This window comes from Ambystoma mexicanum, chromosome 4p (assembly GCF_040938575.1).
Source record: "Ambystoma mexicanum isolate Mex_15411 chromosome 4p, UKY_AmexF1_1, whole genome shotgun sequence".
In the NCBI taxonomy this organism is placed as follows: Eukaryota; Metazoa; Chordata; class Amphibia; order Caudata; family Ambystomatidae; genus Ambystoma; species Ambystoma mexicanum.
This window is the reverse complement of record NC_090927.1, coordinates 289,369,243-290,522,675: the sequence shown is the minus strand read 5'-3', so window position 1 is coordinate 290,522,675 and position 1,153,433 is coordinate 289,369,243. Positions and strand designations below refer to the sequence as shown.

Below are 1,153,433 nucleotides of genomic sequence, written 5' to 3'. Positions count from 1 at the left end.
AACTAGAGAGGGGTCTGCATCAGGTTTGGGGACTAATACAAGGAGGGCTTTAACAAAGGAGCCTGGGCCTTTGCCAATTTTAGCAAAACAAGAATATATTTGTGATATTTTTGGAGAGATGGAATCAATAAATGTTTTACAAAAATCAATGGAAAATCCATCAGGGCCTGGGGTTTTATTAGGTTTAAGATCTAATATGGCTTGTTTAATTTCTGAAAGGAATATAGGTGTATTAAGAAGAGAAGCCTCTATGGGCTCAGTATAGGTTTTTTTGTTTTTCTCAAAAAGGGAGCGAATTTCCGATTGTTTTGTAGAGGTGTAAAAGGAATATAGGTTAGAATACAAGTCTAGAAAGGCTGCATTTATATATTTCTGACTAGTAAGTCTATTACCCTCAGAAGAGGTGATGTGAGTGAAGAAGGATTTTTCTTTTTTTTCTTTTTAAATAAGATGCCAACCTTTTTCCAGCTTTGTTGGATTCACTATATAGTTTAGATTTAGAGCGAAGTATGGAATTAGCAGCTTTGTCAGTGCATATTTTTTTTAATTCAATATGTTTATTCATAAGGTCTTTTGCAATAGTAGGAACTGAGTTAGCAAAGTATGATCTTTCAAGATCTTTAATTGAGGCTAATAGTGTATCATGAGTGAATTCAGATTGTCATTCAATGGCCTTTGTGATGTCATCTTTAATGTCCTGGGTGTTAGTCTTAGCAGTGCATGGTGTTGGGACAAGTTATGGTTTCTTAGCTTACCATAACTGTCAAATTTCTGAGGTTTTTTGCTTTTACTTGTAACTATAACGTCCCTTTAACAAAGTGTTTTCATTGAATTGCATAGGTTTTTGTTTTTATTAATGCATCTTAACCATAACGTCCATTTAACAAAGTTTTGTCAGTGAATTTCAGATGTTTTCATCAGTGCAACTTAACCATAATGTCCCTTTAGCCAATGGTCAGTGAATTTAACGGCTTTTTACCAGTGGATGCTAATTTCCTACAACCTACTAATATCATAGTTACCCCAATATAGCAAATTTGTTTTCTAATTTATGATTTTGATTTTGATTTTGAATTCTATTGCGCACCACACAGAATAAACTATATACAGGCACAGATGTCAACTATTAGATAGGATTTCAGAGTGTAGCTTCATTATGTATTCTGTAAAGGGGGCAGACTATTTAAATAGAAAAAGTTTCCAACCTCTTTCCGAACAGTATTAGGGATTTGCAAGACCTAGTCTCTAACGGTAGATGGTTCCAAAATTTCGGGCCAAAAAAATCCAAATCTTCTGTCTCTCTTGCAGACAAAATTGGACCTTGGCACAAAAATCTGGAGTTGGATTCCGGATTAGAGATATCTGTGTGGACAGTATCGGGTGATCTTATCCACCAGATATTCAGGGGAAAGTCAGTTCAAACACTTATAGATCAGACACACCACTTTACATTTCATTCTGTCCTCTACCTTGAGCCAATGTAGGAATCTTTGTAAGGCAGATACATGGTCCCTTTTCCCAAGGTGTCCAGTTAGTCTGATTGCAGCGCTTTGAGCTCTCTGCAATCTGGCAATCCGTTTGGCTGGGGCTTCTGCCAGAAAACTGTTACAGTAGTCCAGGTGGGGGTTAATCATGGCTCCCACCACTACTGCATGATCTTCCGCCGGGATAAAAGGAAGCACATTCCTCAACACCCGGAGTGCATAGAAGACTGCTTTGACTTTAGCCCCCACATGGGCTTCACTGCCAAGGTGTGTGTGTGTATATATAGAACAAATTCCTGACTTTGTTAGCATATCGAAGTTGTTCCCCCAGAATCAACAGAGGTAGCCTCTGTCTCTCCAGTAACATTTTCCCTTTTGGACTGAACAATATCATCTTGGTCTTAGCAGCATTAGTAGTTGATTATCTGCCAGCCAACCATTGAGTTAATTCATACACAGGTTAATTTTCTCAAACGCTTTCTCCATATTCTTTATCTCAATCAAGACATGTGTATCATCGGCATAAGAATGGAATCGTAGGCTTTGCTTCTGAAATATGTCAAACACTGGAGGAAAATATAGATTAAAAAAATCAGCGGGCACAGGGACGAGCCTTGAGGTACCCCACAGTCCAAGCATATCCACTGTGAATTAAAACTTTCCAGCACCACTCTTTGCATCCTATCCTTAAGGAAGGATCCAAACCATTTTATTACTAGTTCTGATGCCTTCCCTACATTCCTAACTCGTTGTATCATGATACAGTGATCCACCGTATCAAAGGCCGCAGACAGGTCCAACATCAGTAAAGCAGTGCCATTATCCGCAGCTTCCAGCAGAGTCTTGTGTACTGCCAAGAGTGCTGACCGGATTGAAGCTTATCTAACAGGTTCTCTTTATCCGTAAACGTCTAGAACTGTGCACATACAACCTTTTCTAATATCTTTGTTGGCCAGATCAAATTTTAAACCGGACGATCATTCTTGAAGGTTTTTGGATCCAAATTGGATTTTTTTAGCAACCTTCTCACTAGTGCCTTTTTTAGGACCTTAGGAACCTGGCCCTCCTTCAGTGACTTATTCACAAATAATGTGATAAATGATGTCAAATTCACTGGCAACCATTTAGCCGTGCATGCCGGCATTGCACATAACAAATCGGTTGTGGGTTTCAGTTTTGAGAGGAGGGAATAAATAATTTCCTCATCTACAGGTTGAAAATGGAAACTCTCTTTTTCTAAGTTTCACCTTAAAACTCTGCCATTTCATACCTTCTAGCATCATTTTTAACACATCTATACACTTTTTGCAACTTTTCCCACAGTTTTTGTGTCCATTGATGTTCGCGAAGGTCTGGTGTCATCTTGGACCTTCCGGACTGTCACGTGGCCACACGCTCACGCGGGGCATGATGACATGTTTGCAAACGTGTCTGCACTTTGCAATCGGGTCCGTGCTTCACAAACAGTTCGGAACTGCATTTTCGGCTGATTTAAGAATGTTCAAGCTCAAAATGTTCCCTTTGCAGAACTCCTACACCTATTATTACTCACTATCCATTAAAAATCTAGTACAGAGCACATACTTGGAAGAATATTAGCAAAACTGCTATTTATCTTAAAACTTGCATCAGCTATTGCCACCCCTCCTCCCCAAGAACCACCACCACAACAGAAAAAGCCCAGTACTTCCCAAGACAATGAAGAGAACCAAGAAGACAAGGTAGGGCAAGTGCCTACCTCTAGCACCCAGAGAGAATCATGAGTGTGCCAGTTCTTTACCACTGTTAGAAATGTACCTAAAGCTAAAGCTACCAAAGTGAAATGTACTAGTCGCGGGCTACCTGGACAGGTCTCCTACGGGACCACCTCCATGCACCGCCACACCCAATCCAACCACTGTAATGCTCTCAGAAAGGCTGTTCCTTTCTTAGCAAGTAGCAGTTTGTCTTTCTCCACCTCATCTTCCTCAATCAATTCTGTAAACACACAGCCTACTTTCGTAGAAGACAAAATCCCACCAGCTACCTTGCAAACAATAATAGAGGCTGTTTATCCATATCTTTTGAAGACAACAGAACAGCCCTCTGTATATACTGCAAATCACCACTCTGCAGAGGGGAGCAATTACGAAGTGCTTTTGAAGCTGTAATCAAGGAGCATGAGAAACACTGACCTCTACCTTAGATGTAACACATGCGCAACATCTTCCCCTGTCCACCTGCGCCTCCATATTGGTGTTTGGTGCATCTTCCCTCATTTCCCACGCTTACGTTCTAAACTCTCCTGAAAAAAAATTATCAAAAAACAACAAAAAAGTGTTCCTTTAGGAACCACCTTTCATAGTTGCAAAATAGAACTGAAATACAAATCTTATAGACTCCATCTGCTTCACATTTCTCAGTAAAGTACATAGACTTAATAACATTTTCCAACATTTCCATTAGCATTTGTGTTATTCTAATGGTAATAATGTGGTGTTCATCCCCTGTTCCAGGTGCTGGAACGGGGATAACAGCCCGCCAGCCAAAGTTATCAGCCCGATCGAAGCAAAGGCAGATAATGAAGGCTCTGGACTGTTATCCCCCGTTCCAGCACCTGAAATGAGGGATGAAGGCCGTTAGCACTCTGGGTTGCTAAAAAAAAGGAGTGATCTTCCTAGTCCGGGCCGTGCACAGTGTCCCACTGAAGGAAGGAAAATCCTTTCCCAAGATGGCCACCATGGAAAGGGAAGGCCGAGCTCCGTACAAAGCCCCTCTTCCATCTCCATTGAGTGTTTCCTGTCAACAGCCCTCTGCCAGCAAGGAGAGACATGTGATCACTGACCCACCCAGACTTCTGGAGACAGACCCAAACACTTGGGGAGTTGAATTGCAACAAATATATGTTTTATAGAAATTGTGATAACTTATTGTAACCAAATGACAGGAATATACAACTTTGGGAGTCTTAGTTTGAAAAATGCCCTCACGATTTGAGTCCAAACTCCAATGTGTACCATGTTCCGGGGCAAAACCCCGCTAATCATGAATATTGTAGACAATGTGTTTAAGCTAGAGACATGGAAAGTTACTGGGATATATGTGGAAGGGAAATGTACCTTTGTTTAATTTTTGATGAAAATCCCATATTGCACAACCCACTAAAATCGAAAATAAGTTGCCATTTTTGAATGCAAGTCCCCAGGATGATCAGAGGCGGACAAGCATGGACCATAAGGAATATATAATATGTACATGTAATGTCAACCACTTGTGTACCTGGGAAATATGTATTTGAATCAAATATAGATGTGTGGGCAAATTGACCAGGGGAGGACCCTCTGACCCATAAACAGACCTCATCATGATGACAATCCATTTCCTTCCCCCAATCATGGGAGAGGGGAGAATTGGGCCAATGACAAGTAGAGAGGGGAAGGCTTAGCTAGGCCCAGGCACACACCCATTTTCAAACACATAAAAAGAGACTGCTGGGACAGGTAGAGACATTCAATTCCATTTGCTGCGAAGCATGCTGACCGACGACTTCACATCCAGAGATCCAACACTTAGACTTCCAAGCTAAAAATAGACTACAGAACTTTGAACCTAGAAGGCCCACTGCAAACAAAACTATTCTCAGCAGGCCTTCAGAATCCAGCAAACCTAACCAAACTATTCAACAGCCGGGCGAGCTGTTTGAATTCTTTGCCAAGAACTATTGCCAGAGACCAGACCAGAGATCCAGAGAACCACAGGCTGCTGTATCCAGAGAGCTGACCCAGACCGCTGTGAGCAGAACCAGAGACCCAGACCGCTGTGAGCAGAACCGGTGCCTGATTGACCCGCTGTATCCAGAGAGGCTAGACCAGCAGAGCAGAGCTGAACCAGACGCTGTGAGCAGAACCGCCCAGTCCAGTCCAGTTGACCAGATCCGTGATGAGGCCCATTCATTTCAAAATTAGGAGTGAGTATCCGCCAGAACTGTGCAGAACCCAATCTCTTAGTTAAAATAATCTAATCCAAACTATTTTAACCTAAGTAGAACTGCCTCCTAGTAATCCTGTCATCTGTCATTCTAAAGCTGCGAGCTGTCATCTGTCATTCTAACGCTGCCAACTGTCACCTGTCATTTTGAGTTTTACTTTAAATCCGAAAATCTACCTTTATTAAATCGTCTGTATCTCTTGAACGGGTTGAAAGCTGTGATTCTAGGCTTTTTCAACGAACCTAGAACCGACTTCCTACTCCTTATACTTTTTCCGCAATTGCGATTCACGCACTCGCAAAATTTACAGCGATTTGCGATTTGGCTCAATTTCTCCACTTGTCAAAATAGCAGCTCCATTCTTTCCTTTGTTAAAATCCGTTTGCAACCTGGTAGTTACGCATAGAGCATTGCTAAAGTGAGCCTGAACTAATATAAAGTATCTCTCCCTCACCCTGAATCTCTAGAGGGAATTAAAATCAGTTAGAACATTTTCCCATCCATTGCCATCACATTTAAAAGCATTTTGGGCCTGTGTTTCAAACCTCTACCTGTTTTCCTCTAAGCTTGATGGGGGGGAACTGCATTTTGTATTGCATTTTGTTGGGATTCTTGAAGACTGTGTGCTCTCCTTCCATTTCTTACATTGCATAGGGGGGAGTGAATTGTCAAGGAAAAGTGATTACATTGTCTTTTGTTGAAGCCATATCAAGTTATCTTCTGTACTTCATTTCATTCATCATTGCGTTTCCTTGAACCATATAAAGCATTCTTTCCCACCTTATTCTTCTGTTCCTATTCATAAGTTACCTCTTGCTGATTACTGCTCATATCCACAAGTGATATTGTTTAAATTTTCAAATAAACCTTTTAATTTGCAAAACAAACCTACTTCTTGGCTCAGTGGGGTCAGGGGGATTCTAAGAAGGGGGCGTTATACAAGGGTTGTCATCCAGAGTACTGAACTGGACATAAAAATACATCAATAAGGGTTTTCCTCAGCATCCCAGACTAGGCATTGACTTAGCTGTAGTGTTGATTGAATATCGCTTACAGGCCACTTTATCAGTGTTGGTCATCCCTCGTGGCTATAGCCAGTAGCTAGATTGTCTGAGTCATGACCTTATGCCATGACCCAGACAATCTGGCCACTGCCCATGGCCACAGGCTATACCTTAGTCACCAAAGTTATATCACTATTTTCTGTACCTACATTATGACACTTGTCAAAAAATAAACCGCAGACACATTTGCACAACCATGCTTTCAGGTCCTTACACAAGTTTGCTGGAAATCCACCCATGTTTTATTTTTTATAAAGTGTCAAAATGTATGTACATACAATAGTCATATAAGCTAGCCCCCACTTGAAAAAATCCATTCAGACTTTGCAGGAACATTCAAGGTTAGGTCTTTAATCTTTCTGAAAAGCTTTGTCCATATTCGTCAAACAGCAACAAAGTTATACACCCTCTAAGAATGTGGAGTGCCCTCTTGACATAATCCATCCAAACTTTGCAAAAACATTTACTTCTAGATCTAAAACAAAACAGCACCACACCATTCAGAATCAGGTTTAGAATGACATTCCAAAATTCCATGCAGTTTCATTGAGTGCCCCAAATTTATAAGCCATCCAAAAACTGCTTTTCACCAACCTTGTAATGCACAAATAAGCATAAATGCCCCCGAACATCTAATATGTTCACGAACATCGCAGCACTGCCACGGACTGTTTGTGAACATCAGAAGAAAAGCACCAGTTTTTTGGCTTTTTAAGTCCATATCCCATCCCATCCTCATCACCCCTCACCTCTCCAGAGTTTGTTTAATTAGTTTGACAAGTGCAATGTTGTGTTTATTTAATATGTTTTTACTGCCATGTTCGCAGACACCAGACACTGTCCGCAAATCCAACATAGCGGGCATAACCCAGATATCACAATTTTTTATATACTTTTTGGTCATTTTAAAAGAAAATACTGGATGGATTTACACCAAATTTACAAAACCACGCTTTCGGGACCAAGCCGCCGCTCCTGCTGCAAATTTGGTGAAAATCAGTCCATCGGTTTGGACTGTAGTCGTGAGCAGAAATGTTTTCCATTATGTCTATGGGACAAACCACACATTGGGACCCCCTATACCTTTGCCCCCGTTGTCGAAACCTCACCAATCTACGCAGGATCGATCTGACGGGACCATATACTTCTTTTGAAAAGTTTTGTGAGGATTGGTCCGGGGGATGGGGGGTGAAGTTATAAGCCATCCAAAAAGTGCTCTTCCTATGGGTTGAGCAATATATATATATATATAAAACATCCTTCTAGAAAATGTGTTCCGATATTCAAATCTGCATTCCAATCCTCACTAAATAGTTTAGCTGTATTTGAACCAAATCTACTTCAGAATTCAACCAATGCAGTGTTGAAACAACATGAAAAAAACAGAATAAATCTAACAATTCTTCCTACACTTGTAGGCTGATTATAATCTGAAAGTTCAAACTGGTGAGCAAATCCTACCTTAATGGGATCCTTTAATATGTGTGGACACTCAGAACTAAATACTTCATTATCTGTTTACATAACACATAACTCAAGAAATAGTTCAGTAATATTGGTAAAATTATTGCACTCTGTGCTTTTGAAACTGTATGGCAACTTATTGTATCTATTCCGAAAGATATGGAATCCTAATACTTCAAAAAATTATTTCAAAGCCATTTCCAAGAAGAGTGGCAAGTTGGGTTTTACATATTTGATGATCTAGGCAAATGTTTTTTAGATCGGCACCATGGCCACGGTTCCTGAGAATGACTGTTGAAATATGTGAACATCATGGCTAAGCTTTTGTTATGGAGAGTAAAATGCACTTATTTATCTTTCGAATGGCACAAAAACATACCATTATACATTTCAAATGGGATAGAACACAGCAAAATATTTGGAAATGGAAGTGATGTGTATTTGAGATTGAGAGTCCGCGTAGGCTAGACTCCTTTTATTTATATGCAAGGTTGCTTGGAAAAGTGAGGCTGGACATTTAAATGTACATTATACTAGCCCAATTTTCTACTCCCATTGAAGAGAGCAAAACTCTCTTCAGATTTGTATTAATGTAAACTATGGTGTTGATATGTCAAGACAGTTCATCAAGCACTGTAAATGTGTGAGGTACGTTAAAGAGAGCTCTTTCAAACCCAGATATCATTTGCTCCTGTGAAAACCAAGTAAACTGATACATTATTTGTTACTGGTAGAGGCAAAGATGCCCTGCACAATTGTGGATTTTAGGGTAATATATAATCAAATATACTTTCAGAGTGTTTAGTTTCTGTATACATCCCCCATTCTCAGAATTCTATAGTTAATGTAATTACATTTAAATACAATGGAGCACGTTTCAAATTGTCGGGTCATTAAATACATCTCATGCCTCTCTCTTGGTATGGCATTGTCCATTGGTTGAAATTGGTAAGGCACTGGGCCCCCAGTTCATCCGATTCACCAGACCCCCTTAGGATCAAGTTGGAAGAGGTCCTCTGCTGTGGTCCCTATCTAGTTCAGCTAGAAACCCCTTTGGTCCCAGTCCTCCTTCCCTTCTGCACATTTAGGCGACAGTCAATGTGGCTGTATGTTGCAGGCACTGGGATAATTCTGTCTGCCACAATTGTGTCTAGAGTTAGTTTTTGTAAGCTAAGGTCCCCACCCATTATAGTATAATTTGAAACTACATTTTGGACGGGGCAGTTTCTGAGATTGGTTCCTTACTCTTTCTAACACTGAGCACAACTCAAACCCTTTACTTTTGTTAATTGCACATCATGTGTCATAAGGGGATATCTTGGCTGAAATTGCATTCCTTCGCCAGCAGTAAGAGACCAAAATTGAACTGGAATTGTCCCCTCCATGGATCTACAATGTTGCTGAAGATAACATATTCGTATTCATAAGAATCTTCTGAATACATAGATATTATTCACCTTTCTGCCACTTCGTGCATGATGGAGTTAATCATATATGCATAAGTCAGGTAACGGTAAAAATGTCGCCCTGACAATTGCAACGGCCTAAATGCCCGATTTTTCTTTTTTAAACACCACCTTTCCACCACATATATATTGATTGATATTTTATTTCTATTGCGCTCATACACAAGTGTTTCAGAGCATGAGAAGGCAAGGGAAAGGGAACAGGGGAGAACAAAAACAATGATCTTACTAGGCCCAGTGACATTGAGAACGTGCAAGTGCAGGGTAGAGGGAGAAGGGGGAGAAGTGCATGGAAGGGGGAACAAGAGGAGAGTGTGGAGCGAGAAGGAAAAAACAAAAATAATAATAAAATAATAAATATGGGAGTGCAGCCAGCAAGTGGCAAGTGCTGGGTTTCTGGCAGCAGGCCATGTAGGTCTGAAAGTGCAGGAAGAAAGGGGGAGGGCTGTATGGGTACAGATACAGACCCCAGTACAGGGGGTGGCCCGGAGGCAGTGTGTGAGGGTGGCAAGATGAGCAGGTACCTGGGCCCAGAGGACAGAGGGTGGCCAGGTGCATGGTGCCGAGGGAGAGTAGAATCAACACGGTAGAGGGGAGGAGAAGGCAGAAGCAAAGAGGAAGGTTTTGAGGTGCTTCCGGTACCGGAGATGGTTCTCCTCAAGTTTTAGAGTGGCAGGGAGGCTGTTCCAGAGGGAGGCCCCAGCCGAAGACAGAGATCTACCCCCAGCTTGTTTCTTTAAGAAACGACTGACCCAGAGGGAGTTAGAGGTAGAGGAGCGGAGTTCTCGAGAGGGGAGGTATTACCGGAGGGATAGCTGAAGGTATGTTGGACCCAGGCCCCAGAAAGCCTTGTGGACAATGAATGGGTTTTGAATTTAATCCTTGCATCCACTGGGAGCCAATGTAGAGATTTCACAGCTGGAGAGATACGATCCCAGGGCTTGAGGCCAAGGACAAGTCTTGCAGTCCTGTTCTGGATAAGCTGTAAAGGGCGGAGAGTAGAGGCAGGTAGATTAAGAAAGAGGTTGTTGCAATAATCCGACTTAGAGAGAACCAGAGCTTGGGAGACAGTGAGCTTCTGGGGGAATGAGAGGAAAGGAAGAATACCTCTGAGGAGGTGCAGTAGGAGGTTTGACTTTTTTGATACATCAGCAATGTGGGCAGAGAGGGGTGACACCAAGGTCCTTGGCCTCGCAGGTGGGGCTAGGAGGAGGGCCAAGGGAGGCCGGCCAGCGAGTGAGGGGAAAGGAAGGTGAGGGTGTGCCAATGATATGTGGGTTGGTATGGGATATTATAGTAATATGGGGGCCTGCGGGCGGTCTCCCCCCGCATATCTATGTGGTGTAAAGGGGGTTTAATAAAAAAATAAAAATTGGCATTTTCAGCTGTTGCAATTCTGTATGGTCGCCGTGATCACATAGATCCCATAAGTCAGACATGTTAATATATGTGTTGTTAAATATGTATTTGGTTTTCTAATCAAATGGTGCAGTAATTGTCATCTGTCCTGCACTATTGTACAACCAACTTTGTGCTGCACATTTCTAAGTTGCATTTCATTTGTGTGTGGTTTGACACTTTATCAACAGAAGCAATATGTTTGACAAAGGCATTCTGTTGAACAATGGATCATTTCAATAGGAAGCTCAATGGAACAGACATATCTTGCTATTTCAGTGTAAAGTGTAAAGTGTCATCCTGGCCTCATATTGTTTAATAGTGAGCATCACATTCATGTCAAAAATCCTAATTTCAATCACACCGTTTGATATAATAATTGTTAAATTTCAAACTCAAAACAAAAGTATCAATATGGTGTGTTTGTAGTAATGCTTCAAATGGGTGAGGCCTACTGTGTATTTGAAATGGGAAAGTGAAAAAATACAATTCTATTAAAGATTTGATGCATGTTTGTCTTTAAGTGACTGCTTGCCGTGCTGGTTGATCCTTCTTGCTTCACAGCGCTAAAACTCAGTTAGCATGGCTATGGAAACCCGGGACTTATACACAATTGTCTGTTGAGCTTCTCCTTTGGCTTGCAAGAGAGCTGTGTCCCTGTTCAATAAAGCTTTGTGAATGTTTTCCTGTTTCTTTGATTTTACATGGAATTTACAAAAATGTAATGGACACCTTTGCTTGTTGCTTAGGTTGAACTTTGGGCTCTATGTTGTTTCTTATGTGGTGTTTCCCATGCTGTCATCAACTACCACTTTGAAACAAGCAGCAACAATCACCAAGAGTCACTGTGTTTCAGCAGCTGTAGAAAACATGTACATATCAACCCTGAAAGTAACTTTTTCTTGTTGCCATCTGCACTTACCTGGTCTGCACTCATTTGTGAATATCACAGTATCCACATGTGTACTCCTTTTAATACAAAGATGAAACTGCTTAAAATGATCCAGAAATGTATTTATTGTGTATAGTGGGATTGTAATACCAAGAAAGGTTTTCGGGATGCGTTTTCAGCTAAGTGTGGGTCCAAGATACATAGCTACTTTGGTTCCTCTTCTCATGTCCCAGAATATCAGCGTTGTAAATTGATTTCAGGCCAAAAAAGGTAATTAGATACCAAAAGGCCTCCATATGCACAGATCTGGCACACTACCTTTGCGTTCACAGCTTTGCAACTGGAATGTGGTTGAATCTGGCGAGTGTGTATTATAGAGAAGGAAAATGTTGAAGACTTTCTCATTCTGTGCCCATACTATGACTACTACAGAAGACACTATTTGAAACCTATCTTGTCAAAATGTATCAGATGCATTAGCCCTGTCAAAATCGACCACAGACGATCTGATTGTAGACGCTTTCTCAAAGAATATCCATCGTGCTGGCCTCCATGGAAGGAGTCAACTGTCCCTCTGCAAGATCAAACATAAGGAGTACATTGTGATTGCAATATCCCTGGATCAGAGTACAAAATAGGAATAATGTTTTGTGATGTCGGGACTGGTCTAAACTATGTGCACATGAGCACTTTATCTTGCAACTATGTATTTCATGATGCGATCGCTTGTTATGACAACAATGATTTAAACACTGTAATGTGATATTCTTTGATACCCTGTTTATACCAAGTGTTTTATTATCTGTTGTTTTATGGATTAATCCGAAATAAACATCTGTGATGCTGATGATTGACATACTTGCCAAATTAAACATCATGGTTCTGGGATCCATCCTCTAGAATTTCTTATGCTCACATTGGAGGATCCTGTCCATCCTTCACTCCCTACTGGGGCCTATAAAAATAAGATTGTTCAAAAGGTTGTTGACTCTCACTCAGCTGCTTAAGTACACCTTCACATTCCTTCAACTAAGAGAGATTGGGCCTCATTACGAGGTTGGAGGTAGTCATGGCGCTGTTAGCGCCATGACTACCTCCAATACCGGTACCGTGTCTGGTCCCGTTCAATGGGGACTTACCGGTCTATTCCGACCTTTGCGGGACCGGTCAGTCCCCATTGAAAAAGCCATTCCCCATTCCCATTTCAGCCTTCATAGGGCTCAATGGGAAGGTTCTAATAATGGTACCGCAAATTGCGGTACCGTTATTAGCTCTGAAGTCCCTTAACGGGTCCCTTCCTTAACGCCTGCTAAAACCAGGCGTTAAGGAAGGGACCCGCTAAGGGACCCCGTAGTAGAGCGGTAAGGGATTACCAGCACCGATGCCCTTACCGGTCCTGGTAATCCCTTACCGCCCACCTCGTAATGAGGCCCATTGTCTAACTGGGAAACGGTTCATTGTAAGTGCCTCAGACTACTACTAGGGCGGCATGCTGGTGCACTCAGATTCCCTTCCTATATTCCGACTGCATGAGGATATGTGAGGTCCCACACAATCAGTAGAGCTCCATTCTTCTGGCTGGACTTGTGTTGTAAAAGTCTGGTTGGCCTAGTCATCTTTATTGCAATCAACTATTCTTCTGCTGCCGTTTCAGACTTCATTTTGGTGTGCAATCAAGTCTCCTCTTTGCTTTCCCCGCACCCTGCTAGTATCATGAAGCTCTTTCATGGGCAAAGGGTGCGATATTAAACAACATAATCAATCAAATCAAAGTTCCAGCACAGAACCGCTTAAAGTCGCGCCCACGCGCCTTTCATTAATTGAATCGCTCCCTTCATGAATATGTGTGAAACCCACGGCCATGGCTTTGATTCCTGACAGGTCCAACAAAGCAGTTGAATCCACTAGAGGTGATACATTGGGTACTGCTGAATTAGGTAATTAAATCCGCTCTTATTGTAAAATGCAGCGGTGGAAGGAGTCCAGCATGAAGCCATACATACAAATGAGATTGTATTAAACAACAGCATGATATGCCACTCACTTTATTATCTTAAACATGTGTATTATGTTTTCCAGAATGTGCAAAAGGGTTTTCTGGGTGACTTGGAATACGTAGGCCTAATGATGTACACAATAAGCAGAAGATAGCACTGACAGATGTCGTAGCATATGAGGAGTGTCTGGGGACATGCTGCTTTGGCAATGTGACTTCCCTTACGTTACTGCCAGTGGGAGGTTTTGAACTTACATTCACATTCTCCAGGGGTTCAGGCATAACAGAGTGCTGCTTTCTATGCTTTGAAGGCACTGGTCCTCTAATTCCTACCATATCTTCCACTTTTACCAGTTCCTCAATCACATGTGGCTCCAAGAAATGTTTTCTGCTACAGTTTGAGGAGTATTATCCGCAGCAAATGTCTAGAGTTATCAGCATGTTCTTGCTTGTCCCACCTTTATTTGTTCATAGCCCCACACATCACTTTCTCTTGGTTTGTCTATGTATGTTAATTGTCTGTATATTGTCTCTAATATGTTTCCCTAACTAGGAGCTGGCATAAATATGATATGAACAAACAGATGATTTGGGATACCTGCCATGGTGGAGGTCCACGGTGCAGGAGGCCCCTCTGCCCATGTCTGTGAGGGCCCACCTCAGCCATCATTCTGACTAAAGTCAGGGCTACGACTGGCGACCAGCAGCGGTGGGGGTCTGGAAGTGTGGTATTGGGTGCTCTGCCTCTGGCTCCCCTGTGCATGTCAGACAGGAACCAGGAAGCTTGCCTTGCTTCCTGGTCCCTTTCGGCGTGGGGTACAGAAGCCAGAGATCTGTATTAAAGAAGGACGCAGTCCAGCAATCGAAATCTGACAGAGAAACAGAAAAAATTAATTTTAAAAAAACATGTTCATGTCTGTATGTGTGTATTATTCATGTGTGCATGCCGCATGGGTACGTATGTAATGTAGGTATGGACATATTTGTATGCATGCGAAAGGTGTGTATGCATGCACGTTTAGGTGTGAGTTTACATGTGAATGTGAATGCAGTGTGTGGGAATGTTCTGGGTGTTCATGTGGAGAATGCAGTGTGAATGTTCTGGGTGTCAGTGAAATTGGGAGGAGTATGGGTGAGTGAATGGTGGTTGAATTGGTATGTATGTGATTATATGTGCGTGCAAGGCCCTGGGTGGTCCAGGGGCACTGAAGTGGACATCTTCCTAAAGTGAAATGGCATGTTTTACTTGCATTTGTGGGCAAAGACAACGTGATGAGTGTTATCACGGATAGGACGGGTGAATGGTGGAGTTCAATGAGGCAGACGGCAGGGCCTTGCCAACCTTTCAGTTGAAATGGAACCCGAGCGTCAGGTGAGCGTGAGCAGTTTGCCCCATGTTGCCCATCTAACTACACAGCAACCTATTTCTTTAGTTCATGACCTTAAATGTGCATTTTGCTATGCACAAGAACATTCAAGACTTCAAATGTGTGTTTTGCAGTACCCACATTACAGGCTGTCTTTGCAGGCGCCCAGCATAGAGAAGCATTTGCATCACATAGTTGCCTTCTCAGCACTTGTATTACAATGGATTTGCACCCGCACCTCATTCTAAACCAGTTCAAATGTCCACTGTGACTCTTAATGCATGCACGCAATGGACATTGGTTTACGTTTCTGTGAAACCATCAAACAATTATTTTCACCAGAGAATGATGGTGACTTTAAACCCACGCCCATGCCTACGGTGAATCATTGCTCTGAATAAAGCTTAAAACATAACAGTTGAGTCCAATTACGACCCAGATGTATTTGTGGTTCTCCAACTCTTGGGCAGATTTAAATCTAAGATGTTAGACACTATTGATGACAAATTATTGGTTGCTAGTTTGGGAATATACTCTACTTGACTGGCTATGATATGATGTCAGACTTGTAGTAAACAATTATAAAAGGTGTGCATTTATCAGAAGTTCTGATGCTTTTGGAATAGTAAGGCAATGCGGCCGAACGCATGCCCTATTTATGAGGCATAAAGTTCACCCCCTCAGCACCCCATTTCAATTGGTTCACTGAATATTATATTTCAATTACTTTATGGACTACAGCAGATACTAAGCACAGAAAATACTGTTCCGTGTTCAATTTGAGATGTCTAAATCTTCCAGAGAACCACAAATGCAGGAAAAAACTATTATGCTGCCATGGGTTAATACTTATGAATAAATTAAACAGCACATACACCTTGCACAAGTAGTCCCTTTTTTAAGTGATGTAACTTTTAATCAGGCCCATACAAATATGTTTGCATGCATGAGGTGTAGGATTCAATCCATTCTTGGTAAGTGCTTCCATAATCTTGTGTTGTTTAGTACAACACAAACAATCATGTTTCACCTTTGGCTCATTAGGCAAGTGAGCTCCATGGAGGTCTGGAACGGCTGCTGTATAAGGCCTAGGAACTGGCAGAGCGTTTTTTTCTTTTTTGCATTTTCAGAGAGTTTACCTGCAGTGCAGGAGGCTGGGCAAAGGAGACATTGAAGATTGAGGAGAGAAGGATGTGGTGAAGTTGGAGAGAAGGGGAAAAGGCTGCACAGAGGAGGGTCAAAACGAAGTATGTGAAAGTGAGAAGGGCAGGTGGAGGTTGGAGAGAGGAGGATGGGGAAAAGAAGGTGGTGTCACAAGAAGAGAATGCCAGCAAAAGTAGAGGAATAAGGAGGGAGATCAGGAGGAAAAAGATTTGGAGGTGGTGGACAACCAAGATGGTGAAGAGAAGGTGACCAAGTAGGTGTAGGATAGGATAGGATAGGATTGGATAGGATAGGATAGGATAGGATAGGATAGGATAGGATAGGATAGGATAGGATAGGTAAGAGGTAGAGAAAGAGCAGGAGTTGGAAACAGGCCATGTGGAGGAAAGAGGAAAGGAATAAGTTAAGCGTCTGGACTATGATCCTACAGGAGGGATGATAGAGAATGTTATCACAGGTGCTTTTGTCTGTAGAGAAGCAAAGCTGGCAGGTACCTAACTTGACAAAGCAGAATTGAGGAGGGGAACAGGAATAAGAACATTTTGGAGATTTGAGAAGATGGTAAAGGAGAGAAGCCAGGAGAACCGAGGATGGCAGGGACCATGCAAGGAACTAGTAAGCACTTTTGGAACAAGTTTATCATTGATATGGCAGCACAGGGTGGAGTGATGGTGAGCATGGACAGCCCCCCCTAAGCATGGGAGAGAGCTAAGATGCCACACCCACCAACCAACCAGCATAAGTGACCTAGAGCATGGTGCCTGGACTGAACACACTCTGCCCTCTCTTTTTTCTTCTGCTGTAGCCTAACCTTCAGGTGCACCCTAGCCATGGCACCCAAAGAAAAATAACTGCTGAAAATCAGAAACATGGGATGAGAAGAAAAATACAGCATCCAAGGAAATCTACAACCATGAAATAAGTGTATGGTGAATAAAATCTGCAGACAATGAAGGACTGAGGACAGGCTGGATGGTACCCCATACAGAAAAACCTGGTATAACATTAAGTTAACTGTATTTGCAGCTTCAGACTCTGGTTTTCTTTTTGGCTATCATAGACAGTGTCTACTTTGTATTGTTGTTTGTTAACCCAAGCATCTGTAGAACTTTACTTTCAATGGGGGACTTTTCATTCATTCAAACTCACTTTGAACTCATCCATTGTTAATGCTATTTGGATTTTAATGAGCGAGGAATCAGTCTTTACAAACTGGTTGAAAGCCCGAGTTCACATTTTCAGAATATTTCCCAAGTTGCAGGAGCAAGGCTTGTAGCTGAGAAAAGGGATGTGCTTATTAGTTGTACACCATATGAGTACAACTAATGATGCCCCCTAGTAAAACTTTACATAAAGCACTTGGAGTTTGCATCTGTGATTTGACGATCCTGCTTCACTTTGTCACATGTTACAGGGTGCAGCTTATTCTTTTTAATATGCACAATCACTTAATGCATTTTGGTCTTGTTTTTGATTATTTCAATCTCAGGGATCACAACCTTTTTAGTGAACCCTTGATCATTTGGCTCCTTCGTCTACCATCGGCATCCATTTTGCATGTCTGGTTGAAGCTTTACATGGTTATCTTTTTGAAATGTCTGACTTGGATCTGACCTGAATCCAGAGCTGTCTGGAGAGCTGGATGATAATGCTTAAAAGCTGTGGAGTGATGAGGGCATGGTCTGTCTAGATATGTGGTATTGTGAGGTAGGTTTCTGGATTAAGAGAGAACACCAGATCAATTGTGACCTGCATTTATAGTTCCAGTTACTAACTTGCAGAATCCCAATGTGTGAATGTTTTAGTGAAGATCAGATGCTGGTTTGCTGGTCATTGTGTCCACCCATAGAGTATTCTGTGATCTTGGTGATCCTGATCAGAATTTGTGGCTGCAGTTTGCAGGAATGTAACTATTTCCACTTGTAAAATGAGTCTGCAATTTTGTAGAGGGAATTGCCCTTATGGATGCCTGATTCTAAAATGGAACACTGAGGATAGATAGTAAAATATCACGTCACCCAACTTGGGGCAATGTTAACCATTCACTCTGGGATGATGGAAAGAGATTCAGGAAAAACGAAACCTACATTTTTAGGGATTGTTCATGAGCTTGGGGACAGCCGGTACTCTAGAAGTTTGAATTCCAGAAGGGCTGACTTAACCCCTTATTACTAAGGACAATACATTGAGTACTATTAACTTGGGTAATAATGTATTTATTTATTTATTTTTACATTTGTTAAGTGCACAAAACCCACGGGCATTAAGGTGCTGTTACAACCAAGTACTTTTGCTTAGTGGAGAAAAGGGTTGGAAAACAGAAGGGGGTATCAGGTACAGTGCCTTGGTGTCTCAAGCAGTAGATGGAGAGCCAGTTGTTCAGGGCTTTTCTGAAAGCCCAATATGAGTGTTCCTCTCTCAGGTGCGGTGGGAGTGATTTCCATTGACTGGCAGCTACGGCAGGGAAGCTGGCACATCCACTTTTGGCTTGCTTAGATTTTAGGCAGCACCAGTCTGTGGATGTGGGCCCTTCTGGTGGGTCTGGAGGATTGCATTTTGGTGAAGTTTTGTGAGAAGTAAGGGGGTGCAGATTTGGATAGGCATCTGTGAGTGATTGAAAGGGTTTTAAAATTGATCCTTTCCTTGACAGGTAGCCAGTGGGCATGTCTTCTTGCCTCTGAAATGTGATCTCTTTTGGGGATGTTGAGAGCGGCACTGATGGCATTGGCTTATTTCCTTGATTTTATAATGTGCCGCTTGTGAGCTCAGTACAGATCACCTAATAATAACAGCACTACAAAGCAAGAGGAATGTGGCATGGGAATTATATTAAAATGTGATGTTCTCATTGTATATTATTAATCTCTTCAGCTGGCTCCCCCCCTCCTCCCTGAAGGGCCAGGCCTCACCAATATTAGAAAACTGTTCGGTCCCCATGGAAACACCTTCACCAGGGATCCTCCTGTTGGATCAGCTGCACATCATACTGAACATTCTTGCACACAGTCTAGGCAGATGCAAAGTGAATTAGTTGAATTGTGTCCTTACAGATAGTAACACATATATGTTATATAATATTCAAAGTCAACAACTCAGAGATAGTTCATTATATCAAATCATGTCTCAATCGCTTAACAAACTCATAAAAAATGTTAAGTGGGAGACAATCGGGTACCTTCACTGTGTCTACTCCCTCCCCTACACAGCCACCCATGACCTGCTCGTAAATAAATGGGTTACAATCTTCCACTAAGACAGATTCCACTAGATCAATGCATAAGAGGCTAAAAGGTCATGACCTGAATGCTGGGCTTCACCTCTATATGTAGACATAAGAGAGATTAATTGCTGTGAACATAATAAGCCCTTAATGTAATCCCTGTTGAGATAAAGCACCATAGGCTTCAACATTCTAAATGGTAGTTATAATATGTACATACGTAATTGACGTAACAAACCAGTTTCAGTAGTTCATTGAAAAACATCTTCTCTGGAAGGGATGCTAACACATGCCAAAAACTGTAGCTAATGCCTTACTCAATTTACTTGATTTAGATTACCAAGATACTTTTTGTCTTCTTCATCTCTGTTATGTATGATACTTTCAACCACACCATCTTAAATTGAATAATTGGTAGATATCAGAGATTCCAGTCATGTGAATCTAAGACTTGCTCTATAACAATGATCAACATATCTGAATGGTTCCCCAACTAATCAGAATAGACACAAGTCAATGAATGAATGAGGAAGTTAACTATAAAAGAATTGTGGGAAGTGGGAGGGACAAGCCCATTATGAAAGTAAGGTGGGAACTTCCACTTCTCCTTGGGTACCAAACGGCTTGAGACACACAGGCTGTAGAATAACTGGATTGTTTAAGTGAATATGGACACATAACCATAGATCAGAACAAAAGACAATGCTAAACTCACCCCTAGACGAGGCCGAGTTCTGTCCCGACCAGATTCAGGTCAATCTTGGAAAACCATGAAAAACACCATGACCATGACCCATGAGCGGTTATGCCTTATTTTGTTTGGAGAATGAGGTTAAAGGGCCTGGTTGTCTCAACTGTGGTGACTTCAGGACTTGCACCCTGTTCCGGTCTATGGTCAGAACAGGGTGGTCCCTGACCAGTTTGTAGGTTATGACCCCAGCAGGCTCTACACACCTGGATTACAGATCTGGGCTATTTAGATCATCCACCTCCTGTAATTTCGTGCTGCTCTAGCTATCAACTCACCAACCTTCTGGTACTCTATCCTAACTCTCCCACCACTTGCCTTCGCCTGCCTCCTTGTATACTGGCTACCAATGATATTCACGTGCTTTCATAAAGGTAGTGATTGACGGGGTTGTGTACTACTTTATTTGGAGGCCGGATATTGGCTGTGCCAGGGTTTCCTGTCGTTCTCTAAATGATCTTATTTGTTGCACATTTCTAATAAGGACAAAAAGTTCATCAGGCAGATCTAAATGGCAGCCTGAAGGACATGCGCTCTGCCTGCCCACACCAAGTATGTCTTTATGCTCCCTGTCATAACGTCATCATGCTGGAGACAAATTAGGGTTGTGCTTGCAAATGTTCGCAAAAGTCGACTTCTCTTTGTACCTCACTGCTCACTTCATACTGGTGCATATATAGCATTGGTGTACATGGCATGACGCTTGCCTGCTCATGGATGTGACTGTGTTAGCAATCTAAAATAAACAGCTCTGCTCCAACTGCACCCCATCAATATTTCAGATAATCTCCCTGTGATGTTAAGGTGGATTTATTCTTGTTCCCTAAAAATGCTTTCTCCACAGCATCGCTATAAAACTTCACCACCTGATTATATTAGGAGAGTTTAATATCTGTTTTGAAGTAGAAAACATAATCGAAGAAAGAATTGGGACACTACAGAAACGGATCACATAAGTTCTAGATTACGTTGCATCAAAGGAACCCTTCAACCCCTCCCAAAAAGAAATGGCTGCCAGATGGTTTATGCCCCACATCCTAGCCCGGAAGAAAACAAACAGGAAACTGCAACAAAAATGGTGGAAAGATTGCACCAACAAGACAAAATTGCATACCAAAAACAGATATGGCGCTATAAATCTGAATAAAAGTGAATATAAAAACACTATGCCGAGCGCATCATCAGGGCTAGAAAAACACAACATCATCAATGAGATCAGAAAGCCAATGTTTGCAATAACATCTCCATTCCCTCACAGACTCTCTGTGATGACTGTGCAAAACATTGAAAAAAGACGTCATAAACATTCAAGTAGTCATCAACACTATGTACAAGCCCTGAAGCACTGAATGCCCAAGCTCCAGAGGTAACCAGAGTTAAACCAATCGGGAGGCAGATGCCTTTCATCTCGATATAGGACGATACTGGCGGCCATTGAAATCTCGAGGACTGGTGAAATGGTCATCCTAGTCCAAAACCAGTCCTGCAGCCTCATTTTAAATACAAAACTCCCAACTATAAATACATCTGCTTTTAGATATAACGCAAAAACAGAACTGCCTTTCTACAGGAAAAAAAATAAAGATTGACTAGGAGAAAGCAAGACCCATTTGATCATAGTGATTCTCGTAGATGTGGCTACCATCAATGTGGAGTTAATACCACTAAAGCCGTGCTGACAAGTGTCTTTCCCATGCCTACACAAACGCCCAAACTGTTGGCATTGGCAGTGATTGTTTTTGTTTGGTTACTTCATGTATGATTTCCTCGTTCTGTGGATTTTTGGGGATATTTTTATAAAACGTGTTTTTTAACCTGATTTGTTTATTTGTTGCTGTCAAACAGCAGTCACACGCTGGAGCTATATAACAATACATACTGAAAATTACGTGCGGAGATCCTGCTGTGTCAGGGAGTATTGCTGCCTCTGGCAGTGGAACGGTTACTCTGGAAGGCCTTCTGCCAATTGTGGCACAGCTCCCAGGCCTGTCAGAGAGCAGCGCTCAACAACAGACCCCTCACAGTGACATTCCTGCTGCATTAGGGCACCGGGCCACCGCTACTTTGCCAAGAGTTTGAGGTGACTCAGCCATGACAGAGACAATTGTGTGTCAGCTTCCATTATATCACACCAGTGGATTCTGAATGTAGTTTCCATTGGCATGGTCGCTCATATGGAATTTAGCAAATACAATCTTGTGCAGAAAAGCTTCCAGTTGTAGCTCTCCTCAGCAACATGTTATGTGGCATAATAGAACGTAAATAAATGTATATACATGTCCAATTTCTGGCAGCTTACCTCTGCTAATGCATAGGGCCTCATTACGACCCAGGCGCTAAGTGGTTAACAGCGCCGTAAAAGGCTGCGGCGCCGTTAACCACTTAGCGCCTTACTACGAGGTCTCTTTGCGGGACCCGACCTGAACGGCTGGTCTGGACTAGCCGTTAAAGTAGGGACCCGCAAAGGGACCTCGCAGGCAATTACGGTACTGCAATTTGCGGTATCGTAATTGCCGCCTTCTTTCCCCATTTCACAATGGCGGACTCGTTACAACACCGGTACCAACCATGGTGCTAATAGCGCCATGGTTTAGCGCCGGTGTTGTAATGAGGGCCATAGTTTTATGAAAGGCTGACTTGGGATAGATTTAAAATCTGGGTGCTACAACACCATGACAATGCTTCACACTGAATTGCAGAAGAAGGTGGGGATGGTTTAAAACAGATCATACTGAATATTGAAGAGAATGTATGTATTTGCAAATAGAACTAAATCAAGTATTGTAGTTATTTATGGCTTCTTTCAATCTGCAGTAGGAGAAGGTCGGTGTCAGCAGATGTTCAGGTCTAGATACTGTATAGAATCTCTACTACTACTAAACACACAATAATCTCAAGGATAAAAGTGACACAGGCACAGCCCGACATGGATACGTCTTTTGCCTCTTGTGGTAATGTAGTCTGAGGGCAGGCTACACCTTTCAGGAGGCATGTTATGCAAAATTGAAACACACTAATAAAAAAACAGTATAACACATCCCTGTAAGAATTTGCAGACTTTGGTTGAAAGAGGTGCTCTCAGTGTGTAGATAGAGGGAGAAAGGAAACATTTTCAACAGCAAATGTTCATGTTTAATGAAGATGTTTTCTTTTTTTAAGTAAGGCGTGAGGAATTGAATGGCACTATAGCACTTTAAGGCAATTCACGGGAATGGAAAACTACAAATACTTCTAGGCTCCTTGATGCTGTGATGAATCTCATGATGTCATCACTCCTTTCACTGAGATAGCCTCATCTCATGTGGCCAGGGGACGGCAGCCGCTACCTGATCCTGACCCTGGGGTCATCTATTTGAGGAAGGATCACATGGGGGAGGCGACCCACCATCCCTCATGCCCTAATAGCATACTGCCATCATCCCCTTCAACAACTTGACAATTTTACTTCAATATCAGAGAGAAAATAAAGGAACAAAAACTGAGATGAGGAAGATGCAAGGAGCAATGATGATAACTCCTAACACAAACCAACACCAGCAGTCTAGTAGCTGGAGGAATGAGATTTGCCTGACATGGTTTAAAACCATGCTTGGAAAAGAAGCATGGAGTTTGTCTTCTTAACCAGCTGGGGTGAAAACAGCAGAGGGGAGAGTCTGGGAATACGGCGGCTAGTGGCGCAGGAGATTATCTGCTTTCGACGTGGTTCGGAGCAGCCAGAAGAAGCAGATGGTCTTGCCAAGTCCCGGGAGGCCTGACAACGGCGTTCGGAGAAGCTCACGGGTTGAAGCGCTACCACTGAGATGCTGTGAAGAGAAGAAGCTGACAAGGGGAGCCACAGGCGTGGTGGAAGCCAACAAGGTAACAAAATGCTCTGCATACCTAATGTCAAGCCACAGACCATTAAGGGAATGCGAGAGACCCCAATCTGCTGCTGAGACCCGGTGAGCCTGTTGAGAGGGACAGGACCACCGGGACGCTGTGGAAGGTGTACCGCATACCGCAGAAAACAGTGTGAGAGATGGGGGAGGCCTGAGCAGGATAATAGAGCCTGTGGGCCATTTGAGTACACCATCAGATGTCATGGAAAAGGGTCTGGGACCCATAGCCGCATAAACAAATACACATGGGTAAAACAGTGTGGCAGAAAAAGACTGAAATGAAATAAATGTTAAAACCTGGCAAAGCCAAGTGTGTATAAAGTGAACTACATAAAGAAAGTACTGTCAGGAGAGTATATCAGGCAAAGGCAAGCGTGTATAAAGTGAACTACATAAAGAAAGTTCTTGCAGGAGAGTATACCAGTATACCAGGCAAAGCACAGTGGGTGAATCAAATTACGAAAAGAAAGTGCTGGCAGGAGAGTATACCAGGTATTTTCTGGAGTAAAGGACCCCAAGTAAGACCCATTCACTAAGGAATCTGAATTGCAGTAAATGTGTAAAGAGAACATGGCAGGAAAGCATAACAGGTGTTTTACGAGTCTGGGGCCCGCATTCAAAATGTGCCAAGGAACATTATGAAAGAACCTGGCAGGAGAGTATACCAGGAGCTGGGTGAGTCTGAGAATTACTTTGAATGTGAAAAAGACCTGGGTAAGGGAGACTTTTCCCCTGGAATAAGTTGCAACATCAAGAGGAGGGGGGTTATCCTCTTGAGTTACCAAAAACATGGTTATTTTTTTTAACTTTGTTTTTTTAGAGAGAAACTTGGGTGAGGGAGTGATTCCCTGGAACTGTGAACATTATTCATTTGGAAATGTGTTGGATATACACCTTTCTGTTGAACATGAACATTTGTGAACTTTGCAAGTAAGAGAAATTACCCTTAGCACCTTAGTGAGGGCTAGGATATGGTTGCGGACACAGGACATTTTTCATTTGGACATCTTGACAAATGACAGCCCCTCAGTTTTTAGTTGAGGTAGGGAAATAACTCCTTGGTTTGTGACAATGAGGCATTTTCCAACCCCTTTTTCATTTTAAAAAAAAGTGTCTGTGTCCACGTCCTACCTGGTTCATCACAGTGCTTTGCAGTAGTTCGAGATGGGTCGAGGTGGGCATCCTAATTGATCGAGGCAGTGTGTAAGATGGGCACGACAATGGCTTCCACGGGTTCAACCAACTGGAGTCGTAGAATATCTGGGGAGATAAAGCAGCCCTAAATAAAACCCACAAGCATGTATGTCATGCAGTGTTATCACTCATATTCTTTCCTCCCAAGCCACAAAAAGATGCCACATGTGTTGCATACTCACATACAGCCACTGAATGTAGTGCGCCTCCCAGTTGATCACTCGCACCAAATGTCATATGCATGTATGTCATGCTAGTTGGCAACTGAAATGTTGTCCTTCATAGTTACAAAGAACATGTTTTCACATGTGATACACACCACTGAATCTTATCTCCTGTCTAACCACAGCAACAATGTCATCAGGTGAATCTGTGCCAGTGTATGCCTTCAAAAACAACCTAAAGTAACTCACAATGAAACCTCTTCGCGCTCTACCACTACACTTACCAGGCTCAAGTGTTGTAGTCCTAGGAAAAATATTTCTTTACACATTTTTCTCAGAAAAGAGTTGAAATTTGTAGAAAATTTAAATATATATAATAGCTGTTTTCCAAGCCATCGCTACTACAGTACATCCACTTTACTACTTCAAACACAAAAAATGCATTATGTACAACTGGATTTGGTCATCATAGTATTATGTTTGGTATGTTTATTAAACGGACAAAGAACAACATTTTATGTAGAGCCAGCTTGTAAATACATATAGCAAGCTGGCAAGTTTTCCTGTAGAATCTCTCAGCAAGCTAAATGAAAACATGAGATTTCAACTAATTCTACTGTTTACAAAAGTTACAAATGAAACACTGTGACAGTATTTTTGTAAATAAATTAAATCTGGAACCATGGTCCCATAAAAGTCATACAACAACATAAAAACAGTGGGCATCAAAGAGCTAAAACATCTAATAAAATCATACAACTCATAGCCACATGACCGTAGAATAGCATAACAAGGTTAGATGGCAATAACACGCATGCTGCTACTGGCCATTATCTTAGCCCACTGTTTCTAAGTTACATCACACCACATACAAATGTGGAAAGAGCCCAAGCAACAAGTACATATTTTACCTTTAATAAATGAAAAGGCAGATGGTATTAGCAAAATTATTCATTCGGCAAAATATGCTAAATATATGCTCTTCTTACGGAATTATATGCAGGCCAGATTAGTATGAAATACAATAAACTTGCCAATACCGTTATGCAATATAGGCAGAGCATCTTGCTTCTAAATCCATGTTTTTCTAGAGGCCTAGGATATCATTAATCCCCAGCACATTAAATGAGGCAAGTCTTAATAGAAAAATGATGAGCAAGACATGGTGAGTAGATCAAGTAAATTGCCATTTCATCAGTGGTGGACATAAATTCCACAAACATATTGGAAGAGTTCATTAACTCCTGGTTGGATCATTCTGATGTATATACATTTACTATTTTCCCATAGTCTGGGAAGACATTTTACTCAGTTGATCTTCCAGCGACCTTTTGCCAGTACATTCACCAAACATTCTTTGACAATGTGACATCTCCGTTATTGCAAAATGACAAACACAATTTAAATAAATAGAGCTTGTATTCTCTTCATAAAAACATTTTCAATACAGTGAATGGCCTTTGTATTTGTAAAATCAAACACACACCCTGGTTAAGACTTATATTTACTGGCAAATTTAAAGATAACCCCAAAAGCTTGTTTCACTATTTACTCCTGCTTATCCATGGGGCAGGTAGGATTGAGAGTATAAAGTAAAATGAATACCTAAATAGGCCAATATTGCACATCTGGAATGGGAACATCGTTACAGAAAAATATAGTTTTCTTTCAAATTCCTTTTGGTGAAATTATCATCGTGGCATACTTATCGAAATTGACTGTGAGGGCCACATCATTCATAAAACCTCAATATGTCTTTGCAGTGAGTTAGGGGTCCTGGCTTAAAATACATAGCTTTCCGCATACAATAATACAGGTATTTCCACTACATGAATTGTTGATACATCTTCATTCAAGTTTTGAACTGTCTGGATTAAAGCTCTAATATATAAACTAAAGAGAGAGGGGGCAGACCACATCTCTCTCTAACTCCATGAGTTATAGTAAAAGAAGGAGTAGTGAGACGTTTCTGGTCCTTGCTTCGAGGATAGTTGGAACTGCATTTTCTACTAATCTAGGAGCATTCAAGCTGAAAATGTACCCTTGCACAGCTCCGGCACCTATTCTTACACATTATCCATTCACAATCTAGCACACAGCACATATTTGGAAGAATATTAGCAAAACTGCTATTTATCTTAAAAATGTCATCAGCTATTGCCATCCCTCCTCCCCAAGAGCCACCACCACCACCAAATGGAGGATCCACACAACAAAAAAAGCACAGTATTTCCAAAGACAATGAAGAGAACCACGACGATGAGGTATAGGAAGTGCCTACCTGTAGCACCCAGAGAGAATCATGGGTGTGGCAGTTCTTTACCACTTTTGGGAACGTACCAAAGGCTAAAGCTACTTAAGTGAAATGCACTAAGTACTGTGGGATGTATTTACCCATGCATCCGAGCCCTACCTCAAAACTGTGCAGTACTGACATGGAAAACATCATGATGGCCAGAGCTTCCCAGAAAATGCACAGGGAAATGCATGAAGAATAGGCTGCCACTCATTTTTGCCGATGTTATGGGCACAGAAGGACACTGCCTAAAACCACCATTGGACTACCCACACAGTAGCCTGAAACCATTGGGAATGGAAATGCTGATTGCCAAAAGCCACCTAGAATTGTGGGGAATTCATTTCTTAAATCCCAAAAATGGGTGCAGTACCAGTACTCACCACTATCCAAAAGCCGGCGTTTTAAAACACCAGATTTTACTTTTGTTTGTAAAACTGAATAAATGAACCCAAAACATGCCAAAGAAAGACTTACTGAGAGGTGGATCCAATGTAAAGTTATATTCTGAAGTGACTTGAAGGTGTATAACAAGACTGGCTGAGCTGTGGATTTCAGCAGTTTAAGTAAATTTGGACTGAAAGACACTAAAAATCTAAATGTTTAAAAGAAATGAGTGACCTATTTCTGAGTGTCACATAGGTTGCAATTGTTTAAATGTCATAGTTTTGAACTTAGAATCAGCATTCTAGCTGCATAAAAAAAAAAAATTGTCTTGACTTAAACTGGGGAACAAAAAGTGACATTTTATCTGAAACCTGGCTTAAGGAACTGAATTCGGCCCACCAGCCACCCCCATCAGGAGTGAAACTTGAGTCACAGCTGTGTTCCCAGGCCTATCTGCCTTTTGCTGGCCACACTAAGGATATCTAAGAAACAACAGGGAAAGCTTGTATAGCTAAGGTGCTTGGTGCACCATATTCATCCTTAAACCATTAACAAAATAACGTCTGGTAACACAACAAAAGCGGTTTTATAGGAAGGTAGGTTTTCAAAATGCATCAAAAGATTGCAAAACAAATGAGTTAATTAGAGTGCTCACACTCAACATACATGAAAAAAGGGGGGAAGGGGGAGGACCACCCGACTCGGCGTACCTAACCCTAAGGAAGAACACCCTAAAACTAGCGGGGGTGCCTATCCCTGGGTGGCGTGTGGTGTATCGCCTACTAAAAAGATATAGAGGAGAGTACTGTCCCTCAACCTTCTATACTGATGACAATGTCTGGAAACAGACACGGGTCGTCCAAGACAAAGTGGGGCATGTAAAACAGTGGTAGACTCCAGAGGGTTAGGCAGCGTGCAGCAAGACAGTGAATTGGGTCTTGAGGCTGCTTGATCTTGAGCGTGGATCCAACCTGTAAATCAGGTCAACTACTTATATTCCATCCAGAGTGTGCAACTTTAATGATACCCGTAGGTCACTGTGGTTGGGGTATGTAAGAGTACTGGTGGAGTGACCACTGGTGGAACAATAAAAAGGTCCAGCCGGAGGGCTGGGGGGCTAGAGAAGGCTCTTATAAAAATGTGTGGCTCACTCAGTGGTAAAGAGTGTGCTACAGTAGGTAGTAATTAGAGGATTGTGTCTCTTAAGTAAATGTATAAGAGATCAAGCGTGGGTCATGAGAGCCCTCATGACCGAAAGGGGTCGACCGGTTTCAATGGCGTAGGTGGTTCAGGCCATCTTCTTCAGGACCGTGATTTAGAATGCAAACAGGTTTGCCAAGTGTTCAGTAAGTTGCTGAACCGGAATGAAGATACTGATGTCTCCTGGAGGGAGACAAAAGAGGGAGGGGGGAGAGAAAAATGGAGAGCATTCAATGAAAGGGGTAGGAAAGGGGCACCAGGGAGTTGGTGCCAAATGCTACGGAGTGGTGCTTTTAACATGCCTAGAGTGAAGCGTGTGGGAGCAAGGCCATTGAATGGTCAAAAATTACAGGAGTGGTAGGGTGCCTATGCACCAGTGGTTGAACTAGTCGCCAGAAGGTGGGGGAAAGAGGTAGGGGGTGCCAGACAAGGTCTCTAAAGGTAACTGTAAGGCTGCTGCCAGGGAGTGAGAGGCGCTGGTGTGCACTTATTGGGATACAAATTGTGCACTACAGGGTGGAGATGGTGAGCCCCTAGCTTATAAGCAAATTGGGTGAAGGGGGGACAACCCGCGCCCAGCTAGGTGCAAGGGGGGTTCCTGGGGGGTGGGGAGGCAGGCTGGACATACCTCAAAACCAGCATGTAAGCTGGAATCTAAATGGTAAATCTGGGTTAGTCAAATCTCCGAGTTGCAGGTAAAATGCCTGTAGGGAATAAACAAACCATATCAGGTAAGGTCATCAATGCAGGATACATGGCAGGAATACCATGATCAAGGGTCCGTGGTGCCTAAGTGGTCTGTACCTGTGAAGGGGGCAGCTGCTCTCCTCCGTGCTGTCTGGGAGCTGTGTCGGGCTAATGCAGCTCGAGAAGACTGGTTTGTTTGGATAAGGCCAATTGCCTATGAAAACAACGAGCAACGCGCTCGCGCAGGCGTCTGCGTGCCGACGCTGGCTCCCTGTGAGCCTCGAGCGTCGGATGGAGATGAAAAAAGCTCGAGCGCCTCTAGAAACAAGGACTGAGCGCGCTCGAGCACGAAATGTCGGGTGGCAGTGGGATAAGCTCGAGTGCCTCTAGAAACAGAGGCTGAGCGCGCTCAAGCTCAGAAGGGGTTAGGCACCGCACAGGGTCTGATCCCTGGTGAAAGAGACTAGGTCTGGGGGAGAAAGAGTGCATGGAAGGGGGGAGGGGGGGGGGAAGGGGGGGGAAGGATAGTGAAATAAAAAAGTATATATAAATAAATAAAAATGGGTTTTGTAGTGAAAATGTAAAGATGATTAAATTAAATTCTGATAGTAAATAATAAATTGAATGTGAAAAGAAATGTGAAGATAGATGAAAAATGAGTGTGAACTGGAGTGAACAGACTGACAAGTGGCAATGCGGAGGCAGCATTGAGAAGGGGGTAGTTGGTGGAGTGCAAGGGAGATGGAAGGTCCCAATGAACCGTGGTGGAGAAGGGGCATCGGGAGGACCTCGTGCCCGTATTGTGAAGGAGACATGGGCCTCTCTTGGAAAAGTCCAGAGGGTAGCATAATGAACCTGAAACGCACGTGCTAAAAAGCCCGTCTGGTATGTTATCTTCAGGGCAGCACTGCTAGTTCATGCCACTGGATTTGTTCATTCAGACCATCCGAATAGCTGTTGAGTCTATAAATCCACATCTGTTCTTTTTTGAACAGCATGTTGTGGTAGTTGCCACCTCTGCGGGGCGGTGTGACTTTCTCTATGGTGGTCCACTTGAACTGGTCTGCTGTGTGTCCTTTGTCCAAGAAATGGGACACCAAAGGTGCAGTAAGTTTGTGCGTTCTTATGCATGATTTGTGTTCGGTCATGCGGGTCCGAACTGGCCTATTTGTCATGCCGATGTATCTCAGGCTGCAGGGGCAAGTTATCATATAGATGACGCCCTTGGTGTTACAATTAGTAAATGTATTCTGTATCCATGGTGTTTTCCAACCAATCTCTATCTGTGTGGTTCTGGAGGTCTGGGCGCACATGGAGCAGTGGCCACAGGGTTCAAGTGGACCATCATAGAGAAAGTCACACCGCCCCGCAGAGGTGGCAACTACCACAACATGCTGTTCAAAAAAGAACAGATGTGGATTTATAGACTCAACAGCTATTCGGATGGTCTGAATGAACAAATCCAGTGGCATGAACTAGCAGTGCTGCCCTGAAGATAACATACCAGACGGGCTTTTTAGCACGTGCGTTTCAGGTTCATTATGCTACCCTCTGGACTTTTCCAAGAGAGGCCCATGTCTCCTTCACAATACGGGCACGAGGTCCTCCCGATGCCCCTTCTCCACCACGGTTCATTGGGACCTTCCATCTCCCTTGCACTCCACCAACTACCCCCTTCTCAATGCTGCCTCCGCATTGCCACTTGTCAGTCTGTTCACTCCAGTTCACACTCATTTTTCATCTATCTTCACATTTCTTTTCACATTCAATTTATTATTTACTATCAGAATTTAATTTAATCATCTTTACATTTTCACTACAAAACCCATTTTTATTTATTTATATATACTTTTTTATTTCACTATCCTTCCCCCCCCCTTCCCCCCCCCCTCCCCCCTTCCATGCACTCTTTCTCCCCCAGACCTAGTCTCTTTCACCAGGGATCAGACCCTGTGCGGTGCCTAACCCCTTCTGAGCTTGAGCGCGCTCAGCCTCTGTTTCTAGAGGCACTCGAGCTTATCCCACTGCCACCCGACATTTCGTGCTCGAGCGCGCTCAGTCCTTGTTTCTAGAGGCGCTCGAGCTTTTTTCATCTCCATCCGACGCTCGAGGCTCACAGGGAGCCAGCGTCGGCACGCAGACGCCTGCGCGAGCGCGTTGCTCGTTGTTTTCATAGGCAATTGGCCTTATCCAAACAAACCAGTCTTCTCGAGCTGCATTAGCCCGACACAGCTCCCAGACAGCACGGAGGAGAGCAGCTGCCCCCTTCACAGGTACAGACCACTTAGGCACCACGGACCCTTGATCATGGTATTCCTGCCATGTATCCTGCATTGATGACCTTACCTGATATGGTTTGTTTATTCCCTACAGGCATTTTACCTGCAACTCGGAGATTTGACTAACCCAGATTTACCATTTAGATTCCAGCTTACATGCTGGTTTTGAGGTATGTCCAGCCTGCCTCCCCACCCCCCAGGAACCCCCCTTGCACCTAGCTGGGCGCGGGTTGTCCCCCCTTCACCCAATTTGCTTATAAGCTAGGGGCTCACCATCTCCACCCTGTAGTGCACAATTTGTATCCCAATAAGTGCACACCAGCGCCTCTCACTCCCTGGCAGCAGCCTTACAGTTACCTTTAGAGACCTTGTCTGGCACCCCCTACCTCTTTCCCCCACCTTCTGGCGACTAGTTCAACCACTGGTGCATAGGCACCCTACCACTCCTGTAATTTTTGACCATTCAATGGCCTTGCTCCCACACGCTTCACTCTAGGCATGTTAAAAGCACCACTCCGTAGCATTTGGCACCAACTCCCTGGTGCCCCTTTCCTACCCCTTTCATTGAATGCTCTCCATTTTTCTCTCCCCCCTCCCTCTTTTGTCTCCCTCCAGGAGACATCAGTATCTTCATTCCGGTTCAGCAACTTACTGAACACTTGGCAAACCTGTTTGCATTCTAAATCACGGTCCTGAAGAAGATGGCCTGAACCACCTACGCCATTGAAACCGGTCGACCCCTTTCGGTCATGAGGGCTCTCATGACCCACGCTTGATCTCTTATACATTTACTTAAGAGACACAATCCTCTAATTACTACCTACTGTAGCACACTCTTTACCACTGAGTGAGCCACACATTTTTATAAGAGCCTTCTCTAGCCCCCCAGCCCTCCGGCTGGACCTTTTTATTGTTCCACCAGTGGTCACTCCACCAGTACTCTTACATACCCCAACCACAGTGACCTACGGGTATCATTAAAGTTGCACACTCTGGATGGAATATAAGTAGTTGACCTGATTTACAGGTTGGATCCACGCTCAAGATCAAGCAGCCTCAAGACCCAATTCACTGTCTTGCTGCACGCTGCCTAACCCTCTGGAGTCTACCACTGTTTTACATGCCCCACTTTGTCTTGGACGACCCGTGTCTGTTTCCAGACATTGTCATCAGTATAGAAGGTTGAGGGACAGTACTCTCCTCTATATCTTTTTAGTAGGCGATACACCACACGCCACCCAGGGATAGGCACCCCCGCTAGTTTTAGGGTGTTCTTCCTTAGGGTTAGGTACGCCGAGTCGGGTGGTCCTCCCCCTTCCCCCCTTTTTTCATGTATGTTGAGTGTGAGCACTCTAATTAACTCATTTGTTTTGCAATCTTTTGATGCATTTTGAAAACCTACCACACTAAGGATATGCCATCTCTCTGATAATTGAATTAAGGGGAGCCCCCACAGAATACAGGAGCTCTGAACAAAGCCCTGTCCTGACTCAGGCAAATGTTTTATTGCAGATGTCGTAAAAGTAGCTTCCTCCTGAAGCAAAGGGGAGGGGCACTGCCTGTGAGAGCAAGCTGGCTTGGCAGAACTGGAAAAACCAGAAATTCAACCTTGTGCTGGTGGAAAACCACACCCCTTTGGGGCCAGAACATAACTCTAAAAAGATGAATAACTCATAGAGCGGACATGTGAAAATTTTATAAATGATGCCATAATTCTTGTGATTTTTCTGCCCACATTTTAAGAGGTTTTTAGAACCGGTGGTATGTTCAGGGGGGTTTTAGCGGAAAAGAGGATATTACTCAAAATGTGTGCATGTGAAAAATCTGACACTTCATCAACTAATGTCCATACTCCTTGCGCACATGTGTGTAAATTTGGGGTAATGTCCGGTATTGCAAACCAGTTAAAAAGTGCAAAATATTGCCATTTCTGAATGCAAGCTCTCAGGAAGAGCAGAGTTTGAACAGAGTATACCTCCTGTAATGCATGATGAGTGCATATGATTTTAAAACAATATGTACCTCTGCAAATATGTTTTTTTTAATCAAATATAGATTGTGTGCAATTTGACAGGGGAGTGTCCTCTCTGCAAGCCATAAAATGACATCGCTCTGACTCACAGTTCCTTCCCCAATCAAGTGAGAAATGGAAATTTGACCAATGGCAAGTGGAGAGGGGTAGGGTCTAGTGATGCTGCACACACACCCACTTGCAAAACACATAAAAGCAGTGCAAGCCAAATAGACATTCATTTTCCACTTGCAGCTGGAAGCTCTGCCAAAATTCCATACTTTACCTCCATCAACATCCAGAGATCCAGACTTCAAATCCCTCAATCTCCAGAATCCAGAAGCAGTGCTGTACCCAGAGAGAGAGAGCAGAGCTGACCCAGGCCAATGTTAGCAGAACCAGAGAGAGCTGACCCAGATCACTGTGAAGTGCAGAGACCAGAGTCCAGTCTAAAACCTGACCAGATCCGTGGCGAGGCCCATTTAACTCAAGAATATAGTGTGAGTACCTAGAAAACTGTGCAGAACCAATCTCTTAGTTAAAATAATATAATCCAAGCTATTTTAATCTAAGTAGAACTGCCTCCTAACTGTCACCTGTCATTTTCTAGTTGCAAGCTGCACTTGTCTTTTTGAACTTTAAAATTCCAAATCTGAAAAACGACCTTTACCATATCGCTCATATCTCTGCGACCGTTTGTCCTAGAGACTTGCAGTAACTTTCATCTGGAAGCTGAGATCCTAGGCTGTCTTAGGACCCCCAAGGAGCTTTATATCTGTCATATATGTATGTGAGAGTTGTATGACTGAATCACCAAATACCTAAAGCACCCTGGGCTTGGTACACGTTTCCTTGCTTATTTATTTTTTTAAACAAAAGTCACACTAACCATAAAGCTTTTGTAAATATCAAGCATATATACAAGTTTGGCCATTGCAAAGTTTACCTGTCGTAACCAGTAAACAGAAAATAAACTACCATGGGGCCTCATCATGAGTTTGGCGGTAACCCTTAAATCCGGCGGTCGTACTATTACCGCCGGATTTAAGGGTCTGCCAAATCAGGGCTTCGGCAGATTTCTGCCCAGCTCTGAGCTGGGGAGAAAACCACCAAAAATTTGCGCTATTACCGCTGGCGGGAAATCCGCCGGCAGTAAGAGCGCGAAAATTCCCCATTGAGCCCAATGGGGACTGGGGCATTCCCAAATGGGCTCAGTGGGGAATGGGGAATTCCATTACCACCAAACCCGTGATCCGGCGCTAATAGCGCCGGGGGTTTGGTGGTAGGGCTAATACCGCCGGCGTTACCGCCCAACTCGTGATGAAGCCCCATATCATAAAATGGTGCTTGTCGGGCCTAGTTGGTGCTGTTATAAAATGCATGTATGTAAAGAAGTGCTTTGACTGCCCAATCGTGAGTGACTGATAACATGATCTAGTCCCTGTAACATTTTATTTGCGTTAAAGGATGTTTGCTAGAGGTGTTTGCATACCAAGCTATCAACTTCCTTTCTTACACATATCCTATGAGGGATGATACGTTTGTATGCAGTTCTCTTAATTAGACAACCGAGCTTCCCGCAGAACAGAGATTCCGCCCTGAAGGTTCTTGAAGTGGTGAAGAATGGTACATCTTTTGACAGGCTGACCTACCCTCTTGACATTTCAAATCACAATTTTCTGTGACATTTCTTCCACTTTTTCACGTGAGTTAAAGCAGGAACTCCGGTGAATGCACGTTAGGCAGCAATATTCATTAAATATGGTCTACCATTGTGGCAAGCCTTGCTCTAATAGTATCCACAGTTAATAGCTTCTGGAATCTTTCCAACTTTACAGCAATCCCTTGGCAAGCAGGCTGATAATACTTATATTATTGATACTTATATTACAGATTGTCTTTGTTAACAGGATTTGCAAGCAAAAGTAGAACGACTGCAAGTGTGTCCTTCAAATCTGTTTTTTTCAACATACACATCAGTACAAATTTGCCGAGCTACATAGTAATGCTTTAATGGGCAGCGACAGTGACTTGTGATTTGCGACCGTGGCCAAGGTGACATTTTGAGACCCGTTGTCCTGGTAATGGAGCTCTATGCAGTCACCTTATTGTGGAATCAGACGTTGTTACTAGCTTTGTTCCAGCTTCTCATAAAAATACATTACATTTCTCCTAAGTCTTGCATTGTTTTTGAGACAGAATGTGGTTAGTTTTGGAATCACAGAAGAGGGTACAAAGCTCTAAGCAAATCTGTTCATCGAGACTTGTGCCAGCACTTTGTGGGCTGGACCACATGCATAATTTGCAGCAGTGCCTGCCAATTTTGCAAATAGTACCGACCAATCATGCCATTTGAACAAGCTAAGCAGTGAAAAATATAAGTCTGCACTATTTAGCTGGTACAAACATTGGTGCAACATTGCCCATCATCATTGCAAAGTTACCCAATTACAGTATAAAGGTTCTCCATTCAGTAGGCAAAAATTGGGCTGGCCCAAACATCAGCTATGATTGGAACAATTTCGAGAAAAAACTGAGGGGGTATAAAAAATGAGGTAGGGGGTTCTAGCAGAGGTAATGCTATGGGGGTTCGGGGGGCTATAGCCCTGGGTATTTTGGTTGTAGTCCCGGCTAGAAGCTCAGGGGATACAACCAAAAGGCTAGCTAGCCCCGAGCCCCGACAGTCCCGACACTAGCGTAGTCCTGGATCTTTTCCAGACCTACCAACACCCCAGGGTTCTAGTGAACCAGGGTTCCTCAGAGCATCTGTAACAGACGGCAAAGCAGCAGAGCCATGCACATAAGGGCAGGTCACCTGGCATAGCTACGTTGCAAATGATTCAGCGTATTCGAAGGAAACACAGCAGCACATTAAGTAATGCCAGACATAGGCCTTATTTTGTTTGGTTGGTAATAGAACAAGATGGGCCATGATGACTAACACCAGTGTCCTTCCCCAAGCTATTTTAATTGTTTCAGTAAAGGGTGTAATTTAGGCATGGACTTCACAGCCCTTCACAAAAAACGTTATTAATGCCACCCACCCATTACGTGCATGGCATGCAGCCAGTGTTTAATTTGTGGGGATGTTTGCCAGTGCTCAGCTCTGGCACTTATTTCTGAGCCCCGACACTTATTGTCTCAGACTCAGTTTGATTATGATGTGGTGTTCTGGCAACTTTATTATTGTAATTGGCAGTCACATAAGCACCTACAGAATCAGAACAAAATATAAATGAGGATTGTGTTTAATGACACACTTAAACATTTGTCTCATCTCATGCCTGTATACTCTTTTGTTTCCTCACTCTAAATGTATCTTTGCATTCTGGAGAACTGTGTTCATGTCACTGTACCATTTGTAACCTGTATGTAAGAAATGAGATGCCTATGGGCTAGGAGCACCATACAAATAAATAAACTAAACTAAATTAAGACACAATGAGTATGTTATTTTATGTGTATGTTGATTGGTACTTGTAAATCAGACATCTGCCGTAGTGTCTGAGTACATCCGTCACCCACAATAAGCCAGTGCGAGTTGCAGCTTTAATCCCATATATGTTGAAAGCATGGGGAGCAACCATGGGTGGTGGCAACAGTGGGCAGAGAGCAGCCCTTCCTGATGTGTCATGGGTATGTTGGAAAATATTTGACCCCCAGCACTTTTTATTTTACAAATTAAGCACGGCATGCAGCATTAAGATAAATCCCTATCCGTTCCACCTTGGCAAGAGAGTTGATGGGCACACAGTAATGCAGTACGCTGCGTGTGAACACATACAATTAACACGGTAGCAGTTTGTTAAGTTGCAGATAGTGTATTGAGATGTCAGAGTCAGTTACAATAGATTGAATAAGACCAGAGACAGATCGAGCCTGGGTAAAACGGTGAATCGCCTGGCAGCATGATGACCTCAGAAAACCCGAGGGATAGCCTTGTGCCTCCCAGCTAAGTATGAGGGGAAGCATTTTATGACTGTGTCTACGAAGCCCATTCTGTGAAGAAAGAGGGACAGTATGTAATGGTCAACTTTGTTGAAAGCACTGAGAGGCTGATGAGGACTGATAGGCATGTGTCAAAACTATCGATAATTTACAAGCCATCATCAACCACCTCAGTAGTTTGGCTGTCTCTCTGATTCATTCAGGGTAGAGTTCATCAGTTTTAATGAGTAGTTGATTGGCACCTTCTCAATGATCTTACTTATGAATGGGAGGCTAGTGATAGGCCAGTAGTTTGCCTGACCTTCAGGGTCCAGAGTGGAGTTTTTCGAGAGGCCTATTTTTAATCTGTCTAGGTATGTGCCTTCACCAAGAGAAGAGTTACCTGTCCTGAGTAGACCAGTAACGTGTGGGGCTGCTGAGTTGTTTGAGGATGTCCACTGGGACAATATCATCTGAGAAGGCAGTGGGCTTTACAGAAGCATGTATATTATGGCAGATCGTGAACAGGGGGTCTAATTGCCTACATCTCTCAATGCATGTTCTGATGGCATTGAAATTGCTAATGCAGAAGTCATTAATAGCCTCAACATGTTCTTGGGCTCCCATTACCTCCTAGTTTGGCTTGGGATTAGAGCATTGCTTGATAGCTGCAAAGAGGGCTATGCTCCTGTTAAGGGCCATTAAATGGTGTTAGTGTAGCAGGTAGATTTGGTCTCGGTGATGGGCCGTTAATGCCTTGAGCCCTAGGAGGTATTCTGGTTTCTGTGCCTGGCACCACTGTTTCTCTGATGTTCTAATCATATGTTTATTGATGTGGCACTAAACTAGAAAGATACTACTTCTTGGAGGTGGTCCTTAAATGAGGTGGCAGGTGGCTGAGTCTCTTAATGAGAGAGGTAATTTGCAAGTAAGGCTTTTGTGATAGGTCAGACATAGGAGACAGACATAAAGACATGATTCAAACAGACCTTAATTAGAAAACATAAAGAAAAACCTTCTCTAGTCCCTATAGTTAACATCAATCCCCAACACCACAAAACAATAAAAAGAGGGTGCTCGTCAGGATGTCACAACATAAGTAAAGTCCTCAGTCCAAACCCTAAACTGACATATCACTAACATACTCTGCAAAGAAAGTAGATAGGAAAGAATTTTAAGGTGATGCTTTTCTCAGGGTTCTTCAAATCACAGGACTTTAGTGGAGGATGGTGTCTGGCATCCACCCATTGGTGCATGAAGTCTCTGAAGACTCATAAGTAGGGTCTCTTAGGGTCTCAACAAACTTAGAGTGTCTTAAAGTTTAAAGGAAAGCATCTTCTCAAATAAACAACATTTCACAAACAGGTTTCTTTAATAATGTCTCTACCGGATACCTGCATGTGTCCCGTCTCTGGGGATATTGGAGTTTGTCCTTTAGGTCTTGGAAAGGCAACTTCCCAAAACGTTCTGGGTCTCCAGCCTCTGGTGGTTGGTGGCCTTCTCCAGCCCCAATCGTGTTTCTTCCCCTTAGGATATGGGTCACTCTGACCCCTGCTATTCTTTGGTTGATCGCTCACAGCTCTTGTGGTTTCTTGGTTCAGTTCTCATAGGTTATATGTTTCTCTCTCTTTGGCCCGGTTGGTGGTGAATTCTCAGTAACTACAATCATCTATCACGCCTTCAGCTCCTTAGTTGTCCCTTCATGGGCTATGGGTCTCATTGACCCTGGTTGTTCCGTGATTAGCTTTTCTAAGGCTATGGCCATTGGTGTCCCACCTGGTTTTGTGGTTCATCCGTCATGATGAACCCGCTTGGCCTGGGAGTTCAGTGAAAGGCAGAAACATACCCAGGTCAGAAACCCAGCCTCTCGTCTTAACGTGAACTTGTGCATAATGGTCCTGCGTAGGCCCCATATGTCCTACAAACGTGTTGCACTGTAAGGAAAGAGGAAGGGGTTGTGGATGCATTAGGACATGCCCTGTCCCCAGTGGTATCCCACTTGCCCTGCCCCCTATGCAAGGTGTTACATAGCAGGAAGACCTCCCTAGTTCCAAAGAGGGTGGCTTCCGCTTGGTGAGAAGAGACAAATACCCTGGATTTGTCACAGTGTCCAAAGTGTGAAGGGGTGGTCGGGTATGCATCGTACCCAGCCAGTCACATTTGTGGATGACTGTCATGGGTCCTCCGTTTCCCATGATCAAACTGCATGTTGAATGCTGTTACCAGGTGGTATGAGGACATGAAATGTATGGGTGGAGATTAGAGTGAGCCAGGTTTTGGTGATCAAGATCACATTGATTTTGTGTTAGGTGATGAGGTCTGAGATGTTAGGCACATCTGTGATGGCTGAGCATGCATTGATCATCATAAGGGCATGTGAGCGTAGTGATGATGCAGGCAGTGCAGTGTCAGGTGGTATTTTAGGAGGATATCCAGGCAGGGTAACCATTTGGTGTGCAAATGTTTAATTGGTTGGAAACTTCAAAGTGTAGGAATGGACTGGGTTGTTAGGAGACATAGGGTGATGTCTTCCTGGGGAGAGGAACAAGGTGTCTGGACCTTGTCCCTCACAGGCCTGAATAGGCACGACCAAGCTGTGTCCTTGTCTTCGTACATCCTTTGCTGAGGATGCCGATGGAAGACGGTTGATACATCCTGATGTGGGCATGGTGGGCATGGCAGAGGAAGCTGGAACACTGGTGGTGATCGGCAGTGAGTCGGGAAGCAAAGTCACACAACCTTAACCTTGCTCCTGCTGCTGCTGTCAGATGTGGTAAGTGTCCCTGAGCCACAAGGGCAGTATTGATAAAGCCCAAGGTAGGCATGCCAGAGGAAGCCGGACTGCGCGTGGAGGCCAGGAGAAGTAGGCTGGAAACAAAATTCTGTGACCTGCAACCCGCTCATGTTGCTGTTTGTGATAAGTAGACCTGAGCCACAAGTGGCTCATTGATAAAGCCTGAGGTGGGTGTGCTAGTGGAGGTCAACAAGGAGGGGGGAAAGAAAGGTTGCGTGACCTGCACCATGCCTCTGTTGCTGCTGCAACGTGTATTTGCAGGTGCAAAAAACAGGTGCAATCCATAGGGATTTCAGCATCTCCACTTAGATGGAAACTGCAAGTGAGTAGAGCTGTATGTAGATTTGCAGCAGTGAGATGCTAGAGGAGGCGGAAGAGGTCATTAGGCGCAACCTCTTGCTCCATGCTAAAAACATTTGAAATAGCACGGATCACAATTTACTGCCAGTTAATTACGATCCAGGGTCATCATTTGGGGGTCGCAACTGCAACCCATGTTCTCTCCCTTGCTACCCCTGTGGTCTCTCTTTTTATTTTTTGATACTTAAGCTCTTAGACTGTGGCCAGCACCATGTGACTCTTTGTTTCTGAAGTGGCTGGGTTTCTTATCCAGGCCTCTTAAAAACATAAGGGGGTTCCACAAGTGTAACACTTTGAGCAGTAACCCTAAATAAGAAAGAATAGGAATAACAAATAAGTTGTCTTTCTGGAATTCTGTACAACCATTGCTAGACTCATTAAAGGTTTATTTCAGGCACACTTCAGGGGATAAGTCGCTGATTTAGCCAGTTCTTAAACACCTCAAATTCAAAATGCAGATAAAAACTTCCAAAGCTTTTAGAGTAGAATATGCATCAATTTTGGACTATGAGCTTCATCACAGCCTTGGCAGCATTCCAGGCAGTAATTGTTCCAGGATACTGCCATCGCAAATAGCGTTACTGCACCTCAGTCCGGCACTATTAGCGGCATATCCCAAGTTGTAGTAAGGCTGTAATTCCACATTTTGTTAAAACTCGGGATTGGGCAGAGCACTAATGCGGCGATAATAGCATTACTGCCACATTTTTACCCCTCTGCCTAACCTCTGGTGATGCCCTATGTATTTTGCTTTTCACAAGTTGCAGTTATAGCATGTTTTTTTCTGCTGTTGTCTCTGTTACAATCATCACACAACATTCCATCTCAGTGTCCTTGGTCACTTGGTGAAAATCCTTCTGCCTAAACGATTGTGTAGATTGTAGAACTGTTTGTCCATAACACATAAAGAAGCCATTGATTTCATTGAGCCACAATGATAGCTTTGTTGTAATGTGTGTATCTTTCCTATCTCCCTGACGTGCTGTTCAGGATGTTTGTTTGCATGTATGAGGTAACAAGTGCCCAGAGTACGGGATGCCATGTGAGTGTGCTGCTTTCCCTGTTCTATTCTAAATTCTTTAATTCGCAGTTATGAACCCTCCCAATGGCATGTATTTGCCAATCTCTGAAGGCTGAAAAGTAGATCCACGCAGGCTCAGCATGTGGCCAACTTTGCACTAGACCCGCAGATTAACTGAAGTGCTGTTAAATGTCTGTTACCAGATTAGTGGTATCCACCACAAAGTGTAATTTGCTTTCTGACTTTGAGAACATTCAGACACGTAATTGCTCATTTTACTATACCCAGTAAGATAGTTAAAGCCGGAAAGAACGCTCAGTGAGTTCAGCACTCGCTCTTGCTCTCTGTGAGTGATCTGCAGGTTGCAGGTTGGAATCCCAACAAGACCAACTCAGCCTTTTATCTTTCTGAGGTCGATAACTGTGCACCAGGCCAGGTTGGGTGATATTGTATGCATATTTTTTTCTATATAAAGCATTGACGAGTTAGTGCTATATAATAACACATTACTGTCATTTGGCCTTGGACATCTGCTTGAATTCACAGTAAGTTGGTGATATGGGCCCACACACACTGATATTAATGATACATATGGTGATTCATTCATGTTTGAAACGTAAATCACATTACAGTGATATCTCAACCATATTTTTCGTAATGTACTTAGGAACAATGCTATGTGATGGCACTTCCTATTTTTTCTAGAGGTGAATGTTGTGTTCCATCGCTTCCTGTGACGTCACTTCAGACTGGGGTCAAATGACATCACTTCCTGTGATGTCATCAGAGGTCAAGGGTCGTGTGATTTCAGTTCCGATACCCCAGGCATTTTGGTGAAATGACATCCCTGTTACATCCACACTCCGCTCCACTTGCAACAGAATTACCCCTGATATATGTTTTTTCAAGAAGGAACAAAAAGGATACTTTTCATCAAGCACAAAAAATTGCAAATATATTACTTTTGTTGTTCTCTCCATTATGATAGATACAATACATGATTTCATTTCGATCACCATTGATTGCGAATCCCACTTTATTGCGCGTAACAGTTGATAAAGGTCCAAAAACCCTGAGGAAGGGATGTTGCCGTTTTGTAAACCCTGTGATTAAATCATTCTCTGCTGAGGTTCTCATACACGCAAGGAAGCCCCATGCAGCGAGTGCACAGAGAGCAAGCGCAATGCTAAACCAACAGTCATCTGTTTTTCCAAATGAATCAGCTGATTTTAAACAGCACTTCACTCCATGAATGTCTGCGAAATCTGCTGCAGGCCCGATATCGCAGCACGATTTTGATGCAGCTCTTGACAGCAAATAAACACAATTTATTTTCCAGGCCTGGCCGCCAAAGCCGTGCATTTCCAATTCCAAACGGGTCTGAACAAGACCAGATCCAGCGCCCATGCAGCTAATTGTATCTGCAGAAGGCCAAGCGACAGTACAGGCATTCGGCATGTAAAGCACATATGTGCGCCTTCTGGCTGAAAAAACACCACTGCGGTAGAGGCGCATTATCAGATAGGAAGCCGAAGGAGCATGACCAGTCGCCTGATTTTGAGCAGGAATAGCCCAAAACAAAAGTGTGTGTTTCTTTGTCAATGATGTGTTCAAAGCTTTGCGGCTCCCGTTATTTACATCCGTTTGATTGTCAGTTACATTTAAAAGCCACTTTTCGATTAAGCGCCGCCTGCTAAAAATCTACCGATCCATGTCACATTCTGACTGCATCAGTCAGCGTAACCTTTCCATTGAGCCTGAACCACACGCGTTCAGTCAGTTTTGAGTTTGATTTGGATGGAGAGGCCTCGTTTGTTTTGCCATTTGACAGTTATTTGAATGTATTGTTTCTCCAAGACTAATATAGAACTAATACACTGTGCTCGAGACAGCACAGGGATCGAGAACACGTGGATCCAGTAGAATATTGTTGGTCGGGTATATAATGACGCAATCTATACATATCACTGTGGATAATTTAGGCTTGAGAACACATAACCACCATCTGCACATGCAAGATGTGAGGTGCATCTGTGGGTGGCACTGGGCGTGCACAGATGGTTGGTTTCAAATCTCAGGTTCTTCAGGGACTTGCTTGGGATGATTAATCAGTCGCTATGGTGGCGCCCAATCGAGGGTGCTATGGAGGTAATGCGAATCCAGGAAGGAGCTTGTTGTGGGGTCGGCAGCAATCACGCGGCCTGCCTCACAGGCGCTGGAAGGACCAGCACCCTTTTGGTGTGCCCGGAGTTTCTTGGTTTGTTTGTTTGTTTGTTTATTATTTATAATTCGCGAGCGTACCCGAGGGTATCATGGCGCAGCCTTTACAAGGATTTGCGAAGCTTGGTTACAGAAGTCATAGGGTATACAAAGAGACAGTAAGGTACACCGATATTATATACATATCAACAATGAGGTACATGGATATTATATACATATAACCAAGTGGGCACACGTGGTTACATTGTGTGTGGGTAGCATGAAAAGGGGACAGCCTGGCACTGGAGTATCTTTGACGGCTTACGTTTTCAGCCATGAAACTACCTTGGATCGGAAGTTCTGGTAGGGCAAGTCCACTCTGAGATTAGGTGGTAAGGAGTTCCACAGTTTGGCTGCTTTCACTGGGAAGCGGTTGCCCCCTATGGTGGCACGTTTAAAGGGACAGAGAGGCAGTCTTTGTAGGCAGTTCTGGTGGGTCTCAGGGAGGACTGTCTATGGAATCTATTGATCAGGTAAGTAGGGGCAGCGTTATTGAGGGATTTGTGAGTGAGCCATGCAGTTTTTAAGAGAATTTTGTCGTTGATGGAGAGCCAGTTGTTCTGTTGACTAAGTCATGAGATGTGCTCTCTTCTGGAGATGCCCAAGGCCGCTCTGAGAGCATTATTCTGAAGAGTTTGTAGTTTGCTAGTGGTGGCCTTGGAGGATCCCAGATAGAGGGCGTTACAATCGTCCAGGTGGGACAGTATAAGGGCTCTAGCGAGGGTAAGGCAACTAGTGCCAGAAAGAAATGGTTTAGCTGTGCGGATTAATTTACACATATAAGCCGTGGAGGAAGCCAGGGAGCTCACCTGTCTTCTGAAGGAGAAATTAGAGTCCAGGTAAAAGCCCAAAGTTTTGACCTCTTATCCAACCTTGATGTTGTTACCATCAATCATGAACGAGTTGTAGGCAGGGCCAAGTTTCTTTAAACTGGACGTAGTGCCTAGGATGATAAGTTCCGTTTTATCATCATTCAGGCATAGTCCATGTATGGCCATCCATGCCTGGATGATGATGTACACCCTATTTAGCAAGGCCAAATCCTTTCCATAATCTCCAGAAAGCGGAAGGAGGATCTGGGTATCATCTGCATAGTTAGTCTAGGTGATACCGAGATGATCCAAATCATCGAAAAGGGGCTTGGTAAATATGTTGTACAATGTGGGGGAGACACAGGAGCCCTGTGGGACACCATAAGTGATGGGTATGGGGACTGCCGCCGCAGTAGGTGAGAAGACCCTCATGGTTCTACCGTTGAGAAAAGAGGTAATCCAGGTGATGGCCTCAGCAGAGAAATGAGCTGATGTGTGGAGATGTGTGCATAGGACAGAGTGATCGACCAGGTCGAAAGCTGCAGACAGATCGAGGAGGAGGAGTAGGGCAACTTGGCCGTTGTCTCTGAGTGTATCGATCTGAGCTTTCAAGTCAATGAGAGCAGTTTCGGTCCCATGTTGCGGGCGGAACCCTGATTGTCTGGAACCTAGTAGATGGTGTTCTTCCAGGTACTTCTGAATTTGTACATAGGCGACCTTGTCCAGGATTTTTAGGAGAAAGGGAACGGTCGTTATGGGTCTGTAATTTGTGGGTGTGGCTGGGTCAAGTGTGGGTTTTATTAATAGTGGAAGTACCCAGGATTGTTTCAGATTGGTGGGGATGGAGCCAGAGGTGAAGGAGGCATTAATCAGTTTTGTGATGAAGGGGGAGAGGTCACGGGCGGCATCCTTAATGAGCTGTGCTGGGCAGAGGTCTCCCTGACAGTTGGAGGATTTCAAGACAGGATGATTTTTTCTACTTCAAGAATCGTGACTTTAGAGAAGTTGAAGCGAGTGAGATCTGTAAGCATGGGCTTATCTGGTGTTTTTGAGGGGAGAGTGTCATTGAGGGATACATTTTTACAGGCGATTTTAGTTTGGAGGGTCGCAATTTTGTTTGCTAGGGCGCTTTGGATTTCTGAGCACCAGTTTTTGTCTTTGGTACAGGTGTCAGGAGGTACTATGGGGGTTTCTACTTCTTTAAGGATGGAGAATAATTCCTTCATGTTTGATTTCGCATGGGATATGCCAGAGTCATAGGAGGTTTGTTTAGCCAGGTAGATTTCTTTTTTGTAAAGTGTAGCTAGTTTGGAGAGTTTGAGTTTATTTGCGGCTGAGGGGGATTTTTTCCAAGTGGCCTCACAGTTCCTTTTTTGCTGCCATAAATTTTTGAGGAATGGTGTGTACCATTTGTTTAGGTGCGTATTCGGTTTGCTTGGTCTCAGTTTAAGGGGGGCAATTAGGTCCAGTGAGGTGGCCATGATCTTATTATAGTCTTCAACCAGGGTCTCTTGGTCCAGGTTGTCTGGGAGTGTGTTGAGTGTCGGGAGTAGGTTCGGGATGAGTCTTTCAGCTGTCATATTCTTCTTGTTTCTTGTGAGGGTGGGCGGGGCCCTATAATGGGTGGGGGTGGGGGTCTGTCAGTAGAGAGCAGGAATGAGACCAGGTGGTGGTCAGTCCAGGCTAGTGGTGAGATATTTGTTATGTTCGCTAGACAGTTGTAATCGGCCACCCAATCGAGTGTTCTACCTTTGGAGTGTGTAGGTGATATACTTCTTTGCGCAAAACCTAGTTCCGAGAGAATGTTGATTATAGTGCTGGCGGAATGGTCTTCAGGATCATTGTAACCCATATTAAAGTCACCCAGGGTGAGAACTTGGGTAGAGCTTGTAAGGTTGCTGGAGAGGATTGTGTTAATATCTTCATCAAAGGTGCCAATGGGGCCTGGCGGGCGGTAGATCAAATGGATGTTGAGAGTTTGGGTGTTGGTAAGTGGGACTTTAACAGAGAGTGTTTTGCATGATAGGACATTGGTAGGTGTTGCTAGTCTCATGGTGAGACTACATTTGTGAATGATGGCAACACCTCCTCCTCTGGAATTGGGACGGTCTTGTCTCAGGATAGAGTAATTATCTGGGACTGCCAACATAAGCATGGGACCTGCTGCTGGGTGTAGCCAGGTCTCAGTAATGGCAAGGAGGTCAAGATCTTCTTTGAGGATCAAGTCGGCGATTTCTGTAGCGTGAGCTACTAATGATCTGGCGTTGATCAAGGCTCCCTTTATTTTGGGGCTGGTTGTATTTTTAACGGTAGTAGTGTGGCACATGTCTTGTGTTGAAACAGGGGTAGCCTGGGTAGGGGAGCTGAGTGAAGGTCTAGGGTTGGAGTTTTGGGTCAGGTTGGATTTTTTTAGTAGAAGAACTAGGTAGAGTTTTGGAGTTATGTGAGGTAGGCAGTGAGCGGGCGAGGGGCTCATAGATTTTGGCTAATCTGGCTCTAAATCCTAGGTTCCTGTCGATAGTAGAATGTGGGAGACTGGTAAATTGTAGTGGTTGATGGTCAGTTATATCTGGGTATGAGGTCTTGGTATTAGGCATAGCTGAATATAGCATGTTAGGTAACTGAGGTAGCTGAGGAGCCATGCTAAGCCATAATACAGTGTTGAAAAGGATCAAGATGCAGGTAAGCAAATTGGTAATTAATGGACACATGCTCGGTGGTAGTGGCAAAAGTGTTGGGTGACCAGCGAGTTGGCTTGGTTAACACCGGTTAGATCGATGTACGTTGGTATGACACCTCGGTTGGAATAACACAATAGGCTAAGATACATTAAGGTAACACCTAAGTAGAGCTGAACGACTTACCTACGAGGCATTGAGAATCACCTATAATGTTGCTAACTGGTAACACCTAGATTTGAGATAGAACATCTAGATTTGAGATAGAACAGTATGGCTAGAGGCAAAGAGTAACACCTAGATTTGACATCAAATAGTGTAAAGCAATATGGCTGGAGGCAAAGAGTAACACCTAGATTTGACATCAAACAGTTTAAAGCAGGACCCTGCGAGACTGTGGGGACACAGCCTGGGTGCCGGAGCACCTCGGAATGCGGCAGCATCCTGGATGGTGGGTGCCTAGGCTGGACCCAGGGTACCAGGCTGTTCTGGGCTGCAGGCCCACGCTCACACAGTGTGGGTCTGCAGGCCCAAAGCGAGAGACAGAGACAATTGGACTATCATTGTTGGAGTCTGCAGCCCTTCTGTTACACGTGCCTGCAGTTGCTCCTTTTTATTAGCTTGGGCCATGACACAGTCATAGCCAATCTTAAAAGGGCAATACACTTTGGAGGGACACAACACATTAAAAGGGCAATACAGTGGGAAGGGTCACACATAACACTCCTCCTTTTTCATAACGAACAAACACACGTTGCTGAAACATAAATGATTCCCCCGTTACAGAACAATAATACTTCTACCACTTGGGAATTGTAGGGTAGACAAATAGTAGGATAATCCACTGATACATACATAGGGACTCAGATAGTTGTAGACATAAAACAAATATCAACACACTCTAAACATAATCAGCGGGAGTCAGTCGTGTTGGGCGTACTACAGGTGGTATAGTGGCAGTTCTACAACATTTTACAAAACCCTTTATTAACCTGGGGTAAGTGAAACTTCAACCATTGAATGGCGCCATTTCTAGCTGCTGGCACCATTTAGAGCATGTTATGTTAGGTTGTGTTAGGAAAACATTTAAAGCATGCTGTCACCCAAGGGTATCATGGCTCTAGAGCGACAAGCGGGACAGGCAAGAGCCACGATGCACAGAGCTAGAACAGATATGTTTTGACAGGCTTTCTAAACAAGAGATGGTTAGACAAGTCTTTTATGTATATCGGGATCTTGTTCCATAGTTGGGCCGCATAGATGGAAAAGGCACCGCCCCAATCCGCACACAGCGTAAGGGTGGGACGCACAACAGTTTAGAAGAGGCAGAACGCAGACAGCGTTTAGAATAGTAACGTGGGAACTTAGTGCGTATGTACTCCACGCCCAGGCCATGTAATGCCCGATGGACAATGCATAGAGCCTTGAATTTCACCCGCTGGGCTACCAGGAGCCAGTGCAAGGTGCATACGACGGGAGTGATGTGAGCTCGATACGGCGTGCCAGTGGCAACCCTAGCCCACAGATTTTGAAGAGGCTGGAGCCACAGGATCAGCCCCTCGGGTGGGGCTGAACAAAGATAGTCGCAATAGTCAAGCCGACTAAGCAGTATAGCAGCCACCACCGGAGTGTGAAGAGTGGCAGGAATCATTGGAGAGCTTTTTTCAGAGTTTTGAGCTGAAAATGCCCTGATTGCCAAACAGAGGTGACTTGAGTGTCCATGGACAGTGTCGCTGAGAGTACCACAACAAGGTTTTTAACCTTCACTGCCGGAGCAGGAAGAGGACCAAGGGAAGAGGGCCAAAAAGAGTACACCCAGAGTGAAGGGTTAGGGGGACAGCCTACCACCAGAACCTCGGTCTTGTCTCCGTTCAATTTAAGCCAGATGTGGTTCATCCACTCCCCCACGCCTACAAACTACGGGAGAACACCATCACATCCATTTAACTGGGACCACTTTAAGCATATAAACTACATGCAGGCTCACAGCATCTAAACACATGTTTACTGAGTCCTCTTTGAGCACTTTCAGGACTGCAGGAGACCAGTTCACCTTGCATCAGTGTCTGTTCAGGATAGTCGCTACCACAGGTCCAGTTCTGTTGTTGGTACAGTTCAAAGGCTGGCAAAGTTGCACCTGGGGGTAATAGGGGCCATATCGGCTTAGTCCCTTGATGTTGGGGCAGGCAGCGAGACACGGTAGCAGGGTGTCTGAGCTGTGCCACATTCATTCTCCGTCAGTCCCTTGATGTTGGGGCAGGCAGCGAGACACATGTAGCAGGGCGTCTAGGCTGCACCACATGATGTTGAACGGGCAGGAGTGGCAGCATGTTACTCACTCCCCTTTTCTTGGCCACACCCCCCAGGCAGGAGTGTCACTTAACTGCAGTGGCACAGGAGCGCGCACAAGCACTCGTGCAGAGCTGCAACACTCACTTGCCCATTGCACCGCTTCTTGGTGGCGGGGGTCAGGGCCGCATGATGTTGGTTACCAAAGACACAGGTGACAGGATGTCTGGGCCACAACTTCTCCTCCCCCAGGAGTGTGTGTGGGAAGCTGCCAGTAGCAGAGGGCGTGCACCAGTCGCAGGGTTCTGGGCCACTTGCTGCTTGATCCCCCTTGCAATCATAGGGCTGGTGTCACTGGTGTATTGTACTGCTTAGTGCACTCAGTAATGGGTTGGCCAGGATGCCTGTGGTGTTGTGCTTCTTTGTGCAACCTGTTGTCAACCTGTTGTGCACATTGTGCTTTATTTCACCCCCGAGAGGCCTGGAATCTCAGTGGGGGTCATACAATTCTTCGTCATTGCGCCCGCCATCCTGGCCTGGAATCTTGTTGGGAGGGCTTCTCCCTTTTCCTGATGCTCCGATGTCTGGAGCATTGTCGCTTTTTCATCTGGCTCCGACACTGAGCACGTTAGCAGTTACCATCGGCTGGCCAAGGATTTTCAGAGGGCCTTCTGCATTTATTTTGCATGCTCCGACATGGAGCTGATGCACACTTCACTGCCCAGCTGGCCCGCGATCTTTACTGGGGTTTCCACATTTACTCCAACACAGAGCTTTCTTTTGTGTTTTTTTTCTACGCCACTTTGGCCCGGCCATCTGTGGGGCGCCATCTCCTTCCAACTTCGACGTGGATCGCATCAAAGTTCACTGCTTTGTGTCATGGGATCTCCCTGTGCAGGGCCTCTTCAAGCTCCAGAATGGAGCACTCCACACTCTTCACCACCGAGCCGGGGATCTTCTTTGCAGGCCCCTTTAAATCTTTGCTCCAGCATGGAGCCCTGCACTCGCCGCTGGTGGGCCCGGGAATGCTCTTCGAAGGGCCCTGCAGCACTGCTGGACATGCATGCCGATGATGCCTTTTTGTGGGCACTCCCCTTCTCCTTTCCATCCAGTTACAGCGCAACTCTTTTCCCAGGCTGGAGCTCCATTTCTTCTTCGCCGCTGCGGCCGCTCCATTTATTTCTTTTTTTTGTGGTGGATGCCGCAGGGAGATGCGAGTGCACCCTCTACCTGGCTGCATGTGCACCGTCCTCTCAGAGGGCTGTGACCAGGGAGGAGCTGCCGGCAGGGTGCTGGGCACTGCAACCACCCCTCTCTTCCTTTCTCCCTCCTTCCTTTGTTCTTTTCTTTTTAAAGTGAGTGACAAGGTGAACATTGAAAATCACAGCGGTTCTTCCTCCTACTCATCCCCATTATTGTGGGGCTGGTAGCCGACACATGGCCGGCCTACCAGGTGCTGGGGAGGGCCAACACCATGTTGATGTGCCAAGGTCACCCAGACTTACTTGGTTGCAGGGCAGGACCCTTTGAGGCTGTCGGAGCACCTTAGCAGCATCCCCGATGGTGGGTGCCTGGGCTGGACCGAGGGCACCAGGTTGGTCTGGGGGGCTAAGACCAGCAAGGACCTGCAGGGCCATGATCACACAGTGTGGGCCTGCAGGCCAGGGCTGCAGGACCGTGATCACATGGTGTAGGCCTGCAGGCCCAATGTGAGAGACGGAGACAACAGACTTCCATTATTGGAGTCTTCAGCCATTTTGTTACACGTGCCTGCAGTTGCTCCTTTTTATTAGCTGAAATACATTTGGGAGGGTCACACACAACAGTGCTGATGTTTGTTATTGAAGATATTACATCTCATGAGGTGATTGCTTTGTTTTATGATTTACTCAGGATTTCCTTGTTGCATGTTGATGAATGTTGGTGTTCAGGTTTGTAGTAGAGGAGTACTTAAGAATGGTGGTACTAAACATAAAATAACACAATTTTACCACCCAGAAACCTACAGTGGGGCTTAATGACTTGATTTGACGATCCTTAAGGTGACCAATGAAGACCAAGGCAGAGGGGGGTGGTGGGTTAGTGGAAGAGTGAATGCACTAAGATTATCCAGACATAGTAAACTTTGTGAGGTAATGAGCGGTCGCACAGCACACACTAACTGGTGTCCCCAATGGTCGTAGAAGACTTTAAAAAACGATGTACGATATTACTGTCAGCTAAACCCTCCAAAGGTGATCTGCAAATATTTGCAGGCCAATGCTTTGCACAGTGAAATACTCAGGTCAGCTTTCGAGGGAAAACTCTATCCAAGCCTGGCCCTCACAGCCTCTCAATCCCCTTACCCCCTCCTCCCACAGCACTCCATGGCTTTGCAGCTCTCATAGCACTGCAATAAAGAACACCTTTTAACATGCTGTGATGTGCTCAAGGCACTTTCAAGGCACATGTTTGGCAGAGCCCACTCAACCACTGATGAGAGCTGGGTGATCAAAGGTAAAAAAAAATTAAAGCTGTTAAAAAAAAGCAAATCATTTGTAGTAAAACTGTAAGGTGTTTTTTTTTTATTGGGCTGTAGTCTTACTGAGGAGCCTTTGGAGACTCAATGCGAATGCCACCACAATCATAAATACAATGTGGTTGTATTTATAATTGCCGTGGTTTTCTTTTTAAGTTTCCCAGGCTCCCTGAGCCGGAGGAGCCCACGAAACTTAAAAAGAAAACCACAGAATTCCTAAATGCAACAATGTTGTATTTATAATTGCTGGTACTTTTGCTTTGAGTCTCCCGGGCTCCCCCGAGCAAGAGGAGCCCAGGAAACTTAAAAAGAAAACCACGGAAATCCTAAATAAAACAATGTTGTATTTATAATTGCCATTACTTTCGCTTTCAGTCTCACAGGCTCCCCAGGCCGGGGGAGCCCGGCAAACTTAAAAAGAAAACCACTGCAATCATACATACAACGCGGTTGTATTTATAATTGCTGTGGTTTTCTTTTTAAGTTTTCCAATCTCCCCGAGCCACCGGAGTCCGGGAAACTTATAAAGAAAACCACAGACATCATAGATACAACAACGTTGTATTTATAATTGCTGTGATTTTCTATCTAAATAAAAAAAATGAATGCACTTACCAGCAGCAGACAGGATCCTGACTGCATTCTCTGCTCTCCGGCAATAATGAAGCAACAGCCAGCAGTAATAAACAAAAGCTACCAGTAGGTGGCTTTTGCTTTTTTATTGCCACGCGGGCAGAGCTTAACACAAAAACAGGAGGCTCATCCATTACACAAAATGGATGCCTCCTAGTGCATGAAATGTTGAGTTTGAGCCTCATTTGCTCAACATTTTAAATAGGAATTCTGTTTAAAAAAAAGTTTACATATATTTTTGATGATGGCCCATCTTTTGAGCCAATAACATGTTTGAGTGAACTTCCCCCTTTAATACTGATTTGGACAGGGTGAGGATTTAGACGTGAGGATAACATGGTTACAACATCAATAATTCTATTCTGGTCAAAGGCCATTTCCTGTCTGATACAGAATTGTAGCAGAGTCACAGGGTAAAGATAGCTGTGCTCCTGCTCGTGCCCAGATTCCAATTCACAGACATACTAATTGAATATAAGATAATAGAATGAATTCCATAAATATTTTGTATTTATCCAGATGGTTGGCCTTGCATATTTGAAGCGCTATATGTTATGGTTACGGATTTTAGAGCATAAACCTTGCTCTGGAGCAATGAAAGTCTACAGAGAGGTGTGTGAAGGTCAATTGTGAGCAAACTAATGGCGAATGGTTCCTGTCAAATCCTCAATCATAAAGGACACAACTCTTTTATTTTATGCATTGCTATTCCAATTCTTTCTTTAGAATAATGACATTTGAAATTGATTTCGATATTAACTCAACTTTAATGTCTTTCACCCTAATATGACCGTTTTTAACTTTGTTGCCTTTTGATGTTGTTCCTTTTTTGTTTTGGCTATTAGGTGGCGCTGGTGCTGGGATGCACGCATAGCGTCCCAGCCAGGTAAAAAAGTTCAGGCAGAAAAAATGCTATTAGTACATATCATTGTGTGAGCACGGTGTGCTGGTGAGGTTGGTGTGGTGTTGTGGTGTGCATGTATTGTTTTTAGTTAGGTTTGATACATATTACATTCTAACATATAGCAACAAAGAAGAAGCAACACATGTATATGTGCTGTGGTTGCATAGAGTAAAGTTAGGGCAGTATTATAGGCCCTGTGTTCAGATGTTGTATCCAAAGCTATGTTCTTTAGTGAGGTGCGCGGAAGAGCTGAAACAGGTGGAAGATGGAGTCAGAAAGGTACTGTGGTAGGAGCGAGGTCAGCGTGTTAACATGTCCGAAGTGTCGTCATATTGTTAAGCCCTAGTGTACAGTGAACAGAATAGAACGCAGACCCTGATGTGGATCTGCAGTTCCATTTAGTTCAGTTCTAAAAACAAATCCCCTTCCCGTTCCCCAAGAGAGAAGCCAGGGCCAGAAGCACCCACGATGCTCCGATAATTGCTCATTATAGCCAGCTTCAGGGTCCAAATGTGGTGGGAATGGACTATTTACTGTGGGGAGAGCAGGATGGGATGCACCCTTTGAAGGGCACTTTCATGGGAATAGGTCATACGGTTTTGTGATGCCAATGGGCAAGGCAAAGATTTAGAGTGCTACTGCCCTCACCCAAGAGTGTTCATCCCTTTTGAATTACAAGCACACGCATAACCAAAACTAAATAAATCCCTGAAATTCAAGACTCAAGAGTGGTGCACCAGTCACTTCATTATGGGCACCTGGAGTCTGAAGCACATAAGGGGGGAGCTGTATCTTTAATGTTCTGTGATTTGTGATAGAAGGTGCAACTTGTGTGCAAATCTGCGTCTAGTATAATGTGAAGGCCTATTGTCTTATCAAAGCAGAGTTGGCCTCACCAGTTGAATGTGTCTGGATTAGAGGGGTGCACATCTTATGACAGTCATGATTTATTAATTTTTCAATTCATTTATGAGCCAATCCTGTACCTGGATTTACTAGTGATGATGTAGAGGGCTATCTGTCTAGGGGAATGGGTTTAGATACGGTGCGGCCAATAAGTCCAAGTACTATATGGGCGTATTAGCATGTTCTCTAGGTTGTAGCCAATTAGGGTGGTGGGATAACCTTGTAACTTTTGTATTCAGAGTTTTCATTTTTCAACTATATAACCTGTAACTTCTTGGGAAGTGATGAGCTCCGTGTTAGCTCGGTTCTACAGGACTGTCTGAGACCTTTTTGCATGTAACCTTGTTGTCCCTTGCAAAGAGGTGCAGTGATTATTTGGCTTTTGGATTATTTTTACCGTCTTGGTTTTGGGTTGCTATTCTCCTTGCACTAATGTCACCTATAAACCGAGACTGTTGCATTAGAGTACAGCTAGGGATAAATGGCCTATGAAGGACACACAGCTTGTAGGTGTTGTTTGGTTATCTGCCCACCCATTGACAGCCAAGGCCATGCTAATCCCTATGGCCATTCCCATCCAGTTTCTGCCCCTCCCCACCCAAACATCTCCTCATGGGAACTCTGAGCTCGCTTTTTGAAGCCTTACCATCAAACTACACGCTCAAAGTGCCTACCATGTGTTTTTCAAAGCAGTCTTCTGAGAGATAATGACTTATGTGGAGCTGTAAACCATCTACTGGTGTAATAAAAATGCCAGGTCTGCCATCAGCCTCTCCATGTATAAGCAATATGCTTGTTCTTCACTGAAGTCCTGTTAAAAACAAGCATTGGCAAGGCAAACAGTTTTGGTTTGAGTATAAATATTAGGCATTTGATAGGCATTTGATAGGCACTGCTATTAGATGTCCAGGTTCTCACAGCATTTTGCACCTGCTACCATCAATGGCTGGTTAATACACTATGGCGGTGCCTGGAAAGTGCCTTTCCCATGCCTACACAAAAGCCCAGATTGTTGGCATTGCCAATGCTTGTTTGGTGTTTTCGTTCAGCGACACCGAACCTCTCGACTGTCCATCCTGGCTGATCCATTGGCCTACATTGGAAACATGCTACAATGTCTGGAAAAAGGATTGATACACTGGACAACCCCTTCTCCAAAATATCTAAACAGCTCCCTGAAGACTTGGATGCTGGTGATGCCCCTAGCACCTTAGATATTTTTTCCCTCCTGAAGCACGTTTCTAGCGATGTGGGGGATGTCAAGGCTACCCTCTCTGAGCTGTCCAGCAGGGTCCAGACCTTGGAGGGGGATGCCTCTGGGAGTTATACAGCCTACAATGACCTGAAGGATGAGATGAGCAGGTTACACTTGAGGAATGCACAGTTGGAAATACAGGCTAGAAGTAACAACCTACGCCCTCTGGCGGTGCCTTAGAAGCCGGATGCCAACTTTGCTGATCTTACTTTCCAAGTATTGAGGGATTGCTAGCCTGATGGTGAATTGCCTAGCAGCAATATTGATGTGGTGTTTAGGCCTGGCAGGATGGACACAGACAGACCAAGACATATTATTGTTACTTTTGTCAATACTTCAGTAAAGGAAGCCGTCCTCCAGCAATCAAGGCACCTGGGATCCCTAGAAATAGTTTGCAAATTAAGTTCTACTATATCCCAACTTTCCAAAAGAAGTGGCGGCTAAAAGGAGAGTCTTTGGTGAGGCTAAGCGTCTGGCGAGAGAGCGTGTGATCAAGGTTTCCCCCTAAAGCCTGCATCTTTAAAACTGTATTTGACTGATGGTGTGAGAATCACCCAAGACCCTCAACAGGCATGTGACTGGCTTCAAGGATGCCCTGTTTCATCCCTGGACTGAGCCCTTCCCTCTGAAATGCTGGCTACCCATCTGAGCCAGCTGGCATCATAAACTGATTTCATCGGTTTAACGTTTTGTTTAGATTTAGTGTCGCTTTCTAAAGTATGTTAATGTTTTTTACACACACCCCTATATATAAAGTGGCAGGGATATGGCTGTTTCCAACTGTCTTTTTCCGATTCCCCTTTGCCCCAACCCCCTTGGGGTTCCAGAGCGCTCTGTGAGACATGTGTGGCGTGTTGCAAGGCCTGCGTCATTACGCTGTGGCGCATATTAATATGATTGGGCTTCTATGTATGCACGAGTGTTTTGTGGTTTTACCTGGTTGGGGCAATGAAGAGGGTGTATTTGCTGCTGTTTGGGGTTGCCTGGCAAGATTCAGTGTGCTGGGGCTTCCTGTTTGGGAGTGGCGATGTGATTTTAAGCGTGAGCTAACTCTGTGGAGGGGTCACGTGTTTTGGACAGCCGATTTCAGCAATGTGATTCCTGTTTCCGGTTATTGTCTACCTGCATACATGTGGGTGAGCTACGTTCAGATGTGGACTTGTATTATGAATTTATTTTAAAAGTTGCCGCTTCTGCTTATGGATATATATTGCAGCTTCAATGTTTTTTTTTTCTTTCTGGAAGGGCTGCTATGATGCCTGCATCTCGGGGTAAATTCGTCCAGTTTTTTTTTTTCTTTCTATAACTTAATGGCTTCTGTATCATTAATACACAGGTCGTTTCATTGAGGAAGTGTAGGTCACGGGAGCTCTACCTTGTCAAGCTGTCTGTCAACGTGTGGCATTACTGCTCCCCGCTGATTGGCGGCATGACTGCCATCTGGCATATTTTATTTCCTGACAATGTCGAGAAAAAGTAGTGATGCCGTCCCTACGTTTGTCATCTTACGATTTTCGGTTGGAGTTCGGTAAGATCTCACGATTTGTGTGCCAGGCTCGTTTCAACTCTGGATGAGATATGCCTGCATACGTTTTTTGTTTTCAAATAGATGTCATGTATGAACTAAAACCCATACCATAGATGCAGGAGTGTGAAAGGATAAAGGCCTACGTGTGGTTCCTTGTTCATAGCTGCAAGGTGCGTTGATAGGTCACTTTTAATGATCGGCCACGCTAGTTTGCAGCGCTCACTCTTTTAGTCTGATGGCAGCCAGGTGTGTCTTTCCATGCTTCCTCTTGCTGCGTAGTGGGTTTGTGGGCAGACTGGTTGACTTGCTCTGTCACTTGGGACCATTTATACATTCCTGTCATTTTATTCTGGCTGCCTAAGCAATGTCAGATTTCTTCTGGTGTGTATGGAGCGGTTAATATGGCATTTGCCTTGTTGCACATATCTTTTCGTGTACTGCCTAACTTACAGTTCCATCTCGGATTTGGAATGCACGTTCAACTGTTTAGGCGACGGGAATGGTTGCCGACTTTTTCGCGTTCACTCCTAAACAACAGCTGCAGACACTTATTGCACTTCCTTCATTGTGTGAAATGCGAACACCACGAGGGCCAACATTATAATCGCTGGTGTTTACTGCTTGGTTTGCTCCTTACATGTTGTTATCAGGTAAGGTACGGATTGTGGTTTTAGCTGCTTCACGTGTGTGGTAACTGCTGAACCCATATGCATGCATTAGTAATGGCCGAACCCCAAAACCTCACCCATAATGATAGGCCCACAACTTGTATCAAGTGTTGGCAATAAAAGGCCGTAGGATTTTATTGTACAGATATGGGTTATGGCAATAACAATATCACATATCATGATGGTATCATACTTTTGGGCACCAGGTCCTGAGGTTACCCCCTCGGACCCGTGCCGCCTTCTTGTGTCCCACAACTTGTTGTTGGGAACCATACAGTACCTTGTACTTCTTTTTGCTCTTCTCCCCCTTTTGTAGGGTGGGTGGGTTCTGTGGTAAAGAAGCAAGAAGATTTGGAAGACACTGAGTAAACAGTGAACCTCCTGTTTGCTTGGGTCCCCGTTCAGGGTCCACAAACAGATTGTGTTTACTCTGAGCATGCTGCTCTCATTTATAGGACCCAGGGAGGCCCTGGGTCTTTGTTGTGTATGTAGTGGGGGCTGCTGTTGTTGCAGCCCCCGGCCGGATAGCCGACTGTCTGATCCCATGGTGGGGGCAGATCTTTTGAACCTGGGCCCTGCCTGATGGTTATTTTCCTTATGGCGCTTAGCACCTTGGTGTTTGGAGGAAGGGTGCGATGTCTGTTCGCACCTTACCCTTCCGTGGCTTTTGTGCTGCCGAGACTGCGTGTCTCCGTAGCTGGGGGGGGGAGCAGGCACGGGGAGGTTGGGGCTGCCCCTCTCCCAGCTGCCGATGGTAACAGCAGTTATCCTGCCTCGCTTGTGGGATGCCCATGCAGCATTGCCCAAAGTTATTGGTCCTGATATATGCACTGGTGCCCTTTCTGAACTCCTATCGTTGCCCGCTCGTTGCCCGCTCTTGGTTCTAGCAGGTGGTACAGGGTTCCCTATGAGAAGTCAGTTATGTGCCATGGACATGCAGTTGTATGCAGTGTGCTGCTCCTAATGGATGTACAAAGCTGTGTTTGGGGTTGCCTTTGTGTTATTTTTAGATCCCTGCATTGGGTTGCAATATGGACGGCATGTGGCTTTGGCTGGTTGACTTGTGTGTGCTGTTTAGTAGTTGGATTGGTAGCTCCGGTTTAAATCCCGGAACAATCTATCGGTTTTGCAGATACACCTTTATTCAATTGCAGTGTTGGGGTGGAAGGCTGATTCTGTGTGGATTCATTTTCTCCCTTCATTTTGCGTTCTGCATGTATCTTGTGTTGGGAGATTATGACAAAGATTTGGCCTTAGTGAACAGAGTTTACCTCATCATCCAGGCATGGATGGCCTCTCACGGTCTATGCATGAATGATGACAAAACAGAACAACTCAGTCTAGGTACACCATCCAACATTAAAAAACTAGGTCCTAATTACGCCTCCCTCATAATTGACAACAACAATATTACTGTGGCCAAGGTAGTTAAAACCCTTGGCTTCTACATTGACTCCACGCTCACCTTTGGTAAACAAGTAAATGCTATGGCCTCAGCCACATCCTATACTTGCAAACTAATCAGAGCAGCCAAGCCCTTCCTTTCACCCAATAACTGTATCACTTTAGCAAGAGCCCTAATCTTATCCAAACTGGATTATTGTAATGCCTTATATATAGGCAGAAACAAATACATCACATACAAAATTCAGACTCTTCAAAACAATGCCCTGAGAGCTGCCTTAAGTCTCCCTAAAAAAGCCCATATATCTGACTTTAGGAGATCCGTCAATTGGCTTTCCACAAAAGATAAAATCCTCCATAAAACTGCATCCTTGACACATAAAGGCCTTAACCACGCAGCCCCACACTGCCTCACAGACAGATTCACTAGACAAACAGCTTCTCTCCCCCTAAGAAAAGCCAAATCTAACCTCCTATTAGTCCCTAGATTCAAGCTCACTAAGTCCCGTGGGAGCAGCTTCCCTGTCAAAGCAGCACAATATTGGAACTCCTTCCCCCCTGCCTTAAGGGAAGATCTACCCTACTACAATTCAGTTCTAGTCTCATTCACTGGCTAAAGGAACATGATGTCTGACCTTACCTAACCTGCAACCTTCCTAGTAACTATTGTATATATGAGACCGCACTGCTTTTGCTATATTTATGTGCTTCACACTTATTCATGCTACTTACTGTATATACCTATTTGCCTTGCCTGTTGTTTCATGCATACAGCATTGTAATCTTAGCTGTACTTATTTCTGTCCACTGTGTAACCTAAGCTTAACAAGCCTCTTTATGCTTTCTCGCCCAAATTCCTCTGGGTCTGGTGCGCAATATAAATAATAAAACAAACAAACAAACAAACTTGGGTTGTATAGCACTCTGTGTGCAGTGGAGATAGGGGGCACTGCATTATCCGATATACCTGGCCAAGTGAGAGTGGTTTCACTCCTGTCTGATTGGAATGCTTTGATCTGGTGTGCTTGCATGGATTACATGTTGCTCTTTCATCCTTTGCTCAAGGTGTTTTCTATTTATTTTGTAGCTAGCTTTAATTGTAGTATGTGGTACCTGAAGGGTGGTGGGTACACCTTTCAGATGTTCATTACATATTTTGTTTTTCTCCTGTTTCTTGTACAGCTATACTGCCTTTTGGAGGTTCATCCACACATGACTAATAACAGGTCTTTCCTGTCCACCCATGCCTTGTTTGGGGTGGGGTGTGTTCTTTATATTTTAGTTTTTTTTGTCATCTTCACACATCTAGTTAATATATCAGCTTTGAAAACTATGTCAGTGGCGCACCTGAATTTGATATCATGGAATGTTAATGGTATGAATAACCCTGAAAACCATGCCAAAGTGTTGTCTTGCCTGAAGCCCATGTCTTATGATGTTGCCATGCTTCATGAAACCCATCTCAATGACGCTGAGGCTTGTACACTTAGGCAGGGCTGGTTGGGACAGACATATTTTTCCACATTCATGGTAAGCAGGAGGGGTGTATCTATACTATTCAGGAAGAATTTACCATTGAAGGTCCTCTCCAGCAACTCATATGCAGATGGTAGAATTGTTTCTGTTAAGGTTAAGCTCCAAGACGCTGTGATTTTGCTATGCTGTGTGTATGCCCTGATAACTGATCCACTCTTTTTCCATGAACTGGCTCAACATATCCAAAATTGCAATGTGGACTCTGTGATCTTGGGAGAGGGGGGGGGTAATGTAGTTAGGGATCCAATGTTTGACTGCTCCAACTGTGCCAGGTCCAAAATTGCAATGAATAGTAAGAGGTGGCTTGACAACTTGATTGATGAACTTCACCTGTCAAGACATTTGGCGCCTGGAGCACCCAACGGAAAGGGATTATAGCTTTGGTTCTGCATGTTATGATGTCTACTCACAAATTGATTTCTTTGTGACTTCTGGGCCTGTTGCTATGTCTCAGATATTGGTCTTACTGAAATTACTGACCATGCACCAGTGTCAATGCACCTCTCGCTTCGATAAACAATGACTAAGACTTCCTTATGGAGAATGAACATTTCCGTCTTGCAGAAGAAGGAGCACATAAAGTATGCGATTGTGAGTGAACTTGAAAACTTTATTGCAGTAAATAGAACTGATGATGTCTTCATTTCTTCAGCTTGGGGGTCGTTCAAGTGCTATATGCGGGGAGTTCTGATGTCAAAGACTGGACATTAGAAGGAGAAGGAGTTGAAGAAGCTGCCCAACGAAGCCAAGGCTCTTGAGCAGTGCTATGTTGTAAGTCATGAAATGGAGTTACAACCTGAGCTCAGGAACAAGAAGTATGAACTGAGCAAGATCATCTCTAACAGGGCAGACTATGCATTGTTCAGGAGTCAAATTAATTATTTTGAACATGGAAAAAAGCAGGGAGACTACTTGCACACAGGTTGAAGGTGGCTGAGAGTGAACGGACCATCACAGCTTTGAGAGACACCACTGATAACCTATTGCTAAATCACAGGGACATTAATGAAGTATTTAAGGGGTTTGATGAACATTTGTATGACTCTGATACCACATGTGGGCATGATGCAATTGCATCTTTTCTAAAATGTACTGACGTACCTCTATTGTCAGATGACCTTGCTGCTCCACTAGAGTCCCCAATTTCATTGGAAGACATCTGTTCTGCAATTTCAAATCTGAGAAGTAACTAGACACCTGGTTCTGATGGGCTCCTGGCTGAGTTCTAGCGGATCTTACTTGACTGTGCACTTTGCTGCTACGTGATGTGTATGCTGCATCATTCGAGAATGGATACTGCAAGTCTCCATGAGACATGCTTTGGTGGCGGTCTTATGAAAGAAGGATAAGTTGCCAACACGGTGTGCGAGTTATAGGCTGATTAGCCTGATTAATACTGACTGTAAACTGTTTGCGAAAAAACTGGCAAAAAGGTTGGAGACAGTTGTACCCTCGCTAGTGCATGAGAATCAAGTTGGCTTTGTCACTGGAAGATCTTTGGCGGACAACATGGGGAAATTGCTTATGACCATTGGCGTAGGAAGTAAGCTTGGGGCTCCTGTGGCAGTAATCTCCCTCCATGAAGAGAAGGCTTTTGATAGGATTTAGTGGCCTTACCTATTTATAAGCCTGAAGGCAATATGATATGGACCGACTTTCCTGCATTGGGTGGGGCTATTGTAAGCGAACCCCACTGCCAGCGTGCTTACTAATGGCCTCGTTTCTGAGTCCTTTCAACTGAAGAGGGGGACGAGACTCTTATCCCTGTTTTCTGCTTTGTTGTTTGTTCTAGTGATGGAACCGTTGGCTATAATGTTGAGAGCTAATGGAAATATTCATGATCTTGGAAGAGGGGTGTGTTCTGGCAAGATCTGGCTCTATGCAGATTATCTACTGGTGGTTATGCGTGACCCTGATCAAGCACTGCTTACCTGATGAATGACGGATATAAGGTCAACTGGAGCACGTCTGAAGTAATTCCTACCACCTATTATGTATGCGATATATATTTGACCACCTGGAGTTTACATGGTGTCCAGAGAGGATGAAGTACTTAGGTGTTTGGATTGGCCCTGAGGTGAAGTTGTTGCCGAAAATCAACTTTGATTACCTTTTGACTAAACAGAGGCCTGACATAGACTGATGGTCGCTTCTGAAACTTTCACTGTTGGGTAAGGTCAATTTCATCAATATGAACATGGTGCCAAGAGTCAACTATGTCCTCTCCATGCTTCCTCTCAAGATGCCAAAATGTGTCTTCAAAAAACTTGATGCACTTATACAGATGTTCTTGTGGGCTGGCAAACTGCCTAGGATAGCCCTTTGGAAGATGGAGCTCCCATTAAAACAGGGTGGTATGAACTTGCAGAATTTCTTCGAACACCATCTTGCGTTCACTGTGAGGCATGTCTGTCACATGGTGAGGGCTGCTCCGGCTATGTGGGTTGAATTTGAATCCAACCTTGTTTCTCAGCAGGAACCCAGTGCCTTGTGCTCAACGACCTTGAACAGCTCTCGGTCGTTGAGTTCTCTAACTGTTTTCCTGCGTGAATGCTGGTGCTACAAATCGTGACGTTTGAGCAGCGACATGTTCCTATTCTCCGAGGCATCCATCTGACTGAAACCGGCCGTGAGTGTGCAATGGAATGTCTTATTTTGGCCATCCTGGTGCCTGGGTGGGATTTAGTACCTTTTTGAGGATGGAATCTGGATTCCCTTCACGCGTCGGTGAAGAGACTCTTCAGAACCTATTGGACCCCGGAACGAATGTTCAAGAGACATTTTTCAGTGAGTGACCAGTGCTGGAAATGTAAATAGGCAAGGGGCATGATGAGCCACCTACTTTGGTTCTGCAGCAAGACCAGAGTCTTTTGGAAAGGGGTCTGTGAGAGTATGCACTTAGTGTTGGAGTTAACCCTTCCTAGAAGGGCTTCCATTTTGATTCTTGGGGATACCACTCTATTAACAGATCTGTAATTCTCAAACAAAATATGGCTACTGTGGAACTGCATGCTTGCAAAAAGGATGATCCTTCGTGCGTGATAATCCTCCAGTACCTTCTGTATTGATGATTGGGTGGAGGGCTTGTTGAATTTGTCCATGTATGAGAGGGCCATAAAAGAGGGAATAATTGATACATGTAATAATATATGGGGATTTTTCCTGGATATGTATGGCTGATGTGCTCACAAAATGTGTTCTTTGTACGGTTTTCATGGATGTGAGTTTTGTTGCCCTACTGGTATTGTAATATAACCTGCTGTCAAAGATTTTATGCATGTTTTCATGGTGTGTTTTTCTTTTATGGGTTTTTTTCTTTTCTTTTTTTAAATGTACTTTTATATCTATTTCAATCATCTTGGTATCATGGACATTCCACTTGCTGTAACCCAATTGCTCTGTTGTTTGTTTTCGCTGTTTCCGCTGGTTATGTTATAATTGCATTACTTTTTCTACATTTTACTTTGTGTACTTAAAATAAACATGTATTAGCAAGTGGCGTGATTACCAATTGATGACAAGCGGGAAACTATGTTAGTTTGAGCAATTTATATTCAAAAAGCTGATTTAAGGGCATTACAGTGTGTCTTCACAATTCTCTGGCAATTAGTCGACAGAATGAGCCTGATTTACAAAAGGATTTTCAATGGGACTGTGCCATTGTAAAATGCTTTTGTAAATCAGGCCCTATGTATGTTAGCACTGAGCCAGCACCGAATCAAGCGTGCTGTGTGTCCTACTTGACGTTTACTGATCAGATGATGGCTTCGAGCTACTGGCTTCCTCTCATGTATTATTTCGGAGGTGTATGCTAAAACATGCGTGCGCGCCATGCAACTCCTGCTGCACACCTCATCATGCACCGGCACCTTGTTATGCATTTCTGGTTTGCCAGGTCTGCCTCCTCAGAGGGTTGTTTTTTGTGTAATGTGTTATTCCTTCTCTACCTGATCTGTCTTGGGCGCGTGCTATGCAACTTTTATAGTTCACATTTAGCCGCAGTATTTAACCCTTTCTCGCTGGGAAACACAACTCTTTGCTGAATGGAGCACTCTACTACTCCACGGACAGGGCCGGGACCAAAAAAAAACACCCTAAATTAAATATATTGGGCATCATTATAACTCTGCCAGTCCGGTAATAAAGTGCTGGTATTAATATATACCAGCACTTCATTGGACCGGCAGAGTAAGAGTATGCCAGCAGGGGCAACCAGTCTTATCTCCAGCCAAGAGCTGGAGGTAACGCAGGCCCCCACCGGCATAAAACAGCAGGTATTCTCTGCACCGGTATTGCCGGTGCTGAGAATATTGGCAAATCCCATGAAATGGGGATTTACAGTCCTTTCTGCCACCTGATATCAGGCATCGGAAATGGTAGGTACGTTTGCCGGTATCCTGGTGGATTTTGTGCCAGGATATCAACAAATCTATAATGAGGCCCATAGACTTGAAGGTGGACAGCTCTGATTAATGGATAGTGGGCCTCATTACAAATTGGGCGATATTCCGGCAGTAAATCCACTGGAATACAGCCCCACTGAATTACTGCTACCGATACTTGGTCCGGCAGAATTTCCGTCGCATTACAAGTTGCAGTGGCATTCTAAATTTTCATTTTTTATGAGTCGATAGGTGTTATGGGGCTTTTCTGGTAGAATTAGCACATCAGTAATTCCGGCACGGTAATTCCACCAATTTTGACGATTCTTTGGCAGACAGATGAAGGATTTATCATCAGCATTGTGCTGGAGGTAAAACCTCAACTCAAGAGCCATTCTCATAGCATGGCACAGCCGAAATACTGGCGATAATTCCATTACTGCAAATTCTTTCCCACTCTGCCATACTTGTAATGAGGCCCATATCTGGCCAAGTATTTCTAAGTGATATCATGTACAGCAAGAGCAAAGCTTGCTTGTTGTCTGTGGGTCTCATTTCCAAACCCTGGGATTTACTTCTTGCATCATGTTAAATGACTATTGGCATTCTCTGGAGGTATTACTTGGTTGTGGGAGGTAGCGCGAAGGATCAGAATCAATGTCCAGTTTCTGCCTTTCATTCCTGCTGCGCCTTCAGGGATAACTTGGTTTTATGCAAACATCATATTTCGATGTAGGTGTAAAACCAATGGACTCCCATGACACCCCCCTGATTTTAACTCGTGCTGAAAGCAGGCAGATCCCATGATTAAAGGGCAGATACCATTTTCACTGTTTGCAATTACACATGCATAAAGAAGTTGCAAAGCCGGCTTTGCCTGTGCGTACACCATTTCTTGCACAGTGTATGCAAATGACCAATAGCCAAGGGGGGTTGGGTTGTTTTGGTCAAATGTGTTTAATTGTGCAATTTAAAGAATACAGCAATTTTGCCCAAAAACGTGACCCGCTTTCATAGAAAGAATCTGGGCCAGACAAGTGTATTGGGCCTGCACTTCGGACATGGTCCTGTTGCCATTTAGGTCAGTTCGAGCTTGTGCCGCCGCCCTATTTCAGTTCCCTGATGAGTCTCGATACTTTCACAAAGCAGACAAATATGTGACATTCAGCCACCCCTCGCCTCCTCTCAGCTAACTTGCCCCATACCCGCCAACACAGTTTAACTCAATAACAGAAGAGAAGCTGCAAGTCTGTCAAAGTTGCAAGCCTGTGGCTCCGGTGTATTCAGATAGCAGCACCACCAAGGGCACTGTACCTGTCACATACTTGCCAACCCTACAGATTTAGGAAGTAGGCTACTGCTTTTTAAGCAGTCCTACCGCCTACAGATTTGGGTGACAGATCCTACTGCTTTTTACAGTGGCAGGTCATTTATGTGACTCTAAGGCAGGCTGCGGGACAAAGCATGCAACACATTAATGTGTCTGTGTAGTGGGCTAGTAGGTGATTACTTTGGTTTGACTCAGACCAATCCACTGACCTGACAGCTGTGTGATTCTGTCCTGCACTTTTGCCTGGACAACCTTTAGGTAAAGCACCAGTGAAGGCAAGTGGCTGAGTGTAACACCATCACACAGCATCTGCCTATCAGACTCCGGGGGGTATAAGTCTCCTTGTCATTCGGTGTTCAACTTGCACTGCAGGAATACCTATGTACTGCCCGGGCTGCTGCTACAGAGCAGTGGCAAACGTTGCGTACCAGCTCTGTGTGATTACCTTCTGTATAATTGAATTTGGTATTAACTTACCATTCAGAATTATACATTTTTAACATTTGAATATCTTTCCATGTTGTACTTTTTGATGGGTTGTGTATTTTAGAATGCTTCAATAGTGAGAAATATGTCCAACCTATGGCTTATCTATCGGTCTCCCTTTGTACTTTGCAGCTATTCCGTAAAAATAACATCCTTGATCCCAAACCAACATTGACCCCTCTTTGTTTTGCACACAAATTTGTTTTTCCAGCGTCTCCTGACTCTGTAACTTGATCGGCTTCTGAGGTAGTTAAATTGAATATTTACACAAGCCAGCATCCATTTTCCAACTATGGCCATCCTTGCCACAGTATATATTCCTATATAGCAAACATCTATGTATTGTTTCTACCTTGCATTCCTACCAATTTACACTTATTGTTCAGCACGTTACTTTGTCTTCTTTTGCATTCATGATTACTTTATAGTTTTGTACATGTTTCTCTTATCGCTTCAGTTACATTGTCACTCCAGTATTTTCATATCATTCCAGCATGGCTCTGCACATCTTCTGCATAACATCACTCTGCCATCGTCAGATTTCACTCAGTGATCCATGATGCCCAATGTTTGCGTACTGACATCCTTCCACACATCATCCTTTACCACTTTCAGTGCGAGGGTACATTCGATACAGTTGTCCAAGTGCACATCGTCTCTCATACACTCGAGGTATAGGCATAACACAGTCTCACACAGGGCCCTTCTCCTGCTGTTGCATTATGACAGTGGTGAGGGGGGGAGTTAGAGAAAATGCACCCAACTGCTCCTCTACATTACTGTATAGATAAAGCAAGTAGTTTAACCTGGGCATGGTTCAAATCCCAGATACCTCAGTTCTCCAAATTCTGTGATACCAGTTGGATCCCTTCATCCTATAATTTGGGAGAATGCTGCTGTGCTTACATGTGGGGATCATAAGGCAATGGAATCTGTGAATGGGGGAATTGTCTAGATGTTTTACGTGCATAGTCCATTGGTAGGTGCCCTGAGTTTACCCTAAAGTTAAAATACATATTGGGCCTCATTACACGGTATGCGGTAAGGGATTACCGGTGCCGGTAATCCCTTACCGCCCTAATATGAGGTCCCTTAGCGGGTCCCTTCCTTAACGCCTGGTTTTACCAGGCGTTAAGGACGGGACCCGTTGAGGGCCTTCAGAGCTAATAATGGGCCCACTAATAGCGAACCCGTTATTAGCTCCTTCCCCATTCCCATTGAGTCCTATGGGGGCTCAAATGGGAATGGGGAAATGTGTATAACATATCACTTGATTTTTATATTATGGTTCAGTTAAAATCATGTTGTGTTTGAAATGTTCACTTGTAATGGTATACATTAGTTTCCCAATTGCCAAAAAAAGATACATATTTTTTCGACTTATGGATGAGAAATGTACTGGTTGGAATTCCAAGTAGTAGCTCATAGAGAGAAAAAGCACAGGTTTGCAAGACTAAGAAATGAGGGGCATGACCTAATATGCCCTATATGATTATAATTTAATTAGGATGCACGTGCATTGTGAATTAAGCATGTGAACATCCATCGTTACCCTGAGACTAGGCCAGCAAGTTCTGTGGTGAAAGGAAACACTGGGGCGGATTCTCAAACATTTTGAGGGCAAATTTCAGATGAGCAACAAATGCTCAATAGATAGATGCATGTGACTATCAAATATGCCATTCTTAGAAATGCGTTAGAGCAAATATCATGTGCCAAGTAGGGCAAATGATGCTCAAAGTGGGCAGAAAACATGTAAATCAGCCTTACAAAATGCATGCAGACGGGGGTGGGTCACGGTCACCAGAAAATCTAAGCAAATATTCTGGAAAACCCTCTTCACAAATGAGGAGAATATTATTTTCTCCACTGTTTAATGTACTATAAAATAAGTGGACCAAGGCACACAGAGATAAGGTGATCAGCCTAGCATCAGATGAGTTTGGTGATTTGAGAATTTCCGCCAATAACACTGAACATCAAGTAATACATTGTCAGAGCAAATAAATTCAATATTAACCTTCCCAATCGAATATATTCACTGTGCATTTCGTAGAAATGATTGACATTGCTTTCCTTGTTCAGCCTGAGGGTAGGACGCAATATCCTACAGCTATTTTTATCTTTTGGAGTGCCAGACTTCAGGGACGGTCCCTCACCTCCCCTCCCCCACATATCCATGTATCACAAGTAACATTTCTCATCTACGGGACTATTCATCCCATCTATTAAACCTTATTTATCACATATATAGCTTTTCTGTAGTTATTTTAAAATGTGCACTTACGAGAATGATTTCTAGGTTAATCAATTTTGCAGCTAACTTGGTCAACATGAGAAGGTTGGATGTAAACTCATTTGCACGTTGCATCTTTAATTTTACACCAGGAAGGCATGCCATTTTACATGTTATTTTATCATCTTAACTAGTTCTTTGTTCAATTAAGTTGGACTAAAAGCAGCAAAAACCACTTTATAGAGGCCAACATTTTCCATGTCAGTCTGGAGATCGTCGTCAGCCTTGTTTTACACTTTTCATTTTCAAACGTGAGTCCTAGCACAAAAACAACACAAATGAGTGTCATATATGTCCATCGGTGAATCAACTGGACACCATATACACAACTTTACATAACATGTTAGGCAAAGCAATCATTCTTCAATCTTGAAGCAGAAATGAGCATAACAGAACGTATACATTTATAAGTGGGTTGATTACAAATGCATTTGTATTGCATATCTTGGATAATTCCTGTGAATAAAGACTCTGGGCCTCATTATAAGTATGGCAGTAAGGCAACAGCGGTGCCGTTAGCGCTGCCGGCACCGTTGCTATCGTACTGCCATACTATGACCTCTGCTTGTGGGTGCCTGTCAGTCTGCCAGGTCTGACCTGGCGGGCAGTGCATCCGACGTCCCAATCCCCATTGAGCTCTATCAATCTATAACCAGTCACAGATTTAACGCAACAAAACTTTTGAAATCCAGTGGATGTGGGAAGTCATGGCCAGCTTAACTCGCCACATTCCTGTTGCAAAGCCCATGAGCAGATACATATTATAAGAGAAGGGATTTAAAATGACATATAAAATGGAAATATGGGGCACATAGCATTCTAGGGGACATCAATGGGAGCGTGCCAAGTTAAGCTGGTTATGACTACCCACATATGCTGAATTTCAAGGCTTTTGTTGTGTTAAACCTGCAACCACCTAGAAAGACTGTAGGGTCGGTAACACACTGGGTTCACCCCTGCCACTAGACAACTAATACATAAACACCAACCCAGTATGGCAAAATATATGCGACTAAATATACATTTGTATTCATTTTTCTCATGGAAAGATAAAATTAGTATGCACAAAGAAGGGGGGTCCTGGGAGTGTCTCTCTACCAGCCTATATCCCGCATTAGAGTCTGAACCAGCGTCTTTAGCTCACCATCCTTTCACAGAAGAGAAATGTCCACAAAATATATGTCTTTGTCCTGCCCAAGGGCAGTCCAGCACGAAATGCCAGGCAATTCTCTTCTGAACAAGAGTACCAACAGCAACTCCAGACACGTATTTCGGTCTGGTTGGGCCTCTTCAGCGAGGTGGAGCTGCACCTCTCTTAAACCAGTGAGCAAGGGTACCACGTCTGGATTACCCTAGTAACTTAGGGTGAAAACCCAAAGCTACTTAATATGCACAAACAAGGGAGGTCCTCGGAGTGTCTCTCTACCGGCCTATTTCCCGGGTTAGAGTCTCAACCAGCGTCTTTACCTCACCATCCTTTCACAGAAGAGAAATTTCCACAACATATCAGTCTTTGTCCTGCCCAAGCGCAGTCCAGCACTGAGATGCCAGCCAATTCTCTTCTGAACAAGAGTTCCAACAACAACCCCAGAAATGTGTTTCGGCCTGGTTGGGCCTCGTCAGTGAGGTGGAGCTGTGCCTCTCTAAGAACAGTGAGCCCGGGTTCCACATCTGGATTACCCTAGTAATTTAGGTTGAAAACCCAAAGCTACTTAATATGCACAAACAAGGGTGGTCCTGGGAGTCCCTCTCTACCGCCTATATCCCGGGTCAGGACAAAGACTGATATGTTGTGGACATTTTTCTTCTGTGAAAGGATGGTTGAGACTCTGACCCGGGATATAGGCCAGTAGAGAGACACTCCCAGGACCCCAAGATACAATTATTGACATTTGCAAAATATATTCATAACAAACTGCGGTACACAGTAACATTCATGAATCAACCTGCATCAAATTCTAATTCATAAATACAATAACACAAACAATACAAGCATTTGTTAAAACCAGATATACACATGCAACATTCAATATCGACAGTATGCAAATATAGCAGCAACTCACAAATAAAATGCAGAAATGCCAACAACCTACTTTAAGATGTCTACTCCTCAGAGATACAAAGGTAGTCACTAAAGAAAGTGACAAGTGCATTGTGCAAATTCTAACACATAAACTCATATGTCCAACATTTTATGTTCCTTCTATGCTTCAACAATGCCAGAACTTGATCAGGGGCTAAATGTCTATGTATTGTAATATGCTGAACTATGTAAGTGTAAAGAATTGACCAAAGAGAACCATTAATATACCTAATTGTGGAGAGTGTCTAGTAGTCAATGAATTCTCATTGATTGTCATGTAGAATATCAATATAAAGATAGCATGCTAATCCTAAAATTGAAATACATGCAAACATACATCCCAGCAAATCATGGAATTAATCATGCAATTGTGTCGTGGGTCGCCTGGTAAAACTCACCAAACTATTTCAAAAGTAGTAAAAAAGGAGTGTACGCAGATGCAAGAAGTAACACAGTTTTATTCAGGGCCCCAGGCACAGCTGAGACAGCAAATTCAAACAGATTGCGGAACAGAACTTCATGAAAAGACACTGTCAAAGAAATGCCCCAAAAGTCAGAACATTATACAATGCAAAACAATTAGTATTCATGATCGTGCGACATGAAAAATTCTCCCCACACAAAGCTGATTGGACTTTGCACTTTGAATTCTCATACAAAAACATATATTGCAATCAATAAGTGGGTCCATGAACCTTCCAACCCCGTCCTCAAGTACAGCTTGTGATGTCACAATCCAGCCCCTAGTCCCACAGCACAAAGTTAAGTCATCTAAACATTTGAGATGACCAGTGGAACTTTGATAAACTGCCCTGTTTGCCTCATCGTGATTCTCAGCTTTCCACCATGACACCACCAGAGCCTTGACCCACGGACGTACTGCTACACCAATGTTGCATATCGTGGACACTCATCCTTTTCCCAGGGAAATGTTCTATGGGGTAGTTTGAAACTGCTTTGGCTCCATTAGAAAATCGCTGTTCATAAATGATTTTGAATTATAAAATGGTCATGTTTTACTTATTCGTTGGCGTAACCTGTGAGTGCTAATCTGCGACCTCGAAAAATAACAACCACAGTGTACTTCTCTCAGCGCTGGGCTGGGATCACAGACTCTGCACTAAATCACCAGCCACAGCGGCCTTTTCTGCACACAAAATGTGAACACACGTTTTCTGCAAAAGCGAGCATTTAAGGACTATTTACTGCATTTTGTTCTTCCACTAAGTTTGATTAGACATACCTGTGCCCCCGGATTTATGGATTAGTTTTATTGAGCTTTTAATTTATTTTACAGATATCAGAAAGAGTCCCGTCCCCTTTTACAGTGCTGCTCTCGCCGCTGATAAGTATGTTCCTTCATATCGTGCGGGACTTGCATTTTTATTACACAATCATGGGTCTAAGATCATAAGCAGGTTAATACATGAAGAGAACATCTCCAACTATCCAGTGAGTGCCAGGTGTGTCATTGCTGTGAGCTTACATATGCTCTCGGCCCACATTATACATAACACCTTTAGAATATTTAAATGTGGAATGTGCTAGGCACTGTAACCCCAAATGCAAAGGAAAGAAATTCAAAAGGTCAGCTGAAATGGTAGTGCACATTCTTCAAATAAGCAATGTTTAAATTCTGCAGTTTTGTAAATAAAAGGTTTAACTGATTGCTCAATGGCAACTAAACGTCAGCCTTTGATGTCAAGGGGTCCCTGACCTGTGCACCTTCATGCACGGAGTCATTACCATAAATAGTGAAGCCTGGCTGTGGCCCAACCCCTCTGACACCCAGCTGTGAGGATAGTCCCTGGCAAAATGTATCTATGCTTTAACCCTTTATATAATGGTGGCCATAATGATAACTGGTGAATTCTATGAATCGGGGGGGGGGCATAAACATTTCCCATGAATGTGCTCAAGCAACCCAGCATAGCGAGAAAGCCCCACCCAAAACGTGGTCATGTGGGTTCTCTCCATGATAATTGTTTTTAAATAATTGGTAAAAAAGCCGCATTTTACAGCACACTTTTCTGTGAACTGTTGCCAGTCCACCAATAGAGCACATTATCATTTTCCAATGCATTTACAAGATGGCATTTTCCATAATAGATGCCAGTATTCCGCCTGTGTAAAACACATTTTTAACGTGCCTGTGCCCGAAACATATCCATGCTGGATGTGCCGATATATATGCGAGAATTCCAACCTAAGAACATGTATGTTTGCGTTGCCCCTAAGGCTAGCAATGAAACTATAAGAACATAATCTTTGTTGTATTTATTAAGTGCCTCTGGTTACATTTAAAACCATTTTACACATTACATTAATAAAACATAAATAACAAATTGAGTTAAAATCATGATGTCTAAAATAAACAGACCACAAATTGATTATACATTCCATTCTATGAGTAGTTGAGAAAAAAAGAATACAATGAACATACGTTAAAATATCATGGGCGGCCTTGAGGCCTACAGTCGAAGCCGTTGGATATTATGTTGGACATGTCATGTTAGCAGGGCGTGATCAACCACCACAGCATATGGAGCCCAGATCAAGCTTCTTCATTGCCCTCTGCCAGACATAGAAGGCTGGTGCTACTGATGTCAAAACTTCAGCACCAAAGATGGTGACCCAAAATTGGTCGGAGGTGTGGGATCTGATTTCACTGTAAGCCTTACTGTAATCTCGGGTCAAAATGTGGCAGATGGTCTCTATTTGTTTGCCACACAATCTACAAACTCTTTCGCCTCTGGGAACACCAACCCACGCTCCTGTGTTTTCAAAAACGGGAAGGGTGTGCAGACACATGACCATGATGAAGCTCACAAATTTTGGGAGTTGTAACTTTGTCAGGTAAGATTTTGGGATGCCGACTTTAATGGCCGAATGGGAATAGGCCTCAAACTTGCAGAGGCTGGCTAAATAATCTAGGGATAAACCCATGTCCAGACGGGTGAGTTTCACTTCAGCCCTACACAGGTAGAGGTCCAACCACGTCTCAGGAACCCTGTCAAAGCCCATCTTGACCAAAAATGTTTTGGCCAACTGGTCCATATCTCTGAACCATGTACTCTTAGAGAACCTCTCTGCATGTATCGTCACCTGTCCGAACAGAGAAGGGGCCTCCAGGTTATTATAGTACATCTTAGCCCAAAGCTTGATATCTGCCAATTTCCAAAACATTAACAGGGAGGAGAGACCCATCTCCAATCAAATAGCCTCCCCGGGACACTCCATGACACTTCAAGTAATGAGCGAAGGATTTTTGCATCCAACCTTGGGAGCCAACCCACCACCCTTAACGAAAACACCTCAAGGGCATAGAGAATACTCAGAATTACTGAGACCCTGTAGGCCATAATCCTGACCACCAGAGAGGCCCCTCCTTGAGAGTCAATTAGTCTTTTGAGGGACAACCATTTAGCCCATGCCCTGTGTGTTACCCTTATGCTGAGTTCCTGTGGGGATAAGCATGGTCTGATGGACACTCCCAAGTATCGGTCTTCAGTTACCTGCTCCAGCTTTACTCCCCCCTGCCTCCAAATAAAATGCCATAAGCTCCCTTACCACAGTTCATTATTTTTGTTCTGGCCACATTGGGTGCAAGGTCATGCTCTGAAGAAAATGTGTGGGGCGTTAAGGGATTGTTGTCCTAGTCGAGTAAGTTCCAAAATTACTGTGTGATCTGCATGTAATAAGCAGGGCATGTTGATCTTCTCCGCGGGTGATACTTAATTCTGCTGAAGATTGCGGGGAGTTCTGATGTGTGTAGATCATGTAGTAGAGGGGCCAACAGGCACCCCTGTTTCAAACACTGTGTCGTGCTAATTGAGCTCGAGAGGACCCCCGCCTGGGATCAGGAGCATACATTCTTGTTTGCTGTCCCAGTATAAACCAGTAGCCACATGCAAGAACTCTGGGGCTACTTGGTTCCTCCAACAGTGTCTGCTGTGGTGCAATATCACTCCCTGGGCATCGCGGATACTCCTGATTGGTTCCTCTTCTGACGTTCCTCCAGGAGGCTGGTCTTTCTGCTGCTTTCCATGAGTACGATTGAATAAAGTTTGGGTCACATGCCGAGCCAGCCATTATTGAAGGGTTTATAGGGTTCACATACACCTTAGCTCCTACATACCCCATAAAGGTGTTAGTGTCTAGGTGGAATGGATGGTGACTTTAAGTCCCTCTCTGGGGTTTTCCTGTCCCCCACAGGGGAGTCCCCTGCATAAAATCCCACTTAACCTGTCACCTATGGGTTGTGAAGCGTAGTATGCTCACATACCTAGTCCAAAAGGGGGTGGCTCCTAGGATTTGTCACAACACTCACTTTGGTTTTTGCCCAAAATACCAATCAAAAGCCAAGCCACTGCAGGAATTCATATAAACATTGAATGTACTAATATAGTCCAGTATCCCCACGCAAGAACACTCATCATGTTGACATTGCCCATAAGGCTAGTAAATATAATATGCCACTGTAGGAAAACATTGTGACTGCACCAGTGTCACCAATATTCTGACGTAGGAACACACAAGAATTTGATTTTGCTGATAAAGCCAAACAAAGGATGAGCATACATTTTGCGACCTAGAGACCTGTTCCATAACCCACTAACAATCAGAGGATCTCATTCCCTGGCCTGCATGCACATGAAGTCATGCACATTCACATATGCGCCCATACACTGCAACAAGCGCACTCACTGCCCTCTAATTCACATGCAATCTCATGCACCGCAACATACACACTCACTGTGCTCTCATTCACATGTGCATCCATAAGCTACAACATACATAAAGTACTCCAACATGCACATATGCACACGCACACCTACACAGAGGTTTGTTTTCCTTACCTACGTGATGCCTCAGCTCCATCCCACCATCACCAGACATGCTGCCTGGATGTGTCCCACACACCCTGCAGACGGGAAACCGGAAGCAGGTGGTGAAACTGGAGCACCAGCAACTCGCTGCCCCAGACAATCGTAATGAGTGGGGCTGCACCTGAGATCAACTCCCCTATATACCTGCCTGCCCAATTCGCCATGCAAAGATGGCAAAGCAATAAACTCCTGTCCTTGCATCACCCATACATTAGGCATACACAGCAGGGGTATTGTAAAACTGGGGAAACCATGTTTTGTTATCAAAGCCATCCAGGCTTGCTGCAGCTAAGGGAGCACTCTGTCTTTTCACTGAGCAAGCTTAGATCCTCCATAATGGGTCGCAGAACAGCATCCTATCACCCATAATCAATTAACCGCCACTACCTGTATGTGTTTGTTCCATTTGTCAAGGGGTAACAGTAGCAAGAAAATAATTTAAAAAATAATTCCAACTAGAAAAAGGCATTGGAGGAGGTGAGATTCCAACATGGCTCTCATGACTGCACCTCATATGAAGCTGAGTACGCGTAGCACTTCACTGCAAAAACTCTGCTTCTGAAGCCCCTGCAAGATAGATATTCAAATATTGTTATCTCAGACCAGATATTTTAGTGCAATGTTCAGGCAATTACTAATTCGCATGGGGTTCTAAAATGAGAACATCTCCTTGGTATGTTCATTAGAGCCGAGTTTCTCAGATTACGTGCCATACAGTTTGTTAATGTGTTGAGTCTTGAGCATGTCACATGTGTTCTTCACTATTCATTTTATAATCTTAGTCTTAAACCGGTGGACAGCCCCACACACATTAGACTGCCTGCAAGTACTTTCCAAAGGTAAATGATTCCTGCCTGTATTGCCACTGACCTTGGTTTATACCAGCATGCAGTCAGATCATGGTTGCTTTCAGGATCATGGAGCTAGCTTGCTGACAGCTTGAGGGAAGTAGCTTTGTGGCTTTCATTTTACTCACCAGTCATTTACATGTTCAGACCAGAATGCCACTTTACACAAGTTAATGTCAGGTAGGGTGTTTGCATTTAAATTATAATCATGATTAAAACAATCTGGATGTCCTACTAAGTGACTAAGTGGTGTCTGAAGCAATCTCCTATAGATAGTTGGAATGATGCAGGTACAGTAGGTGTTTTTGTGTATAGGCTCTTTTAGCTCTGCTCTATAAGATTATATGGGCATGGTATAGAGTGCTGGGGATGCATCCAGCGTTAAACAAATGATCAGTGTGTTTCTGTGAACATCTCTTTGTCATGGTCTCATTTCCTTTATATCCAAAAATGGGGATTGACTAGAAACAGTTGAAACAAATCCATGTTGCCTCTGGGTGCCTAGAGGTGATTCAATTGGCAGCATTTCATCATACAGATATACAAATGTGGAGTCACACATAATCTGAAACAATCAAGATCCACCAGCAAAGTTGATTTGGCAAAATCAGGCAAAGATAATAATAGTATCATGCTCACACAGACCACTTTATACCAGATTCCTCCCTGTTCTAAGCACTGTAGTAAAATGTATTAATATTAGCCAATTTGATGACATTCTATTTATCAACTTCAGAAGGATGAATGGCTGAGTTGTCCTTTCCAGAATTCTTACCTACAAAGTGTAGACTTGCACCATGTTGTAGAGGAACTCTTAACTCATCCGCTATTCTTATTTACAAGTATTCTTTTTGATTTATTATTTACATTTTTGGTCTTAACACAATAACAGCACATTCTAGAATGACACAATAACATAATCAGAAGATAAAAGGCTGAGTGAGACAGAGTGTTCAGTGTGGTGAGAAGCTCAGGGCTACACTTTCCTGCTAGTCTGTCTCCCAGAGTCTGTCGTCTATTGCTACTACAAAAGAGGAGGAGCTGCCAGTATATAATATCAACTCACTAGCGGAGCGGCGCGCAGTGGGACTGAGTGTTGGGTGTTCTGTGGCTTTGTGGGGGATGAGAACTTTTTGCACAACGTGTTCACCGACGTATAGGAAGCTGGTGTGTGGAGACTTCAGGCTGCAGAGCAATTAACTGTAAATTCACCATGTCATTTGCTTTGCTGCGCTGGATTAATTTAACTGTGTGAACAGCTACACAGCATTTGTATCAGCCTTTGGACTAAGTGTTCTTTACGTCAGTATCCGGAGGTCACAGTAATTCGAAGCCTCCGATCTGGTATTTGGAAACTTTTGTATTTCTCATTTGCGGGGCTTTGCAAATGGAAGTCTTTTGAACCGGCTAGTGAAAAACTCTTTTATAGATTGTTTATTCATTGACTGCAGGTTAATATCAATCTGAGCCCTTAGAACCAACAAGGGGAAACCTTTGCTCCCTTGTGTAATGCTTGTTAGCAGCTGTGGGGCGCAATCAATCAAAGCCCTTAGAACCAACAAGGGGAAACCTTTGCTCCCTTGTGTATTGCTTGTTAGCAGCTGTGGGGCGCAATCAATCTGAGCCCTTAGAACCAACAAGGGGAAACCTTTGCTCCCTTGTGTATTGCTTGTTAATAGCTGTGGGGCGCAATCAATCAAAACCCTTAGAATTGGCAAGTGGTTATGATTTGATTTTTTTGCGCTTCTGGAAATGACCAAGAACCTATGCTTTTGCGTTTGTGCACCTTTGATCATCCTAACAAAGTACTCGGTCAGTTGAACAGAAATAACTTGAAATCTTAATATATCGAGAGTAAAGGAAAGTTACCTGAACTGAAGGCACACGTGTATAACCTAAAAAGTAGTGCATTGTGTAATGATCTGCGTGGGCCGGAGTGGGATGAACCGGCTTTACAGTGCTGAAAGAACCAACAATTGAATGGATCGTTGTTTAGTCATGCACAGCCAAGTTCATTACCTATAAGCCCAGAATGAATCTGACCAGTTCCTGAAACTGAGTCAGCAGCTTTTCGGACGTCTCCTATTAGATCCCATGGCTCACTCTTACTGTTTGAAAAGGGTCTGGAATATATTCTAACAACTATATCTATAAAGAGGAAAATTACAGACTTTTTTTGTGAAAGGCAAAAGCAACATTTTGGGACACCTCTAAAAAAAATAGGGGTTTGGTGTCAGTTGAGCATTCCCCGTTCCTCTTAACTCATTCTTTTGCATTAAGTCCGATTTTGTCACACAAAAGGTAATTACAAAAGGTAATTACGGTACCGCAAATTGCGGTACCGTAATTACCTCCAAGGTACCTTTGCGGGTCCAATCCTTAACGGCTGGTAAAACCAGCCATTAAGGTAGGGACCCGCAAAGGACCTCGTAATTAGTCGGTAAGGGGTTAATGGCGCCACCACCTTTTACGGTGCTGTTAACCCCTTACCGCCTGGATCGTAATAGGGCCCTTTGTGTGTTAAGGCTGGGGGGAACACAGAAGTGAGGTTCAAGAGTAGTGGTGCTGCCTTAAATCAAACTCTGCAGGAAAAAGGTTGATACTATCTCAGACCTTGACCTGGAAGATCTATGCAATCCCTCTAATTTTATGGATATTCTTTCAAACTTTTCTACTTAACCTATGATAAAAAATCAATGGCGCCCAATTGTCACTCCTTTGATCAAGCAACATGGCTACAAAAGAGAGCTAAGGAGGGCCACTAGGGCCTTAAAGGTAACATCTTTGATTAAAGCAGAGTATCTGTTCAATGTGAGGTGTTTGCATAAAAAATATAAAAACTGGTCTAAATCACATACATTTCTGCACCATCATAAAGATGGGGAAGTTATGTTAAGGGCTTTAGGGAATGTTAACTCTCGTAACTTCTGGTTCCTGATCAACCCAACAGAATCCATGCAAAGTAGTATGCAATCTACTGGAGTATCTGAAACCTAATGGTATGCATACTTGGAAAATCTTAATAGGATGTCATAAGACTCAAAATATACTCAAATGAATAATTCTCCCTGGATCTGTAATATAAGTAAAGTTATTATAGCAAACAGATTTATTAGATCATCATCTTCCAGAGCAGCAGGACCCAATGGTTTTTTATATCAGATTCTGAATTTAGAAGTGCAATTATGGATGCAGATCCTGCTTGCATTATTCAATCATGTGAGATGTCTGTCAGACTTGCGGCGCTCAGACTTAATTGTTCCGATCTATAAAAAGGGCAATCAAGCAGATCATTTGAACTACCACCGGATCACCCTTCCGGGTGCAGATAGCAAGATTTTGGCTGGTATAATTTTAAATGAATTAGAAAGCAGGGCGGAAAGTAAGAAGGTTCTATCAAAGCACCAGATAGATTTACACAAGCGTCTGTCCACCTCTTTAAACGGGCTATTGATGAATATTATTAGTAGTAAATCTCTATCGAAAGGGGGTGCTGAATTCTATTGAGCATGGATAGACCTCACAAAAGCCTTTGACACTGAAAACAGGGCACAACTTTGGTTGAAGTTGAAAGAATGGTGGATCCCCCAAGCTATATTGGCTATAATAGTAGATCTGTGTGAAAAGTCCAGTTTACAGGTTAAATTGAACTCGCAGGGAAATCTAACAGATTTGTATTATGACAGAAAGAGATTTGAGCTCCCTGCCTCTTTCATTTGTATCTTGCTGATTTAGCCTTAGTTCTGGAGTGGGTAGCTTTCACAAGTACAAAGGTTGACGCTTTTAGACAAAACTGGGTCGCATATGCAGACGATATTGTCTTGCTAGAATATGCAGCAATTGAATTACAATGTGTATTATCAGCACTAGGGAAGTATGCAATCATGAATAATGTTGCAATTAACCCCACTACATCAAATATCATAACATTTAAGAGGCCATTAATGAAATCACTGCATTTTAAATGGGAACTGAATGATCAAGATATACCAGTAGTAAAATAAGTCATTTACTTAGGTACCAAATTAAGATCTTCTCCTACTTTAAGACAATTGACATCATATTTGGAATACAAAGTAATTCAGTTGACACATCAGATGAGAAAGATGTTCTACACATACTGTCAGTTTTCGCTAGTCCCGTTGGTAAGATTCTATGTGGGTAAGGTTTTTCCCTCCCTATTGTATGGCTTAGACACAAATCCTCTTTGGGATTACTAAATTGGTCAAGATTAGAAGGTAAAGCCTGGAGGTAAGTGTTAAATTTACCTCAAAGTCTTACGATTTCCTCTTTAAGATATGAGTTAGGCTTACAATCAATGTGCTCTTACATGGACTGGAGGATTGTTTTTTATATACGTCCATTATACATCCCCAGTGGAACACGTTATATGAGGATGTAAATCAGGTGTTGAATAGTTCTAATGATGTTTTTTAATCATCTTTTGATGACAAGAGAGATAAAGTACAGAAGGCCCATTAAACTGGAAGGGAATGATACTTGTACTCTTGGCACTGAATTAGAGCATCAGACTTTAAGACATATCAATGTTGGACTGTGAAGGGACTCTGGAGTTGAGAATAAGACTCCTCTCTTGTTTTGTGGATAATACTTGGTGGTTGACTTCAGACTCTTTTTGGGAGAGATTGGCCTCCGGCAATGAGGTCTTTTTAAGCTATGGAAGTTTTAAAAGTTTTGAAAGAATATTTGATTATATATTTTGTAAGGTATAATCTTAGATGCAAATTTTGTTTATGTGTTTATTTGATTGTAATATTATCATTTGTATTTTTTCTTGTTCGTTTTCTTTTTGATAAATGTGAAAAGCTCTATATTGGCTGAAACACAATAAAATATATATTTTTTTAAGAAGATAAAAGGGAAATGTGGAAGGATGCAAACGAAAAAGAGAAGAAAGAAAAAAAGGAACACATAAGTAAACACTCCAGAACTTTCTGCTAAAACACCAGCCATCAATCTCTCCAAGTCCATCTCAAGAAATCTGTTCCATGTATCCTTGAACACTTTTCCCTTCCTCTGTCTCTAAAGGGCAACACTCTCAGTATTAAAAAGTGAGTACATCTCCTAACGCCGCTCATTTTTAGTTGGGAAGATAGTAGACTTCCAATTTCGTAGAATAATTATTTTAGCCACCATAAAAGACCTAAAGTGGCAGGTTATCTGCAAAAAGGACAGGTCCTCCAAAACAGTATCATCACCCAAAATCAGGGTCATAAAATCGTGTTCCTTGGTCACATCAAGAACTGCATTCATGGTACCTGTAATTTCACTCCAAAAGTTCTTCACTCTCTAACAGTTCCAGAGCATATACTCCAATGAACCAGTTGTAAGGTTGCAGCCCCAACGAGCATCAGAAGTACTTAGGCCTTGTTTGAAGATCCTGTGCGCTGCCCAATAGACTCTGTTAATTGTCCTGTTATGCTCTCTTCCCAATGTTGAAAGACATACAGGGAATGCTTCTGAAAAAGACTTCCCATCTTGCTTTAGTAAATTCAGGAGTGAGCCGACTCGATCACTTATCTAAGAGTATTCCAATCTGGTGCACCACTCAAAAGCTTAAATAGAGCTGAGGTTGTGTACTCCTGTGTGCAAGTTGCCTCAAAGGTATAGCAGAATTAGGTGACCTGTAATCTCCATAAGTACTGTCTCTTAGGTCATATTCGTCATATAGATTCTGGAAGAAGAGCCATGACCCATCCTAAAAAAAGAACACCAATCCGGCGAACCCCTCCAAGATACCAATTGAGCCAAAAAAGCAACTTGTTATTGATCTTGATTGACAGATTTAACCAGATAGATGTGCTACTCGTGAGTAGTACATCGTACCTTAGCAAATTAGACATCTCTCACCAACAGCTGCATGGAAATTTCGTAAGGGCTGGAACATTCCTCTTTTTGTCCTCTTCAAACATCAGTAAAGCGGATGGTTCTAATGGACCTGTGACACTAACCTCTGCCACTGTCTACTCATCATAATAAAGTTCCTGCATGAATGGAAAAATGTGCTGGGACATACATGCTAGATGATTGCATGTAAGGTTAGGTACGCTCAGACCCCCTCTGTCATTCAGGAGCTTTGATTTCTATAACTTTAGCATTGGGGTTTATGGTTCCATAAAAAGGCTTGAATAAAACAATTGAATTTCTTTACCAGCAATGTTGTGAGTGGGACGAGAGTCATACTCATGCTGAAATTGATCTGGGGTGCCACGCTCATCTTTTAGGTGCTCACTTTGCCCCCAATGAGTGATTGAGGGAGTCCAACTCATCAGACCAGTTGATAATTTGTCCACAGCTAGTTTCAGATTAGAATCAATCATGACTTTTATATCACTGGTCAGCCAGATTCCTAGATATAACATTTTAAGAGGGCATTTGAAACCATAACTAGTCAGGATAGCCTTATTACAAAAGTGAGAACAATGCATATCCTCTGATTTGAGACAGTTTATCTTGTAGTTGGAAACGTGGCAAAGCCTTTTAATGTGATCCATTAAGGAAGGTATTGATGATGGCAGGTCCCTAAGCACCAAAAGGAGGGCATCCAATTATAACCATAACTTCTGTAGGCCACCATGGAAATGTACTCCAATATTTCTCTTCTCTGATCTGATGGTGGCTGCCAATGGCTCCAGTGACAGAAAAACGAAGGTGAAAGGGGACAGCCTTGTCAAGTGCCCCGATGCAGTTCAAATCTGGTGGAGAGGATTCCGTTGGTCAAAATATCTGGGTCTTTGTATAAAAGTCTCACCCAGCCTAGGAACCCCTAGCCAAAGTTCATGTTTTTTAGAGTTAAGAACAGAACATCCCAGAGGACTCAATCAAAACCTTTTTCTGCATCTAATGAGAGTGCCACTACACTAGAATTCATTTTGTTAGCTTCTAATAGTGTCAGTAGTAGTTTCCGCATATTTGTCACTGAATGTCTCCCCTTGACGAAGCCAGACTGATTAGGGTTCACCAGATGTGCTGACACCCTCTCAAAACGCTGTGCCAGGGCTTTTGACAAAATCTTGCCATCCAAATGTATAAGGCTTCGTGGTCTACAGGTCCTGGGGATCAATGGTGCATCATCTATAAGGCAATCACCCTCAAGCCACCCAGCTACCTTGCAGTGAAACTCAGCATCTCTGGTGAACAGCGCACCACCAGAAGCCAGGAAATGTGCAGACTTGAAATCTGCTGCTGCAAAAAGGAAAGGACCAGAAAACAAGCCTTCTCTGCCTACGCCCCAAAACTATGGAACCTCCTCCCGTCAGCATTATACTCCCCCCACGCTCGTACAATTCAGAAAAGAACTCAAGACCCACCTCTTCAAAGAGTCTCTCCGCCTCAACACCTAGGCCATTGCATCGTCCCTCACTCCACCTGACTCACTATACACCACCCACCCCTCTCCTCCCCACCACCCAGTACAGCTGTATCTCTCGTATGTGCCCTTCTGCATCCCAGCCCCTGCTGTATATCTGTTCTGTTGTTAGCTCTGAAAAGTGCTCCGTTATGCATCTATACTGTTGTATACCTCTGTAAAGCACTCTGTTATGTATCTCTAATGGTATCTACATCTGTAAAGAGCTCAGTTGCTTCTCAAAGCCAGGTCTGCTCTCAATAAATACCATAATTATAATAATCCCATAATTATGGTGGTTCACCCTTTTTTAATAGGACACAAATCCTGGCATGTCTAAGAGTCGGTGGAAGTGTGCCATTGGCCTTTCACAACTTAAGCATGTCCCTCAACAGGCTAAAGACCCCGTCTGGCATCGCCCTGTAAAATTCTGCCACAAGACCATCTGGACATGGGCCTTTCCCCAAATTGAGACTAAAGGCTGCTTTCTTAATTTCATCAAGCAACAACTCATCTAGCGAATATCTCTCGTTCTCAGACATCCCTGGTAAGGCCTGTTCTTTTAAATAATGAGTAGATGCCTCAACATCAGTAGCATGTGACGTACAATAGAGACCCTCATAAAAGCCCCTAATTTCATCATTTATCTCATTAGGGTCATATGTTATACCATCTGAACTCTTCTCAACAGCATAAATTGCCGTACTTCACAAGAAAACCTTAAACCTGGACAAGCATTCTTAGAGGCCAACATTAGGAATGAATTTGTCCAAGTCATATTATCCCAGTAATGGCTTAAAGGTTTGCTAAGCAGTGTAACAGTACAATTAGAGTCCAGGGATGTTCAGAATTACAGAAGGATGAGTAATATTCAAAGATAAAGGACGGGTTTTACAGCATTACAAATAGTTTCTGAGGGGCCGACTGGAGTTCTGTGGCAGAACACTAAAAGGACAATGACAGATAAGAAACAAGTTCAGATATGGTGTGTCCCCATCAGCAGCATTATTGTGAAAGGTAGTTGATATGCCAGACACACAGTATATGATCGGGGATTTAAATATGCACACGTCGTATAGTATGAAGCATAACATGCATTTTCCATCATTGGTTTGTTTTGGAATGACCCAGACTTAATTAAACTTGTGAGAGACCCCCAAGGGCAGGAGTGTCATAGTAATGTTGTCTGCTGGAAGAGAGCCACGTTCCAGGGGTTATGCCTACCATAGGGGTAGATGTGTGTCATCAGGAACAGGATATTAAATGAACTAGCACAGATACAGTGAGGTAAACATTATGTGAGAAGAAGGCAAAGATGAAGACTAGTTGAAGAAATTCCTGTGGATCAGGTCAAACATTTAGACCCATGTCAATCAGATTTCTCTCCTCAGTACAGGGCAGAATCTGTGTTAGTTAAAATGTGGTACAATATGTTACAAGAAGCGGAGTCTGGGTACCAGTCTGTGCCTTCCCAACTGCATTCAATTGAGAGCATTGTTCGCTATTAGCACATGCAGTTCGTTATTGGCCTTCTCTCAGCCAATCAGAAAGTTTAGAGTGCAGTCAACAACAATACAACTACTGGTATTGACTGCATTCTGAACAATCTGTCTTCAGAAGCAGACAGGAAAACAACAATGGAACTTACAGGCATGATTTTCTTCAGCAAGACACTTCCTCTCTGGGAGGAGCTTTTTTTGCTGCAACATGCTATTGAACACACAAAAGAGAAGGCTAAAATATTGGATAATGATTTTATTTCTTATAAACAAACAATTTACTTTTATATGATACTTAAAACCGGCTCAAGTTAAACGTGTTCCTGTTCAACCAAGTTGCAATTAAAATGCTTAATTTATGAAGACAATCCTGCCATTTAAATACTACAACATAAACCGACATATAATTTACTGACTCAGTTGTCTATTAAATTTTTTCACGCTTAAAGTAAAATTATTTCAATTCACCACCAAAACTCCAAAACACGTATTCCTGCTACCACCAACATATCTCTTGGGCTAATGACCCCTCCCTCAGTCGTTGAGGCTATATTACTTACCAGACTCTGCTAGAGGCATTGGAGAAAACAATATGGTGAGTTTCTCATCTTTCTTTGGACGCTGAGCAGCAGGTACTGGGATGAGGGACTTTAGACAGCCCCCTTGTACCTTGTAATGCAGATTACAAGAATGGTCTTAGCTTGCCTCACCCCATGTAACCTCTACTTGAACTCACAATTTAGTTTATTACTTTGGAAAATGGCCCTCAAAATGTGACAGTCATTGGGCCTCATTACGACCCTGGAGGTACCGATCGAACGGTGCCGTAAAAGGTGCGGCGCCGTTCACTCCGTACCGCCGCATTACGAGGTCCCCTCGCGGTACCCAGAAAGCAACGCCTGGTCAAACCAGGCGTGCTTACTGGGTCCCGCGAGGGGAAGAGGTAGCAAACAACGGGCCATCTCGTAATGGCCCGTTGTTTGCTCCCTCTCCCATTTCCATTCAGCCCTATGGGGGCTGAAATGGGAATGGGGAAGGACCGTGTCCGGGTCCTTGGAGAGAGGAATTACTGGGCCTTCCGAACTCGGAATGGCCCGGTAAGTCCTCATTCCGAGGACCCGGACCCCGACGCGATTTTGGCAGCAGCCAGGCCGCCAATAGCGGCATGGTTACCGCCAAACTCGTAATGAGGGCCATTGTCTTTTGACCGCAATGGCAATTGTAGTCTTATGCCAATGAAACCCAAATTTAATTCACGATTTACCTGTGTGATAAGGAGAACTACTCATTGACTGCCTGAACAGTAACTAAAGATGGATGCCGTTTACATCTAAAAAAGAGAGATTGTCTGCCTGTGCGAGCACCCATTTTTGGGAAACCCTGACTCCCCTGATCATTATCAAATCTCTGACGATATTCCACAAGATTACGATTCTTTGTCTTCAAATCAGCTCAATAATTGAAGCTACTTATTTATATTTAATAAGAGTGAGGTAATGTATGAGAATCCTCTCAGATGTTTTCAATATGGTGCCCTAGATAAGACAGCTAATTCCTGTCTTATCTATTGATTCACTCTGTTTTGTGGGTTGCCTAAAGAAGGGTTGCTTACACTGCACTCATTTCAAAATGTTGCCATATGCTTAGCATCAGACCTTTTGACATGTGATCATGTTGCAGTCACTAAGATCAGGTTATTTTTGTTTCCTGTAGATAGTCGCATTGGTTAGCAAATGCATTCATATTGAGAGACAGGCTGAGCTACTATTCACCCCACAAACTGCTACATTCAAGGGATGAAAATGTCCTCTAAATGCCCTCTTTTGTATGTCACTGGGTAAATGGGAACTTAATCATGGCACATACTTTGTAAATTGCCTGACCTATCAATATACTGTTTCTGTGGTGTCGCCATTGTTTATTTGCTCAGAGGATGAGTCTTCTGTTTGTTGCCATTAATCGGTGGGCTGCGACCCACGTGTAGGAAGGGGCAGGGCTACAGCCAGAAAGACAGTTCGAGGCTGACGGCCATTAAGTAAAGAGGTGTTACACCCCAGCTCCTGTGTCGGTGTATCCTTGTATGAATGAGAGTGAGGAGGTCCACTCGCGAGATACTACAGTTTCTGTCTCAAATCCAGTTGCACACAAACGCTAAGGAATGCATTTATTCCATTTACAGCTTTTGAAGTTAGAATTAAATCAGTCCAGATAGGTGTGTTACAAAGGTCAACCACATCCACACTACCCTTAACTATGGTTGCACACACTATTAGGTGGGACAGCAGGGTATGTGTTAACTCTTCAGATTCAGTGAGGCCTTCAGCGGATGCTGCAGAGACTAATAGCAGATGAAGTGGATGTGGCAACTGTCACCAGAGTGACATGTTGCCCTGTGCTCTCTCTATGTCATGTCATGTTAAGACTATGTTCTACTATACACACCATCACCATAGTGTCTTTCAGTGTTGACCCTTATCTGAACAGTGATAAACTGTGTCCTCACCCTGGGGCAACCAGACCATTGTCTGTTAAGTGGAAAAAAGAGGGAAGGCAAACAGAAACAGGAAACAGAGGAAGCAAACAAATACATGTCTTGGTACAAGAGGGATGAAAAGAAGGGGTGTATGATAGTGGATGCAGCGACAGGGAGACCTGTGTAGTCAATGTTTATACAATCATGTGAAATTTTATCAATGCCTAATAGGAGGCAACGTTTCATGAAGGAAGTTTCAGTACAATGCAGGAATAGTCATAGCTTTAATCTAGGCTTGAATGTGTGTTGGCATGTGAATGTGCTCAGTTGTGCCTCTGTAGAGTGGTGCCTTCGACAGCAGATTAGCATGTTTAACCTCCCTCCAGATATAGCTCGGGGGTGGAGGGGTGTGGGTAGGTTGGACGTGCCAAACCAATTTGCAGAAGTACCAGTGCCATAGATTGGCAGGGTACAGCTGAATGCACAAATGGAAGAGCAGGAAGAGGGAGCTGGGGAAATACTAATCCACCCAGTGTCAATCCAGCTTGGCAATTAACATAAGGATGATACAGAGGGTCTCATTATAAGTTTGCCGTTCTGGGAACTAAGGTACCGGTAAGCATGCCAGTACCATAGTTCCCGGACCGGCAAACTACAAGTTGTGCTTGCAGGTGCCTTTCTGCCCGCCAGGACGGGCCTGGCGGGCAGAAAGGCACCCGCGAGCACAGCTTGTCGGATGCACCAGCACCGTTGCAAACGGTGCCGGTGCATCCGACCTCCCCATTCCCATTCAGCCCCATGGGGCCGAATGGGAATGGGGAGCATCTTTTTTCCAGCGCCCGCAAATGGGCAATTACCGGGTCCGGCAGGGCCGTAATGACCCGGTAATTGCCCATTTGCGGGCGCTGGAAATTTTCAGAAGTTTGGCGGTAGCCTGCCGGTTTTACCGGCAAGGCTAACAGTAAACTTCTAATGAGGCCCTGAGTGTCAAATCTATTTTTCTAATTGATGAATTGTGAGAATAAGGGATTGTTGTATGCATATGGGTTTCCTGCACACTGTAGTAGTAACATATTGATATATTTTACATCTAAAACCTTCCATGATATTGCAAGGACCCTGGGCCTGCAATACCATATATGTCAATGTGGCAGAGGGGAGAGTTTCTTTTATAATACTCACCCACCCTCATTACAGAATATTTGTGAGAGTTTCTAGAACCCAGTCAGACTGACAATGAACATAGTGGCCCTCATTACAATACTGGTGCTAAACCATGGCGCTATTAGCACCATGGTTGGTGCCGGTATCGTAACGAGTCTGCCAATGTTCAATGGGGAATTACCACCCCATTCCAAAGTTGTTGGGGCGGTAATTCCCCATTGAACATTGGCCCTTCCCCATTCCCATTTTTGCCCCGTAGGGCTCAATGGGACTGGGGAAGGTGCTAAGTACGGTACCGCAAATTGCGGTACCGTACTTAGCACCAAGGTCTCTTTGTGGGTCCCTACTTTAATGGCTGGTCTAGACCAGCCGTTCAGGTCGGTCCCGCAAAGGGACCTCATAGTAAGGCGCTAATGGGATAACGGCGCAGCAGCCTTTTACGGCACCGTTAACCCATTAGTGCCAGGGTCGTAATGAGGCCCAATGAGTGGGTAGTTATGCATGGGGCAAAGTGGGAAACAAAGGTGTAAAAGCAAGGCGGAATGCTTTGGCGCCTTCATTTACCACTGCCCTGTTTTCATGTACTTTATTTATTTATTTATTTATTGGGCATATGTAAGGCGCCTATACAACAAATGGTGTTTCAAGGTGGAGAATGGGCACAAACCAAAGTTAAAACCTCAGCCTTGCTTTCCTCCTCCAAATTCAAAGTACTGTTCATTTTAGGCCTATGCGAGATTGTTTTTTGCAGGTGTAAAATGAATCGATTCCTATGGAATCCACCACCATTTTGCACCCGAGTAATTACCAAAAGAGTAATTTTGCACGTGTTTTTTTTTAATTTTGTATTCTGTGTATAAAAGGAAAGAGTAACAGTGATTTTGACTTGCTTCACTCTTTCCTTTTGCACTGCGCCTTGCAACAGTTGAGAATATTGCATGCCATGGACCAAACAGCACGTAAGTGCTACTGTTGGCTGTACACTGCATGCAATTAACACTTACTGTACAATTACCCCAAACGGGATTTCAAGTGGGGGGGAGTACAGCAGCATAGTGGGCACATTGGGTAAGAAGTGTTTATTCAGAGATCAACAGGCACACACAGAAGCTGGCCTCTTGGCAAGAGGTAGTGTAAGTGCACAGGGGCTCATAATGTAACTAAGATCAATTGTTGGTAGTGCTAAACATCCATGGAACACAATATACAAGGAACAACACTTAAAAGAGAAATACAGGGAACACAATATGAAAGGAACAACACTTAAAATGGAAATCCAGAGAACACAATATAAAAGGAACACACTTAAAAGGGAACTACAGAGAAGATCACAAGTTAAATGCATCTTAATCACTATAACGATAGGATGCAAAAACTGTTGTATTGATATTCCCAATAAATGAAACACTGAAATCTGCTAGATGGGACAAGCCCACTTTTTGCAGAGGAACATATCATCCTAAATGTTATGTATGAAACGAGGCAGCCTAAGATAGGGGAAGGAAACATGCATCGAGCAGGCCAGAACCACAAGTGTCGGGTGTGACGATGATCTGAGATTTAGGTTAAGGTATGTGTCTTTTAAGTTTCATTTGCATTACTTTACAGGCATTTCCACATATTGCCTTGAAGGTGATGCAAAGAGGTTTAAAAGAAGTGTTGCTTCCCCGTAGTGAGGCAGTGTAGAGAACAAAGTGCTGAAAAAATGTTTTCCCTGTATCCAAGACCGAGAAAGGTGCGGGGAATCACATTTGGACTCTCTGGAGTCTAGCAATTAGGTATGAAGATGCACATAAGTAAATGATATTAATGTAATTCATTGGATCTGTCAAGCACAATGATAGTGATTGCTTAGTACCTTTGGAGGAACACCAGGAAGATTACAATTCTCTTGAGGAATTTCAAGTGTCCAAATGTTTGTTTCAGGACACCCATAATTTGAGGGCCAAGAGAAAGAGCTGCATTCATTGTGATGTTGAGTTTCTTTTTTACTAGTGGTGATAAATTAAGGAAACAAAAGGAGATGTTGGCACTTATTGCCAGAGATGAGAATTTCTATGATTTAGACGTTAAGTAGCATTTGATTGAGTGCCACTGGAGGTCAATTTGATAAATGAATTCTGTAATGTAATGCTGAAAGGCAAGGAAAAGTTCTGCAGCGGATCCCACTCTGTACGCCTGGCCCGACCAGACGTGCAGAGCAGCACCCGCCAGCAGAACAGGATGCTAACAACGGACCCGTCATTAACGGGTTCGTTGTTAGCATCCTCCCCATTCCCATTGAGCCCTGTGGGGGCTCAATGGGAATGGGGAGCCATTGGTCTTGACTGCCATTAATCTTCTATGGAAATAACATAGACTGATCAGCAAATCACCATACCTGACCATCCAGAGAACCAACTCTAGCTTCCTGGAAATCGCATATCTGGTATTCTTATATTCTTTGGGTAGACTGAAGTTTGAAATGAGAAATAGAGAAAACACAAAACAGCCTCTAGGTATGGTGGCTGGAATTTGGCCTGTGAGGGGTGCTTTACTATACTTAGCTATTGCGTGTACAACATTTTATGCAGGTCAGGAGGCTCTATTTGCTCGCAATATAGTCAGTAATGTCTTTGTAGTGGATGTTGTGGTGACTAGTAGCTGTTGTGGAGGATGTGAGAACGGTAACCCCCTCATCACACTCTGTCACATTCTCCACATTTAGTGAAGGGGCATTTTCTACAACAGCATTTTTTGGGGCGGATAAGGAGTCAGGGAGTAGTAAAATAGGGAGCATGTGGTTCTGGGAGTAACATGGTTGTAGAACGGGTGTATGGGGGGATTGGTCGAATAAAAATGCCACAATACAATGGGCCTCATTATGAGAATTGCGGAATGGGTTAGCGGGCTCCCCTAATGGTGGCGGGCCCGTTAACACCATTCCGCAAAATTACAAGGTCCCCTCGCGGGACCCGGTAAGGACGCCTGGCAAAACCAGGCGTCCTTACCGGGTCCCGCGAGGGGACCAGGGAGCTAACAATGGGCCGGTCGTAATCGGCCCGTTGTTAGCTCCCGCTCCCATTCCCATTGAGCCCTATAGGTGCTCAAATGGGAATGGGTAAGGGCCCTGAGGGAGGAATTCCCGGGCCCTCCGAACCGGGAATGGCCCGGTAATTCCCCATTCAGGGAACCCGGACCCAGTAATGAGGGCCAATGTGTTGAAATGTCCTCTGCAGTGAGTTGTCACAGATCCATAACAAATGCGTGTATGGCTCTTTGTCTGATACTATGATTGTAATGTCCCCAGAGTTCCAAAACCAAAGGCAAGCATTCTGAGGAGACTGCAAATCAATATACAGCACTCATGGAAATAGTTAAATAAATAAATGAATACTAGGCTTTGGTTTGCCCCAATAGACAATGGTGCTGAAAAAGAAAGTTGTCTGGCGTAGTACAACCTTTGAATGATCCCTAAATAGTGGTTGATATTGTGAAGCATGCTCTAGTACTATGGCAATGCCAGCGCCAAATGCTGTGGCAGCTGACACCGTCTTCTCAGCTTGTGAGCAGGATTATCACACAATGATAACTTTATTCTGGCCTGTCGAGTTGAGTTTCAGAATACTTGATTTGATGATTTGTACCACAGGAGTAGGCATCTGTCTTCACCAATCCTGAAAATAAATGTGCTAAGTGGTTTAATATAGCAGTGTGTCAACATGCCATTCAATTTGCCTTGGCCTTGGCAGGTGCACACCATACTGTGGCATCTACAAAACACTGTGAAGGAGCATGAACATTTCTCATTCAACTGTGACATCAACTGGACTGACTGAGCTTCTCCAATGCTCGTATTCAAAGGAATGTATTTCCATTAGTATGAAAAACAAAACCATCTATGATAGACTTTAACTCTATATTCAACCGTCACAATTAGTGATATAACTGTGCAGTGTGCCCTTAAAGAACCCTAGTTGACAGGTGTTTCGACCCCTCAGTCTTTCTCAAGACTATTGTACTCTTAATGGCACATTCTCTTAACATTTCCTTTGGCCTGATAGAGATATAGGTCAACAAATAACATGCCAAATAGCATCATTTGATTCGCATGAAATTATACATTATATTTACCCAAATTTCAGTACCACAAAAGAAAACAAATCACAAAGGGAAAAAAGAAAAACAGACATAATATTGTTCATCAAAATGGTTATCATTATCCAACCCACATTTCAAACATCACCCCTTGTGCAGGGCTTTATATTTATGAGACTGAATTACACCTTTGATTTTCACAAGCAGTGTGGTAAGGGCATTTTCCAACACACCAAAGTCAAAATGCACCCAATTAGAACCCATATGCAATTCACCAACTAGTGGCTGTACCATTTATTCTGTTAGTTAAACATTTGTAATTAGTGCCTAGTAATTTACAGATTGCCCAATCCCTGAAGAGACTCACCCTGTATTGCGTGCTGTGAACAACATATTGCTTGCATTTCATGTTGCAATTTGTAATAGTCTGAACTTCTATATATTTACAGCCTGAAACTAATGTAAAGATAATTAATTTGGATCCTTAAATCATAACTTTATACCCACCATTGGATTTCCTAATGCTCACCAATATGGTAAGGCTTTTATCCAAACTGCCCCTTAAATATCCATTTGATTATGTTCACTGAAATATTATAAAAGAAAACTATTGTATTTGTTGTACACTTTTATCAGTTGGAATCCTACCCTATAGCATAATAATCTAATTTAGTTGCTGCTTTGTATTTAGCATGATTATCTATTCAATTAGTCTCTCTTTTTCAATTCAATTCGGGGCAGTGTAGCATATCACCCTCAATATTTTATGGTTGCAATGCCTCTAAAGGTATCTGGTATATGTGTCATAACAGGCAAGGAGTTAGTCTCCCTTTATATTTCCCAGCTGAAGCTTACAATATCATCCAATTGGTTTGCCTGTGAGTTTAACAATAAATGTATAAATAAATATGGGGACACTTAGCTATACGTTTTTCAATGACCGCTCTTCTTATGGTGCAGTATGCTATATTTAACGGCCACCGTTTTATTTATTTGATATTTAAATTAGCGCTGTGGCATCACACGTACATGATGTGTGACATCACTCCTCGTTTGCATATGTAAACAAATGCGCATTATTGCCATGATCGCGATTGCAGTCACTGCAATAATCTAAACAATATTCATATTGTTAAATCAATGTAATACCTTTCCTGATTCTCATGAATATTAAATGTTGTGATATTGACACTCATTGGTTGTATTACCATTATAAGTTCCCAAAGAAGACTGGAAAACTCCTTATCCTGCAGGTTGATGTACCTGATATGTATGGATTAATGACGGCTAAAACTGGTGTAGTTGGTCAGGCTTTCCATATGCTGTCTGTCTTTACTATATTAGAATATCATTTTATTGGGAGTGCTGGTCCCTCCATCCCTCTCTTTTGCGTTTGACCTTGTGAGTCCATATATGATGATCCCTTACTTGATTATGTGATAGTCCCATTTGTTTTGATTCCTTATATGTAGTGGCTTGGTAATTGCCCTTACTCACCTGCTCATTTTACGATTCTTCTATCAGCATTTATTGTTCATAGAGTATTGAAAGACTGAGTATCCTTTAACACCACCTAATAGTGTTTTAATATCACTAACAGTAATGCAGCCCCTCTTCTAAGACTGGGGTATTCTCCATGATCAAATCTCCATTCGCCAGGGGACTCATAAGACAATAACAACTGCAATGTTGTTAAATGTGCACCAATTTGCAGAAGTTCCAGTGCCATAGATTGGCAGGGTACAGCTGAATGCAGGAGGACACAAAAGGAAGAGCAGGAAGAGGGAGCTTGGGAAATCCTAATCCACCTAAAACACTGAGCCTGCTATATCAAATACGTAAATGTGGCAGAGAGGAAAGTTTCTTTACTAATACTCACCCACACCAATTACAGAAGATTTGTGAGATTTCTAGAACCTAGTGAGACTGACAATGAACATAATGAGTGGGTAGTTATACATGGCGCAAAGTAGGAAACATAGGTGTAAAAGCAAGGCGGAATGCTTTGATGCCTTCATTTACTATGCTATCCCATTTCCATGTACTTTATTTATTTATTGGACATTTGTAAGGTGCCTATACAACAAATGGTGTTTCAAGGTGGAGCATGGGCACAACCCGGAGTTAAGATCTCAGCCTTGCGTTCCTCCTCCAAATTCAAAACACTGTTAATTTTAAGCCTATGTGAGATTGTTTTGCAGGTGTAAAACTAATGGATTCCTATAGAATCCACCACCATTTAGCACCCGAGTAAATTCCAAACAAGTACTTTTGCAGGTAGATTTTCTGTGAATAAATGGAAAGTTTAAATGCAGACAGTTGCCAAAGCAGGCAGTGGCGACGGGACCGCATTACAACATTCCTCCTCCTAGGTCAGGTCCCTCCCAGTTTCGGTGGGTACAGCTGATGGAATCTTTGCAATAAACATGAGGGCATGAACGTTGGCAACTGGTTCCGTGAACTTTCAGCTGGTGATCATTCTTTCCAATAGATCAGATACTGAACTCACAAATCCAACTTATTTCATATTCTTCATCCATAGGATCTACAATGGGGGGGGGGTGATTTGATCATTACGTTTACCCACAAATGGTTTAAGCAAAGAGGTATGGAATACAGGATGGATACGATGCCATGATGCAGGCAGATTGAGCTTAAAGGCCATGGGATTGGTCTTCTTCAGAATCAGAAAGGGACCAAAATATCTAGGCTAGAATTCTCCGGGGCTTTAATTTCATAGGAAAATACTTAGATGATAACCAAACCAGATCTCACTTCGTATACCCTGTAGGGATACTCCTTTTCTGATCTGCATACCTTTAATACGTAAGTTGGATCTCCAGCAAAGCTTGATAGGTGTGGCCTTGCATCTCATGCAGGAACCTCATTTGTTTTTCTGCAGAATGAACTTGGGTTTCAACAGGAGGCATATGAGGTAACCACCTTGAATGAAACCCATAAGAACAAAAAAAGGCTCTTCTTAATGGCTGAATCAATAGCGTTGTTAAACGAGAATTCGGCTACTGGTAGAAGAGAAACCGAGTCATCTTGAGCAAAATTGGTGAAGCATCTCAGATATTGTTCAAGAGTCTGATTTAAATGCTCACTCTCACCGTTCGTCTCAAGAGGGTATCCGGATGAATAGTTCCTGGCAATTCCTAGGTGTCTGCATACAGTGCCCCAAAACCTTGAGGTATATTGAACTCCACGATCAAAGGTTAGGGAATCATGGAGCCCATGCAAGTGAAAAATGTCCTTGACAAAAACTATACTAATTTCCTCTGCCATCGGGATCTTTTCCATAGATGAAAAATTTACCGTTTCAGTGAAATAGTCTACAGTTACCATGATGACATTACAACCTTGAGAGATAGGTAAGTCCACAATGAAATCGGTAGATATCTTCAGCTAAGGCTGAGAAGGTAATGCAGCGGGTAACAGTTGCCTGGCCAGTAACCGATGGGGTGACTTAGCTTGAGCACAAACTGAGCATTTGGAAAGGTAGGTTTTTACATCAGTTGCTAACGCTGGCCACCAGAAGTATCTCTGTGTTAAATCAATGGTGCCCTTCTGTCCACAATGACCGGCCACTAGTGAATCATGTACCAAATGCAAGACTTGGGACTGAAAGGAGGACACAGGTAGATAGATAGCAGGATCATGGTACTACAGCCCATCCTTGTGCATGAGAAAGGTTTGTAACTGTGCGTCAGGTGGATTCTTCCTGCTCTCTGCCCTAAGCTGTTGGAGTCGGGTATTAACTTCATGGACAAAGGTAGCCGTAGGTAAGATCTTGCTCTGACATGGGTTATAGCTTTGTCCTATGCCGTTGTATGAAAGTACATCAGCCATCAAATTTAGACCCAGGTAGATAGGTGATCATGAAATCGTAATAAGAAAAGAAATGTGCCAATCTGACTTGTCGAATGTTCTAGCAGGTTTCTGTGTGTGGTTCTAATTTTGACAGGGTTAGATGCTCTCAATAGTAGGTGTCTCCACTTCTTACAAGCCATCTTGATTGTGAGCAATTCCTTTTCCAGGACAGTATAATTGCGTTCCACAGGAGACAAGGTCTTGGAATAGTATGCCAGAGTGTGTTTGATGGAGTCATCTTGTCTTTGCTTTAATACCGCAGGCTGAATCCGAGGCATTGGTTTCCAAAATGAACTCCTTGTCGTACTGTGGTTGTTGTAAAAGGGGAGTGGATGTGAAGTATTCAAGAACACCTTTTCTGTGGCTTTGTTCCAAATAAAAGAACATTTTCTTTTTTGCAAGAGCTTTGGCAAAGGCAAAATAACAGAAGAGAAGTTGCAGATGAACGCCCAGTAAAAATGTAAAAATTGGTTATCCCTAAGAACCTCTGTAACTCCTTTACAGAACGAGGTGCAGGCATCTGGAGAATGGCCTTTACTTTCCTCAGATCCATGGTGACTCCATTGTCTGAGAGTGTATAACCCAAATAAGGCACCCACGAGATGTCAACCTCCAACTGATGTACCTTTAGTCACTGCAGTACTTGGCAGATATGTGAGTCATGTTAGTCCTGAGTGGTTGAGAAGACAAGGACGTTGTCCAAATAAACAACTGCAAAATGCATTAGCAGGTCAGCAAACAGGTGATTCATGATTCTTTGGAACACTGCGTTGGCTAACCAAAACGGCAAAACATGGTACTGGAAGTGTCCAAAGGTTGTACGAAAGCCTGTCTTCCATTTGTCGCCAGATCTTATACGGACCAGATGATAGGCTTCTCTTAATTCAAGTTTGGTGAAAACATTGGCTGATTGTACTGCTTCCAAAATGTCTGGGATGAGAGGTAATGGGTAATTGTCTTTCACTGTGTCTTGGTTTAATCCTTGATAATCTATGCGTGGCCGTAATTCAACTGTGTCCTTTTGGGGAATTAAGAACAATGAAGCCCCACCTGGTGTTTTGGACTCCATAATAAGACCATTATGAAGATGTTCATCTGAATGTTGCCTTAAGGCCTTTTTATCTACTGAGGAAAGGCGGTACATACAACTAAATGGAACTGTGGATCCAGGAATCAAGTCATTGGCACAATCATCATCTATGAGTGGTGGGAGAGTCTTCACTTTCTCCGGGCCAAACACTTCCCGATAACATAGATACTTGGAAGGTACCACTGTGGCTATGAAAGACACTTATGTGAATCTCTTATGAGTACGTCCTGCGGCTGTTCCAGTGAGAAGTCCATGAAAACCTGCATGCACCTCTCAGATCCCAAAAGCAGGGTCCCATCTGCCCAATTGATTAAAGGATTAAACTTAGTGAGCCAGGGGATACCAAATATAACAGGATAGTGTGCAGTGTTAATAAAATCAAACACAATTGTCCCCCGATGTCTTTGTGTGGACATGAGTAACTCCACTGTATTAGGGACTATGGGTCCCCCACTTAATGGCAGCCCATCTACTCCTTTCACAGGCATTGCCTGTTCCTTGGTTTCCACCGGAATTTCCATTTGTTGTGCCCATTCCTGGTCTATGAACAATCCTGCGGCTCCCGAATCCACCATTGCATGTGTTTCGATGGTGGTTTTTCCTGAAATGGTTAAGGTGATCTTTATGACTAGTAACTCCGCTGGTTGAACTACATGTTGTTTTTCTCCTCCAGGTGACTTGGGACTGTAAACAAACTCCCGGTGTTTCCTGCCTTACGAGCTGGACCTAAATGGCACATTCGCACCAAATGATCAGGGGATGCGCAGTACATGCAAAGTCCTCTGCTTCTTCGTTGTTGCCGCTCTTCGTCCGATAGACGTCCCCCGGTGGTTCCAATTTGCATAGGTTCATCTGGGTTGTTATCCTTAGATACATTTCCTTGACTTGGCGGGAACACACAGGCAGGGGGGTTTGGGTCCTTCAGCGATCCACCTTCTGTTCCTGGAGCCGATAGTCAATCTGTAAAACCAATTTGACCAACTCCTCAAAGGAAGGGGGACTGGGTACTCTGGCCAACTCGTATTTTAATTCATCCTAGGACCCTCTTCTGAATAAAGTGATGCAAGCTTCCTCTGGCCAGCCAAGCTGTGTAGAAGGCCAATTGTTTAAATCTGGTGACATATGTAAAAACATCATGGTTACCTTGAGTAAAGTCAGTAGAGTATCCTGTTTTGTGTATGTGAGTTAAGGCCTATCAACTATACCTGCAAATGCTCTTCTATAAATCTTCTGTAGTTGACCAGAAGAGGACTGGTGGCCACCACCATCAGTGTAGCCCCTGACAGTGTGCTTCCACTTAAATGGGAAATCACAAATCCCACCTTGGAATGATATGTCTGCAAGGCTGCTTGGCTGAAGGTGAATGCAACAGTGCAATCATCCAGGAATTATTTGTACCTCTTGAGTTCCCCATTATACAACTCTATAGGGGGTGCTCTGTATTGGACCACCTCAGATGTAGGGTCTCCTTGTGCCATTGCTTGCCATAACACCACATTTTCTGTCTTAATATTTTGCACTTCAACAGTCAGATCCTGAACTGCTGCCATCAATTCCTGAATCTGCTCCATGTGTGCAGATTTATTTTGGTGTCACAATCTGTCAGATAAAGGCCTTAGTTTGGGTGTTCTTGAATCCTTCTGGGAGAAGAGGTAAGGCCTGTCTCTCCAAGCAGCCGCTGTGCGACCCACCTGCTGAAACCAGGAGGACACAGAGGGCACCCAAAGGGTGCAGGTCTCAAGGAAAAAACCCCAACAGGGGAAAACCCTTCAGGAATTCCTCTACAAGATTCAGGTAGACTGACAGCACAGTGTCTCTCTCCCAAACAGGGGAATGTAGCAAGCCAGATATCTGAGGACCATAGAATTGGAGTGGCAGTTCCAGGAAAGAGTAACAGAGCACTCGAGGCAAGGAAAGTGGGAAAATGACGGATAACACCATCCAGGCAATCACACAGAAGATTGCAACATACTGCTTACCTGTCTTCTCCCAGTAATATACCCAACTGACTTCCTGATGGGGAATGCTCACGTAATGACATGAGTATGCTCCGTACTGCAAAGGAAGCCATCTTGGGGTGGGAAGATGCCTTTCAACGTCTCCACACGGACGGAAGTGCAGACAGTTGCTAAGGCAGGCAGTGGCGACAGGATTGTATTACAATATCTACTAGATGAATACATTGTATGTTTAATGAAGTTTGGATAGATATGTACTAATGTAAACAGAGTTACTGTCTGAAAAACTTAACATTTCACCTGGAAGTATTCGTCATTGTTCGGGTTTTGGTGAAAGTAGGATAATACTACGATAATATTACTTTGTGGTTATTGTATTCAGATAAATGTGGTCAAAGTGTGGCCCAACAGAAATTTATGTAGGATCACATTTCTCTTTGTCCTTCAAGAACAAAGCTGGAGCAACAAAACTGGATCACTGAATTCTAATCCTTCACTGGAAAACTAACATGCAATTTTATTACAGATCTTTTAGATTGCATTACCTAATTTGTACATTCCAGTAAAGGACAACCTGCACCATGTGGATCATCCCTTTGTGGAATGAACACATACCTGCTGTTGACTAACTGAGCTCTTAGACTCCCAAGCTTTAAATTTTTTTCATGCTGAATAGGTTTTCATAGAAATATATAAGCAGTGTGCTGGGATTAGTCTTCCTTCCTCTGCATTCACTCTCTGGATACTCTATGTATGTTGTGATGTCACTTGTGGAATGTATGAGGTAAGCTTGGAGTGTTTGTGTATGAATGGGTTCTAACCAAGGCAATTGAGCTATGTGAGCCTGGGTGGTGGGAGCCAGTGGGTTTCCCTTATGATTTCCTCCTAATCTCCTGTTGGACTTGATGACATCTTATCTGTAACTGAAGATACCAATAAAGCAACCGTGAAGAGTACCTGACAGTGTATCCTTTTATATCTTAATGACTGAGAGGCAGTCATAACACAGTGGTTATGGTGGGAAATGGCTTTTGGGTAAATGTTTTTCTCCCTTAGGTCATGGTGGGGTAGTACTATTATCACTTAGAAATTGTACTGTATTCCAGTCAACAACGTGTTGCGTCAAAAAAATACTTGTGTGAGAGAACTAATCATTAACATCATTCAAATTAAGCACAGAAGCTGGTTCTTCATGTACTGCACTGTACTTACATTCCTCAAGACTCCTATCTGCACACTGAAAACCAGATCCCTGACCAAAATGAGAACCCTACAAAAATATTGAAACAGAATGATCATCATAAACATTTAATAAACAATACTAAATGTCTATTAAAGTCCTAGTGATTACTCCTTTTACATCATCTAGGGTAGACTGAATACAAGTATTTTATGATGCAGATCTGTCATGTTGTTTTATATTGTCTTTCGAAGTGCACATGTGCCTAATAGGCTCCTTGACACTAAGGCTGTTTATCAAATCTAGTATTTCAACTGCCCCCAACCCATCCCAGCTTCTCTGCTACCACTGTGCCATATTTGTATCCTCCTATGTAGAGAACTCTGCTGCTGCACAGCCAGGTTTGTGCTTTGTAAATCTCATATTATTATTAGTAAGGGTGGTGGAGGTAGCAGGGGTGCTGTGATTTACAGCTGAAGCAGGGGAGGTACACATGAGGAGAATCAAGGTTGAGTAAAGCTAGCAGTGATTGCCAATATGTTCTTTTAAGAGTAGGTTCTTTGTGTCCTTTCTGAATCAACATTCATGAATGAACATTGGTTATCCTAGATAGACAGTATGACATACAATATCCTCTTGTTTTCCCTCACTTTCTTGAGCCCAGATTTCTCCTAAAATATTTAGAACCTTAATCAAATCATGAAACCCACATTTTTCAATCCTAATTCATGCCATATAATTTGCTGATGGAATTCTCAGCGCCAACCATAAAACATGCAACCAAAGAAAAATAGATGAAATATCATGACCCCTCTACTATACATTATATTACATTATGGAAAACAAAAATAGTAAATGAGTATCGCCATAACACACAGCAATGCATACGTGCAACAGAATTACTTTCTGGTATGCCGCCACCAAACACTTCTTCCGCCCCATCACGTGTAACGCTAACCTCCACCTATAATAGGTGGATATCAAAACAATCTATAACAATGTATCTATAAATAAAATGGAGATATGATGGTTATCCTTTGCTTAACCTTTAGCACTTCCTATATCCCTGTGCAGGTCTTTTTTTTTTTTTAATGGATGACAAATTAATTTGATTTGGATTCCTGGTCATGGTGTGCTTCTGAGTATTCTGCTAGCCAATTACCTGAAGACAAATTGATTTTGTCTCCACGCTTGATAAGAAATAACTCAGCAAATAATGAACAATAATAGTGTGGACTGACCACAAGCAGAATCAGGATGTGGCCCATTCAAAAAGCAGACACTGACTCCTCGCCCCTTCATGGCACCTCGCAGTGTGACTCAAATTCAGTGGCATATGTTTACCTTTTGCAAGGCATGAACCCTTCTATTTTACTTAATTAGCTCGACATATTTTTTATTTGTATTTATTTTGAGAACAGGGATGTCAATTTCGATGTGATGAATGATGACTCAAAGTAACACATTTACAGATGGTGGAGGCATTCCCAGGAAGGGTACCTGTGCAATAACGTTTGTATGGAATGCCATGGACCTGCTGGTCGGATCCAGTCATTTGCAATGGACACATCCCAATATGTCATGTTTGTTAAACACAGCCTGGGGTACCATCTCTCCTTCCACTTCCTGGTAGAGATGAAACCTGCATCTCTGTCTCCCCACTTGGTAAGACTTTCTAAGCTATTAGCTGCTAAGGAATGTGGCACCCTGGGTTATTTTTAGGTGCACAGAAGATAAGACATTTTGCTTATACATAAAATGTGCGCATTACAATAAATATCTGTTATCCAACTAGAAGGCCATGAGTGCCCCTTAAAGTAAATGTGTGCTCCGCAATAATACCTGTTATGTTGTGCAATTGTATCCACCTTTTTTAATGTGTTAGAATATTGATTTACACCGTTCATGAGATCCTTTTACCTTCTCACTCTATGAGGGCCATGAATAAATATTCATTTCACTTCGCTCATCTTACTATATTTGTAGAGTGTAAATTATCTTGATGCACAACTGGCATATGTTGCACATTGACTGATGAAGCACTGTATTACATTTTTGATTGAATAACTTAGTTAACACAGATACATTCCCACAGCAATTCAGCCAATAAAATAATAATGACTCTTGTACACTGAAAATAGTCACATCTCTTTCACATTAAAAGATTGAATAGGGTAAGATTTCAAGGCAAGCTATATATGCCTGAAACCAAAGTGTATTCATGTCTATTGTCTTTGATGCCAAAATCAGTGTGTGCTGATTGAACTGTTATTTTATCATTTCAAATGTTAAGTTCCTTAGAAAACATTTTGACAAATCTGATGTTATTCTATGGATCACATTGAGGTATAAATGATCAAGGACACTTGATAAGAGCTGGAAGTGGGATGGCACTGTTCATTGCAGGTGTGTCCAAGATGGACTACATTTGAAATGTAAACATTTTGGTAACTCCCAAGTTATTCAATAGGACACATATCCTACAGTGAAATACGCTCATTAAAACTAGTGATTAAATAAATGACACCCACTTGTGAAAATCGGCTAGCAAGAAAACAAGGAGGGTTGAGATGAGCTTGAAGGGGTGGGCCTATAACCTATGTAACTAGCTGTTCAGTGGAGAACTGACACACAGGCTGCAGAAGCAGCTGGAGTCTAGGCTCCTGTAAAAAGCTAGATGAAGGCAGAGTTTGGAGGACCATGATGAAGGGTAAATATTCAGGAGGGACAATATTGATAAGATCTAATTTATATCATACACAGAATGGTAATAGGAATGTGTTCTTATATACTCTAAAGATAGACCCATGACAATATTCCTGTCCAATAGTAAGCCTGTCAGATGCTCAAGATTACTGGTTCCTCTAACACTAAGCTCAGAGACTCACCTCTCTCCTGAGCTTCGAGTTGGGTGCAGCACTATTCTCTTTTGCAAAACCTGCCACTGTCCCAGTTGGAACATTTAGAATGCTTCTGGGGTGGTTGGTAGGCTCTGGCATGTATGGTATAACGGAAATCACGACCATGTCAGCACCCAAGCCAGCCAGATGGTCTTTCCAATTTGTTAGCAGCATTTTCCGAGTGCACTTTGGATGCTAGAATTGCACAAGGTCAATTGACTGTAATATCCAACTCACGCTTCACACTGACTTTGCACAAGTAATTACCAAGAATTTACACCAGAACCAATAAATGCACTGGCATTGCACCAAAACTATAAACATCCACCTAGACTGGCAGTGGAGGTTGCACACTAAGTTTGCTCCACTACTTCAGTGGCAGAAGGCATAGGGGAGGTACTACTGAAGATCATGGTCTAGTTGAACAGCAGGAGGTGATTGCAAATACCAGGTCTCTATCCTTGCCACCCAGTCCACTGATAGGTCAGGCAATAATTATGGAGATGAGATTGACAATGATAAAGACAAATATTGCAATCCATCACAGTGCATTGAGGAGCATATGTTATTCTGGAAAGCAGTGAAACTGAAGAGGAGGTAGAGACGTTTACTAAAGATACATAGGCTTTGGTAATAGAAGCTTGCCCCTTATCAGTAGCCTTCCTATCACAGATATAAGCAGCCTTCCTATCACAGATCAGAGTGTTCATCACATCATAAAGTGACATCACACCCAGATGAGCACAGCCTGTGTTGTTAGCTGAGAAACACATATCAAATGTGTGGTAGTACACAAAACAGACAGCATCTGGCCCCCTTCAACACCCTGCTGGAAAATGGTGTGCCTAAGGAAAGCAAGGATCAACGTGTGTACTGCATCAATGCAGTCGCATATGCTGTGACATCATACACAAACATGGGAGAAAACAAAAGATGTTAGGTGCACCTGGCTGCATAATTACCCCTAATTCTGAAGGTGAGCCAATGCTTGCGAGTGGTACACCATACTTTACTCCCAATCCCCAGCAGCACATAGCAGTGACCACTCAGTGCATCATGCCAGTGTCATGGAATCATCTGAGAGTATCCAAAACATCACAAGTCACATGACAGATAGTGCCTGCTCAATGCTTACCTCTCTGTAATGTTGCCAATAGACCTCTTGCCCTACTCTTTTCTGGAAAACCCTGAATTATGGTGGATTAGGGGAAAAGTCACTGCTTGGAATTTCCCAGCCATCATTATTTCTCTCGCAAAACAGTGCTGGAACTGCCAGTGTAAAACCACTTCATAAAGCTTTTGCCCATGATCTATGTTGGCATTGCCAGTCCAACATGATGTCATGATTCGTGTGCCCACAATAAATGTTGGAATTTCCTCTACAAAACCGTTTCATGATGCATTTGCACACTGTAACAGATGTCCATGTTGTGTCATAATGTATGCCACCATTGTCACTGTAACATGATTTTGATGATGTATGTGCCACGATGTATGCAAGCTTGTCCACTGTGACACATTTCCATGATGCATGTGCCCACAATATATTCCAGCATTGTCCCATAAAAAACATACATGATGCCTGTTCCCAGGATGTATGCTGGTTTAGACAATGTAAATCTCTAACATGATGTCTGTGCCCACAGGATATGCCAGAATGTCCCCTTTATTTTGATTTCAGAATGCTTTTGTCCACAATATGTGGCAGCATTTGTACAGTAAAACACACTCATGGAGACCTTGGGCACGACACATTTCAGTGGTTCTTTGAAAGACATATTTTCATAATGCATGTCCCACAACATATGTTTGCAGTTCACCTTCAAAACACACTTTTCTATCCCTATGGGGATGTTGAAGGCCAGTGTTGCCACTGTAATGTTTTTATGCAGAAAATGCCACAACAATGTCAACCTTTCCCTAGGCCCACACATGCAAGATCATATACTCAAATATGCACATTTACAAATGCACACATGTGAACATACCAACACACACGCATGCAAAGAAGTACATTGAAACACCCACATCTTTCACAAGTACACATCATTTCATTTTGATTACCAATCGGCTTCCTGCCTCAGCCTATTCCACCTCACGGCTGCCGATTGTTTTGTATCCTGTGCACATCGCTGCCAGAAGAAAACAGAACGTGTGGGGTCCTCAAGCTCCAGACCAACTGGGTTGAATATGTCTGGGGCTCTGAACATGTAATACCTAATGCTGCCATGTTGCAAAAAGGAGGAACAATACCCTCCCTGGATACATAGACACAGTGAACAGGCCCAATGGTCCATGCCTGGCCAGGGAAGCTGTACGCCTCTGTCAGCCATGAATCATTGGGCATTGATGAAAGGTCAGTATTCCTGCAGGGAGAGAGGGCGCTCCTGTGTATTTCTCTCTGCCTGTTTTTCTTTTGGGATGCCGACTCATCTACGGTGGGCATATAGGTTGGCACAGCACCACTCAGCCACTCATTATAGACGAGCCACCCCAGCCTGCTCATGTACTGAAATGATGAACAACTCTCAATGCATGGCATTGCGAAACCATTGGTGGGGGCATACATCCTTATACAGACAGGATTAGACACGATTTCCCTACTTACGAACGCATATTACTGCAGCCCCAGATCTGCAGTGACTTGAGTAGACAAGATAAGTCACTCACTGCTTAGGGATCCTCTTTGGACCTAAGCTAAATAGTAATGTTTTAGTGTGTGACAAGTAAGTAAGCACATGCGCATTTTGCAAAATCGATTGGGCATGGTGAGTGTGTCCCACTAACGCAAATCTCAGCCTCGCACTGACTCTTGCCAGCAGGAATCTATGTGTGACTCTTCCCGATGCAGAAGTGCATCTTGCCCAGTTTTCGCTATAGGGAATGTATTTCATAAGAATATCACATTTGCATATAATGCTTCGTGTTGTATTTGTCACATGCCTAAAATGCAGTAATAATTGGTGTCCCGATCACCCAATTTCATAGTAATTCATTTTTCAAACTCCAAAGAATAAAGGCTTTCGCCTGTTGCAGGAGGATTCAAACCTGTGCCCTCCAGGTTCTACATGTGTCTGAAGGGAGCACTTAACGCCCTCGCCTATCTTTGCAGCCTTTAGTTTTTCTAAAACACCATTAACTGTTAAATAAATAAATACATAATAGATAACAGTTTGAACCTTTCAACAGTAGACACATCCTCGCTAGTAGGTTATTCATTCAATTTTTGTCAATTGTGCGTCCATCAGATTATATATAATTTTAGTTTATACTCTTGCCATCCTTGTCTTTCTTCATCAAATTGTTATATTCGCACCCTGCAGTCAATGCACTGAGATCATCTGCACAGAATCATCACTAGACACACCCCAGGGCATCTTAGATCTGCTGCACGCTGCTTTATTTCTCCAAGAAGGTTGATAAGCAAATCTTACCTTCAACTCTTCCCATTCACCAGTATTGATGAGCAGCGAGGGGGGCCAGAGACTCCAGGGACACCTTAAACTCATTCCTGGCATCCCACGAACTGCAACAAAAAACAAGCTTTATAACACTCAGCTCCGTAACACAGGTGTATTCTTAGTTCTGAAATGAAATGCAGCCTTCCCTTCACTAGAGTGAACAAGATGTACCTCCATGAGAGCAAGTACTTTAAAAAAGAAATACAATTTAGACTTTGCTCCCAAATACACCTGCACCAGGAGCTGTTTTTCAGTATCTCTACCTAGATCTCGCCAGAGCAAATTGCTCCATAATATTTTGCTGCTATATCTTTCATTGCTAAATGGTTCTCCCTACCATTCTGTCTCCTGGATTCATTGCTCTGTCCATGCCTGCCACCTTCAAGTCACCTAGCCTCCCCCATTTGTTTTCTTCTGCCCCCTTTCACTTTGACCTGTACCTCTGCTGTATGTTAGTAGTTTGTATCCGTTAAATAAATACATGATTTCTCCCGCATTTAAGCAAAGTAATAATACAGCCTTATTGACCGAGGAAGGGATTATTATTGTGTGATAATATCCCCGCCACCAAGTTATGGTCTGAGGCGAAACCGAGTAGCATAATTTGTGGAAGGATCATTATCCCAAGTGATAATGACCCCTTTGGTAATAGCAATACATGTTTTGGAGGTTTGGCAGTGAAGTAAAAATGCTACTTTGATAGTGAGTAAAGTAAATAGACAAGCTCAGTTAGTAAATTAACTGAGCTTTTATTTTATAGTGTTTAAATAACAAGGATGTCTTCAGAGGTTAAGTATTGTAATTGCAAAATTAGTGAAACTAGAGTTGACTTCACATGAACCTGCATAAGGCATCATTTAAAAGTAAACCATTTATTTATTTATTTGTTTATTTAATGTTACAGATTATAAATATACTTTTCACATAATATAAATACAAAGTAAACACAATCATAATTCATCAAAGATAATACTTTAATGAAATTAAGAAGATATAGAATTACATAATTTACAATCTTTAATCAATTAATCAATGATACAATTAAACAGCGAGTCAGTTATAATAATACCTGCATATAAACAACCTCATCCTAACCACCCTGCCATGTGTTTATGAATCTTATAATTACATGTTATATATAAGAAAGTCAAAAGTCCGTCCCCATGTTTTAGCGTTAAGTAGGATGTTGCCACGAAAAAAACACATGCTCCAGAATTGAATTGTATTGTTGAAAGACACCTTGCTTGGAACCTGCATTGTGGCTTCCCTGACTACTTTTGAAGTCAGAATGGTCCGAATGCAATCAATAGCAGTAGGTATTGACTGTGCTCTGAACATTGTGATTGGTTAGCAGGAGGTCAATAAGCGATAACAGCTGCTATTATTACCCAATTTAACAGTAATAATAGGTGTGTGTTGTTGTAAAGCACTTCATGTCACATTTCTCCATCTTTTAAGTGCTGTAACAACAGGTGTTGCTATCACCCCGTGTGTACTCATATTCAATGAATCAATCTCGGAAGGAAACATCTAACAGAATGTGTAGGTGTCCTGTTGCCGCGTGAGAAGGCAATCTAGCTCAGTTTTTCCCTTTGAATGTTAATAGTTGTAATTTTTGTTTGGGGTAATTATTTTACCTGGTTCAGCTCTTTTAAGCACCTTGCAGTGGGGACAGGCACCCACAGGCTAGCACATCTTTTTCTTAAATATAGAAAGGAATGCAGAGGAAGCAGCCCCTCATATGGTAGGTTGGCATTACGTCTCAGCACCGGGTGGGCATGGTTGAGGGATTGCATTGTGTTTGCCTCTACCATAGACAGAAGAAAGCAATCTGTCATCTGTGCTACCTCCAGATACCCAGCACGGCCCTCTACTGGGTTCATATCATAGAAATCGTCCAAACTGATGGACTCTGCGCTTCGCCTTTTGTGCTATGAAGCTGGTGTCTGGTGAAAGGAGAGCCTGCATCAAATGGGCATACGGGGAAATGCCACTTTTGTCGTCTACATGCGTACGTTAATAATATTGCCTTGTGCTTGCCTCTGCTACTGCATCCTGCCCCCTAGCAGGGCTTTAATGTGAATAAAAAGTAACAATTATGGTAAAATAAATCATATTCGATTAGTTGTAGAGTTGGTAATATAAAATGAAATCATAATGTAGGGTACATGTGTTTACTATCAACATTTTTTTTACTAATGAAGCTTTTATGGTGGGATGCAGAAATTATAACCCCTTTAACTTGAATTGGGTGCATTAAATGGTGAAATAGTACTCTATGCACCAATGATCCGATAACTCACGAATCTGTTGGCTTTAAGCCCTAGTATATGCTATGTGGGTATTTTGTAGGATAGATGATATGATCAGAATTCTCCTTTCTCTTGTGATGTGTCTTGCTGGGATACTCGTCTGCTTTACAAATATGGGAGCACACATTTCTTCTCTCCTGAGGTTTTCAGCGAAAGGCTTTTGGTTCCGATCACCTAGGACTGATTTCTCATTTGTTCTCACCTCGGTTTTATTTTTGAGTATTACACATCACGGTATCATACAATATCATTGGAATGTAACACACACCAAGCTCAAAGGAATACCTGGGACCTGATTACAAGTTTGGCATTAGTGATAAAACCTCTAAAGATATAACCGCGCAAAAAGGCGTACACAGTGGGCCTCATTACACGGACGGCGGTGGACCAAGGTGCTATTAGGTAAATAGGTAAATACCGGCACCGCCTTGGTGGAAAGGGGAATTACTGCCCTATTCCAAGGTAGGTGGGGTGGTAATTCCCCCTCCCCCCATTGCCCTGCCCCATTCCAATTTTTTCCCCATAGGGCATAATGGGAATGGGGAAGGTGCTAATTACGGCACTGCAAATTGCGGTACCGTAATTAGCTCCCTGGTCCCTTTGCGGGTTGGTTTTTAACGCCTGCAAAAAGCAGGCGTTAAATTCTCCAACCCACAAAGGGACCTCGTAGTAAGGTGGTAAGGGTTTACCGGTGCCGGTAAAACACCGGCATATGTATTTAAAAGAGTAGACAATCCGGATTATTGAATAAGAATGAGCCATTAACACATTTGTTTTAGAATATAGCAGCCCAAAGTGTCAGAAATCAAAAAAGTGCATTCGAGGTCAATATAGATTTATTATTTAAAATTGAATTGTGTATTTCTTTAAAAAGAATGAAAGAGGGAAAGGCTTTGTAGAGTAAGGCCCAAACATCAACAATATAAAGGTAATTCAATGAGCCAATGAAAAGGTTTGCAGGAGCAAGAAAAACAGAGGTTTTATTACATGCAACCCCAGCTGGGAACAATCCACAAGATTTTCAAAGTACATATTAAAAATGGGTGCTTAAATAGTGAAAACTGGAGTGACATTTCAAACATTGTTTCAGAATACCTTCGAGTTCATATTCGCTGATTGCTCAGCTTTGGTTGCTTCATAGGGGATTCTATACAATGCCTAGTCCTATTGGCCTATCCTATCCCACGTGACCATTCAAATGACTGGCTCATGGTAATGACTTCATTTTGGGACATCTAGCTTCATATGATTTCATTGGACAGTAGACATGGTAAAATGTTTCATATACAGCTTCCCTTCTGATTGGTGTAGCTCCTCTGGTTATCCTGGGCTGGGCTGCTTAGGTCATTGGTGACCAATAGAATTTTGAGGTGCAAACAGTGTGGTAACAAAAAAGAATACGTTGCATCCTTCCCCATGAGTACTAAAAGTTGGCACCATCTTAACGTTCTCACCCTTGTGACTGCTCAACTGGCAGTTAATGTTGTGAATTCTTATTGGAAACGTGAACCCCTTCTATTTCCTTTTTCATGATTTGACTACATAACTTCATGGGGAGTTTTTCCTGGCCTCTTGCTCTGAGACCATGTGCACAACTAAATTTTGTATTTAAAGAATGAGTGGGTGTACATGGTCTTTACATATACATGCAGGGGTACTTTAATAAGGTACAGAACCTCTATGTGTTACTCGATATATTTCTTGGTTTCAACAATCTTAACTATTATCCTTTATATGTTCTGGATAAAAAGTGCTCACGTCACCTAATGTTTTTCATTGACTCCTGAGTGAATAGTTTCCTACAGGGGGCAGAGCAGCAGTGGCCACTTTCATAAGGCGGGGGTGGTGCCGTCCCCCCAACCCTGTGTCCTCTCCCTCCTTAGTGTGCTGCAGACACTAAACAAGTCTTTTTTGTTGTTGTGGATTTTGTATTGTTGCAGTACAGCACATTCCAAAAATATAATTAATTAATCTGACTGCCGCTGAGAGGCCCAGTCATCAACATTGCAGATCGTCCTGCAATGTTGATGACTGCACCTGGCTTCCACAGGGGCGCGTCCACTTTTACGCATCGTTTTTGTATTGTAGAGTGCGTGGAGCTCGTAGCTCCACACACTCTACGTTAGCATCACACAATGTAGGAGACTGATGGGGCGCTAGAGGGGTGGCCCCGCCAGTTTTTATCTGTGCGCAAACAGCTTACCAGCCTGAGGTGTAAATTGGGGCATAGCCTAACAACAGATTTATTCACTGAATGTCATTGGCTGTTTGCTAGCCAATGACATTCATGAGTGTGGGTGGGGTTGGCTGATTGGCGTACATGTGTGGGTGACATGTGTGACACCTTCTAGAACTTCTTTCACTACTGCTGACTTGACAAGTGGTTGCAAGAGCTTTCCAGCCAAGCCAGAGAACAGGACAGCAGAGATGGCCCACTTCACACAGCCTAGTTGCGGTAAGTGAAGTAAGTTCGAGGTCGGAAGAAAACTTTGTGCCCGGACCGGCCTTATTCCCCAGAGCCTCTGGAGCCCTGCCCTGGGAATACCACAGCGCAAGGGAGGACCTAGTATTGGTGTCGATGTCAACGCCGTAGGCCCTGCTGCATCAGAGAGGAGGACATGTAGGCAGGGTGGGCCGCCTCGTATCATGGATCGATCATGCTAGGAGGAGGCCCGCCCTGGCGGAATGTAAGGTGCAAACCCTTACACTTGTGGATATCAAGCACTACTGCGGACAGTGGCCACTCCCTTTAAATAAACCTGACTGGCACATGTGCCTCTTCAGCTTGCATTGCACTTGTTGTCCTGCTGCCAGGGGCCCCTTGTTCTCAAGCTGCTTGCCCCATGTCTTTCTTTCTCCCGTGCTGTTTTCCTCTGTGTACTGTTTAATCTAATCTAAAGTAGCAGTGCGGGAGACTGTTTGGAACTGCCCGGAGTTATGTCTTTTATTAGCTCGTTGGATGAAACCGTGTTTTGCCTGGAGCCTATGCAAGTGTCTCAGTGTGGTGTGCAGAGCCTCTGCTCAGTAGAATAGAGCTGGGCAGAATTCAGCAGCCGCTCCCAAATGAAATCTGCTCAGTGCCAACCACCTCTGGTATGGCAGCAGCTTTGCCATGATGAACGTCCAGCCTGTGTCATGAGGCTGGGTGTGGTGTTCATATACTTATGCCCTGGGGTTGGGGGAGATTGCCAGAGGTCTATGAGGAACCGGTACTTTAACTTAATAGTTATCCCTTTCCCGATTCCAGCACTTCGCATGTTCTGGAGCAGAACGCGTGAAGTGGGGGAATCGTGATTTAAGTTAAAATACCGGTTCCTTCATATTGCGAAATCGGGGTCATGCGTGCCGGCATGCTGGCAGGGATGCTCTGGTGGAAGTTGCAGATTTACAGTGTTACTTGTGGTAGGGATGTAGTGATGGCGATTTCCAAGGAGGGGTTGCAGTTGGCCGGGATGCTGTGATTTTGGGGATGAGAGTCACAGGATGGGATTCAGTTGAGGTTGGTGGTAGAGATGCTGCGATGGCAAGGATCACCACTGGTTGAAAAACAGTTTCTTCAGTGGGAATAAATAACCCTTATGTGGTGCTTCATGCTGAACTCATCACAGCACTCCCTGAAAGAGGATCACGTGTAGATGGCTGCTCAGAAATTAAGTTGTTTTTGTGGTATACTTTATAGATTGTTTGGTAAATTCACACTAACACTTCATCATCAGCATGTTCGCCAAAGCATGAAGTTGTGCAATAGGGCAAAAGAATAGTTTATAAATGTTCTTTGCGGCTTTGCAGTTGTCATTTGAACACGTGTTTAATATAAAGAGAGTATTGGTTGGCATCATTTTCACTATATGGCAGAACATTTTGTACGTCACATAGGTTTAATACCAAAGATCTGCTGTTGTTAGAAAACTGTCAGCAGTGATGGAGCCTCTGTACCGTCCAATCTCAGCCCAAAATGCTTTTATGAAAGGACGAGGCCACAGGATCACACAATGCTTATTGCAAATGCCCTGTGCAGTCATTTCGCATGTGTTTAATGGCTTATTAAAACAAGCATAGGCAATACCAACAGTTTGAGCTTTTGTGTAGGCATGGGAAAGGCACTTGTCAGGCACTGCCATAGTGGTATTAACTAGCCATTGATGGTAGTAGGTTCAAAATGGTGCGAGTACCTGGGCATCTAGTAGCAGTGCATGGCAAATGCCTAATACTTATACACAAGCCAGAACTGTTGGCTTTGCCAATGCCTGGTTTTAACAGGACTTTGGTAAAGGACACGCACAGCACTTACAAATCGAGCGGCTGAAGGCAGATCTGGTTAAGACATTTCTATTACACCAGAAGCTGGTTTCCAACTTGAATGAAGTCTTTACATTTCAGAAGACTGCTTTTGAAAAAAGTACTGCTGGCAGGCACTTTTTAGAGAAAAGTGTAATGGTAAGAGTTCCCATGAGGAGGTGTTTTGGGCAGGAGGGGCAGGAATTGTGTGGGAATGGCCATGGTGATTAGCAGGCCATGGGCAGGCAAGGGGTGGGCAAATAACCAAACAACACCTGTACCACCATTAGTATGTAAAACCTAATGCTTTTTATGTCATGTATCTGTGGGTTTGGACAGTAAGTTGCACATTTTGGAAGCCATTTATCCCAGGTTTTCGTGGGGGAAACCCCCGCACCAGCCTTGATGTGGGTTGGACTCACTCGCTACTCTCGCTGCCTCCCAAATTCGCCCGGAGAAATGTACGCCCCACCACTTTTCATAGTCACCAGCCGCCACTGGGGCAGAGTGCATGTTTTGTCTCAGTGACTTTGTCCTGTGCATGTCTCTGCACATCGCCTCGTTCCCCCCAAATTGTGGTTTTGAATTTGTTCATTTTTAACAACATGGGCAGTCTATTTTATTGCTTATATGTTTCATTTGTGAGATGTGTGGGACCTTACTGCATTGTTCTAATCATAACCAATCCCTGCACTGCATTTTACAGCTTGCACTCATGGGGTCTGCTCATGGTTGCAACATCTGATTAAGTCATACTTCCTTGTTCTGTGACTGGGAATGAACTTCACCTCCTACTTCTGACCAATCTCAGCGCTACGTTACACCATGTTCAAGATTGCTAACCTTGTCAGTGCATTTCTTGTGTGTTAGCTGAAACCGAATGCATTTTACGGTGTGGAATATTCCACGAGATATGAGGCCTACTAAAATCTAGATCACCTATGAACTACCTCAATTTCGAGACACATTTAAAGGATATTAGTTATGCTTATATTGTTTTCTGTATGTGCTACTGCTTGCTGCATCTAATAAATACTCATTCTATCACAAAAAATGCTCTCTATCTCTTGGGGCCTACTCTCCTGCACAGGTATGTATGTGTTTTTGCTGCATTCATTCATAATGTCTGCCTACTGGCTAGGTGCATCTGCCACAAAACGGAACTCTAAGTGTATATGTATGTGTCTTGTTATTTACTGTTTATCTGTCATCATAGGGATAGGGTGGAAATGTCAGTGGGGGTCATTACGAGGTAGGAGGTAACCATGCCGCTATTAGGGGCATGGCTACCCCCTTACTGGGTACCGTGTCCGGGTTCCTTGAATGAGGAATTACTGGGCCATTCCGACCTTGGAGGGCCCGGTAATTCCTCATTCAAGGAACCCATCCCCATTCACATTCGAGCCCCCAAAGGGCCCAATGGGAATGGGGAGGGTGCTAACAACGGGCCTGTTTATAACAGGCCCGTTGTTAGCACCCTCGTCTGCTCGTGGGACCCGCTAAGGACGCCTGGTTTTACCAGGCGGCCTTAGCGGGTCCCCCGAACAGAACTCGTAATGAGGCGGTAAGGGGTTGATGGCTTTAGCACCTTTAACAGTGCCGTTAACCCCTTACCGCCTACCTCGTAATGACCCCCAGTGTGCCAGACCTGGTGTCTGAGCCTCTGGATTTTGATGTGGCTTCAGACTTGTGTTTTGTGGGCTTTCTTAGTTTATATTTTCTCTCACATGTGGAACGTTGGACGTTCATCCTAACAGCTTATTAAATGTGAAACAGAGAAGTGCTAGTTAGTATGTCCCAACATGCTATATTTGTAAATAAAAGATGCACACATTGCCATGGTAATATAAAAGCAAAAAAGACATCATCATTCCCAGTTTGTCAATCGACCCGCATGCGGATGAATTCCCCACTATATAGTCCTTGAGCTTTTGTGTCACCAGGGCGGGTGAAAACACGTGGTTTTTTTGGCAGCTGAGAGCACTCGACAAAAGCACGTGAGATGTATACACACTACCCATGGTTTGCCCAGAATATAAAAAACGTACACAAGTACATCTTCGGGACAAAAAAAACGAGATCAAACTAATATTCACAGTCTCAGTAGATGTGTGGAAATAATCGATACTGGTGCATGTGTATCCTCAACGTGGGGAAAATGAAGAGTACAGTTATACTGCGTGTGTTCAACTCAGCTTTTCACAAGGAAGGTTAAACATATAATTTCTTCAGAATTAGGCTGCTGAGATAGATCTGTGATTTAAGTTCTTACTACTGACATCTCTGTGGGTACTGCAGATTTCAGTTTTTGACACCAGCAGAAATAACTACATGGTTAATGGACATACTGCTAAGAAAAACAAGAGGTGTGGTATGGAGAACCATACTGTATTGAAACAAGTAATGTTTCAGTAGTGGTTATTCCATTGGGTGACTTTTATTCCGTTTTGGGCATTATGTAACCTCAGCTAAAAAAATGTCAGCTACCAGTCATCAATCGCTTCCTGTTACTTTGCAACAATTGCTGCAGAGTAGCAAAGATTCCTTCTAAAATGGGTTCTCCCCTGCGCCAAACTGGATCAGATTGAGGGCTCGTTTTGGGGGCTAATTTCGATATTCACATTTAATCATTTACAATTCTCCAAGGTGCCACTGATGAATGGTTTCATGTTTTGAAAAGAAAATGATTCATGAGACCACTCTTGGTAATTCATGCATAGAAATCTAATTATGTTCTGCTCTGAGTCCAAACAGGTAGAGATAGCTAAATATGCTTCTTTATAACACTAGCAGTGTCTGGATATGATGGCCCCACCATGGTCTAAAGATATGGGCCCTCATTACAACACCAGCGCTAAACCATTGCGCTATTAGTACCATGGTTGGTGCCAGTGTTGTAACGAGTCCGCCATGGTGAAATGGGGAAATACCGCCCCATTCCAAGGTTGGCGGGGCGGTATTTCCCCATTTCCCCATGGTCCTTCCCCATTCCCATTTTTGCCCCATAGGGCTCAATGGGAATGGGGAAGGCGGCAATTACGGTACCGCAAATTGTGGTACCGTAATTGCCTGCGAGGTCCCTTTGCGGGTCCCTACTTTAACAGCTGGTCCAGACCAGCCGTTCAGGTCCGGTCCCGCAAAGGGACCTCGTAGTAAGGCGCTAAGTGGTTAACGGCGCCGCAGCCTTTTACGGCGCCGTTAACCACTTAGCGCCTGGGTCGTAATGAGGCCCATGGTGTTGAAGCAAGCTCTATGACTACTAGTTGCGTGCTGAGTGCAATGGAGTAATTCACTTCAGGGAACAATGTCACTAAAGTAATACTGCCCCCACTGCAACAATTGCGCCTTTGTTCAGCGTGTAAACGCCAGAATGAGATACAAGCCCATGTTGCACAGTATCGTCTAGTTGCCAAGGAGAGTGAGTTGCAGCTGAGCTTACCACCCAGTATATCAATGGGGTCTGGCCATACTGGCTTTACAAAAGAGTTTATTTAATGGTTTCTGCATAATCACATGGTTTCAGGTGACTGAAAGGTCACAGAATCTCAATGCAGCATAATATGTTTAGTCTGTTTTGTGAAACATAAATTGTGCAATTTACACTATTTTGTACCCACAACAACATTCTGACAATATGTGGGTCTATCAACAGATATGTCTTGAGCTGTAATGTGGTTTGTAATTAAGCAATATGACCCGAGCGGTGGGGCTTTACCGACTCAGGTAATGCCCCGGGGCCCATAGTTATAACGAAGGCCCCGGGGCATTACCAGAGTCGGTAATGCCCCCGCCGCGAGGGTCATATTGCTATTAGTATCCCGGCCCGCAATATTTGCGTGACCGGGGTACTAAAAGCAATTTTTTTCTGTCCCGAAACGCTGCCCGTTTCGGGACAGAAAAAAAGAAACGGCCAAGAAAATGGCCGCCGCCATAGAAAGGGAAAACAGAGTCCGTTTTCCCTTTCCATGGCGGTCATCGGGAGCGGACACACTGGGAACACATGTGTTCCCAGCGCGTCCGTTCCCAAAAAAGGATCAAGAAAAAGGTAAGTGGGGTTGGGAGGGGAAAGGGAAAAAAAACGTACCTGCGTCCCCAGCGGGGGACGAGGAAGGCACCCAGCCGTGTGGAGGCGCGGAGCGGGGATGGCCCCGCTCCGAGTATCCACACCGCTGGAGACTTTCCTCGTCCCCCGCCGGGGACGCAGAAACAAGAGGGTAAGTTGGGGGGGCGGGTGGGAGGGAGGAGAGGGAAGGGAGAAAAAAAAATACTTACCCGAGTCCCCGGCGGGGGGCGAAGGCAGCCCCTCAGCCGCGGGGAGGCCCCGCTTCGAGCCTCCCCATAGGCTGAGGGGTTGCCACGCCCCTCGCCAGGGAAAAAGGCTGTGGAATCCCGACAGAGGGATTCCCGGCCGGGTATGGACCTGGCGAGAGCCAATCAGAATGCTTGTTTCATTCTGATTCTCTCTCGCTGGGGTACTAATAAACATTAGCATCCTGGAAGGTGGCAATGGCCAATCATGATGCTTGGAACGTGGGCTGTATTGTCCTCTTAGCACCCATGTAGTTTTCTACACAGGTGCTAAGAGTGTGTATTCTTAGTTTTTTTTAAAAAGAAACGTACCTTAGCTGCACAGTGCTTTCCCAAGTTAGTTTTCAATGTTGATGACATCACAGTCAAACACAGAACACAGACTTAGGGACCACGGCGCAGCACTGGGCAGCGCAGCAAAGGTGAGTTTCTCTTTTTTCTTTAAAAAAAGACAACAATTAGCACCCGTGTAGTGATCTACATGGGTGCTAATTGCGTTATGCCCATCAGCGTTGGGCTGACCCTGTCGGTAACGGCACCACCACCCTTGTTAAGGGATGTAAGAGGATTCAATTCAACACTACAGCTAAGTCAACGCCTAGTCTATAATACTGAATGAAAACCCTTATTGATATATCTTTATGTCCAGTTCATGCGTTCTGGATGACTACCCCTATATAACACCCCTCTCTCAGAATCCCCCTGACCCCACTGAGCCAAGAAGTAGTTCTGTTTTGCAAGTTAAAAGGTTTATTTGAGAAGTAAAGCAATATATATCTATCACACTTTTTAATAGTTAATAATTGAATATCACACTTAATCTGATATGATAAAGATTAACAACGGAGAATCTGGCACTGGCACACTTCTTTATAATCAATGATGAGTGGTTATAGGATGGATAAGATAGCAACAATACTTTTATGGTTTCCAATGGATGCAATGTGGAATGAAATGCAGTACAGAAAATAACTTGATAGGATTTCAGCAAAAGACAATGTAATCACTTTCTTGGACAATTCACCCCCCCCTTTTATGCAATGCAATGCAAGGAAATGGAAGGAAGGCACACAGTTCTCAGAAATGCAATTAAATGTGATTCAGTTCACCCCAGCAAGCTTAGACTACAGAAGTTGGAAACACAGGCCCAAAATGCTTTTATATGTGCTGGCAATGAAGTGAAAAATATGCTAAAATGCTTTTAATTCCCTCTAGAGGTTCAGGGTGAGGATTAGTTGGATTAGTTGGTTTAAATTAGTTCAGGCTTACTTTAGCAATGTCCTAGGAATAATTAGTAGGTTAAACGAATTTCTGGCAAATGGAAGGCAAGCAGCAGCAGATTTTTACACGTGAAGAAACGTGAAGAAATTTGCAAATCGCGGTAAAATTACAAGGACTATCACTATCGTTTTGGGGTCCTAGGACAGCCTAGGATCTCAGCTGCCAGATGAAAGTTACTGCAAGTCTCTAGGACAAACGGTCGCGGAGATATGAGCGATTAAATAAAGGTCGTAAAGGTCGTTTTTCAGATTTGAAATTTTAAAGTTCAAAAAGACAAGTGCAGCTTGCAACTAGATAATGACAAGTGACAGCTTTACAAATGACAGGTGACAGTTAGGAGACAGTTCTAATGCCTCGCCACGGATCTGGTCAGGTTCTGGACTGGACTCCGGTCTCGGTCTCGGCACTTCACAGTGATCTGGGTCAGCTCTCTGGTTCTGCCAACAGTGGTCTGGATCAGCTCTGCTCTGCTGGTCTGGTCTGGGTCTCTAGTTCTGGATAGATTGAAGTCTCTAGTTTGGCTCTCTGGAGGTTTGATGGAGGTAAGGTATGGAATTTTGGCAGAGCTTCCAGCTGCAAGTGGAAAATGAATGTCCCTATCTGTCCTGACTGTCTGCTTTTATCTGTTTTTAAAATGGGTGTGTGTGCAGCATCACTAGACCCTACCCCTCTACACTTGCCATTGGCCCAATTCTCCCCTCTCCCATGATTGGGGAAGGAACTGTGAGTCAGAGCGATGTCATTTTATGGCTTGTAGAGAGGACACTCCCCTGTCAAATTGCACACAATCTATATTTGATAAAAAACAACATATTTGCACAGGTACACATTTGTTTAAAATTACATGCACCCATCACATATCACAGGAGGTATACCCTGTCCAAATCTGCTCTTCCTGGGGGCTTGCATTCAGAAATGGCAATATTTTGCACTTTTTAACTGGTTTGCAATACCGGACATTACCCCAAATTTACACACATGTGCGCAAGGAGTATGGACATTAGTTGATGAAGTGTCAGATTTTTCACATGCACACATTTTGAGTAATATCCTCTTTTCCGCTAAAACCCCCCTGAACATACCACCGGGTCCTAACACGTCTTAAAATGTGGGCAGAAAAATCACAAGAATTATGGTGTCATTTAAATAATTTTCACAAGTCCGTACTATGAGTTATTCATCTTTTTAGAGTTATGTTCTGGCCCCAAAGGGGTGTGGTTTCCCCCCAGCACAAGGTTGAATTTCTGGTTTTTCCAGTTCTGCCAAGCCAGCTTGCTCTCACAGGCAGTGCCCCTCCCCTGTCCTTCCAGGAGGAAGCTCCATTTACGACTCCCGCCAATAAAACATTTGCCTGAGTCAGGACAGGGCTTTGTTCAGAGCTCCTGTATTCTGTGGGGGCTCCCCTTAATTCAATTATCAGAGAGATGGCATATCCTTAGTGTGGCCAGCAAAAGGCAGATAGGCCTGGGAACACAGCTGTGACTCAAGTTTCACTCCTGATGGGGGGTAGTTGCCAGGCAAAATTGGAATCTCTTTAAGCCAGTTTTTAGCTACATGTCATTTCTGTTCCCCAGTTTTCTGCATTCAAATAAAACTAAACATTTTTACATATGCAGCTAGAATGCTGATTCTAAGTTTAAAACTATGACATTTAAACAATTTAAACCTATGTGACACTCAAAAGTAGGTCACTCAGTCAATTTAAACATTTAGATTTTTAGTGTCTTTCAGTCCAAATTTACTTAAACTGCTGAAATCCACAGCTCAGCCAGTCTTGTTATAAACCTTCAAGTCACTTCAGAATATAACTTTACATTGGATCCACCTCTCAGTAAGTCTTTCTTTGGCCTGCTTTGGGTTCATTTATTCAGTTTTATACAAAAAGTAAAATCTGGTGTTGTTTTAAAACGCCGGCTTTTGGATAGTGGTGAGTACTGGTACTGCACCCCTTTTTGGGATTTAAGAAAATGAATTCCCAACAGTTATGGGTTTGCTTTTGGCAATCAGCATTGCCACTCCCAATGGTTTCAGACTACTGTGTGGGTAGTCCAATGGTGGTTTTAGGCAGTGTCCTTCTGTGCCCATAACATCGGCAAAAATGAGTGGCAGCCTATTCTTCATGCATTTCCCTGTGCATTTTCTGGGAAGCTCTGGCCATCATGATGTTTTCCATGTCAGTACTGCACAGTTTTGAGGTAGGGCTTGGATGCGTGGATAAAAACATCCCACAAGCCCTCCTCTTGTGATGGCCATTCTGTTTCACTGATGGGACTCGCAAGACCTGGGATGTTTCCTCATCTTCTTCCAATAGATGGCACAGTTCAGCATCTTTTTCTCCATCCGGTCGGATCGATCGGTTCTCCTCGCCGGTCCTGATGGGAATATTGCGCGGTACACTAGGCCCCCTTGCGTCATCCTCCCAGTCTCCGGATCGTCCTCCTTGTCCCGTCTCTAGGTTTTCTTTCTCCTAGGACGACAAAGGAAGAGCGGCAATACCTATTCATAGACATTTTTCCACCACTGTTGAGATAGTGGGGCAGCATATGCATTTCATCATAACAAAACATTACATTCTTATTTTGAGAAAAAAACAGTATAACTAAGAGACAGTTTCATGCAAATCACAATATTTTAGAGACTAGATGTGGTATGTTTTATGGTTGGAACTGAATTAGTCTAAGACAGTACCCGCTAGGATTCCAGAGGATTCCTCCAGTTGTTGCAGAGTGTGCCTGGGATGGCAACATTTCAACTGGTTTATGTGGACCCACTTGTCTTCCCCCGCTGCCAAAGGACCTTTGGGGATGTGGATTTTGTAGGCCACAGGGGAGATCTTGTCGATGATCTCAAAGGGTCCCTTCCATGTAGGCAAGAATTTCCGCTGTTTTGCCTGGTTTCTTTGGAAGTTGTATAGATAGACCCGGTCCCCCACCTGATATTCCTTCCTGGAAGTCTTCAGGTCATAGTGGGTCTTCATGCTATCAGCCGATCTTTCTAGATTCCGCTGAGCGTAAGCAAAAGCATGTTGGAGGTGTTTCCTTAAATTCTCCACATACTCATGAGTAGTGGAGGCATTTATCAGTGTCTGCTCTTGGGTCCTCTAGAGCAAATGCTGCGGAAGCACCATCTTGCGTCCAGTCATCAACTCAAATGGTGACATTTTGGTTGCAGATGAAGGGGTAGATCTGATGGCCATTAGGACCAGAGGTAATCGGATATCCCAACTTGGCCCAGAATCTGCCACAAACTTTTTTAAGATGCTCACAATTGTCCGGTTATATCTCTCTACTGCTCCAGAAGAAGCTGGCCGGTAAGCAATATGCAACTTCCTTTTGACCCCCAGTATCTCCCACATCTTTGTCATTACTTCACTGGTGAAGTGGCTACCCCTGTCTGACTCAATCCTTTGAGGTAGACCAAAACGGGAAAAGATGTGGTTAATCATCAAGGCAGCTGCCGTTTCTGCCTTGCAGTTTGGGGCTGGGAGACATTCCACCCACTTGGTAAACAAGCATGTCACAGTCAACATGTACTTATTCCCCCTAGCAGAGCGAATCACAGGGCCTACAAAGTCGATTTGTAAATCTGACCATGGCAGTGTCATCCCCCTCTTTTGGAGAGGCGCACGGTGTGTGAGGGATGATGGCTGAAATTGTGCACACACAAGACACCCCTTCAAGTATTGGTCGAGGTCCTGCCCCATGTGTGGCCAGTATGCAACCTCTCTTAAGATTTCCAATGTTGTGTGAAACCCCCTATGACCGGCGGTGGCCGCATCATGGGCGTGACTTAACATCAGGCTTCGGAATGAGGTAGGAACCACCCACTGATCGTGGCCAGCTTTGGATTTCCTTACCAGCAAACCGTCTTGGATCCGGAACATTTTTGGACATTTCATCAACACTCTTAGGTCCTCTTTCCCAGTGTAATCGGTACCCGTCAGGGGAAAGTTGCAGGGTCCTCAAGGTGTTGGTAAAACTTACCAATAATTGGATCCCCCTTCTGAGCGTTAATCAAATCAGCATCAGGGGTCTCCTTACTCCATTGTGCAATTGAAAGGTCGTTGTGAGCATTTGTCTGGGACCTAGTGATAGCAGTGACCTGAATTTCCCCCAACAGGGACTCAATCTCAATTAGATCCCCTTGGATGGCCCCGGTTTTGGCCAGCTGATCAGCTAAGTCATTTCCAGTTTTGTCTGGTCCCTCTACTTTGGAATGACCCTTGATCTTTTTCCAATAGATGGTCATCTCATTCGAGGTGACCAGATCGTCAATGTTTTGGATCAACTTCCCATGTTTCAAGGGTTTGTTATTAGCACATAACATGCCTCTGGTTTTCCAATTAACCAGGTGCTCCACGAACCCGTTCCATACATAATCCAAATCTGTGATTATGACCAGTTCGTGGAGTTGATGCTGGACAGCAGTGAGGATGGCCTGATGCACAGCCATCAATTCTGCCACCTGACTACTTCGGGGACCAATTTTGTACCCAGCGGAGGGTTCTGGGGACTCATTCACCCATGCATTCCCTACGCCGGCCACCAGTTCTTTCTCCCCGTTGTTGTCAACATGGTACGAGCATCCATCCACATAGACAGTGGGCATTCCCTCACACTTGTCCTCTTCAAAGACTTTGTGTGGGGAATTAAGGTATGCCTCCATGTTGTCCTTGATTTTTAGACTTTCGTCCTCGAGACAGTTTTCTCTGGCACAATCATGCAAGTCAGCCAGACCTTGCGCGAGGGGACTCTTCTTGTTTTGGCCATATCTGACCTCCACAGGAAAGCCTTGCATTGACAGAATCCAGGAAGTAATTCGGGAATTACTCACATTTCCGGCCCGGATTCTGTCACTTTGGAGATATTGCAGAGGCTGGTGTGGAGTCTCCACTATAATGTGTTCCCCCTGGATAAACGGGTGGTCATTCTTCAATGCCCACACCGTTGCCAGAAGTGCCTTCTCACAATCGTTGAATTTTTCCTCCACAGAGGATAAAGTTTTGCTCGCATAGGAGATTACTTTATTGACCTTGTCATGCTTTTGGTATAATACTGCCGTCAAGCACGTATTAGAGAACCCCGTCTCCAGGAAGAACTCCTTGTTTCTGACAGGGTAAGCTAGGCAAGGCGCTTGTGAGAGGCTTCTCTTGAGTTGTCTTACTGCCTCGGCTTGTTCTGGACCCCATTCCCACTTGACCCCCCCCCCTTCAGGAGATGAATCAGGGGTCTGGTGATCTCTGCGTAGCCCTCAATGAACTTTCTGCTGTAATTAGTCAGTCCAAGGAGGCTCCTTAGTTCCCGCAGAGTTGTGGGGTCTTTCAGTTTCTGAAGTGCTTCCACTTTCTTTTCCTGGGGACAGAGACCCTGAGGAGTAATCTCATGCCCCAAGAAATTAACACGGGTTCTACACCACTGTGCTTTCTGAAAGGAAAGTTTTGCTCCGGCGGCCCTCAACTGTGTCAGAACATAACGGATCTCCGCTATGTGTTCCTCCACAGATGAACTTTTGATGAGGACATCATCTACATAAGCCAGGTTACCCCTCGCACCCAGGTCGGGCATGGCCTTATGTAGGAAAATATTGAACTCATTACCGGAATTAAGGTATCCGAAGGGAGTCCGGGTCCATGTGTACTGCTGGCCCCCAAAGGTAAAAGCCAGTTTGTATTGGTCCTCCCTACTGACAGGCACGGTCCAGTACCCATTGGTCAGGTCTATTGCAGTGAATACCTGTGACCCCTGGATCTGGGCCAGCCCTTGGTCAATGTAGGGCAGAGGCCATCGGGAAGTATGGACCCGTTTGTTGAGCTCCCTGAGGTCGGCGCAGAGTCTCCACTGGCCGTTTGGCTTTAATATTCCCAGCACCGGATTATTGAAGGTGCTGTGGATGGGACGGATTATTCCCCTGGACTGAAGGTTCTTAATTATTTCAGTAAGGGACTCCATTGATGCGAGAGGCAAGCGATATTGCTTCACAAACACAGGAGTCATGCCAGGGTCCGTGGGGATTGTTTTTGTGTGGATGTCGGTGCGACCACAGTCATATGAGTCTACCGCAAAGAGATTTTGGAAATCCAAGAAAACTTGTTTCAACTCTTGCTTTTGTTCCAGAGTCACACAGGCATCAGCTAGGTTGACTCTCTCTTCCACCATCTGCCTGAAGCCTGGAAAGACTTCTGGTTTGGCTATCTCCGCGGCCTCCTCCAGCTGGGTGGAGAAGTCCCTGGTCAGAGTGCTGATTTGGACTGGAGGCTTCAGGTGGGAAAGGCAGCCCTCATGGACCTGGAAAATCACCTCATCCCTCCTGAAGTCACAAGTCACATCTTCCTTACCATAAGGGCAAGAAGTGTACACCAGGAAGTTCCCCCCATGCCGGGTAAAAATCCTGTCTGGTGTTGTATTGTCATCACTGTCACTGTCAAAGCAGTCCTTGGGGATTGGCCCTAACAGTTCATTACCTAAATCTATGGAAAAATGTCGGTCATCAACCGCCATTCCAATAATGGTGCCTGCGGCTAGAGTAATACTCTTTAAGTCGCTGTTATCCACCTCTATTGGAATGGTGTCATGTTCTATGTTGACTAATGGTGTTGGGTTTACCCCCAACCCTTGCTGTTGGAGAGAAGCATTTAGATGTATGTAAGCATCAGGTTTTTTCAAATGTTGTCCTCTTTTAACTTTCACTTCCAGGTAGAATTGTCGGGTCCTTTCTGGGATGGTGACTTCCTCTTTGATCTGAATTTCAACTGCATAAGGTAGCAATTGAGCTGACCTAAATGCTTTGTCTGGATCATCAAAGCCCATGGGATTATCCGCTAATCGGGACCAAGCTTTGAAGTTTATTAGGTCCAAACTAATGGCAAAGCGATTGAGAATGTCACTGCCTAAGTAAAAGGCGGCAGTGATGTCTCGCACGACCCAACAATTATGGACTATGCTCTTGTTGCCAATGGAGATTTTGAGCATACACCTGCTTGGCAGGAGATGTTTGGAATTAGGTGCTTCCAGGTCCATTTCCCATTTGTCTATCAGTTTGAAGGTGGGAATGGCTGGATCTTTTGGGAGTTGGCGGAACATGGCTTCGCTGATGAAGCTCTTACCGTTGTTCACACACACTCGAGCGAGAACAGAGTCCTTCCCATCATTTAATTGGACAGGGATGAACAACTGCTCTCCAATTTGCTGAATATCAGCCAGGCTCTGAGCTGATTTCACATCTTTCTGGACTATAGGAGTGGGATTTTCTGATTGTGGATTAGTAAAGAATTTCAGGGTGTTTCCTTCCAGTGTGGAATACCACCTTAAACTGGAAGGAAGGTTGATTTTCAGAAATAGAGAGGACCCCCCATCACCAGTCTGTTGTCCTACTGCTATTACTGTCACGTCTGGAATTTGGCTATTCTGGAAGTGAAATTCTACTTGGTCAGGTTTTTGTTCAACCATGTGGCAGGTGCCGTTTAAACTAACATGGTTGACACTCTGTTTTAATTTTATTGGTCGGCTAGTCTGGGTCCAGAGGACCTTGTTTACGCAATCTATTAGGGGTGACAACCTTCTCAGGAGGTCATTCCCTAGTAAACAAGGGGTGCCCTCTGGGGTCACAACTATGACCGGGTGTTTCAACTTATGTCGCCCAATTTTTATGTCCAAATCTGCCGTCCCCTCAACGGGAATTTCCTTCCCGTCGAAGTTCTGGAGTTGTCCAGGAAGAGAGGTGAGAGGAATTTGGTAATTCTCTCCCCTTCCTGCATTCAGTTCATCAAAGGCCCTTCTGGACAGAAGGGTAGCTTGAGATCCCGTGTCCACCAGCGCTGAAATTGTACCCTGCCCCTGTACTTGTACCGGGGCATAGTATCTTCCCTCCTTCTCCTCAAGGGGGCACAGATAATGCACATTTTTGGACAACTGGTGGGCTAACTTTCTGGTTTTGGACATCGCTAGCGAAGAGATTTGGGCGGAATTCTGTGGAGAGCCTTGGGAATCTGAAAGAAAAAATTGGCAACTGGAGATCAGATCCATTGTGGGTTCCCCTGGCTCCGGTTCCGGGCCGCCCCCCCCCTTTTTGGAGGCAGTCATCAGGATGGGTTTGAACCAGGGGATTTTCTTGCTGTTGGTTCTGGGATGAGATGGTGGGCGGCGGTAGCTCAGTCTCCACATCTCCCCAGTCTGGATTTGCATCCCTGGGGACCCATTTTTCTTTGGGAGGAGTTCCCCCCTCTTTGAAGGAGAAGATCCTTTTCCCAGGATCCTCTGAGGATCCCTCTCCCTCAAATTGGAAGATCTGTACCTCCTCCTCAAACTGAGTCTGTTTGGGTCTTTTGTTTCTCCTACCCCCCCTCTGCTCCTTGGGAGGCAGGCTTTCAGGGGCAAGAGATTTTGTTTCCGGTTCCTGGTTTTCCAGGGCTGTTTACAAGTGAGGAAGGAAGCTTCCTCCAAGGCTTTACACCCCCCTTCCCTTTGTGCCTCCTCCCTGGGAACCGGTGAGTTATCGGGGTGCTGCCCCCGTCATTGTTCTGGAGCACCAGGTCCAGAGTTGGGTGCGTTCTGCGCCGGCACGCCCATCTGAGGGTTCTGCTGAGCCCTCAGTATGTGACCCAGATCCCGCGCCATGTTTTGAACCTGGCGCTCTAACTGGGAAACCCGCTCAGGCTGATACGGGGCCCTGTTTTCTCCCCTGGGCTGATCCCGGGAAGGGTAGCTGTCCCTCCTCTGGTAATAGCCCGGGTTGGGAAGATTTGGGTACCCCTCCACCCTTGGCCTCCCCTCTCCCGGATTCAGTGGTCTGGGCTCAGGGAATTGGGGAAAGAAGGATGGATGGTTTTGGGGCTGAAAGTTGGGTGGATACCTGGGGAAAAAGTTCTGCCCAGGATTTGGAGAATTTCTGCCCTCCTGTGGGAAGTTAGGAGGGAAGTTCCCTGGGTTAGGTGCTTGGCTGGACCCCCCCCCCTTGGGCTGGAGGAGTCCACACATAACCCAGGATGGGTCGATTACCCTTGTAACGGGGACTTACATAGTCAGGAGAGCGAGGGACCCCATTTGTGGGGCTGCCTCCTTGGCTCCCTGTCTGTGACTGGCCCGAGGACCTCCTGGGCCTAGCATTATTAGGTGCAGGTAGGTTTTTAGGCCCCCCCATCTCCAAATCCAAAACGGGGGTGACCTTTACCTCTGCCACCTTGGCAGCAGCAGGGGTGCTGTTGGCTTTGGGGTTTTTCTGGGCATTACTTTTGCTATCTACCGGTTTCTGCACCTCATAGATCTGGGTAGCCTGTTCAATGACCCAGTCTAAAGATCTTTTCTCGTGAAAATCCCTCACGAGCTGGGTCATTATGTATTTGGGCAAGGCATGAAAAAATGTATTAATGAATTCTCTACTGTCTGTGCGCACCCTTCTGGTGGTCTGCGCAAAAGCACGTTTCAATTCTTGCACAAATTCTTGTGGGGCCTGATCCTCCCCACATTGCAAATTGTAGGCTGCCTTGCGAGCCTCTTGAGGATTTCTATGAATGGAAAAATGTTTCAAGATGGCCGCCTTATAGGTGGACCATCTTAAATGATTTTGGTCCTCCAGCCCCGCAAAGAAACTGGAGTATTCCGGGGAGAAGGTCCACTTTACATATTGAATACAGCTTTGGCTGTCCTTCAAATGGAAAGTCTCCATCATTTGCTCAAACAACTCTAAGTGCTCCCAAACAGAATACTTAGCGTTCTTATGGTAAGGCGTGATGACGCTCCTGATCGCCTTAATCTGCTTTAAGGGGTCCTTAAGCAAGGCCCTTTTTGCCTTATTGGCCTTTTTGGTTCGGGTAACCCTTGTCCACTCATCCTCTGACTCAGAGGCACTGCTCCCAGAGGTTCCTGTCTATTCTTCCAGGTTTTCCCGGATTCTGCGAGCCTGGGAATGGCTGGCAGAATGTGGGGACCTGGTCTCCCGTTTCCTGTGGTGCTCAGAGGAGTCCTCAGATCCCTCCTTGCTGCCAGGATTTGCTGGGTACCCCCCCCCCCCACTGACCTAACTGGGCAGAGGTTTTCAGGATGCCCTTAAGTACTCTCCTGGGGTTCCCCACTGAACTGTACTGTACTTGGGTGCCCATACCCGGATGCCCACCCCTCCATTCCTGAGTGGTACTGGCCTATGAGCCCCATACTTTTAGCTGGATAGTAATCTGCCATCCCTGTGGCCCTGTGCGCCAGGGGACATGGGGGTGGTAGAGTCCAGGGACTGGGAGAGATGAAGGCCCCTGGTGTTAGGGCTCCTGAGGTTATGGTCAGGAGTCTCTCTTTCCCAGCGGACCTCATCTCTATCCGCCCCTGCTCCCTGTTGCAATGCAAGAGCCTGCATTTGTGCTTTCAGTTCCTCAGTCAAGGCCTTACTAGACTCTATCAGTCTCTCCTGCATCGCTACCTGTTGTTGGAGCCTATCATTGTGTTGACAGAGGGCCTCATTTTCCCTCTGTGCTTCCTGGTTGGTCCTGGAGAACTGGGCCAGTCTTTGCTGCAGGAGGTTTACCTCCTGAGTCCCATCCCTACTGGCCTGCTCCTTTCTTGCCAGAGCATCTTCCACCCTTCTGGTGTGCTCTACCAAGTTCTGGTTTTCTTTTTGGAGGTCACCCAGCCCCTGGAGGGCCAGGTGATTTTCTTCAATTTCCTTTTTTAAGTGGCAGACTTTCTGGCCTAAAGTGTCTCTTTCCTGACTGAGAGCCTGCATCTGTGCTGCCAGGTCGTCCCTCTGTCGTTGAAAGGCACCAGCTTTTTGGCGCTCCTCATTAAACTCTGCCTGGGTATCCAGGTCTTTCAGAATCAGTTTATTGCCCTCCTCTTTCTCTCTATCTAGCTGGCTTTGCAGGGTGACTACCTGCTCCGCGCATGCCCTGTTGAAATTGATCTGTTGCTCCAACTTTTTCTGGTTCTGCAGTAAGGAGTCCAAACTGTCTTGGTGCTCCTTCTGCAGGGCCAGAAATCTGGTATCCTGGTCTGTCTTTTCCTGTTGTAGGATGCCCATATCCTCTTTTATTTTAATGATATATTGCCTACTATCATTTTCTGACTCCTGGCTCCTCTGCAGCCTCTGCTCAGAAGAGGCCTGATCAGATCGGGCCTTCTCTACTGCCATCTGTTGCCTATTTGCCAGATCTTGGCTTTCAGTGCATTTATCCTGCATGTCTCCCATATATAGGTACAGGTATGCTGCTATCCTGGCAATCTTATTGTGTTCATCTTTGGCTTTAGGAGCCATATATAGTTCACTCAGGGCCACATGTAATGGACCCTGATCTCTCCATAGGTCTGACCCTGTTTCAGTGACCTGTCGCGTGATGGCCTGCAACCAGGCATCCTGGCCCTGTTCAGTCCATTCACCTCTAACAAATAGTTTATGTAAGAGGTGCTCTCTGGCTATTTTCATGTCTACTAAGGTCGTCATTCTAGAGATTGGTCTCTGTCCTGACTTACAGAAGTTTGTATTTTATTTTTGCAAAACAGACCTTTTCCTAAGAGCGTTCCTTTGAGGAGTGCTTTACAGCGTAACACAGCGTGGTGATCCGACCGGATATGTGTATCTGGTCAGCTGGCACGCTGTATTAATCTGCACAAATGGTAGATCTAACCCAAACGTCCGGCACGAGCCCCCAATTTGTAAGAGGATTCAATTCAACACTACAGCTAAGTCAACGCCTAGTCTATAATACTGAATGAAAACCCTTATTGATATATCTTTATGTCCAGTTCATGCGTTCTGGATGACTACCCCTATATAACACCCCTCTCTCAGAATCCCCCTGACCCCACTGAGCCAAGAAGTAGTTCTGTTTTGCAAGTTAAAAGGTTTATTTGAGAAGTAAAGCAATATATATCTATCACACTTTTTAATAATTAATAATTGAATATCACACTTAATCTGATATGATAAAGATTAACAACGGAGAATCTGGCACTGGCACACTTCTTTATAATCAATGATGAGTGGTTATAGGATGGATAAGATAGCAACAATACTTTTATGGTTTCCAATGGATGCAATGTGGAATGAAATGCAGTACAGAAAATAACTTGATAGGATTTCAGCAAAAGACAATGTAATCACTTTCTTGGACAATTCACCCCCCCCTTTTATGCAATGCAAGGAAATGGAAGGAAGGCACACAGTTCTCAGAAATGCAATTAAATGTGATTCAGTTCACCCCAGCAAGCTTAGACTACAGAAGTTGGAAACACAGGCCCAAAATGCTTTTATATGTGCTGGCAATGAAGTGAAAAATATGCTAAAATGCTTTTAATTCCCTCTAGAGGTTCAGGGTGAGGATTAGTTGGTTTAAATTAGTTCAGGCTTACTTTAGCAATGTCCTAGGAATGATTAGCAGGTTAAACGAATTTCTGGCAAATGGAAGGCAAGCAGCAGCAGATTTTTACACGTGAAGAAATTTGCAAATCGCGGTAAAATTCGCAGGTGCGCCGGGCGCGATTACAGAGGAACTACAAGGACTATCACTATCGTTTTGGGGTCCTAGGACAGCCCAGGATCTCAGCTTCCAGATGAAAGTTACTGCAAGTCTCTAGGACAAACGGTCGCGGAGATATGAGCGATTAAATAAAGGTCGTTTTTCAGATTTGAAATTTTAAAGTTCAAAAAGACAAGTGCAGCTTGCAACTAGATAATGACAAGTGACAGCTTTACAAATGACAGGTGACAGTTAGGAGACAGTTCTACGTAGATTAAAATAGGATTGAATTATATTATTTTAACTAAGAGATTGGTTCTGCAAAGTCTGCTAGGTACTCACAATATATTTTTTAAAATATGCCTCGCCACGGATCTGGTCAGGTTCTGGACTGGACTCCGGTCTCGGTCTCGGCACTTCACAGTGATCTGGGTCAACTCTCTGGTTCTGCCAACAGTGGTCTGGATCAGCTCTGCTCTGCTGGTCTGGTCTGGGTCTCTAGTTCTGGATAGATTGAAGTCTCTAGTTTGGCTCTCTGGAGGTTTGATGGAGGTAAGGTATGGAATTTTGGCAGAGCTTCCAGCTGCAAGTGGAAAATGAATGTCCCTATCTGTCCTGACTGTCTGCTTTTATCTGTTTTTAAAATGGGTGTGTGTGCAGCATCACTAGACCCTACCCCTCTACACTTGCCATTGGCCCAATTCTCCCCTCTCCCATGATTGGGGAAGGAACTGTGAGTCAGAGCGATGTCATTTTATGGCTTGTAGAGAGGACACTCCCCTGTCAAATTGCACACAATCTATATTTGATAAAAAACAACATATTTGCACAGGTACACATTTGTTTAAAATTACATGCACCCATCACTTATCACAGGAGGTATACCCTGTCCAAATCTGCTCTTCCTGGGGGCTTGCATTCAGAAATGGCAATATTTTGCACTTTTTAACTGGTTTGCAATACCGGACATTACCCCAAATTTACACACATGTGCGCAAGGAGTATGGACATTAGTTGATGAAGTGTCAGATTTTTCCCATGCACACATTTTGAGTAATATCCTCTTTTCCGCTAAAACCCCCCTGAACATACCACCGGGTCCTAACACGTCTTAAAATGTGGGCAGAAAAATCACAAGAATTATGGTGTCATTTAAATAATTTTCACAAGTCCGTACTAGAGTTATTCATCTTTTTAGAGTTATGTTCTGGCCCCAAAGGGGTGTGGTTTCCCCCCCAGCACAAGGTTGAATTTCTGGTTTTTCCAGTTCTGCCAAGCCAGCTTGCTCTCACAGGCAGTGCCCCTCCCCTGTCCTTCCAGGAGGAAGCTCCATTTACGACTCCCGCCAATAAAACATTTGCCTGAGTCAGGACAGGGCTTTGTTCAGAGCTCCTGTATTCTGTGGGGGCTCCCCTTAATTCAATTATCAGAGAGATGGCATATCCTTAGTGTGGCCAGCAAAAGGCAGATAGGCCTGGGAACACAGCTGTGACTCAAGTTTCACTCCTGATGGGGGGTAGTTGCCAGGCAAAATTGGAATCTCTTTAAGCCAGTTTTTAGCTACATGTCATTTCTGTTCCCCAGTTTTCTGCATTCAAATAAAACTAAACATTTTTACATATGCAGCTAGAATGCTGATTCTAAGTTTAAAACTATGACATTTAAACAATTGAAACCTATGTGACACTCAAAAGTAGGTCACTCAGTCAATTTAAACATTTAGATTTTTAGTGTCTTTCAGTCCAAATTTACTTAAACTGCTGAAATCCACAGCTCAGCCAGTCTTGTTATAAACCTTCAAGTCACTTCAGAATATAACTTTACATTGGATCCACCTCTCAGTAAGTCTTTCTTTGGCCTGCTTTGGGTTCATTTATTCAGTTTTATACAAAAAGTAAAATCTGGTGTTGTTTTAAAACGCCGGCTTTTGGATAGTGGTGAGTACTGGTACTGCACCCCTTTTTGGGATTTAAGAAAATGAATTCCCAACAGTTATGGGTTTGCTTTTGGCAATCAGCATTGCCACTCCCAATGGTTTCAGACTACTGTGTGGGTAGTCCAATGGTGGTTTTAGGCAGTGTCCTTCTGTGCCCATAACATCGGCAAAAATGAGTGGCAGCCTATTCTTCATGCATTTCCCTGTGCATTTTCTGGGAAGCTCTGGCCATCATGATGTTTTCCATGTCAGTACTGCACAGTTTTGAGGTAGGGCTTGGATGCGTGGATAAAAACATCCCACAGGGACCCTCAATTCACACAGGCCCTTAGCTTGGGTAGTGGGCCGTTACCGAGAGGGATCGGCCTGATGCCTCAGGGAATATTGCCCCATTCAATCAGTGCCTTGTAGAACACTAAAATTCAAGTTGTGCAGTTCTTCATAGTCTCTTTTAAATGGCAACAAACAAGCTAAAAGCACCTTGAAGTTAAAGTTGTTCTTTCCATAAGGTTTAGCATGTTCTTCTTAGAGCTATATGATTGTTGCTTTGTTTTGTCTGTTTAAAATCACATACTTGCTTTTTTCAGTGTTCGGTATCATTCTGACATTGTGGCATTTATTTGAGAGAATTCCATTCAATCACATATTGTGCTACATGAGGTCAACTCCTTTATGACTATTGCTTGGCGTCTGTTCCTAGAAAACATCTATAAGGGAACCTTGAGAAATGTCAGACGAAACGACGGAATTTACATGACTGAAGCACAGCAAAGCACAGGCTGCACAGCTGTTATTAGCATGCATGTGTGGACAACACATTTGATTTCCTCAAACCTAGAAGAGCATGTGCAGGATGCTGCATAGACAAAGCCGATCTCAGAGCAAAATAAAATGCTCTTTGTCATTGTGCATGCACAGCAAGCATCCCATGCACTCCAAGTTACACAATACGCCAGGGAAATACAATATATAGCTATGTCTATATATTTGTTACAATATATACAATGCATGTGCTAAATATGGCTTTGCAGCTGGTTCACTGCAAGGCAACAACCTCAAAGTTACCATGATATCTCCCCTCAAGGAAAATCCGACAGTGGTTGGGTCCCTTGTGGAGAGAACATGCAATGGGCCTCATTACGACCCAGGCGGTAAGGGGTTAACGGTGCTGTAAAAGGTGTCGGCGCCGTTAAACCGTTACCGCCTACTTACGAGGTCCCTTTGTGGGTCCCAACCTTAACGGCTGGTTCTACCGCCTTCCCCATTCAAATTGAGCCCTATGGCGGCAAAAATGGGAATGGGGAAGGGCCAATGGTGAATGGGGAATTACCCCCCCGCCAACCTTGGAATGCGGCAGTAATTCCGCCATTCACCATGGCGGAGTTGGTATTTTACCAGCGTCAACCATGGCGCTAACAGCGCCATGGTTAACGCCAGGGTCATAATGAGGCCCAATGATTGTTACCCTGTGAGGGTGCAATGTATTTCCGTGCTTCACATTGGAAAGCGTCTACAGTGCGAATGCCTTAGCGGCCTCATTGTTGTGTGATGATTGTAAAACAGGTAGTATTTTGGAAGACTGCCTGGTTTAGCATTCCACACAATTATGGAATTCAGTGGCCTATACAAAAAAAAGTCCTACCTCCTATTACAATAGCGGTAATGGCCCAGGCAGATTATTCTGACCAGGAAATGATGGGGAATACATGGTACAGAAACTGCGAACAAGAAAGACACATAACATAGAGGGCCTGATTCACAGAAGAAGTTTATAATGGCACATTCCCATAGGAAAATGCTCTGTGAATCAGGCCCAGAGTGTTCTAAGGGGATTGAGTATATAATACCTGTAACATTCTTTTGTAAATCCACCCCATAGAGTTTTAGAGCAGCTCTAAAGGAGTGGATAGTAGTGACATTTTTAATGATGTGAGGAAGGGAGTTCAGTGGCGCAGGACAAGCAATAAGGAACCAAAGATCCAGGGAAGCTCTGGGTTAGCGAGGGACAGAGCGCTCAGTGTAAGCACTACAGTGGAGGAAAGTAGGAGGAGATCGTTTGTGTTAGTTTTTTGTCATGTGGGGGCTAGGGTGTGCACATGGAGAATCATAAAGGAGGATCAGCATTTCCCGGAAAATGATCTGGCATGAAAACAGTGATAAGAGTGGTGAGACAAGTGGGGAGGATTGTTAGACATGGTGCCAAAGTTGAGTACATTCTCAAATGGGGGATAGAAGTAGATGGGGGGAAATGAGGATGGTGCTTCCAGAGTAGTTTAGGTGTCTGAGAACCCAGGTCGTTGTGAGGGTCTGTTAGAGTCAAGGGTGTGAAGGGACAGGTTTTCCAGATGTTTAGCAGGTTAATCCTGGTTGCCGTAGCAGTGGAGGGAATTAAGTGCCAGAGTCTAAAGTTGCTATGAAAGAGCACCCCACGGTTGTGCGCATTAGGTGTGGTGGAAAATAAGTCAGGGGGAGATTTGATAGGTGAGTGTAGTAGAGGGGGTATTGGAATCAGGAACCTAGCTTACTTTGGTTTTAGGGGAATTAAGTATAAGACATAGAAGACAAAGAAGTGCTACCAGCTGATGGATCACAGACAGACAGCAGAGCAGCAGAGGTGGGGAAGGAGATGGAGATGTGGTGGGGCATCCGCAAAGAGGTTGTAAGTGATTTCAACCCAGCACTCCACCTAAGTCAATGCTAGCGTGTGATGCACAGTTGGAACCCTTAATTATATATTATTGTCTATAAGTTATTTTGTTTCTGAATGATGTACCCTTATATCACGCCCCTCTCTTTGAATCCCCCCGGTCTCACTGAACCAGGAAGCAGGCAGTTTTGCAAGTTAAAAGATTTATTTTATGGATTTGCCAAGATATGTATCACGCTTTTATGAATTTGAACAATATATATATCACACTATTAATATTTACACAATGATCACCATTGGGGTGATGTCACAACAATCAACAATCTCTTTAATCAGGAGTATGGATGAGAAAAATAATTCAGGACAGAATAATAATTGATAGGGGTTCAATCTATGCAATGTCACCTTTCCCCCCGTACACTAGTCAATTCCCCCCAATATGCAGTATAAAGAGATAGAAGGAGAGAACACAGGTTTCAGGCATAAACACTCAACAAATCCAATTTCAATCCCAATTCCCCCCATCCAGCATAATGAGAAACAAGAATGATTTCAAAACAGGTCAAATGCTTTTAAATGTGGTTTGAAATGAATGGGAAAAATTACTGAAAAATGGATTTAATTCTCTAAATGGGATTCAAAACTAGTGTGAGCTGCTTTGGTTAGTTTCAAATAAACACTAGCAATGATGATTGAATAACTAGCAGATTGAAAACTGAATTCTGAGGTCAATTTCAAAGAATAGCTATTTTACACGTGAGGAAATTGAGCCAAATGAAAAATCCACGGCAAACGTTTCAGTGCACGAGAAACATGACTACAGAAGAACGACAAGGTTTGTTTGAAAGCTGAGGATGTTAGCTTCAGTTTGACACTTAAATTTCATTTCTGGCATGTACGGTACGGAAGTTATGAAGGTTTTAGGAGAGGTTGATTTTTCTCAGAAAGAGTCAAGATTTTCAAATGAAAGATGTGCTTTTGAAATTACAAACACAGATTTTCTTTACACCAAGGAGGCTATGAAGATGCAAGATACCCAACGGGACAGCCACCAGAACAGCGGTGCCTCTGCTCTGACTTTTGCCCACCAAGACACTTGTCTTTCTTCAGCAAATATATTAGCGCAAAGATGATATTGTCACTGCAATTATCAAAGGACTATATGGATGACGGAAAGATTCAGGAAAACAAAAGAGGTTCTACAATGCAGTTCTGGATATGATAGAATGGGTTGGATAGGATTACTTAAAGATAAGAGATTGGCTAAGGACAATTCTATGCTAGATACTCACAACTATGGTTTGGACTAGGCCCGTGAAAGATCTGGTCAAAGGTTTTGGACTAGAATCTGCTAGCCCACCGGACAGGATTCAGGCGCTTGGTTCTGCACTCAGCACGGCACTTTGGTCTCTGCACGGCCTCTGGACTGGATCTGATGGGTTGGTTCTTGGTTGCAGCTATCTGGTTACAGCTCTGCTCTACTGGTTTGGATCTCTGGTTTCTAGCAAGAGTTCTTGGCAAGAAAGCAGAAAGAGCACAGCCAGGCTGTTCAATTTTTGGTGTGCCCCCTGGAAGTCTGGGGTTAAAATCAGGTTTCAAGATTTTAAAGGCCAGCTGAGAAGGGTTCAGCGTTGGAATTGGGCCTCCTGCTTTCAGGGTTCTGGAGTCTTGGAGATGGGTTCTCCTGCAGAGCGCTTCGCCAGTAAATCAGTTGATGGGTGAATCTGTGTGTGTCCCTGTAGGGAAATATACTAGCATGGTGAGAGTGGTGGGTGGGAGGAACTGGGTTGCAGGGAATTGAAAGGAGAGAGGTACGATAACAGAGAGGATTATGTGGTCCAAGGGATGTTGCTTTCTGGGCATTAAGTTGACCCTCGCCAGAATTGGAGGATAGGGGGTGGGAGGTACAGAAAGGTAGCAGTGTGTAAAGCAGCAGAAGTAGCAGAGTGAAGAGGGGTGAACATGACCTTGGTGATACCCATGGCAGCACAAGGGAGGTTTAAGGAATTAAAGTGGTTCGTGAAGCACCCTAATACCTGCCTGACAACCAGTGCCCTCTTTAGTAATTTACAAATCTCCTTATTCCGTTTGTTTCCTAATATGTAGACAGCACATTTGTAATTGAGCCTTCCGGATTTCTTTCCTGATGTCTAACCATACCTGCAGATGAAAAGCAATGGGAAAATCTGCACTTAGCCGATATTTATTTATTTATTCATAAAGTTGGCCGTTTCGTTTTCAATAAATCTATCACACTATTTACATCGCAGTTAGAGAAAAGTTACACTAGAAAAAGATAAACATTAAATGAAACCGATTAAAACTCCTCCTCATCAAATTCACACTACATTAGATCAACCAATCGAAGTATTCTCTCGTTCTCGCCGAAAACATGAATACAATTATAATCAGGAAAAATCTGATTTCCCTTTCAAATACTCATCCAAAACCATTCTGTCACGTGTAAATAATGGAGCACACGGCAAGGTAGATTTACTGCCTGGCTAGCCATGTTGCCAGTCATGCCTTGCAGGCCAACACCTGTGCAGGTGGAATGTACACAAAATGAGGAGATTTGCTTTTCAACTCCGAAAGCGGTTGCATTTGTATTTGGATTTATTTTTTGAAGGAACAATGGTTTTCAGCCAGAAACAATTGCAATAGAAATAAAAGTATAGATGGTAATCCTGGAACAGGTGCCTTTAATAAGAAGCAAGGCAATGGGCCTCATTACGACCCAGGCGGTAAGTTACCGCCTGGGCCGTGACTTTACCACCATGGCGTAAACTACGTTTACGCCATGGTGGTTGGCGGACTTACCGCCCCATTCCGACCTTGGCGGGGCGGTAAGTCCCCAATCCCCATTTACCCTTCCCCATTCCCATTTTTGCCCCATAGGGCATAATGGGAGTGGGGAAGGCGTTAATTACGGCACCGTAAATTACGGTGGCGTAATTAACTCCATGGTCCCTTAGCGCCATGGATTTTAACACCTGCTAAAAGCAGGTGTTAAAAGCGCCATGGCGCTAAGGGACCTCGTACTCAGGCGGTAAGGGTCGGCGCTGTTAACGCTGCCGTTAACCCCTTACCGCCTGGGTCATAATGAGGCCCAATGAGTACAGACCAGCTGATGTTAGGGGACACATGGGGACTCATTATAAGCCTGCCGGTCCACAAATAAGGGTGCCGGTAGCAGCGTACCGGCACCCTTTCGGGACCGCCAGACTACAAGTATACCTACAGGGGCCGTTGCTCCTGGCTGGTCTGACCTGCCAGGGGAACCGGTCCCTGCAGGCATGGTTGACACCGAAGCACTGGCACCGTTAGCAACTATGCTGGTGCTTCCGTGTCCCCATTCCCATAGAGTCCTGTCGGACTCCATGGGATTGGGGACTTACACTTTCCGCCGCCTGATATCAAGTGAACGATATTACAAGTTTGTCGGCAAGGCAGGTTATTGCCAAACTCGTAATCAGGCTCCATGGGGCAGGACGAGGCACACAACAGGCAGAAGTCTGAAGGGATGGATATGAAAATGGACCTTAATATGGTGGAGCTAGGGACCGGGTCGTCATGGAGGGGGTGGGATTGTTGTGGCTGAAAGTTAAGAGTGCCGCTTCCAGACTCAAAAGATGGCGTTTCAGGGCAGGTTTAATGGGACGGATAGAATTGTTTTAATGTGGCGGTAGTGCAATCGAGTACTCAGATGCATGGAGGGAGAAAGTGCAAAAGCAAGACTCAGGGTGGGGGGTGAACAAAGACTTTGAGGAGGATGTTACATGGTGTGAGTGAGATGGTGAAATGTCAATATTCCTGTTGAACAATATCAAAAATACCAGTCGTGTTTTATTCATAAAGCAAAAAAGAAACAAGCATTGAGAAGCAATGACCAACCAATGAATATGATTGCATCTGATTGAAAAGTAAATGAAAGAAAGAAATACCTACACCTGGCAGCATTATTTGTAATGGAATCCTTGACCTCAATAACTAACACATTCTGCATGTTCTTCAGAGCGGTCCCTGTTGTCTTCTGAAATGTGACCAGATGCAGTGCCAAAATGTTTGGTTCGGTGGAATCTACACACATAAAGACCAAATCACAAAGTGTTCTTCCAGCCTCTAATGCAGTTGCAGCTTCCAAATTTCGCAAATTGCTGTTTTCACAAATTACACCTGATTCACAAAACGATGTTGAAGCCATAGTGGCAATAAAAGCAAGCATTTGCAATGCCAACAGCTTTGGCTTTTATGCAGGCACGGGAAAGGTACTTGCCAGGCACTGTCATAGTGGTAATAACTGCCCATTGATGGTAGCAGGTGCAAAACGGCGCCAGTACCTCTGCATTTAACAGTTGTGCCTGGCAAAGGCCCACTACTTATACACAAACCAAAACGCTGGCTTTGCCAATCCTTGTTTTCAACAGAGCTTCAGAGAAGGACATGCATAGTGCTTATAAATGGAATGGCTGGGGTCAGACTTGGTTAAGACATTTTATTACACCAGTAGTGCCCTTACAGCTCTAATTAAGTCATTCAATTTAAGAAGGCTGCTTTAAAAAGTAATGGCAGGCACTTGAGTGCAAAGTTTGATCGGAAGCAGATCCTCGCAGGATGTTTTGCATGGGGAGGGGCAGGAAGTGAGTGGGAATGGCCACAGGGATTAACATGGCCATGGGCAGTCAATGGGTAAAAAACAAAACAACACGTTCAAGCTGTGCCTCCCTTCTCATAAACCCTTTCTCCCCAGCTGTACTCTAATGCAATACTTTCGGCTTCTAAAAGGTGAACCTGCAAGAAATCCCTATTGCATATGGAAGATGGGAGTATCTGCAGGAAGGCAAATGGCCAGACAAATACTAATAAAGGACATAGCTACACAAAACGAATTGTATATCTATATAAAAAAACGTTCTGCTCCTGTAATCATTGAATGATGAATGCAGGGAAATCCACAGGAGCGATCCTTCACTGTTCAACTTCACAAACTGGCCCCTAGTTTCCATGTGAATCTGATGCACTTGTGGATCTAAAGTGCAGTAGTGTAAAGTGGCACGTGCCACATGTGTGTGTCAGGGTCGGACTGGGAAAAGAAATAAGCCCGGACACCCAAAAAAAGTGGCCCACTCCTCGCCTCAAAAAAGTGACCCACCCCTCGCCTCTCGACCCTTGACCGCTGATGACATCACCAGAGGGGATGTAATTTGACCCCACCCCAAAGTGACATCCCGGGAAGCGATGAAACATTACCTTTCACCCCTTGACAGAACAGGAAGTGGCATCAAATAGCATTGTTCCTAAGTACACAACGAAAAATATGGTTATGATTTCACTAATGTGATATACATTTCATACAAGAATGGATCACCATATGTATCATTAATATCTGTGTGTATAGATCCATATTGTCAAATGAATTGAATCAAAATGAATTGTGAATGCAAGCAGATGTCCAAGGCCAAATGATAATATGTTATTGTATAGAACTTACGTTTAAGCTCTTTTTTATAGAAAAAAATATGCATACAATATCACCCAGCCTGTGTTGGCACTCATTTATCGACCTAAGAAGGATGAAAGGCTGAGATTGCGTTGCTGGGATTCGAACCTGCAGATCACACACACATTGCAGCAGTGATTGCTCAACCCATTGAGCTATCATATCGGCTATAGTAAAATGAGCAATTATTCTGTAGTGGATACCATTAAACTGGTAACTGAGATTTAACAGCAGACCAGTTAAGTTAATCTGCAGTTATGGTGCAAAGTCTGCTGCATGTCAAGCCTGCATGCATCTACTTTCAGGCTTCGGAAGTTGGCAAAAAAAGGAAAGCAGCACACTCACAGGACATCCCTTACTCTGAGCACATTGTTACCTCATACATGCAAACAAACATCCTGAACATCATGCCAGGGAGATGGGAGCGATAGACACATTGGGCCTCATTACAGGTTCGGCTGTAGCTGGGCCCCAGAAAATATTCTTCCCCATTCCCATTTGAGTCCCATTTGAGTCCCATATGGCTCAAGAGTAATGGGGAGGCCGGCACAATGAAGTCAATGGCCACTTGATGTGCTATGGTCAAATATTTCTACACTACAGAAGCTTTTAGGCACAAGGATTTTGTCAAGTGACCGAGGAAACCCAGATGGAATGTCTATTGATGATCGTAGCAGAGACAACGGCAGGAAAAAAAACATGCTATTACTGCAACTTGTGAAAGGCAAAATACATAGGGCCTCATTACGACCCTGGCGATATGGGGTAAACAGCGCCGTAAAAGGTGCCGGCGCCGTTTACCCCGTACCGCCTCATTACGAGGTCCCCTCGCGGGACCCAGGAAGCAATGCCTGGTCAAACCAGGCGTGCTTGCCAGGTCCCGCGAGGGGAAGAGGGAGCAAACAACGGGCCAACTCGTAATGGCCCGTTGTTTGCTCCCTCTCCCATTCCCATTCAGCCCTATGGGGGCTGAAATGGGAATGGGGAAGGACCTGGTCTGGGTCCTTGGAGGGAGGAATTACTGGGCCTTCCGAACTCGGAATGGCCCGTTAATTCCTCATTCTGAGGACCCGGACCCAGACGAGATTTCGGCGACAGCCATGCCGCCAATAGCGGCATGGCTACCGTGGAGGTCGTAATGAGGCCCATAGTCCAAAATGGATGCTTGTTCTACTCTAAAATTGGTAGTTTATCACTAATATCACTAATACATATTTATCACTAATACAACAGCACAGCAACTCCAGGGGGAGTGGCGGCACAGTGACAGCTGCCACCCCGCTGGCGGACCCGGCCCCTCAACATGTGAATGATGCATTTATAATGCACACATCATGCATGCAAATAAATCATCAAAGCAAGATAACATCTGTTACCTTGCTTTGATGAATTATGCCGGTGCAGGTGTTATTTCTATTTCTTTTTATGAAAAGAAATTTTCCCCCCAAAAATCTTTTTTCTAGTTATTTTTTTATATTTCAAAACTGGCCCAGGTGTGGCCAGAAACCGGCCCCCACTCCCCAGGGACGATTTCGGCGTGCCGAAAGGCTGAGGGCCCAATCCGGCCTGCTATTGACATCTTTCAGAATGAGCTCCAATCTCCACTGAAATGAAGTGACAATCACCCCCTTCAAGTTGGTGGTGGAAAGCCAAAGTGATAATTCGACATTTGGTAACTTGAAAGTCCTTTGATTGGGACCTGTTGAGACACAAATGTATGAAGGGTGTGGCTGGCGTCCTTAGTGGAGATGAGTCATATTTTGTATTGCGAGTATGTGTTTAGGTAACTGGTCACACCGGGGCATAAAATCGGCATGGGCACCAATGAAAAAGAGGCCCACAGTTGCTAATAGCAAACTATTCCTTTTGTGAGAGTAGTACAACAGTGAAAGGGGGATTTGGTCAAACATGTTGTGCATTTAAAAAAACACGGGTCAAAACTTCGAGCTGCACAGTGAAATAACTAATTGAACTGGCCCACATTGGCCCAAAAATGGCCCACTTTTACCAAATGTCTGTCCCACACTCTCATGTTGGGCCTGCACTTCAGGCATTGCCCTATTGTGCTATGGGCCAGTCCGAGTCTAGCATAGTTTCCATGTAACACGTGGTATTCTAAGTTATATGAACAGTGTAATCAATGTAGGCTTGGTTTTAACAGGAATGTCGAAAAATACAACTCAACTCAACTGCATAAAATAACTTCAAACTTAAAGTGTCACTGAAGAAAACCCATTTGCACCATGGGAATTGTGAGTAGCCAATCAGGTGGCCGGAACAGCAGGCGAGAATATGCATTCTCTGCCTGCTGTTCCAGCCACCAAGGCCCTTCCCCGGGTGGAGCCATTTGATTTCTTTTATGTGGGGATGCAACAGGGAGGCTCCCATTGTGGTTTTGTTCCTCAGTGCTCCCCTGTGTGATTCTGTTGCTATGAGCTTTGCTCCTTTCTAGTCCCCAAATGTAATTGTGTTCTTGGTCTGTCACTCGCAGGTGCTCCCCACCGTGATGTTGCCCTAGACTCCCCCCACTGTGATACTTTACTGAGGTGTTCCACACTCTGGTTGTGCTCCCGGGAGTTTCACACTATGATTTTTCTCCACTAACAGTTCCTCATGACCACATACCTCCTTCCCATTCCCCAGCTAACCAACTCATCTCCATTAGTACACTTAAACGACACACACACACACACCCTATACATTGCAGATGTATATAGACTAGAACCACACCACCAAATAAACCCCAGCTGAGCAGCTGAGAGCCTCTTGCTTGGCCCACCACAAAATATGCTCTACTACACAACCGCTCCCCTCCCCACAAGCATCTATCTCAGTGTCCCAGTGTTGCCATCTAATATATGTTAGGTTATCCCCTCTGCATGTAACATCTTCCCAACTTACCCCACTACAAAGTACATGCAATGAATAATACTGCTACTAAGGACTCATGTATGGCCTTCACTCTATTCCACTAATGTCCCAAACACCCCTCTTTTCTTGCCATGTCATGCAAGCAGGCTGCAAAAACGGCAACAGTGTATATTTCTTCACTGAAGTTTTATAAGGTGCCAACTGTGAAAACAGTCACTTTGTAGCATCTCTAAGGCAAAGGGAAGTTGAAGAGACACCTCGCCTTTCACAGGCTTGGAATCATTCAGATCAGTTAAGTTCCAAGGAGAGGGAACATATTGGTCTGCAAAAATGCAATAAAAGGAGCAAGGGAGGAGGGGCAAAGGCAACTGAAAGAGCAATCAAGGGAACTCAATGCTATAAGTGCCAAATGGGTTTGTCAAGAGAGGGCCTAACATAATGTAGATGATTCTTCACATATCTAATGGCAGATGGGAACTTATTCCAGAGGAAGGGCCTGCCATGTGATAAGTACTTTCACACAATAGCTTTTTCTTGAAGTATGTTAACACCAAAGATCTGGATCGAGCAGAACTCAAGAGTATAAAAGGCAGACATTTATTCATCCTATATCTGTGAAATGCCTGACCATTGTTCCAGTAGGCTCTGTGAATGATGCAAAGCATGTTGTGGTAAATGTGTGCACTAGGCTACATGTAGTGTCATGCTTTCTATCCGAAGATCAAATTGAAGGCTTTGTACAATAAGGTTGTTTGTTAGGTCCAGGAAGAGACTATTGTAATAGTTGAGGCATGAGAGTACCATAGAAGTTGTGACGAGAATTATTTGTGTCATGTTAAAATGTGGTAGGGTGGCTCCTATGACATGAATCTGAAAGTGGGATTTCTTTCTGATTTCACGAATCTGCAGTAAAAGGAAAGACTTTTGAAGTTGTCATCCAAATGAAGTGCTCAAGTCTATAGGGTTGGAGGATCCCTAATCAACGGGAGGCCAAGAGAAAGGGAGACATTGTGAATGGAAGTGGCAATACAGATGATGTCACTTTTCATGGCATCGATGTACAGGCTATTGCCAATCACCCAATCCTTGATCTGGAGCAATCAATCATGATGTAATGCAGATGATTTGGTGGCCTGTGTACCTGAAGCCTCATTGGTGGTTATGGAGGAGTATGTGGGTCTCATTATATGCCAGTAGCTGCTGAATTAACACATTTTCAACAATGTTGCCAATAAAGTGGGCATTGGCAATGGGGCAAAATATGAGATTTGTTTAAGAGGAAAATCAGCTGCTTCTGTAGAGCTGTTGAAAAGCAGTTAGAGCAGTTGCGTGGGTGACAATAATATTGTTGATGGCTTTGCAGGACAGGGTTCAAACTGCTCTGAGGAGGCTCTCATTCCTTTGATCATCACCATGAGTTCAGTTTGGTAGATAAGTGCAAAAGTAGGAAAGGAGGCCTCAGTTCTGACATCAGGCTCAGGAGGGCATGTTATATGGCTAAGACAGAAATTACAGATTGATGGTTTCAATACTCTCAACAAAGAAGGATGGGGGGGTCTACCATTGTCCAAGAAGCTGTAGAGAAAGATGTGCACTCAAACCAGGATCTAAGAACGTTTTAGACCCAAAAAGGAAGAGAGGAAGTTAGAGGTCAGGGCAAATGCCATATCATATCATATCAAAGAGGAGAAATTGACACTACTGTAGATAGACAGCATGGTAGCCTTTTTTGTGTCATAGCCAAGCATTTATGTCATTAGGGTCTTTGATTTTTCACCAATGGCTCTCAAGAGTTTTATTGCTTTTGGCAAAGGAACAGTCAAACTGGAGATTGGCTGCAGAGGACAGCTTGAGTTTTTGTGGAAAAAGTACAATGCTCTTTTAACGTTTGATACAATTTAGGGAGAAGAGAGATTGTGTGCGGTGTAGAATTTTTGAACAGTTCAGTGAAGTGGACAGCAGACACTCGCTTCATCGGTCTCTTAGAGATGTATCCATAATCTGTTGATGGTTTGGAGGAGTGAGGTTTCCCAAATCTTACATTTGTTGTAGTAAGTGATGGTCAGACTATTTACAGGTCAGAAAGGCATCCAACGTGTTGCCTTCAGGATTTGTGGGATTAGATGGACAGATCTTCAAGGAGGTTAGTCATACAGATTGGGGAAAGTGATGGTTTGCTTGTTAGAATAGAAGTCCATGCCATGCAAATGGTAAAGAAGCTTGATACCAGAATCAAACCTGCCCTAATTTGGTTGGACATGAAATCATCCACAAAGTGTATGGAATCACCAGCTGGCATGAACCTGGTGATGGCTGTGAGATAGGCGTTCAGGTACACGAAGAATGTGCAAATTAGAGTTTTGAAGTATGCAGTGACAGTGGTGTGACTCACAGAGGTTTAGATGAATCCTAGAACCATAAGGACCTGGTACTTTGACAAGTGTGGTGCAACTATCAAAGAATATTGTCACTGGTAATCCCAGGAAGTCAAACCCAACACCTTCCATGGCAAAATGAAAGCATGCGTATTTGCTGAGGAGGCATTCAATGTGACAATATTCCAGTAAGGCTTAGGTGTACATGGCGTTGTGTGGCTTAAACAAGAAGCTCAGGGAGGGGATACAGCAAAGGAAAAAGGTGCTGAGCAAGGCAAGTTTTAAAGAAAAATGGTTATGCTTGTGCTATAGGAGCAGAGAGGAGGATGGTGCAAGGAGAGGTAAGTGGAGAGAGAATGTAGAAGTGCCCAATATGGGGCCATCAAGAAGCAGCCAGAGGCAAGGAAAAAGAAAGTCAAAGACTAGGAGGTTCTTGTGATTATCAAGTGCCATGATATGCTGTTATTAAGCGTTCAGAAGTGTCTGCAGTCAAGCAGGAAAGTCTGTTGGTGGACCCTCTCGTCACTCTGCTATTCTTACCTTGCTGGTGTGGTAGTCAATGCTTTTGCCTGGGGAACTTTAAAATCCTGAACACAGCGCATAGCCCGTATATTTGTAAGAGTTCAGAAGTGTCTGCAATCAAGCAGTCAGCTGCTCGGAGGCCAGAGCAGAGATGGCATATTTGGAAATCGGCCTCCTCACACTAATGTTAGGTAAGAGCTGCTTGGTGTGCGAGAAATGTTACAGTTACAGAACAGTCTAGCTTTATTATAAAATCTAAGCAATCATGTCTGGCAAAGTAACTTGAAAAACAAAAGTCTATAATCTGATGCAAAAGAAACCCTATCCGAATAATGGGAGCACTACTGAATCCAGTAGTAACGAGGAGGGAAATCAAATTCTCGCAGCTCGTACCTCAAAAGATAAAAATGCCCCTAACGATACTGAAACCACGGGGAGGATTATGGCGTTTTTTCAAGTGGACGCCATTACAAAGGAAGTAGTCTCTCTGACAAATGGGGTAGTTGAAAATAACAACAATACCAACTCAAGGACAGCTTTTAGGGGTGATATTAACAGCTCCAAGTCCTCGGAAATTGACAACAACTTGTTGCTTGAACTACGCTACTCACTGCAAAATAGTATTGCTCCAGTATCCACAGCAGGCAATAATACTGTCCTTACCATTACGCGGGAGACGGCAAAGAAGGAGTTGCTTTGTCCTGACTAGGAAGCCTGTAAGAGACTATTGACGACACCAAAGCTATATGCCGAAAGTGATGAGACAGAGAATTTAAGCAATCATAATGAGGAAACGGCCTGCATACTCCCTAGCATGTCAAGTTTGAAGTTAAAATCGTACTTAAACTCTGTCTAAGGATGGACAAATACCTTAAAATCTATGAAGTACTGTGCCTTGAGAGATCTCTTGTAAGAAGCAGAAGAGATGAAGAAAGGGGTGAAGATAATAGATTTGAAATGATTGTGTCTCTTGTTCAAAATTCACTGTCACCGATCGATCATGAGGAAACAACTAGTGTGTAATCCTCAGTGTGTAGAAAATGGCGCCTTGGAAATTTGTGAAACCAGAGTTGTCAAAATGCGCATAGTTGTACTTAGCGTCGAAGCAACTTCAGCAACAGAAAAGGTTGCAAGAACATGAGTTGAAAAATAATCTACACCAAGCCAGTGGGGTGTGTGAGGGTGCGTCAAATTCCAACTGTACAATGAATGTAAAAAAAGCCTTCCAAAAATCTAGGAAAAAGGCAAATTGTTTAAATAAAAGGCTGGTTAAAGCTACTCGGACCCTGAAAAGCTGGATGATAAAGGGTTATAGAGACGAGCCTAAGCAAGACAGAGGAAGGTTCGGATGTAGAGCAATCAGCCATGGAACTAGACAATAGTTGTGGGATATCTTATGACAAATGTGCCATGCCTGACCCACCTAAAGCTTGTGTGGATTAAGGTGAAGTTGCTGGTAACTAAGGGGTAAATCAGTGGCTAAAGGATGGTTGTGCAGGGTGGGTCAATTAAGCATATAAAGACCTTTACTATCAAAGGCCTATTTTCATAGCATTGTAACAAAAGGATCAACGGGTCATGCATCCTCCAATTGTTGTAAATTTCTTCTGTACGAGGTTTAGATCTTGAATTTGTAGAACCGGCTGAGAATAGCAACTATAATCTTTCTCATATTCATTGCTATTCGGCAGACACTGTGATTAGAATATGATCTCACATAGTCCATTTATTCAGATTGGGGTATGATTTTGATGTAAAGTGCGAGGTTCTTGAAGCCACTACAAAGAGTGGAAAAGCCAAGATTCCTGGTCATTTGAAAATAACCACAACCACTGGCGGAAAATTGGTAACTAGTGATTCACACCAGGATGATAGAAATCATGAGTGCGACTGGCTCTCTGGCATTTTACCTGTAATGTTTACTGTGCAACCATGAATTTGTAAAATATCATCATGGAACACTCATGGCCACAGAAATGTTTTGAGTAAAGGTGGCTCACTTGGAATCTTGTTAGGAAATTATATGTTTTGCTACAAGAGGCACAGCGTATTGCCCATTTCTATGTGAATGGTTTCCAGGTTTTTCAAGTACCTGCAAAAAAAGGCACGCCAGGCCGACATTTTGAAGGCTTCTGATTGGTGTAAAAAAGGATTTTGTGGCCAATAAGGCTGAAATGCCCAAAATTGAAGACAATGGGCCTCATTCCGAGTATGGCGGTAAGGGATAGCGGCCACCGCTAACGAGAGCGGTGGCGGTAATCCCTTACCGCCATACTCCGAGTTCCCTTAGCGCCATGGTGCTTTTAACACCTGCTTTTAGCAGGCGTTAAATACCATGGCGCTAAGGGACCTTGATGTTAATTACGCCACCGTAATTTACGGTGGCGTAATTGACGCCTTCCCCACTCCCATTATGCCCTATGGGGCAAGAATGGGAATGGGGAAGGGTAAATGGGGATTGGGGAATTACCGCCCCGCCAACCTTGGAATGGGGCGGTAATTCCGCCAACCACCAAGGCGCTGCCGGTCCGGGTACGGCGTCAACCAAGGCGTTAATAGCGCCATTGGTTAGCGCCGTACTCGGAATGAGGCCCCATGTATTGGCTGTTGAAATTACATTCACTTCAAGGGATATATAGAGGAGATTTTTTGTTATTAATGTGTATGAACCCATGGATGGATACTGGAGCTATATTTGAAAGAATCAATACTTTATTGGTGGAATGGATTACTGGGAACAAAGTTAACATTTTACTGTTGGGTGGCGATTTAAATGCCAGCTGTGTAGATAAAGTTGACTGAGTAGGGTAGGAAAATGTGCATGGTAAAAGTGTGTTTCCCCATATGATTACTACAGACCAGGTAGATTATGACTGGAGTTTTTGAATGACTGGGAGTTGGTTATTTTAAATAAACGGACTATGGGGGATTGCCGGGGGCACATACATGGAAAAACAGCAATAAAATGCCACTATTGACTATTGCTGTGGGAGTGGTGATCTTATACCTTGTGTTGGTAATTTGACTATAAATATGTACAAACAGAGTACTCATGCAATACTAATGACCAAAATTAACCTTGGAGCTCAGGAGCACGAGCTATCAAAAATTGGGGACATCAACATAAATCAGGGTGGAAACCGTGTCAGTTGCAAAAGAAAGAACTTGGATAAGGTAAAAGATCTTACCACTCATTTGGATAATGATAGTTTTAGCCGTCTTATGTAAATGTCAGCGAATTAAATAGAAGACTCGCTAAAATATTGACAGTGGAGATAACGGTGTGCAACGGCACTTATTCTGTAACTGAGACACAATCTAATGGCAAAATATTTGATAAGAAAATAAGGGATGGTAAACGCCTACGCACAAAGAAATAAGGGAAATTAAAAGAAAGATCTGACCATCTCTGAACCCAAACTAAAAATAAGGAAGATAAACAACAAAAACTGCAAATGGGTTAAATGGTGTTGGACCTTGTGCAAAAAAGCACATTGGCCTAAGATGGTTGGTGTATTAAAGAGTGGTGATTGGCAAATGTTAGGAACAGTTAAGGATCTATAGATTTGAAAGTAATTAAACTGATTAGTGAAGCATACTGGTGTGAACATATCAACAAGACCTTTAAGCTTGAACAACATCGAACTCATGAAGATAAAAAACTGGTTCCTGGTTAGAAAATTATCACTTATTATTTATAGAAAAAATATTGAGACTATGATAAGAAAGCTGAAGAGCTTCAAGGTGCCGGGTCCCAACGACCTTGCAAATGTTGTTCTTAAGAGTGATCATTTTGTTTGGGCGATAATATTGGAAATACTGTTTGGGAAAGTTTGCACTGAAGGTAATATCCCCGATTCTTGGAGACACTCAATACTGATCCCTATTTATAAGAAAGGTTTCTGATTATTGCCATCTAATTTTAGATTATCATCAATCTTAGACGTAACAGGCAAAAATGTTGTCATTTTATTACTGAACGAACTACAGAGATGGGTAGAGAGTGCACACATACTTGACACTTTTCATACTGGGTTTCGATCTGTTTCCGCAACCACTCATAATTTAAGATGAATTGATACATTAACAATCAAGTCCAGATGTAGGGGCAAGCCGGCATTATATGTAATTTATGTGGATTTTGGTGCAGCCTTCGATTCAATTAATCAAAGTTTTCTGTGGAGGAAATTGGAAAAGCTGGGCTGTCCTGAGGAGCTGCTTTATTTTTTGAGATTGTTAACTGAGGACACCCAGGTCCAGATGAGGTTGAGCAGTGGTGGGGCCACCACAGCCCTAATAGCCATTAGTAAAGGGGTTAAGCAGGCCTGTGTGTTGCCCCCCCCCTGCTGTTTATCCATTATCTGGGGGATTTGACTGCGGGGCTGTGAACAGTACACAATTGCCCCCTAGGATTGGTGGGAGCCATGTTGTGTGTTTATCTTACCCTGCTGATTTGGTTCTCTTTGATCAAACTTTTGCAGGAATGGGAAGGACTGTACAAGAACTTTGGTTGTATGCAGACAAGAACAATCTGGTAATAAACATGGCGAGAACTAAAATCATACAGTTTGCTAGCAGGCTTATCAATAAACCAAATTTTGTATTACCAGCTGGGCAAATTGAGTATGTGAACACTATCCTTATTTGGGTATTGCAATTAGCACAATTAGAGGCTATGCAGATATGATTTTTGCTAAAAGTAGGAAAGCTGCCCAGCTTAGTGTCTTGATGGACACATTCACAAGACAAACGGCTGGATACAGCTTGAAAGGCCTATTATGATATAGAAGCAGAGCTTTTGTCCTGCGATACTTTACAGTATTAAGGTGTTAACACTAAAGTATCTTAAATGGTTAAACATTCTGGTAGGTTGGTTCTGGCAAAAACATTTGGGCTGAGCTCCTTCTGTCCCTGTAGAATTCCTTAGGCTGGAACTTGAGCTGTTATTGTTATGTGGCCTTGCCCTAAAGAGACATGGATTATTTTATCTTAAAGCTACGCACTCTCCCAAATGCCTGTTGCTGTCTGTGATTGGTACTAATCTAGCAGCAGAAGTTGGGCATGGGCATCACAGTTTTAAAGGGCCGGATAGGGAACTATTTGAGACAATTGGATGGAATCCTATAGGACTGAGTGAGTGTGATTAATATCAGAAAATAGACAATTGGGAGTAACTATACGCTTTATCTGTGCCAAGTTCTGCTACATCAACCATGGCTTTGTAAACCTTGGCAAGAAAAATACCATTTGAAAAAACAGCAAGACTTTGAGAAGTATGAACACAGAATAACATGTACATTTAAATTCAAATCTCTAATCCAGGACCTAAAATGAACCTAACTATTTGAGCTAAGATAAGCTAAAACTCACTCCACTCGCCCCTCAATTAACTTGATAATTGACAGATAAAGCTGGCAATATACTCAGCTTGGCAGTGTTCCAGGGTCATCCACAGCTAAGGGCGCTGGAGATTTTGCAGCCCTTCTAACGATGCCAACCCAGGGGAGAGACAGCTTTAGCTTTAGCCCATCAGCACCAACACTCTGCCCTTTGTCAGTCAGTGCGAGAAGAGGAATGCCCCTCTACTCTGCCTCAATACCCTTTTTTATGAAATCCCCTGTCAATCTAGAAAAACCCCTCCCCTTGACCAAATCCACCCAAATAAAACAATTTTCTCTGTGTGTTTTCCTCATTGTGCTAACAGCATTGCAAAAGAGAAAAATTAAACATTTCTCTTGCACTTCCTGCTCCAAAACAATGCCATGTTTTTAATGGAACAGATCTTCACATTTTTCAGCTTACCACACAGCGCAGATTTAGCCTGCACGTTTAAAGTTCATTTTTCTTTCCCCTTTCCAGAGCATTATGCATCTTCATCAGTCTACATCCAGCTTATTTCATGAGCTAATTTGCACTAAATGTTATTATGGGAATCTGTTACATGTTAAATGAGGTTGGGTTAATTAGTATGTTAGATTTAGGTTAGTATTATATTTAGTGCTGTTCAGTTCATTGAAACAGCATCATGAAGCACAGTGATCAATTTCTGCCATGTGCTCTGTGCATTGGCAACTATTTAAATTCTGCAGGGAGTGAGCTGAGTGTTTTGTGTTGCTACGTGTTGCTGGGAAAACTTAGCTGTGTCCTTGGTCCAACGTGAAGATTTACTTCCTTTCTAATGAGGGGGGTGTGGCTCCCTGCTACTGCTGCCAGCGAATACACTCAAAAGGGCCCTTCTCTGCGGAATGAGTGGAGTGAGCTGAGTGTTTTGTATTGGTACGTGTTGCTGGGAAAACTATGCTGTGCCGTTGGTCCAACGTGAGGATTTCCTTCCTTTCTACTGAGGGAGGTGTAGCTCCCTGCTACTGCTACTGCTAAAGGGCTCATCACCGCAGAGCGAGCAGAGGGAGCTGAGTGTTTTGTGTTTCGTGTGGCGGGGGCCTGGCGAGTCCCTCTCGAGTGAAGTTTATCCTGGAATTTGAGGAACGCAATATGTTCCAGGACTATCGGTCCCTAAGTAACTGATCTCATGAATGCATGAAATTTGTGACACTGCGCCAAGGAAGTAGTGTTTTTTTATCCTCCTTCTCCTTTACATTTCTGACGTTTGCACAGTGTTACTTTCAGAATTGGCATGGTATCTTTTGCCACTTAAATTCGGCTGAGTTAGTTGGACTTTTGCTGTGCAGTTGATTAAAGCATCAAACCATGTGGTGACTGTGGGGGAGGATTTCCTCTTTGAGCATGCCACGAATTCCAGTCTTTGCAGGATTTGTGAAAGTGTACCTGCAACCCGGGCAAGTATATTTACCAACAACTAACTGTGAGGTGACTGTGGGGGCAGCTCCCCTTTGAGCCTATGGTTAAAAATGGTGACGTTTGCCCGTGTATCTGAGGGTCTACAGGGCTTGGTGCCTAGTGTTTTGGCTTTTTATTTTCACAGATGCACTGGTTAAGGGGTTCGTTTTTACTATACAATACGCCAGGGAAAATGGTAACAAAACCAAGGAATTATAATTTAAGGAAACAAAAACCATATGGAAAAAGCAATGGGTATCGTAGGGTGCCTGGAATAGGAACTATTGACAGAATATCAACAGTCGCCCCAGAAGAACTGAAAACACCAACAAGGGCAGGTCCAACTCGGGGTTCATGTAAATCTAAGGAAATGTCCTCCTTTAAAAAAAAAAAAAAACAGGAGGAGCTCCACCAAAGGGCCCCCGAAGCCCAAATTGCAACTGAGGCCTTAATCCACGAACCACCAGGGCTAAATAAATCTTTGGCTCATTCTTCTTTCGGAGGAATTGATAACAATTCATTGTTAGATTTATGCTACTTAGTGAGCAATTCTATGCGTCCGATCAGTGAAGATGCTACTGCAGTGTCTGCAAATGACCCCAGCGAGCCCATGTTAATGGCCACCCACCCAATAGAAAAGAGCATGTTGGGTTTGCTGGAGTCCTATTGACCCAATGGTTATCAGTATCTCCAAACCTGGTAATGGATGACACGCCTCCCTCTCTTGAGATGGTGTCCTCTGTCGCAAATGAACAAGGGACTAGTTTAAACCAATCTTCTGAAAATAATGTGGCCAACTTTGCGATAAAGGTGCTGTTAAAACTTTGCGGTCGCATTAACGAGGAAGTGGGTAAACACGGTACCATGTTCGGTGAATTATTGGGAAAAGTGAATTTGCTCACTCAACCAAACAACTCTGTAGTGCCGTCCTCTCCAAACGTGATCCCACTGCCTATCATCATTGAGTTACAGGAGGAAGAAGTGGTTGATGATGCTCAAGAAGAGTTATTGCGATCTCCAATGAACTATTCAACACATCGGGTCAGACGTAGGAGAAGGCGAGCACAAAAATTGGGGCCCGGCCAAAATAAACCTCAAAACCTGTTACCCAGTGTAGATGCCCTACCTTTAAATTCAACAATTGAAACTGAACCACCTGTACCCCAACATACCAAAAAACATTTTTAAAAAAGAAATGAGGAAGAAAAAACGAAGACAACAAAATGAGGACAAATTAACAAGCTGGCTGCTGTAAGAAAATGTTTCCATAGAAGAATCAGTGGAAGTGATGGAGGACGTAGATATAACGAGCCAAGGAGCTTTGTAAATAAGGCTGTTGGCTGCATGTGACTTGGGATGTGGGGCTCTGCTGAACAGCAATGACAACCCTGTTCCACTGCCAAATATTTCTGTAACACAATCTCCTGCGAAACCAGAATGGGACAAACAGACATGAACCATTTGCCAGGGTGATCAAATTGTAAAAAGATATGTTTTAAATCGTCCATCACTACATAAACTATTTACAAAGATCCTGTTGCTGCATATTCTAAATTCTAGTGATTTGGACTTTGTACAACCTTTGGGTACACAATATAATCATATGTCTAATATCCACTGTGCACTGACGGCAACAGCTGCCTTAATCCGAGCCCAACATGAATCACTGGAATTTTTGGGCTACAATCTTGACTGCGTGACAATGATAAAAGTGGATGAAAATGTTTGCGAAAATTGTAAAAAATGTGATAGGAATGGGAAGTATACTCCATCTGTACCCCTTACAAAAGTTGATAATCACAGTTTTGATAATGCGCACGGAAGGAAGTGGTTACGTAGTATCATTCCTGGTATGTTGGCCCCGCAAACGGATTAAATATTTTGTTATGGAATACGCGGCGGCACACACATATCACTGCAGTAGACGGTTCACTTCCATCTTTGATAAAATGAAATATAATAATGTTACAGGAAACCTGGATGTGGAAAGCTTTCTCTATGGATGGTTATGCAATTTATCAAGCCATGGCAACAAAGGATAAACTGGGCAGGCCGTCTACTGATTGGGGTCTCGGCCGAGCTACCCTCCTCTATCATAACTCCACCTGATGAGAGTAGCTGTGTTGGGTAGTTGAGACTAGCTTGACCCAGGTGGATAGAACTATACGTTTGCTGCTAATATGTGTATACGATCCTCCAGGGAATGAGAAAACAGTATCTTTGAATGCCTTGATAGGCTCTTGATGACCTGGGTGGTGGACCCCATAAATCACTGAAAAGGTTCCTAAAAGAAATAAGATGGTCTTGAAAACCAAGAATCCCAACGGTGTGGAAGGGTCCAAGTTCTGGGCAGGATGGGAGATGTTACCCCTAATGGCTGTCTGGGAAAAGATATCCCCTGGCAGCCTACTTAGAAGTTGGGGAAAAAAGAGAGAACCATCAACTATGTATGTGCGAATGGGCCACTACCTGAATGCACAGACAGATACTTTAGATATAAGAGCCACCCTCTATAGTGATCATCATAGTGTAGAACTGGGTATACGGGGTACAAAAAGGGAACATACGGAATCCGGACCTGGGGGTCTGGAGCTTGATCCTGGCAGAAATAGAATCCGATGGTCAATGGCCAATATTAGAAGGGCTGGTAAATTGTTAGCCACAGTCATGGATGATCAGAATAACATTTTATACAATCTAAATGCAGAAGGTATTGAAATGTGGATTAAGACAATAACCAAAAAAGCAGGTGTGATCAGAGGCAAACCATTAGCCCAATTAGATGAGATAAAAACTAAACAGTATGACATGGAAATACGATTAGCTAAACAAAAGCTTTGTAGTGAAGTGTGTACCATGCAATGATCCACACACCCTACTTTTGATAACATGTCAAGTGTTTGTAAAATTAAAAACAGGTAACGAAATTGGCTAAAGAGATATAAAATCCATGACCTGAATAAAAACTGCCAACACCTGCTTAAGGTTATGCCTACCCGCAATCCAAAAAACATCTGGCTCGGGACCCTGAAGACGATAATTGTATGTGAAATTCTTGAAACTAAAATGCTGCTTAAGTAAAAAATGACGGACAGTTTGGAGGACAACGATAGCCCTGGGCCTTTACACTTTAATTATGATTGTATGGCAGATATGATTAAAAAAAAAAAACTCAAAGGTCCCTTGCCCAAACGGGCTTGCATCAGTGGTATTGAAGGCTGATCCATCAAAATGGTCCGCTCTGCTTTGTAACCTATTTAGCAAAGCGTGTTCCCAGAGGAAGATTCCCCACTCCTGGACATGTGCTATACTGATACTAGTGCACAAAACCAGAGATAGGTTGAGTCCAGAAAATTTGGGATCTAACAATGTATATGTAGATTGTCGGGATTCATTATATGAATGTAGTATGAGAGAGGATATGGTGCAATCTGAGTTGTTAATATGATACATTCTTTCTTTTAGATTCAGTTGGGGTTGTATGAATTTTCTTGTTCAATTTTAGAAGTATCCTGGTATACTGATTTACTGGATACAGATTTAAAGGTGCTGTAGCTAGCTACAGTTTATAAAGATTTGAAATGCATAGACACGTATTGAAATGTTTGAATATATGAATATATGTATATGTTTTAAGTTGATGTACTGTGTATATATGTGCAAATATATACGAAAAGTTCTAATGAACTAAAAGGTATATATAAATAAATAAATAAATACATCAATAAAATACAATTCTGCCTGAGACTCACACACTTGAGTTGTCCAGCAATGAGGTTCACACCCTTGGCCCTAGTTAAAGTTCAAACCCTCGCTAAAATGTGAATGCTGAAATGCAGAGTCTTAATGTTGAAATGCAGAATCTAAATGTTGAAAATGCAGAGTCTAGATTCCTACTCCTAAAGACTGGAATCAGAATTATGAACATCTTACTAAGTGAAAAGTTTATCAAGAAGTCATTAATGTTGTACATACATGTAAGACTACACAACCTTATTTGCTGCTATGCCCATTGCCTGCTGTTTGTAGATTTGCTCTTGTATTTGCGGATTAACCAGCTCCCTGTATTATCAGTGTGTGGCTCTAAGATTTAATTACCTAGAGATAAAAGATTCTGTCATATCTGTAAAATCCCACAGATAATGGAAACAGCTCAACACGTCATGACTCAATGTAAGATATTGGAATCATTTTATATGTGTAACCTGGGAAAATGTGTACATAAATATGAAACGATAAAAGGTCATGATATTTGGGAATATTGTCTGAACTCATAAAGCATTTTGTTGCACATTGCCCTTTATCGATTTTGGTTGCAAGTCGTAAAGCTGTTTGAGAAATGATGGATGATATACTTTTATTAGTAAAATGATTCTGCTATAGATAAAAGAGCTATACAGATTAGGCATAAGGACTGTTATTTAAAAGTGCTCTTGTTTATATGAAGTGATTTGAATTATGTTAGGTGTAATACTATTTTATTGTATTAATTGTTATTAATAGTTGTATTAACTGTTATTAGGTGTGTTTTAATTAAATAATGTGTATGTGAAATGTTTGCTTTGAACTGAACACATTAAATAATACAAATATATAAATAAATACATATAAATAAATACATAAATAAATAAATACCTAAATAAATAAATAATAAGTTTCAACTAGAGGGTGAGTCATGCAGGTTTCATCCTATTCCTTCTTATTGCTATCTGCACAACAAAGGAAATGTTTATGTACATGTGAGATATGTATATGCAAGTATTGCATGTATTATAATGTAACGTATAGGGCTCCCTCCATATATAGCAACTTAATCCAATGTTTTTCATTGGTGACAGATAACCATGGATTTATTTTTGTTGCAGACATTGTGTTTTGAATTTCTACATTAAGCTTGTTGTCACTAATTATACGTGACTACCAGCTGACCAATTCAAATAATAATAGGACCTCCCAGAACAGTGGGTCCCCAATAATTAGTTCATATTCAGAGGTAATTGCATATAATTGGCTAATATAACTAATAGTTACAATTATCTTATGATCAAGTAGATAAGACAGTATGTCTCTTCATTATGATTATATTAGGTAACAAATTAATATTGTGGATCACCTAATTTAAAAGATGTTCATTGTGGTGACCTATTGTACAGTGTATTTCTTTCTTTAGTAGTATCCTATAATGTTATCTAAGATGAGTCTTCTCTAGGCCTGGATGAACTTTCAAGCATAAACCATGAATCGACTGAATTTCAAGTGCTTCGACAATGTCGAATTTTGAACTAGGTTTTTGAAGTGTTAATCTGAATTTCGACCACATGTTTTTAAGTGGGACATTCATAGAGGCGGGTTGATGTTGCTGGAGGAAGGCTTGGGAAATGTAGGGAATAGTTATTAAAGTGGAGTGTATTTAGAGTAGTTGACTAGGAAGATGAGTAGCACAACATATGGAATGATTGGGGACCCAGTCAAATAGTTATTTTAGTGTTGTGTTTGCATACACAGCACTGTATGACACATTTAGTGATTTGAAGAGGGAAAAGAACACAAGTCCTATCAGTAGAGTTCAGAGGAGGAAGGTCACCCACCAGTCAGTGCCTATCTCATGAAGAGAGTTGAAGAGAGTAAATGAGACACATGCCCTCAGTTGACTTGTGGGAGAGACACACTCACCCAATTTTGCTTGGAAGAAGCCACAGAGATTCAGGGAAGTCAGTGCTACAGCAGTCAGTGTCCATCAATTGAAGTGAGTAGACAGGACAGATGTGATTGTGTGACGCCTGGGAGGAGGAGCAAGAGGAACATAGAATCCCAGATGGGAGCCAGTGGGAGAGACAGGTTCGCTTGATTTTCCTGTGAATGAGCAGCTGAGAGCGAGTCATGCTGCTTGTGCTCCAATCTCCCCTTAAGGATTTTGGGTTCTCTCACATGGTGAGGCCATCCCTTAAGATTCTAGGGCTTTTTACAAGTCTCAGCCACCCACTAAGGTTTTCCGGTTCTCCATTAGGGTGAAGCTTCCCCTTTAAGGTTCTTGTTTTTGTCACAGGTCTCAGCTACTCATTAGAGGTCTATGGTTTTTTTCACAGGGCACAGTTACTGAGTAAGGTTCTCACTAGCACAGGGTGTTTGGTATAGCATGCCCAACATCCCAGCTGTACTGCATCAGAAGTGTTAGGACACTTTCCCTCCTTTTCCAAACTGCTAGAGGGGTGCTGGTATCGGCCAAGTCACTAGCAGCCTCCGCGGTGGCAATGGAGTGATTTGCCAGATAGACTTTCTTTCACCATTGGTGAACCTGGTTCCTTATGGCTGTCATCTCAAGGTTATGGACCTTGCCCCTTCCCTTGTGCCTCCAATGACTCTCTTTCCAGAGCCCTCCAATGTGCAGAAGATATCAGGGTCTTCACCCCTGATGGCGTTCACTGGTGGTAAAATTAGTCCCACACCCAGTATCATGTTGGCCTTTAGGGGATAGGGAACTCTCTCTGGCTCTCCCTTTTCCTGGATACCCCCAATTCCATGGCAGGCAGAGGAAACCCCCTCAATGTCCTCTTGCTCCTTCTCCCCCTCAAGTTGGTCCACTACCTGCTGCATTACCACCACAGGCTGGTATTTCCACTAAGCCTCCTCCTGGTGGACCACATTATCCTCATGATCACTCTCACCCAACTAAGTGGAGCCCACTTCTTCCTCAATGCCACTACCCAGAGAAGAGCCTGTGTATACTTCCCTCCTAGTTGCTTTCTGCAGTTGCCCCCTCCTCTCATATGAAGAACATGCCTGCCTGCTCCTCCACTGGACCTGGCTCTGTGTGGCATTGTACTAGAGTCCCTTCCATAGTAGTGTTCACAAGAGTCCCTGTCACTCTGCCTATGTGCCCCTAGTCGGGTCTCTCTCTGATGGCCAGGCTTCCTCCCCCACACATTCTCCTGAGGCCCCCTTCTCCTGAGACTCACGTACTGACTCCGTGGAATGCTGATGCTGACTGGCCTAGGCCTGTGAACAGGTGCTTACAAAGAGTACCGGCTAGTGTTAGCCTCTTCCTCCTGTGCCTTATCTGCAACCTTTTGCTCCAACCTTAGCATGCACACCTGGAGAACCACAAATGGCAATTGACAAAGCTGAGTAAGAATCCAAAGTGTGACATAGTGGGTGTGTTCTTTGGTACTTGGCTGATTTGATGTAACAAGTAAACATCTCCTAATTACTACTTAACTGTACTAATACAAACAACACTACATCGAACAACAACAGAACAGCAACTTGAAAGAAGGGAAGGCAAACAACAAATATGCAAGAAGAAACTGGGAAAGAGTAACATTTTTTGTGATTTTCTTGAGGGTGGGATAAAGGATCACTGTTGTTGCAAGAAAGTCTAAGTGGCAAATGAGTCCTCTGGTACTGGGCAGAATGCTAGTGAGCTGGCTGAGACTAGCACCCCTTAATTGGTGTTGAGGATGTTGAAAAGTGTACCAGCACTTCCCATGGCCACGGATAGGATTAGGGTCAAGAAACTATTTTTTTGTTTTTATTTATTTTAAAAGGGACACAGAAGTGAAAAGCCACACAATGAAAACACATGTCCTATGGGGGGAAACTAACAGCATATTGTCAATATACTGAACAAATGCTAAAACAAAGAGACACAATCCTTTCCAAGAAACTAGACAAATGGCTGAGACCAAATGACTACAGTCACTAAAAAAATGTAAAACCCTTCTCCAAAGCTTCTATGCACTCTAAAAAAACACCTTGAAGTGTGTGCATTGCCTGTTTGCTCCTTCTAATCCTGTCAGCTCCTTCCCGCAGAGCCTAGGAAAACTCACAAAGGAACAGGAAGTGATCTGAGCCTTAGGAAGAGGGTTTACAATCCTTTAGGTGATTCTAGGGCTCTGACGGGCAGAAGAAACTTGAATTAACTCAACAGCTCCAATTGGCTGGATGAACTCTATTAATGAACCTGAGCCAACCCAAGATCCAAGGCGTATAATGGGATGATGAATCATCATGTGAGACCTGGAGGTCCATTGCAGGTTTGTACTGGTGCTAAGAACCTGTCCCACCCCACAGTAAATACTAATCATTCCAAATTAAATTGTGGGGTAGGCCGGGTAAAATACAGGCTTAGTTTCCATAAGCAAAGCATGTCTGGCTTGAAACTTTAAACATCATTGGATATCATGCTGATGTTACTCTCAGTATTCTAACATTTTATATTGTATCTCATTGTTTTATTTAGATTTGCATTGCATTAATGGATTAGGCATGTATTTTCATGATTATATTAGGTTTTGCTCACTTTGATGAAGTCATATGGCTCCGAACAGTTGAGGCCAAGTAGACTGAGGCGAGGGGCAAGGTTACATCCACTAGCAGTACAAAGAGCTAGTTCTATGTGGTAGAGAAGGGATCTCCTATAGAGTATCCAGCCCGATGGCAATCTCTGTCAGATGAACCCAGAGGGCATGAAGGAAGGAGAGAAGACATGGGGATGAAACATGCTAGGTGAGCAGAAACCCTTTTCCCTCAAAGGATAGATCGAATTAGTACTTACACACTTCCTTAGAGCAGCCAGAGCTGAGAAAGGGTAATATGTCACTTTACCAGCGAGTAATGGACCACAGAACAAGCAGTGTGGAGGTTTATCTGTTCATTTCATAGAATCAGGTTTGCAGTCAGATTGTGAGTCAACCCTTCCTGGGTGCATTAGTACAGAGGAACTCAGCAGATTTCTGGAGAGCAGGAAGGCCAGTGGCTCTCAATCCCGAGATCCCCCAATACACTGACAGCTTTGCCTACTGCCAATGAGAGGAACTGGGCTGTAAAGCAACATAGTTGCCTTAACAGTTTTTCTAGGCCCCAAAATGGCAGACTGGGACTTTGAGACCTGGGCCCACATACTGACACTGAATCAAGTAATTACAAAGAACCAAATGTAACAAAAGTCACAACACTTGAGAATACTAATAGTGGAAAGTGAAACAAATAGAGGGAAGGTGAGGAAAGAAATATGGACCAATCACAAAGCCCACACGAAATGAGAAATGTGCCCAAACAATAAACACATTATTAGCTGATTTAGAAATTCATGAGTCCTTAAATGGAAGGAATAGAGCACAGGTTTCGGCAGAGTGGGCATGGCAAACTCACAGTTTGGTTGGCTTCCACTCACTGAGGGATCAGAATTACTCGCTCACCTCTCTTCTTCTTCTCAGTATTTTATCAGTTGTTTCTTCAAGTGGAATGTTGGGTCTAATATTACAATAACAAACAATGACTTGTTCTGATGGACTTCTCTGAAACCTGGATGTTATTGCCGGCCCCACAGAAAGGGTTTCAGGGAGTTCCTCGACGGAACAGAAGTCCTTGTCCCCAGGGGAGTCTCTCCTTGTAAAAGTCCTGCATACCGCCACCAGTAGGGGGAATGTTGCATAGCGGGCTCACCTCCCTAGCCTCACAAGGAAATCCCCCCTAACCTCCCGGGAGCAGTGGTCGAATCCTGCCATTCATCACATAAGGAAAAGGAGCACATTTGACAATAAATGGCATTATAAACCCCTAACTAGGTGGGGTTTCTGCTGGTAAGGTATCCACCAAAACAAGGGGAAATAATTAGTACTTGATGGTATTTGTGTGCTTTGTTTACACCAAGGAGTCTGGGAAGGTGACCTACATCCAGGAAGACCAAAGAAGCATGCTGCGTGCTAAATTATTGAGACGTTGATCGAACAAAGAAACATTATGTGCTTTATGTTCATTAGACTGTGAGTGATCGAAATATTAAGCTGAGTGCTATATCCATGGAACAGTGTTTCATAGAATGGGGAATTTGGACCTCAGCATAAGATCCTTTCTTTAGAGGAGGCTCATAATGTTAACGTACCCCCTTTCTGACCGTTGTAGCTGAAACTGTACTTCTTGAGTTTCGTTGAAATCCTCGAGGCGATTTAGGCTTTCACCCAACTCATCCTGTTGGTTAAGTGCCAGGCTATTATGCAAGTCTGTGCAAAAAGGATGAGCATACTCGTCCTTAGCACTTAAGGGGTTAAAGATGTCAAACTTCATTTCCAGTTTACTGCCGATTCCTCAATATCAAATCACGGTAACACTTTTGTGATTTAACACCCCACATCCTTTATGCACTGCGGCTTGTCACAACACTTTACCCTTCTCCCTCCCTTCATGGAAGCCTCCGCATATAAAAGCCACTGCTTGTTGATGGTGGCCAGGAAGTACATCTCCCACCCAGCGACCATCTGGTCCTATCCGCTTTATCTAATTTTGGCCATTCAGCAGACATTGCCATCCCCTTTTTGTATACAATCATGAAAACAAATGAGTACTTTCTTTTATGAAGTTCCGGAAGTAGTTGGTGCCCCTTAGCTTACTTTAAAACTTGCTGGGTTTTACAAAAACTCTGTGGTACTTCTGCTGAAATTTGTCAAAGAATGCAGACTCTGTGCTTGGGAATCTAGTATCTCCACTGAGATCCGGTTGTGAGAAGATAGAGTATTTATTATGTGCTATTAGTTAGAGTTGCCTGTAGGACTGATTCCCTAGCAAAACTATTAGCAATAAATGATAAGCTAGGTTTGGGTTCTTTGACTTTAGGATTACTACTTAATGGAATTCAGTGTGACTGTTGTTTCTTGTACTTGTGATCCTATATTTTGAGCTCAGGTAGGGCATTCTGTCGTGATTTAGTGATGGATGTCTCAGTACTCTTGTATTCTTTTCCTATGCTCTTTCTCTGATTCTGTATATTTTTAGAGTCAGGATCAGTCTTCCAAGTCATCAGGTTTCAATGCTTGTGTCAAATTGATTTTAGTCAAGACTCCACTTTATCTGTTTCGCATTTTATTTGATTTTCTGTTCAGAATCCTCAAACTGATGGCCCTGCATTTTGTCTGACATTTCCCTCTCTGTCTGCGAATCCTAGTAAGGTGTGCTTGTTACTGACTTTGAGACATCTTCAGGGCTCCATTCTGACTTCTCATTTGGAATTGGCCACCCAATAGGAGAGGGATTACGGAAGCAACAGTTGGTACATGGATAATCTCAAACCGGCTCATAATGATAGACTGAATTTAGACGTGGGGATTGCCTTGAATACAGCGTGCTAGTGAGAGGGAGTGATGTGCTTGGGTCTGACAGTACTGGAATGGGCATCATTAGGGTAAGATATACCCTCCCCCTTCCTTGCCCAGAGCTGGTTTAATATTGAAGATCCTTGAGTAGCAGTGTTGTTAAATGTTTTAGCAGACTTTTTGGCTGGTGGTCCTGGTTGTATTGGAGTATCCTGAGGCTATGTTCTGAGGCCCATCAGTTTAATAGATTGTCAAGATCTCGCCTTACCTTGTGGTCAGCAGGCAGATTGGAATTAGGCTTGCAGTAACCTATCACCTGGGCAGCCACTATGACCCAAAAGATTATACTAGGTGCCTGGCTCTGCCCAGAGAATGTGGAGACAATCTAGCAGGAAAAAGAAAAAAAAGGGGAAAAACCAGCACAGTCAGTATCTGGGTGGATCCAAATAGGTATGCAGCAGACACTGTCTTCCACCAGATGTGATATGAAGCTGAAAGCTTGGTGGCAAGGACTTCTCTCTGAACGGAATGTGAGGTGAGGATAGATAGCTCAGGGGCAACGTGTTTGTCTTGGAAGCAAAACAATGCAGTGCAACACAGGTTAGAATCCCGATCCCGCACTTAGAAACCACTTGTTGGTATTAAGCCTGTTATAAAAGAACAATTATAATAATAATTATAATTGCAAATAGGAAGAATGGAGGGAGGAATTATGCAAAGAACCTCCTTACACAGATGCAGCAGAAGGAAAGGCAATGAGGCAGTAGAAAACAATAAGTAGGTCTGCAGAAAAGAAGAAAGGCTCAGAGAGGAAAAAAGGAACGAAATTGGCAGGCCAGGAAGGAATAAGTTGAAATGCAGAGCAAAAGGAGATTAGCTTACTGACAAGACAGAAACACAACGATATGCAACAAAGTACTGTTGCAACGTGAGATTCCGCCGGAGAATGAAGTAAATAAATCTTCTAGGACCTGGTTCCAGGTCCATGACGTGGGCATGAGATGGAGCGTACACACGTATGCATTCGGCCATCTTGGAATGGGTGAACGTGATGCCAACGTTGCCATAGGAACCAGTTCCGGACCGCAGGGCCACGGCAGTGAGTCATGACATCATGCCCCTGTCCAAGTCATGTTCACCAGGTTTCCAGGGGTAAGTGTTGTGAAATCCTCTGAGCAAATGGGGGACATGCACGTTATGAATAGGTTCCCATGTTCTTTCACTAGTAGGATAACCCTTCCAGTGGGTAAGATATTGCAACTGTCCCCGATGGTAACAGGAGTCACATAACTCCTTGACCTCATATTCCAAAGCATCATCCATGACTACAGGTGTAGGTGGAAGTTATTTTTGCGCAGATCATGTGCTTCGATGTAAGGTTTGAGCAATGAGGAATGGACAACTAGATGTATTCTTTTCCAGGAGACAGGTAGGGATAATTTGAAAGTAAAAGGATTGATGGTTTTGATGGTTTTAAACAGTCCATAGTACCTGGGTGAAAAATTGGAAGTGTGAAAACATTTTGGTAAATGCTGTGATGACAACCTCACCTGGTCTCCTTTTTTGTAAGTCAGAGTTTCGGCACGTCTTTGGTCAGCAAACCATTTATTGGAAGCCAGGGCTGTTCTAAGATTCTCCAAAGCTATCTTCTGTATCTAAATAATAGCATGTGTGCTTTCTTCAGCAGATGGTACTTTGGTGCTACAAGTAGGGATGGACACAAGTATGCACCAGGGGTGGAATCCATAGGTGCAATAGAATGGACTCATGGGCAGAGAAGTATGATTGGTATTGTTGTAGGACAACTCAGCAATCATTAACAAAGAGACTGATGAATAACAGCACAAATACTGTTCTATGGTTTGATTGGTTCTTTCTGTCAAACCATTGGTTTCAGGATGATAACCAGAGGACAGTGAACAGCGGATCCCCAGGTTTTTGCAGAAGGCATTCCAGAACTTGGAAGTATATTGTGGACCTCGATCTGAGATGATAAGGAAGGGATCCCATGAATTTGGAAAATGTGAGTAATGAAAATATGGCTCATTTCTTTCACAGTGGGAGTTTCTTGAGAGGTACAAAATGAGCTAGCCCAGCGAACATGTCAACAGTGACCAGGATTGCGGTATTTCCTTTAGAAACTGGTAAATCTACAATAAAGTCTGTGGTATGCCATGGTTGTGAAGGAATTTCAGATTTGGTTAGTCTACCAATGATTTTCCCAGACAAATATTTTGATTGACCACATACTGGGCAGGAAGATATGTATCAGATGATGTCTGAATCCATAGAAGGCCACCAGAAAAAGTGTTGATAAGTTCACTCGTATGCCATCTGGAATCCTTCTCTTTGTATTTCTTTGGTGGGCAGATAAAGTTGGTAGCGAAAAAATAACAAGTCCATCTTTTTTCTGAGTCCTTTATTTTTTACTAATTCCTCTTGAAGAAGCTAAATTAGGACCTTCTTGACTCGCTGTAGAATGGTATTTACTGTAGCGATAAAGATGTCAGGATCAAACATTTTAGTACCATGATTTTTTTGGTCCAGTGCTAGATTGATTGTGGGACAAGGCGTCCGTCTCTACATTCTTGGAACCTGGAATATGGGTAAAAAAAGGTCAAAATGATGAAAGAAATGGGCTCAGCTGGCGTAATTAGTATGGCGTGACGGCTGTTTATGCTTTCGAATTCAAGCAGGTGCTGAAGGTAGTGATGGTCAGTACGAATTAACACAGGGAATGAGGCTCCCATAATCAAGTGGTGCCACTGCTGACAAGCCAATTTAATAGCAATTTGGTAGCAAGAAGTTCCTTTTCTAAGATCGCCAGACCTAGAAACCTCTGGATGTCTTTAACAGAACGAGGAGTAGGCCAGTCCATTACAGCTTTTATCTTTCCCAGATCCATAGATATACCTCTATCCGACAGTATATAACCCAAAATAGGTGACCTCTGTGAGTCCCAAGTGACATGTGTCTGATGAACTTCTTTTCATTGGGAGAACACAAATCACCAAGAGACATGATGACTGAATGTAGTAATAAATCTGAAAACAAATGGCCAACAAATCTCTGAAATATGGCTGGGGCATTAGCCAGCCCAATAGCCATGACCTGGTACTGGTACTGAGCAAAGGGAGTGTGAAAAGCGGTCTTCCATTAATCGCCTACTTTGATTCGCACTAGATTGTGAGCACCCCTAAGGTGAAGTTTGGTGAATATCCTGGCTGTCTTTACAGCCTCCAATATGTCTTGTATCATTGGTAATGGATATTTATCATTCTTGTTGATCTTGTTCAGACCACGGTAGTCGATACATTGTCCAACCTCAGTAGTATCCTTTTTTCGATATGAAAAACAATGAAGACTCTGCAGAAGATTTATATTCCCTGATTAATCCATTGGCAAGATTTTCCTGTAGATAAGCCCATAATGTTTCCTTTTCCTTAGGAGATATGATAAACATGTGATTGAAGGAAACCTCTGTATTTGGTAGTACATCAATGGAGCAATATTCAGGTCTGTGCGATGGTAGGGACGATTTTATCGTTTTCAAACACAGAGATCAGAATACATTACCCTTGAGATATTGGATAAGGGGTGAGGGAAGCCCTTCCTCTCATGCAATGAGTAGAGCAGGCTCCCATCAACCTTTCAAATGTGCTTGAAAGGTCCATGAATGCCTGATAAATTGGTGTTCAATGACTTATGCATAGCTTGCTTGTTAAAAGTACCACATTTGAAACCAGATTTTTCTTGACTACAACTTCATGGAATCAAAGTTGAATGTAAAATGTAGGAAAACATGCGTTCGCCCAGAACAAAAGTCTCACGAAACAGTGTGCCCAACAGTTTGGATACTCCTATGCTAGACTCCGGGGTGCCCCTATTACACATCCAGAAAGAGGGAACTAAACCATAATCAAAGCACTCTATGTGTTGGAGGAGATCAAATATCATAACATATCTATTTCCAACAGAGAAAAATATATGCTTAATAGACAACCTCTCCAAAAGTCTTTACAGAACTGTAATTAGTATGACAACGCACTGATATGTTGTGCACATTATTTAATATATCAATGAATTATTATGACAATGATTGTGCAAAGTCCAATAAATACATAAAATCACATCAGCCCAAAAAATACATGACACATAAATAAATGTAAACATACTCTTAATTCAATAATTTTTATTGCACCCTTCCCTTAACACTTAAACTGATGCCTAATCACTCAAATTGACGGCACTCAAATTGATGCCAACTAGTGTGTTGGCACACTCATTTTAGTCCTGCAATGAAGATTTATCATATATAGACCGCCATCAAAGCCGTCCAACACAACTTGTGACATCATCAGGGAGAACCAGGCAGAGGCCATGGTGGGGAGCGGTTATTATATACAGTAGGTGTTTGGACTGGGGGGGCAGTGGTGGGTTGAGTGGGAGGTTAAGCAGGGGCTGGATCGATCTTCAGGGAGCGCAGGATTTGTATGGATGCAGAAAGCTCTGGGGCGTGGGATGGTTGTGGAGGCTCTTATTTGTGGGGGTTCTGGAATTAAACCCCCATTGGATCATGTCGAGGAAAAGGGGTAGATGTCTTGAGCGGGGGAAACCCCCAATTTCGACCAAAAACTGCCTGTTGAAGGACACAGTTACTCAGACAATGTGAAGTAGCCTTTTTTTGGGTGTGGCCTTCAGCAGATGAGCTTCTGACACAGAACCAAATAAAGTCAGTGATTGCTTTTTTCTGAGCTGCCACAGAGATGGTTTTAGCCTTAGGGCAGTGGCTGCATCCTCTTCGTTCTCCCTTGTCCCAGCGATCTCCTCCTATCTTCCTTCTAGTCTGCCACGCCTCCCTTAAAAACCATCATCAGCTGGGATCTGGCCTTTTATAGCCTTTTCATGTGATTGTGTGCACCTAGGCCTTGATTGGGCTGGACTGCCAGTCAGTGGTTTCAGGTGTTGCTTTTTCTTTATCTATCTCTAACTTTCAGCTGCATGGCATAATGTTTTTCTCTGCCATATGTAAGGGTGATCCAGTGCTGTGAATGCCCATGTGTGTTATCTTGTGCTGATGGGTGCTTCAGTTTTGATAGGTGCATTTGTGTACATCATCTGTTTAGTCACCTTTGTTCCATTTTGTCTCAGGTAGATGCTGTTATCAGCATCCTTTTTTGGAGCTATTTTTGGTGGTGTTCATGTTGTTTCCCAACTCATAATTAGGCAGCATATACTGCATGTGGTGTGTCATGGAACTACTGCATGCTGATTCCTTGGATTCTGTATTGTGTTGTATAGTATTATTCGTTTATATAGTGCCCTTTCCCCATTTGAATGGCCTCAATGAGCGTTCTGCATAGCTACTAAGGTAACTTACATTAAACGATTGGCAAAACAGGTCTTATTTAAAATACTACCTGCTATATATGTCACCACCAAATTCCTATTGATTGCCAGAGAGTCCGAAGTGTAGCTGGAGAAGGATAAGACCTGAAACCTTTCCTGAACGTTAGACTTGAAGGATGTTCACCATATATAACTATTTCAAATGATTGAAGTCAACCAACCAGATGTGCTCTGGAAACACCTGCTAGAAAGAAATATATCAAAAATGAGTCAGGGGATAGATAGGGCCTCATTATCCATACCGGGTTCCAGGTCTGTGTCCCGTAAAAGGGGTTTTACCGGGCCATTCCGACCTTGGAAGGCCCGGTAAATCCCTTTCGCAGGACCCGGACCTGGTACATCCCATTCCCATTTGAGCCCCTACAGGGCTCAAATGGGAATGGGGAGGATGCTAACAACGGGCATGTTAATGACAGGCCCGTTGTTAGCATCATGGTCTGCTAGCGGGACACGCTAAGGACTCCTGTTCTGACCAGGTGTTCCTTAGCGGGTCCCGCACCAGTCCTCGTAATAGGGCAGCCCGAAATGAATGGTGCCGGTGAGTGAACCTGATGGAATATGTCACGGTCACAGGGCTGTAGGGCAATGAATCAGAGACAACCTACTTCAGTAGGGGCTATAGTCATCTCGCATGAGACGTGGCGAGTATGCTGAGAATGAAATGGAGGGCATTCAAGATTTAATTTTTTCTATATTTATAATGTGTGTGGTTCGAGAGGAAACCATTTTTCGGAGAGTATACATTAACAGACTAGATCCACTTGCGTTGGACTAGCTGTCCATGCCCTACCTTCTAGTTAAGGGTCTGATTTTAGATGCAGAGTTAAATAGCTGGGATAGTAAAAGACATAGGCAGAGGCACGCTCCACACCTAATGTTTTACCAGCCATGCCATTTTGTAACTGATTTTACAGGCGGATTGGAGTTGCAGAGTGGAAAATCCGTGGGTGTGGTCCGACTCCATGCTGTAAAACTGCTAGCGTCTCCACCTGCATCTAATGTTCATGAGAGCGCTGGGGAGGCTTGAATCCCTGACCAATTAAAAAAAAGCATCTGTAAAATGGGCCACAGTCCAGGACAAACAGCCTCATTATGAGTTTGGAGGTAAATCTGCAGAGCACCTGCCAATTTGCTGACAAAATCCCTGTTACTGGAATTTCCACTGGATTGTGAGTGGCAGCACGGCAATGTAAGCCGCCATTTATGTAGTCCTTTGGACTGCATGGGGATTTATAGCTAGCTTTTTCCTGGAGGTTAATTATCCCCCTTACCGTGGAAACGTGTAGTATGGAGCTGCAGTGATGTGGCAGAAAAGTGCTGGTAACAGAATTACTGTCATTTTCCGGCACTTTTTACCACAAATCATACATCTTACCATCAAAAGCCATACTGTGATGGTGCAGTATCGTGCCAGTAAAGTGGTGGGAACATTTTACCACACCACCATACTCGTAATGAGGCCAGAGTTTAAGAGGCAATGGGGAACCACATGCATATCTTGCCTGGGGTTTTCATTCCCTTTCTCGTGTACTTTGCTTCTGCAGAATAGAGGAATTCTTGCAGCCTGTCCTCAGGGAACTAACCTGCCCTCTATCTCTAGAAAGGCGTTCTTTCTTTGACCTGCTTTGCATGCCTGATATCAGCAGCTATTTTTAGCGCACTCAGATAAAAGGGAACATCATTTGCATTTCAGCATCTGACGTGGAGGCTACGTCCCTCCACATGGCGCTTTTTATCAGTTTTCAGGACCATCACATTGACTGCATTCTAATCCTTGGGTATTTTGTATTTTTCATATGTACCAAAACAATGCTCATGAGTGATGGTTCCTCGATGATAACGGCCAGCAGCCCAGCACGTTGTCTCTTCTCTGAGTTTAATAAATGCTCACATATAGAGTATACTTATTTTTTTTTCATGATCTCAACGGAAGATCGTTGCAGATTTATTTTTCTGTCCGCATGATATGTTTCTTTATTTTGTGCATGCATAAATAACTTGCTGAACATGAGTACAAGCTCCAGCATCTCTCGTCCTCTTTCTACCTCGTCATAGAGGATAACCATGTGTGTTCGTTCTATAACCTTTTACACCATTGAGATGTGTCCTAATAATTGAGGTGGGATTCAATAAAGGTCATTTAGAATAAGCTTGTTGGTGGCCTCTTTCTGAAATGGCCGATTTATGTTTTATTTTATTTTATTTTTCTTGGATATGGCATGGACCAATCTCAAGAGCAGCGGAGTGCTGTGCAGGGTGGGGGTAGACAGAATTTGGGCTGGCATCATTTAACATGAGTGCAGTATTGTGAGTGGTGGTGTGTGCATCGGTCTGTGTGTCCTTTGGGATTAGGCCATGGTCAGATGTTGTTGAAAGAGCCGAAATATTTTCTCATTATTATTGAGAATGTCAGTTGTGTTCTGTTGTGATTTCATTGTGTTTATCTAAACTACTTAATTCCTTCACTTTAACTTATTTTATTAAAGTTGTTTAGTGTTTTTGTGGGTTTACGGTCTCTGAATGAATAAAGCTTTTACTGCTACTACCACAAATCAAGATCCTTAAATGTCGACAGAACCCTTCAAAGCATTGTTGGACAATAAAACATGGCCTGTTTTTTATTATATAAACATGTACATGTATATTTCCTGTTACAAATATCTCTATAATAATCTTTGGATTGGATGGATTGCTTATTTCAGGTGAATGCTCTGCACAAAAGCTAGCCTAACAAATGACATAAATATATATTGTATCCATTGCCCCCTCTCCCTCGGATAATGACTTTGCTCACTACTTTTCCTCTAAAATCTCAAAAATGTGTGACACTTTCACAGCCCTCCTATCTCTCCCTCCACAACGCTCCTATTGTCCACCACCTGTCCCCCTTGAATTTTCCACTCTCAACTACTATCCAACATTTCCTATTGAATTAGCACTCATCCATCGCGGTGGCAACCTATATTGCACTCCTATTCACCCTTTTGCTCCCCGAATTTGATTAAATTAATCTCAATCACTTGTCTTTGTCGTTGTGACCTCTTTAACCTTCTTCTCTCCACTGGACTCTTCCCTTGCTCCTTCAGATCTGCAACTGTCTTAGCCCTATTAAAGAAACCCTCTGCTGACCGAAACATTCCAGCAAACTATACCCCAGTTTCTCTCCTTCCCCATTTTGGAAAAGCCATTGAGCGCTTGATCTGCAACCAGATCAGAAAGTATCTTGATGATAATGGCCTTGGAGATCCACTTCAATCTGGCTTCCGCAGTAAACACTTCACCAAGACTGCACTCATGCACGTCTCCAAATTTCTCTCTAATGCTCACCACTTTAAACTGCCTCCTATACCCATCCTTTTTTGACCTTTCTGCTTCTTTCAACACTGTTCACCACTCCTCTCTCCTCCTCACTCTGTGGGACTTTGATTTTTGCAAATCTTGTCTTGCCCGTATCTCCTCTTACCTGGAAATGTGATCCTTTAAAATCTCTCAGAATTTGCAAACCTCTCACCCCATGCCTCTCCCTGAAAGCATCCCCCATGTATCAGTCGTTTGAACTTCACCCTCTATACCTCTGCCCTGGAAAGACTTATCTTATCCTTTAGCTTTCACTTTTACCTTTTTTGCTAATGACACTAAAATATTGTTTTCCTTTCTGTCCTTCACCCCAGCCATCTCGGAATGGATTATGAACTGTCTCACTGCAATTTGTCACTGGATGGCTGTCCACTGCCTCATGCTCTTCAAAAACAGAAGTCATCTTTCTCCTGGTTTCCATTGCTATCCCTCCCCTCTCATATATCCATCTCACCTGACTTTCTTGCTCCCTCACCAAAGGCATGCAATCATGGTGTCCTCTTTGATTGCGAACTCCAACTGCAAACATGTATCGCCACCACTGCCTCTACTGCTTGTATTAACGTCCTCAAAATTGGGAAAGTGGGTCTTTTGCTTATTAACCACTCTGCAAAAACTCTAACCTTCACTCCCATGCTCAGAAAACCTGACTACTAGTTCTCTCTACTCCTTCCTCCCTCTAGACAGTCCTCATCTTTGCTATGCACGCTCTCTACAACCAACCCAGATCCTCCCCACTTCTACCTACTGACAACCTGCTGTTCGGCTCTCCATGCATGACTGCTCTGTTCCCAAGTTCCTTCTCATGCTCTATAAAACTATTAATGGTCCTGCTTCTCAGTACTTGTCCGGTTGTATCTCAGATGTCTCACCATCTCATTCCCTCCAATACTCTTCTCTCAACCTCACTACCCCATACAATCCCTGTGCCTCCTCTTGCTTCCCCTCTTTCTCCCTACTCACCCCCTACTACTGGAAACCACTGCCCATACCAATCAAAGTCAGCCCAACTGTGGATAACTTAAAAGCTTGGCTTAAGCTTAACTTACTCACTAAGGATAGGAGGACTTTTAAAGTGTTACTATACATGTGGTGTCAACCTCTTATGACATGCACTGAGGTATTTAAAGCCAACATATCCCAGGTTGATCTTTACAGAGCAAAGTATGGGGGTCGTTCAGGCCCTGTTTGTATAGAAATGATTCAAAACAGTTTTTTAAGATTAATTCTGGGAGTCCCAAACTGCACACCAATGTGTGCAATTAGGTGCATCTAGGAATCCCCTTTCTGGCATCTCTTTGTGTTGCTGCTCCACTGAGAAATGTAGCTAAGAAATCAGCTGCAGTGTTTACAAACCATGATGTTAGAAATGCAACTAGCAAACCCAACAAAGGGTATCAACACATTGTTCCACTTGGTGGGCCCATACTTCCACAATTTGTGCAAGATGGGATATTCACAACCCAATTATTAGAGGAGGAACCCCTGATTGAGTTTTTCAGGAAAATGAAAATTGCAGCAGGAGCAGATTAGGGTGCACATGATTGGTGTAATGCTACTAAGCTTAGCTAATTGACACTTTGGGTATCAATAAGAGCTCTGTTTGTGCCCAAAGACTACCTGAGCTTAATACTTTCTCCAAAACTAAGATCATTATAATTCATATGTGATTAAATGTTCTCACGACTGGTGATAAATCATGGTGTCGACGCCCTGTGGTTAATAAGGCATGAGACTGCAAAATCTGTGCATTGATGAATAGTCACATTTTTGTATTCCTTTGTTCTAATCATATGATTTTAAGGAACATTTTTATTAGGCCACACTTATATAGTCTCAAAACAGGAAGGGAAGCACTATTAACAATGTTGTGTACCTTTGATTTACAGTTTAATTATGATGTGGTTCAATTTATTGATTCAACAATTCCTCAAAGGATAATGAATTTATATATATAATAGGATGTAATGTAATATGTTTTTTAAATTTGTATTCATCTTTTTTGTACTGTATTTTAATGGCAGACCCCAATAAAAACGTTGTTGTTGTTGTATCTGCCCCCGCCCATCCTCCTTACCTGACCCCACCACTGCCTCCAGTGAAGTATAATAATGTAATTTTGCATATTTATATAGTACTCCTTTTTAGTTTGAAGCACTGGCCCCCTTAGGTTAGTGTTACCTTTGTAAGTCACATGTTTTCTAATACATATATTTCTGTTGTTTTACTTTGTCCCTGGTATGTGTCCCACTTGTGTCCAGCCTCATAAACTGGCTCACCACCTGTTCTTATGTTTGTGGTATTGTACAAGAACCCATCATGGGAATGCCTCCACCATCTGTAATGCGTTATTGTAAGTCATTTCTGATCGAAATTGATATACCTGTTCTACAAATAAATACAAATACATCCCTCTGCACGAGACCACAAGCAACCACAGACATTTTTGGGCCTTATTGGGCATCAACAGTGAGGTGTTGTTTATATCTCTAGGTTCTACAGGCTTCGAGTCTCACGCAGAGGTGTTGTGACCAAAGTAGTTTGGCTGGACTACTCCTATTGTGGGTTGGACAAAACCTGTCTATCCCCTTTCTGTAATGGCTTGGTAGGCTGAAGATGGATGGGAATGTGTGCAGGCACACTTTACATCCCTGACATCTTGATGACATGTTTGGTTTAATCTATGTACTAAGAACAGATTTGTGGCTGGACCCTTCTAATGTACCTGCTTAAACTATTCTTACTTCATCCCATGATGGGTGAGGAGTCTTCCGATTGGATCCATGGAGAAAGGAAAGAAGATGTGGGAGAGAATGGATTCTTGGGTCACTCAACAGGAAACTGAATGATGTTCCCATCAGTTAGAGCTAATCTAGAAGAGATGGTGTTGGTTGGTGAGGAGGAGGCTATGATCAACATCCTATCTTGTCATCAATGACATTTGTGATGTCATCTTTGATGTCCTGGGTGTTAGTCTTAGCAGTGCAAGGTGGTGGCACGAGTTATGGTTGCTTAGCTTACCATAACTGGCGAATTTCGTGGGGTTTTCGATTTTACTTGGAACCATAATGTCCCTTTAACAAAGTTTTTTTACTGAATTTCATAGGTTTTTATTAGTCCAACTTAACCATAACGTCCCCTTAACAAAGTTATTTCATTGAATTTCATAGGTTTTTATTAGTGCAACTTAACCATAATGTCTACGAACATCTGACTTCATTGCAGACCTTCCAGAGAGTGCCACATGACCATATGCTGGTGCGCAGCACGATGACGTGTCCGAGAACCCGTATGCACTTCACAATAAAATTTGGGCTTCACGGACAGTTTGGAACTGCATTTTCTACTTATCTATGAACTTTCAACTTCAAAATGTCCTTGCACAGCTCCAACACCTATTCCTACTCATCCATTAACAACCTAGTACACAGTACATACTTTTACCAAAACTGCTTTTTATCTTAAAATGGCATCAGCTAAGGCCATCCCCTCCTCCCCAAGAGACACCACTGCTGTAATCAAGGAGCATGAGAAACACTGCCCCCTACCTTAGAAATAACAACACACGCGCAACATTTTCCCCTGTCCACCTGCCCCTCCACATTAGTGTTTGGTGCCTCTTCCCTCATTTCCCTCCCCACCTTTCGTTCTAAGCTCTCCTGCCAAAAAAAATCCATCCAAAAACAAAATAAATGTTCCTTTAGGAACAACCTTTCACAGTTAAAAAATAGAACTAAAAAAAAAAACGCATAGACTCCATCTACTTTCTATTTCTCAGTAAAGTACATAGACTCAGTAAGATTTTCCAACATTTCCATTTGCATTATGTGTTATGCTAATGGGAATATTGGGGCATTCATCCTCCGTTCCAGGGACTGGAACCGTGGATACCGGCCCAGCAGCCCAAGTTATCAGCCCAAGCGAAGCGAGGGTGGATAAAGAGGTCTCTGGACCATTACCCCCATTCCATCCCCTGAAATGGGGGATGAAGGCCATTAGCAGCCTAGGTTCCCAAAGCGGTAACCCGTGGTACTAAGAAAGAGGATGTTTCGTCCTACACCAGGGACGCCTTTGGCGTTCCGGTTTAGGAAGGAAAATCCTTTTCCAAGATGGCCACCATGGAAAGGGAAGGCGGGGGTTACATACAGGGCTCCTCTTTGCTTTCCATGGCAGCCTGCAGAAGGCAAAAAGAAAACCCTATGACCATATTACCACGAGCACATTTTTCTTCCCTTTCAAATCTATCCTAATTTCGAATAACTTTACCACAAAGCCAGTCCCAGGTGGACATGGCCACTTTAATCCTATGTTTTGTCACTTCTGGTCATGGCCAGTAGCCACATTGTCCGGATCATGACCTTATTCCATGAGCCGGACATTCTGGCCGCTGCCCATGGCTACAGCCTACCCCTCAGTCACTAAAGCTATACCGCTATTTTTTTTAACTACATTATGACACTTGTCAAATAAGAAAACACTGCCACATTTGCAAAACCATGCTTTTTAGATCCTTGCCAATGCGCCTTACACAGGTTTGCTGGAAATCCACCCACGTTTTATTTTTCAAAACTGTCAAATGAATGCACATACAATCGTCATATAAGCTCTGCACAAAATCCGACCAAACTTTGTAAACTCATTCGAAATCATGTCAGAAATATCCCACCCATCATCATCACCCCTCACCTCCCCAAACATTATTTCATAAGTTTCACAAGTGCAATGCTCAGAAAATAATATTGTCCCGAGGGTTCGGCCATGTATTTTTATACATACGTTGATCTATCGCAAACATTTCCAATTCACCTTACCTCACTTATCCTCTTTTAAAAACATACGAAATCTGCCAGCAGGGTGCGTTCATCTTGCGCTATTCTTATCCATTGCTGCATCTGCCTAAGGTAAACTGACCTGACGTCACTAAATCACATGCCCCGCCCCTGAACCTCACATCACCAACCTTAGTGATATTCTACTCCTTTCTCGGTGACGTTCCTCTTCAGCGTAGCCAAACGCGCCCAGTCATCACCTACGTGACATGGCGCAGAACCCGAAAATCATCACACATCCACTAACAACAGAGCATGTCACAATTTTGAATATTAAACCGTACTTTAAAAGAAAACAATAACACTGTAGAATTTGTAAAGTACTTTTATTTCACAATAAATGCTCCAAGAACATCCGACAATTGCCATATTCAATCAAATTGTAAATTTGTTTCTTCGCTCGAGATCCAAAATGTTAATCGTGAGGCACACGTTGTTCTTTTTCTGTACACAAAGTGTTGGTTTTCGATAAAAGAACCGATTGGGTCGCACAGTGAATTCCAGGCTTCTGCATCAACTTGGGCCTAGACCACCATAAAGGATGTTATGTTACTCCTAATCGCTAGTACAGCGTACATGCACATTGGCCCTGGGCGATCGTCCCAAAAAACAGTCACTGTGATCCAGGCATTGACAACTATGTGCAGCTGCCGATTAAAGAAGCCGTCAGTTGGCATCTGGAATCTATGACAATCGTAGAAAGGCAGGATGTAGCTATTTCGAAAACATAACAGAAAATGTGTCTCAATCCCCAAACTTTATTAAAATGTATCTATTGACTTTTTAATTCGGCATAGAGTTTAAACTAACGATCAGCACACACATCAAACAATCTCAACAAAGACAAAACAAAGTGTAAACTGATACACAATTCGATATGGTCATACATGACATTTTAATGAAATATTAGTGTTGAACCTGGGTGAACCTAGTGATAGTCTACATGCACCTCGATCCTGCACGCCCCATAACCACGTAAAAAAGACAACTACACACAAAGAGGGTACTTGCATTACATTGGAATAAGCAACACAGAACAAACAAATAGAATATAACCCAAAATTAATCTTCAGATAATAATAAATTAATGCTCGTTCCGGTATACAATCATCAAAATCAAACTTACATTATATTGACCATTTCCATTCTCTTGGCGTAAGTCAGACCGTAACGCTCACTGCGCTCGCACCAAAGATTCTTCATGCACTGAATTTACATGTTCCTTACACACTTTTGGAATGCATAACCTTATCAAATGTTCATTATTACAAACCTCCTCTCATTGCATTCCTTACGGAATGGTCCCTTTCTCTCAAGGTCAAAAAACAATTGAACCTTACACTTTGTGTCCCATGCCTGGGCTTCCTTAGCTTGCAACCAAAAATTCAAAGCTGGTGACCTTCACTCAGAATCTAAATACATTCTCACTTTGCAACAACATGGCTCACTGCATCCATGAGAACTGTTATTCTCATACACATGCAGGGCCGCTCTTTGCATCAGACACTGCAGGTGGCTGCCTCAGATGCCAGACTCTAGGGGGCAGTAGTCTGACTCCATTATTATTTTAAATACATTTTAACACAGACACATTAGTCCTTCGCCTGTACTTTACGCACATTATATTGTGGAACACCTCCAAATGTAGCGTATGACTTTCGTGACAAAAAAACACCAGTTTTTTGCTTCTTGCTGCCATATCCCATTCCATCCTCATTAACCCTCACCTCCCCAGACAGTATTTGATAAGTTTAACAAGTGCAATGTTGTGTTTTTTAATATGTTTTTGCGGCGATGTCCGCGGACACCAAAACACGGATCCAAGATGGCGGGCACATCGGAACAATCTGACGCACTTCACACTCTTCACCATCCAATCAGCGAACAAGTCACATGTCCGTGGACATGACGCGACCGATTAGTCAATTGATATCTTGCCCACAGAGCGAACAGGGAAATGTGTCCACGGAGCGGACATAGATATCACACATTTTTTTAGACCTACTTTTTGATCATTTAAAAAAAACTACTGGACAGATTTTCACCAAATTTACAAAAGCACACTTTCGGGACCAAGATGCTGCTCCTGCCGCAAATTTGGTGAAAATCCGTTTAGTCTGTGGGAAAAGAAGACATTTTGGTAGCCCGCTATAACTTGTCCCCTCCTGGACCAAACCTCACCAAACTTTGCAAAAAAATTCAAAATGCACCATATATTGCAAAGTTTGGTGTGCATTCGTCCAGGGGGAGCAAAGTTATAAGCCGCCCAAAAGTGCTCTTCCTATGGGATTAGCAACTTAACCATAACTACGCAGCCACTACCGTGGCTGTGTGATATGGGTAATTGCATTTTGGGCATCTGAGGTTAAAATTGCTGGCTCAGAATTTATTTCAATTTTTCATATTGGTCTATTTAATTCTATTTTGATTGTGCATGGGATCCACGGATAACAGGAGCCCACCTGAGCTAGCAGAGATTCTCACTCGATCTCTCTTGAGCATGCACACAGAAGTAGGTCCTTTCTGGTTAAGAGGAAAGGACCCATTGGAATGATAGCACACTTGCTGCCAGCTCATCATTTTAGGTGAATGGCGTGCTAGGGCTAATTATTGGGTTAGGATATTAGCGTTCTGCTTGCTGGCTTTTGGTTGCTGCAGTTTATAGGCTGTTACCTATTATGGATGATTATAAAGAGCAGGGCCACAGTCCCAATGGGAATGCTGTTGAAGCAGTGGATCTAGATGCCTGGATGCAGGAAATTATGGGGCTCGTTGGTACCTGGGTATCTCTTGCCACTGACAAGCCCTTTAACAAAGGGGAGAACCCTTTTCCAGTGGAAATGTATGCCTATTTGAGGGTGAGCCCCCTCTTATAGAACTTGACCTCACTGAGGAGAAGTATCTGTACCATGGAGAGGATCATTCAGGGTTTCTGACTCTCCAGTTGGACAAATGTTTGATCCCGGTTACCAGTCTCCTCCTAGGTCTTGGGAGTGTGCACCCCCTCAGGTGGATGGCGAATATGTTAATTGGGCCCTCTGAAGTAATCTGGACTCCGGTTCCATGGAGCAAAAGGAAATCAGAATGTTCCTGTCCTAACCTTCCAAGCAGTGCCGTCCAAACCCATAGAAAAAAATCATGATTCTATTTTCTTTAGGTACGGTGGGGACATTTCCAAAGGGTTCAGCTCTATTTGTTTTGCCTCTCAGGACATACTTCTTAATGTTGCAGGTCCATTGATAACATTCCTTAACGGAGCAGAGGAGCGTAAGGTGTATGGTATTCCCTTAGATGCCACAGATGTCAGTGACTGAGGACAAAGGGAATTGGCCTTCTGTGGGAGGCAAACAAATATATTCCACATGAGCACTATAAGTGCATCCTAGACAAGGCTATTCACAAATAAGGGGGATTGGTAGAATCCCTCTGTGAGGATGGAGGTAGGAGGGGAGAGACCAAGGGAGCCGGACCGGGCCTGATGCAGGCGCTTTGGGTGTGACAGAGCAGGCAGCACCTACTCCGCGCGGTCAGCACAGTTACGGGACATGGGGGAGGTGCCGCCACCGATGGCACTGGTGTGGAACGCTGGGGAGGGGCCACGGACAACGGGGACACCTTGTCCGCCTTCCGCACCAAGGCCGCCTGCACTGCTGCGGCGCTGGCCCCTCTCACATTGGCCCGAGGCACTGGCGCTGTGGCAGGGCAGCACAGAGGAACCCCACACCAGCAGGATACGGGACGCCACCTTGCCCTCCGGCGTTGAGCGGCGGCAGAGCTTGGGGACACGAGAGTCGGGCTCGGGCCGGCCGCTCAGTGTCGGAAGGGCTCACTGTACCAGGGAGAACGAGGTCAGGGGAATAAGGCAAAACCCCCCCCCTCCTTACCTGAAAAGTCTGCCGACGCAGGACAGCCCGCGAGATGGGCTGACAATGGAACACCATGTTGAGGGGGCGTAGCCTATGGGGAACACACATGCTAGGCAGTGCTCAGGTGCAATGGCAGCAGGGTGGGAGCTGGAAACTTGGAGGGAGGTCTGGAACCAACCAACAGAAGGAAGGGAAGAGGAGGGGGGAAGGCAGCTCTATTTCTAGAGGGAGGGCTCCTTGAAGCTACACCAATCAGAAGGGGGAGAAGAGTCCCTGATTGGCCCTTTTACCAACCTAGGACCAGGTATAAAAGGGACTGGCCTAATGGCAGTGTTGTTGCTTTTTGCAGGGAGAAGGAGAGGAGTGTGGAAGCAACTGGTGGGCATATCCGGGTCCAAGTGAATAGGAGACACATCACAAGGAAAGCAATTCCTGGCTTAATCCCACCGTGAAGGAACTGTGGGAGTACCGGGACCCCAACCTTATTGGTTAACACTGAACATTTAATCCGTGTATAAAGTTCTCTCAGCATCAACCTCGACTCCTGTCCTGATTGTCACACCCTCTCAGAGGTGCAGGAACTGATTCGTTTGAGTATGTGTTTGTTAAAGGGCCCGGGAAGTAGGTTGCTGCCTGCTCTGCTACTGATGACACATCTCTCTATGCGGAACAAATAATTCCTATGTCTCTGTTGGGGTCAGGCATGGCAGAAGCAGTATGTCCACTGTCCATCTTGATCATCAGTCCTCCCCCGCAGGCAGTTAGGAAGTAGAGCTGACATCCAGCCTCCCAACCCTTCTTTCATACGCCAGCAATATTAGCAGTTCAGAACCAGAGCCAGAGCCAATATAGTACTTTACTCAAAGGATTAGTTCGCCAAGGTGAGTGTAAATTCTGTTCATCAGGGACTTTCTTTGTGATGTCACGGTGTGTGTAGTGTGTTTGGCAGTTCCTGGCAAGAGATCATGCTTTACTCATTCCAAGCTCAGGAGTCTTGGAGTCTTTCAACACTGTCTATTGGCCTGGAGGTGTGACTGAGAACCTTCAAATAATCACACCCAGCACGCAGCGCTCAGTGTGTGCAGTGTATTTGGCATTACCTGACAGGAGATTACGCTTTACTAATTCCAAGCACATGAGTCTTGGAGTCTTTCCAGACTGTCTATTGGCCTGGAGGTCGAGACTGAAACCCGTAAAATAATCACAACCAGCTTGGAGCTTGCAGTGTGTGTGCAGTGTGATTGATAGTTTTATGCATGGGGCACGGCTCGGGACTAGAGGGACTACTCAACTGTCACTCTCATTGATGCAAGCTCTATAATAGTTTTCTAATCTTATTACCGACTTGAGAGAGTGTGTGTGAACATTTTCCTGCCTTCCCCTCACTGGCATTGCTCCAATAAGTCTCTGGTGCAGTCTCCGACCTATGTACGATTTTAGGAGCGGGGATAAGATAATTCAACTGCAGAGCCATCTGAGTATGGCTCAGGATAGGGCAGAACGTACTATAACGGACATGGAATTAACGCAATTGGCCATTGATCTCCACTTTCCGCCAGGAGAAGGGCATTTGAGCATAAACGCTGGACCATTAACTGGTTCTGTAGTGAGTGAGAAGACAGAACCGCGAGTTGTAGCGGATGTGAGTGCAACAACAGTGCCACATGAAGTCCCTGTGACACCACAGAGTGCTGTCTATAGTGTGAGTGACTGTGTTGAGATAGAGAGCCTTGTTGGGGACAGGTATGCAGCTGATTGTTGGCAGAGTGAGGTATATGGCTCTCTGGATTTAACCTAAACCTCGGTCTATGATTCCGACCATAAACATACTCGCCTCCAGCTGTCTCCCTACAAGAGGAAAATTGATTGAGACGCACAACACGGATTGAGGTGTCACTAAGGAGGGGGATAAGACTCTGAACCCAGTGCTTGAAGAAATTAATCAGGTGCTAAGCATCCTAGTTAAATTGTATGAAGGTTTATAAGTGGAAGTAAAAACACAATCCATGTTACTGGAATCATTGTTATTCAAATTTAATAATGTGGGTAGCCATCAAAAAATAAAAGACGTTCTGGACCAAAACCAAAACTACTCAAAGGGCACCGGGGGAAACCGGAGAAGTGGACTCTAGAGGTGATTTGATGATTGCACCTGAGAGTCATCTGGTGCCCCAGACCTGTGGGAATCTGGACCTTGAAACATCTTGGGGCCCGAGTGGCACTCAAACTCAAGCAAGTAAAGGTGATCAAAGCACAGGATACATGGTGCAACGGAAACTGCATGAGGTCAACATACATGAAGAGGTCATGCAGCCCATAGTCGACTCTCTAAATGTCGAAAACACAATCTCATCAGGCGATGAAGACCATATTCAAAATGTTCATCCTAGGAAAGCAAGAAAGAAACGGAAACGTAGGAAAGCACTGGACATGGCAAAGGAAGACAAAATCAAACATGACCTAGTAGAAGCAAAGAGGAAAAATATCTAGAATCAATCCTCAAGAAAGTTTCTACAAACAATATCAAAACAGCCCTCAGTCATGGTAGTTCTTGGAAATCAGAAATTAAGGCCAACTATTCAATCTGGAAAAAGTTCTACCCGAGTGACTCGAACCACAGACATGCCAACCGTCCCTGTAACTAATGTTAAGAGGAACACTCAAGTAGTGGCTAATGTTAAGAGGATGTAACGCTCACCTGATTCCCGCAGAGGCGCCGGTCTTGACTGGGTGAATGCCGTATCTTCAAACGTGATGTGTAACACACGGTTGGCTCTTTGGGCTGGACCTCTGTGCACTGTATGTCTGACTTGAAGAGTAAGATGTCTGCAGATAGAAAATATGGGATTAATGAACTGGGGTTATTGGGTGCCTCTCTCCTCTTCCCTTTCTCTTCTCCTGTAGAACCCCAAAGGTTAACGCCCTCACCTTAGGTAAGTGAACGCCGAGCTCTCCATCTGCCTCGGGGCAGGGTGCCGTAACCAGTTTCTTCACTGGATAAGGGTGCAGGCCTCTTGACCTCAGAGGACTGCTGTCCGTCGTTAACTGCACGAACGGTAAGTTCTGGGCACTTCAAATGTCTTAAAAGTCTTTTGTAATGATATCTCTTGTTTTGCAGGGTTCCGGCGATGGCGGATGGCGGGCTGATGAGAGTTGAGGATCGAACCCGCGTGAGGAATAGAAGCGCCTGGAAGCACGTAAGTAAGCGCTTGTAGCCTGCTTCACGATGCGCACTAACTGTCCCTTTTATCTTGCAGGTACAAGTTCGGCGCTTTAGAGAAGCTGAAGGGTGCTGGAATACCCACTGGATTCGGCGTGGGAAGGAGTAATGGCACGTGAGTAATAAAGTTGCCCAATGTCTTTAAACGCACCTTCTTTTGTCTTTCAGATGCGGGATGCAGCGCCGAAGGCCTCCGGAGCGTGCGAAGAGCTGGTAAGCTTTTGTCTTTCAGATGCCGGAATGCAGTGCGAAGACCTCCGGAGCATGCGAAGAGTAGGTAAGCCTTTGTCTTTCAGATGCCGGAATGCAGCGCGAGGCGTTGGTGACAGCCGATGGACCAGGTAAGAGATGCGCTGCCACTGAAGACCGTAGTGCTAACCTGTTCTTTCTTTGTCTTTACAGGTGCTGCTGAAGACTGGATTCCAGGATGATAAGCCTTTGTTCCCTTAGGCCCAGGATCAGAAGCAGAAGACACGATGAGCGTTCTGCTGCAGAGAATGCAGAATAACACAAAGCAAGATTCATCCATCGGGTGTGGTTTAAATAGCCTCCTGTAGTGCTTAGGTGTCTCCTCCCACAGCCACGCCTAGGTAAGAAAAGAGTTCCTGCTTTCCAGAAGAGTTCCAGTGTTCTGAACCTAGGGAGTGGCTCCTGCCCCACCCAACAGGAAAAGTAGTCCCAAACAGAAGAGGATCAGGGGTTCAACTGGCAGGTAAGTAAGCAGCATGGTCTGCTGCAGGTAAGTCCACCCAAGCATTATGAGCCCGGCGCTTCCAGCGCTGGGACTGGGCATCTTTATGAGCCTGGTGCCACTGGCGCCAGGACAGGGTTCAAAAGGTCCCAATTGGGACTGGCTGGTACTCGGAACCGGGGTTATGGGTCTGCTTCCAAGGGAGTCGGGCAAGTCCTGATCTTTTGGAAGCAGAGATCATGACAGTTCCCCCCCTCAAGGCCCCTCCCAAACCGGGCTTCTCCGGGGGTTTGGGCTTGTTAGGAAATGTTCGATGAAATCTTTTGATTAGACGAGGCGCGTGGACATATTCTGCAGGTTCCCAGGATCTTTCTTGGGGACCGTAGCCTTTCCAGTGAATCAGGTAAAATAGTTTAGATTTGGAGATCTTGGAATCCAGGATGCTTTTGACTTCAAACTCGAGTTCTCCATCAACTAGAATAGGTTTTGGAGATGTAGTTAGTCGGGTTTGAGGTTGCACAGGTTTTAATAGAGAGACGTGGAAGACCGGATGTATCTTCATGTGAGGGGGCAAGTCCAACTTGACCGCTACTGGATTTACTATGGTAGTGATGGAATAGGGACCAAGGTATCTTGGGTTGAATGTGCGTGGTCCTTTTAGAGGTAGATATTTGGTGGATAACCAGACTTGATCTCCTACTTGATATTGGGGGGCTTCCTTCCGATGTTGGTCTGCTCCTTTCTTGTATTGTTCTTTAGCCCTTTGAAGGTGAGAAACGGCTTCCTTAAAGGCTTGGGTGATTGTAGAATGCAGGTGGTCTACTGCTGGTGTTCCAAGATCTTGGAGTGGATCCAACTCCGAGGTTCGAGGGTGACTACCGTATAAAAGAAAAAACGGGGTCTTCCCAGTTCCCGAGTGGACAGAGTTATTGTAGGCATATTCGGCTATCCAAAGGATATCTTTCCAAGTTTTTTCAGTTTGTTGTAGCATGCAGCGCAAATACTGTTCCAGAGTTTGATTGGTCCTCTCGGTTTGTCCGTCAGTTTGAGGGTGGTGGCTGGTCGAAAGTCTCACATCAATTTGAGCCGACTGACAGCAACTTCGCCAAAAATGAGAAATAAATTGACTACCTCGATCCGAAATTAGAACTGAAGGAAAACCGTGCAGTTGGACGATGTTTTCGAGAAATTCTCGGGCCAGAGTTGCTGCTGTTGGTAAGCCTTTGAGTGGAATGAAATGCGCCATCTTGGAGAATAGGTCCACCATTACTAGGATCGTACTGTATCCGGAGCATGGAGGTAGATCGGTGATGAAGTCCATAGAAAGCTTATGCCAAGGGTGAGGCGGGATGTCAATAGGGCGTAAGAGGCCGGCTGGTTTTTCCTTTTGACTCTTGTTTTGGGCGCATACTCCACAGGACATTATAAAGTCTCTGATATCTTTTTTCCAAGACGGCCACCAGAAGTAGCGCTTGATCTTTTCCGAGGTCTTGGTCATACCGGGATGTCCTTCCATTAAAGAATCGTGATAACAAGAGATTACCTTTTTCTGTAAATCTGTGCTGGGCAGGTATAACCGTTCTTGGAAATATAATAGGTTGTCCTTCACCGTAAAGTCCTTTCCCTGCAGATGCCAATTCTGTATGTCTGCTGGAGTTACCAGTAGCCTGGCTTTATCCTTAACTTCCTCTATGGATTGTGTGGCGATTACACCTAGAATTCTTTGTTCGGGAATGATAGGTACAGGTTTAGGATTGATCAAATGTTCTTCCACTCCCATCCGAGAAAGGGCATCAGCTTTACCGTTTTTTGTACCAGGTCGATAGGTAATTATGAAGTCAAACTCGGCAAAGAATAGTGCCCAACGGAGTTGCCTAGAGGATTGAGCTTTTGCGGTTTTAAAATATTGCAGGTTTCGGTGATCTGTAATCACAGTAACGGTGTGTCGGGCCCCCAGAAGATAATGCCGCCAAGCCTTAAAGGCGGACTTGATAGCTAGAAGTTCCTTATCAGTAATAGTGTAATTGATTTCAGGAGGCGAGAATTTGCGGGACCAAAATGCCACGGGATGCAACTGATTGGTTACTGGGTCCTTTTGTGATAGAACTGCCCCCATGGCAAGGCTCGAAGCATCAGTTTCAACGATGTAGGGGAGTTCTGGGCGAGGATGTTTTAAGATCGGTGCAGAGATAAATCTAGTCTTCAAATTCTGGAAAGCTTGTTCCGCCTCGGTAGACCATTCAAAACGTTTGTTTTTCTTTAACAAGGCGGTGATGGGCTGGACTATTCGAGAGAATTCGGGGATAAACCTGCGGTAAAAGTTAGCAAAGCCTAACATGCTTTGAACACCTTTTACGGAGGATGGCGATGGCCATTTGAGAATTGCATCGACCTTCTTTGAATCCATACGCACTCCGCTAGGTGATAATATGAATCCCAAGAATTCAACTTCAGTCACGTTGAAAACACATTTTTCCAACTTAGCGAAAAGTTTGTGTTGACGCAATCTCTCGAGGACCATTTTCACGTGTTTCCGATGTTCAGTTTCCGATGAAGAATAAACGAGGATGTCGTCAATGTAAACAACAACACACACATCTATGAGCTCTCTGAGGACATCGTTCATAAAATATTGAAAGGCGGCCGGGGCATTGCAAAGTCCGAAGGGCATGACCTGATATTCAAATAGCCCATACTTGGTGCGGAAGGCCGTCTTCCATTCATCGCCCTCTTTTACTCGTACCAAGTGGTAGGCTCCTCTAAGATCCAGCTTTGTATATATGCATGCTTTTCTGACTTGGTCCAGGAGTTCAGGGATCAAAGGTAACGGATATCTATTCTTAACGGTGATCTGGTTCAGGGCGCGATAATCTATACAAGTTCTAAGGTCCCCTTCTTTTTTTGGAACGAAGAACAAAGCTGAGGAAGCAGGGGACTTGGAAGGACGAATAAACCCATTCGCTATGTATTGATCCAGGTATTGTCGGAGGTGAAGATTCTCAGGCTCGGTGAGGGCATAAATTCTACTACAAGGAGGATTAGATCCAGGTATCAGGTCTATCTGGCAGTCATAAGACCTATGAGGAGGTAGAGAGTTAGCCTGATCCTTCCGGAAAACATCTTGGAATTCTAGGTATTCAGGAGGTAACTGGGGAGCCTCCGAGGAAATTGCTGCCAGTGCAACACCAGGTCGAGGGTGACAAGTAGAGACACATTCTGGAAACTGAACCGTTCTTGCTCGCCAATCGATCTGAGGATTGTGCTTCTCTAACCAAGGAATTCCTAGAATAATCTGGAACTGAGGGGCCTTGATCACATCGAACACGATCTTCTCATGGTGTCCATCTTGACTTACTAGCGTCACTTCTTGGGTGGTATGCGTTACTGGTCCGGAGGCTATCTCCGTACCATCCACCGTAGTAATGACGTCCTTTACAGCCTTTGGACAAAGAGTCAGATTCATCCTCAAAACCATTTCATGATCCACATAATTGCCGATGGCACCGCTGTCGACGTAAGCTTCAATCGCATGTAATCGATCCGGATGTTCAGGGCTAATGAGGACCATAGGTATAACGAAATGCGAGGTCACTGAACTGGTTTTAACGCTCGGCAAGAGGACCTCTATTCTTGTCGGGCGAGGTCGTTTCCCTGCTCAGAGTTTGTGACCCTGGTAACTGCAGCTCCTACTGCCTTCTTGGCTGGTTTTCACCGGACAGTCTCGAAGAAAGTGCCCCGAGTTTCTGCAATAGAGGCATAATTGCAGCTGTTTTCTCCTTTCCCGCTCCTTTTGTGTTAGTGGTCCTTTCAGGCCCCCTATTTGCATGGGTTCCCCGGAGTCTACTCCTTTGGTAGGAGTTGGTGGTTTGGAAAATACTCGAGCATCAAACTTGGAACGATCGGCCTTCCTGTTCTGCAGTCTGTGGTCAATTTGACTAAGTCAATATAGTCCGAACAGTCTTGCGGGGGATTCACTACTTGGGCTAACACATCTTTGAGCTCTCCACGTAGACCTCTATAAAACAGCGTAATCCTTTTGTCCTCAGGCCATCGAGTTTCCACTATCAGTCTGTTGAAAGACGCAATATAAGCCAAAAGGTCTTGATTACCCTGTCGCAATGAAAGGAGCTCATTGTCCAAGGCCTGCCCCTGTGAATGTCTTGCAAACAGTTTTTCCATACTGAGCTGAAAAGCTTGAAAATCATGGAGAACCGGATCATCTTGATTAACTAGAGGGATCGACCAGTCTGCCGCATTGCCACTAAGGTACGAAAGCACGAAAGCTACCTTAGCTTGATCAGTTGGAAAGGCTGCTGGCCGGCATAAGAAGTGCAACCGGCACTGATTAATAAATACTGCAAACCTCTTTGGGTCACCATAAAATCGTTCGGGCGGAGCCAGAGGTACATTCCCAGGTAGGTTGATCTGCACTGGGTTCGTAGAGGATGTTGAAGGAAGATTTGCCCCTGATGCGGGTAACGGAGTTTGTCCGGCTTGTGACTGTAGAAATTGTCTAGCGAGATCGTCTGTTCGCTCCTTGGAAATAATCAGTTTCCTTCTTAGAGCATTCGTTTCCTGACGGGCTGCATGCACTTCTGCTCTTAGTTCCCCAAGTAACTGGGCTAGCTGGTCGGTATCCGAGGTTTCCATAGCGCCTGGGTGGGAGTTTTGCGGTAGGCTTTGTGTTCTGTAACGCTCACCTGATTCCCGCAGAGGCGCCGGTCTTGACTGGGTGAATGCCGTATCTTCAAAGGTGATGTGTAACACACGGTTGGCTAGAAAATATGGGATTAATGAACTGGGGTTATTGGGTGCCTCTCTCCTCTTCCCTTTCTCTTCTCCTGTAGAACCCCAAAGGTTAACGCCCTCACCTTAGGTAAGTGAACGCCGAGCTCTCCATCTGCCTCGGGGCAGGGTGCCGTAACCAGTTTCTTCACTGGATAAGGGTGCAGGCCTCTTGACCTCAGAGGACTGCTGTCCGTCGTTAACTGCACGAACGGTAAGTTCTGGGCACTTCAAATGTCTTAAAAGTCTTTTGTAATTATATCTCTTGTTTTGCAGGGTTCCGGCGATAGCAGATGGCGGGCTGATGAGAGTTGAGGATCGAACCCGCGTGAGGAATAGAAGCGCCTGGAAGCACGTAAGTAAGCGCTTGTAGCCTGCTTCACGATGCGCACTAACTGTCCATTTTATCTTGCAGGTACAAGTTCGGAGCTTTAGAGAAGCTGAAGGGTGCTGGAATACCCACTGGATTCGGCGTGGGAAGGAGTAATGGCACGTGAGTAATAAAGTTGCCCAATGTCTTTAATCGCACCTTCTTTTGTCTTTCAGATGCGGGATGCAGCGCCGAAGGCCTCCGGAGCGTGCGAAGAGCTGGTAAGCTTTTGTCTTTCAGATGCCGGAATGCAGTGCGAAGACCTCCGGAGCATGTGAAGAGTAGGTAAGCCTTTGTCTTTCAGATGCCGGAATGCAGCGCGAGGCGTTGGTGACAGCTGATGGACCAGGTAAGAGATGCGTTGCCACTGAAGACCGTAGTGCTAACCTGTTCTTTCTTTGTCTTTACAGGTGCTGCTGAAGACTGGATTCCAGGATGATAAGCCTTTGTTCCCTTAGGCCCAGGATCAGAAGCAGAAGACACGATGAGCGTTCTGCTGCAGAGAATGCAGAATAACACAAAGCAAGATTCATCCATCGGGTGTGGTTTAAATAGCCTCCTGTAGTGCTTAGGTGTCTCCTTCCACAGCCACGCCTAGGTAAGAAAAGAGTTCCTGCTTTCCAGAAGAGTTCCAGTGTTCTGAACCTAGGGAGTGGCTCCTGCCCCACCCAACAGGAAAAGTAGTCCCAAACAGAAGAGGATCAGGGGTTCAACTGGCAGGTAAGTAAGCAGCATGGTCTGCTGCAGGTAAGTCCACCCAAGCATTATGCGCCCGGCGCTTCCAGCGCTGGGACTGGGCATCTTTATGAGCCTGGTGCCACTGGCGCCAGGACAGGGTCCAAAAGGTCCCAATTGGGACTGGCTGGCACTCGGAACCGGGGTTATGGGTCTGCTTCCAAGGGAGTCGGGCAAGTCCTGATCTTTTGGAAGCAGAGATCATGACAGTTCCCCCCCTCAAGGCCCCTCCCAAACCGGGCTCATGACAGAGGAACACTCAAGTAGTGGATTCTTCAGAGCCTAGTATGCTAGAAGAAATAAAGACACAGACTAGTAGAGGAACGCAAAGTATGCCTCCTGTGAATGTTTTGTTGAATGCTGATGGGCAGAGTGGGAAGCATTCAGATTGTATGAGTTCAAGCATGAATCCATCCATGCGGCATAAGTGTAGGGGGGATGCATGAAGGGCACAGTATGGGCAGGGGGCTGCAAGACAGGAGTATCCTCAAGGTAGCCCAGTGCATACGGGAAACTGCCCCCACTTTAATCTTAGACCTGCAGCAAATCCTTTTGTACCGAATCTAGCCGATGTACAAGATGTAAGGCTAAAGAAATGTGCAAGCAACTCATATAAAGGTGTTCTTTTTGAGAGGTTTGGAGCAGCCCCAGGTACCCTTCTAAGCCAACCCGATGGTTAATGGATCAATGGGAAGGAACCTCTTTTTTAGCTCCAAACTTAGCCCATCAAACTTTTAATGGGGGCAATGTGAAGGAACCCCCCTTTTTACTTCCAGACTTTGCCACTGGCAGAGCTAGTTCTGGGGGGGCAAAATTAAGTCTGCTCCAATCTGAAGGGAGCATGAGGGTCAGACCATCCCCTCTTGGAAATAAGGGCAGTAGTATCCCCTTTAGGCAATGGATCAAAGTCTCTAATTAACACGAAGACAACCCAGCAAGCATCTCCAGTAGGAAGTTCCAACTTGGTGTAGAGTGCTTACTACCTGAATATAGGGAGGTGAGCCTAAACAGATCTAACATTTTGAAACTTCTTAGCGCGGTGCTGGCTCTGCGTGGAATTGCATCCTGGGAAATTACACGGGTAGATTCTAAGGATCTCTACCGCACAGATCATGCCATGCTGTTCAATGGTTCCAAAGTGTTTTTTGATTTAATAATAGGAGAAACCCCAGCCTTACAGCAGATTGGCTTTGATGTAATCCCACAATCCTTATTGCAAGATGGAATGTCGCAATTTACTGGTGAGTTTTTCAACCAAATGAGCTTCTGGTCTCTACAAGTGCAGGACGCCTGGCTATCTAGGGAGGTACATGCAGATGGATTTGCATCTGTCTCACAAATAGCAAAGTCCACAGCAACAAGTCATCCTGCAGGTAGACTACTTATCTTGTTCAAAATCAATAAGTACATGAAGATAATTTCCTCAAATGCTTTGTTTAAAGGCCTATTAGGTATGAATGTTGAACTGAAAGAGGGGTGCTCTGTGGTATACCTCCTATTGTTTAATGTTTATTGGCATTTGGGTACTTGTCTCCTAGAAACAATTTTGGATGCCATTACTGCGTGTGTTGATGGTTGGCATGATCTAAACCCGGGGGGTATGGTTGTTCTCGGAGGAGACTTAAACTATCCCTGTTTGGTTTTCTGCACCCTCAGCTTTGTAAAATAATGTCCACCAACTAAAAATGAACATAGTTTATTTGGATGGCGATGGTGCACCAGTTTGGAGGGTCTTGGCTTCAGAATGCTTAATTGGAACTCCTCTCCAGCACACGGAATTTCCAATTACGACTGGTATAATGGCACCTTGGCATCCACACTGGACTAGATGTTTATAGATGAGGGCTTGTTTAGTCATTGCTCTACTGTGTTAATTACACAAACAACAATAAGTGATAATTCTATTCTTATTACAAAAATTAATTTGCGGTGGGGTGGAAATGATTTGGAGGTAGGTCCACTGGACCTCGAAATGAGGGGTCCTAATAATCATGTTTTTTGGAACCAGACCAATGTCAATCAGGTGAATCTATCCCTCGACGAATGGTGTAGCTTTGCTATTGGGGAATTGAAAGTTAACAGCATTTCAGTAGAAATGTCTAACCCGTTTGTTGAACACATCGTATCTAAAGTCTTTAGACCCAGAAGTCTCAAAACTAAGAAACCCAAATATTCACATGTGCATAGGTTTGATCACAAAGTAGAAGCTCACAAAAAAAGGATTCAGGGCTGAAATTCAACTGATAAAGGTCATATATGGGAACAATTCAATGGAAGCAGTTAAACAAATTAAGAAGGTCCGACTAAGGCATAGGATCTGGGCAAGAGGGAGAAGAGCCCACCTGTGTTAACCGGATAGGGAGTATGAGCTGAAAGCTCTGGGTAGTAAGAATGCTTCAATCTTCTGGTGTATTATGAATGGAGCAAAAATCTTGCAATCAGGCTAGCAGTTAAATGCAGTAGCGTAACCGTTTCGGGGAGCCCACTTCGAGAACATATATTCCTTGGATAATCTGAATATCACCTTTAAACTTGCACTGAATCCGGTGGATTGGCAATTAGAAGTGGATGAAGAATCTGTTCTGGAAATTATGGGCAGAATTAGCACATTGCAGGCATCGGGAACTTATCATTTGTCCAATCTGGTGTTCCATGGTAACCTGTTGTTATGGGCAGGCCATTGACCCAACTCTTTAAAGATGTGATAAATACAAACTCCTTCCCGTCCACCTGGCATATGGTACATGAGGTCCCGATCTATAAAAAAGGCCCCAAAGATGATCCAAGGAATTATCGACTGATCTCTATTCTTGACGCAGACAGCAAGGTGTTTATTGCCTTGCTGCTACATCATGTAGAGAATTGAGGGAAAGGGACAGAATTCAAAAGTGGCAAACCGGTTATAGGAAGATGATGGGGACGTCATTAAATGGCTTCTTATTGAAAAGTATTGAAACAACAGCTTGGTCAATAAATACTATTCAATATTTATTGCAATATTTGACTTAACTGTTGCTTTTTCTCGCTCCATGTTCATTTAATTTATACACCTCAGATATAGAGGAATATCTGATCAAATTATAATTTGCTTCACCAAAATTAGCTCATTTGAAAATAATGTGGCTTAGTTGTGCCGATGATTTCCTCCTCCTAGTTGTACAGAACGAAGCTTACAATACTTATCGGATGCATTTAACAGTGACGCTAGTGCAAACTCCCTGGCTATAAACCCACAGGAATCAAAATAATGCAGTGTTCGACCAAGACTAAGGAATCCTCATATGCATGGCGATCTGGAGCAGAGGTACTGGAAAAGGTGGACAATTTTATTTTCCAGTCTATTATAAACCCATTATCTCTAAAGTATAGGAATGGGTTAGAGCATGCACAACAGCAGTGGTAAATGAAATGAAGCATGTTGACTCTAAATTTGGTAGGTTTTCGGTTTCACCACTTATTAGATTTTATGAAAGAAACATTTTATGCAGAATTTTATATGAAATGTAAACTTTTTATTTGTGGATTTTAAATATTTTAAAAAATTTGGAAGGTCTTATCTGGAAAGCTGTGTTGAGTCTACAAAAAACTATTCCGATTTCTATTCGACGCAACAAACTTTGTTTGTGTTCACCAGAGGTAAGATCACATTGGAGACTTCTATCCTTTTACAGAAACTATTGGTACCCGCGAAAGACACTGTTTTTAGATTTCTGTCTGGCAAAGTCAGGTCAGAACATTTACTACTTCAAAGAGTTTGTGCCATTCTGTTTTGGGTTGCTTAGCAACATTGGTTTAACTGCTATGGACCTTATGAGTAACCCAGAGCGGGTAAAAAAGATGTTCTTCGTGAACGCCTGAGTGCAAACTATTGAGGAGTTCCTTTCTTACCAATCCCTTGAACACTTGAATTTGGATCATAAGAAACAAAGTGTGACTTCTCCATATCTGTATAGATATCCGAATAGACATTTCAGAAGATTTTTTTCAAAATTTGGACTTACCCTGTACATGACTCGAGAGATATGCGGAAAATATCAACAACTGCCGGAAAATAACTTGTGTCGATTCTGCGCTCAAATTAAGGTGAAGGAAACACTGTTTCACCTGTTGCTAGTTTGTCCTAATTTGGAGGCCAAAGGGCAAAAATATTTGAACATATTTATTAATGGTAGAAGGTTGACTGAATGTAATGGTGGAGACTTCTGGAAAGATTGTCTTGCTGGCCGCATAACTTCTATGGTAGTCTCAATTTTGGCTTCTTAGACAGTCTGCAGTTTATGTTTATGTTTATGTTTATTAAGTTTATATAACGCTTTAATCCAAAGCGCTTTACAATAAAACAATGAGATGCAATAATGGAGAAGCAAGTTAACAAACATGAGACAAACCAGCGTAACAATATGTAGAACAGTTTCCTTGGATATTGCAGATGAGGGAAAAGTGAGAAGGAATGAAGAGAAGGGAAGGGGAACAAAATTCAATTATGTGATATAATGTTGAGTGACTGTGAGAGGAAGGGGAGGTATGGGGACAGGGGAGAAGGGAGGAGAGAAGGTAGGAGGTCAAGGGGGGAGTGGCGAAGAAGGGCTTTCAAGGAGGTGCGCACTTTGTCTAAGTGTACACCAGACTGTTGCACTGGAAGTACTTTGAGCAAATGCACTTTACATTAAAGTACTGTAAGGTAATTCTTTCAAAATTGTAATGTAATGTATTTTTAATTGACTGTGGTTGCCTCGATTTAGTATGTGGTTGAGTGGTGTTGGTAAATTGATTACTTTTAAAGATGTGTATGTCAATTGCTTATGTAATTACATTTTTCATTGTGGTCAAAAGTTATGTAATTAGCTAAATGACCAATAAATAAATAAATAAATAAATAAATAAATAAATAAATAAATAACCAGAAACAATACAGGACCGCATTCAAAGGATTAGTTCCCCAAGGTGAGTGTGTTCTGTTCATCTGGGACTTTCTTTGGGAGGTCACATTCAATATTTTCACACACATTTGAATTCAATCTCTTAAGATATGTGCATCTTGCAAACCATACAAGAGTTTACATTGGAATTCATGGAGCCTTTACGATAGAGACAGATATCTCTTGGGAGGGGTATTGGCTGATCTTCCAATAGGCAAGTAAGCTTCTTCAGAAAGGCCCATAGAAAGATTCCCTCCCCACCCAGGGAAGAGTGGGGTGACTAGCAGCATATTCCATGTTCAGAAAAACGACAATGGCTTTTGCCCAGTCAGAAATGAACATAATCTTGATATCATTATTGTCTATCTACATTTCAAGCTAGAGGTGATAGGATAGGTGAAGGAAGTCCTAAACCCAAGAGAGTTGCTAGTCAGGCTAGATCTGAAGGCTGCGTATCTAACATTTCCCATTTGTGTGGAGCACAGGACGTTCCTGCAGCTCTCTTAAGAAAGGGACACTGTACAGGTTCACGGTTCTCCTGTTCAGTCTGTCCACGGCTCCATGGTGTTTCATAAACTTATTGAGGCCAGTAACAACAGTTCTTTAAACAAGAGGAGTGTGTTAGCTAGTATAGTTGGGCAGTTTTTATATATGTCAGATGAGATGATGAGACCAGAGTGCATAAAGACCACAGAGTAGATCTTTTGCTGAATCTAGTGTTTGCAAGCAATTTGGAGAATTAAGAACTGATTCTTCCTCAGGTGATTCAGTGTCTGGGATTTCTCAAAAGATTGCAGGAATTGCATTTTATGGCTCCTGCAATAAAAGGTCCATCTTACATTCATGATATTTTGGTGGATCTTGTCTTTTTTCCAGTGTTTGGCCAGTATTACTGGCCTTCTATCACTGGTAAAGCAGCAAGGTATTTACTGCACCTCTGCATTATAGAGCTTTTCAGCAATACAAATTTCAGGATTTCAAAAGAGGGTTGAGTTTTCCAGGTTGGGTTTGACTTTCAAGAGACGCAATGGAAGAAATTGCCTGGTGGCTAGAAAACCTGGACACTTGAATTGTTTGCACCCTGTTTCCCTCAGTCCCAGAGATTCAATTAGAATCAGACGCAAGCCTGAGAGAGTGGGGCAAAAGGTGCAGATCTCTCTCGACTGATGACAAATGCTCTCATTAAGAATCCTTTTTGAATATCAACTGTTTAGAAATGCTTGCAGGTTCCTTTGAAGTTCACAGCTACACAAAAGACCACTCAATATGTGTGGTAAGTCTTCTGCTCAACAATGTCACGGAAGTGCGATACATCAGCAATTTGGGAACACCAGCTCCCGGTTTATGTCAATTCTGCCAGTGGCCTTTTGTGATTTTTGCCTCTGATCATATATCAAGGAACAGGCAGAATATTCTCCAGAGGCAGCAAATCAGGTGGTGGATTTGTCTTCCTTGCACCTGACAGATCTGACCAGTTGGACACTAGCAGGTTAGTCTTCATGGAGGAGATGTAGCATCATCCATTAGTGTGTTGCTTGCTTAGAGGAATTAGGCCGTATTTATTTTGCATTTTTATTTATTATTTATTCAGGGAAGACCGTGCTCTTTTGATTGGAAATAAAATGTACAATAGATAAGATATCAGATTTCACAGAAGCAGTGAGCATCTTACAATGGAGAGAGTTCAATTGACATTCTGACCAAGTTGTGGTCGGGAGTAAATGGAGAAATCACTCGGGGCAATATATGGGTGGACATACATAGATTAAAGACAATAAACATTAGACATTTTTACTTGCAGTAGGCTGAATGGCCAGCTATGCTACTGATGTGACCATGATGGATGAAGTGTTCGAGTGGAGGTAGAGAAAGTGCGGGACATAGGCAGGTTACAAGCAAGAGGAAATGTTAGCTTGAAAGCAAATGAGAGGTACGTTTAGAGGATAACTCTGAGGCGAGGAGGTAGGCTTTCAACTGGCTTTGAAGAATTCGGTGTGGACTGTTTCTCAGATGTCCAGGGGAAGAGAATTCCATATAAGTGAAGAGAGAAAGAGTGGAACAAGAGGAAGCACATAGAGGTAAGGAGCCACAAGGGAAGTTGAGGAGGCCCAGAGGAGATTACGAGAAGGCTTGTAGAGTTGTATAGCGGAAGATAGATACAGTGATGCCTTACCATGGATAGATTATTGAACCATGACAATAAACTTAAATCTGAACCTGTTTTGCATCATCAGCCATACTGTCTGGTGACGGTAAGAGGAAGTAGGTGTGAAGTGAGGGAATTCAAAGAGAGCCTTGATAGCAAAAATGATGATCTTGTCGAGAGGTCAGAAATCATAGCTGGGGAGACCAATGAGGATGCTGGCACAGTAGCCCAGTACAGAGAAGACATGAGTGGTTAAGATATGCTTGCAGGTGTTGAAAGGAAGGAGGTGCCTGATTTTCTTAATATTTAGGAGGTCGAGTTGAGCCACCTTTGAAGTTGTGGAAATGAAAGTAGAGAAGATGTGAGAAAGGTTATAGACGACGCTGAGGTTTCTAGCTGAAAAGTGGCAGAGGAAAGTGGCAGGTGGGAACTGGTTAGAACTGAGAGGAGAGAGAGCATGTGGCAGAGAAGAAGAGCACCTCAGTTTTGGAAGAGTTTAAAATCAAAGATTGCAAAGCCATCCAATATTTAATGGCAGAGACACAGTTGTAAATCTTGATAGAGTGATCAGAGGAGAATTCAGGAAAAGAGAAGATGTGGGTGTCATCCGCGAAGAGTTGGTACAAAAACCCAAAGGGGGAAATTAGTGTCCCAATAGAAGAGGTGGAGTGTGTAAAGAGGAGAGGACCCAAGACACGGCCTGCGGAATACAAACAGAGGAGTAAGTTGAGAGTTGTTCCAGGAGAAAGATAATTGGTGAGGTTCCAGACTGGACTCAATCAAGGCATGTGCTTGACCGTGAATCCCAAGAAGAGAGCGAGTAATAAGGAGATTGGAATGATTGACAGTGTCAAAGGCAGCAGACAAGTCAAGGATAATTAGGATAAAGGATAGGTTGGCGAGCTTAGAATAGGCAATGAAGTTGGAGACATTGATGAGAGCAGTTTTGGTAGAGTTACAAGAGTGGAAACCTGCTTGTAGTGTTTCTCGAAGGTTGTGGATGTCTCGGATATTAGTAAGACTGGGAACACAACCCTTTCCAGCACTTTAGAGTAGTGTGAGAGGAGGGACACAGAGTGAATGTTCACTGGCAGATTTGGTTCTGCCCCTTGCTTTTCTAGGAGAGGGATGACCATGGGCATTTTGTAAATAGGGGGAAAGCAAGTGAAACCAAAGGAGAGGTTGAAGAGTTCAGCAAGGTGGAAGGCCAATAAAGGTGCAATTGGTTTGACTAGCTGAGGGACAAGCAGGTCAGATGGGGCACAATCGGAGTTAGCCTTCATCAGTAGAGATAGGACTTCTTTAGTATTACTGTGACTAAAGTGGGAGATAGAGGCAGAGGAATATGGTAGGGTAGGCAGAGTGTACAATGTAGGAGGGCGGAGTGTGAGGAAGCCATTGTATTCATGCCTTTGGTATCTGTATAAGGTGTCATTATTCAGAGTTTGGACAAACAACAACCTGCTCTCTTTGAGGCATCTCTCACTTAAATTGGTCATGATGATGTGCCTAGTTTCTTTTCGGAGGGTTAAGGATGTTCAATATTTTGACATTTAAGCTCAATATTTTACTGTCCCTAGCATTTGCTTTTGCATTTCATATCGATGGGTTTATAATGTGTGGGACATGTAGCGTTTCTCCTCTTTTCCAGGGATTGGTGGCATGGTCAGAGCAGTGGAGGATCATAAGGGAGGAATAACTTTTTGTGGAACTATCGATTATGGGATTGATGAAGGGAGCATCACAGAGCCTTAGTGACGTATGTATGCCCAAGAAAACATGAAGATACTTTGTTTTTTCTTTATAGTGCTGGTGTACTTTGTCTCATTACTACTATGCATGAATAAAAGAAAATGGCACTGCATAAAAGTCACCTCCATACCATTAGTAGAATCATGACTCTCCCTTGTAATCTAGGAACAATCAGCATTAATCCTAACAGTAATGATCTACGGGATTATAAATGATTTGGCGTTGCCACTTTTTTAATAACATAAAACATTGGGTGAATTATGGTGGAAGATGCTAAATCAAATGGTATATTTCATGATATATGATTTCATTAAATCAATTGTTAAAAAGTTCAGTTATTATCGGAAAATAGTTTCTCTATTCCCTACTATTGTCTACATAGAGTTGTGGGTTTGACATGTGTCTGTTGTGGTGGTCTTTTGTGCAACAATGTTCAAAATATTCATTGATTAATTAACAGTTTTTTGCCTATTTTGGGGATAATTGTGTTTATACATTCTCTCAGATATTGTTTTAATTAAGACAGATCAAATGAACCCATGGCAGACGCGCTATTGCTTACTGCTTCCTGTATATAATCCGTTCCTATATGGACAGCCTTTCAAACATAAGGAGATTGCAATGCATCATCCTTTGCCTTCATTTGTAATGCTTGCTGTGCTGCTTCCTTCATATACACAGAATGCATCTGCTAGGGCGCCGTTAGGAACAGCACAGTGGGGATATGCCAACATGGGAATCAAATGGGCTTTTGTGATGTTGGCTCGGCATGTCTATCGCAATGCACTTAGGGGTTGCCAAACCCCTGACTTTTCTTTTTTGACTGTGTCAAGTTCTCATTTCAGTGAGCAAGGTCTTGTGGCCATAGGTTTTCCGGGAGTTATTTCCCTGAAAGTTCAAATCACTTCAGAAAATGTTTAGAAAACCTACCAAATACATGCTCTATAATCCCTTATCAATTAAAATGTCCATAACACAGTTACTGTATTGAAGTTTCAGAATATTCCAATATTCCCTTTCCGAAAGTCAAGAGTTGTTTTCTTGCTAAACAATGTTTGGCCCTAGAACAACACGGGCCATTAAATACCAATGGAGTATGAAATGTCCCAAAAACTCCATAGATATGAAGGATCCTAATATTAGTCTTTGGGACTGTAAGGAAGGACCTCCACACTGGAACACCTTTTTGTGAGATATGTATTTGAGTTGCAGCTGAACAGAACCCCTGCACTCCCTCTCACCAATGCAAACAAACAACGACAACGAGTAGAATCTATTCAAAACTAAACACTCCATATGGATTGTTACCTGCATCATACACTGAGATCACTTTAACATTCTAATCCTTAGCTATTTACAAGAACTACATTATAAAACATCTCCCTCCTATATCTCATGCACAACTATTTACACAAACTACATTATAACACATCTCACTTCTTTATCAGTTGGATAACTATTTACAGAGCTACTTAGCTCAACTTCACTACAACACATTATCCATCACAACCTCTTTTCACAATGGCAATTCTGTTCGTATTCCAAACTTGACTACCACTCACTCTCACTGCACCTCTCATCACCGTTACCACTAGAAACTTATCAGAATACAACACACCCCATTTCCTTTATATAACACCGTTTTGTATCCTCACCCAATCACCACATTCCACTCTCAACTCCTTCTTACCTCTCCTCATATTTTCTTTCATTACATACTTCCCTTTCTTCTCTTTTAACTTGTTCCTCAGCTCATCAACAACACAATCCGAATCTCTCTCTCTACCCAACCAGGGTGGGCTCACTTCGGTATTAGTCAAATGGAGCTGATGAGAGGATGGCATGCAGCAACATCCTCAACACGTACACCCTCTCCTGGGCCGCCACCTTTCTAGCCATGCTACTTGCTCCTGCTATTCTGTGTTATGATGTAGTTTGTGTAAATAGCTGTGCATTAGATAAAGGAGGGAGTTGTGTTATAATGTAGTTCTTGTAAATAGCTAAGGATTAGAATGTTAAAGTGATCTCAGTGTATGATGCAGGTAACAATCCTTATGGAGTGTTTAGCTTTGAATAGATTCTACTGGTAGTCATTGTTTGTTTGCATTGGTGAGAGGAAATGCTGGGGGTCTGTTCAGCTGTAACTTAAATAAATACTTCACCAAAAAGTGTTCCCATGTGGAAGTCCTTCCTTACAGATCCACGTCGTCATCTTTAGGCGATTCTACAACCTTACAACAATGGTTGGTCTCAGTAACTGGAGAAAGTCCTACTTAGTTTTAAGTTGACTTGCAGAGGGTTTTTCAAAGTCCTGGGCACAGTGTAATGATTCCCTCCCTCCTCTGTCTGTGGTGCTCTTCTACTGTCCTCTGTTGTAGCCACTGTGCTTGATCTGGTTGCAAGTCATCTTCCAAGGCGCCAGAGTATGTTGACAAGTAGACCGTCCTCAAGCCTATTACAGCAATGCCATGGTGAAGGCCATCACCAGTATCTTTGAGGGAGTCATGGTGCTGTCATTTTTGGGTATTGGGGAAGAATGATGTGCATATTCAAATCCTCAGTTAGGGAAACTCATAACACATGCAAGCAACAATTTGAAGAAAAATCACACTGAGCAGTGAACCGAGACAGAAAAACCCAGTTTTAAATTTAAATGATAAAGAACTTGCAAAGGAGTTGCTTAGACCCTACTGTACCTGCTCGTTTATCTGGGACTACCATACAAACCGGAATGGACAGTCCCTCTCCCTAGCAGGTCATTTCACATTTATTCCACAAAAACTGAATAAAGTGTGCGGTGACCATGTTTCTGCACTGGTCACTGTCCATTTTCATTCAAAACACTCACAGTAGCTAATGTAAAGTATACAAGCACAGTTTATAATCCACATACTCTTAAATGCAGTTGGCAAGTTGAGCTTTAAAATTTAAAGCTGGGGTCCTGCTGCCAGCTTCTATTGGTCGACTACAGTAAAGTGTTTTCTCTTACTTAAACTGGCTATTCTCAGCCTATGAAGACTGCTGCTACTGATTTAGGGAATGCGTGCAGAGAACCCCGCACAGTGCACCACTGGCCGACGCATATTATTGAAAACTGCTACATCTGGGGTAGTGTGGAACGTATTCTTGTCCAAACGCAGAAATGAGTGGGAAGAAACTCACAATTGACAATGCCTGCAAGGCAAATGGGCTCCCACAGGAATTGGGCTTTACAAATGAATGAAAATAGTCTGAAGCTTGTGTACAAAACACGTTTAATTTCATGATAAAATGTAAGACTAAAAAAGCCTTCATGAGCCTTAATATATACTTTGATATCTACCTGGACCACTTGTGTTTATCACCTAAAAACTGGAAAGTCATCTCATATACCAGTCTTCTCATATTGATGTCATGTTGCATGACATCAATATGAGATTTTAAAACATCTTTAAGATTGTTACTCATTATTGTGAGACTGGCTGCTTTAATTTATTTCTCTGATGGTCTTTTTTGCATAATCATTAATTTGGCTAGTAACCAAGAATGGATAACTTGTACTGTGAATGTTTTCAGCAGTACCCCTTGAACCATGTCTCCTTCCTGACCCCTCCCCTCTGATTCCAGGTGATTTGAAGTGGTGTGTTGTAGAGCAAGATGGTGTCTAACAAAGCCAATAGTTAAATAAACATGCATACAAATTAATACAAATAAATACAAATAAATACATGAATAGAACAATAGCGCAAGGACCTTTTATCTATGCTGATACTATAATTAGGCAAACAAAGTGATTTATTTGCAAGGTTTCGTGATCTGGTGATCACTTCCTTGCACAGAGATGAAATGACTGTCTGAAGAAGTGACCTCTGCCTGAGGAAGGGCTCGCATATCAGAAAAGTTTGAAACGAAAGGACTTGTTAACCTAATTAAGGTATCAACATGTTTTCGTTCGGATCAGTGATTTTTATATTACCCTTTGCTAACACAGTACAAGCAGAATGAACTATCCACCAATCAGAAACACAAGCAGAATGAACTATCCACCAATCAGAAACACAGACAGAAACAGATAAGACATTCCAGAGGCGAGTTCTTAAACTGTCCTGCTATTGCAAGAATGCCATTTCTCCTGTGCCTGATGGAGCAGGATGAAGATTGTGAAAGCTTGCAAATGAATGACAGCATTAGCCTAAGGTATCATCCAGCTCTTTTTTTAGATCAACACTTTTTATATTAGCCTTGGCTAACATGGTACATACAAGTAAAGTGAACTATGAGAGAGGGAGAGAGAGGGGAAGAGAGAGAGAGAAAGAGTGAGAGACAAAGGAGAGAGAGTTCATTAAGGAATTTCAGCTACACGTACTGTAGAACACCCCACTTCATGCCTCTGCCACTCCCCAGGCAGCAATCCCTCGATATTCACCTGCATTTCAAAGTAACTGATAAGTGCATTGTGGATATGCAAAGGAGCTCAAAGCATTGTTTTTGCTCCACAAAGGTATCTCTGTCTAATAGGCTGTGCTATTGTAGACACAGCTATATCAATCCAAGACAGACAGGCCTCAAGGGTGCCAACTATCATAAACGTAGCTCAAAAGTGTTTCTATTAGCCAGATTAAAAGAATACATTCAAAATAAAGGTTATTTCCATTTGGGGTGATAGAAAAGTAATTAGCCCTTTTAAGACCTGCAGTTGCAAGGGCTCTCGGTGCAGCAGTGCCACAGTGCCACGTTTGCATCCCATACACCATTGTTTTATTTACCTAAGGACTTGCTAAGTTTAGTCATCCTGCTCAACACTTTTGGTAAAGAAGAAAAATGTTACTATCATTGTGCTCTTTATTTTGCATGTTTAAAGCGCTCACATAGCCCGCAGGCATCGAGGCACCTCTTCACCCACTTCCCACATTTCCCAACGATGCTGAACCCCTTATGAACAAAACTTTGCACCTTCAAATCAGAACAGGAAGCTGTCACATCGCAGAATCATTATACTCTAATGGCCACCATGACAAAAGGACAGATGGGATGGGGAGTGGCTAAACTGCCTACTCAGATCCCACGCTTTTACAAAACAACAGTCATCCCAATCATAAAGGAGAAAGAGGCACAGCCAACAGATAAACTTCCATCGCCGTTTGTGGTAACCTGGGCCGAAGGAAGGTTATACTCTCAGAAGGGATGGGTAGGTGATCCAGCAGCAACCAACCGTTCAAAATACTGGCAACGTACAATTAAGGTTCTATAGAAATATATATAATTTCATTGAACACACCAATGTACAAACAACAATAAAAACACTATAAAATCCACCCATTTAAAGGAAGGACAGAGAAATGCAGGGGATAATGGTGCAGCACTCTGGGATTTCTGCAGGGAGGAAGACCAGGCTAGAAATGCAATGAGGAATTTTAGAAAAAGAATATGTCTTTCAGTGGGAAAAGTTGTAAAAGGGAAATAGCTAGGATCTAATGCCCCAAAAGGTGGATCAGTGGGACACCTAAATCCAATGTTTGGTGGTTTGATGGCATTGAACCAAGCTTCAAGGTGTATGGCAGTGTGGGTTGAATCTAGTTCGGGTACAGCTAGTGTGCTGGGTCAAGCGGTGAGGCGGACTCTAGTCGATTCGAAGGGGAAGCTCGGTGGGTCAAGTGAGGCATCAGGGTCATGCAGTTTAGATAACTCATATGGGGTGTTTAAAGAGGCATGTCCTTTCAATTCATTGGTAACGACGATTCATTGGTAACTGCTGGTTTGCGGTAGCGAGTGACATGATGCTTCATCAGATTGAACAAATTGAACATGCAGCAGTTTGAATTCGTCTGCAGCAGTGTTTGTGCCCAACAGGTGACATTCTCTGCTTGGCAGAAAGAGTCAGTGAGCCAGTTTGGTTGATGCAAATCAGCAGTTGTTCAAAAGTTTGATGAAGTGCCAAAAACAGCACCGGTGACTCCCTCCTGTACGAGTACAGCAAACACGGTTCTAAATGAAGTTCGACCGTTCAATGTGGTAGACAAGGAAATCTGGCTGATCTGGCATTTCAGATGCTGCAAGACCAACTACAAGGGCTCTAGGAGAGATTGAATAATTCCAGGTTCTGCTCTCCTAGTTTAGGGTGGTTTGGACCAGAGTGGTAGGCCTTGGTCCTCAGCAAGAGTCACCCCAAATGTGCCCAAGTAGTGGGTAGGGAGCAGAGCATGCTCATGCCTTGAAATCCTCCTCCTTCACCGCAATGGATGGATGCCTTGGAAAGAAAAACTCTCACAGAAGAGGTCCATATTAATTCTTTCTCACATCCTGAGCGGTCCGAAAAAGAAGCAAAGAAGGAGTGAGAGACCTCTTCTATGTAGGCAAAAGTCCACAGTTGATTGGACAAAAGCAAGCCTGATTTAAGTGGTGCAATCCCTGTTCGTAGGACAAGTAGTCTTTACCTTTTTGTATCATACCCAAAGGGCCCTGTGCTAACGGAAGTGGAGGATACAGGAAGGAAGGAGAGCTAGAGAGAGAAACATGATGGTGGAATCGTTCTCCAACAGTGCTAATCTCCCTCTGACTACACTCAACCTACCCTCTTCTCAGACCCATATCGTCTAAGAACTTTTGGTATGGTTTTCCTGGATAGCACAACTGCTGAGGGGCTGTGTTTCGAGAGAGAGTTTACCAAACCTCACAAAGATTAAAGGAGAGTGTTTCAGTCTCTTGTCCTGGTGGATGGCAGGGACAAACTGTCTGATAACTCATTCGGTTCTGGCAAGAGCTTCTGGTCTGAAACATCCCTGTCCACCATCTCAGATTTGTTTCTATGCCACCAGGTAACCCCGATAGCACTGAAACTGGTGCTAACTCTATAGTCACTTTACTGGAGGATGAGCCTTCTCTCGCAAGAGAAGGTGACTCAGGGGACTTCACACTCTCCAGCTGAGGAAATCACAGGGCCATGGACCTCAAGCGCTTCCTCCTTTGCTGCACTCAGGGCTTTCACATTAGTAAATGCTTTGACTATGTCTGGATCAGAAAAGCCATTACTCAAAAGACACCCTACTGGAATTGAGTGTTTGATTGGTATACTGAGCAGAGAGGTTGTACTCCTCCAACTAAGCTCTACAATTGCCAAGGGACCATTTGACAGAGCATCAAAAACCTTTTTTTCATTTTGTAAAATGTGCGGTTTTACCCTAAGTTACTAAGGGTAATCCAGACGTGGACCCATTGCTCAGTGTGCCTTAGACACTCAGTTGTACCTCACTGATGAAGCCTAACCAAGATGAAACATGTGCCTGGGGCTGCTGATGGGACTCTTGTTCAGAGGAAATGTGCCTAGATGTTCGGTGCTGACCTGCCCTTGTGGGTAGGACCAGACTTATATGCAAATGGATATATATACTCTTTGAAGTGTGCAGTGAGCGAAATGGTGATGGTAGACCCCACACCCTTTATTAATCTTTTTATAAACTGGTTTAATCCTCGGATATACTGCCCTTCCTTCACCCATTGTCACCTGACAGATGTTATTCTCACATCATTATCACGCAAAGCGGGAGACTTTAGCACATTTATGGACACTGTTCCCACTTCTGCTATAGAACCAACCCATGGGGATAGTAGGGAAATATAGGAAGTCCCAGAGGGAGGTAATGAGACTGCACTTTGGGATACCATGGTTAGCACAATGACAAAACCTCAGACAGTATGTGTTATAATTAAGTAATACTAACACAGAGTTACGGACATCTGAGGTAGAGCGGGAATACCACGAAGATGAGGGTTAGAGGGATGGCCATAAGCACCACACAAAATATCATTAAAACCCTTGAACCGTCCTTATGACTCAGAGTAGTTTATGTAATATCTGTGACACGTGGGTTCTTTGGCATGTGTGCTATTTCTCAGAACATCTCTATTTTGGAGCCAGTCTTTAATCCACTATGTAAACCCATAGTGCCTTGTCACAATATGTTTTGTGAACTGTAAAAAGGAATGCATTGCAACACTGGGAACATTTGCATACAAAGATCTGTATGCAAAGTGCTTTATTGTAGTTTGCAGAGGTATCTGTGAGATTGCTTGATTCACTTGGAGTTTGACAAGTTCTTTGACAGATCACTGTTATTTTCATCAATTTATTGAGAGTAGAACATGTTTTCTAGGTGGTTGAGTGTTGGCATGTAAATGGGGCTTAAGAGGCCCCTTGAGGTAAGAGTGGTGGCAGGGCAAGGCGATAACGCTGGTGACACTGGAACATGTGAGACTGTACCTGTGTGACTTTATCAGCAACATGAAACATTAACCTGCACTTGCTGCTATTCCTGGGACATTTGAGGCAGCATATGATAATTATGGAATGCTCTCTGAGAATCTATTAGATTGACTGATAATCACTTAACATTCAGTAAGGCCCTAAACATGCTCATGTTCTCCAAGCTAGAGATCTTCTTGTCCTCTGAGTGTTCCATTTCAACTCTCCTTTTTCTGCTATTGTACCACCAGGATGCACATCGGTAATAGAGTGATCTATAAACTGATTTAAGGTTCATCACGTTACATAACAGCACCACCCAGGCATATGAGGCTGGACATTATATGTGGTGAGTGGTGACTATACCTGGAATGTGAGGCATTAGATGACATTGCATCACTTTACGGTGGCATGTAGGGCTGCACCTGGACCTATATAGCTATATCTTACATGTTATGACTCTAACTAGTATATGACGCCATTATATAGCAGTCCTGGGGCATGGAAGGCTGCACATAGCGTAATACAGCAGCATCACTCTCTATTCCTAATGGTCATTAAGTAGTGGTCCATGCTGCTTTGTGACAGACTCAGTAATACTGATGATTGTACACGGCCTCGTTTACTACTATTGATTGCTAAATCCTGCCCACTTTATGCGAGTACAGAATACGGCATCTTGGCCACCTGATACACATTTTGACTGCTGCATCTTTCCTACACTCGTGTTATCATAGAATATTGCATCCTGCCTATCTAATGCCAATTTTGCCATCTACACCCAGCCTGCAACTACTTTGATCTATATTGACTGCGAACTAGCCAGTTCAATCAACCATTCTAAACACCCACTACCAACCTACGCTGACTCACACGCCTCACCCTATACACACATATCTCCCTATCTATGTCCCTTACATTACCATCATCTGACAACATTCCACCATCACTATTGCTATTGCCTGTCACCGAGCTGCATCCAGCAGTCTCATCCCACCAAAATGTAGCTCTCATACCCTTTCAACTGCACAATGAATCAAGCTCTATGCCACTAGGCCCACACCCAATCAAACCTTGCCCAACTAAGACAAGTCATATAGCATTCCACCATAAACACAACTCCAGTAATAGTGCTAAATGTTCTTCCACTAGAATTAAAGTACTCAATGGGCCTCATTACGAGGTTGGAGGTAGCCTTGCCTGTTTTACTGGCAAGGCCACCTCCATACCGGCATGAAAATCCGGGACCCCGTGAATGGGAAATTATCAGGGTATTCCTGCCCCGCCGGACCCGGTAATTGCCCTTTCGCTGGTGCTGGTGCCAGTATATCCCCCTTCCCATTTCAGCCTCATAGGGCTCAATGGGATTGGGGATGCCTGTAGCACCGACACTGTTCATAACGGTGCCGGTGCTACAGGCTTGCTGTGCTCGCGGGTGCCTTCCATTCTGCCAGGGCAGACCTGGCGGAATGAAAGGCAGCTGCCAGCACAACTCAGAGTTTGCCAGTCCGGTAACAACGGTACCGGCAAGCATACCAGTACCGTTGTTACCAGACCGGCATCCTCATAGTGAGGCCCAATGTCTGTATCAGCTCGAAAAACACAGTACCTACGCCCAATGAACTCGAAGCACACATTGAAACCAAGTCACAGAACCTTAACTCCATGATTAAGGGTGCTCTCATAAACGCCAGATCTATCCCAGCCCATGCCTTAGATGTACCGGATATCATAACTTCTAATGATTTGGACGTTCTGGCCATAACAGAAACTTTGCTCCACGTTGCCTCAGGACCAGCCCTTGCCCTGGCCATTCCTGATGAATCGGCTTGACAGAGAAGAAGCGAAAGGTGGCGGTTTAGCACTCATTGCCAAAACCTCTATAAACATAAGGCCGATACCCTACCGAACACTCCCATCCACGGAACTACTGTCGATCAAACTGTCTATTTCAGCTTCCCTTACTCTTAACATTCACCTCATATACAGACCAACCGGGCCTACTTCCACCTTTGAAGAAGTCATCACTCTTCTTCTCTCTAAAACACCAAACCTAGCTCTCAGATCTTACTAGTAGGTGACTTTAACCTAGGCTTTCAGGACCCTAAAGATGACAAAGCACGCACCCTTGCCAGCTCCATCTCTGAATTAGGCTTCAACCTTCCCACACATAATAAAGGAAGAACCTTAGATTGACTAACAGACCTAAACTGCAACACCAATATCCTCTCCAGCAAACCATGCGCATGGACGGACCACCACCTGATCACATTCACTATCAAAAAAGACAACCTGCTTGTCCAGCCAATGCCCGTTGCTCCACCAACTTGCACAAGAAATAAGCAAAACATAACAGTGGAGAAATTACTCCCACTGCTACAACCAATCATTGACTTCACGCCTACCAACTCTGACCCTACGGAACTAGTAGACCTTTATAACCATACTCTGCTCAATACTATCGATACTATAGTACCACTCAAAATGCGTAAGACCAAACCCTGAGCGCATCTAAACTCATGGTTTACCCCTGAACTAAAAACCTTACGTAAGCGAAATGCAGAATCTTCCTGGAAAAACTTCCCTTCAGCCACTTACAAAAACAAATTCTCGATTGCTTCTAATAACTATAAAGAAGTCATTCTCCAAACAAAAGAAATATCTTTAATGAACAAATTAGCAAAGCTAAATCCAATACCAAAGAGCTCTTTAACATTCTAAGAGAGCTAGAATCACCCTCTCCCTTACCAGAGACCTGTACTAAAGACATTTCATGGTGCACTAGCATACAGAAGGCCTTACTCGACAAAATAGCGATGCTACAAACCAAAATAAACACTAAAAAACTCAGTACCCCCCCCCCCCCAACTCAGATTAGGCTCTGCCACCAAGTAAACTACCCAACACCCACAAATTATTCAACTTCTCGCCACTTTCCGTTAAAGAGGTTGAGGACATGATCTCTAAATTGAAACTATCAAAATGCCAAGGAGACATTTGCCCGGCACCTGGCACCCTTTATCACAATGTTTAGTAACACTTCATTCGAATCAAGTATAGTACCAACCAATTTGAAAGACGCTTGGGTTTTGCCCCTCCTAAAAAAAACGACATTAGACCCAAACATTCCCACTAACTACAGGCCTACTACAACAGTGCCATTTCTATTAAAAATCTTGGACCGTGCAGCCTACCTGCAGATTCAGAACCACCCAGAAAATCACAAACTACTGGGACTCAGGCAATCAGGTTTCCGACCAAAAACAGCCCTGATCGATCTTAAGACTCAAATGGACAACTTATAAGACAATGGCAAACTTGCCCTCTTATTACTACTAGACCTCTTTGCTGCATTTGACTTCTCTCGACTGCATTTGACTTGGTTAACCTGAAAGTGCTATGTAACCACCTCTCATCAGCAGCCCACCTCTCCGACAAAGCAAACAAATGGATTCAATCCTTTCTAAATAATAGATCCATGAGGGGCTTTTCACCCTCAGCCTCTGCCGATTCAGCTCCAATCACATGCAAAGTCCCTCGGGGTTCCTCTGTCTCACCAACACTATATAACATGTTTACTAAACCTCTGTTCAACGACCTTGACCAATTGGGTGTCATCTACACCAACTATGCAGATGACACCCAAATACTCATCCATATCACCGGGGACTACATCAAAGACGCCAAAGTCCTAAATTACATATACCACATAATACAAGCCTGGATGGCTAAACATGCACTATGCCTCAACAATGACAAGACAGAGTTACTCCTATTATGCTTCCAATCCAGACTTAACAAACTTGATGGATATTACTCAACTTACAACATTGACTGTAACAATATAATGGTTTCCAAGGATGTCAAAACATTAGGTATTTACCTAGACTCCTTACTTACCATGTCCAGACAAATCAACGCAATAGCCTCATCCACCGCCAATACCTGCAAGTTAATCAACGCATTTAGACCAGTTCTCTCACATCTAACTGCACTTCTATAGCCAGGGCCTCAGTTCTCTCCAAAATGGACTATTGCAATGCACTCTACTTAGGCACAAGCCAGCACAACCTTAACAAGTGGCAAGTTATCCAAAATAATGCCCTCAGAGCAGCATTAAACCTCCCTAGCTCCCAACATATCTCGGACATAAGACGGAACACCCAGTGGATGTCTATCAATCTAAGGATAGAGTACAAAACACTATCACTCACACATAAGTGCCTTGCTAACCAGGCGCCTTGCTAACTTGCAGACAACTTCAGCCAAATCTCTACAGCACGTCCAACAAGATCTGCCCAAGCACACTGTTTAAAGAACCCCAGGTTTAAGCTTCATAAAGCTGTAGGCAGTAGTTTCCCAGTGTTAGCCGCTAAACTGTGGAACACCCTACCACTTACCGTAAGAATAGAACCTTCCTTTAACCTATTCAGAAAAAACTGCAAAATATGGCTTCTCTCGCAAAAGGCCTAAGTATCACATGACTATACCATCTTTACATCTGCTTTGCCTGTTTGTAATAATCTAACTGTAACAAATGTAACCTATGTATCTGCAAATACTTGTCTTGTATTAACTATTTCTGCTCGTATTGTGCCCATGTAATTGTAATTAATATGATATGATATGATATGATAGGTTATTTATAACACGCTTAATACCCAAATGTTTCTTGTATCCTATGTAACTGTAAGAAATACGGCCAGGTGCCCCAGGGCTCCTGGCGTATATAGTAAATAAGCAAATAAATAAATACATAAAGTAATACCCAAGTGGGGGGTTTAAATTGAGCATCTGCAAGTGTAAAGTAAGAGGAAGGGAAGTCAGACATCTGTTTTCGAGGCACATGGAGTGGGTTAGGCACCGATAAATGCTTGTATTAGTCTCGATTAATGTGTTTCCATTTTATATGAACAACCTTTTCCGACAGAGGTGACACAGAAGAGTATGGGCCTCATTACACGGTAGGCGGTAACCATGCCGCTATTAGCGCCATGGTTCCCGCCGGTATTTTACGGTGTCCGCCTTGGTGGATGGCGGAATTACCGCCCTACTCCAAGGTGAGCGGGGGCGGTAATTCCCCATTCACCAAGGCACTTCCCCATTCCCATTTTTGCCCCCATAGGGCTCAATGGGAATGGGGAAGGCGCTAATTACGGTACCGCAAATTGCGGTACTGTAATTAGCACCAAGGTCTCTTTGCGGCACCCTACTTTAACGGCTGGTAAAACCAGCCGTTAAGGTCGGGTCCCGCAAAGGGAACTCGTAGTAAGGCGGTAAGGGTTTACCAGTACCGGTGCCCTTACCGGTACCGGTAAACCCTTACCACCTACCGTGTAATGAGGCCCTATGTGTTGAGCTAATAGATGCACTAGGATTGAAATATGGTTTTGGAATATTATAAGATAGAGATTGAGCAGTGTTGGTATAACAACTTAATGACAACACACTCAATTACAGACACTGAATATAATCTCATCCTTACTACCAAAATATATAAAACATTTGCACTGCCGCCCGTAATTGGAATGACAGCCAAAAGACAATTCCCGTCCACTGTACAATAAAATATAAGGCTAGAAGACTAGGAATCATGGATTCCTGGGAGCCAATCATGATCTGGGGTTTCTACGTAATATTGATAGAAGTAGCCAAGGATCCTACCGGCTCTCAGGATTGCATTTGCAATGTTGGGTATGCCACTGTCTCTGCTCTGATGCCGAGCCGTTTCCAATCCTTTCGCCCTCCCCCCTCTTTACTGTGCCCTTCACATACTCTGCACTACATTTCTCTGCAGTCCCACACATGGGCCTATACTGCTCTCCTACTCGCCCTGTGCACTTACTCTTAGACTCTACTTTTGCTTGTCCTGCATCATCAAAACAAACAACAAACTCCCTCTGCCAGGCTGCCAATTGCCCGTTGCTCAGTGACCATGTAACAATGGGCTCATTACGACCCTGGCGGTAGCCATGACCTTATTAAGGACATGGCTGCCACCGGTAATGATTTTTTACCGGAGCCCAGAAAAGGGCAATAACCGGGTCATGCCGACCTTGGCGGACCCGGTAATTGCCCTTTTCTGGGCTCCGGTAAAAATGAATCCCCATTCCCATTTGAGACCCATGGGGCTCAATGGGAATGGGGAGGATGCCAACAACGGGCCCGTCAATGACGGGCCTTTTGTTAGCATCCTGGTCTGCTAGCGGGTCCCACTGAGTACGCCTGATCTGATCAGGCGTTCCTTAGCGGGGTATACCTTAATTTCATTGACTGGCTTTTCATCGCAGGGTTTTTTGCTGCGATTTTTTTTTTTTAAAAAAAACAATTTTTTTGGGGGTTAAAAATTCAATTCATTTGGTGTGTGTCTAGGGGAATATTAAAATAAACGGATGGGAGGTGTGGGGGGTAACCCCCCAAAAAAACAAAAAAAATCGATATTTTGTTTTTGAAAGAAAATCTGCGGCAAAAAACCCTGCGATGAAAAGACTGTTGATGAAATCACATAGAACCCTTAACGGGACCCGCTGCAGACCTTGTAATAGGGCGGCCCGGGTCATAATGAGGCCCAATGTCTTTTCATTCCCTTTCCTTCGCTTTTATGTGCAAATCACAGGGAGGAAGTATCACTTGGTACTGTGTCCCAGCACTAATAGCGTATTTCTTAGGGTACCTGGGTAACATTGCTTGTTGAAAACCCTCCTTATGTGCCCCTGATTATCCTAGACATGTGAGTCTGGCTTCTAGGCTCTTAGCAAGCAGTAATGTAAAAGCCTAGCATCAATGTTATGCAAGTATCCCATCTGGCCACTAAATGATGGTGCAGTCCCTTACAACCTGTGAATATGTTCACCTACTGCCTACCAAGAATTATACCATTTTTTCTGTGCACCTATTCTTTAGTATTTGCTATGATTCGAAAATTGGTCATAGTCACGTTCAACCACTGAAGGTAATTTAATCTCCTGCTTGCTTCCAAAATGTTCTGTGGTGTTATTCTCCTCACACTGTCAAGAAAGGTCCTGTGTGTGTATGTCATGCAAGGTGCACTGGCCACTGGGATACCATAGAGTCAGTGCTAATGACTCAACTAAATCCTTTCTCATGATCTTCCTGTCCCCCAACTAAATTCTATTTTAGTTTTCTACCTCTATCTCAACTCAATCTTATTTCTGTACTACATTTGTCTCTTCTTCTTCTAGGGCCTACGCACTCAACTGCTCTGGCATCCATTTGCCTCCTCCTCCGTCTAAAATGAATGATCCTTAAATTTAACATGACTCGTTTTATATGACCCACTTATAATGTTCAGAATAACTAAATTTGCTAATAAATGTGCACTACATTTGCCCAAATACTGCCAAACTCGTAATGAGGGCCTTAGAGTGTGGGTCAGACATTTCCATATTTGGGGAGAAACACAAACACTATTTAATTAAACACAACCACAACTACTTAACTACTCCCAGAGGTCAAATGGTAGAAAATGATGACATTAATTTATTTAGAATTGGGCTAATCTACATTTTAAAAGGATGATATTTTGACATCTAAAGACCGGCACTCACTATACATGACAGAAAGTCCTAGGGAGGAACATGTTATTAAACCAGCTTTTTCAGAAGTACCTGGGGTACACTAAGTAAATGCTTATGGACAATCCCATTCTTCTTGAGGATCAGTTCTACTATTTAAGAAACATGTTGTTTATGACATTGACGGTCCACCACAGAAAATGTTGGTGTACTCAACACCTACTCCTCATAACAAATATCCTATTTAAACACAAGCTAACCCTTACATAAAATCAATAGTAGACACATTTTAAGACTCGGGGGTCTCAATTTAAAAGGCAAGTCCTTACAATACACCAGTGTTTCAAGTGGCTGAACCAGATGGTATTTATCATTTAGTTTTGGACTAATACTCAATGTGCACGCATATATTGAGACAGTTAAAAATCTTTCTTCACAGTAATGGACTTTTGAATAATATCCAGATGTGCAAATACAAAACAGTGTTAAATTTGAGTAATGGGTTCTTCCCATAACCTTTTGACCCTGAGAGTTTCAGATACACTGCATTTACATTCCAAGGAAACCATTACTGTTTCAAGTATAATAGATCTTCTCAGAAGGCATTCCATATTGTTGTCAGTGCGTATATAACATATATTGTTCTGATGAAGATTTAAACATTAATCTTGCATCTTCCATTTTGAAAAATCAAAAATGACACAAAGTTAAGTATCTTTTTTTTCTTTTTACTGAAAACTGATGGCATGGGGCTCTACTCACAATGCCTAGAAATGCATGCACACTTACAGAAACCTTGCACACTGTAAAGGACCGGAGGGGGGTGTCTGTACTTCTGCTCTCTATATGGTAAAGGAGAGGCACAGAGAACTCCAGCCAAGATTCTCTATTGTGGTAGCAATGGACGAGCAATCAAGGCCTAGCTTCTCAGGAGGTGATGCAGGCTGGTTCTTAAGTACAGTGTAGTCCCCAAGCGCCCACAAAGGAATGTCCGCACACTGGATTAGTTAAAACACAGTCTTTATATAATTAATATTCAAGGTTATGTACAATATCACGATAACTCACGTTGTACTCGGTTATGTATAATGGTAAATATACAGTTCTACGTGGTACCACAGTTACTATTAGATCTCTTTAAAGTGCATCAACTGCACAGTTAAATGGCACACAGATCAGTTCGTAAAGGAAACCAACAGTATATATAAGAGGAAAGTAGTTGGCCCTGATACCTAGAGGACACAGTTCTGTGTGGAGATCCTCACACCTGGGCAACCTGTAGAATAAAGATATATCACAAGCCCAGTCCATATATTGTTCACAAAAGACTTTCCAATAGTTCTGCAACCCCAAAGTACCTGGTGTTGTAGCGTTCCTCGTCGGGGAATCGACAGCCCTTCTTGAGTGCCCTCCCTTTAAGGCAGGAGTCTCGGGTCGTTGAACGTCCGACGGAGAATAGGCTGAGCTATGACGGTGAAGTGGCAGCTTCTTTCCTAGCGGTGCTCGTCAACAGGGAGGTGTAAATGTCCTGCCAGGAAGAGGCGTGCGGGGCGGTGTCGATAGTTCAGGACCGCAAAAAGTTTGAAGAACTGTGGCCCAGCAAGGGCGTCTAGTCGTCGGCATCTCTGTGATCTTTGCGTGGCGGGAAAACCACCGGCAGATGCTCCTCGGCGCGTCAATGGCCTGTCCTTCTCCGGCGGGATAGGCAGGCGGCAGTGCAGATGAGCGCGTCCGTGAATCGAAAGTTCTTAGGCAACGGGAGCACAGCGGCTCCGGTCAGCGACGGCGATCGTCGACAGTGGCGGAAAAGAGTCCAGGCACTTTTCTTTGGGATCCCGCGGCAGTCCCCATCTCCGGTCAGCAACCTGTCGTAGGTCTTTCTACCAGGGAGCTTTGGCAAAGATCAGCTGGTGCACGATGGTGCCTCGTAGCTCAGGAAGAGGGTGCCTTACCATGTCCTCTCTGGGTCAGTCCTTGGAGACACAACAGCTTTCAGATTGATGAAGAAGAGCAACCGCAATTGTTCTCTTCCAGCAGGGCCTCAAGGTTAAGCTTCAGGTTTACTCCAGTTACTCGTTGTAGTGGACTTCAGCTTCTAAACACAAATTCTAGCAGTGAGAGGCCCCCAGATATATTAGTTGATCTCCCATTCATTCTGCTGGGTCACACTCAGACAACCAATCTGTCAGAAGGGCATTCATGCATGCAGGCAGCCAATCAGGTGCACTCAGGCCATTCATTTCTCTCCAGACACTCACAACACGTTATGTGTATTGGGACAAGTACCCAGCCATTCAACACTCCACACTGCATTCATACCAGTTTTCGGGCAGGGCTGTCTCAGTCATTGTGTCAAACACCAGATACTAGACATCCACAACACAGAATGCGTATTCGTCACACACTCCATTCACCCAGGTCCCACCCACAGGGCGTACCCACAACATACAGTCGTTGGGAAGGCTCCAGCTAGTCTGGTCGGCACTTCCCCACACTACCATATATGGAACTTCCACCTAACAGCCAGACAGGGGGAAGGGACAGAGTCAGGGCTTCCCTGGACTTCAGTAAGATCAAGGTAACAGCGATGGAGGGCAAGAGGCCCCGGGGGCCATCTTGTCTCCATCAGGAATCTACTGATTCCACTGACAGGGCCTGGGCATCCCAAAATGGAGGACGCTCAGGGCACCAGTCAATTCAGCATGGAGCTGCCACCAGCCCGTACCCTGCTCTGTGGGCCACACATAGGTGCCCAAAAACATACACTAGGGTCACAGGGTTGTACCCCCACCCATGGGTGCCATAAGTGTATCCCATGGGTCTGTTCACCAAAACAGCAGTGAGAGGCCCCCAGATATATTAGTTGATCTCCCATTCATTCTGCCGGGTCACTCTCAGACAACCAATCTGTCAGAGGGCATTCATGCATGCAGGCAGCCAATTAGGTGCATAGTGCATTCAGGCCATTCACTTCTCTCCAGACAGTCACAACAAGTTATGTGTATTGGGACAAGTATCCAGCCATTCAACACTCCACACTGCATTCATACCAGTTTTCGGGCAGGGATATCTCAGTCATTGTGTCAAACACCAGATACTAGACATCCACAACACAGAATGCGTATTCGTCACACACTCCATTCACCCAGGTCCCGCCCACAGGGCATACCCACAACATACAATCGTTGGGAAGGCTCCAGCCAGTCTGGTCGGCACTTCCCCACACTACCATATATGGAACTTCCACCTAACAGCCAGTCAAGGGGAAGGGACAGAGTCAGGGCTTCCCTGGACTTCAGTAAGATCAAGGTAACAGCAATGGAGGGCAAGAGGCCCCAGGGGCCATCTTGTCTCCATCAGGAATCTACTGATTCCAATGACAGGGCCTGGGCATCCCAAAATGGAGGACGCTCAGGGCACCAGTCAATTCAGCATGGAGTTGCCACCAGCCCGTACCCTGCTCTGTGGGCCACACATAGGTGCCCAAAAAAATACACTAGGGGCACAGGGTTGTACCCCCACCCATGGGTGCCATAAGTGTATCCCATGGGTCTGTTCACCAAAACCAAAAGAGAGAGCTGCACCGCCGGAGTCCCACATGAACCCCTGCACAGAAAACACGACAGAACACATGATAAAAAGCAGTAAAGGACAAGGATACTGAGGCCCTGTCCCTCCGATGCATTTCCATCATCACACACACTCAGACAATTTCAAACATTACTGGGTGTACATCTTTAGAACAAACTTCTATTGCATTACTGAAACTGAATTTCTGTCCATCAGACTGGAGACTAGGACACACAAACATTCTACAATACACCTACAATCAAATGACTCGAAGCAGTCTTCTTCAAGAAATGAATTATGATCAGGATTGAGAAGTAAAATGACTTCCTGGTCAAAATGCTATTACATACACAGTTTGTAACTACGGTACATCCAAAACAATAGCATGCTGTTCACATCTTCACACAATACCAGAGTACACGTTCACTCCAGAAGAAGGAGGGAGGCCAGAGAGATGGGGAGTAGGAGGGAGCAGGGGTCCCAGTCGGAAGGATCTCAGTTTTGCTGGCATTGCAGCAGAGATCATTGGAAGTGCACCAGGCCTGGATAGCAGATAGACAGCCAGGGCTGAAGGAAGGTTTAACAACAGCACAGTTTATAGCAGTCAATAAATCTATACACCTGAATATTCCACTAATTCAGCAACAGCACACTCAAGTTTCTTGATTGCTAAAGCATTACACACTGGATGGATTCAATGGTATGCTACAAATGCCACACCTGAAGTGTAGTAACATTGCCAACTTTGGTTGAAGCAAATGTGTGGATTTGAGTGGTACTTGCAAACAGAAGCGGAAGTAGTTGTACCAAACATTCCATTCTGGATGTTACCTGAAGTATCTTACTGTGATGGTTCAGCAGTTACAGACATTGGCACAAGATCTACTTTCTCTGGCTAACCTTGTTGGAACTACAGTTACCAAGGGTAGAAAGGATCTTTTGATCCTTTTTACATTTTATTAGGTGAAACCAGCATACCCCACCATATGTGGAGTGCTGGGGAGATACAATGTATCTATCCCCTTCACACAAAAATTGTAACAATTACATTACAGGGACATGTTTACCCTCAATGGCTGGTGGCAGTTATACCTTTTATTAATTTGGTGCACCTTTAGCGCGGGCTATTTGCACAACTGTGGTAAAGGCACCCAAGGGTACTTATTTTACCAAAATGAACCGTGCCTTCTTTTTTCGCCATTTTAATATTTCTTGTCCTTCCTTCTTCCTTCTCCTGACATCCAGGGCAGAAAATTCCTCGTGTGATTTTTATCTTTTGCGGGAATCCCATCGACTCCCCGCCCAGGCTCCAGTCTATCCGTGAAGGCAGGAAGCGAGGGAGGAGTCCAAAACTCCACAGCCATTTGTGTTCCTACTTGCCTGAATGGGGACAAATCTCAGTGGGGGACTGGCTGTCCTGGTTGGACAACCCGATTGCCCCTTGTTGTAAAATGCAGGGAGAGAATGCAGAAGTTGTGCTGTAGTTCCTGTTAAATACGCTGAACCTGGAAGCTGAAGACAAGCCGACCACTGGAACCAAAACCAAGGATGATGAAGGAAAAGTGGCTAAGACGATTTCCAGCGACCGAACAGCCTACTGTATAACCTGAGCCTGCAGTAGCTCTGCCTTCGAATCGACTTGGGAATCCCAAAATGGATGACCCTGCCCCGAGCCTAGTGAAACCCACTAGAATCAAGAAGTCCTGCATTTTAAGCCATCCCACATTGTGCTGCGACCTTGTGGGGCAGTAATACCCCAATACCCTGGGACCTCGAGCCATCTGGTTGTGCACATTCTTCTGAATTCCGAATCTCGCTGAAACTTTGTGGACATCCTGCTGGAACTCTAGAGAAATGATACAAGTCTGAAAAGCCCCTCACCCGAGTCCTGGACATTTGTAACAACGAGAATCTGACCAGCGATATTCGTTTTTCATCAGTGCTGTTTGAAAGGCGCTGAAACCATGAAGAGTTGAATCTAAGAAAATCCATAGCTGATAATGTCCTCTCTCGAGTACTGCCACAGGGGCGGCACGCCAGAAGTCCTCCCTCTTGTCCCCATGACTGAGGTACAGGAACAAGGGTCTGCTTGGCTTTAGCTAGGAGGAATCCAGCTGGAACACATTCTTTAAACCAGAGGTTTGTGGGTTTGGAGTACTTACCTTATTGCCATAAATCATGCTTTCTCACTTGAAAAGGGCACTGACTTAACGTTTTGGGTTCATCTCAACTCACCTTGAACAGGCTTAACACCTTGTGTTCCTTCAGTGAGTTTCTTGAACTATCTGACTTTGTGATAGACTTTATCCAAGAAGCAATGCATCAGAACTATTGACGTAGTCCAAGTGACTATGGCTGTCCTGGTTCCTTAAAGGCACTCTTCTACATCTATTGACTTTGGAATTGCTTGTCGCCTCATAGGTTGTAATTTGTTGAACACTTTTACTGCTGGGAAAGGCTTTCCTAGATTCATGAGAGGATTCAAACTGTCTTCAGATTATAAGTAGATATGTTCTAACCTTTCTGGAAAGTATATGTAAGGTTGGTTTACTTACCTTAGAAATTGTTCTGCAATTCTGAAAGTAGATATAAGGTTATTTTACTCACCTGTGAATTGGTTGTGCCTCTTCCCCAAAAGTAATGCTGTTGGCTTCACTTAACTATTTATTTCAGAACATGAGTGTGTATGTTTCCCAACTGGGTCTTGCTTCCCCCGACTTGCTGTTAGCCTGTCCAGAATAAGTCTGCATTAGGTTTTACCTACCTAGAATAACCTTGAGTCATTCATAAAAAGTAACACTGGGTTTTGCTTTTCCTTTTCTGTTTCAGAGAGACACAAAACCAGTCTTAGGTTTTATACCAGCAGCCCCAAGTTGCTTATTGCTCCTTGAAAAAGTATATGGGTTTTGCTTACCTTGAGTTAGCTGTGTGCCATCCTAAAATACATTACAGGAGTTACTGCTTATCTCCATCTCTCAAAAGCACCTGTAATTCAATATTACATCCTTAGGTTTCACACACCTAGTATAACTGTGTGTTATCGCAAAAGTAGTTATAGGTTTTTGCTGTACCTAGAATTAGTGTTCCACTATTCACAAAATGTATATTGTCCAGTTGACTTATTATGAGATTTCTTGCTGAGCTTCACGGAACAACTGTTAGGGTCTACTACCCTAGTATTACTAAATGTAATCTGAAAGTAACCATTGGTTTTACTCCCCAAGAATAGGTGTGCCCTATACTGATTGGGCCTCATTACGGGTCTGGAGGTAGCTGTGCCTGTAACAAAGGCACGGCTGCATTCGGACGTGTGATTTTACTGGCACCCGCGAATGGGCAATCACCGGGTCATGCTGAGGTTGGCAGACCCAGTAATTGCCCATTCGCTGGTGCTGGCAATAAGGGACCCCCCCCCCCCATTCGGTCCCCTAGGGCTGAATGGGAATGGGGAGCTTGGATGCACCGACAACTTTCATAACGGTGCCGGTGCATCCACGAGTTGTGCTCGAGGGTGCCGCGCTGCCCACCAGGTCAGACCTGGCGGGCAGAGCGAGACCCGCAAGCACAACTCGTACGGCGGGACGGTAGCAACGGTGCCGGTAGCGATACCAGCACCATTATTGCCTTCGCCATACTTGTAATGAGGCCAATTGTGTTTAAAAAGGTTTGACTTCCCTAGAACTACTGTTAGGTGTTCCGAATAAGATTACATGCTTCGGTATGTATACCTTCAAGCATTCTTTTGTGTTTTATTTATAATGTGTTTATGACTTTGACCAGTATTTACCCCAAGAATTAACTTGGCCTAATTGTATTTATAATAAACCTTTATTTTTATAATACTTCTGGTTGTCAGTGTTTCTATTGATTCATTTGTGTGTTATAGATTCTTTGTACATGTCTACAGCCCTCTCTCCCTCCTAAAATATGCCTGGCTGCTCTGTCTATGCGACTACAAACTGAGGTGGTAGAGCCTTATACTAAGAGTGGAGTCTTGTACTGCCTCAGTTGAATGGCTTTGATGAAGTTGGGTAGAACTTTCGAAAAACTGTCCTAACACATACAAGTTCCCATGTGGTAGAGCTTAAAACTCCCATAAGACTGGTATGGACTTTTTCACATGGAAGGAAGGATTTGTGGTCGGTTTTCAATAGAATCCATTAGGCACACAGAGAACAAAGAGACATCTGGAATAGGTCCCTCCCACATGAACCTAGTTTAAAAATAGATATTTGAAAATAAATCAATTAACATTCTCCAAAATTGAATATTGTGGTCTGCTGACTGATAGGCATCAGGCCTGTTTTCCGGGCACTAGGTTCAAACTAACCTCACTGTCATTTATGTATTACTTAATTAAAGACAATTATCCTGACCAGATACAGCCTAATGGATATTCAAACAATGGAGGCCCTGTGTCAACGAATGCTGCATATATTATTTGCTGAGAACAACCAAGAACATAAGCCTTTCATTAACTTAAAAGCACATAGTACTTTTGCAAATGCATGTAAAAGCATTGAGAACTATTTCCCTTATAAATTACAACTATATTGGTTACAAACAAATGGAAACAGGTGTTTTGAAGCTATGGGTCTGCACTTCAGCATGACATTAAATTTGAATTTCCTACATTGAGCAGAAATGAATAACATTACAAATCTTCATAACTTTATGAATGCAAATGTGACAAAGTCGAGCCACATTTCAAGATGTGTGTTTAGGCCTGAGAATTACTGAAATCCATGATTCATTGAGGTGGTAGATTGCTACCATGAATGACAGAATAACAATAATTTTGAATTTCACAATATAGATTTAGCCCTACCATTTTCTTTTCACAAGTACTAACAATTATAATCAGCCAATGAATATTGGCGGGTATTCTTGGGAGTTTCTGACTTTGAATCAGGCCAGCAAAAAGATCTGACCATTCACATAGTGTGACATAATCTTGGGATCAGATAGGGTATAGGATTCTGATCCTGGAAAAAGCTGCAGGAAAGAGAACGGCCTGTTGCTATTTGCTGAGTGCTGACTATGGATATTATCTTAAGATGGATGGATGTCTGTTCCAATGGGCTGTGTCCTGTCCACATAGGGCCCTGCAGAGTCCTATTGGACTCAATGGGGATGGGGATCATGGAAACACCGGCAGCATCTCGTAATGCTGCTGGTGTTTCCTCGTCCGCCTGCAGGTGGTCGGAGTTAAACCCGCCAGGTCAAACCTGGAGGAAACATCACCTTCCGCCTGCAGGAGTCGGGATCAGGTGGTCCGGAAACAACGGTGGCAGCGGGTTTACCGCCACCGTTATTTTCGGACCGCCTGATTTGTAATGAGGCCCCATATCTATTTAATAAGGAGTGTGGCAAATGAGGGCAAGAATAATTGTGTCATTTCTACTCCCATGCGAAAAGATGCTGATGTAAATCCCATGGAATCCCTTCACTCTTGATTGCATAGTACCGAAAAAGAAGCTAATGCTTGTGGGACAAAATCTAAAAAATAAAAGGGGAGGGGCACTTATATCTGTTTATAATCAGGTGGGTTGGGTGAGCAGAAATGTTGTGTGTTCTGAATCGATAACACTGCTTTCCTAATTAAAACCTGCACAATTTTGATGCACTTCATTATGAGCTGGCATTAAGCTAAACACATGTACTAACAATCCCACAGACCCATATTTAAATGGAAAATGTGAGACATGCGACAGTTCTTTGATTGTAGCATAAGTTGTTGATGCTAGAGAGAGCAACGTTATTTGATTAATTTTGTAAATGTAACTTTGTATAATTTGAAATGTTTTGAAAACAAGAGAGTTTTGCTACAAGAGACCGATAAGTGACATAATTGTACCAAGAAAGCCTATTGTCATTCAGAACTAAGTATATAGAGATTAGATTATGTAAATCGATGCATGAACGTGAGGTTTAGTGATATTTATGCAGGCAGGTTAATTTGGTTTTTGTAGACAAACAGATCTGTTATTGTGTAATATTGAGTTGACTTCCCCTACATAAAGTTAGGGACCAGCTTTGCAATGATTTTACTTTAATAAAACAAAACATTGATTCTGAAAATAGCCTGTTTCTTGTCCGCAGAATTGTGGGTTGGGATTGTATGTCAGGGTTTTATATCAGGGACACCCAAAAATAACAATCCAGAACCCCTACCAGCACTAACAGACCTAAAGAAAGAAACATCACTTCCACATACCAGCAACAGCCAGTTCTGTGGCAGAGGATGGACGATTTTTTGGGGGAATATGTTTTATTCTTTGCTGAATTATCAAATGTTGCTTTCCATGTGATGCCTAATTTGAAAATAGGTATAGGACTACAGTTAGACAGTTGCTGATGTTAGGCTGCAATGTTAGTGGATAATCTGTTCTTGTTAATTTTAATCATACTGATCTTCAAAACTGTAACGAATGGTGTAATTATGTTTGTAAGTGAATAGAGTGCTTTCTGTGTATGCATGTTCTGAGAGCATTTGCATGTATTCACCACACGGAATGCAGCATCTTTGAGTGTTTTATTGTATTCACATATTTTTGATTAATTGACTACAAGGTCCCATACGTTGCATGATTGTTCTATGTAACGTGGGAGAATGGAAAGTAAAATCGCATGTAATAGAAAAGTATTACCCATCTTACTGAAATCTCAAGGAACTAGGATTCTGGCACTGCCTTGGCCTTAACAATGATCTCTGTGACCATCTCACATTTTTTCAAACCCAAGATCTTCACCATCAAGCTAAACATCTCAAGTAGCCAGCTCTACACTACCTTAATTCACCACAGTCTGACATGATACCTTCCCAGTAATTAGGCAGCAGCCTTTCATACCTTCTCCCCATCTAATCAATTTGATTCTCTAGGTACTTAATTCAATGCCTCCTGATCTCCTTGTGGCCCCTGCAAGTGAAAATCTTTAAATCGCTCTAGTCTTAAGGCATAGCATTTATTACTGGCCTACTATTGGGGCAGTAGGTAAGAATCAACAGTTGCATATAGTGGAATAAAGTGCTTAAGAATCAGTTTAATAGTTGTCCGATGAAACAGTGCAACATAGTTGCACGGCTTGTTGTAATGTCACAGGTTCATCTTAACTTGGGGCACTCACATGATTATTTGTCACTGGTGTATTCTCTCTTCCGAGATCATCATCGTAGTCACTGCCTAATCAGAAAAGGTTTGCAGTGCATATTATGACATGAAAATCTTTTGAGAGGTTTTCCGCGGAATTCTCCATTACAGCCGATCCCTAACACAGGTGATAGCAGTCTGGGATGAACCTAAAAAATAGCCAATACCTCTAAAAGAGGGAAACATAAGAGGCATCAAAATAAATATTAACAACAAACTTCCCCACAGCCTATGTATAAAGATTCAGAAAACATGTAAGTATTTGATCCGACAGTTTATTGAATTTGGTCATATAAACAAAAGTGAATACAGAGCCCTGCTCTAACGAATTACCTTTAAGAACACATATATCACATAAAAGAAAACAAAATACCAACATTCACATTTAAAATGACAATTCAACGTTTTAAATCCAATGGCCCTAATGTGATACACCCGTAATGGAAGCCACCACTTAAAGGGGCCATATAAAAATTGGTAATTTGTGTAAAAAATGAGCCCATTCTATGTAGGAGACAAAGTCTCTCACAAATGTGTTTTTGTTATTTCTTTGCAGTTTTTCACAGTTTGAATGCATATCTATATATGAAAAAGTCAAAATGTGTTTGTATCGGGATTTGTGGTGAAGCGTTGTTCCTTATACAATTCCACACCGTTTCACCATCCTGCACCACATTTTTCATAGTTACCTGTTAGGAACCTCTGGACATTACTGGCTACATGCCATTTGGACGCCCCACCCTGTTCCCAGGATGTCAGCACACGTTAACATTTGTTTGTGGGTTTGTGGCTTGGGAAAGGATTGTTCCTTATACAATTCCACACTGTTTCACCAATCTGCAGCAAATGTTGCCTGTTAGGACCCTCTGGACATTACTGGCTACCTGACATTTGGACACCCTACCCTTTTACCTGAATTTCAGCAAAAGTCCAAATGTGTTTGTAGGCTTGTGGCAAAGAGTTGTTCCTTATACAATTCCACACTGTTTCCCCAACCTGTACCAGCTTTTGCATAGTTACCTGTTAGGACCATTCGGACATTTCTGCTACATGACATTTGAACACCCCACCCCGTTCCACGTGTTTCAGCACGCACAAGTCAACATTTGTTTGTGGGTTTGTGGCTTGGCAAAGCGTTGTTTCTTATACAATTACACACGTTTCACCAATCTCTGCCACATTTTTCATAGTTACCTGTTAGGACCCTCTAGACATTATGGGCTACATGACAACAGGATGCTCCACCACGTTCCTGGGATTTCATTACAAAACAAAATTTGTTTGTGGGTTTGTGGCTTGCTGAAGCGTTCATCCTTATACAATTGATTCTCCTTGACCTCTCTGCGGCCTTTGATACAGTGGATCATGACACTCTCAGTGGTCGAAGTGAGCGGGAGCGGTCGAGAGCGGTCGGGAGCGGTGCTCCTATACTTTTTTAAATTACCTTTTACAGTTCCTATACTTTTATTTTTAAAAGAAACCATTCCGGAATGGTTTTGTTTTAAAATAAAAGTGTAGGAAGAAGTTGAAACCTTCACTTTCAGTGCGCTGCACTGAACGTTCCCTTAAACAGCAGGTGCAAGTGTTTGGGGGGGTGTATTGTGTGTGGGAGGGGTTGTGGCAATGGGGTTTGTGGGGAGCAGGGGCAGGCCAGCAGGGAACATAGTTCCACAACTTCCTTTCATACACTTCGACCACTGGAGACTCTCCTTAGCCCTCTTGAACAAAGAGGAATTGTGGGGATACCATTGGCATGGTTTGCCTGAACGTACTCAGGCTGTTGCATTTCAGTCTTGTGTTTCCCCTACTGTTTCTTTGCCTTGCAGTGTACCTCAAGGGTCGACTCTGTCACCAATTTAATTTAATTCATATGTACGCCCGCTGGCCGACCTTATCTCTAAGTACAGAGATTGTTTTTATACCTATGCGGACGACAGCCAGCTAGTGTTTCGCCTTGATTCTGCATCTAGTGAGCCTCCTTGTAAGTTCCGAATCTGCCTTTCAGCAACTGGAGGCTGGATGGCATTTAATTGGCTCAATGGGGAAAAAAATGAGCTTCTTGTGTTCGGGACCCTTATGGTTCAAACCATCTGGAGTAAAAGGTTTTGGCCCGATCCTCTGGGCTCTTGCCCCATTCAGGTCCTGTGAAGCCCAGATATCGGCAAACTGTAACTTCGGTTTTGTTAAACTAAAAGTGTTGCGTAAGATTCTTCAGTTTCTTCATACAGATTGTCATACTAAGGTGGTTACTACAGTAATCATGGGATCCCTGGATTATTGTAATGGGGTATATCTGGGACAACCCTGTTATTTGCTGCAGCAGCTACAAGTACTTCAGAACTCGGCGCAAGGCTGGCTCTAGATTTGCCCCATCTGTAAGTATGTTACAGCAGCTTCATTGGTTGCCTGTAAAGACTAGAGTACAGCTTAAGGTCTTGACCCATCAGGCCATTCATGACACTGGGGCAATTTATTTGAAAAATAAGTTGGAGCGTTACCAACCTGTTAGATGCCTCCGCTCTTCTTCTCAGGTACTATTGAAATTGCCACGCTACCAGAAGGCCTGTCTGGGTGGTCACTTTTTATTTCGGTTCTTGCTCCTACTCGGTGGAATAAGCTTCCGGCGGCCTTTTGTGACATTGGAGGCTTTTCTTCAATTCTGCAGAGCATTGAAATCACATCAATACTAATATATATGTTGTGAAGTGATCTCCAGTCTGTCTGTCCGTGGATAGCGTCTAGATTCTCTTGAGCCATAGTTTGTGCTTTATAAATTTAGCACAATACAATACAACAATTCAATTCCTCATCGTTTCACCAATCTGCACCAAATGTTGCATGGTTACCTGTTAGGGTCCTCCGGACATCACTATCTACATGACACTTGAGTATCCCACCTCTTTCCCCAGATTTCTGCACCTTGACACATGAGGTGGTTATCTGAAATCAGCGAAACATCAATGTGGTCGTAGAAGGATCGGTCCCGACACAAGGAACAAAACTCAAGGGTCAGGCCTGAGGATGCACGGTTTCCAAGATATTTGCACCACAATGAACTGCACCAGGCAAAGGTGAGGTGACAGGTGGGAAGAAAGCACAGAACGGCCCAGTGTGCAGCAGCACACCAACTCTCACCTCCCTCCAACATTTGCTCCCGGGCATGTAAGCCAGCCACACGTGCCCATTCTCAGTGCAGTTTACTTCAGGGTGCAAAGCACATCAAGCAATAAGCGATTCGGAACAGCGACCTACAGGATTAGTGTTATCATGTTTGTCTACAGAACCCATTCAGAGAATGGGTACTTTGGCTAGTTAGCTCATACAACACACTGTTTTGTCTCCTTTCAGATCAGGCTAGTCTTCCATCAAATGACATGTGTTTGAAGCCCATAATGTTATCCTACAGTATTGTGAATATTTAAATATGGCAGACTTATGTGAAATCACATAACATGTGAGGTGCAGGAACCATTTTGAGATATCTAAAATGTACTTTTTCATCATGGATCAGCTGTACCCTCCATCTAGATTTTGACACCGCCACTCAGATTATATGATTGCCATTTTCTTTTTCTTTTATATATTTTGTTGTATATTATATATGCCTCTGACATTAGAATGCTGTATATATTTCCATCAAATGATATGTTTTTGAAGACCATAATGTCATTCTCTGGTACCAGCACCATTTAAAACAGACTGATTCATGTGACATCACATAACATGTGCCGTGCAGATGACATTTTGAGCTTAGCAGTATAAATAGAGCTTATATATAGAAGGCTACATTTTTGGGAAATCGTTCCCCAGGAAAATTATACAGAGAAAGAAAAGTCTTGTGAGCGGTCTACATATAGCATCTGAAAAATGACATGTGCAAGGAAATTTGCAATGATAGCAGCACATTTACAAGAGTATATTATAGGTCAAACATTATTTCAGAAGGCACAATTAGAAATCCTTTCAGTTAGGTAAAAGTATCCAGCAACTTTAGTTAAAATGGAAAAATAGTCCAATCTGGGATTTTAAAAAAACACAGCATTTCTTTGCAAAGCCAAAATCAATAGGCCTGTTGGCATTTGTTTTAATTCCTTGCAGGGTTAAGATTGTGCATCACAAGACCTACAGATACCCAATGATAAAATGTTTACATGGGTTTGATTTCAAGGAAATGTATAATGTTATCCTGCTTGTGGAAATCTAAAAGCAAGGGGAAAATAAAGTGACCTTTTAAGGCTGCATTGGTGAATAAAGTCATCAACATGGCATGGATAGCCAAATGGCATTCCTCCCCCAACAACTACAAGAGAGGGAATGGCTTGCTCCAAGGAAATGCACTGAGGCTGGATACTCTTTGTTCTCAAGAATAGGCCTTGATGGGAAAGGCAATCAGCTTGAATTGATTCCAAGCAATGGTCTCCTCTCAAATAATCAAATCCCCCCGCATCATCCTGAATAAGAAATATCACACCTTTAAAGAGTGGATTTCTAAAACAAGAGGCAGCAAGATGTCGGAATTACTCAGCATTCTCAGCAGTAATAAATGGCACAGATCTCAGATGCGAAGGAATTAACTTCATACAATACCAAATGTTCTGTTTACAAGCAGAACAACTGGTGATGCAATTTGTAAATAAGAAAAACAAATCATATGTGAATGTAATACTTGGAATCACAATACTGCTTCTCACTTTCAAAGCCAATGTCCTAGAGACTTCATTTTTTAAAATGTTCATGGTGAAAAGCTCTATCAGATGAATTTAAAACAATGTTTTTTTCATGTTATGTTAATTATGTAAATTAGGCAAATGCACATATTGTCACTCAGAAATGGCACACTAAAGTGATTCATGGATCCTATTGTTCAAGCCGACAGTCTGTTATTCTGAGGTTGGAATGGAATGTTTGTATACAAGTGTCAAAAGGAAAAACAAGACAATCTACAACACATCCCACATATGTTGTGCTGAGATAAAAGGCACATTATTTGATTTGCCTAGTTGAGAGTAATCTGTTGAACTGATTAGTAACTTAATCACATGTGAGAAACATGCTGTTCCAGAAAACTACACGTATTCAATGTAAAAATATCTAAGATGACATTACACAAATGGGAGGGAAACCATTTTAGAAGTCACTCCCATTAGACTGCCCTCTACATTAATATGCCTAATGAGGACACATGGATGGTTTAGTGTGATGTCAGTTGTGGAACACTGCCCAACATCATATATTGACCAATTAGATGAAAGAAATGATACACACCTCTAAAGTGAGAGGTTTGTGATCTAAACAATTGCAGACTCTTAGAATCTGGGGACAGACTCACTGACTGGTTTGCTGATGGAGGGGAAGAAGGAGAAAAAGGAGAATTAATACAACAAAAAGGAGAAGGGCAGTTTGGATGACTAGCAACGCACTGTAATAGAGACCTAATTGGAGTTAAAGAGCCAGTATTTCTTCAGTGGAAGAAACAACAAACATGCCCAAAACTGAAAGAAGGGAACCATACTGTGGAGGGAAGCTTACTGTGGAGAGAAGCTGATCCCATCTTGCTGACTGATGCCCACCGGGTTCGTAGAGGGTGGGAGTTTAACCAGTTTACCCTTAAAAGGATGCTCACCTGCCTGAAACACCACTAAAGCAAATCTAGCACACATATATGTTCACTGTGTGACTGATTCACATGCAGAAATGTAAGGTTGCTTGTCTTTCATTTGAGTTTTCTAGAACCCTGTTTGAAATTCTGACATGTCCATTGAGTAGGGGGAAATGTTTATTTTTCGATGAATGAGAAGCAGTGACTTAAATAGTCTGGGATGCTCTGATTTAATTTGGTTTCCTATAAATTGACCATTTTATCCCGAGATCTCATATACTATTTAACCCATGTTGAATGTGTCCTCAGATAAATCAAATGTACATGTGACGATGTACGTGTTTACAAAAGTCTATTCAAGTAAATGTAGAAAAGTAATGTGATCAGTGTTGATCTTTCTTCATCAAAGTCAGTACTGTCAATGGAATTTCATAGATATTCACATTCATTCATTAATTTCTATTTGATTAATAGACCTTCTTTGCAACATTGTGTGTTTCTTGTCCCGAAAGGAGGGGAATGGGACTGCAGGAATCAATACTGTTAAATTGTGGGCCCTGGGTTCATAAAATAACTTTATTAATAAATGAAACGTGTGTGTGCCTGATTTGGGGTGGGTAGTTAATTCCACCAGACTAGTTGTGGCCCCAATTAAAACATACTTGAAGGCTTTAGCCAGATATTCTTTTGTCCCAGGTAAAATGACCAACCCATTATAGGCTCCTCTATGGTCAGCAAGTCAGTAGACCATGTGTGCATAGAGTCAATTTGTTTTCATTTTATGTGTAGCTGTGTCCCTGAAAACAGTACCCCTTCATTTTTCAGAATCACACCCAACCAAATATTCCCCAAACTAAATACCCAGGTATGACCTCGAGAAAAACTATTTAGAGTCAGATCTGCACCTATTGATAATAAGCACTCAGTAAATGGTGTTTTGTTCCTTTTCCCCTGTTACACTACTTCGAATTACACACAAGTGTGGCCCTAAACTTCTTCTAGCCCTGAAGAAGAATTGCCTAATGTGCATGGTGTTGAAATGTTGGATTCTACGGACAAATACCTGTTAAAACTATTACAAATATTTAAGAACTAAGGAAAACGGGGTTGTGAGCCTTTGTGTCTCCCATGGAATGAACTGATTGGTTGCACACATTCTCAATTGTTATATGACCCTCCTATAGGGTGGATTCGACAAGGGGCCCATCACAGGTAGATCGTTGGATTGGAAACCTTAATTTGTCATTTGAAATGTAAATGTTATTTGTGTGTTATATGTGTTCTATAAGTATTCACTTTTGTTTACATGCGCAAAGTCAATAAAACTTTTGACAAATCAAAGACATCATATTTTTTCTGAATAATTATGCACATGCTGTTGGGAAGATTTGTTGTTTATCGCAGTCAGGGATGAAGATGAGTGCTGCATTACAGTGCAGAAATCGAATAGGGGAGCAAGCAAATTGGCACAATCGTTAGTGCTCCAAATGGAATGAGCTACTTTCTATCCTTAAGGATGATCACATGTTTGCATCCAGCATAATGATGAATCGATTTAAGTTGCGAAAACATAACAGTTTTGCATTGGCTTATATCAACAGCAGAGGGGAAGGACCAAGTCCTTGGTTTCTGACAGCACTGGATTTCTAGATATGTTCTTGGGCTGAAGGTAGCATTGAGTTTCTGTGGACTCCACATATTCCAGGGGTAGAGAATGGTTTGAGCAATCAGATCCCCAAATGCTTTTCCTTGTCTTACGAAGTATGGCTTGGTCCCCTGGACTTCCGGAAGATTTGAAAGGTTTGTCAGGCCTTTTGGGTCATTACATATACCAACAAGATGTTAAGCTGACGGAATGGTGCTGCTGTAGCAACAGAGTCTATGCTCTACCATTCAAGCGGCCGTGGTATCCAACTTGGTATCTTCCCTGCCCATAGTGAAGATGGGGTAAGGGCGATGGTGTTATTGGGTGTTGACTCTATGCCCAATTGCATTGATTTCCTCCCCTGCAGCAGCTTGCAAAATCCTGCAATTGTGCGTCTTTCCTTGACACATGCCTGTTGTATGATTCATCTACGTCATTCAGTTTGAAAGTTGAGAGAATGGGATTGCAACAGCAGGATTGGGAAATGGCAACACAACAGATGAGCCGGCACTCCACACGCAAGGCCTACTTGACGCATTAGTACTCTTTGCAAAAGTGGTGAGAGGGAATGTATTAGTCTCCTTTACATTGTGATGTGATTACAATCTTGTGTCCCCAAGATGGTTCTATTTGGCATAATTGTGGGAACAATGTCTGGTGTTAATGACCATTATAGAGTGCAGGGCTGATTGGTCTTGAATTGGGCACTACGCTTCTAGTGAGGACTATTGTCTTACCTCAAGACATGTATTTTGTTCTGTGTGGCCAGCAGGTTGCCCCTTTCGAGGCCTTAAGTGACCTGTTGCTAAACTGTTATGCTGGCACACTAATGTCCTTGTAGCTGTAACGTTGGGGAGCGGGTTGGGGACAGCAGAGATCTCTTCCGGCGTCTTCTGCAGGATGACCAGTGCCAGTGATGTATGCCATGCAGCCATGCAGATTTTATGGAGAGGGCCTTCTTTTCTTTTGAGTGTGTTCATCTTTGTTCATGTTACTTATGAGATTAACTTGACTGTCCCATTTACTTTGTTTGTTTACTGGCAAAGACCTGGTTGAGATATGTTCGAGCAGGACCTCATCTTTCTATACTTTCAATTCACTGTTTGTGAAATCTGCTGCAGAAGTCAGCAATTAAGGCCGACTTCAGCTAATGGATGGAAGTGGTTTATGTGTATAATTGTTGGGATCCCTTCTCAGGGTTAGGCATTGATCCCGCCATTGGCAAGAGGCTGGCTTAAGGCAGACATATTGGGCAAAGGGGCTTTTCTACCTCATGGTGGTGACCTGCTTTTTCGCTCACATGTTAACGTATGATCATGGTCTGAAAGTGTGGATTCATCTGTAAATTGGGGAGTTCTGAGCTCCAGTGAGTGGCGTGATTGTTTTTTTTGTGTTTTGGAAGGATTACTATTTGCTTTAACTTTTAATGCAGCAATTTTGATTTTTGTGTCTGTTTTTGTGTCAGTTGATTTTCACACTGTTTCTGTTTTGCTGTAGCCTCAATGTATGTAAGCACTGAAATGAAGGAAAGAGACACGGGGGCAATTGCCTTATTCCTCAGGCTCTCATTCCTAAGGGGCGGAATGGCCGGATCTAATAGCCTGACCCATACTACAGTCAGTGGTTTGGCTTTTCCAGACACAGCGCGGTCACATTCTGCAAATATGAACTGAGGAATCTACACATGCATGTGAGGAGTCACGTTTTCTCAGGCCTGTTACTGCGCATGCTTGGTAACACCCCATTCATTGTATAGGTTCAGAGTGTGAGCACAATGCAGATGTCCAATGGCAGTCCATATTGTAATCATTCGCCCCCTTCCCAATGCAATGCCTTGGACAGTGCCTGGTTTTGGATGGTTCAGCAAAACACAATCCAAAGAATGGGACAAATGTCATGGTCACTGCACGTGCTTTTGATTTCTCCGGTGCGAGGTAGCCATCCATGTGGCGAAATGTGAAATTTGAGTTAGTTGAAGATTTACAGGCAAAGAAGTTTTTTTTCACATCGGCTCCAACTAGGCTTAGAATGGACCCCTTATTGATCATCTTGAAACCCTACTCTTCCACCTTTACTGTGCTTTCCAGCCTCCTCCTCCCCATAAGATAGTGAAAGCAACCCACACTTCGGAGTGCTTGGGGTATGATAGAGAACTAACGCTTACAGCGACATTTTGTAATGGAAAGGTTGTATTTCTCATTTAAAAATGACTTTATAGATACAACTGTAGGGGTCCTGTTGGAAGGATGCCACTGTCCTTGTTATATGTCCAGACTGTGTGAATGTATTTAAGGGCAGTGATGCTCTATTTAAGGATTGTGACGAGGCAGAAAAGGCTATGGAGCGATGAAGGTTGTTGTTAAGCAATTAGGCTATTTACCAGGATATGTGCTAAATACAGTGGTTCCAACTTCCATGTGACAAAGGGCTACTGCTCAGCAGGAGTACAGGGAAGGCTAGTTGATAGAATTCCTACTCAGCCTTTGCCTGCTTAAGGTTTCTTGGGCCGAGGGCATGATATACTTTTCAGAAGGGATGTCAGCTACTACAGAAGCGGACCAAACAATAATAGTACTGTGGTACCAAACTTAAAGAATGTCCAACCAAAGTTCTATAAAATAGGGTACTTTAATTGAACTAGAAAACACACACAACTAATCAAACACTAACCAACTCTGGTAAAAGAAAAAGACAGAGAATGCAGCCTTAGAAATACAAGGAGCACTCTGTGTTTGAAAATAGGGGTGCACAGACAATTATTTCAGCATCAATGTAATTTCCCTCAAGATGTCTTAAAAAAAGGTAAAGATTAGAGTGGTACTGGTCACTAGGGCCCTTTAGGCAAGCCATGTGGACAGAACAACTCCAAATACCTTTCAATTCTTGTGCTCGGGCTCAGCAGTGTCAGCGTAGTATTCTAGGCACTTTAATTAGGATGAGTCAGTGTTTAGATGTTTCTGGTCAGTGATTTCCACTGGATCGAGATTGTCCAATGATGCAGTGAAGTCCTGAAGCATTGATCGGCTTGAATCGGGTGAAAACACCAGGCAGTGATTGGTCAAATTGGCTTCTTGATTTGGTCAAGTCATCTCAAAAGTGTTCACAATGTTATGCCGATCAAGATGGTGATCATATCAATGGTTAGAGTCCGCATTATGACAGTTCAACAGGTGAAAATGCTAAAATTGAGCAGCTATTGTGAAAGGCAGCTCCAGGTGCTTGCAGTGGCTCGATAAGCACCTCAAATCATTTGAGCCAGCTTGAAAGCAGATTCAAGCTGGAAAACAGGGTCTAGAGTGGTTGCTTAACTTCTGATGGCGGCAGGAACCTTGTACATGGAATTCCAACCCAGGAAGATTTATAGAGAGCACTTGTAGGGTTCTGTAACCTCCAATTCCATTCCTGAGAATGTGAGTTCCCAACTCCCAGCATTAGTCACCTTGACTAATGAACGTAACTGCTTCTTCCAAGAGAAAGTTAACACTATTAGAAATAGAATGCCTGTTTGCCCAGCCTCTGCTAAAGCTGACACTAGTATCCCCTATTTTACATCTCCATCTAGCCTCTGTCCTAGTTTCTATTTTTCTGCTGTTGGGGACAATGACATTTTTAAATATTTGGAAGAGCTAAAACCTACGAATTTTACCTATGATACAATTCTAGCATACTTGGTAAAACAGCATGCCTTCGCTCTCAGTAAACCTTTGGCATCTTTTATAAATGCCTCATTATCACAAGGCTGTGTTCTTCTGGAGTTAAAAAAGTCTTTCATCACACCACTGTTAAAAAGGTCAACATTGGGCCATAAGCTAATTATCGTCCAAAGGCTGGCTTGTTATGGCTTGGCAACATTTTAGAAAAGGTGGTGACAAGGCACTCCAGACATACATAGATGAACACAAGATCCTCGACTGTTTTCAGTCAGGCTTTAGACCGGCTCATGGAACTGAGACTGCCCGGGTGATGGTCGGGGATGATCTTCTGGGGGCCGCCGACTAAGGTATTGTCAGCATGCTTATCATGCTGGGCATGCCGCCGGCCTTCGACACAGTGGATTTTGACATCTTCATCACTAGGCTGCCATCAGGGGCACATGTCTCTGAAGAGGCCATGAGATGGTTTGTGTCTCTCTTATCTGACTGCACCCAACAGGTGAAGATGGGTGATTGCCTTTATGATACAGTGCCGGTCGAGTGCGGATTACACCAGGGGTCTTCACTCTCGCCTCTACTGTTCAATATTTATATTCAAATCTTGTTGAACATTCTCTCAGAATTTGGGTTGTCATACCATTCATATGCGGATGACACCCAAATTTATGTGCGTCTAAATCAACTGTCCTGTGCAATAAGAGTCAAGGACTGGATGCTGGAAAACAAATGACAGCTGAACCCGGCAAAAACAGAGGTTATTGTACTGGGTGCAAGGAGGTTGGTACGGGATATGGTCCATACTACTCCATGTCCCTCTCTTTTTGATGCTGTATTGCTCTCCCCAAAGTGCACGGAAAAACATAAATCACCAATGCAATTACAGAGCAAATACTTTGAACTCAGACAGACGCAATAACTCACAGCCACACACTCTTAGAAGATAATCAGCTCTTATATGGCTGTTTATTCAAAGCTTAGAAATACATAGAAATAACTCAGAGAAGTAATATAGACATAAATCACAGAAGAAGCAAAGAATTCAAAAGGAAATACATCACCGTGAGCGTAACAGAATTCTTCATCTCGCCCAGAAGCGGCTGGAAGACCCCGGGAACAGCCAGGCCGAGAGCACCACAGCTCACAGGAGTGCCGGACGTAAGCGCCCTTCTCCAGCTGAAGTCTCACCTGACCACCTCCGGGTTTCCGCATATATACACACTCCACAAAGGGGAGTCAATTCTCGAACCTTCTGGAAATTGCACTTGCGCAGTTGATGAGCAGCCGTCGGTTGCCAGCTGGGTCAATCGAGTGCTACCCTCAAGGAGCAGAGAGCCTCCCTCCTCTAAAAACATGCTCCACGGAGAACAGTAACAAACCATAACAAAGTTAGCTTTCCCAGCAGAAATGTCCTTGACCGCATACCAGGTTTGGAAAGCATGTTTTTCTCAGCACCGTGAATCTAACACTCAGCAAAATGTGTGCAGCTTTTCACTGCGGCATGAAGTAAATATCCATCATGGCTCTGAGTGCTCCCAGAATACACTGCGCACAAGCGCCATTTTAGTTCAAGCATAACAATTCCACCCTTGGATATTTACCTTCCATAGCCAGGTGGCAAAGGAACCGGTCTCTGAAACCTACGAAACATTAAAACTAAATTGGGAATACATTGAATGCAACAACAACAAGCTATTATGATAGACAATATAATGAAAATGCAAGCAAAAGCGTAATGTAGTGTACCCCAAATATCAGGTAGCCATGAAAATAACCAATCCCACCAATTCCCAGTACCATCTTGAGACACTTGAGAAATGAGATCCCTCAAACCTCGAATATGACTTTCAATAGATTGTGAATGGTCACTTAAATTGAAACAACACATACCTGCAAATGCGTTGCACCCTAAATTATGCTTTAGCAATAGATAATCAACAGCAGCTCTGTTCTGCAAAGTTGCTTTTCTAATAACTTGACTATCAAGGAATAATTCTTCTACTGCCTGAGAAGTATGATGAAGGCTTTTGACTACTAAACATGCTAATTTCATCAAAGATTTGTAACCTCCAGCAGCTAAACCCCAAACTCCCACTAATGAAAGGGTTAATGCTAGAACCTCAGCTTCTGATAACAAGTGTACATGTGAATCACAATCAGGAGATAGACCTACAGATTCGAAAGTTGACCTTTTACCTCGAGTTATCGCGGGGTGTAAAGGAAACATCATTAGACCTAATCGAGTTAAAGCACATGGACCTCCGGAAATGTTAGCTGAAATATAAGTGATTGTGATATTACCACATGAAAAGAGCCATCCTGTTGGAAGTTTCACATGATTCAAATGACTGGCAGCTATCACTGTATGATTACAAGACATAGTATTATTTACACTGGTGCATTTGCGTGGCACTCGCGAACAGTCGTCTCTCAAACATTGTATGATTGTGCTGGTTGGTTAACTCGATCTGTCAGCATTTGCCAATTTCTTGTGCATTGCAGGTCATAAAATAACATACATCACCTTGGGTTATATTACAAGTAATAACACGTGTCAAATTTCTCCATTTACGGTCAGTCTCTTGGCAGAACCTACAATATTCATAAACGGAAAAAGATTGCCTAATATCCGAGTCTTGAACCAAAGAATCATTGTGTGTGACACCGAAGATATGCTTTAAAACCGGAACAGGCGTTGGCACTGCTACTAAACACATAGTCAATAAAGCTTCAGCATTGGGCACATCAGTAAGACAAAAGTGTGATATGTTCAGTACTTGCTGTGCCAGATATATCCACATATTCTCCGTTTGGGTTGGTCATAGGAGAATCTTTTTGCCTTCCTGAAAGTGCATCTTGCATGACTGGCATCAAGGTTGTTTTCACTTGCTCCTGATGTGTTTGGTGCATTTCACGAATCCATATCTTCGGTCTGGCTGGCTTTTCGGCACCTGCATGAGGCTGCTTTGGGACAACATTATTCATCACTATCAGTATCCCCTTGATCACTGGCACAGATGTGACATTTTTCGTTGGTAGCAGCAGGGTGTTTAACTCTCCCAAATGGAGTCCATTTAGTACCACAATTACATCAGCCAGACACAGGATCTACAAGGCAAACCCAGAAAAGAGATATCAGTGTTGCACATCACTCTCTCAGGTAACATTTGTCTGCGGGCACATATTGCCATTTCTTTCTACCAGGCTCCATAACTAAAACTACTTGATTTTTGCCTGATGCAATAACATCTGCGGGCACTGGTGGGCCACTTGGCTTTTCCACCCACACCTTTGCACCCAGTACCATACTGTCTGAAGAGCCAAAAAAGCGGTCCCCACGGGTAGTTAACACTGTGGGAGGCTCCCCCTTCTTAATCATGCACAACTTAACGGGAATAATTATCAATTAGGACAACTCGATCACTATTGTGGATTGATAACAATTGGTCCCCACTATTCATTAGGATGACTTTAATCTCGCTTGGTAATCAGCATCAATTACCCCTCCCAACACTTGAACTCCCTTCAATGCTAGGCCAGAACTAGGGGCAATCCATCCCATATGCTCTGGGGGAATTTGTACCCCAATCCCTGTTTCAATTAGAACTATTCCTCTTGGATCTGATCTGATTTCTTCATGGGAATGCAAGTCTACCCCTGCTGACTCTGGAATTGCTTGATAGGGAGCTAAAGAACCTGGAGTAATTTCCCAGTACAATAGTGTTTCTCTGACTGAATTGGGCTGAACCTGTAAAGTAGGAGTCATGAATCGCATCAAAGGAGTTTCATGTTCATACACAGGCCTATTGTTTAATACTTGCACCGCATCAAACACACGATCACGCCAGCCTGCCAAACTGCCGTCTCCAGATTTTCGCAACTGTTCTTTCAATAACCCATTCCTTCGTTCAATTAACCCTGAAGCAGCTGGGTAATAGGGAACGTGGTACAGCCACTCAATGCTCTTTTCCTGACAAAACTCCTGGATTAATTTGCCTTTGAAATGTGACCCATTGTCACTTTGAATCTGCAAAGGCACTCCATAATGTAGTATGATCTGATCTAACAACCTGATGGTGTTCAGTTGTGTTGCACGTTTGCACGGCAAAACCATCAAATATCCTGAGTATGTATCCACGATAGTGCATGCATACTGACAAACTTTGCTGATTGGCATGGGACTGATGTAATCAATCTGCCAAATTTGAGCTGGTAATTTTCCTCTTCTCAATGTGCCTCGAACAATCTGAGGGATCGGTCTATGCAATTGGTGTTGGCACACGGGACATTGCAAAATGATTGTTTTCACTACTTCTAAAGGAAGACTGATTCCTCGAGCTTGTGCCCACCTGATAGTATGTTTTTTTTGTTCATTCGTTTTGATCCAGTCGTTACGCATCAGTTTGATTTTCGCGTGATGAGGTCGGAGTGTGAATAGTTCCTCTGAAATGTCTTTGGGGGGCATTTCTTTCAGCAGTTTGTTTTTCCAAGCCTGTAGTATTGCGTTATTAAAGGTGTTTGGCTTGAGCCTCAAGATTTGTATGGCTGGAGTTTTGTGGTCGGATAGTAGCTTGCGGAATAATTCCAGTTGCTTCCAGAGTACAATGGAGCTTAATGATTGTGTTGCCATCTCGTGTCTAATTCTTGGCATGGGATAGGATGAGGGAGATGTAGTATTTTCTGCCAGAATATAGCCTCAAACTTTGTCCAGTTTATGGAGCTTGCGTTCAACATTGCTTCTGTGCCGTAGGTAATGATAGGTATGAATTTGTGCCTGTAGTAGTCGATCATGGGCTTGAATGAAAATTTTCCATATTTTCGGTGGATAACACAACCCTGCCTGGCCAGGGTGTGGGAGTTCTGATCAATTTTTTCAAGCCCTTGGGCCTCTGCCTTGGAATGGTTTATCGGGATTCCAAGGTATTTGAAGGTGTTAACAGCTTCTAGTGGTTTCCATGAAGCTTAATAGTAGGTTTTTATTCTTTTTGGAAGGGAATCTTTGCTAGTGTCATTACCTTCGTTTTTTTTTATGTTAATAGTCAACTCATTTTGATTCATATATCCAGTTAGTAAGGTTAAGCTGGTTTGTAGTCCTGCATTCATCTTGTCTAGGAGAATAATGTTGTCTGCGTAAAGCATCACCGGAACTGTAACAGAGTTGATCTTGGGGGGTTTGTTGCAGGGCTGAGTAGGTGTTCTTCAATGTCAGCCATAAATAGCTTGTATAAGGTTGCTGGGAGGGGACATCCTTGCTTTAGGCCGTTTGACGTGTGGATGGGAGGTGTCGTTATGCCTGCTTTCGAGAGTCTGAGTGTAATCGTTGAATGGAGTACAGGGGTTTGATTGGTTCTATGATATCAGATGGACATTTCCAAGATTCCAATTTGGCCCAGAGTTTTTCTCTTGATATGGCATCAAATGCCATGTGTAAGTCAATGAAGGCCGCATAAACTGTGGTATGGTTTTTGATGGCTTCATGTTTGATTAGGTTGATCATGAGAAGGTTGATGTTGGTTCCAACATTCTGTGTGAATCCCGTTTGCCTGGGGGAAAATCTGCCCGTCTCTGTTGCCCAGGTAGTTAGTTGTTTCAGAAGGATTGTGGCGAAAAGTTTTCCGAGAGGATCGAGGAGGGCAATAGGGCAGAGGTTTGCCGGATCATCTCGAGAACCTTGTTTATGTATCGGGACTATCGTGGCAGTCTGCCAGGAGTTCGGGATTAGGTTTAGTGCATTGATCAACTGCAAAAGGTTACACATGATTGATGCCCACATTGGGGGGGTCTTGTTTTATGGTCGCATTGGAGGTTCCGTCTGGACCGGAAGCTCACGAGGTGTTTAGTCTCTGGATCATTCGCAAGCTCTCTAAATAATCGGCGTTCACTTTCCACTTTTTGGGTTTGATCGAGTTTCTCTTGGCTAGATCCCCAAGCCGCGCCTTATAGATTTCAGAGAAATGATTAATCCATTTTCCCTGGGTTACATTTGCTGTGAGTTTTTGTTGGTTTTCAGAGTTGTTGTTTAGTAAGTTCCAGAGGTCTCTCGTGTTGTGTGCTTTATATGTTTTCATGATATCTTCCGCATCGAGTTGTTGAAGGATTCGTTGCTGAGACTTTCTCCAGTTCGTATAGTGTTGTTTTAGTGTTTTGGTTGCATTTTCTGCAGTTTTGGATTTTCTTAGTAAGCGTACATTTTTCTGCAAGAGTTTTTTGTGTGTTGCTGAGTCGTCATTGTATGTGTGTCTGTTGTTTCAAGACAAAGGGATGCTCTTTTTTTGTAAGGGGATCAGGATCCATTGATAGTTTAGCTTGTCTAAGTCTTTCATATTTGCTTGTTCAAAGGCAATTGGCAGGGTCGTCATCGCATTTTGTGGTATTCGTAACCTGGTTGTTGTACTAAACAGTTCAAGTGGGACCTGGAGTGATATCTGCCATTTTTTAGTAAAACCCCTACCATGAATTACCAAGCGGTTATGGTCGCTGCTATCTGATGTTTGCGTTTGTGTTTTCATTATTGATGAATATAGGGATTCTGATAAGAAGATGAAGTCGATTATCACAGTCGAGTTTCCTCTGGACCAGGTTTGGGATTGTTTTGTGATTCTCATCATTTCATGTTCAGTTAAGAGGAGGTTATGGATGGTTATTTCTTTCATCCACTTTTTAGCGTGTGTAGAAAGGTTGTTCTGGTTAATGAGTGTCCCATCTGGAGTTCAGAGGTGGATGTTTAAGTCTCCACAAATTATGAATTCAATTGTTCAGTGTTTACTTGTAAAGTTGTCAATTGTTAGGAATACTCCATCGATTAATTTTTCGGTTGATATGGCTGCTGGGTTCCAGTAGAGGCTCAGAATTCCAATTAGTCTGTCAGTTTCTTGTCGCGTGTTGGTCTCTCGAGTGGTCAATGATGGTGGGGTTGTTCTTAGTACAGTAATTTGAGTCCAGGGATTGATGTTTTCTGTTTTGATTATGGTCCATTCTGCATTGATTTTCATCAGGGTCAGCAGTCCAGAGGTGGGTCTTCCCTTAGGTTTTGCGATTGCTGGATTAAGAAAGGTTAGGAATCCATCGCAGCATGGAGTATCAGTGAGCCAGGTCTCTTGTAAGCATATGATTTGATAAGTGTTAAGGTCTTGTTCTGCTTAGGTGAATAAGTGGGAGTCGCCCCTTGTATTCCAGGAACAGAGCGACCAGGTATCATCTGTTTCAATTAATGGTTATGAATTAGTTATTGAAGTGGTGGTTGTATGTGACAGTTGAGTGGAATAATCTCTTTTGATTGGTCGCTGGTCATGGTAGGATCGATCTGAAAAATGTGTACGTCTCTGGTGAGGTGATGAGTCTGGTCCAGTGAACGACTTGGGGTAGTGGTGTGGTAATGGATTTCCGTTGTCATTTGTTATTGGAGAATGTTCTTGCTGTGGTGGTTCACATATGTGATATTGATGCCTTTGCAACGAGGTGGTCATGTTCTCTGTTGTGCGCCAGAAATTATATCTAAGTCTGGAAAATGAGGTTTGCTCTGACAGAATGAGTTCTAGAAGATTTGAGTCACGTAATTTGATGCAAATGTTGTCCAGCTCATGATCATCTTTAAACATCACGAGATTTAGGTCAATGGTAGAAATTGACGTTAGCTGTGGTATGGCATGAAAAAGTCGTAGGACATTGCTCCTGTTCAGGATTAGAGGGTTTGATCTGGTGGTGGTGTTTTCCATCCGCAGAGTGTGGACTTCTCTTTTATAGAGGGGATCAACAAAAGCAGGTATGCCGAGGGTTGCATCATGTTGGCTGCTAGTCGAAGTGTTCAGAGGGTTGGTTGAAATTTGGTCCTATGTTATCGAACAGGTTGACTTTGTGGTTAGACCCCTGATCGAGCCATACGAAATGTCTTAATAGGTGTAGGATATCGACGTGGGAGTGCTACCTATGTATTCATCGATGATTATAAGACTTGAATCGTGGTGTTGAGGTGACAGCAGTGATGTAGCTAGGGTATGTTGGTCTGTATGAGTAGTTAGGTTGAACAGTTCTTCGTTGGTAGGCGTGGTATGTTCAGACGGATCAGTGAGGGTTCAGTTTGCGGGCAGCTGACGTGGTGTCCGTGGGCTAGGTTCGATAGTAGGTATCTCTGTTACCATTTTTAGGTCTACTTGCAGCATTGCTGATGGGTCTTCAGGATTTATTATTTTGCGTATGAAAGCTCTTGATCCAGTTTGTTTCTTCACACATTTTTCTGTAGCTCCTTCTTTGGATTCAGGTACTTTTTTCCCTTGAGAAAGTATCTGATATGTTTCTGAGGGAATGTTCTTTGATGGAATTGCAGTAGGTTGTTGCACAATAGAAAAGTTGACAATTGATTCTTTAATAGCTTGTTGTAGTCTTGGAGTTTCTGATGTTTCTGTTTCTTGTCTTAAATGTGGAATGAGGGCACCTGGTTGAGATTGTGAGGTTGGTTGAGGCATATAGGTCGGTACCTTGTAGTGGTGTTGGGCTTTTAGCAGCGATGGTATCTCAGATGTAAGCTGTGATTTTTCTTGCTAGTCACCTCTGGCTATTTCAAACAGTCTTTGTTGCCAGAGGTTGGATTGCTCTTTTTCTACATACAGACGGTTTTCTATAGTGCTAATGAAGGTTTCTGTGTGAATTTGCTTTGTGTGGATCATGGCAAGAAGGGTCGCTTGGTCGCGGATGTTGTCTTTCATGTCTTCTTGGAGTTTTAAGAAGGGTATCATGGACTGCAAAATTACTGAGATTAGCATATTCTGGAGTTCCAGCATGGTAGTAGATGTCCTCGGATTATCGTCATCCTGTGGGCGTTGATGTTCAAAGTTTGTACTGGTTTTATCATCAGAGGAAGTTATCGGTGGTAGGTGTTGGTTATCAAAAGGGAGCTGTGGTCTGTGAAAGGATGGATCTGATTCATATGAGAAGTAGTTCTCTGGTGGTCGATGCAGGGGGCTAGGTTTCAATTTCTCTGTTTTAGTGGTATCCTGTTTTGCAGACTTATATGGCTGCGCTGAAGTTGTGGAAGGACTTGACGTTAGGTTTGGTTTGTCTATATGAAACGAGGGGCCAAATATTTCCTTTCTTCTCTCGATGTTGGTCATAATTGATTCTATTTCTGTGATGTCCATAGAAAGTCGAGCGACTTTAAGTGCCTCTCTTGAAGGTTTAACTGTGATACATTGGTGACCAGATGGTTGAGTTGTGTGGGTTTGTAGCCAAGCGAGTTTAGCAAGTCTAGCTTTTTCCTTTTTTGTTGTGATGGTTGGGGGATTGGGCGGTTAATGGGGACTTGGTGTTGGTATGGTTGAGTGCTGCAAATCTACTGTAGGAGTCATTTGAGGGAAGGTTGACTGTTTGTTCGAAGATTGAAGTGGTCGATTGTTTTGTTGTTCTGAAAGCACCTCATGGGAGGAGGGGGGACCTTCCAGGTATGGTGTGTTTTCTTTACCTGGATAGGTTGCCTGTTGTGGGTGTGGTTTAAGGGGTTCTTGCATTTTGAAGCAAGAAGAATCGGTGGGCAGTAGGTGTTGTTGGTCTGAATGTAGATCAGAGGGGCAGAGAGCAATGTCTTGGGTTGGTTCCACCGGAGTGACACCGAGGGTGTCTGACCGGCTATCTGCCATGTTGGTATGGAGTCGAATTTTGGCTGGAACGTGTTCCAATAATGGAAGAGTTTTTCGATTGCTTTGCCTCGAGGTGGCGGAGGAGAGTAAAGGCTGAGAAGTTATCTGTTGTTGAGAGTTGGTCAGTGAAAGGTTGAGGTTTTGGCTGGATGATTCCAGGGCAACCTTCTTTGACTTAGGTCTCAACAAGGTTTGCTCCAATGTTAGTTGGAGAGTATCCGCCGTTAGTTGGTTCACGGGCAGCACCCTGAGTTTTCCTCGTTGTCTTGTTTTTGGTCCCCCGAGGTTGAGTTGTTTGTTGTGTTGCTTTGCTGACATGCTGATAGTTGGGGCATAAAAGAGTATATAGATGTTGTCTCTGTTCTGTGGTCAGGTAGGGTGGTAAACTCTATTCCTATGGCACTCCTGTGCAGTCTTCGAGGGTTGATTTATAGGTAGCTGTTACTACTCAGGAAATGTAGGATCTGTGTGGTAATCTGCGTTGGACTATGGGTGGCTGCAGCCAAGCTATGGTGTGATGTGGGTATGCCGGCGGGATCCAAGGGTGAGACCCTTTCGGTCTCCCGCCCAGATTCTGGCAGCCTGCAGAGATCATCTTGTAGTAGGCTGGGTGTCCCTTTGTCTGTGCCGGGTGAGCTATGACAAGGCAAGCAGGATCCAAGAGTTGAAGACTCTTTCGGTCTCCCGTTCGTCGTCGGTAAGTATACACAGAATGAGGCGGGGCAGCTGAGGTACGCCTGTAATCTGACTGTTCAAAATGAAATGGAATGCACAGGATCCAAGGGACAAGCCCTTTCGGTCTCCAGTCTTCCTTCAGGTAGTCTTTGTGGGTAGTAGTTTGGCATGCTCGATCCAGGGGAAGAGCCCCTTCGGTCTCTTACACGCTTACGGCAGATGAGGGCTTGTGGTTCCAGGTGTTCTATAGGGTCCACGTTATGGACTTGTGTGTTTCAGGTATTGACTTTGTGTGTTCGCCTTCTCGCAGCGTCCAGTACTGTAGCATGGGGTTTCCTGCAAAGAGGTGAGACGCTGGCACAAAAGAGAGGCTAAAGGCAAAGCAGTCTGAATCGCGTAGAAAAAGCAGAACACCGAACACCGGGAACACTTTGCCTCACTTTCGCTTCGCTTTTGCTTGAAAGGAAGCTTTTAAAGACAATTGTAGCAGGCAGCAGGTCCTTCTAGATAATGGAATTAAAGGCACAGCAGTCTGAATCACGTAGAAAAAGCAGAGCACCGAACACCGGGAACAATTTGCCTCACTTTCGACTAATTTAAAAACAGGCCATTAGCCTCACTAAATAGGCACTGGATTCAAAGTGCCTTAGATTTGTGCTTATCAGGCATAGGTAAAGGCCCCTGAGTTACTCTCAGTATCTGATTCCCAGATTTGAAGGCCGTAGGAGTAAGGAGTGGAAGGCAGGGCCAAGCCCACCCTCCGTCTGACCATAGGAGTCAGTAATTGCCTGGCAAACCATTTTTTAGGCTGGTACCACAGGAGGTTTAATAGTGCTAATAGTCGTACCCACCAAGCTTGCAGGCAAAGGCTTAAGCTTTGGGTCGAGAATGTCACCACTAGGTAGAGGGATAGCTGCTGATTATAAGTCGTGCACAGGGGTGTCAGACTCAATCAGCATGACACCCTTATTGGCATCCCGAGTGAGCACACAACTGGAAGAAAATGCAATACCTCCGTAATGGACAGATTTGTGGCAGTTCAAAATCCTAATAAGCCACTCTGTCATGGCCAAAAACCTGGCAAAACACAACTCCTGCGCATCCAATTTAGATGCAATCTCATTACATTTGATGGATAAGTCAGATAATAGTGATTCCAAGACATTAAACATGACTGCAGATGAGCTGCTCACATTGGATAAATCAATAGAGGCGTTACAGCAGACTGATACAGGTGAGGAAAAACCATTTTGTCTACGAGCAGTGACAGAGAGTAGGTCACCCGGAGGAGAAAAAGGCGACTCACGCAATGCTGACGGTATCTCCAAAAAAGGGTCAGAACCTAGTAGAGCCAAACTAGGAGTAACTGCAGGGTCACAGGGTGCCAACGAAGACTCCAAGAGTGGATCAAGTCGAGTAGGAGCCAAAGATGAGCTAACTTCAATTAATAAGTCATTAGAGACATTTTGACTTTAAGGTTTCTTGTGGGCAAGCACGTTTAGTACGGTGAGTGTTTTTGGTAGGGTTGTTGCTGCCCTGGATCGGGCTGGAAATAAATACACACACGCACAGGGGATCTTGTCAAGGAACTTCCTTTTTTTTCCCATCTTCAACCTAAACTGGTGCCAAGCACGCCTTTTCCCAACCTCCTCCCTCAAACATGCGTCATGATGCCCGCCCCTTAGTGGGCTGGGCTTACATTAACCCTGCAGTGGCGGGCAACACCACCCCCGGACAAATGTCCAAATGTCCCCTTAACATTCTTCAACCAGTTGTGTTGGTCTCTTAATGACACACTGGGGTCTCTCGTGGCGGACTTCTGCTTCTCCTTCATTCCGGGCACCTTCGCCTTGATCTGTTCCGCTAGAGTCTTCCTTTGGTGGAATCCACAAGTCATCTCGGGGGGCCCTTGGCTCTGGGGTGCTAGGCCTCAGGGGAGACTCACACTCTTCTCTTTTGATGTAGTGTTTGAACTGTTGGCAGTTCCTCGTGATGGCCTTGTCATGGTCTTGTGCTGTCACCATTGTTCCTTTTACTGCAGTGACTCTCATGGGGCTCGGAGCATACCGAGGGTCTGTCTTCGTACCATGGGTTGCTGTACTAGCACCTCATCTCCGATCTGGAAGTCTTTTGGCGTCGCTTTACGCCTTGTGTTGGTGTCCTGCTTCGCTATCCGTTTCTCTTCAGCGTCTCGCTGTAGTATTTCTGCATCTGGGTCCTCTGTAGCTGACGGGTTTCGTGGGATGCGTGTGTGTACCTGGTACCAGACCATGAGTTTGGCGGGCCTTTTGTTCGTGGCTTTATGTGGCATATTTCGGTAGTCTCTGAGGAGCCGGCATAGTGCTTGATGGGGGTTGATTGCTTCGATTCGGGCTCTCTGGATTGTTTTCTTTATTGCTGCCATGAATCGTTCCGCCATCCCATTTGCTTGCGTGTGTCGAGGTGAAATCTTCATGTGTTTGAAACCTAGATGGTTTCCAGCGCTGCAAATTCGTATCCACAGCAAGGTGGCCCATTGTCCGACTTAATCACTCTGGGGATTCCCAATTCGCTGAGTGCTTCCTTTAGTACTGCGGCTACTTGGGGAAACGCTGTGGTGGCTAGTTTTTTCATTATGGGGAATCGCGAGTGTTCGTCTATCAGGAGTAAGAAGTATTCGTCTGCCTCTGTGGGTCCGTAAAAATCTATGGCCACTCTTTCCCAGGGGTGTTCTGGTATTTGTTTATGTTGCAGAGGACCCGGAAGTTCGGCTGGGGATGTGCACTGACAGGCATGACAGTTCTTTACCCATTCATCCACTGCAGCGTCTAGGAATGGGAACCAGACGTGACACCTCAGTTGTTTCTTTGTATTTTCGGCTCCTCTGTGTCCTTCATGTGCGGTGCGGACAACATCTTTTCTCAGAGCAGCTGGGATTATGATGTGGCAACCCCTTAGTAGGATATTGTGGTCTTTTACAGCTAATTCATTGTGTACCCTTGATAGTCTCTCAATTTCTTCTCTGCACACCCCCGGGTGGGCCAGCGTTGCTCGTCAGTGGTCTCTCCACTTATTGGTCTGACGTCAGGCTGATGGCAAGTGAGATAGTTGGGTCTGCAGCCGATGCTGCAGCAACCGTGTCTATTGAGAGCGTGGGTGGTAATGAGTTTGCCGCTACGTAGTTGACATATGCAATGTCTCCTCTCCGTGTTAGTGGGGCCCCCAGTGGATGTCGTGACAGGTAGTCGGCAGGGTTTAAATCGCCCCCGGGTCGATGAAGGATGTCGTAATCATTTTCTTGAAGGTGGATGTCCCAACATTCTATTCTCTGAGGCATCTTGGTGTGTGGATTGCCGAATAGTGATAGTAGTGCTTGATGATCGGTTATCAGATTAAATCTTTTTCCGATTAGAAAGTTCTGAAAATGTTCACATGCCCAGACTGCGGCTAGGCTTTCTTTTTCAGCCTGGTAGTAAGCTGTTTTCAGGGTAGATAATGCTCTGCTTGCGTATGCTACAACGTGCTGGGGTTGACGTCTGCTCCGCGTGTCTGTGCTAAAATTGCACCTAGGCCAATTGGACTCACGTCTACTATCACTTCCATGTGCCAAGTCAGGTTGAAATAGGCTAGACGATGGGCCTCGGTGAGAGCTTGCCTGATGTCGTTGAACACGCATTGGCATCCTGGAGTCCAATCAAATGTCGCTTCCTTCTGTAGGAGTTTCCTGAGCGGTTCTGTGAGGGATGCGTAGTGTAATATATACCTGGCGCAGTAACCGACCATACCCAGAAAAGAGCAGACATCGGCAGCCTGTTGTGGTTCTTTGAGATTCATGATGGTGTCCACTTTTTCAGGGTCGGGTATCATCCCTTCACTTGAAAAAATGTGTCCAAAAAATTTGAGCTTTGCCTTGCTGAACCAGCATTTTTCGATGTTGAGCGTGAGGCCAGTGGCTTGCACTGCTTCACTGGTGGCAAACAGGGAAGCGTCATGGGCTTCTTTTGGCGAGCCGAAAATTAGGAGGTCATCGCTATAGTTCAGGGCTCCTCGAATTGGTCTGATGATTTGCTGCACCGTTTCCTGAAAAATGTCTGCGGCTGAGGAGATGCCAGAATTTAGTCTACGATATCTGAATAAGCTGTCATGGGTCACAAAGGTTGTAATTGCTCTGGAGTTAGGGTCTAGTTCCAGTTGGTGGTAGCCCTGTCTTAGATCGAGTTTGGAGAACATGCGTTGTCTCTCGCGTTGGATGGCGGTGTTGGCTACCCTCATGTAGACACACAGGCGTAACCTGCCCCCTTCTTTGGGCACTATGACAAGGGGGGAAACCCATGGTGTTGGTCCTGTTGCTGGTTCGATAATTCCATCAGCGAGTAGTTGTTCAAGTTCTCGTGACACTGCCTCTTGGAGGTGAAAACCGACTCTCCTCGGGTGTTGTGGCACAGGTCTCACATTAGGGTCTAGTTTGATTGGGGGACCTTTGAGTTTGCCTAGGCCAGAGCATATGTTTGGGAATTTGTGTGCGATGTCCGCCTTTGAGATTAGGTTATGTGATTGCTTGTGGACTATTGCCCTGATCTGCTCCTTCGACTCCTGGCAGATCATGGTGGAAGTGATGGTGTCCCCAGATCCTATGTGGATCTCGATCAGACCTAGACGGGAGGCGGTGTAATAACTAAGAAGGTATCTCCCTTTGGTGAGAGATCTAATCACGTGGATGTTGGTGTCCATTTGACGTCCGTTTAGGAGAAAACGGTGCGTGAAATGTCCGAATGTCTGTAGTGGCGTGGCTGCACCCCACTGAAAGATTCTGGAGTGTGAGGGCTTGAGTACTGGTGGAGTTGGGATTCTCATGTAATCTTGTTCACCAATAACGTTCACGGTGGAGCCCGGGTCTACCATGAAGTGAAAAAGGCAGTTCTCCATTTTGATTGGTATTTTCAGGGCTTCTCTGGCCTCCTCATTGTCAAGCACGAGGTTGACATACTCGTCTTGGTTGTGAGGGTAATTTTGCATATTGTACGCGGTTGCTGGTGGATCGTAGTAGTACGTGTCCTCACCATACCCTTCTGGGGTGTTGTCATATTCGTCCATTAGATGTTGCGGCCGGTTTGTGTAGTCAGGCGCATGGGCTTATTCGTGGTCTTGATATTCGTCAACGGCTCTTACATATCGCCGTTGGTTCTGTTGATAGTATCTTTGCGATCCATATTGAGGAGGCATTCTGACCGGTGCTTGGGGTGGCATCATGGGCAAAGGCTTCCCTTCTCTACATACTGATTGAAAATGTCATTCTCTTCCACAATTTGTGCACTTTTGTAACAGTGCTGGGCAGGATCCTGAGTGTGGAAATGCCATGCCGTACCGGTAGCATTGTCTCTGTTGACGTGGTATTTGCTGGGTTTGTGGCCTGTATGGATGTAGGCCTCTGTCGTTTTGGCGATGTGGTTCGACAGCGGCTATGAGTTCCGTTGTATCCTGTTTTGGGTTGCTGGTGCCGGTCATGGACGTGGCTTGTGCATCGCCAGTGTTGCCCGGGATCGGACTGGATACACACACGCACGGAGGATCTTGTCAAGGAACTTCCTTTTTTCCCAGCTTCAACCTAAACTGGTGGCAAGCACGCCTTTTTCCAACCTCCTCCCTCAAACATGCGTCATGACGTCTGCCCCTTAGTGGGCGGGGCTTACATTAACCCTGCAGTGGCGGGCAACCCCTGTCAGATGAAACAGCAGTGTTACCCACCAATGAGCTTACTTCAACAACCTACTCCATGGAGGCAATCGGAAGCACCCAATCCACCATAGTATCCAGCAAAGGACAAACCACTGTGGAATATTTTTACCCATGCCAATGCACCCCACTACACCCCTTGCCAATGGGGAAAGAAAACTGCCAAAAATGGAGGCACTAACCCTACGTGTGCCAAATCTGCAAAACTGCGTATGGTTTACTATCACAAAAGCGCTGCACAGCCTGCCACACTATGTCAAAGTTGGTGTAAAAACAGGAATCACTGCTGTCACCTTTCAACTGTCACCTGTTACCTGTCACATGAATCAAGGCCCCAAAAGTGGGCTAAAATCCGAAAATGCCCTTCAATACAGCTTCCTAATCAATGGCAACCTTCAAAGTGCTGTTTTGGTGCTAAATTCAGTCATTTTACCAGTGAATTATTGAAAGGAAAAGTGTGCTGAAATCATAGATGCTCCAGTGCAGTCAGAGAAATCCAGGCCTCCCTGCCTGACAGCTGAACGGTGTTCTTTTTCTGGAGGAAATTGCAAAATACACCTATTTAAAGCATGTTTGTGAAGGGCTAATTCTTTTAAATGTCTAAATCCCTTATGAACTTTGCTTATATTTTATATGTTTCAAATGAAAAGACTCTAATTTAAATGAACCCAGTCTGGAGCTAATCAACTATTTAATTCTGATCTGACAGCCCAGCCTGGGAAAGTTAACATCTCAGCTTGACACTCCCTTGAAAACAGGAAGCCTAATGGTTCCCGCATAATGACAACAAGGAGCACAATGAGACCGCATCAGAAATTCATCTCCTGTCTAAGCCAAGAACAAAGGACAGGCTGAGCATGGACCTCTGCTAGAAGGGGCAGGAGCTTCCCTCACCAGGAAGGGGAGACACCTCCCTGATCAAAGGGATCAGACAGCTGTTGTTTGTTGAAAGGAGAAACAAAAAACACTCTGAACTTCTCTGTGTTTAAATCTGTATTTGTGGTTAGGTTTCAACTCTTTAACTGTGCAACCTAAAGAGGGATACATCTGAAATTTGGTAGACATTAACCTAATTTCAGGCTCTTGATTTTAAGACCTTGATGAAACCTGTACCATTTAAGGACCCAAAAGTATGAAAAAATGTTCATTGTAGCAGAAGGATTAATGTTGCAAACCTAAGATTGTATGTACTTGATCCACTGATAAGCGCCCAGAGATGTACCGAATTAGAAATGATTAACCCAAACTGTTATGGTTAAAATTGATAAAAATCTGTAAAGTGAACAAGACAGCTCTCACAAAGATGGGGAATGAATGTGAATATGGACAATCAAATATGAAATATATGTGTCCAATTTCATTAGGGTACATCATTTTAGAAATGTACATTTGTGCAAAAGTTATGTTTGGTAAAAAGCAATGTGGGAGTTCCTAAATCCCATCGTAAAGATGACAGCTCTGTTCTGACTGCCAACCAAAACAAAGCAAGTACCTACAGCCACTCACAGCAGTGTTTTTTTGATGCAGGCAGAGAGAGACAAGATGGAGGAAACTTTCACCAGCTGTAAAGAACTCCCTCTGTCAACACTAACCCCACCCACTTCCCTTCAACATTGGATCAAATGCCTTTTCAAATGCAGCACCCTGGTGTGAAGCCATGACTTTTGTAAATGGGTGTGATTCCTGTTCCCAGGCCAGCTTCTTGTGGAGTGGCTATTTTCTGGGAAGGGTATTACATTTCCTTATAAAGGAACAAAGAGAGGCAATCCCAAAGGCTACAGTCCTGCTAGGAGTGTCAAGGACCGCCTCGTCTGGGAAGAATGCACATAATCCCTTCACAGCAGAGCTGGGCTCATAGGGTTGATGTATTTGTGATATGAAATTGCTGGGGCTGTAATCATTATGAAAAATCCTATTTAGCATGCAATAACTCAGGTATTTTGAAATTATTCTGCCACCAAAACAGTAGACTCAGAATTACGGGTTTTGGTACAGAGGTGCATATTTTCAATGCAGCAACTGCACTGCAGGGGCTAAGCTGTCACTGCTGCTGTCAAATGGACATCTGTGAACTCTGAACCTGCTCTCTAGCACTGGTAGAGCAGGCACTGCAGATCACTATTCTGATGGGGCAAGTCACAGATACACACTATGCTTTTGGTGTGGAGTTTATGAAAGGGAAATCTGATTATCAATAAATAATTAAGAAATAAAAAATCCAGGGATTCTACACTCTTGACATATGATAACCCGTCACAGTACTCAGTGGCAACATGTCAAGCATTATATAAAACCCTAAATAAACATCCTTAAGGATTATATGTGATTGCATGACACATTTTTCCTCTTCTTTAGCACATTGCAAGAGGTAAGAGGACACTTCACCTCCTTATTCTTCTACCAATCATACATAGAGGCTAGCATAGTTGGGATGCTTCTTTTCTGTATCGTCGGGTGTACTGTGCCTTATTAAATAGCACAATATTTATTTAATTCAGAATATTAAATGTGTGCTTTGAAGCACACGTGTTATATGCTGCCTTTCCCTGTGCCTGTCCTGTCACCGCTCTAAGGCCTTGGAGAATCCATCAGCGCTCTTCTCACCTGGTTGACTTTTCACTCTGGCCTCAACTACATTAGCACATTGCTGACAAAGGGTCTGATTCGATTCTGAGCTCCATGTAATAAAAAAAGTGTAATTCTTCATGGAATGACACATGTCTTATCTTTTGCTTATATTTATATATACAGAATATGGAGCAAATAAGAAAAGTGGCCTGCCAACATGGAATAACACTTTCCTTATTTTAAACGAAGCTCCTAATCATGCTCAAAGAAAGCTTTCACTGGACATGTCAGCACTTAGAAGCCGTAACATATGTCAAGAGGCGCTATACAAATGAAAGATGACAAAACATGTATTTTTTCAGTTGCCTGATGGCTGTGATCTTTGTTCTGTGCAGATGCGGATAAAAGCTCTCTCCAATCTGCAGCTAAACAGTCTCGCCTCCATTCTTATCTCTCCCTTATAATCCGTGCACCCCACAGGCGACTTAGAGTGTTTCATATTGTTTTTCCCAGCTGTAGGTTAGGGGTCCCCAAACACAATTTTGAAATGGGCCCCCACGATCCCTGCCGGTCCTAACTCTTGGGTTGACATTCCGATACACTGCCACTTTACAGCGTGCCCCTTTATGTGCCATTTAACCTGACACTGCAGAAATAGTTTAAGCAATTGGGGTTATTTTAAAGAGACGATCAGTGTTTTAATTGTGTCTATTGCATGACACCCCCATCGACAGCCCGCGCACCGAGCGCTGTTTGAGCTTCCTGGTGCTGAAACGCCCCCGGTTACAGCCTGCAGCTCCACTACTCGGAAAGACAGCAGGCACTACGAAAACAAATGGCTACGGGAAAACGCTGCTGGCATGCCCATGCTTCTTACTCAAACGTGCAAAATTAAATTCTAAGCCTTTCAAAATTCAGCAGAGCAAGGCTGGCACAGCGTTAAATTCCAAGGCAGGACTGAAGCCGCCAGCCGTTGGACATGCATAGCGCCCAGAAAGTACAGACTCAAGGAGCTGCGTATTAAACAGCTGCTAATGAAAGCAGGAATGCATTATTCTGTTAAAGGACTGCAGTGCATCCCCTCCCCCGCCGAGCAGGCATTTTTGGGCAGAGGTACTCCCACCCGCCATTACATTAGAGTGAACAGCAGCGCTTGGAAAAAAGAAAAAAAAAGAGACTCGTTTTCCTTTTGCGAGATTACTCTCTTGCGCTTTGCATAATCAGAACAATTAGTTCGTTTTCAATCCCGACCACCCCGATTTATTGACTTGTAACCCCGTGCCACAGAGCCGCTCTAAAAATACCTCCTCAGCATTTCTGCTTCGTGTGCCTCTCTCTCTCATCCCTTCTGCCCCCCAGCCCGCCTCCCCCTTCTTTACAACACGGAGGCACATGGTTTTCGGGGAAGTCTATACATCAGGCGGGGCTGGTGGGGACATCACTGGGATGGTTGGTTCCGCCTGCTCAGAGCAAACGGGGAGCTCTGCGGCTGCAGGGATAACCCAGATCAATGGTGAGGGGGGCGAGGGGCCGGGAGCCGAGCTTTAAATCAGAAGCCCCAGTCGGTCGATACGTGGACGCCTTGCTGCACCTTGCTGCAGTGTGGCCACGGGGCAGTGGAGAGGAGTACCGGTCGCTGACAGGGGGGAGGGCGCCACGCATGTCCGATGCACTTTCTAAGGCGCTCTGGAGTGCACGCGCTGTGGGCTCGCAGGAGGATGCTGAAGCCGGTCGTCCACAGAGGGCTCAAGTCATTCTTCTACAAACTGGGCTTGTTCGTGAGCAGGCACCCCGTCTTTTTCCTCACCGTGCCCTGCGTGCTCAGCCTCACCTTTGGCTTCCTGCTCCTGAACCGCTTCAAATCGGAGAGGGACCTAGAGTTCTTGGTGGCCCCCAGCCACAGCCTGGCCAAGAGCGAGAGGAGCCTGGCCAGCAGCCTCTTCCCCCTGGACCAGTCCCGAGAGCGCCTCTATTCGGACCTGCACACCGCCGGGCGCTACGGCCGAGTGATATTCGTGGCGGAACCCGGTGGCAATGTGCTGCTCCAGGCCGCGCAGGTCCTGCAGTTGCACCGCTCTGTGCTGGGCATGAAGGTGAACTACAAGGGATACAATTACACTTTTTCGCACCTGTGTGTCTTGGGAAACCAGGGAAAGAATTGCGTGCTGGATGATATCCTGTCAGTGCTGGAGGATCTCAGCCAGGCCGCCCTCGCCAATAAGACCACCGCCAGGGTGCAAGTCAGCTATCCCAACACCAAACTGAAGGTATGCCCCCGCCGCATGCTAAAGCCACTCCAAGAGGCAAACACGCGTCCATCCCCTGGGACATAGAGAGCAGTTCCGCGCTTGGTCACAGTGAGGAATTGCTATCACTTCCAGGCATGCTGTGTAACCATGGGGGTTACCAAAATGTTCTTTTTACCAAGTTGCTTCCATTGCAAAGTTCCCTACGGAACCCTCAAGTTATGCTATCTTATTGGGTGCTGCGTTGCGGGCTAGTCGTAAAGCAGAACCTCTGCTGTTCGCTTGGCCTCCGCGCGTTGCTGGCTGACTGGACTGTGTGAGGTGATGGCCGGTGCACATATGTGGCTCAGGGAAGTATTTCCGGGAGTAGCTCCTGTTTTCCTTGCACCGGAACTCGTCATCGGTGCACACACGGTGCTTATAGCATCCCATGACAATGCGTACATACGCTACCATATCATACGACACGACACCAAACTACGACCCCCCATACTATTCCACACACCAAACAAAGCCATACCATGCATCGCCATACCATTCCTTATCATGCCACCCCATTACATGACATACCACAATTTACCCTACTGTAATACGCCCCACAATTCCAGTGCATCTCATACTATATCATAACAACACTATGTAACAAATACATATAACTCGTACAGCCCAGTGTCCACGTATGAACATGACCAACTACTTATGCTGAAATGTAACCATATGGTTTCTAACCATGCTGTAACTCACTATGTACTGCCTTCTTAGCGCCGTGATACCTCCGGGTCTGGGCGCTACCAACAAATACAATAAAGTAAATAAATAAAATATACAAAATCACGCCATACAATGCCATGCCATGCTTAGCCCTGACATACAGCAGCACATCATACCATGCCGTACAGAGAGTCTCCCAGGACCCCCCTTGTTATCTGCATATTTCATGTAACTTTGGGTCTCACCCTAAGTTACTAGGGTAATCCAGACGTGGACTCCTTGCTCACTTTTCTTAGAGTGGCACAGCTACACCCTACTGATGAGGTCCAACCAGACCGAAACACGTGTCTGGGGTTGCTGTTGGTACTCTTGTTCAGAAGAGAATTGCCTAGCATTTCGGTGCTGGACTGCCCCAGGGCAGGACAAACACTGATATGTTTGGGATATTTCTTCTCTGTGACAGATAGTGAGCTAAAGACTCTGGGTAAGGCTCTTGTAACCAGGACTCATGTCTGGCAGAGAGTCTCCCACGACCCCCGTTGTTATCTGCCTACTGGAATCCCATTCTAGACCTGACTCTGAATGGTTCTGCAAAGTTTGGTGCTGTTTTGTCAAGAGGGAACACAATTAGAGCTGGGGGTCCCAAAATATTTTAAAGGTTTATACATATGGTGCCATTTTCTCAAGAGGGGGCAAAATTAGAGGGGGTTCTCAGCATTTTTAGATGGCTAATAACTTTGTTGCCGTTTGACGAATGTGGATGCATCTTTTGAGAACGATTATAGACCTTGAATGTTTGTGCAAAGTCTGAATGGATTTTGTCAAGTGGAGGCTATATGACTATTTTATGTATGTAAATGTTGACACTTTAAAAAAAATAATACATGGGCAGATTTGCTGCAAACTCTTGCAAGCAGCATTGGCAAGGACCTTAAATCATGGTTTTGCCAATGTGTCCGTGTTTTATTTTTTGAAAAGTGCCATAATGTTGGTAAAAAAATGGTGATACACTTTTGGTGACTGAGGTATAGCCTGTGGCCATAGGAAGTGGACAGATTGTCCTGGTCATGGTCAAGTGGTGATCCATCTGAAATCCAAACTGGTGATGTATCCCTTGCTAAAAGAGCAAGAAAACAAAGATGTTTGGGTTACAACTTGATAGCTCCAAATATCAACCATCGTAGATCTAACATCCAGTGTGGCGTCTCTAGCAAGAATACTGGATGTTCAACTACATCTCAAGTGGGATTGAGAGAGTCAATGGAAGAACCGGTATTGACTTTAAAAAGAAAGATACTGATCTCAGAGGAAACCCGAGATTGTTCCTGGTTTTTGTCTACACCTGCAAAATAGACTGATGGGGCAAAAGACCATTAGGATGGAAGATCTGACTTCCAAAGACAGGGAATCATGGAACCGATCTTAGTTGTATCATTTAATGCTCATCTACTCAACAATGTTTCATTGACTCATAAACTTGCCTAGAAACCTGGCTTAAAACGCAGCCAGTGTTTGATGGTTATAGTATTGTACACCAGGCAGCAAGACAAGGTGACAATGGCCGACCATATGGTGGTCTATTGACCCTGGTGAAAAACTCCCGTATGGCCAAGGTAGGGGCTTGCATCAACGTGCAATTTGGAATACTGGTCACCCATATTAGCCTCACATTGATAGAGGTGGTGAACATTCTTATTATTAACATTTACTGGCATTGAGGTATGACCCCCCTGGCCGAGGTCCATCTCCTCCTGTGTTGCTGATTGGCATTACAAGGTGCCTTCTGGGCGCATCCTAGTATCAGGAGATTTGAACTCAGCATACCTAACCGCCACTGGATGGTCAGAAACATGTCTGAGGAAAGAATGCCTGAATATGAGGAAAGGCAGTGTTTGGGTGAACTGCCTCACAGGCTGGGGCTTCTGCCATTGAATGGGTCGACCCACAAAGACTCTCCACCCCTGGCGACCTGGACAAATGGTCATAGCTCTTCGGTTATTGACTACATCTTGGTGGGCCCATGGCTGATGGATCACTTTTCCCGCTTTGAAGTACAGAGGACAGAGATTAGCAACAATTTGCTTTTGGTGGCTCATTTTCAGCGATTGGTCATCCCTACTGGGGACATGCCCGTAAATCTTGGATGGTGGTCAGTTGTTCCCAATTTGCAAGGAAATCACCTACGATGGACACTGCAAATGTTAAGGAAAGTAAACTGTTCACTTACTGAGACAGTTTCCTCAATGACTAAACAAGAATTGACAAATAATTTTTCTGTGGAGAACGTTGAGTGTTTTATTGCAAATGTAATTGATTCTAACACTCAGGTAAAGAATACGCGGAGGCCACAATACCACTCCTGCTCACATACCTACAATTAGGAGATTGTCAGTAGAAGAAGAGTAATGAGGTGACAGATTAGACAAATAAAAAAGAATTCTTGTCTGAGTGCCCAAGAGAAGTTGGCACACCGAAAGAAGGTCCAACAGGGATACAAATACTGGCTTTGCAACCCTAGAACATGCTGTATGCAAGTGGATGACGAGAAAATGCTGGATGCATTGACACAGAGTCACACAAGAGCCTTTGGTCCTTGAGTAACACCTTTGGAAAGCTTTAAAACTGGAAGGCTGGTCAATACTGTCTCCGAGGACACATGGATCAAACATTTCAACACCTTATACACCCTCCCATTGACAGTAATACCACTTGAGAAGGAAGGACTTGGTCCTTTATAATGACACATCCTTTGATCTTGATCTGTCAACTATTAAAATACGAACTATAATTGGAAATAGTAGTAATTCACATGCCCAGGCCCAAATGGGCTTTCAAATTTGTTATTTAAGTCAAATCCTCAACTTTGGATAGAAATCTTATCCATGTTGTTCTCAGACATTATTCGACTCAATCAATACCCTGATACGTGGTATAGAGCGCATAGTATCCTAATTTATAAACGTGGGGAGGTAATGGCCTAAAATGTTGCCCTCATAATTGCGATAGCCGAAATGCTGAACTTGTTTTTTTTAACACCCCCTTTACACCACATATATATGTGGGGGGGTATGGGATATTATAGTAATATGGGGGGCTCCAGCGTCTCCCCCGCATATCTATGTGGTGCAAAGGGGGTTTAATTAAAAAAAAGTCTGCATTTTCAGCTATCGCAATTATGTGTGGTCTCAGTGATCACATAGAACCACGTGGGGACAGAGTCCAACCAGGATATTATCGACCAATAGCCATTTTAGCTGCAGATTCTAAATTTGTTTCCTGTATTATATTAGAACATTTTGAGTCCTGGGCCAGTAGCAAAAATGTGATCTCTAAGTGGCAAAGGGGATGGGCACTTGCATAAACAGAGTGCTCTTAAAATTCAACCAATCTCATGCTTCGACCAGGGGAAATAAAACTGTGTCTATGGCATCAATTGACATTGCAGCATCATTTGATAGTGTAGACAGGTCTCTGCTTTGAAAAAACTACAAAAATGGGGCCTTCCACAGGGTCTATTGAGATTAATAATTGTTCTTCATTCACAGTCCCACATCCAAGTTAGTTTAAATAATCAGTGAGCATTAGCGTGTCCAATAAAAACTTACAGAGGTGTGAGGTGTGTCCTTTCCCCTTGTCTTTATAACCTGTACATGGCTGATCTAGACAAATCACTGCAGGCCAGTACTTTTGGAGCCCCAAAGATCTCTAGTCTCAGGCTGATTTGGACAGAGTATGCAGATGATTTCCTGATTTTCGACAATACTCTGCTTGGTCTCCAATGCCTCCTAAATGCCTTTACAACCTTTGTGAGTGCCAACTCCTTGTCCATAAACCCTGCAAAGACAAAGGTATTGTAATTATCAAGTGCTAGAAAACAAACTTCATTCAGGTGGCATGTACAGTCTAAGGAAATGGATATGATTGACTCCTTCGTCTATCTGGGTTTTAGGAATAATTCTAAACCATCGATCACATCCATCTGTGCCTGGCTACACACAAAGGTTGTCAAAGTGGTAAACCAACTTTAGAGAGTGAACTCAAAGTCTGGCAAGTTCTGGCTCCTTTCATACCGTACATGCTTTGAGGGCAAAGTTGTATTATGTGCTGTTGAGATATATGTTCTGGCAGTGATTGACTACTTTGTCTATAAGAGGTATATTGGGGATATTATAATCGTATGGGACACTTCCAAAGGTGATAATTCTGAGTTTCATACATGGATAAACACATTTAATAACAACTTAAAATTTACCATTTCTGTCAGCAACTCATCTTTACCTTTTTTAGATCTTCTAGTTAAAGATGGAGGAGGACAAATCATTGTAGATCTTTATCGTAAAGATACTGACTGCAATACGATCCTCAGATTTGACAGTTTCCACCCTCAGTCCCTGCGTGAAAGCATTCCTTATGGCCAGTTTTTGAGAGTCAGGAGAAATTGCTCCAGGACAGAAGATTATACCACACAGGCAGATATTATTCAAGGTAGACTATGTGATCAAGGTTATCCTTCCCACCTATTGCGACAATCTCGTAAAAGGGCCAAATATCAACATCGGGAAACCCTTCTAACTAAACCCAATCGTGAGAACATCACTAAGGATCAAATAGTATGTGCCATGACTTTTAATACCCATCACCATAGAATTAAGAAAATCATTTCTAAACATTGGCACCCTCTCCAAATGAACACCCCGAGTTTACAATGCCCTCTCTATGCTTTAAAAAAAAGGAAAAAACATAAAGAATTGTCTTACTAAGGCTGATCGAGCTTCCATCGCTCCTAAACAGAATACCTTGACTAGTTTATGGGGGGCAACTCCTGTTAGAGGACATTTTCCTTGTGGCTCCTGTAGCCAATGCACATATACTTCAGTCTGTTCCACTGTCACCGTAAATGGAAACATTTGGCAATTGACTCAACACACAAGGTGTCATTCAAAAAATGTCATTTATATTATATTCTGCCCTTGTCAAAGAACATACATTGGGAAAACTTTGAGACCTATTAAGCTAAGGATTGGAGACCACAAATCTAAAATACAGACTAAGGGCCTCATTACACGGATGGCGCTAAGGGATTACCGGCACCGGTAAGGGCACCGATGCCGGTTATCCCTTAGCACCATACTACGAGGTCCCTCAGTGGGTCCGGTCCTTAATGTGTGGTCAGACCACACGTTAAGGAAGGGACCCGCTGAGGGACTTCAGAGCAAATAATGGTACCACTAATAGCGGTACCGTTATTTGCTCCTTCCCCATTGCCATTGAGCCGTATGGGGGCTTAAATGGGAATGGAGAAGGGCCATGGTGAATGGGGAATTACTGCCCCCTTACACCTTGTAATGGGGTGGTAATTCTGCCATCCACAATGGCGGACACGGTAAAATACCAGCGGCAACCATGGCGCTACTAGCGCCATGGTTACCGCCTACCGTGTAATGAGGCCCTAAGACTCTTACAGCTCCGTTAGTGACACACTTTTTGGACAATAATCACAGTTGCAACGACCTTACATGGTCAGTTTTGGAAAAGGTATTGGGCCTCATTACAACCTCGGCGGTAGCCATGCCGCTATTGGCGGCATGGCTGCCGCTGAAATCGCGTCCGGATCCGGGTCCTCAGAATGAGGAATTACCGGGCCATTCCGAGTTCAGAAGGCCCGGTAATTCCTCCCTCCAAGGACCCGTACCCAGTCCTTCCCCATTCCCATTTCAGCCCCCATAGGGCTGAATGGGAATGGGAGAGGGAGCAAACAACGGGCCATTAAGAGTTGGCCCGTTGTTTGCTCCCTCTTCCCCTCGCGGGACCCGGTAAGCACGCCTGGTTTGACCAGGCGTTTCTTCCTGGGCCCCACGAGGGGACATCGTAATGAGGCGGTACGGGGTAAACGGCACCAGGCACCTTTTATGGCGCCGTTTACCCCGTACCGCCAGGGTCGTAATGAGGCCCATTGGGTGTTGATGCGACTAACATAGCATCTAGACTGGCACAACAAGAGCAATGGTGGATGTATGGTGGATGTATGGTGGATGTATACTACCCATAGTTACGACAAGGGTCTCAATCACCAAAAAGCGTGCCTTCATTGTACTCCCGTGAGATCTCCCACCATACTCTCAGCCATAGCGTAGTGACTGTAACTATTCACTTATTTACTCTATTTCGAGTGCTTTGTAGTTTTAAATTTGCTTCATGTTTTGTTTTTTGAGATTAGCACTCCATTGATGCCTTTTTGCTTCCACTAAATTCTTAGTTAAAGCTTACTGATTCTGTTCATCTATTTACCTTTTTTGAGCTTTGAGACAATTACTTTACTGATGTTTCCTGGCTTAGCGTTTTAGATATATATATATATATATATATATATATATATATATATATATATGTTCCCTGGAGAAACACAGTTGCTTTGTTGATCATTTTATTTTATTTTATTTTATTACACTGTTTAGCTGTTGGGCACTGAGTTTTCTCTTTTTTCCTTTAAATTCTTGCTTTTGTTCGGTTATTCGGTCACTAATTTGGAAGGTAGGCTTTTTCTGCCGTAGTCCCTTGTTTACCTCCATTGTTCAGTTGAGGCTTTTCCAGTCCTAGTCCTCTTTCTATGACCATTTTCTCATGTGAATGGACCCGAAGCGCGTATAATTTGTGAGCCCGTTTATAATCGAAAGCTAAAGGCTGAGTGCACAGCCTTTTACCCTGTGCAGTACACCCTCTACCGTGGGTCTGTTCCACTGGAGAAATACACAGATCCTTTCCCAGTACGCTGAAAGTTCTCCTCCCCTTTTCAATGCATTGAGGGTGACGGCGGTTAAAATGGAAACGCTGCACGCTTTAACATTAGAATGTTTTGGCCTGACCTGCCATTTACACTGTTCCTATCACTTTTCTCCTTACTGTGAGCAGATGTAAGTATTTGCTTTGGGGTTTGACGCCTGCTTTTTGTTATACTTATTGGGATGGAGTTCCCAAACTATTGCAATATATACTTTGGGCTCATTGTAGAGCCACGGAGCTCACCAGATCCAAATAGCAGAGTCTGTTTTGTCCAGCTTGTCTGGCGTCTCGATATAAACTTTCTTTCCTATACGGCCTCACCTTTATTCTAAAAACTAATGTTCATTTTAGAGGAATTACTTGCTGTCACACATTCCCATGGTGAGATGTACAGCGACTCCTCTAAGACTGCTGCATACAATCTAACTTCCTGAATTTGACACCATTGATGGATGGTCATTTGGTTGAATTATCGATCCATGGATTTTATCAGTGCTTATAAGGTCAGTATGGAACTTATAGATCCTGCCTTTTGTACGTCCCTTGCCAGTTTACTCAGTACAACTAGGTGGGAAATAAGGTATTATGTTTTCAAGTCCTTTTCGTTCCCTGTTTTTGTCTCTACAGATGATAAAATATGGGTTATCATTAGTACGTTTTTGGGCAGCACGATTGAATTAACTACTTTCTGCGCCCCCTATGTACCCTTCATGGTGAATTTGGTTAACTTGTTGTTGTCAGTCCTATTAATTGAACTCTAATCGGTGATGGGTTTATGTGGAGTCATGGTCAGGCTCGATCAATTTCGAATTTTTTGGTTTTAAAATGAAGTTTGTTCATATTTTGTTTTTTTTCTGTACCAGTATTTCCACCAGAGGCACAGATCTTCAATCAAATTTGAAAAATAATGTACCAATTACCATGTGATCGTCTGGTGTAATACTGTTTTTATTAATGTTGTGGGCTGTTTAAAGATCAACGTTATGCTATTAGTGTGCCCTGATGAAGACGGCTATCAGCTTTCTCTACTTTTTCCTTCTTTTTACCTGTTCGATTAGTTTGGTTTTTTGACTGTCGAAACTGCGTTGAGGATGATATCCTATAAATGTGATAATCGTGGTAGGCACTTAGCACTTTTTGACAACCTTTTTGCACTGACGTTTTCTGTCCAATTGTTTTAGAAATACAGTGGTTATATGTATCATATCTAGCAGTGCTTGATCAGATAGTTTTTAGATTTTTTCTAGAGCTTTTTTTGATATATGTATTTATATGCATTTTAGAAAATGTTATTGTGTGGTCTAATAAAATGGTTTTTATTGTGACTTCTGTACAAATTAAATAAAATATGTGAATTTGATTTCTGACCTGTCTATGCCTCTTACCGCCCATCTACCCTCTTGAGCCATTTAATGTTTTGAATCTTTGTATTCATCCGTGTGACCCATCACCTTCCTTTTTCAGTGATTAACTACTTGCCTCAACTGAAAACAATGATCTGGAGAAGGGTTTTGTCCCTAATGTCCTCTACATCCCACTCCATTATTCGTTTTCTTATGAATTGGGTACAATTCCATTGAAAGCCAGAGCCCTTCGGCAACATCTGTCACTTTACATGAAGATGTGGGATTTATCAGCATACTCCCTGATGACTGATCTTTGGAAAGCCTGTCAAATTGGAGGTTCGAGAGCTCTGGCGGAAATTAGGGTGATTGCCCTACTATGCCTGTCAGAAATGGGGTGTACTGTTCAGGACATTGTAGGTAATCCAAACAGAGTCAAAAAAGTACTCTTTGAGGTAGGCTGAGCGAACACAGTGACAGAATTCCAAACATATCCTCACTAGCCCAGCTAAAAGATGACCACAAAAAACAAGGTTCTTTGGCCCCATACCTGTCAATCTACTTTAATAAAACAGCCAGATCTACTTTCTTGTGATTTCCTTTAAATTTGCTTCGCACAAAGGAAACACTGCTTAGATATGGGCAGGTTACCGAAGACACCGTCTCTTGCAGATATTGTAAGGTTGAGACAGAAAGAGAAACTGCAAAGCATATATTGCTAACCTGTGTAGCACTGAAGCCTTTAAGGTAAAGAGTGTTTCATAGGAAAAAAATCCTTAATGAACATGCTATCCTATCAATAGATCAAATGTGGAAATACTGTCTTACCGGGGGAACAACTTTAACTGTAAATGCAATCGTGTCACTCTTTTGCTCATTAATTCCGGCATTGGATGCTTAGTCGACTGTCATTATTTCTTTTATCTCATTGATTTTAGATGATTAATTGTTCCTTGTGATACATTTTTTCTCTTTTCCTTTATTTGCTGTTGCTTCTATCTGTTTTTTATGATTGATTTTCTTTGGTTTTTTTACTAGGAGAATGTATACTGTGTTTGAATTGTGGTATTGTTAAATGTTGAATTAATGTTTAACCAATACGTTCTTCCATATATATGAAAAGAGGAATTATTATTGACTTATAAACCGTGATGTAACACCATGAACCATTTTCACTTATAGAAACCTATTAAACTGAAAGAAAAAACATTGTTTAAGGGATGTTACAGTTAAGATGCATCCCACCTTTGGGACTCCTCTGCACCAGTAGTTAGCCAGTGGTGTCCCACCTTTGCATCCTTTGGCATTTCCCTCCTGTTTTCTCATGAGCACTTGCCCATCCGTACTTCCCCTTTTATTTATGTACTGCTCTCACTGCACAATGCACATGTGCATTTATAGGTGCACTGTGTTCAATTGTTTTGTATAAGTAAGGGAAATGCAGATACAAAAGATTGGTAGAAGATTGTTAACTAGCAGTTGGTATGTGGAAACTTAATATGATCATAGGGTTAAATGTACAGTTTTTGGAAGTGATTGGTGGATGGATGGGGGACTGTTTGAAAGCAGCCACTGATGGAGTGTTACAAATATATCATTAAAAAGGGAAGACGGGCTGCCTTGTGTGATGGTGTGCACGTGCCATTCAGGTCTTTTAATGATCCATTCCCTGGAAAGGGAACCGTGGAGACTGCAGATAGTTATGAAGGTCCATCGATTATGGTCCGTATTGTATGCTAGAGAAAAGTATTTGGGACAGAAAATTGTTTCTCTAGTATACAATTGTCCATTATTGCCATTAGCATAACAGAAAATGCTAATGGACATTTTGGAGAATTGTATTGACTCTAACTGATTTACTGAGAAATGTAAAGTAGAAGGAGTGTATAAGAATATTGTTTTTAGTTCTATTTTGTAACGGTGAAAAGTGGTTCCTAGAGCCACCTTTATTTGGTGTTCTTTTTATTTTTTTCATTTTTTTCACAGGATATGCCAGTAAGTTAGGTGTGGGGAAATGAGTGAAGGAGCACCAACCACAAATATGGAGGGGCAGGTGGACAGGGGAATATGTTGCACGTGTGTTACATATAAGGTATGGGGCATTGTTTCTCATGCTCCTTGATTACAGCTTCAAAAGCACTTCAAAATTGTTCCCCCCTGCAGAGTGGTGTGTTGCAGTATGTACAGAGTACTGTTGTCTTCGAAAGGCATGGATCAACAGCCTCTTTTATCGCTTGCAAGGTAGCTGGTGGGATTTTGTGTCCCACAGAAGTAGGCAGTATTGGTTGAGGAAGATGGAGTGGAGGAAGACAGCCTACTACTTGATAAGCAAGCAACAACATTTCTGAGAGCATTGCCGTGGTTGGATTTGGTATGGCGGCATAGGGAGGTGGTCCTGTATGAGTACTGTCCAGGTATCCACGACGGAGTACAACTCAGTGTATTGCACTTTCCTAGCTTTAGCCTTTGGTACATTCCCAACAGTGGTAAAGAACTGCCACATCCATGATTCTCTCTGGGTGCTAGAGGTAGGCACTTCCTCTACCTCATCCTCTTTGTCCTCTTCATTGTCTTTTTAAGTATTGTGGTTTTTGTGTTGTGTAGGTCCTCCAGCTGGTTGTGGTGGTGGCTCTTGGGGAGGAGGAATGGCAGTAGCTGATGCAATTTTTAAGATAAATAGCAGTTTTGTAATATTCTTCCAAATATGTGCTGTTTGCTAGATTGTTAATGGATAATGAGTAAGAATGGCATTTGTGATGTCATCTTTCATGTCCTGGGTATTAGTTTTAGCAGTGCACGGTGGTGGCGCGAGTTATGGTTGCTTAGCTTACCATAACTGGAGAATTTCTGGGGTTTTTCAGTTTTACTTGTAACCATAACGTGCCTTTAACAAAGTATTTTTCATTGAATTTCATAATGGCCCTCTAACAAAGTTTTTATATATATGTATATAATATATATATATATATATATATATATATTCAGTGAAAAAACTTTGTTAAAGGGACGTTATGGGTAAGTTGCGCTACTAAAAACCTATGAAATTCAGTGAAAAAACGTTGTTAAAGGGACGTTGTGGTTAAGTTGCGCTACTAAAAACCTATGAAATTCAGTGAAAAAACTTTGTTAAAGGGACGTTATGGTTCCAAGTAAAACTGAAAACCCCCGGAAATTCGCCAGTTATGGTAAACTAAGCAACCATAACTCGCGCCACCACCGTCCACTGCTAAGACTAACACCCACGACATCAAAGATTACTTACCATCTACCAATCACATAGAAGACCTCTACATCTAACTGCATCATCATAGATCAGCACTGCAAATGTACTGTGAATCTCTCTGAGTACAAGTGTCATTTCATTGGAAAGCACCTTCTACAAGAAATACTGTACAAGTCTCCAAGATTTCTACTTGCAGCTCCATACATATCCATATGCATGAACACAAACTACAGGTATGCATATTTTCTGTAAAGTACATGTACAATTCTTCTAGTTTCATATAAAGAGATTAACTGACTTTTAGCTTGTATAATCTGTAAAATGAACTTACTTTCTTTTTTCCATCTCCTAAAATCAACTGTCACTTACAAACCTTTATACTATTTAATTTCTTTTTACACACACATATTCAAATCATGTTGAAGTAACATTTTTTAAATAAAATATATAGACTGCATATAGTCAAACAGAATTGCATGCACACACTATGTTCAAATCTCAAACAACAATACTTGTACAATAACATAAACATTTATTTATTTACTTATATTTATATAGCGCAAGCAGCCCATGACATTGAGGCACTATTACTTGCAAGAGCTTAGTTACAGGAATAGTGGTATTCAGTGGTACATTATGAATTTCACAAGGCATAGTAAAGATATTTTGTTTGCTACAGTTAGTCATTGCAATACAGTTTATTCATTAAGAACATATGATATATATTCAACTGATGCAACATATCTTATGTGAATAAGATAGTTTTAATGGTTTTAAGGAAGGCGCTGAGGATGTCAATTAAAAAAAAATGTCTAAATTAAAAACAGTGCTATATACAAACGAAATTACTAATTTGTTTCTTTTACAATTGCAGTGAAGACCATTCTCCTGAAAAGAAGCAGCCGAATTTGAAGTACAAAGAACAACTAAGAAGAAGTATATTTGTATTATTACTCAAACAAACTGTAAGGTTCATTCATGCTATTCCAGGCTATTTATGTGCCTAAAAATAGAGATTGTGCACCATTCTGTCCAAAAATCCCCATTTCTTAAACAGCGATTTACAGCCAGAATGGCCCACAAATTCCTATTTTTCGACACACAAATTACCCAACTCAGCCGCTAGAATTTTGATGTTATAGAACAAACAACTGTTTTAATTGTATAGCATTAGGTTTACTATTTGTACTTCTCCACACCACTAGCTTACTTGTTCTGTCATCGGAAACCCCAGTTTAGTAACACATTAATTCAAGAATACCCATCCCAACTAGTTGTAGTTGCCCAATGCATAATCACACACCATTACATATATCTTTATCATCTTACTCAAACACTCATGCACATAGCACACATACATTGCAGAACACCCCAACCCATACCTTCTTTATTTTTTTCAACAGACCTTAAAGAATGCCTACCAAAAATCAAGTCTGTAGAAAGCAACGCAGAAGTAGAGTAAATGAAAATAAAAGTGTCCAACATAAGCATCCATCTCTAGCAGAATTTGTAAAAAAAAAATGAAACAAAACAGCTAATACAGTCATTTAGTGAAACAAAAGAAGTTTCAAGTACAGAAACTTTGCCTCCTCTATCAAAATGTAAAACAAACCAGAAAACAATTAACAAAAAAATCAGCTATCACTACAGATAAAACTGCTTCTATAAATCTTGATATAGTGCAAAGTAAGCATACCAAGAAAAGTATTTTACCCAAAATGTTCAATCACAGAGTCCTTCAAAATCTTATAAAAACAAGAGAGAAACCAGGTTCAACCCTTAAAACCTATCGTAGGAAATTAATCTTAGAAGCGTTGATAGACAGTGTAATTCTTCTCAAAAGAAAGTTATTTATTTTAGTGTTAAACAAAATGAAACCACTAACAAAATTAATGACTAAATTACAAAAAAGTCTTCTCAATACACGAAATGTCAACAGAAAGAACTTCTTAAATATCTGCGGAGGTGAATGGAGTCACACTACAAGCACAGAACCATACTTTACTGAAGAAGCATACAAACAAAAGCAAACCAATACAATTGCCATACATAGCAGTGGTCGAGGTTATGAAAAAGTTAATAATACCATAATGGAACAAGAAGTACTGCTTATAAAAATATGCCCTGAAAACTTAGAATTACCTCTCCATTCAACTGAATCAGAACGTCTAGTGTACAAATGGCCATGCACGTCAATGTGTAACATTCCCAAAAAAATGTCAAGTCTTTACGCCAATTCCTCAATCAATATGTGAAAGGCAAAGACAAAATCAAAATTAAACTACTGCAAAATATGGATACCTGTCCAGTGCGCAAGTACACAGGACTACAAGGACATTCATTGGCCTGCATTACACGACCTACTTGCAAAACCACCTTCCATGATATTAAAAGGATATCAACACATCATTCAACTACAAGAAATCTAGTCTATAAACTGTACTATGCTAAAAGTCCTGCTTTAGCACTAGCCAAATTAAATAACATTCTTCTACATGGTAAAGCAAAAGACCTACTTGAAGAAATCGACTATATCCAGAAAAAATATTTTGGAAGTGAAAGCCACTTACAGAATGAAATAGCTTTAAACCAAATTAGCAACAATTCTACGCATGCTTTTACTACACACTTACAAAAAAGAAATACTACAATTTAAAAGTACATCAGCTGAAGTACCAAACCATGTTTGTGTATGTTGCCGCAGAACTTTTTATAAAAGTAACAAAAAAACTGTAGACCTATCATACAAAATAGAAGACAATGAAGATTCTAAATGGTTTGAATTAGCTCTCTATCTTATAGCAGAAAACAAATATGAAATAACTGACCCCTTAATACTTTGCAGTTACTGCACTACAAAACTGACAACAACCAAACTCCTTCACATGCTATCATAAATAATTTGGAATCATATCCACTACCAAAACGCCTACAACAACTTAATTTATATGAGAGCATCATAATTCAAACAGTGCACCCATTTCAAGCAATAATACGCCTTCAACCAAAAACAGCAAAATTACCATTAGATCTAAAAGAAAATGTGCACACTCTAGGAGTGCAACGTCCAATGCAGCAATCTTTAATTATCTAAGTAAATGGAGTACCTACAAAAGACAAAAGAATATGGCAACAGCTGGTAGATTTAAGTTAGACAAGCCTTGCAATATCTTAAAGAGAATAATTAATACTACAAAGAAAACATGAAGGATACAACTGAAATAATTCAAGAGACACAAGAAGCTGGTCAATTTGAGCTCCTAGATCCTGCTACAATATCAAATACTTTAGAACATTATACAATTCATCCATTGCACTCTAATGACGCCATAGAAGATGCTCTAGAAACGTACCAAATGCGTCAAACAAAAGGATCAGGAATCAGCATATGGGAAAAAAGTATAGAAGCACGTGGTTTTCCTCTACTCTTTCCTACTGCCAAAGGAGGAAGGTACGATGATAGACCTACTCAAATATCAGTATCAGAATACCGCTCATTACGGATGTATTCTGAAGATCTCAGATTTAGACAAAATGTGGAATACATATTCCACATAGGGTCTTTGAAAGTGAAATAGCAACTTTATGTTACGGAGTTGTACACACATTAAAATCAGGATCCCACTTTCAAAATATGTCAGCTACACAATTATTATAAAAAGTGCAACAAAAAGATGAGGTTTTACAATCAAATATTACAAATCTATTAGCAAATATGCGTGGTACTAAAGAGTACTGGTTTCGACGTCATGGAGATGTACATTGTATGATCAGAAACCCTGGCCCACCCACTTGGTGTGTTACATTAAGTTGTGCAGAATATGCATGGGAAGATTTACATGATTTCCTATGCATATCAACAAAACAAAACAAAACAAACATAGATATACTAACACCTGGAGAACTTTGTTCTCTGGACCCTGTTAATATTTAAAAATATTTTCACCATCGCTTCATTGCTATGCTACACTTTATTTATAATAAAACTGTTCCTCCCCATGGAGAAGTGCAACAATTCTTTTGGAGAAATAAATACCAAGCCATAGGAGCACCACATATCCACATGCTTTTATGGATTAAAGATGCTCATAAATTTGGTCAAGACAGTGATGCCACTGTTTTACAGTTTATTGAAAAATATGTCACTTGTGAAATTCCATCAGAAGCCACAAATAGTGATCTTCATGCACAAATTTTACAATTTCAAATACACAAATGTGGCAAATATTGTCGTCACAAATACAAAAACAAAGGGAAATACTACACCAAATGCTGCTTTGGATTCCCTAGACTGGTTACAAATATAGGTCAAGTGAACAACCTCATGTCTTCAGTTAGACATAGTGTTAAAGGTAAGTCACCTAAAAATACATATTACATAAAAAGAACAGAAGAAGAAAAATATATCAATGATTACAATGCAATCATTGCCCAGTCATGGAATGCAAACATAGATGTGCAGTACATTGCAGACAATTCCACTGCAGTTGCCCCGATATGTTACAGCATACTTAACCAAAGCAGAAAAATAGAGCTCCAAGACCTCTGGAATGACCTATCATCAGATAATACACTGTCTCAGAAATTATACAGCGTGGGCATAAAAATGCTCTCCCGTAGAGAATGTGGATCCTATGAAGCAGCAGATAATTTAACTGGTACTGCATTGTATGGTAAATCTGAAAATATAGTATGGCTAAGTCTTGGTCCTGCTAAATCTAGAAAAAGAGTTCCCAAATCATACGAGGATATAGAAACAATAGCCAAACATGATCCCAACAGCTAAAACATTTTAAAAAACAATTTATTGGACACATACTACCCAAACAGAAGTAATACTTTGGAAACCATGTGTCTATACCACATATCCCAAAACTTCACATACAAAAATAATATAAAACCTGATGAAGACAAGTTAAATACAGAGTGACAAACTGTGAAGGCAGCTTAGTAAAACTCACCAAACCAAATTTAATTAATCATATCAAATTGTCATTAAAGACTCCTCAACATAAATAACTATATTACATGTCCCTGCTACAACTCTTTTAACCTTGGAGAAAAGAAGAAGAAATAGTTAATAACTATGACTCATATGAAGACGCTTTCAAAGCAAATGAAAGCACTATAACTGATGTAAACTTTAAACAGTACAAAACAATGTTGCACAATGAACAGCAACACCAAGAAAAACTGCAGGGCCAACTAGATAAGTACACCCCTGACAGTAGTCAACCTTCTATAACAGGAAGCCAAGAACCACTGGGAGAACCACTAATAACAAATGAGGCAGAATTAGCTATGACAGAAGTAGAAAACACCATGTGGCAGTATGAAGATAAAGAAGACTTAACTATATTACAATCAAAACTAAACAATGAGCAACGTAGCATGTTTCAAGAAGTAACAAAAGAAATTGCACATGGTGAACAACATGAAAATAAAAAATGCACCTGCCAAAATTACAAACCTTTACTACTGTACATTTCAAAGAAGGTAGCAGGCGCTCCACTCCAGAAAGAACATGGCATGATAACCTGTTCTGAGATGAGAGTTTGCAGCACACGCTTTATGCTCACTGTACCTTTCACAGATGGGAAATATCCATTTGCATATCAGTCTTTGTCCCAGTCCAGCACCGAAATGCTATGGCAATTCCTCTCTGAACAAGAGTACCAAAAGCAACCCCATACACGTGTTTCAGCCTTGTTGGGCATCATCAGTGAGGTGAAGCTTTGTCTCTCTGAGCACAGTGAACAGGGAGTCCATATCTGGTTGCCCCCAGGTAACTCAGGGTGACCAACCCTAAGCTCCTTGCAAACATTTCAAAGAAGGTAGCAGGCGCTCCTCACCAGAAAGAACATGGCATGAAAACTTGTTCTGAGATGAGAGTTTGCAACACACGCTTTTTGCTCACTGTACCTTTCACAGATGGGAAATATCTATTTGCATATCGGTCTTTGTCCCGCCCACATGGGTAGTCCAGCACCGAAATGCTATGGCAATTCCTCTCTGAACAAGAGTACCAAAAGCAACCCCATACACGTGTTTCAGCCTTGTTGGGCATCATCAGTGAGGTGAAGCTTTGTCTCTCTGAGCACAATGAGCAGGGAGTCCACGTCTGGTTGCCCCCAGGTAACTCAGGGTGACCAACCCTAAGTTCCTTGCAAACATTTCAAAGAAGGTAGCAGGCGCTCCTCTCCAGAAAGAACATGGCATGATAACCTGTTCTGAGATGAGAGTTTGCAGCACACGCTTTTTGCCCACTGTACGTCAGTGGTGAAGCTGGTTCTGGCAAAACATTCCTAATCAAAATCATCAGTAAGTTCCTTCAACAATTGACAAACAAAAAACTGTCAGCTGTTGTCACTGCCCCCACAGGTTTAGCTGCCTACAACATAGGCAGTGTCACTTTACACCGATTACTACTTCTGCCAGTAGAACACCAAAACAAATTAGACTTTCACAAACTTTCTACAGATGCTGCAATGGAACTACGCAGAGTATTAAAACAAATGAAAATGCTACTAATAGATGAAGCGAGCATGGTGTCCAACCTAATGTTGGCTTTGATTCACCTCAGATTACAAGAAGTACTCAAAACAAACTACGAAGAGCTCTTTGCAGGAAAACACATTATTGTTTTCGGAGATCTTCTTCAATTGACACCAGTAAAAGGTGAGCCTATTTTTAAAACATTAGGACACAAACTCTGCCGTAAAACTGTTGGCAGCATTGGAAATGTCAACCTTTGGCAACATTTCCAATACAGAGAATTAACAGAAAACATGCGGCAATCTGCAGATCTCACTTATGCCAACATCTTAAAAAGTATTAGAGTTGGTATACTATCTAAAGAAGCACAAGCAATATTGAAAACCCGGCACATTCATGCACTTGATGGCGATAATGCATGTGTTACAGATATTATGGAACAATTAGCCCATAAAAATGTCAATTGTGTGGCCTTAATGCCAACTCATGCAAGCTGTTTCAAATTCAATGAAATAATGTTAAATAAAGAAATGCAACCAATAAGGGAGATTAGCGCCACAGACAAACTAGATGTACATGGTATGACACTATCCATGTGTGAGCAAGCCACAACAAGACTAAATAGTTTAGAAAAGTCAATCTCCAACACAGCTGGGTTGGAAAAGATATTAAAATTATCCATAAATTGCAGAGTAATGCTTAAACGTAACCTTGACGTGGACCAAGGACTAGTTAATGGAGCACTGGGTACAGTTGTTGGCTTTCAAACATACCCACGTGACAACAAAATTCAGTTTGTCAATATTCTCTTTGACAAACTTTCAGAAGTAAAAAGGATAGGATGCTCAACAGCTTGATTCTTTCTCTTCAAAGACATGTATGTACGCAGAGAACAATTTTCTCTAACTCTTGCATACGCAGTCACCATTCATAAATCACAAGGTCTTACCCTAGACAAAGCAATGATAGACATTGGTAACACAGTCTTTAAAGAAGCATGAGCTACGTAGCACTATCACGCTTACGTACACTTGACGGTCTATTTCCAATCAACTTTGATGCAAGTAAAGTAAACGCTGATATTCCTTGCATTTTAGAATACTATAGACTTTGCTCACTATACACCCCCCATCTAAACACATATTCTGTTCCACAAAAAGTAAAACGTTGTAAAAGAAAACTAAATCAAACAGAAATGCAACAGGATGTCACTGCAAATCCTCCAAAGAGAGTAAAAGGATCTAAAACTTCATCAAGTACCATAAACATAAAAGAACCAATTAGGGAAAGTAAACCAGATACTTCGTCAAAGAAGGAAGACAAACTAAAAAAAAATCAATCAGATACAGAACTACCTGGTCCATTTAAACTCTCAAATATAGTTGGAGTAAGTTGCTACGCAAATGTAGCAATGAATATTCTTTTTCAATTGGTACCAATTGTTGACAACATTTACTTACACAGTACAGACCAGTTGTGTTTGCAAATGTTAGTACTTCACAGAAATGCAACAAACAATCCTGATAACACGTATAGTGTTTATGGAATAAGACAACAATTGGACTTCTGTGCTGGAATGGTTAAATTCACTATAAACTCACAGGAAGATCCACAAGAATTTCTAATGTACTTACTACAAGTACTGGAAAATAAAAACATACTTATAAATGAAATCTTCCAGATTTCATACATGTGGGCAACATACATGCACTCTCTGCAACAATGTGACACAAGAACAAATCCCCAATGAACGCTTTGTATATATATCAATACCTAATTGTGAATCGATTCCATTTCAGCAATTTGTACAAAATGCAAACCATGGTAGATTATGTACTACCTACAATTCAGATAATCGCTCCACCTTATTAATACAAACACATAGTAAATACGTAATACTAATGCTTCTACGTTACAATGCAGATGGTACCAAAAACAACTGCAAGCTGACTGGATTCACACATGGTCAAGTATCACTTGGTAAGAAAACCTTCACAACAATAGGTATAATCTATCACGCAGGAGCCAAAACCAATTCAGGTCACTACACTGCATATATAAAAAAGAAATGTGGGTGGTTTGAATATAATGATAGTACCATTACTCAAAAGCAGAGATTACCAGCAAATCTTTCAAACGCTTACTTAATGTTCTTAAAACCAAAATGTATTAACCAAACTGTACTTAAACCTTAACTAAACTTGTAGTAAAAAAATATAAACTGTTAGAATATTACAACAGGTATCTAACTGCCCAAAGATTCTACAACAACTAATCAGATAAATGAATACCACTGAATTATATTAAAAAATAGACAGTTAGAATACGCCAATTGGTATCTAACTGCCCCAAAATTTTACAATATCCGAACAGATAAATCAATACCACTAAAATATATAAAAAAATAGACAGTTAGAATACGCCAACTGGTATCTAACTGCTCCAAAATTTTACAATATCCAAACAAATAAATGATATGTAACTGCTCCAAAAATCTGCAACAAGCCAATATATAGAGCATTAGCCAGAAACAACAAGTGAACACTGAAAACAAACAAACAAATGGACTGTAGCATAACAAATATCCAACATGGATTTTTTTTCTCCCACAGACCCAATGATTTTAGTAACAAACACAGAAACTGAACAAATTGCACAGTACACTGGTTTGTAATATACTAAATATGAGGGTAAAAATAAAAATGTTGATTATTCAATGTTATAAGTCGTTACAAAATACCAATACTAACATGATCTTTTCTTTTATCACAGAAATGAACAAGAAATACATGTACTCCAATTACTAAACCAACCAGGAAGTATATTATAATAAGTACAACCATCGCAGCATATCACACCCATAGTGGCTTATAACTTTGTTCCTTATAAATTTGTTTTTGGATCCCAAAGTTATAAGCCACTAAGAGTGTGATGTGCTGCGGTGGTTGTGGCCAGGGCATAGAGTCTTGGGAGCATGGCTATATAGCCATGCTCCCAAGACTCTATGCCCTGGCCACAACCACCGCAGCATATCACACCCATAAAGTCAAACATTTTAACTATGCCTTATGGGAACTTTTAATGTCCGCGGCCAAAATGAGTGTTCTCAGAACACTTTCAACTTGCCAGCGAACAATACGGACAGCGTCCTCAGGACACCCCCTTTTTGTTTATTTACGAACATTTCAGAACACTGCAAGTGTTCTTAGAACAGTTTCAGCTTGCAAGCGAACAATACGGACAGTGTCCTCAGGACACCCCATTTTGTTTATTTACGAACATTTATCGGACACCACGAGTGTTCTTAGAACACTTTCAACTTACCAGTGAACAATACGGACAGCGTCCTCAGGACACACCCATTTTGTATATTTACGAAAATTTCAGAACACCGCGAGTACTCTTAAAACTCTTTCAACTTGCCAGCGAACAATACGGACAGCGTCCTCAGGACACCCCCATTTTTTTTATTTACAAACATTTCAGAAAACCGCAAGTGTTCTTAAAACAGTTTCAGCTTGCTTGCAAACAACACATACAGCGTCCTCAGGACACACCCTTTTCGTTTATTTATGGACATTTCAGGAGACCGCGAGTATTCTTAGAACTCTTTCAGCTTGCAAGCGAACAATACGGACAGCGTCCTCAGGACACCCCCATTTTGTTTATTTACGAACATTTAGCGGATACCACGAGTGTTCTTAGAACACTTTCAACTTGCCAGCAAACAATACAGACAGCGTCCTCAGGACACCCCCATTTTGTTTATTTACGAACATTTCAGGACACCGCGAGTGTTCATAAAACACTATCAACTTGACAGCAAACAATACGGACACCGTCCTCAGGACACCCCCATTTTGTTTATTTACGAACATTTCAGAACACTGCGAGTACTCTTAGAACACTGTCAACTTGCCAGCGAACAATACGGACAGCGTCCTCAGGACTCCCCCATTTTGTTTATTTACGAACATTTCAAGACACCGCGAGTGTTCTTAGAACACTTTCAACTTGCCAGCGAACAATATGGACAGCGTCCTCAGGACACCCCCATTTTGTTTATTTACAAACATTTCAGGACACCACGAGTGTTCTTAGAACACTTTCAAGCTGCAAGCGAACAATACGGACAGCGTCCTCAGGACACCCCCACTTTGTTTATTTACGAACATTTCAGGACACCGCGAGTGTTCTTAGAACACTTTCAATTTACCAGCGAACAATACGGACAGCGTCCTCAGGACACTCCCATTTTGTTTATTTACGAACATTTCAGGACACCGCGAGTGTTCTTAGAACACTTTCAACTTGCCAACGAACAATACGGACAGCGTCCTCAGGACACCCCCATTTTGTTTATTTACGAACATTTCAACATTTTAACTATGCCTTATGGGAACTTTTAATGTCCGCTGACATAATGAGTTTTCTTGGCACACTTTCAGCTTGCTTGCAAACAACACGGACAGCGTCCTCAGGTCACACCCTTTTCGTTTATTTACGGACATTTCAGGACACCGCGAGTATTCTTAGAATACTTTCAGCTTGCAAGCGAAAAATACGGACAACGTCCTCAGGACACCCCCGATTTCTTTATTTACGAACATTTAGCGGACACCACGAGTGTTCTTAGAACACTTTCAACTTGCCAGCAAACAATACGGACAGCGTCCTCAGGAAACCCCAATTTTGTTTATTTACGAACATTTCAGGACACCGCAAGTGTTCTTAGAACACTATCAACTTGCCAGCGAACAATACAGACAGCGTCCTCAGGACACACCCATTTTGTTTATTTACGAACATTTCAAAACACTGCAAGTACTCTTAGAACACTTTCAACTTGCCAGTGAACAATACGGACATCGTTTTCAGGACACCCCCATTTTGTTTATTTACGAACATTTCAACATTTTAACTATGCTTTATGGGAACTTTTAATGTCCGCGGACATAATGAGTGTTCTTGGAACACTTTCAACTTGCCAGCGAACACAATGGACAGCGTCTTCAGGACACCCCCATTTTGTTTATTTACGAACATTTCAGGACACCGCAAGTGTTCTTAGAATACTTTCAACTTACCAGCGAACAATACGGACAGCTTCCTCAGGACACCCCCATTTTGTTTATTTACGAACATTTCAGGACACCGCGAGTGTTCTTAGAACACTTTCAACTTGCCAGCGAACAATACGGACAGCGTTTTCAGGACACCCCCATTTTGTTTATTTACGAACATTTCAACATTTTAACTATGCTTTATGGGAACTTTTAATGTCCGCGGACATAATGAGTGTTCTTGGAACACTTTCAACTTGCCAGCGAACAAAATGGACAGCGTCTTCAGGACACCCCCATTTTGTTTATTTACGAACATTTCAGAACACTGCAAGTGTTCTTAGAACAGTTTCAGCTTGCTTGCGAACAACACGGACAGCATCTTCAGGACACACCCTTTTTGTTTATTTACGGACATTTCAGGACACTGCGAGTATTCTTAGAACACTTTCAGCTTGCAAGCGAACAATACGGACAGCGTCCTCAGGACACACCCTTTTTGTTTATTTACGGACATTTCAGGACACCGTGAGTGTTCTTAGAACACTTTCAAGTTGCCAATGAACAATACGGACAGTGTCCTCAGGACACCCCCATTTTGTTTATTTACGAACATTTATCGGACACCACGAGTGTTCTTAGAACACTTTCAACTTGCCAGCGAACAATACGGACAGCGTCCTCAGGACACCCCCATTTTGTTTATTTACGAACATTTCAACATTTTAACTATGCCTTATGGGAACTTTTAATGTCCGCGGACATAATGAGTGTTCTTGGAACGCTTTCAACTTGCCAGCGAACAAAATGGACACCGTCTTCAGGACACCCCCATTTTGTTTATTTACGGACATTTCAGGACACCGCGAGTGTTCTTAAAACACTATCAACTTGACAGCAAACAATACGGACACCGTCCTCAGGACACCCCCATTTTGTTTATTTACAAACATTTCAGAACACTGCGAGTACTCTTAGAACACTGTCAACTTGCCAGCGAACAATACAGACAGCGTCCTCAGGACTCCCCCATTTTGTTTATTTACGAAAATTTCAAGACACCGCGAGTGTTCTTAGAACACTTTCAACTTGCCAGCAAACAATACAGACAGCGTCCTCAGGACACCCCCATTTTGTTTATTTACGAACATTTCAGGACACCGCGAGTGTTCTTAAAACACTATCAACTTGACAGCAAACAATACGGACACCGTCCTCAGGACACCCCCATTTTGTTTATTTACGAACATTTCAGAACACTGCGAGTACTCTTAGAACACTGTCAACTTGCCAGCGAACAATACGGACAGCGTCCTCAGGACTCCCCCATTTTGTTTATTTACGAAAATTTCAAGACACCGCGAGTGTTCTTAGAACACTTTCAACTTGCCAGCGAACAATACGGACAGCGTCCTCAGGACACCCCCATTTTGTTTATTTACAAACATTTCAGGACACCACGAGTGTTCTTAGAACACTTTCAAGCTGCAAGCGAACAATACGGACAGCGTCCTCAGGACACCCCCACTTTGTTTATTTACGAACATTTCAGGACACCGCAAGTGTTCTTAGAACACTTTCAACTTACCAGCGAACAATACGGACAGCGTCCTCAGGACACTCCCATTTTGTTTATTTACGAACATTTCAGGACACCGCGAGTGTTCTTAGAACACTTTCAACTTGCCAACGAACAATACGGACAGCGTCCTCAGGACACCCCCATTTTGTTTATTTACGAACATTTCAACATTTTAAGTATGCCTTATCGGAACTTTTAATGTCCGCTGACATAATGAGTTTTCTTGGCACACTTTCAGCTTGCTTGCAAACAACACGGACAGCGTCCTCAGGTCACACCCTTTTCGTTTATTTACGGACATTTCAGGACACCGCGAGTATTCTTAGAACACTTTCAGCTTGCAAGCGAAAAATACGGACAACGCCCTCAGGACACCCCCGATTTCTTTATTTACGAACATTTAGCGGACACCACGAGTGTTCTTAGAACACTTTCAACTTGCCAGCAAACAATACGGACAGCGTCCTCAGGAAACCCCAATTTTGTTTATTTACGAACATTTCAGGACACCGCAAGTGTTCTTAGAATACTTTCAACTTACCAGCGAACAATACGGACAGCTTCCTCAGGACACCCCCATTTTGTTTATTTACGAACATTTCAGGACACCGCGAGTGTTCTTAGAACACTTTCAACTTGCCAGCGAACAATACAGACAGCGTCCTCAGGACACACCCATTTTGTTTATTTACGAACATTTCAAAACACTGCAAGTACTCTTAGAACACTTTCAACTTGCCAGTGAACAATACGGACATCGTTTTCAGGACACCCCCATTTTGTTTATTTACGAACATTTCAACATTTTAACTATGCTTTATGGGAACTTTTAATGTCCGCGGACATAATGAGTGTTCTTGGAACACTTTCAACTTGCCAGCGAACACAATGGACAGCGTCTTCAGGACACCCCCATTTTGTTTATTTACGAACATTTCAGGACACCGCAAGTGTTCTTAGAATACTTTCAACTTACCAGCGAACAATACGGACAGCTTCCTCAGGACACCCCCATTTTGTTTATTTACGAACATTTCAGGACACCGCGAGTGTTCTTAGAACACTTTCAACTTGCCAGCGAACAATACGGACAGCGTTTTCAGGACACCCCCATTTTGTTTATTTACGAACATTTCAACATTTTAACTATGCTTTATGGGAACTTTTAATGTCCGCGGACATAATGAGTGTTCTTGGAACACTTTCAACTTGCCAGCGAACAAAATGGACAGCGTCTTCAGGACACCCCCATTTTGTTTATTTACGAACATTTCAGAACACTGCGAGTGTTCTTAGAACAGTTTCAGCTTGCTTGCGAACAACACGGACAGCATCCTCAGGACACACCCTTTTTGTTTATTTACGGACATTTCAGGACACTGCGAGTATTCTTAGAACACTTTCAGCTTGCAAGCGAACAATACGGACAGCGTCCTCAGGACACACCCTTTTTGTTTATTTACGGACATTTCAGGACACCGTGAGTGTTCTTAGAACACTTTCAAGTTGCCAATGAACAATACGGACAGCGTCCTCAGGACACCCCCATTTTGTTTATTTACGAACATTTATCAGACACCACGAGTGTTCTTAGAACACTTTCAACTTGCCAGCGAACAATACGGACAGCGTCCTCAGGACACCCCCATTTTGTTTATTTACGAACATTTCAACATTTTAACTATGCCTTATGGGAACTTTTAATGTCCGCGGACATAATGAGTGTTCTTGGAACGCTTTCAACTTGCCAGCGAACAAAATGGACACCGTCTTCAGGACACCCCCATTTTGTTTATTTACGGACATTTCAGGACACCGCGAGTGTTCTTAGAACACTTTCAAGTTGCCAATGAATAATACGGACAGCGTCCTCAGGACACCCCCATTTTGTTTATTTACGAACATTTATCGGACACCACGAGTGTTCTTAGAACACTTTCAACTTGCCAGCAAACAATACAGACAGCGTCCTCAGGACACCCCCATATTGTTTATTTACGAACATTTCAGGACACCGCGAGTGTTCTTAAAACACTATCAACTTGACAGCAAACAATACGGACACCGTCCTCAGGACACCCCCATTTTGTTTATTTACGAACATTTCCGAACACTGCGAGTACTCTTAGAACAATGTCAACTTGCCAGCGAACAATACGGACAGCGTCCTCAGGACTCCCCCATTTTGTTTATTTACGAAAATTTCAAGACACCGCGAGTGTTCTTAGAACACTTTCAACTTGCCAGCGAACAATATGGACAGCGTCCTCAGGACACCCCCATTTTGTTTATTTACAAACATTTCAGGACACCACGAGTGTTCTTAGAACACTTTCAAGCTGCAAGCGAACAATACGGACAGCGTCCTCAGGACACCCCCACTTTGTTTATTTACGAACATTTCAGGACACCGCAAGTGTTCTTAGAACACTTTCAACTTACCAGCGAACAATACGGACAGCGTCCTCAGGACACTCCCATTTTGTTTATTTACGAACATTTCAGGACACCGCGAGTGTTCTTAGAACACTTTCAACTTGCCAACGAACAATACGGACAGCGTCCTCAGGACACCCCCATTTTGTTTATTTACGAACATTTCAACATTTTAACTATGCCTTATGGGAACTTTTAATGTCCGCTGACATAATGAGTTTTCTTGGCACACTTTCAGCTTGCTTGCAAACAACAAGGACAGCGTCCTCAGGTCACACCCTTTTCGTTTATTTACGGACATTTCAGGACACCGCGAGTATTCTTAGAACACTTTCAGCTTGCAAGCGAAAAATACGGACAACGTCCTCAGGACACCCCCGATTTCTTTATTTACGAACATTTAGCGGACACCACGAGTGTTCTTAGAACACTTTCAACTTGCCAGCAAACAATACGGACAGCGTCCTCAGGAAAGCCCAATTTTGTTTATTTACAAACATTTCAGGACACCGCAAGTGTTCTTAGAATACTTTCAACTTACCAGCGAACAATACGGACAGCTTCCTCAGGACACCCCCATTTTGTTTATTTACGAACATTTCAGGACACCGCGAGTGTTCTTAGAACACTTTCAACTTGCCAGCGAACAATACAGACAGCGTCCTCAGGACACACCCATTTTGTTTATTTCCTGAACATTTCAAAACACCGCAAGTACTCTTAGAACACTTTCAACTTGCCAGTGAACAATACGGACATCGTTTTCAGGACACCCCCATTTTGTTTATTTACGAACATTTCAACATTTTAACTATGCTTTATGGGAACTTTTAATGTCCGCGGACATAATGAGTGTTCTTGGAACACTTTCAACTTGCCAGCGAACACAATGGACAGCGTCTTCAGGACACCCCCATTTTGTTTATTTACGAACATTTCAGGACACCGCAAGTGTTCTTAGAATACTTTCAACTTACCAGCGAACAATACGGACAGCTTCCTCAGGACACCCCCATTTTGTTTATTTACGAACATTTCAGGACACCGCGCGTGTTCTTAGAACACTTTCAACTTGCCAGCGAACAATACGGACAGCGTTTTCAGGACACCCCCATTTTGTTTATTTACGAACATTTCAACATTTTAACTATGCTTTATGGGAACTTTTAATGTCCGCGGACATAATGAGTGTTCTTGGAACACTTTCAACTTGCCAGCGAACAAAATGGACAGCGTCTGCAGGACACCCCCATTTTGTTTATTTACGAACATTTCAGAACACTGCGAGTGTTCTTAGAACAGTTTCAGCTTGCTTGCGAACAACACGGACAGCATCCTCAGGACACACCCTTTTTGTTTATTTACGGACATTTCAGGACACTGCGAGTATTCTTAGAACACTTTCAGCTTGCAAGCGAACAATACGGACAGCGTCCTCAGGACACACCCTTTTTGTTTATTTACGGACATTTCAGGACACTGTGAGTGTTCTTAGAACACTTTCAAGTTGCCAATGAACAATACGGACAGCGTCCTCAGGACACCCCCATTTTGTTTATTTACGAACATTTATCGGACACCACGAGTGTTCTTAGAACACTTTCAACTTGCCAGCGAACAATACGGACAGCGTCCTCAGGACACCCCCATTTTGTTTATTTACGAACATTTCAACATTTTAACTATGCCTTATGGGAACTTTTAATGTCCGCGGACATAATGAGTGTTCTTGGAACGCTTTCAACTTGCCAGCGAACAAAATGGACACCGTCTTCAGGACACCCCCATTTTGTTTATTTACGGACATTTCAGGACACCGCGAGTGTTCTTAGAACACTTTCAAGTTGCCAATGAACAATACGGACAGCGTCCTCAGGACACCCCCATTTTGTTTATTTACGAACATTTATCGGACACCACGAGTGTTCTTAGAACACTTTCAACTTGCCAGCGAACAATACGGACAGCGTCCTCAGGACAGCCCCATTTTGTTTATTTACGAACATTTCAACATTTTAACTATGCCTTATGGGAACTTTTAATGTCCGCGGACATAATGAGTGTTCTTGGAACGCTTTCAACTTGCCAGCGAACAAAATGGACAGCGTCTTCAGGACACCCCCATTTTGTTTATTTACGGACATTTCAGGACACCGCAAGTGTTCTTAGAACACTTTCAAGTTGCCAACGAACAATACGGACAGCGTCCTCAGGACACCCCCATTTTGTGTATTTACGAACATTTATCGGACACCACGAGTGTTCTTAGAACACTTTCAACTTGCCAGCGAACAATACGGACAGCGTCCTCAGGACACCCCCATTTTGTTTATTTACGAACATTTCAACATTTTAACTATGCCTTATGGGAACTTTTAATGTCCGCGGACATAATGAGTGTTCTTGGAACGCTTTCAACTTGCCAGCGAACAAAATGGACACCGTCTTCAGGACACCCCCATTTTGTTTATTTACGGACATTTCAGGACACCGCGAGTGTTCTTAGAACACTTTCAAGTTGCCAATGAACAATACGGACAGCGTCCTCAGGACACCCCCATTTTGTTTATTTACGAACATTTATCGGACACCACGAGTGTTCTTAGAACACTTTCAACTTGCCAGCGAACAATACGGACAGCGTCCTCAGGACAGCCCCATTTTGTTTATTTATGAACATTTCAACATTTTAACTATGCCTTATGGGAACTTTTAATGTCCGCGGACATAATGAGTGTTCTTGGAACGCTTTCAACTTGCCAGCGAACAAAATGGACAGCGTCTTCAGGACACCCCCATTTTGTTTATTTACGGACATTTCAGGACACCGCGAGTGTTCTTAGAACACTTTCAAGTTGCCAACGAACAATACGGACAGCGTCCTCAGGACACCCCCATTTTGTTTATTTACGAACATTTATCGGACACCACGAGTGTTCTTAGAACACTTTCAACTTGCCAGCGAACAATACGGACAGCGTCCTCAGGAAACACCCATTTTGTATATTTACGAAAATTTCAGAACACCGCGAGTACTCTCTAAACACTTTCAACTTGCCAGCGAACAATACGGACAGCGTCCTCAGGACACCCCCATTTTGTTTATTTACGAACATTTCAGAAAACCGCGAGTGTTCTTAGAACACTTTTAACTTACCAGCGAACAATATGGACAGTGTCCTCAGGACACCCCCATTTTGTTTATTTACGAACATTTCAGGACACCGCGAGTGTTCTTAGAACACTTTCAACTTGCCAACGAACAATACGGACAGCGTCCTCAGGACACCCCCATTTTGTTTATTTACGAACATTTCAACATTTTAACTATGCCTTATGGGAACTTTTAATGTGCGCTGACATAATGAGTTTTCTTGGCACACTTTCATCTTGCTTGCAAACAACACGGACAGCGTCCTCAGGTCACACCCTTTTCGTTTATTTACGGACATTTCAGGACACCGCGAGTATTCTTAGAACACTTTCAGCTTGCAAGCGAAAAATACGGACAACGTCCTCATTACACCCCCGATTTCTTTATTTACGAACATTTAGCGGACACCACGAGTGTTCTTAGAACACTTTCAACTTGCCAGCAAACAATACGGACAGCATCCTCAGGAAATCCCAATTTTGTTTATTTACGAACATTTCAGGACACCGCAAGTGTTCTTAGAACACTATCAACTTGCCAGCGAACAATACAGACAGCGTCCTCAGGACACACCCATTTTGTTTATTTACGAACATTTCAAAACACCGCAAGTACTCTTAGAACACTTTCAACTTGCCAGTGAACAATACGGACAGCGTTTTCAGGACACCCCCATTTTGTTTATTTACGAACATTTCAACATTTTAACTATGCTTTATGGGAACTTTTAATGTCCGCGGACATAATGAGTGTTCTTGGAACACTTTCAACTTGCCAGCGAACAAAATGGACAGCGTCTTCAGGACACCCCCATTTTGTTTATTTACGAACATTTCAGGACACCGCAAGTGTTCTTAGAATACTTTCAACTTACCAGCGAACAATACGGACAGCTTCCTCAGGACACCCCCATTTTGTTTATTTACGAACATTTCAGAACACCGCGAGTGTTCTTAGAACACTTTCAACTTGCCAGCGAACAATACAGACAGCGTTTTCAGGACACCCCCTTTTTGTTTATTTACGAACATTTCAACATTTTAACTATGCTTTATGGGAACTTTTAATGACCGCGGACATAATGAGTGTTCTTGGAACACTTTCAACTTGCCAGCGAACAAAATGGACAGCGTCTTCAGGACACCCCCATTTTGTTTATTTATGAACATTTCAGAACACTGCGAGTGTTCTTAGAACAGTTTCAGCTTGCTTGCGAACAACACGGACAGCATCCTCAGGACACACCCTTTTTGTTTATTTATGGACATTTCAGGACACTGCGAGTATTCTTAGAACACTTTCAGCTTGCAAGCGAACAATACGGACAGCGTCCTCAGGACACACCCTTTTTGTTTATTTACGGACATTTCAGGACACCGCGAGTGTTCTTAGAACACTTTCAAGTTGCCAATGAACAATACGGACAGCGTCCTCAGGACACCCCCATTTTGTTTATTTCCGAACATTTATCGGACACCACGAGTGTTCTTAGAACACTTTGAACTTGCCAGCGAACAATACAGACAGCGTCCTCAGGACACCCCCATTTTGTTTATTTACGAACATTTCAACATTTTAACTATGCCTTATGGGAACTTTTAATGTCCGCGGACATAATGAGTGTTCTTGGAACGCTTTCAACTTGCCAGTGAACAAAATGGACAGCATCTTCAGGACACCCCCATTTTGTTTATTTATGGACATTTCAGGACACTGCGAGTGTTCTTAGACCACTTTCACGTTGCCAACGAACAATACCGACAGCGTCCTCAGGACACCCCCATTTTGTTTATTTACGAACATTTATCGGACACCACGAGTGTTCTTAGAACACTTTCAACTTGCCAGCGAACAATACGGACAGCGTCCTCAGGACACACCCATTTTGTATATTTACGAAAATTTCAGAACACCGCGAGTACTCTCAAAACACTTTCAACTTGCCAGCGAACAATACGGACAGCGTCCTCACGACACCCCCATTTTGTTTATTTACGAACATTTCAGAAAACCGCGAGTGTTCTTAAAACAGTTTCAGCTTGCTTGCAAACAACACATACAGCGTCCTCAGGACACACCCTTTTCGTTTATTTATGGACATTTCAGGACACCGCGAGTATTCTTAGAACACTTTCAGCTTGCAAGCAAACAATACGGACACCGTCCTCAGGACACACCCATTTTGTTTATTTACGAACATTTCAGGACACAGCGAGCGTTCTTAGAACACTTTCAACTTGCCAACGAACAATACGGACAGCGTCCTCAGGATACCCCCATTTTGTTTATTTACGAACATTTCAACATTTTAACTATGCCTTATGGGAACTTTTAATGTCCGCTGACATAATGAGTGTTCTTGGAACACTTTCAGCTTGCTTGCGAACAACACGGACAGGGTCCTCAGGACACACCCTTTTCATTTATTTACGGAAATTTCAGGACACCGCGAGTATTCTTAGAACACTTTCAGCTTGCAAGCGAACAATACGGACAGCGGCCTCAAGTCACCCCCAATTTCTTTATTTACGAACATTTAGCGGACACCACGAGTGTTCTTAGAACACTTTCAACTTGCCAGCAAACAATACGGACAGCGTCCTCAGGAAACCCCAATTTTGTTTATTTACGAACATTTCAGGACACCGCGAGTGTTCTTAGAACACTATCAACTTGCCAGCGAACAATACGGACAGCGTCCTCAGGACACACCCATTTTGTTTATTTACGAACATTTCAAAACACTGCACGTACTCTTAGAACACTTTCAACTTGCCAGCGAACAATACGGACAGCGTCCACAGGACACCCCCATTTTGTTTATTTACGAACATTTCAGGACACCGCGAGTGTTCTTAGAACACTTTCAAGTTGCCAGCGAACAATACGGACAGCGTTTTCAGGACATCCCCATTTTGTTTATTTACGAACATTTCAACATTTTAACTATGCCTTATGGGAACTTTTAATGTCTGCGGACATAATGAGTGTTCTTGGAACACTTTCAACTTACCAGCGAACAATACGGACAGCGTCTTCAGGACACCCCCATTTTGTTTATTTACGAACATTTCAGGACACAGCGAGTGTTCTTAGAACACTTTCCGCTTGCTTGCGAACAACACGGACAGCATCCTCAGGACACACCTTTTTTGTTTATTTACGGACATTTCAGGACACTGCGAGTATTCTTAGAACACTTTCAGCTTGCAAACGAACAATACAGACAGCGTCCTCAGGACACCACCAATTTGTTTATTTACGAACATTTCAGAACACCGCGAGTACTCTTAGAACACTTTCAACTTGCCAGCGAACAATACGGACAGTGTCCTCAGGACACCCCCATTTTGTTTATTTACGAACATTTCAGGACACCGCGAGTAATCTTAGAACACTTTAATCTTACCAGCGAACAATACGGACAGCTTCCTCAGGACAACCCCATTTTTTTTCTTTACCAACATTTCAGGGCACTGCGAGTGTTCTTAGAACACTTTCAACTTGCCAGCGAACAATACGGACAGCGTCCTCAGGACACCCCCATTTTGTTTATTTACGAACATTTCAACATTTTAACTATGCCTTATGGGAACTTTTAATGTCCGCTGACATAATGAGTGTTCTTGGAACACTTTCAACTTGCCAGCGAAGAATACGGATATCGTCCTCAGGACACCCCCATTTTGTTTATTTACAAACATTTCTGAACATCGCGAGTGTTCTTAGAACAGTTTTAGCTTGCTTGCGAACAACACGGACAGCGTCCTCAGGACACACCCTTTTCGTTTATTTACGGACATTTCAGGACGCCACAAGTATTCTTAGAACACTTTCAGCTTGCAAGCGAATAATACGGACAGCGTCCTCAGGACACCCCCATTTTGTTTATTTACGAACATTTCAGGAAACCGCGAGTGTTCTTAGAACACTTTCAAGTTGCCAGCGAACAATACGGACAGCGTCCTCAGGACACCCCCATTTTGTTTATTTATGAACATTTCAGGACACCGCGAGTGTTCTTAGAACACTTTCACGTTGCCAGCGAACAATACGGACAGCGTTCTCTGGACACCCCCATTTTGTTTATTTACGAACATTTCAGGACACCGCGAGTGTTCTTAGAACACTTTCAAGTTGCCAACGAACAATACGGACACCGTCCTCTGGACACCCCGATTTTGTTTATTTACAAACATTTCAGGACACCGCGAGTGATCTTAGAACACTTTCAACTTACCAGTGAACAATACGGACAGCGTCCTCAGGACACCCCCATTTTGTTTATTTACGAACATTTCAGGACACCGCAAGTGTTCTTAGAACACTTTCAAATTGCCAGCAAGCAATACGAACAGCGTTGCCAGCGAACAATAGGGACAGCGTTCTCAGGACGCCCCCATTTCATTTATTTACAAACATTTCAGGACACCACGTTCTCAGGGCACCCCCACTTTATTTATTTAACAACATTTTAGGACACCACAAGTGTTCTTAGAACAATTTCAACTTACCAGCGAACAATACGGACAGCGCCCTCAGGACACACCCAACTTGTTTACTTAAGGACATTTCAGGACACCACAAGTGTTCTTAGAACAGTTCCTGCTTGCTTGCGAACAATAAGGACACATATTGCGACCTCAGAACACCCCCATTTAGTTTATCTAGAACATTTCAGAACAGCCGTGTTGTCCGCAGACAAATCGAACACAACAAGAGGGTCTACCACATAAAAAAATACAACATTTAACCCTTCTCATACTCTCCCACCCTCCCCAAACACTCTTACACACCAACACACTCTACTAAATACAATTTTTCAACCAAGTTTCACCGCGCTGTCTGCGGGCGTCCGCGAATCCAAGATGGTGGGCGCTACCGAAAATCTGACGCACTCAACGCTCTACGCCATCCAATCAGCGAACACGTCGCATGTCCACGGACATGACATAAGCCGATTGGCCAATCAGGACACTGTCCGCGGAGCGAACAGGGAAGTGTGTCCGCGGACCGAACACAGATATCACTAATTTTTTTTACCTACTTTTTGGTCATTTTAAAAAGAAACTACTGGACAGATTTTCACCAAATTTGCAAAAGCACGCTTTCGGGACCAAGCCGCTACTCCTGGTCCAAAGTTGGTGAAAATCCGTCCAGCGGTTTGGGCTGTAGCCGCAAGCAAATTCTTTTGCCCATTCAGTCTATGGAAAAAAAAAAGTTTTGGGACCTCCCCTTATAACTTTGCCCCCCTGGACGAATCCTCACCAAACTTTGCAAAAAAATTCAGAGTGGGCCATATACTTATTAAGTTTGGTGAGGATTCTTCCAGGGGGAGCGAAGTTATAAGCCGCCCAAAAAGTGCTCTTCCTATGGAAACAGCAACTTAACCATCACTACTTGGCCACTACTGTGGCCATATATATATATATATATATATATATATATATATATATATATATATATATATATATATATATATATATATATATATATATATATAAAACATGTATCTGACTGTAATAAATCTGTGCCTTTTGGGTCTACTCGTTCACTTTTTCATGTAGCTGAAGCAGCCCTGCAATAAAACCTATTGCTTATGCAGGCTACAGAAGGTGCGGCGGGGATGTCAATATGTGGGGGTTTAAACACAGCCTCATTGTGTATTCAGTCTCATTCAACTACTCCCACACCCCCACCATGGCCATCGCGACGCGGACTAGGTATGTATATAAAGAGCTTTGATTGAGAATCCAAGTAAATGGATGAATGAACTAATTTGACAAGGCACATAACTTGGGCTGTGACCCCCCAGAGCGATCCCACAATGACGTCCACATGGATATGTGGTTCTTCGACCAACAATTCCCCCGTCTCAATGTGTGACCATCCATATACAGTCAGGATCGTACACATAATTTGGTAAACCCATCAATTTCCATGTCACACCACCTGCTTCAAACTTTACGCTAGGGGTAGCTCAAGCTAACATGTTCACCTTGTCAAGAGGACAGTGCTGTGCGACATGGGTTCCACACTCCGACTGTGCCCTGTATCGTCACAAGATTAATACATTGAGTACATTGAGTACCACGAGTGGGTAATAACGGTGTCAGCGATTACTACAGTACTTAGATACTGGAAGGATCCAGTAGACAGCACTGCATAATTAACCAAATTATTATTATTATTATTAAATACAAAAAGATAACTTTTAACATATGTTTATTTTTAAGTTCATGTAAAAAACGTCATTACTTCATGATCTTATTATGAGGGTCCACTTTTTCAGACACTAGTGGAAAGCTCTTTATTGTCTACTGAATCAAAAGGTACTTTCAGTTTTGTCAGACCATTCCCCCCAAAAACAATGAACTCATGGTGCAGTTTCACGGCTCATGCACATTGAGGTGTGGTGCACCATAAATTCCATGATACGGGTTGTGCAGCGGTCGGGGAAGCATTGCACTAAGTAAATGATTTGGACTCACATAGTGCAATGTTGAGCAGCACTCACTTTTCCCGCTACAATCACAACATTAAGGAAGTATGCAATAGTGAATCAAGTGGCAAGATAGACAAAATTGTTTCATGGAGCTGCCCAAGACAAACACTACAGAAAGCGTCCAGGGAGTCATTTGCAGGACACATTTGCCAATTCTGCAACGTGTCTGGTTTGAAAACCCTTATGGTAGCGATGGTAGGGCACCAACAACTTGGTTGGATGTATTTCCCAGATTTTTAGGGCCGGATGAGTACATCCATTGACTGCTTATTTTGACCGGTGCTCAAGAATGGGTAGGGTGACCAGATCACTCCATGTTAGCGGAACACTACGTTCACAGTCCTGGGGATGTATTGAAACACCTAATGCATTCTGAGAGTTGTGGAATAGGTTAACTTTTATTAGACAATTATGACTTTCGGACTGATACTAGTCGTTTGTGATCTTTAAAATGGATTTTAATGGCATGAAGTGATTGCGTCACACTTAACATGACTGCACACAGTGGCAGTGCCAAGTCACTTTTTCAGCAGTGCAAAGTCACTTTGAACCGTGCACAAATTCTACGAATCGGACCAAATGTCTCAAAGATGGTATGAACAAGAAAGAAACAATGTGAAAAGTAGAGGTTTTCAACTTTTTACTAATAGGATAATCAACTTGACTCTGGAGAAAAGCTGTGACACTTTTAACCTTTTTCGTGCAAACTGTGAGTGTTCTGATGACATGGACTAGGGGTACGCTGGATGTTTTAATACTGTAAAGTTATGCTGTACTATAAAACACACTATTTAACTGGGCACACACAGGCATGTGCTTAAAGTTATGCCTTTGGGTCGCTAGCTTACGGTCTGTATAATACTGATGTTTGTTGGCAGAAGCAGACACCTAAAGGGGGAGCCAGGTGCATATTTGATGGCATCTAAAACGGTCCCAGATTATATATGTATTGAGTCAACAATTTGTTGTCAGCCGTAAGTGACTTACACTAAAAGTGCCAGAAGGCCATGCAAATAGCACACGCTGTGCTAAAGCAAGATCTAGTAAGACCACGTGACATAACATACCGTAACATTATACAACTTGTATTTCATGTCCAGTGTTGCAAGTATGGTCCTAGACGTTCAGGCATGCAAAGAGTTAATGGTGAAAAAGCCAGGAGTGGTTGAACGGGCACTGCTTGACATGGGAACCACTTGGCATCTATGCCCACTGCATTTAGGCTGTTTGCTGCCTCTGTACCGCAATTGCAGTTGTTGCTAGACTGCACACATCTCACGCCTCCGTAGCACCCACTAATTCAGTTTCTCCAAAGGCACTTTCGAAATGCCGGGTTTGTCCAAATTTGAAACGTTCTCTTTCCGTCTTGTTCACATTTGTAGCACTTCAGACTTGACAACGTGTTTCCCGCGTATTGATTGTTTAACTCACTGCTGGCCAGAGGCACAATAAGATTCCGTTTGGCCGGACCACACAGGTCCATCAAAATCAGCTGAGGCTAGTACTATTTTGATGGCTGGGTCAATAACAGACAGACACATTACAGTTAGTCACAAGAGAAGCCGATTGAAAATGCCACTTCAAGAGCAAGGCAACGACTGCTTTACTGCCTGCCCTTTTCAATAGTCCATAATTGTATTTTATAAGGACTGTTTATCCTATAAACCCCCCATGCCCTCCCTTATTAACCGTCTATAGCTAATTCTAAATGTTTGGAAATGTTACCAAACAATCAAGAAAGCTGTAAACATGCATCTTAGACTATGAGGAATAGGAGGTTTTTTGAGCCAATCAGTCAATAGTCTACACGATCGACATGTGATCTCGTGGTTAGCGCTCTCAAGCTGTGCAATATTTGGAGTGAGTAGTTTACTCGGTCTATTTTCCTTGTTTTGTGGTTTTATTCGTAAGTTATTAATGCAAGGGCACATACAAGAGTGCAAATAGAAACATACGCCTGGACACTCTTGATCCAAAGCCCAAGTTTGAACTTTGTAGAATCAAACAGTAGGAGTTTTTGTTCCCTAAGTTGTTGTGTTGTGATTCGATCACTAGGATGTCACAACACCTGTTATTAGATATAGGTCAAAGAACAATCCCTTAGACTCGGTTCTTGATGCTCAGGACTAATGTGGCGAGAATGAAGTGTAAGGGGAACCACTGGCGTGCAATACTAAAGCACTGTCTGTAAGCCAATAGGTAGCCATATATCTTGGATAGGTGTCAAATAGTCCAATGTCAGGTGAGGATAGAGAAGGAGTCTGAAACCTGCAGTTCTCCAGATGTTTCGGACTAAGACTCCCATGAGCCCTCACCATTGACTATGCTGGCTCTGGCTGGTGGGAGTAGGAGCCCAAATTAATTACAGTCAGGCTAGAGAGAGCTTTCATTGCCTGGAAGAAGTCTTGAGGATACACATTATAGGGCCGAGGCCTCAATGCAGAACGTGTGCATCATACTGAACGCACTATAAACCGTTTTACGGTGGTAAACGAGTGGGTGAGTGTTCTTCCTAAGAGCTTGTTTTGTTTCGATCCTGCTTGGCACAATAATGTGTGGTTCACTGTTGTGCTGCATTATGTTTATTTGTGTTGTGATCATTAAATTATAATCACCAATGGCTACAGCTGTCACTCTTCATGTGGTTAAAGAATGCATCCATAATTGATTGGGGAACTGATGCATAAACCCAGATGATACTCCTTAAGCATCATGGCCACAACTAAAACAACCATTGGCTAAGCCAATAGTTCAGGTTTGCAAATATAAAGGGTAGGGCTTTTATATTTGTATAGCTCCCTCTGGACAAGATAGGTATCTCCCTCTTTATTTGATGAGCCAGTCCTATTGTCTTTACTGATGCTTGATATTTGCTGCATTTTGGTAGTAGTCTCACCTTTGCATTCTAAACGCAGGACGCCATGATGTCTTTTTATTAGGTTAGCCTTTTAATCTGTCCTGTGCTGGTGACACACTAAGTTTAGGGAGGTAGTGAGTTTTGGCACAGTTAATTAATCTTTCATAATGCACTTAGCACAAACACGTTTTGGTGTAGTGATACGGCTGTGTACAGAAGATATTGATAACATCTAAGGTTTATCATACAAAGGTTATAAGGTATGATACATAGATTCACCCAGAAGGTATTGCCCTCCAGAAGTTCGCCTATCATGTGCTCAGCGGTACCCAACGTTCTCTAGAGCTTTGCACTATTCCCTGCTGCTCAACCTGCCACAGCCCCAGGTGGGCATCTAGACCACCTTTGGGTTGGAGGTAAGGCCCCGGCATGCAGGTTATGATGAACATCATGACCCACTTCCTGTGGAACACACACAATCATGTTGAAAATATATTTCCTTGATCCATTACAATTTGCAGTGCTCCCATTTCATAGAAGAAAGAAATCTCTAATCAATGCCTGGAATGTCATTCTTTTAAATGCTGACAAAGGACATCTAACCCTGCTGATGCTGCTTGATTTGTTAGCAGGGTTTGTGACCATTACCATGGCACCCTTTTACAAGCCTTTCTGAAGTAACAAGAGCTTCCGAATCAGCCCATGCGACTATTCTTTTTTATCAAACAGGACCCAATATGTAACTTTCAGTTCCTTTAGCTCAGACTCCACCCTCTTGGGTTCCACAGGGGTCACCTCTTTTCCCTTTTCTTTTTAATATTTATACTAGGCTCTAATTTCTTGATTAAAAACTAGGGTTTATAATTCATTTGTATGCCAATGGCTCCCAGATGTATATTAAAGTTCAAACTCCTATGTTTCACGTTTGATCAAGTGGCTTCATCTAGTCCAGAGCTGGATGCCAAACATCTCCTTGCTGGCTCTTCCAGGCACCCTCATCTTGCCACTCTTTGGAGTAATTACATTGTTGTTGCCCATTTTCTGAAAAATCTTGGCTTTTTCTAGGAGGCTGATTCATATCTGAAATAGCAAATATCCACGGTTGTTAAGATCTCGGTTTTTAGAGTCGAACAGTTCCAGAAACCCTACACCTTACTCACTCATTCAGACTTGGCTATCAGCATGTTAGAGCTAATGAACTCTAAGTTAGACTAATGCATTGTACTCTGGTATTCCTAAATTATTAGAATGCCTCTGATATAGTCAAAATTAATCCGTTCTCCTTATTTACAATCTTCCTAAGACACCTTCTGTGTTTACATTTTTAAAAAACCGTCCACTGGTCAGCAGTTAGATGGCGGGTATGTTTCAGAATCCTCTGGCCAGTCTTCAAATGCCTACACCGCTTCACTCCCCTCTGCCCCCTACGCTGCCTGTAAGATTCTGCCATACCAACCAATACAGTGCCACTGTTCCCAGATGTAAAACTCGGGGCGACGGGAGCCTCTCTGCCGACAGACCCCACCAGTGGAACATTCTACCGCTCAGCATTCAGTCACTTCAAACATTATAAGCTTTTTGCAAGGCCTTGAAAACGTATTTTTTGCTGATATCTACCTCTCTATATGGTCTATATTTAATATGATACCATGGACCCAGGTTCCTTTCAATCTGTTAGGTTTTGTGCGATATGCATTATAATTCATTTTGCACTATTGCTGTACAGCTAGGTTTTGCGCTATATGAAATCGAGCACATACACACACAATGTTGGGGTTTTATTGTATATGATTTAAACACTGCATTGTAATGTTTTTAATTCAACGTGTTCTTTGGGTACTGCTCTGTGATGCTTAGTTTAGAGGGAACTGTCCTTATTTGATGTGCGTATATTTGACAGTGACAAGGTCACTTACCATGCGCAAGTTAGACCAGTCCTAAGTGATATAATAGTTACAAAAAAATATATTATTATATCAAAGACAGATTTAGAAGTCTTTTTTAATCAAACTGTCACGCACCTGCCACACACGAGTGCGCACAGGTGTTGACAGGCTGACCAGGACCCGGAAGTAGCGTTGGGAGAGAATGGGGAAGTGTATGTGTGCGTGTGTGTCTATGTGTATTTTGTTTTGGGGGAATCTTGGGTGTGGAGGGAGGGGCGGGGGCTGAGGCAGAGGGGTTCGGGGGTGAATCCCCCAATTTCGCTCAAATCTGGCAAGCAAGGGTGGGGTGATGGGGTGGTTGGGAGAGGGGAAGCAATGTAGTCTTTTAGTTTTTTTGTAGGCTGCCTAAAAAAACGTCCGAAACAAATCGGTCTTTTGGTTAGACGACCTACAAAAAGCAAAAATAAGACATAGAACCGTTACACCTGGAATACTAAGATTTGCCAACCACAGGACTAAGCGCTGTAAAGAAAATAAAGGTGTATGTTCTATAAAAGAATAATGAATGGCCAAGCAAATGCTACCACTCTTTTATTGCAATAATGTATGAATTAATGATGTGCTCACATGTTGTGATTATTTTGCTGCTTTTAACTTGTTGGCCATTCAGCACTGTTTCTGCAACATACAAAAGAAGGTGAGCAGCACTCCTGCAAGCATGCTACAGACACCGGGTTTTACTCATACTACAGAAATGATCCTTGGAACGCTGGAACTCAGACTCTTTTCAACACGGCCCACGCCTTAGAATTCGTTACTTTATGATCCCTTTGAAAATACGTCACATAAGCAACCGACTGTGCAAAAAAGGGAACCAGATTATGCAATGAACGGAACTGGATCTACTGAACTTAACTTACGCATTAGGCTATGCTCTCACCAGTGGTAGTATATATCTAGTAATAATTCGACTCTACAATATTCCTTTATGCTTATTGTGTGCTATTCCTTGTGTGAGTCAATACAATCTTAATCCCCTTTGGCCAGTTCAGGCCCACTCCATTGACCCTTCCTGGTGCTCCCTTTGAAATGGGATTGTAAACGCTCTGTCTAAAAAATGAAAGCATGTCAATTTTGTTTTTTCAATTGGTGCCACTGAGTCGGATCGTATGTGTCATCATATGATCCAACATCTCTGTCTCCCATGTCACATCTTATTGGCAGGTCAGAGACCACGCCCACAGACGTAATTTGCTGGAATAACTTTGGCTCCACTTTTCATCATTAACATTTTTCAGGTACCCATTTTTGCCAATAGAACAATTAATCCCATTCTTTTTTTTTATCTAACCTTAATATCAATTTAGACTGAACATGTCCATGTCTTTCTCTGTTTTCTCACGGTGGCTTTGCTGGTTCATTGCCTATTAAATTATTAAATGAAATAGCAAAGACTTTAAAGCAGTACTGTGGTATTTCACATAATGATGTACTGCCACAGGCTAAATTGTAATTGTTTATTTGTAAAGCGCTTATGTTATGTTATGTTATCGGTACTTGTATAGCGCACCGTCACCAACGGAATTGGTCCCCAGGCGCTCTGGCGGATCTGTAAACAGGAAGGGTGGGGCTAGGGTTAGTCTAGAGGAGGCGAGAAGGAGAGTGGGAGATGTGGTGTGCTGTTGCCAGCTTCAGCTCGGTATCAGATTGGATGAAGGCCTCGAGGGCTGTGGGTGAAGTTTATGTGTTGTTGACGCAGTGTGGTAAAGCGCGTGCGGATTGCTGGGAGAGAGATGGTTGTGTGGTTTTGTGTGGGTTTAAGTAAGCAGAAGATTGAGGGTTGGGTTAGTGGGGTCTGTATCAGGTTCAGGTACTTACGATTCTGTTAGAGTTGTATACCTGTGGGTTCGAATGTTGCTGTGGGTTCGGATGTTGCTGGTTCCTGGTGGCTGACTCGATTTGGTGGTGTTGCGCTGGTCCAATTGTATCATAGTATGGATTGGTGGGTGCGTCTGAACCTAATCTTCAGGTGTGGGACTGGGTGGGTGATATCTATTCTTAGGTGATCTAGTGTGACCCAGGCCAGTTAAGGTTTTGAGTCGTTCAGGGTTGCGGTCATGTTGAAGTGTTGTCCTAGTGGATCCGTCTCGGCGAGCGTGTGTATTCAGACGTTTGTATCCTTCTGTCGTGACTGATTCTTTGATTTCCGTGGGGTGAACATCCTTGAGACTGTTGTTTAGTTGTAGTTTGTGTGGTCGGGCATTGCGCTTCCTGCTTTGTATTGGTGGGCTGTGTGTAGTGATGAAACATTCTGTTTCTCACACATTGCCTTGGGCCCGTGGTGCAGTGCTTCCTTTCCCCCTCTATGATTTGTTCTAAGGGCTGATGGGGAAGGTCATAGTTAGGTCCATGTCCTCTTGATGATTAATTCTAGTTTTTCTGTCTTAGTTTGCTATGTTTACTGTCTTTGGTCGTATTACGACTGTCTCCCGTTTGGGTCTTTAGTATGCCATGGGATATTTACCTCAGCCTCACAAGTGAAGTGCTTCCAAGTGCTTCAAGGCGGGAAGGGAACAAGGGAATACAGTCCTCATTGTTAGGCCTTGAAAACTACGAATGATCTTAAAAAAAATAACTAGCATACTAGGCCTGAGGCATTTCAACTAGTGCAGTACTATGCCTAACGACTTGTCAGATAATGCAAGTGCATGACAAAGAGTGGGGAGAGAAGGGTGGGAGGGGAAAGGACATACAGCACAACAAACTACAATGGCCTGGCGACATTTCATATTCATTGGTGGTTGGTCGACACTAACATGCCTATGCTCGAGTATTTCAGGTATAACCAATCAAGAGAGGGGAGTCAGAGGGAGGACAGAACAGACAGACTTGCTAAGCCTAGTGCGTTCAAGGTCATGCAAGTGTGCTGACACGTAGTGCGGGGGGGGAGCAAGTATTTCCAGTCCAGCAAGGGCCTGGGTTAAGTGCAGAGTGTTTAACTCTCTCATGGAGAGAATTCAGAGTTCAGTAGTGCCAAGCAGAGTGTAAAGGCCCCGAGGCAAGTGCAGGACTGGAGGGGGAGCCTGTGAGGCTCTGGATGTGCACCAGGTGACCAGTCAGCAAACGGAGCAGGTTGGGAAAAGAAAGGAGGGAAGCAGAGGAGAAGAGAAAGGAGGTTATCAGGGGAAAGGGAGAGAAAGAGGAAGAGATGAGGAATGTCTTGAGGAGTTTCCGGGAGTTAAGGAGGTCCAGCTCAAGACAGAGAGAACAGGGAGGCTGTTCCAGAGGGAGGCACCTGCCGAGGATAAGGATCTACCCCCAAATCTCTGTTTGGAAAAGCGGCCCACCTGCAGAGAGTTGGAGGAGGCAAAGCAGAGGGCTCTAGAAGGAGAGTATTTAGGAAGACAGTGTTGTATGTAGTATCTGCCCTGGCCCAAGAAAGCCTTGTGGATTATGCAGAAGGACTTGAACTTTATTGTTGGCGCCACGGGGAGCCAGTGGAGAGATTTCAGCAACGGAGAGATGCAGTACCTGGCCTTGAGGTCAAGGATAAGTCTTGCAGTTAGGTTCTGGATAAGTTGATGAGGTCGGAGAGTAACAGTAGGAAGATTGAGAAAGAGACAGTTGCAAGTCCAGTCTGGAGAGCACCAGGGCTTTGGAGACATTGAGCCTCTGAGAGAAGGTGAGAAAAGGTATTATTCCTTTGTGGAGGTGCAGGTGATAGTGGGACTTCTTAGAGATGCCCGAGATGTGAGAAGAGATGGAGAGAGTAGAGTCGACGATGACCCCCAGATAATTTGCCTCACGGGTGGGTGAGGGCCCAGTACCAAGAGAGGCCGGCCAGAGTGAAAGTGGGAAAGCAGAAGCAGGGGTCCCAAGGAGGACGATCACTGTTTTACTGGTATTAAGGCAGAGATCATTAGCAGAGCACCAGGACTGAATTGCGGGCAGACAGTCAGGAATGAGCGAGAAGCAGGAGGAGAAGGCCGAGGCTAGCCTGAAAGAGAGCTGTGTGTCATCCACATAACACTAAAAGTTGGAGGTGAAGGCAGGATCTTGTGGGCCAAAGGGGCCATGTAAACATTGAAAAACCAGGGGGATAGATCATATCCCTGGGGATCACCACAATTAGAGAGAGTGATGGCAGAGAGAAAAGACCCAAGTTCCACCTCGGAAGGAGGGTCAGAGAGAAAGGACGCTAGCCACGGCAGGGCCTGATATGTGATGGCCAGAGTATCACTGAGATGGGAAATAAGGATGTTGTGGTTTACTGTATCGAAAGCAAAGGAGAGGTCAAGAAGAATGAGGTCTGAGGGAGAGTTAGAGTCCAGGTTTGAGAGCAGGTCTTTACAGGTGTTCAGAAATGGGGTTTCCGTGCCTATGGATGCTCTAAAGCCAAACTGATGGCCATGGCAACAACCAATAGATTCAGTGTGGAGGGTAAACTGAGAGATAGTCAACTTCTCCAGATAGAGATCGGGTGATAGTTTGCCAGAATAGACGGGTCCGCAGAGTGTTTTTTGAGCAGAGGGCCTACAAGAGAATGCTTGTGAGAAGTGGGGAAAACTCCAGTGGTGAAGGAGAGGTTGCAAAGGTCTGCCAAGGCTGGAGCTAGAGCCTTAATGTTGACCTTGATAGTTTTGGAGGGGCAAAGGTCCACCTGTTTGGAAGAGGCTTTCATAGACTGTACTTGTCTAGAAACCTCCTCAGGTGTGACAGGGAAAAGGGAGGAGAGAAGAGGGGGCATGGTGGGGGTAGCCAAGGGGGGCCTAAGAAATGATGGTGCATGAGTGGGTGCGGAGTAGAGAGAGGAAAGGATGTCCTGTGTTTTGGCAGAGAAGTGTGCAGCCAGGGCTTGGTAAAAGGCCTGGGTGGGCACAGTACAGGATGAGGCTGCAGTAGGGTTGTCCAGTTCCTTGCAGACTTTGAAAAGTTCATTCGTGTTGTTGGATGCCATGGAGATGCAGGCTTCAATATGGACTCTTTTCCTGGACCGTCTATATTGCCTTTGCAGAAGGTGGCAGGCCAGCCTATCAGAGGGTGTGCCTGAAGATCCCCATTTCCGTTCCGCTGCCCAGCACTTGTGTTTTATGTCAGCCAAGTCAGTCAGGGTAGTACCAAGAGTTGCACTTTTTGTCAGGCTTCAGTCGGCCCCTCTTGACAGGGGCAAGGATGTCCAGAGTATTGGACATACAAAGGTGAAAGTTAGAAAGGGCCATGAGAGTGAGGTAGTGAGAGGGATAGAGAGAGAGATGTCTGTGGAGATGAGAGCATCCAAGGTGTGTCCAACAGTGTGCATCGGACCAGAGGGTAGAATGGAGAGCAAGAGAGAGTTGCATAGGTTGCAGAAAGCTCCTGAGGAGTCTGGAGAGTCAAGATGGATGTTAAGATCCCCCAGCAAGAGGAGTTGGGAGGTGGAGGAAAGGAGAGAAGATGCCAAGCCAGCACATTCTGAGAGGGTGGACTGGCCCGGCAGCCAATAGAAGGTGGCAAGAGTAAGAGAGGAGAGAGGAGAGCGAGAGAGCCTGCAGGCCAGGCATTTGAAGGAGGAATAAGACTGAGTATATATGGTGGTAACTGGGATCCACTGTGGAAAGATCAGGGCAACTCCCACTCCTGGCCTCTTGAGCCTGGGCTTAGAGAGGATATTGTAGCCTTCAGGAAGATGTGTGTCAAAACGTGTGACAGAGCTGTCCTTAAACCAGGTCTCAGTGAGAGCAAGAACATTAAGGTCCACATGTTCAAGGAGGTGGCAGATGTCGGAGGAATGCATGACTACTGAGAGAGAGTTAAGTGTGGCAACGTGGAGCAGATTGCCATTTTTTAAAGACTTACGGGCGTGCAGGGGACAGAGGTCCCCGGGTAATCGGCGAGGGTGCCTGAGAGATAGAGGCAAGAGACAGCCAAGGGGCCGAAAGGAGTGCCAGCAAGGAGGCCGGGACAGTGGGTGATGGCAAGGGAGTCAGTGAAGGAGAGGCCATAGGGGGCAAGGGAGCGCCAGATCCATCGGCAGTGGGTGGCAATGGCACCAGCATGGGAGAGGCTGACAAGGTTGTCAGTGCAGAGAGTGTGGGCAAGCGAGACAGGTTAGTAGGTGATGACAAAGGAGTGATAATAAGAGAGGCTGTGTGGTCAGACGGTGGCAAGGACTCCAAGGTGTGCCTAGCAGGCAGGGAAGCCAGGGAGACCATAGGTGCAGTTGGCAAGGGAGCCAGGGAAGATGAAGGTGGCAAATTGATAAGACGAGGGGCAGTTGGAATCATTTGCACTTATGGGCAACATACTCTCCTGTTTTCTAAATGTAAGGTTTCTGATCATGGTGTCAATACAATTCATGCTACACATACACACCAAAGACAAACTAAATACTCAAAATAGAATGTACACATTGCCTTATCTGAATTGCTATGGGTTAAAACTATTGGGGAATTGTTTAATTCAAACTTCCACTGATCTTGCATAGTTTACTTTTGAATTGGCGGGAACCATAGATTTAAATACTAAACAAAGGGCCCCAGAGTGTAGACAACGTATATATTAGGACTACATATGAAAAACCATGACAAGCTATCCTTTCTCTGTCATTTCATGAAGACATGAAATAAAATATTTTGTATAAACATGTGCAGTTATTTAATACACTGGGCTCCATTACAAGTTTGTCGGTATTCCGGTGGTACATCTGCCAAAATGCCACCAAACTCAATAACTGTTACCGCCACTTGGCTTGTGGAGATACCATGAGATTACACATAATAGTAATTCCACTCATTAGGTTTTTTGGCAGATTTACTAGCAGCAGAATTACTGAGTGGCAAATCTGCCCTTTTCTGTAGGTAAAGTACAGGATTTAGCTCCAGCAACAAGTCCTCCACTTTGTCACCTGAAAATCGGCTGATTTTCTGCACAGTTATTCCGTCGGCGGTAAATATGCAATAAATTATAATTTGACGTTGTGGGAAAATTGGTGGTAATGCCACTGTTTTCTTGCACCACTAACCTTGTAATAAGGCTGAGTGTTCCTTGTATAACAAAAACTCCTTTGACAATTCCACTCTACACTTGGGTCTAGGCATACATAAATGATGCACCATTGATACAAGAATCCTCATGTGATAATATACATAAATGGCATGTTTTGAATAGGACCCATAAGATTGTCTAGGGAAGATAGCTCAGGGGCAACCAGCTTGCGTAGGAAACAAGAAGAGGCGAAGCAACACAGGTTCGATCCCTGGGTTCAAGCTTAAAAACCTTTGGGTATTAAGCACGTTATAAATAACCAATTATAATTACGTACAATGCTTTTTTTGCAGATTAGCACCCTCAGCAGGTGCATCCACCAATCAGATTGCTCCAAACGTGTATTGAATCTCACGATTCAATCTGGGGTTCAGAGCATCTCGAGCAGCAGATGCACCCGCCAGCCATTTTCTCTCCCTGTGCCATGTTTCATGCTTCCCCCACTGGCGAACTCCCACATAACAGATTTGCGGATGCTGAACCATGTTCTGACTTGCTTCACCTCATTGGGTGCCATCAGAATTCCTATGGTGACCATGTTCGGCTAGGGTAAAATTGTCAGGAACAACGGATCATGCGCTTGGCACCAACCATTGTTCTGACACAGATATAGCTCTTAGCACCCTGAGGGTTTGCACAAACAACCTCTAAAGAAGCTGGAATCATGTCCTCAATCCATACACCCTCTCCCCAGATAAAATGAAGTGCAAGTAAGTACAAAGCCACCTCTAAGATCACATGGTCAAGGAAGACTTGGTTAGAGAGGGTGCTAGAGGGCCAACCAAGATGGCCACCTTGGTCTGAGCTCCCGTACAGTCCTGTATCAATCCTGCAAGATCCTGTCGAGCACAGTGAATCGAGCCCTAATCACACTAAGCGCTTTGAAACACTTCTGTGTATAGGCGCTATATAAATAAACTATCATATCATATCATAACACTCGCATCTGGCAGCCTACCCCTTCTGCAACGATCCTGCGAAAACTGGAGGTGAATCGGAGCCTCGGTGCCCCTGGACAGCCCCATAAGCCTCAAAGCCGGGAGGACTAGGGAGGCCCGCGAGCCTCCAGATGGCACGAAGCAACCCCCATCACAGGCGAAGTGGGGACGGCCTGGGTCTCACAGCCGCCCCGGGTCCCAGAAGCTGCGGTTGAACAGCATACCAGAGACTCGCAGCAGCATCGAAAGGCAGAGCAGGCGACTCATCCCGCTCCCGGCAGCCTCGCATCTCGGCTCCGGTGGGGGTGTCAGCTGTACTCGCTCCAACGATAACGCCCGCCTTGGTCTGTGGGGGAGCGCGTTGTGCGGCGGAGGAGACGCCGAGCTGTGCCCCTCCCCTGCCGTGTCACCAGAGCCCTCACCCGCAGCCAGAAGACCCACGAAATACAGGCTCTGCAACTCAGCATCGGATTCCAGGGACGCCGGCCGCGGACACACTGCCCCGTATTACAGCAGAACTCTGGGGGCCCTGCGGAGTCCGACAACAGTCGAGGGAGTGAGTCAAGCAACCAGCCTCCAACATAAGGTATGGTGCGAGAGGGGGGAGCATGGTTGCGGGATATTACACACACGCTAGGCCCCCCCCCCCACACATACAGGCCATCTGCAGAAGGGAAGCGAACTCCCCCACGCCTGAACAATTCAACAAGATTGGCGTGGTGGGAGAGGGGTGAGAGACACCCATGCCCCACAAGGCCCAATCACGCCTTCTGCCCGCGGCAGTAGGCACCCCCTCAAAGATAGCGTGCAAAGCCCTAACAAAGGCGTGCCAGCCAGGCCCAGACTCCTGGGCGCTCCGCCCCCCCACCGCGCCGATAACCCCCGAGGTCTCGAGGTCACACATCGAGTAACAGAGGCAACCTCCTAAAGGGACGCTCTCCCGAGGTGGGTGGCATGGAGGACGACCATAACCCCTGCTGGACCTGGTAACAACACCTGCCCAAAAAGCAGACACACCGCAGGCGCTTGAGCTATCAGGCCTGGGAAGGGCACTGCACCACTCTGGGAAGCCATCCCGGCATACGACTCCCCTACCACCATCTGCAGAACGACACGAACCACCACCACTCCATAGGAAAGCAGCAAAACTCCTGCAACACAGGGGAAACATAATTTTTACTCCCGAATGTTAAGATGGATTTCTGAACTCTGTTCTGGAGGGGCAGAGGTTCAGAAGGCCAGCCTAGTTTCTTGGAACAGGGTAACCTCTGGACAAGCCAGACCAATCAAGGTAGCGATCGCGGCGGTCAAGACTAGGTCTCAAGAGGGGTGAGGGTGACTGAAAGCCCACAATGAGCACACAAAGCAAGGACGCTTACAAATTACTCCAAGCAGGTGTTATATTAAAAATATAGACACATTTATTACAAGGCCTCTGTAACTTTGACCATAGTAAAGAATCACGATAAAACTCAAGTAAACCAACACATCACAATCAAATACAATATATATATATATATACAATTACCGAAGGGTCTAAAGAGTTAGAAGCACGAAATATGCAGACCACCTAGATGGGGAGAAAAACAGGCAGTGCAAGTAATTGTTAGACCCAGTTCGCCTTCAGAGGCCACCTAACTAGAAGGAAGTCCGAGCCCTATGAAGAGTGGAGCCTTGTGCTCAAAAGTACCTGCACACGCTGGTGCCAATGGGCCAAGGGGAGTCTCTTCAAGGAATTGGGGAACAAAGGAGGGTGAACAGATCTCCGCTACTCAAGCGCAGCCTCCACTTGCGGGCAGAAGCAGAGCACGAGTGCGAAAAAGGTGTGCTGTTTAACACAGTGAGGAAAAGCTACGGGCTACTGCAGGAGGGGGACCAGTTCCTAGCGTTGCTACTCACCGGTCCCCGATGCAGGCAGACCCAGGCTTCTCCACGTCAGTTTCAGTGCTGGCAGGTTCAGATACGAGCAGGGGACGTCTCGGCGTTGTGTAGATTCCGCAGCAGTAGAAGTAAGAGTTGAGGATGTCCCAAATGCAGTGAACCCGGACAGTTTGTTACCACAGCAGGGCAACGAAGCGGCTGTGTGTATTTCAGCCCAATGTACACTTCTCACTTCAGACCAGGGAATGCCAAGTGTACGAATCGTGTGAGAGTGTCAAGGACTCGGAATACAGCAGCAACCTGACGGCGGTTACAGAGCAAGACTCCTGGGTAAGCTGGTCAGTCCACTGGATGGCCCAGAGACGCTTACGAAGGCTTACGTGCAGGAGATGATGAAGATGCCGAGAATAGTTGTTCCCACTATTCCAAAGGGTCGAAGTACCAGTACAGGCCTTCTCGTTCGATCAGAGGCAGAATGGTTTTACAGGGCGACAGCAGTGCAGAGGAGCAGTCCTTCAGCGGGTCACCAGCGATTCCTCGGTTCAGCCTCTTAGTTGCAGGATACTTGGCTCCTGTATCCGTTGTTCATGAGAACTCAGGAGATCGACATGGTAGTGGTGTTTCCAGCCTCCTCTTATCCAGAGTTCCCTTCGCGCCAAAACGGAGAGGACCCAATGGGAGATCTGCTCACAAAACACTCACACCATACGTGGACCTATCACGGACCACGGGGTCCCAGGAATTCACGACACACTAGACTCTCTGGCACCCAGGATGTGTATTGGGACCAGACATCCCAGCCCACATCCTGGAGGCACACACAAGGCATGCAGAAGCCCGGGAAAGCATCTGTGTTTCGCGGGAAAGTACATGCCCAAATAAGGATGGCCCCGGGTCGGCTCGACCTGGGGAAGGTGAAGGGGCAAGACGGTCAACTGACAGGACAAAGAACCTCGTGGCATGGCCATTTTGGAAGCCAGGCCACCCATTTTGGCCAAACGCGAGAAGCACGGTTAACAGGGCAAAAGGGAGTTCAAAAACACAAAGAAACGATCGCTGCCACCAGTCCCATCCGTGACATACTTACACAGTTTGTTATAAATCCATCGAGAGTTTCTAGGCCCTGTAGAATGACTAGAGACCCAAAAGCGCGGTAATGTAAGTTACGGTGCACTCTTGTGCCATGTTGCGCGAAAGCTGCAACATGAGAAAAGAACTACGGAAAACAACGTTTCCCGGTACTGACTGTCTTAAGGGCATGTCAGTTTCCCCGTAAGAATGGAGCGAAAGCCCAGAGGAGTGCGGCGGAAGGCTGCGCTTCTCTGGCAAAGTCTAGATCACGTGTGAACAACAGCAAAAAGTTTAGGGGTTCGCCACATGGAAGGAAATCTTTCCTATTTCTAAATTGTAGGTATCACCAAAACCACAGTCGCAATGGGAAAATCGGATAAGTCCCAAAGATAGCTAACCCTTGAAACAGGCGCTACCCCGAAAATCCCTAGGCTACAAGAAGAGACCGAGCCCCCAGCAGGCTGTTCACGCCAAATGGATACAGAGAATAGCCCCTCTGAAATCAAAGAACTCCTCCTAGATCTGAAGGTGGGCATAGGCAGCCTGAACACTAAAATGGATGGCCTCTCATCTAAGGTCGACCTCCTTCAACATTGTATGGACACTCACACGGAACGCCTAGATGAAGTCGAGCAACGAGTATCCAATCTTGATTATAGAACAGCATCTCTGTCGAGTAAAGTGTCCCAGCTTGAAGCCAAATGAAGGTCACCAATGCCAGGTGTGAGGATTTAGAAGGGCGCTTGAGAAGAAATAATATCAGAATTATCGGAGTGAGGGAACACCAGTCGCAGTTGAAGATGGAAGAATACGTTTAGTCTCTGTGCACATCCCTATTCGGCCGAGAACCCCTATCACACTTGTTTATCGTAGAGAGAGCATACAGAATCCCATCCTCCAGACCCGCCCCAGGCTCGCCACCCAGGCCAATAATCGCGAAAATACTCAATTACGGGGACCGCAACACTATCCTCCGACTGGCAGAGAAAGGTGAGCTGCTCCACGAAGGCGACAAAATCCACTTTTACCCAGACTTTTCCCCAGCACTCCAGATGCAGAGAAGATCCTTTGCCAACATCAGACAGAGGCCTAGAGACAACCAAATAGCCTACTCAATGCTTTTCCCAGCAAGGCTCAGAGTGCAACATGGCGGAAAAGTCCACTTCTTCCAATCGCCAGAAGAAACAAATGCATTCCTAGACCGTGCAGGCTGCCTTGGCCTTAACCCTAACCAGGCACGCCCACAGAGAGAAAGAAACCTCCGAAATCCCCCATAAATGAAGAACGCAGAGGTGAGATACACATCGGCTATTCACAACAAATTCACTGAAGCAAAGTCTAAAGTTTTATAACACGGGGCTGGGATACTTGGGAAGCCCCTAGAGCCCCTTGCACAACATCATTTTGCCCAGTAGTTCCTTGTTAATGGGCAGGACATCTGGCGGTGACCCGGCTATGCAGGAGCCCGCCATCTGTTCAAGTTTACAAATGGGCTAGTTGGGGGTTGCCCGTGAAACGAAGGAATCAGGAAACGAGAGAGGGAAATGCACCACTAGTCTTACCTCCCCCATCGACCCTCCAATCCGCCGACTACCACTTATTCTCCTCCACCGAATGTCAAAGAATCACCCAGATGGGGACCAAAGGCCTGAGCCACGGAATGCCACGACCCCGATGGACAGTGTAAATGATGTCGAAGTAAACATACAATTCGAACATACAATTCAAAGTCGCAACATGGAACATTAGAGGGGGCAACCTCCCCTCTAAAACCAGGAAGATCCTACAATACATGAAAAGGCATGAGATCGACGTGGCCATGATTCAAGAAACGCACTTACTTCCTGGAAAAGAACACCTCTGGGCCCGGAACTGGGGCTGCCACAGTTACTTCTCCTCTTATTTGTCTTACTCCAGAGCGGTGGCACTCTTAATCAGCAGAAGAACCAACTTTCGGCTGATACACACGGAAAAAGACGCTGAGGGCAGATCGCTCCTGGTGTGTGGAATAGTGGTGGGCTAAAAAATCATCTTTGTCAACTCCTACAGCCCCAATGTAGACGGATCTAACAACTTCGACTGGGTTCAAACCCACCTTTCTGCTCAGGACCCAGCATCTATAATTTGAGGAGGCGACCTGAACACAACTCGAGACCCAGCAAAAGAGAGATCGAGGACCACGCTGCAACCTACTTCCAAAGCCAGCTTCCAAATACAGGAAATCTGTAAAGCCTTTGACCTCATAGATGCTTGGAGAATCAAAAACTGGGATCAGCGAGACAATACCTTCCATTCAGCAGTGAATAACACCAGCTCCAGGATTGACTATATATTCATCTCAGCGAGAAGTCCGCTGATATGCGGACCCTGCCAAATCCTACCCAGAACCTTTTCCGACCACTCGCCGGTGACCTTTATCTGCACACCAACTAACCACAAGCCCCCCCTATCGCGCTGGCGCTTCAAGGCTGGCACAATGCAGGACCAGGCATTCGCATCTGAACTGAGAGAGGAGATCTCCACATTCCTAGATATTAACAAGGGCACAGTGTCCACAATAAGCTTGATATGGGAAACGTTAAAATGTTACACGAGAGGAATCTGCCTTGCTAAAGAAAATGGCATTCCTAAGCTAATCAGGTGGGAAATGCCACCTGTGAAGAGCAACTAAAACTCCTTGAGCACAGGTGCATAGACACAAACGATTCAGGTTCTCAAGCCGACTTAAAAGAAGAACTGCAGAAGTTCATATCCGCAGCAGAACGTGAAACAAAATTCCTAAATCAAAGTGCGCAAATCCGCCAGTACGGTGAAGCCCAAAAACCCGGAGCCCTCCTCGCAAATTTGATAAAGGCAGACAGAAAACCAACAACAGTCGAAGGAATACGATCCAAACAAGGCGTGATACTACACACCAACAAAGGAATCGCAGAAGAATTCAGAACCTTCTACCAGGAGTTATACACTTCCAAACACAACAAAAACTCAGGCACCTTGCGTGAGTACCTAGAAGACACAGAACTCTACTGGGTAGAGGGGCAACTACGCAAACCCCTCAATGAGCACATCACACCGGATGAGATCATCGAGGCCATCAAAACTCTTCCAAATTCCAAAGTCCCAGGACTGGACGGCCTAACGGGCGAATTTTACAAGTCATTCGCAACTACCCTAGCTCCCCTCCTTGCTGAAGTATACGAGGAGGCGCTGACAAAAGGAGCTCTCCCACAGTCCACCTGTGAAGCCAATATAATCCTTCTACACAAACCAGTTAAACCACCTACAGGCTGTGCATCGTACTGACCCATCTCGCTGCTCAATCTTGGTGAAGGTGCTCACAAACAGACTGTTGCCACTGATGCCTGCACTTGTGCTACCGGATCAAGCTGGTTTCATACCCGGACGGAACACTACCTTTGGAATCAGGAGACTATTTGGCATCATCAAGGCCCTGAATCCCTCCCACTAAGCAATCGCAGTTCTACTCGATGCTGAAAAAGCGTTCGACTCGGTGGAGTGGCCTTTCCTTTTCACAGTACTCACTCTGATGGGCCTAGGCGCCCGCTTTATCAAGCTGATTTCCCTATTATATACCAACCCAAAAGCCAGCAACATCGTGGGTTCTGCTAAATCGGCTCCCATAGAGCTGCAACAAGGAACTAGACAGGGGTGCCCGCTCTCAGCGTTAATCTTCATATTAATAATAGAACCCCTAGCTGCCAACCTCCGAGAACAACAAACCCTCAGAGGACTCAACATAGGCCCACACAAGCTGATTATATCCCTATACACAGACAACATGGCATTATTCATACGTGACCCTGTAGAAAACCTAATCCCAGTCATGAGAGAAGTTATCAAATTCGGGGCAGTATCCGGTTTGAAAATAAATCAGACTAAATCCATCATATTCCCACTGACCCCAGCTACCAAGGCATTCACTGACGACTTTCAATTCACATGGGAAACTTCCCAAGTTCGTTACCTGGGGATACAGATGTCATTAAGCTATCATGATATATTCCGAGACAACTATGAGGAAGTAATGAAAGCCCTGCAGGAAAAAGTTACACAATGGAAGTCACTACCGCTGACCCTGAGGGGAAGAACCGCATTAGTAAAAATGGTGATCCTGCCGAAGCTCCTGTATTTATTTAGCAACATACCCATTTTATTACCTCAACCTTTCTTAAAGAAACTGAGAGCATGGTCCTCGAGCTACTATGGGCAGGCAAACCAGCTAGAGTGGCATACTGAACACTGACTCTCCCGGTGTCCAGCGGAGGCCTAGCCCTCCCAGACCTAGAGAAATACTTCTGGGCAGCACAGGCACAATTCCGCAGCTTTTGGTACTCCACACATATGGTTAGACCACATGTGCAAATAGAACGGGCCCTGGCGACACCCAATTTGTTAAGAGCGGTCATCATCAGCCAGGTTCCAGTGCCCAATAACACCATGAACATAGTACTCGCAACATATAAAATCCGGAAAAGAATTGCCCAAAAATAAAAGGTCCAAACACGATACTCACCCCTCCTACCTGTCAAATTTATACCAGGAGTCCCACTGATGTCGGAGAAGGTCTTGATCCAATGGGTGGAGAAGCTGCACATAATCATGCTAGGCGATCTATTCACGGAAGGCATTTTCTTAACTCCCCAGCAGGCAAAACTGAGAGGAGGCAACACCTCCCTGGACACATTTATCTACTTCAGAACCAGATACACCCTGCAAGCGCTATTTCCCACCTTTCCACGACAACCGCCGACAATGCAGCTCCTCCACAATGTGATCCAGGCACAAGGGGAGGGCAGACTGGTATCGTGCATCTACAAATCCATAATTACCGACACAACTCCTATCAACACCCGCGTGAAAGCAAGATGGGAAAAGTCCCTCCAAACAACCATTCCAGACGAACAATGGACATTCATCCTGAGACAAACCCACAAAATAGCCCTCAACTCACGCTTTAAACGGATCCATTTTAATTATCTGCACCAGACCTACTTCACACCTGTGAAAAGGAACAAACAGCAACCTGCGCTTCCTGACTGCTTCTCCGCTACAGACCTCTGTACAAGTAAGTAATTTTTTTAAACAAAACCCCATGTTTTCCTGCACATCTCCATTTTCCATTTTTAACATTACGCACTCCCTTCTCTGTTTTACTCCATTAGGAGATAGAAATTGGCTTTCATTTCATGAGACCTGGTTGTCTCTATTGAACAGAACCCTCCAGGGACCTTACTAGCTCCCAGCCCTGGCACCGAGCTTACCTTTCAAGACTGTTGAAGAAGGGTGTGTTTCTCTCCTATCCTTCCACCTCTTTTTTTAAAAAGTCATCACAAGTTAGCCTTCCCATTCACAATCTCTAAGTGTGTTACTTCATTTGAAACCAAGCCCAAAACACCATGTTTTTTTTTGCATATTTTGCTAATTTTAACAAGATGGGTTATTGTACCCATATTACAATTACTTACATAAAAACGTATCTCTTACAAATGTTTGATCACTAGATGATTGAGATTTAGGCTTTTCCAGACAGCCAATGACATAAAGGGCATGGTATCCATCCTAGACCATTTCTTGGTTTGAATATAGAATCACTGTTGAAAATTAAGTTCTGCTTGAATAAGAAAAAGCTATTTAAAAAAAAAAACTCTTTGATTATTAAGGTGTGATTTTCTTGAAAAATAGTATTGAAATTGATTTATTTTGTATATATGTTTCTTATAGATGCTTGTGAAATCTAATTTTGAAACCTAAGCCCCTGATGAAGAGAGAAAAGAATCTCGAAAAGCGTTGGGCAACTACAAAAAATCAATAAAAAAAGAGAAGACCATCTTTCTCTAAAGAAAACGACCCTTGGAATTTCTCCTTTTTTTTAATTCTTACACATTTGAACTTTGAACTTTAAGAGACACTAAATTACATTGTTGAAAACCTTTGATTAACTCCCTTAGGCCTTAGGCCGTTTTGAAAGTGTACAGGGGTCGCAGTTATCCATAATTTGGATTTCTTCTTGTTCTCTATAGTGATATCGTAACCATATTTTTCGTTCTGTACTTAGGAACAATGCTATGTGATGCCCCTTCCTGTTTCGTAAGGGGGTGAAAGGTCATGTTCCTTCGCTCCCTGTGATGTCACTTCACGGTTGGGTCAAATGACATCACTTCCTGTCATGTCATCAGGGGGTCAAGGGTTGTGTAATGTCACTTCTGCTACCCCTGGTGTTTTGGTGAAATGACGTCCCTGGCTGGTGGATGACATGATATAATATGGCATTTATAATGCACCTATATGCAAGTGATTCAGAGTGGAGAAAGACAGAGAGTGTGCATGCTACTTAGGGGGTCTACGAATCAATTGAGTGATAGTACAGTAAGTATCCTAGAAGCAGCCTTGCGCAGTCAGCGGCACTATGGTAGTTTGTGTCTTCTAACCAACAGAATACACCATAATGAGTTACCAGTGAGCAGAGGCCATGTGCAGAGCTTTTGTAGCTGTGCTGCAATACATCTCCAAATGATTCAGGTCATTGGCCCTCATTCTGACTCAGGCGTTAAGGGTTTACGGCGCCGTAAACGGCGCCGACCCTTAACGCCTGATTACAAGGTTCCCTTTGCGGGATGGCTTTTAACGGCTGCTTTTTTGCAGCCGTTAAAATCCATGCTGCAAAGGGACCTTGGCGATAATTACGGCACCGTAATTTACGGTGCCGTAATTATCGCCTTTCCCCATTCCCATTATGCCCTATGGGGCGAAAATGGGAATGGGAAGGGTAAAATGGGAAATGGGGATTTACCGCCCCACTCACCTTGGAATGGGGCGGTAAATCCGCCAACCCCCATGGCGTAAACATAGTTTACGCCATGGTGGTAAGGGTACGACCCAGGCGGTAACTTACCGCCTGGGTCGTAATGAGGGCCATTGTGTGCGACTCTGCCTCCTAAATCGAAGCGCAGCGTATGGTACACCTAGTGTCCACACAACGAGGCATGGGGATCATGTGTTCAGGTAGCTAGAAGATGAAAGGATTTGTCTCGGGAGGATAGCTCAGGGGCAGCGTACTCGCCTTGGAAGCAAGACGACACAGAGCACCGCAGGTTCGATCCCCGGGTCCATGCTTAGAAACCTCTGGGTATTAAGCACGTTATAAATAACCTATCAAATCCATGAGATGAACGCCTAACTTTCGACAGCAGCAGATTGTTCACGTCTACCACATGAGCACGTAAAGCTAATGAGTAGTGCACCTCCCTATTCAAGCACTTAGCAATGTGTGCCTGTGCCTACTCTGCAGGCCCACAGGACGGACTGGCCCATCCCATGGGTGCCTACCTGTGTGTGTGTCTGAGCGCCCGTTGACTCAGGCACGTACATGTTCAATCGCAAATTCATTATGCAAAGGCTTTAAAATCAATTTGACTACTTTGTCAAATAGCTGAAATGAGTCACCGGAGCCCTATTTATAGCTGGCGTAGAAAGTAATGCGCTCGTGCTTGTTGCTCCTCCTCCCCATGCAGGACATTGGTGCAGTGTGAGGTCGCCAGTGCAATCCACGAAGCCTGATTAAAATGTGCAACTATCGCGTCCTTGCTGGCTGCATTTATTAGCGTCTTAGGCAATTAGGCTGAACAGCGCGCATCTCATTCCGTCCTAGGTTTAGCAAATGCCCGCGTATCGCTAGAAATCCCCACTGGACCAGCCAGCGGCAGTATTTGCCAAACTGCATCCTACGTCAGGGTTGTATAGGGCCAATAAACCAAGGCATGCCATCTGGGCAACTAAAACCTCCCTGCATGTATCAATCCCACCAATACACGTGCTATTTCCTAGCATGTTCTTGGGTCTTACAATAATTACAATAGTGCACGTGTTTTCATCGTTCCCGGGTACATAGGGTGGGAGTGGGGGCGGGGGGGAATTATTTTCTCTCCAAATATATTTTTCCATTTTCCATATTATGCCTGGAAGATAGAATGTATATTTTTAAACACGAACACGCTCACGCACGCACGCACGCGGGCGCATGCGCGTTGCCTTTGGGAGTCTCTTCATTTTCCAATGTAGAAAGCAAGGCCCTTCAGAAGAGTCAATGCATACTACTCATGTACATGGATGGTGTCATAATGCGGCTTGGTGATTAGGGCTTTTGTTGTCTTATTTGCATAGCACGTCTTTGCCAGGCCTCGGACAAGAGAGGCAGCCCCAGGCTGGATCCGATTCTTTGACGGAAACATCAGCATCAACAGTGCGACTCATCACGGTAGAAACAAAAGAGTAGACAGCGGCCATCACACGAGCAGCAGGGAACAGAACGACGCCTCCAAATAGAATCTGACATAGATATAACTACACTTTAATCCATGATATATTCAGTCAATTATATCTGGACTATATAATACAGATCCTTCACTTTACTACCTATATGTCGCCAGCAGCGTCACTAGAAATCAGTGTTAGGGGGGACAGATTGATACAACAAGGCGGGGGCAAAGGAGGGTGGGGTGGTGACAGGCCACACAAGTAGGAGTATGTCGCACCCAAAATGTTAATGCATCTAAACACAAAGGAACAGCTTTTTATACGAGAACACGTGTTTCCCTGGTGCTAATTGGCCTTGCACTAGTGAACAGTTTCTGTAGTACCACCCCCTATTGTCTAAAGATGTATAATCTCATGGCCACTCTACCATTAAAATATGTATCCTTCATAAAAGGGAAAAAAAAGAACACAAGAGAAAACGACCAAAAAGAGAGAGAGGCCTGCAACGTTGGAATGCGGGAAGGAGTTACATGAAAGGGGAGAAGAGCAATAGGATCACTTATTTATTTATTTGTTTATTTATTTATTTATTTATTCAGATTTGTAGAGCACGCAACAGCCCAAGGGCATCGTGGCACTTGTTACAGACAGTTCTTAGTTACAGATAAATGAACATTTGCAATATACAGTGTGGTTGCTATTGTTACAGATAATGTATAGTTACAGTTAAATAACAACAGTTGCAATTTACAGTACAGAAGTGAGGTTTTAAGCTTTCTTCGGAAGGCAAGGAGCAAATGTTCTGCTCTAATATCTGTGGGTAGTGCGTTCCAGGATTTGGCGGCAATGTAGAGGAAGCCTAGGCCGCCAGCTTTGGCCCTATTGTTTAGTGGGATGTGAAGTTGGTTGGTTGAGACCTAGCCTGCATTACAGAAACTTTGCACTTGTGCAAGTGTAGTTTTTCACAGTTTGTACAGTTTCATTACAGAGAAATTGCCCCCGGTGCAAACAGCCTTCCCTTTCATTGCACTTTTGCATCAGTTCAAATGTTGTCCTACTGCTAACACCGTTCAATATTAATGTAAAGCAAGCATAACCCTAGTGCAAAAAAGCATTTAAAGAATATTTGTGCAGCATTAGCCCTGGTGCCGATACCATACAAATAGCACTTTCATCCGTACAGTGTGTGACAATTGACTTCTGCTCTGCAGCAGTGTGAGGATGAGTAGAGAGGCTAAAGCGCCTACTCAGCCCTCACACTTTAACAAAGCCAAAAGTGAATTCAATCATAAAGGTGAAACAGGCACCGTTAAGAGATATACATCATTCGCCTTTTGTGGTTACATTGCAGAGGGAAGGGTATACTCACAAGAGGGGTGTGAATGTTAAACAGCAGCACCCCAAACAGTAAAGTACAACGTTACAAAATAAAGGAATATCCACTCAAGCTTCTATACAAATATATATACTTTAATTAAGCACACCAAATGCAACAATAGCAAAATAGAAAACTCTACAAAAACCCACCACTGAAGAAAGAACACAGAATATGTAAATATAGCCAGATGCAACCCTCTGCGTAATAAGATAGGGGAAGAAATGCAATAAAAACTACAATGTTCTTCAAAAAGCTAGCTTCTTGTAGCAAAAGGGATTAACTGGATCAGGGGGTCCGTTATTAGACAATAATAACTTTGCTGTTTCTTAGCGGTTCGACAACAGCGAACCAGGCTTCTTAGTGCTGTGCAGGAGGTTCGATGCAGCGCTTGACTGCAGAAGTCACGGTAGTCCAGAAAGCAAGCAGATGTTGAGTCAGGGTTGAACTGAAGGTTTAAAGCAATCCTCGAGCAAAGCAGATTGTCGAGATCACTTCCACTGTCGGGGTTCGACGGCAAGTGGGCTGATGTCAGGTTGCGCACAGCGAGTCGGTTTGATGCTGTGCATAAAGGTTGTGGTTCGGGAAGAATACCAGGGCTGGTATGACCGTCATCTGGATCAGAGATGGGCATGATGGTGGTTCAAATAATTGTTTGAGCTTTGCAGGTGCAGCAATGCTTCTTTGAGCCCAGGAAACAACACACCTCAAATAGTGCAGTACAGCAGCAAACTGTTTAGCAGATACGGGACAGCGATCATAAGGTTGGTGAGTGCCAAAGGCAACTCATGCAGGGTCCGATGGTTCAAACAGGTCTCGAATCATGGTTCACAGCACTTTAACATTGAAGTTGCAGGGATCCTAGCTGTTGTGGCTCTCAGGTACTGTGAGCCCTCTCAGGGGTCTCAGGGGCAAGAGAAGTCCTTATTCACAGGCTCCAAAACACAGGTGCGGCTGGAACACACCTTCCGGGGTCCTTCAGCATGGTGAGGTCCTGTGCAGCAGTGTAGCCGGCAGAAATACAGGTCTTGCTCCAGCAGCAGGTTACCCCCAATGTACCCTGAGGGTGGTTAGAGAGCAGAGATTGTCTCTGCCTTGGACTACCTGGCTGCACCTTGCAACTGGATGACTTTGGAAAGGACTGTATTCCCAACAGTGTCCAACCTAATTCTTCTTCAAGGCTGAAGTCCAGAGATGAATCAGAGAAGAAGTGGGAAACCCCTTTTGAAAGGCAAACATCAACAGGTAATTGGACTAAGGCAAACCTGTTTTAAGCCGTCCAATCCCTGTTCATCAGAAAAGTGGTCTTTGCCTTCTGACAACACACCCAAAGTGCTTTGTGCTAAAGGAATCAGAGGAAAGAGAATAGACGCGTGAATATAGAGAGATCAAGATAATGGGATCTTTCTTCAACTTTGTGGAGCTCCCTCCATCTACACTAACCCTGCCATTTCCCTTTTTAATATCATCAACGGCCCTTTTGGTATGCAGCTCCAAGATGTGAGGCTAGTCCTATTGTGAAGAATGTGCCCTTTGATTACTTCTTCCCAGCCCAGCTCCTGTGGGAGGGCTAGCTCACTGGGGAGAGGGATGACCATTCCTCACAATGTATCAAAGAAAGGCACCCCCTAAGGCTACAGTCTTCCTGAGAACCTCCAGGGCTCTGTGGCGGTTGGTCAAAGTAGCCAGCGGGAGTCATGGCAGATGGGTCCTGGGCCCCTTTGATGCAGTTTATCTACCTTTGTGGTTAGTTGCAAGGGGGCCCTGTGCGCCAATAAGGCATCTGATGTGGACGGAGGGCCTGGGGGATGCTTTGGCATGTCAGTACATGAGTCCTGGCCTGATACCTGTGCAAGCTTCAGAAGACCACCGCAGTGCTGGGGGCTAATCCCATATTCTCAGCATGCTCAGTGGCCTGGCAGTTGAACCGTGAGTGTCCCAGAAAGCAGATCTTCCTGGAGGTAGTTGGCAGTGGGGGCATTCGGTAACTGTGAGTTTCTGGGGTACTGAACCCACCCTTACATATCAACCAAGCTGGACGTGGCCGGCACAAGGGTTCCAGTGATGGGTGTTGAGCTCTTGCAGAGGTTCAGAAGAAGCTGAACAGTTGACAGTATGGAGTTACAGAGTGTGTCTGAGGATGGGGAGGAAATCGCACCCTGCCACGAAAGAAGACATCTCAATATAATCGAGGAAATGAAGTCTTTGCCAGGAGACATTCAAACGTGCATAACAATTCTACACCCCACGGTGGATACTTTGGAGAATAAAATGGTGGGTCTCGAGAATAACCAGATTGGAGCAGATTTCCTGAAGATGCAATATGATGCTTGAATCTGGACCTTCAGGAGCATGAGTCATAAACGCCTAAGGAGTTGAGGTAAAGGTCCAAGTGATAGGGAACTTCTGGTTTCCAAAGGAGGTCAAGATCGACTGAGTGCACAGAGGTGGAGTGGGGGCTCGAAGGGGCCCCAGGTCAGTGGTGTTTGTTTGTTTGTTTGTTTGTTTATTCATTTATAATGCGTGCCAAACCCGGAGGCAAAAGGGCGCAACAGTACAGAATATGCAAAGCTTAAGTTACAAGGTTGCATAGGTATCATACATGAACAGCAGAGATGTATATACAGGTAGTTACATAGGTATCATAAGTGGGCAGAAAAAGATGTGTGTACAGGGCAGTGGAAGGTCAAATAAATAGATATATATGAGAATGGTGGTACGTCTCTACCATTTCAGAGAGATATCCAACATACTGGCCAGAGCGAAACATGTCAAGGAGGTGCCCGATGATAATGATATAGCAGGACTTATCCAGTCTCACTCTATCCAGGAGGAGGGACTGCTGGCAGCTTGAATCAGATGGGGATTTGGTATAGGTGGGCCTACCACTTTGCGCTGATCCCTGAGCACAAGGAGGGAGACTTCAGGATAATGACGGGGATGAGGCATCATTGGCCTTCCATAGCCTTTCAACGGTGAGGCAAGAGGAGGGTAGTCAACCCCAGGGATCTGGATTTATTAAAACATGAGACTGCTGAGAGGCCCAATCCCATGGAAAAGAGTGCCTGGCGGCAGGATGTTCAGGCGACTGGGGACTCCATCCCTGTTGAAGCCATGTGGTGGACATGGTCTGTTCTTGGAGTTGGCGTGTGGACATTAAATTAACAGTAGTGAACATGGGGTGGATTTAATGTTTATTGGCATCCAGTGGGTTGGCAATGATGAGAGGTTGGCAATGATGAGAGGGTGACAAGTATGAGTTGTACATTATGGGCCATTCTCATGTGGACATCTCAGGTTGTGGGTTGGTTTCTTTTTGAGGGTGTGCTGCAGGGGTGTTGGGAGAGGGTAGGGGACCTGATTAGGTGGTGATGGGAAGGATGCATATTGGGGTGGGGAAAGGCAGAGGTTGTCACTTGCTCTTTGGGCACACAGGCTTCAGATGGGTTCAATAGGAGGGTAGCAAATTGCTTAGGTCAATGTCTTTGAGGATGTCACAAGGGAGCAGGCTGAGCTATTTGAAAGTGAGGACACTGAATGTTAAGTGGCTGAATTCTCCCACCTAATCTAGCCCTCATTACCACATAATTGAAGAGGTTAGGCCTCGACATTGCAGAAAACAAGGCTCCAAGCGGGGGAAAAAAGGCATATTCCTGCTGCACAGGTTAAGTTACCTTTTTGAGGCACTGAGAAGTACAAAACAGGGGTATAGTGGTTATTCTGTTTCACAAGAAGTTGCATGTAATGGCTCCCCAAGTATATAAGGCCATCGAGGGCTGTGTCCTAGTGGTACAAGGTGGGATGGGGGGATCGAGGTGACAGTGGCAGCAGTATTTAGCCTGAATTCCCAACAGGAGGCTTTTTGCAGGATCATCATTGACTTCATTCTGAGGGAGAGACACGCTCTATTTCTTATAGACAGTGATTTTAACATGTGGGCAGACTTTAAGTTTGATAGGCTAGCCCTATGCAATGGAGTTCAGTGGTCGACGCCACAGGAACATGATAGCCTGGGAAGAATCTCCAACTTGAGAGGCTTGTTGGACATATGGTGGCACAGACACCCGAAAGCAAGAGGATATACCCTTCTCTCACATCATACATACACTAGAGTAGATTATTGTTGCTGGAGAAGGATATGGTGATTAGGGCGGAATGTTGTGAAATTGTGCTGATTGGGTGGTCAGATCATGACCTGGTTGTTATGGACCTGGTACTGATAGGGTTAGATAAATGGGATTCCATGTGGCGCTGTAATTACTTACTCTGGAGAGACACCATATTCTGCAATGTGAAAGGCAATAGTAGGCTATTTTGAGGTGAACAACACATGGAAGGTGGATGCCTGTACTTTGTGGGAAGCTGCAAAGGTGACTTGGAGGGGACTCTTGATAAAGGAGGGGGTCAGCAAGAAGAGAGAGAGAGGCTTAGCGTGGTACAAGCTCTGTGAGGAAATCATGGATTTGGAGTACAGGGTTAACCGGGGGTTGGTTGAATTAGATGACCTTCTTGAGGAAGAGACAGGAGTTGAAATCATTGGGTATAAGAGACATCATTAGGAAATTGCAATTTTTGTGGCAGATGTTTTATAAGAAGGGCCTAAAGTGGATGCAATGCTAGCAATTCAGCTGAGGGCGTGGGGGGTGGAGAGCTGGGTGGACGAGGTTAGCGGCTTGAATGTTGGGACCTGCACTTCTTCCGGTGAGACAGGCAACTGTTTTGTGGGCTTCATTGCAGATCTTTATCGCAGTGATGAGATGTGTTTTGCTGTTGAATGTGAGGGAGTACTTGGGAAAGGTCTCCCTCCTGACCCTGGATCTCAAAATGTCATGCCAGGTGTACTCCCCGGTCACACCGGCAGAGATATCATTAGCCATGCCAATGATGCTACCTGGGAATGCCCCAGGTGAGGACGGGTTCACAATTTGGTTCTATAAGCTTTACGTGGATGTGTTGGCACCCCATTTAGCCAAATTGTTCAATGTAATCTTGGACACTGAGATGGCACCCAGTTGTTTGATCAGGTTATAGTGGCAGTAATCTCTAAAGAGAGTAAGAGTAACGATCATGTGAAATGCATGTCTTACAGGCCAATCTCGTTCTTCAATGTGGGTGCAAAGAATTCCACTAGGACATTGGCTTCCAGAATTGAGCAGTTCATGCTGTGATTGTTTCACAGGGATCAGGCAGTTTTACCCCAGGAAGGCGGGGGATGGACATGCTTTAAAAACCTCTGAATTTAATGGAGTGGGCAACAGGGAGGTGGGGGAGAACAGGGACAAAGCTTACAACAGGGTGGATTGTGTGTTCCTCTGTGAAGTTCAAGGGGAATTTGGATTTGGCCAATGGTTTTTCAACTGTGTCCGAGTGTTGTGTACTCCAAAGGCACGGGCTGCCATTAATGGTAGGCTTTCAGCTCATTTTGAGTTACAGCGAGGCACAATACAAGGTTGCCCGTTGACAACACTTCTTTTTGCCCTCTCTTTGGAACCACTGGTGAAAATGATATGGTCTTCTCCCTTGATAGAGGGTATACGGGTGGGAGATAAACTGGTTAAACTGGGATTGTATGCAGATGATGTCCTGCTGCACTAAATGAACCCTCTTGTGTCAGTTCCCGCAGTATTTACATCTATTGCTCAATGTAATGATCTTTCTGGTTTTAAAAATAAAGTTCAAAAGTTGATTCTTTTCCCATTTGACAGGGATGCAGGTAGCAATTTGACGGACCTTGATCCACTTTCAATAGAGATCCAGAAGCATAGCATTAAATACCTGGGGGCCTTGGTGACCAGAGCTCTGCTGGAACTGTGTGATGCAAAATACCCCTCACTTTTTGATAGATAGTTTTAGGATATGGATTCTTGGGGTCAGCATAGCCCTGGATGGGGAGGGTCAATGCTTTGAAAATGAATCTACTACCAAGAGTCCTTTACTTATTTCAGGTGCTCCTGATTAAGGTCCCTGAGGGGATGTTGAAGGAAGCAAGGAGTTGGATGTTGCCCTTTCCCCGGCAGAGTAGGAAACTGAGGATTGCATATGATACCCCTTTTCTGCTGAAGTTGATGGGAAGGGTTGGGTTGCCTGATTTGGATAGCTACTATAAGGAGGCACAATTGAAGGCTTTGGTTCCACATTTGATGTTGGATAAGGAAAAACAATGCGTCTATTTGGGAAACTATTGGTTGAGGCCTGTCACAGTGGCATAATGGCTGTGGGTGCCAACAGGTTGAATACCGAGACGTGTTGGAGAACACAGTATCTTGCATCTGATATGTGAGATTTGGGGGTAGCGACACACAATGCATAGGGTTAATGCATGGCCATTCCCATTGAGTCATATTTGGCCACCGCCAGTGAGAGATGATCTTCCAGTCAGCTTTGAGTCAATGGTGCTTATATTACCATACATGAGCTGCAATCTCGCCTTAATGTCACTGCGCATTCAGTGTTTAGTTTTCTGCAGCAATTAAAAGGAGTATTGACTGCCAATGAGTGGAAGGAGGAAATACAGAGGGACTTCACTGTGACAAAAACGATATTGAATATGCATGTGAATTCTAAGGGGTTAATCTCGAGGTTGCATGCAGTGCTGGTGGTGGCAAAGGTGAAGCGCACTGGGGGAGCGCTAAGGGAGATGGGAAAGAGATATGGAAAGAGAGTCGGATGATAAGTTGTGGACAAGACTGTGTAGGGGGGCACATTAGAAATCTATAGCATGTAAGTATAAATTGCACAGATCTATCTATTGCACCACTGGCAATATGATCCAGTGAGGCTATCCAGGATGTTCCTGAGAGTGAGTATGCTCTGTTGGAGGAATTGTGTACACAGACACACTTATTGACATATGTGGTGGTCATGCATCAAGTTACTGGGTTATTGGTACGAGGTCCTGGGCTGGATTAGGGGCTTGGATGGGATACAGCACAAGCTAGATCCTATGTTGGTGTTATTCAGACTCAAGGAGCAGGAGGAGGGGTGGAGGGTTTTGCCACATATGGCTCACTTTACTTTGTTGGCCGCCAGGGCCTGCTTGACTATACCATGGAAACGAGATGTCTTGCCACTGGAAAAGAGAGTGGGTTACTAAAGTCAAGGAGATATACGAAATGGAAAACGGCGATGGTGGATGATGTAAGGGATTCATGGGAATTGGAGTGGTCAGCCTTTCTACAGAAGTACAGAGCTACCCAAATGATGGTGCTGCTTGTGGGGTGGGGTCAATGTGGGAAACAATCAGCAGGAGGCTTCTACTGTGTCAGACATGGGCCAAAAAGGAAATTAGACATTAGGATTTTCATGTGCACCATTCCCTTTTGTTTTACACGGATACTACCTGCCTTTTCTAGGGGTTTGCTATTTTCTGTTTGTATTCAGTTGTTTGTCTGCATCGGAGGGGAGGGGTGTTGTGGGGGGTGGTAATGGGACAAAAGGAGTTTTATTGAGACAAGTTTCATATGTCTTTGTAGTGTGATGCAAAATCCTAATAAAAATAGAATTCAAAAATAAATAATAGGGAGACAACTGAGTGGGGCACTGCAACTTCAAGGGGAAACTTGAACACAATATTCTCCCACTGTTCCACTGCTAGTGCGACTGCTTCAACTGATCGTAAGGATGGTGACATGCCAGCTAGAGCTGGATCTAATGTTTTGCTGCAGTACTCTAAGGGTTTGTCTTGTAGTCCATGTTTTGAGTCAGGACTGTAAGTGAAAGACCATTTCGGACATGACAGTACAATGTAAACCCTTTCTTGTAATTGGGAAGCCTGAATGCTAGAGCACTAACCAGACTGCTTACAATTACAATGTGGAATGTGAAGGAGATTAATAGCCACTCTAAGAAGTAGAAAGTACTTGCTGAACTATGCCTTTAGGACATTGTTATCCAGAAACAAACCCGTTTATTAGTTAGAGATTGTCATGTATATCAGACAATACGTATGACAGAGCTCTCCAGTTTCTATGAAATTTCAAGAGGTGTGTGTGAATGTGTGTGTGTGTGGGGGGGGGTCATTGCTTCACAAGGAGTTACAGAACTCTCTAGGAAGGGCAATAAATGATGATTTAGCAAAGTGACCATTATGAATATAGGAGTGGTTCTTTACTCGGTCTATGCCCTGTGTGCTGTAGTTGTTATTTCTCTAGAAAATTGTTAGATAAGCAATGCCTACTCAATGGTGATGGAGTTGTGATAGGGGTTGACGTTAACCTGGTTTTGGATGATCAAATGGAAACTTCAGCTGGCTGCAGATTTTCGTTGGCTTCGCAGGAGTCCCAAAAAATAATGGACTCTCATTAACTGACTGACATTTGGAGGATCTGTCTCATTAACTCACTGACATTTGGAGGATCAGTTCTTCCAGGGGAAAATAAAGATTACTTTGACTCCTCAGCTAATACTTCCTATTCAAGAAATGACCTTCTACTTGCTACTGAATGCAAGTAATTGACACCCTGCTTGTAGAAATAGAGGATATTGGCAACTCAACCAGACACTCTACTGCTGATATTGAGCCTGAAGGAATGTGGGAGGAGGTATTGAAGGTGGACTTTAGAGGTGGGTATATTGCATTATGAGGCTTATGTTGATTTATTTATCTATTTAATTTATTTGTACATTTATATAGTGCTCCGAACCCAGAGGCATCTGGGCACAAGCTTGGGGGAAGAAGGGAATACTTACATACATACTTAGGGTTACTGGATTGATACACTTTAAGAGTTCATTGGTTGCTTGTTTATGATTTTAACGATGAAGCCAACCTGCGTGGGATAGCTTTTAAGCAACATTAAGGGGGTAAGTGATAAGTCGATAAAGATATATCAGGAAACAGGGTTTGGAAAAGATAAGGGTGCTGGATGAAACATTGCAGAAGGACCAAAAGAGATATGCCCTTACAGGTGCAATGCATATCTAAAGTGCAGACAATTTAGCAGACAGTGAGTTGAGTTCCCTGAATGGGGTTTATTGGGGAATTTTCTACAGTGAGCAGAAATATTTGGAGTAGGGTGACATGGGAGATACTCGCTTGTTGTTTAGGCTGAAGCAGATGCAGGAACTTTGGTTAATTAGCATGTGTGTTGTTATTACATGTTAATTCCAGAATGTGTATAATACTTTATATTAAAAGAGTAAAGGTGCAAACCAGTAAAGATGAAAACCTACCCTTGTTTTTTCGTAAGTTTGAATTACTGTGAATAGAGTTTGAACTGTGCAAAACTGGATCATTTGAAGGAGCTGAAAGTGGTTCTGGCACAGCTTAAATTGACTAAGGTGCCACGTTTAGGTGGGTTGCTGCAGAATTTAATAAGACCTTTTTTTATGAATTGAAGCTAAGCATTTTGTCAGTTGATTAACTACATATTTATGAAGAGGTACGCATTGACGAAGGGGTATCCCTATTATTTGAGAAAAGAGGCACAAATTACTCTCACACCCAAACACCAGGAGGTTAGAACACGATCACCCTATTTCACTGTTAAATGTAGATGTAAAATGCTGGTGAAATTATATGGCAGTGGTCTTCACACTGTTTATCCCAACCCCAACTCTGATCAAATAATGTCCAAAGTTGAGCGCTGCCACCCCTACATCCAACAGTGTAAACGTTTCTCAATTGCCATCATTTGTTGTGTGCTCTGTTTAATGAGATAGTCCAAACAGGCCGGGAGGAGCTCTTGGGAAGGCATACGTCTTTACAGAAACTTTAAATATTATTTTGCTTTCATTAACCCACATTAGAAGATGGAACATCTTTGTTAAACTGTTAACTCTGAGCAAGCAGCATTTGCTTTTGGGAGAAACTTGAAAATCAAACAATAAATAGTGTTAGATATTTTATTTTTTACAATAATAAAATAACTGAGCCATGGCTTCTCTCGTGGAAATCAGTTTGGCATGCAAGTGGAGTTATGATTGTCTTCCTAAAAAGTACACATGAAAACTATAAGCGACTAATGACGTTGTACAACTGTCACTGGAAAGAATTGACACGGTGAACTATTTTAAGGACTAATATAAAGGGTGGGCACTGTATTTCTGCAACCAGATTTGGTTCAGTTCTGTGACAGCCATCCTGAGGGTTTCTTCCACTTCCGCTCTTGACTGATACATGTTTTTTAGGGTTTTTTAGGGCAGCAAATGCTGAGAATCTAATCCCACAGGTAGGAGCTGCTGCAACTTAACAGCACATTGACTGCAGACTTCTTCAAAGCTGGAATATCTGCTGACAAATATAGGCAAAATACTTCAACAACAATGTTTTATTGGTTTTCCAGTATGCAGTGCTCTAAAACACCATTAGCTCAGCCGGGGGTCTATGGGGAGATGACCCCCTACCTCGGAGAGAAAATGATGAATCACCCGGTCATTGAGGATAGAGAGGAATCAAATGATTTGTGATGAAATCTGCAACACCTGAAATGTCATGTTCTGCCTTCTCGAGAGCATCGGATAGTAAAGGGAATGCATCAGTAATGCCAACATCAACCCTCCTCTCCCAAAGCTCCCGTTTCTTCTTGAAAGCTAAAATATTGGCATTCATAGCAAATGAAGTGCTTTCTATGACATGAAAAGAGATTTTCAGAAATATTACCTTTTGTAAGATGTCAGCAAGATGCACTAAAATCACAGCCCAGCCCTACATTTCTTCATGACAAATCCTCTGCAGAGATTGCAGTCGAGATGATCTGCTGACCTGGGGAAATAGCAGATGATGAATGGAGGGTGGACCTACAGTTCCAAAGACTGGTGGCTAATAGTTCCAAGCTACAACTTATTCAATTCAGTATTCACACTGCATTTACTATTCTAAACATAGTTTTGGGAAAATGGATAGAAATGTAGGTGAACAATGCTTGAGACGCTGTTCAGAGAAAGGATCCAATGTACACACAATGTGGGGGGAAGGGGTGAGGCGTAATCCAGGGATTCTGTAATACGATTCTTTCATGTGCTGTCACAAGCATCATGTAAACCAGTGGAGCGCACATTAGAATTTGTCCTGTTAGGGATACGGACAGACACTGACCACAGTAGACATGCTGTGAGCTTCCTGAACACAGCCTACATTCTGGCCAAAACTAAATTGCAATGCACTGCACCAATCCTCATCCACCCAGATTATCGGCATGGGAAAGAGAGATGACCAGAGTTGGGGCAAGGAAGAGATATGGTGTAAAATCAGTGGATGCACACGCAAATTCAAGAAGATATGGGAACATGTTCATGGCTGTGGGAGTGGTGAGTGTGCACAGCAATTTTTCAATTTGTTTCTTAATTGTTTGCTGAGTTTGTATCTCTGCGTGGGGTGCAAACCCAGTGAAAAGGGGCCTCTGTATGGAGCACTCCAATATTGTGACAAAAGGACCTTGGCTAATGAGCCAGTGGTGCGGGCTGCACACCGAAATGCCAAATAAATCATATTTTTGGCATCTTTTCTCTTGACAAATTGCACTAATCTATATGTATTCACACCAGTTGTGATTTATTATTTAATGAAATGATATACTCAGTGGTCGTTATCTTTAGTTATGCAGATGTAAAAACAAGGGTGATTGCATTTCAGACATCACCGTCCTTCATCAGGTCCCTTTCAAACTTAATTAAGACGCTCTGAATCATTATGTTGATATAACCACAGCAAAAATCAAAAAGTGATAGTAAGTATTTACAATTCATCAGAATAGTCACAATGTGTTCATAATTTGCCATTCCAATAGGTTCACATTATTCACAATGACATCATAATGTTATGGCAAGATATGCGTTCGTGAAATTATAAAGCATTAATATGTTCATACGTACGTATTGTGGAGTACCCATGTAGAATTGCACTAAAAAGGAAAATAAAAAAAGGGTCTTGTTAGGTACTGTGCATATACTAACTCATAATGGTATGTTCTGTAAAGCAAATACCTACATATCTATGTAATCTATCAACTAACCTGCTTGCTCCATAAATATAGATTGCGTTCTGTGATGACGTCTCCACCATCCACAGAGATGAAAGGAATGTTCAAATACGCTGTTTTATGTGTCCGCTCGTCTCTGGTATAATGAAAGCTAAATGTAATATTAATCTTTTACTGTCCACGTGTATTAAATCAAAATATATAATGCGCATCTTACCCAAATACACTGCGTTATGTAAACTCAGAGCGGGGCACTGAATGAATGCTTCCCGTTGGTAGCGCGGCTTGAAAACACAATCACGTACACTTCCTATGTATAGATATACATTTGTTTAATGCGTGCCTTGTGACGAGAATATTATAAATCCAACCTGGGTTGGAGATGCTTCTAACACATATCTGTGGTGAAACGCCAGCGCCACAGCGACAGGATCTGTAGCTGCTCATTGTACACTACTGTAAATGTAAACTCCTGGTTACCATGGAGCTGAACCACATGTTCAGGACGGCCATATTGTGGTGGGAAAAATCGAGTGAACATTCAACAAGATAGTGTATGTCTATTAACACCCAAGGTACTGTCTAGATCCGTTAAACCGTGAAAACAGTACTTATGATCACTGCTGGATTATATTCTGTGAGTTATAACATGATATTTAGCCATACTACAAGTTCGAAGGCGGAGAGAGGTAAAAAACATTCTATCAATGAGCATGGTGCATTATGGGAAAAGAAGTACAATTTACACAGAATAGTAATAAGAATATTAGAAACATTTTCTTATATGATGTCAATCATCTACTACACAACACCCTACATGAATATATTCATAGTTCATAATCAAACATTACTTCTTCACCATATCAGGCGTTTATAATGTTAGATGAATTACAAAGTGCTGAGCATGTTAATTCTAAACAGTATTCAATCTGAGTTTCCCAAGGGGCTCATGGCTTTAATCAAAGTCAATGTGGATCAAAGAAAGCACTTATGGTCCCATTCTTCATTGATGCCCCTCCCCGGAGAGAGAGCATCCAGTCTCTCTATCCAGAAGGCCTCTTGTTGGGCTCTTTTTTTCTTGGCATTTACGCGATGTCCTTTAGTGTCGACGATTTCTAAGATTTTAAATCTTAACTGGGAGACTGTAAATCTTTTTTCGACAAGGTGTCTGGCTATGGCCGAGGCTTGATTATTATTCTTAATGGATGATTTGTGTTCATTTAGTCTTAGCCTCATTTTCTTTGCTGTCTCTTCATCATAATATTTCCCACAGGGACACTTAATACCATATATGAAATTCTCAGTAGCACATGTTACATGATATTTCTATTTAATCCATTTGCCTGTTCTTGGGTGTGACAGTATAGGTCCTTTAATAACATTGTTACAGTTGCCACACTTTAGAGATGGATACGTTCCTGGGTGTTTGTCAGGCTGTTTCTTGGCTTTGCCTTGGGTGTCCACTAGCATATTCCTAAGATTATTGCTTTTTTGGTAAGCAAAACCGGAAGTTGGGAGAAAAGTTGCTTGGTCCTGTCATCGCTGCTCAGAATTCTCCAATATTTTATTATGCTTTGCTTTACCTGTCTGCTTTGCGTAGAGTATTTAGACAGAGACACTAAATCCAGAGTACCTCGTTCAGTTTTTCTCTCCAACAGATCTGTACGGTCTGTAGCCTGCTTTTTCGACAATGCTCTTTGAAGGTGTTCATCCGCATAACCGTGATCCCACAGTTTGTCTTGTAAAATAGTCAACTGTTCATTACATTCATCATGGTCACTAGCAATTCTTTTAACTCTGAGAATTTGCCAAATTGGTATGTTCTTTAGGATGTTCGGAGGGTGAAAACTCATCCTGTGTAGTAAATTGTTTCAGTCAGTTGGTTTGGGGTGCAGTGTCTTGGTGATATTGGGACCAATTATATTGGATTTTACATCCAGGTAGTGTATGTTGGGATTCCCAATCGCCATTGTAAATTGAATTCTATTGTCTATGTTGTTCAAGTATGCCAAGAATTCAAGAAGTTATTCTTTGCTACCACTCCATACACCGAAGATATTGTCTATGTATCTGTGCCAATTATTTATGTATTTCTTCCATTCAGGCTGATCCAGAATATGCATAGTTTCAAACCAATACATAAAGCTGGTAGCGTATGCCGGAGACATAGTAGCACCCACAGCTGTCCCTGAAGTTTGTAAATAGTAGGACTTGTTAAATTCAAAACAGGAATTTAATGCAATGGAATTAAGAAATACCATGAGAAATTGACGCTCCTATTGAGTCTTTGTGTAGAAGCATCTTCCATTCAGGCTGATCCAGAACATGCATAGTTTCAAACCGATACATACAGCTGGTAGCGTATGCCGGAGCCATAGTAGCACCCACTGCTGTCCCTGAAGTTTGTAAATAGTAGGACTTGTTAAATTCAAAACAGGAATTTAATGCGATGGAATTAAGCAATACCATCAGAAATTGACACTCCTATTGAGTCTTCGTGTAGAAACAGCCATTCTACAGCCTCTTGTCCCTGATCATGGAGGATGCTCTTATATAAGCTATTCACATCTATGGTAAAAGGATCACAGATGGTGTCAGTTGAATTTGGCTAAGAATCTGTAAAAAGTGAGTAGTATTTTTTACTCTGAAATCTCTCCATTGGCTCCCAGTGAATGCAAGGATTACATTCAAAACCCTCTGCTTTGTCCACGAGGCTTTTTGGGGCCTGGGTCCAATATACCTTCAGCTATCCCTCTGCAAATACCTCCCATCTCAAGCTCTCCGCTCCTCTACCTCTAACTCCCTCAGGGTCAGTTGTTTCTCAAAGAAACAAGCTGGGGGTAGATCTCTGTCTTCGGCTGGTACCTCCCTCTGTAACAGCCTCCCTGCCACTCTAAAACGTGAGCAGAACCATCTCCGGAAGCACCTCAAGACCTTCCTCTTTGCTTCTGCCTTCCAATCCTCTCTCCCCTGCTGATTCTGTTCTCCCTCGGCACCATGCACCTGGCCACCCTCTGTCCTCTGGGCCCAGGTACCTGCTCACCCTGCCACCCTCATGCACTGCATCTAGGCCACCTCTTGCACCGGGGTCTATATCTGTACCCATGCAGCCCCCCCCTTTTTTCTTCCTGCACTTATCAGACCTAGCCAGCCTGCTGCCTTAAACCCAGGACTTGCCACTTGCTGGCTGTACTACCATTGTTTGTTGCCTTTATTATTTATTAATTTATTATTATTTATCTGTTTTTCTCCTTGCTCCGCACTCTACTTTTCTCCCCCCTTCCTTGCACTTCTCCCCCTCTCCCTTGCACTTGCGCATTCTCAATGTCACTGGGCCTAGTAAAATCGTTGTTTTTGTTTTGCCTGTTTCCCTTGCCTTGCCCTATCACGTCTGAAACACTTGTGTATGAGCGGGTTAGAAATAAAATATCAATATAAATACATATGTTGTAGTTTTATGTATACGGGCTGTAAGAAGAAATCCAGATTAATGCGTAAAGGTTGTAATGTGCTCCCAGTTGCAGCTAGCTCGCTCTTCCGGCAGGTTTATTCAAACTTTTATGAATTTTGGGGAGAATATACAGATGTGGCATTTTCGGATGGGTAGTTAGCAAGAAAGATTTAGTTTTGTAGTTTATCCATTCCTTTTCTTCTGCCAAAGTAAGAATGACTTCTAAATCTTGTTTCATTTCCAGGGTTGGATCACTTTCGAGTTTTGCATATGTGTTTGGATCCGATAATTGTTTTGTACATTCCTCAATATAATCTTCTGAATTCATAATAACTATTGCTCCACCCTTATCTGCATGTCTGATTGTTATACTTGTATCTGCGAACAAAGATTTGATTTGAGAAAGTTCACCTCTGTTCAGGTTCATATATTTTGGGCTCTTAAATTTCATCGTGTTCACATCCACTAATACCATGTTATGAAATATTTCTGTTGATGGTACTGTAACTGAAGCTGAAAATGTGCTTCTCGGCTTAAACCTGTAGGGGGTGGAAGTTCAGCAAAGAATACTTCCAGTTTAAGCTTGCGTATTTGTGTAGTTCAACTTGAGTATTAAACCTACTGGTACTATACGTAGGCACATACTTCAGACCTTTTTCAAGTGTTCGAATTTCATGATTAGACAGTTTCCTTTTGGATAAGTTAACCACTAATTCTGCTGTGTCTGGAATCGAGTTAGCAATCCTTGATTTTTGCCTTGACCCCCTCCTTGTCCTTTTCCTTTTTGGTGTAAAAAAGAAGAAGAGGAGGAAGAAGAACCAGTTGTCAATAGAGTAGCAGTTTTTCTTGTTGTTGCACCTGCGATGCTTGCTTTTGAATGCCCATAGCTGTGTTGTCCCATGATTCCGTAGTATCAGATTCGGAACTGCTATTATCAGTAGATGTCTTCATAGGTCTAGGGCCTTGAAAGTGATACTTATCAGCCCATGTATAGACTTCATTATTTAAATAGTCATATGTATCCCGCTTAAATTTCCTAAACTTACGGGCTTATAAATCTGTTGTGAATTCCTCTAGTTTGGTTTTGATATCTAACAAAATTTCGGTGAAGGAAACCGTATCCGTCAAATCGGTTATTTCTTTGCTCAATGTTTCATTTTCTTTATCAAGTTGAGCTATGTTGTTAGATAATTCTTGGATAGCCAATACATTTAAGTCCAAGGAGCATTTGTTCAGTATCTGCTCCCATCTGGCACAAATGTTTTACTTTTTTTGCAAAGGGTTGGTCGTAATGGAACCTTTAGTCCTCTTGGAATCCTCTGAGCTTTATAACGGTTCCATGTCATTCCATCGCCTGTTTTTATTTTGCAGCATTTTTAGTCACAGTCTTTTTGCTGCAAAAACTCATCTAATTTTTTGTTGTTGTTGGGTGGGTTACCCCCCCAAACCTCCCTTCCCACTGTTTTAGAATCTAGTCCCAAAACATACAGAATCCTTATATCCCTCTACCCAACCCCCATATTTGTAGATGTTTTTTTTAGCGGTAAAAAGTTTGCAGAAAAAAATGCTGCAAAAAAAAAAATGGTGGTGAATGGACGTCATACGCTTTATAATATCTCCCTTATGTGACTGCGTGAAGTTTCTTATTAATTGATTTGCGAATTGCATATTCTAATTGCTTGATTTTGCTTTGTGGCTCTGCAGATGTTCTTGATTTAGTCGTCTCCTTGATCAGTCCTAAAATCGCATCTGCTTCCTCAGTTGTGAAGCCAAGTGTGGTTGCTCTGTTCTCTGTGAGATTATCAATTTCCTCATAAGACATGTTCATGGCTACCACTGTGATCATAATAACGGGAAGTGAGGATGTAACACATGCAACATAACAATTAAGTTATTGTCAAGGTTATACAACTGTTTAGTTTTGTTGTTCTTATCTTACTTCTGAAACTACAATAAAAACTATAATTAAAAAAAAGAACACACCACCGGGAATCACACAGAGGCTCTGCTTTTGTGTTGTATAAACTCAGGAGAAAATATTGTGCTTTGTTTATCAGTTTATAAATGGGATTTAGAAACATTCTCCTGAAAATGCATATGCCCTCTTTATAAAACAACAATGCATTGTGTCCGCTCCATTTGGGGACATAACGTGGCAAAGAGACGGGCTCTTGTGTGGTGCAGTTTTATAAAGTTAACAATCTTTATCACATAAATCAGCACCTCTGTCAGTTCACGACCCATCCTACTGGCCAAGAAGGCTTCCCGGTATATCATGCAGTGAATCCACACAATATCATGAGCCACTGCCAACCAATGTTCCCTCTAATTATTATTCTCTATGGGCGGAACCTGTTGGCTGTTGTGAACTTTATTTTCCATGTGTGCAACTGACTAATGAGGTAAGCCACTTTGTCAGTTACCGTTGCAGAAGAGAGTTTGGAAAGGAATTTCCTCTTCCCATCCACTGCAATTCTTTAAAAATCTTACACTTTTTCCAAACACATAGGCTAAAACAAAATATGTCATATGTAATTATACAGAAAACTCATCAACCTGTCCAAGATTTCAATATCTGCCACAGTACCTTGTAAATGTACTTCTGCGCAGAGAAAAATGTCGGCCTCATTATGAGTTTGGCAGTAAGTGGTCAAATTGGCAATAACTCCATTAGCGCCAGCTTTACCCTTACGCCAAATTAGGATTTTGGGCCGGGAGTGGAGTTAAATCCTCCAACTCAACACCGAAATCATCAGAATTTCTGCTGCGGTAATTTCACCAAAAAAAGACACATTATAAATGGATTTAATATGAATGGGGAATTAGATCACCACCACCAGTTGTAATCTGGCTGAAATTCCTCCAGACCAATTAGCGGTAACAGTAATTCATTTGGGCAGTATTCTGGCGGATGTATGTCGGGATACCACCCCAAGTCGCAATGAGGCCCTGTATGTTTTATGCAACCGGACTCATTTGTATTACAAAACACAAATATCTCTTGTCATACCTGATCGGCTGTCAAGAAACTCAGATAGAATACATTTGCCGATGGATTAATGGCAATTAAAAGCAATGTGTGAGAAACATGCTGATAGGAGTTCAAGTGCCACTTTAATTAAGTAATTCAAGGACCAGGTGCACATGCTTCTAATAATTTGTGTAAGGGTGATAATTGCATCAGAATAACTGCACTTTATAATATGATGATCAAAAATTCCTTTGCCTCTGCTTACTATCTACATCACATTCTCCTGAGGGTAGTGATAGCACCAGCCTTAGAGCTGAGACATATATGAGCCATGCTCCCTAAAAAGGAAAATGTGCCAAATAATTTGAGACACAATGAACATATCATTGCTTCAACCCACAAAGCTCCACTGATATTTTTTTTCGAATTAGTGACCAGTAGCGCATTGCCATAGGAAGGTTATTTAATAATATTAATGCCAATTTCAAAAGGAATTTATTGAAGCAAGAATATCTTTTAATATGCAGAAATTATCCCTATTGGCAAAGCTAATTACTTTTTTACTCCCTGAAAAATCATTTGACTCCAAGTAGGGAGCAAAATCTGATTAGAGCCCTGCTTGTACCGCTGACATAGGGAGTGAAATGACATGGACCATAATAAAGTGTATAGTTTTGCCCTTCCGCACCACAGCCTAGATAAAATTTAACAAGAGCCTTACTGAGGTTTATTATGGACCCCTGTTAAAGAAAATCACACATGTATGCCTTTTAAGTTAATTGCATCAATTCATCAGAGATACAACTGATTGAGTGCCTTCTTCTGTAACTATGGATCTCTCTTCTGAAATTCTTTGTGATCAGTCCAATAAGATGCAGGGAGGTGCTAGAGACTGCACACACATAACACATGGTTATATTGAAAAGTCCTCAGCAGTTGAGCATAGAAAAAAAGAAGGTGCTGTTATCTAGGGTTGTATACTAATTGACCTTTTCACAATTGACCTCGGGAGAATTGACCTCGGGAGAATTGGCCTAATTTAGAAGGTCAATTAGGACATATATGCGGGGGAAACCCCCTGCAATCCCTCACCCAATCCAAAATCCCCTGCAACCCCCCACCCAATCCCCTTATATTATTGTTAATTCAAAACCAACTCAATACAAATATAAAATAACTAAAATAATATAAAGGTCAACTGTGAAGAAGGTCAATTAGGACCACTATAATTAAGTCAATTGTGCAAAAGGTCAATTGTAAAAGGTCAATTTGGATAATACCGTTGTCTAGATTAGATGGGTACTAGAATTTACTATCCTTTAGCAAACACGCAACACATTTCCTTCAGTTTACTGCCGGAACGTTTGACTTGGTCTTTGAAATTTGCTGCTTTGTTCATCACCACAAGTGGTTATGCTTCCACCCACACCCTTCCCCGTCCCCTGTGCTTGCCTCCAAAACTAGTTGATAGAGCACTGTAAAAAGTGAGGGATTGTAGCAGTAAACACTCATTGGGATATTTGTAGACCCACAATACTTTGCAAGTAAGGCATGTTTAAATGCCTCAACATATGATGTGCATTTTAAGAATGTCATGAGTCTGCATGTACACAATTCTTTTGCAGTGCCTGTAAGATTGTTTGCAACATACCCCACCATTATATCATTGTGTAGGATTACACAACTGCTCAGGGAAACCGCTTTTTGTATAGAAGTGAGTTACCATGTAATGTGTGATGGTCTATGCCCAAAGGAACTCTGAACACTAGTGTCGGGGGGAAATTCTGCCGGGGTCGGCCGGACCGTCCGCAGACCTCCAGGCAGGGAGGCCCCAACTCCTCCCGTGTGTATCCCAGATAAGATGAGATAGAGTATGAGATGCACACAAGGAGCAAGGTGACTCTGCTGTTTATTAGACAAAACGGCAGGGATGGGTCAAGGAGCGCACGCGTTCGTCCTGACACACACTCAATTGTGGGGCTCGCAGGCCCTTTTTACTGTATTATGACGCGCTACTTGCGTCACTTCAGAAAGTTAACAAAAAACCTATCGCCACTCTTAATTGGGTGTTCGAGTGGTAGGGTTAGTATAGCACACATATAGAGAAAGATATTAGTGGACAAGGTGTAGTCAGGTGGTATATCTGGGTTGTCCCTACAATTAGATACATGAAAATTGTTACATGAAGGCTCCTGAGGATTGGCTAAATGTGCTGGCGTCAGTGATAAGAGCCCCATGTTCTGATTGGTGCACCCGTGAGCTTCCCAGCCTGGGACCACCGTCGTTCCCAGCTCTCGGTGTACCTGTAAGTTGCAACAATGTTTCACTATGGGTACATGCAGACAATGTGAGGACTTATTCATAGCTAGACGGGGTACCGTTCCCACTGTTGCAGATGTCCATTGAGCCTTTCAAGTGTATCTGCCAGTGTCTCGTAGCGAGGGATCCAGACGCCTCTGTTCTCCCGGGTTTGGCATCTCGTCAGGTTCGGCTTGATCACGTGGGGAGGGACCGTGAAAGAGGCATAATTCTGCACAATTAATATTGTTTTTCTACTGTGCGTCTGGTTTAATTTGTCGGTGTGACTTTAACGTTGGTGCGCGGAGTGCGAGGTTGCAACATCGTGCCTTTGATGATTTGCTCTTGGAACGTGGGTTTGCAACATTGCGACCTTGGCTGGTTGCTTCGCCAAGCTCATTCTGTAGGATCAGCAACTGACTCTTGTCTTGTTGATGTCCACGGGAGCTCTTGTTTGAGGCCTACTTTGGCCCGGTGCATAAGTTGTTCGTTTGGTGCACAGGTGCTTTAGGTTATAGGAGCATATAATTCCATAATCGGTATTGTCTTTATTATATTTCTCATCGTTGTACCTGATTTCAAAGAGAAGCGTGAGCAAGCTAGTAAAAGTTCATGACGCGTCTTGCGTTTCTGCATTCTGAAAGCCTATATAAAAATAATAAAGATGCACGTCCGTGAATATGCCTGTCGCCTACGTCATAGCACTGAGTATATTCTTCGTGTAGGTTGGTGTGGGAATGTCCAGTGTGTATATTTGTACAGATGTGCTTCCCGTTGTCTAGGTCGTCATGGCATCTCTAACGACGTGTAGATTTTAGTCTAGTTGATCCGTGCCGCAGGTGTCGGCATGGCCAGTGCGGGCTGCTGGGCAAGCAGATGGACACATCCGTATGTTCCTGTACCAGGGTATCTGGTCGTCTGGTAAATGGGCAAACTCTTCTCGTGGCGGGTGTTTGGGTCGTGACCCTCTAGGCCAAGCGCGAGAGGTGAAGGACGGGAGCCTGGTTTTCCATTCTCCCACTTCAGTCCCCCCTCTGGTCGACTTGTCGACCACAAACATATCCTTCTCGTTATCTCCTCTTACTCGCCATATCTTGGTTATTCCTCCGAGATGTCCATACTGGTTTACATGATCTTCAAATGACCAATACATATATTCACAGGTACCCCCAGGAGTACAATATACCCATCTTCCTATGTAGCTCCTGGGGTTTCTTGGGTTCTCGGTCTTTACTGACGGTGGGTCTAGATGGTTGGTAATTATTTGGGTGCGCAGCTTCTCCCTTTCCTGTATAATTACACCTGTATGCTGGCCGTCATCTGCTGGCATCAAGGGGTGCATTCCCACCATTTCCAGCAATTCGTCAGTAGTGCGTGCCTTTCGTGCCTTCCAAAATCTAATTATGATCAGGGTAGCTCCAGCCAATATGGTACAGCCCATTATTATTTTCAGTCCATCTGACAGCCAGGATGGCATCCATGACCATAATAGTGAAAACCAGCTCTCATCCTTGTTCACACCATTGCTTTCATCCGTCATTTTGGAGTGCATCTGGGCTAATTGTGAAACTGCTTCTGTCAGTGTACCATTGTCAGCATCATTGGCAGGTATGAACGTGCAGCATGATTGTCCTATCTTTGCACAAACTCCTCCTTCCATTGCTGTGAGAAGGTCCAATACATATCTGTTCTGTAGTGCTACCATCCTTACAGCTCGCAGCTCCTCTTTTATTGCGTTGAACCCATTTACAGTAGAATTGATGGTCATCATTAGTTCCCATCTAGTTATTTGGAGCCATTTTGCGTTTGCGTAAGCCTGTAATCCCGGGTGTATTATTGAGGAGAAGAACATTGCTGCTCTGCTGAATAGTCTGTGTTCTGGCGGTATTGATGTTAGTGCCGTTTCCGACCTTCCCCATAGGTAATTTCCTGTCAGCGGCTCTCCTTGTCTTTTTCTTCTATTTAGGACAGTGTCATTACTGTTGGTCCTGTTCCCTTGCTCCTCCTGGAGTGGTGCAGATCTCTTTCTTCTCTTATCCCCTTCATTCATTCTAGGAAATTTCGCCACATCGACGTGCTTCTTAGGTACCACTAGTGATGGTACATTGACGTGTACCATTGTGCACACACCATTCCACAGGGGAGGCAGTGTATGGTATGCCTTTTCTCCACAGGCCCAATAATGATCCATTATTACTGCTGTTCCTGCTCCCCCCTCAGGTAACTCTGTCACACTTGCGCAATTGGTGTTATATCCTACGTCCACCTCTCCTTTATGCTGGTAACATACCTTGGGCGCAGTCAACGGTAGTATCGTTATTGGGTCTTCATCTTCTTCTACCCATGTGAGCATTGGTACATACTTGATCCACGTCGTCCAACATCGGTGATTGTGTGTCTCGATGGTTGAGATAGTTTCTTTTGTTACCATGTTGCTGCCAATCACTCCTATCTCCCAGCTGTTATCCAGATACACCTTTCCTGTTATCGTCAGTAGCGGCCTCTCCCAGCATCCTTGTTTACCCGGAATTTCAGTGGCGTACCAATCACATGGTAGATACTTCAGTGTTACTTTCTGTGTTTCTCCTTTTGCAGGGCCACTTGTTATATATTTGAATGCTTCAGCATGTAAACTGGTCTTGTGATAACTCAAGTAGGTCTTGAGGAAGTTGTTTTCATATGGGTATGAGTCTCGTGTTTTCCATGTCATGTGCACTACAGTTCCTTGAAATCTTCCTTTCGTCTGGAACAGTGCCAAGTATATTATGCACTGTGCTATCTTCTCATTTATTTCTGTGGCAACAAATGTTCGTGAAGCACTCATGGCGTATGGTATTAATGAGCAGACGTAGCAGCTATCCTCAGTTGTCTGCTTACCAATGCGGGTCATGTGTTGGTACCATATATTGTTTGTGACATGTGCTGAATCTTGTACATAACTATCAATACCTTTATTGTCTGAGTATGTGCTGCGTTTAATTCTATTTTTCTTTGGTGCAATATTACTACTACCACCTGACGTAACACCTGTTGCAGCAAGGAACGGGGGTATATTAGGTTTGGGTGCAGCAACAAAATTGATAGCACAGCTATACTGCCATACAGAAGCAGCCAAAAATCCGGTGATTATCAAAATCCCTATTATTTTTATTACAATTGCTAATCTCACCGGCATTTTGCTCTTACCTTGCTGCAGTCCTGGCAGCTTATTCTTGCGACGTTAAAGTTGCCCGCCTAAACATTCTCAGAAATGCTCGTTTTTAAATGTTAGTTTTGTTTTGTTTAAGCTCTCCCTATCAAATAGTCATTCAGTGCCCAGGCGAAGAGCTGCTCCCACGCTACTCTAAGTGATTGGTCTCTTAAGACCGGCAAGTATGGGCGGAGGTGGGGCATGTAATATTCTATGGCCAGGAGGAAGGCTGTGTAGTAAACACGTACCCTTCTTCTTTTTAGGTATGTTGGCCTTTTTATTTCGTATACAAATTGGTGTGACAATTCTTCTGGGTAGTTATCGTCTGGGAGTACCATCTACGCCTGGACAGTGGACTTTGTTAGTTAGCTTTATACTTAATAATACAATAATACGCAGTTCCTGTATGTGCGAGAGAAAAAAGAGAACATTCACGTGTTTACATGTGTATTTGTGCGGCCAATGTCTTTCAGTTTATGTTACAACTGTCCTGGGGGGGGGATGGCGTAATTATTTTTACTCTTTGAACGTGTGACCATGGGGTGGGCAGTGTAGTGATCACCCCTTTCTTCGTCAGTTGTTGTCTCTGGGGTGTCTGGGTAGTGAGAAGGTAAGGGAACAATTGGGTCGTTGTCTGTGGTAGAACTTCCTTCCGCTGTCAGGGATGTTGTTGCTGTTGTTCCAATGGACCTGTCGTTGGCGCTGGGGCGGGTCTGCAGTTTGTATATCTTTACATCATGTAGGTGGTTCCAAGCACGCTTATCCTTTAGTTTTACTGCTCTTGTTGATACGTCTTCTACCAGATGTGGACCGGTGAACCTTTTGTCGTTCCACCTTCTATTGAAATTGCGAAGTAGCACGTGGTCACCTTTGGCAAGTTTGCACAAGTTCTCTTTTTCTAATTCTGTACTGGCGCCTTCTTCTTTATCTCTGGTGGACCCGCCCCGCGTGCGCTCGAGCTGTTGAGACACAAACACAACACTAGTAATCAAAGATGACACATATTGATACATTTCATCACCTAGTATACTCGCTGAACTTTCGTGGTCAGTGAATGCCCTTGACGTTGGCGTTAGAGGAAGGCGCATTTGACGTCCAGTAACCACCTCGTGTGGGGTGAGGTGGTGGTCGGACCCTGGCCTGTTCCTCAGCTCGAACAATGCTAACGGAAGGCAATACAACCAACTTTTCTTTGTTGTTTGTTGTATCTTTGCAATTGCCTCCTTCAATAAGCCATTTAGGCGTTCACATACGCCATTAGCCTGTGGGTGATATGCACATGCAAATTTGTGCTTTATGCTCAGCAGGGCTGTGATATGTTGGAACATTTCGTTTGCGAAATGTGGGCCATTATCTGATCTTAATACTTCGCACACTCCCCACCTGGGGGAGACCTCCCTTACTATGAATTTGGCTGCTCTAAATGCATCTGGGTGTGAACAGGGCCCTGCTTCAATCCACCTAGAAAATGGGCATACTACTACAATCATGTATCTATTACCTTGACATATGTTGATCATATCAACATAGTCAATGTGGAGGTGCCGAAAGGGTCCTTCTGGCCGGGGTATGGTACCTCTTATCACTTTTAGGGTATGACCGGCCGTAAACTGTTGGCATGTGAGACAATTGCTGATAAAATTTGAAACATGAGAATTTAACTCGGGACAGAACCAATCATCTCTAATTCGTGCTGCAATTATTTCCTTGCCTGTATGGGCTGGGTGATGTAATTGGCTCAGGGCGGTATTTAAAAGTGCCAATGGTATTACAACTTTCCCAGTACCACTCTGGCGCCATAGTGCGTCGGTTGGTGACATTGTACATCCTCTTTTTACCCATATTTCCTTTTCGGCCATTGGTGCTGCTGCTTGTAATTCCATAATCTGTGTGGCTGGGAGATGGGTATACCCTTCTCTTATTAACATCTCCCTAGCCATTCCCCTCCCTCTCCCTCTCTGTGAGTCTGTGGGGTCCCATATCTCACCAAAGTATGCAGCATATTTCGCATGTGCGTCTGCTGCTGCATTCCCTTTTGAGACATGGTCTTCACCATTGGTGTGTGCGGTGCATTTTACTAGGGCTAGCTCTTGGGGTCGTTTATTACTTCAATTAATTCAGCCAACAAGAGGGCATGTTGCACTGGAGTGCCGTCAGCTCTCCTAAACCCTCTTCTCCTCCATTTTGTTAGCCCTGAGTGGACAGTGGATGTAACATATGCACTGTCGGAATATATTGTTACACGTTTGTTAAAACTTTCTTTCAATGCCAATATTAGTGCAACTAGTTCAGCGGCTTGAGCAGAGTAATGCTGTGGTAACTGTACACATTTCATAGCCACACACACCGGAGCCTCCATCATTTTTACCACTGCTGCCCCAGTTCTCCGTATCCCATCTCCTTGATCAATAGTTGATGACCCATCAATAAACAAAAGCTCACCTCCCTCTAGTGCATTCTCTTCAACTTTTCTAGTACATGAATATATTTCATTTAGTTGGGTGCAGTCGTGGGCGTAATCTCCCTCCTCAATTATTTCTGCTAGAAATCTTGCAGGGTTAACAGTGCTACATCTAACAATCGCTAGTTCAGCCCTAGACAAAATGATCTCATAGCCTGATGCCCTTTGTGTCGTTAGTGTGGACTTGGGTTTATTCAATATTGCAAATAATGCATGTTCCACAAACAGTGTAGTTGGACACCCCATGGTTATTGCTGATGCCTTTTCTACTGCAAAAGCAGCTGCAGCGAGGCCTTGTTCGCAAGGGAAATGCCCTAACATCACGGGGTCTAAGTGGCCGCTATAAAATGCTACTGGTTTATAGCCCATGCTTGTTTTTTGGGCCAATACTGCTTTCATTACTGCTGAGTCGCAATGTGAAAATATAAAAAATCGTCGCTCATAGTCTGGGGATGCCAGTACTGGAGCTGTTGATATCGCGTCCTTCAATTCGTCAAATGCCTCCCTCATTTCGATAGTCCACCCCAACCTTTTCTCCCCTTTATTTGCTTCCTTCAACCCCTCAAGCAGGGGTCCTATGTATGAGCTGTAATCAAATACCCATGCTCTACAGTAGTTGCATAGCCCCAGAAATTGCTGCAGTTCTCTCACAGTCTGTGGCATGGGAGTGCTTGAGATGGCCTGTGCTCTTTGTGGTGCAATCTTTCTTCCATATTGGGATATCAGTTGGCCAATGTAGAGTACCTGTTCCTGACAGTATTGAATTTTTTCCATGTCTACCTTATACCCCTTTTCAGCCAATATAGTCAACATTTTTAACGAGTCCTCTCTGCATTTACTTTCGTTTATACTGCAAATTATTATGTCATCCACATATTGTAACACTGTGCTTTCCACCTCAACGTTACCCAAATCCATCTGTATCACTCTATTGAAAATTGAGGGTGATTCACAATACCCTTGTGGTAACCTGGTATGTTTCCATTTAGTATTTCGGTAAGTGAAACTTGTTAGATCTTGTGAGTCGGGGTGTAATGGTATTGAGAAAAATGCATTTTTAAGATCTATTACTGTAAATCGTGATGCCTCTGCTGGAATGCCACACAATATTGTGGCCGGGTTTGCTGTTACTGGATATTCTGCTTCCACTATGTTGTTCAAGGGCCTTAGGTCCTGTATGAAGCGCCAAGACCCCCCTTTAGCCTTGCGCACTGGGTACACAGCCGTGTTACATGGTGATTCTGAGGGGACCAATATGCCATTGTTTATAAGGGCCGTTATAGTTTCATATATGCCCTCATCTGCCTCTTTTGACAATGGGTACTGTTTTACTCTTGGTAGTATTGCACCTTTTTTCAATTTTATCCGTACACCCCCTATGCTTTTAATGCATCCTACGTCATAAGGGCTAATGGTCCATAATGATTTGGGCACCTTTGACATATCCTCCTTAAAGAAGGGGACTGGGGTGCATGCAGGTGCCTCAAGTGCCATAGCAATTTTCTGTGCTATATGTTTGTGAGCCACTCGTAACCATATTTCTACACTCATCATGAACACCATTTCCCCCTCCTCTTTTTCTTCTGAAAACAGTTCCTCATCTGACACCTGGGTCAACCTACATCCTTCTGCTAGTGCTATCACTGCCCTCCATGCTCTTCCTTCTTTGTCTTGGGCGTGCACAGCAATATACTCAGCTGTTGTAATAATGCTTTCAATGTCTATTGCAAACACCTTTCCTTCTTGTTCATTAACAGGTGTTTCTGGTCGGAACAGGTAAGCTGCTGGCCTCCTCCATATTTTCCCTTCTATCCCTGGCATCCATGCAATTGCCGTGTCTGTTCCATACTGGAATATCTCGCCATCTACTGGTTCCGCCCTAATCGCTGTCTGCCCACAGTATGCTTGCATAATCTGTCGTGCTGCTAGCATGTTAATCCCTGGAGTAGAGCAAATTATACCATCCTCTGTAAAGGAGATTGTCATATTTAACCTATTCATTATGTCCCTCCCCAGTATATTTACTGGTGAGGCACTATAATACAAGAGTGGAACTGACAGATCGTAATCTCCGATAGATAAGGGAACGTTATCAGTAAAAGGAACCAATCCTTTAGCCCCAGAAAATCCTTGGGTGTTCATGGCTTCGCCTGACATCTTAAATTTACCTTCCCTTATGCAAGACCGGGTTGCCCCGGTGTCAACAAGGAATGATAACTTTTTGTCACCTATCGTTACCTCTATGCGTGGCTCCTCCGCACTATTAGGTGTTACTGACAGGATGGGACACACCAAGGCCGTCTGTGGGCTGTCCTATTGGGGGTACAATGATTGGCCATTTCCTGTGTAAGGGTTGTGTCCCAATACCGTCACCCTACCCAATTGCGTTTGTTCAGTTTGGGGTTGTTGTGTTATCACTACTTGTTGTTGTGGCAGTGGCTGTTGTTGTGTTAATTGCTGTTGCTGCAGTGGCTGTTGTTGTGTTAATTGCTGTTGCTGCAGTGGCTGTTGTTGTGTTAATTGCTGTTGCTGCATGCCCTGCTGTTCTTGTGGTGGCCTAGGTTGTGCCTGCTCATTCCATGCTGGTGTTCCTGGCCTGACCCTACACGTGCGTGACATGTGTCCTAGTAGTCCACAACTCCAACACACGGGTGGTTCTCTGTTTTGCCATGGAAAGCTCCCTGTGTTGTCCTGGTATACCGGTTGCCCTGTGGGGTATGAACTTCCAACTCCCCCCACCTGCTGTTGGGTGTTATATCCGTATCCTCTCCCTCTCATAAATCCTCCTCTCCCTCTGTTATAACCATAATACCCAGCTCCTTGCATCTGGTACCCTCCTCCCACGTTTTGTGCGTGTAATTGTAGTGGCGGCATTTGCTGTATCATACTTTGTTGAGGTGCTATTAGAGCTGGGTCTTGTGCAGCCACTATTTGCGTGGGGCTTTGGGCCATTGTTGTGGGCGCAGTTATTAGTGCCCCCTCCATTGTATATTTAGTTAGTTTTTTCTGTACTAGTTTGGCCTCTTCCGTTTTCCTGTCCTCTTCCTTTTGTTTCATTTTTCCTTGCCATATCCTGCAGTGATGTACTATTGTCAGCTGTATTTCAGGCCATGGTTTTACTTCCATTCCCACTACTTTCTTTAGTTGTTTCTGGACTCCTTCTGGGAGCCCTTGTACTAGTATATGATAAAATATGGCTTGTGTTTTATCCCATTGTTCTCTAGTTTCCATGCGCCACTTCTCTTGAATATCCTGTATATAATCAACGGGATCTTCATTCTCACGCATCTTACGGGAAGTAATTGCTCCTATGTCTGATGTGTCTGGGTACTGTACTCTCAGTGCCTGCCATAGCGCATGTCTGCAGTTTGCAAATGGCGCCCCATCATGCGATGTGTTCGTTATTGTTATCCCATGGAATCCCGCTCTCTTCCAGATGTCGTCCGCTCTATCCCCTAATATTGATATTAACAGGCCTTTCACATCTCCTACTGCTAGTTTCTGCCCTGCGGTGTGTTTTTCCATTTCATATATCCACTTACCCGCACCTCCACTTAGTGATGGGAGCCTACATTTTATATTTTCTTTATCCGTATGCTTCCATGGTACATACTGCGGTCTAACCCCTCCTCTCTCCAACAGTGGCATTAAGTTGTGTCTTGTGTCACCCTTTATGTTCCATAATATTGAGTCCTCACACCCCTCCTCCTCCCCTGTTTCCCTTACCACTTCAAATTCTTCCTTGCTACCCCTCCTCCTACCTACCTCTCCGTCCCTTCCCCTTGTTTCGTCATCCCCTGTGTTTAATATGGGTATGTTTATCTGTCTGTCTTGCCTGCGGCTAGGGAGGTCTCTAAGCCGGCACGCATAAGGAGTCACTTCGTCCATGAATGGCGCAAGCTTTATTTTGCGCAGCGTGCGTGTGGTGGTTGAGCATGTAGGGTGCGATGGGGGAGGGCGTGATGGAGATGGCGATGGTGTGGCTTCATGGGTTTGTTTTTCCACTAGTTGTTGCACCCTCTCCTCACTTTGTTCCAGCTCCTCCCTTCTCTTACGGATCCATGGCGAGTCTATGTTGGTTCTAGTGAGGTACAGCTTATCTAAGCTTTCCCTTTCACTCTTTCTTCCTACCCTTTCTACTCCTTCTTCCTCCTCACTGCAAAAATCAGTCATAGATGGTATCCCCCACTCTGTTCTTTTCCCCTTTACTGTTACTGTTTCTAAGTCTATTAGCTCCATTTCTCCTCTTCCTTTGTTACCAACTGTTCCCCCTGGTGTTGATGTTGTTGCTACTTCTCTACTTCTATATACATCCCCCCATTTTTCACTCTCCTTATTTCTCCCTCCTCTTTCCTCTTCACTCCTCTCCTCCACTTCCCTACTATTTTCCTCCCTTTTCCTTTTTAATTCCTCCATCACTTCGTTGCTCATCTGTTCCAATATTCTTTCATCTTCTTTCTTCCTTTCCCATTTCACCCTTTCTCTTTCTATTTCTTTCTCTTCTTCATATTTCTTAGCTGCCTCTGATACTACCCTCCTCCTCCATATTTCCAATTCCCTTTCCTTGTCCTCTTCTTCCTTCTTTTTTTCTCTCAATACTACTCTTGACACCCTTTCTGCTGCTGCTCTTACCCTTCCATCTTCTATCCTTTGCTCCTCATTTCGTTCCCTTAATTTGTCCAATTCGTTTTTACCCTCTTTCCTTTTCCTCACTCTCTCTTTTTCCCCCTTCTCAAGCTGTGTTAGTAATTCATTCTGCTCATCCCTTAGTTTTGCCAATTTTTCCTCCAAAATCTCTTCTCTTTGTATTAGTAGCTCCTCCCCCTTCATCTCACTCTCCCTTCTACTATCCTCGCCTGTTCTCTTTACAGCCTCCCTTTCTTCTCCCGTTAGTGAACCCCGTAATTTTAATAATATCTGTGCAGCTACCCACTCATCATGTCCTATCTCTACAATCTGCTCTTCTCCAATCCTCCCCTCCCCCACTATCTTCCTGTGAGCCACATATGGTGGAGGGCTGTATGCCGGGTTCGAGTATCCTTCAGCCGCCCTTAACTGTCCTTCCATTTCTCCTAGTTCTCTTAAAGGGTACAACCCTTCTCCCTCTGTTTTCACTCCCGGTGTTATGGGTATCTCGTTGCTCGGTTCCTTTTTTATGTCTTCTAATTTGTCAATCTTTTCTCTTCCCTCTCCTTCATTCTCCGCATTCTTTTTCCTTTCACACCCCTTTTCCCCATCCGTTCCCTCTTTCATAATCTCCTTTACTTCCGGTGTTTCTCCCATAGAAAACATTCCATTTGGTCCTGGTCGGGATCCCTGGAACATCCTCCATAAGTTAAACACCTCCATATGGCTCGCCAACTTCTTCCCCTTGTATGTATTGTGCAGATGGTTTAGCAATGAATGTTGGGCATATGGATCGAAACTACCATTAGGCGGCCATGGTGTTAACATTTTGTTATCCGTCCCCTGGGTCCACTCTATGCTGTACTTAATTAATTTCTCCCTATGGGGTGGCAGTGTTGTGCATATGTGTTGTAGTGGGGTAGTGAGGGTGTTCCCCCACCCTCCCGACCCTGTCCCATATGACATAGTTGTGCCCTACTTGTTACTCCTCCCTTCGCTATCAGTTTGCAATTTACAACCTTATATTGTTTACCTGGCCCCGTAAGTGTGGGGACTTACGACAATCCTTTACAAAGTATGCAATAATAATAAAAAAAATAAAAAAAACAAGAAATAATAAAACACAAATATATATATGTATAATTTTGTATTGTATATTCCTTCCCCTACGGCCCCCTGCGGCCGAAGCGCACGCAGCCCCCTGTGACTGCGTACCCCTTACGACGATCTTATACAGTCGTCCTTATTCCTCGTTCTCCTCCCCCTTTTACATTTGCCGTGGCTGGCGTTCTCCGTGCTCAGCCACGCCCCTCTCCCCTTCTCCTCTTCCAATCCACTCGTTTATTGTTTATCTTCTTATCCGCTCCCTCATCATTTTTCTCTTCCCCACCACTTTCAAAACTCAATGTTCCTTGTGCTCGTGATATCCTATAAAATCCCTACTGGTGACGTCACCGATGTCTCTACGCTACTAGTACAGTCTCATTATTAGTTTCAAAATACACTTGCAATTTATCCCCGCTAACCCTACAGCTGTCTTCCTGTCTCTCCTGGAACAAGGTAATCTCATCAATAATATAATTGGACTGCACACGCTGCGTCGCCTCGCGTGTGATACGCCCCTCAACAGGAGGGCTTAACCAGCCAATTATCTTCCGTATTTGGCAACTATGCAACTAGCTACCCCCTACAGGGAAACGTCATCTACCTATCGAGTTTCTTGCTCGAACAATAGGAAACCTCATCTACCTATCGAGTTTCTTGCTCGACCAATAGGAAACCTCATCTACCTATCGAGTTTCTTGCTCGACCAATAGGAAACCTCATCTACCTATCGAGTTTCTTGCTCGAACAATAGGGAACCTCATCTACTCATTGATCAATAAATGCCAAATCGTAGGAAACCACACACGCCCACCCCTACACGTTAGTCGCGATTTAGGCCAATCAGTGTCTACGAGCGGCCACACGTGATGTTTCGTGCTCCGCCCCCCTCTTTCACGTCACTGCTCTCGCACTCTTTTCACTCCCTTTCATTCCATTGCCAACACTATATTGTCAAACCTTCGCCGCGCACCTGTGCAACACCTCCCTCCTCCCTTGTTTAATTCCTCCCCCCTCCCTCACAATTTCGCATTGCTCGTTGTGTGTGTCATGCTCACCAAGTTCTCTCGATGCAGGGCCGCTCGACTGCGTGCACCCCTCCAAGCGGCTCGCCACCTCCCCTCGTCTGGACCACGTCTGGACACTCGCCAACCGCGGGCGGGATACTTCTCAACCGGCTCCCGAGGGCCAATATCCGGATTGCGCTGTCCGGTCTTCTCGCAGCTCCGCGATGGTCCTGTAGTCCTCAGAAGGGGGCAACGGCAGAGGGGGCCGCGCCGCCGGGCCTCCTCGCAACGGGAGTGCCTGGAAAAAGTAAAAATAAAAGTCGATCTTAAACAGATCTCAGCAGTGCCTCCAACTTGTCGGGGGGAAATTCTGCCGGGGTCGGCCGGACCGTCCGCAGACCTCCAGGCAGGGAGGCCCCAACTCCTCCCGTGTGTATCCCAGATAAGATGAGATAGAGTATGAGACGCACACAAGGAGCAAGGTGACTCTGCTGTTTATTAGACAAAACGGCAGGGATGGGTCAAGGAGCGCACGCGTTCGTCCTGACACACACTCAATTGTGGGGCTCGCAGGCCCTTTTTACTGTATTATGACGCGCTACTTGCGTCACTTCAGAAAGTTAACAAAAAACCTATCGCCACTCTTAATTGGGTGTTCGAGTGGTAGGGTTAGTATAGCACACATATAGAGAAAGATATTAGTGGACAAGGTGTAGTCAGGTGGTATATCTGGGTTGTCCCTACAATTAGATACATGAAAATTGTTACATGAAGGCTCCTGAGGATTGGCTAAATGTGCTGGCGTCAGTGATAAGAGCCCCATGTTCTGATTGGTGCACCCGTGAGCTTCCCAGCCTGGGACCACCGTCGTTCCCAGCTCTCGGTGTACCTGTAAGTTGCAACAATGTTTCACTATGGGTACATGCAGACAATGTGAGGACTTATTCATAGCTAGACGGGGTACCGTTCCCACTGTTGCAGATGTCCATTGAGCCTTTCAAGTGTATCTGCCAGTGTCTCGTAGCGAGGGATCCAGACGCCTCTGTTCTCCCGGGTTTGGCATCTCGTCAGGTTCGGCTTGATCACGTGGGGAGGGACCGTGAAAGAGGCATAATTCTGCACAATTAATATTGTTTTTCTACTGTGCGTCTGGTTTAATTTGTCGGTGTGACTTTAACGTTGGTGCGCGGAGTGCGAGGTTGCAACATCGTGCCTTTGATGATTTGCTCTTGGAACGTGGGTTTGCAACATTGCGACCTTGGCTGGTTGCTTCGCCAAGCTCATTCTGTAGGATCAGCAACTGACTCTTGTCTTGTTGATGTCCACGGGAGCTCTTGTTTGAGGCCTACTTTGGCCCGGTGCATAAGTTGTTCGTTTGGTGCACAGGTGCTTTAGGTTATAGGAGCATATAATTCCATAATCGGTATTGTCTTTATTATATTTCTCATCGTTGTACCTGATTTCAAAGAGAAGCGTGAGCAAGCTAGTAAAAGTTCATGACGCGTCTTGCGTTTCTTCATTCTGAAAGCCTATATAAAAATAATAAAGATGCACGTCCGTGAATATGCCTGTCGCCTACGTCATAGCACTGAGTATATTCTTCGTGTAGGTTGGTGTGGGAATGTCCAGTGTGTATATTTGTACAGATGTGCTTCCCGTTGTCTAGGTCGTCATGGCATCTCTAACGACGTGTAGATTTTAGTCTAGTTGATCCGTGCCGCAGGTGTCGGCATGGCCAGTGCGGGCTGCTGGGCAAGCAGATGGACACATCCGTATGTTCCTGTACCAGGGTATCTGGTCGTCTGGTAAATGGGCAAACTCTTCTCGTGGCGGGTGTTTGGGTCGTGACCCTCTAGGCCAAGCGCGAGAGGTGAAGGACGGGAGCCTGGTTTTCCATTCTCCCACTTCAGTAGGAAATGATGCAGATTGTGTGAAAAGCATTCTTTTGTCTGAATATTCAGTGCCCTGATACTATGAAGGAGTAATCCCAGGTATAGTCCATACCCATTATCTCTTGTAGGCTAAGTAAATGATATTGCAATGTTGCTCTCTACCTATAGGGTAATGTTAGAAATGCTAAAGTAGGAGACGCTGAGCATCACATTTGTCTTCTCAAAATCTTTAGAGGGCAAATTAATATTTGAGTTTTATAATGCATTAACTTACAAGGGGGCTGCTTCAAAGCAATTGCGTGACATATGTACAAAGAAGAGGAAGTATGGGATTTGGTTACACATCCAAGTCACCTGCTTACTTACAGTCAGTATCCAATATTGTTGCTTTTAGTTCGATTATGTAGTGTCAGTGACGCTTTTGGTAAGGCATGAGTAACAGAAATTGTAGCACGTGAATGTTATTCATGTTACAACAAACATAAACAATTGGATGTAGGTAAACGTCTGCTAACCTTTCGCAGAGCCAAGAGAGGAAGAGTCAAGGCTGTCTGGTAATATCTTAATGTACTCTGGGGCAGTAGTTAGGGTCATAAGGTAAAAGGTGGTAGAGTCAGGTTAAGGAGTCATGGATGGGGAGGGAACATTTTTGGTTAATGTGTATTTTGGTTAGATTCTTCTGTTCGTGGAGCCAGTTTTTCATATTAGTTTTTAATCTCTTGTATTGTATTTTGCTGTTAGTGATTTTAGGTGCATAGTAGTGTAATGCAAATTTGCAGAATATCAAGACTAGTTTCTTATTTTAAGGAAAAGAAAATTTCAGGTAATTGTTGTGGCTTGTGCCTTATTAAATCTTTGTGAGTAGGTGAGAATTGTCTGTGTGCGCTGCTGAAGATCTTCTGCGCGGCACCCAGAAGGAAGGTGGGCAAGCACAGCTTAGATGGAACATTGCTGCCAACACTCTGGCTTATAAACCTTCTCTGGGACCACACATAAAAGCAGCACCATCTGTGCAGATTCCAACACAGGCATCTCAGGCCTCATTCAACTGTAGGGAACATTGACAGTATTTCTAATGCAATATCAATTGTGCACAGACGTCTCATGACAGGTCAGTGATGTTAATCGATGCACTTATCGTGGAAGTGTTTCCCATTTCTCTGTTTCACCGTCACAAGGCATTACCCTTTTCACAGCAGGTAATGTTGAATCACTTCTTCATCGTCTTTGAAAGGCGTTTCTTTTTTTTTTTTTGCCAGAGTCATATGCAATGTGATATGAAGCTTTCAAAGCATGTGTAGGCGTGTGGGCTGCATATTAAATTGTATCTTTCTACTATTTATGCCTTGTTACCTCCTTGCAAAGAAACCCCTTTTATTTTTTGCCAGATTACAATATTTTGGCTATCATATGTTCATGTTACACCACACACTGCTGTCCACAAGCAGTATTGAAACCCAAGCCCAAATATGAGTCATCGCACCTTTTTTTTTTCCTTTTCCAACACTCTTGCTATGTGTTTGAGAACTCACCAGTCTTTATACACTAGGAAACCATACAGCTCAAACCACCTGTGGGAAATTCCAAAGCCCCATATCAGTGAACAGCACGATTTGTATAAAACAAGTTTTAAACTGTAAAGAGATTTTAAAAGCTGAAGCAGGCCATAAGAAAAAGTTACTTGAAAATGATTTTAAAATGTAAGGTCAAAAGCTGACACACGTTAGAGTTCAAAAGCAGGACTCCGAAGTTACAGGCAACTCCATACATTCCAAGGAAACATCTCTGGGCCTAAGTTCTGTTTTTAAACTGCATTGTGGTGTGGGAAGGTGTCAAATGCAGGCACGTATGGCCCTTTGTCAGTGTACAAACCCTAAGCACTTTTACTCTACAGTCATACACTTCAAATTGAATATTTGCCTGCCTGTGGCATGTGTGCAAACTCTCCGATGGGCTCAGTGAATATCTGCTGCTGGGGGATCCAAAGTTACGTTGCTGTGCTGAAGATAGGTTGACGATGGAAATCAACAGTGTGTCAAAGAAACAGGGGTCCCACTAAAGCTCCAGTGAGCATTCACCACTGCTCCAAACCATTCACTGGCAAGCTCAGTACTCGTAACCTAGTAACCATTTTGGCTGAGTGCTTATGGCTCACTTGTTTAATGGCAGGGGGCAGCATACTTTCGTGAAACCCCAAAAAGATAGCAGATGGGCTACCAAAAGGAAGCAGCTCATATGCTTCTTACACTCTTTTATGCTCAAGAAAATCTATACAAGGCTTCAGAATTGCCATGCCTTCATTGCCCATAATTAAAAAGAAATTTTACCCTGGGCAAGTCCTACAACTTGTCTCACATCTCTTGCTAGTGACACTGCCACTGTTATATTTTTCTACTGTGTTCACAGCAATGGTGCCGCTGATTGGCATTACTGCAATTTACAAAAAAACTGCGAGATTGTGCCGGCAAGGAGAAAATACAAAGACAGATAAGTGGGGCATCAGAAACTACTACTATATTGTGAGAGTCACTAACAATGAATATTCATTGCCTAGGTATTCTACTGTTCAGAAAATAATCAAATTTCCACTAGCACCTCGCAGTTTGACATGTCACGGCTTAGCCTGACACGGCTGAGCTTCACACATTGGATAGTACTTTGTTGCATTTAATATCTTGTATCCAGTTCCTCCCATGTGGATTGTAAAAGTCCTTTGTCTGTGTTGATAACTTAAAACTCATGCCTTCTCTGGGCCGCCCCGCACCAGTACTATCAGTTAATGGACGTCATGTCTCTTGTGCTATTCCTCGTCTTAGTACTTTTGGCTTTGGCTTCATCTCCTGTGTTACAGCAATACATTTGTTTCCTTTCAATAAAATTGTTCTGAACAGTGGGGGAGGCTAGGGAATGTTGGGGAGTGACAACATTCAATGTGCTGTACCCCAGGTGATCATCCATGTCCCCAGAGGGAGAGTCCCTCCCGATGAGATCATCCTGCATTAAACGACCCCTAAAGGGACAATTGAGTAGCTGCCTTACCTCCCTGGCCTCGTGGAAAAGGGCTCCCACTTGTGGAAAATTGCAGACACGTTGTGAATCGTGACACACTCCACAGCAAACCCAACACACAGCTTCACAAAGTGGCATTCCTCTGAAGACTTGCAAGATGCCTTTACCAGATGCCTGCCCAAGTAGCCTCTATGTGCTCCATCTTCACAACATTGTAAGCCTAATTGGGCTGCCTTTCCCTTTAGTCCTTACCATCCTGAAATTCTCAAAATTGAACACTGCCTGCCCATGTAGCCCCACCCTCGATAGTGTCATCAAACTCTAGGCCTCATTTGGCAGCTATCTGCCACTTTAGCTCCCAACCGCACAAAATTCACAATATTGTAGACCTCATTTTGGGGCTGCCTCTCCCTCTACCCCCCATCCTCCCTAGCTTCACAAAATGTTGTGCCTCATTTGGGTGTGGCCTGCCCTGTAGCTCAGCTCTCCATGACCTTTCAATTTGGGGGCTGTCAGAACCTGCAGCCCGCTCCCCAGCTTCAAAGAATGCCAGTTTGATGGTTACCTTCCCTTACACCCTAGTGCTCAGCTTCAAAAAAGTGCAAATGCACCCATACAAAGACATTAAAACATCCAAAACTGCCCATGCAACATAGGCACATGCAGACAGCAGGCACCACACATATACAAGCACAAAATCATTTAATCTCTCTTTTTCTTTCTCATTTGCTCCCACTGGATACCCAAACACATCTTTTCTCACACACAGCTGAAACAGTGACCAATGAACTCTTAAATCCTATCAACATATGCCCCATAATGCAATATATCCACCTCCAAAGACCACCCTCATTGTCTCCTCCCAAGATCCTGCAGGCTCAGTATAAGCAGTGCTTTGTCTTTTTGAGTTGCCAACATCCTCTATTTCTACAAGCAGGGTGTCACTTACTTGGACCTCAGTAACAAGTAGAAGGGCAAGTCGTGAATTGGAGTTATGAACTGAGCAGTAAAAGTGATCTTTCTTTTCCCCTGGAGAAGCAATCCTACAAATGCCAGTCAGTTAATGAGAGTCAATTATTGTTTTGGGTTCCCTGTGTGTTGGATTCTACCCAACCCCCCAGAAATCTACAGCCATCTGAAGTTTCCATTTGACCATCCAAAGCCAGGTTAACACCCTCCCCCCCTCAATCACAACCCTGTCATGATTGAGTAGGCCTAGCTTATCTAACAATTCTTCAAAGAAATATCCACTAGCGGCACACAGACCATTGGCCAAGCACAACAACATTGCTATATTCTTAAAGGTCACTTTGCTCCTCATCCTTTATTGCCCTCTCTATAGAGTGTTGTTACCCCTTAAGAAGCAATGTACACGCTCCTGACATTTCATAGTATTTTGAGAGCTTTCTGTCATGCCTATTGTCTGATATAAATGACAATCTCCAGATGGGTGTCTTGCTGGAAAACAATGCCCTTATCATGAAACAGTTATAGCAAGTACGTTCTACGTCACAGAGGCGGTATTGCACTCATTCACATTCCACGTTGTAATTCTATGCAAGCTAGACATTGAATCACATTCATGGATTGTTTGATGTCCACAATTGCTCCCACATGCCTCACAAACGCAAAGCCACATAGATTCATCATTCCAGGAGGAGTCCACATGGTTATAGCTTCCAAGGTAGTCCAATCATGAGATCTACATCACACTAACACATCTTTGTTGGGTCATCACATAAATGCAGACATACAGGACACACATATAAGCACACATACATTCACACTTTCCCTGCAGCTAACAATCCCAAATGCCAGGATGCATCTCACAAGAAATCTACCACCAAAGGTGTCTTCTCACCTCTGTTACAACTTTCTCCATAAACATATGATATTCCCCCACCCAATGAACATAGAATGTGAAAGCAAATAAACAAAGGGCACTGCTCAGCCCCTTGTCTGCACAGATGCCATCATCCATTCCTTGCAAAGAGACTCCATTTCGCTGGCTGAAGTGTGCTGAATCCATAGTGCCCGTAGCACATGGGCATGGGGGACACAAAGAGTGGAGCAATGCCACTTACCTGCAATGAGCTGTGGGGTTGTGCAGCGTTCCCTGGAGGTAGGTCTGGACAAATCAATAAGCACAGCGTTGAAGCATGATGCACCTGGAGGAAAACAGGCTTCCAGCAGTGCTAATTTTCTTGGCTAGTGCCCCCCCCCACTCCACTACATGGCCCCCAGTTGCACTGAGTATATGTGTCATGGTTCACATTTGAATAGTCAAAGCTCCATTGATAGACTCACGCTGGCAAAATACACTAGCAAATAATGACAGATGAAATGTGGTGGCCTCACGCCCTCTTATGCTCCTGAACCCCTGATTAACAGGGGATTCAACCACCACTTCTGTGCTGGTCTTTTTGGATACTGAAAAAGAATTTGACTGTGCAATTATAATTTCTTTGATGTCACACTCTGACTATCCAGGTGTTTATATAACGATGCAGCACCAGGGCCTGGTTCAAAGAAGTGATATTGAAGAAGTTTGTGATCTAAAGAGGCACATGGCAAGATTGCAAGCTTTCACTGCTATTTTTTGATCTTGCCTTAGTTTCCCTTACAGCTTCCATTAGATACTGCAATACTACAATGTGGATTGGCTGTTGGGGGATGGAACTTAAAACTTGAATGCATGCTGACAATATGATGCTCATAGTATCTAAATCAGTGCAAGGCATTTACAGTTTTTGGATTAGAATCTGTCTCGAGTCTATTGTGGACTATTTGTGAAAAAAATCTCAACTTGATTGCGAAAAGAACTCAGTGATCCAAGAAATAGTTTGAATGTACTGAACTCCCAATAAGTAATGTGGAACATATGATAATCTTACATAAAATAATAAGTGTAACGCCAATTGTTTTGCTGGCAGTTTTCAACAGAATGTAACCCTGGACACTTGATGGAACCCTGGAAGATAATCTTATATTTTCCAGTTGCAGAATCAAGAATGTGTTGGCACCACTTTGTAACTGGTTAATTCATTGATGTTTTAAAACGTTTTGGAGCGCCTATGGCTATTATTTATTTTTATATTAAAGAAGCTGACTTTGAAAGTGTGGGAATCTAGGATGAAGCCTAGGGTGGATGGCTCTATTTTAGACCTACAAGTATTGGGGATATATAAGAAGATTTGGTATGAGAGGTCCATCGAGGGTGGCGCTTTTATGGATTTGCTGTGCTTATTCAATAAATTGAATTCAATATGAATCAAGATGCATTGACATGATATGTGTTATATTCCGGTTTGTGCAGTATGTGCTGATCAATACCTGTAGCAATTTGGGGCACTGTGTAAGTATGTGTCTTGTGTGACTTGGTCTGTGTGGCCCTTGTGTATGCCATCCTGTTGAACATTCTGTGTTACTTGAAGTACCATGCTTATGTCTTCAGGTTTGAGCACATCCTTAGAATATGTATAATTAAGGCAAAAGATGGTCCAAGTCGTTCAAGTATATTGTCCAGTGAGAGAGGACAATGTGACAGATCGGGGGTGAGGGGATTATAGTAAACAGGGGACATCTGAGAGGTTAGCCAAAACCCAATCAAGGTAAACGTGGAGAGTAGTCATGCCTATTCTCAGGAGACTGTGAGTGTGGTCAGGGGTCCACAATGAGTCTGCACAGTGAAGCACACAATAATTCAATTTAGACAGCTATGAAGGAAAATAAAATATGTATTTGATGCCTTAAACACACAGTATAAAATGAAACAAGCAGGTGATATTATCACACAATACTCAATAATAAACATATATATACATTCACCATAGATTCTTAAACTGCATTCAATGAATGACTTAAATCAGCAAAGGAGGAAAGTAAAGTGATGTAGTAAAGATGGTACCAAGTCACAAGTGATGTTTCCTAACTTCAGCAATCCAATCCCTAACGAGAATGGGGCCTTGTGATGAAAAAGTCAGAGGAGCCACAATGCTTCTCTGCAGAGTGTATCTGTAGCAGGTACGTTACTTGGGTTGGTGATTGTTCAAAAGAAGAATAGCAAAGAAAGTTACTAAGTAAGTAAAATGTGTTCTTATCTTTCAGATGGTACTACTCAGGTTCAACAACCAAAAGGCTGTGGAATGGAAATGCAGGATACCAAGAGACGTGTTCTCAATGTTATCATGTGGAGAACATAGGAGAAAAATGCTTTGTGCTTCTTATCCCCATGACTCTAATTTTCTCAGATGACTTGATGGGCCAACCTGGAGTCACTGGAGCCTGGATTTCACGCTGTTGGTACTGATGAGAGGTGTCCAGGAGCTGCAGATGCCAGGATTCTTCAGGCCAGGTCCAGGAGCAGAGTACAAGCCTTGTCAATGGAGAATTGCAAGATTCACTGATGCAGCCCTCGTCAGGACACTTACCATGATGGCCGAAGGTGAGTTCCAGAGGCGGCCACCACACACAGAAGTCCTTACAGTCGCAGTTACAGAAGTCCTTCCAGGACAGGATCCCTTGAAGCTGGGATCTTGAAATTTGGCACACATTCAACTTATACCACAAGCAAGTGACCACCAAAGGTCTGGGTGTAAATGCAGAATGGCAATGGTTCTAGCAATGTAGCCCGCTGGAGAGCTGGTCAGTCTACTGGGTGGTCTAGGGCTAGTTGGTCCCACCAGTTCAGGGGTTGAAGCACTGCACAGGGTCGTCACATGTCAGGTAGTCTAACAGAGCTTCACAGGGCCATACTCAGGAAGGGATGTCAGGCCTCTTCAGGAGACTTATTCAGCTCTTCAGTCAGCTGTTCTTCTATGAGGGCTTCTTGGCTCCAATGCTGATCTGAAGAAATGGCTGCAGGAGTCCTCTTCTTATCCAAAATCCATCCTGGAAATAGGTCCAAGCCCACCAATGGTAAAGACCTGCACTATTCAAACATCCAGTAGTTGTCCAATCAGGCACAACTATTGGTTTCACTCAGGCCCCACACCAAGGCTTTCTGGCACCATAGACGTGGAGTGGGATCAGACTTTTCCACTCACTTTCTGGGCCAAACATAGTCAAAGGCAGAACTAGCCCACAAAATCAGCAGCTTTCCCGGCCAAGTGCATTACATTTTATGGGATTTCCTGACCTGGCAAGCAGGAAGAAGGCCAAACAACAATATGGCCAACAAACTAACACAAATCTCATGCTGTGGCTATTTTAGGCCACTAACCACATTTCGCAGCCATATGAGATGAATGCACATGTTCACACTAGAAATAATAAAAAAAAAAATTGTAAACATGTAATTGCAGCCACTAGCTTGTCTTTAGGCATGTATAAAAGTAATCAAAAATACCAAGTTTAAAAGGATAGGATGATACAAATATATGAGGAACTAATCAGTTTCCCTGTCACAAATTAGCAAAAGGCAGGGGAAGTGAAGCTGAAGGCTTTACTTACACTTACATGTCAGAACAGGTTAAATAACAAAGAAAAAAGATTTGGGGTCCATCGAAAATATAGAGGGAAAGTTACCAAAAGAATAATCTTATCTAACAACAGACACACATAACACACACTCTTACAACACATGCTCTTATGACACACACACTAAACACACACTTAAAACACACACATACTTATGAGAAACACTTACAACACAAATGTTTCATATGTATATGAAACATATTGGAAAACTGTGTAGTGTACAAACTGTAGAGAGTTTATGCTCCATACATCGCACACTCATACACTCATACACCATACACTGCCCCTTAAGTGCTAAGGGCTTCTATTTTCATCCTGAATTCTGGTAAGGAATCTTTGTAAGCTCTGCCCACCCTCAACATATTAGAGACACACACTTAAGACACATACTTATGCCAGCCAGTGACCTATGCATAGAAGGGCTAGAAGACATGTGCTAAATTAAAGGACAGGCTATGCACAAACCCGACTGGCACGTGTAGGAAATATACATTACATACATGCAAACTACTATACGTATAAAAACTGACATCAAAGTCAGCACTAACTTTGATGTTAATTTTCATATGTATAGCGCAAGTATATAAGATGTATATTGGGTACATTTGTGAAATGTAAACCGTATGGCTTAGATACCATACGCTATTACTGCAATCACTAATAATAAACAATACATGTATACAACATATACTAATACGCAATACTGCCCGCAAAAAGCACTATTAAATACAGCCAAAGAAAATGTAAAGCAAGATTTAAAGTTAATCTTACAACAAGTCTACAACTATGTTATGTACTCTCTATATAGTACTAACAAATTCAACTATAAATGACACATCAAAAGTCTTAGGCAGGTTACATCAACAGTTTTATGGTTGTGTTTGTAGTGGTATAGAGTGAGAATGATTTATTTACGGGCTTTTATATGAATTTTTCAGGTTGCTATGTATCAAATATAAAGCAATATACTTCTCACTGCTACTTTGTTGTGATTATTGTGAAAGTCTTCGAAGAAAAGAGGAGTTTGTGGAAAAGTAAGGTTAGTAGAAAAGATACAACCTTCAAGCAACATATGACCGATCTTCAATGAAAACTCAGGTGCATACCTAAAAAGTATTGCATGCACCTTCTGGATCCAGTGACAATTCATATTGGTATGCATCTCATACAAGGTAATGCAAAAATACGAGCACGGTACTGCCGGCCTCTGTGTAATGCAATCTGTAAAAGCTGAAAGCAATATATCTCTTGATTAAATATTGATGGAATTCATTGTGTTTGCGAGTTTGAGGAGGACAAATGCTGGGGGACGTGTTGCACACCTCACACCGTGGGATTGTTCTTATCTGCAGCACATGTCATATCTGCGTCGTTTCAATGCCTGCATCTCAAAAGCTCGGTGTCCGGTGGCATATTATTTCTTTTTTTTTTATTTGTCACTTCAAATATTGTAGGATAGTGTTTATAGAGTCTCAGAACTCTCAATTCAATTCCTATTGAAAAAAAACTAAATTCAACACAAATATGCTGCATTCCAAGGCGCTCTAACAATAAAAGAGAGTTTCAATTCAAAAACATCCATAGCTGCAGGAATTTGTGGACACTTTGTGCTTCACACGTTTGCACCGACTAATGGGGCTTCACATCTACCGACACCAGGAAGGTGACTTGCGTGATGAAGGAGCGGTTGGTAGCAGGCAGAAGGGGGGCCTGCAGCCAGCCACTCCATGCAGATTTCAGTTTTCGGCGCATTTCTGATATTGGAAATTGCACCTGATCAATGACCCCCACATAGGTTCAGCCCTCTACCCTTGTGAACTTGGTGACTGCATTTGCAGTTAATGGCATTAATAGTCTTTAATAGTCTTTACGTTTTTTGTTTCCATGTCAAGCTCACGGATTTAAAACGCAAAAAAACAAAATGCAAAGGAAAACAGGAAATATGATTTGTTATCTTTTCTGATTTATGCAGATCAATGGTACTAGGGCACTGAGAAGACAGCTCTCAGCTTTGCACTTGTCCCTGTGTCTGGAATGTGACTAGTCTTGCCAGGTACGTGGAGGTGGGGGTGGGGTGAGAGCTGACAATCTGCTAAGGATTAAAGAGCATCCCATTGTTAACCAGGGTGTCGTGCACCGTCAGGGCCCGCCATGCCTCCCTTCTGCTGATGGCCTTGTTCACAAAAGTGAATCTGCCAGTGCAAAATCATTGTGCTCAGGAGGTTTCACTTTTGTGACTGAGGCTGCCCAGAGAATGCAGGTAAATTGCCTGCATGCAGATGTGCAGGAAGCGCATCTAATTTCTTAATTGGGCATATAGTTATCTATCCGTGGCTGCAGGTCTCATGCATCCCTGCTCTAATCAGCCACTCTTATAACGCTTGGCCCATTGACATACACATTCATTATCGTTCACATCTGGTGCCAGTTTGGAGGTTCAGTATCCTTTCATCCTCTTGTACTATTAACTCTTGTCATCAGGCTGCACATGAGTAACTGGTGCACTTCTCCTTACGCTACTCCGACTGAAATATGGGATATTTAACGCCTACTTGGAAATACTTCTCCAGTCACCTTCCACATAGTGCCACACTGGGGTTTGCCTTAAAGCATTATGTAGCTTTCGGTGTAGCCTCACGAAGAGCAACCATCTATTTGTTTTCAAGTCAAAATAAACAGTATTTTGTAAAGGCCCACAAGAGAAACTGTCATATAAACCTATTTTCTTAAAAAAAAATTATATTCTGGTTTGGTTTAAATATGTAAACCTTTTACATTATTTCACGATACAATTAATCAGTTAAAAAACATTTCGCTTGCAACACATTAGAATCACATTAGTTATAAATACCATGCATTTTTCATCTTAATGTCCTCACCATTCCCACATTAATCCAAGTGACATTTACAGAAGGATCTAACCCACTGAATACATATGTTTTGCATCCGTCTTCTGATTACATTTGACCCGCCATGCAAAGCAATAAAACAATCTTTCCTGTACATTTAAAGAATCTCAGAATGTTAATTGTAAGTGACATGCAGTAATCAGTGATAGAAGTGAGCTGTGTTCCACTACTTTATATTTTTTTCTGTTTGCCATTCCTCTACTTTTTGCGACCATATTCACCATTCTATACAGAGGATTTGTCCATTCATGTCCCTGTGCAAGTGTAAAGTTGCAATAGGTGCCTTAGTTACTAGTCACTTACACTCTTGCATTGCCCGAGCCAACAACTTGTTAGATGTTGCACTACGCTTCCACCTACTGTCTCCCTTGCCGAACCATAGTTCCACTACTTCTTTCGGTATACTTCTACCACTGGCAGTAATCTGAAAGGCTATGTCCCCAAAATATTTCAACGTTGTTGCAAACATTCTCCCGAATGAGTTTTAGGGTTTAATTTGTTCCTTTGTTATTACAAAAACGACGAGTGGGATCACAGACTTTAGCTATTTTCCTGCCGTATAAAATATCAAACCTTATCTTCATAAATGGGTTTCTAAGTTTGTAATAAAACAATGTTTACAAATACTTTGGCAGTGTTCTCCATCTATTACTTTCACCTGCTAAATCCATAAGCGGCTCATATTTAGTTGAGGTGTCACAAATTGTTACCCAGTCTGCATTCCACATCTACCTATTAGCCATGCCCACATTCTCCACAAGGAGCCTGGACGTACAATTCAAATCAGTTAAGAGGTTATAGCTAGTACAGGCCCAAACAAATAAATATTCACACTCATTCCTTACCAACAATGTTTGTAAGTCACAAAAGAATGTCCCTTGATGGGGTGTTATCATTTTTTGCTATAGTAATGACGCATTCCGCATTACTCGATTTTTCAGTGACGACAGCCCCAGCTCATAATGGGTTGCCGAGATCGACAAACCGTTAGGCAAACCCAGCACTCTATACCAGATCACAGCTCCCAGGTCAGCAAAAAAACTCCCAGTTAAATCCCAGTATTGTTTCTATACCATAGATGAATTTTGGTATTGCTTTCATTTTATAGTATTTGATGACAGGGAGTAATGTATTTGTAACATATTTACAACGAATCTTGAGTTCCCAAGTCTCATGATCTGGGTTTTGCTTTGTTTACAATGTGGGGTAGTTTTAGCCCCAATGACAAATGGGAACTGCATTTGACTGACAGGGGCATACAAGTACAGAAATACTTTTGTGTTATTTTAAAGCAGACAGTGGACTGGCAGAGAAAAGGCTGGCAGTTCATTTTCAAACTGCAAACCATGGGAACGCTGTTGCCTTTGATAAAACAGAGCTGCCAAGTGCATTGTGTGCATTCTTCAGAGTGGAAATGAACGTGTACAAAGGAAATCCCTCACTAGAGCCATTTCAATAAAGGTTCTAATATATAGATGAACATTGATGGCATTTTGCAGGCGAAATCTCCATATGATTTGAGGTCAAATATTAAAGCAGGCCTCATGTGTAAAAGGAATTGCAACATTCAAAAACACCTGTTTTATGTGCATAAAGTAACAATGGGATCAGCCCAAAAATACCTTTTCACATGAGATTCAAAGGTCAAGAACTGGTCCCTTTCACCCTCACCTTACCCACCACTCTCTTACCCCTTAGCTGGAAATTCCTTTTGAAGGTTCTGCAGAGATAGGAAATGGACCAAGCTTGATTTATGAGGTGAACAGATGGCTCTGTCAAACATAAGACCAGGTTAATGAATATTTCCCCAAAATTCAAGAACATTTGTGGTCGCTCTCCCATAGCTGATGTCATTTGACAGACAACAGAGGTGTCACAATAGTCAAGAGGTGGAGTTCCTCATCAGGAGATAAGCAGACTCATGGCCTGGCCTTTGACGGGGCAAGAATATTAATGGGTTTATATGAGCCTAGGTCAATAAAGGAACAAATGGCCAGGCTACATGTGCATTGTTTTAACAAAATAAATGAAAGTTAAATAAAGTGGAAACCATGCATATGACTTGAGATTACCATAGCTGCTATGCAGTATAATACTTTGGCCATTTTATCGGGAAGCATAATTCATACAAAAATGGGACAAATATCAATGTAATGCTTAGAAAAAGGCCTATCTGTTGATTCACAAATGTACGAACTTAGGAACAAGAGTTACAACCTAAAATATGATTATGACGAGAACTTTTTACAAAGCAGAGATTTTGGGAGATAGTAGCTTAGTGAATTATTTAACTGTATGAACATTTTTGTGACACTGACTGTTATCATTTTTGAGTAATTCACAAAAAACTGTCACTCAAACCTGCTACTTCGTACCAACACAGGGCTCATTTCATTAAGTCTGACATGATAAGAACGATAACAAAATATATTTATTGTTAGGTTTATTTAGAAATTAGAGAAATTTGCCACATTGTAGTTTTTAAGTGCAAAACTGAAATGTGTGGAAATGTAAATTGAAGTGGGTGGACTGATCCCTCTCAGAATTTTGTCATATTGGTAGTTGAAGGGACCAATCAAAGGAAAGGGGATAGGCCTGGGTTAAGGGGATGGCAAATACTTGTCCAATCCCAATATATTTTATTTATTTATTTATTTATTTATTTATGCATTTATAAAGCACCCAGAGGCAACTAGGAACTGTTACAATCTTAAGGAGGTTACAAGTTATTAAGCACATGGCTTCATGGTTGCGGCGTTACAATTTTTGCACAGACTACAGTACGCATTTATATACAATTATGTACAATTTCTGTGCATGCATCCTGCAGGTGTTGATCTAATGTCTAAGCAGCTACTGCAGGAGGTCGGGCTTGAAGAGTAGGATTTTTAAGTTTTTCTGAAGGACCAAATTGAGGTGTCATTTCCGAGATAAGTAGGGAGGGCTTTCCACAATTTGGGAGTTATAATCGGGAAACTTGCTCCTCCTGCTTTCTGTCTTTTGTATTTGGGGGTGATGCGAAGGTTGGTGTACTGGGAACGGGTTGGTCTGTTAGAATGGGCTTTGCGGATGAGATTGCTAAGGTATAGGGGTGCCTTGTTGTAATACATTTGTGGGTGAGCGTCAGTATTTTGAAGCCAGAAGCCAGTGGATTGTCCTCCTGATGGTAGAGATGTGATCCTGTTTAGGAATGTTTAAGGCAGCACTAATGGCGTTGTTTTGGACTACCTGCATTTTTTTATGTTTCTTGAGCTGATTCCTGCAAATAGTGAGTTGCAATAGTCTTTCCTGGATAATATCAAGGCTCTGGCCAAGGTGATGAGATTATCAGTGCAGAGGAACGGTCTGCTAGCTCTTATCATTTTAGTGGTGTAGGCTGCTGAAGAGACAACAGCGTTAACCTGTCTGTTTAAGGTAAGAGTGGAGTCGATATACACTCCCAGTGTTTTTATTTCATTGGCGACTTTGATAGTATTACCATTAATATTAAAGGATTTGTATGTCTGAGGGAGGTTGCTCAGATGAGGCGTATTGCCTATGAGGATTAGTTTGCTGTTATCGTCATTAAGACACAATTGATTGAGTGCCATCCACGCCTGGATGGCTAGATGTATCTTGTTTAGGTTTTTAGAGTCGGTGTCATGGCATCCAGTGATGTATATTAGTATTTGCGTTTCATCTGCATGGTATGTATACATGATACCCATGTTATCTAATTTATCAAACAGGAGCTTGGTGAAGGCATTATTAAGTGTGGGTGACACGCAAGAGCCCTGCAGTATGCCACAGGTCACAGGGACTGGCGGGGCTGCCAAGTTGTCGGAAAAAAACGTTGTGGTGCGATTAGTAAGGAATGACTTGATCCATTTGATGGAATCTGCTGAGAATTGGGAGGCGTACTCTAGGTGCTGGTAGAGAATATCATGATTAATAGATCAAATGCTGCGGAGAGATCTAAGAGAAGGAGGATGCACAGTTACCCCTTGTCTTTGTATTGATCCATTTGTGTTTTCAAATCTAGTAAAGGGGTCTCTCTGCCGTGGCCTGGCCTGAAGCCTGATTGACTTAATCCCAAGAGGTTATTCTCTTCTTCTAGGTATTTTTGTATCTCCAAGTAGGCTGCACGATTAAGTATTTTTAATAAAAACGGTACAGTAGTGATAGGGCAGAAGTTTGTTGGGGATGTTGGGGTCTAGTGTTGGTTTCTTGAGTAGGGGTAGAACTCAGACTAATTTCAGGTCGCTCGGAACCGTACTAGTAGCAAATGAGCTGTTAATAAGGCAGGGGATGAAAGGTGCAAATTCTGAAGCGTATTCTGTTATCAGAGTTGCCGGGCAGATGTCACCTTTGCATCTAGAAGTTTTTAAGCTGTTAATGATGTTCATGGTGTCTAGGATGGAAAGTGGAGAAAAAGAGAATGTATTAGCCTCCACTGGAGGAGGTAGCATTTGCAAAATTTGGGCAAGACAGTGTTTAGCTTTTTTTTCTTCTATTTTACGTTGAAGATTGGAGATTTTATCTGCTAGAGCATTTTGAATGTTGGTACACCATTGTTCATCTTTCACTGTATAGTCAGGTGTAGGTGCTGGGGATTCTAATTTGCAGAGGATGGTAAATGGTTCTCTAGTATTGGATTGATCATTGGTTATTCTCTGATTATATACTTCACCTTTGGCTAGGAGAATTTATTTTTTGAAGTTATTAGCTACTGCCTAGAAAAGGCTTTTGTTTTCTGTATTTGTCAATTTGCTCCAATTATTTTCTGCAGATCCAGATGTTGATGTGTGCTGAGTGTTTAATTTGTTTACTTTTTAAAGGAGCCACTTTTTCAATAACCTGTAACATGATTCCATTGTATTGACGTACCAAGGTTGATGGGTCATTGAATAGATGATGCCTAGAGTCTAGGAAGGGCATAAGGAGAGGTAACATATTGGGCCTCATCATGAGTTGGGGTGTACTCCCGGCTTTAATACCACCAACTGTAATAGCCCTAGCACCGACAGGTCCGGTGGAATTAACACCGGATCACGGGTTGGGCCTTAACGGTAAATCCCCATTCCTGATTGGGTCCATTGGATCCAATAGGGTATTTTCGGTGCTAATACTGCGGGCTAATACAGCCGGCTATAATACTGCCAAAAACAGCGATTTTCACCTCCAGAAAAAAGCTGGAGGTAAAACAGCAAATTAGCGCCAAACTCATGATAGGGCCAGCCCTTAAATGCGGTGGTAATACCGTTACTGCCGCATTTAAGGGCTACAGCCCAACTCATGATGAGGCCCATTAGGCCTCACTACGAGGTGGGCGCAAAGGGATACCGGGCACCGTTAAGGACATCGGTGCCAGTAATCCCTTTGAGCCCTATTCTCAGGTCCCTTAGCGGGTCCCTTCCTTAACACCTGGTTTTACCAGGCGTTACGGACGGGGCCTGTTAAGAGACTTCAGAGCTAATAATGGTACCGCAATTAGCAGTACCGTTATTAGTGCCTTCCCCCTTCCCATTGAGCCCTATGGGGGCTCAAATGGCAATGGAGAAGGCCTTTTTCAATGGGGACTTACCAGTCCCGCAAAGGTCGGAATAGACCGGTAAGTCCCCATTGAAGGAGGGCGGATTCAGTAGCGGTATTGGAGGTAGTCATGGCGCTAAAGGACTTAAGAGATTCCCTTTTTTTATAAAGCGGGGCCTACATACAACAGGTTCCAAGTATCAGGTGTTCTTCTATTGAAGATAATTTTAGTATGCAATAATATTAAAATACTAACCCATAGTTCAGGAGCTGCTTTTAGGATTTGAACTGAAAAAACCATAAGTGCCTTTGGCTCTAGAATTATTTCTTCTTTAAATGGCCATAAGGATGTCTTCATAATTAAAACATAATAGCCACTTAGGATCCTTTTCAGTCCATCCATCAGCCCTAGTATTCTCATCTGCATACACCTTGTCGAAATACTCCACCTTGACAGATTCTGCAATGGGATTGTTTTGTATTTCTATTTGATTCTGTTCTATTTTACTAATGAGGCTTGAGAAAATATTATTTCTATAGCCACCCACATGGCTTCCAAATCCTTCTGGAGCATCATATACTTACGCTGCTTAAACCAGTACTTGTATCTGTGCCGACATGTTTTAGAGGCTGCCATATTATATTGAATGGTTTCTTTACTGGGTTTTATATATCTTTTTATGTATGTATTTATTTATTTATTTATTTATTTATTTATTTATTGATTGTTGCATTATTAGTGTACATGAAACCTTATACAACATAATACACATAGAAAAAATAAACAATTCCTTTTTAAACACAGACCATTACACATGTGAAAGATGCAAGATAAAAGATCTCCAATGTTAATTCATCCTCCATAAAACGTCTATCGCGACTCTTAATTTTCCAATATAAAAACATTGCGTTTTAGATTCCTTTTTTCCAATTCCTCCGTGATATCTTGGGTTAATAGGTTCAATGCTAAGATTAAAGAAATGTTTACACCCCATATACAACGGCTCCAAAACAAGTGCATAGACATTTCGAGATCCTTGTTAAATCTGTCTTTCAGATAGACCGCGCGTTTAGGTTCAAAATAGTTACAAGTTAATACAAGGTGCTTAAGAGTCTTTTGCGTCCTGGTTTCTCTGCAAAATTGACATACGAAATTGATTTGTTCCGGATTAGGTACCATATCCTTATACCCCCAGTACCGTATCCTTTCTATGGTCGGAATCTGATTAAGTCTAAAGCACATGTACATGGATCGCGCCCTGTCATAGGGGAATCTTTGTTAATAGAGGGGAATACATTCCGTAGCATGTACAAAACGTGCATACTCCTTGTATGTGGAGTAAGAATCCACCCCGTTTACTGTGTCCACCCAATCAGCCTTGAATAGAAGTCTCTTAATCAGCCCTGGTCGCTGGACTAGATCCTCTAGACAAAGACCTAGTGTACCTAACAACAAAATCATATTGTCGCTAAACTTTCTAATAGATACTACAGACCCAGATTTAACAACCTCATTTAACAATTCATATAAGTATTTATAGGTGGATCGTTCATTTTTCTAAACAAGGATAATTGCCTCCAAAGATATCTTGCTTTAAGTGAAATGAGACGTAACTCGTGGCGGATAATGGCATTGGGGATTGCCATCGGTAGACCAAGTAGTTCTTTCCACATTTTCCCTGGACCACATTAAGGGTTGAACTCATATCATGGGTACAAAAGTCCAGTCCATACAGAAGGACCGGCTCACATTTTTTAAGGTAAAATCGCCTTATAGGTAAGATCGAAAATGTACATACCCTGACCTTCAAAAATTTCATTTGCACCTTGAGTTTGGTCGCTTTCTCCTCCAGGCTCAATTTCCACATCTTCAGGCTAGATCTATTAGTAAAATTATAGCCTAAATATGTTATAGCCTGGACTGTTCCACCCGATCCTCACCCATCCTCCAACTATAGGATTTGATGGATCTTTTTTTGGTGACCACAATCGTTCGGGATTTAGATGCTATATGGCTTTTATATATCTCAATTCACTCCTCGGTTCCTTCCGCTTTTTTGTTTGTATAGCCTCATCATAAAAACAAACCTATTGTGAGAGACTCCCAAATAGTCATGTCACATACTCTCTTTTTCTCTATTTTGGTGTCCACCATTACAATAGTTTAATTAATTTCACCTTTCATTAGGAGATCTTTTCTGTTCATGCAGTAATTTGCACTACACTCATGAACAACTCTCCTATTTGGAAATATATGGTAATGCATCTTTATTCTCTTTTCTTGCTTCACTGTCTCCTGGACTGCATTCTGGTACTGCACTTGCTATTTCTCCTTCCTGCCCTATCTTTACACATATTGCTTACTCCAATTGCTTTTCTGCTTTTCTTTGCATCTTGCACTCAACTGATCAGAATGCTTCCAAAACATGTGGAAGAGTGAAAGTCTGCATTACTTACCCCTACAAAACACCAATGAAAACAGAGTGTAGGATTGGGAGTTGCAGCTGCCAACTTGTTACACCCAGCGACCAATTTCCATGTAAATCCAAATGGACAGTGTTGCAAATGTGAGGTAAATGGAGGTCAATGTTCCCCCACCTCCGATTGGTAAAGTAGAATTGAATCCTCATCAATAATTTGCTCTATAGTGTATGTAAAGTTACAAAGCTGTTTATTGAAAACAATTAAATGCTCCCTTGGGAGCTGCCCTGTGATAGCACGTGTTTTGGCAAGCTTTTGCCCTTTTCAAATCATGGGCTGGTTAATTCATAGTACTTAATTAGTTAAACCACATTGTTAGTTATGATATGCAGACATCAATTCAACCATAGATAATGAGCCAGAGAAAATGGAGGGGTTTAGGAGAGGAGTGTTAATAGAGTTAGTGAGAAACAAATGATAAAAACACAAACATTTTCGTTTTTTGCTGTATCATGTAAACGTTCACATTTAGGATCAGCCCGTCCATTTTAGCACAAAGGTCCATATTGTCATATTAGCTATGTCTTGCAAACACTGAGCTGTTGGAATCAGCCTGTACATCCTTACCCAATGGTCTACCACATTGTGTTAGTTATGTCCATATTAAAAAAATGCTTTTAGCATACATTATGTATTTATGACCTTCTAACGGATAACATTGTATCTGCCGAATATTAAAACATCATTCAAAATGTCTATATTCATCTATGACCATCCTTTACCCATCCGGCAGCACGGGCATAGTTGAAGTTGCAAACGTTCTATCATTTGAAATTAACCATTCAAAACAAGCCTTGCTTAAAATATATTATTTCTAATCATAACAATTGGAATTTTAATGTTGTCTTACCAAATAGATTTGGTATTCAATCTCGTTATGGCGCTGTAAGTATAAATGAGTAATCCCATCTGTAAACAAAATGCACCTTGGCATTACTATAAGAGCATAAAGGCTTGTAGCAAAACTGATGAATGCCTGTTCCTTTATTACATGTACGTTATTGAACATATTATTTGGATATCATCGGTTATCTGTGGTGCAGTGTATTGTTCGGTTAATTTTCAGTTTTATGTGGGCTGCCAGATCGTACAAATGCTAAGTCCTGCAAGCGTGTCTCGAAGGGTTCATACGCACTTCTAGTTAGGTTGCGCTGTCCCTCATTGAAGTATTCAACGCTCATTAATCCATATGGTGAGTGTAATACAGTGTACTTCTTAGGGTGAGAGGGGGATTTATCAGGTCGCCGTACTAATGTGCTGTGAATTAGCTATGAAGTTGTTAGAACGTAGTGTATGTTTACCGATCACAGCTCTAATCCGTCATATCACGTCAGCTTCTCTCGTCTATAGGAGAAAGCCTCATTGCGGCTCAATAGTTTTCTCTGGTTACCATGGAGACCAAACTTGCCCGTCATTGCTTTCCGTGCTATTTTACGGCCAGCCACCATATTTAGGGAACTGGGCATACGTTTACAATGTCTCTATTGTGTCTATCCCAACTTGCCTAGCTCATGCCTCCAGAATTAGAAATATCTGAGTACCTTAATATTAGATTAGCAACAGAAATATGTGTTTAACACAGAGTATTTGTTAATTTACAATCCATTAGTTGGAAATATGCTAATAGCAAAATAAGAATACATGTTCAAAGTGAAAGAAAATTTAAAGCCTTCAAGTCTATAACAGCACTAATTTCATTCTAACTTATTTCCGAACTCCCTAAATTAATCAGTACTGTATCTAGTTATGTATTCAACTGGTGATCCAAAAGCCACATGCAAATACATTGTCACTCGAGACGGTTGCGGCGCTGCCCCATCCATGGCGCTGGCAATTAGCTTAACAAGCAACAACAAGTGGAAGGACTACCGGCATGCAGTTTTGAACCACCCTGGGGTGTGCAAAGAAGAGCTGGAGAGGTTGACAAGAATACACACTGAGCTGGCAGTCAAAGACCATGTCATACTGCTGGGAGGGTGTTGGTTAATCACCCCTGCGACGCTCAGAGCAGAGGTAATTAAAACAGTGCATGAAGGACACCGAGAGGCATACAACACAAATAGGCAGCTTCAGTCCCATGTATGGTTCCTCTTCATGGACTCACTGGTTGACAAGTGGGTGAAGAACTGCCTGGCATGACTGCCTGGCATGCAAGGGTACAGCAAGAGTGGAAGCTGCTATCATCTTCAACCATTTCAAAGGGCCACAAGAGGATGCACCTGGGCAGTCCCTGAGCATATTATGTAGACCTTGTGCTTAATAATCGGGTCATGGTCAGATAGGTAGTCTACAGACTTTATAAGGCGCAGCTCTTGTACATGAGTAAGGGTGGGAAAATTCTGCCCATTCATTTTTTCTGAAATTGTTTGGAAATTAAAGCACAATTTCCCTTTTTGCGCCAATTTCGCTCCATATATTTATTTATTTATTTATTTATACATTTGAATCATTGCATATTTTCGTTATTTCACAATTTTGTTGCAATTTCACGGCCTGAATTACATTGAAAATGCAACATTTTAGATTTGCAGACAAATTTGCTGCACAAAAGCCTTTTTGTACGCCAAACAGCAAACGTGAAATATGGGGTAAAATGCTCCGATTTGTTTTGCTGATGGAAATTTCACCCACCCTTCCAAATGAGGATGCACCTGTACATTTTAAGTTTGATCCTTGGCATATTAGGCTGTACCCGGGCATTGAAGGTTGTGCATCCATAGCAGGTTGCAGTACTGCATGGTCATTTTCATTTTTCAGAATGTTCATATATTACTCAATGAAAGGGAGAAGCTAATAATTGCAGTCCAAATAATACATTTTTTAAGAAAATGATAACCTGATGTTTGGGACTGTGCGATCTGAACCACTTTTCATTATCGCATCATGTTCCGATAAGATTCCAACAAGATTCTCACTCACGTTATCTGATAGACATTGTTTTTCTTGGCGAGAACTGCGCCATAAAATGCAAAATGTAAACAAAATGATTTTGGGAAAGAGGACAGAAATCCCTGCAGCCCCCAACCCTGCAAGGTGCAGGCTCACTCTGCAACACCTTCACCAGTGGACTATTTCATGAATAGATCTAAAAGCTGCATGGAAGCGGTACAGCTGAGAACACCAACTTAGTTTTACTGCACAGAGAGAAGAATGCTTGGAGGGAACATTGCCTCTGGTGTCTCCCCCTCCCTCTATTTTCATTCCTCCCAACTCTCTTCTTTACGCTTCATCTTCCCGGAATCTTGGTGTCATCTTTGACCTTTTACTTTCTTTCTCTAATCCTATTTTTCTCTCTCACTAATTCTATGTGTTATTAGGTTTATAATGGTCACACAATCTGCCACTTTTCGTGCTAAGTTCTTATTCTGACACTGGTTCTTTCACAACTTGGTTATTGTTCTTTACTTGGTTTGGGCCTCCCTTTGTATGCCCTCACTTCTCCTCATTCTATTTTTAAATCTGCTATTCAATTTCCCTGTCTTCTTCCACCCCAATTGTGTAGCTCTCCTTCACTCACTGCTCTCTGCTTGCGCCTTTCTTTGCCCCTCTTCAGTTTAGCTACTTAGGCATTGTTTCAGATGTGTCCATGTTCTTGCACCCCCAACCCTGTCCCTATCAGGCATCTCTTTATATTCTCCTACTGGTTCTCTGGATTCTTCTCCTATTTTTCTATTGGCCAGTCCACTCCTTCTTCATGTTCAGTGCCACTTTCACTCATTTTTACTTGTTTACCACTAATCTTTGGAAAAGTCCTCCTTTTGCCGTTACTTTCTGCGCCTACTCTTGCCTCTTTTAGCTCTTCTTTAAAACCCTTCTTCTAGCTGTTCCTTGACACTGAAATGTAGCTTCATATCATTTGTCTTTTTTTTATTTTCAAAAGTGGTTATTCATTTCTTTGCACCGTGCTTTGGTAAAAGGACAGCATTACCACATACGAACAAGATATACTTTTAGTTTTCCAGAAAAACTATGATTGGTCAATGAAGATGCCTTCTAAACTTTCTCACACATATTTGAAATCAAACTTGTTTTATGGCAGGCTTTCACAACAATTAGGGGAACTGACGGGGATGGATGGTGTAAGAATTAGGCATAGGTTTAGATCTCAAGGTATCTATTTAGGTAGGTCTGTGTTGCTGGACTTGGACCAAACCCAGTCTGTCTTCTGCCAGTTAAAGCAACATTTTAAAACCTTTTGGGTCACTTATAAAAGAGGAGCAATTGTCTCCCGTCCTATGCCTCTGCATAGAAAAGGTGTATACTATAAATGCAATCTCTCAAATATATGTCTCTCTCCTTGGATTGCATTAACAAATACCACATTAGAACGTGAGACACTTTTGGGTACCCAGAAGGACTGGGATAACTCATTGAGGACGTCTGCTAAAAGCCTCACACTTAATTCAAATGATATCTCTGCACAATTGTGTGATTATATTACATCGTTGACAGGCATGCATATTTTGGAAAGACAACGAGTAGTTTCCCCAGATGTGGGATTGGATGTGATGAGGTTCTGCAAATGAGTGTTACTTGACCAGCATTGGAGATCTTCTGAAATTAAAGGCACTTAAATACCTTCAATATATTTGAATGGGGGTGTAAGCAGACCTGCTTCTTATAATACCTTTTGTAAAAAGGTACAAGGTAGGCTGAATGAATCAGAGCACACCCTTCTACTTGCCGGGCTTTGTACAGCTACATTAATTATCAGCATGAACTGGCTTACTCACCAGTGGACTGCAAGGAGTGGTGACACGCATTCGGGATAATCCCAATCTGTGAAACTTTATGGCCTTCACTTGTGGATGGGATGACAGACAGTCCTCCTTGACAGGGATTGTGGCATTTGGCATGGTGAGTGAACTGCCTGATCAATTCACAATACTGGACAGTATAAGACATCCTTTTCATATAGTTGGTTAGTGGTTGCTTGTGGCAGGGAACCCTAATTGGACATGCTTATGGAAATATTACCTGATGGTGTTATGTATTACATTAGATAAATGGGAGGGATGCAGGCTTGCAAATAAGTATGCCGGTATATATCTACAATCTTATATAAGAACAAGCCAAATAACTCTAATCCTGCACATCACTATAACACACATCAGATGTACTGTGTTCAAGGCGTTTGCAGGTTATTGGGGCACATGGGTGTGTTTTTCTTTCCACCTATTTCTAGCGTCCATGGGTTAGTATGAGCATCTTTTTTGAGGAGCAACCATGGATTAGGCAAGCCCTCCTCTCATATGAGGAAAACATATTTAACAAAAGAAGAAAATAAAAAATGTATTTTGCATGTTTGTCATATGTTTATGAATGAATTTATAAGGAATGCAACTAACCAACACCGGCAAATCTCCGGCTTTCTGCCATCCTGGTCACACCCACTGCCTCTGTTCTGTCTCTTCATTCACTGGTCTCTGCCACATGCCTGCTCCGATGCTGCCTCCTTTCTCCTGTTGTCCTGGCCTCTCTGCTCATCAGGCCTGCCTCCTATTGCCTCTAGTCCAAGGGTCTCCAGAGTTTTTGGACCATGCTTCCAGTGATGCATCACTGTTGGCTTTGTTTGCTGTTGCTTTTGGGATTGGTAGTCCATCTCATTCAGAGAGCTAAACGATGAAGACATGTGTACTAGTCCATCCTTTCTTTCAATGGCTGCCTCTAGCACCCATCTCGTGCCCCTTCCTCTAAAAGCCTACTTTTGTTGTTAGTACACCAGTACTGCTGCACCCCATGCTGCCTGCCCCTGGGTAATTGTAGTTATATAAACCTCCCAGCAAGAGGCTGTACCGCCATGTATTGACATCACAAAGCTCATTACGGCCAAGTAAACCTGGGCTCCAGGCCGTTTGCTGGGTGGTAAAGCCCACCACAGAAGCATATTGTTAAGTGAACTACCTTAATGCTCTCTACATGACCCGTTGATTTAGGCATGTTGGAATTTACAAAAAGATGGTTCCAAAATGTGTAAATCCATGCCATTACATCACACAGTGTTGTGCAGCATTGAGTTGTCTTTTCAAAGTTTGTTCTATGCCAAAAAAGACTACTTTCAATATATATTTGCATATTTGTTCATTTCAAGTTCATTCACAGACTACCTTGCTTAGATCCATGTGAATTACCGAAGGACAGAGCAATTCAGATATTCTAGGTACCCTTAGGATTTTGACCAAACTTCTTGAGTTATTTGACTTTTGAAGCATAAACATCCCAATTTCAATCTATTGAGATTCTTAAAAAAAGCAAAACCCAAACCTAGGTCCAAAACCAAAGGAAAATTGCACCAGAGTAGCGAAAAAAAACAAATTTCCCAAAGGTTAAGCTGGTTTGTTTTAGGTTATCAATAATTGATGACGTTATAAAGAAACAGTTAAGTAACATATCTATGTCAGTACCCTAAATAATGGTTACTTTAAAAAAAAAGTTTATTTTCCTGGATACAATGGGCCCAATCCATGGAATATTTTGTGCTGGAAATGGGGAACTTGTGCGCCAAACTACTTGTGAAAATCCTGTTCATGTAATCAAATGCGTGGGACTTGCATGGAGTTTTCGCAGGCTCGAAACGTCTCTGTGAGTCATCGAGCGCCTTACACGAGACACCCTGCAGAGCATGGTGTTGGCTTGCTCAGAGGGCTGGGAAGAGGGTGGAACACAGAAAAGGGGGAAGAACATGCGAAAAAGTGGGTGTTCCGAGGGAAGGGCTGAAGGCAGTCCTTCGCACGCCCACAATTGCACCAAACAACACATTTTCATGGAACCACCCGTGCAGCCTCTCGACAAAGAAATGGCCACGCAAATCCCTCAATCTCTACACCACCCGAAGGCAGGCGTAAAGACACTTGCTTAGACACAGGGCAGAGGTGGGTTTGCATGTCTGATTTAGGGAGGTGTGTACGCAACAAGGGTTTATTTATTTATTTATTTATTTATTTATTTATTTATTCGCATTTGTTTAGCGCACAGGCAGCCCAATAGGCATCGTGGCGCTTGTTACAGAAATGAAAATGACTTGTTTTCCATACATTGAAGTCATTACTTAGTTGCAAGAGAAGAAACAGAAGATATGAAGAAGACTAGTTGTACATACATTGAAAAACTTTCTTAGTTGCAATCAAGAGAAGAGAAGTAGCTACAGGAGAGGAGGAGGAGGGAGGAGAGGAGGAGGAGAGAGTAAACGACAAGAGGAGAGGGAGTTAGTTAAACAAAGTGGTTTTCAGCTTTTTTCGGAAGGCAGAGAGAGAGGTTTCTGCTCTAAGTGTGCTAGGTAGTGCGTTCCATAGCTTAGGAGCAATGTAGAGGAAGCTTATTCCACCTGCTCTAGCTCGATTGATGCGTGGGACCTTAAGTTGGTTGGAGTGGCATTGCCTAGTTGGTCTGGTGGAGAGAGACTTGGTTAGCGTATCAGACAGGTATGATGGTGCGGACAGGTTGATACATTTGTGTGCGGTGGTAAGTATTTTGAATGTAATGCGCTCTTTGACAGGAAGCCAGTGTGCTGCCTTTCTGGCTTGCGCGATGTGGTCCCTTTTAGGTATATTGAGGGCTGCTCTAAGAGCATTATTCTGTGTGGTTTGGAGTTTATTGAGATTGGAGTTGGAGGTGCCAGCCAGTAGCGCATTACAGTAATCTAGTTTGGCTCCAATGGTGGCTCTGGCAATAGAAAGGCAATTATCTTTGGTTAGGAAAGGTTTGATGGCATTAATGAACTTAGTGCTCAAGGCAGAGGCTGAAACAATGGAGTTGACTTGTTTGTCCATAGAAAGAGAAGCGTCGATGTGGACTCCTAGTGTTTTTACAGAAGGTAGAACTGGGATGACACAATTGTCTATGCAGAAATTGGTGTAAAGTGGGTCGAGGTTAGTGAGAGTGGATTTTTGCCCCAGGATGAGAATTTCAGTCTTGTCCCCGTTGAGACATAGGCCATTAGTGGCCATCCATGCTTGGATGGTGGCGTATATGTTCTGGAGGGTGGCTGCATCCTGATGGTAAAGTCCTGTGAGCGGGAGGAGTACTTGGGTATCGTCAGCGTAGTTGGTGTATGCGATCCCAAGAGCGTCCAGTTTGTCAAAGAGTGGCTTGGTAAACAGATTATAAAGGGTAGGAGCCGTACATGAGCCCTGTGGGACTCCATGCCTAATGGTGGTAGGCTCTGCATTAGCTGTATTAGAGAACACTTTCATTACTCTTCCTTCGAGGAAGGAGGTGATCCAGTTTGTGGCTTGTTTGGAGAAGTGTGCGGCCTGAGTGAGATGGTTCGTAAGGGTGGCATGATCGACTAAATCAAATGCCGCAGAAAGGTCTAGGAGGAGCAGAAGGGCCGGCTTGCCTTTGTCTAGAATTAGGGTAATTTGGTTCTTCAGATCTAGTAGAGCGGTTTCAGTACCATGACCTTTGCGGAATCCAGACTGCCTTTTACCTAGGATAGAGTTGTTTTCCAGGTAGGACTGTATCTGCATGTGTGCTGCTTTATCTAGGATTTTCAAAAGAAATGGGACCGTGGTGATGGGCCGGTAGTTGTTAGGTTGGGTAGGATCCAGGGTTGGTTTCTTTAAGAGCGGACGCACCCATGCCTCTTTAAGGCTGTCAGGGACTAAGCCCGTCTTGAATGAGGCGTTGATGAAAGCTGTGATGATCGGTGTGAGGGGTGTCGCACACTCTTTAATGATGTTGGGGGGGCATATATCGCCTTTGCATTGAGATGGTTTGAGCTGTTTGAGGATGTGGAGAGCATCTGCTTCGGTGATTGGAGAAAAATTGAATTGGGGGGTGTTCTTACCTTTAACGGTATTGGCGGAGTGGGTCTGTTGGGGGTGCAGAGCCTTAAAATGTTCTGCTATTTTGTTTTGAAGAAGGTCTATTTTATTTAAGATCGCTGTTTGGATGCTATTACACCAGGCTTCATCCTTAACAATCTCATCTGTGCAGATTGGGGGGACGCTGAGCTCTTTAAAGATGGTGAAAAGCTCTTTTGAGTGGGAGTTAGCTTCCAGGATACGTTTATTGTAGGTTTCTGACTTGGCCTTAAATATGGCACTTTTGTATTTTTTAGAAATGCAAAGAAAGTTTACTTTGGTGGCATCACAGGGATTGGCCTGCCATGTTTTGAGGGCTTGCCGCTTACATTGGCGTAGCTTTAATAGGTCCTCAGTGAACCATGAGTTGGAATGAAACGGTTTTTTTTCTTTTTTGTTTTCAAGAGGAGCTACGGAGTTGATGGCATGGGTGAGAGTGTCTTAAAAGATATCTGCTAGAATGTTGGGGTCAGAGGAGAAAGGAGGTGCTAGACATGGGTTGTTGAGAAGGGGACGTATATTGTCTGCTGTAAGTTTTTTGGCACTTCTAGCTAACTTGGCCGGTGCGGAAATAAGAGGTTTGGAGTATACGGATATGGGGATGCAGAATTGAAGGCAGTTGTGATCAGACCATGGGAGGGATGTGTTAGAGTTGAGGGTGGAGCCACAGTTGTGATCTGCCACCCAATCTAAGATACAGCCTTTATTATGGGTAGGGGCAGTAACTATCTGTGTGAATCCTAGATCTGTGAGGTTTCTGGCGAGAGTGGTAGCTGTTTTGTCAAGTTTATCATTGTATCCAAGGTTTAGGTCTCCTAGAAGCAGAGTTCTGGAAGTTTGTTTGATGTTTTTACCAAGGAGATGGTTGACTATGCCTGTGAAGTTATTGACAGGGCCTGGGGGTCTATATATGACATGAATGTTAACTGTATCTTTAGGGGAGAGGGTGAGTTTGGCTGAGAGGATGTCAGTAGTGTCTTCCCCGGTAGTGGGAGTCTGTCTTAGTGCTAGGGAGTCTTTGAAAATTAGTGCAACCCCGCCTCCCCTTTTAGCTATTCTATCCTGTCTTAAGATAGAGTAACCTGGCGGTACAGCTAGGCTGATAGTAGGGCCAGAAGCGGAATGCAACCAAGTTTCTGTTATGGCTAACAAATCTAGGTCTTGGCTGGTAATAGTACCATTGACTTCTAGAGCGTGGGCGTTGAGTGAGCGAACATTTAGTAGAGCACATTTAAGGTGTTGGAGCGTTTTAGATTGTAGTTGCTTGGGGTCGGTGGTTGGAGTGAGTTTATTGGTAGTATGAGTAGGCTTGTTGGACATGTGAAGTATGGGAGAAGCGGGCGAAGGAGCCTTGTTAAGGTGCTTGAGGGTGGTGGTGTATGGCGGGCGGCAGGTTTTTGCGTGCGTGCGTGAACCTAGGCGTGAGTTTCTGAGTGTTACTTGCATGGGTGTGGAGGGGAGTGCTAATGACAGTGTGCGTGTTCTGAGTCTGTGCTGCCTAAGTATGGTCTCGGGCATTTTGGGGGAGTAGTGTGTGTGGTGGAGTGCCTGAGTTCCATCATGTGGCTGTTGGGTTGCCCTTTGGGCACGAAGTAGGCAATACTACTAGTGAGTAGGATGTAGACTAAACCTGAGAGGATGTATAGTGTGTGTGCGGTGTACATATTGAGATAGGGCGGTGAGAGCTGGGATGCTATATGGGTTGGACAACACAATAGCACAGTGGTCTCTAAGCGACCATAGGGCACAGCACAATAGCACAGTGGTCTCTAAGCGACCATAGGGCACAAAACAATAGCACAGTGGTCTCTAAGCGACCATAGGGCACAGCACAATAGCACAGTGGTCTCTAAGTGATCATAGGGCACAACACAATAGCACAGTGGTCTCTAAGCGACCATAGGGCACAATACAATAGCACAGTGGTCTCTAAGCGACCATAGGGCACAACACAATAGCACAGTGGTCTCTAAGCGACCATAGGGCACAACACAATAGCACAGTGGTCTCTAAGCGACCATAGGGCACAACACAATAGCACAGTGGTCTCAAGCGACCATAGGGCACAACACCGTTGCATAGAAGTTTCAGGCGACCTAGATTTAAGTATTGCAGTGGTGCCAGAGAATAGCAGTTCAGAAATGCATACCCTGGGGGACACCTAGATTTGAATATTTGCAATGAGGCCAGAGGGACCAGCTATACAAACTGAATGCAGCAATTAGAGGCCCACATGGAAGCTAGACAGGAGGTGTGTGTCTATCAATATTGTGGCTTGTGGGAGGCATTGAGCAGGGAATGTGCATAATAGTAGGAGGTGCAACGAACCTGCGTGGTATTGGCTGAGTCTAACAAACGGACTATGCATATGTTGATAAAGAGTCTTACTGTAGCGAGGCAAGGAGACCACCTCTGCGAAGTAGGTTGGCCTGTTCAGACTGAATCATCCAGTGAGTTCCACCATGATCTCTGTGGTGTATGCAACGGGCATAGATTCTAGGCGAACGGCGAGGAAGGCTGCGGACAGGCTGAAGACAGGACTCAGCCTTTGATTTCGGTGCCTTCGAGTTCAGGGCCGGCTAAACGCCTGCCGGTGCTAGATAGGCTGCCTTGAGGAGGACTCCAGCCAATAATGGGGCAGCTGAGGGAGGGAGTGTAGGAGGAGTAGCTGCAGAAAAACGGTCGGCCATCTTGGAACTAGCAAACACCTCGTGGTTTGCAATGGTGATGGCAGGGTGCATCCATCCACAACAGGGATGATGCTTCAGATAAGGGCTTCGAGATGTAAGCGGTAGTGAATTGCGTTGTAGGGCGCATATTCAGCGCGATTGCTCCGTAGCGCGCAAAGATCATCAGAAGGTGTGTAATAAGCCCGCAGGCCTACCTTACAAGGCGGCGAGTATCTCCGCTCAACGAGACACGGAGGGCACTGCTCCTGCAGTGCTGATGGAGCTCCTGCTCCTCGGAAGGGTCCGTGGCGGCTGCGCAGGCTGAAGACAGGACTCAGCCTTTGATTTCGGTGCCTTCGAGTTCGGGCCGGCTAAACGCCTGCCGGTGCTGGATAGGCTGCCTTGAGGAGGATTTCAGCCAATAATGGGGCAGCTGAGTGAGGGAGTGTAGGAGGAGTAGCTGCAGAAAAACGGTCGGCCATCTTGGAACTAGCAAACGCCTCGTGGGTGTGTGCAGCAATGGGGTGTGCGTATGCAGTGTAGTGGGGTGCAGCAATGGTTGACAGGGGTTCTCACGCAGACTTTCCGTGTTTAACCCGAGTTACACATTTTCATATGCATGTTGATGGGGTGCCAGCAACAGTTATGGGGGACCCTGCACAGGGACCCGAGATGCAGGCCTGCTTGTGGGGGACCCCATGAAATGTTTGAAGGTGTGCACCAGGGGAGCACGCAACAGTAGCTGTTCTGGCTGTTTATGCCTTGTGTGGAGGCGTGTTGGGGCGTTCTGGGCGTGATTTGCGAATATGGTTACTTTGCGCAGTGCATTCCATGAATACGTGGGGCGTGCATTCTTTATTCTGTGCACAGGCTTGCACAGTGTCGTCTCGGCATGCAGCAATTGCGGGAGAAATGTGCACTTTTCCATGAATCAGGCCCTATGTTTTTAATAACATGTATATCTTTGAATGCATGCTGGATGTGTTTGCTGAAAGTAACTTCGCAGAATTTTAATCAACTTTAAAAATTAAATTGACTCAAAAGAATACATTACAATTCTTTAATAATATACAAAGTTTAACTGTTATAAAATGTGTAAAAAAAACTACCAGAATGTGTTTCCATTCACACATATAAGCAAAGAAAACTTACATGCCAGTTTGCACTTTCTAACCTCGATGTCCACCTTTTGACAAAACAAAATTATCAAGGAGTTTTTAAATATTGTTATAGTTAATTGAAATAGATTTAATGTTAATTTATAGATTGCTAAGGTTAGTGTGTCAGGACAACTAATACCCATTGTTTTGAGGAATCATGAAACAAGTGTATACATTTTTGGGAAAAAATCTAATGTCCACATTTTTGGAGAGTCCATTGGACATATGGGGCATTTTTGACAGAATTGCCGCTGGCAGAATTAACGCCACAGACATTTTCGGTGGAAAGAGGGAGCATTTATCCCCTACTCCAGGGCCATACTTGTAGTATAGCGGTGCGGGAAACAAAGTGGTAGTTCCAGTACCACCAACCTTTTGCAACACTGCCATACTTGTAATGAGGCTCATTGTGTTTTGTTATGATTGGATGAGGTTTTTATGTGATCTTAAGGAATGCTTCTCGATTCAGTGTTCTATTTGCCGTGGGTCTCAAAGCAAGGCGTTGTACAGACGTTGTAAAAGATGATGATGCATATGTGATATCCTCAGTGATGTCATATGTGATGTCATCAGGGGGCCTATGGGTTGCACAATACGAGCCTCATAGTTATGGTGTCGTACATTTTTCCAGCATAATATTACAGAAGATCTTGCAGGAGGAATGAACCATTGCCAACAATTGATCATTCAAGGGGGTCCTCACGTGGTCTCTGCTTATGTACTGAAATGAGAAAAGATTTTCTCCATCTTTCCGGGTTTCAACCCTCCTGAGATACTTGGGTATCAAGTTTATGTAAAAGATAAGCCCATAAATGGGGTGTTTTTTCATCACTACATTAGCTATACCGCCCAGCCAGGGGACAAGGAGGGTTTAATCCTGTCTATGTTATCGAAAAAGTCTACCACCTTATTGGTCTCATTACAAGTTTGGTGGTCTGAAAATAAAGGAGCCGGTAGCAACATACTGGCACCCTTTCCAGACTCATAAATTACAACAATGCCGGTAGGGACACTGAACTAACTGCAGACCTGACCTGCCAGGAGTTCAGGCTCATGCCAGCATGTTTTTCACTGAAGCACCGGCACTGTTGACAACAGTCATGGTGCTTTAGTGTCCTCATTTCCATGGAGTCCTAAGGGACTCCATTAGAATAAGCATTTACCGTACCGCTGCCCTTTCTGATATCCTGGTTGCAACGGAATGTCAGGCAGTGGTAACCGTGGTCTGGGGTTGGCAGTAACCCACCTGTGGTACAGACGGGTTACCGCCAACCTCGTAATTAGTGCCCCTGTGTATATGTATAAGGAGTAATGTATTCTTACGCGTGTTTAGTATTATAATGGATAGAAGATGTAACATAGCATAGGGTAGCATAAGGTTCTTATATGTTTCATCCACTTTGATTCTGGTATTGGGTTGATTTCTTGTTTTCCTAATCCACACATGTGCTTTTTATTAGCAAGGGAGCAGAGAGAACTAGATATTAATTGCCATTAAGCATTTCAAATAGAATATTTATGTGTAGTAAGCCAATTTCTGTATCGAGTACGGATGTTAGCTGTCATGGATGCCATTTTCAGGTTATCATGGAAAGGATCAATAGATACTTTGGAGCCTAATATTAAGAAGGTTTGAGAGAAAAGGAGAAGGTAATCAACGATGATAGGTGCACAGTTATTCTCACTATACAATAAAAGGTACACAGTTATTCACACTATACAATTTCACATTTCAAGATCATGCGAGCTAACGGAAAGGAGTTGTGGAATACAGTGAAGAAGTTGCAAAGCTGTATCTCTATTCAGGAATGGGTTCCTTTCTGTTGTAAATAATTCAGTTATTGTAATTGTCCTTACTCCATTGTTATGTTGTATTTGCCATTTATTATTTATAAGAACGAGCAAGGTTGGGTAAATCTATATCAGCTTCAGGCATGTCTGCACGAAAGATGCTAAGAGCACTGCCTAACCCTCTTATTGATTTACAAGTGATATAAGTCAGAATTCCCGTAGAATTCAATGAGACTATGGTGGCTTTTTTGTCATTTAGATCTTTAGATTGTTGTAACCATATGTCCAAGGTGCCAGTGTGCAGTTATTTTGCAATTGCGAGTAGTTAAATGAGTCATAACGCTCATCAGCAATTTTTTCAAATTCAGAAGATTTGGAGAGGTCAAATCAGATTATATTAGAAGGCACCACTGTGTTTGTAATGGGCGTACGGGTGAGTGTGAATTGGCGCACACAAGCTGTAACACATATTCACAATTCACACGGAAAAGCATGTGCGTTACGCATGCCGCTTTAATTTGTAAAGTCACAGTAATAGCAGGAGGAGCTACCAATCCCAACAGGTAACTTCCAGTAATCCCAGCAAAGTTGTAAGGAACTTCTCACTTCGAATGCACTTGCAATGAACCTGAGAACGTGCACGCACGAAGCACGCCGCTTCCTGTTTTTTTTTTTTTTTAACTTTGTTTATTTTAAATCAAAGCAGGATGATAAGTACAGACATTATAAGCAGTGGTTATTTAGGCATGTTGAACCCCAGTCCTTTATCCCCCCCCTGCGTCTTCTCCCTCCTTATAAGCCCTGTAGGCGGGCTCCTCCCTCCCGGGCAGTCCGAATTGGGCCTCAGCGACTATGTGTCTTCCTCCGTGATCTCCTGATTTTTTAAGATCCAGCGGGCCCTGGTGGGTTTGTACGTCAGGGCGGGGAAGCGCTGGTCAAATTCCAGCACTGGGGCCCAGATATTCTGGAAACGATGAAGAGTTCCCGCTTGTGCTGCCGTCACCTTCTCCGCTGTCAGAATGTCCCAAAGTTTGGTCCACCATTGGGCTATGTGAGGGCCTTCCGGGGTTTTCCAGGTTCGGGCCACCACCGTTTTCCCTGCTAGTAGGCAGTGAGTTAATAGTTTCGCTCTGGGTCCGGAGCGCGGATAGGTCCCGGGAATTGGAGCACCGAGCAAAACCGGTTCTGGTTCCAAGGGAATCGTTGTTCCGGTAATTTGTGAGATGGACCCTAGGCAAGCTTTCCAGAATGGTTGGATCTTCGGGCAGTCCCACCACATGTGGAAGAAGGAGCCTGGGTGGCCGCATCCTCTCCAGCAAGAGTGGTCCACCTGGGGGTTCATATGGTGAAGTCGGAGGGGCGGATAGTACCACCGCAGCGTGATCTTATACGCACATTCCCTATTGGTGATGCAGGTGGACGAGGTATGTGTTCTGGTCCATATGTCAACCCAGGTTTGATCCTCTATCGGGTGACCCAGGTCTGCTTCCCATTGGGCCATGCAGCGGGTTCTTGTGGTCAGGAAGTCACTTAGAAAGCGTCTGTACAGGGTGGATACTATGCCACGGGTTGGAAGGTCTCCCAGGGTGAGTACTAAGGCAGTAGGAGGGCGTGTTGCTGCTTGCAAGGTTTGGGGATGCGAGCACCAGTGGCGTAGTTGAATATATGTGAATCTATCCCGTTCCTGGAGTTGGAACTTCTCCTTGCATTGGGCGAATGTGAGAGGTCTCTCCCCCGTATACAGCTGGTCTATGGTCTTCAGCCCACCTTTGATCCAGTTACGAAAGTTGCAAGGATTCGTACCCGGTGTGAACGTTGGATTATGAAAGACCGGGGAACGTGGGCTCAGTCCTCTTGGCACTCCCTTTCGTTTTAGCGCCCAGTCCCAGGTGCTAAGGGTATGTTTAGTTGATAGTAGGAGCTCTCCCCAATGGGTCCTGAGGGGGGGGCGGGATGTGTGGTAGAAATCGCAGGGGTACGGGTGCCCGTGATTGTTCCAGCTCCACCCATCTGGGGCGGTTTGTCGTATTTTGCCAGGCCTGGACCTGGGCCAGTTTGGCTGCCACTCTGTAGGCCTGTAGGTCTGGGACCCCTAGCCCACCCAATTTGGAGCTCCCCAGCATAGTTCTGAGAGGGATTCTCGCTTTCTTACCTCTCCAGTTAAAGTTCAGCATTTTCCTCTGGATCACTCGCAGAGTTGGGGTGGGGATTGCCACTGGTAGTGAGGCGCATGTGTATAGGAATCTCGGAAGGAGGTTCATCTTGCATGCAGTGATGCGCCCGAGCAGGGAGATCTCTTGGGTCTCCCAGCACTTCAAGTCGCCTTCCAGTTCTTTAAAGAGTCGGGGAAAATTGGCTTTATACGTATCCCTTGGGTCAGCCGGGATGTAGACCCCTAGATAGGGGATGGCACTCTTTTCCCATGTTATTGGGCACATCCTAGTCAATAGTTCTCGTTCTGCTGGGGTGAGGCCAATACCCAAGGCGGATGATTTATCGAAGTTTATGGTGAGGCCTGAGACTTCGCCGTAGCTGGCGATTTCGTGTATCGCGTGTTTGAGGGATGAGTGGGCCTCCGAGATCGTGAGCAAAATGTCATCCGCGTATAGGGCGAGTTTATGGTGCGTGGGGCCACTTTGTATGCCCTTGATTTGGTCATTCCGCCTAATTTTTTGTGCGACGGGCTCCATGGTGAGTGCAAAGAGCAAGGGCAACAGTGGACAGCCTTGCCGGGTTCCGCATGATAAGGGGATTGGGGCCGAGTTGTGGCCGTTGATCCTCAGGCTTGTTTTAGGGCTATCATAGTTGGCTAGAACCATCGTTTGGAAAGCTGGTCCGAAGCCGAAGGCCCCTAGGGTGTGTCTCATAAACATCCAATCCACCCTATCAAACGCCGTAGCTGCGTCGAGAGCCACTAAGACTAGTTTTTGGGAGTTCCGGGAGGCGAGGTCCACCAGGTTCAGGGTTCTCCGGATGTTGTCACCTGCTGTCCGGTGTAGGATAAAACCTGCCTGGTCGGGGTGGATGATCTTCGGCAAGATGCGATTCAAGCGGGTTGCTAGAATTTTGGAGTATATGTTCGCATCGATATTTAAGAGTGCGATTGGTCTGTAGGATGTTATGCTTCTTGGGTCTTTTCCAGGTTTGGGCAGGAGGATGGTGGTTGATTCCTGCATCGATGGGGTCACCGCACCCGTTTCCCTGAAGGAGTTGAATAGGGTAGCCAGGTGGGGGGTCAGTTGTGCTCTGAATAGTTTATAGAACCTGGTTGAGAAGCCATCTGGGCCGGGGGCCCGTGTTTTAAGTGATTTGATGGCCTCCTCAATTTCCTCCCCTGTGATGGGCTCCTCCAGTTCATCTCTCGTTGCATCGGAGATCCGGGGCACTGCTGCCTGCTGCAGGTATTCCTGCTGTTGCGATAAGTTTCGTGGGGTTGCTTTCATGATTTGGGCCAAGTAATCTATTGCGAGGCGTTGCTTCTCGGGCTCTGAGTATAGTGTGACCCCATTGGAGTCACGCAGGCCCATGATTGCATTGATGCGTCTCTGCGTGGCTAGTTTGGCCACCAGAAACTTGTTCGCCTTGTTGCCCTTCGCTTAGTATGACTGTTTGGCCTTCGCCATTAGCTGGGCGGTTTGTTCCGCATAGTGGGCTTCCAGTTTTTTCCGTGCCGTACTGATGATCCGTTGTGTTTTGGGGGACCAGCCTGTCTCCTTGTGGAGTGCCTCGGCCTTTCTTAGTTTGTTCTCTAGGGCCGTCCGGGTCTGACGTCTGTCTCGATGGTAGGCCGCACCTTGGGCTATTAGGGAGCCCCTGATTACTGCCTTCATGGCGTCCCAGTTGTTCGCTAATGAGGTGTCTGAGGCTGGGTTTTCGTTAAAGAAGTTTCTTATTCCTGTTGCGATCTTGTCTCTGGTGGCCATGTCGTTGAGGATCAGGTCGTACAGCATCCATTTACGCGGGATGTTGGGGTTAGGGTTATGAACCCGGAGTTCCAGGAGCACTGAGGCATGATCGGATATCGCTCTAGTGCCGATGGTGACCTCTTTGACTGAGGGGAACGTATGCGGGGAGATCAGGAACAGGTCGATCCTTGAGAAGGTGCGATGGACAAAAGAGTAAAAGGAGAAATCTTTTTTGTCAGGGTGGAACACCCGCCATGAGTCTATTATCTCCAGCGTCCTGAAGAATCGAAGGAGGCTGAGTGCTTGGGCGAAGTCGCCTGGAGTTGGGGTGTGATCGGTCTTTGGTGGGGTCGTGAACCCCGTTGAAATCCCCGCCGACAATTGTTTGGCCCTCCACAAAGCTAGCGAGAGATGTGCCCAAGGAGTCATAGAAGTGTGACTGTCCAGTGTTGGGAGCGTATACTGAAATGAGGGTATATAGGTCTCCCATTAGGAGGCATTTAATCGCTGTAAATTGGCCTTCTGGGCATATTTTCGTTTCCAGAATCTGTGGGTTCAGATCTTTCCTGAAGAGAATCGCTGTACCTCCTTTTTTATTTGTGCCAGAGGCGAAGAATTGGAGCGGGAATAACTGGGATCGAAGGCGGGATACATCTGCCGGCAGCAGGTGGGTCTCTTGAAGCATAGATATCGCTGCGTCTTCTTCACGAAGTTTCAGTAGAATTGCCTTTCGCTTGTTGGGGGAGTTCAGGCCATTAACATTCAGGGAAAGGATCCGAAGCGACTGAAGGTCCTCTGAAGACTCACTCCCCGTTCCTTGGGTTAGGGGGGGTCATGGGGTGGTGGTTCAACTGCCATGTCTGTTAGGGAAACTCCTGATATCATCCTGCACTTGAGGATTTAACGCGGAGCCCCAACGGGGGGCCGCAACTTTAACAGGGAGGTAGACCGACATTGTCAGTACGGTCGTACCTAAGGCCAACAGGGCCAACTGTCCCATCACGTATCGTGTACTGTGGGTTTCCAAGGAACAAGGGATGGAAAGTATCCTTGGAGTGGGTATGAACCATGGGTGTGGCCCGCCGCCACCGTGTTCAAGGTTGGTGAGCTCGAAATCTAGGTGACGGGTCCTACTTCAAGCAGGGGCATCTGTGTCCAGGCTTACTTGCTGACGGAGCCTGGGATCGTGGAAGCGTCCCCGTTCATCTCTTTCTGTTGTTCCGCTGGGTCGACAACCATGGCGTGCGTTTGGGCTTTGGAGAGGGAAGCGGTCCAGAGTCTTCGGTCCCCTCTGGGATTGGCGTGGAAGGATCTCGGGGCGAGGTTGGGGGTAAGATTTTCTCAGCGTCTTCCAGGTGGCTGATTCAGCGTAGGGTGCCATTATATATAAACTGGAGAGCTGTCGGAAACAGCCATCTGTAACGGATCTGTTGCTCCTGGAGGAACAATGTTAGTGGCCGACTGCTCTTCTTTTCTGGAGAGTGAGTGGTGAGAAGTCCTGGTATATTTGAAGAGGAGTGCTCTGAAAAGTGATCTCATCTCCTTGGCGACGGATCGCTGATATTGCCTCTTTCGTCGTAAATAAATGGACCCTGGTGATAACATCTGGGGGGGGTCTGAATCTGTCCCACGGCACGGGCGGAGTCTGTGGGTCCGGTCCAGCAGGAGCTGGGATTTTTCCAGATCCGGGAGTAAGGCCTCGAAGAAGCTTGTTGTCGGGATAGAGGACGGGACGCCCCGAATGCAGAGGTTATTGCGACGTGCCCTATTTTCAAGGTCTTCATGTTTGAACTCCAGGATCTCATGTTTGTGATGCAGGGAATCGATAGATTTTTGCACTTCCCCCAGTGTGGTAGCGTGATCCTGGGAATGGTCTTCGATCTCTCCGAGCCTCTGTTCGAGTTCTGTGACCCTCTGATCCGTTTGGTCAACTTTAGCGGTGAGTTCCGAGAGGCAGGCGCGGAACTCCGATTTGATGTCAGGTATCCTTTGGTGGCGAGAGCACCCCTATCCTCTTGTGGCTTCTGTGGGGTCAGTTTAGGAGGATCCTGTTTCTTGGGTTTCTCCGGAGCCATAAACATGGCGGAGATATCTGTGCCCTTGCTCACCTTCGTCTGCCTCGACATGCTGCTCGTGTCAGGCGGTCTTGATTAAGAGAGTAGCAGCGAGGCCTAGGACGGCGGGAGACTGCACTCGGGGAGTTCCTCACCCTCGACCCCCGCTCTGGACTAGATCTAGGCGAGTGGGCAGGGGCACCCCAGGAAACGTTGGTGTGGGGAGAGGGTCTCCGTCGGGGATGATGCAGGATGGCCGCCGGGGTCTCGACTCGTTCTGCGTAGCGGGGGGAGGGGTGGAAGCCTGCTCTCTCGGTCCCTCAGAGTGTATGTAAGCCGTGGTCGCCGAGGCAGAAACCCGGTGTGTTCTGGGTCGCCTTGGTAAGAATCGGGTGATTCTGTTTTAGATTCCGCTCCCCCTCTCCAGCTCCTCGGTGTTCTAGGGCCCCGCTACCGCCGGGTGCGGAGTGTGCTGCTGGGTTCCGGATTGGCGGCCATCTTGGTTTCTTCGGTCGAAGACGGGGGGAAAGTTCAGCCGCTGAATTCTGGTAGAACGCTTCCTCGGTCGAGGTTGTGCCATGTTGGTTCCGGTCGCTTTAGCTTTAGCTATGCTCTCATTGTTTATGACTGTAAGATATTTTTGTGTTAATATAAGACTCTGAACATCAGATGGACCACTTGATATAATGACCGCTATTCATGTATTAATAATAATAATTTCTTTATTGTGATTTACTTCAATCAAGAACTTTACACAAATCAATCAATATATAAACAGTCAATAATAATAATAATCAATCAGCCATCACAATTATCACAATTACCAACATAAAGCATAAAATGTATATGTATATGCATATATAAAAAAATTAACGGATGAACGTATGCACTGTTAATCAAATGTTCTGATTTAGATCCATTCTGATGTTTCAGTATGTTATCAATATATGAAATGTGTCAAACATACCGACAAAGTGCTTAAGTTAGTGCAGGACAGTACATTAAAATTTACAACATTCACATTATGAGACTTAAGAGTATACACACAAAATGTCACCAACATAAAATACTTATAAAATTATGCTCTGTGGGTAGTTAATTACAACAGACTGTTACAGGAGGGGCTTGTTGGTTCTCTCCATAAATAGAATAACATAACATCAATCGAGCCGAATAGTTACCAGCATAAAATTCATAGGCATCTACTTATAGCATACTAACCAAACTACAGTCCACCGAGCTTCTCTCGGGTCGCCAAACTCTCCTAGCTAACATACCAATGTCCATTCACTGCTACAGTCAGGCCATACATCTCAACTGTCAGGATTCCAACTGTGCCTAATGCAGGTTTGGGGCATTTGGTACACACCACGCACAAAGAGCAACACCCTGGGCCAGGGAAGAACAGGCAGTGGTCCAAGCATCTGTATTTTAGGACTTTATTGTGCCCTATTTGTAGAGTGCAGGCCTGGAGACAGCAGAATGCATCATTCGGCATCAAGACCAAGAAAGACTTCAATACCCAGCATGCTCGCGCCTTCGCGAGCAAAAGAACTACTTTGGGACAACGCCCGAGGACCAGCGCATGCGCGCGACGCGCGCAAGGATCCCTGCTTGTGCTAAAGGAGTCTGACCGGAGAAGACGTGCAGATCGAGGGCTCCTGCAGGCAGCGACCCGCGGGGCCAAACCCCGCCTGTGAATACTGCAGGCCCCGCGCACCATGACAGATAAGTGCATTCCTTCTTGGGCTAGACTAATGTGAACAAGCGACCGCTAACGGAACGCTTACAAAGAATAACAGATATTTCCAGCGTGTGTTTGGAACACGCTGGTTGCTATTCAGTGTTGTGTGCATACGTCGGGAGTGGGGTGAAGTCTAACACTGGAAGGGATTCCAAAGTCCGTCTTGGCGGAACATTCGCCCGGTGCCAATTAGTTCGTGTGAAGTAACACGGCCTGACAATACTCGGAACGAATGAATGTGTGATTGTGCCGTGTGAGGAAACACGGTCGTTGACATTATACTCACACCTGTTTTTGATTCTCTTGTAGCGGCGCTCCGCTGTAGTGTACAGCAAGAACTTGTATCGCGCCGTAGTGTAACGGCAAGAACTGGGGCAAGCCGCATACTTCTCAGCTGCATCACACGAAGCTAAGTGTCTCTCGAGTTATTCTATTACAGTGTATAGTGATACTTGTTCCAGGGGTGTTATGTGGACAGCTTAAGAAGCGTGATAGGAACGCTTCTATCAGAGTAACGTACTATGTGCATGTGAGACCAAACAGGTCTCTGGGTTCTTGCTGAGTGTAAGAGTGAGTGTAAGGGCGGAGTACCATCGATCTCAGGAACCCCACAAGGGAACAGCAAGACGGACCTTTCCTAATAACCCCCTTACCTACCATTCCCCTACCCCTTCTTTCCGGTTACCCTAACTCCCCCTACCTATCCAATCCAGCGGACCCTAACCCTCTTTCCCCGGCGGGTTACGGAAGCCTGAGTTTTCTTACCAAGCCAGGCACCAAGACCCAACGGGGAGGCAGGTGTACGTGCTACCTCCGCGCAAGGTTGAGTGTCTGACAGTAGCACAAGCCCAAGTATTTTTAAGCGCCTGGGTAGCACGACACCATGGAGGAGGTTTTGGCAGCATTACGGGAATTGAAAGACGAATTGCAGGCCACCCGTCAAGATTATGTAAACTTAACTGGTCAAGTGCATACCCTTACTGTGCAGAGTAATGCCCAAGCTACCCCCTTGCCCAGGGATCAGGTTCCACCCACCCCAGTTCAGGTGCATGTATCTACCGAACCGCCCTTGCCCTTGTCAGCCCCGGAAAGGTATCATGGTGATCCACAGCGTTACAATCAGTTCATCATGCAATGTCAGCTGCATTTTATCACCAAGCCTACCATATTTCGCAGCGCTCAGTCCCGTACAGCATTTGTAATCTCTTACCTGGGTGGGGATGCAGCATCATGGGCTACGCCCCTGGTATCAAAGGATGACGCTATCCTGTATCAATGGGATACTTTTCTAGAGGAGTTCGGTAAGATCTTTAACCGTAAGGCAGCAACTCTAATGAAAGACAGAGAATTACTTACCCTGCGTCAAGGAGGTAAAGACTTGGTTACTTATGTAACCACTTTTAATCGCTTAGCGGTGGAAACTGATTGGCCAGAGGAGAAGCGCCTGGCTTTGTTTTACGTCGGGCTAAGGGATGAGATGAAGGACCTCATAGCGCAAGTAGACCCGCAGCCCGAAAACTGTTCCTCCATGATAGACCTTGCATTGCGTCTGGATCAAAGAAAAAGCGAGAGAAGGCAAGATAGAAGGAAATGGGATTCGAGACCACTAGCCAGATTAGATCACCAACCTAAATCTAGTAAGAGTGAGAAGCCAGGGGACGAACCCATGCAGACAGGAACGGTGCGTGGACCGTTAACCAAAGAAGAGAAAGACAAAAGACGTAGGGAAAAGCTTTGTTTGTATTGCGGTAAAGGCGGACATTTTGTAAGAGAATGCCCTGCTAAACCCAAGGGGGAGCTGCCGGGAAACGAGAAAGCTCGCCAGTAAGGGTGGTCCGGGCGAGCCGATTAGAAAACACCCCGAAGCACTTGGCTAATACTCATCACGTACAGGTGGTTCATGTGACAGTCTTAGGTCAAATTAGTTGGGCGGACAAGCGGGTTCCAGTATCATTGATGATAGACTCAGGAGCCACGGGCAATTTCATCGACCAGGACCTAGCATGTAAATTGGGAATACCTCTACACGACAAGGAATGTAAGGAAGAAGTGCAGTCAGTGGATGGGTCACCACTCACTTCTGGCCTCATAACTAAGCAGACTAGGTGGGTACATTTGGAATGTAATTCCCAGCATCATGAAGACATTAGGTTTGATGTAATTGCAGCACCCCAGTTCGGAATGATCCTCGGGTTGCCTTGGCTGGGAAATCACAATCCGGAAGTGGACTGGACTCGGGGTACCTTACGTTTTTCGTCTTACCACTGTTCGGAACATTGTCTCAGCAACCCCGCCAAAGTTCCGGAAAACCCTAAATTCCAGGGTGCGCCTAGGCAAGGGCACGTGATTGGGAGTACAGAGACCCTACCAGCAGTCTACCAAGCCTATAGGGATGTTTTCAGCAAAGCCGCAGCAGAAACCCTACCACCACATCGTACATTTGATTGCCGAATAGATTTGGAACCAGGTGCAGCACTTCCGTGTAGTCGAATCTACGCATTGACCGAATCAGAAAATAAACACCTGCGAGAATACATAGACACGAATTTGGCTAATGGGTTTATACGTCACTCCATGTCACCGGTGTCGTCACCCTTGTTCTTCGTCCCTAAAAAGACCGGAGACCTGAGAACTTGTATTGATTATAGGGCAATCAACCGAATAACCGTAAAGAATCGATACCCGCTTCCATTGATACCCACCTTATTAGATCAGGTGCGAAATGCTAAAATATACACCAAACTAGACCTACGAGGGGCTTACCATCTTGTGCGGGTGCGTGAGGGGGACGAGTGGAAGACTGCTTTTAGGACCAAGTATGGGCTCTATGAGTATCAAGTCATGCCGTTCGGCCTCTGCAATGCACCCGCCGCCTTTCAACATTTCCTAGACGAAGTTTTACGGGGTTATTTGGATCTTTTTGCCATCGTTTACATAGATGACATACTTATCTATTCCCAGGATCTAGATGAGCACCAAGAACATGTTAAGGCTGTCTTGCAGCGATTAAGAGAACACCAATTATATGCTAAATTGGAAAAATGTGTATTCCACCAAACCACGGTAGAATTCTTGGGATTTGTTCTCTCGCCAGAAGGAGTCACCATGGACCAAGGCAAGGTGAGAACTATAGTAGAATGGCCTTCTCCCACGTCTGTTAAGGATGTGCAGATTGTCCTAGGTTTCGCCAATTTTTACCGACGGTTTATTGATGGGTTTGCCCAAAAGGTACTGCCGATTACCCGTTTATTGAAAAAAGGGGTAGTGTTTCACTGGGATGAGGCAGCGGAGGCAAGTTTTCAGACTTTAAAGAAGGCGTTCACAACTGCCCCAATTTTGTTACATGCAGATCCCACTCGTCCCTACGTCATAGAAACGGATGCTTCGAGTTACGCTCTCGGTGCTATTCTATCCCAGCGAGATGGCACTGGTCAACTACACCCAGTAGCGTATTTCTCTCGCACCTTGTTACCTGCAGAACGTAACTACGTGATAGCGGATAGGGAATTACTGGCTATCAAAGCGGCGTTTAGTGAGTGGCGTCATTATCTAATGGGAGCCCAACATACAATAACAATATTGACCGACCATAGGAATCTGCAATTCCTGAAGTCAGCCAAGGCTCTAAGTCCCCGTCAGCTGCGATGGGCCATGTATTTCGCTGACTTTGATTTTGTGGTCACATATCGTCCAGGCATAGAAAACAAGAAAGCGGACATCCTGTCCCGGTATCCAGAACCAGAGGTCAAATACAATACGGAAGAGGAACCAAAACCCATTGTGCCACCAGCACGAATCATAGGTAGTGTTGTAGTGGATGATATGTTTACCAACATCAGAAAGGCACTAACGGCACAAGAGCTGGCCCAATGGAGTGATCCTAGCAAGAAAAAGACTGTTAAGGATGGACTCCCCTTTTTGGGAACCAAATTGTACCTGCCCACGACGACTATCCGACAACAAGCAGTCAGGTGGTGCCATGACTCGCCCTTCGTGGGACACCCCGGAATAGCCAAGACATACGAATTACTAACGCGTCATTTCTGGTGGCCCAGAATGAAACATGATGTTCAACAAACTCTACGGACATGTGAATGCTGCTTACGGAACAAGGCAGGTCATCAAAGACCCGCTGGGCTGTTACGCCCTTTACCCACACCACCAGTACCGTGGCATACTATTTCATTAGACTTTATCGTGGACCTACCAATGAGTCAAGGTTTCACCACTGTGTTAGTGGTAGTAGACTCCTTGACCAAGCTAGCACACTTCATCCCTTGTAAAGGGGTTCCCACGGCCAAAGCTTTAGTTGATCTTTTTCTCCAGAACATAGTGCGCCTTCATGGTATCCCCCTTCATGTTGTATCCGATCGAGGGGCGCAATTTACGTCACGCTTTTGGCAAGCCTTTTGCGCCAACGTGGGTATGCAGTTAAAGTTGTCCACTAGTTATCATCCAGAAACGGATGGGCAGACTGAGAGGGTGAACCAAACCCTGGAGCAGTACATTCGTTGTATGACATATGATAACGAATCCTCTTGGGCAGATGTCATCTGGCTGGCAGAGTTAGCATACAACAACTCAATGCATGCGTCCACCAAAGCAACTCCTTTCTATGGTACTTACGGCTTTCATCCACGTTTTCAACCGGTGCCTCAAGTGAGCTTTACTGAAGTTCCGGCTGTTACCCAACATAAAAAACACCTTGAAGGCGTGTGGCGCAATATCATCACTAATCTAAACACTGCCAAATCAAACTACAAGAGATATGCTGATGCTAACAGGGGACAAGCTCCAGCATACAAGGTCGGGGATATGGTGTGGCTGAACACGCAGAATCTTCACTTGCTAGGCCCACGTAAGTTTCAGCCCAGGTTTGTGGGCCCATTCCCTGTGGAAAAGGTTTTAAATCCTGTAGCAGTTCGCCTCACTTTAGCAACACAAATGAAAATTCACCCTGTGTTCCATGTTGCATTGTTAAAGCCCGCCCCAGCGTCCATTTGCCCTAAGAAACCCCCACCTGTCACTGTTAACGGTGTTCCTGAGTTCGAAGTAAAAGCGATTCTGGAGGATTCACGTTTTCGTTTGGGGGAATTGTATTACCTGATAGATTGGCTGGGCTACGGGCCCGATGAGCGCTCTTGGGAGCCAGCATCGAATGTTCATGCACCCCGTGCTTATAAGAAAAACCCCTCTAAAGCGGGCCCTGTTGGGAGGGGGAGTACTGTCAGGATTCCAACTGTGCCTAATGCAGGTTTGGGGCATTTGGTACACACCACGCACAAAGAGCAACACCCTGGGCTAGGGAAGAACAGGCAGTGGTCCAAGCATCTGTATTTTAGGACTTTATTGTGCCCTATTTGTAGAGTGCAGGCCTGGAGACAGCAGAATGCATCATTCGGCATCAAGACCAAGAAAGACTTCAATACCCAGCATGCTCGCGCCTTCGCGAGCAAAAGAACTACTTTGGGACAACGCCCGAGGACCAGCGCATGCGAGCGACGCGCGCAAGGATCCCTGCTTGTGCTAAAGGAGTCTGACCGGAGAAGACGTGCAGATCGAGGGCTCCTGCAGGCAGCGACCCGCGGGGCCAAACCCCGCCTGTGAATACTGCAGGCCCCGCGCACCATGACAGATAAGTGCATTCCTTCTTGGGCTAGACTAATGTGAACAAGCGACCGCTAACGGAACGCTTACAAAGAATAACAGATATTTCCAGCGTGTGTTTGGAACACGCTGGTTGCTATTCAGTGTTGTGTGCATACGTCGGGAGTGGGGTGAAGCCTAACACTGGAAGGGATTCCAAAGTCCGTCTTGGCGGAACATTCGCCCGGTGCCAATTAGTTCGTGTGAAGTAACACGGCCTGACAATACTCGGAACGAATGAATGTGTGATTGTGCCGTGTGAGGAAACACGGTCGTTGACATTATACTCACACCTGTTTTTGATTCTCTTGTAGCGGCGCTCCGCTGTAGTGTACAGCAAGAACTTGTATCGCGCCGTAGTGTAACGGCAAGAACTGGGGCAAGCCGCATACTTCTCAGCTGCATCACACGAAGCTAAGTGTCTCTCGAGTTATTCTATTACAGTGTATAGTGATACTTGTTCCAGGGGTGTTATGTGGACAGCTTAAGAAGCGTGATAGGAACGCTTCTATCAGAGTAACGTACTATGTGCATGTGAGACCAAACAGGTCTCTGGGTTCTTGCTGAGTGTAAGAGTGAGTGTAAGGGCGGAGTACCATCGATCTCAGGAACCCCACAAGGGAACAGCAAGACGGACCTTTCCTAATAACCCCCTTACCTACCATTCCCCTACCCCTTCTTTCCGGTTACCCTAACTCCCCCTACCTATCCAATCCAGCGGACCCTAACCCTCTTTCCCCGGCGGGTTACGGAAGCCTGAGTTTTCTTACCAAGCCAGGCACCAAGACCCAACGGGGAGGCAGGTGTACGTGCTACCTCCGCGCAAGGTTGAGTGTCTGACATCAACCATACAGATCTTCATAATGTCACGCTTCACTCATGTAGTCTAACTCCACAAATCTCTTGCGATGCTTAATTTTACAAACACATTTCAACATAAGGTAGAAAATCAAATGTTCAACTGCATCACAACACAGTTTCTATTTTTCCACATGACACCCACCATTTACAGAATCAGAACACTGGTTTGAAATTCACAATTTCTCAAATACATATCGTTCAGGGGCTTCTCAACATGTGTATGGAATTTTCAATGTGCACATGATAGCTTACATTAATAAAACTGAAGGTTTTGGATTCAGGAATCTATGTTCTCTTTTCGAAATATCTGCACCATCTCAGCTCCCCCACCTAACTTAGAGATTGTTCCAGTTGCTTTAAAAGGAATACAGTCCTTCGGCCTATCAAGTCACACATGATTGCATAGTTCAGAATAAGGGGCTGCATGGGTTTTACATTTTCATGATTTTCAGGGAAAAGAAATAAGTCCTCTTAGCTCCCTCTCACTCACAACACCTTTTATGACTAAGTCTCCCATGGGCGATAATTTATAAATAATATTTTGTCAGTAGGTGGAGCTTCATGCCTGTACCTGTGCCATGGCCCGAATCAACACCTATGTCAGTAGAACATATGATATTAATTTGGTATATTGATACAAAAAGAAATTGCATTTAAATTTCATAACAATGCTGTCAGCTTTAATCTGCACTTCTCAATAAAAAAGGCATTGGGCTTTACGGAAATGAAATCTCACTATACGATTATCCACCATGGAAAATTATCACACATTTGATTTTATACTATCCCTTCAAATCTATCATCCCGGGACAACACTATAAGACAATCTGGATTTACATGTAGTGCTTAAATCTTCTTAAATGTTGCTTTCAATTTGGGGGATTCACCCTGGACTCTTTTCCTCCATCTGGATCGTCCCTTAAGCTGCTGTGTATAGGTTCCAAGTTGGGCCTGTCATTGCATTTAACATGTGGATCCTTTTTTATTAGCCTCTGTGGAAATCCTGCTCTACTGTTGGTATCCTTGCACCAGCCAGCCATCTCTTTTGGTGAATATTCATAATAATCTCCTATCTATGCACAGTCACTTTTCTAATCCAAATCCACTTGTTTTCTTTTATGAAAGAATATGAAAGCCAATGAGGTTACCATTTTCTGATTTTTTTCTTTGTTTCTATAATTGTATGTTTATTAGATCCATTATATTATATTCATCCTTAGATTAAGATTTCTTATTCTGATTCCCTGTGGAACCACCGCTGTTTGCCTCTGGCAGAACTATTTTTGAGAAGATTTTGTACATAATAAAAGATAAATGACCAAAATGGTTTTTCGAGACTAGAGGTATTTGTTCTTGTACATCATGAAACTGATGGTTTTTCCATCTGTATTAATTTTGCAGTCATATTGTGATTTGCACCTGAAGAAGGGCCTGATGTCACCAAAATGTGTTGAGCTGTTTTTTTTAATAAAATATTTCTGTGGAAGAAGATTTTACGAACTGAAATCATTTATCGAAGAACATTTGAAAATAATCTGTGAAATATCTATGCTATGAGTATTTATATGAATGTTTGACTATCTTTGCCTTCATTGAGTGCAGGGGGCGGGGGTATACCTATCATTGGGATCCTATTTTTTGTAACGTTGGACAGTCTATGTGCGAGGATTGTTTTGTCTCACCTGCACCTTAATTATATTACTGTATTCAACTATCTGTACATGGAGTTTGTTTCTAAATTTGCAGTGTGATATCTACATGTTTCCTGTTTTATATACTCATCAGAGAGTAGTTTAATAAATACACAATTTACATTTCTGTCTAAAATTAGGCCTTTTGCACTATTGATGCAAGGGGAATCCTAAATCTTCTGTTGCTGCAGTTAAAGTTGATGAATCCTTCGATTATTAATTTAAGTTTATAGCTGCAAGATAAATGCTGTGGGACTAATGCTGAGTTCATGTGCTTGTAAACACATTCTCAAATGTCTGGTATTATCCTTTTTACATTTGGCAATGTTCCAATTATAACAAGGATAGTTCTGCATGCCCTGTTTTTCCTTGGCATCGACACCCATTCTCTGGACACAATGTATTTAAAAGGCCTAGAAATGGTGGTAGTTTATGGTGCGTTCTTTCTTTTACTTTTTGAAGGATATCTCTTGCAGGCATACATTATTACCCCCACTTCACAGGTGCACCCTTTTTGTCATGGCAGAAATTAAGAGGCAGAATTCTTGCCTGCAGGCCTGTGAGAGCTGGTCCTGGTCTTCAGCTCCCAGACGTGGCAAGAACACTGGGTGAGTGGTGCCCATCGACCTAGATGGCCATGTTTTATTTTCACCCCCTGTGCCATCTGCACTCTCTGTGCCTCCCGTTCCCTATGCTCCATCCCCTGTCCTTCTCCCTGACCCACTCCCACCCACCCCTTCCTTGATTGATGCGTTCATCAAAGAAGTAGCACTATAACGAGCATTGCATCAGAGATGCTCCCTTTTGTGCCTGCAGGCCGTTAGAACGGGTCCTTGTCTCCAGATCCCAGGTATGGAATCAATGTTGGATGAGTGGGCTCCATCCACCTTGTTGGCCATATTTTATTTTCACCCATCCTTCCAGGTAGGAGACAACTATTTGGTTACGTACCCAGTGCTATATTGGTGACTCTTGTTTTTAATTTAGATGCATTCTGTGTATAACCTCTGTGTTTGACACTTAGCTGCATCTTAAAAATAGCCACTGTATTGAATCTGGGTGATTTTTTTTTAGCATAGCTGCTGTATTGAATCTAGGTGCATTTTTAAGCATCGCCACTGTATTGAATCAAGGGGGGTCATTACGAGTTTGGAGGCAGCCATGGTGCAATTATCCATGGTGCTATTAGCTATTAGCACCATGGCTGCCTCCAAACCTGTGTCCGGGTCCAGGTAGTCAGAATGGGGACTTACCGGGTCATTCCAACCTTGGAGGAACCGGTAAATCCCCATTCTGAAAACCATTCCCCATTCCAATTCGAGCCCCCATAGGGCTCAATGGTAATGGGGAAGGAGCTAATAACGGGCCCGCAAATAGCGGGCACGTTATTAGCTCCATGGTCCCTTAGCGGCTCCCGCTAAGGACGGCTGGTAAAACCAGCTGGCCTTAGTCGGACCCGCTAAGGGATCTCGGAATGCGGCGGTAGAGGGTTAACGGCACCGGCATCCTTACCAGTGCTGTTAACCGCCTACTGCTATACTCTTAATGACCCCCAAGGTGCTTTTTTGAGGATAACCACTGTATTCAATTTAGGTGCATTTTTTAGCATAGCCACTGCATTAAATCTAGGTGCATTTCTGAGCAGAGAATTTAAGTGCATTTTTTAACATAACCACTGTATTGAACCCAGAGCCAATGCAGGAAATGTTGCTGCTTTTTGACTGCAGACACTTATTGAATTCAGGTCAATTATTTAGCATAGCCTTTGTATTGAGCAATGCAGGACATTTTGCTGCTTTTGAGTACAGCCACTGTACTGAATGTAGATGCTTTAGCTTAGTACGGCCACTGGATTGAATAGGGTACTGCTGCCCTTTGAATCTTGACATTGGGTCTCATTACAGGTTGGGCGGTCCGGAATTAACAGTGGCGGTAAACCCGCCGCCACTGTTAATTTCGGACCGTCCGATCCCGACTCCTGCAGGCGGGAGGTGATCTTCCCGCCAGGTCTGACCTGGCGGGTTGAACACCTCCCGAGTCCTGCAGGCGGACGTGTAAACACCAGCACCATCACGAGATGGTCCCAGTGTTTCCACTTCCCCATTCCCATTGAGTCCAATGGGACTCAATGGGAATGGGGATTTACCGAATTCCGCCTCCGGAATTCCCGGGACACCAGGGCTGTAATGCCCTGGTAATTCCGGGACTCATGGAGGTGAAATGGTAATACGAGTCCGGCGGTAACCAGGAGGTTTTACCGCTGCGGTTACCGCCGGACTCGTAATGAGGCCCATTGTGTTGAAAGCTATCTGCACTGTGGAGTTTGTCACTGTACTAACAACCCCTGCTCCTTGCTCCTCTGCTACATACCGCCCTAGTACTACACACGTCCAAAGGGCCTGCCACACTACAAACAAAACACACATCCACCACAACAAAGAACTGCAAACAACCCAGACACTGGGCCTTCCCCTCCAGACAAAACAAACCAGTGCACACAATCAAAACCCATGCATAAAGCCAACACACACATATGCTTCTGGTTCTGCAAGCATCGATAGAAGAGCCCAACCTCTATCCTACTCCCCTTCCCTCAATAACCTACCCCACCCTTTTTCTTACCAAGCCACGTGAATACCTGGAGACCATGCAAATGGTATTGGTGTGCAGTTTAAAACAACATAACATAATATAACATAACACATAATCATTTGGGCAACTTATCTCCCGCTTTACAATGAAGCAGTTTCACTGCTTTCAGTTTTCTTAGGGGAAATAAACGTTGGCTCCATTTGTATCCACATGATGTTACATGTAAACTTCTTGGCAGGGATGATCAAACTCCCCAAAAGTGACCCATGGAATTCTATGGGTCATTAATCCAAAAGTAAAGTGACCCGCTATATTCTGTAGGTCACGTTTGGGGGTGCACACCACTATCCCTCACTCCACACTGCCTGCTGTGGTTCCTTATCCCAACCTGCAAAACCTCTCAATATCCCAAGAATGATTTTTACTTTGTATTATTTCTAGGGTAGGAGCACTGCAAGTAGACAAGTAGAAAAAAGTTGAACCTGCACCAGTGCAATGCGGGAGCATGCATGGCTCCAGTATTGCTATAGGGCCTGGTGGGGAATGACAGTAGCTGCCTTCCCTCAAAGGGCCCTTATATTTTACTACCTCTAAGTCACTTTGAACAGTTCTGAACAAGCATACTGGTTTGTTTTGGACGACACGAACAGACACGAACAGACACGAACAGACAAACAGACGGTAGTTTATTTGGGGTCATGCCATTTAAGGGCTAGCTTTTCATCATTTAAATCGATCGGTGTAGACAAACTGCTCCGGGACAGACCGGTATAAGTATATGTGCAGGACGCCCGAGTCTTCATTGATGATTCCTTTCCAAATCGCTCAGGATCAGATACAAATCGGAGGGACTTTATACTTGAGCTTTGCCTTGAAAAAGACTTGTGGAGGTTGAAACACGTGTTGGCAAATCACTCTGACAATTGAACACAGCAAATGTACAGAATAAAACAACCCAATATCCACTTGAGTCTCCTTTGAGAAGCACTTGTGTATTTTGACTTGGATAACATTGTGACATTCACAATCGCTAGCCAATCATACGTTTATTCTGTGTGGACTAGCAGCGCAAAATATTAATAAAAACGTATTTGATGGAACATTTTAAGCGCCATACAAAATGGAAGCAGTGCACTTTAATGTTTTACCACAACTAATATTGGTGTTACCACAATCATCAAATCCAAACAACTGCTTACATGGGCTCGTCAGATAAGTATGGATGTACTTACCTGAAACAGGCTTGACTCAAGTTCAAAGCAAAGAGGCTGATCTAACAACGTTTGATTACCAAAACCAAACATGATCCTACATGAATGCAAATCCAATAATGTATAGATGAATGCGATTTAGAAAGTGCAAACCCAGCTGAGAAGCAGAAGAGATGGTACAGAGGGGATGCTTTCTGTAGTGTCTTCACCAGTAACAATTATCTGTTTAAAGAAAACTTTTTCTGCCATAGTGAATCAGAGGGTCAAGAGTGTTGGTGAAAATATCACGGAAACAAGTATGCTTGAGATTGGGCGACATACATCATTTGCACATGCGTGCTGCTCATATCCACACCAAACATTACATGGCCATGAACAGATTTTTAACTCTGCCAATGGGCCGATGGATGAACATGAAGGCAGGACACTTCCAAACAATACTGGTATTGTAGACATTTGAGACAGAGAAGGTAATGGCACTACCAGAACACCAACAGAATACAAAGGTCCTAAAACCTCCAAATGATGCAGAGCACATCACCAAAAGTCCACCACCTCAAGCCTCAAGTGTTAGAGAACCAAAAAAAATATATAGAAGGCATATAGTGATATCTTTTAAGGTCAATATGGTGTCTCAAAGTGTATAATCCTGGTTACCATTAATGGAAAAGCTTTATACCACTTGATATGATATGATAGGTTATTTATAACGGCATTAATACCCAGGGGTTTCTAAGCGTGGACCCGCGGAACGAACCTGTGTTGCTCCATTTCGTCTTGCTTCCAAGGTGAACACGTTGCCTCTGAGCTGTCCTCCTGGAATTCATATAGGGTCATCGCTGCAATTCAACTTTTTTTGGGTTCCATGTAGTGCATAATCCTTATGGACATAACATAACATGAGGTAATACGATTAAAGCAACATTTATCCGCACAGACCTCTTCCACTATGATAAACATAGAGGCTACAAACTACACTCGGCGATGGCCGTGTCCAGCAGGTTGAGCAATATTTAAGTGGTGTTTGTTCTGAAACGCCAATTCACAACGTCTCAATGTGATTGGTCCCGTAATCTAGAGGCAGGTTAGCCAATGCAACTTCAGGGTCAAAGTACTTCTCACCAAATCCATGCCAGTGCTGATGCCTGATGCCTTATGCCTGTCAAATAGTCATTGATATCTGGCTGGCATGTTAGGGCAGAACACTGATGTTGGGCAGGGTTAGGGTGTACATTCAGAGGACCTTGCTTGTCCACTGTCTGCTTCAGCAGGGTCAGATTGTGGTCTTCTTGTGCACTTGCAGAAGAGCACTATGCTCCAGATCACCATTCTGGACATAGAATGAAACGTTACTGGTCACATGAAGACACTTACAAGGGTTGTTGTTAGTTTTCAGGTTATTTATTACTTTGGCATTACAGAAAAACTTGCTAATTCAAATACCACCCATTATTACAAACTGCCCTCTGTCAGAGTGTAATGAAGTGCCGAGGGAATGTATATTTATAGTTGCTCATATTTCTTGGACACATTGCATTGGTCTACTACCCGTAGTATGACAATCCCACCCCACGATCTGGGACAAGTAAAAGGCTGTTTTAATCAGAATATGTTTCTTTCATTTAAAATAATAAATCAGCAATGCAGGTGGTCCCCTTACTGACAAAGTCACCTCAAACACTACACATGAAATCAAACTACAATGGTAGTGAATACACTGCAGCCTGTCTACTTTTGTCTCACTAGCAAGATGAATTGCTTGCAAATATCCACATTACTTTCTATCTTCGCACAAACATCCCTACATAGGAAGACAAGATCAAATGGGCAATCTAGACGTAAGTTCTGCGAATGGTGATGAGGTCACAATGTTGATCCTTTTCAGTGCTCCATTCCTATGGTTTTGTCTTTCTTACTTTCATTGGCCGATAGGGGCCTTCAAGTGGGTACCATTAAGGGTTACCTGGCGGCGCTGTCCATCTTTAAGCGCTCGTCTGAAGAATGTTCTTACCTTAAGATTCCTTTGATTTCTCAATTTCTGGAAGGACTGACTAATGTGTTCCAGCCGTCACCTTTCCAGGTGCCGGTTTGGGATTTTAATTTGATTTTGAAATTTCTCATGGGTGCTCCGTTTGAACATTTGCACTCTTGTCTTTCCGAATATTGTCCTTCAAGACTGTGTTTTTGGTTGTGGTTACTTCCGCTCGCAGAGTGAGTGAATTGCAGGTCCTATCCTCCAAGCCACCTTTTACTGTGTTTCACAAGGACAGGGTTGTACTGCGGGTACATCCCTCCTTTCTACCTCAGGTAGGATCTGAATTTCATTTGAGTCAGAAGGTGGTTCTTCCATCTTTCTACCCTCCTCCTCATCCTAGTAAGGAAGAGGAGCGACTCCATCGGTTGGATCCTAGGAGAGCTCTGAGCTTTTACATTTCTTGGATGTCCAGGGTCAGAGTGGATGATCAACTCTTTGTAGGATATGCAGGACACCAATGGGGCCAGGCTGTTACCAAACAGACCTTGTCCAGGTGGATTATCCTCACCATTACAAAGTGTTACCAATTGGTGGGTAAGGACCCTTCTGAAGGGTTGCAAGCTCATTCCAGTAGTGGCGTGGCTACTTCCACCGCCCTCCAGTGGGGGGTTCCTATTAGGAATATTTGTGATGCAGCCACATGGGCTTCAATCCACACCTTTGTTAAACATTACTCCCTGGATACTATCCATGGTCAGGATATGGCCTTTGGAAAGGAGGTTCTTTATTCCGTAATCTGATTGGGTACTCTAAATTATTTACCCTCCTGCATTTACTGGTACTGCTTTGGGAGTCTGTCAAAGATGTGGAATACGTTGGAGGACACAATTCATTCAAAGAACAAGTTGCTTACCAACTGGTAACGTTCTTTCGACTGGATGCTCCTCCAACGTATTCCACATCGCCCTCCCAGCCTTCCCCTCTGGAGAATTTCTTATGCGATTGCATCTTACATTTCTGCAAGGCTGTGTGCAGTCAAGCAGGCATGAGACTGGTGCGACAAGCTCTGAGGGAAAAAACTTAAACTGAGGCTACGGGCGCCGTGCGTGCTATTTATAACATCCAGTGACGTCACCCGCAACAGAGACCTTCTAGGGACATCGACCTGACGTCATCTACGCAGGACGCACTCTGCTGAAAAAGTTTCTGAAGTGCACAGCTGTGGACATTACATGTCAAAAATGTGGAATACGTTGGAGGAACATCCAGTAGAAAGAACATTACCAGTTGGTAAGTAACTCTTTCAATTGGAGGACCACACTAGCAGGCTGTTTCTTAAGGCTTTAATATAAGCAAGTATATGCCAGAGCATTGTGGGATCAATTGTGCTTTGTTTCCACTGTTCTCACAATTAATAGTTGTGCTTTACACAACACCATAGTCTGCATTATTGCTACACTCACTTGTCTAATTTAAAATAACAAATATCCTATTGATATGTATTCTGTACAGTAAATCTACTGGGAAAATCCAAAAAGTATTTATACCTTGTGTTTACAGTAAACTGTCTGTTTTCTTTGTGCTGTAGTTGTTGGGGCTGTTTTGCTCCAGGATCTTAATTGTACATGGTTAGATACTTGTCTTGCATTTGCAATATACAACATTTGCGTCACATATGATGATAAAGCTTGCCACTTCTGCAAAAGAGCAAATTATACTGGTTTAACTGTGTCTCATTAAGAGTTGTATTTCAGTTTGAATACTTTTTATGCAGAAATCCAGTGTGAACATGTTACGATTCCCCATTGGACCAGTTTAACAATCTTGCCCTTTGCAGGTGCACTATTTTTAAAAAACCTGTTTCCATGGCCATGTCACCTTTCCAATCGGCAGACCTTTCTTTACCCTTCAACCGCCACATACTTTGCATAATAACACTTTGTTCTTAGGTGAAACTGAATGATGAAAGATAAGGAAACATTGGTATGATGTTAAATATGGTGCTATCTAAAAGACAGGAATATGAAGTGGTAACATGGAACATGGGCCATCTAGTAATCTGCCAAAGATGCACATATAGATGAAACCTATAAAGTCTGATAAACACTGCAGATTTCAAGAAAGTGATCTCTCTAACTTCATCATCCTCCCTCTCTTGGGGAAATCTTATGCCATGTTATTGTGATTTATTCCACGCACCACTGTCATTTTCATGGTCGCCAGGTGCTCTGGTGGATCTGAAAAGGGAGGATTCAGGAGGGTTGGTTAGTGGGATCGAGAGGGAAAGTGCAAGAGAGCTTTGTTGTGCTGTTGGTAGCTTCAGTTCAGAAAAAACAGTCACTGTGTGCTGGGTTGGCTTTTGGTTTGTAAGGTTTGGGGAGTATTTTGATGTACGAGTAGGCTGGATTGTAATGTTTGTGGTTTAGTTTTCTGTAGTATGTTGGGTTCACTTGGGTTTTGCAGATTGTGTGCAGTTTGCAGTGGTTTCAGGTTTCTGCTGCAGTAAATGTTTGTGTTTGTGTTTAGTTTGATGGTTAAGGGTGAGCATGTAGGATATTCGAAGGTTTTTAGTATGGTTAGTGACGAGAGTGGTCTCTGCCCTTCTCTGTAAGGGTTATGTTGGTTTGGCTGGGTTCATATCCTTCTATGATGGTTTGCATTAAAATGCTTCATGGGTGTACAGGTTTTGTTCGATTATGTTTTAGTTGTTTTAGGTTTCGTTGTTTCTCCTTGTGCTGTCATTGGTTGTTTATCTTCTAAAGTGTTTATCTGTTTAGCTCGATGAGTTGAAACCATATTATTAGTCAATTTCTAAATTGTATTTGTTATTCTGTTCGTATTTCCTTCAGGAGTGAGTTCAAAGTTTTGCTGAGATGCAGGAGAATCCTGATCCATCTAGTTTCCACTTTGAGTATTGTTTTGGTCTGAGGTGAATGTCATTGCTGGAACTCAGTGTTCTGCTTGGTTTGTAGATAGAGATTTATTTCCTGTATGAATTGCGCTCCTTGGCCATAGATTGCCCCATAGGTTATGCTAGAGTGTTTGGAAAAAAAATCAATTTGTAACTGAGATGTGGCATTCTGAGTGCTGCTGTGATGTGTTCTTGCTTAGTACATCTGAGGAGTAGTCTTGTTTCTGTGTTCTGCATTCGCTGTAGATTTTTGGTGAGGTTGTCCGGCATTTCAAGGTTGATGCTGTTGGCATAGTCTATTCTTGACATGATGAGGGAGATGATGGTGAGTGTTTCTATGTGGGAAGGTGGTGAAAGGTGATATCCGCTTGATTTTGCTTTTGTGGAAGAAGCACTTTATTACTGCATTGACTTGTGGTTTGTGTGTTAAATTGGTCTCCATTACTATTCAGAGGTTTTGGAAGGTTCCGGTCAGTTTCCCATTACGGTAGGCCATGCAATGTGTTGTTGGTTCGACAGCTTTTGGGCATGATCATGATGTCTGTTTTGTCCAGGTTGAGTTTAAGGCAGTTGCTGCTCATCCAATCGTTGATATGTGTGAGGCAGGTGATAAGGGTTAGATCTGGTTCTTCACTTGTGTGGATTTTGTAGATGATGTGTGTGTCATCTGCATAGTTCTAGCAGGTGAGCCCATGTCTTTCGATGAAGTTTATGAGTCGGACCATGTAGTTGTTGAAGAGCAGTAGTAAGAGTGATGAGCCTTATGGAATTCCACAGGTTGTTGTGTGTGGTGTTGAGTTGAAGGGGGTTACCACATTGTTTCAGTTCCTTGACTACAGGAGGTATTTTAACCACCATAAAGACGTGCTGTTGATTCCCATTTCTCTAAATCTTTTGATGAGGGTTTAGTGCTGGACAGTGTCAAAGACTGCTGAGAGGTCTAGTAGTATTAGCACAGAGGTGCTGTTACATATAGTTTGCTCAGCAACAATAACTATCATCAAGCCTGACTTTTGTAAACTTGTGGTGAGTCTGACATTCATGAGTCAAGCCCTCCACTACCTTCAAGTAAACTTAAGAACACAAGCTGCATAATCACCTCCTTCCACTGAGTGAGACCATAAAGGGCTGCTTAAAAGAATGCTTCCTTGTTTGTCATTTTCTCAGGCAAGGTTCTTGTTGTGGATAATGCCACCTGAGTCTTTCATTCAGACAGGTGCTGGGCACAGATAGCTTTTAGCAGATGCTTTGTCCTCCTGATGGATGAGGAGTACCTGGGGTGCATGCTGGGACACTGATGGGTATGGGCCTTTGGATTTAGAAGGGAGAGGAGATTGGCCTATCATTGCATGAATGCACATGATTCCACACTGTAGATGTTTTCGACTGCGTAGCTGAATTCCTCTCTGCAATTTGTCTCCTCACCCCTTGAAAAACATTTTGAAGGGTTCACGACAGGCAAGAGATCTCCTTATTCAAATATTGACCTGCACATTTTGGGAAGGCAGGTTTGCCTTTCCATCAGGTCCCCATCAGCATTGGTTTTGCATGCCAAAACCTCAAGTTCCCTTAGACACCCAGCACCCACATTACACCAAAAGGCCACATCCCTCCCACGCTAGGAGCACAAATAAAGAATTGTAAACAAATAGACTTCCAGCAAAATAGCTCATGCTGCTTCTGTCCAGTACTGGTAGCATGCTCACAATGGCCTACATTCAATCGTCTGTATAGTGTGCATTCCCCTGTGCTTGTTTGGAAAGGTACAGGAAAATGATGGGGAAAATGATGGGGCATGAATGCACATTGGGAACTTCTGTTGTCATCTCAGTGTGAGAATGTACTAAGCCATATTCACAAATAAATACATTGTAAATCCTGGTGTGCATTTCACAGTGACAGGCCTTTAAGATGCTTTTAATGGAATTTACAACCCGGTATAGACATGCCTGAGAGACAGCAGCAGCGTATGCTTCACAAAGAACAAAGCAGCATATTTGTCCATCTAAATATGATCAGGGAGATCCTGAATGAGGGTACTAAACCCCACCCATCTTCTCCTCGAACCAACCTGCAGAGCTCAGAGCTGGTAACTTTGCTAATATCTTCAACAGTAGAAAAAGAACATGTCATGCATCTTTCCAATTTGTGGAGCTCTTGAACCAGAAAGAGGGGAATGGAACTAAGGACCTGAATTCCCCTTAATCAAGAGACCAAACCCCGAGGGGTGTTACCCTTTCCGGTCAGCATGGTGGTCTGCTGGATTGGCGTCTGCCTGGTGGCAGTTTGTAGTAGGTTTGTGGGTGCTGGGTTCCAGAGGCATCACTTCTCACTGTTCGCATGGTTCGCATGGTCATATTAGTCATGGGGTTGGGATTTGCATGCATGAGATTTTTGGAAATGTGTATTTGTAGTAGAAGTTTGCATCCTCCCCATCACCTTGCAGATGAGTGTGTTTTTCTGGCGCTGGCATGTTGGTAATAAGACTTTTTTTAGGTTTCCTAGGCCATCATGGTGCACACAGACTCTCTCACTGTCAGTTTATTTCCTAGCTTTATGAAAAAATCCTGCCATAGGTTGCGTCATGTCGCCGCTTCCACACTTCCCTAGTGGTGCAGCCAAGTCATTTGCTGTAAGTCTTCCGGTGCAGTCTCATGACTGTAGACTGAAGTCTGCTGTGAACACGAGTTTGCTACTGCCTGCTGTTCTGTTTTCTCTTGGCGCACAGCCACCTTGCTTACCTCCGTATACCAGTTAGTGATTGGAGGAAGCTGCCTCATATAGAAAAGGAAGTGATGGACGAACGGCTACATATATAGCCTTGGTAACGGTATGGCAAAAAGAGAGAGAGTGCCATCTGGCCTTGGATGAACTCTGTCTCCAACTCCCTGATTGGTTGGCCACACATCCCCTCTAGATCCTTTTCCTCCAAGGATCCTAAATTGCATACTAACAAACATAAAAATAATGATAACAATGTGTTGTTTTATAATGCTTCATGGCAGAATTCTCCAGTTTTCAAGTGCCGCAGTAACAGTTGTTATAAATGCCCCATTTCGAAAGGAGCTTGATTTAACCAACCTCAACCTCAGATGGATGAAAGGTTAAGTCGGCCCTGCCATTTGAGTGTAGGCTGCTCTCATGTCAGCTAAAAAGTATAGCTATCCACCCGTGGGTATATTAGTACGAATAGGTAATTATAGATTTAGTCATCCTGTGGGGGTGGAGAAAAGCTTTCCTAACTCCTGCACAGAAAAACGCCAAATTGCGTTCACTGAAATGAGATGAGATGAAACATTTGTGGGTTCAGGGGGAAAAGGTACTGGCAGAGGAGACCACAGACCATATCATCACCTTAGGAAGCCTGAGTAAATTACCCTTGGTGCTGATAAAAGCACTGGCATAATGGGGTGCAAATCACAAATCATTTCTGGCATGCACTGCAGTGCATGCACACTGACCTCAGAAAGACATATTTTCTTTCTGAAGTCAGATCTTTTCTTTCCGAAGTTGGAGTGCATGCACTCCGACTCCCAAAAGAAGCAGACACTCTGGCTTCACTGCACACAGTAGGGGCAGGACGCTCTCCCTGCTTTTTGGCTCCTGTCAGCATGGTGAAGCCTGGAGCGAGGGAGCCATAGGCGTTTTCCTGGAGAGCAGTCTATCAGGGAAGATGGATTCGGGGAACAGCAGGTAAGAAAGTAATATTTTTTGTAAGCGTATGTGCGTTCATGCAAGCACATTGCATGCTTATGATGTATATTTGTATATATGGGTATGTGCATGCAAGGGTGGATTATGTATTATGTAATGTGTGTGTGAATGAGTGAGTGTAACATGCATGGGTGGATGGGTGCGCCTGTAAATGAGCGAGTGAATGGTGTGAGTAAATGAGCCTGTGAATGGATGTGAATGGAATACTGATCTTGGACGTTGAGGGGTGGGGTGCGGGGTGTGTGCTTAATGGGCATCTTTCCATGATAAAGCAAGCATGATATGCTTTATTGCATATTTAGAATGGCATTTTGTTGCAGCCAGTACAGCCATGAATTCATGTGGCATGAGAGATTTTACTCAGCATCTATGATAAAGCCATCAGGATAACTATTATCACCGGGCTGGATTGCAATTAGGTTGCAGCCAGTCCAGCTATTTCTGACTGTGGCATGGCATGTTTTTTTTTTATAGCCATCTATGTTAAAGTAAGCACAGTGAGTGTTGCTACATGGCTAGACTGGCATTTTGGTGCATTCAATTTGGACATGTTTTCAAATTTTGATTTGACATTTTTAATGGCAAAGTCAACAGGAGCATGTCTTTCCTGTAGTACAATTACTGGTATTATGTGCAAAGCAAACATGAGTATGTTCTTATGTGGGAATACTGACATATATAATTGGCAGCCATCATAAAATATATGGGCACAGCTACAATAACAATGTTTTTATACTGGCATATATTCGGGGGAATGGCATCATGATGAATGAGTTGGGAAATGCTTCTGTTCAATGTTGTTGAATAGCTTCTATTACATTTTTGGATTGGAGTTACCCTTCAAAACCAATTGAAAAATCTCTGGTTCTTTACCCAATTTTCACAGAAAGTAAACTGTGAAATACACCATTCCAACCCATTATTCAAAAAATGTTCTCGGTAGTGGGGGAATCCCCCAAGGCCACTTTTGGTTGGCTTGGGCTCCCTCGCTACTCTCGATCCTTCTGGCATATTTGTGAGAACTGCCTATGCACCTTCAATTGAAAAATAAGTAGCAGCCACTGGGTGAGTAACTGGTGGGTGAATGGGTAAGCATCTTTGCATAAAAGGCTGGGATCCAGGCAAGGGGCATGTGACCATTGATATTTTTGTACATGTTGTACTGGTATTTTTGTGCAAAGCCAACTTGATAATGTTATTACATGGAGGAGGGTTTGGGGTAGGAGGGTTTGTTACACAATGGGGCAGGCATGTGGGACATTTACATTATATGGCATGGCATATTTTACTCACATAAGGGGCAAATGTTCTTACATGGGGACAGTGGGGGCACTTGTGCACTCAACGAGTACATGTTTTCTTACTGTGCATTGAATCTATTACTGGTCTTAGGGCAACACCAACATGATGAGTTTTCTACCATGGTGGGTGGACACATTTGTGCAGCCAAACAAAGAAATGGTTTCGTACTGTAGCATTTCATGTTTTACTGGTGTTGAGAGCAGAGTCAACATGATGAGTTTTCTACCATGGTGGGTGGACACATTTGTGCAGCCAAACAAAGACATGGTTTCGTACTGTAGCATTTCATGTTTTACTGGTGTTGAGAGCAGAGTCAACATGATGAGTTTTCTACCATGGTGGGTGGACACATTTGTGCAGCCAAACAAAGACATGGTTTCGTACTGTAGCATTTCATGTTTTACTGGTGTTGAGAGCAGAGTCAACATGAAGAGTTTTCTTAAATGGTGGTGCAGGGGCAAGCATGTGTACAGCCAGCAACAACATGTGTTCTTCCTGTGGCTGGAGATTTTTACTGGCATTAAGAGCAAAACCAACAAAAGAATGTCTGTACATGGGGATACTGGCTTATACTGACAGAGCCAGCAAGAACGTTTTCTTATGGTATCATTACTGTGGGGAATATTACTGGCCATGCACAGAGTTGGCTGGTATATTTGGGTGTGAGGACTCACAAGCCAGCACATCCACCTCGTTTCTACACTAAGTTAAACATTTAAGGTTTGAGTAAAACACATCTTTCTCTTAGTGAAGTGCACTGCATGCTCCTGCAGCAGCATGGCAATCATGTGCATTGGCAGCACAGAGTGTGGCGTGGCCTGGCCGGTGCTTTGTTGCTGAGCTTGAGAGGGGCCCTCATTTTGTGTTACGCCACTGGATAGAAGGGTATTTATTTATATATCTATTGTTTGCTTGTTAGGTCATTTATACTATAAGAAAATACTGTTTCAAAGCGCCCCCAGTGCAGGGAGGGAGAGGGTGAGAAATACATTACAACACAATATTTCAGAGCAGAGGGGGAAGCGGGAGAGGGACAAACCTACTATGCCTTGTGAGTATTCAGAACGTGCAAGGGCAGAAAGGAGTGGGAAGAGGGGGTAAGTACTGGGGAATCTGAGCTTGTGGGTGAGCCATTGACAAAGTGCTAGAAATGCTAGGGTTGCCCTCTGAGCTTAAAATGGTCTTATCCCCAAAAACATGTCATAAATTTTTGAGGGCAATTAAAAGAAGGAAGGTTCACCTTTCCATCCTCCAAACCCAGTGATGTCAAGAAGTCCCCACCTGTAACAAAGGAAGTTTTGACTGGAGTATCTGTATCCTGCTGTGGAGTTTACCGACTAACTGCTTTACTCTCCTGGGGTGGATGACCATCCTTTATGCCCTGATGTACTTGGTAAAGAGAACGCTCTGGACCAATCCCTATGCCCTGTTCATTTGGAATACCGGAGTAACAGGAGATTTCAGTGATAAAACATGATTGTTGACTTGAAACCAGACTGTGTAGGTCTGGGAGGATAGCTCAGGGGCAACATGTTCACCTTGGAAGCAAGACAACATGGATCAACACCGGTTCGATCCCCAGGTACGCGCTTAGAAACCTATGGGTATTAAGCGCATTATAAATAACCTATCATATCATATCATGTCACCTCATGATATGGTCACTGGGCCAATGGGTCTCAACGAGAAGACAGAGCAATACTATTGGGAAACCACAAGAAATGTTTTACAGGACCTAATGATCAGCAATTCTTTCAAGACTCCAGATAAAAAAAAAAAAATTAGATTCTTGGCCTAACAAGCAGATGGATGTTTTCAGTATGTTCAGTATTGCTCAGATGCTGCCGTGGCCACACTGGCGTTGACACACTAGTCTGGTGGAAGATGACAAGCCCCTACATTTCTACATTTCTATTTCCTAAAGGTCAGGAAATCCATACTAGAGAAAGGGCCTCATTCCGAGTATGGGGGTAGGGGGTTAACGGCACCGGTAAGGATGCTGGTGCAGTTAACCCCCTACCGCCATATTCCGAAGTCCCTTAGCGGGTCCCACCAGGAACGGCTTGTCCCCATTTGAGTCCCCATTGAGCCCTTATCTGCTTCATTACCGAAGACATGCTTTGTCCTTGTCAGTATAACAAAAATTGAAATCTATTGCACTACTCTCTCAATCTGTCCCGCGGCGGAAAGTTTAAAATCTTCTCAGATAGTTCTGCTGTGTAAGTGATTTCAATCCGGCACACATCCGAGTCAACACCTAGCATGTAATGCACAACTGAAATCCTTATTTATTTTTGTCTAAATATTATTTATTCTGAACGATATACCACTCATATCACGCCCCTCTCCTGGAAAACCCCGGTCACACAGAACCAGGAATTAGGCTGGTTTGCAAAGTTAAAATATTTATTTATGTATTTACAATTTAATCACACTATGTTTTAATGGGTACACAATAATCACCAATGGGGTGATGTAACACTGAATACCAAGGAACAATTTGAAATCTTAAAATTCAAGTCGGAATCAATCAAAAGCTGTTTTATACATGTAAGAATTTCCCAACAAAATTTGTGGCAAACTTTTCAACGTATAGATTTGGAATGCGGTTCTAGATGTGATTTAAAGCTATGGATGTTAGCTACAAGCAGAAGTTGAAATTTTGTTTCTAGCACAGAAACTGAGGAAGTTATGGGCGTTTAAGTGGAGATAATTGTTTTCGAGATAGGCGCAAGAATGGAAAACAGGAATGCACTTTTAAAATGACAAATGGGTTTCTTACACTAGAGGATGACTATGAACAAAATGAATACCCCACAGCAACACAGCCACTTGATCAGAATGACTATCTGCTAAGGACTCGCCTTCTTCAGATGAGAAAAGATCAGCGCAAAGATAGTTTTAGCAATATTAGTACAGAGGAAGATAGGGCGGTTGGGATAGAGAGTTCAGACCATTCAAGAATACTCCTAACAAAACAGGTTCTTAATACAAGAGAGAGTGGGTTTAAGATAGGGATTAGCTATAGACAGTACATATGCTAGTGACACAGTTCTTCCTATAGATACTCACTAGATATGTTTTTAAACTGAACCATCGGGATTCTGGTCCATCAAGATTCTGGTCAGGGAATTGGATCTGGTTCTAGGACAGACGGCTGGGCACATCGGATTGGATCTGCAATCAGCCAGGAGCTCTGGTCACAGCACGGCACAGGACTGGACTGGATCTGCAAGGCACTCTGGTCACAGCACGGCACATGACTGGATTGGATCTGCCCTTCTTGGTTCTGATATTAATTCTTTTAGCAGGCAAGCAGTACAGAACAGCCCGGCTGTATTTTGATGCTTCCCCTTAGGTTTGTGGGGTTCTGGTTCTGTAATTTGAGGCCTAGCTGAAAATAGTTCAGCTATGCAATGGGTTTCTGCTTTGCCAAGTTTCTGGAGTCTGGAACAAGGAAGATGTAGAGTTCAGCAGCAGGGTGCTCCAACAGTATCAGGGTAGTGAGTGAATCTGTCTGTGTTTTTGAGTGGTGAGCTGTCTCCATTTATGCTATGATAAAGGGGTGTGTGGGCTGGTTTAGCCTAAGCTCGCCCCTTTGACAGGTGATTGGGTCAGAGTCTCCTCTCTGCCTTGATAGGAGGAGAGAAACAGTGTGTCACCTTTATGGTGTGATTTTATGAGGCTGAGAATCCACCCCTTGCCCATCTACATTTGGCACAATACATATTTACACATGTGCAACCTCTATAAGAATCACATATACAGATTACATATTTTATATAGCAGCTATCCCTCAAAACCCCATAGCTGTGGGATCTTGTCTCGGCTTTTCACAGAATTCTGCCCTTTTCATCAGGAACACAATGTCCAATTTATAAGAACATTTCTACAAGTGTGCACGTTTAACACGGGCCTAAGTGTATAAAGTTTCATACTTCTAGTGGAAATACATTTTGTGTAAAATCACATTTCTTGCCTTTCTCTCCAGAACATGTCACACAATTTTTCCGCCTCTTGAAACGTGCAGCCAAAATTTACATTCACAAATCTGTTATTTTCATATTTTTCATAATTTTAAACAATAAGTTATCCATCTTTTTAAAATGTGTTCTTTGTCCTTGTTAAGCAACAAATGGTTGTATTAGCTCCACCCCTTGGTCTCTCCCTGGAAGTCCAGGAGCCATTCCCCATATTTGCTCCTTGCCAAGGCCGTTTACGACTGTCCTCACACCTTGCATTTCCTTAGCAGCAGCTGTTCATTTGTTCCCTTTTGCCTCTGTAGACCAGGTTCTTTCCAAACCTTATAATGATCACTTTGGTGTGATTTCCTGCTGGAAGGCAAGGCCTTCCTTCTATGAGGAAACCTTTTATTCCAGTTTGGTGGCTGTTAATTCTGTTGCATTTTTCCTTAGCTTAAAACAAACTTGTGATTTCAAATAGCAGCTAGAATTCTGATTCAAGATTTTAAACCATGGGATCAGAACAATTACAACATAGCTTACCATCAGTACAGACCTTTTAGATTGCAAACATTTGATTTTAGTTTATACATGTTTAAAGTTTAAACTCTTGACAGCTGTCATCACAGCAGTCCTCTGCTGCACAGAGATGTTTTGACATCCACAGACAGGCCACTTTTGCTGTGGAAATCCCTTTATGCTTTCAGTTTTTCAGGACCTTGCAAGTTCACAATGATTTCTTAAACTAAGTGAATTGTAGCACCCAGCAAGAATTTTGGATGTTTTAGGGTGTTTGGTACCAGCATTCTGCAGTTTCAGCACCAAAGAAAAAGGGATTTAAAGCAAGATTTTGGGTTTTCATTTACCAACACTGATTTTTCCTTCCGTACTCCATTTTTACTTGTTGTGGAGCCCAGTGACATATTTCAGTAGTGAGATCCATGTTCCACCACTGACAACATGCATGGCAGATTGGGCAACCATCTTTTTGTGCGTTGCAAAGTGCAATTTACAGAGGTTTTGGCATGCACAAGGGTTTTGCGGCCATTTTGATGTTTCTGGCACCCTCATAACACAGTGCTGCAGCATAGCAGAGCAGAAGTGGGTTAAAACATCCTACAGCTGATGGTTAGAAAGTTCAACTTGCATCACAATACCATGCAAGAGCATGCTCATCTGTGTAGAATTAGCTGGTCTCTTATGAATGTGAGGACGTCAACACCGACAGGTCTCCCCACAAGTTCTGGAAAATCCTTGATTAGGCGAAAGAAACTGTTGCTCACCAACCTGCTGTCTTCTGGTTACAGGGCATTTGTCCTGTCCTGCTGAGGTTTGGGACTGTTTGGCCCTAACTCACTGTGAACAGTTTCTGCAATTTCGGTGTGCGTGAAGAGCAACTTGAATAATAATTCCATTCAGGATTATACTTAGACGTTCTGTATTTGCACGATCTCGAAGAAATGTCAATATGTTTGTAGTTCTTCTGACAAGATCTGGACAGTCTTCAATTAGGCAAAGAATAGTACATTAATAAGCCTATTTGCTTCTTCCTCTGCTTGGGACATTTGGGTTTTCCTCTGTGTATTCCGGAAGCAGGAGGAACTGCTTGGCAATTACAGTGAGCAGCCCGTTTTTATGTCCTTATCCTCTTTTTTGCTCAGAGGAATGTCTCAAGGAAGCCACAACTTTGCACAAAAGTTATTTGTCTTTGCTTTGCTGCTGGTCATGCGTCCTTCTTTCTCATCATGGATTGTGTCTGCAAGTGCTGTGGTTCTTCCCCGTTGTCCATAGTCTCTTCATGGTGGGGTGCAGGCAGGTGGCCTTCTCCGATGTATGGCTTGATGTCACTCAAACAGATCCAAGCTCTTCTTCCTTGGAGCTTCACTGCAGAGGCAGTGCAGTCTTCCCCTGTAAAGGGACCATTAAACTTTGGCTCATCCCACTTTTTCCTCGTGTTGGTTCTTCACCAGGACGGTGTCTCCAGGGAAGATTGATGGAATACTTAGTCCTTGAGCTGTGTCTGCAGTAGTATCTCCTGTATTCCGTGCTGCCCTGCACCCTTTTCCTCATTGCTGCAGCTGGCCTGAAATTACAGTAAGACAAGATGTCATGCAATTCAAGTAATTTTGCATTTCAGACCCTAGAATTTCTCTTGTTGGCTGGGCATCACATCTAGCTCTGTCTCGGGGGGTCAGGGGAGCGTGCATTCTTCTTCCTGTGGCTATTTTGTGCGGCATAAGATGATGGTCAGAACCGGGTTGGTTTCTGAGTGCATACAGTGCCAAAGGAAGGCAGTTTAACCATCCCTTTCTTAGAGTAAGCTTCAACTTGGCTTTCCTTTCCTTTAACAAGCCATTGAGCTTCTCAGATATTCCATTACCTTGCGGGTGATACGTTGATGAGAACTTGTGCTTTATACCAAGCAACAAGCTAATCTGTTCAAAAACTTCATTTACAAAGTGAGTCCCATTATCTGATCTCATTACTTCACATAATCCCCACCTGGGAAATACCTCTCTCACTAGAAATTTGGCTGCACAGGTAGAGTCTGGGTGTGTACATGGACCTGCTTCTATCCATCTAGAGAATGGACACACTGCAACAATTAGATACCTGTACCCGTTACATACTTGAATCATATTGACATAATCAACATGCAAGTGCTGAAAAGGTCCATTGGGCCTTTGGATGACTCCTCTAATTACTTTTAATCTGTGGCCAGCCATGAACTGTTGGCAAATTATACAGTTCACCAAAACAAATGCAACATGTTCTGCTAAATTCGGTATGAACCAGTCTTCAGTGAGTGTTGCCGCTAGATTCTCTTTTGTCATATGTGCTGGATAGTGTAACTGCTCCAATGCTATTTTTAACAGGGCTATTGGCATTAATGGCCTACAAGTGCTGTCTTGTCACCACAAGCTTTCGGAGGGGTTTAAAGAACACCCTTGCCGCTTCCAAAATTTGTTCTCCTCCTGTGGTGCCTGCCCTTGGAGTTCCTTTAACTGTGTTTGTCCCATATTATTGTAGCTTTCAGGTTCATTCTGTGCGACAATCATTTTTTCATTTACATTTGTGACTTCCACATCCATGATCATCTCGCTCTTGGATGCCATACGCTTGGCTTCTGTGTCTGCTGCTTGATTTCCATGTGAGATAAAATCTGTCCCCTTTGTGTGGGCGGTGCATTTCATGTCCACTATGCCCACTGGGAGCTGTAGTGACGTAATCAGCCTATCCAATAGGGCTGCGTGCTGTACTGGCGCGCCTCCCACTCGGAGGGAGCCCCTCCTTTTCCAGCGCGCCAGGCCTGTGTGCATTGTCGACGTCACATAGACACGGTCGCTGTACACCATTACTTCCTGGTCTGTGTGATTCTCAATCCCGAGTATCAACGCTAATAATTCTGCAGCCTGTGCTGAATAATGAGATGGTAATCGTGCACTAAGAAGCACTCGGAATTCTCAATTTGCTGTGTGTTTCATTACAGCAGTGCCTGTATATCTTTGTCCATCGCTTTGATCTAGTCTCGAGGAACCGTCAACAAAAACAATTTCTCCTTCTACCAATGCATTTTCTTTTACTCTGGGAATTTTAGCATAGAATTCTTCATAATTTGTACAGTCATGTATTGGCTCTCATTCAGTGACTGGCTCTGCTTTGAACATAGCTGGGTTCACTATCTTGCATCATACCCCTATCTTACCCCAATCTTAATCGATGGATTCGATATGATCACTTCATAAGCAGAAGCTCTCTGAGATGTCAGTGTGCCCTTTGATTTCTCTAGAATAGCAAATCGCGAGTGCTCGACGTACAATGTCATTGAGCATCCCATTACAATGGCTGTAGCCTTCTCTATGGCAAACGCTGCAGCAGCTAAACTTTGTTCGCAAGGGAAATGACCTCTCATCACTGGGTCCAAATTTCCACTATACTATGCCAGGGGCGTCTACCCCAATGTGGTTCTCTGTGTGAGCACTGCCGTCATAACGCTGCCATTCGTGTGTGAAAACAGGTAAAATTCCTCTGCATAATTGGAATCCCTAAAACTGGTGCCGTACAAATGGCTCTCTGGAGGTCAGCAAACCCTTCCTCCATGGTCTCAGATCATACAGTCTTTTCTTTCGTCACCTGTGCCTTCTTTAGGGCCTGTAGCAAAGGTTTGGTATAGGAGCTGTAGTCGAAGACCCATGCCCTGACATAATTGCAAAGGCCTAAAAAGCTCTGCATCTGTTTTATCAGGTGTTGCTTAGCCGTGTTCAGTATGGCTTCAGCCCTTTCTGGGGTAACTCTTTTCCCCTCATGTGAGATCAGCTGACCTATGTATAGCACTTCTTGTTGGCAATATTGTAACTTCTCTTTGTCAACCTTATATCCTTTCTCAGCCAATAGACACACTGATTCATGGAATTATTTGCACGTAAAACACACATGTGCGCCCCATTCTTCCCGAAAATCCCCATACCTCCAATGAGGATTTTCGGGCAGAAAGGCACGCAAATGTGCATTTTACACACAAATAATTCCATGAATCAGGCTGATAGTCAATAGCTGAACAGAATCGCGTTTGCATCTTTCCTATGTAGTGCTGCAAATTAAGACGTCATCCACATATTGTAAGACAACATTTTCTAATGCATTATTGCTTAGGTCCATCTGCAGGACTCTGTTAAAGATAGAAGGAGACTCGCAGTACCCCTGGGGCAGCCTCATACTTTTCAGACACATTTGTCTGAACATAAATGACGTCAGATCTTGCGAGTCTCGGTGCAATGGGATTGAAAAACAGCATTCTTCAAGTCAATCACCATGAAATATTTTGCCTCGACAGGTATATTACAGAGAATTGTAGCCGGGTTAGGGACTAAAGGCAACTCAACCTCAACAACATCATTTATTGGGTGTAAATCCTGAATTAAACAACAAGACCCTTCCTTTGATTTTTTGATAGGGTAAACTGCAGTATTGCCTGACGACTCTGACGTCACTAAGATGCCCTGCTCCATCATAGCTGAAATTGAATTGAAGAATTGCTCCTGGCTTCAGTTTAACTTTCACTTCTCCGACTCCTTTCAATAAGCCTAGGTGATAGGGGCATGTGGTCCATACTGAGACAGGCACCTGGGCCATGTCATCCTTGAAATACTCATGACGGTTCTGTGCCAACATCATTCTCTGAGGCCCTTCTCTTTTGATCATTTTCACCCAAAAAGTGAGGTTTACCTCAGCTGCTGTTTCTCCCCTATCTGCTTGCTCGTCAAACAGATCGTCATCAGTGACGTCAGTCAATCTGTACCCTTCTTCAATGGTGATTACTGTGAACCATTGTCAGCCTTCATCATCACAACCATTGAACAAAACCATTTTCCCTTGTATCGCGGCTGTGTGTATCATCAAGGGAAATACTAGTCCCTTTTCCTCATGCATAGGTATTCTTGGCCTAAAAAGAAATTCATCTGGGGTCCTCATGGTTTTCTCAGCAAGGCCTGGCAGCCCTACCATTAGCACGTGTACTCTGTACGCACATATTTCGGGCTCTAATGGTACAGCCCTCATAGCTGTGTGTCCTGCATATGCTCTAATCATTTCGCATACATTCAAATAGTGCATTCCTGGAGTTGAACATACTATGCCCTCCTCCATGAACAAGATTGTCATATTTAACTACGTCATTAGATCTCGACCCAAGATGTTTACTGGGGTTTGACGCAAATATAATAGCGGTGCATTCATATCACATTCTCCTATAGTGACTGGAAGTGTATCTGTAAAAGGAACACGACTTGTAGCTCCTGTGAAACTCTGAGTATTTATAGCATCGCCAGACAAGGAAAACTTGCCTTCTCATATACACAAACGTGTTGCACCCATGTCAACTAAGGAGGAATATTCTTTATCCCCTATAACGACATCCATCCTTGGTTCCTGGTGATGGTCTGGTGTCACTGATAGGATAGAACACATCAGGGTTGCCAGTGAGCTGTCCTAGTCCATATATAATTTTGGCCCATTTTGTGTGAATGGACTTGCCCCAGCACCAGTGTTACTTCTTATTCCAGGGTTCACAGCCTGTCCTGCACTTACTGTCTGCGACAGTTGCATCGGCGATTGTTGAGACTGTCCTTGTGGAAAACTCATCGAATTCTGGGGTTGTAAGCTTTGCTACGCTCCTGGCGTTTGTTGTTGCACCGTGTGATTATGTGCAACTCCATTTCCTCCCTGCTGTAAAAACACAGGTGAATTCACCATACCTGCTTTTGTTCCTTGGTATTTTGCATCATGCCTTGACTTCTGCATGTGCCTGCTAGATGCCCTGTCATCCCACACAACCAACATACTGGCGGTGGTCTGATTATTTGCCCATTTGACATATCATGATTGCCATTTTGCATGTTTTGAAAGCCTCCTTGATTACTCTGAAAACCTCCCTGACTACTCTGCCATCCTCTTCCCCTAAATCCTATTCCCCTGGGGTAAAACCCAGTATTGCCCCGATTATTCTATTGTGGGTTATTCACCTGTTGCATGCTCGACCTGTCTGTGCTAGTTATAATTGCCCCTTCAAGGGCATATTTTGACAATTTCTTCTGCACTCATTTTGCCTCTTCACCCTTTCGTGCAGCTTCTTTTTTGCAATTCTTTTCTTGCAGCAGCCTGCAATAGTGTGCGATGGTCAACTGTATTTCAGACCACGGTTTGGCCTCTATTCCTACCAATTTCGTGAGCTGTTTCTGTACCAGATCTGGCAGCCCTTGGCATAATATATGGCAAAACACGGTTATAGATTTCCCCCAAGATTCCTGAGTCTCGAGTACCCACGCATCTTGGAAATTCTGGATGTAAAGCAAAGGGTCTTCTGACTCCTTCATTTTACATGTCATTATAGTTCCCATGTCAGAAGAATCCGGATTTAGCAATCGTAATGCTTTCAGTCCCGCGGCTCTGCAATTATTAAATGTAGATCTGTCATGCGTGGTATTAACTGTGGTCACACCAGGGTAACCTGCCCTTGTCCACACATCGTCTGCTCTATCACCAAGCGTGGCGATTAAGAGACCTTTGCAATCCCCTATAGTTAACGTGTTCCCTCCCATCATTTTTTCTAGCTCGTGTATCCATTTTCTGGATCCCGATGTCAACATTGGAAGCTTATTTTTCAGGTTTTCCCGATCCACGTGTGGCCATGGAATATACTGTGGTTTCGTTCCACTTTTCTTGAGCAACGGAAATTGGGACGCATAGCCCTCTCTGTCTTCTCTCATTGTTCTTCTGTCTATTGCAGGAGTAATATTCATGCATTGTTGCCTATCTGGCAATGTCCTTAGCCAGCTCACATAGGGTGGTGGAGACACCCACCTCTGGCCGTGAGATACTTCTTTGTGTCGGTCTGACTGTGGGGCTGATTCTGATACCCTTGGTGTAGACCCAGTAGAATCTAACCATCTTATCCCTTTCCCTCCTGAGAATCATTTTTTGCATCTCCTCTCTTCCTCCTTTTCCTCATTCTCCTCTCTTTCGGTGTCAGACATTGTCTGTGCCCAACTCGTGCAACTTTTTGCATACTCTTTGTTCCTACTGATTTCTACCTATCTAGGGACAGTTCATATATTCTATTGATCGTCTCTCCGATGCTTCTGGTGTTGAAGCATCCTCAATATTTGCCTTAGACATGCCTGGTGCTGAATCGTACTCAGGAAATAATTCTTCTATATCTTCCCAATCTACTACTGGCTCAGGTTTTTTAACCTCCCTTTCCAGATATTCAAGATCGTGTGCTCTCTGTCTTCGCTTACGTTCTACATCGTCATCAAATTCTCTACGTTTCCTTGCTTCTTCTCTGACCCTATCTTCTTCCTCTTTCTTTGCGTCTCTACATTCATTTGCCCTTCGGATTTCCTCATCCCATTGTTCTTCCTCTATCCTTCGCTGCTCCTGTCTGTCCTGATCATTGGCTGCTCTCTGTTTACGATCGCCTTGCCTTTCTTGGTCTTCGCGATATAACTGTTCTTATCTCTGCCTATGTTTTTTCCTTATTCTTTTGTCTCTCAATCCTTTTTCTTTGTCCTTCTCTTTTCTCTGTAAGTCATCTAGCTTTTCTTTTTGTTTCACGTTATCTATGCCTTTACCATCGAGTTTCAATAAAACCTGCCCTCCCATCCATTCGTTTTGTGTGAATGCTATCTTATCAGTTCTTTCCTCATTTCCTTTCCATCTTTTGCCTTCTCTCTCTGTGTCAAGAGATGTACTTTTCGCGTCTCTCTTTGTCCCTCGGGACTTTGAAGGTGATATCTCTATCTTTATCCTTGTCTAGATTTTCATCACTACTTTGCGTAGGTGACTCATATGACGGGTTGCTATACCCTGTGGCTGCTTTAAGTTCTCTTAGCGGGTATAACCCTTCGTCCTTACTGTCTTCAATTTTCATTTCAAATGGGGCGGGTGATGTTGAGGGCGTCTCACCCCCCTCTGTACATACGTTAAGAATCCAATCTAATGGTAGCTCCTGCTCCTTATCCTGTTGGTACATTTCCCACAACTCTAGAGTAGATAGGCATTTGTCTAACTTTTTGTCTGTGTATGTGGCATGCAAATATGTCGTCATGTGCTGTAGGACTGTTTTAGATAACGATCCACCTTGGGGCCATGGCATAAACATCTTGTTTGCGGTTCCTTTAACCCATTCTGCACTGTACTTTTTCAGCTTAGGTGCATGTTTTGGCAACTGTTTGCACAGATGTACTAATGATATCATGTCTTCCATATTTAAATCTGTTCACTTTCTCTTTATATAACACTTGTTATGTCTTTTGTTATTTAAACACTTTCAACATTATGAGCGAGCACCAGTCGTTGAAAGCTCCAATCCCGTTTTTCCACAAACCTTTATATCTTCTATTTTACTCAATAAACATCAGGTTGTATTCTACAATAGTTCAAGAATCAAATCGCGCAATTTTTTTTATGCTAGTTCCTCAAAGGAAAAAATGTGTCCTATGACTTCACAACAAATAGCACGTAAAACAGACGTTCATAGACTAGACAAACTCCAGCTGGTTACACAGACCTTTGCCTGTAATATTACCCTGACATGGAGTGTAAAGTAATCCCTTTCACAAGCATCTTTAACCGCTGTGGTGACCTATTTGTTCCTCTTTTATTCAGGACTATGGATGCAAGTTTCTTCTAGCTGCTAAATTAACGCGCAGGAATTAGGTGAATCCTTTCTCTTCTTCGGTGTCCCCCCCCCCCGGTATACTCTCTCTTCTCGGGTGTCCTCTCCGGTATCCTTTTTTGCTACTTAGTCACCATTTGAGTCACTTCCTTCCCCATATATATATATATATATACTTTCTACGCTACTTCAGACTATATTTTGTTTTCCCGCTACCCTCCGTTATCTTTCCCTTACTTGTTCTAAGGCATGCACTTTTTGCCAAAGCATTTACAGGCCGATTCATGGAATTCCTCACAAAAGTGTCGCACGCGGCTGGCGAACAGCGTGCCCGTGCGAATGTCTGCGCCAGCCGCGTGTGATAAAATCAATTTCCGCGCACAGCGTATTCATGGATTCTCGCCTCCAAAAGCAGATGTGGCGCAGAGTGGCGCAGCGACCCTGCAGCAGCGCCAGTTACGCCCCCAAGAACGCCCTCGCGCAAGGAAAAGCCATCAAGATCGCAAAACCATCGCAAAGGGCTGCGCCAACCCTGTACCAGTTTACCGGACTGGCAAACAGCAAACGCAAAGCGGGGAACGCGTATTACAGGTTTCGGGAACACGCGTGCGCGAGAAGTTTCACACGCGATCTGGCCTGGGGGAGCGTGTGTGTGTATTTCAGGGGTGCACGAGAAGTTCAATACGCGAATGGCCTGGGTGCGTGTATTTCAGGGGTGTGCGAGAAGTTCCACACACGAATGGCCTGAGCGTGTGTATTTCAGGGGTGCGCGAGAAGTTCCACACGCGATTGGCCTGGGCGCGTGTAGTTCAGAGGTGCGCGAGAAGTTCCACACGCGATCGGGCCTGGGGGAGCGTGTGTGTGTATTTCAGGGGTGCGCGAGAAGTTCCACACGCGATACGGTCTGGGGGAGTGTGCGCGTGTAATTCAGGGGTGCGTGAGAAGTTCCACACGCGAATGGCCTGGGCGCGTGTATTTCAGGGGTGCGGGAGAAGTTCCACACGCGATAGGGCCTGGGGGAGCGTGTGCGTGTAATTCAGAGGTGCGCGAGAAGTTCCACACGCGATTGTCCTGGGCGCGTGTAGTTCAGGGGTGCGCGAGAAATTCCACATGTGAATGGCCTGGGCGCGTGTAATTCAGGGGTGCGCGAGAAGTTCCACACGCGAATGGCCTGGGCGTGTGTATTTCAGGGGTGCGCGAGAAGTTCCACATGCGAATGGCCTGGGCGCGTGTATTTCAGGGGTGCGCGAGAAGTTCCACACGCGATCGGGCCTGGGGGAACGTGTGCGTGTATTTCAGAGGTGCGTGAGAAGTTCCACACGCGATTGGCCTGGGCGCGTGTATTTCAGAGGTGCGCAAGAAGTTCCACACGCGATCGGGCCTGGGGGAGCGTGTGCGTGTATTTCAGGGGTGCGCGAGAAGTTCCACACGCGATTGGCCCGGGCGCGTGTAGTTCAGAGGTGCGCGAGAAGTTCCACACGCGATCGGGCCTGGGGGAGCGTGTGCGTGTATTTCAGAGGTGCGCGAGAAGTTCCACACGCGATTGGCCTGGGCGCGTGTATTTCAGAGGTGCGCGAGAAGTTCCACACGCGATCGGGCCTGGGGGAGTGTGTGCGTGTATTTCAGGGGTGCGTGAGAAGTTCCACACGCGATTTGCCTGGGCGCGTGTAGTTCAGAGGTGCTCGAGAAGTTTCACACGCGATCGGGCCTGGGGGAGCGGGGTACGTGTATTTCAGGGGCTCGCGGGTGGTTTTACATGCGATCGGGCCTGGGGGAGCAGGGTACGTGTATTTCAGGGGTGCGTGAGAAGTTCCACACACGATTGGGCTGGGTGCGGGTATTCCAGGGCTGCGCGGGAAGTTTTACACGCTCGCCTACAACACGTATTCATGGAATCGAACGTGGCCAATCCGGAAACACGTACGCCAGCAGGAAGTAGGCATACGTCCACCCGCACAGCATAAAAGGGCACGCAAACAACAAAGAAGCTCAGACGCCAGGATCAACATACCGTTCCTAGCAGCAGTGGCCGTGGGATACCGCAGGAGGAGGACGAGGATAGTCCGGGCCAGAATTTTTACACCCAGAACCAGCCTTTTTGGGATGCCTGATGACCATGTGTATGGGAGGTACAGGTTTCCACCTCACATAATACTGGACCTGGTCAGTGAGTGGGAGGATGACCTCACATCAACCACCCTGTGCTCCCAAGCACTCAGCCCCCTGGAGAAGGTCCTCAATGTACTGCACTTCTTGGCCACATGATCATTTCAGCGGACAAGTGCCATAGTGGGGGGGTGTCACAGGCCACGCAGTCACGCTGCCTACAGAAGGTCTTGGCCATCATCACTGCACACCCATCAGTCCGCAGGCACATATACCTGCCCAGAACACCTGCAGAAAGGCAGGCTGTCGCCCAGGATTTCTACAGGGTGGCACAATTCCCCAAAGTGCTAGGTGCCATTGATTGCACCCATGTGGCTCTACGTCCCCCCAGGGCAACTGAGCACATCTATAGAAACCACAAGCACTGGCATTCCATCAACGCCCAGGTAGTATGTGATGCCAAGGGAATCATCACCTCAGTATACGCCAACTATCCAGGCTCCACCCACGACAGTTTCATCTACAGAATATCTACCCTAAACCGGGACATAGAAGCTGGGTGGCATGGCGATACATGGCTGCTCGGTGAGTATAAATGCCACTGCGCACGCATGCATGTCAGATACTGAGTAATGTCACAACCCCACTAATGATACCCATCACCACCTCCCCAGGGGACAGTGCCTACCGTCTCAGCACCCACATGATGACGCCAATTCGGAACCCCACCACGCAAGCCCAGGTAAGATACAACACAGCCCACATTGCAACCCGGGGCATCGTGGAGCGCACATTCGGAGTGCTCAAGTCACGCTTCCACTCCCTTGACCGTTCTGGCGGGCAGCTGTTATACGCTCCCCCAGTAGTGTGCAGGATCATAGTGGCAGCATGTTTCCTGCACAACGTTGCAACACGCTGGGGCCTGGCCGTGGACATGGTGGTGCCCCCACATCCCCAACCACATGCATGCCCACTGCGCATGGGAGGGGAAAGGGCACAGGGTAAGGCAGCCCGTACGCAGCTCGTGGCTAATTACTTCACATAAAATCACACCCCTGTGGAGTGCACACAGCCCTGGCACATACCAGCTGACAATCAATTATGATTGTAACTGACAATTATGATGTGTCAATGGACAGTCAACTGTCACAACCATACCAGCCTGAGATTGTACATCTGGAAGTGTTCCTTTGTGTGCTTCCCTACCTACACAAACACCACCAATGCTGTGTTCAAAAGACACACTTCTATGCTGCTGAAATCATTACTCCCTTGCAAGACACAACATGACAACAGTGCCATGTCACCCAACCCCTCCCCAGCACCGCCACCCAACACACCATGGCATGACATGCCATGTGAGAGCACAAAGTACAGTGTCCCTAATGGAAACTGGCCACACACAATATTCCCACATAAATGTAGAAACAACAACACACATGACCAAATACTTACCACAATACAATCGACATAGCATAAACATGACAGTACTAAGGCAAAGGATACGTAGTCTTACAACATGAGAATGCCAGCACATCCACCACCTCCAACTGTACAGTGTTGTTGCCACGCACATCTGGAAGTCCACTGCTCACAACATGAGCTCCATCTCCAAAGTGGACGGCCTTGTGAAGACATGAGGAATGAACCTGCAAATTAGGAGGGAGACATGGATGCACAAGCACACATCAATACACCATGCAGTGCACAATACAACAACAATATGCACTAGGAATGTATACACAGCATTGACTACAGACTGCCCACACATGTTGTGGGAGTCCAACGTTACTGTGTAAGTCACTGTCACTTGGGCACACCCTTTGCAAGCCCATGGAAACGGGAAGCAGGAGGGGTGTGTGTCTCACGAACCCAAGCATCTAACCCAAACTCAGGACAAGCCTGCATGTGCCCAGCCGGAATAAAGTGGATGCCCACGGGAGCCACACAAGGCAACACACTGCAACAAAAAATCAAAAATCAAAAATGGCCATGTGTGGGCCAGGGGGTGTGGGGGAGGCCACCCAGGAGGTCCGAGGACAGGGGGCCCACCAACAGCCACCTGCGTGAATGTTGGGGAAAAAAAACACCTCCATGGGCTCATGGCCTGCACGGCTACTAAATTGTGGGAGATTCACTGCTGGATTCGCTCTCCTCAACCTCTGCTGCTGCTGCCACAGGAGGTGGTGGTGCTATGGGAGGCAGCCCACGCAAGCCCTAGTTTGGTCCTCCATGGCAGCAAGCATGCGGGTGTGGAAGGCCTCGTTCTGGAGGGATATGGTGCGGAGATCCCCATGCAACACCCGACGTGTTGCCCGGACCTCCGCCCGAGTTGCCCGGGCCTCTGCCCGAGTTGCCTGCATCTCTGCTGAGAGCGTATGGGTGACGCGCTCCAGCAGCTGTTCCGTCCTGGTGACAGTGGAAGCCTCAAGGTCCACAAGAGTCTGCCTGAGGTGCCGGACCTCTCCCCTCAGGGCTTCCCTCTGTCCCTGGGCATCTAGAGAAATTGATTCCCTCAGATTGTCCAGGGCCGCCTGTCTGTACCTGTTGGACGCCAACATGTCCTCCCTGACTGATTGGCAAATGGAGTCTGTTGCCTGCTGTAGTAGCTCCATCTGCCTTTCTGGGGGGACAATGGAAGTGGCCACCCTCTCCATGGCTTGAGCAATCATTTCTGATGATGCTGCCTGTTGGTTGGCCATACCGTATATGGATTGCTCCCATGCGGTATTGCCCGGTGGCGGACGGCCACCGCGTTGGCGGGCACCACACCTGTCTGGGGCAAGGCGAACTGCGCCTTGCTGTGTCGGCACTGCCTGAGGCTGCAGGACTGCATTTCCCCTCTGAACTGCTGGCCCAGGAACAGGATCAGATGTTGCGGAGTGTGGCCCTGCATCCGTAACCACCACAGGCGCACCTACCAACACTGACATCCCCATAGTGGGCTCTACCCCTGGTGCAGGTGGGTCGGACAGAACAGTATCCCTTCCATGAACACATACCTGCGAATCCACATAGGTCTCATCCGAATCAACACCTGAAAAGAGTTCTGGGGAGGTGCAGCCAGGGACACCCCTGGACAGTATGGCCTGCAGCAAGAGAGGGTTCTCCCCCACCACCAAACCACGTCCCCCACTGGTGCCTGGTCATGCTTCAGATCCCTCCTGGGCCTGCACCATCTCCTCTCCCTCAACAGCATCAGGTGCGTCATCCTCTGCAAAAACATGAAAGACAAAAAATGGAAACAGGCATTAGCACCATGGCACGCTATTAGGCCAAACAAGCTACAGTACCAGTACTTGATTTACACATGTCCCACATGACTATAACCCTCCCATGCATGCACTGTCCATGAGTTGGAAGGGGAGGAAAATGTCAGACACTGATGACACCAAGATGGGAGAGCAACACATTAGCTGCATGCTGGCTAGCAGTGCCATCACACATTGGCCTGTGAGTGGCATGTCCAATACACATACATGACACATGCCATCACACAGATGGCATGTACCATAGGCATGTCATATATGTGACAATAGGGCAGAGTGATGCGCAGTAGAACCAGGTCAATTTCTACAATCAGCCTGGGTGAACACAGCTAAATATGGAACAATGTTGTAGCAAGATGCCACTTCAAGGGCAACTGGCATGATGTAGTTCAAAATGCCTACTGTGGGCAGAAGGGATACTTTAATACCCAAATCCCGGGGCGCCGAATGCATTGGATGAAACACATGGGTGGCCCAAAACACTCAGGCACACACACCCTGACCTGGCACTCAACCAGAACCCCTCCCACAAACAACATACACATGGATCACACACACATGCATGTGCACTCACCAGACAATGCCTCGTAATCTGGCCGTTCTCCCACACCTTGGATCTGCTCCTTTGTGACGTATGTCCCAGCAACATGCTCATGTAGAGTGAGTTCAATGTCCTCTTGTGGGGACCCACCTCTGGTCACCAGAGTTGCGGCATGACTTGAGGCCAGCTTTTTCTTTGCCCTACGCTTAAGGTCGTTCCAGCGCTTGTAGCACTCAACAGCTGTGCGCCTCATAAACCCAAGGGCACTTATGCTGTCCGCGATGGACTGCCAGTGTGCCTGACGTCGAGCAGGTGTAATCCTACACCCTGAAGTGACCAACATTTCGGCATCATGTTCGGACACATACTGCACAAGTGCATCCAGTTCAGCATCATTGAAGCTAGGCTTCCTTGGCGTGCCGGACCGTGTAGCAGTGTCGGGGTCATCAGCCTGTACTGGACGAGCATTCTTCCTCTTTCTTTTTGTGGGTGGTGGGGATCCGGAGTGCCCTATGCCGCTCTAGACACTAGAGGCAGGAGCACCGGTGGACTGTGTAGTAGTAGTGTGCAATGGCACACTGACCACATGACTTTCTGCAGGCATTAGCTGAAGTGTGATGATGGCAGGGGGAACCTCAGTCTGATGTACCGGGACCAACACTGTCCTGGCTGGGAGAGTCAGAGCTGGGGTGGACGGAGCTGCAGCTGCCCCTGCAGCCTCCCCACCCCACCTACTCGGGGCAGCAGATGACATGGCTGCCCCTGTACCACGTGGCCTGGTGACACTGGCTTGCGCCGCCACCCGTGGCCTAGACTTGGCAACCTGGAAGTCAGCCTGGGAGTCACCCTGTGCTAGGTCAGGTGCCACAACGGGCCGGTCCAACAAGGGCTGAGCAGGGATGGTGTCAGCCACGTTTCCCTCAACCATGGGGGGGGGATGTGTGTCCCTGACTGGTCCTCCACACGTGGGGGGCTAGGGGTAGTCTGCAAATCCTGGCCACGTCCCCTACCGTGCCCACCACGCCCACCTCTTGAGGCATGGCCACCTTTGCCACCCTTACCATTTGCCCGCCTCCCAGCCATGGCACTGATGGAGTTGTGCGTATGGGAGTTGCAGTGGACAATTGTCCTGGGCAATTGGGAGTCAAAGGGGTAGGGTACTAGATGAAATTCATACCCAAGTGCTCTAGCAAGGCTGTATGGAACCCCTGGGGAAAGATGACGGGTCACGCAATGCACAGGCACCCCCAAAACAGAAAATGACGTGCACGCGACCCCTCGTAGACCACGTGCGTGGGAAAAGGAACCTGCACTACGCTGTGGCACCCAGAAACACAAAAATGAACGCATGCGTGTCACACGCAGCCTACAATGACCTCTGAAGGGGTACGCTACACACGGGGCTAGCACAGTTGGTAAATACGTGCGCGACTCACCGTCTGCCTGGGAAAAGAGCGTGAAAAATATGCGCGTGTGCGCGTTGGCAACAACCCCGCCAAAAAAAGATTTGTACACTGTCTGAGGAGACAGGACCAAAGGAGAAGTCAACGCTGTTTGAGGAAACAGGTCGAAGAGAAAATCAGAAAAATACTGACAGAGGTAACAGGGAGTACGGACTAGAAACGCTGTGAAGTAAATCGCGTGTGAACCGACAAGAAGTACAGATTTCACCCACTCGCTCTCCACGAGAAGCACGTACAAGGAAATGACGTACTACACATACCTTTTAAACCGCACCACACGTCCTACGTCACTTCTGCGTATACGCACTGAGGCACTATCCTCCAATTACGCAGGCTGACACTCGGATGTGCAGTTTTTGGTCTTGTAACATTCCCCCGGGTACAGGGACACGCCCGCGCATGTCACGTCACAGACGCGCCTGCGCTGTCAGGGCCTTTGGTCCAATGGAATCGCGTACACAGGCCAATCGCGTGTGGAACTTCTCGCGCACCCCTGAAATACACGCAACCAGGCCAATTGCGTGTGGAACTTCTCACGCACCTCTGAAATACACACGTCCAGGCCAATCACGTGTGGAACTTCTCGCGCACCCCTGAAATACACGCGCCCAGGCCAATCGCGTGTGGAACTTCTCGCACACCTCTGAAATACACGCGCCCAGGCCAATCGCGTGTGGAACTTCTCGCGCACCCCTGAAATACACGCGCCCAGGCCAATCGCGTGTGGAACTTCTCGCGCACCCCTGAAATACACGCGCCCAGGCCAATCGCGTGTGAAACTTCTCGCGCACCTCTGAAATACATGCGCCCAGGCCAATCGCGTGTGGAACTTCTCACGCACCCCTGAAATACACGCGCCCAGGCCAATCGCGTGTGAAACTTCTCGCGCACCTCTGAAATACACTCGCCCAGGCCAATCGCGTGTGGAACTTCTCGCGCACCCCTGGAAATACACGCGCCCGTGCCAATCGCGTGTGAAACTTCTCACGCACCTCTGAAATACACGCACACGCTCCCCCAGGCGCGATCGCGTGTGGAACTTCTCACGCACCTCTGAAATACACGCGCCCAGGCCAATCGCGTGTGGAACTTCTCGCGCACCCCTGAAATACGTGCGCCCAGGCCAATCGCGTGTGAAACTTCTCGCGCACCTCTGAAATACACGCACACGCGCCCCCAGGCCCGATCGCGTGTGGAACTTCTCGCGCACCTCTGCAATACACGCGCCCAGGCCAATCGCGTGTGAAACTTCTCGCGCACCTCTGAAATACACGCACACGCTCCCCCAGGCCCGATCGCGTGTGAAACTTCTCGCGCACCTCTGAAATACACGCACACGCTCCCCCAGGCCCGATCGCGTGTGGAACTTCTCGCACACCTCTGAAATACGCGCACACGCTCCCCCAGGCCCGATCGCGTGTGAAACTTCTCGCGCACCTCTGGAATACACGCACACGCTCCCGCAGGCCCGATCGCGTGTGGAACTACTCGCGCACCTCTGAAATACACGCGCCCAGGCCAATCGCGTGTGGAACTTCTCGCGCACCCCTGAAATACACGCGCCCAGGCCAATCGCGTGTGGAACTTCTCGCGCACCCCTGAAATACATGCGCCCAGGCCAATCGCGTGTGGAACTTCTCGCGCACCCCTGAAATACATGCGCCCAGGCCAATCGCGTGTGAAACTTCTCGCGCACCTCTGAAATACACGCACACGCTCCCCCAGGCCCGATCGCGTGTGAAACTTCTCGCGCACCTCTGAAATACACGCACACGCTCCCCCAGGCCCGATCGCATGTGAAACTTCTTGCGCACCTCTGGAATACACGCACACGCTCCCCCAGGCCCGATTGCGTGTGAAACTTCTCGCGCACCTCTGAAATACACGCACACGCTCCCCCAGGCCCGATCGCGTGTGGAACTTCTCGCGCACCTCTGAAATACACGCGCCCAGGCCAATCGCGTGTGGAAGTTCTCGCGCACCCCTGAAATACACGCGCCCAGGCCAATCGCGTGTGGAACTTCTCGCGCACCCCTGAAATACATGCGCCCAGGCCAATCGCGTGTGAAACTTCTCGCGCACCTCTGAAATACACGCACACGCTCCCACAGGCCCGATCACATGTGAAACTTCTCGCGCACCTCTGAAATACACGCACACGCTCCCCCAGGCCCAATCGCGTGTGAAACTTCTCATGCACCTCTGAAATACACGCACACGCTCCCCCAGGCCCGATCGCATGTGAAACTTCTTGCGCACCTCTGGAATACACGCACGCGCTCCCCCAGGCCCGATTGCGTGTGGGACTTCTCGCGCACCTCTGAGATACATGCACACGCTCCCCCAGGCCTGATCGCGTGTGGGACTTCTCGTGCACCTCTGAGATACACGCACACGCTCCCCCAGGCCCGATCGCATGTGGGACTTCTCGCGCACCTCTGAGATACACGCACACGCTCCCCCAGGCCCGATCGCGTGTGGAACTTCTCGCGCGTGTAGAACTTTGGCGCACATTTTTTTCCTGCCAGGGACGCTACCGCCTGCTTTCGTGTGGTGGACATGTATGGGCCTGTGCGCGTCTTTGGCCGTGCGCTGTTTTTCACTATTCGATTCCATGAATACTTGTTGTAGGCGAGCGTGTGGGCGTTCTGCACACTTGCCTCCTGTACTTCCCCCGTGACGCCCACATTTTCACGAGTTGTTCCCCATTCTGCGTGTAACGCCCCGTGTTACGCCTACTTTTGTTATGTGCGCCGCGCTATGTGCGAATTCGCTGTGGCCTTATCGCACGGCGTTCGATGACCTGTGCGCCAGCGTGTGCCAGCGTGCGCCGCGCACTTTTTCAGCACACATCCCACATTTTGCGCGTGCACGGACTTCCATGAATAGATGTGCGATGTTTTCTGTGCGATAATCGCACTTGCACTGCGATTTTCGCTATTTCACTGCGAATCGCACGTTTTCGCACGCGTGCACCGTTTTTTCGGCGCACATTAATTCCATGAATCGGCCTGTTAGTCTTTTTCACTCACCGTTCGCATGTTTCCTCTCTGGATGCTCGAGATCACCGCCTTCGTCACCGCCTCTCCTGCCGTTCACCCGCTCAGCTGCCCATAGGAGTGGGAAGTGGTTACTTGGAGAAACACAGGTCGCTTCAGACCTCTGTCTGCAGATTCTATTTTTTACTCTACCCTCTGTCTACGGGGATCTTCACGGTCTACTCAGCCGGATGGCAAAGGACTTGTGATATTGCTGAGGACCTAGAGTTACTTTATGTCGACGGTCCATGGGTGTCTTATCTAATCGATAATCAATAACCATCCGATCTCTACTACCAAGTGTACTCCAGGACCCCCAACCGGCCCATAGAGTTGGGGTTTGCCCAGAAGCACTTTAAGATAAGATAGCAGCAGATTCACGGTCTACTCAGCCGGATGGCAAAGGACTTGTGATATTGCTGAGGACCTAGAGTTACTTTATGTCGACGGTCCATGGGTGTCTTATCTAATCGATAATCAATAACCATCCGATCTCTACTACCAAGTGTACTCCAGGACCCCCAACCGGCCTATAGAGTTGGGGTTTGCCCAGAAGCACTTTAAGATAAGATAGCAGCACCCTTGAGATGGATGGGGGTGCAGATTAATACTCCAACACCAAATCAATAATGACAACTCAATGGTTTGGCAAAAGGAGTCCGTTTAAAGACAAGTACAAAAAACGGGGAGTCTCATGAATATCAGCGGATGCGTGATCTTCTCTCTCGCTTCACAACTCCAACGAACTTCATAAAAACACATAATTTATACTGAAAACTCATCATCACTGACGTTTTAACGCTTAAATGTTGGCATGCAATTCTATTGGTTCAGGAAAGGTAACTTTAATATAGGTACTATATCTGTATATGGTAACGGAGTAAGGGGATTGGGTAAACACTGTCAGGTGGGGCATCTAAGCCCTTCCCTTAAAATGGCTGTTGTAGACGTCACTAAAAGTACAACGACCCATTGGTTCTACTATCTATAGGACCCTAGATTACTTGGTCCACTATGATTGGATTGGCGCCAACTCCACTCATACTTTTCCATTTTGCCTAGCAGCACGCAGAATGGTCATCCAGGTGCAGGGTGCCCCTTAGCTCCCCGAACTTTCTCCAATAATTGTTACAATCAGTCATCACTTTAGTGGCCATGTGTCAATTATTTCCCTGTGGTTGGCCTTGAGACTGCATCTCCTGCCTGGAAAAGTTCTGCTCACTTTGCCAGGCCCACTGCCATGCGTAGGTGTGAAAGTCTCGCTTCTTCTCGCTTGGCTGGTCACGTGAGTCAGACACCGTGAATTAGCCTCTTTTTCATTTAATTTGTGTACTTGATTTTCGTTTCACCCATCACCTGCCTCCAGTTTCTTATCTTGACCTTTCTGAAGCAGGATATTCTGTTCTTAGCTTCAATTAATTGTAGCTACTGTTCGTCTATTCTACTGATACAAAATTGGCTTTCTTGGCATGATTTTCCTCTGCTGAGTTTCGTTTCTGACACTTATTCTCTCGATTTTGCTAAATATTAAGCACTCCTCGTGTGGCCTTTAGTAACCTTTGGTTAATTCTGCTTCTTGTGTAAAGTGGAACTATATTTATATATCGTGCTTCGGTTGAGGTAGATATGTATAGTTGGTGCTTGCCGCACTATCTTTCTACTAAGCATAGCAAGCCGCATGATTTTCTTAGCTTTCTTGCGGTTCCAAGCATATGTACAAGCGTAAACTGGTTGAATACCTTCATCATGCTTGCAGCTTAAGATTCTTACATTTGACATCGTCTTTTCACTTTTGGTCAACGATGTTCCTTGCTCATGACCTTTCGTCTTTTTAAGTCATTCTCTGGTCGTCATTTCTTCTATATGTGAGTCAGTACGGGTTCTCGTGTCGTCACCATTCGTCTTCCATTAAGACCTTTTTGGCTTCTTCAGGGACTGTACTTAGACGATCTTCATTTCGTTTCATTTGTTGATATGATTTTCTCAATGGGTACCTTACTGTCCATGGTTTCCTTGGCATTAGCACTTCAATAGGCATTGTTATTCTGATGGGTACTGGGCAGAGCCCCACTGCGGCTCTCTGCTGGTTTATTTGCTCATCATACGTCACATATTTCGGCACAAATGTTCCTGGTATTTCAAAATTGACTGTTGGAGTGCGGGCTGTACTTGGGACCTACTCTGCAGGACTGTCTCCCTTGTGGCCCCACCTGAGCTGCACAGCATCCGGCAGCTTAGTTGGGATGAAAGTGCAAGGTCCACTACAACCTGGCAACCCTGGATTTGGAGGTACACACAAATTAGGCCAGTCGAGCATGGCAGAGGGACTTTTCCTTATAAGTTAAGATGGCACTATCTCAGTGGGCACCAGCCATCCAAGCCCTAAATTCCTGAGCACCAGCTTGCGAGCCTGACAGAAAAAGAATGGTGTCGTGAGATAGTGGGGATCGTAAGGGCATGACAGTCATCGTGGGCATTTTGTTTTCTTCTAACAGAAGCAAGAATGTTGCCTGTTTCATGGTTGAGGGCGCGCCTTAAAGTAGGGACAGGGAAAAGACACAGGATGGTAACACTGACTTCTTCCGGTCACAACTTAACCTAATACGGTAGTGCTTTGGCATTTATGCTGATGTAAAGAATGTTTATATCAGTACATTGTACATCTGATAAAAAAAATGTTTCATCCTTTTTTTATACATGTATATCTATTGCGATGTCAGTATTTTTGAGAAAACTAAGCAACATAAACCATAACGAACGTGTATCTCTACTCAACTTCTATAAGAACATTAGACACATATTTTTCCACAAGAAACGCAGAGCACTAAGTTATAGCAGTACCCGCCACCTTCTTGGAGTAGCCACCACCCACTTTATTTCTGGATTCTTTCTGGGTCAGTTACAGAAGCACCCCTGTTTTTATAAATCTTATGATATGATACGGCATTTATAACGCGCCTATACACAAGTGTTTCCAGGCAGGAGAGAATTATGGACAGGTCTCTATCTTACATCCACTGATCGATAATACCAGTAGCAACGCGTCCTACACCATCAGTGACAAATTATTTTACATATATTTCAATGTTTTCTTCTGTTTTGTAATGATTTTGCATAATTGTATGTAGCTCCATTTCAAACCATTTCAAACCATTGTAATATGGCGACATTTTGTGTAACAGCCATGACATGTACATGTTTCGATCAGTGATTGATCATCGTCAGGTGGACAAAATAGGAACAACAAAACAAAGGACGCATATCTCACTAAAATGTCATGATTGTCGCAATGTATTGAAAGCATATCAAGTATAGATTCTTATGAAAAAAATATAATATATATATAATTCTTCAAAATAAAAAAATATATCTCGTAGCCACAATGTAACTTCAAAACAATTCCTGCATGTGCCCAAATTTTTTCAGAGCCCCAAAGTGCTACATGCATCAAACATAAATTAAGTGAACTAATGTGACTCATGATCCTTCTTAACAAGAGCCGTTGGTTTCAATCAACTGCTTGACCCCAAAGCATGCCCCTCTCTGGATCAGAAGTGGTGGGGTTACCATCTTTGTACACCATGCCATATCATAAAAAATGTGTATTAGACTGCAAGGTGATATGACAAAGCAATATCCACAGCATGTTTATTCTTGCCGAGGAATTGATGCTATTTAAATTTGTTTTTAAAATTTGAAAATATGTTTTGGGAACGGGATTGAGAGAAATAAACAAATGCAAGATAACGATCTGAAATGTTGATAATGCATTTCTTATTTTATTTAAGAATAACATATCGTCCATTTTCTTTCCTTTGAAGGATGGTCGAACCAGTTTTATTGGGCACCAACTGGGTGGAGTCTTGGAAGTGCCAAACAGCAAGGACCAGCGCGTGAAATCAGCCCGGGCCGTACAAATCACCTACTACCTCCAAACCTATGGCTCGGCCACTCAGGACACTATTAGCGAGATCTGGGAGAACGATTTCTGCAACCTCATGCACAAGCTACAGAAGAACCACACGGACATCCAGCTCTACTCGCTGACCTCATTCAGTCTCTTGAGAGACTTTCAGAAGACCATTGGTCTGGCTCGGAGCAAGATCCTGGTGAGTCTGATGCTCATGTTAATGAGCGCCACGCTGTCCAGCTCCATGAAAGACTGCCTCCGCAGCAAGCCCTTCCTGGGACTTCTGGGAGTCCTCACAATCTGCATCTCCACCGTCACCGCCGCAGGGATATTCTTCGTCACAGACGGAAAATACAACTCAACGCTACTGGGAATCCCCTTCTTCGCCATGGGTAATTATTCATCGCAATAATAATAGCACTGTGCATGATGACAGGGTCGTACATTCTGGCAGAGGTTGGGAAGTGCAAAGGACTTTATACCGCTAATGAACATTCAAGCATTTTCATCGTGCTAAATTGATTGGCTCTCTGCCAGGGATCTGAAACCGAAATATGAATGGTTGTAGAATTTTAGGCAGCATTCAGTTCATACAAATATGAAAAGCGTGTTGCACAATGTGGAAAGAGTATTCACAACAATGAAATCACTGCAGCATACCAATGTCAGGAAAGAAGGAAGGAAGGAAGGAAGGAAGGAAGGAAGGAAGGAAGGAAGGAAGGAAGGAAGGAAGGAAGGAAGGAAGGAAGGAAGGAAGGAAGGAAGGAAGGAAGGAAGGAAGGAAGGAAGGAAGGAAGGAAGGAAGGAAGGAAGGAAGGAAGGAAGGAAGGAAGGAAGGAAGGAAGGAAGGGAGGGAGGGAGGGAGGGAGGGAGGGAGGGAGGGAGGGAGGGAGGGAGGGAGGGAGGGAGGGAGGGAGGGAGGGAGGGAGGGAGGGAGGTGAACGAAGGGGAGGGGAAGGGAGGAAGGAAGGAAGGAAGGAAGGAAGGAAGGAAGGAAGGAAGGAAGGAAGGAAGGAAGGAAGGAAGGAAGGAAGGAAGGAAGGAAGGAAGGAAGGAAGGAAGGAAGGAAGGAAGGAAGGAGGGAGGGAGGGAGGGAGGGAGGTGAACGAAGGGGAGGGGAAGGAAGGAAGGAAGGAAGGAAGGAAGGAAGGAAGGAAGGAAGGAAGGAAGGAAGGAAGGAAGGAAGGAAGGAAGGAAGGAAGGAAGGAAGGAAGGAAGGAAGGAAGGAAGGAGGGAGGGAGGGAGGGAGGGAGGTGAACAAAGGGGAGGGGAAGGAAGGAAGGAAGGCAGGAAGGAAGGAAGGAAGGAAAGAAGGAAGGAAGGAAGGAAGGAAGGAAGGAAGGAAGGAAGGAAGGAAGGAAGGAAGGAAGGAAGGAAGGAAGGAAGGAAGGAAGGAAGGAAGGAAGGAAGGAAGGAAGGAAGGAAGGAAGGGAGGGAGGGAGGGAGGGAGGGAGGGAGGGAGGGAGGGAGGGAGGGAAGCTTGGGGAAAGAAGGCTGGAGAGACTGAGAGCCTTTGTGGAATATCACTGTAAACTATATCACCGTGCATATTTATTGACAATGGTGTAGAGCAGGATATAGATTTAGAAACCAGTACGTTTTCACTGAACAGTTTATTTCTGTAGCATAACATCTCCAGCAAAAGAAAAATAAGGTCTTAATTATTTTATTGAAGCTCTTTTTATTCAGGAACTGTACACTTTCCGAGAAGTCATGCAGTGAACGCATCCAGCTAGCAGAGCGCTTCAGGCTCTTGCCAGCCCCCAGGGTCCCGGTTTAAGAGTCGACGAAGGGGCTCCATGTCGATTGGACACATGTGGTAACGATGCCTTTACCCTCTTTCTTTAATTGCACTGGGCAGTGCTGTTCCCAGAGCGGAAAGAAAATGCACTGTCATCTTAATATAGCATTACAAAAATAAGCTTTCCCACCAATTAACTGCATTTTAAGTAAAAACAGAAATATGAGATTTGAAGCATCATCTTTGGGGAGATCTATTCAGAGCGCAACATTTCAGACTGTGATCTATTAATTAAGCTGGCAGAATGCCAGTGTTTGTTGCCCAGATCTCTTTAGTATGAGGCCAAGTCATCCAACGCTTATTCGATGTTTTCAGCAGCTCAGCTGTCCAATGCATGCCCGATCAACTGCTTATGTTAAAATGGCAAGTCAGGCACTCTAGCCAAGCACTCTAGCTAGGCACTCTAGACAAGCACTCTATGCTAATAAATGTTCATCCTTTGAAAAATACACAGGGGCAAACTGAATGCAGCTCTAGTATTTGGGGTACTGTTCTAGCATAATCTTAGGGCCATTAAACAGGCCCTTTTGTCTCCAGCCCTTGGTGATCATTGATAAACCACAACCATTCATAGTTTCTCCTTAGTTGAGAACGGCTGCCTATGGATTGCTCATGATATTGACCATTAGTACCCGGCGAGGGTCAACCAGAATGTAACAAATCATTCTGATTGGCCCTCGACAGGGAATTACCAGACTGGGTAACCCTTGCATGCACGTAAATGCCTTCCTTTGTTCCCGGCAGGGGGCGTGGTGGCCCCTTAGCCAATGAGGAGGCTTGAAACGGGGCAATCCCTGGGGACGGGGACTCAGGTATGTTGTTTTTTTTCCTCCACCCTCCTACCCTGCAAACTATCCCCTCCCTGCCCTCCCAATCCCACTTACCTTCTTTTTACTTCTTTTCTCAGGAGCTAACACGCTGGGAACACTTCTGTTCCCATCGCATCCGCTCCCAATGGCCGCCATGGAAAGGGAAAATGGACTACGTTTTCCCTTTCCCGTGGCCATTTTATTTTACTTTTTTTTTCTGTTCCAAAACGTGGTAGTGTTTCGGAATAGACACAAATCCAATTAGTACCCCGGTCTAACGGGCCGGGGTGCTAATGGCAATAAGCCCCTCAACGGCGGCCAATACAGCCTGTGGTAATGCCCCTGGGGCCACGTTAAGGCCGGGGGCATTACCTGGGGCGGTATTGGCCTGCCGTCTTGAGGCTTATTGCCACATAATCTTCTTCAAGGTATGGCCAGAGGTGTAGGTTCCAATCTGGAGCTGGCTGCACAAGGTCCAACATAGGGCCTCATTACACGGTAGGCGGAGGACCAAGGTGCTATTAGCACCTTGGTCCATGCCGGTAAAATACTGGCACCACCTTGGTGGAAAGGGGAATTATCGCCCTATTCCAAGGTTTGCGGGGCGGTAATTCCCCCTTCCCCCATTGCCCTTCCCCATTCCTATTTTTGCCCCATAGGGCTCTATGGGAATGAGGAAGGCGCTAATTACGGTGCCACAAATTGCGGTACCGTAATTAGCACCCTGGTCCCTTTGCGGGTTGGTTTTTAACGCCTGCTAAACAGCAGGCGTTAAAGTACCTACCCGCAAAGGGACCTCGTAGTAAGGCAGTAAGGGTTAACGGTCACCGGTACCATTAACGGTGACCGTTAACCCTTACCACCTTCCGTGCAATGAGGCCCATAGTCTCCTGCCAAAAGGCCTCTGTGTTGGCTAGTGACATACGTTTTACAATGCATGTGTATTAGCACCCGGGACAGGAGGGGCAACCAATCGCCGGCTGAATCACAGGATCTCGGCCCATGTTCCAAGCAGAATAATGTCTGCTTCCCCCATCCGACCCTCCCTTCCATTCACCTCTGAACTTTCGTTCCTTCCCACCCCCGATCCCCACTTACCTGAATTCATTGGCACGCACCCACTGCCGCTGATGCCACTCGGTGTTCCTGCTACCGCCATGAAAATGGAAGAGGGGCTCTCTATGGAGCCCACCTTCAGGATCCATGGTAGTATTTTCTTTCAATGAACTGCATGCTGCGAGGTGCCCCATTCAATGAAACAAAATACATTGCTCTTAGCACCTCGGTTTTCCCATTTTAAAACCTGGGGTGCTGATAGAAATAACACCAGATTCAGCTGGACAGATTGGGTGGTAACTGTGCTGGGGCCCATCGTTAAGGTACCCAGGCCTATAGCTTGAGCCCTGAGGTATTACCTTCTGATCCGGCCCGCCGGATCAGGTGTTATTGTTACAGTATAAATCTAATATAGATAGGGGCAATTATTCTGGAATAATTTGATGCAGTCATGTTTTCAGAAGGGTCATTATCCTAAGTGATAATGACCCTTCCCAAGGTCTATAAAGTTATTAGCACATTGTGGTGATATTAATGTTTGTTTTGGAGTTTTCATGGTGAGGTAAAGCATTGCTTTATTAATAGTGAGTAATCTCAGTAGACAAATTGAGTTAGTAGATTAAATGTGTTTTTATTTTGTTGAATTTAACTAAGGTTGACTTCATAATTGAAGCATTTAAATTGCAAACTTGGTTATACTGCCAATGATTTAACATTGTGATCAATGGCTCCAGAAGCTGAACCATCTGGTTGAGCGTAAGACAGAAGTATGTAGAGAAGGTCTTGTAAACGTGGAATGATTACCAACAAGTGGCACGTCAATGCAGTCACTGTGAGAACAGACTTGGTTTTTCACCACAAGTTAGGATTTTGAAAGTACACGCATGAGGAACCGACTGGCCATAGCTGCTGGGTGCCGGACATTGACATTATTGGTCCCAAAGGGAGGTTATGGATCAAGTGTTGATTTGTGAAAGGCTTCTTGGGCTGGATGCACACACACATTTGGTTCTGATTAACAATTGGCTTGTGCTTTTCCACCACCTTTTTTTGTTGGCAACATGATGCCTTGAGGAAGGATATGGGGCAGGAATTATTTTCACCCCCACAGCCGAAACACGAGTAGGCCAACACAACTGAGTGCGCAGACCTAGGGATATGATTCTACATTAATATGTCTGTAAGTAGAACATTGTAGGTAGGTGTCAATTTACTTTGCACACGATGTGGCACAGAATATTAGTACATGGGTATTTTCAAGGACTTGATACCGGCTGGGAATCAATACTGGCTTTGTTCAGAGTTGTTGATATTTCTTTTTGCACTTTGCTTAGTATTGCACATTGCAAATGTACTGCAGGTATGAGTGTGTCTGGATGTATTTGTGTGAATTCTATTGGTGGTTAGGCTTATGATGTTATGTAATCAATTGAATTATTCAGACATGTGTTAATTTGCTTGATGCTATCAGGTTATAAATGCACTATGCACTTTGTCATTTGCTTTCCACTTTGTATTACTTATAAATAAAACTTTGTTTAGGATATTGTTTTTGGAATTTTCTTAGGTTTGAGTATTTTAAAATTTTGCAGTATGGGGTTTCTTTTTGTTGTTTATAGTGATCCCATACTATACATTTTAGTGGGCTGACCTCATACATGTGCTTTCGCGGGTTGAACATAAGCATGCATTAGGTGGCATGTAAAAGTAAAGTATTTCTCTATAAGAAAGTGAAAGCAATTTCCCATGTTTAAGCTTTCTCTTTGTTGTGTTAAATAGAATGTTTCAGCCAAAAGGTTTCCTCCCAGAGAGGAAGTGTCTTGTTGAAAAAACTCTTGTATTGTGATTCCCTGTTTACATTCGGAGACAGAATATTAAGAATGCAGTCAATACCAATAGTTATTGACTGGACTCTGAACATTCTGATTGAATGAGGGGAGATATCCATGTGTTAATACCAATTGTCAACAACATTGCATGACATTACAATATCATTCATATAACTTGTATAACTTTAAAATTAATATTTCTGTTGCACAAGATATGTTTTCTTGCTTGTTTAATCACGTTGCTGGCTCACTTGGGCCAGTGCACATTTTGACATATGGTTCCATAATTTATAAAGAATGATGTGATTATTAATGAAACGCAATATTGCTTTTATATTTTTCAGATGCATCCATTCATTAGTATAATTCCATACAATAAAATGTTGCAAAAGGGTAGAGTGTCATGAATTCAGAGAGTTCCTTTTTAAACCGGGGCTTTCTGCAGCTCCTGTTTCCACTTTATATTTGTTAAATCCCAGTCTTTAGGTTAAATGTACTCAAGGTCCAATATCGTTACAGGGACAGTTTAGTTTGTAGAAAGATCCAGTGCAAGTATCTACCTACATTTTACAAGTGCACTCTATTTGTATTGTTGGAATACATGTATAACCTAGTGAAGCTGAAAAAGGCACTATTCCCACACCCAAGACTTTGAATTCAGATAGTCTCATTTTTCTTGATTTTCTTCTACACAATCATCCCCTGTAAAGAGATTCACAGAGAATGCAGATTTTGTGAGAAAGGGGTACTCTGGAAGTTGAAGAACAGGTGTCTGTGAGTAAATAGGCTTGTTTAAAAGTCTTATAAGTTAAAGAAAATGGGTTTTCTTTCAGTGTCTCAACAGCATCAAGCTGGGAATCTCTGCAATTTCTGGTGCTTTGAGCCAGGTGCAATTGGTGAGCTGTCTCAACAGACTGCAAAAATGCAGGGCAATTCAACAAGCGGGAATGGCTTATGGCTCGAGGAAGCTTGGGATAGGCTGACAATCTTAGAGTCACCAAAGATTGAAGGGTCGATGGGGTTTCAATGCAAGGAAAGTGGAGATTCGGCTTCAGTCATGAGCTGACATGACTGGATATGGCAATGTGGTGTGGTTTGAAATGTGGCCACAGCTCAAGTCTCAAAGATGTTTGGAGCAGGCAATGATTTCAGGTCAGCATAGAATGAAGGCGTTCAAAGCAGTCTAGTTTGAGAGAGTGTCAAAGGCAGCTCTGTTGGGTTATTGCAGTGGCTGAAACGCATTCGTAGTGCTCACAGTGGCTTGAAGTGCCTCAAAATTGCAGAGTGAGCTAAATGCAGCTTCCTTTGGTCCTTGGTGTGCTGTTAAAGATTGCCAGGTACACTAGGAGGCTTACCACTTCAGCAGGCTTAGTACTGGGTACCAGTGCTCCAGTAGCAGTCACGATTCCCTCCAGCAGGTAACTTCAAAGATTCCCCTGAAGTGGTTAGGGAGAGATTTTGCAGCCTTTTCGGAAATCCTTATCTTCAGCCCAATGGATAGGGACTTTGGACATTCTTTACACCAACACAGCTGCAGTGGGCTCTTCTACAAGATGGTTCCAATATGATTCTTAAAGATGGCTGTGCCTGATGCTTTTACAAAAGATGTTTCAATTAAAAGGTGGGTTTCCTCCCATGTATAGTTATTTTCCTACAGTGAATTGGTCCATTCCAGTACTTCTGTAGGGGCCAATCTTTAGTATTGTAACAAGAGTTATTCCTTGGGATATCAGCTCCCAGAGTGCCTGATCTGCAGGAATTTAGGAGGTCTCAAGAAGGAAGTTGGGCCTGGCAAATTCAAGTGGAAGGGGAGAAAATGTCCTCTCCAGCCCTAATGTCCGTCCCCAAATCTGGTGTTTGCCTGAAATCAATGGGAATCCAGTCATTATCTCCTGGTGTGCCTTTCCCATTCTACTGCAAAGACCCCTTCAAAGCACCCAGCCCTCACTCCACCCCTGTAGCTGTATGTCCTGTTCTCCTAGAAAAGATGTCAAAGCTTCCCAGTAGAGAACAAACAACATCTGGGCAAGGCCCGCCATGTGTTGTGGGTAAAACGTCCAGACCAGACGCAATACACAAATGGCTCTGGCCTGCAGTACATTGAAAATCAAGTGAAAATAATGAATGGCAACAGATTGTGGTTATCCATTTTAATTGGGATTCCTCATCTTCCACTACATTAAACCAGATAAAGCTTTCTTTTTATATTTAGCCAAAGCTCTGCCACCAGAGAAGTGAGGCTATGCAGTTGAAGGTATTTTTGGCATGGGTCAGTATGTTTAACAGACAATGGAACACAATGACTGTTGGAATTAATGTTGGTTCCAGCTAGCGGTTTTACATGTCACTTTGGAGCAAATTGAGTTGCACCTGCTGGTGTGTCAGTAGAGAGTGTGCAGCAAAGTACATGTGTGAACTGTATTTTTCAGTAGGAAGCATTTTGAAAGTGAGGCCTGCTTATCCAAGCCCACTTTCTGAGAGAGAAAAACCACCATGCATAGCAACATTTGAAAAGCTCTGGATTGCACACACTCACAGATTGCCTTCTCTCACAGGGTCTAGTGCAATACCAGTAGGATGCATCGAGCAGGTTTGTACCAGTCAAATCTCATGCGTTATTGTGCAACGGGTTGGGAATCCCATTTTTGTGTCAATGAGTGGAAATCCCATGCTACTTTTAGTAAGGATGTGCAAATATGCCCTAATTGCATGTTGGCACTAATGGCCATTACCATTGTGCTTCTCAGTAAAGGTATCTCATTGTATAGCTTTGCATACTTATCATATACTATATGTTGGTAGGTGAATATATACCATTTCCTCCTTTGAATATTGGTGTCACATGATTAGCCTTAATAGAGTGCAGCATACTGCACAGCGAGTCTTGTTTGGTGCCTAGTTGTACAGTAACGTAGACGATGTCTTAGGTCTACCTTCTGGGCATGGCACATTGGTGGTGTATGTTCTGATTATACTTTGCAATTGTATTAATGGCCAATGTACAGTGGATATAGGATGTTCAGTACGTGGTGTGCATTAAGATGTTGGCTGTACACTGGAGAGCTACTGCACGTTATCCTTTGTTATGTTTTCACTTCATATGTAGATATTGGCATACCCTGCCCAAGTGTATGTGCTTTATGGTGGCACCTCATCCTTGCAGTTCACATTTCTGTTGATTGTTTTCTCTTGCACTGTTAGTCACTTTACTATTCCTTTCCCACTTTGTTATACACAGGAGGGAGTGGTGATCTTCTGCGTGATAGTGTGATGTTTGGTTTTGTTGTTGGTGCCTTTGATTCCTGTGTAACTAACCTTCAGAGGATTGCTTGTGTGTAAGAATCCGTAGCTGATGTGGTAATGTGCTAGATGATGGTGTGATGTGTTTAGGTTGTTAATGTCTGAGTGTTTAAATATCTGTTCATACTGCTGTAACACAGACAGTATAGTGTTGTCTTCAGTATTACAATTTGGTAGGTGTGTAATATCCTGCACAAGAGTGGAATGTAGAATCTTTGTGATGTGTGTGGTGAGTGAATGAGAATTTAACGAATACAAGTTGGAACTAGTTTACCAGGAGGACAAATACGTTGGTGGGTATCTGATTGCAGGTTACCACTAATAATGGAGAAAAAAGAAGCTATATTTTACAAAGACAACTCCTGTTTATTTCTTTTAACTATCTCTCTTCAAATGTTTATCTTCTTCAGTGCGTTAGGCAGAACATGCGTGATGGCAGAATATTTGTAAGCATGTTTGTGCCACAAATGCATTGTTTTCCCTGTAATTTTCATTAAAAAAAATAAATGTTCACTTCATGAGAAACAAAATATATATAAAGGAGCATTAGAATCATGTTCATGCAGTGAGAATGTACCAGTTACATCCAAGCTGGGGAACATAAGTCCCATCGAGGAAGGTCTACTCCTTACTTTTCGCAAATAGTTTGGCATAATTTGTCTTATACTTTGTGCTGTTGGAACTTGTAAGGTTATAACTTAGGTACAGGATATATTTTTTAGTTGTTCTGTTGTAAGGAGCATGACGTTGAGGAACTCAGACCTTTAATAGTCCATTGTACAACCAGATTATTTCCGATAATTATCCAAGGTGTTCATTAACACGGGGAGCGTAAACTTGATTACTGATAGGTTGTCACCCATGCACATTGCTCACTTAGATACACTTCTACCAAAGTGAATGCAGATGAGACTCATTTCTCACAGGCCAGTGGATCAACACTTTGCACAAAGCGGAGAAAGAGGGTACGCCTGCGTTGGGTCTCTTTTTACAATAATTGGATTGAGAGGTAGCCCTTGACTAGTACTCTCGATGTTGCTTAAGGTAGCAAGAAAATACAATTTTCAAAAAGGTGGAGGAGAAGCCAAAGGCATCCAGTAGCAGCCTTCCATTTAGTTATATGGTATGTAATGTTTGACAATATTTGAAATCATTGTTTTAGATTTATTTTTTGGGACTACTTTAATTTGTTTTTATGTATGTCGGTCTCATTATCTAAGCCCTAGAGTGCAAAAGTAATGTGTTAATGCAGGGTGTTAGACATTCACACATACATTTCTACCATGCATTTCTCCTCCGACTTCAAAGGGCACATGCTTCTATAACTGTGTGAGATTTTTCATGTACACATAAAATAAATGGATTCCCATGGGATCAGGCTATTTTTAGCACATGCTAAAATCAGATAGATTCCATAGGAATCCATTGCAAATGACATCTGCAAACTGTAATATTAATATTTTTCACAAAAACTGAGCATAAAAGCAAAGAATAAACACGATTTTGTTTGTTTTTACTCTTAACCTCCATTTTGTAAAAATGATTCATTTGCTTCATGTGACCCAGTGACACACGATTGCTAATGTTGAACATGTAGTTAACACGTTTTTACAAAATAACCCCCATCCGACTGCTTTAGACAGAGTTCAAGGATATAAAAATGTGCTCTGAACTATTTAGTGGCACATTTGCCAAGTTGACCTTCTTGCTTGATTCTTATCATTTGGTGGCAGTGACCATACTTTAATTGACTATGTGCAAGCGTACGGATTGTTTATTTTGGTTGAAACCGCATGGCTTAGACCAGCTTGTTTCAATCTTTTGGTTTCACAGATGAGTCCATTTTTAATGACGTTATATAATCAGAAAACGATCAACTAATTTCACGTTCCAGATAAGGTATCCTAGATCCCATGGTTGCACCATGGATCTGTAAGTGTTAACTGTTTTTTAAAGAACAAAACAAGTTGGAGAACAATATTGAGTTTAGGAATTGCACACATTTAACTTGTTATTGGCTTCTGAAAGAGCCTGTTAAAAAACACCCACTCCATGGCCTCCATTCTTTTTCTGCAAGATTACTCTGGTAGATAGTGCTATGCGTGGATTGCCACCTTTCTTATGCATTCCTTTGGGTAACTCTGGACATTTTACTGTAAAGATGTTACAGGTCTATGAACTATATTGGATGACATGCATAACACATTAAAGACGGGATGGACGAAATGGCTAAATCTTTAGAGAAAGTAAGCACTGGGTAGCCAATCAATACAGTGCTATGATGCACCTTGCCTTGGCGGCCCTGTTAGAGTTATACACAGCTGCACGCATTGGCAGCACAGAGTGTTGTGACTTCCTAGAGCAGGCTGTTCACCCTAGCCGAGCAGCTGCCAAGTCTTCATGTTCATCAAGATGTTAACCAAGTTACAATTAAAATACCTGTATCATGTGGTCATGTGTGATGGATTTATGCAGCAGTTAAACAGATATTCCTACATACAGGAGAGAATGGGTGTGTTAGACCTTTGATTCTTGTGGAGTATGCAGATGCGCATGTATTTTCTTGCATCTCCGACAGATTGCATGGTTATGCTTTCTGTCCTCGAGCGAGAAAGCACACATGGAGACAATGATGGGGACATGCAGCAGTACATGTGAATGCTGCCAGACTTGCCAGCTGAGGCATCCTCAACTGGCAGGGTTGTTGTTTTCAGCAACCCCGCTGAATGCACATGGCCTTCACAAGTCACCCCAGCTGTCTTTCTTCCTCTCAGCTGGGCTTCTTTTCTTGTTGTTTTAGCCATAAGGACAGCAGGCAAGTAGCTATTCTTTCTCTTTTATGCCTTTGAGCTCCTTTTTTTTTTGTTAAAACCTCTCTGTTTAGTAATAGCATAGGAATAATAATTCAAGAACATGCGTATAGTGATCATGCTACATGTTATTGAATCACAAGAGAGCAGAGCTTGTGAACAAATGGGCAATAGGTGGAAACATTGAAGTGAACCATGCAGGTAATTAAGGAACATGGACGGAGAAACATGTTGAGCGGGCTAGGGAGGCTATTGTCAGTAGTGGTTTAGAAACAGCTCACCAATTTGCTACCATGACTATGGATGATATTGCGAACTGGATCATGGTGTAAATGATTTCAGTCCGGCACAAACCCAAGTCAAAGCCCAGCATGTAGTGCACAACTGAAGGCCCTTTTTATTTTTGTCTATAAGTTTAATATTCTGAACGATATACCACCCATATCACACCCTTCTCCTGAGAACCCCCTCGCTCCGTCACACTGAACCAGGAATCAGGCTAGTTTGCAAAGGTAAATATTTATTTATGTATTGAAAATGAATCACAGTATATTTTAATAGGTACACAACAATCACCAATGGGGTGACAGCACACAGAATAATATATTTAATACACTAGGAATAAGTAATGAGCAAAACAAATGCAGCACAGAAAATAATACTTTTGTGTTGGTTCAGATCAAATAGCACTATGGTTAGAGGTTCGCCCTGCCACACCCCTGAACCCCCAATAGGCAATGCAAAGAGATGGGAAGAGAGAGCAGGTATTCAGTAATAGCACCAATCAAACAGAGTATCAGTCCCACTTCCCCCTTCAAAACACAAGAGAAAAACGGAATTGACTTTTCAGCTGTCAGGATGGCTGTTACAATTGTCTTTAGAATTGACTGGGCAAAATACCAAATATGGTCAAAAATACTTAAATTGTTGTAAATTCCTATGTGAGCCGCTTTGAAGAGGTGCAAACAATCACAAGCAATGATTTAGTCAGCAGAAGACATTTGGAATCTTAAGGTCCAAGTTGGAAGCAGTTTAGAGCTATTTCACATGTGTAAACCTTTCAGATTCTTAAAATCACAGCAAACTTTTCATTGCGCGATATTCGCGATAACGGGAGAATCGCACAGCTTTGAAATGCGATTTTGGGTTCTATGGATAGCTATGGGTGTTAGGTACAAGTAGGTGTTTCTATCACAAAAACTGAGGGAGTTATAGAGGTTTTAGTAAAGGTTGTTTTTTGCGAGATAGGCGCGAAAATGTGAAACAGGAATGCACGTTTGAAAATGACAAATGGGTTTGCTTACACTAGAGGATGACTATGAAAAAGCAAATACCACACAGGGATCTTACAGTCATGTGATCAGTGTGACCCGACTACTAAGGAAACTCGACTTCTTCAGATGAGAAAAGGGTCAGTGCCAAGATAGTTCTAACAATACTGGTTCTGAAGGAAAGCTAGGATCGGTTTGAGATAGGGATAAGACAATGCAAAGACACTCCTAACAATACTGGTTCTAATTGAAAGATAGGATGGGTTTGAAATAGGGATAAAACAATGCAACAATACTATGGGCCACATTTCTTCCTATTAATACTCACAGGAAAGGTTTTTAAATTGGACCGTCATTTCTGGTCATGGATTGGGTCTGGTCTAGGAAAGACAGCACATCAGGCACGGTACTGGATCATCTAGGCCGGTCGCTGGGTTTACACGGGATCTGCCCTCCTAGTCTGTAGGTATTTGAATCAGCTGGATGGTAAATTTCCTCCGGCAAGCCTAGTCGTGGCAAGCCAGAGAATTTCAGGATACTGGTTCAAAAGACCTTCTCACACCACACAGCACTTTACTGAGTGGAGAGAATACATTTGAGGATTTGGGCCTTGCTGGAAATCAATGGTTCTCTATTGCTGGCAAGAGATTTGGCATCTGGATCTGGAAGAATATTAAAGCTGGATGTAGAATGCTGGATCAGAGTGCTTCACCAGAATCAGGAAAGTGAGTGGATCTGTGAGTCCCTATGTGTTGTCAGCTGTCTCTACTTATCCTTTAAAATGACATGACAAAGGGGGTGTATGGGCCGGCTTAGCTAAGCCTGCCCCTGTGAGCTGGTATAGGACCACACTTCATCTCCGCCTTGCAATTTGAGTGATTGGATCAAGGCCGGATGATGTCACTTTTTATGGTTTGCTTTACAATCTTTAGAAACCTCCCTTTAGCCGCTGGTATCAAAATCGGATTTGGTACTAAATGTACATTTCTACATTGGTCACCTTTATACAAATCACACATAAAGATGCCATATTTCATGTGTCAGCTATTCCTCAAAACCTCGCAGCGGTGGGATCTTGTCTCAACTTTCTACAGAATTCTGCCCTTTTCACTATGAACACAATTTCCAAATGTTATGCAAATTTCCACAAATGTGCATGTTTAACATAGGGATATGTGTGTAAATTTTCACAATTCTAACATTAATACATTTTGCATAAAACCACATATATTGCCATTCCTGTCCAGAACATGTCAAACAGTTCTACCACATCTTCACATGTGCAGCCAAAATTAAATTAACAATTCTGTCATTTTTATATTTTTCACCCTTTTGGATGACAAGTTATGAGTCTTTTAGGACTGGTACTTTGTTCATGTTTAGCAACAGATGGTCCGCCCCTTTTTGTCTCCCTGCAGTGCAGGGCATCCCCCTCCGTGTTTGTTCCTTCCTTCCAGAAGCCATTTACGACCCGTTTCACACTTACAGTTTCCTGGGATGAAGCTCTGTCATTGTTCCTTCGGTTTCCATAGACAAAAGTCTGTTTTAACCCGCAATGAACACCTCCGAGTGAGTTTCTGCTGAGAAGAAGGCCCTCCTTCTGGGAGAAATCTGCTTTTCCAGTTCTTGTGTCTCGGCCAAGCTAATTAACTTCTTAAATCCAGCAAAAACCAAATTCACATATAAATACATTTCTTTCTTGCCCTTAAAATCTGTGGGTTCAAAAGCAGAACTAAAATCTGTATTCCTTTTTGGCAACAATCCTTTTTATGTTTGCTAATCCAGCAGACTTTTTAGTTTTCGGTTACTTCAAAGTTTCCTCAGTACTCATCTGACAGCTGTCATTCAGGTAGCCCTGGGTACTGCACCCTGATTTTGGCCTAGGCTGTCAGTTTTCAGAGTGTGTATGCTTCACAATGCTTCATTTGATACATGAATTTTAGCACCAGGCAAGATTTTGAATGTTGAGAAGTGTTGTGTTATAGGCATTTTGGAGTTTTTAGCAACAAAGCAAATGTCATTTGTAGGCACATTTTTGGGTTTCACTTGCAAAGTGCTGTTTCTCTCTCTGCACTCTGTTTGCTGGTCATGGAGCCCACTGGCACATTTTCTGCAGGGTGTGCTCTATTCCCCCGCACATGCACCATAGGTGGCAGGTTGTGCTTCACTCTTTTTGCGAGCTGAAGCACACGGTTTTTGTAGGTTTTTATAGGTTTTTGGCGCGCACAAGGGTTTTGCCGCCATTGTTGCCGTTCCTTCCACCATAACTGGCAGGGTGATGCCGCATAGCATAGAGGAGTGGGTCAATACATCCCACAATGGCATTCACTTTGAAGTTTGTGTATAGAAAATCTATGCAAATTGCAGGTGTGTGGCTGGCCAACTTCAAATATGATAGAGTGATCCGAGATAAGAAACGGGAAATGAGACAGGAATTCAGGAAAATAAGTAAGTTGGAGGGGTGCTTGGTAGCTAAAGTAGCCCTGATTAAGAGAATAAAAAACAAGTACAGACATTATATATACTGGTGGAAACACACCTCCATAATGAAGGATTGGCAACACCTAGGGTACTCAAAGAAAGAAATGGGTGAAATAAATGAAAATCCCTTGGAGAGGCTAAAGACCAGAAGAACTAAAGAGTAATAAACCCGATAGGGCAAAGGCAATGGTGTAACAACTTGTTGACTCCCTGGATGCCTAGGGGAGTATACAGCTGTATGTCAGAAACCCTAATTTCATGATCGAAAGGGAAGACATTGAATATAAAATCAAAAGGCTAAATGCATCTAAAATTCCAGGGCCAAATGGCTTGGCAAATGTAGTAATAAAGAAGGAGCCAGAGGCCTGGGCCCATATGCTTGGTGCACTCGATCAAAATGTCCTAGACGAGTGATTCCACAAGCATGGCAATTGGCTCTAGCGATCCCCGTCCATAAGAAGGGAGATGTTACGTACCCGGGAAACTATAGAATACTCTTGATGCTAAATGTAATAGGTAAGATATGTGCAATGGGTAGCGGAATATGGGATACTTCATCGCTTTCAGAAAGGCTTAGGCCTGGCTGCTCCACAGGGGAAAATGTATTGCTCATGGACATGTTTCCAGAGAGAGCAAGAGCTAAAGATAATCTGGGGGTACATGCACTATATGTGGACTTCAAAACAGCCTTTGACTCAGTGGACAGAGAACAATTATGGCAGAAACTTGAGATCTATGGCTGCCCTGAATAATTTTTATTTTATAACAAAGCTCCATGGAAATAACACAGTCCGGGTGAGGTTGGATGGTGAGGGTACACTTACAGCCCCGATATTTATAGGCAGGAGAGTCAAGCACGGGTGTGGTCTGGCACCCCTGCTTTTCAACCTATACTTGTCTGTCTGGCCTTTAGCATTAAATAGGGTCAGTATTTGTCCCCCAAGAGTTGATGGACATGCATGTGCCAGTTTGGCGCATGCAGATGACTTGGTCATTCTGGACCCCACCATCCGGGAATTAAAAGAATGGCTGAGGAGCTATGGAGCTTTGCTAAAAATAACAAGCTATCTATCAACAGAAAGAACACACAGGCAATCTTTTTTTGGTAAGAAGGGGATCAAGAGAGTCACCTTAAATATAGAGGGGTGGCTGATTCAATATGTGGAACAATATAGAAACTTAGGTATCCTTATTGAGTCATGGCAAGGATATCAGGAATGTACCAGAGATCGCACAAGAATGGCAAATCAGCTGACAACCCTAATTTCCCAATAAGCTATTAAAATGGGAGGATTTACAAGGTTAGGGGCCAGGATGCTGTACTGCCAGTGCTTTACTCCGTCTGTGTTGTATGGGCTTGAGGCAGTATCTATAACAAACTGTAAATGGCTCCAGGTGATTGAGAGTCCGTTTTGGATGAAGATCCTGGGGCTGTCCAGATGCGTAACAATCAAAATCATTTGCCTGGAGCAAGGCCTCTTATTTATGAGGGCAAAAAAGGCGGCAGAAGATCTCCTCATCTACTCCACTGGAACAGAAATGGAAACAATTTAGGCGGACACATTCATGGCTCAAATAGGGAGTCAACTTGAAAGTATTGATTGGCAACCAGATTTGGGGAAGAACTATTAGGTGTCAAAAAAAGGCCTGGTACAGAAAATGGAAAATGGGTATTGGGTAGATAATTTCACCCATCTTGCTAAACTAAAACATTATACATTTGTGTCACATATAATCTAAAAGTTTAAAGAGCCCCAAGCCTACCTATCCCAATTCCCTTCCAAGGAGCTGCAGATCTGCAGAGATTTATGCTATTGCTGCAGTTAGATCATATGCCGGTTTTGGCCAACACAGGTGCAATCCTGAACATTCCTGCAGAAGATAGATTCTACAGACTATGCAAGAATAAAGAAAGTAGGGAGCCTGGGATACATGTTCTGACTTTGTGCCCCAGTATGGGACACTCATACATGAGACATTTGAGCTATCTGGTACACAACATGGATACCATTAAGGAATGTGATTTTTGGTTAAGATGCCTTAATTCTAATTCAAAGGCAACTCAAATTGCACTGTATGGAGTATGGTTGGAAGTAAAAGTAAAACTGGAGAAGGATAGTGATCAGGTGAATATTTAGATCAGAGTCTAAACGATTTTAGAATATTGATTTTAGTGTAGTAAATGTTATTTAAATTGTTTATTGTAATGCTTAATAATGAATATTTTGATGTGTGATGTTAAATTTTTTAAATATGAAATATCTGTAAAGAAATTAGACCATAAATAATTGATACCAATATTTAGTTGGAGTGAAAAACAGGCCACATTTATTTCAAAGTCAACATACAGGCACTTCCAGTAATTGGCTGGCTGCAAGTGAACCAGGCTCTTAAGCCTTCTTTCCATGTGGCCTCCTGCCATTCCCTGGCATTCAATCCAGAGACAAATGTCCTCCCACTGTAAATTGAGTGCTTTGAAACACCTGCCTGTGTATAGGCCCTATATAAATAAACAATGCAACACAATATAATACAATTATTTCCGGGTGAGTTCACCTCATTCCAGGTCATAAATCATTCCTGGTTTAAAACCCACCTCTTGGAGTCTTTCCTATCAGGAACCATCTGTTCACTGGGAACAAGATATTAGTAACCTGCAACCCCTACTCTAACCTCTGTCCTTCTTTTATCCATACCGCCCTTCCCCTATCACTGGTGTGGGTGGGTGAGTGAACTGCCCCTGCCACTGCACTGGAAAGAGAGCCTTCCTTCTTGGGGCAGGGAATTTAACTGATACCTGACTGGAAGCCCACTGTGAGGATTCTCTGCCCCGCCTTCTCGCCTATTAAATTAACCCATTTAATTCTGCGACTCCACAAGGAGTGGAGCTAAACAGTTGCCAGTGGTGCAGCCCTCTATGTGGGTTGAACCTCTTCTTCCCCTTCATGGACTGGTGCAGCCTCTGAGCCCATACTTAGTCCACCTTGAGTGGAGATAAATTAGACTATAAATAATTGATGCTACTATTTAGTTGAAGTAAAAAACAAGTCACATTTATTTCTCTGTATCCTTACATGCAATCTCAGCAATTGCCTGGTTCCAAGTGAAGTTGGCCCCTAAACCGCTCTTCCTGGCTGACCTCTACCATTTTTGGGCATTCAATCCCGGGCCAAATGTCCTCCCAGTGTCAATTCCTTTTGTGTGACGTCCCCTGAGTCTGAAGCATAAATCCTCTGGGTTTAAACCTGACTCTGTAGTCTCTCCTACCAGGAACCATCTGTTCCCTCTCATAACATGTATGGTGGGTAGCGCAACCCACTTGAATGTCTAGCTGCCCTAACGGGTGACAACACCTGTCACACCCGCTCAGCCCAAGAAGTAATCCTTTGTGCTTTCCACCCCAGCATAATTCGCCTCAACTAAGAAATGTGTAACATAGACCCCCTACTATATCACCCATCCATCTTTTATCCATACCTCCCTTCAACTATCACTGGTGTGACTGGGCGATCTGTCCCTGATGTTGCACTGGAAAGAGTGCCTTCCTTCCGAGGGCAGGAAATGAAACCGGTGCCCACAATGTGGGTGCTCTGGCCCTGCCCCCTCACCATTTGAATTACCCATTTCAATACATGACCCTCTCCTGTGTCAATCTCGATGCGCATAAAAGAGTATTTCTCTTGGGTCGTGTGTCTTCTCTGGAGCTAGTGGGATGTTCAGAAACTGCATTAGTAAACAAAGGTGAAGTCGTCCAAATAATAACCAACCCCCTGTGTGCTGGCCATTCCAGAGAGGAACTACATGTTTCAATGAGGGCGCATAATACTGCACATCCCATGGGCATACAGTGATCTAAATATATCTGTTCTAACCATTGAAAAACCCAGTAAGTGGACACGTTCAGAGTGTACAGGCAGGAGGTGAGCAAGGAAGACTCTATTCCCACCGTAGCCATCAGTGACTCTTTGCCTATGCTTGCAGCTAAATCTACTGGCTTGTTTGTAAGACATCAAGCAGAATTCTGGGTCAAGCCAATCATTATCAGAGCCACCAGCTGGCTAAGGAAGGTGGTGACTGAATTCATACTTTCCAGGCTCCTTCTTTGGTACCACACCCAGAGTGGAAACACTACAACATTTTCCAGGAAAGGCGATGTGAAGGGACCTGCCATCCTCCCAAGTGCTTTCCCTTTCGATATTTTAGCAGAAACAGCCTCATGCAGTTTTTGCAGTGATAAGGATAAGGTCCCGTTAGCAGTCCCATGTATGGAACAGTGGAACCAACTCTGAAAACTCTAAATAGTATATCTGTCTCTCTCCTCCTGGGGTAGTCACTGGGCAATACATTTAGTAATTGCTGATGTACCAGTCAGGTCCCTCCCCTTCCTTAATTTGGCGTTCCCCTACCACTTCCACATCCTTGACTTCTTTGGAAACCTGCTGCTGGGTGAGCTGTTACACACTTTGCTCATCTGGGAGCAATCTTGCATTTTTTGGCCCAGTGGCATGACCCACGGTTAAACATGTAGCATGTATTGTCTTAGAATTGTTCTTAAAAGTATCCAACAGTGTGCCCACTCATTCCTTTACCAGCGGTAGGGGGCAATCCGCTTCATTTTTACTCCTAAGCGTCCCTGCCGAAGGAGCTGCCACCTTACTCCTTTGACGGTATGAGACCTGATAGGCACTGCTGTTCTATACCCAGTCATCTTAAGTGCCCCATCCCTACTGGCTCTGTTCTTACCACCCATGGAAGACAACACAACTTCCATAACATTCTGATCCCATGTCATTTCAGACACTAATTCCATGTTTCCAACCAACCAGATTTTCCATATTGTCAGGACACACCTAAAATGGCATCCCTATACTTCCATAAAGCAGATGTTATATTGTACAATGAAATCATTTGAGAGCTCAAGGCTGCATGACTTTACAGGGGAGGGATTGAACCTTGGAATCCAAGAAGAGATTTCTGAAATACAAGATACTGAAGAGCACTAGAGTGTAAATCAGTGGGAGGAAGGAGCCGAGAGACAAGGGTGACTGCAGGTCCTGTTTACCTATGCACTGTACTTCAGAGAATATGAATGAAGAAGACGTGTATAATCTACCTGTGGCTCTACCCACTTTATAATAGTGGCAAGGAGCTCCTACTGGGGCCCCCAAAGGATCATCCCACCTAAATCACACCCTCACGTTGGAGGATCGCAGAAGAGACACATCCTGTGCCGTGTACAGGACTGCAAAGATTTGCTATGGTGTGGAGGAGACTCGCTGCAACATGGGGGAGATGGCGTCAGCTGTTATGCTCTCATCTGTGACTGGGATCTCAGCAGGGTATTGCAGCCCTGAAGGAGTGGAGTGCCCACCCTCAATGGGCAGGAGGCAGAAGCTACTCCATGGGGAAAGCGGCACTGAAGGAGTGGAGTGCACGCGTCAATGGACAAGGGGCAGAGTCAGAAGCTACTCCTAATCACAGTAGGGAAACAGTGCTGTGAAGACAGTTAAAAAGGTGCATAGCCATCCAATCACATGTTCGCACACAATGAACGGTGGCCATATTGGGGTCTGGCACACTAGGTAGATATGCAGTCCAAGCAATTTTAGGACCAGGCGTGGCGGCAGGCATCTTTGTGTCAGGCACAACTGACAGGCTCGTTTGTGAGCGTGATCCAGATACAAATTGAGTTGCCATTGCTGGGTCAGGCACTCTGTGGAATAGAGTGATTAACTCAAAGGAAAGTAAAACACTGGAGGTTGTGGGTGTTAATATGAACACTTATACCCTACCTCATGATTACAGGATGCATTTGGACCTCATTATTATTGTAATATTGTAACTTCACCAAATAGTACCCAGTGGGAACTATACAAGGAAAGTGTTCGTTATCCTTGAAGTTATACCATAAGAGAAGAAAGACGGTTGCATTAGGTAAGGCCCCCACCACATAAAGTGATCCTTAGGCAAGCTTGAATGCCACTGCTTCTTCTGGAACATTGCTTATCTACACTCATTCATCATTCATTCAGCATGCTTATTCCTGAGATATCCCTGGCAACATCCAGACAACAATCCTGATACAACATACAAACAGAATATCACAATATGCTTTTCGATGTGCTGGCGTTCAGATATGGATTTCTTTGTGCTAGTATATTGGAGTCTCATATTACATAAGAACCCCCTCCCCATATTGCAGCAAAAATAATGTATCAGTAGTTAAGTGGGCATGCATATAGAAATACATAAAATGATGTATCCACAAACCTCAGCAAATGTAACGAATAATGAAGTATATTAGCTATCATCAAAACGAATTGCATTTTCAAACTGTACCTAGGTTTATTGGCCACATTTGATTAGTATTGTTCTCAAAAATAGGCATACACTTGCAACGATAAAGCTTATTTGACAAATAATCTGCCATTCCTTTAATTTGTTCCAAAGTATACATTTGTTGTTATTCAAATTTGTTCCCAAAATATATATTGAGTCTTGAAGAAGGCATAGTTCAACCCTTTTCAGGCACTAATAATGCTCCTTTGTAGGGTGAACTGTTATATATCTTTTTCAATGCCTTCCTCCAAATATGTACCATAGCTTATGCTTATCCTATGCATGTATTACCTTTTAGGGCAGAAGAGAGCTGATAGCAATGCAGCAGTTACAGTGTGGGCTTAAGAAGTTGCGGCCAGACTGCAGATCTAACTGGGCCAGGGTAGTTTCACTCCAGGCCTCAAGGGCTGGAAACATGTCAGATTTTCAGGCTAGCCCTCATTAATAGTCATGAGATGAATTTAGATACAATGATTCCAAATGTATGCAACTTTTTGAGCATGAATTTTAAGAAGGCATATCCTTTGATGTGAGCTGCACAACAGAGGGCACAAAGTTAATTTGGCTTTAGCTGCATTTCAGGGGTTTTGTTGCATTGAGTTCTCACCTTACTGTCCCTGCAACTAATGCTGTCTCCTTGAATTTCAAAGGTTTTATTATTCCATATATAGTAGACATTAATAATACAGACAATTGGGCTAATGAAAACAATGTATCATGTGTAGAAAGTAAACTAAAAAGAAAATGTACAACCACATTCCCCCCAAATAAACCTGCTGTTAAAAAACTTTATTTGCATATGTACTTAACTTTTTGAAGTGTTTACATTTACATGTAACGTTGATGAATCGAATGTTATTAAAGTGTTACAGTACAAAGACTACACTCAATGGATCTTAAAATACATCTTTACGAGACTACTGTCCATATATATATATATGTAGATTTGTTGTTTTTTTTCAAATCGGTTTTATAGTCACGGATATCAAAATGCATTCACAGCTAAATGCAGCAATGACTGCAAGGTCTTCTCATCGCTCCCACATCGGATAATGGTGGCTATAATAAAATGCATAAGGATATGCTGTTTTTTTAAGACACACTGAATTGAAAGGGTCAACTAAATTATTTTGGTCCATATTTAAAGTATGTGTTTTTATTGTCTATTTTTATAACTGAAAAGGACTGTTTTGGGGCATAAGGAAAAAAGAGGTAGGAACTAGGAAGGGAAAACACTAGGATTGATCGATATAACAAAAGGTTAAAAAAAATTACTTTTTTTTCCGCATTTCATATTTTATACATTTTTGTGTGTTTTATTTTCTAAATAATATGGTAAAAGAAATTGACACTTAATTAATCAAGCTGTGACAGGCCATGCACATCACAATAAAATTAGAACGATCGGGTGCAGACAGGATGGGCTGAGGTTGGGTGTTAGTTGGTGGAAAATAGCCATTAATCGAATTGGAAGTCTGTGGCACAGATGACAAATACTGCTGGACTGATCTTGCTCCATGTGCTTTGACCTTATGACCTATCACATGAGCCTTCCTATAGGATTCATCCATTTCATCTCAATGATCATGGAAAAGATTTTGAATTAATGTGGATGTCCCCAAAAGCTTTGCGATGGCTTGTGTGAAAATCCCCTCCACAAAACCTTACAGCAGAAAATACACGACCGCCTCGAAAATCCTTTATGCTGTGTTGATCCTTTTACATGGAAATATTGCCAACTGTCAAATATGTTTTTTTGTGCACATTGCTTCTTCTGTGGCGGTAAAGCTGAAGCCACCAACACCACCTCATCATCACTGCTGGCCCTAGTCATTTTGGAAAGCAGGACCATGGAGGAAAAATAAAAAATGACTGCCAATTAATATAAAGAAATGTTTTAAAAAAATATAACAAGCTAAAATAACAAAAACTGACAAACGACAAAGCACAAGACAAAGGACAAAGGTATAGGTAGAAGAAAGGTAAAAAAGGACTGAATAAATCAAGCCACTGGTTTTAAAAGTTCCTGAAGTCTCACAATGAAGTTCACCCAACAAGAGACAAAAAGCAATGACAGAAAACATGAAAAAGGTGTTTGGGAGAGTGGAATTGCCACATTTAAATGGCATAGCCAACCGGAATGTGTGTGTTCCGTATGCGCGGGTATGCCCAATGAGGAGTCGATGGAAGGCCCAATCACTTTGAAAGCTGAGTTGACGCAGGTACATGGCTTTGTGCCTGTTTTTAACAGCCAATCAGATCATGGGCTGTGGTACCCTTCTAGCTGCATCAACGAACGAGCCAGTGACATACTGTCACGACCCGTGACCTAGAGCCCCACTGGCATGGTCACATGCCAGGTACGGTTAGGACTCAGGGTTCATTCGGGGCCCCAAGGGCCTTACATTATCATCAGGGACTCTCCTGGAGTCAGTCCTGGCACCTCTGGCGCCAGGCTCATATTTGGAATGGGACTTGAGGGGCTACTTTTGTGTGTAAGCCTGCAGCCAACATGGAGCCACCCACACAGTCTAGTCCCGAAGAACCAGACTGTGCGGTGCAGTGTTTTAGGGTGTGGTAGCCCGGACTACCTTACCTGGAGACTACTTTACAGGGGTAGGCTATATAAACCACACCCAAGCTACAGAACGTGCTTCGCGTTATTCTGCAGCCAGCAGCGTGACGCTCATTGTGTTCAGTGACCAGCACCCGGCGTTCCTGGTATAGCGGACCTGCAGAGGAAACAAAAGAACATGGTTAGCAGTCCCTGCTTACCTGCAGCTTTCCATCCTTCGACCCCCGATGCTCGCGTTCTCCCATCCGGTTGGCAGAATCTTCAGGACATCACGCACGCACCGGAACAAAGCACCTGGAGGGAGAGAGAAAAAAGGACAACGTTAAACAGGTTACTCACGGCAATCACAGCAGTACCATAACCTCCTCACCTGGCTGGGCATTTCTTGGCCGGTTCTGCTCCGGAAATCTCTGCATGCCCAGAAAGACCATTGCGACCTGAAAAAGTATAAAGAATACAGGTTAGATCAAAAAGACATAAGCGCGCCGCACTTCGCGCTGAACCTACCATTCTTCATACGCTCCGCGTCCATGATTCCGGCAGGAGCCTGATCCAAGCAGGGCACCCAGCGAATCTCCGCACACCTAAGGGGGAAACAATCAGGGAAAGACATTAACAGCACGAAGGAAAAGCAAAGGCCTTCAGAGACTGCTATAATTGGACTTAAAGAAACTTGAATGGGTTGGCACCAGTGAAGTTAACTCGGTCGCTTCAACCCTCAGAAAACTACGCGCCCTTGTGCAGAAAGCAGGACGGAGAGCACGCCAGGCATCATAACAAGGTGAGGAGGGGGCCATCAGGTCGAGTCCAAGGGGCTGGTGGGGAGGAAACGAAATCTGTTTCTAAGTCCAGTCCTCCTGTGTTTTAGGCTCACCTGCCATAGAAGACATCATCCCGAAGTGGGCACATCCGGGGGAAACCGGCAACCAGGGCATACGGGCGTCCCCGTGGATACCAGGTGAGCGTAACACATACTGCAGTGGATTGACATGACTATATCCATGCCGTTTGATGAAATCTGGAGGTGCAAAATGACCCAATAGGATGCCCAGCTCCTTCAACATGGCTACGCATATTTGCGCCGGATGCGCCAGCCAATCATATCATGTGTTGCGGCGTTGTGGCTACATGTGACTCCTATCCATGTCAATGAATGGCCGAAACACACGTTGAGATGTATTAACACGGCTACGCCCATGTGCCATGAGCATATCCGCGCGTGTGGAAGTGTCCATCAGGGCGCTCGGCAGTGTGTAGCCACGAATAATCACCCCACCACAAAAAAATAGGTTTATATTGATCATTGCTATCAGTGCTTGTTAGTGAAAAGTTATCCAAGTAACTGCAAGAACATTTGGCTCCTTAACCCTTTAATTCTTCTTCCTTTTTGCCCACTTTGCACCTAATCCTCTTTTCTTTTGTCTTGTGATTTGTTCCGTCTGTCTTTTGTTTTACTTTTTGAACATTTTTTGTAACTTTGTCTTTTTTTGTGGCAATGGGTCTCATCACAAGTTGAGCGGCGTCCCGGTGGGAATACTGCTGGGATACCGGGCAATGCTAATAGAGCGACTGCAACTTAGTCCAGTTGTGGGGGGTGGTAAATCCCCAATGGGGTTGGGGAGTGCTATTACCGCCGGCGGTTACTGCGCCATCAGTAATAATGCCGAAAATGGCATTTTTACCACCAGCAACTCCTGATTTGGCTGTCCCTTAAATTCTGCGGTAATACCATTACTGCCACATTTAAGGGCTTAGGCAAAGCTTGTGATGAGGCCCATTGTCTTTTTAGTGTTTTATAATTTTTGTTTTATATTTTCCTCCCTAGTTGGACATTTCAACATGTCCATCCATGATAGCAACAGCAACGATGATGATGTCATCTTGGTCTGCAATCCATCGCCACCCAGGAAGAAAGCAACTGGAATGAAGACCACCGCAGACAATCGGGGATATGTTAAAGTGAAAGAAGACTGTTCCAAAAAGAGGCGGGGGATGATCAATCATGATAAAACATCTGGTGCGAGTCCACCGGGATGATGTGGATGATGCGTATCGGAAATCGCACAAGCTCCAACAAAAGAAAAATGCTTGGTGCTCAAGAATTACGTGCACGGAAAACAGCATCACCTCTAGCACTTGCATCCACCAGTGGGACATCCCTGACACATAATGAAGCCTCAGCTTCTACAGCAGTATCAACTGCACTTGTTTCAATTTTACCAGCTCCCAATCTATCAGTTATGAGGGTCATGTGTGCTCTATGCCACCAATGGGTAACCGTGGGAGGTGCCACAATTAAGGAATGGGAGAACTTAATATCCCAACATCAAATTAACTGTCATCCTTAGTTTTTTGTTTTAAGTGCCAATATATGTTCCTTTTTATTTTAGTTTAGTTCCCTTTGTTATATGTTTCCTCCTTATGTGTTTTCCTTCCCTGTTCCACCCCACTGTTTCCTTCCCCCAAAACAGCCCTTTTAATGGCCAACGTTTAAGTCATAAAAGTAGAGGGAATTGAACATAGACTGCAAAAATATATTGCAATATCTATTGTAATTTATTTTATGCAGTTTGAGTGTCTACAATCCTCCAAAATGTTTACTTGTGACTGCAGTTACAATGTTAACAAGAGGGGCGGCATGTAGTCACGAATAGATTCACTCCAGTTGCTGCTCACTTTAGCTGCGCCTGCATATGCCCACATCACATTTGCTTATGCTGTAGATGGGGCTATAAATAATTATATAAAAAATATATGCAAATCTATGTGTATACATATGTGTATTGTGTATTGTACATATATATATATGTACAATATATATATATTTGTATTTTATTTATTTGTAAAGCACGCTGGCATTGGCCAGCGTATATCAAGGCTCAGAGTCATTGATATATATATATATATATACATATATATATATATATATATATATATATATATATATATATATATATGTATATATTTATCTCAAACGTGTTACTTAATACCTTTATATCCGCTGGACGGATTTTCACCAAATTTGCGGCAGGAGCAGCGGCTTGGTGCCGAAAGCATGCTTTTGTAAATTTGGTGAACATCCGTCCAGTAGTTCTTTTTAAAAGTAGGTCTAAAAAATGTAGTGATATCTATGTCCGCTCAGACACACTTCCCTGTTCGCTCCGCAGACAGGACACTGATTGGCTAATCGGCTTGCGTCATGTCCGCGGACATGTGACACATTCGCTGATTGGATGGTGAAGAGCGTGAAGTGCATCAGATTGTTCCGATGCGCCCGCCATCTTGGATCCGCCGACAGCGCGGCGGCGAATAAAGGCAAAATGCAGTTTTGGTGTGCAAGAGTGCTTGGGGAGGTTTGGGGAGTAAGACATGGGTCATATACTGTATTTGTTTAGGTGGCAGGTGCTACTGATGTATTCGCCATGCCCGGGCCCGTCTGAGAAGTCCGTAATTAGTGAAAATTAGGGGTGTCCTAAGGACAGTATTCCCATCCGTGCTGTCCGCAGCCAAGTTGAAACTGTTCTAAGTGCACGCGCGGTGTCCACGGACATAAAAAATCGCCCACATGCCACAGTTAAAATGTTTGATTCTATGGGTGTGATATGCTTCGGTGGTTGTGGCCAGGGCCATATGCACTGAAGTTATAAGCCACCATGGGTGTGGCATGCTGCGGTGGTTGTGGCCAGGGCCTAGAGTCTTGGGTGCAAGACCGAAGTTATATGCACCACAGTTCTAAGACACCATGGGTGGCTTATAACTTTGCTCTCCCTGGACAAAGCCTCACTAAACTTTGTAAAAAGTGTGATATGGGTGGGCCCATATAGACAGTTAAAATGTTTGATTCTGTGGGTGTGATCTATGGGTGTGATGTGCGGTGGTGGTTGTAGCCAGGGCCTAGAAGCTTGGGTGCATGGCCAAAGGCCATGCACCCAAGAACGAAGTTATAAGCACCGAAGTTATACGCCACCATGGGTGTGACATGCTGCGTTGGTTGCGGCCAGGGCCTAGAGTCTTGGGTGCATGGCCAAAGGCCATGCACCCAAGACCGAAGTTATATGCACTGAAGTTATAAGCCACCATGGGTGGCTTATAACTTCGCTCTCCCTGGATGAATTCTCACCAAACTTTGCAAAAAGTGTGATATGCGTGGGCCCATATATACAGTTAAAATGTTTGATTCTATGGGTGTGATCTATGGGTGTGATAAACTGCGGTGGTTGTGGCCAGGGCCTAGAGTCTTGGGTGCATGGCCGCAGGCCATAGGCCGTAGGCCATACACCCAAGACTCTAGGCCCTGGCCACAACCACTGCAGCATATCACACCCATAGAATCGAATATCTATCAAATATTTGCAAATCTACAGTTTGTATACTGTTTGATTTGTATAGTTTCTATGTGAGGTTTTGGCTACATCATGTCATTAAGATTGTAGAGTTTGGTAACAAGCACTGCAGTATAACATATCCATGGAAGTAAACATTTTGTATTGTGGTGTATGGTTAGATGTTTGCTTCAGTGGTTCTGTTATGCAGCAGTATTTATGTGTTCTATTAGAATATACTTACTGTTTGATTTTTTGAGATTGGATATATTTTTTTCATGAGTTAGGTAACTGGAGCACATATTCTTTTTCAATTTCTGTGATAAAAGAAAAGAGCATGTTAGTGTATGTAGACTTATTACATTGCATAATAGACATTACAGCTTTTTTTCGACCCTCATATTTAGTAGTTTACAAACCAGTGAAATGGGCAATTTGCTCAGTTTCTGTGTTTGTTTTTCAAATCATTGGGTCTGTGGGAAAAAAAGATAATCCATGTCGGATTAAAAAAAAACCTTTTTTTGTTATGCTACAGTCTATTTGTTTGTTTGTTTTCAGTGTTCACTTGTTGGTTCTGGCTAATGATCTGTTGGCTTGTTGGAGTTTTTTGGAGCAGTTAGATACCTGTTGGTGTATTCTAACTGACTATTTTTTGTTATCATTTAGTGGTATTGATTTATCTGTTTGATTGTTGCAAAATCTTGGGGCAGTTGTATACCTGTTGGCATATTCTAACTGTTTATTTCTTGTTATAATTTAGTGGTATTTATTTATCTGTTTGGTTGTTATAGAATCTTGGGGCAGTTAGATACCTGTTGGTGTATTCTAACAGTTTATAGTTTTTTAATTGAAGTTTTGTTAATGTTTAAGTACAGATTAGTTATTAAATGTTGGTTTTAAGACGATTAAATAAGCATTTGTAAGATTTGCTGGTAATCTCTGCTTTAGAGTAATGGTACTATCATTACATTCGAACCATCCAAATTTCTTTTTTATATATACAGTGTAGTGAGCTGCATTGGTTGTGGCTCCTGCGTGGTAGGTTATACCTATTGTTGTGAAGGTTTTCTTACCAAGTGATACTTGACCATGTGTGAATCCAGTCAGCTTGCAGTTGTTTTTGGTACCATCTGCATTGCAATGTAGAAGCATTAGTATTATGTATTTACTATGTGTTTGTATTAGTAAGATGAAGTGATTATCTGAATTGCAGGTAGTACATAATCGACCATGGTTTGCATTTTGTACAAGTTGCTGAAATGGAAGGGATTCACAATTAGGTATGGACACATACACAAAGCGCTCATTAGGGATTTGTTCCTGTGCCACATTGTTGCAGAGAGTTCATGTATGTTTCCACATGTATGAAATCTGGAAGATGTCATTTATAGGTATGTTTTTGTTTTCCAGTACTTGTAGTAAGTACATTAGAAATTCTTGTGGATCTTCTTGTGAGTTTATAGTGAATTTCACCATTCCAGCACAGTAGTCCAATTCTTGTCTTATTCCATGAACACTATAGTGTTGTCAGGATTGTTTGTTGCGTTTCTATGAAGGACTAACATTTGCAAACACAATTGGTCTGTAATGTGTAAGTAAATGTTGTCAACAATTGGTGGCAATTGAAATAGAATATTCATTGCTACATTGGCGTAGCAACTTACACCAGTTATATTTGAAAATTTGAATGGAACAGATAGTTCTGTGTCCAAGTCATTTTTTCAGAGTGCGTGTTGCTTCTTTGAAGAAGTACCTGAGTTACTTTGAGTAATAGGTTCTTCTTTGGTTGTGGTAATTGATGAAGTATTAGCTTCGTTTACTCTCTTTGGAGGTTTTGTAGTGAGATCCTGTTGCATTTCTGTTTGAATTATGTTTCTTTTACAATGTTTTCCTTTTTGTGGAACAGGATATGTTTTTAGATGGGAATGTATAGTGAACGTAGTCTATTGTATTCTAAAATGCAAGGAATATCAGCGTTTACTTTACTTGCAAAGTTGATTAGAAATAGACTGTCAAGTGTACGTAAGTGTGATAGTGCTACGTAGCTCATGCCTTCTTTAAAGACTGTGTTCCCAATATCTATCAATGCATTGTCTAGCGTAAGACCTTGTGATTTGTGAATGGTGACTGTGTATGCTAGAGTTAGAGAAAATTGTTCTCTGATTACATACATTTCTTTGAAGAGAAGGAATCGAGCTGTTGAGCGCCCTATCCTTTTTACTTCTGAAAGTTTGTCAAAGAGAATATTGACAAACTGAATGTTGTTGTCACATGGGTATGTTTGAAAGCCAACAACTGTACCCAGTTCTCCATTAACTAGTCCTTGCTCCATGTCAAGGTTAAGTTTAAGGATTACTCTACAGTTTAAGGATCATTTTAATATTTTCTCCAAACCAGCTGTGTTGGACATAGAATTGTCTAATATATTTAGTATTGTTGTGGCTTGTTGACACATGGGTAGTGTCATACCATGTACGTCCAGTTTGTCTGTGGAGCAAATTTCAATTATTGGTTGCATTTATTATTTAAACATTGTTTCATTGAATTTGGAACAGCTTGCAAGAGTTGGCATTAAGGACTTACAATTGACATTTGTGTGTGCTAATTGTTCCATAACATCAGTAGCACATGAGTTATGGTCATAAAGTGCATGGATGTGCCGGGGTCTTAATATTTCTTGTGCTTCTTGAGATAGTACACCAACTTTAATACTTTTTAAAATGTTGGCGTAAGTGAGGTCTGCAGATTGGCGCATGTTTTCTGTTAATTCTCTGTATTGGAAATGTTGCCAAAGGTTGACATTTCCTATGCTGCCAACAGTTTTACGGCAGAGTTTGTGTCCTAAGGTTTTAAAAATAGGTTCACCTTTCACTGGTGTCAATTAAAGAAGATCTCCGAAAACAATAATGTGTTTTCCTCCAAAGAGCTCTTCGCAGTTTGTTTTAAATACTTCTTGCAATCTGAAGTGAATCAAAGTAAATATTAGGTTGGAGACCATCCTTACTTCATCTATTAGTAGCATTTCCATTTGTTTTACCACTCTGTGTAGTTCCATTGCAGCTTCTGTAGAAAGTTTGTAATATTCTAATTTGTTTTGGTGTTCTTCTGGAAGGAGTAGTGATCGGTGTAAAGTGACAACGCCTATGTTGTAGGCAGCCAAACCTGTGGGGGCAGTTACAACAGCTGACAGTTTGTTGTTTGTCAATTGTTGAAGGAACTTGCTGATGATTTTGATTAAGAATGTTTTGCCTGAACGAGCTTCACCACTGACGTATAGTAGTTTAGGTTTGTAATTTTGGCAGGTACATTCTTTATTTTCATGTTGTACACCATGTGCAATTTGTTTTGTTACTTCTTGAAAAATGGTACGCTGTTCTTTGTTCAATTTTGATTGTAGTACAGTTAAGTCTTCTGTATCTTCTTCATAGTGACACATGGTGTTCTCTAATTCTGTCATAGCTAATTCTGCCTCATTTGCTATTAGTAGCTGTCCCAGTGGTTCTTGACTTCCTGTTAAAGAAGGTTGACTACTGTCGGGAGTGTCCTTATCTAGTTGGGCCTGGAGTTCTTCTTCGTGGTGCTGTTCATTGTGCAACATTGTTTTCTACTGTGTAAAGTTTATATCGGTGAGAGTGCTTTCATTTGCTTTGAAAGCGTCTTCATAGGAGTTATAGTTTTCTAGTATCTCTTTTTCTTTTCTCCATGGTTTAAAAAGTTGTAGCAGGGACATGTAATATAGTTCTTTATGTTGAGGAGTTTTTAAGGACAATTTGATATGATTAATTAAGCTTCGTTTGGTAAGTTTCACTAAGCTGCCTTCACAATCTGTCACTCTATATCTACCTTTTTTTCATCTGATTTTATATTATTTTTGTATGTGAAGTTTTGGGCTATGTGGAATAGACACATGGTTTCCAAAGTGGTACTCCTGTTCGGGTAGTATGTGTCTAGTAAATTGTTTTTCAAAATGTCTTGGCTGTTGGGATCATTTTTGGCTATTGTTTCTATGTCATCATATGATTTGAGAACTCTTTTTCTAGATTTAGCAGGACCACGACTTAGCCATACTATATTTTGCGATTTTCCATACAAAGCAGTACCGGTTAAATGATATGCTGCTTCACAGGAGCCACATTCTCTATGAGAGAGCATTTTTATGCCTAAACTGTACAATTTCTGAGATAGTGTTTTGTCCGATGATAGGTCATTCCAGAGGTCTTGAAGCTCTGTTTTTTCTGCTTTCGTTAAATATGTAGGCTGTAACATATCGTGCAACTGCAGTGGAATGGACTGCACATCTTTGTTTGCATTCCATAAGAGGGCAATGATTGCATTGTAATCATTGATATATTTTGATTCTTCTGTTCTTTTTAGGTAATAGTGTTCTTAGGTGATTTACCTTCAACACAATGTCTAACAGAAGACATGAAGTTGTTCACTTCGCCTGTTTCTGTAAATGGTCTAGGGAAACCAAAGCGGTATTTGGTGTAGTATTTCCCTTTGTTTTTGTATTTTTGACGACAATATTTGCCACATTTGTGTCTTTGAAATTGTACAATTTGTGCATGAAGATCACCATTTGTTGCTTCCGATGGAATTTCACAAGTGAAATATTTTTCAATAAACTGTAAAACAGTGACATCACTGTCTTGACCAAATTTAGGAGCATCTTTAATCCATAAAAGCATGTGGATATGTGGTGCGCCTCAGGCTTGGTATTCTTTTCTCCAAAAGAAGTGTTGCACTTCTCCAAGGGGAGGAACAGTTTTATTACAAATAAAGTGTAGCATAGCAATGAAATGATGATGGAAATATCTTGAAACATTAACAGGATGTTGAGAGCAAAGTTCTCCAGGTGATAGTATATCTATGTGTGTTTTGTTTTTGTTTGATATGCGTAGGAAATCATGTAAAACTTCCCATGCATATTCTGCACAACTTAATGTAACAAACCAAGTGGGTGGGCCAAGATCTCTTATCATACAACGTACATCTCCGTGATGTCGGAACCAGTACTCTTTCGTACCACGCATGTTTGCTAACAGATTTGTAATGCTTGATTTTAAAACGTCATCTTTTTCTTGCACTTTTTGTATTAATTGCGTAGCTGACATATTTTGCAAGTGGGTTCCTGATTTCAATATGTGTGCAACTCCATAACATAGAGTTGCTAGTTCACTTTCAAAGAATAGGTGGAATATGTATTCCACATTTTGTCTAAATCTGGGATCTTCAGAATACATTCGTAACGAGCGGTATTCTGATGGGTTTATCTGAGTGGGTCTATCATTGTACCTTCCTCCTTTGCCAGTAGGAAAGAGTAGAGGAAAAGCACATGCTTCTATACTTTTTTTCCCATATGCTGATTGGTAATCCTTTGGTTTGTCGCATTAGGTACGTTTCTAGTGCATCATCTAGGGTGTCATTAGAGTGTAATGGATGAAGTGTATAATGGTCTAAAATATTGGATACTGTAGCAGGATCTAGAAGTTCAAATTGACCAGTTTCTGGTGACTCTTGAATTATTTCAGTTGTTTCCCTTAAGTTTTCTTCAATATTTATTTCTTTGTAGTATTCATTATTGTCTTTTAGATATTGCAGGCTAACTTTATGTAAGTCTACGAGTTGTTGCCAAATCTTTTTGTCCTTTGTCGGTACACCATTTTCTAAGACAATTAAAGATTGCTCTATTGGATTTTGCACTCCCAGAGTGTGCACATTTTCTTTCAGATCTAATGGTAAATAAACTACTTTGCCACAAATGCCTTTCACCAATTCAGAGGGATATAATTTTGCTGTTTTTGGTTGAAGGCGTATTATTGCTTGAAATGGGTGCACTGTTTGAATTATGATGCTCTCATATAAATTGAGTTGTTGCAGGGGTTTTGGTAGTGGGAATAATTCCAAGTTATTTGTGATAGCACGTGAAGGAGTTTGGTTGTTGTCAAGTTTTGTAGTGCAGTAACTGCAAATTATTAAGGGGTCAGATATTTCGTATTTGATTTCTGCTATAAGATAGAGAGCTAATTCAAACCATTTGGAATCTTTATTGTCTTCTATTTTTATTTATGTTACATCTACAGTTTTTGTGGTACTTTTATAAAAAGTTCTGCGGCAACACACACACACGGTTTGGTACCTCAGCGGATGTACTTTTAAATTTTAGTATTTCTTTTTTGTGTGTGTGTAGTAGAAGGTTGCCATGTGCAGAATTGTTGCTATCCTGTTGTAAAGCTAATGCATTTTGGAAGTGGCTTTCAATTCCAAAATATTTTCTCTGGATATGGTTGATTTCTTTGAGTAGGTCTTTGTGTGTACCATGTAGAAGAGTGTTATTTAAATTGGCTAGTGCTAAAGCAGGACTTTTAGCATATTACAGTTTATAGACTAGATTTCTTATAGTTGAATTATGTGTTGGTATCATTTTGATATGATGGAAGGTGCGTTTGCAAATAGGTCCTGAAATGCAGGCTAATGAATGTCCTTGTAGTCGTGTGTATTTGCGCACTGGACAGGTGTCCATATTTTGCAGCACTTTCATTTTAATTTTGTCTTTGCCTTTCGCATACTGATTGAGGAACTGGCGTGAAGATTTGAAATTTTTTTTGGGAATGTTACACATTGACGTGCATGGCCATTTATATACTGGACGTTCTGGTTGAGTCGAATGGAGAGGTAATTCTGAGTTTTCTGGGGATATTTTTGTAAGCAGTATTTCTTGTTCCATTATGGTATTATTAATTTTTTCATAACCTCGTCCACTGCTATGTATGGCAATTGTGTTTGTTTGGTTTTGTTTGTATGCTTCTTCATTATAATATGGTTCTGTGCTCGTGGTGTGACTCCATTCACCTCCACAGATATTTAAGAAGTTATTTTTGTTGACATTCGGTTTATTGAGAAGTTTTTTTTGTAATTTAGTAGTTAGTTTTGTTAGTGCTTTCATTCTGTTTAACACAAAAATGAATAATTTCTTTTGAGAAGGATTGCACTGTCTATCAAAGCTTCTAAGATTATTTTTTTACAGTAGGTTTGAAGAGTTGTGCATGATTTGTCTCCTGTTTTTATAAGATTCTGAAGGACTCTGTGGCAGAACACTTTTGCTAAAATACTTTTTTTGGTATGGTTACTTGCAAGTATATCAAGATTTATAGGAGCAGTTTTAGCAGTAGTGGTAGCCGAATTCTTGTTAATCATTTTCTGTTTCATTTTACATTTTGATAGAGGAGGCAAAGTTTCTGTACTGGAAGCTTGTTTTGTTTCACTAAATGACTGTATTAGCTGTTTTGTTTGAACATTTTGTACACACTCTGGTAGAGATGGATGCCTATTTTGGACACTTTTGTTTTCATTTGCTTTATTTCTGCGCTGCTTTCTACGGACTTGCTTTTTGGTAGGCATTCTTTGGGGTCTGTTGAAAAAAAAAGAAGGTATGGGTTGGACCGTTCTGCAATGTATGTGTGATGTGTGCATGAGTGTCTGAGTACGATGGGAAAGATGTATGTGGTGTGTGATTGTGCATTGGGCAGCTCCAATTAGTTGGGAAGGTTATTCCTCTATTTGTGTGTTGCTAATCTGCGGTTCAGATGAGAGTAGAAAGTGAGCTAGTGGTGAGGAGAAGCATTATTCGTAAACCTTATGGTATAAAATTAAAACAGTTCTTTGTTTTGTAATACTAAAATTCTAGGGGTTGAGTATGGTATTTGTGTTTCAAAAAAACGGGGATTTGTGTGCCATTCTGCCTGCTAATCCCTGTTTAATAAATGGGGATTTGTGGGCAAAATGGTTCAGAAATCTCCGTTTTTTTTTGGTGCGCAAATTACATGAATGAACCACACAGTGTGTTTGATGAACAGTAAGAATATTAAGGTAGTATTGTACTTACTCTTTTTTTGTGGAATGTGCAGGTTTCTTTGGATATGTTGTTTGTAGTTCAGATGCTGCTGATTTTCAGGAGAGTGGTCTTCACTGCAATCGTAAAAGAAATAAGTTAGTAATGTGTGTTTATAGCACTGATGTTGATGTAGACGTTGATTTTTATGTTTTTGTAGTAATATTCTTGTTTGATATCTGAACATAGTGTATGCATGCATTTCATTTGACTATGTGCAGCCTTTATATTTTATTTACAATGTGTTAGTTCAACATGCTTTGCAAATGAGTAGAATTTTAAGTGTATGAAATTCACTTGGTTTTTTAAAGCTGTGTTGTAGATAGCAGACAGGTTTGAAAGTGACAGTTGATTATAGTAGATGGGAAAAATTTCAATAAGTTCATTTTATAGGCAGACATGTCAACAATTGGGAGCCGCTGAGAGGGAGATTTCACCACAGCAATCGGGAACATTTATTTTTCCCATAGGATTGCATTGGGATTAGCATTAATTTAGGCGGGAGACAGTAAAAAATAGTGTGATTTTTCAATGCAAAATCGGGAGTCTCGTGCCTAAATCAGGAGGGTTGGCATGTATGTATAGGTTATGCGGGAGACAGTAAAAAATAGTGCAATTTTTCAAGGAAAAATCGGGAGTCTCGTGGTTAAATCGGGAGGGTTGGCATGTATGTATAGGTCATGTGGGTTTAGTGGCATTACTCTGTTTATATGGATTCATAAGAGTTGTACATGTACTGTGAATACAATATGGATACCTGTAGTTTGTATTCATGCATGTGGATATGAATGCAGCTGTAAGTAGAAATCTTAGAGGCTTGTAGAGTAGTTTTTGTAGTAGGTGCTTTCCAATGATATGAGACTTGTACTCAGAGTGATCAACAGTACATTTGAAGTGCAGAACTCTAATAATGGAGTTAGATGTCGAGGTCTTGGAAGTGATTGGTGGATGGTTGTGTAACTGCTTAGCTGTACCCAATGAGGGAATGGCACCGAAAGTGATGTGGAAAGGGTAGAAGGGCTGGCTAAGAGTTACGCGCCGTGCGGACACCGAGGCTGTCCGTGGATAGGGCGTGCCACATCCGGAGTTTTCCAGCAAATCCAGTATGGAAAGGGGACTGTAGGGATCAGCCAATCAGATGTTGACGTTGTGGATTTGTGTAGAAAGAGACTGTGTGTAGTGAAGATGGCAGAGGTGGAGAAAGTCAGGGTGTTGGTACTCAGAGATATGTTTGTGTATGGTTTACAGCAGTATGCTCAATGCAGGCATGTGGCAAACAATTTCGATGTTAAAGGAGTGGAGGTGGTTCTGGAGCGCTGTGCCTGATTTCAATGTAGAGCGAATTCTACACATATGTGAAGATATGGGCAGGATGAACAGTCCCCATCTGGTAGCTTTGCACTATGGTGCTTTCCATTTGGGCAACGTCAGTGCCCCTACTTTGTTGGCTGATTTGGAACGCTTGGTTCAAGCCGTAATGAAGATCCTTCCAAATGCGAAAGTAATTTTTTCTGGATTACTACCTAGGGCAATATGGGACAATAGTTCAGTTGCTAGGTGTGTCATCAACCGAGGCATGTGTGCCTTTATGCTTAGAGCTGGTATGTTCTTCTGTAACAATGAGAATATTGATGCCAGTAATGCTGTTAATTTTAAAGAAGATGGTATTTCTTTATCTTTTACGGGAAATGCCTTTCTATTTTGGAATGTGAGGGTTGCTTTGGAGAAGGTTATGTGAAGATTTTAGGAGTAAAGTAAGAAAAAAAACAAGAAAAAAATACAAAACAACAGGTGTCTGTCAAGCATCTGTAAAAAAAAAAATGGCTCTTTTCAGAGCCAACTTCAAAGGGGAAATGGGGCACACTATTTAAATTTACATTCACCACGCTCAGATTTTCGATATGTCCACGGACATGGTGGTAGTCCGTGGACATGAAAATCACTACGAGGGGGTTAGTATGTTCTTGTTACATGTATATGAAGTCAGGGATATTATGGTTAAGTTGTGCTACTAAAAACCTATGAAATTCAGTGAAACAACTGTGTTAAAGGGACATTATGGTTAAGTTGCGCTACTAAAAACCTATGAAATTCAGTAAAAAAACTTTGTTAAAGGGACATTATGGTTAAGTTGCGCTACTAAAAACCTATGAATTCAGTGAAAAAACTTTGTTAAAGGGACGGTATGGTTCAAAGTAAAACTGAAAAACCCCTGAAATTTGGCAGTTATGGTAAGATAAGCAACCATAACTCGCACTGCCACCGTGCACTGCTAACACTAACACCCAGGACATCAAAGATGACATCACAAATGTCATTGATGACATCACTGATGACATCACGTGGCTGGCTCTCCCTTTTTTTCCTTTCCTGACATATCTAGGCCACATGATTTTCTTCAGTAACAGTCAGGAACTAAAAATTGTAAATTACTATATTCGTAGACTTATCTTTCAAATATGTTCTTAGAATAATTCCCTTATGGTCCAGTCATATCATATGAAACATATACATAGGAAAAGTCACAACCTTGAAAGACAGCAATCCTTTTTGTGCATTAAAATTATCAGTAGATTTATCAGCACTTTCTGATACTTTTGATGTTTTTTTATTACTGTACTTTCCCTGTATATGCTCATATTTTTATATGTTGTACCCACACTATTTTCCTTAGGGTCCAGACACATCATGTGATATATATAGATAGGGTAAGTAACAGCTTTGAAACAGAGCAATCATTTCTCTACATAAAGGTAATCAGTTAGGTTATGAACACTTTCTGCTACTATTGCTGTTTCTTTTTCCTACTTCAATTCCCTTGTATATATTCATATTTGTATGTGGTGTTGTCTCTTTGTGATTTGTGTATAATAAAGCAATTATGTAGTAAGTGGGTTTTATTACCTACTTATCACAAGTTTCACTGTACGCAAAACTCTAATATGAAAACAGTTATCATTTCAATATTGAACATGGCAAGCTTATGAATATTGCACCTCCATCATGTATGCTGCACACAATGCCTATGTTTCTACATGAGTACCTTAGTCTACTGGATTGAAGTTAATCATAGAATGCTATTTATATCAATGCATAGCTTAATGCACTGATTAGCACTTGATATTTATTCCAATACTCTTTGACACTTTTTTTATTAACATTACACTAAGAATCCGTTAGTCAGGGTGTTGGTGCTCAGAGATATGTTTGTGCATGGTTTACAGCAGTATGCTCAATGCAGGCATGTGGCAAACAATTTCGATGTTAAAGGAGTGGAGGTGGTTCTGGAGAGCTGTGCCTGGTTTCAATGTAGAGCGAATTCTACACATATGTGAAGATATGGGCAGGATGAACAGTCCCCATCTGGTAGCTTTGCACTATGGTGCTTTCCATTTGGGCAACGTCAGTGCCCCTACTTTGTTGGCTGATTTGGAACGCTTGGTTCAAGCCGTAATGAAGATCCTTCCAAATGCAAAAGTAATTTTTTCTGGATTACTACCTAGGGCAATATGGGACAATAGTTCAGTTGCTAGGTGTGTCATCAACCGAGGCATGTGTGCCTTCATGCTTAGAGCTGGTATGTTCTTCTGTAACAATGAGAATGTTGATGCCAGTAATGCTGTTAATTTTAAAGAAGATGGTATTTCTTTATCTTTTACGGGAAATACCTTTCTATTTTGGAATGTGAGGGTTGCTTTGGAGAAGGTTATGTGAAGATTTTAGGAGTAAAGTAAGAAAAAAAACAAGAAAAAAATACAAAACAACAGGTGTCTGTGAAGCATCTGTAAAAAAAAAAAACGGCTCCTTTCAGAGCCAACTTCAAAGAGGAAATGGGGCACACTATTTAAATTTACATTCACCACGCTCAGATTTTCGATATGTCCACGGACATGGTGGTAGTCCGCGGACATGAAAATCACTACGAGGGGGTTAGTATGTTCTTGTTACATGTATATGAAGTCAGGGATATTATGGTTAAGTTGTTCTACTAAAAACCAATGAAATTCAGTGAAAAAACTGTGTTAAAGGGACATTATGGTTAAGTTGCGCTACTAAAAACGTATGAAATTCAGTAAAAAAACTTTGTTAAAGGGACGTTATGGTTAAGTTGCACTACTAAAAACCTATGAATTCAGTGAAAAAACTTTGTTAAAGGGACGGTATGGTTCAAAGTAAAACTGAAAAACCCCTGAAATTTGGCAGTTATGGTAAGATAAGCAACCATAACTCGCGCCGCCACCGTGCACTGCTAACACTAACACCCAGGACATCAAAGATGACATCACAAATGTCATTGATGACATCACTGATGACATCACGTGGCTGGCTCTCCCTTTTTTTCCTTCCCTGACATATCTAGGCCACATGATTTTCTTCAGTAACAGTCAGGAACTAAAAATTGTAAATTACTATATTCGTAGACTTATCTTTCAAATATGTTCTTAGAATAATTCCCTTATGGTCCAGTTATATCATATGAAACATATACATAGGAAAAGTCACAACCTTGAAAGACAGCAATCCTTTTTGTGCATTAAAATTATCAGTAGATTTATCAGCACTTTCTGATTCTTTTGATGTTTTTTTATTACTGTACTTTCCCTGTATATGCTCATATTTTTATATGTTGTACTCACACTATTTTCCTTAGGGTCCAGACACATCATGTAATATATATAGATAGGGAAAGTAACAGCTTTGAAACAGAGCAATCATTTCTCTCCATAAAGGTAATCAGTTAGGTTATGAACACTTTCTGCTACTATTGCTGTTTCTTTTTCCTACTTCAATTCCCTTGTATATATTCATATTTGTATGTGGTGTTGTCTCTTTGTGATTTCTGTATAATAAAGCAATTATGTAGTAAGTGGGTTTTATTACCTACTTATCACAAGTTTCACTGTACGCAAAACTCTAATATGAAAACAGTTATCATTTCAATATTGAACATGGCAAGCTTATGAATATTGCACCTCCATCATGTATGCTGCACACAATGCCTATGTTTCTACATGAGTACCTTAGTCTACTGGATTGAAGTTAATAATAGAATGCTATTTATATCAATGCATAGCTTAATGCACTGATTAGCACTTGATATTTATTCCAATAATCTTTGACACTTTTTTTATTAACATTACACTAAGAATCCCTTGTACAGACTTTTCATGAAAGGTAAATGCACATGTGATATTATCAGTGATGTCATCAATGACATTTGTGATGTCATCTTTGATGTCCTGGGTGTTAGTGTTAGCAGTGCACGGTGGCGGCGCGAGTTATGGTTGCTTATCTTACCATGACTGCCGAATTTCAGGGGTTTTTCGGTTTTACTTTGAACCAAAACGTCCCTTTAACAACGTTTTTTCACTGAATTTCATAGGTTTTTAGTAGCGCAACTTAACCATAACGTCCCTTTAACAACGTTTTTTTTACTGAATTTCATAGGTTTTTAGTAGCGCAACTTAACCATAACGTCCCTTTAACAAAGTTTTTTCACTGAATATATATATATATATATATATATATATATATATATATATATATATATATATATATATATATATATATATACACATTACACATTATATATTATATATTATCTCAATTTCTATAGACATATCTATATGACAGGTTAAATAAAAATGTTAACAATTGTATAAAATAAACATTGTGTCAAAAAAACCTTAACACTTTCAAAGAGAAGGGGTATCTACAGTGTAGTATGGAAAAAATAAATGCTGTATGATTATCTCAACTACATTATCCATTTAGGTAACTACGAAGTTGGTTTTGCATCAGCACATTCTAAATAGAATTGCCCACAGTGTCAATAGTTTCTGCACCTATAAAGGCAATTTCACTACAATGAAGAATGTTTCAATACTGTACAAACATGATTTAATATTAAATGATAACCTAACTATGTCTTCAGTTTTACAAATAAATGTATGAAACATGCCAACATTGTAACATTATTTTGAATATAAATCTTTTTAAAGTATAGTCATACCAATATTTCGAATAATAGGTAGACATTAAAAACCTTTGTGTGTGTATAACACATACCAAAAGCTACACTGAGAACCTAACATATGTCATTTCCATACTTCTTGTGAAATCTATGTGCACCATTTGTTTGGCCATTTCAAAATGAAGACATCATATTTGACATTTTTTTGAACTGGGAATTTTTATTTGAACTTCTGTTTGTGCAGATAGTTGCGTGCAGTGTGGAATATATCTTTTTTTTCTGAAATCAGACTTCATTTTAAAATATAATAATTTTCTCTACATTGCCATTACAATACTTCTTTTTTTAATTTGGTGGGCGTCCTTTTTTTGGCCACCTACACACTTAAGAAGCTAATGACAATTTTGTATAAACTACTATATAAAAACAAACAATGTCCATGGTGTAATGACACAATACATTGTACAACTTTTCTGAAAACTTCCCCACTGCAAATAGAACATCTTTGAACATTGAACAAACTAACACTTAAAGTATATGATAAATAAGAATTTCTTGGTCACAGTTGTTGAATAACGAGCCCTCTTGCTCTGGTGTACTGCCATTGGGTCTTTATTGTTACTATGGGTGCCAACACGTGTTTCGACCACACAAGGGTCTTTATCAAGGCAAGTTAGGTTATTCTGAGGGGTTGGAATCGTAAGGCGTGATGCATAGAGTTGTTCTTGGTATGATGCACTGAGTAGACCCCTTGTGTGGTCGAAACACGGGTCGGAACCCAAAGTAACAATAAATACCCAATGGCACAACACCAGAGCAAGAGTGCTTGTTATTCAACAACTGTGACAAAGAAACTCTTATGAACAGACTGTATATGCAGTACCAATATCACGGGATTCCTACAAGAAGTTTTTGATCCCTTACTTGGGGCACTGGAGCACTGCCCCGATCGGATTCCTGCAATTGGCTGCTTAATGTAACTTTTCGGTTTGGATGAGTTCAGAGCAGTACCCAGATGTGCCTGGTGCTCTCACCTTTTCTCTGAGTGTGTTCGGTTGTGATATTTCTGTGGTTGGCATAGTACATTTTTGGGATGATAAGCCTAAATGAAAAGTGAGCTAATATTATATGCCACAGTAACTATTTCTTTCATAACCTAACAATTCATGAAAAAGCATGCACATATTAAGCGAAAGATAGGCATAATCCATGTGATTTGCAAGTTCATACATATCTCAAAAGAGGCAAACACATTTGATGGATTACTGCAGAAAAGTTGAAATGCAAACTATGAGGCCTTAGCCACTTAGCCACTATGAATTCACCTTCTTCACTTTGCTTCATAATTTCTCCAAAACCATTTACCTGGTGTATTGTGCCTGAAAAGCCAAAAGACTTTAATAATACCTGCCATACTCTAGCCATAACTTCAGAGTACAATTCCCAAACCACTTCTCAAGAGAAGAAATGTTCACTGCAAACTTAACAGTTGAAATTAACTTTCCTATTAAGCTGGCAGAATCCACAAATCTCCACAAATTAGTAAAAGAACATTGATGAACATCATAACAAAGTTCGCATTCATCAGGTGCACTGCCTATAAGACTTCGCAAATGTAAAGCCACATTCAAACACATCCCCAACTCTAACAGAGTAGGAAGTCACTAATATAGGGTCACAGGAAACTTCTTGATATCCAACTACGAAGCACATACACAGCTGCAATATTTGTCAAGTGTAGAGTTATGTTCCTTGGTTGACACTAGGGTTTCTTATGCACCCCCATTTGTTTCACATGTTCCAATGTCAGTGAGAAACAACCTTTAGTTGGAAATATATTTTTTCTCACACATAACCATAGCATAACATGTGCTACTGCTTGATCGCTCTCCTGAAAACAATGAAGTAAAATATAGAAAACCCTACTTTCCCAAAAATACTTATGAACTTAAATAAATCAGAAACCTAAACATATAAACATATATAAACAACGATTCATATTATACATGAAATATAGAAAAATACACAGTCACTCACCTTCAGCTGCTCCAAATAATAAATAGATCTTCACAACAGCCAAGCACAGAATATGTGCACACTGCATTCTGGAATCAGAATGTCAGAACTTTACAAAGAGGTCACTTTCATAACTTTCAGAAATCAATAGCACAAAAAGAGGACTGTACAAAGCAAACAAGTAAAATGCTCAACAGATTTTTATTATAACCTATAACAGTCAATAAACCTCAAAACAATCCTTCTAAAGAATACTTTCTACATGAAGAAACACAATTAAATAAAACCATTTTATTTTTTTATTTGACAAATTACATAACCACGGCTATAGCCCTGGTTACATTAAGAGGACCTACCCATAGCCGTGGGTACACATACATATTTCAAATGCACTGAAAAAACACATATTGTAAAGGTTTAAAATTTAAATCAAACATGCCTTGAGGTGAGAATATCCAAACAGAAAGACATGTAAAAATCTATGCTAAAACATCCATAAAATAATATGATCACTGCACCAAAATACAAACAGCTGTAACCATGGCTACAATGAGCGGGTTCACACCCACTGCTATCAAAGCTCGCCGTAAAGTACGACATCCAATTGGAGCATGGGTAGCCATGGGTCCGGTCAACCACCACTAGCCGCGGCTACCCCTAACATTTTTCAAGATTAAAAAAGTCATATTAACAAAGTGTGAAAATTCAAACAACACAAAGGTACACATGAGAGCATAGAATCAAAAACACATGTAGAATTGTGTACTGTAAAATACATGAAACACCATGATCAATGTACAAGAATTGGTACCTTTGTAGTACCTGCAGCTAAGGCGATAGTTATAGCCATGACTGCAACCGCCAAAAATACACAACGTCCAATTGGCTGAGTGGTACCTGCGGCTATAAACCCTCTGATATGATATGCTATGATGTGATAGGTTATTTAAAACATGCTTAATACCCAGAGGTTTCTAAGGGCGGATCCAGGGATCGAACATGTGTTGCTCCATGTCATCTTGCTTCCAAGGCGAGCACGTTGCCACTGAGCTATCCTCCCGAGAACTGACAGGGCGCAATGTTTTATTGGCTGTTGTCGTAACCGTGGCTGTTTAAAAAAAAGGCAACTAATGTATTTTCCTTTTCCAATATACTTAAAAAATTCCCCAGAGTGGCTCTTAAAAGGGCCTTTTGGTTCTTTCGCTATTACATAACCAAAAATATATTTTCAATCAGAGAAATACTCTTCATATCTATTACAATTGAAAGAATCTTGGAACATTTCTCTGTGCTCTTTCTTTAGATGATTAATTAATGTTATTTTCCCGAAGAGAAAATCCAGTGCTCCCTGTCAAAAATATTTCACTGTCTAAAATAATATTATAGATCCCAAAAAACATTGTAAGCCAATACTTTGACAACACATCACCTATATCCTCAACATCACTCTGAAATTGGCTCTGTGTCTCAAATATCCAATGAAAAAATAAACATATCCCAAAAATAGCACAATCCCCTAACATTGCACTTCACTCTCAAGCAATAAAAATGCACTATGTAGAAAAACTCTCAATATAATGATACAATATAATCTACAGTTTTATTGGCATATATAAACATCACTTAAAATAAATACATTCTCTGATAGGTTCAACAGTTGAACAGCATCTGAGGTTACTTGACATCCTATTGGGAGCCTCCTATCACACAAACAATAAACAAGCAATCAGAAAGTAAGTACAAGAAATTCCACCTTCTCTCCTCATGTAGTCTTCCTCCTTGCTTATTCTAATATCTGAAGTGACAAGCAGTATTTCTTTCTACAATGAAAAACTGCATGGAATGGCTGGAGAATAATGATCCTAGAGAGAAAGCCATTAAAAAGAAGATGCTCAAGAAAAGGAACTAGAAGAAAATGTGCCACATTCAGGGATTTGTGAGTCTATTATTTATATTTATGTAAAATGAGACTAACAATAATATTTTAAGGAACAAATATCAGTCACCAAACAGATATAGTTTATCTAACTGACTAAATGCATATACATACAACACAAATATTTTTAAAGTGTATTATATCTTCAATTGATTACACATATTTCAAATATTTTCAAACAGATGAAGAGGTCATTCAAGTACCAAGACAAATTAAACAAGAAGCACCAGAATAACAACCCATGAAACTAAACATGGATACATTAAAAGAAATAAAACTACTATTAATTAATGTTCAAAAAGAAGTACAATCAATGAAAAAGGACATTGAAAATAAAGCCAAATAATGCAGATAATTGGGCTAAGGAAGAAGGTATATCATGTGTTCACAGTAAAAGATAAAGAAAACCCACAACCACATTTTGCCCCAAATAAACCTGTTTTTAACAAACTTTGCATATTTATTTACCTTTTCTAAAGTAGTTACATGTATGTGTGTGATGATTAAAAAGTATTGAAAATGATACAATAACTGTTTACAAAAAGTGCACTCAATATATCTTTAAAAAACTTTACAAGACGACTACCCTAACATATATGTATATTTTTTATTATAAATGTGTATAGCCGCGACTCCAAATGCACAACGTGAGGTTGACTGCTTATTATCCGTGGCCGCACAGAGCACCACTCATGCCCATGGATAACCACCCAGCACATGTGGGTGGATGCGTGATAGCCGTGGGTAAACATCCCCAGTCATTGCTGTTCCTAAGCGCGATCCTCAGTACACCAATGACACCCCTCTTTATGTAGCCATGGCTATAGGATTGTTTTTTGTATTTATTATACTCAGTATGGAACATGAATGATGAAAGATACCGTAGTGATACAATGGTAATTAAAAGGAGTTATGTAAGGTACATGATGATAAACAGAGCATGCCAAATGTGCTCAAATACAACAGTGTACCCCAAAACAGTCCTTTTAAGGACTTCTTATCACATATAAAAACACAAACACAATTAAATAACATCCAAATATGTTTTCTAAAATAAATCATCGCTCATAGCCGTAACTTTTCTCCTAGCCGCGGATACAAATTGAAACATTGGGGGGTAAGTCACATAGATTTGAATACATAAATACATAGAGGAACTAAGATGGCCTACAAAAGTTCAAATGAAATAAGAGAAGACCTAAGCAGATAAAGTAACACACACAAATAAAATTCTTGCGGTATGATCCACTTAACAATATGATTATTGCACAGAAAGTGTATGGTTTATAGACAGAGCTGTATATATAGCCGTGCCAATGGGTACAACTAATAAAATGAAGAAATGTTATGACGCTCCTATGCACATGCTTTTTTTATATATATGCATTTATATCTCTTTAGCAAAGTTTTTTCAGTGAATTTTATAGGTTTTTTTAGTGCAACTTAACCATAACGTCCCCTTAACAAAGTTTTTTCATTGAATTTCATAGGTTTTTATTAGTACAACTTAACCATAACGTCCCTTTAACAAAGTTCTTTCAGTGAATTTCAAAGGTTTTTATTGGTACAACTTAACCATAATGTCCCCTTACAAAGTTTTTTCAATGAATTTCATAGGTTTTTATTAGTGCAACTTAACCATAACTTCCATTTAACAAAGTTTATACATTGAATTTCATAGGTTTTTATTAGTGAAACTAAACCATAACATCCCTTTAAAAAAGTTTTTGTCAGTTAATTTCATGGGTTTTTACCAGTGCATGCTATTTTCCTACAACTTACTAATATCATACTTACCCAATATAGCAATATTTGTGTCCAATTTACAAAGGGTCACTTTAAAACTCTGCCATTTCCCACCTTCTAAAATAATTTTTAACACTTCTATACACTTTTTGCAACTATTTCAACTAGTTTTGCATCCGTAGACATCTACGAACATCTAACATCATTGCGGACCTTCTGTACAGCGGCACATGACTACACGCTGGCGAACAGCTGGATGACATGTCGGAGAAACCGTCCGCACTTCACAATAAGATCCGTGCTTCGCGGGCAGTTACGGAACTGCTTTTTCTACTGATCTAGGAACTTTCAACTTCAAAATGTCAATTGCACAGCTCCAACACCTATTCCTACTCATTATCCATTAAGAATCTAGTACAAAGTACATATGTTTAGAAAAACTGCTATTTATCTTAAAATGGCATCAGCTAATGCCATCCCTCCTCCCCAAGAGCCACCACCACTGCTGTAATCAAGGAGCATGAGAAACACTGTCCCCTACTTTAGTAATAACACACACACAACATTTTCCCCTGTCCACCTACCCCTCTATATTAGTGTTTGGTGCCTCTTCCCTCATTTCCCTCATTTCCCTCATTTCCCTCCCCATCTTTCGTTCTTAGCTCTCCTGCCAAAAAAAATAAATAAATCCAAAAAAAACAAAAGAAATGTTTCGTTAGGAACCACCTTTCACAGTTAAAAAATAGAACCAAAAAAAAACGTATAGACTCCATCTACTTTGTATTTCTCAGTAAAGTACATAGACTCAATAAGATTTTCCAAAATTTCGTATTGCATTTTGTGTTATGCTAATAGGAATATTGTGGCGTTCATCCTCCGTTCCTGGGACTGGAACGGTGGATACCGGCCCAGCAGCCCAAGTTATCAGCCCAAGCGAAGGGAGGTTGGATAACAAGGTCTCTGGACCATTATCCCCCCATTCCAGCCCCTGTAATTGGGGATGAAGGCCATTAGCACCCTAGGTTCCGAAAGAAAGCGGGAATCCGGGGGGCTAAAAAAAGGATTTTTCCAAGATGGCCACCATGGAAAGGGAAGGCGGGGTTCCATACAGGACCCCCTCTTTGCTTTCCATGGCAGCCTGCAGAAGGAAAAAAGAGAACTCTATGACCATATTAGCACAAGCACATTTTTCTTCCTTTTCAAATATATCCCAATTTCAAATAACTTTACTACAAAGCCAGTCCCAGGTGGACATGGCCACTTTAACCCCATGTTTTGTCCCTCGTGGTCATGGCCAGTAGCCAGATTGTCTGGATCATGACCTTATTCCATGACCCACACAATCTGGCCCATGGCCACAGGCTACACCTCAGTCACCAAAGGTATATCACTATTTTTTGCACCTACATTATGACACATGTCAAAAAATAAAACACGGGCACATTTGCAAAACCATGCTTTCAGGTCCTTCTCACTGCTCCTTACACAAGTTTTCTGGAAATCCACCCATGTTTTATTTTTTCAAAAGTGTCAAATGTATGCACATACAATCGTCATATAACCTAGCCCCCACTCGACAAAATCCATTCAGACTTTACGAAAACATTTATATCTAGAGCTATAATCTTTTTGTAAACCTTTGTGTATATTTGTCAAATGACACCAAATTTTAAAACCTTTGCAATATTTTGGGACCCCCTCTGATTCTGCCCCCTCTTGACAAAATCCCACCAAACTTTGCAAAAACATTTATATCTAGATCTATTATCAGTTTGCCAAATTAAGTGTAGATTTGTCAAATGGCACCTCATTTATAAGCCTTTACATTATTTTGGGACTCCCGTCTAATTTTGCCCCTCTTGACAAAAGCCCACCAAACTTGGCGAAAACATTTATATCTATATGTATTATCAGCTTGCCAAATTAAGTACTGATTTGTGAAATGGCACCTCTTTTATAAGCCTTTAGATTATTTTGAGACCCCCCTCTAATTTTGCCCCCTCTTGACAGAATCCCACCAAACTTTGCACATACATTTGGTCGGGAATAAATTGCAAAATGTCATGCAGTTTCATTAGGTGGTGCCAAAGTTATAAGGCATCCAAGAACTGCTTTTCACCAACCCTGCAATGCAGAGGTGACCGCAAACTTCACAGGACTGTTCGCGAACATCCAAGCTGTTTGTGGACTTTCGCAGCAAAAACACCAGTTGTTTTGCTTCTTGCAGCCATATTCCATCCCATCCACATCACCCCTCACCTCCCCAGAGATTATTTGATAAGTTGACAAGTGCAATGTTGAGTTTTTTTATATGTTTTTACCGCGATGTTTACACCGGCTGCTGTCTGCGAATCCAAGATGACGGGCATTTCCCAAAATCTGACACACCTCATGCTTCACTCCAAACAATCAGCAAACACGTCACGTGTCCACAGACATGACACAAGCCGATTAGCCAATTGGTGTCCTGTCCGCGGAATGAACAAGGAAGTGTGTCCGCAGAGTGGACATAGATATCACACATTTTATTAGACCTACTTTTTGGTCATTTAAAAAAAACGCTTTCACGACCAAGCCGCTGCTCCTGCCACAAATTTGGTGAAAATCCGTCCAGCGGTTTGGGCTGTAGGCGCTACAGAAATTTTTTCTCCATTCAGTCTACGGGAAAAAAAGAAATTTTGGGACCCCCCTATAACTTTGTTCCCCCCTGGATCAAATATCACCAAACTTTGCAACAAAAAATCAGAGTGGCCCATATACTTTTTTTGCAAAGTTTGGTGAAGATTCATCCGGGGGGAGCGAAGTTATAAGCCGCCCAAAAAGTGCTCTTCCTATGGAAACAGCAACTTAACCATAAATGGTTAAGTTGCTGTTTCCATAGGAAGAGCACTGGGGGAAAAACTTTGCGCATGCCTACAGCCGAAACGCTGGACGGATTTTCACCAAATTTGCGGCAGGAGCAGAGGCTTGGTCCCAAAAGAGTGCTTTTGTAAATTTGTTGAAAATCTGTTCAGTAGTTTTCTTTAAAATGATCAAAAAGTAGGTCTGCAAAAATTAGTGATATCTATGTCCACTCCGCGGTTACACTTCCCTGTTCGCTCCGCGGACAAGAAATTGATTGGCTAATCCATAGCGTCATGTCTGCGGACATGTGGCGCTTTCACTGATTGGTTGTGGAGCAGCATGAAGTGCGTCAGATTTCTTTGCGGTTTCTGCCATCTTTTGTTCATGTTTTGGTGTACACGGACATCGCCGGTAACACATACAAAACAAGACACCAATGCACTTGTTATACTTATGAAACACTGTTTCCGAAGGTGAGCTTTAATTAGGTTGGGATGCAATGTGGCAGCGTATACTCAAAAAGTGGTGTTTTCTTGCCACCAAATTCATACGGTAAAGTGGAAGTTTGTGCTTAATGTACGGCGACCAATGCCTGCGTCTGTGTTGTAATGTTTGCAGATTAATATTGAAGTCGGATTGCCGTCCTATGTTTTCAAATCTGAGGCGGCCACCTGGAGTGTTTGGTGGAAACAGTGGATTTGGAGGCGTATGGGAGTAGCGGTTCTCATGATTGGATGCTCATATGTTGTTGCAAAGTGAGAATGTATTTGCCTTCTGAGTGAAGGTCAGTTGATTTGCTTTTTTGGTTGCGAGCTGAGTAGGCTCACACATACAAGTCAATCCATAAGGGGCTATTGTATTTTGACCTTGAGCAAAAGGGAAACTTCAAAAGCTATGCAAGGAATGAAAGCTTGGAAAAAAATACCATTTGATAAGGTTATGTTTTAAAAACGTTTGTAAGGAACATGAAATATCAGTTCACAAAGATTCTTTGATGCGAACACTTTGCTGTCTAACTTTGCCAAAAACAACTGTCGAGATGATGTAAGTTTAATTTTGACGACTCGACACCGATCCGCATTTTAATTTTATAGTTCCAAACACTAATTGTGATGATGTAACTGAAGTATTATCTTTTTGCGCAGTTGTAATTTTTCTCCAATAACAGAGAGTACACATTGTTCGCATTTGTAGGCTATGACTACAGTCACCCTTGTTCACCATTATTTATTTTTCTTTCAAATGTTATGCTTGCCCAACAAAGCTTTGTGTATCACTTTGCACATTCTTTTGGTCTTGTGTAACATCAAGACATGTAATTTTTTCTTGCTTATCCATTGATGCTGCCTTCATAACTGAATTAACATCTCCCTGTGTAGTTGGCCTTTTTTTAACCCTTACGGCGACTGCTGTTTCTCTGCGTTTGTAGGGTGTCACTATATGTACCCATGGTCAACGCTAATATTTCTTTAAAATGTCTTGTTTGTCCACTTCCATTTGTGTACTACTTTCCACAATCTTTGTGTCTGTTTTGGAATTTTTTCCTAAAGGTTGGGTATTGACACAGATTTTCTCTTATGTTTTCCACCTACCTACATCTTGCCGTACTGTGCGTGCCATGGTTTCATGACCGGCTGTCTGTCCATTATAATGTTATGGGATGACCGGCCAGGCCCCCTCTGTCCCTACGCTGAACGAGCGATTAGGAGTGACATAACATCATTTATGGTATTGTAGGGCAACGGTCACGGCGACGTCTTGGAAATACCTGTGCAAACAAAGCGGGTGCTTTAACAGCAACACATACTTTGTGTATGCGAAAATAACTGAGTGTGTCTCGCCATGAACATTTTCAATGTTGCCATTAGAACCATTGCAACAATTTAATTGGAAATGTGATTAGTCCGTTGATCTCTGACAGTTGTTTGTTAAATAAAATTACTTTACAAATTCTAAAATGTTAATGTTTTCTTTAAAAATCCTGTGTATCATTTCAAAATGTAAGGTACCACGTTGTACGTCACTGTATGTTTATTTGCAGGTTCTGCATCACGGCACGTACTGTTGCTTTTTGGAGGCTGTCATGGAAAGCGTAGAGGGGCAATGTATGTAACAATCGCTTTCCCTTTCTATGGTGGCCATCTTGAAAAAGGATTTTGTTTTGTAATCACTGTATGTTTATGTACAGATTCTCCGTCTCGGCACGTACTTTTGCTTTTTGCGTGCTGCCATGGAAAGCGAATAGGGGCCATGTATGGAACAACCGCCTTTCGTTTCGATGGTGGCCATCTTGAAAAAGGATTTTGTTTTGTAATCCGGCCTGCCGTAGGCGGGCTGGATTATAACCAGAAATCCTATTTTTCCGTAGCACACATTAATGCTTTGCACATCTATACTATTACTGACAAATCTTATTGCGTCTATGTCCTTTACTGAGAAATATAAAGTACATGGAGTGTATGCAATTTTTTTTTTATATATATTTACACTGTGAAAGGTGGTTCTTAACGCAACCTTTACTTTGTTAACGGATGGCTTTCTTTTTTGGTAGGACAGCTAATAAGGCCATTTGCGAACGGAAATGAGGAAAGACGCATTAAACAGTGATATACCTGTGCAAAAATATTGTGTGTTTGTTATTTCTAAGGTTGGGGCAGTTTTTGTCATGCTCCTTCATTACAGTAGAGCTGCTGTTTCTTGGAGAGGAGGGATGGTCTCAGCTGATGTCATTTTCAGTTAACTAAAACTTTTGCTAAAATTATGTAATGTGTACTACATTGTTAATGGCTGACTACCAATATGTGTTGGCGCTGTACAAGGCAAATGTTGCAGGTGGACGTTCCTACATCAATATAAAATCTGTTTCCACATTGTGCACGAGGCAAACATCTTACTGTTAAGTGTTTACGGATTCATATTGTCAAGTGGTATTCTACGCAAAGTGTTTAAATAAGTCAGTAGTTGCTTTACATTATGGTTACGCGGTTATGCAGCACTACTATAAACCAATCATCTTTAGCAAAAAAACTTTGCAAAAGGGACGGTATGGTTAAGTTGCTCTACTGAAAACCTGTAAAATTGAGTAAAAAATATTTGTTAAAGGGAATGTTATGGTTAAGTTTGCCTACTAAAAACCTGTAAAATTCACTAAAAAAAAACGTTGTTAGAGGGACGTTATGGTCAAGTTGCACTACTAAAAACCTGTGACATTTACTAAAAAAAGTTTATAAACCCTGTGATGTGATGTCATCAATGATATTTGTGATGTCATGTTTGATGTCCTGGGTGTTAGTCTTAGCAATGCATGTAGATGGTAGGAGTTATCGTTGCTAAGCTTAACATAATGGAGGAATGTGCAGTGTTGTTTGGTGTCACTGTGAAGTATAACATTCCTTTAACAAAGTTTTTTACCGAATGTACATAATTATATATGGCAGGGAACAAAAACAAAGGGGCTAAAGATGTAATGCCGTCAGTGATGTCATGAGTGGTATTTGAGATGACATCTTTCATGTTCTGGGTGTTAGAGTTAGCAGTGCACAGTGGTGTAGGCAAGTAAGGGGGTGCAGTCTGCCATAACTGGCGAATTTCAGGGGTTTTTCATTTTTAATGTGAAGCATGAAGGAGAGGGCGAACATTTTTTTGTAGTGAAGTGCACAGGTATTTGGTATGGCAACTTAACCATAAAGTCTCCTCAACAAACTTTTCTTTGTAGTGAATTTAACAGGTTTTTGGGAGGGCAACGTAATCATAACATCCCATTAGTGCAACAAGTGCATTGGTGTCTTCTTCGGTTAAGTTTGTTAGAGACGATGTTTGCGTTGAACAGAAAACGAAGTAAACATGGCGGCCGTATGGAAAGATTACGATGCACTTCACGCTGTGCCACAACCAATCGGTGAAAGGACAACATGGTTGCAGCCAGCACACCACGGAATAACCAATTGCAATCTTGTCCACGGAACGAACAGGGAAGTGTGTCCGCGGAGCGGACATAGATATCACTAATTTTTACGGACTTACTTTTTGTTGGTTTTTCAGGGAAACACTGAGTGGATTGTCACAATATTTACAAAAGCATGTTTTCGCGGCCAAGCCCCTGCCACTGGCGCAACTTTGGTGCAAATCTGTCCAGCTGTTTGCCCTATAGTCGTGCGCCAAATTTTCCCCCATTCAGTCTATGGGAAAAAAAATACATTTTGGAACCCCCCCTATAACTTTCCCCCCCCTGGACCAAACATCACCAAACTTTGTGAAAAAATTCAGAGTGGCCCATATACTCTTTTTGCAAAGTTTAGAGAAGATTAGTCCAGAGGGAGCAGAGTTATAGGCCGCCCAAAAAGTGCTCTTCCTATGGAAACAGCAACTTAACCATAACTACACGGCCACTACTGTCGAAGTGTAATATATATAAAATCACTGAAGAAACTTTGTTAAAGGGTCGTTATGATTAAATTGCACTAATACAAAGCTATGAAATTTAATGAAAAAACATTGTTAACCGGATGTTATTGTTCCAAGTAAAACCGAAAAACGCGTGTTCTCTTTATACACTCCGCCTTCCCTTTCCATGGTGGCCATCTTGGTAAAAGATTTTCCTTCCTGCACTGGGATTCTGCAGGCGTCCCGGTTTGGGAAGAAAAATACTTTTTTTACTGCCTGGGGTTCCCACTTTGAGGACCTAGGATGCTAGTGGTCTTCATCTATTGAAAAGGATGTTATGGTTACGTTGCACTAACAAAAACCTATGAAATTCAATTAAAAAAAAATGTGTTAAAGGGACGTTGTGGTTAAGTTGCACTAATAAAAACCTATGAAATTCAATGAAAAAACTTTGTTAAAGGGACGTTATGGTTAAGTTGCGCTACTAAAAACCTATGAAATTCGGTGAAAAAACTTTGTTAAAGGGACGTTATGGTTAGGTTGCGCTACTAAAAACCTATGAAATCCAGTGAAAAAACTTTGTTAAAGGGACATTATGGTTCCAAGTAAAACCGAAAAACCCTTGAAATTCGCCAGTTATGGTAAGCTAAGCAACCATAACTCGCGCCACCAACGTGCACTGCTAAGACTTACTCCCAGGACATCAAAGATGACATCACAAATGTCAAACATGTTTTCTGTGAATTGTGGTTTTTATGAGTGAAAATGTTTCATGATGTTACACCACTGTATATAATTTATTAATAATTCCTCTTTTTACATATATGGACGAACTGTAAACCTCCTTTAACAAACATGGTTTTTCAATGCATACTGATGTGTTGTTCTCAGCAGTGCATGCTGGGATGCAAGTCATGGTCGAATTGCCTATGGCATGAGGCTACACCATGACTCCAGCCCCACCAAACCACCCCTGTTATCCACTGCACCCACCCTGCATCCTAGTTCAGTGTACCCTATACCCTCATAATGTGACTAATGGCCAGTGCTCATGGCTTGCATGGGCGGTCTCCACAATCCATGGGGCATGGGATTCACCAATAGGCAAATCAGAGTAGACATTTGTCATTGCCGAGGGCCAGGCCCACTGTACATGCACCAAAATTATATCACTATTTTTTGTACTTACATTTGGACACTTTGGAAAAATAAAACACGAGACAGATTTGCAAAAACATGCTTTCAGGTCCTTGCTTATGCTTCTCGTACAGGTTTGTTGTAATCCAATCCAGCAGTTCAGGCTGTAGCCACAATCAGAATATTTTTTCTTATTCAAACCTAGGACTTCAGCCATGCCACATGCCCCAATAAGCAAATCAGAGCACACGATTATGTAGTAATTGCAGGACGGTAGTTTAATTGGATTACCCTGCTGCTGGTGTTGGGGATCTTGTGTGAGGTTGCCCTTCCTTCTTCAAGTGTTAGGTTTCGAAAAAAGGAGAGTGATCCGGTTCACCTGAGCGCTGCATAATTCAATAAGTAACTGCTGTTGTAATAGAGCAGTCTTGAAAATCATTGTTGGTGCTTTTTTTATTGTTAGACGTTGACACCGGTTTTGACCCTCTATGGTCTTTCTCCAGCTGTCTTGATTGTGGGCCAGTTGTTGCTGCAAGGTTGTGGAAATCAGTGCCAGTATGGTTGCAAATAAGGGTGGTTGATGATTTGGAGGGGTCTGGGCAGTTTGTTCGGAATGCTTGGTAATTATCTGCTGATAAGCATTGTCTTGGAGTCTGTTGGGGCATGCAGCAGTAGTCACAGCGATCTGTTGATGCAATCCTGTCGAGCAATTTTCCCATTCAAACCTATCCCGATTTTTGAAAACTTTACCACATAGCCGGTCTCTGGTGGCCATGCCCACTTTAACCCCATTGCCAGTCCTTCGTGGTTATGGCCAGTAGCAAGATTGTCCGAATCATGGCCTTTGGGCATGACTTGGACAATCTGGCCAGTGCCCATGGCCACAGGCTATACCTCATTCACCAACAATATATCACTATTTTGTTTACCTACATTATGACACTTTTCAAAACATAAAACATAGACACATTTGCAAAACCATGCTTTCAGGTCCTTGTCAATGCTCCTTGCATGATGCATCCATGTTTTATTTTTGAAAAGTGTCAAAATGTATGTACATAAAATAGTCATATAACTTAGCATCCACTTGATTAAATCCATTCAGACTTTGCACAAACATTCAAGGTTGGTGTTATAATCTTTCTGAAATCATTTGTGCACATTTGTCAAAAGGCAATAAAGTTATTAGCCATCTAAAAATGTTGAGACTCCCCTCTAATTTTGCCCCCTCTTGACAAACAGCACCAAATATATAAGCCTTGCAAATATTTTGGGACCCTACCTCTAGGTTGAACAGCACCACACTTTGTAAGATCTGGTCCAACATGATAATGCAAAATATCATGCAGTTTCATTGAGTGACGCCAAAGTGCTCTTTCTATGAGTTGAGCAACTTAACCATAACTACATGGTTGCTACCACAGGCCGTGTAATATATAAAAAAAAACTACTGTGGCAAATGATATGCTGTCTGTGTGTAGTTATGAAGAGAGAATTTTCATAAGGCATCCTCAGTTCAGTTTCCAAGATGGCTCAAATGTCAGTGCACATGCTGCTTCATTGAAAATGTGATTTATATCCCTGGGATAAGACAAATTATTGTCCAAACGCCACAGGAGAGTTCAATAGGTGAGAATGAGTATGCATTTGTGTCATTGTTTCTGTGGATTTCATATAACAAGCTCTTGCAAGTACACCAAGAATATTTCTCATAATCCAAGTAATTAATGACATTATCAACCACCTCATAAAGTCTGAAGGTGTAGAAATCTTTTGTTTAGACCTTAATAAGCTCTGTAAAAATAACAAACTAGAAAAGTCTGGCTGCAATGTGTTCAGAACACACATTAGTGGTATTTTAGCCACTAATTCATATTATCCGTTTGTTGAGTCGACAAGCCAGGTTATTAAAATGTGCCTCTGTATGAGTGCAGTGATAATGGTGATAATGGATAATAACGTGTTATTTTAAAAATAGTGTACACATAAAACAAAAGGCATCACTACGAGTTGGATGGTAATTATAAAAAGATTATGGCCACCAGGGTTCTGTGTTCAACCTCTGTACTCTCTGGAGCTGGCAGAGAATTGGCATCCTGTTTTCTGTCACTCTATTTAAATATAATAATGAAGTCATACAGCCTGATTTACATGAGTGTTTTATAATTGCACAATCACATGAAAATTGCCTTGAAAATCAGGCCCGTAGTCTGAAAAGAAAATGGGCCATCTCAATAGGTTCGGACTTAAGGTCTTCACGCAGTGGAATAATGCTGTAAACACACTGATCACAAAGTGCGCACCAAACAGCTATTCACCCTATTCTTGAAGCCCACCTAATGACTGTCGAGCTGGCATGGGATATTTAGGGAGTGCGGTACGAAAAAAGTACTTCATGGGGTGACTAATCCATATTTACCAGAAACTGTAGTTTCTTTGTACCTGTTGGCATAGACATTCCATGCTAACTCAACTCATGATTTGGAGTTATATATAATTTCACATTTGTTTGTCATTGACCCCCCACTCACAGTGAGGAGGTTACTGTTATTCGTACTCTACAAAAAAATGCAGCCCTTCAGAAGGTATAGGAGTTTAATTGGTCTAGGGTTCAGTGCATGACCAATCAGATAATCAAAATTCAAAACTGTTCACCCACTTCCTAAATAATCAGGGTTTCAAACTCTGGATTAACAAGTCTATACACAAACATGGGCATGCTCTTTACATCATCTAGTCATTGGAGCTATAACGCAAACAGACATACACGTGGATCTGTCATGGTCCATCTACTACCTGCAACTAAATGAACGGGATATCCACAACCAATCTTTAATGATCTTTCTAAAAACTTTATTCATTCACATAGTCTGGTGGTCCAGAAAGGGTGCTTGTACTTTGCTACCAGCACCCTTATTTTTGGACTCCCAGACTTGTAATGATGTCCATATGTCCTAATCAGAAAATGAACAAAGTCAACAAACAAAATTTGGAAGGAAATTTCAAACCAACCAAGAATGGCAATTATGCCAGAAACAACCCTTTCCTCTTAATAAAAAAAAATGAATATAAAAATCACTAAAACACGAGACATTATTACACCAAATAAAAGGTTCTGTGGTACTACAGAACAGACATGCCGAAAGGACTCAGGGGAGGCATGTGCTGTCATCCCACACCCTATGCCTTCTACACCGGCACATAATGTATATCATCTTAAGTCTCTGCTCAAGTGGCGTGGAGCAGGATGTTCCCACTGAGGTACTGCAGAACAGATATGGCAAACTGACCCATGGACAGACCCTATCATCCCACACTCTGAGGGCCGATTCATGGAACAAATGTGCGCTGAAAATCTTGGCGCAAGCTGGCGCAAGCATGAAAAAGCAAGCGCACGTGCACACGTGCGATTCATGGAAGTGCCTGCGCGTGTTTACAGCGGGATGTGCGCCAAATCCTTGCGTGGCGCACACGGGCACACATGTCATTCCAACATCCTGAATGCCGTGCGCGACGCGCACAGCGATAGCGCACAACGTCGGCGGACACAGCAAAAAGGGGGCGGTACACGGGGTATAACACACGGAATGGGGAACAACATGTGAAAAATAAGGCGTATATCGGGAAGTACTGCAGGGAAATACACAGCCCGCCCACACACACGCGAACAACACGTATTCATGGAATCGAATACGGGAAACCCGCGCACGCTAAAAGACGCGCACAGGTGTCAACACGTCCGCCATACGAAGGCAGGCGGAAGCGTCCCTGCGCACAGTATAAAAGTGCACACAACAACAAACACGTATACACAGCTACGATGAATGCCCCATTTGCCGCAGCGCTGATAGTGGGACACCGCAGGAGGAGGAGAATAGCCAGGCCCTGCATTTCTTTGCCCCGGACCAGCCTTTTTGGGATGCCTGACGACCAGGTCTATGGCAGGTATAGGTTTCCACCTCATATCATCCTAGACCTTGTCAGGGAGTGGGAAGATGAACTTACATCACCCACCCTGTGCTCCCAAGCATTGAGCCCCTTGGAGAAGGTGCTCAATGTCCTGCATTTTTTGGCCACTGGGTCATTTCAGCAGACAACTGCCATAGTGGGGGGGGGGTCTCACAGGCCATGTAGTCACGCTGCCTACACCAGGTGTTGGCAATCATGACTGCGCGACCCTCCGTGCGCAGGCACATATACATGCCCAGAACACCTGCAGAAAGGCAGGCCCTGGTCCAGGACTTCTACAGGGTGGCACACTTCCCCAAAGTGCTTGGTGCCATAGATTGCACCCATGTGGCCCTACGTCCACCTAGGGCCACTGAGCACATCTATCGAAACCGCAAGCACTGGCATTCCATCAACGTGCTGGTTGTATGCGATACAAAGGGAATCATCACCTCTGTCTATACAAACTACCCTGGCTCAACCCATGACAGTTTCATATACAGAATGTCTGCCCTGAGCCGGGCCCTGGAAGCTGGGAAGCATGGCGACACATGGCTCCTAGGTGAGTACAAATGCCTGTGCACATGCATGCATGTCACACACAGACAAATACACAAACCCAACTAATCACAACCATTACCACCTCCCCAGGGGACAGTGCCTACCCTCTGAGCAACCACATGATGACGCCAATCCGGAACTCCACCACACCACCCAAGGTAAGATACACCTCTGCCCATATTGCAACCAGGGCCATAGTGGAGCACACATTCGGAGTGCTCAAGTAACGCTTCCGCTCCCTTGACTGCTCTGGCGGCCAGCTACTATATGCATCACCAGTAGTGTGCAGGATCATTGTGGCAGCATGTGTCCTGCACAATGTTGCAACACGGCAGGGCGAACCGGTGTACATGGTGGTTCTCCCACATCCCCAACCACACGCACATGTGCTGCCCATGGGAGGGGAAAGAGCAAGGGGCGAGGCAGCCCAGACCCAGCTTGTGGCCACATTTTTCACCTAAACTCCCACCCCTGCGGAGTGCACACAGGCCTGGCACATACCAGGTGACAACCGATGATGACAAAGAGACAGTCAACTGTCAGAACCTTACCACCCTGAGGATATTGCCATGGGAGTGCTACATTGTGTGCATCCCTAGCTACTTAAACATAACTAATCCTGTGTGACCAAAAGGAACACAGGCAAGGTGTGTATCACCCCCCCCCCCCCGCAAAACAGGCCATGACAATCCCTGTTATATCACCCAAACCCTCCCAAACCACATCACCCTTGTCTGCAACACCCTGACATGGCATGCAACAGCAAAAGGCCAACATATGAGCAATAATATATGAAATGACATGTGATGAATGGAAAGTGGCCCGAGAGAATTATGCCTGACATGGATTCAGATGAAATGACTGACAACAACCTCCCACACATACCAAGTCATACACAAATGCTGTACACCAGTGGTAGCTTCAACACAGCACTGAATGCCTGTTCAGATGCACATTGGCAATGCAAAATCGCCACTCCCAAACCCGTGTGCTGTGTGCGTCTCCTGCTACACACTGCTCAGCACAGAGCACAGTGAGCTGCCATTGTGTTGAGGATACACCTTGAGCATCACATCAAAAGGACAAATCAACAAATGTTCCCATTGACGCATGTCCTTGGTCCCCAAATGGTAATTGATCATGCGCTGCAGGGACACAGCGTGCCCGAGAAGGCAATATGTGTGCACCTGTGGGCATGGAAGGGTGGTTGTACGTGTGGTGGAGCATTGTGCAACTGTGTGTGTCAGTAGGGACATGCACTCAATATATGCATGTCAAATCAAGTAACCCTCAGTGTCCTATACACATCACATGTGAACATTGCCTATGTGTACACCCTAGAATGTCAAACCACAAAAATCCTGTGACACCTGAAAAGTAAATACAACACAGGAACAGCCATTGACCATCAGAACACATCATGTACATAGTACCGCACAATGTCATTGCCAGAGAGTGCCCAAACAGTGTAGCTCAGGCTTACTGTCCAACAACAAAAGGCCCTCTCTCATTTACATATCACAATGACCTTCTGAACACGTGTGTCTGGGGTATGTAGCCTTCTCCCTTTTAGTCTACCTGGCTACAGGATCTCCCTGCCCCTTGGTATTCATGACCCACCTTACATGTCAATAACTTTCAGCCCCCTCGCAGGCCTCCTTGACTGTTAGAAATACTAAATCGCAGACACCTCCAAGGAGCCAAACCCCCAAACCAGGTAAAAAGACTCTTGGCACAAAATACCCTGGAAGAGTCTCCAGTAGATTACTCGAAGTGGAAACAAAACTCCTGGCACATGTACAAGCAGAATGAGCGAACTACCAAGGTAGCACAGTTCACCAATGGATCAACATGACCTTTTACCGGAAACACCATACAATGAGGATGCAACAACTGATGGGTAGTGTCACAGCTCCGGTGTCCAGGCGCAGGAGTGGCACGAACCAATCACCCCCTCCTTGGTCTGGGCACCTGCAAGATAAAGCTTACACAGGCCTGTGAGACCACGGCGTGGAAAGAGGGTCAGGGATCCATTGGTTGGACAGGCATTGGTATTCAGGATAACCGGAAAGTGGGGCAGGAGAGGAGAGTTGGATTTGCAAGGGAAAGTAGGCAAAATACAAAAAACAACTATTGACAATAACACATACTCAATCAGAGAAAACATGTTCTACATGCACATAGTATGAAACGAGTGAAATGCAAGACAAAGAGAGACTTATCTCTGGGGTGAGTGCTGGCCTCCTGCCTGCGCACTCTCAGGTCTGGTAACAGGATCAGTTCAATGCTGCAAAGAGAGCGTGAGTTACTACTCTGTGTGTGTTTACAACACACACACAACAACATTCCTGCCCCAAAGTAAGTGACTTCTGCACAAACAAATACCCTTGATATGCTGCTATGTACGTATACGTTAGCTTGCCCCTGTGATGGTTCATACACTGTCAATGCAGTAAGGCAGGCGCACGTGGTGCGTGGCAAATGGAAGACCAATGCGTCAAGAATCACACATGACAGAATGGTCCCTGGGTGACCTGCTAGACGTGTATAGTGAGGTGCGACTTCAGTACAAGTCGTGTTCTGGCAGCCGTGGATTACAATAGGTAGTGCAAGTGGCAATTTGCACATGCAAATGACATGCACTGCACATGAGTCAGTGCCTTGCTGGGTGTCCCTGTGCGCTGTATAAGTGTCTGGCTCTGAACGCTACTGTGTGAATAACTCAGCTTCTATGGAGCAGGGGGGACTGGAGGATATGTGCAACGGCCCCTGCATGTGCCCCTGACAACTTGTAAGGCTACTTGGCATTTGTCCCTCAACGCATCTTAGCTGTACTGTGTGCTTCTAGAACAATACCTGGCCAAGATCCCCATCAGTGGCGCTACTTAGCATGCATGTGCAAGTGGCCTGGTGGAAGGTTGTCTGCGGTGTGTCCCCCTTGTGCTGCTCACCTTGCTTGGAGCTCCTGGAAACACATCTGCTTCTGTTGGACGTCTGCGCACAAGCCCTGTGCTATTGCTTGCGCACACATGCGCATGTCTGCACCACCGAACGTAGCCAGGTTTCTGTAGTACTTCGCCCTGTGTCTGTTGGCAAAGGTGGTCTGGAGGCTCTTTGTCCTGCAGAAAGGGCAAAAAACATATAAACATTGCTTGAAAGTTCCCTGTGTGTGTGTCTTCATGCTGGTTGTCACTGGGACATGTTAGAGACCTACATCAGAACTCCTCCCACCCTCACTGTGACTTTGACAGGCAAAGGCTGCAGACTACTGTCTATAGCATGAAGTGCATCAAGGACATATACAGGAAATAAAATAACATACATCACAATCTAGATCAATTAATTGACACATCAATCATGAACCCACCCAAATTGATCACAGACATGACTTGTATAAAACCCCCACAATCCCCTCTAGGGGTGTTAACACAAGTAGTACAGCAGCATACAGGCCACAGATATGACAGTCTAAAGCCCTTGTGTAAATGACTGTTACACTGAACCATCCTTGCGAGCCCATGGATAAGGGAAGCAGGAGTGGCCTATGTGAGTCAGGACCCCAAGCTGCAAACTCATACACGAGACAAGCTTGAAGGGCCCAGTTGAAACAGACAGTGGATACTTTCAAAAGACACAAAGCACCACACCGTCACATGAATGCCCAATAGACAAGCAATTTTAAACTATATTAACTAAATAAACTATTAAAAACCTACATTACCTAATTAAACTAACTATCAAACACCATAATAACTAACTAAACTAAGAAGAAAAATCAAAAATGGCCACATACGACCAGGGGGTGCACCCAGGGGGGGAGGTACAGGGTGCACCTCAACACCCACATGTGATGATGTTGAGACAACAAAAAAAAACCTCCATGGGCTCAACGCCTGCACAGCCTGACCTGTGTGGGAGATATCTCATCGTCCTCATCATCCTCTTCCTGAAAAGGTTGATGTGGCACAGTACCCTGACCACGCCTAGGTGCAGCTTGCCCCTCGTCGGCAGCAAGTCTGTAGGACGGGTAAGCCTGGTTCTGTGTGACGATGACACGTAGGTCAGCATGTAGAACCTCACGTGATATGCATGCCTCCTCTTGCAAGGTAGCACGTGTAACACAGAGTTCTTCCTGTGTGGCCTGGCTGGACAACTGGTATACCTCCCGGCAAGCACGTAGCTCAGCCGAGATGGTACTCTCTAGCTGCTCCAACCACTCCTCTGACCGCTTCCTCTGGGACATCAAGAGCACACCCAGAGTAGATCTGAGGGATTCATACTCAACCCTCATGGCCTCCATGTGTGCCTCTGCGTGAGTAGCAAATTCTTGAGGCAAAGACACCATTTCAGCCCGGCGTGCACTGTCTGAGGCCGCCATGCCCAGCCTGAGTGAGCGTGACCTGGACTGTGCCACCCGCTGCTGGAGTTCCACCTGCCTAGCAGGGGGTAGCACGGATTGGGCCACACGTTCCATGCTCTCAGCGATGTTATCAATTGCTACCCCCTGGTGTTCTAAATTGGCAACCATGGCTTGCTCCCACTCACTATACCCCAGTGGCGCACGGCCGCTGCGTTGCTGGGCTTGATACCTGTGGGGCCCAATGCGCTGACGTCCTTGTTGGGTTGGCACTGCCCGCGGCTGCAGGACTACATTCCTCCGTCAACCTGATGCCCCAGGCACATCAGCAACTTGAGTGGAGGGTGACCCTGCATCCCAATCCACCACAGGCGGAGGTCCCACCACCATCTGGCCCCTCAGTGCAGGTGTCACGGACAGAGGAGCGTCCACATCAGAATCACTCACCTCTGACGAATGGACCCAATGCACATCCGACTCAACATTGTCGTCAGAGTGATCATCCGAGCTAGACTCATTGCCAGCCCTAGACAAGATGGTCTGCAACATAAGTGGGTTCTCGTGGCCTACCACCCCACAACCTCCACTTGTTCTGGATTGCTGGTGTGATAGCAACCCTGTTTCTGGCATGACAACACCATCCTCTGGCTCCATTGCGTCATCATCTGGAAAGGGGAGAAAAGATGAACATTACTACACATGTCAGAAGCACATAAAACACACACACATAGACATCACATACACAGCCAACACATGAAGCAGAAATGTCACACACAAAGGAGAGCCTGGCATGCATCCAGTGGCCATGATATGCATACACATCCAAAAAGCAGAAATGGGTGTGTGTAAATAGCAAAGCCTACAGTATTACAAAATGTAGTATATGAACTCCATCAGACACCACCTCTGTCCGGCACATGTCACAGGCAGAAAAGACAGATGGCAACTAACAGATGCAACACACCATAAGCATGCCTGAACTGCAAACTGACCACTGCTGTAAGTGAATCCAAACACACAATGACACAGTTAACTTGCATATAGCCATGCATCACTGAAGCATCATCATCAATATAGCCACATCCATCTGCAGGTCACCCCGTACCGGGTGGCATGGGCCATGTAGAAGTAGTGAATGTCACAAGCAAAACAAGGGCCTGCAACCAGGCATGAGGGACCATAACACCCTGTACCGTACGAGCTGCAGGACATGAGGCCTCCACAACACCCCTCAGGGCCTGATTGTGCACATTGGGCTATGAATGTGCTATTACATCATCTCTTGTGGGAATCTTCATGCCCAGGAGGCACCATAGTAGCTAAGTGGGCCTGGCCATACACATACTCCACACCAGTGAACCGTTGGGATACTCCCAGTTCCACATAACGTGTGCAATGCATAAATGTCTACAGCATAAACGTCAATCAACTACATATTAGTCAGTCAACTAGAAAGCTGCAGAAGACACGTGTAAATGGACACTTTCACAAACACATAAGTGAGTACTTGCAATGTTGCACCACACAACGTTGCAGCTGCCTGCATATGTACATTTGAAAGTGTTCAAATACACGCATTTCCCCTTACACCTGCATTGTGAACATGACCAGCATCCAATACACCAAACCAAGCAGCCATAACGCTGCTTGCTTTGATGTATGTGGAACTGCACACATACACACGTGAAGGATGCTGCACAGTCATCACAACCCGATTGGCAGGCTACAGCCAATCACTGCCCTACCCCAGTTGGTATAGTCTGCACATTGACCAATACACCCATCTAAACAACCACTAGGGAGTTCCAATACTGAGTACATGTGCCACAGGATGCACCTGTGCCTGTCGCATACATGACAGAGAAGGAATGAAAAAGAGTCCATACATGCCATATGACTTTGACATTGCATCAGTGAGTACTGATGTAGAAGGGTGAAACCCGGCTCAGACGTGAGTTGATGCAGTGCAGGACATGCGTACGTGAGCCACTATCTACATGAACAAGTACATCCTGAGGTACTCCAATAGACGTGAAGGCAGTGCAAGGGCAAGTTCAGGCATCACGTGCAATGTGCATGCAATGTGTTGCAAGGCTACACGCAAACCCTCCACCCCTCCTAACTGAAAATGCAGGGAGGCATTGCATGGCAGCAAAAGGCTGATCAGAGACCTGTGTATTGCCAGACAGTGTTGACTGGCATCAATTGCATCATCTGAGTCAACTGACGACACAGCAGATGATGATGCGACAGTAAGCAGGACACTTGATGAACCCTCAGTAGCACACCCATGTGTGCAGAAGCCACTACACCAGTTGAACAGAGCCAGTGGGCCAGAAACAGGGTGAGGCCGGTGCCCCACACAGACTGCGACACCCTAAACCTGTGTGTGATGCTGGCCTGAGCCAGAGTGGGCATGGAATTGATGATCAAATGCCAGAAAACGTAGGTCAGGCTGGACACGTACAACTGTGATCATCCTGTCAAGGACACATAGGGGCATGCATGCAATGCACATGGAGCATGAATGGGCACTCATGTCCCTGCGGAGCATCTGCCATCTGCACAGTCCAAGTGAGACACCCTGCATCAAGGACAGAGGATGTACCCCACTGCATGTGTCTGGAAGGTTGGCTGGTGGAAGTTTGCATGGCGACAGGATCCTTCAACAGGCCATTGCAGTACACCAACATGAAGCACACCAGTGCCATGGTGAAATTGTGGTGCAGGGGGAAGGGGAAAGGGAGCATGCCTTTGTGTAGTACCCACATGCAGGCCAAAGACACATGCACGTCGGTCATGCAATGACATAGTCCCAGTGCTGAAAGGAATGAAAGACACCCCAGGCTACATGCAGAATGGCCAATGAGCTGGAACATGGACCGGAGGGGCAGCCGGGTGACTAGCATGTGAGTAAGGTGCAAGTGTGGCCATGAGGACAGTCCCCATCTGCTCTACATGTCCAGCATCCTGCACAGCAGGCACGCATCATTGAAGCATTGCATGACTTGCACATGGGAACCATGTACACATGACATGTAGTGGCAGTCAAGCACAACACATCACACAAGCAAACCACACATGCCCTCTGCAAAGACGATATAACACTCAATGGACGGGGCATCAAAGTCCAGAATTTCTCCCACTTGTTCGACCATTCCTGCTGGTATGAACTCCGCAGCGACAGACTCGTGCGGAGTGAGGTCTTCCTCCTCAGGTGGTGGTCCACTGCCCGTCACCAGAGTCATGTTGTAATTAGAGGCACGCTTCGCCTTAGTACTACGTTTGAGGTCATCCCAACGCTTTTTGCACTCTTGAGCTTTGCGCAGCTCATGGCGGAATGCACTCACATGATCTGCAACTTGCTTCCAGTGGGACATACGATGGGCAACGTAGTTTGACAATTGGGCCCCAATAGCATATCACGGTTGTGGTCCCGCACGTAGTCCACAATGAAAGTCCAGTTCCTGCTTGCAGAAAGACTTCTTCCTTGACGTGCCGGAGACCGGAGCTGAGTCTGGGGTCCCGGCCTCTACTGCAGGTGCAACCTTCCTCCTCTTGGACAGTGATGCGGACCCTGGCTGGCAAATGCCGCCCTGATCAGTATGGGCAGTGTTGCTGGTGGATTGAACCGAGGGAGTTGCAGGTGGAACAAGGACGGAAGCCCTGACTTGCATCAGTGGCTGCTGGGTGCCCTGGAATGGACCCTGCACAGCAACATCTGCTGTGCCAGGGTCATTGACCGTGACTGTCCTGGATGGTAGACTCGCAACCAGGCTCGTGTCGGCTGCATCTGCCCATGCACTTGCCAACACCCGGCTGGTCAGGGCAGCAGATGACATTACTGCCCCAGGGACACGTGCCTCGGTCAGGGCAGCCCTGCGTGCACCTACGGTGTGCCTCCTGACCTCCTGGAAATCTTCCATGGACTCTTCAGGTGCCAACGCAGCCTGCGCTGCCAGACCCTGAGCCTGGGTGGTGGTGTCCACAGCTGCACCTGCAGCTACCACTACCCTTGGGCCCGTGGCAGTTGATGAAACGGACTGCCGGGTCACATGGGTGCCAGTGCCAGATGCAAGAACTGCACCTCCCGGAGCCGCAGGGGATGGTGGAATGACTGCATCAACACGTGGCACAACATTGTGCCGAAGTGGCGCACCCCTGCCTCTTCTCCCTCTGCAGCCACCCTGGACACCCTGGAGTCCCCCTACTCCCTGGTCACCCCACCCACGTCCCTGACCATGCCCGCCACGGGAAGTACATCCAGCTGAGGTGCCCCTCACTGTACGTGGCCTCCCAGCCATTGCACAGATGGAGTAGTGCCAGCACAGATGTAGTAGTGCCAATGGGAGGTGTACACGCCAATTGTCCTGGGCATTTGGGGTGAAGGGGGTGGGATGCAAGATGTTAACAGCACCCCTGCACCTGCAAGGCTGTATGTGACCCCAGTGATGAAGTGACGGGTCACGCAACGCTCAAGCACCCCAAAACTGCTTTAAAACCGTGCACGCAATCCACGGTAGCCCACGTGCGTGGAATTAACCTCCTGCAGTACGCAGTGGCACCCAGGAACACAAAAAACGCATATGCATGGGACACGCAGGCTGCTATGACCTCAAAAATGATACGCAATATACAGGGGGGCCGCAGTGGGAAAAATAGCGTGCGCGACTCACCGTCTGACTAGTGTGATAATGAAAAACATGCGTAGCTGATACCCCTGCCAAAAGAAGAGATACGTCCTTGATCCGCTGTGAAGTTGTGATGGCACGCGAAACAACATGAAGTAGCAACACACATGTCAGTCTCCACGAAAGGCACGTACAGCAAACTGCTGGCCCCGCTCACCTTTAACCCGTGCTGAGGGAAATACCTGCTCGCGTCACCTCACTTACGCACTTAGGCCCTTTCCTCGGATTACATGCATTGACACGCGGACGTGCTGTTTTTTCATGTGCTGAATCACTATGCACCCGTCACGAGGGAAACGCCTGTGCACGTTACTTCACAGACGTGCTTACGCGCTAAGGGCCTTTCCTCGAATTACACGCTGACGTGCAGTTTTTTCACGTGCCAAATGACTCTGTATCAAGCTGGCCACGTGACAACACACGAAAGACCACGCTCCTGCCCAGAAGGCCATTTTCCTGCCTCCCGTAGCCCCGAGCAGCCTCCCACGAGCCATCTGTTGCTGCCTGCCTGCCTGCTGCCTCTGTGCCCTGCCATTTGGTGCCTGCACATCTGCCATTTCCAGGGGTCCAGTTGCTGTGACCACCCCTGCTGGAACAGAGGACTCCCGACTGGTATTCCTTCGCTCCACAGCCCAGCCCCAGGAACCAGTTGCCCACCCACACCTGCCTCAGGGGTTGCCATGTCTGACACAACACATTCCGGCACCAGTGGCAACCCCCAGTGGCAACCCCCAATGAAGTTGTCATCCTGGTGGAGCAAGTCCTGGGGCAGTATGATGCCCTCTTCACACCATCGCGCGACAAGGAAGGACGGAGGAAGACCTGGACGGACATAGTGGGTGCCATCAACGCAGAGGGTGTGGCACCCTGCCACTTCAAACAAGCGCTGGGAGGACTACAAGTCCAGGACCCTCAAGAAGGCCTGGCGCCTCTTAGATTCAGAGGATGCAGTGGGGCGCCGGGGCCAGTTTACCAACCAGCAGATGTGTGTCCTGGAGTGCATTCGCCCAGTGCTTCACCACCAGATCCTCAGGATACAGGCCCGTCTGGAGTCGAGCGGTAAGTGGCCATGCATTGCTGTGTGAAACAGGGCATGTTGCAGTGTGCTGGTAGTCAGCTACTTGCCTGTATGTGTGACATAGGCCATGTGTGGATGTGTGTGTGCAGGGACATCATGGTGCTGCATGTAAGACCAGTCAATGCAACATGCGGAGCAGCATGCGGAATGCACACATGAATGCATGCCTGTCTCTGTTCTTGGACATGGATGGGGTGTGAGAGATGGGTGCTGCTGTCATGGACATGTATGGTGTACATGTATGTATGTCCGAGTAGGGTGTGTGTGACTGGTAAATGCCATGGATGCATGACACATGTCCGTGACAATGTTCAGATTCACTGATGCAGCCTAGTCATCCTTGTATCCACTGTGTCTGGGGTGTACGAGGCCAGATGCATCAAACTACGGTGATGTGTGTGCATGTGATCAGTATGACCCGTGATGCATGTGAGTTTTAAACCAACCACCATTGTATGTTTCAACAGTTCCTTGGACATGTATGCAAATGTTCTTTGCATGAGCCATGCCTGTTTCTGCATGTGTGTTGCCTGCACTGACCCATGTGTTGTGGAGGGACATGATGGAAGTGAAGTTTGACAGTGCCACTCATGTGCTATTGCTTCCTGTCTAGGGGACTATGGTACAGTACCCTGATGCTTGTGTTCTATGTCTCCCTCTACACAGCGGTGAGTGAAGAAGAGAGCGGAGACGGCGCTGTGGAGCAAAACTGCGGGGATGCCTCCCAGGAATTACCATCATCCTGGAGCAAGAGGACTGGTGCCGCGTCTGCCACTACGGCTGCAGCAGAAGGGGTGGGTGAGCCCCCACAGGGGCTTGCAATGGTGGAATACGGTGTGGAGCCATCCAGGTTGGTGGTTTGCACAGAGGAGGAGGAGGCCGCTACTGAGCCGCACATGGGGCCTGGTGGGTGTGGTACCACTGGTGCAAGTGGTGCAGTCCAGGGGCAGGAGACAGCACAGGTCACCGTGGAGGGGCCTGTGCATGTCACTGTCCCTGACACTGTGACTGCACCACCATGCACCAGCGGACGAGGGGACCCGTGACCATATGGAGACTGTCCTGATTGGTGTCGCGTTGCACACGCATGACATTCGTGATGATGTGCGTGCTTCCTGGGGGAGCATGCACGTCATCAGGAAGAGCTGCGTGCCAATGTGGCCCAGATGGGAAGGGCCATGGTCGGGGGTTTCCTACATGTGTCGGGCACTCTTGCGGCCCTCTCCTCCTCTGTGTAGTCTATGCGCCAGTCGTTCTCCATGCCGTCTTCCAGCCCAGATGCCACCAGGGACCCCTATGAACCTGCCCCGACCAACGCAGCCAGCTCAGTGGAGATCCTATCCCTGCCTCAGTCGGGAATCGGAGGTCCAGCAGGGGTGCCAAATCACGTGTAAAACTCCCTGCGCACCCCTCAGAATACACATACCCCGCTCGCGCTAGCGAAATCGCGTGTACAACTCCCAGCGCACCCCTCAGAATACACGTACTGCTCTCGCGCTAACGAAATCGTGTGTAAAACTCCCCGCGCACCCCTCAGAATAAACGTACAAATACTTATAAACTTGACTAAAATCAGAAACCTAAACATATAAACAAAGATTCATATCATAGATGAAATATAGAAAAATACACAATCACTCACCTTCAGCTGCTCCAAATAATGAATAGATTTTCACAATACCCAAGCACAGAACATGTGCACACTGCGTTCTGGAATTAGAGTGTCAAAATTTCACAAAAAGGTCCCTTTCATAGCTTTCAGAAAACAATAGGACAAAAAGAACTGTACAAAGCAAACATGTAAAATGCCCAACACATTTTTATTATAACCTATAACAGTCAATAAACCCCAAAACTATATTTCTAAAGAATACTTTGTACCACATGTAGAAACACAATTAAATAAAACCATTTTATTGTTTTATTTGACAAACTACATAACCATAGCTATAGCCCTGGTTACACTAAGAGGACCTTCCCATAGCCATGGGTACACGTCCATATTTCAATGGACGGAAAAAACACATATTGCAAATCTGTGCTAAAACATCCATAAAATAATATGATCACTGCACCAAAATACAAACAGCTATAACCACGGCTACAATGAGCGGGTTGACACCGAATGCTACCAAAGCCCACCGTAACGTACGACATCCAATTGGAGCATGGGTAGCTGTGGGTCCGGTCAACCGTCAGTAGCCGTGGCCACCCCTAACATTTTTCAAGATTCAAAAAGACATATTAACAAGGTGTGAAAATTCAAACAACACAAAGGTACACATGAGAGCATAGAATCAAAAACAAATGTGGAATTGTGCATTGTAAAATACATGAAATACCATGATCAATGTACAATAATTGACTGCAAGCGCCAAAATTACACATCGTCCCATTGGCTCAGTGGTACCCACAGCTATAAACCCTCTGATATCATATGCTATGATATGATAGATTATTTATAACGCGCTTAATATGCAGAGGTTTCTAAGCGCGGACCCGGGGATCAAACCTTTGTTGCTCTGTGTCATCTTGCTTCCAAGGCAAGCACGATGCCGCTGAACTATGCTCCCGAGAACTGACAGGGCGCAATGTTTCATTGGCTGCTGTCGTAACCATGGCTGTTAAAAAAAAGGCAACAAAGGCAGTTTCCTTTTCCAATATACTTAAAAGTTCCCCAGGGTGGCTCTTAAAAGAGCCTTTTGGTTCTTTTACCAATATATAACCAAAGAATATTTTTTCAATCAGAGAAATACTCTTCATCTCTATTACAATTGAAAGAATCTTGGAACATTTCTCTGTGCTCTTTCTTTAGAGGATTAATTAATGTTCTTTTCCCGAAGAGAAAAAAACCTGTGCTCCCTGTCAAAAATATTTCTTTGTCTCAAATAATATTAGAGATCCCAAAAAACTTTGTACCAATACTTTGACAACACATCACCTATGTCCTCAACATCACATTCGAAATTGGCTCTGTGTTTCAAATATCCAATGAAACAATAAATACATGCCAAAAATAGTACAACCCCCTAAAACTACACTTCACTCTCAAGCAAAAAAAATGTACTATGTAGAAAAACTCTTAATATAATTATACAATATAATCTACAGTTGTATTGGTATATATGAACATCACTCAAAAAAGTATATTCTCTGATAGGTTCAACAGTTGAACAGCATCCTAGGTACTTGACATCCTATTGGCAGATGCCTATCACACAAACAATAAACAAGAAATCAGAAAGTAAATACAAGAAATTCCACCTTCTCTCCTCATGTAGTCTTCCTCCATTGCTTATTCTAATATCTGAAGTGACAAGCAGTATTTCTTTCTACCACAGTACAATGAAATTATCCTACAGAGAAAGAAATTAAAAAGAAGATGCTCCAGAAAAGGAACTAGAAGAAAATATGCCACATTCAGGATTTTGTGAGTCTATTCTTTATATTTATGTCAAATGAGACTAACAATAATATTTTAAGGAACACATATCAGTCACCAAACAGATATTGTTTATCTAACTACTTAAATGCCTATACAGCCAACACAAATGTTTTTGAAGTGTTTTTTATCTTCAATTGTTTACAAATATTTCAAATATTTTCGAACAGATGAAGAAGTCATTCAAGTACCACGACAAATTAAACAAGAAGCACCAGAAGAACTAGCCACAAAACTACATATGGATACATTAAAAGAAATAAAACAACTATTCATTAATGTTCAAAAAGAAGTACAATCATTGAAAAAGAACATTGAAAATGAAGCCAAATCATTGACAGTAATAATCCAGATAATTGGGATAAGAAGATGTAGTATCATGTGTTCACAGTAAAACAAAAATAAAACCCAGAACCACATTATGCCCCAAATAAACCTGTTTTTAACAAACTTCGCATATTTATTTACCTTTTTAAAGGAGTTACATTTATGTGTGTGATGATTAAAAAGTATTGAAAAGGATACAATAACTTTTTACAAAAAGTGCACTCAATATATCTTTAAAAAACTTTACAAGACGACTACCACATATATGGATATTTTGTTATTATAAATGTGTGTAGCTGTGGCTTCACAATGCACAACGTGAGGGTGGCTGCTTATTATCCATGGCCGCACAGAGCACCACTTATGTCCACGGATAACAAACCAGCACACGTGGGTGGATATGGGATAGCTGTGGGTAAACATCCCCAGTCATTGCTGTTCCTAAGCTCCTCGGTACACCAATGACACCCCTCTTTATATAGCCGTGGCTATAGGATTGTTTTTTGTATTTATTAAACTTAGTATGGAACATGAATGATAAAATAGACAGTAAAAGAGACAGTAGTGATACAATGGTAATTAAAAAGAGTTATGTAAGGTACATGATGATAAAGAGAGCACGTCTAATGTGCTCAAATAAAACTCTCAGCATACCCCAAAACAGTCCCTTTAAGGACTGTTTATCACATATAAATACACAAACACAATTAAATAACATCCAAAAACGTTTTCTAAAATAAGTCATCTCTCATAGCCGTAACTTTTTTCCTGGCCGCGGTTACAATATGAAACATTGGGGGGTAAGTCACATAGATTTGTGTATATATATATATATATATATATATATATACGAACTAAGACAGCCTTTAAAACTTCAAATGAAATAAGAGAAGACCTAAGCAAATAAAATAACACACACAAATACAATTCTTGCGGTATGATCCACTTAACAATATGATTATTGCACAGAAAATGTATGATTTATAGACACAGATGTAAATATAGCAGTGCCTACGGGTACCACTAATAAAATGAAGAAATGTATTGATGCGCTTTTGCACATGTTTTTTTTATATACACATTTATAGAAAACCCCTTCAAGGCTGTTTTCTTTTAGCTGCGGCTATACTAAAAAAAACAACAAACACAAAAATGTGTTTCTACTCCCCCAAACTCCAAAGAAGTGTCCCTAACAGGCCTACCAGCCCCCCTCCACTCCCCATGGTTCTCTCCCACTCACTCCCCTAGTTTCTCCCAATACCCCAAAACACTACAAACTCTACAATCAGAAGGACAGAATTGCATATAATGATAGCTTTTATACTTTCCAAAATCAAAATCACAAAAAGAGGACTATATTTACTAACCAAAATACAAAAATGGGCAACAAATGTTGTGTGCAACCTATCATAGATAAACACATAATTACAACAGCAACGTCAACCAATTGCAAACACCAAAACACACACACACACATCATACATACCATATTCATAGAAATTACTAGAAAGAGAAAATAGGAATCATTTTACTAGTATCAGAGAAAGACTGCAGATATCATGGCTGGTTTGAAAACTGTGTGGCTGATCGGAGACAGTTGGCTGTTTTGGTTACTGGCTTTATGGCTTCATGACTTTATGTGAGAAACTAAATATTTACATGTACCTTGGATTGAGAGATTTTATAATTAAATTTGGAATGTGGAGAATGGTTACACATTTCTCCAAAATTGTTCAGTCTGAAATTTTCCTCAGAGGCAAAAATTGAGATGGACCACCAAATTGAATGGTAAAATTAAAAAAATCACAGAGAAATGTTAATAAAGTAGTTTCAGCATTCATGAGAGACCACAACACAACCAATTATGTATTTCAAACATCAAGATACTTTTCTACATGGCCAATTTCTATAGACATCATGGAGTACACCTAACCGATGAAGGAAATACAGTGTTCCTTCATAACATCAAAACAGTACTCCAAATGTGCTAAAATACTACACTCAGTGTACCCCAAAACAGTCCATTTAAAGACTATGTATACACATGTAAATACACAAATAAAATAAAATTACCCAAGAACTTTTTTTAAATATAACCGTGGTTAGAATTCAAGGACAACAGCAGTTCCACATTTTGAGTTAAAGGGGGCTCACTTTGGGTTTTACAATACAATAGAAGTTATAAGATCAATACAGTAAAAGACTGCTCATGTAGTTATGTAAAGTAGATGCAGATAAAGAAAGCAGAGTATAATACATGACAATAAACTAGATGTGGATACATTTAATAGGTACAATTACACAAGATATAATAGCATGGGTGAGAATGCAAAGGCTAAAATACAGCATATGCATCTATCTGGCTCCTTTTTGTATTGTTTCTTTTTTAACAGTTTTCTTCTTTTTTCTCTCCACAGTCTAACATGTAAGAAAGTCTGAAAACACACAGCCAAAATAGATAAAACTCCAAAATACTTACCCTGTCCCTGACTTACCCGCGGCTATATGGAGTCCTTTACAGACTCGAATATAGCCAAGAGTATTGAAAAAAAATCCAGAAAGAAAAATGCTTTACTGCCCCCCAACCCCTCACCAAGTGCCCGCTCTTCTGTGCCAGCTCCCCCCACTCCCCAGATGGCCTCCTTACCTCCCCTGCCCTCCATCTTTCCCCCCACAACACACGCTGTTTCTGTGACGCAGTGTGCTATGAGATGTCGGCTATTCGAGGCTATAGCCGTGGCTGCAGAAAGGTTTGTGCTGCAAACTCAGTCACTGGAATTCCCATAACTCCCAAAGTTTACTTGGCATTCTCCAGGAACCTCCCCACCTCTAGACTAAAGTAGTTTGTAATTAGTTTAACCAGCAAATAGCTCTTTAACTACATTTCTTTTCCCATTATCCTCGGCTACAGCCGTCGTTATCTCTCGCATTGAGAGAAAAACAAGATGGGGGCTGTTTCATTTCTAAAAACCACCCAGCTTTGAGTAAATACCTCGGCTGTGGCTTCTATTTTTGAGAAGGGGCACCCCTTTCTCTGTCAAATATTTAAATAACTACTGCACAGAATAATCCCAAACCATGCATCGATTGCGAGTCAATGCTTCATGCCCAAGTTGTTTCGGACCGGGCCCAAATCCGTTCAGCGGTTTGGGCTGTGCATGCTGACAGAAATTGACCTTTTTTGTAGATGGGAAAAATAATGGTTCTCCTTCTTGAGTCGGAGCACCTTCAATTCTGGAAACTCCTCAAGATCTTCCTCTTCTCCTCCTCCTTCTCTATCCCTCTCATTTGCTAACCTGCTTCTTTTCTCTTCACGGTCCTTCTCTCCCCCAACTCTGTTCAGGTTTGCTTACTGGTCGCCTGGTTCACCTCCAGAGCCCACAGGTCCCTGCCAGTCTTGTGCGATTGCCTACGAGCCGCTGTACTTTGTTTCAGCATTACTTCACTTAGCTTACGCTTTACGAGCGGGGCAACCCAGGCACTTATCCAGACTCGTTTGTCCCCCCGCACTCCCCATCCCTGCACCGCTGTATGTACGTATGCATTACCTAAATGTACTAGCACCAGTTTGTCTGTACTGTCCCCCCCAACCATTTCTCTTCTCCTCTCCTGAACTTGGTTGCAACTGTACCACTTCATGCACTTACACTAGATGAATTGTCGTCAGGCCTAATACTCTTGTCTTTTCTGTTTAGATCATTCGGAATCTTCAAGGCCTACGAATGATTACTGTATTCCTTTGATCCCTTCCCGTCTTGAAGTGCTTTGAAGCACTTCACTTGTGTATAAGCGCTGTATTAATAAACAATAAAGAAATAAATAAAGTAGGCTGCGCTTTTCGAAAAAAAGAATGTTGTCTTCATAAAAACTTTATTTTTTAACAAATCCTTACAAAACCTTGCAGTCTGGGGGGGCATCGAGTCCTTAATCACTTTCGAAATGTCAGCCTAATCTGTTACTCGAATCAAAGGTTCTAAAGGATAGAATTTCAAGGGGTTCCTATAGGAGTCTGACTCACCTTAACTAATGGGGGGCAACTGCCGCCCTATAATACATGTGTGTATATATATATATATATATATATATATATATATATATATATATATATATATATATATATATTCAGTAAAAAAACTTTGTTAAAGGGACGTTATGGTTAAGTTGCACTACTAAAAACCTATGAAATTCAGTGAAAAAACTTTGTTAAAGGGACGTTATGGTTCAAAGTAAAACCGAAAAACCCCTGAAATTCGTCAGTTCTGGCAACATAAGCAACCATAACTCGCGCCACCGTGCACTGCTAACACTAACACCCAGGACATCAAAGATGACATCACAAATGTCATTGATGACATCACTGATGACATCACATGTGCATTTACTTTTCATAAAAACTCTGTACAAGGAATTCTTATAATGCTGACCAAAAACTGTCAAGGATCATTGGGATGAATATCATGAGCTAATTAGTGCATTAAGCAATGCATTGATATAAATAGCATTCTATTATGAAGTTCTATCCAGTATACTAAGCTACTCATGCAGAAACATAGGCAGTGTGTGCAGCATACATGATGAAGGTGCCATATTCATAATCTTGCCATGTTGAATACTGAAATGATAACTGCTTTCTTATTAGAGTTTTGCGTACTATGAAACATGTAATAAGTAGATAATAAAACCCACTTAATACATAATTATTACAGACAAAACACAAAGAGACAACAACACATACAAATATGAGTATATACAGGGACAGTGAAGTAAACAAAAAAGCAGAAGTAGTAGCAGAAAGAGTTCATAACCTAACTGATTGTCTTTATGCAGAGAAACTATTGCTCTGTTTCAAAGCTGCTACTTACCATATGTATGTGTATCACATGATGTGACTGCACCCAAAGGAAAGGCGAGTGAGTATAATGTATACAAATATGAGCATATACAGGGAAGGTAGAGTAATAAAAATAAAAGTATGAGAAAGTGCTGATAACCCTAGTGATTATCTTCATGCACAGAAAGGATTGCTCTCTTTCATGCCTGTATCTTCCGCTATGTATATGTTTCATATGATGTGACTTGACCCTAAGTGTACAAATATAGTACCTTTTCAATTTTTACTTCCTGACTGTTACTGAAGAAAACTATGTGGCTTTGATAAGTCAGTAAAAGATAAAAAGGGAGAGCCAGCCATGTGATGTCATCAGTGATGTCATCAATGACATTTGTGATGTCATCTTTGATGTCCTGGGTGTTAGTGTTAGCAGTGCACGGTGGCGCGAGTTATGGTTGCTTATGTTACCATAACTGCTGAATTTCAGGGGTTTTTCGGTTTTACTTTGAACCATAACGTCCCTCTAACAAAGTTTTTTCACTGAATTGCATAGGTTTTTAGTAGCGCAACTTAACCATAACGTCGCTTTAACAAAGTTTTTTCAATGAATTTAATAGGTTTTTAGTAGCACAACTGAACCACAATATCCCTGACTTCACATACATGTAACATAGAACATACTAACCCCCTCGTAGTGATTTTCATGTCCGCGTGGTGAATGTAAATTTAAATAGTGTGCCCCATTTCCCCTTTGAAGTTGGCTCTGAAAAGAGCGTTTTTTTCTTTTTTTTTACAGATGCTTGACAGACACCTGTTATTTTGTATTTTTTTTCTTGTTTTTTTTTTCTTACTTTACTCCTAAAATCTTCACATAACCTTCTCCAAAGCAACCCTTACGTTTCAAAATAGAAAGGCATTTCCCGTAAAAGATAAAGAAATGCCATCTTCTTTAAAATTAACAGCATTACTGGCATCAATATTGTCATTGTTACAGAAGAACATACCAGCTCTAAGGATGAAGGCACACATGCCTCGGTTGATGATACACCTAGCAATGTTTTGCAGAGGACAAAAAACTGAACTATTGTCCCATATTGCCCTAGGTAGTAATCCAGAAAAAATTACTTTCGCATTTGGAAGGATCTTCATTATGGCTTGAACCAAGCGTTCCAAATCAGCCAACAAAGTAGGGGCACTGACGTTGCCCAAATGGAAAGCACCATAGTGCAAAACTACCACATGCGGACTGTTCATCGTGGCCATATCCTCACAAACTTGTACAATTCCCTGTACATTGCAATCAGGCACAGTGCTCCACACCACCTCCACTCCTTTCACATCAAAGTTCTTTGCAACATGCCTGCATTCAGCGTACTGCTGTAAACCATGCACAAACATATCTCCGAGCACCAACACCCTGACTTTCTCCACTTCTGCCATCTTCACCACACACAGTCTCTTTCAACACAAATCCACAACCTCGACATCTGATTGGCTGATCCGTACAGTCTTCTTTCCATGTTGGATTTCCTGGAAAAACCCGGATGTAGCACACCCTGTCCACGAACAGCCGCGGTGTCCGCAGACGGCGTCCACTTTACTCTCTGTGCCATTCCCTCATTGCATACAGCTAAGCAATCACACAATACGTATAACGTCCTCAGAACACCCCCATTTTGTGAATTTTCGAACATTTCAGGACAATTATCATTTCATTATTCAACATATTAACATTACAAATATTATACTTTCATCTTGTACTCTGCACACAATGCTATCTTTCTCCATTAGTAGCTCAGTATACTACATAGAATCCCATAATACAATGCTATTTATATCAATGCATCCTTCAAAGCACTAATAACGGTATGATATTTATTGCAATATCCTTGACACTTTTTTCGGAACATTATAATAAAAATCCCTAGTACACAAATTCCATGAAAAGTACATACACATGTGATGTCATCAGTGATTTCATCAATGACATTTGCGATGTCATCTTTGATGTCCTGGGTGTTAGTCTTAGAAGTGCACAGTGGTGGCGCGAGTTATTTTTCATAGCTTACCATAACTTGCTATTTTCAGGGGTCTTTCGGCTGTACTTAGAACCATAACGTCCTTTAAACAAACTTTTTTTAATATCACGCAAACAATATACAAATATGGCGTGCAAAAACCAACTTGTACAGATGGCTTTACACAGAATGTTGCAAAGTAAGAATGTATGCTCGTTCACAGTGAAGGTCAGCTGCTTCCATTTTTTTCTCGGGCCTCGGAGAGGCTCACGAAGCGGACTATAAGGTTGTATTGTGTTTTGACCTTGACAGACAGAGATTGTCGTGAAAGACTTCTCTTGAAGTAGTGTTGCTAAAACGTAAGAGAAGATAAGTATGACATTTCTGAAACGAAACCACTTTTATATATTATATCACTATGCAAAAGATCGTTGGCACACGCGGAGTCATACTTTGGGACTGCACCACTCGTAGACAATGGAAATTGCAATTGTACTGTAAGTAACCCTTTAGATTATTTTATACCAAATATAATTACAATAGCGTAGCATTAAAGACCGCTCAAGTTGAACTTGTTTGTTGAAAGTGGCATAATGTTTTCTACCGCGCACTATCACCACCGAATTGATCCCCTGTCGTTTAGAGGGCTCTGAAAAAGGCAGACGACACAGGGTGGGTTAATATAAATAATTTAACCGGTCTATAGGCGGTCAAGCCCTCTACTCGCTGTGCCACTTCACTGTAGCATGTCAAGTGGCACAGCGAGTACAACGCTCACTTTGACAGCCGTGCACAGCTTGCTAACGCAAGTTCGAATCCCGGCAAGGCCAAATTCAGCCTTTCATCCTTCCGTGGTCGATAAATGCGCCCCACACACCGTGGTTAATAAAAAGCACTGCTTAGATACCTCACGGTTCTTAGCGCTATATGAATGGGAAAATATTATTATTTTATTACTAACATACTCCATTGCACTATCTTTGATAGCAAATAGTTATACGCCCTAATAAATAAAATGATGATCTTTAATGAAGATCGGCTGGTGAGACTAATTTATGTTTTTTAAAACAGGTATGTGGCCCCATTTTGCCTATGTCACGATTTACAGACTCCAGTGGATGGGGTCTTCAACTGCCAGGTGCAGGTCCAAATATGCAACTTCATGACCCTCACCATTTTATGGGACAATCGCCAAGGACCAATATGCCCTTACGCAGTACTAGCGGCTACAAACAACATACCAACCAATAGGGTAATCTAATGGCTCGTTGTTGGAGCAACCTTCCGATTATCAGAGCGACCATTTACTGCTTTTATCATAAACCAACAGCCTATCTACCGCAAAGGAACAACGCGTGGCTCCAAATAAACTTTTGCTGATCGACAGCAGAGACAATAGCAAATCGCTGACTATTCACTAAACATTTCATGTGAAATAAATGTACTTTACAAAATTTACAATCTTGCTGTTTGCTTTTAAATCACTGTTACATATTCCGAATTGTGGCGCGCTGTGTTGTGACATAATATGTGTTGTCTTCCGGGTTCTGTGTAAAGTCACTTAGGACTGGAGAGGACTAGGCGCGTTTGATGACGCACCCTGTAACGTCACGGAGAGAGACGGGGAATATGAATGCTTTGATAATATCAAGCTTAGGGGCGGGAGATATGATTTAGTGTCGCAAAAGCAAGTCAGCAAGGTCAATAGCGCCAGTCATAGGATTATCACATAATGTCTGCGCACACCAGCCGAATTTATCGTTTCTTTAGTGGACAAAAAGTCGGTTGACGCCCATAGGAAATTGTACTGTTAGCGGACAAAAGGAGTGGTCTTAAAACACTTTCACCCTGACAACGAACAATACAAACAATGTTCTCAGAACACCCCCATTTTGTGTAATTGCAACCATTTCAGGACACCGCGAGTGTTCTTAGAACACATTCAACTAGACAGATTACAATATGGACAGCGTCCTGAGGACACCCTCAGTTTGTGTATTTATGAACATTTAAGTACACCGCGAGTGTTCATATCTCATTTTTACCTTCCTTGCGAACAAAAATGACGCATACTCCGTCCTCTAAACACCCCACCATTTAGTTTATTTACAAAATGTCAGAACAGCCGTGTTCTCCGCGGACAAATCGAACGCAACAAAAACGTCTAGCACATAAAAAAACAAAACATTGTACCTATCTCATACTCCCCCACCCTCCCCAAACACTCTTACACACCAACACAGGGCACTTAATACAATTTTTTATCCACATTTCACCGCGCTGTACGCGGTCGACGGCGAATACAAGATGGCGGGCGCCACAGAAAATCTGATGCGCTCCACGCCCCTCACCGTCCAATCAGCGAACATGTCACATGTCCACGGACATGACACAAGGCCATGGGCCAATCGGGGTGCTGTCCGCGGAGCGAACAGGGAAGTCCGTCCGCGAAGCAAACACAGATATCACTAATTTTTTTGCCTTACATTTTGGTCATTTTTAAGAAAAACGACTGGACGGATTTACACCAAATTTGCAAAAGCACGCTTTCGGGACCAGGCCGCCGCTACTGCCGCAAATTTGGTGTAAATCCGTCCAGCGGTTCGGGCTGTAGCTGTGCGCAAAGTTTTTTCCCATTCAGTCTATGGGAAAAAAAAAAGTTTTGGGACCCCCCCTATAACTTTCCCCCCCCTGGACGAATCCTCACCAAACTTTGCAGAAAAAATCAGAGTGGGCCATATACTTTTTTTGCAAAGTTTGGTGAGGATTCGTCCAGGGGGAGCGAAGTTATAAGCCGCCCAAAAAGTGCTCTTCCTATGGAAACACCAATTTAACCATAACTACATGGCCACTACCGTGGCCATTTGTATTTGTTTATTTATAACGCGCAGACCATCAGGCCCGGGGGCATCAGGGTGCAATGTACGGATGTAATATATATATATATATATATATATATATATAAAATCACGGAAGAAACTTTGTTAAAGGGCCATTATGGTTAACTGCACTAATACAAACCTATGAAATTCAATGGAAAAACATTGTTAACCGGACGTTATGGTTCCAAGTAAAACTGAAAAAATTCTGAAATTCGCCAGTTATGGTAAGCTAAGCAACCATAACTCGCGCCACTACCGTGCACTGCTAAGACTAACTCCCAGGACATCAAAGATGACATCACAAATGTCAAACATTTTGTCTGTGAATTTCATAGGTTTTTATGAGTGAAAATATTTCATAATGTTACATCACTGTATATGATTTATTAATAAATCCTCTTTTAACATATATGGAAGAACTGTAAACCTCCTTTTTTTGCAATGCATACTGAAGTGTGTCGTTATCAGCAGTGAATGCTGGGATGCAAGTCATGGTTGAATTGCCTATGGCATGAGGCTACACCATGACTCCAGCCTCGCCAAACTACCCCCATTATCTACTACACACACCCTGCATCCTAGTTCAGTGTGCACTATATCCTCATAATGGGACCAATGGCCAGTGCTCATGGCTTGCATGGCCGGTCTCCACAATCCAGGGGGCATGGGCTTCACCCAAGACACATTCTTCAATAGGCAAATCAGAGTAGATGTTTGTCATTGCCGAGGACCAGGCCCACTGCCCAGGCAGCAAAGTTATATCACTATTTGTTGTACTTACTTTTTGACAGGACAGATTTGCAAAAGTATGCTTTCAGGTCCTACTGATTCTCCTCGTTCCAGTTTGCTGCAATCCTGTCCAGCACTCTGGGCTACAGTAAATCAGAGTAGGCATTTGTCCTTGCCAAGGGCAAGGCCCACTGTAGATGCACCAAAGTTACATCACTATTTTCTTGTACTTACATTTGGACACTTTGGAAAAATAAAACACAAGACAGATTTGAAAAAGCATGCTTTCAGGTCCTTGCTTATGCTCCCCCAACAGGTTTGTTGTAATCCAGTACAGCAGTTCAGGCTGTAGCCACAAGTAGAATATTTTTTCCCATTCAAACCTAGGGCTTCGGCCATGCCGGATCCCCCAATAAGCAAATCAGAGCACACAATTATGAAGTAATTGCAGGGCGCTAGAATGGGTAGATCACTGCTCTTGATCTAGTACTTTAATTGGATTACCCTACTGCTGGTGTTGGGGCTCTTGTGTGAGGGTGCCCTTCCTTCTTCAAGTTTTAGGTTTCGAAAAAGGAGAGTCAGCCTGGTTCTCCTGAGCGCTGGGTTATTCAATAAGTAACTGCTGTTGTAATAAAGCAGTCTTGAAAATCATTGTTGGTGATATTTCTATTGTTAGAAGTCGACACGTGTTTTGACCCTCTATGGTCTTTCTCAAGCTGTCTGGATTGTGGGCCAGTTGTTGGCGGGAGTTGTGGAAATGAGTCCCGGTATGGTCGCAAATAAGGGTGGCTGATAAATTCGAGGGGTCTGGGCGCTTTGTTCGGCATGCTTGGTAATTATCTGCTGATTAGCATTGTCAAAGAGCCTGTTGGGGATTGCAGTGCATGCAGCAGTAGTCACAGCGATCTGTTGATGCAATCCTGCCCAGCACTTTGGGCTGTAGCCACGGGCAGAATGTCTTTCCCCATCCAAACTTATTCTGATTTTGGAAAACTTTACCACATAGCCTGTCCCTGGTGGCCATGCCCACTTTAACCCCATTGCCGGTTCCTCGTGGTTATGAGCAGTAGCCAGATTGTCTGAATCAAGACCTTTGGGCATGACTTGGACAATCTGGCCACTGCCCATGGCCACAGGCTATACCTCAGTCACCAAAGGTATATCACTATTTTGTTTACCTACATTATGACAAGCATAAAACACAGACACATTTGCAAAACCATGCTTTCAGGTCCTTGCCAATGCTCCTTGCATGATGCGTCCATGTTTTATTTTTTGAAAAGTGTCAAAATGTATGTGCATAAAATAGTAATATAACTTAGCACCCACTTGACTAAATTCATTCAGACTTTGCAAAATACTTTTAATGTTGGGGCTATAATCTTCCGGAAATCATTTGTGCACATTTGTCAAAAAACAACAAAGTTATAAGCCATCTGAAAATGTTGAAACCCCCTCTAATTTTGCCCCCTCTTAACAAAATCCAACCAAACTTTGCAAAATCACTGAAATGTGAGTCTGAAATCATGTTGCAAAGTTTTGTACAGAATTGTGAAACGGCACCAAAGCCTTTCAAATATTTTGGGACCCCACCTCTAATTGTGCTCCCTCTTGGTGAGACAGCACCACACTTTGCAGGATCTGGTCCAACATGATATTGCAAAATAGCATGCAGTTTCATTGAGTGGCGCCAAAGTTATAAGCCATTTGTTTTTCACCAACCCTGTAATGCAGAAAAATGTATGGATGTCCCTGAACTTCCATACTTTAAAAAAACACCAATTTTTTTGTTTTTTATGGCCTTATCGCATGGCATCCTCATCACCTCCACCTCCTCAGAGATAGTTTCATTAGTTTGACAAATGCAATTTTATTTTTTTTAATATGTTTTTACTGTGATGTCTGGGGACAATGGTGGCTGTCCGCGGATCGTATATGGCAGCCATTTAAAAAAATATGACGCACCTCTCATGTTTAATTGACCAAACAGCGGGCGCATACGATGTGAAGTGAGTCTGTGGACCGGACCCAGATATCAAAAAAAAAAAATGTTACATACTTTTTGGACTTTTTTTTAAAAAAAGCTACTAGACGGATTTACACCAAATTTACAAAAAGGTGCTTTTGGGACAAAGCTGCTGCTCCTGGCGCAGGTTTGGTGAAAACCCATCCAGCAGTTTGGGCTGTAGATGTGAGCAACATTTTCTTTGCCCCTCCCCCCCTTAACAAAACCACACCAAACTTTGCAGAATCATTCTCAGGGGGTCATATACTCTTTGTGCAAGTTTTTGTGAGGAACCATCCAGGAGAGGCAAAGATATAAGCCACAAAAAAGCGCTCGTTCTATGAGTTGAGCAACTTAACCATTACTACATGGTTGCTACCACAGGCCGTGTAATATATAAAAAACGACTGTGACAAATGATATGCTGTCTGTGTGCAGTTATGAAGAGAGAATTCTCATAAGGCATCCGCAGTCAGTTTCCAAGATGGCTCAGATGTCAGTGCACATGCTGCTTCATTGAAAATGTGATTTATTTCCCTGGGATAAGACAAATTATTGTCAAAACGCCACAGGAGAGTTCAATAGGTGAGAATGAGAATGCATTTGTGTCATTGTTTCTGTGGATTTCATACAACAAGCTCTTGCAAGTACACCAAGAATATTTCTCATAATCCAAGTAATTAATGACATTATCTGCCACCTTATAAACTCTGACGGTGTAGAAACCTTTTGTTTAGACCTTAATATGCTCTGTAAAAATAACAAACTAGAAATACCTGGCTGCAATGTGTTCAGAACAAACAGCAGTGGTATTTTAGCCACTAATGCATATTATCCGTTTGCTGAGTCGGCAACCCAGGCAATTAAAATTCTGTGTTCAACCTCTGTACTCTCTGGAACTGACAGAGAATTGGCATCCTGTTTTCTGTCACCCTGGTTTAAATATAATGATGAAGTCATACAGCCTGATTTACATGAGTGTTTTATAATTGCACAATCCCATTACAATTGCCTTGTAAATCAGGCCCATAGTCTGAAAAGAAAAGAGGTCATCTCAATGGACTCAGTCTTCCTGCAGTGGAATAACGCTGAATTCCAGTGATCAGTAAACACACTGATCACTAAGTGCGCACCAAACAGCTATTCACCCTATTCTTGAAGCCCACCTAATGATGATCGAGGTGACATGGGATATTTAGGGAGTGCGGTATGAAAAAAGTACTTCATGGGGCGACTAATGCATATTTACCAGAAACTGTAGTTTCTTTGTACCCCATGGCATAGACATTCCATGCTAACTCAACTCATGATTTGGAGTTATATATAATTTCACATTTGTTTGTCATTGACCCCCCACTCATAGTGAGGACGCTACGGTTATTTGTACTCTACAAAAAAATGCAGCCCTTCAGAAGGTATAGGAGTTTAATCGGTCTAGGGGCCTGGTAGCTGCTCCAGACGCAATAGGTATTTCTGCTTTTGGAAACATGTGGTAAAAGTGCGATTTATCCCCCACAGTCTCTGTAGATCGACTGAAATGACCAGGTCAGGAACTTTAGTGGGAGGCCCGGCGATGATTGGTGGCATGCCAGGTGTGCCAGCATTCACAGATGAGACACACACTGGGACTTTAGTATTAGTGCTTTTGGACTACATGAGCACTTTTGTGCTAACATAATTTGCAACAAAGAAGCACTTTAATGTACCCAGGCCTTACTTTCTTTGCAGTCTGTACCCTTGCGCTTTGCATTGGCACTTTAAGAACTTTAATTGCACTGGTTAGCAAGATACGTGGACCAAAGTGTTGTGGTTTTAACAAATAAAAGAGGTTTTATTCCTAACACTGTGAACTCCAACCTGGCTTCATTCAGGAGTTGGCAGTTCCATTGGAACTAGACCAGATTACCCACATAGGCGGGGTGCCTGCAGGCATACAGCCTTAAAGCCCCTCAGCTCTCTCTGCAAGTACGTCTCTCTGCCTGGAGAATCATGGGATAATATATCTAAGCCCTTCAACCGTAACATGAAGGACGACTATTAGTTGTTTGCCTTTTAGTCCTGCCCTGTTGCAAGTACAACAGAATTGGTCAAATCCAGCTGGAACATTTGACCAGCTGGGGAGGGGTGACTGCGGGTTTAGCAACTTCGAACCCACTCATTAACTCATTAACTGACATGCGTATTTGAAGTGGTGATCTACATGTGAAATGTTCCTTATATTTAATGTAGCATTGCTTCTCATATTTTATCCTATATTTGATATGGTGTTGTATTGTACTTTGTTGTTTATAAACATTTTGTAATTAAACTGTGAGTAAACGAAAGGAAGCTAGCCAGATGGACCCTTCAATCGGGTGAAAACCCCAGAAAGAGCACTTTTGAGTGATATTGCTAACTTGGATAGTCTATTCGGTAGTCACTCAGAGGCCACTTAGGTCTAGGGATAATTCATCTATCAATCCATTTTGTGGATGATGTAATAGTGACCAGGATAGAGGAAATGGGAAAGACATAAGAAACACATGAAACACCCCAAATTCCACGGCAGCCTTCTGCATGAAAACCCTCTAGTTTAGTGCATGACAATAAAAATATTGGCACTCCATCACATTTATTTATTTTGATACTTATATAGCGCACCAAGCCGAAGGCATCTAGGCGCTTGTACTTCAGAAAATGGTTACAGAAAGTGCTTATCAACAATGGTTACAAGTGTGGTTAGAGTCTGCAGTGCTACAAAATTGCATCGCGGGTAGGCCAGCTGGCAGAGACACACCTTATGTTACAGGGGCTGCAACAAGCACACAAGCAATGAGTCACACCAGGTAAGTTACAGGAGTAATTAGGCAAGTGGGCAGCGCAGGGCTACTTGGTCAAATCAGGTGGATGCATTACAGGTAGGCAGACTGGCAGAGATGCACCTTATGTTACAGGGGCTGCAGCAAACACACAGGCAATGGGTCAAATCAAGGTAAGTTACAAGAATAATCAGGTAAGTGGGCAGCACGGGGCTGCATAGACGAATCAGGTGGATGAAAAACAGGTAGGCAAGCTGGCAGAGATGCGTCTCATGTTACAGGGGCTGCAGCAGGCACACCTGCAATGGGTCACATCAGGTCATTTTCAGATAAAATCAGGCAAGTGGGCTACGTGGCATGATGGGTACAACTATACATACAGAGAGAGCTACCCCTCATGTTGCGTGGAGTCACCCAAATACACTAACCGTTAAGGAAACTCATAAAGGACGAGTTACACTCATTAGTACAATTAACAAAGGGCAGGCCACCTCACTGACTAGTTCAATGATATTTGCAAATCAGCCAAGGCAGCACTGCCTGATATTCTGCAATCACCAGTTAGACAAAGTGTAAAATACACCGCAAGGTATGAAAAGGTAATTTATGATCCAAAATTAGAGCTTGAAGAGGAAGCTTGGGAAGAGTTATTGGAAGCTGCTTCTAAAACTAAAGTTTCTGGGAGGAACTCAATAAGGGTTCTAAATATAAGTCAGATCAGTACCTAATAAGCACACATCTCTCATACAGACTGGGTAAAACATCTTTCAGCCTTATATGATCATTATAGTACAAATATCCATGACATTGACGCAAATGTCTCTGACACATAAGTTTGCAATACAACCGACATATTCTGAAGTTTTAGGAAACAGGGAAGACTCTGAACCCATATGTGATACTAGAAGATCTTCATAGATCTTTAGAAGAATGTTGGCACCTTTGCTGCTATTTGTTTTTAACCATATGATGCACAAAGAAATACTTTCCCTAGATCTTGGCAACAAGCTGCCATCTACCTAAATATTACGAAGGGTAGAAGAGAGTCACCGGCAGCCTACAGACCCATATCTTTACTTAATTCCCAGTTCAAATATTTTGGAGAGTGTTGCTGGCGTAACTCCAAGAATGGACTGACAAGAAAATATTTTAAATGATGCTCAACTGGGTTTAATAGATGGCTTGGGCATGAATGAGCACATTTGAAATTGGTATCTTATCATCTTATTTTCTATATAAAAAGGAATAAAATGACCTTGCATTCATGGATCCCAGCTCACTGCCTTTGACCACGTAAATAGACCAGTCTATCCTAGTACAGAGCTGGGTTGTCCTCTTTTTTCGGGGGCTGTGTGGAGGAGGACCAATTATATGTAATACACAAAGGGTTCCACGGGACAGCTACCCACCTTAACTCACACAAGGTGTGAAAGTCCACACTTAACACCGATAGAGAACTGTCTTGTTTTATTTAGACAGAGGTACAAAAATAATACATATTTTGATCATTATATACAAAACATTAGTAGTTTCAAAATTATAAAACACATAAAAAACAATACATGATCTAACATTCACAAATGCTCTTAATCGCTAGAGCAACAACACAAAAAAATGTCTGGATTAGGTCTTATCTTCACAAAAGTAAGTGAGATTAGAATGTGGTGAGGGATGTGATTTTAATAATATGTTAACCCTCTTGATTATCCTCCTTGGTATTCATCAATGTAAATAGAAGCAAATTATACCATTTGCTGGAAGATATGAAATATCCAAAACATTTGATAGCAATATGACCCTGTTTACACAATGAAAATCAAGTATGTATTCACACCGGAAGGTATGGTCATTCACGTCTTGGTTTCTTATCAAGAGAGATGTTAGGAAGGTTTGTGTATTATCCCCCATGTTCTTCTCATTTTATAGCAATGGTCTACTAGGCCACCTGCGAAGCTGATGGCCCTGAAATTGGCCAAACATGTATTCTGGTCTTGGCAAACACTGATGGCATTAGCCTTCTTGCCCAGCCAACCTGATCATTACAATGACTAATTGCTGCTTACACAGATTTTATGCAAAGGCTTGATCTGACTAGTAATGTAACAAAGTGAGCAACAATAAGGTGTTTCCCAGGACTCATATTCATATCAAAATTACTACTTTCTTGGTTAAAGATAAAAGGTTGCCTTTGGTAGACTTTTATGATTATTGGGTTGTTGGCTTATCCTAACATTTTAATGGAGATAAGCATATAGAAAAACAAGGTGCAAGTTTGCCACATGCTATTGCAAAATGAATAAAGCTCAGCCATTTCAGATATTATTAAGAGTTTACAGGATTAAACCAAATGCATTGTCAAGATATAGAGACAGAATATGGGGATTCTGAAATAATTCTTTGCTGGATATCCAGAAAAATAGTTATTTTAAGAAAGTCCCGGGACTTCCACCATAGGCCCCACATTTAGTGGTCCACATGTGGTCCACATGTAACTTAACATGTCCTTTTTAGAAGATGTGAATTTGGGCCAGTGAGAAAACTGTTCTCACAAACATTATTATTTTCAATGTCATCTTTAATATGGAAACCAATTCCCTGAATATACTCTGGTTATTCAACAATACATGCTCTCTATTCAATATTAATACTGATTCTTATTTTCTGGATTCAGGTACTATAACCATCAAATCTCTCAAGAGAATTAAAAATATTTTAGTTACGTGGAGGATCTTCAACCAAGAAGATAATTAATTATGAAAACCTTCGAACAGAAAGCATGTCATTTTCACTTCTGTCCAAATTAGATACAGATGTGATTCAGTGCTGAGAGCTCAATTTAATATACTATGGCTTAGAGGAGTCACAGAAAAATGGTCAAATGCAAATTCTCATAATAGTAACTCTTAGTTTTGCTTAATTTTTGTTATTTCTGTCCAGTTTATATTGAACCTCAGAAATGGTGTTTTAATTCCTATCCTTAGAGTTTTGAATTGTAATCAATGTAAACCAGGACTATTTTGAATAGTTGATGGCTGACACCCCATCCTTGCATGGTCACCATTGTCTTTTTTTTTAAGAAGAGCCATACAAAATTTGTTGAAATTATCTTTCTCACTGTGAAACAAAGTGGGAATAACATTGCCCATTACTTGATCTGGGATTAATATTGCCAATTAATTTTAATGGGATTATTTACTTCTTGAGAATGATTTAACAGATTTGGGTTGTTTGTTTGTGAATGATTTGATTGTGAAGAAACTAAATATAATAGGCTGAATGTACAATTTGCTTGTGGTTGCAAATATTGTAAATAAACACTTCGAACTACAGCGTGACAAACTCTCAAAAGAATTATAAATGTTACATTCGTTGGAATGCCACCTACTGGTACTCTGAATTTCCTAGATAAGCTTCCCTTCATTTCTCAAGAGTATTTGCTTGAAAATGTATGCTGCGCAGTGAACGTTAACAATGAGTTAACAATTCTACATTTGCACGCCACCTGCTGGTACCCAGTATAATTATATTTCAGTAAAAACAAGCTCGAACACTCCCTCTGCCCTGTTGGAAGTCTATTGCTTTCAGCAAGTCAGTTTCACTTGATCACAGAACATGCAATGCGTTGAAAAGGAAAGACAACCCAATTGGAGTTTGTGTGGGAAACTTCAATTAACCAGTTTGGTACATAGAATATTCTTGAACTCAAACTATTTGAATTGGGAGGGAAGTATAAGGGCATATGGACATAACATGACATGGGTAGATATTGATTAAAAGAGGATTTTGAAAACCGAGCAAAACGGGCAGAAGGTAAAGAAATTACAGGGGAAATACGATCAAATGTATGCAATGATCAAAAACATTTGAACAATATGGGTATTTCTGATTTAACTTGTGTTTTACTTCAATTTGCTTTATGTTTGTATGTTGTTACGGAACCTTTTTTCTTTAAAATGCTTTAATCACAGACAAACAAAAATAAAAACTATAACTGAAACCAACAACAGATGGTTTGATGAACAGGGCTCCCTTAATAGGACATGCTTCAATCTAGAACAAACACAGAGGAAATCAAAGTCACCTATCAACAATGTTGCATTCAATACTCATATAAGGGACTACTGTAGGACCATTGTAAGAAAGACACAACTATACTATCAAAACTACATCTCTTCTGGACAATGTAAAAATAAATATGTTTTTATATGTTAATATGTTTTATGTTTACAATGAACTAACCCACCCACAACAAATTTCAATCCAGATACTACAATGGAAGATCTGGTTAATATCACTAAGAAACAAAATCCCTATGCTGAACAATCAGTCCCATGCCGATCCACCCTGGTGAAGAAAAAGTACAGCAAACTTGGTGAAACAAGTGACTGAATTTTGAATTACATCACATACATCAGGAAAGTAACCGAACATCACTAAAGGCAGTCACCCTCACACTCCTCCAAAAAACCTTGAGTGTCTACCCACTGATACCTGAAATCTACAGACCCATTTTTAACATTCCTTTCATTACTTAAATCCTGGAAAGGGTAACAGCATCCTAACTGGTCCGCCACAGTGAAGGAAACCTCCTATTTCATGGACACCAATCAATTTTTGGCTCAACAGGAGTGCAGAACCAAGTCTCCTTTTATAAACAGGACATTCTGGAAACACTTGACAACAATGCACCAACAACTGTGGTATTCCCTGATCTATTGGCTGGCAATGATACAGTCAACCATCAGACACTAACACAAAGATTACAAGCTCATATGGGAATAGATGGAACTGCCTTGAATTACATCACCAACTACCTAGACGATTGCACCCTCAGGGTTGAAATCAGACTTCATCTCAACAATGTCTCCCTTAAGTGTGCAGTCCTCCAAATCTCTGTGGTATCAAATGTCTACTGAACATTTACAGTCAACCCCTAGCAGACATTATCAAACGCTTCTGACAATCGTTCTAATTAGACAACAATAACCAGTGTATAACTGAACTCCTACTGAGAATCCAGGATTGTTCTAAATGCCTCTATGCAAAAACGATCTTCTTTTGGATCCTAACCCTGGGAGCCCTACCTTTCAAATAGCCACTGCTCATTGGTACAGCACCCACCCTGTCAGTTTAGGTAAAATATGTAGATATCATTTCTGGCAACAAACTCTCACTACAACCACAAATAGACTTGCCAGCTCAATTATCGCATTTCCAGCTCCACATCCTTAGGAGAATTGCCCACAACTTGTGAATTACACAGAAAAACGAGATGACCAGAGCCCTTGTCCTCTCTCACTGCCGAAACTATTGTAATAGTCTCTGTCTAGGACTTAACAAAAAACAACTAAACTGACTGAATGATAACCAAAATACAGCAGTAAGACTTATTTCGAGACACAAGATCTGGCACCATATCTCACCAGTTCTGGGAAACTGACTCCCCATCGCAAAGAGGAGAGCACACACAAACAACTGTATTCCTTTCCCATTCCTCCATAGCACTGTTCCTAAATTCCCAAACCTTTAGATAAACACATTTGTATCTAAAAGACTGCTAGAATCATCACAGGCTACCAACCTAGCTAAACCAAATATGTGTTAATCACGAGGACCCAGTGGAAATGGCATACAATAAGTGGAACTTGACTAACTCTAACTATGCCTTGCTGGGTTTTTGTTTTATCCTCTACTTCTTTGCACACATACTATTGTTTCTGTCATTTTAGAATGCTAAAATGCCCTGAGTAAGCTTGCAATATATAGGGTGCTATGAAAGTGTATCTTACCTTGTGAAACACGTGTTGGCTGCAAGGTGTTTCAATTATCAAGTTGATTCATGAATTAGATTATGAAATAGATTGAATCCATAATAGGTGAACACCAGAGAAATTGTTTTAATTAAATAACTGATCTGTGAATCATTAACTATGTGAATCATGTATGGACATTTCATTGTGTTTTCTCGAAGGCTGTATGTTGCTTTAAATCAGGTTGATTAATGGATTACATTGAAGCCATTATAAGTGCATACCAGAGAAATCTCTTGGTCCTTTTGTGGGATAATTGATTTGTAGATCATTAATCATGCAAATCATATTTGATTGTGTTTCTGGAAATAGAATCAACAATTATTGGGGGGAGGACACTAATAATTGGATGTATGAGACTGTGAATGGATTCATAAATTAGCACAGAGTAAATAACTAAGTGTACCACGTTAATTTGTATTTAGGACTACAATTCAAGAACAACCTCCACACAGCCCTGAAAGCATCATATACCCTCCAGGGGTTCAATAGGAATGTGAACCTCTGGCTTCATGGTGATACTCAGATATGCTTGCCTACATTAACGAAATAAACGTTCTTCCCCACAATGACTGCTAGACATGACTCTACCACACTTATAGCTTATAACTACCACTACCGCTCCATGACCACTTTTATCCATTAACTTATAACCTTGACTTTGCCTGTCTTGGGTCCCGTCCTGGCTCTGCAAAGGTTATCTGACTTTTTCCTTCACCCACTTGTTTTATGTTTGTTGCAACATGAGAAACCTGCAAGCTCCAGACTTTCTGTAACCAATAGTGGCTTAGCAAAAGATTCAACCACATTGTATAACCAACTATCAGTTCTGATCTCTAATACGACTGTAACTATGCAGACTAGCTGGACATGAAACCTCATCCTATGATTCTTATTCCTTGTATGTCACACTTTTATATGGTATTCAACGTCCTGATTCGTTTTTTCCCAGGCACTTTGCAGCACCACCCTTGCGAGGTGGCGTGTTGTAAAATAAAATAAGGTTGCAGATCAAGGCGAACATGATTTAAGACAAATAAGTGCTTTATAATTATTAATTGCTCCCTTTTTTATGATTGTAATGTATACTTCTATTTTTTAATGTTTCTTCTTTCTTACTGTTTATGTTGGTTCTTATTAAATTGTGTAATTGTGCCTTGTGTACTGAAAACACAAATAAATAATAAAATAGTAAATAATGCATCTACTAAAGGGACCTTTCATCTCGTGGTCCCAAGTGTGAATCAAAGCAAATCTACTCAGCCATTTTCATTGTGAGGTCATTAAAATGGGTATCCGTTATCAGGGTAGTCATAAATAACTGCTAGGCGTGGCGGGGTGCACCTACTGTGCTTAAAAAATACAAGTAACAAGGATCAGTGAATTTATTTAACCTGCTAGTTTTCTGTCATGTGTCCTGATGCTTAACACATTGCATTAAGATGTAATCATACCTTATTTAAGCAATTCAGCTGCCGACAGCGTCTGTAGCAATGGCACAGTGATTTTGGATACCTCAAGGACTGTTTGGACTAAAGCTCCCTTGGATCAGATGTGCTGCTTGAAAACCATTCTGTACATCCTCAAGCTCCCAAATCCATCCCCTGCTGATGACACCCTAGTCAACTGCTTTGGAATACTGGCTTGCTTTTGAACTGGTTCTTTGATGTAATTACAATGGGCCTCATTATAGGTTTGGCAGTATCCTGGCAGTAATTCCGCCAGGGCACTGGCCTATGGCAATACCGTTACCACCACTTGGTCTGGTGGAATGTCCACCGAATAACGAGTGGTGGTAGACGGTCATGATCCCATTGGACTCCATGGGGGGATTTGCCTGTATTACATGTAACATCTGCATTTTATGCTTGTAAGGTGGTGGAATGACCTCCAGCTTCTAGCTCACTGACAAACTTGTACTTTGCCAGGCCAGTAACGTGCCTGTTAATGGAAATTAGAAATGGACGTTATTACCGCACCAGCAAGGTTCTTGAACAGCAAAGGATGTGTCTTGTAACTGTGTCCAGCATATCATGTGCCGATCTCGCTCTATCTCTCTCCCCAACATTCACTCTCTCTCTCTGGCTGTGTGTGTTTTTCTCTCTCTCCCTTTCTTTTCTCTCTCACTTCCTCTCTCTTTTTCTCTTTCTCTCTGTGCTTTCTTTCTTTCTCTCTCTCTCTCTCAGTGTCTCACTCTCTCTATGTCTCTTTCTGGGTGACAGTTGCAGTTGCATTTTCACATGCACATTTACTAGACCCACCCAAGCTGTGCGACCAGAGAGAAAGCACAGATATCTTTAATTAATAACAATGTAAGATGGCAATTTAAAGTATTTCAATACTCATTACTTCCATTATATATTTTAGTCATCATAAGAACACTGCAATTGTTTTACTGAGCAAAGTAATTTTTAAAACCTAGAATAATCATATATATTTTCTGATGGAAAGTTGTAATTTCAAGATGGACAGTCTGGTACACTCCTATTGTACTCTTTGAATATGCCACTGTGCGAAAGGGGAATGGGGAAAAATAGCACCAGTGAGTGGTCCAACCCACTTTGCATAACATCAAACAGCATTTTGGGGACTTAAGAATGGCCAATGTACACTGGGGTTGCTGCTCATTAATGTTTTAGCAACACTCATCCTGCCATTAAAATATTTATTGATTCATTTATTTATTTGAATTTTTATATACCGCCCCACATGCCCGCAGGCCTCAGGGCACACAATTTGTAACATGGCAACATATTTATTGATTCAGTCAGTTTCTAGATTAGGTTGTGAAGATCACATGGCTGCAAAATCAGTCCACCACTTCAGTCCAAGTTTATTTGAGAGATAATACATCATTTCTCTGTGCTGAATTTTAGCCAGGTGCCAGGCTAAGAACGACTGTAGATATATTCAGTTCGCAAATGCACAGACCTCCTAGGAGGTTTGTGCTCTTATGGCTGCAAATGTGCTAGTGTGGGTAGAAAAGCTGGATCTGTTACTGCCATGTTGAATGTATCAGATATGAAAGTGAACAAAGCAAAACAAAAGAGGGGATGGCTGGATTGTTTTGAATTAATCGGAATCTGGCATTGCTCGGGGAGATCCTCCAGACCATCGTTCTTCACCTGCCAAACTATTACAGAAAGGGGAAAGGCCATATGCAAATCAGACTTGTCCCCTCCAGATCTCCAGCTTCGACACATCCACCAACACCTTTTCAACCAGAAGGGCATAGAAAGGCATGTCTTCTTGCTCCAGCAAGAAAGTCCAAAGTGCGGAAATTCTTCCTACTACAGGTCAAGAAACAACAGCCACTTGACATCTGTGCAATAAAACTACGTGCTTCGGATAACGCTGTGTGCCCAGGAAGGTGTGCGAACAAGTTGTGAAAAAGCAATTATTGCAGTGCCATATGATTGTGACCCATATGATTGTGACACCATGCACAAGTCTGCGATGAACACAGAAGATGTTTACTGCGACCCTCCCACCATCATACATTAGACATTATGCCACCTCAAGTCCATAGTGGCATCAAAACAGCATTTTACTGGTTTTATAACATTGTGTTATATGGGCTTTGTTTTAAAGTTATTTATTTACTTTCACTTGATGCTGTGATTTGTAGTTGTTTACTTACTGTTGTCTTGTTCTGGGTCTGCTCGAGACAGATCAGTTTATTCATTACGATGCCATTTTAGAATGTCTGTTATGTATACATTGGAGAACCCCTGTGTAGCTGCTAGACATTTGAAGGATGTGAGCAGTGTGAAGGCTGGCCTTATCAATAGAAACTCAAAGAAGATAAAGGAAACTCATGGCATCTGGTGTCTCTTCCACTTCCCAAGTTGAAATGAGCCGGTTGAGCCCCCCCACCCTGTTGTATTCAGCAGCAGTGGAAAGCTGTGAGGAGTGGCCTGCCCTTTCGCATTGGCAGCAGTAGCCGGTAGCCATGAGAGATACACTTGCGGCATGTCCGTGCCCCTGCAGTGTCGTGAGATGTGGAAAAGGACCTGTTGCAGCAGCTTTGTCTGTGTGCCTTCAGCCACTGACTAGTGCTCGCCATATGACACCGCTGCAGCTCCCCCATTGGAGGAAAGGACCTTGCAACGTGGTAGATGTCCTAACAACGCGCAAGGTTTTCAGAGTTGGATGATTCAAATGTTCTCACCCTTACTGTTTTGGGACAAGGTCAGTAGATCACCAGCGTGTCTGGTCAACAATTTTGATGGTGAGCAGCATTAGAGGACTACAGTGAAAACAGTGGGGGAGCATGCCCATAAATTATTAGCAGTCTTAAGGACACTGGGGTGGGCCTTACCCTACAAAAAATAAGTGTAATTTCAGAGAAGAGAACTTTGACTATCTAGGAGTTCAGTGGGAAAGGTGTCCGCCATAGCAGATATCAAAACTCATAAGGAAGGGAAAATAAGGGGTGATGTCTTTCTTAGTGTGGTGAAATATTACGCCAATATTACGCCAAATTTGTGAGGAATTCTGAGCAGGAACCTAAAGCAGTTGTTGAAAATGTGATAAGGAATTCAGTGAAATTAAGGGTGCAATTGCTAGTGCTCCGGTGTTAGGAAGCTTTGATACGGAAAGTGAGACATATATCATGACAGATGCTAGTAACACAGGTCTGGGAGCAATATTACTACAAAAACAAGGAGTGGAGAGGGTGGTGGTGTTTGGGACCAGGGTACTCCAGGGAGCAGAATCTTGATACTCTGTAATCGAGAAAGAGGCTTGGTGCATGATTTGGGCTAAAAAGAAGTTCAAAGCATTTCTGTGGGGCAAAGATTTCAGAATTTTCAATGATTATAAACCACTGGTCAGTATTTTTACATCTAAGGGTTTAGATGGTGTGTCTCGCAGCATAATCAGATGGATTACCTCTCTTCAGGGGCATCGGTTTGTGGTGGAGTATACACTTGGGAAAAAAAAACAAATTAGCTGATTTTTCATCTAGGCCAAAAAACAATTGCCTGGAAGAGTGGAAGCAAGGACGAAGTAGAGGAAGAAATCATGGGTAGTGTAGTATTTCTAGCTTGTGGTGGATCTATCGAGGAGCAAGTTTGGATAGATGCTGAGAAGGAGCATGCAGATCTTACTAAGGTAAAGAGGATGGTGTAGGACAATTGGGCAAATTGCTCCAGTAAGGATGGTTTGGGGGGTGTACCACAGGGTGAGGGATTAAATGAGGAAGGAAATTACTTAAAAAATGAACACATTCCAAGAGGCTTATATATCCTAATCTTCCTGGATTTTTCAAATGAGGAGGATTACGATCTGGCTGTAAAATGGGAAACAAATATGAATACCAGCTTGAGAACAATGTTAGAATTACCGGTGGAACATGCCACAAGAAGCACGGACGGGCAACAGAATCAATTGAGAAAATGAAGAAGAAATATCTGAGATGAAGGCACTAGAAAAAACTAAAGAAAATAACTATCTTAAGATGTACGAAATACTGAAGGATGAAATAAAACAGAGAACAATGGTATACAGTAATTAATAAAATCACGGCAATAATGTTGCTGTTACAAAAAATCGTGGTTTGACCTGGTAAAGGTGTACCCAATTATACCATTTAAGGGGAGTGGGAGTTGCAGGGGTGTCCCCAGCTTCCCTTAAATGGTAGAATGGATCTGGGGGTTGCAGGGGTGTCAGCCGCATCCTTTACATGGATGGCTGTGGCAAAACCACAGCCTTTTTGCCGCAATATTTTGTGAAAACTGCCATTTTTGCCACGATTTTAACACATGGAACCAGAACAATGAGGACGTTCTCTAGGAATGCACAAGACTACCGGGAAGACTGGGTTTATAGGATAAATACAACCAAATAAAAAAATCGATATCAAGGGGGAGCACCCCAAACACTTCATAAGAGAGCTCAGACATTGAATCTGACCAAGATGGCGGGGCACCAGAGGAAAACATGAATGCCCCAAACAAGCGAGGTTTTATGAACCAGATTAGAAGGTATAAGCAAGGAAATAGAAATGTAACTAAAAAGCAGGCCCGTTTTTAACTACATACGAGATTAAATACACCAGTGATGGCATCAGGAGGAGCGGAAGGAGAGGGTTGAGGACATAGGAAACCGAGACGCATTAGCGGATCACAACAGAAGAATTACCAGGGCGGCCACGAAGGAAGTGGCGAAGAGGAACATATGAACAATCTAGTAACTAACCTGTCAAACATATCCTTAACCCAAGACAAGCTTGCTATACTAAATAGAGGTTTTTCTTTCGCACCCACAGCCAAATACGATCATGTTGAAGTCCAAATAGATTTGTTTAAATTCACACGTAAACTAAAACTTAAATGTGTTTTGCTACACAAATCTCTAAGCCTTTTGAAAATGTGCAAAGGATTGAAAGGGGTCTACTGACGATGGAGGACATAGAAAACACATTCCTGGCAAGATCATTAGGAGAAAAAGAGGATTTTGGAACTGAATATAAAGCCTGACAACCTTGATAGGAAGGAATTGAAACCTAAATCTAAATGTATACCCAAACTACCACTAGACAACATAATTGAGACCTTTCACAAGGCCATAACCAAAAATCTAAAATTAACAGCCAAAAGTCAAAAGAACAGATGCAGAAGGTGGGATACCAAAAGGAACATAACAGAAGATGGAAAGAGGGCCCTGAAAAGATTGGAAGAGGACAAATCAATTGTAATAAAGGAAGTGTATTAAGGATGTAATATTGTTGTAATGAACAGAGTCAATTACATCAAGATGGCAATTAACCATTTCGAGACTCCAGGTTGTTACAGAGTGCTATGTACTAACCCACAAAAGGAATTGATAGAGGAATTGGGGGAACTCACTAAGAAATGGCACAGACAGGGACTAATACCAACTGAGTAAAAAATGTACCTCACAATGAAGGAACCAATTCTACCAATAATCTATTTTCTGCCAAAGATTCACAAAGATTTTGACCTAATTCACAAAGCAAGACCTATTATGAGTGGCATCGAGTAGGTGACCGAGACAATATCAGAATACTTGGAGAACATCATTTGCCCACTAGTGACCGAACGTCCAGCACATGTGAAAGACACTACTCACGTACTACATGTTAGAGCATTATATACCTTAATCAGACATGATTTGGCTATTCAAACTTTGGACTATGCATTTAGAGGGTGCCTAGCTCTGCACTATCAATATGTTGACATGTTAAAAGAGATGTTACATGCTACACTAGCGCACAATAAGTTCACCTTTAATGATGTTTATTACCAACAAACTAAAGGGATTGCGATGGGCACGACGTATGCACCAGCCCTTGCATATATCTTTATGAGGCAATTTGAGGACAAAGTTATTTACACAGACAAAGCATTCCCAAAAAATATATTAAAATGGTCGCACTACATTGATGATGTATTACTAATATGAAAGAGGACAAGTGCAGGATTAGAAAACTTTATGAACAGAATAAATCGAAATGAATTTGGAATCACATTTAGTGGAAAAAATAGTCATTTGGAAATAAACTTTTTGGATCTAATGATCTTTGTGGCAGGGGACAGGCTAAAAACTTGCACATACAGGAAAGAAACTGAGGTGAACTCAACCCTCTTTGCAAACAGCTGCCACCATGAACCTACAATCAGAAATATTCCAACTGGAGAATATATCAGAGCTCGACGCAACTGTCAAGAGCAAAGTGACTTTGCTAAGGAATGTGAGTTACTAACCTAGAGATTGAAGCAAAGAGGTTACCCATTAAAGAACATAACGACAGCAGAGAACAAGGCAAAGGAACTGCCTAGAAGTGAAATCTTGCAACACAAAAGTAAAACTCAGGATATGAATGACTAAAAAATAAGATGTGTGACAAAGTACTGCAGTAATCACTTTCTAATTTGAAGGATATTGAACAGACATTGGAATCTGTTGAAGTTGGAGACACACCTACAGGAATCTCTGGATGAGAGACCAAGATTGATCTTTAAAAAGGCTAAAACCTTGAGGAACAGTCTGAGTCCATCACTACTACCGGAGATGTGTAGATATTCACATCCTAACTCTGAAATATTCACAGACGGGAAAGGGACCATGATCAGGATTAAAGCTAACATAAAGTGCAGATCTGAGTTTGTTGTATATGCAGTAATATTTGTTTGCAACAAAGTATACATAGGTAGTAGCAAAAGGGAACTAAGAACTAGGATAAGGGTGCACCTGGCTACGATTGTGAACCAAGACCCTACATTTCCCCTGTCTTACCATTGGCAGGATGTCCATCAGATGGACAATAAGAAAAACATCAGATTCATAGGTCTGAAAAAGATCACCATGAAGAAAAGAGGGGGCGACCGAATTAAAAAATGCAGGCCGTCAGAGGCAAACGCAATAGGCAAATTCTGCACAACTGAGATTGGTTTGAATAAAGATAATGAGATGGTCTCATTTTTGTAAGGTAAGAAGCCGAACTGATGTAGGTACATGCACATTTTACAGAATTTAAATGGGGCTTTCACTACAAGTTTTAAATATCACTCATTTCAATACTCATTAGCAATGCGTTCCACAACCTTATATGATGGAGACTGTTGGAAAACTATTGAGAGATAATCTGGCTCTCAGCCATTTAAAATATATAACATTTGAAATGGAATTAGTAATAACACTAAAAAAAGAAAAAGATTGCTGAAACATATGGGGCCGTATTGATATGTTTGGTTAAGACTGACAAGTACCCCATAGATTTGACTATGATTGCCCAAAAGATGGCACAATATATGCAGGCACGGAAGTAACCACGTTGCTGAACATGGTTTCTATGGCAATGGATACAAACAATAAGGCAACATGCTGGTGTCTCACCGTACTGACAAGATCGCTGATGCTTAGGGACCGGGAGGAAAGAAAGTTTAAACACAAGCAGGTAAGAAGGGTGTGAAGGTACGCTCAAACCCTATGTAGTGGTTTGGAATGTAATGTAGTTGTTAAGAATACAATCATTACGCCCAAACTAAGGGGAAGGGGGTGATTTTTGAGAACGGACATGGCCTCACGCATAGGAACTGCTATAATACTAAGGTTGTACGATTGAGGCGCTTAGATTAACAAAATAGGCACTAGAACTGAGACATCCCAATAATAAGGAGTGACACTATCTAAAATGACAAAACATAGTATTGGCAGATTGGGATTAACCCGTGATGCTCAAGATGGTGAAACAAGAATGAGAGCAAAAACATCCATAAACTACAGGCGAGGTGAGCGGAATTCTAAGGATAAGGACAATTAATAAATAATGGGAGAGTAACGTCATACATAGTGTTAAAATAGCAGTGCTCTATTAAGCAAACCCATTGAATACGAGATGCTGATGCAGAAATATGGTGAATGCATTAAGCAATGGAATATCAACCCAAAACATTATGACACAATGAAAAGCATTTAGCAATGTAAAATGATATTTGAAACGGTGTAATGACATAACTAAATACCGTTTTTCTTTTCTCTCGTTCTCTCTTTTTTTCTCCCTGTTTAAACTCACTAATGGGGTTATTTATATCATGTTTAATAATGTTGCTTTATTATAGTGTATTATTGTACCTTGAAATCCACAAACGCAATGTATAGTGATTGTTTTTGAAACGCTATTTTGATTTAATCGCATTAAGGAGTGCGATGTTCGGAATTGTGCCTATCCCTGCCACAAAACCGGCCTGAAAGCGGTCTGACAACTGATTACTCCGTGTCCAGCAATTGAATTCCTTCAGGATGATTTGTGCAAAGATTTTGCCGGGTGCATCCAGTAATGCAATTTTTCTATAGCTTTTCAGCATTTGCCGGTCACCACTTTTATATATCGGGACTGTAAGTGAGTGTCTCCAAGTTTCTGGAATGGCTTGCGTATAGTTGACTAGAGTGAAAATGTTGGACAAAATCTTGGCCCAGATGGTTGGATATTGTTTAAACACATGATTTGAAAGGCCGTCTGGGCCATATGCTCTAGACTTGCTTATCGATTTTATGCATAATGATATATCCAGCAAGTCAAAGTCAAGTCGATTTTTTGTCGGAAGTGATAGCGAGTCAAGGCTCACACAATTTGGAGGGGGAGCATAAAGAGCAGAGAAATGTTTTTTTTTATTTTATTTTTATTTGGTCAGTTGATATATCAACTTTTCAAATTATCATTACAAATACAAAAGATGTTTCATTACAAAAAATTAGCTTTTTAGAAATAAAAAAAGGGTCAAGAGAAGAGGCCACGTAAGAAATATCAGAAGTATAAATAGTGACTACACATAAAACAATAAAATAAGTAATAATAATAAAAAGGGGAACAAATATCATATAATCCACATCATATATCATCTATGAGAGTATATAGAGAGAAAAGTGATAAGGAAAAAGCGCAAAGGTTAGATTAAATAATTTCGATCACTAAGGTCTTCAAGTTCATAGAATTCCACATTAAAATGAAAAATCATAAAAATTCAGGATTAAGTGAGGTGTCACATTTCATTTTTCATCCCTTAAATACTCAAATCAATAGTGTTTATGTAATCCAAATGTTCAGCTAAGACAAGAATAGTCATTTGTCTATTATACTAACAAAATATAAGTACTCTTGTTCAGAGAGGAATTACCATAGCATTTCGGTGCTGGACTGCCCATGTGAACGGTACAAAGACTGATTTGCCAATGGATATTTCCCATCTGTGAAAGGTACAGTGAGCAAAAAGCGTGTCCTGCAAACTCTCATCTCAGAACAGGTTATCATGCCATGTTCTTTCTGGAGAGGAGCGCCTGCCATCTTTTTTATAACAAAATATAAAGTAAGACCACCAGATCATTCTAAATCAAGATCGCTAAGGAGTTCATCACAGACAGGGGGTGGCAAAATAGTATCCAAAAATTGAACAATTGCTATCGGTATTGTGACTCTCGGATTAGAGAGTAACATTTGTCATTTTTGAAACTGGGTTAGATGATTCTGAAACACCACTATATCCTTAAAGCATTTGCTTCTCACGCTACTTATTGCCTCACAGTCAACTAGTAGATGTTGTAGAGTTTCTGCTTGCTTCATATTAAAGCAGTAGCGGCTGTAATTTTGCTCAATGGAAATGACTCTTCTCCTATATAATATATTGCGAGTTGTCCACAAATTTAACCTGAATCTCATGTACTTTCTGCAAAACATCGGGCATGGATATTTAACCAAAGAATCAGCTGTTATCCCATGCCTTTTGGTGCCAAACAAAAAGATATCAAAATCTTTGTACAACGAGCATTCCGTCGAATTTTCAGCCCAATCATGCTGAAAGATTTTTGTTTTTGCTCTGTTGGGATTTGCAATGAGTAGTTGTATAGTAATAGCTGCATTACTTAGGGCACCAACAATGTGCTCATGCCATTTCAACGGAAATGTATTTTTCGATGTAAGTAAATTATGGGTTGTGACTTGTAATATAGATGGTTTATCTAGGCTTTCCAGAGACTTCCGAAGCTAGGCGCACTGCTTCCATGTTACGTGTGAGTAAAGTGGTGAGTAAAGTGAAGAAAACCCTAGTTCATATCAAATTAGTGCAAGGGGTGTACCATTTGGTAATTGTAAAACTCGTTTCCAATATATATCCTCTATGTAGTCCCAAAACATGCATTCTTTTGGCAGAGAAGCTTCAATGCCATACAACAGAATTGGTGTGACTTTCATCTTCTAAAACATGACGGTGTGTTTCATAGAAAACATTCTGAATTTTTTGATGAGTATTTAAGTTTGGGACACCAAAGATTGCAGTTTAATTTTCAATTCACATATATATTGCATTAACGATTTTTTGTGTTGAATTGGCACACCACGATACCTATATTGGTGTGTATTTACAAGTTTGTGCTGCTGTAAATGCCATTTATAATTGTGCGTTTTGGATTCTCGACTAGAATTGCAATTCAATATCTGAGTTTTCAGATTGTTAATGCTAAAATTGTTGGCTTGGGCATACACGTCAAGCTGATCCAACATATTTTGCAGGCCCATCGGTGTCTGTGACAGGAGGACCAGATCGTCTGCGTATAACAAGTATGGAACTTGCTGTGTTCTGATTTTTGGGGGATCACCCACACAATCTGTGAGGATATAGCCTATGTCCAGAATGTAAAAATTGAACAAAAATGAGGCTAAGGCACAGCCTTGCTTCAGCCATCTGTGCGTTGCTATTGGTGGTGTGAGCATACCGTCTAGAGAGACGAGCTGGCGCATTGAAGTGTTTGTGTTAAAACGAGTTATTAATGATAGCAGAGAAGAGGGGTAATTATGTTTTTTTACTTTAGTCAGAAGCACGGATCGATGAATATAGTCAAACGCGGCTCTGAAATCAACAAATCCTAAGTATAAAGGCCGTCTTTGTGATATTTGATGGGCTTGTATCAGGGAGAGAGCAAATATATTAAATATAGTGCCAAACCCCTTCACAAAGCCCGCTTGGAAGGGATCTAGCAGCGATTTTTCTTCAATCCAAACATTCAAGTACTATTCTGCAAAAAAAATATTCCGTGTGCATCCAGCAATGAGATTGGACGGTAGCTTTCTGGTGATTGACGATCACCCTTTTTATAAATCGGAACAGTTATCGCTTCAGTCCATGTTTGTGGCAATTTTTGGCTGCTGTTAACAGCAGTGAAAATATTGAATAATATAGAGGTCCACAGCTCCGGGTGCATTTGCATGACAGAATTAGACAGGCCATCAGGCCCAACTGCTTTTGATTTACTGGCAGTTTTTATCAGATGTAAAATCTCAGTTTTGTCAAAGGGTAATTTAAAGATGTTTGGTGTCTTTACTGTCTCTAAATTAGGACTATTTCCTGGGGCTGCATAGAGCTGACTAAAATGAGCCACCCAGTGGTGCTTATTAACGGCAGTGGTCTGAATAGCAATTTGGTGCAGACCTTTGGCTTGATTCATTATTGACCACATTTTGGAGATGTTCTTACTGGCTAAAATGCTCAACATTATAGCTCCATCTCTTTGATAGAGCACTGCTCTGTGCCCCTTTACCCAGTTCCTATAATGATTACGTAGTTTTTTGTAGAGAACCGTTCTGATAGCAGGAGGATGCCTGGCGAGTTTTATTAACTCAGCATGATATGCAGTTTTTTTTTTATCGAATCATGTTATCAAAAATATGCAAATGATTTTGTCTTTTAATGACGGGCGTTTTAGTTTTCTGAAATGCCTGAATCGCATCACTATATATGATGCCAACATTTTCTATTGTATTATTGTCACCCGGTTTTGGTGTTTCTAAAAGTTCATTGAAGTGTATTAAAGCATCCTCCGACCATCAAAGACGGTTTCCTCCTACATTTGCCGCTAGACATCCCTTTGTGGAATCCTTTGCAATACAATTGCTATGAAACTGTGAGCCCCATTCCATTTATAACAAATTAAGATCACTGGCATTGGTATTGATGACATAACATTTTCGAACATCCGGCCACAATATCGTGTTCACATAAATATAGTTAATGACTGATGCCAATGAGCCTTTGTGCCAGGTTGGCACTGGTGGAATGTCTGATGCAAATGTACCATTGAGGACATGTAAGCATATATCAAGAACCAAGCTTTTCCATCGCAACAGTCTCTGATCAACATGTCCGCTCTTATTGTCCAAACACTTTAGATTCAAATCGCCGGCAAGTATATGGTACCTTGTGTGGCGATCTTCCACCACCATGTCTAATAAGTTGTTCAAATCTTTGAAAAAACAATCATCGCTTATTGTCTCAGGCTTCCAATACACATTCAATACAGCGTATTTATCAGTACCGGACTCAACTCTAACCAACATCATGTATTCATTAGGAACCGCTCACAGTTCAGATGTAGACCATGGTTAATTTTCACAGCAGTTATAAGCCCTGACATTGGCCTTCCCACTGGTGACTTAATGGCTGGATTCAAGAATACCTCATATCCCTCCAAATTGGGGCAGAGATTAACCATGTCTCTTGCAGAAGTACTACATCATGATAATTTAATTGATGTTTATTGTTATTCACCAGATGTTTGTAACCCCTTGAGTTCCAACTGACAAGGGAGACGGGATGGATGTTTACAAATGAGTCTAGTTACTTCTGTGGCATATTATGTTGGCAAGCACGCTGCTTATTTGGAATGCCATTACTCCCTTTTTTAATTATTCGGGCATTCAGTTGGGATTGATTTTGAACAGATAAAGGTACTTGTGTGGTAAATTGATCAATGCTCAAGTCAAAACCCAATTTCAGTAGAGGTTATTTTGCTTTCCAGATTAAATTCTGTACTATTCTGGAATGCATCCAGAGTTTCACTGCATTTAGATTTCTTTTGTCTGGGAATTCAACTAATGCTAGATCAGCCGATCTAATGTCTTCTAATTGTTGGATTTCTGAAAATATCGCCATCACGGCCCTACGATTTAAATCATATTGGGTGGAGGGGGGGGGGTTGCATGCTAGTACCAGGGAATGTAACGCTGGGTTTCTCTTTATAATGGTGGATTTCTCATTTATCAGGTTTTTACTCTTAGGCATTTCGATTTGCTCTAACATGATGAGATTCACTTTGGGTGGGGGTTCCAGACCCATTTTTGGAGATGTTATGGCCTTCGTGGGTCTTCGAGAGTGTGTTTATGACACCTGACTCCAGAGATGAAGTCTGACTCTCAGGAGTGACGTTACATGATGGGCAGGGTGCAGACGATTTCAATTGTGTATGCTCACGTGCTTTATTATGCATCTCAATGTGCAGTTGAGTGTGTCCGGACATATAGGCATCGACCGCTTTTCTGATTTCATTTTTATCTTGGCTATCATTAGACACCGTCTTTATATTATTATTTTTTTTAGTCACACCTTGTACTTGACTGCCGGGGACCGTGTTGCTGCTGATGGCTGGGGCAACAACTGTACTCGGTTGCTTCATCATTTTTAGGAGTTCATCTACGGGAGGATAATTTAACGCATGAGCAGGTTGAAAGGTCCCTCGGCTCATTTTCTTCTTAATAAGCGTTTGCAGGGAATATTTCTTTTTGATGGCCTGGGACACAGCCACATTGTTTTTTTTGGGTAAAGATATCGACTTGATGAACCGTTTTGTTGACCCATCCCCCATATGTTTTGTGGCGACTATCTTTTTTGATAGTTTTGAGTGAGGTGTTTTATTATTATTTTTTTCAGTTTTTTTTCTTTTTCTTTCTCCCCATTGAGTCCTATATTCGATGACTGATATTCATCCACTCTGCTTGGCGCAGGCACTTTTTTTGTGGGGTTTAGAAATAGCCGGGTTAAAGATGGAATTAAGTTTCCCCTGCGGAGTTGCAGCAAGCCTGTTATGTGCATTTGCATTCGATTTCTGAGGCGGTCGATCATCATTCAATGATGGATCATATATGATGGTGTAGATGCAAGGAAGGATGCTCATGAGCTCACTGCTCACTCCACTCTTTGCCTGCATGAGCGTGTGCGGTCTTCGTTTGTGCTCATTGTGAGTTTGACATGCGATGGAGAATACAGGGACGTTGAGTGGGAGAACAGATAGATTCAAAGTCAAATATGGTTGTACTTCGAGTTTTATCATCTCTTGTATCGACAATATTTTTAGCATGGACTCCTCTTGTGCTGTTAATCGTTTATCAACTGAATGGTATATTTTGCCAAGAGTCTGGATGGCTACGTTCATTTCCTGCAGAGTGACATCTGATGTCATTTCTGGTTTGCATATACCCAATGACGTGTTTGTCCCATGAGTATTAGTTTGTGTTCTACTGATCTCAGTGCATGAGGTGGAAGTGACAGTTTCTCTTGTCGCATGCGATACCTCATTCAACATTAATGGGGATTTTGAGAGATTTTCTGATAACATTTTGTCGGAAAATACAGAGTCATTGAGGTATAAATCAATGACGGCATCGTCCTTTGCGGACGGAGTCAAATACATGGATTCAATTGGTTGAGCTGTGACTGGGATACTATCGAGCATTGCCGTATCAGAGATGCAATGATGAACACTTGTTGTTTTCACAGAACGTTCAGGTTCAGTTTTTTTTTTTTAGTCTTGGAGGGGCATGTTAGGCGGTTCATTATCCTGCACCCCATGTTGGAATGGCGGCTGGCCCCTTTCCAACCTGCATTTCGCTCCATGAGCCGATAGGGAACCACTGCAGAAGATTTGTATATCCATATTGAGTGAACCCCATCTAGTTACCTTGTTTCTGACTGGCGTTGAGTTCAGGAGCGTTGAGGTTTGACAAGGTTGTATCGGTTTCATTGTGCTAGATGAAATAATGAGGCTAGGTGGCATACCTGTTTTTAGAGAAGGCACCTTCATATTATTAAAGCACAAACTGGCCGCTTGCTCAGCACCGTCTACAGCTGATCAGATCACACGCTGAGGTAAGCAGAAGTCTCTCGGAAGTCCCTCCCGCCCCTCCGCCGTGACGAGGCGAAGAGGCTAAGAGGTACTTGCTAGTACTTCGCTCGGTGCGCGCAAGCTGGTGCGCGAACGGCTGATTTTGTAGATGGCGAGAAAGTGGGCTTGGCTTCAGTGTTGACACGCTGCGGGTATACAAATTAACAGTTATTAACATGCGTTCCCAGTAGTTTAAACGTTTAAGTTCTTAACCATGGTCAATTACCGTTAGTCTACTTGATAGTCCACGCAAAAGCAGCAAAGGAGACGTAGTATGCACAAAGGTAGTTGTGAAGATCCTGTATCTGAAAACAGCATGCTGAGGCAAAGAGGTACTTGCTGGTACTTCGCTCAGTGTGCGTGCGCTGGTGCGCGCAAGCGGCTGATTTTGTAGACGGCGAGAAAGTGGGCATGGCTTCAGTGTTGACACACGTTAGTCTACTTGATAGTCCACACAAAAGCGGCGAAGGAGAAGTAGTATGCAGGAAGGTAGTTGTGAAGATCCCATGTCTGAAAAACAGCGTGCTGAGGCAAAGAGGTACTTGCTGGTACTTCACTTGGTGCGCACAGAGAAATGCTTGACTCACTTGTCCTCCATAACACCATTGGCCTGGATAATCCCTTGGTTACCTTGCGTTGTTTGATTCGGCATGGCCCAAGTTGTTTCTGTACTCTTAAATTGCAATGTGCTCAACATGATCGTGCCATCTCTTTGGTAAAGAGAGGCGCATTTTGCTCGTAGCCAATTTTTATAATGTGTCTTTATGCGGGCCACAACAGCATACCTTAATTCAAGTGGCAATTTTAGAGCCTCACGTTTGTCCGCTCGAATTTTGATTTCCTATCCTTCAGATCTTTATCATAAATACGGAGGGGGTGTTTTTGACTAGGTGGCTTTCCCAGTTTGCCTTTTAGCATTTGTGGCATTTTGTTGTAAAATGTGTTGTCTGATTGAAATCCTAGGTTTATTTGCGTGATATTTCTAAGTACAAAGTTGTTATAAACCCACAGATTTGACTCTGAGCATCAGAGTCTGTTTTCACCTGCATTAATATTAACGCCAGTTAGATGAGCTGCCTTGAGGACTCTTTCCTGAGTGTTGTTTGTGAACCATTTTGCTATTAATTGATCATCGTCACTTGCATTTGTTTCCAATACTCGAAAATCTTCTACAGTGGGGAAGAGAGCCGCGCTCACAAAGATGTAATCAAGAATGGCAGTATTGCTGCCACGGCGCCATGTGGAGTGAGCAGGCATATCAGCTTCACAGGATTCATTAAGCATGATCAGGTTAAATGTTTTGACAAAATGTTTCCACAATTTTATTCTGCTAGAGGCTTTGATATTAGATTCCCTTATGCAGTTCAAATTTAAATCACCAGCTATTATTGTGTGGTGAACTGAGGCATCTTGTGATATCAATATCATTAATTCGAAGAGATCTTCCATGAATCGTATGTCTGATATGCCTGCTGGATTCCAGTACAAATGTATTATTGCATAGACACAGTTATATGCCGTGATTTTTACGATTTGCATAAATTGATTAGGCATCACCCATGTCTCTGCATACGCTCCAACTTTCACTTTTCTTGCAATTAGTAAGCCTGAAGTGGGACGCCGTGAAATGCTTTCCTCTACAGGATTTAAGAATATATTATAACCATCCCACATGGGGGGATCTAATAACCATGTCTCTTGTAGCAATATGATATCATATTCCTCCTTGAATTGCCTATCAAATGTTTAGAGCCTCTAGTATTCCAACTCATGAGTGAGAGACTTACATTTTGGGGCCAATGTTGCTAGCTATTTTTGTGTACCCCATTCTTTGCATGAACATATAATTTGAGATGCCAGATTGTTGTGTGTTTGGACTGTTTTTACATTAGCCACTTGTCTTCTTGCGGATGGAATTTCTGCACTCTGAACATCTTCTGCTAGTATCGTGAAGCCCAGATTAAATAGGGGTTCTTTAGCTAGCCATATTGTATTTTGTATGACTCTGAAATGTATCCATAGTCTTACAGAAGACAGGCTATGTTCCTTTACAAACTCAACTAAGGCTATGTCCGTTGACATGATGTCTTCCAGTTGCGGAATGTCAGCGAAAATAGCCAGTACAGAGCATCTATTCTGGTCATATTGAGTGACAAGATACTGGCGACAAGTCAAGGTTAGAGAATAGGGGGCTGGACGATTGACTGCTCTGTTATGGGTTTTTGAACTTAAGCCACCCTTACCTTGCTTGTTCGTCTTCTTTTCTCTCACTTGCACCCATTATGTTGGCAAGGGCTGATTGTATGAGCTGTAAGGCTTGGGCCGGAATTGAGACTGTGTCTGGGATATGATTGGGTGCTTGGGGGGCAGACACTTCATTGACTTTCGCCATCGTCATGCTCTGCGAAACCACCACTTTAGAGACTGGAGCGGGGGATTTCCCCTGATTTACTCCCTGTGGATTGCTGTGGCTTGAATCAGGAGCAGCTTCCTCCTGAGGCGCCCACAAGGCCTCTTTGTGGGATACAGGGTGGGGCTGCAGATGTGCTTTCACCATTCCCTTCCCGTTGGTAATACTATCTTGAGCAGGGATTACTCTATGCTCAGCCATATAGGCGTCCACCGCTTTTCAAATCTCCTTGCACTGGTTTGTATCTGCCACCATACCATACAGAGTTTCTTGCCTCGGCAAGATTGTCATTCAATTGTTGCAAGGTTAATGCCTTGACCAGATTATCCAGTGGAGTGTATGGCAAGGTCAGTAAGTCATTAGTTCTTGTGCCACAACCTGCTTTCTCTAATTCTTGGCGAATATATTTTTTCGTTATCGCATTAGATGTTATGATAGAAATGTTCTTTGGCTTTGGAGTTGTAAGTGCTTTAAAAAACTGTTTTATTTTGGATGTGGTACTTTTGGTCAGGGATTTCTGATTTTTCTGATTTTTCGACAACTTGGAATTAACCGCTGTTTCATGTGCAATTCTTTTGGCATTATCAATAATGGTATAAGCAACTTTCTTATTCTTAGATGGTTTTGGAAGAGGTTGCTGAGAGTCCTCTACCACAATTGGTGCCGCCAAGTGTGGACTAAGCGAGACGTGTGGATTGTCTTCTACTAAAACCCTCCCCACCTTAGGTGTGTGTGGTGTATAACTCACATCTTGTATAATACCGTTGATCATAAGGGACGGCATCTTGAGGTGGCTTTTTTAAATGACCATCCATCATTTGTGTACCCAGAGAGATGGTCCTCCAGATAAGGTCCTCTTTTGTTGTCGGACCCATCACTTGGTTTTGGATGAGAATGGTGGTTTCTGTCTGCCATTTTGGAATTTTTTCAATTTGAGTGTGTTGTATATTAAGTTTACCCTCCAATGTATCGAAGCGCTTAGCAATAGTTTGAAGGGCTAAATTCATGGTGGTGAATGTAACTTCTAAGACTTTGGTCATCGGATCAGATTGAGCTGTCCTGTGGGGCGACTTGGGATTTGCTCTTACTTTCCTTGGGGTGGGTGCGATGTACGAGGCTATCGAACTTATATTTGAATGACTTGCATCAATGAACAACACCGGAGATCTTGACAAATTATCATGCATAGATTCCCCAGAGAGACTCGAATCAGGCAAATCAATCTCAATCACAACCTCTTCATCGATCCTTGACTCTGATGTGTGTGGTTGAGCTGTATTTTCCGCAGTGAGGGCCACCGTACTTAGCAGCATCCTGTCTGTAGGTGAAGCATGTACGGAGGCCAACTCAGGCAATACACTCAGCACAGGCTCCGGGACTGTAATGTTCACTGGGAGAGAATCAGGGACCATTTGTATTGAAATCGACTCCCTCAGAGTGCTTGTTGCTGGTTTTTTTGTGAGTTCACTGCCATCGCCCCAATTCGAGTTTCCTTACAATATTTGCAAATGTCAGACATTACGTCTTCCTTACAAGCCATCCTTTTCAAATGGGAAAGTGTTCTGCCCGATGGTATGGATGTTGTTATGTTTAGACCTCATTTGAGCCCGCTCATCGATTGCGAGCGGCCTCTCGCAGCATTTCCAGGAGGCATGGGGGCTAGAGGCATGCCTGTTTTTAATGACGGTACATTAAATTGCATCATGCCTCAGAAGAGGGGCCCCAGTTGGTGCCTGCAACTAAATCGAGTAGCAGAGACCTATACAGCACACCACATGTACGACAGCAAAGAAATCCTCCTCTTCAAAAGCCGCGGTGGACCAGCTGGTGTCTTTTCCCGCCTCGCCGCACTCGGCGAATAGGCAAAGAGACACTCAGCTGGTTCTCCGCTCGGTGCACGCACGCAGGTGTGCGCGGGTGCCTGTATTTGGGTCCTCACGCTGGAAAAGGGGGCGTGGCCTAATTGGGCAAAACAAATTGCGATTTCTTTCTTTCAGGAAAGGAATAACAGTAGATGTAATAGCTGTATTACTAATACTGAAAGTACTTTGATAGTATAGTATCCAGTTCAGGAAATACCATGTTAAGAAGTCTTTCGGGCACAAAGTCCAAACACGTAGCAGAAGCACAGCAGCAGTCAGTCCAGCAAAGAGGCACTCAGCTGGTACTCTGCTCGAGCTATTGATGAGGAGGAAGGCGAATACATCGGGGTGTGTCTGGCATGGTTGGGTAGAACACATTTTGTGGAGTGGGATGAATGTGCTTTGAGGGAGAGGGTCAGAAGAAAGCGTGAAGAGGTGAAGGAAAGAATTTACAGAATTAAGGGAGCAAGGCACACAAGGGTGTTGGATGGAGGAAAGGTATGTGTTTGCGCAAGCTGGGATTTGTGCCCAAATGGCAGAGCAAATTTGATGGGCCTCTCCAAGTGAGGAAGTCATTGAGTGATGCTGTTGTACAGGAGGATGGGAGGTTATGGAACAAGGGGAGAATATAGGTAAAGGGTTAAATGGGGTAGTGTGGGAGTCTGCGAGGTCTTAGCTTGCAAAAGGGGGAAGTATGTTATATGTGCATTGTATTGAAGTTGTTTATCTACTTTCACCTGATGCTGTGATTAGAAGTTGCTTATTTACTGTTGTCTTCTACTGGGCATGCTGGAGCCTGATCAGTTGGTTCATTATGATGCCATTTTAGAACGTATATTATTGTCTCGGGAGGATAGCTCAGGGGCAACGTGCTCACGTTGGAAGCAAGACAACACAGAGCAGCAAAGGTTTGATACCCGGGTTCGCAGTTAGAAACCTCTGGGCATTAAGCATGTTATAAATAACATATGATTTGATTTTTTGATTTTGAAATTTACGGGGTGCAGTTAATAAACAACTGACAAATAAATGATAGTTGCACTAATCGTAGGGAATTTAAACAGATAGTTGTACTCAAAAGGGTATGTTTTCAATGTTTTCCTGAACAGAGACAAATATTCAATTCTTCGCAAGTCTAATGGGAGTGAGTTCCAGGACCGACGGTCGAGGGAAGATAAGCGTCTGTCACCCCAGGTTGCAGTTCTGGATAGAGGACTGTCAAAAGACCTTGCCCATAGATCGAAGAGATAGATTAAGGCAGTGAATTACACTTTTTGAAGAAAGGTATGCCAGGGCGATGCCATGAATACATTTAAAGACCAGACAAAGGGTCTTAAACAGGATACTCTGCTGCACTGGAAGCCAAATAAGGCTTTTGCATACTGCGAAACAAATGATTTCCTTTGCAGCGAGAACACCAGCCTGACATCGGAACTCTGGGTGTCCTGTAGCCCCTGAATTTGGAACCTTGGAATGCACATAAGTACGGCATTGCAGTAGTCCAATTTAGAGTTTGTAAGTGTTCAAACTACTATTGGGTGGTCCTTCTCAGAAATAAATGGTAGTAGGGACTTTAGCAGTTTAAGTTAGTAATACATAGTTTTAAAAATGTGATTGACGTGTAAATTGCAATTCAAACTTGACTGCCAAAGACAGCCAAGGTTCTTCAACATCTGAGTGAACTTTGTTGGAGCCCCAAATAGAGTTGGGCATGGGGCAGAGTATGCAACATTTGTCATCTTCTTTTCGGAACCAAATACAATGATCTCAGTCTTAGACAGGTTCAGCTGGAGTTTGTTTTCCAGCATCCAATTTTGTATTCTTTCGGCGTAGGCTATAACTCGGTCCATTGCCTCCAGTGGCTATTTTAGCCGGATCTGTGTGTCATCGGTGTATGAATGTTATCGTATGTCAAACTGGCAATAAATGCTCAGCAATGGACGGATATAAACATTAAACTGCAGAGGAGATACCTGGGGCACACCGCGACTAACTGATAGTGAATCAGAAGTATATGGGCCAACCTTAACCTGTTGAGAATGGTCTGTTAAGAAAGAGGACCATTGTGTAGCTGCTGGACATTTGAAGGATGTGAGCAGTGTGAGGGGGCCTTGTAAATAGAACCTCAAATACTGAAGATAAATGAAACTCACAGCATCTAGTGTGTCTTCCACTTCACACTATTAGAGGTTTATAGTGATTGCATCGACAGCCAAACCATTGACAACCATACCATTGACAAAAAAGCATCGACAAAAAAACCATTAAATGCATTTAAAAACAAAATAATAATTTAATAGGTGGTTCCCCCGGAACCCCATTTTTTACCATTTAAAACCCATTTTTACTAAACTAATTTTTTTTTTAATGGTATGGTTTTCGATGGTTTGGCTGTCGAAGCAATGACTGGATACCCTAGTTAGTGGATGACTGCGGTGAGTCTGACTGGCTGGTTATAGATGACCTTAGAATATATGCTACTACTGTTATGTTCTTTAGTTCTGATCCCACTAGTGCTCAGAGAGACACCTCACTCTCACACACTATCATCTTCGTTTCTTTTAATGTTATGCTTTTTTTGCCTTTGTTTTCTTTCCCGCAAATAAAAAGATATAAACGAAATATAATATATGCTTATGTACCATTTTCGGCAGCAATAAGCCACTCAGCGGGGTGTCCAAGTTGATCAGTCTGTGTGCTAAGGAATTGCACTGTTGGTCAATTCATGGTACTGTGATTATAGCAGAGGTGCTGAGCTGCTTGATATTCAATGCTTTTTTAAATTGTAAATAATTGTGATAATTAACTGAATTCAGACCGGTGGCCAGGCTAATGTGTACCTGCAAACTGTTTGGATCACCATTTTAATGTCATAACTTTGCACTTTGCATTGAGTTTTCGGTAATGGCAACTTCCTTATTACATTAAATAAGATTTCCGTCTGAAAAGGGTGTATCGCGCTCAGGGTATTAGATCTCAAAATTGTATTGTAATTTAGATAATCCAAATTAGGTAAAATAGTCAAATTATGTTTTGAACTCTAGTGCAGGGATTGAGTTTATGACAGGGGGATGCCATTTGTGGTGACATTGAAACCCTAAGAAAAACCTTGTTCATAATTGAAGAAGCATTTTATTGTAGTTCAGCGGAAAGCTCATTTAGACGTGTGGCCATAATCTCAGATGTGACAAGCATTGGCCTCATAGTGCCTATCATTACACAATATTTAATATTTTCACTGCTTTCTTAGCAAGAGTACAACACGGTTTGAACATTGTTACACGGAAAAACAACCACGGGGTCGAAACACGTGTCGGCTGTGCATTTCCTGTAATACATTTATTTTTTGTAATACTTTATTGCCATAATTTGACTATGTTACCTAATTTGGATTATCTAAAATACAATACAATAGAATTTTGATATCTAATACTCTGAGCGCGAGTCACCCTTCTCAGACTCAAATTTTAGCTTCACATTTTCCAAACCCTAGGTGGGTGGGTTTGGTGAAAGGGTGTTCCCTGCGGCTTTAAATAGTTCATTTCAACCTAGAGTGGTCACTAGCGCACGGACTTTATATCAAACCCATCAGTAGCATTTATCTCCTTATTACATTACCTTGTTCTAATGTGTCAGAGTTGGAGATAGACCCTCTATGTATTTGGTTGAGCTGATGGCATGGTTATAAATGGCTGTGTGTTAACACGTATCTGTGCTTCTAGGGGCATCACATGTATAGTGTTGGATTGAACATGGTTATGACACAGGCCTCAGAATGAGGAGCAGTTGTGAGAGAGGAGTTTGAATACCACCTCCGACAAAGCCTTTTGAATGGTCTTTGTGCTTTTAATATTGTGTTGATTTCATTGTGCTATTGACAAATGGAACAAGTGGAACTAAAACATAAATACTGTAGTCAATGTGTACTAGAAGCTTGAAGCGTATGTCCGCTTGTGCCGGAAGTTCCCTCATGGCTTCGGGATAGATTTACTTGCTGTGCCAAGACTCGGTTGTGTGAAGATCTATGCTTGTTATTTTAATTGAAATGTATTTTATTTAATTTTGATTTGGGTAAAGTTGAACTGAAACCCAGGGGCCTGACCAATCCCTCTCTACAAACAGTTCTCAGCTCTCTCTGCTTGTTGTCATTCACCATGCTGTGCATGATGGGACATTGTGTGTGTTGTTTGGTACAACTAGACTTGCGGGACCTCGCTGATAGTGTATGGCGTCTTACATTAGCCCCTGTAAAGGTGTGACCTTTTTTCTCTTTGTGTTACGAAGGAATCCATTCACACCTTTTCAGTAGGTCATTTCTCTATACCTGGTATGCAAGGCACATATGTGAGGCCTAGATTACTAAACCTGCAGTACACATAGCAGTTTATAGCAGGCTATTATGTATGTACAAGCCCTTTAATGCAAATGGCACAACTATACCACTGAGTGTAATCTTCACTCCTTATACCCTAATTAATGTCAATTCAAGTGACCTTTTTTCGTTTGTCCGCAGGCCTCTCCTTACTGGTGCTTATCACCAGGCACAGGCAGTGTTAATTATTAACACATACAGATTCATTGCAGATATAAATAAATATATACAGTAAATACAATAATACATATATAAAGTAAATATAGGCGTACAGTACGTTCTTGTGCATACAGTACATGCTCCAACAAGTCTGCATTCAGCTAGGGGGAGTACTTTCTGGGAGGGAATTTGTAGAGTGTCTGGGAGAGGAGCTATGATCCGGCCTAAGGTCAATGCGACTGACATTTTCCTGACTACAGATAGGAGTGTGAGGGAAGAAGGTGATTGCAGGAGTAGGGACTGCCAGGAATTCTGGTGGAGCATCCACAATAATGCATTGATCCTGTCCTTTATCAGCTGGGTTTGATCCTTGTGAAGCGTTGATGTATAAAGTTCACTACAGTCACGTATTGTCTGAGACATTTAAGTTATGATATGATATGTTAAGTCATTTATAATGCACCTGTACACAAGGGTTTCTGGGCGTGACAAGACAAGGGGGGAAGACAAATGGAGGACAAAACAAAGATCTGACAAGGCCTTGTGTCATTCAGATCGTGCAACTGCAACAATGCAAAGTACAGGGCGAGGGAGAAGGGTGAAGTGGTAGGGAGAGGGAAGTGCCATCAGGGTAGCATTGCGCTGAGGACGAGCAGCCAGGGAAACGTGGCTCTGGGTAAGTGCAAGAAGGCAGGGTCCTGTAGGGTTACATTTACAGCCCCTAAATGGTGGGTAGGCCAAGATGCAGTGCAAGGGAGACTGGTCATGGGAGAGCCTGGTACCCAGTGAGACTCTGGGAATAACCAGGCAACCAAATTAGTGCAACGGACAGGAGGGTCAGCAGGGAAGAGAGAGAGAGAAAGCAGAGGTGAAAAGGAAGGTCTTGAGGTGCTTGCAGAATTTCAGGTGGTCTGATTCGACTTTGAGAGGGGCAGGTAGGCCATTCCAGAAGGAGGTACCTGCGGAGGGAAGAGATCTACACCCCACACTTTGGCTGGAGAAGCGTCGGACCCTCAGAGAGTTCGAAGTGTCTCAGCAAAAGGCTCGAGAAGGAAGGTGTTTTGGACGAGAGAGTGTTGGATATAGTGTGGATAGAGTGTTGGATAAGTTGACTTACTTATACCATTCCATGTATGGGTCAGGCAACACCAGGTGTTTTAACAGTATATGTGTGTGCCATTTCCTCTGGGGCATACCAGTAAATACTAGAGATGACATGAAAAGACTAAAGGTGGCCAGCAATTCATCATCAGTTAAGGAGGAAACTGTGATCTTTGTAGTGATTTAGGTTTCCATGTTGTCTTTGCAGAATGAGTAGAATGCTGGGTGAGTGACATGGAATCTTGCTGGTGAGAATGTTGTTGTATGGTTGAGAGTTCTGAGTGAGAGAGTTGGTGAGATGTAGCCTACCTGGGAGGATGCCGGTACATGTTTGCCTGGAGCACTGATGAACTTGACATATGAAACATAAAAGATGTACTGAAACTCGTTAAAGGAACAACTGGAAAATCAAGAGATGTCAGGGTCATCATTGGGAACCCAGAGCTTTACATTGGCGACAAGGAGGGTGGCTGTGCTGGGGAGACAGCACTGAGGATGGGACATGCACCGCCCCCCACCCCAAGAAGAAGACCCTCCCAGGTAGGGTGAGCCCTTATTGGCTTTAGGCGCAGTAGGGCCCAGCGCTGGGTCCGCTGGTGCAGGATGTAGTGATCTGCGCCATGCAAGAGCCATCTGGGTTGGCCTGTCTAACCGGAAGTTGGAAAGGTTAAACTCAGAGGGCCAAGAGACTGGCAGAGCAACAGTGGCAGGGCTGAGGGCCCATTGAGTGTCTTGAAGGGGTTTGGGAACCCAAAGATGCGACATGGAGGGCTGGAAGCCCATGGCAGTAGCAAGTAAAGAGGCTTGGAGTCTGAGCTACGCCTGGAAAACTGGGAAGCCATGTTGCGCAGTTGAGGGGCTTGGAGACCATGGCAGCAGCTATAGGAGAGGCTTGGAGCCTAAGCAGCACCTGGGGATTGAAGAATCCGGAGGTCATGTTGTGCAGCTGAGGGGCTTGGAGCCCAGGGCAGCAGCAATAGGAGAGGCTTGGAGCCTAAACTGTGCCTGGGGATTGAAGAATCCGGAGGTCATGCTGTGCAACTGAGGGGTTTGGAGCCCAAGACAGCAGCATTGGGAGAGGCGGCTTTGAGCCTGAGCTGCACCTAGGAGTGACTAGGGGACCACTGCTCTCTTGCAGAGCGGCTAGGTGCCCACAATGAGAACTGTGTTTCTATGAGAGTCAAAAGTGAATTTGGTAGAGTTTAGAGCCCATTGCAAATCGGAGCCGTGTCCCCTAAGGTACTTTTTCCTATGGATGGAGATGGCAGGAGAAGGAACATGGCTACAGAATTACTTTGCAGGAGAAGGAACATGGCTCCTGAATTACTTTTGGTTATATGGGTGCATTAGATAGCATGCAGCAGAGTATAATTGCAACATGAGCATTTAAAAGAGAATGTACACTGGGTAGGAGAGTGTGGTGTCGTGGCCTTTGTTGAGAGACATATATTTGATGTGAGCATTGTTAGTTTTTTGAAGCAGTCGTGTTTAACGCATGTTCTTTCCACATATGGAGTTTTCAATGCAGTAGGCAAAGTGGACTGATATAATTATAGTACATGGCACGGAAAATGTGATAATTGGAACATGCTCACACATTTTATTCTTTGCAGGTGGGACTATAAGTTTGATGAGAGCTAAGAAGCTTAGTTAGAACTTTAAGATTTGTTAGCGTTTTGCAGAAAAGTTATTAATTTTGAACAGTAAGATTTGTTAGAGTTTATGCAGAAATGTTATTAATTTTAAGCAGTGTTAGCTTGTTGCAGTGTGGTGATCTGCATGTTGGAGTCTTTGTGGTGTGCTAGAGTTTTAGCATTCTGGTGATTTTTGTAGTTGTGTGCTTGGTGGCATAGTGCATGGTGTGTTCTGAGTGGTTCTTCGCAGCACTGGTGTTGGTTTATTTGTTTTAAGGAACACAGGTGACAGATAAGGGGTGGCAATATTGCACTGTTTGTCCAACATCCAACCTGGTTCTTTGAGTGTGAGGTGCACATGATAGTGGTGTGTATTTATTTAGCTGTGAAGTTATGGGTGGCTGATTGTAACAAGAGTACTGTTGTTCTGTGAAAGTGATGCATTTATTTATATGTTGTGTGTGACAATGCTTTCTCATAGTTGTGTTTGGTATTTAGGTGGATCTTTAGGACACAGGCGACGAAGTGGGGGTGGCGGCATAGGTACTTTAGGGTGCACAGCTCGGAGTTGTGTGTGTGGTGTGGCTATGAGGTTAGTATTGGTTATAGTTTTTGTGTGGTAGAGGAGCAGAGAGGTTAGAGAGATACCTGAGCTGTTGAAGATTGATTTGCTAGTGGTACAATTTTCATTGTTAGGTGTCCTTCCTTTACTGTGTAGAAAAGTGGAGGGCATTGTTAGTATTGTGTTATGGTACCATTTGAACTGGTGACACATTCAGGTTGTACGGGTGTGGTGATAGTTCATGTGGTTGAGATGCACGCGCATTTGTTGGAGTGTGTGTGTGTACTGTGTGTTGTGAGTGTGACCGGTTTTGGTAGGCCTTGTTGTTGTTGTGTAAGGAAGGGAGATATGTAGTGATTTAGGTTTCCATGTTGTCTTTGCAGAATGAATAGAATGCTGAGTGAGTGACATGGAATCTTACTGGTGAGAATGTTGTGTTATGGTTGAGCGTTCTGAGTGAGAGAGTTGGTGAGATGTAGCCTGCCTGGGAGGATGCCGGTGGATGTTGCCTGGAGCTCTGATGAACTTGACATATGAAACATAAAAGATGTACTGAAACTCATTAAAGGAACACCTGGAACATCAAGAGATGTCAGAGTCATCATTGGGAACCTAGAGCTTTACAATCTTCTTCTTTGGAACAATGGGGTAAAGAATTCTTGCTACCATGGGTGCAATCCTTGAAAGGGTTTAGAAGCAGAAACGGGGGTCACTGGTGTGCCGATATCCAATAGACAGGTGTTCATTGCTGTGAGTGAAGCTTAACAAGGAATGCCGCCAGTTTGAAGTGTGTGGCTGGTGTGAGTAGTTTAATGATGGTTCCAAAAGTCAGGTTGGGTGGGCACATTGTCAAAATGTGTTAATGAGACAATGGGGGTACTTTGGTGACTGGTAAAAGATTAGCGCTGTGGTACCCCCAATATATCTGCCCATGCATTAGAAGGTGCTGAGATGGTGGGTTGCCGGGGTCACAGTCTATTGTGGCCACATGCTTGTTTTTCCCCCTCTCTACCAAACAGACATTCTTAATTAGGAAAAACCACCAGAAACATCACCATGATGTCTCTTTGCACCTAGTTGCAGAGACCCCCTGCTCCATTTCCCACTCTATGGTCACATCGTGAATAGGTTGGGCAGGACCCTTGTAGAATATTTTCTTATGTGTTTGGCTGGTTGTTCACTCATATGTGACACGCCGATCTAAAACACCCATTTATACAGCCCTGCCCCAGAATTCATAGAAAAGAGCAGCCAGTGAGGCATATCAAAATAGAAATCTATTTAAAAGAACTACATAGTTTCAACAAACTATTGTTTCCAGCTTTACACTGGAGGACACTACAATCTATATGTGTACAATAGAATACAAATTACATGTTACCCGCCTATATGAATCTCACTATTATAATTCCACAAAGGCATCACTTTCAATCACAACAATCTCCATATAACTATGCTGTATTCTAATAAGCACTAGGCACATTGACATTTCTGCTTAGCATTGATCTCTACATAAAAATCACAAATCGTTCTCCATAGAACCTTTTAATGAATGCAAGCATGGGTGTACATTTGATTTTCAGCATCAAGACACGTATGGTGCTGGAGAAAATTATATCAATTAACATTCAAAATAGATATATGGACCAACTCACCTGTGCGAGATAGTGTATATATTAGCTATCTAGAAGCCACTTGACATATATTCAATGATCGGCTAGCATAGGACTCTCTGTTAAGCCATTTACATGCAAAAGGTGACTTGTTTGCATTGGCTCACGTAAGTGTGAATTAACAGGCAATGTTTGCAGGAATTTGTATGTTCCGAGTCCACATGTATCCTATGTTTTCTGAATGTGTGGGTGCAGTTCTCTAAGGACATGCACATGTGAATTACATTATTCCTGGATATGTTCTTTCATCTTTCAGGGTGAGGGTGTGTGTGCGTGGGGGTTGGGGATGGATTGCCTTAAATGTGAAGGTAGTCCTTTTAATACAGATGCATGAACACTTTTAAAAGGGCCTGCTTATAAGTCTTTCAGTTTCTTTAGACTTCTGGGCTGGAGGTGTCCTATTCTCCAGTAACAGATGTTTAGTTGGAGACCCTCTTCCCTCCCACTTTATAACTGATTCTGCCTATGGAATGAAAGCAATGGAAAGCAGAGAAGTTGCGCTTTGCGCAGTTATCAATGGATAGAATTGTTTCTTTCAGTTGCATTTTGTGCACCAACATCCATCTAAAACCATGGCTCTCCCCAACTGCATTAAATGCATGATATCACCCCACGTGATAGTATCTGGCATGGCCCTGTGAGCCACCATGATTCTGCTCCATGTTAAACCACTAACTATATTTGCAAATGATAGTCAACTTTACAAAGACAATCATGCTTTAAAGTGGCAGCCATAATGCTTTCAGATTTGGATTTCATTTTTCACTGCAAAGTGGACTGGTCCTTAAAGATACCACATCTCACTTTGTTTTGGATATATGTATAAGGAACACAGAATATGGGGATATTAGCATCTGTGACCCAGGTTTTGAATCACACTTCTCTGCATTCCCAGTCCTGTTATTCCCCACAGATGTTACCCTGATGAGCAATTGAACAATGTGGGGATTGTAAATTCCGGTTTTGGGAGAACCAGTCAGCCAGATATCATCCTGTCAACAAACCCTCAATTTTTGTTGCCTTTTTGTAATCAATCACCAAGCATCGGCAGGTCACCTGCATATGGGCTGTACTCCTCTCTGCCTGGATCAATGGACAAGTCTTCTGTCTTGGGCAAGTGAGTCCTTTTTCATGCCAACTTCCAGTGTGTTCCCCTTTTCAATCTTCATCTTCCAATAATCCATCTCTCCCTCTCTGTTTTATGGGTATGCCATTATATCCCTCTCTAATACCAGCCTTCCTTTTCACAGGGGAGTAGTTTTCAGTTACCTGATTACACAGGCAGGAGGGATGGCTATTCATTCTGAATATAAGTAGATTTTGTTTGTTTTTATATTGTAATTTAGCACACATCTGTGGTAACTTAATGAAATTTATATTTTTAGATTTTTACATTTGGGGCGAACATGTTAAGATGTTAAATGATTGAATTCTGATAATGTATGGCAATTTTCGGGCAATTTCCAAAATAATGATCCCCTAATGTAATTCATATAATCTGTTAGTACTTTTACCTACTTTTACCTACAACATAACCAAAGTTCACAGATGTTGGATGGCAATAAAGGTGGGATTTTGTTAATGTAAATGCATTTGTTTCTTCTATCGTGCATTGTTGCAGTTCTTAACTAGAGAGTAGAGCTGTAGGCCTGACCAAAGCCAGCTGAAATGTCTTCCCTGTTAAGGCACTTATTGGCAAATGATTGGGCTCAAAGCATGCAGAAGATGTCTGTCGTCTATGTGGATCCTACAAAACCTTGGTCCATTTTGTATTATTTTGCCTACTGTAGGATGATTTAAGGAAATGCATTTACCTGACTTTTTAAGGGGATGTGGTATGATATAGTGCACATCAACCTTCTTATTGCTTCTGTATCTTCAGGATGTAAAGACGACTTTTAAATATGCATGCTATTTGCAAACTGCTTGGAAGTTTCGACTATCATTTCTTGCAACGATTTTATAATCTTTATCATCGATTAATATTTCTCTTGTGTCTGCTTTGTCTTACATGCTATATGTCTGGGTTTAAATGGTATTGGTATCTTCCCAAATGACCCCCTTGCTAAGAGAACAATCATTTTATGTTCCTTGATTTATGCTTTCTTTATATATTATATTGCTTTTATGAACTTTGTGGTTTTATGAACTAAGTCAATCGAAATAAACTGTTTTAATGATGAGTTTATGTGGATGTGCAAAGTCTTATTGAGTGGAATATTTGGATCGGAAACCAGATTCGAAGGAGTCAGCAAAGAAGGGAACCTCTAGGTAGTTGACCATGCAATGGAAGACAATTCTTGCAATGATTTTAGAGTTATAGCAAAGATGAGGACTTGAGATGAAAAGATGAGCACTGCAATGAATGGATTGATTGTTGCTTGGTTGAGCAATGTTTCTTGCCCTGGGCAATTGGAGTTTGAGGGAAGGTTTTAGCGTCATTGGCAATTCTAGGACAGAGAGAGTAAGCATTTCATAATTTCATGGGCCTCTGTAGTAGGCTGTGTAAGCTGCTGGCTTAACTCCCCAGCTGCTAATATAAAATGTTAGCAGTATTGAATCAGCCAGCAGAGGCTTACATCTCTCATGGTGATAGTCACCTGATGACTGGCTCTTCAGCTTACATGCTCTTTGAGTTGACTCATTCAGAATTCATGCCTATAAACGTAAAATGCAATAACTGACTGCAGAATTCACAGCTATTGGCTTTGCCCATGATTGTTTGAGTAAATACTTTGTTTCATGGCCCAGATATACCAACAACCTGAGTCAAAAGGAGTACAGTGTATTTATGTAGTCATTTCATGGTAATCACATTGGATCAGGCTTCTAAATTGACATTAGTTAATTGCTCACTTCTATAAAACAGGATGGACAGGTGCATGTGATCTGGAATGCGACTTTTCGTGTTTTTATCAGTCTCTTTTTAACCATTAAAACTACATTTCATGTACACCCCTACTGTAATTAAATGTGTGCCAAGGCAACCCATGCAAATAAATGTAGTTATTGCAGCAATTGGGAAATACAAAAATGATGCTGGCTAGCCCTGACTCCTAAGATGATCTATAATGTGCAATACCGTCAACTAATAACCTACCAATTTACACACTTCTTATTTCAGTGCAGAATATGAGAGCGGGAATGCTCTGCAATGCTGCTGCAGATGATATTTGCTTTAGGCCACTTAGATGATGGAGTACTTTTTTTTTTATAAAGGTTAGCTAGAACCATGCATCTTTAGTTGAAACTCCTTTTCAGTGGAATTTAAGGAGAACTTATTTCCCTTTTTCAAGAGAAAGGTCTGCAGTAGTGACCCTGGCCACATCACAGAGTTGGTAATATCGACTCCTTTATTATGGTTAAATTGGACTCTGCACAGGAAGAGCAATTTTTCAACTTTTTGGGGGATTGCCCATCAAGGGGAGGCAAAGTTAAAGGGAGGTTCCTGAAGCAAACACCTTCCTAATCAGTTACATTCTCTAACATTTCCTATCACCTGCAGGCAAATCAATGGATGGAATTGCACAAAGCATTGGCAAAGACCTTTTGTCTCTCTGACTCCCAATCTTTTTGAGGTTCAGCACAAATCCATCCAGCATTCCTTCTAGTGATATTCGAGTCAAGGTAAACAATAGAGAGACAACCCCCTGTTTTCTGGGAGTAGATTGAACAGCAGCTGTCTGCAGACATGGCTCGGGTCCACAGATACAATAAAAGGATGCCAGATTGGCTATTCCAAAACTAGCCAATCCGGTCGATGTCAATATTATTTTGAAAGGATGTACAATGTGGACAACTGTGGACATTTAGTGGACTCCCTGGACACACAAAACGCTCAAAACATTTAAAAAGGGGGATATCGTAGCCCACTGTACAACTTGTCTCCTCTGGTCAAGTTTGACGGAACTCAAAAGGTTGCAATATTCCTCTAAAAAATGAAATAAAAACCCTTTTGACCATGCATTTGCAGACCATGTGCCGGGTCTGCAGGCCTGTAGGTGATTTGTGGGCCCCCAGATGAGGAAAATTGAATTTATCCTGATATTATGATATGATATGACATTTATATCGTGCAAGTGTTTCAAGGCGCGACCAGGCTAGGGAGGGGGAACAAAGACAACAATCTACTCTAGGCCAAGCAACATTGAGATTGCGCAAGTGCAGGGGTTGCGGGAGGGATAAAGTGCCAGGGGAAAAGGGAAAGGGGCAGTGCAGTACATGGGATCAGCCAGCAGGTGGCAAGGGTAAGTGCATACAGCGGGTGTCCAGAGTGCAGGTAGAGGGACTGTAGGATACAGATACAGACCCCAAGTTCAAGGGTTGCTAGGAGGCAGTGTGGGTGTGCATCTAGGTGGGCAGGGACCTGGGCCTGAAATCAGAGGACAGCCAGGAGACCAGTGCAGTATCAGATGGAAATCAGCAGGAGAGAGGAAGAGAGAAGGCAGAAGCAAAGGAGGAAGGTCTTGAGGTTGCTCCGTTACCGGAGATGGTTCACCTCAAGTTTCAGAGAGGCAGGGAGGCTGTTCCAGAGGGAGACCCTAGCTGAAGACAGAGATCAACCACCAACTAGTTGCTTGGAGAAGTGACTGACAGTGAGAGAGTTGGAGGTGGAGGAGCGAATAGCTCATGTAGGAAGGTATTTACAAAGAGAGAATTGGCGGGATTGAGGACCCAGAAGGCTTTGTGGACAATGCAGAGGGTCTTGAACTTAATGCTTGCAGCCACTGGGTGTCAATGCAGAGATTTCAGTGCTGGAGAGATACGATCCCTGGGCTTGAGGCCAAGGACAAGTCTCGCAGTCCTGTTCTGGATGAGTTGCAGAGGGCAGAGAGTAGAAGCAGGCAGATTTAGAAAGAGGCTGTTGCAGTAGTCCAGCCTAGAGAGAACCAGAGCTCTGGAGACAGTGAGTTTCTGGAGGAAGGAGAGGAAAAGAAGAATACCTCTATGGAGGTGCAGTTGGTAGTTTGACTTCTTATAGACATCAGAGATGTGAGGAGAAAAGGAGAGTGTGGAGTCGAAGATGACCCTGAGGTTCTTAGCCTCAGAGTTGGGAACACGAAGAGGGCCAAGGGAGGCCAGCCAGAGAGTGACGGGAAAGATGGGTGCAGGTGTGCCGATGAGGAGAATCTCCGTCTTAATGGCATTAAGGCAGAGATCGAGAAGGAGAAGAAGTGGCAGAGGGGAACGTGAAAATGAGCTGAGTGTCATCTGCATAGCACTGAAAGTTTGAGCAGAGATCGGCAATACGGTGGGCGAGAGGTGCCAGGTATTGGTTGAAAAGCCAGGGAAAGAAGTTAGACCCCTGGTGAACACCACAGGTAGAAAGTGAGACAGAGGAAAGGAATGACCCAAGTTGGACCTGGGAGGCTCGATCAGAGAGGAACAAGGTCAGCCAGGGCAGGGCCTGATCGGTGATAACCAGGTTATCACAGAGACGATTGAGCAGGATGGCATCATTGACTGTGTCAAAGGCAGAAGAGAGACTGAGTAAAATGAAGACAGAATGGAGATTAGAATAAAGGTTAGAGAGCAGGTCTTCACCGATGTTCACAAGAGCAGTTTCCGTGCTTTTGGCTGCTCTGAAGCCAAACTGATGATCATGGAGACAACCAACAGATGCAGTGTGAAGATAAAGCTGAGAGATGGGCAGTTTTTGTAGGAGTTTGCCCAGGAATGGAGTGATGGCGATCGGCCAATAGTTGGCCGGCAGGAGGGGTCGGCTGCAGGTTTCTTGAGAAGAGGATGCACAAGAGAGTGCTTCAGGGGGAAGGGAAGGCTCCAGTGGCGATGGAGTGGTTGCAGAAGTCAGCCAGGGCAAAAGCAAGGGTGTTAATGTGGTCCTTGATGGTTTTGGATGAAAAGGAAAGGACCTGTTTTGACAAGACTTTCATAGATCAGACTTGTCTAGAAACCTCATCAGGGGAGGCACCGTCCATACCGTACCACCTTATTCCGAGTTTCCCTCGCGGGTTCCTGACAGCCCGCCAGGATTTACCAGGTGGCCTGTGTGGCACTCGCCAGCAGAACTCGTGATTGCACTGGCACCGTTATAAACGGTGCCGGTGCAACCATGCTCCCGACCCCCATTGTGCCCTATGGGGCAGAATGGGGATTGAGAGCCCGGCATTACCACCTCCCGCGAATGGGCAATTACCGGCACCATCATCTCATAATGGGCTGGTTATTGCCCAATCGCGGGAGGTGGTGCCGGTAGCGAGGATGGCGGTAGCCGTGCCTGCCATCCAGGCACGGCTACCGCCATGCTCGTAATGAGGCCCAATATGTTTTATCCTCACCACAAAATAATATTTAGTTCATATGTTACTATACATATTTGTAATCAAAACATTTCAGATTATTATTATTGGGCCTCATTACAGGTCCGGCGGCAACCTGCCGGTTTTTCCGGCTCGGTTACCGCCGGACTCGTATTACGATCTGTGACTCCGGGAATTACCAGGGCATTACGAGCCTGGTGTCCCGGGAATTCCGGAGGCGGAATTCGGTAAATCCCCATGGGGAAGTGGAAACGCCTGCACCATCTCATGATGGTGCTGGTGTTTCCACGTCCGCCTGCAGGTGGGCGGTGTTAAACCCGCCAGGTCAGACCTGGTGGGAATGCCACCTCTCGCCTGCAGGACTCGAGATCGGCGGTCCGGAAATAACAGTGGCGGCGGGTTTACACCACTGTTATTTCCGGATCGCCCAACTCGTAATGAGGCCCATTGTCTCTTAGCTGATAATCTTATGCCGTACTTTCAGCTTTACCAAAAGCTCTCACTGACAAGCATGGTATATCACTAAAAGCCTGGAGAGTGCAGTGCTGTGATATAATGAAGCAAACAAATATAGATCCAGCTTTCCTAATGGAAATCCCTTAGCTTGCAAAATGAAACTCAGAGAGCACGATTGGATAGTGTTCTGGGACACTTGCATGAAGTATAACACTTTTAAGGGTGGGAATTTCAAAATGAAACTAATGCATCAAATCCCAACATACATTCAACATTTTCCTGATCAGAAATATAGAGCGCACATTATGCCATTATGTTTCAACTTGTGACCAACCAGACAGGCAATGGCGCCAAGATTTAAACAGGGGGAAACTGTTACCTGTTGTAGATTTTGTATGATGGGATCTGATAATGAAACTTTGGAACATCTTCTAACTAAATGTAGCAAGGTTATAAGTTGGCGGAAAGAGCATTTCCACATATGCCTAGGGAAATTTAGAACATTAACCCCAAAAGATATGTGGTGTAACATATTTAATGCTAACCAGATTTCGCTTAACATTGTGACAAGTTCCTATTGAAGCTTAACCTAGATGTTGACCACCACGTAACAACCTCAAAAAAGGTGGATTCAGACTAACGGCAATAGTGGATTGCAGGTGATATTTCACCTCAATTGTGAGCGTGTATGAATTGATGTTATGTTTTCTAATAGTGTGGAAAAGTTAACATTTAATAGGTTGTTTAATTGGTAAGAATTCTTAAGTACTGATTATGAGGAAAGACTATACATTAATTAAAGGAATAGGCAAAACCAATTTTGCAGTCCTCTAAAGCAAGTGAACAATATTTATCTTATAGTAACATGAGAAGTTGTTCTAAGTGTACTAAATATGTATTGTAAATATATTATTATAACTGTAAATGTAAAAATGTTTAGATGCCAGATATATATTTATGTGATTCCAATTTGTGTAAGGTTGCATCACAACTAATATCACAATAAAAAAAGTTGTTTAATACAAATGTATAAAATAAACATACATGCACGACTACATGCACAGGCGGAAGCGTCTTCTTGTGTTATTTCCGGTCTGCCACTTTTATATAGCAATGAGATTACTACTGGTTTTCACAGTCAAACTGTGCGGATCATATGAATAACAAGTATCTTATGTTTAAACCAATAAAAACAGTTTACTGTAATAACAACGATAATTGAATATTTAGTGGTATTTGAATAAAATAGTAACATTTCACAAAATAGTCATCTTGCTCTACAATTGCAAAAACCAAGTACTCGCTTAGATTGTGACTGAGACAATGAGGGGATGAGTGGAGTCATATGAGGGGCTGTGGGGGAGGCGGAAGGATTGGAAAGTTACTAACTGGGCAACAGTGTTTCTTTATAAGCTGGACTGGATTGATACAAAGCACAAAGGCTATAGTCATATATGAACCGTTGTGCTATGAAGTCTGTGCAACTGCCTTTATGAGAGTTAAGGCGGGGTACAGAGTTACAAACATAGATCGATACAATCAGAAACAACACTTCCAACAGAGAGACAGGCAGACATCCCGACAGGGGGTGGGGTGATAGGTCTATCGAGTAACACTGAGTTTTTTTTAAAGCTGCATTGATCCCAATAGAGATGGATGGAGATATAGACAGATGCATAGAGAGAGATGGATAGATAAAGAGGTAGACAGAGAGGTGTATACAGAGTAATGGATAGAGGGATATAGAGAGATGCATATAGGGAAATGTATAACGGTAGATAGATAGGATATAGATATATAAAGAGATACATAGAGTAATATGTATATAGAGATCTGGATAGAGAGAGATACATAAACACATAGATAGGGATGTATTCAGATGTATATGGAGAGATGGATAGGTAGATATCAGAGATGAATAGAGGGGCTGTACATAGGCGGATAGACACACACATAAATAGAGAGAAATGAATAAATACATTTAGAAGCAAAAAGGTAGATGTATATCAATATGCTTGTTGACATACAGAAATGAATGATGATAGAGAGTTTGATTGAGGGAGAAGTATGGATCCATAGGGGGTCATTATAGGTTTGCCAGTTTGGGAAAAGTGCTGGGAAAAGTGGCAACAATTCCATGACCAACACTTTTCCCGAATCCAGCAAACTACTAGTTTGCCCGTGGGGTTTACCTGATTTATGTCCACCCAAGAGCTGGAGGTAATCAGGCCCCCACCGATTTCTGGCACCTGATAGACCAGCAATTCCCTCCATGGAGTCCAGGACTCCATGGAAGGAGGATTTATCACCACTGCCATCTCCCGGAATATCCCAGAAATACTGGGATATGAAGCACCGGAAATAATAAGTCAGTTTCCTGGTATCCTGCCGGAATTACTGGCGCGATACCAGGAAATTCGTAACGACCCCCATAGAGATACCAAGACGGATAGAGGTAGATAGAAAGATTCATATACATATGGAAAGACTGATAAAGAAGGGTGGAGCTAGATGGAACTATTCATAATGAGAAATGCAAAGACAGGTTGGCATAGAGAGAGATACAGAGATGTATAGATAGAGATGGATAACAAGAGATAGATGGATAGATATATAGAGTGATCATTATATATAGACAAGAGGAAGTGGTTGGTGTCATATATATACTGAAGAAGAGGGGAAGAAGAGTGACTCTACAGTGCTTCTATCCATTGCTAAGATACTGAGAAGATGAAGTGATAGACTTGTCTCAATTTCAGCAATTTAGCCGGTGTACCTGGTCGGCCCCTTCACATGGTGCATACACATTTACTGATTAGGATGGAGAAGAGGCTATGACCGAGTTGCATGGTTATTGCACCCAGTGTCAACTCTTGCTAGTAATATTGGCATCAAGGTGTCGCATATGCTATTGGTCGCTTTCAATTCTCATCGTCTTACCACAACTCCTATTTGCTAAGTAATTCACATTCCATGCATGCATTAGTTGATTCTATGTTGTATCCTTTAGGATAGCTTCCTACATGCTTCATTTATTTTAAATGTTATGCCTATTGTTGACTTCATTACACAAATAATCGACTTTAATCATCAATACCACCCATCAATGTTACTTTGTGGTGCTTTTAGAAAACTGATTTTTAATATATTGATGTTAAGTTCCAGCAAAAACTAATTCCAGGTGATTTGGAATTTGTATTCTTACATTTAGTGAAAAATCCAAGCAGACGGTAAGCCTATAATACATCTCCAAATATTTCCATGTAATAATGTCATTGCTATTTGATCAAACCCAGACTTATTTAAATGGTAAAATCTCAGGCATTTTCCAAATTCCAATCTTTTTAACTTAACCATCCATGTCGGAATGGCTACACAAGCATTACATTGTCTCGTCCAGAACAGTTTTATGTGACCAAGAAAACACACATATGGAAATCATCATCATACTCAAATATTAAAACACAGAATCACATAAACAGACACTAAATTGCCCATTCACAAGTACTCTCAACCACATCACCATAGTCAGACAAAAAAATATATACATAAATAAACACACACACACACACACACACACACATATGCACAGACTTTCCATGTTCTTTGAAAACAATAATAAATGTGATTGGTCGCTCTTAATCCCTCTCCATTAAGCTTGTCATTTGTGTACTCCCCTCGCAGTTAGCTCTGCATCAATGAACTGCAATCTGCAGCCTATTTTCTAATCAAGTGCATCTGTGTTCAATAATAAAAGGCAAGTTCCCTTTGCCTCTTGGGTCTGCATTGCCCAAGTGCCGATCCACAACCACATTTACCAGCAACACCACAACTAATGCTTCCAGCCCTGTCAGCCCGAGGCTCACTATCAAATTAAGGTGGTCTACCTTTTGTTTTTGAGCCAGGCAACATGTTTATAACTTATAGTGTAAATCACCAAATAGATATTAAACATGTATGTAATGTGTGCTAGTGGTGAGGCAGGATGTGTTGACAGAATGCCAGGTATGCGTTTTGGATTGTAGTGTGTGAAGGCAGGAAGAAATAGAACGTTTTTGGATGTTCCTGCACATGTTTGACTCTTTGAGACAGACACCCTGTTTACTCTCAATCAATTCCTAGCTTATCTGCCTCTTTCCATTTCACATTTTTACCAATGTCCTGGTGAAATATTTGTATTTCTTTTGCTATATATGGGAGGTTCCCTGGGACCCTGGACTGTAAAAGAAAATGTATACATTACTGAAAGATATTTTGTTGAAAATGAAGCTAATGTCAATGATATCGAGTATATATACTTTGTAAGGTGAGCGTGTTCTAGAGTTTGTAATTGAGTGTATTAGTTATGGAGGTTGGGGAGGCTGAATTGCCCGCCTTGTGCCATTGCACCATCTTGTGGAGTATTGTTCTAGCCCCACAGGCCAAGGGTTTCAAGTTCTCCTTTGTGTATATATTTTAAGATGTACTGATTTATGTATATATATATATATTGTGACCTGGGAAACACATCTTCTGGAATTCTTTACACATGCATTGTGAAAATAAAAAGAGACATTTACAGTGACTTCTGTCACCTGTGTGGGTCTAATGCTGCAAATGCGTCAGTACTGTCCTTGACACCTATTTGCCTTTTCTCGATTTTGACTGTTTAAGAGAAACTATTAAACATTTTAAATTAAACAATACATGAATGTTTGTTTCATTTTAACAATATATATACCCTTTAATGAGTGTCACCAAGAAGTACAGAAAAAACTGTATTTCCTTCACATTTATTCCTAAAAATGTAAAGATTATTTTAGAGGAAACATATGTAAACATTCTTAAAAAATGCATCGACTAAGAAAAATAGACTCACATGTATTTGAGATAAATAATAAATCAAATTAAAAACTAAAAATACTTTAGAAAAATACTTTAACATATGTCCAGTAAACATTTTTTAAAAACCTTAATATTTTGAAGAAGATTAATAACATTTGTTTTCTTAAATAATGTTTTTACCTAAAATAGGAAGACATTTTATAGACCACACCACTTCACTTGAATCTTGATGTCAAATGTTCCACTATTTCAGATTTTAGAGGATGAACAACATTTGCAATGTTCTTCTACACAGACTGTCCCCTGATAACATAATCTGTTGTTATTCGGTGCATTTGCATGTCCAGCATTGAAAGTCAAAGTGAGATCTTTAACAAAGTCAAATTGCATCTGCTCTAATAGTTGTTTCTTTTGATAAACACCATAGTGTAACGAAGCATACCAAAAAACACCAGATATTATTGCCTGTTCCCTACCAACGTTCTCATTCTGAGCAAGTACAGCCATCCTTGTTCTGGCCTCTATGCCATCTGTGCCAAAATGCACCTTTTGGCCTGTATTTTAAGCACACATTATGGAACACCTACAAATCCCCTGTTTGGCAACATTCAGTTGGGGATTTCAAATCCTTACTGACATCGTTTTGACAAACGACAGATTTGTTTAGTGTTGTGGTGTGAGTCTTCCTCTTCTTCTTCTTCCTATGACTCTAATAGATTTTTAAAAAAAATCATTATTTCTTTCACACTTACAAAACATTTGAATATCAATCTTACTATTTAACAATGAAAAATACATTTCAAAATTACCACTTTGAACATATTTTTAAAGCCTGAATCGTATTTGCCCTAATTTTCCTAGTGAGTTTGGATGCAATCATGCTTGATGTGCCAAGTGCATCTGCCATCTGTAACAGGACATTCACAATGAGTAATAATTGTAAATGACAGTAAATTGAACTTTTGGTACTCTTACTCCTTGTGCTCGTTGACAGTCAACTACAAGAGGGGTTTGATTCATATACATTACAATGCATGAAAAAAATGGAATGAAAACTATTTGTCATTTTATTTGTGAAATTCTCAAATTTGAGTTCAATATCCTACTAGTGATCTTTTCTTATATTATGATGAAGATTGGGAGTATTCTTGATCTATATATCATAGCTACGTAAACGGTCATCTCCATATTTCATGGTTTATACTTTTAATCAAGTTCATTATGTGTCGATCCGTAATATGCTAATAAGATTTTAACTCACTTTAAAGATTTTTTTATTATTATTAGGGTATTTATTGAGCACGGACCAAGCTTTGGGAAGCAATGGAGCACTTTACAATCATAAGGGCAAGAGCACAGTGAGGGAGCAGAGAAAAAAGGATTACGGAGCTAACAGGGGAGGGTAGGCAATTGCAGCATGGGGGAAGAGAGTGGGGAGCAGATTACAGAGTCTCAGGTAGGGTGGGGAGTGCAGGGTGTGTGTACCTAGGAACTGTAGAACTGATGGGGCAAGTCGATGTTGATGGGGAGGAGGTTCCATAGTCTTGGAGCGTAGGCAGAGAAGGCATGCCTTCTGGTCTTTACTTCCGGCATTATCATAATTCAAGTCTGCACATTTCCTTACTTCTGGTGGATTGCAGGCTTCCGTAGATGCTGAGTGAGTTAGCTGGTGATTTCAGAATGACAGTCTTGTAGATGATGCAACTGGATTGGAAGATGATACAGGCTTTCAATGGGAGCCATTGCAGTTCAGTGAGTGTTGGGGTGATTTGATCAAATTTGCACAGTCGTTTAATGAGTCTTACAGCATCATGCAGGAAACATTTTAGGGGTGCCAGGGTAGTTCTAGAAGACCTTCCAAAAGGGCATTGACACTATCCAGGTTGGAGAGGACAAAGGCTTGGACATAAGGCTTAGTAAAATACATTAAAAAATAGATTTACTATGAAGCTATTATATTACAAATACTTACTCAAAGTAAGGATCAGACAATGGCTTTCAGTATGAAAGATACATTCTGCTTTAACTTATACTTTTACAATTTACCACAAAATATTTAGTTACATACCTGTTGTATTTACATATACTATACACTCCTACCTTTATAATTTATCGCAAAACATTTAGTTATATACATGTTGGCCAACAGTATTGTCATGGGTAATGGATGACACAGATTCTACTAAGTAAAGAGAGAAGAACCACAAAGACTCCACTTGTTGCGCTCCAAATCAGAATTGTATTCAAAAAGAAGATTATACAGAATTACTTCATTCCATTTTTTAATGCTTTTTTTTCCTTCCCAATTTTTCAATTTAATTAATTCCATTTGTTTTCATTATTTACCGATGTTTGAAAAATGCAGATTCATTTTCATTCACATTTCTTACTTTATGAAGCAAAAAGATTTTCCTTTGTTTACGTTCAATAATGTGATTAGTTGTTTGGGCTAACACCCTCTGTAGTCGGTTATTTGAGCTGACACCCTCTACACGTGTTTCACCATGCTATGTTTTGCATGGTTCTTTAGGAGGGATTTAGGTTGCTGTTATTTATGAGAACACTGGGCCTCATTACGACCCTGGCGGTAAGGGGTTTACGCCAGCGTTAGCTGCGCCGACCCCTTACCGCCAATTACGAGGTCCCTTAGCGCCATGGAGCTTTTAACACCCGCTTTTAGCGGGTGTTAAAATCCATGGCGCTAAGGGACCATGGAGTTAATTACGCCACCGTAATTTACGGTGGCGTAATTAACGCCTTCCCCACTCCCATTATGCCCTATGGGGCAAAAATGGGAATGGGGAAGGGTAAATGGGGATTGGGGACTTACCGCCCTGCCAAGGTCGGAATGGGGCGGTAAGTCCGCCAACCACCATGGCGTAAACGTAGTTTACGCCATGGTGGTAAAGTGACGGCCCAGGCGGTAACTTACCGCCTGGGTCGTAATGAGGCCCACTGTCTGTGTTGCCATTAATGCAGTTGTTCTACGGTAAAACGGAACAAGAGAAAAAAAAATTGTATATGACCCTGGTTTGTGTAAGCCCTGCTTTCATTAAATGTCCAATGTCATTGATTAATTACATAGACAATGCTACTTACTTGTGATATGCTTGAAAATGTGATGCGTTTCCTAGGTGCATTCTTTTGTTGCCTGCATAGTCAAGTATGCTGGTTTAGCAATTCACCACTCGTGCTCTATAAAGTAGCAAAAACGAAAATCTTTTGTGTAAAAAGTGTAAGTAGCGTTTCTCTAGCTGAGATATATAATTTTCCTGTATGGCATTGGCATTGTTGGGCTCACCTGGGTTCCTTACGGCTGTTATCCTGCTCAATTCTGGCACGACTTTGGGGAGATGCATCGGATTCGATTGTCCGATGCATCCCCCAAAATGGCCGCTCTAAATGTTGCGTCTGGAGCGTTGCGACGCTGCGTGATGACGTCACCATGCTCCAGACGCTGCGTACGCCTCCCGGTTGCCATTTTGGATCGGGTGGACGTTGTTGGTTGTACTTTTGCAAACCCTAATAGAAGAATTCTCTGTATTTTCATTTATATGGATTTCTGAATGAGAAGGGCTTGATTTGGCCCGGATCTAGGTGCGGACTAATTTGTATTAGCTCAATGGAAAAATATTTAAGAATCCTAATGTTAGGTTCTATGTCATATTTGTGCTGGTCAGTCTTGCACGCTAATATATAGTGAAAAAAATAAATAAAAATACAAATGAAAATAGACAGTTCATTACATATTCCATCATCTAAATGATTCTTGGTTGCACACTTGGTCTAGAAAAAGTGGCCCATTTCTGTGTCAGAATTTAATCCGTGATTGCAACAGTCTAGAATGCATATCCATTTCGCTTCATGCTGACAGAGTTTTTTCTCCCTGTTTCCTCCTCTCTGGCTTATCTTGACATGTTCAATCCCGAAAAATCTAATCCCATCTATTTTATTATCTGGATTTTCAAATGCAAAGTGTTTCCAAAGCGGGTATCTTATGTCTCTGTTTCTAATGGTGCGTAGATGTTCTGAGATTCTGATTTTCAAAGGCCTTACAGTGCTGCCTATGTAGATCTTGGAACATATGCATATGACAGCATATATTGTGTAGCTCGTATTGCAGTTCATGAAATCCATGATTGTATATACTTTACCATTGGGTAATCTGATTTATTTTCTGTGAATTTGCAATAGTTACATTGTCCACACTTGAAAAAACCTTTTAGCTTGTCTTGTGACCACAGTTGGGTTTTGCCTTTTGACGATACACCTGATGTAAAGTGTGATGGGCATAAGATTTGTTTTAGATTTTGGGCTTTCCGGTAAGTAATGAGGGGATAGTCTTCAACAAAATTCTTAAGATCACTGTCCAGTTTCAGTATATTCCAATGTTTATTGAGTTTCTTCCTCAATATCTTGTTGTCCGTACTGTAAGTGGTAACAAATCTAATTTTGTTTTCTTGTTTGTCTGTTTGCCCATCTTTTGTTTGTTCTGTAAAAGGTCTTTGCAATTGCGTTGTTTCGCTTTGGTTGATGCTGCTTTCAATTGATTCTTGTTGTATCCTCTTTTTTTAAATTTCCGGGTTGCGGTCTCCATGTGTTTATTCATTTCATTATCTCGGGTACATTATTCTACTAATGTATCCTGCTGAGAATGATAAAGAAAATGATACTAATTTAACACAAATAAGACATCTAAACATATTAACATATTATTTTTTAATCAAGCTTCAAGTACTCAATACTTTAAAAAGTAACATCTTCAAAGCCAAGGAACAAAAAGTACAATTACAACAAGTACACTATTTCACTTTGATGAACACTTTAAACAATGAAATGAACATTACATTCCAATGGATGATAAATGATGACTCAATATCATATTTACACCTATGATCCTTGTGTCTCTTCCCTCTTGACTGCTTCAGTAGTAGTCTCAGTGTACATCAAAACACATGCAATAAACAGTGGCTAAAAAATAGCTATGCAAATGTTCATATGTTTGATAACACAAAATTACATCTTGATAAGTGACTTTTATGTATGAACAATTTGAACAAGTGAAGCAAAGATTGAAGACAAGGTAATGATATTGAAAAAGATCCACATTTTTTATAATTTAAAACACATATAATTTTCATGAATACAAAGTCAAACATTATAATTATATTACATTTTGAACATTAATTGGTTATGTAATATACCTTTTGAACACCACTGGTGTCAAAGGGAATTGGGCTTAGAGTTCGCACAATACTCTCTCCTTTTAAATAAAATGAGAATTAATTATTTACACAAAAAATAAGTAGTATTATATATTTAATTTTTATTATTTCTCACATACATACATGGAGCATTTAGAAAATAACAGAATTCATGAACTTGATCTGCAATCATACTCTTATGCAGGGATTACTGTCCAAGTTGCATGGTGGAAGGCGCATGATGCTTGTATTCTTTCTTTAAAAACATTTTTTTATTGTTTAAAGCATGGACCTAGCTCGAGAGCATCGGAGAGCTGTACAGATTGCATGAATTCATATTTTTCAAAACTGTTATTGAATGTAAACAACATGTTTAACATTCAATTCATTCCACAAACCAAGAGAACGTGGATGCATTTCTTATTTAATTTATTATTTTGAATAGAACAGTCCCAGTCCATAAGCAGATCATTCAATAAGTTTGATATACAACTTGTCATACCTTCTCCAATTGACAGGATCCAAAAGAGCAAGCTGCCCAAGTACCAGCATACGCCCTGTATGTAATATTTGGTTAAGTACAGTAATAATGGTTGAAGAGAAGTATAGCAATATAAATAAAAATTGAAAAGCCATTCAATACTGTTGAAAGATACTAAATTCAAGATAAATGATCAGTAATATTGGTTAATGAGTTACAAGTTAAACTTGACCTTAGTCATCTGTAGTATACTTGCAGACTATTGGAATTTAAAAATGATTACTTGAAAGGGTAGAAAGCTTTCTTTTGATTTAAATTGTTGTCAAAGATGAAGCCTGATCAATTGAAATATTCATGACGATAGTCATTAGAAAAAATATATTATTTCAAAAACATAGACAATTTAATACACTATAAAGCAGTTTCTGTGCATGTCACTAGGGCTCACCATTTGGTTAGTAGAAGTGGCTGTCATTTTTCCAGAGGTAACAGTCTGAACGTCCATCATTGTGGTCTACGTCATTAAAGACATTGGGCCTCATTACAACTCAGGCGGTAAGGGGTTTACGGCGCCGTAAACAGTGCCGACCCTTACCGCCTGAGTACGGGGTCCCTTAGCGCCATGGCGGATTTAACACCTGCTTTTAGCAGGTGTTAAAATCCATGGCGCTAAGGGACCATGGAGTTAATTACGCCACCGTAATTTACGGTGGCGTAATTAACGCCTTCCCCACTCCCATTATGCTCTATGGGGCAAAAATGGGAATGGGGAAGGGTAAATGGGGATTGGGGACTTACCGCCCCGCCAAACTCGGAATGGGGCGGTAAGTCCGCCAACCACCATGGCGTAAACGTAGTTTACGCCATGGTGGTAAAGTCACGGTTCAGGCGGTAACTTACCGCCTGGGTCGTAATGAGGCCCATTATAATCAATACATTCGAACAATTTGTCAAAGTAAAGATACCGCTATTCACAGTTGACAAACAAGGTCACATTGAAGTAAACGTTTTCTGTATACAAAAATGTTGAATATATTCAAGCCCTAAGTATGCAATTTAAAGACATGTGTACATTCAGAAATATTTAACAATATATATATATATTCAGTAAAAAACTTTGTTAAAGAGATGTTATGGTTAAGTTTCGCTACTAATAACCTATGAAATTCAATGAAAAAACTTTGTTAAAGGGACGTTATGATTAAGTTGCGCTACTAAAAATCTATGAAATTCAGTGAAAAAAAATTTGTTAAAGTGACGTTATGGTTCCAAGTAAAACCAAAAAACCCTTGAAATTCGCCAGTTATGGTAAGCTAAGTAACCATAACTCGCGCCACCACAGTGCACTGCTAAGACTAACACCCAGGACATCAAAGATGACATCACAAATGTCATTGATGACATCACTGATGACATCACATGTGCATTTACCTTTCATAAAAAGTCTGTACAAGGGTTTCTTATTGTAATGTTAATTAAAAAAAGTGTCAAGGATCATTGGAATAAATATCAAGGGCTAATTAGTCCATCCAGTATACTAAGGTGCTCATGTAGAAACATAGGCATTAGGTGCAGCATACATGATGGAGGTGCAATATTCATAAACTTGCCATGTTGAATAGTGAAATGATAACTGTTTTCTTATTAGCCTTTTGCATACTGTGAAACATGTGATAAGTAGATAATAAAACCCACTTACTACATAATTGCATTATTATAGGCAAAACACAAAGAGACAACACCACATGCAAATATGAGTATATACAAGGAAATTGAAGTAAGGAAAAAAACAGCAGTAGTAGCAAAAAGTCTTCATAACCTAACTGATTACCTTTATGCAGAGAAATGATTGCTCTGTTTCAAAGCTGCTACTTACCCTATGTATATATATCGCATGATGTGACTGGACCCTAAGGAAAGTAGTGTGAATACAAGATATACAAATAGGAGCATATACAGGGAAAGTACAGTAATAAAAAAAAACAGAACTATCAGAAAGTGGTGACAACTCCACTGATTATTTTAATGCACAGAAAGGATTGCTGTCTTTCAAGCTTGTGTCTTCCCCTATGTATATGTTTCATATGATATGACTGGACCATAAGGGAATTATTGTAAGAACATACTTGAAGGATAAGTCTACAAATATACTACCTTTTCCACTTTTAATTCCTGACTGTTACTGAAGAAAACCATGTGGCCTAGATATCTCAGTAAAGGAAAAAAGGGGGAGCCAGACATGTGATGTCATCAGTGATGTCATCAATGACATTTGTGATGTCATCTTTGATGTCCTGGGTGTTAGTCTTAGCAGTGCACGGTGGTGGCGCGAGTTATGGTTACTTAGCTTACCATAACTGGCGAATTTCAAGGGTTTTTCGGTTTTACTTGGAACCATAACGTCTCTTTAACAAAGTTTTTTTCACTGAATTTCATAGGTTTTTAGTAGCGCAACTTAACCATAACGTCCCTTTAACAAAGTACGTTTTTTCACTGAATTTCATAGGTTTTTAGTAGCAAAACTTAACCATAACGTCCCTTTAACAAAGTTTTTTACTGAATTTCATAGGTTTTTAGTAGCGCAACTTAACCATAACTTCCCTTTAACAACGTTTTTTTACTGAATTTCATAGGTTTTTAGTAGCGACACTTAACCATAACTTCCCTTTAACAAAGTTTTTTTACTGAATTTCATAGGTTTTTATTAGTGCAACTTAACCATAAAGTCACTTTAACACTTTTTGTTTTGCTGAATTTCATAGTTTTTTATTAGTGCAACGTAACCATAACGTCCTTTTCAATGGAAGAAGACCACTAGCATCCTAGGTTCTCAAAGTGGGAACCCGGGGTGGTAAAAAAAAGATTTTTCTTCGCGTCCCGGTGTAGGAAGGAAAATCTTTTACCAAGATAGACACCAGGGAAAGGGAAGGCAGGGTGTATAAAGAGAACACAACAGGGCATCGGTGGGGGGTCGGCAAGACCAGGAGAGAGACACAGGGCATGAGCGGGGGGTGGGTGGTAACACGAGGGAGAAACGGGGCATGAGCGGGGCGTGGGGGGTACACGAGGGAGACACGGGGCATGAGCGGGGGGGTGGGTGGTAAGAAGGGAGACACGGGGCATGAGCGGGGGGTGGGGGGGAAGAAGGGAGACACGGGGCATGAGCAGGGGGTGGGGGGAGAAGGGAGACACAGGGCATGAGCGGGGGTTGGGGGTTACAAGAGGGAGACTTGGGCATGAGCGGGGGGTGGGGGGGTACAGGAGGGAGACTCGGGCATGAGGGGGGGTGGGGGGAACAGGGCAGACACGGGGCATGAGCGGGGGGTGGGGGAGGAAGAAGGGAGACACGGGGCATGAGCGGGTGGCGAGGGGGGAATAAGGGAGACACGGGGCATGAGCGAGGGGTGGGGGGGAACAAGGGAGGCACGGGGCATGAGTGTGGGGTGGGGGAAAGAAGGGAGACACAGGGCTAGAGCGCGGGGTGGTAGGGGAAAGAAGGGAGACACGGGGCATGAGCAGGGGGTGGGGCTACAGGAGGGAGACACGGGGCATGAGCGGGGGGTACAGGAGGGAGACACTGGGCATGAGCGGGGGTGGGGGGAATAGGGCAGACACGGGGCATGAGCAAGGGGTGGGGGGAAAGAAGGGAGGCACGGGGCATGAGCGGGGGGTGGGGGAAAGAAGGGAGACACGGGGCATGAGCGGGGGGTGGGGGTGAAGAAGGGAGACACGGGGCATGAGCAGGGGGTGGGGGGAAGAAGGGAGACACGGGGCATGAGCGGGTGGTGGGGGAAGAAGGGAGACACGGGGCATGAGCGGGGGGTGGGGGGAAGAAGGAAGACATGGGGCATGAGTGGGCAGTGGGGGTGGGGAAAAGGAAGGCACAGGGCATGAGCGGAGGGGGTGGGGGGAAAGAAGGGAGACACGGGGCATGAGCAGGGGGTGGGGTGAGTAAAGAAGGGAGACACTGAGCATGAGCAGGGGGTGGGGGGTGGAAAGAAGGGGGACACGGGGCATGAGCGTGGGGTGCGGGGGAAGAAGGGAGACACGGGGCTTGAGCGGGGGGTGGGAATGAAGAAGGGAGACACGGGGCATGAGCGGGGTATGGGGGGGTAGAAGGGAGACACGGGGCATGAGCGGGGGGTGGGGGGTACAGGAGGGAGACACGGGCATGAGCGTGGGGTGGGGGGAACAGGGCAGACATGGGGCATGAGCGGGGGGTGGAGGAGGAAGAAGGGAGACACGGGGCATGAGCGGGGGGTGAGGGGGGAATAAGGGAGACACGGGGCATGAGCGGGGGTAGGGGGAACAAGGGAGACACGGGGCATGAGCGAGGGGTGGAGGGATGAAGGGAGACACAGGGCATGAGCGGGGGGTGGGAGGGGAAAGAAGGGAGACACGGGGCATGAGCGGGGGTGGGGGGGAAGAAGGGAGACACAGGCATGAGCGGGGGTGGGGGGGAGGAAGAAGGGAGACACGGGGTATGAGCGGGGGGTGGGGGGAAGAAGGGAGACACGGGGCATGAGCGGGAGTGGGGGGAAGAAGGGAGACACGGGGCATGAGCGGGGGTGGGGGGAAGAAGGGAGACACGGGGCAAGTGCGGGGGGTAGAGGAGAAGAAGGAAGACACGGGGCATGAGCAGGGGGTGGGGGGGAAGAAGGGAGACACGGGGCATGAGCAGGGGGTGGGGAGTGGAAGAAGGGAGACACGGGGCCTGAGCGGGGGGGTGGGGGGGAAGAAGGTAGACACAGGCATGAGCAGGGGGTGGGGGGAGAAGGGAGACACGGGGCATGAGCGGGGGTGGGGGGAAAGAAGGGAGACACGGGGCATGAGCAGGTTGTGGGGGGAAGAAGGGAGACACGGGGCATGAGCGGGGGGAAGAAGGGAGACACGGGGCATGAGCGGGGGGTGGGGGGAACAGGGCAGACACGGGGCGTGAGCGGGGGGTGGGAGGAAGAAGAGAGACACAGGGCATGAGCGGGGGGTGGGGGGAAGAAGGGAGACACAGGGCATGAGCAGGTGGTGGGGGGTGGAAAGAAGGGAGGCACGGGCATGGGAAGGGGGTGGGGGAAGAAGGGAGACAGGGGGCATCAGCAGGGGGTGGGGGAGAAGAAGGGAGACACGGGGCATCAACAGGGGGTGGGGGAAAGAAGGGGGACACGGGGCATGAGCCGGGGCTGGTGGGGAAGAAGGGAGACACAGGGCATGAGCATGAGGTGGGGGGAACAGGGTAGACACGGGGCATGAGCGGGGGGTGGGGGGTGAAGAAGGGAGACACAGGGCATGAGCGGGGGTTGGGGGGGAAGAAGGGAGACACGGGGCATGAGCGGGGGGTGTGGGGGTAAGAAGGGAGACACGGGGTATGAGCGGGGGTTGGGGGGGAGAAGGGAGACACGGGGCATGAGCGGGGGGTGGGGGGGAACGAAGGGAGACATGGGGCATGAGCGGGGGGTGGGGGTGAACAGGGGAGACACGGACCACGAGCAGGGGTGGGGCAAGGTGGGGCCCCCACCCCCGCTCATGCACCATGTCTGCCAACAGGGTAGACACAGGGCATTAGCGGGGGGTGGGGGGGAAAGAAGGGAGACACGGGGCATGAGCGGGGGGTGGGGGGGAAAATGAAGACACGGGGCATGAGCAGGGGTGGGGGGAAAGAAGGGAGACACGGGGCATGAGCGGGGGTGGGGGGAAAGAAGGGAGACACGGGGCATGAGCAGGGGGTGATGGGGAAAGAAGGGAGACAGAGGGCATGAGCGGGGGAGGAAGAAGGGAGACATGGGGCATGAGCGGGGGGTGGGGGGGAGAGAAGGGAGACACGGGGCATGAGCGGGTGGTGGGGGGTGAAGAAGGGAGACACGGGGCATGAGCAGGGGGTGGGGGGAAGAAGGGAGACACGGAGCATGAGCGGGGGTGGGGGGGAAAGGAAGACACGGGGCATGAGCGGGGGATGGGGGGAGAAGGGAGACACGGGGCATGAGCGGGGGGTGGGGGGGAGAAGGGAGACACAGAGCATGAGCGGGGGTGGCGGGAAACAAGGAAGACACGGGGCATGAGCAGGGGGTGGGGGGAAAGAAGGGAGACACGGGGCAGGAGTGGGGGACGGGGGTTGGGGGGAAGAAGGGAGACACAGGGCATGAGCGGAGAGTGGGGGGGAAGAAGGGAGACACGGGGCATGAGCAGGGGGTGGGGGGGAAAGAAGGGAGACACGGGCATGAACGGGGCTGGGGGGAAGAAGGGAGACACGGGGCATGAGCGGGGGGTGGGGGGTAACAGGAGAGAGACACGGGCATGAGCGGGGAGAGGGGGGGAGAAGGGAGACACGGGGCATGAGCGGGGGGAAGAAGGGAGGCACGGGGCATGAGCAGGGGGTGGGGGGAAGAAGAGAGACATGGGGCATGAGCGGGTGGGGGAAAGAAGGGAGACACTGGGCATGAGCGGGGGGTGGGGGGGAAGAAGGAAGACACGGGGCATGAGCGGGGGTGTGGGGGGGAAGAAGGGAGACACGCGGCATGAGCAGGTTGTGGGGGGAAAGAAGGGAGACACGGGGCATGAGCGGGGGGTGGGGGAGGAAGAAGGGAGACACGGGGCATGAGCGGGGTGGGGGGTGGAAGAAGGGAGACACGGCAAAAACAAAGAGGTGATGGCTGGAAGGTTTAGAATGAAGCTTAACCACTGGCGTTGCTCTGGGCAACCCTCCAGACCACCGTTCTTTGCCTGCTAAGCCATTACAGAAGGGGAAAGACCATATGCAAATCAGGCTTGGCCCCACCCCAAAAGGGGCAGTCTAGTCCGAACTGCTAGGTCACATCCCTTCTGCACGAGACCACAAGCATCCCCAAACATGTTTCGCCCTTGTTGGGGCTCATCAGTGAGGAGTAGCTTGGGTCTCTAGGCCCAGCAGGCACGGGACCCACGTCTGGGCATACCCGTCCCACTCTGGGTGACAAAGCAAAAACAAAGAGGTGATGGCTGGAAGTTTTAGAATGAATCTTGACCACTGGCGTTGCTCTGGGCAACCCTCCAGACCACCGTTCTTCGCCTGCTAAGCCATTACAGAAGGGGAAAGACCATATGCAAATCAGGCTTGGCCCCACCCCAAAAGGGGCAGTCTAGCCCGAACTGCTAGGTCACATCCCTTCTGCACGAGACCACAAGCATCCCCAAACATGTTTCGCCCTTGTTGGGGCTCATCAGTGAGGAGTAGCTTGGGTCTCTAGGCCCAGAAGGGATGGGACCCACGTCTGGGCATACCCGTCCCACTCGGAGTGACAAAGCAAAAACAAAGATGCGATGGCTGGATGGTTTAGAATGAATCTTAACCACTGGCGTTGCTCTGGGCAACCCTCCAGACCACCATTCTTCGCCTGCTAAGCCATTACAGAAGGGGAAAGACCATATGCAAATCAGGCTTGGCCCCACCCCAAAAGGGGCAGTCTAGCCCGAACTGCTAGGTCACATCCCTTCTGCACGAGACCACAAGCATCCCCAAACATGTTTCGCCCTTGTTGGGGCTCATCAGTGAGGAGTAGCTTGGGTCTCTAGGCCCAGCAGCACGGGGCCCACATCTGGGCATACCCGTCCCACTCGGGGTGACAAAGCAAAAACAAAGAGGTGATGGCTGGAAGGTTTAGAATGAATCTTGACCACTGGCGTTGCTCTGGGCAACCCTCCAGACCACTGTTCTTCGCCTGCTAAGCCATTACAGAAGGGGAAAGACCATATGCAAATCAGGCTTGGCCCCACCCCAAAAGGGGCAGTCTAGCCCGAACTGCTAGGTCACATCCCTTCTGCACGAGACCACAAGCATCCCCAAACATGCTTCGCCCTTGTTGGGGCTCATCAGTGAGGAGTAGCTTGGGTCTCTAGGCCCAGCAGGCACGGGACCCACGTCTGGGCATACCCGTCTCACTCGGGGTGACAAAGCTAAAACAAAGAGGTGATGGCTGGAAGGTTTAGAATGAATCTTAACCACTGGCGTTGCTCTGGGCAACCCTCCAGACCACCGTTCTTCGCCTGCTAAGCCATTACAGAAGGGGAAAGACCATATGCAAATCAGGCTTGGCCCCACCCCAAAAGGGGCTGTCTAGCCCGAACTGCTAGGTCACATCCCTTCTGCACGAGACCACAAGCATCCCCAAACATGTTTCGCCCTTGTTGGGGCTCATCAGTGAGGAGTAACTTGGGTCTCTAGGCCCAGCAGGCACGGGACCCACGTCTGGGCATACCTGTCCCACTCGGGGTGACAAAGCAAAAACAAAGAGGTGATGGCTGGAAGGTTTAGAATGAATCTTAACCACTGGCGTTGCTCTGGGCAACCCCTTAGACCACCATTCTTCGCCTGCTAAGCCATTACAGAAGGGGAAAGACCATATGCAAATCAGGCTTGGCCCCACCCCAAAAGGGGCAGTCTAGCCCGAACTGCTAGGTCACATCCCTTCTGCACGAGACCACAAGCATCCCCAAACATGTTTCTCCCTTATTGGGGCTCATCAGTGAGGAGTAGCTTGGGTCTCTAGGCCTAGCAGGCACGGGACCCACGTCTGGGCATACCCGTCCCACTTGGGGTGTCAAAGCAAAAACAAAGAGGTGATGGCTGGAAGGTTTAGAATGAATCTTAACCACTGGCGTTGCTCTGGGCAACCCTCCAGACCACCGTTCTTCGCCTGCTAAGCCATTACAGAAGGGGAAAGACCATATGCAAATCAGGCTTGGCCCCACACCAAAAGGGGCAGTCTAGCCCGAACTGCTAGGTCACATCCCTTCTGCACGAGACCACAAGCATCCCCAAACATGTTTCGCCCTTGTTGGGGCTCATCAGTGAGGAGTAGCTTGGGTCTCTAGGCCCAGCAGGCACGGGACCCACATCTGGGCATACCTGTCCCACTCGGGGTGACAAAGCAAAAACTAAGAGGTGATGGCTGGAAGGTTTAGAATGAATATTATCCACTGGCGTTGCTCTGGGCAACCCTCCAGACCACCGTTCTTCGCCTGCTAAGCCATTACAGAAGGGGAAAGACCATATGCAAATCAGGCTTGGCCCCACCCCAAAAGGGGCAGTCTAGCCCGAACTGCTAGGTCACATCCCTTCTGCACAAGACAACAAGCATCCCCAAACATGTTTCGCCCTTGTTGGGGCTCATCAGTGAGGAGTAGCTTGGGTCTCTAGGCCCAGCAGGCACGGGACCCACGTCTGGGCATACCCGTCCCATTCGGAGTGACAAAGCAAAAACAAAGAGGTGATGGCTGGAAGGTTTAGAATGAATCTTAACCACTGGCGTTGCTCTGGGCAACCCTCCAGACCACCGTTCTTTGCCTGCTAAGCCATTACAGAAGGGGAAAGACCATATACAAATCAGGCTTGGCCCCACCCCAAAAGGGGCAGTCTAGCCCGAACTGCTAGGTCACATCCCTTCTGCACGAGACCACAAGCATCCCCAAACATGTTTCTCCCTTGTTGGGGCTCATCAGTGAGGAGTAGCTTGGGTCTCTAGGCCCAGCAGGCACGGGACCCACGTCTGGGCATACCCGTCCCATTCGGGGTGACAAAGCAAAAACAAAGAGGTGATGGCTGGAAGGTTTAGAATGAATCTTAACCACTGGCGTTGCTCTGGGCAACCCTCCAGACCACCGTTCTTCGCCTGCTAAGCCATTACAGAAGGGGAAAGACCATATGCAAATCAGGCTTGGCCCCAACCCAAAAGGGGCAGTCTAGCCCGAACTGCTAGGTCACATCCCTTCTGCACGAGACCACAAGCATCCCCAAACATGTTTCGCCCTTGTTGGGGCTCATCAGTGAGGAGTAGCTTGGGTCTCTAAGCCCAGCAGGCACTGGACCCACGTCTGGGCATACCCGTCCCACTCGGGGTGACAAAGCAAAAACAAAGAGGTGATGGCTGGAAGGTTTAGAATGAATCTTAACCACTGGCATTGCTCTGGGCAACCCTCCAGACCACCGTTCTTCGCCTGCTAAGCCATTACAGAAGGGGAAAGACCATATGCAAATCAGGCTTGGCCCCACTCCAAAAGGGGCAGTCTAGCCCGAACTGCTAGGTCACATCCCTTCTGCACGAGACCACAAGCATGCCCAAACATGTTTCGCCCTTGTTGGGGCTCATCAGTGAGGAGTAGCTTGGGTCTCTAGGCCCAGCAGGCACGGGACCCACGTCTGGGCATACCCGTCCCACTCGGGGTGACAAAGCAAAAACAAAGAGGTGATGGCTGGAAGGTTTAGAATGAATCTTAGCCACTGGCGTTGCTCTGGGCAACCCTCCAGACCACTGTTCTTCGCCTGCTAAGCCATTACAGAAGGGGAAAGACCATATGCAAATCAGGCTTGGCCCCACCCCAAAAGGGGCAGTCTAGCCCGAACTGCTAGGTCACATCCCTTCTGCACGAGACCACAAGCATCCCCAAACATGTTTCGCCCTTGTTGGGGCTCATCAGTGAGGAGTAGCTTGGGTCTCTAGGCCCAGCAGGCACGGGACCCACATCTGGGCATACCCGTCCCACTCGGGGTGACAAAGCAAAAACAAAGAGGTGATGGCTGGAAGGTTTAGAATGAATCTTAACCACTGGCGTTGCTCTGGGCAACCCTCCAGACCACTGTTCTTCGCCTGCTAAGCCATTACAGAAGGGGAAAGACCATATGCAAATCAGGCTTGGCCCCACCCCAAAAGGGGCAGTCTAGCCCAAACTGTTAGGTCACATCCCTTCTGCACGAGACCACAAGCATCCCCAAACATGTTTCGCCCTTGTTGGGGCTCATCAGTGAGGAGTAGCTTGGGTCTCTAGGCCCAGCAGGCACGGGACCCACATCTGGGCATACCTGTCCCACTCGGGGTGACAAAGCAAAAACTAAGAGGTGATGGCTGGAAGGTTTAGAATGAATATTATCCACTGGCGTTGCTCTGGGCAACCCTCCAGACCACCGTTCTTCGCCTGCTAAGCCATTACAGAAGGGGAAAGACCATATGCAAATCAGGCTTGGCCCCACCCCAAAAGGGGCAGTCTAGCCCGAACTGCTAGGTCACATCCCTTCTGCACAAGACAACAAGCATCCCCAAACATGTTTCGCCCTTGTTGGGGCTCATCAGTGAGGAGTAGCTTGGGTCTCTAGGCCCAGCAGGCACGGGACCCACGTCTGGGCATACCCGTCCCATTCGGAGTGACAAAGCAAAAACAAAGAGGTGATGGCTGGAAGGTTTAGAATGAATCTTAACCACTGGCGTTGCTCTGGGCAACCCTCCAGACCACCGTTCTTTGCCTGCTAAGCCATTACAGAAGGGGAAAGACCATATACAAATCAGGCTTGGCCCCACCCCAAAAGGGGCAGTCTAGCCCGAACTGCTAGGTCACATCCCTTCTGCACGAGACCACAAGCATCCCCAAACATGTTTCTCCCTTGTTGGGGCTCATCAGTGAGGAGTAGCTTGGGTCTCTAGGCCCAGCAGGCACGGGACCCACGTCTGGGCATACCCGTCCCATTCGGGGTGACAAAGCAAAAACAAAGAGGTGATGGCTGGAAGGTTTAGAATGAATCTTAACCACTGGCGTTGCTCTGGGCAACCCTCCAGACCACCGTTCTTCGCCTGCTAAGCCATTACAGAAGGGGAAAGACCATATGCAAATCAGGCTTGGCCCCAACCCAAAAGGGGCAGTCTAGCCCGAACTGCTAGGTCACATCCCTTCTGCACGAGACCACAAGCATCCCCAAACATGTTTCGCCCTTGTTGGGGCTCATCAGTGAGGAGTAGCTTGGGTCTCTAAGCCCAGCAGGCACTGGACCCACGTCTGGGCATACCCGTCCCACTCGGGGTGACAAAGCAAAAACAAAGAGGTGATGGCTGGAAGGTTTAGAATGAATCTTAACCACTGGCATTGCTCTGGGCAACCCTCCAGACCACCGTTCTTCGCCTGCTAAGCCATTACAGAAGGGGAAAGACCATATGCAAATCAGGCTTGGCCCCACCCCAAAAGGGGCAGTCTAGCCCGAACTGCTAGGTCACATCCCTTCTGCACGAGACCACAAGCATGCCCAAACATGTTTCGCCCTTGTTGGGGCTCATCAGTGAGGAGTAGCTTGGGTCTCTAGGCCCAGCAGGCACGGGACCCACGTCTGGGCATACCCGTCCCACTCGGGGTGACAAAGCAAAAACAAAGAGGTGATGGCTGGAAGGTTTAGAATGAATCTTAGCCACTGGCGTTGCTCTGGGCAACCCTCCAGACCACTGTTCTTCGCCTGCTAAGCCATTACAGAAGGGGAAAGACCATATGCAAATCAGGCTTGGCCCCACCCCAAAAGGGGCAGTCTAGCCCGAACTGCTAGGTCACATCCCTTCTGCACGAGACCACAAGCATCCCCAAACATGTTTCGCCCTTGTTGGGGCTCATCAGTGAGGAGTAGCTTGGGTCTCTAGGCCCAGCAGGCACGGGACCCACATCTGGGCATACCCGTCCCACTCGGGGTGACAAAGCAAAAACAAAGAGGTGATGGCTGGAAGGTTTAGAATGAATCTTAACCACTGGCGTTGCTCTGGGCAACCCTCCAGACCACTGTTCTTCGCCTGCTAAGCCATTACAGAAGGGGAAAGACCATATGCAAATCAGGCTTGGCCCCACCCCAAAAGGGGCAGTCTAGCCCAAACTGTTAGGTCACATCCCTTCTGCAAGAGACCACAAGCATCCCCAAACATGTTTCGCCCTTGTTGGGGCTCATCAGTGAGGAGTAGCTTGGGTCTCTAGGCCCAGCAGGCACGGGACCCACATCTGGGCATACCTGTCCCACTCGGGGTGACAAAGCAAAAACAAAGAGGTGATGGCTGGAAGGTTTAGAATGAATCTTATCCACTGGCGTTGCTCTTGGCAACCCTCCAGACCACCGTTCTTCGCCTGCTAGGCCATTACAGAAGGGGAAAGACCATATGCAAATCAGGCTTGGCCCCACCCCAAAAGGGGCAGTCTAGCCCGAACTGTTAGGTCACATCCCTTCTGCACGAGACCACAAGCATCCCCAAACATGTTTCGCCCTTGTTGGGGCTCATCAGTGAGGAGTAGCTTGGGTCTCTAGGCCCAGCAGGCACGGGACCCACATCTGGGCATACCCGTCCCACTCGGGGTGACAAAGCAAAAACAAAGAGGTGATGGCTGGAAGGCATGAGTGGGGGGTGGGGCGGGAAAGAAGGGAGACACGGGGCATGAGGGGGGTGGTGGGTGGAAAGAAAGGAGACACGGGCATGAGCTGGGGAGGGGGGTGGAAAGAAGGGAGACACGGGGCATGAGCGGGGGGTGGGGGGGAGAAGGGAGACATGGGGCATGAGCGGAGGGTGGGGAAAGAAGGGAGCACGGGGCATGAGCGGGGGGTGGGGAGTGGAAAGAAGGGAGACACGGTGCATGAGCGGGGGGTGGGGGGTAACACGAGGGAGACACAGGGCATGAGCGGGGGTGGGGGGGGAAGAAGGGAGACACGGGGCTTGAGCGGGCGGTGGGGGGAAAGAAGGAAGACACGGGGCATGAGCTGGGGGTGGGGGGGAGAAGGGAGACACGGGGCATGAGCGGGGGTTGGGGGGGAAAGAAGTGAGACATGGGGCATGAGCGGGGGGTGTGGGGAGAAGAAGGGAGACACGGGGCAGGAGCGGGGGTGCGGGGAAAGAAGGGAGACACGGGGCATGAGTGGGGGGTGTGGGGAAGAAGGGAGACATGGGCATGAGCGGGGGTGGGGGCGGAAAGAAGGGAGACACGGGGCATGAGTGGGGGGTAGGGGGGAAGAAGGGAGACACGGGGCATGAGCGGGGGTGGGGGGGAAAGAAGGGAGAAACGGGGCATGAGCGGGGGATGGGGGAGAACGGGAGGAAAACACGGACATAAGCTTAGTGTGCAGGCGGCAGATCCCGCTCCTCGGCCCTCAGCAGGCCACCGTGTGCCGATGTTGTGAGCGGGGGCTGGAGGAACAGGGGAGACACGGGGCATGAGCAGGGGTGGGGGGACAGGAAGGAGACAAGGAGCATGAGTGGGAGGGGGTGGGGGTAACGGGAGGAAGACACAGGCATTACCGTAGTAGCAGGCGGCAGATCCCTCGGGATAAACAAAGATGGCGGGCGTCTTTCAAAATAGACGCACTGCACGTTTGCACCGCAGCCAATGGGAAAGCACGGAACATGTTCGCGGACACCATGCAAGCCGCTTGCCCAATCCCTGTCCTGTCCGCGGAGCGAACAGGGAAGTGTGTCCGCGAAGCAGACACAGATATCACTAATTTTTTCTGACCTACTTTTTGGTCATTTTCTACTGGACGGATTTTCACCAAATTTGCAAAAGCACGCTTTTGGGACCAAGCCGCTGCTCCTGGTCCGAATTTGGTGAAAATCCGTCCAGCGGTTTGGGCTGTAGGCGCGAGCAAAATTATTTTCCCATTCAGTCTGATGGGAAAAAAAAATGTTGGAACCCCCCCCCCTGGACGAATCCTCACCAGACTTTGCAAATCAATTCAGAGTGGGCCATATACTTTTTTTGCAAAGTTTGGTGAGGATTCGTCCAGGGGGAGCGAAGTTATAAGCCGCCCACAAAGTGCTCTTTCTATGGAAACAGCAACTTAACCATAACTACATGGCCACTACCGCTTTGTATTAAATATAAAGCAATATATATATATATATGTATATATACATTTTCTTTTTTTTAATATGCATTTTGGTGTATTACAAACCTTTTAGCATATTTCTGCAAACCTTTAACATTTAATTATTCTTAAACATTTGCACATACAATCCAATATAAAACAGAACCTTAAATGCCCATATACTCATTCCAAATAATAAAAGTATTTCTAAAAATTGTACAGTTGCTAAATCCAATGATGTTGATTCTCCAATTAATAAAAGAAGCCACCAATCGTTTGACATTAAAGTGCTTAGACTGTCCGGAAAAAGGTCTTAAAGTGCTCTGTTCTTACAGGTTGTTAGTGATGTGCAAACAAGCAATATGTGGTGCACATTTTCAACCAATCCCATTCTTTTAGAATAGCTACATTGCACATCTCTCAGTCTGGTACAGAGTCTAGCAGATAATATTGCTTTAGTTGGCAATAGATTTAACCGAATCCTCATGAACTGAGATCTGTTAAATGTGTTGGAAAATGTGCTCAGCTATTTTGGAACGGAACCATACGCTATTGATTCATTTGATGTGTCAGATGATAGAAAAGTGTATATTTATTGGCCTCCTCGCTCATTAAAATCCAATCCAGTTGCCAGAGTTTCACCTTTACCCTTTCTGGATTTCCCCTTAGGCCATCTTCTGGGGCACATACTTGATCAAGCAAATTTCTACATTGCCGTTTCCATTTCCAAGTAAACCTGGTAATTTACAATCTCTCTTTTCAATATGTCCAGAATCAGAGATGGTACATCTAAGACACATGTTCTGTGCAGAGTTAACTATTTCCATTCCACCATTGCTTTTAATGAAATCAGCCCTAACTCACACCGAATCACATGAATCAGCGTTGACCTTGGCAACCACATCTGCAATACCCCCTACCAGAATATGCCTTCAACTACAGACTTTGTGGTTTGGGGTATAAAGAACAAGGATTCTACACCATATGTCAGAGCTGCCTTGACCTTTAACTTGTAGAAATCTAACACTCGGAATATGGAAAAACTGCAATAATGTGTGTCTAATATCTTCACCTGGTTCGTCAAAATGTTTCCCTTATTTTTTTCAAATTCTCACACTGGTAGACTCTACCTTACTCATGTTAATACACACGCCCAGATAGTTAAAAAAAAAACTCCACCTGCTCTATCCGTGTTGCACCCAGAAACCAATATTTTGGAAAACATTTAAGCCTATTGTTAAGATGGATTTCTAAACTCTGACCTGGTGGGCAGAAGTTTAGGAGGCCACCCTCAGTTTAGTGAAACAGGGGAACCTTCTGGACACGCCAGACCAATTTAGGTAGCTTGGCAGGCAGTCAAGACTAAATCTCAGGAGGGATGAGAGAGATTGGAAGCCCACAATGAGCACACACAGCAATGAACCACAAACGACTCTTAGACAAATGTACATAAATAATTTCTATACATTTTTTGTCATCCGGACCAATAGACACAAGTAAACTTTAGTTATGCACAAACAGTTACCACACAACATCCTTATACTAAATAATATATATACATTATATTTCCTAATGCGACACATCAGTAAAACACATCCACAACCTGTGAAGAGAGGGTTGGGTTAACATACTTGAGCATTTGGTAATTCTTCTGAGTTGTTCCATAACTTTCAAGCCCAGCCCTAAGAAGTGGGGAGCCTTGTACTTAATGGTACAATTCGCGCAGATGAAGCAAAAAGCGGGTCTTCTTGGGAGAGCTGTAGCAAATCAGAAAGGGGCTTGAGGTGATGAAGAATTGGTTCCAACTATTCGAGTGGGGTCTGCCCTTGGCGGCAGAAGTTTTCCAAAGGTGAGAATAGCTAGACAGCGCAGGCTAACCCAGCCAAGATTGAATACCTTTAAGGGATACTCATCCATAAAAGTGATCCGTTGTGCCAGGGGGCCACCGGTACGTGATGCAAGTGCTCACTGAGCCTCGGCACAGTCTGGACCAAACTTTGCCAGTTTTGTCGAGGTCGCTAGTAGGTTTGAGTTCTGCAGTTTCGCTGCGCTCTGACTCTCAGTGGCTGGGGGATAGAATGAATGTCCGTGATGGGACAGTTGCCTTTTCTCAGCTTCTGAAGCAGGTATGAAGAAAATTCCAGTGCAGCAGGCTTCAGGGCACACGAGAGCAGAACAGCAAGGCACCTACAGTGATTGTCACCAACAGGTAGTGACGTGCAAATCACAGATGCAGGCAGCGGTACACACTCTCTTAATTCGGGACCTAGAGGCCTGTGAAATCTGGCAGGAAAATGCACAGGACCACAACCAAGCAATGTCCCAAATCTCGGGTTTGCACTTGAGATGGCAGCGGTTCTGAGGGATACCCTGAGGTAGAGCTGGACAGTTCAATGGATGCCTCAGGAACACTTCAGAAGGGGCTCATTCAGTGGGTAAGCTGGGGGCACTGGGAGTAATTCCCAATATTCCAAAGGGGCAAAGCACCTTGGCAGGCCTTCTTGATTGAAGAAGAAAACAGTGGTCCAGCAGAGGGCGGAGGGTGTCAAAACCTTCCAAAGCCTCTCCGGCAGATTCACAGGTCTGTATCTTTATGCAGGTGGCTTGGCTCCTCCTATAGTTCAGTGATCAACCTGGAATGGATGCAGAGCCCATTATCTTATCCAAGATTAGCTTTGTGCCAAAATCGAGGACTTACAATCAAAGATCTGCTCTCATGCCAGCATCCTCGTCATGGTCCAATCATGGTCCACGGTGGTCTCAGTCATTCCGGCACTCCTTGACATCCTGGCACCAGTAGTGTGGATTGGGACCAGACAGTCCAGACCCGCTGCCTGTGCACACACACGTGACAGGTAGAAGACTGTGAAAAAGAGATAGGTTTTCATGGGAGGCTGCATGCCAAAATAAGGAAAACCCGGGTTCCTCGACCTGGGTGAAGGCAAGGGACACAATGGCAATGGGACAGAACAAAAGACTTTGTGGCTCTGCCATTTTCTGACCTGGCCACAGTCTTGAACTAAACACGTTAAACGCAATATGAGTCAGTAAAAAGAAGTAAAATGCTTACAAAAAGTAACAGCTGCCACCAGTTTGTCCAAGGCACACTCGTACAATCACAAAACAATCCTTCAAGGGTGTCTAGAGCCGTAAAACAAAAAGGACCCCAGCACATGGTAATGGAAGGTAAATTGTGCACTGTTAAAAAGTTACCAATAAATAGCAACATAGTCAAAGACTAAGGCAAACATAGTTTCCCAGTACTGACAGTCTGAAAGACGTGTCAGTTTCCCATAACAACTGAGCAAAAGCCCAGGGGAGTACAGCTGAAGGCTGGGCTCCACTGGTAAATTTTCAGGATAAGATAGCAAAACAAAAGCAAAAGGTTTGGGCAGGGACGCCATTTCACCAAAATGCCTTGGGTAGTGGAAGTGACATCACAAAACCCTTAACCTCTGATGACATCACTGGAAGTGATGTTGTTTGACACCACCCTGAAGTGATATCACAGGAAGCGATGGCTGGCTCAATCCTCCCTCCACCTACTTCATGCCAAAGGTAGACCACAGATCCTTGACCAATCTGTTACTCGTTGGCCTCTATGGTTAAGTGGGCCTTCTGAAGAACCTGTAACACAATCCTGAGGTGCTCCACATGTTCCTCCCAGATGGCTCTGAAGACTGCTATATCATCTAGATATGCTAAGCAGAATTCATACATCCCATTTAGAACATCGTTCACAAGTCTCTGAACAGTGGCAGGTGCATTTTTAAACCCAAAGGGCATTACTCTGAACTGGTAAAGGCCTTCTGGAGTTTATAATGATGACTTCTCCTTGGAATGCTCTGCTAGTGCTATTTGCCAAAAGCCTGCAGTGAGGTCAAATGTGCGGAGGTACATGAAGGCACCCAAGGTATCCACCAGCTCATCAATTCTAGGTAGGGGGTGGGCTTCTGTCCTGGGGACAGCATTCAGAGCCCTATAATCCACAAAGAACCATTGTTCAGAGGTGCCAGCTTTTGGCATTAAAACCACTGGGCTGAACCATGGACTACTGGAAGGCTCAAACAGCCCAAGATCCAACATCTTGTTGACCTCAGCCTTCATGTAGGAATTCACCTTATCCGACATTCTGTAACCCCTACTTTTGGTAGGTACACTATCCCCTGTGTCTATCTTATGTTTGCACCAAGGTGTCGAACCTGGAGCAAGTGAGAACACAGAGGCAAACTGCCTCAGTAAAGAACTTACTTCCCCTTGTTGCTCAAAAGTCAGGTGAGGGGCCACTTGGACACCCTCAATGGAGCCATGCGTAAGACCATTCTGGAATGAGTATGTGAGAGGTTCTGATTCCTCCTCTTCCATATCTGATGCCAGTAGCAGTGCAGCTATTTCAACCCTAATGATGAAAGCCCTCAGCCTATTTATGTGAAACACTTTTGGGGACTGTCCAAGCCTTCTAAGGTCCACCAAATAGTTGGCCTCACCCAGCTGCTCCAAAACTGTGTAAGGGCCTGACCATTTATCCCGTAGGGCTCGAGGCCTTATAGCGTTCATGATCAGGAATTCTTGACCTGGGGTAAAGTGAACAAGTGAAGCTTTCTGGTCGTACCAATGTTTGACCAATGCCTGACCAGCCTTTAACTTGTCACTGGCCTGAGCCATAAGGAGGACCATTCTCTTACTTCAAACCAGCGCATAGTCTACTACATTGGTAGTTACAGGAGGAGTGGGGATCTCCCACCCTTCCTTGACTATGGCCAGTGGTCCCTTTAAAGGGTGAGAAAAAAGAAGCTCAAAGGGGCTGAAGCCAACCCCCTCTTGTGGTACCGCTCTGTAAGCAAAGAGTAAATATGGTAACAGGACATCCCATTTACTCCTTTGGGGTTTTTCCAGAGCCCCAATAATGATCTTGAGAGTTCTATTAAACCTCTCAACTAAGCCATTTATTTTTGGATGATAAACTGATGAAAATGTATACGTGACCCCACACTCCTTACGCATGGCTTGCATATACTTAGACATAAAGTTGCTGCCTCTGTCAGACACAACTTCTTTAGGGAAGTAACCCTAGTAAAGATGCCAATTAAAGCTTTAGCAAATGATGTGGCAGTCACAGTCTTCCATGGAATGGCTTCAGGATATCTGGTGGCATGGTTGACCATCACCAAGATAAACCTATTGCCAGAGTATGTCTGGGGTCAAGGGGACCAAACAATGTTGATCCCTACCCTCTCAAAGGGCACTCCCACAACAGGGAGTGCTACCAATGGAGCCTGGATTGTAGCGCCAATCTTGACAGAGATCTTGCAAGTGGCCCAACTCCTGCAATGGCCTTCTACTTGCACCCCAATCTTGGGCCATTAGACCAGCAAGCCTTTGACGTCATCCACTGCCAACCTGTATCTGGCCGTTAGTTTCTCCATTTTATGAATCCATTTCCCAAACTCTCCACTCAATGAGGGTAACCTGCAGTTAATATTCTCTTTATCTGTGTGCTTTCAAGGCACATACGTTCCTCCCCGTTCCAATAACAGCATCTGCGAGTGCGCAGCCCGTTCTTCTGGTGTCCGTCTCTATGGCCTTATCTGGATGGGCCCCCTCTCGTCCTCTATTTCCACACCTATGTCTATTGGCACTACTGCGTGTGTCTGTTATGGTGTGTTTTGTGCCCCCGTCAGCCTTCCCCATGAGCAGGAATCTCCTCCATGTTGTATGATCGTTACCCCATCCCTTCTTCACCCTGGGCGTTCCCTAAGTCGATTGATGTATCGTATCTGTGGGGCTACCCCTCATGTTACGTCCGCAATTGGGTCATCTGCGTCCTGCCCTCCACCCCTCTGGCACCTGCATTCCCACAAAGACCCTTCCCCCTTTCGTGTCAGGTAGAGTTTACGGGGCCCCTCCTTCTCTTCATCCCTGTTGTCTCCATCCTGGTCAGACTCCTCATCCATGTGGCTACAGAACCCATTTGAAAAGTTTAAATTTCGTGTTATTGGTTTTCGTAACATTACTGTGTTAAGATCAATATCTGTATTTTGACACGTATTCTCCTCTTCCCGTACTCCTATGTGTGCTGCTGCACTTCTTGTTGTACTTACCTTAAGTGTATTGGTACTACCTACAGCACCCTCCTTAGATGTGTTTGTGTTGTCTTGCTCCCCTTGTTGCTCTTCATCTCGCCTTTTTCTTTCTAGTTCTACTTTTATTGCGTCACTAACTCTTCTGATCACCCGCTCATCCTCATCCTCCCGATCACGTTCTCAGACCATCCCTGCCAACATTAACTCATTCAAACTTTTCTCCTCATACTTACGCGTGGCTTGCAGCAATGTTTTCGTTTTCCATAATGCCATTTCCCTTTCCCTTTCTTCTTCTCCTAATTTCTCTATTTCCTCCCTCTTCTCTATCTCTGCCTTTTGTCTTTCCTCCCTCCTGTCCCTCGCCATTAAGTCTCTCCGTTCCCTCTCCAACATTTACACACCCTCTCTTCGCCCCTGTTCCTGCAGTTCCATTTCCCTTGCTAACTCTCTCTTTTGTTTCCTGTCCTCGTCTTCTAGTCTTGCTTCCTCATCTCTCGGGAATTGCTCCATCTCCTCTACCTGTGTTCCCTTTTCTAGACGTCTGTTTCCCAGCTCAAAGCCTTCTATTGCCCTTATTGCACCTTCCGCTTCCCCTGTAGTGACCCCCTTTAACTTCAAGAGTGTATGTGCTGCTACCCACTCTACTGGGACTAGTCCTGCACATTCTGTCTTTGCGCGCCTTAGCCCTTCCACAACGAGGTCGGGGCTGTCGGTCGCCTTGCTTGTACCTCATTGTTGCTCGCTTTTGGCATGTGGGGGCTGCTTATATGTAGAATTTGAGTATCCTTCTGCTTCTTTTAATTCCTTTAATGGGTATATGCCCTGCTCCTCATCTACATCATCGGATGTTACGCCAGACGGTGCGGGAGGTGGAGCGGAGGTGTCCGCTCCCTTCTCCTTCACCGCCTGCAAGCTCAGCATCCATGGCCTGTCCCCCTGGAACATACACCACAGTTCAAATATCTCCATACGGTTAGCTAATTTCTTTCCTTTGTATGTGCTCTGTAAGTGGGTCAGTAGTGATTGCAGCACGTCCTTGGAGAAACTGGTGTTAGGCGTCCATGGTCTTGCTATCTTTCCTTCCATGCTTTCGGACCATTGTATACTATATTTAACTATCTTGTCTTTATAAGGAGGCAGTGTCTTGCAAAGGTGCTGGATGAGAGTTACCGCCCCGCTGTACATGACCCCCATGCCTCCATGGGAATACATAACAATGTTGTCTTTTACTTGACCGCTAGTTGAGGCTTTCGATGCTCCGCTGTCATGGGAGAGAAAATGTGTTGTATGATACAAGGCTTTATAACTTTTGCTGTTTACGAGCCTCTGCAGCTCTGTATGTTACACAGCGTATTCTGTGTACTGCCCCACCTTCACCAGTGCTACCATTGTCCTGCACACACCTCAATCATGCGCATGCGCCTTCTGCGCACCACCACTTGTTCACCTGTCTACCAATTCCAATGATGTACTGCTATTCCCTCGCCATCATAACACGCCATCCTATGCACTGACCGATGGGTGACGTCTCCAAGCTAAAGTTGAACAAATTGACAGATACTTTGTGCGCGCACAGAACATTGAGCCGTTGCTTCAATCCCCCATCAAAACCCCACAAACCCCCTAAAAAACACAGTTGTCTTCTCACCTCTCCGGAGTGGAGTATACTCATGTTCTCTATGTGATTACATTGCACCTGCCATGTTGCCTGACGTGTGAAACACCTCTCTCTGGGAGACTTAACCAGCTAATACACCTTCCGCAATCTAGGATAGCTCCAACTAACCCTTATGGGGATACCTCATCTATGCATCGCACTAAGACGTCCAACATTTTATTCTTTGAGTTAACAGAAAATTAGAAAGTTAGAATAATACCGAGCACATATCTATATTGTGCATTTGATGTTGGTGAATGGGCATGAAACACAAGCAGGTATCATATGATGTATCCTTTTACATTTTTTAAGATTAGATGTAGGATATTAGAGTCACTATAACTGAGAATGGAGGGGATTTGAGGAATGTGTTGCGAGCTCAATTGCTTAGTATTAAATTGTATTTGCAGGGAATACCCTGTACTGCAGCTGGTGTCACCTTGGTTCAGTATGTGGAATGTCGCTTGTAACATTGTGGCTTCAGCAGAACCCTCATTCCTGCTGCACTAGATCTGCTAGCACGGCGTCTTGAGATTTCTCTGAGGGGATCATGGCCTGCTAGATTTCCTAAATTATAGTCTGGATTCTAATACGTGCCTTCCATAGTGTCCATAGGTTAGTGGCAAAATAATAAACGTGCAGAAAGTATTTATATGACACTGTCCTCTAACTCATAGAGCTGTACGTGTGTGTTCCTCGTGTAGGTTGGGTGTGTTAGTGTTCCAGATGTGATGATTGCACGTGTGCTTCCTGTCTAATACAGCTATGTTGTTGTGATGTCTCTAACGACTTGAGGCATGCCTTCTTGGTGCTTTAGTCGATTCTGTCCATGTAGCGGTTTCCAGCTCTGTCTTGTGTATCCTCATCCACTCGGGGTAAAGGTTGTATTACTGCAGGGTTGTCGGGCCTGCTGACAGGGTACCTTTCATGGTAGTTATCCATCGTGGGGGCAGTGGGAATTGATGTGAGCTCATATGATCGGCGGCCATATTGTCATTGGTTCTTCTTCCGATTGGGGGGTCTTTCGGGACGGAAGGTATAATCAGATTTTCCCTCTTCAACTTATTTTCCAGAGTTCACTTTTTTAAATTTTTGCTCAACGATGTTAGCTCAGCGCTCCCCAGCAGCCTCAGATCGTATTCCCTTGCGTCCCTTGAAAAATCTCATGCAGATCTCTCACTTCATTAACTTCATGTTCTCAGTGTAATAGATTGATTTGTGGATGCCTTCATTGGAGTCTTCAAATAATCCCACACTTGTACTCTGGGACCCATAGAAATGTGATGATTTTTGGGAAATCTAATAACGTGCCTGTACTTGCTAGCTGCTTCCCATCGCCTATGATTGGAAGTGAAAATATTTGTATTTACCGGTCCCAAAACGTTCAAGTATAGTTACTCTTTGTTAAAATAAACACCAGAAAGGTAGCTCGGTGATTTGAGCACTCCCTACTGTGATGTGTCATTAACATGGAGATCACTTGGTCATACGTCAATTATACACATAGCCATAGGCGAAGTTCCTGCTAGATAATTAAAAATACTGATGTTATTTCTTTATTTCTTTTTTTACTTACGTACAGGGAGGAACAATGCTATTTTCCTCACAAAAGAGCGTACAATAGATAAGAAATCAGATTTGTTGGGAAGCTGTGAGCTTCTTACAATGGGGTGAGTTTGAGTGACATTCTGACCAGATTGTGGAGGGGAGTAACTGGAACAGTCACCGGGGACAATACATGGGTGGACTTACATTAAGGACAATCAGCTCATCATTAGAGATTTTTACATGCAGGTAGGCTGTACTTCCAGCTGTGTTATCTACACAACAATAACCTAAAGTTGTACCCAATTTTATGCCAGATTAATCAGTGGCAGAAATTGAAATCAAATCAACAGTATTTTGTCAAATAAAAAAAAATGATTCTTAATTGATTTGAATTATTTCAAATACAATGTTTAATTAGTTATTCAATTTGTTATGATACAATTGACATTTAACATGCATAAATAAACACAAATGTATATATGTACAAAATATAATTGACATAAGAAGGTGCACAGAGCAAATATACGTCACAATATCAAATGTTATATGTATATCAAGGAATTCAGCAAACCCAACAAATAGTAAACGGCACCAAGACAAAAACAATTAAATATATTAAAAGACGAAATATAAAGCATATGAGTGAACAACGATTCTTCTCATAAGTTAAAGCAAAATTGCACATCAGATCATGGTTAAAAAAACTAACACTAAATGCCAAAGGTCAATCAGCTGCCAAGGTATACCAAGTAGAACATGTGGGCCGATCATGTGGTCAATGGCTCAAACCTCACCAGGGCTAACTCAGACGTTCACTTTTGAAGGTCAGTGGATTCTATATGAATAGCTTGATAGAGTTACAACTGTTATTTGCAGTACCGATAAACGCCATCTGTGAGGAAGCAAGAACCACATAAAATGTAATTATTATCATAATACACTTTCTATTTTTTCTTTACATACATTTGAAAAGCACAGTGTCGCCATTACTGGCTTCATAACACCAATGTGTCAATTATCCGATTCAGACATTCTATAATGTTTTATAGTGAAAGAAAACGCCTCAAACAGTTTTCTTAAAGTGTGCAAATCTGAAAATCTGTGCAGTCCGAAAGAGAGATTCACAGCATGGTGGACGGCAGCAAAAGGATCCTCCACCTTTATCGTGTCAGACAGAATTTAAGCACAGCAAGCCAGGAGGCATGTTGCAAATGTGGCCCCCAGTGACGATCCTTAGCGTAAATTGAAATTGGACTGCTTCATAGATGAGGTAAACATCCTTGAATGTAATGCACTTCTCAACAGAAAGCCAGGGAAAGGCATAAATCTTTGAGGAGTTATGATCAGCTGTTTTTATTCATGAGCAAACTTGAGGCAGCATTCTGGATTTGATGAAGCCTTGAGATTATAGTTTTAGGCAAATCTTACAAAAACGTGCATTACAAAAATCTTATCTGAAGCTGTCTGAAATAAAATATTTACTATCATACTATGAGCAGAAGGGGGAAAAAGATGACTTGCCATAACATTTGCAAACAGTAGAAATGTGTCTGAACAACGGTAGCTATATGAGGGACACGAGTTAGTAATTTGACCAAGAAGGAACACAAGCCCAAGTGAGAGGTCCGGGGGGCTCAGAAAGCCGGGGCCCACTGATCCATATGTGAGGTTGGCAGTAGTATCTGGGTCTTGGATCCATTCATTGTTAAACTATTGTGGCCTATTTATTCGGTACTGTTTATGGTTAAACAAATGTAACTTTTTACAAAAATATACATACAACATTATTATTAAAACAGATATAACACAATATGCACACTCACTAAAAATTTTATATCAATAAAATCTGATCACCTACATTACTAAGAATAAATACTTCTCAAAAACAAATGCATACATTATTGTACAATTACTCAATCTAATGTAAAATTCATCATTATTGCTGTTTAGTCTACAGTGTTATTTCCTAAGATGTTGTATCTATTGAGGAATCCCAACACTGCCAGTGCCGCCGATGTAGGATTACCATTCAAGAATTCACAGCGAGGAGACAGAATTTGAACCCTTTGACATTGATAGCCTTGTCTCCTTCAGACCCGAGATGTATGTGGGTATTTTCAACACAGATTGCAGAACAGCAGAAACAAGACCAACCCCAAGTGACTCTGGGAAGTCAGTGAGAGCTAATTATGCTCATAGTGAGGTAGAGTCACAACATTATAATACATTGTAAGATGCAAAGAAATCCACTCAATTGCCTAATTCGAGATACACATTAAAGAAAGGTGTGACAATAGCATATGAGAGTCCAACAACGCGACATCACCACCATCCGCTGCCTCACAAAGGTTGTCCATGACCACAAGGACACAGTGGCCATGCCAGGGAGGAAACTGACCAAGATGTCATGAAGGAGATTCAATGATTAAACACACCCCTGATGTTGATGCCTTCATTGGTATTTTTAAATAACCCCAATATTTCTGTGCTCCCAAACATTAACATTCTTCTTCCATTGGGCCTTTAAAAACCATATGCTTTTTCAATGTTTTTATAAATTGCCCGTACATTCCAGCTGCTTCCCATTTGTAATGACATGACAGAAAGTGATATTGTAAGTTTTGTTCACTGAGCCTGGCCTAAAATGTCACATCACTTTTATGGCTTCAGCTCTTTATTCAGACACAACTAAATTAAACAGAATAGTGACTTTTTGGGCACAAAAGTCTACAGATATGATGGTAGACACTAACTTCAAAAGCTCACTGGGACAAGGTTCAACTGGTGACCAGGAGACTTTCCTTTTTTGATGATGGAACTGATTACTTTATCACTAGCAGGATGGAAATGGGATAGCCCTTTTGCAAGATGAGGCTTTAAGACTATGTTCGTCCATTTATATTCTTTTAATCGTCAAAACGTCTTATATCTTCTTTGATTTTTTCATGGCTTAACAATTGCTCTGCTTTTCTGATTGTGCTTCTATTGACTTTCTCCGTTATATTCGATGTTAGAAAAAACAATTTGTACTCTTTTTTGGCTTTCCTACCACACCTTTTCTTCAATCTATTTCCTGGCTTCCATTTATATCTCATCTGTTCTTACATTTTCTGGTCTGGCTCCACTCTACCTTTCTTCTCTTTTCTAATCAATATTCTAATCAATATTCCTGATTGCCCCTTACACTTATGGGTGTACCAAATATTGGTTTGAGTAAGTATTCATCTGAATTTGAGTGGAACAAATTATTGAGCTCTGGCTGAATATTCTTGTTATTCAGCTCAATCAGAATACTTTGTCTCTCATTTGAATGCAATTTAACAACTCAGAGAGGCATATATGAAGTGCAGATAAAAGGAGTGACATTCAAGGTTGTCTCAAAGTATACCAGATAAAATATATCAGACTATGTTTGTGTATTGGAGAGAGACGGATTGGTAAGAATGAGTGAGAGGTAAGAATGGTTTGTTCATTGTTCATATTGAAAATGCCTATGGAGAAAATGTAAGAATTCATAACAAGTAGTGAAGATTAGCAGAACTGAGGTCAGTGTTAAAATTGGCAAGCTGCAAGTAACAGTCAAAGATGGCATCAAGAATACACCAACTCTCTATGGAGTTTGAAGTGTTAATATCAATTCTAAGAGGGTCCACCTAAAGGCTGTCCCCCTCTATCTCTCCAATGTGATTCCTCCACCCTAACCCACCTAGCCCACTGTTTCCTATTCCCCCAAATGTTCACTGGAGATTGGTTACCCCTTACAATCTTACTATCTAAAATCGTTCTGGCTATCAATGAGGGCCTCAAGGCAACAGCCTATCTGACTATGCATGGTTACTCTGTAGAAGGTACAGTGGTGGGAGCTTGTCTGGCTAAGTACAAGGTTGAATGCAGGCTAACTATTTATGGGTAAGTAGGAAAAAACAAAGATGGTCTTGTTTGGCCTGCTGGCTGAGTCCCACTTGCCATTTGTGTACCGGTCCTGCCTGGGTAACCAAACCTACTCCTGTGGAGTCAGCCAGAAACTTGGGCATCTTATTCGATAGCCAGTGACCTTTTCCAGACAAGTTGATAAAGGAGTCACAACTGCTCAGTTCCTGCTCAGTTCCATCTCTACTCCCTTGGTAAATGCAGTTGTCTGCTAGCTCGGCAACATCTAAAAGCTTTAGTTCAAGGAGTAGGGTTGTTTTTAGTGAAATATTGCTATGTGCCTTGGAATATCAAATAAACAACTCTTTCAACATGAGGCTGTGCAAAACCGTGTGGTACGTGTGACCTGATGCAGGAGATGTTTGACAGACTCCTCCACTAGATGCCCTTGGACAGCACTTGTGCTTAGAAATGTTGGTAGTTTTTGTTGTTTTTCTCTTTGAACATATTCCTCACACACACAGGTTACTGAATTGAATGCCCAGGGAGAAACAAATTAAATGTGTGCACTTACCCTAATTTGGAAAATCCTACCATTGCCCAGTTATCTTTCCACTGTGGTTCAGCAAGACATCCCTACCCAGACCCTTAGGTCCAATATGAAGGCCATACTGGTAGTGGGGAAATATAACACTGTCCGTTATGGAGGACGGATGCTGGGTTCCTGAGGTTGCAGATTATGGAACAACGTTCAAGCTTTTATTATAAACAGTTCTTCATTCTTGGCTTTTAAATATAGAATTAAACAACATTTCCTGGTCTCTGATGTTTGTTAAAGTTTAACATGAATGTGCTAAAGTTATAGTGGCACAGCATTGTTTTAGCTTTGAGTCCCCGTTATACTGTAATATGTATATTGTCATGTAATTGTTTTGTGTTACTGCGTTGATACTGGCTTGCTGGTGATACATGACATGTGCGTGCTCAGTAAATATTGTACTTATTACATAGCTTGTTTTGTTCTACAATATTATAATTATTTTATTTGTGTCTGTTGCTCATTCTAACTGTGGATGGTTTAGTTTCAAGTGGTAATTTATCTGTTAAAAATATCACATTTTTGATTGACATACATTATGTATGTAATCTAAGATACGTATATTTCTTGCCACCTTCATTCAAAGCCAAATGCATCTCTCTGCAGTGCTACAGTTTCACTGTGAGTCTCTGCAATTAGCCTGACTCTGACATGTGTAGTCATGTGGTCTTATTTATACATCAGTCTCCTTGCATTGTATGTAATTTTCAAAGTGAATCCGCCATCAGGTGACGGTGCGCTATATAAATACCTTTAACATTAACATTTATTGAAATTTCGGTACTGTGAATTTCCTAACCTTCTTTTTAGAAATACATGTGACGTGATTACATCACACTCTAAAACAGATTATTAAACAAGCCTAACAGCCATTTCTATTGTGTTTTTAATGTATACAAACTCATATATAGCAATGCCTTACTGTTACATTTTCTCCATGCAATGCTATATAAACATATTGGAAAAAATGTATATGGATATTAGCTGACATACCCGGCGTTGAGTTGGTTTTCATTCGCTCATGGGTACTGGTAACTGTGCAAAAATGAGTGTGTATTTCTGAAACGGTGTGGAATTGTATAAGGAAAATACGCGAAGCCACAAACACATCCACACATTTTAACTTTTGCTTAAATCCAAGGAAATGGGTGAGGTGTCCAAATGTCATGTAGCCAGTAATGTTCAGATGGTAATAACAGGTGACTGTGCAAAATTTATTGAAGATTGGTAAAACCGTGTGGAATTGTATAGGGAACATACGCAAAGCCACAAACCAACAGCCAAATTTGCACGTCTGCTGAAATCCGGGAAAAGGTGTGGGTGTCCAGATGTCTTGTAGCCAGTAATGTCTGGGAAGTCCTAACAGGTGACTGCGCATAATTTGGTGCACATTGGTGAAACAGGGTGGAATTGTATCGGGAACATACGTGAAGCAACAAACCCACACCCAAAGGTTCACTTTTGCGGACATCCAGGGAATGGGGTGGGGTGTCCAGATATCATGTAGCCAGTAATGTCCGGAGGGTCCTAACAGGTGACTGTGCAAAGTGTGGTGCAGATTGGTGAAACAGTGTGGAATTGTATAGGGAACATGCACAAAGCCACAAACCCACATATTTTCACTTTTATATATAAAGAATTCATTTTAAGTAGATCTTGTGTGCTGTGCTTGAGATCCATATTGTTTATTGTTTTTGAAAACATTTACATAAACATCATTTTTAAATTGAGCCTATATACTTTTTCAAATGACTACCCAGCAGAAAAAAAAGATATCCTTATGGATTGCTTGATGACATTGAAATTGAATATAATATAATAAAACAGGTTTTGTCATAAAAAACAGAATGCTCATTACCCTGATTCAACCCTGAATTGAATGTGTCTATTTTATAAATCAATTTTGCTTACTGTGGACATAATATTTCTGTATTTCCATCTCCGAAAGTTATCTTCACATGCTCAATTCCTGTTGAATTCCTATACGTAACTTCATTTTCTTGATGATTCTCTTGCCACTGAACATACCTGGGATATTTGGGGCCTGATTTTCAAAGACTTTTTCAATGGGATTTTCTCATTGAAAAACACTTGTGTGAATCGGATCCTTAGTGTGTTGTTTCTTAATTAGTCTAATTTGTTCTTGAATACATATTTTTAATTTCCTGATCTTACTTCCAATATATTTTCGTTGGTATACGCACTTGATCATATAAATTACATATCTCATTGCAATTTATGCATTGTTGGATTGTACAATTTCTTTGGTTTGATACTGGAATTATTTTAGTTTTATCGATCATTAGATCACAATTAATGCAACTTTCACATTTGAACTTTCCACACGGTTTGGATTGTAACCAATTTTCTTTCGACAAAGCCGCTTTAACTATCTGGTCATCAGTGTTCACAAAGCTAGGACTTACCATATGTTTTATTGGAGTTGCCTAGCAATATATAATGGTAAGTGTATCCTTTATCTGTATGATCCTTGTCTGATAAAAATACATTTCAATATTTAGAATTTTGAATACTATAATATTCTGTGGGATTCATCTAGTTATAAATCGTCTGAGCTTCTCATGGCCTTTATCAAATTTCTTGGAGTTGTCTAGTAAAGGCAACCTTCCATTTACATTGGATTTGATAGATGCTTATTTTACTGTTCTTAAATGATATCCACTGTCATAAAATTAGGCTTTCAACTCCTCAGTGAAAAGAGAAAGTCCATTTTTTATGCGCTAACTTATCTCATATATGATGTTCTCCTACAACCCTGCAACTATAGGCCCTGTAGGACAATTGGGGACTCATTAGAAAAAGGTCAACTTTGTGCAAATGCACACAGTGCTGCATGCACTCGGGTGCCCTTTGGTACTACACAAGGGGCTGCAAGGTTCCATTTTGTAATAGGGAAGGAGCATCCAATGCCTTTGTAGGTATGCATTCATGAGGGAGCATTTCTTTATTTGCCTGGAGGCACACCCCATGATGTAACCTGATTGCCTGTGCTGCTGGTTTGTTTTCTCGAATCATGTGCACTGGCACACGACACTGTTTTTTTTGTGCCATCCAGGAGGGGTTTTGAAGGGGGTATACATGAAGGACTCAAGTGTTCTCTGCATGGCAGAGGCAGTTACAGACTTCTGCCCACCATTTGGTCTCTGACCCTCTTTGGCTTTGTCCCTCATGAAAGCTGTCTGCATGGTGGATCTGCTGTATAGAATATAATCATGCTCCGATGCTCACAAATATTCGATGTGTGCTTAGTAGAGGTTTTCATTTTGGATAATGTATTCATGATAAATTGTCTTGCTCTGTTGGCTATGCCTAAAGATCACCTGTGAATGAAACTTTATTGGTATGCTATACTAAACAGTGTTCCCAAACCAAAACACCTGGAACCTGTTCCTCTTACAGTGATCGCATTTTGAAGCTTCTGGCTTGCAATGTGGTGCATTATAAAACACCAATACAATTAAATGAATGGTGTCCAAAGGACTAGGGTTTCCATGTTGCAGATTGCTTGCATAGCTCATGGTGAGCAACTTCAATTTTGCACCCTATCACCGAAGCAGCCAAGATTGCATAAACCACTATGCACTTTACACTCATGTGAATGGCTTAATGCACTGAAAACATAGAGCGTTGGAAATTCCTAGGCGCAGAGAGCTATTGTAACCTGCTAACACCTCCCACCATCTATACTTAGCAACCAGCCAGTATGATGATACCCAACCCGCCTACCTGGCCACTTGCCTACCAACTACCTTGCTCACAGAGGATCCCACCCACACCCTTCCTCCTTGCACTCATCAAAGGTATGCCTAACCCTGCCACCATGAAAGTCATATCAGCACCTATCGCAGGCTCCCCATCACCTAAGCCAACACTATGTGCTCAGATTTACACGCTCCCCATAGCCCTACACTTAAGGAACCAAAGACAAGGATCCCGCTCCTTCCTTGAAAACTCCATGACTAAAAAACACCTAGCAAAAGCTCCTCACCCGCCCCCTATCCCAACTACCACTACGCCTCTTACCCAAGACTTAAGCACGAAGTTCCCCATTGTTACAACCAAACCTAAACCTAACAACAACTCCACCACTCAAATCCAACTTGCACTCAGCAATGCAAGGTCCATGCACGCCCATGCCTCAGAAATCCTTGACATTATCACAGACCTGGAGCTCGACGCATTAGCCATCACAGAAACTTGGCTACATGAAGCCTGCCATCCAGCCATATGCCAATCCCTTCCACCAGGCTACACTATCCTCCGCCAGGATAGAACTACGCACAAGGGTGGCGGGGTCGCCCTTATTGTCAAAGAAACTCTAAAAGCCAAACAAATCAAGTCTGCCACCTCAGATAACTTTGATGCTGTCTCTGTGAAAATCTCCTTCTCTCCTAACAACACCATGATGCTACACCTAGTCTACTGTCCTTCAGACCCCCTTCTGGACTTCCAAGCTAATCTAATACACCTCCTAAGTAATAACCTCAAAACTAACACCAGAGCCATTCTCCTAAGAGATTTCAATCTGGGTTTTAATGACACAAAAGACAAAAATGGCAAAGCCTTTGCTAACTATCTCCTTGATTTGGGTGTTATCCAAAAAGTGGACCGGCCAACCCACATCAAAGAACGTATACTCAATTGGTTAGTTGATCACAATTGTGGTATCGACATTAGCTCCAACACCCCTATCCCCTGGACGGACCATCATCTTCTGCATTTCCACATACCTTCCAGAAAAGCTACCAAACACAGCCCCTCAATGCCTGCCGCCATGGCGAGATCACAAAAACTGATCACCAAAGACAGAATTCTCCCCCTCCTGGATGCATCAGCATTAGCATTACAACTATCCAGCAATCCCACAGAATTGGTCGAGCTCTACAACACCATTCTTAAAGAATCGGTAGACATTGCCCCATTAGAGAAAAAAAGGGCAAAAAACTTTAAACATGCAAACTCTTGGTACAGCCAGGATTTACTTGACCTAAAAGCACTCAAAAGGTAAGCCCTTAACAAATGGCAATCTAGCCCCTCTGCCTTCTCACAGGAGACATACCTCACAATTGCCAAGAAATATAAAAATGCTGTAGCAAAAGCAGCTGCCTAAAAATGCAGAATAGACAAAGCCAAATACCAGTCCAAAGAATTGTTTGCCATCTTCAATGAATTAGTCCCCCCCACATCTACACATCAGACTATTGTAAGTGATTTCAATCCAGCACACACCCAAGTCAACACCTAGCATGTAGTGCACAACTGAAATCCTTATTTATTTTTATCTAAAAGTTCATTGTTCTGAACAATATACCACTCATAGCATGCTCTTCTCCTGGAACCCCCCCCCCCCCCGGTCACATTGAACCAGGAATGAGGCTGGTTTGCCAAGGTAAATATGTATTTATATATGTATATAAATATGTATTTATGTATTTAAGATTGAATCACCACAATCACAAATGGGGTGATGTAACACTGAATAACCTCTTTAATACACAAGGAGTAAGTAGTGAGCCAAACAATTCAGCACAGAAAATAATACTTTTGTGTGGGTTCAGATCTGATAGCACTGTGGTTAGAGGATCCCCCTGCACACCCCTCAACCCCCAATAGGTAATGTAAAGAGATAGGAGAAGAGAACAGGTTTCAGGAATGGCAGAATTCAAACAGAATATCAATACCACTTTCCCCCAGCAAACACAAGAGAAAAACGGAGTTGACTATCCAGCTGTCACAATGGCTTTTAAAGTTATCTTTAGAATGAACGAGGCAAAAACACCAAATATGGTCAAAATTGATGAAATTGTTATAAATTCTTATGGGAGCCGCTTTGGATAGTTGCACACATACACAAGCAATGATTTAATCACAAGAAAACATTTGAAAACTTAAAATTCAAGTCGGAAGCAATTAAAAGCTGTTTTACACGTGTACAAATTTCCCAATTGAAAATTTGCAGCAAACTTTTCACTGCGTGATATTCGTTATAACGGGAGAATCGCATTGATTCGGAGTGCGATTTTAGGTGCGATGGATAGATATGAATGTTAGCTGCAAGCAGAAGTTGTTTCTGTTTGTTTCTATCACAAAAACTGAGGCAGATACAGATGTTTTAGTAGAGGTCGTATTTTCGAGGCGCAAGAAAGGAAAACAGGAATGCACTTTTAAAAATGACAAATGGGTTGCTTACACAAAACGATGACTATGAACAAAACGAATACCACACAGGAACACAGTCACTTGATGAGGGTGACTGCCTGCTAAGGAAACTTGCCTTCTTCAGATGAGAAAAGGATCAGCGCAGAGATAGTTTTAACAATACTGGTTATGGAGTAAAGATAGGATGGGTTGGAGAGAGGTTTCCGACAATGCAAAGATACTCCTAACAATACAGGTTCTGAATACAAGATAGGATGGGTCTCAGATAGGGATAAGGCTGTGCAAAGTATATTTTCCAGTGACACAATTCTTCCTCTTTATACTCGCTGGATACATTTTTAAATGGAACCGTCAGTTCAGGTCAGGGGATTGGATCTGGTTTAGGAAAGACGGCCTGGCACATCAGACTGGGCAGTGTCAGCAAGGCGCTCTGGTCACAGCATGGCACAGGACTGGATTGGATGTGCCCTTCTTGGTTCTGCAGTGATTTCTTTTCAGCAGGCAAGCGGTAACAGCATAGCCCGGCTGTATTATATTGCTTAGGCTTGTGGGGTTCTGTTCTGGAATTTGAGGCTTAGCTGAGAATGGTTCAGCTATGCAGTTGGCCTTTTTTTTCTTTGCCAAGTTTCTGGAGTCTGGAGCAAGGAAGTTGTAGAGTTCAGAAGCAGGGTGCTCCGCCAGCATCAGGATGGTGAGTGAATCTGTCTGTCCTTATTTTTGGTGAGCTGTCCCTATTTATGCTATAAAATGACCTCATAAAGGGGGTGTGTGGGCTGGTTTAGCCTAAGCTTGCCTCTTTGAAAGGTGATTGGATCAAAGTCTCCCCTCTGCCTTGATAGGAGGAGAGAAACAGAGTGTCATCTTTATGGTGTGATTTTATGAGGCTGAGAATCCACCCTTAGCCCCTGGAACACAAAATCTACTTTTGGCAAAATACATATTTACACATGTGCAACCTCTATAAGAATGACATATACAGATTGCATATTTTTACATAGCAGCTATTCCTCAAAACCCTGTAGCTGTGGGATCTTGACTCTGCTTTCCACAGAATTTTGCCCTTTTCACTATGAACACAATGTGCAATTTTTAAGCAAATGTCTCCAAGTGTGCGTGTTTAACATGGGACTAAGTGTATAAAGTTTCACAATTCTGGCGGAAATACATTTTGTGTAAAATAACATTTCTTGCCATTTCTGTCCAGAACATGTCACACAGTTCTGGCGCCTCTTCACCCGTGCATCCAGAAATTACATTAACAACTCTGTTATTTTTATATTTTTCACAATTTTAAACAGTAAGTTATCAGTCTTTTTAAAATATGTTCTTTGTCCATGTTTAGCAATAAATGGTTGTTTGGCTCCACCCCTTGGTCTCTCCCTGGAAGCCCAGGAGCCATCCCTCATGTTTGCTCCTTGCAGAGGCCATTTATGACTGTCTTCACACTTCAAATTTCCTGCTCTGCAGCTTGTCATTGTTCCTTTTGCCTCTGTAGACCAGGTTCTTTCCTACCCTGTAATTAACACTTCTCTGTGATTTCCTGCTGGGGGGAAAGACCTTCCTTCTGTGAGAAAAACCTATTATTCAAGTTCTGCAGCTTCAGCCAGGTTTAAATTAATTGTTAAATTCTGTGGCCTTTTCCTTAGCACAAAACAAACTTGTTATATCCAATAACAGCTAGAATTCTCAATCAAGATTTTAACCATGGGATCAAACAATTCCCATATGTTTTACTATCAGTAACAGGCCTCTTAGATTGCAAACATTTGATTTTGAGTTTATACATGTTAAAGTTTAATCAGGCAGGCCCCTGACAGCTGTCATCACAGCAGCCCTCTGCTGCACAGAGATTTTTGACAGATCCACAGACAGGCCATTTTTGCTGTGGAAATCTCTATGCTCACAGCTTTTCAGCACCTTGTAAATTCACAATGATTTCTTAAACTAACTGAATTGTAGCACCTAGCAAGAATTTTGAATATTTAAAAAGTGTTCTGTACCGGCATTCTGAAGTTTCAACAGCAAAGAAAAGGTGATTTTAAAGCAAGATTTGGAATTCATTTAGCAAAGCACTGATTGTCCCTTCTGCACTCCACTTTCAATTGTTGTGGAGCCCAGTGACACATTTCAGAAGTGAGAGCTCTGTTTCACCACTGACAACATGCGTGGCAGATTGGGCAGCAATCTTTTTGTGGTTTGTACAATGCGATTTTCAGGCGTTTTGGCAAGCACAAAGGTTTGGTGGCCATCTTGCTGTTTCTGGCACCATCATAACAGAGTGAGGCAGCATAGCAGATCAAAAGTGGGTCAATACATCCCACCCTGTGAAGGACGAGAAATGTTGTAATGACATCCAACACGCTATGTTGGACAAAATCAATCTACTTCAACAGAAAATTAGGGCTAACTTCAACAACTTGCCCAAGGTAGTGCCCCCAGCACACACTGGCCCTAAGCCAGATCTGAGTGCTCTGCCTACCTCAAAACCTCAGATACCCTTTGCTTTCAGGGTAATAACCATACCCAAAGTCATACTTATTATGATGACATGATATGATATGGCATTTGTAACGCGCCTATACACAAGTGTTTCAAGGCGCGACGAGGCAGGGAGGGGGGAACAAAGGGAAGACAGACAACGATCCTACTAGGCCAGGTGTCATTCAGATTGCGCAAGTGCATGGGTGGAGGGAAGGGAAAGTGCAAGGGGAAAGGGAGGGGGAAAGTGCAGTACAGGGTAGTGGAACAAAAAATAAATAATAGGGCCAAACTGGTGGCAAGTGCAAGGTAAGTGCAGACAAGTGCTGGGAAAGGGGGGCTGTCGGGTGACAGAGACAGTCCCGTAGTGCAGAGGTTGCCAGGGAGGCAGTGAAAGTGGAGAGTGGCCCAGTTGCAGGTAGAGTGCAGTTTCAGTCAAGAATTTAGCAGGGGAGAGGGGGGGAGAAGGCAGAAGCAAAGAGGAAGGTTTTGAGGTGCTTCCGGAAACGGAGATGGTTCTCCTCAAGTTTCAGGGAGGCAGGAAGTCTGTTCCATTGGGAGGCCCCTGCCACGGAGAGAGATCTACCCCCAACTCATTGCTTGGAGAAGCGGCAGACCCGGAGGGAGTTGGAGACGGATAAGCGAAGAGCTTGAGAAGGAAGATATTTAGGAAGAGAGAGTTGAAGGTATTTAGGCCCCAGGCCCCAGAAGGCCTTGTGGACAATGCAGAGGGTTTTGAACTTAATCCTCGCAGCCACTGAGAGCCAGTGTAGAGATTTCAGTCCTGGAGAGATACGATCCCTGGGCTTGAGGCCAAAGACAAGTCTTGCAGTCCTGTTCTGGATAAGTTGCAGAGGGCGGAGAGTAGAGGCAGGCAGATTTAGATAGAGGCTGTTACAGTAGTCCAGCTTCAAGAGAACCAGGGCGCGGAAGACAGTGAGCTTCTGGGGGAAGGAGAGGAAAGGAAGAATACCTCTGAGCATGTGAAGCATATGAAGCATATAAAACCATTGCTATGCAAGGATAACATCTGCCCAGCAAGCATAATCAAAGACTGTGCTGAATATCTAGCTCCCTTCATTACAGTCTTTATTAATGCCTTTTTCACCACCAGCATTGTACCCTCCGCCCTCAAGGACGCATGGGTCTAACCTCTGTTAAAAAAGCCCACACTGGACCCAGACTCACCAGACAACTACAGACCCATCACCACGGTGCCTTTCCTGCTGAAAATCTTAGATAAGGCCGCATATCTACAGATCCAGTCCTACCTGGAAATGCACAACATCTTGGGGAAAAGGCAATCCGGCTTTCGCCCTCGGCATGGCACAGAGTCAGCTCTGCTAGACTTAAAAAATCAGCTACTAGGAAACATGGACAAGGGCAGGTCTGCACTCCTTCTGCTGAACTTGTCAGCAGCATTCGACTTGGTGGACCACAAGATCCCGGGAACACACCTTACAGACGCAGCCCATTTCTCCCATGATGCCACCACATGGATAACCTCCTTCTGGAGGGCTGAGCCATGAGGGTCTTCTGAGACCAGGCATCAGCCAATCCATCACCCATTGGTTGTGGAGTGCCACAAGGCTCATGCACATCTCCCACCCTCTATAACCTATTCACCCTATCTCTTTTCAATAACCTAGAAGAACTCGGCATAACGTTCACCAATTATGCCGATGATACACAGATTCTTCTCCCACTATCTGGTGACTATGAACAAGACCTCAAAACACTACAGAAAACATATGCAATCATCCAGGCATGGATGGCGGCTAACGGCCTTTGTCTCAATGGGGACAAAATGGAAATCCTACTGGTAGGCACCAAAGAGACCCTGAACAAACTAGACAGCAAATACTGTAACTTCACCATAGAGAACACTGTAATCACAGTCTCTGCTGTAGTAAAACACTGGGGGTATACCAGGACTCTACACTCTCCATGGATAGACAGGTTAGTTATATCTCATCATCAGCAGCACTCACAACATAAATCATTAATGCTGTTAAACTCCACCTCTCCTCCAAAAACTGCCTCAACATTACCAGAGCTACCATAGGTGCATAATTGGACTATTGCAATGTCCTCCTTCTAGGTACTTCCGCCAAAAATCTGAACAAATTGCAAATCACGCAAAATAATGCTCTCAGAGCCGCCCTTAGTATCCCTAGGAGAGAGCATATATCTCAAGCCAGGAAAGACGCCCACTGGCTCCCGATCAGAGAAAGTATACTGTTTAAAGCACTCACCATCCCTCATAGATGTCTGTCTCAGTCTGCACCCCACTACCTAGCAGAACGAATACATCAAGCTCAATCCCACAGACCTAAACGTCACCTATACTCACACCAACTCACAATCCCTGCATTCAAAAGAACCAAAGTAGGGGTATCCAGCTTTAAAGTCCTAGCACCGACAGCCTGGAACTCTCATGGCTTTTAGAAAAGCACTGAAAACCAATGTTTTCAAGTAGACTGCACCTTCTCTATTATTACCCGATATCCATGTAACAGGAAAAATGTTTCTGAGCTGTAATTATGTAAGACTGTACTTAAGACTGTTACCTATGCTAACCTGCACCTAAGTCTATATTTTGTAACCACGCCACGATGCCTCAGGGCAGTTGTGCGTGTTATAAATGGAAATAAGTAAATTGTTGTTGCCTAGGAGAACCTGGTTAAATTGACACAAAATGCTACCAGGAGCAACTTTTGATTCCTAGGTCATCTAGTGACAGACACAAATACATATCTGAGACTAATCCTATGTGTTTGGGAATGTATATAATGGATTATTGGGATACATTTAAAAAAACATTTATGGCAATATGTAATTGACATAAAGGTATGATTTTCACCTCATGTTAAAGTTAGGTTTTCAGCAGACTACATACTAGCTCCTCGTTCCCCAGAGCCGAGATGGCTCCTGCTCACTCTGCGATGCTTTTAGCCCGTGTTCATCAAATCCTTACTTTGATCACTGGGAATATCACCTCTTTCTCCCGAACATGCACAGGATCGGTACGCTTTGTGGTTGGTTGTACCTGCTTCAATTGGCAAACACGACACTGCTAAGGCAACTCTGCTCAATTGAAACAATCAAAACGTATGCTCCAAAAGTTAGCTAGGGCCGCCCCTGATATATTTGCTGTATGTTTACACTGAGTTGTTTGCAATATTAAAGAATGCTAGAATAATACAAATGAATGGAAAGCGGGACATCCTCGGCATCTGAAAATCTGAAGGGGGATTTCCACCCAGGGAATACAAAAAATTAACTCTGATGGCCAGCAATGAAAAATAAAATCAATCCGTGCCATCCCCCAGGCATTTTTTAATGGAACTGATAAAGGAGCGCGGCAAAGAAGGTGGCGCGCACGGCTCAGGGGTAGGATTATTTTCTTTAACTGTTCTGTCAGGTCCCAGGCACACCAGTAACCTTCATTTAATTCCAACCTGAAAGCGTGCATTCCCGCGTGTATTCCCTTCATTCAGAGCGCACTCCGCTGGCACACACGAGCATGCTTCCTCGATCAGGGGAAAGCGCTGACGTGAGGTAAACTGTGCAGCAGAAGGCCCGCGCGCGCCGCGCAACGTGCCGTGCGTGCCTGACGCCTCGATTAAAATCTAAACGGAAGCGTGCAGATTGCTTTCAGTGCGACCGTGCACCTCATTTGTATCATGTGCTGTCATAGGCTCTGATAAAATCACTAAGGGATATGGTATATTGGTTTATAACAATCAATAGTGTGCTTTAAATAAAGAATGCATTTTGATAGCTATGTCTTCAAATTGGGGACCAATTATATGAAACGAAAAATGTGAAACACAGTAAAATACAATTATTTGCCTGTGAATTATTAAAGTCATTATAAGTGAACAACATGAAACACAATGCTTGTACTCTTCAGAACACTAATGCAATCTTTCTCCCAGTTCTTCCCTACTCGATTTCGCTGTAATGGTTTTAAAATCTTATTTTCAATTCCTCATAATCCGTCACACAGTGCACTACCGGTTCAAACAGCCATCTACACCTGGCTTTTATAAGCACTGCTTCCTCGAAGTTTCTTAGAGTTATGTTTAAAACAATTATATGGCATTTTACCCTGCATGGACATTGAAATGCATGAAGCATAGTAAATGTGGCACATTATTCAGGTTTGGAGTTCATTCCACACAGCAGCTAATCCTATGCAATTTAAAAAGACATTAGCAGCTCACCAAAGCTAAGGTAACATTTTATGGTCATATTACGAAAAATGGAGCAACCGCGTATGTTTTTTGTGCATGTGCAAATAACATTAGCACTTTTCGCAAGCACAGTGGAATGTACTTTTGCTGGTGCTAATGACGTTTGAGTATGGCGAAATATTTTAGCGATAGCCTGTTTTTGTATGATCCCCCTTTATGTCCAAAATACAATTCAAGAGTTTTTACAAGCACTCACCCATTTGGATGTTTTCAGATACCATAATACAGCAAAACAATGCACTCAAAAGGTTAGCATGGTTAAAATGGGAAAATATAAAATGAATACAAATTCCTTTCCTGATCGTTGCTCACCATACCCCAAACAACATACTACGCATTACACAAGTCTTGCAAATTAATTATGCAATGTACACCGACAAAACAGCCAACCTTCAGTTTTCACGTTCTTGGTTGCGGAGACATTCGCTAAATGTACATTAAAATTGACTTTTGTCCAGTTCCCCTTCCTGTAAATTAATCACAACGACCTCCAAGGTAAAAGCTTGTACCGATCCCCTTCTTTAAAATTATTCAGAACATCTTCCATAGTAAACGTTTTCCAGATCCCTTTCTTTTAAACTATTTACAACATCCTCCAGGTTAAAAGCTCTTCCAGATCCCATTGGTGTAAATTAATCACAACATCCTCCAGGTTAAAAGCCCTTCCAGATCCCCTTCCTTTAAATTAATTAGAACAAACTCCAAGGTAAAATCTTTTCCAGAGCCCCTTCCCTTAAATTATTCAAACATCCTCCAGGGTAAAAGCTTGTCCCTGAGCACATTGAACATCTCCAAGGAATGTTTGCGGAGTGTGCTGTCCAGGTAATCGCCCTCGCTATCTACATATGCAGATAGCAAAAGCTGTATCACAAGGTGTCCTCCGTGATACCTAGAAGTTGCCTGGTCACCTTTCAGACTTGGATATCCATATTGCACTGCAAACACAATAAACAATTGTACATATGAGTCCAAGGTCATAAATGTGGGCGCAAGTATATGTTTAGCAGGGTGCTTTTTGTGATGTGACATTGGGACTCATTACGAGGTTGGTGGTAAACCGCCAGTGCTACCAGCAGGTTGCCGTCGACCTCGTAACACCATTTCCGATGCCTGATATCCTGGTTCCACCAGGATATTACAAATCCCCGTGGCCCGAAAAGGGTATGCGTACGTTGCTACCAGCAACCTTATTTCCGGACCGCCAGGCTTTTAATGAGAATCATTGTATTTAGGGTCGACATAAGTTTGATACACTCTAAGGAGGTTTCAGGCTGCTGCATAGTAAAACACCCATGTAGCAAAGTATTTCTTTTAATTCTATTCAATACACCTATATTATTAGAAAAGTTTATGTAGCTTGGATTTATTTTGAATATGTAGATTGAGCTTTATTAAGTATGTTGTCAGTTGTTGTAATGAGCAAAAGGTTTGCCATGGTAGAATAGGCCGATAAAACTAAAACAAAGTATTTATTTTCATTCTTTTCACCACAACTATATTATTATAAAAGGTTATGTAGCTTGGATTTATTTTGAATATGTAGATTGAGCTTTATTAAGTATGTTGTTAGTTGTTGTAATGAGCACAAGGTTTGCCATGGTAGAATAGGCCGATAAAACTAAAACAAAGTATTTCTTTTCATTCTTTTCACCACATCTATATTATTAGATAAGGTTATGTAGCTTGGATTTATTTTGAATATGTAGATTGAGCTTTATTAAAGGGAAAGTGTGCTAAAAATCTTACTGTCTTAAAAGATGGGCAAAAAAAACATATATTAAACATCTTTTTAAAGAAAGTTCCTATGTACAATTTTGCACAAATAATAGATCTGGTATGCTGGTACATACTGGGACCTACTGTGCTTTCTCGCCACCTGTTGCCTCACCATGGCATGGTGCAGTCGGTTGCAGTGCACTGTGGTGCAAATGTCCCAGAAACCATGCATTTTAGGGTTGAGGACAAGTCATTCAACGACCACATTGATGTTTCACTGATTTCAGGCAACCTTCTCATGTGTGAAGGTGCTGAAATCTGAGAAAGGGATAGGGTGCCCAAATGTTATGTAGCCAGTCATGCCAGGAGTGTCTTAACAGATAACTATGCACAATTTGGTACAAATTGGTGTAACAGTTTGGAATTGTGTAAGGAACAACACTTCGCCAAGCCACAAACCCACAAACAAAATGAGTTTTGCTGGGATAAAACAAAAGGGCTGTGGTTACCAATGTCATGTAACCAGTAATGTATAGAGGGTCCTAACAGGTAACTAGGCAAAATGTGGTGCAGATTGGTGAAACAGTGTGGAATTGTATAAGGAACAACACTTTGCCAAGCCACAAACCCACAAACAAATGTTGACTTGTGCTGATATCTGGGAAAATGGGTGTGGTGTCCACATGCCATGTAGCCAGTAATGTCCAGAGGGCACTAACGGGTAACTATGCAACATTTTCTGCAGATTGGTAAAACAGTGTGCAATTGTATAAGAAACAACACTTCGCCAATCCAAAAACCAAAAAAAAAATCAGAGTTTTGCTGAAATCCGGGAAAAGTGGTGGGGTGTCGAAATGTCATGTAGCCATTAATGTTCAGAGGGTCCTAATAGGTATCTATGCAAAATCTGGTGCAGATTGGTTTAAACGGTGTGGAATTGCCCACCAACACATTTTGACATGTGCTGAAATCTGGGGAATGGGGTGTGGTGTCCAAATAACATGTAGCTAGTATGCTCTACAAATACTTCCACGTCCCAAGGTTATGATCAAAGTAGTTGATCGGCACTTGACTTTACTTGAGGGGATTCTGGAGACGATACACAAAGCATCAAAGTCAATAGCCCTGGGCCCAAAAGGACTCAGTAATATCGAACTTAAAAGCGCCTCTGACCTGTGGGGTTTCATTCTTTTCCTGTTATTTGATAATATTATAAATACGAAATCTACTCAGTTGACATGGAAAACCTCAAATATTATTGTCATCTATAAAAACGTTGACAAGAAAAGATCCAACTAACTATAGACCCATTGCATAGTTGGACACAAAAAGTAAAATCTTTGGATCCCTGCTCTTAAAAGAGATGGAAATTTGGCAGACTATTAAAGTTTCAAACTGCCTTCCGCCGGGTGATTGGCACAAATCAATTTGGAGTAATAATGGAATACTTTAGACAAAAATCAGTATTTAAGGTGCCATCCCCTTGTTGGTGTCCTAAATCAACCTCTCCCAAGCCTTTGGTGTAGTAGATCATGGCAGGCGTTGGAAAAAATGTAGGACCCGGTACTTCCCTGAGTGATTATTAAATATCTTAATCCACATTCACCATAATACGATGATAAGAGAGCGTATGAACATGCAGGGTGATTGTTCGAAGAAATCACCACAACGACAGGCCTATGTCAAGGCTGTGTATAAACACCATGACATTTTAACTTATATCTCTCAGATCTGGGAGTATGCCTTGAAAAAGCAGCTTTTATTTCACCTAAATTAGCAGACACCAGAAGGTTGGATCACATATGTTGACGATGTGATCCTGATGAACCACACTGAAAATGGTCTCCAGCCGTTGATTAATCAATTCTTTCTATACACCATAGAAAAAAAGCAGAAAATAAATGTGAGCAAAACTAAAATGATGAAATACACTAGATCTAAAATAAATCACGGTTTTGAGTGGAAATTGGGCACGGAAACAGCAGAGTTGGTAGACTAAATCGAATGCTTGGGTTTTCAGGTAGTCTCGAGACACCAAAAGATTAAGTATGAAGATAGATTAACAAAGTAAATTGATCAACTAGGAGCACAAATGAAATGCATTAACCTGAAATATGGATGGGTTACAATAAGCCATCTAATCAACTTTTATCGTGCAAAGGTATTTCCGACGATTATCTATGGCTTGGAGATCAGCTCCCAGGTAGGGCCTAGTTGTATACTGATAGTCATATTAATATATTAATTGGGTCTTATTTCTTTAACAACACACTATATTTGGAGGGGTCTTTCTTTATATAGGCATATCATTATGGCCATGGGTGAAAAATATTTACTGTGACCTGTGAAAACAAATGAGTAAAGAGCATTCAGGAATCCTGGAGTCCATACAACAGAAGAGTGTTGAATCAATAGATGTTCTACATTTAAAACAAGATGACTTGATTACTAATGGAAATAAATGAACTTGACTGGTGCACGACCTGTGACGGGAGGCAAAACTGTACGCTACATAAGACCAGAAATCAAGAGAACAAAAAACAGGGCACCCTGCAGAAACATCTAAATGTCTTTCCAGACTGTAGATATAGAAGCATTTTCCTAAAGTTCAAGTTAAACCTGATCCCTACAAGACAGATGGTTGGGATTAGATGTGCCTTATCAAGTGAATTTTGTACCTGTTGTTTTTGCCTCCAACCTCAAAATGCTGAAACTTTAGAACATCTGGTACTCTACTGCCCATAACTGGTTAATCCTAGATTGAAATTCTTTAAGGAGCAAGCAGCTTTTGGGGTGGGTATGAATTGTGATGATTTGTGGAGATGTCTGTATAGTGGTACTAATACTGCACTAACAATTGCTACAGTGACATTTCTTAAGACAATACAATTCAGTCTATTAACTGTCCTGACTGAGTTTTAATTTGTGTGTATTTTATTCGAGAACGTTTGTATTCTGAGCTATGTAATGAAATGCTATGCCTCTTTTCTATATATCTTTTACTCTTGCTACATGAATGTTTTCCTATGATTGTATTGTATTGTGCACATTTTCGTGTAAGTTTTGATTTAACCAGCACAATACTGGGAACTTTGGGTAATGATCCAATATTTCTAAACAGTGTTCCTAAGGAGATTCTAGATTTATGTTGGAATACAATTAATCAAAACAAATATTTAAAAACGATTGGAGGATATATTTAAGCTTTTTCAATAAATAGTCTCAATTTACAGTTTCATGCACAACAATTCAACATATCAGATCAAAACTGCAATATATAGCCATGGTCTATCGAAAATATTTATTTTGTATTTATATAACGCTGAAGACATCCAGGCCCAGTGATAACAGGACATACAAGAGACAAAAATAAAGCAAGAAACCTGGTATTCTCAAGACAATCAGGAAAAGCTATGTAAATGAACTCAGGCAAATAGATGAGTCTTTAAAGCACACTTGAAATGGTCCAATGAAACACAACCTGTCAGATCAGGAGGTAGCGCATGCCAAGGTTTTGGTGCTGAGCAGTAGAAAGCGTTCTGGCTGACCCTGGTCAATTTCAATCTTGGAACTAACCAAACATGAGTGCTGTTTGATCTAAAAATGGCTTTTCATCCTTTAAAAACATTTTTCCTAGGGTACTCCTCTTCCTCTATCATATTCTGAGCACAGATTTTGAATTGCATTTCCTTAATTTTTCATTGCTCAGAGCTTGCATGTTACTTCACAGCCACAGCCAAATTAGTGTTCTTTGCCCTTTCGTTTTTCAAAAAATGTCTTTTAACCTTTGAAAACTGGTTGTTTCTAGTTTATATCTCTTCCCCTACTGAACCCTGATCACTGATTTTTTTTTATTTCTCATTTTCCTATGCGTGCTAGCTAGTCTGTTTTGAAGCCCTATTTGCCCTCTACTGCCATCTAGTGTAAGCAGCCCGAAGTACCCTTGTGTGCTGTCTCATAGCAATAGTATTGAATCATTGAAAACCCTTGTTTCCATTATTGCAACTGTTAGTGCTATCAGTGTATGGTATTTTTTTCTTTTTCTGTTCCGCCATTAAAAAACAGAATTAACTGTAATAGTATATCATGACCTGATGGTTTTGTAGATGTTGTTGCATTTTATGTTGCCACAATATTGGTGGCTCTGAAATAGTTTGATTTTCCTTTTTCATTAAATAATACATTAATAAATATCTTACTGATACACACAGGTCTGGTTCCTAGTCCACTGTGACACAGGGTGTTTGTAGAGGTTGGGTGCAAGACAGGTTGGAGGCCTACTCAAAAAGAATCAGTAGTATATTAAAAATAAAAAGTGTTTAATTGTGCGCCACATCTATTGTGGGGGAAGCAGTTCCCTAGCTGGCGTGTGCCGTGTAATAAACTATGACAAAGTGGGGGCTCATGCCGTGGGTGAGAAAAGTGTTTTCACCCGTGGCAGTGCAGCACAGCAGATTACCCATTGAAGGTATTGTTACATTTAGTGGATAGAAAGCTGGGTTGCATTGTAAATGTGCCATCCAAAAACTTGTACCATAGCTATCAGGGCTGTGTCTCAAGATAAAACAACATTGAAAGCATAAACTAGGCAGGAGCAGGGTGGAGATTTTGCCTTTACATAGACAACCCACCAGGTGCAGAAAACCTTTCACAATGATCACCGTGGAAATTAACATGGGTAGGAAGCACCTTTTTTCCAAATTGTTTATTAAATGGGAATGGGCAGAGTAGGAACATAAATCCTGGCAATCTAGAATTATGCAACAGGTAACCTCTACAAATATGGATGTGTGGCAGGGCAGTGGCCTGTTACATGAAGCTCTGACCGACTTTTACATGACACAGACAACTAAAGATGAGCAAACTAAAATGGTCCAACCCACCGCATGCATGAACTTCTACATGATAATCATGGAAGAAAGGTACAAGGAGAGTGTACCCTCTGGGCAGAATCAATCTGAGTTATTGGAGCAAGTAAAAGGGGAGTTAAGGCAGGTAGAGGAGAACATGCAAGAGAGCCAAAATGCTGAGTTAGAGTTAGGAAACATCATTCAGCAGCTAAAGGAGGATTTGGAAGTACAGCAACTAAATAATTCAGACCAGTCCCAATTATCTGTACTAAAAGAGGAGTGCCAAGAAAGGTTGATTCCCTGAAAGAGAGTGAATTAAAATTGAACCAACAAGTCACATACAATATAATCTGCTTAGAGATATGAGCATTTTGAAAAATCAGATTAAGAAATTGGAAGAGGAAAATAACCTGTTCATTATTAAAGAGGTCCATTCCCAAGAGGAATTTGACCAGGAGTGCCGGAAGTTATGCGCTATGAAACAGCAGAGAGATAACCTGACTGAACAGAATGGTACACTGTATCAGGAAATAGATGCCCTGTGCCAGGAAGTGTGCCAGACCTGTAGAAAGGAGAGTCATGCCTTCAGGAAATGAATGAAATAAAATTTGAGAACTAAAAATTAATGGGACCTATAAGACAGATAGAATGTGACCTAGAGCAGACAATACAGACCAAGCATGCACAGATTGAGGAGATTGGTCTCCTGCAACAGAAATGGTCTGAGTATTCTCAGACAATAGAAGAGCACAGAAAGAAAATGCAGCCCTTTGTGATGAGAACAGGGTACTCCAGGGCCAAGTAGTTGCCCAAGGTAAGGTCATAGAAGCCAGTCAAGCCCTGATAGCAGAGCACAACACTCAGGCCTCTGTATACTATCATGAAATAGGGGCTGAGAAACAGAAATCAGAGAGATTAGAGAAGGGGTGTGCTAGATTTAATAAAGCATTGGGGGAACCCCCGGTAGGGAAAGGGAGGGCAACCCCTTATCCTGGGGTAGGGCCCTCTGTACCAGGGGCTTCAAGCCAACTTACCACCTTGTATGAACAAGGTGCTGCTAAATTCACACCTATGAGTTCACAAGAACCAGGAACCATGAGGCAGCTGGACTAGTTGGTCTAGCTAGACTAAGCCGGAAGGCCGCCCCCATCAGAGATTGATGGATGTGCATTACTGCTTAGGTTCAAAAATATTTTGGCAAATGTATCAGGAGGACTCCTATGAAGAGAAAATCTGGAAGTTAAACCGGCACAGAAATCAGCTACAAAGGGACCATCTGGTCCACTTTGCAGATAAAGAAGAGTCAGATTCTATGCCCCAAAAGAGCATCCTGAAAACCTCTAACCGTTCAGGGAGGTAGGGGGAGCTCTCCACCAACCCCGGCAGGAGGGAGGAGTTGGATGAGTACTACACTGTGCGAAAGAGGGAATCCAAGGGAAGTGACCCAGAGAGCCTACAATACAAAAGGGGAGAAGAGACTAGGTCCAGTCATTCTGGGAGAGAATCCCAGTCTCACAGAATCAGGGAGTGCCTAGACAATGGGGACAGGACTTCAAATAGCAGTATCTCTGAGTCTGAGTGTGAATGGACACAGGTGCAGTGGAAAAAGAAGGCTGCCAAACAAAAGAGAACTTTGGTAAAAGAACCCATTAGACAAATAAAAGCCATTAAAAATGTAATTCTAATGCCAAGTACTCAGTCTGGGAGCATCTGGAGTTGTATGACTTACTGATGATATCATTTGGCATAATAAATTACCAGAATTCTATTGAGTTTGTTAAGTGGACATTCTCCCCAGAATACTCCAGCTTCTTTGCTGGGCTGGAGGATAGGAATCATTCAAGGTGGTCTTCCTACAAGGTGGCCATCTTGAAGCACTTCTCCGTGCACCAGAAGCCCCAGGAGGCTCGCAAAGTGGCCTACAACCTAAAGTGCAGAGTAGATCAGGCACAGAGAGAGTTTGTCCAAGAGTTGAAGCAGGCATTTGCACAAACCGCTAGACGGGTGCGCACAAACAGTAGGGAGTTCATTAACATCTATTTTCATGCCATTTCTAAGTACATAATGACACAACTGGTTAGGGACTTCCACAAGGAAAGGACCCTGGACTGGGTAATAGAGCAAGCTATCCGGATATATGAGGTCCAAAAGCCTGTGGAAAATAAGAATTCACACATAAATCCCAAACCGACCAACACCCCCACTGCTGCCAAGGTGGCAGAGGTGAAGAATACCTTAATTTTGGACCTAAAAATGGGGGGGAGGGGCTAAAAATACACCTCCCTCTAACAAACCAAACCATAGGCAGAGAAGACCCTCTAACCAGTCCCAAGCAGGTGGTAGCCAGACAGGGTACCCCACAAATGTGTCACCTGACTCTGCTGACTACATTAGCACAAGGTATAAGGGGAACAGACTCATTTTAGGGTACGTATGGACTCCCCCGGCTCAGGGGGGGATCCAGTCAGGTAACTACCACCCCAGGAAATTTTCCCCCAAACTTCCCCCCTAACATCCCACCAAACTTCCCTCAGGAGGGCAGTAATCTTCCCCCCTCTAGTTTAAGTTTCTTCTCCAGGTACCCTCCAAACCCCAACATTCAGAACAATCCTTCTCTCTCTCCCCGCTTTCAGGAGTCTAGACCCCCCCCAAATCAGGGAGAAGGGAGGTCAAGGATGGAGGGCTACCAGGGAAACCCTCCATACCCAAGCTACTCTGAAAGAAGGGACAGTTACCCTTCCAGAGAGCATCAAAGATTTGACCCAAGACCCCCATATCATCCAGAGAGGGTGTCACAACTGGAGCGCCAGGTCCAGCGCTTGACCCAAGACCTGAGTGGCATGTTGAGGGCACAGCAGGGCCCTCAAATGCGTATGGCTGCCCAGAAGAGCTCAAACCCAGGGACTGACACCCTAGAACAATGATGGGCGAGAACCCCGACAACCAAAGGTTCCAGAGGAGGAGGCTCAGGAGGAAGGGGGATCTAAAGCCCTAGAGGAAGCTTCCTTTCCTACCCGTGACATGCAACTACAAAACCTCTGTACCTGAACCAAAATCTCCTTACCCCAAAAAGCTGCAGCCTAGGGAACAGAGGGTAAGTAGGAGAAACCAAGAGACAAAGAAGACCCATTTTGTGGAGGAAGTCAGCGTCCTCCAGTTTGAAGGGGAGGAATCCCTAGAGGATTCTGGGAAGAAAGTCTTCTCTTTCAAGGATGGAGGGATTCCTCCCAAAGAAAAATGGGTCCCAAAAGACCCTAACTCAGACTGGGTAAGTATGGGGACTGACCTAGAACCGCCTATCCCTGAATCCCAGAAATGACATCCCGAGAGCTCAGAAATAAATGAGGGATCCTCCCCCCAAACTGGTTAAAGTGACTGTCTTCAGGAAAAGGGGAACAGCACAGAATCAAGGGAAAAAGGGGATTCACAAACTCCCCAAATCTGTTCCTCCCCATTCAGGTAAATGAAGGGGGGAGGCGGTTCTCGCCAGAGTATGCCTGAATAATGGAAAAAGCTTCATTAGCAAAGCGTTATTCAGGAAACTCCCAAAAGATCAGATCATTCCCACATTTAAGTTGATTGATAAGTGAGAAATTGTCCTGCAAACTCCCAATTTCAAACATCTCCCGCCTAGCAGGTGCATGCTAAAATTTCCATTGGTGATGAAAGCATAGAGCAAAATTGTTGGGTTGTGCGAGATGTCCCCTATGTCTTCTACTTAGGCAGTGACATTCTCAATGATTCACAATTCATTTGGGCCTCATTAATTACAAAGTCTGGTCTCGACTGTGGGGTAACCCCATGGGCTTTGACAACCCTGCAAAGGTATTTCGGTCAGCGCAATGGCTAACGTATGCAGTGGAAGTTCAAACTGGATAAGAGGTCACTATCCCAGGACTGGCCCGACAATTCATTATCTTGCTAAAAATTAAGAGAGGACAGAAACTCCAAAATCTAGACGCTTATGTACATTTAAATCATCATCTCCAACAGCAGGGGTTGTATTTGGACCCAACACCATTCCAATATTGGTGTATAACAGCGACCGTAGGATTATCACTCTGGGCGCTGACAGCTTTATTGTTATGGCAGTTGGTGCCCAACATTTCTCAATTGACTTAGGGAATGAAATCATGCGATAGATCCCCAATAACTGCTACGACTATGATGATGACTTACCTCCAGAAAAGATTTTCACCCGGCAAGGGGGAAATTTCTTGGTGTACTCTTTCTTCCCTTATGGGGGGGAAGAGATGACCTGCAACATCAGGGAGGATGAGGTGGTATTTGTGGTCAACAGTGACTGCCTCTCCTACCTGAAACCTCCTGTCCAGGCCAACACCATAACCAGAGATCTCTCCACGCAGCTGGAGGATACGCAGAGATTGCAAAATCTGAGGTCTTTCCAAGCTTCAGGCAGATGTTTGAGGAACGGATCAACCTCGCTGATGCCTGTGAGACCGAGGAGCAAAAGCAGAAGCTGAAGCAGGTGTTTCTGGATTTTCAAGAAATCTTTGCTGTGGACTCGTACAACTGTGGTCACACACAGATACATTCGACATCAATACCCACGGACCTTGGGATGACTCCCATATTTGTGAATCAATATCAGGAGCCTCCTGCGTCCATGGAGTCTCATACGGAGATCATAAAGAACTTAGAGTTCCGTGCGATAATTTGTACAGTCCACAATATCTTTAATAATACGGTACTGGGGATACTAAAACCCAATGGCCAATGGTGACTGTGCGCAGACCTTAGGGAATTGAACAAACGGGTCCCCGTGTCCCGCTGGTCTATGCCCTACATTGACCAGGAACTGGCCCAGATCCAAGGGTCAAAGGTGTATACCACCATTCACCTGACCAATGGATACTGGACAGTACCCGTGAGTAGGGAAGACTGGTACCGTATGGCCTGTACCTTCGGGGAGCAGCAGTACATGTGGATCCAAACCCCCTTTTGATATATAAACTCTGGCAATGAATTACATTTTTCTGCCTAAGGCCATACCCAACTTGGGTAAACGGGGTAACCTGGCCTACGTGGATGATGTTCTAATTAAAAGCTCAACTGAGGAGGACTATATCGCGGAAATCCACTATGTTCTGACCCAGTTGAAGGAAGCCAGAGCTAAACTGTCCTTCCAGAAGGCGCAGTGGTGTAAGACCCGCGTGAACTTCTTAGGGCATGACATAACCCCTGAGGGTCTCTGTCCCCAGGCCAAAAAGGTGGAAGAATTACTAAAATGAAAAAGACCCCACAACTCTGTGTGAACTAAGAAGCCTTCTTTGACTGACTAATTACTGTAGAAAGTTCATAGATGACTGTGCAGAGGTCATGATACACTTGGACCATTTATTAAAGGCTGGGATCAAGTGGGAGTGGGGTCTAGAGCAAGCCAGGGCAGTGAAATAACTGAAGAGAAGCCTCTCACAAGCACCTTGTTTAGCTTACCCCGTCAAAAACAAGGAGTTCTTCTTGGAGACAGGGTTCTCAAATACTTGCTTGACCACAGTATTACACCAAAAGCATGACAAGGTCAACAAAGTCATCTCCTATGCAAGCAAGACTTTGACCTCAGTGGAAGAAAGATTCAACCGTGTGGGCATTGAAAAATTACCCATTCATCCAGGGGGAGCATATAATTATAGAGACTCCTCACCAGCCTTTGCGATAATCCCAAAGGGACATAATCCAGGCAGGGAATGTGATGAATTCCACAATTACTTCCTGGATTCTGTCCATGCAAGGCTTTCGTGGGGAGGTCAGATATGGTCAATACAAGAAGGCTGACTTGCATGATTGTGCTTGAGAAAACTGTCTCGAGGACGAAAGTCTCAAAACACAAGACAACATGGAGGCGTACCTGACTTCCTCGCACAAAGTCTATGAGGAAGACACGTGCCAGGGGATGGCCACAGTTTATGTGGACGGGTGCTCCTACCATGTTGATAACATCGGGGAAAAGGAACTGGTTTCAGGCGTTGGGAATGCCTGGGTGAATGATGCCCCGGAGCCCTCTGCTGGGTACAAGCTCGGTCCCTGAAGTAGTCAGGTGGCAGAGTTGATGGCAGTCCATCAACCCATCCTCACTGCCGTGCAACATGAACTCCACAAGCTAGTCTTAATCACTGATTCAGATTATGTCAGAAATGGGTTTGTGGAGCACCTGATTAATTGGCAAATCAGAGGCATGCTGTGTGCAAACAATAAACCCCTCCAGCATGGAACACTAATACAATCTATTGATGAACTGGTCACCTCTAATGAGATGACCCTCTACTGGAAGAAGATCAAGGGTAATTCCAGAATAGAGGCACCAGACAAAATCTGAAATGACCTGGCTGACCAGTTGGCCAAAACCAGAGCCTTCCATGGGGAGCTCCTTGAGATCGAGCCCCTGTTGGGGGAAATCCAGGTTGCTGCTGTCACTAGGTCCCAAACACTTGCCCAAAATGAACTCTCAACTGCCCAGTGGAGAAAGCAGACCCCAGATGCTTATTTGATCATGGCACAAAAGGGGATCGGATTGTTCGGAAATGTTATCAACACATTGAAGACACTCTGAATTTTTCTGTGACCAAAAGCGATTACATCGGGAAAGAGGCTCTCCGGGTGTTGATGAATTTTCCCCAAATGTCCCTAATCCAAGACGGTTTGTTGGTGTGGAGATCCACCTCTGGATGTGACCAGTGGATAGTACCTATCTCATTCCGAAGCCTGATGTTGAGTCACGCCTATGACGCGGCCACAGCCGGTCATCGGGGGTTTCATACTACTTTGGAAATCTTGCCAGAGATCGGATACTGGCCACACATGGGGCAGGACATTGACCAATACTTGAAGGGGTGTCATGTGTGTGCAATTTCAGCCAAGTTCACTCACATGCCCAGCTCCCCTCCAGATGTACATTAGAGTACATTACAGTAGATTTCATCGGGCCCGTGATTCGCTCCTCTAGAGGAAACAAGTACATGTTAACGGTAACATGCTTGTTTACCAAATGGGTGGAATCTCTCCTGGCCCAAAATTGAAAGGCAGAAACAGCAGCTGCCTGGCAATCAACCACATCTTCTTGTGTTTTGGCCTTCCCTAAAGGATTGAGTCAGACCGAGGTAGTCACTTCACCAGCGAGGTGATGACAAAGATGTGGGAGATACTATGGGGTAAAGAAAAAACTCCCCATTGCTTATCACCCAGCCTCTAGTGGGGTAGTTGAGAGGTACAATAACACCATTGTGAGCATCCTAGAAGTTTGTGGAGGACTATGGGCCTAGTTGGGACATCCGACTACTGCTTGCCCTGATAGCCATTAGGTCTACACCATCTTCTGCAACCAAAATGTCTCCATTCGAGCTAATGACTGGACGTAAAATGGTGCTACGCCAGCATCTGCTCTACAGAATACAAGAGCAGACCCTGATTAACGCGTCCATGACACATGAATATATTGAGAATCTAAGAAAACACCTTCAGCATGCTTTTGCGTACGCTCAACGAAATCTGGAAAAATCAGCAGAGGGGATGAAAACCCACTATGATTTAAAGACCACTAAAAAAGAATATCAAGTAGGAGACAGGGACTACTTGTATGATATTCAAAGGAACCAGACCAAGGAGCGCAAATTCCTTCCCTCCTGGAGTGGCCCCTTTGAAGTTGTAGATAAAATCTCACGTGTCACCTAAAGGATCTGAAAAATTGTTTATGCAACTGGAATATTATGCATATCTAGAGGTTGTTGTCGTAAATTCTTGTAAATCTTCTGGGAAAAATGTGTGTAAAAAGTACTGAAACTTAATCTTCTATTAGAGAACTAACATCCTTAAATTCAAGCCTGGAGTTGCGAGCAGAGTCTGATGAGAACCCAGGGGACCAGGAAGAGAAAGAAGAAAGGGGGTGTTGTGCCACACCCTCTAACCCAAAGATGGAAGGGGAGGCTGGAATGCCTACTCCCAAAAGAAGGAAGAAAATGAGGTGCCATGCCATAACCCAAACGCAGAGACGGAAGGGGATACCGCGGTACACACTGTCTGATGAAGGAAAATTACACCTCAGAAACCACACTCTGCCCTGTTTTTTCCCCAACCAACAGTCATGGAAAAGCAGGGGGCATGTGTGGTACATTTAAAAGCACCAAACAGAATTCCCTTTCACCTGAGCAGCAGCATTTAAACACCGCAACAAAAGTCGCTCTGCTTTGCTTTCCCTGTCACATGAATGGCAAGAAGTTAAACACTGCAACCAAAAGCGGCCTGGCTTTTGCTTTTATTTAACAGGAGAGGCATGAATTTAAACACTGCAATAAAGACAGACTGGCTTTTTCTTTTTGTTCATGTAAAATTAAAGAACCATGGGGAAAAGGGCCTGCCTGTCATTATCAATGGACCAGCAGCAAAGTAATTCAGCCAAGAAGGAGGAATCAAATAATTCTGTGACATGGAACACAGGATTTTTAAACATTAAGAGCAAAAACTGCATGCACAGGAGTTTGCAAATAAACACGTCTTTAAAAAGCCACAATGGAAAAAGATATCACTGCTGACAGGAAAATGTCAGAAAAGCAAAACCTGATGTGGGTGGTGACCAAAGCCAATGTAAAGTATGTTTCACCCACAAAACACTTGTAAAAATGTGAAGAGACACTTACTTCAGAAAAAAAAAACCTGTTCTGGATGAGTTCTAAACTTCACAATGAAATGCCCCACTTCCAGCTGGATGTTACAGCTCACATCTAATGACACCCTGCAATATAATCTGATGTTGCAGGTGTTGAAAGCCCACGGTTCCTCAGACTGGCTGGCACTGAGGGCAGGTAAAGCAAGGGACTTCAAGGAAAAATCATCCCTAGCTGAAGCATGACAAAAAAAGTGTGAGCCCTTGTTGCACCCACTTCAAAAGAGTGCACACCACTTCAAAGATACTTATAAAAAAACTCTGGTCACAGGCTGAGTTTAGGAAGACAGATGGCTGTGGGGATGAAGCGGTCCTCCCATTTGATGAACTGAAACACTCACAATTGATTTAAAAGTCTATATTCACTTTACGCATTTTGTGCAGCAGCAGACTGAGGATTGATTTCAATTTTATACCATTGTTCATGTAATTTCCAGGTGGTTTTGGTGATATAAACTGTATTTACCTGGGACTCGGAGAACTGCAATGGTCAGTTAGACTAGGAGACTATGTTTCTGCCTGATCTGGACATGTGACACATGTAAAAGGGGGTGAAAAGATGGAAAATAAAATTGGGAATATGCTTGATGACTTACATATTCATGACTGTTGTACATTTTATCAAAACGACAACAATGCGACACATGGCCATGCTACACCGTACAGATTTGGCAGTTGTTTTATTTAATTCCCCATAGTCAGCTCAAACAGAATATGTTTTATATGGCAGTGGCTAGTGCAATTCTGAAGTTATGATACATAACTAGCTTTTGCCAAAAAGCTGAAATTAGAACAAAGGATGGTAATAAAGGGAAAAGGACTGATGGTACTCCAAAATCCCTAAACCAATCCTGACTGGGAAAGAGAGAAACTGTCCAATCCTGGCGCCAGGGATTATAGAAGGGTACTTCCCCTAGATTGTAAAATTAGTGATGTCATTTCTGCTATTTAAAGGGAACTGTACTATGTTTGTTTGTTTGTTTGTTTGTTTTATTCACTTATAATGCGCACCAAACCCGAAGGTAGCCGGGCGCAGCAGTACAGAAAATGCAAAGCTTAGGTTGCAGGGTGGGGTCATGGGATACATACACTGTACAAATACAAAACGCAAATATAGAATGCAAAATATCACGGTAAGGCAGCAGTTGCGGTTTACATGCAGAATAAATACAAAATATGATCAAGACAGTCTATGTACAGGTACTGTGTGGGCGAAAGCTCATCGGTCAGGTGGGCAAAGTGAGTGGGACCATGAGATCATGATGAAATGTATGTTCTAGGGTGGGGTGAAGGATAAGTGGGCGCCAATAGGCTATTCATTGGCAGTCCTTAGCAGATTGATGTAGTTATTTCTGAATTTAGGGAAGGGCTGTGCCTCGCATAGAGGATTAGGCAATGAGTTCCATAATTGAGCTGCTAGCACCGGGAAGCTACTACCCCCCGCCTTAGATAACCTGAATCTCGGAATGATGAGGCTGTTGGCATTTGCAGTTCTGGCAGGGCGCGAGTGATGTCTTTTTGTGAGTTTATTGCGGAGATAGCTTGGTGCTGCATTGTTCAGGGCTTTATGAACCAGGGATGCTACTTTAAGGTGGATTTTGTTTTGGGAGGACAACCAGTTGTTTTGACGCCTGATGTTTGAAATATGTGATCTTTTAGGTACACCAAGGGCGGCTCGTAGGGCATTGTTTTGAAGAATTTGAAGTCGGTGGGTAATGGATTTATTTGCTCCGATGTAGAGGGCATTACAATAATCAAGCCTCGAAAGGATTAATGCTCTCGCTAGGATAAGGCAGTTGTTATCGGAGAGGAAATGCTTGCCTGCTCTAATGAGCTTGCATGTGTAGGCGGTGGCAGATGCCAATGACTTCACCTGCTTGTCAAAAGAGAGGGTGGCATCCAGATAGAAGCCAAGTGTCTTCACATCTTTGGAAACCTTGATAATGTTCCCGTCAATTTCAAATGAGGTATAGTCCTGACTGAGTTTCTGTATGTTAGAATGTGTCCCTAGGATGAGCAACTCTATTTTGTCATCGTTCAGGCATAGACCGTGGGTTGCCATCCATGTCTGGACGATGATATACACCCTATTCACCAAGGCCAAATCCTTGTTGTAGTCCCCGGAAAGTGGGAGGAGAATCTGGGTATCATCTACATAGTTGGTGTAGGTGATACCAAGATGGTCCAGATCATCAAAAAGGGGCTTAGTGAATATGTTGTAGAGAGTCGGGGAGACGCATGAGCCCTGAGGGACTCCACATCGGATGGGGATTGGGTCCGCCGCTGCCGAAGGGGAGAACACCCTCATGGTCCTATCACTGATGAAGGATTCAATCCAAGATATGGCCTCCTTGGAAAAATGTGCGGCTGAGTCTAAATGGCTACAAAGTACTCCATGGTCTACAAGGTCGAATGCCGCCGAGAGGTCCAGCAGCAAGAGGAGAGCCATTTTACCTTTATCTCTTATTTCATCTATTTGTGCTTTTAGGTCGATAAGGGCATTCTCTGTACCATGATGTGGACGGAATCCTGATTGGCGCTCTCCTAAAAGTTTATGTTGTTCCAGGAAACTTTGGATTTGATTGTAGGCGATCTTATCCAGGATTTTGAGCAGGAAGGGTACTGTTGTAATGGGGCGGTAGTTTGTGGGTATAAGAGGGTCTAGCGTTTGCTTTTTAAGCAATGGTAGTACCCAGGATTGTTTTAAATTGGTGGGTACCGTGCCGGACGTGAATGAGGAGTTGACGAGTTTGGCAATAAACGGGGAGAGATCTCTAGCTGCGTCTTTTATAAGCTGGGCAGGGCAAGAATCGCCCTGGCAGTTAGACGGCTTAAGAGAGAGGATGATTTTCTCCACCTCGAGAATCGATGTTTTGGAAAACATGAACCGTGTGGCTGTGTCCTGGGTCTTTGGGGTAGGGTCTGTAATGAGGTTGTTAGTCTTGGGATGATGAGTAAGGGAGGCTTTCTTTTTGGTTATTTTCGTTTGGAGTAGGGAGATTTTATTGGATAAGGCTAGCTGAATGTTGGAGCACCAGGTTTTGTCTTTGGTGCAAGTATCCGGAATGGGGATGGGTGACTCTAGTTCTTTGAGGATGTTGAATAGTTCCCTCATGCTTGAATTGGCGTTGGAGATCCGCTTATTAAAGGAGTTCTGTTTGGCCAGATGGATTTCTTTTTTATATTGGGAGGAGGTTTCTGTTAGTTTAATTTTATGGTCTACTGAAGGGGTGAGCCTCCATGCTGTTTCGCAGCTCCTCTTAAGTAGTCGCAAATCCTTTAGTTCGGGGGTAAACCATTTATTTAGGTGAGATTTGGGTTTACTTTTTCTGAGTTTCAAGGGTGCGATGTTGTCGAGGGTAGTTAGCATAATTTTGTTGTACTCGTTGACTAGTGTTTCTAGGTCTAGATGATCTGCTAATCCGTTAAGTGTAGGTAGAATGGCCGGGATCACTTTGTCTCTGGTGATGCTCTTTTTGTTTCTTGTTGGGCAAGGCGGGGCCATGATGGAGGCTGGTGAAGGTGGTCTGGAGGTAGATAGTTTAAATGACAGGAAGAAGTGGTCTGTCCAAGGTTGAGGGATAATAGCTTTGATATTGGCAGTGCAATTGTAGTCTACTAGCCAATCAAGGATTCTTCCCTTATTATGTGTAGGTTCAAGAGTTTTTTGCGTCATGCCCAGATTTGAGAGGGAATTGGCAATGATGGTGGCATTTTTATCTGAAGGGTCATTGAAGCCCAGATTGAAGTCCCCTAGGACAAGTAGTTGTGAAGAGGTTTTAAGGTTGTTGGAGAGTGAATTATGTAGATCCTCCTCGAAGGTCCCTAAGGGACCAGGTGGTCTGTAGATGAGGTGGATCGTCAAAGTTTGGGAGCTAGCTAGTGGAAGTTTGATAGTAAGTGATTCACATGAGTCAGCTGCTATTGTAGGTGAGATTCTCATATCTAAGCTGGTCTTTGCGATGATGGCAATGCCACCGCCGCGCATGTTGGTTCTATCTTGCCTGAATATAGTAAAGTCTTCTGGGATGGCTAAGGAGAGTAGGGGTCCTGCTGCGTTGTGCAGCCAGGACTCGGTGATGGCGATGAAGTCCAGATTGTCGAGCACTATCAGATCACAGATATCTGTGGCATGTGCTATCAGGGGTCTTGCATTTATTAGTCCTCCTTTGAGTAGGTGGTATGACGGATGAGGTGGTACAGTTTTGGTCTGGGTAGTGGGAGGAAGTCTCCTGTTTTTTGGGGGGACATTGGTGTTGGGCTTCTGGGTATTGGATCTTTTGTTGTTAGGAGGTAGGGTTCTGGTCAGAGGCTCATAAAGTTTCGAGAGTCTAGCTCTGAGCCTAGAGTTTCGACAGAGTAGACTACATGGGTTGCTGGGAAACTCGGATAGGGGATTCAGATCCGGGTGTTCCATACTGGTGTCAGTAGAGAGGGTGGTGATGGTGGAATTTAGGGGTCTTGTGAGCATAGTAGGGAGGCTACTGTCCTCTCTATGGTGGAAGATAATTGCAGATAGGTACAATAGCAGGCTGCAAGGTGTGATACTCATGAAGTGGAGCTGGATACACCGGGCACGGTGGGCATAGATTAGCATAGGCAATGACTAAGTTGCACAGGGCACAGTGGGCATAGATAAGCATAGGCAATGACTAAGTTGCACAGGGCACAGTGGGCATAGATAAGCATAGGCAATGACTAAGTTGCACAGGGCACAGTGGGCATAGATAAGCATAGGCAATGACTAAGTTGCACAGGGCACAGTGGGCATAGATAAGCATAGGCAATGACTAAGTTGCACAGGGCACAGTGGGCATAGATAAGCATAGGCAATGACTAGGTTGCACAGGGCACAGTGGGCATAGATAAGCATAGGCAATGACTATGTTGCACAGGGCACAGTGGGCATAGATAAGCATAGGCAATGACTAAGTTGCACAGGGCACAGTGGGCAAAGATTAGCATAAGCTTGCAGGTTGCCAATGTCAAAATGTCAAATTGATGGTTCCCCTATTATGAGATGTAAGGAAAAAAGCCCCTGGGCTTACCATAGTAGTATGGGTCCGTCAGGCAGTGAGCAAAGGTCCTTGCAGCATTTAGGGAGCAGGCGCAATAGGAGTAGGCTACACCTCCCATGCGCCGAACAGGGCGCAAAACAGGGCCTTTATATGGCCTTCGTGTGGGCCGGCGTATCCGCCTGCCGGCAGAAGCAGAGGGCTTAGTAGTGCCCAGATCGAGGCTCAGCCTCGCTTTGAAGCCGCGTCGCGCCCGGCATGGGGAAGTCAGGCGAGCGGGAGAGACATAGACAGGCAGGCCGCCGTGTGCAGTGCAGCGGATCTGCACTTGCTGCTGCCGGGTGGTCTGCTGGATGGGAGGGGGGGCTCCTGCCCTCCACCCTCGTCGAAGGTCGTCAGGAAGGGGGGTCCTGGGGGCAAAATAACGCCTTTATAAGGCCTTCGTGTGGGCCGGCGTATCTGCCTGCCGGCAGAAGCAGAGGGCTTAGTAGTGCCCAGATCGAGGCTCAGCCTCGCTTTGAAGCCGCGTCGCGCCCGGCATGGGGAAGTCAGGCGAGCGGGAGAGACATAGACAGGTAGGCCGCCGTGTGCAGTGCAGCGGATCTGCACTTGCTGCTGCCGGGTGGTCTGCTGGATGGGAGGGGTGCTCCTGCCCTCCACCCTCGTCGAAGGTCGTCAGGAAGGGGGGTCCTGGGGGCAGAATAACGCCTTTATAAGGCCTTCGTGTGGGCCGGCGTATCCGCCTGCCGGCGGAAGCAGAGGGCTTAGTAGTGCCCAGATCGAGGCTCAGCCTGGCTTTGAAGCCTCGTCGCGCCCGGCATGGGGAAGTCAGGCGAGCGGGAGAGACATAGACAGGCAGGCCGCCGTGTGCAGTGCAGCGGATCTGCACTTGCTGCTGCTGGGTGGTCTGCTGGATGGGAGGGGGGCTCCTGCCCTCCACCCTCGTCGAAGGTCGTCAGGAAGGGGACTCAACAGACAACAACCGGGGTAGACAGAAAAAGGAGGATGGAGAGAAGGCTGCTGAAACTTACTATCTTTGAGAGTGCAGTGACCAGACCCTTGCCCTTTCTTTCCAGAGTGTCCTGAGATCCAGCTGGCTTTCCTGAATCTTAAACAAAGGTGTGCTATGTAAGTAGCAATAACCCAGCCCTACATTGGATAAGCCCTTAATATGTGTAGCAGTGCATTCAATATTTCCCCTTGCAAACTCCAAATTGCCAGTGTAGTCCACTTGTTCACCCGTGTATGTTAGTTTATCTCCTTTAAAAAAAACTCAGTTGACTGTGAAATGCCTTTGTATTTTTGTAAGTAAATCAATTAATTCTCCCATTGAATTTCACGGGCCGGGATTGTTGAAATTCGAAACCAACCATGCTTGTCCAGTGTTTTTATTTAATTGCTATAGTATTTAAAGGGTTGTCTCAAAGGAATTATTCCTATTGTGATCTGAAAACCGAATGTGTCCCTGTGTCTTAATTATGCCCTGCTAAGCGAATTTTCAATAGCCAGTGTCATTCCTATTCACATCTGTCCTTTTAAACACGAACCGTTGTTCCCATTGTGAGTAATCCCTTTGCCCAAAGCCTACCTGCTAGCTGCCCCTGTCATTTTCACAAAAACCTGATTTTCCAATGTGCCTTTCCCATTGTTGAAAGAGTGTGTGTCATTTCCAGCCCCTGTAAAATTAAAGTGATTCCCTTTTTCGTGTTTCTAAACATTTCTTTTAACCTTTGAAAACTGGTTGTTCCTAGTTTATATCTCTTCCCCTACTGTACCGTGATCACTAATTTTGAATTGCATTCCTTTTATTTTTTTATTTTTTTATTTTCTTTCTCTTGTCTTGCCTGTGTTAAAAATCGAATTTCCTGTGTGTGCTAGCTAGTCTGTTTGCCCTCTAGTGCAAGCAGCCCAAAGTACCCTTGTGTGTTGTCCCATAGCAGTAGTATTGAATCAGTGAAAACCCAATGTTTCTATTGTTGCCAGGGGTCGGGGGAGTGCATAACTGTTGGTGCTATCACTTTGTGGTAAATTGTTCTTTTTCTGTTCCGCCATTAAAAAAACAGAATTAACTGTAAGTGCATATCTTAACCTGATGGTATTGTATAGATTATTGCATTTTGTGTTGCCACAAAATTGCAGTCTGTGAAATTGTGACACAGGGTGTTTGTGGCGGTTGGGTGTGAGACAGGTTAGAGGCCTACTCAAAAAGAATCTGTGGTTTATTAAAAATAAAAAGCGTTTTATTGTGCGCCACATCCATTGTAGGGGAAGGAGTTCCCTAGCTGGCACGTGCCGTGTAATAAACAGTGACAACCCTATAAGTGGAGTGAAACATTGCAATATCATTTACTTGGCCTGCCAAGGATAATTGGTATGTACTATGCCTGGCATTATTCACATATAGGGTCCCATGTAATAATGTCCCCTCAAAAATAACGGCATGCAAAAGAATTGCTGAAAAATGCCTGTTTTTTGCAGGGATATTATTAGATGGAACATGCGGGGGACACCCCTGCCACCACCAAACCCTTTTTATTTTCAAGTGGAGCGGGGGACACCCCTGCAAACCCTGCTTCCCCTGTCCCTATATATATGGTCACCTATATAATGTTGCCACAACCTTTTCCAAGCGATATTATATACGGCGACCATATATATAGGGATATTATTACCTGATACCACATATTGTATTAGGGCAACAAATATTCTGATAAATGGAATGCTTTGCACACAATCTGCAACCTTTCCAAGTTTCATGGTGCAGATACTTATATAGTAACTCACTGCTATACAAAAAGTTTCACTGAGCCTACCCAACTGATTGGAGGTGTATATTGCAAACAATCTTCTATGCATTTTGAAGTAATTGTGAATTTTCAGATTCATGACATTTTCTTAAACTGCACATATCATGCTGAGGCTTTAAATATGTTTTGCGTACAATGTACTGTGAGTAAGTAAATATCCCAGCTAGTGATTTACTACTACAATCTATCAACTTTTTACAGCAAGAGGCTAGCACAGTATCCTGAGAGGGGCACAGGGAACATTGATTGGCATTGTAAGGGATTTCAATCAGGCGCGCACCCAAGTCTCGCCTGGCATGTAGTGCTCAAATGAAACCCTTTTTCTATTTTTGTCTATAAATTCAATATTCTGAATGATATACCACTCATATCGCACCCTTCTCAAAATACTCCCCAGGTCACTCTGAACCAGGAATCAGGTTTGTAAAGGTAAACATTTATTTATTTATTTTAATATTCAAATCACACATAGGTTTACTATAGATATATATATGGGTCAGCAATCACCCAAAGGGTGACAATACAATTCGGATAATACGCAAAGCAATTGAATTTGCTTATACTAATGCAGAATATAACACAAGAAAAAGGACGGTTTTGTTTTGTGCACAGATAGCGTTCAGGTTAATGTTCCCCCTGCAAAGTTTTGTTTAAATACAAATGAGTAGTCCTACACCAATGTGAGTAACCAGCAGGTATTCAGGAATGAAATACAATGTCTAGAGTTATAGGCAATCTTCCCTCCCTAAACAAGAGAGGAAAACCATTATGGCAAATGATACATTTAAACTGGCAGATGAAAAATGGCTTTGTGAACGACTGCAAAAGGGTGCAAAAATGCTTAATGGATAGAAATTCTAAAGAAAGCAACACTAATCAGGTCCTAACATATATGAGCTATAATATAAACAACAATATACACTTGAGATAAGGATGGGATGGAAAAAGCACTTTTAAATGGGGAAATGACACGTGTAAACTTGGGAATTTTGCAAATTCACAGCAAACCTTTACTATGACATAAATATGTTGTGGATGTAGCTAAGGATGTTAGGTATCAGTGGGAGTTGAAATTTCGTTTCTATCTTTAAAACTGAAGGAGTTATAGAGTTTTTAGTGAAAGACGTTTTTACAAAATAGGCGCGAAAATGAAAACAGAAAATGACAGGTGGGTTTGATTGCACTATATTATGACTATGAAAAAGCGAATGTCACATATGGATCTTACAGTCACGTGATCAGCATAACCCGTCCCGTTGTGGATACCTTAAGTTATTCAAAATCACTAGGGTGTTATGGTTTTGGAACACAGGTGAACCAATCAGTGCAAGAAGGATTCTAACAATACTGGAGTTCTGAATTAAAGATGGGATGGTTTGAGATAGGGATAATACAATGCAGATATACTATTGGTCACTGCTCACTGTTCTTCCTGTTAATACTTACAAAATAAGTTATTAAATTGGACTGTCAGCTCTGGTCAATGAATTGGATCTGGTCTAACGGCAGCAGGGCACCTCTAGCGGGATTGGATCAGCAAGGCGGTTTTGGTCAATTTGGAATGCACCTCAGACTGGATTTAGAAGGGCTCCTTCTGGTTACTGGAAACGGTAGATAGAAGGATGCAATTTTTCAGTGGGCAAGCCTTAATGGTAGCAAGCCAAGCTGAATCGGAATTAAATTCCTTCAAGTTTGTGATGTTTGCCATTGGGTCAGGCTAGTAATAATTTTACAATTCTAGAGTCTGGATTCTGCAAAGAAATCTGGATCTTTCAAAGTATTCTGGAGTCAGCTACAAGAGGAAAAAAGTTCTGCAATAAGGTGCTGCGCGGACATCTGGATGGGTTCTGGAAGCAGTGTGTTATGGAAGCAGTGTGTTATGGAAGCAGTGTGTCCTGGAAGCAGTCTCTTCTGGAAGCAGTGAGTTCTGGAAGCAGTCTGTTTATGTGTAGTGAAACTCCTATATTTATCCATTACAAAGTTTATGGCATGGACAGAACTTCAAAACATACCCCCTGTGGTTGTCAGTGGCTACAGGCATGTGCTTTGTTTTGGTTGGCAGACTGAACAGAGATCTCATCTTATGACAGGATTTAGGAATTCCCAACTGGATTTTTATCCAAAAAATACTTTTGCACAAATGTACATTTCTACCATTATGTACCCTCATAAAATTGGACATATATACTTTATATTCGATTGTCTACATTCAAATTCACTCCCTATCTTTGTGAGAGCTGTATTGGTCATTCTATGGATTTTTACAAATTTTACCCATAACACTTTCGATTAATCATTTCTAATTTGATACATCTCTGGGCGCTTATCAATGGATCATGTACATACAATTGTACGTTTGCAACATTAATAGTTTTGCCACAATCAGACATTTTTCATAACTTTGGTTCCTTAAATGGTATGAGTTTCCACAATGTTTTCAAATCACAAGGCTGAAATTAGTTTAATGTCTACCAAGTTTCAGATGTATCCCTCTTTAGGTTGTTCAGTTAAAGAGTTTAAAATGTTTTATCAAAATAAGGATTTCACAGCAAAGTCCTCCTGTGTAATCTCCCCTTTTCTGGCAGCAGCTTTCCAGTCCTTTGAAGTTCACTGAGAAACCTCCTCCACATGCTGCCCCTCCTTGCAGAGGTCAATGCTCATCCTGTCCTTTGTTCTTTGGTCAGCCAGCAGACGAATGTCTAATGCTGCCCCATTGAGTGGCTTGTTGGCATTGTGCAGGAACCATTAGCAGCCATTAGCCTTCCTGTTCTCAAGGAAGTGTCAAGCGGAGATGACAGTTTTCCCAGGTCAGGCTGTCAGATCAGAATTACATAGTGGATTGGCCCCAGACTGGGCTCCTTGACATGAAAGTCTTTTCATTTCAAATATAAAATATAAGCAACGTTTATAAAGGATTTAAACATTTTAAAAGAATTAGCCCTTCACAAACATGCTTCAAATAGTGTATTTTGCAATTTTTCAGGAAAAAGAAAATACATTTAAACTGGGTTTGACAGCCAATTTACTTAGGCAGCTGTCAGGCAGTGATCTCTGGATTCCTCTGACTGCCTGGAGAATCCATGGTTTCAGCACACTTTCCTTTCCATAATTCTCTGGGAAAGTGACAGAATTTTAAGGGCATTTTCGATTAGGCCCTTCTGTGGCCTTGTTTCAGGTGACAGATGACAGATGACAGCAGTGATTCCTGTTTTTACACCAACTTTGCCTGTGTATGTGGCAGGGCGTGCAGCTCTTTTGGTGGTTTATGAACTCTGCACAATCTTGCAGATTTGGCGCACACAGGGGTAATTGTCTCAATTTTCGGCAGTTTTCTTTCCCCATTGGCAAAGGGGTGCAGTGTGGCGAATTGGCGTGGATAACATACTCCACAGCATGAACCTCTATTTATTCCTAAAGACAGACATAACATAGCACTTCTTCTGATTGACTTTTGAAGCACTAGATGCCACATACTTGGAGTGTTCGCCAGCAAGTTACTGCACTGATATTGGGTTCTAGGCAGGAGTACTGGGCCATCAGCATAATTGAGGACTAGCTTCCTTCTATTCCCACAATTCTGCACATCTGCCTCCGAGACCTACATGCAGGTTGAAAGTGAATTTACATACAGGTTCAAAAGAAGGTGGGCATACATACAACTTTGTCTGACCCCTTTCGTAACCCATATTTGGCCACTCAGTTTACATTCAGTACCAAAGCAGACACATATTTGGGTCTTCATGTAAAGCCTTCAGCATATGTAACAGGGGTTTTGCAGCACCCATTTTGCTAAGAGTTTGCCAAAGGATTCTCCTGTAAAAAGTGGAACCTAAATCCATAAATGCCCCATAGACAGGAGATCTCAAAGCTATTACATGTTAACCCAAAATGAGATATACATGTAGGCCCCGATGGACTGTACCTGTCCCTGCCTTGGAGGCCAGATGTATTTCTGACAGAATGCCATTCTCTAGGCCCCATTACTCTAACCTTTTCAGTATTATTAAAGAAAGCAGCTTAACCCGTTAAGTGCCAAGGGCGAGGTAGCTCGTCCTTGGGATTACCTCCCTGTTGCCAAGGACGAGATACCTCGTCCTTGGCACTTACGGGGTTAATGGAACAGAAAGCGTTAGAAGACATTGACTGGCGAAATACCAAAATCACCAAAAAAGGCCTTGGCACTGGGGGGAAAACCCATGGCAGTTAAAAGGTTAAAAGTTCCATCCAATACAGCAGCCAGGTGGTATAAGGATGGTTAATACTGGTGTTTTAAGAGGTCTTTGCCTGCCTATAATGTCTTCCATTTTGAACATAGTAATTGGGCTTAATTGCCACTCCCTACTGCCACAGTTCAGGGACCGAAAATGAGTAACCCAGTTACTCTCCAAAATGCATATTTCAGCGGCTTCAGAAAACCCCATGTCCATCCCATTAGTATTCCTAGCCACACTACTTCAAAAAGATGTAACATCGGACTTCATTGCTGCTTCACATACTCCACACAATTGTATTGTCAATCTCTGCCCTCCTTTTAGCCATTAAGACAATTCAGCTTTATAATCCCTATGTTTCAACCTGATGTCTGCAATATCTGGGCAGGAAAATATCAAAGATTCAAGAAGAACCCTCTTTTAGACCTTACAATTGTCAGACAGCCATGATATAAAAAATAGGCCGAGAGACCTCTTGCCAGTTTTGTTGTTATAGAATTTGATTAGGCTGAGGTTCCTATTTCCCCTAGATTTCACAATGAGGAATATAATGTTATCATTCAACTTACCGTATTGTCCATCTTCCCATCCTAAATTGACTAAAGTATCAATTGCTAGGCTGCCAAACAGTGGCCTGTGGAACCAGTTTTTAATGTTGGAGCGGAAATAATAAAGCATTGGAGATTAATTGGATCAATCCACCATGTCTCCTGAGAAATGAGGACCTGATAGTCTATTATAAATTCCCAGCAATCATAATCAGGCAACTTGTATTTTAGACCCACAATATTCCACGCCAAGAGTTTAAGAACTGTGAAACCTGCTGATTTTATTGTGGATGTCTTGCTGCCACTCCATCTACTAACTCTCGTACAGCTAATTTCTGTTGACCCAACCATATACTGCAAGGCTCGATTCTCTAAAGGGTTACTGGCCTCGTTCATTAACCATGGCTTTCCACCAGAATTTGGCATTCATGTACCAATTTAGTCAGTTCCTTCTCACTATGGCCTTCTTGTCAATCTCCTCTAAATTATCCAGGGAAGCAAATATACTATGAAGTGTGACATTTGCCACAAGACCCTCAGGTGATCATAGTCAGCTAGCCGGAGCAGTGATAAAAGGATATGTACCCGGAAAAAGGTGGGCTCTGGATTGAACTGTAGTTGGATGACTGCCTATACTTCTCTGTTTGTCCTCTGTGACAAATCCTGTGATGTCATCCCCTCTCCCTAGGGGGGAGACCCTTTCCATGAGGTGAGGGTGGTGAGACCACTACCCGATAGTCCCCCTGGGGGGTGGTACTCAGGGAACGGATCTCATGGGAAGGGATTCCCCCTCTGGGATACAGGGAGGACATCATGGGCCAATTAAGTATTATCAACCCTAACCCACTTCTCTCCCCTCACCTTCCTTACCTTCCTCATACCCCTCTTACATGTACTTATGCCACACCAATAGTACTAGAAGTACTGGGACAAGGAAGAATTGGGTTGACCCCACTGAAGTGTCATCTTGAGATACTGAGACAAGGAAGAAACTGAGAGCCATGAAGAACCCTCAAGATAATATCACTGAACAGTCTAGTTCTCGTATGAAATGGAGCTTAAAGAAGGAAGAGGGACTTACCAGAGCATCAATCCCTCTCTGGAGGCACTGTGAGTGGAGCACCTATACCGCAAACATCAAAGCTGAAAAAGAAGCTGCTGAATAAGACGTAGACAGTGGAACTACAGCATCCCTCTCTGCTCTGCCGAGCTCCGGCAGACCAAAACCTGAATAAGCAGGCAGTGCAGGTGCTGAAGAGCACCTTACAATGTGGTCAAGCAGAGGTACGCAGCCAGGCCCCAATGATGTGCTGGGGAGCTGGATATGGCAGCACGCAAACAGGAAACAACTTAGAAAAACCATTGGAAGATGCGTGGAACCCCGAGACTGAGGGAAGAACCCAGCAGCCCATACAGAAGGTACAGGGGGCCCGGGAACATCAAGGGGCAAGAGAAACCAATGTGAAGGGGTCTGAGACCAGAGATGGCAATGTTAAGGCATCTGGGACCCGAGAACGGGAAGCCAATGTAAAGGGGTCTGGGACCCGAGGACAAAGAGCACAGTGAAGGGGTCTGGAAAAAGAGAACAGAAAGCCAATCTGAAGGATTTTGAGACCCGAGAACGAGAAGCCATTGTAACGGGTGTAAAAGTAAAGAAAATATCAAGGCTGAGTACCCCAAAAGGAAATACACCAAACACAGGCTTATAAAGATTCACAGATCTTTATTCTATAACTGTACAATTTACAAAGAAACAAAGTATCAGATAGCTATCTGGCCCTCAGTACATCACAGCGAATACCAGCCCTTTCGGTGTGAGAAGTGAGAGGCACTGGACGTCTTAACATTTACATCTTTATACATTTTCCAATCGTAATGTCCAGCCCCTCTGCAGGTTAATACTTCTCGGTCTAGGGTTTGTGCCGAGTTGATCTCGAGTTTAACCAACTATATGCACGTGGATTATTTCACAATGGCAACAGTGTATCTTTGGATTTAACATTAAGCCTTAGTACACGTCCTATACAATGTAGTTCAATAAGTGTTCACGTTTAGTATTTAAACAACATTGTATTTGATGTATGTCCGCGGATAGGACTTGTTAGCACGGGTAATCCTCAATCTACAGGTCAAACGTAGGACAAGGTCTCATTACACGGCCCTAACATTTGGCCTACGGGCAGTTTAGACATTGGGCCTCATTACGACCCTGGCGGTAAGGGGTTAACGCCAGCGTTAGCTGCGCCGACCCCTTACCGCCAATTACGAGGTCCCCTAGCGCCATGGTGCTTTTAACACCTGCTTTTAGCAGGTGTTAAAATCCATGGCGCTAAGGGACCATGGAGTTAATTACGCCACCGTAATTTACGGTGGCGTAATTAACGCCTTCCCCACTCCCATTATGCCCTATGGGGCAAAAATGGGAATGGGGAAGGGTAAATGGGGATTGGGGACTTACCGCCCCGCCTAGGTCGGAATGGGGCGGTAAGTCCGCCAACCACCATGGCGTAAACGTAGTTTACGCCATGGTGGTAAAGTCACGGCCCAGGCGGTAACTTACCGCCTGGGTCGTAATGAGGCCCATTAACTTTTGTGCAAAGGTCAGGACGGCTAGGTTACAAGCAGGAAACACTGTCCACCATGTTAGAACACAGAGTGACTTTGAAATGGAAATCAAAATAGCGGATGGACCTAAAATGGGGGCTATGTCAATCTAAGATCGGAACTTTGTAACGCGGATTTCTTCATAGAGCGACTGGGCTTAGGCCAATATATACAGTGAAGGAGGCACAATATGATATCTCGTTTAACACGGGGTCAAGGACCCTCACGTAGAGAACTGGTATACCTGGCAGGGAAGTGTACCTGGGATACTGAAGGAAAACCAGTTTAACAAATACAAGCTCAAGGACCAGGCGGTGACTAAGGAGGAGTTCCTCAGTCATACATCTTCCTCCTGACAGTACCTGGGAAGGGAGTTTGACAGGTCTGCCCAACCGACCCACTGGAGAGACTCATCAAGGACCTGAGAAAGGTCAGGGGAAGGGAGCCATTCCCCTGACATTGTGAGAAGCCTAAGAAAGGCCAGGGGATTGGAGACATACCCCTTACTTTGTGGAACAATGAAAACCAGTCTGAAAAAGACCTAGGGAAGGGAGACATTCCCCCTACTTTGTGGAACTATAAATATCAGCCTGAGAACGGCAAGTGGCAGTGAAATATACCCCCTACTTTGTGAACTACACCCATCCAGAAGAAGGGAGACACTTTTCTGGGCCCAGAAGGGATGAGTCGAGTTTAGTTTGGTTGTAACTGTAAGGGATAAAGTAGGGTTTTGACACAGGATGGTGGACTTTTTAGTTACCGACATTCTGACAGTTCCATGGTATTTAGTTGAGGCAGGGAAACCCCTCTTAGAGTTAGGGATAGGTAGGTTTGCTTCATCTTCTTTTTGTTGATCAATAAAAGTCCTTGCCAAAAGCATGCCACCTGTGTGTCAATCTCCTCCGTCCACACCCTTCCACATCCCAGTATGCTCTATAGAAGAAGCCTAATGGGAGAAAACTAATATCTGACTTAGCCTGACACCTAAGGATACTCTCACAATAAAGGAGGTAGCATAGAAGGATAGTTTCATGTAATTGTTGTCACTGGGGATTTTCCAGGTCCGACCCATCTAGAATTTTTTTTCATGAATAGGTCCTTCCCCCAAGCACATTTACATCCCATATGTTATTGATGAAGTGAGGACCCCATTCACAATGCAATGGGGTCCTCATCGCAGGGAGCCCCAAGCATCGGGACATTTGTCAAAACCAACACTGATGGTGCTGCCTGAGGTGGCAATGCTTACCTAAAGCTAGAGCAATCTTCTTGTCTAACTGCAGGCTTGTCCCATCAACTCCCAGTAAGGTTGTGATCCTCCCAGCCTTGACAGTGAAGGTCAACCTTTTTAACTATTTCAGCTGGTGCCAAAATGTGCCTACACATCAATGAGCCATCTACTTGGGTACTCATTCACTTATTTTCATCCAACATTTCAATCTAGGTGGTTCGTATAAGTTCCCCTGTAGCGCTGGGGTTCCATTCCACCACCCAACTGCTTTAAGATTACCTAAAACCATACTTGCACTACCCTCATTACCTGAGATCTTACTCCCTTGCAATTTAACATTATGTATGTGATTCCATCCATACCAGTTCCTCTAAACATTCCCAGGATCATATCTAGTTTACTATCCAATCTCAACAATATTTCATGGATATTCAATATCTGATTTTATATAATTACCAACCTTTTCCCATTAGTTTATTTGGGATAGGCCTCTTTCACATGCAGCGATTTGATGAGATTTTCATTTGTACCACTTTCTACTTGTGATGTATACCCTAGCAAGCCCCTACAAAGGGCCTCCCTATGTATACTGCTCTCACTCACAAGCAGCCCTCCCCTTTACAATTAATATTCAAATTTACATTACTTAAGGTTGGTTCTAAATTGCTTTTCATCTAACACAGGATCTCTTCCATATCACAAGAATTGCCTCACAGCTATTCCTATTACAAATTGTCTTATCAGCCATCATCATTTTCTCAACCAATGTTCTAACAGTCTTTTTCAACAAATGTTCCAAAATACCAGTTCTTTTTCCAGACTACTCCTTATTTTTGCTCCATTCCCTCCACCTGCGTGATTCAGAGTTGTGGTTCCTTCCCCAACATCATCCCTCATCTGATCTGTTGCCTTGTGTTTCCCCATCTAGAGGACCATTTGAGTCCAAAATAGGATGAATGCCTGTGGGCTACCTGCAAGAAAACTCAGTTGAGCTGACTTGCACAAAATGTCCATTAAGGAAAACCAGACAAAACCAGAAAGGACAACCTTAAAAAAACTCACAGAATGCAAAATAGGTATGGAAAATGAAGGCAAATCCCTAAAGGCTCACACCAGCCAGAATAGAACACGCTAGGGAAGAAACGCCCAAGTCATTCTTCTAAGGATAATATGTTTTAATCTCACACGCAGATGAGAGCAACAGCAAAGAACTCTGCTGCTAAGAACATTCTGCCGAAAAAGTAGTACAAGCCGAATCTTATAAAGAAAAACATTGTCATACACAATGCAATACAAAGGGTAAAATCCTGCACGGCTGGTTCGTCTGCGCCTATACAGGATATGCCTGCCCCATAAGGGACGACAGGCCATTGGTTCCAGACCAATCCATTCGTCTTCCATCACCTGGGTGCTGTGGTGATCATCTTCTTCCCACGTCGAAGATCAGAAAACAAATTAATTATACTCCTACCATATGACTACTTTCTCACTCCTGCTGTGCACTTGGCAGGTTTTACGATGGGCACAAAGGAAGTTCTTTGGCATTCTAACCTTCACATACACATTTCACTCACTCTCTTCTGTGCCATCCGGCTCCAAGGTCTCCACCCTCGTTTTAAACTATAATGTATCCCTTCCAGCACCTCACAATAGGAATCACATGATTGTCACTTCAATAATGTGCCCTGTGCATCCTCTTTGAACATCTCAGGTTTTGTTACTTTGGGGTTGGTGGTCAAAGGGCACCTGGTGCAATGGAATTAAGGGGTCTTAAGTCAGTTATATGGGCTGTAACTCGTGGTCACCTGGGGCCGGGCCAGGTCATGGTTTGGCCAGTGTGAGATAACATGCACACCAGGCGCCGGTCTGTGATGCTTTGGGGATGTGGTCCTCCTCCCCTAATATGTTGCACAGTCGTGTGACATTACGTCCTCTGTAGTAGGCATGTCCATTAAAAAGATGACAGGGGTCACTGTTTTACATCTAACTAAATGAATGTGGGGTTTAGAAATTATGAGCTCATATGCCGAAGACCTTTGAGTGGTCAGGGTAGATTTCGACCCTTCTAGAATTGCAAACAAAGAGTGTTCCACATACATCATAACTGAGCACCCCATTACAATCATCGAACTTTACTCTATTGTGAAAGCAGTAGCTGCTAAAGCTTGTTCCCACGTAAACTGCAGTGCTGCTATTATAGGCCAATGGATTATGGCCCATAGTGCTCTTCTGAATCAATATCGCTGTCCTGAGCTAGCCATCTGAATGTGAGAATAAGTAAAATTCCTGCATATGATCTGGGGTGGCCAGTACGGGTGCCGAACTAATGACTTCTTTTAAGTCGTCAAACTGTTTTATCATGTCTGCCGTCCAGTGTAACCTGTAGTTCTTTATTTTTTGTGCTTCCCTAAGGGTCTGCAAAAGTGGCCTTGTGTATGTCGTGTAATCTAGGATCCAGGGCCTACGGTAGTTGCACAGGCCCAGAAATGTCTGCATTTCTTTAAATGAGGCAGGTCTGGGGGTGGCCATAATGACGTTGTCTTATCTGGCAGTATTGTTTTACCATTCGATTATATGAATTGCCCAAGATAGAGTACCTCCTGTTGACAATATTGCACTTTGGCCTTGTTGACCTTGTACCCCTTACAGGCCAGCTTGTAGGAGTGCAATGGAGTCCCTTTGGCAGTGCTGTACACTGTCACTACATACTACCAGGTCATCCACATACTGGATAATCATGCTAGTCACCTGAATATTCCCTAAATCAGCGTGTAGTATTCTATTGAATATGCTCAGGCTCTCGCAGTACCCAAACATAACCTAGTATGTTCAAACCACATCTGGCCCTGTGTAAGTGCTATGAGGTACCTTGACTCTGGATGGAGTGGAATAGAGACGATTTTAAGTCCACTATAGTAAAATATGTGGCTTTTTTGGGGATGCTACATAAATTTGTCACAGGATTTGGAACAACTGGACATATTTTCTACACCACATCATTGAGGGGGTTCAACTCTTGGATAATTATCCAATTGCCCCTTGGTGATTTGTTGACAGGGTATATCGCCATATTACAGAGAGAGGTTGATGACACAATGATCCTCTAAACCAATAGAGTCTGTATTGATTTCCTGGCACTCTCCTCTGCCTCCCTTGATAATGGATATTGTCTTACCCTAGGCAGCACCGCACCTGGCTTCAGTGTTATATGCACACGGGTAACATCTTTTAGTAATTCTACATCATGTGGATTTGTAGTCCACAGCTGTAAAGTCATGTGTTGCATGTCTTCGGCAAAAAATAAGGGTGAAGTTAATGCTGCCATCAGGGAACACTGCACTCTTCAGTACTGTATCATTATGTAACAAGGGATACACATTTCTAGTATTAAATCCCCATCTTTGTTATTATTCTTAAACAATGTGTCATCCACCATTTCTTTTAGCTGTACTGTCGGATCTACACAGAGCACTGAATGCCACTCTCACCCGTCCCTGTCAATTCCTAACATGACAACACTTTTATCGGAAACCAATGATCCCTACAGATCCAGCAACAATATTGTTCCCGCCACCACCTTAGGTGACACTGCTGGACAAAAGATAAAGTCAGTGGGCCCTCACCAACACTGTTTGGCAATAAGGGGCACTGCCTCCACGGCACAGTAATACCATAAATGAACATATCAGAGTCCATGGATCCCATGGACCATGACCTCTCTTGTCATTATGTGTATTATCAACATTTCTCTTATAGGACACACACCCCAGGCGTGGAGCAAACTATACCATGATCTGTAAATGATATTGTCATGTTTCATTTGCTGAGCAGGTCCCTACCTAGTAAATTGAAGGGGGACCTTTCGAACTACAGTAATAGCCCCAGACAATCCCTGTGCATCAAGATATTCTCCTGATAAGGGAAAATGTCCGTCCATGATACATGATTTCATTGCACCTGAGTTTACCATGAATATGAACTGTTCATTACTAATCTGGGCCCCCACCAAAGATTCCTCTCCAGAGTGGATGGTCAATGACAGGACCGGACATGCGAGTGCTCTCTGTGTACTGTCCTAATCAGGATAAGTGTTTGTTCTATGGAACAAGAAGGGGTTGACCCCATCACTGCTGCTCCTCCAATTGGAGCCGTAGCCCTATTGGTACTCTGCTCTCGGGGGCAGCACTGGCCTGCTGTTGCTTTGGCGGATGCCACACTTGAATGTCAACTGCTTGAGGCTGCTGATTATATGTTTGGTGTTGCCCCTGTGAATACCCTTGGTTCTGATATCCTTGAGCCAGTTTCGGATACCCTAATCCCTGGGGCCATTGGGGCCCTTTGCCCTGTTGCTGCAGCCAGTAATTATACCCCACTGCAGACCTGCTCCTGCATTCCCTTGCAAAATGCCCCCATTTTCAACAATTCCAATATTGAGATGATCCAAACCCACCCTCTCTGAGTCCAAAACCTCCTCCTCTTGCTCCTTGAAATCCCCCTCTTCCTTGCTGTGGTCCTCCTTGTTGACACTGTGGGCTGGAGTACTGTTGTCCGCCGTTCCGCTGTCCTTGTCCTCCTTCAGCCCAGAGTGCAGCAATAGTGGTGCTCACAACTTGTTGGGTACTTCCTGTCCCCTCTACCTGTACAGGCATCGACACAGGCCCCAGAAATTACAACTTTTGCCAATTTCTTTTCTACCAATTTTGCTTATTTTGCGTGACGCCTTTGAGCTGTTTCCCCTCTCCCGTTCCTTAATCCTTTTACAATGATGAACTACTATGCACTGTATTTCTGGCCACCCCTTTGCCTCAATATCTGCAATTCGTTCTAAGGCCTTCTGCACTTCCTCTGGCAATCCAGTCCTAACAATAAAATAGAAGAACGATATTGAATGATCCCACTGTACCCCCGTCTCAGCTCTCCACATCTCTTGTAATTTAAGAATTAATTTAGCTGGGTCCTCATCATCCTCCATTGTACACTGCATCAGGGACTGTAAATTGGGGTTATCCGGGAAAGCCCTCTGTAAAGCATCCCACACTCATGCCGTAATTCCATTTGACGGTGCTCCATCATGTTCATCGTCCCCCAGGGTTATTCCTGGATACCCAGCTTTAGCCCACACATCCCCATCCTGGTCCCCAATTATAACAACCATCAAGCTCTTAAGATCATCTATTGCCAAGGACACCCCTGCTGTTTGCTTTTCAAATTTGTATATCCATTTGCTCGCTTCTGCAGTTAGTTGTGGGAGGGCCTAGGTTAAATTGTTCTTATTCATCTGGGGCCAGAACCCATACTGTGTTCTCCCCACCCCTTATGCATCTTTACCCCACTTCTCATGCCCTTCCTCACACTTCCCCTTTTTCTTATTGACGCTATCCGGCCAGTCCTATTCCTCAACCTGCCCCTCCCTCATGTACCTACTGCACAGGGGGTACTATCAGCCGCCACTTCACCCATTTCTTCTTCTTCACCCTGGTCCTCATTGAACGAGTCACTATCGCCCTCCCTCTTGACATCTCCCACCACTGTATCAAATCCAAAATAGGTCCACTTACCCCCACCTCCTTCCTTTTCAACACATACCTGTTTTATTCCTCCCTGATTCATTCTAAACAACAGATCCACTGATTTCCATCCTCCTGATCCATCTTCTGGTGCCCCTACATTCCTTCCCTCTCTTGAAGATTCTTGTATTCTGTTAAAATCTGTTAGCAACTCCACCAACCTGTTTTACGTACTCTCTTGACCTGACACCTACAGATGCCGATACTTCAGGCAGGTTTGCATATGGGGGTGTGGGAGCAGTGGCCTATGGTGTTACCGGTGCTGAAGGGGTCCTTACCACAGCAGAAGGGGTCACTGTCACAACAGGTACATAGATTGGATTGGTGTACCCTTCTGTGGGATATGCTGTCAAGGAATGTAATCCCCCGCACTCCACTGGTGCCCCATCCTCTCTTTCTCCCTTCCTGCACTTTCCATCTTTCTGTCTCTGCACCTCTACTACATTCCCTTGATCTTCTGTGTCTTCAAATATACACCAGAGATCTAAAATGTATTTTCTTTTCTGTAGATGCTTCCCCTTATACTTAGCTGAAACAAATTTGGACATGTATTCCAATACACTGTTATTGTGTGAGCCCTGCCCTGGCCATGGGCAGGGCATCCCCACTCCCCCTGCCTCTGCAATCCACTGCTTATGATATTTATCCAACCTGTCATGATACAGTGGCAGGGCCTTATACATATGTTCTATTGATGTCCCTCCCCCCATGCTAGTGATATTTATCTATTACTGACCAGGCACAATCCCGCTATCACCTGCTTGCTTGTAACAGGAAAAGAAAATCAACCCCCACCCTTTTCTGTCACCCTTCTTTGTACACAAACACACCATTCTATGAACCATCCAGAACCAAACCACACCACGGCACACACAATTACTGCCACTTCTAGGGCCTGCCCTTTATCCAATAATGCAATAAAATAAACAAGCTAAAACAACAAACACTATTTATTCCAGGCCCCTTATGAGACCACTAGTTTTATTTTTATACTCCTCCTTTAAATAATATATCGCCTTGTGGTACCACCTTCCCTCCCCTTCCAAGGAGGGGCTCCCTGCCTTACCTTTACCTTACTTGTATACTCTCTTCCTAGAAAACAAAATACAAAATGGAACCCTTAGATGGAGGATGACAACATATTAATTTGTTTTTTTATAAATAAGAACAAAATGATTCAATACTTTCACTTCGACTTAAAGTTTTAATATTTTTATACAAAATAACACCCAGAATGGTGTAAAATTATTTAAAACATAAAACACAATTGACTCTTATTTAAAGATCCGCAAAAAATACATTTAACCCTACATTTCTTTCATTTCACTTTCTAACATCCGCATTCGTGCAACTATTATATAACCTCACACATTCAGTCACACTCTAATACTCTAGTACATCAATATTCAGTTTGGATCCTCTTAGTACTGGTTCAGTGAGGGTGCACTTCTGATATTATCATGGTGTATTCCATACTGCAAACTAATTAGGTTAGTAGACTTTTGCCCCTGAAGTCGCAAATCTTTTCATGGCGGACTATGAAGAGAATTTCGTTACAGGACCAAATAGCCTCCTTAAACAACAAAGAGATCTGTGCCATAGCCTGGTGGCATGGTACAGGTATATCGATGATATTTTCATCATATGAGACCAAAGTCAGTTTTTTGGACTTAATGATTAAAAAAATCGGTAACACCCTGGTCACCACCCTTTATCGGAAGCCCACCAATAGAAACACTTTACTTCACTTTTCCAGTTTCCATCCGGTGGGACTTTGGCAACATTTTCCATGCAGCAAATTTTTACGAGTGCGTCAGAATCGTTCCGAAAAGAGAGAATTTGACAAACACGCAACATTTCTGAAAGACAGATTGACCGCAAGGGGATACCCTAAAATACTTGTGAGAGACAATCTCAAGAGAGTATCCAATACTAATCGTGAAATCTGTCTGACTCCTCATAATAAATAAAAACAAGACTGGTTAGTTTGTGTGACCACCTACAATCCGGTGAGCAATGATATAAAAAGAATCATTAACCAGAATTGGGACCTAGTGAAACGACCAGGAGTCCTGAGTAAAAAACCCATGTTTGCTTTCAAAAAAAGTAAAAATTTAAAACAGCAACTGGTGCATACTTACCAAGAAAAACAGAAAGATCAAACACTGTTGAACCAGTGGGGCTTAGCCCCATTATAGGGCACCACTAACCGAAACTAGAACAGAGTTTATACACGGAAAAATCAAATGGCAACTAAAACATCTTACGAATTGTAGAACTAAAAATGCCATTTATATTATCATCTGCCCCTGCAAACTCTTATATGTAGGAAGAACTACACGCGAAGTAAGAAAGCGCATTGGAAAGCATAGGAGCTGTATCCGCAATAAAGTAGCGGACAAGCCACTAGTGGAACATTTCACAAGTCTTAAACATCAAGACACGGACCTCAAATGGTTTGTTCTTCAAACTGTTAGTCCTTCAAGAAGGGGAGGGGACATGGCCAACAGATTGCACAAAATGGAACAACGATGGATTTATTCCCTAGACAATGTGAAGCAAGGTTTGAACTTACCTATAAAATGGAATACTCTGATCACCCATTAGTTTTTCAACCAATGGGACTTAGGGTTCCGTATCCATAGTGGGGAGTACATTTAGAGCCCTGAACTGGATTTCAGGATATAGGGTTTTTGTGAACATTTGGAACACTCTTAGAGTGGATAATACTTGGCGCAGTAACTGTTGATTCTCCAACCCGTGTTCAATCAGGTAGTGAGTACTGTTAATTGTATGTGCTCCATTAGACCTAATTAGTTTGCAGTATGGAATACACCATGATAATATCAAAAGTGCACCCTCACTGAACCAGTGGATTCCTTTTTTCTTTTGTCTTTTGCGAGGTTTAATGTTAATCGCATTTTGATTTAACCAGAATTTTTTGCAATGTGAGACACAAATCGCCTTAAATATTCCCCTATATAAACCTGTGGAGAAGTAACACAAACTGTGCATAATTGTACATAAAGCACATGAACATGTGAGAAGGAGGAGTAGCGATGCAACATAAACATACGTATCAGTAGTCCTCTTTCTATATCCTTGGTCTGAGAGAAGCCGGTCAGGTGATATATAAGCTTAGTACACTGCAGTCAAGCGAATCGTTTTTCAATCAGAGGAAGCGAACGCGAGAACCGCTGCACTACGAGCAGGTAAGCCTATGCGGAGAAGTTGTGAATACTGATAGGGTCTGTAAATAATTGTCTAAAGGTGTACCGAGTCTAGTATAACATCTGAGACCGGAAAAGAATATTAAGCATTGGTGATGCAACCCCATATAGGACCATGGCTTGAGTAGACGGCGAGTTGTGTATTTTCAAATAGGGACAAGATCTTCCCAAAAAAGAAGGGTCCCATAGCCCGAGCGGGAGTAAAGATTTTGCTGGGAGTACCTAGTGGAGTTTCCCAGGTGTAATAGCGGCGGTGATAGACACTTGATAGATGTCACTGAATAAAGGGTACGTGGCACAATGATAAGAGATGTGTGTGCAGGGAGACGGCACTACCGTGACAAGGATGTTTGATGTGGGGAAAAAAAAGGTTAAGAAATACCTTCATACGTGCTGATGTTGCATTTTTTTCAGAAAATATTCTAAAAGATCATCTACTGGGACTAGTGTCTACCAAGTAGATGGAAGTGTGAACTAGCCACTATGCAGCCTTACATAGATTGTTAAAATAATAAGGTGAGGCAAAGAGAAGATAGAAGAGGCTAATTTTGACATCTTGCTTGTAACAACAATTAATGATAGTGTTGCCTTTTTTTAGGTATGGTCCATTAATTGGGGACAACAGACACCTATGGTCTTTTTGTACAAAGAAACTGTGCAAAAAAAAGGAAGGCTTGGCAGAGGACCGGTTATTGAGACATCCCTAGCCAGTCTTCACCCGTTGCTTTTTCTAAGTGAGTGCTAGCGAGTGCATGCATTGGTCAACGAAAATAGACTCAAATCTCCATATAAAGTGCAAAGTTCTTATACTTTATTGAATGGCATTGTTGTATGGCATCCTTGTAGGTTTGTTCTCATTGTTTAGGGATGCCTACAGGGGTTCTGACAGGATTTAGTCATTCTCCACATCGCTGTTAAATAGTGAAGGTGGACACAACGCTATGGTCTATATGTGGACATTGTTTCACAAAAACAGCGTTTGATTAAACAAGGAGGATGACATATACGATATATGTAACCAAGGTGTTTTTATTGTTTTTAGGTAACCTGATCCACCCTACTAGATCCAAAGGGATGTTATTTGCGTTCCTGTTGTCTGTCCTGAAGAGGCTTGGTGTACATAGTGGACTGATTAAAGTCTAGAAAATACAACCCGAAACGTGACAACCTACTGTCTGATCAAAGCCAGGCAGTTATTTACATGTTAAGACTGTACTAAGAGGATCTAAACTGAATATTGATGTACTAGAGTATTAGAGTGTGACTGAATGTGTGAGATTATATAATAGTTGCACGAATGCGGATGTTAGAAAGTGAAATGAAAGGAATGTAGCGTTAAATGTTTTTTTTGTGGATCTTTAAATAATTGTCAATTGTGTTTTATGTTTTAAATAATTTTACACCATTTTAGGTGTTATTTTGTATAAGAATATTAACAATTTAAGTTGAAGTGAAAGTATTGTATCATTTTGTTCTTATTTATAAAAAATCACATGAATATGTTGTCATCCTCCATCTAAGGGTTCAATTTTGTATTTTGTTGAATAGGACCCTAGATTTTTGGGCAATCCCCTTTATTTTTGAAATACTCTCTTCCTATTACACATTTTCACAACAAATAATCCTAACCTCACCCACGTCATACCAACCACCTTGCTCTCCATGTGCTCACACCCCTCATACTTCCCCATGCATCTGTCCCCTACTTGTTATCACTTACAAGAGTCTACTCACATGTGCGTGCTCACCCGAACTCCTTCTTCACTGGGTTCCAACACCGGCCTACACTCTCTTCTGAGCTGCGCTCCTCTTCAAAGAGCAGAGTGGAATTCTCTTAAAATGGCTCCTGTTAAACCACGCAGAAAACGTGTTTTTTGGGGACCGGTCGATTTTGGTGGGCGCAGCTTCTTCTGGAGAAGCGACCTGGAAGCCTCCGCAAACATGGGGTTGGGGCTGGGATCAGGTCCACACCAGAGAGAATACAACCCGCTAGGGAAGAAAGGCTCAAGTCGATCTCCTAAGGATAACAAGTTTAAATCTCACACGCAGATGAGAGCAACATCATAGAACTCTGCTGCTAAGAACGTTCTGCCAAAAAGTAGTACAAGCAGAATCTTTTAAAGAAAAACATTGTCATACATGACGCAATACATAGGTTAAAATCCTTCATGGCTGGTTAGTGTGCACCTCTACAGGTTCCACCTTCCCCATAAGGGATGCCAGGCTATTGGTTCCAGCCTAATCTGTCCGTCTTCTGTCACGTGTTGCTGGGGTGATCATCTTCTCTTCACAGCAAAGGTCAGAAAACAAATTAATTATACTCTTACCATCTGACTACTTTATCACTCATGCTGTGCACTTGGCAGGCCTTAAGACGGGCACAAAGGAGGTTCTGTGGCACTCTAACTTCACACACGCATTTTACTGGCTCCCTTTTCATGCCATCAGTCTCCAAGGTCCCCACCCTCGTTTTGAACTATAATGCATCCCTCCCAGCACCTTGCATACAAATCACACAATTCTTGCTTCAACAATGTGCCCTGTCCATCGTCTTTGTACATCTCATGACTTGTTACTTTGGGGTTAGTGGTCAAAGGGCACCTGGTGCCATGGAACTCAGGGGTCTAAAGTTTTAGTCGGTTATATGGGCTATAACTCATGGTCGCCTGGGAATGGGCCGCGTCATGGTTTGGCCAGTGTGAGATAACATGCACACCAGGCGCCGGTCTGTGATCCCGCCCTTGTAGGGCACATTCCTCTCAAACATTTTTGCAACACTGTTAGAACAGTCAATAGGCGTTGTGGCGGTTGGGAGTGTGGACTGTACTCATGGGAGCTTGGAGATGGCTGGGATTTTCCCTTGTCTCGCGATTGGGGCCTAGTGCATGCAATGCCGCATTTACTGTGCAGGCCTTCCCTTTGACCTATGGTTTACTAATATCTATGCAAAATAGTGATGCTGCTTGCGCCCTATGCTATACTAGGTGTGTTGATTATGTTTGTTTTTATTGGATTGGAGTCCTTTTGTATTGGGAGGTGGTTGAGAGGGCAGTGTGAGCTAGCCAGGATCCTATAATCCCATTTGTCAAAACGCAAGACTTTCAACCTTGGTGATTGTAGGCCATCCATAGAGATGGCAGGAGCTGCCGAAAAGTGGCGTGAAACGGCCCGCTCTAACAACCCTAGAAGGCTGATGACTGATTCTAAGCATAATGGTTTCTAGTGTCTTACTTGAAAGTCAAAGTTAATGTGCATATCGTTTTTCTCCTCAAAATTATAGTAGAAGCTGCCATCAACAATTGCTAATGGTTATGATCCGCCTTCTCAGCTTTGGCCCCAACTATTCATCACACCCAAGACTATATGACATTCTGCAAAGTTCTAAAAACGTAGCTCTTTCCATAACACCAACCTCAACCCTGAGAAGTGATTGAATTTCTAACAACCAAATGACTAAATACACAATGGGTCTCCCAACCATGTTATCAATGAATACGCCCATTCATCTGACCATAAACAACTGTATCCCTGAAATACAGAATAATGATATCCATGGGTCATAACTCTTCGCCTTTCCAATGGAGCCACTCTGTCCCCCTGGCCCTTTTGTTCCATGCTGTTTCTATGTGCCCCCGTCCCCGGATTCCCACAATATTGCAATGTACCCTCTAGCCCCGTTGTCACTGCATACCCCAACCCACTGGCTCCGGTGATATTGCTGCATACCCCCCTGCTCCCCGTGTTATCACTGTTGGCCCAACCCCTCTTGTCTCTGTAATGTCTCTATGTGCCCCCAGCTCCTCCGTCCCCTGTGTTGTCACTGTGTACCCTTGCCCACTGGATACCTGTATATTCATTGTTGCCCCTCTGGCCCCCGTGCTATCGATGTATGCCAACCCCTCTGTGCCCCTCCAGTGCCCCGTGCTTTATACCCTGTGTGCCGCTGGGTACCCCTGCCCTCACGTTCCCGTGATGCCGCTATGTATCCCTCTGCATTGCCCTGCCCTCTAGTCCCCTTGATGTCACTGTATGCCCCTCCGGTCCCCTGTGATGTTGCCATGTATCCCTCTGGCCCCCGTCCTGTCACTTAAGTCCAACCCTCCAGCCTCTATGATGTCCCTGGGTGCCCCTACAACCCCAGCTCTCATGCTGTTGCTTGTTATGCCTGCCCTATGGTCCCCCGCCGTACTCCTATGGCCCCTGTCGTTTTATGCCCAGCCGGCTAGTCCCTGTGATGTCCCTATGTGCCCCCCCACTCCAGCCCTGTGCTGTCGATGCATACCCCCGCCCCTCAGGTCCCCGTGATGTTGCTGTTTACCCCAGCCCCTCATTTCCCCTCGATGTCACTGTGCACCCACAACTCCTTAGGTCCCTATGTTTCACTGTTGTCCTGGCCATCCCATCACTGTGCCCCAAACCACTGGTCTACCATGATGCCACAGTGTGCACATCCCATTACCTCCCTGCGGTGACACTATGCACCCCAGCTTCCCACCTGGCCCCCTAAAATATCGCAGTATACCCCATACCCCTCTCGTGTTCCACGTAGTCACTGCACGCCCCAGTCCCCTTGATGTCGCTGTATACCCCAGCCCCTCCTGTCCTGTAATGTCTGTCTCTACCACCGGCCCCTGCATGCTTGTTGTTTACCCCTACCCCAGTCACTCGATGTTGTTGCATAACTAGCCCCACCGGTCATCATGTACCGTTCCCAGACAAGCCCTCCTGTCTGTGCCTTACCACCTGCAGAGTCTGGGTGTCTCTAGACAGAGTGCAGTAGCTAGTCTTCACATTCACGCTGCTCATGGCCTATGGCAGTATATCTGCATCCTCCCTCTTTCCCTCCCTTGCATTGAACGCTTTCGAAGCGCATTATGCTTAGGCGCTTTATGGATGCACCATATCATACCATATCACTACGCTTATTCTCTCCTCTACACCATCACACAATTAGAGTGCAGCTATTCCCCTCAATAAATTCCTCCTAACTGCTCACAAACGAGCACTACCCATGAACACCTCATCACTCTAATAAAACGCAGCTATATCCCATGACAAACCGGCCTAGCTGCACACATAAGCGTCCTACAGGCCTAACACAGCCAGAGCTGAGTCTGGTAGTCCACCCACCAGACTGCACACATTCAACTGATATCATCATCACCACACCTAATGCTAGGATGCAGCTACCATCAGGCAACTTCATCAGCTGCACACATAACTGGTGCACCCACGCACCCTATGACACTTACTCTCTCAACTGACCTCGACTGCGGTCCTCGAGGGCGTTCAACCTACCAGCGCTTTGAGGTCATACCAATGATATATAGAGCGCTACATAAATGCCAAATGACATAACATAGCATAACATTAATTCAAAGACTGCCATACATCAGTTTGTAGTGTTTATAGTGAGCCTCAAGAAGTGAGAATATTAATTTGAATCCTGGTAAGGCAATTTAGAGGGTTAATAACCTGCTTCTGAACACCGAACAGGATTGGATCAGCAGGGGTTGATGAAATGAGTGCCATTAACTTGGATGCTGATTTCCCCCAATGTATTAATGCCTAAGAGAAGAAGTTCTTTGTGTTAAGTGCTATATGTGAAAATCAACAGTATGTACACTTTGAAGCATACAGTACATGCCTTTCACGTTTGGAAGACGAAACTTATATTTCCTTGTCTAGGTTGAAGACGAAACGAAGCATGCCTCATGCTTAATCCTGCTGCCTCTCTCCATATTTTCAGTATCATAAACCCTTTTTTTGTATTCCTCACCTCGAGATCTTTTCTGAGAGATTGTGCTTAATTCTGTGCAACTCTGAACAGGGTTTTGTTCAGTCGCACTGCTTTCTTGTTTGCTTTTATTACAACTGCATGACCTGCATGTTCTGGAAGAAAAGGGGGGCATGTAAAAGTGTCTATACACCTATATATTTATCATGAAAAGTCTTCCGGCAGAGGCAATTTAACAACTCACAAACAACTCAGACAAAAGGCATTCTGATTATCTTAGATTTACTCCAGGGATTCCAACGACCCGTAAAACTCTCAGGTGGGGGAGGAGGCAGAAGGAGGCGGGTGGAGTCTGCCACCTCTTCTCTATAGTACTGAGGTGCTTATACTGTGAGGGAGATCCTGCAAACACAGAAGTAAGTCCGACTGATGAGCCCCTGCCAGGAGTGCTACTTGCTGTGTCCCCCTTCCACTGAAACCACTGCACTGCAGTGATCATCTCCTAAACAGAGTGGCATACACTGCAGACCACGTACATACAAGAGGATCAATAAACAAGAGCTCCCTGGTATTGATGCTCAGTAGGTTGGGTGCCTCGCAATAGACTTGAGAACTGCCTGCATGTTACAGGTTTTACTCATGGCAAAGGTTTGCGGATTTAGCTATAGAAATGGTCAACATTCTTAAAGATGAAGGGCTATATTGCAGAACTGGTGGTACAAAACCCACCAACGGTATATACCAATTACTGCCAATTTCAATGTAATTCTAAATATAGAAAGGTAAAATACTTTTCACCAGTAAAGCACTCTGTGCCTTTTTACCACTAGCAGTAGATGGCTAAATGCCATTGCAAAACAAGACCAGGTCTCAACATGTCTTAAAAAAGATAGCAACCACACCTGTCTGCTGCCGTATGAAGAATGTGTGAACAGTGCATACACATGTGAAGATGGTGCAGTGGCTTGTGTTTAAGAGCTTCCCATGCCAGACTCCCTAAAATTTAAATAAATTAAAGTCTTTGTTTTTACAGCTGGAAGTAACTACCACTGGTGGTATTTACACACAGCTCTTTGTATAGATAAATATGTGTTCCATAGCTATATGTTTGGATGCTGGAGGTAATTATCCCGAGCAGCATATTAATCTTCAACGGTAAATCCATACCACTTGTGGTAATGTGTAATTGCAATACTTCCGTCAAAACTGGATAATTAGTACTAATGGTATTTACACCGGTGGTATTTGTGCAGGTGCTTGAAATGCTGCATGCTGGTGGTATTTTCCGCCAGTGGTATGTTTCTCCACCAGCACTGAGGTACTGCTGCCAGAAACATGTAATTGCAATACTGCTGACAGTTTGTCTTCGCAGAGCGGAAATCCTACCAGAGCAGAAATGTACAACTTCAGTTTAGTGTCTGGAAGAAAAGAACCCCAAAAGTTGGAAAATCACGCTGCAAAAAAAAAAAGGCAACACATAACATGGTTTTTATATGTACACATAACTTAGGAACGCATCCCGCAATTATATGTTTACAAGTAAGTGTCTCGTCTCCCTATGCGGATGTATTGAAAACAGAAATGTTGATGAATGTTCAGAGTGATCGTTTAATCAAGATTAATTAATTATACGTGCTTTAAGCCAGTATTGGTTTAACCTACATTAGTAAACCATTCATTTAGGGCTGGACGTGTTTCACTCATAGAGCTTCCTCAGGTCCTTGGCAACGTTTTATATCTTATTGTAGGTATTTATTTCTCTGTTTAACCACAAGCATACTTATGTCTGCCAGCACTCAAAGAGTTGTGTAATACTATCCTGTGTTTACTTAATCTTTCATTGATAGAATGGTTGAATGTGCTCTGTCGTGTTCTAATCTTGGAAACCTGTTATTTGCACTGATAAGTCTGTATCAGAGAATGGAGGTATCCCTAAGCGGAACCAATGTGTGTGGTTATATACTTAAGTGCACTTGTGCGTGCACTGTATCTTGCATATTACAGGTATCACATTGAAACAACCACTGCACAGATTTGTGCGCGTATGAACCTTTGAGTACAATGTGGAAGCACCGGGCTCTCGTTTTCATACTATTCTCAGGGAGGGTCTGGAGGGGGAGCAGTTTGCAAGTCCCTTTGATCATTAAAAAAGGGCATTTGTGTGTTTCACCTTTCGTAACATCTTTTGTAGTGATACATGGCATGTTTTACTTGTTTTGAGGTACTGGGAGGTCACTGAATGGACACACCTTGTATGTCATGCTACCTACTCCACCTCATGCTTCTGTGCTTAATCTCATGGTTTAATGCGAGAATTTATTTTCATGCTGGAGCTAAACCAATGGATTTCTTTGGAATTATCCTGACTTCCATTGCAATTCATTTCAAATCCTACCTGCATTTGTTAATAATACTCTTAGTGGAAAAGTAAAGTGTGAAGGAGATTTCTTGTGTGTTTTACACTTCACCTTTCCAATACATGGTGGAAAGTGTTCAGTTGCAAGGATGGGACCTTTTGCACACGTGGAAGTGCAAACGGACATGTGTCCATGATTGCGATTGTCAAGGGTGTAGAAGCTCTGCATTTTTTGATTTGCATTATTAATTAAATGATGTGGGCAATCCATCTCTGAAATGGTGGTCTGCCTATGATACCAGCCTTTCAGAATCTCAATGCCAAAAGCATATTGAAATACTCAGACCTATTGCATCAGACTGCTGATCTTCAGCTCCTGCTCTTCAATGGCTTACAGAAGGTTCACTTGTCACATGTGGCTATGCTCGTCCTTTTTGCATAGACTTGCATAATAGCCTGGCAGTTAAGTGGTTAACAGCAGCTGTGCCACCAAAATCACTGTAGGCCGAGGTTGCTTTTGAATCTGCACCTCTGATCCACTTTCATAATAATTCTGAAGAACTATCTGTCTTGAGACAGGATAGTCTCTAATAATAAACCATCCTGTGGTTTTGCTATAGAGACAGATAGCCCACACAATTATTAAAGCTGCAAACCAAATCACATTTGTATCATACTGATGTCAACCCAGTCCAGCTATGGAAGGACAAAGTGGATTCTAACAAGACATCATGTCTCTGCTCAATCAGCAGGGCAATTGGCAGGAATGTGTCTCTTTGATCTCTTGGAAGATTGGTTAACACCTCTCCCTGCCAGGAAACTCTCAGCAGGTGGACTCCTGGAAACAGCGCTTCAAAGAGGCACACCTAAAAGAAAAGGGCCAGCCCCAGACCTGGGTATTGCATTCCAAAGGGCCTTTGAAGATGCCAGCTTGGGCAGGGGTCTAGGTTAGACCACTTAGAGCAGAAGGGGATGGAGGAAGGGTTCGTCCCTCTTTGTTTTCTGCCTGATTCCATGCGCTCCTGTCTCCCCCACTTCCTGCAGAGTGGAGAACTATGGGTATGATGCAATAAGCCTAAAGTGACTTTGGGCACCTTAAAAGATTCTTTATTATACCCCATCCTCTTTGCATTTATAAGGAAAGAGTCTCCCACTCATTCTTTGATTCCTTTGTACCTTTTAAGAAGAACAGAAGCATTTGTTTGGAAAGTGATTGAAGAGTAGTCCTTTCCAAAGCCCTTTGCCAGAGCTGAAGACAGGTGTTCCAAAAAAGAGGCAAGTTCTGTTCCCTATTCCTCTCTAGGGAAGATTGGATGTGACTGCTGTTGAACCAAGACCTGCATTCCCTGCCAACTGAACCAGTACTCAGGATCCTCACTGGAGGTGAAGGACTCCAGCACATGCCATCTAGCCTCCCCGGGCTGGTAGTGAAGAAGAAAAGCACTAATGTCCATGCACCCTTGGATTGGGACTCAATGGACTAGATGAAGCAGAAGCAGCCGGGTTCCTGTATTCTGCCATCTCGAACCTAAGTGGACTGCGTTCAAATGCCTTCAAACTATTAGGTCCCAGAGTGCTGCTTTTGGCACCCTCTTCACACTCTCTGGTCTGCAGTCATTGAACCTGCTCGATGTGACATGTCACATCATCGCGGCAGAGCATATTCCCTGTTTGGTGCAAAACACCAGCTTGTCACTACAGGCAATCGCGATCTGGTCAATCGCGATCTGGTGCCTCTTCGAATAATGTATCAAAACACCTGGATCACTGCGTCAAACCACTCCAGACCCTGACTCAAACAGTTGGAAGCACCATGTGGTCTCTACTTAATGGTAACCATTGTCTCAAACTGTCTCTATGTTCAAACCGACCCTGTTGGGCTCACTGAACTGCAACACTTGTGTATAGGCACGTTATAAATGCCATATCATATCATACTGTTGAATGCTGCCTTGCAACCACACAGAGCGCTGCATCAAGCCCGACTGCCTAGACCAGCACAACCGCACACCTCCAAACCTGGTTTAACACACAGAGACAGCATTCTAAAGCCTGGTTCGACATTCTTGAAACCCACGAAGTACAGAGTAAGGTACTTTTGTGACGTTCCGCCCCTCCATCCACTTTTGGGGCCCTACTGACTGCTAAGCCATACATTTGCACCTTTATCTACCAAGACATATGCTTTAAAGTGACATTGTTGCAATGTCCTGCCTTTCATCCCTGCTACAGTACCTTGAGTGCTTGCTACACCTAAATTTGCATTTTCGGTGTCCTTTCCACAGGGGTGGGTTTTTGCTAGTGCTTTTTTTATAGTCAGTTATTATTGCATGTTGGTGTGTTTAATTAAAGTACATATATTTGTATAGAACCTTTATTTTGGAGTCTTGTTCTATTGCTGTTTGGTTATCACATACACACCCCTCTTAATAGTGCAGTCCTCGTCCCACATTACCTCAAAGGTGACGGTGGTATGTATTTCGACTATTGCCAGTTTGACCTTTATGATTGGGATCACTGTTGGTTTGTAGTGTTGTGAGGGCTATGTAGGCGGTTTAGCCACTATCCATCATTGCACTCCTGCAGATCAGCAATCATTTCTTAATGTGCAATTTGGGTTTAACATGTACATGACCCGTTTGGCACAGGCACCAACATGGGAAGAATAGAGCAAAATACTCTCATATTATGTTGCATTTATTGAATTCTAAATATTTTGCGCATTTTAGCGGTTGATTTTGAGTTGTCTAATTTTTTATTTAAAGGCAGCACCGATCCTAGCAGTGGTCTGTTAACAGATCAAATGCTCGTCTGCCATGTACCCCGGTGTGCTTGAGGATCTCGTATTCCCCATAGGCTGTGGGGACCGACCTTCACTATCACCTGCAGCTCCAGATGATTTGGCGATGGTGAACTCTATTACACTGAAGCCCAGAGTAAATATTGATTTGTGTAATGCAGAAGACAGCCATTCACACAACCTTTCGGCACTAGCGCAAGTCTGATGGCTGAAGCTTAGACAACTTCAAAAATGCCTTGCATTGCGGAGACATGGAAATTCACCACTCTATTGAAAGTACAATACCTGTATTGGGAAGTAATTTTAATATGAAGTACGATTTATTGTAGCATACCGAACCTTATGGTGTGTAAACTCTGCTCAGCACTCCAGCTCTGACAAAATCGCAAAGCCTCTTTGTATTGGTGCAATGACAAATCGCATAATGGTGTAGCACAAGTTATTCAATCCCTTTAACGCAGGACTCGGAAGTAAGCAAACGATCCACAGCCAAGCAATAGTGCCTTGGAAACAAGCAGATTGTGTGATTGCTCGTCGTCGTGTGTAGCATTTTTGCCCAGCACCGAATATGTGCAATATTTAATCTACTTGAAGAGCAACATTGCAGTCCTCCAAGGATCAATTCTGTGTGGTCAATGGCCGTTTATGCAGGCACCACCGCAAATGTATGTATGTATTTCTTTCTTTATTTATTTGTAACGCGCCGATGACCCGTGAGCATCAGGGCGCACACAAACACACAGGACAACAGAAAAAAACAGGACAAATACTGTGCAGATGTATCTGCGCTGCTGCTAATGTCATTTGCACACAAGCAAACTGCTTTCGTGCCTGGGCCATTTATTGTGACACCCAGACTGCGACGGCTGAAGGACCAAAGGAGCAATCGTCTAATTAATATCATATATGCTGGCTTCTTTAGCAGGCCTCGGAAGTACTTTGTATTGTGTAAGTACTTTATTGTCTGTTTTCATTATATGGCGAATATTAAACACATAATTTGTCATTAACTCTAGTTCAAAGGAATACAGGAAAGGGCCGCCATTTCTATTCAGTCGCATGGAACTATTGGAAAGTGATTTTGAGGCAGTATTCGTAAATCCTGTGGCCAGTAACTCAGCTAGATCTTGCGTAGATCCATTTTATATTTAACATTTCTTGTGGTTGTGGTAATTGACATTTGTGGAAGGATTATATCAAAGATGCAAGGGTTGACTCAGGAAGAAAAAGATGAACTAGCACACGTCATGGATTGCCCATGCTGCCCAGAAAGCTATCAGCGCATTGCTAAAGATTTTCTTTAACTAAATGTAGCAGGGGGGTGGATCTGTTTGCAATTGGCAGGTCTAGGCATGCACGATAATACACCTTTCTTGATTTACAAATGCTCAACCCTCCTCTTTTCTGTCTCCGGCGTCCTCCACTCACCCTAGGTGTGCCGCTGCAGGAAAAGGACTTGGTCAGGAAAGGCACTGCACATAAGAATCCCACAGACCACTATTAAACACTCGGTCAGAATAAATATACAACACAAGGAAAGACGGACAAAGGAAAGCTGGTGTACATTTTGTATTTATTTGTTGGAATATAAATGTAGATCTTTTCTCCAACCGCTGTACTACAGTAGTTTTCTATTTTGTTTATATAAAAAGGGGTAGCACACTTCATACTGTAATATAGTATTTTTATTCCTAAGCAGCTGCATTAAAAAACTGACGATCCCTTTAAAAATATATACACGTCTTTATAAAATGCACCTTATATTACCAAAAATATATACAAAACTTTACTTGGGAGACTGCGTGGGCAAGGCTGTCTCAAGGTCCCCTCTGCTGCAGAAGGTTGTGTACATTTCCACTCTGTTGCAGAAGGTTTTGCACACTTCCACCCTGCTGCAGAAGGTTGTGTACACTTCCACTGTGCAGCAGAAGGTTGTGTACACTTCCACTGTGCTGCAGAAGGTTGTGTACACTTCCACCCTGCTGCAGAAGGTTGTGTACACTTCCGCTGTGCTGCACAAGGTTGTGTACACTTCCACTGGGCGGCAGAAGGTTGTGTACACTTCCAATGGCTACTTGGATGGTGCATGCAAGCAGTAGCAATATGAAGGTAGCTGCGAAAAGTTCTTTTAAGCTGGGCTGCATATGCAGCTGTGTGTGGGGCCCGTGCAGGGAGTGCTGGCTGAGCGTCATATGTCAGAAGCGGCCCAGCATTAATGTGCAGCAGCAGGTAGTGTGGGGGAGAGGGGAAACTGAATTCCTTCGCATGGGACGGATTTTGATTGGGCCTGCCATAGAAGAGGGTGGGCTCAGCAATAGTCACATGGGGCTCCCCTTCCTTGCTGGAGAGCACCACATAATGAGGAGCAACCTGGGTAGTGGTTAGATGGGTGCTTGCCATGGCCATGGATTGTAAGTGACTTCAATCCAGCAATGAAACTAAGTCAATGCTTAGGATGGGATGCCCAATGGAAGCCCTTATTTATATATTTTTATGTCAAAGTTCTTTAAATCTGGATGATGAACCCTTATATAACGCCCCTCTCTTTGAATCCCCCTGACCTCACTGAGCCAAGAAATAGGTTTGTATTGCAAATTAAAAGGTTTATTTGAAGAATTAAACTATATATATATCACACTTTTATGAACAAAAGAATATCTCAATAGCACACTTATGAATATGGACGGTAATCAACAAGGGGTAATATTACACAATTGACAATCTCTTTAATCACTTAGGAGTATGAATATGAAAGAGACTGTAGCAGAGAATACCTTATATGATTCAAGGAAATGCAATAATGGGAAAGAATGCAACCCAGAAATAACTAGATATGATTTCAACAAAAGACAATATGATCACTTTTTCCCCTGTGACTACTCACTCCCCCCAGTATGCAATATGAAGAGGTGGAAATGAGAGCACACAGGTTACAGGAATAATAATCAACAATGCAATTCAATCCCAGTTCCCCCAGCAAGCTTAGAGAAAACACAGGAAGGATTTTAAAACAGGCAAAAATACTTCTGAATGTGATTGCAATGAAAGGGGAAATATGTTAAAATGATTTTAACTCACTAAAAGAGATTCATGATGAGTGATAGTTACTTTAGATTGGTTCAGGTCAACGCTAGCAATGATTCATGAATGATTATCAAATTGAAAACGAATTTCAGCAATTGAGAACAAGGAGCAGCTATTTTGACAGAAAATGAAATTGAGCCAAATTGCAATTTGCTGCAATTTTTCTCTGTGCGAAAATCGCGATTACGGAAAAACTATAGTGAATTGGAATGTCAAACTGGGCAGAGGTTTTCAGGATGCCCTTAGTGGACCCTCTCTCCTGGGGTTCTCCACTAAACATGGGTGCCTATACCCAGATGTCTGCCCATCCATTCCTAGGAGGTACTGGCCTATGAGCCCCATACTTCTGGCTGGATAGTCATCTGCCATCCCCGTGGCCCTGGGCTCATGTGCGCCAGGGTACATGGGGGTGGCAGGGTCCAGGGACTGGGAGAGATGAAGGCCTCTGGTACTAGGGCTCCTGAGGTTATGCTCAGGTGTTTCCCTTTCCCAGCGAACCTCATCTCTATCAGCCCCTGCTCCCTGTTGCCATGTAAGAGCCTGTGATTTTAGTTCCTTAATCAAGGCCTTACTAGACTCTATCAGTCTCTCCTGCATGGCTACCTGTTGCTGGAGCCTCAGAGCTGACAGAGAGCCTCCTTCTCTCTCTGTGCTTCCTGTTTGGTCCTGGAGTACTGGGCCAGTCTTTGCTGCAGGAGGGTTACCTCCTGAGTCCCATCCCTACTGGGCTGCTCCTTTCTTGCCAGAGCATCTTCCACCCTCTTGGTGTGCTCTAACAAGTTTTGATGCTCTTTTTGGAGATTACCCAGACCCTGGAAGGCCAGGTGATTTTCCTCCAGCTTCCCTTTTAAGTGACAGACTTCCTGGCCTAAGGTATCCCTTTCCTGAGTAAGAGCCTGCCTCTGTGCCACCAGGTCCTCCCTCTGCCTTTGAAGGGCACCAGCTTTCTGGCGCTCTTCATCAAACTCTGCCTGGGCGTCCAGGTCTTTCAAAATCAGTTTATTGCTCTCTGACTTCACAATATCTAGATGGCTTTGCAGGGTGGCTACCTGCTCTGTGCATGCCCTATTGAAATCCAGTTGTTGCTCCAGCTTTTTCTGGCTCTGCAGTAGGGAGTCCAAACCTTCTTGGTACTCCTTCTGCAAGGCCAGAATTCTGGTATCCTGGTCTACCCTTTCCTGTTTCAGGATACCCATGTCCTCTTTGATTTTACTGATGTACTGCCTACTTTTGTTTTCTGACTCCTGGCTCCTCTGCAGCCTCTGCTCAGAAGAGTCCAGATCAGATTGGGCCTTTTCTAATGCCATCAGTTGCCTACTTGCCAGATCTTGGCCTTCAGCACATTTGTCCTGTATGGCTCCCATATATAAATATAAATATGCCGCTACCCTGGCAATCTTGTTGTGCTCATCCTTGGCCTTAGGAGCCATATATAGTTCATTCAGGGCCACATGTAAGGGACCCTGATCTCTCCAGATATCTAACCCGGTTGCAGTGACCTGTTGTGTGATCGCCTGCAACCACACATTCTGATCCTGCTCAGTCCATTCACCTCTCACAAACAACTTATGCAAAAGGTGCTCTCTAGCTATCTTGATGTCTACCAATGTCGCCATTCTGGAAATTGATTTCGTTCCTGACTTACAGAAGTGTATTATTTTATTTTGCAAAACAGACCGTTTCCTGAGAGCGTTCCTTTTTGAGGGATGCTTTTACAGTGTAACAGAGCGTAGTAGCCCAACGGGATTTATGTATCCTATTAGTTAGCACATTGTATTAAGCAGCACAAGTGGTAGATCTAATGGAGAAATCCCGGACGAGCCCCGAATCTGTAAATGACTTCAATCCAGCAATCCAACTAAAACAGTGTTTAGGATGGGATGCCCAATGGAAGCCCTTATTTATATATTTTTATGTCAAAGTTCTTTAAATCTGGATGATGAAACCTTATATAAGGCCCTTCTCTTTGAATCCCCCTGACCTCACTGAGCCAAGAAGTAGGTTTGTTTTGCAAATTAAAAGGTTTATTTGAAGAATTAAACAATATATATATCACACTTTTATGAACAAAAGAATATCTGAATAGCACACTTATGAATATGGACGGTAATCAACAAGGGGTAATATTACAAAATTGACAATCTCTTTAATCACTTAGGAGTATGAATATGAAGGAGACAGTAGCAGAGAAGACCTTATATGATTCAAGGAAGTGCAATAATGGGAAAGAATGCAACCCAGAAATAACTTGATATGTTTTCAACAAAAGACAATATGATCACTTTTTCCCCTGTGACTACTCACTCCCCCCAGTATGCAATATGAAGAGGTGGAAATGAGAGCACACAGTTTTCAGGAATATTAATCAACAATGCAATTCAATCCCAGTTCCCCCAGCAAGCTTAGAGAAAACACAGGAAGGATTTTAAAAACAGGCAACAATACTTTTGAATGTGATTGCAATGAAAGGGGAAATATGCTAAAATGATTTTAATTCACTAAAAGAGATTCAGGATGAGTGATAGTTACTTTAGATTGGTTCAGGTCAACACTAGCAATGATTCATGAATGATTATCAAATTGAAAACAATTTCAGCAATTGAGAACAAGGAGCAGCTATTTTGACAGAAAATGAAATTGAGCCAAATTGCAATTCGCGTCAATTTTTCTACGTGCGTAAATCGCGATTACGGAAAAACTATAATGAATTGGAATGTTGTTTTGGGTTTGTTGGAAAGCTGAGGATCTTAGCTTTAAAATTACAGTTACATTTCTTCTAGGGCGTGCGGTTCAAAAGTTACAGGGGTTTTTGTGAAGGTAGATTTTCAGAAATAAAGTCAAGATTTCAAATGACAGATTGCGCGTCACAGATTTGGAATCAACAGGATGGACACAAGATTCTATAATGCAGTTCTGGACAGGTTGAAATGGATGGAAGAGGATAACTTTAAACTAAGAGATTGGTTATGGACAGTTCTAGACAAGATACTCACTCCTCGCTTTGGAATGGAATGGGCCTCGTCAAAGTTCTGGTCAAGGGGTTTGGCTTCACTCTCGCCACCGGACACGTCTCAGGCACTCTGGGTTCTGCGTTCAGCACTGCACGGCGGTCCGTGGCCTCTTGAACTGGATCTGATGGGTCTCTGATTACAGCACTGCTTTCTGGGTCTGGACCTCGGTTCTAGCACAGGGTTCTTAGCTAGAAGCAGGCAGCCCAGCCCGGCTTTTGAATGTGAGAATCAGGTTTGCAAAAGATTCGGAAGCCTGCTGAAAAGGATTCAGCTTTTGGTTTAGGCCTCTCTGCTTCAAGGTTCTAGAGTTTGGGTTCTAGAGTTCTGGTCTCTGGATCTAGATCTGGAGTCTGGAGTCTCTGGCTGGATATTGTCTGGATCTGGTCTGGCAGAGTGCTTCCCAGGAATCAGTGAGTAGTGAAAAAAGAGTGTTCCTTATCTGTCCTAAACAGTCTCTTTTTATGTGTTTCCAAAGGGGGTGTGGAGGCTGCCTCCCTATGCCCAACCCTCTAAGGATCCTGATAGGTCAGAGAATGTCCTGTCCCCTGACTGGAGAAAAGATCAGCGTGTCAGAATGAGTCATGTTTATGGCTAAACTGAAATCCCTCCCCTTTGCTTTTACAGAGAAAATCAATGTTACCCAAAAACATATTTCCCAGATACACAAGTTGTTCATAATACATATACACATCACAAATTAATTAAGGTATATCTCTGTTCAAGTCCCATGTTCCTACGAGCTTTAGTTCCGAAATGACAACTTATTTACGCTTTTGGTGAGTTTCCCAATATTGGGTCGGCACCAAATTTGATACATGCATGCAGATCCTCTCTGGGCATATTACTGTAAGTTCTTATGTCATAGCAACAACACTGCAGCTCTCAGAACATCACACGGCATCCAGCTTGTTCTTAAATTGTGAGTGAATTGTTCATTTTAAAATCCCAAAGTTTCATATTTTTGTCAGCTTGGTAAAATGTGTTATACGCAATTTTATAAAACATGTATTTGCTGGGCTACCTGAATCCACAATGGTTTGTCTCCACCCCTAGATCTGGCTGCCTCAGAGGTCACATGTCCTGTCTCTCCGAGAGCAGTTGTTGACCAGTCACACCCAAATCAGCATATTCTATTCATCCCAAAGCCCCCATTGTCTTGACTGAGAGCAACCTGTTCACTCCAGTCTGTCAATCTCTTGGCCAAGGGCAGAAGGAAGCTTCTTTGTCTAGGGATAAGGTGTCAAGGGTTCCCATGAACAGAAGGCCTCTTGAAGTTTTAACTAAATCAGATTACCTTCTAGTCAATTGCAACATAGTTCCTTGTAAAAAAAATACATTTATAAACTCACAATAAGCAAATTATCTTTAAACTAAGTCTTTTTCAACAATGAAATCACTGGGTGGCACTCTATATGGCATTTTGAAGGAATTCTCTTCTTTGGCATATTTATCTTCTGAAACACAGCTCTCCTGTCAAAATTATAAATGGCCAGCACCTGACAGAGGCGAGTAACGGTACTGCACCCATTTTGACAGCTGTCTTTCCATCAAATATCTTTGAAAGTGGATTTTGTTCTAATAACACATGATTCTTTCTGACATTGGATTTATGTGGATTCTTGCAGTATAATGATGTGGAACACCCAACAAGGAGGTTGGATCTTTTTAGGTGGTTTGTGAGCCATGATTTTAGCAAATTTGACACCAAATAAAAACAGATTTTTGAGACAGCTCTGTATTCCTTTTGGCAATCAGCATTGCTATTTCCAAGTGGTTTCAAGCTGCTTTGTGGGTAGCCCAATGGTGGTTTTTGGCATTGATTTCCTGTGCTACTAAGATAGGCAAAAGTGGATGGCAGTCTATTTGTCAGGTTTTCACGGCGCATTTTCTGGTGATTTCTAGCGAGCAGCATGCTTTCCAGTGGCCATTATGATGTTTCTGCTGCCAGCAATTCCTATTGATGTTGCAGGGCTTGGATGAGTGGGTTAAGACATCCCACAGGATAGTGCCAAACTGCAAGTCAGGTTGCGATGGTGAGGGAGGTGCAGTGCCCCCTCTGGTAATGGGGTGCCATGTTGTTGAGGAGCCCAGGCCACAGTGGGGCTTTCAGTGAGTGGCGCCCCTTTGACAATGGGGTGCCGCATGAATAAGGCAGGATCAACAAGGCATGAGTTCTTGTATACTTGTTGCTGAGTGGAAAGTTGTGTTCGACCCTCCAGTGTGAGCGCCTCTCCAGCTGATTTAAAGGTGCTCCACTCGTGCCGTTCAACATTCGCTTCAATGTGTATGTTTGAAAGGGCTCCAACGTGGTACATAAACAAGGGGAGCCTTCACAAAAAAACACGTGTGCCTGATGAGGGGGGCTACATTTAGGAGATTAACATTGCAACTGGACCACCAAAAAAAGGAAAAAGCTCAGAAATGTTAGGAAACATATGTTTCTGGGATATATTATGTGGGGATAATGAAACCTTTTTAGGTATGGAAATTTAAAGGATGCTAACGGTAGTAGGATTACTGAAATGATTTTAGTAGCATTGTTGTGTATATTGTATTAATTAATCAAGTGTAAGGTGTAATTTGCATGTTGATGAATCTTAAAGTGTAGGTAGTTATGTAAAATGATGCTGTATACATTTTGTAATTTATATGTGACAGGTCAAACTTATTTGACTATAATACAAAAAAGCTAGCAGGTGCCCCTCTCTAGAAAGAACATGGTATGATAACCTGTTCTGTGGTGGTTTCCCACTTTCAGAGTCGGCGGCCATCGCTTTTTTGCTCACTGTACTTTTCACAAAGGAGGAATAACCATTTGCATATCAGTCTTTGTCCTGCCCACAAGGGCAGTTCAGCACCGAAATGCTATGCGTATTTGACTATAACACAGTACATTTTTCTTTTTAAAAAGTAAATATGTTGACTAAAAATTTAGAGAAATTAGCAAGGAGAATATGGCAAAACATTTGTGAAAAAGGAAAACAAATATGCTTCAAAGTAAGGAAATAATTTGCACAACATACAAATGAAACTAAATTGGTTTTAAAAGTAATAACTTGATACTGGAGAAAGCTATTGTATTTTTGAAAATGAAAAATAGGGCATAGTTTGAGAGAAGATACTTAAAACACAACAAAAACATGTGAGACAAAGAAGAATACATTTTCATAATTAAAGCTATAGAAAAGGAAAACGGAAATTAAGTGCTTTGCTGCAATCATAAAAACGAAATTCTGAATTAATAGTAATGAAGTGAAAAATAGAAAAAAATGAAACAATCAATTTTCCCCCCTAACAGTTATTATAATTAGTTGTTTTTTAATACGCCTAATACCAATAGTTTTCTAAGCAAAGACCAGCCTAATACCAATAGTTTTCTAAGCAAAGACCCGAGGATCAAACCTGGGTTGCTCCCCATCATCTTGTTTCCTAGGTAAGCACGTTAGCCCCTGAGCTATCCTCCCAGCCTAATGCAAACCTGTCAAATAACAGGTCACTATTATTCTGCCTTCCCAAAAGCCGATTGGCTGAGAGTGGATAGAATGTACATCAACTATCTGATTATATGTGTGATCATTATTATTCTTTAAACACATCTATTTAATGTTTTGCCTTTAGGTAAACAATATTGACTTTCAGAAAAAGCCAAATAAAAAGAGTGTGAATACTAATTTCATGTTACTCCATGGGTTGGCATTGAAAGGAGCAAAGGCTGACACAGGTAAGCTGGCACTTGAAAACAAGACTGCGAGTTGCATTCAAATGTTCGTGAGTTATTTAGTGGCCTCATAAGTGGTCAAAAGACCTGCCTCACAAAGCTTTTTAAGTGTGTGATGTACACATGGACACATCTGTATCATCTCTAGCACAATTAAGCATTGCAGGATTATGTTACACCATTTACGACAGGTCCGTTTTCTATTAACATAGACATGAGTAAATCGGCAAATGCAGCTCAATGTGGGGAACACAGATTTTGGGTGTGCAAAGTTGCTATTTATTTATTTATTTTATTTATTTTGAAGCTTATATAGCGCGCCAAGCCCGAAGGCATCTGGGTGCTTTCTTACAGATTGTAGAGGTTACAGTTGTTACAAAGCAAGTACAGGACAGATATAGTTGTCACAAAGCAGATACAAGACATATACAGTGAAGATAATGACATTACAAATAGAAGGAGTGAACATAATAACATACAGTGTTTACTATTACCGTTAGGAGCAGGAGGGGGTGGTGACGAGCTAAGTGATAAGGGGTGCTTGGTTGCTAGAGCTTTGGGTGAAAAGTAGTGTTTTGAGTTGTTTCCTGGAGATCCAGAAGGAGTCTTGGGCTCTGAGAGGGAGGGGCAGTGATTTCCAGAGTTTGTTGGCGAACGTGGGGAAGCTGCTGCCGCCTGCTTTTTGGAGCTTGAATCCGGGAATGGCTAGGCGGTGTTGATAGATTGTTTGGGTGGGTCTAGAGCATTGTGTCAGTGTGAAGCTGTTGGACAGATATGTAGGGGCCTTGTGGTGGAGACATTTGTGTGTGAGTGTGAGAGATTTGAACATGATGCGTTTCTGTACTGGGAACCAGTGTTGCTTGTGTCTGGTGACTGAGATGTGTGCAGATCTGGGGATGTTGAGCGCAGCCCTGAGGGCATTAATTTGCAGGGTCTGTAGTTTACGAATATTGTATATCTCCGTCTCAGCGCACAGTGCTTTATAATAGTCGAGGCGCGTAATGACTAAGGCTCTGTCTAGAGTGAGAGAGCTGTCTGGAGAGAGGAATTTTCTGCCAGCGCTAATGAGTCTGCATGTGTATGTGGTGTCTGAGGTGTTGCTATTTACTTGTTTGTTGAGGTTGAATGAGGAGTCTAGGTGGAAGCCAAGCGTTTTTACCTCATTAGTAACTTTAATGGTGTATCCATCTTGAAGAGGTGATTAAGTTTATCAATTTTGTGTTGTGATCCGAAAATATGCAGCCCGGTATTATCGTCATTTAAGAAAAGCCCATGCTGAGCCATCCAGTCTTGGATAGAACGGTATATGGCATTGAGGGTGGCTGTTTCGGCATCATGGTCTCCTTAGATGGGTATGAGGAACTGAGTGTCATCTGCATAGTTGGTGTAGATAACACCCAGGTTGTTGAGGCGGTCAAAAAGAGGCTTAGTGAATATATTATACTGGGTGGGGACCACGCAGGATCCTTTTGGCACCCTACATGAGACTGGGGTGGGAGGGTGCTTTGGCTTTGGGGGAGAAGACTTTCATAGTTCTGTCACTGAGGAAGGAATTAATGCAGAGTGTGGCGTTTGGGGAGAAGTTAGCTGCTTATATTAGGTGTTGACATAGAATGTTACGGTCCACCAGATCGAATGCAGCGTAGAGATCTAGGAGAAGAAGCACAGCTAGTTTCCCATTGTCCCTCAGACTGTCCATTTGGATTTTTAAGTCTTGTAGTGCTATTTCCGTCCCATGTCTTGGACAGAAGCCATACAACAGGAAACATATCCTTGATGTTTGGTGTACGGTTGGTGCTTGTCCATTATGCAAGAGTACGTACCGTACGTACATACAAAAGTACACAACTCTAACAAGCATTAATAGAAAGTAGACTTGAAACGTCTTCCTTGCTCGCACAATGTCTGATGACCCCTGGATCCTGAGCACCTCCACTCTACCACCGTCCCATACCTCCTTGACTTCTTGCACCACGAAGACCAGTGCGAGTCAGGAGGTAAGTAAAACGGGGTTGTTTTGATTTGAATGGAAGCCCTCTCCTTTGTAATATGGCCACCACATTTCACTGCATCATCCAGCATCTGTGCTGCTCATCAAGATCCCACCTCCCTCTGCGATGATTGGCCGCCTTTTGTTCCTTATTCTCCAATACAGAGAGCTGGCAAACCACAACAATTTTTTGGCAACATTCTTTGGCAACATTTTTGCAGGGACATTATCACATGGAACCGTTCAAACACAATCCCATGTGCTTGAGAGGAGAAGGACAGGAGGATGCTGGGTGCAGTCCTGCTTATACTAATATCTGTGAATGACCTGAACATGTGCACCATGTGTGTCAACAAAGATATGTGATATGAAATGTACATGGCAACCTTCACAGTGCACAGACCCCACTACAGTGTGTGCATAACACTAGCCATCTCTGCCTGACACATCTTCCTGCCAGATAACATAAACATGCAGAAAACACATAATTAGGAAAAAAGTTGTAAATCTAGACACTCTGTCACAAAGCACCCATCCATAAAACGTATGTGTGATCGCTTGCCAACACTTTAAGCCCCACACGAAATATGGTGATACATACTACTCCAAAACTGGGGAATACTTGCAAATCCTTGCAGTGGGGTGTTGGTGGGCACAGTGTCTTGAAATCACTTCTACAGAATACAGTGAAACACACACATATACACTGAATAATTATGTGTTGTCATGGAGAAGTACACATATGATATGCAGTGTAAAACTTATTGCACAAGGTCTTGCACAAACATCACCCGTTCTCAGTCTCTGAATAGAATACACATTACACACCACTGTGAATAGTGCAAAAGTAACAGAATTGTTTCATGGAAGACTCAGAGAAAACCCACCAAGGCTATGTGGGATTGTTGGTGGTGACTCTGATGTTCACCCAAACTACTTTCACTGAATGTGGCACACCACCAACACCCGGTCTGGGGTTGCTGACCTTACACATGCTTGCAGAATTTTTGGGGGGGCACTGGGATGAATCAGAATGTGTCTATTGCCAGCATCAAATTATGTTTGCACCCACAATCATCAACAGGCCACTGAGCATGCGTCTTACCTGTGATGAGGGCCAAACATTGCACCATAGTTAAGGATAACCTGCCCACTGCCTTCAACTCATCTTGTCTGTCCCTAACCACATTGCAACCACATGTAGACTGATGCGAGTGTCAAGTTTACATGGCTGTGCTGAAATCCCATCTGTAAACATGCATGTATTTATGCGTTAGGTAGGGACAGGTGGACAATATGGGTTCTCATGTTGCATACGCAGTCCCAAACCTTTCAGAAATAAAACATCATCTCCTCTGTATACACTCGCATGTATATCAAAATAATGTTTTTCTTATTTACACACGACTAATTACAAATGCACAACATAAATTAAAGCATGAGCATAATTGCAACATACTTGCCTAATAATTATACCTACCATGAATTTATTTCAAGTGTCCTCTGCCATGGGGTTGTAATGCCAGCTATGCGCTTTTCTTCCCATTCTATGCTTTAAGCAATTTCCTTTTCTAGCAAAGGGCTAGCAAAAACACACACAAGCAATATAAAACACTGAAACATGTGACCAGTATTTTTGCATTGGCAGTCATTCTCAGTCAATATTGTTCAAAACAAATAACGGTACAAGACTTTACCAGTCCAGTCCATCTGGAAAAATACATTGGGCCTCATTACGGGTCTGGATTTTACCGGCACCCGCGAATGGGCAATTACCGGGTCATGCCGAGGTCGGCCCAATAGGGCTGAGTGGGAATGGGAAGCTTGGATGCACTGGCACCATTCATAACAGTGCCGGTACATCTACGAGTTGTGCTCACGGGTGGTGAGGACCACGAGCAAAAATCGTAGTATGGGGGTACAGTAGCAACGGTGCCGGTAGCAATAGCGCTGCCGTTGTTGCCTTACCGCCATACTCATAATGCGGCCCATTGTGTAGCCAATCTATGACGTGCAGGGAATGATACCCTTTCCCAGCTCCAATTTTCATACTTTGAACCAAAGACTAACTGATAAACAAAAACAAGTCTAAGTAAACATCAATCTAAGATTAAGATGGAACAGTAAATAATGCATCTGCTGCATATATGTGTGTTCAACTCAGGGGCGTTATTTCACCAAAATGCCAGTGGTGGTGGAAGTGACACCACACAACTCTTGACCCCACCCCCAAGTAACATCACAGAAAGCGATGGAACACGAATTTTCACCCCATGGCAAAACAGGACGTGCCATCGCGTAGTATTGTTCCTAAGTACACTACGAAAAATATGGTTACAATATCACTGTAATGTGATATGGATTTCATACAAGAATGGATCACCATATGTATAGGTAATATCAGTGTGTACAGGCCCATATTACCAGATTACTGTGAATGCAAGCAGATGTCAAAGGCCAAATGATAATGATGTGTTATTGCATAGCACTTAGGGTTAAGTGCTTTATATAGCACAAATATATATGCAATATCGCCTAACCTGTGTTGGTACTCTTTTATCAACCTCAGAAGGATGAAAGGCTGAGTTGGCTTTGCAGGAATTCGAACCTGCAGATCATACATACATCGCTGCAGTGAGCACTCAACCCACTGAGCTATCTTACCAGCTATAGCTATCTTGTTCTCAAAGTCATAAAGCAAATTACACACTGTATTGGATACCATTAAACTGGTAACTGAGATTTAAAAGCAGTCCAGTTCATCTGTGGGTCTGGTGCAAAGGTGGCCACAAGTCAAGCCTGTGTGGATCTACTTTTCAGGCTTCAGAGGTTGGCAAATTACATACCATCGGGAGTGTTCATAACTGTGTATTAAAGAATTTAGAGTAGTACAGGGAAAGCAGCGCACTCACACAGCATCCCGTACTCTGGGCACTCATTACCTCATGCGTGCAAACAAACATTCTGAACAGTCTGCCATGGAGAAAGGAAAGATAGACACATTACAACAAAGCATTAGTTTTGGCAAAATGAAATCAAGGGCCACTTTATGTGCTATGATCGAACATTTCTACACTGTACAAACTTGCCACCATTGGTAATGAATAAGGTTGACAAAAGCGGTGGAGCCCAGTGCTCTGGCAGGAACCGTAGAAAATCTCTACTGCGCAGTGCACCACAAAATCTGCACGGTCCCTTCTCGACATCTGAAAGTGGAGTGTCATTAGGCACCTTGAAGTACTGCCAGCACAGGGAGGGTGTGAAACTCCTGCAGCGGTACTTCTTGGGTGGAGGTGGCTGCTCTACCCACTGAACATCTTTCAGGTCTTCAGGACAGGGACGAGGTTGATCTCTTCATCGCTGGAGTGTGGCTCGGGATGTTGTGTCACCAATTCAAGAACATAATCAAAAAGAACAAGACTAAAAACAACAATTAAAACAAACATGATCAAAAACTCCTTAAAAAGGGAATAGAAAAAAACGAAAACAAATAACAACACACAAACAAACAGAAAACAAAGTACAACAAAGGGAGAGCACGCAGGGAAAAGGTTTTGGGAGGGAAAAGTATTCTTTGGACAAATCGGACATTCAAATTTCGCACTGTGACTATCTGAATTTTTCTCCAAATAAATGAGGAAGTGCAAGGTTTTTTGGAGTATATATATATATTCAATGAAAAAACTTTGTTAAAGGGACGTTATGGTTAAGTTTCACTGATAAAAACCTATGAAATTCAGTAAAAAAATGTTGTTAAAAGGACGTTATGGTTACAAGTAAAATCAAAAAAACCCTGAAATTCGCCAGTTATGGTAAGTTAAGCAACCATGACTCGAGCCACCACCGTGCACTGCTAAGACTAACACGCAGGACATCAAAGATGACATCACAAATATCATTGATAAATTGTGCAATAATCTTATGCCATGACCCAGATAATCTGGCTGCTGCCCATGGCCATGGGCTATACCTCAGTCACCAAAGGTATAGACTATTTTTTGTACCTACATCATTACATTGTCAAAAAATAAAACACGGGCACATTTGCAAAAACATGCTTTAATGTCCTTGCCAATGCTCCTCACGAGTTTGCTCGAAATCCGCTCATGTTTTATTTTTTAAAAAGTGTCAAAATGTATGTACATACAATAGTCAAATAACTTAGCCCACACTCGACAAAATCCATTCAGTCTCTACACAAACATTGAAGGTTTGGTCTATAATCTTTCTCAAAACCTTTGTCCACATTCGTCAAATAGCAACAAAGTTATAAGCCATCAAAAAATGTTGAGACCCCACTCTAATTTCGTCCCCTCTTGAGAAAATCCCACCAAACCTTAGAAAACCATTTATATCTAGATCTAAATTCGTTTTGCCAAATGTTGTGCAGATTCGTCAAATGACACCACATTTATATGCCTTTACAATATTTTTGGACCCCCACTCTAATTTTGCCCCCTCTTGACAGAATCCCAAACATTTTTTCAAAACCATTTAGGATTAGTTCTAGGATAAAATTGCAAAATTACATGCAGTTTCATTGAGTGGCGCAAAAGTTATAAGCCATCCAAAATCTGCTTTTCCCCAACCCTGTAATTCAGAAATAGGTACAGATGTCCTAGGTCATCTGAAGTGTCAGCGAACACCACAGGACTGTCCCAGGACATCCAGAGTGTTCGCGGACCTTCGGGGGGTGCAACAACCAGTTTTTTGGCTTCTTATGGCCATATCCAATCGAATCCTCACCCCCCCACCTCCCCAGAGATTGTTTGTCGAGTTTGACAAGTGAAATGCTGCTTTTTAAAAAAAAGTTTTCACCGCGCTGTTTGCGGACCCGCAAAAAGTCTGCGAATCCAAGATGGCGGGCGTTTCAGGAAAACAGACGCATTTCACGTTTTCTCACCATCCAGTCCGCGGACAGAAGAGGGAAGTGAGTCCGCGGAGCGGACATAGGACCTCATCACGACTTTGGCGGTAACCCTTAAATCCGGTGGTCGCGCTATTACCGCCAGATTTAAGGGTCCGCCAAATCCGGACTTCAGCGGATTTCGCCCCAGCTCTTGGCTGGGGGGAAATCCGCCGTAAATTCGCGCTATTAGCGGTAAGAGCGCGTATTTTCCCCATTGAGCCCAATGGGGAATGGGGCATTCCCGAAAGGGCTCAATGGGGAATTGGGAATTACATTAGTTTGGCGGTAGGGCTAATACCGCCGGCGGTACCGCCGGCGTTACCGCCAAAGTCGTGATCAGGCCCATAGATATCACTAATTTTCTTGCTTTACATTTTGGTCATTTAAAAAGAAACTACTGGATGGATTTACACCAAATAAAAAAAGCACACTTTCGGGACCAAGCCGCTGCTCCTGCCGCAAATTTGGTGTAAATCTGTCCAGCAGTTTGGGCTGGAGGCATGAGCAAAGTTTTTTCCCATTATGTCTATGGGAAAAAAATAAATTTTGCGACCCCCCGTATAACTTTGCCCCCCCTGGACCAAACCTCACCAAACTTTGCATATACTTTTTTGCACAGTTTGGTGAGGATTCGTCCATGGGGAGCGAAGTTATAAGATGCCCAAAAAGTGCTCTTCCTATGGAAACAGCAACTTAACCATAACTACACAGTCACTACCGTGGATGTGTAATATATGTGATTTGTGATTTGTGATTTGTGTATCTATGAACCAATCAGCTCTTGAATTTCAAACCATGCCTGTGCTCTTTCGCTAATCCGTTTTCAGATTTATTTGTACCCATAACTCATGATACGAAAAGAAATGAGTGTGTTTTTATTCTTTATATATTAAGGATTTATGAATATTTTAAGTGGCAATGTGGTTGTTGTTGATTAGATATGTTGTGGCAAATATTTCTAGGAATTTTATATGTATGTTTTTACTTATATGAATATTCTGATGAATCTCAATTGAGAATCAAATGTCCAGTTTTAGTACTGCTCATATGGCGGTTTCAAATTGCGAAATTAAGCAAAATAGTGATTTTTTTTACCCCATTTTTATTGACATTTTTTGAAAGAGAGTGCAATTATCCGTTTTTTTTTCATAGCGTCAACATCCTCCCTTCATACACAATAAATCTATTGGAAGATTAAAATTCCGTTTTTATTTAATTGGGTGTATGTGTGGTACTCAAAATGCATTGTTCTTCAATGTACTCTTCCTCGTCTAAGTATTGTCTGAATCATTTGTAACATTATTAGTTCTTGATTTGTTTTGAGTGGGGTATCACAACAAGGTACACACCAAAAACTTTATTTTATCTGGTTCTCGATTGACAAGGTGTCTTTATATCGTGTTTGTTAATTCTCGATCTCAATGCTCAACGACATAAAATCTAAGCAATACATGAACATATGAGTGGATATTAGTGAGTAATGAAAATAGGCAATATTTTGAAATGTGTATTTAATTTGGATGCGCTGAAAAATGTTTTTTTATTGAATTTGCGATCCAAAAACTATTGCGACGAGTAAGAGGGCTGCATTACTATGAGATCTAGATTTGTGGTGAGTGCTTAAAGTGAACATAACAAACCAAAAGCATGGATTTCACATGTTATGAGTAGTGTTTTAGATGTGAACAATGTTCTATTAATACAGTGTATACTCATTTTTACTGAAATTTTTCTTGAATCTAAATCTCATATTAGCACATCCCTCTTCCTCCTACCAGTACAATCATAGATCTCGATCTCAGTAAACATTTACATATTCATAGATAGTCCATAAAAGGAGTTCTGTGTTTATAAACATGGAAGGTATATTTGTGTACCAACTCACTCTTCCTTGTCACAGTCCCCAACTACACAACTTTAGTCTTCCTCATCACAGTTTCTCAATAAACCCATTTTGCTCTTTCGTGCCCCAGTACCCATTGCTACTCTCTTCTTATCTAGTGGACACAAGAAAAGAAGAAATACTTGATAATACCGATGTTAGGTAGCTCAAGAACAGATATTGATAACAAATGATATGGCATCAGGGATGTTATCAGAAAAAAAGACAGAATTATAGGTGGCTGCAGGTATTTCATAACAAAACCATTAAATTCAGTGAGAAAACAACTTTAGTTAAGGGACAGTTAAGGTGAATATGCTCAGTACATCAAAACCCTTGAAATTCAGTGAAACAAACTTTAGTTGAAATGACGATAAGGCGAAATAATCTGATGCAATGAAACCCTGGAAATTCAGTGTACACACATTAGTGGGAGTGACATTAAGGTGATGATTTAACACCACAAAACCCCTACAATGCACAGGTGAAGGAAGCTTTGGAACCGTAACAATGATGCCCCCATTGTACTGCCCCTAAGCACACTGATCACATCACAAATGACATCATTGATGAAATTGCTTGATGACATCGACCATAGCAGAAAACCGAATGGCACAGCCACATCAAAGATGAACTCCATCTGAGCTGAAGGTATGTATAAACGCATCCACGCTCTTTAGAATGCAGCTATGACAAATTCGATCTCGCTGGTCACATAACTGTTTTGCACTGAAACACCAGAATTGCCACAACACCTCTGCCATTAGAATACAGTGACAACCTACAACAAATGCTGGTCCAGCTGAGTACATATTGAGTCTCCTGCACTAGCGCTCTGTAATGACCTCCCTCAGCACCCGTCTACATGCCTGACTTTTGGGTTGCTTGCCGTAGCCCAGCCAGCCCTCCTATGTCCTAAAACTGGCCAAATGCACACACACACACACATCTTAACCCTCCTCTTAGAACTTTCCCATACCTGGACTTTGGTTACACGAGGGTGTTGCTCCCACAAAGCACATTGAGGTCAATAAAATAAATAAGAAATATGTAACATTTGAAAAGCGTGTTTATTCATTTAAGGGTGGATTCAGCTTTCATGAGCCAGCATATTGAAGTACGAGGCCTAAACTTAAACGTTTACATTTTACATAGAGAAACTAATTATGCTCATAATTCTATATTTATATCCCTCAGAGAAAAACTGAAGAATATGTTTCTAAGCTCTAATCTTCGATTTCACATCAAATTTACATTGTACAATCCTTAATTTTCATATAGGTATAAATGAATATATCCTATACATTTTGTTGCTTACCCAGACGTGTGTCTATGATGGTAAATTACAGTAATCCAGGTTTCATTAAATTTCATGTTGGTATTTATAAAAGAAAAACAGTTAATCATGTAGAGTATTAAGAGCAGTGTGAATTCTCTGGGAGTATCAATGGGAGGGTTTCACCAAATAGAATATCCAGCTCCATGATGACAGAGTGTGAGAATATCTATGATGATAAATGGAAGCACAGAGAAAAGTCAGGGATTATGATGATGGATGAATGAGAGAGAGAGAGAGGGCTGCAGACAGGAAGATTCCTCTTCGAGGGCATGAATTATGTTCACAAGGGAATCTGCAGAGAAGGGCCCAGTAGGGACCTACTGACTGAGAGTTCCCTGGGAACACTTCAGGATTCTGGTGGATCCATGCCTTTGAAGACTGATCTAAAATAATTATGATACTACCCCAAATTCAGTGATATCTGTTCTCTAGCCACGATATTGATTTTTCCTGCCAAGCCCCAAGAAGGGGGCGGGGGTGTGGCATGGGAAGGTGATATCAAAAGACATTGATTAAACAGTAAATATTCAAATACATTTTGAACTTTGTGTGCCAAGGTACAGATAGCATATAGATGTGTAACTCTAACAATTACAACCTGATTAAATTGAACCCAACACGTTTCCACAGGTGTACTTGCCAGTTCATTAATGGTATGTGTTCTAAATCAGAGAAATTGCTTCCTAACCTGAAACCTGCCGAGGTCCGATGCGATTCGCTCTAAGCTTACTTATTTTAAATGGTGCACACACATACTAGCAAACCCCAGCAACATATTTACATGCGAAAAGGGGGAATGCAATAGTTCCCTGATATCACTGGTTGGTAATAATGAGGAAAACAAAAATCCTCTGTCTGATGTGCAAGTGTACCTTTATGTGCAGTTGGTTTAAAGATGCAAGCATATCAGAGACATTAAAATGATGTTGTCAAATAAGGTTATTGTTACAGCGCATCTGCCATCTTGATTGCTATGTGGCACATTTAAAACCAATTGCCGGTCAGCGGAAAAGTTACAATTAGAATGTTTTTGTTATTCAGACCTCAATATGTTATGTTATGTTAACTGAATTTGTTAAGTGCAGGTGTTTAGACAGAATAGTTTGAAATATACATTTGTCAATCAAGGATGAGCCATGCAGTTAGGGTCTGTGGTGACAATGGTGCATAGCACACTTAACTCTGTATGTGAATAAAGTAAGCAACACTGACACTACCTGAGGAGCCATAAGCTTCTGTATATAGTTCATGGCGGTCACTCAAAAACGCATATTTTGCCTGAGTGTTTAGCCATGTCTGAAACAACCATTTATCTAAATCTTAAGAAGCCACACTAAAGAATTTAGTTATAGGGGCTTCCAGTGACATTTTAAATGCAGAAAACAATATGCTTACTTGTGGCTGGTGTTGCGGCTTTTGAACTGTTTAAAGGGTACTTTATCCACAGAATATTTGCCACTAAAACCTTTCACTGACTAGGGTGCCGGGCTATCCACTTTATCCTACTGGGGAACCAGGCTTTCAGTGCAAACAGAAGGATGGGCACCCATCCTTTCCCTCACTTATTCCATCTATGTTTCCACTTACATTCACCAACTACACAGCCCATTCTTGACTTTGCCGCTCATGTCCCCCCAGGCTTGGCAGTTTGGAGTTTGTTTGGGCAGAGAACTGAAACACACTCTTGTACAACAAAAAAACCTCCACACTTAACTTGTGCAAATCTTGAGTCCATCACACAGCCACACGCTACACATTTCTGTAACTATGTATCTTTATTAAAACTGATTTAAAGTAAATATTCCCTGGTCCGACATGCACGGCGAATTTACCCTATAACACTGACGTCATCCCTGTCCCTTTACTTGCCTCCATTTGAATCCCTGTTTGTTTAACTTTTACCCTTATTAGCCCTTCACCTGCACCTCCATCTGTTTTCCTCTGCTTTCCTCTTGAGCCTAGGGTTTGAGTACCCGGCAGGGGGTAACATATGATAACTTTCAGACAAGCCTTAGAACTCTGACACCACCATGGTGGTGGCTTGATACAGTAAAGGAAGGCAAACTAATTGTCTCATTGCACCTGAGAAGGAAGTGGAAATCACAACTAGACAATTCTTCACATTTAAATGCAGTCATCATGAATGTAAATGTCCTCAAAATTATAAGACAAGTACTTAGAAATGCAGAGAGAGCAGCAGAATTATATTTTCACATGTGCTGCCTTCTTACTCGGACACTCCAGTGTTTGAATGATAGACAGTAAACTAGTGGCAGCATTCTGAGAATCAACCTAAAAGACATAGAGAATGAGTAGAGTGATCCTTGTACCTTATGTTGCAACACAAGCGCATTTTTCTGTCTCTCTTTGCAAGGCCGCTACATGCAGAGCCGTTGTCATGAAACATATATAGCTACGCTTGTGATTTCTGAGTAATGTTTGCTAATTAAATTAATTCATGAGTGGCTTGATGTAGCAGAACACCCGCTGCAGTGTACCAAACCATACTGCAATGCACCAGGAATGTAGCACTTCCTCGTTGTGAAGGAGTGTCCTTCACATTGGAAATATTGACTTAGTTCTCCATGGATCACTGTGATTTTAATGAACAATGAAATAACAAAACCATTTTTAACGATCCCTAAATACTGAAAAAATACAGATTTATTTTTTTCTTTTTTTTAAATTTGGGGAAGTCCCTCTAACCCCCCTTTGCCTCAGTTTATAACCCCCCCAGACTCTTCCCCACCCTTTTTAATCCTTTACCCAACCCCCATACATATTTTTTACACCGAATTCTGCATTTATCGTTACTTAGAGTTCATTTAAAATGTCTTTCGTAATTTTCAATTCATTAATATCCAGGGACGTCATTTAGGGGTCACTGACCTCTGAGGTCTCCCTTACGACCTCTCCCTTGCGACCTCTGTGGTCTCCCTTGCGACCTCTGTCTTAAAAAAAAAAACTTTTTTATTTCTTTTGGTAATGCAAGCTCCTGGGCTGTGGCCATCACCATGTGGCTCTTTACTTCTGGAGTGGTGGTCTTTCTTGTTCAGGCCCCTTTAAAAAAAATAAGAAAAATAAGAACAGAAGTGCCACAAGTCTAACACTTTCAGCACTGACCCTAAATAAGAAAGAATAGGAATACCAAATAATGTGTCTTTCTTGAATTCTATACAATAATTGCTAGACTCATCAAATTTATTTCAGGCACACTTCGGGGGGGGGGGGCGAGTCACTGATTTAGTCTGTTCTTCTTAAATGCCTCAACTCAGTCTTTCATCCTTCTGAGGCCGATAAATGAGTACCAACACAGGTTGGGTGATATTGTGTGTAACTTTCTTCTATATAAAGCGTATAAGCGTAAGTGCTATATAATAACACATCATTATCATTTGGTCATGGCCGTCTGCTTGCAATCACAGTCATTTAGTACACTGATCTTAACAATACATATGGCGATTCATTCTTGTATGAAATGTACATCACATTATAGTGATATCGTAACCATATTTTTCGTAGTGTACAATGCTATGTGATGCCACTTCCTGTTTTGTCAACGGGTGAAAGGTCATGTTCCATCGCTTCCGCGATATCACTTTGGGTTAGGGTCAAATGACATCACTTCCTGTGATGTCATCAGGGGTCAAGGGTTGTGTGATGTCACTTCCGCTATCCCTGACATTTTGGTGGAATGACGCCCCTGTTAATATCACTGGATATCATTCTTCATGCCTTGAACGGTAATCGGTAGATTGTTTGTATAAATAGTAGCCTTTATGCGAACATTCCTAAATTTCCTTGGGCCATGTCAATAATTAATATTATTTATTGACTAAAATCTCCCTTTCTGAAAATGGTACTTTATGATCATGAAGACACAGCACAGACCATTTCGAACCACTGGCTTGTGGTACCTCTTTAATGAATCACTAATTGATTACCTTTTGTCCTTTCCTTCATTTCTCTCTACTTCTTGCCATTACCCAACTAATGTACGTCCATCTCTTTCACTCCTTCAGTTTCTACTCTCAGGAGTATAGCTCAGCAGCAAAGTGCTCGCCTGGGAAGCAAAACGACATGGAGCACCACAGGTTCCATCCCCGGGTCGCGCTTAGAAGCCTCTGGGCATTAAGCACATTATAATTAACATATCATATCATAATCTCCCTAAACCACATTCTACCAGCTTCTGCTGTGAGAACTGGAATGCTTGTAGAATGTTTCTGATTGATTCTGAAGATTATTGATGCATCTGAAGGGATTGCTAGTAAATGGCTATCAAGGGTTTGTCATTGGCTAGCAGAGGTGGTGTCAGCACCACATTCTTAATATCTAGAATGTGTGTGTGTTTAGAGATGCGTGTGCATGAATGTGTGGTTGCCTGCATATATGTGTGTTGTGTGGAAGATTTGTTTTTAGGTGCCTTCTGTATGTAGAGCTAATCACCTATGCATCTTCTCCTCTGTCTCCTACAGGCACCATAGTCATTACTGTGAGTAGCTTAAGAACAGAGTTTTATGGCACTTAAGTGATAGAGGATTGTTGCTGGAACTGTCTGTGCAAATCTGTCTCCTCATTTGCTCTTTGCTTGCAGTCAGGATGTTGGAGCATAAAGAAACCAAGTGGATATTTCATAGATGCTTTTCATCAATTTCCTTCATGCCCAGTCCTTGACAAATGGATACAATGAATGTGTAATTGATGTGTGGGTTTAACGAGTGTCCCAGGTCCTTGTAGGAGATACAGGTTTATGAGGACACGCCTAGCATAGTGAATGATGTCTTTGAGACATTCCCATCTGGTGGAATCTTAGAGAAAGAAGTGATAGTTCATCTGGGACCACCCTTAGGGATAACCTAGGGTGCACCTGGTGATTCTCCAGACTCCCTGCCTGGCATAGCATTTCACTTTAGCAGTGCTGTGGCCAGAACCTCCTGATTGGCTAACTGTGTGCCGGGAGCGGTGGTAGAGGATTGCCTGCCTTGAAAAAATCATCAGCTGCAGAGAATGAAGCTTTCATGATGTTCTTATCTCCAGGCTGTGTGGTGTCAGCTAGCTCCAACAACGCAGGAAACTTTTGGGAATGTCAGCTTTCAATCTTGGCCGAATTTTCCTGAATTCCCTGAGGCATACTTAAAACATTGTCCTTGGTGGTCCCCCTAATCTCTGGGTCTGCAACCCACGCCCTCATCCAAAGCCGGTTAATGTTGGTAAAGATCTGGGGTTCTGGCTTAGAAGGTGCTCTGTTTTGTCTTTTGCTCTCGTTTCCAGTTGGATGATTGTTTGGCTGTTACTTTGCTGCTAAACTCTCTCGCTCCTCCACTACCCACTGTGTCTGTTCTGCTGACACAGGTTCTAGAGGTCACGCTAGCTTCTGCTGCACCCACACATTCAGACGTTTCTTTTTTTTCTGCATCGATCACTGTCTAAAATCTTGTCTCTTCTGTCTTTTTATTTAGTTTGCTATCTGTCCTTTGCCTGTTTACACTTAGCACCAAGGAACGAACTGGTGGTGTACATTTTTAGTCAATATTTACAAATGAATTAGAATAGAATAGGGTGCCCTTTCTTTTCACTTCCACATTCTCGGGAGGATAGCTCAGGGGCAACGTACTCACCTTGGAAGCAAGACAACACGGAGCAACACAGGTTTGATCCCCGGGTCCGCGCTTACAAACCTCAGGGTATTAGGTGCGTTATAAATAACCTATCATATCATATCAGCGTTATTGCCTCATTCCCGTCAACACTTAGAAGCTCATTTTGCGCCGACATGTACATTTAATTGGGGGAGGGGTTGTAGACTGCGTACGTTTCAGTGCAAACAGATTCCCTTGCAATTTTTGCTGAGTGCAAATGAGAAGTTTAAAGAGATGATGGAAGCCTCTTTAAATCTCTGTTTTGCACTCTGTAGTGCAATTAGAGTAAACTTCACTTGCTATGTATGCATGGCGGGTGGCCTTTGCAATGATTCCTATGGAAACCGCCTAATAGTTTCTGCTGTAAAAAGCAGGTGGTTTCCATAGGAAATCATTGGTTTTACGCCAGCATGAAAATCTCATATGCTGGTGTAAAACCAATTTGTTTTTGAATGTGGAGGGCAAACGAAAGGCAGAAATATAACTGCCATTCCACCCCACCCTCTGCTTTAAAAACAATCAAAAGCCCCCAGAGCGTGAATGTTGGTGTTAAGACAGTTGTAACGGAAACTGTCTTTAGTCCCTCCATTTGCGGTACAGCAACTCCAAAATAAGCCCCCCAGTGGTTTATCTTGAAAACATTTGAGGGAGAATTAGTGCCTCCGTTTTTTGTGTCTGGCTAATTGAAGATCTAGAAATTCATATTGACGTCGCATAAGCTAACAAAATATTAAAATTTGATGAAGATGAAATGAAATTGTCAAAGCTTTATGATTGCTAGACCCAATAACATAATATTAAGAAGCTGTTGTTTTTTGATTATGGCAATCTCCCCCATGTCGGGGGCGTACAAGACCAGTAATGGCCCACCAGCCTGAGCATAGACAGGCGCAAGTGAAGCCCGGTCCTCGGTCAGGGCTGTGGGCCATTACCGGCCATATACACCCACCAACAAGGGTGTGATTATATTCACATCCTGGAGTACAAGTAGTTATTTTTGTTTTCACGGGAAAACCAGGCTCTATGCGTATTGAGCAAGCCCAATTTCCCATGAAAAGAAAAAAATAACAAGACCCCACCATAGTGAATAAAAATGGGACCTAGTCCATTTTCTAGTTCCATGGTGGGTGCCAAGGAAGGGGTGGAGAACCAGGACCAGAGCACATAATCCGGTTCAGCAAGTAAGTGGAAATAGAGGGTGGGTCGTGGGAGAAGGGTGCATGATGTCTCGGATAGGTGAGGGACAGTGGGGGAATGGATAGGAAAAAGGGAGGGTCTCCCGGTTGCCTCCCCACAATCAAGATGGCGCCACCTTGGACGGGCCTTGGGTGGCTGGAAAATGCAGGTGGTACACAGAGTGTGTTCTCGCCTGCTTTTCCAGACATCCTATTAACTGAGGGCCCTTCCCTGGAAGCGAATGTTAATTCCTTCTACTGGAAGGAGTAGTGGCTAAGGGCACATGCTTCCCAGCCTTTATTCATTCTGGATACAGATTGAAAGAAAACATCATTTATGCTAGCTACTGTAAAAGTAGCTCCTAAAGATGATGAGATGCCAGAGAAGTCAATGCATTATAGTTGGTAGAGGAAAAGGATCACTACTTAAATTACATCACATGACCCAATCTTCATTGACACAGTTCTGAGAAACTGCTTCAGCAGTCCTATGTCTTGCTTTTTTCCTCTCATTAACTTGAACAATTCTGCCTCACAAATGCTCATCAAATAACATAAAAATATAATGTTCCCCTTTCTCAGACCAAAGGAGTTTGCCGTGGATCTCCTCCCTAGTGTGCCCACGCCAGCCCTTTCCCCATTCTCCTTCCAAGATGGAGGGTAGAAGCTAGAGGTTTTGATTGCTATTCTGTGCTGTGGCGGGAAAGGGGTCCACAGACTAGATGGGCCTGATGGTTCTTATCTGCTGCATATCTCTGTGTATCAGAGTGTACACTGGCTCTTTCACTGCCCTTATGATGTACATGTAAATCCTCATTTCCATAGAAAAGCATTAAAGTCTTATGAGTGATGGAGTTCTTTATGCATGAGGGTTATCACAGCGTGCTTGAAAAGAACTGTTCACTTTCTTTTTTTTAATAAAGAAAGTTTATTGTCACTTTAGTTTGGAAGTACATTACAATCACATAACATGATGTGCAACTCCACCTCCCAGCCAAGTTCCCCCCTCAATCTTGGTAATATCCTATAGTAGCACCATTACGATATAGAGATAAAAAACCTCTTCATTATTTCACTATTAAAGTTATTCAACACTCATTTGAAAAATATATTATTAGCCACGCCATTCATCATTGATGTAAATTGGATGCATTATCAGAAGTTATAGCTATGTTTATAAACAATTAGAGCTCTTTATTCAGAAAGTCTGCCATTTTTTAATTACCTAGAACAATTTGTGGAAACAGAAAATTTGATATGAGGCCGGGAAGCCCAAAGGAAACACACCAACACAGGTTACAAAGGACATACAAAGCGCTTTATTCAAAGTTACAAAAATTACCAAAAGTCAATTGACATACTGATAGCTATTCGGCCCTCAGAGTAACAGAACGAACCATAAACGGTAGTTCGCCGTGTTAGTGTGAGAGACCGTACATTGGGATACTCAGGTTTTTATACTTTTTATCCAGCCTTGGCCAACCCCCTTGCGGGTTAACCATTCTTTGGACCAGGCCTAGGGTTCGTTGCCAGGTCAATCCCATAATGTATGCAATTTGATCAGTTCCGCTGATACAGTTGTTCATTTACACATAGGTCAGGGATAGGACAAGGTCTCAGTTCGCGACCCCAACAAGTGGCCTGCGGGCATATTACTTATTCATGTGTGCGGAGGTCACAACGGCCAGAATCCCACTCGAGATGTCATTCGGCCTCCATTTTGTTGTTCAGGGTGACTTCCATACTGCAAGAGTACCTAAAATGGCGGCTTAATCCAAGATGGCGATTTGCACAATACATTGAGGTCAAGACCTTGCCGCGAAATCTATGTACACGATGTTTTTAGACAACTTGGCGTAGACCAACATACATTCAAACAATGCGATAGGAGGTACAATATTATTTCGATTTCCACAGACCCTCCTTTTGGAATATGCCAAGTGCTAAACATCATCCCTAATGCTTTCGGAAATGACTCCATGTATTATCATCCATAGGTTCTGCATCATTGTCTGTAATATCTATAGCCATAAGGTCGTTTCATAAGAACCTCTTGTAACATGAATTCTTAAGATGCTGTATCTGGGGTATATATTTTATGCCCTATTGCGCTCACTGCTTGAGCACAACACCCCCCTATCATTCCTCATATACTTGGGAGGCATTGAAAACAACAACAAAGGAATAACAGAATCCCTAAAATAACCAGAATGACGGAAAGCACCTTCCAACCCCAAGATCGCAGAGAATCCCAAAACCAAGTACTAAGGTTCCAGTCTCCTACAGGGATATGGACTTCAGAACTGAGAGTATGCAAGTTCTGAATTGCTTTAAAAATTGTTGGTGAGGAGTCTGGTACGAAAACACAACAAGCAGACCCCACTAATTTGCATACTCCACCTCGTTCTGCCAAGATGACATCTAATGCCATCCGATTTTGAAGTGCTACCAATCTTATCGCCTTTTGCTCTAAGGTCATATTGTAGAGTATGTCCGTGGTCCGGTTGATCGTTCTCTCCAATACCCTTGCTAATCCCCTAATGTGCTCTGAGTTTGCTATTTGTCCCCAAAAGGGCACAACCGATTTAGCTATGTCCCCCAATACTTGCCCAGGGGTATCTCCATTGTTGTCTCGCCGTGGGCGAGCCTTAGAAACCTCCAAGGTACTAGCTACAAATACCCCGGGTAACAATATTCCTAAATAACAGGTCCCCTGCCAATCCTTGGGCAACCAGGGAAATGCTAAACTACCACAAACAAAATAAACGGGCCCTCCTACATACAGAGGCCTGTTTTCCCCAGTCAAATTTACAATATTTTTACAAGTTTCAAAATCTCCCATTGGCCTAGTGCCATTTCTCTGTACACAGAAGGGAACCGAATCGGGACTATGATTTACAGAATAAGAAGGAGGTACAGCGTCCTTATTGCCTATCGGAGCCATTTTAAAGGAAATCAGAGTTTGAAAAGGAAGAGATAGTTTGTCAGACGGCCTAATAGAAGCAACGTTAGGTTTACTTCTATTCGCGAAAAGCGAGCATCCCAGGGGAGTCAATTCACGTTTCTCGAAATCATTTAAATTAGTTCCATCAAAGTTCCCTGAGATGCTATCATTCCATCGGCCAAAGAATAGTGCTCTAAGAGAGGCATAGCAAGAAGTCGTTAAAGGTAGAGGATGTATATACCATCCCAGTCCCTTGTTCCCATGTTGCGGTAAGTGAGTACAAATCCAACAATTACTCTTATTAAAAATGGCATGAGTAGCATTCATTACTATCATCAGAGTGTTATTATGATACTTCTGTCTATGTTGGGAGTCTCTAGGGGACAGAGTGTGAAGGTGTACAGAGGGAGTCAAAACAGTTGGTACGATCTTGGTCGGTAATAAAGGTTTCAAAGGATAGACTTCTTCGAAATACCAAAATCCTACAGCAGCAGTTGCAAAAATAACAATAATCAAAATCAAAACACAACAGTACGTTTTCGGGGCCCAGGCACAATGTTCATTGTTCGATTTGGTCACCCCCTTATCTAAAAGTCCAGTGCGGGGAGCAGCGGTGAAGGTGGCAGGCATCGTAGTTCCTTGATTGACGGCCCCAATGTTCATTGCTGGCAACACTACGGTCGCGTGATTTCTTAGTCCTTCCCAACCCTAGCCAGCAGAATCCCTTTTTGTTCAACAAAACAAAACAATCTTCCGATCACTTCCTTTTCCAGATGCACGACACTCGTGCCGTAGTTCTATTTCCGTGGTCGAAGGTTGTACCTGATGGTACCCAAATTTGTCTGGTCCAGAAGCAAAGTATCGTCACTTCCTGAGGGAAGCGACGTGTCGGTGGCGACGGAAGTCGCAGAGCTCAAAACAGTGTTTTCCGGAAGTGATTTCTCAAGAGAGTGTGGAGACGAGATGGACTGTTCCCCAAGCTCCTCAGGCTCAGAGACCTTCTCCGACGCACTCACAGCGCTGTTTGCTACTCCAAGATCAGAGACTGTAGCATCAGCGAGGGGTTCTGCTTCTTCTGTAGCGTGTGGCGTCGGGTGAGGAAGTTTCTTGACGTGCGTCGCGTGAATCCAGTTCTTCTTTCCAGCCACCCGCACTGCTGTCCTGGTGACCAATAATACCTGGTGGGGTCCCCGCCAGCGAGGCGCGAGACAGGAAGATCTCTCGTAGGCCTTCACGAGGACCCAACTTCCAGGCTGTATATCGTGTCCTGGGCCCGTGAACCGTACAGGTAAAGCTGAGTGCACCTGGTGGTAAATGAAATACAGATTTTTAGTTAACTGGTTACAGTAGTCTACAAGCAATACATTCTCCACCTCCCTCAGGGCTTTAGGTTTCGGGAGACCCCAAATGTTAGCAGGCCTCCCCATCACTACCTCAAATGGAGAAAGCCCAGTTCTAGTCTGAGGTGTGGTACGCATAGCTAATAACACAATAGGCAAAGCATCTGGCCATTTCAGTCTGGTATCAGCACATTTTTTCGCAAGTTTATTCTTTAGAATACCGTTGTGTCTTTCTACCAACCCAGCACTTTGAGGATGCCTAGCTGAATGAAATCGTTTCTCAATACCTAGGGCTGTACATATTTGCAAAATTACTGCTGCGATAAAGTGAGGACCATTGTCCGACCAGATTATCCTCGGGAGCCCAAATCGAGGAAAGAATTCTTTTACCATAATCTTTGCAGTGGTCATGGCGGTAGCATCTCTGACGGGGAAAGCCTCGACCCATTTACTAAAGGCACAAATAATTACAAGAACATATTTCAGATTATTACATCGCTCCATTTCAATAAAATCAAAATGCATAACCTCAAAAGGGACAGAGGGGGGCCCGAAACTTCCCCTTGGAGTCACTGTCCCCTTTCCCACATTGTGCTGTAGGCAGATCATGCAGTTCTGGACGTGCCTCTTTGCAGTTTCCAGAATTTTGTCATTTACCCAAACCTGTTCTAACATTTTCGTGATCTGCTGGGCACACACATGCGTAGGACCGTGTGCCACCGTAACCATCGCCAATACATAAGAATCAGGAAGCAACCATTTCCCTTCGGATGTATCCACCCAACACCCTTCGTCATCCAGTTTCCCCATTCCTTCAGCCCACTTTCTAGATTCTTCCATCGTGGCATCAGTCTGAATATCTCGCACAGACCCAATACCTTCATCCATTATGCAAATGTCTCTCATTTCCCTCGAGGTATACATGTCCGTGCTAAGGTCTGTGGCCGTTTGTCTGGCTATCAAATCCGCAAAAGTGTTCCCTCTGCCCACATCATCTATGACCTTGCGATCTGCTGCACATTTCATGATCGCTAACCGTTTAGGGAGTGAGAGAGCCGAAAGTAATTGCACTATCAAAGGGCCATGCTGAATCTTGGTCCCATGTGAGGTCAGGAACCCTCTTTCCGACCAAAGTTTTCCGAAGTTGTGAGCCACCCCAAATGTGTACTGGCTATCGGTATATATATTTACTCTTCGCCCTTGGGAAAGTTCACAAGCTCGGGTCAACGCTATAATCTCTGCGGCCTGCGCGGAGTTATGCGAAATTCTCTTAGTTTCAACAATTTTGCTCAATGTAGTAACTGCATAAGCAGCTGTAGATGTACCATTCGAAAGTTTGAAGCAGGAGCCATCACAAAACAGCTCCCCTTCTGCATTATCCAAAGGAGTATCTATGAGATCTATCCTGCCCTTCGTTTCTTGCTCGGTGGTATACAGGCAGTCATGTGATTCTTCGTCACCGCAAACAGTGTTTTGCGGGAAAGGTAAGAGTTCAGCCGGATTGAGAACACAACACCTCTTAATTTGAATATGAGGGGCAAACAGAATTAGTTCATACCTTGTTAACCGTGCAGAGGTGAGGTGTTGCGTTTGGGTTTTGTTCAAACGGATATCAACAGAGTGAGGTACCATCAAAATCAAATCATGGCCTAGGACCATTCCCTCACTCTGTTTTACAGACGCGGCAGCAGCAGCAACAGCGCGCAAACATCTTGGCAAAGCGCATGCGACAGGATCAAGGGCGGAGGAGTAGTAGCCGCACGGCCTATTCTTCCCTCCGTGTTCCTGTGTTAACACAGCCAAAGCACATCCATCACATTCATGCACAAACAACACAAAGGCCTTGTCATAATTTGGAGTACCCAGAACCGGTGCCGAACATAGCGCGGTTTTGAGAAGCTCAAATGATCGTTGATGTTCCGATTCCCATGGCAGTGGCAGAGAAATGCCCTTCTTCGTCAAAGCCAACATCGGTTTTACCACTAGTGCGAAATTCGGGATCCACATCCTACAGTAGGACGCCATCCCTATCAGGGCTCTGACTTCCTTCTGTGTTTTTGGAACAGACATGCCAGAAATGTGTTTTATTCTTTCAGGTGTCAATCTTCTCTCCTCCTTTGACAGGAGGTAGCCTAGATAGGCAACCTCCTGACAACAATATTGAAATTTTTTAAGCAAAGCTTTGTGACCATTTTTAGCTAGATGAACAAGCAACAGTATAGTGCCTTCTTTACAGGCCTTCTCAGAATCTGCAGCCAAAAGTAAATCGTCAACATATTGAAGCAGCGTGCAAGTAGGTGGCAATTCAAGGGTGTCGAGCTGCTCTTTTAAAGCTCTACTATAAATGCTGGGACTTTCAGTATACCCTTGAGGTGCCCTTGTAAATGTAAATGAGCGTCCCCCCAAGGTGAACGCAAACAAATATCTGCTTTCTTTATGTATAGGGATACTAAAAAAAGCGTTTTTTAGATCCACAACGCTGAAGTGCGTAGCCGAAGCAGGGATCATTGTTAATATCGTCGTCACATCAGGCACAATTGGAAATTGTGGGGCGACCACTCGGTTAATAGCACGAAGATCAATTATAAACCGATATGGAATTGCATTGTCGCCTTTCTTATATACAGGTAAGATCAGACTGTTACACAAACTACCTGTAATCTCCTCGATCACCCCACGATGTACAAAATCGGAGACAATGCATTTCAAAGCACGTTCACCTTCTACTGATATTTTATACTGCGGGATGCGTGGCAGTTTCACCCCATGTTTCAGGACTATTTTAATGGGCTCAATCTGTAACACTCTGACATCATTGTCGTCCACCGCCCACAAGCATTCCAGGACAATGCTGAACTCGGGAGCTAAAGGTCGAATCAAGAACCGAGAATTAGGAAGTTGCTGTGGTGAAACCGTTAGCCGTACTCCATCCGAAGAACAATGAATTACTGCGTTCAATTTCTTTAACAAATTCAACCCCAGCAAATTCTCTCCACAGTTTGAAGTGAGAAGAAAAGGACAATGGTCTATAAAGGGACCCAAAGAAACGGATACCGGCATAGAAACCGGACAGACAGTTGGTACACCAGAAAACCCTACGCAAACATTCGTTTGCCCTGACAGTGGGATGTTTGGAACCCGAGAATGATCAATGGAGCACTTCTGTGCTCCAGTGTCAATCAAAAACTGGTGTTTCCTATTCCCCACTAATAATTCAACGTAGGGGCCTTTTTGATTAACGGGAATAGGCAAAGGTTCCAAACCCTGCTTCGGGCAATCTTAATAAAACGGAGCCTCGTCAGAAGGAAGCTCTTCAGAAAGGTAGGCAGCAGAAGGGTGATCAAATATGTTTCTCGAGTCCATACTCGAGGTCTGATTTTCCCGTGAAAAAGGTTGCTGAGAATCCTGTAAAAGCTGACCTCTGTCAGGGCCCCCTGCTCCAGGGCAGCCCCTAGGTCGTCTACCCATACCCCCAAACGCACTGTTTGACCTCTGGCGAAGGACAGGGCACTGTGCTCGCCAATGACCTTCCTGGCGGCAATAAGCGCATTGATTAATATTCACAGTACTCAGAGGAGGATTTCCTTTTGGAACGTACTGACCTCTAGTCTGTGTCGTGCCTCCTCTGGGGTTTCCAATAATTTGCTGTAATAATACTTTGGTTTTCAAATCTCCCTTTCTCTTTTCAATTTTTTCCTTCTCATTATTAACACAGTTCTCATAATACTGAGCCATGTGCAAAACCTCAGATTGAGATTTTGCCTGTCAAGCGCTCTCTGAGGACATAATTTGTGACTGGATGTCAGGTAACAATCCACGTACAAATTTGTCCACGAACAACCTCTTCCCCGACTCTGTACCTAAATCCTGTCCACTGAAGTCAGAAAATACCTGCTCGAATCTATTGGAAAATTCGGTGGCGCCTTCAGTTTTCCCTTGAACACAGGCCGTAAGCTTGTCCCAAATAATCCTTTTTTCTGGAATTATAGTTTTTAGTTTAGCGACAATCCTATCAGGTAAAGTAAGTTTTACCTGTGGCGGTTTCTCACCAGCTGGTCTTTCTCCATCAATTCTAATCATATTTGCCACGTATCTCCCAGCCCTGGCACATTGTCTATTGTCCGAACCTGTTTCCATACATCTACGGGTAGGAGCACAGGAAATAACAAGTCAATGTCACTCAAGGTGAACACGGAGGACTGTAAAACGGACTCTATTTCTTTATAAAACCCTGTCGGGTTTTTTTTAATATCAAGAACTGATTGTCTAATTGTGTTCACTTCCTGTCGTGAAAACGGGACGTGAACAAATTGCGATACATAATGTGCAGGGATATCCACCGCGGGGGCACCAGTCGCCGCGTTGGCGGGGATCTCAACTTTTGGGACAAAGGTCGGAGGAACCTCTCTCATAGGCAACTGAGATATAGGTACCTCCGGCCGCTTACTAAGCAATAGAGCCAGGTCGAGCGCTAAGGCAGCTGTAGAAGTGTCGGGCGAAAAAGCCCTTTTACAAATCCCCAATAATTCTATGGGGCAACTAACCCTCTTCCTTACACATTCCTCTTGCAGGTGCTGTACCATCACCTGAATTACTTTTCTTTTCATCTCTACTGTATACTGACTATACGTGTCATACACTTCGTCTGGCGGTATCGATGAATCTGAGATCCATCGAACCGCATCTTTGGTACAAATTCGTACTTCCTCAGGTGCTGTTCTTCGGCACGGAAGGAACCGTTTCTGTACATATATTCTATCGTCCTCATCATCCTCATCTCGTGATTTTTCAAAGTCTTTCCTAAACTCAAACAATCTTTCAACATGTCCATATACTTTCTGCTCTGTGTCCCTCAAAAGTGCCAAAGCATTCAGATCTCTCACCCCTTGTGGAAGATCCGAATTTTGTAATCTACCCCACATCACACACAAATGAGTCCCCAAACCTTCGATAAAAATATTTTTCTCGGGAAAACTATTCAAATTAGATAATGTAGAAAAAATATTAGCTTGATCACCTTTCTCCATGCAATGCTTAGCCCATGCAAACAATTCCTGTTTCCTATCTGCAGAAACAGTACTACGAGTCACAATCTTTGACCCTGCACCTGGATCGACTCCAATCAATACGGGGCCACTCGGGAGCGGAGGTATAGGTAAATTTAACAAAGGTGCAGGTGCAGGGGGAAGGGGCGGTGCGATAGGGGGAGGAACGACAACCAAAGGACTAGGAACAATAGGCTGTACAGGGGGAACAGGAATAGCAACAGGAACAACAGCAGGAATGGGCAGAGTGCCCAAAACAGGAGCATACGGAGGTGGCGCTGAGGCATCGGGCCTGCGTTCATTTAATAATTTCTCAATAAATTCCTCAGACACATGGAAATCTTTAGAGGGATACATTTTCTGGACCCCGAGTGAAAAGGCTCTATCCATATTTTTATCTGATTCTGACCGCTTTTCTTTGTCATACAATAATGCTTTTTCAGCGTTTGTTTTATGACGACGTGCATGTTTATCCCTACTTTTAAGCTGCTGCAATACTTCTTTCTTCCAATTTTGTAACACATCAAAGGCTGCTGGTCTAGCTTTTTTCTTTAACAAGATCAATTCTAAGTATTCAATACGGGGGATCTCAAAACTACCGTTGATTGGCCACTGAAATTCGGAGGCATGTCTGGTCTGTCTGTGCCAAATATCATTAAATACTATACTTCCAATGCCATACTTACAGTACATAGTACACGCCGGCGACCCCTCCTGTGGTGCCGGGCGGCTAAATTCCAAGGATTGCCGATCGCTGCGGAACAGAGCCCTAAAACAGCTAGACAATTTCCCAGGCATTTCTCAAAAAATTGGTGTTACCTGGTCCAATAATTGTGTCTGCAGATACAATACGCCAAATTCAAAGTGTCAGGGTTAAATTAAGAGCCGGGTCACGACTGCACCTGACCAAACCTAAGGAGGACCGTACGGTTTACAACGAACTTACCTAACGAATTTTACCTTGCGTTTGGTGGTTTCGGCAAATCTGCCCGCCTCAAAATTGGACCCTCGTCAAGATGCCGTGTCAGACCACACGACTATCGTCCAAGGATCGGATCGTGCAGCACTGTCGAAGTATCACGTCTTGATCGGGCGGGCCCGCAGAATCACACCGTCCGATCCCGGTTCGATAGTCTGCGTCAACCTTCAATGATCCGGCATCAATCTTGAGGGTCCCTATTCGGGCGCCAACTGTGGAAACAGAAAATTTGATATAAGGCCGGGAAGCCCAAAGGAAACACACCAACACAGGTTACAAAGGACATACAAAGCGCTTTATTCAAAGTTACAAAAATTACCAACAGTCAATTGACATACGGATAGCTATTCGGCCCTCAGAGTAACAGAACGAACCATCAACAGTAGTTTGCCGTGTTAGTGTGAGAAACCGTACATTGGGATACTCGGGTTTTTATACTTTTTATCCAGCCTTGGCCAACCCCCTCGCGGGTTAACCATTTTTTGGACCAGGCCTAGGGTTCGTTGCGTTGTATGCAATTTGATCAGTTCCGCTGATACAGTTGTTCATTTACACATAGGTCAGGGATAGGACAAGGGCCCTCATTAGGACCCAGGCGTTAAGGGGTTTACGGCGCCGTAAACGGCGCCGACCCTTATCGCCTGATTCCAAGGTCCCTTTGCGGGATGGTGATTTTAACGCCTGCTTTTTGCAGGCGTTAAAACCCATGCCGCAAAGGGACCTTGGTGCTAATTACGCCACCGTAATTTACGGTGGCGTAATTAGCGCCTTTCCCCATTCCCATTATGCCCTATGGCGCAAAAATGGGAATGGGGAAGGGTAAAATGGGAAATGGGGATTTACCGCCCCACTCACCTTGGAATGGGGCGGTAAATCCGCCATCCACCATGGTGTAAACATAGTTTACACCATGGTGGTAAGGGTACGACCCAGGCGGTAACTTACCGCCTGGGTCGTAATGAGGACCAAGGTCTCAGTTCGCGACCCCAACAAGTGGCCTGCGGGCATATTACTCATTCATGTGTGCGGAGGTCACAACGGCCAGAATCCCACTCGAGATGTCATTCGGCCTCCATTTTGTTGTTCAGGGTGACTTCCATACTGCAAGAGTACCTAAAATGGCGGCTTAATCCAAGATGGCGATTTGCACAATACATTGAGGTCAAGACCTTGCCGCGGAATCTATGTACACGATGTTTTTAGACAACTTGGCGTAGACCAACATACATTCAAACAATGCGATAGGAGGTACAATATTATTTCGATTTCCACAAATTGAGAACCTGTAAACAATTCATAACAAAAAGAAATCATGCTTATAAAAATAAGAACTTTAGGGAAAAAGGTAGGTTCTTCAATCTTGAGATCCACGACTTTGGTGCCAATTCCCCCAGACGTCTTCAGTGACAAACGTTTCCAAATTAAATTGACCCCAAAGCTTGATCGGCCAAGAGTGGTTGGGGTTTGAGCTGTCATTTATCTTACGGAGTGTTCTATAGTCATAATTACAAACGGATCCTAGTCTTTTTGCTCAGACTTGGGGCGCCTGCTGGCTGTGCTTGGGGAATCAAGCTCCACCTCAGTCAGGCACAAAATGGCCAAACCATGGCTGGGGTTGCCTGTGTTCCTCTGAAGAGTGCAGGAGGCAATCAGGATTTCGTGCCAGAGGAATTCCAAGTGACATGTTAGCGCCATCAGTTCCAAACATCACTTTTTGCAGTCACTGTATTAATGAATCATATGGACAACATGGCAGAGTGTATTTCAAAACCTTGGATGAACAATAATATCACGTTTTATATAGCGCTGCATGCCGGTTTCCATCAACTTCTAAGAATTGTTATTAAACAAAGGATACATTCTGATGTACACTTGCAATTATTTAGGCCCAAACCTGCGATGCTGTATTTAGTATACAACAAAAGTCTGTATGTATATATGTGTGTATCTTTGTGTGCAGGTGTATGTGTTTGCATGCCCTATAGGGAACTTTCGAGATTTCCTGGTAGGCCTCTGCACCCTGGGCCTCTTTTGTGTGGTAACCTAGTTTATTCCCAGATTCATAGGACCAGAGTTGGCCTGACTGAAAATGTATAATATGGGGCCGACTTGTAACATCATTTCCATGGCCTCCTGTGTAAACTGAGCACTATACATAGGTCATGCAACTAGGTGGTTACAGGTGGGGGGCGGCAGTGCAAACAGAGGAGCTGGAACGTGCTGAGGGAGCAGGGGAGGGCTGGGCACTGAAGCAGAAGAAATGGTTGAATGTGTGATGGCCCTTTTGTATGTATGTGTGTGTTTATAAGGATTGCTGATATATGGTTGCTGACAAAGTTCTGTCGCGAATGAAGATTTAAACGATAACAGCATTGATATTCTGAAGAATGCCTAAGATCCAGTTCCTGCCATGGCAAATCTTTTACAAGTTAAACTTGTGATGCTGCCACTCCTAGCATGTGATGCAACTGCCCTGATGGTGTCAGCAATCACTACTAGCACGTGATGCAACTGCCCTGTTGGTGTCAGCAACCACTCCTAGCACGAGATGGTGATGCAACTGCCTGGATGGTGTCAGCAATTACTCATAGCACGTGATGCAGCTGCCAGATGGTGTCAGCAATCACTCCTAACACGTCATGCAGCTGCCCCGATGGTGTCAGCAATCACTCTTAGCACGTGATGCAACTGCCCTGATGGTGTCAGCAATCACTCTTAGCACGTGATGCAACTGCCCTGATGGTGTCAGCAATCACTCCTAGCACGTGATCCAGGTGCCCTCGTGATGTCAGCAATCACTCGTAACACGTGATGCAGCTGCCCTGATGGTGTCAGCAATCACTCCTAGCAATCCTCACTAACTGACTCTGAAAATTATTTCCTAACAATTGCCATATGCAAATAAAGGTAAATGTAGCAAAGTAATTTTACAGCCATGGTCACAGTAGTACAGTTCCAATTACATGACAATTCCATTGATCAAATATTTTCTCTGTAACTTTTGTACGGTTGTAATCACATATGAACACTTACATCAAGTCTGGGCAGGAGGTTGAAAAACAGATGTTTTTCTCAAAGTTATCCACCTTCCTTTTTGAGATTTCTGGCACACACCTACAACTTACCTTGAACTGGTGCATGCCAAATACATTAGACAGATTGGATCAGCTCAAAATGAGATATCAATATAATAGTACATGCAGAAGGTCAAAAGTCACCACTTTGCATGTTTCAGTTGAGGCATACCGATACACAAATATTCCAACACTAACAATAATAACGCACATGGGACAAACATAGGCACTCAACATTTACACAGAGTACCATCGACACCAAAAGAAAGGGAAACCAAGAGCAAAATAAACATATGGACATTGAATCCAATGCGGAAAAATAGGGAACACAATAGCCACAGACAATCGGCATTAACAACAATTACAATTAAGCCCAATAGGTCCAGACAGCATACAGGACCAGTAAGTCTATCCAGAAACAGGACAGATCACGCATGCAATACTGGCAATATGTCCGTTCTTCTCTTACTTTGCATGCTACTAAACTCTTAATCTCTTCCCTCATCTTTTCTCGCCTTTTCTACAGTTCTCCTATCTTTTTCGGTCTCCCCTCTTCCCATCTTGCCCCCCTTAAATCCCTTTACCACTCTGCCATCTGCACCCTCTGTCTTCTCTCTTCCTATGATTCCATCTCCAATTCACTTTCCAACCTAGGCTGGCTTCCCTTCCACTCCCAACTTAAATACCACTTCCTTTGTCTCGTTTTTAAATCTCTTCATGACCTTGCCCCTCCTTACCTCTCCTCCCTTCTCTCTTTCTATGCCCCCTCTCGCTCTCTACGCTCCGCTGATCACTTTTTACTCTCTGTTCCCCCCTCCCTGTGCCTCTTCTCGTTTCCGCTGCTTCCAACTCCTTGCCCCCTTACATTGGAACTCACTCCCTTTCTCTATCCGCTCCATCTCCACCTATTCCTCCTTCCGTTCCTCCTTAAAAACACTCCTTCACCCTCCTCCCTGACTTCTCTCCCCTTCCTCCTCTTCTTTCTCCACCCCACTCCTCGTTCCTGTTCTTTTATCTCTTCCTGTCTCCCCTCCTATGACTTCCACCCTCCCTTCTACAACCTCTACTCCCTCTCCCCTTTCCCTTTCCTCCTTCCCATACCTCTTCTCTTCTCTTCCTTCCCAAATGCAAATTGTTCTACATGCTGTTTTTCTGGTTTGAATCATGTTTATTTTATTGCTTCTATGTTCCATGTTTAATGTATTTTGGCTGTTATGCTGTAAAGCGGTATATAAATAATAAAATACAAATACAAATACAATATGTACATACCGAACATTCACAATCAATGTAAACATGGATCTCAAACATGCAGTAGCCAATACACCAATACGAATTAAACATGCAGACGTACAAATTATCTGAACATGCTGAATGTTCAGATTGACCGTAAGTGCAGATCAAACATGACATCAAAATTGTTAAGACCACCTTATGGTCAGAATCAGTTCTTAATTTGTGCAGATGTTTGCCAGGGATGAGTCCTGAGACTTTATTTGCAGCACTAGCGCTTATTAACTTTCAGTCTCATTTTTATGAGCAGAAGCTTCATTTTGGATTTGTTATTTATTTATTTATCACATTTATAAAGCGCACAAAGCAGCCCAAGAGCATTGTGGCGCCGTTACAAGAAAGGCTTACTTGGTTACACATCATGACAGCTGGTCTGTGGTTCATGGTTACAGGGAACATGATACCAGACAGGTAGCAGTTAACCATCAGATTTACATAGGGTAGTGGGCACTAAGGTCTCTGGGTTAGAGGTGAACCAGCTGCAAGTACATTTTTCTCGACTGCTTTACTATTTTAATTGTCAGTGAGAGTCAGAGAGAGAGAAAGTGTGTGTGTGTGTGTGCATGCACAGTCAGTGATGTGAAGGCTGACAGACTCCAAATCCCAGGTTCATTATCATTCTGTTGAGGAATCTGATGATCAGGGCTGCTACCATGGCATGAGTGGTGTTGGTCCGACTGATCCAAATTCATGAATTCATTGTAGTTGATGGAATTTGCTCTGGCGACACCAGCGTGCTGCACTAGTCACCCCGCACCATTCATGCGGCTGCAGCATAGCAGAAACTAACGGACAACCAGAATCAGGGTGTGTGCTACGTGGTCCAGGGTGCCAGGTACCTGCAGTTCTGGAAGTCACACTCCTCCTCTGCCTTACGTTCAGCAGGAGGGCACGGTTTGTGTCACTGGCAGGTAATGCATAGACCGCATTTCTCTAGGTAGTGCAACTGGGCAATATCGTACCTGTGATGACCAAGGAGATGGCAACATCACCTGAACACCAGGTAATCACAAAGAAATGCACGTGCTGCCGATTGTAGGAAGTGCCCAGGTTGCCAAATTGCCAACATGTACTAATACACTGTAGAGGTTTAAGACGTAGAGCATTTGATTTTATGTGACTAGATCAGCATCTTTGTAATATTTTGGTAACAATGAAATCAACACATGCTCCAAAAGAGAGCATTCTGTCCAATCCTATTGACAGCGTGTGCATGTTTGCTCCACATATAAAGGAAGAGTATGGCGCAATGGTTATTGGCCTTCAATGTAAAAGGACATGTTAAATAAAGCTCGGGGATCTGCAACGTTACTACATCTCCGAAGGATCCTGGACAATAAGACTCTAGCAGTCCAGAGAAAAGGGAGCTAGATGTGTAATGTCGTTAAAAGCTGACATGGGTGACACTGTGCAGCATGGGTGCTGTTAATTACCAAGCAACGTCCATATTGTGACTTATCGCCAACCTCTTTCATTAGAAAGTTCTTCACATGTTAGTGCTGTTTCATTAAAACATATTGCAGCCACATTGAGAGATCATATTCCCTTTAAAGCTGAGCATTAGGGGGGAGGGAGGGCTCCTACAGTCTCATTTCCACCTCTGCTGACAAATGCCAGTTCTTCCGTCTAGTAAAGTCAATTTCACTTGAACAAAAAAGAAATATTACAGGAAAAAATGTGTACAAAAATGATCAGTGCACGTTTGCACTTCATACTACTGCTACGAATTGCGCAGACATTGGGCCTCATTACGAGTGTGCACTTCCGGTAACAACGGTGCCGATAAGCCTACCATTACTGGAACAGCACATTCCAAGTTCTGCGGGCGGCTGATGTCCCTCCCGCCAGTTCAGACCTGGCAGGCGGGATGCACCCACCTGCAAACCTTGACGGAAGCACTGGCACTGTTGTGCACAGTGCTGGTGCTTCGGTCCTCCCCATTCCCATTGAGTCCCATAGGACTCAAGTGGGAATGGGGATTTACGAATGCCGCCGCCTGACTTACCGGACTGCCGGGGCTGTAATGCCCCAGTTATTCCGGCAAGTCAGGCGGCGGTTAATCATCACGAGTCCAGCTGCAGCCTGCTGGTTTTTATCTGGCATGGCTACCGCCGGACTCGTAATGAGGCCCCTTGTCTTGGTGCAAACATGCAATGATAAAATATGTTTTTGTATTTGGTCAATTTTTGCCCTGCAGTTAATTGCACTTGCACCGGTGCAACATATCTACAATACTGACCTAAGTGTCTGATAACAATACATGCATTTGCCTTTGTTAAAAGCACTTACAATAGCATTGCCTTCTTGCTATTTGAGCTGGCAGTGGAAGGGTCTGTGATGGGTGCGACAGATTAACCAAAGGGCAGGATAAACAAACCCCAAGAGCTGAGTATCCAATTGCACAATAAATGCCTATGCAGGAACATCACACGATACGATCGGATTTTACATTCAGAATTAAAATAAACCGGGATCACACATGAAAGTAACAATAACAACATGCCATATGGCAATATCTGAAGTTTGGAAAGAAAATAAGCAAGGATATCAAGCCTAGAGTAACTTGGAAGCCATGTGCTTAGTGTTTCGCTTCCTCAAATATAATTGTTTTACAGGATCTCATTATGACATCACTCTTATTTCATTGTTCTGCCTGCCTGGACTGCAGTGAAGAACCCATCACCATGTGTGGTGTTCATTTATTATGTAACAGGTATCACAGATGGCCACATTAACACACCATCTCCCAGAGACAGTGCAAGGGTTTTTATTGGTTTTCTTGAAAGGGTCTCTCTCTCTCTCTCTCTCTCTCTCTCTCTCTCTCTCTCTCTCTCTCTCTCTCTCTCTCTCTCTCTCTCTCCCCCCCTCCCCCTCCCTCCCAACCTCCCAGGACTTTCTCCCTCTCTCTAGTCCTAAAAGGTAATGGGGTTGTGCCTTCCAGACACTGAAGCTCCACTCTACCTTTTCCTTTCACTCCCTGGTATTCCTCCTCCTGTACCTCTCTATAATTTCTACTCCATCCAGTTACACTCCTCTCTTCAACTCTGCCCACCTCATCTCCTTTCTCGCCCTGCATCTTCCTCATCTGCCCCTCTGAGGTCTCTCTCTCTCTACAACCTACCTCCAATGTTACTCCTTCCTACTCTCTCCCCTATCACTCTCCCCTCTTCACTCCATTGCCACTCTCTCCCCTCTCCATTCTGCTACTACACTCCCTTTCCACTCCACTTCCACAATCCAACCATGCTGCAATCTCTACCCCTCCTGTCGCTTCCCAGGCCTCTCACTTCATCTCAAAAACCCAGGACATCCTGTCCACCCTCTCGTCCCCTCCCCCTCTTCTCCCTTCTCCTTCTGTGAACTCTGCCCCCCTGCAGCCGCCACCACCCTATTTTTCTTCCTTTCCTCTTTTCTCCACTGACGAGGTTTCTTGACAAGTCCGATCTATGAAAGTCTCATCAAAACAGGTTCTTCCCTGTTCCTCCAAAACCATCAAGGACCACATTGACACCCATGTTCCTTTCATGGCCGATTTCTGCAACCTCTCCTTTGCCTCGGGAGCCTTCCCGTCCCCTCTGAAGCACTCTCTTGTGCACCCTCTTCTCAAGAAACCCACAGCTGACCCTTCTTACCCGGCAAACTGTCGCCCGATCTCCATCATTCCTTTCCTGGGCAAACTCCTGGAAAAGCTGGCCATCTCGAAATTTAACCTTCACTCCAATTCTGTTGGTTATCTCCACAACCATCAGTCTGGCTTTAGAGTGGCCAGAAGTGCTGAAACTGCTCTCCAGAACATCCGTGAAGACCTGCTCTGCAACCTTGACTCTAACATCCCTTCTGTATCCTCATCCTACTCGATCTCTCTTCTGCCTTCGACGCGGTCAACCATACAATCCTGCTCAACCGTCTCCATGACAACCTGGGTATTACTGATCAGGCTCTGGCCTGGCTGACTTCTTTCCTCTCTCCTTTGACCCTACTAGGTAAACTTGGGCCCTTCCTTTCCTCTATTCCCCTCTCTACCTGCACGGTCCCCAAGGGTTCTAACTTCTCACCCTGGCTCTTCAACCAATACCTGGCAACTCTCGCCCATCGCATTGCCGCTCTCTTCTCCAATTTTCAACTCATTTTTAGGCTTTGCTCGGCCACCTCTTCTCCTTCTCTCATCTCTGATTGCCTGTCTGCAATTCAGGAGTGATGTGCCACCAACGATCTCTGCCTTAATGCCAGCAATACAGAGATCCTCCTCATCGGCAGACCTTCCCCTCCTTTCCTGTCAATCTCTGGCCAGCCTCCCTTGGCCCTCCTCCTACCCCCACCTGCGAGGGTCATATTCGACTCCCCACTTTCCTTTTCTGCCCACAACCCTCATGTCTCTAAAAAGTCAAACTTCAAACTGCACCTCCTCAGAGGTATTCTGCCTTTCCTCTCCTTCCCACAGAAGCTCACTGTCTCTCGAGCGCTGGTTCTCTCTACATTGGATTATTGCAACAGCCATCTACCTGCTTCTACTTTCCGTCCCTTTGCAACTTATCCAGAACAGGACTGGGAGTCTTGTCCTTGGCCTCAAGCCCTGAAATCTCTTCATTGGCTACCAGTGGTTGCAAAGATTAAATTCAAGACCCTTTGCATTGTACAGAAAGCTTTCTGGGGTAGGCGCCAAAATACCTTCAACTCTCCCTCCGTAAATACCTCCCTCTCGAGTTCTTTGCTCCTCCACCTCCAAATCCCTCAGGGTCTGTCATTTCTCAAAGAAAGGAGCTGGGGGTAGATCTCTGTCTTCGGCTGGGGCCTCCCTCTGGAACAGCCTCCCTGCCACTCTGAAACTTGAGGAGAACCATATTGGTTACTGAAGCATCTCAAGACCTTCTTCTTTGCTTCTGCCTTCTCTCCTCCTCTACCCTGCTGATAAGTTCTGCTTTGGCATCGTGCACCTGTTTACCCTCTGATTTCGGGCCAAGGTCCTTGCCCATCCTGCCATGCACCCGCACTGCCTCCTGGCAACCCTTGCACTTGGGTCTGTATCTGTAAACCTACAGTCTCCTACTTTTTTCTGCACTTATCAGACACCCCCTGTCTGTGCCTTAAACCTAGCAATTGCCACTTGCTGGCTGCACAACCAATTGTTGTTGTTTTGTATTCCTTTGCTCAGCACTTTCCACCTCTCCCCTCGCCCCTGCACTTTCCCCCTTCTCTCTCCCCGGCACTTGTGCATTCTCAATGTCACTGGGTTTAGTAAGATTGTTGTTTTTGTTCTCCCTTGTTCCCCTCTCTTGCCTCATCGCTCTCTGAAACACTTGTGTATGAGCGCGATACAAATAAAATACCAATATCAATATCAATTTCAATATCAATATCACTGCTATGCTTCCTTCTCCACTCCACTATTACGTTTCCCTCGAAACTACACTGCTACGTGACCCTCTCCACTCTACTATAACTCCATCCCCCCTTCTGCTCATTTATACTCCTTTCTGTCCCTCAGTCACCTTGCACTCAATCTCTACTTTCCACTTCTACTGTCACTCAACACACCTTACACACAAATGCACAACAGTACCACTTTCTCTCACCAACCAATACCTCAAGGTTTCTGGAATTCACCTCTTGTCCGCCATCCTTCCTCCTTCTGTTCTCCTGGTCTGCCAACTCCTCCTCCTCGGACCTCACCCAAACAACCCACAACTTCCTGTTTCCTGTACTCAGCTTAATCATCCTCCTCCTTTTCCAATTGGTTCTCTGCCACTGGTTCTGCACCCAGAAGGTGTTACTGACATATGGTATGCTCACCCTTTTTGCCTCGCACATCCGCTGCTCGATCTGCATTGAATAATGTTCAATTTATGTCAGCAAGCTATGGAGATACTGAACTATAGGTAAGTGTTTAAGATTTTCTTAAGTTCATGTCAGGGAGCCACTCTGCAGCTGCTCTGTTCATGCCCCCATAGGTGTCAGCTGGAAGTGCTTTTGTGTTTGTTGCTGCTACAAATGGTCATCGCTTCTCTTCATAGCAGCCCACTCTGTCCCCTATTGATTTGAATGGATCTGTCTGTCTGGAGGCTCTTGTGGGCTACTTGGTTGTGGGGTTCCGCTGTGAATGCTGATAGATGTAATGGCCTAACATGAGAAAAAAGAAACTGGCCAGAATATTGATACAGAGGTATGGGGAGATTAACAGTGCTACTAACCAGGCACCTATGTACACTTAGATTTGGGATAAAAACTGGGTACCTCCAACTGCCACTTTCTCTGCTCTCGGGTAGGAAGGGCTCTAGCTTCTCCCCAGGTAGGCCTCCCACCCCACACAAAGAGGAGTCCCCATCCCCTCTTGACAAGGTCAGCTTACTGAACTTGTCACGCAGGGGAGGACACATTGCTAGTAGACAGTAAATGACAGGTGATAGCAAAACTGATACGAGCTGAGAATTAGAATGTCAGGATTTGACAGCTGGAACAGTCATTTAGGTTCCTGAGAGGATGGTGGAGACTGAAAAGAGCAATTTGGTTTCAGACAACAGAGGATCCTGAACATTGTAGAATGTCCTTTGGCTACCACCACCCAGGTGGTCAGGGAACCTCCAAACATCCAATGACAGACTAGCTACAATGTATGACTCACAGTTTTCTAAGGTAAACCAACCAAGAGGGAGACAACCTGTGAATTAGCCAAGGTAGGGACTTAAGTAGGATTCTGGTGCGAGAAAGCAGTGGGTTATGATATGGCAGAGTGTAATGCCCCGCTTCTGAGGTGGGAGACGGTGCAGGCAATAGACCCTACCTGGTGCTGGAGGCTTTATGGCTGATGGCACTTCCCACAGCCTGCTGTGTGGTGCTTCGTGAAAGACTGCATTTAAGACCCCACTAGTGCATTTTGAGTACTTAGTCATGCCACTCAGGTTCTTTAATGCCCCCTCAGTTTTTCACCATTTTATGGACTCTATATTCTCTGACACACTGCCTGGGTTTAATTGGATGCCATCGTGACATGTTCCTCATCCCTAGAAGGTCACTGTCTTCATGTTTTACAGGTACTGGAACGATTGCACACTTATCTCTATGCCAAGAGCGAGAAGTGTGATTCCACAAGACCCGTATCAAATATTTGGGCTATTTCATCAGTGAGCAAGGAATACAAATGGATCCTAGGAAGATTAAGGCAGCAGCAGAATGACTAAGCCCTTGTGATGTTAAGGCCGTAAAGAGGTTCCTGGGATTCACCAATTTCTACTGCTGTTTTATACATGCCTTCTCTGCTTTGAGGTCCAATCTCACCTGCCTTCTTCTTATTGGTTGTCGTTTTGAGTCAGATTCCAAAGCAGAATCGGCTTTTGGTCCTTCAAGAACAAATACCTGAAAGCCCCCATCCTTCAACACCAGATGATATGCGTCTGTTCATTCTTAAGACCGATGCCTCTTCCTCAGCTATTGGGGCTGTATTATTAGAATGGAATCCTGCCACTTCCATGGAGCATCCTATTGTGAACTACTCCTGTCAGCTAACCATCAGCGAGCAGAATTATATGATCATTGAAAGGGAACCCCTGGCTATTAAGGAAGGTATGCAGGAATAGAGACATCACCTCCTTGGGGAGCGCTATTTGGTTGAAATTAGAAATGACCATCGAAACCTGCAGCTCCTGCATACCTTAACCCTCATCAACAGTCATGTAGCGCATTGGGCTCCTAGTTAGACTTCGATATCACGTATATTCCAAGCACTCAGAACAAAAGGGAAGATGTCCTTTCTCATACCACAGGAGCAAAGGCCACCCAAGTACTCTAAAGGTCCTTACAACTACCTGCAAAACAACTCCTCACAGCAGTGTTTCCCTTTTTGGACTTAGTCTGGCCAGATTTACAGACAGATCCCATGGTCCCTGACTTGCTCTTTTACCTCAAACAAGTACCAAGTATGGATTGCTGTTCCATCAAGGCCATATATATGTTACGACTATGTCCCTGCATAAGGCCATACTACATGGATCCCATGATTCCAAAACAGCAGGACACCAAGGAGAAAAGGCTGCAACCAAACTCATGTCCAGACATTTTTTGTGGCCCGGGCTAAGAAACCAAGTAACAGAATATATTAATTTGTATCCCACTTGCACCCTGCAAAAGACACCCCACGGTAAACCCTTGGGTCTGCAATATCCCTTAGAGGTACCACCCTATCCTTAGCGCACCATAGCAGTGGTCTATATTGTGGAACTTCCATATCATAAGGCTACACTTCTGTATTGGTCATTGCGGATTGCTAAAGTAAGATGGCTCATTTCATCCTGTTACCCAGGAGCCCCAACGCTGCTCAAATGGCTTCAGTCTTTTTATGTGATCTTTATCAGCTTCATGGATTGCCCGAGAAGATTGTTTTTCGATTGTGGTCAGCAGTTTGTTTACAGTTTTTGGACCACACTCTGTCAAGGTCTAGGCATACAAAGGACTCTCAGTTCTGGTTACCATCCCCAAATGTTCTCTCGGGAGGTTCTCCCCTTCCCTGTCTGCTGTTTTTGTTTTCGTTTTCATTTTCTTTTTCTTTTTTTTTTTCTCCTCTCTGTTACTCTCTCTTTCCCTCTGACTGTGACCACTACTTTATGTGGACCTAGGATCTATGTTCGGATTTCCGTCACTTGAAAAACTCTCTTGGGGTACTGTGAATCACTTTTTCACCTGTTTGATTTTCCATTTACCCCAAGGCTGTTAGATCTAGCCAATTCTTTGGCTTAATGAAGCTCAGGGGATTGGGAATCTGAGCTATAGATGTCTTTTTTGAAACTGCTGCAAACGGAGCTAATAACAAGCTTTGATATTCGGGCATATTAATTGTGATTTGCCATGTGTTATAATTTGGTTTAATACATAATCTAGAATAGTAACTGATAGACTGTTATCCTGTACCGCTTTCTTGTAGGATAAGAGTCTGTTTGAAGTCCTCGCCTAGGATTTTCTACAGAACAATACAAATTTGAAAATCCACAATACGAAGTATTTAAACTTTGATGGGAACACCCTTAATTGTGGCAACACAAGACTCTAGTCACTGCTATGATGCAATGATTCCACTTTTTTTGCCCCTGATGAATTTCTATGGAATTACCCGCTAATAGGAAAGAAACATGTTGGGCTTGTTTTTATGATTGTTGAAATGTATTGTTTGTGTATGAATGAATAATGATTCATGAATGAGTATGTATGGTACGAATGATGATGAGTGGGAGAGTAAGCAAATTAATTTTATCATGCATTATCACTGCGTATAAGCCACTTAATCATATAGGTCCCCACTTTTGGGACTTAATTGTGGAAATGTGTTGCAACGGTAGTGCACTTTAATGTCATGTGTTTGATCGACAATTACTGATTTATATTATGATATTGAATGATTGTAGCTTATGAGAAATTATTTACATCAATGTTTGTATTTATCACATCTATTATATCTGTATGAATACTAATTAAAATATGCAATATTTATATGTCTTGATCGTCTTTGTCTTCCATCAGTGATGACAATGGTGTCCATTAATTACATGTACTATTATTCTCTGTTTCTACAAGAAAGTGGTTAGTTTTGAGTCACAAGCTCTTTTCTTGTTCTCAAGGCTTCTACCCTTAATATGAGGGTGTGCTTGTGATTCTAAGTTTTTCCCTTAACCTCCTGGTGTTTTGTTGTGTACCATCCCCAAACCAACAGGCAAACCGAACCAATCAATCAAACCTTTGAACAGTACTTTAGATGCTACACAAATGCCCTACAATCAGATTGTTTGAAACACCTAGATAAAGCAGAATTAGCATTACAAAAACACTAAACATTTTTCCTCCTACCAGACCCCCTACTTCTGTAATTATGGCCAGCACCCGAAAATCTTGCCCATGACTCCTGTCATTACCTCTGATATGCCAGCAGCTCATGACAGAATCCTTGCTCTACAAGAAACACACAGAACTGTTACCAACATCCTGGAAAAGACCAAGAAGGACCAAAAACAGTACACCACACGGAAAATGACTCCTGAGCCTTTCTATCAAGTTGGAGACAAATGGGGTCATATCAAGTTTGCTGGTATCCTGGTGGAAAATCCGCCAAGATACCAGCAAACAGATTTACTGTTACTGCCACTTGGTATGTCAAATTACTGCTGGATTACAAGTGGCGGTAAGGGAGGTAAATCCCCATTCCATGGCCATTGGACCCCCATGGGGGATTTGCCTGTATCACTGGAACCAGTAATCCTGGTGGAGGTAAACTTGGGCCCTTCCTTTCCTCTATAATACAGGCTGATTTTGCCTGTAAGGCACCTGATTTACCTCCAGCCTTTGCCTGGAGGTAAATTGGGTGCCTCACAGGCAATCCTGTAGTTTTCCAGTCCAGAAAAGTGCTGGTAAAGGTTATTACTGGCACTTATTTTCCAGACCTTCAAACATGGAAAGAGGCCGAAAGTCTGCGTCTGACCTGCCTTTGCGGAACTATCCCCAGAATCCTCACCTTCATTTTGTGGTACCATTTCACATCTGTAAATGGCTTTCCTCAGTTGCATTCCATCTTCAGCTGCATCGTCATTGGTGCATCCATTCTGTGTTTCATGTCCCACTCTTTAAGCCCTATGTACCTGACAAGTATGGTCGTATTCATCTGCGCCCTCTGCCAGTGATGATTGATGGACAATCTGCATTTGGAGTGGAAGCTGTATGCATTTCCAGAATTCATTGGGGTCATTTGCAATACTTTATCAATTTTAAGGGTTAATGGCCTAGGGGCCGTACTTGGGACCCATCTGGTCAGGTTCATACACCTTATCTGTTTCTATAGTTTTATCACTATCCTTGGAAGCCCGGGGATCTGGTCTTTCCTTGAGGAGGGCAGAGTGTAATGCCCCACACAAGGAGTATCCGTGGCGGGAGAAAGCACAGGCAACAGACCCTACCTGGTGCCTGGAGGCTTTATGGCTGATGGCGCTTCCCACAGCCTGGTATGCGGCGCTGCACCATCCGTCTTGCGAATTGTGGCGACCGTGCACTGGTTCCCTGGGAACTGCCATCTTCACCTCAGCACGTATGTGCCGGGGATCACTGACACAGCACAGAGCATGCGCACTATGGTGCATGCCAGCATTCCCATGGCAACCCTCCTCAAGACGTGATATTATGCCGCTTACCAATAAAAGAAGGTTGTGGTTGCAGCTGGACACTTTTCAACACTCTTTTTGTGAATCTGTCCTGTTTATTTCCTCTTTTCTCCATCTCCTGTTGTGCAGAGCTCGATGCTGCCAATTCCTTCTGGGCTTTCCCGCCTTGGCCTGCTGCCCTTCCTGCTCCATTTCTTCTGCTTGTCCTTCCTTCAACCTAGAGCCTCACCTTATCTCCATTATCTCCTGTTGGCCTTCTCCCTGTTTCTTGCCTTCTATGCTCCTCTCAAATTCCTTCTTAAGAACCTTCTGGTACCCCTACTTAGTGTTTGCACTGCTCTTGTGACACTGTAATCAGGGGTACCTTGTAGCAGTGCTGGAAGGCAGGTCCCGTTGCTCCTCCTGTGTGAGGTCTGATTACGTAGGGAGTACTGGCCTGCCTAACTGTCTACACTAGCGCCAGGATGTTTTAGAGTTGTAGCTCAGTCTCATCCATCCTCAACAAGGATATCAGGTCTGAGGCACCAGCGTAGTGCATTACTTGACACAGAGTGACTGGAAGGACTGGAGAAGAGATGTGTACAATTAAGCAGGAGGATGACTTTCCATCAACCCACAGTACCATGAGCCATGTGCTTAAGCATTTACTTATAGCAAGTATATGAGGGACCAGAAATCTCCCCCAGATTAGTTTCTTAGTTGGTGTATGTGCTCCATCACTCAATGTTCATATTTTCAGGTGGAGTTGAACTATGAGTGTGGTATTCTGACAAACTCTATGGTGCTTAAATCCTCAACTGGTGCCCTTTCAGGGCCCATAACCTAAGGAAGGTCCTTTAAAAAAATAGGCACTACATATTTGACTACAGTATTCTGAGGGGCCCCACGCAACTCTCAACTAGGCCTATCTTTAACACATAAAATATACTTTTATTTCATGGCCCCATTCAGTGCACCCACCATGCTTCTAAGTGTTCTAGGTGAGAGAGGCATATGTTTTGGGTTGGAAAAGAGTGTGGAGCCTACGGCAGTCCCACTGCATATTCCGGCTACGAGGTGAGGGAACCACATGTTATAGATCCCAACACATTATTATTTCTGATATCATTTCAGGAGTGTACTCCTGATTCAGCTGGCTGGGTGGTAGAAACTGTGAGTTTGAAAGATTTAAATTGAACCAATGATTGTTCCATGCCCTTATCGGTCCGGTGGCAACCCGGCGGTAGCACTGGCAAGGTTACCACTGGACCCATAATGAGGCCCATTGTTTTCCTAGATTTGTAAATTTTTGTGAAAGAAAACAAATTTGCCAAATTCATCATAAAACTCTACTAGATATCCTAAGGTATCGCAAATTTAAACCAACTATCCTTGAGAAACCGTCCTTAAAACATGACTGTTTATAAAACCACAAGCTGCACACAAGCCTTTTGCTCTGGGATTCTGGTCATTTCTACCTACTGTCCTTAGGCATGGAGATTTGGTTCCTCATATGAAGAGAACAACTAATTAACTTGTTCCAAGGTTAAGGTTTACCGGAGGGTCAGGTAATATGGTGACTGCAACTTTCCAAGAATGGCCCACGATCTGAATTGGAACCTTGGTAGTGGCATACCTTCTCCAGTTTACATGCATGCATTGGGTGTAGTTTTCTTGTGAGCCCGGAGTCTTCCAGGTGATAGGAGATCCACACGAATGGAATGATCTTTAGTCCTGGCATTTAGTTAAACCTGGCATGGCTTGGTGGTAAACTTGTACCGGTAGCTGGAATTTTCTCAGTGGCGAAATAGGAGACATAGAGACCCGGTGGAAGCATTTCCTAACTAGACTCTTGGCCTTCCTTTATGAGTTTGTCCTTTGTTACAGGGTCATTGCTTTCTTAAGAGGGGCACTTTTACCTGGTCGGGGCTCTGAGATTGAACAAACTTCATTTGCTTCCCTCAGCAATTTAGGGGACAATGAGCCTCATTACAAGTACACCAATGCAGTTAAAAATGGCGGTAACGTGGTGGTTAATCCATTACTGCTGCATTACCGCACCACTGTACTGCAGGGTTGTCGGTGAGGTGGAGGATTTTCCTCCAGCATTTTGCTGGAGGAAAATCTGCTGCCTTACAGCCAAAATGTCAGCAAAATTGGTGGAAATATGGTTGCTGAATTACCAGCCATGGTAATTCGGCTGAAATCAGTAGTATGGACTCAAATTGTTATCAGAAATTAATATCAAGACTAGTAACAATAAATTATTGGGGAACCAACAGTCGGGTTTCCGGGAAGGCCTGAGTACTCTTACTAATCTCTGGTCGCTTTTTTGGCTAATTTGAACTATGTTGATTAATAAGGATGCTGCTTTGTTAATCCATTTTGTAGAATACAGTGCAGGTTTTGATACAGTGGGCCAGAGACTGCTTTGGGGAAAATTTGAAAAATGTAATCTTAGTCCGATGATTCTTCATTTCATCAAAGCACTCTATACTGAAGATTATCACAAGATGGGTGTCTATCTAAAAAGATAGAAACAATTTTTGTCTCAAACAAGGGTGTTTGCGCACCCCCATTCTATAGAAGCTATATGTGGCGGATGTTGGAATGGCCTTGGAGGGATGCCATAATTTTCCTCCTCGGATAGGTCACCAAGATATTGCTTGGTTGGCCTATGCAGATGACACCCTCTTGCTTGACAGTACGGAGATTGGCCTTCAACAACGTTTTCAGGCTTTGAGTGAATATTTGAAAGAACATTTCCTTATTATAAATGACCAGAAAATGAAAGTGTTAAAAGTAGGAACTCAGTAGAGAAAACACTTAAATATGTATAGAATATGGATAATGAGATCATTCAGATTGTCAAATCTTATACTTATTTAGGGGTTTTAGTCTCTGATTTATTAAGTATTAATGACCAGAGAAATGTGTTGCTGTAAAAGCTGAAAAGAAGTTTATTGCAATCAAGAATTTCATCAGATTTAAAGGTGGATATTCAATCGAAGATTTCCTGAAATTATATAATAGAAGTATGGTCCCTACTATGTTGTACGGTTTAGAAATGTTCACAAATCAGGAAACAAATTGGTTAAGAAAATTGTAACTATGACGTTGAATGTTGGTTCCTAAGAAATCTGCACCCATCAAGGTGATAAAATGTGAGCTAGGTCTCACATCCTTGGGTACTCCAAAAAAGATTTTAACTGAACATTTGATAACCGTTGTTGGCCAATTTTACTGATATGGTATCCCAAATTTCAAGCCCTAAAGGGTTGGAAGAATGGATCAGAGATAACTATCTATTTTTTGATGAAATTGGATTTGACTGCAATATAGATTTGAATCTGTCCTTAGTAGAGGAGAACATAAGGACATTGGCGAAGTTTTGGGACAGAAATAATTATGTTATCCTTTCTAAAAATAAAAATATCACTTCTATGTGCTGTAGAGTTTTCCTGTGGAGAAACTGTGCTCCTATCTTAAAAGTGTATATAATACCAATGAAAAGATTTTTTATTCAATTGAGATTTTAATTGCTCCCCACATGGGCAAAAATAGGGGAGTGGAGGGCATTCCCTACTACGCAAGATGTTGCTGTATATGTAAGAAGGAAATTATGACTCAGAGACATTTATTTACCAACTGTGTAGGTTTACAGGAACTTTATCATAAAGGATATCTTAATCTGAAAAATCAACTGGGAAATTTTAAATTGGATCAAATGTGGGGCCTTTTATGTTATGGTAATAGTACTATGTTACATTTTACGTAGTATCACATGTGGCTGAAGATAAAAGAAAAATTGAGTGAGCTGATGATTAGTTCCACTGAAGAAATGAAATGAATGTAATTGGTTTCATAGTGGGAATGTATTTTCTAACTGGTTTTATTTGAATTATTTTAGATGTTTTTGCTGTATTTCTTATAGTGAATATTACATTGAGAATGATGTGTTATTGAATATTAACATGTTTAATTAACCATGAGATGCTTTAATAAAAAATGGGCACTTATACTGTCTACAACCTGTAATCCGGTGGTAAACCCGTCAGACCAAGTGGCAATAATGGTAGTTACATTTGGTGGCATTACGGTGGATTAACATCTGGAATACCAACAACCTTGTAATGAGGCCCATCTGGTGACATGCCGAAGGAAACCATAAAAGTAACATGGTGTAACTGAAGTACTAACTTCTGTGACGGTATGCTCCTTTTAGATGTGATATTTTACAGGTTGCTTGGGAGGGGTGGGACCTAGATCTAGGAACAGGTCTTCTAAATACCCGGTTCTGAAATACTCTGAATGTCCTTTTGAAACCTATAGAAGTTGCCAGCACAAATAGTGAGGCATTCCCTTTTAGTTTTGTGGAGCTCAAGGATCCTGTGTTTGCCTCATAGCCCTCAGATTCTTGAAGGAATTCTGCTAATTCCTCTGGATTGGGGTATTCTGAATAATCTAAAGTGCCCATCAAGGTCTCATCCAGTTACAAACTTTTGGATTCTTCATCCATAACTAGGTACATTACAACTTCCTCTTCCAGCTCCATTTAGGGGGTTCTGTGCCTCTTATTTTAGAAGTCATGGACGTTTTTCTCAGGTGCCAAGGTCATAATAACTTCTCTGCATGCCATAGATGCAGGGACCCGCCCTCTAAATCATGGTTCAAGTTTTCGGTGGCAAGTCCCTCTGTTCTTGGTCCTGGTAAGATTCTCCCATTTCTTCCCTCTGCTTGTATCAGCAGTGTATCCTCTGATTTCATAGGGGCCTCCGTGTAAGGATGTTCTGGAAGGGGTAGACTTTTGAAGGCAGCAGAATGATTTGCATGCTGACACTCAGCAATGATTGTACTAAGAATATAGTGATCTGTCTGTGGCCTCCATTTCAGTGTTTCACCCACTATCCCCATGCACAGACATTTCAAATGATTATTCAGCGTCCCCTGTCTCCATTATTAGATGGATCACATGCTCGATGCTCCTGCGATCTTGTGTTGAGAATTCTTATGTGGTGGATTGGAAAAAAGAGATGTTATAAAGTTGCAGGAACTGGAAACTGACCCACTTGTTGCAGGCATAAGGTAGACCCAGTACCTGAAGAGTACCTCCAGCAGCAGATCTGTTTCTATCAGGCCTTTCTCCCTAGAATATAATTGTCATTGGCACTGTAGATCCTGTAACAATTCCTCCAAGGAGACTTTTAGTGGGGGATGTATGCATCTAAAGGGAGGAGTAAAAAATCAGGCCTGTTTCTTGGAATGATTCCTGCTACTCCCTCTTTTTCATGTCTTCCTTTAGGTAGAATTTGGACATGGCTACTGAATCTTGGGTGAAACATAGTGGTCTGGATCTGTGCATGTTGAGCAGATTATTGGGTCCACAAATCCCCCTTCTGACTCCACTTGTGGGAAACACGAGAAAATGATAACCATGAAACATAGAGTGGTGTTCAACAGATCTTTATTTCAATAAATAAATGGTCATGTTTAGATAAACACCTTCAGGGTACTAGTGGAAACTCTACAACTAAAGAGCGACTTCTGAATAACAATGTGTCAGGATGGGTTAAACTAAACTGTGATTCTGTAGTGCTCCTGGGATTCCCCCTTGTGAAACAATCTAAATGTGCAACAGCTATTCCATAGATTCCTGCTCCTCGCTCCCTACTTGTAATAGAGAGAGCTCCAAAACTAACCTTAAAGGACTCAAAGTAGGCCTCTCTCCTGGGGCTGAAATTCAGCATTGACAGCATGTCTCTAATACGACTGGGCCCCTCCTACAACAACTTCTTTCTCTGGGGTCACGAGCAGAAAGCTTGCGGCTCTCTAGGGAGGCCCTCCAAATCACCACATGACACGTAGGAGTACATATAGCTTGTTATGAGCTTAGTGGAGTTACCAACATGATAAAGCATTTCAGGGGTTTTCTGTGTCACCAATTTAATGAAAAGTGAAAAAAATACTGTTTTTTGTACATCTCTCTGATGTCTAGAATGTCTATCATGTTTGTTTCAGAAGAATATGGGCCTCATTCCGAGTATGGCGGTAAGGGATACCGGTCACCGTTAACGAGACCGGTGCCGATAATCCCTTACTGCCACATTCCGAGTTCCCTTTGCGCCCTCGTCCTTAACGCCTGCATTTAGCAGGTGTTAGGAACGAGGGCGCAAAGGGGCTTTTAAGCCAATAACGGTGACCGTAAAGTACGGTCACCGTTATTTGCGATTTCCCCATTCCCATTGAGCCCTATGGGGGCTCATTTGGGAATGGGGAAGAGGGACGGGTCCGGCGCCGACCAAGGCGCTAATAGCGCCATTGGTTAGCGCCAGACTCGGAATGAGCCCCAATGATTTGATGTGCTATGTGTTTCAAGATGCACACTGTCAAGACACAGCAGAGATTTAAAAACTCTTTTTCCAAGACAAAAAAGATTTTTTGATTTTTTGTTCTGATTTTTAACTACTGTTATTTAAGAAGTTCAACTGTTCTGTGTTCTGATAGCTCTAGGTCTCGTTCATAACATATAATAATAAACCCATGAGAATCTTTGCAGAGCTCTGTTCCGGAGAATTCCTAGAAATGTGATAATTCCTCTCTACTTTAGAGACCCCCAGAACTTTTGCTGGACTCTAGGACTTTTTAATTTTCAACCTGGACAGAGTGAGACCTTTTCCCCACTCTCTCATGTATTTTACTGTGATTTTGAACACTGTGTTTCTTTTGGTTATGGAGTCTGGCAAACTCCATAGGCATCATCTTTTTACATTGTGACACAAAGCACCTTCAGTGCAGAGGCCAAGGGAAGTCTTACAGATTTCCCTAAGGTTTAAATACCTTCTTTTGGATAAACTACTGTTTCCAAGAGCAGTAAAGTGAAATTTACTTTAATTACAATTTGTAACTTTCTAGACCCAGCACACACTATCTTACCATAGGGTGCAGGAGGGGTTACTTAGTATCCCCTTTGTCTAGTTTCTCATGTAACATTTTTATGTTACACTTTCTACAATTAATGGCTGGTGGCAGTGGTTTACTTTTTACTACGTGTTTTTATCGCCAGCTGCGTTCACAGCTACAGTAATGCACCCATGTTTGCCCATTTTATCAAAATGGCACAGGTCTTCTTTTTTCAACATTTCTTGTTGGAAAGGTCCTTTTTTAGATTTACTCTGCGTGCCAAACAATGTGTGGTCCCTTTGTTCATTTTGTCTTTGGCAGGATTCACGAGTGAAGCCTGCCTCTGGCTCCAGTATGTCTGGCAGGGGCAGGAAGTGAGGGAGGTGCCCGACGCTCTCTGTGCTTAATCCCCTTGGTTACAGGAATGTACCCAAAGGTGATTGGCCAGCTGGCTGTCCGACAAGGACAACCACCCTGCTGTGTGATTGACAGCTAGGCTGGAATGAATGGGAGAAACCTGCATAACAGGCAGGGCTTTTTGGCTTGCAAGGCAGAGTCAACCACTGGACGAAGGAATCCAAAGAAGAACTTGGAAGAGACATTTGCTGCAACTCCTGACCCGTTGGTTTGCCCGGTGAAGCACTGCTGCTGTGCTGAAGCTCCGAATTTGCCTCGACTAGAGAAGCCCTTCAAGGAAGACTTCTCCCCTTGAGTTGGTGGGACCAATCAACACCAAAGTGAACTCGTTTGTAAATCCTCTCGAAGCTGGCAGTACTTCCACTGCTGCTGCTGCTGGAACCGAAGTGCCAGGGAGAGGAACACTAATCGGAGTGCATTAGATTTAAGTCAGACCTGAGTTTGTGGAAGATCCTCCGGACTCCCAGGTAGCAGGACTGATCAAGCCTGAGCCACCTCAATGGAGTGCTGGACCCAAGACGCGAGGAATGTTCGAAGTGGTACCAGAGAACCACTGTGTTGCTATTTGCTGTCAGACGTGAGGAGCTGAAACACTGAACTGCCATTGAATTGAAGTTTGCCCATTGCTGCCGCTGACCTTCCCATTGCAGTGCAGGAGTCCCCAGACATCCTCCCTTCTGTCCCCACGACTGAAGCCCAGGAGCACCCGGATCTGCAGAGCTGTACTGGAACAGAAGCCAGCTAGAACCATTTCTTCTAACCGAAGGTACTGTAAAGTCTAAGAGAACTTACCTCTTGTGATGTAGCCTTGCCTGTTCTCAGTTGAGACTTGTCTTGGTTAACCTTGCAGAGTTGCTTACAGCGTTGCCTCTCACAAGCCTCCCAGCTTGTGGCCTTACATTGATTCTACTTTTACTACAAAGACTTCTAAAACATTGTGCCAGGCTTTTACATACCTGCAAGAAATGTTGTAGCTCACCTAGACTTTTTCTGGCTCCCTGAAAGACTCTTCTTCCCTCTGACTTTGTGGTTTACCTTTCCTCCAGGAAAGGTTTAATTTGCTTTGCATTGGGGGGTTCATTGGGGGGTTCAAAAGTACTTAACTGCTTCAGAATATTTGCGTGATCTCTTGTTTTATTCTTAAACCCCTTTCTTTGACACCAACATCAGTATTACTTGAAATGTACCAGTGATATATTAATGTCCACAGGGTCCTAACTATTTAAGTCACCTGAGGGTGTAGGAAGTGTTTGTGTGCCATCCCAAATGTGTATTTTGGAGTGTTTTTGGGTGTTACTATTATATTGCCCCTTCTAGAGAAGACATATTCAAACTGACTGTTGAATAAATTAATAATTGTTTAATCTAGAAACTTTGTGTAGTACAGACTTATACCAAATGTTGGGATCCTATTGCCAGCAGGTCAAGGTTGTTGTAGTGCACCCAACGGGTATTGCTCTAAATCTTGCCTAACAAGCTCTTTTTCTTTAAGGTTGTACAGAACGTTGAGCCACCTTTTGTCCACATTCCCCTTCTGGTGCCAGCATTCCAACAGACAGCTTTTCATAGGCAAAGCATTAATAACAAGCATTCTATGGGCTTCATTCCAGGTTTGGTGGTGCAGTAAAAAAAGCGGCATTCATTCTGTAAACGTCACTTTTTTGACAGTAACAGAATTACCTATTTTGAACATACTGCCAATTTCCAGGTTTTACCCTGAAGTTGAGGATTTACCTTCAGCATCATGCTGGAGGTAAATCCTCCACTTAAAGGTAAACAAATGTGTGTCATTACCACAGGAGAATTACCGGTCAGGGTAATTCTGCCCAAATCATCATGGAGTCATAGGGGATTAATACCATCCCTCCACCACTCACAATCCTGTGGTAAACCCACAGGGCCACGTAGCAGTAACGGTCAACGAGTTTTGTGGTAATGAGGCTGTATGTTTAATGCTAAGTTACCACAAAACCTGTAATGACTTGTAATAAGAATCTCTGTTTTTTCAAAGCACAATGAAATTCGGTAGGTTATTAACTGTGCTAATACCATGCATGCATATTTCCAGTACCCTCATTAAATCTAAGCCACATTATCACAGTTAACGCCAGAATTAATCATCCAAATAGAAATGTTGATTGATTATATTGATGAGGGTTATCTGCGTAACCTGACCAATGATCAGACGCCCAGTTCCTTCACTTGTGTAGAGATGTGTCTGCCAGGAAATAGGCTCTGCAGGTGGTGTGGATCAAGGGACATTTTCTTGTCGTTTCTTTGTGACTTCCATCACTCAGGTTTACAGCACTAATTACAATCACTCCACCCTCCCTGCTGGCATGCCTGCGCCGATAAGAGCTATGCCATCAGTGTAAAAAAGCGCTAAATCAATGAGCTTTTCTCGGCCACTCGGCAGCTGTCATTGCCAGTGAAACATACAGAAACGTTCTGACCTCAATGTTAGAATTTCAAGATCTCACGCTCTTGGTGGTCTTTTAACACATTCATTTTCAGGAACATTTCAGGCAGTTAAATGACATGTGAATGTTACTCTCATTTGTGAAGTCCACTAATAGCATGTGTTCCTTGGTGTTGATTGATGGACACAGTACTTCCTGCCATCATATCCTGAATTATCATTTCATATCAAATCAAAAATTCAGTGCGTTTCCAACTGAACCAGGGGAATAGAACGACTACTTCACTGTGGTTTCATGAATATGGGAAGAGCGGGAAAGGGTCAAAAACGTACATTTTCCCCCTTCTGGGAAAGTCAAATCTGGGTGTTCTCACACCCTATGCGGAAAAGCCCTCTTAGGATAAGGCTGTGGTTTTGAGCAATGCAGGTGTTTGGTAGCGATGGGGTAGTGGTGCAGACTGTGAGCACGGATAACCTCACCCTCCTGTCTGTGGCCACAAGTAAGAAGGTTCACGGAGTGTTAGCTTCGCTTCACTCTATGCAGGCCCCCTGACTTTAAGCCCCTTCCCCCTCTTACAAGCATGTTGCTCCCCTGCAACCGATCCTCCCAGCCCCACATGCTTGAGTCTCCCCTCTTTGTGCACTCCCTTCAACTCAGGGCGGGTGCATTCCTCTGCAACTTCAGGCCATGTGCGCTCTCTTCTTTCCCTAGTCTTGTGCCCTCCCCGCACCATAGGGACCCTCAAGCTGTTTGCATGCATTCGCTGTGGTGCATCTTGGCTGTCTGTGCTCCCTTGCTTCCATAGCCAAGAGCGCTCCCTCGCATTTGAGGTCCCTTCATCCTGTTTGCGTGCGTACGCTCTTTCACAACTTGGCCATGTGCGCTCCCTTGCGTCTCTAGCCATGTGCGCTCCCTTGCATCGTAGGTTCCTCCATCCTGTTCCGTTCCCCCCATCTGCGTTCCCCTTCCTTCCTCTCACATCTCAGCCCTTCACTCTTCGATCTATTGTGTACTATTCTGACACAGTCTCGCACTCCACTGTTTTTCTGGCATTACTTTGCATTGCCTGTATTCTTCTTCTAGGTTCCTGTTGAGATCTGTGCCTTGTTGACTGTATTGACTTTGTATTTGCTCTCTACGGTTCTTGATATTGTGTAGCTATCCACGGTTTGCAGCATCACATTGCAATTGCCTGCATTCTTCTCTTCTAGGTTCCCGGCTGACCTCTGTGTTTTGCTTTTGGTCCTCTATTGCATCTGCATTCTTTACTTCCAGGTTCCCTGTTGTGATTTGTACTTTGTCTTGGTTCTGTACCACATCTGTATTCTCTACTTCTAGGTTCCCTGTTGTGCTCTTTTCTTTTTGATGGTTCTGTACTGCATATGATTTGTAGGTCTGTTGTTCTTGTTCTTTGTTGTGCCCCCCTCCCTTTCATGTCCCCCTTGTCCATCCCTCCTGTCTGCACCCCCAATACACAACTTCCCTTCCCACCTCCCCTGCCTGGGCTCCCTACACCCCTCTTTCGTCCCTGCACCCCCTTTGCTGCTCTCTGTCTCAACTATCTTTTCTAACTGCTTTTCTTTCGACTATCCTATTCCTCTCACTTAGTCTGGCAGTAAGAAGATCAAAATGGACATCCTAGTCTCCAACCCAGGCCTCCCTATCACTGATAGCTATACCAGTGCTTCCTCCAGACATACCCTTACCGACATACACTTAGTCATTTCCTCTCCAGGCCTATGCACCACCCATATGGTCTCTGTTTGCTCTCCTTTTTCCTCTTCTCCCATAAATGGAGGCACCTGGTGGGAAGCCGTCCTGTCCCTCTTCCACTCATCTAGGACCATCATTAATGTCTACTTAAATGGCACAGTTTTGGTCCAGGGCCCTCAGGCCAATCTCCTCCTCTTTGATAGACGCATCCCGCGCCTTATCAACTTCCTTTCATCTCCTGCTATCCCTTCTTACCCCTCTTTTGCTCCTCTACCACCTCCTTCCTCTGCCACCTCTTTGGCACCCCTGCTGCTTCTCTGGCCAACCTGTTTCCACCCTCCTCCACCACCCCTCTGGCACTCTCTTCTCCCTCTCTGTCCACTGTGCCTTCTCTTCCTTCCTCCTCTGCCCATCGTCGGGCACCTCCAACACTGCTGCAGGATGTACCTCTGGCCTGTACCCCTCCCGGAGGTCCTTCTAATGTGGCAACCTGCTCCACATTGCTACTCTCAATTCTTGTTCAGCTGTCAAACACTCCTCTGACATCTGCTGTCTCCTGGAAGATCTTGATTTGGTTGTACGCAGTGTTACCGAGACTTAGTTCACGGCCAGCTCTGTCACGAGTTTCGACACTCTCCTTCCCGGTGGCTGCAAGATCATCTCCGAACCCAAAACAAACTTTTCAAAGGGGGTGGAGCTTTGATTTGCCCAGAGTGGATCCCTGCTTCTATCATTCTAATGCAGCAACACTACCATTGAATGTGCCTGGTCTGCAGGCTCTCTATCTCTCCTGGACTCTTTCTCACTGTGGCCACTATCTACAGGCTACCTGGCTAGGTCGCCCTCTTCCTCTCTGAGTGGGCTGACCTCTCCTCCTCGCTCCTTGCCTCTAGCTCTCAAATTCTCCTCCTCTGAGTTTTGAACATCCAACTGGATGCTACAGTCCTTCCCTTCTTCAGGACTCTTTCACAACCTCTGAGATTCTCTCTCTCGCTCTATTCTTCCCTCTGGTCCAACTCCCTATGCAAGGCACACCCGGGATGCTCTGGTCTCCTCAGACCTCCCCTTCTCTCACTCCCTGACCACTCCTCTCTCTTGGAGTGTTCACTTTTTCCTTTCTTCCCACCTCTCTTTGTCTTCCCCGCAGGTCAGGCCGACTCGAGCGCTGCCACTTGCCTTCTCGGTCAGCTGCCCATGAAGCGTTTGTCAGTTGAGGCTTTCACCGCTACTTTCTCCCCTCTTCCTGCACCTTTGGCTGGTTCACACCCTGACACAGCCCTCTCTAATCTTCATCTCTCTATCTCTAACAATCTGGATGTTCTTGCCCCTGTAATGAGGATCTGCTTTAAGACCAAATCCAAGTACAACTCTTGGTATGATTCAGACCTCGCCACTCTTAAACGCAAATGTGGTGTGGCAGAGAGGAAATGGAGGGCACCGGGCACACCTCCTGACAAAATGGCCTGCGGCCTGCTCCAAAGGCAGTACAGACTCTCTGTCCTCTCTAAGAAGAGAGCCTACACCCAAGCCTGCATCTCTCTGGCATCTAACAACTCAGCCGAACATTTCAAAATCTGCAAGGATCTGGCCAACCCTGTTGCAGTCTCTATCTATCCAGTTCCCTCCCAGGCCCTCTGCATGGCCTTGGTCTCTCATTTCACTACTAAAACTCAGGACATCTCGTGCACCCTCTCTTCCTCTACCTCCTCTTCCTCCTTCTCTACCACTCCTGGCCTCTCTGAGAACATTTCTCTTCCTCCTTTCTCATCCTTTCCCCTGTTCACCTCTGACAATGTTTCTATAGAAGTCCAATCTATGAAAGTGTTGTCAAAGTAGGTTCTCCCCAGCTCATCCAGAACCATCAAGGACCACATCGACACCCTTGCTCCAGCGCTGGCCGATTTCTGCAAACACTCCTTTGCCACTGGAACTTTCCCCTCCCCCCTATGCACTCCCTTGTGCACTCCCTTCTAAAGAAGCCCTTGGCCGATTTTTCTCTCCGGCTAACTATCGACTGATCTCCATCACTCCTTTCCTGGGAAATCTCTTGGAAGAGCTGGCCATCTCTCAGCTTAATCTACATAATGAATCTGTTGGTTGACTCCATGACCACCAGTCTGGCTTTAGGGCTGCCAGAACCAGAGAAACTGCTCTCCTGAACACCCGTGAAGATTTTCTCTCCAATCTTGACTCTACTCTCCCTTCTGTCCTCATTCTCCTCGATCTATCCTCTGCTTTTGACACGCTCAACCATGCAATCCTGCTCAATCCCCTATGCGACAACCTTGGCATTACTGATCAGGCCCTGGCCTGGTTGACCTCCTTTATCACCGACCGACCCTCTCAGTTCCAACTGAGGTCTTTCCTCTCTTCTCTCTCTCTCTCTACTTGTGATATTGCCCAGGGGTCTAAACTCTTGCCCACCGCATCGCTACTTTCTGCTCCAATTTTCAATGTTATGTGGATGACACTCAGCTCCCTTTCAGGCTCCCCTCAGCCACCTCTGCTTCTTTTCTCACACCAGACTGTCTGGCCGCAATTCAGGAATGGTGTGCTGCCAATGATCTCTGCCTTAATGCCAGTAAAACTGAGATCCTCCTCATTGAGACACCCGCTCCCTCCTTTCCTCTCTCTCTTGCCACCCAGTCTGTCCGCCCAGTCTGGACCCTCTTCCTGCTCCTTCCTGTGAGGCTAAGAACCTTGGTGCCATCTTCGACTCCACCCTCGCCTTCTCTCCTCACATCTCTGACATCTCTAAGAAGTCAAACTATCAGCTGCATCTCCTCAGAGGTATTCTTCCCTTTCTCACTTTCCCCCAGAGGCTCACTGTCTCCAGAGCTCTGGTCCTCTCTAGGCTGGTCCTCTCTAGCCTCTCTTGCTAAATCTTCCTGCCTCTACTCTTCGACCGTTACAACTTATCCAGAACAGGAATGCGAGACTTGTCCTTGGCCTCAAGCCCAGGGATCTTATCTCTCCAGCTCTGAAATCTCTTCATTGGCTCCCGGTGGCTTCAAAGATCAATTTCAAGACCCTCTGCATCATCCACAGGGCTTTCTGGGTCCTGAGACCACTCTACCTCCAACTTTCTCTTCCAAAACACCTTCCTTTTCAAGCTCTCCGCTCATCCACCTAGAACTTTGTGAGGGTCAGACGCTTCTCCAAGAAGAGAGTTGAGGGCAGATCTATCTCCTCGGCTGGGGCCTCCCTCTGGAACAGCCTCCCTGCCTCTCTCAAACTTGAGCAGAACCACCTCTGGTTCCGGAAGCAACTCAAAACCTTCCTTTTCGCTTCCGCTTTCTCTCATCCTCTCCCCTGATGATGCACCTGATTGCTCTGCGCACTGGTCAACTGGTCACCCTCTGGACTCGGGCCCAGGCTCTTGCATGTTCAGTTGCCCTTGCACTGCCTCTGAAGCTCCCAGCACTTAAGGGTCTGTATCTGCAACCCTACTGTCCTGTCTCTCTGCAATTAAGAGCCACTGACTGGCTGAACTTGTGAGTTAACTGCACTTCCCCCTTCCACTCCCCCCTGGCACTGCTCCCCTTTCCTCTTCCCCACACTTGCAGGAACTGAATGACACAAGGCCTAGTAAGTTCATTATTTTGTCCTCCCTTTGTTTCATCCTCCTTGTCTTGTCGCGCCTAAAAATACTTGTGTACAGGCGCGTTATAAATGCTACATCATATCATATAACACCTGAAAAAGGGGCAAAGGTGCCAGTATGGTCGAGGGCAGGGAGAGGCAAATTAGAACAAGGCACCAGTTTGCCATCACTCTTCTTATTGCCCCAATGCCACACACTTCTTTTATCCCTGCTTTGCAAACAATATCCAACCTCTACCAAGCACCCTTAAGGGTAGAAAAAATAAAACAAAACAAGAAGGCTAGGTCAGAGACACTAGATCTCATCTGTAACAAAGACGAGGCTTGAAATGTGGCACATAGTGACCTGAACAAGTAGGAAAAAGAACTTACTCTGTTGAGTTTGCAGCTCAACACTTTAGTCCTTCTTCTTCACTAGTCTTCTGTCTAGCAGTCCCTTGGTTTCAGTGTCAAGAATGCAGCAGCGTGTGGGTGGGGCTGGTGCCATTTATTTAGGTGACTAGTATGGCTTAGCCATGACCCTCATCGCCTGTCAACTGGTTTCATCTCTCCTCCATGCACACTGATGCTCTAAGCCCCTCCTGGACATTCAGACCTACGACAAAAGACGAGAAGTTTGGGAAGGGGAAAGATACAAGATGCACTGCTCATCGAGTGGTGTAGATGCCCCCTTCCCCTCTCACCTAATAAATGGAGGTATTGTGTATGCCTGTGTAGGGGAGAGGGTTATCATATGCGAGTCAAATGTAGCACCTGGGTGTTGTCTGCATGCACTGACTTGTGTCTTATTTCACAGCCAATTTAGTGTCAATCATTTGATATCATTGGTATTGGCATATGTTTTTTAGGGTCAGGTATACCGCCTGTGCGGGTCCATCTCCAACCATAGTCGACCATCATCAACCACAGTCAACCACCATCAACCAATTGCCGACCATTGCCAACCATGCCTGGAGAATGCCAACTATGACCAGGTGGACCACCAAAACAATGTTTCTACCAGAAACCAGGGAGGAGGCATGGTGAACAGTATAATCTCACTGTAGCAATATCTGAATTGTTACCTTTGTCAATGTTTTTAAAGTGAGTGACAAATGGCCTTGGGCAATGCTTTTCCAGATCTGGCACAGACTCCTCCTTGCTCTGTTCCACCTACCGTATTTTTATGATTCCTTCTGATTTCCTTTAAGGGGTGGGATTTGCTCAAAATGTTTTAGTTTCAGTCACTGGTGCTCAATTCTACCATTCCGTCTCTGGCAACGGGGACAGCTCTGTGACCATGTCAGTTTTTAATTCCCTCCCACTGGGGAAACATCTGCGATCACCAGATGTCTACTTTACACTCCCGTTGTTTTGCAAGCCCGCCCACTTCCCGCTACTTAGAGCAGTCTGGCTCCCTTGGCACACCTGTAGAGCTAGGGAGAGGTGTATGCAGGAAGATGTCTGCAGTGCCATTTGTATCTTCTCATCAAAACGTTGTGAGTTCTGTAAACTGAAAGCTCTTCCGTTTCTTGGTTCTTGTGCGCATGCCTCCTAATAAGATTTGAGGCATAGCTCCCCATTCCCTGTGTCATCTCCTTCATCTTTAGGACTTTAATAATCTGAATGTCTGAACAAAAGGATTTTCATTTTCATTCAACTGAAATGCTTTTTTTTCAATGTTTATAAAGTTGGGCATCTTGCTGCCCTTTCAGGCAATGACATCCATCTTTGCATGCACACCCCCCAGAGCTGATACTTGGTATACTTGCATGAATCTACAATATTTCGACTGGATCAGGATTGTAACTAGTGCAGATCTAGGAGAATAACTGAGATACTCAAGATACTGCTCAGTAACTGATTCCACCATAAGCGTCCCGAAAGGTCCAATCGTTATGTCTTTTAGTAAGCGGATAAGATAGCACAATGAGTTGAATGCTTGCCTCTGGTATGTGATTGCATTATGTATTCACAGGTTAGAGTCCTGGCAGGGTCAATGCTCTCCTTCATCTTTAAAAGTTAATCATTTGAGTGACATTATACTGGGCAAAATTAGTACCTGGTGTTGTGCATTTCAGTGTGTGGTGTGTGCTATATGAATTGTCATTATTATTAGGAATTTTTTTCTAATACTGACTTAGTAATTACGATCTCAAACCCTCTGAATAACTAGCTGATAAAGTGTTACCTGACATTTGTTGTTATAATAATAATAGTCATAATTTGGAGTACAAACCATGCAGGATTCTACCTGCTTCTAAGCATGGTCTTAACGGTGTTATTATTACCCCAGTCTCAATGTATCTATGGCTACAGATGCAAAGACTAGAGCCTCATTACAAGTTGGCGGTGCAGGAAAAAACATGGCTGTTATTCCATTACCACCACTTTTTTGCAATAAAAGTACTGCACTTTTATTGTACCACCAAATTCCAGTTTTGGAGGTAAAGTGGAGGATTCGCCACAGCAAAATCAGTGGATTTACCACGCAGTATTACCGCCGCTGGTAAATATAGCCAAAATCCCATGCACTCCAAGAATGGGGATTTACAATTCCCAACCACCACTCGTAATCATGTGGTAATGCCATGGGGCTGACTGGAAGTAACAGTAAACAGGTTTTGGTGGTAGCTTGGTAAGTTTTATCTCCAAACTCGTATTAAGGCCCTGAGTTGGCTCTGCCCTGGGATTTGGACTTAGGCAGTACATGCTGCCCTCGTCTTTGAGACCAGTGCTTTTTTTAAGCTATCCACCCTCTGCTGTTCTTGAAGCAGTACCAACTGGAAGTGAAACAGAACCTTCCCAGGCAACCCTAACAAAATCTCTTGCTCTGCCTGAGAAATTGCTACATGATGGTGGCAATGTCCCTCTTTTCGGGGATCAGACCTAGCTTTCTTGCATTGTTCCAGACTTTTTGTCTTTCTTTATACCATTTTGTGGCTTGATAGGTTGAAGACTGTAATTCTCCTTGCTGTAAGATAAACAATATTACTCCTGACACTAGGCACATCAACTGGACCCAGAAACGTTCACAATGTATTTTCCCAGATGTGCCTTTGTCTATGTGGGAGAACCCTGGGGAGAATGTGCACACAGAAGTCAGCCTCTGCATGCATTGGAAAAAGGAACTGTTTTAACATTAACCTTCTGTCCTTTCTCCAGGTTTGATCCGCAGTAACTCAATAGCTTTTAAATGCCTCCTTGGAGACCTTTACAAACACTTTGGGCCTAATTCATAGAAGCGTTTCATAATGGCAAGCCCCCATTGGAAAAATCTCTGTGAATAGGGGCCCCAATGTCCTTTTGGCGGTGCAAGAACATACTGGGGCTTTCCCTAGACTAGGAGCCATCATGGCCAGGTAGCCCAAGATTAAGGAACATAGTCCAAGGGCATTTGGAGGCTTTTCTTGCTTCTCTGCCCTGCTTCCAGCACTTTCCCTCATGTCGCACCATCCAGAGAAAGTTGGTGCACTGCATGGAATTCTTCCATGCAGGTACTTTGCACTCCATGGCCTTTAGCTCCTCATTGCAGAAATGGCTCCCTAGCTGTGAATGAAGCAAAGGAACTGATGGCCACGTTGCAGCATTAATGACTAAAGACTGAGGATAAGTCATCCTGACACTCTCTGCACTAGGTGACCTGATGCTCCTGAGCACTGTAATAGTCACTACCTCTGAGGAGCCTCTCTGAAGTCATGATAAGGATCTCCCTATGGGAAGTCTGGAGTGTCTGGTACCCTATCTTTCTATGAAAGACTCCCTCGATCTGAAACTTGCAATGAGTAAACTACATTAGTAGATGTTAGCAAAACAGAAAGTTGGCGTTTGGAAGGTTTTGAATGAATCATGACCTCTGGCATTGCTCTGCGCAATCTTGCAGACCATCTTGTTTCAGCCTGCCATACCAATACAGAAGGGGAGAGAACGTATGCAAATTAGACTTGGCCCCACCCCAAAAGGAACTACCCAGCCCAACCTGCAACATCCCTTCCCCCTGAGACCATAAGCAGCCCCATATATTTTTTGGACTAGTTGGCTTTTGTCAGTGGAATGTAGCTTGGGCCTCTAGGCACGACAAGCTCAGGACTCACTTGTGGCCATGCCATCCCACTCGGGGTGGCTTTACCGAAGCAGAACGTTAATGCCTGTTGGGGTTTGAATGATGATATCCTCTGCATTGGTGTAGGCAATCCTCCAGACCATCATGTTTCAGCCTGTTGTACCACTACAGAAGGGGAAAGGCTGTATGCAAATCAGAACGGTGTCATCCCAAAAAGGGTCACTGAAAGAAAGGGCCAACTCAATGAAAGATACAGGGCCAACAATGGAATGAATACACTCATGCAAAGTATCTTTCATCAGATCGCATTGAGTGCATACCTACAGGGGGTTGTTTTTCTGAAATAAAGCACTGCCCCAGACAGATTGGTCCCTATCGTGGATTGGATGGACATTGCAATGAATGAAACTCGTTCCTGCTGCAACGTTCTTTCTTTGTGAACAGCTTGTTTGCTCATATCCTTAGTGCATGCTATGGCAGGCTGTTCTTATCATTGAAAGTGCCTGAAATCTTGTTAATGCATCTTGTATTGCTTGGCCATTTCACTTGGTCTCCTCTGGGCCTTTAATAGCCGGAGTAGACTGCTGGGGTGGGGTTTACAGCTACATGAAAGAGCATGGAGCTCGATATGATGAATCTCCTATGAGAGGACCCTGCATCCTGTCCTAATCTATTTTTTCAATGGTGGCCATTGTTCTGCAGTGATTTTTGAGCTTGAGAAACTGCCACTGCAACATTTCTCAACTTTAACAAAAGCTAGAAAAGAGCACAGACCTCACGTCGAGCTGCTAATAGCTAGACTGCAGTCAGTCGGGTAATTACTGCAAGTAAGGGCACCAGGGCCCTAGTCAAAGCCAGAGCACATTTTTGGCTCCCTGAGCCATTACCTACCGGCAATGCCCCCACCTCGGCGTTTATTGATTTAATAGCAGTTGGGAGGTGCACCTCACCCAGTTAGATGGCTTGAAATGTGGGCACTAGTGGCTGGCATTATGCTACGATCTATGGCATCTAAGGTGCTTCACTGTTTTCCTGGTGGGCATTGTTTTTCTCACAATCACGCTCATTTGTATTCTGATATTTTATGCTTCCAGAATATGAACATCTTTCATTTAAATCCCGGGAAGGGCTTGCAGCCAATCAGATGGCTTACACACAGATTCCAGATTTTCTGTCCACTTATGAAATCTTGGGTCATAAACAATCTGGGTTTAGGCGTGCTCATAACACTGAGTCCACACTGCTAGATCTTAAAACTTACATTTTACATATTTTCGAGAAGGGTAACACAGCCCTACTTATGATGCTGGATCTGTCCGTGGCATTTGATTTGGTGGACCACGCTATTCTTACTGCCAGGTTGCTGAATTCGGCCTATTTCTCCCCAGCAGCAGCTACATTGATCAAATCCTTCCTTGCAGACTGCAAAGCCAAGGTGCCTCATTACAAACTTGGCGGAGGACCATGGTGCTATTAGCATCATGGTCCATGCCACTAAGGTTGCAATTCCGCCATTGGTGGATGGCGGAATTACCGCCCCATTCCAAGGTGAGTGGGGCGGTAATTCCCCATTCACCAATGGCCCCTTCCCCATTTTTGCCCCATAGGGCATAATGGGAATGGGGAAAGGCGATAATTACGGCACCGTAAATTACGGTGCCGTAATTATCGCCAAGGTCCCTTTGCGGCATGGCTTTTAACGCCTGCAAAAAGGAAAAGGGAACCTTGTAATCAGGCGTTAAGGGTCGGCGCCGTTTACGGCGCCGTAAACCCCTTAAGGCCTGAGTCGGAATGAGGCCCAAAGTCTTCTTCGAGGATGCTATAGCAGAGGAGTTTCTGGTGACTTTTAGTGTCCCACAGGGCTCATGCGTGTCCCCAACACATTACGTTGCCCCTCTCTGAAATATTGGATGAAAAAGGCGTAGTTTATGCTAACTATGTTTGGGACACACAGGGCCTCATTACACGGACGGCGGTGGACCAAGGTGCTATTAGCACCTTGGTCCATGCCGGTAAAATACCGGCACCGCCTTGGAGGAAAGGGGAATTACCACCCTATTGCAAGGTTGGTGGGGCGGTAATTCCCCCTTCCCCCATTGCCCTTCCCCATTCCCATTTTTGCCCCATAGGGCATAATGGGAATGGGGAAGGTGCTAATTACGGCACCGCAAATTGCGGTACTGTAATTAGCTCCCTGGTCCCTTTGCGGGTTGGGTTTTAACGGCTGCAAAAAGCAGGCGTTATAGTATCCAACCCGCAAAGGGACCTCGTAGTAAGGCGGTAAGGGTTAACGGTCACCGGTACCATTAACGCTGACCGTTAACCCTTACCGCCGTCCGTGTAATGAGGCCCACAGTGTCTTAACTCACTAACTGGTAATTACAGCAAAGACTCCCACACCATCAACTCCATCTTTAGGGCCTCATTACCCGGTAGGCGGAGAGCCATGGCGCTAGCGCCATGGCTCATGCCGGTAAGATACCGGCACCGCCTTCACGGAAAGGGGATTTACCGCCCCATTCCATGGTTGGAGGGGCGGTAAATCCCCCTTCTGCCATTGCCCTTCCCCATTCCCATTTCTGCCCCATAGGGCTCTATGGGAATGGGGAAGGCGCTAATTACGGCACCGCAATTTTGCGGTGCCGTAATTAGCTCCGAGGTCCCTTAGCGGGTTGGATTTTAACGCCTGCAAAAAGCAGGCGTTAAATCCCCCAACCCGCAAAGGGACCTCGTAGTAAGGCGGTAGGGATTTACCGGTACCGGTATTTTACCGGTACCGGTAAATCCCTACCGCCATCCGTGTAATGAGGCCCATAGTCTTATTCAAATCTGGATGGTGGATAATGGCCTAGCACTCAACGATGCAAAGACAGAGCTTATGGTCACTGGCATGGCACCGTAACTGCACAAGCTGAGTATCAGCAATTAGTGATTGCAGGATGTACCATTGCAATATTGCCCAAAGTCAAGATCCTTCGAATAATTCTCGACCAGGAACTCAGGGACACAGCCCCAGGGTGCAAATACTGATACCCCCTTGTCAGGGAGCAGACAGGACCGGTAACGTTTTCTGGGTTTCTTTGTTTGTCAAAGTATTGAACAGTGGCATCCTGTGCTATGGGCAGAGGTGCACCACCCCCTAGCCTGAGTTGTTATCTCTGCTCGAGTGGCAGGCTGCACAGTCCACCCAAGTGCTTTATTTGCAGAGTAAACTTTGCGGCCTGCCTCTCAGCAGGTACACGTTATCAGCTATGCATTTTCTTTGTTTGTTTGCTTGCAAATGTATCTTTTATTTATTTATTATTTGTACAGCTCTGATACATGACTTGTTGTTATAGGAGTGCTAACAAGACAAACTACAAAAGACATAAACCAAAGGACTGAGCACGGACAGAGGAACTGGGTAGCAGAAATCAAAAGGAATTACTGCAACAGCACTGTCTTTAGGCCACGTTTAAACCTAGTAAGTAAGCGACAGGACCTCATATCAAGTGGAAGAGTGTTCCAACATTTTGGTGCAACATAGGGAAAAGACACTTGGGCAAAAGACCCTTGAGCAGCCAGGGTCAATTTGGCCGTAGGAGTATGCAAAGGAAAGGAGTTGTTGGATCTAAGCACTCTGCATGCTGGTTGCCAGACAAGCCTGTTGGGCAGGACTACTGGGCCTGTTTCCGTAGAGACACTTGTTTCTGATGGTCAACAAGTGGAAAGTAATTCTGGTAGCCACAGGAAGACAATGTAGGGGTTTCCAAGCCTCTGAAATGTGCTCTTTCTTACGTGGGTCCTCCAAGGCCCGGACAGCGTTATTTTGCACAGTCTGTAAGCAGGCCAACTCCCCTTTACCAATGTCTTGGAACAAGCTGAAACAATAATCCAGTTAAGCGCCAATAATGGCTGTGACATTGACAGGACTATTTGTAGGGGTAAGACATGCTCTAAGTTGGGCTAGACGTTTAAAATGAAAAGAAGTGGAAGGAATCAGACTTTTGATGTGCGCCTTCATTTTTAGTACTTGGTCTAAAATGATGCAAAGAGTCTTGACACTGGGAAGGGTGGTGATGGACCAACCAGACATTTTTAATTTACAGTATTCGGGCACAGCTTTTTCAGCTGAGGTGCCGTGCCCATTGTCATAAGCTTAGTTTTCGAGTTGTTCCGAGCAAGGCCATTATCCATCATCCAGATCTGGATTAGAGGATAAGCTGAGTTATTGGTCTCAGTATCATGTAATATAAGATATGGCATTAATAACGTGCCTATACACAAGTGTTTTAAGGCGTGATGAGGTAAGGGAGGAGAAACAGAGGGAAGACATACAACGAGCCTACTAGGACATTGAGGTTGCGCAAGTGCAGGGAAGAGGGGAAGGGGAAAAGTGCTGGGAGAAGGGGTCAGTGCAGTACATAGGATAACAGTAAGATAAATAAGGAAAATAAATAAAGTGCAGCCAGCTGGTGGCAAGTGCAAGGGTAAGTGCAGACATTGGGTGTCAAGTGCTAATAGTGGCTGTAGGGATACACAAAAGTCCCTGAGTGCAAGGATTGCCAGGGGGGCAGTGCAGGTGTGCAACTGGTGGGGACAAGACCTGGGCCTGAGATCAGAGGGTAGCCAGGTAACCAGTGCAGTTTCAGATTCAGCCAGTTGATCAGCAGGGGAGAGGAGGAGAGAAAGCAGAAGCAACGATGAAGGTTTTGAGTTGCTTCCGGAACCAGAGATGGTTCTCCTCTAGTTTCAGAGAGGCAGGGAGGCTGTTCCAGACGGAGGTCCCAGCAGAAGAAAGAGATCTACCACCAACATGCTCTTTGTAGAAGCGACTGACCCTGAGGGAATTGGAGGTGGATGAGCGAAAAGCTTGAGAGGGAAGATATTTAGGAAAAGAGAGTTGAAGATATTCAGGCCACAGGCCTCAGAAGGCCTTGTGGACAATGCAGAGGGTTTTTATCTTAATACTCACAACCACTGGGAGCGCCAGTGCAGAGATTTCAGTCGTGGAGAGATACGATCCCTGGGCTTGAGGCCAAGGACAAGTTTTGCAGTCCTTTTTTGGATGAGTTGCAGAGAGCGGAGAGTAGAGGCAGTTAGATTTAGAAAGAGGCTGTTGCAGTAGTCAAGCCTAGAGAGAACCAGAGCTCTGGAGACAGTGAGCTTCTGGGGGAAGGAGATGAAAGGATGAATACATCTAAGGAGGTGCAGCTGGTTGTGTGACTTCTTAGAGACGTCAGAGATGTGATGAGAGAAGGAAAGTGTGGAGTCAATGATGACCCCAAGGTTTTTAGCCTCACAGGTGGGAGCAGGATGAGGGACAAGCGATGCAGGACAGAGAGTAGCAGGAAAAGAGGGAGCAGGTGTGCCGATGAGGAAAATCTCAGTCTTGCTGACATTAAGGCACAGATCATTGGCGGCACACTCCTCCTGGATGGAAGAAAGACAGTCAGAGATGAGAGAAGGAGAAGAGGTGGCAGAAGGGAGCCTGAAGATGAGTTGAGTGTCATCCACATAGCACTGACTGAAAGTTGGGGCACAGAGTGGCAATGCGGGGGGCAACAAGTGCCAGGTATTGGTTGAACAGCCAGGGAGTGTAGTCCATGGAGAGAGGTATGAGGTACTGGATGTCATCAACATAATCCATGCAGAATACCCCATTATCATCAAACAGTTTGTATAAAGGCTTGGTAAAGATGTTAAATAAGGTCGAGAAAAGCATGCTCCCTGAGGGACTCTGCATGTCCACAAAACATCCTCAGCCATGACATTACCACTGCACACCCTAGTCAAATGTCCAACTTGGAACAATTTGACCCAGGTGGTTGCAGCTGGTGAAAAAGAGGTGGAGTGTAATAGCCTAGAGCCAAGCAGCACATGGTTGAAGAGGTAGAATGTGCTGACAAATCCAGAAGCATTAAGAGAGCTGTTCTACCTTTTTCAACGACCTGAAGAATACTAGGCTTCAGATCTAGCAGTGCTGATTCTGTTCCATGGGCACTGCAAAAACCTGATTGCCTTTGCCCCAAAATGTTATACTTGAACAGGAAATCATGCACTTGAATATATGCCTTTCTAGCCAAGATTTGTAACAGGAATGGGGAGTTGTTGATAGGCTTATAATTTGCAGGTACATTACAATCCTTAATCAGAGGCAAAATTCATGCCTGCGTAACACGTGGTAGGACAATGCTTTCACTAACAGAAGTATTAAGGAACTTGGCTGCATAGCACACACCTTTAATTTCACAGCGGACGTGCATCTCCTTTACAATGAATCCATTTGGGGTTATGAAGTATGTTTAACTCTTCCAGTTCGGTAACCTGGCTAAACTCAAACGTGGGGATGCTACAACCTGGCCCACTCACTTCTGGGCTTGGCAGTAATGCCATAAGCACAGCTCATTTATTGGCAATAACCTCCTAGATTTTAGTGATCTTATTGGCCATAAAGTCCCCCGAATGGACGCACACCATCCGTTGTCCTTGCTGACCTCTGATGCCAGAGGGCATGGATGTTCAAGTTCTTTAAGAACTTTAAAAAGTTCTTTGGTATTGGAGCTGGCATTTTCAATCATATGATTATGCATCATTTCTTTTGCTAATGTGGTGTCATCCTTATATTTCTTGGCTGCAAGATTGTATTTGTTTTCATGTTTATTCGTATTGTCTTTTTTCCATGAGTCAAAGGCTGTACGTTTGAAGATCTTAAGCTCATGGATATCAAGGGAATAACAGGCTTTAGAATTCTTCTCCCTCCCTAATCATCCTGGTTGTATCTGGAGCCACTGTATCGACAGTGTGAAGTATCATGTTCTATATATAGCTCAGCCAACTCCACTGCTGGCTCAATCTGGGCCACATTGTCCAGTGTAGTTTTAAAAAAGAGGCTCCTGAGATTCAGTAGTGAACCTGCACATATTTCTTGACTGGATTCAAATCCTGTCTGCTTGGGTTTTATTTGTTTTGTTTTGCTATACATTGCAGACAACTCCAAAGTGGATGAGAGGATGATCTGACCACCGACCGGAATGTAATCAGTTCTAGATTCTTGATTACAACCTGGTGGCTGATGATCCAGTCCTGCGTCCTGCCTTTCACATGTGGGGAATCCTGGACATGCTGAGAGAAACTCAAGTCTGTCTATGTATCCTCAGGAGATGGTGGGGCGTCAGAGGACTGGCTCTGCCACCTCTCATTATTGCACTAACAGTGTAGACATGCTACTTCAACACGCTAACTGACAGGCGATGACTCCTCTCCTGTCAGTCAGCCTGTCTACAGGGGAGGGACATCTGGTCCTCCAAGATGGTGTGGTGTGTGTACAAGGTGCATGCAGGTAAGGTGAGTTTTCTTAATTGTAATGTATATGCATATATGTGCAAGTGTATGTTGGTGTGTTTGTTTTTCTGAATGCATATTGTTTGAATTATGCGTGAATGTGTATGTGGAAGTATTGTTTGTGTGCTTGTGTGTGTATGTTAGCCCCCGCCCCACTCAACAAGGCCCCTAACCTCAGGGGTGGGGGTATGAAATTCTATTTTTGCATTATCTTGGATGCACAGTACTGTGCATCAAGGAAAAGCAAACAAAAGGGATATTTGATGTGTTATTATGTGGCCCGACTGGCCTACTTTCAATGAACTAGATAGTTTAGACACAAAATAAGACATAACACATTTACTTTACCCTTGATGCACAATAACTGGTGCAAGTCTCCATTTGCTTTCTTATTGTGGCATGGAATTTGTTATTTGGCATCAAGGGTAATGAAAACATGATAGCCTGGCCACAGAATAACAATTATTATCTTTGCTTTACCCTTAATGCCAAGCAAAAAATGGTATGAAACATTAAGAAAGTATATGCAGACCATCACTAGTGTCAGTCTGCATATGCTTTCATTTATTTGGCACCAAGGATTTAGAAAACATGATTAGTTCTATTATGTGCTATTTTGTGGCTAGACTGACCTACATTAGTAGTCACATCAGCATTTACTTTCTTAAGGAGGCATTACATTTTTTTACGTGGCATAAATGGTAAAGCAAACAAAAGTGTTATTACATGGTTATCCGGGACTCTGGTGTCAGTATTCATTTACTTTCTTACTGTGGCATGACATTTACTACTTTTTACTTGACATCAAGGGTAAAGCAAAAATGAGTGTTATGTGCCTAGACTGGCTTACATTGGTGGCTTCAGTGTGGCCGTATATTCTTTCTGTATCATTGCATTTGTATTCTTTGCATCAAGGATAAATGCAAACATAAGTGTGTGATTAAGTGGTACGCTGATCCGAAGAGGGTATAGCCAGTCTGGATGTGCTTTCTTTTTGTGGGGTGCCATTTTTCTGTTACTGGCTGAGAGTCCATATATGGTAATACTGAAATATATTGATGTTATCTGCATTGACATGTATGGGCACGGATTGTGTGCTATGTTTTTATATACTGGCATATTTTAGAGGCGAAGGCATCATGACAATACGTTGGAAAATGGTCTTGTACACTGTCAGTGACTTGCTTCTATTCATGGCTTTTATCCTGTGCCAACATACAAAACCAAACTGTGTAGATTTTTACACAATTGTGAGTGCTGTAAAACGCGCCATTTTATCCCATTATTATTTGTTTGTATTGGGAAGCGGACCTAACAGTCCCTTGTTCGCTCTGGCAGTGCTGCATCATACGCAGAGACATGTACGCCGCTTCAGTTCAAACATTCACTGGTCGCCACTGGTAGTGCAGAATCTACTTTAGTTTGTGAAAGAAAAGTAGCTTCCTCTCTTACACAAGTGTGTAGGGACTTGCTGGTGGATGCAAGCAGCTCTCCGCAAGGGGAGTTTTGCTAGTAAAGGTGTTTGTCCTGGACTTCACCATGGAGGGCACGGACTGAAGAAATAACGTGCTGCAGCAAAGCACAACCCCCAGGGTTGGCCTCCAGAACAGTTTACTAAATCAAGCTTTATCTATTTATTTGGACGTATTATATCATCCTAAAAAAGTGGTCTCAATTTGCCACAAGTTGGATATATGTAATGATATTGGTTTGTTACTTATATAGTGCTTTTGTCAAAGCACTATATATAGAATATATTTAGATACAGTATCAACCAACTGACGTTGGTACCCATTTATTGATCTTGGAAGGATGAAAGGCTGAGTTGGCCTTGCTGGGATTTGAACCTGCAACCTGCAGATCACACACAGGTGACAGCAATGAACGTGGAACCCGATGAGCTATCTTAATGGCTAGGTATCCCACAAGATGGGGTGGGAAGCCACAGTAAGTCTTATTTACCCGAAAGTCTATGCATTGTTCAATGGCGTACAACTGCAGGGTTTCTAACACCTTTTGGCGACACAAACATGCTCCCTTTTCATCCCAAACTAAAGTTATGTACCTCCTTGCCTCCAATGAGCTTTTCGCATCTCCCATACACTTTCTCTGCAAACTCAACCTCAAACATCAGCACTTCATAACTTCCATCATCACCACGGCACCGCCACGCATAGACTGATCAATGACTATTTGCAAGATCTGCCCCCACATCACCTAGCACTCTGCCAAATCCTCATTGCTACCCATGGGCTTTGCAGACCTGCTTACTCCTATAGCCTCCTCCTTGAACTTCCTTTATTATTATAATTGTTTATTTATAATGCGCCTAATACCCAGAGATTTCGAAGTGCAGACCCGGGGACCGAACCTGTGGTGCTCCGCGCCATCTTGCTTCCAAGACGAGCGCATTGCCCCTGAGCTATCCTTCCAGCCTAAACCTTTGCCCAAAATCAAAGTGCTGATATGTGTACCTCGTGATCTATATAACCTTACACCGCATTTTCCCCCTGCCTCTGTCCACAACTATGTTGGAATGTTTGAAGACAATGGAATGCCCACGGTAATAAGACAGGAATACACTGTAATCACCAATAGCCTTTACCACTTTCACCGACGGTAATCATAGCAGCGTAGTCTTTTTTCATGTCTATCAGACAACAGGACCTATATTAGCAAATGTACTCTGAAGTATACACTTCATCGAATTTTCAAAAGTTAATATGCAGCATAAAAGTATTTAATCATCGTTCTTAAAAACATTATGCAAACATATTACATTGTAAGAATGCATAATTGGGCAAAGGTGAACAATACTCTCTACTAAAATCAAAATTTAGCGAGTAACGTGACACCCAAACATTTATAAATTCTTCTGACTAATAAAGCATTGTATATATTGCTTATTGAGTAATCTTTAAATGTTGACCATTTGCATAATATAATATAAATACAGCAACATCGAGATAACAGAAAGTAAAGGTGATGCTTTGTCCTTCATTACACTTTCTTCTAAACAACATAGGTACTACCTACAACATGGATGACCATGACCTATGCAGCGGTTGCCCTTCTTCTTTGTTTACTAGCTTGGCTACAGCATTCACATGTGGGCAATCACATTTGGGCTAGTCAACAGATGCTTGCAATGTGGTAGCAGCTACAATACCATAACGCTTACGGAAGATACACGAGATTGCATATACTCAGTGACCCAAAATGTTTAAATAAAGCGGGTGAACTAATAAGATATTATTTTCGAACTATTTCAGGGTTAGCAGCAATAATTCATTGAATACTATTATTTGGTAGAAACATTACAGGGGACGATATAAGACCTTCCATTGAGAGGAGAGGTTCCTTGTTTCAAATTGAGAGATTATCAAGATAAAGGCTCCTCGCCATATTGTCAAGCTCATCAGAGCAGTCTAACATTAAAAAAATAATTTCCCAACACACGTTTTTTGATAAGTGGCTATCCCATTTGAGACAACTATTGGATCAGGAACAGTAGAAAACAACAAAGTCTACTACTTGAAAAATTACAAATGGCCTCATTACACATTTGGCAGTATTCCAGTGGTAAATCTGCCGAAATACCCCCAAACAGAATTACTGTTACCACCATGTGGTCTGGTAGATTTGCCGCTGGATTACAAGTGGTGGTAGGTTGGTGTTAGTCGGCATTGTGTGAAGTTCATAGGACTCTTTGTTGATTTCAGCAGGTTTACCACTTGCGGTAAATCCACCGATTTTGCTGATTTTCAGCGGTAAAGTAGCAGATTTACATCCAGCTTTTTCTAGAGGTAAATCCTCCTCTTCGCCGCTAAACTTGTATTATGGCATTGCGGTAAGGTAGCAGCAACAAAATTACCATTATGTTACAGCCATCTTTAACACACTGCCATACTTGTATTGAGGCCCAAAGAATTTTGCTATGAATTAAACTATGAACAAAAATACAGAATAGTGTAAAGAGTTAGGGGAGCAATCAGAATACATCTTAACATCATTGAGAATTTAAAATTAATTTACAGATTCTGGTACACAATGAAACACCGGCAAAAATTCCTCACAGACATATTTGCTTTTTGGTGCACTAATAAGTATGAAAGAGATGCATGCTTGAGTTGAACTAACGAGTGAAACACTTGTTGGATAACACAAACTGAACTCAATCCCTTTCAGAAGAATTTCTCAAGACATTTTCAACATGCTAGTGATTGACAGAAATACAGTCAGAATGACCATTGCTCACCAGATGTGTTCACTTAACCAGCAAAGGAATGCCACCCCTCTTCTTATGATAACTGATGAATAGAGCACTGGAAACAAGAATCATACCAAAGACTTTCAAAGATGACTGCATTAATCCACTCTAAAAGAATGATACGGGAAGAGTGGATGGCGCTTCGAACTACAGGCCCACATCCAACTTGCTCTTCCCTGCCAAAAATTGGAGAGCTACATATACGAAGAAATCCTCGATCATGTGGAATCTAATTGAGAAATCCCATGTAGGTTTAAGACCAATGAGATTAACTGAATTAGCATGCCTCTCAATCTGGGACGACCTAAAAATGAACCCTTACAACACCATTCAAACAGTCACTATCCTACGAGAATTATCTACAGGTTTGAACACCATCTGCCACACAAACATAACAAAGAGACTGCAAGAATCCAGAATTCATGACTACACACTGCAATGCATTAAATCCTTCGTGAGAGACTGAACCGAAGGAACACACTGACCAACTTTCTCCCTCAAGAATCAGGAATACAAACTATGGTTTCCCACAAGGATCAGGCCCCTGACCACTTCTTTTCAATATATACATGGCACCCCTCATGAAACTATACAGATGACTCCCAACAGTAACAGTTTACTGAGGGGCCACCCTCAACACAGGGAGTTCATTCTCTCCCAAATCAAGGTGTCACACAACAAAATGTTTAATGTCAATTCTTTGTTCAGCCCTATTTTAAAATCGTATTATGTTCCTTGGATCCCTCCACCTGTGCCACCAATGAGCCAAGACCCAGGCCGATGTATAGGAAATATATTTATATTTATCTGAATTATAGGTATTAGAAATCGCACTAAAACTACAAATGTCCCCTTCTTTGTGGCTCACAATTAAACTTCTTTTTACATAAATAAATCACACAAGTTGGTTAGGAAAACACAAATCACAATACTTTATACCGATTTCAATTCTAGAAATAATCAACACAGATCGATGAACAAAATCAATTTACACATGCAGTGCTGTGCAATTTCGATTTACCTGCGTGCTTAAAAAGGCCAGCAGTTGGGTTTAAAGATTTGTACAGATGCATATTGGAATTATTATTTCACCCACACGTTTGCTTTGAAATAAATATAGGGTGATTTAGCAGTTTGTTTTTCAGACCCCCCTCATTTAAAGGCCTGCGTTGGGGAATTTGGACAGACAAATTGGGCTTTTAGGAATTTTGGATTTTCAGACGCCCTCCACTTAAAAGCCTGTGTTGGGGAAGGTGGACAGAAAAACTGGGATGATTTAGGAATTTTGGATTTTAACACCCCTACACTTAAAGGATGTAAACAAGGGGGGCATCCTCTCTGTGATAGTTTGGTAGTTGCAACATGGTTCAATGCATATTTAGTCAATTGTAGTCAAAGACATTAGTAGGTAATTATTACTATTTACCGTGTAATGTGTTACTGTGCAAAATACAAACATACACTCAAATTTAATTACTTTGTAGAGCAAAAAAGTGTGTACAACATAGGCAAGGAGAGAAATTCACAAAAAGCATTACTTTTTTACTCTCCACTTTCTTTCATAGTACATCCATTGTATATACCAGTGATGACACCCTCAAGACTTCAGTATTGGGCATTGCCCTTCAAGAATTCCAGTCCCAGTCCAGCCTCTCTCTAAGAATTGGTTCAGGGGTCTAGAATCGAAATATGGCAACTCCCATTTGAAATTCTCTCTTTTTTCTTATGTCAACTTTAGCTAAAGTAGCTATATGGCTAAGCTTTGTAATTTACTAGTAACTGCCATAATATATGAATATATTCTGCTTCAGCTGAAAATGGGCAATTAAATAAAACTACAGTCGGGTTTGCACGATGTTGCACAAGCATGCATCAATTTTCCGCCGTTTATGCAAAAAGCATAATAGTTCTAAACATGCAATTTACTCTTGAGATACCAAATTTTACCATCCACCAATTTGCCAACTCTTAAATTCTTGACATTTTCAGAGCAGCCACAACGACATTTTAGTTTGCCATTACAATTCCCTAAGTCACAGGTGGATACATTTTATTTCAACAAAATCGGCTGGAAATTATTTTGAAGATGAAACATAAATGAATGTAGTGTGACTTATGGTAGTCCTTTTAAACTAATGGAAAATCTTCATGTGTGTGCAAAACTGAGCTCCCCTTCCTCCAAGCCATTTGCCATTCCTGGCAAGCATGTGATCTGTTTTCTGAAATTGATCACTGTTTCAATCTGAAAACCTTCTATTTTCTTGTGCTTTTTTCATAGTTCAGCCTTGATTGTAACCCCTGTTTTCACAGCTCTTCCCTACATTCCAGTCACACACTGGCTTGGCCATTTGCCATGCACAGAAATTAGCATTCAGAGACAACTGGTCTGGCCACAAAGGGAGTATGCTTTGAACACCATTAAGAGCAGGCCACAACATATTACAGTTGCAAATAGCTGGGATGCAAGTGCCAGGCTTGCAGTGGGGGAATCCATTTGCAAATTCTGACCAGAGACCCACAGATTTTCTTTGGCTGAATGAACTCTCGTATTGAATTTTCTAACATCAACCTTTATTCTTTAAATACTGTGTATTTCACTAATCAGGGTTAACTTTGCTTTTGCATCGGTGGATTTCTTCTTTCCTTTCACACAGTATTGGTTTTTAAATAGGACAGCTGAAAGTACACAATGGTTTATTTTCGTCATTAATATATTTTGAATTACTTGTGGTTTGTTTTTATGCTGAAAAGAGGGCCTCAGTTGTCATAGTGTACCCCCTTTTGATGGGTGGCAGTTTCAGCCAATCATACTGCATTTACCTCTCAGCCGGCTTTCTCTGGATTTCAACTGCAGAAAGACACCCACATAGTCTGCCTTAACAGGCCTATTTTCAGTGTGAATGTTCATGGAGGCTGGCAGGTCATTTTTCCAGGGAGGCCTTTCGGTTCCATTTGTTTGGGGCCTTTGATAAACCCTGCACAATTAAAACCAACAATAACCACTCCCTCTGTAAGTGCATCAACGAAATAAACCTCGGGATGACCAACAGCAACCTATACATAATCCAAACAAAACAGAAATCACGATCACTCCTCACATCAACAATGAACTACATTCACCCATTCACAGACAATTGGAAATAGGAAGAAAACTACTCGAAACAGTACTGGCAATAAACAATCTAGGAATCCTCATGGAATAGGGACTGACTTTGGAACCACAAATCAACACAACAGAATATAAATACTTCTACTACCAAAGTTTCATTCAGATGCATCCTCCCACACCTCGCCTTCCCTTGCAGGCCCCTCACAATAGTTTCCATGATATGGTCAAGAATAGACCATACAAAAAAAACTATAATTATGATGGTCAGAATGTATCACCAAGAAACTACAATGCATCCAAAACACAGCTGCAAGACTTCTACTAAGAATAAATATGAGAGAATACATAACCCAAGCATTAAGGAGCCTCCACTGGTTACAGGAATCAAAAAGAATAAACTTCCAAGCACTCTACATCACTCACAGTGTACTACAAGGCCAATAAGTGGAATTCTTCAATCAAAAGTCACAATCGACCAACCACGAAGAACACTTAGATCTAGCAGTGACTTTCTCATCAAATCCTGGGACTATGAAAAGCACAGAGGCACACCATTCTCCATCTTCATTGTAGAATTATGAAACATCAACCCAAAAGAGACCCAAACAACTTTAGACCATCTGCGTTTCAGGAAAGGGTTAAAAACGTAGCTTTTCCAGATAATATTTTTCCAAACCTACATAAAGAAGCCAACTTAAAAAAAGCCACCACAGCAAAATCAGCACTCAACAAAGTTATGTCACTGTAAACACAATTGACCTGATACCCACTTACGAACAACATGACAGATTACACCAAATCACATCAATATGTGCAAAACTGATAAAATATGGCAAACTGGCACAACCCCCATAGCCGCTACCACCAGCAACCAGGAAAACCAGGAGTGACAAATAAAATTAGAAAAAAACAAGAAACAAATCAACTACACAACGTAATGCATGCCGACCGAAATAGTCCTTACTTATTAAATCAGCGCAAGGATGTAATGAACGAACGAACAAGCCCATCTTTCACTCACCTCAATCAAAACATGCACACCTGCTCACTGAAACAGAAAGGCTAAATCAAGACCCCAGCGCAGCCATCACAAATCTAGACCTCCCCAATCAACTCCCAAACCCATTCACTGGCTAAAAACACACAGACCCTCTGAAGCCGCAAGGTCTCCCATCTGGAAACATATACCACTGGAAATTCACTATCCAATTTAAGAACACACCGGGACAGCCACCAGTTGCTCCTGCTCCTAGAAACCCAATGGTGGAGCACAAAGCCTCGTCTTTTCCTGCTGCTCCCACTAAACACCCCTGCCACTATTTCAAATCCATGCTGGACTCGAGACCATGAAAATTACAGGTGTGCACTGTTCAAATACCAATAACATAATATAACCATGGCTTTACTACTCAATTTCTACAATATCTTTGGTTTGTAGATGCTTAGTCCTGATTTTCAAAATAATGCAATGCAAATCATACTGCTCCTACCATGCTATTCATAACAGTTAGAAGTGGGAAAAACCTGGCATTTAGCGTTTATTAGAAACCTGATACTTTACTTTGATTCTTGCAAGCATTGAGGCAGAAACTCATCTACTCAAAGCGGTTCTGGATTGGTTAATTATTTTGAAGATTTCTGGGACCAGATTATAGAATCTTTGCACTGGTGTAAGTGCAAAGTTTGCACGGTATTAACACTAGGGCAAAGTTTGCCATATTTCTGAAAATACTTGAACATATCAAAAAAAAAACATTGCACCATGACAAGTGCAGTTTGGCAGGTTATAAGCACCAAGGCAAACATTGCCCTAGTACAAACAAGATATATTTTTGATGCATATTTACACCAGGGCAAAGTTTGCCCTAGTGCTAATCCCATTCTGTATTAGCACTAGGGCAAACCTTGCCCTGGTGCAAAAATACAGTAAAAATGTATCTTTTTGGCTTTAGGGCAATGTTTGCCCTAATGCTTATAACATGCCAAAATGCACTTGTCATGGTACAATGGTTTTCTAATACTTCCAAGTTTAAAAAAAATAAAAATAGGTAAATCTTTGCCCTAGTGCTAATACCGTGCAATCTTTGCACTTGCACCAGTGCAAAGCTTCTGTAATCTGACCCCAGAAAGGAATGTGCCGCACAAATACTTTACATGTACCAGATGTATGCTATGTCAATCTGAGATGACATAATGTAAATGGGGAAAGAAGGAGGTCTGTTCCACTGCGTTATCACATGATGTTTTGACATAACACCTACAAATCTGGGCATTCTTGAGAAATATTCCAAAATTAAATATTCAAATCAATGTAATGGTACTGTAGGATTTTGTATTTAAAGCAGCTATACTTTACTGCCATGGTGTGAGATCATCAAACTAGCAGGCTTATTGTGTGGGGATTTAATTTAAATCTACTAATTATGAAATATGACATCATATAAGTACACATTTGAACAAGTAGTACACACATTTTTGAAGATTTAAAAGAATTGTCAGACTTTAGGAAAATGTGAGTTTTCCGCTGACAAGCATAGCGCCGTAATAATTAGAAGTGTTTCAGAAGACGTGTGAGACAGCAGTGCTCAGATGTTCACTGGTCCAATAACTTCAATTATGCCAAAAACGACTAAAACTGTGTGCTGATGTTCTGTTAAGAATATTTGTGAACCATTGATTTTTCATGGAAACAAGTATATTACTGTTAGTATTGAAAGTAGGCCAACATTTCAAGGTCTGCATTTATACAGAAGTTAATTTGAGATAAAAGAACATCACTTGGTGCATGTGACAATTGCAAACAGAAAGATTGATGGTGTCGCATTTGTCGAAGGGGAAGTGAGGGGAAGGTGTACTGGAGATGCATGAGAGCCCTGGAACTAAGGAATAAGTAGTGGTGGCAAATATTGTGGCTGTTTGCTACACTGTAAAAATGCAACAGTAATGGACGTCTGATATCTATGGATACATTCCTAAATGTCGAAACAAAGTTTACAACATTAGATGGAAATTGGTAATGTATGTAAATGTGGACAATTCGGTCTGTAACAATATATTGGGAGACCGTGCTCAACATAGGGATCCCCCCCCCAATTACGAGAGCCCACAACGTACCATTAATTTCTTTGGATCCCTCCCCCTATGCCAACAATGAGCCAAGAACCTGGATCCCTCCCCCTATGCCAACAATGAGCCAAGAACCAGGCCGGGGTATATAGATAATATAGATTTTTTGAAAGCATACGTTCAATTGATTACCTTTAATAGTCACACACACCACCTTCTTATGATATGATATGGCATTTATAACGTGCCTATACACAAGTGCATTCTTTGTGGCACAAACCAAAACAACAGTTAAATAGTACTTGATAAGGTTTAGATTTAACACAAAGCATAGTTTTGATGGCATATGTGGTTTATTGTTTAACTTCATGGACACTTGAAAATGCTAGCAGTTTTTTAATCACACACATTTGTAAGAATACATGTGACAAATAGAACCATGTTTCAATTTCACCCAAATAAAATGCAAAATCGTTCTGCTATCAGGGTCACTTAATCTCAAGAGAGAGTGAATATTGTGCAATGGAATTACAATGGTTTCACTTTGCAAAGCACTTCTCCCCTAGCACCCAAAACCCAGGCACCAATTACAAGCAGCAGCCCTCTGTTTAAAGGGTCTAGGGAGTGAGGACAGGTTAGACATTTTGTTTTGGCACTGGAACATCCCTTTGTTGAAACACAATGTTTAAGGAATGATGACCATGGGGAATTTTGTTTTAGGATAAGTATACCTTTTGTTTAAAAGCAAGTGTTGGGAAGGGTTATTAGATGGGAATTTCGTTTTGGATAGGTACACCTTTTGTGTAAAGGCACGTTTTGTAAAGTGGTAACAGTTATGAATTTCATTTTGGTGAAAGGACCTTTTTTTTAAAGGCAAGGTTTGGGGATCGTGACAATTATCAATTTCGTTTTGTGGCAAGGTCACCCCAAATACTTCACATGACTGTAACTTTTATTCTGCTAGGAAAGAGGTTGGGGGTTTCGAACTCCTCCAAACTCTCATGCATCAATCTTTTTGAGAGTTAATTAAATTAATATTTAGTCAAATATGTTAAGGGTCTACAATATTTGCCCCCCCACCCACTATGAATGGAATATATTAAGGCAGGCAGATCCCCAACACACTTGCTTTCAAATGGATCAACTCTACTTACATTGAACCTCTGTTTTGAGGCGCTCAGGGAAGACATTCTGGCTTTTCTGCGGGAACAGGTCAGGACTGGTCACAGGCTGTTGTCAAAGATAGTCCCAGCATCCATCCCTCAGTTGACTTTCTAATGCAAAGTTAAGGCTCCATTAATTGTAGGCATCTCCACCCCAGTCAGGGCAGGCAACTATCTCAGGATACCCCTGGTGGATTAAGAGCAATTCTCCTTCCGAAATGGTGTTGGGTAGGTTTTTCTGTGTCTCCTTGCTTGTCTTTTGTTTTGCATAGAGCAAGTGCTTTTTAATGTATAAGCCACACCTCCAATTATTACAATTAAAAGGTGCCAGTATATTATCTCACACACATGATTGGTCATTTACTTCTCTCTCTACGCCTAAAGTCTGACCCCTGTCTACAGATAGGCACTGGGAGTTTTATGTTATAAGTACAGTAGAGAAGTACACACCTTCTACCATTCACCATTTTTTTTACATGACAGCTCTTTACCCAAAAAGTCCCTACATGGCAAAATTGTGTAACTTACCAATAAATACCAGGATATATATATATTACATGGCCACGGTAGTGGCCATGTAGTTATGGTTAAGTTGCTGTTCCATAGGAAGAGCACTTTTTGGGCGGCTTATAACTTCGCTCTCCCTGGACAGATCCTCACCAAACTTTGCAAAATAAGTATATGGGTCACTCTGAATTTTATTGCAGAGTTTGGTGTGGATTCGTCCAGGGGGGGCAAAGTTATAGGGGGAGTCCCAAAACTTTTTTTTTCCCATAGACTGAATGGGAAAAAACTTTGCGCATAGCCACAGGCCAAACCGCTGGACGGATTTACACCAAATTTGCGGCAGGAGTGGGGCTTGGTCCCAAAAGCATGCTTTTGCAAATTTGGTGTAAATCCGTCCAGTAGTTTTTTATAAAATGACCAAAACGTAAGGCAAAAAAATTAGTGATATCTGTGTTCGCTTCGCGGACGGACTTCCCTGTTCGCTCCGCGGACAGAACCCCGATTGGCCCATGGCCTTGCGTCATGTCCGCGGACATGCGACGTGTTCGCTGATTGGACGGCGAGGGGCGTGGAGTGCATCAGATTTTCTGTGGCGCCCGCCATCTTGTATTCGTCGTCGACCGCGTACAGCGCGGTGAAATGTGGATAAAAAATTGTATTTAGTGCTGTGTGTTGCTGTGTAAGAGTGTTTGGGGAGGGTGGGGGAGTATGAGATAGGTTCAATGTTTTGTTTTTTTATGTGCTAGACATTTTTGTTGCGTTCGATTTGTCCGCGGAGAACACAGCTGTTCTGACATTTTGTAAATAAACTAAATGGTGGGGTGCTTAGAGGACAGAGTATGTGTCATTTTTGTTCGCAAGGAAGGTAAAAATGAGCTATGAACACTCACGGTGTACTTAATTGTTCGTAAATACACAAACTGGGGTTTTCCTCAGGACGCTGTCCGTATTGTACTCTGTCAAGTTGAATGTGTTCTAAGAACACTCGCGGTGTCCCGAAATGGTTGCAATTACACAAAATGGGGGTGTTCTGAGAACGTTGTTTGTATTGTTCATTGTCAGGGTGAAAGTGTTTTAAGACCACTCCTTTTGTCCGCTAATAGTACAATTTCCTATGGGCGTCAACCGACTTTTTGTCCACTAAAGAAACGATAAATCCGGCTGGTGTGCGCCGACATTATGTGATAATCCTATGACTGGCGCTATTGACCTGGCTGACTTGCGTTTGCAACACTAAATCATATCTCCCGCCCTTAAGCCTGATATTATCAAAGCAGTCATATTCCCTGCCTCTCTCTGTGACGTTACAGGGTGCGTCATCAAACGCGCCCAGTTCTCTCCAGTCCTAAGTGACTTTACACAGAACCCGGAAGACAACACATATTATGTCACAACACAGCGCGCCACAATTCGGAATATGAAACAGTGATTTAAAAGCAAACAGCAAGATTGTAAATTTTGTAAAGTACATTTATTTGACATCAAATGTTTAGAGAATATTCAGCAATTTGCATTTGTCTTTGTTGTCGATCCGCAAAAGTTCATGTTGATGCACGCGATGTTCCTTTGCGGTACAGAGGGTGTTAGATCAGCTTACAACTCAGTGCGCCACAATTCGGAATATGAAACTGTGGTTTAAAAGTAAACAGCAGGATTGTACATTTGGTAAAGTACATTTATTTCACATGAAATGTTTAGTGAATATTCAGCAATTTGCTATTGTCTCTGATGTCGATCAGCAAAAGTTTGTTTGGAGCCACGCGTTGTTCCTTTGCGGTAGATAGGCTGTTGGTTTATGATAAAAGCAGTAAATGGTCGCTCTGATAATCGGAAGGTTGCTCCAACAATGAGCCATTAGACCACCTACTGGTCGGTATGTTGTTTGTAGCCGCTAGTACTGCGTTAGGGTATATTGGTCCTTGGCGATTGTCCCATAAAATGGTGAGGGTCATGAAGTTGCATATTTGGACCTGCACCTGGCAGTTGAAGACCACATCCGCTGGAGTCTGTAAATCGTGACATAGGCAAAATGGGGCCACGTACTTGTTTTAAAAAACATAAATTAGTCTCACCAGTCGATCTTCATTAAAAATCATCATTTTATTTATTAGGGCGTGAAACTATTTGCTATCGAAGATAGTGCAACGGAGTATGTTAATACTAAAATAATAATATTTTCCCATTCATATAGCGCTAAAAGTGGTTTTGTTTCAGAAATTTCATCCTTATCTTCTCTTGCGTTTTAGCAACACTCCTTCAAGAGAGGTCTTTCATCACAATGTCTGTCTGTCAAGGTCAAAACACAATACAACCTTATAGTCCGCTTCGTGAGCCTCTCCGGGGCCCGAGAAAAAAATGGAAGCAGCTGAACTTCACTGTGAACGAGCATAAATTCTTACTTTGCAACATTCTGTGTAAAGCCATCTGTGAGAAGTTGGTTTTTTCACGCCATGTTTGTATTTTATTTGCGTGATATTAAAAAAATTTTGATTAAGGGACGTCATGGTTCTAAGTACAGCCGAAAGACCCCTGAAAATCGCAAGTTATGGTAAGCTATGAAAAATAACTCGCGCCACCACCGTGCACTGCTAAGACTAACACCCAGGACATCAAAGATGACATCGCAAATGTCATTGATGAAATCACTGATGACAGACATCACATGTGTATGTACTTTTCATGGAATTTGTGTACTAGGGATTTTTATTATAATGTTGCGAAAAAAGTGTCAAGGATATTGCAATAAATATCATACTGTTATTAGTGCTTTGAACGATGCATTGATATAAATAGCACTGTATTATGAGATTCTATCTAGTATACTGAGCTACTAATGGAGAAACATAGCATTGTGTGCAGAGTACAAGATGAAACTATAATATTTGTAATGTTAATATGTTGAATATTGAAATGATAATTGTCCTGAAATGTTCGAAAATTCACAAAATGGGGGTGTTCTGAGGACGTTCTGAGGACGTTATTCGTATTGTGTGATTGCTTAGCTGTATGCAATGAGGGAATGGCACAGAGAGTAAAGTGGACGCTGTCCGCGGACACCACGGCTGTTCGTGGACAGGGCGTGCTACATCCGGGTTTTTCCAGGCAATCCAACATGGAAAGAAGACTGTACAGATCAGCCAAACATTGCTAGGTGTGTCATCAACCGAGGCATGTGTGCCTTCATGCTTAGAGCTGGTATGTTCTTCTGTAACAATGAGAATATTGATGCCAGTAATGCTGTTAATTTTAAAGAAGATGGCATTTCTTTATCTTTTACGGGAAATGCCTTTCTATTTTGGAATGTAAGGGTTGCCTTGGAGAAGGTTATGTGAAGATTCTAGGAGTAAAGTAAGATAAAAAAATACAAAATAACAGTTGTCTCTCAAGCATCTGTAAAAAAAAAAAGAAAAACGGCTCTTTTCAGAGCCAACTTCAAAGGGGAAATGGGGCACACTATTTAAATTTACATTCACCACGCTCAGATTTTCGATATGTCTGCGGACATGGCGGTAGTCCGCGGACATATGGAAATCACTACGAGGGGGTTAGTATGTTCTATGTTACATGTATATGAAGGCAGGGATATTATGGTTAAGTTGTGCTACTAAAAACCTATGAAATTCAGTGAAAAAACTTTGTTAAAGGGACGTTATGGTTAAGTTGCGCTACTAAAAACCTATGAAATTCAGTAAAAAACGTTGTTAAAGGGACGTTATGGTTAAGTTGCGCTACTAAAAACCTATGAAATTCAGTGAAAAAACTTTGTTAAAGGGACGTTATGGTTCAAAGTAAAACCGGAAAACCCCTGAAATTCGACAGTTATGGTAATATAAGCAACCATAACTCGCGCCACCGTGCACTGCTAACACTAACACCCAGGACATCAAAGATGACATCACAAATGTCATTGATGACATCACTGATGACATCACATGGCTGACTCTCCCTTTTTATCCTTTACTGACATATCAAAGCCACATAGTTTTCTTCAGTAACAGTCAGGAAGTAAAAATTTAAAAGGTACTATATTTGTAGACTTAGGGTCAAGTCACATCATATGAAACATATACATAGCGGAAGACACAGGCTTGAAAGAGAGCAATCCTTTCTGTGCATGAAGATAATCATTAGGGTTATCAGCACTTTCTCATAGTTTTATTTTTATTACTCTACCTTCCCTGTATATGCTCATATTTGTATACATTATACTCACTCTCCTTTCCTTTGGGTGCAGTCACATCATGTGATACACATACATATGGTAAGTAGCAGCTTTGAAACAGAGCAATAGTTTCTCTGTATAAAGACAATCAGTGAGGTTATGAACTCTTTCTGCTACTACTTCTGCTTTTTTGTTTACTTCACTGTCCCTGTATATACTCATATTTATATGTGTTGTTGTCTCTTTGTGTTTTGTCTGTAATAATTATTTATTAAGTGGGTTTTATTATCTACTTATTACATGTTTCGCAGTACGCAAAACTCTAATAAGAAAGCAGTTATCATTTCAGTATTCAACATGGCAAGATTATGAATATGGCACCTTCATCATGTATGCTGCACACACTGCCTATGTTTCTGCATGAGTAGCTTAGTATACTGGATAGAACTTCATAATAGAATGCTATTTATATCAATGCATTGCTTAATGCACTAATTAGCTCATGATATGTATCCCAATGATCCTTGACAGTTTTTGGTCAACATTATAACAATTCCTCCTACAGAGTTTTCATGAAAAGTATATGCACATGTGATGTCATCAGAGATGTCATCAATGACATTTGTGATGTCATCTTTGATGTCCTGGGTGTTAGTGTTAGCAGTGCACGGTGGCGCGAGTTATGGTTGCTTATGTTACCATAACTTCTGAATTTCAGGGGTTTTTCGGTTTTACTTTGAACCATAACGTCCCTTTAACGAAGTTTTTTCACTAATATATTACATGGCCACGGTAGTGGCCATGTAGTTATGGTCAAGTTGCAGTTTCCATAGGAAGAGCACTTTTTGGGCGGCTTATTACTTCGCTCTCCCTGGACGGATCCTCACCAAAAAGTAGTTGGGTCACTCTGAATATTTTTGCAAAGTTTGGTGAGGATTCGTCCAGGGGGGGAAAAGTTATAGGGGGGGTCCCAAAACTTTTTTTTTTCCCCATAGACTGAATGGGAAAAAACTCGTGCACGGCTACAGCCCGAACCGCTGGACGGATTTACACCAAATTTGCGGCAGGAGCGGCGGTCTGGTCCAAAAAAGTGTGCTTTTGTAAATTTGGTGTAAATCCGTCCAGTAGTTTTTTTAAAAATGACCAAAATGTAAGGCAAAAAAATTAGTGATATCTGCGTTCGCTTTGCGGACGGACTTCCCTGTTCGCTCCGCGGACAGCACCCCGATTGGCCCATGGCCTTGCGTCATGTCCGCGGACATGCAACGTGTTCACTGATTGGTCGGCGAGGGGCGTGGAGCGCGTCAGATTTTCTGTGGCGCCCGCCATCTTGTATTCGCAGTCGACCGCGTACAGCGCAGTGAAACGTGGATAACATTTTTTATTTAGTGCCGTGTGTTGGTGTGTAAGAGTGTTTGGGGAGGGTGGGGGAGTACGAGATAGGTTCAATGTTTTGTTTTTTTATGTGCTAGACCTTTTTGTTGCGTTCGATTTGTCCACGGAGAACATGGCTGTTCTGACATTTTGTAAATAAACTAAATGGTGGGGTGTTTAGAGGACGGAGTATGTGTCATTTTTGTTCGCAAGGAAGATAAAAATGAGCTATGAACACTTGTGGTGTACTTAATTGTTCGTAAATACACAAACTGGGGGTGTCCTCAGAATGCTGTCCGTATTGTAATCTGTCTAGTTGAATGTGTTCTAAGAACACTCGCAGTGTCCCGAAATGGTTGCAATTACACAAAATGGGGGTGTTCTGAGAACGTTGTTTGTATTGTTCATTGTCAGGGTGAAAGTGTTTTAAGAGCACTCCTTTTGTCCGCTAATAGTACAATTTCCTAGGGGCGTTAACCGACTTTTTGTCCACTAAAGAAACGATAAATCCGGCTGGTGTGCGCCGACATTATGTGATAATCCTATGACTGGCGCTATTGACCTGGCTGACTTGCTTTTGCGACACTAAATCATATCTCCCGCCCCTAAGCCTGATATTATCAAAGCATTCATATTCCCCGCCTCTCTCCGTGACGTTACAGGGTGCATAATGAAATGCGCCCAGTCGTCTCCAGTACTACGCGACTTTACACAGAACCCGGAAGACAACACACATTATGTCACAACACAGCGCGCCACAATTCGGAATATGAAACTGTGATTTAAAAGCAAAGAGCAAGATTGTAAATGTTGTAAAGTACATTTATTTGACATCAAATGTTTAGAGAATATTCAGCAATTTGCATTTGTCTTTGTTGTCGATCCGCAAAAGTTCATGTTGAGACATGCAATGTTCCTTTGCGGGACAGAGAGTGTTAGATCAGCTTACAACTCAGTGCGCCACAATTCGGAATATGAAACTGTGGTTTAAAAGTAAACAGCAGGATTGTACATTTGGTAAAGTACATTTATTTCACATGAAATGTTTAGTGAATATTCAGCGATTTGCTATTGTCTCTGCTGTCGATCAGCAAAAGTTTATTTGGAGCCACGCGTTGTTCCTTTGCGGTAGATAGGGTGTTGGTTTATGATAAAAGCAGTAAATGGTCGCTCTGATAATCGGAAGGTTGCTCCAACAACGAGCCATTAGACCACCCTATTGGTTGGTATGTTGTTTGTAGCCGCTAGTACTGCGTAAGGGCATATTGGTCCTTGGCGATTGTCCCATAAAATGGTGAGGGTCATGAAGTTGCATATTTGGACCTGCACCTGGCAGTTGAAGAACCCATCCGCTGGAGTCTGTAAATCGTGACATATGCAAAATGGGGCCACCAACCTGTTTTAAAAAACATAAATTAGTCTCACCAGCTGATCTTCATTAAAAATCATCATTTTATTTATTAGGGCGTGAAAATATTTGCTATCGAAGATAGTGCAACAGAGTATGTTAATAATAAAATAATAATATTTTCCCATTCATATAGCGCTAAGAACCATGAGGTATGTAAGCGGTGCTTATTATTAACCACGGTGTGTGGTGCTCATTTATCGACCACGGAAGGATGAAAGGCTGAGTTTGGCCTTGCCGGGATTCAAACTTGCGTTAGCAAGCTGTGCACGGATGTCAAAGCGAGCGCTGTACTCGCTGTGCCACTTGACAGGCTACAGTGAAGTGGCACAGCGAGTAGAGCGCTTGACCGCCTATAGACCGGTTAAATTATTTCTATTAACCCACCCTGTGTTGTCTGCCTTTTTCAGAGCCCTCTAAACGCCAGGGCATCAATTCGGCGGTGATAGTTCGCAGTAGAAAACATTATGCCGCTTTCAACGAACAAGTTCAACTTGAGCGGTCTTTAATGCTACGCTATTGTAATTATATTTGGTATAAAGTAATCTAAAGGGTTACTTACAGTACAATTGCAATTTCCATTGTCTACGAGTGGTGCAGTCCCAAAGTACGACTCCGCGCGTGCCAACGATCTTTCGCATAGTGATATAATATATAAAAGTTGTTTCGTTTCAGAAATTTCATCTTTATCTTCTCTTACGTTTTAGTAACACTCCTTCAAGAGAAGTCTTTCATCACAATCTCTGTTTGTCAAGGTCAAAACACAATACAACCTTATAGTCTGCTTCGTGAGCCTCTCTGGGGCCCGAGAAAAAAATGGAAGCAGCTGACCCTCACTGTGAACGAGCATAAATTCTTACTTTGCAACATTCTGTTTAAAGCCATCTGTAGAAGTTGGTTTTTGCACGCCATGTTTGTATATCGTTCGCGTGATATTAAAAAAAGTTTCTTTAAAGGACATTATGGTTCTAAGTACATCCGAAAAACCCCTGAAAATAGCAAGTTATGGTAAGCTATGAAAAATAACTCGCGCCACCACCGTGCACTGCTAAGACTAACACCCAGGACATCAAAGATGACATCGCAAATGGTATTGATGAAATCACTGATGACATCACATGTGTATGTACTTTTCATGGAATGTGTGTACTAGGGATTTTTATTATAATGTTCCGAAAAAAGTGTCAAGGATATTACTATAAATATCATACCGTTATTAGTGCTTTGAACGATGCATTGATATAAATAGCATTGTATTATGGGATTCTATCTAGTATACTGAGCTACTAATGGAGAAAGATAGCATTGTATTCAGAGTACAAGATGAAAGTATAATATTTGTAATGTTAATATGTTGAATAATGAAACGATAATTGTCCTGAAATGTTCGAAAATTCACAAAATGGGAGTGTTCTGAGGCCGTTATTCGTATTGTGTGACTGCTTAGCTGTATGCAATGAGGAAATGGCACAGAGAGTAAAGTGGACACCGTCCGCGGACACCGCAGATGTTCGTGGACAGGGCGTGCTACATCCAGTTTTTCCAGGAAATCCAACATGGAAAGAAGACTGTACGGATCAGCCAATCAGATGTCGAGGTTGTGGATTTGTGTTGAAAGAGACTGTGTGTGGTGAAGATGGCAGAAGTGGAGAAAGTCAGGGTGTTGGTGCTCAGAGATATGTTTGTGCATGGTTTACAGCAGTATCTGAATGCAGGCACGTTGCAAAGAACTTTGATGTCAAAGGAGTGGAGGTGGTGTGGAGCACTGTGCCTGATTGCAATGTACAGGGAATTGTACAAGTTTGTGAGGATATGGCCCTGATGAACAGTCTGCATGTGGTAGTTTTGCACTATGGTGCTTTCCATTTGGGCAACGTCAGTGCCCCTACTTTGTTGGTTGATTTGGAACGCTTGGTTCAAGCCGTAATGAAGATCCTTCCAAATGCGAAAATATTTTTTTCTGGATTACTACCTAGGGCAATATGGGACAATAGTTAATTTTTTTGTCGTCAGCAAAACATTGCTAGGTGTGTCATCAACCGAGGCATGTGTGCCTTCATGCTTAGAGCTGGTATGTTCTTCTGTAACAATGAGAATATTGATGCCAGTAATGCTGTTAATTTTAAAGAAGATGGTATTTCTTTATCTTTTACCGGAAATGCCTTTCTATTTTGGAATGTGAGGGTTGCTTTGGTGAAGGTTATGTGAAGATTTTAGGACTAAAGTAAGAAAAAAAACAAGAAAAAAATACAAAATAACAGGTGTCTGTCAAGCATCTGTAAAAAAAAAAAACGCCTCTTTTCAGAGCCAACTGCAAAGGGGAAATGGGGCACACTATTTAAAGTTACATTCACCACGCTCAGATTTTCCATATGTCCGCGGACATGGTGGTAGTCCGCGGACATGAAAATCACTACGAGGGGGTTAGTATGTTCTATGTTACATGTATATGAAGTCAGGGATATTATGGTTAAGTTGTGCTACTAAAAACCTATGAAATTCAGTGAAAAAACAAAGTTTTTTCACTGAATATATATATATATCATGGCAGTGTAGTTATGGTTAAGTTGCTGTTTCCATAGGAAGAGCACTTTTTGGGTGGCTTATAACTTCACTCCCCCTGGACGAATCCTCCCCAAACTTTGCAAAAAAAAGTATGTGGCCCACTCTGAAAGTTTGGTGAGGATTCGTGCAGGGGGGGAAAGTTATAGGGGGGGTCCCAAAATTTCTGTTTTTCCCATAGACTGAATGGGAAAATAATTTTTCTCGTGCCTACAGCCCAAACCGCTGGACGGATTTTCACCAAATTTGGACCAGGAGCAGCGGCTTGGTCCCGAAAGCGTGCTTTTGCAAATTTGGTGAAAATCCGTCCAGTATTTTTTTTAAAAATACCAAAAAGTAGGGCAACAAAAATTTGTGATATCTGTGTTCGGTCCGCGGACGGACTTCCCTGTTCGCTCCACGCACAGGAGGGTGATTGGGCCAGCAGCTTGCGTGATGTCTGCGGACATCTGACGTGCTCTCTCATTGGATGCGGTGAAAGCGTGCAGTGCGTCTGGCTTCAGAGACGCCCGCGATCTTTCTTTCCCGCATGAGAGGCTTTGTCAGGTCAGCAGGAGCGTGTCTGTCTCCTGTTCCTCCCATCCCAGCTCATGCCCCGTGTCTGCCCCACCCCCCGCTCATGCCCGCGTGTCCTTTCTGTCCCCCCCACCCCCGCTCATGCCCCGTGTGTCCATCCTGTCCCCCCCACCCCCACTCATGCTCCGTGTGTCCCCTGTTCCTCCAGCCCCCGCTCATGCCATCGCACACAGTGGCCAGCGGAGGGCCGAGGAGCGGGATCTGCCGCACGAACTCATGTCCGTGCGGCATGTCCGTGTTTTTGTTTGTCCCCCCACCCCCTGCTCATGCCCCGTGTGTCTCTCTCCCTCCCCCGACCCCCCGCTCATGCCTCGTGTGTCTCTCTCCCTTTCCCCCACCCCCCTCTCATGCCCCGTGTGTCTCTCTCCCGAACTCCCCGCCACCCCCGCTCATTCCCCGTGTGTCTCTCTCTCTCCCCCCACCCCCGCTCATGCCCCGTGTGTTTCTCACCCTCCCCCCCCACCTCCGCTCATGCCCATATGTCTCTCCCCCCACCCCCCGCTCATGCCCCATGTGTCTCTAGCCCTCCCACCCAACCCCCGCTTATGCCTCGTGTGTCTCTAGCCCTCCCACCCATCCCCCGCTCATGCCCCTTGTGTCTCTAGCCCTCCCTCCCACCCCACGCTCATGCCCCGTGTGTCTCTAGCCCTCCCACCAACCCCCAGCTCATGCCCCATGTGTCTCTAGCCCTCCCACCCACCTCCGGCTCATGCCCCGTGTGTCTCTAGCCCTCCCACCCACCCCCAGCTCATGCCCCGTGTGTCTCTAGCCCTCCCCCCACCCCCTGCTCATGCCCCGTGTGTCTCTCCCCCCACCCCCTGCTCATGTCCCGTGTGTGTCTCTCCCCCCCACCCCTGCTCATGCCCCGTGTGTGTCTCTCACTCCCCCCCACCCCCACTCATGCCCCGTGTGTCTCTCTCCATCCCGCCCACCCCCCGCTCATGCCCCGTGTGTCTCTAGTGCTCCCCCCACCCCATGCTCATGCCCCGTGTGTGTCTCTCCCTCCCCCCAACCCCGCTCATGCCCCGTGTGTGTCTCTCCCTCCCCCCACCCCGCTCATGCCCCGTGTGTGTCTCTCCCTCCCCGCACCCCCACACATGCCCCGTTTGTGTCTCTCCCTCCCCCACCCCCACTCATGCCCCGTGTGTCTCTCTCTCTCCCGCCCACCCCACGCTCAGGCCTTGTGTGTCTCTCTCCCTCCCCCACCCACCGCTCATGCCTCGTGTGTCTATCTCCCTCCCCCCACCCCCGCTCATGCCCCGTGTGTCTCTAGCCCTCCCACCCACCCCCGCTCATGCCCCGTGTGTCTCTAGACCTCCCACCCACCCCCCGCTCATGCCCGTGTGTCTCTAGCCCTCCCACCCACCGCTCATGCCCCATGTGTCTATAGACCTCCCACCCACCCCCCGCTCATGCCCCGTGTGTTTCTCACCCTCCCTCCAACCCCGCTCATGCCCCGTGTGTGTCTCTCCCTCCCCCACCCCCTGCTCATGCCCCGTATGTCTCTCCCCCCACCCCCTGTTCATGCCCCGTGTGTCTCTAGCCCTCCCACCCACCCCCCGCTCATGCCTCGTGTGTCTCTAGATCTCCAACCCATCGCCCGCTCATGCCCCGTGTGTCTCTAGCCCTCGCACCTACCCCTGCTCATGCCCCGTGTGTCTCTAGAACTCCCACCCACCCCCGCTCATGCCCCGTGTGTCTCTCGAACTCCCACCCACCCCCCGCTCATGCCCCGTGTGTCTCTAGAACCCGCTCATGCCCCGTGTGTCTCTAGCCCTCCCCGCCACCCCCTGCTCATGCCCCGTTTGTCTCTAGCCCTCCCACCCACCCCCAGCTCAGCCCCGTGTGTCTCTAGAACTCCTGCCCACCCCCCACTCATGCCCCGTGCTGTCTCCAGCACTCCCGCCCACCCCCCGCTCATGCCTCGTGTGTCTCGCTCCCTCCCCCCACCCTCCGCTATTGCCCTGTGTGTCTCTAGCCCAACCACCTACCCCCCGCTCATGCCCCGTGTGTCTCTAGCCCTCCCACCCACCCCCCGCTCATGACCCGTGTGTCTCTATCCATCCCCCTGCCCCCCGCTCACGCCCCGTGTATCTCTTCCCTCCCCCCAACCCCCTGCTCATGCCCCGTGTGTCTCTCCCCTCCCTCCCACCCCCTGCTCATGCCTCATGTGTCTCTCACCTACCACCCACCCCCTGCTCATTCCCTGTGTCTCTCCCCCCTCCCACCCACCCCCTGCTTACGCCCCATGTGTCGCTCCCCTACCACCCACCCCCCTGCTCATGCCCTGTGTGTCTCTATAACTCCCACCCACACCCCGCTCATGCCCCGTGTGTCTCTATCCATCCCACCCACCCCCCGCTCATGCCCCGTGTGTCTCTCCCCTCCCACCCACCCCCTGCTCATGCCCCGAGTGTCTCTCCTCTCCCACCCACCCCCCTGCTCATGACCCGTGTGTCTCTATCCCTCCCCCCACCCCCCGCTCTTGCCCCGTGTATCTCTTCCCCCCCACCCCCTGCTCATGCCCCGTGTGTCTCTCCCCTCCCTCCCACCCCCTGCTCATGCCTCATGTGTCTCTCGCCTCCCGCCCACCCCCTGCTCATTCCCTGTGTATCTCTTCCTTCCCCCCCACCCCCTGCTCATGCCCCGTGTGTCTCTCCCCTCCCTCCCACCCCCTGCTCATGCCTCATGTGTCTCTCACCTCCAACCCACCCCCTGCTCATGCCCCTTGTGTCTCGACCCTCCCACCCACCCCCTTCTCATGCCACGTGTGTCTCTCCCCTCCCACCCACCCCCTGCTCATGCCCCATGTGTCTCTCACCTCCCACCCACCCCCTGCTCATTCCCTGTGTGTCTCTCCCCTCCCACCCACCCCCTGCTTACGCCCCATGTGTCGCTCCCCTACCACCCACCCCCCTGCTCATGCCCCGTGTGTCTCTATAACTCCCACCCACACCCCGCTCATGCCCCGTGTGTCTCTATTCATCCCACCCACCCCCCGCTCATGCTGCGTGTGTCTCTCCCCTCCCACCCACCCCCTGCTCATGCCCCGAGTGTCTGTCCCCTCCCACCAATCCTCCTGCATATGCCCCCTGTGTCTCTATCCCTCCCACCCACGCCCCGCTCATGCCCTGTGTGTCTCTATCCATCCCACCCACCCCCCGCTCATGCCCTGTGTGTCTCTCCCCTCCCCCCCACCCCCTGCTCATGCCCCGTGTGTCTCTATCCCTCACACCCACCCCCCGCTCATGCCCCGTGTGTCTCTATCCCTCCCACCCACCCCCCGCTCATGCCCTGTGTGTATCTCCCCGCCCCCCCACCCCCCGCTCCTTCCCCGTGTGTCTCTATCCCTCCCGCCCACCCCCCGCTCATGCCCCGTGTGTTTCTATCCCTCCCACCCACCCCCCGCTCATGCCCCTATCCCTCCCACCCACCCCCCACTCATGCCCCGTGTGTCTCTATCCCTCCCATCCACCCCCCTCTCATGCCCCGTGTGTCTCTCCCCTCCCCCCCACCCCCGCTCTTGCCCCGTGTGTCTCTCCCCTCCCACCCACCCCCTGCTCATGCCCCGTGTGTCTCGCCCCTCCCACCCACCCCCTGCTCATGCCCTGTGTGTCTCTCCCCTCCCACCCTCCCCCTGCTCATGCCCCATGTGTCTCTCCCCTCCCACCCGACCCCTGCTCACGCCCCGTGTGTCTCTCCCCTCCCACCCACCCCCTGCTCATGCCCCGTGTGTCGCTCCCCTCCCACCCACCCCCTGCTCATGCCCTGTGTGTCTCTCCCCTCCCACCCACACCCCTGCTCATGCCCCGTGTGCCTCTATCCCTCCCACCCACCCCCGCTCATGCCCCGTGTGTCTCTCCCCTCCCCCCCACCCCCAGCTCATGCCCCGTGTGTCTCTATCCCTCCCACCCACCCCCCCCGCTCATGCCCGTGTGTCTCTCCCCTCCCGCACACCCCCCGCTCATGCCCCAGGTGTCTCTATCCCTCCCGCCCACCTCGCTCATGCCCCGTGTGTTTCTATTAATAGCACTTCGAACACTTTCTCTAGTGGTGCTCAACCTCTATTCAGTGAGTGCTCATGTAGGTTTAGAGAAAACCAATATTCTGCAAAGACTGCTGTAATGTTGTGAAAAAATGTCTTGTGTTAGACACTTTGTTACAGAACAGTGGCTATGGAGCCCTGCTACTAGTTTGTAAGTCCATGCTGACTTGTATGCATTTTAATGTTGTTTGATACTAAATAAAACTTACATTTTATAAACAATCTAATTCAGATACAACTGACATCAAAGCCATTGCCTTGACAAAAGCTTTCAAATGAGGTCTGTCACAGGTCTGTAAGTATTGCAATCTTAAACTTTTTGAAAAAAATGACAATGACCATAGTAACAGTTTCAATGTTGGATCTTGGTCTCATTTTTCTGAAAACACGTGGTTCAGAGCATCTGAAATCTCTGGGCAGCATGTTGGTCTAGCCTGCCATACAAATGATCAATCACTCTGGAGGAGCCGAAAGCTGAGCTAATGCACCCTCCAGAAATTGTATCTCCATCACCAGATGGTCTCTGACATCATGAGGCCGTGCTGGCATTTGCCCTTTATCCTTGAGTTGATCACAATTATGATGTAATAGTTTGTATTTAATTGGTATTTTTTTACCCACCCATGCCAGCCCTGTTTGGATCTGGCCCAGCCTAAGTAACAAGCATGCAGGAGCTTCAACTATATCTCCCTTCCAGATATAGAGCCCAACAGACATCCCATGGGGTAAGTGTAAAGACCAGAGGGGGGTCTGTACTTCCGCTCTCTATATGGTAGAGGAGAGGCACAGAGGACCCCTTCCAAGATTCTCTATTATTGGTATTGTGGTCGAGCAATCAAGGCCTAGCTTCTCAGGAGGTGATGCGAGCTGGTTCTTAAGTACATGTAGTCCCCAAGCACCCACGAAGGAATGTCCACACTCTGTCTCGGTTAAAACACAGTCTTTATATAATTAATATTCAAAGTCATATACACGATCATGATAACTCACTTTGTACTCCGAAATGACAAACATGTACAATTCTAAAGTGGTCCACCAACGTTATTAGATTTCCTTAAAGTGCATACGGCCAGAATAACACACAGAACAAAATAAAGAGGAAACCAGCAGTAGAGAGAGGAAGTAAAGCAAGATGGTTGAGCAATAGGCAGAACACTGGTAACTACTGTTAAACACAGCTCTGTGTGGAGATCCCCCTACCTGGGCAACCTGTAGAAGGAAGATACAAGCCCAGTCCATATATTGTTCACACTAGACTTTCCAATAGTTCTGCAACCCCAAAGTACCTGGCGTTGTAGCGTTCCTTGTCGGGGAAATGGACAACCCTTCTTGAGTGTCCTCCCTTTCAGGCAGGAGTCCCGGGTCGCCGAAAGTCCGATGGAGAACAGGTCGAGCTACGACTTTGAAGTGACCGCGTAGTTCCTAGCGGTGCTCGTTGACGGGGGAAGCGTGAACATCCTGCAAGGTAGAGGCGTGCGGAGCACCTCGGTGTGTATAGTTCTGGACCGCAAAGAGTTGAAGAACTGTGGCCCAGCAAGGGCGTCGAGTCGTTGGTGTCTCTGTGGTCTTTGGGAGGCGGGAAACCCACCGGTGGATGCTCCCTGGTGCGTTGAGGGTCAGGCCTTCTCCAGCAGGATACGGCGGCGACGATGCGGACGAGAGCATCCTTGGATCAATGAAGTTCTTAAACAACAGGAGCACGGTGGCTCCAGTCGGCGACGGCGGTCGGCGACAGTGGCGGACAACAGTCTGGGTGCTTCTCCTTGGAGTTCCGCAGCAGTCCCCGTATCGGGTCGGCAGCCTGTCGAAGGTCTGTCTACCAGGGAGCTTAGGCAAAGATCAGCAGGTCCTCTCTGGGTCAGTTCTTGAAGCACAGCAGCTTTCAGATTGTGAAGGAGAGCAACAGCAATTCTTCTCGTCCAGCAGGGCTTCAGGATCAAGCTTCAGTTACTCCAGTTACTCGTCGTAGTGGACTTCAGCTTCTTAACATGATTCCTAGCAGTGAGAAATCCCCAGATATACTGTTGATCTCCCATTCATTCCGCTGGGTCACACTCAAGCATCCAATCACGACTACGGGCATTCATGCAGGCAGGCAGCCAGTCAGGCAGACGAGGTATTCAGGCCATTCACTTCTCTCCAGACACTCACAACTAGTTATGTGTATTGGGACAAGTACCAAGCCATTCAACACTCCAAGCTGCATCCATACCGGTTTTGGGCAGGGCTGTCTCAACCATTGAGTCAAAGACCACATACTAGACAGCCACAACATAGAATGTATATTCGTCACACACTCCATTCACCCAGGTCCCACTCGTAGGCGTACCCACAGCATACGGTCGTTTAGAAGGCTCCAGCCAGTCTGGTTGGCACTTCCCCACACTACCACACACAGAACGTCCACCCAACAGCCAGTCAGGGGGAAGGGACAGAGGCAGGGCTTCCTGGGACTTCAGAAAGATCAATGTAACAGGTGATGGAAGGCAAGAGGCCATGGGTGCCATTTTGTCTCCATCAGGAATCTACCGTTTCCAATGACAGGGCCTGGGCATCCCAAAATGGAGGACGCTCAGGGAACCAGTCATTTCAGCACAGAGCTGCCACCAGCCTGTACCCTGCTCTGTGGGTCACACACAGGTGCCTAAAAACATACACTAGGGGCAGAGCGTTGTACCCCTACTCAGGGTTGCCATAAGGGTATCCCATGGGTCTGTGCACCAAACCAAAAGAGAGAGAGCTGCACCACCAGGATTCCCATATGAACTCCCACGCGGAAAACATGACAGAACACACGATAAAAAGCAGTAAAGGACAAGGATACGGAGTCCCTGTCCCCGCAAAATGCATTTCCAGCATCACAGTAAATCTCTGAGTTGAAATCTCTGAGTTGAAGTCAGCCACACTGACCAGAATGCTATTCTTTGCCTGTCACAATATATTTGTGACAAGCGAAGTACTATTATTTTCAACATGTTTGCACATTACTGTTCATCTGATCATTATAATAGATTAAAGGAATGGTTTGGTCGAAAAAATATTATTGTCCCTATGGGTCGGCCATGTGCTTTTAACCATAATTCGATCGATCGTACAAACATTTCCTATGCACCTTACCCAAGTTTCCGTCTCTTGAACACAAGCAAAATCAGGCAGCAGGGTGCGGCCATCTTGTGATAATCTTATCACTTTCCGCACCACCCTGGGTGACCTGCGTTTGTGGCACTAAATCATATCCCCCGCCCCTGAGCCTGACATCACTAGACGCGTACCGCCCATTTCACAACGCCAAAACACATCTCGTGTAAACATTCTCTACGCCTCAGCTAATGATGTGTCACCATGGAAACAGCATGAAGCCTCTTTCCTCGATAAGTATAAACAGAGCGTTTCACAACACACAACAGCAGATTTTCTTTTCCATTCCTCTCGTTGTATTTCTTTGAGTATTCTGTGACTCGTTGCTGTGCTCTGGTCAGCTACCTTCGTTGCTTGTAGCCCGTGTGAACAGATACCAGTACGACCGCTATAAATTATTTTTGTTTCTTTACCACACAATGGCAACAATAATGCCCTACCTGTACGAGCCTGAGTAGTGTGAGGAGGAATTACTGGAAAGAGCAAGCTCTGTAAACGATCGGGATTTGGACAACAGTTGGGCGGACATTTCAACAGATGAAGAGCCTGGGCCTAGTCGCATGGATGGTATTTCCACCTGGTGTACCTGCAATCGGTGCGTGCTAATGCCAACCGAGGTGGAGAACTGCTGCTGCAGAGAAAACTCTGGATGCTTGTCCTAAATATCGTAAGGCGATCCACAGCCCAATGCGTTACCAAGCTGCCAGACTTCATGTCAGTCTGTCTCACACGGTCCATGTTGAGGATTTTGATGGTGCTTATGCACGAACTTCGCGCAAAAGTTCGCCCTCGTAATCCAAATAACGAGTAAGTATAGTTTGGTTGTGATGTCAGTTAGGCCACTACTATTTCACGGTTGTCCCCTATATTCTCGTAACTTCAAGATTTCATTGTCATATCCGTTAAGTCTTGCAATTCTCTAGTAATAGTCGCATACAAGTCATTCAATATTGTGCAGTGTCTAGTTAGCATTTGTCCTGGCAAAAATGCCATTGCATACAAGAATTGTCATTGACAACTAAGGTTTAATACACTTATATTGGTCATTTAAAAACAGATTGTAACTTTCTCTTTCATAGGTGGTACCGGCTGGTGGCCTATCGTTCGTACACATGGTGGCTTCATGGGAGGCTTGGACACCGCGTTCGACGAGTAATACCCGCCTGTGTCGTTGGCGCCATTAGACAAACTTTCCCCAGTGACAGCGGTCAGTACAGGGGATTTTCCCTAGCTGAGCTGCAACCAGACCATTACAATGTCTAGTATTTTTGTGCCATCAAAATAAGAAACCAAATAAAACACAACATATATTTTATCAATGGTTGTTTCAGTTTTTAAGTGAATCAAGTGTGTCTCCATTCAACAGTTTTCCGGTGCCTTGTCTGCACGCCTCCCGGCCCATCCATCCCACCCCCCACTATCAAAGGCAGTTCGCACCAGTGGATGTGCCCTGCCTTGGGGTGCTGTCAGGGGCGCGAACAGCCAAGGTGTCAAACAACATGTACACTTCAAAAGGTATCCTACGCCCAGGGGCCATTGTTCACATGGCCTCCCCAGACCCAGTGTCTCCAGGCAGGCTCCCTTGAATCAGGCCACTCCCCTGCAATGTACATAATACCACGACATATACACGTCATTCATTCACAAGCACACCCCTTTTTGTTATTCTTTATAAACCACTGGATATTTACCATGAGAACATCTTTGAGCACTGCAAGTCAACTCGTGAACGTGCTACTCTGTGACCGCTTCGAGTGAACTCGTCAGTGTGCTACCTGTGAACATCTCCCTGTTCTCTTACTCTGGTTGCTGAATCCAACTGTTTGTTGGTCAAGGTAAGGGCATGTATCCTAATAATATCTCCTTCATTTGTAAATTTATATCTATTCAGAAGTATCGAACTCTGTAGTGCATTGCTATTGACTTGAGTTTCTTTTGTTTTGTTATCGATATATCCATTTTTATCAGTGTCCATCGGCATCGTATTGCATCCTTCGCGGACTGTGTCTATAATATAAGCATGTTTCCTTTTCATGCACGATAGTACATTCAAGGGACAAGTAACATGTTCTGATTTTCAACACATCAATGAATCGCTTCTGCAATTCATCCCATAATACAGCCGCACACGCTGCATTGGTTTTGCTGTGGTGCCCAAAAGAAAGCGCGCAATGAACAATGTATGGTCCAATTCATTCTTTGTCACATGTTTATGCAAAATAATTTTCCAATAATGTTGACATTTATTTTGCAGAATTTACAACAATTCCTGCATGTTCTATTTTCGGTTGCCCTTCGAAGACCCATGACAAATCCGAAGGCATTACAATGCATGTATTCCCTAAAACTGTTGATCGAATAAGAGAATGGGTCAGGCATTGCGGATATCCACCGGAAGAGCTTGAAAGTAGAGTCAAACCAGTCTTGGAGGACAAGAAGGGTCATCGATACAGCATCTGCAGCCTCACTTCGACCCGGATTTGTACGACACATCCTTGTACACAAAGAGGAATCAACTGAGAACAACTCGGAAATTGCTCCCAAACGCTATTCCGACTTTATTCGTGAAAATGCCGCCACAGGTGAGTCACGCTTCCGGATTTAGCTTTACACCTGTATTTTTGGTGTAAATGTCACTTGTAGTACTTTCCATATTTATGTGATTGAATAGCTGTTGAAATAATGACTATTTTGCTAAACATCAGTCCTTGTTTTTTAGAACCCACATAGAAAAATGTTTTATGGGGACAGATAACTATGCTATATTATGCATTTCAATAAGTGTAATTTTCTCGTATTCAGTCTCCTTACATGCCATTTTGTAATGTTGGAATTTCTAAATCGAATAATACTATCCCTTTACCACTCCATGACTATCCACCGAATATGAAGGAACAAGATTCAACATCCATGTCTTGCCGGGAGTCATATACCACTTTGAGCGCGTATCAGGTAATCTTACCTAGCTATTCTGTTCCAGCCTGTTTTTATGCATGGAATTCTAGATAATGTGATCATATTTTCGCAACATATCATTGCTTTATACAATGTCTCATTCCTACTTTACTGTTAATATGTACCTTTGTCGTCTTTCCAAATTGTGTGGCCAGTTTCCAATCTTTTCGACCTTATTAATGCAAGTACTGTGTTTCAGGGAGATGCTGAAGCATCCACTACAATTACAACATCCCTCTTAGTAGATCCGGTGTCAGAGGTATGGGTCTTCACATTTCAATAGGACGAGATAATCTGATCATGTTTTCATATCGTGTAATTGTTTTACACAATGTTTCATTCCTACTTTACTATTGATATGTACCTTTGTCGTCTTTCCAAATTGTGTGTCCCGTTTCCAATCTTTTCGTCCTTACTAATGCAAGTACTGTGTTTCAGGGAGATGCTGAAGCGTCCACTACAATTACAACATCTCTCTTAGTCGATCCGGTGCCAGTGGTATGGGTCTTCATAGCTCAATAGGACAAGATATTCTGACCATATTTTCATATTGTGTAATTGTTTTACACAATGTTTCATTCGTACTTTATTATTGATATGTACCTTTGTCGTCTTTCCAAATTGTGTGTCCCGTTTCCAATCTTTTCAACCTTACTAATGCAAGCACTGTGTTTCAGGGAGATGCTGCAGCGTCCTCTACAATTACATTATCCCTTGTAGTTGTTCCGGACCCAGACCCTACAGTTGATCTGGAGCCAGAGGTATGCGCACTGACAGCACCATCTAATGAAAGAAAGTCGGTCTAATTATATGTCTAATGCCAATGACTTATTTTAAACGGATACAATTTTTTGTAGGGATGTATACTAGATCCGTATATTGAACCGGAGGAACGTGAATCTGAGTCGGTGCGCCAGTTTGCTGATGTTAGAGTAAAGAAGGTTTCAAAGAAAAGAAATAAAAATAAGGTTAGTTATAAACACTTTATATTGTTGGCAATAGTTTTGTGCTAAGGCCTTCATTATATGCTTTTTTTAATGTAAATTGTACAACACTGTATGTTGGAATTACACTGAACATCCCTTTTCCTATCTGTCCTGTAGTTGCCCGATGGAGTACGGACTATGCAGACGCAGACAGCGATACAAATGACAGATGCCGCTTGCCAAACTGATTTCACCATGGAGGAGCTATTCATTGAGGCGCGTCGTGTTCACACTCGAGATGCCTATGCCCAATAGCCAGAAAATTAATCTAATATGACCGGCGATTCCAGCAAAGTGTTCTTGGACCATTGCTACAATGTGCCTGCTCCGCCAGAGGAAGGTGAAATTGGATTTATAGATGATACTTTAACATTACTAGATGAGCACTTGACACAATCGACACCCGCCAAAAAAATGCCCCCCAAAAAACACTCCACATCATCGTGAAGTAACAGATGTTGAAATGACAGAAACTGAAGCATCACCACTATTGACCGATGAAACAGACAAATATATCGACTATAGTATGTCCGGTTTGGCTAATATGTCTACAACGGTCCAGTCGGAAACATCAGTGTTGCCAGATGACAGTATAATAAAAGAGGTGAAATACATAGTATTCGGCAGCAGCTTGATGGAGATTATAAAGATGCTGAAATGTGTGCATTCAGTGGGAGGGGAAGTATGTGGAAAGCCATTGGTGACTCGTCTAAGACAAGGCAGTAACCTCAAAATACATGCCACCTGTGAAAAATCACATAAAGCATTTTCATGGTCCGCTCAACCGATGCTGGGGAAACTGCCAGCTGGCAATCTATTGTGTGCAGCAGCTTTACTTTTCAGTGGCTCTAGTTTCACAAAGTTATCCAGTTTCTTTCAGTTTGTGGGACTCCATTTTATTTCTAAAACGCAATACTACAAATACCAACGTGATTATCTATTCCCTGCCATTAGTGATGCTTGGAAAATTGAACAATTGGCTATTCAAAGTACATTCCCCGACAAACAGTTCAGGCTAGCCAGCAATGGACAGTGTGACAGGCCGGTTTTTCTGCTAAGTACTGTACCTACCATCTTCAGGACATGGAAAGTAAGAAAATTGTGAGTTCGGTAGTCGTGCAGGTGTCGGAATGTAAATCATCGGTGGCCATGGAGAAACTTGGTTTTATAAAATCACTGGAAGTTCTACATTCGAGGGGAAGGCAAATCAACCTCATAGCCACGGACAGACATGTTTAAATAGCCAAGACAATGAGAGAGCAGTATCCAAATATTACACATCAATTTAATGTATCGCATGTTGCCAAATCAATAGAAAAATCTCGGCTGCAGGGAAAAAAAGGTTTGGAAGGTATTTCACAATGGTCCCAGTCTTTCAGCAACCATCTTTGGTGGAGCTCAAAAACATGTAATGGGTCTGTGGAATTTCTACTGGAAAAATGGCGGTCACTAATGCACCACTGTTCCAACGTTCACCACTGGACAGAAAACCAACATTTCCACCAATGTGAACATGGCCCTTTGTCCCCAGAGCAGGCACGGAAGAAGAAGTGGTGTATCCCATCTTCACCTCCACACAAAGCGCTTGAGAAGATTGTGTTTGATAAAACTCTATCAAGAGATCTTGAGGGAGCCACAGAATTCTGTCACACAGGAGATTTGGAGGTGTTCCACAATATGTGCCTAAAGTACAGACCAAACAGATTACATTTTGGCATCCAAGGGATGAAATGTAGAACTTTACTTGCGGTATTTGCGCATAACGAGAATGTAGGCCGGGAACAATCTAGGTCTGCAGGAAACTTAGGAATGCTTCGTTACACTATGGCCTTTAAGAAAAGAAGCAAAAAATGGGTTGTCAAACCAGTATATGAGAAAATGGAATTCGATTTTGTGAAATATCTTATTGTAAATGTTGTTGAGATGCATACTCATGGAATCGCGCACAAATCTGTTCAGAGCACACATACATTGCCACAAAACATTTCCAGCGTGCCATGTCCACCCAGAGCTTGTTAAATCATTCAAATCCCGGTTGAAATGATTACAGTCTGTTTTTATTTTTTCAAAAAATGTTTCTATAAACTGTACAAATAAAGTATGCAATTTCTCTTTTAAAATCTACCCTCTCAGTGCTTTTCTTAAAAATATATTACAATTATTACGATTGCTTTCACATTTCACAGTTTAGTTGAGATACTGTGGGACCTTCATTTTTCATGTTAATGACCAATGGGTAACAGTGTTTAAGAATAATTGGGTTTTGGCAGTTGACTTGCAAGAAATTTCTGCAAAAAGCTGAATATCTGCTTGTCCTACAAAAGGGATTAGACCTAGGCCACAAAACATTCTAGGTACGCAAGAAGTACTGATTGTGAAAATATGCCATAGGGTAGGAGGCCATGAGATAAGCAGAGATGGGCCTATCACTAGACACATTTTGACTCATTTTATGTGTTACATCGACTATCATTTCGGAATAGGGGGCATTCTGTCATTGTCAATTTTTCACCTACAGTTCAGCAGCGCCACGAAAAACGAGCAGTGACAGCCACAAAATTCCCTGTGCCCGTGCTTCAAAATCCATGTTCTCGTGGATGAGTTGGCACGGGATGTTGCGAAGTAAGAATGTAAGTTCATTTTTTTCATTCTACCGGGCACATGGGCAGGCCAGCATCGAGACGCATGTAGACCACCACTCGTTTCTCCCTGGCTCTACGCTAATAAATCATTACATTGTTTTTGCACCTCAAATACTTACCCCAATTTATGCATTACGTTTAGAGCTCTAAAGCCTTGGAAGCAAATAGCAGAGTACTTTGATATTCCACGTTGTATTCTCTCGGTTCACATTGTGTCTGTCACCTCTGCACTAATAAAGAAAATAATTAATTGTAATAAAGATCGGCTACTGAGACACATTTCGATTTTTATCTTTTGCAAACAGGTACATCGTGCCGTTCTGCGATTGTCATCTATTCCAGACCCCGACTGATGGCTTCTTCAACCGCCAGCTGCAGCTACATGTCAATCACTGGATCTACTTAACCATCTTTTGGGACGATAGACAAGTTCCAATCTGTCCGTACGCTGTACCGGCGATTAGGAGCAACATAACAACGTTTACGGTGGTCTAGTGCCAAGTTGATGCACCAGCCTTGCAATTCACCGAGCGACCGAAGTGCTTCATTTAGACAAAATAAAACACCCTGTGTACTCAAAACGAACAGTGTGTGACTCACGATAAACATTTGCGGATTTATGGAACGAGAGCAAAGAAAAAAAATTCCATTTTCTTTGATTATGTCAGTCGCCGAATGTTATTGAAACATTTAATGTGAAATAAATGTACTTTACCAATTGTACAGTCTTGCTTTTTCCTTTTAAAGTACGGTTTCATATTCCTAATTGTGACGCGCTGTGCTGTGAGACCATGTGTGTTGTTTTCCGGGTTCCGTGTCTAGTTGCGTAGGTGGCGACTGGGCGTGTTTGGCTACGCTGCCCAGCAACGTCACGGAGAGAGGCAGAGAATATAAATGATTTGGTGATGTCAGGCTTAGGGGCGGGGGATATGATTTAGTGCCGCAAACGCAGGCAAGTGATAAGATTATCACAAGATGGTCACGCCCTGCTGCCTGATTTTGCTTGTGTTCAAGAGACGAAAACTCGGGTAAGGTGCATAGGAAATGTTTGTACGATCGATCGAATTATGGTTAAAAGCACATGGCCGAACCATAGGGACAATAATATTTCTGACCGAAACATTCCTTTAATTCTTGGCAAAATGTTTTCTTTATGTGAAATACACATGCCTCTGGACATTGCAGTTGCACTGTTACAGAACCTTGTTTTGTATGTAACATCAATTTCTTGGCCTTCCAAGTACATGCAAGGCCTTTTGAATCAATGGGCCTCATTACAACATTGCCGGTCCGGAAACAACGGTGCCGGTAAGTGTACCAGCACTGTTGTTTCTGGTCCGGCAAAGTATTAATCTGCCTGCCGGAGCCGCTGAGCCCAACAAGTCTGACCCTGTCGGGCACAGCAGCCATGGTAGGCAGACTTTCACAGAAGCACCGGCACCGTTATTAACGGTGCCGGTGCTTCCATGGTCCCCACTCCCATTTTACTGGCGCCTGACTTCCCGGACCGACAGAGTTGGAATCCCCCGGTGTTACCAGCAAGCCAGGTGCCAGTAAAATGTACAAGTCCAGCGGTAACCTGCCTGTTTTACCGGCAAGGTTCCCGCCGGAGATGCCCAATGTCTTTCTTTTTGCGCAGTAGTAGATTTTTAATGGGGCACCAAGAATTAAACCCTGCTGTTCATTTTGTCATTTACCATATGCATTTTCACCCTTAGAAACATGTGTAACTCCATGTAGTTGTGACTGCAGCTGCAAAATGCACCTGGCTTCCCATTCAACATTTCAGTTCTTGAGTTACTTCATTTTCAGGGTGAACAGCATTTTGATGTGTGGCAGTTTCAATGCCAGATGCCACTTTGTGTCTCTCAACCAACAAAGTGCCTTTTCCATCTTCACATAATCCTTGTGTCACCTTTCAGCAGGACACCTATTTTCCATGATACACTTTTCATTGTGTCATTTTCAGCAAGAAACACATGTTGCATTCAATTGGCCCATGCTCTGTGTTAAGGTTTGGGCTGGCATGTATATTCCTGTGTCACTTTTCCCATTAGACCATTGTAACCTGGACTTTCCTTTTGCCTTGCTAGGTCTGTCATTAAACTCCACAGGTCCAAAACCAGGGGTTGAAAGAATTGCATTAGAAGAGACAACTAAACAATTTTAACATTTGCACATTCGCCCAGTCTTTACCAGCCAGACAAAGCCCACCTGCTTTGCTCTGGCCTGTTACTATGGGCCCCAGGGCATTACCTGAAGCTGTAATGCCCACCAGCGTGGTGCTTATTGCTTAAGTAATACAGAGCATAGGTTATACTTGCAAGTGCTTACAGCAAGACATAACAAGATACCATTGCCTAAAACAACATGACTACAGAGCAAAACATAGCATTTTAGCATTAGGACAACATCAAATCTCAAACGTATAATTTTATTTTTAACAGTACCTTTAATTACCGTGCATTCACAGCAGTGCTTCTTTGCTGCCTATTATGCAGCACGGCCTCGTGGGTCACCTGATCTGACCTCCAGCCATGTATGTCCCGCGCAGCAGTCGGGTGCAGCGGGCGTGTCTGATGCGCGCCAAAGGTGTGCATAAGACAAGCCCGTCTGTCCCCATCCGTGTGCGTTGGGGGCGCTGTGGGGCCTCTTGAGGGCACTTGCAAATGATAAAATGGGACAGAAATGAACTAGTGTGTAAGGCCCCTACGGAAACAGTATTTACAGTAGGTTTTTCATCATCCCTTCTGAGGACAGGTATTACTAATGCTTATAACTGTGGCCTTATCAATGTGTGTTCATTGGTGGCTCATGCATCTGCCTGCTTTGACCTGTTAAACGACCATGACTTTGATACCCTATGGGTCACGGAGAACTGGCTCAGAGATTCCATTGGCCCGGAACTGGTACAGGCTCTTCCGGTCAACTATAATATTTTTCATTTTGACTGTAGCAGGCCCATCTTGTGGGTGGGGTTGCTCTTAGTTGTAAAGCCCTTATTCAAACATTACCAATCCCTTTATCTCATAATAACAAAATGGAGGCTTTCTTTGTTCAGTGCAACTGACACCTATGTATACTGCACTCATACTCATTATTTACCGGCCATCTGGCCATGACTTAAAATTTCGTGCGCAGTTCGTTGAGCTTACTGACAGTTTGTCTATTCCATACACCAATCTTATTGTCTTGGGCATTTTAATATAAGGATTAATTCACCTACTCTACCTGCTTCAGTGCATCTTTTTGATAATATGATGGACCTGGGCCTAAAGCAGTATGTTACTCAGTCCACCCACCAGCGTGGTAACACTTTGGATCTAATTTTTGTAAAGGAGTCAAATTGCCTGGACCGACCATTGTCTGTTGCCTTTTCACATACAGCTACAAGAAAAGTGTTTGGAGGCACAGGCTCCTCTGGGCCTTAAACACAACTTGCACCATGCAAACTGTGAATCTGATATCACTTTTCTGCACAATATGTGCTCCAAGGCCTCTCAAATAGACTTATCTGTTTGTCCCAGGCCTTTAGCTCTGCGACTGATACATGTGCTCCTCTGAAAATGAGTAGACCCAGTAGGAAACCATCCGAGGCCTGGTTTACTACGGACCTCAGAGGCTTCCACCTGAAAAGCAGACGAGCAGCATGCAAGTGGCGTTCCACCTACAAGCAGCCCAATAAGCTGATGATAGCCACCATTATGAAAAAATACCATCAGGTTAGGTCACTCTTCTCTAAGAACACTCGGGCATCGGGGGCTATCCCTTCTCAAATGTTTTGTCATTCTCTTTCAGACTTTTTTACTATCAAAATTGAGCATATACGTACTATGGTTGGGTCTGCATGCTCCAGCAATGGATGCATTCTCCCGGATATCGAGGAGGCTAAGTCTTGTCACTCTTGGTCACCCTTCCCAATGTTTACTGTAGCAGCAGTGTTATCTGCTACTAATGGGCGGAAATTAGCATCTCCTTCAGACCCCATCCCACTATGGTTACTGAAAGATGTTATGCCACAGATCGTAACACTCTTGCTGTGAACTTCTCCTGCGCCCGTTTCAATATTCCCACATAAAACAGGCACTTCTCATTCCCTTTTTGAAAAAGCATACATTGGATCCCACTTTGCCAACTAACTTTCACCCTATTCTGCTCCTCCCATTCCTCATAAAGCTCCTTGAGTCTCTGATCTCGCTTATTCTTGGCTCCATCTTGGAAATTATAGACTGTTTTGATCCCTACCAGTCAGGCTTCCACCTTGCCAGGGTATTCAGAGTGTCTTGGTGTCAGCCATGGATGATTTATCTCAACTGATGGATTTAGGAAGGGTGGGTGCCCTGATTTTGTCAGATTTTCCAGCAGCCTTCATTAAAGTCAATCAGCCCCTCCTACTGCACTGTCTGTTTTTGGCAGGAATATCTGGCCTGGTCCTGGCCTGGTTCACCTTTTTTCTTACTGATAGGTCACAATCTCTCTCTCTCCCCTTTTCATTTGGCATTCCGTTCCCTCTCTTGTGAAGTTCCTCAAGGGTCTGCCTTGTCTCCCATAATTGTCAATGTGTATTATATACAGCCTTTTGTACATCTGATCCAGTCCTACGACCTTCACTGTTACTTGTATGCCGACAACTCACAGATTATTGTTCAACTTGATCTGAGTGTGACTGAAGTGTCTGGCCACGTCTGGGAGTATTTGGGGCTGTGAGGCAGTGGATTAATAAAAAGTGGCTAAAATTCAATGGAGATAAAACGAGGGTACTGATAGTTGGGCCTGCCTCTGTCTCTACTGCCTCCTCTCTGTGGACAGCTTCCTTCTAGCTTGCGCATTGGGCACTCCTCCTGTCGCGGTTTCAGAAGTCAAGAACCTGGGAGTTAAGGTCTCTGTATCGCTCTCTATTGAGGTGCAGATTAGGCACATATGTCAGACTGGAGACTACCATCTAAGAATCCTCTGAAAAATTCTAGGCTATCTTCTGACTCCACTACGGCCCCAGATTGTGGCTGCCTTTGTGCTGAGTCGGATTGATTATTGCAATGCTCTTTCCTGGCCCAACCTCTTTTTCTCATACATTGGCTGCAATTGCTCCAAAATCTGCCAGCCCGTGTGGTGACTGGGTCCCCTTACCGGGCAACACATCTCCCCAGGGCTCTACACTGGCTTCATGTCAGTAAGAGGATTATATTTAAGTCTGCATATTTTGTACATCAGGCTTTCTATTTATAAGGCCCATTGTATCTACAAGAAAAGTTTACTCCCTATTTTCCTCGCCATGTCCTTCATTCTATGGACGCCCGTCTTGTCGAAGTCCCCAGGTTCCGCCTGCCTTGGGTTGGTGGACGTGCTTTCTCAGTCGCAGCTACAAAATTGTGGAACAAAGTGCTGCTCTTTCTCTGGAGCAGTGAAGATCATTATCAGTTCTGTTGCTTACTGCGAACTACCCTGTTTTAGATTGCTCTTCTCTTAACCCTTGCTCTAGTTTAGCGCCAAGATGCCCTCAGGTGATCGTGTACTCTATAAATAACGATAACATAGCAACAGTAAGGAACTGCATACTATATCAATCAATTTTATATAAGCATAGCATCTACAGATAGCTCGCTAATCAAACCAACAGAAAAGAGTTGAATCTTTGTTTCACAAGTAAAATCTAAAGTAAATCCAATAAAAATTTACAGCTTGAATTTACTATGTTTTCCAGCGTTAATATCGAAAAGAAAATCCTACAAAAATGTTGGAGATAGTTCCATTTTTTTCTCCAACATTTCAATCCTAAATAAACCAAGTACAAATGTGTGGCTAGCTTTTAACATAACAGGATTAATTTCAATTAAAAATATACTATTAAAAATCCTGAATCAATCCTCAAATTTAAAAAAATCCTGTCCTGCAAGAATTCCTAAATAAATCACCACCAAATATCCAACAACTTGAAAGTAAGCCGGAAGATATCCAAATAAAATCCCAAAAGTGTATTTCTTCTTTGCTAGGGGTATCCCTCATTTCACTTGCTCAGATATTTCCACTTCTCCAGAAGCAACCAATTTGCATGTGCAAAATGGGTGCACCTAGAGATACACCCTCGTGACAACCATTAAGTAACAGGTAAGCAATCACCATTGCTTTTTTCACAGTTCTCTAAATCTTTGTGGCGGCTGCAAGTTACACATTTGCAGAGCCAACAATGCACTCGCAGATACAAAAATGTTTTGTGAATTAGCCCAGCTGTTTTTAAAGAGCCTTCTACAAGAGCTTGCACATACATATTACATGTCCTTTCTCATTGTTGTTCGTTTGGTTCCAGAATATGGGAATATTGATAGCACCCATGCTACATGTGCCCATGGGAAGTGGCACTCATGTGTTTGCGTCAGTTGCCAGTCAGGTTATGGTATGAGGAACCATTACAGTGTTTTTCCTTGCGAGCCATAGGTTTTTAACATTTCACAGGTGCCTGCTAGAGCATGTGACCTGCACAACATGGATCAACTGAATCTTTGCACATGTCAATTGCCTGCAGGGTTCACAACAATTATGGCATTGCTGTAAACAGCACAAGGCAGCAATATTATTGGTTACTAGTAATTGATCAGATGACAACTTGATACAAAAAGCAGTAAGAAAGTGGTTCTGAAGCATGTCATTGCTGTAGCTTATATTTTTAAGAGAATATGAAATATCGAATTGTTACTCTGCATTTGGGTTAATTTTACTGCTACTTAAAACAGGTTTTGATACACTAATGTACACCAAATGATTATAAGCACTGTTAACACTACAACCATTAATATTGGAAGTAGTGCTGTTTTATGGAAAATATAGCAGAAAAAATGAATACAACCAACAGTGTGCAGGCTTTTGTTTATTACTCCTGCAGCTGTACAGGCTGCTTCTCTTCTTGGTGATAGTACATTTACTTGAAGAAACACTGTAGTTAAGTAATTGGGCTGCATTAAGAGTTTCCGAGTATCCCACTGGTCATTCTGGTGGCATACTGGTAAATTGCCCTTACCACCTCTGCTGCCCGATATTCCTGTATTAGCGGGATATTATGGCCAGCGCAGTGCTGGTAAGTTCCCATTCTAATGGAATCCCATAGGACTCCATGGGGTGGGATTGCTGCTATTATCAGCACCGGTATTACCTGTGCTGGTCATTTTGGCATTTCTTTGCCGGTATGGGCCTGATATACTGGCAGGTCAGGTCTGCTGGGAAACACATGTCCCCAACTGGAAAACTTGAATCCGGTCCGGAAAAAAGGCCAGAACTGGAATGACCAGCATTTTCTCCAGACCAGCACACTTGTAATGGGCCCCATTGTAGTTGGAAGGATAGAGAGAAGTGTGGAGAGCATCGGTGAACACGCACTGTGCAGTCATACTGACAGGAGCGACACTGATACCTCTGTTGCAATGAATTGCGTTCCTGCGAGAAACACCCCTTCTTAAGGGTGGTTTAAAAATCCACCATTGTACACACATGAATTCCATGGGCAATGTTGTCATGGCCTGGGGCAGCCCAGGAGAAAAGATACAATGATTCAGATTTCACTTACATGGAATAAAGCATTCACTTTGTAACTTTTTTATGTGACTGACAGTTGTTGGTGACTGCGGGGGTTTGCAGTATCTGTAGTGATCTCTCAAATTGATAAAGTCACAACATATCGAGGTATCAATACTGTTGATTATGCTGAGAGGCTTCGATGAATTTGCTTTCAAAGACCCTTTCCTCAGATAGCAGGCACAGAGCAAAATGAGTAGCTATCAAAAAACTGGATTGGACATTTCTTTCCCATAGAAAAAGGAAGAGTGTGTGTGAACGGCCACCGCATCTTGAGAGCAACACATCTGAAGCCAGGATTCTAGGCGTTTGGACAATGAATGACATGTTAGTAAGTTGCACATCACACACACAGCACAATAACCGCAATGAGTGTTAGCGTAGGACGCAGTAAGTTTGAAAAATAATTCATGGTGTGGTAGAGCAATTTGGAAATGTACAATTTAAAAACACATGCTGTGAAATCAGGATGTGCTATTTTGCATGTACTCCACACATGGAGTGTTACAGAGGTGTATAGGTATGCTTAAAATTCCATTTCTGCAACACATTCAGTGTTTATACATGAAATGTGTTCTGCATCTCCTTAGCAGCCCTGCCCAATGATCAAATGCAGTGCTGCCGAAAGCCACTTTAACCCAAATTATTATAGAAACGTTGCACCAGTGCCAGTGCAAGTTTGCATGATTTCTGGCAGTGCATAATACATTTTTGTACCATGGAAAAGTTTGCCTGGGATCCCGTGATGTTACCGAAAATAAAATACTGAATGAACTTTTACAGAGAAAACACTGAAAATAAATATATATGGGGTGGGGGCGAGGGGTGAGGGGTGGGGTTAGAAATTTTGGGAAACGTGTGGTTTGGGGGCGGGACCATTACAGTTTAAAAAAACAAACATTCAATATTTCTTTTTTAAAAATAAAAGTTGATTCGGTAAAAATACCTTTGGTGACATCACATAGATCTGTTTGACTCAATGCCTAACCTGTTCCATATTAGCACTACGGCAAACTTTGCCTTGGTGCAAAAATGCATTGAAGAAATATATTTTGATACTATGTCAATGTGCGCCCAAGTGCTAATACCACGCACAATGTTTGGATCCTGGCTCCTGAATGGCACTTTGCATCTCTCTGAAAACGTAAGCAATTCTCTATGCACGCGTCAGCGGCATGTGGTAGTGACTGTGTGTAGGTGGCACAAGGCATTATTGGGTAGAGCTGGTCACATGGGACAAAAAGGGGGCTGTTGCCAGAAGGGCAAAGGAACCATCAGCCCCCCCTGGGAAGCAGCCATTAGCCTCCTTCGCGCAGGAGCCATCAGTTTCCCCAGTATAGCAACATTGCCCGGTTGGACCCGACAGCGGAACACACCCACTAAACATTGCACATCTTTGAAGTCCGTGAGGCAGGTGTGCACTGGACATAAATGGAAACCTCGGCCATGTCACTCTGCCCATTATTGCAGAATCACAGCCAGTAGCAGCGGGGGCGGTGGAGTGCAGAGAACAATCCACCGAAGTAAATGGGAGCAATGGGATGTCCGAAGACAAGTAACTTCGACCAAGTGGCCCAGGAGCACCATGGGCACAAAAACATGTAGTGAACACAAGAGTAGTCAGACAAGTTCGGACCGAAGAATCAGCCAGTATTAGCATCTGTGATACCACATAGCGACCCCCAAGAGAATATGCGAAAGACCAGACAGTGTTATGTCTTTGACTGATGGGCGCATGCGCGAGCCTCGTTCTGGCCACGCATGCGCGTTGGTAATAAAGACGGTCCGTGTGGCAGTTGCCGCCGGGACCCTGGAACGTACAGACGTGTGTGTATGAGTCTCATTGCATGCATGCGCGCAAACCCTAGTACAGGGCGGCCTGAGGCACGGGAAGCCCCATCACATTGGTGACGAGGCGGGACACGGGAAGAGAAACGCTCGGCACGTATAAACGTGTCATTACGGGTATTTTTCTTCACGTGCGTTACGAATCTCACACGAGCGATGGGGGCCATTTTGTTCTGGAAGTCAAAGGCGGTTACGGCCCGCGAGGGTGCTCATGCGCTGCCTTGGCACTGAGGTAATTTTTGGACACCCTGCAATTTTCCTCTAGAGGGAGGATTGCACTTTCACCTGAGCTAACAGGTTGTGGGAGAGGAGCAAACATCTCACATCGTCATAGCAACTTTGCCCAAGAGGTCAAGTGCATCGAATCTGAGTGCAGCCAGGTTTGCGGCCTCTAACACGGACTGAGGTGCTGTGCGACCTGGGAACATGACAGACAGCGATGGAGAAGCTCCGGAGGCTGCTAGAGTGGTGAGAAGGCAGCATGGATCCCTACAACCAATGCGAGAATTTGACACCTCGGGCCCACCGTCAAAACTGGGTCCGAGATGGCTTCTAAGGATCAAGAAACTTGACATGTTTTTCGCTGCCACTGGGGAGACAGACGATGATGCCAAAGTGGCCACGCTGCTATACTCGGCAGGCACAGAGGTACTGCGCATTTTCAAATCTCTTTCCTTACCCGTAGTGAACTATGATGCTGTCAAAACTGCGCTGAAGGATCATTTCATCCCCCTATCCAACACTGACTTTGACAGGTTTGTCATGTGCGGGTAGAAGCAGCACGAAGAGGAGTCGTTAGATCAGTTATGTGCACGTTTGAGACAGCTAGCCACCACTTGCAGATGGACGGATGCGGACTTAATGATCCACCATCAGCTGATTCAGGGTTGCAGTTTAGGCAAGCTTAGGAGGCAGGTCCTGAGGGAGCCAGGCATGTCGCTGGTGCAGATTTTGGACAGTTGAAGGGTGTACGAACTTGCCGAAAGTAGAGGAGCTAAGATGGATGCGGCCACACGCCCAGGCAAGCATGAGGACGCTTTTGCTGTTGGGAAACAACCCCAGACTAAGACCAGGTGGAGTCAGAAGAGGCAGGAACCAACAACACCGCAAGGTAGTCCCGCCATTTGCCAGTATTGTGGGTATGACTTGCCGCATTCGGAAGACTGTCCAACTAAGACGAGAGTCTGTGGAAGATGCAATATGCCAGGGCACTATGCCAGGATGTAGAGAGCTGCTGTCCCGGTGGCCACGCAGAGAGGGCCCGCTAGGCTGGGTGGCGGGTTCAGGAAACAACGCAGTGTCGCGGCCGTCGAGCAGGATGTCCAAAGACTTAACATCGCGGAAGAGGAGGAGAAAGATGAAGAAGTATTTTTCATCTCAAACTTGGCTACCAGACAACCAACGTGCGTTGTAGACATTCAAGGGGTCCCTACACAGGTGCTAATAGTTACAGGAGCCTCGGTGTGCGTACTGGCCACTGAACATTATGAGGACATACCAGGTCCCCCTCTGTTGGACAAATCAAGAGCAAAAATGTTCACGTTCGGTGGTGATGATCCCTTACCCATCAAAGGGGTGTTTGTAGCCCCTGTAGCCCGAGGGGACAAAGTGATAAAAGCAAGGTTTTTCGTCACTGATGTCAGCCCACGGTCGCTGTTAAGTTGTGCGGCCTCGGAAGCATTAGACCTAGTTCACTTTGCGCTTGCGATCTACCAAAGGGACGTCGAGTCACTTCTGGAGAGATTTGAGAGTACCTTTCAGGGGATTGGCTGACTGAAAGCAGAGTCAGTGTGACTACACATAGATGATACGATCCGCCCCACGGCGCTGAAGCACCGACGAATTCCGTTTCACCTCAGGTCACAGGTTGAAGACGAGCTCAAAGCGCTAATCAGCATGGACATTATTGAAAGGGTGGAGGGGCCGACTCCTTGGGTCTCCCCAATCGTGATGGTGCCCAAACCCAAACAACTGGGCAAGGTGCGCATCTGTGTGGACATGTGGCTTCCCAATGCAGCCATTAAGCGTGAACGCCACCTGACCCCCACGATAGACGATATCATCAGCGAACTGCAGGGGGCCAAGGTATTCTCCAAACTGGATCTAAGGGCAGGGTATCACCAACTAGAACTGCATGCAGACTCGGGGTACATTACCACCTTCACCACGCATGAGGGTCTGTACCAATTCAAACGACACAGCTTTGGGATATCCTCTGCCGCAGAGGTCTTTCAGAATTCCATCAGGGGCGCTCTGGCGGGCCTAAGGGGAGTAATCAATATGAGTGACGATATTCTGGTTTTCGCCACATCACATGCCGAGCACATGAAGCGCCTAGAGGTGACCTTACAGAGACACAAAGACCTTGGACTCACCTTGCATCGTGAAAAATGCGAGTTCTTCAAGGACCACATTGGGTTCTTTGGGTTTGTGTTTCACGAGAATGGTGTATCCCCGAATCCGGAGAAGGCCAGAGACATCCACGAGGCCGCAAGCCCCCAGTCGCCGACAGAATTCCGCAGCTTTCTGGGGATGGTTAACTATTGTGGCCGATTCATCCAGGGGCTGGCATCCCTCTCCGAACCCCTTCGGGCCCTCACGAAAAATGATGCTGTTTGGGTCTGGGGCACGAGAGAGCAAGAAGCGTTCAATTCCATCAAGAAGGCGCTGTCCGATCAGGACACAGTGGCGTATTTTGACCCCTCAGCCGAATCTGAGGTTGTCGTGGATGCGAGTCCCGTAGGCCTAGGGGCTGTCCTGATGCAGGAAGACACGAGGCGAAATGGTACCCATCGCATATGCAGGCAAAGCCCTCACAGAAACTGAAAGACGCTACTCACAGATTGAGAGGGAGGCCCTGGCCATCCTGTGGGGCTGCAAGCATTTTAGGCTGTATATTCTTGGGAAACCCGTAACTGTCATAACGGATCACAAGCCACTTCTCCCGATCCTTTGCGGGTATGTCGTCTAAACCACCTCCCAGAATTGAGCGGTGGATGCTCGCCCTCATTGAATATGGGGTCAAGTTATTGTACCGGCCCGGAACAAACAATCCTGCGGACTATTTGACCCGCCACCCCAACGAGGAAAGAGGACAGGACCAGGGAGAAGTAGTAGAATGCCAAGATTTTTTCTACAATGTATTGGAATGTGCCATGCCGGTGGCGTTGGACAGAATGGTAGTGGCAAATTAGTCGGCGAACGACAAGGTGTTCAAGATATCCAAACTGCAATTCGGAGCGGGGAATGGAGAGGCGGCCTGCAAAACAATACAAGGAGGGAACACAGAGAACAGAGGGACCTTCAGGCGTTATGGAAGGTTCGTGAGGAACTCTCGATTCCGGAGGATGGTTTGCTGTTAAAAGGGCGGCAAATTGTAGTTCCACAATCACTGAGGTCTTGAGTCCTGGAGCTGGCACACACTGGACATCAGGGCGTGGGCAAAACAAAGGTGAGGCTGCGACCAAAAGTATGGTTCCCTGATCTGGAGGGCCTCGTTGAGTTACATGTGAAAAGATGTTTGTCGTGCCAAGCAGCGAGCCCCCTAGAAAGGGCACTGCCGATTAAGTCAATGGAGCGGAGTGAGAAGCCGTGGAGTACAGTCCACGCAGATTTCTGATCCACAGGAAGGGGTATGTACTTTTTAGTGGTAGTGGACCAGTGGTCGAGGTACACAGAGGTGGAACTCATGGACTCAACAGCCAGCGACCATGCCATCCTGGACTTAGAAAAAATGTTCGCCACGCATGGCTTCCCTGAAATCTTCTGCTCCGACAATGGGCCGCCTTTCACTGGGAACCTATTTGCTCAATATCTGAGAGAAAAAGTAATACGGCACCGGAAGGTGTCGCCACTCTGGCCCTGGGCCAATGGAGAGACCAAAAGGCTTATGAGGACACTTAATAAGGTCTTCCGCATAGCAGCAAACAGTGGAGGGGAACTAAAGAGGACCCTTTTCGAGTTTCTCAGAGAGTACCGAACGACACCCCACCAGTCCACCGGAGTGGCTCCAGCAGAGGCTCTGTTTGGGCGCTGCCTGATAGGGCTCCTCCCCGAGGTGGAAGGGCGTGAGCCGGGTATTATAGACAATGACAGAGTGAGGGAAGATCAAGAAGTGTACAACGCTAAGGAGACCGAAAGGAGAAGAATGCAAGATAAGGAGATAGTGGTAGGAGACTCGGTGCTGGTACGAAACCACAGGCCAACAGGAAAGCTGTCATTGCCCTACGAACCACAACCGTGGGCAGTCACCCATGTTAAGGGATCCATGGTTACCGTGGCAAATGCAAGAGGAACTATCAAAAAATGTGACAATCGGCCCTGCAATATCGACCCCACGGTGACTGCACGACCAGAGGAGGAGGATGGAGTCCCTGAAGAAGACCCACCCATGGATCACACGCCGGCAGTCGGGACCCCACCACCTATCCCGCAGGGGGAACGGAGGAACCCTGCGTGACAAGGCCGTGCGATACCGGTTCGACTCAAGGACTACGTCCTAGACTCTGGAGACTGAACGGGTGACTGTTCTAGGCTAATGATCCACAGTTGCAAGTGTTAATACTGTTTCTAAGTATGGTTTAGTTGTAAGTTATTGCACTATTTTGTTTAAAGAAAAAAAGGGATGTTATGTCTTTGACTGATGGGCGCATGCGCGAGCCTCGTTCTGGCCGCGCATGCGCGTTGGTAATAAAGACGGTCCGTGTGGCAGTTGCCGCCGGGACCCTGGAACGTACAGACATGTGTGTATGAGTCTCATTGCATGCATGCACGCGAACGCTAGTACAGGGCGGCCCGAGGCACGGGAAGCCCCATCACAGACAGCAGGGTGCCTTAGAAAAGTAAAGGCTCACTCCATGAAGGAGAGGAGTGTCAGCAACAAAACTATATGAAGGACAGAGAGGTTGCAGACAGGGAAATGGACAGGTGAATTAACCAATTAGAGGGTCAAGGAGGCCAAGTCCCATGTGGAAATTAGTATATGCAACATGTTTGATGGATGACACGTTTGTGCAAGTCTAATGTTTATTAGGAGTGATTGTGAGAAGCAGGTATACCCAGTGCCTGTTGCCATTATGAAGAGAATTGTGTATGCAGTCCAGAGACATAGGTATGAGCGATATGTTCTAATTTGCTTTACCATACGGTGGATTTTATGGCTGATAAATCGACAATATCCTTGAATACCCATGGCACCAATGGTGCACCCATTTTAGTCCTCTTGGAGCATTGGTTGGTAAGGACACCTTTCATCCTATCCCCAGCATTTCCAATGTTACAGTTCATAATGTTGCTGCTTCCGTTGGGTCCCCACCTAATGGTTCTTACAACAGACTAACATCGCAATGTTTCACACATGTATACCGTGTGGTGGTTTCGGAACATTCTGCCACTAGTTTGCCCACTCTTTTGGATCAAACGGGAGCACCGACAACTTTGAAACACCCACCCTACCCATGCTCCCTTTACCCCCACCCACCCTACCACCACTCTCTCTGCACACTCACCCTACCCCTGCTCTCTCTACTGCTACCCGCCCACCCTCCCCCCACTCAGTCTGCCTCCACTCACCCTGACCCTGCTCTATATCCCCAACCACCCACCCTAACTCTGTTCTCTGTACCACCATCCACTCTACCCCTACCCACCCTTCCCCCACCCTCTCTACACCCATCCAACTACCCTACCCCACTCTCTCTACTCCACCCACCTACCCTACTCCCACTCTCTCTACCCACACCCTCAATACCGCCACACACCCACCCACCCTACTCCCACTCTCTCTACCCCCACCCACCCAACCCTCACTCTCTCTCTACCCCCACCCACCTTATCCCCACTCTCTCTACCACCACCCTACCAACCCCAACTATCTCTAAAGCTGCCCACCCTACCTCTGCTCTCTCTATCCCCTCCCACTTACCCTACCCCTGCTCGCTCTTCACTAACCCACCTACCCTACCCTGCTCTCTCTACCCCGTCTACCCTACCCCCAATCTCTCTACATACCCCCCACTCTTCTACAGGCACCCACAGTACCCCTGCTCTTTCCAACCCCACACACCACCACCCTACTCCCACTCTGTTTACCCCACCCACTCTGTCACCAATCTCTCTACCACACCCACCCTACCCCTGCTCTCTCTAGCCCCCAACTGACCCCACCCCCACTCTATTTACCCCCACCTACCCTACACCTGCTCTCTCTATGCCACCCATGCTACCCATGCTCTCTCTACTGCTACACACCCCACCTACCCCCTTCAGTCTGCCTCCACTCACCCTTGCCATGCTCTCTAAACCCCCACCAATTCACCATAACTCTGCTCTCTTTACCACCAGCCACCCTACCCCTACTCACCCTAGCCCACCCCCTATCCCCATCCACTGACCCTACCCAACTCTCTCTACCCACACACCTACCATACCCACACTCTCTCTGCCGATACCCTCACTAGCTCCACACAAACTCCCACTCTCTCTACCCCACTCACCCGACCCTCACACTCTCTACCCCACTCACCTAACCCTCACTCTCTCTACCCCACCAACCCACCCTATCCCCACTCTCTCTACTACCACACTCCCAACACCAACTATCTCTAAAGCAGCCCACCCTATCCCCAGACTCTCTACCTCCACCCTCTCTACAAACCACCACCATACCCACACTCTCTATGCCAACTACCCAACCTACCCACCCGTTCTCTACTTCCACCAACCCACCCTATCTCCACTCTCTCTAGCCCGCTACCCTACTGCCCACACTCTCTACTCCCACCAACCCACCCTATCCCAATCTCTCTCTACCCGTACCAACCCTACCTCAACTCACTCTACCCCACCCAAACACCCTACTAACTCTCTCTCCCCCAACAACCTACCCTACCAACTCCCTCTACCCCATCCACCCAGCCTACCTCTAATCACTCCCGCTGTATCAACTCTCTCTAACCCCGCTGACCCTACCCTCATCCACCAGTTTTGCCCCCTCTCCCTTTTTCCCTACCCCTTACCCCCTCTCTCTACTGTCATCCATACTACCCCTGTCTCTCTACTCAACCCTACCACCTCTCTTTATCCAAACCACCCACCCTACACCCCTTTTTCCCCCAGCCATCCTACCCCATCCTGCTTCCTCTATTCCCCCATGCACCCATCATACCTCCTCTCCCTATACCCTCTCATCCTTCCTCTCACACTCTCACTTTATTTCTTACCCTCTCACTCTCACCCTTTCTTGCTCATATTTCCTCTTGCCCATCATTGATGGAACACACTGTCAATGGCTTCCTCCCGTTCTCTATTCCCATTCTCATTCTCATTCTACTGCACACCTGCACCCCTTATTGCACCCCCATTTGAAACTTTGCACTCTCCTCCTTGCACCCTGGTGCCTATAAACGCAAAATGCACAGTACAGCAATAAACGCCAACACTATTGGCATTGTCAATGCTTGTTTCCTGTTGCTGCTATTTATAAAGAGAAAGTAACTGCACCTATCCAGTCTGTTCAGAGTGTGGCACTAAACGTGAGCCATACTGACCATGTGTAATTATTTTGCTTGAGCCGAGTGTGTTGTGATGCAGAACAAGCAGACTGGCAATAGAGGACATTTAAAATGTAGCCAATCTCATGGTTTGGATGTCCAAGGGGAAAAGTCTAGTGAGGGGAAACAATTCGTTTTTTATTTTCTTTTCTTTTCTAGAGTCAACGCTTAATCTACAAACAGTAGAAATTAACTGGAAGATACGTATGCTACACTTCTTGATATTAAACTTGCTCCATTGGCAAAACAGTACACTGGCGGTGTGTCAGAGGTGAACAAGTTCACCACATCACAACCAATGGCATGAGGATAAAATGTGCAGCATACATCTTCCAGTAAGTGCTGTGGCATTTGTATCTGAATTGCAGTGGGGTATGTGATCCCCTCTAATATTGAGATGTTGACCGTGCCCACTGCCATCTTTTGGTCTTTTGCAAGATATGCTTGGGGGGCTTCCCCAGACTTCTTTGACCCCTCAAATATGACCATGCTGGCTGTGAACTGTAATCAAAGACATCTGGTGAGCCCAAGGTTGTAGATCCATCATACGTGCAGTGGCAAGAAACCCCACCCACCCCCCAAATGCTATGTTATGTTTTTGATGATTTCAGGCATGCTATTCCAGGCTATGAATGCTACAGTCTAATGACCCCACTAAGCAGCGACCATAACGCGACCAATGAGAATGACTAGGCTAATCTTGACATTTAGCAAAACACTTGCCATGTATCCAAGCGCTCAGGTCAACATAATAACAGATTTTGTGATTGTCAACTTGTAGTTTTACATTGTTCATGGTAATAAATATTAATTCAGAAAACAAATGCTATAATATATAATTGCTCAATCTGAAGGAGGGAAGGGCCATGCACTCTAGGGGTTGGGGACAGCATCCTTAAGCAAACAGGGCCTAGGAGTGTGAGCAAACCTGCATCGAACCTGACCTGCCTGTAGACGCTGCATTTGTCAAGGCCGCTGTTCAAGTATCCACTCCAGCCAGGTAGTAGAGCTACCAACAGCCAACCAGAGAAGCCCAGCACTGTGGGGATATTGCATCAAAAACCTTCTCATTCACTATGGCAACGCCACTCAGATGGATGATAAGCACATGCATAAACTACAGGGTTTGTAGCCCAGGAAGGAGAATTGCTCACTTTGTCGTGCACTGCAAGAGCAGCGCATTTCCGACATAGCGAAGAGGAAGGCTACTGGCTTTCATCACCTCCTTTGCTGCCCCTTCCATCCATACTGCACAGCATTAGAGAAGTGCAAGAAACACACTTTGAAATTGCTTCCTGTATTTTCATTTCATCACAGCGCCCATAGTCTATTGAAAAACAAAGCCCCTTTATTTCTACACGATTGGGTCCCCACGAAGCCTCGCCTGTTACAGTAATACTAAGATGGCTGCTGCATAATTTTGCCCTGCAATCTACACCTGAACCTTAGCCAGTGCAAGCTGATTGGTATCTAAACCCTTATCAGCCTATCCTGAACACGGGCAGGCGGAAGCCGGCCCACCGAACTAAGGCCCGTCAACAAAGGCTCCTGTCTGAGCCCGGCCCACACCATTTTGCAGTTTGCAGCCTAGGAAGGAGAATTCCCCACTTTGTTGTGCGCTGCAGGATCAGCGAACATCCGACTTAAATAAGAGGAAAGCCCACTGGCTTTTACCACCTCCTTTGCTGCCCTTTCCATTCCTACTGCACATCATCGAAGAAGCAAAAGGAATTATTATTATTATTATTATTATTATTATTATTATTATTATTAACATGCTTTGAAATTGCTTCCTGTATTTTCATTGCATCACGGCACCCTCATTCTATTGAAAAACAAAGCCCCTTTATTTCTGTACGATTGGGTCCCCACGAAGCCTCGCCTGTTACAGTAATACTAAGATGGCGCCGCATAATTTTTCCCTGCAATCTACACCTGAACCTGAGCCACTGCAAGCTGATTGGGTATCTAAACTCTAATCAGCATATACAGAACACCGGCAGGTAGAAGCAGGCACACCAAACGAAGGCCCGACAACAAAGGCTCCTGTTTCAAACTGTTGGAGCGTGGAGGAGCCAGAACACTGCCCTCAAAGCACACCATTTCATCTGAACAAGCATTTACAGCCTCATTGACTTGACTGCACGTAAGGTTTACCATGCCTTTACATTATCAGCACTTATGCCTCCCCTTGTACCAATCACTTTAACCCCATCTACCACGGCCAAACAAACGCACTCTGGTCTAACATTACCCCATCGGCCCACCTGCTCTCGCTTGAATCTCAAACCGCTCAGCCACCATCCAAATCTGTATGCCAGCAGTTGCACGGTGCTTTCCAATACGTACATGTTATTGCCTTCTTGTTCATATTAGTACTCATATAGGAAACATACTAGTTTAGCATTTCATCATGTACACTGTACTGTATTCTACCATTCCAAGAAAACCAACTATATAAATACTAAATATGTACCTGGTGGCACCTGCGGTATGCTTAAAGGGACGTAAACCAAACACCCTGGGTAATTTACACCTATATCCTCTTCTCTGCTCATCATAGCACTGCACCATTTTACACGTGTGACTAGTTACCTACGCCTCTGATACTTGTGAACCATATCTCCAGCACATTTGGCCCAGTGCTCAAACACAACCCTTCCTGCGCACCCCAGCGGCACAACATTAGTAACCCAGCACTTTACCACCATACCTGTAATAGGATCAGCCAGACATGCCAGACCCTCGTTTCAAACACGACAGAACCACCAACACACCTAACCCACTCCCAACGTGCTTGCACATACCACTAATATCTCATGGTTACACACACTAGCTAGCATACTATATGGTGAACCCATCCCATCACAGAAGGAACAAGTGATGATAACGCCCAAGATTCCCATCCCATTAACCCCTTCCACCACTGATCTGGATTCCCCTCCCTTCAGAACAGCCTCCAACACCAGAATAAAATGTGCACTCTTAAACGCACGCTCCATCGGAGCACATGTAATTGATATCCACGACTTACTTCTGGATCATCAACTAGATTTCCTAGCCATCACAGAATCACGGCTTCACCCGGCTTCAGGCCCATCTCTCACACTAGCCATCCCCCCAACTTTACTATCCTAGGGAAGATTGCCAGGAAAACATAGGGGGTGGAGTAGCAATAATCTACAAAATCGATATGTAGTTCACACCATGCCCCATTGATTCAATCCCAGGATATAAATTCCTGCTCTTTAAGCTTGCCACAGACCCGAACACCACTTTTAACTTCCTACTCATGTATAGACAACCTAACAATGCTAACAACCCCAATCTTGACATCCCTTTGTTCATCACTCCCATCTTGAAACCTCTCACCAAATGTATTATGTTTGGAGATATTAACCTTGGATTTGACGACATACTTGACCATAAAGTGACCGCCCTCTCATCGGCCCTCCATGACATGCATTTCACACAAATTGTCAACGCTTCAACTCACACTAAAGGCAGAATCCTCAATTGGATTCTTACATCTAATACAACCAGTGAGTAAATATCCAAAGATTGGATCAGTAGGATGGAATGACACTCCTTAATACAAATTCATTTTTTATTAGATAAATTTATCGTATGAAAAAACATTTTCTTGATGAAAAATTCATAAAAAACATGTCATATCAACATTCATAGCCACATACAAAACTCATTCATACATTTGCACAGAACACAAACACCCATGATGTTTCATTTATCATTGGGTTTTAAGAACACAGCTTCATTACATATATTGAACAATAGACCCAGCATTAACAGAAGCAAGCTAACTTCTGCTTTGATGAAGGGCTCATACTCTTATGCTGAAACAATAGGGCCTTGGAGCTCCTACACAAAAAGAACCCTTCCACCAATACAGCTTTTGCACTTGCTACAGCCACCAAAACTTATAAGTCGACAGTGATAGCTCATAAAGCAAATTCTTTTAACACCCGCATTACTAACACTGCGTCAATGCTAAGAATTATTCATCATGCTCAGGGAGTTAGAATCACCCATACTCACTGTAGCACCTGTCCACTCTGACAAAGTCTATTGTACCACCATTCAAAATGCACTGGCACAAAAAATACTTACTTTGCAAGAGAAAATAAAGACCAAAAGAAATGTTCTAGCCAGAAAAAGTACGCCCCCTCACTTACTTAGCACAAACACTGTTACCTCAGTACTCCAATTCAAATTCAGTAAAGTTTCCCAGGATCAAGTTGTGGCCACCATCTCCAAGCCTCAAACCCTCCAATTGCAAAGGTGACAGTTTTTCCTCCAAGTTGGTCAAACTTTGTGCACCAGCTTTAGTGCCCATTATCACAGATTTTATCAACGCCTCATTCACATCTAACTCAGTACCGTCCGATATTAAGTTGTCCTGGGTAACTCCCCTTCTCAAGAAACCTTCCCTCGACCCTACTTTATCTACCAACTATTGCACTATCACTCGCGTTCCCTTCCTTCTGAAGTTAATCGACTGAGTAGCCTATACTCAAATCCAACACTTCTTGGAAAGCAACCAACTGGTTTCCGCCCTAAACACAGCACGGAAACAGCGTTACTAGACTTAAAAATCCCAATGGACAGCATTCAAGACTCAGGTAATTTAGCCATCTTACTCTTACTTGACTTGTCAGCAGCGTTTGACTTAGTTGACCATGACATTCTGTGCCACACTCACACACTGGCTGAAAACTTCAATTATTCTCCTGAAGCTACACTCTGGTTCAAATTATTTTTATCGGATCGCACCTCCAGAGTCTGTATTGGCGATGAGGCTGCTGACCCTATCACAATACCTCTAGGTGTCCCCCAAGGCTCTTGCCTCTCGCCTACTTTGTACAACACTTACACCAAATTACTTTTTGCAGCACTTGATGCCATGGGAGTCGTCTATACTAACTTTGCTGATGACACCCAGATACTGAATCCCATCACCAGAGACTACAAATATGACACAATAACCATCAACAACATCTATGCAATCATCCAAAATGGGATGGCCACGCATAGCCTTTGCTTAAATGAGTAGAAAACAGAGATCCTCATCGTAGGCTCCCCCACTTGCCTAAAAGCGCTGGAGCATAGCTACTCAGTCATAATATTGATGCTACCTCCATCCCAACCCTGAAACAAGTTTAAACACTTGGCGTATACCTAGATGCTAACCTGACCATTACCAAGCACGTCAACACCCTATCATCGCCCACTGCCTATACCACAAAACTCATTTCACTTAGCAGACAATTCCTCACTCCTAAGAACTGTCTTACCTAGCTCGAGCCCTCATCCACTCTATTGTAACATACTACTACTGGGTACCACAACCACTAACATGGATAAACTGCAGTTGCTTCAAAATAAAGCCTTATGTGCAGCCCTTGGATTAAAGCGGACTCTCCCACATCAGAAAAGAAGCTCACTGGCTCCCCATTAAAGCAAGAATCCTCTTCAAGGCCCTGATTACCGCTCATAAATATATCCTCAATCATGCTCCCATCTACCGGAATAACAGTGTAACCCAGAAGGTATCCACTCGTTCCCTCAGAGCATGCTCCATCATTGCCCTGAATGTCCCCCGTTGCCAGAGCAAAAGAGCGGGAGGCTCGAGCTTCACAGTAGTTGCATAATCCCTTTGGAACACGTTACTGGCCCACATTAGAAATTAGCAGTCCGACCAGCGTTTTAAGAAAACGCTCAAAACCTGGCACTTTGATAAATTTGACTAATCCTAATCAAGCCTGTTGAGCTTTCTAATGTAAGGAATTTGAATGCACTGTAAATAGCCCAACCCTTAGACTGCTCAATTGTAGTATTATGTTGATACCCAAGGTATGTTTGCAACTAGTGCCAATGATTGTAACTATCTAAATATTCTCTTTACCTCTATTGCCTTTATTAAGTTTGAAACCTAATCTATGTTTGTATGTAACCTTCTCCCTGTGATTGTAGCCAGTGAAGATTTCTAAGTAACCAGCGCTGTGGTACCCTTGGGCTTGGCTGTGTAACAAATGCAATAAATAAATAAATAAATACAACTTTAATGTTGCATATCACTGTGCAATTGTTAATGTTGAATTGAATGTACATGTCAATGTATTTCCTAACCCACATTCCCAACTCCATCTGTGACCCCAGGCTCTTGCTGGGACCTTCCACCAAATGAGCATCACGGAATTGAATTGTCAATTGAAGCAGTTTCATTGTCTTTATTGGAAGAGACAGAAGTGACTTAGCAATGTCAGAATGTTGGCACTTTCTTTCATGGGACACAAAAGTGAAGTCACTCCTGGGCACAAGCAGATTCTAAGGTGCCCGTCACACAATCACCAGTACAAAGGGCCCTGTTAAATGGCCATTACAAAGTTGATGGCAGGGCAGCAACTTAAAGTCAGGAGTGAAAGAAACTTTATTCTCCTAGAGCCATCACAGGTGTAGAGTAAAGAGAATTAAAGTCTGGGGCCCTGGGCGTGGCAGGATAGCAGAGAAATAACCTTTTCAGTCAGGCTGTAATTAAGTATAACCTCCACAAATGGTGTTAAATGTGTTACCGGTGAGGTGGGGAATGGTGGACGCTTACAATAGAATGTACCATAACATGGATGCTGGAGTGTGATTGTCACCTTGCAGGTAGCTGAGTGCAGTGTGGAATACAGGGATCTGTTGAAGCTCATCTGCACATCTCCATCTCTAATCATCAAGTTCTAGCTGTGAATTGTTGAGAGCATTTGGGTTAGATTGAGTCATTTATCCAATTTAAGAGGTTCAACCCAGGTTCCAACAGTGTTTCCCAGTCAATCATGTATACTCCAGGTAGGCATTCAAAACTGCCAATGTCACACTGTCCTCCCACTTGCAGTGCCCTGGGGCAAGGCCAGTGCATGAAGGAGTAGGTGCTCGCACCCCAGATGAATGGCAAGGAGCCACCAAGCAGTGACAGGATAAACAGTGTCTCGAAAGGCTGTGCACAATCAATATCAAAGATAGATTGCGGCCAAATCCATACAGAGATCTATCGCAGATGCAGCCAATTTGTCTATTAAAAAAAGTAATATTTTCATAACGCGCTCAAAGGTACTCTGCATGCATTCCTTGCACCATATTGTTTGCATACATAGAATATTGTTTGCTTTGCTCGCCTTTTATCATTTTTGTTTTGCTTTGTACTCTATGGAAAGCAAGGTACTTGCAGTGGCGGGAAAACCATAAGTGGAAATTTCACAAAAGGAATAGTTAAAACAATTACAAAAGTAGAAAAGCTTTAATCAATAATAGCTCTCAGTGGCTAAACATAACAACAAATGAAAGAAAATTGAAAGAAATTGACAAATACACAAAACGAATTGACCAGAGTTCAAAAATCCAATAGATTTTATGCAAAACAGATATAGTGCTAAAAGAGCTGCAAATGAATAAGGTGCTAGCGTGACTCCAGTCCAAAATATAGTAGAACTGGCTCTGTTCGAAACCCGGATTAATCGTCCTTGGCCATACGAAATAATAGATCACACATACTAAAAACACTTGTAATGATTACAAAGATCCTTATTAAATACAGAGTCCAGCGCTATGTACTCTGTCTGTTCTGGACATTTCTTCAATATAGAAAACAACAGAGAATCTTCTTCTTTTGAGTCTCCTAGTTATAAAACAAGGGACATGAATCAAAATGAAAGGAAAAAGACATGGTATAAGGCCAAACTAAATGTTTGGCTGGGGATGCCAAACATATAGTGCAATAGTCCCTCAAAAAACAATATTAGTTATCACTTTTGTTCCTCAAATGTCTTCAAAGGGCCGCATGATGTTGTAAAGAGCACAGGCTGACCCTAAAGTCTGTAAATATTGTTTTCAAAGTAGTTACAGTTTCATAACTTTGAGCACCTTCTACGAGACTGGGGGAAGGTTGTGCTCCAAATTTTTGGGACTGTTAATCAGGCAATAGAGCCCTGAGTACATAATAGAAGGGTGACTAAAGCTCTGACATGCATGTCCCACCCAGGTAATGCAATAGCTAAGGCAACCATCCTTCTCCACAGATGAATTGCACTAGACCCAACAGAAACACTCCGCAATTGGTCGAAGCGCACGGTAGAAGCCTTTTGTGTAATGTTCAGTACAGGGCACGCACAATATAAGAGCAATCACAGAAAATTGCAACTAATGACTAATTTCTTTCTAGAGGCACAACATTACAATTTTTATTAGCACTGAAATGAAATATAGCCATCACTTACAAAATCAACATTTTCTCATTAACACATGTCAAGCAAAAAGAGTGTAATTGAAGCTTTATTTTCTGCATCCTAAATTGAAGACTACAATACAGAAAGTAACTTTTGCAATCTGCTCTTGGTTTTGCAGCTATACTTTCAAGTCTTAAAGATGCAAAACAAAATACAAGTTCATCTGCTTGTGGTCATTCTTTGTAACAGACAGGCAACTTATAATTATCGATAATGTAAAGACATTTTGAAACCTTTTTTGTGCATGAGAAACACCTAAAAGCTGTGGGGGTAATTTTGGGACTCAGTTTAATTGTCTTGAGATCTGACTGTTATTTTAGTAGTTAACTGGAGTAAATGAGATGACACATACAAAGACATGTCTCATAACACAAACATTAACAAATATCATGAGGTGTGTCCCATCCAGTGGTCATTCCAATGAACAGCCGCTGCTGTGTCTGTTGCAATTCACCACTGATCAAGAGATCCCCCTTATAATATGCAGAGACATGTTAAAATGGCATTTGCAAGGCCCCCCTTGTAAGTGTTGGGGGGAAAAGGGTCAAAGACGCAGCATCAACTTCATCACAGTTCGGGCACCATGTGTGTGTGTGAACACCAGAACCGTTTCGCAATATTAATGCAAAATCTATTGCCAATCTTTTATAAAGATTGGTGTCTGCACATCCATCAAATTACTCTGGTGCATTTTGCATTTTTCTAGATGAGCAGTATTTTAAATAGTACTTGTCCCTTCATCCCCTGGTTTTGGAGCAAATGGTCAATATTTACATAAATTACCAATTTCACACGTAGTTTCCCTTTGACAAATGTTGTTCCTCAGCGTTCATGTGCAATGCATCGTGCACGCCAGGGGGCTTTTTGCTTGCCCAGCTTTGCATGGGCCATTGGAGTTGCGGGCTAGGTAACTGACCTCTGAATGTGCATTGGAGCACTCCCATGCCTCCACACACATTTAAATAGTTTAGGGCGGGGACACAGTAGCACTCCAGCTCCTGCACACAGGTGGAGGAATCAGAAAACCCTTTTTGCTTCCTCGTTCCTGTTCATGTGACAGGGGAGCCAAAGGGCTTCTATGTTTGTTTGGAAGCAGCGTGTGGCGAGGAGCAGAGTCCGGACAAGGGTAGAAGGTAAGAAATATATGTATTAGGTATTGTGGTGAACCAGAAGAAGGAGTCGAACTAACTGTTGCGTCACACCAAGACCATTGGAGCTTGTATCACCAACCAGTTTGGTCTTCAGAGAGGGATCGAAATATGAAATAGTGGCCTAGCTCCTTTGGTCTCCTCAAATGCTCTCTGATGAGTCTTGGACCACTACCAGAGCTCAGATGTCTTGGGCAGTTGCCTCAGAGGCTTGGATATGGTAGCCAGTTGTGGAATGAACCCGCCGCAGTAGTTTGATGAGGCCGACAAAACTGCGCACTTCCATTTGATCTTTGGGAGCAGCAGCCGATTTAATGTCCTTGATATTCAACAAACCGTTAGAACTCCAGGGAATCTTTCAGGAATTCATATTTCTTCTGATTCAGGGTCGGGGTATTGTAACAGATCCTCTCCAGACATGCCATCAACCTTGACATGTGCTTACTGTAGATGGTGGCAAAAAACAAAGTGGCTGATTCATGGAATTATTTGTGCTGAAAAACAGGGATTTGTGCGCCATTCTGCCCGCAAATCCCTGTTTAACAAATGGGGATTTGCGGGCAGAATGGCACACAAATCCCTGTTTTTCGGCACACAAATTCCATGAATCAGCCCCGAAATGTCATAGCTGAAATTGACAACTCCAGGAATTCCTGCGACAACAACTCTGATTGTCCTTTGAGACACATTGGTGGTGGAGGAAACGCCAAAGCTCAGCCTCTTGTAATGTAAATGTTGTAATGTAACGAATGGCTTCATGGAGGGGCAGCTGATGATGACCTGCCTGCAAGTTCCGTTTGGAGACATCAGCTAACAGATCATTGATGGTGGGCATGGCATGCCTGTCCCTTTTAATCCCCTTACTCGGCATGGCCATGTCAACACAGATGTGGATTTCCTGCAGGGTTTTAGAATTATGAACCACAACAATAGGTGACATCCATGGTGTCGTGCCATTGGCCTTCTCAATAATTCCTGCTTCCGTAAGGTTTCAAAGTTTCTCCACTTTGGCTCTCAGGTGGAAGGGTATGCATAGTTGCTTGAGTGGGATCCATGTGGAGGCGGATCTCATGAGAGCGCAAACAGCCAAATGGCGACTACCTGCAGAGGGAGCGTCGTGTCACTTCCATATGCAAAAATGCATACCCTTGTGGGACTAATGGATGGGCGAAGTCTCATGTTGTCATACTGCTCTGTACTCATCATGTTGATTGATGCCCCCATGTCAATTAAGCCCAGCATTGGCTGCCCTTCAATGAGGAACCAGCACTGAGGTTGCTTCCTTGTCGTGGGCTTAAGGCCAAGAACCAAAATGATGAACACATCCCGTAATGTTCTGAATCCTCCTGCTCCTGACCCTCTTCGACCTGTATCTGCCACACGGGAGCCTGATTTTGCATCTCCAGCTTTACAAGCTTTTGCTAGAGGGCTAAAGTGGTCAGCAAGTGCTCTCTTGGCACCTCCATCGGAAGTTTCTGCCAGGGCAAGAGTTTTAAAAAGTTTGTGCACACCTGTGGAGCAAGAAATATCAGGGCAGATTTTCTTCTATCTGTATCAACATCTTTATTTGGCGTAAAAATACAAATAAAGTCTCTGTCCACATGACACATGTTGGCCCTGATGCTGACGGTGTGACCTGGAAATCAAATTCTTCAATGGGGAAGGATGAGCACCCCTGTTTGTTTGATACTCATATTATGGAAGGGGCCCTATGTGGAGGCACCTCATACTCAGATTCTGCCATTCTTATTGCCAATTGTTGGGTCTTGGCCCAACTGTGTACCCATACACACTGGGTGTAGCTTCACACTCTCACTGAGCCCCATGGGGCACTCTCAGGGGTACAGCGGCTGTGCTGCTAATGAGGGACCAGGCACTGCTATCTGGGTCAGATAGCAATTCAGCCTTCTTTTATTTCGCTCATGGTGCGTATGGTAAGCAACTAGAGCTCGCACAGTTCAGTAAAGCAGCGTTTTTGTGCCCCTCACTGCCAGATGAAGAACAACTATGGGAGATCTTTGTGTTTCAGCTCTGCAGTGTCTGTAGTGACAGACCTGCAGCCACTGGTTGTGCACACACACAGAGAGGGTCTCAAATAGAGAAGCATAATGAGACCAATAGAGACAGACAGCACCAGAGAGGGGTGACATAAGCATGGACAAATAAGGAGGGGATCTGGTGGTGTGACAAATACGGACATACCCAAAGAGGGGCACCAATAGTGCAAAGAGGGGTACAACTGCAGATGGCTACAAATAGAGTGGGGCCCACATACAGAGAGACGAGTAGTGAGGAATACAGATAGAAAGAAGGAGGGGACAAGACAGTACAGGCAAGCAGAGAGGACCACCAAAGGAAGACACAGATTGAATGATTGTAACTGTGTGATAAGAACAGGCACACAAACAGAAAAGGAAACAAGTCTAAAGGGGGGCCAAATAGTGAACATTGAGATAAATAGAACGGGGCATAAATATAAAAAGACAGAGATAAATGAAGAGGGACACACATCAAGCGGGAAACTAAGAGCACAAACACATAGAAAAATTGAGATCGAAAATCATGGAGAGGGACAATGATACAGCAAGTGAAAGTATGAGGGCATGATCAAAACAGCAAGGGACACAGAGGAACATAAAATGAACCAAGTAGAGAAGAGGGGTCACTCAGAGAAGACCACCCGTGGAGACATAGTGAGACAAAGACACATACATAAAGAAAATACAGAGTCAAACAGAGAGGTGTGGATAAAGGGAGTGAGAAATAGAAATCCACACATAAAGTGATGATAAAATAGGGAGGGACACACAAGAGTGTGAATAAACGTTTGAGAGCATGACACAACCAGATAAAGAGATCCAAAGAAAGAGAAAAGAGAAACTCATAGTTCTTATTTTTGACCATGTAATGTGATGTCTACATTACGTGGTGTACACTCTGTTTTCTTATTTGTTTTCCCTCTGTGTGATGGATAGTCTGTATTCTCTCATACTTTTGCATTTGTGTGAAGGTCTACAGTTTTCTTCTACATTATAAGTTAAAAATGCAGTGGTAATAACGGTACTGCCGCATTACCACATCGACCAACTATGAGTTTGGTGTAGAGGTGTAGAGGTGGAGGATTAACCTTCAGCTAAGAGCTGGAGGTAAACCTGCCACCTTTCCACCAAAGAATTGAAATTTTGACAGAATTGCAGCTGGTGGTAATTCCACAGAAATCCCCCATGAAGTCCTAAGGATTCCAATTAATGAGGACTAACACCACCTACCACCACGTGTAATCCAGCAGTAATACCATCAGACCAAGTGACGGTAACAGTAATTCCATTTTGCAGTATCTCGGCGGTACACCAGCCGAGTTACCACCAAACTTGTAATGAGGGCCTATGTCTTTGCTCCTATAAGATGTACATTATATTTTCCAACTTGTTTTGGCCATGTGCCATACAGCCCATAGGGTGGTGCATTAACTCCTGGGAACTTGTGACGAGGGGGTTGGTGCCCCAATCTTTGCACTAACCCATCAAAGCCCAAAACTTTAACAAGGTCCATAGGAGCAAGCTACAGAAAACATACCAATACAATGTACCCCTTGCAGTTAGGAGCAAGCTACAGAAAACATACCAATACAATGTACCCCTTGCAGTTATCAATCCCTTTTAAAGAATCCCTCAGATGACACAAATTTCCCAGCAACCTATAGCCCAGTTTTACGCTCACTTCATTATTCAAAGGTCCTTGTGTGGGTGGTCCTCAACTGGATCCCTAAATACCTTGAGGATAATATCCGTGGAAATTCAGATCAATCTGGCTTCCGCAATAAACATTGAGATTGCTGTCATGCATGTCTCCAACCTTCGCTCTGATGATCATCTCTCCAAACTCTCTTCTGTACTCATCCTTCTGGACCTCTCTGTGGCTTTTGACACAGTCATCCACTGCTCCTTACTCTCCAGGACTGTGGATTTCGCAAATCTGCTCTAGTCTGGATTGCCTCCTATTTGGAAGGTTGTTCCTATTAAAATCTCCTAAAACTCGCAAAAATCGGTTTCCACTCCTTGCTCTGTCAGTGTATCCTAAGGAAAAGCCTTTGGACCTCTGCTCTCCACCCTCTTAACCTCTGCCCTAAGAATACTTATCTTTCCCCTGGCGTTCACTATCTATTTGCTGAAGTCGCATCCACCTTTTTCTCCTCCTTCACCCCAGCCATCAAGCATCAGATTACTATCTCACTGTAATCTGTCACTGTATGGCTCTCTACTGCCTCATGCAAAACTTGCTCCCTTGCCCAAGACTTACAACCTTGGAGTCCTGTTTGATAGCAAACTCAAAACACAATGGGGACGGCCCAAGGAGCAGTAACCCCCACCTAATGCTCAATGTGATATCACACAACAAGGAGGGAGGTTTTTTGAGCTTCTATTTCTAATTCTATTTGATAATCGGCCGGCAACTTGCTAGATCTCCCTATCGTTAAGTCTATCTATCCCTATCCCAAAATATCTTCTAATCCTAGCTGGTGCTGATGTGCCGCCTCTCTAGGATAGAGGATAGATAAGGTTCTTGCCCTAATCAGTCTCACTGCTTTCAACCTACTACTGGTTTACTAAATAACCTGACACTGGGGAACTGTGTTTTATTTATTTCTCTCTCTTTGAAGTGTCTCATAAAAAAACAGAACCCTGCGTAGATTTCATCAAAATATTTTCTATCCCTGTCATTTACTAATCTGTAGGTCCTGGGGGTTTGGTGAATCGGCCCAAAATCTTATGGTCTACCGGTTTCAGCGTATTATACAATAGTCTAGCGGCTTTCTTCAGGACCAAAACAACCTAGAGTTGTTTTAATATCTAAAAGACAGAAGGTTAATTAGTATTTTTCTGTTTTTGGGCCAGAAGTAATTTCTTTTCTTCTGTGTTGAAACATTATATTTTCGGTTATTTTCCAGGGGGCCCGTACTATTCTTCCAGCCTGCCTGTCCCACTATAATGTTCTTGAGCCGCTCAGAAAAGCTGGTCAGTCAGAAATCATTCATATTTTTTGTTTGTGTTTGCTTCCCTTTTTTCTTCACTTCTGGTGATAATTTCTTCTTTCATGCGTAGAACGCTGGGGTCTGGAAATGCTGATCGCGGAGTGAAAGCCAAAGTGTCTCAAGTACCCTTTTACATGCAAATGGAAATAGTTAAGAATTTTGCCAGTAACACTTAACAATGATCTACCTTGCCACATTTACCACTGTTCTGGGCACCAGAAGAAATGTTGTGAACCAGGTTTTCAGACCAGATATGTTTAAAAAATAATACAATTAATGTATATATCACTATTGACGATTGTGAGGGTTTGGAGCATCTTAAATAAAGTATTATCCAATTTATTGATCCTTAAAGTGTTTACAAATTGAAAATATTATTGTGTTTTTCCAGGCTGGACTCAAATATCTGTATTATTCTCAGCTTCAGGCACATCCCCTGAATATATAAAAAAATAAGTTAGTATACGTTTCATAAATCTGAGGGAGAAAAAAGTGCAAACGTGTTCTCGTGCTACACTTAGAATGCCTTACTGCTGGGGTGTTTGGACAGCAAACATTAATTTTCAACCCTCTTGCCCATTGCCAACACACCCTAACATGTTCACTTGGCAGTTGTGTTATTTAGCAGTGGTTCATTTGAGACATAAACATAGTAACGGAAGGTGGACTGCCAGCACTGCCACTCTCTACGGTTGTCCGATGTGGGAGAGGATGAGAATTCAGTTTGATTCTTCCTTCCTCAATATTAATAATGGTAAACAAATGATAACTCGTAGAAGGATGAAGAGTTGAGCCGACCCTGCTGGAAATAAAACTTGCAATTTATAGATTTGCCCTATGCCGGAGAGATGTGTTCAATGCATAAACTATTCTTCTGATACCTTTGGCCTGAAGTCACATTAATCACAGGGTTTGCAGCCTTTGGTTCTTCATATGTTTTGAACTAAAACCCCCTCAAGCCCAGCCAGCATACTCAGTGGTGAGGGATGAGGGGAGTCACAGTCAAAAACATCTGGCGAGCCACATGTTGCAAACCCCTGCTGTGGCAAAATTAATTCTGCTCTGCTGGAGTACAACAATGAGTAGTGGCTAACCCAGCTTCTCAGCCCTCACACTGCTACAAACCAACAGTGATCCCATCCATAAAGATAAAACAGACACAGTTAAGAGATACACCTCTTTCTCCCTTTCTGGTAACATGGGCAGAGGAAAGACTATACGCTTAGAAGGGGTATGAATGTGAGACAGTAGCACCCCTAGCAGCAACAGAACACACATTCCACAATAAAGAAATGTCAAATCAATGCGCTATTAAAATGTATACTTTAATTTAGCAAAGTAACTATACAGCTAACAATTACAAACACTATAAAAACTCACTCTTCTAAAAGAAAACAACTTTTGATTCTACCTCATTTTTACAAGTATAATCAACAGGGGCAATCCATTCAAGATTCAAGTCCCTCCACCCATTTTAAATGTATATATGGGTACAGATGCTGGTGTATTTTCTGATCAGAACTGGTATGTTTAAGCACTTGGGGTACTTTGGCGAGAGGAAAAAGGAAAAAATTGCAATAATGCTACTCAAAGGATATGTTCTTGTAGAAAAAAGTGCAACACTGGCCATAATCACTTATTAAGGCCCCCACAAGAGGAACTTGATGACGGGGGCTTTCAATTGTACCTGGTTCCAGTTCTTAGGCAGACCAATTGTGTTGAAACAGGTTTCCATTTGCTGTAGATGTGGGTTGAACTGGTTTGGGTGCAGTGAGTCACTTTGATCCCAGGCAGCGAGTCAGCATTGTGGCTAAAATCGGGCTCCATGCTGTTCGAAGGCAGTGATGCGATGATCGAGAAGTTCAAGTCCATCTGTGTGCAAAGTCTTGTTTTTTTTCAATGCTTGGTGCGATGACACAGAGGTTCAAAGTTGTCTGCATGGGTCGCTGCATGGATCGCAGGTGCTTGAGCCAGATGAGTGACAAGGCTCTGCTGGGGTGATGCTGGGGTGATACAGTGTCAAGGCGGCTTGATGAGGCAACAACAGTAGTGCGAAGGTGGGTGCCAAGGGCAGCACTGTGGGTCATGGTGGTTTGTAAGTGAACACCGTGGTAATGCCATTCCAAGTGATGAAAGCAGGAGACCTGGTGGTGTTGCCCCCTCTGGAAGCTATGAGTCCCACTGCAGAGGGCTCCAGGGCAAGGTGAGTCCTTTTCAGCTTTTGTTCTCCTGGCCCAGGAAGGTTTTCTAGCAGAGTGGTAGGCTTTTATCCTCACTCCGAATATGCCCTGGGCATAGGTAGGTAGCAAAACATTGCTCTACCTTGGAACACCTTTCTTCACCTCTTTAATAATTAAGCAAATTATCAATCACTTTACTAAAACTGACGTATGGCTTATACTAAACTGACGTATGGCTTATACTTCAATATTTCCCCATCACCAGCTAATAGTTTAGCATCATTATTATGGTTTTGGAACTAAGTTGCAGACTTACATGCAACCTCTGCACTGCAGTGACTTTGCTGTCACAGCTGCAGTCAAACAGGGCACCTGTGACCTCCGAATGCAGAGCAGGGACTATGAGCAAAGAACATGAACACTTCACTTTATCAACCCAGTGCATGTACTAATTACACATTTACTTAGCACTGCGGATGTGGAACAGATATTACAGGGGCTTCAGTACACAGATTACATAGACTGGGCCTCATTACGACCCAGGCGGTAAGTTACCGCCTGGGTCGTACCCTTACCACCATGGTGTAAACTACGTTTACACTATGGTGGATGGCAGATTTACCGCCCCATTCCAAGGTGAGTGGGGCGGTAAATCCCCATTTCCCATTTTACCCTTCCCCATTCCCATTTTTGCCCCATAGGGCATAATGGAAGTGGGGAAGGCGCTAATTACACCACCGTAAATTACGGTGGCGTAATTAGCACCATGGTCCCTTAGCACCATGGATTTTAACGCCTGCAAAAAGCAGGCGTTAAAATCACCATGGCGCTAAGGGACCTTGTAATCAGGCGTTAAGGGTTGGCGCCGTTTACGGCGCCGCCAACCCCTTAATGCCTGACTCGTAATGAGGCTCACTGTCAGGCTCATTTTAATGTCTGTGTTAGAGGTCCCTGAATGCAATGCAGTCTATTCTAAAGGCATTTTCTGAAGAGAGCTGACAGATGGCGTGTAAAGTGTGCTCCTCCCCTCACCCTAGTTCTGTTCAGAAAATACAGAAGCATCTGCACCCATATCTAACTGTGATACGGGCATAGAGGCTTCAATCTCTATGGATTCCACCTGTTTATTATACCTCTAAAAACTAGGTGGATTCAATATGGATTCATTGCAATGTCGGCCACCATGCACATACATAGTGGACATCGTTTACCACTTGCTCTTCGTTAGTGGTTTACAAAGGTCCAGTGCCTGGACTGCCACTTTCCTATTCCTTTTAACAAGAATCAAGCAAAACGACAGGGAGATGGAGGGGGAGGGGTGGGGGGGCTATAAAAGGGCAAGTGTTAGAGGCCTGATACTTTCCATGCAATTCACACCTCATATAAAATGGGGCTGCGTGCGCTGCCATGAATAGATTTGTTGAATATTCATTGGATCAACAAAGAATCTCTTGCATCGAAATGATACACTTCAGAGCACTTCACTAGCCACTAGTTCTATAATTGACACCCAATGAACGATGCACTTCTAAGATAGGATGAGCGTAGAACGTTAATTAATATTTGGCATTCCATCTCGAATCTGTATGCATAATAAAAGGCATGCAATTTAACTACATTTGCACAAGATTAGTTTGAACAATTACCGTGTAAAAGAACCTCTAGGAAGTGTGTTAATAGCTGTTAGTTGTACATTTGTGCGCTTGCTATATTTTCAAAGAAAAGCAAATAAAAAAATGACTGCAAATACATTATTCAATTACATCCACTGTAATCTTCGGCATTGGATGATGTTTATCCGCTGCAGTTCTCCAGTCACAGACACACCTATATATTTCCTCTCGCTCTCTCTCTCCCCCTTTCTGTGTCAAAGACGTTTTTAAACACTGCATAAAATAAGTTAAGGCTCCTCAACAAGTCAAATGGATCTGATACCAATAACATCAATGGGAGTCATAGCAGCATATTTAAGAAGGACAAAGAAACAAAAATCATCGAACTGAAGAAGGCAATCATTGATGTAATGAAAATAGAAGTGATGTTTTGAATAAAAAAGCACTTTGGAAAAAATGCTGACAGAAATGTAAAACTGGTTCCGAAGTCGTGAAACATGAATGCAAGGCCTCACTTACTTGCCCCTTTGCACGCTGATTAGAGTTTTCCCTGGATGTAGGCAGGCACCACGTACAAGGCTCTGGGGGAAACCTTGCAAGATGTTGGGTCTCATGACGGAACAACCAGCGGTTTGCCGCCGGACCCGTAAAAATGTTCTGGGTCTGACTTCCCGGTGCCGCCGGCTCATTACGAGTCCAGCAGCCGGGTAGTCAGGTGCCTGTAAATTTGTTAATCCCCTTTCCCATAATTCCCATAGGACTCTATGGGACTGGGGCACACAGAAGAACCGGCACTGTTGCTAACGTTGCCGGCGCTTCAATGATGGGTTTGCTTAGCAGGACCACTGCACCCGGCAGTGGCTGGACCTGTTGGGCACAGCGGCTCTGGCAGGCAAACATGTAGTTTGCCAGTCCGGAAACAAGGGTGCCAGTGAGCTTACCGGCACCCTTATATTTCCGGCCTGGCAAACTTGTCATGAGACCCATTGTCTCTGGACCAAAATAATGTGTTTGCCCACATCTACTGACTTACGCTCACTGATACAGAAATGCGTAGACTCCCGTTGTGCATCTGTCTAACACAGAAACATACACCTGGTGCAGAATGCTACTGTCCATGTGCAGTGACCTGCCTCGTACTTTGAGCATATTTGCTACACTGAGGCAGCTATTGGTGTCGGTGTCGAAGGGGGTGAATAGCTGCAATCCTCATGGCTGCTGAGTGTTTTCAGTGGAAGGGTTCAAATATGTCTCCAAATTGCTGCAAGCAAACGATCATATCAATAGATCCCAAATAAATAAGGGGGGGCTTCATGAGGGCTCACCCCTGAGAAACATTTCTAAAACAATGCGTTGAACTGAGCCATTTTTGCAGCACAAGTTTTAGAAAAATGTGATAAAAAGGAACACAATTTACAACTGGATCCTTAGGTAAACACGTGAAAGGGAAACTCGTGGTTCACGCCCGGTCACATCTGGTGATTATTTTCAGTGGAAGGGCCTTAACATATTCCAAAATTAGCAAACGTGATTGACCATAACGAGGGACACCCAAAACTGCTAGTGGCTTCAGGGGGCCATTCCCCCAAGAAAGGTTTTAAAATAATATGTGGAAATGGAACAATTTTCGAGATTAATGGGGCAAAAATCATTAAAGGTGACATGATAAATGCCATGTCACCAGCAGTGCACTTCATAGGAGCACTGCATGACATTGAACCATTATAGCATGAAGCTGCAGCCACAATCTATCCATGCCATTAATGGTCACCCTAAATCCCTTGCCTGTTGTTGCGACCACAACCTATCTTTGCAAGTGATAGTTACAGCAAATCCTGTGCAAGGCAGGAGGCTGCAACCTTAATTTGTCCATGACAGTAATGGTCAGTGCAATTACTTTGCATAAGGCTCAAACAACAAATAATCGATGTCAGTAATGATATTTGTAAATCCCTTTTAAGAAGCTGAGAGCACAACATATCCATGCCAGTCATTATCACTGTAAATAACTCGCATGAGTCTGCGACCACAATCTACCCTTGCCAGTAATGGACACTGTAAGTCCCTTGCACGAGGTTGTAACTACAACTAATCAATGTCAGAAATGGTATTTGTAAACAATGAAGTTGAGGGCACACCATATCCATGTCAGTCATGGTCACCGTAAATCCCTCACATGAGGTTGTAAATACAACCTGTGCATGCCAGTAATGGCCACTGGATGTCCCTTGCACGAGGCTGCATACACAATGTATCTAGACCAGCACTGGTCACTGTAAATCCATTGCATGAGGTTGTTACCGCAACCTGCCCATGACAGAAATGCACGCTATAAATCCCTTGCACGAGGCTATGACCAAAGCTTATCTATCCCAGTAAGGGGTCACTGTAAATCCTTTGCACGAGCCGGAGGCCAAAACATATCCATGCTAGTAATTGGCATTATAAATCACTTGTGTGATGTTAAGGCCACACTATCTCTTTGTTAGCAATGGCTGTTGGTGCAAACCCAACTTTGGTGGGATTGGTGCATATGGAAGGAAAGCAATCCTCCATTGAATGTAAAATGTAAACTACTGAAGAGGATTAGGTCCAAAAACAAAGTTGTACAATTTAAGATCATATGTGGTCACACCTCAAACTACTACCAAAACCTATCAATCCTAACTTCTATCATGTAAACTTGGGGCAACATCCCAACAAGTGGCGCTAACAAGTTGCTTGAATAGGAAACACGTGCACAGATTGACAAATTAGACAAAGGAGCAGAAAGTAGGCACATAAAACATGTCCCCTGGCTCAATAATGTGGCTTGTGTGCAGAAGGAGAGTCTACCTACAAGGCATAATAGAATCCCAGACAACCTCTCCATGCATTTCTATGTGTCGGACATGGACCTGTTCTCTTGAGGGAGCAGTGCTTTTCCAGCTTCCACCTATGTAAGTCTAACATGCACATAGCAGTGAGAAGCCTTAAAGAGCATGTCATTGGTAAGGCATTTATTTCCATTCCCATCACAGTTTGAAGGCTGCATATGATAAAGACCATTTTAGAAAGCATCAGGCTTTGCACGACAATGTCTGTTTGGGTCTCAGAGATGCAGTGAGGCGACTGTGAAGACAACTGTCTACAATGTGCTTTCCCCTAGTAAGGGAAGGTGGGCAGGTGAGGAGACGAGAAACATCTTCAAGGACCAGCATCAGGCCGATTCCCTCTACACATGAGGGAAGTACCCAGTGAAGCATCTGTGACAATATCTGTGGCTGGCATTTGTGCAGGCAGAGGCAGGCTTGCGAATTCTACAAACACCAGAAACTGATGTTCTCTCCACATGAATGAATACATTTATATTTATGTATACAATTATATAGTTAACATGGTCAACTTTGAATACTTTTCCATTATAAAAGAACATCAACATGATGCGACTTCACAGAAAATCAAGACAATTAAAACAATGAAGTTTAGACAAATAAAACACATTTGCCTACTAGAATACCTAGTAGGATAGACATGTCAACAGCGGTATCCATCAATGTTGTTCAATGATTTCAATAACAGTGGCAACCCTTTTTCAAAGGTTGGAGAGATAGATGGTACAAGATTTTTGGTTACCACTCATAAAGATGTTCCAGAGAGTATCAGCCATAAAACATTCCCCACCATACCAGCGGATCTGAAAGCTGGAGACCGTAAATTCAGCAGGGAGGTGCACTCAGTCACTAAGTTCTTAACACACTCTAGAAGTGGCTCCCTGTGGAGCCCAACATCCTTCCGTTTCCTGGAACGTTTGACCATGCCCCAGTCATTTCGAGGCATTTTACTAAATTGAATTTGAGTTTTAAATAATCCCAAACCATCAAGTTTCCCAGGAAGTCATGGATGTTCTTGGAAATTGTTGTCCGATCTTGAATGCATTTGATGTAGTGAGTCGCTTTAGATTTTGTGGATAAGTCAACAATCTGCTGCTCATTGCCAAGCGAAGATAAAAGCACCTTCGTAGTTTTCTTATAGTTTAGAAAAGGCAGCAAAGGTAATTCTCCAGAGCAAGTGCCAGCCACCTGTCAGCAATAAGCTTAATCTGTATGAGAATGCTGGAAGGGATGAGATGTGACATACTCAATAGGATTCCCTGCAGCAACATATTTAGTGAGTTTTCCGGGGCATTAACAATCTTCAAATAAGTGGTGTAGAAGCTCAGGTAGAGTTTCACCATGATCGGCTGTATATTAAATTTGAGATAAAAAATGTCTGTGGTTGAATGAGGGGAGTAATCTCAGTAGTCTCCTCAGGGTAACTAGCTGCCATTTTATTATCTCTGGCGTGTTCCCAAAGGCCCACATCTCAGCCCCATACAGAATAACTGGCAGTATCTTTGCCTGATAATGCTTGATAAAGCTATCCAGCAAGTACCCCCTTCCCTTGCGGGCAAAAGAGTTGAGGGTGCCTGCAATCTTGGAGGTCCTGATTTTTAATTAGTCTAGATGTATCACACCCCTCAATTTGGAGTCTAGGAAATAACCAAGTATCTGTAATCAGAGACTACCTGAATGTCCTCCCCCTCTAGGTTCCACCTTAACCTTTGTTGCACAGTGGTAATTAGGGCAAGGCTGTTGATAGTGGTGTTGTAGCCTTTGAACACCCCTGTTTGGTTCAAATGTATGATGTTCTTTACCTCTGCCCAGAGACTCAACTCCTCCAATATTACTCTGTCAAACATCTTGGTTTTTGCAGCCTTTCTTAAAGATAGAAGCAATAATACTGTATTGCCATAAGGACGGAATGGTCTGAGTAGCGCTGATCCAATGAAATAACCACTGAAGTGCTTCAGCCCAGACCTCAGTATCAGTATTGATAAGCAGATTACAAAGGCCATCTGGGCCTGGAGCCCTCAAGGATTTTCTGGCCTTAATCAACTTGATGATGTCCATTGTAACTTTCATATAGGTCCAAGTAAGAGCCCCTCTATCAATCATGGTGTCCTCAGATGCACTCCCACCCAATGAAGACTTGATGCACAAAGCCCAAACCTGCTCTGAAACTCCATTAAAATCTCTTACTATGGATTTTTTTCCATTTACAATTTCACAAAACCCTGTTTGTTTTTAGCTTGGACTGTGTGTGCCAAATCACACCAGTGAGAACATTCTAGTTGGTACTTATGCCACTTTAACCACTTACGGTATTTGGTATTGATATCTTTGACATACATAGCATGCTCAGCTGGATTTAACTCGGTTTTAGCCAAACTACGACGTTCTCTACAAACTGCCCTTTTTTTGCTTAATGTGTTTGTCATATGAATGATGATGTAGAGTCCAGAGGCTGGTGCATACCCTAGAGCTGCTGAATTTCTGGACGTAATACTTAGTTTTATGCCCTCCACACATTTCTCAAATTTAGCTGCAGCTTGACTGGCTACCTCAAGGGTCAAGTTTTTCTCGATCTTTACACTATCCAAGGAGGAATCTCCGCGGGAGACCTGAGCCACCAAGGTGGCAAACCCAATCTTGCTCTCACTCCAAGAAATCTGATTTGAAGTGGCATTAACTCTAAGAGTCCTGGACGAGACATGCTCCATAGTATAACACTCAAGATTAAGACTGGCAATAATGGAATGATGTTCACTCTGCAGGCGTTGCAACACACATAACGAAATCCTGCAGACTATTCCAACTGGTACCCCTTCGGCATGCCTTATCCAACCTTGCCTCCAAGGATTGTAAGGTTGGGGACTCCAGCTCCCACTCCCTCCTGGCAACATCCCTCAGGAACCTAGAATTAAGATCCCCACATACCACGGTGCACACTTCACCCTTCAGGGAGTAAATGGAGTCGTCCACCTCCTTAAGTACTGTAATGCATGAACACAAAAGTCAACAAAACCTTTAATAATTGTGTGCACAATTTTTAGCACATTTCTGATAACTGTGAGACCAAAAGAAATCTTTCAATAAATCTATAATTATTTTCGATAAAGCAGTGCATATAATTTGTGAGTTAAAAGTCGTTAAGGGGCTTGTTAAGAGTTGGCCGGTGCAGTGTTAACTTTCTGGTATTAACATTTACCGGCACGTTATTGCGCTGACCAACTGCGAGTTTGCCGGTGAGGTGGTTGGAATGACATCCAGCTAAAAGCCAGAAGGCATTACCCGCAAAAAACGTGAGTATTACAGGCGCCGGTAATACCGGCAAGCTCTCCTATGGAATTCTATGGGACTTCCTGGAATGTGGAGTTACACCATCACTCTGCATTCAGACTCCAGTGGATATTCCACCGGACCGAGTGTCGGTTACGGTAATGCAGTTTGCCAGTATCCTGGCGGATTTACCACCAGGATGCCGGCAAACGTGTAATGAGCCCCTTTGTCATCGTTTTAGACATGCTTTTCGTGCATTGCATTATCTTTGAGTATTTGTATGACGAAGCTTTGGATGACTGGATGCCGGAGCAAAGACCAGCATCTCCGATTCCGCCTACACATTTCACTTCACCAGACAAATCTGATTGCATTTTCGCCAGCATCTGATTTTGATGATCCAGAGAGAAATAAATATCCCAAGAGCTCCATTTGCTTTGCTAAACAGTGATATAATGTATAGAGGTCTCCACATGTTCGATGTACCGAAAAATTGAAAAACCCATGCTTAAATGGTCATCAATCTGACAAAACAGTATGTTGGTCTCATGCATTAAAGTTTGACATTTCCTAGGCAGATGTTTGTTTGTACCTTTGTGTACATCAGGATATGAAGCCACAGACCTATATTTTCCCAATGATGGGAGGGCAGTTGCACACCCAAATACTGTTTTTCGTGGATTTGGTTTAGAGGCTGGATCATGACCTATCCAGATGTTATAAGATTTAACTATGATTCTGTGTTCAAATGTAGTAACTGTTGGGTAGGAGTCAGTGAATGTCAGGTATCAGAAGTTTGGAAAACTCAACGCCTAGGAAATCTTGGGAGAAGGAGTGTGCCTGGGAGCGCTTCATTACAAATATTTGTAATTGAAGAAGTGATAGCTCATTAACTTGCAGAGGGTGGGAAACATAGCTGAGATGCAGTGCCTAATTCACAGAAGCATTTTATAATGGTGCACCCCCATAGGAAAACTCTCAATGAATCAGGCCCTCAGTGTGAGTCGTTTTGGCGTTAACTACTTATCCGGGGTAACGTACAGGCGTGTACATATTCATGGGAAGTCATGAGTTTTTGCAGAACCATTGCATCGATGTTTACGAAGTTGATGGAGCAGCTAGTAAAGTAATCATCTGTAGACACATTTTAATATATAAAATTTGGTGGAAGAAGGCAGTGGCATTACCGAAGGATGTATCGGTTTGAGTATGGGAGAAGTGCACAGTAGCAAGAACAACTGAACATATGTTTATTTATTTATTTAGGATATTTACTGATTGTGGACATAGCTCTGGGAAGCAATGGGTGCTGTACACAAATGGGTAAATAGTAATGCGGTTAAGCTGGCACAAGTTACAAAAGGGCTGTGTTACATACAAATAAGACACAGGAGCAGTACATTAGGATGGGCTCGTCCAGCAGGTGGGATTGGGAGTCTCAATGGTGTTAGAATAAGGTGCTTTTTGATGAGTAGGGTCTTGAGATCCTTTATGAACTGCATGCGAGTGGGTGTGAGACAAATGTTGGCCTGGATGATGAATGTAGATCCCGAATGCCTGTTTCCTTTTCTGCTTTTTTACATTTTGTTCAGCTCTAATCTGCCCAGGGCATGGCTTTTTGTGGAGTGTTGGGTACAAAAGATGGTGACCTTGTCAGCTAGGTAGGCATGAGCATTCACAGTGATATGTGTTTATGTATTACAGCTGGTCTTGAAAGCGATACATGCTTGTAGTGCCAACCAATGTAGTTCGACAAGTGTGGGTACAACGTGATCACATTTTTTGGAGGCCTTTGATGAGGCGCGCAATGGCATACAGAACATTGATCATTGGTTCAAGAGTAGTTGTAGGCAGGCCAGAGGGTACGAGATTTGCACCATCCACGAGAAAGCAATGGAGCCTATAATGTGTGCTAGAAGTTATTGTCTGAAAGGAAGGGCTTGTTTTTCCACAATAAAAGAGGATTGATACCAAGCTGTGTGTGTTTCTTTAGTATGGGTTTCTAGAAGGAGAAATAGCTGTTACTGTGGAGTGTGAGGGAGTTGCCACATGGTGCTAACAATGGTGTGAAGCTCCATTGACCTGTGACAGACAGCCAGTTTTGGATGTGGGTATGGTCTGTGTTATTGGAGAAGAGGTGGAATTCTTTTTTTGTGGGGTAAAATTTGAGGTATGAGCTGGAAATCCAGGTTTTTATGAGAGTGAGGCAGGCCATCAGCTTGTGGATTTTTAGGATGGACGAGATTTTGAGGCAGAGTTGAGAAGCCTCTCCATGTTGCTGGATATGAATGTTATAGCTGACAGAGAGAGCTCCTGTGTGCTCCATGTGGAGGTTAAAGATCAAAGGTGAGAGTATGGGTGCTTTTGGAACTCCACAGGTAACATGTGGTGGGGGGTGATCTGGAGGTACCCCTCAGGATGAGAGGACTGTTATCTGCTAGGTGTGAGGTGATCCACTGGAGGGCATTCTCACTGATTCCCATGTTATCATGTAGTAAATTGAAGAGGGCTTGAGGATCTAATGTATCAAAAGCTACAGAAAGATTCAGCAATACCTGGAGGCAGAAGTGGGCATTTTAGAGGATGCAGAGAGTATCACTACTGCTTAGATTGTGTCTGTCTCTGTGCTGCATCTGTGCATATAGCCAGATTGGTAGGTCTGCAATAGGTTGGTTGGAGACTGACTACAATATATTTGCTGTTATTGCTGCGAAGGAGCTGGATGACATATGTGTGTGGGAGCTGCACTTTGCATGCAGATTACAATTGAATGGCAGTCCAAAAACCGGCAATGAAAAACAATCCAACCGACAAAATAATCACTGCACCTCTTTGCAAGGGAAAACAAGTTTTATTACATGCAAAACGGGTCTCAAACAGTCTTGTAGAACAAATCTGACACATACCTCTCTGATTTTCCAAAGGGTTACATTCTATATAGCGGCCAAACCGCAAATTAACAATACTATGCATAATAATGAGTACAGCATAAGCCCAACGCCCTCTTTGGCTATCACCTATAGAACATGCTAATCCTCCCCATAGTCCCTTGACCAATTGGCCACATCTACACTACCCCCTTTCCCCTACACCTGTGGTCACCCACATTGTTATTGTCAAAACCAGGTATTTGATTGGTGGGTTCTTATCAATAGGAGGTTTGTAAATTTGGGACCATCACATGATGTACAGCCTCCTGTTCCAGATGCGAGCAAAGTAGCTTGGTGAGACCAACGCTGCTTTGATTAGACAATGGGCTTCTTCATTTACCCAAATGCCATGGTGCACACTAGCTGCACTCCCGACCTTGTACTAAATATACTGGCATCACCTGTGGTCCTTCTGTCCGAAATCACAAGACGTTCCAGACACGGTTTCCCTCCGTATCTTCTCCCAACCCCAGGTGCCCAGGGATCACATGACCAGGGCACTGCTCTTGAGCCTGAATTCCAAGGATTTGTTTGCTTATGTTATGTGTCTACGCATAATTCATATGGGGAGTCCGCCCCAGGGTGAGGGCTGTAGTGTTGTAAATCTTTGCCTGGCTCTTTGGCATCATAGAGCCATGTGCCCTATTCTCATGCATTTGTCCCTTCAAAGGATGCATCCCTTCCAGCTTTTTACCAACTAACATTCCAGTGCCACTACGTCGAAGCCCACAGCTGGATACAATTAGTGCTTATCTGGTGACTTCTTTCCTGGAGAATGGCAAAGGGGATTTGTTTTTGGATCTGAACTACCAGGGCCACAGCTCCAAATCAAGGCTTGCATTCTCTTCTGTTGATCATGTGCTAGACCTCAACATCCAAAATGGCAAAACTTCTGCCAAGTTAATACACCAACCTCGCTTCTACCACACTGCCTTTCTGGCTCCATCTTCCACTTATTTCAATCCTTCCTGCACATCATGCTATCCTACGTCACTACAACACAGCAACTAAACACTGGCCTATAATGTTGCCCCATCTACGACCTCAGCAACCACAACAGTAATACATGTGTTTCTCTTTCTGTGTTGCTATATGTGAGTATGGAATATGTATCTGACATAACTAAAACAATGTATGTGCTGTATGCGGCAAAACCTTCACTCTGCTTCCATAATGTTGCTCTCTAATAGGTTTTCCTCAACCTGAACCTGAGTCCAGATGAAATAAATTCATCAAATGCTGGGCACTTTTGAATGAGTGCTGGGAAATTTGGGATTTCTATATTCACAGAACATTTGGTGAACTGGTCATTCCCAGCAAATGTCATTTTTTAAGTGTTGGTGGGTGCACATGTCATTTCAAAAGGTTCCTGTAACAGTGCATAACTTCCCGGCATTGGTGCTATCTTTGTATTCTGGAACAGGATATCAACAGGCTGTTATCCCCAAACCAAAAATGTGTTAAAACAAGATGTCAATATGATAGAAAGTATCTAGATATTATTTACCATTGACCTGGCATGTTCTAATAAGCAACCTACTACTTTGGACAATGGTTGACAGTGCAGTTATTCCTCTAAAGATGCCACAATCAATTAGCTCTTTGTTAGTAGAATTGTTTATGGTTCCAAGAAGAGGACAGAAACTAGAGTCATTCATATGGTGGGTAAATAATGTAATATGTGTAATGTAACTAGGGCATACTCTTGCCACTTGAAAGGTTGTGTGCCACTCCAAAATTCAGACAAATGCAGATTTTCGTTCCTTGGAATTTGATGAAAATAATATGTTCTAGATTACAATATTGAGTGTTTCCATAGTGTTTTATGCTTGTTTGCTCCCACTCTCAAGCAAAGGGATACGAGGCATTAATATTACCCTAAACTGGTAATCTATGGACTCAAGAATGATGAATGGCTTAGTCAGCCCTGCAAGGTTTCAAAACAGTGCAGGGACTGCAGATTGCACGCAGATTCTGATCCGTGTTTAGGATTATTACCAGTACACCTGGAAATAAAACCGGCTCAGCCAGAAGTTCCTAGAAATTGTATGTCAATGTTTTTTTTTATGCTGGGAAAGGTTAGCTTAGGATTTACAGTCCCTCTCTCTCTAAGAGTACCACATCAACTCATGCCAAATACACCGTATTGCAGCATCAAAACAGAACACAATTAACATAGAATTCCTTTTCAGAAACCTATCATCCCGCCCCTTACGATTATAGGAACACTCTGCCAGTTACAAATGTACTGTGCTGTATTGGCTCTCCACAATTGAGCCGACTTGACAATTGCAACCATTTGCTGTGCGATGGTCTGATCTTGACAGTGGATGCTACTTACAAGAGGCACAAATCACACCTACCTTGTAGTTTGAGCATTTCTTTTTACCAACTACCCATGACCCGTCATATCTACATCATTTCACGACGGATTATGGGACTTGGTGTCTTCTTCGTTGTGTGTTATGTCGAACATTGTTTGTCAATGTATCTGTGTGGTTTTTAGACCTGAGTACACCATGGCCAGGAAGACAATCTAGTGAATAATAAACTGACAGATACCCCTCTAGATGCCTCTCCAATTGACCATAAGTGCACCTTTTTAAGTGATCATTGAGCACTTCTCTTCCTATTTCCACTTACACCTAGTGGAAGAGGGTGGCATAGGTCCAACAAGGCTGAAAGTATTACCTACCTAGAAGTGGTTAGTTTATTTATTTTTCTATCCACTGTTTGTAAGCGGCACTGCACCGTTACCTAGAGGAGGCTTTGCACTTAGGCAGGGATAGTAAGATATTCATTCTATCCTTTTCTGTCCTTCCATCACAGCCTTGTTTGTACATGTACCCTCTCTTTGGGTGCTAGTACATTGGTCCTGGTCCACATAGGCCTCTGGATTTCCTGATGAGCTATAACTGATTTTTGCATACAGTGGTTTTTGCCCTATTTTGTGTTAAAACTGATCTTCTTGGGACCTAAGATTTCCAAAACAGGGGGCATTTGAAAAAATAACAAGTCTTCAGTTTCGCAGGTCTGCACATTTTAGTGTCCGGTTGACATCTCAATAACATTTTTTTTTTAAATAATGTGCTCTACTTGGCTCGCATTTAAATGAAGAAAAACATCTTGCAAATAAAACCGAATCTGACACAATGGAATATTAACAATGATTGCCATCTTGCACCATGAGGGGCATTGCGTGTTGCGTTATGCACAGACTGAGAACACAGGGAGAAAAATAGCTAGTTTTGCCCCTACTGCAAATGTTTACTTTTTAATATAGACTTAAAACAGAAAGGAGTCAACGCTCAAAATTCGTAATAACCTCTTTCAGGTACAATTTTGTGAAACCATAGAGTGGCGTGAAGTGGGTGATCTACTTCAATGTCAGCACATCCCTGATTCACTTTGCACTTTCATTGGGCAACCCCTGGGTCTACTTTTACTTACCTCAACTGGAATTTGGGACATTGAACGTTCTGAAGAAACACATAAGAGGGACTACCAAGAAATCAACTTGATTCCCTCCGACCAAAAAAGGGTTTAAATGCAGGAAAGAGGTTCTTCAGGTCATAAAAACAAGCTCTGTTCATGAACTCACCAAGTAGGATGCATTAATTGAGTTACCTTCAAGATTAATCCAACCACTTGTTGCCTTTGTGGTCTGATCCACATTGGCCTGACCTGCCCAAAATATCCTCTGTCATATTTACCTTAATTTCTCAGTCAGTCAACAACATTTATTCAGTCTACGCCATTACAATCAAACACAATAAAAATATTACAAACATAGGATAAAATAACCTACCTATCGGGACAAAAACTTCAGACTAATACACTGATGCACTAATACTAAAATGATATATTTAAGTTTAAACCAGATACCATAGTGGGGCTGCTTTTATGAGAAGTTACACATATCCTCACCCCAAGATTCATTCACAAATGATAAAATATCAAACATTAAATTCTCCTCTTTCAAGTTCATTATTAAAACCATAGCCTCCGAACAGCTTCTTGTGTTATTCTTTATAAAGTGTGGCCTCAACCATCTTCTTCTTGGCCCTATATTACATTTACATACAAATAGGAAATGTGGAAGGTTTTCGGTCTTTCCCATCCCACATGGACATATTTTGTCTGCACCTGTCCATGGGGTTCTGGATCGCAAACTTTGGAATTCTTATGGACAGTGGACTCCCACTAAAACCACAAATCAATGCCTTACTAAGGAAATGTTTCTTCTATGTATTCTTAATCAGGTATATGATTACACATCACAGCTTTCTGAACAGGAGCCATGTCATAACTTCACTCATATTGTCAAGCAGCCTGTATCTACTCAGGCCAGACAACCTAGCAAAGAAATGTCAAAGCCTCCAAAACAGCATAGCAACACTTCTACTCGGACTAAATAGTAGGCTTAGAAACGTATAATTTGTGCGCTGAGAGGCATAACCGGTTGTAGGTAAAGCAAATAATCAATTTTAAAGCACATAGCACATAGAGTACTGCTTGGTCAGGGAGAGGAATTCCTTCAATTGAAAATAACCCTCTACCTGCCAAGAAGGGGGCTTAGATCAAGTAATGATATGCCTATCGAATCCAGGTGACATGAGCAAAAAAAGGTACATAAAAACAGCTTTCTCCTCCGTCAAGCAAAACTATGGAACTCAGTCCATAAGGAAGATGACTTGATATTTAGGACATTGTTTAAATCCACCCTTACAATACAACTGGTCAGTGGCAGCTGGTGATTTATTTTGAATTGGAGGGGCATAAACGTTGCTCATGAATATGCAGGAGCGACAGAGCGTAGCAAGGGGCCCCAATCCAAGCAAGTGAGATTTGGAGGGGGCTGCGAATGTCTCCCACGAGAACATTTAAAAAATAGTGGTTTAAAATGCTGCACTTTACATGACACTGAACAATTGGAGAAGAAAGCTACATTTTGTTGGGGGACATTACAACTTCTGATACAAGTCACCAACAGTGCAGAGGAGCATTTCCCAATGCATCTTCTTGATGCCTTTATCCACAAGACATGCCAGCATGAAACACATGTTCATGCTTTCTGTGCCCATACATGTTCATGCAGGCTGCACCAATGTATGCCAGTATTACCATCTAAGAAAATGCACCGGTTGGCTTTGCCAGTAAAAGATGTCACACTACAAGAAGAAAACAAGTTTTGACTGGTGCTGCACGAATGCACCCCAACACACAGAACCCCACTCCCACAAAGGGCACAAGTCCTAAGACAAACGTGGGGCGTGGGGGGACTCATAACATATGCAATGGCAAGGTCAGTCACAGGCAGTGAGAAGATTTTAAGATTAAATATGCACATTTAATTTAATTTCCAATGGAAGAAAGTGCACAGGAAAAACAAGTATTTGCCTATCACAATATTAATTACGCATACCCCGAAAAAGAACATATATATATAGGGGTTTTAGACAAGGAGACAGATTGTTGTGAACAAGCGGCGAGTGAATGTGTGAATGTCTCCACTTTGGGAGGACCTTTGTATTTTGGTCGTTTGAATATCAATGGATTTTCATTTTTGGTGATTTTACGATTTTCCCTGTATGAATTAATAAATGAAGACATTATTTGACTATAGCAGTGTGGACCCGGCTTAATTTCTCAATTTTTGAGGGTCTGGCAAACTGCTGTGGAGAGTGCTGCTTGAATCCTTTGCCTGCATGATAAAAATCACAAACATATATATATATATATATATATATATATATTTACATATATATATTACACGGCCCACGGTAGCGGCCGTGTAGTTATGCTTGAGTTGCTAAACTCATAGGAAGAGCACTTTTTTTGGCAGCTTATAACTTCGCTCCCCCTGGACAAATCCTCACCAAGCTTTGCCAAAAAAGTATGTAGTCGGCTCTGAATTTTTTTTCCAAGTTGGGGGAGGTTTCGTACGAGGGGGCAAAGTTAAAGGTGGGGATCCCACATTTTTTTCTGAATGGGGATAAACTTTGCGCATGGCTACAGGCCGAACGGCTGGATGGATTTTCACCAAATTTGCGGCAAGAGCGGGGCCTTGGGTCAGAAAGCGTGCTTTTGTGTGTTTGGTGAAAATGTGACTGGTACTTTTGTTGCAAAGAACTGAAATGCACATCCCAAAAAATTAGTGATATCTGGGTCCGCTGTGCGGACCCATTTCCCTGTTCACTCCGTGGACAGAAGTGTCATTGGCTGGCAGTACGGCGTGCTGTCAGAGAAGTTTGGATTCGGCCGGTGGTTGGGTGGCTATCGGAGGACAGTGCAGCAGCGGAAGGGTCTGGAAAATGTACCGTACGGAATGCGTTGGCGGCAATAATGAAGGGAACGGGTGGAGGAGGGAGAAGTGGTTAATGTGATATAGGTAGGTAGGTGGAAGAAGACGGAGGAGTGCCGCAGTGTTCGCACGTAGAGCATCAAGTCGCGGGTAGCTAGGCCGGCTAGTACTTTGTGTGATGATTGGAGGCAGGTGTCGTAATGGCCTGATAGCTTGTGCTGCAACCTGTTTGCGATGACCTTTTACCGTGGTGAGTGGTGGTATAGCAATTTTAGAAGGGGAATGAAGTGCACATGACATAGGTTGGATGGGAGCGCTGGTGGCTGTGCTATGGGAATGGAATGCGGTAGTTGGGCACATGGTGGCATACATGGGTGCAGGAAGTTGAGTTGGGTCTGTGGAAGGATTAGACTATTGGGTGAATGGGCAACGGTCGTATAGAGTAGGGCATGCACTGAAGAGCATATGGCTTTAGCATACCCACCGCAGTAACGCAAGTGTGGGTGTGCATCCAGTACAGGGTGCTGCTTGCATAGTGCGGTGTATGCCCATCGGTTGCAATAGGGCAGTGCTGCAAACCCATTGTAGGTAGTGTGGCAGTGACACAATAGTTTGGGACTGGAAGTGGGGATGGCCATGGTATGTGAATGAAAGTGCAGAGCGGTGCAGGGGAGAGTGTTTTCTTTGTACATTATGGTAACTGATGCAATTTGTTGCTACATACTTCCATGGTGGTGTGCAGGTTGGGCAGGAGTGCCGGTGGTATTGCTGTGTATGTGGATAGTCGGAGTTGGTGACATGGTGCAATGGATGGTGCCATTATGTAGCAGTGAGAGTGTTGAAGGACTAAACTGTTGGGTGCATGGCCGAAGGCCGTAGGCCAAAGACCATTCACGCAAGAGCCTAGGAGTTTCCGAGACCCGGCAGTAATGCATTTTGCATTGTGCAGCAGTTAGCGGGTGGTGACCTGTAAATAGTGGATGCAGAGTACAAGGCAGGTTTCGTAACAGCCCGATAGGTTGTTCCACGACCTGTTTGCGCCAACCTCTTTCTGTGGTGATTGGTGGTATAGCAATTTTAGAAGGGAAATGAAGTGCACATGACATAGGTTGGATGGGAGTGCGGGTGGCTGTGCTATGCAGATGGAATGTGGTAGTGGTGCACATGGTGGCATGCATGTGGTAACTGGTGCAATGTATTGCTACATAGTTACATGGCAGTGCGCAATTTGGGTAGGAGTGCTGGTGGTAGTGCTGTGTATGTGGATAGTCGAAGTTGGTGACATGGTGCAATGGATGGTGCCATTAGGTAGTAGTAAGAGTGTTGAAGGCCTAGCCTGTTGGGTGTATGGCCAAAGGCCGTAGGCCGAAGGCCATGCACTCAAGAAGCCAGGAGTTTCCGACACCCGGCAGTAATGCATTTTGGATTGTGCAGCAGTTAGCGGGTGGTGACCTGGAAATAGTGGTTGCAGAGCACAAGGCAGGTGTCGTAACGGCTCGTGCCACGACCTGTTTGCGCCGACCTCTTTCTCTGGTGATTGGTGGTATAGCAATTTTAGAAGGGGAATGAAGTGCACATGAAATAGGTTGGATGGGAGCATGGGTGGCTGTGCTATGTAGATAGAATGAGGTAGTGGGGCACATGGCGGCGTGCATGGGTGCAGGAAGTTGCATTGGGTCTGTGGAAGGATTAGAGTATTGGGTGCATGGGCGAAGGCCGTAGAGCGTAATGAATGCACTGAAGAGTGTACGGCTTTAACATACCCACTGCAGTAACGCAAGTGTGGGTGTGCATCCGGCACAGGGTGCTTGCATAGTGCAGTGTGTGTCAATTGGTTGCAGTAGGGTAGTGTTTGCGAACCGATTGTGGGTAGTTTGGCAGTGACACAATAGTTTGGGAATGCAAGTGGGGACTGGCATGGTATGTGAATGAAAGTGCTGAGGGGTGCAGGAGAGAGTGTTTTCTTTATACATTATGGTAACTGGTGCAATTTGTTGCTACATATTTCCATAACCGTAACACTGATCAATCCAAAGGAGGTGGCGTAGACATTATACACAAAACCTCTATCAATCTCCGCCTCACCACTCCCTGCCAAATCACCTCAGCCAAACTACTCACTGCCAAGCTAGCTATCAACCCCAACCAGTCGATCACACTCCACATCATATACAGACCTCCCGGTCCTTTATCTACATTTGCTGAGGACCTATCCCACATCCTCGCTAACAACACTACGACCAAGTCTCAAATCCTTGTATTAGGTGATTTCAACCTTGGCTACCAAGAACCCAATGATGCCTCTGCCGATGATATCAACAACCTGCTACTTAACTCAGGCTTCACACAACAGGTCACTTCGCCAACCCACTGTAAGGGTAGGATTCTCGACTGGATAGCTGACCTAAACTGTGACACTATCATCGAATCCAATCAATCATGTGCCTGGACAGACCACCAACTAATCACATTCAGCATCCCAACTATAATCATCCACATTACTCCAGATATTGCACCCGCCACCACCACAAGAAATAAGCGCAACATAACCTGTGCTAAATTACTCCCACTCATCCTCCCTGCTCTCAATGATCTTTCATCCTCTTGGTCTGATCCTACAGTCTTGGCAGACATGTAGAACCAGACGATGCTGAAATCCCTTGATATTATTGCTCCTGTCCAACTCAGAAAACCCAAACCACGGGCCCACCTCAACTCTTGGTTCACGCCACAGTTGAGAACCCTACGCAAGGAAAAAAGGACCCTCTAAGCTTGCTGGAAAAGTAATCTAACGGAAGCTAACAAAGCATGTACTGCCTTAGCTACTCTAAATTGCAAAGAAGCCATACTTCAGGCTAAAAAAGAGACGTAAAACAAACGCATTGAAACAGCTCAATCTAACACCAAGGAGCTATTCAGAATTTTAAAGGAACTGGAATCCCTGCCACTCCACCAGACACCTGTCCTAAAGACAGTACCTGGTGTGTGAACATTCAAAAGGCCCTCCTTGGAAAAATCATCACTCTCCAAACAAAAATCAATGAAAAAAAAATCAGTTTGCAGGACAGCCTGCACCACAAAACTCACCAGGTTAATATTAGCGCCAACCCTGAATCAATGAAACCATTCAGCTTCGCACCTCTCTCCATCATCGAAGTTGAACACATTATAAATAACCTTAAACCTTCTAATTGTCAGGGGGACCTATTTTTCAGATGGTACCTATGACATTGGCCATGTGGAGGTTAATCCATTGGGCAATGTGGTGGCTGGTTGTGGTGTGTACATAAACACTGTGACAGAAGGTTTGTTTGTACCCATAAATGAAGGAGGTTATGGTGAAAGTGTGCAAGGTAAGGGGCATGCATCCTGTTTGTATGCATGCACTGCACGCACTTGCTTAACATTGCTAATAAAGATTCCCTGCTGCTTTTGTGGGTTCACTTTTCCGACATTTGTAGTACATGCATTAGAGTGGGAAGACCATATTCTGAAGTTTACAAGGTATGTGGCAGGCATCATGTTGTCATGAATGCAGTGTGTGCATTATATGATATGATGTGTTATGGTATTTTGTGCCATTTGTATCGTGCCTACATACAAGTGTGTGAATGTGCGCCGAGGAGAGGGAGGTGGAATGGAGCCCACACAGAGACATTGATTCCTCTAGGCCAGCTGACATTGAGATTGCACAAGTGAATGGGAAGGGGGAGGGCAAGGTACAGTACATGGGAGCAATACAAAATATAAATATATGCAACTACGGCCGGTGCTGGCAAGTTCAAGGATAAGTGTAGGCATGAAGACGTGGCTGCACTGTTAGGGTTATAGAAAACAGCCCTCAAGTGCGGGGGTTGGTAGAAAGCCAGTGCAGAGGTGGAACTGTATGGAGGTGGACTGGCGCAAAGATTATAGGTTGGGTAGGAAAGCAGAGCACAATACTTTTTCGCTAGGAATGAGTAGGGGAGAGGCAGGGAAAAAGAAGAAGCACATGGACAGAATTTCAGGTGCTTTTAGACCCTACGATGCTTCTCCTCAAGGTCCAGGGAGAGAGAGAGAGCGTGTTCCAAAGGAAGGCCGCAGCAGAAGAACCACATCTACCAACATGTGGTTGCGTGTAGAGGCAACTGACCCTGAGGGAGTACGAGGCGGATGAAGGAAGAGCTGGAGCAAGCAGATATTTAGGAAGTGACAGTGCAAGGTATTAAGGTTCCAGGGACCAGAAGGCCTTTTGCATAATGCACAGGGCTTTTAGTTTATTGTTTGCAGCCACTGTGAGGTATTGCAGACATTTTAGTCCAGCAGAGATATGATCTCTGCCATTCATGGCCAAGGACAAGTTGTGCACTCCTATTACGGATGAGTTGCTGAGTGCGCAGAGTGGAAGCTGGGAGATTTTAAAAGAGCCTGTGGCAACAGTGCAGCGTACAAACCACCACAGCCGTGCAGACACTGACCTTTTGGAAAGTGACTGTAGGTTGCTAAGATACATTTATTGGTGTCGTTAGTGCCTTTTTTTTACGTGTTATGTAGTAGGTGGGGTAGTGGCGAACACTTTTGGTAGCGTTGGCGGAAGGAAAGAATAGAGTTCCTGTTTCGCTAATATAGTGTATAATATGGGTAAATGAAAACGTTGCAAGCACATACAAACAAATTGCCACTTTATGGAAGGAGATGGGAGGAACATCAGTATGCTTTCTAAACACGTAGTGAATGCTTAGAGTCAGATATCGTGCGCAGAGGCACTTATAACACAGTTGTGACCATACTGCAAAACAACTGTTAATACCTTTCTTTTGTGGTGATGGGTGCTTATCTGGATGAATGTGCATGTATAACTCATGCAATGTTTCACTGAACAGCCATTACGATACTTTGCGCGACACACATGCTACATTCTGTGCTTTTGAACATGCTGGCCAATGGAAATGCGATTGTTGCAATTGTCCTATCAGGTGCTTAGATTGTGCGTCACAGGAAAGGGCAGACATTTTTTGTTCCATTACTGTGTGCAGTGAGGCTGGCAGAGATGGCCAGATGTACACTTTTCATAGTGGGTGATCGCTGTGTGCTAGATCTGCTCCGGTATCAAATGGAAAGAGGCTTTAATGGCAATTTGAATTTGAAGTGGAGACTTTGTGGTGCGGTGTCGCTGTCCATACTTTTCGACCATTTGCTTGCAGAATGTCGACGAGTGGCCAGTTTAGGTACTGTACACATTGGGGTAGTGCACTTTGGAGCATTGCTTTTGTGTTCCATAGCTTGTGCAAGTGTGTACCGTCAACTCAAAAAGACGATGAAAAAATGCAGCGCTTTTTTGCCACTTCGAATGTGTTTTTCTCATGTATACCACCAAGTCCACTATATAACTATCCCAATTAATGTTGTCGGCAGCCAGAAGTGGAAAGGCGTCTTATCAACAGAAGCATGTGTAACTTTTTGCGTGCTGCTGGGATGTACTCCTGTGACAATAACAACATTAATGATCGAAATGTGCACCTTCTCAATGGAAATGGTATTTCATTGTCGTCCAGTGGCAATGACATTTGGTTTTTCAATCTACAGGCTGCACTGAAGACGGTATTGTAAGAATGGGCGGCACAGTGCAACAAATAAAAACAATTATAAAAGCCTAAAAAAAGAGTTATTACTGTGGAAGTTGTTTTAAAAAATAGAAAAAAAAAACAGCTTTTTTAGGAGCCACTACTACAAAGGACATCCCCTACCCTGGTTGATATTTATTCACCTTTTCCTGCACGCACACACCTGTCTGCACAAATCGGAGTGTTTCAGGGTTGTACGTGTAATATGCGCCCCTTTTGCACATGGCCACCTTACATTTGGGACTGTGGAGGACACAATATTGCACAATAAGCTTTCTGGGTGTGGAGTGCACACATGCTGTGGTATATGGTATATTTGTCAACCTAAATGCAGAGGATGAGCTTATGCCTGTGTGTTTTACGAGCCACAGAGTATGCTTTGTGGGTGAATTGCGCATACATTACTTGACAGTGGCCCTCATTACGACCCTGGCGGAGTGGGTTTACGCCAGCGTTATTCGCGGCGGACCCGTCCGCCCCACTACGAGTTCCCGTAGCGCCATGGAGCGTTTTCCGCCTGGTTTTTCCGGGCGGAGAAATCCATGGCGCTACGGGACCTTGTTGTTAATTACGCCACCGTATTTTACGGTGGCGTAATTAACGCCTTCCCCACTCCCATTATACCCTATGGGGCAAAAATGGGAATGGGGAAGGGTAAAATGGGGGATGGGGATTTACCGCCCCGCCAAGGTCGGAATGGGGCGGAAAATCCGCCAACCCCCATGGCGCTATCGGCAGCTTTCCGCCGTGCTCCATGGTGCATTTTGCACCGCGATTTCCGCCAGGGTCGTAATGAGGGCCAGTGAATGGAAACAGTCTGGTGGGAGTTATGTGTGGAGTGTATCATGTGGGTTTGTACGGCTATGGAGCAGCTACACTGAAGTGATTTCTTTTGGTTTGTCTGTGTGAGACTTTGGTGATGCTCAATCATGATGTTATTATTGTTGTTGACTGTGGAGGGACAACTGAACACCATGTAACACGATGTTCTGTGCCGTTTGTACTGAGGGAGGTAGTAGGCCAGGTAATGCTTCTGTTTCTGATCTCCTGCATAATTGTGTATCACATTATGCAGACACCCATGTAGGCGTGTTATTTTTTATTTGGTCCGGAAATGAAAAAAGCGCAGGACATTGTGAAGAGGTGCATTATTCAGTTTTGCATAATAGATGCTTTTACAAAATGTGGGTAAATCTCTTCCATGCATTCATCTGGCACTGCTATTTATATGCTGGTCCCCTAAGATGACCACACACGTGACCTACTGGGTGCTCCTCTGTGTGCGAGAAGCCACCTACTCTATCCTCTTAAGCACCTCTCAAGACATATATTGTGTGCCCTAAACTGTTTCAGAAGATACCTGCTGTGGTATTCTGACTGTCACAGGGGAACAGAAGCAGATTTAAGCAGTGGCAACAGTGGCACAATTGGATGGGGGCCCACATGCAAGGCCCTCCTGCCAGGCTGGTTCGACCACGTTCTTCTTTATCCCAGGGCCTGATGATCAAAGTTAGGAAGCTACACGTGCACAGTACTGGTGATTTTATGGTTTTAAATTAAAACATTGTTTTTAATAAATCGATTAAAAAACACCAATTTAGAAAGACCGCTCTGTGACTGCACAGAGCGGTCTTTCTAAATCAAACTGTCACGCCCCTGCCACATATGAGTGCGCGCAGGGGCTCACAGGCACGCCAGGAACCGGAAGCACCACTGGTGGAAAAGGGGTAAGGTTATGTGTTTGTGTGTTGTGTGTCTGTGTGTATTTTGGTTCGGAGGAGTCTTGGGTGGGGAGGGAGGCAGCAGGGACTGAGGGAGGGTGGTCTGGGGGAGCGTGAAACCCCCATTTTCTGAACATTCCCACCATAGACGGTGGGGGTTGGAGGTGAAGCAACGCTGTCTTTTTTTGCTTTTTGTAGGCCGCATAAAATCAGCTGAAAAAAATCAGTCTTTTTGTTAGGCAACCTGCAAAAAGCGAAAATAAGACATACAGCCTCGTTCCAAGTATGGAGGTAGCCATGCCGCTATTAGCGGCATGGCTACCCCCATACTGGGTACCGGGTCCGGGTTCCCGGAATGGGGAAGTACCGGGCTATACCGACATTGGAGGGCCCGATAATTCCCCTTCCCGGGAACCCGGACCTGGTACATGCCCATTCCCATTCGAGCCCCGGTAGGGCTCAATGGGAATGGGGAGAATGGGGAGGATGCAAACAACAGGCCCGTTAATGACGGGTCTGTTGTTTGCATCCTGGTCTGCTCGCGGGACACGCTAAGGATGCCTGGTAAATCAGGCGTTCTTAGCGGGTGCTGCGAGGAGACCTCTTAATGGGGCGGTAGAGGGATAACGGGGCCGGCATCTCTACCAGCCCTGTTATCCCTCTACCGCATACCTCGTAATGAGGCCCATAGAACCGATTTTATACATCAACGTGACAACGAGTCAGAGTTGCGGGCCAGCTGAACCCCAGAGCAGGCTCTGTTGATAAGAAGTTTCATTGTTTTGGTCATTTACATAGCATTAGTTTAGTTCAGGGTGTGATATATAAAAGGTCTCACTCATGAATGCTTTAATAGCCGTAGGTCTGCTCCATATAGGACACCAAGTGTGACATATGTTGCAGTTAAAACACGAGCCACACTGACCATGATGATTATCATTTGCGTGGTGCAGACGGCAAACTGAGTTTTCTGCTAGCTTATTGCACTAGCAATTGTGAGCCATGGTTCTCTATACAGAAATCATTTATATGTTGTGGTCACATTGTTAAATGTACTGTCAAGGCATTTTAAATCTATGTACACTCACAAATGTACTACCCTTTTGTGTCGGGTTTGTTTGTGCCCCTTCCACCACCTCAACAAGGGGATCGTGGACTTTCCAGCTCCCTCAAAACGTCAACTGTGAAAATGAGAATCATAGGGGCAGAAAATTGACATTTTATTTCTGCAAAGGATGATATTTCTTATTACTCTGTGATCAAATGTGATTGATATAGGAGTAAAAGGGGATTGGAAGATGTCTTTCCTCCACAACTAACCCAATAAGTCTAATTTCTCATCACAAGTGTATGCTTAACTAATTCATGTTTTTCAGTGTTTAACTTTTTTACTAGCTGATCTATGCTGTTGCCAGCATATAGATCATAAACCCTCAGCCACATCACCTGCCCTGCTCTATACCACCCCCATGTGGTCGCTTTTGCCATTCTTGCCTACATGCTCTTTACTAGAGGGTAGACGTCTTACAGTGACCCATTGCTGCTTTGCAAGAAATCTATGTTTTTTTTTTTTACATTTCTAATAACTCATTCTTGTTTGGCCATGTACAGTCATTGCAATGTCTTACATTGTTGCACAGTAAACTGAAGCTGTGCCAACGTAGGAGAAAGGGGACTATGAAACAGGATGGGATATTGCTTCAGCCTCTTTAAAGTACTCACACCCAGCCCTACAGATAAGGGGTATTCCACCACTTTTACTCCCTCAAAATCTGAAAATACACCCAAAAAATGAAAACAGGAAGTAAAAATACTCCAACAAAAAATAGGAAACACGCATAGAACCTTGCACCCCTGTCTTCACCCCCACCGCTCCATGGGTATGTTTGGACTAGTAGCGCACGTAGTAACACAGGAAGAAACTCCCATTATTACTGCATGTTCCAAAGTGGTAAAGATGCATCTTTTAATGTGCATGAATAACTAGGATCAAAGACATTTTTGTAACAAAAATATTTCTGTTTTACAGTTAGAACATTTTGACTCCCTTATAAAATAACCGCATTGCAAATGGAACTTTTCTTTTTCTCCCCAAAAATAATTATACTCCCAACTTTAAAAAAATAGGGTGTACAATACTCCCACTTCAAAATCTTATCTGGAGCACCAATCACACCTTACTCTGTCTCTCCTCTTAAGGAATCTCTGAAAGTCCTTATTGTTCACTATGAAATAACTCAGCACATTGACTCCAGGCAGGTTGGCTTTAAGTGAATAACTTGTCCCTTTTCTAATTCCTTGTCTGCAAATCAGTCCATGGTCTTCCCGCCAACTAGCCAACTCTTTTGTTCATGGTGCTCCACTTCTTGCATTCCCAAGCCCTACTCAACCTTGCTGTCCCTCACACACTTTGTGGTGCATCTCCCCTCCTGCCCTTTACCCTCTTTTCCCCTTAATTCAAATACCACCACCACCTCCCCACCCCTACATCAAGAATTCTAAAAGAGAGCAAGCCTTCAAGATTACACTGAAATTGCATCATCTATTCTTTAAAGGAGCACTGGAGCTATACAGTGGAATTATCACCTCAACACCCTTGATAATGTGACCTGCTGTCATCATTCTGTATTGCTCGCAGGCCCTGATCCATCCTTTGATTATTGCTTATCCACGTTCTATTGTCTTACTAGTATTAAGCACAGAACCCTGGAATGCTAGCTCACTGTTATTACTCTTGTGTAGTTCTGCTGATCCAGGCACTATGTTATCTCAATTAAATACAAATGGGTAAAGCAGAAAACAGGTGTTCCAGTGGTGTAAATATTGTTTAGGCTTCATGGAGCACAGTATGTGCAAAAATAAAAAATAAATCATTTCACTGTAAACTATTATTTGTTAGACAGATTTTGTCTCTTTTTGATGTGGTATTAAATCACAGAATGAGAAAGTCAGATGCTATCCTTCACTAAATGGATGCCGGATTTTAACACAGAGACCCGTGCGGCACGTCATCTCAGTAAAACAACGGCATGACCTGAAAATACCCATTCAGGTAAGAGCAAGATGGCCATTTAAAGGTATTATTTGACAACTTATTGCCACGGATACACCTTGTAATGGTGGAATCGCGAAGTTCTCAAAGACATTTTGTACCACTATAAATACATTTCCGAGCACAAAATCTAATTAAGACAGGAACAAAATGAACCCCGGCTGCTAGAACATCGATGTTAAGCTGTGCGCTTCAGTCCAGCACTGGGAACCCCGCGAGAGCCCTGCGGCTGAGTCTTCGTGCCTTAATTTTGCAAGTTTATGTCGTCGGAGTTCAATTAGTTTTCTCCGACCAAATTACCACTGAGGGCCTTTTTTAATACCAACTTTTAATCATTGCCCTAAGTAGACATTCTTTATTATTAGAAACCTGCCATGAATAATACATGCTTCATTAAAGAGCATTGTATTAAGTTATGCATCTTGTGAAAATGCCTTTAATCACTAATGCATATTCCAGCCAGCCCTTACTCTCGCATTGCCAGTAACGCCTTGAAATGTGCCTGGGAAGGTTGAGGTTCAAGAGAATATAATTTAGATCCTCTTTGTCCCACTGAGTATCCCACCCTCATGATATACTGCACACATTTATCATGGAATAATGATGAGTGTTTACATTCAGGCAAACGCCCCAGGTCTAACAAAAGGCCTCATTATGGGTCTGGCGGTAACCCTGCCGGTGATACCGGAGGGTTGCTGCCGGAACAGAAAAGTATTACCAACGCCTGACTTGCCGGTAACAACGCGAAGTCAGCCGCCGGTAATTCTGTTAATCCCCATTCCCATGGAGGACTAATGGAGCATTTATAATGGTGCCGGTGCTTCCATGATGGCTTGCCTGCCATGGCCGCTGTGCCCGGCAGGGTCTGCCCTATCGGGCACAGTGGCTCCGGCAGGCAAACCCGTAGTGTGCCAGTCTGGAAACAATGGTGCTGGTAGGGTTACCAGCACCGTTGTTTCCGGACCGGCACACTTGTAATGAGGCCTTATGTATACTTTGCTGGACACATACTATACTTTTATGGAGACGTCGACTTTGAGCATATTACACAGAGAGCCTAATTTAGAACGCAATTTTCAATGGGATTGCACCATTGTAAAATGCTTTTGTAAATCAGGCCCAGAGGATCACAAAAGGTAAAGAGAGGGACAACTTTGGTAAAAACAAGAAACTCTGGGACTGATTTACAAAGCGTTTTTCAGCAGGCTCGCTCTCTAGCTCTCAGAAGACATCAAGACACCTAAATCAAACAGAACAAGTCTTGAATTTGAAATAATGTCACTGTCCCCTCCTCTAAATGAGGACATATCTATATGTGCATGCCTTGTTTTAAAATAATTTATAATGGCATATTTAAGTGCACTGTACACTAGATCAAATGTTTGGGTCTGATGAGAATGTCACAATATCGATGACTGTGTCCCATGCATGGAGTTTATTGCATGTGAGTGCTAAAGTAAAAATAGATCAGGTTTTATTCTCAGTTGTCAAATAATTAATGCCATGTTCATGATCTACAACACCTTCCGAACAATTTTCCTGAAATGCCGGATATAAATGGCGTTCATACTGGCTATGTCCCTGCAACGCTATACAAGCAGTGAAAGAAGGCATTTGGAAAATTGAAATAACTTGGGAGATTCAAGCAGGACTGAATGTATTGTCCCACCCAAAATAAAATCCACCCTGATATTCAGAAAATCCCGAATGAAATGTATTAGAAAAATCTCAAAATTGTGAATTTAAGTGCCTATGTTTTACTTACTCATATTAAGGGGAAGAAATGGCCGGAGTTTCTTTTAGTGGACGAGCAAGTGGTTCTAACCTTCCTGCTCATTAACAAGCGACCCAATCATCATGTCTGTTACACTTCATCTCTGTGGGTTTGGGATGACAGCTTGTCTTGGAAGCAAGGCTACACCGAGCTACATGGGTTCGATAGCTGGTCCTGCACTTAGTGGCTGGAGTCCGGCATGAACTCCGTTATGAGAGACCAATTTTATGTTGTGTCATTTCTCAAACCTTGAGAAAGTGCTACGTTTTTTGGGATGCACTTGTCAGCTTTATTTGGCCGTGCTGATCTGATATTTAAAGGGTTGGTACACGTAGTTTGGGCTGATATCAAGAGCATAATTATATGCTTAAAGAATGGGCCTCATTAGGACCCAGGCGGTAAGGGGTTTACGGCGGCGTAAACAGCGCCGACCCTTACCGCCTGATTCCGAGGTCCCTTAGCGCCATGGAGGATTTAACACCTGCTTTTAGCAGGTGTTAAAATCCATGGCGCTAAGGGACCTTGTTGTTAATTACGCCACCGTAATTTACGGTGGCGTAATTAACGCCTTCCCCACTCCCATTATGCCCTATGGGGCAAAAATGGGAATGGGGAAGGGTAAATGGGGATTGGGGACTTACCGCCCCGCCAACCTCGGAATGGGGCGGTAAGTCCGCCAACCACCATGGCGTAAACGTAGTTTACGCCATGGTGGTAAAGGTACGACCCAGGCGGTAACTTACCGCCTGGGTCGTAATGAGGCCCAATATATGTTAATGTACTGACTTTTGCCCTCATTACAACCCCGGCGCTAAACCATGGCGCTATTAGCACCATGGTTGGTGCCGGTGTTGTAACGAGTCTTCCATGGTGAAATGGGGAAATACCGCCCCATTCCAAGGTTGGCGGGCGGGATTTCCCCATTTCACCATGGCCCTTCCCCATTCCCATTTTCCCCCCATAGGGCTCAATGGGACTGGGGAAGGCGCTAAGTATGGTACCGCAAATTGCGGTACCGTAGTTAGCACCGAGGTCCCTTTGCGGCACCCTACTTTAACGGCTGGTAAAACCAGCCGTTAAGGTCGGGTCCGGCAAAAAGACCTCGTAATCAGGCGTTAAGGGTTTAACGGCGCCGACACCTTTTACGGCGCCGTTAAACCCTTAAAGCCAGGGTCGTTATTATGTCATTTTTTAAATCTGATATTAGGCTATGAAAATAGAAAATACATCTGAAAAATCTCATGTATCCAGCATGAGTACCAGCTAACTATTCTTCATGTTGGATGTATGTCAAATGGTTATCATTCTGAAGCCTGGCTTTATCTTTCGATTTATTTGACTATCAAGCCCAGTGCTAGCATGGTGTGGCGACCGCCCCTGACTGAGACGTTTTTTTCACGAATCCCAGAGCACTACAATGATCAGGATGCTCATAGTGTGTAGAGATAGAAGCGTGTTGGTGTCTGTCCATCAGTAAGAAGCCACGTCTCCCCTTCCCTACCACACCTTAGTCTGTTTGAACTGCTCATAAGGTATTTTAAGAAGAAAATTGGAAGAATATCAAACATGGAATTCTGACTCTGGTAATAAAGTCTTTGATCACACATTTTTCCTGGTGAGGTTAAATAATATATCTTTAAATTACATTACTATTGAGACTTTATTGTATTGCCTATCGTTGTCATTTAGTCCCACTATAAAATGTCAGTGTGTATTTCTAGTGTTTTGTCAAATCTATTATATTGACATGTTTGATTATCTCACTGTTTCTCTATATAATGTTGAGTATAAGCTTTACCACATCCTTCACTCATAGAAATGCCTATCAGCCAAACATTACCGCAGACACATTTCTTTTATGTCCTTGCCATTAGACTCATACAGTAATCACACTATGGGCTGCGAAAAAAATGATACCATTATCTGTTAATTACTTTACCATTATAATCTTATGATAGTAGCAACTCTTTTGAATAAAGTCTTTTGCAAGTAAGGAATGATAGTAAGTAAGTTAGGTTAAATGTCATTTGTAATAGCTCATTGCAAGTAAGTTCTCATGTCAAATTGCCCCTTCACTTACCGATTTACTGTGAGTGGTGCTGCTTGGGTGATGAACACTCTGGGGCTGATTTACAAGTCGCCCCGTAATTCGGCGATGGCGACCTGTTATGTTTACACTTTCACATACACAGGTCCCTGCCTCCAAACGTTCACAATTTGTATGCTGGAGTATACGTTTGTGCGCAACCCTTTTGCACTACGCTGTGCAAATGAAGTAAACACTGCCCGCCATGTATGCATGACAGGAGACATGTAGAATCGATTCCTATGGTGCCTGCTATCAATTGCCTCTGTACGAATCCACAGCGTTAGTATTTGTATGGCACAGAGGAAGGGAGCGGCGGAAATGTACATTACGTTCCGCCAGGGGCGTTGCTAGGGGGGGGCTAAAGGGGCTATAGCCCCTGATCTTTTGGTTGTAGCGCCGGATAGAATCTCAGGAGCTACAGCCAAAAGACTAGCTAGCCCCCACTCCTGACAGTTCCGACATCAGTTTAGCCCCGGGTCTTTTCCAGACGTAGCAACTCCCCTGCGTTCCGCTCCTCCTCTCCGCCTCACAAACACATGAAAATGGGGCGTCACGTAAACGAAGCAAGCTTTTGCACATTTCGTTGACGTTAGGCTGAGCCCAAAAATGTGCTGCACTGTGTTTTCTTAAAAGGTGGTATTGTTTAGACTAATCGAAGAGCAAGGTATAGTAACCAATCAAATCAACGAGAATATAAGTGAAAGAAGAAAGCGGTAAAAAAGGCTAGATACAATGTCAAATTTAGAACTGAGATATACAAGAAGCAGAGAAAATGGAATGAATGACAATAAAAAGAAAACTACTGAAAAAGTAAAAATAAGGAAAATGTGAACAGAGAGACGTGTACAAAAAGGCGTCAGCAGGAAGAGATTTTTTACATTGGCGGTATAAATAATATTGGAAGGCACAAGAAAAAATGAAATAAAAGCAGGGTTATAAAAAGAGAATAGTGATAGGGGGTAAAATCCACAACGGGGCACAGTATTTAAAAACAAAATTGGCAATGCCAACAGTTTTTGCTTTTGTGTAGAAATGGAAAAGTTATTTGCCGGGCATTGCCATAATGGTACTAACTGGCCATTAATGGTAGCAGCTGGAAATTGGTACACATACTGCAGAAACTGTTGGATTTGCCAATGTGTGCTTTTAATGGGACCCCAGTGAAGGACACGCATACTGCTTAGAAATGAAGTGGCTAAAAACAGGCCTGGTTAGGACATTTCTATTATGCCAGCAGTGCCTTAACAGCATTAATTGAACTATACGCTTTCAGAAGCCTGCTTTGAAAAAAAACCTTGCATGCGCTTTGAATGCAAAGTTTGATTTTAAAGCTTGATAACGGCTCCGAGAGGTCAGAGGAAGTTGTGTTTGTGGGGTGCAGGGAGGAGGGGTCAGAAATTGGGTGGGAATGGCATAGGAACAGCATGGCCATGGGCAGTAAAGGGTAGGTAAATGTCCAAACAACACGTACAACAACACGTACAATCATTGTGTCCATCATCATATGCCATCTCTCCCTAACTGTACTCTAATGCATTTGTTTCGGCTTGTAGGCGGTGCTAAAGCACCACCTTATAGCTAATACTGAAAAGAGAAAAAGGAAAGGAAAGCATAAAAAAGAATGCATAGACAAAAAAAGAAATGAAATAATAGCAAAGGGCTTAGGATGCAATAAAATGACAACTCCTGGATGTGACAGTGATACTGAAAGTCTCCTCAGATCACCATGGTGTTTTAGATGCATTCAGTCTATATACTTGTTTTTCTGCTGGGATCACAGAGCTCACCTAAAACATATTTGAATATCCTTAAGTACACAGGGGTGATATTATATCTCATATGACAACTGTCAATGCATTTATCCATGTTAAGTTAATTGACATCCACAATTAATAAGTGCCCACATTACTGAGTCATCAATTGACTCACATTGCTAGCATAATAGCACATCCAGAGAGCACAGTGTGTGTCTCTGTGGGCGTGTTGTTGGATGGCTACTGTCATATGTAATGTCAGACCGCCATTTTGTTTTCTTGTTGTGCAAGATGAAGCTCCCACACTGTGACGCCATCAATCATCCTCCATCCTGCACATCACCTCCCAGCCAGCTGCCCAGGAAGAGAGAATAGCAGAACAGTTACAAATCGCTTGGCTGGATCCTCAACGATTATCTAGGTTTTGTGCACTGAACTTTACCTTGCCAGAAAAAAACAAAGAGAATTCTTCCTTATAAAGAAAAATACCAACTCCAACAAATAGACCACATTAGAAAAACATTGAACGCAAGAGAAGTTTAGCGGATGTTCCGAAACACATATCATGAAACTGGAGCAGAAAAAAGTATTTGGAACTGGTTGGCGGGAAATTCCACCCGGAGTTACCTGCTAAAGGCAGGCCGACTGTCTCGACTGGCATAGAGATATGGTCTGGAGATTTGATGGGCTTTGATGAGTGGCGCTCACATCGGTTGCTGACATATCTCAGGACCAGTGGTGGCACCAGCACGTCAGAGCAGATCCAAGGAAATTGTGTGATATTATTATCAAATACACCTTTTAGTTCAGTGTTTTTTTCCAGTTAAGGACAGATAGAGGTGCTCCCTCGAATGTTAGTGGTTTATGCCATAAACATATACAGTAGAAATATAATCATTAATTAGGCTGTTATAAAGCACACAATTTTCACCACACTTTTTTTTTACTGCTAATCTTTTCCCACGTTTATCTGGCAAATTGCAAGGGTTAAGTTTGGGGCGGCAGTATGGGATCGGGAGAGGGTTAGGGATGAGAGTGTAAGGTGGCTTGCGAAAAGACTACAAAATATGCAGTAAAAAACACAGGGATAAATGCTCCCTGAAAACACATGGAACCCGATACGCAATTCTTTACATGTTTTTAGAGATTTCACAATGAACAGTGATTTTATAGACACATTTTTTCTTTAAAAAATGATGATCCGAAAATCTTCACATCCAGATCTTTTTGAGTTGGATACAAATCTTTGCTCTTTTCCAAGTTTATCTATTGTTGCAATCTATGTTTCCTAATCTTTGCAGTTAGTAAGTTTGTTTATCATATTCATATTTCCTGCCCGATATCCTGATCTGTTTGTCATTTCTATCTTTTAGCTTATTTTCTAATTCGTTCTTGATGAATGTGAAATAATTACTCCAAACCTTCTATTTTTGGCCTATGTTAAATAAAGTTGTTTTTCCTCACTACATGCATCACTGCCAGTGCTATTAATGTTTTATGTTTATGTCTGCCTGCACTGCTATACTCTTCAACTCACTTCTTGTTTTGTTGTTGTTGTTGTAGGTCATGGAACGAAAGGGGTGTTCGAGCTTCTTTCTGGGTGGCGCAGAACTAGAGAAACGTTACCATTCAAAGACAGAGTCGCTGGAGCATATTCTGACGTCATGGTTTCCTACACAATGACAAGCTCTCTGTACATCATCACATTTGGAATGGGGGCTAGCCCGTTCACGAACATTGAGGCAGTCAAAGTATTTTGCCAGAACATGTGCATCACCATTGTACTGAACTACTTCTACGTCTTCTCTTTCTACGGCTCCTGCCTAGTCTTTGCCGGACAGTTGGAGCAGAACCGCTACCACAGCGTCTTTTGTTGCAAGATTCCATCCGAGGATTATTTGGACCGGCAGCCCATTTGGTTCCAAACCATGATGAGCGACGGACACCAGCATTCTTCTCACCATGAGCCAGACCCTTACGAGAATCATTTCATTCACCACTTTCTACGAGAGCACTACAACGAGTGGATTACCAACACCTACGTGAAGCCTTTTGTGGTGATATTGTACCTCATTTACGCATCGTTTTCCTTCATGGGCTGCTTGCAGATCAGCGGCAGCTCAAACATCATTAATCTGGTAGCCAGTTACTCGCCGAGCGTATCTTATGCCGCCAACCAACAAAAGTACTTTAGCAATTACAGCCCTGTTATAGGCTTCTATATCTATGAACCTTTGGAATACTGGAATGCCACTGTCCAGGAGGACCTCAAAACCATTAGCCATGGTTTCAACACAGAGTCCTGGATTGAACAGTATTACCAGTACCTGAAAGCGGGAAACATCTCTGCCTCTAACAAAACCGATTTTATAAGCATCTTGCAAAATTCCTTTTTGAAAAAAAACGAATTTCAGCACTTCAAAAATGATATAATCATCTCTAAGTCAGGGGACGACATTAACATTGTTGCTTCTCGCATGTATCTGGTGGCCAAAACAAGTGAGAATACTCAGAGGGAAGTGGTTGAGTTGCTTGAGAAGTTAAGACCACTTTCTCTGATACAGAGCATTAAATTCATTGTTTTTAATCCCACCTTTGTTTTTATGGATCATTATGGCTTGACAGTAACCATGCCTGTCCTCATTTCAGGCTTCAGTGTCCTGCTGATGTTGATATTGACCTTTTTCCTGGTGATTAATGCATTGGGGAACGTCTGGGTGATTGTCACAGTCACCTCCATTGAGTTGGGAGTCCTTGGGTTGATGACGTTATGGAATGTTGACATGGATTGTGTGTCAACCATGTGCCTTATATACTCCTTGAACTTTGCCATAGATCACTGTGCCCCCCTACTTTACACTTTTGTGCTAGCCACCGAGCACACCCGAACGTTGTGCATTCAAGACTCCCTCATGGAGCACGGGACGGCCATTTTCCAGAATGTCACCTCTTTCCTCATTACGTTGGTCCCGCTTCTTTTTGTGCCTTCAAACCTGACCTACACACTGTTCAAATGCTTGATGCTGACTGGCGGCTGCACGCTGCTTCACTGTTTTGTCATCTTGCCCGTTTTCCTGACCTTCTTTCCACCATCTAAGAAGCGCCACAAGAAAAAGAGACGGGCCAAACGGAAAGAGCGGGAGGAGATTGAGTGCATAGAAATTCACGAGAACCCAGAACCTGTGACAGGAGTTTGAAAGGCCTTTAAAATCAATGCACAGGAGTGTTGCAGAGTTGCAGGGACGATAGGGAGGATCTGAGCTGCTTGTGCTGGCCAGGTATATCAAGGCAAGGAAGACAAGAAAGGCATCACGAGACACAAAGGAGCAGACAGACTCATGGCAAGAGGACAAATCAAAGTTTTTCTTGAAATCCTTATTTTACCTGAAAGGCACACTTGGTTGGCCACTAAACGCTGGCAGAGTATACACTTAAGTTAAGGATGTGATACAAACATTTGAAGATGCAGATGAAAGGTCATTTTCAGAAGGACTCCTAAAACAACACAATAGAGCAAAAAAGATCAAGATAAAAGTAGGGAGCTTATGTTCTAGAGCAGACTTTAGAAAATAGAGAAATCTATGCAAAATGCTCGTTTTATTAAAACAATGTCTGTGTTCTTTTTTTATACAATCCATATTTATAAAATTATTGATAATCAATAGTGCACTGATGGTGGTATATTCATCAATCTTTATTTTTGGTAAAATTGATGGCTACCCCAAAGATCTTAAATGTCTTTTGAATTAGAATAAGACCTAGAAAAAATAAATGTGTGCTTTAAGGCTGTCTGGCTGCAGTCTCATCAACAGGAAAAGGACAGAGCAAGGACAAGGTAACATGGCTGACTCCCCATTCAAAATTCTTGGGCTAAGTAACTCACCCATCACTCCTGCTTTAAAAGATATTATTTATGTTTAAATAAATGTGTCCTGTCTGTTTGGCACATCACGAAGTTTAAACTCTTTTCCTACACTGGAGGGTTTTCAGATACATTTTAATTTAAGAAAAAGAAGCCTACAAAATACACTACACTTTTTTTAATTGTTTCAACTTTGAAGTAAATGAGAGCAACTGCTCATGCCAGAAGAGAACCCCTTGTGGTCTTCAAGATACCTCTTGATGATTCAGATCTAGTTACCTCTAAGAGAAAATTGCTGTACAAGCCACCATGCTTAAATGTGGAACTATTTTGTCATTTTTCTTAATTATATAGATAATTAGATATTGGAAAGGCCAAGCCATCTAGCAGTGTTCTAGTGAACCACTTAATAGACACATCTAGCTCAATGAACACTGAACCACAGCATGAATGCTTAGGGTTTGAGGAGAAGAATATAGCTAAGGATGGAATATTTCAGTGTGTGAGTGGTGTGTGGGTGTGATTTATGCCATTGCACACACAATACATGTCTATATATACACACGCACACACGCAAGCAGGGCCCGAGTCAAAGAGTTCACCAATTGGATTGGACACAGTACAGGTGTAAGTTACTCCTAAGTATGGTCATCATGTGAAAGGAACTTACACTGGACATGCCATTCACAATTTAGCATGTCAAAAAATGTGCTAACTTACACTTGTCAGAACTTGCATTTAAATGGTAGTGTTCGCAAATAAACACCATTATCTCTGGAAATGTAGGACTACGTGCACGTGATGCACACACAGAGCACATTACTATTGTTTGTTTTTGTTTATTGTGGTTTGGTTCACAACTATCAAAAGACATCAATTAAACAATACATATTTCCATCAAGATGCACATATACAATACAATATTTACAGAATTTTGAATACCATGTAAAACAATCATTGCTTTCACAAACGCTATCACTACTCTTGACAGCGCTGTCTCTTGGGTCGCAAACATTTTAAGCCAAAATTGGTCAGTTTGCAAACTTGTCCCATGATGTGCGAATGTACTCAGCCAGTACTTGCGTGTTGGAAATTGAATATCACACTCTACAGGCCAATGGCTAAGAGTCTCGATATACGCTTTGCAAACTGACATAATCTGTCCTCTCTTGCAACCCGTCTTCTAGCGCACATCACTTCATAAGTTAAACATAAGTTCAGTTTGAAGCTAATATACCATTTCTAAAATCACAAGAAGGAAAGCGAAGCAAATAATTAGACACCAAGGAGCAAATGATGGAACTGTGCATAACTTAAGCCTGAGCAAAGAGCGAAAAAGGTATTTACAATTTCACACTTTTGAATTCCTTTTTTTCTCCTGCTTGCAAACTCTTCTCTTATGCCTGTTCTCTCCTAATACACACATTCTGCCAATTAGAAAATAATGAATACTCTTTTCTGCACTGACAGTAGCTCTTACATTCAGTTCTGTTGAGTGTGCTTTAAGTGTGCAGATTAGTGTGGAAAACTTATTCAAAATGTTTGTGAGCACCTGCAAAATATGATTTGATAGGTGTTAACCTAATTGAACACTCACTATTTCGGATTTAGAAGTTGCACAGACTTACATTACACAGCGGGACGTACCTTATGCCGAAACATACATACATTCTCAGTCACCTAAATGCTTTTGTGAATTAATCGTTAGTTATTTTGGAAATTAATCCTAACTTAAAGATTTTTTTTTCATAAGTCAAACTTACTTTTGGAAAAAGCTATGCAAATGAAGCTATAATGTCATTCTCTGTTGTGATGAACAAGTTGAGTACACCATGGAAAAGGCTCTTGCATGAAGATTGAGTGGGCAAAGAAGCTTGGTGATTGTGACAACATAAGGCGCTAAATAGAGAACAGGCTTCACATTGTGAAAATCTATGGGCAAATTACAACAGCCATATCAAAAGCATAGGCTTGTTGATGCAGTTGTGATTAGGCTTTATGCATTGAGAAATATTCCCTAACTTGGAAGTCACTGCTGTGAAAATTAGGAATGGACTAGCACCAACCCTTCATGAGGAAGTTCCAATGTGGTAGAGCTTCATGTGAGCTTTGTGACAAAGATTCCATATTTTATTTACACGGAAAAGTTGGCAGAAGACCCATACTAAATTGATCGCACAATCTAGGTGCGCTTATATTTAAGGGTTGGATTTGTAATGGCAAGGGTGTTCTGTTGCTATGCCGGCATGCTATGTATATCTCTACTGTTGTCTCCTTCCTGTGCCTTCAACCTTTGCAGTTGACTTGCTAGGCAGTGAACTATACATTGACACCACTATGTGTTCCATGGCACACCAGGTATTGTCAAAGGTTATGTTTAACTCACCCCCATCACAAATAGCTTTTCTTGCTACCCAGTGCTGCATTTTCGCTACATTGATCAATCGGTCCATATGTCCTTGAAAATGGCTGACACTTTTGGATGGTCTGTACATAGCACTGCCTGCTCCCTCAGGAGCAACATGTTGTTAATCAAACAAACATGGTTTCATGCAGAATTTGGACCATACATACATGTTTGTTACAAATGACATTTTTCATAGCTAAAAATCAGAAACATGTAGGCAACCATGGTTATCAAATAATTCACGTTGGCAACCCAGTTACATCCATTGACATATGTGCTACTGATTTCCTTATGTGAGCGAAATCTACATTTTTAAAACCTGTAATAATAATAACACTGTTGCCCAAACTGTTCATGTGTCCATAGATGTATGCCTGCCTAGCAACATTCTACCAATGTGCCCTGCTTATTTCAGGCGTGTATGCAGAGGTAGAACATTAACTAAAAGGTAGTGGGAAATTGACCCTGGCTGGGCTGCAGTCGGCTATTTAGATCTCTCTTTCATTGCCAAGCCTGATATGGCATTGTATATTGTTTTACAACAGTTTTACAACAGGGGGAAATCGTTTCAACCACATGGATACAAAAAAAACAATAAAAAGCTATTGGTTTTGTCCACCAGTTGTGGATTGTGCAATGTTGTAAAGAAGAATTCAATGGGTATGATGAGCATCTAATAATAAATAATAATTAGGCTTTTATATAGCGCTACAAACCCTCAGGTATCTGAGCGCTGCTTATTATTACCCACGGTGTGTGGTGCTCATTTATCGACCTCGGAAGGATGAAAGGCTGAGTTTGGCCCCGCCGGGATTCGAACCTGCGTTAACAGGCTCTGCACGGGTGTCAAAGCGGGCGCTCTACTCGCTGTGCCACTTGACCGGCTGCTTCTTTGATCTGCTTCTCAAGTTGTACAGCGTACTTTACCAAATGTGCCACTTAAACAGAGCCTACCCACTTATTACTGCTTACTAACACAGCAGGTGCTGCAGTGATTAGCTTCAAATAACAAATCAAGTAAAATTAAAAGGCATGCATAGACTGCAAAACAATCTGTTCTACATCTATGAACATATTTGTGAAAAGTGGTGGAGCTACAACCAGTACAAAACAAAAGTAATGGGACTTAGTTCCTGTTAGTTCCCACTCACTTTGACCTCTGCGTATTTTGACAAAACCTAATTACAATGTGTAGGGCGTCCAATCCAATATAAACATTTCATTCCCTCACCCGCAGAAGTGTCGTGTTGTTTGAGAGCAGAGACACCTGTGGGGAAAGAAAAGGAGTAGTACTCTAAAGAGAGAAGTAGACAGTACAAGGCTCTTAAACTGAACGCGCTGTCTGACTAGAGAGCAAGTAACTTTTTTCAGGGTGACAAGAAATGTGAGTAGAGCGATGAACATCTTAGATCATGCCGACTGTGGAGTTGTGCAGAATTTTAGGATGGCCAAAGGAGGTGGAAGGGAGGCAAAGAACGGCAGTTAGAATAGGGGTCAGCATGGCATCATTACGAGTTTGGTGGTAATGCAGATGTAAATCTCCTGAAACACTCATTTACCGTTTCTGTTAACTGAGGTTAACATGGGATTCGGAGTGATGGAACAGCAGTGTAAATCCCCATTTTTTTAATTCTATGTGATTCCATGAGGATTTGGGTGGTAATTTTGCTTCGGTAATTCAACAAATTTTTAACATAAAGTGGAGGTAAATCCCGAGCTTTAAATCAAACTAGGAATACAGTGGCGTAGTCAAAAGGGTGGTAACTCTGTTACCACCAAAAAAGTGGTAGTAACTGAATTACAGCCACTTTGTTATCGTACTGTCCAAAACATAATGAGGCCCATTGCGTTTAGAGGAACACATTGATTTTGTGTAGCATTAAAGCTGGGTGATGAATGCCTTCTTGGCATCAACCGTATGGGATTGGCCCGAAAGGCCCACAGCTCACTGTGTGGTTCTTTTTACTTCAACTAGCTCCTTGGTAAATCATTTAGGCTGCAGAGAGTTGCAGGCCCGAGAAAACCATTTGGAAGGAATGAGGGAATTAAGAGGGGAGCACATCCATTTTTAAAAGCCTCAGCGCCTACGTCAGGGTTGTCAGGGGGAGAAGGGAGGGTATCAGGCACAAACACAGTCACAAGTAATTCTGCCTAATATGTAATTGAGCCACGTTGGTCAAATAACTACACTAGATGCCTGCCACTGCATCGTCAAAGTGGCAAGTTTAGCTGCATCGACCAGTCTTTAAATGTAGAACTCGTCATTGCTCTGCAGCCACAAGAGCATTGCTGTTTCCACATGACGGGTGAGTAACTCTCCTGCCCACCATGGACTGTGGAATGATACCCATCGTTGTGTTCCTCTACCCTCATGTTTACTACTTTATACAAGGAATGTCAGGACCCAACTGACCAATGTGTCTCTGGAGCAACCACTCTCATTACATCTAACAGCTATTGGAACCTCTTCTGACTTTTTGCAGGCTGTTGTAGACTCTTCTGGAGGTACATTTGTAACCACGTATGAGCCATGTTTATGGCTAATATGAAGTGGATAGTTTCAACGCCCTGATCCCTGAGGACTTGTGCGCGCTATATATTTACAAAAATAAATAAATAAAAGAATGAGAAGTGGATTGCAAATGCGTAGTCAATCAATCAATCAATCAATCCACCGGACCCAGTCTATCAATTTCTTTAAATACAATGTATTGGGGCCTTTGCAAATTATTCATCAATGGGTTGTAGATGTTTATTCGGATGAGTGGCTAGTGAAAAAAAGTGGTGAGCTGAACATAGATGGGGAGTTTCAGAGCAGAGATATACGACTTCCTTTGGAGCTATTGCACATTAATTAGCCCATCACAGGTATTGTAAAGGGCATAACTCTTTCAAAGACTGTGTGGTGATCATCCTCTGCAGAGTGATTACATCCATTACATCCATCAGCATTATTTTACATTGATTAGTGCTGTTAACAGTTATTGTACAATATGTAATCCCCATAGATCTATCATACAGTAATTAGCCCCTTGAGAGCTGTGTTTTACAGCAGTAGGATCCATTGCAGTTATCAATTAGTATTTCCTTCATCTTTAATGTGAAATGTTTCAGTGATTGATTTCTTACCTTAATCACGTTCTCTTTCCTTGAGAAACTCGAATCTTCACTCTGTTTATCTGCCATCCTACCCCCCCAATGTCTCTGTTTCACGCTCCTCTTTGGTTTCTGTTGCCCTCTGTCAACTCTCAAAATCCCTTTTAGTCTGCACCTCCACATTTCCTTTCATTTTCTCTTTCCTCTAACTCTATCTCCTTCTCTCGCATCCGTTTCTCTCTATGTACACACAAATATATGTATGTATTTTCTCCCTTTCTTTCCCACCGTTTTTATCATGACGCTCCACAGTTTTCTCTGTCTCTCCCTCTCTCCCCCTTCACCCATTTCTACCCTTCATTCCCCCCTGTCTTTGCTCTTACTTATTGCCTTGCCTCTGAGTCTATTACCCCCATATTTCCCCTACTTTCCCTCTCTATCTTTCGTTCTCTTATTCTCTCTGTTTGTCTCAGTGTACCTTCTCATTTTTTGTACTTGGCCATTCCTGACCGGTTACTAGCATTAAACGCTTCCCTAGACCGAGGGTCCAAAAACTTTCTCTAACCATAAACTTGCCCACTGTTCCTTTGCTTCCCTCAAAGGTGTTTTGTATGGGCTTCTGTGCAGAGCATGCTTGACTTCTTTAGTAAAGTCTCTGGAAACATGGGTCAATATTACTCTGTTGTTTCTCATATCTAATAAATATTTCAAGGAGGGTCTTCTCTACCTTGCTGCACATTCCTGGTCTCATGATGAAATGTGGCAGATCTCAGTATATAGGTGTATGCACATAGGTGTCTACTAGGGCTCTTATTCAGTGGTTCTATCCTGTAACATTTGCAATGTCAGCAGGAACCATTTATATTATTGGTTGTGGCACACATGGTGGCACATTAGCACATCTTTGTGGCCACAACAATACTACCGGAGGAGAGAAAAGGGAAAGGGTATTAGGAATCAGGGTTAGTTGGTTTTATTTTGTCATTTTTACAATCAGGAAATCACTTTAAAGATATGGACATATTATGTACCGTATTAATATATCTCCTTATAACTGTTAATTCAATATTATTCCAGTTTTTTCAAGGGAAATGTGTACAAAGACTGCCACAGAGGAAAGTAGTGGCTCTTGCTGCCACTATAAACACAAGAAATGTGAAAGGGCAATATGTATGTCGTTTTAATGCCAGGCGCAGCTTTGTATGCTCAGAAGAGGTTATGCGTGCTTAGGAAAAGCATCTTATGCCCAGAAGAGGAATTGTAGTATAAAATGTAGCAGCACATTTCAAGTTACCAACTCAAATGTACAGGCAATGTTAGTATATGCCCATAATTGCTTTTCTATGCTGAGGCACTGCCATCAGTTTCCCAGATACCATGTATTATATGCCCAGGACATTATATTGTATGCCAGGAGTCATCTCATAGATCCAGTTATATTCATTGTGGGCTGTGGCACTGTGTGACCAATCGACCTTTGGAGCACTAGTTGTCCAGGGATGAATATCGGTTTCTAAACCATCCATCAGCCCCACACCTCTAGTACACCAGAAGGGATCCGAAAAGATTGGAACACAAGTCAATTATAAACCTTCATGTCCAATTTTGGTAACGTGGATGAAACGGCAGGCTTAGCTCTGCAAGGTCGTGGATCATTCGTTAGTTGCAACAAAGCGAAAATACAATTATTACCCAATGATACAAGGGACTGTCCAGTCAAGGTAGTATAAAAATATCTACTTTATTATTACTGCAACAGGCAGTTCTAGCACACCAAAAAATACAACCCATCATGTAAAGGAACACAGAGGACAGAAGAAGGAAAGGGATGCACTCTGGATACTGACAGGGGGGTAGTTGGTAAAATAATCAGTCTTACTGCTCAAGGTTATTTGGTTTCAACACCAAGGGGCAAAGGTTCATAACTGTCTATAGGGGCCTTCGGAGAAGGAGCAAGTGGGCAGAACCACAATGTACCTGGTGCTTAAGAAGTTTGTGCTCCTCGACAGTGTCGAGGCAGTTCCAGGGCACTTGGCAACTCCTAAAAAATAGTTAACTATGAGAGACAGCTGTGGGTATCAGGCGGCAGGCAGTTCAGCAAGTGAGGCTGGACACACAGCTGCAGGCTGGCCTACACAGCCTGCAGGGTCAGGGTCAGGGTCAAAAATTGTTGTCTCGGTGCTGGTTGGCAGATGTGGAATGCTGTTCGAGGCGTCTCATGTGGCTCTGGCGACTTCAGTGTGACAAATGTCCTTAAAGGATGGATGCTGGTTGATGCTTGTGGCAATGTTCCTAGATCTTTCGCATGGCTTGTATCGTCCTTTCAAGGCGGACATCCCAAAGCTTAGGAGAGTGTTTACAGGCAATGGCCTTGTCCATAGTACAGATACTCTCCAGCATTTCCCACCTAGGAAGCTTGGTGGCAGAACCCAGCAGGCAAACAGTGTGCTGGCTGGGTACCGATTCTGGAGCTGCTGGACAGGTCCTCTGAGTCCGGTATCTCCATCTGTTCCCTGGGAGATGTTTAGGGGAGGAAGCTTCACTCTTGGAAATTCTGGCCTTCCTTCACTGGCGGAAGATGTAAGGTAGACTGTATCTTCAGCCCGGTTCCAAATGAGTGCTTCTTCTTACTCCTTTCAAAGTAATTGGATGATCTGCAAAGTGAGGCGTTCAGCCTTCTTTTAAAGCCAAATGGGCCCAGTGGTTGGTGCAGGCTAAGCCTACCTTAATGGACCAATCCTGGGTCCCCACCAACAATCTTCTGTTATGCGTGAGGTATGGACCAGAGTGCTCTGCAACAGGAATGGTAAGGGGTGACAACTATACCTAAGTCCCACCCATCTTCCTGTCTGTTGTAGATCAAAGTGTATCTCTGGTTAACAGAGTCCTCTGTGACTCTTGATTAAACCGCAGGTCTCCATTGAAGTTTGTGACGAGAGCAGACTTCCAGTCTCCCTCAAATCACATACTTCTCCTTCTGAAAGGTGTTCACTCTGCAGGGGTTTGCCTACGGTAAATAGTGGATGCAGGCATGCATTTCCCTGCCTTGTATGCAGTGGGGTTGGAACTAGCTTCAAGTTTACACATTGTATACCAAAGGAGGGTTATCAATGCCTTCCTGTTGTCTGTTCGGCAGCCAAGCCCCTTAAAGAGGCTTGTCTCAATTATCTCTCATTAGTATGCACTGCCACCAGCCGAACTTTACAATAGGAAAGCAGATCCATGGAGTCTTTGATATTTTATTTAAGTTGCCCATGGCCGGAGGAAGATGTGCCTTCCCCCTTTTTGAGATGCTTTGATGTACCATGGCTGTCACATTCCATCTGGACATGACAGGAAAGGATGGTGCCTGTAGGCTGTGTCCTCCCGTAGTACACGTGACTATGTGTTTCATGCGGTGAGCAGAGAAAATGTGTGCAGAATGGCCTCACACATTTTCAGAGGTTGATCGCCCATCATTCATTTTCATTATCAAAAAAGCCCAGGTGAGCACACGCTCCCAGTGTGGATGGTCGAATTCCTCACACACTTCCATCATATGTTCAGGAAAACCCTCATACTACAATTGCATCCTGTATTCAGAGCTGCCATCACCATGCCTGAGATACACCCAGAAAGGACAAAATGATTTCATAACCCAGGTGTACCTTCTTATTCAAAATAAAGTATCATATACCCAGCTAAGCAAAACATCAAAAATTATTTACCATCATGTCAAATTTACCAAGGAGCTTCCATGATATGCCATATGCATCCGAAAATGCCCATGTAGCTGTTACCATGCCAATGTTCATCCCTATATGCCAGATACAATCTAATGCACACAGGTTTCAACCTAAAATGCTAAGATGCATCCCTGTAGCTCCATGCACATGTCAGCCACACACTCATATGTCTTGATAGAGGCCAAAGCTAAAAAGTACAATTGTATGCTAAGATGCAGCCTCAACAGGCCTGTTATAGCTACAAGCAGACCAGCTACTGTTGTGTTATGTCAATGTCAGACTCATAATCCAAGATAAAGCCTTACATGGGAAGGTACACCATCTTTGTCCCAGGTACAGTGGCATTTGTCCATGTATTAGGACATGTGCAATGTGAAAAGTGCAGCATCAGTATGATCAGACACTGTTTTAATATTCCAGCCAGGGAAAGCAATGTGCATGTCTGCTTCATTCAGCAGGCTCAGTCAGGCTCATAAATAGGGTGTCTATGTACAGCGCTCTGTAGATTCCCAACTTTCTTTACATTCAAATATCCCATACATACATACAGACAGAAACATATATATGGCGACACATTTTAAGCTGCTTGGTCATATATGAGATAGTGTCATCTTTTGTCAAAAGTGACCTCATAAAATACCCAGAACCATCCAATTATGGATACAGCTTCTAATATGCTAAGTGACAAGGTTCTCAGCCTAATGTGCCATGGTACTGTGCGATAACGCATCATAATAAGCCTGACTATGTTTGTTGAAGGGTAATGACATTCAGTGCTTTGTAAATTTATATGTATTCCTATGTATATTTACAAGGAGGAACAATGCTCTTTTGATCACAAAAGAACGTACAATAGAACATAAATCAGATTTGACGGGAAGCAGTGCGCTTCTTACAATGGGGTGTGTTTGAGTAACATTCTGACCAGGTTGTGATAAGGAATACATTGAAAAGTCACTGGGTACCATACATAAATGGGCAAATATAGATTAAGCACAAGCAACATTAGACTTTTTTAAGTGCAGGTAGGCGGTACGGCTCGGGTTGTGACCATGATGGATAAAGTGCCAGAGTGAAGGCCATTGTTTAACCATTTCTCGGTTTTGATAAGTTTTCCTTTGTGGCTATTGTAGTTTTAAGGGGTACTCCCACGGTGGTTTAGGTGTCTGTCATCTATCTATGCCCTCTGCAGATGAGGCATCTCTACAGCGGGGCAAGATTGTGTATGAACTATTTCAAGGTAGAGGCTGTCCATGATTGCATTAGTGGTTTAGACGAAAAGTGGAATGCAGAGAAAGAGATCAACTTCTAAAGAAGGAGTACTGTATTGCCTTGGCCTCTTAGCGTGGCGCTGTGAATGTACTGATTGCGGTCATGTACATCCATGCTGCATTTACGTTCTCGTCCAGGTGTTCCAAAGTGTCTGGACTTGCCGTGTAATATAGTGACAGTTCAATCACAGGGAGCAGGGAGCCTACTCTCCCCACTTACTAGCCCCTAGGTCTATATTTGGAGACAGAGACCTTATTTCCTAATAGTATAAAGGAACACGTTGAATAGGACTCCAATGTAGAGTGATTCAACATCTGGTGTCATTAGAGAGAATTATCATGTGGAACGGTAATGGCCCTAAATATCGCTCTCAGAATTCTGACATTTTACCCCCTTACACCAGCTATATATGTGGGGGGGTATGGGATATAATGGTAATATGTGTTTGGTGCAAAGTGGAATTAAAAAAATAAAAACAATAATTTTCGGCCGTCGGAATTCTGGGGTTGTAGTAATGACACAGATCATGTGGCACCACATCTGATCTTGCCATTTGCTGGGTGGTGGCGTTTTGCACAGTAGTTTCCGACACCGCAGTCGACCAATTGCGGACATCCACTCACAAACTCTAGTTTCTCCAGTCTCCTTGGCAAGAGTTGGTCATTCAGACATCTCCACTCCCTCTCTGCCCACATTATTTGTGCACCTCCACACAAGGAAGCTAGATGTTTCTCTCCCCAAGGAACTCGGGCTCAGGCAGATAATCACTGCATGTGGTTAAAATCTGGTGCGCTCACCTATCCCCATGATCACTGCAGAAGCAACATGAGAGATCTCTTTATAATCATCAAGTCATGTCATAGTGTCATGCATGAAAATTGAGCCATTTCTCTGTGTCCTTTGTAGACATTTGCCAGCTCATCCCAAAAGTGTTCCATTCTGATTTCCCAAGCAATCCCCTTATGTTTTGAAACATGTAAAGGCCAGACTTAAGTGCAGAAATTTAGTAGTATGCGGGATGACAAGTTACACCTACAGATGATCACCTCCAGGAAATAACAGGAGTCGTGTCGCCAGACACATCAGTAAGCCCCACATCACTGCGTGTGTGATGGTGAAGAGGCATTGTCAGAAGTGCAGGTAAGAGGTGTAACTGTTTGCCACATAGACGAGGTTATGGTCTAGTGTTGCAATGGATTCCATTGACATATTGTGCATAGAGCATGCTTCTCCCTAGGACCTCCAGTTGTGGCCCTTGGCCCACACATGCCCATTGCACTCTGTGGCATCACCCACTAAACTGTGATCTCACAACAAATTCTGCAAAATGATCGAACGGAACATTGTTATCAGTCAATCCCCTCTTGCCACAACAGCTTTGCTCTACACAAAATGGAGCCTCACATGAGTGGGAGTAGGTGGACGTGCTTTAGAGAGCCAAGTGAAGGAAGCAGAGGCAGGCTGCTAGTCTCACCCTCTTGTAGGCCCAAACACCCACTTACTTTCTACAAATTCACTGTTGCAATGCTTATGAAATACGACAAGTTAATCATTGCTATAAAGTTAAACCTATTATGTGTGACTTCGCAAACAGTACATTATAATATAACATATCACCATTTTTATTTAAAAAAGGCCTCACTATTTGATAGTATTTGGGCCTACTACGCATTCTGCTTTCGTTTAATCAAATCATTATGAACTCTTATGGTCTCTCAGGTCAGTTACATAACTTTGGACCAGAAGCATTGTATTTTTCAAGACTGCAGGAAAGATATATTTTGTTTTAATTTCAAGAGCCATCTTGCTCACTTCATTAAGGAATGTTCTTTTACTGACCACCTTGTTGGGTGATGCTGGCAAGCCTTCATCTGGGAGCATGGCCAGTTAAACACCTTGTGCCTTTTAATCACAGTGATCACCCAGTCCTTGGCGTAGTATCTGAGAGAATGTGCAATGATCTGTTTGGAGTAGTTTGACACTGCTCTGAGTCTTCCTCTTCTAGGCTTATTGTACCAAGGATTCTAGATCTGCATGGTGCTGTTAAAGAATTTCATTACCAGGTAATAGGGACCATCACAGAATCATTGTTTCACATTGTCATGGATTCTGCAAAGCCTGATAATACTGTCCCTTAACCTACACTCCAGAATTAAATGTTTCCCCTTGAGGCATTGATGTGCTTCTCTTACATTGCTATATCCTTGATAGGATTTGCTAGGACTTTTTCCAGTTAGTTGATCTCTGCTCCACGCCCTGTACTTTGTTTCTACTAGGATGTTCTACTCGCGGAAAAAGAAGACAGAGAAGTTGTTACCTCACCACTGTCATTTAGGATGTGCTGCTTGTTCCAGATAAAGTCAGCAACAGTAGATCCAGGGAGATGGGGCTGAGTGTCCATGGAGGATGGCCTGCTGTCATTGCTTTGTTCGCACTTTCTTATTTTTTTTCTGGGGTCTTGTGAGGAGTGGCATGTTTATTTTTTTTCTCCTAATCCCTAGATTAGAGGACCAGGTGAATGGCTAATCAATGGTTTCTTCTGAGTTTCCAGGAAGGAGCTGTGGTCTTAGACAGATGTCACATTTGGTGGCAGTTATTTCTGTTTGGATCCAGGATTCACTAGCTAGGTGGGAAAATGCTTAAGTGTTCTGTGCTAGAGAGTCATACACTGGTTTAGAGAGTGCCAGGGGGTCTGAGAGGATGTTAATGATCAAGTTATTAGTACCAGGTCTGTGCTTGATAGTGAGTCCTAGATTTTGGAAGGAACCCATTAGATGGTTTACATCTCATATGATGGACTCATTTGACTCTTGTAAGTAGAGTGAGGGCCTGGTTATTGATCTAGGTAGGAGCTGAAGGAATTGTGAGGATCTGGTGTCACTTGGAAAACAATGTGTGGTGAAATCTGCACTGACATGAGCAGTTGAGCATCCAGACAATATCTTACTAGAATGTGGCATCTTCTGAGCCCTAGGTGGGATGGGTATTGATGCTACCAAGGTCTGGGGTATGAGATGTGTGATCAATCTGTTCCTAGACCCCTCATGGGGGATAATGATTAGCTGCAGAGGCTTTGGCATTGCAGTTTGTGGTTGTTTTGCTTGCTGGGGTACACACCCAGTGACCTACAGCTATCAGGGTATAAGCATTGCCAGGTCAGTAGGAGGTGCACTGGCGGTAGTTGAATATTTTTATCACAGGTCTGCTGTGGTTGCTTTTGGGCTGAGATAAAACCTGACTGAGTGGCCTTTCTGCAGAGTTTGTCTCATACATGGTCCTACACTTCAAAGAACATCTTGCCAATTGCTGATCTCTCCACTAAGTCCCAATTACCCCTATCTGGAGCTCACCTTTCTCACTATCTATCCCAAGTTCTCTGCTGTGCAGACATGCTTACATGTAACCCCCTGGGAGCATCCCCTCCATAGCTTCCCAGGTAGGTTTATGCTTTTTAAATCCCATGCATACCTCCATACACACCTACATACTTAGTCTCTTTTCTACACATCACAATATATGACATCATAAATGATTGCCTGTCTGGCTAATGGTGACCATGTTTCACTGATTAATACTAGCTTGTTGCAGGCAGGTATTTGTTCTTGCCCTTTTTTTTCTTATATGGTCATCACCAAGTACTTTCTCTGTGTAAAAAATACTGTCACAGCTACCAATTATCATACAACTGTAATGTAACAATGATATCAGTTTATACATCAAACCACTTATTCAATTAGTCCAATAAAAAGGTTTCTGCAATGGCAAAGAAGGGTCAGCTCCTAGTAACAGAGAGTTAAATCTCCTGGATGCGTTTCGATAGAAGATGATGTCACTGCCACATCCTTTCCATCACAGCTGAACATGATATGATATGGCATTTATAATGCGCCTATACACAAGTGTTTCAACATCTGCCAACGACATAAAGAATACCTGGATGTAGTGATGCGGGCTCATCAAGATCTGACACTAGAAAGGATTAAGGATGAAACTGCTTATCTCGCTAGGCCACGGACGAAAAATATTAATGAATATAACAATAAAAAGTCAGACTGTAATACAATTATTGATAGGCAAACGGCTTGCACCTAGATGTGTCACTGCGCAAGCACTCTGTTAGTGCATAAGCAAGGAGAGCGGAAGACGCAGCAATCAAGGGCCAAACGGCGCACAATCAGTGCTAATCATTAAGTTATGGTCTTTCCAATTTGTCGTCTAAGAACCTCACTGAGCCGCATAACAAGCTGCTAACAAGGGACTTGATTTGGTTCCAACCTGCGAGATTGTTTCTCGAGTCGTCCTTACTGATGTTTTACTGTCTTGGTGCCTATAGATAGTTCAGTGAGGGGCACATATTGATGGATTATTCATTTGTAGCCGTTCATTGCAAAACACCTCCTTTTACTCCCTGCACAATCGCTAGGCACTATATATTTATATATATATCCCGCTCCTTGCCGCACAAGAGAGACCAGTCACACAGTACCTGGCCTCCATGTTGAGGCAATGGGCTTTAACCACTCAATGCAAAACATGTACAAGTTTACCTACAGCTGTAGACCAACTTGAGTCAATGCACTTGATGTGCATACAAAGGTCAATAATAAGCAATACTGGAAAGCATACTCCACACATACTTGCCAACCCTACAGATTTAGGCAGCATGGTACTGCTTTTTAAGCAGCCCTACCGCCTACAGATTTACAGTGGCAAGTAATGTATGTGACTCTAAGGCAGGCTCCAGGACAGAGCATGCAACACATTAATTAGTCTGTCTATACAGTGGACTGGTAGGTGATTACTTGGATTGCACTCAGACCAATCCACTGACCTGACAGCTGCGTGACTCTGTCCTGCACTCTTGCCAGTACAACCCTTGGGTGAACCAGCAGTGAAAGCAAGTGGCAGACTGTAACGCCATCACACAGCATCTGCCGACAATTTGGTGTTAGCATTCAGAATTATACATTTTTAACATTTCAACATCTTTCCATGTTGTGCCGTTTGTATGTTTTGTATTTTCCTGTGATGTCATTGTTAGGGGAATTATTATTTTTAAAACTTGAAAAATCCTACATCTTTTTGGCCACAGAATGTTGGCAAGTATGTGCACAGTTGCACTAATTATTAGCGCCTAGGTGTGCATTTTTGCCAATCAGACTATTTCAAATGTGGGCAATACCTACCAGTATTGTGCTAAGGCTCCAGTCAAGATAAGGGGCTCGGTGCACCTCCCGTTGATTTAATGTATTGACTTCGCTGTGCAGCTGATCTTTTGTTCAGTGTCTTTTACCCTCTGCAGTTGCATTTCTCTAACATTATAGAAATAGAAAGAGGGCTATTTCATGAGCATTCATTTTCAGCGGTGGCCATCTTGGTACATTATTTTCAGTCTGTGAAATTTGTGTTGGCTCCAAATATTTTGCGATTGGAATACAAGCATTATTTGCTTATTCAGGAAGAAAAAGCTCCCAGGGAAACAGGTGCGGTCTAATAGTCTTAAAGCCACCACAGAGAGCTACATCTGGGGTGGTTAAAATCCCCAAGACCACGTTAAAGGACCAAGATTTGCTCCGAGTTTTAATTTGGTGCCCAGGCCAGTATATCCGGATATTGACCATTTTAGAGGTGCATACATTGCACAGGCTTTGAATCTGAGCACTGTTGTACAATAACGATTCTCTGTGGAATTGTGCTATGCAGGCATTGTAAGAACGCTGAACACGTGTTGTTTATGCATTATAACATTGTGCATTTGCATCGTGGCCGGTGATGGCCAAGATTGTATTCAAGGTACTGAATTGATAATGCTTGGATGCCCGCTAAGGGGATACTGAACAGTGGTAAACATAAGTGTTATTTGGAGGTTTGTGAAAAGCACGCATAAAAAGCATGTGCAAACGTTGTATGCCTTTTCTATCTAAGAACCACCAGTTTTTCAATGATTTCTACAGTGGAAGGGGCGCACGGATCATAATTAATGAATCCGCCATGGCCACATGATCCACCATAGAAATCCGAAAGCGTCTCTGCTAGCATCTGATTCCAATGCTGCTGGTAATGCTTAAGATTCCCACAGAACCCCCCCCCCCCCCTGTCTCCCGACGTGCTCTTCTGCACGTGCTGTACCCTGCTAAACTCCATAGACATTTGCAAATGTTTGCACCATGAATTGCAAACAATTCACCTAAACCCAGTGCATTGCTTTCTCTTTGTAGTGCTTAAATGGTCAATGACGTGGAGGGGGGGTAGAAAAGATACATTCACGTTTCTCAGGAAAGAGAACCTTGTAAAAGAGACACACGTTGTTGAGAGCAAGCGTGTTCTTAAAGCTTGAGGTCAGGGGAGAAGGGAAGGCACAGAAGCGCCATCAAAGCACACTTGCAGTGAATCCATGGAAAAGCATGGTGGATTCAAGATTAGTCAACAATTAAGAAATACCTATGGAAAGAGCAGTTACACAATAAAAGAGACTAACAATGAATAAAGCTGCAGACTATGGCGAGTCTCTGTGTCAAAAGAAAGCCAACTACTGGAATACAATGTGCTCTTAGAAGCCCTTGCTCTTAGGTTTTTGATGTCCAGGTAGATAAGATGGTTGTTAACTTTGTCTACAATACGAAATGGTATTCACGTAGGTGGTATTCCCTTAGGAGCACTAAACACTTCTCTTATTTTCCTCTACATGCAAAGTCAGGTTTGGGTCACCACATTTTATTATTGCAGACTAGATTATGAACATTTGTGGCGTTTTCACAAAGAAATTACTCAAAGGAACTCTGGCTTGCCCTTGACCTAAACCAAAAGAGTGATATTCAATTTGCAAAACATGTTAACATGTGTAACTCTAACTTAATCCTTACTTACTTTGACTTTCACGGTTGCTCGTAGTAACTTTGTCTGTGACTCAAACTGCTCTTTCCAGAAGTAAGTGAAGGGGAAACTAGAGTTACTCATAGCAATGTGTATGCGAACCGGCCTCCAAGGTTGTTTCCAGGTCATCACAGCATACAATTGCTAGTGTGCAGATGCATTAGGGGAGGGGATGAGGACAAGTCCTCACCAACTTTCTCACTTGTCAAGGAGAAACACGTGCAGTGATTGCAATTAGGCTAATAAGTTGTCAGGTGCAGCAGCTTCTGAAAAATAGAAATATAAAAACCAACTCTTGAGCTAGTCTGTTTGTGTATGCTTGCATGTTGCAAGCTTCTTGGAAATATCCCTAGTACTCACTGGCGTACAATGAGAAAAAGAGGGGTATAAATGGGACACCCTGCTGTCAGAAATAGCATGCCTTCAAATACTTCATATGGGGTGCAGCTGCGACAGATGAGATGCAGTTTGAGGATGAACTAGAAGGCTTACAGTATACTATTATTTCTGTTTCTCACTGTCTTTCAGAACATACTGTCTGTATTGTGTCATGGTAGCATGTGGTATGGTGATAAATGCCAAGTCAGGCTTTATTTTTTACTCTTCAAAAGCATGTCCACCTGGTTTTTCTTGGGTGTGTGATGTGGCTTAAAATGGTTGTTTTGAAGGGGTTAGATAAAGGTGCAGCACACATTCTTGACTTTGTTTCTCTGATTTCCATAGCATCCTCAAAAGCATGACATGGATTGATTAGGCTTTGAAGCTTGCAAAGAAACTCATGTAGTCATTACCTGTATCAAACAGGAAAACATATTCATTTGCTGTTTTGTCCCAAATTAAATATGTGTCTATCACGTTTGTCATTAACTTCAATTTGCAAGCCATGGCACCTACTGTTTTGCCCATCGCCCTTAGTTTGACAATTCTGGCATGATAACTATATGCAAAAAGTTGAATGGGGTGAAATTAAGCTGTATTTGTGAACAATGAAACCTGGCGTTCATATCTTTTAATAAAATTTGTAAAAAGAACTATCACTATGTATCTTTACAGCAGTATTTGCATGTTGCATCCCCAGGGCTGAATGTACTAAACTCCAATGCTAGACAATTTGCTCTTCCAAAAGTCCCATTTCACTGCGGATTAAAAGCGAGAAATGTCCTTTCAAGTACACATGAATGCATTCAATGTATGAAGTCGACCTGCGTTAAGTAGCACATGTATACATGTAATAAATGCATGGCATTCTGCATGTATATTTTCATAAGAGTAACACTGAGTCCGAAAATGTAAATTCCGGGCAATGTTATCAAAATTATTGCAGCAATTTTTTCTGAGGGCTGGCGGTTGACTTAACAAAGTAGAGTCTTGTTCTACACAAAATGTTTTTACTTTAATAAGAAACCTTGTGTCTTGGACCGTTTGCTGCAATATAAAATTGCGATGATTTGGGATAATGTACCCCCTTTTGTACATCATAAGGACAGGGTAGAGTAGGTCACCAAGATGTTCTGTGAACAAACAGAGGAGTGAAGCCACTTGTTAAGGTCATAGAACTCATGGGTGGCCTGCAATATTCATATAACATAGCGCAGGGGGTACCTTATTCCATATAATATATGGTCACACCAACATCTCCTTTAATGCTGGGCCGCTCGATCGGTCTGCTGTTAGAAATATGTCAGTTTTTAATATGTGAAATTCATGTAGAATCGGATGAGTTGGAAAAATACACTAATACATGATTTTTAAAGTGTTACATACAAATATATTAAGCAGTTTAATGCAAAATATGTTTTAAAAGCAGGATTTGTGGTTTAGATTAAGTAGCTCCATTCAAAGAGATTCCTGCTCTCCGGTAAAACCTAGCACACTACACTCAATTATAAAAGAAAATAAAAGAAAACACAACCATAAATATCTCCATATCTATCGACTAATGGCTGTGACTTGATCATTTAAAAGAATGTACTCAGAACACGTGTGCTGTCTTTAATTGGGTGTTTTAGTAGCAGTTGGAATTCTGCTTGGAGCTGCCTTTCACACGCTGTGCTAGCCTTGGCAGCAGCCACTGTGATTTCACAACTCAACTATAATAAAAGTAGTGATGTCATTATTATTACAACTACATGCCTTTAAAAAGAATATTGCATACAGAGTCTTATGCAGGTACTATAGGCGTCCATGTACTATAAACAGACTGCGACACATAAGCATGGGACTTTGCACCAACGCTGAAGAACTCTAGTTGTCCCATGTCAACTGTCAGTAGATCTCTTCCAGTCTCGTATTTTCTTTGTACTCTATGGGCCTGGTTCACAAAGCGTTTTTCAATGCGATTTTCCCAGTGAAAAAAGCTTTGTGAGTGCAGAAAAACAAGCCTTGTTTGACTACACACCTGACATGCGAGAGCTGGAGCAATCCGAACATAAAACAGTGTGCAAAACTCAAATCATCTCAGCTGGAGTATTCTGGAGAGGGTTTAATGAGTGTTCGGAATGTAAAGATGACCACAGTGTAGCTTCCAGCTGGAGTAACGCAAGGCTTCCACAGTAGCATATATGCCAGTCTACTGGACATCCCCAAGGATGACACAATAGCAAAGGTCAATTATGCAACAATAGTTGGGAACCAGAGGTAAAACTGGAGACCCATTAAGCCCATCAGTATCCCAGACAATTGGGCTGTTATACATGCTTGGAATTCTGAATTGCTTCATTTCTATGGCAAACCATTTCATGATAGACACTTAACTGTGATGTGTGCATGCCAAATGGCTGTCTGAATAGCTCACCTGGTTTTCTATACTTGAGGGGTGACACACTTTCTATTCAATGGTGTCACTTTGTCTACTAGAATAAAAGGCATTCGCCTTTCTATATTCCTAGTCCTCAGAACTTCCTGTATCTTGGTACACGCTGATTCAGGGTTATGATGTGCTGACGGAGGGTTATATTGTACCAATATGAAGATAGGCTGCTCTATTATTGCATCACATGATGCAGACGATTCTGAGATACTAGTTGTACATCATTCAGAAATGTAGAGCAATGGTTTTAAAGAAAGTGTTTTTACTGTAAAATACGAGAAATTGGTGTTAATGCTATGACATCCATCCACTGGATATGATACAAAACTGATTTGGAAAAATAAAGTGTTTTTTAACATACCTCAATGTGTCTGCTTCTCGTCTCTTGAATGGGGTAATGCAACATTGATCCCTCTGAATTGTGTAAAGAATGCATTCTGGTTCATACGTTTCCTTCATTCAAGTTCTTTTTGTTTGATTAGCTGTTGCAAAATGGCAGTCAAAAGCCATTTGCAAGATCACCATTTGCAAAACTGTCCTTGTATAAAGATGTTCTACTCTGGTATACCATTGAGTCAAACCACGTTGCTGATGCATACGTACAGCTCCAAAACGTTTGGGTAAAATGATCTTGTCTACGCTTTATTAGTCGTAGTTTCAGAACTGCCTTACCCCATCCTCTTGCAAAAGAAGGCCTAGCCGTTTTTGATTCCTCAATCTGCTGAAGCCGTTTTTGTCACCTTTTTTACATAACGCAAGTCCTACGTGAGTGAAGGAGTTATCCATGTCTTGACCCACTGCGCGGTCAACCATTACAAACATTTGGAAAACTCCCACAGGGGAAATCATTAAAAGAAACCATACCTGTTCTTTCACAAATCCCATCTCAATGGCTTTGCATTTGCTTCTTCATAGATAGGTTGGCCCAACTTTCACAGAAGTGGTCTGAGGATAAGAAAGCTCATGAATGCTATAAAATCATCTCTTAACAAATGACATTCTCTGTGAGTGGTCACTGAAGTGAGAGCCTGAGAATCATACAGGGTATGCCTCTCAGATGCCTAACCCATGACTGCAATTATCATTTCAAGTTACCCAAGATCTGGTGACAGATTTCAAAGTGTAATGCATTTTGTTATATTTATTCGCACTATTTAGCAAATAATTGGTTGCTGTATTAACTTGTCCTCAAAGTCTACTTAACCAATAATCCTTGTCGGGCAGGTGTTTTATCGGGTGTGGTAATGCCTGGTGCCGAGCTACAGGCCCAAGCAAAGCTAGGGTCTTAACGTGAGCACTGAGCATTTCCCGACCAGATAACAACCCCCACACTGAAATATTTCCTGCTATTGGCATACCGCCATGGTTTCCCGGGGTGCTAATCATTTTTCTTTTAGTTGAGGATTTGCACGGTTGCCGTTTCTCAACTTAAAAAAAACAACAAATGAAAATGTCTGCCATGGTCAAGGGTGAAGAACAACACGTAGTCCCTCCTCACTTTCCATGGTGGCCGCTGCTGCAGCGACACATGCCAGAACACAGTTTTCTGGGGTCAGCAATAGGACACTACCCATGTGGACATTCATGTGGAAAAATCAAAACACGAATCATTAAGCATCGTAGCTGTATTAATAATAACGTTCTATCAGCACCCACCATGGATAAGCACTTTGTGGCTAATCAACATACTGCAGAAGATATCAAATGGACGGTCCTTTTTTCCATGAGTGGCACTGATATCATGAAAAAAAAAACACTAATCGAAAAGGAACAAAGACTAATATTCCTGACCTAAAGTAACAAGGTAGGGCTTAATGAAGCCATAGAATGGTTTAAAGTATAGCTGAACTAGGACTTAATAAGCTGAACAATTGAGCCAGGCCACTAGAGATACCAGTCACAAGTACATCTAATTTTAAACAATATATTCTGATAATTGCAATGCCCTTTGAGAACTATTCATCTCGAATAAATACAATTATTTCCTTTGTCATCTAGACTGAGATTTCAGAGAAGGCAGTTTTAGAATTGATGAACACTCGAGATATATCTGAGGTTTCTAATCAAAATACAACGATTAGAGCGTAATTATCGCAATTACGAATTCTGACCGTTCCGATCAATGACTAACACTAAAAAAAGACTCAGGCCCCCATAAAAGGACTTTACAAGATGGCGCCCGAGATCCAACAAGTGATCGGCTACACACGGACTTGCGGCAAGCTCGAAATACTTACAAACACGGATCTTGGCGTTCGCTCTTCATATCGAAGGTAAGGACATTGATTCAGTAAGGACTAGGAATCACAACACGTGCCCGCTAAACTAATTTTAAACTGAGCGACCATGGTATTTTAATTTGATTAACAAGACCATGGGTTACTGTGTTTACATACAGATTTGAAAGAGACAGGAGAAACGGCTACATGAGACCGAACCTGACAATCTGAATATCCCTCCTTTTATACAACGATATATTATATCGAGGTAAGACTTCCTCTTTTCTCATTATGATACGATAATGTTAACACTTACCTAATTTGATGACTTAGTAAGTCACTGATAGGTGCCCAGACAGTAGAATACTCACACCTGTGATCGTGACAAATACTTTGAAGAACTCCTTCATCTAATATCTCCGGGCTTACAAACAAGGAAAGATTCCTTTTTACTTGCCACAGGTACAGCTTTTTCTTACATGTTGTGTTTACATTTAGAAACTTTTAATGCTAATCCAAGAATATTAGTTAAACGAGCTTAAGTGCCCCTCTGCCTGATTCATTTGAGTTCCAGATACTCAGGAATTTAAAAGCAAATCTTTTTTGCAGGTGAGCTATCTCTACAAATTGAGAGATTTCCCGACCTAGAAGAAGATAACCCTTGCTACAATCAAGGCTGCTTCTTTAAATTCTCCACAGAACAGACCAGGAATATTTACTACCTGGCATGTTCTAGATAAGTCAATATCTAAAAGAGATCCAATCTAGCATTTGAAGCTTACTTTCTCTTGTTTGTTGTTGTTTTTCAACAGTTACAACGGTCACTGTAAGAAGAATACTACAGTTACACTGTTGTTTACAAGAAGCTGTAGGAAATGTCCGGCTATATACAATAATAGTATATCTCGTAATAGTGTGTGTTTTTATAGATTTAATAGTGACATTACTCCTGACGAAGGTCCCACTACAACTTACAGAGGACTGAAACATGTTGAGAATGACAATGGTCTATGTCTATTACCATTAGGAACAGCTATATGTCAGGAATTCGATGAATACGTTTAAGAGACGCTAATTGGAACCTCTTGAACTTAATTAATCTCTGATCAATTAAGACCAGTGCTGAGCTTAAAAAGCGATGTATGTCACAACTTTTTGATTTGGATATTTTTTACATATGAAGTGTTTTAAAATGTTGAAGTTTTTATAAATGTATCTTTTACGATTTAATAAACTATGAATAGAATATTTACTGAGCAGTCATGTGTTTAATGTTGATAACTGGTGATTAGAGCTTTCTATTCTTGTTTACATAAAGTTTCACTACCCATTATAAGGTAGAGCTGCCACCAAGTGGTACTTATGGGATTCCCTCCTAAATTTAGTGTCAGAAATGACCAGGCATTTTAAGGTTGGAGTGGAGGAGGGAGTGGGCAGGGGTAGTGTAAATGGGGAGCGTTTGTGGGTGGACGATGGCACAGAGGAGTTAGTTAACTGCTTCCCACTGGGAAAAATGGCAGCCTACTGCAGGTCAGGAGACACAGAATGTGGGATTTACCATGAGGTAAATCTCTATTCAGAGCTCCTTAATTGGCTTCGAAGCTGTCTGGCCCTCCCTGATTGACTGTGAGGCTGTCTGGCCCCCGACCCCCTGGGTTCTAATCAGGCATAAACAATGCTATTTATTGAAGACAACTGGGGCTTGCTCTTAGCCATATTATGAACATTTCAATGAATAATTATGTTCTGAACTGTGGCACCATACTGATGAATGGTTCCTGAATATATAAACAACCAGCAGCTAATTTTGTAGTAGAACATATGAAGGTGAATACACCAACTTGTGGCAAACTGGTGGTAGAGCATAGTGGCTATCAAAAAAGAGGGCAGAAAACTGTGAAGAGATGACGATGGGGAGTTTCTATTTAAATCAGGATCACCGACAGTGAGAGAGCTTGGGTCAGAGGTTTCAGAGTTCCAAGAGATTTTAGAAGATTGGCCTTCCAGGTAGAAGGTGATCAGATTTGAGCAGAGCAGATTGTCAAAACCCAAATCACTGAGAGTGAAGAAGAGAGAGGAGTGGTTGACAGTGTCAAAAGGGGCAGAAAGGTCTAAAACGAGGAAGTATAGAAGAGAGTTTGGAGTAGTGAGCATTAGAGAAGAGAGAAAGCTGGAGACATGCATGACTGCTGTCTATGTTGAGTGTTCACTAGGGAGGCCAGATTAAGTGGATCTCCATGGCCATTATCCTCAAGGTACTTAGTGATCTGGTCGAAGAATGCACTGGACAATGTCTTTTGGAAAATGGGAAGAGTGAGAAACTGGGTGATAGTTTGTTGCAATGTTTTGGTCAGAGGAAGGTGTAGGAGTGGAGGAATGTGGAGGAGGGAATGGGAGTTGGCAGAATGTAAAGTCAGCATTGAAGTAGAGAAAATAACATCAAAGGGTGTAGGTGAGTGAGAGACATCTGTGATGCAAGCACTAGGAGGGAAGAGAACAAGAAGTGGGCGGAGACTGGAGAAGGAGAGTAGTAAGAACAGGAGAGTGAGTGGAGAGAGGGGGCCGACAGATTTCAACCAAGTGTCTGTAATGAACAATTCCTGTGCCCCTTTAGAACACTAATAACTGAAGCCGAGAAATACATGTGGACCTCAGAACTGAAAAGTGTGTGAGAACCAGCACAACCCTAAGTGAATCAAGTGGATAAACAAATGGGCACAGAAGGCGACAAATGCAACAAATCTACATCTCAAACTCCAACTAGAGCTACACCTACGCCAAGAATAACAACGACTACAATGCATGTAAACAGAACACAACAAACACCAGAGGCAACAGTATTTGTTTTGGTGCATTTTTATTGAGAGATACAAATAGGTGTGGGAAACTTGTATGGTTTGTTTTAGTTTCAAGAAGGGGCACAAATGCAGACAGAGGAAATGCTAGCTTTTGTTTCTTTTTTTATAAAGAGAAACAAGCACAAAATATTACCATACACTGAACAAACACTTAGCAAATGAGAAACAGAAAAGTGTCTTCAAGAACACAATAGGCAACAAGAAACTTCATAAAGAACCAATAGCAAGCAGAAAATTATCATCTAAACTCCTCCCAAAAGCTCCATCCAGCAAAGTGTGAGACTGCACTGTGTAACACCTTCCCTCAGAGATTAGCAAAACCCACAAGGGCACATGAAGTAAGCTGTGCATTAAATAGGGGTACCAACTTCCTTTGGGATATTTGTAACTGTGCAAATTCAAACACACGTAATCACTTGAGAAGCCCCTGATTGGCTAAGCAAACCTGTTGAATAAGCCAACTGTTCATCACAAGATCCACAGGTCCGGATTTGACAACAAATCAATGGATGAGACCCAGACGCCTGCTGCAAGTTCATCTGGGATTCATCAACACCCAAATACCCAACCCATGCTTGCAGTAGTGACGTATTGTCTCTATTTAAAAAAAAATCTTCCAGACTTGATATCACCACTGTTGTCTAATATCTGCTCTGTATTTCCAACTTTTGAGGATCCACCAAGCAGATTAGCTCTCACAGTGCATCCTTCACTGATGTTCTCCCTCTCGTGTATCTTCTTGAACTCAATGTGACCAAAATGGCAAGGGCTTGTGGGGTGGCATGTGTTTCCAATGTGGCACAGCTCATGAGGGTTCTGTTTTCAAACTTGTACAGAAATTAGGGGCAAGTGATGTTCCCAAAATGTGTTCAGTGGGACACTCAAAAATGTTGGGCACATTTGTGAAAATGTGAGTTTCCCAAAGGCTACTCACAATGCCCTCGAACAACCTCAAATATCCATGAAATCCTCAAACCTAAGAGACTTGTCCTGTGCCTGGATTGCCTCCTCAGCAATGGCTGGTAGAGGGCAAAACCCATCTTCAACACCTTCTCTTCCATCTTGCCTTCCTCCTCATCCACCTTTGCAGGCTAGTCTTCCCTTTGAACCTCCTAAATGCTCCCAAATCTAATAGGGGGCGTCCCATATTCTTCCTCATGATACTTGTAATGGCTGCCTCATATGGACCATGGACTCCTGCTCCTCCAATGGCCCTGTATCTGTGGTGGCATCCACAAAATCCCTGTGCCTCACCTATCTACATTGGGTGCCTGCAACAGTCCGTGCCTTCCATGCTGGCCCTGCTCCACTGACTCTGGGCTAGTAGTCGAACCTCCTCTTCCATTTCTTCCCCTAAATCCTCCACTCTCCTGCTGAATTAGAGGGTTGGCAATTCTGCATGGTCCAGGCCAATGAATTGGTTTGAACAAACAGCATGAGGTTCCCACCCTCCCATTTGACATGGGGCAATGCTCCTCCTCCTCCGAGGAAAAAAGGCAGGTCCTCCTACTTCTTATCCTCTATTTCCCCACTTATCCTAGCATCACACACAGGAGAGAACCACAAACAAGAGTGAAAGCAAGCATAACCCAAGAACCAAAAAGCAAGAAACCACCCCCGAAAACCAATGTAATACCTTGAACAAGACAAGAAATCCTACAGCTATGCGACTAAGACAAACAATGCTGCATGATAAACCAACACAAGCAACAAAGAGCAAGTGGGGAGATGAGATGACAAACATAAAAAACACACAAGGGGGCGATGCAAAACAGTAAACCATCTTTTTGTGGTTGTTTTGTGTTTTTGAGGAATTTGCCTTAGGGACGGAAACATGTTGTCTTATTTACATTTTACTAGGGGAAACATTTTGGTGGGCTTAATTGTTCCTTATTCATATTTTATTGTAATTTATAAACCCCTTTCGCCAAAGCACTTGTGCAACATCAATCATAAAATGGTAAATAAACATGCACTTTTAACTGAAAATTAGCCATATATGATAATATAGTTTCTTGAGAAGATGCAGAGAGAGAAAATGGTCTTTAAGCAATGTACAATAGCAAGAGAAGAGGCAGAATGAATATGAAGAATTAGGGCATTCTCCTCTTTTAGAGTGAGAAAAGGAAAAACCAAAACGAGATTGAGTGCAGGGCAGTTGAAAAACAGATAAGAGGTATAAAGAGGCAGAGAGAAGGGAGCACAAGGGGGTATATAGAGAGACTGAAGAGGGTAGATAGAGAGGTGTTTGGCCATGCAGACAATTATACACTATGAAAAAGAAGTGAAAAAGTATGCGATAGTGGAATGTCAGCCAATGAAGAGAAGCAAGGGATAAATGTATCCTGGGGACGAATCTCCTAGGGAGTTTGCTTAAGAACATTTGCCCAAATGCTTTGATATGTTGATAGCAAGAGTTTAGATTCCAAAACTACTTTATTTCATTCTCTTTCACAATATGGTGTTACTCCGTTAGTTTGCGATTTCGGTGGCTCAAGGTAACTCGAGTGGATCATCACATAATCTTTGAAGATCTGCGAAGTACAGAATGCAACTCAGGTTTCTGTGAGCATTAGAATCAGAGTTTCCCGGTTGGGGTCTCATTATTTGACCAATTCTCTCCGCCAATTGTTTCACCTGTCACTCAATTTTCAGACTTCAGTCGGATGGTCAAACAACAAATCAATATGGCTGATGCCTGTGAGATAATTGAGAAAACTAATCCTAGATTTACAGAACATCTTCCCTATTGTGTGGGATTTTTCAACCCACTGCTCCAGGCCCTGCAACATTCATGTGCGCTGCTTGCATCAGGAACATCAGAATGGCCACTGGAAAGCATTATGCATGCTAGAATCACCCAGAAGTGCACAGGAAAAATCTGAAAAATAGGCCGCCATCCACTTTTGCCCATGTCAGTGGTAACACAGAAGACCACTGCCAAAACCCATCATTTGGTTGCCCACAGAGCAAAATTATTGCAAAAGAAACACAGAGCTGTGTGGAAATCCGTGTTTCTTGGTTGTCAAATTTGCAAAGATCATGCTTCACAAACCACCCAAAAGATCCAACCTCCTTGTTGGGTGTTAAACATAATTTTGCTTCAAGAATCCACGTAAATATAATGTCAGCAGAAGTATATTTTATCAGAACAAAATCCACCTTTAAAGATGCTTGCTGGAAAGAAATATGTCAAAAATGGGTGCAATACTGTTACTCGCCTCTGTCAGCAGCTGGCGATCTCTAAACCTGTCATTTCAAAGATTGTTCCTCAAAATCAAAATATGCCAAAGAAGAGACTTCCTATCAAAAGCAAGATGGGTTGTTACAATTGAATCTCTATAGTTTAAGAAGGCTGAAATTAAGAGATTGGTGGATATTTGTAAAAATGTAATTTGTATTTTAGGACAAAACTGTGAAGCTTGGGTTTCAAAGTGAATTAAAGCCAACTACACTGGGCTTCAAAGACCTTCCGCACCCTTTCACCCAACAAAGGAATCTTTCCCCCTGTTCTCTGCTAAGAAACTGGCAGGCTGGTGTGAAAGGAGCTGGGAGCGGAACTTTGGCCTGGTGTTCTGCTAGCAGACAAAGGACTCCCTTGAACTGAATGGAAATGCTAATTCGGGTGTGAACTGATACCAACTGCCCAGGAAGACAAGCCCATGTGACTCTCTAGCCTAGCCAAGACCCTGTGTATTCTGAGGGCACAGAAAATATTGTTTTGGGAAAAGACTTATAAAATATTTTACTGAACTGGCCAAAATATGCAATTTAGAGATTATTAAAATGAAAAGATTGCTCACAAGTAGAAACTACTCTGGAAATTTTGCGATGTTCAGGGATTGAACTATCAAAATGTGGACTTTGTAGCAGTTGTGATTATGTGAAAAATATGAAAACTTACAGGAATATGCCCAGATGGTATGTGCATGTATGTGTAAAAAGTTGTACAGATTTAACATTGAGAAACCAGCCAAAAGTGCGAAAAATTGTCATTTGTGAACCAAAAACTAGTAGGAAGATGAGGCTTGGACAGAAACGTCTGTCATGTAAATATGTATTATTAACAAGTTGTGCATATTGGAAATATGTTTTTGGAAAAATAGATTTTCTGTGTAAGAACAAAGGGGAGGGATTTTCTCTGGACCCTAAACACATTGTCACTCTGACACATGATGACACATCATGATATACTGTTCCTTTCTGAAATCAGGAGAGGGTGAATTCTCCGGCCTATCAGATTCTTAGAGGGTTGGGCATAGTATAATCAGCCTCCCCACCCCTTTGGAAGATGGATAAATAGGGACTGTTGAGGATCCAGAAGGACACACACATTCACTCATCACTGATCTACTGGCAAAGCGCTCTGCAGGAAGAACCCACTCCAGACTCCAGAACCAGACTCCAAAACCCTGAAGCAGAGGCCCAACCCAAAAAGCTGAACCCTTCCCAGTGGGCCTTTTAAAATCTTGCAACCTGATTTTAACCCCTAAACTTCCACACGGCCTAACCAATTAAACAGCCTGTCTGTGCTGTGTCGGCTACCTCTGGCCAAGAACCCTTACTAGAACCCAAGATCCAGATCAGTCCAGCAGAGCTGTAACCCAGAACCATTCAGAACCAGTCCAAAAGGCTGTGTAGACCAGAGTGCCTTGCTGAGAACAGTCTAGGTGTCCTGAATCCTGTCCGGTGGCGAGCGAATTCCAGCCAAAACCTTTGACCAGATCTTTGATGGGCCCATTCCAAACCATAGTTATTTAGCATAGAACTGTCCATAGTCATCTCTTATTATTCAGTAATCCATGCCAACCCATTCCAACATATCCATAACTGCATTATAGACTCTCTTCTGTCCATCCTGAATCCTTCTCTCATCCACATAATCCTGTGATAATTGTAGTGATAATCATCTTGGCGCTAATATATATTTCCTGGAGAAAGGCAATCGTCTCAGGCAAATAGAAACCATTCCAACTCCTGATAGTTTTGCAGTAATCGCGTTTTTCGTGCGCTGAAAAGTTTGCCGTGATTTCGCATTTGGCTCAATTTCACCACATGTAAAAACAGCTATTTCTTGCTTTTAACTTATGAACTTCACTTTCTATCTTCTAATCATTCTACAATCATTGATAGTGTTTACCTGACCCAATCCAAAGCAACTCTCACTGGTTCCTGTTTAGCGAATTAAAATCATTTCTAGCATTTTTCCCATCACTTCATATTACATTCAAAAGCATTTGACCTGTTTAAAATCATCCTGATCTCTATAAGCTTGCTGGGGGGGAATCGAGATTGAAACTGCAATTGTTGATTGTTATTCCTGAAACCTGTGTGCCCACATTCCATCTATTCATATTGCATATTGGGGGGAGTGAGTAACAGGGAGAAAGAGTGATCCCATTGTCTTTGATTGAAGTCATATAAAGTTTTATTTCTGTGTTGCATTCTTTCCTATCATTGCATTTCCTTTGAACCCAAACAAAGTTATTCTCTGCTACATTATTCTTCCTATTCCTACTCCTAATTGATTAAATAGAGTGTTGATATTGTAATACTACCCATTTCTGATCATTGTAGAAATATTTATAAGTGTGATATTTAGATATTGTTCATATTCATAAAAGTGTGATACATATATATTGTTCAATTCTTCAAATAAATCTTTTAATTTGTAAAACAAACCTTCTTGCTTCAGTGAGACTAGGGGGATTCAAGGAGAGGGGTGTTATATAAGGGTACATCATCCAGAAATAAAAGAACTGTTGACATACAAATATATAAATAAGGGTTTCCATTGGGCATCCCATACTAGGCATTGACTTAGGTGGAGTGCTGGGTTGAAACCACTTACAGTTTAGGGGCTCGTGTCCGGGATATCTGGATTAGAACTACCACTTGTGCAGCTTAATACAATGTGCTAACTGACAGGATACATAAATCCTGTTGGGCTACTACGCTGTGTTACATTATAAAAGCACACATCAAAAGGGAAAACTCTAAGGAAACGGTCTGTTTTGCAAAAATAAAATAAAAAACTTCTGTAAAGTCAGGAAGGAAATCAATATTTCCAGAATGGCAACATTGGTAGACATCAAGATGGCTAGAGAACAACTTTTGCATAGGTTATTTGTGAGAGGTGAATGGACTGAGCAGGACTAGAATGTGTGGTTGCAGGCAATCACACAACAGATCACTGCAACAGGGCTAGATATCTGGAAAGACCAGGGTCCCTTACATGTGGCCCTGAGTGAACTATATATGGCCCCTAAGGCCAAGGATGAGCAAAATAAGATTGCCAAGATAGCGGCATATCTATATTTATCTATGGGAGCCGTACAGGATAAATATGCTGAAGGCCAAGATCTGGCAAGTAGGCAACTGATGGCATCAGAAAAGGCCCAATCTGATCTGGACTCTTCTGAGCAGAGGCTGCAGAGGAGCCAGGAGTCAGAAAATGAAAGCAGGCAGTCTATAGTTAAAATAAAAGAGGATATGGGTATCCTGCAACAGGAAAAGGCAGAACAGGATACCAAAATTCTGGCCTTGCAGAAGGAGTACCAAGAAAGTGTGGACTCTCTACTGCAGAGCCAGAAAAAGCTGGAGCAACAACTGGATTTCAACAGGGCATGCACAGAGCAGATAGTCACCCTGTAAAGCCACCTAGATAGAGAGAAGGCAGAGAGCAACAAATTCATTCTGAAAGACCTGGATACCCAGGCAGAGTTTGAGGAAGAGCGCCAGAAAGCTGGTGCCCTTCAAAGACAGAGGGACGACCTGGCGGCACAGAGGCATGCTCTTGCGCAGAAAAGGGACACCTTAGGCCAGGAAGTCTGTCACTTAAAAGGAAAACTGGAAGACAATCACCTGGCCCTCCAGGGACTGGGTGACCTCCAAAAAGAGCATGATAGATTGTTAGAGCACACCAGGAGGGTGGAAGATGCTCTGGCAAGGAAGGAGCAGGCCAGTATCAACAGGACTCGGAGGTAACCCTCCTGCAGCAAAGACTGGCCCAGTACTCAAAGACAAACCAGGAAGCACAGAGAGAAAATGAGGCTCTCTGTCAGAACAATGATAGGCTCCACAGGCAGGTAGCCATGCAAGAGAGACTGATAGAGACTAGTAAGGCCTTGACTGAGGAACAGAAAGCTCAGGTTCTTGCATGGCAACGGGGAGCAGGGGCTGATAGAGATGAGGTTCGCTGGAAAAGGGAAACACCGGGGCATAACCTCAGGAACCCTAGTAACAGAGGCCTTCATCTCTCCCAGTCCCTGGACTCTGCCACCCCCATGTCCACTAGCGCACATGAGTCCAGGGCCACGGGGATGGCAGATTACTATCCAGTCAGATATATGGGGCTCATAGACCAGCACCTCCCAGGAATGGATGGGCGGGCATCTGGGTATGGGTACCCAAGCACGGTGAAATTTAGTGGGGAACTCCATGAGGGTAGGCCCACTAAGGGCATCCTAAAACCGCTGCTCAGCTAGGACAGTGGGGGGGTACCCATCAAATCCTGGGAGCAAGGAGGAGTCAGAAGACTCCTCTGAGTGCCCCAGGATACAGGAGACTAGGTCCCCACATTCTGCCACCCATTCTCAGGCTTGCAGAATCTGGGAGAACCTAGAAGACCAGACGGGCACCTCTGGGAGCAGTGCCTCTGAGTCAGAGGCAGATTGGACAAGGGCTACCTGAACCAAGAAGGCCAATAAGGCAAAAAGGCCCTTGCTTAAGGACCCTTTAAAACAAATCAAGGCAATAAGGAGCGTCATCACGCCTTATCATAAGAACGCTAAGTATTCTGTTTGGGAGCACTTAGAGCTCTTTGAGCAGATGATGGAAACGTTCCATTTGAAAGACAGCAGTAGCTGCATTCAGTATGTGAAGTGGACATTCTCACCAGAATACTCCAGCTTCTTTGCGGGGCTGGAGGACCAAAATCATTCTAGATGGTCCACATATAGGGCGGCCATCTTGAAGCATTTTTCTGTTTATAGAAATCAGCAAGAGGCTCCCAAGGCAGCCTACAACTTGCAATGTGGGGAGGATCAGGCCCCACAAGAATTAAAGAAGTGCCTTTGTGCAGACTACAAGGGGGCGCACGGACTGCAAAGAATTTGTCAATACTTTTTTCCACGCTCTACCAAAGTACATCATGACCCAGCTAGTGAGAAATTTTCATGAGAGAAGATCACTAGACTGGGTCATTGAACAGGCCACCCAAATCTATGAGGTGCAAAAGCCCATAGAAAACAAGAATGCTCAATATAGCCCCAAACCAACCAACACCCCTGCTGCTGCTAAGGTGGCAGAGGTAAAGGTTGCCCCCATTTTGGATTTGGAGATGGGGGGCCTAAAAACCTGCCTGCACAGCAGAACAATCCCAAGCCCAGAAGGCCTTTGGGCCAGTCACAGACAAGGAGCCAAGGAGGTAATCCCACAAATGGGATCACTCACTACCCTGACTATATTAATCCCCGCTACGAGGGGAACCGACCCATCCTGGGTTATGTGTGGACTCCTCCAGCCCAAGTGGGGGGATCCAACCAAGCACCTAACCCAGGGAACTTCCCTCCTCACTTCCCCCAGGAGGGCAGAAATTCCCCAAATCCTGGGCAGAACTTTTTTCCCAGGTACCCACAAAACTTTCAACCCCAAAATAATCCATCCTTCTTTCCCCACTTTCCTGAGCCCAGACAACCTAATCCAGGAGAGGGGAGGCCAAGGGTGGAGGTGTACCCAAATCTTCCCAACCCGGGGTATTACCAGAGAAGGGATAGCTACTCTTCCCGGGATCAGCCCAGGGGAGACATGAGAACCTTGTAACAGCCTGAGCGGGTATCACAGCTAGAGCGTCAGGTCCAAAACATGGCACAAGTTCTGGGTCGCATGCTTTGGGCTCAACAGACCCCTCAGATGAGCATGCCGGCACAGAATGCCTCAAACTCTGGACCTGGTGCTCCAGAACAATGTCCAGAACAATGACGGGGGCAGCACCCGACAACCCACCGGTTCCCAGGGAGGAGGCATAAGGGAAGGGGGGGTGTAAAGCCTTGGAGGAAGCTTCCTTCCCCACTTGTAGAAAGCCCCTGGAAACCGAGGAACCGGAACCAAAATCTCCTGCCACTGAAAGTCTGCCACCTAAGGAGCAGAGGGGGGGTAGGAGAAACAAAGAACCCAAACAGACCCATTTTGTGGAGGAGGTACAGATCTTCCAATTTGAAGGAGAGGGGTCATCAGAGGATTCTGGGAAAGGTATCTTCTCCCAAAGAAGAATGGGTCCCAAAGGATTCAAATCCAGACTGGGTAGATGTGGGGACTGAGCTAGTGCCCCCAATCATCCAATCCAAGAACCAACAACGTGAAAATCCCCTGGTTCAAACTCATCCTGTGACTGCCTCCAAAAAGGGGGGCAGGCGGGTGGCCCAGAACCAGAACCAGGGGAACTCAAAACATCTCCCATCTCTAGTTGCCACCTTTTCTTTGCAGATTCCCTAGACTCCCCACAGAATTCTTCTCTCTCAATGTCCAAAACTAAAAAACTAGCTCACCAGTTGTCCAAAAATGTGCATCATCTGTGCCTCCTGGCAGAGAAGGAGGGAAGATACTTTTCCCCGGTACAAATACAGGGGCAGGGTACAATTTTGGCACTGGTGGACATTGGGTCCCAAGCTACCCTTCTGTCCAAAAAGGCGTTTGATAAACTGAATTCAGGAAGGGGGAGAATTACCAAATTCCTCTCACCCCTCTTCCTGGACAACTTCAAAACTTTGACGGGAAGGAAATTCCAACTGAGGGAACTGCAGATTTGGACATTAAAATTGGGCGACACAAGGTGAAGCACCCGGTCATAGTTGTGACTCCAGAGGGCACCCCTTGTTTACTAGGGAATGATCTCCTGCGAAGGTTGCCACACCTAATAGACTGTGTAAACAAGGTCCTCTGGACCCAGACTAGCCGACCAATAAAGTTAAAACAGAGTGTCAACCATATTAGTTTAAACGGCACATGCCACATGGTTGAACAAAAATCTGACCAAGTAGAATTTCACTTCCAGAACAACCAAATTCCAGACGTGACAGTAATAGAAGTAAGACAACAAACTAGAGATGGGGGGTCCTCTCTATTTCTGAAAATCAACCTTCCTTCCAATCCAAGGTGGCATTCCACACTGGAAGGAAACACTCTGAAATTCTTACCAATCCACAATCAGACATTCCCACTACTATATTCCAGAAAGATTTAAAATCAGCTCAGAGTCTGGCTGATATTCAGCAAATTGGAGAACAGTTGTTCATCCCTGTTCAGTTAAATGAAGGGAAGGACTCTGTTCTCGCCCGAGTGTGTGTGAACAACAGTAAGAGCTTCATCAGCGAAGCCATGTTCGGCCAACTCCCAAAAGATCCAGCCATTCCCACATTTAGACTCATAGACAAACGGGAAATGGATCTGGAAACACCCAATTCCAAACATCTCCTGCCAAGCAGGTGTATTCTCAAAATCTCCATAGGCAACAAGAGCATAGTGCATAATTGTTGGGTCATGCGAGATGTCACTGCCGCCTTTTAGTGAGGCAGTGACATTCTCAATCGCTTTGCCATTAGTTTGGACCTAATAAACTTCAAAGCTTGGTCCCAGTTAGCGGACAATCCCATGGGCTTTGATGACCCAGAGAAAGCATTTAGGTCAGCTCAATTGCTGCCTTATTCAGTTGAAATTCAGATTGGAGAGGAAGCCACCATCCCAGAAAGGACCCAACAATTCTCCTTGGAAGTGAAGTTAAAAGAGGACAAAAATTGAAAAACCCTGATGCCTATATTCATCTAAATGCTTCTCACCAACAGCAAGGGTAGGGGGTAAACCCAACACCACCAGTCAATATACAAGATGACACCATTCCAATAGAGGTGGATAACAGCCACTTAAAGAGTATCACTCTAGCCGCAGGCACCATTATTCGAATGGCGGTTGATGACCAACATTTTTCCATTGATTTAGGCAATGAACTGTTAGGACCAATCCCCAAGGACTGTTTTGACAGTGACGACAACACAACATGGGATAATCCGTCCAGTCCACAGCACCTTCAATAATCCGGTGCTGCGGATATTGAAGCCAAACGGCCAGTGGAGACTCTGCGCCGACCTTAGGGAGCTCAACAAACGGGTCCATACTTCCCGATGGCCTCTTCCCTACATTGACCAAGGGCTGGCCCAGATCCAGGGGTCACAGGTATTCACTGCAATCGACCTGACCAATGGACACTGGACTGTACCTGTCAGTAGGGAGGACCAATACAAGCTGGCCTTTACCTTTGGGTCGGAAGTACACACGGACCCGGACTCCCTTCGGATACATCAACTCCGGCCATGAGTTCAACATTTTTCTACATAAGGCCATGCCCGACCTGGGTAAGAGGGGTAACCTGGCTTATGTAGATGATGTCCTCATCAAAAGCTCAACTGTGGAGGAACACATAGCGGAGATCCGTTATGTTCTGACACAGTTGAGGGCCGCCGGAGCAAAACATTCCTTTCAAAACGCACAGTGTTGTAGAACCCGTGTCAATTTCTTGGGGCATGATATTACTCCTCAGGGACTCTGTCCCCAGGAAAAGAAAGTGGAAGCCCTCGAGAAATTGAAAGACCCCACAACTTTGCGGGAACTAAGGAGCCTGTTTGTACTAACTAATTATAGTAGAAAATTCATTGAGGGCTACGCAGAGATCACAAGACCCCTGATTCATCTTTTGAAGGGTGGGGTCAAGTGGGAGTGGCGTCCAGAACAAGCTTAGGGAGTAAGACAACTCAAAATATGCCTCTCGCAAGCACCTTGCCTAGCTTACCCTGTCAAAAACAAGTTCTTCTTCTTGGAGACAGGGTTCTCTAATACATGCTTGACTGCAGTATTATACCAAAAGCATGACAAGGTCAATAAAGTAATCTCCTATGCGAGTAAAACTTTATCCTCTGTGGAGGAAAAATTCAACGATTGTGAGAAGGCATTCCGGGCAATGGTGTGGGCATTGAAGAATTACCACCGTTTATCCAGGGGGAACACATCATAGTGGAGACTCCACACCAGCCTCTGCAATATCTACAAAGTGACAGAATCCGGGCGGGAAATGTAAGTAATTCAAAATTACTTCCTGGATTCAGTCAATGCAAGGCTTTCCTGTGGAGGTCAGATATGGCCAAAACAAGAAGAGTCCCCTCGCGCAAGGTCTGGCTGACTTGCATGAATGTGCCAGAGAAAACTGCCTCGAGAACGAGAGTCTAAAAATCTGGGACAACATGGAGGCATACCTAAATTCCCCACACAAATTCTTTGAAGAAGACAAGTCTATGTGGATGGATGCTCTTACCATGTTGACAACAACGTGGAAAAATAACTTGTGGCCGGCGTAGGGAATGCATGGGTGAATGAGATCCCAGAACCCTCCGCTGGGTACAAGATTGGTCCGCGAAGTAGTCAAGTGGCAGAGTTGATGGCTGTGCATCAAGCCATACTCACTGCTGTCCAACATCAACTCCACGAACTGGTCATAATCACAGATTCAGATTATGTACGGAACGGGTTCGTGGAGCAACTTGTTAACTGGGAAACCAGAGGCATGCTATGCGCTAATAATAAACCCTTGAAACATGGAAAATTTATTCAAAATATTGATGATCTGGTCACCTCGAATGGAATGGCCATCTACTGGAAAAAGATCAACGGTCATTCCAAAGTAGAGGGACCAGACAAAACTGGAAATGACTTAGCTGATCAGCTGGCCAAAACCGGGGCCATCCAAGGGGATCTAATAGAGATTGAGTCCCTGTTGGGGGAAATCCAAGTCACTGCTATCACTAGGTCCCAGACAAATGCTCACAATGATCTCTCAACTGCACGATGGAGTAAGTAGACCCCAGATGCTGATTTGATTACGGCTCAAAAAGGGGATCCAATAATTGGTAAGTTTTATCAACCGATTGAGGACCCTGAGAACTTTCCCCTGATGGATACCGATTACATAGGGAAAGAGGACCTCAGAGTGCTGATGAAGTGTCCAAAAATGTTCTGAATCCAAGACGGTTTGTTGGTGAGGAAATCCCTAGCTGGCCATGATCAGTGGGTGGTTCCTTCCTCATTCCGAATCCTGATGTTAAGTCACGCCCATGATGCAGCCACAGCCGGTCATAGGGGGTTTTATACAACACTTGAAATCTTAAGAGAGGTTGCATACTGGCCAAACATGGGGCAGGACCTCGACCAATAAAATACTTCAAGGGGTGTCTTGTGTGTGCACAATTTCAGCCAACATCCCTGGCACACCTTGCGCCTCTCCAAAAGAGGGGGATGACACTGCCATGGTCAGATTTGCAAGTCGATTTCATTGGGCCCGTGATTCGCTCCTCTAGGGGAAACAAGTACATGTTGACCGTGACATGCTTGGTTACTAAATGGGTGGAATGACTCCCGGCCCCAAACTGCAAGGCAGAAACAGCAGCTGCCCTGATGATCAAACACATCTTTTCGCATTTTGGACTACCCCAAAGGATTAAGTCAGACAGAGGTAGCCATTTCACTAGCGAAGTAATCACAAAGATGTGGGAGATACTTGGGGTAAAAACAATGCTACACATTGCTTACCGGGCAGCCTCTAGTGGTGCAGTCGAGAGATAGAATAAAACAATTGTGAGCATATTAAAAAAGTTTGTGGCAGATTCTGGGCCAAGTTGGAATATTGGATTGCCTCTTGTCCTAATGGCCATCAGATCTACCCCTTCATCTGCAACCAAAATGTCACTGTTTGAGCTGATGCCTGGGCGCAGGATGGTGCTTCCCCAGCATCTGCTTTACAGAACCCAAGAGCAGAATTTGATAAATGCCTCCACAACTCATGAGTATGTTGAAAATCTAAGAAAACACCTTAAAAATGCTTTTGCCTATGCTCAGCGAAATCTAGAGAGATCTGCAGACAGCATGAAGACCCACTAGGACTTAAAGACTACAAGAAAATAATACAATGTAGGAGACCGGGTCTACTTATACAATTTCCAAAGGAACCAGGCCAAACAGCGCACATTTTTGCCTACTTGGAGGGGTCCTTTTAAAATTGTAGGCGAAATCTCACCAGTCGCTTACAAAATCTGCATCCCCAAAGGCAGTTTGGCGGAAGTGGAAGATTAGTGGGTCCATATTAATCAACTAAAGTGTTGCCATCCTAGGAACACTCTGCAGCAACTGGAGGAGCCTTCTGGAACCCCAGAGGGGGCCACTCCAGCTCCATAAAATTCCAACTCTGAAATACTCCATATATGGTCCGTAATTTACCATATAAAAATGTGTCCTGATTTATCAAATGTATGTGTCCGCCCCATTACATTAATAGTGGTGGGGAAATGTCTACAAATATGTTTTTGTTTTGTCATCATAGTTTTGATTGGAAACCATGGAGACTAACCAAGGAGGACTACCCGGGGACCGTGAGGAATGATCTGAGGGGCCCGGAGTATCGCTCAATACTCACATCAGGACTGGTGAGGAGAACCGATCGATCCACCCGTGATGGAGGAAAAGACGATGAACTTTGCCATTTGTGGAATCAGAAGAGATGAAACTGACATCCCAGTCTTGCAAATTCCCATTGATGGATGATCAACGCCAAATTGCAAGAGGGGGCTTGTGGGATGTTTCAACCCACTGGTCCAGGCCCTGCAACATTCTTCTGCGCTGCTTGCATCAGGAACATCAGAATGGCCACCGGAAAGCATCATGCATGCTAAAACCACCCAGAAGTGCGCAGGAAATATCTGAAAAATAGGCCACCATCCACTTTTGCCCATGTCAGTGGTAACACAGAAGACCACTGCCAAAACCCATCATTTGGCTGCCCACAGAGCAAAATGATTCCAAAAGAAACACAGAGCTGTGTGGAAATCTGTTTTTCTTGGTTGTCGAATTTGCAAAAATCATGGTTCAATAACCACCCAAAAGATCCAACCTCCTTGTTGGGTGTTAAACATCATTTTGCTTCAAGAATCCACATAAATATAATGTCAGCAGAAGTGTATTTTATCAGAACAAAATCTACCTTTAAAGATGCTTGCTGGAAAGAAACATATCAAAAATGGGTCAATACCGTTACTCGCCTCTGTCAGAAGCTGGCGATCTCTAAACCTGTCATTTCAAAGATTGTACCTTAAAATCAAAATATGCCAAAGAAGAGACTTCCTATCAAAAGCAAGATGGGTTGTTACAATTGAATCTCTATAGTTTAAGAAGGCTGAAATTAAGAGATTGGTGGATATTTGTAAAAATGTAATTTTTATTTTAGGACAAAACTGTGAAGCTTGGGTTTCAAAGTGAATTAAAGCCAACTACACTGGGCTTCAAAGACCTTCCACACCCTTTTACCCAACAAAGGAATATTTCCCCCTGTTCTCTGCTAGGAACTGGCAGGCTGGTGTGAAAGGAACTGGGAGGTGAACTTTGGCCTGTTGTTCTGCTAGCAGACAAAGGACTTCCTTGAACTGAATGGAAATGCTAATTCGGGTGTGAACTGATAGCAACTGCCCAGGAAGACAAGCCCATGTGACTCTCTAGCCCAACCAAGACCTTGGAGGCGGAGACAAACCATTGAGTGTATTCAGAGGGCACAGAAAATATTGTTTTGGGAAAAGACTTATAAAATATTGCAACGAACTGGCAAAAATATGGAATTTAGAGATCATTAAAATGAAAAGATTGCTCACAAGTAGAAACTACTCTGGAAATCTTACGATGTTCAGGGACTGAACTATCAAAATGTGGACTTTGTAGCAGTTGTGATTATGTGCAAATATGAAAACTTGCAGGAATATGCCCAGATGGTATGTGCATGTATGTGTAAAAAGTTGTACAGATTTAACATTGAGAAACCAACCAAAAGCGTGAAATATTGTCATTTGTGAAACAAAACTCATAGGAAGATGAGGCTTGGACAGACACGTACCTTAGTCAATCTGTCATGTAAATACATATTATTAACAAGTTGTGCATATTGCAAATATGTTTTTTGGGAAAAATTGATTTTCTGGGTAATAACAAAGGGGAGGGATTTTCTCTGGACCCTAAACACAGTATCACTCTGACACATGAATGACACATCATGACACACTGCTCCTTTCTGAAATCAGGAGAGGGGGAATTCTCTGGCCTATCAGATTCTTAGAGGGTTGGGCATAGTATGATCAGCCCCCCCCTTTGGAAGATGGATAAGTAGGGACTTTTGAGGACCCAGAGGGACACACAAATTCACTCATCACTGATCTATCGGCGAAGCGCTCTGCAGGAATAACCCACTCCAGACTCCAGAACCAGACTCCAGAACCCTGAACAGAGGCCCAACCCAAAAAGCTGAACCCTTCTCAGTGGGCCATTTAAAATCTTGCAACCTGATTTTAACCCCTAAACTTCCACGGGCCTAACCAATTAAACAGCCTGGCTGTGCTGTGTCGGCTACCTCTGGCCAAGAACCCTCGCTAGAACCGAAGATCCAGATCAGTCCAGCAGAGCTGTAACCCAGAACCCATCAGATCCAGTCCAAGAGGCCGTGCAGACAAGAGTGCCTTGCTGAGAGCAGTCCAGGTGTCCTGAATCCTGTCCGGTGGCGAGCGAATTCCAGCCAAAACCTTTGACCAGATCTTTGACGGGCCCATTCCAAACCATAGTAGTGAGTATTTAGCATAGAACTGTCCATAGTGATATCTTAGTATTCAGTAATCCAATCCAACCCATTCCAACATATCCATAACTGCATAATAGAATCTCTTTTGTCCATCCTGAATCCTTCTCTCATCCACATAATCCTGTGAAAATTGTAGTGATAATCATCTTGGCGCTAATATATATTTTCTGGAGAAAGGCAATCGTCTCAGGCAGATAGAAACAGTCCGGAGGCGCCTCTGGATCGGTAGCTGTGCTGTCGTGTAGTTTGTGGCTCCATAGACTCCCTAGTGTTAAGAAATCTTTGTTCCAAATCTTCAACAGCGCATCTTTCATTCTGAAATCTTGAATCTTTTGAGAAAAATCGACCTTCACTTAGACATCTTTAACTTCTGAACCATACGTGCTAGGAACGAAATTTAAATGTCATTTTGAAGCTAACCTCCTCAAATGAACTAACTGCATTCCAACTCCTGATTTGCAGTAATCACGTTTTTCGTGCGCTGAAAAGTTTGCCGCGATTTCGCATTTGGCTCAATTTCACCAAATGTAAAAACAGCTATTTCTTGCTTTCAACTTCTGAACTTCGTTTTCTATCTGCGAATCACTCTACAATCATTGCTAGTGTTTACCTGACCCAATCCAAAGCAACTCTCACTAGTTCTGAATCCTGTTTAGTGAATTAAAATCATTTTTAGCATTTTTTGCATCACTTCACTTCATATTACATTGAAAAGCATTTGACCTGTTTAAAATCATCCTGTTCTCTCTAAGCTTGCTGGGGGGAATCAAGATTTAAACTGCAATTGTTGATTGTTATTCCTGAAACCTGTGTGCCCTCATTCCATCCATTCATATTGCATATTGGGGGGAGTGAGTAACAGGGGGAAAGAGTGATCCCATTGTCTTTGATTGAAGTCATATCAAGTTTTATTTCGGTGTTGCATTCTTTCCTATCGTTGCATTTCCTTGAACCCATACAAAGTTATTCTCTGCTACATTATTCTTCCTATTCCTACTCCTAATTGATTAAAGAGATTGTTGATATTGTAATACTACCCATTGCTGATCATTTTAGAAATATTCATAAGTGTGATATTTAGATATTGTAGATATTGTTCATATTCATAAAAATGTGATATATATATATATATATTGTTCAATTCTTCAAACAAATCTTTTATTTTGCAAAACAAACCTTCTTCTTGGTTCAGTGAGACTGGGGGGATTCAAGGAGAGGGGCGTTATATAAGGGTACATCATCCAGAAATAAAAGGACTTTTGATGTAAAAATATATAAATAAGGGTTTCCATTGGGCATCCCATACTAGGCATTGATTTAGGTGGAGTGCTGGGTTGAAACCACTTACAATTGATTCCTATGATTGTGGACATAATATGGTGCCAGTATTTATAAGAAGGTATCGGTTACCTCTAGTGTCAGTGGGATCGCAAACAGAATCCTGTGGGATTATTCATCCAATTCACAATACTTTAAATAACCCAGTACTAGGAATCATAATTCACAATGGAGGTTATGTGCAGAACTAAGAGAACTGAACAAGAGAGCGCATAAGTCAAGATGGCCTCTCCCTTATAGATATCAGGGTCATTCACAGATCTAGGGTTCTATTTATATTATGATCTTGATTTTAATAATGGATTGTGGACTGGCTTGATACACTGTGAACACAAATATAAACCTAAACCTGCCTTTACATTTGGAAGGTAGCAGTATGCATTGATCCAGTCCCCATTTGTGTATATTAAAAGAGGAAATGAGTTCAAAATATTACTGCATAAAGTCATGCCTATCTTGTAGAACGAGGTTACTTGGCCTATGTAGATGACATTTTAATCAAAAGTAAAACTGTGGAGCAACACTAGTGGACATTTGCTATATGTTGATACAAATGAAAAAAGCAGGTGCAAAATGTCTCTTCTGAAAGTGCAGCGGTGCAGAAGCAAAGTAAACATCTAGGCCATAAAATCCGAAAAAAAGATGGTTAAGGCGCTAGTGAAATTGATGAACCCCACAAAGCAACATGAGTTGCAGAGTCTCTTTGGATTGACCAACTACAGTTGTACATTCATAGAGAATTAGGCAGAGATCACTAAGCCCTTAGAACCTCTGTTGAGGTTAGCAGTAAAGTGGGTGTATTCTTAAACAGAGGCTGTGATATAACTGAAAATGAGTCTTTCCCAAGCACCTTGCTTAAAAATAACCAATTTTTCCTGGAAATTGGATTTTTTGACACCTGTTTAACAGTGGTGTTAAATCAGAATCATGACCGGGTTAATAAGGTCATATGATATGCAAGTACTGCATTATCACCAGTTATGATATAGTTCAATGAATGCAAGATATCCACCCTGGTAATGGTTTGGGTGTTGAAAAACTACTGTCTGTTCATCCATGGGGAGCATATTATAGTGGAGAACTCACGTCAGCCTCTACAATATTTGCAGAGCCACCAAATATAGACTCAAATTACTTTCTGGATTCTTTAAATGCAGGTTTACTCTGTAGAATTCTGACATCACCAACATGAAAAGAGACAAATGACACAAGGATTTGAAGATGTACATGACTGGTTCCAAGATAAGTGTTTAGAAGACATAGGGCCTCATTATAACCCTGGCTGTAGCCGTGCCTGTAAAACAGGCATGGCTGCCGTCGGAGTTACATTATTTCCAGCACCCGTCAATGAGGAATTACCGGGTAATTCTGACATTGCCGGATCCGGTAATTCCTGCATTGCTGGGTGCCCATGCCTGTCAGTACCCATTCCCATATAGCCCTATAGGGCTCAATGGGAATGGGGACGTCGGATGCACCTGCACCATCAACGACGTTGCCGGTGCATCCGAAATACTGCATTCGCGGGTGCCGCTCTGCCTGCCAGACCAGACCTGGTGGGCTAACAGGTGACCGAAACCATAGCTCATAGTATGGCGATCCGGGAACTACGGTACCGGCATGCTTACCGGGACCATAGTTCCCTGACCGCCATGCTTATAATGAGGCCCATAGAAATAAAAACAACCATTAATATGGAGGCGTATCTATCTTTTCCTCACAATGTGTACAAAGTAAACACCTGTCAAGGAATGTCCATAGATTATTTGGATGGATGTTTCTACCATATCAAAGAAAAGGATGACAAGGAATTAGTAGCAGGCTTCAGGCATGTGTGGGAGAATGACATCCTTGAAGTCGGCTATACATTTGGTCCCCAGATTAGTGAAGTGGCAGACCGATGGCCATCTCTAATGCTGTCCTTGCTGTCATAACTCATCAACTCCAGGAACTAGTAATAAGAACTGATTCAAATGATGACTGAAATGGATTTGTTCAACACTTTGTAAATTGTAAAACCAGGGGTATGCTGGGTGCTAACAAGAACTAACAAGAAGCCCCTGAAATATGGAATGTTATTCCACGCTATAGATGATTTAGTGAAGTCAAAAAATATGACCTTGTTCTGGAAAGATCTCAAGTGGCACGCCAATAATGAGGGTCCAGATAGGAAAGTAAATAATTTAGTGATAAATTAGACGAAACTGGCACCCTCCAGGTAAATACACTGGCATGGAACATCACCTCAGAGAAATACAAATAACAGCCGTAATTCAAGCTGAAATCAAGCATTCCACTCTTCGATGTAGTAGAGAGGCCCCAGATCCAGATTTAACTTCTCCTCATAAGAAAGACACAAATTATTGGAAAATGTTCATCAATTTCCGGAAGATCCAGAAAACGTTAACTTATCTGAAAAAGATTATCATGGAACCTAAGATCTTCGATCCTTACTGAAGTTTCAGAAAATGTTCAAAATTCATGATGGACTTTTGGTAAGGAAATCACACTCTGGTCATGATCAATGGGTGGGAACTACCAAATTCTGAAGCATAATACTGAATCATGTCCATGATACAACGACAGCTGTTAATCAGGGATTTCAAAATCCTATGGAATTTCTATGTGAGGTTGCTTACTCTCCACACATAGGTCAGAACATTTATTTAAAATAGTTTCTCGTATGTGCTCAGTCCCAAATGAGTTCTCTAACTCAACAGACACTTTTACAAAAGAGAGGAAATGTATTACTATGGTCTGATCTTAAGTTTGACTTTATTGGTCCAGTAATACACTCTACATGGGGTTGAAAATATATGTTGGTTGTTTGGTGCTTATTTACCAAATTGATTGAATGGCTCCCATCCCTGAATTGCAAGGTAAATACTACTTCCGCCTTGTTAATTAACAACATCTTTTCCTGTTTCAGCCTTCCTCAAAAGATTGAGCCTGAGCAGCATACTCATTTCACCAATAAGGTAATGACTAAGATGTGTGAAATTCTAAGGATAAAAAGAAAACTGCATCTCACATACCACCTGGCATATAGAGGGGGGGGGTGGTAGAGCAATACAACAAAACAATTGTGGACAGTCTCAAGAGGTCTGTTTTGGATTCTGGGTCAGTTGGGATGTCTGATTACCACTAGTCCTAATGGCTCTGAGGTCTACCCTTACTTCTGCTTCTGAGATGTCTCCTTTTTGAACTTGTGAATTGTAGAAAAATGGCATTGCTTAAACATCTGTTCTTATTATACTGAACACAGGAACAGACATTTATAAAAGCCTCCAGTACTCATGAATATGTCTGGAAATATTTGTAAACACCCTCAACATTCATCTGCCTACACCCAACAAAACTTGGAAAATTCTGCTGTAAGTACTAAAACATACTATGACCTCTGAATGTCAAATAGAGAATATGAGGTAGTGACTAAATGTATCTCTATCATTTTCAGAGAAACCAGTCTAAGAAGTGGAATTTCTTCCTCTCCTGGGTACAGAGAGAGGAACATTGTGTCCACGTGAATCAGCTGATGACCTGTCATCCCCTAACAGCTCTTAATCGAAAAGAGGAATTGTCTCATCCATAGGACCATCTCTGAAACAGGAGAAATCTGTGATAGAAATAGAAGTAACTATTTTTGGATGAAAGAAGGAATGTTTGGATTAGTATTGTTAAATACATTGCATACTGTAATTTAATGTTAAATTGATAAAAATAAATGTCATCTGCATCCATATTTTATACTAAACCAGCCTTTCAACCACTCTCTTAGTTTAACAACTTGAAATGATTTCCACTGTAGGGAAACAGCGGAGGCATGGAGGCTACCAACACCCTCACACCAATGAAAGAAAAATGTGACATGGGACAGAACAAAGGATCTAAGAAAGGAATGGAGATCAGAAGAGAATATGTTTAGTTATGGAATTTCTGGATAATAATCTTTGCCTGGGGCTGACTAAGTAATTTTCAAACCCACATTCTGTTGTTAATGAAAAAATGAAAAATAATTATGAATTAAAATAATTATTGTTCTCTTCTTTGAGAAATGCCTTATTGCCCGATCATCACATCTCTCATTTAAAAGGGTATGATTGTTAATCTTTTTATTTATACATTTCTCCCAAAACCTGGGCAAAAAAGTTCTATTAGCATGCTCTTTATACATTTGAGCCATTTACATGTTGGGGATTCCGTTGTTTCTACTAATTCCCCAAAAATGTCATTGTGGAATCTCAAGTCAGACTCTGTATTAAGACAAAGCCTAAATAAAATTGGTCTAATGTAAGTTTCAGAAATTACCAGCCAAAGGCCAAGCCCACAGGAAATCCAGAACACAGGTATTGTTGATGCACTATTGGGGAACACTAAAATATTTTGTTTTATTTCACTAGAATATAGAGAGGTTATTGGAGTATGTCCCTATAACACAGACCTGTACAGGATGACATTGGGAACCTGCACTTTATATACATACACAGTTGGAATTATCTGTGTGCAAAATGTAATGGAGCCTCGTCCCTTTGAGCAAGCTTACACTTGCTATGGGTGAATAGATCTGTCCAAGAGTCAATTGCCATCATACTTAGACCCATGTAATTCAAAGAGATTGACCTAACTAATTATATAATTCTTAAAGGACATCTTAGTTATTGTAGTAGGGTGACAGGATCTCACAGCAGTCTTAGATATGTTAACTTTGAGGCTACAATCTCTACAGAAATTAGGCATCACTTCCAGTTGTTTGTTTATTCTTGAAGAATTTTGTTAGATCACAACCACATCGTCAGAATAAAGTAATATACCAACCTGGACGTCTCCAATTTTGGGGCATTACAATCTAAACCTTAAATAAATAATGCCAATCATTAATATACAATACAGACAGCAAGGGGAACAGGACACATACTTTTCTGACCAACCCCCCCCTAGACATTTTCAAAGCCCTGGTGCATTCTAATGTTGTACATCTCACTTTAGCTGTGTTATTCCTATACAGCAGTTGTATCATAGTAAGCAAAGAATAAGTAGCAGTTTTGTTTGTGAGTATGTGTCATTATGTGACCCTATCAACACAGTTTAATGCAATTTGAAAATTGACAAAAACCAGGTAGAGGAACATTTGCCTATGAATGGAAATGTTTTTGTTTTAGGCAGATAACAAAACAATTCTCAATGGTGGCTTCATTTTGTCTGCTCTCCTCTGCAAATTAATCTCTGAGACATGTGAGGATGATTTTACCATACACTTACAATAGGTAATCAATGAATGATATTGGGCCATAATTCCCAGGCTGGTTCCGGTCTCCTTTCTTAAAAATACAATCTGGGCTGCAGTCCAAGAACATGTTAATGTGCATGTGCAAGTAATACTATTTTTTATAAAGTTAAAAAAGTTACCCTAACCCATATTCATTCTAGAAATAAATCTCTAGACATGTTGTCAGGATCAGGTGCTTTGCCCGCCTTCTGGGATAACAAAGAAAAGGATACCTCAGCTTCTGTATAAATAAGTGGGGCCTCCAACGACCACACTACCTCAAATTAACAAAGACTCCGTCCATCATAAAGTGCTTGAAATACAAAGCTCGGAGGAGATGGTAACTGCTTCTTCCCTATGATCATTCACCACCTGGCCTTTCTAAGAATTAGAAAAAGATGTTTTTTTTAAAAAAAATGTTTACATTTGACCTCAAAATGGTCTATTGAGTTGAAATCTAGTTAAATTAAAAATCGGTGTTTATATCAGCTTTCTGTAAAAGACCTTATTATGAAAAGGGATGAACAGACATGTGAAATGCAAAAAAATACGCTAAATGCATTCCAAATTCAGGACTTTCGTAGGCCTGTATATTAAAGTTTAACTAGGTCGTCTTGATGAGTGCATGGCCGACCAGTAAAGGCACATTCCGAGGAACATATGTCTACCCTAACCTTGAACCTTGGCCTGCAGAGGAAGAAGGCCCCTTGTAAAATAGGGAAGAGGGTGGGTCCCAGGTTTTACAAAATGTAGAAGAGTAGTGTGCTAAAGAAGACCTCCATCCGTGCCATAATTCCATTTAACAGGACTTTGTCCTTTCTCAGTAGAGGGTCTCCCACACTTGTAAAAAGTGTCTCTGTCCATGGAGTCTATTAAATAGTGTTTTTATTTTTAAGAAAACAGATGTCTTTGTTGATACTAGGTACCTAGAAACACACATAATTCAAGCTGCTGAATTGTACAGTTAAATGTGTGCACAAGAAAGGCATTTAAAGTCACAAACAATACATTATTGGCTCTCAGACTATATGTGAATTCAGCAGAGCAGTGTCAGTCACATGCATATAAGGATATATTACAATGTATTAATTGTACATAAATGCACATATTTTAAAAATGCTGTCATGTGGCTACTGAAGCATCATAATTTCTTTGGGGAGGGCTAACTTGTACCTCAATATATCCCATTATGACATGGCAAAATACAATGGTCCAATCAAAGGAAAGAGCAGCATTCTTTCCTCCATCCAAGCTTGGATTGCTTGTCACTTTCTTAATTTAAATCCATCAAAAACAGAAGTTATTTTCTTTCCTCGCTCCTCTCCATTTCCTCTTCCCCCTTTCCTCTCTTCTTGTCCCCCTTCTCAGCTTCCCATTTCCTCTTCTGCCTATAACTTAGGGGTTCTCTTTGACTCATCTCTTTCTTTTTCCTCGCATATTTCTCTTACTGCCTGCAACTGCTGATTTCTCCTCTTTAATCTTCGTAGCACTTGTCCTTTCCTTTCATGCTACCAAACTCCTCATTGTTGCTGTAACTGTTTCTTGCATTGAATAATGTTCTTCACGTCTGATTGGACTACCTGCTACCTGTCTTGCCCCTCTTTGTTCCATCTATAACTCCGCCATCCATCTTCTTTTTGGACTATCGCCTCAATCTTCTATGTTTCTGCTCTTTCTATGGCTTCTATTCTTTCCTTTGAGTCCAGTCTGCTGTTTCATTTTTTTTATCTGTATTTAAATGTCTCCTTTGTCTGGCTCCTCCTTATCTTGCTATCTTGCTTCTCTTGTTTCCTTCTTTTCACCTTTTCGAGCTCTTTACATCAATCCACTTATTGTTTGGTTGTCTCCAAACCTCCTTGTGCACCATTCTGTTTTCTTTCATTTTCCCTTCTTATTCTACTCCAATGGAATTCTCTGCCTCTTTCAGTCCACTGTCTTTTTCATACCCGCTTGAAGTCTTTCAGTCCTCTGCCTTGTGATTTGCCTCCCAAATTCGCATTGTATGACTGTACAGTTTCTTTTCTTTTAAATCATAATGGTGCTTTGGCGAAAGAGTGGTATAAATACAAATAAATACAATTCTAGTGGGTGTGAGTAAGTGAAGGGAAATTATCACAAAGTCTCTACAATCCAAAATATCAGTGTTAAATGATGCTGCATGGGTGGAGTTTGTTGGGTATTTATTGTTAAACATATAGGAAGAGCTGAGAGCTTTCGGCAAAGCAATCAAGGGAGAGAGTTTGTCCAAAATGAGAAAAGCTATGTGGTTTCCACCTGGATGTAGCTGATGGAAACCTCAATAAGAATGTATGAGATTAATACAGAAGCCCTTCCTTAGCAAAAATCAGATTGCATGAGAGGGATTTAAGAGCAGGCAGGCACACTGAAAGGAGGAGCTTGCCAGCTGGAGTTTTCATAAGCTTTTTCTCCTGCCATCATGGACCTTTAAAAGAGAACACCAAAGTGAGTACTATAACATCCAAGCATTTATATCAATCCTCCAAGAAGTAAATGATATCATATATGGCATTTATAACGCACCTGTACACAAGTGTTTCTAGGCACCAAGTAAATACATCAAATATAGAATATAGAATCTGAACATACTGTAAGGGAATCCTGCTTACAGGCTAGGTCACTGAAAGGGGACTGGACCTTTACATGATACTATGAAAGCATATTTAGAACAGATTGCCCAATAATCGTTAATTGTGCATATCATAGTTGTCTTTGACAGTAACCAATTATTAATTATCTGAGTTTTCACAATATGAATTTATATCTGGATTTGAGAGCATGGTGTACAACATGACTCACAGATTTTCAGGAACTGCTAAACATCTTGACCTGTGAATACCATAGTTTAAATAAAAGAAAAGTCATGAATAGAGTTTTCTACTTCTCAAATAGAAAGGAGGTTAGTTTCTCCCCTTCCTTCTCAAGAAATGAATGCCAATTTAACTAATCAACATTATTTCTCCAAATAACATTGTCCAGAGAGAAATTGATTCTGCATTCAGTGGATTCATAATGTCAATTAAAATGATCCTGTTTAAATTTCATAATATCATATTTGTGCAGTCCTTTAATGTATTAAGATATTTTGATCTCCAAAATAAAAGCTTCTACTCCAAACCCATGCCTTTAGAATAAGTGGAACCAAGTCAACCCTACCATACATTCTTATTGTCATGTCCAAACTAGAAACCAATGGTTTCCAATATTTAAGAGTTGAATTAGCCCTACAAAGGAATGTTTTTCTCTGATGCCAAAACTTGTTGATGGTTTAAGCGAAAACCTAGTGAATTGTATTGCTTTAAAATGTATTCTAAGAATGTTTTTTTGTTTGTTTGTTTGTTTGTTTGTTTGTTTATTCATTCATTTGTTAAGCGCACCAGACTCATGAGTAAAAGGGCGCAGCAAAATGGAAATGCAAGACTTACATAGTTTCGTATCCACAGGTTACAGTATTTACATGATAGCACAATATACAGTTTTTTACATGAATATAGAATATGTACAATGTACAAAATAGGACAAAGAAAAAATAGCCAATAAAATTAAATTCATGAACAATAGGCACTGTACAAAGGATGAATGTGCCATGTGGGGCCCTTTGTAAGATACTAGGCTCCCGAATGGATCACAATGCACAAGGTCTTTAGAGATTAATGCAAAACTCAAAAGTAATACGGTAGTCCACTGTTACTGCAGGATGACCAAGTCTCTGTGGGAGTGGGCAAGTCCTCTGAGGGTAATGGGAGACTAAGGATCCGTAGCAGTGATATGTTTTATTAGATTTTTCCTGAAATGTAAGTAGGGTTGGTCTGCTCTCAGCTCCTGAGGCAATGAGTTCCAACTTTTAGCTGCCTTAACAGTAAAGCTATTACCCCCAATGGTAGTGAGCCTATATTTGGGAATAGTCAGTCAATTAGTATTCCCAGTTCTGGTAGGTCTGAGAGAAGTTCTTCTCTGGAGTTTATCTATGAGGTAGCTGGGGGCTGCGTTGTTAAGGGCTTTATGTGTCAAGGAGAGCGTTTTTAGTAATATTTTGTTAGATGTAGATAACCATTTATGTTGACGTCTCAAGGAAGAGATGTGAGTTTTCTTATTTATGCCTAGTGCTGCTCTTAGGGCATTATTCTGTAGTGTTTGGAGCTTTTGAATGGTATATTTATTGGCACCACTGTAGAGGGCATTGCAGTGGTCGATTCTGGAGAGTATTAGAGCTCTAACCAGGATCAGACAACTATTGTCAGAGAGGAACGGTTTACCAGCTCTGAGTAATTTGCAGGTGTAAGCCGTGGCAGAGGTAAGGGATTTGACCTGTTTATCAAAGGACAGTGTGGAGTCCAAATAGAATCCAAGGGTTTTTACTCCCTTGGAAACTTTAATGGTGTTACCGTCAATATTGAATGATGAGTGAATCTACAACTAATGACAATTTATATGTTTATACTGGAGAGGATTGTATTCTTTTGTCTAGGATAGTTATTCATATTTGCTTTTTATACTTATCATTGTTTATGGGCAGTATTTTAATTCACAGAAGAACGAGGAATCAAAGGTCCCTTTCACATGGAAAACAGGAATTTTAAACAGTGACACAAAAACGGCTTGCATATGTGTGTGCCAGTAAAAGCATTTTAAATGTGAAAATGTATCACAACTAACAGAAAAATGGTGTGTGGGTTGACAAAAAGCAATGTATATTATGTTTCACATACAAAATACCAGTGACATTTGAAAAGCCACTTTGTTTTCATGGAAAAATGTCAGCCCAAGGCAAACCCTTTTGCTGGCTTTGGGCAAACTTCACAAGGAAATATCCCACTGCCAGTCTGGATGTCATCTCCCATCTAATTACCAACTGCAATAAAATGTCCTGCTAAAGGTGTTGAATACCAGTGTTACCCAGACTGTTGGCTGTGAAGGCAGTGATGGCACAACAAGTTCCCATTGGCTGAGGCATGACAAATATGCATGAAAATGGGGGCAGCAACTTCAAAGAGTGAGCTTCCAACACAAAGAGACTGAATACAAAAAAACTCTGGGTACAGGCTGACCCTGTGAAAACAAATTTCTTGAAGGCAGGAGAATTGCCCTTTGCCCCACATGAAGATTCACAATTAATTTAAAAGGACTATTACAATCTAGGCCTATTTCTCAGCAACCATAAGTCCTTCTGATTTCATTTATGTACCATTTATTTTTTATTTAATTTCCAGGCGATTGCAGTGATATAAAATTCCTCCACCTGCGACACAAGGAAATTTAATGGCCAGTTAAACTAGGTTTCTGGCTGATCTGAACCTTTTCCAAATGTGAGAGTTGGTGAATGGTTAGATAATAACATTGGGAATATGGGTAATAGCATAACTGCTTTTTATGGAAATGGCAGAAAATTGCCACACGGCCGGGCAACATGGTACAGACCTGGTGGTTGGCCTGTTTAATTCCCCATGATTAGTTGAATCAGAAAATATGTTTATTATGGCAGTTACTAGTAAAATTATGAAGTTTTGATGCATAACTAGTTTTTGCCAAAAATGTGAAAGGATAACAAATGGTGATTACAAATGGCAATTGCAATATATTGTTCCAGACCCCTAAACCAATCCTGACTGGGAGGCTGGGATTGGGAGGAAACAGAAGGGTAACTGTCCAATCCTAGTTGTGAGAACTCTAGCAGGGCTCTTCCTAAGATTGAAGATTGCAAAATTGGTGGTGTCATTGCTGCTATATAAGTGAGACTGTACCAGGAGACGGGGACAGACACACATACAGAGATGGTGAAATTTACAATCAGGTGGGCTGCTGAAACTTACCACCATAACAAGGGGGGTTGTCCTACCCTCTATGTGTCAAAAAGGGTGCACACAATACATCAAGTGCACACTGGTTTTTAAACCCTTATGGGTGCCCATGTGATTGGGGCAACCATGATTTGAAAAAAACACATGTTTGCTGCTGAAAAACACATATCTCTAATTTGTAAGAAAGTGTCAGCATTTATTAGTTTTAGCTGATGCTTTTTCTTTTTTTGCAAAGTATTTTAAATTTTTATATATACATAACAGTATGAGGTGACTGTTGTAATAAACAAACAAATAGTTCTATTGACAATTCAGTGTAACATTTTTACAGATGACATACGTTGTTAAACATCCATATTCACATTTTAACAGTGAATTTTGCTTGTGAAAAAAATATATCCCATGCGATTGAGTATAGAAAACACAGGAAAAGGAATGTGAATGGATGAGACGTTGATAGTAGGTCTCTAATGCCCGGCTAAAGTCTGACCTCATATACGGTCTACGTCTAAGTAGGATGTTAGGAGTATGAGTGCAGCACTAAATATAACCCATGATGATTATCGGTCTATGTGCTGTCGACGTTTCAGCAGAAATGGGTGGAAGCCTTCTTCTGGGGCCGAAGAAGTCAGGAAACTCTGTGTTTTAAAAAAACAAGAAGTAATTGAATAATAGTGTTAAAACGGCAGCGATGTGCTGGAATGGGTTGACAGGGTGTATATAATACACGAAAAACAAGTCCTAAAAGGTTCCGGAGACAAACTCCACTCACCACTGGTCGTGCTTTGACTGGCAGCAGATGAACACAAGAGGTTTCATGGTAGCGCAGAGAAGACGCCTGTGTGGGCACTGGTTGTGGGGGCGTCCGGCATATAGGCCTGTGGGGATAATGCAAGGGTCCCCTGTTGATCAGTGCCAGGTCCATCTGGATACTTTAGATGGCGGACCTAGGGTGCACAGAATGAGGGGAGAGTGCTAGGATCAGAGGGATAGAGAGCAAAGTATGCAGCAGCAATAACCATGATAGGATGATTGGTAGTACCTGATGGTGATCGGAGATGTAAGTCCGGAGTGGAGCTGGAGCCACAATAGTCTAAGCTGGAGCCTCAGTAGTCTAAGGTGGAGTCATCTAAAGTGGATGGCTCATGGATATTTTCGTCTGGTTCGCCCTGGATAAAAAAGGGGGGAACAGGAAAAGAGAGCGAAAAAAGTGTTACGTGGGTGAGGATACTAACACCCAGCAGGAGCATAGTTAAGAAGGTGTAGGGGAGCGAATGCCATCCGGCATTAAAAGGTCAGGCCAGGCATACCTGCAAAAGTCGAGGCGAACTGGAACAGGACCGGCGTCTGGAAATGGCGCCTATGCTGGCTCTGTAGGAACGAGCTGCATATATTCAGTGTTGTCCAAGAGTTCTATTGCGCATGCGCGGGGAGAAAGGGTTCGAAAAAGTGTCTCACGACCTGATTGCGCATGCTCGGGAGAGTAGTGGCTCTCTGCCGAGATGGCTCCCCAGGGCCGTGGATGGAGGTCGGGGGAGCAGAACTGGGTAGGCAGAAGGTGAAACCTGCCGGACCGTATGGCCTGGTGGGGCACATAAGGACAACGTGTCCACAAGGAGAATGGGCGGTGAAGTAAGTTAAAGCCCGGGTGGGCAGCCAAATGAGGCTGGTAGAGAGGGCACACAAATTGTGGAGGCCCATGGGTAATAATGGGAGCCATAAGTGTACAATGTATGGCTGAGCCTGCGAATGGGGGGGGGTGAGGGGACATATGGTCAGGTACCAGGTTAAAAAGTGGCATGCCCTCATGTCACATATTCTATGTGAATATAATGGTCAGCAATAACATCATTGCTAGTACATGAATTGAACATCAGATCTTAGTAAAATTGTGTTGAAGAAAACGATCTGTGTGGAGCAATGGGATCAACATTTCCAGCATGGCTAAATGCAGTCAGGACACAAAAATGGCATGCAATATAAGTGCATTGATGTTAGAGTGATAGAAGAATTGTATAAATACAACAAGAGATGCATAAATCAAAAGCATCTGAGGTACATACAGGCATGAAATGATAGAACAACACATTGAGATTATTATCACGTCTAGTATGCAATTGCATAGTAGCTGCATGCTAGGCAGCTGTACATGAATTAACCCAATGTTTTAAGGTGGTCTGGGTCACAGTAAAAAACTGGTGGCTGGGTCTTGGGTTCCGTCTTGGGTACAAGGGCGGAGACTAAAAAGGGTGTCACCTAGTTGGAAAAGGTGCTGGATCTTATAATAAGTCTGTGGGTGCCCTCGTGGATGGAGGGCGTTAAGGGCCAGGGGGGAGGATCATCGATCATCTAGTTGGTTAAAAGAGATCCTGGGGGGGCTTGAGTGTGAGATCACTGGCAATATTAGTTATAGAGTGGTCCTGGTTGGGCCTCGTTGAGGCCGGTGGTGATGTATTTAAGTTTGTGCATCCACCATGCTTCTTTGAAATTCAGAGCATTGGCAATGTTGGTTTTATTCTGAACTTTGTCTACCACCCACCAAGAGAAGGAGTCTGGATCATGATGGTATTCATTAAAATGCTGGACCAGAGGAGCAGTAAGGGTTTTACAGCGTATCCTCGACCTGTGTTCATGATACGCTTGTGAACGGGTCTTGAAGTCTGACCTACATAACGTAGGCTGCAGGGGCATTGGATAACATAGATGACGTTGGTGGATTTGCAGTTGGAAAAGTGTCTGATTTTCCATTCTTTTCCCTCAATCATAAATTCATTCAGTTTCTTGGTTTGTCTGCACCCAGTACATTGCCCGCATGGGTGGTGTCCGTTGATCTCTCTCATATCCCAAAGTGTGGAACGCACCGGGATTTTGTGGGTTTTGGCACTAGTAAGCAGTTCTTTGAGGTTTTTGGACCGCCTAAGTGCCACGCATGGTTTGTGTTCAGCTGGAAGATTGAGTTGAACAAGAGGCCAACATTTTTTGATGAGAGATTTGAGTTTGGAAGTGGTTGGGCAGAAGGTGTTGACACAAGTAAGGATATCCTCGGGGGTGGCGGTGTTGACTTTGGGTGTCAGGAGGGCCTCTCTTGGTGTGAAACTTGCTCTTTTCTGGGTGTTTTTAACGAGTTTTTTTGGGTATCCTCTTGACGTCAGTTTTTGTTGTACGTCAATAAAGGGCTTTTGAAAATCATCCATTTGGGTACAGTTGAGGCGGATCCTCAAAAACTGTCCATATGGGAGATTGCCTTGTAGGCTCTTGGGGTGGTGACTACTGTAATGCAAGACCGTGTTACGGTCCCTGGTCTTTTTGAAAATGGAATATTCTAGTTTATTGTTTCTGGGTGTTATAGTGAGGTCCGGGAAGTTCATCTTCTGGTTGCTCTGGTTGGTAGTGAATTGAATTTCTGTGGTACGTAGGTTCAGCCATTGAAAAAATTGCATCAGGGTGATATCATCCCCTTTCCAGAGGAAGATAATATCATCAATGCACCGGAACCAAGAGGTCACAGAATCCAGGTACGGATTGGTCATGTTAAGGACATGTGTCAGTTTGAATTCGGACATAAATATGATAGCCATACTTGGGGCAAAAACTGCACCCATGGCTGTCCCACAGGTCTGAAGGTAAAAGGTGTTGTTATACTCGAAAAAGTTGTTGGTGAGTGCTAATTCCAGAAGTTCGATAATAAAGTTGGTGGGCACCCGTCTCTGTGTCATGTGCTGTGTCAAGTGGTGCCTGATGCATTCCAGTGATTGTTGTTGCGGAATTGAGCTGTACAGACTTTTGATGTCTAGAGATACAAGGAGATCTTCTGATGGGTAAAAAGGCTGGTTTTCAAATCTGGTAATAGTATCCATAGTGTCTCTCAGGTAAGTGGGAGTTTGCTGGCTCAGGGGCTTAAGAAAATAATCAATACATTTTCCAATGGGTTCGAGGATAGAGCCACATCCCGATATGATGGGTCTACCCGGGGGTGTGTGGCTGTTCTTGTGAATTTTGGGGAGGGCATAGAGGGCACGAGTTCTTCCTTCAGATGTGTTAAGAAAAGCTTCTTCTTTATCAGTAATCCAGTTATGTTCCAATGCACACCCTGATATTTCTTTGATCTTGTTTTTTATTTCTAGAGTGTGGTCTTTTTTCAGTTTTTTGTAGTTTCCTTCCTCATTGAGAAGGGACATCACCATGGCATTGTGCTGAGTGTTATTTTGTACTATGATGCCCCCTCCCTTGTCCGCTGGTTTGATAACCAAAGTTTTGTTGGTGCCTAAAGAGGCGAGGGATTTTCTTTCCCCTGAAGTCAGGTTCTGCCTGTGTTGGTCCGTTCTGGACTGTAATTTACCAATCTCTTGGCGGATGCATTTCTCAAAAGAGAGGATCGAGACCGGTGTTTCAGAGTCTCTCGGGAGAAAGTCTGATTTGGGTCTCAAGCCGGAATCCTCAGGACCCATCGGGATGTCCAGGAAGTAAACCTTTCTCCTGATGTTATGGAAAAAGTTGCTGAGTTCAAGATCCAGTTTGAACCAGTTGGTGTAATTGGTAGGCACAAAAGATAATCATTTAGCTAGTAATGAAATTTCATCTTTAGTTAGCCGTAGACTGGAGAGGTTGAAGATGGGAGTTTTAGTTAGCATCTCCTGTTGTTCCTCCAGCATCGGTTCGGGTGTCCCCATTGGAGGAAGTTGTAGAAGGGAAATTGAGGAAGGTGGGGTGGGCCCCAGTACCCTCCTCTGGGACCCCCCTTGCCTAAAAAAGGCATGTTAGGAGGTTGCAAGAATGGTTGATTTTGTCCAGAATTGGCTTGGCATCCTCCGGCCTGTGGTTGATCGCCAGTTGAGGAGTCTGAGCTTGAAGTATCGGAGAACGATACCCCCCTTCTTCTACTTCTTGAGGCCCCTCCTTGTTTGGCCATATGTTCTTTTTCCTTGGTATCTTTATAGTCTGCATCAAAGTAAGGATAGGTGTGCTCTATTTTGAAATTCTTGATGTCCTTAGCAAGTTTTTTATGCTTTTTGTCTAGGGTTGAGGCCATGAATGTGTCTAGTTCTTTGTCAATTTCTTTAAGTTTCTCACGTGCATTGGTTAGGGTTTCATCGGTGAGAAATTTAGTTTCTTCCGTCTTGAGATCTTTAAGAATGTGGGAGTGTATTCTCTGTGCAGTGGTAATTGTGAGGGCCATAATTTCTCGACTGCATTTAGTTGCTATTTTGCTGAATCCCTGGAGATATTCCTGATCATCTAGAAATAGTGCCGGTTTGTTCCGTATTATAAGACCAAGGGGGATCATGTTCACGCGAAAGTATTCTCTGAGAAAATGTCCATGCACCTCGCTTCTAAAGCAGCGTTTCTTTAGGTTCAAAAGATCTTCTCCTGTGGCAGTTGATGCTAAGTGCTGTTGGGCCCCCTCCATGTTGAACATGGATGGGCCTTTTATGATGTCATTAATTTCCGATTCAGAGAAGCTGAATGTTTGTTCCATGATGGAAAGATAAAAGTGAATGTAAGATTCTAGGTCAGGGAATGGAAGCACAAGGGGTGAATGAGGGGAGTGTACGGCCGGAACTTGAGTAATAGGAGATGTTGATACCCAATATGAATGGGGGAGATACAGAAGAGGGACCTCTAAATGCACAGTTGTGATTTTTCGGCCTCTATTATAGCGTGCGCTATAACATTATACAGTAACACAAAAAGAGGCTGCCCAAAAAGGCAGGGAGGACAGGAGGGCTGGAAACACTATAACAAGGGGGTTTGTCCTACCCTCTATGAGTCAAAAAGGGTGCACACAATACATCAAGTGCACACTGGTTTTTAAACCCTTATGGGTGCCCATGTGATTGGGGCAACCATGATTTGAAAAAACTTACCACCAGACAGCTGTAAGGAAACACCAGAGGAGATTGCTGAGAGTGCATCTGGATGAGCTGTCTATTTCTAGTAAGGCCTCAAAGCTGACTGGGTCCTATGGTGGAGAGCGGGAGGCTATCTTGGAGAGTGGAGTGACCAAACCTGTGCCCTATCTTTCAAGAGTGTCCTGAGATGCAGCTTGCTTTCCTGAACTTTAAACAGAGGATTTCTATGTATGTATAACTGAGCCCTCAGAAACCAAAAAGTGGGGGGGTCTGCTTGCCATAAATCATTTCCTTTTATAGTGGGTGTGGGGGCGGCAACACTGTGTAGATCCTTAGCCTATTTAACTAAAAATTGTAATTTAATTAATTCCCCATTTGTCAGAACACTACGTGGTGAATTTTGTTAAAATTTGAAATGAACAAAGTTCACTTCCCAGTGTGCATGGAGATCTATAGCCTATAATTTAATTAGGTATTCCTTTTTGTCCTGTTGACCCCTGACTTCTTTAAGGAAGAGGGGTGTCTTTGTTCTTCAATCAGTCCAAACGTTTTATCAAGCTTCCCCTACACAGGCCTTTCAGTGGAGGCGTCCTGAAATCCAAAATTCCCCAAATCATTCAGATGTTTCTGTCTGGCTTCCCCAACACAGACCAAAGTAGGGAGGTGGGGTCTGAAAAGAAAATGCTAAATCACCCTCCGTTAATTTAAACAAAAATTGTGGGCAAAATCATAATTGCATATGTATTTGTACCAATCTTGAAATCCTACTGTTAGCCATTTAAACCCACAGGAAAATCAAACTTCCATAACACATTTATATTTGTTTTGGTTATTGATCAGTTTCATTATTTCTTGAAGTGAAATTTGTAGAAAGTGAAGAATTGTGATTATGTTCTTTTCAATTCACTTTTGTGATGTATTTATTCTGAGAGGAATTGATTGTGTTGTGCCACGGATAAAGAGGTGTTTGACATTTTCATGTGAATTTCAATTACTTTTAATTTAAATAAATACCAATGTATTTCGCGTACACTGGCCTGGTTATTGGCTCATTGTTAGTTCAGGGGGAGGAATCCAATGGGAATGGTATGTGTCTGAAGTAGGGCTGAATAAAAGAATCCATTTAACAGTTTGTTGCATCACAACTTAAGTGGGCAAGGAAGGAAGTCCCTGTTTTGAGGGTGGCTTCTCAATAAACTGTTACACATTGGGGGCTCGTGGCTGGGATTTAGCTGCCTATTTCTGACCCATGAAAAGTACATTGTGAGAGACTATTCATTTTTGATGCAATTGCATTAAGGTGGAGGGAAAGTCATCTTTGTTTTTTTAAACTGCCACGCGGCCTTCACTCATGAGTTCCAGAGATGTGTATAGGTAAAAAAATAAGATTGTGTAAGAATGTACTCATGTGAGGAAATCAAGCACAAACATGGTGATGTTGCCCTTGTGTAAAGAAAGTTTTACTAAGGTGCAAAAAGCCATCGTGAAAATTGACTGCTGTACAAATTGGTGAAGCCAGTGATCATCTCCTAGCTAAATTATTTCTCAAAGGATAATGGGTTGAGGACGATGCTGGAAGCTGGCAAACCAGAATTGTGCGGGAGGTTACCTCAGTAAGCAATGATATTTGGCAGAATATTGAACAATGGACTTGGGGCATTTTATATGACCACAACTGCTTGTGATCAACAGATACAAATATCTCAGCTAACTGCTCAGTTATATTTTCAGTTATATTTTCATTTGCTTTTAGTGGAAGAGCATTGGCAAAATAGTGAGGCTTGTAGGTTAAATCAGGCTGGAGACCTGCCACAGGTCTGTTCAACAACTCAAAGATGAGCTGTAAATACTGAAGCAAGAGAGTGCAGAGCGTGAAACACAGTTTTGTACACTGAAAAATGCACATAAACAGTGTATAGAAAATCTGAGGGCACTGCAACACAAGCTTAATTATCAGGCTGCTCTTAATAGAGTCATTTTGGAGTACATTATCACATTCCAATCAGAAATAAAGCAATTAAAAAGTCAAAATAGTCAATTATTAAAGCGGTTGATTCCCAAAATGAGTTTGATCAGATACATCAGCAGGTAGATTCTCTGAAACAACAGAGGACACAACTGATTCAGGAAAAATACCTCTTGAATCAATATAACAGCGTCCTATTATAGAGGATAAATCAGTTGGAATTGGAGGTAGAAAAGAAACAGTCAGATTTTTAGGAACTGAACAGAATTAGAGAAGAAAGGAATGATCTTGTAGAGCGAGTGAGCAAATAGAAGCTGTACTATCAGAGGCAGCACATTTTATGGATTAACAAGAGAAAGCGATTAGTCTCCTGAAGGAAAAGCGCCTTGAATATGCATGCAGCATACAAGGCTCACAGAGGGAGAATGAATCACTTCAGCATGAGGTACAGCAAACAAAAGATTGGTTGGTAGCTCAGAGCAGGATGCTTGACACTAATCAGACATTAGTGTCAGAATTAAAAAGACAGCTCTATGACTATCAACAGTAAATAAATAAAGAGAGACACAGGTGTGAGAGCCTCGCCAAGGAAATTGAATATTAAAAACAGGCCCTGAGGCACCCTGACCAATCAGGATATAGGACCAGGCCACTGATCAAGGTGAGGTGCCCTTCCCTACAGCTGCCTCATGCCAGTTATTTACAACACCTCATGCACAAATGGGAACTGACTTCATGCATGCCACCTATCAAGAAAAGGTTGGCATAAGCCAGTTAGACTTACCCAGGCCTAGCCCACATGATCAAGGACAGTCCATGTCTAATATTGATGAGTATTCATCTTTACCAAACAGAAGGGAAAGTGGCGGGCCAGCGTGTCCTCGGAAGGAAGGAATAATACTGTAAGTACTTCAGACCATGAAATATCTTATGAGGAGTTATATTGGCTGTAATGTGACTACAAAGACACCACCTTGCCCGCTTTGCTGAAGGGGAAATCCAGACCCTCAGCCTGGGGGGCATTCTAAACACCTCACTATATTCAGGTGAAGGGGGAATTCCACAGACTCCTTGCTAGGAGGGATGAGCAAACTCCGGGGAGAGTCACCCAGAGAGTTCACTTTGGTCCAGGCAAGAGGAGTCAAGACCTTGTGTTTCTGGTAGATATTCCCAGTCTCATAGTGATAGGGAGTGCCTAGAAGACAGGGAAGGGCGTACCACTAGCAGCTCTGAGTCAGAAGGCGAAAGGACTAAGGTACAGAGGAAGAGAAGTACAGTGAAACAGTGCAAAGGTATTGTGAAAGACCCAATAAAACAAATCAAGGCCATAAAGTGCTTCCTGACCCCATACCACAAGAATGCCAAGTATTCAGTATAGGAACACCTGGAACGATATGAGCAGAGGATGGCATCATTCCAGATCAGGAATGATGTGAATTGTATAGCATTTGCAAAATGGACTTTCTCACCTGAGTACTTCAGTTTCTTTGTGGGATTGGCGGACCTGGATCATTATAAATGGTCCACCTATAAGGTGGCCGTATTGAGAAAGAAATTCCACCCACCGGAATCCACAAGAGGCCCATAAGGCTGTATATAACTTGCAGTGTGGGGAAGATCAGGCACCTAGGAAATTTGAGTAGGAGTTAAAGCAGGCATTTGCTCAGACTTCCCAGCGGGTGAACACCAATAGTAGGGAGTTCATAAATACATACGCTCCCCAAATACATAATTACTCAGTTGGTGCGTGACTTTCACAAGCATTATGCTCTGGATTGGGTGGTTGAACAGGACACCAGGATTTATGAGGTCCAAAAGCCTGCTGAGAGTAGGAATACCGCCAAACCATCTAACTCCCCTGCTGCTGCAAAGGGGGTCGGGTTAAAAATGACCCCTCCATTGGATCTGGAGATGGGTGGCCTAAAAGTAACCCTCCCAATAACAAGCAAAACAGAAATCAGAAGGGACACCCCAACCCGGCCCAATCAAATGGTATTCAGGCAGGGGCCCAGAACAATGATCCCTCTGATCCTGCCCCCGGCCAAAGGGGGAGGGGGACTAATCAGGTAAATACTGCTGTGGGAAAAATCCCGTCCAAACTTCCCTCAAGAGAGAAGTATCACTCCACCTTCTAATCTGAATTTTTCCCCCAGATATCTCCTGAATCAGAACTTCCAAAACAATCATCCTCTCTCTCCCCGGTTCCAGGACAATAGATCCCTGAACCCCGGAGAAGGGAGATTCAGGGTTGAGAATAATGAGCGGTATTTCCAGAACCTGAGCTACTCTGGTAGAAGGGACAGTTACCCTTTTTTCAGGAGCAACAGAGGTATGACTTAAGACTTCCCTATTACCCAGACAAGGTCTTGCAACTGGAGCAACGGGTCTTGGAACTGACCGATGATCTAGGTCATATGTTGAGGGCTCAGTTCCACTCTCAACCTAACCCTGCTTCCCATAATTACCCAACACCCACATCTGATGCCCCATGGGGAAAAGATGGGAGGAAACCTCTGATGAACCACAGATTCCTGAGAAGGAGACCCGGGTGGAGGGAAGATGCCAAGCACTAGAATAAGCTTCCTTTCTCTCCCAAACAGAACCCTTAAAAATCTCTTAACCTGAAAGAGTCCCTTTTACCCGGAAAGATTAGAACCCGAAGAGCAAAGGGTAAGTAGGAGAGGCCAAAGAAGAAGCCACTTTGTGGAGGAACTATGTAGTATCTCCTTTGAAAGAGAAGAATCCCTGGAGGATTCTGATAAGCAGACCTTCTCTTTAAAAAAATGGAAGGATCCCTCCAAAAGAAAAATGTTTCCCAAAAGACCCTGAGTGGGACAGGGTGAGTATGGAGACCAACTCAGAACTAGAAATTATTCAATCCCAAACATGTGATCCAGACAGAAGTGAAAAGGAGGGGGTATCCGTTCTCAAGACAGGTTCTGAGAACTGTCACCAGGTAAAGGTGGCCAGACAAGGAGGCAGGGAAAGAGAGGATTCCCCAACTCCCATTGCAAGTTGCAAAGTTTTTTTTACAGATTCCCGATCTCCGACACATTATATTGCCCTAGATCACACAGTGTCGGAGTCCAATATTAAGAAAATTACCAATGAGCTGTCAAGTGACACTTTCTTTGCACGTTGGAGAAGAAAGAAGGCTGATTGTATGCACCGGTCAAGGTGCAGGGTCAGTGTGAATTATCAGCTCTGGTGGATACTGGATCCCAAGCCTACCCTCCTGTCAAAAAGGGCCTTTGACCAACTAAATTCAGGATGGGGGAGACCCACCAAATTCCACTCACACCACTTCCCAGACAACTCCAAAATGTTGACGGGAATGATATTTCCATTGAAGGGACTGCAGATCTGGACATAAAAATTGGTCGGCACCGGCTGAAACATCCAGTGATAGTTGTTACTCCAGAGGGCACACCTTGTATACTGGGAAACGATCTCCTGAGGAGGTTATAACCTCTGATCAACTGTGTAAACAAGGTCCTCTGGACGCAGACTAACCGCCCTATCAAATTAAAAATGAGTACAAATTATGTAAGCCTAAATGGCACCCTACACGTAACTGATCAACATTCTGAGAATGTAGAGTTCCATTTCAAGAACATCCAAGTCCCAAACATCACTGTCATCTCTTAAGGAGAAAAAACTGGTGATGGGAACACTTCTCCATTCTTGAAAATCAACTTTTCCTCCCAGTTTTAAGTGGCAATCCACACTGGAAGGGAACTTCCTAACATGTTACACCAGTCCAAAATCAGAAGAAACATTGAGTCCTGTAAAACCAGACAAGGAAAAACCCACTCAAAGTCTGATGGACATTCAGAAAATGGGCAAACAGTTGCTTTTCCCCATTCAGTTAAATGAGGGGGCAGGAGCCTGTGCTCACCATGTGCGTATGCCTGAATAATGGAAGGAGTTTCATCAGCAAAGAATTATTCAGTAATCTCCCAAAAGATCACGCCATTCCCACATTTAAATTGATTGACAAATGGGAAGAAGGTCTGGAAACCCCAAATTCTAAACATCTCCTGCCTAGCAGGTGTATGCTAAGAATTTCCATTGGCAACAAAAGCATAGAGCATAATTGTTGGGTTGTAAGAGATGTGCCTTCCGTCTTTTATCTGGGATGTGACATTCTCAACTGATTCACGATCAATTTGGACCTAATTAACCATAAAGCCTGGTCCCAACTGGGGGTAACACCATGGGCTTTCACAACATTGAAAAAGCATTACAGTCAGCTTAATTGCTGCCTTATGCCATTGAAGTTTAAGTGCAAGAAGAGGTTACCATCCCAGGACAGGTGCAACAATTTCCTCTGCCTATCAAAATTAAGCGGGGACAGAACTTCAAACATCAGAATGCATATATAAATCTAAATTCCCATCTCCAACAACAAGGTTTGTATTTAAATATGACACCTCTAGCAGACCTAGAACACAACACCATTTGAATATTGGTAGATTACAGCGACTCTCAAAGTATCACTTTGGGCACAGACACCTTTATTTGAATGGCGGTTGATGCCGAACATTATTCTATAACTGGAGGATACTGCTGTAATTGCCATGCCCAAGGTCTTTCCAGGTTTGAAGCAGCTGGTCGAGGAAAGTATCAATCTTACTGATGCCTGTGAGTCAGAGGAGCAAAGACAAAAGCTAAAACAGGTGTTCCTGGAATTCCAAGGTATCTTTTCAGTGGATTCATATGACTGTGGACACACATCCATTCATCCAACCACCATTCCCTCGGACCCCGAGATGGCTCCAGTATTTGTGAAACAATACTGGTTACCTCTTGCATCCATGGAGTCACGCACAGAGATTATTAAGAATTTAGAATCCTGTGGGACAATTTGTCCTAGCCACAGTACCTTCAACAGCCTGGTACTGGGGATACTCAAATCAAACGGCCAATGGATACTATGTGCAGACCTGAGGTTGTTGAAAAAACGGGTCCACATGTCAAGATGGCCCCTTCCCTACATTGATCAGGGACTGGCCCAGATTCTAGGATTCAAGAATCAAGGATCATGGATCAAAGGTGTACACCACCATTGACCTGACCAACGGTTACTGGACAGTACCGGTCTGTAGGGAAGACCAGTACAAGCTTGCCTTTTCTTTCGGGGGGAGCAGTACACGTGCGCCCGAGCCCTCTTTGGATATATAAACTCCAGCAATGAGTTCAACATCTTCATACATAAGGCCACCCGATTTGGGTGAAAGGGGAAACCTGGCCTATGTGGAAGGTTTTGATCAAGAGCTTAGCTGTAGAGGAACATATAGCAGAAATCTATGCTCTAACCCAGTTGCAGAAAGCCGGAGGAAAACTGTCCTTTCAGAAGGGAGAGCGGTGTAGGACCTGAGTGAACTTCTTAGGGCACGAGATCATGCCTGAGGGTCTTAAATCCCTTGGCAAAAAAGATGGAAGCCTGATTGAAATTAAAAGACCCTAGCACTCTCCGAGAACTAAGAAGCATTCTTGGACTCACTAATTATAGCCGGAAGTTCATTGAAGACTACGCAGAGTTTACTCGACCCTTGGTCCATTTATAAAAGGCCAGATTCAAGTGGGAGTGGGGTCCATAACAATCTGAGGCAGTTAAACAACTGAAAAGAAGCCTTACCTGGGCTCCTTGTTTGGCTTACGCTTGGAGACAGGGTTCTCAGATACTTGCCTAACAGCTGTTGTGTACCAAAAGTATGACAAGGTCAACCAAATCATCTCAATGACTGCAAGATGGCACTCCTGGCAACGGTGTGAGCGCTCTACAAAGTGACAGAATCCAGGCAGGGAATGTTAGTAATTCCAGAATCACTTCCTGGATTTTGTACATGCAAGGCTTTCCTGTGGAGGTCAGATATAGCCAAAACAAGAAGGGTTGGCGGACTTCCATGATTGTGCTCAAGAAAACTGCCTTGAGGACAAAAGTCCAGTGACCATCAACAACACAGAGGCGTATATAACTTCCCGACACAAGGTCTATGAAGAAGACACTCGTCAGGGGATACACATAGTTTATGTGGATGGGTGCTCCTACCATGTTGATAACAATGGAGAAAAATAACTGGTGGCTGGCATTGGGAATGCGTGGGTGAATGATACCCCAGAACCCTCTGTTGGCTATAAAATAGGACCCCGAAGTAGCCAGGCTGCCAAATAAAATTGCTGTTCATCAAGCCATCCTCACTGCAGTGCACACCAACTCAATGAACTGGTCATAATCAATGACTGTGATAATGTCAAGTATGGGTTTCTGGAGCACCTGATTAACTGGAAGAATCGAGACATGCTTTATGCCAACAACAAACCCCTAAAGCATGCCAAACTAATATAGTCAATCGACGACCATCTAATGGAAGAAAATAAGGGGTCATTCCAAAATAGAGGAGCAAGATAAGACTGGGAATGACAAGCCGGCTAAAACCAGAGCTCTGTAGGTGGATTTCATAGCAACAAAATCCCTGGTGGGTGAAATCCAAGTTGCTGCTCTCACCAAGTCACAAACCCATGCTTACAGCAAACTCTCGACAGCCCAGTGGAATAAAGCTACCCCAGATGCAGATTTGACCACTGCACAGAAAGAGGACCCGATCATTGGAAAATGTTATCGACACATTGAAGACCCCAAAAGCTTTCCTCTAAAAGCATCGGATTGTACTGGTAAAGAGGATCTCTGGGTGTGGATGAAGTTGCCCAAGATGTTCTAGATCTAAACAGTTTGTTGGTAAGGAGAACCCTATCTGGCTGTGACCAGTCCGTGGTGCCTACCTCATTTCGAAAGCCTGATGTTCCACCACGCCCATGACGCGGCCACTGCCAGTCATAGGGGTTCCATACAACATTGTAAATCTTGCGGGAGGTTGCCTACTGGCCACACATGGGCCAGGAATTTGACATTTACCTAAAAGGGTGTCTTGTGTGTGCTCAATTTCAACCTAGTTCACTCACATTCAGAGCTTCCCTACAAAAAAAGGGGAATGACACTGCCTTGGTCATATTTGCATGTTGATTTCATCGGGCCAGTGATTTGCTCCTCTCGAGGAAACAAGTACATGGTGATGGTGACATGCTTGTTCAGAAAGTGGGTAGAATGTCTTCCAGACCCGAAATGTTAGGCAGAGAATGCTGCTACAGTAATGATCAACCACATCTTCTCTCGTTTTGGCCTCCCACAAAGGATTGAGATGGAGCAAGGAAACTATTTTACCAGTGAGGTGATGGTGAAGATGTGGGAGATTCTAGAGGTAAAAAGAAGACTACACATTGCCTACCACATGGCCTCAAGCGTGGGGTAGAGAGATACAAAAAAACAATGGTGAGTCTCTGGACCCAGTTGGAACATCCGATTGCCTATTTTCATGATGGCCATTAGGTCTATACCATATTCTGCAACAAATATGTCTCCATTTGAGCTCATGACCAGACGAGAAATGGTGTTACCACAACATCTGCTCTACAGGACTCAGGAGCAGACACTTATAAATGTGTCCCCTACTCATGACTACATTGAACATTTAAGGAAGCACCTCCAGCATGCTTTTGCTTATGCTCAGAGCAATTTAGAAAAGTCAGCTGAAAGAAGGAAGACCTATTATGATCTAAAGACCACCAAGAAAATGTATAAAGTAGGTGAGAAGATTTACCTGGACAATTTTCAAAGGAATCAGGCCAAGGAGCAGACATCCCCCCTATCTTGAGGTGTCTTTGAAATTGGAGATAAAACATCACCTGTTTCTTACAAGATCTGCATCCCAAGAGGTGAACAGACAGAAGAAAAATGGTTCCACATCAATCAGTTGAAAATCTGTCATCCCAGACAGGCTTTACGACTGATGAATGAGCCATATGAAAGTTGAGTAGAGGAACCAACTGAAGAATGAAAAGGAAGAATGCAAAATGTTATCTTTTATTAGAGAACTAACCTCCTTACCTTCCAGGCTGGATGTGGGAGTGGAGTGCAGTGAGAACCCCAGGGACCTGAAAAAGAAGGAAAAAAGGGGGTGCTGTGTTACACCCACCAACCCAAAGACAGAAGGGGAGGCTGGAGTGCCCACTCCCTAATGAAGAAGAAAAGGGGGTGACATGCCATACCCAGAGATGGAAGGGCAGACTCGAGTGCCCTTCCAGAGATGGAAGGGCAGACTCGAGTGCCCTTTCCCTAATGAAGGACATTACGCCTAATGAATGCCCACTCTGCCCAGCTCTTCCCCAACAAAGAGTCGGGGGAGGGGGGCATGTGGGGTGCATTCAAATGCCCCAGAGTACCTTTCACATGAACAGCAGGATCTTAAATACTGAATCAATTCATTGGCTCGTAAACGTTCTGGTGGATTGCAGTCCCTGAGAAACGATGGTACGAGCTCTGTACCCTTATCCACTGTTGTTGTGCCTCCTTCATTGACCCCCAATATGCTCAATATCAATGATAGCACCAGCACAGGCACACCAGGCACGCATTCTATAGGAGGTGAATGTCTACTCCAGGTATCATCCAATACCCATCACACTACTCTCCCTAATCTGCTTAGTATGGGTTGTGGTCTCCTCCCTCCTCTATCTTCTCAGATTGGTCTCACGCCTGCTCTCCAGGATACTACCAATGACCCTATTGGTCAGCAAGACAAGAAAGTAACAGTTAGCAACATACGTATTATTTTACCCCTACACCACATATCGTGCTTCTTACTCAACACTCGTTCCCTGTTAAAACATGCTATGGAAGTACCAGCTTATATAGAAGAGCATGATATTGATATTTGTGCCCTTACGGAAACCTGGGCACATAGTGCTGCGGGCCCTTCTCTCAACCTGGCGGTCCATGAAGGATACTCTATGTTGAGAGCAGATAGGACCACCGGAAGAGGGGGTGGAGTGGCGCTGATTTTTAAATCCCATATTACCATCTGGAGGAAAACAGTCAATATCTTTGAAGGCATTGAATCCTTACAGATTAAGATTGGTATCAATTCTGAGGCTACACTTATTGGGTAATTCATAGAATTCAGCGCACAAGTGGCGCACGCGGATGGCGCACATAGTGCACGTACGGCAGTCTGTGCCAGCCACTTGCGCCAAAACCCATTTAGGCGCACAGCGTATTCATGGATTTATACATCCATAAGCAGCCGTGGTGCAGAGTGGCGCAGCGACCCTGCAGCAGTGACAGTTACGCCCCGCCCCGTGCACCAAAAACATTGCACAAATCCAGTATATGGAGCAAAGGCCACTGGACCAGCATACAGACCCCCAACCATGAAAATGTGTGTAAAACTCCCTGCGCACCCCTCGGAATACACGTACCCCGCTCGCGCCAGCGAAATCACGAGTAAAACTCCCTGCGCACCCCTCATAATACACTTACCCCGCTTGCGCCAGCGAAATTGTGTGTAAAACTCCCCGCGCACCCCTCGGAATACACGTACCTCGCTTGCACCAGTGAAATCACGTGTATTGTATTCCAGAGGGTGCGCATGGAGTTTCACACGCAATAGGCCTGGCGCAAGCGGGGTACGGGTATTCCGGGAGTGCACATGGAGTTTCACACGCGATAGCACTAGCGCGAGCGGGGTACGCGTATTCCGGGGGTGCATGTGAAGTTTTACATGCGATTTGGCAGTGTGTGCCCTCCCAGGTGTGCCCCCTCCTTCCCCATGCCCCGCAGGCAGCCATCACCACAGAGGACCACCCCACACCCCTGGGCATGCCCCACAGGCAGTCCATCACCCCTTAATCTTTTATTAATATACAGGCCTCCTTCACACCCTGCGGATTTCATCACCGCTTTATCTAACCATTTGGTCGCCTGCCTGAAACCTCTCTCTAGCTTCATTGTCTTGGGCAATTTCAACTATTGGCTTGGACACCAAGATGACCACAGAGGGTCAGACCTGGAGTCCACTTTGGATACCTTGGGCTTTACCCAACACAACCGCTATCCCTCACATCACCTTGGCCATACCCTCGACTGGCTAGCAGCAACTAATGTGATTATAAAAGATGTGTCGACCTCCCCATGCCCGTTGTCTGATCACTACTTTGTCAGTTTCGCTATTTGCTCAGCCTTCCCAGTAAAATATAAGTGCAAAGCCTTGCCTCCGATTAAAGGAGCGCACTCCTAAATTACTCACACTGAAAAAAATCTCTTGTCTAGTCACCCACTTGACCAACGTTCAGCCCACAGACTCAGTGTAGGAGTTGTCCAAAGTTCGTATGGACTCCTTTATGGATATAACCAACCAACTAGTCCCTGAGAAACTGAGGAAGCATAAATCAGCCCCCCTAACAAACCGTGGTTTATGCTGGCGTTTACCATCATAAGCATGAATTTCCCCAATGCACTCGAACACAAAGTGGACCATCGCTAAGTATATGTTGCATTTCCACCACAACATGGCACACTAACCACCACTTCAGCGTGCCTGACAACACGAAACCAGCACACCAGCATGCATGCAACCTCTCCTTCGCCAGCAGTCACTCAGGTTGTCAGGTCCCTGCTGTGGTGCACACTCTTGGCTAACATCAATCCTCTGAGTGCTCTGCCTCAGTGTGGTGATGTATGCTCCTGCTATATGGGTGAGTGCTTAGTCTGGAGTTATTTAGCCATTTCATATGTGATCTGCATCAGATTACCTGCGTGTTTAGGTAGTACTGTTTAAGTACGTAATGCCCTTCCCTTACTTGCTTCCCTCGTGCTTACAAAAGTCAATTTCCATTGCATGCAGCATTTCTATGTCTGAGCTCAAACTTACTAATTGTAGAAATTCTTCATGCAGTAAAATGCGGGCAATCAAAATACATGGGCGCCGTATTCGTGCGTCCTGACATCATCTGCCCATGTGTTGCATGGCACCCCTGTGAGGGGCCATGGTACGTTCCAGGGAGTTGTGTGGTCACATGGTTACCCATGTGACCAACCTAATAAAAGGTCCGAGCCGCTTCCGGCTCGGCAGTCACGAGTGAACCTGACTCCGCGTGTGTGTGTTGTGTTGGTGCCTGGGGGGTGCCTCGCCACGTGTGCTGGGCCCAAGGTCGGGGCCCAGCTGGAGGACGGTGCCCCTGCCGGGCAACGCCGTCCGGACGGTGCCCCTGCCGGGCAACGCCGTCCCTGTGGGTCCCCCAACCATGTGAGGCGGGTTGGGGAGCGACCCCGGCCTGGGTGCCCCCAGAGCCGGGGCCGCGGTGGCCAGGTGGACCTGGCCACGTGTGCGGAGCTCCGGTGTCCCGGAGCGGGTGGGATGAGCCCCCACCCTTCATCACGCGGCGTGATCGCCGCACGGCAGTGTGTGGTGTCGGGGGCTACCCGACCCGAATGTGGGGCTGCCCGGTGGACCGGGACAGCCCCCAACACCATGTAGCACGTGTCCCTATGCTCAGAATAAGAGTGTAAGTGATGATGGAGGCTGTACATTCATCTGTACCCATTCGGTGATGAGCTCGTTGGCTTTTAATCTTGTGCAAACAGCATGGGGTCTTGTGTGGCGCGTGTGTTTTGCATTCTCCCCTCCCATACACGATGTCACTGCCCTTCACGAGAGGATCCTATGTTCTTGTGTTGCACCATTAGCGCACATTGATGCAAGCTGAGGTCTGGGAGATGATACTTAACACTTGGCAGAAATTCCCCATCCTTCTCGATGTTTTCTGCCCAGCTGCTTCCATTTACTGACTCCCACACACTGAAAATGTAATGAAAACGGATGCAGCGGTTGTCATAGCAACACCTGTAATGTGTCAACAAAGTAGTAGCCTCTGCCATGCCTATTAAACCGGACTGGAGCATCTCTTCAGCTGTCATTCAAGCTTCTTCAAATAGATGATCTCGAATAATAAAAATAAATAATTGAAGGGCTTTTTGTGTATTTTTGTTATTGATTGAGGTGACACCCTCGTCCAATTTCTTGTTACAAATAGCAGACTGTGCCCTTTGCTTTGCACAACCGTGCACTTCAACATGTCTTAGTCCATTGGTTGCAGCAGTACACGAGTTGCAAGAATTAGTGTTGGGTGCATTGTTGTATAAACACACATTTTACACGCCTTTGCACCGGTTTAGCTATCTTCGTCAGCATATGTTTATATTCGGTCATTTAAAAGTTGACATTTCATAGGCTAATGCTCTTAGGGATTTGCTGGGTCCTTTTCTTTTTTCCAGGTAGCGCGGGCCCACAGACGTAAAAATATACCGCAAGTTAAATGTGTTAGAGGATATTACAATGATGACGCCACATCACAGTGCTCGATCTAGCGTGACAACCGAACCGTATATATATATATACACCCAGGACCCCTCTACTAATAAGTATGTAATGATTTAAGATGTTAATGACGAACTTTAAAGCATTAAGATTGGATGTTTATTTTAATCAAAATCCTGATATAAATATCGAAAGAACAGCACCATGTGAGACACTGCATTCCTCAGGCCTCAGAGCTGCTTTTGTGGACGTGGAAGGGCCCGCCACAGGATATAAGTAAACACCGAACATCAAGTTCAGGTAAGGGTGTTGTTACCTTAAATAGTGTTTCATATTGCACAGGCTACCACCTTAGAGGTCTCCCAGTGCTGACACTTGTCTGCAGGTGGGGGAAAGGTGGCCCCAGCTGGAGTAGTGTATGGGAGGAAAGGTCTTCAAGACCCCCTCCCCTCCATTCCAACCCACTTGCAGATTATGACTCGTCCACCGACCACCATTGCGCCTGTGGCCAGGGATGCGGGAGGGCTGCGGGACGACCCATATGGATGCATACAGAGGCCCGAAGGCTGATCCCAGACTCCATTTTGTACCACAACCAGACTCCATTTTGTACATGGTACCACAGGCCCCATGGACAAAGGCCGCCTGCAGAGCTGCAGCTCTCCCCCTCGGGATCGCGCACAGCGAGAGAGTCACCTCCCTCACCCTCCTCCCCTCTGCATGTCTTCTAGTAAGCCCATTCCCACGGGAGACTAGGCACAAACAAGCTACATGACAAACACTGTATCTTTCACCTTCCGCAGTTCATCACTGACCTGTGAATGACCGGGCAAAGGCTTGAGTTTGAGGAAAACAATTAATCTCCACAAACATGACCCGTCCCCTTGCAGACCCCACATTTATGACATGCACTGTGGATAACCCCCATCCTTGCTCTCCTTTTGAAGTAACAGATACAGACCCTATGCATGTGTGCCACTCTGTTTCATCCACAATGCTAATCCCTCTGTAAAGGTTATAAATCCCCTCCTGTAGCTGTGTATTAAGGGGCTGATTCTAGGAAATGAAACAAGAAGACCTCTTCCTATCTTTCTGCGTATAAAGCCATTGGTTATATGTTTAGGCCCCATACTGTTGAGTCTTCTTGTCCTTTACAAAACACTCACACCAATGTATGATATGTTAATTTACTCGTTCGATATGATGCAAAGTGCACAATCCAGATGCCCACTGGTTTTCCAATATATCTACGGTCACAAACATGTTCAACTAGCATATGACTTTAAATGTGTATAATACAAAACGGTAAAGCCACATGGTAGATAGAATTTATTTTGTAACATGATGCTCATGATAAATGCAAACTTGTAGCCTATATTATGATCATAGTTTGCATATTATCCGATGTACCTGCAATCACACTGGCCTAGTTCTATCCCGCATCCTAATGATATGTATGCAACCCCGCAAAGTAGACCCGCTACAGGCCACAGGACCCTCTCTCCCCTCTCCGGCAGCGCAGCGCACTCAGTCCCCACCATCCTCCCCCCTCAGGCTGGCCGACAGCTAAAGGCCCTTTTTTCACTGATGCTGTGATGCTACAAATGTAACCTCTCACCCTTTTGCTGAGCCTGCACCAAGTATCCACCCTCCCTTCAGCCCTTTGACACATGATGTTACCATGAAGTCGCCCACACCCCTGGACTCTGGTCAAAGAAATATTGACGATAAGCCCCTTACCCAAAAGCCTTTTGATGCAATGACTGCAGACCCTTTATCATTGTACCACCCCAGATCACCTTAGACCCCTGATCCCATGTGTAGCAATATATTCTCTTTACACCAACAAACAATAAACCATCCTCTCATAGTATCTGAGGAATTGTATAATGAATGAATATGTTAAAATATTATGGTAAATTGATTAGGTACCTGGACCCAAGTCGTCTCACTTTTTATTGTCTAGGTCAAACGTCTAGTGAAATAACTCTTGCACGCAAGGTATGTGTGGCCACAAGGGCAAAACGCTAAGTAGGGCATATCTTTGTGACTTGGACATCTCGCCTGACCCTGCACATCACCCAGATGAGCCCAGCTGACCCACATGCTCCATGAAGTAACCAGCACCATGCCAGCCAATCCGGGAGCACTGCCCATACAGAAAGCATACTGTCATATTCCCCTTGTCCAATGGCCGAAACTCAGTGTAACCCCTATAGCACATGTCATAGATGGAGTGATTTTGTAATATAATGTGCAGTTTCTGATGTTTTGGCAGAGCGCACTCGGAGTTTGCAGAGTCCTCTCCTTGCCCTATTTTGGTTTTGGATAAACTTTACTTTTTATCTTCACCCGCAGTTGGTCCTGGGATGTGTCCGTTATTGACTCTCATTGGGGAGTTCTTATTGCATTTGGGGGGCGCCCACTTTCAGTAGCCAGACTGGAGTTTGAGGATAAGAGGAGCAGGTTAAATGTGAAGCAGGAGGGCAAAGTCAGAGCATCTACAGAGGCAGGTAGACAGGGAGCTGCTTGCTTAAAGACGGTCATATGTTGAATCGAGGTGGGTCTACTGGGGTAGGAGAAAGAAGCTGTTGTTCCCTGGATGATGCGCTGTCGCATGTGTTTAGTTAAGAAAAGAGCAAATTACACATTTTAGCAATCTCATGTTAAGTGACAATACTCGGTTTTAATTAAATTCTTTGCCTTTGCCAAAACGTGTTTTGAACCCTTTTGGGGTCTTTTTGAAGGCACAGCTTATTACAAAAACACTCAATTAAATATCCATAGATGATCTGATGATCTGTGATGGGAGCTGTGGGGCTCCAGGTCAAACTAGTCAGTTCAAGATCATCTATATTAAGATATTACATCTGGTCTATGTCCAAGTTACACCAGAGGAAGGTCCACTTCTAGTCTCTGTTTAGCAATGTACTAGAGGTTCTGCCAATGGAACCTACAAGTGTCCATAGTGCAGACACGTCCCAGATGTTAGGCAGAATTGTATGCAGTACTCTTTGGGAACACCACACACAATTAAGATTACAAGTGACAGTACAAATTCACCTTTGGTACAAGCCTGTACTACACAGTAAAAGTGGTAGCGATGGCTGAGCAGCTAGACCTATCTCAAGGCTACGTGAGCAGTATCAAATAGTTACACAAAGGACAGCAATTACTATGATTCAAATTAACACTGACTCAAGGTTTATGAGTAAAAGGATATACATTTATTTACACATCAGTTGTATAACATTTCACTAAAGTAAAGCAGTTGAAAAATCATGTTCCAAATACACCACAACACTCCCAATAGATTCTGGACAAGTTTAAACTCAAAACCAAGTGTGAGCAAAATGGCACTCCAGCAATTTAAAAAGGGAGGGGAAAACAAAGTTAGGCTAAAATTGAGCAGCACCAACATGTAAGTAAGCAGTGCAAACTAGAAAGAGGAACTACAGTGATATAATCAAATCAAATAGGCTTAGGGCCAAAGTCAATAGGACAAAAGTCTTTTGCTCAAGATCACACAGTTCAGGGTGGTTCGTAGTTAAGTCTTTGCCAAGAGTTCCGGACGAAGTTGGTCAGCAGAAAAGTTAGTTTAAAGAGAAGAGAAGGACAAACCCTCGAATTGGTGAAAGGTTTCACACACCTTCACCGCGGCTGAACGAAACGCACAACCGGATTTGCACAGTACCTTTAAATGGAGAAGAATCTGTAGCTGAGGCGGACGTGTCAGGTAGTTCCTGCAGGCTCAGGGTTCCTGAAGTGACTGTCGGACTGACACAAAGTAGGAAGACTGGAGGGTCCTGCACTACCCAGGGAAGAAACCAGCAGCAGAGCACAGCAGCAAGTAAAAGATGTGCTCCTTAAAACCCAAGCAGGGTCCGACCTTCCTGGCTATCCGGCCCACTGTAGCTCTGTACAGCGAATTCGACCAGAGGAGGGAGTCCTGGCTTGCAGTTTGGGTGAACTGGTTGGTCCCACCAGCTCAGGGGAAGAATATTCCTGCAGGATCTTCTATGTCGTTGGAGTTTCAGGATTCGGACCTGCAGCAGGGCTTCACCGGGTGGTTCAGTCGTGGTAGGGGTCCTCTTCCATCAGCTCCTCGTTGGTTCTTTCTTTCCAGTGGCGACTCTGCCTTTCCAGACCCAGAGACCTACTTTTTATGCAGTTTTCCCCCATTCACACAGCCTGGCTGTCAATCACACAGCAGGGTGGCTGTCCCGCCGGACAGTCAACACAGCCAATCATTTCAGAGTGCGACATGGGTCTCCAAGGAGACCTTATGCAGGGAGTCCTAAACCCCTCCCTCACATCCTGTCCCCCCCAGACAAGGAGAGCTTCTGCGTATAAGCCAGCGAAAAGACGGTGAACAAAAGAATCAAACTTGATTTTGGCATGCAGAGTGAAACACGAGAAAGACTTTTACAAAATGAAATGGCAAATAAACCCAGCCGGAACCGTAATAAAACATATATGGTCTAGCAGGTTTAAGTTCGAGGCTACCGAGATAGCCTAAAACAATACCAAGGTTATTTAAGATAACCGCAGTAGGAAAAATAGGGTAGTTACCACTGCCACCAGCCAAGTATTGATTAAAAGGGAGCCAAACAATGCTCCAAGAGAAACAGACAAAAAGGGATAAGTATTAACCCTTTCCAGTACTCCATGTAAGATGGTTTGAACTGGGTCTGTGGTTTTACAGAGGCTAATAAAGTTAATGGCAACTTTATGTGTTCTGGGAGACAGTAGTCAGTCCCAAAAAATGGATTCTGAGTTGGGAAGTCTAAAAGACAACCCTGTGTCACTGCGCTGAAGGTGCTGTGTAACACACAGTAAAAAGATGATGTCTGTGGAGTAGGTGTGGCTCCACAGTCTATGAACACAAAAATGTTAAACACACACATCAAAACACATGTAAGAGTGGGAAAAAAGGGCTCACACTCTTACTAGGTGAAAAAAATAAATCCTTGAAATCCAGCAAAGCTGCTGAGGGACTTAGTGGGTAAGGGAAATTAGCCATTCTTGAGAATTCTCCCTAACACCAGATGAGGCTTCTATGCCTCTGGGCAGACATAGCATGTTGAGCGTAGGGAGAAGGGGAAGTGAAAGAAAGTCCTGGTAACCCCACCCATTGCAATGGGGTGAAAAAGCAATACTGTTATTTTATTTGCCATTATCCTTAATCTCTGGCCTTGAAGAAGGGTGAATTGTTTTAGGATGACCCAACCACTGCCTCTATAGTGAAGAAAATATTGACAGAGTGACAACACACGGCCAGACACTTCATGGACTTCCAAAGATTTGAACATTTGGGTGAATAGAAGGTAGGGATAGGTGATCAAGCAGACGAAACAGGGTAACATTAGGAGTGAATGTGGATTAGGGGTGCCTGAAATAAATCGATTATGAAACAGGTGGGAAGGGCAGTGTGGGTAAAGATCACAACAGTAGACCTCATTATAAGTTTGCCGGTCCGGTAACTATGTTACCGGTAAGCTTGCCTGTACCGTAGTTCCTGGACCGGCAAACTACGAGTTATGCTCACGGATGCCTTTGTGCCTGCCAGGTGTGACCTGGCGGGCAGAGCACAGCATGTCGGATGCACCATTCTGTATGGTGCCGGTGCATCTGATCTCCCCATTTCCATTAAGCCCCAAATGGGTACCATTTTTATACGGCGCCCGCAAATGGGCAAATATTTGGTTCTGCGGGGCTGGAATGCCCCAGTAATTTCCCATTCGCGGGTGCCCAAAAAATCACATGTTTGGCGGCGGCCTGCCGGTTATACCGGCAAGGCTACCGCCAAACTTGTAATGAGGCCCAGTATCATTTTGGGTAGACACAGGTTTCATTGTAACATTGTGTAATGAATTATCCTTGTTGCTACATTCTGATCCAATGGTACCTATATTAAGCTGTAAGTGTAAATGGGATAAGAATGATTAACCACAAGTGGTAAGTAACTTGGAACAACGGCCTTCTGGTGATCAGCCTGCCTCCACTGAGATTTCAATCCTGGACAATGTTGCAAATTCCAGCAGCAGTCTGCATTGACAGCATCGGAAAATAGACTGATGGTTGTGAATGTGGGAGTTGCCTTAGGAGGTAAGCTGTAGATGTATGATCAAATAGGTGTAAGTCAATCCTCTGTGTCATGAAAAACATAAAGGAGACGTGAGCATTTTTCGGCTTCATCGGCTACTGTCATTAATTTATTCTTAACTTTTTAACTGGGCCGCTTACCAACCAGCTCAAATGATCTAAACATAACAAGAACCAATGGACTGTGAGTATGCCTAAAACTGAAAAACCTTAGAGAATTAAATTGCTCAATATGTCAACCAACTGACTGCTTCTCACCCTGCCAGATTTCAATTAACCCTTCATAATGCAGTCAAACGCCTCTCATATATGTTTGGGGGTGGTCCTTCCACAGAAAGGGATAGACCAGTCTCTGCAATTCATCAGTAGGAAGTTACAAAGAAAAGAATGTTGTCATTGTGGAAGCAGAATGCCTGCCAATCCAGTGGGTCATACATTACTTTATGAACTACCTGAATGACCAGATGTTTACACTGATTAATGACCAATTGCCCTGTACATGGATTGCGTAAGACAGACACCAACATCACAGTTATGCAATGGTTTCTGATCTTACAACCATAAAGATATCAGTGGTCCACAGGCCGGCAGTAAAACAGCTGACTGTGGGCTACCTACCCTTTTACCCCTTTAATAAACCAGGAAGCGGGTCTGTGTGAGAGGAAGATATTTGTATCAAAGTCCCCTGCCTAAAACTAGGCACCAGCAGTAGGGTGGCCAAAGATGCTGTGTGCCATTGCAAGCTAGTGGGTACTGTGCCCAGGCAAGTTTTAAGGGGAATTCACAGACCATCTTGAGTGAGTCATTGCACTAAAGCAGAAGGCATTCACAGGTGAACATATACTTCAAATCCCCCCATTCAAGACCCAGTGACAAACAAGGGAGAGGGAGACACAAACCATTTAAAGAGACACCTTCTCATAAGGTTGACACTGTCGGAGAGTAGTTTCAGCTCCCTAACCAGACCCAAACATAAAGCATAGAAAATGATGTGTCTCCTCCTAAAGGAACAATTTTGCAACATTTAACTGAGTTACTGATTAGTATATAAATACATTTAGTCCATTAGCACCGCTGTCACAGGAAACATTTTTTATTATAACTCATCCTTGTGGAGCCTGTGGAAGTACTGCGGGAACAATACAGAACTGACTTGCGTGGACTGTGCAGAAAAGAAAACAAATTAGCAATTTTCTCCCAGCCTCTTTAGCATTGCAGGATTACAAAGCTGCACATTTCCAACCACAAAGGAATTGTTAATGTAACCAATAGCTTCCTATGGTTAGTAGGGCCCATTTTAATTCCAGATTCACATGCTGAGGAAAGTGAGGGATTCCGATTAAAGCATGAAGAGGCAGCAGGGTTTCAAGAAGGAGGCAAAAAATAAAAACACACATGTCAATGACCTTTCTAAAACCCAAGATAGGTGTCAGAATTAAAGTAACATTAGGACAACACCTTTCCAAACAATGTGACCACCAACACATGGTCCAATATCAGAGCAGCCACACCCTCAGTACATAGATTTTTCCCATAGCCTAAAGCATGTCCCAAGGGGGTTCGAGGCCCTCATATAAAAAACTGCCAGTTTAGTCTTGAGTAGGAGATGGTGTAAGATGTTTGGCAAGATGGTGAGAGAGAGGAGTGCTGAAAAGTGAGATGTGGACACAATTAGAAGTGGAGTTAAAGTTTAGAAGAGTTTGGATGAAGAGGGAGTGTCATTGTGGAATGAAAGCAGGTGTTCGAAGAAGATATCTTCTGGAGGAAGTTTGAGGAATATTATATACCATCTGGGGAGAGAGTACGGACGTTGAAGGAGAGGAACCATCAGGAGTAAATCAGATACGGAGAGGGAAGGAGTTTAATGCCATTAACATCTGTGGCAGGAAGGTGTAGATAAGGAGATACAGCTAGAAGGTTGAAGGAGAACAGGTACATCTTCTAGAGAGAAATAGCAGCGTGGTTGGCCAGGGCAGGATTTCAAAGTAGCAGGCAGGATCAATATGATTGCAACACCTCAAATTATGAGTCGCGGACTCACTGAATTGCAACGACTGTCCTGTCCTGTTTTCTAAATCGCTTTAAGCAATTCAGCGTGTTACATCTGCCCTATCACCTGTTCCCCTTCCACGGGGGATCTATCCGGCTTTGTCCTCCATACCCATCTCCCTCCCAATCACAACTCTCAATGTGGGGCTCCACCCTCCAAGCACTACACCTTCTCCCACAGAGCTGCAACATACCTATGTTGAGAGCCTCTGCTTCCCCTTGCCCCATCCATCCCAATACGTATGTATGTACCCTCCTGCACCCCTAAACCTCCCCCACATCCATCCTCTCATTACTGTAAGTGATTTCAATCCAGCACACACCCAAGTCTCGCCCAGCATGTAGTGCGCAATTGAAGCCCTTTTTTATTTTTCTCTATAAGTTCAATATTCTGAACGATATACCACTCATATCACACCCTTGTCCTGAGACCCCCCCCCAGGTCACACTGAACCAGGAATCAGGCTAGTTTGCGAAGGTTAATATTTATTTATGTATTTAAAATGTATCACAATATATTTTAATAGGTAAACCACAATCACCAATGGGGTGATAGAACACTGAATAGTATATTTAATACACTGCAAATCAAGGAATGAGCATAAAACAAATGCAGCACAGAACAGAATACTTTTGAGTTGGTTTGGTATAGACGGACTATGGTTAGAGGTTCTCCCTGCAACACCTCTCAACGGCCCAATAGGCAATGGATAGATGTGAGGAGAGAGCAGGTATTCAGGAATAGCACCAAACAAACAGAATATCACTCCCACCTCCCCCTTCAAACACAAGAGAAAAACGGAATTGACTTTTCAGCTGTCAAAATGGCTTTGAAATTGTCTTTAGAATTGACTGAGCAAAAACACCAAATGTGGTCAAAAACACTTAAATTATTATAAATTCCTCTGGGAACCGCTTTGCACAGTTGCACAAAATCACAAACAATGATTTAGTCCAAAGGAAACATTTGAAATCTCAAAGTCCAAGTTGGAAGCAGTTTAAAGCCAATTCACACGTGTAAAAACCTTTCAGAATTGTAATTTGCGGCAAACATTTCCTTGCACGATATTTGCTATAATGGGAGAATTGCAATGGGTGCTCTATGGATAGCTATGGATGTTAGGTACAAGTAGGAGTTGAAATGTTGTTTCTATCATAAAAACTGAGGGAGTTATAGAGGTTTTCGTAAAGGTCTTTTTTGTAAAATAGACACGAGAATGGAAAACATAAATGCACTTTGAAAAGACAGATGGGTTGATTACAATAGATTATGACTATGAAGAAGATAATGCCACAGATGGATCTTACAGTCACGTGATCAGTGTAACGCGCCTGCTGTGGATGCTCTACTTCTTCAGATTAGAAAAGAAATCAGAGCAAAAATAGTTCTAGCAAGACGATGGCTCTGAATTAGAGATGGGATGGGTTTGAGATAGGGATCAGACAGTGCAGATATATTAGGGTCACTTTTCTTCCTATTAATACTCACAGAATAAGTTATTAAATTGGACCGTCAGTTCTGGTCATGGATTGGGCAGGTCCACCGGCAAACAGGCACCTCTGGAGGGATTTGGGTCAGTGGCGCAGTTCTGGTCAAGTTTGGACTGCACCTCAGACTGGATTTGGAAGGGCCACTTCTGGTGACTGGACACGGTAGATAGCCGGATACAAGTTTTCAGCAGGAAAGCCTAATGATAGCTAGCCAAGCTGAATTAAAATTAAGTCCCTTCAGGTTTGGGATTTTTTGCAACTGGGTCAGGCTAGCAACAATTTTGCAATGCTAGAGTCTGGATTCTGCAAAGAAATGTAGATCGCTCAAAGAATTCTGGAATCAGCTACAAAAGGAAGAGTTCTGGAATAAGGTGCTAAGCGGACATCTGGATGGGTTCTGGAAGCAGGGTGTTCTGGAAGCAGAGTCTAGAGTTCTATATTTATCTATTACAAATTTTATGGCATGGGCAGAACTTCAGAACGCACCCCCCTATCTGTGAGTAGCTACAGGCGTGCGCTTCTTTTTGGTTTGCAGTTTCAACAGGGCTGTCATTTTATGACAGGATTTGGGTACTCCCACCTGGATTTTTACCCAAAACATACTTTTGCACAAATGTACATTCCTTCCATTACGTACCTTCACCAAATATAGACACATATTTTTCACATTTAATTGTCTACATTTACATCCAATTTCCATCTTTGTGAGAGCTGTATTGGTCATTTTATGGATTTTTATACATTTTATCCATAACACTTTGGATTAATCATTTCTAATTTGATACACCTCTGGGTGCTGATCAGTGGATCGTGTACATGCAATTTTAAGCTTGGAACATTAATAGTTTTGCCACAATCAGTGTTTTAGTGTATCTTTGGTCCCTTGTGTAATAAGAACTCCTACCACATCTTCAACTGTCTAGCATGAGTTCAGGTTTATAAGTTTGTATTGTTCACTTGTCTACTTATTTTGGCTGTCATGTTAAATGTCATAATGTTCAAAGGCAAAAACAAGTAATTTCCATTCAAAATCCGGTCCAGGTTTTTTTTTATTGCTTCCCAAAGTGAGCAGATGGCCAGTCCTTTGAAGTTTACTGAGAAACCTCCCCCACGTCCTGCTTCTCCTTGCAGAGGCCAATTCTCAGCATGTCCTTTGTTCTTTGGTCAGTCAGCAGACGAATACCTAATGCAGCCCCTTTGAGTGGCTTGCTGGGATTATCCGTGACCCATTAACAGCCATTAGTCTTCCTGTCCTCAATGGAGTGTCAACCAGAGATGTCAGTTTTCCCAGGGCAGGCCCTGTCAGATCTGAATTTACATGTGGATTGGCTTCAGACTGGGCTCTTGGACATTAAAATCTTTTCAGTTCACATTTAAAATATAAGTACGAAGTATAAAGGATTTAACCATTTTAAATGAATTAGCCCTTCACCAACATACTTGAAATAGTGGATTTTGCAACTTTCAAGGCCACAGAAATACTTTTAAGCTAAGTTTGACAGACAATTTCTTTAGGCAGCTGTCAGGCTGTGATGCCTGGATTCCTCTGACTGCCGTGAGGATCCATGATTCCAGCACTCTCTCCTTTCAATAATTCACTGGGGAAAATAACTGAATTTAGTGCCAGAACAGCACTTTGAAGGTTACCCTTGATTAGGAAACTGTACCTAGGTGCATTTTCGAATTTTAGCCATTCTGTGGGCTTGTTTCCAGTGACAGATGACAGATAACAGATGACAGCAGTGATGCCTGCTTTTACACCACTTTGCCGGTGTATTTGTGTATTTGGCAGAGCGTGCAGCACCATTGATGGGTTATGAACTCTGCGCAATTTTGCAAATTTAGTGCACACAGGGGTTATTGCCTCCATTCTTGGCTATTACATTTCCCCATTGGCAAAGAGGTGCAGTGTGGTGCAGTGGCGTGGATAAAAATAGTCCACATTACCTTCTCTTCTGCACCATCCTGTTCCTCGTCATTTCCTCTGCATACCACAAACACACACTGTCGTAGAAAGCGGACCACACTTTCTATGATTATATGTTTGGTGCTCAGACATGTCAGCCGGCTACCCTTCCAGTCACTCATACGTAATAAGGATTTATTTGATGAATCAATCAACAGGAGGACGTTCACCAAATATGAGTTAGAACCAGTAGTCAGGAGAAGGTGGTACAATCTTTTGTAGCAGATTATGTTAGGGGTGGTGAGCAAGAAGGTACACCAGGGACCAGGATCGTAGAGCAGGGAGGTGGTCAACAAATGGAGAACATACCATGCCAAACCCCTACACCCTTGGAAAGTGAGTCATGCTGGGAAATCTCACCAAGCACTCAACTAACTGAAGTGGAACTTGTCCATGACCAGAGGCCATGGCCTCTGATGGCCTAATGCAAAAAAGAAGAGGTGGTGGTTGGAAGGTTGGAATTATTCTTAAAATCTGGCATTGCTCTGGGCAAACGTCCAGACCCTCATTCTTCTCCTGCCAAGCCTAACATAATACTAAACCGATGAGGGTTTGGGAACCATACAAATCGGTAACCTGAAAACGGCAAGGATCATCAATTGGACATTCAAGCCGGGCGGTCAACCCCCTTTCTGGAACTGTTGCAAGAGACTTTGTGGAGAAGTATCCTGTGATTCCTTTGTTGTTGTTGTTATGTGAATAAAAAAAACACACCCTTTTTTTAAAACATAACCTCACCCTTTTTTTAAACATAACCTTGTGTCCTGGTGTCAGCCTCTTTGTTGCCCCCTGCAGCTTACCTGCCACAATATATATTTGATAGCAAGGCGCTTATACAAAATGTCAAGGTCCCTCTTCCCCTCTTATCAGAAGAAATGCACATTTCAAAATGCAAATAATTCCTTTATTCCATGTGAAAATGGAGTGTTGGGGTTGCCACCATGAACCACAGGTCCTCTTTAGAGCCCCTGCAATACCAGCAGTGTGTATCTAGTGTGACACCATGAATTATATTTTTAATCCATGCTAATGGAACCACATAGACTGTTTTAATCAGCCCCAAAATCTCAAATACTATTTAGAGGTAGAGGGATTGAATAACCAATCCTGATTGGATCCACAGTCCCAGCAAAAAAATCCATCATTCAAAAACAGTATCATACATACCTGACAAAAACAATATTGAATACATTATTCACAAAGTGGAGTCCTGTGTGCGGACCTGCTGTTGTGGGCCCTACCCCTTTTTGATAATGTAAAATTTGACCCTCTCCCTCTCGAGGGAAAAGCACACGGGGATAAGGGTGTGGGTGTCCAAGGCCGTCTTAAGCACTTTTGGGGCCCTGGGCATGGACATCTTTGGGTCCGCCCTCCACCAAACCAAAGGAATTAAGGGATCAAGAATACTGATAGCGCCCCCACACCCCAGCCATCATGCTCACATTCTATAGGTTGATATGCTGTCTTGCAGCATAATAAGCATGTTTACTTCCTTTAAGTGCCCTTGCCCTCTTCATTCGTGCTCTTATCAGAATGATAAATAAGTAGCATTTGAAGACCACCATTAGCAGTCTACAAAGGGATTACTGTTTTAGTACATACAGGATATTTTTTATCAATAACATCCAGGAAGGTAGATGTAGTATTAATGCAGGACCGTATGTAAAAGGTACATGTAACCCATAATAGACAGAGAACTCACATTAGCTGCCTCACAGAATGCAAAAGTGCTCATGCATGGATAGAGACCACCAGTTGAAAGGAATGAGAACGCTACACATTCTGTAGCATGGATAGTGGAGGCAGATTGGAAGCTACCAGAAAGGTGTCTTTATCCAGACAGACTGAGTTTAGAAGTGGGATATGGTTTTCAAATAGTGTTGCCATTGAGTGAAACCATGAATAAGACCTTTATGAAGATCATACCATGAGAAGGAAATCACTCGGAAGGGCTGACAATTTTGAAAGGTTTAAGGACTGTCAATATTGAGAGGTTAGGCAATACAAGATTAAATGAGATGCCCAGGATCACACATTGGTTAAGGGGTGAAGCTGGGATTTGTGCCAACTCTGCAATTTCTGCATTTGAACACTTTCTTTTCCAGCTCTTAACATGAACTAAAACAATCTCATTTTATTAAAAAAACCGACTTGGAAAGTACACAAATCATATTACCAAACATGATCATTTTTAAACAAAATATTATAGAAGGGTTTTATGCATAGTAGGAATGATTCTAGCTTATTTCTCTCCCTCATCAAGGGAAGTATATAAGAACCAGCATACCAATCGATGTGATTTAAGAAATTTAATCTGGGTTTGTCTTTTGTATTTTAAAGCTTTAAATACTTCCATAGCAATGGCTTGTGGCATTTTCATTTATAAACGTGCTTAGAAACCTTTGACTTTTACTCAAAAAGCGAACCGTTTTTTGTTTCAAACAAGCAGACCATAAAATATGCTTACCTGAGGCATGCACCATATTGTCCGCTCTCTTCTGTCTACCCACCCTTCCACCCAAATGGCCTAAAGAAGAAGAAAGATCAAGTAATGGGCTAAACGATAGCAGCATCATGCAAGAAGGCAAACCTCACAGAAAACAGCACATTAATGTAAGATATATTAGATAATTTGACCAGGATCACAGTATCGTCTGTTGGCAAATCCAGGATACAAACATGAACGCTGTCGTTCCATAGTCTTGAATTTGGATACTTATTCACCCCTTGGACTAACAGTTTATGCCATTGTTGGAGGCGATTGCCTAGGTTTTACAACACCCCATCTGAACAAACCAATTTCTAGACATTCACCATACGGATGATATGTTCGTTTTTATAGCAACCCTTATCTGGTACAGGTACATTGCTGATAATAGCAGAAGTTATTCTGCAAAACCAAGTACATATGCAGGCAGGTTTATAAACTTCAGACATAGGAAAGGCTCAGCCGGCCTTGCAGGAAAGTGATATTATAATTTTGCATATGAACACATATCTCTGCAATGGGTGCTTCACACAATGAGCTAACTTCTGTACCATTGTGGCACTCAATTTATCAATATGCATTTCACCATTGCCTATTGCACATGATCAACATAACTCCCACAGGAAGGAAAGAATGCTACAGAGTTGTGCCATGAGGAACACACAAACTATGTATAGTACAGTGAACACAGAAAGCAATACATGATCCCATAAAATATCCTGACGTGTGCTATTTAAGACTGGTGAACAATGGAATCTTACTTCTTCAGATCAGCTATCCTTGTGGGGCTCCCTCCAAGATGGGGGCACTGGGCAAGTGCCCCTTTTGCCCTCCCATAAAAACGTCTCTGTTGGCGTGCCTTGATGCCCTGTAAGCCTGTGCGCAGACCTTCTGTTTTGTGCCCCGCCCCCTTACTGAGGACGTGAAATTCTATGCGTGACGCACACTGTGGATAAGAGCGTGGGTGTTGGCATCCTGCAGGGTGTTTGCGGGGCCCTGAGGACTTCCCTTCACTCTTTGTACTTTCTTACTGGTGTGAGTTTTGGAGTGGCCAGTAGCAGTTTGAGGTGGGTGGTGGCCTGGAGTTGTGACGTCTGTGTGAAGCTTTATGCAGCTGAACAGTGGCGTAACATAAGATGTGGGGGCCCCCCTGCGAGCCATGCTGAGGGGGCCCCCCCAACTCAGCACCAAATCAAGGGTCGCACCACACTCTGGGCCAGCCTAGATTATCACACTTGCGCAATACGCACAAACGTGCTGCTAAACGGATATGTCGCACACTGCACTAGGAGAAAGATATACATATGTGTTTTAATATAACATACAGCACTGTCTGAGAAAAATTGGCTAAAAAGCCAGAGTGTTTGCAATTATTTTGTAGGGTAACACCAATCCGATAGATGCAAGTCACCAACAGAGCACAGGAACATTAAAGCTTTGCTATTAAAAATTAAAAATGCCATGCCACAATGAAAACATGTCCAACTGGCTGCACAAGGTAGACCAGTGTCGACATGTAATATCAATATAGTAAAGCTTGCCAGGCCACATTTAGACATATCTAGACTGGTTGCACCAAAATGGCAGTCGAAGCAATAACACTCATCGAGAATAGAACACACATTCAAGCCATTGGGCCTCATTACACGGAAGGCGGTAATGGTTAACGGCCACCGTTAATGGTAACGGTGACCGTTAACCATCACCGCCTTACTACGAGGTCCCTTAGCGGGTAGGTGCTTTAACGCCTGCTTTTTGCAGGCGTTAAAAACCAACCCGCTAAGGGACCTCGGAGCTAATTACGGCACCGCAAAATTGCGGTGCCGTAATTAGCGCCTTCCCCATTCCCATAGAGCCCTATGGGGCAGAAATGGGAATGGGGAAGGGCAATGGCGGAAGGGGGATTTACCGCCCCACCAACCTTGGAATGGGGCGGTAAATCCCCTTTCCGCCAAGGCGGTGCCGGTATTTTACCGGCATGAGCCATGGCGCTAATAGCGCCATGGCTCACCGCCTTCCGTGTAATGAGGCCCTGTGTCTCTGTGGCCTCTAACAACATGGCCAAACTCTTTAAAATCTGAAAAGAACTGGTCAATCCTGTTGAGGTCTTTACATCTCCTGTTCCCTCCCAGGCCCTCTGTATGGCTCTGTCATCTCACTTCTACGCTAAAACTCAGGACATCCTGTCCTCCATCTCCCCTTCCTCTCCCTCTTCCTCTCTCGGTCCCCCTTTGGCCATCTCTACCTCTCTTCCTCCTTTCTCCTCTTTCTCTCTGACAACACCTGACGAGGTTTCTAGACAAGTCCGATCTACGAAAGTGTCATCCAAACAGGTGCTCTCCTGCACCACCAGAACCATCAAGAACCATATTGACACCCTCACTCCAGCCTTGACCGATTTCTGTAATCACTCTTTCCCCTCTCCCGTTAAGCACTCTCTTATGCACCCACTCCTCAAGAAGCTTTCTGCCTATCCTGCCTGCCCGGCAAACTATCGCCCAATCTCCAGCACCCCTTTCCTGGGCAAACTGTTGAAAAAGCTGGCCATCTCCCAGCTTACTCTCCACACGGAATCTGTTGGTTGTCTCCATGACCATCAGTCTGGCTTCAGTGCCAGAGACACAGAAACTGCTGTCCTGAACACCTGTGAAGTTCTGCTCTCTAACCTTGATTCCAGCATTCCTTCTGTCCTCATCCTCCTTGATCTTTCCTGTGCTTTCGACACGGTCAACCATGCCATCCTGATTAATCCTGATCAATCGACTCCATGAGAACCTGGGCATCACGGATCAGACCCTTGAGTGGCTGATCTCTTTCCTCTTGGACTGCCCCTCCCAGGTCCAACTTGGTCCTCTAACTTTCAGTGTTATGTGGATGACACTCCGCTTTCCTTCAGGCTCCCCTCAGACTCCTCTCATCTCTCGCTCATTCCCGACTGTCTATCCAGGATTGGTGTGCCTCCAACTATCTCTGCCTTAATGTCAGTAAGATGGAGATCCTTCTCATTTGGACTCCTGCCCCTGCTTTCCCTCTCTCACTCTGGCCGCCCACCTTGGGCCCTCTTCCTTCGCCTTCCTGTGAGGCAAACAACACTGGTGTCATCTTTGAATCTCTCCACTGGCTCCCAGTTGCTACAAGTATCAAGTTCAAGACCCTTTGCATTGTCCACAAGGCTTCCTGGGCCCGGGGCCCGCACTACATCCAAAGCTCTCTTCCAAAGTATCTTCCTTCTCAAGCCCTTCACTCAGCTACCTACAACTCTCTAAGGGTTAGACGCTTCTCCAGGAAGAGAGTGGGGGTAGATATCTTTCCTCTACAGGTGCCTCCCTCTGTAATAGCCTCTCAAGCTTTAGCAGACCACCTGAAGTTCTGGAAGCAGCTCAAAACTTTCCTCTTCTCCTCTGCTTTCTCTCTCTCCCTCCCCTGCTGGCCTACCTGACCTACCTGTCTGCTGTACCGACTGGTTGCTTGGCTACCCGCAGAGTCTCACTGAGTCGAGACTCTTTCTTGATCAGTCACCCTTGCACTGCCTCTGGTCCTACCATGCACTTAGGGGCTGTAACCCTACAGTCCCTTGTTCTCCTTGCACTACCCAGAGCTGTGCTGCCCTGACAGCACTTACTCAGAGCATTGCTGCCCTGTCCCCCCCTCTCCCTTGCACTTCCCCCGTCCCTTTCCCCTTGCGCTTCTCGTTATCGTGCTTGCACGATCTGAATGACACAAGGCCTAGTAAGATCGTTTGTCTTGTCCTCCCTCTATCTTCCATCCCTTGTCTTGTCGCGCCTAGAAACACTTGTGTGCAGGTGCGTTATAAATGACTTATATCATATAATTTGATCACAGATTCCCAAAAAAATATGCAATGCTGCAGTAAGAAACGGCTGACCGGCAGCACCCAAACTGCAGTTTAGCCAGGTAATTCACTTAGCAGGACTGCTTTATCATAAATGCCCCATTAAAAAAAGTCATACCAAACTGAGGAATGACAAGACTGGCTTCAACAAAATGCCTCTCTAGCCACTAATACCACATATCATGCCTGCCTAGCCTGGACATGGACAGCCATTATAACTGTACCTCTACCTAATCCCAGTACTTGTGTATGAGGTAGAGTGCCTTATACACAAGTGCTGTCTCATACACACTGGGATGAGGAAGAATAGGGCTAGGAGTAATGAAGATTACCAATAAGTAATCAAGGCATTAAACACAAGTATTGGTGCAACACCATTGAGTTGACTGGGATTCAGCACTCCCCCCGCCCCCTGAACTGTTGGGCTATGTTGACCAGACCTGGCTGACCTTCAGAGCAGTTCCCAGACAGAAAAGGACACAGATGTTAAACGGCAACTGGGTTTCGCTGTTAACAAGAACTCACCAATTACTAACATAAAGCAATTCACTGTTAGTACCTGCCTTCAAATGCCAATTTTTTTAGGCAATTGAAATCGTGATGTGGGTTTAATACTTGTATGCCAGGGGAGAGATTGGAAGGGCAGAGAGGGAACAGGAGACCACTCATTCTCACAGCAGTCCATAAGTGGGTGCTTTAAACCTTAAAGGAGAGAGATAACTGCTTGTAACATTGAAGCTGCACTAGAATAGTCTCATAAAAATGCAAAAGAAATTAGATGACCCAAGCAAATAAGTTTGCCCCTCCCCCACCGCCCATGAAGTTGGCACCCCTCCCAACATTTGAAGGGTTAGCCCCCGAAATTTAGGTTTTGTTGCGCCCCTGAACGCAAGCACACACACCATTCACCATATACAAACACGCACACCCAGCCATCCATACATTCAGTGTGCATTCTTTCACCACACTGGCACACCCAGGCAGCCATCCATACATTTAAGTGTGCACCCTTTCACCATACAGGCACACCCAGGCATCCACCCATAAAATTACGTGTGCACCCTTTCACCATACAGGCACACACACCCAAGCACCCACCCATACATTTAAGTGTGCACCCTTTCACCATATACTCCCACAGGCAGCCACCTATACATTTAAGTGTGCACCCTTTCACCATACAGGCACACCCAGGCAGCCACCCGTATATTAAAGAGTGCACCCTTTCACCATACACTCGCACAGGCAGCCACCTATACATTTAAGTGTGAACCCTTTCAACAGACACTCACACACGCACACATCATGGGGTTGAGGGGAGCCATAACACTTAAAAAAGAAATTAGACCTCATTACAACTATGCTGGACTGTAAACAACGGTGCTGGTAAGCTCACCGGCACTGTTGTTTCCGGGCATATTACAGCTCTGCGGGCGGTTGCCGTCCTGCCCGGCAGGTCAGACCTGCCGGGCAGAACGGCACCCACCCGCATAGTTTTCACAGAAGCACTGGCACCGTTATTAATTATTATAGGACTTTATGGAAATGGGGACTTACCATTTGCCAGCGGCTGACTTCCCAGACCGCCGGGGTTGTAATCCCCCGGTGTTACCGGGAAGTCGGGCGCCAGTAAATCATTACGGGTCTGGCGGCAACCTGCTGGTAGCAATGGCACGGTTGCCGTCAAACCCGTAATGAGGCCCATTGTTTCTTTTTGAAGTCACTCTGACTTCATAAAGACATTATTTCTGTTACAGAAATTATTTCTTTATAAATGCAGAGGGAATTCAAAAAGAAAAAATTATTATTATTTTTTTTGCAACAAAAAAAATATATTTTTTTTCTACAAGTGGGGGCCCCTCCGAGGACATGTGCTGGTGGGGCCACCGTACCGCGAGCGCTTCGGGGGCCCCTGTTACGCCAGTGCAGCTGAACCAGCCTTCAGCAGTGTTCTTTGCTCAGTTCGATCCTCAGGCCTGCAACCAAAGGTAAGGATACGTGTTTCTGTAGCCTCGAAACGTAGGAAACGAAACGAAAATATTGACTGACTGCACTGTATTGCAAGACCCATAGTGATAAATATCAGTTAGTGTACATTATATTTGAAACTAGATCTGCTCCACACTATTTAAAAAAAAACAGTGTTTACTAGCGATTAGCGGCTCTTCTACACGTTTTCGTTTGCTGGATCACGTGGCTGGTGTTTTGTTCAGCAAAGGAGTGCCTGTGACCCGGGGGTCCATCAGTGACTCAGGAACACACCTGGGCACTTATAATTGTATTGACAGTGTCTGGGTGAGTACTTTATTTCACCCGTGCGCCTTAATATAGTGGCTGTGATGGGGCATGGGGGGCGGTAGGGGGTAGGTCTGCAGCTGCATCAGTCCCCTGGAGGAACCCTTCAAAAGCAGTGCTAGTTGAACTTAAGAAAAACAGCGGCATATATGCCACACTACATCCTACCGGGTGGGGAGATGGAATCTGGCAGCCCCTTAAGCCGTTGGACGTGCCTCACCCTGAGCCAGAGTGTGAAGGCTGCAGCTGAATAAACCAGCCTTCCCTCTGGGACGCTTTCTGTCGCAATTTTGTATTAAATAATTTTACTTCATGGTGTAAAAAGTGCATGAACTGTACGATAGAGGAAAGAAAATCTACAAAATGTTCCAGCCGATAAATGAAGTAAATATTTTCATTTCTTAAATAAAGGACTTTTCACATCATATAGAGACACCCTATGGTAATGTAAAACTATATGATAGGTTCTTTATAACGAACCTGTGCTGCTCTGTGTCATCTTGCTTCCAAGGCGAGCACGTTGCCCCTGATCTATCCTTCTGAGACTAAAACTAGCTCTGAACTCAAGACTAACTACAAATACTGCAGTTAACTCTAACTGTGTCACTAATAACCCGGAGGATGACCTCATTTAATCTTTCCCTGTGTCTGCAGTTAATCCTTCTACTAACATCACCCATCATTCATCTTGAGCTCACCAAAAGGACCCCCATTCTTTCTTTGAAGTTGACAGGAGACCGGGCCAAGAGGGGGGCAAAAACTATGTGTTGCCAATAAGTAGAGGAAGGGGGGAAGAACCACAGACAGTTCTTACAGCAAATATAGTGGAAATACATGGCTATGAGGACACCCGATCTTTGAGTGATAAACTCACGGAAGAAAGCACACTGTCCCCTACAGGCATCTACATATGAGATACATGAGATACATGAGGAGAAAGAGGAAGTCGAAAATATTGATGAGGTTATCATAATAGACTCCTCACTGAGCTTGCATAATAGGTAAGCTCTTCTTGACAGTGTGTGCAAATCAAATCAAACTGCTCAGAATTATCTGCTAAAGCCCTTAAGGAGGAGCACGCTACAAAAGCAGAGCTCCAAGCGCACCAGAGCTAGGCGTCTTTGCAGTAAGTGCAGCCCCTCCCCCCTAAAATACTTATCGACCCAAAAGAAAAACCAGGGGTATCAGAGATTATTCCTCCAAAGACTCCGGACAGGGGTGGGTTTGATTTAATGGAGTCCCTTAATGCAATTAGAAATGTCATTGTAAATAAAATCGGGAAGACCTTATCAGGGCTCCTGAGCAAAATAAAAGTAATAAAGGAAAGTGCTGCTACACCTCTTTTCTACAATGTGTTCTTTTTGAAAAATGTATAACGAATGCTTAAAGTCCAGCTCAAATCTGGTACGCTTATAAAATACAAAAATTTGCATTTATTTCTCTCCCCCTATTCAAATACTCTAATCTTTGTTGCATAAAAAACAGAGTATATTGATGATTAAGTTGTAAATGTTTTTGTCTACTATTCCTTTGAGAACTTATGAGACAGTGGGGACGCTATGTTGTAACCTTAAGTAATAAAGGTAAAGAAACTGGTTTTCCAGCCCTTTCAGAATTTGGATTTGTATGTTTTTCCTCCCAAAATGCATAATCTGTTAAGTGAGCAGTACTGGATTTGGAGATGTATGAAAATTGTGTCTATAGTAAATAACTGTAGCTTAAATGTTTGAGGTCAGGACCACCCCCCTGTTCTAAATATTTGTATATGCCCTATTGTCCTGTCCGATTTTGGGGCTATCCCTCAAGTTACCAAAGTTGCTGATATAGCTTAGCTATAATAGGGATCATAAATTGGTTTTATATAAAAGTAGTATTGTGAAGTCAACAAACTACACCTCTTTTCTACAATGTGTTCTTTTTGAAAAATGTATAACGAATGCTTAAAGTCCAGCTCAAATCTGGTACGCTTATAAAATACAAAAATTTGCATTTATTTCTCTCCCCCTATTCAAATACTCTAATCTTTGTTGCATGAAAAACAGAGTATATTGATGATTAAGTTGTAAATGTTGTTGTCTACTATTCCTTTGAGAACTTATGAGACAGTGGGGACGCTATGTTGTAACCTTAAGTAATAAAGGTAAAGAAACTGGTTTTCCAGCCCTTTCAGAATTTGGATTTGTATGTTTTTCCTCCCAAAATGCATAATCTGTTAAGTGAGCAGTACTGGATTTGGAGATGTATGAAAATTGTGTCTATAGTAAATAACTGTAGCTTAAATGTTTGAGGTCAGGACCACCCCCCTGTTCTAAATATTTGTATATGCCCTATTGTCCTGTCCGATTTTGGGGCTATCCCTCAAGTTACCAAAGTTGCTGATATAGCTTAGCTATAATAGGGATCATAAATTGGTTTTATATAAAAGTAGTATTGTGAAGTCAACAAACTACACCTCTTTTCTACAATGTGTTCTTTTTGAAAAATGTATAACGAATGCTTAAAGTCCAGCTCAAATCTGGTACGCTTATAAAATACAAAAATTTGCATTTATTTCTCTCCCCCTATTCAAATACTCTAATCTTTGTTGCATAAAAAACAGAGTATATTGATGATTAAGTTGTAAATGTTTTTGTCTACTATTCCTTTGAGAACTTATGAGACAGTGGGGACGCTATGTTGTAACCTTAAGTAATAAAGGTAAAGAAACTGGTTTTCCAGCCCTTTCAGAATTTGGATTTGTATGTTTTTCCTCCCAAAATGCATAATCTGTTAAGTGAGCAGTACTGGATTTGGAGATGTATGAAAATTGTGTCTATAGTAAATAACTGTAGCTTAAATGTTTGAGGTCAGGACCACCCCCCTGTTCTAAATATTTGTATATGCCCTATTGTCCTGTCCGATTTTGGGGCTATCCCTCAAGTTACCAAAGTTGCTGATATAGCTTAGCTATAATAGGGATCATAAATTGGTTTTATATAAAAGTAGTATTGTGAAGTCAACAAACTACACCTCTTTTCTACAATGTGTTCTTTTTGAAAAATGTATAACGAATGCTTAAAGTCCAGCTCAAATCTGGTACGCTTATAAAATACAAAAATTTGCATTTATTTCTCTCCCCCTATTCAAATACTCTAATCTTTGTTGCATAAAAAACAGAGTATATTGATGATTAAGTTGTAAATGTTTTTGTCTACTATTCCTTTGAGAACTTATGAGACAGTGGGGACGCTATGTTGTAACCTTAAGTAATAAAGGTAAAGAAACTGGTTTTCCAGCCCTTTCAGAATTTGGATTTGTATGTTTTTCCTCCCAAAATGCATAATCTGTTAAGTGAGCAGTACTGGATTTGGAGATGTATGAAAATTGTGTCTATAGTAAATAACTGTAGCTTAAATGTTTGAGGTCAGGACCACCCCCCTGTTCTAAATATTTGTATATGCCCTATTGTCCTGTCCGATTTTGGGGCTATCCCTCAAGTTACCAAAGTTGCTGATATAGCTTAGCTATAATAGGGATCATAAATTGGTTTTATATAAAAGTAGTATTGTGAAGTCAACAAACTACACCTCTTTTCTACAATGTGTTCTTTTTGAAAAATGTATAACGAATGCTTAAAGTCCAGCTCAAATCTGGTACGCTTATAAAATACAAAAATTTGCATTTATTTCTCTCCCCCTATTCAAATACTCTAATCTTTGTTGCATAAAAAACAGAGTATATTGATGATTAAGTTGTAAATGTTTTTGTCTACTATTCCTTTGAGAACTTATGAGACAGTGGGGACGCTATGTTGTAACCTTAAGTAATAAAGGTAAAGAAACTGGTTTTCCAGCCCTTTCAGAATTTGGATTTGTATGTTTTTCCTCCCAAAATGCATAATCTGTTAAGTGAGCAGTACTGGATTTGGAGATGTATGAAAATTGTGTCTATAGTAAATAACTGTAGCTTAAATGTTTGAGGTCAGGACCACCCCCCTGTTCTAAATATTTGTATATGCCCTATTGTCCTGTCCGATTTTGGGGCTATCCCTCAAGTTACCAAAGTTGCTGATATAGCTTAGCTATAATAGGGATCATAAATTGGTTTTATATAAAAGTAGTATTGTGAAGTCAACAAACTACACCTCTTTTCTACAATGTGTTCGTTTTGAAAAATGTATAACGAATGCTTAAAGTCCAGCTCAAATCTGGTACGCTTATAAAATACAAAAATTTGCATTTATTTCTCTCCCCCTATTCAAATACTCTAATCTTTGTTGCATAAAAAACAGAGTATATTGATGATTAAGTTGTAAATGTTTTTGTCTACTATTCCTTTGAGAACTTATGAGACAGTGGGGACGCTATGTTGTAACCTTAAGTAATAAAGGTAAAGAAACTGGTTTTCCAGCCCTTTCAGAATTTGGATTTGTATGTTTTTCCTCCCAAAATGCATAATCTGTTAAGTGAGCAGTACTGGATTTGGAGATGTATGAAAATTGTGTCTATAGTAAATAACTGTAGCTTAAATGTTTGAGGTCAGGACCACCCCCCTGTTCTAAATATTTGTATATGCCCTATTGTCCTGTCCGATTTTGGGGCTATCCCTCAAGTTACCAAAGTTGCTGATATAGCTTAGCTATAATAGGGATCATAAATTGGTTTTATATAAAAGTAGTATTGTGAAGTCAACAAACTACACCTCTTTTCTACAATGTGTTCTTTTTGAAAAATGTATAACGAATGCTTAAAGTCCAGCTCAAATCTGGTACGCTTATAAAATACAAAAATTTGCATTTATTTCTCTCCCCCTATTCAAATACTCTAATCTTTGTTGCATAAAAAACAGAGTATATTGATGATTAAGTTGTAAATGTTTTTGTCTACTATTCCTTTGAGAACTTATGAGACAGTGGGGACGCTATGTTGTAACCTTAAGTAATAAAGGTAAAGAAACTGGTTTTCCAGCCCTTTCAGAATTTGGATTTGTATGTTTTTCCTCCCAAAATGCATAATCTGTTAAGTGAGCAGTACTGGATTTGGAGATGTATGAAAATTGTGTCTATAGTAAATAACTGTAGCTTAAATGTTTGAGGTCAGGACCACCCCCCTGTTCTAAATATTTGTATATGCCCTATTGTCCTGTCCGATTTTGGGGCTATCCCTCAAGTTACCAAAGTTGCTGATATAGCTTAGCTATAATAGGGATCATAAATTGGTTTTATATAAAAGTAGTATTGTGAAGTCAACAAACTACACCTCTTTTCTACAATGTGTTCTTTTTGAAAAATGTATAACGAATGCTTAAAGTCCAGCTCAAATCGGGTACGCTTATAAAATACAAAAATTTGCATTTATTTCTCTCCCCCTATTCAAATACTCTAATCTTTGTTGCATGAAAAACAGAGTATATTGATGATTAAGTTGTAAATGTTGTTGTCTACTATTCCTTTGAGAACTTATGAGACAGTGGGGACGCTATGTTGTAACCTTAAGTAATAAAGGTAAAGAAACTGGTTTTCCAGCCCTTTCAGAATTTGGATTTGTATGTTTTTCCTCCCAAAATGCATAATCTGTTAAGTGAGCAGTACTGGATTTGGAGATGTATGAAAATTGTGTCTATAGTAAATAACTGTAGCTTAAATGTTTGAGGTCAGGACCACCCCCCTGTTCTAAATATTTGTATATGCCCTATTGTCCTGTCCGATTTTGGGGCTATCCCTCAAGTTACCAAAGTTGCTGATATAGCTTAGCTATAATAGGGATCATAAATTGGTTTTATATAAAAGTAGTATTGTGAAGTCAACAAACTACACCTCTTTTCTACAATGTGTTCTTTTTGAAAAATGTATAACGAATGCTTAAAGTCCAGCTCAAATCTGGTACGCTTATAAAATACAAAAATTTGCATTTATTTCTCTCCCCCTATTCAAATACTCTAATCTTTGTTGCATAAAAAACAGAGTATATTGATGATTAAGTTGTAAATGTTTTTGTCTACTATTCCTTTGAGAACTTATGAGACAGTGGGGACGCTATGTTGTAACCTTAAGTAATAAAGGTAAAGAAACTGGTTTTCCAGCCCTTTCAGAATTTGGATTTGTATGTTTTTCCTCCCAAAATGCATAATCTGTTAAGTGAGCAGTACTGGATTTGGAGATGTATGAAAATTGTGTCTATAGTAAATAACTGTAGCTTAAATGTTTGAGGTCAGGACCACCCCCCTGTTCTAAATATTTGTATATGCCCTATTGTCCTGTCCGATTTTGGGGCTATCCCTCAAGTTACCAAAGTTGCTGATATAGCTTAGCTATAATAGGGATCATAAATTGGTTTTATATAAAAGTAGTATTGTGAAGTCAACAAACTACACCTCTTTTCTACAATGTGTTCTTTTTGAAAAATGTATAACGAATGCTTAAAGTCCAGCTCAAATCTGGTACGCTTATAAAATACAAAAATTTGCATTTATTTCTCTCCCCCTATTCAAATACTCTAATCTTTGTTGCATAAAAAACAGAGTATATTGATGATTAAGTTGTAAATGTTTTTGTCTACTATTCCTTTGAGAACTTATGAGACAGTGGGGACGCTATGTTGTAACCTTAAGTAATAAAGGTAAAGAAACTGGTTTTCCAGCCCTTTCAGAATTTGGATTTGTATGTTTTTCCTCCCAAAATGCATAATCTGTTAAGTGAGCAGTACTGGATTTGGAGATGTATGAAAATTGTGTCTATAGTAAATAACTGTAGCTTAAATGTTTGAGGTCAGGACCACCCCCCTGTTCTAAATATTTGTATATGCCCTATTGTCCTGTCCGATTTTGGGGCTATCCCTCAAGTTACCAAAGTTGCTGATATAGCTTAGCTATAATAGGGATCATAAATTGGTTTTATATAAAAGTAGTATTGTGAAGTCAACAAACTACACCTCTTTTCTACAATGTGTTCTTTTTGAAAAATGTATAACGAATGCTTAAAGTCCAGCTCAAATCTGGTACGCTTATAAAATACAAAAATTTGCATTTATTTCTCTCCCCCTATTCAAATACTCTAATCTTTGTTGCATAAAAAACAGAGTATATTGATGATTAAGTTGTAAATGTTTTTGTCTACTATTCCTTTGAGAACTTATGAGACAGTGGGGACGCTATGTTGTAACCTTAAGTAATAAAGGTAAAGAAACTGGTTTTCCAGCCCTTTCAGAATTTGGATTTGTATGTTTTTCCTCCCAAAATGCATAATCTGTTAAGTGAGCAGTACTGGATTTGGAGATGTATGAAAATTGTGTCTATAGTAAATAACTGTAGCTTAAATGTTTGAGGTCAGGACCACCCCCCTGTTCTAAATATTTGTATATGCCCTATTGTCCTGTCCGATTTTGGGGCTATCCCTCAAGTTACCAAAGTTGCTGATATAGCTTAGCTATAATAGGGATCATAAATTGGTTTTATATAAAAGTAGTATTGTGAAGTCAACAAACTACACCTCTTTTCTACAATGTGTTCGTTTTGAAAAATGTATAACGAATGCTTAAAGTCCAGCTCAAATCTGGTACGCTTATAAAATACAAAAATTTGCATTTATTTCTCTCCCCCTATTCAAATACTCTAATCTTTGTTGCATAAAAAACAGAGTATATTGATGATTAAGTTGTAAATGTTTTTGTCTACTATTCCTTTGAGAACTTATGAGACAGTGGGGACGCTATGTTGTAACCTTAAGTAATAAAGGTAAAGAAACTGGTTTTCCAGCCCTTTCAGAATTTGGATTTGTATGTTTTTCCTCCCAAAATGCATAATCTGTTAAGTGAGCAGTACTGGATTTGGAGATGTATGAAAATTGTGTCTATAGTAAATAACTGTAGCTTAAATGTTTGAGGTCAGGACCACCCCCCTGTTCTAAATATTTGTATATGCCCTATTGTCCTGTCCGATTTTGGGGCTATCCCTCAAGTTACCAAAGTTGCTGATATAGCTTAGCTATAATAGGGATCATAAATTGGTTTTATATAAAAGTAGTATTGTGAAGTCAACAAACTACACCTCTTTTCTACAATGTGTTCTTTTTGAAAAATGTATAACGAATGCTTAAAGTCCAGCTCAAATCTGGTACGCTTATAAAATACAAAAATTTGCATTTATTTCTCTCCCCCTATTCAAATACTCTAATCTTTGTTGCATAAAAAACAGAGTATATTGATGATTAAGTTGTAAATGTTTTTGTCTACTATTCCTTTGAGAACTTATGAGACAGTGGGGACGCTATGTTGTAACCTTAAGTAATAAAGGTAAAGAAACTGGTTTTCCAGCCCTTTCAGAATTTGGATTTGTATGTTTTTCCTCCCAAAATGCATAATCTGTTAAGTGAGCAGTACTGGATTTGGAGATGTATGAAAATTGTGTCTATAGTAAATAACTGTAGCTTAAATGTTTGAGGTCAGGACCACCCCCCTGTTCTAAAAAAAAGCACTTTCTTTTGATACCAAACTGCCTGGGAAACCTTGTTCCCTGAAACCCTCTGTTAACATTCTCATTGCTGGGGAAGCAGCAGTGAAAAAACAGAGTACAGATCCAGGACCAGTAACCAAACCAATAATCTGTTCCTTGACAACTGAGAGAAGAAATACTCTCCACATCATCAAAATAGTGTAGCACACTCGTGTGAGTACCTGAGAGTAACGTTTGGCCGCTTCCCCTGCTCCTGTTGCCTGCTGTTTGCTGTTCTTTGTGGCGCAACTTGAATTGACCCATTAAGGAGTCTGTTGGGAAACGTCTCCGTCTCTGCTTTCACGTCATCAAGCAACTCCCATATCACGAGAACGCTTGCGCACAGCGCGCGCGCACTTGTGGGAGTACCTGAGAGTACCGCTTAGCCGCACAGTTGCGTAGCTGAGCAGCCTAGCCTGATATTAATTGCATTTTCTGCGATTTGTAAATTGGCGAGAGCACCCGATTGGAAGTAAGATTTGTTTGCATCTTTGCATCTTGCATTTAGCATTTAAAATCTCGCTCAATTGTGTGATATATAATTCTAAGAATGGCATATAAACTAACTACAAATATGCCGCCCAATATCCCACACCTTTCATTGAGCTCAAATCAACGTTTTCATGCTGGCATGGAGGCTCCTCCTCAAGTATTTTATTCAGCTATCTCAATTACACCCACCTGTGCGGCCCTTCGGCCCCAATCAAGATTTCCCTTTCATGGCCCTGCAAAGGAGGCAACTATATTTGTGTCCTCTAAATCATCCTCATTTATTGTAAGCAGTGACCCCCCTCCCCACTAAAGGGTGAAGATACTCACGCTCTTCCAAATACACCATGTGCCCGTGTGAACCCTCAGCCATTGTCAGATGCCACGATTCTAGCTTCTACAAAAAATTGTGCAATGGCTTCCATATCACATATCCCAATCTCACCAATCAACTTCCCTCCCTTGTCCTGCAAGCAATCTGGCTTGTCCATACATGCCAGTCAATGTGAGTCACCGATTGCATGGAGGGGGGAGGAGAGCCCCAGTGAGTGTTCACGTGAGGGTGGAGTAACTTCTTTTCAGTCCCCTGGAGCTCATCATAACCGAATGCTACAGTCCTTTGCTTTTTCTACACCTAGACCCATCCAGCTAATTTCTTCCGACAAATCTGTACATCATTTATTAATGATTCAACCAGCGCTCACTGCTATCAATATCACCATATTGAGTTTATGCAAATTGTTTGAAGCAATTGATACCAAAGTTACTCACCAGTCAACCCAATTTGACGAGTTGATTAAATGGCTGACTGCGCAATCCTCACTAATAACGAGTAAGAGTGACCACATGCCCACCGGAATTAATGGGTTATGCAGGTCGCTGGGGCACAACGATAACCAGAATGCGCCAGAGCACTCATTACAGGCTTGGATTAATAACACTTGCACTAGTCCTACATCATGTGCTCTACCCACTATTTCTGGTATTATCCGTCCCATCAGTGATCCACCCACTGTGCCTACACTTGATATAAATGGACCATCCTCTGTTCAAATAGTTCATGGTGAAACCCGTGAGACGCGTACAATTAATCTGGAACCCGACAAAGAGAATCCTTCGAACACTGGTACAAGTCATCTAATCTTGATCAAAGCTAGAAACCCAAAGCTTGTTAAAAAAAGATCCTTAGCACTAATAAAGAAAACCAAGAATATGGCAAAACTTAAATCTACCAAAAGCACACTGAATTCCTTCTTTAAGGCACTTGGTAAATCAACCGCAGTTCACTCTGAGCTGACTACCTTGACAGAGCATGTGCCCCCTCTGGAGACTCCTCTCCTACCAACCATGAGCAAGCCATCGGTGGCAACATCTGCAGTTAATTCTGCAAACAAGTTCAATCCAGTATGCCCCTCTCTCCACTTTCCCATCTAGTCCAATCTATTGAGCTGTCAAAAGAGGCTGAGGCTCGGTTCCATTCGGTGCCCACAAACAACCAAAATGTGGTACCTTCTATTCTTCCAGTGGCCTCCACTAGCGATTCCATACCAGTTGACATACTGCAGAGACAAAATCTAATACCATTCCAGGTTACACCAAATCAAGTGTCTGAGCCTGTTGCATCGCAGACCAGTAAGAAGTCTGTTGCCTTCTGCCCACAAGTCACCTCAAACTTACCCACCTCTAACTTTTGCCCACAAGTCACCTCTAATTTGCCTAGTAATGATCTGCCAACACAAGCAATATTAGAGGGTCTGAAACAGAGAGTGGAGGATTACCTGGCTGCTAGTATGGCTTAAGCTTTCCCTAAATCTTCAGCCGCCCAGACAGTAGCTCATATAATCCCACCCTCCTCAGTAGAGGCATTGGCTGCTCAAATCCCTAATGTCCATCAAAACGCCGAATCTCGGCAGTGGGATGAAGCCAACAGATCACAACCTAGAAGTGGCACTGACATGGAACACTCTAATTTGAAATGGACACCTCGTAAGCATACCTTGCAACCTGTTTCCAGACATTTACATCCACATCGAATGAACTTTCACACATTTCTTTTGAAATGTAGAGAGGGAAATTTTCCATTTTATGATCTGAACCGTCAGAGTGTGTTGAACCTGTTTGGTGATGTATCGGAATTGTATAATATAACTACACAAGACATTGACCAAATTGAGTTCATCTCTGAATTTACTTGCTCAGTAGTGAGGTTGTGGATCCCGTCAGGAGTGGTATGGCAATCTATCTGGCGATGTCGAATGCAGCTTTTTGAAATGGGTTTTCTCTTAGCTGAAGACCCAGAGTGTGGCCCCTTCAACACCCAAACCGCCAAACCAAGGTCCAATATTTACCAAGGCACAAACAGAGTAAGTCGCGATATTCTAACACCAACTACCCAGAGGCATTAACCATTAATTCAAAATGTTCCGTCTATTTTAAAAAATGCTAGCTGGAACACCAGAGGTCATTGTCATCTGCAACAATCTATTTCCAACCTAGCCTGTGTTTATCAGGTGATAGCGTTACAAGAAACATGGCTCACTACACTACCACTATGGGATGGCTATGATATTGTTTTGCTCCCAGCCAGCCCTAGTGGAGGTAGACCGTCTTTGGGTCTTCTTGTAGCTGTCAATACCACTGCTGGCCTTACCATCACACCTTGGTCCCATGTTGGGGCCCAGATCCAGCTAGTCCAAATCAACATTCACACACAGATGATAGCCTTAGTCAATCTCTATTGTAACGTTGCAGCAATGAATGACAATGCCTTTTTTGAGGGTTTATCGTCTATATTAGACATGATACTGATGAATTTCAAAATCTTGCATACAATTGTTTTGGATGACCTTAATTTGGACTGCTGGAATAAGTCAAGAAATACTCATGAGGTGCAACGATGGACTGCCTTTATGAGTGACCGGAATTTCTGCATGCTTAATGGTGATGTTGATGGTGACTCTCCCCCTCATTTCACGTGGCATCATGGTTTGAGTTTGAGCAGCATCGATTATGTATATGTTAACCATCAATTATTCCAAAGTGTTACTAAATTGATCATTTGTGACCAACCACATAGCGATCATAAACTTTTAGCTGCTCATATTGTCTGGGATTTTTCCCAAGTCAAAAAAAGGCAGTTTTTCAACCTGAATTGTTAGTTAATTCAGCGAGATCCCGTCTACGTTGGAACGTGCCCTCTTTATTGGCCAATGAGAATGAAATTGAATATAATGCCACTGAGTCTAACACAAGGCAGTACTCAGATTTATTGCAACCATTTGCCAAAACTGTGACGATACCCCGCCATAATAGCGTTCATCATCACCATTCTTTTGATGCAGACATGCAGCGTCTCAAAGCTGAGTTTAAAAAAGTCAAGAAAGACCTTTTAAACTCTTACCATCCTCATCGCTGGTTGCACTTACGTACAGCTAAATGTTGTTATAAAAATTGGCTGAGAAGTCGAAAAGCCTCCCAGTTTCAACAAGATGGTGAAGTCATGGCAAGTGCAATGGCCAACAAAAATTCTTCAAGATTGTGGCAATTGTTAAATAATCATCGAATTCATCTCCAAGGAGACTCACAAATTAATGGTGTCCACGAAGCATGTTGGATTACAAATTTTTCAACTTTGTATGCTGATCCAGATTTTGCAGGGACTTCATTCGAGTTTGTCTCTACATCCCCATGGTATTCAGAGATATCTCCTGATATCATACAAGGTATCATAATGCAGGCCAGTTCCTCCAGAGTGATGGGTCCGGATGGGTTGTCTAATCTTATGTTTAAAACACATCTGGTTGAATGGGAAAAGATCCTATATAAAATCTTTTGTGGTATATTAAGACCACGCCTCATTCCGCCCTCTTGGAAAACCTCTATTGTTATACCTATTTTTAAAAAAGGAGATCGTAGTTTGGCTGCCAACTACTGGCCCATTGCGTTGCTGGACGCACCAGGCAAGATATTCACCAAACTAATACTAGGTGAATTCAATGCTTGGACTTTGCGCGATCCCGACCAAACAGGGTTTGTGGCTGTAATGGGCACAAATATAAATCTTCTAGCTCTAAATGCCATTAAAATGCAATGCCATATGTACAAGCAGCATTGTTTTTTGCCTTTGTCGACCTTAACACAGTTAGTTGCTTGCTTCTTCAATCGAAGCTCTGTAAAGATCAATGTCCTTCAATGCTGTATAATATCATCCATTCTTTACACTCAAACACTTCTGTTTGAGTCCGCTTATCCCTAGATGGTTCATTATCTGAGCAAATTAATACCGCACGTGGCTTAAAACAAGGTTGCTTTTTGGCATCTGCGATCGTTAATTATTTCATTCAGGATGTCAGGTTTTTTTTCACCAATATTGTTTCAGACTCCCCCAAACTTAATAATCAGGTAATTCAAACACTCATGTACGCAGACGATATAGTTCGTATTTCAAAAACCCAGTTAGGTCTGCAGCATCTTTTAGATGCATTTTATAACTACACTATCGTGAATGAATTAAAAATCAATATACTTGCCTAGACGAGTTGGACCACTGACATATATTTGGAAATTCAATCAGTCTGTGATACAAATGTTGCCACAATATACTTACCTAGGAATGTTGTTTGAGGGCTCTCCTAGAGCGAAAGGTCACTTAGAACTCGTGTAGACCAGACTTGCTTGAGCCATCTCGCAAGCACGCCTTATCATGTATAAATAACGAAAATTTTCAGTCATGCCACCATGGCATTTTTGGAATATGAACATAATTCCAGCACTACTATATGCTTAGAAACACTGCGCATTAATTCTCCTTTTCATTTTACAAAATGGGAAGAAAAATTTTGGCGGCAGATTTGACACCTTACACAATGCATACCTGCTGCCTGGATAAGATATGAATTAGGCCTGGTGTCCCTCCAGGCCATATATAATTGGCGCTTATGCTCCCTGTTCAGAAAATGTTTACTTTCAACCCAGTTTAATGTTATGTTGAAAATCTTAACCAACTATATTTTCTCCACAAGTCATATGTTTATTAAAATGTGGCTCTCGAAAGTCTATCACTTGCTAATCACGGCAGAAATTTCATTAGATTTAATACTCAACAACTCAGATAAAGCAATATCTAAATTATTTGAATCTGATTGGATGGAAACCAGAGCAATTTGTCTTTCATATAAAGATGAAATAGGGTGCCATTTCCCACACAAAAAATTGCGAATTCTGCCATTATATTTGGTTCGTTGCCCCTCTCATAAAATGCAGGATGGTGTATTACGTTTGCGTTTCAACCTATGGAATACTAGAGACATCCAAGTTAAACGCAAACTTCTACCTGGCCCAGACAATTTCTGTCGATTCTGTCAGAAGATAGACGTTCGAGAAACCCTGGTATATCTCATTACAGAATGTTCCATACTTCGACCAGCAAGAGAAACACACTTTGCAATACATTGTAAATATTTGAACCTTGTAGACTCACATGATTGTTGGTCACTAATATTGGGATCATGCAACTTACCACTTCAAATTGCCACTGTTAAGTTCATGTTAAGCCTAAAGTTAGACACTGCAGAACAATCTTGATTGTTATCATCTGACTTGAGTTATGCAGGGCAATTTGGTTATGTTATGAAGCTTTGAGATAAGTCACAATGGCAAGGAATGCTAAACTAATTTTGTTATATTTATGTGTACAGGTGTATATCAAATGATTTGTATAAATCATGTATAATTTGTAAACATATTTGTTTTTCTTTTGTATTTTATATTTGTATTTAACATTTGAAAGGTTGATTTAATTCAGCCAATACAAATTATAAAAAAAACTTAAAAAATTGTGTAACACATAACTCAGCACCTCCTCTGACCACCGGAAGTAACTCATAGCCACTCTGTTTGCTCCTAAAACACCCAGAGACAATCAATAACTCTGCCCTACCCCTACTGCATGGCAGACATTTGGTTATGCAATTACCCTTCTCTCCTCCTCCCACCCAATGGCTAACCGCTCTCTGTGGCTAACTAATCCCATGATAGTATCAAAGTGCGTAAAACTTCAAAAGGCTAAATGGCCCAGGGTTGGGTCAAGATTCCTATTAAGATCAAGACTCACTAAGTACAAATTCACACATTGGATAAGATATGTGAAGTGCTGTTTCTCAATTAGACCTGCCATCAGAATGTTCAAGAGAGTCCACCTTCCAAGTGATCCCCTTGATTCTTGACTGAGAACTGCCTGTCCATCAACTGCCTTACCCTTGCTAAATCATCTCCTGAAATATTGCAGGTCTTGTAAAACACATAGATAATCCAGAATGGATTGATTTTATCAGGGGTTTCCATGTATTACTATTTCAGGAAACTTGGGCCACTGAGCCATTAGCCGTACTTTTGATACCCCGGCAAGGAAAGGGCCCAAAGGAAGACCAAGTGAAGAGTTAACCATTCCGATAGAAACATCTTTAAACTTGGAAATACATGTCAAATTTACTGACACCCCCAACCTACAATACCTGGATTTATGGACTCCTGGGACACATTCTATTCGTCTCTTCAATATATATAATAGGCCAACCCCTAAAGCCAGGCTAGATATTGTAGAGAAATTCTACAATTTGATAACACAAGATGGGCGGGCTGACCCACAATTAGATAGATTATGGGAGGACCAGGATAGTGCCTGGGATTGTGGTATCCTGCCCTTCTTCTTTTTCTCTTTTCCCTGTGTATGTTTTTGTTGTGTAAGAAAGGGAGGTGTGTATTATCTTGTATCAGTTTCCCTGCCCAGTATGTTAACCTTGTTGCTGTGATGCCATGGGTGAGTGATGGAATGAATGCATATCATGGAAGGTTCCTTCCAATAGGTTCCAGGAGCTGCAGTTGTAGATAGCTACCTGGGTGGTGGGAACCGGTGGGTCTTCTCCTTCCCCTTTACTTGTAACTTGTGAACCTAAGACCTAATAAAGGAACCTACTTCTACCTACACGAGCCAGCAGACTTTGTATTATTACACACCTCCCTTTCTTACACAGGAGAAGACCCACCGGTCCCCACCACCCAGGTAACCATCTCCAACTGTTTAAGACTTTGCAGACTTTGTATTACTAAACTGGCGACGAGTGGTCCTTGAGGGGGCATGGAGACATATCATGCATTTAAAGAGCTGTCGAAGGGGGCAGCCGGATGAGAAGACTCAACACTCCAGGAAGGAGGACCCAACACCCAGGGATAACATCAAGAAACGGTAAAGTGCTTCAAGCTGGGCACGGCGCTATACATAAACAGAACCTGGGGTAACATTAAGAAAAAGTCAAGCGCTTTAAGCTGGGTACAGAACTATAACACTGGGCGGAGCGCTATCAACTGAGACTAGTAATACCAAAAAGCTGTTAATTTAAAGAATCCTGTAAAGACCCTTGGATAAGTAAAGCCTTCAAGATGGGCAAGCAGTTATCGATTAAATGATGAAGCGATATGAAAGGCAGAGGGCTGGTTATTTAAAAGAAAAAGGAAACAGGAAAGGTGTGTTTTTATTAGTGCAAATCGCTTTGGATAATAAAAAGGAGAGCGCTTATGTTTACGGAAAAGTCGAACACCATTTGAAGTTAACCACTGAGATTTAATGCATGTGAGATGTATCCTAACTGGCCAAACTGAAATTAAACTGAGTGAACTGTGGAAGACCTTCTATTTGGTGTCCAGTCATAAAGTGAGAGTACTAAAAGGAAGAGTGCCTTACTAACGTAGAGTCAAGTGCAGCAACAGAAAATGATTAAAGAAAAAGCAACAGGATATTTACCTTGAGTTATTGTCTGGCTGTGAAATACTCAGCAGATGCTGGCTTTTGCTGTGCATGGTGTGTGCCCTGAGCTTTCATATCCAGCTATCATGAGCTGATGTCAGTGTCCGTGCAAAGGGGATTCAAATCGGCCGTTGGAGGGCAGAGAGCTCTGTGTGTCCTGCTACCTGTCAGACAATGATGACGTAGCTGTGTTACCTGGGGGGGGTCTGGTTACAAGCCGCACTAGGCCTACCAAACAGAACATTAGGCCCATGGCTCTGTTGTCAAGGTTCCAAGCTGATTGGAGAAGAAGGACGTGTCATTATTGTAGAGATATGGGCACTTTCTGTGCTTTTAAACTACTACTCGTTTTCTTTTCAGATGAGATTTAATGTCTTACTAATTTGATTGCATGCATTTAAAGAGCAGTCCCTGCCCCATATTTTTTTTTTAATTAACCATACTGGCATACACTTATACAAATGTGTTTTCTTTTCTGATGGGACATTGGGAAAAATGCTGATGCCAACATGGAGTGTCCGGTGTTCATCTAGAAATATCATTAAAACAACAATGGTTGTGCGTTTGGGTGTGAATGGAGAAAGTCAACTTGATTATTGTGTTTTGAGATGAGTAAGTGACATATGTCACGTTTTTAAAATGTCCAAATGTCCAAATGTTGAGTGTGAACAGGAGTGGACTGGGAACCAAAAGAGGCCATGAAAATTATTTTCAAAGTGGCCCTATTTTACACATTTTCAGAAAGCCCACCCCTTTTCCTATGAGACAATTTTGAAATAAAATAGATTACCAAACAAAAGAGGCACAGGGTGCAGAGGCCTGCCAGGACATCTCCAGAGTTCTGTATAGGCCAGTCCACCAGATTGTGAAAGATTATTAAGGCTATAAAAGTGCCACATTTGCTTGCCGGAGACTCTGGTGTAAGGAGAAAGAAGAGCCAGCCCGCCAGCGGAATAATCAAATTGCGGGATATTGAAAGAAGCAGGAGGTCACACTACGAACTAGAGCGAAGGTAAGAGCTGATCTCCTGCACACACCCCGCGAAGCAAACAAGCTGAGAATCTGAAAACCGGGGGACGCCCACACTACACGCTTAACCCAGCAGGGTGCCAACCCGCTCCCCCCCACAGACAATAAAAAGAAACCCACAAGTAGCACAGACTAAAGCAAGAGCAGCACAAAGGGGATAAGAACTCTGGGCAAAGGAACAGGGAGAAACGTCCCCCAGCCACTACCTGCTAAAGGAGGAGCCGTATAAGTGAAGGACCCCCCAGAGGAGCCCCTTTTGAGAGGCCAAATCAAGTGCAGGGTGGAAGGACAAGGGACACTCAACAGGGCCCAGAGGGGGCTCTCCCCCGCATGTCACCGGACATAAGAGGACGTAGTGGGCCAAAGTGTGCTGACACCATCCCACCAGAACGAAAAAAGACAGGAGAAAATCTGGAACACAAAAGAAAGGTGTCAGGGACCATGCCTCCCCCCAACCCCACAGTCTCACCACAGGCCCTCAGAGTAGGGGACAGAAGATAATTAGGCCAGCTGCCGGAAAGAAGGTTAGATAGGCTTCAGCAGTACATAAGAGTAGAGGCCCCAAAATCGAAGCCCGCCAAAATGAGCACCACAGCCACAAAAGAAGATATTGCAGAAATCTGTGCTTTAAGATCAGACATACAGACGTCCATCTCTGAAATAAGGGGAAATTTGTAGCACATTCAAAGTAAAGTAAAGAATTTGGAACGCAACCAAATTAACACAGACCTAATGGAAATGAAGTTAAATGCAAGAATTACCGATATAGAAATGAAAGAGGAAGAACTTGCACTCAAAATGGACGATATGGAAAACAGAGAAAGGAGGTCCAACCTAAGAATACTTGGCTTAGAAGAAAAAGATGGAGAAACCCCGGCCCTGGTCGAGAGAAAGGTCCAAGAAATAGTAAACCAGTTATTCGCAACCGAAGGTGGCAAAAATTAGAACATTGAGAGGCCACAGAGGAGGGCGCGCGTTCGCAGGGGGACCATGTTCTATAGTAGTAATGTTTTTAAGCTACTCCTGAAAGCCAAACAGAAACAAGACCTCACATTCCAGGGCTCCAAGATAAATATATTACCGGGTTTGTCGAACTTCATGCTGGGTAGAAGCAGAGCTTGCAGGCCACTCACCGCGTGGCTGACAGAGAAAGCTGTGCGATACAGGTGGAGATACCCCTTCTATCTAACCTATCTAACCTTTGAGTTCAAAGGAGAGGCCTACAGAGTGGTTAGCCCTGAGGAAGCGAAGCAAGTGCTAAAACACCTATCAGACCAACATGACGTCAGAACCCCTGCCGGACCTAGTCAAGCACAGACATCCAAGGCTGAAGAGGAACAGACACCACCCCACCCCGTGGCATAAAAAGATCCAAAACTGGAAGAAACTACACCAAAATGAGCCCAGATTTACCAACAAAACCGCAGTTAAAAAGAAAGAGGGGTGCAGGATTATACAAATGCAAAGGAAAAGGATTCGCAAAAGTAACCCCTTGGGAAGAGAACGAGTTTCAAACCAAGTGGCCCTCAAGCCCAAGAGGGCGTCTCAACCCCAAGAACCTAGGTCAATCACACTGACCGCGGTTCAGTTAGTGGGTGGTTCTCAGTTAACAGTTCAGTTAACAGGTTTAGTTCTGTTTCTAGTTCAAATGGGGAGCGGGGTGGAGGCAGATGCACACAAGGGTAGAGACACACATGAGACTTGGGACATAGAGCAGCACTCAAAACATAGGGGCTTCCTAGAAGGGAGATGGTGAAAAAGGAGGAACCCAACCTAGAGATAGCAACGCCAACTAAAACAAGGCAAGAAAAAGGGACCCTGAGGGCGGGCACGCTCAATGTCAAAGGGCTCAACTCGCCCACTAAAAGATTGTTGGTGGCACAGGAGTTTGATAGAGCAGGCCTGGACTTACTATTTATCCAAGAAACCAGGCTCAAAGTGGGGGACGAAAGACCACTGAGAGGAAGGGGAGTGGGACAGACATATTTGGCCTTGGCAGACCAAAAGAAAGGGGGAGTGGGCCTGATACTCCATAAGAGATTCAAGATAGAAAAGCCAATGGTGCAAGCATTGATGGAATGAAGACTCCTGGTGATGCGGGGAGAATAGGAAAAAATGCCTATCATCCCGGCAGGGGTATACACGCCAAACCAAAGCCAAGGGGAGTTCAATGAGAGGGTCCTCTCCAGGATAACTGGGTCGGCCAGAGTCCCCATACTAATAGGGGGAGATTTTAACACCTGGGCAGACCCTCAACTGGACAGGCAAGCAACACATGCATTAGCCAGGGACGCCCCCAGGGAGGAATGTAGTCCATTCCAGAGTTATCTCATGGAAGCGGATCTGGTGGATGTCTGGAGGACAGCCAACCCGGCCATAAAGGGATTTACATTTAGATCCACTGTCCACGAGACATTCATTAGATTTGACTTTTTGCTGGTGAATAGAGAAACCGCCCGAGAATTAGACACAGTGATATCCGCCCAGTGTGATGGTCAGACCATGACATGGTCACGGCAACACTTGAGATGGAAGGGCTTAGTAGGCGAAATACCAAATGGAGATACAATGAATTCTTACTGAAAGACAAACTTTACTCCCGAGAACTAAATAAGGCAATACATGAATACTTCAAGATTATTGACAATGGAGAGGTAGGGATCACGACACTGTGGGAAGAAGATAAAGCAGTCTAGAGGGGTCGTCTGATGAGGCAAGGGGCTATGTGAAAAAGACAAAGGAGGTTGCAGGAAGAGAAGTTGGGGAAAGAGATCTCACATTTGGAGGCAAAGCTTCATGCCCTGGGCTCTTGCAGGGGGGGAACACCTAAAGATGCACAAGCAGAAAAGGGAAGAGCTAAAAGCTCTGGGAAAGGGTGATGTTCTGAGAAAGCTAACACTGCTAAAATAGAAATTCTACGAAAAGGGAGACAGGGCTGACAAAATGCTAGCCAACATATTAAGAGTCCAAAGAGCAGAAAGATGGGTGGACAGGATCAAAACAGAAGAGGGTGGTTGGGTGCACTCCCCAGAGGAAATAGCCAACCAATTTGCCAAATACTATACGATGCAATACACTTCAGAGAGAGACAATGATGAAAGGGAGATGGGAGAATACATAGAAAGAGCCGAACTCACCCATCTAACGAACTCGGAGCAATCACTCCTGGACTCCCCAATATCCTCTGACGAAGTGAAGGCAGTAATAAAACACCTCCCTCCGGGAGGGTCCCATAAGAAGATGGCTACACTATGGGCTTCTACAAACACTTTGAAGAGACCCTGTCACCCCACCTAGCTAAGCTATTCAATCACATACGTGAGTCCGGCCAGACTCCTCCATCCTTTTCAGTAGCACAACATAGAGGTGCTTCCCAAAGCACAAAAAGATCCCACATGCTGCAAATCCTACCGTCCGATATCACTGCTGAACACGGACGCTAAGGTGTATGCGAGAGTCCTAGCCACACGCATGGAAGATCTAAGGAGCACTCCAGAGGGATAGATGGGGACCATGCGCTCCTCAGTGTGGACTCAGAGAAGACCTCTGACCGAGTGGAGTGGGGATTCCTCTGGGCTATTCTGAGAAAAATTGGCTTTGAAGAGATGTTTATAGAGGGAATACAAACAATCTACAAAGACCAAAGGGTAAAGTCTGCGTGAATAGCAGTCTCTCTGATGAATTTGGCTTGACCAGGGACCAGACAGGGATGCCCTCTGTCTCTGCTCCACTACGCTCTCTCAATTGAACCCCTTGGCAATGCAATTAGAAAATATCTGACAATAAAAGGAATTATGGTTGGTGATAAAGAATACAAATTGGCTTTTTTCGCCGACAATATATTACTCCACCTGGCAGACCCTAGCACAACCATACCGATTCTCCTACGAACACTGAATGAATTTGGCAAGTAGGCAGGACAGAAAGTAAATGTGGAAAAATCCTCACTCTAACCATACAATCTGCCGACTGACCCAGAAGGCGGAAATGCAGCCACAGGGGGAATACCCACAACACACCAGAACTTAAAGAACTTAGGGATCAGAATTACCAAAAAATCAGAAGATCTATACGAGGCAAATCTGCCCCCACTATTGCTCGAGCTAACAAAAGACCTGGACAGGTGGAGTAAGCTTACGGTATCATGGCTAGGCAGCCTAAATGCCATAAAGATGGTAATACTGCCCAAAATCCTATATCAATACCATATGCTCCCAATTACCGTCCCGATCGCATTTTGTTGAACTGAAAGCCATGGTCTTGAAATTCCTATGGCAGGGAAAAATCAATGCATCTCATATGGCACCCTAATTCAACCAAAGGAAGAGGGAGGAACATGACTCCTGGACCCATACACATATTATCATGCAGCCCAATTTGCGCCCTGGTGCCACATTTAAGAGGAGACAGACAGAAACAATGGGTGGCCATCGAAAACCATTTACTTAGGCCGGTATCTCTTGGAAAATGGTTATTGGCCCCCAAAAAATCCTTACCCGCCAGTACAATCAAACAGTACGCATTGAGTTCGCTTCTGAAGTTGTGGTGGAATAAAGGAGAAATGAAGGGTCTCACAACATGGCCCTCACCCTTGAGCTGTGCGCGGGTGCCCCCATCAAGGATGGAATCCAAGAACCAAAAGTGGTATGAAGCCGGCCTAGAATGAGTTGGGCAAATCATAAAACCGGATGGCTGCATATCAATTCAAGACCTGGAAGCAGGGCTGCAATTAGCATCACTAGGAGTGTTTATGTTCCTGCAGCTAAAAGGAGTGCTCCTGATACCGAAATGGAAAGACAAGCTCCCAAGGGACCTCACCTCTCTTGAACAAATACTCAGCGATTCCCGCTGAAGTAAAGGCCTTACCTCCCAACTGTATATATCCTTGATAGGGGAACTAGAGCACAGACTCAACAATCTTAAAACAAGATGGGAGAAAGACCTAGGCCCATTGATGTCAGATAAGCTGTGGTCAAAAATGTGCAGATTCGCACACAAAACTTCCATCTCGGCGCAATACAAGCTACATGGAATTAAATTACTGCACAGGTGGCATTATGACCCAACAAAGCTCTCAAAATTGTTCGAGCAAGCCAGCCCTTTACGCTGGAATGGATGTGTGGCCCCCGCTGACTACTGGCACATGTGGTGGTCGTGCCCAAATCCCAAATATATTGGAAGTAAGTGCTGAGATGGATCAAGAACATCGAAGGGATTGTGAGGGACAACGACCCAAGACTGGTGCTATTCGGACTCGAGGAACAAGAAGGCCACTGGATACGAGTCCCACACATGACGCACTTTCTCCTCCTAGCAGCCAGGGTCTGTATCACTATAAGTTGGAAAGCCCCAAACATTCCCTCAGAATTAACGTTGGCCAGAAAATCCAAAGAACTCTATGAAATGAAAAACATCACAGGTGCCATCCATGACATCTAACAGAGCAGCAGCAAATGGAATAGTAACCCTTTCTGGAAGCTTATAAATAACTTGAGAATATAGCAGAAAACACGAACGCCTATGGTAGCGAGTGTTAGTTTCCTGAAGACTGCAACCCTTGACAATCCAAGTCTCCAAAGGGGGAGAGGGGATTGGCAAGAGGGAAGGGAGTTAAAGTTAAATTAGGAAGTGATGATTAAACATGCTTATGTATTATTTGAATGAATAACGCGAACATTTTAAAGATGAAGCCTGTGAACACATGACATGAAACTACCTAATAAAATCAATTTTGAAAAGAAAGAGAAGAGATGCTTTGATGGGGGTGGTTGTAGCCATATGATACACCACATACCTTTGAATAAATGCCTGAGTCTTGATGACTTCTCAGTGTGGTGTTAGTCAATGACTGTCCTCTCTGGCTGCAGCAAAGTGCAGGGGACAGCTGTGCCCACATATGAACTATCAGCAGACTTCAAATAATTTGGACCTGCAGATGGGAGTGTGACAAAGCCCCCAGTGGATCACGGAGAACAGACCGGATGGTGGAAGGAAGAGAACCCAGTTCAGTCGCTTAGCAGTGCTTTGGCAGGAGGACATGCCTCACAAGGTGAGCCACACAAGTCATTATCTGCGAAGGTTAGCTGGAAGGAAGCTGGCTGCTGCACGTCACACTAAGCCTCCCTGCACGCCGCGCTGCAACCGTTATTGCTTTTACGCTATTAGTGTTGAGGAGAGGTAAGAGTTTTCACTAAAGGAACATTTTCACTAGCACATCGCGCTACCTTCGTTGTACCGTCCACACTACAAGCGTTGTGGAGAGAGAGGAAGGCCAACTAGAGGAAGAGACACTGAACGACGCATCTGGCAACATGGATAGTTCCATGTTGATTCTGTTCAGAGTCCCGGTAACCATGGCAACCCGGGATTACCTGAGATTGAGTGCGTGAGTGCGGAGAGCGCAGTTCAGGCGAGTGGATGCCCTGAACAGTATCTGATAAACTTACCCAGCATCAATTGTCAATTGGAGTTTTATTTACCCTTTAAAAAAGGGGGATTTTTTGTTCTTGTCTTCTTTTGCTCTGGAATAGAAATTCAATGCAGGATTCATCATGGCCAGCATACCAGCACCAGTTTTCTTCCTTATGCACCCTGGCAAACCATTCATCAAGTTGAAGGAGTGGAAGGAATATTTTTATGTTTATAAGTTTATGTTGGCAATTTATGGGCCGAATCACTCTATTGAGAGAAAGGATGCTCTCTTGTACCATTGTCTTGGTAGTCCAGGGCAGTATGTATTTAAAAGGCTTCCAGAACAGGTGCAAACAGCTGATACTAGCTCCTGGAATAGCTTTGATACAAGCATTGCTAAGCTTTACAAGCACTATGAGGTCAAGGAAAACAAGAATTTGGCCAGGTATCACTTCAGGACCAGAAAGCAAAAGAATGGAGAGACAATCGAGGATGTAGTTCCTGCTTTGAGTGGTCTTGCAATAAAATGCTGTTTCAGTCATTGTCATGACGAGCATATTCGCGATCAATTAATGATCAAATGCACTGACCACTTAATCAGGGAGGAACTTTGGAAGGAACTTGATCCAAATTTGGACAGGAATATTGAACTTGCTAAGCAGGTGTAACATACAGTATAGTCCATCAAAAAACTCAGTGCAGAAACTGAGAAGATCAGCACTGAAAAGTGGCGTGCTGCAGGGAGGAGTAACAAACAGAGGAATAGGAAATTTAGTGATTCAAAAGTGGCTGACTTTGAGAAACCCAAGAATCCAGGAGGAAGAAGAGACTACGGCGGGTTTCGGAGGAGTGAAGGGCGAGAGAACGATTCACACAGATGGGAGATACTTCGGATGTGGGAGTTTGCAGCACCTCGCAAACTCTGGAGAATACACAGCTGTGTATGTTGAGTGCCGCATGTGCGGAGTAAGTGGTCACCTGGCAAAATTCTGCAGAATGGCACCCAGTGGAGGGAGTGTGCATGAGAATGAGGGTGACAATGACAATTATTGTTGCAAGTTTGTGGGTGGAGTGAGAGTGATTCAGGTCATAAATACAATCACTGGTGTGAGATTGGAGAAACCAGGAGTTGATGGGCAAGAAGTACTCATGTTGGTTGACAGTGGTGCCGGTTATAACCACATAGGCAGGGATACAGGGTAAAAGGTCTTCCATTTCATTGGGCAGATGAAAGTAGAGCTGGAATTTCATAGGAAACAGGCCAATGGGAGAATATATGTGACAGAGTAAACAAGGAAATGTGTATAAGGTGGAGATAAAAAAGTTAAGAACAGCTGAATCATACGTAATGAAATTCCCGGGTGCGAGACATAGAGACATGTTCTTGAGATTTAGGCTTAATATCTGGCATACGAGGGATGTATTAGCAAAATGGAAACTAATCCCTGAAAAGATGACTTATTGTAGATTTTGTAAAATTACTGGAGTGAGGGAAACATTACATCATCTAATAGTCATCTTCCCCTCTCTAATTGAGAAAAGAACTGTGTTTTTTAGACCTCACTTCGAAGATTACACACTATTGTCGAAGGAATCACTGTGGTGGTATTTATATAATACCAGACTGACCAAAGTCAGAATTGCAATAGTCAACTATCTACTGGCCTTGAAATTAACTGATGACAACAAATGATTCAATGTTTGATGTGATAGTTGAGTACAATCAATAAGCAAGAATGTGTTCAATCAATGCCTTGGTCATGTTAAATGTATTTAACTTTGCTCCCGTATAAGGGCGTCGGCTGCTGAAATAATGAAGAATAAATTGTATTGTAAGGGCAAAGAAGATAGGAAGGAATTTTTAACTTAGTTTTCATTCTCACTTTTCTCTCCTTTTACTTTTCTGTGGGTTGTATTGTAAATAGAGAGTTGAATGAAATTTTGTTAGTGTTATTAAGGATTTAGTTTGATTGGATATGATCTGAGGATCGATTATTAGTCGTTGGCCAAGGTGTTGGTTATGATTATGGTTATGTTTATGGTTCTCCAAAAGTACAGCAAAGTACTGTTGGCTGTGTTGGCTTTTGACTGCTGCTGGACTCTGATGAAACGCTGAGCCTTTCAACTTTATCTGTGCTTTCAAGGCGTTCAGTGCAAATCGGCTGCTTTCATTTTATTCGGCACGGGAGGACGTCTTTAACAAAGACACCTGGCCTGCCTGGACTTCTACAAAGGGAAAAAGGAGGTGACTGTGTGCTGACACTTACATTTATATAGACGCATACTAGAATACTGTGGGCTTCTTGATGATCGTGTAATACGAAGCAGTTCACTTACAATTCCCTTCTTTGTTTTTATTTTTAAGGTGTGTTTTGCTTGGTGGACCTGCCCCCTGACCTATGACGCCTTTCCTGCCCTTTAAAAATCACGCAGCCTAGCGCACACGCGCTGCGCACCTGCGAAAAGTACAGCAAAGTACTGTTGGCTGTTCGCTGGTGAGGCTGGGTTGGCTGGTTTGAGCGAACAGAAAATCTATGTTTCCTTTGAAGTTTTTTAGGTTAACATGAGAAAGTAAGCGGTTCCTACAACCTGTACTTTGAAGCGTTTGTGAAGACTTAGCTATACGTGGTGTTTTACAGTTTCACGTGATATTTTGGCTGTGACTCCCCCAGTCAGCCAACTCTTAATAAATCCTACATTGGGAGTAGTACACGCGTATTGTGGACGTGCATATGTGATAGGGCTATCAAAAGGGCTGTTATGGCTGCTTGAGCTGGTGAGTGGCGAGGGGTGAGACAACATTATAAAAATTGACTTGTTTTGTGCTTTAATTGGTTGTATAAGTGGCAAGCCTTGGTTGCTTTTAGTGAAGTGTTGTGAAGTCCCCCACTAATTTGGAGAAATGTTTACCTTATGCACAGGCATGCCACCTAAAGGCGCTAGAAATGATGATTTTGACACTGCATTGGTTACTCCCAAACGTGCTAACAGCATCCTGAGCGCTCCTCGCAGGAACGTATCACGCGCCAGATTGTTATCGAATATGCCGGATATTCGGAAATTTTACCAAGAAAGCCCATCCTTAAGTGTTTCAACAAAAGTGGTCTCTAATGTTGGGCAGGAAGTGCAAAACGTAACTGATAAAGTGGAGAGTGAGGTAAATAGTGCAATAGACTTATGCTCCCCCTCGAAATTCCCTGATGATGGCCTTCACTCGGAAGGATCTTTTGGGTGAATTTGTTGTGCCGGCTAAAACGGGACCGATTGTACCGCCCCCAGTAAAAGAAGTAACCATTGTCCTGATACACATACCGGTAACTACCTGTCCACAAGATGATACCAAAGGGGCGATGGGAGTGACTGTCGTGTGTGAGGAATCAGAGAATGGATGTGCTGATATGTGTATAGAGGAGGCTATTGGGCCTCTTAATTCGAATATGAATAATCAGGACATACAATCTGGTGATTTGGATGAAGGAGACCATCTATCGCAATCACCAGTGATGTTTACTGACTCACAACATGAGTCCTCAGTACTATCAATTTCCTTTACGCATCCTACACCACGACAGGGCAGGACTAAAGAAAGAGTTATAAATGAAGGTGGAGGGCAAGTTGCAACATTAGGGACAGAAATTACAGCACAGGCCATGAATACTGCCCTTTTTACACTGGCCAAACTATATGAATCCTTAGACTCTCATCTTACAGATCAAAACTTTTTATTGAAAGAATTGGTTGAATCAAGATTGATAAATGATCAACGGGAAGTAAGGAATGTCCCGCTGATACAAGTGGATAATAAACAAAATGAAATCATACAAACTCAAATAATAGAGGTTGTGCGAGTGATAATGTGTTTAGATAAAGAAGATCAAGCCAGTGAGGTAAAGGCAATCGTTACAAAACCAAAAAAGAAAAAATGTAAAGAACAAACAAATGGTTGTACGATGCATCAAGCAAAAGGTGAGGAAATTCTAGAGATAAGTGATCAAAAAGAACAAAATAAGATACATTTTAATGTTCCAGAGCATAAGGTGGTCACATCAGAAATTCCAGTTTATAACATATTTTCTGCTCAGAATCTGCAGTTACATTCTAAAAAAACTGCTCATAGGACTAAATCATTATCACAAAAGAAGGAAAAGAATCAGAAAATAACGAAGCTGCAGAAAAGTAAAAACTCCAGGCAATTCATAAAGTTATTAACCTTGCCTGATAAACGATTGCAGGATAAAAGTGCTGCAATTGTGAGAAAATATGCGGCAATAGCCAAAATAAAGAGACTATCAACACTACACACTCAGGTAGTGAAGGAGAAATCAGACACCTCTCAATCTGAACTAAAATATGCCCGTTGGATAAATTGGTCCTAGAAATTGGTAAAATGAACGGGAAACAGGAGGTAGTCAAAAGAACTGAGGCTAGAACTGGTGAGGTTGATCAATCTTCAGAAGTTGGACTACTCGCACTGCCTAGACAAGAGAAATATCTAACATTAGAAGAGCGCAGAGAAGAAAATGAAAAATCACTGCGGCAATATTTGATACAACCGGTAATGACCACTAAATACATGGATGAAAACCCTCCAAAGTGGTTGAAAGAGGGGAGAATGAATGTGCCTGTGAACGCTCCGTCGAGTCATTTGGAATTGAATAGGGGGGTTGTCGGCAGACAAGTAGAGGTGAGGTTACCTCTGATGCCCTGTGCCCAGAACACTCCTGGCATTAATAGAACTTTTAATGGGAGAAACAGTGAAAGGAATGAGAGAATGAACGGCAGACATGGTAACTGTAATGAGCTGACTCATGTAAATTTGATAATGCAGTGCAGGGGGGGGAGTTTGGGGTGTACGATCTAAATAGATCATCAGTTCTAAATATTCTGGGAAATGTTCCACGGCTACAAAGTGTGAAGTCATCAGATTTAGCTCAGATTGAATTCATTCATGAATATGATAGAACAGTGGTTAAGATCTGGGTGACATCAAATATGGTAAAGGATGCAATCTGGCAAGAAAGAATGGAAATCTATCAGATGGGTTTCATGCTACTAAATTTGGCTGAGAATACGCAGAGAATTGAACTAACTCAATCAAAATTGTTCAACATGCCTGAAGGTAAACAATGGAAGCAAAATCCGGTCTCAGTCTCGTATTCCAATATGCCTGTCAAACAATCACGAGTAGTCACCTTTGCAGCTAATGAAGTAATGCAGAGGAGATGATAGCTAAATAACATCACAGAAAAACAACTTGTAAGGGCGGCATCTTGGAATACGAGAGGTAATCCTCATTTGTCCTCCTCGTCTTGGGTACAGTTGGAACAATATGATTTATTAATGCTCCAAGAAGTATGGTTGGAATCTGTGCCAGTCTGAGAAAACCATCAACTTGAATTGATACCAGCGACTAGCAAAAATTGTGGTAGACCTAAAGGGGGTCTGTTGGTGGTACTCAAGACTGGTAATTGATGGAAGTTGAGGCCGTGGCCCTCCCCAAATAGGCATATTCAAGTTGTAAAAATTACGCATGGCAAGAAAAATATAGCTTGTGTGAATATCTACTGGAATCATTTGGATATTAAGGATAGTACCTTTTTTAAATGATATGGGGGACTGTTTAGACTTAATAGCAAGAGATGCCACGATTAACCACACTATTGTGGCGGGTGATTTGAATATGAATTGTTTGGGAAGTGACACAGGAAACTGCTAGGCAATGGAACTTGCTGATGAGTGAAAGAGGTCTAAATATGGTGAATGGTGCAATATCTGAAGACATTCCCCCTAAGTGTACTTGGCGAAGAGGCAAATCAACGTCTATAATTGATTACATCTTTGTTGATAATAATATGTTCAATATGCTGACTGAGCTCAAAGTTTTAGAGCTTAAACAGAGTGACCACAGCATATTGGCACTGAATTGCCAATGGAAAGTCGATTTGATGGGGAAAGCCAAGGATTCATATCACAACTCCGTAGTGGTTTCTGCGAAGGGCAATCGTTTCAGATGGACTCCGCCTATGGTATCAGACCTACTGAAAATCATCTCATATCCAAAAGATATGTTGGAGCCAAACCTATTATATCAAGAGGGGAACTATCTTCCAGCTTTGCATTTAACCAAAAAGAAAAGTGTTAATGGGGGGCAGAATGATTATAAAACTTGTAGACACGTGAGTGATAATGAGGTGTCCTTAAGAAAAACGCAACTAAGGAAGGAGATACGTAGAATTAAGACATGGGATCCTGTACTACGTAAAGCAGCAACTATTAAATTGAAGAACTCATATAAAAATTGGCTAAAACAGCATCGAGCACATATGATTTCTCAAGATGCAAAAATCATGCTATATTGATTGACGGTGTCCAGACATTTGGTCGACCTAAAACTGGTCGAATGACATTTGGTCGACGCAATTTGGTCGAAAACCAAATGGTCGAATTTTTTTTTAAATTATATATTTATTTTTCGGGTTTTACAAAAATGGGTTTTTAGAAAAAAAAGGGGGTTGAGGGGGGGGGACCCCCCCAAAAAAAAAAAAAAAAGGTGAAAATAAAAAAAAAAAAAAATTCGACCATTTGGTTTTCGACCAAATTGGTTCGACCATTTGTCTGGTCGACCAATTATTTTCGACCAAATGTCTGGTAACCTTCATTGACAACTAAAAGTTCTGCTTTGATTTGGGGTTTGATAAAAAGTGTATATGTTCCTGTTCAATCTATTAGCCAAGTTAATGATGTGCCGGAGGAAGTTTGGACAGAGTATTATTCATCTTTATATGCGAGTAGTGTTTGGGCTAAACATCTACCAGGTCAGGTTCCTAAGGGATTAGTACAACTAAAAATCACAGAGGAAGATATTTTATACTATATAAAGAAATTGAGCTCTTCAAGAGCAATCGGCCCGGATGGGCTTTCAAATTCCATGTTAAAAGACCATCCAGAGGCATGGGCTGCCATTCTGCATGCATGTAATATTTGATCAAGTAATATACACAAACAAACTACCAACCTCTTGGCAGAAATTCGATAATAATCCCTATCTATAAAAAAGGGGATAGAACTAATCCCAGAAATTATAGGCCGGTGGCATTATTGGATGCACCTGGGACAGTGTTTGCCCGTTTTGTGCTGGAAGAATTTAACCAATGGACCGTAAAATCTGGAATTAACGATCCATTTCAGACGGGCTTTCGCTCGGTGCTGGGAACAGTAGTTAATCTACAGGTCCTTCATGCCATCAAAAAACACGAACTCCAGATGAATCAAAACCTATACATGGTGTTCATAGATTTTGAAACCGCCTTTGACTCTGTATCTAGGCCTCTGCTATTCAGGAAGTTAGAACTTAGGAGATGTCCAGAATATGTGAAACATTGGATTCAGGAGTTTCACTCGAATACCTCAATTCAAGTGAGAACTTCACTTGATGGCACCCTAACTCGCAACATTCTTACCTTTAGAGGTTTGAAGCAGGAGTGCCGAATGGCCTCCTCCTTATTCAATTTCTATATCGCTAATATAGCTGAGGATTCTAAGACTGTGGTGGTGGACTCTCCACGGCTGGCTGCAAGTGTGATCCCCTCGTTGTTTTATGCAGATGATTTGGTTCTGCTGTCAAAAACAGCCAGGGGGTTACAGAGGCTGTTGGAAGTAGTAGGAACTTTTGTCAAGCAAAATGAATTGAGTATAAACTTGGCAAAGTCAAAGACTATGATGATTGAAAATAAGCACAAGAGAAAGACCGCTCATCTCTCCTGGTTTTTGCAAGCGCAGCGGTTAGAAGATGTTAAGGAATATAAATACCTTGGCCTCAATGTAAATACAACTGAGGCAGACACACCTTATTATAAGGAAATCAGACAGAAAATGAAAACAGCCACTGCCCAGGCTACCTTATTGAATCATAAATATGGAATGTTTACATGGAAACCTATTATCATATTTTACTGCCAGAAAGCAGTACCAACAGTGATCTATGGTGCTGAAACGAGATCCTGGAGAGATGATAGGTTTTGGTCTGTGTTAGAGGGTACTTATTGGAAATCGATCTTGAAACTGCCTAAATCGGTGTCAATACATCTAATTCGATATGAGTTCGGGTTGACATCACTCTACACAATATATATGTGGAAAATGTGCTGCATATATCGTAAATGTCTTATCTCAATAGTAGAAAACTCAATCATTTATATCTTGTCAACATATATTCTAACGACAGAGCACCATGCGATGGCATTGTGGAGGCGAATGGTTCGAGAATTTTGGATAAAAACGGATGTATCTGATAATATGTTGATCACTAATCCAGTGAAGGCAAAGACCGAAATTCTATTATGGGATTGGTGCAACACCTATGACCAATGCATATATAGTAAACAAGGAAATGTGTATAAGGTGGAGATAAAAAAGTTAAGAACAGCTGAATCATACGTAATGAAATTCCCGGGTGCGAGACATAGAGACATGTTCTTGAGATTTAGGCTTAATATCTGGCATACGAGGGATGTATTAGCAAAATGGAAACTAATCCCTGAAAAGATGAGTTATTGTAGATTTTGTAAAATTACTGGAGTGAGGGAAACATTACATCATCTAATAGTCATCTGCCCCTCTCTAATTGAGAAAAGAACTGTGTTTTTTAGACCTCACTTCGAAGATTACACACTATTGTCGAAGGAATCACTGTGGTGGTATTTATATAATACCAGACTGACCAAAGTCAGAATTGCAATAGTCAACTATCTATTGACTGATGACAACAGATGATTCAATGTTTGATGTGATAGTTGAGTACGATCAATAAGCAAGAATGTGTTCAATCAATGCCTTGGTCATGTTAAATGTATTTAACTTTGCTCCCGTATAAGGGCGTCGGCTGCTGAAATAATGAAGAATAAATTGTATTGTAAGGGCAAAGAAGATAGGAAGGAATTTTTAACTTAGTTTTCATTCTCACTTTTCTCTCCTTTTACTTTTCTGTGGGTTGTATTGTAAATAGAGAGTTGAATGAAATTGTGTTAGATAGTGTTATTAAGGATTTAGTTTGATTGGATATGATCTGAGGATCGATTATTAGTCATTGGCCAAGGCATTGGTTATGATTATGGTTATGTTTATGGTTCTCCTTTTTACCTTTGTAAGTTTTAATCTATGTTGTCATGTTATCAAGGTGGAATTGAATTGATATGTAATGCTTTAATTTTGTATTTTTATTCTGTATTTTATATTGAAAAGTTGATTTATCAACTGTAACAATAAAAATATATATATATATATATATATGTGACAGATGTAGTTGGGGACTTACTCTAATGGAGAAGTCAAGCTGCCTTAGGGATTAAACTTGATCCCAATGCCAGGCCGCCTGTATACACAGGGGTGATCAGTGGTGAGGATGTGAAGGATATGTCTTCCTCCGGAAGCGTGTCTGGCACAACTGGTGAAGATGTTTTCACTTGGGGGCTTCACATTTTTAAAGACAGAGTGGGCTGTATGTCTAAGTTCATGCACAAGATCCAGCTCAAGCCAGGGTCTGTTCCTGTTGCAGCTAAAGTTAGATCAGTTCCCTTGGCTTTGAAGGAGGTAGAAAGTGAACTCGAGTGGCTGAAGAAAGCTGGAGTCATTGAGCCCACTGAGGTGTCTGAGTGGGTTAGCCCTATTGTGGTGGCGCATAAAAGCAACAGGGCTGTTAGGTTATGCATAGATATAAGCAGGCTCAACAGATGTGTGATTGCTGAGAAGTTCCCTTTACCCAAAATCGATTAACTCATATCTGTTTTGTCAGGAGATAAGGTATATAGGTTGCTGGATTTAAAGTCAGCCTATGATCAAATGCTGTTACACCCTGATTAATGTGATTTAATGACTTTCATTCCTCATGTTGGGATGTTCAAATGTGTGCACATGCCGTTTGGTTTGGTGTCAGCTGTGAGCATGTTCCAGAGGGCCATGCACCCCTTACTTGGTGGTTTGGTGGGGGTGAAATTCTAGCAGGATGACATTTTGATATGGGGTCAGGATGTAGGAAGTCATGATATAAGATTTCATAAGGTTTTGGAGAAGTAGGGTGAAGCTGGACTTACTTTGACTTTGGAGAAGTGTTGTTTCAGGAAAAAGAAGGTGGAATATCTCAGGTACAATTCGACAGGAGAGGGTGTGATGCCCAATGTCAGTGCAGTGGAGGGATTTCAAAGATGCTGGCTCCCAAGTCCAAGATGGAGGGTTCCTCTGTCTTGGGGCTTGTGGAGTACTATGCCAAATTTATCAAATAGCTGGCAAGTAGAACCAATGAGTTGAGGAAGCTCACAAGGAAGGGGACAATGTTGTTGTGGTCTAGTGAGTGTGGCAAGGAGATTCAGGATATTAAGGAGAGTATGGTACATGCACCTATACTGAAGGGGTTCATAGAAGAGCTCACAACTATAGTGCACACCAATGCCAGTGACCTTGTGCTAGGCAGATTGTTGCTACAAGAGGATTGTAATGGTAATGAAACCACGGTGGCTTTCGCCTCAAGGGCCTTGAGGGGTGTAGAAATAAGGTATTCAGTGAATGATCAGGAGGCATTGGCTGTGATCTGGACCATTGAAAAGTTCAAAATGTATTTGTACGGGAGGAGTTTTGTAGTGAAGACAGATCAGAAGCCTTTAGTCAATATCTTCAACAAAGGTGGGCTTGATGGTGCATCTCGGGGCACATTTTGAAATGGGTGACAAGAGATCAAGGTCTCAATTTTGTTGTTGAAGATATGGAAGGAAGGAATAATACCATTGCTGATGTGTTGTCGTGCAATCCTGTCAGGAGAGATACCAGGATGGTGCATGATGAGTTGGGTGAGGAAGTGAAATATATTTTCACCGTGGATGGATTACCAAAGGAGGAGTGGTTGAAAGCTTCTGAGGATGATGATGTGTATCGAGCTGTAAAACACAATGTTGTGGAACGATGGAGAGGTGGAGACAATGTGTTGAGTCGTGATGCCTCAGTATTGAGTAGATTTAAACGCATCAACAATGAGTTTTCTGTTCAGAGGGGCATGGTACGCTGAGGAGATCGTCTTTAAGTTCCAGAAGGTATGAGATCTTGTGTAATTGTATTAGTGCACAAAGGCCATATGGGTGTTCCTGGGATGAAATCTGTAATATGGACAGATTTTTGGTGGACCCTGATGGATGTGGATATTGAGCGTAAGATTGAAGAGTGTTTGAGTTGCAGCGGTAGTTATACAGTTGTGTGGACTCATGTTCGACCAATGGTATTCTCTGAGGTGCCACGCATACCTTGGTATGTGCTAGTAATCGATTTACTGGGCCCATACGTTTGCCAAGGGCAAGAGGCAGTTATGTTGTTGTTGTTGCTGACATGTTTTCCAAGTGGCCAGATGTCGGAGTGTTACTTGACGTCACTACGGCCACTATTGTGAAGTGTTTGGAAGGGGTATTTTTGAGGGAAGGATTTCCCTCCTCATTGATTAGTGATAATGGACCCCAGTTCACATTGAGGGAGTTTGAGGAGTGGTTGAGGTCTTTAGGGATTGGACATTAACAAATTGCACTGTATCACCCCCAAAGCAATGGTTGTGTTGAGCGTTTAAACAGAACTTTCATGGTTGGGGTTAGAATGGCTGTTGCCAACAATGAGAATTGGAGAGATGCCTTATTGCAGAGAGTTTTCCAATATCGGATTACACCACATTCCATGACTGGGGTCTCCCCGTTTGAGCTGTTCTGGGGGCATACACCCAACACTTTACTAACTCCCGGTTGGCTAAAAAGGTTGAGTTTGGTTCTGAGAAGATCAGAGAACGCATTACCAGACAAGGGGAGCTGTCCAAACAGAGATATGATGGAAGGAAGGTGTGTGTTCACAGGGAGTTTGAGTGTGGTGCCAGAGTGAAAGTTGTGGTTCCTAGGAAGGGAGGAAATGTGCTTTGAGGTTATGTCTCACAACTTATTTCTCCTTGTTCCCCTTCCTGCCTTATTCCTTTATGCTGTTATGAGCTTGGAGTACAAATGGAGGTAGGGCCAATAACACAATGCAATTCCCTGTGGCAGCATTAGATCCATCAGCAGAAATGCAGGAGGTTAAGCCATGTGTCCCTATATCTGCCCCAATTGGTAGGTCATCACTCCTTCATGTAGTGCAAAATGAATCACACAGGACGGTTGTTTGTGAGGCCAAGTCAGAGAGAGATCAACACATCTTCCAGGATCACACTCCCCAGCCTGACAACAAAGCAAGGGTTGCATCCCACTCCATAACACAAGCATTCAACAACACTCCCTCCAAGGCCAACCCGGCAAAACCATTGAAGGTTTGGACTTCACGGCTTCAATATCACTGTCCACAAAGCTTACTTGCAAAACACACAAATTACAAAAGCCTGATATAATGCATGTCCCTAGAGACACATGAACAAAAAGAACACCCAATCTAGCCTAATTTTCACATCCTGAAAGGTGAAATAAATGTCCCCTAATTCCCGAATTAAAGCAATGCAGGCCTGAGATGATTTAACACAACAGCACCTTCAACACTTCCAGGCTCACAACGAAAGAAGCAGTTTAAGAAACTCTGATAGCCACACAGATTCTTGGTCTTAAAGCCTCCTCCTCCCTGCCATGCATGATGTCAGGAACATTCGTATTTGAACACAAAGCAAATTTATTTTGTGTGTCAAGCTCGCAGACACCATGGATACAAACAAATCCTCCAGGACTCCACTATTTCACCAATGGGCAACAGAATATAGTAACATGATTGTGAATGAAAGTTTAAAATGAGATCTTAGTAAGATGCATTTCTCGAGGTGTCCACTAGGTGTCCTTCTGAGTTTAAATGTAGCGTGCAATTAATCCGTACCTAAGTATGGTAAATACGGACCAAGCACCACAAAGTAGGCAAGAAACTAATCTACTGTGTCTTTAGTTGTCATATCATTGAAAGTCGTAATAAAAGTTAAATGTTATTATGTGCTGATATGGCTGACTGGATCAGTCTATACCTGAAGTTTCAACACAGTTGTTTAATCTAAATCTTTATTGAGACAGACTGTGAGATTGCTCTGCATTTGGTTGAGATGTGGAACTATATGCACCATGAACAGAGTGGACATTGGGTTACTCATGCAAAGATACAAGTGAGACCTAAGATAAAATGTTCTGCAAGATGCGGGTATTAGCATTGTTGTGGAAGAAATACAATTCAATAAGAGTTACTAATGTCCACACTCATGATAAACATTACACATTAATTGATCTAACATAGAGCTTTGATAGTTTTGAGACAATAAGAAATAAATGAGATCAGAACCAGATATCACAATTAAATAGACTGATGTATGATCCTGCGTTTTGCATGTAGGTAGCGCTATTTGATTGGGTGTAAAATAGTCTGTGCTACCATGCCCTGCCCTTAGACATAATCCAGGCCCCTGCCCAGAAAACCATTGCTGGCCGGTCCTGCTAGAGTGGCCTCCGACTGAAATACTTTCACTAGCTCTCTCTGAACCGGTGAACAGACACAATGGTCTGGGACATCACATGGGAATACGGTGAGCTGAATGTTATGCTTTTGAAAAACGGATGAAATAACCGTGGAGTGGGACCCAGCACTTTTTTAGAGCGACTGGGTCCCACTCGCGTTTTTTGTACACACAAGACTCATGATCAGTTTTTGTAAATATGTATTTCTCCACTAGGTATCAGTTCTATATGTAACTAACATCTAGAAGATCTAATCCGCCTTTAGATCCCGCATAATTTGGTCCAGTCATCATTGGCACTTTAAGAACACAAGTCAGTTGGGTATTTTTTGAATAATCTTTTCAGTTATTGTTGAAACCTAATAGATATTCTTAAACTGAATACAAGCCCTATATTTTCTTACCTTTATTCTGAACTACAGGAAAAGTAAAGCTTGAAAACTGTACCTGAAGAAGGGCTAGTCCCGAAACGTGTCGTACATTTGTTTTGTGAGAATTTGAACCTCATGTTTTAGACTGAGATAATACTAATGTCATAAACCTTTATGTTTTTTCACAATGATTATAAATTGCTGAAATTATTTTCTTGTGTAATACTCAATGTACTTACCTTATGTGAAGTGTACCTCAAATGTAAACCATTGCAGGATACATATGTGAAATTCAGAAAAGAAAGTTGTCTTGAAGGAAAGCAACTAAAATAAAATAGTATATTTACTTCAAAATTGATGTAATATTGACTGACGTTTGTCAGACATAAGTGTGCCCTGTGTTTGTCCACCAGGTCATTGGTGGACCTTTCCTCTTATTCTATTTTGTTATGGTCTTTTAGCCAAGACCTACAGAGGAGCACCTAAATTGTAGGAGTACATACGGGAATTCTGCTGAATTATTAATAACCCATAATTTGCTAATAATAAGAGTGCACCTCTACACTTCATGTCTGACAATGGTCTGGGACACTCAAAGGGCTAACAACACCTGCGTGCCCTGGTCTGCTCTCTGAACCCTCCCCTGCATGCATGGAGCACCTCTCCAGCATCTCCCAGTCAGATGGACACAACCTTTCCCAGGTCCCACGCCCCTGCCCATGGAAGGAGACTGCCAGAGCATCCCAAATTGCATCGCCATCGACCACCGGGCCCAAACCACCAGTCAACGGGTATAGCTCTAGACACTATCTGCTGACCCCCATCAGCATGGTGAGCAACAATTCATCCCAGGTCCAGGGACAGAGAGAGCGTGCATAGCACTTAGTGAACCAACAGTCATGAAAAACAGAAACAGACCGCCAGGAACACCCATCTTGACAACATGTGCCAACCCCAACCCAACAAAGCATGAAGCGCACAAATTTACAAAAGAGGCAAAATTAGGACGGAATCCAAAACGTCTTAGGCAGAATCAGGCAACAGAGAATGGTGGACTTGCAGGAGTGCAAGAACCAGAAGATAACACACGGCAGCTGATCAGACCCAAAAGAGAGATGATCGCTAACGAGTGTGCGGACAAAGCATGAAATATATATTTTATAAAATAGATGATACAACAATTACACCTTCCACTAAAAACTCCCCCAAAAAAGGTTACTAGGGATGGATGGCTATGAATGGGAAAGAAAATGGGTGGATTAGCCTACATTTCATTGGAGCAGCCTTTTAGCATAAGTTACTTACTCAGCGTCCATCTTTGCTAACGCTTTGCAATGTGTGAAATGAGTAACTGTACGCCCCGCAGTACACCAGAGTACCTTGTATCAGCGAGCTCACTTAGAGACAAAAAAACACACGGCAAACACAGCGAAACCTCCAAAAACCTAGAATGATCACAGAACCCATTAAAACAAAAGGGCATACTAAAACACAATGGATCACCCCGTGGCTTAACCAGGCTAACAAGTGCTAATTGAGAAACGGATTAACTCATTGTGACAATGTATAACATATACAGTGTGTATAACATAAACATTAAGCAAGTAAACACACTGAAATAGATGCAACTGTAACATCACGCACTGGTGGCTACCACGAATTTCAACTTTGCACTAATTTTACCAGTGCCATTGACTTCAATTGACTTCAATAAGGGTAATGTTGTGATGGGGTAATGTTGCAGTATCCGTTAGGTGTGTGTGAGTTAGTACAAAGTGGGAAAAAATCTCGTCCAATTTTGGAATGGATCTTTAATAATAGTTGCAATTTGCTTGATCACATCTCTATCAAATGTCAGTTTCCGACCGGTTTCGACATGTTGGACTTATTAAGTCCACGTCTTCGTCGGGGAATCCAGACTGCATACTAAAACAAAGTGTACACACATTGACATTAATGCAAAAAACTATTAAAATATACACACAGATTTTTTATATAAAAACCCACAACAGACAAGTAGATCTAAATTATTACATGCATGTTGTGAAAGAGAGTAATCAATTGCAAATATCACATGTCTGGATGCACACATTAATATTAATGCAGTGCCCCAAGTTTCTAAGTGCCAGTGGGTTAGTGAAACCAAGGAAGACCCGTGCCCTGTAACTCGTGGCTTGCTGAAAACATGGAGGCCCATCTAACAATGCACCCAAAGTGATATCTTAAGATGACACAAATGCCTAGATAGGTGAGGGACGGCGCTAGGCTGAAGACATACCTAAGTGTCCAACCACTGATTCCATGGACAACAGTAACTGTGCCTGCAGTGAACCCTCTGCAATAATACATCTAGAAGCTGAATGAAACAAAAAGAAAGATTTAACTGTCAGTAATTTCAAAAACTTGTTAGGTGCGGTGACATTGGTGAAAACTCACCTCACAAGTGGAGAGACAGCTTGTCTCGGTTGGGATCAGTGGTGCCGGGACAAATATATTCATAAAGGCGGCATGGAGCAACTATAGCAGACTGGGCTGACGCTCATCCGAAACAATGTATATTCCGGTATCGCTGTGCTGTGGCAAGACCTGTACAAAATGGATGAATGTGAAACAGAGAATGTTCACCTGAAGTACGGCAAAGAATTGCTAAAAACCCACACATGTCAGGCATGGCTGAGAAACCTCACATATGCATCAAATTAACTGGACAGGCTTAGACTCCTCGTCGTTTGCTCTGGTGAAAAGCATTAACCTACTCTAGCAGAGCTGTGGGTCCAGTCTGATGTCAATTATAAACTGATAAAATGGCCCATCCACTAACAGCAATATATACTGCACAATACCCATCCAAAACAGATGAGTGCATCAGGGTCATTAGTTGCTGTAGGGTCCTGCTCATAGGCATTAAGCGTTAGTCAAATTGTCTATTTTGCAGCCATTATATTAGAAAGCTGCAACACAGCAGGCCATGGACATATATTTGAAAAGGGTACAGCATACCTTGCTGTATTAGTGATGTAACACAAAATGTGGGGGCCCCCCCTGCAAGCCATGCTGAGAGCACCCCCCCCAACTCGGCAACAAATCACGGGCTGTGCCACACTCTGGGCTGCCCTAAATTATCACACTTGCACAATACGCACAAACGTGCTGCTGAAGGGGTATGCCGCACACTGTACTAGGAGAAAGATAGATAGAAACATGTCTGTTAATGCAATGTACAGCACACTTTCTGAGAAAAATTGGCTAAAAAGCCAGAGTGTTTGCAATTGTTTTGTAGGGTAACAGCAATCCAATAAATGCAAGTCACCAACAGTGCACATGAACATTAATGCTTTGCTATTAAAAATGACATGCCACATTGAAAACATATCCCCCTGGCTGCACAATGTAGATCAGTGTGGTCATGTAATAACATTACAGCATCGCATGCCAGGCCACATTTAGACATACCTAGACTGGTTGCACCAAAATGCCAGTCGAGGCTATAACACTCATCAAGAAGAGAGCACACATTCAAGCCCGGGACTCTGCGGCCTCTAACAACACGGCCAAACTCTATAAAATCGGCAAGGAACTGGTCAATCCTGATGCGGTCTCTACCTCTCCTGTTCCCTCCAAAGCCCTCTGTATGGCTCTAGCCTCTCACTTCTCCACTAAAACTCTGGACATCCTGTCCTCTATCTTCTCTCCCTGTTCCTCTCTCAGCCCCCCTTTGGCCATCTCTACCTCCCCTCCTCCTTTCTCCTCTTTCTCTCTGACAACACCTGATGAGGTTTCTTGACAAGTCAGATCTATGAAAGTATCATCCAAACAGGTGCTCTCCTGCTCCTCCAGAACCATCAAGGACCATATTGAAACCTTGGATCCAACCATGGCCGATTCCTGTAATCACTCTTTCGCCACTGGAACGTTACCCTCTCCCTTTAAGCACTCCCTTGTGCACCCACTCCTCAAGAAGACGTCTGCCTGGCAAACTATCGCCCAATCTCCATCACCCTTTCCTGGGCAAACTCTTGAAAAAGCTGTCTATCTCCCATCTTACTCTCCACACTGAATCTGTTAGTTGTCTCCATGACCATCAGTCTGGCTTCTGAGCTGCCAGAGGCACGGAAACTGCTCTCCTGGACACCCGTGAAGATCTGCTCTCTAAACTTGATTCCAGCATTTCTTCTGTCCTAATACTCCTTGATCTTTCCTCTACTTTCGACACATTCAACCACGCCATCCTGTTCAATTGACTACGTGAGAACCTGGGCATCATGGATAAGGCCCTGGAGTTGCTGACCGCCTTCCTCTTGGCATGCGCGCCAAGTCCATCTTCATCCCTTTTTCTCTGTCACCTCTCTCTTTATCTGTGGCATTCCCCAGGGCTCTATCCTCTCACCCTGGTTTTTCAACCTCTACTTGGCCTCTTTGTCCCACCTGATCTCTACCTTCTCCTCTAACTTTCAGTGTTATGTGGATGACACTCAGCTTTCCTTCAGGCTCCTCTCCTCTCTCGCTCATTCCTGACTGTCTATCCACGATTCAGGATTGGTGCGCCTCCAACGATCTCTGCCTTAATGCCATTAAGACGGAGATCCTTCTCATTGGGAACCCTGCCCCTGCTTTCCCTCTCTCACTCTGACCGCCCACCTTGGGCCCTCTTCCTGCACCTTCCTGCAAAGCAAAAAAGCTTGGTGTCATCTTTGACTCCACTCTCCCTTTCTCTCCTCACATCTCGGATGCACCACAAAGTCCCACTACCAGCTGCATCTCCTCAAAGGGACTCTTCCATTTCTCATTTCCCCCCAGAAGCTCACTGTCTACAGAACCCTATTTCTCTCTAGGCTGGACTACTGCAACAGCCTCTTTCTCAATCTGCCTTCCTCTACTCTCCGCCCTGTGCAACTAATCCAGAACAGGACTGTGAGACTTTTCCTTGGCCTCAAGCCCAGGGATCGTATTCCTCCGATGGCTCCCGGTGGCTGAAAGGATCACGTTCAAGATGCTTTACATTGTCCACAAGGCTTTCTGGGGTCAGGCCTCACACTACATCTTCCAAAACACCTTCCTTCTCGAGCCCTTCCCCCAGCTACCTCCAACTCTCTAAGTGTTAGACGCTTCTCCAGGCAGAGAGTGGGGGGTATATCTCTCTCCTCTGCAGATACCTCACTCTGGAATGGCCTCTCGGCCCCTCCCAAACTTGAGCAGACAACCTGAAGTTCCGGAAGTAGCTGAAAGCATTCATCTTCTCCTCTGCTTTCTCTCTCTTCCTCCCCTGCTGAACTGCCTGACCTACCTGTCTGCTGCACCAACTTGTTGCTTGGCTACACTCAGAGTCTCACTGAGACCAGGCTCTTTCTTGATCAATCACCCTTGCACTGCCTCCGGGCCTACCACGCACTTAGGGGCTGCAACTGTAACCCTACAGTCCCTTGTTCTCCTTGCACTAGCCAGAGCTGCGCTGCCCTGGCTGCACTTACTCAAAGCATTACTGCCCTGTTTTGCCCTCCCCTCTTCCTTGCACTTTCCCCCTCCCTTTCCCCTTGCATTTCTCATTCTCGCACTTGCACGATATGAATGACACAAGGCCCAGTAAGATTGTTTGTCTTGTCCTCCCTCTATCTTCCCTCCCTTGTCTTGTCACGCCTATAAACACTTGTGTACAGGAGTGTTATAAATGACTTATATCATATCATATCATTTCGTCACAGATGCTGAAAAAATATACAATTCCGAAGTAAGAAACAGCTAGATTAGCAGCACCCAAATACCAGTCTAGCCAGGTAATTATAAGTCTTTATCAGAAAAGTGCAGTTAAAAAAAGTAGTACCAAACTGAGGAATGACTAGACAGGCGGCACCAAAATGCCTCTCTAGCCACTAATAACACATATCATGCCTGCTTATCCTGGACATGGACAGCCATTATGATTTATTGCACAATCATGCCCCCACAGTTCCCCTCCCCTCCCACTGACTACCCCAACCTCCAAAATCAGCTCTGAGGCCCATAATTACCTTCATATCCTTCTTCCTTTTCCCAGAGCTTACGTATGATGTTCCTTGCCTCATAGGTAAGTACTGGGATGAGGAAGAGTGGCACTAGGATTAATGAAGATTACAGGTAGCTAAATCAGGCATTACCTCCATGTATCTCTACCTCATCCCAGTACTAGTGTCTGAGGCAGAGTGCCTCATACACAGGTACTGCCTCATACACAAGTGCAGGTATGAGGAAGAATTGGGCTAGGAGTGTAAGGACATGTATAGCATTTTTCCAAAATATATATAAAAAAAAATTTGCCAGCATCTAGTGGCGTTTTGCCAGTATGTAATGTGGCAGTTTTTTTCTTTTTTTTTTGCCAGTGTGATATGTAGAGTTGTTGGTGGCATGCAAAGTACAGGATTTACAACACAGCCAGGCCCGACTTGAAATTGCAGATATTTAGAGCAGACATAGAAAAAATTAGTGTGCTGCCAGGTTCAAATAATGAAGTGCACCATGTATTTTGGATGCTTCATGTATGGAGACTACATTAGAATACATAACTGACTAACATTATTAACATTACTAAAATACTAATTCTAACTTTTCTAATATTAAAATGCAGTCTTCCATGCAAAATGAGGTGAAATCCATGTTTTGGTGGCACTGCTGAGATTCATTTTTAAATGCACACAGGCGTTTTCTTCAGTTTGTGGAGACCAGAAAAATGCAAGCTGCAGGAAGCAAAGTGAAACAGTAACTCCGGGCCTGAAGCTTTCATTGTTCTGAATATGAAGGGTGGCACAGAGCACATTCTTTTTAACCTGATTGGGAGAATATGTAGTCAGACAAGCCACGCCAATAACTGGATGGGCAAATGTTTTATTGGAAAATAGAAATGAAGAGAGCAGTTAGTTCATGCTGGACTGAGGAGACAGACGGAGATACCAAGGGGTAGAGCGCTGGCTTTGGGATATAATCAGCTGGCTCTCCCCACGCAAGCTTACGGAAGAGTTTCACGCTGACACTGGGTCTGCATCTGCGAACACAACAAGGTTGTGCGGGGGACTTCGAAGAAATACTGACTTTGGTAAAATAGTGCTAAGTGAGGACCAGATAAAATGCCGTATGTGTGACTAAGATTTATTGCAGTGTAGGGAAGTCAGGAAACCATTGCATGTTTATTTTTCTCTATTTTCAGAATGTGGGAACATTAATCCATGTTTCAAAAATACCTGCTTGTTTTGTTTTGTTCTTTTGTATTGCAGATGATGCTGTAATTAACACATGGTAAGATTTGGTGACTTGTAAATAAGATGCAATACAAAAAGCATATATAAAAACAATTGGGATATTTGTGTCATTCATGCATCTGTGAATTATTTACATAAGTGAAGTAAAAGGGGAGGTTCATATCAGTGCAGTAGTGCATTTACTAATTTACCACTGTATTTGAAATAGCATATAAGAGAAAGTCAGTATTAAATATCTGCAAGGTAAAAGAGGAGTGTTCTGTGTCATGAGTGAGCCCTTCCTTGTATGCTGATGGGAAGGTGTCTAATCTGATACATAGATTACTGGATGTATATAAACCAGTAATGCCTAATGGCACATAGATTACTGGATGTACAGAAGCCAGTAATACCAGCCACACACTGTAGGTGGCGCTGTGAATAAAATCATTGGGTTCAACTGAAGTGTATAAGTCTGAGGCTCTCTACAGACAACTAGAAGGTATTCTAATAGAAAGGAAAGGTTTGTTTTATGATGGGGTTATAGTATATAAAAAAGAAACCATGCTTACCACTATACTACAGGAATGAAATACCGCAAAACAAGATGCCACTAAAATTACCACCAATACAAGCTAACTAAGTATGGTCACTAAAATAGTGTGATACCAGACCCACTCTAAATGTAAGACTAATTTACCAGCAAATTACTGCCAATAATTTTACGGTAAGAAAATACCGCCAAATCTCGAATGTACCCCAATAAAACAAAATCTCCTACAAATAATGGTGCGTTGGCTGGGAAAGTGACTGTAGAGCATCTACTGGGTGTGGCAAGTATATTCCACACTACCATACGTGCATTAAAGGGAACCCAGTTCATGAGAGCAGTGTGAAGTGAAGTGAATCTCAGAATGTCTCAAATGGAGGCCACATTCCCAGAGTTAGTACAATATCTGGAGGCAAAATTATATGCACATGGAACATGGTCATCAAATAACGCCACAGAGTGGCATGACCGTATCTATGGGGAAGTGCAGAAAGAACCATTGGACAACATTTTTGCAGAAGGTAGCATAATTCAGGTCTGTCTTTTGAGATTATTAATAGCTGCTGACAAACCTGCAGCGAAAGACTGTTTGATACAGGTATGTGCCAAAACATGGTTCATTTTAAATAGGTCTCTGCGAATGCAAGATAATGATGCCAAGCTGGTTAGCAGATTGAAAGTTGAACTAGATGGAGCTAGTGAACAAGAGGAAAAGTTAAGAGCAGAACGGGAGGTATGTCAAAAGGACATGCAGTCAAAATGTAAAGATCTCGTCAATCAATTGTCCCAAAGGAAGAAACAGTTTGAGGATAGTAAGCAAGAATTCAAACACTTGAAAGGATTGGTAGATCATATTAGACAAGATAAAGACAAGGTTATTTTGGAAATGCAAATTTTACAAAAAGAACATTTCGAGAAAGAAAGTGATCTTCAAAATGCTGAACAAGATCAGTTAAAATGTTTAAAGAAAGAGTCAAACGAGACAAAGAGTTTAATGAATGCCAAATCCAAATGAGCGATATGCAAAATGTGATTAATAAGATGGGTGATGAAAACAATTACGTGCGTAAGGAGGCAGATCGGCTCCTTAAAAAGTGCAAGGATTTGGAACAGCAAATATGCACTTCCAGGTCCCAGGACAAACGCCAGGGCACCACATTCAATGGAATTGATGTGAATTCTATTTCTACACGGAGAGATAATGCCCCAGTGGCTGTGCCGGTGTCTGAACTTGGTTGTAGCGCCCTTGGGGGATTTGACACACCCATTGGGGGCCGCCACCAACCCCATAGGCCTGAAACAAGGGTTGAATCACAAAGTAGTGCAATCCCAAGCATAGCAACACGTAGCCCTATCAAAATAATGAAATCAATCAAGGCCCTGATCAAACCATTCAAAAAAGGAGGGGAGTGCTGTATAGAGGACCACTTAGAAGCGGTGCACGATATATTTAAAGCCCTCCATACACCTAAGGAACAATACATACAATACTTTCACTTAACTCTGGATACTCCCACAGCCAGTATCATTAGAGGATTAAATGCACAGCAGAACACGACATGGGCAGAGTTTGAAAAAGAGATTACACGTCATTTTTCTCCATTCCAGTCATTACAGGAGGCAAAGAAAGTTGCATACATGATTACAGCGGGGCCAAATAGGTCCCCTTGCCAGTTTTTGCAAGACTTAAAAAGAGCTTTTTCTCGCTTTGATGTATCTTTTGATCCCAATTCCAATTAATTTAAAACTGACTATTTCTATGGGTTGCAGAAAGACATTATATCATGATTAGTCCGCGAATTTGATCGTGACAAGTCCCTTGAGTGGATTGTGCACCAAAGTACAAAGCTATATGAAGTGCTATACTGTCAGGGTAGAGAGAGTGATAAAATGAAAGATACTAAAGCAAAATCTAAAGAATCCTCTGCAACAGTAATGAGATCAGGTCAGCTAAAATGTCACTTGAGTCCGCTCAAAGTCCAGGCAAAAATAATGTGACACCCGAACGGAGGGGTAATCAACAGAGGTTGCCGCTCTCTTCACCGATGTTTCAGTCACATGATCCTAGTAATAGGGAGAGCCACATTAGCCCTAGGTACTTAGGAGACAGGCCCCGGGCAGGATATCGGCCTGATATGTCAGGTATGAACAATAATCAGAGACAAAGCCAGGATCAAAGAAGTAATGGTCCCTATCAGACATAGGGGACACAGAGCAGATTTGACCCCAACACCATGATATATGGCAACTAGGATAGACCCCTTTGTGTGGATCGATTTACTGAAAATGGGAATCAGCATAGGGGACAATACTCACAAAATGAGAGACAGGACATGAGGCAGAGTATGAATTATGCCCCACGTCAATACAATCAATCACCGCCACCAGGGGATTACAAGCAAAGGATAGGTACACCCCACTCCCCGCCCCACATGAATCAAGAGTTCAGAAACAACCCCCAAAGGAATCATTCTCCTGGGAGATATCAGGGGAGAATAACCAATATTGGTATAGGCCGCAGAGAGAAGATTCTAGAGAGATGGAACGATTCCAGTGTCTCGAGGCCCAAGTGAAAATGTTGGCTGAATAAATAGGAAAGCTCTGTACGACCCAAAAACAGTCATCAAAGGAGGGAGCAGAAGGCCATAGTAGTGACCGGGTGGCTTCTAATAATAAGTGACAAAATATTCATGACACCTGCAAAGGTAAAAAGACAGATTTCCCTGATCTGGTTTTGCATAATGACTCTGAGATGATTAAAGATTTAAAAATGAAAATACCGGCAAATGATCATGTGACAGAAATTGCAAATACATCTAAAGAAGTAGTTTGGTTTAACCTGGAATTAAATCAAACGTTGGAAATTTGCACAAGTGAAAAAGAAAAACAAGGAAAACATGGAATTCCAAAAGAACAAAGAGACAGATTAAAGAAAGACAACTCCTGCATGGGTAAAATAATTGATCAGGGAGTAATTTTGGATGTTAGAACACCCTCCCTAGACAATTAAGATGTTAATAAAATACAGGGAGGAAGAATAAGTACTCAAAAGGGTACAGATCAGTCACCTGAAGAGTTCTTTGAGCCACATATTTTTGAGGAAGTTAAAAAGATTGGTACCATGCCAAATACCTACAAAAGTAAAAAATTAGAAAATGACAAGTTATCAGGTGATGGTTTTACGCATATTCAGTTGGAGGATTGTAGTGTGAACTCTGATGATACCCGGATGGAAGGGCGAACAGTGGCCACACTCCAAAGGACCCCTGAATATGGGGAGATGACTAAGATTTCTCAAATGGAAATGGACATAAAGGAGGGAAAAAGGTCCTTTCATTTACCGATGTGCTTAGTCAAAAGTGAGAAAGGTCTGAGAAAAGTGAATCCTGAAATCAGTAAGAATTCACACTTTTTGTGTGTGTTAGATAAATTTGAAGACAGATATTATGCTCCCATTACTGCATTACTGTGGAAGAGAAGTGCAATATATTTGCAATGATTGACACAGGCGCACAGTCCACAATTGTGTCAAAAGAATTGGTAAAAAGTATCAATGAAGGGAGATCCCCACAGAATCAGATCAAAGTGAGGCAGAGTGAAGGCCCTGTACATAATTTTAATGGTGAGGAGGTGACTATAGAGGGTATCACTGAAGTTGACGTAAAGATAGGAAAACACAGAATGAAACGGGAAATATTGATCACATCTATTTGTGAAATTCCATTCCTGATGGGAACAGATTGCCTGAAAAGATTGTCTCCTCTCATTGATGGGGTAAATGAGGTGATGTGGTCTTTAACCAAAAAACCATTAAGACCTAAGAAAATAAATTCCCAAAACAGCAGTGTAAATGAATGCCATACTGTTGATAAATCAAATGATGCAGTTGAGGTGTACCCAGAGAATAGCTGTGTGCCTAGTGTCACTGTCATTTTGATGTGTCAGGACAAAATGCAAAGTGAAAAAGAAAAACAATCTGTGCAGTTTTATTTGGATCCCAGGAAGAAATGGCTAACTGAAATAGATGAACACACATTGTGCTTCTATTTAAAAGAGAAGAAATGCAAACAGAACACTATTCCTCAAGCAGACACAGAAAAACACATCACAACCATTGCTGAAATACACATGGAAGATGAGCAGCCATGAATTCACATTGGTATAAATGACCATTCTGAAATGATAAAAGCATACTTTGGCACCTGACAGGAAAGGAGTTTAATTAATAGGGAGGAGATCCCAAAATGTAGAATTAAAAACCAATATGTATCTGGTTTGGACAATCCAGATTTTGAAAATCAAATTGCAGGAAGGTGCATGCTAAAGATTAACATTGGACCTCACTCCGGAGACCCTAAAATTCCGAGATGACTATGGGTTCAAATGGGAACATTCCAACGTGCGATACCTAGGCATCCAACTAGCCCGTGACCACCAAACACTATTCCACAACAACTATGGGAAGGTAATTCAATCACTACAAGAGAAAGTAGAAAGATGGAAATCACTTCCACTTACCCTGTGGGGTCGCGTATCAATGGTAAAAATGGTAATACTCCCCAAACTCCTGTATTTATTTGTAAACCTCCCCTTCTAGTACCCCAAAAACAGCTCCAACACCTGAGAAGCATGATCCTGGAACTCCTCTGGGCAGGCAAGCCAGCCAGAATAGCCTATAACTCACTGATCCAAGCAGTAAACAAAGGCGGAATGGCCCTCCCCGACCTAGAACGATACTACTGGGCTGCACAAGCCCAGTTCCTGGGACATTGGTACGCCACACTATTCATCCGCCCCCATGTCCAACTGGAGCGAGCCCTAGCATCTCCCAATCTACTCAGGGCAACCATCTTAGGCCTGACACACACCCCGCACCAAACCCTGAATCCTGTTCTCTCCACCATAGCAAGATGGAAAAAAATAGCGTTAAAATACAAGATACAGACCAGGTTCTCCCCCTTACTGCCTGTAAAATTCATACCTGGTGTCCCACTAAGCGCCGAGAGAGTGTATCTGGATTGGGTTGACAAACTAAAAATTAAAAATATGGAGGACCTCTTTATCGAGGGGCACTTTCTTACCCCCCCAACAAGCCAAAGACCGCAGAGCCTCCACCGCACTAGATACGTTCCTATATTTCCGCCTCAGAAGCGCCCTACAAACGCTTCTTCCAGCATTCCCGCGAAAGCCTGAGACATGGCAGTTACTCCATGGGGTCATCCAATCACAAGGAGAGGGCAAACTGGTCTCGATGTTATACAAATCTCTACTAACGGACACAGCCCCAAACCCGACAGCACCTAAGGCGAGGTGGGAGAGGTCTCTTCGGATCACAATCCCAGATGAAGAATGGGACTATGTCCTAGCACAAACACAAAAGATATCACTAAATACAAGATATAAACTAATACACCTGAAATTCATACAACAGACATATCACACTCCCGCCAGAATTCACCATTACCACCCCTCAACCCCCCCACAATGCAGCCGTTGTAATGCACCACAGGCTGACTTCCTACACCTCGCATGGGCCTGTCCAACAATACAACTTTTTTGGATATCGGTACTGGAAAAGACAGCCGCAATAACGGACACACCTATCGAACCCAACCCCAAGATCACGTTACTGGGATACACCAAACACTTTCGCCCTGTGACTCGCAAACTGGGAGGGCTGCTACTGCTGCTGGCTCGCAGAAGAATCGCAATGTCTTGGGGAAAAGGTCCCACCCCGACCATACAACAGTGGATGAAAGACGTAACGTACGGTCAAGACACTGAAACAAACTTCATAAAGCTACTACCTCTACACGCAAGACCTCCCGACATCTGGGGCCCTTACATTGCCTACTTACTATCTACCAAAAACAGAGACTCCCCTCGAGATACAACTCCAGCACCCCCACAGGAGACTACAGACACAGGCCCCATCACCAACAATGCAAATAACCGAGAACTGCTATTAACTCAAGCTAGGGTGTAACCAAGAGGTGATGGAAAGCAGGAAATGGAGACGGGAAGAAGAAGAATGAGTTACTTCCATGTTTGTTTATGTTATGATTTTGTTTTACTTTTTTGTCTTAAAAAGATTGGACAAAAAACCATCTACCACAATGTGTGAATAGTGAGTGGAACACAAAATTATTTTTATATGGGCAATGATATCATGCACAGAATGTGCATGGTGTTAGATTTTCTTAACCAAAAAATATGGTCCCGACTAGGTGGGCCTGCGCCCGAATTTGAAGACAAGAGAAAGGCTTATCATTGTGCACAATTGGTACCATATGCAACTGAATTACAGGTGAAGAAGGATATTACTATTCCATTAATAGATATTGGGGAAGGATCTGCTAAGATCCTGGTGGATAATAAAGGATGTCAGGATATTCATTTAGAAGAGAATTCCCTATTAGGAATGGCTATACAAAAATCACATTATACTGCAGATTTCAATAACCTGATGATTGGAAATATCCCTGAGAGATATGTAGATGCATAGGGTATGTTGCCAGAGTATCTGGATTCTCAACCCAAAGGGATCTTCAAAATTCAATCTGTGTACCCTTATGATTCCACTGAGACAGTGGGGCTCATTCCGAGTTTGGAGGCAGCCATGGTGTTAATAGCACCATGGCTGCCTCCAAACTCGGGTCCAGGTCCGGGTAGTACGAATGGGGACTTACCGGGACATTCCGACCTATGTGGACCAGGTAAGTCCCCATTTCGAATACCATTCCCCATTCCCATTTTAGCCCCCATAGGTCTCAATGGGAATGGAGAAGGAGCTAATAACTGTTAGCTCCATGGTCCCTTAACAGTTCCCACTAAGGACGGCTGGTAAAACCAGCCGGTCCTGGTGGGACCAGCTAAGGGACCTCGGAATGTGGCTGTAGGTGGTTAAGGGCACCGGCATCCTTACCGGTGCCGTTAACCCCCTAGCGCCATACTCGGAATGACCCCCAGGGTGCAGTCACCAGGAGAATTGTATAGTATTTGACTTGAATGAAAATGAAACAGAAAATCAGCAAATTGAAATGGAAGCTGATATGCCAAAATATTTAAAAGTGGCAGTGTTACAGAGAGATACAGCCACACAGTTGGAAGAAAGCACAGAGGTTCCTCCACTGGAGGATTTCCCAGAATTTTCAAAAATGGTAGAAGAGCAGATTCTGTTAGCAGATGCATGTGATAGCGAAGAGGATAAGAATGAATTGAGAAAAATATTTATGGAATTTAAAGATGTTTTTGCCAAAGATGCATATGATTGCGGCCTAACTAATTTACATGTTGCCACATTACCAGAGGGGTGTGGTAGAAATCCAGTATTTGTGCGCCAATATCGATTGCCACTGGCATGCTTAGAGTCATTGGCAGAGATAATTAAGAACTTGGAATCTAGGGGAATTATCAGACCCATTCATAGTACCTCCAACACTCCTATTGTGGGTGTGTTAAAGCCAAATGGTCAATGGCATCTGTATGCAGACCTGAGGAAATTAAATAAAAGAGTACCAGGGTCTAGATGGGCGCTGCCATTCATTGATCAAGGCCTTGCTCAAGTGCATGGGTCAAAGGTGTTTACCACATTAGATCTTACATCTGGATATTGGTGTGTGCCACTGACAGTGGATATTCAGAATTTATTTTCATTTTCGTTTGATAAAACGCAATACGCATCGGCTAGAACACCATTCGGGTATGTCAATAGTGGGAGCGAATTTGGCATATTTTTGAGAAAGGCCTTGCCAGATGCAGCGAAAGAGGAACTATAGCTAATGTAGATGATGTCCTGATAAAAAATGAAAATTTAAAAAGTCATTTTGATGAAATTAGACATGTACTTGACCAATTGCAAAAGGCGAGTGTCAAAGTATCTTTACAGAAAGCCCAATGGTGCAAGAAAAAGGTGAATTTCCTAGGCCATGAGGTAACTGAACATGGGCTAAATCCACAAAAGAAAAAGGTGGAGGCCATGCAGAAATGGAAAGATCCTAGAAATGTGAAAGGTTTAAAAAACGTATTAGGAATGACGGATATAACAGGAAATGTATTGAAAATTATGCTGAAATTACTTACCATTGTCTAAACTATTGAAGCTGAATACTCCCTGGAAATGGGAAAAGGAGCAATCTGAGACAGTTGCTAAATTGAAGGAATGTCTCATAAAGGCACCATGTTTAGCGTATCCCATGAAAAACAGAGATTTCGTTATAGAAATAGGTTTCACTGAACATTGTATGTCAGCAGTATTCTCTCAAAAACATGATTTGAACCACAAAACCATTGCTTATGCAAGTAAGGCATTTTCCCAGGTTGAGATTAAATTCAGTGAATGTGAAAAGGCTCTTCTGACCACTGTGTGGGCATTGCAACATTTTCGCCCCATTGTTCAAGGGGAAAAGGTAATCATTGAGGAAAATCATCAACCATTGCAGTTTTTACAGAGTAAAAGGATTAGGTCAGCCAATCTAGCACAGTCCAGAATTATTTCATGGACATTGGCATTGCAAGGCTTTCCTGTAGAAGTTAGGTATGGCCAGAATAAAAAGAGCCCAGTTGCTCAAGCATTAGCAGATTTACATGACTGTGCAGCTGAATGTGTATCAGATGAGGTAGATGTGGAATCTAGTTTGCAGGAGTTTGAGCAATGACCACACAAAGCTTTTGATGAAAAGACATGCAAGAATTTAGCAACTGTATATGTTGATGGATGTGCTTTTCACATTGAAAATGACAGCAGTAAACAGTTGGTATCAGGGATAGGAAATGTCTGGTTGAAATGTGAGGACATTCCTAGTATAGGAATGAGAATTGGGGCTAGGAGTAGCCAGGTAGCATAATTAGCAGCCATTTATAAAGCAATTACTACTGCAGTTGATAACAAATTCAGTGAAATTGTCCTGGTGACTGATTCTGATTATGCACAAAATAGCTTTGTAGAATATATGCCTGGATGGAAAACAAGAAGCATGATTACATACAATAAAAAGCCCCTCAAGCCTGGGAAAATGATACAGGATATAGACAAATTAGTGTCAGAGAATGATTTAACAGTATACTGGAGGAAAATGTGTGGGCATTTGAAAACTCCAGGAGAAGATAAGGAGGGAAATGATAAAGCAGAGATTGGGGCTCTTATGGGAGAGTTGTTACCCATTGAACACTTAATTGGTGAAATACAAATAGATGCAGTTACACACTCCAAAGCTCCAAAAGAGGTAGAACAACCAGGGGTGCAATGGATTTATGATACACCAGATCAAGATCTGGTTAAGGCGCAAAAAGATGATCCAATATTGGGGGTCTATTATAATTATTTGATGGATCCTGAACAAAATCCTTTAACTGAAAATTATTGTACAAGAAAGGAAGAGTTGAGGGTTTTATTAACGAATAAAAAACGGATTAGGCTACAGGATGGATTTATGATCAGGGAATCCATAACAGGACAGATAGAGTGGGTGGTACCCCTTTCATTCAGAGGAATACTGTTACACCATGCACATGATGCAATAACTGCAGGACACAGAGGTTAACAAAAGACTTCAGAGATACTGAAAGATCATGCTTACTGGCCACATATGTCCCAAGATGTGCAATTATACACTAGGGGTGCCTGGTATGTGCCCAATTTAAACCCGCTTCACCAATGCACAGAGCTCCACTGATGAAAAGAGGCTTAACCCGTCCATGGTCAGATTTGCAAATTGATTATGTAGGGCCTGTAAAAAGGTGGAGTAGGGGAAACCATTATCTTTTGACTGTGGTTTGTTTGATGTCGAAATAGGTGGAGTGTATCCCTGCACCAGATTGTAGTGCACAAACAACAGCTACATTACTGGTAAATCATATATTTTCAAGATTTGGATTACCACAAAGAATAGAGTCAGACAGAGGAAGTCATTTCAAAAGCACCTTAATGAGTAAGGTGTGGCAGATATTGGGGGTGAAATGGAAACTACATATTGCATACCGGCCTGCCTCTTCTGGAAATGTTCAACGTTCTAACAGGTCTGTTGTGGAGATATTAAAGAAGTTTGTAGCGGAGGCAGGTTTCAGTTGGGATTTACGATTACCTCTGGTATTGATGGCAATCAAATCGACACCTGCCAAAGTGACAGGTATCAGTCCGCATGAGGTGTTAACAGGAAAGAAAATGGTACTGCCACAACATTTATTATACAGGACACATGATAATAATGTTAAAGAAAGAGTGTGAAATGGTGACAGAACAATTTGTTCATGTTAACCAAATTAAGCCCTGTCGACCCAAACATGAAATCAGGAGACTTAGACAAGTAGAGACAGTTTAAGTTCCCTGAGTACAATGAGAGAAAGACGCAGTGACTATTTTCATAGTGTCCCACGCCATAAAAAAAATAAAAAATAAAAATAGATATATAGATATACAGCCTCATTATAAGCATGGCGCTCCCGTAATGAAGGGTGCCGGTACGGGACCCGCAGCGTTCATTACGGGATGCTGTATTACGAGGTCCCCTTGCGAGACCCGCTCAGGACATCTGGTCAGATCAGACGTCCTTAGCGGATCCCGCAAGGGGACCAGGGAGCTAATTCGGGCCCGTTATTTACAGGCCCATTATTAGCTCCGTCCCCATTCCCATTGAGCCCTATGGGTGCTCAAATGGGAATGGGGATGGGTTTCTTCAAAGAGGAATTACCGGGTCCTCCAATATTGGAATGGCCATGTTATTCCTCATTGAAGGAACCCGGAGCTGGAACACGGTATGGAGGCAGCCATGCCCTCATTAAGGGCATGGCTACCTCCATACTCGTAATGAGGCCCATAATGTTTATTGTGGAGATAAATAAAGATGCAAATGCCACATTTGAGAAAGGTGCGGTGATAAACATTGATAGAAGGTGCTAAATCAGGTTGATTTACTATGGTATAATGTGCTAAAATGTTCTGCATGAAAATTATTTTGAAGTATGATAATGTGAAATGTAAATATTGTTGTTTTCTCCTTAACATGTGCTTTGTTGCAGATATTCAAATCATATTTTGAGCCACACTTTTGCTTTTACGAAGTGGTTGAAGTGGTAAAATTGGTGTTGTGCTATGTACTTAATCTGTCCTTTTTCTATTTGATTTAGACAAATTAACTGACATTTGATAGGGGTCTGAGGTCGCAGGACCGGAGGACACGAGAGATGACAGAGTCCTGGAGACCACGGGAGGAAATTCCAAAAAAGCCTCCGGACCGAAGTATGGAGGTGAAGGTAAAGTGACTGGGATGCCTAAAGAGATTATTTCTATGGAAAAGCATCCAAGAGCGCCAGAATGAAAGAGTTTCACAGAATGAACCATCTGATGAAAAGTTGATGATCGGGACATCTCAGAGGTGTGGTCATAAAGATGGTGAACGTCATTAATGGAACAGAAGTGAACTGAACTTAATACTGCAGCGTTGCGGGTGGAGCGATGGAGTTTCACAATTTTATTGTTTTATTTAATTGTTTTGATTAGTTATGTTAGTTATTTGTTTTATTTATTTGTTTTATTTTATTATTTTGTTGTCATAACTAAAATGATGATTTCACAACTATATAAAGAATATGACTATAAAGACTATATACATGGACACTTTGGTTGGAAAGAAACATGTACAATATTTCTATGAGGACTTATGAGCCAGTTTGGGATATGTTTTACTTTTGTTATAATGGAGCTAGCATTTATTAAGAAATATTTCAATGTTCATTTTACTGAGCTGCTATTATTTCAATTGTAATATATATAATGGAAAAAGAAAGAAGAACAATTTGGGTTTCCTCCAATTGTGGATTTGGGTAGCCAGAATTTTCGGAAAAAGGAGGGTATATGTAAGAACATGAATAGCATTTTGCCAAAATATAAAAACATATATTTATTTTGCCAGCATGTAGTGGCATTTTGCCGGTATGTAATATGGTGTTTTATTTTTTGTTGCCAGTGTGATATGTAGAGTTGTTGGTGGCATGCAAAGTACAGGATTTACAACACAGCCAGGCCCAACTTGAATTTGCAGATATTTAGAGTACACATAGAAAAACTTAGTGTGCTGCCAGGTTCAAATAATGAAGTGCACCATGTATTTTGTATGCTTCATGTATGGAGACCACATTAGAATACATAACTAACATTATTAACATTAATGAAATACTAATTCTAACTTCTCTAATATTACAATGCAGTCTTCTATGCAAAATGAGGTGAAATCCATGTTTTGGTGGCACTGCTGAGATTCATTTTTAAATGCACACTGGCGTCTTCTTCAGCGTGTGGAGAACAGAAAAATGCAAGCTGCAGGAAGCAAAGTGAAACAGTAACTCCGGGCCTGAAGCTTTTATTGTTCTGAATATGAAGGGTGGCACAGAGCACATTCTTTTTAACCTGGTTGGGCGAAAATGTAGGCAGACAAGCCACGTCAATAAACGGACAGGCAAATGTTTTATGGGAAAATAGAAATGAAGAGAGCAGTTAGTTCATGCTGGACTGAGGAGACGGATGGAGATTCCAAGGGGTAGAGAGCTGGCTTTGGGATATAATCAGCTGGCACTCCCCACACAAGCTTACGGAAGAGTTTTGCACTGACACTGGATCTGCATCTGTGAACACAACGAGGTTGTGCGGGGGACTTCAAAGAAATACCGACTTTGGTAAGGTAAGTGCTAAGTGAGGACCAGATAAAATGCTGTATGTGTGACTAAGATCTATTGCAGTGTAGGGAAGTAGGAAATAATTGCATGTTTATGTTTCTCTATTTTCAGAATGTTGGAACATTAATCCATGTTTCAAAAATACCTGCTTGTTCTCTTTTGTTCTTTTGTATTGCAGATAATGCTATAATTAACACATGGTAAGATTTGGTGACTTGTAAATAAGATGCAATACAAAATGCATATATAAAAACAATTGGGATGTTTGTGTCATTCATGCATCTGTGAATTATTTACATAGGTGAAGTACAAAGGGGAGATTTATATCAGTGCAGTAGTGCATTTACTCATTTACCATGTAAAAGCAAAAGGAAATATCAAGGCTGAGTACCACAAAAGGAAATACACCAAACACGAGCTACAGAGATTCACAGATCTTTATTCTACTGCGCAGTTACAAAGAAACAAATTCAGATAGCTGTCTGGCCCTCAGTACATCACAATGGGCCTCATACCGAGTAGGGCGGTAAGGGTTAACGGTCACCGGTAACGAGACCGGTGCCATTAAAACCTTACCGCCCTACTACGAGTTCCCTTTGCAAGTCCTTCCTTAATGCCTGCTTTTAGCAGGCATTAAGGACGGGACCCACAAAGGGACTCCGGGGTCAATAACGGTACCGTAATTTACGGTACCGTTATTGCCACCTTCCCCCTTCCCATTGAGCCCTATGGGGGCTCAAATGGGAATGGGGAATGGCCCTGGTGAATGGGGAATTATCAGTCCCTCCGACCTTGGAATGGACCGGTAAATACTCCATTCACCAGGCCGGAGTTTGGACGAGTTCGGAGGCAGCCATGCCGCAAATAGCAGTGTGGTTACCTCCGAACTCGGAATGAGGCCCAATGAGTACTAGCCCTTCAGAGTGAGGAGTGAGAGGTACTGGACATCTGGACATTCGCTTATTTATACAATTCAGTAATAATGTCCAGCCCCTCTACAGGTTAATAATCTGTGGTCTAGAGTTTGTGCCGAGTTCACTTATGGCTCATACAATAATATGCACACGGATTACATTGGTTTACATTTCAGACAAGTTACAATGGCAAAGTGTATTCCTGGATTTAGCAGTAAGCCTTAGCACATATCCCTTCACAATGTGTTACATCCAGTGTCCACGCTTGACATTTGCATTACATTGTCCTCAATGTATGTTCGTGGATGAAACTTGTTGGTGCAGACAATCCTAAGACCACAAGTCATTTACGGGACAAGGTCTCATTACCCTGTCTAAACATTCGGCCCACGGAATGTCTAACCATTAACTTAGGCACAAAGGTCGGGGAGGCTTGGTTACAAGTTGGAAACACAGTCCACCATTTTAGAACACAGAATCACATATGAACAGAAATCAAAATGGCGGATGATCCCAAAATGGCGGCGAAGTCGATCTAAAATCGGAACTTTGCAACGCGGCTTTCTTCGCAGAGCGACTAGGCTTAAGCCAATATATATTAGAAAGGATGCACAATATGATTTCCCATTTAACAACCACTGTTATTGAAATAGCATATAAGAGAAAGTCAATATTAACTATCTACAAGGTAAAGGAGGTGTGTGCTATGTCATGAGTGAGCTCTTCTTTGCATGCTGATGGGAAGGTGTCTAATCTGATACATAAATTACTGGAGGTATATAAGCCAGTAGTGCCTAATGGCACATAGATTACTGGATGTACAAAAGCCAGTAATACCAGCCACAAACTGTAGGTGGCGCTAGGAATACAATCATTGAGTTCAACTGAAGTGTATAAGTCTGGGGCTCTCTACAGACAACTAGAAGGTATTCTAATAGAAAGGAAAGGTTTGTTTTATGATGGGGTTACAATATATAAAAAAGAAATCATGCTCACCACTATACCACAGGAATAAAATACTGTAAAACAAAATACCACTAAAATTACCACCAATACAAGCTAACAAAGTATGGTCACTAAATTAGTGTGATACCAGACCCACTCTAAATGTAAGACTAATTTACCGCCAAATTACCACCAATATTTTTACGGTAAGAAAATACCACCAAATCCCAAATTTACCCCGATAAAACAAAATCTCCTAGAGAGTAATGATGATTACAAATAAGTAATCAAGGCATTAAACACAAGTAGTGGCATAACATCATTGAGCTCACTGGGCTTCAGCTCTCTCCCCCCTGAAATTTCGGGCTGTGTTGACTCAACCTGGCTGACCTTCCAAGCAGTTGCTGGACAGAACAGGACACAGATGGTAAACGGCAATTGGCTTTCACTGTTAACAAGGGTCCAGCAATAACTAACATAAAGCATTTCAATGTTAGTACCTGAATTCAAATGCTAAATGTTTTAGTCAATTTAAATCGTGATGTGGGTTTAGTACTGTTAGGTAGAATTCTCACCTAAGTGCTAATTCCCTCTACCTTAGAGCCCTCCAGCTCTTTTGCTATATTTTGGGACTTTGAACTCTTCATTTTCAATGTGTTTTCTGTGTTTGTTTCTTTGGATATGGAGTTTTTAGTCAAACTACATAGGCATCATCTTTTTCTTGTGTATCACACAGCACCTTCCGTGCAGTGGCACAGAGATGTCTTTCAGACTTCCCAAGGTTTAAATACCTTCTCTGGGACTGACTACTGTCTCCCAGTGCATGTAAAGTTAAATTGACTTTGCTAGTCTTTTTAAATTCATAGACCCAGCCCAAATTATCTTCCTATAGAGTACTGGAGGGGTTGCCTAGCATCCCCTATGTCTAAACACTCATGTAACTGTCAAATGTTACCCTTTCCTTTTGAAATGGCTGGTGGCAGTGGTTTTAGAACAAACTACCATGATTTTTCCCGACCGCGAACACCAGTAGCTACAAATCGGGTCAGCCATGTTTTTCAATATGGCGCCCAAGACCCCTCTGTAAAAACAGACTCCGGTCATCTTTTTTTGCCATTTCTTTTAGGAAAGGTCCTTCTAGTGTTTATCTCTGCACGCCAAACCAGGTTTGTCCCTTTGTTCGATGGCCTTTGGCAGGCTTCAGTGCTGGAGCCCTCCTCTGGCGTCCGAGTGCCTGGGGTGGAGAGGATTTATTTATTTATAGAGCGCCTTACACCAAGGCGCTGTACAATGGAACAACTTAATACAAAGTAACAACAATGTGAGGATGTGAGGGAGGTGCCCCGAACTCCCTGTGCTTAGTCTACTAGGAGACCTGAATGCACTCTGGTGTGATTGACTGGCTGACTGTCCGGCAAGGACAGCCACCCTGCTGGGTGAGTGGCAGCTAGGCTGGAATGAATGGGAGAAAACTGTTTAAAAGCAGGTCTCTGGGACTTGGAAGGCAGAGTCGTCCACTGGATCGAAAGAACCAAAGAAGAGCTGAAGGAAGACGACTGCTGCAACTCCTGAACCATTGGTTTGGCCGGTTAAGCCCTGCTACAGGTCTGAATAGCCTGAACTCCCTCGACAGAGAAGCCCTTCAAGGAAGACTTCTTCCCTTGAGCTGGTGGGAACAACCAACTCGCAAGCCACCTGGACACTGTCTCCATACTCGTCGAATTTTCTTCAGAGTGCCTTTGAAAACCAGATAGCCAGTGAGAAGGAAACCATTTTGTGGACTTTAAGGCACTCACATCTTAAACCGACATTTAGCCAAGCTTGTGGCCTCTTCCCTGGCCAGTGCAGGAACCTCTCGCCATCCTCCTTCTTGTCCCCATGACTGAAGCTCAGGAACAGCGAGATCTGCAGGAACTGCCAGGAACAACTGCCTCAGCTACAGATTTTCTTCATCCACAAGGTACTGTGCAAACACGGTGTGGAAATCCTTTCTGCCACGGTGAAAGTTTGTGAAACTTTCTTATCTTTGGAGTCTTGTTAGCGCCTAACCCAACATATAACTCTTTTTCTGGCAAACTACTTCTAAGAACATTGGCAAAGGCTTAACCGTTTACTAACAGAACTGTGCTATCCTATCCAAGACACTGAACCATTGACTTTGGCCCAGGCCTATTGAATTGAATTGCCTCTTGTAGTGCACTGAAACTATTTGCCCTGCCTCTGAAAGTAATTGGGCCTCATTACACGGAAGGCGGTAAGGGATTACCGGCACCGTTAAGGGCACTGGTGCCTGTATTCCCTTACCGCCCTACTTCGAGGTCCCTAAGCGGGTCCCTTCCTTAACGCCTGGTTTTACCAGGCGTTAAGGAAGGGACCCGCTAAGGGACTTCAGAGCTCATAACGGTACCGCAAATTGCGGTACCGTTATTAGCTCCTTCCCCATTCCCATTGAGCCCTATGGGTGCTCAAATGGGAATGGGTAATGGTTCCCGGAATGGGGATTTACTGGTCCCGCAAAGGTCGGAATGACCTGGTAAGTCCCTATTCTGGGAACCCGGATCCAGTACACGGTAAGGGGGTAGCCATGGTGCTAATAGCGCCATTGTTACCTGCTACTGTGTAATGAGGCCCATTGTGTTTTGATTCTTATAACTTTTGTCTTTCTACCCCTGAAGTGCCATTTTGCTCCCACTTCAAGGGAGCCTAACTTGTTCAGAAACGTATTGGGTGTGTACTGCAGTGTATTATAGTCTGATATTGAGATGCTTCTTACTAGTGGAATGTTTTCTAACTGAATGGGCCTCATTCCGAGTTTGGATTTAAATTTCGTTCATTTTACCGGCATGGTGAAAATAGCGTGTCCGAAATGGGAATAGACTGCTAAAAGCGCCCTATTACGAGTTTGCGGCAACGAGCTTTGCGCCATGCCGGTAATGAACCTAGTGCCATGCCGCAAAAACGGCTGAAAAATCCTCTACCGGCATGAATCGCACCGTAGCGAACACTACCGCCTTAGAGTAACGCGGCATTAGCGGTGACTGTAAATAGCGGTCACCGTTATTTACGGTCACCGTTAAATTGCGAAACCGGAAACAGCGTCATTGCACAGGAACTGGAAGGAGCACGGCGGGCATCTTTAAAAACACAATCCATTGCCATCCTCACCAGACAGGACCCCTGGCAAACTTTCAACACAGTGGAAACATCCCATCATCAATGAGGAATGCCCAAAGCACCAGAAAAGGGAGCTGGCCGCCTCAGGAAGGAGCACTTCAGCCTGGTGAGCTCCAAGTGATGGTGGATACCCTCCACGAGCATGCCGACACCGTTTTCAACAGTGACTTGGGTGGTGGTAATAAAAAAAAAGGGATCTGGGCTATGATAGTGCACAAGGTGAGCGCCGTGAGCAACACCCCCCGCACCACTAAGGACTGCAGAAAAAGGTGAGATGACCTGCGCCAGAGGGTGCGGAGCATCCTCTCGGCTAATAGAAGCCAGGCCCTGGAGACAGGAGGAGGGCCAGGTTCGCCCATGAAATGAATGCCGTGGGAGGAGACATGTGCGGCCATGATAGGCCCCAAAGCCATCGAAGGGGTTGGAGATATGGAGTGCAGGGCAACGTCATCCCTTGATGGAGGTGAGTGTCCAAAGTCAATACTGCCAACGCAAATGTTGTGAAAGTCACTGCTAAGGGCTGGGCAAGGTGTCACGGCATGGTCGGCCACCCCCCCCCCTTTAAATCATGCTGAAACAAGTGAGACGCAGGCTAGCGCCAGGTGCGAGGCCGTAACCTATATGACACATACCACACAAAAAGGCCCATTCTGTTAGGCACACAGGGCAGTTGATGTAAACAGTGTGCTTGTGAGCCAGCACAGTACCCGGCCAACATGAGTGACACAGACATATGCATGCATTTACCACCCAAGCATAGAATAATGTGCCGTTCACCACCCAAATGCCAATAACCTACTAGTAGCTGATTGTGATATTGTAGGCATGTCCAAATGCTGGCTCTCAAATCATCACTCATGCCGTCCCTCTCTTCCACCCCCACAGGCAGCGAGCATAACAGCGAGGACCAGGCAAGCAACCAGCCCAGCACCTCCAGGGGCCAAGTCAGGGCCTGCCGTCTACCTGCAAGCAGGAAAACACCTGGAGTCACACCACCGGCTCCAGCAAGGCCCGTGGAGGGTGCACAACCCCCACCCTCATCCCTACCCCACCCTGCACTGGCAGCAGACACATGCCCTACGCCGCGCTCTGAGGAGTCTAGGGTGGCTGGGGAGATTGCAACCATGGCCCCCCTCGATGTTGCCGACAGCCCCTTATCCATATGCGGAGCAACTGAGGAGGACACATATGAGATCGTCCACACCCCTGAAGCCCAAACCAACTCCTAGGTCTCATATAGTGACTCTGGTGAGAGTGACACACATGGGCTTACGGGGCAAGGAGCAACACAGGAACATGCCAGTCCTGTGGCCAGTTCCCTTAGTGAAGCACCGGAAACCCATGTGAGCCCAATTCCCAGCGGGCCAACAACATCAGCCATTGATGCAGAGCGGGCTCAGCAGCTCACAGGCCTCATCAATGACTTCATGCAAGACAATCGGCAGGTCAGGGAGGAGTGGCGGGGATGAACTGAGGGCACTGGGTGAGGTCATTACAGACAGCACAAACAGGCTCTGTGAGGTCCTTGGCCGGATAGCAGATGCTCTGGAGGCTGCACCTCCTGCACGACAGCCCCAGCAGGAGGACACACCTTCTTTATGCTCCTCCACCCAGACCAGCCCGCTCCGTCGGTCCCAACGTATGATGCGTCGCCAGGACATGCCTCCCCCTGGCTCGGGGAGCGCACAGTGACAATGCTGCCATCCACAAGTGGCCTATGTGGTCCTTATGGGACTAGCGTGGGGTTGTTGTGGTGGGAGGGGGAGGGGGTTGAGGGTGTGTTTGGGAGTTGTGGTGGGAGGGGGGTGAGGGTGTGTTTGGGAGTTGTGGTGGGAGGGGGAGGGAGGTGAGGGTGTGTTTGGGAGTTGTGGTGGGAGGAGGAGGGGGGAGTCTGGTGGAGGGTTTGTTTTTCACATTTGAACTTTCAATTTCAATACACCGGTTGTTCATCTAAAAAAAAAACAGAGTGGACATTCATCATTGCGCATGTGTCATTTAATATTGCATAGTGCATAGTGTACATGTATCCCCACACTCAGTGCCCGATGTCCTCACATCCTTACACCCTCTGCTGACTTGTGCGTCAGAAATATGGTCCAATAAATACTTGCCACGCAGCACGTCCCTCCTATGCATCGGCACCATGATGCTGTCCTGCCCCTTCTTCCTCCTCCTCCCCTTCATCATCATCAGGTGGTAGCAGTTCCATGTCAGGGGGCAGGGGCACGTACCGACGAATGCACATATTGTGCAGCATTACACATGCCATGGGGATCTTGAACACCTTCTCATGGCTGTAGATGAGTGCCCCACCTGACCGGCTGAGGCAACGAAATTGTGCCTTCAACAGGGCAAAGGTCTGCTTAATCACCACACGTGTACGGGTATGAGAACGATTGTAGTCCTCCTCGTGCCTGTTCTGTGGGTTTCAGACAGGGGTCATGAGCCACAGTGTCAAGGGATAGCCACCATCACCTGCATGAGAGGGGAATGAAGGTAAGTGTTTGTACATTCATGGTGGACAACTGAACTAGTCTTACATGGCAGCAGGTGATTTCTGCCCATACGCACATGCCCCTGGATGTATTGACCCCATTTCTGGCCCCGCTATGTGTCCTGTGCAATGGCATGATGGAGGGGGTAGCATCTTCAAGATGGTTTATGGTGTGCATTCACATCTCGTAGCATTGTATATGCATGCAGCAGTCTTGCGGTAAAATCATTGACGTGCTGTATTCTGTGGCCCTCATTACGACCCTGGCGCTAAGGGGTCTGCGCCAGCGTTAGCTGCGCGGACCCCTTACCGCCAACTACGAGTTTCTGGAGCGCCATGGTCATTTTTCCGCCCGCTTTTTGCGGGCGGAAAAATCCATGGCGCTCTGGGACCTTGGTGTTAATTACGCCACCGTATTTTACGGTGGCGTAATTAACTCCTTCCCCACTCCCATTGAGCCCTATGGGGCCGAAATGGGAATGGGGAAGGGTAAATGGGTCAATGGGGACTTACCGCCCCGCCGACCTCGGAATGGGGCGGTAAGTCCGCCATCCGCCATGGCGTAAAGGGACTTTGCGCCATGGCCGGAAAGTCCGTCGATGGCGGAAAAAATCCGCCAGGGTCGTAATGAGGGCCTGTGAGATTTGGTAGTAGGGAGTGTTGGCTGTAGTCAGTAGCATATTCATCATTCTGCACTGATCAGTACCATGGTGACTTGCAGCACTCCTATAGGTGTGCAGAACCAGTGACACGCTGTGGTATCACTGTTGGGCTCACCTCAATGCACTCCCAGGAATGACTGTCCTGTGTGGTGATATGCTGGAGGCAGCGACATAGTGCATATTATGTGTTAGGGCCGCCGATGAGTGGTGCATGTGTTGTTGAATGCGGCCAGGTTACCTGTTAGTCATGTAGTGTTAGGTGTCGGCCTTACTTCATCACTATGGGATTTGGTAGTCATGTGCCGTTTCACTTGCTTTGGGGCACAGTGTTCGGTGAGGTGCACATCGTGCGCTGGCTTCAACATTTCCACCCAAGTGGAGAATGCATCTCCCCCCCTTCCCACCCGGGTGGAGTATGCAGCCACCCACCTCACAAACCCGATGCACTGCCATGGCCGGTCAGGCAACTCACCAAGCAGCCAGGCACGTCGTCCAGCATGTCGCTCCATATAGCATTGTAGCGTGGAGTCCCGCAGTACCAAAGAGTCATGAGTTGATCCTGGATATCGAGCAAAGCAATGTGTGATGATCTTGCTGGCGTTACATACCATCTGCACGTTGATGCAGTGGTATTGCTTGTGGTTGCGATCCGCCACCTCCATGGCATGCGGGACCACCAACTCCACATGGGTGCAGTCGAGTGCACCTACACAATTTGGCATGCATGCCAGTGCATAGAAGGCAACTTTTGTATAGAATATCTCCTGGGGAGTCTGTGGTAGGGATATGTAGTCCCTTGTGTGTTTGAGGAGAGCATCCAGCACTTGGGTCAGTATCCGGGAAAATACGGGTTGTGATATGCCATGCATGTGCCTCACTGTGTGCTGGTAGGTGCCTGTGGCAAGGAAGTGCAGGACAGACATTACCTTCAGTAGAGGGGGAATGGCGGTGCGTATTTCTATGAGGCTCACTATGTCTTTATGTATCAGGTCCACTACGGTGGTGATGGTGTCACGGTCAAGCCGGTACAGGGTGTGGATCTGCTCAGGTGTTAGGTTGAAGGGGGTGGTTCTGATGCGAGGGATTGGGGGCTGCCGGCGTGGTAATGGTGGCTGCACTCGTAGGGCATGCTGAGCCTGTCTCACCCTCCTTCTCTTCCTGTGTCTCCTCTGTGGTGGGGCTTGTTGTTGTTGTTGTTGTTGTTGTTGTTGTTGTTAAGGCCTTGCAAGCAGGGCCTCCTGATCCAGGAATGCTACCACTATTGGTACCATCTTGGTGTGGGAGGGGGTGTGGTGTGTGAGTGTGCTCCTTTTGCACTGGCCCTGACTCCATTGCCTCCACCTGTGCTGATTGTGTGCACCTGTGGCACTTGTAAACACTGCTCAGGGTTCTTAACACCTTCTCGGAGATGCCAGTATTTTCTCCATGCCGGTAAGGTCTTTTTTGGCCTTCAGGAGGCCGTTATTTGCATGTCCGCATTACTTGGGATCAGCTCTGGGTTACGGCATGCCGCTAATGTCAGCTTGGTGTGTCGCGCGCGCACACCCTGACCGCTATTTACGGCATCGTACTTTACGGTGCCGTAAATAGCGGTCTGGTTGGTCAGAATAGCCCGTAGCGGTAAGCGATGCCGGTAATCCTTTACTGGCATCGTTTTTTACTTACCTCCAACCTCAGAATGACCCCCAATGTGTAAATAAATGTATATTGTTTTACCAAGAAACCTTGAGTAAGTGTTTGTTTGAACTACTGTGATTGCAAGTCCTTTGTGTAACATCTTGTACTGCTCACATCTCTCTTGAGATAAGTCTGGCTGCTCAGCCACTGCTATCACATAATTGTGTAGTACAGGCTTGTACCAAAGGTGAGACTGTGCTTAAACCTGTAGTCTTAATTGTAGTGTAGTGTTCCCAAAGGGTACTGCATGTAATTCTGCCTAACAACTACTTGCATGCCAGGGGAGTGATTGGAAGGGTAGAGGGGGAACAGGAGACCGCTCATTCTCACAGCAGTCCATAAGTGGGTGCTTTCATACTTAAGAGAGAGTTAACTGCTTGTAACATTGAAGCTGCACTAGAATAGTCTCATTAACATGCGTAAAGAAGTTAGATGCACCCACACAAATAGGTTTGCCCCACCACCCATGAAGTTAGCACCTTTCCCAACACTTGAAGGATTAACCCCCCCCCCGCAATGCAGGTTTTGTTGCACCCCTGAACACAAGCACACACACCATTCACCATACACACACACGCACACCCAGCCATCCATACATTTAAGTGTGCACCCTTTCACCACAGAGATACACACCCAGGCACCCACCCATACATTTAAATGTGCACCCTTTCACCATACACTCACACAGGCACCCAACTACACATTTTTTTTTTTTTTTTTTTATTATTGTGTTTATCCATCTTTCTGGATTTTAACAAATGCTTGATTTTGCTTTGATTAGACGGTGACTTTGGCAGACGCCCCTTGTAAGCACTGCGCTAAGGCGACTTGTAAGATTTTTGCCGCTGCAATAGACCAGTTTGTCTTCTGGCTGCTGATTAGACGAGCCCACCATATTTCCTCTTCACTCACAACGTGGGTTTCCAGGAGAGGGAGTAGATAGGCTTGACGAGCGTGTTCAGTCCCAGGGCATTGGAGTAGCAGATGTCTAATTGTTTCTGTGTCAGCTTTGCATAGGCGGCAGGTTTTGGAGGGAGACTGACCTCTCAAGAACAGGATTTCGTTGGTGTGTAGCAAGTTTAAGCGGGCTCTTAAGAGGAATTGCCGTAATGGTTTGCTTGGGAATCTTCTGAGTAGTTGTGTTGTTTGATTTAGCTTCTTTGGGGAATGAGGAAAAAGAGCCAGTGTTTTGTTTCCTTTGGCACGCTCTTGGGTGTCAATCCAGTCTGCTTCTTCCAATTTCTTTTTTATTTTATTGGGGTTCTTGATAAGGTCTTCGTTGGAGCAGCCAATTTCGGTCAACTGCGATTGTATCTGCTCGGCCCATTTGACAATCAGCCTACAGGTGCCTGCTTTGATCTCCAGATCTATTAGGTTGTAGAGGCGGGGCGCGTCAGGAAGGATTGTTTTCCTATATAGGAATATGCTCGCTAGGTTCACTTTGGCACTCAGTGAAGAGAGGCCCAGTTCACGCCTGATTGCTTCGATCTGGGTGGAGTTCGGGAGATTCAGGACTGCTTTCCAAAAGAAGCCTTCGAGTTTTTTCCATATTGTCATTGGTATGGCTGGCATCGCCTCCGCTCCATACGTCAAGGCAGGTATCACCTTGGCTTTGTAGAACCTTATCATAGGTATCAGTGAGAAGCGACCGAACTTTTTATCCAGAAGACGGGCTTGGGAGGTCAGTAGTCTGGCTTTCCTCCAAAGGTCTTTTTGCATGGCTGAGTCTGTAGGAGTGCTGTCTATTATTATTCCCAGGTATCTGAAGTTTTGCACTGTTTCGACGTTGACTTTTTCCAGGCTCCAGTTGAAGCGCTTCAGTCTTCTGGGTTTTTTTCCAGTATGAGGACTTTTGTTTTTGCTTTGTTTATAAGAAGGTTTGCCTGCTTGATGTAGTCAGCCAGGTCCGTCATTTGTCTCTGGAGACCGATTTCTGTTCTGTCCAGTAACGTGATGTCATCGGCATATAGCAAACGTGCTGTTGGTACGTTGCCTATTTTGGGGGGGAATGATCTGGAACTCTTGTTTATTTCTTTCAGGTCACCAATGAAGGCTATGAAGAGTTCTGGTGCCAACGGGCACCCCTGTTTCACACCTCGATTGGTCGGAATCTCTCCGGAGAGTAGGCCCTGCTGGTTTAGCTTGACCCTCATGGTGGTGGCCTTGTGGAGGGCTTTTATTGGGGCGAGGATGCTCGGGGGGCAATCCCATGCTGTTAACTTCTCCCATAGCTTTGTTCGATCCACCAGGTCAAATGCTTGCGATAGGTCTATAAACGAGAGAAAGACTCTCGATGTGGATTGAATGGTCTTGCTTTTGATAATGCTCAGTAGCATAATGTTTACCGTGGCGGATGAGTTTTTCTTAAAGCCTGCTTGAAATGGGTCTGCACACGGAGCTGCCCTCGCCCATTTTTGGAATCGTTTTAGCAGCAGTGACCCGTATATCTTCCCGATTGTGTCCAGGAGTGCGATTGGTCGGTAGTTCTGTGGGTTTGACTTCGCTCCCTTTTTGTAGATAGGGACCACTGTGGCAGAGGTCCAGGACCTCGGGATGGTTCTAGTGGTTGAGCAGTTGCTGAACACCTGGCTGATGAAGGGGACCCAGTTTTCAGCGTGGGATTTCAAGTCAGTGTTTGTGATCCCGTCTGGGCCGGGTGCTCGCGAGGCTTTGAGTTTTCTGAGTGCGTCTTGGATGTCTTCTTTATCAGAAACGTTGACCCACTCTGATTCAGCCTCAGCTTGAATTGAGGACGATGCTGATGGTGGTTCCTGAAACAGATCGGTGAAGTAAGTTTTCCAGTTTTCTTCACTTACTGCGTTGGAGGGGCTTGTTTGGTATGCAGGGCCCGCTTGGTTTAACAGTTTCCAGAATTCTCTGGCGTCTTTTCCGGCCCCCTTTTTCAACATGGCTTCTGAGTCGTTTTGATATAAGGTTATGCGGTAGTTTTTTATCCAGGCTTTGTATTTTTTCGTTTCCACTGTCAGTTCTTCTTGCATGGCTTCCGAGTAGTTAGTTTTGATCCGCCTTCTTAGTCTCCTCAATACTGCCCTTTTTTCCACCACCTGTTTGTCGAAGTTATGGGATTTGGTCACGACTGTGGATTTTGTCCCTTTCGAGGTGACTTTGAAGGGGCTTAAGAGTGGTTGGTAGTCTGGTGATGGACCGCCTGCTCTATATTTTGATGTTAAATGGGCGATGCGTTCTTCCGTTAGTCTGAGGCGGGTCCCTTGGTTGTTGCTTTCGACCGAGTAGCCCGTCGAGGTGTTTTTTCCTCTGAATGAGTACCAGGAGGCTTGAAGTAAGTTGTGGTCACTCGCTTCGGTTTCGATCACGTCGAAAGAGGACATCGCCATCTGAGTTTCTGGGGATATGAAGATGTAGTCTATTGTAGCAGACTTATTCATTCTTTCCCATGTCGGGAGTCTGTTTGGGTTGGGAAATAGCTGGGCCAAATTGAGAAGCCCTCTTGACGCCATCAAGTCGTTCCATTGGGTTCCTCTGTCTTCAGATTTGCTCTTTCGGTTCGCTGCTCTTGGCCATGCCGTTCTTGGCTGGCAGGTTGCGTTTAAGTCTCCGCATATTATTATGTGGGCTGTATTTTCATCCACACGGAGGGAGTCGATTGCTGTTTCGATCAGTTTGAGGAACTTTCCGTCTGAAATTATTCGAGGGTTCCAGTACACCACGATGATTCCAAGGATAACCATCAGACCCGCGTCTTTGTTTGGTTTATCTCGTGCTGGGTTATTGTCCCATGACAATGTGGCGACCAGGTGATGTTTCGAGGTTACTAGAACTTTTGATATGCTGATTCCGCTGCCCGCTCGGGCCGCCAGGAGAATTCCTGATGATGGTCTGCCAAGGCGGCTTTTCGCAGCCGGCGCAAGCAAAATTTCAAAGCCATCAAGAGCTGGAATCTCCGTAAGCAAAGTTTCTTGTAGGGCCAAGATGTCAAACTGCCCTAGGTTGATTCCTCCTCTTTGCGTCAGATGTTTGAACCCACACGTGTTCCAAGATCCTAGTTTGAGGATGTTAGCTGCAGCCCCGGGGGATTCTTCTCCGTTCGCCCGGTCCGGCCCTGCTGCGGGGGCCTCGGGTTGCTATTTTTTTTTCGAGGATAGTGAAAAAACGTTCGGCAGCCTGGACCAGAACGAAGTCCTTGTGTTTTGATCCTCCTGTAACAGTGGGTGTTCTCTGATTCTGTCGTTGATTTGTTTTGAGGACGGTTGCACGTCCTGGGATTTGAAGTCTCGAGCTCTGACTTGGGTGTAGTGCTGCCGCTTTTGCTCTGTCGCCTTTGCTGTTACCACCCTTACTTCTTTGGCCCTGGCTTCCATGTGGGAGTTGTGATCTGAAACTCGTTCTCTCGAATCATTGTTCTCAAGGGCGTTTTTGGGGTGGGTTTCTCCGAAAAGGTCCTGAGTTAGTATTCTCTTGGTTAGTTATGTGATGTTGACTTGCCAGAGAAACTGTTTTCTTTGCTCTCCATCGGGGGGTGCGTGAGTAGGAGTCTGAATGAGGTCTCCTCCGATTTGGAGTTAGTTGGCGTCTCGTTTGCGGAGTTCTGGACTTTTCTCTCCTCCGTGATACATCACCTCTGTTCTCCACCCAGTCCAGTATCCTGATTCCTTGCTTGTGTAGTTCTCTTTGGACCTCCTCAAAATCTTTTATCTGGAAGGACGATTTTAGGTGTATGTATGCTTTAGCTATTGCCTTTTTGTGGTACGGTTCTACCAGTGCCAGATCTTCTGACCTCAGGTTTTTTAGCGAGTTTGTTTTACTGGAGATTCTAAGTATGGTGTTTCTGTTCAGAGTTTGAAAATCTTTATTCCAGGCTTTCTGTTCAAGCTTGTACGTCGTTGTTTGCGGTTCTGGTCTTTGTGTTGACTGTTTGTTTAGGGCTGAGTTGTTTTCGGTCTTCTATGGACTCTTTGAATTTCCCAGGACCTCGACCGGGTTCTCTTCGCTCGGGTTCTTGATGATTCCGCCCGGGGAGCGACTGTTTTTTGTTTGGAGGGCTTTTGTTGACATCGAAGTAGGCTTAGGGTTGATTGTAGGCGCGCTGAAAAGCGCATAGTTCCCTTCCCGCTTTTGTTTTAAAGTTGTGGACAGGTTTTCTGCCGAGCCCCTCGGTGGGCAACGGGGTTCTGTTTGAGAGGCGGTGTTTGTCCTTAAGTGGGTCTTTGGTACCTGCCTGTCCTGTCCCGTGAGCACTGAAGAGCACTCTGAGACAGGTGTGGTCTTTTCGTTTGTGCGGACCTCCACCCTTCAAGGAAAAGCAATTTGGTGTGGGTCATTGCGAGTAGGGTGGTCTGATCTTTCAGTGAGTCGCTCAATGCCTCGTAGAGCTTGCAGAAGGGGGCGAGAGCTATTGTTATTGCTGACATGAGAGCTAAGGAATCATGTTTCCTGCCAGGAGTTTCCAGTTTGCTTTGTGGAGCCACCTCGCTGGTTCTTCTTGCTTTAATTGGTGTCGCAAGGATCTCATCCAGCGATAGTTGTTGTGCCACTTGGTGAGGAGTGAGGGCGCAATGTTTGTTCGGTTTCTGGTTTGCTGCCTCCTGGAGTTTTTTGTCAAGGGGGGCCCGAGGATTTGGACTTATCCCCTCTGACTGAGATAGAGGTTCCACTGAGGTTTGGCATGATGCTACCCTCGGTAACCCAGCTGCGGACTTTCGACGTTGCCTTGGTTCTGGCTGGGTTGGCATCTTTGTAAGTCCGGAGATGGGCAGTGTAGATCCGGGGGCCAGCCTTTCCCGGATGCCCGGGGACTGTGGTGTTTGGTGCTGGAGGGGGGGTAGATCGTTCTTAGCGCCCTGGATGCTAGAGTTAGGGAGGAGCACTGACGGGTCTGTTTTCTCGGGCTGAGTACTGGAGGGCGGGGAGTTCCTTAGGGTGCTTGGGGTTGCATCGCCAGGGTTCTCAATCGCGGGTATTGGGGTAGTTTCACTGAAAAGCTGGGGGGCTGGGCCTCCCCGTTCGTTGCCGCCTGTTGATGCGTCCTCTGGTGCGCTAAGTGGAGGTGAACCCGGGATTGGCTGGTTCTCGCTGTTTCGGCCAAGCGGCTGGGTTTCTGTCCATGGGGGCTGCCTGAGGCCCATACTTCCTTCTGTTTTCCTCAGTTTGGAGGAAGGCGCTGGATCAGTGATTGCTTCAAGAATGTCCGCGTCCGAGATTTCTGCATCAATGGCAAGTTTTCTTTTACCCAAGTGGTTAAAGAAGTCTACCACCGTCATACCCAGCTGATTTTTGCCGTGTGCTGTCTTTGCGGGGCCATTCGGCCTGGCTTTGATGTTTGTTTTTTTTTTTTTTTTGGTGTAGTTGTTGTTGTTGCGAGGAGTTCAATATGGACTTGTGCGTTGATGGGCTTGTGGTGGTTTCATTATTTTTTGATGTCGTGTTTTTTTGCTTGGATTTTTTTTTTGTTGAAGGTCGGGTGAGCTTTGCTCTCTGCTTGAATGTCGGGTGACCTCGCATATGGGGTGGCGTAGGGGAGGGAATGCTGTTCACCTCCTCAATCTCTGCCCATTCCCCTTCTGTTGTCGAAATTCTCTCGCCGTTAGAGCCCAGTGGGCCAGTTGAGTGGATGGTTGAAGCCGCAGTACCTGGACTGGACGTGGGGGGAGCTCTTTCTGGAGAGGCGTGGATCAGCGCCGTGGTTACGAGAGCTGCTTCTGCTCTTGCTTCTGTCAATCCCTGAGCTGGGCCCTCCGCCCCCTCCACCGCCGACGACCCGAACTCCATCGGCTCCGCAAGCAGAGGCGGCGGCCCCGAGGCACTCAAGGTGCAGATGGGACTCCTTACAGACGCCCCCAGGGGAGCCGCGGACGGAGCCCCCAGGGCGCAACCAACGCGGGGGACACTCAGCCCCGTACTCGAAAGACCGCGCTCGAGGTCGTCTGCTCTCTGCGACCCCCCCGGCCCTGTGCCGGCAGCGAGCCACAGGAGCCGCTCGCGCCTTTAAGTGCTGGCTCGAGCCGAAGTTGGGAGGCCGCGTCTCCGGGCATGGCCGGCATCCCCAAGGGGTGCAGCTGGACGGTTGGAGCAGTCGGGTTTATCACCGGCTCTGAGAGGTGAGTGCTGCATGTCGGTGTTGTGGTTGCTGGCGTTTTGCTGCGATCCGGCCCCAGGGGGTCGAAAGTGGTTTGAAGTCTTTGGCAGCTCGGCGGTGGGGGAAGCTCAATCGGGGGCGGCTCGGGGAGAAGAAAGGAAATCTCCCGTTCATGTCTCTGATCCGAGGTTGGACTCGGGTTTGTGAGGTTAGCCGCCCAGTGCTCAGGCGAGGATTGGGATGAGTGGAAACTTGGCGAGTGTGAAGGGGGTTTAGGTGCCTTTTTCAAGATGTTGCTGGGTTTGGAGCTACTTAGAAGTCTTTTCCCCCATCTCCCTCCCCCGACCGGAGATTCCTCAGGTTGAGCAATGGGGAGGATTCCATCCTACCTCCCTGCTCGCTGGGACTTGCAGGGACTGCAAGGACTGCGACTCCCTCAGCTACTGGCTCCGCGGCCGCTCCGCGGCAGGGAGGACTTTATGTAGAGACTCCCTTTCAGTAGAGACTGTAGACAGACTGCAGGTAGGATCAGGACCAGGAGAGAGGGATGACTGCAAGGACTGCGACTCCCTCAGCGACTGGCTCCGCGGCCGCTCTGCGGCAGGGAGGACTTTATGTAGAGACTCCCTTTCAGTAGAGACTGTAGACAGACTGCAGGTAGGATCAGGACCAGGAGAGAGGGATGACTGCAAGGACTGCGACTCCCTCAGCGACTGACCACATTTAAGTGTACACCATTTCACCATAGACTCACAAACGCACACGTCATGGCGTTGAGGGGAACTCTATTAGTTCAAAAAGAAATTGTTTCTTTTCGAAGTCACTCTGACTTCATTAAGAAATTATTTTGGTTAAGGACTGAACCATAACGGAAATCATTTCTTTATGAAGGCACAGTGACTTAAAAAATAAACTATTTCTTTTTGAAGTGATATGGCTCCCCCACCCCATGACATGGAGGCCTCCAGCCTGGGATCTTCCATGTCATGGGGTGGGGGAGCCCTTGGACTTCAAAAAGAAATACATTTAAAAAAAATATTGAGAAAAATATATTTTTTAATTGTTTTTCTCCAAGTGGGGCCCCCTCCCAGGACATGTGCTAGCGGGGCCCCAGCCGCCAATGTCTCTATTGCTGGTTAAAAGTTGCCAGCCTACCTTAATTTTTAGACAAAGTGACGGGCGAGCTGCCTGCTAACATAGCGCTTACTGTGTTTAACTTGCAAATTAATTTTAAAAAATGTGCGTCCTTTGTCCTGGTGGTCTCGATGCCATCTCAAGGCGAAATTAAAGGCACCCGGCTATAAATACTAATGACACAAGGTCACGTAACGCATCACATAATTGGCTGTAGTACGTGAATGTGGGTGTGCCCTAATTCACAAAAGGAAGCGGACTGGCCTTCATTGCAATACATCAATTCTCTCAGATAATTCGAGGAGGGACAGAAGTTGTATTTATCTATGAACACCAATAATGTTTTGTATTGGAATCTGTATTGGAACTGGAATCTGTCCCACTGCATATATTTATTGACCATCACTTTCTCCCGTATCTTGATGAATTTTGTTTACTTTTATTTTCTTAAGAATTTGAACAAATCGATTTGTACTAGATCAAATTCTTGGTCTAGGCAGAAGGAAAGACCTAATTCCAATGCAGATAATTCCATCAGAGTAAGTTGCTTGTCTGATAAAGAGGATACTGCTGATAAAGTTAGGGACTTTTTTTAAATGTTTAAAATTCCGTAATGAGGTTTAATGCATGAGATTTTCTGATTAAATACTTCTATTATGTATTTGATATGTAGATTGCAAATTGTATTTATTAATTGTGTATTATATTTATTGCATGTATAAGGGTTGTAATGAGCCATATGTTAAACAATACACTTGTGTAATGGTTTATTGAGAGGCCACCATCAACACGGGAAGCTCCACCCCCCCTAGCCAGGCATCACACAATAAACTGTTTAATATCAGTTCTTTATTGAGCTCTATTTCAGACTTATATAATACCACTTGGGTCCCTACCCCTGAGCTACCAATGAACTAAGAACCATGTTGGGGTACGAGAAATATATTTGCATTTATTTGAATTATAGACAATGGAATCACACTTGAAGAGAAAGTGTCAAGTATCACCCCCACTCCAGTTGCCCCTCTCCCATTGCCTATCGAGTTCACACAAAAGTATGTGACGTATGAAGAACAGTTAAATCAGCAGAGAGCAGCACATGGGCTCTGCCCAATACCTATCAGTGTAACAGCAACTATTAATATACCAACACGTATGCAAACCTGGACAGTAAGGTATCCATTGAGAAAGCCATATCTACATCCTAGAAAATATGACGGTTGTTTGAATGAATACCCGAAGAAGCAAAGAAGATAATGAAAGAAGATGAATGGTGACTGTTAAGCGGAAAACCTGTGCAGTTCCCTCTGGGACCACTGCAAAAGATTTAGGCTTACAGGTGTTGGCAGTAAACCCACTTGGTAGCTGTCTGTACCACACAGATTCACCTGGTAGCTGTGGCTGAGCAGTCAGACCTCTCTCAAGAAAAGTTAGGCAGTATGTGGAGTATACAAAATAGGGCAATTTACACAGTAGAACAAGCAAACACGGAACAGAGCTTGGGTGTAAAGATATACAGGTATTTATTTATAACAACACATCTATGAAAAACACTCTGGCACTAATACGGCAAACAACTTCAGTTACAATTACTATAAGTAAATCAATCCCCCTAACAATAGTTCGACAAGTCTAGGTTCAACGGCACCACTTATTTGCAGACAGAGGTGAATGCTTTAACCTAGATGGCACTCTAGTATTCGTTAGGATGGGAGAAAAAAAGGCAGGGTATGAAACCAACTCGGTACCAATACTTTTACGAACAAATGCAAGGCAAGTAAGGCAGGGTCTACTGTAGATCGCAAAGTTCAGAGGCCAGGCCCACTCGGAGAGAGGGAAGGCGATATGTCCCAAAAAGTATCACAGTGGAAATGCACTTCTAGTCTTTGGCGCAAATTGTCACAGAAAGATCAGACCAGTTCAGAACAGAAAGTTAAGAAAGCTTGGAGGCGACCCAATGGAGAGGCGAGGATTAAGACACCTCACGCTAACCGTCACGAGGGAAGCCAGGCGGACACGGTACCTTGTATTTGGAGAGACAGCTCCGGCGGGGGCAGTTGTTCCTGGTGGTGGATGCAAGTCGGGGCTTTGCCAAGAGAAGAGATGATCTTGTCGTCGATGGAAAGTTGAAGATCGTTGCACCACCAGGGAAGAGACCAGCTGCGGAGTGCTCTGTCACAAGGCACCACCTTTTGGTCGCGGTATGGGCTAGTGGCTATCCGGTTGCCGGGGTGCTCGGCACAGGCAATTCGACCACTACGCCCTGGAAGCGAAGAAAAAGCAAAGGGGACTGGGTGTGCCCACCAGTCAGGGGAAGAAGATTCTCCGGCGGGGAGATCTCCTCTGTCGTCGGGAAGTGGTGAGTCGGTTCAGCAGTGCTCCACCGGAGGTAACGTCGTTGCAGGTCGGCTCAGCTTTACCCTCGTCGGATTCTTAGGTCCTGTGGCGACTTCTGAAGATCCAGTCCCAAAAGCCCTGCTTTTATGCAGAAAAACCCATTCATTCAGCCTAGCTGTCAATCACAACACGCTAAGTGGTGAGCGGGGTGTCTCACCACTTGGGCCAATCACACCAGAGTGCGACTTGAGTTGGCAAGGCAACTCAGTCCAGGGTGTCTAAACCCCCTCCCACATCCCCTGTGGTACCCAGACAGAATGGCACCACTTTGGAGGGCCTCTGTACAGAAGCCCGCCAAAAGAGGAACAAAGGGCTCCACCTTTGGTTTAGGAGTCACAGAGACGAACACAGACGCCATTTTAAAAACCGAGTTCTGGCAGAAAATACCAACCGATAGATTTATTTAAGATAAATAAACCGGTGGTATGTTAGAGATTAACGAGAAAAAGTATTAACCTCCAACAATGGGAAGAATCCCATAGGATTATATTCGGGTCGAATATAACAAGTAGTTTCCACTGCCACCAGCCAAAACTCAACGAGGGGGGACGGGATAGTGCCCCCTCGAATAACAGACCCAGGGGTAATCGAATTACCCCTACCAGTATGTCCACAATAGGATGGTTTGTACTAGTTCTGTTAGTAAATGTAGGTCTAGTAAAGCCAATGGTGACTTTACATGCCCGGGGAGACAGTAGTCAGTCCCCGGGTATGGAGTCTATGGTGGGGGTCCTCTAGGATGCCCCGGTGTTACGGCACGGAGGGTGCATTGTAACACACATAGCAAAACATATGAGACCCTGTGGAGTAAAAGACCCCATAGCCCATAGAACACATTGACATTCACAGGAATTAACCACATTCATGTCCAATAGTGGGAGAAAAGAGTCTCACTGTTGGCAGGATGGAAAAAAACAAACTCCAGAAATCCAGCAAAGCTGCTGGGGGACTCACTAGGTTAGGAAATTCAGCCTAAACAGAGAATTCTCCCTAACACTCGCCCCCCCCCCAGACTAAGGGACAGGAGGATTTAATCCACTCCTGGATGAATCTCATACTTCTAGTCGATGACATACATCCTAGAGAGACCATCAGCATTTTGGTGGTGACACCCTGACCTGTGCTCAATGGTGAAATCCAACCCTTGCAGGCAGATCGACCATCTCAGTAGTTTTGGGTTTTCCCCTCTCATTTGCATTAACCATCTCAAGGGTTGGTGGTCAGTCTGAATGACAAAAGTAGAACCATACAAGTATGGCCTAAACTTCTTCAGAGCCCACATGATAGCAAAGCATTCTCTTTCGATAGTTGCCCACCTTGTTTCAGGATCCTTCAGCTTGCGGCTGATGAAGCAAACGGGGTGCTCCCTACCTTTCCCATCCAGTTGACTGAGTACGGCACCTATTCCTACATTTGAAGCATCTGTCTGCACAATGAAAGTTTGGCGGTAATCAGGAGCTCTGAGTACTGGGGCTTGGCAAAGAGCCTTTTTTCAGGTTTTCAAAAGCCTGATTGCACTGCTCGTTCCATCTAACCTTTTTAGGAAATTTGGGCGAGGAGATGACATTCAGTGGAGAAGCTATGGTCCCATAGTTCTCAATGAAATTCCTGTAATACCCAGTGAGGCCTAGGAAGGCTCTCACTTGGGTCTGAGTAGTAGGTGTTGTCCAATTTTGCACAGCTTCAATCTTACTGAGCAAAGGCCTTATTTCTCCACCTCCTACCTCATGTCCAAGATAGACTACCTTACTCTGTCCAATTTGGCATTTACTCGCCATTATGGTCAGATTGGCTCGTCCAAGAGCCTGCAAAACATCTCTCAGGTGGGTTACATGTTCTTCCCAGGAATGGCTGAACACTGCTATGTCATCTAAGTATGCCATGCAGAAGTCCTCCATCCCATTCAGAACCTGGTTTACCATCCGTTGAAATGTAGCAGGTGCATTCTTCAATCCGAAAGGCATTACCTTAAACTGGTATACGCCAACGGGGGTAGAAAATGCAGTTTTCTCCTTGGCATGGTCTGTCAGGGCTATTTGCCAATAGCCTGACGTCAAGTCAAATGTGCTGAGGAACTTGGCGGTGCCAAGTTTATCCACCAACTCATCTGTTCTTGACAAAGGGTGGGCATCAGTCTTGGTGACTGCATTAAGAGCTCTATAATCCACGCAGAATCTAAGTTCTTTAGATCCGGCCTTTGGTACTAACACAACTGGGCTAGACCATGGACTAGTAGAGGGTTCTATTACCCCGAGATCAAGCATCTTGCTGACCTCACCTTTGATGTGGGTCCGTACGTTTTCTGACATTCGGTATCCTCTGCTTTTGACTGGCAGACAGTCACTAGTGAGTATGTCATGCTGGCCCCAAGGGGTCAAGCCTGGTGAAAATGAGAACAGGGAGGCAAACTGATTCAACATAGATTTGCACTCCTCTTGTTGCTCAGGTGTCAGATTTGAAGAGAGATTGACTCCTTCAATTTTTTTGTCCAAAGGTAAGCCTCTGAGGAGCTCCGGAAGAGCTTCACTCGCTTCTTCTTCCTCGGATGATGCTAGAAGCAACGCTCCTACATCAGGTCTCGAGACATACGCTTTGAGTCAGTTGGTGTGGAAGACTGTCGGAGCCTCCTTGGAATTGCCCTAGTCCACCAGATAGTTGACCTCTCCGAGTTTACCCACATCTCTGAAGGGTCCCATCCATTTGTCTTGCAAGGCCCTCTGCCTTGTTGGGATCATAACGAGAACTAGCTGGTCTTGAGTGAACTCAACCATGTTAGCCTTTTGATCATGCCAGTGCTTGACCAATGCTTGTCCAGCTTTCAAGTTATCACTTGCTTCTGTTATCATGTGCGACATTCTCCTCCGGAGACCTATCACGTAGTCAGTCACTCTGACTGGCTTGGGGGAAGGAGCACTCTCCAACCCCTCCTTAATCAGGGCCAATGGACCTCTGACGGGATGACCATAGAGGAGCTCGAAGGGAGAATAACCTACTCCCTCCTGAGGGACTTCTCTATAAGCAAAGAGAAGGCATGGCAGTAGAAGGTCCCACTTTCGTTTAAGGGGTTCTTCTAAAGCACCTATCATGCTCTTCATGGTTCGGTTGAACCGTCCTACCAACCCATTGGTTTGTGGGTGGTAAACTGTTGAGAACTTGTAAGTAACTCCACAGGTTTTCCACATGGCTTTCATGTAGTGGGACATAAAGTTTGACCCCCTGTCAGAGATTACTTCCTTAGGAAACCCGACCCTGGTAAAAATACCAAGGAGGGCCTTAGCCACAGCCGGAGCTGTAACAGTCCTCATAGGAATTGCCTCAGGATACCTAGTAGCATGGTTTACTACAACAAGTATAAACCTGTTGCCTGAGGAAGTAGGAGGATCAAGGGGACCAACAATGTCAATCCCTACTCTCTCAAATGGGACTCCCACAACTGGGAGAGGCACTAAAGGTGCCACATTCTTGGAGCCCACCTTACCAGAGGTCTGGCAGGTGTGGCAGCTCCTGCAGTGTTTTTCTACTTCGGCCCCCATCTTTGTCCAATAAAAGTAGAGAGATAGCCTTTCATTAGTCTTCTTGAACTCAAGTGACCAGCCAAAGGAATCTCGTGGGCTAACTGCAAGAACTGTGGTCTGTTCTCTTGGGGTACTACAAGTCGTTTGTAGTCTCCAGGTGCAGACTCGGTCGGTTCACTGTAGAAGAGACCATCTTCCCATTGCAACCTGTATTTCCCAGGCTCTTGCCCTTCAGCCTGAGCTTCTGCCTGGTGGCGAAGACCTTCCAGAGTTGGACATTCCCTCTGTCCCTTACTGAAGTCTGCCCTGTTGGGTCCACCTTCTGCCAGTAAAGACTGCAGCTCAGGATGGTCAACAGGATCCAGATCTCCAACGAGTTCCTGGCCTTCCATTAGCTCTTCTTCAGAGTCTAATTCTACCACACAGGGTTGTACCTCCCTCTCAGTCGCAGCTGGAGATGGAGTTACGGGTGTAACTTTGGACAACCGCGGGGAAGTCCTTGTTGGCTGCACTGAAATGCTGGCTGCTGGTTTCGGTATCGAAGTCTTAGGTTTCCCTTTCGCTTCTGATTTCTTTGAGACAGCAGCTGACAATTCCAGTGGAGCAGGAGTGATTTCTTTCTTCATCATCTCCTGGAGAGTACCTCGCATGGTTCTCTCCCTTGCAGGTCTGGTTAGCTCCTGTAACCATTTACTAGGAGGTCTGGGGGTATGCGACACAACTCCGAGAGTTTTCAAATCGTTACCCAGCAGAATGCGTCCTGGTACCTCACTCTGTATGCTGACAGGTATCTTCACAGTCATGTCGTTACACTGGATGAGAACTGGTAATTGGGGAAGCATCTGAACAGGCCCTCCAGCTAACTTGGTGAGGCGTCTGGGTGCCTTAGCAACATCCTCAGCCTGAAAAAACGATTTATCCACCACAGTTATGCTGGCCCCAGTGTCCCTAATGGCAGGAGTCTCATGACCATTCACCTGGACACTGTCCTTATAATACTCTTTAGTATTATCAGGGATAGAATTATAGACGTCTAAATTCTGTTGTTCCCACAACCCCAGAGATACTAAAGAAACACTGGCTGAGACTCCAATGGGTTCATCAGCCAGCAGTAGAAAGTTTCCACTTGCCATTTGGACTTCCTCCTCTGGAGCGAAGGCTAAGGAGACAAGCTGGACCCCTGAAGGTTTACCCTTACATCTGGGATCTCCTTTCACGTGGTCAGTCGAGCCACAAACAAAGCATTTACTGAATGCTTTCTGGAATGGTGGCTTGCTCTGGCCTCCTTCTGGTTGGGCACCAGAAGGCACACTATTCTGCTGCGGTTTTCCTGGTGGCTTACCCTTCTGGTTTTGTTTGGGGCCCTCTTTGGAATTTGAGTTATTCGAATTCTCTTTTGAGTCTTTCTTAGGCTGTTTTCCCTCATCCTTTTTCTGAGTTGCCCCAGAATCCTTATGAGTAGCCCTGTTGGCAACCCACAAGTCAGCAGCCTTAGCTAGTTTCCTGGAACCCAATTCCTTCAAATCAGCCAAGTGCTGTCTGAGCTCAGGAGAACAGGCATCATAAATAGACTCCAACATAAAAAGATTCTTCATACTCTCATAAGTGTTCACTTTGTTACCCTTAATCCATCCCTCTAAGTTTTTCAACCCTTCACTCACCCAGGTAGCCCAAGGGGTACCATCATGCTTTTTGAGGGTTCTAAACCTCTTAAGATACTGGGAAGGGGTCTTCCCGAATCTAGCTATCAAAGCTAGTTTCACACTTTCGCAATCCTTTTTATCCACCTCCCCCAACTCCATTACCACATCAGTCGCAACAGGGGGAAGCCTAGAGAACAACCAGGGAAGTAAATCATTCCCGGTGATGTCCTGGAGCCCATGATTGTACTCAAACAGTTTTAACCAATCGAAAATATCTAATCTCGGTTCATACATATCCACTAGTTCCTTCGGCATCCGGGGTCTTTTGGGACTGGAGCTTCTAGAGGAACCAGAGGAGAGAGAAGCATTTTCCACAGACAACTTTTTCATCTCTAACTCGTGATTAAGTTCTATTTCTCTGAGCCTTAACTCAGCTTGCTTCTGCTCAGCCTGGGCATTCATCCGTCTGAACTCTAGCTCTTGGTTTCTTTCAGATAGAGCCAAAAACCGTTTGTATTCTAATTCGAGCTTCATTTTTTCAAGTTCAAAATAAGCAGGGTTACATGTGGGACCTGGTATGGGCCCCGTAGGTACAGTAGGTAAGGCAGACAGAGGCTCAGCGTGGTTAACTTCATTAGGTTCACTTTCCTCTTCTGACTCATTATCAAGACTTTGATTCAGATCAATACCATCACCGTTTTCTACATTCGCTGGAGAAGTTGGTTCCTCTGACCCAGTACCCAGACTTTGGTTTTCCAGCAATCTCGCGATCAATTCTACTTTCTTGCCTCTTACAGAAAGATTCTCTTGTCTGCAGAGAGCTCGTAAACTCTCAGTATTTTCACCTGACAAGGACTCTTGACTGTAAACTTCCATAGTAGACATGTTTTTGAAAGTTGCTTTTTAGTGCTAAGCTTTGTGGTTAGTTATCCTAAAGTGTTGAAAAGCACTCTAAGCTGTATACTCGATACAAATCCCACCGCTGTACACCAGTGTTAAGCGGAAAACCTGTGCAGTTCCCTCTGGGACCACTGCAAAAGATTTAGGCTTACAGGTGTTGGCAGTAAACCCACTTGGTAGCTGTCTGTACCACACAGATTCACCTGGTAGCTGTGGCTGAGCAGTCAGACCTCTCTCAAGAAATGTTAGGCAGTATGTGGAGTATACAAAATAGGGCAATTTACACAGTAGAACAAGCAAACATGTAACAGAGCTTGGGTGTAAAGATATATAGGTATTTATTTATAACAACACATCTATGAAAAACACTCTGGCACTAATACGGCAAACAACTTCAATTACAATTACTATAAGTAAATCAATCCCCCTAACAATAGTTCAACAAGTCTAGGTTCAACGGCACCACTTATTTGCAGACAGAGCTGAATGCTTTAACCTAGATGGCACTCTAGTATTCGTTAGGATGGGAGAGAAAAAGGCAGGGTATGAAACCAACTCAGTACCAATACTTTTACGTACAAATGCAAGGCAAGTAAGGCAGGGTCTACTGTAGATTGCAAAGTTCAGAGGCCAGGCACACTCGGAGAGAGGCAAGGCGATATGTCCCAAAAAGTATCACAGTGGAAATGCACTTCTAGTCTTTGGCGCAAATTGTCACAGAAAGATCGGATCAGTTCAGAACAGAAAGTTAAGAAAGCTTGGAGGCGACCCAATGGAGAGGCGAGGATTAAGAAACCTCATACTAACAGTCACGAGGGAAGCCAGGCGGACACGGTACCTTGTATGTGGAGAGACAGCTCCGGCGGGGGCAGTTGTTCCTGGTGGGGGATGCAAGTCGGGGCTTTGCCAAGAGAAGAGATGATCTTGTCGTCAATGAAGATCGTTGCACCACCAGGGAAGAGACCAGCCGGAAAGTGCTCCGTCACAAGGCACCACCTTTTGGTCGCGGTATGGGCTAGTGGCTATCTGGTTGCCGGGGTGCTCAGCACAGACAATTCGACCACTACGCCCTGGAAGCGAAGAAAAAGCAAAGGGGACTGGTTGTGCCCACCAGTCAGGGGAAGAAGACTCTCCGGCGGGGAGATCTCCTCTGTCGTCGGGAAGTGGTGAGTCGGTTCAGCAGGGCTCCACCGGAGGTGTCGTCATTGCAGGTCAGCTCAGCTTTACCCTCGTCGGATTCCTAGGTCCTGTGGCGACTTCTGAAGATCCAGTCCCAAAAGCCCTGCTTTTATGCAGAAAAACCCCATTCATTCAGCCTAGCTGTCAATCACAACACGCTAAGTGGTGAGCGGGGTGGCTCACCACTTGGGCCAATCACACCAGAGTGCGACTTGAGTTGGCAAGGCAACTCAGTCCAGGGTGCCTAAACCCCCTCCCACACCCCCTGTGGTACCCAGACAGAATGGCACCACTTTGGAGGGCCTCTGTACAGAAGCCCGCCAAAAGTGGAACAAAGGGCTCAACCTTTGGTTTAGGAGTCACAGAGATAAACACAGACACAATTTTAAAAACCGAATTTTGGCAGAAAATACCAACCGATAGATTTATTTAAGATAAATAAACCGGTGGTATGTTAGAGATTAACGAGAAAAGGTATTAACCTTCAACAGTGGGAAGAATCCCATAAGATTATATTCGGGGTCGAATATAACAAGTAGTTTCCACTGCCACCAGCAAAAACTCGACGAGGGGGGACGGGACAGTGCCCCCTCGAATAACAGACCCAGGGATAATCGAATTACCCCTACCAGTATGTCCACAATAGGATGGTTTGTACTAGTTCTGTTAGTAAATTTAGGTCTAGTAAAGCCGATGGTGACTCTACATGCCCGGAGAGACAGTAGTCAGCCCTGGGTATGGAGTCTATGGTGGGGGTCCTCTAGGACGCCCCAGTGTTACGGCACGGAGGGTGCGTTGTAACACACATAGCAAAACATATGAGACCCTATGGAGTAAAAGACCCCATAGCCCATAGAACACATTGACATTCACAGGAATTAACCACATTCATATCCAAGAGTGGGAGAAAAGAATCTCACTCTTGGCAGGATGGAAAAAAACAAACTCCAGAAATCCAGCAAAGCTGCTGGGGGACTCACTAGGTTAGGAAATTCAGCCTAAACAGAGAATTCTCCCTAACAGTGATGTCATAAGAAATCGGACTGACGTACATATAGAAGATATAATGACCTAAGAATACTGACAAGAGACGAAAAAGAAAGGAGATGCCAGGGATAAGTGACAGCTTGGGCTCAAGATGAAGAAACCAATGCCACATACATTATGAAGATATTTAGTTAGTTAAAACGTGTACAGATGCAAGTAACTGCAAGAGGAAAAGAAATTGTGACGCTAGTTTATACTTAATAGTTAATAGATTGCGGCAAGCACCAAGGTTTACAAGTATTTACCTCAAGAAACACTTTATGTATGAATGCAAGTCCACTATGCATTTGAGCAGAATTGAACAAAGGTTACAAAAGGCCTCAAATGGAATGTGTTGCAGCAAGAAAATTGAGAATCGCGACAGAGCAAAGCTCAGCTAAGGATGACCATGCCAAGAAGCCAAGGTCTTATCTGGCTGGAATAAGCTGACATTGGATACATTTAAGGAGAGAAGATAACAGAGGCTCCTGTTCGAAAGGTCAAGATAAGCCACAGATGTCAGAGATCTGGTAGAATTAAATAAAATATATAAAAAGAGGGAGAAAAGCCGGTTTCACGGTGTCCAGTCACGTGACAAAGGCAGGCTGGAAGAGTGAGACTTTCTCACCTACGCATGGATCCCCGCCATGCCCATACTCCTTAAAAGTTCTCAGAGCACAGAGCAGACTAAAGGCCAAACTACAAAGAAGTAATTGACACATGACTGCTGAGGTGATATTTGATTTTAGCATAATTGGTGGGAAGCTGGGGTGCAGACGAGCTTCTCTGCACCTGGATGTTCTTTCTGTGTGCTGTTAGACGTCGGTGGAAAAGTATGAGTGGGGTTGATGTCAACCCAATCATAGTGGACCATATAATCTAGGGTCCTATAGTGAGTAGAGCCAATGGGACATTGGACTTTTAGTGACGTTCATAGTGGCCATTTTGAAGGGAGGGCTTATTTGCCCCACCTGACATTGATTATCTAATCCCCTCTCCCCCTTACCATATACAGATATAGTACCTATATTAAGTTACCTTCCTATAACCAATCACATTGCATGTTAGGTTTTTAAGGTTGCCATGTAGAATGACGTTAGTACGTGAGCAAGTTGTACGTCAGCAATGACGAGTTTTTGCTATAAATATTGTGTTTTTTCTAAAAGTCAAGAGAGCGAGATTGCTGATGTTCGTTGTACTCCACGTTTTATGAACTTGTCATTAAACAGACTCACTTTGCCAAATTATTAAGTTGTCTTAATTATTTGATGCATGAGTATGAATCTGCATCCCCATCTATCTCGAGGTTACTGCTACTTATCTTAAAGGGCTGTTTGGAGATCATCCAGTTCACTTGGTAGCAGAGTTAGATGGTTAGATTAGATAAAGATACCCATCCACCGTCGCTATAAGTAACTTCGGGTCCTCAGCAATATCACACGTCTTTGCCATCTGGCTGATAGAACGAGAAGCTCCCTGTAAATAGTGGATAGATTAATTGGAAAACCCTGCGGGTTAGGTGTTACAGGTCCCTTGCTTTCTCCCAAAATCCCCTCCCAAATCTACGAGTAGCGGATTGGATGAATGGCACAGAGAGGCGGTAATAAAGGCTGTGATCCCGAGCATCCATAGATGAAAAACATGCGAACAGTGAGTAAAAAAGACTGAGGGGGTAATTCATAGAATTCAGCGCACAAGAGGCGCACGCGGCTGGCGCACAGTGTGTGCGTGCGAATCCCTGTGCCAGCCGTGTGCGCCAAAATACATTTCCGCGCACAGCGTATTCATGGATTCCAGCCACCAAAACCAGCCGTGGCGCACAGTGGCGCAGCGACCCTGCAGCAGCACCAGTTACGCCCCCAAGAACGCCCCTTGCGCAGGGAAAAGCCATCAAAATCCCCAATCCAGCGCAAAGGGCTGCGCTAACCAGGTACCAGCACGGCAAGCAGGGTACGTGTATCACTGGGGTGCGCGGGAAGTTCCTCACGTTATTTCAGCTGGGTACGTGTATTTCAGGGGTGCGTGGGAAGTTCCACACGCAATTCCATCAGGGTACGTGTACAACAGGGGTGCGCGGGAAGTTTCACATGTGAATTCAGCAGGGTACGTGTATTTCAGGGGTGCGCGGGAAGTTCCACACACGAATGTCCTGGGTACATGTATTTCCCGGTGCGCGGAAAGTTACACACGTGAATTCAGCAGGGTACGTGTATCACTGGGGTGCGCGGAAAGTTCTACACATGATTCCATCAGGGTACGTGTATATCAGGGGTGCGCTGGAAGTTCCACAAGCGAATGTCCTGGGTATGTGTATTTCGGGGTGCGCCGAAAGTTACACACATGAATTCAGCAGGGTACGCGTATTACTGGAGTGCGTGGGAAGTTTCACACGCGATTGGCCCTGTGCAAGCATGGTACGTGTATTTCAGGGGTGCGCGGGAAGTTTCACACGCGATTTCAGCTGGGTACGTGTATATCAGGGGTGCGCTGGAAGTTCCACACGCAAATGTCCTAGGTATGTGTATTTCGGGGTGCGCAGGAAGTTACACACGTGAATTCAGCAGGGTACGTGTATTTCAGGGGTGCGCAGAAAATTCTACACGCGATTCCATCAGGGTACGTGTATATCAGGGGTGCGCTGGAAGTTACACACGTGAATTCAGCAGGGTACGTGTATTTCAGGGGTGCGCTGGAAGTTCCACACGCAAATGTCCTGGGTACGTGTATTTTGGGGTGCGCGGAAAGTTACACACGTGCATTCAGCAGGTACGTGTATTTCAGTGGTGCGTGGAAAGTTCTACATGCGATTCCATCAGGGTACGTGTATATCAGGGGTGCGCTGGAAGTTACACATGTGAATTCAGCAGGGTACGTGTATTTCAGGGGTGCGCTGGAAGTTCCACACGCGAATGTCCTGGGTACGTGTATTTTGGGGTGCGCGGGAAGTTCTACACGCGATTCCATCAGGGTACGTGTATATCAGGGGTGCGCGGAAAGTTACACACGTGCATTCAGCAGGTACGTGTATTTCAGTGGTGCGTGGAAAGTTCTACATGCGATTCCATCAGGGTACGTGTATATCAGGGGTGCGCTGGAAGTTACACATGTGAATTCAGCAGGGTACGTGTATTTCAGGGGTGCGCTGGAAGTTCCACACGCGAATGTCCTGGGTACGTGTATTTTGGGGTGCGCGGGAAGTTACACACGTGAATTCAGCAGGGTACGTGTATTTCAGGGGTGCGCTGGAAGTTCCACACACGAATGTCCTGGGTACGTGTATTTTGGGGTGCGCGGGAAGTTTCACACGCAATATCAGCAGGGTACGTGTATTTCAGGGGTTCCGTGGAGTACTACACGTGAATTGGCCGTGTGGGTCCTCCCAGGTGTTCGCTCCACAACCTCCACGGCCCCTGCAGGCAGCCCACACCACGGGGGACTACCCTGCACCCCCACTCATGTCCCCCAGCACCCCCATCCCCCAGCACTGTGGGGCACCCTCCACCAGGCCCCCAACTCATGTCCCCCTGCACCCCAACCCCCCAGCACTGTGGGGCACCCTCCACCAAGCCCCCAACTCATGTCCCCCTGCACCCCCACCCCCCAGCACTGTGGGGCACCCTCCACCAGGCCCCAACTCATGTCCCCCTGCACCCCCACCCCCTAGCACTGTGGGGCACCCTCCACCAGGCCCCAACTCATGTCCCCCTGCACCCCCACCCCCCAGCACTGTGGGGCACCCTCCACCAGGCCCCAACTCATGTCCCCCTGCACCCCCACCCCCCCAGCACTGTGGGGCACCTGACAGCAGGCCCCCACTCATGTCCAACTCATGTCCCCCTGCACCCCCACCCCCCAGCACTGTGGGGCACCTGCCAGCAGGCCCCCACTCATGTCCCCCTGCACCCCCACCCCCCAGCACTGTGGGGCACCCTCCACGAGGCCCCCAACTCATGTCCCCCTGCACCCCCACCCCCCAGCACTGTGGGGCACCCTCCACCAGGCCCCAACTCATGTCCCCCTGCACCCCCACCTCTCAGCACTGTGGGGCACCCTCCACCTGGCCCCAACTCATGTCCCCCTGCACCCACACCCCCCAGCACAGCACTGTGGGGCACCCTCTACCAGGCCCCAAATCATGTCCCCCTGCACCCCCACCCCCCAGCACTGTGGGGCAACTGCCAGCAGGCCCCCACTCATGTCCAACTCATGTCCCCCAGCACCCCCACCCCTCAGCACTGTGGGGCACCTGCCAGCAGGCCCCCACTCATGTCCAACTCATGTCCCCCTGCACCCCCACCCCCCAGCACTGTGGGGCACCCTCCACCAGGCACCAAACCATGTCCCCCTGCACCCCCACCCCCAGCACTGTGGGGCACCCTCCACCAGGCCCCAACTCATGTCCCCCTGCACCCCCACCCCCCAGCACTGTGGGGCACCTGCCAGCAGCTCATGTCCCCCTGCACCCCCACCCCCCAGCACTGTGGGGCACCTGCCAGCAGGCCCCCACTCATGTCCAACTCATGTCCCCCTGCACCCCCACCCCCCAGCACTGTGGGGCACCCTCCACGAGGCCCCCAACTCATGTCCCCCTGCACCCCCACCCCCCAGCACTGTGGGGCACCCTCCACCAGGCCCCAACTCATGTCCCCCTGCAACCCCACCCCCCAGCACTGTGGGGCACCCTCCACCAGGCCCCAACTCATGTCCCCCTGCACCCCCACCCCCCAGCACTGTGGGGCACCTGCCAGCAGGCCCCCACTCATGTCCAACTCATGTCCCCCTGCACCCCCACCCCCCAGCACTGTGGGGCACCTGCCAGCAGGCCCCCACTCATGTCCAACTCATGTCCCCCTGCACCCTCACCCTCCAGCACTGTGGGGCACCCTCCACCAGGCCCCAACTCATGTCCCCCTGCACCCCACCCCCCAGCACTGTGGGGCACCCTCCACCAGGCCCCAACACATGCCCCCCTGCACCCCCACCCCCAGCACTGTGGGGCACCCTCCACCAGGCCCCAACTCATGTCCCCCTGCACCCCCACCCCCCAGCACTGTGGGGCACCTGCCAGCAGGCCCCCACTCATGTCCAACTCATGTCTCCCTGCACCCCCACCCCCCAGCACTGTGGGGCACCTGCCAGCAGGCCCCCACTCATGTCCAGCTCATGTCCCCCTGCACCCCCACCCCCCAGCACTGTGGGGCACCTGCCAGCAGGCTCCCACTCCTGTCCAACTCATGTCCCCCTGCACCCCCTCCCCCCAGCACTGTGGGGCACCCTCCACCAGGCCCCAACTCATGTCCCCCTGCAACCCCACCCCCCAGCACTGTGGGGCACCCTCCACCAGGCCCAACTCGTGTCCCCCTGCACCCCCACCCCCCAGCACTGTGGGGCACCTGCCAGCAGGCCCCCACTCATGTCCAACTCATGTCCCCCTGCACCCCCACCCCCCAGCACTGTTGGGCACCTGCCAGCAGGCCCCCACTCATGTCCAACTCATGTCCCCCTGCACCCCCACCCCCCAGCAATGTGGGGCACCTGCCAGCAGGCCCCCACTCATGTCCAACTCATGTCCCCCTGCACCCCCACCCACCAGCACTGTGGGGCACCCTCCACCAGGCCCCCAACTCATGTCCCCCTGCACCCCCAACCCCCAGCACTGTGGGGCACCCTCCACCAGGCCCCAACTCATATCCCCCATGCACCCCCACCCCCCAGCACTGTGGGGCACCCTCCACCAGGCCCCAACTCATGTCCCCCTGCACCCCCACCCTCCAGCACTGTGGGGCACCTGCCAGCAGGCCCCAACTCATGTCCCCCTGCACCCCCACCCCCCAGCACTGTGGGGCACCCTCCACCAGGCCCCAACTCATGTCCCCCTGCACCCCCACCCCCCAGCACTGTGGGGCACCTGCCAGCAGGCCCCCACTCATGTCCAACTCATGTCCCCCTGCACCCCCACCCCCCAGCACTGTTGGGCACCTGCCAGCAGGCCCCCACTCATGTTCAACTCATGTCCCCCTGCACCCCCACCCCCCAGCACTGTGGGGCACCCTCCACCAGGCCCCAACACATGTCCCCCTGCACCCCCACCCCCCAACACTGTGGGGCACCCTCCACCAGGCCCCAACTCATGTCCCCCTGCACCCCCACCCCCCAGCACTGTGGGGCACCTGCCAGCAGGCCCCCACTCATGTCCAACTCATGTCCCCCTGCACCCCCACCCCCAGCACTGTGGGGCACCTGCCAGCAGGCCCCCACTCATGTCCAACTCATGTCCCCCTGCACCCCCACCCTCCAGCATTGTGGGACACCCTCCACCAGGCCCCAACTCATGTCCCCCTGCACCCCCACCCCCCAGCACTGTGGGGCACCCTCCACCAGGCCCCCACTCATGTCCAACTCATGTCCCCCTGCACTCCCACTCCCCAGCACTGTGGGGCACCTGCCAGCATGCCCCCACTCATGTCCCCCAGCCAACATGTCATCACAATCTAGATCCCTGCCCCCTATGGTCAGCCTCCAAATGCCAAACACCCACCCGAGTATTGCATCCACCCACTTAGAAATGGCAATAACATAAGAGAACCCCAATTGCAAGTTTGGAAATGAACACATGTCCCTCACATACACCCAATGGGTGTCAGTGAATCTCAAAACCCATGTCATGATATGCATGAAACCAATGAGATGATACTACACATTGAAGTTTGAACAAAAAATATGTATTAAAAGAAAAATAAACAAACAAAAATGGGAATTTAAAAAAATAAAAAGCAGCATGTCCGTGAAATAATGCAAAACCACAAATCATAATCCAAGGGAAAGGTGTCCAAAGTCACAGTCCACAAAAATAAATCCAATGGAAAATTAAAATTGAAAGCCATTGCTCCATGGGTAAATTGTAAAAAAAAATGAAAATCCAACAGTCAACTATATACAGATAAACAAGCCAGGGTCCATGATCCCAACAGAAGAAATGAAACCTATCTAATAACACTACCTAATAAAAAAAAACTATATACAAAAATGTGGCCCATTGTCCAAAAGGTCCAAAAAAAAATGCAAAACCAAAGGAAACCTAACACTAAATATAGAACTATTTACAAGGGCAGCGGGCCAGTCCAACGCCTCACTTTTGGATGTCCCGGGCCAGGGCATCGTCAAACTCCTGCTCAATGTCCCGAAGGCGGTCCTCGTCCATGGCCCCGAGGGTCCGCAGGGCCGTCGACGTGTCCACCTCCAACCCCCTGCGGATTGCCTCGAGGCACTCGGCCCGCCTCAGGGCCCTCCGCATGGAGTTCTCCACCCTGACCATCGTGAGCCGTGCCTCTCCCGCCGCTGCCGCTCCGCATCTATGGCGTGGCCCAACCGCTGCCACACAGAAGACACTTCCCGTCCTGGGTCCTCCTGCCCCCCGGCCGATGCCTGCCCCTTCGATGTCGAAGGCCCCGAGCCATCATGGCTCTCACCACGTTGCTGCTGCTGCTGTGCCTCTGCCCGTACACTGCCTCCTGCTGCCTGCACATCCTCCGCTGGCTGGGGTGAGGTCGTTGATGTGGCCACCCCTGCTGGACGTCCGACTCCCGACTGTGGCAGGGATGCCTCCTCCACCAGCCTGGCCGCACCGTCAGAGGCAGCTCCACAGGGCACCCAGGTGACTGATGGGTGGGAAGATAGCACGGAGGACGACTGGCGCATAGGGGGTTTAGTTGAGAAGGGGGTCGTAGCAAGCCCCATCAAACGGAGGAATCCGGCCTGGGTGACCTGTCCCAGTAGGCCGACGCGGTCAACGAGCCATTCAAGATGATGTGCAGTCTCCTCATGAAAAGACTGCAGGTCACCTCGCATGGCCCGTTGACGCAACGCCACACCAGTCAAGACAGGCTCAACCCGGACCCGGATAGCCACGTCCGCAGGCAGAGGAAGGCCAGTTGTCGTGAGCTCATCCCCTGCCTGAAAACGGGTCTGGACGTAGGCATCCCTGCTGGTGCAAGATGATGCAGGGACAGGATCAGGGACAGGATTGCACACAGGCACCTCCGCGGCGGCCTGTGCTGCCTCCTGTCCCTGGTCCTGCACTGCACCACTAGCACCAGTGGAATCCCCACCTCCAGACCCCGTCTCTGTTGCTTGCACGGCCTCCTCCTCCACCAAACCCCCCACCTACCTGGATGACTCTGTGCCATCTTCCCCCGATGAGCCCTGTGGGGTCCCAGCTGCCCCTTCTGCTGCCGAGGAGTCCAACTCCAACCTCTGCCTCTTGGACCTCCCCCCGGCAGCTGCAGCCTGGGACGCGGCAAAAGACTCCTCACTCCCCGACGAGATCACAACCTGGGAGGGGAGCAGGGCCTTGCGTCTCCGGCTGGCGGTGGGATCCCCGCCGCTGTGCTCCACAGCACCTTCTCCGCCCTCCTCATCAGTTGACGATGCAGACAGGGAGAAATAAAACACACGCATCAGGGCACTGTACAATGGACACATACACACATGACAGTTGTACATGAGTGGCATTGGCAAACCTCAGACATGCCATCACAATCCCCAACACACATGTCATTTCAACTTGCACACATGAGCCATACCACAGCCATATCGCAACTGCCAGCACCATCCATACACATACAACAGCATGAGCAGGCAATGGTGAGCCAGACATCACATGCAACACAGGGAGTGCACTACACATGTACACACACCACCACACTTGCATGCATGTGTACACCTCTGCCAAGTGTCGCAGTGTTCAGATGGGCATCCATGTCACATCTGCCAATCAGGCTTCCACATCCCGCTGTCACATGCATCCATGTTGCATCACTGTTGCACCCTTGTCAAATACACACAGATGCACATGTACACAGTGCTGATACATGCAGCTGAAAACAACATAAATGCGTGACATCACGAACATGCCTACTTACATACACATTCATCCAAACATGTGTGCCCACACAACTGCATTTGGCATGCAAGCCTACACACACAAGCACCATCCATGTCTCACACATGACAGCCCTCGAATGTGTTAGCCCCACGGCCCTGTACACCCCCACCCATACTCGAACCCATACAAACAGATGTGCAACCTGCACACTACTGAAACATCACCACACGCACAGTTTACAATCAGGATGCATGTACACTTACCGCTGGACTCCAGACGGGTCTGCCTCTCAAGGACCTGGACGTGGAGCACTGGGGATATGCGTTCCAGGACCCTCATCTGATCTTCCGACAAGTGGCCCCGGCGCCCCTTAGCATCCGCTACCTTCAAGAGGCGCCAGGCCTTGTTGAGGGTCCTGGACCTGAAGTCCTCCCAGCTCTTCTTGACATGTTGGAAGTCGCGGACTGCCACCCCCTCTGCGTTGATGGCAATCACGATGTCCGTCCAGATCCGAGTCTATCCTTCCTTGTCGGTGCGGGAACTTCCGAAGAGGGCATCATACTGCCCCAGGACTTGCTCCACCAGGACACCAACTTCCCTGGCACTGAAGCTGGTACCCCTCTGCCTCTCTGGCCGGGGGTTGTCAGTGGTGCCAGATGTTGCAGTGCCCGACATGACAACCCCAAAGGCAGGAGTGGGTGGGAAACTGGGTCCTGGGGCTGGGCTGTGGAGCGATGGAATCCCAGTCAGGAGTCTTCAGTTCCAGCAGGGGTGGTCACAGCAACAGCACCCCTGGCTGATGTGCAGGCAGCAAATGGCAAGGCACGTGGGCAGCAGGCAGTCAGGCAGCAGCAGATGGCAGGTGGGAGCGTGCTCGGGGCTCTGGGGGGCAGTAATTCGGCCTTCTGGGCAGGAGCGTGGTCTTCCGTGTGCTTACGCGTGGCCAGCTTGATACGCAGTGATTTGGCACGTGAAAATTCTGCACGTCATCGTGTAATTCGAGGAAAGGCCCTTAGCGCGTAAGTGATGTGACGTGCGCGGGCGTTTCCCTCAGCACGGGTTAAAGGTGAGTGGGGCCAGCAGTTCGCTGTACGTGCCTTTCGTGGAGACCGACATGTGTTGCTGCTTCCTGTTGTTTCGCGCGCCATCACAACTTCACAGCTATTAAGGACGTATCTCTTCTTTTGGCGGGGGTATTGGCTACGCATGTTTTTCTGCATCGCGCTAGTCAGACGGTGAGTCGCACACGCTCTTTTTCCCACTGCGGGTGCCCCTGTGTATCGCACCCATTTTCGATGTCATAGTATACTGCGTGTCCCACGCGTACGCGTTATTCGTGTTACTGGGTGCCACCGCGTACTGCGGGAGGTTGAATCCACGCACGTAAGCTGCAGGGTTGCGTGCACGGTTTTACTGCAGTTTTGGGGTGCCTGAGCATTGCGTGACACATCACTACATCACCGGGGTCACATACAGCCTTGCAGGTGCAGGGGGGCTGTTAACATCTTGCTTCCCACCCCCTTCACCCCAATTGCCCAGGTCAATTGTGGTGTACACCTCCCATTGGCACTACTCCATCTGTGCCGGCACTACTACATCTGTGCCATGGTTGGGAGGCCACCAAAGGTGAGGGGCGCCTCAGCTGGGCGTACTCCTCGTGACGGGCGTGGTCAGGGATGTGGCTGTGGTGACCAGGGAGTAGGGGGACTCCAGGGTGTCCAGGGCGGCCACAGAGGGGGAAGAGGCAGGGGTGCGCCACTTGAGCACAATGTTGTGCCATGTGTCGGTGCAGTCATGCCACCACCCCCTGTGGTTCTGGGGGATGCAGCTTCTGCATCTGGCACTGGCGCCCGTGTGACCCGGCAGTCCGTTCCATTGACTGCCACGGGCCCAAGGGTACTGGTAACTGCAGGTGCATCTGTGGACACCGCCACCCAGGCTCAGGGTCTGCCAGCGCAGGCTGCGTTGACACTTGAGGAGCCCTTGGTAGATTTCCAACAGGCCAGGAGGGAAACCATAGGGGCAGGCCGGGCTGCTCAGACCAAGACACGTGTCCCTGGGGCAGTTATGTCATCTGCTGCACCGAACAGCCGGGTGTTGGCAAGTGCAGGGGCAGATGCACCCAACAACACCCCGGTTGTGAGTCTGCCAACCAGGACTGTTGCGGTCAATGTCCCTGCCACAGCTGATGTTGCTGCGCAGGGTCCATTAGAGGGCACCCAGCTGCCACTGACACAAGTCAGGCCTTTTGTCGTCCCTCCACCTGCCACTCCCTTGGCTCAATCCACCGAGCCCACTGGCCATACTGGTCAGGGCGGCATTAGCCAGCCAGGGTCTGCGCCACAGTCCAAGAGGAGGAAGGTTGCACCTGCAGCACAGGCTGGGACCCCACACACAGCCAGGACCTCCTGCACGTCGAGGAAGAAGCCTTTCTGCAAGCCGGAACTGGACTTCCTCGTGGGCTACGTGCGGGGCCACAGTCGTGACATGCTAGTGGGTGCCAATAGTCAGACTACGGCTGCCCAACGTGACATCCACTGGAAGCATGTTGCAGAACATGTCAGTTCATTCGGCCATGAGGTGCGCACGGCGCAAGAGTGCAAAAAGCGTTGGAATGACATCAAACGCAGCACTAAGGCTAAGTGTGCCTCTAATTACAACTTGACTCTGGTGACTGGCGGTGGGCCTGCACCAGAGGAGGAAGAGCTCACTCCGCATGAGGCACTCGTTGCAGAGTTCATACCACCTGAATTGGTCGAAGGAGCGGGAGAGATGCTGGACTTTGATGCCCAGTCCAGTGAGTGTTGATGCGTGTTTGTTGAGGACGTGTGTGTTTCACTTGTGGGATGTGTTGTGCATGATTGCCACTACATGTGACGTGTACATGGTTCTGATGTGTAAGTAATGCAATGCTTCCGTGATGCATGTCTCCTCTGCCTGCATGCGGGGACTCCATGTAGGCATGCTCCCTTGCCCCTCCTCCGCCACTCTGCACCCCAGTTCCACCTTTGCACTGGTCTGCTTCAATCTTGCCAATGTGTACTTTCCTGTTCATGCGTCCTGTGTAGATGCTAACTTCCAGCGTAGAATCTGCCAGAAATATGCCGGTGGTACAGTCTTAGTACTTGATGCAGGGTATCTCACTTGTACTGTGCATAGGTCAGATGTCCCGCAGGGACATGAGTGCCCATTCATGCTCCATGTGCATTGCACGCATGCCCCTATGTGTCCTTGACTGGATGATCACTGTAATACAAGTCCTTGGTTACATACATTGCATGGCATCTCATCAGCCTTCCCATGTCAACTGTGGCTCAGTACTGTGTTGCACACATGTTTAGGGTCTGACAATCTGTGTGGCTCACAGGCCTCAGCCTGTTCAATGGCCAATGACTCTGTCCAACTGTTGTTGTGTCTTCTTCACACATGGGCGGCCTCCAGAGTTTTCATCATGTGTCCTGCTTACTGTCCCATCATCATTTGCAGTGTTGTCACTTGAATCACATTAAGCTGTTGATGCCAGTCAACACTGCCTGTCAATACACAGGTGTATGGTCAGCCTTTTGATACCATGCTAGGCATTCCTGCTTTGGTACTGGGGTGGAGGGGTGCTTGGCTTCTAGATATGGTACACATTCATTGCACAATGCACGTGATGCCTGAATTTGACCTTGCACTACCTTCACATTTCCAGGCACACACCATGGAGTCCTTGTACATGTAGGTAGTGAGTGGCGTACACATTTTCTTTACTGCATAGACCCACTTCCATGGAAACTGCCACCTTTCAACAGTTCTGATCACAGAAGCAATTCAAAGTTGACCCAGCATGCATGCCAGGTTATATGTTGTGTGTCACATGTCTGCCTGATGCGTTTGTTGTCGGTGTGTGTGTGTGTTGTGTTCTTCTGACATGTGTGGTGACCTTTTTTCTCTCTATTTTTCAGGTGATGACGCAATGGAGGCGGAGGATGGTGTTGTCATGCCAGACACAGGCTTGTTACCACTACATCAACCCGGCACAAGTGGGGGTCGTGGGGCGGTAGGCCACGAAAACCCCCAAGTGCTACAGTCCATCTTGTCTCTGGCTGCCTATGAGTCCAGCCTTGATGACGACTCTGACGTCCATGTTGAGTTGGATGAGCATCAAGTCCATGTGTCAGGGGTGAGTGATTCTGATGTGGACACACCTCTGTCTGCGACACCTGCACTGAGGGATCAGACAGTCTTGGTTCCTCTGCCTGTGGTGGATCGGGACGCAGGGTCACCCTCCACACCAGTCACTGATGTGCCTGGGACATCACATCGACGGGGGCATGTAGTCGTGCAGCCGCGGGTGGTGCCAACACGCGAGGACACCCGGTCCTTGGGTCCCACAGGGGTCAAGCCCGGCAACGCGGTCGCCGCGCGCAAGCGCAGTATACTGAGTGGAAGTAAGACATGACTGCCAATTCAGAACGGCAGGGGGCAGCAATGGAGAACATTGCTGAGAGCATGGAGCGTGTGGCCCGATCTGTGCTCCCCCCTGCTAGGCAGGTGCTTCTCCAGCAGCAGGCGGCACGGTCCACGGCCCGCTCGCTCAGGCTGGGCATGGCGGCCTCAGACAGGGCACGCCAGGCTGAAATGTTGTCTCTGCATCAAGCAATTGCTGCTCACGCAGAGGCGCACATGGATGCCCTGAGGGAGGAGTATGCTTCCCTCAAATCCACTCTGGGTGTCCTTATGATGTCCCAGAGGCAGCGGGCAGAGGAGAGGTTTGCACAGCTTGAGCGTACCATCTCGGCTGAGCTACAGGCTTGCCGGGAGGTGCAGCGGTTGTCCAGCTAGGCCTTGCAGGAAGAACTCTGTGTTACACGTGCTACCTTGCAAGAGGAACCACGTGTATCACGTGAGGTTCTGCATGCAGACCTACGTCACATCGCCACACAGAACCAGGCTCACCCGTCCGGCAGACTTGCTGCCGAAGAGGGGAAGGTGCGGCTAGGCGTGGCCAGGCTACTGTGCCACGTCCTCCTTTCCAGGATGAGCCAGACTCGGACGACCATCTATCTCCCACATAGGTCGGGCTGTGCAGGCGTTGAGCCCATGGAGGTTTTTTTTTTGGCTCAGCATCATCGCATGTGGGTGTTGAGCAGCACCCTGTACCTCCCCCTCCTGGGTGCCTCCCCTCCCCCCGGGTCGTATGTGGCCATTTTTGATTTTTCTTTTAGTTCAGTTAGTTAAGTTTCTGTTTGATAGTTAGTTTAATTAAGTAATGTAGGTTTTCCATAGTTAGTGTAATTAGTTAATATAGTTTAAAATTGCTTGTCTATTGTGCTTTCATGTGACGGTGCGGTGCTTTGTGGCTTTTGAAGGCATCCACTGTCTGTTCCAGCTGGGCCCTTCAGGCTTGTCTTGTGTATGTGTTTGCTGCTTGGGGTCCTTGACTCACATATGCCACTCTTGCCTCCCTTATCCATGGGCTCGCAAGGATGGTTCGGTGTGACAACCTATTACACAAGGGCTTTGGACTGTCATATCTGTGGCATGTCTGGTGCTGTGTGACTTGTGTTGACACCCCTAGTGGGGATGATTTCGGTGTTATTGTCCACTGTTCAGCTTTTGCTAGATGGGGTGTTTCATGATTAATGTGTACATTCATTGCTATGCATTGTGTAGTATGTTTCTTATCTTTACTGTACACGTGCCTGTTGCAATTCATGCCGTAGATAGTGTGTTCCACACTTTGGATGTGAAAGACGGACTGATGGTGTGATTTCTGATGTAAGTCTCTGACATGGTCAAGTAATGAGATGCCTGAAGAGACACACACAGATGACTTTAAAGCATTAATCATGTGTTTCATGCCCTTTCTGCAGGGGGATGAGCCTCCAGAGCACCTTTGCCAGCAGACATGGCCCATTGGACGTCTGAATTCTGGACACGTTTGTTGGTGCCCACATGCACATGTGTGCACAAGCAGAGGCACAGGGATTGCAGACCTACATCCTAGAACTGCTGACGTGTTCCAAGGAACTCCAGGCAAGGTGAGCAGCACAGGGGGGCCACAACACAGCAAAGCTTGCACCAGGCAAGTTGCACATGCAGGCTTAGTCACAGCACTGAGGGTGAGCTTGGACGAATATTGGTGTTGAAGCACACAATGCAGCTCAGATGTGTTGGTGGACTGATGGCTGTTGATTGTAAGGTTGTCTGGGACACCTGCAGGGGCAGTGGCACATACCCTCCGGTACACCAAGGTCCATTGAGACACTTGTATCAACCATGTAGCCTTCCGAGACATGGAAAGGGGCAGCTCACAGGGACATACAGCAAGGGACATACTCGGGTGCAGTGCATTTCATTTCCATGTACATTTTGATACATGCACTGCTAACTTTGTTTCGGTCATGGTGGAACACAACTTGTTCTGAAGTCATGCCTTGCTATATGGGTCTGTCTGCTTACCCAGAGAGCATTGCATGTTGTGTGAATTGTGACACATTGGTGTTCCATTTGCCACGCACCCACCGGCGGCTGATTTACTGCATTGACTGTGTATGACCCATCACAGGGGTAATGTTATATATGGGTACGAAGCATCTACACCAGATTGTCTGTTTGTAGAGTAGTTTGTTGCTATGGGGCATGTTTGGTGGTGTGTTTTTGTGTAATGGGCACGTACAGGTTATTGACTGTGGCTCTCTTTGCAGCATTGCAGTGCTCCTGTAACCGGACCTGAGAGTGCGCAGGCAGGAGGCCAACACTCAAAACCAGAGCTAAGTGTCTTGTTGTTTTTCTTTCAAACTGCTCTGCATAGGCTTGCTGGGGGGTGCACTAATGCATGGATGAATGTGTAATTCAATTTGGTATGTTTTTTTTCCCCTAATCACCCGGAATCCTATCCAATTTTAAACCCTGTACCCTCTACCTGATGTTCCTGCTTCCCGTACCTATCCAAGCAATGTTCCCTAACCCTCTTTCCCCGCTGGGGTTGCGGATGCCTGTGTAAGCCCCAAACTTGCAGGTGCCAAAACCCTAGAGGGGGTGATTGGTTCGTGCCACTCCTAAGCCTGGACTACAGAAGGCCATGACAATGATGTCCAAGTTTGTTTGGATTGTGTTTGTGTTCATGCAGGTAGTACATTTTCGTGCATTCCCTACTTTCATGTGTCATTCCTCCTCCCCTCTCCTGCCACTCATTCCAGTTATCCAGTGTGACAACACCGGTTCCGACTGCATATCCCTGACCCTCCTTCCCCACCAGGGTCTCAGAGGCCTGTGTGAGTTTGACCTTGCAGGCACCCGGGACACGGTGGGGGTGGTTGTTTCGTGACACTCCCGCGCCTGTACACGGGACCTGTGACAGTACACATCCGTTCATGGTGCATCATTCTATGTTATGTACCACACATGGTTCACATCCTGTTGTGACATTGTTTTACTGTGCTACCTTGGTTGTTACATCATTGTGGTAGTACTTGGCCTTTGTGAGGTACTGCTACGTCAAGTCATCTACTGGAGGGTGTTCTGGTTTGTTTTTCTGGCTTGGATTTTGTGATTTTGCAAATGAGGGTGGACTCTGAGGGTGCAGGCACCTTTTTACACACAAGGTGGGAGATGGTGACGAAGGGGAAAGGTGATCCTGTGGCCAGGTGGAATTGAGGGTTGAAGGCTCCATGACCCAGGTGCAGTTGTTCAGTGGGTCATGGTCATTTGTGAGGGAGGGGGGGTTGTTGTTTATAGTTGCCTTGCCCTGCAGTGTGATGGGAACCCTGACATTGTAATGGTGGTATCCTGTGTACATGTTGTGTTCTGCTGATCAATGCCTGTTCATGTGTTGTGTTTACCTTTCAAGTGTGAGGGGATAGTTGTGGTTTGACATGCTGGGGTGTACACATGGTGAATGTTTACATGTGATGAATAGAGGACACTGATGGTCACTTGATTGCACATGCATATGTTGAGTGCATGTCCTTACTGACCCACACACTTGCACTCTGATGCACTACATGTACAACCACCCTTGCATATCCATGTGTACACTGTTTGCCTTCTGGTGCCCACTGTGTCCCTGCAGCACATGTTCTGTGACCAATTATGGATCTTGTACATGCCTAATTTGCTTTTTGATGTGGTCTGTCGCTTAGATGTGATGCTCAGGGTGTGCATCACACACAATGGCTGTTCACTGTGCTGTGCGCTGAGCAGTGTGTTGCAGGAGTTGGACACAGCACACAGAAGCTGCAGTGTTGATTTTGCAATGCACAATGTGCATGTAGACAGGCATTCATTGTTATGTTACGCCTACAACTCTTGTAATGCATTTGGAAATGACTTATTTTGGGTGGGAGGTTGTTGGTCAGTCATTTCATCTGATTCCATGTCAGGCATTATTGTCTGATGCCACTGTACATTTTTGCCATGGCAATGTGTACCTTATTGTTACTGTGTTGGTGTATGGGTATTGCTTGCCATGTCATGTTGTGGTTTGGGAGGGTTTGAGTGACATAATAGTGATGGCCATGGCTTGTTTTGCAGGTGTGTGTGATTCACACCTTGCATGTCAGGGTCATCCGCTTCTCAAAGAAACTAGCTGGGGGTAGATCTCTCTCCGCGGCAGGGGCCTCCCTCTGGAACAGCCTTCCTGCCTCACTGGAACTTGAGGAGAACCATCTCCGGTTCCGGTAGCACCTCAAGACCTTCCTCTTTGCTTCTGCTTTCTCTCTGCCTCTCCCTTGCAAAATTCTTCACTGGAACTGCACTGGATCTGCAACTGGGCCACTCTCACCGACCTCGGTCCCTGGCCCAGCCACTCTCCACTTGCACTGCCTCCCTGGCAACCCCTGCACTGTGGGACTGTCTCTCTATCCCTACACCCCCCCCTTCCCAGCACTTGTCTGCACTTACCTTTGCAGTTGCCACCAGCTGGCCTATTTATTTGTTTTTTAGTCTACTTACCCTGTACTGCACTCCCCCCCTCCCCTTCCCCTTGCACTTTTCCCTTCCCCCTACCCCTGCACTTGCACAATCTAAATGACACCTGGCCTAGTAGTATCGTTGTCTGTCTTCCCTTGTTCCCCCCTCCCTGCCTCATCGCACCTTGAAATACTTGTGTATAGGCCATATCATGTCATGTCATATGTGTGCCTTTTGGTCACACAGGATAGCTTGTGTTTAAGTAGCTAGGGATGCAGACAATGTGGCACTTCCATGGCAACTATCTCAGGGTGGTAGGGTTGTGACAGTTGACTGTCTCTTTGTCATCATCGATTGTCACCTGGTATGTGCCAGGCCTGTGTGCACTCTGCAGGGGTTGGAGTTTAGGTGAAAAATGTGGCCACAAGCTGGGTCCGGGCTTCCTCGCCACGTGCCCTGTCCCCTCCCATGGGCAGCGCCTGTGCCTGTGGTTGGGGATGTGGGGGCACCACCATGTCCACCGGTACGCCCTGCCGTGTTGCAACATTGTGCAGGACACATGCTGCCACAATGATCCTGCACACTACTGGGGGTGCATAGAGTAGCTGCCCGCCAGAGCGGTCAAGGGAGCGGAAACGTGACTTGAGCACTCCGAATGTGCGCTCCACTATGGCCCTGGTTGCAATGTGGGCGGCGTTGTATCTTACCTGGGGTGGTGTGGTGGGGTTCCGGATTGGCTTCATCATATGGTTGCTCAGAGGGTAGGCACTGTCCCCTGGGGAGGTGTAAATGGTTGTGATTAGTGGGGTTTGTGTATTTGTGTGTGTGTGTGTGACATGCATGCATGTGCAAGGGCATTTGTACTCACCTAGGAGCCAGGTGTCGCCATGCTGCCCAGCTTCCAGGGCCCGGCTCAGGGCGGACATTCTGTATATGAAACTGTCATGGGTGGAGCCAGGGTAGTTTGCATAGACAGAGGTGATGATTCCCTTTGCATCGCATACCACCTGTACATTGTTGGAATGCCAGTGCTTGCGGTTTCGGTAGATGTGCTCAGTGGCCCTAGGTGGACGTAGGGCCACATGGGTGCAATCTATGGTACCGAGCACTTTGGGGAAGTGTGCCACCCTGAAAAAATCCAGGACAACGGCCTGCCTTTCTGCGGGTGTTCTGGGCATGTATATGTACCTGCGGATTGAGGGTCGCGCTGTCATGATTGCCAGTACCTGGTGTAGGCAGCATGACTGCGTGGCCTGTGAGACCCCCCCCACTATGGCAGTAGTCCGCTGAAATGACCCAGTGGACAAAAAATGCAGGACATTGAGCACCTTCTCCAAGGGGCTCAATGCTTGGGAGCAAAGGGTGGGGGATGTAAGGTAATCTTCCCACTCCCTGACCAGGTCTAGGATGATATGGGGTGGAAACCTATACCTGCCGTAGACCTGGTCGTCAAGCATCCCAAAAAGGCTTGTCCGTGGTGTGAAAATGCGTGCCCTGGCTATTCTCCTCCTCCTGCAGTGTCCCACGATCAGTGCTGCGACAAATGGGGCATTCATCGTAGCTGTATATACGTGTTTGTTGTTTGCGTGCACTTTTATACTGTGCGCAGGGACGCTTCCGCCTGCCTTCATGTGGCGGACGCGTTGACGCCTGTGTGCCACATGAAGGCAGGCGGAAGCGTTGACGCCTGTGTGCGTCTTTTGCCATGCGCGGGTTTCCCGTATTCGAATCCATGAATACGGGTTGTTGGTGTGCGTGTGGGCATTCCGTGTAGTTCCCTGCAGTACTTTCCCAGTTACGCCTTCTTTTTCACGCGTTATTCCCATTCCGCGTGTTACGCCCACTGTTCCGCACACTTTGGTTGTGTGCGCCGCGCATTGTGCGCTTTTGCTGTGCGCGTAGTGCATGCCGTGTATGCCCGCGTGCCCCATGGCAGGATTGGGCACACGGACAGCGTGAAACACGCGCAGCGTCTTCTTTGAATCTCACGCGTGCGCGTGCGCTGCGTTTCTCACGCTTGCGCCACCTTGCGCCTGCTTGCGCTGAGATTTTCTGCGCACGTTTGATCCATGAATCGACCCCACAATGTTTTGGCAAAGCATGCATGCTTAGAAAACAAGTAAGGGAGGGTAACGGAGGGAGGCTGGATAAAATATAACATTAGAGAAAGAGTGTAATGTATATATAAGGGGGAAGGATATTGACTTGAGTGTGGCCAAGCAATATAAAGAGTTATCATGAGTGTGGCCACCATAAAAGTGTACGCCCAGTTCCTAGATTTAAATAAATGCTAGCAGAAACCCTTATCTAAAGTCCTGTAAATAGGATGACGTAGGAGACCGGATTGATTAAAGACAATCTGAAAGAGATAGGCTTAAGTTCCATGTCGGAACAGACATTAGGGTTAAGATGTGTCTGAGAGAGCAGACGGCATAAGGTTTATGTGGCCAGCCAGAGTCTGTCTGTTTGTTTTATATGTTTGAGTAAAATTGTGACGTCATAGTCGAAAACAGTTTTTATGTGAAAAAAGGTATGAAAATTGCACGATTGTAGAAGGAAATTATTGCATGACATGGATGTTCTTTAGCAAGATTAAAGTACAAATTATTGTTGAAAAAACGGGATTGGAGCTTGCAACGATTGCTGCTCGCTCATATTGTTGATTATTGAAACGCAATTTAAATAAAGTGTGAAGTGAAAAAATAAGCAAGTGTTATATGAATAAGGGGTAAATGAGTCAAGCATGGAAGACATTACTCTGTTAATACACCTGTGAAAACAGTTGCCGTAACACACACCTATGCTTAAACAGTACAGTGCAGAATGGGTTGAAGGGACCGCAGACAAAATGTTTATGCCGTGGCCCCAAGGTGGATCGCTAACCAAAACGGTCCTGCAGCACATGACGACATATTTACATGCCACTTACACTGGCAAAAAGTTAGACAAGCGCCTCGCTGGTTTAGAACTTTGGAAGATGTACCAGGAAGAGGAGCCGCCGTTAGATTGGATAATGAATATATGCAAAGAGGGGGGTGAAGAGCCTTCTGCACCACCCGCCCATTTGAAATAAAGAACAAAGCTAGTAAAGACAAAGGATTGTGCCCACTGAGGGAACTTAAAGCAGCAACGGGATATAGCAACCCGTCATATGAGTCACCTATGCAAAGTAGTGACGAAAGCCGAGAGAAGGACAGGGAAAGAAATATTACCTCCAAAGTCTGGAGGCACAAGGAGAGATGCAAAAAGGAAAAAGGTGATGAAGCGCAAGCAAGTACATCTCTAGGTACAGGAAGAGAGGTAAAGAGATGGAAAGGAGATGCGGATAGAACTGATGAGATGGCATTCACACAGAACGAATGGATGGGAGGTCAGATTTTATTGAAACTCGATGCTAAAGGCATTGGGGACATGAGACAAAGAGGGAACGAGATGACTCAGAAAGAAGAGATAAGGAAAAGGAAGGACGATTAAGAGAAGAAGGGGCGAGAAAAAAGGATAGGCAGAAACGAGAGCAGTTATATCATGATGAACAGGTCAGAAAACATGTCAATAAGCAGAGAACAGCTGATGATCAGGAAAGAATAGAACAAAGGAGAATAGAAGAAGAAGAGCAAAAGATACGAGAGAAGAGAATAAAAAGGCAGAGAGATGAGGAAATATGAAGAGCAAATGAACAAAGAGATACGAGGAAAAAAGAAGTAGACAGGGTTAGAGAGGAAGAATAGAGAATTTGATGATGGCGTAGAACGTAAGCGAAGACAGAGAGTGTGATCTCGAGTATCTGGAAAGGGAGGTTAGAAAACCCGATCCAGTGGTAGAATGGGAAGATATAGAAGAATTCTTTCCTGAGTATGATTCAGTACCAAGCACGTCTAGAGTAAATCTAGAAGATGTCTTCGCCACCAGAAGTATCGGAGAGACAATCGATAGAATATATGATGAGATGGGACTAGAAAAGGTACCCCAAGAAAAGGGAAAGGATGAGCGCCTTGAAGGAACTCAGTTGTACGATACTGAGGACGCTTCACACAGCAACAGACATAAAGAGCTGTCGTTAGATCGGCTGACACTAAATAGAAATGAGGAAGATGAGAGAAGCTGCACGAGTTGGGCCCAGGCAATATTAGACAAAGAAAGCGAAGCCTGTGAAAGAGAAGAAAGAGAAGAAAGAGAAGAAAGAGAAGAAAGAGACACAGAGCGAGGTCGCAAGAGACACCTCTCTATTGGTAAGGGAATAAGATGGTCGGATTCAACCATGTCCACATCTAATGTACCAGAGTCAGTAACACAGTCAGATTGGCATGAAGGACTGCCACACGGTCAGAGGGGGTTGTCTCCCCCACCATATCTAAGCAGGTTAAGGACATTGCCAGGCTGACGGCGATGTGGTACTATTACCCCCGCGGTGGACAGACAAATGGTGAGAGAAGAAAAGGAGTTCAGTGCATCACAGTTTCCCTTATTAGAGAAGGGAGGGACAAGGTGCAGAATCAAACTGTGCAGCAGCAAGCGCCGAGAGTGCAGCAAAGCTTGCAGTCACAGCAGACTGGGACCAATTTCCCACAAGGGCAGTCTCAACAGTCCCCGATGCAACTTCAACAGACTACAGGCACAGGACAGGTATTGCCACTTGTGATGGAGGGAATCCATTCACAAACTGTGGGACGAGATTGCACATGGACTAGTAGAGCTCACTCGGAGACCTGATTTGTTTCATTCTATCAGTGACACCAAACCCTCATGAGGAACCAAGGGTAGATGTCACTATAGGGGGTAAAGAATATTTGTTTCTAATTGACATGGGTGCAACGCGTTGATGTATACGTGAAAGCAAGTTTTCTTTATCCGGCGATGCCATGAATACCCAAGGTTTTACAAGAGCTACAAGCCGTGTTCCTTTCACAAAAGACCTTCCAGTTTCTATAGGAGAATGTGACATGATAGTGCCACTACTGTATTCGAGACTGACGGCTGTCAATATATTGGGACGGGATTTGATGACAAAGTTAAATATGACAATTTCGTTAACAATTTCGAATGCACTATTTAAACATATGCAAAATTATCAGAGCATACGCAGGACGTATGGCTATGAGAGCTATTCCATTAGAAGTTAAGGCAAACATAATCTGTTAGTCACTAACAGGAGACCGAATAATGCACTCCTATGGGGACGTGACCTGGCCCAGATTGATTTCAAAGCAGGTGTTCCGGGGCGTACCTAAGAGGAAGGCAAGCGACCCAAAACAAGTGTTGGAATTCAATGGCATTGTTACTGTCGTTATTCGTTATATATAAATTGAGCAAAAACATACAAAAAGTTCATTAATACGTGGCTTTCTAGGTATCAGGATGTCATTCAACAAATCGACACCACAATCATGTACTTTTTCAAGATTTATAATTAATTAATAAACATAGAATTCATAGGAGGAAAATCAATTTCAATCAACAAAAACCGGTGTGTAATTCCACTGTTTGTGTTAATTCTCATACAGTAAATATAATAGGGTCCATGGTAACTTCCCACAACAACATTTTCCTAGTACATAACAACATGATTCACCACATTATTATACATATCTCCATTTGTATCTAATAGGCTCTATAATCTATAAAAGAAAAGTATTGAAATAGCTCCCTAACTGTGTTGTTTTAGTGTGAGACACCTAACAAGCTGAAAAATCACTTCTTTCTAGTATATTCTTGCTGAACGTTACAATTACATTCAGGTGATTGAACTTCACTACTTGCATATCACACCCTATTAATTCATAGGTTCAATGTCCTTGACACACAATTCTCATGGCATTGCATGTCTAACATCAAAACAACACAGTTTGGGTGCTATTTCAATACTTTTCTATTATAGATTCTCATTGTATTAATCAGTGAGCTGCACATTAGTTCTGTTATGTGTCACCCTATATTTCCGCACCAACTCACCCAATGCTGATAGATGCCAACCTAGTGCTTTATCAATAGGGTTATGCATTATGCAAAAAAACATTGTTCATTATGTTTTCTCTCTTCTGTTTGCCTCTGACCTGCCCCAGTGCCTACAACCAACTTCACCAATAATTGGGAATGTGATTGATAACATATTTACAATTTGATGTATATTTATGTTCACAATATTTGAACGTTACTTTCTTATTTTTCATTTATTCTCTTTGCATATAAATGTTTCCTTTGTGTACACAATGTCAGCCTTGAGAACGACTTCTAGTCAAAACACTTGTCGGCTGACTTTCTGTGGATATTCTCATTAAAACCGTACTGCTGCTCAAGTCTTGGACATTATACATTATTATATATGAATGTAATTTAGGAAGAGCAGGTTTCCGCTTGTCACATTTTACAGATGTTCTTTAAACCCCTCTGAGGCTTTGTGGGGACACGACAGCACTGGTAAACGAGTATGCCTATAGTCCTACTGAAAATAGCACTGGAGCAGTTACACTATCCAGTGCATGTACCAAGAGAGAATCTAGCAGCAACCATTGCCGAAGACTGGTTTGTACCAAACCTAGCAGAGCATGTTGCATTTTATATGATAAATTGCATAGGCCCTCATTATGACCCTGGCGGAAATCGTGGCGCAATATGCACCATGGAGCACGGCGGAAAGCTGCCGATAGCGCCATGGGGGTTGGCAGATTTACCGCCCCATTCCGACCTTGGCGGGGCGGTAAATCCCCATTCCCCATTTTACCCTTCCCCATTCCCATTTTTGCCCCATAGGGTATAATGGGAGTGGGGAAGGCGTTAATTGCGCCACCGTAAAATACGGTGGCGTAATTAACAACAAGGTCCCGTAGCGCCATGGATTTCTCCGCCCGGAAAAACCAGGCGGAAAACGCTCCATGGCGCTACGGGAACTCGTAGTAGGGCGGACGGGTCCGCCGCGAATAACGCTGGCGTAAACCCACTCCGCCAGGGTCGTAATGAGGCCCATAGTCTGTCAGAACTGTACAGCTGAGCATACACTACGTGTGATCAGAGGAGTCATCCCAAGGCCAATTGGTCCTTTTCAACACTTGCACATTGACTATGTCGATATGATTCAAGTATGTAACGGGTACAGGTATCTAATTGTTGTGGTGTGTCCATTCTGTAGATGGATAGAGGCAGGTCCATGTACACACCCAGACTCTACCTGTGCGGCCAAATTCTTGGTGAGGGAAGTGATTCCCAGATGGGGAGTTTGTGAAGTGATGAGGTCAGATAACGTTCCTCATTTTGTTAACGCAGTATTTGAATAGATCAGCTTGTTGCTTGGTATAAAGCACAAGTTTTCGTAAGCGTATTATCTGCAAGGAAATGGAAAATGCGAGAAGCTCAATGGCTTGTTAAAGGAACGGAGAGCCAAGTTGAAGCTTACTCTGAAGAAAGGATGGTTGCACTGCCAACCAGCCTGGTTCTGACCATCATCTTAAGCTACACAAAATTGTGACTGGCAGACGAATGCGGATGCCTTTAATGCCTCAGACTAGAGCTAGATGTGATGCTCAGCAAAAAGGAGAAGTGCTAGGATTGGAAATGCAAAACTACTTGAACTGCATGAAATCTAGTTTTTCTGTAATTTAAGGACATCTGCAGTGACGAGGAGGGTGTAGGGCAGTACAGAACACAGAGGGAGATACTACAACAAACAAGGTTTCGGAGTTACGTGTACTTCAACTATTCCCTGGGGATACCGTCTTAGTTCAAAATCACACAAGCAAAAGGTGGGACGAGCCATGGTTCCACGGCCCTTTTATTGTGGAGGACATAACGCCATCTGCAGTCAAGTTACACAGACGCAGAGCTTGGATCTTCCTTGGTGACATTAAGCCATATATCGGAGAGACCTGTCTGCTCGCACCTCAACCCGAAAAGTCTACAGATAACGGGGAAGAACTACAGCACGTGCAGATGAGATCTATGACGAGGAAGAAGGAAGCATGACCAGTCAAGTGAAAAAGCATGGAACCTTTGTGATAAGGTTGTGGAGGTATATGTACATTGGTGAATGTTCATGTTCCAGTGTTGGTGATTCCAAAAAGTGATGTGAACATTGACAGTTTCCCGAAAGCAGATGGTCACCTGAGGAAGAAGAGATATTTGGAGCTTATGAAGAGAACGAAGAGGGAACATTTTTTCTCTAGAAAATCCATAGAAGTTTTCGATGCTATCCCATATGAACACAGCCTGTTCAGTCAGACTTCTTCAGTATTCACCTTGATCCTGATGCCAAGAATTCAGGTGGAGCAAATACTAAATTGTTGCAGATTATCAGATGGGAGTTAATGCAGACCATCAACACGACCATAAAAGGATTCAATGCAATCAGAGAAGAGTTGAGAGCAATCAGACTGATGACACTCCAGAACAGATATGTCTTAGACATGTTCACAGCTGTGGATGGAGGTGTTTGTGCAAAAATCGGAGAATCATGTTGCACATTCATACCTTCACATGACGACGAGAATGGAACCGTAACAGAGGCCATAGACATGCTGAATAAAGTACAGAATCAGATGATAGATGAAGTTGACGAAGTTGATGATGACAGTTGGTTTGGAGCACTGTTTTCCTGGGTTCCGCAATGGATGGCAGAATTATTCAAGTTCCTAGGAGCCCTGTTGGTGATGATATTACTTGGATTCAGTGTAATCAAATTAATAATATCTAAATGCCAGAAGACTGCAAAGAAAGCCATAAGGGTGAAGATCATGATTGATGTTGAGTCAGGATGGAAACCCAAAGACCTGACTGATGAAGAAATAAGAGACTTTGTTAAAGCCAGCATTTATGCACCAGAAGGAACAAAGTTCCTGTATCCAAGGGATCATAGAAAATATGTTTGAAGATGGATCGATTGCAGTCCAAGTGGAGAATGCCAACTGATGACATGGAACAAGGATGAGCACGTGAGAACAGCAGGATGCTTGAAGGGAGTCATAAAGATATGGACCCCAAGGAAGCATTTATTCAAACCAGGATGTCTGGACTTAGAGGATGAAATAAAAGTGAAGGATGAGGAGAAAATGAATACAAAGAAAGAAGTGAGAGTGGTCGATGAATCCCCCAGAGGGGGGAGTGAAGAGGAAGTATGAAGTATCTCCCCCATTCCAGTTGCCCCCTCCCATTGCATATCGAGTTTATTTAATTTAATTTAATTTAATTTAATTTAATTTAATTTGGCATTTATATAGCGCTACGAACCCTCAGGTATCTGAGCGCTGCTTATTATTACCCACGGTGTGTGGTGCTCATTTATCGACCTCGGAAGGATGAAACGCTGAGTTTGGCGCTGCCGGGATTCGAACCTGCGTTCGCAGGCTCTGCACTGATGTCAAAGCGAGCGCTCTACTCGCTGTGCCACATACAAAGTATGTGATGTATGAAGAACAGTTAAATCAACAGAGAGCAACACCTGGGCTCTGCCCAGTACCTATCAGCGTAACAGCACCTATTAATATACTGACACCTAAGCAAACCTGGACAGTAAGGTATCCATTGAGAAAGTCATATTTACATCCTAGACAATATGACGGTTGTTTGAATGAAATATCCGAAGAAGCAAAGAAGATAATGAAAGAAGATGAATGGTGACATCATGTGAAATCGGACTGACGCACATATAGAAGATATAATGACCTAGGAATACTGACAAGAGATGAAAGATAAAGGATATACCACGGATAAGTGACAGCTTGGGCTCAAGATGAAGAAACTTATGCCACATACATGATGAAGATATTTAGTTCGTTTAAAGGTGTACAGATGCAAGTAACTGCAAGAGGCAAAGAAATTGTGAATCTAGCTTATTCTTAATAGTTAATAGATTGCGGCAAGCACCAACATTTACAAGTGTTTACCTCAAGAAGTACTTTATTTATGAATGCGTGTCATGTGATAAAGGCAGGCTGGAAGAGTGAGACTTTCAGACCTACGCATGGATCCCCGCCATGCCCATACTCCTTAAAAGTTCTCAGAGCACAGAGCAGACTCAAGGCCAAACTACAAAGAAGTAATTGACACATGACTACTTAGGTGATGATTGATTATAGCATACTTGGTGGGATGCTGGGGTGCAGACAAGCTTCTCTGTACCTGGATGTTCTTTCTGCGTGCTGCTAGGCATAGGTGCAAAAGTATGAGTGGGGTTGACGCCAACCCAATTATAGTGGACCATGTAATCTAGGGTCCTATAGTGAGTAGAGCCAATGTGATGTCGTAGTTTTAGTGACATTCATAGTGGCCATTTTGAAGGGAGGGCTTAGTTGCCCCACCTGACATTGATTATCCAATCCCCTCTCCCCGTTATCATATACAGATATAGTACCTATATTAAGTTACCTTTCTATAACCAATCACATTGCATGTTAGGTTTTTAAGGTTGCCACGTTGAATGACGTTAGTACGTGCGCAGGTTTTACGTCAGCAATGACGAGTTTTTGCTATAAATATTGTGTTTTTTCTAAAAGTAAAGAGAGCAAGAAGATCGAGCGATTGCTGATGCTCGTTGTACTCCCCGTTTAATGTAATTGTTATTAAACGGACTCACTTTGCCAAACTATTGAGTTGTCTTAATTATTTGCTGCATGAGTATGACCCTGCATCCCCATCTATCACAAGGGTACTGCTACTCATCTTAAAGCGCTGTTTGGAGATCATCCAGTTCACACTAAAACGGCAAACACCACCTTCTTTATGGCTCACAATTAAACTTCCTATTACACAAATAAATCACACAAATTGGTTGGGAAAAATGCAAATCACAATTATTTACTTTATCCCAGTTCCTGTCAAGAAATAATCAACACTGGTCACTAAACAAAAGCAATGTACATATGCAGTGCAATGCAATTTCGATTTTCTAGCAGTTAGGTTTACAGATGTGTTGTCACGCTCACCCGATTCCCACGGAGGCGCAGGTCTGGCTTCGAGTGCTGATGCTTCTTCAATGGTGAAGCGCAGGACTCTGAAGATGGACAGGAAGGGCCCCTCTACTCTGGCTTTTCTGGCTCGCAGGAATATTCCCCTGTGCGTGAAAAGGGAGTATTACCTACTGACGGAATAATGCTCAAGCCTCCCACTCCCTTCCAACCCTCCACGATACCCTTCCACGATTCCCCGTGAAGTCTCACCGTAGGGTCTGGAAGGATGAGTTCTCCATCCTGCTTCTGATGCAGGGGCGCGTTGAAACCCAGTTACTTCACTGGATTGAGGTTTGATGGGAGTTCAAAATAAGTTTGACTATTCAGGTGAGGCGCTGTAAGAGTTCTGTTGCAAGTTCAAAAGTTCAAGCTTAATAATAATGTTCATTGTCTTATTGCAGCAAGCGCTAATGCTTATGTCTTTTTCCCCTTAGGGGCCGGGGTTCGGAATGCCGGAGATATGGCGCCGACCCGAAGTGAAACGTGCAGTTCCAGTAAATGACAGGTAAGTTCTGGATGATCGTTCAGGTAATGTCTTTGCTTTCACGCCAGGAAGCGGCAGGACCAGAAATGAAATGGAAATGACCCAACAGGTAAGTCTTAGAAGGAAACTGAGCTTTTCCTATTTCCCTTCCTTCTCTCACCTTGTTTTCCTGTCTTTCTCTCTAGGCTCTGGGAAGTGGGTGCGGATCCGGATGATCGCTGCTGAAGATGGAGGTGCCCAGGAAAGGTGAGTGAAATGCAGCGCTGCAGCGATCGAAGCAAAATGCTTTTAAAATGATGTCTTCCCTTTCAGGATCGTCAGTGTGATGTCTCCGTGATGCAGCTTTAGCAGGTAAGGCCTTCTTTCTCTCCAATTCTCTCTTATCTCCCTTTGCAGGCGACCCAGGATGCTGACAGGCGTGGCTGGAGTCCAGATGCAGGAGCTGACACGGTGAGCATCCAGCTGCGAGGAGCAGAACAACGCGAAGCGTGAGTTGCTGATCGGGCGTGGTTTAAATAGCTTTGGAAGAAGTTCCAGGTATGTATCCTTCCACCGATCAGGTATGTATCCTTCCCCGACCACACCCAGGTGGAAAGTAGTCCCACAGGTAAAGTAGTTCCATTCAGGCCTCAGCAGCATGGTCTGCATCAGGTAAGTGCATATTAAAACACTTGAACACATGTCTAGCTTTATGAGCCTGGCGCCTAAGGCGCCAGGACTGTGTCCAAAGGGCCCCAATTTGGGTCCGCTGGCACTTCCCTGGGGGAAATGATGCCTGCCTCTGGGGTTGCTGGGTCGGACCTGGCTCCTTGGAGGTAGGCATCATGACAGTACCCCCCTCAAGGCCCCTCCCAAGGTTGTTCCCTCTGGGGGTTTTGGCTTGTTCGGAAATCTCCGGTGGAACCTTTGTATTAATCGAGGTGCGTGAACATGGTTACTAGGCTCCCACGATCTCTCCTGAGGTCCATATCCCTTCCAGTCAACAAGATAGAAGAGTTTTGACTTTAACACCTTGGAGTCTAAAATGTCTTTAACTTCGAATTCTAATTCCCCTTCAATTTGAACTGGGTCTGGAGGCTTGGACAGTCGGGTCCCTGGTTGTACTGGCTTCAAAAGTGATGCATGAAAAACTGGATGAATACGCATGTTGGACGGTAAATCCAGTTTAAAGGCCACGGGATTGATTATAGCCTTGATGGGATAAGGTCCTATGAATCTGGGATTGAAGGTTTGCGGGCCATTGAGGGGTAAATGTTTCGTTGCTAGCCATACCTGGTCTCCTACTTGGTAAGGAGGAGTTTTACTTCGGTGCAAATCAGCGTTTTCTTTATACTTTTTCTTGGCTTGCTGTAAATGAGTTGCAGCTTCTTTGAAGGCTCGGGTTATTGTGGAATGCAGATGATTTACTGCGGGCATTTCCAGGGTCAGAGGTGGATCTAGGTCAGAGGTCCGAGGATGGTGACCATACAAAGTATAAAAAGGAGTTTGTCCGGTTCCAGAATGCACTGAATTGTTGTATGCATATTCTGCGATCCAAAGGATGTCTTTCCAATTTAACTTGGATTGGTGTAACATGCACCGAAGATATTGCTCGAGAGTCTGTTTGGTTCTCTCGGTTTGTCCGTCGGTCTGGGGGTGGTGGCTTGTGGATAACCGCACATGTATTTGTGCTAGTTGGCAACACTTCTTCCAAAAATGGGAGATAAATTGACTTCCACGATCCGAGACTAATATGGAAGGGAAACCATGTATGCGAACTATGTTCTCCAGAAATTCCTTGGCCAAGATGGAAGCTGAAGGCAAACCTTTTAAAGGGATAAAGTGGGCCATTTTGGAGAATAGATCCACAATTACAAGAATAGTGTTGTAACCAGCACAAGGAGGCAGGTCAGTTATAAAGTCCATTGACAAGGTGTGCCATGGTGCCGGTGGAATATCCAAGGGTTGAAGTAGGCCGGCTGGCCTTTTCTTTTGACCCTTGTATTGGGCGCAAATTCCACAAGACAATACAAAAGACTTTAGGTCTTTTCTCCAAGAAGGCCACCAGAAGTGGCGTTTGATTTTTTCCTTTGTTTTAGCGATACCAGGGTGTCCTTCCATTAATGATTCATGATGATGGGCAATAACAAGTTCTTGCAATTCTTTACTTGGCAGAAACAACCGCTCCTGGAAGTAGGGTAAATCATCCTTAACGGTGTAATGAGGACCCTTTTGACTCCATTCCAGTAAGGCTGAAGAGTCTAGAAGTTGTTTTACTTGCGTTTGGAAGTCCTCAATAGTTTGCAATGAAGTTAGGCCTAAGATTCTTTGTTCAGGTATGATTGGCACAGGTTCTAAACTCGAATTGGGTTCTTCCATGCCAATCCGGGAAAAGGCGTCCGCTTTACCATTCTTGCAGCCAGGGCGATAGGTAATTACAAAATCAAATTCCGCAAAGAATAGAGCCCATCGGTGTTGTCGTGAAGATTGAGCTTTGGCCGTCTTTAAATACTGTAAATTTCTGTGGTCCGTAATTACGGTGATGGTGTGTCTTGCCCCGAGAAGGTAGTGACACCAAGCCTTGAAAGCAGATTTAATAGCCAGTAACTCTTTGTCGGTAATTGCGTAGTTGATTTCAGGAGGAGAAAATTTCCTGGACCAAAAGGCCACAGGGTGTAGTTGGTTAGTTTCTGGGTCTCTTTGCGACAGGACAGCTCCCATGGCCGAACTGGATGCGTCGGTTTCCACAATATAAGGGATATCTGGGTGCGGGTGCTTCAATACAGGTGCAGAGGTGAATTTGGTTTTCAGGTCCTGAAAGGCTTGTTCGGCCTCAAGAGTCCATTCAAAGCGTTTGTTTTTCTTTAGGAGAGCTGTGATGGGTTGGACTGTTCGGGAAAATTCCGGGATGAATCTTCGATAGAAATTGGCGAAGCCGAGCATGCTCTGAACTCCCTTCACCGAGCTAGGAGATGGCCATTTGAGGATGGCATCCACCTTTCGCGAGTCCATTCGGACTCCTTGAGGTGTCAGGATGAATCCGAGAAACTCAACTTATGTTGTATGAAAAACGCATTTTTCGAGCTTTGCAAATAGTCTGTGCTGGCGCAATTTCTCAAGAACTGCCCTAACATGTTTTCTGTGATCGGATTCTGAAGAAGAGTACACCAGGATGTTGTGAAAGGCGGCAGGTGCATTGCACAACCCGAAGGACATCACCTGATATTCGAAGAGCCCAAATTTGGTGCGGAATGCAGTCTTCCATTCGTCGCCTTCTTTTATACGCACCAGGTGATAAGCGCCTCGGAGATCTAACTTGGTGTACACACAAGCATCTTTCACCTGGTCGATAAGCTCAGGGATCAGGGGCAGAGGATAACGATTCTTAATCGTTATTTGATTTAGGGCGCGATAGTCTATACATGTTCTAAGGTCGCCCTCTTTTTTCGGCACGAAGAACAGAGCTGAGGAGACAGGAGACTTGGACGGGCGAATAAAACCATTGGCTAGGTACTGATCTAAATACTGACGCAAATGCAGGTTCTCAGGTTCCGTAAGAGCATAAATCCTACTACAAGGTAGTTGAGCATTGGGTACCAGATCGATTTGGCAATCATAAGACCGATGGGGAGGTAACGTGTTAGCCTGTTCCTTCTGAAAAACGTCTTGGAATTCTTGGTATTCTGACGGTAGCTGTACAGGGGTGGAAGTTGCTGAGGCTAGACCCATAGCTGGATTTCTTGGATAACAAGTTGGTTCACAATCAGGAAAACTTATCTTCTTTGCTCGCAAGTCAATTCTGGGATTATGTGTTTCTAACCAAGGAATTCCAAGAATTACTTGAAATTGTGGGGCCTTGATCACATCAAACGCGATTGCTTCCCGATGTCCATCCTGACCCACCAGTGTCACTTCAATAGTGGAATGCGTTACAGGCCCTGAGGCTATTTCGGTTCCATCTACTGTAGTAATGACATCTTGGGTTACTTTCGGGCGGAGAGGGAGCTTAATCCTGGAAGCCAATTCACGTTCTATGTAATTTCCAATAGCTCCACTGTCGATGTATGCTTTTATAGCATGCAACTGCTGAGGCTGTTTTGGGTCCACGAGCACGATTGACATGACAAAATGCGAGGTCAAAGAGTTTGTTTTCAAGCTCGGCAAGCGGACCCCTACGCTTGTCGGGCTAAGTCGTTTCCCGAATCAGGTGTCAATAAATCGTTATCAGTGGCTCCAACCACCTTCTTAGGTTGTTTAACTGGACAATTTCGAAGAAAGTGACCGGAAGTCCCGCAATACAGACAAGTTGCATTTGCCGCCTTCTCTCTCGTTCCTTCTGCGTTAATGGTCCTTTTACACCGCCGATTTGCATAGGTTCGGATACGTCGGTACTCTTGGAGTTAGCGTGGGTTTTGATCGGTACTCGGGTTTCGTACTTGAACCGATCTGCTTTTCTATTTTTTAAGTCTGTGATCAAGTTGAACCACCAAGTCTATGTAGTCTGCGCAGGCCTGGGGTAGATTTACTATCTGAGCTAGAACATCCTTAAGCTCTCCGCGCAGGCCTCGATGAAACAATGTGATCCTTTTGTTTTCTGGCCATCCAGTTTCCACAACCAGTCTATTAAAGGTGGCAACGTAGGACAGGAGATCCTGATTACCTTGTCGTAAGGATAGCAGTTTGTTATCAAGGGCCTGTCCTTGAGAGTGTCGAGCAAACAATCTTTCCATGCTGGCCTGGAAGCCCTGAAAATCCTGGAGAATGGGATCATCCTGATTTACCAATGGAATAGACCAATCGGCAGCACTGCCACTGAGGTAAGATAGTATAAAGGCTACCTTGGTCTGGTCGTTAGGGAAGGCCCCGGGTCTGCATAGAAAGTGTAAATGACATTGGTTCATAAAGACGGCATATTTCTTGGGATCCCCCGCAAAACGTTCAGGCGGGGCCAATGGCATGTGTCCAGGTAGATTGATTTGTACCGGGTTATTCAAACCCATTGATGTGGAAGTACCTCCGGAATTAGGTAAAGGAGTGTGCCCTGCCTGGGCCTGCAATAACCTTTTGGCCAGGTCATCTGTTCTTTCCTTGGATAGGATCAGTTCTCTTTTGAGAGCGTTAGTCTCCTGGCGGGCTGAGTGCACTTCTGCCCGTAAGTCCCCCAAAAGCTGGGCCAGCTGATCTGTCTCGGAAGTCTCCATAGCACCCGGGTGGGAAATTGTGGGTAGGCTTCGCGTTCTGTCACGCTCACCTGATTCCCACGAAGGCGCAGGTCTGGCTTCGAGTGCTGATGCTTCTTCAATGGTGAAGCGCAGGACTCTGAAGATGGACAGGAAGGGCCCCTCTACTCTGGCTTTTCTGGCTCGCAGGAATATTCCCCTGTGCGTGAAAAGGGAGTATTCAGGCCTCAAGAGGGCCTGGATGTAGCAGCATGGTCTGCATCAGGTAAGTGCATATTAAAACACTTGAACACATGTCTAGCTTTATGAGCCTGGCGCCTAAGGCGGCAAGACAGGGGTCCAACATGAGCCTGGCGCCTAAGGCGCCAGGACTGTGTCCAAAGGGCCCCAGCTTGGGCCCGCTGGCACTTCCCTGGGGGAAATGATGCCTGCCTCTGGGGTTGCTGGGTCGGACCTGGCTCTTTGGAGGTAGGCATCATGACATGTGTACAAATACATATGGCAATTGTCATTTCACCCACACTTTTGCTTTAAAATAAACTCAGGGTAATTTAGCAGCTGGTTTTTCAGAACCTCCTCCCGTACTTTGGTCTGTGTTGGGAAGTCGGACCGAAAAATGTAATGATTTGGGAATTTTGGATTTCAGACCCCATCCCCTCTACTTAAAGGCCTGTGTTGGGGAAGCTGGACAGAAAAATTGGGACGATTTAGAAATTTTGAATTTCAGACCACCCTCCACTTAAAGTCCTGTGTTGGGGAACATGGACAGAAAGAGTGGGATGATTTTTAGGAACATAGTGTTTCAGACACCCTCCACTTAAAGGCCTGTGTGGGGAAAGCTGGACCAATAGGGTTACCCAATGAAATGACAGGATATAGTTTACAGTGTTAATTTCAGATTTTAACAAACATCACCCTGTGGTGTTCCTCCAAAGGGGGAATTAATGAAATTAATATTTTTAGTTAAATATGCTACACAGTGTTGCCCTCACCCAACCTCCCCCTCCCCCCACTATAAAAGGAAAGGATTTAAGGCAAGCAGAATCCCCAACCTTTTGTTTTCCAATTACTGAAAACTACTTACATTTAAACCTCTGTTTAATGTTCAGGAAAACCAGATGAATTTCATGACCCTCTTGGAGGAAAGAGCAGGTGTCTGGTCATGCCACTCTCAAGGATGGCCCCCAGCTCTTCACAATAGGGCCCAGTTAGATTTACGACTGTGCAGCATTAGACAGCTCCACCCAGATGCAATTTCAGAAATCTCCTTTGGTGTTTCCTCGGGGCCGTCAGATGGTAGTTTCTAGCATATCTCCCCATCTCCCACAGATCATCTAATTTATATACCAGTAATGACACCATTAAGATTTCAATTTTTGGGCAACGCCCTGAAAGAATTCCCGCAATAAGGATTGGACAGTTACCCTTCTCTCTAACCAATCCTAAATGAGAGTCCGACCTCTCATTTAGGATTGGTTTAGGAGTCTAGATCAGAAATATGGCAACTCCCATTTGAATGTCAACTTTTGGAAAAAATCTAGTAATGTGTCAAAACTCCATAATATACTAGTATCTGCTTACATATATTCTGCTTCAGCTAATCATCAGGAATTTCAATAAAATGACAGCCAGGTCCACACCATGTTGCAATGTTCTGCCATTTTTACTAAAAGCATAATAGTTATGCACATGCAACGTACTCTCCACATACCTAATTTTACACTCATTCAGCACACATCTTATGAAATTCTGGACGTGTTCAGAGCAGCCACAAACACATTCTAGCTTGCAATTACATGTCCCTCAGCCACAGATGGACAAATTGTATTTCAACAAATCGCCTTTAAATTATCTAAACATTTTAACATAAATGTATTCAGTGCGACTTGTGGTTGCTGAGAAAATGCAACAATTGTGATAGTCCATTTAAACTAATGGGGAATCTTCAAATGTCTACAAATGTGAGCTCCCATTTCTTCAGGCCATTTGCCATTCCTGGCCAGCATGTGACCAGAGCATCCGAGGCTGTGTTTTTATTAGCCTCTTTGTTGTTTGAAGTTGGCAGGCTGCCAGTCATTAATAGTTGGGAGGCCCCCCACTTCAGAAAATGAGCTAGGCCAGCCCTGTGATGTCACAGAGCCTGCTGACATCTGGCATCCTGTCCTGTTGTCTGTAGTGGATCACCATTTTGATTTGAAAAGCTTCTATTTTCTTTTTTTATTTCTGAGTTTCAGCTTCCCTTGATTTCAGCCCCTCCCACATTCCAGTCACACAAAGCCTAGGATATTTGGCCTGCGCTGAACTGAGCCTTCAAAGACAACAGGTCTGGGGAAACATTGTTTTCAACACCCTTCAGGCAGGCCACATTTTATTTCAGTTGTAAATAGTTGAGATGCAAGAATGAGGCTTGTAGTGGGGAAATCCATTTGCAAATTCTGCCCAGAGGCCCACTGATTTTCCCTTGCTGAAAGGAACTCACATATTGCATTTTCTAACATCAGCCTTTATTATTTGGCATACGGTGTGTTTTACTGATCAAGGTTCACTTTGCTTTTGCATCAATGGATTTCTTCTTTCTTTTCACACAACAATTATTTCTTTAAAGATGACAACTGAAAGTACACGGCTGTTTGTTTCAGTCATTAATAAAATACCCTTTTAATTATCTGCCATTTGTTTTTATGCTGAAAAGTGGGTCTGAATTGTCACAGTGGACCACCTTTTGATGGGTGGCAGTTTCAGTGAAAATGTTGCATTTATTTTTCAGCCAGTAATATGATGTGCTTTTCCAATCTGCACTTGGATTACATTTGTGTTTAGCTTTCTCTGGATTTCTGCTGCAGAAAGACACCCACACTGTCTCCCTAAATAAGCCAATTATCAGCGTGCAGGTTGTTTAATGCCAGCAGGTCATTTTGCCAGTGGGCTCTTCAATTCTGTTGGTTTGATTAAACCCCACGTGTGATTAACTATTAAAGATATCTCCACAACTTTAATGAGGCACAGTTTAAGACAGGCCTGCATTTTCCAAAAATAAGCCAAAAGTAAAGCCTACAGACTTCTGAAGTGGTTAACTGTATTTTTCTTAAAATGTAAAGTGTTGTTTTGTTATTTTGTACATCGTCTCCAATGAGAACTTTTTATTCTGTATTGCGCTATTTGCAAGTACAGAGATATGTGATCCCACAGCTTATAATATCGTTTGCTGCCTTGGTTTTTTATGTTGTTGGAGCAGCTTCATCAATTTAATCAGGCATCCGGCGTGAGCTGCTTCTGAATATTAAGCTGGAATCATTTTTCTTAATACCGGAATATCATTGTGAATTTTGAGATATAACCAAATATGTTTCAAATTCTTAAAGATTAGTTTCTTGGAATATCAACCTGTGAATGCCCTGCGCCTGTAGCAAATGTCTTCTGCCATGTAAAGGTACGGAGACTACCCCTTGCTCCGTATTGAAAGTTCAATTGAAAAAAGGGCAAAGCCTTCTTCACATAGGTGACAGCACCTTTAATAAATATTCAATATAAGGTATATCTGTATCAAAATGTATTTTTATGCCCTTTGTGAGACACATGTTTTGGCAACTTCTTTGCATTTTTCAATCAGGGCTGTAAATATTTTCGAATAACAAAATAAGAGGATAACAACATAAATATCAAAAATGTGTGCAAAGTAAGAACCAAGTAATGAAACAAGTCACATCAAAAATAATAGAATAACATTTGTGAAATTTGTTAGTAAATATGCGTTGATAACAGAGAGATTTGGGGGACATAGAGGGTGGATGTTTTAGGGAAACAGAAAAGAAAAGCAATAAATGGGAGAAATAAAAAGAACACAAATTATACATATTAGTCATGAGCTTCACACCAAAGTATGTGAAGTATGAAGAACAGTTAAATCAGCAGAGAGCAGCACATGGGCTCTTCCCAGTACCTATCAGCGTAACAACACCTATTAATATACTGAAACCTAAACAAACCTGGACAGTAAGGTATCCATTGAGAAAGCCATATCTACATCCTAGACAATATGACAGTTGTTTGAATGAAATACCCGAAGAAGCAAAGAAGATAATGAAAGAAGATGAATGGTGATGTCATAAGAAATCGGACTGACGCACATATAGAAGATATAATGAACTAAGAATACTGACAAGAGACGAAAGATAAAGGATATACCACGGATAAGTGACAGCTTGGGCTCAAGATGAAGAAACTTATGCCACATACATGATAAAGATATTTAGTTAGTTTAAAAGTGTACAGATGCAAGTAACAGCAAGAGGCAAATAAATTGTGAAGCTAGCTTATGCTTAATAGTTAATAGATTGCGGCAAGCACCAAAGTTTACAAGTATTTACGTTAAGAAGCACTTTATGTATGAATGCAAGTCCACTATGCATATGAGCAGAATTGAACAAAGGTTACAAAAGGCCTCAAATGGTGTGTGCCGCAGCAAGAAAATCGAGAATCGAGACAGAGGAAACCTCAGCTAAGGATGACTATGCCAAGAAGCCAAGGTCTTATCTGGCTGGAATAAACTGACATTGGATACAATTAAGGAGAGACGACAACAGAGGATCCTTTTCAGAAAGGTCAAGATAAGCCACAGACCTCAGAGAACTGGTAGAATTAAATCAAATATACGAAAAGACACAGAGAAAAGATGATTTCATGGTGTCCAGTCATATGACAAAGGCAGCTGGAAGAGTGAGACTTTCATACATACGCATGGATCCCCGCCATGCCCATACTCCTTAATATTTCTCAGAGCACAGAGCAGACTCAAGGCCAAACTACAAAGAAGTAATTGACACATGACTACTGAGGTGATGATTGATTATAGCATACTTGGTGGGAAGCTGGGGTGCAGACAAGCTTCTCTGCACCTGGATGTTCTTTCTGCGTGGTGCTAGACATAGGTGGAAACGTATGAGTGGGGTTGATGTCAACCCAATCATAGTGGTCCATGTAATCTAGGGTCCTATAGTGAATAGAGCCAATGGGACATTGTAGTTTTAGTGACATTCATAGTGGCCATTTTGACGGGAGGGCTTAGTTGCCCCACCTGACATTGATTATACAAGCCCCTCTCCCGTTATCATATACAGATATAGTACACATATTAAGTTACCTTTCTATAACCAATCACGTTGCATGTTAGGTTTTTAAGGTTGGCACGTAGAATGACGTTAGTTCGTGCGCAGGTTTTACGTCAGCATTGACGAGTTTTCGCTATAAATATTGTGTTTTTTCTAAAAGTAAAGAAAGCAAGAAGATCGAGCGATTTCTGATGTTCGTTGTACTCCCCGTTTTATGAACTTGTCATTAAACAGACTCACTTTGCCAAACTATTGAGTTGTCTTAAATATTTGATACATGAGTATGACTCTGCATCTCCATCTATCGCAAGGGTACTGCTCCTCATCTTAAAGCGTTGTTTGGAGATCATCCAGTTCACACTAAACAATAAACACCACCTTCTTTATGGCTCACAATTAAACTTCCTATTACACAAATAAATCACACAAATTGGTTGGGAAAAATGCAAATCACAATTCTTTACTTTATCCCAGGTCCTATCAAGAAATAATCATCAATGGTCAGTGAACAAAATCAATGTACTTATGCAGTGCAATGCAATTTCGATTTTCTAGCAGTTTGGTTTACTGATGTGTACAAATACATATGACAATTATCATTTCACCCACACTTTTGCTTTAAAATAAACTCAAGGTAATTTAGCAGCTGGTTTTTCAGAACCTCGTCCCGTACTTTGGTCTGTATTGGGAATTCAGACAGAAAAATGTAATGATTTGGGAATTTTGGATTTCAGATCCCCTCCCCTCCACTTAAAGGACTGTGTTGGGGAAGATGAACAGAAAAATTGGGACGATTTAGAAATTTGAATTTCAGACCACCCTCCACTTAATGGCCTGTGTTGAGGAACATGGACAGAAAGAGTGGGATGATTTTTAGGAATTTTGTGTTTCAGACACCCTCCATTTAAAGGCCTGTGTGGGGAAAGCTGGACCAATAGGGTTACCCAATTAAATTACAGGATATAGTTTACAGTGTTAATTTCAGATTTTAACAAAAATCACCCTGTGGTGTTCTGCCAAAGGAGGAATTAATTAAATTAATATGTTTAGTTAAATATGCTACACAGTGTTGCCCTCGCCCAACCCCCCTCCCACTATAAAAGGAAAGTTTAACTCCGACAACAAGATGGGGGTCTTTTTGTAAAGGGACCCGCTCCATTAATCAACTTTTAAAAATGGAATCTGGCCAAATCGGCTAGGACAGTGTGATGAACCATGGTTGGAATTTACATCCCATATACGTGACATTGCATTAATTTACCGTCTGTATTTAATATTTTTCCCATAGCATAGCATTGGTGTATGCAATTATTTAGGCAGTTTGACTAGAATGCATCATTTAACAGACATTTCTGGTTAAAAGATATAACTCAGTATGATTGGCTCTTACATAATTGCAACAGCCTATTCAAAATCAGTTTTATTTTGATTAGAACAAATAACGACAGTCAGCATAGAAATAAAAAACAGACTTCCTGACCATTGGAGTCCGGCAGTTTTGAGTGCTATACAAGTTAAAAGTGGTTTGTGATTAATTAATACTAATTTACTAATGATATTATTATTTCTTACGAGAGACATGATGAGCAACTAGAGACTAAAATATGTAAAAAAAGGTGGGTGAGGCGCGCACTCCAATTCCTAACCCTGTGAATATTCCTAACCCTGTGAATATTTTTGCAACAATTGGGATCTAACCCAGTGAATTGGACACTTTGGGATTCAACCCATTCATTCTTTTTCTTTTTTCAGGTAGTATATTGGCCAGGAATCGGAGTGCGCGCCTCACCCCTCTTTTTTTACATGTAATTTGAGGCGATCCGGACTCCATAGGCTGCAGCACCGGGGGCATTTTTCCCTACAGTGGAGAATCATAGTTATGGTTTTCCCCCCTCCCCCTGCTAAAGGTAAGATGTGTGCTCCTAGAGGGGAGTCTTTCCTTGGTCACCTGAAATGAACTAATGATTTCACTACAGCTCCCATAATTCTTAGAGACCGCATTAGCAATTTTATGGGATTCACTTGAAGTGAAAGGCAACACAGCCTCCCTGAAGAGTGTTGGGGCACGAAAGCGCTAGGAGGAGGAGAACAGCAGCCCAAATGCAGCATAAGGGATCCAGCCCTGTGAATATTTGAAGGAGGTGAAGAGCAGTACCAATGCAGCATAAGGGATTAACACCCTGTGAATATTTTTGCAACAATTTGGATCTAAACCTGTGAATATTTTTGCAACAATTGGGATCTAACCCAGTGAATTGTACACTTTGGGATTCAACCCATTCATTCTTTTTCTTTTTTCAGGTAGTATATTGGCCAGGAATTGGAGTGCGCGCCTCACCCTTCTTTTTTTACATGTAATTTGTGGAGATCTGGACTCCATAGGCTGCAGCACCGGGGGCATTTTTCCCTACAGTGGAGAATCATAGTTATGGTTTTCCCCCCTCCCCCTCCTAAAGGTAAGATGTGTGCTCCTGGAGGGGAGTCTTTCCTTGGTCACCTGAAATGAACTAATGATTTCACTACAGCTCCCATAATTCTTTTTCTTTTTGCAGGTAGTATATTGGCCAGGAATTGGAGTGCGCGACTCACCTCTCTTTTTTTACATATAGAGACTAAAATATGATCACACAAGTGACGGGTATATATATTTTTCATGACTAAATAACCTAAAACACTGATGTTTCCTAACGCGAGGACCTAACAGCCTCCCAGTTGCTTAATTTAAAATAATTTGTTTGCTTTCAATTAAATTTACTCTGTATAAAATTGCTGTCACCACTATTGGACAATCTATAGTGAGAAAGGGCATTTGTTAACCCACAATACGATATTTGGGGCCCAAAACATGGCGCCAGTTCTGAGTTGCGGACACCAACAGCAACAAGGGACTAGGGTTGCCGTAGCAACCTTAGAACAACGCAAAACCATAACGCGTTCACAACCGCTCGTTGCCGACGCTTGAAGAAATCACAGACACTTTCAAGGTAAGCTCTTAAGTGGTCGCACCGCCGACATTTGCAGAGTCAGTGCATTAATAATCATGTGGAACCTAGCGGATTGCGCATCAAGTATAGCATTAAAATATAGTGTTTGTGGTCGCATTCGAGTAATGGGTACTAGATTTTGTGGCAGCCTTAAGTGAACTAGCCACTGCAGCAGAAGAATGTTATGATATACCATAGATATGAGATGCACGTTCCATAGGTTAATTTTGGATGGGTCTTACCAATGCGCAGAGACAATCATATACGATGCCAAATATTGAATATTAGATTCAAATCTATTAACTGCTCTAAAATCAAAACTAACAATCATGAAAGAGGAGACTGAACCATGGCAATGTTTAAAAGCGCTCAGTTGCAAACATTAGCAGTCAACAAAACGAACTGCATAAACAACGTGTACGTGTTCCAAATGGCATCACTCATAATATACTTTCTGTAGGTGGGATTTAACCTATTTGTGCAACCACTTGAATTCCAAATCTAACAGAAAAGACACACCCACTGGGTAAGGAAAATCCCTCTACCTTAATTGACTGCGTTTTAAAACAAGGGCAATCAACCATCAAATATGTTTGAAGACCAGAGTAGGTTTCTATCATGTGGTTTAGTTGTAATGATCAGATCGCTTAACATCCATCCTACAGCATGGATTACCAATGCCTGGCACTGAGTATGTTTGGTGGTTTTGCAAAGGGAAAGGGGGGGGTTGTATGTCGCCCTATGTAATACACCCACCTGCATTTTAGGGAGGTTTAACAGCTCGATACATGCCAACAAACACACTGATTCATAGTGCGGTGCTAAGTGTATTTCTGCAGTGCAAAGTGACTGCATTGATTTTGCAATGGTGCAAATTCACTTTGCACTGCAAAAATATAATTTGCACTGCTCTGTGAATCAGGGTGTTTGTTTGCAGTGCAAAGTCACTTCGCATAAGTGTTAAAAATTGCATGAATCAGCCCAATACCTGTTTAAGTTGTCTGCATCCATTTCGGTGTAGAGTAGAACAAAATGCATCAACAGCTGAAAGGGAGAGCGCTTAGCCTTCATGGACCATTAGTTATCATTGATCTGTGAAACGTGTGTCAATGATTCATAAACAGGATGCACGACTTCCTATTGCTTTTGATGGTGTGAGTTTAGATCAGCAGCATTGCAAAGCTGGGAAGCAAACAGCCTGCCTGCTGCATAGTCTGGAGGCTACATAGTTGGCGTTTTTACAGACACTTAATTAAAAAATGTGCACAATAATATTATACTTTATGGATTGCGTTGTGTTATGAAATGTGTATGGCAACAAACATCGACGAGCATGGCCTCTTCTCAATGCAGAGCACTGTTATTTTGGCCATTTCCTTAAAAACGTGAACTCTTGCCGTTGCACGTTTCCATTTGCACTGAATCACAGAATTGTGTGCAAGGGATACCAGCGGGCACTTTATAAATAGGACCCGTGAGTGCAAATCTTCACACATGCACCCAAATGTGTCTGAAGTCCGACGTCTGTGCATTTTCCCAAAAGGTTGTCATTTCAACGTTGGTGGCCTGGCTCAAAAGAAGCGCATTCACCATGCACATAGAGATGCAGTGCCACCGTGCACTAAAGGCAGTCTTGCAATAACTAAAGATACAGGCCCAAACCAGCCTCTGGCTTGTGTCTACAATATTACAACAGCACTGCAGCTGCTGCCCCATTTGTATTCATGGCATGTTGAAAGTGCCATAAATAAATATGGTGTCAGACTCTAAAATCAGTGACCTAACACAAAATGTGGGGGGGCCCCCCTGTGAGCCATGCTGAGCCCCCCCCCCAACTCAGCAACAAATCAAAGACCGCACCACACTCTGGGCCGGCCCTAGATTATCACGATTGCGCAATACACACAAATGTGCTGTTGAAGGGGTATGCCACACACTGCACTAGGAGAAAGATATAAATATGTGTTTTAATGCAATATACAGCACACTTTCTGAGAAGAATTTGCTAAAAAGCCAGAGTGTTGGTTTTGTAGGTTAACACCAATCCAATACATGCAAGTCACCAACAGTGCACAGGAACGTTAATGCGGTGCTATTAAAAATGCCATGCCACAATGAAAACATGTCCAACTGCCTGCACAATGTAGACCAGTGTAGACACGTAATAACATTACAGTAACGCATGCCAGGCTTCATTTAGACATACCTAGACTGGTTGCACCAAAATGCCAGTCGAAGCAATAACACTCATCAAGAAGAGAACACACATTCAAGCCCACGTCTCTGTGGCCTCTAACAACACAACCATACTCTTTAAAATCTGCTAACAACTGGTCAATCTTGTTGCAATCTTTTCCTCTCCTGTTCCCTCCCTGGCCCTCTGTTTGGCTCTGCTCTCTCACTTCTCTGCTAAAACTCAGGACATCCTGTCCCCCATCTCCTCTTCCGCTCCCTGTTCCTCTCTTGGCCCCCCTTTGGCCCGTTCTACTTCTATTCCACATTTCTCCTCTTTCTTCAATACCTGATGAGGTTTCTAGACAAGTCTGATCTATGAAAGTGTTGTCCCCTGCTCCTCTAAAACCATCAAGGACCATATTGACACCCTCGTTCCAGCCTTGGCTGATTTCTGTAATCACTCTTTCACCACTGGAACGTTCCCCTCTCCCCTTAAGCACTCCCTTGTGCACCCACTCCTCAAGAAGCCGTCTGCCTTTCCTGCCTGCCTGGGAAACTATCGCCCAATCCCCATTACCCCTTTCCTGGGCAAACTGTTTGAAAAAACTGGCCATCTTCCAGTTTACTCTCAACACTGAATCGGTTTGTTGTCTCCATGACCATCAGTCTGGCTTCAGAGCTGCCAGAGACACGGAAACTGTTCTCCTGAACACCCTTGAAGATCTGCTCTCTAACCTTGATTACAGCATTTCTTCTGTCCTCATCCTCCTTGATATTTCCTCTGCTTTTGGCACGGTCAACCACGCCATCCTGATCTCAATAGACTCCATGAGAACCTGGGCATCACGGATCAGGCTCTTGAGTGGCTGACCTCCTTCCTATTGCACTGCCCCTCCCAGGCACAACTTGGTCCCTTTTTCTCCCCCACATCTCTCTATACCTGTGGCATTCCCCAGGGCTCCATCCTCTCACCATGGTTTTTCAACCTCTTCTTGGCTCCTTTGGCCCACCTGATCTCTACCTTCTCCTCTTATGCAGATGACCAGATGACACTCAGCTTTCCTTCAGGCTCCCCTCAGACTCCTCTCGGTCTCTCGTTCCTGACTGTCTATCCGTGATTCGGCATTAGTGCACATCCACTGATCTCTCCCTTAATGCCAGTAATAGAGAGATCCTTCTCATTGAGACCCCTGCTTTCCCTCTCGCACTCTGGCCACCCGCCTTCGGCCCTCTTCCTTCGCCTTCCTGCGAGGCAAAAAACGTTGTTGTCATCTTTGACTCCACTCTCTCTTTCTCTCCTCACATCTCGGATATCAACAAGAAGTTCCACTACCAGCTGCTCAACCTCAAAGGGACTCTTCCCTTTCTCACTTTCCCCCAGAAGCTCACTGTCTCCAGAGCCCTGGTTCTCTCTAGGCTGGACTACTGAAACAGCCTCTTTCTCCACCTGCCTTCCTCTACTCTCTGCAACTAATCCAGAACAGTACTGGAAGATCTATCCTTGGCCTCAAGCCTAGGGATCATATCTCTCCAGCCCTGAAATCTCTCCACTCACTCCTGGTTGCTGCAAGGATCAAGTTTAAGACCCTTCGCATTGTCCACAAATCTTTCTGGGCCCGGTCCCACACTACATCCAATGCTCTCTTCCAAAATAACTTCCTTCTCAAGCCGTATGCTCAGTTACCTCCAAGGGACCAGGCAGAGAGTGGGGGGTAGATCTCTCCTATGCATGTGCCTCCCTCTGGAAAGGCCTCCCTGCCCCTCTCAAACTTGAGCCGGCCCACCTTAAGATCCGGAAGCAGCTCAAAATGTTCCTCTCCTCCTTTGCTTTCTCTCCCTCCCTCCCCTGCTGACCTACCTGACCTACCTGTCTGCTGTACTGACTGGTTGGTGGGCTACTCTCAGAGTCTCACTATGTCCAGACTCTTTCTTGATCAGTCACCCCTGCACTTCCTGGGACTACCACGCACTTAGGGGCTGTAACTGTAACCCTATAGTCCCTTGTTCTCCTTACAATACCCAGAGCCGCGCTGCCCTGGCTGCACTTACTCAGAGAATTGATGCCCTGTTCTTCCCTCCCCTCTCTCTTGCACTTCCCCCCTCCCTTTCCCCTTGCACTTCTCGTTCTGAATGACACAAGGCCTAGTAAGATCGTTTGTCTTGTCCTCTCTCTATCTTCCCTCCCGTGTCTTGTCACGCCTAGAAACACATGCGTACAGGCACGTTATTAATGACTTATATCATTTTATCACAGATGCCCAGAAAAATATACATCGCTCCAGTAAGAAACTTCTAGTCTTACAGCACCCAAATGCCAGTCTAACCAGGTAATTACACTTAGCAGGACTGCTTTATCAGAAATGTCCAGTTATAAAAAAAAGTCATATCAAACTGAGGAATGACTACACTGACTGCACCAAAATGCCTCTCTGGCCACTAATACCACATATCATGCCTGCTTAGCATGGAAAACCATTCTGATTTGTTGCACAATCCTGCCCCCCACAAACATCCCCTCTCCCTCCCACCCCTACCCCAATCTCCAAAATCAGCCAAATGGCCCAGAATTACCTCCATGTCCCTCTTCTTTGTCCCAGAGCTTACGTATGAGACTCCTTGACTCATAGGTAAGTACTGGGATGAGGAAGATTGGGGCTAGGAGTAATGAAGATTACAGGTAGCTAAGTCAGGCATTACCTTCATGTACCTCTACCTAATTCCAGTACTTGCGTATGAGGCAGAGTGCCTGATACGCAAGTACTGGGACGAGGAAGAATAGGGCTCAGAGTAATGAAGATTACCAATAAGTAATCAAGGCATTAAATACAAGTAGTGGTGCAACACCAATGAGTTGACTTGGATTCAGCACTCCTTCCCCGCCACCCTCCAAAATGTTAGGCTATGTTGACTCGACCTGGCTCACCTTCAGAGCAGTTGCCGGACAGAACAGGATAAAGATGTAAAAGGGCACCTGGTTTTCACTGTTAACAAGAGCCCAGCAATTACTAACATAAAGCATTTCACTGTTAGTACCTACATTCAAATGCCACATTTTTTAGGCAATTGAAATCGTGATGTGGGTTTAGTACTTGCATTCCAGGGGAGTGATTGGATGGGTAGAGAGGGAACAGGAGGCCACTCAATTCTCGCAGCAGTCCATAAGTGGGAGCTTTCAACCTTAAAGGAGAGAGTTAACTGCTTGTAACATTGAAGCTACACTAGAATAGTCTAAATAAAATGCATACAGAAATTAGATGCCCCCACACAATAGGTTTGCCCCTCCTCTACCGCCTGTGAAGTTAGCGCCTCTACCAACATTTGAAGGGTTAGCCCCCCCGAAATGTAGGTTTTGTTGCACCCCTGAACACAAGCACACACACCATTCACCATATATACACATGCAGACCCAGCCATCCATACATTTAAGTGTGCACTCTTTCACCATACAGGCACACCCAGGCAGTCACCCGTAAATTTAAGTGTGCACCCTTTCACCATAAACTCACGCAGGCAGCCACCTATACATTCAAGTGTGCACCCTTTCACCATGCAGGCACACCCAGGCAATCACCCGAATTTAAGTGTGCACCCTTTCACCATACACTCACACACGCTCCTGTCATGGGTTTGAGGGGAGCCCTATTACTTCAAAAATAAATGTTATTTTTGAAGTCACTTTGACTTCACTAAGAAATTATTTCCGTTAAGGACCGAAGCATAAAGGAAATAATTTCTTTATGAATGCAGAGTGACTTTAAAAAGATACTGTTTCTTTTTGAAGTCATCGGCTTCCCCACCCATAACATGGAGGCCTCCGGCCTAGGGTCTTCCATTACATACGGTGTGAGGATCCCTCAGACTTCAGAAAGAAAGTTTATTTTTGTAGTCACTCTGCCTTCATAAAGATTTTCTGTTAAATAAATTATTTCTTTATGAATTCAAAGTGAAATCAAAAAGAAAAAAAAATGTTTTTGAAAAGAAAATATTTTTCTTTTTTTTTTCTCCAATTGGGGCCCCCTCACAGGACATGTGCTGGTGGGGCCCCCACACCGCAGGGGTGGCGGGGGTCCCTTTTCGCCAGTGTCGAAAATGTCTTCCCTCAATTTCTCAAGGTCTGTTGCTCGTTGGCATATGCTTGCTGTCACATGCAGGTTCCTATGCACTGACTCACTGCGCGGCTTTGCATAGTGTTTCCCTTTCGTGTAGCCCGCCCCCCCAGGGGGGAAGTCCTAAAAATTAAAATGGGGGACTCATCAACAAATGCAGTGGGATGCGACATCGCCAGAAATTACCATATCAAGGAGAAAAATTGCCTTTGCATAACCACCCACATTGCACAGGACAAATGGCATTTGCCTTTCATAAAATCAACACACACACAAAACCAAGCGAGGATATTTTCTTCTAATAGTGTTTTTGAAAACGTTAAAAGGTGTGCATGTGTTACACTCCAAGAACCAATTCAAATGTTTCCCTTGGGACTTGCAGTACTGAAATGCGAAAGTTCACCTTTAGTTTGTTATTTCATTAGTTGAGTGACCAGCCTACAAACCTGACAACTGTGGTTTGATCCCCTAGGTCGTCTTTAATTCATAAATACAAAGAAGACATTCATGGAATTATTTGCGCCTAAAACGCACATTTGCGTGCCATTCTGGCCAAAAATTCCCATACCTCAAACTGGGATTTTCGGGCAGAATGGCGCGCAAATGTGCGATTTACGCGCAAATAATTCCATGAATCAGGGTGTCAATGTTTTTCATTTTATCTGGGGGGACTGAGTCCACCCTTTGAAAGTGGGTGGACTCCGTTCCCCGTGTGTACCCTCGACTTGAGCCCTGACGCCCCCTCTCGATAAACCCTTCTCTCGCCTCACAATCACCACGTCTCGTTTTCTGCCAAACGAGGAGACGTTTACCGACCCCTTATACATGTCTGGAAAGAAGCTAGACCTCCCAACGGTTTCTCAGAATATGCTGTCGGGAATGTTAACTCGAGGAATCATAAGTTGCGAATTCCTACTTTTTCAATGCTTTTTCTAGTTAATTACTCAGGTTAAATTAACTTTAGCTTAAGAGTTTAAAATATTGCTGCGCCATCACTTGGACACGTTTCTAGTCACGCTGCATTGTTCAGAGCGCTTGACGCATTACTGCTAATTAAAAGATACAGCACTGCCCTTTTCATAAATCATTACATTTGTTTTGTGACAGTTATATTATGTGAAGTTGTAAAGTAGCCCAGTTTCTTTTTCTGGGCGAGTCGTATTTTTATTTTAATCAGGGACTTAGTCTTAAATTCCATTGCCATTTTATGGGCAAAATAACATGCACAAAACGCAGTGCATTATTTTATAGGAGGTATTTCCTAATGAAAGAGAAGCTGGAAAGCGCCTAACGCATCTGCAAGGAATATAATGTGACAGCAGAGGCGTAGCTAGTGGGGGGCTCAGGGGGCTATAACCCCCGGTCTTTTGGTTGTAGCCCCCGATAGAAGCAAAGGGACTACAACCAAAAGGCTATAGCTAGCCCCGAATCCTGCCAGTCCCGACATTAGCTTAGCCCCAGATATTTTCCAGACCTAGCTACACCCCTGTGTGACAGGAACTGTTTTAACTGGAAGGATTGCATTAACATCTGACACTGACGTATTCCTCATCATTTGCTGATCTGTCCTCGCGAGCCATGAAGGGAATTCACTGACAGCTCCTGGGCCAATGACAAATTATAGCACAAATCAAGCCGTCCAATTCCAGCTGACTCAGCAATACACTGCAAAAGGAACACGCGGATGGGGGCGAAATCCCCCAATGTGTCACCTTATTAGACAGTCTTCAATGGTGTACATAGATAATATAGATTGGGGAACATGATGTTGCGGGAATATCTTTCCAAAACTATACATTTGAACAAATGCGTGGAGTAAAAAATTGGTTGTTTAAATATTAACCATGCCATGAAGTTTGCGGAAGTTGTGCTTTTCGGCAAGGATGAGATGATGTTCACTGCATCCCTGAATTATGTCTAAGAAGGGAAGGGTCTCCGCCGTGGACGAATGAGCAGACATACAGAGAGTAGAAGCAGTCCCCTCTGTGCCTTTTGGATTTATTTCAGCAATTGCCGTACATATAAAGTGAAAATCCCAGAGGCCCAAGTTTTCCTGTTGTATTTACATCATTGACAGATCACATCGTAAATGTCGCCTGCAATATCCGTGCATCGGAGGTATCAGTTTTCATAAATTGCTCTAGAATCCATTAGTAGTATGTGCGGCCCCCTTTTTAAAGCAATCACATTTTGATAGGTGGGCACGCCCCCTTGGTGTGCTTAGTCCCGCCCCTTTTGGATATACAAATGATATCAAAAATATATGAAATGTATATCAGATTTATATAAACGGTTATAACGTGGTTTTGTGTGTTTTTATATGTTTTGATATAAAGTGAATCTAAACTTTGTAGAAACATGATTTTAATTTAACGTTTATATTATAATGATCTTAATATGGGAGACCGCGTGTGCACTGTTGCTTGGTCTAGGGCATAGTGAGTTGTGTGGAGTCAACAAGCGAGTTTTAGGTGTTGGTGATGCTTTGATGATGCAGGAGTGGGATGTGGCCTTTATGGTATGACCTTAATATTTTCAGGGTAATTCATGGAATTATTGTGCGACGAAATCTATAGAGCAAGCGTGAGAAACGCAGCGCGTGAGAAACCTTGGAAAAGGTGCTCAATGTCCTGTATTTTTTGGCCACTGGGTCATTTCAGCAGATAACTGCCATAGTTGGGGGCGTCTCACAGGCCACGCAGTTAGGCTGCCTACACCAGGTGTTGGCAATCATGACTACACGCCCCTCAGTCCGCAGGAACATATACATGCCCAGAACACCTGCAGAAAGGCAGGCCGTGGTCCAGGGCTTTTACGGGGTGGCACACTTTCCCACAGTGCTCGGTGCCATTGATTGCACCCATGTGGCCCTATGACCAACGAGGGCCACTGAACACATCTATCGCAACCGCAAGCACTGGCATACCATCAACGTGCAAATTGTATGCAATGCCAAGGGAATCATCACCTCTGTCTATGCAAACTATCCCAGGTCCACCCATGACAGTTTCATATTCAGAATGTCAACCCTACACTGGGACCTGGAAGCTGGGAGGCATTGCAACACATGGCTCATTGGTGAGTACAAATGCCTGTGACATGCATGCATGTCACACACAGACAAATACACAAACCCAACTAATAACAACCATTATCACCTCCCCAGGGAACAGTGCCTACCCTCTGAGCACCTACATGATGACGCCAATACATAACCCCACCACACCACCCCAGGTAAGATACAACACAGCCCATATTGCAGCCCGGGGCATGGTGGAGCACACATTCGTGCCCTTGACCTCTCTGGTGGGCAGCTACTATATGGGCCCCCAGTAGTGTGCAGGATCATTGTGGCAGCATGTGTCCTGCACAACATTGCAACCAGGTGGGACGTACCAGTGGACATGGTGGTGCCCCCCACGTCCCCAACCATATGCACGCCCGCTGCTCATGTGAGGGGAAAGGGCATGTGGCAAGGTAGCCGGTACCCAGCGTGTGGCTACATTTTTCACCTAAACTCCCCCCCCCCTGTGGAGTGCACACAGGCCTGGCACATTCCAGGTGACAATCAATGATGACAAAGGGACAGTCAACTGTCACAGCCTTACCACCCTGAGAATCTGTCCTTGGAAATGCAGCATTGCGTGCATCCCTAGCCACTTAAACAAACCCAATCCTGTGTGACCAAAATACACATAAGCAAGCCACAGATTCCAAATCCCCCATGCAAAATAGCACATCCAAATGCTGGTATGTCACCTAAACCTCCCTCAACCCCAGGTCACCCACCCCACACACCATGCGATGGCATGCAATGTGAAAACCTCAAAAGAAATATCAACACACATGACACAGCTGTCACAAAGCGCACTGTTACAAATGGAAACAGGCCACAGACAAACCCGTCAGACACGCACTTTGAAGAAAAGAGTGAGCAAAAACATCCAATCTATACTAAAGGTATGTACATGCATACCACCAAAAGCCTGAACACCAAAACCTCGAACCTTTGGTGGCATGCATTTCAGGGAATCCCAAAAAATAAAAGAAAATGCGGGTGCTGCAGGGTTGTTCCCAGCAACACCCCGCTCACTACACCACATAGTACAGTGAGTGGTGTCAGTGGGCTGGAAACCCCTGCAGCTGCATAAAAAAAACAAAGTAGAAAAATGAGCCCGCGATGCCAGTTCCCGATCACGAAAGTCAATGTGAACATGTGCAGCAGTGACACAGCATGTCTCAGAAGGCAAGTAGTGTGTGGGTGGGTGGATGTTGGGGTGGGGGGAAGGGTTGTTGTGTGTGTTGTGGGGGGGTGTTTGCAGGGCGATTCAATGCATGTTAGCATGGGAAATGCATGAACACACAGTGTAGCAGACATTAACCATGTTAACCACTCAGTAGTGGACACATCTGCAATGGAAACATATTGTTGATCCTGTGACACATCATAAGCAAAGCCAACACATGACTATCAATTTAGCAGCATAACATATCATGAATACAGGTCCCAACAGTGACAATGTGAGACAGTGATGAATCACCATAGCACAAGTGCCACAACGTGACATTGCCACCACACGTCTCCCTTACATCATGAGAGGGGCCTCAACAGTTAAAGGGGGGTATGGGACCGCATACAGCATGAAGTGCATCAACAATGTATACAGTCAAGGCAATACATGAATTAGCAGAATGAAATCATGCACAGTCAACAATATACTCACCAAAATGCTGTCCAACCATGCAATGGAGAAACCATCATGAATCCCCACTAGTGGTGTATGCACAAGTTGGACTTCAGACTGGCCACAGATATGACGGAAGTCCAATGCCTCTGTGTAAGTTACTGTCGCACAGTGCCATCCTTGCGAGCCCATGGAAAGAGGAAGCAGGAGTGGCATATGTGTCCGGACCCCAAGCTACAAACACAAACATGAGACAATCCTGTATGGGCCCAGCCGGAACACACAGTGGATGCCATTGGATGCCACATAGCACCACACTGCAACATAAATGCACAATAGACAAAAAATAAAAATGGCCATAATGGACCCAGGAGGGGGAAGGTGCAGGGTGCACCCCAACATCCATATGTGTCTATGTTGAGACTAAAAACAAAAATCCTCCATGGGCTCATGGTCTTCACAGCATGACCTGAGTGAGAGATAGGTCATTGTCACAGGTGCCTGACCACGCATAGCCCCAGAAAGCCCCTCCACGGCAGCAAGCATGCAGGCCTGGTGAGCCTGGTTCTGAATGAATATGACACGGAGGTCCCCATGCACCACCTCACGTATAACACAGAATTCTGCAAGGGAGGCCTCACGTGACAGACCGACCTCCTCCTGGCTTGCATGGAGTTCAGCCGAGAGGGTGCATTCCAGCTGCACCATCTTCTGGTCTACCCGTTCATCCTGGGCCATGATGAGAGCACCGAGAGTACGTGTGAGGGAGGAGTAATCTTCCCTCAGGGCGTCCTTGTTGGCCTGTGCGTCAGCAGCAATAGCTGAGTGCAGAGCCACTAGTTCAGCCAGGCGGGCCCTGTTGGACGACGCCATGCCTAGCCTGAGTGAGTGGCACGTGACTGCGTTGCCTGCTGCTGGAGCTCCACCTGCCTATCAGGGGGGAGAATGGAATCAGCCACACGTTTCATGCCTTCAGCCAACACCTCAATTGCTCCCCCCTGTTACTGTGCAATGGCATTACATGGACTGCTCCCACCCAGTGTTCCCCGGTGGCACACGGCCACCGCGTTGCTGGGCACCATGCCTGCAGGGCCCAAGGAGACGTGGACCTTGCTGTGCCGGCAGAGCCTGCGGCTGCAGGACAGCATTCCTCTGTCGATCTGCTGCCCCAGGAACAGGAGCAACTGGTGTGGAGTGTGCCTCTGCACCCGTAAACACCACAGGCGCCAACATACCAACACTGACTTGCCCCTTGAGGGGTCTACCCCCACTGCAGGTGTGGCGGAGAGAACAGAATCCATCGCAGAATCACACACCGTCAATGTCATGGATTCATGAGCATCCGACTCAACATCAGAGTCAGAGAGATCCTCTGAACCATACCCAGATGCAGGCCTGGACAGTATGGCCTGGAACACCAAGGGATGTTTGTGGTCTACCACCCAACGACCACCACTGGTGCTGGGATGGTGACCTGAACCCTCCACCATGTCTGGCATCTCCTCCTCCGCTGCTTCTGGTGCATCATCACCTGTAAAGAAATTAAATGAAACTTTAGTACACATGTCAGCTGCACATACCACACACATATACAACACTATATTAAGGGCCAACACATGAGGCAGCCATGTCACACACGACACAAACTCTGGCATGCATGCAGTGTCAATGAAATGCAAGGGGACCCTGAAAGCAGACATGGATATGTGTCAAATTCAAAACCCACACATGTACTGCATGTTGCATATCAACTGCATCACACACAAATCTCTTGTCTTGTCTACAAATCTCTCCATAACCTGGCACCCCCCACCTCTCCTCCCTCCTCTCATTTTACTGCCCCTCCCGCTCTCTCCGCTCAGCAAACCTCTACCTCCTCACTGTACCCCCAGCCCCATGTGCCTCCTCACGCTTTCGCTCCTTCCAACTCTTGCCCCCCCTACACTGGAACTCCCTCCCACTCTCCATCCGCCCCACCCCTACCTACTCATCCTTCCGCCACTCCCTGAAAGCCCATCTTCTACACTCCCCCCCTGACTTCCCTTCCCTGCCCATCCTCTCCTATCCTTGCCCCCCTCCTTTCCCCCATCCTCTCTCCTTCCCCTCTGACCTTAAATTAGTAACAAATATTACTTAAAGGCAACAAGGACACCTGATCACTCCCCCTTCCCTTCCCATTCCCTTCCCTCCCCCCTACCTCAAATCCTACACCGTAACTTGCTTCACCTACCCCCTCCTCTACCCTATCCCCACCCTCCCGCCCCTTGTAAATAGTTCTACTTATTGCTCTAATGACCTTTGCATGTTTGTAAATATGCTTCTCTCACTTTTGTACCTGATGTTATACTGTAAAGCGCTTTGGCTTAAAGCGCTATATAAATTCAATAAACATAAACATAAACACAACCTTCTGGCGGGCATAAATCTTTGCCAAAATGTACAGATGACAACTAAGAGATGGCAGGTAGCATATCCATGGCACAATTTCCAAATCGCCACAGCAGTATGTCAAATAGAAGTGTCCATGACACATGCAAAATGCATGTCAACATGCACCACAAGAACATTAATATCAATAAAAGCACACGTGTCATAGGATGCAACAACGCAAGTGCCTTGAAATACATAGATGGTAGGCAAATGGATATATACATGGCAGGTCACTTTGACAACACACCAGTGAATAGGCATGTTAAGGGTGAAACATGGCTCAGAAGTGTGTGGGTGCAGTGCAGCACATATGTATCTCCTCAACTATCAACAGAACCCGAAATGTAGTGATGTCAATCTTGTGACATGACGGCACGGTAAGGGCAAGTGCAGTAATCATGTGCAAAATGTTGGCAATGGGTTGTAGGGATGCACTGCACCCCCCAAACCCGCTGCGTGGAATGGCAGGGAAACAATGCATGGCTCAGAATGGCTGACCACAGTAGCAGACAGTGTATGCAGCTGTCAATTGCATCATCTGAGACAACTGAGACTACAGCAGATGAGATGGTGACAGAAAGCCGGACACCTGAGGAACAATCACAAGTACATCTATGCAGGCAGAAGACACACCACCAGTCGACTGGAAGCAGGGTGGCTGTAACAGAAGGAGGCCTGTGCCCGACACAGACAAGGGCACCATAAACATGTGCATGATGATGAAGTGACCCTAAGTGAGAATGACATGGATGAGCAAATACCATGAGACGGATAAAATACTGGAGATGTGGTACAATGAGTAGCCTGGCACAGACCCACAGGGGCTTGCATGGAATGCAATGGTCCATGAATGATCACTCATGTGCACTCTGAGCCTGTGCCATCTGCACGGTTCAAGTGAGACACCCTGCATCAAGGACAAAGGATGTACCGCACAGCACAGGTATGGCAGGGTTGAACAGGGAAGTGTGCCTGTACACAGGAAAGGGGAACAGCCCATAGCAGTAGTCCAACATGGAAACCGCCAGTACCATGGAGACAGTGAACTGCAGGGTGGTGGAGAGGCTATCATTGGTAGTAAAAAAAAACAGCAGAAACATCCTATCACCTTACTGTCATTCCCTTGCAGGTGATGCTGGATACCCACTCACGCCATGGCTCATGACACCCATCCGACGACCCCGGAACAGGCATGAGGAGGCCTACAACTGGGCACTGATACGACATGGGGCATCATAGAGAGGACCTTTGGACTGCTGAAGGCCAGGTTCGGCTGCCTCAGCGAATCCGGCAGGGCATTGCTGTACAGCCCCGTAAAGGTAGGCAAAATTGTGCTGGCATGTGCCATGCTGCAAAATATGTGTATACGCAGGAACATTCCACTGCCCTCAGACACAGAGCCAGCAGATGAGGATGAAGATAATGATGGGATGGGTGTACAACCAGGGAGAGTGCCATGGATGGACTACATGCAAAGGGAGCACTTATTGCCAATTTTTTGTGATTAAAATCAACTGCACATGTAGCACATCAGTTTGTAACACTTACATTAAATGATTGAAACACACATGGGAGAAGATTGTCCACTTTTAGTTCTAATTTGCAACCCAGTGTATTACGGAAAAAAAATACGAAAGGTGCAACAAACATACACACCCACACGTTTCCACCCACCTCCCCAATGTAGCCACCCACCGCACAGGCTCCAAGTACCTATTCCAACTATGCACCACCCCCACGTCCACAACGTACCCACCCATTGCCCAGGCCCATGACACAATACGTCAATATTTGAAACTTTGGTATATCACACTACACTCTTGGGCCCAGGTATGTCCCTCAGAGTTGGCCCAGACAGCCGTGTGGACCTCCTCCTGGTGCTTACAGCCTGCGAGCTGGCTTGAGTGGTCCTGGTGGAGGGCATAGTGGCGTTCTGTGTGGGTAGGCAGCTCATGGTGGCCTGCAGGGCCAGCAACATTGTGTCTGCAATGTTGGACTGCACGCTGTTTCCCTCACATACCTGTTGTGACATCAATATGTTCGATGTGGCACAATGCCAATGGCAAAGCTGCGGCCTATACTCTGGTTACTCTCCCACTGCAACCGGGACTCCTCGTGTTGGAGCCTGGACTCCTCCAGGTGTTGTTCCACCAGTGTGGCCAGCATGTCCTGCCGCTGCTCTATGCACTGGAGATGGCTGGTTAACTCCTGGAGTAATGGTGTTGGGGAGCGCATAGGACACCTGATGCTCATCGGGCTAAATGTGCCCAGTTGATCAGGGGTGTGGGGGTTCTGGGCAATGCTGCAGTGCCTCACAAAGCGAGGCATGGTAACTGCTGTTACCATCAGCAGGCCCGGAGAGGGGCAGCCCAACCTCTCCCCCTCTCTGCTCCTCTCCTCCCCCCAAGTCGAAGAGACACGCAGTCTGTACAACACAATGCTGAGGAAGGGTGAGGTGTGAGCAATCACCTCACCCTTCCTTCATGCAGCAAGGTGCTAAGCACCTAAGGAAACCAACAGGCAGGCAGGGATCAGGTTCAAAGACCTGCCCCCTCCAGGGGGCCAGATAGTCGGCTATCCGGCCGGGGGCTGAAACATAACAGCCCCCACTACTATACATATCAAAGACCCAGGGCTCTCCTGGGTCTTATTAATACAGAGCAATGGTGGAATTTTACGCCTAACTTGTAATGAGGGCCTATATCTAGTTAAATGGCTGGGCTGGCCTTTACAAATTCAACAGTTGGGTGTCCGCTAGATTCCTAGAGACCGCTGGTGTGTAACGGTGGTCGAAATGGAGTCTGCATCTTTTTATATTATGCTTCCCAGCAACGCTTCATCCAAGACATTTCAGGGGAATTAAATATCCTACTTTACCGTGAAGCTGGCCAAACCTGTATATCTGGAGTGTCAATGGACGGTGGTGCTCACTGAAGTTCAGTACGTCTGATCGTGGGACACTTTAACCCCTGGGGGAAGTCACCTTTATTATAAAATGAACAACCCCTCCAAGGCTCTGGCCGGGCAGGTATCCATAAGGGTATTATCCAAATATACAGGAACTTGTGAGAGTCATCAACAAGGCCGTATCTAACATATCTGAATAGGAGGACACGATGGTGCAACTAGACCCACAGCAGCGTAACGTTTTTCTACAGGGGCTAGACCCATCAACAGCGGGGAGTCTGCGCAATATATTAGGGAATGTGCAACACACTGGTAGTAAAGAACAGTGGGAGAATACCGGTGCAGACATAACAGGGATTTGTATAGCTTATTTCTCTACAGCGATGTTGAGTATCAAGAGGTGGGGATAGCTGCGGCTGCTACTTATAACCATTGAGATTAAAGCAAACAACAATGATATTGTGAACATTCAATACAGCAAACCATATGATGTTCCTGTGTGTTGAAACCATTTTGACACCATTAACATGCAGATAAGAGACGAGCAAAGGCAGTTTGTATCATTTAAATACAGAGAAATCTGGCTGCGGTTCCTCTTCAGGCCTCTCCGGGTGAAAGATTAATATAACAGTGTTATAAGGACTGTGGTAAAGAACTATGGAGACCCAGGGGCCTATATGGAATATTACATGAACCAGGCATTTTACGGCGATCGGCCATATTTTAGCGGGATCACCTGTCATGTATGGGGCAGGACTCAACGGTATCTTTAAAAGTCTTTTTAGATGCTCAATGCCCTTTCTACGTTGCAATTTTGAATTAGCTAAACCGCATGTGAAAGCAGCGGCCGGCAAAATTGCAAAGGATGTTGTGGGAAGCGTGACAGCAGCAGTTGCTTAGCGGCTCGCCCAACAGAAAAAGCAGGGTCGGGATGGATCGGGCCTCATTTAGAAACCACATACAAGCAGTGATATTTTTTTCAGAACAATGGCATTTTTACCCATGGAGCCTCGTGTAAAATCAGAGCTCGATCTCTTTACCCTACCAATGACACAGACCAGCATCGATTACAGTTTCTTTATCGAGGTCTCACAGCTAGCTGCCATGACATTTTATGTATCGGGCCCGACTGGCTTGTTGAACGATATTCTGTTACATCTAACCTGTAGAATAACAAAGGCGGATGGAACTGCTATCGTTGCTACAGCCTGAGTGGGCACGATCGCTTATCCGTTATCCAGCATGTTTAATCAAGTGAACGTGACGCTGGGAGATTGAATGATAACACAGAGCAATAATATGTACACCTACATGGCCTATATAGAGAGCTTGTTAAATAATGGCCATGATGTTCTGGATAAGCAACCCTTTCGACATTTTGACAACACCACTCTGGACGGGGATGACAAGGCATTCAAGAAGAGAGCTCTAAACACCAGGACCGGTAAAGTATTTAATTTACTAGCCTGCCTACATGTTGACCTTTTCTTTCAGGATAAACTATTGATCAACAGCGCTTATCTTAAAGTGAAACTATGTAGAAACAGGGATGCTTTTTGTCTCATGAGTGTGGACGCCGAACAATTCAAACTAGTCATCATATCAGTCAGTTTATTCATTAAACGTGTAAGCGTCTCTCCAACTATTAGACTGGCTCATGCAGAGGCACTGCAGATATATCACGTGAAATATCCTGTGGAGAGTGTCGCTCTTAAAGTCTTCAGCATTCCTACCGGTAGCCGCTGCACCAGTCTAGACATCCTCTTTCTCGGGCAGCTCCCAAAAATGATCATCATGGGGACTGTTGAAACAACAGCGCTTACCGGTGCATATGACAAAACACCTTTGACTTCAAGCACTGTAACATGAACCATGCAGCGCTGCGTAAGGACTGTGTTCTGATTCCTGCCAAAGCATATACTCCCAATTTTGGACTGCCGAACATAATCAGAGAATACATGGGGCTGGTGGCTGTCACTGGAAAACACTGGTTTCATTCACACGCAACGATTGTGCTCTCAGCTACACCTTGCTGGCCTTTTGTCTAAGACCCGATAACGCATCAGCAAGGCATTTCAACCTCATGAGGAGTCGAAACCTACATTCTGAAATAAAGTTTGAAATAAACCTAACTGTCACACATTCCCTGCTAGTGTGGAGAGTTTTCAATAGCGTTCTTAAGATCAATGTGCAAAGAAACATACTTTTTGATATTTAATGGGTACTCTACAGACATATGGGTTACTGCGTAAACATAGACACGCTCGAAGAACATTTCATGGTGTGTATGCCAGCTATACATTCCCCAGGCGCCTACCCTAAGAATCTCCTGGTTAGCCTGGTGGTAAATACCGATCCTCAGGCCCATGGTGGAACATATTGGGTAGCTCTGTGGCTTAAGGGAGATGTGTTGACGAAGTTTGATGGCTGGGTGCACTTTAATGGTCTATGTAAAAAGCATTGCAAAGTATTTACGTCATATTACTGTACTGGTTCAAGAATCTAAGTCTGTGACATGTGGTCAACATTGTATATTCTTTGAAAAGCTATGGTACTAAAAAAAGAGAGCAGAACTATATATAAGATCCCTCAACGCCCCAGCCAATCTACTTTTGTACAGTGTGGGAGAGGGAATTTGTAGAGAAGGCAAGAACTCGCAATTTAAGAAACAGATGGACACACTATTTGAGGAGATTGTCTGGACCCCGAAATGGGGTGATGAGTTTGCAGATATAAAATATACTCTGGGGAAGAGGGTTGATCTCTGGGATTGGCAGCATAATTTTGCCCATCTTGAAAGTTTGAAAAAATATAAATGTGTGCAATATGTGCTTTATACTTTCAAGAGATCCCAGAAATATATGAACCTGTGTCCCTCTGCAAAACTCAGGAGGTTTATACTTTTGCTCAGGATCAATCATCTACCGGTACTTGATGCATTGGCTCTGAGCGGCAGATTCCTAAGGGTGATTGCTTCTGTAGAATATACAAGAATACAAAGATTAGTGAAAGAGCGAAGCATATTCTTACAAAGTGTGCTAGGATGTGTAATACATATATAAAATATTCACTGAAAAAACTTTGTTAAACGGACGTTATGGTTCCAACCGAAAAACCCCTGAAATTCACCAGTTATGGGAAGATAAGCAACCATAACTCGCGCCACCACCGTGCACTGCTAAGTCTAACACCCAGGACATCAAATATGGCATCACAGATGTCATTGATGACATCGCTGATGACATCACATATCTGGGCCACTTGTTTTTTTTCCTTGACATATATAGGCCAGGTGGTTTTGTTCACTGGCATTCAGAATAATAACACTTAAAAAGGTGCTATATATCTAGATGTTAACCTTGTCATATGTTCTTTAAGTACTTTCCTTAGGGTTTGGTCTCAGCTCATGGTGTACATATATAGGGAAATGAGCAGGCCTCAAACACACAATTCATTTGTATGCATGAAGATAAACTTTAATGTCATTAACATTTTCTGATGATGCAGTTTCTTTCTTCCTTATTTTAGTTTCCCTGTATGTGCCTCTGATTTGTATGCATTGTGGTACTTTATATGTATTGTTTGTACCAGCACAAGTGCTGTAAGTCTTGAATTGTTAGCGAGTTATTACATGGTTAACATTACTCAAAACTCTGATAAGGGAGCATTCATTATCGTACTATCCAAAATTACAATATTATAAATAGTGTACTTCTATGGTGCATGCTGCAATCATTGCCCATGTTTACATATGATTTTGTTTCCGTATTAACAACAACACTTCAATACAATGATATTAGATGAGTACATTCTTTAATAGATTAAGTAGTTCATGATAGGTCTCCCGATCACTCCTGACATCTTGTTATCAACACTATAAACACAACTTCTTGTAGAGACTTTTCATCAAAATGTATTTCACGCGTGATGTCATCAGTGATGGCATCAATGGCATTTGTGATGTCATCTTTGATGTCCTGGGTGTTAGTCTTAGCAGCGCATGGTGGTGGCACGAGTTATGGTTGCTTAGCTTACCATAACTGGTGAATTTCAGGGGTTTTCGGTTTTACTTGGAACCATAACGTCCGTCTAACAAAGTTTTTTCATTGAATTTCATAGGTTTTACCAGTGTATGCTATTTTCCTACAACTTACTAATGTCATACTTACCCGATATAGCAATATTTGTGTCCAATTTCCAAAGTTGCACCTTAAAACTCTGCCATGGCCCACCTTCTGGAATCATTTTTAACACTTCCATCCACTTTTTGCTACTATTTCAACTAGTTTTGCATCCGCAGACATCTACGAACATCTGACTTCATAGCGGACCTTCCGGACAGTGCCTCATGACCATACGCTGGCACGCGGCATGATGACGTGTCTGAGAGCCCGTCCGCACTTCACGATAAGATCTCTGCTTGGCAGACAATCCGGAACTGCCTTTTCTACTGATCTAGGAACTTCCAACTTCAAAATTTCCCTTGCACAGCTCCAACACCTATTCCTACTCATTATCCATTAACAATCTAGTACACAGTACATAATTCTAGCAAAACTGCTATTTATCTTAAAATGGCATTAGCTAATGCCATCCCTCCTCCCCAAGAGCCACCACCACTGCTGTAATCAAGGAGCATGAGAAACAGGGCCCCCTTACTTAGAAATAACACACGCGCAACATTTTCCCTTTTCCACCTACCCCTCCATATTAGTGTTTGGTTGCTCTTCCCTCATTTCCATCCCGACCTTTCGTTCTCAGCTCTCCTGCCAAAAAAATACATCCAAAAACAACAAACGACATATTTCTTTAGGAACCACCTTTCACAGTTACACAATAGAAAAAAAAATGCATAGACTCCATCTACTTTATATTTCTCAGTAAAGTACATAGACTCAATAAGATTTTCCAACATTTCCATTTGCATTTTGTGTTATGCTAATGGGAATATTGTGGCGTTCATCCTCTGTTCCAGGGACTGGAACGGTGGATACCGCTCCACCAGCCCACGTTATCAGCCTAAGCAAAGCAAGGGTGGATAACGAGGTCTCTGGACCATTATCCCCCCATTCCAGCCCCTGAAATGGGGGATGAAGGCCATTAGCACCCTAGGTTCCCAAAGCGGGAACCCGGGGTGCTAAAAAATAGGATTTTTCTTCCAACACCGGGACTCCTCCAGCGTCCCGGTGTAGGAAGGAAAATCCTTTTCCAGGATGGTCACCATGGAAAGGGAAGGTGAGGGTTCCATACAGGCCCCTCTTCGCTTTCCATAGCAGCCTGCAGAAGGCAAAAAGAGAACCCTATGACCATATTACCATGAGCACATTTTTCTTCCCTTTCAAATCTATCCTAATTTCAAATAACTTTACCACAAAGCCAGTCCCAGGTGGACATGGCCACTTTAATCCTATGTGTTGTCCCTTGTGGTCATGGCCAGTAGCCAGATTGTCCGGATCATGACCTTATTCCATGACCCGGACAATCTGGCCACTGCCCATGGCCACAGGCTATCCCTCAGTCACTAAAGGTATACCACTATTTTTTGTAGCAACATTATGACACTAGTGAAATAATAAAACACTGGCACATTTGCAAAACCATGTTTGTAGGTCCTTGCCAATGCTCCTTACTCAAGTTTGCTGGAAATCGACCCATATTTTATTTTTTCAAAAGTGTCAAATGTATGCACATACAATCGTCATATAACCTAGCCCCCACTTGACAAAATCGATTCAGACTTTACAAAAACATCTAAATCTAGATCTATAATCTTTTTGCAAACCTTTGTGTAGATTTGTCAAATGGCACCACATTTATAAGCCTTTACAATATTTTGGGACCCCCACTCTAGTTTTGCTCCCTCTCGACAGAATCCCACCAAACTTCGCAAAAACATGTATATCTTTATCTATTATCAGTTTGCCAAATGAAGTGTAGATTCGCCAAATGGCACTTCATTTACAAGCCTTTACATTATTTTGGGACCCCCCTCTAATTTTGCCCCCCCATGACAGAATCCCACCAAAATGTGCATACTCACTCAGAATCAGCCCAGGAATATACATGCTAAATTTCATGCAGTTCCATTAAGTGGTTCCAAAGTTATAAGCCATCAAAGAACTGCATTTGACCAAACCTGTAATGCCAAGGTGTTTGCGAACTTTCATAGGACTGTTCACAGACTTTCGCGGCAAAAAACACCTGGTTTTTTTTGCTTCTTGCAACCATATCCCATCCTCATCACCCCTCACCTCCCCAGAGATTATTTGATAAGTTTGACAAGTGGAATGCTGTGTTTTTTCATATGTTTTTACCACGATGTCCGTGGACATCGGCAGCTGTCCGCTAATCCAAGATGGCGGGCGTTTCCAATAATCTGCTACACTTCATGCTCCTCACCATCCAATCAGCAAACACATTGCTTGTCCGCGGACATGACGCAAGCTGATTAGGCAATCAGGACACTGTCTGCGGAGCAAACAGGGAAGTGTGTCTGCGGACCGGACATAGATATCACTAATTTTTTGTGAACTAATTTTTGGTCATTTAAAAAAAAAACTACTGGACGGATTTTAACCAAGTTTACAAAAGCACACTTTCGGGACCAAGCCGCTGCTCCTGCCACAAATTTGGTGAAAATCCGTCCAGCGGTTTGGGCTCTAGACGTGAGCAAAGTTTTTTCCCCATTCAGTCTATGGGAAAAAAAAGACATTTTGGGACCCCCCCTATAACTTTGCACCCCCCGGACCAAACCTCACCAATCTTTGCAAAACAATTGAGAGTGGGCCATATACTTTATTTGCAAAGTTTGGTGAGGATTCGTCCAGGGAGAGCGAAGTTATAAGCCGCCCAAAAAGTGCTCTTCCTATGGGATTAGCAATTTAACCATAACTACACGGCCACTGCCATGGCCGTGTAATTACGGTACATATATTCACCATCTAGATTCTATTAATGATTTAGCCTTCTGTTATCAATGCATTAATACGTTAAATGCGGGATTACATTTATCCCTATATTGGGTGTGTTTAGGGCAGAGGGAATTTTGGATCATTGTTGATGAAACGCTTGCTTTGATCTAGGTATGGAAATGAAAACCTCATCAAAGGTATTTGTGTAAGGGTAAGGGGAGTCTGCACTGCTGGTTTGACCAATGTGAAATCATAATTGGCTGAATCAACGTAGCTGAAACCAATATTATGATGCATTAAATAACTGAAATTGTGATAATAAAGGAAGATTTGGTAGGCTATTCAGTTGTCTGAGGATTCTGCTAAAAAAATTTGGGTTATTTTAACTGAATTGTGGTTAAGGAGTATTATCATTGAGTGTTTCATTTTGAATATTTTAATAGGAGATATGTTGATCTAAATGTGAATGCTAATTAATTATGTGTAAATTTAATGGATTTGTTTTATTTATGTTTTAAGTTTGATGTTAGATTTTCTTTCCTGTGTTGTGATTTAATTATGTGAAAAGTGTTTCTTTGTAAGTCAATTGTCAGAATGGAAATTGCTGTCAGCCGTTTTGAAAATGTATTTGAGCAATCGCATGCAAAACAATCAAATGGTGACCACATTTTTTATCAAGACGTTACCTAATGTGTATAGATCTAGCAAAATATTTACAGCATGTCAAAAATGTAAATGTGGATCGTCTATACAGTGATACATTTAGCAATAAAATAGCTTTAAGAATCAACATGCATTGTGCATTATTATACATACTAAATAATATAACATATTTAATACAGAAAGAAAAAATGTTATATTGCAATATAGCAAAGAAGAAACATATAGATTCAGCAATGATGGGGGTCGCATTATTCAGATAGCCACATAGGCATGTTACGTCTTTGGTGTGGCCTAGAAATTTCAGAGTCATGTATGACGGTTGTGGGTAGAGATTCCCTAAACCAGCTGGTATTCCACTCCTTGTCAGGTCTGGGGGAGCGGGTACTGTTTTTAGGGGTGACTAAAGGGCTGTGTTGTAGAGGCGGAGTTGCAAGCACCCTAGTTTTTAGCAGCTCCTCAAGGCTTTGTTGGGCGATATTACCCACGACCGAAGTCAGAATATTTAAATCTGTGACCGCTTGCATAAACTCATTTAAAAAAATGGGGCCGTTTATTGTAGTGCTGTGGTGTCGGTTTGTAGCAACCCGTACTAGATCATGCAGGTTCGAACCCCTGACAACCCTGCCTCTTTAAATAAACTCACCCATATCAGTCCAGCCGGCCACAACATTTGCAAGTTCCATCTTATGCAGTAAAAGTTCTACATTAGGTTTATAACACTGGTTAAGAGTGTTTATCACATCAGCCACAACCAGATCTGCCTCTGGTGCAGCCTACACCCCGCTGCATTTTTCGGGCGGCAATATAAAGTTAGTTTGTTTTTCTCTGCATAGCTGTGTCAGGCGCGGTTTAAGTATTTATGCATGATATTGAAATATAAAGCCGCTTTATCATGCTCCACTAGATCAGATCTGTTTAAAGCATCCTTCATTTCCACATCGAGATGCACAGTCGCAACTTTTTGTATATGCCAATACGGCGTGGGTGAGGGAGTCATCAGCCTTTCTAATTGACACATGTAAACCAAATACATTGTTGTTTATCACTGGGGTTTTTAAATAACACTACATAATTAGCATTTGGTGTTATAGATCTGTTGCCCTTGCCCTTGTTGAACAAGTTTTGCACAAAATAACAAATAGTCAGATTCCTGTGATGGAAATATTGTGTAAAGCATCTTTCTAGTTCAGCGTTCTGACCCCCCTCAGTCATGAAATAATCCACGATGATCATATTCACCATGCTTGGCAGTAATAAACGATTGCCGTTGAGCCTGTCGGGCATACCTTCTACAAACCAAAGGTGTTTAAACTGTTGTTGCAAGGTGTTGTAAAGAGGTTGCCAGCCACTGTAAAACAAAATAATATTATCAGGGACATGTGATATTACAGTGTGGGCTTTTTCTAAATGTTTTTTGACAAATTAACTCTTGCAGCAGCTAGAAGAAGCAGCCAGCACACACGCGCAGGGGAGTTATAGCCTGGTATCCATAATGACAAATACTTGTGCATTAACAAAACAAGTACAGATATCTGTGTGTGCTTCTCAGGCAAGGTTAAATCACAGCGGGTGGTAAGCCTTTCAGACTTCTAGGAGTTAATAAAGCAAACATTGCTCTATTTCTGCATCTCTATCTGACATTTAAGTGCTACCAGAATACTTACAAATGAATTGTCATTCCTTACTTAACAAGAAGCTGTAAATACAAAACATGATATACCACTTAAAAACTGTATGAAACACATGTAGTATATGTCACACACAACATAGCTTTATAAGTTATAATAAATCATTCAGCATATAGCGACCCATCTGTCACCCCTGTAAAAAAATATTGGGTTGTCATTTGCTAGCCGTGTCATGACACCTGTTTTCAAAAATAATAGAGCAACCCTGCTCGTTGGGGCCTCGGGCAATTCATCGACCCATTAATAAATCAAAATAACAGCTTTGATCGTTGGGGCCCCCCAGACAATCTGCACTGCCCTCTGGATGAATCAAAAAGAAAAAAAGAACAACTCCACATTTCGGGCCCCCAGACATTGCTTGGCGCCCTCTGGATGAATCAAAAACAGAAAGAGCAACACTAGTCGTCAGGCCCCTCAGACATTCCTTGTGCCTTTGATGATGAACAACAACAAAGATACCACTTGGTGTATCAAAAAAACAACAACTTCGATCATAAGGGCTGCCCCCAGACATTCCTTGGGCCCTTACGATCAACAGCTAAGGCGACCCATCCTCGGTGCCTCACAATCACATTCTATTACACTTGATATCTTGGTAGCAGCAGCTCTTCTGTTGTATAACCCCTCTTGATCCATGCAAACCAGGCCCCATTCCAGAGCCCACAAGAGATCCAGTAGAGACAGGCAAACCCATCCCTGTGCTCTAGAAACATTCCGTATTTGTTGATCTACACAAAGCAGCCTGCCCTTTGAAGACTATTTAAATCAATTTTTAGGCCCCCAGATATTCCATTGGGCATTGCAAAAACTCCAGAACCAAGCGGCTCTGGTGATGATTTTACAAAAGATATCTGTGGCAGCAGGGCCCCCGAATCCATCGACTCTTGCTGCTGCAACAAAACGGTGGTCACATTTGTGGGTAGTTAAATCATCCAAGGTTTGTTGATCCAGAAACAACAGGTGTCGCCATTCCAACATCCTCGAGTTGTCCACCGCCAAAGGCTGTTTTTCCAGAAGCTGTCTGTTGCAACATCCAATTGTTGAGAGCCATTTCTACAAACAAACAAAATATAGAATCAGTACATTATAATATTAATATTTACACCCTGAGCCAAAATTTAACATCCTGAATCTCGGCGACCTTAAACATTTTCAACCAACTGTGTGCTATTTGACACATGGGCAAAAGCGTCAATATTGCAGTAATATTTTTTTAAATCATGACCCACAATTAAGAAAACAACACATCGCCCACACAACCATCCGGCCCAGCACAACCAGCAAGGACGGCTGGAACACATATCGGACACAGAGCCAATAACCCCAGTAGGCCGACACAGCGTCAATATTGCAACGATATTTTTTAAAATCATGACACACTATTAAGAAAACAACACAACATCGCCCACGCAACCATCCGGGTCAGAACAACCAAAAGGGCCGGTTGGAACACATATCAGACGCAGCAACTGATGATTGTGCTCTCATTGATTGATTTGCAGGGACAGCACAACCGGTTCCTAGTGACTTTTTCGAATGCAATATTTTCGAAATGCCATTTTGTCGGCACAAAATTGGCAAAAAAACGTTTTTTCAATTGTTTTTTTTTAAATGGGGGGTTCCCCCAACCCTCCTTTTTTATATAAACACTGTTTTTTACTCACGAAACCCAAAAAAATATACAATTTTTTAAAAAAAACATTCCAGATTTTGTTTTCCGCCAATTTGTTTTCGACAAAATGGCATGTCGAAAATATATTTTGGGATAGTTTAACTGGATACCAGCACAAGCATCAGGAACAGAACCAATGCGATCTTTAGAACCCCCTTTGATAAATGATGCCCTCCAAGCAGGCACTGTGCCTAGTTGAATACATTAATCTAGAATGCTGGCTGTAAGCACACTCTGCCTCAAAACTTGAAGAACTTGCAGAGAATATATTTGATATGACCACTACTTAAAAATACATTTCTGCTTCACTATGCCTATATACAGGCCATGTCTATTCGCTTTGTCAAGAAGCCACAATTAGAAAACCACACCTCAGAAAGCACCTATAGCCTGTGTGCACAACTGTTTTCCTAGAACAAAAAGTGTTGTGCACTTTCTAAGTACTTAAATATAGGCATTTTCCATTTACACATAGAATGTCCCCGCTGCCTAGAGCTTTGTAAGCAAGCTCTCTAAAACACTGATAAGCAACACTAGCAACCCTAAAACAAACATAAAATGCAGATTTCAAAATGACCCTATCTCACCTGAGACAGTTTTGCATGTAACTTAACCCTCGCCTACCACTGTTAAGGCACACTTCAGCATCCATGTGTAAATGCATGCTGGCCTGTTAATCCAGCATGTCCCCACCAAGAATAAACTCACTTTTTGTTGTAAATTTGTCACAATTTACCCCATTTAATAAAAATGTATTACCCCCATGGGCTGCATTGTTTAACATTAACCCATGTGTTGTTGGCAACTTCACAGTGCCTCCTGTATCTTGTGTACACATCTGCTTTCACAGGCTATAGCCTGGTTTAGCATTTTTAAACATGTTTAAATCATTTTGGGTTTAAACCTATCTTTTTAAAGTTGTGACATTGTGGTGTGTGCAGCCCCTTTAAACACAACCTGGTTATTTACTGGTGTGCAATATAAGACATTACACATTTTTTAAATCTACAAATAAGGCTTAGCACTGTTACTGCAGACTGTCAGAACCCTAGAGTACATAAAGATTTATAGTGCAAGCCTTGCTTATTTAGTTAGGCACATTCCAAGGCAAGAATGTGAATATTCCTTGTATAGTTTAGAATACAAATATTTACATCTAACACCAGCCTGCACATGTGGCAGTTCTACTGTTGCAAAAATGCATCACTTTGCACCTTTGAAACAGACCCACACTTAAAAATACACAGTGCCAGATTCTAGGACAAACTTTAAATAAAAGCTAGTTTTCACAACAACTGCATCTTTTAATATTAATATCAACATGTGTGTTTGAAAAGAAAACCCAAATTCATTCGGGCATGTCCTCCCAAAAAATGAATATTTTTTTTATATTGCTCATTAAATAACTGGGCAGTAAACACTTAGACATGCAGAGTCACAAATATATGTTAGCGCCTTGAAACACTTTCTAGCACTAGAAATACTATTGTTTGGATTTAAAGAGTGGATAAATATTTTGAACTTTTAAAACACAGCCCACCAGTTTAGAAAAAAACTCTATTTGAAAACAATTTCACACATCCCTTTACAAGATTACATAAAATAAATAATAAAACACATCCTACCTTATTGTTCTTTCAGAAATGCAGCCTCTTCTGTCATAGGACTTGTAGATGTCAGCGGTCTTCAGTTCCAACCGGTGTCTGCAGATCAAGCAAATCTTCCAGAATCCACAGGCTATTCTGGCATGCTTGCAACGCCTGGGTTTTAAAGACATCCAGTTAGTGCCCCCTCCCAAACCCCAGTCCTCGTCCTCGTATCAGAACATCCCCCCCCTGCATATTCCATGTACAGTCTGCTATGGGTCTCTGAAACTGCCCCTCCCCTAGTCACAGTGAGTTTACAATGAATGGGCTCATTCAAATGCAGTTTAGACACACCCAGCACATGACATCTGGTGATTTCGCGTGCCTCAGGGCTACAGTGACTTTACAATAAATAGGCTCATTCAAATGCAGTTTAGAAACACCCAGCACATGACATCTGGAGATTACACGCGTCTTGTAGCTTGCAGGTCCTAGTAGCAGCGTTACATCATTGCATGTTTCAAATATATTAATACTTAGCAGCTGATGGGATGAGTCATAAAATAACTGAGCAAGAGGCACATGGGCTGTGTTGTCAACTGGTGCCAGCTTCATAGATAGGAGCAGTGTGTGTGTGGGTGTGTGTGTGAACCTGCAGAAACAGTGGGGCTAACCCACTGTATTTTTTAAAAAGACACTTTTGGCTGGCTTGCATATACAGAATGTGTCACTCTGTATAACTATATTTTACACAGTCATAAACAATGACTTACAACATTTTTGTCTCCGTTTTCAATGGATTCATACCCCTTATAAACAAACATACCTGGGTATGTTTGCCTATGGGTCTGTGGCTGTGTTTTTGTGAACACCGTGTTTTTAAAATTGACAAAACGTGCACCCCTAAAATTAGATCTTCACTTTTCATTTGAAAAACCCTAATTTTCATTCTGTCAACTATAATGTTAATAAACAATATTTTCCCTGTCCCTGCAAGTCAGCTGTTTAAAAAAAATAATAACTAGTTCCGCCTCGCCTGTCTATATTTTCAAGGGTTTGATGTTTGCTTCATAAATAAAACATGCCTGGGCATGCCCCATCATGCCTGGACGACATGCCATTATATGTCCAGACAATTATAAAATCATTTTTATTCACCTTTAATTGTCATTAAAATACAGCAAACCCTGCAAAGTTTCTCCTTTGCATAATGATAACAGTGCACCCTAAAAAGCACAAATAAATCTATATAATAGCATATGATTGGGCCTCAAATGGCCCAACACCACTTTATATTACAACTCTAATAACATTATGATGTCACCCAGCTTTATATTGAAGCTCTATTAAATCTACTATCAAACCTTAAAACCCCAACCCCTCCTGCATCATCATCATTGCTTCACCACCTAAAACTTGCCATGTAACTCCTCACAACTCACGTGCTCATGCACTCTCCAATATTAAAATCATTTGAATATAAACTTTATATCAAACTGATATAAATGATACCCTTTTGATATCAAAACACAAACACATGTTATAACCATTTATATAAATCTGATATAAATTTAATATTGATTTGATGTATTTTTGATATTTTTATTTTACATTGGTATCAAAAATCATATCAAAGGGGCGGGACTAAGGACACCAAGGGGGCGTGTCCAATTGTCAGAATTTGATCGCTTTAAAAAGGGGGCCCCATATACTGCTTCCATTTACTTTTTTGCAGATGCAAAACAAAATGCATATTCCATTGGAATCCACAGCATCTCCACCTATATACAAATTGCATGCCGGCAGATATGCTGACTGATTTCAGGGGTGGAGTTGATGATGGTGGTAGAATTAGTAATTGCAATCCATGCCCTTGATCCAGCTGACAAATCAAGGATAAAAAAGTACATATAACTATTCTTTGGGGGTCATTATGACCTGGGTGCAAAGGGATACCGGGCACCGGTAATGACACCGGTGCCGGTAATCCCTTCGCGCCCTATTCTGAGTTCCCTTTGCGGGTCCCTCCCTTAACGCCTGGTTTTACCAGGCTTTATGGACGGGACCCGCAAAGGGATACTGGGGTCAATAACGGTACCGCAATTCGCGGTACCGTTATTGCCGCCTTCCCCCTTCCCATTGAGCCCTATGGGGGCGTGAAATAGCCCGTTATTGTCTGATTCATGGAATTTTTTGCGCAGTGCAAAGTGACTTTTCACTAGTGCAAAGTGACTTTGCACTGTCAACAAACACCCTGATTCATGGAACAATGCAAAGTGCCTTTTTGACATGCAAAGTCACTTTGCACTGCAAAAATACACTTTGTACTGCTCCAGGAATCAGGGTGGAGCAGTGCAGTGTATTTTTGGAGTGCAAATTGACTTTGCGCTGCAAAAAGACACTTTGCACAGTTCCATGAATCAGGATTTGTGTCGGTAGTGCAAAGTCACTTTGCACCGTGCAAAAATTCCATGAATCGGGCCCTAAGGGATCTGCGATCACTGTGCCAATGAAACTGCTGACCAAAAAAAATGTCAAATGCAACAACGGCACAGCACAGTGGTCACATAGATAATTCTTGTCTGCATCGCCATGCCGGCTCCCTACTTCCCTTCTCACGGTTTTAGCAGCACACTGCCACTGACTCCCCTCTATCCCTGCAATGCCAGTTCCCTCCCACTTACATGGGTCGGAGCTGGCGGCGCAGAGTCCCTTTTGCTTTTCTTTTTCCTTTCTTGTCCCCCGCTTTCCATGTATTGGAAGTAGGGGACACCCCCGCAACCCCTGTCTCCCATTACACTGAACAAGGAGAGCGGGAGACACCCCACATCCCCCTCTCCTCTTGGTCGGTGTACAATACTGGCCAGTTGCGCCGTACCAGTCAGAATTTCGGTACGGCGCAAATGCGCAGTACTGTATAAGTCACCGTTTTGGTGGCGACATTTTGGTAGGTATCTAGTCTTTCCATCGAAAAGGTTTCCAACGAAACCTTTTTCATCGAAACGTATCCATCGAAAATATATGCATCAACTGCATATATGTGTTGGGTAAAGGGTTAATTTTCGTTCGGGTGGGTCTTTAAGGGTCAAAAACAGTGGGCTAGGGTGCATTTGATGGAAATTATTTCGATGGTTAGGTTTTCGATGCAAAACCATCGTTGGAAAGTTTCAGATGGAAAGACCATAAACCATTTTGGTACGATTCCTTATTAAGCATTAATAGTTGCCACCTTGTTTCTTATCTTTGGGATTGAGATAGCATGACATATCATGTACCGTGATATCATTGGGGAGCTACATAACTAATACATAGTGTGATTTTGTGACTGCTTTACAAAACCAATACAAGTAACAAGCATTTTGCAGTCGTGCACCCATTTCAGAAGTCCACGCAATTATAAATGTCCTCGGAAGTAACAATGGAAAATACTTATGGTGGAAGTCGCATTCGCCTCAATCCAGGCATATCAAGAGCAAGCGCGGCTCAAAACAATGGCAACATTGATTATCCATTAGGTTGCCCTCCTTGAAGAATGTCTGAGCAAAGAGGAGGCTGCTCAAGTAGTGCATGGTTGATGCCTTAAGTCCATTACCCTGCTCCAGAAGGAAAACACTAATGAACACGCTGGCCAGATTCCCAAAAATAAAAAAAGTGGGACAATCTGAGAAGTGCCATAAATGTGCCACAATTCTCCAGAAATAAATGTGCCTACTTTACAGTGGTGCGCGTCTCAGAGATCTGCCACTTTAGAAAGAGTGTAAAGTATGCTCTAAAGATGTGCATTGTGGGCGGAAAACCTATAAAATAACCAAATTAGGCATAGAAGAGGGGAGTGACCACTAAAAGGGAGCAAAGAAGCACCAAAACCCTAATTCACAAACCTTGGCCTCCTGATTTGAACCAAAATATGCTCACTTTCATTTGCTCCATATACAAACAAAAGCAAATTCCCTCAAAGTGAGCAAATACACTGTAACAAGCCACCTACATTACTGATGCTACCGTTTCTCACAAAGCACACACCACAATATACAAAAAAGGTAGCAGGCACCCCTCTCTAGAAAGAACATGGCATGATAACCTGTTCTGTGGTTTTTTCACTGTACTTTTCACAAAAGAGAAATATCCATTTGCATATCCGTTTTTGTCCCACCCACAATGGCAGTCCTGCAGTGAAAGGCCAGGCAAGCCTCCTTTGAACAAGAGCACAAACAGCAGCCTCAGACACATGTTTCAGCCTTATTGGGCCTCATCAGTGAGGTGGAGCTGTGCCTCTCTGAGCACAGTGAGCAAGGGTCCACGTCTGGGTTACCCCAGGTAGCCCAGGGTGACCAACCTCAAGGTCTATGCAAAAATACAAAAAAAAAGGAACAGGCACTTCTCTCTAGAAAGCACATGGCATGATAATCTGTTCTATGTTTTTTTTTTCCCACTTTGAGAGCCCGGAGCCATCGCTTTTTTTCCTCACTGTAATTTTCACAAGGGGGGAATATCCATTTGCATATCAGTCTTTGTCCAACCCACAAGGGCAGTCCAGCACCGAAATGCCAGGCAAACCTCCTTTGAACAAGAGTACCAACAGAAACCCCAGACAGGTGTTTCAGCCTTGTTGGGCATCATCAGTGAGGTGGAGCTGGGCCTCTCTGTGTACAGTGAGCAAGGGGTCGACGTCTCGGTTCTCCCATGTAAGCTAGGGTGACCAATCCCACATTCCTTGCAAAAATACAAAAAAGTTAGTAGGCGCCGCTCTCTAGAAAGAACATGGCTGATAATCTGCTCTGTGCTTTTTTCCCACTTTGAGAGTCGGCAGCCATCGCTTTTTTCTCACTGTTATTTTCACAAAGGAGGAATATCCATTTACATATCAGTCTTTGTCTCGCCCACAAAGGCAGTCCAGCACCGAACTGCCAGGCAAATCTCCTTTGAACAAGAGTACCAACAGCAAACCCAGACACGTGTTTCAGCCTTGCTGGGCTTCATCAGTGAGTTGGAGCTGTGCCTCTCTGAGCACAGTGAGCAAGGGGTCCACGTCTGGGTTCCCCCAGGTAACCTATGGTGACCAACCCCAAGTACCTTGAAAAAATGCAAAAAAGGTAGCAGGCACCCTTCTCTAGAAAGAACATGGCATGATAACCTGTATGGTGTTTTTCCCACTTTGAGAGTCAGCAGCCATCCCTTTTTTCTCACTGTACTTTTCACAAAGGAGCAATATCCATTTGCACATCAGTGTTTTTCCCTAGGCCTACACAGTTCCCTAAAATTGCACACATATTTTGACACAATAATCTAAAAATGAGTGATGCAATAGACCTGATGCAATAGCATAAACAGAGAAGTAGCAGGATGACGGCAAGAGTGTAGATGAGGGTGCACAGCTGATTTCAACAGGATGTTGAGAACATCACCTATACTGAGCTTTAGACAGCCCATGCAGTACAGGATGTCATGTCTATGATGAAAGTGCATGCCATGCCAAACTAAAGTGAACTTTGGATTGAAAACTATCACATGACCAACAACTAGAAGCATACATCTCACAATCATCATCAAGGAAGTAGAGGTCCATGTTGTGTTGTGGTTCGGTGCTGTACTGTGTCTTTCCCTGCTAATACTGCCCTGTCTTAAAAAAACAATCCAGAGCTGTAAATACAATTAGAATTATTCCTGGACCTGCTCTTCCATCTCTTAGATGTTTGGTAGAGTTGGTGCTAAAGTGCCACCCAGAGGAGTGAAATCAAATGGTATGAATGAGTAGGCGACGCAACAGATGTCTCAGGATGAGAAAGAGACGGATGCCTTTGCACCTGTGCAGGGTGGACAAGGCAGGGTCTAACAAACGCACACAGAGAGCAGCGGCAGTGAGTGAAGCAGGAGCATGAAAAAGGTGCGTGTTACCTACTCTAGCTCAGTTTATGGTAGTGTTCTGAAGTGGTAACTGACAAGCATACATTGAATCCCCCCAACATGTGCATTGGGGAAGAACACAAAATCAATGGAATGGTGAAGTGACTATGCCGGCATTTCGCATCATGGCAAATTGGGGCCGCAGTTAAAATGAGCATGGGAATGCCAAGGCACTCCTTGAAAGGAAGCCCTCCATAAAACGAAAAACTAGAAATTAACACAGCCCTTTGAGATCAATCCATGTGTACAATATTTAGTCCCTTGCTTTTGCACCACTCTGTTACAAGTCTTTAAAAATAATTAAAAAGCACAAGTAGTTTGCAGCACGATTTAGTACATAGTTACTAGTTACAAAAGAAGCATCTTATCTTAAGTGAGGCATTTTATTTCCCCAGATTATAAAAGAAGAAGCATTAAGGCAAGCTTCCCTCCATTGTTCTCATCTAAGGCACAATTGCCTGTGAGTGAGTACATAACCTTTATTAGGCGAGCCATATTTGGTCATAAAACATGAATCAATGGTCACCTTTTACTAAACCCAAAGCACAACAATTTGAGAGTGTTTGAGTTGGTTTTGATTGTAGCTTCTACAAATGTATTTGTGGTGAATAATGGCGAGAAACAATAAAAATGATGATCAGACACACAAACCTTTTTAATTATGATAAACAAATTGACATATATTTTCGGAATAAGGCGTCTCTGTTGGACTAAATGCTGAAAGTTTTGAAAGCATACAAATAGTTTAACCATGTTTGTGATGTAAAGAGAGGAGCAATCAGTTTCCTCTTGAATTCAGAATATATTGCATCTTCCTAACTCGTAACTGGTCCCCCGATAACACAAAATTGGGAAGTACCCATCATTGACACATAGATTGTGGGGCAGACTCAGATTGTTCTCTCATGACATGCACACCGCAGGAGTATGTAGAGCGGGGCGGAAGCTTACGTGGGGTGTTGAAAGCATGGGTTACAAAAGATGATTGGGATAGGAGGAAGGAGGAGGAGTTATTGGTTAATAAATTAGCCAAAGGGGGGATTGTACAGATGCAAGTGCACTATCCCAAACGCATGTGGAAATATATTTATTTATTTATTTATGTCTGACACATCGAAAACCTGTAGACATCACGGCCCACTGAGACACAAAGGTACAAACATATAAGCCACAACAAAGCATGAAAACTCAGGTGGTTCTATTGAAAAGCACCCTTCCGCTAAACAGCAGTGTCATCAGGGATTTTCGAAAAGTGAACAGATTAGTTTCCAGGGGTATAAAATTCCAGACATGAGCTGCCTTAACTGGAAAGGATCAGCCTGCACCATTTGTGCGCTTGAATCTGGGGCAACATAAGAAGGAAGAATTGCCTGAGCTCCTTGCTTCATAGATGACCAATGTTTCCTTCAAATATGCAGGGGCTTTCTTATAAAGGCACTTATGAACCATTGTGGATGCCTTAAATTGGATTTGAGTTGTTACCGGGAGCCACTGTATATCTTTCCTGATAGTGGAGACATGGTCTCCCTGGGAAAACCCTTTTATAATGCATATGGCTTCATTTTGCCAGACCCGGAGGCTATTTAAACACCCTCATTTGCAACTATTCAAGGGCATTACAGTAGTCGAGTCTTGACTGGATGATGGCTGGGGCTACGGTAAGTGACAGTTATCTTCTGAGATTAATGTTCTAATGTTTCTGAGCAGCCTAAGACAATATTGGCTGTTTTTAGTCACTTGGTTTGCATGTGCCTCTGCACTAAGGGAGGATTTCAGATAAAGGCCCAGGGTTTGTGCTTGTCAAAGTGTAAGGATGTTACTGTCCTCAATACTGAAGCTGGAATATCTAGAGTTTAGTTTAGCTCTTCTGGAGGAGAGCGACTAAAAAGATCAGAAGCTCTATCTTACTGCCATTGAGGCACATCCTATGGTTGGTCATCCAGTGTCAAATCATATTATAGACAAGGGAAGTTTGGCAGTATCAATGTCATAATCCCCATCAAGCTTGAGTATTAGCAGCGTATCATCAGCATAGTTTGTAAAGAATACCCCATTCTTGGCGACAAGATCACAAAGCGGTCTGTTGTAGACATTAAATAATGTATCTGATAAACAGCCCCCCTAAAGCATGCCACAAGAAATGGGGGCAAGCTCTGAGGTGGAGTTATGGTAGACATATGGTGCGATAGGAAGGACTAAATACAGTCAACTGTCTCCTGTGAGTAATTCCCTGACTCGGCAAGGGTTTACAGAAGCCATTTGTGATCAAGAAGATTGAATGGGGCCGACAAATCCAATAAGACTAGCAACCCAGCCTTTGCCTTGTCTAAGATTTCTAACATGTGATTCTGAAGATCAAGCAGAGTGCTCTCCGTACTATGTCCTGCACAAAAGCCTGATTGCCTAGCATGTAATTTAGATGTGGTGTCCAAGTATGCCTCGAGTTGCAGGGTGGAACTTTTGTCAACAATCTTCAACAAGAAGTGGCAGTTGGTAATGGGTCTTAGGTTCTTGGTATCGCTAGGGTCCAGACCCACTTTTTATTACTAGTGGGGTGACCATGACTTCTTTGATGGCATCTGGGACATGGGTGTAGTGGAAAGAAGCATTCACAAATCCAGCAAGAAAAGTTGTAAACACCGTTTTATTCTCTAGAATGAGTTTAGAGGGTATAACATCTCCAAAAAAAAGTGGCGGTAGTGCTCATAGTGCCTAAGGTTTTCTCTACAGCAGCCATTGTAGTTGGTTTAATGTAGAATTTGCAATGGTTTTGCTTTTGTAGTAGCATCTCACTACTACTAGATGAGTCAGGCCTAGGAGTGGCAAAAGAGGTAGGGTTGTTAGTTACTAGCTCTTCTTCAAATGTATCACATGCTTCAGTGATTTTATCAGAAAACGACTGTTGAAACTAACATAGTCTTGGTATGTAGGGGATATAAGTGACATTTGTGCTTTAGGATTTTCGAGTAGTTATAGATATTTCAAAAGAGTTTTCTAGTATTCGTTCCTGCATTACTAATTTGCACATCGAAATAGTTCCATTGGATTTGGTTTTCTACCACTTATGTTCTGCTCGTCTTGTTTTCTTTTTCTGGGCTGCGGAATCAGATGTAAACCACTTTTTGCAGACAATGTTTTTCCTGGCGGCTTTCTTTTTCAAAGGAGCCACCTGGTCTAGTATATATGTTATATAGGAGCTTTATGTTGATACCAGCACAGTTGAGGTCTGAGGTAGAGACCATAAGTTTATCAAGACACTCTTGTATGTCAGAGATTCATAATGTCTTATAGTTATGGATGGTGACACAGTTTGTAGGGCATTCGTCTGTTTTTTAGGTGCACGTGGGATATGGATAAAGAGGTCAGTAAATAAATGATCTGACCAGATGCCTGGATTAGTATTGTTGACACGTATAAGTTGAGAAAACTCTTTTAGCAAAGGTGTTAGGCCCTAGCGGTGATGCAGCTGTCACATGGTTTGGGTAAGGTGACCTTATATTTGGAATAGAAGTCGTTTGGCCACACCACATGGAGTGTTATGGTGTTTGCTGCACAGTAAAAGCAATTTGAAGCAAATCGTTCTTTTGTAACACACTGGAAAGTATTTTTCTTTTTGAACACACTTATATGATTAGGTATTGTTATGTAGTTGGACGTTATTCCTATTATGTAGATTATGTTTTATTAGTGTAGGTGTTATTGGCCATAATGAATAAGAGGCCTGCCATGTTAGAACAGAACCTCTCCAACCACTAATAGATTTTGTTATTTTAGTGAGCAAGGTCGTATTTTTGAGCCATGGTAATTTGACTTAATTTGCTGGATTTGACTCTTGTCATTGGACAGAAAGCTTCAAGTGGACAAGGTCAGGGAGGAGAGGGACATTGAATAGTTGCCAGTTTGTTGTTGCAAGGTAAGAAGTTCTCAGTGCCTTAAATGAAACTCGAGACAGCAGGTGCCTTCCCAGATGATAAACAAATGAATACATAATGGTTGTGAAGGACACAGTGAGATTTGCGGGAGACCCAGAGAGCAGCATTGCCAAAACACAGAACTAGGATGTGAGTGCAGCACAGCACCCCCACTAAAAGTTAAGGCACTCAGTCCAGAGGTAAAGAGTCTTGGTAAAATGAATACATATGACAAATACATTTCCAGGAGCAGGCTCTTGTTTTTTCTGCAGCTATTCATTGTGAGAAGATAACTAGGAGGTTGCGTTTCAGAAGTTGCAATGTGTACCAAGATGGGAGTCACAGAATGAGCAGGTTTGAGGACGGAGGCCAAAAGGCCTAAATGGGGCAAGAGATTGTGGTGTTCCATGGGTTGTAGCAAAGTTTAGACCTCATTGATTTCGGCTCACTACATGATTGGTTTGTCTTGGTGGGAAGCTACAGTCTAGGCTGCCTGGAAAGATATTGTCCAATTGGAATAGCACCTTCTGCTTATCAATTGCAACATGGAGGACGCCAACCAATCAAGATGATGTATTTTTTGCTGTCCAAGTAATTATGTCATGTTTGAGGGGGTGACATTTTTATGGTCTAAAACTGCCAGTAACATTGCTTAATGTATAATGTTCTTTAGGGGCTTAGTGATGAGTAGCCAATGAAAATGTCAACATTTGTAGAACATGTTAATTTTGTGTTTTTCAGATGTTTTTTCAGTTCACTTCCACTGAGCTGTCTCTCTTTCCTGGATGTATTTTCAAATAGGAAGCTGTTTTTTCCTGCAATTTGTGCACTCTCTTTTTGACTACTTTTGTCTTATTTTTGGATACTTTGGGATATTTTACCTTGCACATTGTGATGAATCCTTCGGATCCCTCACTAAAACCCTGCCTAAAGACTCCTCCCAGTTGGCCAGGGAAAGGCAGTGGCTTCCTGATCCTGACCTTGGGAGTGGTGTACTGCGGGAGGATCACCTGGGAGTAGACACGGCCCAAGGTGGTGACTAGATCCCATGGGATGAGACACAGTATTTATCCTTTGAAAGGGAGAAAAAAAATATGGTTCTTTCAAGGTTACAAGAATATGTTATGGCTTATTGTCATTATAATGTGCCTGACCCACAAATAAGATCTGTGGTTCTGGGCAGAAGTTCCATAAAATCTGAGCAAGCCCTACCGACAGAAAGACCCTCCACGGTATTGCAGGATAAACACCCTCCTTAATGTCAATTTTATAATGTAAAGCAATCTAGAAATATTGCCTTAAAGGAATTGTCTTGCTCTGTAACAACACATTCTAATGGTTAATCTGTAAATGACTTTAAAGGAAGTAAAATCAAACAGCTACCTAAATGAATTAACTTTACTGTTAGGGACTACAAGTCCCATTAGCCCGTGGGTACTGTGAGGAGGAAGAGGGCTGTAGAGGGATGCCATAGCAGTAGCCTGGCAATTAAGCCTAACAGCCCAAACTTGAAGGAACCTGGGAGGCATAAAAGGCCCCCTCATTTGCAGGCAATAGGAAGGAGCTGGAACTGTGTCTGGAGTATGTGTTGTAGTATCAGAGGCAGAACAAAGAAGACACAGTGTTGGCAATCCAGGCAGAAGTGGGAGAACCAAAGGGATGCCGGAACTCTGATGCAGCACATTTCAGCTGCTTGCTCTGTGAGGGTCCTGGTCCCCCAAACTCTGAGTTGCAGAGGCTTAAAAGCAGAAGGTATGCCGAAAGGCTGCCTTTTCCCCATATGAGCCTGATTGTGGAGATTGCCGTGCCAGAAGTGTATCGGAAACCAAGGCGGGGAGCTGTTGTCACATTGTAACACTGAAGTAGTAGAAACATTTATTCCTTACTGTGAGCCAACAAGACAATTGCTCATGAAAGAAATGAAATGTTCAAATGTTGTATCTACAGTGGAGAGAGAGCAAGCATTTCCCAAGCCAAGAGTATTTCACCATTAAGACTGAAAACAGCCTTTCTTAAAGCCAGACAACAATCCAACCAAGACTGTGAGCCCAATAGAAGTTTATCCTTGCCTAAGGTACAAGTGTGCAAGCATTACCTGAAGCCAAGAGAGTGGCACCAAGGCTTCTGGTGATTATTTTGGCTAACAGTTAGCAGAAAGATTAGGCAACGTTGGGTAAGGGAAACCTGCTGCTCATGAATGTTGTTTGAAGTTGACACAAACTATATTGCCAAAGACTTTAAGCAACAGAGAGAAGTGGGTCATACAGGCATACTTATGCTGTTGTTGTGGAGGACAGACAAGAGAAGCAAAGAGGCCGCCTCTTTTGATGAGAGATATTCAGAGGAAGAGTGCATTGCCTGTTGGAAGGTGTTGAAGTTTCTTAACGGAAATCTTGTCAGAACTAAAGCCTGTTTTGAATCATGAAGTACTGGAGCTGTGGTCTAATCACAAAGTACTGAAACTGTGGTGGTTTATCTGGATGTGAGTAGATGTAAAACGTCAGTAGCATTAATGAAGTGGAGTACTGTGAGACAAAGGAGAATGTTCTCATGTTAGAAGAAGTGGAGTTGGTGAAGTAGAAGCAGCAGTACTGGGAACTCATCCTGACAAACCTACTGTGAATCCTAAGTCGTGAATGATGACTTAATAACTGTTAACCAATAACTGTGTTTCATTAACAATTGTAGAAGTTGCATTTCTTTTTGACAAGTCTTCTTGGATTGTTGGAAGTGGTGGTAAAGCATTATGGCTGGGAATACCAATGGGGCTGTTTTGAGGAAGTGGAAAGTCCATATGTCACTAAGAAGAACAGATTTGCTATTGCTGCAACATTGGTTAACAATACTTTACCTTGACATTGAAATATTAAGAACTGATCTGAGACTATTTACCAACATGGATTTCCTTGTTTTCTTTTGTTGAACATTAGAGCTGAATTCACATTGAATCCTGGTGAAGGGAATGCGCCCAAGTTATTGAGTGGTTTTAATAACTGTGAATATCATTTTTGCTATTGGAATTGCCATATATTTTCTTTATATTTCATGTTCAAGTCTGAGGGCCATACATCCACTGTTAGAATGTTTCTATTTAATTCTGTTAGGCAGGGAAATCCTCGGGAGAGTAGGGATAGCGAGTTGTTTAAAATTATTTTTACTTTAATAAAATGAAATATTTTGAACAATCATCAAACAGTTGTCCGCCTCGTATTGCTGAGCCCTCACATGTATCTCATTAGTACCTTATTTTAATCAATTAACTTGTGAAAAGAAAATTAGCACATCAACCCAGACCTTACATCACATCATATATTTTAGTAATTAAGTAATCAGTTTGCTCATGGAGGCAATATTTTAATTGCTGTTAGTTTCTTTGCAAGTACTTCCCTTATCTTAATTTGTCTCCTTCGTCTTTGCTTAATATTAACTTGTGCCACAGCAGACCAAATTAGCCCTGATGATGGAAGGGAAGTCCAGAATGCATTGCGTCTGGTTCTGCCACTTCAATTATAAAGAAGGCACAGCACAAGACATTAAAGGATTTTGCCAAGAAAATTAAACATTGTATTTTAAATGTGTTTATATGTGATTGTACTTTATTGGTAATGCAGAAGTACTTATTACAAGGATAGTGACCAGATCTGATGTTGAACAACATCAGTGTCTCCTTCATAGTCTTTTTTCCTGGACTGGTACATTCCAGGTTCTGGTAGACACCACATACTGATTTTTCATGCATAAATGATTTTCAAGGTACAGTGGTGCCCACTCACAAACTCAATTCAATATTAACTTATACCAGTTTTGTATCTTCATCTTGTACAAACAATGCAATCAAAACAAAAGTTGTCTCATCATTCATTTATGTTTAATTGGTATCTATTGCACAATAACTTACAAAGTCATCCAGACACACTGTTGCTTGTACACAGCAAGGCAAGAAGGTGCTCTTCTCTGAAGCAGATGAGCCATCGGTTTCCTACGTACATGCATGCAGAATGTTTTTTTTTTTTTTTTAATGCTGGCAAACTCATTGTGCTGAGCTGGTTGTTCTGCTAATTTTCCCGAGAGTCTGCTTGCAGCGCCGCGTAATGCCTGGTACATCTTTTGTCAAAAGTGATGTATTGTAAGTAAAGTGTTGTGAAGGAGAGGCCAATTGAGGGTAATAAAAGGGCCAAGAATTGATCGATGCAAGGAGGATCAAGTCTCCATTACAACGTGGTGGCTTAATAATGACTTTGTTTTCAAGTCTCATTAAATAATGACTTGTTAGTGGGCATGTTAAAGTTAGGTCACATTTTTGGAGGAGACTTAAGTAAGCGCACCATTTTACTGTGTAGAATTGTGATGTATACTGTAAGGGAGGCATGGTATGACACTGACACAAAAGGTACAATTTGTAAAACCTTTATTAAAGTTTCTGGGGTTGGCAAAAACTCCTACTTTGCCCTATAGCTAGGATGGGAGTGGTCTCTACTATCAAATAATAAATAAAACAGTCCTAGTTGAGTGTGTCAAATCAAAATGGTCTACACTAGCAAAACCTAATGCCTGCCCTGTCTCTTGTACAGAAAGTGTGAAAAGGAGAATATGTCTGCAAAGGAAAATCAGTGTTTAGAATATAAAGAATAAAAACTCTTGACATGATGACAATTACTGGCAGCTAGACCAAGCTTTACAATACATAACTGATGGCCCGCAGAAAGGAGAGCCAAAAACAATAACACTGAAGAAATGACCATGCCCAAAGAGGGGGGTCAAGGAAATAGGAGGAGAACCAGGATGTTGGGAAACACCACAGATGCTCGTGTATGTCCAAGTATACAATGCAGAAGGATGGAAAGAAGCAGTAGTAAGAAGCAAAGCACACACCATAGTACAATCATCAGTGAACACAGTGCAAGGAGAAAATGACAAGCGCCTAAAAGAATGGGATGCGAGCACTAAGTTAGTCACTTGGGTAGACAATGAAGCTGGACCAATGCCCATAATAACACTGAAGAAACCAGCATTGTTTTACAAGAATGAAGGTGCAGTAAAGGTTGGAGATAACACAGAATGTAGGTAGACAGAGAAGCATTCAGCAATGAAGGTCGGCACAGCAGTATTAATGGACCACTATTGGGTGTGCGGATCAAAAGCATATGAGAAGCTGCCACCCAACTGGGGAGGAGTTTGCTCATTGGTACACATCAATATGCCAGCACTGGTAGTGCCACAGAAAGACGTGAAGATAGACGCCTTCCCTGAGAGGGATGCTAACATGAGAAGGAAAAGGTCTGTGGGAGTAGAAGAAAAGGGAAGAAAGAAACGGTCTGTGGAAGGGAGTAGAGTGAAGAGAGACAACTATTTCTCATTAAAGTCAGAAGCATCACTAGACAATGTACCACCTGAACATTGGTTATTCAGAGGGACAGAAATGTTTTTTGCATCCGTGTTTCCAGCTGTCCAGATGTATGCAAACGCGAAATGGTTGCAGATACCAGATGGGAGCTGATGCAGACAATCAACGCTAGTGTGAATGATTCAATGCAATAAAAGAAGAGCTCCAAGCAGTAATGTTAGTGGCACTCCAAAACAGATATTTCATGATGCAAATTTGTGCCTGTCAATGACGGAGAGAATGGCACACTGACAGAAGCCGTGACAAGTTTATCGAAGAGGCATGCCAAGACTCTGCAATGCAGCAACCTCACCCACATCAGTCCCAAGTCCATCAGCAGTCCCTCACCATCCACAACATGAACATTGATGCTCGCCAACGTCCGCTCAGTTATGACTCATGCAACAGACATTGCCGACTTCATCACCACACATTACCTTGACACAATCTTTATCACCGAGACCTGGCTGACACCCAACCCCACCTACATCCTAGACGTCCCTTTCCCCAATAGCTACAGTATCCAACACAGAGACCAACCGAACAAGACAGGCAGGGGCCTCGCAGTCATCCACAACACCTTGTGGCACTGCACCAAACTTGACGTTCACAACCTTGGCTCCTTTGAAGTCCCCATCTTCAGACCACCCAAACCAAACACCACCTTCATCAGCGACTTCACTGATCTGGTCAACACCATGTCCCTCACACACTCCAACAACATCTTCCTAAGTGACTTCAACCTCCCAGGCAACAAGGCCACCAATCAAGTGAGGGAATCTCTCCTCAGTGTTATCAACACCCTCAGCCTCACACATCACACGAAAAACCCAACACACGAGAAAGGTAACATCCTCGACCTAATCATCACTGCACTAACTTCCTTCACGACAGATTTCCTCTCCCACTTGACTGGTCTGACCATGTATCCGTGACTTTTCAGGATATTGCACCACCACCCCAGTCAAGCATTCCCAGCAGATACCCATCAGACACACCTTCAGGTCATTCAAGAACTTCCTGGTGGAAGCCCTCATGGAAGACCTTGCAAACCTCCACCTCTCATGGACCGAACACCCCCAACCGAACTGCGACTCTCTAGTGGAAGCACTCAGCATCATCCTTTCAGCCCCCATATACCAACATGCGCCTCTGAAACAACGCACCTGCAAACCGAAATCATCAGCATCCTGGTACACGCAAGAACTCAACCTGAGCAAAAGAGTCATCAGGAAAGAAAATAAATCCTGGTGCTGCTCCAGGAACGCATCCGACCTGGCTCTCCTCAAGGAACTCTGTGCAACCCACCGACAACTCAACAACATAGACAATTACTATCATAATACCATAGCAGAAGCTGACAACAAAAGCAGAGCCCTCTGCGAAGCGGTCATGCACTGCGTCAACAAGCTACCCACCCCTGCCATATCACACTCCATTGAAAAATCCACAGCCATCAATGCTTTCTTCATTGACAAAGTCAGCAAGATTCGCCAGCACATAGACACCAGCTATGTATCCACAGACCCACCTCACGTTCCTACTTGTGAAATCTCGACACTCTGGACATGCTTCAAGACAGTCTCGACAGAGGAAATGATAGAACCCCTGGCCACCCTCAAAACCACATCATATACAGATGACATCCTCCCAGCATCCATCCTCAAGACCCTCCCTGCAGAAACTCTACTTACCTACCTGGAGATCATCAACAGATCTCTAACTCAAGACACATTCCCATCGACCCTAAAAACAGGATAAATCCTCCCTCTACTAAAGAAACCCACTCTGCATCCTCGCAACCTAAGTAACTATCACCCCTCATCTATCTTCCTTCACAGGTAAGATCATTGTGAAAGTGGCAGCCACAGAAGTGCCGCAACACATTGACACCAACAATCTTCTCCAAACCTACCAATCCGGGTTCAAATCCAAATGCAGCACGAAGACAGCAACCATACAGGTGGTCCACAACGCCCTCAACATTCTTGATGATGGCCACCCCGGCATCCTGTTTATACCTGATCACTCTGCTGCTTTCAAAACAGTAGACCACCAGACGCTTACGGACACCCTACATCAGGGCATGTGGAACAGATTGACTCCCCTAGATTGCCAATGTTACCCGTCACCTGTGGAGTCCTGCAGGGTTCCTTCCTCTCCCCATTAATCTTCAATCTTTACATGGAGCCATTAGGATCCCTCCTAGCCACACACAGCATCAACATCCACCAATATACCAATGCCACACAGCTATACCTCAAGAACGACTGCATCAAGCACATCCATAGGCTCAAATTATGCCTCTTGCTGAACCAGTCTTGGATGTGCAGTGCATACTTGAAGCTCAACGCCTTCAAGACCGAATTCCTACTCCTCACCAACAACACCTAACACCCAAACATACAGACCTGGCTGTCAACCATAACGCTGAGGGATTCACACCTGAGCTCACCTCATAACTCAGACAGCTTGGTATGAGCTCTCCATCCTGCAGAAAGTCAAGCCCTTCCTCCCTCCGGACAGTTTTAGATCCAGAATTCAAGAACTGGTCCTATCCCGCATGGATGGGGGCAATGTTCTCCTTAAAGGCCTCCTGTCCTCTTCCCTTGTGCCCCTGAGAAGTGTCCTACACTTGGCTGCATGCCTCACCAAGGGCCTACGCAGATATGACCATGTCACCCCGGACCTAATTGACCTTCACTGGCTCCCATTGCATGCACAAATTACCTTCAAGACTTGTTGCATCATCTATAAGGCAGTCTCTCGCAAGTCACCCAGCTACTCTGCAGAGAAACTCAGCATCTCCGGCAGAAAGCTCACCATCAGAAGCCAGGACACATGCAGACTTGAAATGCAGTGCTGCAAAAAGGAAAGGACCAAAAAAACAAGCCTTCTCTGCCTACACTCACAAACTATGGAACCTCCTCCCCGTCAGCATCGAACTCGCCCCCACACTCCTACAATCGAGAAAAGCACTCAAGACCCACCCCCTCACGGAATCTCTCTGCCTCAACACCTAGGCCATCACATCGCCCCTCGCGCCCCCTGACTCAAAAGACACCACCCACCGTTCTGCTCCCCACCACCTGGTACAGCTGTACCCTTCTTCAGTCCCCCTTTGTATCCCACCGGTCCACTGTATAGCTGATCTTTTGTTACCTCTGAAAGGCACTCCTTGATGCATCTGAATTGTTGTATACCTATGTAAAGCGCTCTGTTGCTTCTCAAAGTTAGGTCTGTGCTCAATTAATGCCATATAAATAATAATAATAATAATAATAATAATAATAATAATAATAATAATAATAATAATAATAATAATGAACACAGTGAGTAAGTGGTGGCACAGCATGCACACCTGCACAGTGACTTTGAAAGGGACCAGATAAGAAAAGATAGTAGTGATTGCCAGACTGTTGTCAAGTGACTCCAATCAAGAACTCCCACTAAGTCGGTGCCTTGTCTGGGATTGCTCAAGGGAAGCCTTATTTATATATTTTTATGACAAGTTATACTCTGGACGATAAACCCTTATATAACGCCCCTCTCTTTGAATCCCCCTGACCTCACTGAGCCAAGAAGTAGGTTTGTTTTGCAATTTAAAAGATTTATTGGAAAAATTAAACAATATATATATTACACTTTTATAATAAATTAATATTTGATATCGCACTTAGGCATATGAATATAATGTTGATCGACAATAGATAATCTGACACTAGCACACTTCTTTACAATCAATGAGGAGTTAGTATAGGAAGGATAAGGTAGCAGAAAATACTTTTATGGTTTCAAGGAAAGCAATGAGGGAAAAATGCAGCACAGAAATAAACTTGATATGATTTCAACAAAAGATGATATGATCACTTTTCTTTGACAATTCCCTCCCCCCCTATGCAAGATAAGGAGATGGAAGGGGAGCACACAATTCTCAGGAATACAAAATGCAATACAAATTTCCAGTTCCCCCCAGCAAGCTTAGAGGAAAACAGGTATGATTTTAAAGCAGGCAAGATCCTTTTAAATGTGGTGGCAATGAAGTGAAAAATATGCTGAAAATGCTTTTAATTCCCTCTAGAGGTTCGGGGTGAGTGAGAGATACTTTAAATCAGTTCAGGTCATCCCTACCAATGATTCAGGGATGGTTATCAGGTTGAAAACGGGATTCAGTAATGGAAGCAAAAGACAGATATTTTTACACGTGGTTGAAATTAAGCAAACTGTCATTTCCCAGCACTTTTTTCCGAGTGCGTCGATCGCGATTACGGCGGAACTATAATAGAATCTTAGCTCTAAGATGAAAGTTAAACCACGTTCCTAGCACCTACGATTCCAAAGATACGGAAGATTTTATGAAGGTAGTTTTTCAGAAATGAAATAATGATCCAAATCGCAAAATGACACTTTACAGGTTTAAAATCGGAGAAGGGACACACGATTCTATGATGCAGTTCTGGACAGGTTAAAATGGTTTGGATCAGATTATTTTAGACTAAGAGATTGGTTCTGGCACAGTTCTAGATGAGTACTCACACTATGAATTTGAAATAGGCCGTCAGGGTCTGGTCAGCAGGTTTGGACTGGACTCCGGGCGGTTTCTGGTACTGGTTCTCTGGTTTGGATCTCTGGTTCTGGTCTGGTCTGTGGTTCTGCTGTCGGGACTTCACAGCGGTCTGGTCTGTGGTTCTGCTGGTCTGGATAAAGTGGATTCTGGATACAGCACTGCTTTCTGGATCTGCTACCGGTTCTGGCAAAAGTTCTTGGCAAAGATTCCAACAGCTTGCAGCTGTAGAATAGTTTGGTTGGATTGCTGGATTCTGAAGGCCTGCTGAGAAGAGTTCTCAGCTTGTGGGTTAGGCCTTTGCTTTAAGTTCTGTAGTCTATCTGGAGTCTAAGTTCTGGATGTTCCTCTGAATGTTGTGTGGTCCAGCAAAATGCTCCGCAAGAAAATGAAAAGTGAATATCTTGCCTGTCCAAGCAGTCTCTTTTTATATGTTTTGAAAGTGGGTGGGTCGGCTCATTCTGCATGCCCAACCCTCTCATGATTTGATAGGTCAAGGATTCTCTGTGACCTGATTTGAGAAGGGATAGTGTGACAGAGTGAGTCAGAGTCTTACAGTCTATTGAAGAACCGCCCCTTTGCTTTTACTTAGAAAATGAATTTTTCATAACTAACAGGTTTCCCAGAAACACACGTCGTTGAAATTACATACACATTTCACAGATTAATTTAAGATACACTCTCGCCCAACTCTGATCCCCCTCAGAGCCTGGGTTCACAAATGGCAACATTTTGTGCTTTTTAGTGACTTTCGCCATATTGGTTTTTCCTCAAAATGTACACAGACCTGCACCCCTACCCTGAGCATGTTACTGGAAATTACTATGTCTCTATCCTAAACACAGTGTCTTCAATATTAATAAATAGCGGGGTTCGCTCCCAGAACACCGTACAAAGTGGAATTTGGGCTCAAATCATGAGGGCATTTTTCATTTTCAGGATCCCCAAATTGTACATTTCTGTGAGCTTAATACAAGATTTTAGAAGCATTTAACTTAAACATATATTTGCTGCAATATGAATCCACAGTCTTGTCTGGCCCGCCCCTAGGAACTGGGGGAGTCAGGGATCACATGTCTCTCCTTCCAGGCAGAGCTCTGTTTACAGTCCACACCCAAAATCAGCATACCCCATTCAATTGCAAGGGTCTATTGTGTTGGGTCCAGCAGGCTGCAGGGAGGTCCCCTCCCTCTCAATCAACAGGGCCATGTGATATCCTGCCTCCTTGTGTGGGTCTCTGGGGTGTTAAGAGTTCGCAGGAAAGGCCAGTCTTTTGAACTTTAATTACATAAGACCCCCTTCTGTTCACTGCCCAGTTCTGCAAGACAGCTCTCCTGTCAGGATTTATAGAGCGCCAGCGCCGGTCAGTGTCCAATGACGGTACTGCACCTATTTTTGACAGCTGTCTTGAATTAATACATTTCAAAAGGAAAGGATTTTACTTGATAGTATATAATCCTTGCTTGACATGGCATTGATGTGGATCTGTAGTAGAGTAAAGTAAAACACTCAACCATAGTTAGATTTTTGTTTGGTGGTTTTCGGGCCCATGATCTTAGCAATTTTTGACATTAATAAAAACAGGTTTTGAACAGAACCATCTTTCTTTGCACTGGTGGGTGGCAGGTCAGGGGACCATTTTGGTGTGCGCAAAACTGCATGTGGGCTTTTCCACCATCTTGGATTTCCTAAGCCCACAGCACCAAATGTTGCAGCATAATAGTCCAAACGTGGGTCAGGACACCCAACAAGCCCCCCTGCCCGACTGCGCTTTGATTTCGAGTCGAGGGGGAGTCGGGTGCAAAGGATGTTTTGATCCACGCGCTGGGATGTCCGCATCATCTTCTTCCGATTCCGCAGATGACAAAGTTCAGCATCTTTTCCTCCATCAGGGTGGATCGATCGGTTCTCCTAGCCGGTCCTGATGGGAGTATAGGGAGGTACCCCGGGCCCCTTGGATCTTTGCTCCCGGTCCCCAGGTCGTCTTCCGTGATCAGTCTCCAGGTTTTCTTTCTCCTAGGATGACAAAGCAAAGCGGCAATACCTATTCATAGACATTTCTCCCCCACTATTGATATAGTGGGGCGGCATATACATTTTATAAATCAAAAGACATGAACATATACATTTTTTTTTATCAGGAGACAAGAAAATATACATTTTTTTTAATCAGGAGACAATTTGCAATCAAGAATCATAGAATTTTATAGGCTATATGTGGAATATTTTAGGGTTGGAACTGAATTACTCTGGAGCGGCCCCCTCTGGTATTGCAGAGGACTCCTCCAGTTGCTGCAGAGTTTGCCTGGGATTGCAACACTTTAACTGATTTATATGGACCCACTTGTCTTCCCCTTCTGCCAAACTACCTTTGGGGATGCGGATCTTGTAGGCAACTGGGGAGATCTTGTCTATAATTTCAAACGGTCCCTTCCATGTAGGCAAACATTTTCGCTGTTTGGCCTGGTTTCTTTGGAAATTGTATAGATAGACCCGGTCTCCCACATTGTATTCTTTCTGGGTGGTCTTCAAATCGTAATGGGTCTTCATGCTATCAGCTGATCTTTCTAGATTCCGCTGAGCATAGGCAAAAGCATGTTGAAGGTGTTTCCTTAAATTCTCCACATACTCATGAGTTGCTCTGGGGTACTGTAGAGCAAATGCTGGGGAAGCACCATCTTGCGTCCAGTCATCAGCTCAAATGGTGACATTTTGGTTGCAGATGAAGGGGTAGATCTGTTGGCCATTAGGACCAGAGGTAATCGGGTATCCCAACTTGGCCCAGAATCTGCCACAAACATTTTTAAGATGCTCACTATGGTTCTGTTGTATCTCTCCACTGCACCAGAAGAGGCTCGCCGGTAAGCAATATGTAGCTTCCTTTTAACCCCCAGTATCTCCCACATCTTAGTCATTACTTTGCTGGTAAAATGGCTACCTCTGTCTGACTCAATCCTTTGGGGTAGACCAAAACGTGAAAAGATGTGGTTGATCATCAGGGCAGCTGCTGTTTCTGCCTTGAAGTTTGGGGCCGGGAGACATTCCACCCACTTGGTAAACAAGCATGTGACCGTCAACATGTACTTGTTTCCCCTAGAGGAGCGAATCACGGGGCCTATGAAGTCGATTTGCAAATCTGACCATGGCAGTGTCATCCCCCTCTTTTGGAGAGGCGCACGGTGTGTGAGGGATGTTGGCTGAAATTGTGCACACACAAGACACCCCTTCAAGTATTGGTTGAGGTCCTGCCCCATGTGTGGCCAGTATGAAACCTCTCTTAAGATCTCAAGTGTTGTGTGAAACCCCCTATGACCGGCAGTGGCCGCATCATGGGCGTGACTTAACATCAGGCTTCGGAATGAGGTAGGAACCACCCACTGATCATGGCCAGCTTGGGATTTCCTTACCAACAAACTGTCTTGGATTTGGAAGATTTTTGGACATTTCATCAACACTCTAAGGTCCTCTTTCCCAATGTAATCGGTATCCGTCTAGGGAAAGTTCTCAGGGTCCTCAATGTGTTGGTAAAACTTACCAATTATTGGATCCCCATTTTGAGCCGTAATCAAATCAGCATCTGGGGTCTCCTTACTCCATTGTGCAGTTGAAAGATCATCGTGAGCATTTGTCTGGGACCTAGTTATAGCAGTGACCTGGAGTTCCCCCAACAAGGACTCAATCTCTATTAGATCCCCTTGGATGGCCTCGGTTTTGACCAGCTGATCAGCTAAGTCATTTCCAGTTTTGTCTGGTCCCTCTACTTTGGAATGACCCTTGATCTTTTTCCAGTAGATGGTCATCCCTTTCGAGGTGACCAGATCATCAATGTTTTGGATTAACTTCCCATGTTTCAAGGGTTTGTTATTAGCACATAACATGCCTCTCGTTTTCCAATTAACCAGGTGCTCCACAAACCCGTTCCGTACATAATCTTAATCTGTGATTATGACCAGTTTGTGGAGTTGATGTTGGGCAGCAGTGAGGATGGCTTGATGTACAGCCATCAACTCTATCACCTGACTACTTCGGGGACTAATTTTGTACCCAGCGGAGGGTTCTGGGGACTCATTCACCCATGCATTCCCTACGCCGGCCACCAGTTCTTTTTCCAAGGTGTTGTCAACATGGTAAGAGCATCCATCCACATAGACAGTGGGCATTCCCTCACACTTGTCCTCTTCAAAGACTTTGTGTGGGGAATTAAGGTATGCCTCCATGTTGTCCTTGATTTTTAGACTTTTGTCCTCGAGACAGTTTTCTCTGGCACAATCATGCAAGTCAGCCAGACCTTGCGCGAGGGGACTCTTCTTGTTTTGACCATATCTGACCTCCACAGGAAAGCCTTGCATTGACAGGATCCAGGAAGTGATTCGGGAATTACTCACATTTCCGGCCCGGAGTCGGTCACTTTGGAGATATTGCAGAGGCTGGTGTGGAGTCTCCACTATGATGTGTTCCCCCTGGATGAACGGGCGGTAATTCTTCAATGCCCACACCTTTGCCAGGAGTGCCTTCTCACAATCATTGAATTTTTCCTCCACAGAGGATAAAGTTTTGCTCGCATAGGAGATTACTTTATTGACCTTGTCATGCTTTTGATATAATACTGCCGTCAAGCACGTATTAGAGAACCCTGTCTCCAGGAAAAACTCCTTATTTCTGACAGGGTAAGCTAGGCAGGGCGCTTGTGAGAGGCTTCTTTTCAGCTGTCTTACTGCCTCGGATTGTTCTGGACCCCATTCCCACTTTACCCCCCCTTCAAGAGATGAATCAGGGGTCTGGTGATCTCTGCGTAGCCCTCAATTAACTTTCTGCTTTAATTAGTCAGTCCAAGGAGGCTCCTTAGTTCCCGCAGAGTTGTGGGGTCTTTCAGTTTCTGAAGTGCTTCCACTTTCTTTTCTTGGGGACAGAGACCCTGAGGAGTAATCTCATGCCCCAAGAAATTAACACAGGTTCTGCACCACTCTGCTTTCTGAAAAGAAAGTTTTGCTCCGGCGGCCCTCAACTGTGTCAGAAAATAACGGATCTCCGCTATATGTTCCTCCACAGTTGAACTTTTTATGAGGACATAATCTACATATGCCAGGTTACCCCTCGCACCCAGGTCGGGCATGGCCTTGTGTAGGAAAATGTTGAATTCATTTCCGGAGTTGAGGTATCCGAAGGGAGTCCGGGTCCATGTGTACTGCTGGCCCCCGAAGGTAAAAGCCAGCTTGTATTGGTCCTCCCTACTGACAGGCACAGTCCAGTATCTATTGGTCAGGTCTATTGCAGTGAATACCTGTGACCCCTGAATCTGGGCCAGCCCTTGGTCAATGTAGGGAAGAGGCCATCGGGAAGTATGGACCCGTTTGTTGAGCTCCCTAAGGTCGGCGCAGAGTCTCAACTGGCCGTTTGGCTTCAATATTCCCAGCACCGGATTATTGAAGGTGCTGTGTACTGGACAGATTATTCCCCGGGACTCAAGGTTCTTAATTATTTCAGTAAGGGACTCCATTGATGCGAGAGGCAAGCGATATTGCTTCACAAACACTGGAGTCATGCCAGGGTCTGTGGAAATTGTTGTTGTGTGGATGTTGGTGCGACCACAGTCATATGAGTCTACCGCAAATAGATCTTGGAAATCCAATAAAACTTGTTTTAACTTTTGCTTCTGTTCCAGAATCACGCAGGCATCAGCTAGTTTGACTCTCTCTTCCCGCATCTGCCTGAAGCCAGGAAAGACTTCTGGTTTTGCTATCTCAGCGGCCTCCTCCAGCTGGGTGGAGAAGTCCCTGGTCAGAGTGCTGATTTGGACTGGAGGCTTCAGGTGGGAAAGGCAGCCCTCATGGACCTGGAAAATCACCTCATCCCTCCTGAAGTCACAAGTCACATCTTCCTTACCAAAAGTGCAGGAAGTGTACACCAGGAAGTTCCCCTCCATGCTGGGTAAAGATCCTGTCTGGTGTTGTATTGTCATCACTGTCACTGTCAAAACAGTCCTTGGGGATTGGTCCTAACAGTTCATTTCCTAAATCAATGGAGAAATGTCGGTCATCAACCGCCATTCCAATAATGGTGCCCGCAGCTAGAGTAATACTCTTTAAGTCGCTGTTATCCACCTCTATTGGAATGGTGTCATGTTCTATGTTGACTAATGGTGTAGATTTTACCCCCAACCCTTGCTGTTGGAGAGAATCATTTAGATGAATATAAGCATCTGAGTTTTTCAATTTTTGTCCTCTTTTAACTTTCACTCCCAAGGAGAATTGTCGGGTCCTTTCTGGGATGGTGACTTCCTCTTTAATCTGAATTTCAACTGCATAAGGTAGCAATTGAGCTGACCTAAATGCTTTTTCTGGATCATCAAAGCCCATTGGATTATCCGCTAATCGGGACCAAGCTTTGAAGTTTATTAGGTCCAAACTAATGGCAAAGCGATTGAGAATGTCACTGCCTAAGTAAAAGGCGGCATTGACGTCTCGCACGACCCAACAATTAAGGACTATTCTCTTGTTGCCAATGGAGATTTTGAGCATACACCTGCTTGGCAGGAGATGTTTGGAATTAGGTGCTTCCAGGTCCATTTCCCATTTGTCTATCAGTTGGAATGCGGGAATGGCTTGATCTTTGGGGAGTTGGCGGAACATGGCTTTGCTGATGAAGGTCTTACGTTGTTCACACACACTCGGGCGAGAACAGAGTCCTTCCCATCATTTAACTGAACAGGGATGAACAACTGCTCTCCAATTTGCTGAATATTAGCCAGGCTCTGAGCTGATTTCACATCTTTCTGGACTATCGGAGTGGGAATGTCTGATTGTGGATTAGTAAAGAATTTCAGAGTGTTTAATACCACCTTAAACTGGAAGGAAGGTTGATTTTCAGAAATAGAGAGGACCCCCCCATCACCAGTCTGTTGTCCTACTGCTATTACTGTCATATCTGGAATTTGGTTGTTCTGGATGTGAAATTCTACTTGGTCAGATTTTTGTTCAACCATGTGGCACGTGCCGTTTAAACTAACATGGTTGACACTCTGCTTTAATTTTATTGGTCGGCTAGTCTGGGTCCAGAGGACCTTGTTTACGCAATCTATTAGGGGTGACAACCTTCTCAGGAGGTCATTCCCTAGTAAACAAGGGGTGCCCTCTGGAGTCACTACTATGACCGGGTGTTTCACCTTGTGTCGCCCAATTTTGAGTCCAAATCTGCAGTCCCCTCGACGGGAATTTCCTTCCCGTCAAAGTTCTGGAGTTGACCAGGAAGAGAGGTGAGAGGAATACGGTAATTCTCCCCCCTTCCTGCATTTAGTTCATCAAAGGCCCTTTTGGACAGAAGAGTAGCTTGGGATCCAGTGTCCACCAGTGCCAAAATTGTACCCTGCCCCTGTACTTGTACCGGGGCATAGTATCTTCCCTCCTTCTCCTCAAGGGGGCACAGATAATGCACATTTTTGGACAACTGGTGGGCTAATTTTCTGGTTTTGGACATTGGGAGAGAAGAGATTTGGGCAGAATTCTGTGGAGAGTCGTGGGAATCTGCAAGAAAAAGTTGGCAACTTGAAAGAGTATATTCGAGTTCCCCTGGTTCCGGTCCTGGGCCGCCCCCCCCCTTTTTGGAGGCAGTCACCAGAATGGGTTTGAACCCGGGATTTTGATGCTGTTGGTTCTGGGATCGGATGATGGGCGGCGACAGCTCAATTCCCACATCTACCCAGTCTATTGATGCGGTTTTGGGTTCCCCTGGTTCTGGTTCTGGGCCGCCCCCCCTTTTTGGAGGCAGTCACCAGGATGGGTTTGAACCAGGGGTTTTCGGTCTTGTTGGTTCTGGGATAGAATGATGGGCGGCGACAGCTCAATCCCCACATCTACCCAGTCTGGGTTGGAATCCCTTGCGACCCATTTTTCCTTGGGAGGAGTTCCCCCATCTCTGAAGGAGAAGATCCTTTTCCCGGGATCCCCTGAGGATCCCTCTCCCTCAAATTGGAAGACCTGTACCTCCTCCACAAAATGGGTCTGTTTGGGTCCTTTGTTTCTCCTACCTCCTCTCTGCTCCTTGGGTGGCAGACTTTCAGGGGTAGGAGATTTTGTTTCCGGTTCCTGGGTTTCCAGGGGCTGTTTACAAGTGGGGAAGGAAGCTTCCTCCAAGGCTTTACACCCCCCTTCCCCTTGTGCCTCCTCCCTGGGAACCGGTGGGTTGTCGGGGTGCTGCCCCCGTCATTGTTCTGGAGCACCAGGCCCAGAGTTTGGGGCATTCTGCGGTGGCATGCTCATCTGAGGGTTCTGTTGAGCCCTCAGTATGTGACCCAGATCCCGTGCCATATTTTGGACCTGGAGCTCTAACTGTGAAACCCGCTCAGGCTGATACAGGGTTCTATTTTCTCCCCTGGGCTGATCCCGGGAAGGGTAGCTATCCCTTCTCTGGGAGTACCCTGGGTTGGGAAGATTTGGGTATCCCTCCACCCTCGGCCTCCCATCTCCCGGATTCGGTTGTCTGGGCTCAGGGAATTGGGGAAAGAAGGATGGATGATTTGGGGCTGGAAGTTGGGTGGATACCTGGGGAACAAGTTCTGCCCAGGATTTGGTGAATTTCTGCCCTCCTGGGGGAAGTGTGGAGTGAAGTTCCCTGGGTTGGGTGCTTGGTTGGACCCCCCCCCCCTTGGACCAGAGGAGTACACACATAACCGGGGATTGGACTGTTTCCCTTGTAGCGGGGACTTACATAGTCAGGGGAGCAAGGGACCCCATTTGTGGGACTACCTCCTTGACTCCCTGTCTGTGACTGGCTCGAGGGCCTTCTGGGCTTAGAATTATTTGGTGCAGGCAGGTTTTTAGGTCCCTCCATCTCCAAATCTAAAACGGGGGCAACCTTTACCTCTGCCACCTTGGCA

The 1,153,433-nt window shown here is 43.7% G+C and overlaps 1 protein-coding gene across 1 annotated transcript; it reads left to right on the top strand.

Annotated features, from left to right (window-relative positions):
- The first annotated feature begins 261,102 nt into the window (after positions 1-261,102).
- PTCHD4 (patched domain containing 4) lies at positions 261,103-876,666 on the top strand. Its single transcript, XM_069605843.1, has 3 exons — positions 261,103-261,825; positions 450,113-450,593; positions 869,369-876,666. Exons 1-3 carry the CDS (start codon positions 261,226-261,228, stop codon positions 871,000-871,002), a joined length of 2,715 nt encoding a protein of 904 aa, XP_069461944.1. The 5' UTR covers positions 261,103-261,225; the 3' UTR covers positions 871,003-876,666.
- The last annotated feature ends 276,767 nt before the right edge of the window (positions 876,667-1,153,433 follow it).

Bases quoted from the DNA above. Each gene is read 5' to 3' on its own strand.
- PTCHD4 (XM_069605843.1), top strand. From the start codon at position 261,226: ATGCACTTTCTAAGGCGCTCTGGAGTGCACGCGCTGTGGGCTCGCAGG. The intron at 261,826-450,112 runs GTATGCCCCCGC...TTTCCTTTGAAG, and splicing joins ATCCCAACACCAAACTGAAG to GATGGTCGAACCAGTTTTAT. The intron at 450,594-869,368 runs GTAATTATTCAT...TTGTTGTTGTAG, and splicing joins AATCCCCTTCTTCGCCATGG to GTCATGGAACGAAAGGGGTG.